A 1,153,433-nucleotide genomic window follows, 5' to 3' on the forward strand; every position below is an offset into this window, starting at 1 on the left:
GCAGACTAGTGAGATGAATTAACTTCTGAATAACACTGTTGGGAATCTCCCGGTGTGACAGGTCAGATGCACGAGAAACAACCCATAATTTAGAGGTCAGAAGGTGGTTTCGTAAGTCTGGTTTCCTGCTCTGCTCAACCTGAGAGAGTGACTCTTAGTAGTTCACTCTTTACAGCCTCTCCTGAGGGACTAATTTCCTTCAGCCAGATCCCAGTCTTTGTCTGACTTCCTGTGGTAGATATTCTGCTCCTGCTTCCTACTAACTGTGAGTCTTGATCTGTACAATCCGCCACACGTGAAGAGTCCAATTATAGCATTCACCCTCTATTCTGTTCTGTCATATCCTATTGTTTTCAATTTGCTTATGCCTTAAAGCCGAGATCCAGCAAAGCACTTAAGCACATGCTTAACTTTTAAGCATATTGGTAGTCCAACATCACTTCTCAGATGCTTAAAAGTTTTAAGCATATGCTTAAACGCATTGCTGGCTTAACACTTTTTAGAGTGTAAACTCTTTGTGGCAGAGCCCTGTTAAGAGTTTAGCCGCAGGTCAGCCACAGCACAGTGCTATGTGGACTTATGGCACTGTATAGATAGATATATTCACACAGCAGCTACAGTACTTGGATTCTAGGTAAACTCAAAGGAGAAGTTGTGTTGATACCACAATTCAGCACTATGGGATACAGAAAGGGAAGCATGTTCCTTTCACTGCTCTTTTATAATCATAAAAATGCTCTATTCTTGTTATGCATGAAGGCGCTAACGCAGGACAATATTTATGCAGGTACTTAAGTGCTGTCTCGAGCAGGTGTGTGTTCTTGAATCGAGTACTTGATCACTGTACTGATTCCCACGCTTTTTCTCTTGTCTTCTATGCAGCAGAAACTGAGGTATGCTGGGTGATCTGAGTTCATGCTTATAAATGACATGCATCCGACGAAGTGGGTGTTCTCTCACGAAAGCTTATGCTCCAATACGTCTGTTAGTTTATAAGGTGCCACAGGACTCTTTGCCGCTTTTACATGCTTATACAGTCATTTTAGCAGCTCCCCCCATCCCTGTAAAGCACAAAGGCATTTTATTTTCATTTGAGCTGCGTGTGCAGGTTTTCGAAAGCTGGCATTAAACCAAGCTGCCTGGGAAGTGTTTGCAGGACAGCATGACACTAGCTGTACAAAGTTAGTTATCAAGAAGGCTCAAACTGGGGAGCTGTTTCGGAATAGAGAGTGAGGCAGACTGAAGATAAAATAGAGAGGGAAAGGAAAGTGGCTGGGGTGGGTAGCTGTGTTATTGGAACGACACCAGTGTCCAGGAGTTAGCAAGAAACATGGAACTATTACAATACCAGCAGACCTGTGAGTGACCCTTATCCTTCCCGTTTAACCTCCACTGGCAGTGCCTCGTTTCCTTAGCCCTGGTCTACACTAGGACTTTAGGTCAAATTTAGCAGCATTAAATTGATGTAAACCTGCACCCGTCCACATGATGAAGCCCTTTATTTCGACTTAAAGGACTCTTAAAATCGATATCCTTACTCCACCCCTGACAAGTGGATTAGCGCTTAAATCGGCCTTGCTGGGTCGAATTTGGGGTACTGTGGACACAATTCGACAGTATTGGCCTCCGGGAGCTATCCCAGAATGCTCCATTGTGACCGCTCTGGACAGCACTCTCAACTCAGATGCACTGGCCAGGTAGACAGGAAAAGAACTGCGAACTTTTGTATTTGTTTCCTGTTTGGCCAGCGTGGCAAGCTGCAGGTAACCATGCAGAGCTCATTAGCAGAGGTGACCATGATGGAGTCCCAGAATCGCAAAAGAGCTCCAGCATGGACTGAACGGGAGGTACGGGATCTGATCGCTGTACGGGGAGAGGAATCCGTGCTATCAGAACTCCGTTCCAGTTTTCGAAATGCCAAAACCTTTGTCAAAATCTCCCAGGGCATGAAGGACAGAGGCCATAACAGACACCCGAACCAGTGCCGCGTGAAACTTAAGGAGCTGAGGCAAGCCTACCAGAAAACCAGAGAGGCGAATGGCCGCTCCGGGTCAGAGCCCCAAACATGCCACTTCTCTGATGAGCTGCATGCCATTTTAGGGGGTTCAACCACCACTACCCCAGCCGTGTTGTTTGACTCCTTCATGGAGATGGAGGCAACACGGAAGCAGGTTTTGGGGATGAAGAAGATGATGATGATGATGAGGTTGTAGATAGCTCACAGCAAGCAAGCGGAGAAACTGCTTTTCCCGACAGCCAGGAACTGTTTCTCACCCTGGACCTGGAGCCAGTACCCCCCGAACCCACCCAAGGCTGCCTCTGGGACCCGGCAGGTGGAGAAGGAACCTCCGGTGAGTGTACCTTTTAAAATACTATACATGGTTTGAAAGCAAGCATGTGAAAGGATTACTTTGCCCTGGCATTCGCGGCTCTCCTGGATGTACTCCCAAAGCCTTTGCAAAAGGTTTCTGGGGAGGGCAGCCTTATTTCGTCCTTCATGGTAGGACACTTTACCACTCCAGGCCAGTAACACGTACTTGGGAATCATTGTACAACAAAGCATTGCAGTGTATGTTTGCTGGCGTTCAAACAACATCCGTTCTTTCTCTCTGTGTTATCCTCAGGAGAGTGAGATATCATTCATGGTCACCTGGTTGAAATAGGGTGCTTTTCTTCAGGGGACACTCAGAGGAGCCCGTTCCTGCTTGGCTGTTTGCCTGTGACTGAACAGAAATGTTCCCCGCTCTTAGCCACGGGGAGGGGGAAGGGTTGAGGGGGTAGCCACGCGGTGGGGGGAGGCAAAATGCGACCTTGTAACGAAAGCACATGTTCTATGTATGTAATGTTAACAGCAAGGTTTACCCTGAAAGAGTGTAGCCACTGTTTTATAAAATGTATCTTTTTAAATACCGCTGTCCCTTTTTTTTTCCTCCACCAGCTGCATGTGTTTCAATGATCACAGGATCTTCTCCTTCCCAGAGGCTAGTGAAGATTAGAAAGAAAAAAAAACGCACTCGTGTTGAAATGTTCTGAGCTCATGCTGTCCTCCCACACTGACAGAGCACAGACGAATGCATGGAGGCAAATAATGTCAGAGTGCAGGAAAGCACAAAATGACCGGGAGGAGAGATGGCGGGCTGAAGAGAGTAAGTGGCGGGCTGAAGAGAGTAAGTGGCGGGCTGAAGACAGGGCTGAAGCTCAAATGTGGCGGCAGCGTGATGAGGAGGCAGGATTCAATGCTGAGACTGCTGGAGGACCAAACCAGTATGCTCCAGTGTATGGCTGAGCTGCAGCAAAGGCAGCTGGAGCACAGACTGCCACTACAGCCCCTGTGTAAGCAACCGCCCTCCTCCCCAAGTTCCATAGCCTCCACACCCAGATGCCCAAGAACGCGGTGGGGGGGCCACCGGCCAACCAGCCACCCTACCACAGAGGATTGCCCAAAAAACAGAAGGCTGGTATTCAATAAATTTTAAAGTTGTAAACTTTTAAAGTGCTGTGTGGCATTTTCCTTCCCTCCTCCACCACCCCTCCTGGGCTACCTTGGTAGTCATCCCCCTATTTGTGTGATGAATGAATAAAGAATGCATGAATGTGAAGCAACAATGACTTTATTGCCTCTGCAAGCAATGATCAAAGGGAGGAGCGGAGGGTGGTTAGTTTACAGGGAAGTAGAGTGAACCAAGGGGCGGGGGGTTTCATCAAGGAGAAACAAAGAGAACTTTCACACCATAGCCTGTCCAGTCATGAAACTGGTTTTCAAAGCTTCTCTGATGCGTGCCGTGCCCTCCTGTGCTCTTCTAACCGCCCTGGTGTCTGGCTGCATGTAACCAGCAGCCAGGCGATTTGCCTCAACCTCCCACCCCGCCATAAACATCTCCCCCTTACTCTCACAGATATTGTGGAGCACACAGCAAGCAGTAGTAATAGTGGGAATATTGGTTTCGCTGAGGTCTAAGCGAGTCAGTAAACTGCACCAGCGCACCTTTAAACATCCAAATGCACATTCTACCACCATTCAGCACTTGCTCAGCCTGTAGTTGAACAGCTCCTGACTACTGTCCAGGCTGCCTGTGTACGGCTTCATGAGCCATGGCATTAAGGGGTAGGCTGGGTCCCCAAGGATACATATAGGCATTTCAATGTCCCCAACAGTTATTTTCTGGTCTGGGAATAAAGTCTCTTCCTGCAGCTTTTGAAACAGACCAGAGTTCCTGAAGATGCGAGCGTCATGTACCTTTCCCGGCCATCCCATGTTGATGTTGGTGGAACGTCCCTTGTGATCCACCAGAGCTTGCAGCACTATTGAAAAGTACCCCTTCCGGTTTATGTACTCGCCGGCTTGGTGCTCCGGTGCCAAGATAGGGATATGGGTTCCGTCTATGGCCCCACCACAGTTAGGGAATCCCATTGCAGCAAAGCCATCCACTATGATCTGCACATTTCCCAGAGTCACTACCCTTAATATCAGCAGATCTTTGATTGCGTGGGCTACTGGCATCACAGCAGCCCCCACAGTAGATCTGCCCACTCCAAATTGATTCCCAACTGACCGGTAGCTGTCCGGCGTTGCAAGCTTCCACAGGGCTATTGCCACTCGCTTCTCAACTGTGAGGGCTGCTCTCATCTTGGGTATTCATGCGCTTCAGAGCAGGGGAAAGCACGTCACAAAGTTCCATGAAAGTGCCCTTACGCATGCGAAAGTTTCGCAGCCACTGGGGATCGTCCCAGACCTGCAACACTATGCGGTCCCACCAGTCTGTGCTTGTTTCCCGAGCCCAGAATCGGCGTTCCACAGCATGAACCTGCCCCATTAGCACCATGATGCATGCATTGGCAGGGCCCATGCTTTCAGAGAAATCTGTGTCCATGTCCTGATCACTCACGTGACCGCGCTGACGTCGCCTCCCTGCCCGGTATCGCTTTGCCAGGTTCTGGTGCTGCATATACTGCTGGATAATGCGCGTGGTGTTTAATGTGCTCCTAATTGCCAAAGTGAGCTGAGCGGCCTCCATGCTTGCCTTGGTATGGCGTCCGCACAGAAAAAAGGCGCGGAACGACTGTCTGCCGTTGCTCTGACGGAGGGAGGGGCGACTGACGACACGGCTTACAGGGTTGGCTTCAGAGAGCTAAAATCAACAAAGGGGGTGGCTTTACATCAAGGAGTATTTCAGGCAGGACTTCACGGAGGGTTCCAATAAGAAATGGTGCACCTAAGTTATTGTTCTTATTGGAACAAGGAGGTTAATCTGGCCTCTGATTGATACATGGCTAGATTTACCTCGCTGCACCTTCTCTGTGAGTGACTGCAGTGTGACCTAGAGGAATGAGTCCCCTAGATGGGGGAGGGGGGGGAAGCAAATGAGTACAAAACAAATCTGGTCTATTTCTTGTTTTGATCCACTCCATCTATCTTTTACATCTTTGGCTGGCAGCAGACGGTGCAGAAGGATTGTATGCCATCCACATCTCATGGCTGCCCGGCAGAAGATGATGCAATAGGACTGCTAGCAATCCGTATCGCCTGCCTGCTCACCATGAGACAGTTCAATAGGACTGACTGCAGGACTAAAGAGAATGACCTGGTCAAGTCACTCCAAATTTAGACCCTGCGCCCATGTCTGCCCAGGCGCTCCTGGCCAACATGGCCAGGAGCACCTCGGACATGACGATGACGGCTACCAGTCGTACTGTACCGTCTGCTGCCACAAGGCAAGGGGTTGATGCTGCTGTGTAGCAATGCAGTACCACGTCTGCCAGCACCCAGGAGACATAGGGTGACGGTTATCTGAGCGGGCTCCATGCTTGCTGTGGTATGGCGTCTGCACAGGTAACTCAGAAAAAAAGGCGCGAAACGATTGTCTGCCCTTGCTTTCACGGAGGGAGAGAAGGAACGGGGGCCTGGCGATATGTACCCAGAACCACCCGCGACAATGTTTTAGCCCTATCAGGCATTGGGATCTCAACCCAGAATTCCAATGGGCAGCGGAGACTGCGGGAACTGTGGGATAGCCACCCACAGTGCAACGCTCCGGAAGTCAACGCTTGCCTCGGTACTGTGGAAGCACTCCACCGAGTTAATGCACTTAGAGCATTTTCTGTCGGGACACACACAACTCGAATATATAAAACCGATTTCTAAAAAAACGACTTCTATAAATTCGACCTAATTCCGTAATGTAGACATACCCTTAGTCAGCATCTGTGTGATTCTAAAGGGCTCTGATCAACCCCCCACCCCACATCTTCCTCCACTCTCCCCCTACCCCCAGATGAAAGGCGAACAGGGAAATGAAACACTTTTTATTTAATTTAGATTGTTTTGAGAGAGCAGCCGCTCTACCTTGGTATGTGACTCTGTCATCATCAGTGACAAGTACTATTGTCATCGCCTTCTTTCAGTTATGACCCCCCAGAAGGGATCCTTTTTGCCATAGCTAGGGCCCTACCAAATTCAGGGTCCATTTTGGTCAATTTCACGGTCATAGGATTTTAAAAAAATGGTAAATTTCATGATTTCAGCTCTTTAAATCTGAAATTTCACAGTGTTGTAGTTGTGTGGGTCCTGACCGAAAAAGGAGTTGTGGGGGGGTCACAAGGTTATTGTAGGGGCGGGGGGGGGGGTTGCAGTACTGCCACCTTTACTTCTGACTGCTGCTTTCAGCACTTCTGCCGTCAGAGCTGGTCAGCTGGAGAGTGGTGGCTGCTGGCTTGGAGCCCAGCTCTGAAGGCACTTCTGCGCTGCTGCTGGCAGCGGCTCTGAGGGTGGCATGCTACGGTATTGCCACCCATACTTCTGAGCTACTGCCTGCGGCGCTGGGCCCTCAGGCCGCAGCCGCCGCTCTCCGGCTGCCCAGCTCTGAAGGCAGCAGCAAGGGTGGCATGGCACGGTGTTGCCACCCTCACTTCTGTGCTGTTGCTGGCAGGGCGCTGCCTTCAGCGCTGGGCACCCAATCAACAGCTGCCGCTCTCCGGCCGCTCAGCTCTGAAGGCAGCGCAGAGGTAACGGTGGGAATACTGCTTTTGCCCAGGGAAGAGGTAACAGGGAGGTGAGTATTAGTTTCCCACAGGGCTACAGTGGGCACTTGTGAATAAATCAGATTGTTTAGTGAGAGCCTCAGTAGTCTGTGTGTGTTTTAAAAAAAAAAAATGAAGAAAAAAAGCTGCAAAAGCACCATGAAAATGTATCCGCTTAGGCAGGAATCTACTTTTTGACCCTTAAGGCCTGACCTGATGCTCATTTAAGTCAATGGGAAGATGCTGATTGACTTCAGTGGGCTTTGGGTCAGGCCCTGAGGAAAAGTATCATCATTATCCTGTCTGTCAAAATTTCACTGGCTCTAGGAAAAAAGAACCAAGTCCGACTGCTGTAGGAGACCTTTAGAGCTTGGTTTTTAGAGGTGCTGAGTGCCCGCCCCATCTATCATTGATTTTAGTGGGAGTTGTGGGTGTTCAGCACTTCTGATAATCTGTCCCTAATTCTTATTCATGAGTAGTTCCATGTTATAGCCCCAGTGCAGGTCTCATAGGTAAGTTTTTTACATTGTACCGTTGCTACGGTTACCAGGTTAACTGCACTGCTGACCCCTCCGGGTCTCTGAGTGCACCCCCCCTTCAGTTCTTGGGCTTTGCGCTGTCTTGGGATGAAACACATGATTCTCCTACTCAGACTGTACCCTGGCTTGCAGTTCTCCCTGTATATCAACTGTAATTACCTCAACAGGTTATTACCTGTAATTACCTGCAAGTCTGTTTTCTTTGGGAGCAATGACAGTGTTAAGTAGCAATCAAACAGCAAAGTCTTATTTGTTTAGAACAAAAGCATGTAGGAGAAAACTGACTTTAAAGCAATGAAACAGCCTATATGCATGCCTGCACCTCCATAAGGCTTGCCGTTCCCTTCAGACTCCTTGTGTAGTCCCTCTTGGTGTCAGTCTGTCCCCTAGACAGCGCCTGGCAATCAACTCTCCTTCCTCTACTTGTCCTAAGAGGGGTTTAACTGTTGCCTGGCAAAACAAGGTTTGTGTCTTCCTTGGAGACAGGATAAAAGATCTTGGGAACTAATAGCTCTTTCCCCATTGTTCTTCAAATGTGTGCTGGAGGTTGCTTATCTAGGGGACCTTGTGTTGCTCTCCTGCTTGTTCTTCCAAGGGGTTCCTGTTAAGTGAGATCAAGACACTCATGCAGGAAATTCTAATGCCCACTTTAGTTATACAATAACTTCACCTCACTGACCAGGTTGCATGCAGAATCCGTACCATTGTTTCACAGCAGTATTTTCAGTAATTACATTACGGTATTTATGCCATTATTACATAGCAGTATTCTTAGATTATGACATAGCAGCTCCATGTCAGTCGCACTATTCATCTTACAATGCTTGCCAGAACTGCAGCATCTTATGGTGATTCTGGTCAGGAAAGATAATTTCATAAGGCTCCGTGTTATTACAAATAGATGTCTGCTGTGCTGGTGTGTGATAGCTCATTGTGCTGTCATGCAGGGGTCCATGTTCAGGCCCATTTACTCTCCGAGCAGGGGAGCATCATGGAAGTGTCTCAGTTCTGGAGTGAAAGGACCTCCTTTCCGCTGGCTGGTTTTGGTGAGAAGCAGGACTCCCAAAGCTGCTTTAAATTGGGAGGTGCTGCCTCAGCGCTGGCCTGATTACAGGAAGGGGCAGGGATAGAATGATTATATCCTTGCCACCTCTTGAGGGGTGCGTGCTCTGGCAAAAATGTTGCAGTGCAGTTCACCACGGTTGCATCTGGCTTTTGCTGGTGTGGATGCCCTAAGGGCGGTAGCCACTAAGGGCGGTAGTCAACATGGTTTCTGTAAAGGGAGATCATGTCTTACTAATCTATTAGAGCTCTTTGAGGGGGTCAACAAACGTTGACAAGGGGGATCCAGTGGACATAGTGTCCTTCGATTTCCAGAAAGCCTTTGACAAGGTCCCTCACCAAAGGCTCTTACGTAAATTAAGTTGTTATGGGATAAGGGGGAAGATCCTTGCATGGACTGAGAACTGGTTAAAAGACAGGGAACAAAGGGTAGGCATAAATGGTAAATTTTCAGAATGGAGAGGGGTAACTAGTGGTGTTCCCCAAGGGTCAGTCCTAGGACCAGTCCTGTTCAACTTATTCATAAAAATGATCTGGAGAAAGGGGTAAACAGTGACGTGGCAAAGTTTGCAGATGATACTAAACTGCTCAGGATAGTTAAGACCAAAGCAGACTGTGAAGAACTACAAAAAGATCTCACAAAACTAAGTGGTTGGGCAACAAAATGGCAAATTAAGTTTAATGTGGATAAATGTAAAGTAATGCACATTGGAAAAAATAACCCCAACTATACATACAATATGATGGGGGCTAATTTAGCTACAGCTAATCAGGAGAAAGATCTTGGAGTCATCATGGATAGTTTTCTGAAGACTTCCACGCAGTGTGCAGCGGCAGTCAAAAAAGCAAACGGGATGTTAGGAATCATTAAAAAAGGGATAGAGAATAAGACGGAGAATATCTTGTTGCCCTCATATAAATCCATGGCATGCTCACATCTTGAATACTGTGTACAGATGTGGTCCCCTCATCTAATGCCAATATATCTTTTTTGAGAAAAAGTTCAGAAAGGGCAACTAAAATGATTAGGGGTTTGGAACAGGTCCCATATGAGGAGAGATGAAAGAGGCTAGGACTTTTCAGCTTGGAAAAGAGGAGACTAAGGGGGGATATGATAGAGGTGTATCAAATCATGAGTGGTGTGGAGAAAGTGAATAAGGAAAAGTTATTTACTTGTTCCCATAATTTAAGAACTAGGGGCCACCAAATGAAATTAATGGGCAGCAGGTTTAAAACAAATAAAAGGAAGTTCTTCTTCACTCAGCACACAGTCAACCTGTGGAACTCCTTGCCTGAGGAGGTTGTGAAGGCTAGGACTATAACAGGGTTTAAAAGCAAACTGGATAAATTCATGAAGGTTAAGTCCATTAATGGCTATTAGCCAGGATGGTAAGGAATGGTGTCCCTAGCCTCTGTTTGTCAGAGGGTGGAGATGAATGGCAGGAGAGAGATCACTTGATCATTACCTGTTAAGTTCACTCCCTCTGGGGCACCTGGCATTGGTCACTGTCGGAAGACAGGATACTGGCCTGGATGGACCTTTGGTCTGACCCAATATGGCCATTCTTATGTTCTAGTCTCAGTGTAAGGTGAAAAGGGGTCTATAAGGGTAAAAATATGGCCTGTCCTAATACTGGGAAGTTAAATACTTAGTATATTTCTACCCTGGCAAGTTTCTGCACCACAAGTTACACCACTTTTATTAAAATGCTGGAATTAAACCGCTGTTGCATGTCCACACTCTGTTCCTTGTTATGCTGGAGCACATCCACATTAGCAGCTCTTGCAACAGCAAAGACAGCAGTGCATTGCGGTAGCTATCCCACTGTGCAACTGGCCGCAGGGTGCTTTGGGAAGGGTTTGCAATGCGTCATGGGGCAGACACAGCGTCACATGATGCTGGTTTCCCAATCCCATTGTTCCATGGGCATCCTACTACATTGCTGGCTGCTTTTCAACTGAAGTGGGGAGGGGGGAGAGGAGAAGAGTGTGTGTGTATGAGGTAGGGAGAGAGACAGTGTGTTTTGGGGGACAGAGTGTCAGCATGCTGTCTTGTAAGTTCAGACAGCGGCAGGAAGCAACCAGTCCTGAGCCAGGCGGAGGGGGAAACCCCGACATCAGCCCCCACCTCCCGCCCTGGGTGCTCTGCACAGCTCACTCACTCACACTTGCCTCTGTGTTCAACAGCAGGAGCGTTCCACATTAATGGTTTGCTTTGTGTCCCGGAGCAGATCAGCACAGCACCAAACTGCTGTCAGAAACGGTGCTTTGAAAGGGGAGGGGCGCATGTCTCCAGGGCGCATGAGTTGAAAACAATGAGCAGAGCGGCCACTTGGGGCATTATGGGACAGCGCCAGAGGCCAATTACAGCGCAGAAAGCAATCAAGTGTCTACACTGGCAATAGAGCGCCAGAGCCTGTGCGCAAATAGCTTTACGGCTCTCGCCGAGGTGGTTTTTTTGCAGTGCTGCAACGGAGGAGTTTCTGCGCACAGAGTGGCTTGGCAGAAATGGGCGCAAAAAGCTGCTTTACTGCGCAGAAACTTGCCGGTGTAGACAAGCCCAAAGTCATTAACCAGCTGCCTAAGTGCTGTGTGTGATTGCCTAGTTAGCATGTTGAATGACACAAGGATACAAGGTGGCTGTGATTGTGGGACTGGAAGTCACTGTGGTGAAGGTGGGCTGTTTTCCCTCTTTCCCTCTATCAGCACCCCAAATTGTACATGTTCCTGGCTGCGTGTGGATTGCACCTAACCTACTTCTGTCTGGGGTAATGTTGTGCAGCAGAGCTGGCTGCTCTCTGGTATCTAATAAGAGCCTGGTACTTTATTGTAATGGAATGAGAGAGCAGCTGCCTACACACTTCTCTTGTAGGCTCAAGCTGTCAATCTCCTTGTTTCATGAGCCCCAATGCTCGCAAGGCATAGACAGGGAAATGTCAATTAAAGACACAAGTGGGAGACGGTTCTCGGCTTGCAAGCGTAAATTTATTTTCCTTGGGGTGATGAACGATTCCTGGGACACCCATGTGTACCCCGTGTGTGATGTGCAGAACTTTCCAGCTGTCATTCAGTTGGGTATAGGAGGCCTGAGTTACATTTTCAGTTTCTCCTGATTTCTACCTAAAAAATCAGCCTAGATTAACATAGAAAGTCTGGAAAACTTGGCAAAGCTTCTGGCAAACCAGAAAAGTAAACATAAATAAGATGATTTTTTTTTAAGGCCAGAAAAGGCCACTCTGATTATCTACTCTGATTTGCTGCCATAGAATATCACACAGCAGTTCCTGCACTGAGCCCAGCCATTTGTGGTTGAACTAGCTGAGAGTAAGAATGGTCGGTGGTTAGAAAGCTAGCCTGAGATTTGGGAGACCTGGGATAAGTCCCCTGCTCTGTCCCCAGACTTCCTGTGTGACCTTGGGCAAATCTGTCTCTCTCTGCCTCAGTTCCCCATTAGTAATATAGGGATAATAATACTTTCCTACCTCATTCATTGGTAATCTGTCAGTGGTTAATTACCTTCATTGTTAAAATTTGTGACTTATTTCCACGTATTGACCTGACTTTGGAATGGCCGTATGAGTCATGAGTGTGAAAGTTATGAGTGAGTTGTGCTGGTCATCATCTCAAACAAATGCCAACATAACCATTATCCCACATCACACTGTAAAGTTTTGTTTATGCCATGTGTTCGAGACAGACCATTTGTATTGGTGGTGTGTTTCATATTCCTTACCCAGTAAGGCCAGGCTCGCTTAATGCTATGAATCTAACTGTACAGGGCAGGAGGAGAGAGAAATAGCTAAAAATGTTTAGACACTTCTAAAAATGATCTAGAGCAGCTTGCCGTGATTGTTAAGGTCACTTAACAATCCCTGGCCCCCAAATGGATCCTTCCTCCCTTTGCCCACACTGTTCTCCATGGTTTTCTGACATTCTTCTCTGGATGAGGAGAAGGGGGCGGAAACTCGAGCACCCATGGTGAAAAACAAAGGCTCATACAGACAGGATGAAACATAACAAATGCCTCAAAGCCTATGCTGAGGCTGTATTGCAGGCCAAGAGAACCTTCCTATCAGCCTTCATTGAAATTGCCATATTCTATCCCAAGGAGCTATCCAGAGTGATTAAAATACTTTCAACTCCAAGTGCCTACAGTCTGCTTTAGAACCGAGCACCAACCACTGCAAAGAACTGTTGTCTCAATTTGCTGAGAAAATCACACATGTTCGGGAGGCTTTCTCAAATGACCTAGATCTGCTCTGCCTATACCTACCCACCCACCCATCAAGTAACAGCCCACCTGCATTCACAGAGTTCTGTAAGTTCACTCATCAAGGAGTTCTGAACACCCAAAAGGAGTCTTCATGCAAGGCTTGCAAATCTGACCTAGGCCCTTCCTGGCTTCTGAAAGAGAGTCCTGGACAACTGGTGCCACTCCTGACTGAAACAGTCAATGCATCATTCAGAGAAGGAATCTTCACTTCCTCCTTCACACTGAAGAAAACTATTCCGGGTACATCAGAACTAGCCAACTACCACCCTGTGTCAAGCCTCCCGTTGGCTGAGCAAATTCAGAGAGAAGCAAGCTAGCCAAAGGCCAACTACGTGCTCATCTAATTGAAGTTAATATTGTAGAACTGGCACAATCTAGATTCAGCTTAGTACATGGAACTGAAGCCGCTTTGGTGGCACTGATGGATGATCTTCTCCTGTCAATGGATAGAGTATAGACTGTCTGTGCAGACATTTAAGACTGTTGACCATGAGGTACTGCTATCTCACTTGAGTGAAGTGGCAGGGGTCCATGGTACTGTGCTAAAATGGTTTGAATTCTTCCTGGAGGGAACTCTTCCAATGAATAGTAGTGGGAAACTGCTTAACCACTAGACTACTAACTTGTGGATTCCCCTGACGATCAATTATTTCTCCAGTCATTTGCAATATCTACATGTAGCCATGAGATGAACTTGTCAGACAACATGGACTCAAAGTGCCATCAATATGCAGATGACAGAGCTCTACTTATCCTTGTCTACATATGACCATACCGCTACCACCAAGATGGCCCTGTGCTTGAACAAGATAGGCTGATGGATAAACAGCAGCTGGCTGAAGCTGAACCTGAACAAGATGAAGGTGATATTGGTGAGTAGAGGAAAGTGTTTTGAAGAATTTGCCGCCATGGTGCAGTCTCCTTTGGTTGAAGGTACACACCCACAATTCAGTTCTGTCCATAGTTTAGTGGTACTCTTGAATTCCTTGTGGATGCTAAGCTTTCACAAAGCAGCATCCCTGAGTAATGTGTTCCATCATCTCCCGGTCACTAGGAGACTCCATCCCATCCTGGCGGATGACGACATGGCCTTGGTTAATCATGCCTTCGTCATCTCTTGGCTGGACTACAGCATTGCACTATACTTGGGTATGAAGCCTTCAGCTCTTAGAAAACTCCTACTAGTACTGAACTCTGCAGTGCATCTCCTCACAAAACACAGGCTACTGCAAGCTCATCAAACCTCTCCTTTACACTGGCTTCCTGTAGAATTTCAAATTAAGTTCAAGGTCTCAGTCCTTATCTTTAAGGCATACCAAGGCCTGGGTCTCTAAAAGATTGACAAAAGCTCCAGGCTGAAGATTGTGGTCAATATCTCATGCTTCTCTGGTGCACTGGAGCCTTCTACAATAAAGGTAAAACTCTTTTGTGTGGGAGACAGAGCTTTCTCTGGGGCTGGTCCAAGACACTGGAATGAACACCCCCAGAAACTCAGGGCTATCACAAACCTCACCACCGCCCACTTCAAGTGCAAGGTGCTTTGCTTTGACCTGCCTTTTTTAACATAAACACAGAGCGGTGTGTATATTTTCAAAAAACATACCTTACTAAAACAAGACACTCCATTGTACACACTTCTCCCTCTGAGGAAATGATGGGAGAACAAACAACAGATGATAAATGTTAGTCATGTTGCTTAGTGGACTGCTGGAAGGCACTCTGATACTACGGTGGTAAGGGTGATATAAAACCTATATAGAACAGATTAGATATCTCATAATTTGCCAAGTCTATCACTCTCTGTTCTGGGTCAACTGCTTTTGAATAAACAGCAGCACTAGTCCATTCAGATGGTTCTGTCACTGTAGTGTGGTGAAGCAAGACTAGGTGAAGAACGTTGTTCAGTAACCATAGTCACTTTCATTTGCAGTTTTGTGGATTTTGAACGAGAATATAGCGTCCCAGTGAGCTAATAGCTAAGTGAGCCAGTGTTTGCCATGTTATTGGGGATGTAGTTATGAACGATTGGAGCCTTACTAGATCTGCTGTTCACCAAGGGCTTGATCCACCACTCACTGAAATCCATGGAAGTCCTTCAATTGACTTCAAGGGTCATTGGACTGGGCCCCACTTTTCCCACTGTGAGTTGAAGAATGGACGTACAGTGCAGCTGGTTACTCAGCGCAAATTAATAACTGAGCTTTCAGCTGCTCTTGCACTAGCTCCATGAAAGCTCAAACCCACTACTCCAGTTACTAACAGCGGTACCCATGTATATAGCAGATGATTCTAGGGTTCTTAGTCATGAAGTTTGAAGTTCAAGAACAGTCCGGTGTCCTCTGGAGATACTGTTGAGGCAGATGTTGATGGAATTCGGCCGTTTCCACAGGTGAGGATGGGATGTGAAAGGCAGAGAGTTCAGGAAGTGTTGGAAGAGGTGAAAGATGAGGGAGCATCAGTGCTGAAGATGGGAGAACCCAAGAGGATACTTCAAGTGCTGAAGCAGATGTCAATGGGAGATAGCTTGTCTGTTATGATGCCAATTCTATAGCACGTGTTGATGGGACAGTTTGGCAGACAGTGAAGCATTGCATGTCTTAACCTTCTATTAGGGCAAGGTAATATTTTGTAGCATTCTACGTGAATTGAAGGAAAATAATTTGAAATAAGCAGCCTGGAACCAATTGAATTCTCACTTGAAAAAATATACAGGCAACAAGTAAAATGTCCCTTTACCAACAAACTACATTGAATTTTTTTTATTATTTCCCTTTAAAAAAAAATCCTGCTCACAAATCTGCTTTTATTTTCCTCTGAGCTCCACGTTCAGCAGGATGTCCCAGACTGGACTTTCCCACGTGCCTCTTTTTGTGTATCTCTGGATACTGAATCCCCTATGGAGGCCCAAGTGGTGAGATGACCGGATTTGTCCAGATGTGCTAATAAAGACCTGTTCAGGCAGTATGTCAGGCGCAGAGTTACAAACATGACTGTGATGGCGGGAAAGTGGGAGGCAAACTGAACCACGTCACTTGCAACTAGTTAAGGCAGTTGTGTCTGATCTGGGGGTGAGAGATAGCCACCTGCCTACCTTCCAAGACCATCACTCTGTGTGCATGCTCACAGATAGGACTTAATAATGCCACTCACCAGCTTTCATGGGAGGAGTGGGGCCTTTTAAAATGGCCTCTGCTAGTAGACCTTGTCTTCTGGCTAATAGAAGTCTGGTAAATGTCAAACCATGAGTGTATGTCAGATCCTGGGAAGGAACATTGCTTTACGATGGCTTCTGCCAAGAGATGCTCAGTGAAGCAGTAGGTTAGCACTCCAGCCTTTCTCTTCCTGCCAGGGTCACACAGCTAAATGTATTAGGTGATCTCATCCCACTCAGGAATGTATTTCTGCATCAGAAAGTCTCCACATAGTTCAGTGCAACTTACTGCATATTTTCCTGAGAGGCCCAGAACTGTAATCGCAGGGTGGCTGGGGTTATTTTCTGGTCAAGATTAGGATGCATTGCCAGAGTTGTGTTTGTGGAAATCTAGCACAACAGCAGCGCACATTATTCAATGCGGACCAGTGCAAAGTACTTCACTCAGGAAGGAAAAGTCAAATGCACAGCTATTAAATGGGGAATAATTGGCTAGGTGGTAGTACTGGAAAGGATCTGAGGGTTATAGTGTACCACACACTGAATGTGAGTCATCAGTGTGACACAGCTGCAAAAAAAAAAGGCTAATATCATGCTGGGGTTTATTAAGAGGAGTGTCATATGTAAGACATGATGGGTAATTGTCCTGCTCTACTTGGCACTGGAGTACTGTGTGCTAGGTGGTAGTACTGGAAAGGATCTGAGGGTTATAGTGTACCACACACTGAATGTGAGTCATCAGTGTGACACAGCTGCAAAAAAAAAAGGCTAATATCATGCTGGGGTTTATTAAGAGGAGTGTCATATGTAAGACATGATGGGTAATTGTCCTGCTCTACTTGGCACTGGAGTACTGTGTCCAATTCTGGGCGCCACATCTTAGAAAAGATGTGGACAAATTGGAGTGAGTCCAGAGGAGAGCAACAAAAATGATAAGATTTAGAAAAAGTGACCTATGAGGAAAGATTGAAAAAACCTGGGCCTGTTTAGTCTTGAGAAAAGAGGACTGAGTGGGGAACTGCGAAGTCTTCACATATGTTAAATGGTTTAACAGAGAAGATGGTTATCAGTTTTTTTCCCATACACACTGAAGATAAGACCAGAAGTAGTCAGCTGAATCTGCAGCAGGGGAGATTGAGAGGTTAGATGTTAGGAAAAGCTTTCTAACTATAAGGTTGTTGAGCTCTGGAATAGGCTTCCAAGGGAGGTTGTGGAATCCCCGTCATTGAGGTGTTTAAGAACAGGCTGGACAAACACCTGTCAGGGATGGTGTAAGTGTGGGTCTGCTACAGCGCAGGGGACAGGACTCTGACTTCTCACAGTCTCTTCCAGTCCTATATTTCTATGATTCTGTGCCTCTGTTTTCGTAATCCCCAGCTTTTAAACATTCCAGCAAGCAGCAACAAACGATGCTGGGAAATGTAAGCTATGTTGCAGGTGGAAACCAGATTCCTTACCCCAGTCATAGAGAAATAAAATGCAGGTTCTGACAACCAAGATTTTGGAAGAAGGGGGGGAAAAAGGGATTCCTGCTACCTGTCTTTTTAGTTCAAGGTGTCCTGGTTCTAGAGAACTGGTCTGTCAGTGACATGTCTGTAATCTGCCATTTTGAATTAAGGTGCCGGTGCTCAATTTGCTATCTCACTCCAGGATGCAATTCCTCCACTCCAGATCATGTCTGTGAATAGGCTAAATAACTGTGAAGTGAGCCAGAGGAAATCTGCTAAAGAGTTAGAAATTGTCAGAGATTTTCCGTTAGAGCAACTGGAGTGCACTGGAGTGTGACTGTATCTGCAGGGCACGCCAGAGGAAGAACAGGAAACATTGAAAACAGACCAGAATCACTGGAAAATAATAAAATAAAACACACCTCTGGTCTGTAAAGTAAGATATATGGTATTAATGAGTTATGAGAGAAACCCTATAGTATTAATCTGAGGCATTGTGTAGTTTGTTCTTATTACTATTAGTAGAAGCATTAAAATAGCACATAGAGTCCCTATTATGTTAGCCAACTGTACAAACACATGGTAAGAGACAGTCCCTGCCCCAAAGAGCTTACAGTCTTAAGAGGGTAGACAGACAAAGGGTGGGAGGGGAATCAGAGGCATAGGGAGGGGAAGGGTCTTATCCAAGATCTCACAGCAGATTATTTCCATAGCCAGGAAAAAACCTCAGGTTTCCTGAGAAGTTTACTATATGAACTTCAGTGGTGTTACACCTGTATGATGGGAGATTTAGGCCCAATGTGTGTGAGAGCTGATTCCCTGAGAGATCGGTCATAGGTTTGCCACCATTCAGGGCATGGGGGCAGATGATGGCAGTCCTGTATCGTCTGTTTGTTTTTTTAATAAATAAATAAAAGCAAGGGAGAGGAAATCAGAAATCCCTTCATCCATGATTCCTGTGACACTGCCCTTGCCTTGGGAAATGTGTTTCCAATGTGTTTCTGGTCAAGAGGAAGAATAGACAGCTCTCTGAAGCCATTATTTAGCCCCACTGGTTTCACTGACTGCTCCTCTCTCTTACTCTCCCAGTCAAACACCTCCACTCCCTGTCCCCGCACCCCCGAAAAATCAGAGCTACAGACTTCAGTGCTGAGCCTTGAAGCCGCATATCCAGTCATATCCATGTTAATCCAAAGGGACAAAACCCACATCAGCTGACTTACTCCAGCTGTCTAAAATGTTGAGAAAAGAGGGATCCTTTCTCGTCCTTATCACACAGGCGCCTAACTCATTCTTTCCCAGCCAGTGAATTTGTTTTTAGTGAAGGGCTCTCTGTTATGACTCAGGCATGCCTAAAAACTAGGGCTTGGTTTTCAGCTTCCTTCTGCCTTAAAAGGTGCTGCTGCTCCTTGTATTTGTCATTGTAGGGTTTTTTTTCTTTTAAAGACTTCTAAAAACCATCAGACAGCTATATCTTCTCAAGAAACACTTGGTGTCAACTTCATTAATTCTCAGTTTAAAAATAAAGCAACCTCTATGGAAAGTATTACTGATTCTCCTCTGGGCCAGGTAGCTTTATGTGCCAGTGAAATGTCAGACAGAAACATTCCTTCACATAGCAAGGATCTCCTTTGTTTTGCCTGATTTCCTTTTTTGCTGGATTTGGGGCCCATCTGGAAATTATTGGCATTCAGCACCTGGAGCCACTAGCTATAAATGTGAGTTAAAGTATGGTAAACCAATCTGAGTGGTGGTGACAGACTACCCATGTCCTGAACAAACCTTATGGAATTAAGGTAAAGTTCGCTGAATTCAGTTAAACCGTATCAAGTTAAGGTTAATACCTTTTGGGTACATCGTATTAAAACACAATTGTGTGTGTGTTGTTGTGGCATTGTGTGTACTTTTTCTGCTAGGGAAGGGGGACACTTATGTACTTCCTCTGTTATCAATCTTTTGAAGCCATCCCCCTGGAGAGGTCTGCATATATTACTTCAAACTGGAGTCTCCGGGAACCATTGGACAAAGAAAGGGTTTTTGGATAAATAGTCTGGTTTTAAATTGTCTCAGAGCCTTTTTCCTGGTCCAGAAAATGGACAGGACAACTGGGTAGGGTTGGAAGGTCTGGGTGCTTCTTCTCAGCTGAAACTATGATGAACTGGTAACCCCCTTGGGTGGGGTTTGAAGGACTGTTCCTGATGGAATCCATATTAACATTGGGGGTTAACACTGCTAATCTTATTAGCATGCGGGTATGTTCTTTTATTGTTTTTAAATGTTTTCTCTCTAATGCTTTTTACCCTAAGAATAAAGTAGGCCTGCATAGGAAGTACTGTGGTACCGTTATAACTGTAGCAGTTACAGCTGTTAGCCATCCCTAAGGACAAAACAAGCAGGTTCTGTTTGGGCAGCCTGTCTCTGTTGGGGAGAACACAGCGTAGTCAAGGAACTGTGCAGCTTGGAAATACTGCAGTCAAAAGGGGGAGGGAGCAGGTCTCCATCGAAGAGCAACGACAGCTGGGATCTGGAAGCCTGAGTGTAGGTGCCCTGGCTGATCCCTGTGGGGAAATAAAGGTGCAGTTACCCTGAACCGTGATGCAAACCAACCATCTTTCAAATGTGATGTTAAACCAAGGTTGTGACCGCTGGTGGTGAGTGAAGATGCTGTAGAGCTTTCCTAGGAGTTGTCATGTTAACTCTGATGATCTGGCCAAAGTACTGCTAGGATGATTGGATTGTGCTTAACTAAAAACCCTTTGCATTGCCATATGGATACAGCACACTTCTTCTTTGCTAGGGCCACATCTGTGCTGGCAACAAAGTATTGACCACCTGTGGTAGCAATGATGGAAGCTGTAGTGTAGGAAGCAGAGCTTGGGTACTGTTTGTGAGTCCTGTCTACACTACAGCTTCCATTGTTGCTACCATAGGCAGAACTGCATTGTTGGTGAGTTATGTATGTGATTTTTGCCAGGATAGAGATGTTCTTTCTTCTTTAAACTGTGGTGCAGAGTTGCTGTACAGTAGCTGTCATGTTCCATACAGAGGATGTCTGTATTTTGCTAAGGGATGAACTGATCACAGTAGAACCTTTTCCCCACTTCACACGCTTAATCCATTGAGGTTTATAAAACCCTTTGAGCAACTCAGATAACTGGTCTTAGAAAAACTTCAAATTGTTACTGTTTCTGGCCATGATCATCCTCTACAGGGGGCATATTTGCACACTTGGGTTCCTCTTGCTGGTTTTCCTGTGTATCATTCACTGGGACCAATAGCAGCTTGTATCTTGGAAGGATGGCAAACCTCAGTTACTACTTCTGTAATTCTGGGGTCTGAGATATGGCTGGAGTTGCTGCCGCTCCCCCACTCCTACCACCATCACATTTCCACAGCAGTTTTCTTATTTTATATACAAATTTGCTTAGACAAGAAGGTCTTCCCTTGTCTGATAATGAGTGGGAAATCAACCAGCGAGGTCCTCCCCTCCATCTGGTCACTCTAGGGTGATTTTTATAGTATGAATTTTGCTTTCAGTAATTTATTTTGGTACCAAGCTTTTACTGAGGTTTTAAATATGTGGATAGGAGCAAAGATGAGGGGTTGGGAGCTATGGGGTAAGGTGTTAGGCATTGTTTAATTTGTGCCAGGGCTCAGCCCTGGCACCACTAGGTTTGGCAGTATATTACCCCAACACCTCAGGGCTTGCGGCATCAGTCATGAAAGTAAAGAAACTGTTCGAACCCCAGCACGTCTTTCATTACAGATTACGCACTGGTGTTAGGGTTTTAAAAGTGACTGGATTGAAAAGAAATCACCTCTCTTGCACTTCCTGCATTCGTGAAGTGTCTCCTGAGTCATCATCTGTTTAGTTTACTGATATGTATGTATGTATGTTTGTTTGTTTTACAGTGGCAGCACTGAAAGGCCATTATTGCTGTGGGAGATCAAGGTTTCATCGTTGTCCATCGTGTGTGGCATCAGCAAAACTACCAGCCCCGGTAAGTTTCTGCACTTGGAATCCTTTTGGGTGAGGCAGCGTGACGCAGAAAGCGTCTTTGTGAAAACCACCTCTTGGTTATTCCACATTTATGCTCCATCAATTTGATTTTCTACATGAGAAATTGTTCAGTTTGCCAGTCTCAAACCCAGGGGCTATATTGGTTTTTTCCTGAATGTAAGCACTGGAAGCTCAGCATGATGCCTGGAATGTTCAAGCAGCATTGTCTTCTGACTATATCCACACTTTAAACTGAGGCCAATTCAATGTGTGCGTATTTGATCCTTCTCTTGCTAGCAAAATCCAGCATCAGGTATATCTTTCACCTTGAGTCGTGCCATTTATCCTTTGCATCGAGATGCATTTCATTTGAATCATGAAGGAGAAGAAAACATTGGTGGGGAGAGCTGGGATCAGAGCCCTGTAGTGAGAGATGATTCCGTTAGATGCTTTGAAAGTGGACTGGACCAAGCACTCAAGAATATAGTATAGGGTAACAAACCAGCCCTAGCATGTGGGCAGATTAGATGCTTTGATAGGCCTTTTGCATCTCTAGTGGTTCTATTAATGCTTTTGAAATTGATGCCTGGGATAGTCAAAGGCGTCTAAGGGTGCTAGGTGCTTCAATGCAGGTTGGGTGCCTAATTCACTCCATTAGGCCCTTTTGAAAATCCGAGCTAAAAATACTATGAAGAAAACATTTTCCCCTTCCAATCTCAGTACAATCTTTTCATGACTTTGCTGCAAATCTTCTGCTTTCCCTCATCAGTAACTCAACAGAACATGTTCACCTGATCGTGGAGTTTGAATACCTTTTTAAAGTAGGGTGTAATAAGTATTTGCAACAGTGCTCCTCTTATCCACGAAATGAGATGCCTGCATGTCATTCCAATCTGGAGAGCTCAATGCATCTATGGTGTGTCTCTATATGTTGGGCACATATGGGGAGAGCGGTGGCGGTGGAGGTGGAGCCCTGGAATGAGTCTTGTGTATAAGCATTTGTTTTCAGGAGAACCTGAGAACCCCACCGACTTGGGATGGAATTTTCAAATGCTCAAATCCCATTGAATTTCAGTGAGATTTGGGTGCCGAGCCTGGATTGTCCTTGTTGGGTCAGGGGCAAGAGAAGGGAACAATCTGTGTTCAGACTGCTGTTGAGCTTCCCTTACGTATATATAATACAACAGACGAGAATGGGAAAACGAACAAGTAGCACTGTTAAAAAGCCAAGAAACTTCAGTTGAAAGGATTTGACATATGAGCACGGACGCAGTATGTCTTCCTAGCCGTTGTTGGTATTGTGAATACATAAATAATATCTGATTTGGGAAATAGCAGAAGATAGCCCTTGCAAACGAGTGAGCTTGCAGATTGCATGGCAGATGATGGTGCTGTACCTGTCACAAAGGCAGCATTGAGCAAAAGTGATTACTTTAATTAAAAATAATTAAAACAACGGCTCAAAGTCAAAGAAAACACAGCTACTCAGCTTGAAGGCTAGTTCCAAATGCCACACACAGCTAAGCCGTATATTTGAAGTATTAGGAATACTGATCAAGGCTATGGCTGCACGTTGTATCAGTGCTGTTCTTCCCAATCAGCTTAACTGGGATTTCTGAGCTCTTTGGATACTGCTGGTTCCTTTTCTTTTGCGAGCTGGAATGTAGAGATCACTTGAAAAATAGGAATGGTGGAATGTAGGGGTCTGTGCAGTGTGCAGTGCTTGGAGCCAGCTAGCTGGGCACTTGCATTTCCTTTGATTTTGTATTGAACATAAGTAATTATTTTATTCACAGGAAGTTAAAAAGGAGGCTCAGTCTATGTGACTGATAAAACACTCTTCAGAGATCCTCTGCTATGTACAGAATCCAAGAGTTCACTCTGCCTTTTCAGGAGACAACAGAATCTTGTCATGGATGTTTCCTTTTGTTTCTCCCCATTAATCTCACAGATTGTAGCCTTTGCCTATAGAGAATTCACTTTATAAGCAGACTTCAGTGTAGATTATGAGTTTAGGCCAGGTGCGCCCCAGGAGGAGAGGCCAAGGGTATGAGCGAGAAGGATCCTCTGTTAACTGATAGACCACATCACCTGGGACAGAGGCTTCCTGACTTTTTATGTGGCCAGTTCCTCAGCTGATTTTAATCAGTGTCACTCCAGAGGCTTCAGTGGAGCAACACCAATGCTATTCAACTTATTCATAAAAATGATCTGGAGAAAGGGGTAAACAGTGAGGTGGCAAAGTTTGCAGATGATACTAAACTGCTCAAGATAGTTAAGACCAAAGCAGACTGTGAAGAACTTCAAAAAGATCTCACAAAACTAAGTGGTTGGGCAACAAAATGGCAAATTAAGTTTAATGTGGATAAATGTAAAGTAATGCACATTGGAAAAAATAACCCCAACTATACATACAATATGATGGGGGCTAATTTAGCTACAACTAATCAGGAGAAAGATCTTGGAGTCATCATGGATAGTTCTCTGAAGACTTCCACGCAGTGTGCAGCGGCAGTCAAAAAAGCAAATGGGATGTTAGGAATCATTAAAAAAGGGATAGAGAATAAGACGGAGAATATCTTATTGCCCTCATATAAATCCATGGCATGCTCACATCTTGAATACTGCGTACAGATGTGGTCCTCGCATCTCAAAAAAGATATATTGGCATTAGAAAAGGTTCAGAAAGGGCAACTAAAACAATTAGGGGTTTGGAACAGGCCCCATATGAGGAGAGATGAAAGAGGCTAGGACTTTTCAGCTTGGAAAAGAGGAGACTAAGGGGGGATATGATAGAGGTATATAAAATCATGAGTGGTGTGGAGAAAGTGAATAAGAAAAAGTTATTTACTTGTTCCCATAATTTAAGAACTAGGGGTCACCAAATGAAGTTAATGGGTAGTAGGTTTAAAACAAATAAAAGGAAGTTCTTCTTCATTCAGCACACAGTCAACCTGTGGAACTCGTTGCCTGAGGAGGCTGTGAAGGCTAGGACGAAAACAGGGTTTAAAAGAGAACTGGAAAATTCTGTGGAGGTTAGGCTATTAATGGCTATTAGCCAGGATGGTAAGGAATGGTGTCCCTAGCCTCTGTTTGTCAGAGGGTGGAGATGGGTGGCAGAAGAGAGATCACTAGATCATTACCTGTTAAGTTCACTCCCTCTGGGGCAACTAGCACTGGCCACTGTCGGTAGATAGGATACTGGGCTGGATGGACCATTGGTCTGACCCAGTAGGGCCGCTCTTCTGTTAACAACAGTTTACACAATCTGAGGATCTGGCCCATAACATTTAGCTGCCCAGCACTATTTTAAAGAGGATTCAGATTAGATTCTGAGTGTTTTTGTTTGCAAATAGCCTGAAAGGTCAGGGATTAGCACTGTAAACCAGCCCATGGTTTTCACTCCCAGCAAACTAAAATCCCACGGCTGTTCTTTTGACATCGACCTGTATGATTTCTCATGTTGATTGCAACATCAATCCCCCACATTCATCTTTGATCTTAAATCTGTCTTCTGAGACTGTTTTCAGAATCCCTTCCCCCTTTGGCCCTTAGATGCACCAGGATTGTTGCAGGATTGGGAGACCTGCTGTGTCACCAAAGGTATCTCCATCAAAACTAACTTGGGACAAAGTGTGGCTTTGTGGGAGGCGAACATCGAAGCCTTGTCTACATTACAGCATTTCACCTTTGCACCCCCCTAGCAGCTCTTTAACACACCACCCAAACTCATTCCCCACCATTCACCCGGGGAGAGTTCTTCTGGGCAGTTTTCACATACTCCTTAGATGACTTTGAGAGCAGTGGGTGCTGTGGTGGGGGGGAATTCTCTGCTCTGTCCCCTTCAGGTTCCCTAATTCTTAACCTATGAGCTCATTCCATTTCTGTTTTTCTCATTTATTGCCCCACAAATTCTTTTGTGGTCTTCGTTTAATGGTCCCTCCTTCTTGGTTGAAGGTGTGGGGCCTTTAGTTCTCAGCGGGCCCAAGCCTGACTGCCCCAGTACCCACAATAGATCACTTTCATGCAGAGGCATTCACAGCTTCATTGGGATTGCACTTGTTCTGAGCAAGGCTCACTAGAGCATCAATCTGCACTTGTGCAGTGCTAAAGTAGACAGCAGGCATTGCTGTCTCAGCTGCCCCACTTCATTTGGTCTTACCCCTAATATAGTGCACTGGTCATTCTTCCATGGTTGACCTCCTCTACTCTGTAGTTCTGGTAGAAAGTCTTCTAAATGCTCCACACAAGTACAATCTGGACTGCATGCATCCAGTGGTTAGAGTCCTAGCCTAGCACTCAGAAGACCCATTTTCAATTCCCTGCTCTGTCCACATACTTCCTATGTGACCTTGATAAAGTCACATAGCCTTACAGTGCCTCAGTACCCCATACGTTAAAAGTATCACCTCTGCCATGGCTTTCTGCATTAGCAAACATTGAACCTCCATATATCCGCCAGCATATAGCCACAACACAGAACTTAAACGTTGTGAAGACTACCCAGAACTTCCCATCTGGCAGATTATGGATAACATACCCCAGCAACACCTGGAATTGCAGAAACCACTCTGGACCACACGTGACCAACTCATGTCTCTGTATCTGGCCAGGGAATGGCAAAGTGTCCAGACCTCATCTACTTCTCCAAACAAGCATATTATTACACACCCAACAAGCCACCCTCCTGGTTTCAACCTGCCATGCAGACTTTGGATCGTGTTGAAGTGTATCCAAACAAACCATGGAAGATACATCTACTTGATGCACAAGTGGAAAATCAAAGATTCCCCTTTGTGCGACTGAGGTGAGAACATCCAAACCATTGAACACATAACACAGTGCCCCAAATAGGGTGTCAAGGCTGATTCCCCATTTTGGCACTTAGAGTGCGGAGGCCTGCAAGGATTAAAAATTAATACTTGCCACTCCGGGCTTGTATTAAACTCCCAAGGTTACAGCTTTTTCTCTGACCTTGGCTTGGTAAATGTTGCCACTACCCAAATGGAAAACCCCTTTTGGAACCCAGGAAGGTGCACTAAACCCAGGGTTGTGAGTTCAATCCTTGAGGGGGCCATTTGGGGCAAAAATTGGGGATTGGTCCTGCTTTGAGCAGGGGGTTGGACTAGATGACCTCCTGAGGTCCCTTCCAACCCTGATATTCTATGAAATTACAAGGGGATTCCTTCGTGTGGGGTGCCCTCAAGCCCTTTAACCCCTCCCCACCTCGGGGAAGAGCTGAGAAAGAAAACAAAGGCAATTACCTGTTGCCACCAGCTAATTAATATATGCACAAACCTCTTAGGACACCAAAAATCCAATCCTCTTCTTTAAAAAAAAAAAGGTACCTTTTATTAAAAACAAACAAAAAAAGAAACGTAGGTTTTTGCTAGGTTTTAAAAGAGAAATTCCAAAAATTAAGCACCCCAAATAGCTTTCTTGCGGGTTCATCTTAAAGGTTACAAGCAAACAAAAGCATCTGGGGTTAGCACAGAGGAGTCCACTAGCCATAAGAAATAAACAGAAATACACCTAATTGCGTCTTTCTAAACATTCCTGATCTACTTACACATTTGGGAGTTCCAAATAAGTAGCTCTGGGATCTGATGATTTATGATCATACCTGGCTTAAAGCTTCTCATAGCGTAACTGCTCCCTGTTCCCCTCTTTCCCAGAGAAACAACAACAGAGAGAAAGGGGAAGTTTTTTCCCCATTTTAAAAAGTTCTAGCCTTCCCATTGGCTCTTTTTTGGTCAGGTGCCCACTCCCTTTCCTTTTACTGTGGGCTTGTTAACCCTTTATAGGTAAAGCAAGTAGAGACCCGGTTCTAACAGGGGTTTTTAAAGCTAACTGGTTGGCTGGGTGTCCATATAAGGGAGCTCCCCCCTTCCCTCCCATTTATCACATATGGAGTCAAAGATGATTGGATGATCTCCAGTGTCACAGAGGAGGCCTTGAAATGGTGTATGGACCTGCAGCTACATTGATATAGCGTTGCTGTACAGATGCCATACGCGTGTAAGAGAGAGTACTCCATTTGTAAAATGGGATAATAACACCTCATTACTCTCACGGGTGTGTGTTAAAGATTTTAAGGCACCTAAATGCTATGATGATGGGTGCCATATAAATACCATAGGTAGATTGAGTGCATTTCTTCACAAGCATCTGTTTCTGTACAATTGCTGTGCTTCAGTGCTGGCTTCCAAAGCTGCTTTTGGATCATAATTAGAAGAAGACTTCGTATGGGCATGCCTCAGGCTGGCCTCAGTGAGGGTGCCTGCCCAGTTCTGGGGCAATGAGAAAACTTTGATACCCTAGATTTGTATTACTTGGCCAGTGCCTAGGAATGGACAGTGATGTGTGATTTTCTTGGTTTCTTTGTTTTGTGCCGTTGTGCTTATGTACTGCAGTAGGTGTGCATATTTTGTGTTGGCTTTCGGCATGGATCTCTTTTGTCAAGAAAATTCACTAACTTACTGAGACCACTAAAATCTATTCAGTGTCCAGCTACTTCACTGCCAAATAACCTTCTTCAAAACAATCACTTGCCCCAGATGGGTGGGTGAGTAGAGTTGTGCCAGGGCGACAGATATAAAATTCTCTCTCAGCCCTGAGAAAAGTGATGCATTTGCTCTTTCCTTCCTGATTGCTCAATCGCTCCAACAGCCACTGAAGTGATGTATAGCACTGGAGTGGGAATTTTAGCACAGCAGAACAGCACTCTCCATGCCCGCTAAATAGAGGACCTACACTTTCCTTTGTCTTTCTCTTGCTCCAAATGTATTTAATGAACCTTCTCTTATTGCCTTTTAAGTCCCTGGGAAGGCACAACTCAGTTTGTTCTTTAGTCTTTCTGATTTTATCCCTATATTCTTGTGCTGCTCTTTTGTACTCCTCCTTATCAATCTGTCCATGTTTCCACTTTTTGTATGATTCCTTTTTGATTTTCAGGTAATTAAAGAGATCCCAACGGAGCCATACTGGTCTCTTACTATTCTTCCTATTTTTTGTTGCATTGGGATAGTTTGCAGTTGAGCTTTTAATATTGTCACCTTGAAAAACCTGCCAGCACTCACTGACTCCTTTTTCCCTTAGATTTTTTCCCCCATGGGAGCTTACCTACCTGTTCTGAATTTGTTAAAGTCTGCTTTTTTTGAAGTCCGTTGTCCTTATTCTGCTGGTCTCACCCCTTCCTTTCCTTAGAATCATGAAATATATCATTTCATGGTCCAAATTGCCTTCCCCTTCAGACTTGCAACCAATTCCTCCCTGTTGGTCAGAAGCAAGTCTAAAATGGCTCCCTCCTCCTCACCCGGGTTACTTCCTCCAGTTTCTGAAACAAGAAGTTGTCCCCAGTACATTCCAAGAAGTTACTGGAAATGTTGTGCGAGCAAACAAATGGAGGGAAAGGCAAATGTAATTAATTTGATTCTATACTGGATAGAATAGTATAAGCAACTCGTCTGCCATTCCTCAACTCTTTGCTGCAGTTGGGTGAGCAGGACGGGAGCGGAGTAAATTAGAATTTGACTTTAAGGTTCAGATTTCAAGTATATTCCCCAGAATTTGGCAAGTGAACAGGTCAGCTGCATCATGCAGGGGACCAAGCTAATTGAAGAAATGTATTTGGCTCCACATTGCAAAGAAAAAAAAAAAGTCTCACTTTGGATCCCAGCCCGGGGAGACCTGTATGGCTGATCACCCCTTCCTCGGTATCAGCCGCTGTTGTTGTCAAGGGAGAACTGTGACTTGCGTCTGTGCTGTGGGTGAGATGTGTGCATTTTGGGGGTATTCCAGGAGAGAACATGGTTTCTGTTCCACAAATGAAGTGGAGGCAGAGGGAATGAACCACAAAGGGCGATGTGTTCCCCTTTGCATGTTAGTCTTAGCAGCTTTGGTGTTGGTTTGGGGAACATAATAAGGGGAATGACTGAAAGGTTCATAGGAATATATGAATAGGATAGGAATGTAGGAACTGGCAGATTGGATCAGACTCATGGTCCATCCAGTCCACTGTCTTGTCTTTGACAGTAGCCATTAGCTGCTTCAGAGCAGGAAGGTGCAAGAAACCCTGAGGTTAGAGAATAACCTGCCCACAGGGAATCTTTCTTCCTATTTAATGTTTCTGAAATGTTTTTAAAAACTGAACAGGGAAGCACTGTAGCAATTCAGTGGTCAGATTAATCACATTACTCTTTCAAACGGTTTATTCAAAGCTTTGACTTGTTGGAGGCAAAAATCTGGATTATTCTTAGCTTTTTATTAACCCAAACACACTTCCCTTCTGGGAGGTGAGTGGGACTGTGAGGCAGGAAGGGTGGGATAGAAATGGGTTCAGTAAACCAGTTTGGAGATTATTAGCACATAAATCTTAGACAACAGTCCCATGTGCAGCAGAACTTGTGTGTCCTCATCGGCTTTCCAAAGAGGGGAAGCTTTGAGTGCAGAGAGGTTTTCCGAGGTGCTAAAATGGTGAGAGTAAATCTCTGCTTGCTTCTGAGATCAGAGCAGGGGCTGAATTCCCTCCTTGCTTGGTTTTGCTTCCTGTCTCCATTAGCACCTGTTCAGTTCTTTCTGTGAATGTCCTGGTGTACCCCAGTGAGTGTTTGCTCTGTCTTTGTGTGATGCGAGAGCTAACCATGCCCTGCTGAGGGCACATCATGTTGTAGGATGCAGGAGGTTAAAGGACTGATGCAGGAAAGATGGTTATTATTTGTAGTGTAATAATGATCAGAGGTCATAGCTGAGGTCCCCATTGTGGTAAGCACTCTACCCACACCTAATAAGGGACAGTCCCTGTCCTAAACAGACAAAGCGTGGGAGGGGAAATTGAGGCACAGGGAGGTCAGGGGACTTGCCCAAGGTCGCACATCAGGCTAGTGGCAGAGTGGGGAATGGACCCTGATTCTTTTGAGTCCCAGCACGGTGCACAATCTGCCAGGCCACATTTCCTACCTTTTAAAATGTGCTTTAGGTTTTCATAGAACAAGCGTGTGAAGAAATTGCCCTCTGACCCAGAGAGAACAAGAAGGGCTCCCACAGCCTTGCCGCTCAGTGTGTGCACACAGCTTTAGTCACCATTACTAGAAATGGCCTGTACATATTGGGCTTAATCTAAAGCCCTCTGAAGTCAATGGAGAGACTCCCATTGATTCCAATGGGCTTTGGATAAGCCTCGTAGAAGGGAGAATGAACCCTTTAGAATTAATTCAGAATTAAACACCCAGTGCTGATGGGCCTGTGCAAAATTCTCCTGACATTTTGGTTTCCAAAATCTTGCCACTTGCTCCAGATCGGATTCTTTGCTCAATACCTATTAAAATTTCTCCTGCTTGGAAATGGGAACTGCAGAAGCTTTGATAAATGGATTTGATAGATTTTTATTGTTTCACTGGAGCCTCTGACAGTACTGCTGCATTCTTTGAAATGCTGTGTGTCGCTTCTTAGAGCAACACCCCCTGCAAATCTCATCTCTAAGCAAACTTAATAAATATGTTACATCCCTGCAGTCACAAGCATTCTTTCTGTTCTCTTGTCACCTAACAAGTTCCTAGATTTTAATGCCAGGTGGTACCACTTAGTCAGACCTCCTGTACAACACGGGCCACAGAACTTCATCCAGCTATTCCTGAGTCAAGCCCACTATTTCTGGCTGAGCTGGAGCGCATTATTTAGACAAACATCCTGTCTTGCTTTAAAGATTCCAAGTGATGGAGAATCTGCTTCAACACCAGGAAAGTTGTTCCAATGGTGGATTACCCCTTGCAGTTAAAAATGTGTGCCTTTTGTTTCTTGTTTGAATTTATCTATCTTCGCTTTGAGCCATTGGATCGTGTTATGCTCTTGTTTTCTGAGAGCAGAAAGCTTTTTAACCTAGCAGTCTTCTCCCCATTTAGTACTCCTTTTGAGTTAGTAGAGCACAGAAAACAACTACTATACCTGTAGCCATGATTTTTGAATGTGACTACTGATTTTAGGGGCCCGGCTTGAGACACCTCAAAGGGGCCTGGTTTTCACAAAGTTCTGCCCTCTGAAAAATCAGGCCCCTTTATGGTGTATTAAGATGGCTGTCCAATATTAATAGTCCCGATTGAAAATCTTGCCCTCCACCCAGAGAAGAAGCTGACACACTGTACCAACAGTAATTATACAAAGAGTAGTATATATAGTTCATAATTAATGACCTCCTCTCACAGAGTTCCTCTGGTTTGTGTGAAGAAGTGAAACTGCTTGTAAGCTTCTAGCCTCCACTGGGTCTCTGGATTCTTTGAAGGTTTCCTCATTATTGGGAAAACCCCTTGGATGCTATGCTTGACTTCATGCTAGTGATGTCGGTCTGTCTGTCATCCACATTCCCTAAGCCCTTGTGCATAATGAAGGTTTTAAGGAATTCTCCCACTGTTGGTCTAGTACCAGTGCAGGTTCGCCAGTGCTAGGGAATGAAGAGAGGCACTTGTGATTTGGGCTGTGGCCTGGGATGCCAGAGATCTGGGTTCAGTTCCTAGCTTTGTCAAAGGCTTCCTGTGTGATCCTGAGCATGTCATTTAATCTCTCTGTGCCTGTCTGTAAAGTGTGGATAGTAATGCCTCCCTTCCTGTCTATTTAGATGATCAGATCTCAGAGACTGTCCCCTTACTATGTGTATGTACACGGCCTAGCACAATGGGGTCCTGGGACTGGTTGGAACCTCTAGGCCTGCGTTTCTCAAATGCGGCCACTGTGGCCACATGCAGCCACCAGGGACTTTTCTTGTGGCCACAGCCTCCTGGACTGTTATGCGGGGGAGAAGAGCAAAGTAGCGGCCCCTTCCCCTCCCTAGTGCTCATGGTGTTGGTTGCTGGGGTTGCCAGCAGGGGTTCTCCTTCTCCTGTTCCACATCCCTCCCGAGACACCTTGGACACAAGGCTGGAGAAAGAGGCAGCCGGTGAGTTCCCCACCTTCCCAGGAGTGGTTTGGACTTCAGCCCTGAGGTTGAAGGGGGGCAGGCCCTGGCCGCGGGGCTTAGGGCTCCAGCCCCGAGCTCCCGGCTCTGTAGCTTTGGGCTCCGGACATGGGGCTTCAGGCTGCAGCCCCCTGCTGCCTCCCTTGGCCCTCCTCCCTTCCCATCCAGAGCTTAATTTGTCCCCAGGCTTGCTGGGGCTGAGTAAGTCGTCTGTGAAAAGTGATACAGTACTTGCATGTCTGTTAAGATCACTTTTCACAACAGGCTTATTAGCTAGTCCTAAATAAAAATTACAATGATTTGGAAGTGTATATGTGCATATTTATTTTTTTCCTAAAGCTAATTAAGTATTTTAGGGAAAAGTGTGAGAGCGGCCACCAGCACGAGTTGGTGGCTGTACTCTGAGGCCACCAAAAAATGAGTCCCGAGAACCCCTGCTCTAGGCACAGTTGTAAGATAAATAACACAAGGAATGCTAGTACTGATTGGCTGCTGACAAATACAAACAAAAGCAAAACACGGGCGGCCTGTCAACCAGCACTAGTGCTAGATGGCTGCCTGTCCAATCAGTCGTCTGATTGTTTCCTTGTGCTCCCCCTGCCTATTGTATCCATCTGTTGTCTCTTGTCTTAACCTTAGATTGGAAGCTCTTTGAGGCAAGGACTGTCTTGTTGTCCTGTGTTTATACAGAGCCTAGCACAATGGGGTCCCGGTCTATGACTGGGGCTGCTAGGGAGGGCCACAATACAAATAATAGATCAACAGTGAGAGACATTTTTTAAAATTCTCAGTGTAATGAACCTTAACTGTTGAAAAACAATGTAGATGAGCTACTTCAAGATTTCAGCTCAAAACACGTAGCTAGAAAACAAATTGCTCTTTTCTTCTCCCTCTATTAGAGCTCTAATCCAGGGCTAAATGCTTTTGCCAAATTGCTCTTACAGGATTTTAACTTCCATGCTCATAATTTCATTCAGATTAATTTAAAAAAAGCCCTCTCCATTACAGTTTGACTGAGGAAGATTCATCAGAGCCAGATCTGCTGTGTTGCACATCCCATATGTGATTTTTATCAGAGCTATTTTAACAAAGGCACAGATCTTTACATTTAATCTTATTTATTTAGCTTTAATAAAAATGGCATCCATTCATATGCTCTATGCACCCGGGGTATCATTTAAAATATGTCCTAACTACAGCAGTGAAACTAACCTACCACAAACCTGCCTGATCTTGAATAATTCTCCACCTCTGTAATTACAGTTCCCTTCACCTCACTCATTATCAAATGTCATGGGGGGCTGAAGGATGAACATCTACTTTAAATGTCTAGTTTGTCAGCTGTATGAAACGCCTCGTGTGTAGTGTAGCCAAGCTGACATTCCTGTTGCTTTTGTTGCACTGACCCCTTTCAAACTTTGCTGTAGCCCCTCAGAGAAGCGTGACTCGATTTATTTTTTTAAAAGTATTTTTATTTATTTTACACGTATTGATTTTTATTTTTTTACGATGAGGAAAGTTGGGAGTTTCTGTTGCCCTCTCCCATCGTTTATTTTGAGCCAGACGCTAAGCATGGAAAGTCATGGCTGAAACGGCAAATGTTTGAAACAGGTTTTCTACAGTAGAAACTGCTTTCCAATCTTACTATGTATTGGTGCTCCTGTGAGGGTGGTCTCAGAGCATTAAGGAATTACCTTTCAAACCCTGCTCTTATGTGACTTCCATTGTGGGGTGAAAGAATGGCTGATGGCCAGTTCCTAAGGGGTTCAAAGGGTAGCACTAATTATACCATATTGAACCTGTGTGGGGGGCCAACAAATGTCCTTTTATTCAGAGGTGCCCTGATTGTACGCCATTATTATTTATAGTTTGGCAACGCTTGGGGGCCCATGTCATGGATCAGGGCCCCTTTGTGCTAGGGGCCATACCAATACAGAACAAAAAGAGAGTCCCTGCCCCAAAGAGCTTACAGTCTAATCAGGCCAGATTCACTGCTGGCATAAGTAGGTACAGTTATCATTGCAAACAGTTGCACATGCGTACTTCAGCCGAGGATCTGGCCCATCAAGGTGTATATCATTCAGATTTATTTTGTGCTTTTTTTTTTTTTTTAATGTATGTCCTTTTTCTTCCTCCTTGAGTGAGGGTGTGTTCTAATAGTTCTGTCCATGCACTGGGAGCCAGGAGATGGCTCTGCTAATGTGAATTGACAAGCTCTGATTTTTGGAGCAGCAAAATTGATGAGAATCTTGTTCCTATCATTTCTCTGCAGTTTTTCAAAGCTATGACCAGCAGCAGAAGCACTGAAGCTGCCAATCTGCAGACTCAGAAAGACAGCCCGGCATCTGTCTGTATTTGGCCCCTATTTGGAAGATTTTCTTTACGGCTGTAAAGGCTAACTCTTAATTTAACTGGACGTACACATTTAGACTCCACCCTCGCAAGTGAAAGCTTTCATTCATGCTGGATGAATAGGCGAGTGAATTTTTCAAGACCTGGTTCTGCCTTTTGAGCTCCAAACTCCATGCTAATATTGCTAGAGACTAGGTGCTCTTCTAGAACTGTTTATTAATCACAGCTAATTATAAGTTACTGGTTCAGATTAGTCTCTGGGTGTTCTTCTACCTCCTTGAATTGAGTTTTCCTCCCTTAATTTTTTCCTGCTTATTCTCCCATTCTGTGTTTGGGGAGTGGAAATTTCTTTGGCCTTCAAAAACCTTCTGTTATCTACACAAACATTTTTCTTTTCTTTTTTTTTGCTGTATCTTTCTACCAGTGTCAGCCTATCACTTATCCAACTGAGTCCTAGATTAACTTCAGAAATCCGAAGAATGTCTTGTATGGAAGTGCAAGGCACATTTCTCTGTCCAATAAATCAGTATTATAGTTCTCTGGGGACAGAAGAAGAGGTATTCTAATGGAGTCCACACACTCAGGTCCAATTTCACAAGAACTACATTTCCAAGGAAAAAGTATAAATCGTCTGCTTTGCAAGGGGGAGAACTATATGAAACAACAGAGATTTCAGAGCCCTTGTTTTTTTTTCCATTTGTGTGGTTCCCCCTCCCGATTTTACCGTATGTTACTTAATTTCTTTTGTAGCAAGGGTAGCTCCTTTTATTTTTCTGCATGGAACAAATTTGTATTCAGGAGGATCTTTTCCCTGTGTCAAGCCAATATTTTGTTCCTTTTGTAATACTAACCTTCTTGGAACTCGCTAGGTAATATTTCTCATTCTTTTTTTATTGAAATGATGTTGGTACTTGTTCAGTATTCTTTTACCACCCCCCAGCCCCCCACCCCGAAATTTTGGCTAGTTTTGCATTTTATGCTTTGTATCCATAACTTATATATATATTTTGCTGAGTGACAAAACACACAAATAGGAAAGGGAAGGTCAACCCAGAGGGCCCAAAGGAAGCGATTCTCAGTTCGTTCTGGTTTATTTTAGGCCTTGTCTACAAAATACAATGTACTGTGTTTGTGCCTTATGCTTCCTGTGATCTGGGGATGACCAAGTTTGAACACAGATTCATCTATTCAGGTTTGCTTGAATGGAACTAAAGCATGCTAGAGGCAGTGTGGTTCAGCGGATAGGGCAACGGGCTGGGATTTGGGAGGCCTGGATTCTGTTCCTGGTTCTGTCATTAGCTTGGTGTATAAACTTTAGCAAGTCATTCTGCCTCTGTGCCTGTTTCCCTGCCCATCTCTCTTGTATTTGGACTGTAAGCTCTTTGAGGCAGAAACTTTCACGATGTGTATGTACAGAACATACATTAGAACATAGGAATCGCCATGCTGGGTCAGACCAGTGGTCTATCTAGCCCAGTAATCCCATCTTCCTACAGTGGTCAATGCCAGGTACTTCAGTGGGAATTAACAGAACAGGGATATTAATAAGTGATCCATCCCCTGTTGTCCAGGCCCAGCTTCTGGCGGTCAGAGGTTTAGGGATACTCAGAGCATGGGGTTTCATCCCTCACCATCTTGGGTAATAGTCATTGATGGACCCTATCCTCCATTAACTTATCTAGTTCTTTTTTGTACAATGTGGTAAAATAATGCAGTGGGTCCTGATCAGGACCTTAAGGTGTGACTACTGTTGTTTATGTACTTGAATGTGTTATAACCATATTAAAGTACCGGTGCTGGAGTCCTGTTTGCTTAACATAGTTATATTATTATTTTTGTTTCATTCATGCAGGCAGGACCAAACCTGGTTGTGACACGTATGGCCTCCATATATTTTATGGAAATATGCTTATGAGTGTGATATGATGCAACAAATATGCTTTATGCAAAAGGTCTCTTGTAAGGTATCATAACAAAGGTTATAAGCTACTGAATGTATTCCTCTTATTTGTATGCATGTATCCTTCTTGGATCTGAAGCTAGAAATATGACCTATACCTCTGAGGTCCTATTGTAATTATGCAAAGTGTGGACTATTAATGGTGGTTTAGAATCTTGATGGCTCCCATTGACTAGGACAGTTGGTTGTAAATGGTTTATTTATGTGCAAGCCTTCTTGTGTACGTGTGGGCCAACCCATGGGGAATGGAGACTAGGGGTCTTACAGTGACATGTGTCCATGTCACCTGATGGTGAAATCCATATTAAATCTGGTACTTTTCATTTAGTAGGAGAGGTGGGGACCCAGAGAGACAAAAGATTCCTGCCTTGTGCCAAAGCTATAAAAGGGGTTGGAACAGGACAAAGGTGTCCAGTGATGATAAAACCCCTGCTTACCACCTGAGATGTCTGCTGGAACTAACAAGGACTATACCAGGGGAATGGATTGGGCCCAGACTAGGAAGAAGTTCAGTCTGTGAAAGAAGCTTATTGGAACATATCTGAGGGTGAGATATTACCTGTAATCAATTTCTTAGAATATTACGCGTAGACTTGCGTGTTTTTGCTTTATTTTGCTTGATGACTTACTTTGTTCTGTCTGTTATTACTTGAAACCACTTAAACCCTACTTTTTATATTTAATAAAATCACTTTTGTTTGTTAATAAACCCTGGGGGAGCAAACAGCTGTGCATATCTCTCTATCAGTGTTATAGAGGGTGGACAATTTGAGTCTACCCTGTATAAGCTTTATGCAGAGTAATACTGATTTATTTGGGATTTGGATCCCATTGGGAACTGGGTTTCTGGATGCTGGAGATAGGTAACCTGCTGAGCAGTTTTCAGTTAAGTCTGCAGCTCTGGGGGCATGGACCAGACCCTGGTCTGTGTTGCAGGAGGCTAGTGTTTCCGGCTCAACCAGGCATGGTTCTGGAAGTCCCAAGCTGGCAGGGAAAACAGGCTCAGAGGTAATTTCAGCACATCAGGTGACAGTCCCAAGGGGGTCTCTGTGACCGATCCTGTCACACTTGTTATAAACATTTAAAAAAAAACAAACCAAAAAAAACTGGAAAAAGAGGCACAATGGAGCATAAGTGGGAGGAGCCTGACAAAGGACTCGCCCACACTGGGAGTAGAACCATGCTAGTTACCAACATGTTTGGACATTTCAAGTATGGCCACCTCATCTGCATGGGCAGGGATTTTTTTTTCCTTGAAGATCATTTTGAGTACCTCCATGGGGAACAAAACTTTGATAATGGGCTCTTCAGTCTAGAGACAATAGTTGGAAACTGAAGCTAGGCAAATTCAGATAGGAAATAACGTGCACGTTTTTAATGGTGAGAGCAGTTAACCATTGGAATGACTTATGAAGGATGTGATCGATTCTCCATCGCTGGCAATTTGTAAATGTTGGATGTTTTTCTCAGAGATATGCTCTAGTTCAAACCGAAATTAATTCAGGAAAGTCCGAAAGCCTGTGTTATACAAGAGGTCAGACTAGATGATCAGAATGATCTCTTCTGGCTTTATAATCTATGAATCATACTTTAGACTCCATAGAAATATGGTTTGGTTATTAGGAGGAGGGATAGTCTAGTGGGTAGGGGACTGAGAGATGGGGGGGTTCCGTTCCCTTCTCTGCCACTGGCCTGCTGGGTGACTGTGGGCAAGTGATTTAGTCACGCTGTGCCTCTGTTCCCTGTGTGTAAAATGGCATAATAATACTTCCCTACCTCCTAGGAGTGTTGTGAGGATAAATGCACTGAAGATTGTGAAGTGCTCAGATACTATAGTAGTGGGCGACAATGTAAGTGGCTAGATTAGTGTAATTATCAGAAAAATATCCTGTTCTCCTTGTCTGGAAAAGCATGCTTGAACCCTGCCAGTAATGTGCATAGTGATTTCCACTCTCTTCTGTCTCAGACTAATGGGCCTTCTCCTCCACCAAATACAGGTCTAGAATGACCATATTTCTGCTGCTTGTAGATTTCTCAATCATCAGAGATAAATTTATTTGGATATTTTCATTTTCCTTACTGCTGCTTGTAGCTTTTGGAAGCAGCAGGGAAACTGATGAGTGGGGGTGGTTGTTTTGTTTTGTTTTTGCTAATTTCACTGGGCAGAGTATAAGCAGCAAGAGCAGATATATTACTTCTCTTCTTTCAAAAGCAGAGAATCAGGTCTTTACTCTGTTGCTGCGTTAAGAGCAGCAAACACAGTGCATTATGGGAATCCCTGGATATCATGCATCATAGAAGATATAGTCCAGTTGGGAAACCCAGCTGTAGAGAACTGGGGGCATGAGGAATCTGCACTACAATTCTCCTGGGGCACTATGGTGGCATTTCTAAATTGAAATATGTTGGGTTTTGGATGTTCAGTTTTTCAACAAAATTGATTTGTGTGTGTGTGTGTGTGTGTGTGTGCGCACGCGCAAAAAGCAGCCCTTTTTTGAAAACATTTGTGTCAAAAACCTTTTTTTCTATGGGAGTGCAGTTTTGTTGGAAAATGTTCAGCCTGCCCTAATGAAACATCCTCTTCCCTGAAACAGCTCTCTGCCTTCATTCTGTCTCCTGTTTGTTTTCAAGACAGGAGTGGGAGAAGGCAGCTGACCTGGCGCGCATGAAACTTCCTTGCTTCGTGGTGGTGTATGCTCCAGAGCCAATGAGATTTTTAATTAAGTGGGAACCAGGGCCCAGTTGAGAGGCTGCCAGGATGACTGCATTTCACAATTAGATCCAGAAAGTTAAGGGGATTCAATAAGGGCCTACGAGGGGATTTTGTGGGGAGGAGAGTAGTGGCAGTAACATCCAGGTTGGAGCTCCTTTCCTTTGGGAGTTAGGGAATGGGGAAGGATTTGTTCCCTAAACTTTTTGAATCTCTGTCAGTGCACCTCAGTTTGAGCCACTTTCAACACCACTTGCTTCCTGGCTCTGAGGCTATGCAAAAGGAGGTGCTGAATTTTAGTTGTTGAACTTTTGGGATGATTTTACTTATTTGCATCCTAATCAGATTGAACTTGCTCTTAAATAAGAGGCACATGAGGCTTGGGGATGCTGGAGGGGCAGGTGCTCTAGGTCTAGAATACTATGATGAAGTCATCAAACTTGTGACTCAAGTCAGAATTTTTACCAAGTTTTCTGAAAGCTAGTGGCCAGTTCAGTAGACTGGGCCTATGAAGACAAGATGCTTAAAAGTAAAGGTAATATAAATCTGTTGCTCTTCTGATTATGACAACGGAGGATCTGGCTCAAAATCTCAGAATAAGACATTGAGTTCAGTGGTGGAGAGAAAATGACAATTCTAATCTGCATTTCTCACCAGGAAGAGCAGCATCCTAGTACTCGGGTTGTGATTGGCTCACATTTCATTCACCCCAAGAGGCTTAAACAAGGTTCTCTGCAACTGATCAGGATTCAGGCAACCTCGCACGCTGTCAGGCATATCGATCCTCTGAGACAGAGCAGTGCAGTGATCCAAGGAGATGGGGACCTGGAAAAGTTAATTTTGGAAGAGGTTTTAATTATATAGGGTGGGGGGAAAGGAAATGGAAGAGGAGACTGGCAGCAACATGTCACAATGTCCTGAGAAGCGGGAGGGAGAATAAATCTAAACATGACCAGCAAAAGAATCTGCTTTATGAGCAAATTCCATTTAAATGTAAATTACCCACAGTGATTTTTTTTAAAGTAGAACTTTTAGCAGCGTGGTGCAGGAAGGCAGAAGTATTTTTCCTCCGGTTTAAATATGTGACATAGACAGCTCTAGATAAATGTAAGACTCCTTGCTGCTCCTCTTCCTTACACCTACTTCTTTCCTGTGGGCTCCTCAGGGCTATTCCCTGCAGCAGTGCCTCCAGGTGGTGATAGCTAGGATGTTTGCGTCAGTCACCAGAGGCCTGCTGGTGTCAGTTAGCATCCAAATGACTGGCATGTACCATCTTGGTAACATTCAGTCTGTGCTTCCCGCCAGGGGACCAGCCTCTAAGACCAGCCTCTAAGAACGTATCTCATCCCCTCTGACCTGGATCAACCGTCTAAACCTTGTAAAAATCTGACAGGGAACCCCCCCCCCCACCAAAGAATAAAGAAAAAAAAGAATATTCATTCCCTCTCCTGAGGCTCAGTAATTTCTGCAAAGAGCAAATACAGAATCATTTCCCTTAAGCTGGAAAATGAAAAGCACTGAACTGTGGGGGGTGACAGCTCCGCTGAATAGTTTTGGTGATAGATAATGAAGACTTGGGGCCAGATCCTCAGCTGGTATTAATCAGTGTAGCTCCACTGACTTCCATGGAGCTATGCTGAATTAGATCAGCTGAGGATCTCGCCCCACTGCTTTTAACCTCTTAGGATGCTGGTCAAAATCCAGACCACGTTGCTGGCATTTTAGTTTCTGCCATCTGTGTTTGGGTGCGAAATGAGTTTGGTCTCAATCCATTTCCTAGTGGGAAGCATCACTCGTTGGCATTCTTGGATCAGCCAGGAACTGAATTGGCATGGAGACTGAAATATTCCTCTACCTATCAGAGACCCCCTTCACAGCACTACATTGGGTACATTGGTGAGGAGGCATGGGGATGCTTTCCCAGCCGCTTGTGTGTTCAGTGAATACAGAGGACCTCAGCTTCCAGGGCTGTAAATCCATCAGTCAGGCAGTGGTGTTAAAGTTCTCACAAACCCCAGCCCTGCTGAACTAGAGAAGGAAAGCTGGACTCCAGCCATTCCTGGCGAAGTTAAATGTGGGTTGAAACCACGTCAATGTTTTTTCTAGAGACAGGAGAGGGGCAGTTTCACAAAGCAGCTGACTGTCAAATCCCATCTTTTGCTCCTAAAAGGCAGTGCCTTCCCTTGTGAATGAGTCATTGAGGTGGAATCCTGCCTTGCCCCTGACTCCATAAAGGTACTTATAAAAGTTCTCATGGTGTCTATGGTCTCAATCTGGTTGTCAGGTGCCACATGATAACTGACCAAACCATTGGACACCCTCACTGACCGGTTCAGCAAAGAGGCCAAGGAATTAATGGTTCTGGGGGACTGAACCCATCTACTCTTCCAGATCAGTTCAGGATACAGCAGATGGCATTGTGCAGGGAGCATGGGGACAAACAGAGGAGTTCAGTCTCCAGAGTGGCACCTTTCACTGGCACTACATTAACATTAAAATATGTATTATTGAAAAGGACACCATCAGGTTATTTAGGCTGAAAATGTTCTCTTTCTTGGAAGGGAAGGGAAATCCCAAGAATTAAACCTGGAGACTGAGCAAGCAAGGGACTTTTAAAGGCGTTAATAAGAAAAAGGATGATCTGAATTTCAAGTAAAAGCCTGGCAAGATTTAACTATTAAATGTATTACAGTGTTTCTAATAGACCGTATGCACCACGGGGATGTGTTGATAGCACTGCGAGAACTTTCATTCCCTGGCCTTGTTGTGTGTCTTTAAATGTGCCATTTGAATGTTGCAATAACATTGTGATTGCCTTTTTAATTACATTATTTGTTTTGATGTGATCTTCTATGATGACATAAAACAATGGTGGTAATGAAAATTGTGGGTAAGGTTCTGGCTGGAATATTCTGGTTCACGAGCTGGCTATGGAAGCGTATGTGTTTCTCTCGTGGCTTTTGAAGCAACCCTTTTCTCCCTTATAGCTTTTTGGTTTTATGTGTATGACATTTCACTGCATATTGAGTTGCCAACCCCAAACATTAAAAAATCATGAGTCGCCCCTGCCCCCCACCCCCAAATCATGATATATTTTACAAATAATAATTTGCGATTCTTGTTTGCCTGCTGGTTTTTGAGCTTTTAGGATGTGTTTTTCTCCACAACCATGGGGCTAGAAACTTACTTTAAAAAAGATTCTTCTGTAACAGATTTATCTTCAGGAGCTGGAGCTTGAGGTAAAACATTAAATACCGTGAGAGTTGCAATAAAAGTGAGAGTTGGCAATGCTGATTGGCAAGTTTCTTCACACTGCTCTGACAGTGTCTCTTGCCTTGAGATGAAGGAAGAAGGGTAGTTCAGTCTCCATCGTCTGTTAAAATCTTGGACTCTCTCCTCCGACTGCCCCTAAAAGTGTCCCAATAGTTTTAGTGATGTGAAAACGTATTCACTAGGAACAGCTTGAGACAAAGATCTTCACTGCCAAACAGTCATAATTTGGTGAAAGCTTTAAGAGGAGGGATGGTCTTGTGTTTAAAACAGTGGTCTAGTACTCAAGAGACCTGGATTTTATTACTGCCTCTGCCACTGACTCCCTGTGTGACCTTGGGCAAGTCACTCAGTCTCTGTCCCCCATTTGTAAAATGGGGATAAGAAAGCTTCATTTTCCCCACCCTTTGTCTAGCTTGCCTATTTGGAATGCAAGTTCTTTGGGGAGGGCCTTTTCTCACTATGTGTATGTACAGCATCTAGCACAGGGGTAGGCAACCTATGGCACGCATGCCAAAGACGGCACGTGAGGTGATTTTCAGTGGCACTCACACTGCCCGGGTCCTGGCCATCAGTCCGGGGGGCTCTGCATTTTAATTTAACTTTAAATGAAGCTTCTTAAACATTTTTAAAACCTTTATTTACTTTACATACAACAATAGTTTAGTTATATATTAAAGACTTATAGAAAGAGACCTTCTAAAAACATGAAAATGTATTACTGGCACACGAAGCCTTAAATTAGAGTGAATAAATGAAGACGCGGCACGCCACTTCTGACAGGTTGCCGACTCCTGCAACACAATGGGGCCCTGGTCTCAGCTGAGCCCTACCATAAAACAAATAATAAATAACTATAACAATATAGTGGTGTTGGAGTTGAGGTTAAAATGATGTATTCTGTCACCAGTGCCCAAGTTCTCTGTACAAATAAGTGTTAAAAAGTTCTGTCTGTTTGGAGAGATTGTAACTCAAAATAACATGTGGTCAAGTGAATAATTTGAACAGTCTGTCATTTTCTGTAGTGTACGACAATTCCCGGAAAAGGATGAAAAATTGAAATTCTTCCCAGTATCAGACGTTTGAAATGATTATGCAGAGATGTGCAAATAAATATTTCCAAAGGATATATTCTCTACGCACTTCAGACTGTAACTGATGAATTACCTTAAACTAGAAAGTGAACTACTGTCCCCATGTCAGGATGGATTATAATCTTAAAGGTGACCTGAAATGAAAACAAATTGGGTTGTGCCTTTTTGCTTAATGATGTATGTGTGGTGGGTTTCATTAAGCTCACACCCAAAATTTTTACCGTAGGTGTCATCTGAATTTAACATCAACCAGGTTATCCACCTTCCAGTTTTTTCCCCCAAGCCTCACTGGTCCAGAGAGGAGGCTGTTTACCACACTTCGGACGTTAGGACAGCATTAACCTTTTTATTTGGAAAGAACTAAGTAATTTTAACAAGTCACCCAGACAGTTCATGACTATTAGTGACTCTCCAAGGTAGATTTCTGATTGTATACGGCCTCCCTCTAGGATGTTGGCCCATTCCACAAGATCACTGTCTACTTCTGTGGCATTACTCAAGAATGTTCCTATTCTGGACATTAGTAGGGCTGCCACTTGGTCTTCCATATATGCCTTTTCCATATATGCCTATGTGCAGTGGTCCAGTCTCAGATGCTGCTGTTGGAAGTGCTGTGTTGTCTTCAGTCTTGGATTTGGCTCCAAACTCCTGCTCTCCCTTCCCCCAGCTGGGGGTACTGCTAGGAAGTCACCTGAAGTGGAGCACCCACAGGGACAGTGGTGAGCTGGAGCCAGTTCGCAGTGGTTCGCGTGAACCGGTTGTTAAATTTTGAAGCCGGTTTAGAACCGGTTGTTAAAGGGGTGGGCAAACTCCAGCCCACGGGACCGTCCTGTCTGGCCAATCTGAGCTCTCGGCTGGGGAGGCTCCCCTGAGAATGCCTTTTTAATTTTTACTCACCCGGCGGCGCTTCGGGTCTTTGGCAGCACTTTGGCACCGGGTCCTTCAGTGCTGCGAAGACCCGGAGCGACTGAAGGACCTGCCGCGGAAGTGCCACTGAAGACCCGGAGCGATTAAAGGAACTCGTTCTTCAGCTTTTGGCAGCTCATCACTGCATAGGGACACTACTTAAAGGAGAAGTTACTCACTTCATGCAGTAACTGTAGTTCTTTGAGATGTGTCCCCCCACCCCCCCATGGGTGTTCCTAGAGGTGGGTATGCTGCTGCAGCCATGCTATTTTCAGTGCATTTGCTTGATCAGAGGTAGCGCATGTGTGTCTACTTGAGCTGTGAATTACACCTCCCTGCTACGGTGTAGATATATCCTGTAAGACTGCCCCTTAGCATAGTCAGTGGCTATATGAGCCTATATTCTGCTATAAGACTCCTGATTACTATGGCAGACAGGAAGTTCTGCTGGAGCCGCAGGGGAAATTAAAAAATGGAGGTTTTTATGGAGTTAAATATGAAACAGGCAGTGCAATACAGTAGCCTGGTGTGTTATTTCTGCTGATATTCAATTCCCTTTACTTTATCTACTGTTCCAACTATTTTCAGTTGTCAACTGCCAGCAAATCTGTGTACTGACAGCTGTAGTGTGGAAAATTTTGGAGGCTGGGTAGGGGACCCTGGCACTTTTTGCACCTGGGGAGGCAGTTTGGATGGTGGGATTAGCATGTTAGCTGGCTGTCTCTGCTAAAATCATCAGCAGTGTTAAGAGTGTTGCCATTTAAATTCTGCTCTTCTGGTTTGTGGGTTAACAGCTGTTGAGATAGGACCATTCACACCTCTCGCAGTTGTTGGGGCAGATCCTTTGCCCTTTTTTGCTGTCTTTGTGCCACCTAAGCCAAATTCCCTGCTGGGTATTCCTGTGGCATGGGGGAGAGCCCAGCAGGTAGAGCCAGGGTAGCCAGCTCCTATGTGCCTCCCTTTTTCCAGCCTCTGTCACGGAAGCAGACCAGGAGCAGGGAGGAGGAGTGGCCAGAGATGATCCTTGAGGGCTGTAGTCAGCTGGTGCAAATTAGAGGAGAACAGTTTGGGTGCAGCTCAGTACTATGAGGCTGGGGCAGAGAATCGGGATGCCTTAAAGTTTTGACGTTCTTCTTTGTGACCTTGGGGGCTCGAAAAGCAAATTTTAAAAAAGGGCTCAGGTACTTCAGCAGAGTTGTGCAGCAAGAGGCAGTTCTCGAACAGGCCCTGAGGAAGCTCTGTTTCCCGCACAAATTATCTTTACCATGTCCAAAATATGAAAATAAGAACATAAGGACAGCCATATTTGGTCAGACCAATGGTCCAACTAGCCAAGTATCCTGTCTTCCAACATGGCCAATGCCAAGTGCTTCAGAGGAATGAACAGAACAGGCAGTCATTGAGTGAGCCATCCCCTGTGTCCGCTCCCAGCTTCTGGCAGTTCGAGGACACCCAGAACTTAAGGCTGCATCGCTGGCCATCTTGGCTAATAGCCATTGATGGACCTGTCCTCCAGGAACTTATCTAATTCTTTATTGAATCCACTTATACTTTTGGCCTGCACAACGTCCCCTGGCAACGAGTTCCACAGATTGATTGTGCGTAGTGTGAAGAAATACTTCCTTTTGTTTGTTTTAAACCTGCTGCCTATTAATTTCATTGGGTGACCCCTAGTTCTTGTGTTATGTGAAGGGGTAAATAACACTTCCTCTTCACTTTCTCCACACCAGTCATGATTTTATAGACTTCTATCATATTGCCCCTTAATCGTCTCTTTTCCAAGATGAAAAGTCCCAGTTTTTTTAGCATCTCCTCATATGGAAGCTGTTCCATCCCCCTCATCATTTTTGTTGCATTTCTCTGTACTGTTCCCAATTCTAATATATCTTTTTTGAGGTGGGGTGACCAGAACTGCACGCAGTATTCAAGGTGTGGGCATACCATGGATTTATATAGTGGCGTTATATTTTCTGTCTTATCTATCCCTTTCCTAACGGTTCCTCACATTCTGTTAACTTTTCTGACTGCCACTGCGCGTTAAGTGGATGTTTTCAGAGAGCTGTTCACAATGATTCTAAGATCTTTCTTGGGTGGTAACAGCTAATTTAGACTTGTTTCTGGCTTGTTGCTTTGAACACATCACCGTCTCCCCTCCACTGGATCCCCTTTGTCCACCACATAAAACACAAAGGACTTTTCTTCACTTTTAAAGCCTTTCACAGCTTATTCTCACCCTTCCAATCCTGTCTTACATCCTACTGAGATATAACAAGGAGTCCAGTGTCACCTGCAAGACTAACAGTTTTATTTGAGCATAAGCTTTCGTGGGTAAAAACAAAGCTTATGCTCAAATAAATCTGTTAGTCTTTAACGTGCCACCGGACTCCTTGTTGTTTTTGTGGCTACAGACTAACAAGGCTACCCCCGATACTTGATCCTATTCAGATGTCATCCCCATCTCTGCTCTGCTGATGGTGCTAGTCTTGATTGCTCACTTGTCAAATTTTCCAACAAGCTCCTTTGCTTTTTCTTCCACAATGTCACGTGAGCATGGGAGGCACTTCTGTAGAAAATCCCCAAAGCCACTCTGTTGTCATCCTTCAGATCCCCCTCTTAAAGCTATCCTCTGTGGTGGTGCCTACGGAAAATTTCAGCTGTGGTTGAGCAGCAAGTGTGCTGTGACTGCTGCTAGCCACACCAATCATGATTGTCTCTCTGTTACGTTGTGTTCCCCGCATCCGTTTTGTGCATCCAGTGGTCCTATGCTGAGACCATGTCTACACTCAGAGCTAGCTTTTTGCTATTTGTAAGTAGAGCGCTTAGCACAATGGGGCTGGAGCCTTAGGCACGACTGCAGAACAAATCATAGATAAAGACTACAGACTTTCTCCATTGGCCACTCTATGCCAGCTCATGACTTCTGTTGTATTACCCCCAAATAAACACAGTTAATTTATCGTTGCTGTATTATATAAAATGTAAAATTACATTTAAAAGCTAAAGCACATATCTCATGGAGGACCTTTCTTCATCAGCAAAAGAAAATACAGCTCAATGCATTTTCAGTGTGTCTATCAAACAAAGCCTCCTTAAAAGTGAATTTGTATTTTCTCCCTGGCTGATAATTTTGTGGACTTATTTTGTCTCCTCTTGCTTTTGTGTGGCTCAGTTGTTTATGTATTTTATAAAGCTTGCAAAGCTGGAGATATTGTATAAACACACTGTAATATTGGTCCATGTGTTTCTAAGTGCTGGCTTCACACTGGCTCTATTTTTTTAATCTTTCTTTCGCGAGTCCAGTATGTAATGCCCTGTGGAATGCTCGTGACAGGGTCTAAACTGTAGGTCTCTTGTTTTGGGCTTTACACTGTTTGTTTTCCTTTGGCTGACTGCAGCCTTTTCATTGCCCCGGAATTGACTTTCTGCTACTGCCTAGCAGTGAATCCAGGTGTGCTAGCCACACATAGACTAATGGCCTTTCTCAAAGTCTGTAAATTCAATGCAAGTCTTCCCATTCAATAGGCTTTGAATCAGGCCCTACCAGTTTAACGTTCCCAGTGATCCTACACTCTACCAGTTTCACTGTAGGAGGTTAGAGAGGTTTCTTGGGGGTGGTGGTGGAAAACATTTTATATGTATATGTGTGTGCATGCCAAATGTACAGTTTAAACTCCCCACCAACGTTTCCCTTCCAGGGGAAACACCCTCATGAAAATAGTTGGCACTTCAGCAGTGAGAGGGATGGTAGAGTAGCCTCTCACTTAAACCTGATCAATAAATCAAAACTTGTTTACAAACCTACTTTTCAATCTGGGTTACTATTTAACTACTTGCTTTCTGTTTTTAGAGACATGATGCTCGAATAAATACTGTAGGTCTAGCTGTGCTTTAGAGCTATTAATGGGTGAGCTGGAGAGAGTAAAATATACTGTAGGTGCAGGGGGGTGAATTCCATTTTTAGTGAACCAGGGTATAAATGTAGGACTGTGTACTGTTCTCCAATCAGATTGGAGCTCCCACTGAGGTCAGTCTCAAGGGTAAACTGCATGTCAATATGGCCTTTAGGTAGGAACGAAAATGTTTATTTTTACATTAATCATCACTCAGTGCTCACGGTTAGGATGCCTGTTTTTTGAGCCCTGTCTTTTTCTTCTCTCTCTCTCTCTCTCTCTCTCCTTTTCTTCCTCCCCCTCTTTAGCAACACCCAAGTACTCCTGTGAACTTCAGTCTCTGCCTTTCCCCATTCCATCTGTTAAGTTGGTCAGCAGTGAAATAGTTAATGTTGACACTTAAAGTGGCGTCTGGGCTTGGGAGTAAACACCCCAATGATATGAGTGAAGGGGTGGGGGGCGGTGTTCACCCCTCTCAGAGCCATTGCTCCAGGCTCTCTGTTTGCAGACTGTGGCAGACAGTACTGCATCATTTTGTGCTTGGGGTCTGTCAGGGTTCCCTCCCCACTCTGAACTCTATGGTACAGATGTGGGGACCTGCATGAAAGACCCCCTAAGCTTATTTCTACCAGCTTAGGGTAAAACTTCTCCAAGGCACAAACTCTTTGCCCTTGGAGGGTATGCTGCCACCGTCAAGTGACTTAACAAAGAATCAGGGAAAGGACCACTTGGAGTTCCTATTCCCCCAAAATATCCCCCCAAGCCCTGACACCCCCTCTTGATTTGAAAGTATCTTGTCCCCTTATTGGTCCTTTTGGTCAGATGTCAGCCAGGTTACCTGAGCTCCTTAACCCTTTACAGGTAAAAGGTATTGTGCCTCTGGCCAGGAGGGATTTTCTAGTACTGTATACAGGAAGGTTGTTACCCTTCCCTTTATATTTATGACAGGGTCACATTTGGATGGCTTCCTATGCAACCATGAGGGCTATGAAAACTTTTTCAAAGGGAAGCTTAGCTTCTTCTGAATCTGAATACGCTATGTGGGCCCCATTAATAGCAGGCAGGATTTAGGCTGATGCCCCCTATCTGGAGAGATGGTTTAAAAATATTAAATATCCTGGATGGAGATTAACACCTTTTTTGGTCAGTATTTAATATTGCTTTGCCTGCATTGAAAATGGAAACTACAGGTGTTGAATAAAGTAATCGAAAGTTTCCTAGTATAATTGTAAGAGTGTTGCCTACCTGTGACACAATCAAAAATCACAAGTCAGGGCCCTCAGATCATGAGGTTTTCTTTTATTAAAGTAATGAAATTTAAAAATATATTTTGGATTCTTTTTGCCTTCTGGTTTTTGAACCTTTCCAGTCATTTCCAAACTTTTCTCTACAACAAGGAGGGGGAGGAACTTAATTGTGTTTTTGTCTTAAAAGAAAGCTGAGATTCTCTTGTATTCACATGACTCCAAGAAAACAGCATATCAGAAGATTCCTGTTAAAACAGTGCGAGCTGGCCGACCTTCCGTAAATGCCTGAGTACCCTTTTCTTCCATTCTAATTTGAAACTCCTTAAAGCAACATCTCTCTGTGAATAGCGACAGATACCTATTGCTTCAGTTTCTTGGAGCAATTATATGCTTGGGGGACACTTTTTCTACTCCTCCTCCTATGGGGAAAGCTTAACAAATCCAGAAGTTGTGTTACATAAGGATTTGAGCCCTCTGTAGACTAATCCCAGTAGATTCTGATCTTAAAATGGGGCGCGATCTAGTGCTCAGGAAATGGGAGTACAGCACAGTCCAAAACCCCAGAAACTTTCCCTATGGGCCAGTTACTCCATAATCGCCATTTCAGTTTCTTGCACTTTCCCCTGAATCATTTGATACTCATCACTATTAGATCATTATTACTAAGATAGCATCTCCATGCCACAACCGTGAGCTGAGCCTCATTGTGCTAGGCACTGTAGAAACACACAATGAGAGAACAGGCTTGCCTTACATTTTGTTTTTGGTTGCTTATTTTATGTAAGTTTATGTATCTGGGCTACCTGGGTGCTATTACCAGTAAGGTAATAAACAGCTCAGTAGAGTATTAATAGGTATATATGATGTTTGTCTGGCTTTCTTCTCCCAATCCCTCTATAGAATTATATGGTGTATATTTTATTGATTTGAATTAACATTTTGATACAAAAAGAAAAGGAGTACTTGTGGCACCTTAGAGACTAACCAATTTATTTGAGCATGAGCTTTCGTGAGCTACAGCTTCTGATGAAGTGAGCTGTAGCTCACGAAAGCTCATGCTCAAATAAATTGGTTAGTCTCTAAGGTGCCACAAGTACTCCTTTTCTTTTTGCGAATACAGACTAACACGGCTGTTACTCTGAAACCTGTCATTTTGATACAAATGGTGTTGTGAGGGGAAATCCATGGAGATGCAGTAATAAGAATCTCCCACTAGTTGTCACTCAATCCCCATTTTAAAGCTGACTTTGTTTAAAAAAGACTAAAGCTCTTTTTAGCTTCTGCAATATATTCAGACCCAGGATAACAAATGTCATTTACAAATGTTGCTATCCACTCTTTCTAGAGGAGGGGAATAGGAGCTACAACAGCCTTCAGTCCAAGATGTGGCAGCCTCTGCATGCTCTGGTCTTTGAGTTCCTGCGTGGTTGGATATTAAAATTTATTATGTTCGTTAGTCGTGCCTAGGAACCAAACAGAATTGTGGTAGGTGCTTATACAAACACAAAGTAAGAGACTGTTCATGCCTCAAAGAGATTAATCTAAATAGACAAGACAGACAAAGGGAAGGAGGAAGGGGCTGAGCAGGCAAGCAGAGTGATGGTTTTCAAATGTCATGTTGGTGCCATGATTTTTTGTTTGTTTTTTTAATTTTTGGGTGAGGTTTTGTTGGGAGGGGATGAGCTCAAAGGAAAGATCAGGGAAGGGAGGGAGGGCGTGATCAGGACAGGGCCACTGGGAGGAGGTGGGAAGCTTGTTCCTAGCACTGTTTTCTGTCTCTTATTTCTTTCAGTTGGGCACGCATGTATTTATTTGCTATACAAGTAAATGTTTCTTACAGATCAGCTTTGCCCGAAGCCTCCAGGTGTCTGACAGAAATGTAAATAACCCCCCCCCACCACCACCACGACACACACACAACCTAAAAGGTAGCCTAATGGATTTTTATTTGTATTGGATTAATGCCCAGAAGCCCTAGGTAGCAGCCCTGCCCCTTTGTGCTAGGTGCTGTAGAGACCTACAGTCAGAGAAGCTCCCTGCTTGGACAGTTTTAGTCTACAGAGACCAGAAAGCGAGAGAAACAAAAAGGCACAAGCACAAGTCTTGTTAGTCACCTGCTTTTTAAGCTAAGCTGCGCTGATCCATTCCCCCCTAGCCATTGGTCGGTCACCGCAGCCAGCCTGTTACGCCATTGCTGAGCCAACCATTGCTTCCTTCCATCCCGCCTCGCCCCACGAGAGAGGTACAGGGAGATGGTACCCTACTCACTCATCTAACGATGACCGCAGGCCTCCGCCTTCAGTCCAGGCAGCTCTAGGCCCTCCTTCCCTTAGAGGGAGGAAGTAATGGGAGGTTCCTGTCCCCTTCTGCTTTTCCCTGGGGGTCCAGCAGGGCGTTTTCTGCTCTGTTCACACTGTGTTTCCCCCAGCCACTTTCTCCCCTGGGGGAAGGGGAAAGGCTGGTGTGCAGAGGACAACTAAGATGTGTGCTGTAACCACGTCACGTACGCACAACTTGCCCCTAAATCAGATACTACGCTCCAGCCCACCCAACCCAGCACTAAACATACACAAGGCTACACTACAGCCGTGCTCCCGGCGATGTGAGTGTCCTACTACAACAACATTAGGGAAAGGTTGCACTTTACTTCCCTGCTCGGTCCCTACAAAGTCTATTGACTTATTCCAGTCAGCCCTAGAAGTACAGCTAGAGCAAGCCTTCAAGATGGGGACCAGAGGAAAATAGGAACAGAAGGCCCATTAAGTTCACACCAGCGGGAAGGGCATATGTACTCAAATCCCAGTACTTAGCAGGATTCATTTGTACTGATCTCAGATCAAGTGAGATGTGTATTTTACTTTGCTGTTTTTATGGATTGCTTTGCATTAAAAATGTATGCCTCTTCACTCATGTATCTGTCATGTCATTCTGTTATCCACGCTCTACAGTGAGTCTTTACCACATATCGCTTACTGCTTGTCCAGTGTTTTGTTGGTGCTTCCACAAAATCTCATAAACAAACAAACAAAAAAACCAACAGCCCCTTAAAAGGGAGGGGCGGGAAATGTAATATCCTACAAAAAGGTATGTTATGTAAAAAACAAAATGGGGTGGGCAACAGAAAAAACTATATTGCCTTTAATTGGCTTTTAAAGACTCTGCATGTAACTAAATCTTAATATGCTATATAAAAAACATCTTTCAGGAAGGATTTTAATAAACTTTCACATGCAGTGTCTGTGCATTAGGAAGCTCTAGGTAGCAGCTATTTGGACAAAGAGCATTTTCTTTACGTAAGTAAATGGTACAGGACAAGGATTGCTGCTCTGCCCTGCCCTCATATATGCAAGCCTTGAGGGAGCTATGAGGCGGAAGATGGAAAGCCAAGTGTCTCCACCACCTAGGAAATGAATACATGATGCTGGAGCAGAACAACCTGGAGGATATTATTGTGCTCTTAAAATGGCTCTTTTAATATTTCATGCTTACACAGCTCAGAATCTGTATTAACCAACTCAATGGCTTCCTTCACCAAGTCATTTTATAATTAAGCCATAAAGACGTACGAGCCAGTGGTACTTTCTAAGAGCTTAAATCATGATGACTCTCATGGTGTCATAAGGCTTGAGGCCAAGGACCAGTACTGTATACTGCACGATGCATTTAGATTGTGTAGACATACAGATGTGAGGAAGGCTGTTCTTATAGTTAAGACACTGGACTGGAACTCAAGAGGTGTGGGTTAAGTTTTTGCCCCTGCCACAGACTTCATGTGTGGTCTCAGGCAAGGCCCTTAATCCTGCTGTGACTCAGTTCCCCCTCTGTAAATGGGGATGCTAATTCTTTTCTCCCACACTTCATCTTTTCTATTTAGATTGTAAGCTCTCCAGGGCAGGGACTGTCTCTCACTAGGGATGTGTGTGTGTGTGTGTGTACACAGTGCCCAGCATAATGGGGCCCTGATCTCAGCTGAGGCCTTCCTGTGTTATTGTAATACAAGTAATAATTAATATTAATTAAGGGTGTGGGTCACAGCACTTTACAGTAAAATAAGCAAATCAGGAAACTTCAGCTGAGAGCAAGGTTGAAAGAGAGCTACTTAAATGAGTCTTAAAAATGGAGAGAATTTCCAGACTGGGAAGATTCAAGAGTAGAAGATTTTGCTAATGAGGCACACAAATAGTGACGCAAGCTAACATTTTCAAAAGCCCCTAAGTGACTTAGGAGCTTGTTGTATTTTCAAAAGTGACTTAAGTGCTTAGGGGCCCAAGTCCCATTGATTTAAGAAGAGCTTAAGTCACTGATATGTTTTTGAAAATTTTATCAGTAATGCTTTAAATTACATAAAGGTCCAAATAATAGTCCTAGCTCAAGGGAGTATAGTGAGCATGAAGGAGAGAACACAATATGATTCATTACAATATACCTTGGTGCCCCAGATCACAAAGTTTTTTAGAAGTAAAAACAAAAACCATTTTAAAGTCTAAGTGAATTGATACTGGAAGCTGGTGCAAAATATCCTAAGATTGGAGTTGTAAATAGTGCTGACTTGTCCTAGCTGATATTCTGGGTATTCATTATGAATAAACTAGAGACCGCCAATGAATTAATCAGGGAATGCAGCAAATGAAGAACTACAGTAATTAAAATCTTGATATTGTAAAATACTGTTGAAAATACTTAGGACTTATAGTGTCTTTCATCCAAGGATCCCAAAGCACTTCACAAACCTTAAACCTCCTAATACCCTGTGTGTGGTAGGTAAGTGGCAGTATCTGCTAATTTGCAGATGCAGAGAGGTCTAATGACCTTGACTCAAGGTCACATAGTATGAATTAGAGTCAAAAATAGAGTTCTATAGTTCTAATAGATCAACACTTCAGCTCAGATGCAGAGACCCTTCTCCAATACAGTAGCACTTTACTCCAAGGACAGCCCTATTCGCTTCAGTAGATCTACTTGTAAAGCATTACTCATTGTGAGTAAGGCGAGCAGAACCTGGCCTTTTGTGAATCGGTTTGCCTAAGTGGATGGCCACTGCAATCTTGTTGGCTCTTTCTCGTGGGAGGGCAGAGTTGGTAAGTGTGCCTTTTGAAGAGAATGTTTGCAGCAAGCACAAAAAGTTGAACAGCGCTCTCCCGCCATGAGAAGAGAGAAACTGCTGGGATTTAAATTCACTTGTTCCTGACACAGTATTTTTGCAGAGCGGGAAAGCAGAACTGGTGCAGTTAGACTTCTGAAGGGAGAAGGATGTTTGTTTCTGAATCAAAGCTATAAGGGAAAAGTCTTTTTGGAAAGAGGGTAAATCCTTGCTTAAGAAACACTTAAACCCTGCTGGAACACTAAGTTAATTAGTTTATTGCAGCAGGAAGATGCTTATAAGCTATCAAATAGGTAATAATCTGTAATTGGACCAAAAGTTGGCAGAAAAGGATACAGTATTTGTAACACATCATAAAGAATGACTAGGAGCCAGCAGGCACACACCTTCGTAAAAGTTTAACAGTATTTCATACAAACCTCTACAGAGTTGTTCCAAGTGCCGCTGCATACTATAAAACAAGCATCAAAGCCTAGGGATGGCGCCAGAGAAAGGGACTTGAAGGGGATTGTGTTGTGTAGCACAGAACTGCTGTCAAAATGTGTGAGGAACTGGTCATTGGTATGGAATATTTTGAGAGGCTAGGTGAACCAGGGCCAGACTACACAAAAATAAGGATGCTAGTTAAACAGAAATTAAAAGGAACAGTCACGTGTGAAATGCCTGCAAGCTGCATGTAAACTATATAAACACACTATAATAAAGGCTCAAACTAAATGTGTACCTTAAATTGAAAAGAAAGAGGACCAAAAAATATGCACTATGGCTAAACAACAGAGTAAAAGAGAGAGAGGGAAAAAGGCATCCTTTAAAAATTGGAAGTCAAATCCTACTGAGGAAAAGAGAAAAGGGCATAAACTCTGGCAAGTGCAGTATAGAAGTATAATTAGGCAGGTGAAAAAAGAATTTGAAGAGCAATTATTAGAAGATTCAACATTTTTTGATAAGAGCAAAGTAATGCATGTTGGAAAACATAATCCCAACTATACATATGAAATGATGGGGTCTGAATTAGCTGTTACCACTCAAGGAAGAGATCTTGGAGTCATCGCGGCTAGTTCTCTGAAATCACCGCTCAGTGTGCAGCGGCAGTCAAAAAAGCTAACTATGTTTGGAACCATTAGGAAAGGGATAGATAATAAGACAGAGAATATCATAATGCCACTATATAAATCCATGGTATGCCCACACCTTGAATACTGCATGTAGTTCTGTTCACCCACCCCATCTCAAAAAGATATATTAGAATTGGAAAAAGTACAGAGAAGGGCAACAGAAATGATGAGGGGGATGGAACAGCTTCTGCATGAGGAGAGATTAAATAGACTGGGACTGTTCAGTTTAGAAAAGAGATGACTGGGCGTGGGGGATATGATAGAGATCTACAAAATTGTGAGTGATGTGGAGAATAGTGCAATTTACCCCTTCACATAATATAAGAAACAGAGGTCTCCCAATGAAGTTAATAGGCAGCAGGCTTAAAACAAAGATAAGGAAGTATTTCTTCACACAGTGTGCAGCTAACTTGTAGAACTCATTGCCATGTGAGGTTGTGAAGGCTGACAATATAACTGGGTTCAAAAAATCAGGTAAGTTCCTGCAGGATAGGTCTATCAATGGCTATTAGCCAAGGTGGTCAGGGACGCAACTCCTCCCTAAGCCTCTGACTGCCGGAAGCTAAGACTGGACAATGGGATGGATCTCTTGATAATTGCCCTGTTCTATTCATTCCCTCTGGAGCAGTTAACACTGTCCACTGTAGGAAGATAGGATACTGTGCTAGATGGACTGTTGGTCTGACCCAATATGGCCATTCTTATGTTTTAATTTGGCTAGAATACCAGTGCTAATACCTGTATTATAAATTTTTATTATTTTTTGTATCTTTCTGTAATATTCCCAGGTAGTTGAATTTTAGGAGATTTGGGGCCCCTAAAGAATTCAGTCTGGAAATCAGGAAATGTGTGGCCATGATCCGTCAGATGTAGTAATTGCCAGTAAATTTTTGACCGCTGCAATCAGGGCTATGCACCTTAGGAACATTTTTCTTAACCACGGGTCAACATCCTTTCTATTTATTGAGAGCTGTTTCCTCTCTTGAAGTAACAAATGGTGCAGGACAAATATTTCAGAAGTAATGTCGATTTCGGTATCCGTGTCAGGAAACATTTTCACGTGAGGTGAATGACTGTGTCTGTCATGACTGATCTCCTGAACCATCCTTCCTGCACTCTTTAATTTTTCTTGTCTTGTAAAATAACATACATTTGCAAAAGAGTCTAGCCAAGGAATGTGTTTTCTCATCAAGCCCATGGCAAACGTGAGACATCTCAGCAGGCACCCTCAGGAATTAGCAATTGATTGATTGTCTCTAGTAATTATCTTTTCAGCCATCCAAAAGCACAAAAAATGATTTAGTGTTGATGACTGGAGTTATTTAAAGTAACTGTGTTTAAAACACTGAGCCTTTGGGGATTGTGTTGATTAAGAGAGAGATCTGCCAGATGTTTCAGGTATAGGGGATGTCGAGAAGGGATTAATTAATATTTTGACAAAAATTGTATTTTTCTGTATCTATGGGTTTGGGGCATGGAAAAGTCAATAATTCCTAATGAGAAGGGTTAGAAGAAAAAAGCATTGCTGGAAAAGTTGTATTAATGACTTTGAACAGCACAAGGTTTCGGACTCTAATCAAAGCGATGACAGGAGTTAATTTTCAAAGTACCGTGTGAGATATCCTGACATCACACAGCATCTTTCCCTACTGTGTATCTGAGATACAGATAGGTCCCCCATTACCACAATATATGAGCACGTCACAATCTTTAATGTGTTTTAGTCCCAGCATCCCTGGGAGGTAAAGAAGTTCTGTTGTTCCCATCTTGCAGCTGGGCACAGAGAGATTGTGACTTCCCCAAGGTGACACAGGAAGTCTCTGGCAGTTCCCAAGTTCCAAGCTAATACCCCTAACCACACATTACTTGATGGACTTACTATGTGGTGTGATGTGATATCCTGTGATAACCTGCACTACCTCCTGCCATCACTCCCCATCTCTTTAGTTGGATTCTGGCTCTCAGTGGGAGAACTTAGGTGCTGCATTTTCAGGTGTCCCTGTATGTGTTTGAACGATGCATGTCCATGCAGTGTGGCTGTTATTAAAATGTGCACTATTAGCTACAACCATAGTTACTCAAGATCTGGTACTAAGATTGATCTTTGAGATGGACTGACTGCCACAGGACACTGGGAAAGGTATTTGAACTTTAAATCCACCAGATTAATTTGCTGGGTATTCTTTTTAAGCCTTCCTTCTTCTATGTGAAGTGTTCTCATTTGACAGTTGCCAGTCTTTTGTGTATGTATGTGTGTGTGTGTTAAATATCACATTCCCCTGCTGAGCTTTCATAGTCTGGGAAACTGTTCATAGGCTCTTGGAGTCTTTTGAGTCTAGACATACCTCTTTGGTATGCAATGTCGTTGAGTCCAGTGGTATCATTAGGGAAAGTCACCCTGTGATGGTGGATTTCTTAAATGCCTCCTCAGTGACTCTTTGAAAACTGGTGTTACTTTACCTCTCTGTCATTTGTCTTCACTTTATCTGATGCAAAGGACTATTCTGCAGAGGGCAGAAAATGTGTTTCATAAAGGATTTTGAAAGTTGGTTTCATGCCAAGTTGGAATGAAACCCAAAAATTTTTAAATCTTCTGTGATCAAAATGTTTTGTTTTGATGGAATTGAAATGTTTCATTTAGATTTTGAATTTTTACAAATGTATTTTATAACTTCAAATGTTTTAAAATGGAAACAGTCATTTCAAGACAAAAATATGAAATAATTCTTTCTGAAAATGTCAAAACAGGAGGTTTTAATGTAGTCAGAACCTTTTTCCCAACACAAAATGATGGCGAATGTTTTATATCAGCGGAACTGTATCTGCCAATGGAATGTGGTTCAGTCAATTTTTCTCCAACCAGTGCTAGCTGCTATTTATTTATTTGTATTATGGTAATGTCTAGAACTCCAACTGAGATTAGAGTCCCATTGTGCTAAAACAGGCCTTGACCCAAAGAACTTATCTAACAAGACAAGATAGCTATCCCGCAGTTTCGAATATCAAAACATAGAGGGTGAAGTCCCAGCCCCATTTAAGTCAATGACTGAATTCCTGTTGATTTCTGTGAAGACAGGAATTCACCAGAAAGTAATTAACTTAATCATATTTCTTGATCTCTTCTTAATCAGAGTTCTGTGTGTAGCCCCACAAAATAATTAGACGCTGTTTTGTTTAGTTTCAGAGTGGTATCTGTGTTAGTCTGTATCAACAAAAACAACGAGGTGTCCTTGTGGCACTTTAGAGACTAACAAATTTATTTGGGCATAAGCTTTTGTGGGCTAAAACCCACTTCATCAGATGCATGCCTACTGTATTTTCCACTCCATGCATCTGATGAAGTGGGTTTTAGCTCACGAAAGCTTATGCCCAAATAAATTTGTTAGTCTCTAAGGTGCCACAAGGACTCCTCATTGTTTTGTTTAGTTGTGGTCTTTGTTTTAAGCATGAACTTCATGCATCTCTTACATTCCTTTTTTCCTTTTCTTATATGACATCTGTCAGTGGAGTTTCTGGGCACAACATATGTGACTCAGGAACTGACTGAAATAATAGTTACCCCCAAACATGTATCTCATCCACCTCCACTATGCTGATGGATGCAGTTTTCCCTTCGGAAATCAGTCTGTTTCTCTGAATGAGAGAGGATTCTTTTGCATGAGAACAGCCCCAGCCGTCAGCTGCACAAGCACTACCCACAGGACAGTGTCTTAAAAATAAATCTCTTACAAGGCAACACTTTGCACTCTCACTGGACCACCTCTTTTTAATATTTAGAAGCTGTGGATATTATTTCTCTAGCACCAAAAGCATGTTGGTGCTTTTCAGACAAAGTCCCTGCCCCGAGGAGCTAAGAATTTTAATAGCTACCATAGCTATATAATAAAATTCTTTTAGAGCTACTTGCAGTTGATTGGGTTTCTGGTCACCTGTACTAAATTCATGACTCACTTCATACTTGCTTACAGCTCTCATTGAGATCCTCTTGCGCAGGGGACACTATTAAACCAGAGTGCCTTCTCGTTGGACTTTGGAAATCCAGCACAATGTTTAGCATTAACTGGCCCCCTTGTTGGCTGTCTCAGAAGAGAGGCCCCAAGGGGGACTGGGCTATGGATTCTGAACTAGCCTCTTGCCTCTGGAGTTTCACATTAGAGAGAAGAGCTTGTTGGACGGGCCACTGTAGTGACAACTTTACTCCTGCGCCAAAAATTAAAAATTCTGCGCCAAAATATTAAAAATTCTGCACACAATATTTTAAAAATTCTGCAAGTTTTATTTGTCAATAATTAAATGCAGAGGCTCCAGCATGGCCGTAGGGAGTAGAAACCACTGGCTGCAGAAAGTTGGGAGATCACCCTGCAGCTCCCCTACCCCTGGGACACTGACTCAGTGGTGAGGCTGCACCCAACCCTGACCTAACACAAAGTCTGGGCCTGCCCCAGAAACACCGTGGGGCCCTGCATCTCTGTGCCAGGCACACCAGGTGTGGGGCAGGCAGACTCAGCCAGGCAGGACCCAAGTGTGGACGGGCTCAGTGTGGGGGGATCCAGGTGTGGAGTGAGAGGATTGTGTGTGGGACAAGCTGGGTGCAGGAATGATGTGCAAAAATGATGCACCTGTGCTGCTAGGGAGTGGCACATGACTACTCTTGCAGCTTCCCATTGCCTCCCAGTCAGAAAGTCATTTTTCTGTAGGCAAGCAAAGAAATCTGTGGAGTACATGAATTCTGCACATGCGTAGTGGCGCAGAATTCCCCCAGGAGTACAACCTGCACTTGCACTGCCTGTGCAGTACCTGTTCCATGTACAGCAGACATCAGTCTTCAGGAATTAGCAATCTGGCACCTTTCACCTGTACTAAATTCACATTAAAAAAAATCATTTTCAACTGTTCTCTCGTTTGCTAAGACCCTGTCTGCCTGAGGCTTTCAAACTTGTTTAAGAGCTGTATTTGAGTAGTAAGTACAAGTAGTTTAGAACCTGTTGGCAGGTGTACCTGGTAGTGACATGGGCCAAACAATGTTGCATTTAAGTTTAAAAAAGCATGCTTGAACACTCAACTCAATTTGGATTTTGGAAAGGAGATAAGCTGGCTGAGTGCTAGGGTGAGGAGGAGGTATTCATAGGGAAGAGTGACTTGTGTCTGAGCATATGAGTGATCAAAGCTGGTCCTTGATTTGTGCAACATATGACAGTGGTGAAGCAGATCATTTTTATAAAGACAACATTCCGACTCCCCTAGCATGCTGACTTCTGCTTACTTGTGAAAGTAAACACAATGAGAAGGTGAGCTCTCTGCTCTAATCTGTGCAGGGCTGTGTGATGGGGTGTTGGCCACACACAAGGTAGAACAGGTTAAATTAAGCTAATTAACCTGACAGCCGGCACCTGGGGCAGGGCCAGGGATTGAAAGTCTGATGGATGATGGAGAGCAGCTGAGAAGAAGCAGACAAAGCTGGCATAAAGCCAGGAAGTTAGCATCAGACAGGTACTGCAGGGAAGGTAGTCTGCAGTCATTTTCTGGGAGAAGGGAGTTGGAGCTGAAAAATTCAGGGGGTAGGGCCGCACATAAGAGCAGAGAAGTAGGAAGGAGTCTAGGGAAACATCAACAAGGTCTGGGTACAAGCAGACCATAGTTGCTGGACATATGGTCCTTGGACTGTAACCGGGAGTAAAGAGTCGACCCACGTTCCCCTACCAGCCCCTGGGAAAGTGGCATAGACTGGACAGTGGAGCCAAAGATGGCCTGGGATAGTCAGCCAATGGAAGGGAAGAACTGTACAGTGACCTGGCCGGAGGGCTAAGTGACAAAGGAGGAGTACCCCAGGTACCAGAGAGAGAGAGACCATGGGGCAGGGAATGGGACATTGGACTGGAGCGAATACCCAGGTGCAGCAACAAGGAGGCACCCTATCAGTGAGTGTACCCTGTGACAGGCTGAAAAAACCTCACGGGGAAATAGGGAAGAAACATTTTGCATGGAGATCAAATTTGCCAAAGGAAAATGTAAGTTCTACTGGATCTGACCAATAGTCCCTCTCCTCAGGGATCCAGGCTCTGACAGTGATGCATGCCAGATGCTTCAGAGGAATGTAGGTGTAAAAGCCCATTAATGCACCACATTGTATCACAGCATCTCATGGAGAGTACACCTTTCTGGCTGCAGATGGTAAAAAGCTTATGCCCTGAAAGAGGAATCATAACCATTCCCATGTTTATCCTAGCTAGCATAACTGCAGCTGCTTTACTTATTCATATAAATGTGGTATATGATTGACAGTGTTTTGTGATGTCATAAATACATACTTATTGGGCATCTGTTACTTGTATGTTCATGTAGACTGTAACATTTTATATAAATCCTCATAATTACTAATTTCTAACTCTGGAGCTGTGAAGGACCCACCTATAGTAAATTGCATTGTTTGTGTTCTTTGAAACTTGTTTAGAAAGGTTCTATTAGAGGCATGTGAAGTTGCTAAATTGCATTCAGTGAGCTAAATGAAGTTGCTATACTTGCTGATGCTTCTTACTGTAGACACACTTAAATAGAAACAGTTACAAGAGGGTTGGCTTTATTTATCTTACATATTTTCTATACCTACTCTCATTAAGTGTCACTTTTTTTTCCTCTTGAGAAGTACCTCAGTTTTTTATAGCACTGCCATTGAACAACGCCCAGTGCATTACTGGGGGTGGTGGTGAGGGTCTCGTACTGGAACTGTAAGTAACTGTAAGTTGTTCAGACGATCAGATTCCTGGACTATCCAAACACTCCTACAGGCATAATTCAGCATGTGAGGGCACGGGTGGGGGGAATCTCATTCCATTGTAACTATTAGCAACTGTTCTATCATAACTTTACAGTTACTATTTTTCACTTGAACAGCTCAACTGAGAAGGGCCCATTTGGCTAGGCTCTATAGAGACATAACGTAAGAGACCCCGTAACCCTTAGCAATCCACATAGACAAGACTGAAAAGAAGTATTACAATCTCTTCATTTTACAAATGAGGAACCAAGGCACAGAGCTTAAGTAATTTGCCCAAAGTCACACATGGGGTCTGTGGCAGGGTAGAGAATTAAACTTGGATCTCAAGGTTCCTAGTCCAATGCCTCAACCATAAGACCATCCTTCCTTTAGGGCAGCGGTTCTCAAACCATGGGTTGGGCCCCCATTTTAATGGGGTTGCCGGGGCTGGCTTAGACTTGCTGGAGCCGGAGCCCCGCCACCCAGGGCCAAAGACAAATCCAGAGAGCTTCAGAGAGCCCTGGGTGATGGGGCTCAGGTTACAGGTCCCCTGCCTGCAGCTGAAGCCCTTGGGATTTGGCTTTGGTGCCCCCCACCTGGGACGATGGGGCTTGGACTTTGGCCTCCGCTCCTGGGGTGCTGGGGCTCAGGTGGGCTCAGTCTTCTGTCTCCCCCTCCTGGGGTAGTGTAGTAATTTTTGTTGTCAGAAGGGGGTTGTGGTGCAATGAAGTTTGAGAATCCCTGCTCTAGGGAGATGAAGAGGAACATTCATAATTTTGTGGAAATAAAGATGTTGTCATGACATTGTTCTTTCATGTTATAAAACGTCAAAGTGTATTCAGTCAGTCACATTGCTTAATGTGCTGGGCATTCAATGACCCTTCTGTTTAGTGATGTCACTGTCTATAGCGGCAATGAAGGATCGTTCCACTGCCACTTTTGTTGGGAGTAGAGGGGTTGGAGGTATTAAATATGGCTTAGAGATTGGAAAAAATGGTTTCAGATCCAAACTTTATTTGACAGTACCTTCTTTACCTCCTGCCCTCTGGGAGGGCTTGTTCAGACACCCCTGTAATACAGTTTATGTATCGTTTCCCAGTTGTTTGTTTTTGCTACTGGATTGCAAAGTATATCCCAAACCCATTCACATATTTCTCCTTCTTCCTCCTCACCTAAACCTCCCTTTTGATCTTATGGTCGCAGACATAAGCAGGAGGGAGAAGTTCCTTAGAGATAGCCTGTTCAAGCTGCTCTTCAAATGGCAGGAGGGAGCTGAGCATGTTGTCAGGCAATGAAAAGACTGGGATCAGAATTCAAGCCACAGTTGTCATAGGGAGGAAGGATGGTTTTGTAGTTAAGGCCTGGATTCAGTTCCTGTCTTTTGCCAGTCTTCCCTTATGGTCTTGGGCAAGTTGTTTAATCTCAGTAGCCCTCAATTCTCCCTATGTAAAATGGTGCTTAATCTTTCTTACCTCACATGGGTGTAATGGGGGATAAATTCATTAGTAGCTCAAACACTATGAGGATGGAGGTCATATAAGCACCTACATTTATCACTAGCCACTAGGCCACGTGCTTAGGCCACATTTTCTAAGGGACCTCAACTTGGCCTTTAAACTTATGCCTGTAGTCTCTTTTTTATTATTATTGTTATTTACTATTTGTATTGCAATAATGCTTAAAGGCCTCAGGCCTGTAGTACTAGATGGCATGCAAATGCATAGCAAGAAGACTGTCTATTCCCTGAAGGATTTACAGTCCAGGTGTAAGATGAGAGACAACAGGTGGATTCAGCAACCAGCTCTGGGGAGTACAAGGTAACAGTGAGATGGTTACAGTCAGTGTGGTTAGCGGGGATCCCAGCACAACAGCTCTCCAGGCACTGTCAAATTTTTTTTTTTGTAGGCATCTCAGCAGCAGAGAGTTTTAAGGAGAGATTTGAGTGAGGATAATGAAGTGGCCTTGGGAATTTTACACAGAGCGGCATGGGAGAAAATGTGAAGGAGGAAAATGTTGAGTAATCGGGGCTGGTATTGTTGTTAGAGTAATGTTGGGGTTTATTATCTTGATAACATAGACATGAGGATTGATAGGGTGGGACTAAACCATCAAGGGCCTTAAAATGAAGGTGAATAACTTGTGTTTTATGCTGTGGGGAAGTGGAAGGCAGTAGAGGAATGCAAAGAGGATAATGTGGTGGAAGGAACAATCTAGGTAATGATATTTGCTGCAGCATTTGGAATAGATGTAAGTGTGACAAGATGGCACGTGTCAAGGGGAGAGAGGAGGAGGTTGCAGTAATCAAGATGTACAAAGTGGATAGTCTGATCTTTGCCAGATTTGTGTGCAGAGATCTGGCTTTTTGTGAACTGCAAAGTGTTTTTCCTCCCTTTAAATTGAATTACTTTAACTGTCAGTGAGCACTTGATAATATAGTGATATGTGCTCCAGAGATTCGCTCTTCATATTAGCATGCTGTTGCATTCGATGTTGAGGCTAGACAGAACCACTCATCTTTGCCTTACAGCCCCTATGGACTCACTTAACTCGCTTATGAGTGGGTGATTAAATAAGAAGAGAGACCTTGTCAGCTGCAAATACTAATGTAAATCTCAATGCTTAGTATTACGTTTACAAGGGTCACTGAGGGTCCCTCTAAATTTGTAATAGACTCTGTCATTCACAGCTTCTCTGGGATAGAACTACTTGGTTTTGCTTCACTGTCCCCTAGCCTGAACCCAAACTGTCCAGGAGGTACCCTGCGATATAGTTTTTTGGCACGTAACCTGTCAACTTAGAAACCCCTATTACCTACGTCTGTATAAAATATTGCCTCGCACTCTGCTGGGGAAATAATGAATCGTGATTGTGATGTCATTGATTCTGGGCTCGTTCACCTCGAATGAGCATCTCAGGTTGGTAGCGACTGAAAGCTGTTACCATCTAATGACTCTTGGCCTGTGTGAATTAAGTTGGTGGTCTCATTTCAGTTCCTAGTGAACATGTGTCCCCATCACAGAATCCACAACTACAGATGCTACTTGGTGTAACAAACGTGTGTCACACACAGGAGTGCAGGTAAGAGACTGCACCTTATTTCTTGGCGCAGTCACATGCTGTGGGGCAGGATTACAAAAGTTTATACCACTGTCACGTGGCATAGGATAATCTCCACAAACTCTAGCAGCATCCCTTACACCTGACACTTCTGAATGGACCATGGAAACCGAATTATCCTCTCACCTGAGAGTAGGTTTCTCAATGACACGTTGGAGGGGGAAGATGAAAGGAAGTTTGTACTTGTTGCCACTTGCACTCTTTTCCCTGTATATAAACAGAAGACTTCAGTCTTCTGAGTTGGCGAGCCAGTGCCTTTAACCAACACTAAATTCCTTTTATTTAAAAATAAACAGAGACCGATAAGCATGAATGGGACTGAAGAGTGTTTTTCTAAACGTTAGAAATGATACAGTGTATCAGTCTTTTGATTGTTAAAGATTAAGATCTCTTCATATGTCCTTATGGAGGCAGAACCATTGGTTTTTTTCCCCCTCTCTCTTTCTCCCATGTTAAGAAAAATGCCATGAAATAGTTCTGCAAACTGTTGGCTTGGAAAATTGGGGGCCAAAGGCTTAACCCTAAGTCTCTTATATTGGAGCACATTGAGCTGCCACTACGCTGCTAGGCCAGCTCTCTGGTATTCATGTTTAAAGCCAATTTTGCCTTTAAGACTTTTTACTCTTAAAATGGGGAATTTTGGAATGATCCATGCAGGAGGCATGGATGTGTGTCTTTAGTATAGAGGTGTTGTGAAATCCAAAATATGTTTGTGATCATGTCAGTGAAATTGAATACTGTTAGAGAATGTCTCCGCTGCTAGATAAAAAACACTGCAAAGCCTTGATGTTTATTTTTAAAGCAAGAGACATTGATCCTGTGACAGTATTCTGATAAGGTGATTTTATTTCTGCTCTATGAAATGACTTGTGTACATTTCTTCACTTCTTCTGATGAATGTTGGTGCAAAATAAGAGATGTTGCCCACTGTGTTTTCATTGATGCTATGTTCTGACACATTTTGAGAACAAATTTATGGCGGGTGGCATTCAGTTAATTACTGACTAGCTGATCGTGACAGTACAGGGTTCCTAGATGTATGGAAACTAGCCAGTTTCTGATGGGTTTTGTTTTTAATATAACTTTTATCAGTGAGGCATCCATTGTTCTGAGTGGCTGGCACAGATAGTCTGTATGTGGGCTTTAGGCCAATTTCTGGCCTCATACGAGTGTGCACAATTCATTGTGATGAAGCTCGTGGAAGTTGCACTCATGACTGTAAAATTAGAATTGCTTCTCATGTCTGAGCTAAAGCAAGTAATCGGTGAATGGTGACAGCATTCTGGTCCCTATTATGAGTCTCTTTCCTTCCACCATCTTAATATTGATTCTAAGTAGAATTCTGTTATAAGTGCCACATACAATCTGCTGAAGCCTTCAGGGAAAGTGAGAGAGCAAATGCAGCAGCTGCACTATAAATTCAAGGCACAGCATCAAAGTTGAAGACCATCCAAACTGATGTAGGATGTGTGTGTATATACCTCTGTTTCCTAGGTGATATGGTGGACATGCACTGACTGATAATAGCCCACCTTCATCGATTGGTCTCGTTAGAGCTGGTACGGCAACCCCCCTTGTTTCATGTTCTCTGTGTCTATCTCTCTCTTCCTACTGTATTTTCCACTCCATGCATCTGATGAAGTGGGCTCTAGACAACAAAAGCTCATGCTCAAATAAATTGGTTAGGCTCTAAGGTGCCACAAGTACTTCTCATTCTTTCGACTGTCTGCTGTTTCTGTTATTATAGAGGCAGTATTTACCTTTGGAACTTTTAATGTAACACACCCATGATCCTACAGGACTTCAAGGTTGTCGCTACGGTGGATACTTTGACCTTTTGAATCTTCATGGTAGCAGCATGCATAGGGCTCTGGCGTAGGTCCCTAATGCTTTCGGTCACACAGAATCTGTGTGTATTCTACTGGGCCTTTGACATACTGTTGACAGGGCCGGCTCTAGGCACCAGCCTAGCAAGCAGGTGCCTGGGGCGGCAAACGGGAAAGAGCGGCACTGCGGCGGCTTTCGGCAGCTCCTCCTTCTGTTTCCTGTTAGGTGGCACGCTGGCAGCAGCTCCTCCACTTCCCTCTTTGGTGACATTTTCCTTCGCTGCTTGGGGCGGCAAAAAAAGGTAGAGCCGGCCCTGGCTGTTGAACAGTTCTGATTCTCTCTGGTAGAGGGTAATTGTGCATGTACACGCTGACTGGTTAATTGCAAAATAGGTTCTTAACCTAGGGTTCATGAACAGGTCTCGGGGGATCATGACTGCTCTGCTCTTCCCATATTTACCTGGTTTGTAAAAGAGGATCCTACTATGGCAAAAGTGGAGAACCCCTTGCATATATTAAAAAACATTAGTAAGGTTGCAAGGTCAAGCACTGAGGAGTTAGAAAAAGCCAGATTAAGGTTGCCTGTGCAACCTTAATTTGGCCCGCTTGAATTCTGCTATGGGCTTTAATTACATGATCCCATAGCCCTGGTCTACACTACAGGGTTAGGTCAAATTTAGCCGCGTTAGGTCCATTTTATAATGAATGTGACTACACAAGCAACCCCATTCCGTGGACCTAAAGGGCTCTTAAAATCAACTTCTGTACTCCTCCCCAGCGAGGGGAGTAGTGCTAAAATTGACCTTGCTGGGTCGAATTTGGGGTAGTGCGGACACAAACCGACGTTATTGGCTTCCAGGAGCTATCCCAGAGTGCTCCAATGTGACCGCTCTGGACAGCACTTTGAACTCCCATGCACTAGCCAGGTACACAGGAAAAGCCCCAGGAACTTTTGAATTTCATTTCCTATTTAGTCAGCATGGAGAGCTCAGCAACACAGGTGACCATGCAGTTCCCCGGGAATCACAAACGAGCTCCAGCATTGAGCGAACTGGAAACACTGGATCTGATTGCTGTATGGGGAGAAGAATCTGTGCAGGCAGAACTCCAATCAAAAAGAAGAAATGCTAATATATATGCCAAAATCGCACAGGGCATGGTGGACAAAGGCTACAACAGGGACACACAGCAGAGCCGCATGAAAGTCAAGGAGCTCAGGCAAGCCTACCACAAGACAAAGGAGGCAAATGGTTGCTCTGGGTCAGAGCCCCATACATGCCGCTTCTATGATCAGCTGCATGCCATTCTGCGGGGAACCCTACCACTACCCCACCACCGTCCATGGACACCTGCAAGGGGGGAGACTCATGCAACACGGAGGAGGCTTTTGTGGATGAGGAAGAGGAGAATGTGCAGCAGGCAAGCGGTGAATCTGTTCTCCCCAGCAGCCAGGACCTTTTCATCACCCTGGAGCCAATACCCTCCCAAGGCAGGATCCCCGACCCTGAAGGCAGAGAAGGCACCTCTGGTGAGTGCACGTTTGTAACTACAGTACAGGGTTTAATAGCAATTGTGTTTAATGTTTGATTTGCCCTGAAGATTGGGATGCATTTGCGGCCAGTACAGCTACTGGAAAAGTCTGTTAAGGTGTCTGGGGATGGAGAGGGAATTCTCCAGGGACATCTCCATGAAGCTCTCCTGGAGGTACTCTGAAAGCCTTTGCAGAAGGTTTCTAGGGAGGGCTGCCTTATTTCGTCCTCCACAGTAGGACGCTTTACCACACCAAGCCAGTAGCAAGTAGTCTGGAATGATTGTAGCACAAAGCATGGCAGCAAATGGTCCTGGGTTTTGGTCGCATTCAAGCAACATTCGGTCTTTATCTTTCTATGTTAGCCTCAGGAGAGTGATATCATTCATGGTCACCTGGTTGAAATAGGGGAATTTTTGTAAGGGAACAGTAAAAGGACCCCGTCCATGCTGGGCTGTTTGTGCTTGGCTAAAAGGGATCATCCCATAGCCATGAGGCGGGAGGAGGTGTGTGCTGCACATCCAATCCAAAAACCACAGCCCCTCCTTTTAAATGACAAACCCAACAGGCATTGCTTGCTATGAGAAAGGAGGACGCTGCAGTTTGAAAACATTCCCACATGTTATGAAAGTGTTTGTTATAAGCCAACCCCATGTACCCTTTGGCTTACCATGGCTATCTGGAAACCGAATTCTGTTGCCCAGCCATGTGTTATGTGTCACCATGCTGGCAGGCGCTCCATATAAAAGGCAAAATGCGACCTTGTACCTAAGGCACATGTGCTATCTGCTGTGAATTGCTTGATTCACTGTGAAAGAGTCTCCCTTTTCTTCTCAGAAATGTATCTTCTTAAATTTAACTCTCCCTTTTTATCCCCCTGCAGGTGCAAATGTTTCTATGCTCCCCCTATCATCTCCGTCCCTGAGGTTATCGCAGATTAGAAGGCGAAAAAAAATGCACTCACGATGACATGTTTTCCGAGTTCATGCAGTCCTCCCACACTGATAAGGCACAGCTGAATGCATGGAGGCATTCAGTGGCAGAATCCAGGAAAACATTAAGTGAGTGTGATGAGAAGAGGCAGGATGCAATGCTGAGGCTAATGGGGGAGCGAACGGACATGCTCAGGCATCTGGTGGAGCTCCAGGAAAGCCAACAAGAGCACAGACCGTCGCTGCATCCACTGTACAACTGCCTGCCCTCCTCCCCAAGTTTCATATCCTCCTCACCCAGACGCCCAAGAACACGGGGGACGAGGCTCCAGGAACTCAGCCACTCCACTCCAGAGGATGGCCCAAGCAACAGAAGGCTGTCGTTCAAACAGTTTGATTTGTAGTGTGGCTACAAAAAGCAATGTGTCCTTGTCCTTCCCTCCTCCCCTATCCCACCCTACCCTACCCCACCCCACCCAGACTTCCTTATCAGTTATCTCCCCCCCTTTTTATTTTTAATTAATAAAGAAAGAATGCATGGTTTCAAGACAACAGTGACTTTATTTCCTTTGCCAGTTGTGATCGAAGGGGGGAGGGTGGTTGGCTTACAGGGAATTAAAATCAACAAAGGGGCGGGTTTGCATCAAGGAGAAACACACCCAACTGTCACACCGTAGCCTGGCCAGTCATTAAACTGGTTTTCAAAGCCTCTCTGATGTGCAGCGCGCCTACCTTTGTTCTTTTAATTGCCCTGGTATCTGCCTGTTCAAAATCGGACGCCAGGCAATTTGCCTCAACCTCCCACCCCACCATAAACGTCTCCCCCTTACTCTCACAGATATTATGGAGCAGTAATAAGAATGGGTAAGAATGGGAGTATTGGTTGCGCTGAGGTCTAACCTAGTCAGCAAACAGCGCCAGTGAGCTTTTAAATGTCCAAAGGCACATTCTACCACCATTCTGCACTTGCTCAGCCTGCAGTTGAACTGCTCCTTACTACTGTCCATGCTGCCTGTGTATGGCTTCATGAGCCATAGGACCAAGGAGTAGGCTGTGTCCTCAGGGATAACTGTGGGCATTTCAACATCCCCAACAGTAATTTTCTGGTCTAGGAAGTAAGTCCCTTCTTGCAGCTGCTCAAACAGCCCGGAGTTCCTAAAGATTTGAGCGTCATGCACCTTTCCCGGCCATCCCACGTTGATGTCGGTGAAACATCCCTTGTGATCCACCAGTGCTTGCAGCACCATTGAGAAGTACCCCTTGCGGTTTATGTACTGGTTGGCAAGGTGGTCCTGTGCCAAGGTAGGGATATGCGTTCCATCTATTGTCCCACCACAGTTAGGGAAACCCATTGCAGCAAAACCATCCACTGTGACCTGTACGTTTCACAGAGTCACTACCCTTGATAGCACAATGTCAGTGATTGCTTTGGCTACTTGGATCACAGCAGTCCCCACAATAGATTTGCCCACTCCCAATTGATTCCCGACTGACCGGTAGCAGTCAGGCATTGCAAGCTTTCACAGGGCTCTTGGCACTCGCTTCTCAACTGTCAGGGCAGCTCTCATCTTGGTATTCCTGCACTTCAGGGCGGGGGAAAGCAACTCAGAGTTCCAGGAAAGTGGCCTTACGCATGCAAAAGTTTCACAGCCACTGGGAATCATCCCATACCCGCAAGACTGTGCGGTCCCACCAGTCTGTGCTTGTTTCACGGGCCCCTAATCAGCGTCCACTGTATCAACCAGCCCCACTGCCGCCATGATGTCCCAATTGCCACATCCCGTGCTTTCAGGAACGTCTGTGTCCATGTCCTCCTCACAGTTATCCTCGTGCTGCCGTCTCTTAGCCAGGTTCTGCACATACTGCAGTATAATGCACGAGGTGTTTACAAGGCTTGCAACAGCAGCGGTGAGCTGAGCGGGCTCCATGCTTGCCGTGTTATGGCGTCTGCACGGGTAACTCGGGGGAAAAAAGCGCAAAATGGTTGTCTGCCATTGCTTTCACTGAGGGAGGGAGGGGAGACTGACGACATGTACCCAAAACCACCCGCGACAATGTTTTTGCCCCATCAGGCATTGCGAGCGTAATCCAGAATTCCAATGGGCAGTGGAGACTGCGGAAACTTTGGGATAGCTACCCACAGTGCACTGCTCCGTGGGTCAATGCTAACCATGGTAGTGAGGATGCACTCTGCCGATTTAATGCACTTAGTGGGGAAATACACAGTCGACTGTATAAAATCGATTTCTAAAAATAGACTTCTATAAAATTGACCTAATTTCGTAGTGTAGACATACCCATAGTATTTTTTTCCACAGGACCCCTGTCTCATACAGTGGTCAGGGCGGACCTGCTACTAGTGCCAAATGTAATAGAGAGATAGCTAGTCTTGTAATTAAGGCATTGGATTATGACTCAGGAAACTTAAGTTCAATTCCTGGCTATCCCACAAATGCCCTGGGTGGCTCTGGCAAGTCCATGATTTCTGTGCCTCTGTTCCCTTTATGTAAAACAGTGATCATACCTCAGCGGAGTTTAGGGAGGCATTCAGCTGTTATGGAGATGGAGTCCACAGAAGAATCTAGATAGAATGATTAAAAACTAATCCTCTTCCCCAGTCTGTATCTCTTCTTCCACCCCTCACCATTCTGCAACTCATTGTATTTCTCTGCTCTGGGCTCTTTATCCTCTTCCCTCACTGCATATTTCTGATCCATTTCCAGCTTCCACTTCCAGTTATAAACCTAAATTCACAAGTATCCATAAGATGTGACGCAGTGCTCTGACATCACTAACTTAGTTATTAGCACCAAACCTATAAACACCAGTTATCGTTGCCACTCCTCTTTACAGGTTGGGAAACTGAGGCTTTGTCTACACTAACACTTTCATTGGCAAAACTTTTCTTGGTGAAGGGTGTGAAAAAAACCCACACCCCTGACTGACGTAAGTTTCATCTACAAAAGTGCCTGTGTGGACAGTGCTATGTCAGTGGGAGACGCTACTGCTGCTCGTTGGGGGTGGTTTAATGATGCTGGCAGGAGAGCGGTTACACAGGAGACCTTACATTGATGCAGCTACAGCGGTTCAGCTCTGCTGCTGTAAGGTCTGTAGTGTAGACATAGCCTCTGGCACAGAGACATAGAGTGATTTTTGCATAAGGACACAAAATTTCTTTTTTCCCCTTAAGTTATATAAGGTGATGACATGGTGTAACTGGGCGCAGACTCACTGGTGGCACCTCCTGGTGGTCGTCTTAGGGAATTAGTGTTCCAGCCTCCGGAGCGCCCTCTTCAGGCCGGTGTCTCGCCTTGCTGCTGGCTCCAGTGTCCCTCCCAGGACCTCAGTGCCCCTCTCAGTACCCCACAGTTCTGGGTCTCCCCTTCCCAGGGGAACCCCCCCACCCACTATCCCTACCTCGCCTCAGTTGTAGGCTCCTGTCAGTCACCAGCTAGCCCCCGCGCCCTGGGGCAGACTGCAGTATGAGCCGCTCATCACAGGCAAGGTTGGGTTTGGACCTGCTGCCTCTGCCTACCCGTGGCTGCCCATGAAACCCCGTACCCAGTGGTGAGCTGGAGTCGGTTCGCACCGGTTTGCTAGAACCAGTTAAATTTAGAAGCCCTTTTAGAACCAGTTGTTCTGCGAGGGACAACTGGTTCTAAAAGGGCTTCTAAATTTAACCGGCCCAAAGTGGCGCCTTAGGCGCTGACTCCATGGGTGCTCCAGCCCTGGAGCACCCAAAGGGAAAATTTGGTGGGTGCAGAGCACCCACCGGCCCCAGCTCGCCTCTGCCTCCTCCCCTGAATGCACCGCCCTGCTCTGCTTCTCTGCCCCCCCCCCCCCCTCGGCTTCCCGCGAATCAGCTGTTTGCGTGGGAAGCCGGGGCGGGCTGAGAAGCAGGCCACAGCTTCACACTCAGGCCCAGGGAGGCGGAGGTAAGCTGGGGCGAGGAGGGCCGCCCACGCCGCAGCAGGTAACCGGGGGGGTGGTGCAGGGGAACAGCTGATTCGCGGGAAGCCCGGGGGAGGTGGGACGGAGAAGCAGACGGGACGGTGCATTCAGGGGTGGAGGCAGAGCAGAGGTGAGCTGGGGCAGGGCGTGGGGCGGGGAGCTGCCAGTGGGTGCTCTGCACCCACCAAATTTTCCCTGTGGGTGCTCCAGCCCTGGAGCACCCACGGAGTTGGCGCTTAAGGCGCCACTTTTGATGTGATCAGTGCGGGAGCGGCCGCTCCCCCTGCTACCTCCCAGCTACGCTCTCCCACCCCTAGGAGCCAGAGGGACCTGCCGGATGCTTCCTGGGAGCTGCCCCAGGTAAGCACCACTGGGACTCCCCACCTGGCCCCCTAGCAGGTCCCTCTGGCTCTTAGGGGTGGGGTGGGCATCTACTACGGTGGCCCACGAGACTCTCCTGCCCGGTTCTGGGGGGCAGTCAGGGGACAGGGGAGGGGGGTGGATGGGGCAGGGGTCCTGGGGAGGGCATCAAGGAACGCGGGGGATTGGATGGGGTAGGAGTCCTGGGGGGGCAGGGGTGGGCAACAACCCCCTCGTGGGGTGAGGAGGGAACGAGTTAGGATTTTGGCAGCTCATCACTGCCCGTACCTAATAGACCTTACCAGGCCCGCAGCCTGGGGCTTTCCTAGGCCGGAGCTCCCAGGCTCCTTTGGCCTTTTCCCAGCCCTGCTCCAAACTAGGTCCTTGTTTAAGCCCCTGCAACCAGGCCCTTCTCTCTCTCTCTAGGCAGAGAGCGACTCTCTGAGCTTCTGGCTTTTATAAGGCCCGCTGGGTCTGTTTGAGGCTATCTTAAACCACTCTGGGCCCAAGCAGATGTCCACCCCGCTACACATGGGTGTAGTTCTTTTTGAAGCAATAAACAGAGGGCTTGACTGAGTTATTAGGCCAGTCAACAATAGCCCGGCAGTGGGAGCTTTGAGAGCTATATGAAGAAAATAGTCTGAAAGCAGCAAACAGGCCGCTCTCAAGAGCGAATTAGGGTGCTTTCCTGATCAGATGGCCAGAAGGATGAGAATCCCATGCCACTGCTGCAGCCCCCTCTGCGGTCTTCTGAGAGAGGCAAAGTCAGAAGTGTGTTTTGTGAGCCCAGACTCGGGTTGTTAATGGCCAGTTCAGGACATGGGGATGGGAGGTCAGATCCTCAGCTGGTGGCCTGCTGATTTACTGCTGGGACTGATTGGCACCAGCTGAGACTTAGTTTTGGGGTGGGAGTGCAAGAACTGGGAAAAGGTTTTAATCTCCATTCAGCCTCCATATGACTGCAGACAGCCTGCTTAGTGCCTGCTTTCTGGGGCCAGCTGTATTTCACATACGTGCCTGCCATGGCTGGGGAGACCTATGTTAGAGACCAACAGCCAGTTCTATACTGAAAAATACTTTTTGTTTTAATCAGAAACCCTTCTCCCACAGACAGCTTCTCAGCTAAGTGAATCAACAGTGACCCTTAGTGGCTGAACAGATTCAGTACCTGCTGGTCTTCACTGCACAGCCCTCGCTTTACTAGGATTTTAATTTCACATCAGCGCAGATTAAGATTAAGGATGAAAAGATCCCTCTCCTACTGCCATTTATCTGCCAGTTTTTAAACGTGGTCATCTTAATAGGATGCTCAACATTTGCCTGTAGACATTTAGATCAGCACTCTGGCGTGTAAACGGTCATGGTGCTAATCTAAGCATAGATATGATGCATGGATATCCTCATAAGGGCCCCACACTTGAAAATCACCCACTCCGCCAACACAAAAGCAAATATTCCCCCTTTAAAAGGAGAAATAATATGGAGGTCTTAGACTCGCACCTTTGTCTTTGTTGACATGTAAATTAAGATTCTTGGGATCCTTGAAGTTTAGCATCTACATGCAGCCTATCAGTGTATATGGTGCACTTTATATGCATCACTGCAGCATACTTTTGTCTATCCCTGTGTCTAGCTGGAACTGAAAGCCAGAGCTCACGACTAGAAGTAATTATGATTCGTATAATTGATGATGATGTTGTGTTTTTTATGGTTCAGCGTTCATCTGTGTTTGCTCTTGAACCAAGGCCATGCTTCAAAATAGGTTTTAAGTAGAGTCCACACCTGTTCATTTTTCAGCCAGACAATCTGCTTTTTTGTGTTTTTATGTTTAATAAAAGAACCTATTGGCAGAAGTCAATTTATTTTCTTGGCTGGCATCTGATTTCTGCCTGGTTTTCTAGCCATATGGCATCTTCTCCTCCCACTCTTAAGGTTTGCACTCCCAGCTGCTCCTCATAACCCCTTGGGCATGAAGTGGCACCCCCGGAAGCTGTGGGTAGGTCATTTGGGCCAGGGCAGTGTAAGAAGAGGGCTGAAGACTTGTTCTAAGAAGACAGGGTGGGCAGGGAAGAGATGTTTTAATTAAATAAATCATCGACTTATGCCTGTTCCTAGCTCTCTTTTGCTAAAATAAGTTGATGTATCTTCTGTGACGTCCATCTTTTATGCGTGTGTGCGTGGCCTAAATTTTCAAAAATGAGTAGTGATCTTGACTGCTTCAGTTTTTGGGTGCTCGATTTGGCACACCTTCAAGGGTTCTCACACTGGGAGTCAGGACCCCTCGTGGGTCACGGGGTGGTTATGTGGGGGTCACGAGCTGTCATCCCCCAGGCGACAGAGCCATGCCTGGCAGGGGGCAAGGATCACACTCAGAGGCTTGTCTTGTGAAAGGGTCACCAACATAAAAAGTTAGAGAACCGCTACCTTAAAGGGACCTGATTTTTCAGAAAGCGTTGAGCACCTTCACTCTGAAAATCAAGTCTCCTTAAGAGTTTCATGTTGGGCACTCAAATCACTAGTCACGTTTGAAAGCGTGGGCTGTACTGTGTCTGTACAGTGGGAGGGAGCTGGACAGGATAATATAATAGGTGTAATCCATCCATAACTTCTGTAGCGCAGTAGCTGCTACCTGTATATTGACTATATATGGTGATAAAGAAATGGGGAGGTGAGGGTGAGAATCCACTTCTTTTCCCCAAACTCAATTATTGGTTGATTTTTGTAGTAGGAAGTCCTGGTGCTGAGCTCTGTGCATCTACCCTGTGAATAGGTTGCATTAAAAGAAAGAGAAAGGGGAAAGAGAGAGAGAGAAGGAAGGTGTTTAAAAAACACTTTGAGTCAGGTGGCTTTTGGAGTAATATTTTGGAGAGCTCTACGGGGAGCCCATTAGGCCCTGGTGCCTTGCCACTTTATAATTTGCACAGACCTCCATTACTTCTGTTTCTGAAATTTCTCGATCTAACCAGTCTCAGCTGGACCTGGCTGCAGCCGATTGATCGTTGGGAGAAAATTATGAGTTTGGGGACTTGGGTTCTTGAGATTTGTATCGTGAGCTGAAATTTACAGTGCTCCATAAAACGCGAGCTTATTTCATGCGACTCTGAAACAGTGGTTTGCAGAGAGCTCTGAATGGGTAGGGGCCTGTGTTATGACTTGAATTGTGCTTTCCAGTCTTGTCACTTGGAGCATGTAAGTTTTTTATATATGCTGTGCTGTCCGTACAATAGGAAAACACTTGCTCCCTGCTGAATGCTCTCAAATACATCACCTCATTGAGGTGGCACTTAGAGCACAGGACTACATTAAGGTAGAAAGGAAATAATGTGCTTTCACTTGAAATTAACCAAAATAAACTTTAGAAACCCTGCAGTGGTGACAGATAAATCCTCCAGGTTAGGGTTTTTTTTTTTTTTTTTTTTTTTTGTGGTGGTGGTTTGAAAAACTTATATGAATGGTGCCACATGTTAATAATAATAAAAAAAATACTTTGGACTTGCGTAGTGCCTGTTGTCTGAGGATCTAAAAGCACTTTACAGAGGTGGTTAGGTATGATTACTCCCACTTTATACGTGGAAAACTGAAGCACAACAGGAGGTTGTAACTGCCCAGGGTCACGCAGTGAGTCAGTAACAGAGTTGGGAACAGTCAGCTTCTCCTGATTCTCAGTCCCTTACTCCAACCACTGAACTAGACTGCCTTCATATTAGTGACATGCAAATCCCCTTCCACTGCATACCCTGTTAGTTCAAGAGCTCTGGGCAAGTGTGGATGAATAGCCAATGTAACAGCTATCAAATGGGATGGTTCTATCGTATTAACTTAAATAGAATAGTTAACAGTGGTAAACAAGGTCTGGGGCTTTGTATACAGAGACCTCAGCCTGCTTAGCACCAGGGCAAACACATCATTAAAAATCTTTGTAATCTTTTATTAAAGGTACAGAAAAGAAGGAAACACAGTTAAAGCATTTGAAATGTAAAGTACTAAATAAGACTTTGATTTTAATAACATCCCTTGTTCCTTTTCCCCTTAGCTGTAGACAAGTTTTAGTAGGAACTCCCTGTTGCTCCCCCAATTGTTTGTCTCTTAGATGGTATCAAAGATGGTAATAACATGGTGTTTGGGATTCTGCTGGAGCCAGTAGGGGTGGTGATGTCATCCGGGTTGGTCTCTCTCTCTGGCCCCTCTTGGTCAGGACACCTCTCAGGATCAGTATGATGAAGGCCCGGAGTCGCAGGAAACAGTGAGAGTGGCAGCAGTGATGGTGAAGCTAACACCAATAGCCTTTGTCTGTTCTTACTTTCTGTCTTTTCTTTTTGTTCTTTCATACTCTTCCCCTCCCCCTCCTCCCCTCCCCCCACTTCCCCAGTCTATTCTTTTAAGGACCTAAAAAGGGAGCGATGAGTGGAATAGCCCACCCCTTATTATTTTGTCTACTGATTAGGCCTAATATCTACCAATTTTGGCTCATTAACTTCTGGCTCAACATCTCCTGTTTTAAACAAGCATAATTGCAGCACAGTCCTTGAATCATATTAAGTTGGCCTTTTTGTTTAGACTAATTTGGTTATTCTGTCTCACTTTTGTATCTTTTCCCATCAATATTTGTTGTCATGGGTTATTGTAAAATCTTATAAACTTGTACATGCTTTTTACAGGCTCGGTCACAATTCGGGTAAATTTGTAGGCCCAGTTGTCACAACAGTTCACTTTTAGGCATTTATGCTCTGTAAGTCATCCTGTGAATTTTGGAACTCTCTGGCTAAATGATTAGAGCATGCTGCTGCCATGTGAAACAGGTGACTTTGAGGAAAAATCACCAACTTGGCCTCTTGCCTCAGGAATTATAGGGACAAACTGAACGAAGGGCAATTGTAATATGGATATTTTACCCTTGAATGGTCACTGTATTTAGGGGTGAGATGTCATGAACTGTTCCAATTGAGTCTCAAGGTCTTCAGTTGAATGTGACTGGATGAAATGTGATGAAAGAGAAGCTTCTTCAGGGCACCATTTCTATTCATTTCAAGGCACTGAAGTAAAACATAACAATACTATAATTGTCCATAAGTGACCCATATCCTAGGTGAACATCCATAAGCATTTTAGCACAAGGGTCGTGATCTATAAGGAAAGAACAAGATCTTATTGTTGCTGACCAGAATAAATGAATAGTCCATGGGGCATAGTATTTTCTCACCTACTGACTAGCAATTTTGGGTGTCCAAGTTTTTGAGGGCCCAAGTACGACACCATAGAGCATCTACCCTTTGAAAATCAGGTCCTCTTCAGGTGTCTCAAGGTGGATACTCATCACTAGCACTTTTGAAAATTCAGGCTTTTCATCCTTATGTGTTGTGACTTATTAAAAGTGGGAACATCAACTGGGTTTTTCTTGAACATAAGATATTAAATAAACACAAAAGCAGAATATGAGATTGCGACATATGAGAGCACAATTCAGACTAATGACTAGCTGTATCACCCCTACACTGTAGTCTGGGGTGCCCTTTAGAATGCTTTGCTGCTGTAGCCTCCAGCCTGAATTACTCACACAGAGCCTCCAGCATGCAAGTCACTGCCAGCTATGTCTGTATGCATGCTGCAGCTAGCCAGCCACACCTTGGCTCTTACCAGCCTTGTTTATAGTGCAGGGTGACCCCAACACACTCCGTCTTAAATTTCCCCCCCAGAAATGTATGTCCTACACTGCCCACCATCTCCTGGACAATACAAGTTTATTTATAAAGTCCATTATTTCTTTAATAGAAATAATATGCACACAATTTGGCACCCTAAATGGAGTTTCTCAGATCCTTCAATTTAAACACATTGGATTAGATAAAACACTTTTATTTACTACAAAGTGAGATTTTAAGTGAGTACAAGTAATGAGGCATAAAGGTCATAAATGGTTACAAGAAAAATAAAGATAAAATGCAACTGATGCCTAACTTTGCTTTGAATTTAACATAGTTTGTTTTCTCACCACATGCTTTCAGCAGTCTTACTGACCAAATTTCTTCAGTCAGGGCCCTTCTCCCAGAATCCAATGAATGCTTCCTTTGTCGTTTCAGGTGCAGTGAATTTGAGGGGCAGGAAGGTGGTATGGCATGGGGTGATGCCTTGGGCTGTTTGTCCCTCCTTTTTATAGTGTGCATACTCCTCTTGAAAAACATTTCCAGCTGAGATTCAGGAGACACAAGGTGTATGTGGAAGGATGTTCCCTGCTGCTTTTTCCTCACCTGTTTGAGCTTCCTTTGTTTCCCTTCCTACTTCAGGACTCTGTTTACTGCTTAAATACAAATTAAGCAAGCACACATTCCTTCAAAACGAACCTGTTTGCTAGCCTCAGTTTGGATGTGTTAATAACACCATACAGGGGAATCATATAGCTTCACATACAGTGTTGCTCCACACATTTTACCAGGACAATAATGACCAGCAAATTATGAGTTTTCAAATGATACCCCACAAGGCATACTTTGTACAAAGGTTATTACCATAGGGTGTGGAAACCATAGGGTACATTCTGTCACAGAGGTACAGAAAAAGCACATCCATCCATTCAAAATAGAGACATGCTGGATCAGAAGCAGCTGTCCATTACAGCTCCCAGGGGAAAGAGTGGGACGGGGAGAATAAAGAGATGGGAGGAGATGGTAGTGGGAGGGAAGGAAATAGCAGTGATTATTTGTCTCAAAGAGCATCATTCAGTGGACCAACATTAATGATTCTACAGTTAGGTGCCATTCCTGGCTCATCATTATTGGTCCATTCATATTTGCACCGAGACACTAAAAGGAAAATGAAAGGAGTAGGGGACCACTAAGCAGAAAATGTTCTAATTAGTATGTTAATGTCTCAGCACAAAGTTGGTCAATATCAGCATGAATAGTTTCACTGGTGGTTTTTATAATACACTCTTAATAAGGGTGGCACATCATCAAGATTGTAAAAAACAAGCATAGGATCATGTATCCCCTTATAAATTAGTCCTCCCATGGTGGAAGAAAATGGCATTTATTCTTCTGTGATTCCTTTGCTATTTCTCCCTGTGGTTCTTTTCTTTTTCCCAGTGGGAATTTGTAAAGGGATTTTTTTTCTCTTTTTTTAAATGAACATGTTATGTGTATACGAAGATGCGTGTTTATATTAAGAAAGGCAAAAGTGACACATGGTACATCTTGCCCTTGCAGTGGAAGGTTGAGAGGTTTGCAGTGGCTCTTAGGGCCAGTCTACATAACAAGTTACTATCCGGCAAGTCAGTGTATGAATCTACAGAGTTCAGAGTAGCAGCTGTGTTAGTCTGTATTCACAAAAGAAAAGGAGTACTTGTGGCACCTTAGAGACTAACAAATTTATTTGAGCATAAGCTTTCGTGAGCTACAGCTACAGAGGGCTAGCTTACCATGCAGTAACTCACTGCGTGGTCACAAGTGTCTACACGGGAGTCCTGGAGTGTGGCTTGGCATATGATACTGTCATGCCACACACTGGGACTTTTTTGGTTCTATAGCAATGTCCATGCAATATATTACAGTACAGTGTTGGTGCGCTACAGATTCTCACCCTGGCTTGCTGCACAATAGTCTGTCCTATAGAGAAAGTCCTCAGTTGTGTCTAATGACCAGTTGCCTCTGTGGAAGTGTGGGAGAATTTTGCTTTTCATTTCCTTGCTGAGTGCCTGGCTCTAACCAATGCTCGTTCTCTTTGTTCGCTAAATTCTTTCAAGAATTTTATGCATGAAATGGTGGAGTGGTGATGGTGGAAGGTTGCATTGCATTGAAACAAGTGAATTCCCTACAGTACCACTAGATTTATTACTGCTGGGACCTCACAGAGAGAATGTAAGTCAGAGCAAGGTTGCCAAAGACAAATAAATCAACCAGACACACTGAAATTTATGGTCCCCTCCAGAGAACAGAATGGGAGCTGTGATTTATATATTTATTTACTTTAATAAATATAAAAAAATAAAGTGTGACATTATTTATAGGGGATTTTGGCAGTGAGCGATGACCATTCAATTTCTTCCTATCTACCCAGTCAACAAGTCTTTCCCTGGAAGAAGCTCTTGTAAAATGGGCAGGATTTTAAAAATACAAAACGTGTGTGTGTGTGGCGGGGGGGGGGGAATGAGAGAGAGAGAGAGAGAAAAAATGCTGTTTTGAAAGTTGGAAGAAGTGATTGATCAAAGGATCAATGAGAGGCCATAAGACAAACAAAAACAGACTTTTTGCCATTTACTATCAGAAGACTAATTTTGCCCCAGGAACTATAATATACACATGTGATATGCACCAGCCCACCAACGCTTACACGTAGGACGGGAGAGTTCAGAGAGAGTAGTTGGCTAAATGGGATGCTGGAAGGCTGGCATCCAGCTGGTGCGCGGGGAAGGTTTTGGGGTGTGGTTTGTAGTCTGTAGTATCTGTGGCATGTAGTGATATGGTGTGTTCCTCTTGACAGAACAGCAGAGAGATATGCACTGTGAAATAGCTTATCTTATCCATTCCTTGCTCTTCTGTCAGTTTTGTTGTGTGAAGCAAAATGAACTGTTGCACAGCAAAGTTCCTTGTGTATGACTCCTTACTAGGAGACTGTCCATGCAAAGCCAACAGTATGTTGACCGTGTTGCCTTATTGCAGTGCTGTCTGATTGTGAGTGCAGGGATATGTGTGATATAATACCCTGAGAAAAAGATACTGTAGTCTTCCTCTGTGACCAGCATTTTGGAAGGATATTCTTTCCTCATCCTTTTCCTGTTTTGTGGGACAATCAGTGGATTCAGCATCACTGGAGAATATCTTTCGCATCCTTACCTTTCTCATGCCTTTGGTTTAACTACTGATGGCCGATAAAAATACCTAGAATAGGTTTGCCAACCCTATTTAGAGTGACTTTCCCAATATATAAGAGGCTATAGCATTTCTCTCCGCTCTTCTGCCTTCATATCCATTCTGTCTGAGAGGGAAAAGAAGGGCAAGGAAGCCCAAAGCTGCATAAGGAGGTGGCTGAAGAAAAGTTGGACGCCAGGTGCCATTTTACAGGGAAGCATTAGGTTTTGAATGAAATCTTGGGCCCAGATGCTCAGCAGATGTAAATCAGCATAGCGCCACTGAAGTCAATGTAGTGATGTTGATTTACACCAGCTGATAATCTGGTCCCTAATTTTTTTTTTTTTTTTAAACAAGATCTCCCATTTCTTTAAAGGGGAGGCTGTTTTGGTTAAAGTGGGTGGGATGGCTAAAGGCCGGCATCTCACACCCATCTCTGGACAACCTTTGATTTTCGTTTTCAGGCAACGAACACAGACAATCCCCTCTTAGCTTTTCCAGCAGCTCTTTCAGAGAGCTGCCCATTATTGGAGTGCCTTCAGCTGAGAAATTAAGCAGCATAACGTATGTAGAGACGGTGCAATGCTCCAAATGCTAATACTCTGCTGATATGGTTCAGTGGCAGGCTTGATATAATACTCAGCCCTGTCTCTCACTCAGAACATGTAATGGGGGAAATATAACTATTCATGAGCAAACAAAAGGGAGGGATTGATACTTGGAGAACAAATCAGGTCATGGGGATGGTTTCTTTCAGTTGTGAGTCAGCCTTCAAGTACTTATAAACCTTCTACTGGTACACCACATGGTTCTCTTTAATGTGCATAAGAGAATTGTGTACTCGGCTCTTTTTTCCTCTCCATGTGTTTCTTCTTTTGCTCTTCTGTGTGGTTGGCCTCCATCACTGTGCACCGCTTACCCTTCTGACTTCTGAGCTGAGAGAGAGAACTCTACTTCCTTTCCCGCTGGGGTAAAAAGCGCTTGTTGCACAGGCAGTTTCCATTGCATCGTTGGGTTCCTGGTTTAAGGAGGAGAGCGTGTATGTTGTTTGCTCACTGAATTCTAATGGTTTTTAAGCCTGGTGGTTTGTACCACATGCCACATACAAAAAATAATAATGAGGGCATGTCTACTTTCTCCAGCCACACCCAGGCTAAGAGTGTATTCTCTTCTTACAGCATTTACTTCCTGGTTACCTATTTCCATTGCCTTGATGGTTCTTGTGGTAATTGGTAATTAGGGAACAACCCCTAAGAGCATTTATTACATGCAAAGTATCTGACAAATTGCAGGGAGGGGAAAATGGACCCTTAGCTAGAATTTTCAAGTGACTAGTATGTTTGAATGACCAGCTTGAGGGCCTGATTTTCAGAGGGCAGGTGCTCAGCAATTTCTGAAAATCCTTTTAAGGCATCTCAAGTTAGGCACTCAAAAATCAATCATCGCTTTTGAAAATTTGGGCCTATAAACTGAGGCCTATTCCTGTAGCTACGTAAGCATGTGTCAGTTTGCTCACTTGAGTAGACCTATAGAAGTATACTGGACTGCTCCCCAGAATAAAGCAATGCAAATGCTTAAGTGCTGGTAAGATTGAGCTGTAATCCATGTGTACAGTACATGGTACCTCCTGCTTCCGTCCTGCCTGCTATAGCAAAGTTTTTAAAACCTTGAGTAGACCTGCCCAGCTTCTTTCTCTGTATCTTAATCTGATGGCAGCTTGTAAAGTACCTTCCCTTTTGCCATGGAGCTTACAAAGTGATTTAATGAGACATTTACAATCTCATTTCTTTTTGTCTCTTAATTTAAATGTTCCTTATTCAAATATTCACAGCTTGATGGTCCCGCTCAAGGCAAAAATCCACCATAAAACCCTAGGCAAAGATAATGCTAGACAAATGGGCCTTTTGGAATGGTCTGTCATCCTTTTTCCTGACTTGTCACCAATGAGGCCTTTATGTATTTCAATAGATTTTAAAGTCTACGTTCCTCATCTCCTTTAATCGTCTCTTATATATCTTCCATTCCGCTCTCATCTGTCCTTTATGTTGCTCATCCCTGCTGTTGTCATAGTTTGAAGAATTAACCAGAATCTCTAAGGGGTGGGGACAAGGGCAGTTAAGGATTGATCTGTTTTCACTGCTAACCCTGGGCCAATACCCTTATTCACACTGTGTCCTACCTCGTTCCTCAATTGGCCCGGTTGACTCCAATGGGACTATTCCTGGTGTAAGGTACCGTGTAATGCAAGTAAGAGCATTGCAATCAGGGACTGTGGTTCTTGGCCAATGGGAGCTGTGGAGGCAGCACGCAGAGCTGCCTGGTCATGTCTCTGCCTTGCAGCTGAGTGAGGGCGTTGTCGCCACCTCCGAGGAGCCCCACCATGCAAACGCCGCCCAGAGCCTGCCTCACCCTGTCCTGTGCCACCAAACGCCTCCCACACCCAAACTCTGCTGCTGCTGGGAGCAGGGTAGGGGGCGCGGTGGCCTGAGACTGCCCCAGCAGCGGCCGGTGTGCCTGGTGCAGGGACTGCCTGAGCTGTCCCTCAGCCAGACACACTGGCCGCTGCAGAAGTCACTGAAAGTCACGGAATCCATGACCTCCATGACAAACTCGCAGCCTTACTGATTATCCATTGCCTTTCGCCTTGTGTGGTCATCTGTGTGTGCTAAGTGGGTATAAAATGCTACCATACTGATTTTGCAGCTCATAAAGATGTAACTGACTCTCGGGATGACAAGAAAGTGAAAAATCGGAGCCTGCTGTCAACAGCTCTATTTTTCATGACTCCCTCGCCCTCCCAAGGCTGTTCTTGTTGAAAATGAAATTGTGGCCACGAGGCTACCATCAGATTCTGTTACACAGTGGTACAGCAGGGTGTATACATAGGCCAAAATTGTCAAAAGAGAGGTTACATGATTTCCCCAAGGTCCTACTGCAAGATTTTGGCACAGCTGGGAATAGAACCCAGATCTCGTGACTTCTCATCTAGTGTCTCACCCACCAGGCGCTTGTTTAAGGCACTGCCCTGTAGCCACTTAATATGAGGGATTCCTCAAATAGGTTCCCTCCCTTTGGCTTTCGCAAAGACAGTGCAGATATATCATTTTGAGGTGACATTTTCCTAAGGGAGTGATGTGCTCATGTAAAGGGCTTCATTAGGCACTTGCCTCTCTACCTTAGTATTTTTCTTCTGAACTACTGTCTCCCCTTCCTGTCAGTGCAGCTTTGTCTTCACTAAACCGTGGCAATGATGACTGAATGCTCGTTGCTGTGGGATTTGCTAATCCTCCTCTCGGAACCAGTGTTGCCACTTGTGCCTTTTGGGTGAAAATGGTGTGGTGATACCATTCAGTCTGGTAAAAAAACAAATGATCACGGTTCCCCAGATTTCCTCCTGGGCAGCATTATTTGTGATTGTCTAGACTCTCAAAGGGCACAAGTACTTAACAGCCCAAGTAATGGAAGGACAGTTTTTAAATACACTGCTCCTCAAGAACATGTTAGGGCTTTGGCTCGTAGTTCAATGACTAATTTCCACACTCTCCTGTTCTTCTTGAGGGGTTGCTGTTTATCTAGCCACACAAGTTGTTTTTCATTGATTGCAAAGCTCTATCCTGTGCTAGGAAAACAAACTTGAAAAGGAATCCTTCCATGGTAGCTCTGGAAATTTTCTAGAGTGCACTGCGTGGAGATCTATATGAGGGGACAAGACAAAAAGAGAGAAAATAATGAGTGGCATGGAGAAGGGAGACTGGGAACTTTGGTTCACCTTAGCTTATAACACAAGGAGGGAACAGGCACTAAATTGAGATGTGGCCAATTTGAAGATGATAAAAGGAACTCCGTTATTTTCAGAAAAATACCATTAGTCTGTGAAGCTCATTGCCACAAGATATCATGGAGGCCAAATGCTTTGGAGGATTCAAAAAGGAATCAGACACTTATGTAGATAACAAGGACATCCAGAGTTGTAGCAGTAAATACTATGACAACCGCAAGAGTACTAGAAGGGATATAAACCTTCATGCCCTACAGCTTAATTCAACCTTTGGTATTTTGGGTAACAAGGGGAACTTTCCCTGGGAGCAGGTTGTCACATAACTGCAAAGTGCAGGCTTCTTTGCCCCTTCCTGTGTAGCCCCTAAGTGTTGCCCACTGTTGGATTAGACAGGAGCACTGGTCTGATGCAGTGTGGCAATTTGTATGATCCTCTGTTAGCACAGGTGAGGAGTTGGTTGAATAAACCTGAGAACAACTCTCATCTCTGACACAAATACTCGTAACAATGTAGGATCCAGGCCTGTAGTTTTGCCTGAGATAGTATTTTGAGTTCTGTTTGCCTGTTTGATTTTTGATATTTGTACATTTTTACTAATATGTGTGAACAAAGGGATTCTTACTAAGGACATAGATGGACACTGTAAATGTTGCTTTTGCCTAAGCCAGATGGGTTTGTTAGTATAATGGGAACAGATAAGAGCAGCTGAAGTGTTACTGAGCATGGTGGGAATGTAATGGTGTCAGATGCCATCAGGTGGTAAAGGGACATCTACATAGAACACATCACCGGACATCGGAAATACCAGGAGGGATGAGCTGGAAAGCCGATGAGAAGCACAGTGGGAAAGTGAGATACTGAAATACTTTCCTCATGGATTGTACTTTCTAAATGGATAACCTATCCTAAATTCTCAATGACTGAGGGACATTCTTCACTCATTGCTATGTTTGCTTTCCACAGTCAACTCTCTATCACTTTTCATGAGTGATGTACCTGAATTCTTGGATGCTAATATCTAAATTGTATTCTTACAATTATTCACCTAAACTTGGGTTATTGCTGATTATGCATTATATGTATCTTATGACTTTAAAAACAAACTTTGTATTTGTGGATAATCTAAGCACTATACCCAGATGTACAGACACTCTTTTCTCAGCCTGTGTACTATATAATTTTTTAACATTAGCTTTAATAAAAATTTTAAATATATGAGCGCACACTTAAAGACTGGGTCAATTTCTTATCTTAAGGCAAGGTCAAGCAACCAGCTGGAAGGGCCAAGGGAAGATTTGTGCGGGGGAGGTAAAACACTAAAAGACCAGAGAAACTCCTGCCCATGACTGGAGCACAACCTCACTCCTTACCCCTCCCCTGGGGTACAAAAGGGGTGGGAATGAAGACCCCAGACCCACGACCCCCCAGAACAGAACATGATCATAAGATGTAAGGGGTGGGACTGTGGGCATGTATTTCAGGCATAATTATGCCTGCTGAGGAGGGGGGAGTCGGAACACTGGGAAACAAGGCTCTGCAGCATCAGAGTTATGGGACACATTTGCTGGAAACTGACCCCAATAAACATCGCGTTGTCTGCACTTAGGACTCCTGGTCTTCTGCTCTCTACTTGTGTGACAAATTCCAGGGGAGAGGGTGAAGGGAAAGCCCTCTAACAATCTCTACCACCTTCTGAAAGTGTATCAGGGAAAGAGGGCCTCCTTTGAGTAGTCTCCATGCTGGGCACCAGAATTTAGTGCTTTGCATTCTGTGATGCCTGCACGGCCTGTCAGTTTCTTTTAGTCCTGCGCTTGGCAGTTATGGGATAACCTGCCCCAAGAGACTGTTCCTTCCTAAGCCCTAAGAGTTTGAGATTGGCAGCTGCCATAAAGCAGGAGAGTTTTTATCCCTGCCCAAACTCTTGTTTTAAAATTTTTTTACTGCTATAGCTCAGAATAGTGTCACTATCCATATAAATAGCCAATACTGTTTTGCATCCCACTAAGCTCTTTGCCTCAATAATATCTTGTGGCAATGAGTTCCACAGACTATTTTTTCATTGTGAGGGGAAGTTTCCTTTTATCAATTTTAAATTTGCCTCCTTTCAATTTCATTAAGTGTCTCATTATTCTTGTGTTCTTACACTGGTTAATCTGAGCTGTTCTCCCTATGTGTTGGTTTGATTTATAGTTTACAAGGAGGTAGTGGCTAGAGGCCCTTGTGTGTTAGGTGCTGTACAAATATATAGAAGATGAAAGTCCCTCTCTCAAACTGCTTATATTTGAAAAGACAATACATGCCCTGGATGAAACAAGCAAAAGTGTGTCAATGTGCGAGGTGGGGGAGCCAGGGTACAAAAGTAATAGTATAGGCATAATTCTTAGCCAATCAAAAGCCATAATTCCCTATTGATGCTCCTTTTTTTTCTTTTTGCCATTTTTCCTCCACCTTTGCATTTTATCTACTTTTTCTCTGACTGATTTGTCCATATTTGCCACCTTCTGTGACTTCACCTCATCCTTCATACTTGTGTCCTTCATACTTGTTGTTATCTTTGCTACATTCTCCTTTATCTTCCTCCTCCTCCTCTTGCAGTCCCTCCACTCTCTGTATCCTCAGGAATTCTTTGGCAGCTCCTTCATCTTCTTTGCAGTATGACAGCCAGCTCCCCGCAGCCCGAACAGTTCCCTGCTCACCTCTTCTGCTAACTTGAGCTTCTTTTTATTATAGCCAATAAAATGTATGGGAGGAATCCTATTCACCTTTGGAAATTACTGTGGTCTATAAAAGGCACGACTGCGTAATTTTGGCTGGAAATAGAGACCTGAGAGATGTGTCGTTCCCAGAAAGGAGTCTGTCTATGGAAGCAGCTAGTATGTATGTTTAAGTAGATACCTTTTCACTGGATGGTGAAAAACTTTGGGACATTTTCTCTTGCTGCAGCATATCAAGATAATATGCAAAAGCAATGAGCTAGATTCTCTACTTAGTAACACTGGGGTAAAGGTGCAGTATTTTTATTTAAACCGGTAGAGTTACTTGGGTATAAATGAGCTCTGAATACAGTCAGGTATATTATGACCAACATTTCCAGTCTTAGATGCCTGCCATGACTCTAATGGGGAGCTACAGGTGCTTAGCACCTCTCAAAATCAAGCTTCTTATTAGGTGCCTAAATGTATATTTGGATGTCTAATTTTAGGCACTTGAGTTTCAAAAGTTTGGCCCTTCTTTCTGCTTCACACCACAGAAAATAAATGCCTCTCAGTCCATTCCTCCCACAACAGCGCACTTCAGCCTGTGACATAGTGTTGCAGCAAATCATGCCACACAAAATAGGTTACGTACTCTTGGTATGTTGCATGATGGCACATTTTTCTGTTGTAAATCGGTATAATCAGTCTTACAGTACCCAGGTTACCCACTGTATAATAAACACACAGCAGAAAACAGGTAGCTTTTCAACAAAGGTTTGAAAGAAAAAAAAATTGGCCTTGCTGAAGGTACATGTGCACTGATCACAATCATGACTGAGAGCGGATATCTATTCAGTTCTTTCTGTGTGTGCACCAGGGGAGAACTTGACAATGGTTTTCCTGCATTGAGATTCTGAACCAGGCTCACAGCAGTTGCAAATGGATGATCCTAGTCTCTGACTGTGCTGGCAATGATGAATTGAAGCCCTTAAGATACAAGACTGAGCAGATGCAAGTGACCTTAACTGACACAAAAATGAAGCCTTATCTGCATCAGAGGGGATGCTCAGCTTGCCAACCTCTCCTGTCTAGAACGAGAGAAAAGCCAGAGATTCTGGCACAGGTTGTCATAAGAAAGCAGCTATGAAAATGCCTGACCAATTATTTATTAGGTTTGCAGAGCACTAGCAAATAATAAAAATGTCACATAAGTAAATATTATTTAGCTTTCCTTCCATCAGACAGCCCTTCCCCCATGGATATTCCTTGCTCTTGGAGCCAAAATGTACTTGTCTGGGCTCTGTGCTTTTCCTTTCTTCCTCCCATCCTCTTTGAAATTTACACTGTATTCCCCTTTCACCCTAATATTCACCAGGGATGTGCTCTGAAATCCATTTCTGAATGGAAAGGGCATTCTTCAGGATTTTCTGGGTAGCCGTAAATAACAATCAGTTAATCGATGCTGGAAGCTGAAGACCACCTTTTATTCACAGAGAAACCAACTACCCCATCATTCTAGACCTTACCTGTAAAAGCTGGTCCTGCAGCTTTTAGCAGGAATTCAACCACATCTTTTCAGAGACCAACACTCAGGGTCCTGCTCATGTTTGAGGCCTCTAGGTACTAATGTGATACATCAAGTACGTATTTATTTTTATTTGTATCCCCTTCCCATCACCACATGCTTGGATATTTTCATCTGAACTCCAGCTCTGTGTGTAGCACAGATGGACATGAGTAGTATGGTTTGCTAAGGAAGCATTTTGGAAGAGGGGATGGGTGGGCTTGTGGTTAAGACACTGGACTAGTTCTTGGGTGATCTAGGGTCAAATCCCTGCTCTCATACTGTGGGTATGTCTACAATGTGAATAAAAACCCATAGCAACCAGTCTCAGAGCCCGGGTAGCTGACTTAGGCTCACAGGGTTCGGGCTGCACGGCTAAAAATAGCAGCGTAGATACTCAGGCTGGAATTTGGGATCTGAGACCCTCCCCCCTCGTGGGGTTTCAGACCCTGGGCTCCAGCCCTAGCCTGAACATGTACGCTGCTATTTTTAGCCCTGCAGCCCGAGCCAGCTGACCTGAGCCAGCAGTGACCCTGCTGTGGGTCTCTTACTGCAGCGTAGACATACCCTGTGAGGCCTTGAACACGTTGCTTTCTTTCTTTCTCTGCCTCCATCTGTGAAATGGGGGTGATACTTCTGTTCTCCCACCCTTTTGTCTCGTTTGTCTATTTAGACTGTGATCTCTTCAGGGCAGGCATGGGTGCATACAGCACCTAGCACAATAGGATGCTAGGAGCTCCTGTAATACAAATAGTTGTTGTTAACAATAAGTATCACCATTTAGGCCGGCGATTGAGTCTACTGCTACCATGACACGTGTGTTTTTAGGAGGAGGCTGGATGCTGTTATTTCTTCCACTAGGTACTGCTCCTAATCTAATACTGCCCTCAGCTCTAATAGAAATGTGCTACCAGGGATTCCCATGGGAAACCCCATAGGAAAGAAAACACAGCCTCAGGCTGGTGAAGGATGGATGGTCCAGTGCTATGTGGGATGCAGGAGTCCCAGGTTCAGTTCTCTGCCCTACCAAAGACTCCTTATGTGACCTTGGGCAAGTCACTTAGCCCCTCTGTGTTTCAATTCCCTATGCGTAAGATGTGGATAACAGCACTGCCCTACTTTACAAAGGAATGATGAGGACAAATGCATTAGCAATGGTGATACCCCAGTAAGGGGGCATGTAAATACCATAGATAGATAGATGTGCATCTCACCCAGTCTTCACCCCCTCAGGAACTCCAGACTCTGCGGAAAGTGTCAGGAAGGTGGCTAAGTGCTTTGTGTCATGTTCAGCTTTGGGCACATGATCTGGCTCTGAAAAATTTAGGCGAAGATAATGCACTAGGGTTTCAGGACACGTTGGGTTCAAATGTGGATTGTCACAAGCAACTCAGTCCAGTTTGGATATTCATCCACCTCCCAAAGCCCATCACACAGCTGATAATATCCCCAGTGAGATTTAGGGGAGCAAGTTGAGTTTTGTTGCATCATCAGGACTGAAGTTCAGTGGCATGGTAGCAGGGAAAGTACAAAATCAATACTGAGATGCATTGATGGAGTGGTCTGAGGATCTAGGACTGAAATAGTGTTTGTGATGAGGGTGTGGATTGTTGCAAGTCTGCAGTGAAATGTTTTGGCAGAGCTGCATGGTAGGCCTAGGATTTGAATAGTCTGTCAGGGTTCCTTCCCCACTCTGAACTCTGGGGTACAGATGTGGGGACCCACATGAAAGACCCTCTAAGCTTATTCTTACCATCTTAGGTTAAAACTTCCCCAAGGCACAGATTTCTTTCTTGCCTTGGGATTGCTGCCACCATCAAGTGATTTAACAAACAATCAGGGAAAGGACCACTTGGAGTCCTATTCCCTCCAAAATATTCCCCCAAGTCTATATACCCCCCCTCCTGGGGAGGCTTGAGAATAATATCCTAACCAATTGGTTACAAAATTATCAAAGACCCAAACCCCTGGGTCTTGGAACAATGGAAAAATCAGTCAGGTTCTTAAAAAGAAGGATTTTATTTAAAGAGAAAAAGGTAAAAGAATCACTTCTGTAAACTTAGGCTGGTAGTTAACCTTACAGAGCAGCAGAAAATTCAAAGAGCACAGATGAACCCCCTCTAGCCTTAGTTTCAAAGTTACAACAAAACAGGGATAAACCTCCCTCTAGCAAAGGGAAAATTCACAAGTTGAGAAAACAAAGATAAACTAATACTTCTTGCCTGGCTATTACTTACAAGTTTGAAATATGAGAGACTTGTTCAGAAAGATCTGGAGAACATGGATTGATGTCCGGTCCCTCTTAGTCCCAAGAGCGAATGGCACAGAAAAACAAAGAACCCAAAACAAAACCTCTTCCCTCCTCCCCCCGCCAGATTTGAAAGTATCTTTTGTCCCCATTGGTTCCTTTGGTCAGGTTCTTAACCTTTACAGGTAAGGAGGAATTTAGGCTACCCCTATGGTTATGACACAGCCTCTACCATTTGTATAAAAGATCAGGTGCATTAGTTAGAGGTCTGTAAATTGCCTCTTATAAACTTCTCTTTGTGGTTTAGCTACTAGAGAGACACAAGTCACACTGTGTTAGTTATACATTCCCCATCCTTTGCTTCAGATGCCTATGGTAGCTCAAATCCCCATCCCCACTTCGTACTGATTCCGCTGGTTCAGCTGTCTGCAGGGATGAAACCTGGGCCCTCTGAATCTTAAAGCGACATGAGCCTCTCCTTTCTGAGCTAACAGACTAGACCTGTTAGTTGAAAGGTAGTAACTGAGTCATAACCATCTACAAGTGGTCCAACCACTAGAGGGGGACAAAGAATTGCACTGTGGTTAGCATGGGTTACAATGGCACCACTTTTTGAGATACAGTTCTAGTAAGTATGACCCCTGAAATAGAAGTTGGGTAGGAAAGGAGGTATAGGGACCCTGTAATCCCTGTAATCCCTAAAGAGGGATTAGGAAAAGTCACTCTGGCAGTATATCATCAGGAGCAACTGTGAAGATATCCCACATAAATGAACTTCCCTCTTTTTCTCTCCCCTGCTGTGGTGACGTTTGGTGGCTGATAGCGTGACAGCCAAAGGATAAGACGAGCCCAAATGCAGAGGGCATATTGCATACATACACAGCTTGTTGAGCCTATAAATCATTTGGTAGAAAAACAAAGTCCTCATAACCCACCTGAATCTTTTACTCATGTGGAACATTTCCATTCAGTGCTGGGGCTGCCAGCGTTCAGTCTCTGGCTGCAGTATTATCAGAAGACTTGGGGATCTTACTAGTACATTTCTACACAGAGAAGCTCACGCCCTTGATGGGGAAGCACTGGTGAGGCAGTGTGGTCTATTGGCTAGGGCACTATAGTGGGAGGCAGGAGATCTGAACTCTATTCCTGGCTAGGACATTGATCTGCCATGTTAACTTGGGCAAGTGCCTTCATTTGTCTATGCAGCTTTTTCTCCTCACCCTCTTTGTCTTGTCAATTTAGACTGTGAAGTCTTCAGAGAATGGAGAGTATCATACTTTGGTTCTGCAGTGCGTGGCACAAGTGGAGTCTTGATGTCCATTGGGGTCTAAGAAAGGAGCCTGTCAGAAACCTCCCTACTTTTTAGTTAATATACTTTCTTTTCTGTCTTTGAAGGGGAAAAATAAGTTGCTATTTTTTTTTCCTTTTAAAAGAAATGAGGCTTGACAGGTCATGGAAATCAGTTTTGTGGAGTTATTTGGTGTGCTGAGGGGCCCTGCAGGCTCATTTATACACCCACATACTCCACAGCCCAGATATTTCATTAGTTCCGCGTATGTCTTTTGTATGCTGTGACAGACACACGAAAGTATAATGGCAACAGGGCTGGGGGAGAGATGAGGATGGGAAACGCTGCCTCCTGAAAAATCTGTCTAAATGTTTTATTCCTTGTATATTCAGAAGAGACAGACAAGTCTAATCTTATTTTTACTCATTACTGTTTGTTTACGGTTTCTTTTGTGGATGGGAGGCTAATGCGGGTTCAGATGGCTCTCCTCAGAGAATGCACTGCAGCCTGGGCTGCTGAGTATGCTGCTTGAACAGGTTTCATCCATTGTCTTGGGAGATAAAGGGAAAGGAACCGGCAAAGAAGTCTCTGGCAGGGAGTGGTGTGGAGGTCCCACAGGTCAGAAAAGGGATGTGCACTCAAGGTGGGACAAAATGAGAAACATTTGTTTGAACCCCCCCAACTTTTATCTAGTTGCTGGCTTTGGGGCACGAACCAGGAGGGAGGAGAGACGTGTGGCTTTAAGTCACTTTTGTGTGCTGCATTTGGGCTCCAGGTGGACCCACAGCAGCCTCCATGTTGTTCTAACTTATGCTGTGTTTCCTATGGCCTTCTTTGTGCCCTGGGAAGCAGAAAGTAGCCACCGTACAAAGCATTCTGGGCACACCCTGCTCCTGACAAGCCTCCAGCATGCCCCATCTGCCAGCGTCTGGGAGCTGGGAATTCAGAGCCCTTATGCTAGGCCTGCACTTGCAGGGGAGGGCTCCTGCCCTGGGAGTATTCTCGGGAGTTGGTTTCTACCCACTTTAAGGTGCCTTTACGCTGCCAGAGTGTTATTAATTAGCCTGAGAACCTGATGGGTCAGAAGCAAATCACTCCCGGTTTAGCCCATCTTTAGGATGTGTATGTTTTCAGCTTGGCTGCCTACACCCTTCTCTGGGAGTGAGCTCTTGCCTCCTGCTAGATCCCCAAGTGGATTTACCCCTCCCCAGTAGTGGCCAGTCCCAGGAGAGTGCACTCAGAGGTGGGTGTGTATGTAGAAGCTGAATTGTTGCTGGGGATTTCAGAAGAGCAGAAGGGTATTTTAAACATGGAATAATAGCTACGCCGCCTCTCCCGAGCCTCAGCCCCTCCCCTGTTATGGCTCCCATTGGTGCTGCATGCTGAGCTTTCCAGGAGGTCCCAGCCTTGCTAATGCAGACCTGTGTAGTCCCTGACCCTGCACACCTTCAGATTTTCCTTCCTTCATTTCCCAGGCTGTGAGGTTTGTCTCCTAGGTGATCGGCTCTGTTCCCAAGCTCATTCATATACCTGCAGCTGGATGACCCTGAACTACTCTCCATTTTCAGAGGTGCAGAGCTAGGCCTTCTGCCAATGCCTGTGCCCTGCTCCCTTCTCTCAAGTAAGCCTCTTAGTTCTGTAGGAGGCAGAGGCTTACAGATGTCTTTGCTTCTGCCTGTGTCCCTGCCCCATCCTTAGAGACAGAGAATTCAGCACAGACTGATGCAGTTCGTCTGATGGGATGGACCCAGGGTCAAATGAGGGGTGTGAAAGAAATATGAGTACTCTCTCAATCTCACGCCCCTCCCCACCAACCTTGAGATGCTAAAATGAGGCGCACTCACAGTATATTGTGCAGATCTTCATAATACGATCCTCCTTGCATATTCTGCATGCCGTGAAACTAGCTCATCATTGTCACTCATCTCATGTGCTTTGGTCAGCAGTGAAACAGTTAACAATATAAACATTTAAGCAACCTAGGCTTTAGGATTAACATATCACTGAGAGGAAGAGGGACAGCTCACACCTGTCAACACACTGTAGGGATGACTGCCATCTTAGTTGTCATTGAGAATTGAACCGGGGACCTCCAGAGCTAAAACATGAACTGCCCCAGCTTGAGCAAAAAGTTTTGTAGCAGAGAGCTGCCAGGAAACTCATTCACTGTGGATCGGGCACGGAGGGGGACACATGACATGCAGTCAACGGTGGGTTGCGCTGTTGTTTCAGGCTTTGTGCAGGATCGCTGCAGCGGTTTACGTTGGTTCAGTTTGCAACCAGAACTAGGGTAGCCACCTGTCCACAGGGTCATCTCTTTTTTTGAACTTCTGTACGCACTTATTTCAAAACATTATGCAGTAATCCATGATTCAGCTTTGGATGCTGCTTTTGGGACTGCAGTATTATCTACAGTATTCGACTCAACTCTGAAGCTCCCTCTTCCTGCTGCGGGTAATGCTTGGTAGTCCCCTGAAGTAGAGCACCCAAAAAGACACTATTTGGAGAAGTGCAGTAACCGCGGTTCTTTGAGACGTGTGTCCCTATGGGTGCTTCACTACCTGCCCTCCTCCCCCTCTACTTCAGAGTTTCCTTTATGGGACTTGGCGGTGGAGAAGAAACTGAGGCTGATTCACTTGCGCAGCACTGTCTAAACTTGATGCAGGGCAGAAGGATGTGTCAGGCGCATGCACGGACTGAATAGGCATTGCTACCAAAGTCTCCAATCAAAAGCACATGGGGTGCAGTGCAGCAGAAGCGGAGCACCCGTAGGGGAAATCCCCAGGTACTGCACAGGGGATAAGAGAATTAATGAATGTTGTTATATATGCAGGACCACAGATTATTTAAAGTGGTCATGCCTCTTTAAAGCCATTGGTAAATTGAATGCCAAAGAGAGTTATAGGCTTGCTCTGCTACACACAAATGGTTTGATAGTTTTTATTTATTTTACTGGTTTAGATCTCTGCCTCTGGTCATGTTTATTGGATTAGTAGCTAGTTGGTTGTTTTACATTTGGTAGTTAATTTCCTGTACTACACTAACTGCAATGGGAATAGATGGCATTTTTAAAATGCCCCTCCCTGCCCTGCACAGCTTTCTGTCCCCCTCCTGCACTCTAGTGGCTGCTCATTCGCTTCAGTGGACTCATTGCTGCGGGGAGAAGTGTGTTCTGAAGATTTAAGGCAGTGCTGAACTGGAGCATTGCTGCTGCCTTTTGGTACTCTTTCTTCATGGAACTAGGCAATGGTACTTAAAACACGGCACAGAGAGTACACTTGTAAAGTTTGAGGATGATACAAAGCTTGGAGGCGGGGAGGGGGATTCAAAGTGTTTTGTAGGAGAGAATGAGAATTCAGAATAACCTGGACAAACTGGAGAAATGGTCTGAAATAAATAGGATGAAATTCAATAAGGACAAATACTAAGTACTGTACTTAGGAAGGAGTAATCAATTTCACAAATACAAAATGGGAAATGTCTGCCTAGGAAAGAGTACTGCAAAAAGGGCTCTGGGGGTTACAGTGAATCACAAGCTAAATATGAGTCAAAAGTGTAATACTGTTGCGAAAAAAGCCAACATAATTCAGGGATGTATAAGTCCAAGTGTTCTAAGCAAGACACGAGAAATAATTCTTCCATTCTACCAGTCAGCACTGATAAGGCCTCAGCAGAAGTCTTGTGTTGAGTTCTGGGCACTGCACTTCGGGAAAGATGTGGAGAAATTGGATAAAGTCAAGAGGAGAGCAACAAAAATGATGGAAGGTCTAGAAAACATGACCTATGAGGAAAGGCTGAAAAAAAGCGTGTTTGTTTAGTCTGAAGACAAAAAGACTGAGGGGGGACAGAACAGTCTTCAACTATGTAAAAGGTTGTTACAAAGAGGAGAGTGATAAATTGTTCTCCTTATCGATTGAGGACAGGAAAAGAAGTAATGGGTTTACATTGCAGCAAAAGAGATTTAGGGTAGACATTAGGGAACGCTTCGTAACTGTAAGGGTAGTAAAGCACTGGAACAAATTACCTAGGGAGGTTGTGGAATCTCCGTCATTGGAGGTTTTTAAGAACATGTGAGACAAACATCTGTCAGGGATGGTCTAGATAATACTTATTCTTGCCTCAGTGGAGGGGACTGTACTCAATGACCTATCAAGGTCCCTTCCATTTCTACATTGCTATGATTCTATGTTCAGGGAGAGATTTTCAGAAGTGCCTGAGTGATTTAAGAGCACAAATTGCATTGGCTCAAAAAGCACCTCAATGTTTTAGGAACACAAGTCCTAGTGAAACCACCCCATTAAATGTTTTGCTGAGTCCATCTCTCTTAGACCCTCTATGTGGGCCCTAGGATGAAAGTATCCGAGTGTCTGTCTTCAATGTATATATCTTCACAACACCATTTTGAAGCAGGTCAAAACGGTTATCCCCATTTTACAGATGGGGAACTGAGGCAGAGAGAGACTAAATGACTTGCCCAAGGTCACCTATGTCAGGGGTTCTCAAACTGGGGTTTGGGAGGTTATTACATAGGGGGTCGCGAGCTGTCAGCCTCCACCCCAAACCCCGCTTTGCCTCCAGCATTTATAACGGTGTTAAATACATAAAAAAGTGCTTTAATTTATTAGGGGGGGGGTCTCACTCAGAGGCTTGCTATGTGAAAAGGGCCACCAGAACAAAAGTTTGAGAACCACTGAGCTAGGTAGTCCGTGGCACAGAAGACACTTTAACCCAGGGCTCCCCAGTCCTGGGCTAGTGCCCTAACCAATAGATCACCCTTACTCTATATAGGGATAAATAACGGTGGATTTAATACCTGCTGAAATGCTTTGCTGAATTAGGGCTCTGGTCTCTTCCTGACCTGGCATATTGGCATGCAGGCAAGTGTCTGCCCATGAGCAGGTTTAAGTTTTTAAATCAAAGCATTGCCATGGACATGTGTGCTGCTGTCAAGAAGGTGCAGCCCCCAAGTCATAAGGATGGGCAATGCACAGGAGATTATGAATGGGTTTGCATTGTTAAGGTTCCTGAATTGTCTTGGGGCCATTGATGGGAGCCCAGGTGCCTACTCTTTGCCTGCCATGCTAGGCTTTGGCATTTATCCGCAGAAAGAGAGATTTCTCCATGGTGCTTCAAGGCCTGGTTGATCACAGTGGAAGGTTCACCAGGATTTATGATCTGTATTATCATAGCGCCAGTGAGCCCCAGTCACGGACCATGTGCTTGGCACTGTACAAACTCTGAACAAAAAGACACTGCCTGCCCCAAAGAGCTTACAATCTAAGTATAAGACGAGACCACAGAAGGATACAGAGAGATCAATAGGGGAGTACAGGGAAATAATGAAAGTGTATTGGTGAGTAGGATAGGTAGTGCTTTCCACACACCAGGCAGCAGGATCTTTAGAAACTTTGGGCTGTTTTCTGCAATGAGAAAAGGAATTCTTGCTCCCATGGTCTCTATGGAATTTGATGGTGTTGCCATTCCTCCAGTCATTCTGGGAGCCCCAACTTACTCCAGCTTCCCTGGCTTATGAGGCCTTTTCCTGGACAGTTGGGTAGCAGAAAGGAACTGTATAACTTTACCCTGAGTAGTTACAGAAAGACCTTGGAATGTGATTTGGAAGATTAAGAGCTAGGTGAAGGAGTCTGATCTCAAGGCTGTATACAGGTGAAAAATATCTGACTCTTCTGATAGCTGCTTCCTGTGCTTTGCATAACTTTTATGAGAGTAAGGGAGAGAGCCTTGCAGATGGATGGGAAGAGGAAGCTGGCAGACTTGCTGACCATCTTAAACAGCCAGACAAGGCACCTCTATATATTGCTGCAACTCTTTGGGAACAGAGTCAGGGATGCATTGTGCTCCTACTTTGAAGATAAGAGCCACTTGTGAGCAATGTATATTTGCTTTTATATAAGGGTTTAATCAGGATCACTGTAAATGTCCATATGCAGTGGTGCAAAGTTTTTATCATGCTTCATGTGAGGATTTTAGTATACTTTATGTGGAGATTTTAACATAGTGCATGTTTGGATTTTATTGTAGTGTATTTGAAGATACAGTGAAGGTGGGCATTTAATTGAATTAGTATGGGATATCGCAGTAGACAGAAGTGCTGACAAAGCAGTAAGAGTAGAGGAAAGAGAGTGTAATCTGTAGAAAAAAATGGGAAAAGGGAAACTGCACAGAAATCAGACACGAAAGACAAGTAGTGCGGTGGCTGAATTATGGATGCCGGTGTTAATAGATGAGACATTCTCTTTTCTGAGAAATGTTTTGAATTGTGCCTATCTGGATTAAAATCCTAGTGCTTTCAGTTGCATTCCCAGTTGAGGCATCTTTTGAAGCTTATCGTTCCTAAATCACTGCTTTCCCTGTAATTTCACTGCCTGTATGCATGATGTGAAAATGCAGCATGGCCAGTCCCTCTATGGCAGGGGCGGGCAAACTTTTTTGGCCTGAGGGCCACATCGGGTTTCCAGAATTGTATAGAGGGCCGGTTAGGGGAGGCTCTCCCCCCCCCACCCCCCGCCCCCTGACAGTTCCCTCGGGACTCCTGCCCCACTAACCCCCCCGTGCTCTGACGGCCCCCCGGAACTCCTACCCCATCCACCACTCCCTATCCCCTGACCCCCCCAACCCTGACAGCCCCCTGCCGCCCCATCCCACCCCCCTCTCATTCCTGACTTGCCCCCCAGGACCCCTGCCTCATCCAACCACCTCTTCTCCTTGTCCCCTGGAACCCCTGCCCCTGACTGCCCCCCACCGCCCCATCCCAACCCCCCCTTCCTGAGTGCCCCCCCGGGACCCCTGCCCCATTCAATCTCCCTGTTCCCCGCCCTCTGACCATCCCGCCCCCTATCCACACCCCTGCCCACCACCCCCAACTCCCCTGCCCTCTATCCAACCCCCCCTGCTCCCTGCAGGGGGGGTCTGCAGGCCATAGTTTGCCCACCTCTGCTCTATGGGTATGTTTAAAAAGCTTTTAAAAAAGGTATTTGATCTGGAAAGCAAAAGTAACATCAAGTTGTTGTATTTATTGAAACAGCTTTTATTCCTAAACACAGAAAATTCAAAGGAAATTACAGAAAGAGGAAAGCATGAATGTAGTTTAATTTACGTCATTGCAGTTGGGAGCCAGAGTTCCATAATGTGTCCTGGTTACTTTGAAAACCCAGCATATTTCCTTTTCTCCACACACGTAAATTGGAACGATATGAGGCAAAGAAAATCACCAGTTACTAGTCCCTCCCTCTGTGTCTCACACACAATATGTCTGTGGGTTCAGGACAAATGTATGAATTAGTAGTAATAGAGTAGTGCCTAGCTAGAGGCCTCAGCGAGATCACAGCCCCATTGTGCTAGGTTCTGGACAAGCACAGAGTAAGAGAGTCCCTGCCCTGACGAGCTTGGTCATAATAGACAGGTCAGATAAGGGATGGCAGGAGGCTTTGAGGGATAGTGATTTTCCCACAATTACACAGCAGTTCAGTGGTTGAACCAGGGATAGAACCCAGATCTCCTTAATCCTAGTCCACGCCACATTGGGTAGGTCTGCACTGTGATAAGAGACCCATGGCATGGTGGCAGCTGGCCCAGGTCAGCTGACTTCGGCTTGCAGGACTCAGGCTGTGGGTGCTGTAAAATGGCTGTGTAGACGTTTGGGTTAGGGCTCCAGCCTGAGCTCAAACATCTACACTGCAATTCTTAGCTCCATAGCCCCATGAACGTAAGTCATTTGACTGGACCTCTGAGGCTCGGTGCTGTGGGGATTTTTATTGCAGCGTAGACGTACCCACTGTGTCTCAGCCATGGTAGTCTCTGAATTCCTCCTAAAATCACCAGTTCACAAACTTGTTGGGAGCCACGTGGCCACATGGTGCTTCCCTGTTTCCAGCTGAGAGAACTAGAAATTATGAGCAAAAGAAGAGTTTTTTTTCAAACAAGACAAAATACCTGTTGCATTGGAGACAGCTCAGTATCCATTAAACATTTTCCCAATATTGCTTTTCCATGGGTAATCAATCATTATACTTGCCATAGGAATGTTTTTCGATCAGCAAATGAGAAGGGAGGTAGCCCTGGCAATTGTGAATGGGATGGGATGTGGTCTGTGCAAATCACAGTTTGGAAGGGATGTGTCCATCAATAAACCTCTTTATTGAGATGTGGGCCACACTATGCAAAAGTTTGGGGACCCCTGTCCTAGGCTACTTAAAGATGAAGGTTGTGCTGTACGTCATTGCAAATATCATGGTCCCTGGATTGACAACAAGGTCATGAATTTGATCTCTGCCCACAGCGCTGTGAGAGGTTAATGATACCCAGGCTGATGTACAGCTAAAGAATGAGCCGTTTTTTGTGGAAGATTTGATTGAATTTTATTGATTTACATGCATACGGTCAATTAGTAGATCCTGCTAATTTCTAAAAATTAGTTTAACTCTCAATGTTATTGGTGCCTTCATTAGTAATTCATGTAGTATAACATCACATCAGCAGTAATGTACCCTTGGCTTTGGATTATAGAATAAAAATCCATTATGGGCCAGTTTCCCAGTTTGAGTAAGTTGGTATAGCTCTGTGGACTTCAATAGTGCTATGCTGGTTTACACCAGCTGAGGTTCTGCCCCATCAAAAGAAGTATACTTAATATATAATATAAAAACAAACGTGATAGATTTCAAGGCCAGAAGGTACCACTAGGGTCATCAAGTCTGACCTGTTGTATAATTCAGGCCAGAAAAATTCACTCAATGATTCCTGCATCAAGCCCGTTACTGCTGGTTGAGCTAGAGCGTATCTTTTAGAAAGACATCCAGCCTTGAATTAAAGTGGTGCAAATCCACTATATCCCTTGGTAATTTGTTGCAATGGTTAATTACCCTCTCTGTTAAAAACATGTGTCTTTTTTTACTCTAAATTTGTCTAGCTTCAGCTTCCAGCCACTGGATCTTGTTCTGCCTCTGCTAGTTTAAAGAGCCCTCTCTTATCACAAATCTTTGCGCTGTGTACGTACTTATTTGCTATAATATAGCGTTTTGGCAATTTTGAAAATCTCCAACAAAATAACTTTCAATAGGACTGCTTCTCTTTAAATCAGGGGTGGGCAAACTTTTTGGCCTGAGGGCCACATCGGGGTTCCGAAACTGTATGAAGGGCCGGATAGGGAAGGCTGTGGCTCCCCAAACAGCCTGGTCCCTGCCCCTATCCGCCCCCTCCCATTTCCCACCCACTGACTGCCCCCCTCAGAACCCCCAACTCATCCAACCCCCTTTGCTCCTTGTTCCCTGACCGCTCCTTCCTGGGACCCCCTGCCCCTAACCGCTTCTCCCACCCCCCGAACTCCACCCCCATCCAACCCCCCCGACTACCCCGACCCTATCCACACCCCCACCCCCTGACAGGCTCCCCGGGACTCCCACTCCTATCCAACCACCCCCTGTCCCCTGACTGCCCCCCGGGACCCCTTGCTCCTTATCCAACCTCCCTGGCCCTTTACCATGCTGCTCAGAGCACCAACACTGGCAGCCACGCCGCCCAGCTGGAGCCAGCCACGCTGCCGCACAGTCTAGAGCACCGGGGCAGGCCGGCGGCTCTCGCAGCCACGCTGCCCGGCAGGAGCCAGAGAGCTGGCGGCATGGCAAGCTGAGGCTGCGGGGGAGGGGGGACAACAGGGGAGGGGCTGGGCCTAGCCTCCCCAGCCAGGAGCTTAAGGGCCAGGCAGGATGGTCCCATGGGCCGGATGTGGTCCGCCGGCCGTAGTTTGCCCACCTCTGCTTTAAATCCTCCAGCACACCTTTGAAAATCTCCCCCTTTGCTTTCAGTACAGTGGATATACCCCTTGAGCTCCCTTCTTGTGGCTTTTAATGTCACCTCCTCATGGAGCATTACCCAATATTATGTGGTTGATTATCCACTTATTTTATAGTTGTACATTGTGAGGTGTCGTTCTCCAAACATCCCTGATCTTGCTCGGGACAGTCACAGTTGTTGTGAAACTGTTGAGCAGGAAATGCACTGGGCACCATTGACATGTAAAGGCCTGGTTGTTTTAAAACCTCTTCTGCAGCCAACACACCAGGTCTTATCTTTCCAACTCAAAGAAAGATATATGGATGGGAACTCTAAAGAAAGAAAATAAATCCTCTGACTCCACATCCCCCATTTTCTGTGCTGGGAGCTGCTTTAGTTATTGAAGGTGGTAAAGTCTGTCACCTTATAATACAGTGTAGAATCTTCTCTCTTCCTTTTTTTCCACTTTGACATTTTATAATTATTACCTTTCTCAGGAAAACAAACAAAAGTCATCTGGTTTCCTTTGCACTCTCTATTACCTGACAAGTCAGTGTAACTTCACCTGAAGCGAGTAGCCTTATTCCGAAGGAAGTGTTAGTTCCTTTAGTTTGGCACCTTCCTTTTTCTTTTTACGAAAGTCTTCTGTGTTAGGCATAACATGTACTTGGAACTAACCGGTCTGAGTGCCCCAAAGATGCTTGGGAAAGAACTTTCATTGTGGATGGCTTGGGCTCGTATTATTAGGAGCAGACTAAGCTATGGTGAGGCTGCTGGAAACTGATGTGTGTTACCAGGTGGGCACAACTGGTGGAAGATTTGGAGTGGGGAATGAGAGGGATTTAAAGCTATAATCTCCACCATGGCCAAGCTCTGCTTAGGTGCAGAGGAGATGGGAGCTACAAGTGAGCAGTTTATGGTTCGGGGATTGAGCACTGGCTGGCACGGGTGGAAGTTAGAGCAGCTGAGAGTCTGCTCTCTGAACTATGCCAGTAAAGGATAGACATAGAGGGGCTCCACTCTACTATGATCCCTGCCTACCCCTTCCAGCTCTCCCTCCCACCCCTAACAAGCCCTCTATGCCAGGGTAGGATGACTGCCTTGCTCAGGAGCCAGCTCTGCCAGCTTTACACCAGCAGAGAGATCCCCCGTGCAAGGAGAATTCTCCAGCTACTGCCTGAATCTGGCTACTTTGTACTGCCTGAGCAGCAAGGCTAAGCTTCACATTTTCAAGAGACTAATAAATGTGGATGACTCATTTTTGGGGTGCCTGGGTTCTGAAGCCTGTGAAATCTGATGATTATTTATTCAGGTGCTGAGCACCCACTACTCCATTTGAAATCCATGGGAACTGCCCTTGCCCTGCATACCTGAAAAACTGGGCACCAATAGCCTTTCTGTAAATAATGAGAAATAGGATATTGATGTCCAAAGGTTTGAGGCTGGTAAGAAGACAGACAAATGAATTGGTTAGATAACTGTGGTAGTCAACACTGTGTTTACTGGGCTTAATTTTGCCCTCAGCAAGATATATATTGCTGTCACATTGAAAGTTTGATAGGAATCCTACCATAGGAACCAGAATGTCGTCTTATTTCACCCCTTGGATTTGGAGTCTTCGTTTTATAGGCTGGACTATGAGGTAGCAGGAAATATGGAACATTCTGTTTTGAAAACCAGTGTTTAAAATGGTTGGATCTCTCCCAGACAGTAACGCTGATTATGAAGAGGTTTGTGACACTTGGATTCTGTGTGTGTTTTGTTTTTTTGTTGGGTGTTATTAAAAATAAAATAGAAACAGCTGCACAGGTGGAAAAATCCTCATGAAATTCAAATGTTTTTAAATGTAGTAAAACTGTATTGGGAGAGGAAGGAAAAGTCAACCCACTGGTATTTGTATTAGGGTCTGCATCTCCAGGTCCCAGCTGAGATCGAAGCTCCATTGAGCACGGTGCTGTACAAACACTATCTCCACCCTGAAGAGTTTACGGTATAAAGTCCTAATTTTGGAAAGCACTTAAGAATAGATTTAGGTATGTGCTTATTCAAGACAGTGATGTCCCGGACAGGCATGGTTTCCTGAACTGGGGTCTAGACAGACAGGACAGAAGAAAAGGAAACAGAGGCCCAAAGTCACATGGTAGATCAGTGGCTGAGCTGGGAATAGAACCGAGGTCTCTTGCATCCAAGTACACTGTCCTATCCACTGCTTCCCTGTGCCCCACTGCAAACATCGTCTGTTGTATCGTTCCCTCCAGGTGGATGCTAATGTTGACATCAATTTTGGTTTGCATGGCTGAACGAGCCTAGCAGTCAAGGGGTATTGGATATTTTTGGCAGACATACTTGGTGACAAGGAGGCCTTTTGATAGGGCAGGACATAGAGGAGGGGGGTCATCATCTGGAAAGCTTCTGCACCGTCGTCATGCTTAGGGAACACAAAACAGGTGGGCTTGATTGGTGGAGCAGGTGTGAGCAGTGTGTGTGTTAAGGAGCAAAAGTAACAGATTTCAGTTTCTGGACAAATCTTGTATAGTTTTTTTTGCCTCAAGCCAAAGAGTGGTAGGGCCATCAACACCTTAATCTTTTCCCCCTTTTAAAGAAATTAGGAATGCTCACAGCCCTATTAAATCCCACATTTAACTTCATTTCTCAGACTTTTAGTCACAGCGATGGTGAGAGGGACAGTAATGGTCTATTTAGTTCTGCCAAATGGATTTTCTATTAGATTGACAGTCGCTGTCAGCGTGTAATTGCAGATTAATGGGATGTAGCATGTCATCATGGCAGCTCAACAGTACAAGTACTGGAGCAGCACAAGAGTCTGAGGTTTCATTTCTCACTGGGGCAGGTTACTTTGACCTGGCTGAGCCCTGCATTTTCACAATTCTTCTCCAGAGCTCAGGTGATGAAGAGTAATATGTTTACAGCTCAGATAGTTAGTGATGCTGGGAATACGTTGCGTGAACTAACAGTGTAAAAAAACCAAACAAACCCAAAACCAAATTGGAATGACAGAATCTAATAATCAGCGAGGAGGTGTCTAATGCATTCAAACAGCATCACATTCTGAACGGCTTATATTTTGATATGCAACATCCACTAGCAGTTGCAAGACTTCAGGTTGTTGTCATTACCCAATGAATAAAATAGTTATTTGGAGACTATTTCTTCCCCCATGTACGCTAATATTTATTATCATGTATTCGATAGACTGTTCTAAAATTGGCTTAATTGCTCTGGGGTACAATAGACACCCCACCCTTCAGTTGGCCTTGAACTTCAATGTCCCTTTGCTAATTGGAGAGCATCTCAGTGCTGTTTCCCTGAATGCTGTACTTGGTATGTACTTGGGACCCACATGTCCTTGGGACTTGTGAGAAGTGGACCTACAAATTTACCCTAATTGTGAACTCAACTGTGAAAAGTGAGTGAATGTTTATGAAGTTACACCATAACCTATATTAATAAGTGTTTGATGGAAAAAGGTGCTAAAGGGTGACTGACTGAATTAGTACAAACAAAAAGGCCTCCAGATATAACTCAAGAACTGTGTTAAGATCATGCCTGGTAAACAAGAGATGTGTGGGACTGGAAATCAGTCAGCCACAATTGTTGTCTTGGAAATTAGGCCTAATTCATCGACAGAATAATTAAGGGATGAGCTCCCCCCATCACTCCCCCCTGGGGTCCTTCAAAAAAGAGACCGGCTATCGCAACACTGGGTGACTGAAAAGTGGAAGGTGTGAGCTTCATCATCATTGCTGCTACCCCCGATGTCTTCTGAGACTCCTGGACCTTTTTTGTCCTAATTTTGAGAGAGGTCCTGACCAGACCGGGCCAGTGAGAGGGAGCCAGATGATACTGCCACCTCCACCATCTCCAGCTAACTCCTGACAACCACCTGGGATGCGAGACTTTGTCTGCCTGACGCTCCCCTGGGTCCTTTTCTTTCCCTATCTTATTTCTTCTCTTTCATAGCTCTCTAATAAGAGTCTGGCTTGGCTGACTGAAATTCTTTTTTGCAACACTGCTATAAGCCTGTGACCAGAAAGGCTGCTAAAAGCAGCGTTCTAGACAGCCGGATGCTGGTACCAGTTTGCCAGGGTCTCAGAGTGGCTGATAAGATTGTGTGCTGTGCCTATGTTTTTCCAGCAGTGAGATTGGAGGCTGCATTTTGCTTTCTTGTCTTTCCCATCTTCTGTGTGTTTGCCTAAAAGGCAAAACAAGACAATGAGATTGGACTCTAACAGTAACAGCACTGATAGCTCTTTTCACCAAAAGGACAGTTATTACCATCTGTAATACCACCCAAGAGACTGTGAAACAATGGGAATTTTCCTTCTAGAGACTGCCTACAGCTAAAGGGAAAGGGATGTTGTTAAAATGAAAGCTGTACTTAATACTTTACATTTCAAATATCTTAACTGTTTTCCCTTCTTTACTATAACTTTAATAAAAGGTTGTTGTTTTTTTAACGGTGTGTTTGCCACGGTACTAAACAGGCTGAGGTCTCTGTATCCCAGCCCTCTTGTTTAAGACACAGTCCAGTGTTGGACAGTGACAGGGTCCCATTAATACCTTTGACTCTTTGGGCCCATTTATTCCATCTAAACTAGTGCAACAGACTCTGTTGCTGACAAGTTCACTACATTCATTAGTGTGTGCGGTTGGTCTGGCAGGAACGTGCCTGTTTTTGCAGAAGCAGAAATGGTAAATTAGATCTGCATCTAGAGTCTTCGTAGCTATCATCTCCCCAGGTGGCACTGCAAAATAGTACTGTACATGCAGTAGCTGTGATGATTAGTGCTGGTGCCAAAATGCACCTCCTAGCTCTCCCTATGTGTTCCTGATCCAATGTGTTTCAATCACAGCAACCTCCTGCTCTGTTCTCTCTTGCATCTGCCTTACATCTCCTAGAAAGACATGGTGAAGAATTAGAGTGGCGACACAAAGGACTAACATGGTGCGATTTAGATGGGGGGCAAAAATTGCTTTTGAAATAATTTAAAAGTTTTTATAGAAGCTTCCCGCCTCTGTAGGGTTTTTGGATTAAATTTCAGTTTTAAACTAAATTTAATTTTGTGCAGGATTATTTTGTGTGCAACATGGAAACAATTTCCATGTTGCACGCAAGATAATCCCAATCACTTTCATCTGACTTTGATTAGGCAAGTGGTGAACTGAACTTTCTGCTTTTCTATATGTAGTTCCCCCTCTCCACCCAGTTACCTTCTTTAATGCTAATCTGTTTACCGGTTTTGATGGACAGGTCTGGGTTCTTCTGGATCCCGCCACCCACTGAGCAGGGTGTATCTTCTTTATTTTTTCCTATGAATTTATTTGGCGGTGCCTCCAATTCTCCCCCCCCCCCCCCTTGCTCCTTCCTGGCAGGGTCACCAGGGCAGCTTGGGAGGAAAATTCTAACCACAAGGTAATCCTCACTTACTTATCTCCCAGATAGTTGGAGACGTCCAAGAAATAACACAAATACATACAATATATTCAATACAATAATTATATTAAACAGGAGACAAATGTAACATAACAGGGTAAAACACTGTTTTTAGGTTTACCAGTGCCCACGCTGCTAATATCTGTTAGCAGTCACGTGACTTGATATAGCAAATGTAAGATTAGTGACCCATTGGTATGCGTACTTTGTTGAGGCCCTTGATGACCTATGACCACAAAATTCTTCTCTGCAGTGGTTTAGCAGTGTGGCTGACTGGGTTCAGTACAGCCCAAAGGACTCTCAAGTGGGAGAAGGTGGTAAATTCCCCCCCCAGGTTTAATATGCAGCAGGTTATAAAATTCCAAAATCCATACTCCCTGGTTTGAGGACACAGTTCAGGGAGTAGGGGGTCCCCAAAACAAATTCCCTGACTAACTAAAAGATGGTGCACTCACAAACTCCATGAATGATCCTCAGGTTCAGAGATGACTCTGGACTCTTCAGTCACTGCAGAGGGGCCGATCTCTGCTGGCAGGGATCCCCTTCAGGCAGGAGTCAGGCTGCTTCGGTCCCAGGATTTACGCTCACCACAAAGGGGTGCAGAGCTCAAGGTGCAGATTACACAACTGTACTAAAATCCAAACTGTAGCCTCCTAGCCTTGCGTCCAGACACACACAGAACAGGCAGCAGCCCTGAACTAGCAGACAGAGCAGAGCTGACCATGTGGTGACTGGTCTCACCTAGGGAGCTGGGGGGCTAACTCAGTCTGGTTGGGGAAGTTTCCCATCAAAAGTCTACAAACTGGGAATCATCAGTGGAGAAGGAAAAGCCCAGTTTGAGGGATCTTGCTTTCAGGTCCCTAGAGGCCAGTTCTCAGGGGGAACCCTGCATGCAGGCCTGGGACTTACTAGATCCCCACACAGCCAGTCCTGCCCTTGCCCTGGCTGGCTCCAGACTGACTCAAAAATGGCTTCTCCCCTTTCCTGAGTTCTTTGGGAGGGGCATTTCATTCCCTATTGGCTGCCGGGCACACTCTGAGTTTGCCTTGGCTCCCGCTCCCTACCAGGGACATTGTGCCTCTCCCTGAGCTGCCAGCAGACAGAGCCCCAGGAATCTAGGTCATCTCCTTGGGGGTTACATATACAATGTTTGCTTTATTGTTACCACATCCTCCCAACCTGTCTGCACTCTATTTGTCTGTTTCATCCACACGTCATGCCCTGTCTGTTGTGCAGATCAGTGGGGCATGGGGGACTGTCTTTTTCAGTCCAGGCCAATCAGTACTTGGTACAACGGAGCCCTGATCCTTGATTGGAGAGCCTACATGCTACTGTAATAGAATTAAATAATAATTAATCTTTGGTGGCCTAATAGCACTGCCTCCTATGCTCCTTTGGATGACCAGATATTAAAGGGGACAGGAAGTTAATGTGGTACCAGAACCGTTGCTGCACCTGTATAGTTAGCATGCAGAGGGAGACGTTTTTAAACAAATGACTCATTGAGAACGAAATATTCCTTATTGTAAATGAGAATCCAAATGTCCCTGTGCTTTCGCGTGTGGAAGTGAGCCTTGCACTAGAAGGTGCATGAGGTCTGTGGTGGAGCTTAGATCCTATGGGAATTCATTCTTCTGCCTTGGGCCAACCTCCAAGAAAACTCTGCCTCCTCGTCACTTCTAACTTTACCTTTATGATACACGGTGTCATCGTGCCAGAGGAGGAGTGGAGCTGTTGACAGTTGTCCTCGTCCCAGGAGCTTTAGGTACCTTGGGCCCAGACTGTTAAGGACTGAAATCCTTAACTTCATGTGATAGTCTATGGGCAGCCAGTGTAGCAAGCTGGGGACAGGCTGGCGGGACTTGCTGTAACCCATCTCACTGAAGAGTCTTTTGTCAACTCCTGAGGGCTGCTGGTCTCATGTCCAGGCAGCATTGTATTCAGCATATGCAGCCCCTGCCATGAGAAGGGGAGTATCCATATCACTCAGCATCCCTGTCATCTGTCAATGTAGGCATTTGTATGCGCCTCATCACCCTGGGATATGAGTGCCTCAGTCTTTAGCGGATTTTATCCTTATCACATCTCTGAGGTGTTGTTCTGCATCCCCCCCACCTTTTTTTTTTAATTAATGGGAAAATAAGGCCCAGGGTAAATTAAGTGATTTAACTAAAGTCACACAGAGAGATTGTGATTGAGCTGGGAATTGAACCCAGATATTCTGAGTTCTAGGCCAGTCCTCTATCGATTTGTCCAGGCTTCCTTCTTAGTGGGTATTAAAAGGAGTTCCACCCAGTTCTTCTTGGCTGGCAGAAAGGTGGTTGGTACAGGGAAGCCACCAGTATGGTGCAGTCACAGTGAGGCACATAGGGGATAGAGGTGTGTGGGTGTGATCCTTACAGGTCTGTGAGAGTGATGTAGAGGAAACAAGGTGGGGAGGGAAGAGAAATAAATCCACCTTAGGATTTTTGTGACTAGACTACAATGGCATCTTTAACACTGCTTCTCTGTGGATCCAATCACATTGATCCAAGTATGAGAGGGCGGGGGAGAGACGGATAGCGATCCATGGAATACAGTACAATACAATAAAATGGAATCTCTTCTCTAATGAGGTAGAAAACATTTTTAAAGTGGAATTGCACAGAAAGGATGTCTCTCTCTCTCTCAGTCTGATCAGGGTTGAGTGGAGGAAATATTGAATTTCATAGGGTGAAAGAAACGGATTGGATTTCTTAGGATGACAGGCTCAGAACTATGTCTTTCTTGACAAGTTTCAAAGTAGCAGCTGTAGCACTGATTGAAAGCAATTGAGAAAAAACAGGAGAGCCTGTAGTTGGGGCTCTCCAATTTACCCAACATATCCTTGGGGGACTTTTCCTCTCATGGTAAAAAGCCTGGCTCCTGCCATGTTTGCTTGTGATGCCCCATATATTTATGCTCCCTTCCTGATAGCAGCATAGCGACTGGGATAAATATTTATTATCTCAGAATGGCAAGAGAGAGATGTTCCCCTTTGTTGTAAAACTGAATGCTGGCAGAGTTTAACAAGCATTTACTTAGAGGATACCAGATCTGTTGTTGATGGTACTGAGTTAGAGAATCAGGGAAGATTTTGAGGCAGAAAAACTAACTTCTGGTGGAATAACAACAATGGACCAGATTGGGATTGTGGCTTCGTTCCCATTTCTTATTCCCCTGTGCCAACCAACTGTATCATAGGTAGCAGCACAATGGGATAACAGCCTTTCTGGAGGTGCTACTCCCTCTGCCACAAAGTGGCAGGGTGGGGAGTGGGCAGGCCAGCAGTAGGAAGTGACCTAGCCAAAGCTCCTACACCTGGCGTATTGGCCAGCACAGCTAAAACAGCACACTGGGAGAAGTCTTCTGAGCTAGGTATTGGACTGAAGCAGATTATGATGTCCCTCTTCCTGGAGCAAGGAGAGAACCAGGTTGGGACTCAGAGTCACAATTCCTGATCTCTTCCTGGCTACAATTGAGCTATATATTTGCACATATATAACACTGCTTTTCTGAGAATATGTTTATAAATGCTTTCAAATAGACCAATATGATGATAAATACCAAAGAATAACCAGCCTACTTAAAAAGAGTTGCAAGATCCTAAAAACCTTTTCATTTAAATGCAACAAGGTGCAAGTTCACCCCTAGAATTGAAAAGTATTTATCATTTGCAACAGGCTGCCAGGATTAGCATTATGAGAATAATGCAAACGCTGTCATCTCTAATGCAAATGTTGATGTGCGATTAATAGAGAAAATAAGATGAACGATTAATCCACTGTGGAATAGATCATCATAAATGTAAATTAGATCATCAAAGGATAATCCACACAAAAAGAAAACTACTGGAAAACATGATTAATTATTGAAATTCTAGTAAAAAGAGATCTTCAACAATAGGTTCCTTGGAGGATATGTCGTGCGCTTCATTAAGATTCGGAGCGGGGTTATTTTACAATAAAAAAATTGATTAGCTTCATTATAAACATAATAAAGACGCTTATCCCACCCAAGAGATAATATGCTGTTCTGAGGGATAGAATACAGAAGCCCTTGCACTGAACTGACAGATCTGATTTATGCACACCCAGTTTTTGCCAACATATCAAGTTTTGCTTGGATAAGTCAGGAAACATCTGCGTGCAATTCTCTGAGGAAAAAACAGCTTCCATATTAATCCTTAATTTTGCCTAAACATGATCTTGATCTCTTAGGAATATGAAGGTGGAGGAAGGATTGTCTTGTGGTCAGGGCATACAACTGTGTGTGGTTTATTGAGTTTCTCTTCCTGCTTCTAATATAAACTTCCTGTGTGAGCTAGGGCAAGTCACTTCACCTCTCTGTGCATCCATTTCTCCATTGTGTAAAAAAGGGGTCCAAAATTTGTCAAAAGTGATCTTGAGTTCCTCAATTTTTGGGTGCCCAACTTGAGGTGTCTTAAAAGGGCCTGATTTTCAGATAGTGCTGAGCACTTGCCCTCATTGTAGTTCTCACCCAAAATCATTAATCATGTTAGAAAATCTTGACCATGGATATTTCTCTTTCCCAACTCAAAGGGGGCTTGGGAGGCAGTACATTTTATGTGCCAGTATAGTATTGTCATGCTCGGGGCTGGGTGAAACCTCACTGAAGCTGATGGGCACTAGCTATCCTTCATTCAGGATAAATGTATGAAGTCATTATATTCCTTTATGGAATAAAGTGGCTGAAAAAATTGGAGTTACTGCACCAAGCCAGGCCACATCCAAGGCTGGTCAGGCATTTGAGCTATGTTCAGCAGAGGGGTTTGACTGGGGGCTGAAAGCAAATGGAGGGGCCTGGGTATTGTTTGAGGGAGCTGTATGTGTGGAAACAGCAGGAGAAAAACCACAGAAGTAGACAGAGAAGACAACAAGGAAGCCCAAGAGAAATCTAGGGAAGCACTTGGGTTTGGTGATCCTGAGAAAAAGTTGGGAGAGCTTTTGGGCAGAATGCTGACTGGAAAGAGGCTTAGAACTTTGAGCAAAGAAACTGGCACCTGCTATGTTCAGGGAAATGGGACCTTGTAAATAAAAAAGATTGCATCAAAGAAATGTCTTACTGCATCATCAGTTTCTCCTCCTAATAGAAACAACATGCAAGCCCCCAAATATTGGCTACTTAGTATGAATTGTGCATATTATTTTATTTAGATTTGATGTGTTTTGGGCCTGGGTCAACATCTTTTATGATACATGTTTGTGAATACAGCACCTAAAAACCTGGCCCTGATCTCTGAAGGGGACCTCTAGGTGTTACCACTATATAAATGAATGATTCTGACAATCCTATCCACTCTTTTTATGTCCTTCACTTCTTTTAACTAGATTATCTATAGCCTCTGCTTCCCTGGGGTTTGATAATTCAGATCAGTGAGAGGGGCTGTCTTTTATGAAGAATTGCTCTTGAATCACCCAGACTGATGGCAGACTTTCAACACTGTTGGAGCTCCGTATGGAAAACCAACTTTTCAGTACTGATTTGAAGAATTTCTCCAAAAGTTTTGCATTCAGTCTGATCTAGTTTCATTTTTCTGGCTTCAGAATATTGATTCCAGTGGCAGCAGAGACCACTTGATGATAAGGGTTCCTGCCTCTTGAATGACTTTTCTGATAGACTTTCCTTGCCGGAATGTAATGGAATGTTGTATTATGCATCTTTGGGCATTAGTGGCTCATCAGCTAGATTTAGCTGCTGTCGAACATGCAGAGAGAACCCAGTGAATGAGAAATAAATAGCTGCCTTGAGAAAACAATTTTGTACCAGGAGTAAATGTATGACTCAGATCCTGTAGCATATATTTACTCTTCCAAAACCAGCCCACTGGCCTGGTGCTTAGGCACTGCACTGCTGTCGGGGAGACTTGGGTGTGACGTCTGATCCTGACCTCTCATTTTCTGCATCTGGGACTGTGGTGGTGATACTAAACTATTTATGTTAGCTGCTGGAGACACCTAACATTAAAGAATAACTCCTCTGCCCTGCTAGGAAGCGAGTCACAGCTAGTTCTCCTCAGCCTGAAGACTGCTGCGTGCATTGCTAAAAGATAGGGAGATGGGGGTTAAAATGGAGGGGGAAAGGTGTGCATTTCCTGGGCTCCATCAAGGATGTGCAGAATGCCCTGGGGAGAAAGGCAGCAAGAAGGAATGAATCTTGGTAAATAGTACTAAGAACTAGCAGAGGAAGATATATTAGTGCTGGAGAGAGATGCCTGTTAAATGAAGGAACAAGCTGTGAACCCAATTTATGCCTGTGGCATGAGGAATAAAACAGGAAAGGTGGCACTCCATCTATTCGCTCAGCTCCTCATAAATTTCAAGGTGTCTGCCTTTCCTTTTTAAGTAGCCTATAAAATGCAACCCTGGGACCATTAGAAGACACGCTGCTGAAGGTGATATGAAATTAGAAGAAATGTCCTCGCCCCAGCCTTCTTTCCCCAGATCTTTTAATGATTTTTCATTCAATTAATTGGAGGTCACATGTATGAAGGCAGTTAAAACATCACACTCCAGTAAACCATGTTATCAAACTCCTCTGGTCAGTTTCTCCAGAGATGGGAATGGGGTGGTGATAGTTTTTGAGGGTGGATGTCGTGTGTTAGGGTTACAAACCCTCAAGCCTGATTTGTGTAGAATGACACCTGTTCTTTTTAATGGAAAAGAAAAGAAACGTTATTTGAACTAGTTGCTGCGTTTTTTGTTTGTTTTTGGTTTTTTTAAGGGTCAACTAATTCTGGAAAATCATTTCGGAAAGAAATGGAGCCAGTTTTTAGTATTTCCACTGTGATCAGTTGAATTAACAGCTAGGCAGCTGGCGTGTTGTGACTGCTGGTTGATACACTGGTCATAATCATCTCCCCATCACTTTGTGCTCCCTCCATTTGTTTGTTGAAGCCACCTGTTTCTTGTTACATATGGAGACTGTAGGTAGTTTGGGGCTTTGGCTGTCTTGTAGTTGTGTGTGTACAGCTCCTTGCACAGTGGAGCCCTGGTTCTTGATTGGGGTCTCTAGGTGCTCCTGCAAAGCAAATTATGATGATAACCTACCATTGGTTGCAGGGAGTTGCTTCCCAAAGCAGGGGATATGCATTACTTTTGAGCTTTGCCAATCCTGGAAAGATCTTCATTGACTAAAACTGCTCTTCCAGTTTTCCCCTCCTTACTTATGGACTGCTGTGTTTTCCCCTCCTTACTTATGGCCCTGTAAAAAATTTTTGGCTGGCTTCTTCCGGGTGGAATTCTTTCGATTTTAGTAGAATTACACCAGGGGTGAATTTAGCCCACCGTCATTTTAATTCTTATCACACACTCGAATGTCTCTGCTTGAGAGGATAAAGGGAGGGTAACTAAAGCCCCGTGGGTTTATTCTCTTCCTGCAAATCTATAAATATAGATTCTGCTTGTTTATTTGGGGGTGTACATTTTGCAGAATTTTGACTGTCATCTTGTCCCTTTCCCAGTGAGACTCAGCATGGCTTTTGTCTCAAACAAGTTTCCGTTACTGCCAGATTCCAAGAAACCATCTGACCATACGAGTTGTAACCTTTCTTCTCCTTGCCTACCTACAATCTACACCGCTGCTTCCACTCTTTACAATGTACCTAGATGAGGCCTCAATGCTTTGACCGTCTGTACACTGTACTGTCCATAACACAAGTGAAACCAAAAGCAGAGCCTTTGGCTGAATGTTTTTGACAACTAGTTTGAGCCAATGGATTTTATTCATACTCTTTGCCCCACTTTATTTAGGGAGCTGTATTTAATGTTGTTGGTTCCACTTCAGACTATGGAACGGCATAGTCAATGGCACTAATAGGAACGGAGGCATTGGACCAAATCTTAGTCCCCAGTGAAGTCCATGGCAAAACTCTCACGGACTTCAGTGGGACCAGTTTTAGCTCTGATTTCACTCTGTCACAACACCATCTGGTTTACTAAGGGTTGCCTTTGGGGTCTGTTTCAGTGCTTAGTAGCATGCTGTGTTTCACTTGGGAAGTCTAAATTCAGTGATAGAGTTAGAATCACGACTTTCACATTGATGATGTCAGGGTGGATCCTCCAGTGGAGGAACAATGGAAAAGAGAAGAGAATTTTCATGCCAGCTGGTTAGGAATGATGTTCACATTAGTCATACAGGCATTGGTATATGTTGTATTGGTAACAGCAGGACTGATCGGAATAGAACATCAACAAGCTCTTCAGGACAAGAAGCTGGGATTCAGGTCATCTGAGTTCAGTTCCTGGCTCTGCCACAGACTTTTTGAGTGACCTTGGACAAGTCATTTAATTTCTCTGTGGCCCAGTTCCCCATCCTTAAAATGGGAATAATAATATTTCCATTCTCCTGCCCTTTGTCTTGTTTAGTTAGATTGTAAGCTCTTCAGGGCAGGGACTGCCTCTTACTCTGTTTGTTCAGTGCCTAGCACAATGGGATTGTGATCTTGATTGAGGTTTCTTGGCTCTACCCTAGCAATAATAATTATAATAATGCCAGTCAGTCATTCGTGGAAATGTTTTGGTTTTTTGTGTGTAAAGTGCTGAGACCTCCAAACTAATTTTATATAAATGCAGGTGTTTTAAAGTTATGAATGTCAACCCATCTAACTTTACTACATTAGCACCTTAACTTTCCAAAGGTGAAAGTTTGCACTGCCTAGAGATTTTTATGTTGGATTTTTAATGCTTTTGTAATGAGTTGTTGTAAAATTCATCAGGTAAGTGATCTATGTACAACCCAAAATATCCTAGCCAGGGTATGCAGGTGAACAACAATTAGTAATAATTAAATGATTGTTTCCATTAAACCGAGCATAATTAATGAGATTTAGATAATGCCACAGAGCAGTAGGTTTGCAGTTTAACCATTTGTGGGACTTGGATATAACTTGGAATGGTTTATTTTGGCAGCAAAGAAAAAGTAAAATGATAAAATATTCCCAGACAACTCAAATGCAAAGGGATTGTTCTGCAGTTGTCTGCTTTAGATACTTATATCACAAATGCGTGCATGGATTAATATTATACTTGTGATGAGATTTTGTGTTGCACTTCAAGATCATGGAATGGCTTGTGGTACATACTCATTGTGGCTTACAGTAAACTTACAGATGTAAACTGCATCCCAGTGTCCTATAATAGCAACATTAAATTGTCTCTCTAATCTTTCCCCCACATTTCCCATGCACAGAGTAAGATAACTTTACCTCTCTGTTCTACCACTCTTCTCGAGTGGCCTGTATACTTTAGGCAAAAATGTATTGTTACAAATCATTGGATGGAGCTCCTTGATCTTGAAATGCTTATATCCCCTGTCATGCCGTCTGGTGTGACTCACGACTGAGTGCCTACAACAGGACAGACACCCCAAACTAGTAGTATGTTCCATAATTAGATTTCACCAACCCAGTAACAAATGTGAACTCTTGGATCACTATAAGAGTCATACCATGGAGTCACAGACAATCCTATTAGACCAGTGGTTCTCAAACTTTTGTATTGGTGTCCCCTTTCACACAGCAAGCCTCTGAGTGTGACACCCCCCCTTATAAATTAAAAACATTTTTTTATATTTAACACTATTATAAATGCTGCACGTGAAGTGGGGTTTGGAGGTGGAGGATGACAGCTCACGACCCCCCATGTCATAACCTTGTGACCCCCTGAACGGTCCCGACCCCCAGTTTGAGAACTCCTGTATTAGACTCTCCTATCTATCTTGGAGTTCGTGATAAATGGTCACTTACATACAAAAATCACAAAACATTCAGGTTGCTTCCAACCCCAAGAGACCAGTCACTTACCCCAGATCAATTTGTATCGTAGATCTCACACCAAAGACACCTGTAGCCAATCCTGTAATAAACTAACTTAAAGGTTTATTAACTAGGAAAAAGAAAAAGTTATTTACAGGTTAAAGTAAGCAAACATATACACAAATGAGTTACCATCTAAATCCCAAGAGTGACAGTGTGTCTTTCTGGGCAGACCCAGGGGTAACCCCTCAGGATCTCTGGTTTCAGTTTGGTGTCCCTGGCCCTGTGAAAGTTCAAATAGCAAAGAGATGGACAATGTTCCTCTGTCTTTGGTTTATTTCCTCCATTCAGTCTCCAAGTCCATAGGACAAGCTTCCTTGCACATACCGTTTCCAATGTGTGACATGGCCATTCGTCAATTCTTTGTATTACCATGTTCCTTGGTGGCCCATCTGATTTTGATAGTTCTTCTGGATGGGTGAGGGGAAACACTCTTCTTATCTGAGTTCACAAGTTTAGAGCAAACATTTTCAAAGTTTATAAAGCAAAATGTACATATTTTCTTCTAGCACGGAACACAGACATTACAAGTGGGATTCATGCATGCACCAATTTACAAACATTTTATAGAGTTTAAACACTAAATACATTCTTATAAAGGTAATAGCTGTTTTGAGCACCACTAACACATAAATGAACTGGTCTGGTCTCCAGCTATGAGTTTGTCATTTTTTAGCTGATGCCTGCAGCATTGGCAAAAGCTGGCACCTGGCCTGCCAGTGTCACACCCACTCAGAGTGCATACACAAAACAGCTAAACCAGGTGTTAGTTGCAATGCATGAAGTGGGATGAGCTCTTTGTCTCAGGTCCAGTTGAACTAGTGCCATCTATAAAGGTGTCTTCCCAGTTTGGACAGGAAGTGTAGCAACTGCACTGGTTCATCAATGTGCCTAACTCCATTTTGCAATGCTTTGCCTTGTGTTTGGGGAATTACCAAAAGCCCCTGCTCCTAGCAGTGGTGCTGGGCATTCTGGAATAGATGCCTCAGGAGTCTCAGAATGCAGTGGTTCTGTTTCTCATTTGTGTGAATGCATCAAAAGAATTCGGTCATAAAGAGAGTTGCAGTGTGGAGATTCTACACCATGGGAAGGAGTACTGGGCAATCTATTTCCTTTCACTGGTTTTCTTGCTTAGTTTCACCCGCCTATTTCTCCCTGATGTTGGCAGTCTGAAGTTCTGAAGTCTGCATTACCTGCTCATGTCCTACGCCTTCCCATCACCAGCACCAAGTAAGGAACAAAACAAAACAAAACAAAATCAAATTGCTTTGACGTTTTATAGGCTTCTTGTTTTCAGATATCTGAGGCATGTGATCTATTGCAAAAATCTCCTGTTATTTTTTGGAAGAGTGTTTTGCTGCTTCAGTGATGCAGGGATTGATGTCTTAGGACACTCACAGTCGCCTTTCTGTATCTGTTCCTGAGACTTCTGTATGGCTGAAGTAAGCTTTTGTTTTCCTCAGGATTGCGCTGGCTCCTAACCAGTTTTGACATGCCCTTTACTAAATTATATATGACCAGAGAATACGAAAAGATCAAATAAGGTTTTAATTCTCTGGAATTATCTGGAACATGAGCTGTGTCAGGAGGGAGCTGGGTGACTTCTGGATAGACAATACTGGCCTGTTCTCCATGGGGCCATAGCTTATCTCCATCTGATGGATTTTATTGTTCTTGCAGTGAATTTGGCAGCCTTAGCTTATACCATGACTAGATAGTAGTCAGCAGCTCCGATGCAGGACACAAATCATTTCAGGAAAAAACTAGTGTCTGGTGTAAGGGGGAAAATGACAGAGATTAGCTTGGCAATGTCAGTAAGGCTCTGCCAGATTTTTGTCTCTCTGTGAAGCCTGCACTTCTGGCCTCTTGGTGTCAAGTTGCCAAGGGCAGCATTCTTGTGCTTCATGGTCTCTAAGGGGCAGGTGTGCTTCCAGTGCAGACATAGCTAAACCACTGGCTCTTCCCTCATGCCCTGTAGCTATGCAGGAGGCCTAGAGATGAGAGTTGAAGATAGTAGTAAGTCAGCAGAGGGTACAATAATGATGGTGAAAATGAACAATAAGGAGGGAGGGAGGCTTTACCATCAGGGCACCCGCTGTTGTGATAGCACTGGAGTAGGACAGGACACATACCATAGCTTCTCGTGGTCTCTCTAGCTGACATTCAGGAGGCATGTCGAGAGCTCTGTCACTCTTGGCTGGCAAAGGGCATTAGGGAGGCCTTGTCTCTGCTCCTGAACAAAGCCGCTGACTCTCCACTACTTCCTAGATCAGGGGTGGGCAAACTTTTTGGCCCGAGGGCCACATTGGGCTTGCAAAACTGTATGGAGGGCCGGGTAGGGAAGGCTGTGCCTCCCCAAACAGCCTGGCTCCGGCCCCCATCTGCCCCCTCCCACTTCCCGCCCCCCGACTGCCCCCTTCAGAATCCCTGATCCATCCAAGCTCCCCCCCACTCCTTGTCCCCTGACTGCCCCCTCCCGGGACCCCCACCCCTAACGGCCCTCCCAGGACCCTACCCCCTATCCAATCTGCCCTGCTCCTTGTCCCCTGACTGCCCCAACCCCTATCCACACCTCCGCCCCCTGACAGGCCCCCAGGACTCCCATGCCCTATCCCACCCTCCCTGTTCCCCATCCCCTTCCTGCCCCCCCCCCAAACCTCCGCTCCATCAAACCTCCCCCTGTCCCCTAACTGCCCCCCCGGGACCATCTGCCCCTTATCCAACCACCTCTCCCCACCCCCTTACCATGCCGCTCAGAGCAGCAGGAGCTTGCAGCCCAGCCGGAGCCAGCCATACTGCCGCACTGCCTGGTAGGAGCAGCGGGCCAGAGTGCTGGTGGCGCGATGAAGTGAGGCTGGGGGGGGGGGGGCGAGCCTCCCCAGCCGGGAGCTCAAGAGCCGGGCAGGACGGTCCCGTGGGCCAGATGTGGCCCGTGGGCTGTAGTTTGCCCACCTCTGTCCTAGATGCCGGGAGCCGGCTGCAGCCCCTGCTCCTCGGTCGCCCAGCCCTTAGAGTAAGTAGCCTGCTGCTCCAACTTCCTCAACCTTTCCCCACTGGCATGTGGTCTGTAACAGGTCTTACATCAGTAAGGTTCAGGCGTAGTGGAGCTCCATTCCACTGTGCTCCCTCCTGCCCCCCTCCTGCCCCAGACATAAACCACCCCCCCCCGACGCTGGGGGTAGGGGAGGTGGCTGGTATGAGAGGCAGTGAAGACCTCTGCCAGTGGAGGGCTCCTTTGCTGCCCAGTGTTCAACGCCTGATTCAGAGGGGGGGGGGGGTTTGAGCACATGCATGAGATAGCTCTAAAAAGAATCTCCTGATATGAACATCCAATCTAGTCTTTAACCTCCCTGGGGTTTTGGGGGGGATGTGCGGGGGCGAGAGCTGATGGCTTGACACTCCAGCAATTCTAGATTCAATCAGCTGATTTTTGATACCTCATGTGCTAAACTATCTCATGGCACTGAAATTGCACTCGCTCATATAGATGATAACGGTGTTCTAGCAACGGACAGCACTGAGCTGCCCTTGTTGAAAGTGAAGAGCACCTGGCCTCCTTCCATACCAATGACAATCCAGTTTTAGTGATGAGTGTCATCCCTTGGTGGGGGGTTGGGAAGAGGAGGGGAGGGTACTCTGGTTGTGCTCACTCTGGGAACGGAGTGGAAAACAAGGTTCAGAATACATGCTCCCTCTACACTTAAAGGGTCCTCACTGTGTGATGCTGCAGTATTCCATTCTGTCCCAGGATTCGTCTGCTCAATATGTTTCTGAGATTAGTGTGGGAGATCACGCAGAGAAATGGGTTGCAATACCAGTAGTGTGCTAATGATGGAAAATCAAATTGCTCCATTTCAGAGGAATCGTTGGGGACTGATTCTTAACTGTTAAGGGGTCTATCCAACATTTTTACTCAGATGAAACAATCTGGTTAAAACTCAGACCACATAAAGTGGTAATGTTTGTGTGTCAGGGAGAAACAAATTGAGGTCCCTGGTGGTTTATGCATGCCTATTTTCCAAAGATGGCCTTTTTCACACTGAATTTTTCTCAGTCTCAAAATTACTGACATTTTTATTTCTTGCAAAATGTTTTAATTGAACTTTTAATCAGTTATAGAAAAAGTTATAGAAACTTTTCATTGAACAAAATTTGGATAAGCATTTTGATTAAAAACAGACCTGGAAATATTTTTCAAGAAAACAAAAAATGGATCAGTTCTGTATCCTGTGAAAAGAAAAATAACTTGGAAATTTCATATTTTTTCACAAAGTTTGTGTTCTCATTTTTGACCAATTCTGTTCTTGAGATTAAGTCCCAAATTGCAAGCATAGTTGAGGATCTATTACCATTCCTGTGCTTTTGTAAAATACACCTTGATAGACCTTATCCTTCTCCTCTACACCATTGTCATCCGCAGGCTATGCTACTGTGTGATGCTCCTTGTTGAACTAACTATAAACACTGACCCAGAAGCTGCTACAGCTTCTTACTTAGTACTCACAATAGGAATGAAGATGTCTCTCTTATGCCTGCTCTACATGATCTCCACCAGCTGTCAGGACAGCAAGAATGCAGCTCAGGTTGTTAGTATATAAATTCCGTCGTAATTTAGGCTCAAAATACTTGATCCCTCTCCTCTCACCATATATAGTTGCCTGGCTGTCAGGCCTGCTTTTAATTCCAAGTTTCAGTCAAGAACAGGACTTGGGAGAGGGGTCGCCTCCTCCACAGGAAGTTGCCTGACTCCCTTGGTGGCTGGTTTTAGGGCATGATGGAAATCTTATTTATTTAATCTGGTTTACGTCTGGTCGTATTGTGGGCCCCCCTCTGTGTCTTACTTTTCTATTTTGTATTTATTACCCTTGTGTCATCCCTGTTCTTTGTATTACTTGGAAGATGACCCCTGTCATCTCCTGGAGTGGCTACCTGAGGGCTATGAATTTTGCCCTTGTGGCAGCCATGCTTGCAGAGATTGGGTCTATATCTGATCTGGTTGGTTCTTTAGTTTGGTTTCACTGTTGAGTATAGACCTTAGCTTTGATTCAGAAAAGCACTTCAGCATATACTTATGATGCCGACTGATAGGCACCATTGTATAATGTATTAAATAAAACCTGTCAATCTGCTTATGAAAACCTCCACAGCTCTCATTTCAAGACGAGCAAACCTATAATAAATACTGAGCAAAGTGAGGTCCTGAGCCTGCGAACACCTACGTACGTGCTTAACTTTACACGCTTTCATAGTCCCATTGACTTCAATTGGGACTACTCACAAATGTTAAATTCCGTGTATGCATAACTGCAGAGTTGGGGCCTTAGTTTGCATTGAGAATATCTAAATATCTAAAACAAAAAATGGAGCACCTGCAGCTCTTACTGACTTCAGTGAGAGTTGTGGGTGACCAACCCATCTGAAAAATAGCCACAGAATCAGGAGATCTGGCACTTTCACCACTTTTTAGTGTGGTGCCCTTTCCCCCCCCCCCAACCTTTTAACATTCATCTGGTTTGGGAAGTCTCTGCCTTTTTCTTTTTCTTTTTTTGTTTCACACGAAGAGTGAAACTGCAAGCACAATGACTATGCACCATTTAAACCCTATTTTGAGAACTTAAGTAGGACTTAAGTATTGCCTAGCCCTTGTGCTGGCTTTCTACAAAGGGGAAACTTTCATTTTTGGTGAACAATCAACAGCCTTATGTTCTGATCAGTGGAATCTGAGATAAAGTAATAACTGACGGCTGTCTTGGCTAAAAAAGAATTCAGGATTAAAAAGATGATGATAACAGGTTTGTTTGTTTTTCTTTGCATGTTTTGAAAGTTTGGGGTGAAATGTTAACACAGCAAATATTATTTTTAAAACGTGGCAGTTTTGCAGCAAAACTGACACTGGACATAGCCCATCATTCTAGTGTCCAGGGGTGCATGCAAATAGCACATCCATTAGGTCTGAAAGAGCAAGGCCATGAAAGGGCAAGAAACCATTCCAGCAATTTTGTGATTCATACGTTGCATTAGCTGCAATGAAGCAATTAAGAAATAAGCAATACAGCTGTTAGCTCTTCTGATTCAGGCAAGAAAGTCCCGTTTCCCCCCCCCCCCCGTCCCCCCGTTACTTCTCTGATCAACTCTATCTCAATTTGGAGATTTCTGTGCTAAATGCACAAGGCATTTATTTCCTTTTACTCAGCCTTCCCCTCTTTTATTCCCACCTTCCCCCTTGCCAATTGAAATTGGAGCTCAGTTGTAGTTTCACAGCCATGGTAGGATTGAAGGTAGGCTAAAAACATTTCCCCTGTTCCTGTGAAGTCCTCCATGTGCCTCTAAAATTCCACCAGATGTTCTTTCTTTTATGCTGCTTGTCCACAAAATCTGCGGTGTTCCTAGATCTGGGATTTAAGAATCAGGCCTGGCTTCCTTGGATGGTAGCACAGCCTCTGAGCCCAATGCAATGTGCTTGTTTAACTGCAGAACTGTCCAACAGTAGCTAAAGATTGATTAGGGCAGTGAATTGTTCATTGTGTCCTTTCTCTTAAAAATTTAAGGTGTATCACCTCTTTGAAAGACTTTTTACTGTTGTGCTTAAATTGTTTCATCTCTGCCCCTACTCATCCTAAACTGAGAATGTGCTTGAATGGGAAAAATGTCCTTATTAGTCCTTATTTCTTCTCCCTCTTTCTGTCTATAGATCATCATCATCATTATTATTATTATTATTATTATTATTACTACTATTATTATTATTGATTAAGATTTTTTGTCACAAGATAGAAGGAGGCTGTAATTCTGAGTGGCTTCCTTTGTTCTGTAGAGACATTTGAATAAAACGTCCTTTGGAGCAGAGGACCAGAGAACCCTCCTCACTTGAAACAGGGGTTTGAAGTTCACCTCCTTGGGTAACTTTGATTTTGACCTGAAGACAGGGAATGCCTGATGGGAAGATAAGGGCTAAAGGCCTAAAAGAGTTAAATCACTTGAATTCTTGAAAGCATTAAATCCCTCTGTGGGTTCCCTTGTTTCAGACAGGACATTAGGTATGTAAGTATCCTGCTTTTGAGGATTAGCCTGAACTGTAACAGTCCATTACTAATGGCTTCAATTGGCCAAAGTGCACTAATCCTGCTCTGAACAACAACAGCTGCTGCAGCAGCCAGTGCGTTTGCATCAAAACTTTCAGCCTTTCCTGCCACCCTGCTTTTAAAATCTTCTTTCAGAAGTTTTAGCTGCTCAATGTTTCATGTCCTCCATAGCAGGGCAGATGGAGGTAAGAAGGGCAGGGACTGTTATCACTAGGTTCATGAATCAGTAAAGCCCTGCTTTGTTCTCATGCGCTTTTCATGACCATACCCTCTAGTCTGTTGGGAGGAAAGGAAGTGTCACCAAGCCCTATTTGTACTACATGCTGCTAACAGGTCTGTGGAGAATTTAAGATTCATTGATTCCTAGGCTGTCTGGTGTCTTATCAGGGTGTAACATCAGCACATACCAAATGTTCCACCGCCTCTGAAAAGATAGCTGTTTCTTCCTTGTATTAGCAGGATTGCAAAGAAAATAGATTAGGAGATGAAAGGTAGAGCATAGTTATGACTGGGGTTTTTAAGCTGGTCTTTAGACTTGACATCTTCTTTATCTAGAAATGTGTAGCTTGGGTGCTGGAACAATTTGTATAGTGGGGGAGCTGAGAGCCATTGAACCAAACTGTAAATCCTGTATATGATGGAAACCACTTCAAGCCAGGCTGTGCGGTAACACCCCCAGCACCCCTCGTTCCAGCACCTGGGATATGAAGTGTTACCGTATGTGGTTCTTTAAAGTTTGCATACACACACGTAGCGGTGTGTTTGTGTGGGTGTGTAAGCATCTATACATCTGTTTGCAGAAATGAAAAAGCTGCTTTTATTACAAAGAATATGACATGCAATAAACGAACCGTATGGCATGTCATTTTTATTCTCCTTCATCATACAGACCTGAAATACACTATTGCCTGAAATTTCTCTATCCTTTTGGAAAGAGTGATTCATTACTAGTGTAGAAAACACCTTTCTTTATTGAACTATGAACTTATTTTGTATTGTTTGGGTCAAGGAATGTTTTTCACTTCCTGTCCTCCTACAATTATTTTCACTTTGTGAGGTCTGCCTTCTTCTACCTTCCTAACCCCATGGACTACTCGGTATGATCATCCTTCCCTTCTGTATTGTGTAGTCTCAGCGTTGCCACCTCTTCCAATCCTGTTGAAAATCTCACGGTATTTTTTTTTAAAGCCCCAGCTCCTGCAGTTGTATGATAATGGGATAATCTGAGCTTTCCTTATACAAAAAAATATAAAAATTCTAGTTCTTGTGGTTGTAGAGAGAAGCTGGGGAACCGACCCCCAAAAGGCTGAAAAACCAGAAGGCAAAGAAGAAGACCCAACATCTATTTTCTGTAAACCTCTCATGATCTTTGAATGCTTTGGGTTGGCAATACTGTAATCTGCCACCCCTTTCCTCCTTGGCTGACCAGGTCTTTTATGCAGAATAATGGATTAGTAAAATGAACCTGTGTAATTTTTAACTTTTCTGTTTAAAATAAGTAAAGGACTTGTATCCGGATCAAAGTTTAACGTGACTCAGGTTATACAAAGAGGCTGTTAATATTTCCCTGAGTCAATGAAGCATTTAAACATGCGCTTAATTTAAAGCACATGGGGTGGGATTTTCAAATGTACCTATGAGACTTAGGAGTTTCAGGTCCCAATGAAAGTCAATGGGACTTGTGGTCCTGAACCCCTAATGTGCTTTTGAAAATTGCACCCATGCCTAACTTTCATTAATTTCAGTGGGACTTAACGTGCTTAAGTGTTTGCCCAGTCTAGCAAATTGAACACTTTTCCCTCTTCGGTAACACTTCTGATAACTTCTATCCCCTCCCCAGAATAAGCAATATTCTTTCTGTACAGGGGCCTGATCCAGTACCCTTTGAAGTCAATGGGAGACCTTCCGCTGGGCATTGGATCAGGCCCCTGGCCCTTCCTTCCCGGCATGGAATTGTTACAAAGTAGCTTTCCTGTTTTACAAATGACACCTGGCATCTGACACCCAGACTTTAAATTTTTTTTTCCAGTGTCTTTTTCCTGAGACCTTGCCGGCCACTTCATCTTTCGGAATCTCGTAGGCTGGTGTGAGCGCCCATCCCTGTGAAAGGTACTGGATTGATTGATTTATAGGTTCAAATCAGAGTTCAAAGTGGGTAACTGGACTTGTACTTAAAGAACCCTTACAGAATTTCCTAGGGAGAGAAAATTCAAAGCTATTACAATTAAAGTCATGAATCAGTGTGGTAAGCTAGTTGTGCTGTCCACTGCCACACTGGAAGATCTAGCTTTGATTTTCTGTCCTGATCTTTCTCTGCTTGGGCTGGTTAATGCCAGTTAACACTGCGAAGGCAACAGTGTCAGCCCTTTGGACAAGGAGGTGATGGGTGGGGGCACCTCACATCATTTGAGTATCCTGTATGGCTGATTTAAAGATGGGTCCCAAAAGGAATCCCCACCAATGCTCCCCTAGGAGAATGATGGCTGCAACACAGGCCCTGAATGCTGGAGCTATTAAAATGGAGGAATCACCAGAACACAGGAAACCTTCCATTCCCTCCAGTATTATTCTTAGGCAGAACTGCAGAATAATAAGAACCATAGCTCCACTTGGGGTGGAAAGTAAGATTTCCCACTAGTGGGTAGTAATCAAAGGTGAGTCTGAGGTGCGATCGCATCTCATAGCTTCCCAGTGCCGCTGGCATAGGCTTAACATTAATGCTGACAAAAATATAGTATGGGTAGTTGTGTGTAAGGGGGAAACGGGATTCTGAAATCAATGTGACTTTTATACGTGCAAAGATCAGGAGCCGTCAGTTATTAGGAAACCTGTTAGGCTGCCATACCTTTTGGAGGATAAAAGGAGATGCTAGCTGACGCTGTTCCTTCAAAGGTTGCATAGGAAAAGGCTCCCACAGGCTGGTAGAGCCCAGGAATGTTGCAGAGTCTCAGTTCCTGGGTAGAGGTGAGAGCATGACCCCCTCACTCAGAGGTGGTGGTGGCTGGTTTTAGATGGTGCAGCATCTAGTCCTTCTCAGCCAGAAGTGCCCACACCTGGAGGAGAGCCACGAGGGGATAAAATGAATCGAAAAGATATTGAGGAGAGGGGCAAGTGGGGACATGGAAGATCCTACCTGACAGCAAGTGGGGGAAATTTCTCCCCTGTTCTCCAAATATTACAGATAATTTGCTGTATTACTCAGCCAAGGAACATATTGGCACACTATGCATGTGTTGACCGCAGTTGAAAGAAAACATACCACCTGCCTACCTTTTCCCATCCAAAATACAGAGTCTACTAACACTGGGAAAACTCACCCACCAAAGGAAACAAAGACCGGGGGCTTAGTGGTGTGGCCACCATTTATTGAATATGTTGAGCAACTCTGCTGTCCAGCAGCCAAAGCCTTTCTCTTCCCCGCTCTTTGCAAATTGACGCACCCTGACATTTCAGGTAATGAAAAACCTGTAATTAATACTGTCCAAAAATGAATGCCTGAAAGTAATCCATCCTGAGAGGCTTTGAGTTGTACATGGTTCCCTCCCCCTGCCTCACTGCATCCTCTTCCACATTCTTTCCTTCCACGCTGCTTTTTCTTGTGTGTATTTTGACTAGAGAGAAATGTAATGGACTCTACTTAGACAAGTGGTCAGAGAAGTGGTGGGAGTCAGTGACGGGTACTGAAGCTAGGGAAGGTTAAAGTCAAAAAATGGAAAACATGCCATATAGTGATAGTCTTAAGGAGCTCAACCTATGTAGCTTAACAAAGAGAAGATGAAGCGGTGATTTGATCACATCTTATATGTAACTACATGAGGAACAAATATTTGATGAAGGGCTCTTCAGTCTAATAGACAAAGATATAAAAAGCTCCAATGGCTGGAAGTTGAAGCTACACAAATTCAGACGGGAAATAATGCGCAATTTTTAACAGCGAGGGTAATTAACCATTGGAACAACTTATCAAGGGTTGTGGTGGGTGGATTCTCCATCACTGGCAATTTTAAAATCAAGCTTGGATGTTTTTCTAAAGATACGCCTTAATCTAAACAGGAATTATTTTGCGGGAGAGCTGTGGCCTGGGTTATACAAGAGGTCAGACTCGATGATCACAGCAGTCCCTTCTGGCCTCATAATCAATGAATCTATAAACAAATTAAAAGTAAGAGGCTGTTGGTATCCAACAGAGTTGCAGTAAGCATCCTGTTAATCTCCTAGTGATAGATGACTGAAACGTCTGGCTATATATAGGGTAATCTCACAGAGCAAAGCCCCTCAAGTATGGGGAAAAGGAAAAAAGATTAGATGGTAGAGTTCCTGTTCTAACATTTTCTAGAGGGGACAGCATTTATTAATATTCTGAATGAATAAAAACAGAAGTTGGCAGAGCAGAGAGAAAGGTCTGAGCAGTGAGATCATTGGAGGGATAAGAAGAAAATAAATCTTTTATTTCTTATTCATTTAAATATTTCTTCCTTAAACAATTACAATGAACATGCTGAGCAAACACAAGCTCCAGTTTAAAGAAGGATTTGGTCAACTATCTAGAAGAAAATATAAAGCAATTGCTGATGAAGTTTGTAGATGTCACAGGATTGGTGGGGTGGCAAATGACAACAAGGACAGGTCACTGATACAGAGCAACCTGGGGTCACTTGGTAAACTAGGCTCAAACAAACAACATGTGCTTTAATACAAAGAACTGCAGGGTGATTCATCTGGGAACAAAGAATGGAGACCACACTTAGAGTGACGGACTGTATTCTGGAAAAGCAGCAACTCTGACAAGGACTTGAGGGTCATTGTAGATTATCAACTGAACATGAGCTCCTGGTGCAATGCTTTGGCAAAAAAAGGCTAACCTGGATGTATTGACAGGAGAATACTGAGCAGGAGGTAACATTACCTATGTGTGTGGTAATAGTGAAACCACTCCTGGATTACCATGTAGGGTACTGGTGATCATACTTTAAAGAGGATGTTGAAAAATAGGGGAGGATTCAGAGAGAGCTACAAGAATGGCATGTGGTCTAGAAAACATCGTATAGTGAGAGACTAAAAGAGCTCAATCTGTTTAGCCAAAGAGAAGATTTTAACATGTGGCTTGATCATGATACATCAATATACAGGGAGAAGATATCTGATAGTAATCTAACAGGCAAAGGCATTATAAGATCCCTGTTGGGTTTTTTTGGCAAAAATAGTTCCACTTCTATTTTCCAATCTGGTGATTTTTGTACCTCGTTATTTCAAAGATTTATGTTCTAAAAAGGAAGGTTAGGAAGTCTAGTGTGATCACTTTCGCTGAGAGAGACCATTCCGTGCAACGGCAGTTTATAGTCAAATGAGATAAAGATTAATTTGGTGGTTGCAGAATCCAGATTTAATTTACCATCTGATACAATTGCTGCAAATCTCCCGTGGTACAAATGACTTCTGAGATTGAAGCCCATGATTGTCTTAACTCCATGAAATACAAAGGTTCCTGAAATTCAGAATTGGTTTCTTTTAGTGCCTTAAATTTGTTAGCTACATATACATATACAATACTGGTGTAAGAACACACATACCACTAAAGGTTTGATTTTGTTTTCTAAATTACTCACCAATACCTGACCAATTTTGCCTTCACTTCTGGAACTGAGTTTTAATATTAGGACAAAGAGCTTTAGCGGACACAGAAAGTGGCCTTTATGTGTTTGAAGCAACCCGCTTTTTTTGCATTTCAAGTGTTGCTTGGTTTTTGTTAATATGATTATGTATTTAACTCAAGCAGAGCCTCTTGTAACCAAGGAAAGGAAAACAGGAGACTCCATGAAGTCCACTAGTGTCCTTGCTATGTAGATGTAATTTACCTGGGAAGTATTTAGACACTATTGTGATGGACCCTCTACAAAACACTAAGGTAGATAGTTTATTATGCACTAGAGTCTTGCAGTAATGATGTAATACCAAGCAGCTGGGTTGAAATGATCCATTATTAACAGAAGGGCCATCCTAATGGTAGTTATTATCTCCAGAATGCTTTGTTTCATGGGGCAGGCAGAAGCAATAGAATGAAAAACAGAAAACAAGAGAAACCTACTATCAGATGGAAGACCCTTCTGGAAATCTTTGGGAGGGCAACGTGAGTCACAGCAAAGAGATGAAGAACTGGTCTCCCTACCCAGGGGAAAGAGGGAGAGGAGAATTTTTCCTTTCAAGACTGTGTTCTAGGACTAGGGAGGAGAGTTAATGTATAATGTGAAACTCTAATTTGAATAAAGGCATCTCCAAAGCAGGGCTGGAAATGGTGGGTAACAAGGGTTCGAACCAGCTCTACTTTTGGTAGAAATGAGAAGCGGGTCAGGAGACTGAGCCTAAAATTCAAACTGGACATCAGGGTGATTGTCTTCTCTCCACTGCTGATTTAGAAACCCTGCTGTCTGTACCCCTCTAATGAGTCGTAAGCTGACAGGTGCGATGTTTAGTTCAGACTTGGATGAACCTAATAGCTTCACGGAAGAACAGTATTCAGAATGCTTATTTACTGGTGCCAGCTTCTGATGTAAAACTCAGAATAAATGGCTTTATTCTTTTCCTACCACCAGCATCACATTACTACGAGACTGGTAGGGGTCTGTTTGGGATCGTGCTCTGGGGGCCCAGTGTTCAAATGTGGGCACTTAAATTGGGCATGTAGTTTCTGCATTTGGATGCTCAAATGAGCGTTTATGTGTTCAAATACCTGTCTCAAGGCCTTGATCCAGTGCCCATTGAAGTCAATGGAAAGATGTTTCTTGACTTCAGTGTGGCCTGGATCATACTTTTATACTAAGTGTCCCCTTGAGTTTGATGATGTTTGAGTACCTGATTTAGGTATTCAGGTTTAAAAATTGGTCTCTGAGTGTTTATTTCTTCCTCTGTCTTCCCTTAGTTCTTCAGGACCCTTTAGAAAAAGGACATTTGAAGAAAGCTTCTGCTTTTGATAACTTTTACCCGGGAACAACATTTCTGCTTGGAATGGTTATTGTTTCCTCCCTGCCTGTGGCTTGTTACACTTTCTTGCTCCTTCTTGCCTTTAAATTAAAGCATGTTATATGGATTAAGAACTGGCTAACTGACCTCAAAAAGTAGTTGTCAATGGGGAACCATTATCGAATGGGGGTTCTTCTAGGGAGGGTGCTGCATAGGATGGTACTAGGCCCAAAGCTATTCAACATTTTTGTCAGTGGTCTGCAAATCAATATAAAGTCACCGCTGATAAAATTTTCAGATGACACAAAGGTTGGTGGAGTGGTAGATGATGATGAGGGCAGGGGTGTCATATGGTGAGATCTGGATTGGTTGGGAAGCAGATCTCATGCATACAAAATACATTTGAATACAGCAGAATGCAATTATACATCTAGGAACAAGGAATGCAGACATACATACAGAATGCTAGTCTGTATCCTGGACAGCAGTGATTCTGAAATGGATTTAGGATCATAGTGAACAAGCAATTCAACATGAGTTCCCAGTGCAAAGCTGTGGTAAAAAAGGCAAATGCAGTCATCGGATGTATAAAAAAGGAAGTAGTAAGTAGGAGCAGAGAGGTGATTTTACTTCTGTGTAGGGAATTGGTGAGACTGACACTGGAATATTACATACAGTTACAGTGTCTGCATTTTAAAAAAGATATTGAAAAGCTGGAGAGGATACAGAAGAGAACCACAAAAATGAATGAGGGCTGGAGAAAATGCCTTACGGTGAGAGAACCTAAAGAGCTCAATCTGTTAACTTGTCATAAAGGAGTTAGAGATTACAGTATATAAGTACCTTCATGGGGTGAAAATATTGGGTACTAAATAAAGGGATAGCAAGAAGCAATAGCTCGAAGTCGGAAGCCAGACAAATTCAAATGAGAAATAAGGCACATTTTTTAACAGTGAGGGTGAACAGCCATTGGAACAAACTACCAAGGAAAGTAGCAGATTCTCTGGCTCTTGATGTTGTCAGATCAATATTAGATGTCTTTCTGGAAGACATACTTCAGTTAAACACGGGTTACTGGTCTCAGCACAGGGGAAACTGGGTGAAAATGAATGGCCTGTGATATTGGGGAGATCAAACTGGATGATCTAATAATCTCTTCTGGCTTTTAAGTCTATGCATCTATGAAGTTAAGCTCCAGTTTTGCAAACACTTAAGCACATGTCTAAATTTACTCACAAGAGTAGATCCCATTGACTATGTGTCTGATTAAGTGCTTGCAAAATCTAGGCGTTAGGACCTGATCCACCCACTGAAGTCAATGGAAAAACTCATATTGACTTCGGTGGGCATTGGATCTGGTCCTTAGATTGTAAACTCTTTGTGGCCGGAGTCATGGTCATTTTGTGTGTGTGTATTCAGTGTCTACCAGAAGCAGGACCCTGATCATGCTACCACAATACCAATAATTAATTAACTAAGGCTGCACCATTAGTACCCGGTCTACCAATATCTGATTCCGTCTGAAGAGAGATTTTAGCAAAACAAATTATTTAACACCCCTTGGATTGGTTTGTTTGTTTTGTAACTGTAAATATTCATTAAAGTTCATTGTCTAATGTGGAACTGAAGCTCTGTGGGACCAGGGCCGTGTCTGCTTTAGCGTCATGCAGATCAATAGTGAGGAAAACAACGTGCGAAAAATGTTTCTGAGCAAAAGACTTTTATTGCCTGACTTCATGAAACTTGTGTGCCAGCAACAGCACCGATGCTTTTGATCAGTGGTGTCAGGACAGTTTGCAAAGTTACTGTTAGAGTTGATGGAACATAGTGAGAGAAAGCTCAGGACACCTATTGGGATGCATGGTAGATGTAATTGAGTTTGAAGGTATGTAAATGGTATATGGAGTGAGAGTGGGGTTCCCAAACAGCACTGTACTATTACACATGCAGTATAAAATTTCCTATTACATTTTAAATTCAGTAAGGGATGTGATTTAACCAAAATGTTCAGACTCTGCTATGGTGACTGTGGAATACGACGAGCTAGAGAGAAAAGGAAGAAATGGAGAATATTTGGATCAAGAGATAACATCTATTTTTTCTTGATGGGAAGTCCATATGAGAGATGCTTAAGCACAAGCAAGTTTTCTAGCAGCTGCCAAGGTATAGGACAGCTATAGGATTTAAAATGCTCCCTGGGCTGTCTAGAGACCTTTTGCCTTTATGTAGGAGGGGTAAAAATTGATCCACTATGAAGGTGAATAATCCTCTTTGTTCCCCACCCCCACATATCCCTGTTCTTCAACTCTTGCTGCTTGTGGCAGCAGGCTGGCATTCCATATTGAAGACCCCCTGGCTGACAAAAGGGAGTGATCTGCAGGCTCGTTTGACAGCAGTCATCAATAAGAAACAGAAATGTCACTCGAAAATCCCTTTTTTTCTGCCTACAAAGGGAAACAAAACTTGTGAAGGTGAAATGCGGATGAGAGAGAACTCTGAAAATATACGAGCAGCAATTTGAGTCTATGTAAGAGCTTTGAGAACCAAGCATTTCCCTCTGCTGCCTGCGGCATGCTTGCCTTCTGAATAAATGGACACAAATCAGACGTCAAGAATTATAACATTCAAAAACCAGTTGGAGAACACTTCAGGACTTCAGTCTCTTTGGGCACTCGATTACAGACCTAAAAGTTGCAATTCTTCAAGAAAAAAACTTCAAAAACAGATTCCAACGAGAGATTGCTGAATTGGAATTAATTTGCAAACTGGATACAATTAATTTAGGCTTGAATAAAGACTGGGAGTGGATGGGTCATTACACAAAGTAAAACTATTTCCCCATGTTTATTCCCCCCCCCACCGTTCCTCAGATGTTCTTGTCAACTGCTGGAAATGGCCCACCTTGATTATCACTGCAAAAGGTCCCCCCCCCGCCACCCTTTGCTGGTAATAGCTCACGTTAAGTGATCACTCTCGTTACAGTGTGTATGGTAACACCCATTGTTTCATGTTTGCCCTGTATATAAATCTCCCCACTGTATTTTCCACTGAATGCATCCGATGAAGTGAGCTGTAGCTCATGAAAGCTTATGCTCAAATAAATTTGTTAGTCTCTAAGGTGCCACAAGTACTCCTTTTCTTCTGAAACTGGTGTCAATACTAAATGCTGGTAATATACTTAGAATCTTAGAATATCAGAGTTGGAAGGGACCTCAGGAGATCTAGTCCAACCCCCTGCTCAAAGCAGGACCAATCCCCAATTTTTTTTGCCCCAGATCCCCAAATGGCCCCCTCAAGGATTGAGCTCACATCCCTGGGTTTAGCAGGCCCGTGCTCAAACCACTGAGCTATCCCTGGCACTGATGGTGCCTGTAAGTCTCTAGGGAGACTCCTTGTCTCATTCCGCCCTCTTGCAGTCTATAGTGTCAAGTCACAATGTTGCTAGTGTCCATAAACAGTGCTTCAGAGAGGCAGAGAACAATATGGTCATAAATTTATTTTGGGTACGTAGCACCTAGGTAGCTCAGTTATGGATCAGAGCCCCATTGTGCAAGAGGTTGTATAAACAAGTAATAAAGAAGTTGGTCCCTGCCTCAGAGAGGTCACAGTCTAGGCCCCGATCTTGTGCTGATCACTTCTGTGCTCTCCCAGTGCAAGATTAGGGCCTAGGCAAATGCTTTCACTGATTATCATGGGACTCGCTGTGGGAGGGTGCTGATTGCCTCCTGAAGGATGTTGAGCACCCTCAGCTCCCATGGAAGGGAAGCGGAGATGCAGATAATCAGTTCCTCACAGGATCGAGCCTTTAATCCTCTGTCTTAATAGATATGCAAAGGAGTGAGCAGAGTTAACTTTTTAACCTAATCAGACTACGGATGTTGGCTTTATTTATTTTTAGGAACAAATAAATTCATCATTTCTCTAAAAGAAATAAGTCATTATTTTCCAAATAGACTTCATTGCCCACATGTCTTTATAGAAAATAGGAATAACAATGTTTAATTATGATTAAGGATGGACTGAAATTCCCATAGCACCTATTTAATCAAAAGTAGATGCTCTCTGTGCGGTGCAGTGTTTTCATGCTGTGTTATAGTGACAGTAGCATGTTATTAACAAAACATAATAGGAAAAGTTTTATGTATAACTAATGCACCCTTGTTTTGTAGGTTACAAGGCTGGATAACTATTGGAATTGGCTCTTACTAGCATCATTCTGCAAGAAGCAATCGTATAAATGTGACTATAGTGTGTATTAGTGCTTTACTCACTCTTCAGCTTCTACTGTGGCTGAACACCTCTTCCAATTACTCACTATGTGGCTTGATGCTATAACAGGGCATTTCATAATAATAATAATACCTAGTTCTTTTATAGCACTGTTCATCAAGAGAGCTCAGAATGCCTTACGAAGTATCATTAACCCCATTTTACAAAAGGGGAAACTGAGGTATAGAGAAGCAAACTTTGTCCAAAATCATCTGGCAGGCTAGTGGTAGAGCTGAGAATAGAAGTCGTATCTCCAGAGTCCCAGCCCAGTGCTCTGTCCACGAAGTCACACTGCTTCCCATTTGGTTCACCTCTACTTGGGGTTCATTAGTAGTGCTTGCTTTGTCTGTGCATGTGCCAGAGGGTTTTCATATCAGTGATGTTGATCAGGCACCTTCTGCCAGAACTAAATTAATTTTAAATAAGAGATGCACAAATATAGTGTCTTTTATGTTATCAGATTTCTTCTGGTAGCATCTTTGCCAAATGCATAAAAGTCTGCAATTAGTGGCAGCACATGAGATATAGTCTGTTATTCTGAATAGTTTATTTCTAAAGTAGCTTGACATTGTATTCATTTGATTTATCTGTTCTACAAATATTTTGTTTCATTACCCTTGAGAAGAGTGAAATGTTAGTGAGAAATATTTCATTCCTTTTTTTCCATAAAATGGGAACTGCATAAGTGAAGTGTCATGGTAGAGAAAAAAACGTATTCTTGTGGCGAAGGCACAGGGATGGTGCTTAGGAGATCTAGGTTTGATTCCCAGCTCCGTCTCAGACTTTCACTGGTAAGCTACTTATGGCTCTATTCTGCAAAGCGCTTAAGCCCTGCAAGTTCAGCCTAGAATCTGAAGGTCAAGATGCACTCTATTCTGCCCCACCAGAGGCAATCAGAGTTTAAAGATTCTGTTGATGATGAGTGAAGCAGAATGCAAACCAGCTCTGTTCCCAAAGCTGTATTGGCTGTTAAGTACTAACAGGAGTGAAAAGTAGCAAAACCATATTTCTGTTAGATGGATACTGTCACAAAAGTGAGCAGGTTTGACGCTAAGTAAGCAAACAGAAAGCCTATCGAACTGATTTTTTCATTTTTACATAGTCTCCTTTCAAAGTAGGACAGCAAGTTAAGTGATAGGTGTCTTTCAAAATAAATTCTTAGCCTTCTAGTTGCCAATCAAAAAATGTGTTCCTCACTGATCCAGTCTAGATGTGCCATACACCAATTAAAAGGTGCACCAAAATGGCTTTGGTTTTTCAAATTGGTCACTTGGTGTCCAGTCCTTAGGAAATGCTTTACAGCTCCTGCTAGGAGTCACCCAGCCTCCACATGTACAAATCCAGGGAATGTTAGTAAGATCATCCATCTGATGACGGTTGTTGGGATGAAGCACAAGGTGCTCTTTGAGGTAGCCATGAGCAAGCCACATGAGGGCTTACAGATCAAACCCAATACTTTGAATTGCCATGAGGAACAAACTGGAGGTGGAGGCTGAGTTTACTGCACAGATGTAGTATTCTCCATGCGAGAGATACCTCTGTCATTCCGCACTATCTGAAGTTTGAGTGATCTCCAAGGAAACTGCACTTCACTAATCCAGTCTGGAGGGGAGGTCACGAGCTGCTGTGGTCTGCAAAGGTCGGTAATGCACTCTGTGTTACCGCTACTACTGGGGAATTACCTTTGAGTAGAGAACTTGGTCAGAGTTTTCAAAAATGGGTGTCCAACGTTTGGCTTCTAAATTTAGGCACCTCATTATGTGGTCTGACAGTTCCTGCTGTAAGGGGGGTTGCAACAACAGCAAATTGTTAAACTTCTAAAATTAAACACATTTAATGAGCTCCAGCTGGCTCCTTTCCCTCATGGCATGTGGAATTGATACTGTTCCTTGTTAACAGACCCCAAATGACCAAGGCTTGATTTCACCAAGCATCACTGAGGTCCTTGACAGGCTACAACCCAACATACTCTGAGGATCTCTGCAGGCAAAACTGGTTGTACCATCTGAAACTCACCTAGAAAGCACCAATCTCATAGAGAAAAATTTCTAATAGGGGCCAATCAAAGTGAATCATTTCCCAAATTCCACCCTCTTCCCTTTTTTTTTTAAATAGCTGTGAGAATTCGGCCCCATTGTGGTTCTTACACTGTGCCCATCATGGTACCTAAGCATTTTCCAGTAGTCAATTCAGTTCTTTCCATCTTTCTCCATTCTTGTTGGAGGAATATTGCATGTGGATTTTTTATTAGTAGCATTATTTTTAGTATTTTATTTCATTTACATGCACCTTGTTGCTTGTTCTTATTCGTGGAGGCCAGGTTGAAGTGCACTGGATATTGCGGGGGTTCTTATGTCCGGAAGGATTTTGCTTGAGAATCTTGACCCAGGGCCTTAGAAAACTCTCATCTCCAGCTTTCCCTCTTTGATTGGGAACAACCAGATGTGTGAGGCAGGCATCCCCCAAATGCTGAGGGCACAAATTTACTAACTACTGATTCTATAAATAAATTAACTTACAAAGTTCAACAAGAGAAGTGTAAAATGGGGAGCGCTGCAAAGACTTATCTCGTCAAAGCTGAGGCAGTCTACAGAGTCAGCGCGGTGGTGACTCAACAGCACCCAGAGAATCTTTTCTTCCTCGGGAAAAAAAAAAAAAAGCAGGGGAAACTTTAGGCCTTGAACCAGCAAAGTGCTTAAGCACATGCCTAATTTTAAGCGCATGTAAAACAAATGTAAGGGAGAAGAATATCAGTTCAGTATTATGGATTCTCAGCTTCCATTTACACATATAAATAAAGTGCTCAGCATGTGGGGTTCACATTGGGTGCTGTGAAAATCTGGCTCTTGGTGTTACCACAGGAGCGGCTGCATATGGAGCATGTTTAGAAACATGTCCCTTATTTAGTTGCCCAAATGGCAGCGGAGCTCTTCTAAAAATCCATCCCCTATTGTGAGCGATGAGCTGTTTTGAAAATCTGTGCCCTAGTGCTGAGACGTGACATGGAGAGCACCAAGAGGCAAAATTCTGAAACCTCACCTCCCAGGTCACGCATAGGTCAATTTGTCTCGGCTGACTTTGCTCCATCCATGCAGAAATACATTAATTTAGTAGCAGGAGAGGCTACCTGCTCTTTAAACAGTTTCCTAACCTACAAAGAAGTGTGATTATGCTGAACACACATGAAAAATCTAAGAAACCCCTAGCCCCTTCAGCCGTGTCTTCACTAGAGATTGAGCTCGAGGGCTGCATCAGTTGTTCCCACCCCCATCCAGATGCCAACCCCCTTGATGGTGTGTTACTCATGGTATTAATTAAGGTAGCATGTTGGTGTGGCCTAGGGCAGACTTTGAGTCAAGCTGCCTTGATTGCAGCTGCATTGTGGTCTCAAGTTAGCCCTGTGACAGAACAGTCTCTGGCCACTAGTCCTTCAATGCCTCCTCCACTATCTGACTGAAAGTGGGATGGAACTGTAGACTTGGAATGGAAAGGAGATGGGGCCTACTTTTCCCTTTGGTGTTGGCCCCACGGCTCTGAACAGGAACCTGTATAAGGATCTGATCCAAAAATTATTGGAGTCAAATAGACTCTGTTTTCTTAAGTGGTCTTTGAATCAGGCCCTAAGCCCAGTTACTGTTTAAACCGGTTTATAACATAGTTGGCTGTCCAGTCTAGAAGAAAAGGATTTTTAAAATGACTTTTATATGATGTGTCCCTATCGCATTTTAAGTCTAGCTTAATTAGAAAAGTGCTTAGTGGATACTACTCTTATATATGGCTTATACATGCTTAGTGGATACTGCTGTTCTGCATGGCTGAGTGGATACTACTGTTATGCATGGCTTATACGTGCTCAATGTGTACTACTCTTCTGCTCCACCTCATCTAAAAATGGACTTCACCGTTTTAAACTTTGCTGTAAGGCGATGGGTTAAAACAAAGGAGGAGCAAGAGGCAGTGCACCTTCCCTTCCTTCGCTGAAAGCAGAGGGAGAGCTCCCTGTCCTCTCTTTGGCTTTGGGAAGCAGCATACCCGTAGGACTGTTAATTAAAATTAAGCTTCAAAGCTCCACTGTGAGGTAGGTCAGTATTATTATATCCATTTTGTACATGGAGGGGCAGGGATGCTGGGACTAGCGGTGCTGGGGGTGCAGCAGCCCCTCCTGGCTTGAAGTGGTTTCCATCATGTACAGGGTTTGCAGTATGGTTAAATGGCTTTCAGTACCCCCACTACAGAAATTGTTCCCACGCCACTGAAGGGCGAGGGGAAAGGAGGCGGAGTGAGTCACACAGTAAATGTCGGAGGCAGGAATAGGGCAGGCTTCTGGGCCCTGTCACCTGGGCCACACTTGTGGAGGCAGCACACATAGCGGCCTCTAGATGTTACTACATCAAAGGATCCACCCAGAGCTGATTGAACAGCCTTACTTTTACAGTGTTGTACTTCCCCTTCCCCGGGGATACATACTTGAGGCACGGCTCAACATTTGACTTCTGTTGTTTCCTGGTTCACTGCTTGCGGTTCTAGTGAACTAGTGCGGTTCACTTGGCCTAGAGCTGCACTAGCTTGTGTGTGTGTGCACAAGTGCCCTTGGCTGAAAGCTAACAGACCTGCTCTGATTCCACACGGCAGCGCCTTCTACTAAGGGAGCTGGTGAAATTCACAGGGAACTGACTGCCTTGGATTTGAATGGCACTTGCTTGTCTGCTTGAAGCCAATGGAGATGATCATAGATGGTATCTGGAACAGTGCCCGATTAAGCTTCAGTGGGAGCCCCTACCCCTTCCTCTCCATGCCTTCTTCCCAGCATCCGGGAGGGGAATGTAGGGTGTTTTCCTTTTCTCTATCTCCTGGTGTGGAAGGAGGGACTTTGGTAGCTATAGTTAATTGGCTCATCACCTTGTGTGCTCCTGCAGTTGGCATCCTACTTTGTGTGAGGTCAGGCTCATTTCAGACATGGACTCCAAAGAGGTTTGAGAACCTTTAGAGCCCCATACTGAGGTTCGTTATTCAGTGCAGTAGTCAGGGGCCAGCTACCATCCCGTTGACTGGGGGAGAGAAAATTAATGTATCTTTGTGTGCTCCTGATAATGCCGAGAGGCCTCTCGGATACCCCATGGTGATGGGCACTATATAAGAACCTGGATAGGATGGGGCATGTTGAGAAGCCTTAAGAGTTGGCATCAGCTGCCAGGTTTTTGTTGTCAGGGATTCACCCACCAAGTTACAGGAACTTGGTTGGGTGTGTGAAGAACCAAGCCATTTATAATCCCATACACTAACTTGGATGGAGAAATCTTTCACAAAAACAGTTTGACCTATAAGCCTGTCCAAATTCTACATGGGCATGATCCCAGTTCCTATCAAAACCTACTGAAGATTCCAAGGCTTAAATTTGGAAAAGCAACTAGGGGAAGAGAAAGTGCAGAAGCAGTTTGTCTGATGCATGTCAGAGACCATGACATTTTGGATGTCCAATTTGAGGCACTTTAAAGGGGCCTGACTTTCAGGAAGTGCCAAACACTTGCCCTCTGAAAATCAAATCCCTTTGAAGTGTCTTAAGTTGAGCATCCAAAATCAGTAATTTTTGAAAATAGAGGCCCCATTTACTTTAATGGGAGTTGGATCAAGCAATAAGTCACCTTTCATTGCCAAGAAACTGGCCACAATTAGTCTTGGGGTAAGTGAATGCAGCTGCTTGTGAAATCGGTGGACGTTAAACCTGCTGAATTTGGTCCAAGGTGACTGTCATCTATAATTTTGTGTTGCCATGTAATAAAAATAACCACTAGCAGCTAAAAACAGCTTCCATACAAGGAGAGATTAAAAAAAATGGGGACTCTTCAGCTTAGAAAAGAGATGACTAAGTGGGGGTATAATAGAGGTTTATAAAATCTTGAATGGAGTGGAGAAAGTGAATAGGGAAGTGTGATTTACCCCTTCACATAACACAAGAACTAGGGGTCACCCAATGAAATTTACAGGCAGCAGGCTTAAAATAAACCAAGGGGAGTACTGCTTCACACAAGGCACAGTCAAACTGTGGAACTCCTCACCCGGGGATGTTGTGAAGGCCAAAAGTATAACTGGGTTTACAAAAATTAGGTAAGTTCCTGGAGGACAGGTCCAACAATGGCTATTAGCCAAGATGATCAAGGAAGCAACCTCATGCTCCAGGTGTCCCTAAGCCTCAGACTTTCAGAAGATGGGACAGGACTACAAGGGATAGCTCACTTGAAATTGCCTTGTTTTGTCCATTCTTCTGAAGCATCTGGCATTGGCCACTGTCAGAAGACCAGATTCTGGAATAGATGGACCATTGGTCTAACCCAGTATGGCCGTTCTTATGCTCTAAAAAGCAGAGTAGGGGATTCTGAGATCTATCCCTGTTGTTGCCATGAATATCTGAATATTTGATCTATAAGCCTATCCAAACTCTCCTCATCCTGGAAAAGTTCTGCGTTGAAAAAAAAAATCAGTTTTACTATATGTTGCCTTTAATTTTTCTCTCAGAGGGCGAGGTAACTTTTACATCTTCCAGTGCAGGCTTTAGAATATAATGACAGAATCCTTTCGTCATGGTGAAGTATTGGTAATTTAGTTCCTAGCTCTTGTATTCTTCTCATGTCCTGTTGTGCTCAATATTCTGGATGGCTCAGAAGCTGCAGTATAAATCCTTGACTTGGCAACAGAAGTTCCATCCAATTATCTCACTGACTAGTCTTTATTACACTTCATCTACTTTTCTGATTTCATTTCAGATTTGCTATCATCTGTTCCACAAGTGGTAAGGACAGGCATAGGTGTTTGTAGATACAGATATATGTGTTCATATGTATACATATTAAATATGTACACAGCTATGCTTTACTGTGAAGTACAAAGCCCACTTGTCATCCTCTGCGGGAGTGGGCTGCCACTGCTTTTTCCATCGCACCCACTCTCAAGGTGCCTCAAAGAAACAAACAAACAGAAATAAATGGATTCAGAAAGCATGCATTCCTGCAATTGTTCAGAAGTGAACCGGTTGACTTGACAAGTTCAATTTTGAAAGCAATCTTTTTCGGTGAACGGAAAGATAACGAGTGAGAAATCCAGCACGGGAAACAAAGGAGACTCAATTTACCAACTGTCAGACATGTGGCATTAACTTTGAGCAAAAGGAACACCAAATTCTGTGATGCTTGAGACTTCAGTGGATCCCAGAAGTGAGATACACTTGTTGGAAGGAGGAAGAGGAGGGGCCCTTGGGCTGCTAGATTTTGTTTAGCTCCTTTAAAAAAAATTTCTCCATTAAGGGGACTTTTCTTGCATGGAGGGAAAGCTCACAGCATAGACATAGGAACAAACAAGTTAAAAAGGATGGGGAGCAATGAACCTTAATGGAAGAAATTCTCTTTCTCTCCTGTTAAAACCTCCTACTGGATTGAAGGCCCATTTCGCTCCAAGTGCTGTTCCTTTCAGAGAAAGTTACGCTTGCTGATTCCTTCCAGTCTTGTTTGGAGGAAGAAGAGGGAAATGATGGGGAATGGACATGGTTCCCATTTACAGTTCTGCTCCTTTTACCTGTTCTTGATTATTACAATTCAAAATGGCATTTCCCTTAAGAAAAGCTGGCAAAGTTTACAAACTATGGAAAAAAAAAAAAGAAGAAGATGGACTACCCACTGGCTTGTGTACAGATTTGGCTGTGCATAGCAACTGTTCAGCCACACCATGCCATATGCCATTTGTGACAAAGTTCCAAGCCTGTAATTGTGGGTCCCGCGCTTCCTGGCGGATCCAGGGGCCTCAGATACTCACTAAGGCCCCAGTGTGACCTTCCTTTAACAGTGTAGTGGCCAGTGTCACAGCCTATTGAGTTACTTTCATCACAGGCCAGTATGGGAGATGGAAAGGGAAAATACCCCACAGTCTTTGTGGCTCCACAGAGCTCAGTAGGCACAGTTTGCCCTCCTGAATGGACCGAGTCTTGCTTCCCCTCTCAAGGGGATTTCTGTAGAGTATTGGGGCAGGGGAACCCGGGCCTGTCCTCTACTCTGGGTTCCAGCCCAGGGACCCTAAGGGTAGCAGCTGTTGGTGGCTTTCCCTCCACTGCTAAATGCTGCTTTGATTCCCTGGGCCGCTTCCCCCGTGGTCCCCTCTTCCTAGCTTCACCCTTACCTCAGGATACAGCAATGCTTCCTCCTCCAGCTCCTTTAACCTGGGCTCTCCTGAGGGAACTGGAAAGGAGAGCTTTTAAGCAGTCTGAGTGAGACCTTGATTGATTCCACCTGTCTCCATTAGCCTAAGACCTTAACTGGTTAATTGGCATCAGGTGTCTTGATTGGCCTGGAGTAGCCTTTGTTTGGCTATCCAGGGAACCAGGGACCTGCTCATCCTGAGGCTGATATACCTGCCTTCCACCACTCTCTTATATACCTGGTGGGCCAGCCTCTATTCCACCTTAGTGCCGAGGCCCGCCGGGGATATCAGTTGGCGGCTCCTTCACGGGGCCGTGAGCACGGGCGTGTATTTGGCGCGGTTCACCTCCATTCCGGACACCTGCCCCTTTTGCGGCGTGAGGGAAACCCTGGCGCACGTTTATCTGGAGTGCGCCAGGTTGCAGCCCCTATTCCGGCTCCTCACCAATCTTTTGTTACGGTTTTGGTTGCACTTTTCTCCTCACCTTCTCATCTACGCACTCCCTGTCCGTGGCCCCACTAAGTCGCGGGACCTCCTGGTCAACCTCCTCCTGGCCCTGGCTAAAGCGGCCATCTATAAAACCAGGGTGAGGAGGTTGGCCGATGGAGTCTCCTGCGACTGCGGGGCCTATTTCCGCTCCTCTGTCCGTTCACGCCTCCGAGCGGAGTTCCTCTGGGCGGCGTCCACCGACTCCCTTGACGCCTTTGCGGAGCGGTGGGCGCTGTCCGGGGTTCTCTGCTCGGTGTCCCCGTCCGGTGCCCTTTGTTTGACCCTTTGACGGCACTCCCGTCCCTGTTTTTCATGAGTTGTCCCCCGTAATTAGTTGGCTCTCCAGGCCCTGTGGATCTCCCCCTTAGGCTGGGGGGGGATCCTTTCGTTGTGGACGAGCTCCGCCCGCCCACTTCCTGGATCCCAACAGGACCACTCTCTTATATGCTTCTGGTCTGACTCTTCACACATTGTAAATCCATGCCCGCCTCAGTTGTTTGCTGGTGGCTTCTCAGATTTACACCAAGTCACTTCCAAAACTACCCACTGGCTTATGAATCTGGGACCAACGCGGCTACAACGGCACTACATACATGATCTGGATTTGGTCATTTGAATGTTTCTAATCTCCTCGCTTGTCATACGACAGAAGCAGCAGCAGCAGCATGACAGACTCAATAGCCGCCGAAGTTTACAGAGCACTCTTTGGGAATACAGGTGCGTGTTTTCCGTTAACTCCAGTGGGAGATTATGCCACAAATAGCTCTACCAAAAACGGTAATTCTGCTGGTTACTTCCTTTGTGGCACAACTTCTGTGGACAGCTATATGGAGAAGTAATAGATTTACATGCAAAGGACTAGATCCTCAGCTGCTGTAAATAGGCATAGCTCCATTGAAGTCAGTGGTTGTATGGAAATTTATACCAGCTGAGGATCTGGCCCAAGAACTCTAAGAGGTGGAATATTACTGTTCGGGTTATAAAGAAAGGGTTCCCTCTATATATGGTACAGATATTTTTGATTGCACTCCAATATTACTTTGAAAATGACATTTCCAAAAATTAGGTTTTATTTGTTTTTAAATGGGAGAGGAGAAGAGGCATCAAATGAAAGCTTAGATTTGACCAAAATTGAAAGCTTAGGTCTCTGTTCTCAACAGGAGATGCTTCCTACTCACTGTGAGTAAATGTATTTTTCAGGCCCTGCCCTGCATGTTGGAAACCTTGAGACAACATCATTTGGATGTGGGTGACACTAAGAAAGTGAAATGGGACCTTAAACAACAAGGGAAATTGACCAGAGTAAGTTCTGCCCTAATTGAGCGATGTGCAAGGAGGAAATGGCATGTTGCTTGGTGAAAAGTAAGACCCTGATCCTGCGAATTGTCCATGGATCTCCTCACCAACAGAGATCAGTCCTTAGATATTATAACTTTTGTATCAGATTAAATCTTATGGATTTTTATTCATGCTTAGTAATTAACAACAACAGCAACATAAGATTGTGCCTCATATCAGCATTTCCAGTTTTGGTGTGGCAATAGGAAGTATAGAACCATTTTGTCAGATGCACGTTAGAGACATGGCATGTAGAGAAGAAGAGGAGAATTATTAATTTGTAATATACAGAGAGTGGCTTGGAGAGGATTCTCTGATGTGGTTTACAAACAGTAGTGTGCTGGCCTTCCGATGGAGGCAGAAATGCATTTACAGGGCAGGAGCAGCCAGAGCAAATCAATAGCAAATTCACGGCAAGATGAAAAAATGAAGTGTTAAAATGGTTAGGGTTTCTGCCTGCCTCTCAGAGTAGGTCTGAGTTGAAGACTGTGATAAGCGTAAGTACTGGGGAGGTATTTGGACTAGTGCTAGTAATTCATAGTGGCACTCTGAAGAGCAGCTCCTCTAATGTGGTATTGAAATTTGCATATGATGCTGCTGAGAACAATCGTGTGTTGGGAAGGAAATGGACTGTAGGAGAGGTGAGGAGTGTAGCTAAATAAATAAGAGACTCTTCTGGCGCACGCTGTCTTTTCTCTCTGAGATCCTAAAGACAGACTGGGTACTTGAAATGTAATTGGGGTGTTAACAGGCCAAATTCTTAGCCTTACAATAAGGGTTTTTTTTCTTGTAGCAGGTCCATGCCATCCAGTATCGGGGCAAAACTCATCATTATTCTGTGTTTGTACAGTGCTTAGCACAATGAGGCCCTGGTCCATGATTGAGGCTTCTAGGTGCTACCATAATACAAATTATTATTATTATTAATAATAATAATAATAATAATAATTAATAATGTTTTGTGATGCCACATACAAATCTCTCTACTTCGGCTCTGCCACCCTGACTAACATTTCCTGAAGTCTTGATTTGAAATGATTCTTTTCACAATAGCACCTTGAGGTCCCAGCCAAGATCAGGGCCCCATTGTGCTAAGTGATGTAAGGGATAGTCCCTGCCCCAAAGAGCTTACAGACTAAATAAGTGAAGGCAAAGTTTTCCAAAGCACTTGAGTTACTTAGGAGCCCAGGTCCCACTCACCTTCATGTACCTAAGTCACTTTTGAAAATGGGACTTAGGCTCTTAAGTCACTAGGTGCTTTTGAAAATTTTACCTTAAATTTAGGAGAGTCAAAAGTTGGAAACAGAAGCATAGAGAAGAGAAGTGATTTGCTCAGGTCACACAGCCGGAGAGCAGATGAGCCAGGAAAAGAAGAACCCAGGTCTCATGGGGTGCAGTCTAATGCCCTAACCACTCGGTTATGCTGTCTCTCTGTAGCATTACCCACAATTCCTTTGCGCAGTCAGGCACCTGATTCAGTGCTGCACACATGTGAGAGGATTTAAGAAGCTAGGAAGCAGATTTCTTAAATAAGGAGCAGACACTGTACTTGTATCTATGACATTGTAAGTGTGAGGCTTTTTCACCACTCTTACTTTGCATTTGTCATACAAGTGCGGTAATTTCATGATCTAAAAGATGTAGGAGGTTTGTGTATGTAGATACCTTAGCTCGGTAGCAAGTGGCACATAGGTTCAATGGAGAATGTGGTATGATGACTTTGTGAGAGGAGAAAAAAATGCAAATCAAATGGTGGGAGGATGTCAGTGATATATATGGCCAGTGAACCAGTACAATAGCTTTTTCAAACTTAAGATACCCACAGCCAGTCTATGTACTACATAAATCCCCTAGAATACAGTCCCTGATCCAAAAACTTCTTTCAATGTAGTGGCCTAACCCTGCAAACTCTTAAGTATACTTCCAAGTATCAGGGCTTCTTTTAAAGTTCAGTCCTAAAACTGAATTTCCCGGATATCTATTATTTGTGAAATTGTGTTGTGTTGCTCTTTTCAGTAACTACTACATTATTGTATTTGGGTTTTGTTTTGTTTTTTACACACTCAAATTACTGTGAAAGAACAGCGAAAGTGTGATGTCTGTACTTGGATCCTGCTAGAGTGCAATACAGGTTATATGAAAGATTGTGGTTCCTGGGAGGAGGGGGGTGTGTGATCCATTTTCAATGTTGTGTTGTGCAGTAAAAGTTCCAGATCAGCCATCATGCTTTGTCCTCCCCCCACCCCAGCCCCATTTTCATTTCATTCATTCATTCATTTATTTTAATATCTGTTTTGAGAGCCCATTGCTCGTGCAGCCCCATGTCACAGCCATCTATTTAAAAAAAGAGTGCTTTTACTGCAGTGGCAAAGGAAGAGATGTGGAATCTGATGGAGTAGGGTTGAAGTGTGAAAACACCTCCATGCCTCATAAACCCAGGTTTATTATTAGCTGGCTGAGTTAGATCACAAGGTGTCAGCTGGGGAACTGGAGAGTCATTACACCTTAATTCCTCTTTGCATTCTCCCCCAGAGAAAAGAGAAAAACCTGGTCAGCAGTTTTGTTAAATTGTTTTTTAAATAAAGGAAACACACCGAGAGATTGAGAGTGTGCATTTTCAGGATTATTCTCAGAAATAAATTGTAATGTATGCAGCTCAGTTAATCAGTATTTTTACGTCTAACCACATTATAAAAGTAAAAAGCCCAGCACAGAAATCAAGATAGATTAGTACAAAGTCATTAGTGAGGTGAGAAGGACACCTGTTTAATATAAATTGGCTCAATATCAGCAGTTTTATGGCTTCCAGACCAAAGAATCTTCTTCTTCTTTATTTATTATTAAATGAACATGGAGGGTGTATGGCAATTTTGACATTGTATCATGAAATATAATTCCTAGACTTCTAACCTTGCCTGTGAAGGGGGGAAAAATATCCAGCCAGATTTATGGGAAAAATGCCTAAAGCTGTGGGTGACATTAGCAATGAAAATGTCAAGCTCAGAAGTGTCATACATAAGTGTGCTGTAATTTCACTGTATTTAATGTTATGGGACAATAACCAGGAGATGGGCACTCAGCCATTTGCAACACGGCATTTGTGACAGCGTTGAAGTTTGATGTTTATAGAGAACAAAGCCCGCAGCTGTGTCATCTCTGTGATCCTTGGTCCTCTTTCCTCGCTCTGCAGGAGTGAATGGGATTTATTCCTATTCTGCAAAGAAGAGTAGGGCCCCCAGGATCATCTAAGGTGGGAATTCTCAGTGGAAAAAATGAATTTGATGGTTTCAGCTTGGTTCCCCTTATAAGAGATGTTCCTAGCACTTCTGTTTAGTTACCTGCCGGATAATCTCTTTCATGTTCCTCTTTTCAAGGGATAGTGCTGATTTTATCCCCAACGTAATCTGCGTTCCCTGCAGAAGTGTTGTGTCCCTCCACTTTTATTATTGACTGTTATTTACATCAGAAATGAAATCTGATGACACTGCAGCTACAGGAAGTGTGTTTTACACTAAAGGAAAGAATCCCACAGCATTCCTGCATGAATTATTATTTTGTGTTGCCCATTTTGGTGCTTCATTCCTCATTTGAGTCCCACTCTTAGGTCTTGGCAAGCTGAAAGGTATGCTACTAAATACCCCTGTTAATATGCAGCTGATCAACAATAATTGATGAGCCAAATAAACCTCCATTTCCCCTTACAAGAACCTTTCCTGTTCCTGAGCAAAGCTTGGAATAGCTGGCATGAAGAAAGCCATCATAGAATCCATCCTACATTTTATATAAGACCATGGTTGGGACTGGCCACTTCAGCAATTTTACTTTGAGCATTACCTCCAGCAAAGCTGGGTATACTCAGTAAAACTTCTAGTCCTTTGTTTTTAACACGGAGGGCCAGACCTTCAGGTGGTGTAAACTGGTGTAGCTCCATTGAAGTCAGTGAAGTTAGACTGTATAACTATTGTGGGAAGGTTTATGCCTTGTTTGGTTTAATATTTTTCGTTCAGGTGGCTTGCTGAGTCACCACTAGATTTGTTTTTATTTCTGCTTTAATATTTGCACACTGTTTCAGTTCTGTTTATTCATTAAACACAAATAAAAGCCAGGAGCTCAGTTCTAAGGAGCAATTTTCCTGATGCAGTAGTGAGCACATTTTATGGAGGGGGCAACAAACCTTTGAAACAGCTTTCAGTTTCAAGCTGCCCAGGAATTATCCTTTAAAGATGTTTAAAAAAAAAAAGAGAGAGAAAGAGAGAGAAATGTTGTGACATTTCCCAGTGGGTATCTGTGGAAACTCAGAGAAATGTGTGAATTATTTTTTATGAAAAGCATTTGTGCCTCAGTTTGCCTGTGTGATATTATCCTGCCTGACTGCCAGGAGTTAAATCAGAGGAGGCTGTAGGGAGGAAAACAAACAGGAAATGAAAGAATGGCAAAGATAAGACACCTGGAGTAAATCCTTTCAAAGTGGTTAAGATAACAATGGCTGGGCCATCAGTTGGGAAGGTGCTGGTTTCCAGGTGCCAGGCAGAGTTACACAGTTGGGGTGCCAAGGCTGCAAATCTGGAGATAGAAAAGCCATACGCTATTGAAGAGCCCCATAGAACCTGGAAGGGGGAGTGGGTTGTCAGCAGCTGCCCAGGAGGTGAAATCTCTAACAGAGAACATGCGGCAGCAACTCTTTCTGTCTTTTGCAACCAGAAATGGGAGATAACTGAGGTGAATCCAACTTACCAAAGCTTGCAAGGAAGGATTAATGTTTGTGTAAGGAGAACTATTCATACTGGGCTGTATTGTTTTTAGCCGCCTCTCTGCATGCTACATATCCTTTGGGTGAAAAAATAATGCTTTCTTTTGAAGAAGCTGTTTGTGAGTCACTGAAACAGCTCTCTGGTCACAAGACTCCAGAGGAAAAGGGCTTACAGGTGCTAAACCTAGTTGTGCTGTCATAGTAACATGGTTGGTAAACAGGGGGGCTGCCACCCAGAGATCCGGTGTAAGGGTGGTGGGACTGGGAGGTTTGAGAGAGGTGCAGGAAGTCAGGCCTTTGGGGTTGTCATAAATATAAAGGGAAGGGTAAACACCTTTAAATCCCTCCTGGCCAGAGGAAAAACCCTTTCACCTGTAAAGGGTAAGAAGCTAAGACAACCTCACTGGCACCTGACCAAAATGACCAATGAGGAGACAAGATACTTTCAAAGCTGGAGTGGGGGGAAAAAAAGGGTTCTCTCGGTCTGTGTGTTGCTTTTGCTGGGACCAGAGCAGGAATGCAGGTCAGAACTCCTGTAAAGGGTTAATAAGCAATCTAGTTAGATATGCATTAGATTCTGTTTTGTTTAAATGGCTGATAAAATAAGTTGTGCTGAATGGAATGTATATTCCTGTTTTTGTGTCTTTTTGTAACTTAAGGTTTTGCCTAGAGGGATTCTCTATGTTTTGAATCTGATTACCCTGTAAGGTAGTTACCATCCTGATTTTACAGAGGTGATTCTTTTACTTTTTCTTTAATTAAAGTTCTTCTTTTAAGAACCTGATTGCTTTTTTATTGTTCTTAAGACCCTAGGGTTTGGGTCTGTATTCACCTATGCAAATTGGTGAAGAGTTTTATCAAGCCTTCCCCAGGAAAGGGGGTGAAGGGCTTGGGGGAATTTTAGGGGGAAAGACATTTCCAAGCGGGCTCTTTCCCTGTTTTTTTTGTTAGACGCTTGGTGGTGGCAGCAAAAAAGTCCAGGGGCAAAGGGTAAAATAGTTTGTACCTTGGGGAAGTTTTAACCTAAGCTGGTAAACATAAGCTTAGGGGGTTTTTCATGCAGGTCCCCACATCTGTACCCTAGAGTTCAGAGTGGGGAAGGAACCTTGACGGGGTGCACTCAGGAGGGACTGAAAGAGGTCTAACATACAACTTGCCTGGTAGTTGTAACAGAGTCTAAATCCTGTTTTCAAAGGGACTCGGACAGAGTTACAAAGGTATTTATCTGCCAAAATATGCAGATAGAGGCCTAATGCTATTTGCAAAAGCAATTAACTAAGTTCAGCGCCAAATTCCCATTGGCAGTTAGGCGCCTAACATGCTTACGTGCTTTTGAAAATCCCCTAGGCATCTACCTGTGTGTGGGTACCTAAATACCTTTGTCAGTCTGGCTCTTAGGCATTTAAGAGCCCAAATCTTATTGAAAGTCAGTGTGGCTTAGGATCCTAAGTACCTAAGGCCAAGATTTCTAAAAGAGACTAACGATCTGACTGCCTAGCTTGGGGCACCTGAAAGGGATCTGATTTTCAGAGGTGGTAAAGAGCACTTCCTGAAAATCAGACCTCTTCAAAGTATCTCAAGTTGAGAATCAAAATTTGAGACACCCAAAATCACCAGTCATTTCTAAAAATCTGGATCTAAGTCCGTTTTGAAAATGAGGGCTTTTGCACCTAAATCACTCAGGTGCTGTTGAAAATTTCACCCAGTTGGAAGCAGAATTAGGCTCAATCAGAATTCCCATGGACTTCAAGAGCAGCAGGATTGGTTTCACTGAAGATGAGATGCGGATGAGATTTCCTCATACCTCTCCCTCTAAATCACAGGGATTTCATTACATGAAACCAAATGTGTTTGATTTTTTTTTAAATGGACTTTGAGGGTGTTTTCTTCTTTGTTTTGAGCTCAAAATATGCAGCATAACCACTAAAAAGGAAAAAAAAAAGTAGGATAATGTAAATGAGGGAGCCCTCCCCCAAAGAGCCTTTTGTAGCCAGCTCATATAAGCATTAAAAGAAGAAATAAAGCAGATTTCAGAGGTTCACTAGAGCATCCAGCAATGAAAACCAGTCAGACTGAACCAGGCTCCGAATATAAAAACAAACTATCAAATTTTACTGGGAACTAAAACGGAAGCTGCAACATTGACAGAAAGAGAGTATGAGAATGAGCGAGCAGATTAATGGGAACATTTTTAATGTGATTTTTTGTGTGTGCATGTGCTTTCATTACAAGGGTAAATCTACTCTATAAAAATTAAATTTATATTGATCGGTAGTAGTCCAGTCACTTACTACATAGTGGGAGTGTTGTTTAAGTGGTTAAAAGCAGAGGACAGGAAGCCAGTGTTGTTGTTCTTATTCCCAATCCGACCTGCAAGTCATTTAACCTTTTTGTTAGTTCTAAATGATACTTATCTGTAAAATGGTGATAATACTTAATTAGGGCCTCATCTAAAGCCCATTGGCATCAGTGAAAAGACTCGATTGGCTTCAACAGGCTTTGAATCTGGCCCTAACCTCACAGGATGGTTATGAGGATTGATTAATTAACATCTGTAAGATGTGCTGTGAGATATTCAGATGAATAGTGCTACATATAGACATATAATGTATTATTTTGTTTGTTGTTTACTGTATGGAGAGCCTAGATTCTTTACCTTGGCTACTACAGGAGACAGACTTCTTTAACAAATCCATTTGATTTCCTGGCAGAAGTTAGCATTGTAAAATACACGCAAAGTTGCCCAAGGGAATTTTGTATGCAATTCCCATTGAAATTAGTGTGAGTTGTGTGTTGAAAACCTAAGCCAATACGTATATAGCATACACACATGGAAAAATTTTTTGCACTGCCTTGTTCTGGACAGTAATGCACACTGACATTCTGCACAACAAATCTCAGTATATCCCTTTGCAATTACGTATTTAGGGACATATCTCCCACACAATAAAAACACAACTCTTACACAGCAACAAAAAACAAACCCTCATCTCTTAGCCTGCTTTCCAAGCTGTTGAAAAATGGCAGCAATTTTCCTGGCATATGCTGGAATTCCAACATCACTTCAATGGACTGAAAATCACCAGTAAATTCATCTCTTGCCACTGAGGTTTTTTTTTTTTTGGTCTGTTACTTTGCAATGAGAGAGCTGAATGGAAGTGTGTGGGGGGTGGGCTAGGCCCAGAGGCCCCTTGCTGGAGGCTTCAGGATCTTGCCACACCCTGTCCCAGAGAGGAGCAGAAGAGAAGTCCTTCAAGTAGTCTAAAGTGACTGTAGGGGAGGCAATCAGAGTGGCCAATAAAAGGAGCAGCAGAGACAGAGTTAGTTGCTGCCTGGAGCTGGAAGAGAAAGAATCGTGTTTCTGACTGGCTGAAAGAGCAGCAGGGCCACGGGTAGATCAATGCAGGCAAGGACTGCGGGAGTTAAGAAAAAAGAAAAGGAGCACTTGTGGCACCTTAGAGACTAACAAGTTTATTTGAGCATAAGCTTTTGTGAGCTACAGCTCACTTGGAGCGCCTGGCTGGCTGCTGGGACTGAGCAAGGACTGAGCACAGAGAGGGCTGCAGGAAGACAGAGAGAAAGCCCTGGGTGTATAGCTCCATACCAGGGCCGGAACAAGGGGTTTGTTCTGTTCTACCTACAGACAGCATGTGTGACTTGGGCAGAGGGCTGAGTCACTGAAAACCTGCTGAAGAAACCATTGATCATGGTGTGTGTGTACTTACGAGAGGTGGATGCCACCCTGTTCCACGAACTGACTGATTGCAGGCACACACTCGACCAAGGGGGTGCTTGCGAGAAGCAGGTGCCACCCCATTACAGGAAGCTTCCCATTGTTTCTTGGTTTGAATTAAGTAATAGTTTAGTACCCACTGTTTTGATTGCAATGATGAGATATTCACCCCCCAGCATCTAACAGAAGCTGAAGTCAGTTTGATCTCTTCCCCCAAATGTAACTTTTAAATTTTAAACCATAGGCTTTGGTTACTCCTTTGAATTTGAATTACTCCTGATCTTTTTCAGCTTACACAGAAATGTGTTACCCTGGGCCTAAATGTATAAAAATGACTCGTGATCTTTAGTCCCTCCATTTTTGGACACCCAACTTGAGACACCTTAAAGGGGTCTGACTTTCAGAGGGCGAATATGCCATAACTTTCTGAAAAACAGGCTATATTTTAAGGTATCTCCAGCTGATCTCTCAAAATCACTAGTCCCTCTTGAAAATATAGGGTTTGGTTCTTTGTATCATAACTGTTTCTACAGAATGGTAGTTGAGGTTTTTGGTCCACACGGAAATGTGCGTGAGGCAGTATGGTGGCTGGATGTAAGGTGAGGATAAATGTACAGGCAGGGAATAGAAATTGACAAATATTCAGAGTGAGATTGTTTCTGGAACCTAAACTATGAATTTCCTGATTTTTGTTACAACACTTCTGTTCTTAAACTTTAACCTTAACTTGGTTTTTAAATGTTTGAATTTTTTCCTATAATTACAATGTTCTAATAAAGTTGTTTTACTTGAAATGATGTCTGCTTCCAACATTAACTATAGCTTCATTAATATTCTTGTATTGGAATTTGATAAAAGTCTGTAATAAACAGGGGTTGGTGTTAGCCTTTATTGAGTAATTCTCACAATGCTGACAAATATGGAGCCATTGAGAGCTAAGAATTGTCTTTGTATCATATCATTATTAATGTCTTATTCTTGCATGCACGAAAGATTTGTGTATTTTAAAGTCGATATTTCAATTTCTGTTTTCACATTTTCCATTGCCTGAAACAGTTAAGTAGCACAGTGAACCTTGGACAGGATATTTATTGGCAATATTGGAGAAGTCCTGTAGTTCTGTGTAGATAAACACCATTCCAATTGCCTTTGAATGCCCTCTGTGTGTCAGAGGTAGGTAAATAAACTAACTATATTAATTGCTTCTAAGTCACTTGGGTGCCTCCATTCCATACACTAAAGTTAATGTAGTGTAATCCAATATTCTCTGCAAAATTAAAACTTTCTCCTAGTGCATAGGACTACCACTATTAGTTCTGAACCTCTAATAATGCATTTAAAGAGGGACGTAATAAACAAAAGGAGGGTCCCCCTGGAACAGTATAATTTCAATTTTCATTGTGCCTTTTTCTGCTGGGGTGGGAGAAAAGGAAATAGTATATGTATGTAAGGAATCACACGGCTAAAGGGAGCGTACAAGATAAGGCAGCGAAACTTCTCTGTTGTGGTAGTTGTTGCTGTTAGGTTTAGGGGAACAGCAAGGAGGAGGATAGATTCCGTCACTGCAGTGATGAACTGAAGTCAGAGGTTGAAATTCCTCCAAACTAGTTGCCCTCGGGTGGGTACTTCTTGAGCAAGTCTCATGTCTGTTTCAGAGTAGCAGCCGTGTTAGTCTGTATCCACAAAAAGAAAAGGAGTACTTGTGGCACCTTAGAGACTAACAAATTTCTTTGAGCATAAACTTTCATGAGCTACAGCTCACTTCATCGGATGTATGCAGTGGAAAATACAGTATGGAGATTTTATATACACAGAGAACATGAAACAATGGGTGTTACACACTGTAAAAAGAGTGATCAGGTAAGGTGAGCTATTACCAGCAGGAGAGCGGGGGGGAAAAAACCTTTGTAGTGATAATCAAGGTGAGCCATTTCCAGCAGTTGACAAGAACATGTGAGGAACAGTAAGGGGGGAAATAAACATGGGGATATAGTTTTACTTTGTGTAATGACACATCCACTCCTAGTCTTTATTCAAGCCTAAATTAATTGTATCCAGTTTGCAAATTAATTCCAATTCAGCAGTCTCTCGTTGGAGTCTGTTTTTGAAGTTTTTTTGTTGAAGAATTGCCACTTTTAGGTCTGTAATCGAGTGCCCAAAGAGACTGAAGTGTTCTCCGACTGGTTTTTGAATGTTATAATTCTTGAAATCTGATTTGTGTCCATTTATTCTTTTACGTAGAGACTGTCCAGTTTGGCCAATGTACATGGCAGAGGGGCATTGTTGACACATGATGGCATATATCACATTGGTAGATGTGCAGGTGAACGAGCCTCTGATAGTGTGGCTGATGTGATTAGGCCCTATGATGGTGTCCCCTGAATAGATATGTGGACACAGTTGGCAACGGGCATTGTTGCAAGGATAGGTTCCTGGGTTAGTGGTTTGGTTTTGTTGTGTGGTGTGTGGTTGTTGGTGAGTATTTGCTTCAAGTTGGGGGGCTGTCTGTAAGCAAGGACTGGCCTGTCTCCCAAGATCTGTGAGAGTGATGGGTCGTCCTTCAGGATAGCTTGTAGATCCTTGATGATGCGTTGGAGAGGTTTTAGTTGGGGGTGAAGGTGATGTCTAGTGGCGTTCTGTTAGTTTTCTTTGTTGGGCGTGTCCTGTAGTAGGTAACTTCTGGGTACTCTTCCGGCTCTGTCAGTCTGTTTCTTCACTTCAGCAGGTGGGTATTGTAGTTGTAAGAACGCTTGATAGAGATCTTGTAGGTGTTTGTCCCTGTCTGAGGGGTTGGAGCAAATGCGGTTGCATCGTAGAGCTTGTCTGTAGACAATGGATTGTGTGGTGTAGTCTGTATGAAAGCTGGAGGCATGTAGGTAGGCATAGTGGTCAGTAGGTTTCCGGTATAGGGTGGTGTTTATGTGGCCATTGCTTATTAGCACTGTAGTGTCCAGGAAGTAGATCTCTTGTGTGGACTGGTCCAGGCTGAGGTTGATGGTGGGATGGAAATTGTTGAAATCATGGTGGAATTCCTCAAGGGCTTCTTTTCCATGGGTCCAAATGATGAAGATGTCATCAATGTAGTGCAAGTAGAGTAGGGGCATGAGGGGACAAGAGCTGAGGAAGCGTTGTTCTAAGTCAGCCATAAAAATGTTGGCATACTGTGGGGCCATGCGGGTACCCATAGCAGTGTTGCTGCTATGGGTACCCACATGTCTGTGTTTGAGCAAGTACCTGCCCAGTGGGGCTCCATGGCTGAGTCATCCTCTCAGGAAGAGGGATAAACAAGGAGAAATGCTGAAGCAGAGGAGGGAGCGGGAAGGAGCATGGAGAAAAAACTGGCAGTGGCGCCTGTTCTGTCCACTTTTCGCTGGGGGAGACCCCACCCTCTTCCCCCTCCTCTTCCCGCCGGGTCACCATCCCCTTGGCTAGGCCAGCTGGGCAGTTGTGGGAGCCCTGTGGACCCTCCACCTGCCCATGGTGTGGGAGGCAGGGGGAAGCAGCACCCAGCCCATGTCCCCACCCCCCTGGGCTTCCCACCTGGCCCAGGGCAGGTGGAGGATCCACGACTCCACACCGGCTCACCACAGCTGCCCACGCAGCTCTCCCCAACCCGGCTCCACCTGGGGGCGGGGGACTTGGAGCTGCAGCCCGGCCATGGTAAGAGCCACGCGGGCAGCTGTGACAAGCTGTGGCACAGACCCTCCACCTGCCCTGGAGGGGGCGGGGACGTGGGCCGGGGGCTGCTCTCGGCGGGCCCCCTGCACCGCGGGCAGGTGGAGGGTCCACCGCCGCTCCCCCCAGCTGCCTGTGCGACTCTTATCATGGCCCAGCTGCGTCTCTGAGGCCTCTCCACCTGCCCTGGGCTGGGCCCCTGCGGGGCAGGGACCCGGGTAGGGAGCTGCTTTCAGTCTCCGCACCCCAGATGGAGGCCGGGCTCCCCGCTCCCTTTCCAGTTTGGCTGGAGGCAGGGGCCTCGGGCAGGACAGCCTGCCTCTCTTGGGAAGGCTCCAACACCCTTGAAAACTGGAGTAAGCAAAGAGACCTCCAAAGGTCTGAATTGTCCCTATCAGGCTCTGTGCCTCTTGTCACTCCTCAGCATGCTGTGTGAATGGGGGCTGTGTGTGTCCCCATCTCTCCCTGCCCCTTTTGGGTGCCAGAGGGCATGAGCAGAGAGCCATCCCCGGGCTTGTGAGAGGGCAGGGACTATGGTTAGGGAACAGCCATTGTGGTGTCATCTGGTGTAAGAATTGCCTGGCCTTAAGGAGAGGAATGGAGTGAGGGAGAGAACAAAACAGCTGATAGGGAGGGTAAAGGGGCAATTGCCCAAGTGGTGGGAGCGGGAGCAAAGAGGAAAATCACTGAGTGGAAAGAGAGGGAGACGCCTGCTGAGACCCACAAGGATGAGGGGGAAAGCAGGATAGCAGAGGGACTGCTAATGGCCGGGGAGGGGCCCACAGCACGAGGGGAGGCTGCTAGTCTTTAAAACCGTGCAAGGAGGAACTCGGCAAGAGAATTTGAGAGGGGCCCAAAACAGAACAGGCGTGAAAGAGAAGCAGGGGAGATGGAGTGAGAGAAGGAAATGAAGAAGGTGAAGGAAAGCCTGGAGGGGAGCAGGGTGTCACTGAGGGAGGGGAATGTGCTTTATTTACCTCGGGTTACATTGGGCTGTGTCACCTTGGGGAACTCCACCCCGCTCTGCCAGTACGGCTGGAGGGGAGGTGAAGGTTCGTCAGCACCTTCATGGCCGAGGAGACTTCAGCCTAATCGGCAGTCCTGTTTTTTTTTTTTTTTCTGGGACAGTCTCATTTCCCTCACCGGGAAATCTTGGCACCTTAAAGCAGAACGCACAGGTGTCCCATTCTCTACTCAGCAGCTCGCCTCACTCATCAACCCAGCGGGGGCTGCTGTGGCAGGCTCTGGGGTGCCAATCTCCACAGCCCCAGGGAAAGCAGCTGCAGCAGCCGTTTTCAAGCAGAGGCTGGCTTTACCAGGGCAGCACTGCCACTGGGCCTGGCAGATAGTGCTTGTAAGAGTTTGGGATTCAGCCAGCAGCGGCAACACTGGCCTCTGAGGGGAGGGAAGAGAGCGAGTGTGTGGAATGGACTCTCCACTGGCTAGAGAGTGTCAGATGTCCTGTTGTTTCAATCTGATAATCTACTCACTTTAGCCTAATTGCCTTTCTCGTTCTGGCTGAGTAGGCAGATTAAAAAGGCAAGAATTTAAACCAAAAATTGCATGCCACCGTGGCTGGCAAAGTTCCCTGTGCCGTTTCAAATGTTGAGCCCTATTAAATGCGTTGGTGGGATCCTCGTTTCAGGAGGTGGAAAAAATTAACTCTGTTCTTATCCCTGTTTGTGGGAACTAGCTGTGTCAGAACAAATGTAAAGGAGGAGGAGTGGAAGTTGCAGCATATAATTTCCCTGCTGTCACAGTCACTAAACAGAGAAAGGGAGGGAGGATGTGTGTGTGTTTGTAAGAGAGATAATATTGTGTTCTAATATACATATTTATGCATGAAAATTAGGTTTGATTTGACTTGCTGGTTTCTGAATGGTCAGGGACTCTATCCCTGGTATGCTTTCTAGAAGGAGAGGATTCCAGCCCACAGTTGCTAGGGTGGCTTCAAGGCCTATGACAGAAACGTAAAATTCAGTGGTGCTACTTTGCTGAAAACTTGAAACCGTTTCAATGAAATAAGAGCAGTTTCTTTAGTTGCACAGATCTAGAGATGCACATTCCCAGAGGGACAGAGATCCCCGCTGGATTTTGTTACTTTCATCACCATCTGACTCAGTTGTTCCATCAAAATCCTTTATGGAAGGGACTGGGTTAATTATTTATAAGAGTTATGTAATCTAGTGGTTAGAACAGAAACTAGAATTCTTTGCCTTGGGCAAGTCCCAGTCCCTTTATGCCTCTGAAATGGGCACAGGGTTTTGTGGGGTGTAATAAATGTCTGAGTTGCGAGGAAGAAATGGTACCGTATAAATGCAAAGTACTATTGTTCATTTATTTCCTGCTTTTTATATCATGGTGTGCCCTCATACGTATGTCAGGGGTCAGGCTGCATGGTAGTTTATTGGGCCATTGGTATTAACAACGAGTTGTGGAAAGGGGATGGTAATAGGCAAGAGTTGATAAGTTGTACATGATTGCTGTGTGGGTAGAGAAACAGAAGCGTGTTTGTTGATCGTAACTGGGTATTTGCTAGCTTTTCAACAGTCTCAGGAAAATGCTATTTAAGCAGAACAGAGCAAACTAAATGAACATTAAACAAAGTTTTCCTGTGGGAATAATATCAATATCTGAAAATAAAGACTGTAATGACGCCCTAGAAAGTAATGCTACAAAAATACACACATACTTTGCTACTCATGCTCTGCATTCATAAAATCATCAAATGCTGCTGGTGCACTATCATCATCTGTTTTCTGAGATCTTATTAGTAGAAGCTGATCCACATTTAGTTACATTGTGTGTCTCACTTCCAGAAACCTTAGATTTCTGCTCCTTTGAAGAATGCACCAGCAATGCTTTTGATTTCAGCACTGTGCTTTGCAACTCTAAACAGTATCCCTCTCCCACTCCCATACATATGCTGGAACTTGTTTCTCCCAAGTGCGACAGCTATGCTTGGTTTACATGCTTCAACGAGGAGTAGCATCATGGAGATTTTAGATAAAGGGAATGCTTAAAATAATGGGGCTCTAATTTGCAAACTGAGTCTATAAAAATGACATCCTGGGGTTCCATATTTATTCTTTTGATGGCTACTTGGTTTTTCCCAGTGAAAAAACATATTTGGGCCTGATACCATGTTATACCATTTTTATGCCAGCGTAACTCCATTGTATTCTGTTGATGTAAAAGAAGTGTAATGTAGTGCAGAATGAGGTCTGTTATTCCTATGTTACCTGGCAAACTTAACCTGCAATCTGAGTGTCAGGCTGGGAGCTTTCTGTCTGAAGCATCACCAATGATAAAGATTCTGCAATTAGAGCTTAATTAATGATTCTGTTGATTATATACAAGATGTAATAGAATCCAAGACGCTCCCGTAGCTGTGCTGATACTAATAAGATTACACTACGAGTAAGTAGTAAAAACTTATTTTAAGTAAGTAAAGGCAGCAGATCATGAATTCATACAGGGAACTAATCTTTTCAGTAAGTTGGTAGCATTTTTGGATAGCGACTTTCTGAAGTAGAAATTTTTAAAAATATTTTTTATAATATACAGTTGGTTTCCGACTGAAATCCAACTCTGGAGGCTGTCGGGCATAGGCCAATACACTAACTTTTCACCTCTGAAGACATGGGTTTGTTAAAGTAAGGCCATGCAAAATTGTAGAAAAGATTTCACCAAATCTTCAGTGAGACTTCATTTTGCCCATTTCAGCATCACTGAAATTTCAAATGAATGGTTATTTGATTGAGCAAATCTAGAAAGATATTTTTATGGTTTTGAAGCAAAAATAATTTCACTCAGTGGTGATCCTATTTTACATGAACATTTTGTGAAAACTGAACCAACTTTGAATTTCCCACAATATGCAGACATGCTCAGATTTTGAGTATTTTGTTTGAAATCCTAGCACTGCTGAAGTTAACAACAAAATTCCCATAGACTTCAACATGCTTAAGATTTCACCCTTTAAGTTTTGGGTTAGTTTTAATTCTGATTAGATAACAAATGACAATTTAGATTACTTTGCCTGTGCTGAATCTATTCTGTGGATAAATAGGTCAACTTTGCACCTTCAGTTGCAGTAAATTACCTTTTAAGAGCAGTGAATTCATTTAATTAATCTCTAGAACATATAAATGTCATTTAGCGTGTATCAGTTGGTGGTCTTTATTTGCCTGTGTACAGTGGGATTTTTTGCAGGTTATGTGCAGTGTTCTGTATTTGTCCAATAGAATAGAATTGCATGAATGTTAAAATCCCATTGCATTCATATAGTGATATATATTTAAATTGCTACACAAAGATTTGCTTAAAAATATTAAAAAAGACGGGGAAAAAACACCACCATCCTTCTGCCTGCTAAGTCCACCATCTGGTCATGTAGCATGTTGGGCCTTGATTTGTATTTAGTCTCTTGAAGGCCCAAATCCTACTTAGGTCAGGTCTACTTCAGAAACTTTTGCCACTGTAGTAAATTTGGTCAGGAGTTGGATATTTTTATGACATTTCTATGCTGTCAATAGCCCTAGTGTAGATACAGTTATACCAGCATAGAAGAGCTTTTGCCCATATAGCATATTTTGCTCACTGAACCATTGTAAGCTGTATCGGCAAAAGCATTTTTTTTTCTGTATAAGGTGCATCTATGCTAGGAGAATGTGCCTGTATTGTTATACTAGAAAAAAAAATTCTTCTTTTAAACGATTTTATTTATTTATTTATTTTGGAAGTTTTAACAAGTTTACAAATCCTTGCCATGTAAATATCTGAGATAAGCTCGCTGTTGTAATGATTCTTGTTTTCTATGTAGAGAAACATTAAACAGTAACATAATCATTGGATCTCTCCATTTAACAGGGTGTTCCGTGTTACAGAATGAGCATCTTTACTCTACCTGTGACATGTCATTTCTAGTGAGTGAAATCTCTAATAATATGTGTGGTCTGCTAAATATGTATAAATATTCAAAGAAATAATTGGATGGATGTGCTGGAGTTTTTGAAGGTGAATGTATTTTGTCTGCATATTGAATAAATAGTTACCAAATATCTGAGTATCTATTTGTTCTCTGTTTTGCAAGGTACATAATTGGTACATTAATTTTTCCATAACAACAACCTCATATTTTTCATAAAATATTTTTTCATGTAGACCTGGCCTTAGTTATGTGCTTAACTTTTTTCGTGGTGTGAATAGTTCCACTGACTTTCGGAATCCTGGTTCCACTGAAGACAATGGCAAAAATCCCACCAATGTGGGGGGGTCAGGATTTCACCCACCGTGCATAATGTTAAGCATTCACAGAATCAGGGCTACCACTTGTAAATTCTTTGGAGCAAGCACAATGTTTCCTCTGTTTTCTCTACAAAATAATTATTACTGAGTTGCAAATAACATGAAAACATCTATAGACAATATTTATAAAACCTGCATCTGTGCTTTTGCTTCTTATCACTTCCACATTACTCCCTTTGCTGTTGTGATGATGTGAGCCTTGCCATTTATATCTTTTTCTTCTCCCATTTTCCTCATACTACCCCCAAGTCATAAAACAACCTCCCTATTCCAGGGTGAAAAGCAGGACTCTCCTAAATTCAAAGCCTTCTTGAAAACCCATGTAATCTGAGAAGCCTATATATGCTAATTTAACACCGTCACCATTCCTTTTTAAACCTAATATAGAAGTTCTGAGTTTAATACCATTCGGTGCCAGTCCTACTGTGTTCTAGTGTGATCGCCATCTGGCTTTTGTGGCAAGTTTACACTACAAAATTTAAGTCGATTTAAGTTACGTCGACGTACAGCCATCACAATAATTAAATCACTTTAACATGTCCACACTACGTTCCTTGTGTCGGTGCGGCGCGTCCTCACCAGGAAGCGCATCAATTTAACTCACAGTGTGGGGCATTGTGGGATGGCTTCTGAAAAGTGGCAACAGTCGATGTAAGCAGCGCAGTGTCTACACTGGCACTGCATTGACCTAAGTACTATGCTTCTTGCAGAGGTGGAGTTATTAAATTGGTGTAGTGAGTCAGGTACATTTTAGTGTAGATGCTCGGAGAGTTAGGTCAACATAAACTGCCTTAGAGTGTAAGGTCCTTGGGGGCAAAACCTGTGTCCACACTTGTCTACTATAGCTCCCCAGCACACTGAGTCAGTGTTTAATTGATAACTATTTAAAATGACTGTCATTGAACTTCTTAGAGCCTGTGCTTTGTTCCCTGCTGTTCTGAGTTTTAAATTGTGTTATATAAATAACATAGCTGGGGAATTATGACAAACGAAAAAGTAAGTCTAAGATTAGTACACAAACTGAGTGTAGCTGAATGTATCTTAGAAATGTGTGTTATTGGGCTGATTTGCATAAGATGTATGGATATGACTTCAGTAAAAAGCTGCAGTATTAAAAATAATTTGAAGTGACTGAATGCAATAGTAATAATAATCAAACTCAAAGTCTTACAGTATATAGCACTTTTAGCATTTTCAAAGTATTATGATGCAGTCATTAACTAGTGAGTTCTCCAGGTACCTCTGACAGGTAAGTAAGTAATACAATCCCTGTTTTACAGATAAACTGTCTGCCTCAGCATCCTTAAGCGATTTGACCATTGCCATGAGTCAGATTCTCAGCTAGTGTGAATCAGTATAGGTTTGTTGACTTCAGTGGAGCTGCACCACTTTATACCAATTGTGAATTTCGCTCTGTGAGTCTCTCTTGTGGTTGGTCCATTTTGAGAAAATCTGTGTGTAGTTCCTGGTACATTTAGAAGACACTTATAATGGTAGAAGGAATGAATGGTGGAAATGTACACATGAACCTTGGGGTTGAAGAGGAGTTAGAGGAGTGCATTGCTGATATCATCCATCAAATATCACACCGCATTCTGAGCTGCTGTGAATGCCACATTGAACTAACCCAGCTGGGAGCTATTCCATCTCTTTCTGGTAGCTGAAGCATGCATTCCTGTCCTAGAAGGCATTCGTTCCTGTCTTGCTCTGTGTCCCAGAGGACATATGCTTTTGATCCTTCACAGTCAGAGCCTCCTGGTACTATGTCTTTGTTGCAAGTTTTATTACTTGTTTTCTGTTTTTGTCATTTTGTTTATGATTTTACAGTTATTTAGCCATAGATCTTGCTGCCTGCTAATGTAATCAGCTTGCCTTATTCATGTAGACCAGCTGAGGCATGAATTAATGCAGATACAGATAGGGACTTGTTGAATGATGTTGTAATTGGCACCTGTTTCTCTTCCATTTCATTTTCTCCTAGTGAACATGGTAATGGACTCTCCCTGAAGGTGTTGGAGGAAAATTAAACAGCATGTGCTTCCCTCCCCTACAACCTAGTGTGAAAACAGTGGCTCTGTTGTCTTCCTTTTTGTGCATGCTCAACTCCCATTAGCATTAATGAGAGTGAGGCACTGCCCATGCTTGTGTGGACACGTGTTCAGCGTACAATGTACCCCTTAGCCCCTGGGTGTTGCGAGTCCTTATCTTTCATTTCCATATTGCTGGGGTTTAGTGAAAAGTCATTTTAGAATCAAATCCACTCCTCCTCTCATGGGTGTTTTCTGTCTCTCACGTCTCTCTGGATGAACACTGATTTACAATGAGACAGCCCTGAACTAACAAAGGAGATGCTTTGGGAATTTCTGCCCTCTGAGAAGGAGGAATGGACTTCTCATCCCCCACATCACCCAGCCTGCCCTTTCCAGGTTTTAGCTCTGATGTCTGCAAAGTTAGTATGGTAAAAATCAACTATCCTAAAAACTCCATAGTGTCTCTGTGTAACAAAACCATCAGCCAGGATTGGATCTTACCTCCCTAATTTATGAAAACTTGCAGGTTGTGGATAGTTCAGAGCATTCTACATTTAGTGAGGCTTTCATAAGTTAGATGGAAGTAAGAACAGATAATCAATTATTTAACTTAATGCTACATAATTCCATCGAGGGATGCTAATGACCTCCTAAATCATGAGAGCCTCCTGATTCAGGGACCATATCACTGACAGTCCCTAGACACAGATTTAAAACCCTAACTCTGAACTTCCTTTTGGTTGTGGATTGAAGCCCAAACTCTTCTGTTGTAACATGACTTTCTGTGTGAGAATGCCTCTATTTTTCAGTTACTCTTGCAGCTGGTCTCTGTATCCCCAGTGGCTGAGGTCAGAGTGTCCCTCTATGCCTGTAAGGGTTCCTTACAGTCATTTGTGGTATGTTTTAGGTCCCTGGTTTCTCCCATGCCCTCTTTCTGTGACCTTGGCTTGCCTAGATTGGTGGATTTTTTTTCTCTTCAGAAGACAGAGCCTGTATAATCATCAGGCAGTACATGTTCCTTCTAATATTAAGGCACAAATCCAAATTACAGCTACAGGTTACACAATGTGCTGTTTATTTAAGGAAGAGAAGAAAGGAACAAAGAAAATTATTTACTCTATGTTCTTGTGGGTACGTGTATGGGGAATAGTACTGCTATGGGTCAAGGAACATAAGTGACAAAGGTTAAATTGTGGTAGCTGTATTTTTCACATGCAAATCCACTTCTGCCTTTTCCTTGGTCCTTTCCCTACATCCCGGTTCATAGCAGGCTGTCCTCGGAAGAGCAGTGTGCTCTAGTGTCCCAAAACATCTGTGTCACTTCTCTCAACGGGGTTGGTCTCTCTTGTTCTTTTGCCCCCACATCATTTAGTGCTGGTCTCACAGAGTATTGTCTCCAATATGTGTTATGAAAGCGTATCTGAACTTGTTTCTTCTACCCTTTTGGAGAGTGTGCCTTAGGGAAATCTTACAGTTTCTCCCTATAGTGGCCTCATAGCAGATTTCATGAGATTATGAATATTTTCAGACAATGATAATTTATATATTTAGGTGTATCCAGCTGGGACAGTTACCTTAACATGTGAAGAGGATATATCTCTCTAGCAAAATACATGAGAGGCAGATTGTTCATAAAATGCATGTCAGTTGCCCTTCATGGATCCATTATGGAGTGTTGCCAACTTTCATGATTTCATTGCAAGTCTTGCAATATTGGATAAGTTACTTAAAGCCCTAGCTCATGGAGTTAAATGATTACATGAGAATTTCAGCTTTTATTAAAATGCAGATTTCTGACCTTTGTGGTTGCAGAGAAAAGCTTGAAAAGGTGATCCAAGTGACCCCTAAAGGCTCAGAAACCCAGAAAGCAAATAAAAATAAACCCAAATTTATTCTTTTTAAAAATAATCCCATGGTTTTTAAGACAGATTCTATGGTTGGGGGTGGGGGTGCTGATTTATGGCTTTTAATGTTTGTGGTTGGCAAAACTACCTATCATCAACTGTTTAGTAAGTACAAACATTGTATTGTTACCTATCAGCTTTGTGTTCTTGGGGAATCAGGGCACAGTACCCAGCTTGTCTGACTCACAGAAGACCTCCCTCCCTCCCCTCCTCTGCTTGAACCAAAGCTGATCAGAAGAAAGACTTTCAAAAAGCAATGAAAAGGCAGTGGAAGGCACACTGAAACCCCTCTGGACAAGGGTGACAGGATTAAGGAAACTCCCCAGCCTTATTTGCATCAAAGATGGGACAGGGAGGCATCTGCAGCATCATGCAGAATGGAGAACAGAAATTCCAAGGCAAGAACTGCACTGAACTCTGGGACCAGGAAAGCACTGCATTATGGGCAATCTCTGCTCCAGATGTTAATGAACCCACACTTGCACACACCCAGCTCAGTAGTTATCAGACTAATTCTAGTAATAAATCCTTTATTGGTATCCAAAATACTGAAGCTGCCTAACTGCATTTTGAGCTCCCCTGAATGAGCAGTTCCTATTGTCTAGCCTGAACAAAGCAACTTTGATATACGCCCTTGAGCCATCATCAGTTTACCTATAAACAAATCTAGTGTTCTCCCTTGAACCATTGTTCTTTCCCTACAAAAATCCCTACCCATGCTCAAGAAAGTGTTCTGATGCTGGATCCAAAATCTGCATCAGTTTCATTGGGACTTCATCTTCTCCTGACTGATCGTGGTGGAGGCTCTGCCTGTCTCCAGCACTCCGGACCTTCAGCTATCACCACCACCTGGGAACCCCGATCGATTCAAGCTTCATGGAGTGGTGAGAACCCAGCTCTCTCTCTCGGTACAGCCTCTGACCCTGACTTGTGTGATCAGTTACAGTTTTCTAAAACTAACTTTTATAATAAAATTTAAGTTAGATTTAATATAACTGTTTTGTTTGTTTGGGTCCCCTTGTATGGTTATTACCTGGCAAAAAATAACTTTAATGGTTAAGCTGGTTATTTCTATTCTCTTCCTCCCCCTGCCCCCGTGGGTGTTTTCTGGCTTCCCTATTCGCTCTGCAGCAACGGTCCTCGTACCTAAGCTAAAGATCCATGCAGCGCCCAAAACTCCTGTGGGGTTTGCTCATCTAGTGGGTTACTACCAGAACAGTTGTAATGTGAATGTGGGGATAGGGACATGCTGAACCTGGGACATATGAGGGTGACAGCTTGGAGGTGCTGTTCGACCCCGGCCTGCTGTGTCCAAGGGCCTATGAGGGTGACAGCTTGGGAGTGCTGATTAACCTGGTCCTCTTAGATGCGCTCTGTTAATGTGTGTGTGTGTGTGTTCGTCTGATTCTGGGGCTGAAAGAACCCAGCCCTAGGGAACACAGGTCCTGCAGGATAGCTCCATTGGGAGGGAACTTGCAGAAGGGAGAAGTAGAGCTCCGTATGAGGATACAAGTGATACAAGCAGTACATTGATAGAATTACAGATACCCCCCCCCGAAGAGTAAACCTCATGAATGAGTGTACCGCAAAGTAACAGGCAAATCTGGTAATTGGTAGAGGAACGCAGGCAGCACGTGACCCTAATCACGTGGTACTTGTTGAGTATTTGCTGCGGATTGGGGAAACTGAGGCACAGACCTGAACAAACGGTCTCTTCCTTTTTCATACTAAGCTCCTTTAGCAAGGGGTCTCTCTCATGGAATATTTGGTAATGTCCTGTAACTTTTAAGTTAAGAATTGTGCTTAGAATAACTGTAGGACCGTGCAATAAGGAGTTAAGAGTTGTGCCTTAAAAGTAAAGATTTTAGCTCAGTACTGTGACTGCGTGACAGGGCTTTTGGTAGGGATCATTAGTGAGATAAGGGAAGTAGAGATGCTGAAAAAAACAACAACTGTAAAACCCGCCTTGGCTGGTGGCTTGAGACAGGAGAAAACCAACTGGTTAGAGAGATGGATAATGAAGAAAGGGAAATGCCTCTGGGAAAGGCGGTGCTCTAAGGGAACCAACTCCAGGAAACAGCCCCAGGATCGGCGCTGCCAGACCGTGGCACTCCACTGGTGGCACCAAGCAGAGGCTGGAGTCCCCCAGATGAACCTGAGCCTGGCTGGCCATCAGGAAGGGTTCATCTGTCTTGTTGGGAGTGGGGAGCATTGTGTGTATGGCATGTACATTCTGTTCTGGTGGTGGTTGTTAGGTGAAGATTGAGTGGGGTATTGCTGTGTGAGGCTCTTTTGCTGGTGGGAGACCCCATAAACCTGCAAAAGATCAAGCCCTGAGTCCACGGGGAAAGAGTGTTTGCTCTGAGTCCACGGAGGAGTAGATCCCGGAGTCCACGGAGGAGTAAAGTTAGGTGCCTTTCGCCTGGAGTCCTACGAACTGGGAAAGGGTCGGGGGTGCCTAAATTAAGAGGGTTACGCCTTGAGCCCTAGGAACTGGCTAAAGGTGAGTGCCCTTAGAGTGGGTGAGTAACACAGAATTTTGTGCAGATAACAAAGGTACTGGATAGTCCCCAGCCAGGTATGGGGGGACCTGATTCAGTTTGTGCATGAGCAAGGGCATAGAGGAAAACAGGATACTTTAAATAGGGTTAATGATACAGGGTGGTGGCCAGGCATGAAAGCGGATATAGATCAGTGGTGTGATAATTATCTGCAGTGTGCCATGGTTAATGCTGATCGCCAGGTTAAAAAAATGCATTGAGGCACCAAAGAATAGAGGGTTCCTGGTCCTGGCTTCAGACACATTACATAGGCCGTTTACCCACCATCAATAGAGGGAATAAATACTGCCTGGTAATAATAGATCCCTTCTCCAAATGTGTGGAAGCCATCCCCACTAAAACCAACATTGCCTCGGTCACTGCTAAGCAGCTGTTTAACGAAGTTTTCTCAAGAATGGGAATTCCCAGAGTAATTGATTCAGATTTGGGATCCCATTTTGTGGGAGGTGTTATGCAAGAACTATGTAAATCTTTAGGCCTTAAGCAACGTTTCCAAGTAGCTGGGCACCCTGAGTCCTCTGGACAAGTTGAACGAACCGATCACACACTAAAGGGAGCTTTGAAAAAGCAAGTAAATTGCTCAGGGAGGGATTGGAATGAAAAACTACCAACCATCTTAATGGCTCTAAGAGGCTCTAAGGCGATACATGGGTACACTCCCTTTGAAGTTATGACCAGAAGGCAAATGCGCATTCCTGAAAGTTGGTGGTTGGGAGTGGAACTGCCTAGTGCCTGGGAAGGAAAGGGGGTAACAGATGAATGGGAACAAACCTTAGTAGAGACGATAGCTGCTCTACACAAGTAAGTGGCAGCACAGCTCGGCATAGTACAGCAACAACTGCACAAAAAACGAGGCTGGGGAAAACCTCCTTGGATATGGGAATTAGGCCAACCAGTAACTTACAGAAGGTTTTCAGCGAAGGAGCACTCTTTCACACACACACACTTACTTTATTGTGAATCGGGCTAGCCCCAGTGTTTATTAGGTAGAAATCCTGAATGGGAAAAATGGGAAACCTTGGCGGAAATGGTTTCATTCCACAGAGTTCGAAGAGTGGAAGGGTAAACCACCTGACCCACAAGGAATAGTATAACTGTCTTCTCCATCCTGCCAGCCACCCTTCTTGGCTCGCAAGAAGGAACGGCTTCAGGCCGTTGGAAAATACGCGTCCGGTGGGCTTGTCAGTGCCTACCCAGATGTTGAGGCAGGAAAAGGCCAGAGAAATCCTCGAGTTGTTATTATGGCCACCCTCACGTAGGTCACTGCTTCATGTTCACCCTGCAATATTGGTCCCAGATTCTCCCAGTATATACGGTGTGTGTGTGAGTTTGTTCTCTCTTCTCTGCCCCCTCACAGGTCCCGAACACAAGCCATGACATCCCACTGTTGCACCAGCACCCTGCTTTTCATAAGTGTCTGGAGTCTGATGCTATCCAGGCTCTATGCTGAATCTGTGATCCCTCTGAACCTCTGGAAGTGCTTGCCAGCTGGAGCCCAGGAAGTAAAATTGCTGTGCCACATGAATGCATTCTATGGGAATGGGAGCAATCCCCTGGCCCTGCAGTGTCGCTACTAGTCCTATGCTGTTGGCAACTCCTCGGGTTGCCCCTGGAAAAGCGTTGCCAATTGCACGCAGAGTGCCATCAGGGAGTCATTCAAGTCATGTTATGAAACTAAGACCACACTAGACTCCATCCCGTTCTTCTGTAAGCCGTTGTGGTCTCAAAAGGGATGTACACCATCAAACAGAACCAGTGACAGCCTCCTGGGTGGCGGAAGGTGCAGGATAGTCCTGCTTTCCTCCGCTGTTTGGGGGGCAACCATGCCCCTAAGTGTCATCATTGTCATAGGAACCCAGATGCCTCTGTTACCCGCAGATGAACTGTAGCGGTCTCTGATCACGCCAGCAGGCAAGAATATCACGCAGTTCCTTGTAAACTGGGAACCACTGAACTGGACTTTAGCTGGACACAACCTGATTCAGCAAGGTTCCCCAGACTGGGTAGTTCCACTAAAGGGCACACATTGTGACAAGCTCATGCCAACAATTTGATTTAAATTCTGTAGGCATGTTGCCATTTTGGAGAGATTCCATGAGCCCGGATTGTACAGAATGGAATTGGGCCAACAGGAAAAAACAGTTTTCAGTTTTGACCCTCTGATCACATACCTCACTCCCCTCCGACGTTTAAGAGCCCCAATTTCAGGACCCCATGTTTTGTAATTGGCTCCATAAGAACATTTGGTTCTCCAACCTCAGACTTCTCTGAAGGAGGTTCAAATCCACTTAGAAGGCATGAATATTTCTCACATTGCACCTATATGCACTCCCTTGATTGGAACTAGTCATAAGAGTTGGGATGAATGGGTAAGAATGTGGCAAGGGGCCGACCATGTCAATAGAGTAAAAAGGGAATTAAGTGATTGGATTGCACCTGTAGGAACAGGAATCTCTTTAGTTGATGCCGCAAACATAGAAGTTCTAGCTAATAAACTATCATATGCCACCAAAAATATAGGAAAGATGGGAACCCCATTAACAGCATTTTTGAAACAGTTAAGTGAGGAACAGCAGTTAATAAGTAAGGTATTTCCTGGGTGGGAAAGACTCATAGAAAAAGATGAAGAGTTAATGATGTCTGGTGTACAGTCCCTCCAGAATAATTTCTCATTGACCTCAGCATGTGAGCAAACTCAGGCTCTCACCCAGAACGTAATCATGGGAATGATTTGACAAGCCATAGCAGGACAAATTCCCATAGAGGCAATCAACTTGATTCGACCTCATATAAGGGAGGAAGAATTAGTCCTCCAGCCCTGGTAGAAACTAGTTAATGCTTCATATGATCAACACCACCAAAACTTGCAGTTATTCCTGATAACTGTGGCAGGCAAAGAAATCAAAGTAATCCACCTAGTAGTCCCACTGGGCATGTAAAACGGTTTAGGAGAAAAGAAGGTTTGGGCTATATCTGTGAAGACCAAGCATTGGAGGAACATGATGAATACTTCTTCCCACAACCTGGGAATAAGTCTCACTGCTCCTTCGATGTTATCCAGGAAGAGGGGTCTGTTATTGTCTATGTTGATGAAGCAGGTGTATGTGTAAGAACAATGTGTAATATTGTATTGATTAATGGACATTGGATTCAACCCATGGTGCCTAACTTTAATCACTGTTTCTGTAATGTAACCACTATTGTTAGTTGTGATATTAAGTTTACTGTGCCTATTTGGACTGTACAACATTTAAAAGCCTTTCTTGAGCTCTACAAGTAGGTTTCCCCCATTTCACTGGGAATGGGTCTCACTGCCATTAAGGGACTATTAACTCATCCCTCATTACAAACTGAGCTGCAGAAGCGCCAAACTGTGGTGGAGAATGGCAAACTTGAGATTCAGCACCACAACCAGGAGATCTCTAGGCTGGCAGCAACCGTTAAAAACACAGGCCATCACTCCTGGTGGGAGACTTTGCTTGGGTGGAACTCCAGTGCAACAGGTCTTTTGAATATCATGCTTCACCCCATTGTGCTGATCGTTGGCTTCCAAATTATACTAGCAATTGGTCTGGGTCTACTGGTTTGCTGGATCCAATGACTGATGCAGGCGCTGCAATGGATTGAAGATCAGACCTGGTACCATGGAGTAAGGGTGTGATAGGGATACTCTCTCAGTGAAAGCACCTCCTGAACGAGGGGACTTGTTACCTATCAGCTCTGTGTTCTTGGGGAACCAGGGCGCAGTAGCCAGCCTGTCTGACTCACGAAAGACCCCCGTCTCCCCCAGCCTTTGCTTGAACCAAAGCCAATCAGAAGAAAGACTTACAAAAATCAATGAAAAGGCAGTGGAAGAGACACCTAAACCCCTCCGGACAAGGGTGACAGAATTAAGGAAACTCCCTTAGGCTATGTCTACTCTATGAAAGTACGGCGATGTTACAGAAGTCGATTTTTGGGAACAGATTGTATAAAGTCGACTGCATGCGTCCACACTAAGCACATTAATTTGGCGGTGTGTGTCCACAGTACCATGGCAAGTGTCGACATTCCGAGCAGTGCACTGTGGGTAGCTATCCCACAGTTCCCGCAGTCCCTGCTGCCCATTGGAATTCTGGGCTGAGCTCCCAATGCCTGATGGGCCCAAAAATTTGTTGCGGGTGGTTATGGGTAAATGTCATCAGTCAACCCTCCCTCCCTCCATGAAAGCAACAGCAGACAATCATTTCACGCCCTTTTCCCTGGATTGCCCATGCAGATGCCATAGCACGGCAAGCATGGAGCCCGTTCAGCTCACGGCAGCAGTTATGACCATTGTAAACACCTCACGCATTATCGTGCAGTTTATGCAGAACCAGCACCTGAAAAACCAGGTGAGAATGCGACGGCAGCGTGGTGATGAGGACATGAACACAGATTTCTCTAAAACTGTGGTCTCCAGCAATTTGGAGCGCATGGTATTACTAGGGCAGGCTCATGCCGTGGAACGTTGATTCTGGGCCCGGGAAACAAGCACAGAGTGGTGGTTGCAGGTTTGGGATGATTCCCAGTGGTTCTGAAATTTTCGCATGCATAAGGGCACTTTCATGGAACATTGTGACTTGCTTTCCCCTGCCCTGAAGCGCAAGAATACCAAGATGAGAGTAGCCCTCACAGTTCACAAGTGCGTGGCAATAGCCCTGTGGAAGCTTGCAACACCAGACAGCTACCGGTAATCAATTTGGAGTGAGCAAAGCTACTGTGGGGGTTGCTGTGATGCAAGTAGCCAGCGCAATCATTGAGCTGCTGATATCAAAGGTAGTGACTCTGGGAAATGTGCAGGTCGTAGTGGATGGCTTTGCTGCAATGGGATTCCCTAACTGTGGTGGGGCGATAGATGGAACGCATATCCCTATCTCGGGACCAGACCACCAGCCAATACATAAACCGCAAGGGGTACTTTTCAATGGTGCTGCAAGCACTGGTGGATCACAAGGGATGTTTCACCGACATCAACGTGGGATGGCCGGGAAAGGTTCATGACAGTCGCGTCTTCAGGAACTCTGGTCTGTTTAAATGGCTGCAGGAAGGGATTTACTTCCCAGACCAGAAAATAACTGTTGGGGATGTTGAAATGCCTATAGTTATCCTTGGGGACCCAGCCTATCCCTTAATGCCCTGGCTCATGAAGCCGTACACAGGCACCCCGGACAGTAGTCAGGAGCTGTTCAACTATAGGCTGAGCAAGCACAGAATGGTGGTAGTGTGTGCATTTGGATGTTTAAAGGGTCGCTGGCGCAGTTTACTGACTCACTCGGACCTCAGCGAAACCAATATTCCCATTGTTATTGCTGCTTGCTGTGTGCTCCACAATCTCTGTGAGAGTAAGGGGGAGACGTTTATGGTGGAGTGGGAGGTTGAGGCAAATCATCTGGCCGCTGAATATGCGTAGCTAGACACCAGGGCGGTTAGAAGAGCACAGCAAGAAGTGCTGCGCATCAGACAAGCTTTGAAAATCAGTTTCATGACTGGCTAGGGTACTGTGTGATACTTCTGTTTGTTTCTCCTTGATGAAAACCCGCCCCCTTGGTTGACTCTAAATTCCCTGTAAGCCACCCGCCCTTCCCCCTTCGATCACAGCTAGCTTGCAAAGGAAATAAAGTCACTGTTGTTTAAAAAACATGTATTCTTTCTTAATGGATTATAAAAATAGGGAGATAACTCACAAGGTAGCCCGAGTGGGATGTGGGAGAAGGGAAAGAAAAGGCCACTTCAAAACTTGTTGAATGACAGCCTTCTGTTGCTTGGGCTGTCCACTGGGGTGGAGTGCTTGGGTGCTCGGAGCCTCCCCCCTCCCCCCGCATTCTTGGGTATCTGGGTGAGGAGGCTATGGAACTTGGGGAGGAGGGAGGGCAGTTAAACAGGGGCTGCAGTGGCAGTCTGTGATCCTGCCTCCACCATGAACCTCCACCAGATGCTGGAGCATGTCCTTTTCATCCCGCAGTAGCCACAGCGTTGCCTCATGCCTCCTCTGATCTTCCTGCCACCACCTCTCCTCATGTTCATCAGCCACTTTCCTGTACTCTGCTATTGTGTCCCTCTACACATTCTGCTGAACTCTGTCAGTGCTGGACGACTGCATGAGCTCAGAGAACATTTCATCGCGCATGCGTTTTTTTCACCGCCTTATCTAAGATAGCCTTTAGGACGGAGGAGGGAGGCTTGAAACATTTGCAGCTGCTGGAGGAAAAAAAGGGAGTGAAGTATTTAAAAAGATACATTTTACAGAACAATGGCTATACTCTTTCATGGTGAACAATACTATTCACATTACATAGCACATGTGATTTTGGTACAAGGTCGCATTTTGCATCTTATATTGAGTGCCTGCAGCTTTGGTGTTAGAGATCACACACGTAGTGCTGGGCAACAGAATTCGGCTTGCCAGCGGCCATGGTAAGCCATAGTCTTTTGGCTTCAGCAACCTTCATAACAGGAGTGCCCTCCTCTCCCATACCAAGCAAAGCGCGTTGAGTTGGCTATTTAGTGCTGCAGTTTTCCTGTTAATGTGCAGCAGCAGAAACCAAACTAACCCCCCCTCCCCCCAATCCAATTCTCTGGGATGATGGCTTTTCCCCTCCCCTCACCCCCTGGCTGGTATCAGGGAAGAACCCAGCTAGCCAAATGCAAACAGCTCAGCGCCAATGGACCCCCCCACACACTACCACGTGGCTAACTGCAGGGAGGATTTCTTTTCAGCCACAGGCAAAGAGCCCAGTAGGAACAGGCACCTCTTAATGTCCCCTTAATTAAATTCCCCTATTTCAACCAGGTTACCATGAACGATATCAATCTTCTGAGGATAACACAGAGAGATAAAGAATGGATGTTGCTTGAATGCCAGGCTTTGTCATGCAGTAATACCAGATTACTTGCTACTAGCATGGCGTGGTAAAGTGTCCTATCATGGAGGATGGAATAAGGCTGCTCTCCCCAGAAACCTTCTGCAAAGGCTTTTAGAGTACCTCCAGGAGAGCTTCATGGAGATGTCCCTGGAGGATTTCCGCTCCATCCCCAGACACGTTAACAGAGTTATCCAGTAGCTGTACTGGCCACGAATGCATCCCAAGTCCTCAGGGCTACTTAATCATTAAAAAACGCTTGCTTTTATAACATGTATTATATTTTAAAAGGTACACTCACCAGAGGTCCCTTCTCTGGCTTGGTTGGGTTGGGAGGGTATTTCAGTCAGTGATAAAAAGATCCTGGCTGTCGGGGAGAATGGTGTGCTGTGTGCTCTCCTCAAGCTCGTCCTCCTCCTCCTCATCTTCCACGTCTGCAAAATCCTGAGGCATGGCGGAGAGTACCCCATCATCGGAGTCCACAGACAGGGGTGGAGTAGTGGTGACGGCCCCCCCCTAAAATTGCATGCAGCTCATCTTAGAAGCAGCATGTCCGGGGCTCTGTCCTGGAGCAGCCGTTTGATTCTTTGGTTTTCTGGTACGCTTGTCTGAGCTCCTTAAGTTTCACATGGCACTATATTGCATCCCTGCTGTAGCCTCTGTCCCTCATGGCCTCTGAGATTTTTTGAAATGTTTTGGCATTTCGTCTTTTGGAACGTAATTCTGATAGCACTGATTCCTCTCCCCATACAGTGATCAGATCCAGTACCTCCCGTTCGGTCCATGATGGAGCTCTTTTTCGATTCTGAGACTACATGGTCACCTGTGCTGATGAGCTTGCCTGGCCAAACAGGAAATGAGATTCAAAAGTTCCCGGGGCTTTTCCTGTACACTTGGCCAGTGCATCCGAGTTCAGAATGCTGGCCAGAGTAGTCACAATGGTGCACTGTGGGATAGCTCCCGCAGGCCAATACCTTCAAATTGCGTCCACACTAACCCTCATTCGAAACGGCAATGTCGATTTCAGCGCTAATCCCCTCATGGGGGAGGAGTACAGAAATCAGTTTTTAGAGCCCATTTTTGTTGAAAAAATGGCTTCACTGTGTGGACGGGTACAGAGTTAATTCGATTTAACGCTGTTAAATCCGACATAAACTCGTAGTGTAGACCAGGCCTTAGCCTCATCTGCATCAAAGATGGGGCAGGGAGGAAACTCCATTAGCATACAGAATGGAGAACAGAGATTCCAAGGCAAGAATCGCACTGAACTCTGGGACCAGCAAGGCAGGAAAGCATTGCATGATGGGGGATTTCTGCTTCAGATGTTAATGAACCCATGCCTGCACGCACCCAGCTCAGTAGTTATCAGACCAATTCTAGTAATAAATCCTTTATTGGTATGCAAAATACTGAAGCTGCCTAATTGCATTGTGAGCTTGGGAGTGCTGATTAACCCAGTTCTCTCAGACACTCTCTGTTAATGTGTGCATGTGTTCATCTGATTCTGGGGCTGGAAGAACCCAGCCCTAGGGAACACGGGTTCTGCAGGATAGCTCCACTGGGAGAGAACTTGCAGAAGGGAGAAGTAGAGCGCCGTATGAGAACACAAGTGACACAAGCAGTACATTGATAGAATTATAGAACATCCCACCCACCACCCCCCGAAGAGTAACCCTAATAAATGAGTCTGTCCCAAAGTAATGGGCAAATCTGGTAACAGTATCCACCTGTTGACCATAAACTCTGTGGGGGCAGGAACTGTCTCTTATTATACTGGTTTGCATGTACAGCACCTAACACAATACGGTCCCAATACTTGATAAGAAAATGTAGGGGATCGGCAAAGCAAGTAAGCAGTGGCTATAATAATCCCATCCACTCTTTTTTTTATTACTTGTATATGCAGCACCAAGCAAGAGTGGGGCCTGGATTGGGGCCTCTAGACACCATCAGAATACATCTACTAACTAGCAGTGTCTAATAAATAACTATGCAGGTACTTTTAAAATGCAGATTTGTAATGTAAAGTCGTCTGTAACTGCATCTTTTGGGTACGTCAATGCAACTGCAGCTTCCACATCGTGGAAGGTGCTTTCTTCACGGATGAGCTGTAAAACTAGAATTTTTCAGAAGTATCAGACTTAATCTATTTACCTTTCACTTTGTCCTCAGAATGTTGTTGCTGTATTTATACTGACTGAAGAATGGGTCCTGTCTATTACAAATTCATGGGCTGGCGGAATTGTGACATCAGAGGTAGCTTCCTTCCTTCTCCCATTTTTTCTTCTCTACCAGCAACCTGTAAAGAGATCATAGATGATTGGCATCATAGTTATAGGACCTAACGTTTTGTCCTTGCTCAGGATTGTTTTCAAATGTTTGAGGGTATACTGGACTTTGAATTCTAAATCCAAAGATAAGATCTTACTGCACCTATATAGGCATTGGCAATCTTTGTGTGTAGTAAGTAAAAATTGTTGCAGCAATGGAAGAACATTTCAGTGGAAATGTAATTTATTTCTGGCAGGTTTGAGGATATTATAATACAGGTATGTGTTTTTAAACAAGGACTTGCCTTTCCTAAACATCTTCTCCTATTTGATTATTAAATAAAGTGTCTAATGTTGAATTTGCAATTAGGTCGAAATGGTGAATTTGAATAACAATAGCTCCATGCTATTACAGATGCAATTCTGAGAGTCTTACTGAAAGATACACAGGGAAGAGACTCTGGGTGTTGTGAGAAAGTTCCTCCTCTGCTTTGGTGGGTCCTGCACTTATTGGCGGATTTGCTCGCCTCAGAGGTTCACGGCAGCCCTCAGTTTGGCCACTTTTGTGGCTCAAATCTGCTGTTCACTCACTCAGTTAGCCTCATCACTGGCCAGCATGCGGAAAAGGAAGAAGAACAATTCCCGCAGTCTCTGCTGATCCACTAGTGGATTGGGGAACAAGCCAGAGACCTTTCCCTCTGGTGGTACCCACAGTCCAGGTCAACTCCTCCAGTATCAAGTAGGGAGTTGGGGAAATGGAGGGATGGGGGGGGACCTGGGCCCACCCTCTATTCCGGGTTCCAGCCCAGGGCCCTGTGGATTGCAGCTGTCTATAGTGTCTCCTGTAACAACTGCATGACAGCTACAACTCCCTGGGCTACTTCCCGGTGGCCTCCTCCCAACACCTTCTTTATTCCCACCACAGGACCTTCCTCCTGATGTCTGATAATGCTTGTACTTCTCAGTCTTCCAGTAGTACTCAGCTTCTTGCACTCTCAGCTTCTTGCACCTCTTGCTCTCAGCTCCTCGCACGCACACCACAAACTGAATTGAGCTCCTTTTTAAACCCAGGTGCCCCGATTAGCCTGCCTGTCTTAATTGATTCTGGCAGCTTCTTGATTGGCTACAGGTGTTCTAATCAGCCTGTCTGCCTTAATTGTTTCCAGAAAGTTCCTGATTGTTCTGAAACCTTCCCTGTTACCTTACCCAGGGAAAAGGGACCTACTTAACTTGGGGCTAATATATCTGCCTTCTGTCACTGTCCTGTATCCACTGACTCCCTTGACGCCTTTGAGGAGCAGTGGGCGCTGTCCGTGGTTCTCTGCTTGGTGTCCCCGTCTGGTTCCCTTTGTTTGACCCTTTGACCACACTCCTGTACCTGTTATTTCATTAGTTGTCCCCCCTATTTATTTGGTGTCCAGGTCCTGTGGATTCCCCCTCTTAGGCTGGGGGAAAAGCCTGCCCACTTCCCAGATCCCAATAGGATCACTCTCTTGTAGCCATCTGGCCCGACCCTGTCACAGTGTCTGTTATTACAGTTGAATTACAATTGCTTCTAGAGGCCCCAGTCAAGATCAGGGCCATATTCTTTGAAGTGCTGTACATGGATCTAGGAGTACTAGTGGCACCTTAGAGACTAACCAATTTATTTGAGCAGAAGCTTTTGTGAGCTACAGCTCACTTAGCTTATGCTCAAATAAATTGGTTAGTCTCTAAGCTGCCACTAGTACTCCCTTTCTTTTTGCGAATACAGACTAACACGGCTGCTACTCTGATACATGGATCTAGTAAGAGCTAGTCCCTGCTCTAACAAACAAAGGTGTGATAAAGGAAGTGCTATTATCTTCATTTTACAGGTGAGGAAGTGGGGCAAAGAAAGATGAGGCAAGTAGCTTGCTCAGGCGGACACACAAAGCCTGTGCTGGAGCCAGGAATTGAACTGAGATTGCCTGAGTCCCAGTCCTGTGCCTTAACACCAAATCATCTTTCCTTCCTTGAATAAGAAAAGCTTTTATTCACACAGAAATTACGTCAAAAATAATACAGGCATAGGGGAAATGATTGGCCATATAAATGGCATTTTGGGTGAATAGTCTCCGTTTTTAAATTAGCTTCTGTGTGTAAGAGAGGCTGTGAAATGTTCCAGTGGATTGACGTTCAATTTAGTTTCTCAGTTAAAAGTCTGTTACCTAAAAGTTTGCAACACTCCCATGTTTCTCCTCACAGCTTGCGCAATGTGGCACAGACAAATTAGGGTGATGTCTTTAAATGTCAGAATCTGCTTGTGTATGTGTGTGTGAAACTCTGCAATATGATAATATATATTATACAATATGACAATATATTTCCTTGATTGCCATCACTCTTTAAGATGAACTTATGGCTGTCAAGAGAGATTTGCACTTATACAAATGCCTGAAACCTGAAGAGAAGGCTTTATCAGTACTCAGTTGGAAAACTTATTGCATCCTTTTTGGATGTAGCAGGGCTGATTTTAGCACGTGCTTTGGAGTGCCCTATGTTGCTTGATGAATTGTGTACTGGGAGTTATTTCATGCAGTCCTTTATTTCTCTCATTTTTATGAGTGAATTTTAATGCTCATGGAAACAGAGAACTGTTATCATTGGCTATCGATAACAGTGATGCTCTAGACTGTGTGTGCACGATCTGTTTAGGAACTCTATCTCTGCAGTAACTGAGCACCATGCAAACATCAATGAATGAATTGTCATAACACCTGTGTGCAGTTGGGAAATCGTGTTATTTCTATTTTAGAATAGGGAACTGAGCTGCACTGTTTTAACAGCTTTAACCAGCTTAACACACATTAAAGGCACACTGCCTTGTCTATACTGGGATGTTAACACGTATTAGTTAATATCTTCCAAGTCCTAGATAAGGACAGAGAATCAAAGTGATTTGTCCAAGATCAGTCATGAAGTCTGTGCCAGGCCAAGGAATTGAACCCAGATCTCTTGTGTTCCAATTTAATTCCTTAAACATAAGCTGATCTTTCCTCAGTGCTAGCATGCTGCATCACTGTTATTTCAGTCCCAAGCAGAAGCTGTCAATTGTACCAAGCTGTGTAATGGCATTTTGTGATATGTGGAATTGTCTACTGGGTCCACTAAGAGAATTTTCCCTTGTGACCAAAGACAGTAATTTGAATCCAGGCTGCTAGAGATAAAAGGACAGTACACCAACTCCACACACAAATTACACTCCTTAGTGTTCTTTAAAGTGACACTTTCAGTCTGACAAGTAGCTCAAGTCCAAATTTTGGCCTTCCCTCTGCTCCAGAGGGTAGAATCTGATGGGGAAAAAAAATCTCAATTTTTAAATGTATTTTTATTGCTGTTTTGTTTTTAAAACTCAGTATAGTTGCCAAGAAATTAAGAATAAAACGGTGTCCTCTGTTTAGGCAGCACAAGTATAAAGACACAGAATTTAACAGAAAATATCTGCTATATTAAAAAAAAGATTCTTTGCCAAGCATAAAAGGTCACAACTGGTAAGGAAATGTCTTTTGCTCTCACATATTTGAAAGTAATAAAAGAATAAAAACAGAATAGTGAAAACAAACTGTGAAAGGTGATTAACGCCCAATTAATATTTAATCAATAGAGTTATTTTTCCAATAGCAAACAAGTGAATGTGAGTTCTTTCTTTATGGTGTGTGGATGTGTGTGGTAGGAAAAATGTGATGAGAGGAACATGAAAATGAATGGATTCAGGGTGATGAATGACGAAGGCTCGGAGTTATCAATCTTCTGGTGGTGCCACAGTCATTTTTGGGTAGCCTCTCTGTTCGTGGGGCAGTATAACACCACTGCTATATTATTCCTAAGTTATATGAGTGCTGATGCAAGTCAACATGGCAGTTACGGTATACACTGACGGACATAATCATGGTTGCTCTCAAAATGGAGGCTGAAATATAGCACACTGAGGTATAGCCCCCAAATTGTCACAATTTGCTCAAGTCCCATTGACTTTGTAAACAAGGTTAAACACATGTATTCGTTGGTAGTAGCTGGGCCTATACGAGTTAAATAACCTTGAAGTGATATTTCTTTTGCATCTGTGGAGTTTGCAGTCACTTCGTGGGCACGCTTTTCTTATCTAGTGTATGTATTTATGATTTCTGCGCTCTCACAGCTTTCTCGTATTTTAACTTCAGATTGTGGATAATGTTTTTTTTTCTCTCTTTCCCCTCCTCACCAGGTTTTCCTGGGAAACATCATAAGACCTAAACAAGCAACAGAAGTGAAGGTGAGTGTCTTCTCTCTTCATTGATGGCATAATCTCTCTAGTTTCTGTCTTGTTTTTAGACTGCTTTTATCATCAATACTGGTCTGAGTTAATGCACTGTGTATATTGTGATAGACCAGTGTGATGTAAAGGCTGCCTTGTAAGGCATTTAAAGGGGTAACATGGCATCTGAAAGTATGCATCTCCCACATACTAGGAACTGCAAGTACCATGGAATCGAGTCCCTTACCAGAGCATAAGTGGATTGTTTAAATTCATCAGGAATTCATAACTGTTAAAAAGAAATCTGTGCACTAGGCATGACTGTCCAATGAATAGCTGTCTGCAAAAGATGCAGTGGTTGAGCTAGGGTACAGACGTGGGGACCCGCATGAAAGACCCCCTAAGCTTATTTCTACTAGCTTAGATTAAAAATTCCCCAGGCACAAATTCTCCCTTGTACCTTGGGTTTAAGTACCGCTGCCACCACCAAGTGATTTAACAAAGAACCAGGGAAAAGGACCACTTGGAGTTCCTCTTCCCCCAGCAATCCCCCCACGCCCTTATACCCCCTTTCCTGGGGAGGCTTGAGAATAATATCCTAACCAATTGGTTACAAAATGATCAAAGACCCAAACCCCTGGGTCTTGGAACAATGGAAAGATATCACACAGAATATCAGAGTTGGAAGGGACCTCAGGAGGTCATCTAGTCCAACCCCCTGCTCAAAGCAGGACCAATCCCCAATTTTTGACCCAGATCCCTAAATGGCCCCCTCAAGGATTGAACTCACAACCCTGGGTTTAGCAGGCCAATGCTCAAACCACTGAGCTATCCCTCCCCCCTATCAGTCAGGTTCTTAAAAGAGGGATTTTATTTAAAAAAGAAAGAGAAAGAGAAAGAAAGAAAGGTAAAAATCATCTCTGTAAAATCAGGATGGAAAATACTTTACAGGGTATTCAGATTCAAAACACAGAGGATTCCCCTCTAGGCAAAACCTTAAAGTTACAGAAAACAGGAATAAACCTCCCTCTTAGCACAGGGAAAATTCACAAGAAAAACAAAAGATAAACTAATCTGCCTTGCCTGGCTTACCTATACTGGTTGCAATATTGGAGACTTGGATTGGGATGGGTTGGAGAAGATGGGGATTTCTCTCTGGCCCCTCTCAGTTCCAAGAGAGAGTCCCCACACAAACAAAGAGTAAAAGAAAAACCCTTCCCTCCTTCCCCGCCCCCCCAAGATTTGAAAGTATCTCCTTTCCCCATTTGTCCTGTTGGTCAGGTGCTAACCCAGTTATCTGAGCTTCTTAACCCCTTACAGGTAAGTAGGAATTCTAGGCTACCCTTAGCTGTATGGTTATGACATTGCTATTAGCATTTTATTAAACTGCTATATGGAACTATAGGAGGAGCATAAGAAAGGGAGTTATGGAATAAACTGAGGCCAGTTAGAACAAAAATGTGATTATCTTACTTCAAATGTAAAACTGAATGATTTCTGGCTAAGACAGAGAGAGAATGTCTCCAACTGTTCTGGGTAACTTTCCTACATCTTTTCTTGGGCACTTTTCTTCTTTGGTTACTTAATACCTTCTCACATACTGCTCATATCTGAAGCCACATAGGAGATGTTGGTCACTTACCATGATTTAAGACACTAATGTGGGGAGACTGGAAGCATCAGCTCCGGCATTAACTTCTTCCATCAACCTAATGTGCAAAAGCTCAAAGTCTCTCCTCAAACCCAGGCCTCCGAATACAACAGTTTGTGTTTCCAGTTCAGGTATGAATTCACTGCAGCGTTTGCAGTAGGTTAATAGAAGCTGAGTGACAGCTGTCAATAAGTTCTCCAGCACAAGACTGCAACATCATTTCAAGGTTCTGTTTAGTATGGACCCTGTCAAGGTTAGTCACTAATGCAAAAGAGTATGTTGCCAAAATCAAAGATTGCTCTCTTTTCCACCTTTCAGTTTATCCACTGTGACCGAATGCACCTCTGTATTCACATCCTACACACTATTGTTATAATATTCGTACACAATATGCCTTGCGAGGTATCATTTAAAATCTAATATCTCATTGGTCAATAATATCATGGTGAAATGTGTGTAGCAACATTATATGTAAAGTTATAAACCTAAGCTAAAATTAGGTCTGAATGTGTTTACCAGACAAGTCTGGGTAAACCATTTTCTAATAGACAAAGGACAAGCTGATGCCTCTAGCCAGGCGTCATCAAAGCTAATGGGCAATCACCTATCAAATGGCCATTCTTTGGCAAGAAACGGGCAGAAACAAACAGATCTGCATCTTAGCAAACAACAGCATGGAACCTCTTTCACCACTGGACTTCTTGTCTCTGTCCTCACAGTGGAAATGAACTTTACTTAGGGGTAACCCTCAGGAAAATACATTTGAAAGAGCAAATGAATGATAAACGTGAAGGGCAAAACACTGCAAGTTATCTCTTCCTATCCATCTCTCTCTCTCTTTCACCAAAGAAGACAAAAAGAAACAGCTGTTGGATTTGGGAGCACATCTTGGCTTGAGAGTTTGGTCAGCAGTGTTACTGGGAACATGGGGTAAGGGACTTCACCTTGAACCAAGTCTAATTTGTTTAAGTTTTAGTACTAGGAAGCATTTTATCTTTATTTCTTTTGTAACCATTTCTGACTTTAATGCCTTATACTTGTGCTCACTTAAAATCTATCTTCTTGTAGTTAAATAAACTTACTTTATTCTTTAATCAAAAGCAGTGTTGTGAACTATGTGGGCAACTCCATTTAAGGGACCAAACAGTTGTATATTGATCCCCTTAGAGGGGCAACAAACCTAATATATCTGGACTGTCCAGGAGAGGGCTGGACAGTGCAGAAAATACTTGTTGACAGAAAATCTGGATCTGGGAGTGTGTTCCGGTCACAAGTGGTAACCAAGGCTGGTGGAAGCCAGAGTGTCTGTGTGGCTGCATGCAGCAGCTAAACACAGACACTCAGGGTGTGACCAGTCTGCTATTAGACTGTTTGTGAGTGGCTAGGTGGGAGCTATGGCAACAAAGCATTGTGAGGCACCCAAGTTTGCAGGGCAGGGGTGACACAGCCTCTCACCAGTCTGAATTGCACCCTGGAATGTAATACCCACTTCTCTAGAGATGAAAACTATGAAATAAATGCCAACCATAGGAAGTATGCAGTGGTGTTGTAGCTGTGTCGGTCCCAGAATATTAGAAAGACAAGGTGGTTGAAGTATATGCTATCTGTTTGATCTTGTATTTAACTGTGACGCTCTGAGTACCTTTCCCAGACCTGAAGAAGAGCTCTGTGTAGCTCAAAAGCTTGCCTCTCTCACCAACTGAAGTTGGTCCAATAAAATACATTACTTCATCCACCTTGTCTCTCTAACCATTTATGGGTGCATATGGTTGTCCCATTTATCTCCTTATTCTTCCCATATATAAAACGATGTGCTAACAAACTGGTGGCACACAGGTGAGTCTCCTGCTTCTTTGGATGAGTGTCAAGAGACCAGCTTTGATTAAAATGCCGCCAGAACCACTGATGCTGTAATATTAATAGCCATGGTGGCATCTACAAAAATAGCTGTTAAATGGGGAGTAAAAAGCTTTCTGTGTTGCCAAAAATGTAATGAAAATGGAGCTGTCAAGTATATAATGTTAACCAGAATGATTGTGACTTTACAATTTTCCAATGCAGTGGGTTTATGTGATGTATGGGATCGGAGTGTTGTAAAAGATTAATGTAAAACCTTGACTGGGAGGCTTTAAAAGTGACAGCCATAGGGAAGAAAGTTTTCACTCATCCATGCACATGCAGGAATTACAAGGTGAGGTTCTTTGGACATTGCTATACAAGATGTCAGAGTAGATTATCATAATGGTCCCTTCAGCCTTAAAAATATATGAACCAGTTCCTCAGCAGGTAGAAATTGGTGTAATTTTATTGAAGTGAATGGAGCTATGCTAATTTACATCTGCTGATCATTGGGCTCTCTAAATCTCTGGTAGCATTCATGCAAATTATTGGTATTAAAAATAATACAGCATTTACAAGGAATAAGTCACACATGGGCTAATCCCAAATGATGAAGAAAGGCCAAATGCTAGTCTGTCCTCTTTGAGAGATTACAATCAACCTAAGGGCTGTTGAAATATATACAGTGGTGCTGGAACAATTTTTATTGTGGGGGTGCTGAAAGCCATTGAACGAAACTGTAAACCTTGTACATGACGGAAACCACTTCAGGGCAGGGGGTGCTGCTGCACCCCCAGCACCCTAGTTCCACCACTTATCAATATATACCAACCCTTGTGAAAGCAATGGAAGAATACCATTTGAGGAAATGTACAGGACTTTTTTTTATTCCGGATGACAAATGTCTAAGGTGGTTCATCTAGGGTACACACCGCTGGAAGATATGTTCACTACAGCACAGTCATTATCACAGTTTGTGCTTTGGTTTACTAGCAGAAACGTTATTACTGAATGCCACAAGCTTTCATTAATTGTGGACTTTACTCCTTCCCTGTCTCGCCGAACAAACAAAGCAGATGTAAGTTCCTTGCCACACTTTCACTATCCCTTGCATGCTTCAGAACTGGAGGGACAGATAAGAGTTCTGCGAATTCTCATTGCCTCTTACTGGCCGAGGAGACTAATGTTTCCCTTTTCAGCTTCCATGTTCCAGACAGAGCAGTGTTTACAAAGATGACTAAAGGGGGGAAGCTGTTCAGCATTGGATCGTTGAAGTGGTTTCCATCCTGTACAAGGTTTACGGTTTTGTTCAATGGCTTTCAGCACCCCCACAATAAAAATTGTTCCCGCACCACGGTATATATTTCAACAGCCCTTAGGTTGATTGTAATCTCTCAAAGAGGACAGACTAGCATTTGGCCTTTCTTCATCATTTGGGATTAGCCCATGTGTGACTTATTCCTTGTAAATGCTGTATTATTTTTAATACCAATAATTTGCATGAATGCTACCAGAGATTCAGAGAGCCCAATGATCAGCAGATGTAAATCAGCATAGCTCCATTCACTTCAATAAAATTACACCAATAGCTGTACGGACACCACTGTGGCTTTATGATCTGTGTGACCTGAATATAGAACTCAGTGTGTTGCTGATATCGTTTGTGTTTAACTCCTTGCTACTGTCAGAGGAGATGCTCTACCACTGGTTCTAGAGAAGAATCTCCATGAGCAGTCAGTCACGGTAGCATGAAATATCCTCCGTCATCTCTTTGGGAACTCCTTGTCTTATTTTTAGGGAAAAATGCAGAATAGCATTCACTAGCTATGCAAGACATGACTAGAAAGGCCTCCATCTCTGGCCCTTATTCAGTAAGGTACTAAACACGTGCTTAAAGTGGACCTACTCGCATGTTTAAACTTAGGCACATGCTTAAGCACTTTGCTGAATCCTGGGTCCTTTGTGCAGATTACAGCTCACGCTGTTTAGTGAAGCCTTGTAAATGCCTTTTCCAAAGGAGATCAGAGTGTATCCAGACAGGACAATTAAGTGGGTATTTATTTCACCAACCATTCACGGTCGGATTTTCTAAAGCGCCCAAATCAATATGATTTAGATACCTAAGTTGCTTAGGTGCTTTTGAAAAACCCCTGCTAAATCCATTGTGTTGCAGACAGATGGAGTTTGACAGATGAGTGGGCAGTGGGCAAATACACACAAATATGCACGAACTAGCTGCCATATTTTATTGATATATGTCTAACTGGTGACTGATTCTCAAACACAAAACCATTTCTCTGTCTCTGTCTCTTCTCTTCTCACTTGGGGGCGGGAAGGGGGTGTTGAAAAATATCTTATCCAGGGGAATGGTCTTAAAAGTGAACCTTGTAAGAAGGCAGACATGCCAGTGCTCTTCCACACAAGCCATGTGGCTTTATTTTTATACACTGCTCAAAATGTAATTAAAAAGGCTGGGGAAGTAAGGGTGATTTATCTTGTTGAGTGGTGTTGTGTGCATTGCAGTTCCATTTAGTAAAGTTAAAACACTGAACATCTACATTAGTCTGGTAGATGTAGTGTACAATCCTCCTGTTCCTACCCGTTTATCTACTAAGGGATCTGACCGGGAATTTTTACGTTAACAGAGGAATACAGGAGATTTATTTCTCTCAATAACTTGTGGTTTCTTTATACACATATTTTTGGTGGAGGTTGCTGCCATTTTAACCCCATGAATACAGACGGATATGAATTTCCATTTCATACTAGCAACCAAGGTGCTGCCTGGGATGAAGTACTCTGCGACTTTGACTTGGGGATTCTCTGTGGGAGGATTAAGGAAGGATCCTTGAGATGTGGGCCTCTCAGAGGACCCTGACAAGAACAAGGAGTCATTAAGAAGCAGGCAGCGTGACATACTGCTGAGTTCCACTGGCTGGCCACAGGCTGCCGATGGAGGAACCAGAAGGAGCAAATGAATTTTGGATCCAGGTGCCATCCCTCAGTTCTGCAGGTGACATTGCAATGGATATGGCATGGGCATAATGAGTGAGTAAATTAGGAGGCCTCACCACACCCAGAAATTTTGAACAGAGCTGGCATTTGGTATCATGGGCAGCTACCCGTAATGCCAAATTATTTGCGGGCACTATTCGCCCATCTTGTCCTCCTCCTGTTCTGGTGAGCTGCCCTCATGCAGCCCTGGAGCTGACCTGGAGGCACCAGCATTAGCTGTTTGGGAGCTGGAGCCGCTGTATGGAACCCTGATATACTACTTCCTCTTCCCACACAAGTGACACTGTGTCCAACAGATAGTCCAATAGATCTTCCTTACTGAATATGACATTAGCAAATCAGAGCAGAGAGGAGAATGACTCCTGTATGCAGGAGACTTGCAATGAGAATGGGGGTGGAGGGAAGGGAGTAGTTTGAGAAGGAAGGGATAAAGAGGAGAGAGACAGGAACAGATTGGGTAAGAACATGGGGCTTAGAGAAAAATTAGAGTTTGTACAAGAAATGCCAGTTTTCGTTGCATGTTGCATTTTTCAACAAATAATAAGTAATGATACTGTGGCAAAGGGACTCACCAATTGGTGCCCCTCCTTGTGGTTAGGTGTGGTGTTTCAGGGTGTCTACAGCAGTGGCTCTCAACCTTTCCAGACTACTGCACCCCCTTTCAAGAGTCTGATTTGTCTTGTGAACCCCCAAGTTTCACCTCATTTAAAAACTTATAAAATCAGACATAAAAATACAAAAGTGTCACAGCACAATACTACTGAAAAACTGCTGACTTTTCTCATTTTTACCATATCATTATAAAACAAATCAATTGGAATATAAATATTGTACTTACATTTCAGTGTATGGTATATAGAACAGTATAAACAAATCATTGTTTATGAAATTTTAGTTTGTACTGACTTCGCTGGGGCTTTTTATTAGCCTGTTATAAAACTAGGCAAATATCTAGTTGAGTTGATGTAGCCCTGGTTGAGAACTACTGCTCTACAGTCCAGCTGGCCAGGTCTGCTGGTCATTCCCCTTTCTCTTGGCCCACCAGCCAGGTCCATCTTTGGTCTGCAGGCATCATAGTGTCTGGAGTGGCTCACAACCATGAGTGCCTTCCTCATGGCAGACTGTTTTATTTCCTTCATTCAGCCCACAATGTGATCGTCCTTACACGTAACATTTCCCAGGTGGGATAGGGCCATTAACCAATCTTTTGTATTTTGATTCTCCTTGATGGCCCATCTGATTTTGATCCTCCTTCTGGATGGAGGGGTGGGATGATTCCCATGCCTGAGTTCACGAGTTCAGAGCAAACAGTTTCAAAGTTATAAAACTGAACTTTCCTATTTCCTTCTAGCATGGAATACAGATGTTACAAGTGAGATTAATGCATGCAGCAACTTTCAAGCATTTCATAGTCTAAGTATGAAATACATTCTTATAAGACTAATACCTGTTTTGAGCAAAACTAACATGGAGGTGACCTGATCTGGTCTCCAGCTACGAGGCTGTCAGTTCTTAGCTAATGCCTGCAGCGTGGGCAAGAGCTAGCGTCTGTCTTGCCAGCATCACACCAAGGTTTTCACCCAGTGGTCCCAGGTCCAATAATCTTTCTGGCCCCTTGTATCTGGAGTCTTCTGGCTAGTCCTACCGGTGTGGCTGTAAGGGAATCCGTCCCTCCCTCTACCCTGGGTTTCAGCCCAGGGACCCTTGTGGTGGGTGGTTAAGGTCTGTGTGGCTAGAGATCTTGCTCCTCCCCTGGGTGACTTAACTACAATGTGTCCATCTTCTCATCAGGAGGCTCATGTTTTCAGCAGGACTCTGTCCTGGGGCCCAGCCCTTAGTCACAGTCCACAAGGTAATAAAGGAAAAGAAGCTAAATTAATAGAAGCTCCAGTTTCTCTGTCCTACCCAGCTCCTCCAGTTATCGGTCCTACCATTCTATATTCACAGTTAGCTTAAGGTAGCTTGGCTTGTTACAGTTCTCATCTCTGGGAGCTGAGTGTGAGAGGTCTGTCTTGGGCCTTTTGAACTGAGCAGCTTCTTGAAGGTTCTTCCACCAAGATTGGCATGCCTCACAGTTGTGGTGGGGCAGAACTGCCTGAGTCCAAAGCTGCTCTTTAACCCCTTCTTGCCTGCTGGGTTTTTTTAATACTCTGTCACAGATACAAATAGACCAGAACTGAAGGCAAACCCATCAGGAGCAGTGTTAGAGTGTTGAACCTAAGCTTCTGGGATCTCCTGAGGTTGATTTCTCAGATTTGACTTTAATGCTAGGATTTTCAGGTTTTTGTTTTTCATGGAATTTTATAGATGTTTTCTGCCAAACAAGTATATTCATATGTGACAACTCCACACACACACCACTCCAGATTTTCATTAATGGACAACATTTTGGCGCACACAACAATTTGTGCCCATAATGTTATGAGACCAGTTATCAATGGTTAAACGTCGAGTGGTTTGTGCTTACAAGTTAGATAACACTACTAATTACTGATGAGCCTGATCTTGCAAAAACTTAAGCAACTCCTGAGATGCGCCGTGTGTTTTTTCTGTGCTTGGGATTCAACAGTCAGTGACCAGCAATCGGTGTACCTGCTTCGGGGCAAGCCACAAGCAGAGGCTAGAAAAGGCACAATTTGCACTGGGTGCCCTCACTCTTTTTTGAAACTGAAGTTCAACTAGTGCAAATTGCGGCTTTCCTTGTCTACCCTGTAGGTCTGCATAGGGGCAAGCTACACCAGTTCCTGGACACTGACTGCTGAACCATGGCTAATTCCAAATAGTCAAGGCCTCTAAGAAGTCAGTGAGAGTAGAGGGTACTCAGCACCTTGCAGAATTGGGCTCAATAGTGGCATCTTTGTGGGCACAGATCATGCCCACAGTACAGAAGCTGGCTCCCAGAGTCGGTTTGAAAATCTGCCCCACTATAGTGTGCTCTCTCTCGCGCTCTCTCTCCTGTTTGTCACTTCAATATATGTGTATTTTTGATGGGCATTGTTGACAACTAGTTGCGGGCACTGGACCTTGAGTCTACCTTTCCCATGGGGAAATGAGTGCAAGTGTGTGAGTACCTGTGTGTGTTTACATTTGTATACGGACAAAAATCATAGAGATTATAAAACAATTAATTTGGGGACTAAGCGTGGAATAAAGCTCCCGTTTTGGAATCTGTGCTGTTTGGTTTTTTTCCTCTCCACTTTTGTTTTCAATTCCTGTGAGAGATGGCTGTGCTGTGTCCTCTGAGCACTGTTTGGAAGTTGTGGGAACTAGGGTAGCTGTCAAATCTTTTCCCTCAACCCCTCCTTTGTAGCTGGAGCCCACAGCTTTGCCATGCATCTTAAACAACGAAAGAAAACAGTAGAAAAACTTTCTGGGTTTGGGCATTTGCATTATGTTGTCGTGGGTTGAAATTTTTATTGAACATTAAAAACTAAAATTTTGTAAACCAGTCTCAAATTCTCTACCTGTTTCTTTATGTTGGTCTCAAAACAGTGGGATATTATTCAATGACATGTAAGGAAGATACGTTGTTTTATTATATCTGTCCCTTTCTACATAAAAATATAGGCCAAGATTTTCAAAAGCAACGCACGATTTTTGGGTGCCCAACTCAAGATGGCTTAAAAAGGCTTGATTTTTAGAAGGCAGTCTGTCATTATTTTCTGAAATCCAGATCCCTCTTTAAGTTGTCTTAAATTAGGCACCTAAAATTACTAATTGCTTTTGTCAGTTCTTCCTTTCACCCCTCCCCCCCGCCATCTCTGTTTGATATATTAAAATCTCCTCTGGTCACTGAAATTATTCTTACTGCATGACATTTGTGGATTTCTTCCTCTTTATTTTGAGACTTAAAAGCTTGGGGAAGAAACAGTTGTGTGTGGGTTTGGGTATTTTATGTTTTCTTTTTTGTAAATATTATTTCTAAACCATTGCTGTCTAGTGATTGGATCACAGGCAATTTCTTGATCAACTGGGCTGTAAATAACAGAATAATAACTGGTTAATAATACTCCTAAGCTGCTACTTTACTTTCATTAAGGCATAAAATTTATAGGGGGGGAAAGATTTGCTTTTAACTACTGTGTTATTATTTTTTTAACCTTCAGTTTACAAGGAGTTCAACAGACTTTGTATAGCGGTAACAGACAAGCTATTCTTAAGAAAGCCAAAGCCAGTCTGGTATCTGATCTCTCACCTTGATCTCTCACCCTGATCTCTCACCATGAAGAACATGATAGACAAATGTTCTCCAGCACAAACTGCCTTTTGTATACCTTGTTTGTTTCTTGCTTAACATAGAACATTGTTTAGTGCTTTCCCTTAACACCTTCCCTGCCCAGCTGATGCTGACTATCTGGATGCATAGCTTCGTACATGCCCAATGTTGGGTGAGAAGTTAGACCTCAATCCTGTATTGGGAACTGCTGGTGTAGACCACTGTGCCCATGTGGATGACCAATGAAGTCAGTGGGACTCTGAAGATCTGGTTATAAACCCCATTTTAGGATATCTTTCTGTGCATCTTACACTACCACAGAAATTGAGCATCTTTGTTACAGAACTTAGGTGCTGCAGGTCACATGGACTTCGCATTATAAAGATTAGGCATATTATCCTTTCATTAAACTATTACCCATTCCAAGGGGGAAGAAAGTTTCTACTCCGATTCCTCTGCATATCTTGGAGGACAGATCTCCTTCTCTGGTGATCACAGCATGTGGACACACTGTAGCCACCAATCTAGCCTTATTGCGTGATGTCACAAAGGCTTCTCAAATGAAAACAAAAATACTTGCTGTCCTTGGGCATCCTAGGTATCCCTAAATATCTAGGAACTAATTCACCACTGCCTTATTGCAGTTATACTCCATAGATTTAAAGTGAGTTACACTGAGGGAACAAGAACTGGAGTAAGGTAGGAGTGAAACAGACAGCAGGGGTCTGATTCCAAATCCATTAACTTTCAGTGGACATTGCATCGGGCCCATAGTGATCAAATTAGACAAGCCTATTATTTGAACTTTGCTACAGTCTATTTAGTAGAATACGACTGAGACCCAAGAGTTGCCGCAGAGCACAAATAAGATTTTTTTCGGTGCCTCTCTTAACCTTTCTCTTTATTGTGGAAAGTCAGTAATTTGAGACATTGTTGGTGCCATCAACAGAACCAGCAGGTGATTATTGCTTGAATGCCTTTTCTTCATAATTCTGATTATAGAGAAGTGGCACAGTTGCTGTAATGCTAGTTGCGTACGGTCTTTTTTAGGCGGTCTTATTCTCCTCTAGATTTCTGCAGCTCACTGAGTTTCTGGTGGCTCATTGCAATTTAGAAAGAGCTGCTGGAGAGTCAGCTCATTGTAGAAATAGCAGGAGTGTGCTTACTAGGAATACTCCCTCATGGAGAGAGACATTTACAGTAACAGCATTTCTTCCACTTTATTTCCCACAGCACTAGGTTAAAGTGGCACGAACTTCAAGACATTACAAACTCACATCATTCCTTTGTTTATTTAGTGCCCTTTCCAAGTGCTAGGTATTTGGTGTCAGATAATGGGCCCACTGAAGGTATGTTTCATGTTCTCATGCACAGAATCGAACTGGAACTTGCCCCTTCTCCCAAGGTGCAGCATGCTCTCCTCTCCCCAACACCAATCCTTCATTCCTTAACCAACATACTGAATGCACTCAGCCAGCAGGGGGTAGAATTCTGGCACCAGACTTACTTTGGGCCACATCCCACCCTTTGGGCCACATCCTTCTGTGCTGCAGAAACATTGCATCCGGTGCCTGAGGGACTCTGCTGAAAAGCGAAAAGAGGTGTCCCTATGAGCCAGGATTATTCTTTTGCCTTTTTGTGTTTCTTACAAAGGTCACACTTTTGCATCTTCAATATGTTGGGTCAGGCCTACATCACTGTGTCACAGGATTGCATTTTATGTCATTAAACCAGGGCATTATAGGTCGCATTGCAGCTGCTTGTTGAAGGGACACTTCAGGGTTGTGGTACCTAAAATTGTCCCAGAAGCTGGTAGTTTGTGACAGCTGCTTATTAATGCTAATCATAATTGCCTCCCCGGAAACTTGTGCTTCCCCCTTTCTGTTTGTTGTATCCACCTGCTGTCTTTCCTCATAAGATGAGAAACTCTTTGCGGGAGGGACCATCTTCTTAACTGTGTGCATAGCGTCTATCACAGTTGAGTCTGGACCTCTTACTAGGGTCTCCAGGAGCTTCCATAATACAAATAATAATGATTTTAATAATATTTGATCTTTACTGACAATTGTCCTACAATTTTGGATCTCACTTTACACATTCTGTGTGTTCCTTATAAATGCTTACAGATTTTTGCCACTGCCTAAAAGGATCTGAGCCAACCAAGGCTTTGAATTATTGAGCTCCCAGTGGTGAATATGACCCATTGTGTGTGTCCAGTTACGCAATTGTTTATTTGTATGCTGTCCTCTACTAAAGTACAAATGCACAGGTTTGAGTATAGTAAGTTATGCAGTAAGTAGGTATTTGTTTTCTTTTTGTTTTGTGCTGTATTTCCTTCTGCCTCAGAGAGATTTTATTTTCTCTTAAATACATGGCTGGAATCCTTAGGAGGTAGAACCACCCAATGTGTGCCAGCTGCTAATGTTTATTCCTTTGAACTTCGACATAATGGCCAGTGTAATCTTTATGATTTAGCTCTTGTAACACAGTCTGACTGTGATTGGATACTGATCATGAATCTGAGACAGTTCAATACGCTTAGCAATGTCCTTAATAAAAGGTCAGACAGCTGAGATTCCCTGTCAGTTTTGTAGGATTTGTGTGGGACTTGTGGTTGGGTTTTCTTTTAAGAACAGAGCTGAGAGATGTAGTGGTTTTATCTGCGACCAGAATCTGAAGGTCAGCCTAAGTTGTTGTTACATACCTGTTAAATACAGGTAGTGTGTTTGGTGCTGTACAAGATAGACAATATGGCTAGTCCCTGCCCAAGTTAATCTTGCCTCCTGAAGTGCAGCACTGCTGAGGAATTTCTCATTTTGACAACAGAACTCAAACGCTTGACTTGTCAGGGCTGTCAATAATGTCAGGTTGTGAACTGCTTTTTCTTGTTAATAGCAACTGTGCAGCTTAAAGCCACATTAAATGCCAAGCAGCCAGTGCTTAATTTGTAATGAAAGAGGAGCTGGGGATCAAGCAATATTTTTACATTCATAACTGATGCAGCAAGCCCAGAGGTGCTGGGGCTATGAACTGCCAAGCCTAGAGGTGCCGGGGCTCATACGTGGCAAGCCCTGGCACAAATTAAGCACTGGAGGCAGCCATAGATCCTAGCTAGTTAGGAGGGTGTGTATCTGTGTGTGTGTGCTTAGAGTAAGGCTTTATCTTTAGAAGTCTTTATAGGACAGAAATGCTGCGGCTGGTTAAGGGTAAAAATAGTTCTGAGTTTTCAATGGCTGCATTCCATGGCTGGAGCCTGAAATCATGAATCAGGGCTCAACGCTCAGTCTGTGTGAGACCAAGTGTGAGAGCTCTGCAACTGGAGGCAGGAGGGGAGCAGCTAGCTGGGATGAGTCCGACCTCGGCATCACTAATATTTTGGGAGGGACCTGTGCTGCTTGTACAGTCCCAACAAGGTACCGTATGTTAATATCTTGGGTTCTGGCAGTTTATCTAATTGTTTTCCCCTGTATAATTAAAAATGTGCCAAGCCATGCAAAATTTCTTGCTGAAGAGAGAGCGAGATTTTTTTAAAAGTGGTTCTACTGTGTGAATTCATTCTGTCAATGGTCTGTAGCTGTATACGTTAAAGCTGCCTGAGATCTAGGATGTCCTGTATTGATTTGAGGTTTGGTCGCAACTTCTGGCTACTCAATCCCCATCAGAATACAGTGTTGGTCCCAGGATTGTTCCTGGTTCTTTGGAAAAAAATTCTCCTTTTGTGTTTCAGAAATTTTCCAACATGCATGCATATCCCTGCCTGGAACGTACAGGTATTTAAATAATGATTGCTCTCTTTAAGTCATTCTGCTGAGAGTCATTTTAAAAATGTTATCGAGCACATGGATGCTTCATTCATGCATCCTGTCTCAAGACTAGAGCTCGGTGACAGTGAAGCATAGAGTACGTGTGAGTCAATACCAGATCTGACTATTCTGAAAGAGAGAGTAATTATCTACTAAATACACTGTTTCACAGGAAGAATCATTTTGTTCTCCAAGCAAGTTCATTGAGAGGGCCATTAGGATGCTGTCCAGGTTTCAGCCCCAGCATTTTCCCTTTAAAGCTGTTTTCTCTGAGAGGCTTTAACCCTTACATATTTCGTAGGCCCTTGTTAGTAGGACCTTGAGAAAGAAAGTTACCATTTTTTTGGGTAATTCTTGACATGATGCATAAATCGAGTTGTGCGTATGTGTTCTCTGCTGTCATTGCACCTTGGGCAAAGCTGTGCATTACCCACAAGCCTCGCAGCCGTGCACAACCGTGCCAGTGCAGTATCCTCCTGTTCGCTAGCGTCCTGGATACAGCTGTGTTCACCCCCCCCCCCCGCTACTCATTGGGTGCCCTAAGCTATGCTTGCAATCCAAGAACTGCTGTTTGTCTGTGCTATGCCATCCTGGCACCCTGGGTGCTGCTGCATGGGCGTATCCTATAATATCCTAGCACCCTGACACAGCTGTGTGCCCCTATGCTGCGCCGTCCTGGTGCCCGAGGAGCTGGGGTTGCCACCTCTGAGGCAGAAAAAACTGGAACATCAAGGGTGATCCTTAGCCCATAAAACTGGACCGCTGGCAGTGTGTGCAGAGCACCCTTACAGATTTCACAGGACAGCTGCCTCCAAAAAGGGACGATCCTGGGAAAACTTAGACAGGTGGCATCCCTAAAAGGTACTGGTGTGTGGGTCTATTGTATACTATCCTCGGACCTGTCCTTAACAGAGCTGTGTGCATCTGTGCCATGCTATCTTAGGCCATGTCTACACTCACTGGGCATTGACGCTGCTGCGATCGATGCAGCAGGGGCCGATTTAGCAGGTCTAGTGAAGACCTGCTAAATTGATGGCAGAACACTCTTTGGTACTCCACCGGAACGAGAGAGGTCAGGTAAGTCGACGAGAGAGCATCTCCCATCGATGTAGCACAGTGAAGACACCGCAGTAAGTTGACCTAAGCTACGTCGACTCCAGTTACGTTATTCATATAGCTGAAGTAGTGTAACTTAGGTCGACTTACCCCGGTAGTGTAGACAAGGCCTTAGCAATCGTCACACAGCTCTTTGTGTCTCACTTATTCCTTCCTAGCGCATTGCCTCTCAGGAGCTCTTCTGACACTCCAGGTGCATCATGTTGTTTTCATCTGTAGTTCCCAACTTGTAAGGATGATTTGCAAAAGTAACTGGGAACCGGGAGGTCTGGAAGATAATTCTCACAAGCCAAAACGACTTTTAATGTAAAAAGCATTTTAGTCTAGAACTTGGGTCCCGGGGACCTTTTGGAGTAAAGTTTTAAAAATCAAAGTAGTTCCACTGCAGTACGTAGTCTCTTGTTTGGACCTGGTGAGCAAGGGGTTCAGGTACCTTGGTATGTAAAACAGTAAGCATCTTGGACTATGAGGAGCTAATTGTTTTTATTTGAATCAAGAAGAAAATACAGTAGTGGGAAAATCAGGGTAGTACCTGGGGCTGAAATATTTCACAGCTTCTACTTCTCTTTATCCATAAGACAGGAAAATGGCAGTTCAAAACTACCCTTGGTGGTCATGTTGCTTGCTTGTAGCTTTGCTTGGCCACTGCTCAGAACTGCCTGGCCACCCTGGTTGTATGTGCCAGGAGATGCCAACTCCAATTGCTCAGGGGTTATCAGACTTATTGTCATAGACCCATTTACTGTCAGGCCATGTCCGACTTCGGAATCAGAGGATCTGCTAGGAGATACATAAAATCTTATTATTATTATTCCCCTTTTACAGATGGGGAGAATGAGGCACAGGGAATCTAAATGAGATAGCTAAATGTCACAAGAAGTCAGTAACAGGGACAGGAATAGAATGCAGTAATCCTGCCTCCCAGCGCCCTGCCTAGCCATATGCTTCCCTTTTGAAAAGTTCACTAGGAGTTGAATTTTGCCTAGTGGGTTAGGTTAGTCGTCATCATGCTCTAAAATAGTTTGAGGGATGTTTTAAGAAGTGACATGGCAAAACTGTTGGTGTAAATGTATGAATACCACTATTGAAAATCTCAGCAATGTGCTGCAGTTATTTCCAGTAACTGCAGTTTAAATGTGATACATTTGGCCTACTGCAGATAAAATAAATATATGCGTATGAAGCACCAGAGTGATGGGCCCAGCTACTGTGCATTGTTTGTGTTAGCTGTTAGAGAACCGCAAAACGGGTTTTGTTCAGCTCAGAGATACATCCAAAGGGTCAGATGCTGCTCTGAACTATCCAAACCTCATCATCCTGAAAAACTGAATTGTAGATAAGCCTTAAGTGTGACATGGGTTCAGAATACCCTCTCAGCACCCCCCAGACCCTAAAAAAAAAGCACTTTGGAGATGGTTGAGATCCAGATTCGTGGCCCTGTCCATTTCTATAGTGTATATTGTGTGATTGGGTCTTCTCCAAGAAACTCCACGTTAGCTTGAGATGATCTAAAATGTTCTATTAGGGTTTTGAGACTTGGCGAACTCAAGACTTAGAAATAAGTAGTGTTCAGCCTTGGTCTGATTTTCTTTTTAATTTGGGGGAGTGAATTGGGGAGAGGAGGAGGAAGGGACCCTCCTGCGTGTTGCTGTGTAAAATGAGGCATTTTTGAACAGAGGCCAGCTTCCTTAGTCCTATGGTGATGAAGCGCTGTTGAAGCCCCACGGCAGAACTTGTGTTCACACTCTCAGTGCTGATGCTGCAGTTGGGTATGTGGGTCAGTAGCAGGGAAGAGGTTGGAAGTAGGCACTATCTTTCAGATATATTCAATCGAGGACACTTCTGCCTTATATCTCTTGTACAAGTTAAGGATCCTACGGTGTGTTTGAAAAGAATAGGGAATAATTATCTGCTGGTTTTGTGGCAACCCTTTTGGGTCAATCTATTGGTTGTTATGAATGGAAATGGATAGTTGAAGGTGAGAGGTGAAGCCAGAGCTTACTCGAGAAGGATATTCTCCTTCTCCATATTCCAAAGCGTACATGCTGCCTGCGGGAGTCTTCCTGACCCTAGTGTGTTAGGTAGTTTTTTGCCTGCCACAGTCACAGGGGGATCCACACTGGGTTTTTTCTGTGCCCGTCTGAAGTGGATTCTTGGTGCTTCACTTCTCCTCAGCTTAGAAGTACAGTGGAAACAGCTGCTAGCAAGAGAAGAAGCATAAAAATGAGAAAATAAACAGTATCAAACTGAGACATCAATTGCTCTCCCATCCTCACTGGGAATTCCAGAGCACGTGCTTCCCAGGCTATTTCCAGCGAGCATAGCCCGGCAGAATAGCAAGTCACTGTTACGGATCATGAGCTAAGAAGCCCATAATGTGAGAGATGCATGCACAGTACATTTCTAAATACAAGGCTTGGCACAGCCAATAAGTGGAGGTTCTTGTTCCAAGGTGAGATGCCCAGCAGCTAATATTAAAAAGCAGCAGACTATTTCTTTTCTCATCATGGATAGTTCTCCTTGCTACCCATTGAGTTAATGAAATGTTAAGTTGCAGGAGATGAGCTTTTCTTGAGAGGATGAATAATTAATAATGGTGGTGATTTTGCCAAAGTGAATCAATCACATTTCAAGTTTAAGTTGCAAGCAGAATTGAAAGTTGATCCCCTTTGTGAAAAGCTCATGCAGAATCCTCTCAAAGGGGATGCTCAGTAATTACTTACGCTCCAATCATAAAAGGCCCCATAAAATCGGAAACATGAGCATCATAAATCTAGAAAGCTGGTAGTAAGATAAATAAAATCTTTACAGGGAACTTATAGGATAAGACAATGAAATGCAACTAGCCAAAAGATGTGTGCTCAAGGTGAGACAGAGACAGAGTTGCCACATGTCCACATGTTTTGGCTTTCCCCAAGATCATTTTTTTAGAAGGAGTACTGGGGGCAATTGTCATGTAGTTGGTTTCCATTTTGTTTCCCATCTAGAATGAACCATACAGAGAAGGTATTAGATCAAGCAAACGTAAATAATTAAATATATAAGACCACCTGGTTAGGTTTGTCAGCAAAGATTGAACCCGCAACCTCTAAATTTAAAGCACAAGGCTCTACCACTTGAGCTAAAGGACGAAGTCCATAAGCAGGGTGCAGTTGGAGACAACTGACCTGGGTCAGCCACAGTGTGAACATAGTTTTCTCAAATTAAAGATTGCATACTGGCATTGGGGCAGTGTTACTTTGATAACAACATGCATTTCTGTAATGCATTTCATTGCAAATGATCCCAAAGCACTTTACAGAAAAGATTCTCTTCAACCAGCTGGGAAAAGCATGTTTGAGGTGAACTGTAGCAACTGTTTAAAAGGGTAGATAATAGGCAGGATACAGGAATTGCCATACCAGAGCAGACCAATGGTCCATCGAATCCAGTATCTTCTCCCTGACATTGACCAATACCAGATGCTTAAAAGAAAATCTCAAAATAGACAATTATGGAATATCCTGCTCACAGGGAAAGTTTCTCCCTGACTCATTAGTGGTTGGCTTAAGCGTCAAATGATGGGAGTTTATATCCCTTCCTAAAAACATTTTTAAAATCCTTCCTTATATAACTGGATATTCTCATTATCCATATACATTTCTAATCCTGTTATGAATCTGGCTGAGGTCCAGAGGAAGAAGTGAAGAATACCCTATTCAAGTGAATATGCACATGGAATGCAAGGAAGCAGAATATAGTTTTCTGAGTTTGAATTTGGCCAAGCAATGGGATTGTAGTGCTCTGCTGGTGCAGTGCTTCGGTACTGACTCAGAGGGAAGGGTGACATCTGTTGAATCACCAGTACTCCTTTCTACCACCCACCACCCCATCCTCAGACTTAGCTTATTTACCTGGAGAACTGACAGAACTGCAGCACAAGATGGAAGAGCTACAGCTAATAGGTCCCAAACCTCTTGGGCTAAATCCTGAGCTGTAACCATGGTCTGCTCTAAGCCACCCTTCTACTCCATTGATCCTAGGATTGAGAGAAAGTCATTTCAGCCCCCTCCATAACTTTGCGTAATCTATGGGCTACTTTAAATTATGCCAGCTATAATGGAATGGCCTACTTGGTTCTGCCCCACTGGTTATGGATTGCTGTAGCATAAGGCATTTGGCTACCTCCTCTCCTGTCCCTGGCATGCTCCCTCCTTCCTTTTCCCTGCCCCCGACACTACCCACACCAGATTTGTGCTACCTTTGAATTACCTTATGCAGGAGATTCCCTAACTGTATTTTTGGGGCAATTTTCCAACTACATTGTATAGCATGGTTTCAGAGTAGCAGCTGTGTTAGACTGTATTTGCAAAAAGAAAAGGAGTACTAGTGGCACCTTAGAGACTAACCAATTTATTTGAGCATAAGCTTTCGTGAGCTATAGCTCACTTCATCGGAATGCATCCGATGAAGTGAGCTATAGCTCACGAAAGCTTATGCTCAAATAAATTGGTTAATCTCTAAGGTGCCACTAGTACTCCTTTTCTTTTTATTGTATAGCATGAGCAGCACAAAAGAACTAGATGAGGAATCAAGAATCTGGCCATTTGTGTTGGATAATGTATGTCTCAGTTCCTGGAAAACTCACTATGAAGGTAAAGAACTAGCGTCTTCATTAAATACATCCAGGTGTCCCTTGTGGAAGTGACTAAAGCATACTTATTAGTGCCTTGACTCCGCATGGACAGGCTATTGTATATAATTTAGGATGGGTTCTCCAGTGGCCGTTTTTACTGTAGTTATTCCAAAATCCTGGACAGAATCACAGAAGTCTTTCCTGGACACTACATCTGGGTCTCACTATAATTCCCTCTGAACTTTGGATCTACCTCGCTGAAATGGAGCTTTCCCCAGAAGAATCTGCCATGCAGAAATCTATCTAATCTAATGCATGCTTCCTTTTATTTTAAGGTACTTGTAGATATTGAGTGCAGCACAGCTGGGATGTTGTTCAAGTGAGAGATTTTGCCATTGTGAAATGCTTGTTGAGAGAGATGAGATTACTCTGTTTTCATGCTGTTTTATTTATCATTGTTTTAAATGTAATGTTTCCATTCAAAATTAATGACAGACTTTTTTCTATATTTAAAATGCAAACAAATCCATCCGATTTCCCCATTTCATTAATGAGATTTCTATTAAAACATTTTAAGGTTTTTTTAAGCCTCTCTGAAAATGTTCCATCTTGAGTAAAAATGGTGTTCCAGATGCGAAGAGAAATATGTAATATCACGTATCTGTGGCCATGCCGTCTGCTGTATAGACAGATGCCTTTTAGTTCACCTTGTACATCTGTATCCTTAGCAGCAGGTGCCACTGCCAGACAGCTGATCAATGCTGTTGTGATTTCTGAGAAACACCAAGGACTTTCTTTTTTTATTGCAATGAGAGGGGGGGTTGAAGAGGTGAGCCGGAGAGTAGGGAGGAGATCATGCTGACAAGCAAGCAGGAAAGGTGGACCTTTCAACTCTACTTGTTGAGGAATAAAGACAAAAATAAAGGAAGATGTCCTCCCTGCAGCTTGCTGTAGGAATGGAGTGTGGGACATCGTGTCTCATAAAGAGACAGGAGCACAAGTTCACACTGAAAGGGGCCATCTGGTAGTTGTTATGGAATACGTTTAAGGAAGGAATGGGGGTGAGGAGTGAATAGGGATTTCTCCAGTTGAAATTCTGCCAACTTAATCAGTCTGTCAGCAGAGGTCATACGTTTGAATTCTTTCCTTAGCATGTGTCGTCAGCTTTAAAAACACAACCTGCACTGATTCCCAGACTATATCAGGCAGCTGTACCAGTTTGTCATACTAAGACTTCAGTTATACCACCTGGTGCCTGCTGCCTCCTTTTAGTTATTATCTGGATTTGCATTTCATATCCAATATTTGGTACCTGAAAATGGTGAATTTATCACTTACCATTGAAATACGTAAGAAGTTACTCTAATCAGTGTATACTGGTATACTGAGACAGAGTCCAAAGTCCACCGAGGTCAATGGAAAGAATCCCACTGATTTCAGTGGGCTTTGGATGCAGGCTCTTGATTACAGCATTTTGCTACCAAAGTGATTTCTCATTTGCATTGCTAACCATGTCAACTATATCAAGACATATTAACTTCCAGATATGCCCATCAGAATTGCAAACAACAGCCATCCGACTTTCAATTAAAGGAAAATTGTACATACACTGTGTACAGACTCCACTGTATATGGTATTATTTCTTTATATTTTAAGCTTGATCTCACTTGATTTCCAACAGACAGAGAAAAGAAGACATGTTGGCAGGGACTCTAGACTGCCCTAGAGCTGGTGACTCTCCAAACTACAGTCTTACACTGACAAGGCGAGAGTTTGTAGACCGGGGTCTATGGTGGATTAGATTATGCACAATTGAATGGGAAGCAGTAGTGTCCCATGAGAAACAGAAGCTAATCTTTAAGGCAGGAAGGGAGTGGGTCTAGAGTTCTAGTCATCAGAACCCTGAAGCATATGTACTGGTAGATGGGTGTACAAGTAGCACAAACAGCCACTGGTTTATTCCTGGTTTCAGAGGAACAGCCGTGTTAGTCTGTATTCGCAAAAAGAAAAGGAGTACTTGTGGCACCTTAGAGACTAACCAATTTATTTGAGCATGAGCTTTCGTGAGCTACAGCTCACTTCATCAGATGCAGCAACCAGGGTGTGTCTGTCTTTCTCTTTGGATGGGTTGTTGCATTAGGGAGGGAAGTCAGAAAGGGAATGGTGAGTTTCTCAGCCTGATATACAGCTGCTATATCTAGCCCATAAATAATATGCAGTCCTGCTATATAAATAATCTTTACTTTTGTTTTAACTGCTCTTGTCAAAAGGTTGGCCCTGAGAGTGATGTCCTCAAGAGAGGCTGAGATCTCCAGATATGTAAGGTATATGGGCTGATCAGTCAAGAACCCTCTTCCTTGTTTGTTGAAACTCATGACCAGAAATACAGGAAGTGCAATTAAGATACTTAGCCTACAATAAGTGGAATGAAGTTTGGAGGCTTAATTTAAGTTCCCCAAAGAAAAATAAAATAAAATAAACCAACAGCAAAACCCCATCATCTAGTTCACATGAGCCTAGCAGATGTTTGGCACTGTTCAGCATGGCGGACATTCAGTCTGTGCTTATCATAGATCCAGGACTATATGCATCAATGCCACATTCTTCTATTTGCCTTCATCTCAGAGAAACTAATCTTGTCAAGAAAAGGAAAGTGGGAGGGGGGAAATGTATCATTCCAACACATGCCGGATAGTGGTGGTGTGCTTGATAGTTTGTTAGCATGGGTAGGGCTGGAAGAGTGCCTTATATTTTACAGACTGCCTATTACAGATAGGAATTTCAATCTGTCTTATTTTATTTTTTTACATATGTATGAATTGTAGGGCTGTTTTCCTCTGCACACCAGAATCAGGACTGTTTTGCTTCAGAGCCTCTCTCCTTTGTGGGGGGTAACGTCAACAGTTTGTTAACCACGCAGCCATGACTTCTATTTTATCTCAAACAAAGGAGAGAAGGGGAACATTTGGAACAGAATCTGCCTATAAGACAATCTATCCTGCCACTTTAAAATGGTAATGAGAATGTGTGCATTGGCTCTGGAAGTTGGTTTTTCTTTATGTCTTCCTCACAAATGAAAGAGTTTGAGTACTGACCATGGAGTAACATTGTGCCAGTGTTCACTGACTGACTGACAGCTTTGTTACTCTGCACAATATTTAACTGACCTGCTGAGGTAGGTGGGGTAAATGATAAATCCCTTTATCCTACCACCAGGAATAGACGTGGGAGAGCATGTGTGCAACAGAGCGGGGAGGGCTAGCTCAGTGGTTTGAGCATTGGCCTGCTAAACTCAGGGTTGTGAGTTCAATCCATGTAGGGGGCCATTTAGGGATCTGGGGCAAAAATTGGGGATTGGTCCTGCTTTGAGCAGGGGGTTGGACTAGATGACCTCCTGAGGTCCCTTTCAAACCTGATATTCTATGATTTGAATGGCTTCCTGTGGCTGGGGAGGGGAAATCCATCTATCTTTGGGCTGATTCTAGCTTGAAAGTAAGGAAAAATGTGGAATGTCAATAATGGTCTGGGCAAACTTTGGGATTGCAGAGAGCCCCAAAAGGATATGGTGACAAGAAAGCAAAACATATTGGTCATGTCGAGTGCTAAGGCACCAAGATGACATTTGGGAGGGAAGGTTTAGTTATAAAAATAAACTTTCAATGGCAAATTAATATTCTGCTACTTTCAATGGAGATTGGAATGGCTGAGTACTGCAGAACTCATGGGTGGAATTTTCATATGCTTTCATCATTCACCTAACTGTGCTCCCATTGAAGTCAAAAGTAAAACTTCATTGACTTGTGGAGCAGAGTTTTACCAATGGCAACAAGTACTTTTGAAAATTCTACTCCATACAAATATTGGTTTATGCCATCTCATAAAAAGGTGGGTGGGCTATACCAGGAATCAGAGTTGGACTAGACAGACCAATTGTACATTCCTCCTATCATGGCTGTGGACAGGGGGGAGACTCTGAGTGAATAGGAACAAGTGTAGGACTCTTACATAAAACCAAAAATATACATATATATTTTTGCCCTGAATGCAGGGGACTGGACTAGATGACCCATTGAGGTTCCCCTTCCAGTCCTATACTTCTATGAATCTATGAAATATTTCATCATCATACCCATTTTTTAATGTTTTCCAGGTGGAAAAAGCTCCATTCCCTCATGTTGAACAAAAAGGTTTGACTCTCCAGAAAATTAAACTCTTCACTTCAGTATTGCTGGGGCTGCTGTCAGAGCTAAATGCAGGAGCAAGCTTATGAATATAGTATGTACTGTGTGGGAACTATCCCCATGCCCCCTTTTGGCTTTTCTGCTAATTGCCTAGCCCAGGGAGAGCAGCTAACCAATCAGAACTTCTGAGGGGCAGTGAGGCTGCAGGGGTGGACAGTTTGAGGGCAAGCCTCCATCGCCTATAAGAAGGAGTCTGGTATTAGACAAGCAGGTGAGGTCCTCTAATGTATATGTAAATTAGGTGCAGGCCTTGGACTCCTGGGATGTTCCCAAGAAGTCTTCTGTGCCCCAAAGTTTGGAGTGTCTTGTGTTGCGTTAGAAGTACTAAGGCCAAGTTGATCTGAACTACCTAGTTAGTAGCCTCCTGTGTCAGGGCTCTTCATGTTTGTGTTGCATCATAGAATCATAGAATCATAGAATATCAGGGTTGGAAGGGACCCCAGAAGGTCATCTAGTCCAACCCCCTGCTCAAAGCAGGACCAATTCCCAGTTAAATAATCCCAGCCAGGGCTTTGTCAAGCCTGACCTTAAAAACCTCTAAGGAAGGAGATTCTACCACCTCCCTAGGTAACGCATTCCAGTGTTTCACCACCCTCTTAGTGAAAAAGTTTTTCCTAATATCCAATCTAAACCTCCCCCACTGCAACTTGAGACCATTACTCCTCGTTCTGTCATCTGCTACCATTGAGAACAGTCTAGAGCCATCCTCTTTGGAACCCCCTTTCAGGTAGTTGAAAGCAGCTATCAAATCCCCCCTCATTCTTCTCTTCTGCAGGCTAAACACCTAAACAGGGTGCTGGAGCACCCTGTGGTGCTCCAGCACCACATCTGTAAACCTCACACTTCAGTGGGCGCTTGGTTCTTGAGGCTGCCAAGTGAGCCTGTCTGCAGTGATTTGAATGCTTGATTAAAACTTGATTTGATGCTGATACTTGATCTGAATATTCAGCTAAGAATCTGAAGGGTCCTGATGGGCTGACACAAGGGATGATGTGGCAAAAGGGAGAGAGAAGTGCGGGGGGAAAGGCAGCCGTTACATTGCCAGTCTCTCCGCAGCTGCTTGGAATTGCAGCTTAAATTTAGTATCATTTCAAAGCTCAGAATAATCTTGTGCACGACTCTGAGCTTAAGCTCCATTTCCCATGCAGTTGTGAATAATATTGCTTTTTAAAGAGATGTCAGCATATCTGAGGGAATGGAAAGTGAGTTGTACAGAAAGTGCGGAGCTGGAGATGGCCAGGGCTGTGGTAATGTACAAATCTACAGAACAGGAAAAATGTTCTTTTAAAAAATATGATTATCTTTCAAATTTTGACTTTGAGAAATGTTTTAAAGTTCCTGCCTTCATGGCACAATTTCTTGGTAGTGTCTTTCCTATCAGGCTGACTTGTTCTACCAGTGGTTTTTCCACTCTCTTTTTCTTGCTTTCTTGTTTTATGAGTGTAGAAAATAAATAAATGTTTTCGTTTAAAATTAAAGGCACGCTGTTGGAATCAAATCATACATTTATTAAAACACCCCAAAAGCTCTTCCATTCTTGTTACTAATTACATGTCACATTGATAATTGCAAGGGATTTTTTTTTAAATCTAATATTTCTCATGTCCTTTGGATGACAACCTTGGGTCTAATCCTCACTCACATTAATGCCTCCTTTATGATTCTCTTCTGCCATAAAGGGCCTTTAAGAGGGCGGAAAAAGCCCTTTGACAATACCCCCTGCAGACGCTGGTTTTAATTTTGTTTCTAGCCATTTTCACTTTCTAGCTCCCTTGCACTAGTGCAGTGTTGGGCAGCCTCCATCAGAGCAGGAATGTATAGATCCCAATGAAAAACCATTTCCATTGGAAATAAAAAAAAATAATCATGCAAATATTGATCTTGGTCATAAACTTTGCAAAGTTTTGCACTTGCAAAAGCGTGTGTGTTCCTCTTGAACAGATCTGACAGAGCCCCTTTAGAATGGGTATTTCTACATGGATAGCAAAAAATAGGATCCTCAGACCCCCAGATGAAACAAACTGGAGTAAGGGAGGCTGGGAAGTGCATTGGTGAGGAGGGTTTGCCAGGGGAATGAGGAAAAGAAGAGAGGAGTCGGGGGGCTGAGAGTGGGGCAGGAGGCAGTGGGGCTGGTCAGTGGTGGTGGGGTGAGTGGACAGTATTGGCAGAGAGATGGTCTCAATGAGCCGAAAGGTCTCTTCCACCTCTAGCATTTGTGATTCTGCGAATGCACAGTTGGGGAGAAAGAGATTGCACAGAGCAGCTGGGGGAGAGAGGAAGAGACGGAGTGGCCTGCAGTGTGGAGTGCTGTGGTCAGCCCAGAGGACATGTGCTGAGTATGCTCGTCCTCAGTGTGGCACTTGTCCTCCATCTCAACTCTGCGTTTCCCCTCTGGTTTTGCAACCAGATCCCCAGCTCCTGTTTCCTTTATCTGACCAAAACAGAACCCGTTCCCACTTCCCTAGCCCTTCCGTGAGCAGGGAGCGTTATACTGCTTGCAGCTGCTAGCTTCACTTTGTGTGTGAAACTGACTTGGCTTTTTCAGCCTGGGCCTCAGTTGCTGATGCTTGCCACCTCCCACTCCAGCATTAGGGGTAGGCTACACAGGCAACTACCTATGGTGCCTAAATTTTAGGGGCAGCTCCCATCTAGCTTGCCCATTCTTCACTAAATTGGGACAACCTAAGGGGAGTCTGCCCTTGTGTAGGTCCTGCCACCTCTACAATACTAGATAACAGCAGCCTGATTGTCATGCACCAACCTTTCCTGGTGCTGAAGAGTGGTTGGGAACTGGCAGCCGGAGGAAACAGATGTTGCCAGAAGAGCCGTGATGGGGAAGAAGACAGTGATGTAAGCTCCTTGTGGCGGAGGCCATCTTTTTGTTTTGTATTTGCGCATCACCTAGAGCAACAGGGCCCTGGTCCATGACTAGGGCTCCTAGGCGCAACTGAAATACAAATAAAAAATAATAAATAAGGCCTGGTTTTGGACTTACTACTCCAAAGAGCCCATGCTGTTGTGAGAAACCTTTCCTGCTCCTTAGCCCGGCACAGTGCTACAAAAACAAATAGCAACCGGATGGAAACGTAGCCAGCTCCGAAGTGGACACTGCCTGGCAAGGCGCTGCTTTCCAAAGGGTTAAGGGAGGAGTGGGCCATTGCATGTGGTGCACTGGTTGTGAGGCATGCAGAATGCTCTGATGATTCGTTATAATGTTGTAGAAAAATCCCAGGCCTTTGGAGCTGATATTAATGAGCAAACAAGTTAGAGACATTACACCTATAAAAGATTTAAACTGTGGGGCTCCTTGCGGTCTTGATGCACCTCAGATCTTTGACTTTTTGAGTTTATGCACCAGGGAGTTTATGCACCTTTGTGAATTAGCTCCTAGGCCTCTGATTTTCACTCTGCTGTGGTTGAAGTACAGTAAGCTGAGTCCAAATTAGCTGCCTGCAAATGGCTAGTGGAAAGGGGCTAAAGCGCCAGTGTGAAATCCTGTAACACCATTAGCAGTGAGCCTGGAGCACCATGTCTAAGCCATTGTGCTGTTCACATCCCAGAGCTTCTGTGAGCCATCCCAGTAACACTCTTAGTCAGGCTTTGCTGTGCGTACTCTAAGGATCAAATCTAACTCAATCAGCCCTGATAGTATGTACTGAAATTTCAGCCAGCAGCACCAGGAGTTGCAGTTTCCCTAGGAACTTGGATATGTGGGCAATGTGGCATTGATGCTTGGGGCAGCATGGGAGGGTATGGGGGTACCATCACGTCTCCCAGATCCTTGTCTCATAACAATAAAGTACAAGAGCCAGGACAAAGAGCGCATTGGTGAGCACCCATTGCAGAGACAAGCCAAGAGTCTATTTTCTTAACTCCGGCCATCTCTCTCCCTCCCTCCGTCCCTATCATGTAGTGAAGGTGGCAGATGGGCTGCCCTGTAGATGACGCACACTCACCTGTGGGAAAGAGGAGCTCCTGCTCTGAGTCCCTGGTGGAAGCACTGCTGCTGCTGGCAGGCTGGCAACTCTGTCTCTTGGCAGTGGGCCTCCGAGAGCAGATGACTTTGTCCTTGTTCCTAGTTCCACTTGCCAGGTTCCCTGCTGATTACCAGACTGGTAATGCATGGGGGAGATAACCCTGGTTCACTTGACAGCAATTCACTCTGTCATCAGACAGAAAATACTGGGATGAAATTAACAGAGCCATGAAATCAACTAATTTGATACCGGGTTGAACGGGACTTTTCCCTTGGCAAAAAAATAAAATACAAAATAAAAGTACAGTAGTCATTTCAGCACAGGAACTCTCTCTGTCCCCTTCATGCCTGTGCACAAGCTAAAAGCAGGCAGGGCTCCCCAGTCCTCCCGCTTGCCCATCAACTCTGACACAGGGTTCCCGTTTCTATTCCAGTTTCTAATCAGGGTTCCTGTCTGTGCTCTGCTCCCCTCCCCACCAGCCCCCTTCTCGTCAGCCTCCACGGTAGTGAGGGAACTGCTTGTGCTCCCTTTGCTGAGCTTCATGGGGACTCTAGGATTGTTCCTCTCCCCCTCACCTCAACCCTTGAGCTTGTGAGCAAAACAGATCATGTCATTGTTGCTGGTTGACTGAGGTCCCTTTATGGAAACCTTGTGGAGTTCGTGAGGCCGCACATGGAAAAGAGAAACACAGCTGACTCTTTCCACTCCCTCTTCCCACCTGGTTACCCATTTCACTTGAGCCTAATGATGGCTGTGATCATGCCTCTGAATTACTGCTGATACCAAGAGGTAATTTACCAGGAATCTGGTCATAACTAACCTGGACTAGATTTATGTGTTTTATCCCACCTGGGCTCTGTGCCTTGGTGCAAAGTTTTCTTGGACATCCAAGAGAGATTTACTGCACCCTACATATGCTGTTGGACTTCAGTGTATGTAGAACCCAAGAAATGCAAGTGCTGTAATCAGTACTATAACCAAGGCGTGATCACATCTCTCTTGCAAGGACAACGTGCATCCTTTATCCCTACCTTCCTGTGGCAAATAGTGCAGGCTGCAGGTTTGTGGTCCATTGCCTTTACAAAACACTGCCTGATAAATGCTTTCCTCCCCACAACCTCTCCCCACCCTGTGAACACAGCATGTGAGAGACATGCTGGCATTTTTCAAAGGGTTTGTACAATATGTGTACAGAGTAATGAACTGTTCCGATCTTGCTGGGTAAATTACCTGGTACAGTGACCATGTAAAGACATGGAACTTAACTAGGATAGCAACACACCAGGGGTTTACTGCATAGTAAGTATAGAAAGAGCCACATTTCTTTTTTCTCCCCCTCTGATTTGGATGAGATTCCAAGATAAACATTTTCTCTGGACTTTTGATTTAAGATACCATTTAGCCAACACTACATTCCTGAAGGAGTTAGCCTTCTCCCCTACCCTCTACCCCACTCAAAGGAGCCACCCTCCAACTCCCACCCAACATACTATATGAGATTCTTCATCTGATATGTCAGTGCTGGCTACTTGAACATGACACATACTTGTTCAGTGGCAGCTACTGGCCTGAGTAGCATTTAGCGAGTTCTTGTCAGAGACCTTTTCTCAGCCAACACTGACAGTGCCTGTGTGTGTATCTGTCCAACTCAGGACTTGATTCACTAGGCATTTGTTCAGAGTAGAAAGGAACAAATGAAGGACATGGCATAAGGGGAGGAATGCAAAACGGTTGTGATGGCGGCATTGGGTGTGATAGGCAACAGCAGAATTCCAGAAAGAGAGATGTTTATAACACAGAATCATAGAAATATAGGACTGGAAGACACCTCAGTAGATCATCTAGTCCAGTCCTCTGCATGGAGGCAGGACTAAGTATTACCTGGACCATCCCTGACAGGTGTTTGTTAAACTGCTCTTAAAAACCTCCAGTGACAGAGATTCCACAATCTCCCTAGGTAATTTGTTCCAGGGCTTAACTACCCTGACAGGAAGTTTTTCCTAATGTAAAATCTAAATCTCCCTTGCTGCAATTTAAGCCCATTACTTCTTGTCTTGTCCTCAGTGGATAATGAGAACAGTTTATCACCCTTTTCTTTATAACAACCTTTTACATACTTGAAGACTGTTATCATGCCTTCGCCCCTGCCTCCCTCAATCTTCTCTTCTGCAGACTAAACAGACTCTTTTTTTCAATGTTTCCTTGTAGGCCATGTTTTCTAGATCTTTAATAATTTTTGTTGCTCTCCTCTGAACTTTATCCAATTTGTCCACGTCTTTCTGAAATATGGTGCCCAGAATTAGACACAATACACCAGTTGAGGTCTTATCAGTGCTCAGTAGAGTGGAAGAATTACTTCTCGTGTCTCGCTTACAACACTTGCACTAATACATCCCATAATGATATTAGCTTTTTTTGCAGCAGTATTACATTGTTGACTCGTATTTAGTTTGTGGTTCACTGTAACGCCCAAATCCTTTTCTGCAGTATTCCTTCCTAGGCAGACATTTCACATTTTGATTTTTGTTATCTGATAATTCCTTCCCAAGTATGTAGTACTTTGCATTTGTGCTTATTGAATTTCATCCTGTTTATTTCAGACCAGTTCTCCAATTTAAGATCATTTTGAGTTCTAATTCTGTCCTCTAATTCTGCAATCCTTTCCAACGTCGTATCATATAAGTGTACTCTCTATGGTTTATGCCATTATCCAAATCATTTGTGAAGATATTGAATAGAACCAGACCCAGGACAGATCCCTGCAGGACCCCACTTGATGTGCTTTTCCAGCTTGACTGGGAACCATCGATAACTACTCTGTAAGTATGTTTTTCCAACCAGTTGTGCATCCCTTATTGTAGGTTTGTCTAGGCTATATTTCCCTAATTTGCTTATAAGGTCATGTGAGACATTTCAAAAGCCTTACTAAAATTGAGATACATCACATCTACAGCTTCTCCCCATCCACAAGGCTTGTTACCTTGTCAAAGAAGGATATCAGAGTGGACTGACATGATTTGACAGCCCAGCTGCTGGCTGCATTATTCTACAAGTCCAAGCCTGGGTGGAAATCTCACAGTGCTTTTACCACCCTCATTGCTGCTGAACTTTAGAAAGACAGCATGATCACAGTCACTTTATTTATATACGCATACCATGCATTGAGAGTTGATGAAGTTGCTAATACAGCGTGGGTGTATTAAAACAGATTTTGCCCTTCTAGTTCTCCATCCTTTAACAGATTGATAGTGGGGTTTATTTTGTTGTTGGGTTATTTTTTAATCATTTGTTGCTGGGTAATTGAGATTCCCTGGTGCTATTAGCAGCAGCAGGATCTTTAGACACAGTGGTGCTGGGAGTTTCACTCCAAATGCCATCCAGGGGCTAGTCTACACTGATAACTTACATTGGCATATTTGCGCCTCTATGGGGTGCAAATTCTACCTCCTCTCGGGGGCATAAACTAGCTATGCTGAAGCACTACAGCTGCACCCCTGTAGCATTTTAAGTGTAGACATACCCTACATTAGCCCACATTTGCCTACCACATAGCTAGGATTACACGTGATAGAAATTCCCCTGGGCAACAGAATTCCTTTCAGCCAGTAACTTGCTATTTTGGCTCAAAACAAATGTAACAAACCAGCATGATTCCACTCTTGGGACATTGGCTATAATTGGCTCTCTTTAATATACGGTAATAACTGTGAGCTCACAGTGAGCTTGGCCAATATCTACAGAATGCTATTTTATTCCATTACAGTGCGTATTTATATATCGTATATACTGACCATACGATTAATTCCTGTCAGAGAAATCCCAGGGCGTGGGAGTGCTTAGGCTTGGGAAATTGGATATTCTCACCTTTTGTCAGAAATGGTTTGTTTTCCCTCAAGTGTTTTACCAATTCCTTGCAGCTACTGTTGATTTGCTATCTCCACCAAGCTATTTATTGAAGGGTGACATAGACCTGTTACTTTGACCATGACCTTAATTTATTTGTGCATCTGAAAAGAAATGCTATGTCAGAGGTAATGGATAGGCTTAGGGAGCTGCTAATGAGATATGGAGCCTGTCACTTCAGCTGGTTTGACTCTAGCATGGATCAGCAGGGGCTGAAAGTTTTAACATCAGATGACTTTTCAGGAGAGTGTGTAAAGGTAGTCCCATCGTAGTAGGGTTAGGGCATGTTAGGAGATGTGGGTTTTTTTGTTTTTTTTTGAACAATGTTATTTAAAGTTAAATGTCCTACTTCAGGTAATACAACAGCAAAGGGAGAATATGTACAGGTACACACAGCTCAGTGTTTTCCTCTTAACGGTCAGGGCATTGCTTCCTCTGGAGTGATTTCCTGAGAGTAAAGTTCTGTAAAGAGAGCAGCCAGCCAGTACTGAGATTCCCCTGGAGCTTGTGTGTCAAGCCAAGCCATGACTTCCTTCAGCAGGTGTTCAGCGTGTTCCATCTCCCACTTTAAACTGGACTTGATCTCGCTGACCGTTACATACCTCTTTTTCTTGGCCAGCTGCAAAACCACTGTGTGATCCATGTTCAGTTCAGCTGGTACAGACTGGATCAGATATGTCCCTCCAACAGGAATAATCCCAAAGCCACTGCCCAGAACTTTCAGCTTCTTGATAGCTCGGATGAGATCGTCCTGGCTGACATCCTGGGCAAACTTCCCTCTTCTCTTTAGCGCTTGCTGATGAAGTTCCTCTAGGGTTATGAAACCTCCATTTCTGTGTTTCAGAGCCAGACAAACTTCAATAATCTGAACACCCAGCTCACAGTAGAAGTCTTAGTGGGTAGGGAACTTTCACAGCAATTGCCTTTACCGTATCTATTCTGTGTATAAACATAGAAACCAGTAGGTCCTTATCTGTCTCATGCATTTGCACTATTGCTCTGAGCCAGGTCAGATGACATGGTGGTTAATCACTAGTAGCTGGTCTATGTTAATTTTCCCACTGTTGCTACTGCTGGTAGAGCTTCACTAGTGGCTCTGCAATGTTGAAATTGTGATAAATCTACTAGTCAAGGACTTGGGCTGTCAATCTGTCACTTTTCAACAGTAATACATTCAAATTAAATGTTTACAAATGTTGACTTTTTTTAAAGTATCTGAGACACAGAAAACAGCGGGGAAATGGATTGAAATTCCAGAGGCTGCAGTATCATTGAATTGAGCAAGGGAACACAACAGTGGGACTTTGACTGACTGCTTCTTGTCTACACCACCTAAACTCCATCTGCTGCTCACGCACCTGTTATGCCAAAGAAGGGTTTCCCCTTGGCACCAGTTTCCTTGGAACCTAGAAAAGAATGGTCACAGTCTTTGCATGATGACATTGAACCAGTTCAGATTCATCACAGGTAGTTATGAATGGTGAAAAAAAAGAAAAAAAGTGTGGCAATCAGCTGATGCTCTGAAGCATGGGATTTGCTCACCTGCCAGGGTCAGAATACGTACAGAATACACTTGGACATTTGCATTATGGTTTTCTTTCCACTTTCCTTGAAGCAACAGGTAGTTACCAGGCTCCTATGTAGACATGAAACTTGAGGGATCAGTGGTCTGATCTAGTATGGCAAATCCTACCCACCCAGAGTTAGACAGAGACACCACCGCCGTTGGTAACTAACATCTTGCCCCTCTTGGGCTCCTCTCTGTTCAGGATTGTGAGGTCAAGCTCCAGTTACTAATGCACCTAATTAAATATTGCCCTTTGTGTCCCAAACCGGGGTTTCATTTAAAGCACATCCTTTCATAGTCTAAATGTCTGGTGTTTATCCACCATAATCCCTTTGCCCTTTTCTCTGTTTTCATTCCACTCGTTATTTTGGCCATCAGACTTCTACAGCATCTGCCACTCTGTTTCTTCTCATTGATGCTGTTACCAAGCAGATGCTATACTTCCCAGGAATGTGAAAGCATCACCTCTCAGAAGTGCTTATCCAGGGGTATGTCTTTCTGTCGTAGTATTGGAAGGCCTCTCCCAGATGCCACATACCTTCCAAGATGTCTCTTCATGGTGATTACTCTGGGGGGGGGCAGGACATGCTGCACATGTTGCACTGATTTTACAGTAAAAGGTGGTTCTAAAATGTACCAAACTGTATAATGCTTTGGAGCGTGCAGATATACATATAAACACTCATACTCCTAGACCTCCATTTTGCTTCCTTGTAATGGAAAAAGCTTGTGTACTAATGGTAAAATAAGAAAATTCCTACCATGAGCAGGGTGGTGATTGGTGCATTTCCTCACCCTGGCAAATTCTCTTCCTTTCCAAATGCTAAACTCAGAAACGTCACTATGCTCCCACCCTATTGGCTTACACTCTGCCCTGTATTTGAACATAGGGATGCAGAACTGGCTTCCTGCCTACTTCAGTTGCTGTTATAAGCATTTGTTTTAAAAGTCATACATTTCCCCCCGACTCAGATTGTTATTTCTTTAATCGGGGATAATGCTGCAGAAGCAAATGCTGTGAATGACGCAACCTTTTTTAAAGTCACTTTTCTGACTAGAGGATCATCTCCCTCATCAATCAAAAGATAAGCTGGTGGGGTCAGTAAAACTCCTTGCTTTTAACAGTGACCCCATCTGTGTGTGGTGGATATCTATTATTCTCTTCTCCATCAAAGCATAGGGGATTTTTGTAAGTAGTTCCTGCTGGCATCATAGAAGTTGCTTATATAAATCCCCCATGCATTAATGAGACAATAGAACTAAATGACAGAAAAAGCATTTTCTGTGCCTTATGGACTGGTGGAGGCTCGGAGGTGATACTTTGAAGAGTTAAAAAGAAAAGGAGTACTTGTGGCACCTTAGAGACTAACCAATTTATTTGAGCATAAGCTTTCGTGAGCTACAGCTCACTTCATTGGATGCATACTGTGGAAACTGCAGAAGACATTATATACACAGAGACCATGAAACAATACCTCCTCCCACCCCACTCTCCTGCTGGTAATAGCTTATCTAAAGTGATCACTCTCCTTACAATGTGTATGATAATCAAGTTGCGCCATTTCCAGCACAAATCCAGGTTTTCTCACCCCCCACCCCCTTTTTCAAAAAACCACACACACAAACTCACTCCCCTGCTGGTAATAGCTTATCCAAAGTGACCACTCTCCCTACAATGTGCATGATAATCAAGGTGGGCCATTTCCAGCACAAATCCAGGTTTTCTCACCCCCCCCCCCCACACACAAATTCACTCTCCTGCTGGCAATAGCTCATCCAAACTGACCACTCTCCTTACAATGTGTATGATAATCAAGGTGGGCCATTTCCAGCATTAATCCAAGTTTAACCAGAACGTCTGGGGGGGTGGTAGGAAAAAACAAGGGGAAATAGGCTACCTTGCATAATGACTTAGCCACTCCCAGTCTCTATTTAAGCCTAAATTAATAGTATCCAATTTGCAAATGAATTCCAATTCAGCAGTTTCCACAGTATGCATCCGATGAAGTGAGCTGTAGCTCATGAAAGCTTATGCTCGAATAAATTGGTTAGTCTCTAAGGTGCCACAAGTACTCCTTTTCTTTTTGTGAATACAAACTAACACGGCTATTACTCTGAAACCTCTCCTTACAATGTGTATGATAATCAAGGTGGGCCATTTCCAGCACAAATCCAGGGTTTAACAAGAACGTCTGGGGGTGGGGGAGGGGAGGGAGGAAAAAACAAGGGGAAATAGGTTACCTTGTATCATGATTTAGCCACTCCCAGTCTCTATTCAAGCCTAAGCTAATTGTATCCAATTTGCAAATGAATTCCAATTCAGCAGTCTCTCACTGGAGTCTGGATTTGTAGTTTTTTTGTTGTAATATCGCAACTTTCATGTCTGTAATCGCGTGACCAGAGAGACTGAAGTGTTCTCCGACTGTTCTATGAATGTTATAATTCTTGACATCTGATTTGTGTCCATTTATTCTTTTACGCAGAGACTGTCCAGTTTGACCAATGTACATGGCAGAGGGGCATTGCTGGCACATGATGGCATATATCACATTGGTGGATGTGCAGGTGAACGAGCCTCTTATAGTGTGGCTGATGTTATTAGGCCCTGTGATGGTGTCCCCTGAATAGATATGTGGGCACAGTTGGTAACGGGCTTTGTTGCAAGGATAGGTTCCTGGGTTAGTGGTTCTGTTGTGTGGCATGTGGTTGCTGGTGAGTATTTGCTTCAGGTTGCGGGGCTGTCTGTAGGCAAGGACTGGCCTGTCTCTCAAGATTTGTGAGAGTGTTGGGTCATCCTTCAGGATAGGTTGTAGATCCTTGATAATGCGTTGGAGGGGTTTTAGTTGGGGGCTGAAGGTGATGGCTAGTGGCGTTCTGTTATTTTCTTTGTTAGGCCTGTCCTGTAGCAGGTGACTTCTGGGAACTCTTCTGGCTCTATCGATCTGTTTCTTCACTTCCGCAGGTGGGTATTGTAGTTGTAAGAATGCCTGATAGAGATCTTGTAGGTGTTTGTCTCTCTCTGAGGGGTTGGAGCAAATGTGGTTGTATCGCAGAGCTTGGCTGTAGACGATGGATCGTGTGGTGTGGTCAGGGTGAAAGCTGGAGGCATGTAGGTAGGAATAGCAGTCAGTAGGTTTCCGGTATAGGGTGGTATTTATGTGGCCATCGTTTATTAGCACTGTAGTGTCCAGGAAGTGGCTCTCTTGTGTGGACTGGACCAGGCTGAGGTTGATGGTGAGATGGAAATTGTTGAAATCATGGTGGAATTCCTCAAGGGCCATTTACAACACACACTTTGCTTCTCTACAAAAGAAAAAGGACACTAAACTTTCTAAACTATTACATGCCACAAGGGGCCACAGCAATGGTTCCCTCAACCCACCCAGCAATATTGTTAACCTATTCAACTATACTCTTAGCCCAGCAGAAGCAGCTGTCCTATCTCGGGGCTCTCCTTCTGCCCCTCTACCCCCACGAACATGATACAGTTCTGTGGTGACCTAGAATCCTATTTTCGACGTCTCCGACTCAAGGAATATTTCCAACATACCTCTGAACAACATACTAATCCACAGAGACCTCCCTACCAACACTACAAAAAGAAGGATTCTAGGTGGACTCCTCCTGAAGGTCGAGACAGCAGACTGGACTTCTACATAGAGAGCTTCCGCCGACGTGCATGGGCTGAAATTTTGGAAAAGCAGCATCACTTGCCCCATAACCTCAGCCGTGTGGAACACAATGCCATCCACAGCCTCAGAAACAACTCTGACATCATAATCAAAAAGGCTGACAAAGGAGGTGCTGTTGTCATCATTAATAGGTCGGAATATGAACAAGAGGCTGCTTGGCAGCTCTCCAACACCACTTTCTACAAGCCATTACCCTCTGATCCCACTGAGAGTTACCAAAAGAAACTACAGCATTTGCTCAAGAAACTCCCTGAAAAAGCACAAGATCAAATCCGCACAGACACACCCCTGGAACCCAGACCTGGGATATTCTATCTGCTACCCAAGATCCATAAACCTGGAAATCCTGGGCGCCCCATCATCTCAGGCATTGGCACCCCGACAGCAGGATTGTCTGGCTATGTAGACTCCCTCCTCAGGCCCTACGCTACCAGCACTCCCAGCTACCTTCAAGACACCACTGACTTCCTGAGGAAACTACAATCCATCAGTGATCTTCCTGATAACACCATCCTGGCCACTATGGATGTGGAAGCCCTCTACACCAACATTCCACACAAAGATGGACTACAAGCCGTCAAGAACACTATCCCCGATAATGTCACGGCTAACCTGGTGACTGAACTTTGTGACTTTGTCCTCACCCACAACTATTTTACATTTGGGGACAATGTATACCTTCAGATCAGCGGCATTGCTATGGGTACCCGCATGGCCCCACAGTATGCCAACATTTTTATGGCTGACTTAGAACAATGCTTCCTCAGCTCTCGTCCCCTAACGCCCCTACTCTACTTGCGCTATATTGATGACCTCTTCATCATCTGGACCCATGGAAAAGAAGCCCTTGAGGAATTCCACCATGATTTCAACAATTTCCATCTCACCATCAACCTCAGCCTGGTCCAGTCCACACAAGAGATCCACTTCCTGGACACTACAGTGCTAATAAACGATGGCCACATAAACACCACCCTATACCGGAAACCTACTGACCGCTATTCCTACCTACATGCCTCCAGCTTTCACCCTGACCACACCACATGATCCGTCGTCTACAGCCAAGCTCTGCGATACAACCACATTTGCTCCAACCCCTCAGACAGAGACAAACACTTACAAGATCTCTATCAAGCATTCTTACAACTACAATACCCACCTGCGGAAGTGAAGAAACAGATCGATAGAGCCAGAAGAGTTCCCAGAAGTCACCTACTACAGGACAGGCCCAACAAAGAAAATAACAGAACGCCACTAGCCATCACCTTCAGCCCCCAACTAAAACCCCTCCAACGCATTATCAAGGATCTACAACCTATCCTGAAGGATGACCCAACACTCTCACAAATCTTGAGAGACAGGCCAGTCCTTGCCTACAGACAGCCCCGCAACCTGAAGCAAATACTCACCAGCAACCACATGCCACACAACAGAAACACTAACCCAGGAACCTATCCTTGCAACAAAGCCCGTTACCAACTGTGCCCACATATCTATTCAGGGGACACCATCACAGGGCCTAATAACATCAGCCACACTATAAGAGGCTCGTTCACCTGCACATCCACCAATGTGATATATGCCATCATGTGCCAGCAATGCCCCTCTGCCATGTACATTGGTCAAACTGGACAGTCTCTGCGTAAAAGAATAAATGGACACAAATCAGATGTCAAGAATTATAACATTCATAGAACAGTCGGAGAACACTTCAGTCTCTCTGGTCACGCGATTACAGACATGAAAGTTGCGATATTACAACAAAAAAACTACAAATCCAGACTCCAGTGAGAGACTGCTGAATTGGAATTCATTTGCAAATTGGATACAATTAGCTTAGGCTTGAATAGAGACTGGGAGTGGCTAAATCATGATGCAAGGTAACCTATTTCCCCTTGTTTTTTCCTCCCTCCCCTCCCCCACCCCCAGACGTTCTTGTTAAACCCTGGATTTGTGCTGGAAATGGCCCACCTTGATTATCATACACATTGTAAGGAGAGTGATCACTTTAGATAAGCTATTACCAGCAGGAGAGTGGAGTGGGGGGAGGTATTTTTTCATGCTTTGTGTGTATATAAAAAGATCTTCTACACTTTCCACAGTATGCATCCGATGAAGTGAGCTGTAGCTCACGAAAGCTTATGCTCAAATAAATTGTTTGGTCTCTAAGGTGCCACAAGTACTCCTTTTCTTTTTGCAAATACAGACTAACACGGCTGTTACTCTGAAATTTGTAGAGTTAGGAATTGGGGGGGGTGGTTTACTCCTGGAGAAAGATGCTGTTATAGGATGAGGCATTAGAATAATATATCCAGATGGAGAAACCAAGAGGACAGAATAATGTTCTTCACACCTCACCACCTGCCCAGCTATTGTACTAAGTCACTGCCTCATGTAGGTGACAGACCCGTTGGCGTGTGTCCTGCATTGCTTTGGAGGCAGGGAACACACCAGGTGTAGCATCTGATGTACGCCCAGGGGATTGCACGGCCCCAAGCTCCTGGAGGGCTGGTCTGAGAAATGAGTTGCCTTCCCCTCTGATCCTACTGTTGGAGGGGCAGATTAGACCCCTGTGTCGTCACTTATGCTTAAGACCAGATCAGTGCATGGACAAATCATGTTTATCTTTCATGGAGGGGGGCGGGCAAGTGTGGAGAAGGAGCTCCGTTAACTTGAAATTGTGTGAAAGAAGATGTTATAGGAGAAGCGTTAAACGGAACTGTAGGATGGGCATGTTGTAGGACAGGGGTGGGCAAACTTTTTGGCCTGAGGGCTGCATCTGGGTATGGAAACTGTATGGCAGGCCATGAATGCTCACGAAATTAACAATTCAGAGATATTCAAAGAAACTCTATTTAATAAGTATACATTTTAGTGGAAATAAATATAAAACCTTCATTACTCTTGTAAATGTAGCATCATAACAATGCATTACAATAATTAAACCAAACTTAACCCCTTTCCATGCCCTCTTTGATTAATGTGAACAATGCAACTGGTCACCCTTTTTTACAATGGCATCAAAGTCCAGTGTCATTCTTGTTGTGGAAATCTGCAATACCAAGCTGAGATGCTGGTCAGTTAACTGGGATCTGTAGTGAGATTTGTTGTAATTCAGCAGGGAAAATGTTTGTTCACACACATAGGTGGAGCTGAACAAAACAAGGATTTTGTGTCACCTTGCGGATATTTGGGAACTTTGTTTCACTCAAGGAGGCATAAAACTCGCCCAGTTTTTCTGAATTGTACTTTTCCTTCAAGGTGGAATCACACTGAAGATCAATGAGCTCCAGTTGTAATTCTTGCAGGGCTCTCTCATAGTCAAATGACACTGGGCATGACACCAGCTCCAGTGTCTTCTCTATCTTCTCAAAGTCAGAGAATCAAGAGAAAATTCTCCATGCAAGTCACTCAAAATTTTGCTGTACTTTTTTGTCTGCTCTGGTGACACTTCCAAGTATTTCAGCATTGGAAAGTAAACGAACACTTTGTCCTTAATTTGTTTTGAAAACAAGACTAACTTGGCTTTGAAAGCTGTCACGCTAGAATACAATTTGTGTACGAACACATTCTTTCCTTGCAGCTTTACATTTAGTTTATTTAAATGTGCCAAGATATCCACACCAAAAGCGAGGTCTCACACCGTTTGAATTCTTTAATTCAGGGAACTCATTTTCTTTCCCCTGCACTTCCAGAAAACTGTGAATTTCATCTCTGAACTCCTATACTCGCTGCAATACCTTTCCTAGGCTGAGCCAGCAGACATTTGTATGATAAAGTAAGTCCTGGTGTTCAGCTTCAGTGTCTTAAAGAAGGAATGAATTGCCAATGATTAAGTCCCCTCGCTCTTACGTAGTTCACTATTTTCACTACTGTGCAAACAACATGATCAATGTCCAGGACATTTTTGCAGAGGGCCTCCTGATGTATAATACAATGCAGAAAAATCACCTCTCTATCAGGGTCATCTTTTTTACTTTGTCCTGAATTCTTTTTAAAAGTCCTACATTTTTCGCAGTTAAATTTGTTGCTCCATCTGTGGTTACATTTGCCAGTTTACTCCAGGGGAGCTTCAGATGTTCAAGGCAGCCAGACACCCTCTCGTATAAACACAATCCCTTAGTTGTGACTTTCATTGATTCCATTGATAAAAATCCCTCTGTGATTTCAAATTTGTCGTCAATTCCTCTGACAAAAATCAGTAACTGTGCTGTGTCCTTAATGTCAGTGCTGTCATTGAGAGCTAATGAACACAACGTAAAGCCCTGTGCTTTCTTGTTCATCTCAGAAGCCGAATGTTCATCAATCACTTTTACATGGCGAGTAACAGTTCTTCGTGACAAACTAACGTTCTCAAATTTGTTTTGGTATTCCGGGCACAGCATGCCAGCAACATCAGCCAGGCATTCTTTCAAAAACTCCCCTTCAGCAGAAGACTTATTTTGTTTAGCGATTTTAAACACCAGAACATAACTTGCCTTTGTAGTGGCTTCCTGAACTGCAGCTTGTTTTGCACAAATATTTTGCTGAGTTTTTAAGTTGGTGGCGAGTTTCTCAGCTTTTCTTGCCCTTTCCTCAGTTGTTAAACTGCTGCCATAATTAGGATGTTTTGTTGAAAGATGACGATTCAAGTTATACTCCCTGAACACCACGATGGTCTCCTGACAAATCAGGCATACAACCTTCAAGTTCACCTTTGTGAAAACATATTTTGCATTCCATTCTTTGTTGCAAACCCGACACTCACTGTCCACTTTTTTTTTCCCCAGCACTCATTTTTGAGAGGGAAAAGAAAATCCGAACTGCTGCCCTTATTTCAAACTGCTGTTTCACAGGATGGCACGCACTGTGAAAAAACCGGGCCCTCTCTCGAGCCTGGATTTGTCGGGCGTCAGTGCCCCTGACAATTTTGAGCCATGGTGCTCTATCCCAGAACCCATGTGGACAAGAAGAGGCAGAGGCAGGTGTAAACTCACCTGTAACTTTAGGCCCCGGCCTCCTCCCCAAAAATGTTCTTACTGTTGTATTTTGAGTTTTGTTTGCGCTGTTGCGTTCATTAAAAGTTTGTATATAGTAAGGGATGTTACCAAGGCGGGGCAAGAGGACTCATGAGGTGTGGCACGCGGGGGGCTCTGCAGGAGCGGTACCAGGGACTCTTAGGGGCCCTGCTGGCAGTGTGAGACCAAGGCAGCTGTGCCACGGGCAGAGGCACCTAAGCTAGGATGGGTGCAACTGCGGCCCCTGGGCAGTTTCCCTCCGCTTGAGGCTCTCAAGGGTGGGGCCATAGGAGACCGGGAGGGGATATGGCGCGCTGCCACTTAGAGGTGGTGAAGTTGTGCCTGCACATTGTGGCTTTTCTGCGTGCCGGAAGAATCTTTCAGGAAGATGGTGCTCAAAGTCAAACTCCTCATCACTGGGAGCGCTGGGCAGAGCACGGCAAGCCCCCGACCCCACTCCCTGGCGGGAGCACTGGGCAAGGCACAGCAAGCCCCCAACCCTGCTAACTGGCGGGAACACCAGGCAGAGCACGGCAAGCCCCCGACCCTGCTCCCTGGTGGGAGCTTGAGGACCGGATAAAAATGTCTCATGGGCCGGAAGTGGCCCCCAGGCCGTAGTTTGCCCACCCCTGTAGTAGGATGAAGACAAAAATAGCACGTGCCACAAGGTGCACAGAGAGACAAAGGCTGGGACTCCTGCATGGGTGCTCCACCCTGACTGCCCATTTAGAACCTTGGGGGTTTGACTTTGAAGGTTCATCAGTTGGCTCCTGAGGGGAGAGGGGGCAGGATCCGAGGGGGTCGGAGAGCTAGACTGTGATGAGGAAGGGAAGCGCTGCAGGGCCCTTATCAGGTTAGGCATTCTCTCTGGGAATAAGTACAAGGGTTACTGAATGCTATTGTTATCCTGATGTTACTTTTACTCTGGTTAAATAAGAGTTTTAGTGGTTTTTCAAACCCAGAAGTTGATGGGACCCTTGAAATAGAGTTAGGGAAAGCAGCCAGGATCACCTGCTCTGCACAGGTAAGTGTCCTGAGAAGAGTAAAGGGATGTACTAGCGACCCAGACACTGGTGCTGGACAAGGTGTGTGCCCAGGAAGGGGCAGGCTGTGACAGGGTTAAAAAGCAATAGCCGTCACAGAGATCACAACATCAAGCCCACCCCCTCTGAAGAACACATAAAGAGAAGATGGACTAGACTGCTGTGCTGTATCACTTCTTGTCATTGCATGGAGCACTCCGCTGATTCAGCAGCCACGCAGGCAATCCCAGGAATTAGCATGTTAATGTGATTTGGCTTATGAAGAAAAATAAAATAAAAATAAGCAATTTATTGCTCTAGTCACCGGGGAGCCTTTCTCCATCAAACACATAACAGCTGATGGTAATGGAAAGAGCCTACAATCAAATGGGAGATAACGTCAGGTTGGATGAAATGGCAATTCTGAAGAGCCCAAGTGGTGTTCTCTTATCTTGGCCTCCATCTGAGTTTCCTGGAGCTTTTCATCTTGCCCTTATGTGGTGCTGAAATCAGTACAGCTGCGCTCTGAGCACTCTGCAGTTCTATGGCAGTGACGAAGTGTGGAACAGTTTGTGTGACAAATTATAGCGTGAAATGTGCCATACTTGTGGCCTAGGGAATAGGGCTCTGGACTGGGACTTAACAGACCTAGTTTCAGTTCCCAGCTCTGCCATCGGTTTACTGAGGGACCTTGGGAAAGTCACTTCCATCTCTGTCCCTCAGTTTCCCTATCTGTAAAATGGAGGTAATTATACTGACTTCCCTTGCAAAGTGCTTTGAGATTTATGGATAAAAAGAACTATAAGTTTATAATAAAAAGAATCTAGGTATTGTTATTTTTATTCACACCACCACAGAACAAAGATATTGTGCTAGTCTGATAATCTTCTGCTTATAATAACAAAGTGATGTACTACTGCTGGTTACTGGTGGGCACTCTTCAAGAGGTCTGGGAGGTTCAGAGAAGCATTCAATGTTGCCTAAATTGTTTAAGGTGCTTAGTGATTTTGGGGTGCCTCAACATTTGAGTACCCAGCTTGAGACAACTTAAAATGACCTAGTTTTCAGTACTTGTAAAAAAAATAAAAATAAAAAATCCTGGTGGTAGAGCATAGAATCTCTAAGTTTTTACTGCTATTATTACTGCAGAACCAACACAACTAAAAGTGAGTGAGCTAGATTCTGTTCCATCTCATTATTTATTCATAGAATTTTTTACTAAATTCTTGTCCCTTATTTCTGTGCAAATCCATTGAAATTTGCACAGGCGTAACTGAAGGCATAATTTTGGCTTTTTATTACCACCAGTGAGGTGTCAGAACCATGCTTTAAGCAAATTCTTTCTAAAGGGTTTGGTTTTGGTTCCTGTTTTCTTTGAAATGGTTCATTCCAGATCCATACCATTACAGTAACTCCTCGCTTAACGTTGTAGTTATGTTCCTGAAAAATGCGACTTGAAGTGAAACGATGTTAAGCGAATCCTATTTCCCCATAAGAATTAATGTAAATGGGGGAGGGTTAGGTTCTATGGACATTTTTTTTCACCAGACAAAAAACTATATACACACACACACACACACACACAGTATAAGTTTTAAACAATTATATACTGTACACAGCAATGATAATTATGAAGCTTGGTTGAGGTGGTGAAGTTAGAGGGTAGAAGAGGGTGGGATATTTCCCAGGGAATGCCTTACTGCTAAATGATGAACTAGCATTTGGCTGAGCCCTCAAGGGTTAACACATTGTTGTTAATGTAGCCTCACACTCTACAAGGCAGCACGAATGGAGGGAGGCGAGACAGCATGGCAGACAGAGACACACACCCTGGGTGTGGGAGAGAGAGAAAGATGTGCATTGCCCCTTTAAGTACACTGACACCACTCAAAGTACATTGCCTTTTTAAGTAGATCAGAAAGTTGAGACAGCAGCTGCTGCCATCAAGTTCTCTCTGTCCTGAGCCCTGTCATGTCCTCCCCTGCTCTATATGGAGAAGGGGTAAGTGGGGGGCAGGAGTAAGGGGGAGGGGACACCCTGACATTAGCCCCCCTCTTCCTTCCTCTCCTGCACAGCAAGCAGGAGGCTCCCAGGAGCAGCTCCAAGGCAGAGGGCAGGAGCATCTCATGGCAGTGGGGGGAAGGACAGCTGAACTGTTGGCAATTGGTAGCCTGCTGGGCGGCTGCCGCCCAGGGAACTTAGGGGAGCGGGAAGCTGATGGGGGGGCGGGGGCGGGGCTGCTGGTCCACCCTGGTTCCAAGCCCCCAGCAGATAGCTGCAATGGGCTGCTCTTCCTGCAAGTAGTGGACAAAACAGGCGGCTGCCAAATAACGTTATAAGGGAGCAACTTTAAATGAGCATGTTCCCTAATTGATCAGCAATGTAATAACGAAACGACATTAACTGGGACGACTTTAAGTGAGGAGTTACTGTACTATAATTCTCTGTCTTGTCCCATGGATGCAATTCTAGGAAACTCCTGAGATACCACAATAGTTTGAAAAAAGTTTGACAATAGCACAGCTTTGCAGCTGAGGAAAAGCATGTTGTTTTGTATTAAAGGGTTTCTTAGAAGGTGGTATTATCTTGCTTCCCCAGTGCCTCACTTACTAAAAGGGAAATGGTACATATGTGCTAGACAGAAGGAGCATTGCTCTTATCTGAAGGCGTCAATTTCTCCCCGCCTATTTCCGTGTCAGAAAGTAAATGCCTTCCTAATGTGATGCTAATGGCTGCTGATTATAGGTCCTATCTGACAAGAATGTGAAGGTCAAGTTAATTTCCTCCGCAAGCAAGGTAAGATGTGAGTTTCTATGGCAACCAGAATTCTCCCACCACCCCATCCCAAAAGCACTTGAAATGTGAATATATGAAAAGATCACAAAGTTAAAAACTCTCATTCATAAAATGTTAAACTAATATAAAATGAAAGAATAAACCCCATAGCAATTGTATCTATTCCACATAAGTAGCAGTACAGCTTTTCAGGGTTGCCCTGAGTTTTTTAAACTGTTCTCCTGTTGGTCTTGTGTCACATTAGGTGTCTCCGACCCAAATGTTCAGTAGCAGTACTAGAATGGCCTAAAGCGATAGTCTGTTCTAAATTTTGGAGCAATTGTAGTCTGAGGATATCCATCATAGACACAGCCATTGGTGGAATTCTAATATTCAGGTGGAGATCTTCCTATAGCTGTGTCTACACTGATAAGTTAATGACCTCTAATTCTCCGCTGACACTGGTAAAACCACTGGTAATGTTAGCAGTGACTTAGTTCAAATGGTGAATGATGAATCCTCAGTTTGCCAGGGTAGCCGCAGTCGTCAGAATAGCAATTTAGCATCACCTTTCCACCAATGGAGTATGACCATAATGGATAGCCATAAACTATTGTTAGCCCCACGATGTGCCAAGTTAATATTATAGCTAAACCTTGTTAAATTAGGAACCTTGTGGCACCTCGGCTGCACTGTTCTACAGAATATACTTTGGGTTTATCAGATAGAGCCTTAGAGCTTCTGATCTCCTGAGTGAGATTATATGATAGGGCCTTATATGGGTACAGTGGTGGATTTTTAAACAAAACAAAAGCTGCCTTATTAAGCTTGACTTCAAAGAAAGGATGCCAAGAGAGGCACATCGTCTCATTGATAGTCAGCAGAGATCTGATTAATGCAATCTGCCTGCATGTGTAGCAAGCTGGAGGGATCTGGAACTGTGCCTCTATTTGGTTAAAAAAAACCAACATAGGCAATAAGTATATGCCAGTGGGCTGAGACTGATTTTAAAATTAACTGCTTTGATCCTGCCTGAAATAGCCGATGTATCACCAATAATATGCCAGTATTCTATTCTTCTTCTGCAGAGATACTGCATTGGGCAGGGATGGTGTCCCTAGCCTGTTTGCCAGAAGCTGGGAATGGGCGACGGGATGGATCACTTGATGATTACCTGTTTTGTTCATTCCCTCTGGGGCACCTGGCATTGGCCACTGTGGGAAGACAGGATACTGGGCTAGGTGGACCTTTGGTCTGATCCAGTATGGCCGTTCTTAAGTGGTTAACATGAGAGAAGGGAGTAGTTGCTTCTTTTGTGGGAAACAAGTATACTCACAACATACTAGCCACATGAATGTGAAGTGGGTTTTAGCCCACAGAAGCTTATGCCCAAATACATTTGTTAGTCTCTAAGGTGCCTCAAGGACTCCTCATTTTTGCTGGTACAGACTAACATGGCTACCACTCTGATACTTAACACCCAGGTACCTCATGCAGTTGCTTATTCTTTGTCTCCCCAGACTAGTCTGGTACCACCATTGTCTCCATCAACCATTAATTTGCATTATTATTATTTTAAATAGGTCAGATTTTTATGGCATTGTCCCTTTCGAAACACTGGAAGGTTTTTCTTTTCCCAGATTCATCCCTTTATGAGTTATTTATTTAAAAGGCTTTCCTTTGGGGTTCTTGCCACATGGAAAATGCATTGTTTTGTCAGGCCCGTACCTCTTCAGCTATTACTAAAAGTGATCTCTAATGTGTCACTATACATTTTGTCTCTTTCTAGGACCCCAATGTTCCAATCTGCAACCTGTGTCCTAGATTTACAACATTAATTGTTTTTCCTTTCTGGTGCAAAAGCTTTGTTTGTTTGTTTGTGTGGACTTAGATAAATGCTACAATCAGTGCCCACCCTCTAGGTGTAACTTGATATAACTTAAAAATATCATTGAAAATAATTTCCCAGCATAACTAAAACTCTCTCTAGGAAAATTCATCATAACTGAACACCAGCAACTTAAACTTAAAAATTCAAATCTCCCTTTTACTCTAACACTGCCCACCAGCACCCCTCCCAATTTCAACGGCGGTAAAGGCAATAGGATTTGGGCTGTTTTGGACCAATGAGGTAAACAAATTCCACAGCTGCGGGGCACCACAGAAAATGCCCAGCAAGCAGCTTTTCCTCATTTATACCAATGGGGCTCTAGCTCAGGTGCCCCTACTGATCTCAGGTTGCAATAGTATGACCCTGGTGAGATAGGAGAAGAAATCTTCTTGCTAGGTAGTTCCTGGATTTGATTCTAAGCTATATTTTGGGTCACTACAGTGGTGTTCTAATGGCAGAGCTGCTGAGCAATAGGCAGTGGCATTGGAAGATAACCCAACACTGTTAGCAGTAGTGAGTTGTGACCACAAATCACTGTTTTCAGTGTAAACTGAGAACTACCGCTGCAAGCTAGTGCTGGATCTCACCGGCTGGTGACCAACATGTTGCTCCCATTGTATCTGGTAGGAAAGCAGGCAGAGCTTCACAGGTGCTGCACAGTGTGAGGGAAACCAAGTGGCCAGAAAATATAGACATTGTGGTGTGGATCCTTAGGTGAAAACTTTATTCGGCCCGTTCTCCAAGTGGACACAGACACGCACACTCTTGTTCTCACTTGTCTCCCAGTAAGCGGGACAGAGCAATTGTCAAAACAGATCACCCTCAAAACAAAAAAAGAATGGTGTGTCGTTCTGTGAAACAAGCTGGATGAGGGATTATCTTTTATTGGACCAACTTTTGTTGGTGACAGAGAAGCTTTCAAGCTTACCCAGATGAAGAGCGGCTCTGCGTAGCTCATAAGCTTGTCTCTCTCACCAACAGAAATTGGTCTAATAAAAGGTATTACCTCACCCACCTTGTCTTTCTAACATCCTGGGACCAACATGGCTACAACAGCACTGCATAAAACAATGGACGATGTCATTCTGTGCCAAAAGAGTAGTTAGCAACAGAGTGAAATTCTTAACAATACCAATAGGTGCCACCAAAAGGCTTTTGGAATGTTGGCTTTGCTGCTTATTTGTCTTCCTAACAATCAGATTTATGTATAACTGCTGTGTGAAACTGATGTTCGCAAATCAGATTGCTGGCTGTTTGTATTCTGATATACGTCTGGGGGAACAAACCAATGTCTATCAGACAAAATGTTGCTACTGAAACACTGGTATATAACAGAAATATCCAGACATGAGCTATGTAGCAAGGGTCTCGGTACAGAATAAAATGGATTCCCCATAATTTCTGGGATAATTATTGCAAATGACTGATTTTCATAACTTATCAGGTAAGTGAGCGCAAACAATAAAACATAAGGGCATTAATAATACTTTGCACTGTGTGGGGCAAGATCCAAAGCGCACTGATGTCAATGGGTATCTTTTAGTCAGCTTCATTGGGCTTGGATCTGGCCTCTATAGTGTCTTCCCCACTAAGGATCTGAAAGCACTTTAACCCATAAAGTATGAAGGCATTAGATTTGAGTATTTGATATGGCCACTTCTGCTTCAGTTTTACAGACTGAGTCTCAAAGAGATTGTGACTTACCCATTTGGATCTAAAGCCCATAGAAGTTAATGGGAGTCTAATACTAGATGGAAATGGTAGAATTGTCAATAATAATGCAGAAAAGGCAGAAATGTTCAATAAATACTGCTTTTCTATATTGGAAATAAAAACCCAGTTGGCATAGTTACATCCTGCTGAGGACGATGGTGATGAAACACTTTGCATTCCACTAATAACTCAGGAGGCTGTTAAACAGCTACTAAAGTTAGACATTTAAAAATCAGCAGGTCTGGATAACTTGCATCCAAGAGTTTTAAAACAGCTGGCTGAGGAGCTTGCAGGGCTGTTATGTTGATTTTCAGTAACTCCTGCAACATTTGGGAAGTGCCAGAAGTCTTGGAAGAAACTAATGTTGTGCCAATATTTAAAAAGAGTAAACAGGGCGACCCACGTAATTATAGGACTGTCAGCCTGACATTGATCCAAGGCAAATTAATGGAATGGCTGATATGGGATTAATAAAGAATTAATGTAATGAATACCAATGAGCATGGGTTTATGGAAAAATAGTTCCTGCCAAACTAACTTTTTTGCTGAGGTTACATAGTTTGGTTGATAAAGAGTTTGGTTGATAAGAGTGTTGCAATATTCTTAGACTTCTGTAAGGCATTTCACAAGGCATCACATGACACTGATTAAAAATGAGAATGATATGAAATTAACACAGTAGAGCACATATTAAATGGATTAAAACCAGGCTAACTGATCGGTCTCAAAATGTAATTGTAAACAGGGAATCATCATTGAGGGGGTTTGTTTCCGGTGTAGTCCCTAAGGTATCTTGGCCTTACGCTGTTTAACATTTTTATTGATGACCTGTAAGAAAACATACAATCATCACTGATATGTGTGTGTAGAAATTCACTTCACTGAAACAGGGCTGAAGTTTCATACAATTCTATCTTCTGCTCCAGCTGATGTACTATATGGGCCAAGTAGAAACTAATCAATGTTAGGGTGACTGGTAACATGAAATTGCTCTTCTAGTAAAATCACGAAGCACTGTAATTAAGGCTGTGAGTTGTTATAATGGCAATTAGCAATGCATCTGACCTTTGGCTCAGGAAAGCCCTTTGCTGGGACCTATTGGTGCTGTTATAAAAGCAGCTTCAGACCAATTCTGTCTTGGCAATTCACCTGCACAATGTTAGTGGCTCCAAGTCCTTTTCCTCTGTGTCTTCACTGAACTCTCAGATTTGTAATGGTACTACTTATCACTAACTATATTGCAGGAGTGCCTAGAAACTTCTGCTGAGATGGACTGTGCCCACTATATGCATATCTAGCGAGGGAGTACCTATCCCAAAGGACTTGTAGTCTAAGAAGATTAGTCAGAAAAAGGTGGGGGGGGGGGAGGAAGTAGAGGTTCAGAGAGGTGAAGTGACTTGTCCAAGGCCTCACAGCAGGTCAGTGGCAGAGACAGGAGTAGAACCCAGGTCTTCTGACTCTAGTGTACTAGGCTACACACTTCTCAAGGGAGACAGCTCTCATCAGTCCCAGTTGTTTCCCACCCCACTAACCAGGCACACACACCACTTGTTAGCTGCCTTTGGTGAGAGTACAAGCCAGAAGGCACCATTTCCTTAAATTCAGTGACAGCAGACAGTTTGGGTTTTCCTAAACACAGGCAGTTTGTTCTCAGGCACACTAGGGAGGGGACGCTGTCAGGGGACGGTTGCGGATCCTTGATACCCAGATGCCCAGCCCCAGTGCAGGAGGCAGCTTTAACTGATGCCGCTGACATGAGTTCCCTCAAGGCCTGTATGCCACTGGAGATTTAGGCATAGAGGATCTTCATGCTGTCCCAACCCTTCTCCCTCCCCACCTCTGTCCCCATATGGCAGGGTGTGGCAATTCTAACACAGGAGGCTGTAAGGGCCATTTACACCAGTTTTGTGCTGGCAGAGATTCCTCCTAGATGGGGAATTCTCCAGCTGGAATCTCCGTCTGCTTTAGGTTTGCTTTGTGCCATATAAACAATAGTACAATGAGGGGAAGTGGAGAATGAGGGTGGGGCTTCAGGAGGGATCTAGTTATATGTGGTAACTGCTTAATAAGACAAGCCAGGAATAGGCTGCTAGCACTCAAACAGTACAGCCTCGGCACGTAAGACTGGCCTCTCAGTATGCTCAGTAAAGATCTCTGTCCTACAACTATGCCATGCCTACCTCATCGCTTATTGCTAAGGAAACCTGGTGATGGAGATTTGGTAACAGAAGAAAGCAAGAGCAGCGCAAAGTGAACTTGACGGATCAGAGAAACCACCCCACAGGGTCCAATTCACCACTGCATTACCCTAGTGTAACAGCCTAGTGTGGTATTCTCATTTTTGCAGAGCCCCCATCTGGTGCTACCAGGGAGAAGGCTGCCAGGGGACAGCATTTCTGTGGAATCACCAGGCCTCTGTACACATCATTCATGGTGGTTTGCAAGCGGGTGAAGGGAATCACTTAATGGGAAGATGGGTGGGGAAATTTTCTCCCTTTAGAGCCCCTCAAGCACATTTTACAATAGGAGGCGGGACCTAGCCCTAAGTAGCTTTTTGAGGACTACATGAAACATTGTAATTTACCCACTTTGTTACTTTGTGCACCTCCACATTTCATTGGTTTATCTCTTAGCTCATTTTCTTTCTCTCCTCTCCTTGGCTGGTGCTCACCTGAGTGTTTAGGGACATGACAATACATGGTAGGATGGTTTGGCCATTTCTGGTCCACCAGGCCTTGACAATTTGAATAGCTGAGTTAATCTTGCTGTGACATGTGTGACATGACCCAAGCATGAAGGTTCTCAGCAAATTTACTGTTGCCAGCTTTTGTGGGTTGATCATGAGCCTTGTGATATTCGGTATTGCTTTTAGAATCCCAGTGGCTGTGATTACATGGGAATCTCAGCTTTTTTTAAAATTTTTTTTCTTTAAAGTAAGTTTCTAAACGTCCTGGTTGTGGAGAGAGGCTGCAAAACCAGAAGGCAAATAAAAGGAACCCAAAAATATATTTTTTAAAAGATTATTTTTAAGCCAGTCTCATGATCTTTGGGGCTGACTCATGATTTTTAAATGCTTGCGGTTGGAAATGCCACAGTTTATGATACGACATGAAGAAACAGAAGCAGCAATTAATTAGAATGGCTTCATCACAGCATACATCACCCAGGGTACTTTTTGATTTTACTTTTAAAGGAAAACTTCAGCATGGTATGGGTGGATGTGGGTTTTTTGTTGTTGTTGTTGTTAAAGGTCATCTAGAGTCTGAGCCGACACCCATCAAAAATCAGTGGTAAAGCTCCCATTTTTAGTGGATGCAGGATCAGACCCATAGACTAATAAAATATAATTCAGATTCCAAAACAAACACGAGCTGAGTTAATAAATCCCAATACAAGCTGCAGCTGTTTCATGGTCGTGGGTTGCTCTGACCTTGCTTCATGGAGCCATGTTGTCCCTTCATCTCTTTCCCTCTCATCCAGACTCTTTTGGCCAGAACTCTATGCAACATTCTGCTGCTCCCTTCACCCACCTGGGCCTCACTCAATGAGGATCTCAGCCTAAAAGGTGCATTTTAACCCTCCCCCCCAAAAAAAAGCCAGCTGAAAGTGGGGTTATAATGAAACTCCTGACAGAGTTAACTGCAGTGTTCAGTACCAAGCAAAGACTATAATAAAAATGTAATTGGCAGCAGTATCCTGCTACCCATTACTGCTGAGAAGGAAATAGTAAACCTAAAACCTGGCTTCTGTAGTGCAACTGGCTTGCGCTGTATGGATTGACAGGCAGTAGATGACTGTAAGGTGATCTCTGGCCTGCATCGGCCGTTTGCCTTTGGGAAGAGAGAGGCCAAACTTGGTCAGAGATGCAGCTTAAGAGGGCTCCTTCAGAGTCCAAACCCCCTGAGGTTCCCTCACATCCATTAGACCAAAGTGAAATGAGGAGCTGCTGCTGCGAGGCTGGCTAACGGCTGAATCGTCTGTGTGGCTGGTGCCAGAGCTGAGGAAGGATGCCTCGCCTGCTTCTTCTTCTTCTCACCAGTGTGAGCTGCATGAATCAAGCCTCTGCACTTGCCACTGAATTGAAGAAGGGAAACAAAACCCACCCAGAGGAAGAGAGAAGGCAAAATCTACCTAAATCTAATCTGAACTCTAACTAAAGCAAATGCTGCCGCAGACGTTTTTCAAGGTATCAGCAGGAATGAAAAAGCCAGTGTACCAGGGTGCACACAGGGGAAAATATATCCTCAGTGTCATTGTTTGTCTGGCTTTCTGAAGCCTGAGCAATTTAAAGGCCCGTGGCTGGACCCTCACCTTGTGTAAAGCTGCATAAATCCATTGCCTTCAGTGGTGCTGTATTTATTTACATTGCCTGAGGATCGGGTCTATAAATCTGAAGCACGACTGAAAATGTGCGCATCTGAACAGTTTATTTCAGAGCTTGATGATTAATCAGCGTGTGGCATTAAAGGTAGATTTGGGTTAAGCAAGTACCACTCTGGTGAATCCTGCCAATCCATCCATCTAGATGGATAACTGGTCTCTGTCACTGTAGTATCAGAGAGGTGCCAACTTACAGCAGATGGGAACTTGGTCATGATGTTCTTCTCGCTGAAATTCAAACCCGACAAAAACAGTTTTTAAAAATAAACATGTTATTCATCTTTCACCAATGTTTGTCAGTGAAATTCTGTTCACCAGAATGCTTGCGTGAAGAGACAATACAATGAATGCGTTCAGACACACATGCTCATGCAGAACTGTATTCACATAAGTATTTGTACTGGTAACATTCACTTGGCCATCTTGAAACCACTTGATGGACTTGGGAGTCTGGTCCAGTCAGGGAGTAAGAAAAACACTGTGTGACTTAGGGGAGCAAACAAGGTGAGAATAGTAAATTGGAAGGTGAATACTGAAAGCAACAGTCACAGTGAACAGTTTACAAGCTGCTATGGCTGAAATATATTTCCATTAACCAATAATGAGTTAGAGGAAGATTTTCAAAGGTATGAAGAGCAAGTAGGCACACAACTTCTATTGAGTTGGGTGCCTAACTTCCATTTGAGCCTTTAAAACACTTCTCTGTATATTTTTAATAATGGCTACGTTTGTAAAACTCAAAGTCAGCTCGAAGATGATTTGCAAAGCAATTTCCTGAGCACTGAAATGCTTTAGTGTAATTGAAGTCTTTGGGCTTAATATAGTGGTAGCTGCAGGAGAATTAATGTTCTGTAATATACAGGAAGTCAGATAACATGATCTAATTCTTCCTTCTGGACTCTAAACTGTGAAAGGGGGATAACTTAATTGACTACATGAAAATTTGCACAGCTGTAGAATAAATACAGCTGTATTTTTCTTTTGCTTCATTAAGAGGTAGATAAATTGTTCCCAGTGTCTCTTCTGCCCTGCCCCCACAAAAGAATGACCATTTAACTCACTGAATCCTGTATCTTCAAGTCCTTTTTGGTATTTACCATCCTTCCTCATGACCCCTTGATCTCTGCCTCTTTTTGCATAGGCGAAACCTTTTTGAAGGCATGGAGTTCCTTTCTTAATGAAAAGATGCCAGGTTTATGAGAATAAAGTATTGATTTCTACTAGCCCTCTGCTCTGCAGAGCCAAAGAGGGAACTCTGTGTGTGCTGTGGTTATTGCTAAAGTTATTTGCCAAAAAATCCATTAATTGTAGTGGGGGAATAGCATCACTTGTGGCTGCTGCCGCTAATGGACATTGAGTGAAGAGCATGCCTGTTTTGCAAGAGGAGGCTACTAGGTCCCTGGGAAGAAACCCCACTACCTCGGCTTCTACTACAGAGGTTTATCTTGGAGCAGGAGGAGATAAACTACTGCATTCATTTGGCAGCTGGGCCTGGTTAGTCTGCCATTTAGAAACTATTAACCTTCTGCCTTTGGCCCAAGAACACAGAGACAAGTCATGAAGCCCACAAATAAGGACTCTTGGAGATGCTCTCCCTTCACATTGCTCTGCTCATCCGAGTCCTTGCAAGGAGGAGAGGGAATTCCAAAAGAGCCGTTAACTTTGCTATTATTAGGGAAGGCAGAATTGCACCCTGCTGCCCTCCCCCTTACTTTAATCCCTATGTGTGAAGGTTTTATGAGTCTGAGTTTGACATGGCTGCATTACTAACCCTTACTGACATGTGACCATCTCTGGGTAACACCTCCACCCAGATGGGAACATAGCTCTGTGACTAACGCCTGCCTATACTGAAGTGTAAATATATCCCTATGAATACCTCTACCACCACACCCTCTCCTTTACTGATGTATGTCTAGCTCTCTCCAAACTGCTGAGGTTGGAATAACCCCCAAAGAGCCTCATCCATCTTGCAAAGAATGAAAGTGTAACCCACCCCCCCCCCCCCACCCGGGAAAACTGCCATTGTGCTGCCGCTGGTTTGGGGCCATTGCCCTCCAAGGTACGGTCTACTGAGTTTTTTTGTTTTTAAAGCTGTATTATTTTCCACATGGAAAGTGTTTTTTATTTGCAGTATAACAAAAAAAAAAATCATGTAAGCCTCCTTAGTGTTTGAATGTTATTACTGCAAAGTGTTTTGCTTTGAAGTGCTGTGTGCTACACCTCTGTTGCCCTGAGCCATCTTAGGGATTCTGTGTAACATCTGATGGCAGAGCAGAGCATGTCTCTTGCTGGAGCCTCTGTCTCCTGACAGAGCTTAACATGGTCAATAAATTAAATTAAATGATGGCAGTGATGTTGATTTCAATTCCTTTGGTACGTGTCTCCAAACTGGGATTAAAGTGGTGCTTTGGCACTAGAAAGCCCAGTGTTTTACCATCTAAGGAGTCATGGTACATCAGAGAAGATAATCAGGATGGAGCAGAGACTGAAATGGATGGTGGTGTGTATTTCTGCTGTCGTTAATACAGACACATGCACCATGCACACTGGATGCAGGAATGGAAAGGAGCGATAAAAAAAAAATTAAATTGGTAAAATGTGACAGCACCATCCGAACCCAGCAATTTCAGTTTTTATTACATACTCATCCCTTGCTAAGTCACTGCTGTCTCTTCCTCCTCTGTCTTCAGGTCTGTATGTTTCCCCCCCGCAACTCCTTCTAGGATGCAGGATCCTCTGCTGGAAGAATACTGCACTGCACCCCCCTTCTCCAGTTACTCTGCTTCAGGGGGCTAAGAACTGCTCTCTGTGGCTTTCTCCTTCAAAGCCTACCTTCCTTTTCCTCCTCCTCCTTCCTGTTCTTGACTGCTGCTTAAGGATTTCCAATTGGGTACCTTTCAGAACAGCCTGGCGACACTTTGCAATTTGTTGTTGTCCATGTTATTTGTGTAAGGGCTTGTACGCTCAGTGGGGTCATGTGCATTACGCATGTGGGATTTCTAAAGTGCACTAATGTGATGCACGTTATTTGCTCCCTGTAGACACTGCTGGCGCACACTAAAGATTTCTTAGTGCACTATAAGGTAGCTAACGTACGTTCTAGCACACTAGGAAATCATTAGTGTGCATCAGCAGGATCTACATGGACCAATTAATGTGCATCACAGGAGAGCGCTTTAGAAATCACACCCCTGTAGTGCGCATTACCCCATTGTGTAGACAAGCCTTTAAACAAGCATCTAGAGGGCCCAAACAAGATGTGGGCCTCATTATGCTGGGCATGAACATATGGAGAAGAAAAAGTAGAACCTGCACCAAAGAGCTGACAATCTAGGTAAACTATGTGGAGAAAGAAACAATTTGTGTCCCATTTTACCCCTGGGAGGAGCTGAGGCACAGAGAAATTTAGTGACTTGTGTCTGTGGCAGAGAAGAGAATTGAACCCACATTTCCTGAGTCCTAGCCAGGTGCATTAACCACAAGGTCATCCTTCCTCTGTCTCCAAGGCAGCCTGTCCAGTAACAGGGGAGCAGCTGCCTTGATGCTCTGCTATTTTCCCTGTTCCTGAAAGTGTTTTCCCCTTTCCTTCAATGCTCAGCATGGATCAGTGGCTTAAATCCCTCTTAGAGCACTTACCAGCCAGCTCTTGCCCAGCCTGCTCTCTCATTTGCATGGTAGAGTTACTCTTTGGGATGATATTACATTCTATTCATTTTATTTTTTAATGAAAAAGAACCTTTAAAATGTTGTCTGCTCTGATCTAGAAGCACTTGGACTCTGCAAACAGATAGGTCCAACAGAGGCCTGGCCAGCCTTGAGGTTATCTTTTTGACAAGGTGGATCAACCCCGACCTGCTTTTTTGGCAGGAGAAGTGGAGAGCTACAAGCAAGTGTGTGCCAGGCAGGCTTGCTGGGGAATGCAACCATGGGGGAATGTTGCCAAGTTGAGCTAAAGTCAGTTATCTTATTACTGGGAACCACTAAGACGACGAGAAGAGAAGAGGTTGTTTTGAAGTCTGTCTGTTGCTGAGCTTGAATAAGCAGCTGAGACCAGAGTATCCCTAGGGCCAGAAAAAGGGGAACCTTCTGTGTAATTCCTCTGATTTGTGGTTTTTGTTATGTGGATTTTGTGATTTGTAGTTTGGAATTAAAAAGACCAGAAGACATGTAAAGTGTGCATTTCTTTGTGCCGATTGTGCCGCTCTCCATAGATTTGGAGCCAACCAATGTGTGATGAACCCTTTATCATCTAATTGACTCCAGAGTTGTCAAGCTGCAATCAATGAATGTCTAATATTTAAAAAAAGAAAAAAAACCCTCCCTCTGATTTGAAGCTGTGGTACACTGGCTTCCAATGAGACGACACACTAGTTTATAAGGTATGCAAATAGCTATGCTCAGGGAAATCAGATAATCAGTACATTAGCCTGGGCCAAGGCTGACTGTGGCATGGTTCCCTTTTTATCAGAGTTTGACACCCAGGAACTGGTGAGGCTGAGGAGAGATCATGCCAGGACCCAGAGTGCTTATGGCTGCATTCGGAGTTGCCAAATAGAGCATGTTGCAATGGTGAAAAGATACCAGGGTGAGAATCCTTGGAGCAATTTACCCATGTAGTGCACGGATTGTGGACTTTGTGCCCTAGGTTTGTCAAGGAAAATGAGGTTTGTGCCATTAGAGCAAGTTTTAACCATAAGGAATCTTGTATGATAAGGTGAATTTTAATGGGGGTATGTTTCTACTGAAGCCTTCCATATGGTTTTTATGCAGGGGCTGAGGGGCGATGCAGCTGTCATCCTAGTACAGTATCTTACATCTGGCTGAAGCGGGAGGAGCGGACACATGGCTCCTCTGGGAGTGCTGTCAGTTCCACGCTGTCGGCAGGCCATCAAAGAGCACTCACAAATAGAGTAACAATTCCAGCCCCTCCTCTCCTTTCAACCCCCAGGCTTAAGAACTTGTCACGTCTGTCACATGACTGCCGGATGTTCACCAGTCCTGTGAGTATCCTGATTCTGTGGCAATGGGGTGAGCCTCCAAACTCATTCCTTCTGCCCCCAGGCCACATGCAGAGGTTATACCCCCAAATGGAATCTTGGGAGCAGACGACTGCCCTTCCTGTTGAATTACAAGGCTTGTTAAAATGCTGCCTTTATCCACAGTAATTTAACTGCACAGGCATCCCTGGGGCTGCCTGACTGTTATAAACCTAGTCTGATAGTTGTGTAACTAATCCCAGTCTGATACGCTTATACCACACCCTGGCAGTGAGATCTGAGTGTCTAACTGAGGGGAGAATTCTGCTAAGGGGGTTGCACTGGTGTAACTGAAAGTTGAGTTGATTAAACCTGATCCAGAGCCTGTTGAGGTAAATGGATAGACTCTCATGGACTTCAGTGAACTTTGGGTTGGGTTCCTAGTACAGTAGGTTTTTTGTCCTCTGTGATGTCATAAAAGATAGCCACTGTCCCTCAATTCTAGATTGCTAAGAAACCAGGGAAGGTTTGTTCCTAGCATCTCTATAGCTGGGTCCTCAGAGAACTGGAACAATTGAGATGGTCTAGAGGGCTATTTGCTGTGTTTTTTTTATTCCAGAACAGATGGAGGCAAGTGAAGATCAGTTTTAGCTGATTTCAAATTGACTTTGGCCAAGGAGTTCTCATCATATCAGCACTTTCACCAGTCTTGTGTTGCCTAAGAAATACTTTCCAGCCTTTGCCATAACAAATCTCCTTACACAGAGTAGGGACAGCTGTAGCTTTATGATAGTTTACCATGGGCCCAGATAAAATGCGTGAACATTAACAAATAGTAATTTAAAGTAAGCAGGTCTTCCCCCAAGCACAGGCTTGGGTGGCCCTCAGAAAAGGCCATCAGGCCATTAAAGATTAATAGGCTCACAATTATACACCATTTTATAGCAATATTATTGGTACTGCTAGACCTATATGGCAAACTTCAAAGGTCTGGAGATGGTTATGCATATTAGGTGCCCCCAATCAAATCAGAGATTCTGTCTTGCCCTAGTAAAAACACCTGGGCACTGTAATAAGGAAAGAGATATGGTCTGAATCTTCTACGGAGAGATCACTATCTCCGTTTTTATATTTCATATACCAGCTTGATATTCTTAGAAGTTATTTTTAGATCATCCACAGTTTTATGTCCCTGCCTTCATTAGTTTCAGATATAAGGATCAATCATCAGATGCACCTGAGCTAAGCTTGCTGAAGTTTTCCATCCCTTAGCAATCTAGGGGCTAGTCAGGAGAAGATGTAGCCCCTGGCATATTTTAGAGCAGCCTCAAGTCTGCTGTATTTTGTGGTAACAGGAACGTCTCCCTAGGAGATGGGCAACAAAAATGATTAGGGGACTGGAACACATGACTTATGAGGAGAGGCTGAGGGAACTGGGATTGTTTAGTCTGCAGAAGAGAAGAATGAAGGGGGATTTGATAGCTGCTTTCAACTACCTGAAAGGGGGTTCCAAAGAGGATGGATCTAGACTATTCTCAGTTGTAGCAGATGACAGAACAAGGAGTAATGGTCTCAAGTTGCAGTGGAGGAGGTTTAGGTTGGATATTAGGAAAAAACTTTTTCACTAGGAGGGTGGTGAAGCACTGGACTGCGTTATCTAGGGAGGTGGTGGATTCTCCTTCCTTAGAGGTTTTTAAGGTCAGGCCTGAGAAAGCGCTGGCTGGGATGATTTAGTTGGGAATTGGTCCTGGTTTGAGCAGGGGGTTGGACTAGATGACCTCCTGAGGTCCCTTCCAACCCTGATATTCTGTGATCCTATGAGCCATTTTGCTGGCCGAGGATCAGCTGGCTCTCACTCCTTCCCACTCCTGACATGCCTCTTATGCTAGAGGGTGAAGAAGTAAGTGGCATAAAGCTATACCAGGCTAGGATTCTCCCACTTTGAGGAGTTCTCATCTGCTTCATGGTCAGTTCGTGCTGCTGTGTCAGTGCAATGTGAATTTACAGGGTGCCAAGAATCAAGCCCAAAGTGTTGTATGGGTGTTTAATTGTGAAGGATGGAATTACTGTTCCACAAGGAAAGATGAGAACATTCAAGCAATCCAGCTGGTTGAGCGCTCCTAGTTACTTGCTTGCTTTATTTATTTATTTTAATTCTTAAAAAGCTATAGGAAAGCTTGCCTACAAGTTTGAGAACAGTTAGAGAAAAACTCAGAATTACACTCCTTAGGCCAAATCCACTGGAATCCACAGAGCTGACTTTGCATTCATTGGCATCAATGGAATTATGCTATCTTATGCCAGAGATGGATCTGACCCATAACGTTTAACTTTCAGAACCATTACTGCGATGTCCTGACTGCGTATTTTGCTGTGGGAATTTTGGGAGACTTGATAACATATAAAGTTAGAGAAGGGAAAAGTTGTAGATCAAGGAAGTGAATGGGTGATCACTGTGCATTCTTCAGTCTCCATTCCCTGCCATCCCTGAAAACTGATAGTGAAAATGTCATTTTCAGGGAAACAACCTCGGACAACTTCCTTGTTTAATTCATAATGGTCTGATGAAGACAAGTAATAAACCGACCTACGTATGGCCAGCCTGAGGAATGGCCATACATATAACAAAGTAACAACTGTGGTGTGGTTGGGGGGTTGACCCTGAGAGTGCAGTGGCTTAGTTTTATATACGCTATGTTTGTTTTGTTTTTCTATCCAAATTCAGAATTTCAGCAAATACTCAAGATGGGGGAATATTTTAAAAATTGAAAATTCCTCTTAGACACCTGTTTAATAAAAGCATAAATGTATATGCTTTAGCTCTTCTCTAATCAGCAAAGCATTTACATATGTGCTTAAGATACACTGACTTCAATTGATACTTAAGTCTGTGCTTAAAGTTAAACACAGGCTTAATGGCTTGGGTGAATAAGCATGGACATAGTATGCATTTTATTTAACTTACATTTGCAGAATTGAGGCCTCATTGAGTAACAACATAAAAGTCTTTAGTGTCTAACAGTCAGGTAAGAAATTTCAACAGGGGAGTATAAGGTTAAAGGTCAGACTGTATGCTGATGTAAAGAGGTTGATGCTGATCCAGTGATTTAAATGTAGCTGGGTCTGTTTGTTTTGTTTATATTTTATTGATTTTTTTTCTCCCAAAAGGAGAGGGAAAGACAAAAAGAACAATAATAATAATAATTAATAAAGGAATGGAAAGAAAAGGAAGGAAGGGGCAAGGAGAGTGACATCTCAGCCTCCATCTGATAGGAATCAATTAAAGATTTCTAAAAAGTCAGACCAGATCTTTTCAGATTTGCCTGAGGAGATACTCCTGTTGCTTAGGTGGTAGAATACATTGCCTCCAGGGTCAGAAGCTGGGCTCAGCAGCTTGGCTGACCTGGCAGCTAGAGAGTAGATTACATTTAGGAGAAGAGGGACCTCAATTGGGTCAATTTACACCAGCGGAGAATTGGGTCCTAAATATCTTTGTTATAATTAAAACTAAATGTTTTGTGAATTTAAATGTTAGTTTTCATTTTTAGGCACTTACATTGTGCAGTGAGTTGCAATATTTTATTCTGAAGCTTCTCTGCTGATTGAGTCTAAAGCCGAATCTGATTTCTCACTGTTCTGTGTGCTAGGTATGGGGAGTCAGAAGACAAAAGCTTGTGCCCCTGCCTGCACATAAAATTTCTCAAGTAGCAGGAGTTCCCCCTTTTTTGCTCAAGTGGCTACAGAGATGTCAGGGAAAAAGAACCCCTGCTGTTTACTGTCAGTGTTTTGGATGAGATAAGCCTCCATTGTTCCTTATACATCAAGAAGAAAGGAATAATAGCTGATGGCATTGTATATATCTGGCTAGTCACATTTTCCTTAAACAGGTACATTGCCTTTTCATATTAAAATTTAATAGTCACCTAGTGTTTTTGTTTATTATTCCTTTCCAAATACTCTGTTTAAGCCATTTAATTTGCTGCAGATTTCAATTTAATTTTAAACACTCTGCAGTGAAGCTTGCTTTATAAGGATTACATTTTGGGTAGGTGCTGTCGAAACTCCATAATATTTTGGCTTAGTTTCCTATAAAAAGTAATGTTCTTTTACTTATCCTCAAAAGGTAATGTCTTTCAAATGGGAAAGACCGAGTTAAAAAGAAGCTGCAGCTCCCCACAGGAGTTTGTCTTTTCAAAAACAGAAGTTTATGTTTATATTTCAGCTGGGATTTTCAAAGGAACCTAAGGGAGTTAGGTGCCAGCTGGACTTTTTTGAAAATCACAACCTCACACCCCTAAATATGGCCCTGGTTCAGAAAAGCATTTAAGCACACGCTTAACTTTATGTACACAAGTAGTTCCACTCATGGGCGGCAGGTACCATAGACTGGGGAGGCTGTGCCTCCCCAAACAGACAGGCGTGGCCCCACTCAGGCTGTGCCCCCAGGTTCCCACTTCCTGCCCGCTCTGTGTGCGGCAGTATGGCTCCAGTCTCCCTGTGCAGTGGCCCTGGTGTGTGAACTGCAGGCTGGGGGAGGCTAGCCCCCAGCCCTACCCCTTCCACTTGAGGCCCTGTCCCTTCTATGCACCTCCCCCTGCCGGAGCCAGGAGCCCCTCGTCACCGACCCCCCGCCCCAGGCTAGCCCCCCCACTCAAGGGCTGGGGGGGCTAGCCTGGGGCAGGGACCAGGGGCCGCAGTGGGGAGGGGCTTTGGGCTCCAGCTCTAGCCTCCACCAGCCTGCAGTTCACACACCACCCATGGTTCCACTGAATTACAAATTAAGCTCATGCTCAAGTGTTTTACTGAATTGGGGGCCTGTAGCAGGGCAGTCACCCTGCTCCGGTGTGAAAGGGGTTAAAAACAGCCCTGGGGAGCCAATCAGGAGTGGGCTTGAGGCAGCCAGGGCTGGGCTGGGAGCATAAGAAAGCCTAAGGGAGAAGCTGGGTCATAGTTTCTCTCCTGCCTTGGAGGGAGGAGGACTTAGCTGCCTGTGAATAGGGTATTAGAAGCAGAGCTGTGCTGGGGAAAGGCAAGGGGAGTGGGGGAGCTCCAGCCTGGCAACACCCCAGGCTAAGGCCTTGATAAAGGCCTGTGCAGGTACTGGGGCTGGGAGGTGCAGCCCAGGAATAGGCAGAGGCAGCTGGTCTGATCCCCTTGCCAATGATGAGTGGCCTTTACAAACTGCAGACTGCCCCAGTGAGAGGGGGCTAGATGATGACTGGCAGCACCCACTGAGGCAAGGTGGGTGTAGAGGGTTGGGGGTTCCCCTGGGAGGGGAGACCCAGCATGTGGGGGTACTGCAGTGGGCAGAACCCCAGGGTAAGGGGTCCGGGAGGGACATGAGTGCTTGAGACAGGCAAGACGCCAGCCAGCAGAGGGTGCTCTGAGTCTGGAAAAGAGCTAATTCCCAGATGACCAGCAGGAGACGCCACTCGGGTGAGTCTTCCCTCTGCTACGAGGCCTAAGTGACCTGATCTTCAAAAGTGCCAAGCACCCAGCAACTCCCATTAAAATCAGTGAGAACTTCTGGGTACTTATTGCTTTTGAAACTTATTTTAGGAGCCTGCGTGTGGATGTAGGAGCTTAACTTTTGGCTTTTCAAAAATTTTGGTTTAAAAGTAAATTTTTGAAGATGTGTGGAAGCAAACAGTTAATTTTGAACTTATTGTTCTGCAGCTGGAGTTTTGAGAGTAATAAAAATTAGATGCTGGCTAAGATACAACAAATGATTATCTTTGTTAAAAACCAACGGTGTGTCTTTTTCCCTTTTCACAGCTGCTTTAAAATATCTGCTATCTCAAGTTACCATGCCTGTGGGCAGTTACAGTGATTTTTAGGGCTGATCCATCACTTTGTCCTAGACAGCAAGAGCATGTGTACTGGCTGTGTGTTTGAAGTGCTATTTCTTTGAACCTCAGCTGATCTTTCAGGTTCGAAGATGCAACCTAATTTTAAGAAAGCTACCACATAAATCACACTGCTGCGGTACGGTGCTGCTGACTCTGCATGGAAATGTCTGGCAAAGATTCTCTTTGGGCAACAACTCATCTTATACAGAATGTCACATGTGATCTGCATTTCTATTCCTTTGTTCTTTATTACTGAGGGCATTGGCAGTTTAACTGGTCTTTTGCTTCTTAAGAGTTCATCTGCTAGAGCTGCTTATCCCTCATCTGAAGCAATAATCCGCTCTGCTCATGACATAAAAATAAACAGTTATTCCTAGGGAAACTGTGGAAGCTCCTCACTTGGACCACTAAGTATTATACAGGACAAAGCACTAAAACACCCAGGGAAAAGTCCTGTGTTAACAGAGAAAGGTACAACAAACTTAAAGGGCTCAATATGGAATAGGAGGCCTCCAAGTTGTGCACGTAGAACTTTGAGCCTGATCCAAAGACAGTCTTTGCAGTGATTCCACTGGGCTTAGGAGCAAGCACTTTGCTTGTGCACACACACATCAGCTCCTCTACTTTCTTTGCACTGCTGTTGGGGTTTGCTAGAACTGTCATGAGCAAATCCCCTGTGCCCAGCTGAGTTTGTGTGTGTAAATTCCATCACATTTGCACTTCACCTTTGCACATAGGTGAATGTGCATAAAAAGTGGGCCCATTCCTGCAGATGCAACTTTGCACATGCATAAATAAAGGCCACTGCACATCATGCCCAAAATATCTTCTCTCTATCTATGATTTTATTATTTCCATAGCAACTAATTATGCCATCTATGTGGAAATCTATGTGGGAGAAAGGGAGGAGAGGGATCATTTGGGGACCAGTACACCCATTAAGGCTAGCGTACTATGACAGTGATTCACCAGATCCTCGACTTCTTGTCCTATAGATGGGTATGCTGCTCTCCAAAGCAAATAATTAATAATAATAATACAGCTGTCTGTCAATATGCTCCCATATGTCTGATGTTCACAGTAGAGAGCTCTCTGCCTTTTGAACAGAGACTATGTATCTTAAATGGCTGTGTTCCACCATTAATGTTACAAGTATATGGTCAGATCAAAAATCATAGGCCTGATTCTCTGTTGTCCTACACTTTGTAAAATCATTTACAGCTGTGCAAAATGAGAGTAAAATGCTTCCAAATCAGAGCATGCATGTTGTCCCCACTTTGCCTCAATGTAAACGATTGCACACCGTGCAGGTCAGTGGAACACCAGGACTCCCCATATTGTGAAAGAAGTTAGTTACTTGTGATTTTGATAGCTGTGGATTATTAACACCAAAAGAACTTTAAAAACCTCAAATGCATCTTTCGCTGTTGATATTCTTTGGTTACTTTTTGCATTTTTCTAGGCTTGGACAATGAAAATACACTAGTCAGCTTCATGAATTTTTTTTTTCTTTTTCTTTTTCCAGTTTCACTCTCACAGTAGTGGAGTTGCAAACTGGCCAGAGGAATGCTGGTTTAGATTTTTTTTTTTTTAAATTCTGTTGTAACCTTTAAAAATATAATGGAAACATTTCTATTAGGCTTAGCCTTTGGAAGAGCTTGTTTTTACAAAGCCTTACATTTTTGGGCCAAATTTGACCTCACAGCAGCTCTTAAGGTGTTACATGTGCATTGGAAAAAACAGCAGAAAAGAGGTTTGTTTACTAGTTTTCTTGTTGCAGAGAGAGAAGCACTGCAATCAGTTTTAATTAATGCTTTAATGTGAAGCACTGAAGGTCTCTGTGTATGTATATTTAATTAACATGTTTAAGTATTTACTGTGTATTAATAAACCCATAATTAATTTATCATCATACTAAGCCATGGAACCGTCACAGTAACCTGTGAAAGAGACTTTCGTGTGGTAGTATTAGATCTTAGAACCACATACGCTTGAGCACGTCATTTTCGATCTAGTAGAGTGCTGTGCTGCATGTACACATGGTGCAAAAATAGAGGGAGACACCTAAATATACTATTTTTTTGCAGTGGTTTGCCATTTTTATTCGGTGGGCCCACTTTGTAATAGATTTGACTGCTCTGGAATTGTCATCACAATTTAAAGTGAAAATTATTGGAAAGAAAGGCAAGGTAGGATTCTTGCAGATGAGCAAAGGAATATTGTGTCATATGCAGGTGGCAGCATGGGAGAACGCATGGTAGGGTTTATGCGAGAAGATCACAAATGGGCTGTTGAGGGTAGGAACATTGCTAGAGCATAGGAGAGGGGGTAATGCAAGTTGAGACAGGTTGATTAAGGACAGGAACAGTTATCTAGAGCTTTGAAGACAGTGACAAGAAGCTTAAAGATCCAGCAATAGTAAACGGGGAGCCGTTGGAATGATTCAAAGAGTCCAGCAGGAGAGTGGGGTGTGGGGAGGTATTTTTTCATGCTTTGTGTGTATAAAAAGATCTTCTACACTTTCCACAGTATGCATCCGATGAAGTGAGCTGTAGCTCACGAAAGCTTATGCTCAAATAAATTGGTTAGTCTCTAAGGTGCCACAAGTACTCCTTTTCTTTTTTCAAAGAAAGGAGTGACATGAACAAACTGATGAAGAAAGAAGATGAGTTAAGTGGTTGTATCTTGTATGGATTGAAGAGGGAAGTGTGTGTATGCATTAGAGAGAGGTCATAGAGGAGGGAGAATGTAGTAGTGAAGGTGGACACAATGAAGGTGATCCAAAACCCATTGGTTTCAATTGACTTCAAATCTGACTCTGCAAGATTTACCCATAGTGATGGAAAGGAAAGCATAGACCTTGGAACTCTTGAGGAGGAAGAGGGAAGAGAATTTAGAGGTGGCCTAAATATGGGCCAAATATAACCCCCATGTGGCAGGAAAGATGGTAGTTTGGTTAATCATAATAGAAAAAGGGGTAAAGTTGAGCAAGTTTCGGAAAGGAAGATGAGGAATTTGGGTTTCACCTTATTAAGGGTAAGCAGAGGATGAGGCAGCTAAGAGGAGTTGTCAAAGAGACAGACCAAGACGTGGGGTTGGATGGAAGGAGACAGATTAGGAGTGAAGAGTTGTTAGTGTGAGTTATTAGTATAGAGATGATATCTGAAGCCATGTAAATGGATGAGATTGCTCAGAGAGATGTAAAAGGGTAATGGAGTTGTTACAATTCTGCCTTTAACATCTAAGCCTGTTACAGTATCGATCTGTGGCCAGGACTTTGTTTTACGTTATTACCGTGCAATCTCCTTTACTCCATGGGCCAGGATTTTGTGACGCAAATCTGCTCCACCATGACATGACACTTCCACTCACACCAACGTGGACGGAGCTATCACAACACAAATGTTAGTGTACCACTGAAATCCACACCAACTGAATCTCTGTTAGTGAGACTGCACAGTGGTTTCTTTCTTGTATGTGAGAATCAGTATGAACTGGCCAAAGGATAACAATGTGCAGATGCAAATGAGAATGTGGAAAGTGGATGGGTAATAAAGATTAATGTGGGCTGGTTTGGGATTCCTTCTCTGTTTTTTCCTTGCTCGATGGGGGAATTAATTTATTGCTGGCCTATATCAGCAGAAAATTACTACATCCCTCCTGGGCTGGTTCAGCTACTCTGGCTGGAGACTAAGGCTCTGCCCATTCCTTGCTTTTTCCTGCCCACTTGCTCCAAGGAGGGAACAAGTGAGTAACCCTGTTTACTCATAATCACCCATATCTAAAGTCCAGGTAGCCCTTGGATAGCAGTTAGGAGGGTTTTGACTGCCTTGCGGGCACATAGTCCAAGTCAGAATCTAGCCCTTTGTTGGCAATGTTGTTTCTATAGGGCTCTGCATTTGAGGTGCAAAACTTCTTCCCGTCTCCTGCAGGAATTTCTAATTTATAACAGAACTGATCAAAAAGAGGTGGATTCTATATGTGCATGTTATCAGCCACTGAATTACTGTATATTGATAGTGAGCAACAGATAGATATTAGATGGAAGAGAGAATAGTAAGCTCCCTGCCAAAATGATGCCTTAAAACAGGGGTTCTCAGGACAATTTTTTTGGTGGCCTCAGTAAGAGTTGGTGGCCACTCTCACGCTTTTTCCTAAAATATTTAATTAGCTTCAGGAAAAACAAATAAATATGCACATATATATGTCCAAATCATTGTAAATTTTTTATTGCTAGCTAGTAAGGCTGTTGTGAAAAGCAATACTTGTATGTCTGTTAATATTACTTTTCACAACAGACTTACTCAGCCCTGTCAAGCCTTGGGACAAATTAAGCCCTGGATGGGGAGGTTGGGGGAGGTAGCAGGGGCCAGGAGCAATGGGGATGAGTGCGGGGCTGGAACCCAAAGCCCTGTGGCCAGAGCTTACTGCCCCACCACTCCAGGGTTGAAGCCTGAGCCCAACTGCCCCGGGAAGGTGGGGAACTCAGTGGCTGCCTGGTTCTCCACCATTGTGCTCCAGGTGTCTCCAAAGGGGGGGCAGGGCCCAATCCCTGCTGGTGCCCCAGCCATCAACGCCAAGACAGTGCATCCAGGAGCAACAGTGAGGGGGAGGGGCCACTCGCTACTCCCCCACCCCCACCCCCACCCCCACCACCTCCCCATAACAGCCCAGGAGGCTGTGGCAGCAAGAAAAGCCCCTGGTGGCCGCATTTGAGAAACACTGCCTTAAAAGAGCTACCATTACTGTGAGCCATATTGTCCCTGGGGTGGTGAAGGTTGAGGTGGAACCATCCTTCATATGGGGGTGCACTGGAGCCTCCCCATGTCTGGCCACCTCAGTGTGGAAAGACTCCTGTGTGAGAGGTGGCCTTGTATGTTGTTTTATTATTTATTACCCAGGAGCCACTTTTAGAAACTCTTTCTTCTGCTTCATGTCTTGGCTTTATAAATAAATCCACACATGTGCATTAAGGACTGATTGTGTGGCAGGTTTTAATATCTGTGCTGTACCATCCTCTCAAGAGTGTCAGGTTCCTTCCTGTTCCCCGTGACCTGATGGGGGAAGGGGGGGAAAAGGTGGAGGAGGGAAAAGAAGCTTGAGAATTTTCTGTTTAATTTTATTGGGCGATTGATTTCTTGCCATGAGGGAGGGTCAGTTCTGTTTTAGTGAATGGCATTTGCACATAATGTGACATCTGGAGGCCAGTAAAAATGAACTAGTTTTGAGCCCCTCAGAAATAGGGTTTATAATGGAGATGTTAAACTGATCCCTTTTGCACTCTGGAAACACTGTGGGGCACCATTGTTGTTAATAAATGGTGACATGAAACTATTTCAGCAGAGTATGAGACTCATTATATCTAGTGTTTCTTTATATTGCTTCATTTATAATCGTGTGCATTTCTGTAGGCTCACAAGGGGTGTGTGCTAAATGGTGTGAATCCTCTCTCACATCGTACATCCTGGAGACACGTGGGTTTTTGCTGACCCCTAAGGAAGGGGCAATGGTTAGCAACCTACATACACCACTCCATTCTTTTAGTTTGCTAGTTCTTTTTATTTGCATATTGTGAGGGGCTTTGTCACTCCTGCCCTGCAACCTGGGGTGCCTCACAATGCTTTGCTGCTGTATCTCCCAACCTGTGCTCCTCCCAGGCAGCATGCAGGTCACACCCTGAGTGTCTTTGTATAGCCACAACCACAGCCCTGGTCCAGCAACTCTGACACTAGCAGCCTGTCAGCAAACACCAGCCACACTCTGGCTTCCAGCAGCCTTGGTTACTTGTTGCAAGATGACCCAAACACACTCCTAGTCCTGGATTTCCCCCCAAAAATGTGTGTGCAGCCCTCTCCTGGACAGTCCAGATCTATTAGGTCGGTTGCCCCCCTAAAGTGCTGAAAGAGGTTCCATGCTGTTGTTTGCTAGGATGCAGATCTGTTTCCATCTGTTAGGTGATTGCCTACCAGCTTTGATAAGGTGTCAGCTTGTCCTTTTGTCTTTGAGAAGCAGGTTTACTCATTCTCCAAGTGGTGAATGCACTTTGGTCATGATTTTAATTTATGTTCATAACTTCACATATAATGTTGCTACACACATTTCACCATAATTATATTGACCAACAAGTTGTTACTTTTCAAATACTTCACAAGGCATATTTTGTACAAAGGTTATTACAGTAGTGTGTGAATACAGGGGTGCATGCGATCACATATATGTGGCCCCATCATAGCAGTAGCTGAGTGCCTCTCAGACGTGATTTTAATCTCACAGCACCCCTGTGAGCTTGGGAAGTATTGTTACCCCTGTTTTGCAGAAGGTGAATTAAGCTACCAAATGACTTGTGCAAGGTCACACAGGTAGTCTGTGGAAGAGCTGAGAATTGAACCCAGATCTGCTTCTCAGTCCCCTCCCTTAACCACAAAGCTAGTTTTTCCTCCGTCCTACCCTACTCTCCCATCCCCCTGTTTCGGTAGTGATGGGGATTGTTGCAGAAGTACTTCACTCTTTCCCACAGACTTCTTTTTGGGCTGTTTTAGGTGAAGTCATGGGTTTCCCTCCTTGCAGAATGGAATTTGCTCTATGCAGCAAGGAGATGGGAAGTAGGGGAGATTTAATGATTAAAATCCGAGTTTCCTCAGGACCCCTGTGAGGATAAACTTGGATGGCATGGGCAGAGGCACAGAGAGCCTGCTTCTAAAATGAATGGGGAAATTCCCTTTTGGATTATCATTCCCTTCATTATCCTCATTCTGGGATATTGAGAGATGCCAGGTACACTGGGCTGCACCAAGTGGATGTGTGCATCAGAGGCACCTACCTATGTTTGGTATGAGCAAAGTGGTTTAAAAAGAAACAACCAGAACTAAATGATGATGCAAACAGTGTGTGTTGAGATGGCCATGCAGAGGCTGTTATCATACTTAAGTCCTCTATATCTTAAAAAAAAAATCAAACATTAATTAATCCCTATCATCCCTTTGTGAGGTGGGTCAGTCTTGTTATGAACAGGGTATACTACCGATCTGTGTCTTAAGAAGACACTGGGGCCACCTCATAGAAGTCAGATAATTCAATTTTTCATCCTCTCCTGGGCTTATCTGCAGCAATCAGGGGTCAGGTAGGGAAGGGTTAAGGTTCTGTAAGGTTGAGGCAGCTGAGCTCATCAGCTAAATGGGTCTGCCTGCCTTACGCACCTAGGTGGAGGCGGAGAGGGAAGCTACAGAAGAAGTAAGTGGTGAATCAGAAGCTCAGAACTGGAAGGATGGATTGTTTTGGACTGTGTTTGTATCCTAGATGAGAAGGACTTTGTATGGGGGATGGGAGTTTGTATCTGGAAGGAAAGGGAAGGACAGCTGCTGTAGGCCTGGAAGAGCGCCCCCCTTGTGAAATATCTTTGTTTTTATAGAAAAGGAAACTGGGGTACAAAAAAATTATGACTTTTAAGCAAGGCTGTAGAAGCATGTGGGCTAAGAGCCAGAGTTGGAATGTTCTTAGAACCTAGTGCAGTGCTTTCTCTCTAATACTAGCAGCTGGGGTGTGCTGTATATTTATATATTGGGGAAGATGATGAATGAAAGTCTTAGCAATTTATAAATGAACTGAATCAGGTTTGTTTGCAGGAATGAACTTAGAAAGGCAACTTTGCTGTTAAATAAATTGATTGCTCTGTGGGTGTGTGTGTATAACACCTCTTCAGCCTGCCCCAATATTCATAGTAAGAGACAGTCCCTGCCCCAATATAAATTGTTAAGACAGACAAAGGATGGCAGAAATGAGGTGTTAATATTATAGATGGGGAGCTGAGGCAGATGGAAATCAAAAACATCTTGCCAGGGTCACACAGGGAGTATGTGGGAGAGCCGGGAATTGAGTCTAGCTCTCCTGCATTCTAGTCTAATACTTAAGCTACAAGCACATCCTTCCTCTCTGAGAAAGTTGCGTTGTATGAAAGATTTTTCTACTAGTTGCTGAAGTGTTAGAGCAGCTTGGGCCAGTTGTGGGGAGGTGAGCCCCACACGCAGAGCGTGAAGCCAACCCAATAGATTACATGGTATGGAAAAACAGATAGGTAGGGAGAGAAGCAAATGTAATGAAATAGCATTAAACCGAGTGATGATACTGATTTGAAAAAAAGGAAAAAGAGAAGTCCCCACAGTGAGTAAACATAATAGATAAGTCAGACCAGTCTTCAGGCAAGTGAATTTCAATAGCATCTCCTGCAAAAGCAAATACATGCATGGGACTGTTATGATTTTTTTGATCTAAAATCTGATTGATAGTCGTAAGTGGATTAATTACTACATTTGCTGTAATCTATAGCACTCTCTCTGTGTATGCCATATGCAGCACATTCTATGTGTGTGCCTGTGAATCTGGATGTGTAATGTATGCCTACCCAATCCTTGCAGGACCAATTGCACGTCAGACCAAATCTAAATTCAGTTGCTCTTTGCTGAGAACTGTAAATCTGAGGAGCCACTAGCAGCTAGGATGATTAAAACCCGCGCCAAGCTTTGATGTACACAGGACTGATTGAGAATAGAACTACCCAGGGGAATGGGCCTGGTTAAATCTAAGATAAATTCTGTAGCCCCTCCACCTGTGCAGTGATTGGTTAAAAGCAGCTTATGTTGGATTTGCTGAGAAGAAACCAAGGGGAGGTTTTTATTTTAAACAAGGTAGTGGTGGTGCGGAGTAATGTTGTCTGAGGGTAATTTTGATTGGCTGGGGGAGGGCAGGAGTCAGAGAGAATGCTGAGCAGGCATTCATGAGATACAGTAAGAACGCTCATTCTCTCTGTCGCTCGCTTCAGATGCAGGGATGGACCACAGAGCTGTGACTGTATACTAGCAGAGAGCATGATTGGACTGGAGTCTCAGAGGAGTGTCAGCAGCACTGTGAATGAAGCTTCGTGGTTCACTTACCATAGGTTCTGTCTGTGTGAGGAGAAACAGGGATCTTTAAAGTGAGCTGAGCATCTCAGGGCAGAGCAATGTGGCAAAGAGGAATGGGGCATGGGAGCTGCTTGCCTTTTGGATAATTTCTGTTCTTGCCCACAAGTCTGTGCACCATCCCTCTTGCGTGTGTTTAGCATGTGGAGCCAGGGTTTTATATGGCATTTGCGACAAAAGCGAGATCATACATCCTTTTTTTAAAATTAATTGCTTTGGGTACAGTATATCTCTGTCTCTTCTTTTGTTTTTTATCTCTGTCTCTTCTTTTGTTTTTTGGTAGTAGGGCGGGCTGGGGGGGGGGAAAGCGTGAAACCAAAGGGAATGTTTACTTGTTCAGAAGTCTCTCTCACACGGAAGCACGCTGTTCCCTAACTCCTGGCTGAGCAGACTCCAGTTTGCCAATCTCTGCTTTTCAGCACACTTAACTCCTTGACAGAATGGCAGACAAAAGAACAGCTGGTGCAAAGCAATAGGGGGATAAGGAGACAGGAAAAAAATAAATAAACATATTGCCCCCCATCGCCAACATCCAACAACATCACATCAGTAGTAACCGTGGAACAATCGGAAGTCACCATGCGCAGGTCTAGCACCGATGAATCGACCTATCACAGGAGTCCTTCTTTGGACAGCAAGGATTACAGTTTTCCAAATGGCGCCTTCCGTCGCTACAGCAGCATGTATGGCGGCCAGTTTGGGGCCGCCAGCAACTCGTTTTTCGGATTCCACACCAACCCGGGCCCTAAAGCCACCAAGGCTAAGTACACATCCCCCAAGGGGAACAAGTACGTTGTCTTTTACCTGGATCTCTCGTTTATTTTTCTCCTAGAGCTGAAGAGGTGTAGCATGGCTCATAACTGCCTGCAGTGCATCAAGTACCTAATGTTTGTCTTCAACCTTCTCTTCTGGGTGAGTACGCACCTGAGACCGAGAGCTGTTTGCCTTTGCGCCCCCTTTTTTAGTAAGAGGTGGGGGGAAAACATTGGGTTTTGAAAGTTTTTTGCTTTATTGTTTCCTCCAATTTGTGAGCACTGAAAGTTGGATGTAAGCGAGGTCTAGGCCAATCTTTCTTTGGGTGTGCTAAATCAGGATCATAGGTACCCTCCCGTTTCCCCGTGCTCTACACAGGTAGGTTGCAATCCCAATATAGGGCAAAATATACCGAACAGAAGGTCACTTGTATGTATGTCTTTGATGACCTGAGTACAGTGGTTAACTTTAAGTTCCTGAATAGAGTCATTGAAGTCAGAGGGATTATTCACATCGCTAAAGTTAAGCATACGCTTAAATGTTCTTTTAGATCAGCACCTTGCAGCATTAAGCCCTGTATCAGAAGCCTGCAGGTGATTTTTCTTCCCCGGCAGTTGTGAGTCCTTGTGTGACTGTCTCTGAGCTGTGGGTATACTGCAATACCTGCCTCACCTAGTTTGGATTATCTGAGGTTGCTATTCTGTGGCCTGGATTTACCCAATACTCATGCGTCACCAGAACACACATTATGACATGTACGTGCATGCATTTCTACGTCATCATTTTAATAGATAAAGCAGCTGGTAAAAGCCAGCTAGTGGGTGTTTCTCTGCCAGGCGCAGGACAGTGAGGGGTTTGGAGGCTGATTGAGGGAGCACGGTCAGGGATGTGGATCATGAATGCTGTTACCCATGTGAAAATGAAGTGACTTGATTGGCAAGGCAGAAGAGAAAGGGAGTTCCTTCTGTTTCAAAGTAGCCCCATCCAGATCTCTGCATGGGAAGATGTTTTGTTGGAGTGCTTATCTTCAGTAACTCAATCAGAATTTTCCCAGGGTGGAACATCAGCAGGGAATGGAAGGATGAGGTGTTGTAAAACGATGGCAGCACCATGTTGGCATTTGGGGGTGGTTGAGGGGGGCTGTGGTTGGAAATTATGCTTTGCTTACTACAGACTTTCCATTCTCTCATGCGTTGCCAGAGATGTAAGGAAGGGTGTGTGTGTGTGTGTGTGTATGTATGTGACAGTGTTATTCTCTCTATCAAGCACTACTGTACAATTGTCTGTTTCATGCATGGTGCAGTGCCTTGTGCATCAGAAATCACTGAGTGTAGGTAACCTGCTCCGGCACTAGTCCAACGTTCTGATACCAAGAATTCAGGACACGATAAACTAATGCGAGTCTACCGAGTTGGCCTCGTACTAAGAGGCGCTATGAAATACACAGAGGGTTCCCTTTTAAAGCTTCAGCTAAGCTGATAGAAAGCGTCTGAGTAGGACTGTGGTCTGTTTTCCAACTCACATTCTCACACACACTGCTGGGGGCAGAAATATCTCCTCATGTCTATCCCAGCTTACCCCCAAAGCTTCCTGAAAAGATGGGAATGCTGGCTCTCTTGCCCTTTTAAGCCTTTTGCTTCTTCTAAGGCTAGCATCCGTCTCCGACTGAGATTATAGCGCAATCAGCCAGCGGAAGCCTGTGCTGGAGAAATCCCACAGAATGTTGGCATGAACAGCCCTTTGTGAAACTAGCCATGGCAGCCCCTCAAGGCATATTCTCTGTGTGCTGCTTCCTTTTATTCCATTCATCCTGCACTAATGCATATACGAATATTTTACAAGGTATTTCTGCATGTAATGTGCATGCATTTACAATGGGCTGATGGCAGACTGTTTCTTTGGAGTGTTTCACAAAGGCAATGCCTTAGCAATCGTTCAGAGAGACAGATAAAGAGGGTTTGCTTTTCTCCCCTGAAGACATCAAAGCTTTCCCAAGCATTGGCTGGTGGTGATGGGGGGCTGTTTGAAAAGAGAATACCATTGAGCCAGGAAGGCTCTGAACTAACTCAGCCATGCAAGCAGGGGGAGGAGGTGGTGTTGAGTGCTGCAGTGCATTTTGTTTCCCTTTGACATGCTTCCCGCACAGGAGGGATGATTGACGATGACAGTGTCCAAATGAGGTTTGCATGGAATGGAGCTGTAACTGTTGCAGATCTCCGGCTTCTCATGCTGAAGAGAGTAAATAAATATAAGCTATTAACAAGCATATAGGTTTAAGTGGGTTATCGCTAAAGAAAAGCAAAAAGGGTCTATTTCCAACACTTGGAAATTTTGCAATTATTGTGGATTGATGGTTTGGGGTTTGTTTTTAAAGCTGTTGCCAGCCGTATGGCTACTGCATTTGCTGAGAAACAAAAGGAAAAGAGTTTTCAGAATGTCTGTGCAAGCAGGATTCAATTTTGTATGAGTACCTGCCAAAGCTTTTGCTATCCCCTTATGCTGTTTCTCTTCCCTCAACTTTTCTAGATGGTTATCTAGTGGCAGGCAATAGAAAGCCAGAAAAGAAATAGTATTTTGATATCATTTGCCTTTTAAATAGAAACGGCAGGGTTCTTTCCAAGAATAAAGAGAAGACATTGCATTAAATGACAGAAACCTCATGTCTCTAGTAGACTGTTCTCATTTTATGTTCTGGTATGAGCAAATGCTTTGATTCTCTTTTTCTAAGGTATAATGCTACGCTCTTGTACCTTCCCTCTGTTCCTATTGATAGGCTCCATGCCCGCTGTACCTCTCCACTCACCTGTGGTGATCTCCCACCTAAAATGGGGGAAAGGGGAGAATGGTACACCAGTGTGTAGCTCCAGTGGGTTCAGGATTTCCTATCTCAGAGCCATTCTTGGTTCTAACTGTGGTGCATATATAGAAGAGGAAATCCCAAAGGCCTGGATTTTAAACATTTGTGGCATGCTTTGTTGGATTAAGTGTTGTACTCGCATTGTGACAGTACAAGTTGTTGCACAGCTTGTGAAATTAGAGTGAAAATTTCTCCCCTCTCCCATTGCTGGGTAAAATACTGGGAATTTTTGCAGGTGTCAGTGACTGAAGGGCCTGACCAATGCTGGGAACGTGAACCACTCTGCTGGTAGTTTAAATGCTATTAAACTGTGCCAGAAGTTATTTACATAGGGCTAGATTCTAATAGTCTGAGTCAATAGTTCCTTCTGTTTGAAATCAGCCCTTACTCATAAAGTAGGGTACTACTAAGCTGGACTTCACGTATCAGAATCTGGCTTATAATTTATTAGAAGGCATCACTGTAAAGGAATTGCCATAGTGTTATCAATTCCCTGAGAGTTGCTACAGTAATTATTGTATCACTTCATTGGCTTGTAAATGCTCCCAACTTTGGGCAAGTGTTACATAGCATGTGTCTACATATATTTTTGCTATAGAGACCTGCTTTTTCCCCAGAATCTCCATAACTCTGAAGTCTACGGGTCTCCTTCTGCTACTGATCACTAGGCAGAACATTCTCCTTGTGAAATATCCAGGGAAGACCAAATTCTTTCCCTTCTGCCCTTCTCACTCACTAAGTTTCCTCATGAGTCAGTGAAATGAACAACTTGCTTTTGTGCTTATAACCCCAGACACTGTTGTGCCTGTTCCTTTCGCTAGGGGCTCTCTCTTGTTTTCCAAGGTTGGATATGTTCTTAGGGCAGTATGAACGCTGCTAAAAGATGAATATGGATGCTGTTTTACCCTCTGTAGCTCCCGTGTTCCCACCACCTTTTCCCAAAACTCATTTAAGATGTATGGTTCTGTGTGTTTCCCTTTTCTGTTTGTGTTTTCAGCGTCTCTTGCTTTTCATATAGAGTCCTTTGCTGGAGCAGGGACAGGATTGGTAGCACCTCTGCCATCAGTAAAATTAAGAGTTTTCTTTGAAGCAACAGATAATGCACTAGACAATATAAAACATCAATAAAGAAAAGAATCTGCAAAACCAATGATTTGGAAGAAGTCTCACATAGAGAACAAACAGTGGCAAAAACCAAAGGAAGAAGGTCAGAGGCAGAGAAGTTTACTCGTTATCATGGATGATCTCTATGGAAATGTCCCCATGTTTTTAGGTCATTTCTAATATTAGTTCCACGGCTTGAAATCCCTATCTTGTGAACATTTTCTCTTGGACCGGTGAGAACACTGGGAGGGGTGGGGAAGTACTGTAATTTGTGTTACTGGTAGACTGGCACAGTGCTACCTACTGGACACATCTGAGCTGTGATGAGTAACTGGGAAGCCTCAGAGTAAGAAACTCGGTTTGCTTTGCTAGTGCTGAACAAATCCTCCTTTCGTTTCAGTTTCTAACCCATATAAAGTTTTTTTTTTGACTGATACGGTTCTGAAAAGTTTGGCACTGCTTCACCGTGGCTTCTGAATCAGAAAAACACAGTTCTTTTAAACACTGAACTGCAACAACCCGAAATATGGTTTATCTGATTGGCGTACAGCACTGTTAGACACTGTGTGACAGCTGCGGGGGTCACTGCTTTTAAAAAAAGAGGTAATTGTTTAAAACTTCCAGCATTGCACCACCCATCTCTCTTTGCTGGGTTGCCACATTAGCCGTTCACCTCTGAATAGATTAATTCCAATTCTAACGTAAGTCATAAGTTTAAAAAAAAAAAAAGACACTTGGCATCACCTCCTAGTGCTTAGAGGACACTGGCCCATGTCAGAAGTCAGCATAGTTTAGGGCTAGATTGCAAGGCTGGCTGCACCCCTATGTGGGGTTCTAAGACCCTCCCCTTAGATCTCTGTACAGGATGTCTGGAGCTTTCATCTGGGTTTGCCTAGGTAAAAGCACAGCACAAGCTTGCCCCCTGAACATGCGCATGGGCACATACACACAAGAGCAGATGAAGAGATGGGTGGAGCCTTTGTTCTGTCCTCTTCATGCACTAGCCAGCATAGCCGAGCTGGTATGTCAGCACCCCCTAGGAGCAACCAGGGAGGAAGAGGAGATGGGAATTCAGCAGCAGTTCCCGCCTTGTATAACTCCTTAGGAGGCACAGTGATGCACCACCCTTTATTAAAAGGTGTGTTCTACAGCAGTGCTTCTCAACCTATTTACCATTGTGGGCCACAGGTTGGGAACCACTGCGCCAGACACACATTGGCTTGCCCAGCCCTGCACTGCCAGTCTGCCCCTTCCCCTCAGGGGCAGACCCGCACCACATGCCCCCCCCCAAAGCCCCCCCAACTCCCTATACCAAGCGTTCCCCTGCCCAGGGACCCCCCCACACACACAGACCCCTATGCCCAGTGCCCCCCACCCAGAGACCCCTCCACAGAGCAGGGCCAGGAGCTGGGACCCCACAACGTGGAGCCAAGAGTGGAACCCCAAGTAAAACCTGGGGGGGGGTGCTGCAGCATCCACCCTACACGCTAGTTCCCAGGCCTATGCTGCCCTGCACCACCCACAAACCCTCCACTGCCCAGACCCGCGCCCCCCCGCCCATTGCCTGCCCCTCAGCTGGCCCTGCCCCCTGCCAGACCGGAGTGGCAAATTTTGAATTTTTTTAGCACAGTTGGACCACAGCAGTGCACTAATTTGGGCTGTGGGTTGAGAACCACTGTTCTAGACACACAAGTCTAGTCCTTGGCATGTTATGTCTGGAAGAGGAAAATATTCCAAATGTACAGGCAATCCTGTATGGCCCCAACAGTTGCAAACGAGATGGAAACAAATGTAGTATTGTGTGGCTGCTGTGTAAACATTTCAATCTATGCACATTGACCTCCCCTAAGCATGATCGCTGACACATTTCTTAGATTCTGAGCGAGCACCTCACCAGAAACCTGCCGACAAAATTAAATTGGAAGGTGCGCTTTTGGCTGAACCCAGTTTGCTGCCCTAGTTGTGAATGCTGAGAAAAGGTGATATTGCTGAACCAGGCTCCCCACCCCTCTGTATATGTCATTCCCTAGAATGGGACTGAGAATAACTAAAATGTCCAGGAATCTCACTGAGTGTTAAAGGCTGAGGATCAGCAACATTTCCCAGTTGTCCTAGGCAGCCAACCTTAAATCACTGATTACCTGGCAAAAAGTTCCCCCTTCTTCCACTAGTATCAGCTCAGGCCTTGTGTCTTTATTCCCTTACAGAATTTCTTGTAGCACTAAAATAGAAGGAGGAATGCTGCTGTTGCAGCTCTTATGTCATAAGGGAGTGTTACGTGATTAATACCTACTTCTAAGGGGAGGGAGTCGGTAGAGAAATTGGTAGAAAACTAAGGGTTGGATTGTGGAGCTGTTACGCAGGCTGGTGTGAGCCCTTATGTGAATAGGCTCATTGATTTGAACAGGATAACATGTGTAAGTGCGCATCCAGATGAATTAAGGGGTGCAGCTACTGCCATGAACCTGAGATCCTGCAATCGGGGGAGTTGTTCCCTTTTCTGGTAAAGGGATATGGACACTTATTTACCACTTGTGGTCTTGCCCTAAAATTGAACCTTTGGGGCAGAATTTAACTGGAAAGAAAATTAGGCTTCTTAATAGTAGAGAAGGATTTGTCTTTATATCCAATTGCCTGTTTGTTAGGTACCTTCTTCCCTTACTCATGATGAGTAGTGCCTTACTCCATGAGTAGTCCCATTGCTTTACATGGGACTGCTTGCATAATGAAGTACTCTTTAACATGAGTATGAGCAAGGGCCAAATCTGGCTGTATGGGTAGGGATGCCAGATTTAGTTGGACATATTCCTGGAAGTTTCGTCACATGACGTAATCTTTAATTAAAGATTAATCTTTAATTCCTGGAGACTCCAGGACAATCCTGGAGGGCTGGCAACCCTATCTACTAGAATTGCTATCGGGTAGATCCACCACATCTCATTTTGCCTGATTAAAAAAAAAATAGTGAAAAGAATTGGGAAATCCCGGTGACTGATGGAATGGACTGTAGAATATGGCATGGTTTGGTTATGGAGAAGTTGGTATGCCTAAAATGATCGGTATAATGGTTACTGCATATTTTCTGTGCAGGCCAATGAAAGATATAAAATTCAACACATCTGGGCCCCATAATTTTATAGAAAGGGAGTCAAAAATCAGGATGAGATCGTTTCCAGTCCCTTCTCTCTGCTGTACTAAATTGGGAAATTTTGGTGGTAGGCCTGTGCTTGCAACTCATGTATAATTTACAATCCATGGAATTGTAATTCATCCGAGGGGAACATTATGTCATCTGCCATCACATAGTTCACTCTGTTTGTGTTATACCCCTTTCCTCCAACCTGGGCCTGCGTTTTTGCTTAGTCCCTACCTAGAAGAGTTAACAGTCTTTCTGCCACTCTGTGTTTGTGCAGTGCCTGGCACAATGGGGCCCCATTTTGGGGTGATCCTTAGAAATTATTGTGCTAAACATGATTCATAATAAGAACAGTACTGCTATTTGATTGCTTCGTTTTTATTAAATACATAATTTTTGGATCACATGGCATATTTGTATAAGAAACATTCTGGATGGTGCTGAAATTATAAAATGAGCACTGTTTGGTCTATAAAAAAAAGAAAATATGGAACTATATGATATGGCTTTTAACCGAAGAATACCCGTGAGGATTGCAATCAATAGATTATATTTGTTAACATTGTCCAACAATTGTTTCTGCTGAAAATGTCAAACTGTTACAAGATGCCATAGAAGTAAACATAATTAAATTGTGAGCTGTAATTGGACTGTGAGACTGTGATGCATCTTGAAATCTCTTCTAACTAAAAAACCAAAAACTTCTTTGAAACACACCTGGGGAAAAAAATCATATTGTTTGACAAAATTTAGAACAATTGTCTGAGATTGGCCTTAGACTCTGTGCAATTGAAATAGCAATTGTAGGGAAATAAGGGGTTTATATGTTAGGACTGAAGACCTGTGATCTAAATCTTGCCACTTCTTCCACTCCGCATGTCAGAAATATGATCTTTTCTTTCTATCCACAGTCACAAAACTCTCATCCAAGCCCTGAACATCTCTCACCTTGTCCTTTCTCAAATCTATTCAAAATATTGCTGCTAAGATCATCATCCTAACCCACTGCTGTACGTCACCCCTCTCTTTGCGTCCCCCTTCTCCCTCACCTCAACCATAAACTTCTTGTCCTTACCTTCAAGTCCCTTCCCAATTCAGGCCCACCCTATCCTCCTATCTGATTTATTAATTTTTTGTAATGTCAACCCCCATTTTTACTCTCAATTATGCCAGCTTTGATCACACTCTTATGCTACAAGCCTCTTCATGCTTTATCCAATACCATCCCGTACATGTTGGGGGAAAAACTCGCCATCAAGAGCTGTACCACTCCCCCACTGCCACCTCACACACAACCCATATCCTCCAGATCCCGCCTTAAGACTCACCTCTGCTGTGTTGTTTCCCCATGCTGCTATCTGATTACAGCTAGGCAGATGGAGGGTAGTGGTTACAACTACTGATTTGCTTGTTACACCTATTAATTGTGCATACCGAAAATCTACGTTAGCTCGTATAACTGCGCCCCCTCCCTTCCAGGTTTGCTTGTTTGTTTCACCTTCTTGTTACATCGTGTCTTGTCAATTGTAATTTCTTTGGAGTAGGGACTTCCTTTTCTATGTCTGTCTTGCACCCACCAGAGTCCACCCCTGATGTCACTGAGGCCTATAGGCATTACAGTAATGCCTATCATTGTTTGCAGTGAGCTTGCACGATGTTGAACTTCACTTGCTGTTTGTCCTATGCTTTCATTAGTACAACATTCATACATCAAACTTATAAGTGCCTGATACAACTCCTATTGAAACTAAGGGGAATCTTTTTTCTCTGACTTTAATGGAACTTGGTTTGGGGCTTAGAAAGCAAGGAAAAAAAATGAGGAAAAAAATCATTTAGATGAATGTTCTTACTTGGTATTTTTGTTTTTGTTTTGTTTTTTTCCCTGTAAAAATTCACCGTTCTTCTTTACAAGACTTTTCTGTGTCGTACACTCTTAGGGATATTAGTTATCAAACACTAATTTATTAATTAGTTATCAAACACAAACGACACAATTTTCAAAAGCACCTAAATGGCGAAGCCTCTCTTGAAAATGGGACTTAAGGTGCTTTGGAAAATATCTATCCAAAATGTTTATAATGCTTAGTACTTAACAGCAAAGTGTTTTTCAAACACTAGCATTCAAGTGAGGTAGGCAGTTAAGTATTTATGATTAATGTGGGCAATTTTTTTTTCAATTTCTGCAAAAAAATTCATGAAAAATATGACACCTTTCTGAGTCAGTGTGGGAGGTGGGATTAGAACCTGGGATCCTGGCTCCCAGTCCTTGTGCTCATCCTTTTATATCTGTTTACATGAATTTCTTTAATGGAAGAATAAACTCTTGAGAACATGAACTAGTTAGGTTTTATTTTTAAGCAAATTGTAAACTAAAATTCCTATGGAGTTCATGTGTTCTTTATGAGGATACAGCCAGATCTTTTGTTGATATGATGTTGGTTAGGGGTCTGATTCTTTACAACATTTTTAAACCAACAAAAATCCCTAATGGAGATTCAGTTATACCAGCAAAGAAGTCCTTTTGTTGGTATAGCTTATTTAGTTTTGGAAACTGGTATGAGCATTACTGGGGGGAGGAGAAAGGGGGGAATCTCTTGCCTGTATAAGCTGTGTCTCCATGCCATGGGCGGGGGCGGGGGGGGGGCAGTACAGTTATACTGGCAAAACCTTTCTTTTTGTAGACAAGGCCTAAGAAAAACAATGCTGTCTTTTTTCAGAGTAGCAGCTGTGTTAATCTGCATTCACAAGAAGAAAAGGAGTACTTGTGGCACCTTAGAGACTAACAGATTTATTTGAGCATAAGCTTTTGTGAGCTACAGCTCACTTCAAGTGAGCTGTAGCTCACAAAAGCTTATGCTCAAATAAATTTGTTAGTCTCTAAGGTGCCACAAATGCTGTCTTTGTTCATTTCAGACAGTTCTGAAACTGAAGAGACAGAATTTGATTGATACTGGGGGAGGATTAATTTATGGGAATTTAGAAAAGTCTGGTTTAGTCTTCTCCAAAGATGACTTTGAACCCTTTGAGGTCTTTGTATATCTGAAATTTGGGACTCTGACTCCAAGAGTTGTCTGGACTAAGAGGTTTCACCGCTTTGGATATTAGCTACATGAAAATGAAATGGAGAAGGCTTTTTGGTGTGTGTGTGTGTGTGTGTGTGTGTGTGTGTGTTTAAATGATGAGACAGCAGTAGATGGCACTACAAACTTAGCCTTCTGCACAGACAGGTTTCCAAGTTGCTGGCTGAGAAGCTGGGAGTTTAATCTCCAGGGAAAGATACCAGCTGATGGCTGAGGCAGAATGAGATAATGGCTCCAGAAAGAGCTGCAAAGGTTGTCTACTGGGAGTGCAGGGAGAGGCAAACACCAATTTTTTTTTTTCAAGCTCCTCAGCTTCAGGAGAATTTTTGGGGTGGACATTTGATCATTTTGTGAGAAAAAGACAATGTTTGAAAAAGGGCTTTGGGCAGATCTGCAACACAGAAACACCTTGCATTCTTGGGAAAACCGCCCAAAGCCCCAAACTATCCTAACTTTGTGTTTTACAAAGAGAAAAACAATTGAAAATTGACATGTAGTCTTCCATTGTTTCCTCACACTGGCCTTTCCTCCTTAGCAAACTCTCCAGTAACTCTTTTTTGCAGGGGCAAAAACTTCCCTCACTCCCCCAAAATAGTTCAGCTCCCATTTAATAAACTCTTAAGGCCAGATGGGACCCCACTATATGTTTATCTGGTCTGGATTCCTGCATAACATGGACCATAGAATTTCACTCAGAGATTCCTGCAGTGGAAGGAATTATTCTGCCCTGCTATGCAAGTAGGGTTGCCAACTTTCTAATGGCACAAAACCGAATACCCTAGCCCCGTCCCTTCCCCGAGGCCCCATCTCCCGCTCTCTACATTCCCCCTCCCTCGGTAGCTCTGTCTTCCCCACCCTCACTCACTTTCACTGGGCTGGGTCAGAGGCTTGGGGTCCGGGAGTGGGTGAGGTCTCTGGCAGGGGGTGCAGACTCTGGAGTGGGGCGAGGGATGAGGGGTATGGGCTGGGGCAAGGGGTTGGAGTTCAGGGGGGGATGAGGGCTCTGGGGTGGGGCCAGGGATGAGGGGTTCAGGGTGTGGGAGGGGGCTCTGGGCCGGGGTTGAGGTACAGGAGGGGGTATAGGCTCTGGGCTGGGGGTGAGGGCTCTGGGCTGGGGCTGGGGGTGAGGACCTTGGGGTGCAGGAGTGAGCTCCAGGTTTGCGGGGGGCTCAGGGCTGGGGCAAGGGTGCAGGAGGGGGTACAGGCTCTGGGCTGGGGGTGCATCCAGGGATGAGGGCTTTGGGGTACAGGAGGGGGCTCTGGGTTGGGTGGGGTCTCGGGGCTGGGGTAGGGGTTGGGACTAGGGGTTGGTGCACGAGCTTACCTGGGGCGGCTCCCAGTCAGCGGCGCAGCGTGCCCAGAAGCGGCTAGCAGGCCTGACGCCAGTAGGCGGGGGGTGGGCAGGAGGTTCCGTATTCTGCTCTCACCCACCGCAGGCACCGCTGCCTCTTTCCTCCCCCCCTCAAACTCCTGGCCGGTTCCAGGGCGCAGCGCAGTGCCAGCAAGGACAGATAGGGACTAGCCTGCCTTAGCGCCGCTGACCGGACCTTTAACGGGCTGGTCGGCAGGGCTCACTGGAGCCGCCAAGGTCCCTTTTCGACTGGTTGTTCTGGTTGAAAACCGGATGCCTGGTCACCCTATCTAAGTGATCACAGTTGAGTCCAATAACTTGCGGTCAAACTCATCTGTTTAATTACCAATTAGCAGCCCTTCAGAAGGCGATTGTGCATGTCATATAAAAGATATTCTTACAGCAGCGGGGGTAGGAGGCTAGATATTGTACCTCTGCACTGGATGAGGAATCAAGGAAGCAGACTAACGGCAATGCAGAAAGAACAGGGACACATGAAACTGCCAAGCTGTAAATGTGCAGAGCTAGTGAGATTAAACTAGCTGTAAAATATACTTCCCTTTCTGCGCCTCTTGAACACTGTTGTAATACCCTCCTTTCTTCATTCTCTCCGGGCAAAGCTTCCACCAGGAAGAACAGAAAGAGGACTATTTAATCTTAGCTGGGACTCTGGGGTCCTTTGCCTGACATTGCTGAGATCAGAGCACTTTGTTCTGAGCCTAGAGCTGAGTTTGCTTTTATCTCTCAAGAGGGTTAAATCATTTCACTGAGGGGACAGAGGGCTTTTGGAAGAAAGTACAGTTCCTTTCTTACCCCAGAAAGCAGAGCAAACCGGAGAGCTGAGCTTGGTATCCAGGTTACTGAGAGTTGAAATGATCTGCCCTTCTCAGTAGGCATCAGTGCAACCACTGGGAAGAGCTATTGTGGATTGCAGGGAATAATTGAAGCCGTGAAGGCAACAGAGGAGGGACAGGCAATAAAACCAACATAAAACAAAAAGAATCAATCTAAACTCCATCAGAGGCCAGCTGCATTTCAGTAAACACCTATGGTACCTATGTTCTTGTAGCTTAATCCCACCTCTTATTGTGTTACCCCCTTGTGATGCCAGCCTCCACACCCTCTTGTCGACTTCTCCCACAAACATGCTAGTCCTTTGTAACATGTAAACCCTTAACGCACGAACACTGCCCCTTAACTGATCCCGGAGGCCACTGAAAGCAAATGTGTATTTGTACCTAACAACTTGTGTGTGTATTTTTTATACACACACACACACACACACACACACACACACACACACACACACTCTTATCTCCTATTCCTCTCACTGTTTGCCTGCTTAGATGATGAGTTCTACACTGTTTCTGCCTGTGTAACTGTACAGTGTGTAGAACAATGGAGCCCTGTTCCAGAATGGGAGTTGGGGATGCTAATGAAAATACAAATGGAATATCGTTGTTTTGTTTGTCCTTGTCCATACAAATACAAAGAAGGGATCTCAGAGGGATGGTATGGATGCATGGCCTATTGTCATATATTTCAGCAACATTTGTCATCAATGGAAGAACCCAACAGCGAATGCAAATCCAGTCAGCATGCTGCTCTTTCTGACACATTTGGCCTCATTCATGAACATTTTCAAGAACTGCTGCAATGTAAAGGTTTAATCCAAAACCCACTGAAATCAGCGGAAGGACTGCCATTGACCTCAGTGGGCTTTGGATCAGGCCCTAGTGGAGATGTAGGAAAGAATGTAAGTGTATGCGTTAGTGTGGGAATGTGTGTGAGTGGTATGGGAACACACAAAGGGATGTTTCTATGTGCAGAAAGGTAAAGGTAGGGTTTTATTGAATAAAGCATGGTATGTAAGAATGGAGGATAATGGGCAACCTTTGAAAGGTTTTCAAAGGCTTGGGTGCTTGTTCTGCCAGTTGGAACCTGATCAGCCCTGAGATCAACCTAGTTCCACTGAATGCATCCGATGAAGTGAGCTGTAGCTCACAAAAGCTTATGCTCAAATAAATTTGTTAGTCTCTAATGTGCCACAAGTCCTCCTTTTCTTTTTTCATAGAATCATAGAATATCAGGGTGGAAGGGACCTCAGGAGGTTATCTAGTCCAACCCCCTGCTCAAAGCAGGACCAATCCCTATTTTTTGCCCCAGATCCCAAATGGCCCCCTCAAGGATTGAACTCACAACCCTGGAACATGCCAATGCTCAAACCACTGAGCTATCCCTCCCCCTTCCATAGCTCAGGATTGTGACAAATGGCATGCACTGAGCATGCCAGTGTAGATGCAGCTAGGTTGACAGAAAAAAATCTTCCGTCAATGTAGCTACTCCCTCTTGGAGAGATGGGTTTACCTACATCAATGGAAAAACCCCTTCAGTCCATGTCGGAAGTGCCTATACTACGATGGCATAGCTGCAGTTCTGCTGCTCTAGCATTTGTAACATGGACATAGCCTCAGTCTATCAAGTTTCTCTGGAAACCTTGCAAGGACAGACTTTCTTGTGATATGTTATTTCTTCTGGTTCTGTCCAGAACCAGGAAAAGCAAGAGACTGAAAAAGTGAAAGAGATTTGAAAAACTGCCAGCCTTCAACAAAGAAATGGGGTTCAGCTCAGATGTAGTTTGTGTTTTATGTATACTGTAGAATTGGGCTGGTTGTTTTATCCAAATGGTTCCATCACGTACGTGTGTGTGTGAGTGAGAGAGAGAGCTGGCTTTTTGTGGAGTGGGTGTTCAATTTTGGCTAACAAGATTCTGCCTCAGTTAGAATTCTAAATAACAAGCGACAGCTGTCGGACTTAAAAATGTGCCAGGTTTGGAAGCCATGTTATGAGGATTACATAAGAACAGGAGGTGTACATGTTGAACAGACTGATTTTGTCCTATGGCAAAAACATATACCTCAGGTTGTACGAGGGACTTGAAACGCATGTTCAATCAACTCTGTTGAAATAAATACAGATAGATAAGAGCCAGAACTCAAACAACACTGTACGAAGAGCAACTTAATGAAAATAATTCAATCTCCAAGACCCACAGATGATAAAATAGAAACCTCTTGTGACTTTTTTTTGGGGGGGGGGGGAAGAAGGACAGAATGTCTTCTGAAGAGAGAATTCACAAATCAGATTGTTTATCTTTTGCAGAACTATATTTGAAACCGCTTTTGAAAAATAGCAAATGAGATCTAACGTTGTTGGGGAGGTCTCCAGGGGGTTGAAAAACCAATTCCCTTTTATTATCCAATGTAAAAAAAAAAAAAGGAAAAAAAAAAGCAGCTCAGAAATAAACACAGTTGTGCTAAGAAAACCACTTGAGCATTAAAACAATAGCAGCAGAGCTAGTCCCCTTCTCCACTCAATTGCTTTATCACAAATTCTTAGGGCAAGTTCCTGGGCTAGAGATTGGCTTGACAGGGATGTAATGAGAGAACTCTCTGATGACGAAAAACCTAGTGCATCAGAATGCATAGTAGAGGCACATCTGCCTGGCCCTAGTTCAGGCTGGGCCAGAGTATCCATTAAAACTTCCTTTGTTTAAAAGTTCATACTTCAGAAGTAAAAAAACATTCTTTGGCATAAGAGGCCTAAATATCTGTTTGAGGGCAAATATTTTTAAGTTTTTAAATATGCAAGTGTGAAAAAGAATAGCTTAGGGCTGGTTGGTGTGAACCCTTTATATCTAACAATGGTTAGCAGTTACTCGCATAAGTAGTCTAACTGCAGTCAATGGGACTACTTGTGTAAGTGACTGCTGGGAGTCATGGGAGTTGGAATCATGGGGGTTTTTGTGCAATTCTAAACAAACTCCATGTATGTGGAAAGGGGAATGAGGTTAGTTCATAACATGGTCTAAGTGCAGTTAGTTTTTTAAAGGAAATTAATTCAAAGCAGTGGGGAGACCAGACAGGCTGTTCTGACTTGATCCTGCTCCCTTTGAAGTACCTGGGAGTTCTGGCACCATCTTCAAGGGGAGCAGGATTGGGTCTTGAATTCGAGTTGTGGCTTTATTGGGAAGTTTCGCAGGTAACCAATTTAGCTTAAAGTGACACTCAAAAGTTGCACTTTTCACTGAAACTTTCTTTGCTATTATAATCAACACCCAATATTACAAAAAACATTATTTTTCTCTATTTTTTCGTGTTCATTTGTCAGCCCTTTGTGTGCAATCATTTTCACCATTTACTCCTTTTGTATTGTGTGACAGTTTCTCCTATTGTTTGTTTGGGTGCTCTTCATATTTAATTTTTTTCTCCCTTGTTGCTGTGTAGAAGTGATTGTAAAAAAACGTAGTAACTGGCAGGGGGCCCTGAGGCAGATGCAGTAGCTGAAATTACTTTTGGCTAACCTTTTCAAAATGGCACTTAGGTTCCTAAGTGACTTAGGTGTTTTTGAAAATGTTACCCTTGTATATAATTTGTCAACTCAATTTTAAGCTGGTATCCCATTAATGATAGTGAATGGCAATGACTATTGTTTAACTGGGACAGTGTTAATAAAAATACCATGAAATGAGGGTATATTTAGACTGTCATATAGTGATGTGGTTTTTAACTCCATGTGAAATAGATGTCCAATTCTAAGCCCCAGTCTTCTGATACAAAAGTTGCCAAACAGAGGTTAAGGGGAGAAGAAATAAAGATGAAATGCAATGATTATGGTATTCTTATTCCACAAACAGTTTTAAGTCTTAGAGAATTTTTTTTTTTTAAATAGGCTCTTCGTTTAGTTGCGATGGCTGCTGTATCAGGACAATAATCAGGATTTTAGGGTGTCCTTAATTACCAATATTCTGCACTCAAAACTAGCTACTACAGAAAAGCGCTAGTGACTATTATTAAAGAATTTCAGCATGCATTTTCAAAATGCATCCTAAATATATGTACTACACAGTAGAGTAGCTATTATAGCCTTTGTTGTAAACAATTATTTGCATACTTATTTATCTAATCTATGCTATTCCAGTCATTTAAGTACTTAATTCATTAAAAATACTCCCCCGCTCCCATATATTTTTAGCTGGATGAATTCCAAAGGAGCTGTTTTGGATCTCTTGGGCAAACAGTACACACACACACATACATATTTTGGGGCATAAAGGCTAAGGTTGGATAGACCAGGTGACTGGTAATGGAGTATGAATTCTTCCTCCTCTAGGTCGTCAGTTAAAACATATCCAAGGCTGACCGTGACAAAACCACCTCTGTTGATGAGGGTTCTGCTCTAGAGAAAGTACTTAAGACTAGGGTTTTCAAAGGAGTCTGAAAGACTTAGGTATTCAGCTTCCTTTGAATTTCAGTGGGAGCTGGGCACCCTAGTTCCCTCAGGCCCTTTGAAAAATTCCAGCGTCAAGCTCTGCAAGGATTTTTCTCTTTAGCATCTTGCAACAGTTATCTTCTTCCAATATGTGGCCCCTGGCTTTGTCCACAGGAGCTCTGAAGAGCCTTTGCCCTTTGGATGGGGTGAGGGTGAGAAGGATCCAGGTGTTTTTATCTCCCTCCTAGCTCCGAGCCAAATTATTCTCTTGGCGAATATAGAGACTGAACAGAAAAATGAATCGTATCACATGCAATGTCCTCTAATGAATAAATTACATGGAAGTCTGGAGGTCGGGGTGATTTTTGATAAACCGAGCACTAGCTCTGTCTCTAATCATCTGATATAGTCTCTTGACCCAGGTAAGTGAAGCCCGAGCAATGACAATACAGGACATGAATTTGTGTAGGGCTGCAGTAATCCTCCTGTGAATTGCATTTGGTGTATTTATCTGCTTGCTCGTGGAGTGCTGCAGCACCCTTCAGTGAGTTTTCTTGATGGGTGAGGCATCTGCCTTAAGGACAGCTTCACATGGTTTCAGCCATGACTTTATGTACCTTGTGTAACTTGAATCAAGTATTTTTTCTTTACATGGTGAAACCTGTCTGAGGTCTAAACTGACTAGTGGTTTTGGGGTCCAATTTGAGACACCTTAAAGGGGACTGTTTTTTAGAAAGTGTTGAGCAGCTACCCTTTGAAAGTCAGGCACCTTCTCAAATAGGGCTCCCAAAATTGTGGCACTCAAAATCACTAGTCACTTGTGAAAAATTAATCACAATTTTTTTTAATAAGGACTCAAGCATAGGGAATCTGTGATCACGTTTGGATTTCTTTTCCTTGTCTGATGTCTTTCTTTTAACTCCAGCATATAAACAGTTCTTCTATTAATCAGTTTTATCCTCAGAAAGGTGCTCGTGCTTTTGGAGTGAGGGAGATGAGGAGGATGAACTGTACTGATACAACATGGACACCTTAGAATCTTTACGGAATAATTTTTTCTGCTTTTTGACCATGTTTTTAACCTTCCCTGGGCACTTTGTTTAAAATTTGCTGAGGCTGACCAGGTGTTTAGCTATGGACTTTAGTTCCAGGATTTTGGTCTAGGAGTCTGTCACCTCCAACGCAGAAGGAAATGGACAGAAGGTTGTTCTGTGCAAAAATCATGGGAAAGGGAATGGGAGGCCTGTGTTGTAGGTAGTGGTAGAGCTGTGAGCAAGCAGTTTCCTTGGGTAGCTGCTGAAAATCCTGGTATAGGTTTTAACAAGTGTTCAGAAAAGATTCACTGGTCTCGGAGCTGATCAGCCGTGGAGATGCTTAAATCCAGCTCAAGATTTTGTAAGGCTGCCGTCTAGGCATCAGTTTACTTCTGTTTTTGTTTGGATGTCCGGTTCTTCAATCTGTTGCTTCTCTTTGTGCCCTAATTGTGTCCAGCCCCCTGTTTTGGCACAAGGACACTCCCCACCCTTGTTATGCCCCTGGATACCTCTCCTGAGGCAAAGACTGCTCCAGCCTAGCACCCCCATAGGTGTGAGTCTCCTAGGGGGAGGCAAATAGGACATGTTGGTCCCATTCATCCCGTCCATGCAGACCAGTAATGCTGGACCCATGCAGACAAACACTGCACCTAGCTGTACTGTCCTTCCGTCTCCTGCTGGGGCCGTGTGTATCCTCATCACCCCTTCCAGGCTTAGCACCACAGGGGAACCTTTACTCCCTTGCTTCACTTTTCACCCTTCCATTGCTGTCTCATTGCTTGTTATGTCCCTGGAGGGCTTATTTTCAGATTGATGAGTGCACTCTACAGGTGAATGTAGCCATTTGGTGCGTGGATGAACAGTTAAGACAAATTGGGGGAGGGGATTATTTGTTTTGTTTTCCCTTTCTCTGTTTGTACTGACTTTACCTTCCCTGCATTTGCCAAGTCCCTGAAAGCATCTCCTGGGACCACAAGACAAATTGACCTGCTTATTCCCAGGTAGATTCAGTGCCAAGCTGAATGAACTGCCTGCATGTACCCATGTACAACTGATTCCACCGAACAGTTCCTGACTCCTGACTGCCCTGTTTTTAGGAAGCCCAATTTACAAACTGTCTGCTTGTTTTGGAAACCTCATTAATTAGCTGCACAGTCTTCTTGTGGGTCTGATCTTTGTTGCTGCCTCGGTACTCGAAGGGGTTTGTGCGATGACCTGAACGTTGTTCATATGTAGCAATCTTTTGTGTTTCATAACCCCTGTTGCTGGATGTGTGACTCTTCCCTCTAATAAGATGCATTGTGAGTTTGACAGAACGATCACATAACCAGAAGAATTTAATCCAGCGCTGAGTATGCTATAAAGCTGTTTGATAATCTATTATTTGACCAAGTTCATCAAATCTGAAGGTAGCTTTATCATTTGCACAATTAAGATCAGGATGTGGCATTTATTTAGCAAACCAGTTCTCTGCTGCCCACTTCAAATGCAGACTCTCAAAGGGCAGATGTCTGGAAAGTCATCTGCCATGGTGTCAATGATCCTGTTCCGATGGGGGAAAAGTCAGTGGAAACCTTCTCTCCGTGTCTAGTGCTAGTATCTCTAATGGGTGTGTCATAAATATAAAGGGAAGGGTAAACCCCTTTAAAATCCCTCCTGGCCAGAGGAAAACTCCTCTCACCTGCTAAAGGTAAAGCTAAAGGTAACCTCGCTGGCACCTGACCAAAATGACCAATGAGGAGACAAGATACTTTCAAAAGCTGGGAGGAGGGAGAGAAACAAAGGGTCTGTGTGTCTGTCTATATGCTGCTTTTGTCGGGGATAGAACAGGAATGGAGTCTTAGAACTTTTAGTAAGTAATCTAGCTAGGTATGCGTTAGATTATGATTTCTTTAAATGGCTGAGAAAAGAATTGTGCTGAATAGAATAACTATTTCTATTTCTATTTCTATATAATAACTATAACAATAAATTGGTTAGTCTCTAAGGTGCCACAAGTCCTCCTTTTCTTTTTGCGAATACAGACTAACACGGCTGTTACTCTGAAATATTTCTGTCTGTGTATCTTTTTTGTAACTTAAGGTTGTGCCTAGAGGGATTCTCTGTGTTTTGAATCTAATTACACTGTAAGGTATCTACCATCCTGATTTTACAGAGGGGATTTCTTTACTTCTGTTTACTCCTATTTCTATTAAAAGTCTTCTTGTAAGAAAACTGAATGCTTTTTCATTGTTCTCAGATCCAAGGGTTTGGGTCTGTGGTCACCTATGCAAATTGGTGAGGCTTTTTACCAAACCTTGTCCAGGAAGTGGGGTGCGAGGTTTTGGGAAGTATTTGGGGGGAAAGACGTTTCCAAACAGCTCTTCCCCAGTAACCAGTATTTGTTTGGTGGTGGTAGCAGCCAATCCAAGGACAAAGGGTGGAATATTTTGTACCTTGGGGAAGTTTTGACCTAAGCTGGTAAGGATAAGCTTAGGAGGTTTTCATGCAGGTCCCCACATCTGTACCCTAGCGTTCAGAGTGGGGGAGGAACCTTGACAGGGTGTTTGATTTGGCCCTCTTCGCAGCTCTTGAGGTGACTGACCATGGGCTGTTTGTGGCTTCTGCAACTAAAGGAAGTTGATGGTATGTTTGGAATTCCCCCCCAGTGGCTTCAGGAAATCCGAGAAGACAAGAATCAACTGGTTTTGATGGACAATTGTGTCACTAGCAAGGGGTTAGAAATGCAGATTCCCTCAAATATCTCTCATGTTGCCTAGTGTCTCTGAAGTATTTTTTGTGAGATGAGTCTAGATAGGAGTATCATCCTAGGGTACTTAAGGAACTAGCTGAAGCAGCCTCGGAGCCATTAGCAATTATTTTTGAGAACTCCTGAAGGACAGGAGAGGTCCCAGAAGACTGGAAAAGGGCAAACATAGTAACTATCTTTAAAAAGGGGAACAAGGAGGACCTGGGGAATTATAGACCAGTCAGCCTAACTTTTGTACCTGGAAAGATACTGCAGTAAATTATTAAACAATCAATTTGTGTGCTCTTGAAGGATAATAGGATTACAAGGAATAGTCAGCATGGATTTGTCAAGAACAGATCATGCCAAATCAACTTCATTTACGTCTTTGATAGTATTACTGACCTAGTAGATAGGGGGAAAGCAGTAGACATGGTTTACCTTGATTTTAGTAAGGCTTTTGAGACAGTTCCGCATGAGAGTCCAGGGGAATGTGATCGAGAGGAATTTACTATAAGGAGGGTGGACAACTGGTTGAAAAACTGTACTCAAAAAGTAGTTATCAATGGTTTTCTGTCAAATTAGGAGGGCATATCTAATGGGTTCCCGCAAGGAATATTCAATATTTTTCCTAATCACTTGGATACCAGAATGGAAAGTAAGCTTATAAAATTTGCAGATGACACCAAGCTGGGAGGGGTTGCAAGCACTTTGGAGGACAGGTTTAAAATTCAAAATGACCTTGACAAATTGGAGAATTGGTCTCAATTCAACAAGATGAAATTCAGTGCACGTGAAAGACAAGTGCAAAGTACTTCACGTAGGAAGGAAAAATCAAATGCGCAACTACAAAATGGGGAATAACTGTCTAGGTGATGGAACTGCTAAAAGGATGTGGGGGCTATAGTGGACCACAAACTAAATGAGTCATCAATGTGCTGCAGCTGCAAAAAAAAAAAAGGCTAATATGGTTCTGGGCTGTATTAACAGGAGTGCTGTATGTAAGACACAGGAGGTAATTATCCTGCTCTACTTAGCACTGGTGAGGCCCAGCTGGAGTACTGTGTCCAATTCTTGGCACCACAATTCAGGAAGGATGTGGACAAATTGGAAAGAGTCCACAAGAGGGCAACAAAAATGATAAAAGGTTTAGAAAACCTGACCTATGAGGAAAGGTTGAAAAAACTGAGCATGTTTAGTCTTGAGAAAAAGAAGATGGAGGGGGAGCTCATAACAATCTTTTACTATATTAAAGGCTGTTATAAAGAAGACAGTGATCAATTGTTTTCCATGTCCACTGAAGGTAGGACAAGAAGTAATGGACTTAATCTGCAGCAAGGGAGATTTAGGTTAGATATTAGCAAAACTTTCTAACGTAAGAGTAGTTAAGCTCTGGAATTGACTTCCATGGGAGGCCGTGGAGTCCCCATCAGTGGAAGCTTTTAAATACAAGTTGGACAAACACCTGTCAGGGATGGCCTAGGTTTACTTGGTTCTGCCATGCGGCGGGGGACTGGACTTGATGACCTCTCGAGGTCCCTTCCAGCCCTACATTTCTATGGTTCTGTCATCAATACATCTGTGGTACATAACTGTACATCTCTAGCTCCATGTAACCTGCCAGTTTAACCCCTGATTAGGAGAGCATGGCCGATGTCATTGGCTGGGTGTTCTGGAGCTCCCTCGTACTCGTCACAGAGAAAAGAGAAGTGTTTGCTCCTGCCTTGTCTGATGGGACATATTTTGAGCTACTGAGGCAGGATAAGAAAGCTGGCATCACTTTCTGAAAGCCACGTGCATCAGACATGATAGGAAAGTGTTATTGTCAGTTGTATATTTTGTGTCAGCTGCACCCTTATGTATCCTTCACTAACCCGTAACACAATAACATATGCACTTGTTATCATGAAACTGGATCATGTGGCAGCTTCCTGCTAGCAGAGCACCTACACCCCTTGCAGTTTGTTCAGAATGTTTGCTCGCTGATTTGAGTAACTCTAGTCCTATTGCTCTCACCTCGCACTCGTCACACTGGCTTAAAGTTGGCAATCTAAAAATTTTTCCAAGTGTGGGCTCTGGCTCTGAGACAGCTTCTTGCAACTTAGTCCTGATGGGTAACTGCTCTGGCAGTACCCACCTTTTAGGTAGGCATCTCGCCATCCCATCTCAGGTTTGCCGGGGATTACGTCTGTGCAGTGGTGAGTTGTAGACCTGAATATTTTTTTGGGTGACATCCCTCTTAGTCCACATCTTCCAAGCTTTAAAAATCGTATTGCAGGTGGGTTTATTACGATCACTCTTGAGTCCGTACTTACTACCTGCATCCCTGCCCCATCTCTCCTTTTTGCATTGTATCACTTGATTTGGAACACAATTTGCCATATTGGGTTAGACCAGTGGTGTGTCTGATGCAGTATCACGCCTGCAAACAGGCAGTACCAGAGACTTCGAGAAAGGAGCAGGAAACTTATAAACCTCTCCCAATGGGAGAATTTCTTTCTAATCTCCATTAGCTTGTGGTTGCCTTATGCTTTGAAACCCGAAGGTTTATTTCTGTTTTTTTTTAGTTTTATCTGATGCAATGTGTATATTCTTGTTATCCAGATAAATGTCTAGGGTGGCATCCTGATTCCAGCCAAGTCACTAGCAAAACTCCCATTGACTTCAGTGGGGCCAGGATTTTGCTACAAGTCTTTTTTCCTGCTCTGGAGTTTTGTGCATAACCCTACTAATAGATCTATGTTCTTAGGACTTGGGCTTCGTATCCATGCAGTTTCTACTGTGTAGTCCCCTCCACTCGGTAACCTTCTCAGTAGATGCTATGGAATTTTTCAGATATAGCAATGTTCTCTTGTGCTTGTGATCTATTCTGTCCTTTCTGTATAGTGTCCCATTGCTTTTTGTCACTCCACTATGTTTAGGAAATGACTGTTATGTCAAAGTCCTCTTCCATTGCCAGGCATTCCAGTTCTACCTATTTTAGCTTTTAAGCTTCTCGCATTATTATATAGACATTTAAAACATTTATTTTTGGCTGCATGTCTATTTTTCTTTAACTCCCTTGTCTGATATGCGAATACTATTCCAGAATGTATCTCTTTGATTTCTGCCTGTCTTTCGTCCAGTTCATCTGTTATTGATTTATCCTTGGCTACTGGGTACAGAGTTACCTTTTTATGAATGTTTTTGAATGTTAGAAGGTGGTTTTTAGTGTAGCCCAGAGTGTCTTGGCAAGGAGGATGCTTTATCAGTAATATTATCACTACCCACCTCTGTTGATTTGCTTTACAACTTCCTGCCAATTTGGCCAGCAGAAGTGAGGTCCCATTTTAGCAGGAATTTTATTGACCCCTAAATACCATCTGTTTTGTCTTCAAACACATAAGTCAGTATCTGAAGCACTAAACTATCAGGCACAAGTGCTATTCAGACAGTGCCATTAATCACATGATGCCTTGCCTCAAGTCTAAGGATCTCAGACCTGATTTGCAATAAACTTTACATAGCTGGACCTGAATTTGGGATGAATTTTTTAACTCCAGTAAGGATGAACAATCCTGCCTATCCAGGCTTTAGCTCTAATATGGACTTGTCATCTTTTTCAGCACTGTTCACTTCTTAGCAGTAGACCCTGAGCAGTATCAATCCAGGGTAGAGGCCATACCAGTTAGCACATCTCCCTGTTTATCAGAGAGCTGGTCTATCACAGCCATTTACTGCTTGATCTTTTTTATAGTCGGACCCCTCCATATTATCAGAGGCAGGTTTTTTTTAAACTGATGTCAGGGCCCATAAAAGGATGGTTTTGCCTAGTGGTTAGATCTGGGGGGGTGACCTCAAGGTTGCAGTCAGAAGTCATGCCAAGGGTCAATCCGGAGTCAGTAGTCATGCCAAGGGTCAATCCAGAGTCAGTCACTGGAATCAGGGTGAGGAAGAAGGAACAAGGAGCAGTAATGGGAGCAAGGAGTGGGAACCCAGGCAAGGAGGGAGGGACTTAGTCTCAGAGATCTGGTCAGTAGCAGGCCTAGCAACTAGTTGCTCAGACATGGGATGGGACAGGAGCAGGAAGGTGAGTCAGTGGGTGTAGCTTCTGGCAGTGGGGTGTTAGCTGCAGTTTCTTTGTCTGACATTGCAGTGTGATGGTGCAGAGGGTGAGGCTCTAGCCTGGTAACCCTACAGGCCTGGATTCAAGACCCACAGCACCTGATCAGTACAACAGAAGAATATCTGAATGATTTATTCAGTCCCCAGTGTTATGTTTGACATTGTGCAAGAATCAAAGTAGCTTAAAATCTAGTCAGGCTAGTCATCCATCGTGGTATCAGATCGCATACCTTAATCCCTCCAGCAAGTATCCCTGATATGTACGCACCGCAGCACCCCATATATGTACGCACCGCAGCATGTATTCTACTAGGCATATTGGGTACAGCTTCATATTTACAGCTTCATATTTGGTAAGAAAATTAGTTGCTAATAAAGCACAGTGGTGTGCATATCTGCAATGTGCCAGGCCACGTGAAGACAACCACTCCCTATAACAGCACCCCAGGTTATGGTCAGGTGCTGTCTGCCACTTTGACAGTCACAGAATACCACTCCAGAGCTTGCTCTTATTTCCATTGGCACTCCTCATTCCATCTCAGCCTATTGTGCATATGAGAAACTTGGGCTCCAGTGTGCACAAGAATGTCATGAAGTTGAAATGTTACAGGACATATGTTACAGGACAAATGTTACAGGACAAATGTTGCAAACATAACTTGAAATGTTACAGGACAGATAAATCCCATTCACAGTGATGCTGCCTGTAGCCTTGACATGCTGAATAATTAAGGCTCCCCTTGCGGTGATGCATTATTGTTGCTTTTCCATAGCAACAATTCCATCCACTTTGTCTAAGGAAGCACAATCCTTCCTCTCTTCCCCCCTCCCCCCGCTATTAAAAATGCAGTAGACGCACAAATACCTGGTGAAGTGTCATAGTTGGACTTTGACCTCATTGTCAGAGTTTGGTGTTGTATGTTTGTTCTTAAAATACGCCTGTGTGTATTTGTATAAAACTGACAGTAATGCGCACTCACTACTGTAAAACTAAGGTTGTATGGAAAACACTTGGAATTAATCCTTGCTTGCCAGGAACACATTTTACAATATCCAGGGAAAGCAGTTACCTTCTCCTTTCTCCCAGTTTAATGCCTGAAAGGTGACCCAGGAAGAACCTAGCAAATGCTTGCTGCATTAAATAAAGAGCTTACCCCATGCCTTTAAATCACCTATAGCTCACTTTTTATGATGAAGCCATGAATTTTGTTCATTTTACATTTTGTAATTAGAGGGCAGAACAGATGGTAAAGCTTGCACGTAAAGTAATGTGCCCATTAGGGTAAGCCACAGTATGTGCTACTTAGTGCCTGCTCACTAGAATGTGGAGGTTTGTTCCCATGAAAAGCTTTGGAAGGAAATGGGGCAGGCAGCGACAGATGTTCACCATTTATCAGGGTATGTCCCACTGTGTCCTCCTGCAGCCTGGGCTGTGGTCAGATTTCACAAACTAAGCAGGGTTTGGGGTAGGTGGGGAGAACATCATGGAACGTCTAGATTCTGCAGAGGGTGATGGTGCTGATGCAGGAGTGCCACTTTTCCTTCTGAGGTGATGCCAAACCAGTGGCTCAGCCCAGCATTAGGGAGCATTGTGCTGCCGGAGGTGAAGTCTTTCAGATGAGACATCCAACAGAGGTTCAGAGCATCTGTGGTCACTTTTAGTAAGAGAATGGTGTTAACTCTGATATCCTAATCAAATTTAAACATGCAGTAATTATAGTCCGACAGCCTATATTTCCCCTGCAGTTTCAATTGGATATGGAATCCTTCATTCCTGTCTTATTGCTGTGCTGTTTGCTTTGTGCAGAGGTGACTTCATTTCATTTATAAGTGAGGTACCTTTTTCTACTTCACAGCCTGTTATGAGACTTCTTTAATGTTTATAAAATAATTGATGTTACTGTAATGAAAGTCTATAGAAATGCAAAGTACTATTATATTTTTTTACTTATAAAAACTGAAAGGTAAAGTAGGAGAAACAAAAGGAGGAATATTAATTGATCTTAAGAATATGCAGTAGATTTCTCAGGTTTCCTTGATGTGAAAATCCCCCTTCATAAGGAACATGTTCCTGGAAGCGAAGTGAGTGAACCTGCTGTGCTATTATCAGAACAGAGCTGGATGGGAATGAGATGCCGCAGAATATTGGTTTTGCTAGATAGCGAAGCTGCCGGGTGGACACGCTTTCCCTTTTAAAGTAGGTAGGAAAAATGGGTGGAAAATACGTCTATTGTAGAGTTCCTTGTTGACTCTCAGGCTCATTTCACACCTCACCCATTTGAAGAGAGTTTATCTGACTTTTGCCCTACATCTGGACAGGTGAAAGCACCAGCCGACAGGCAGAAGTTATTACTGAGGACGCTTACAATTCAGAATTTACCTGCGAGACACAATAATAGAACAGCTCAGAGCTTTGTGCATGCGTGCTTTCTCTCTCTCTCTCTCTCTTTCTTTGAATTTCCTCCATGAAACCAAAATACTTCCCATACTTATGATTAAGAATCTCCCAAAGAATTCTCAGCCAAACATTTCTTGTTACATCACAGCCCCATCCTACTTAGTACCATCATTCATTCTAGAAAATACGTCCCTATGTACTGCTTTGGTATTAGACAGAAACCTTTTAGAAAAAACACATGAGGGTGAAGATGTTAAATGGGAGTCAGTTGACTATCCCCCTGCTCCCATTCCCAGCAGAGCTGCTGTACAAAAGTCACAGTGCTATAATTGTATGTTCACATGTTGCATTGCTGCCACCAAGCTGATATGCCTTTTCCCAGCATTGCTACACTCACTGTCCCCTTTTTTGTGGGGCAGAGAGGTTGAAAAGGTTAGCAGCATTTCAGACTGGCATTTGTGCTGCATTCAGAGCTGTGTTATCAACTACTTTCTGAGCTGCAGTCATTTTGCATAAGAAATCCACAAGTTCAGAGGGGATGAGGGGGAGAGGAGTGTTTCAATGATTAATACCACTGCAGGGCACCAGGATGTCAGATCCCAGCTGCCGAAGAGGAAGAAATAATACTTTGCTTTTAGGAGAATAAAGAGGAAAGATTCAGACCAGCTTTCTACTGCATTACCCTACAGGCTGAGGGCTGGATTTTTAAAGATATATTTAGGCACCTAAGGATGCAGATGGTTGTTGAGTGAGATTTACAAAATGCTGAACTCACATTTATTACAATGGGAGTGAGGTGCCTAGGTGCTTTTGAAATCCCAGTAGGTGCCTCGCTGCATCTTTAGGCACATAAATACCTTTAAAAATCAGCCCCACAGCCCTTATTTATTCCTTTTGGAAGTCATTTAAGCAATACAGCAGCTACAGAATTTGGGAATGCCTTTGACTTAAGAGAAAGATGGCCGCATTTGGTGGTGAGGATTCAGCAGCGACCACTGGATATTTCATTGCCATAAAAACAGCATCACAAAAATCCAGCAGAGTTACCTGGAAAAAAGAATAAAGCAGGGCAGATCTTTGGCTGCGTAAATTGGAGTGGCACTAGTGAAATCAATGGAGCTATGCCTTGTTACACCTGCTGAGGCTCTTGCTTACAGTAGGAGTGAAAGGAACAGACCTGTCTAAAATTATAGACCTGTGACAGCATTGATTTAAACAAATACCTCTTTGTAAGTATAGTCAGCAAGTCAAAGAGACAGGAAAGGGCTTGTAAGTTCACATTTCCTTTGTACCACAGCAATTTTCTCATGAAATAGTTGGGTCAAAGGTTAAATTTGTGAGCTGCTAGGACCTCAGAGTTACCTCTACAGATTCTGCTGCCCTCCTCAAAGCAGCAAATCTCTTCCCCCTACTCCCCTCCACGCATGCAGCTCTCCAAATAGCCCCAATTATGAAACGTTTTGCTGCTTCCTTATACGTTGCAGGCTGTTTCACAGAGCCAGCCTTTCTCTTTAACTTATGTTGTTAAAAGAATCAACCAACCAGATTTTGGATATGGAGAACCAGATTAATTAGTGTTGTGTAAGAGGGTGTAAGTTAGACTTCCTGAGACAATTTCTGCTTTCTGTTACATTAATATATTAGAGAGTAACACCACTGAAGTCACTAAAGCTACTCCAGATTTCAATCAGTGTAAATGAGAGGAAAATGTGGCTCCCTTACACTAGATTTAGATCTACTTATGCACACTAGCTATGGGAGTCTATACTAGTTAAACTTACGTGCCAGTCAGAAGGTGTACTCTAAAACAGGTAGGAGACTGTTTTTAACGTACACTTCCTTCCATCTTCTCAGCAGGTAAGATTCAGCGGTTTGGACTCCTTTACAGTCAGGAGGTGGGAGTAAGTAGGCCAAAGGGAGGCTAAGTGTAAGGGGAGGTAACATATGCAATATTGCCAACCCCAAATGTTCAAAAATCACAAGTCAGGCTCACCAAAAATGAGATTGGCATCACAATCATGAGATTATGTGAAAATAATAGATGTGGGGATCTTTTTATTTGCCTTCTGCTTTAGGGCGCACTGCGGTCTCATTTCGAAGCTTTCTCCACAGCAACGAGGGCTAGAAACTTGCTTTTTCTTTAAGAATAAAGGCTGAAATCATCATGTATCCGCTTGACTTTAAGGAAAACAATAATTGTCATGAGATTCATGACAAAATCATGAGAGTTTGCAACACTGCCGTGCACATCATCCCTGAAGTGGGCCTGGAGCTGCATTTATTTAACCAGTTTTGTGCAGTTTCCATTGGCTATGGACAGGCTCCGTGGGCTAATAGACGATGTTGCTATAACAGGGGCAAAAATTGGTGTGTGACATAAACCCAGCTATGGTCTGAGCCACAAGAGTCTTTCCCACTGGCACCTTTTCCCCAAGACACTGTTCTTCAAATTGGACTGATCTGCTGAACTCTCAGACATAAAATCTCCAGCCCGCGTTAGGAGAGCCTTGGGGTTTTTTGGTTGATGATGAGTCTTTTTCTTTTAATGGCTTGGTTACTCATTTGATGTCTGCAGGCTGTAATGCACCTGGGTGTTTCTGTTCCCGATTCCATGGGCCATCTGAAGCTGTTCGTGGGTGGGATAAACGCAAAACCAAACAGCTGGCTCTGCAGTTCTGCATGTACATAGATGCAGTCTGCCCAGTTTGCTGGAAAGGCACAAATTCTGTTCTTTGTTAATTCATTAAAACTCCACTGCAGACCCTGAGCATCTGCAGTAACATTAGAGACTCAATTCCACTCTGCACTTTCTCTGCCAGGGTTCTTTTTCTGAGCTGTAGTTTACGCATAGGGTAACGCTGACCCAGTCCAAAGGGGAAAAATAATTAATCTGCCCCTCGCTTTCCTCCCCACATCTCCATCCCTCCATGCTAGTCATAAAGACAAACTTTATTTGCAGATTAAAGATGAAATGCAAATAATATTTCTCTTGGAATTCAGCTGCTAGACGATGGAGATGGGGATAGATTTTATTTAATCTGGCCTCCCATCCTGCAGGATACTGGACTCCTTGAATTGCCAGGATTTGACCCTGGCATAATTTTAGCCCTCTTCTCCCTTCCAAGCCCCCAGCCATATACCAAATTGGAAAGCTCTTCACTGCCATGATAAATATTACTGCCCACAGGCTACAGCTTTCCCCTATCCATCTAATAAGTAGTCACTTAGTGCTAAAGGCAGGAAAGCTGCCTAAAGAAATTGATTGCTGGTGAGGGCAGCCTTCTTCAGGGGAAGGCAACAGTGAATACAGATGAGGAGGAGGATGGGATTTCCATGTGGGGAGAGAATCCTTCGATGTACAGGGGATTTACCGGAGGTACGTGACTCACAGGTGCACCTTGAAAATAGCAGGCTTGAAAGAGGCGCTACACAGGAAGCGAAGATGGGAATATGGATTGTTAGCAGGTGGAAGGGGTGTGCAAACACAAAGGCAATGTAGACATTATGTTACTAATCAGCATGTATGCCATGCCATGTTTTATCTGAGGATTTCAACATGGGAGATGACAACATTGCATGTGTACATGTGCATTAGTGTTAGGACCCTGGGCGGGCTGGCTGGACTTATTTTATGGGGCTACGTTCTTAGCAGAACCGCTCGCGTTTCTGTCATAATCTGAAGGTCTTGAGTTTTGCCTTAGAGAGCACAGCACTTCCCCCACCCTGTGTGTTATGCAGGAGATCAGACACTAGATGCTAATGAACCCTTCTAGCCCCAAACCAAAACTATTAATTTAATTGACAACAATTTTTAATACTAGTTAACTACTGGGTGGGTCTGGATGGAAAGCACCAGTCAGCTCTGATTGAATTATTTCCATCGATAGTCAGGTGTCATCTAATTAATGACTGTCCAACCAGACAGAAATATCCTAATGAAAAAACTTCTATTTTTAGCTTTCCGAACTCTCCACAGACAAATGTGCTCAAAACTGCTTCTCTTTGAGCTCATACCCAGCTACTACTCCAATCTTGACCTCCTTTCATTCCACTTCCCTTGACTTTCCCTGGTGACAGAGCTACTCTTTCCCCTTGTGTTTCCCTGTTATACATGCTTTCTCCCTCCTTCTCACTAAGCAAATTCCTCTCTACTTATCTTGCCTTAAAACTTTACTGTTTCATTTTTATGATTGACTCAAGGCATAGTGTTTTATAATTCTCTGCGGTGTGGATTTTATTTAAAAATTTACTTGTATTCTTTACTCCCCTCTGACTTTTGTCCCTCCCCCCACAATTTTCCATTTTGTTCCTTGACCTTTTAACATATTCAGTTGTACAGAAATAAACTCCAACCAGAGTGTGCATCGTGCACTCCAGATAAGATGATATGGACTTTTTTTTTTTATCTCTAGCAAACTATTCTTACATTCTGTGCAGCATGGATTGATTTTGTTATCTTTTGCTTCTCTTCTAGACTGCTCCTTGACTTTGGGATCAATCTTATCTCCCTATAACTTTTCTGGCACTCTATATTTTTTTCTAGCCACTTGATTGGATCTGACATGGGCATTGCTGTACAGTGATAGTGTAATTTCATACTCTCCTTTCAGATGCAGCATAATTTTCTGTGAGATTTTAAGTGTTTTCCATGCTGTGAGCGAATAATTCAGATGGAGATAAGAATGCCCCAGTTTAATTCCTAATAATGCATGTTATAACTACCAGAAGGTCCCGTGATGTGAGGGTAGGCATTTTAAACCACTCTCCAAATGTCAGGATGAGCACTCTCCCATCACATGAGTTATTGTCTGCAATGCCGCCCCACAGTCACTTAGCGGGGAGGAAACCAGGCAACGCCGGTGCCTGGTTGTGGCAACTCTGGAAGAGCCAGAGAGGAGCCTGGTCCAGGCTCTATGATGACAAGGAGGCACGGGCAAGCGATGGACTCGTTAATGTATTTAGTTTGTTAGACTCTTTCTCACCAATGCTCCCTCTCTGTAAGGAGGTAGCTTTCACTCCCTGGCAGCGCTGATCATCTGTGTGAGCTATTGCAAGTTATTCCTTGTAGGCCAATGGTTTGGTTCATTCAAGAAATGATTAGCTATCGAAGCTTTATCCTGCAAGTTGGGGAGAAAATCAGTCACCTTAAATGCCTCTGCAGTGGCCTTCCACAAGGGTCACTCTTGGTTACTCTTTTGTTCAATATATTATACATATACAACCTTCCTGAAAAGCAGGCCAAGAAGTATGTGTATGCTGATGACATCTGTATTGCTGACACTGGAAATACTTCCACAAGATGGAAGGGAATCTCAGCCAAAACATGGATACTTTGACCACTTACTTCCAGCAACGGAGACTAATTCTCATTGAAATCAAGGAAGAGGCACTACTTTCTCTCTAAACAGTCGTCTTGCCAGTCAACCCATCTTGGTCCATGCCCAAGTATGGCTACTGCATTCTATCTGGCTGTCACATACTTGGGAGTAAAACTCGACCATAGCCTGACACGCTGGCCTCACCGGGAACACTTGAAAGTGAAGATCTATAAATTTAGCTTGTCAACACGGAGCTGAATTCAGCCACTTGTATTGTTACTGGATGCTTGAATTATGCACCAACCACCAGTCAGTATGTGTTTGTGCACATCGCTCTGTCAGACCTACTATTAAGTTTGCTTGGAGAGCTGTTACAGATGAAAACAGCCTATTACACCTCTGATTGACTGATGTCCCATTCTCAGACAGAAAACAACACTCAATGCCAACTTGAAGGTCTGCTCTTAATTCAGGGGGAAATCCTATTCCTGCAGATTGGAGTGTCATACCATGGCTGATCTCTCAACACCCCTTTCCTATGGCACCTCGCACACTTAGATAAGAGGACTACTGGCACTTTCCCATGCGTGGACGATCAGGGATGTGTGGTATAACCATAGGATATGTTCTGCATTATGCTTTAGTGACTGGAAATCATGTGGCCTAGGGTGTCAGGTTATATGGGATCTTTTAAAACAACTGCAATACAAAGTTTTGGTCAAGGGGCCCAGTGTACCTGTCTAGCTGTGCTATGTTTAGTACTGGAGTGGGGAAGGCAAAAATGGCTGTATTTCACTTTATGCCCTCTGCCCCTCATCCTCAGGGTGTCTCTAAATTACATGCAGCTGCAACAGCCCCTTAGTGGCTGTTCTGGCAACTAGGGCTAGCCAAAGCTCAGCATTGCTCCAGCCACATCCCCTTTCCTCTGGCCATGCAGGAAAAACAAGACTCAGAGTGAAAATAAACAATCTTTCCATCCTTTTTCTAAGCATTTATAGTTCCTGTTTCAAGGAAGGTAAAATCAATAGTATGTTGTTTAAGAACTGAAGACAGGGCCTGAGCCAAAGCATATTGAAGTAATTGGAAAGAATCTAATTGACTTCAGCAAGCTTTGGATCAGGTGGTTCTTCTGCATCCAGAACTACTAAGTAAAACGTGGGAAAAGGGACCAAAAAACCCAGTGCAGATTGTTTGGCTCGTCAGTTGTGTTTTTCTTTTTCTTTTGATACGTCTTTGCTTTAGCGGCACTGTTTTTAGTGTGTGCCCAACCTCCACCTTGCCATCAGCATCATCTATAAGCCATCATGTGCTATACCAGGCTTGAAGTTAAGTTAGGCTGGAATAGCTTGTTACTTGTGCTGTGCAGTTGGACTGCAATGCAACTGTAACACCCATAAGATGTGCCTTCTGGAGGAAATGCTTTTCCTTTCCTCCTTCTGATGGTAGGAGGATTGCAGCATTTTATGCCTACTTTGTGTTTACTGTGTAGTGGTGCAAAGCAGACAGGCCTCTAATGAACATGTGTGGTGGGGCAGATTTTCCAAAGCTCCCAGCATTGGCCCAACCCTCCTCCCACTGAATTCAGCAGTAAGAATTAGGTCAGTGCTGAGCACTTTTGAAAATCATACCCATGGTACATATAAGGTTTGTGTCAGGTCCTCAGCTGTTGTACTGGAGTAGTGCTGATTATGGGGCTTTTGGGGCTCCTTTATGCCTCTTCAGCCCTTCTACATGGTGTAAAGGGGCTGGAGTGGGCGTGAAGATCTCACCTGTGCTCTAAAGAGATTACGGTCTAATTTTAGACAAAACAAGTGATCGTAACAAACAGCAAAGAGTAATATGTACAGTAATGTGATCATTTGGTGTATAGACACTTGGATTCCAGTACTGTTGTATTATGTTTGTGCTTAAACAATAATAGTAATAAAGATTCTGCAGTCAGAATTCTGCTGATAATTTGGTTGATGACATGCAAGGCAGAAAAAAATCCACTGTGCTCTTTGATAACTGTACTTGGCTGTGCAGTGTAAATGAATAAAGACGTGTTTGTGTTAGTGAAGTAAACAGATGTGCATCAAAGACACGCAAGGAGAAGATACGTGGAACAGCTTTACATAGCAACTATGAAGAAACTAAGGGGATCAGAATCCAGCCATTATTTAGTATTTGTAAGCCTCCCAAAATGTGCTAGACATCAGATATACAAAACTAGATTGACACACTGCTATCTCTGGTGACAACCTTACTACTGTTCTCCCCATATTCCTTTGTCAAGGGAAAGATGTGTTTTTAAAAATTCCATATCATAGGCATGGCCATTTAAAAGTGCTGCATCATTGTATATATCAATCTACCACTTGGATCAGTGTCACTGGCCAAATGTTTTAGGAAAAATGAATGGGAGTGGCACTGGCAATTGGCTTCAGTATGGAATGAACATACTATCCAGGCTTGTAGTGAATCCTACAAAGGTGTCTGTTGGTCACAGTGGGTTGACTGTCATGCGAGATCATGAAAGAAAAATTGCCTGCGCAATGCACACTCAACTTCCAGCGATGGTAGTTTTTCAAGATGGGTAGAAAGACTGTCACAGATAGGTGGGGGGACTAGCTGAATGATACGGATGTCTCCAGTGGGACTGGATCGGTTGTCCATGCTGCCTGAGAACTGGTTCACTGACCCCAAATATCACCAGGTAGTTCCCCTAACAAAAGTAGAAAAACAAAGAAGAATTAAGTACTATACAGAGTATTGAAGGAACAAGTATTATGTAGAGCAATAGTACTGAAAATCCTACAGTGATCTGCAGAAAGTATCAGTGCATGTGGGGCCTAATCCAAAACCCATTGAAATCAGTTGGGAGCCGTTCCATTGACTTTGGTGGCCTTTGCATGAGGCACTTATTCTTCAGAGGAGAAGAATAACAAAATCACTGGAGAACCACCAGAGAAATCATGTGCAGGCTAGAGAAGTCGGGCATTTTCCTGTTGGCAGGAGTGGCTGTAGGGACATCTAGGCTCAAATTTTCCAAGGTGCACCCCAAACTTCACATGAGTTGTTGTGCTTGCCTGACATAGGACTACACACAAAAAATGATGCACTTGCACAGCCCTGATTTGTGTGCCCACATCAAGGGTTTTATGCATCTAAGTCTGACCATATGCACTTAATTGCTCACCCTTTGCAAAGTCTGGGCCCTAATGGGGAAGGATGATCTGCTTTGTATTTTTACAGGAACCATGGTGTCCAGCAGATCTAAAAGGACTGGGCTAAAGGAGATGAAGGTGATCAATAATACAGCCTGGAGTGGTGATAAGAAAGAAGGGGGTTAGACCTAGGCAGAATAGATTAGTTATCAACGACTCCATTAAAAGAAGGATGCGAAGCAGATGCTGATGGTAGATAAGATGTTTTGCACGTGTCCTCACTCAGCTGCTTAGAGACAAGAACTTGTGACTCTCTGATGGAATCTAATTAAACCAGTGCTCTTAAATGGAATCATTTAGCAATTTGATTTGAAATCAAGGAACTGGCAACAGCTGTGTTTTGTTTTGTTTTAAAAGATTGGAAACCACAAAATGCATACGTATTCCTGGCATCATTAGCAATTCCCTCAGCTTTGTTTTCCCTGCCACCTGTAATGAACAATGAACCAGGCTTAAGGAACTACTGCTTTTAAAATTACAAAATTGTTTCAATACGTCCCTCTCTTTTTTTTTTTTATTAAATTAATTTTAAATAAATCCCATTTTGGTAGCTGCCTTCCTGCTTCGTAATGCATTTGCATCATGTTTCTGCTGACACAAGCAGAATCCTCTCTGGTGCACTGAGCAGACCCTCTGTGTTACCAAGTCCCATCATACAATAAGAAAATGCACACTAGGAAATCAAAGCACAGGAAATGTGGAACTCATGAAAGGAAATACTGCTTTATGAAGTGAATAGTCAGTCTGTGAAATTCCTTGCTGCATGAGGTTATTGAGTCAAATACAGTGACTGGATTTTTAAAAGGACATGACGACTCCAAGGCCATAAATAACATTTGTATCTGTGCAGGCTAAGATAAAGAGAAGGATAAGTTAACCTTATGCCTCCAGGCATCATGAAGAAGGGTTGCTTCTCTCCTGATCTTCCTTGAAATCATTGGGTTCTGACCATTTGTGGAAGCATGTTACCAGGGCTAGCTGGATCACTGGTCTCATCCAGTTTGGCAATTCTGTACTGGTCACCCTATCTCAGAAAAGGAGGGGCCCATAGATGGGCAATGTGAATTACTAAGAGGCCTGGAAAAAGTTTGATATGAAGAGTGATTGCACAGAGTCAGATGCGTAGTTTGTAGGGGAGACAAATAAGAGGGAAGGTGATAAGAGGTCTACTTAGATTAAGTCACTTTTGAAAGTGGGCCATAGGTTTCTAGATCACTTAGGCACTTTTGAAAATTTTACCCCAAGAGCTGTGTAGGATTCATGAGAACTTCCATGACTGCATCCGAAAGAATTCTTAAAATGTTTTAATAAAGATACAAATCCTCAGGCTTCCAGGCTTAAACCAACCAGTAAATGATAGGGACAAGGCAGAAATTTCCTGTATGGAGCATGTTATTCCATAATTGTTACGTATGGGTTGTTTTGCACCTTCCTCTGAAGCATCTGGTACTGGCCACTGTCAGACTGGATATTGGATTAGATGTATCAATTGTCCTATCTGAGGTGGCAGGTCTCACGTTTCTATCTAAATAAGTGGTGGTGGTGACAGTCTGAAAAAAACTATGGCATCCTCTCTCTCTCACTCATTAATCTAAATACATTAATTCATGGTCAAGACATTCAAAAGTGACTTGTCCTTTTGGGCGTCTCAGTTTTTACTATCCAACCTGAGACACCTTAAAGGGCCCAGATTTTCAGAAAATGCTGAGCTCCCAGCCTCTGAAAATCAGACCCATTTGAGATGTCTCAAGTCAGGCACCCAAAATTGAGCCCCAAAATCACTGGTTGCTTTTAATCATCTTGTCCTTAAGATTATAAAAGGCCAAGTTTTGTTGCCTTTACTCACATAAAGAAGCACTTTAGCCTCATTTATTTTAGTGGGACAGCTTGTGGATTGAGGAGCTACTTGACATGAGAGTACAGGCATCAGAATGTGGCCCTCACATTGGTTGAAAAGTAGAAGAGTGTATGCTAATTGCCCTTGTGGTCTCAGTTGTTCCATTTTGTTCTCAGTGTGAGTGTAAGAACAATTCCACCTAAATACAGTTTTACATGACACAGCTCCAAAGAGGAATTATTGCAGTCTATCAGGTAAATAACAGCTATTTAGAGGGAAAACTCCAAAGCTTGTGTACATATTTACCTGATGCTTTAGTACATGTAGGCAGAGGAGGGTTATCCTGTCAGGATTCCCATGCTTCTGTTGTCAGTGTGTTTTCTGTTCCCTTGTGTACATATTTAAGACTTTACACAAAAGAGCTATTGCAGGCAGAGGTGTGTTTTCACTCCTAGGTACCACGCAGCGCTTCCAGCAGAAATGTCTGTCTTGAAATAAAAGCACTTCCCTTTAAAATATTCACAGCACAAACTTGTTTTGTTTTCACACATATAGGTGAATGTGAAAGAGGAAGGTTGGGTTGTTTTTTTTTAAGTTCTTCTTGGGGTCCCTCCTGGCTTCTCACACTCCGTTGAGCCTAATTTAATGGAGCTTTCCCTGCTTATTACTGAGCAGTCTGAATACTTACGCCGGCTCTGTAGCAAGGACTGCACAGCAGCCACTGTTCTGGAGAAAAGCCCTTCGACCAAAGGCTTTCTCAAGGTAGGTCTCTGTCGTTGATAAGGTTTTGAAGACTGGTAACGAGACAGCATTTCTCTGTTCAGAAGCAACTGACTAGTCAGGCTGTAGTATCTGACCACAGCGTAGAGTGTTCAGTGTGTGCAGAGGTTGCAGGGGTAGAAATGACGGAGAAACTGGATTCTAATTATTTATTTGCACGAGGGCAGCAGAGGGATGCCCCATCTGAGATTGGGGCTCCATTAAGCAAGGTGCTTCACAAACGCATAGTAAGAGAGTATCCTTGTACCTAAAGAAATTACAATCCAAATAGACAACAAAGACAAAAGGTGTGAGAGAGAAAGTATTACCCCATTTTAGTGCTGGAAAATTGAGGCAATTGAGAGGTTAAGTGACTTGCCCAAGGGCACATGGGAAATCTGTGCCAGAGCCCGGTTTACTACACTGTATATGTCAGATAAAGCAAAGGCATGCTCTGATTTCTACATGTTTGTCATTTGGGTGCAGGCAGGCTAAGCTTGCTGCCAGTTTGATAGCACCACCACCAATCTAAGCGTCAGCATTTGTCACAAATGAACTGAGTTCTATGGACTCAACACAAGTCCTGGTGTCCTCTCCTGCACGCTACACATGATTATTATATAGGTTGACATGAGTGGCAGTCTGTGTTGAGATGGGCCCCCATACCTGGAATAGCAGGAGGTGCTGCAAGCCAAGACTGAGGAATATCAACCAAACTGCCTGGAGAAGGCAATGCTTGCTAGTACAGAAAAAATATATACATTAAACAATGAAGAGTGTAAATAGGTAGAAATATTCTAGCTTTGAAGCTGCTGCATTGCTGTATCCACCATGCCACCTCTCAATCCAAAGGCTGTATCAGATTGAATTTGTAAGCACAATGCTGCTGCTGTGGGACAGCAATGAAAGCAATCGGTTGTGTTGCCTCACAGGAAACGCTGCTGTTGTAAGGGGCTCCGACATGGACACTCCAGCTTCAAACCAAATTGTCCAGTGCTAGTTCAGTTGTGTCTGCTGTACTTGAATAATAGGGGAGATTTCAAAGTTTTTCTTCTTTTTGTTTTCTTCCCTGTTGTCATAGGACTTCACTGACCTTTGTTTATTGACTTTCTGTACTGCACAGACATTTGCATGTTGCTCCACTAACTTTGTACCACTCTTGTCCCTCATGAGCTATTTGCTGTCTTTCCATGAGTTTTTTAAAGCCAGGAAATGTATATATGGAAGTGTGGTTTTGGTCAGAGAGGTGACTAAGTGAAAACGACTCCGTCCATATGCCTGAATCTGTCCCCAGTGTGTTTTCAAGTCATCTGCGTATTTTGACAAATACAAGTCTTTCTTCTTCTTCTCCCCGCAGAGCCCATAAAACTAGGGAAGAGCGAGCTGGATTCTTTTCTGCCTCGTGCATCTTTAACATCAATCATCAGCTGAGTCCGGGATATGAAATCTGAGTCTTTATTACCCTGTGGCCCGGTAATAGGCAGGAGGAACACAACATGATTTTTCCACTTCTTGGATGAGCTGGGTGACGATGGGCTGACAGGAAAAAAAATTGCTATCTTGAGTTACAAACTGAGCACAAATTTGGTAAATGCAGGGCCCACAATGTCATTTATATGGTCACTATGCTGACTGGGCTCAGTGATGTCTCTGGGGCCTAGCCCCACAATGAAAGATTGGGACTGGAAACACGGAGGGGCAGCTGCTCCTACAGGAGCTCAAAGCAGAGCATAGCTACTGTGTCACACTGTTGCAGTATTTACTTCTTCCTGTATCTGGTCCTGGCCCTGCTATCTCTTTGTTCCTGGTGTAGAAGGTAGTATTTCTGTGCGTGCTAGTCTTAATTGGTCTTTGTGCTCCTGGAGCAAGCTCTGCCATTATGCCCAGCCTCTGGGCAGGCAGAGCATGGGGACTATCTGTACCCACCATGCCTATGCGATGGCTGGGCACAACTTGGCTCGGTAGTTGCATTTTCAGTTGAAGATAGATCTGAAGTGTAAAACTTGGGTTGAGATCTACATTTGCATTTCAGCCCCTCCTGACATTTGAGACTGTTTTGATTAAGAGTTTTGACCATTATATAAAGAAGGCACAGCTGTAAGATTCTGATCTGGATTCTGCACCTTAGCACCTTTGGAAATCCCAGGGTTTTTTAGATTCATGCTTTTGGCTTGGTCCCATTTCTACCTTTTATGTAAGGAGTGGGATACTTCTTTTTGAGTCATTGACAAATGTAGGTCCATAGCATCCTGTAATTATAATGACAAATACTCATTCTAATTCCATACATCTAATGGAAGTTTTAGGCCTTTCACTTCTGATTTAGCAGGCTGGTCCTACTGTTCCTGAAGATTTAATGGAGACTAGGAAAGAAAGGATTATGAAGTCCTAAATCCTGTTTAGAAATAGAGCAGACTCAAAACTGTAACTGAGGGTATCTGGAATTGGTAGCTGGGGGAAAGCAGCGTTAAGTGAACATAGGGGGCTGCTTATTTTACTCTTACCTAACTGGTTACTTCTACTTTGCTGGTCTATCTGATCCGCGAGCCTTTGACCTCAGCAACTGATTGGCAAAGAATGCTTTTGTTGTTTGGAGACTCAAATAACAACATCTTCCCAAGCTATACATTTGGGAGCATCTCGCTGCCATCTCCAGGGGTGGTACAGTTTTCATGCCATGCTCATGTCTTATAATTTTCCAACATCGTAGGATATGGTTTGTTGTTACGCCCAGTGGATCCATCAGGTTTCAGAACAGGAGTGAAATTGACTCTGCATTGCTAGTGTCATCTTTTGATTTGAAGAAACAGGACAAAGAAGGGAATTGATTTGCATCTGTATTAGCTGTCACGCTTAGTGCTGCTGAACAACCTAAAACAGCAAAACAAAACTAGGTGCAATCACACAAAAGGACACAGATTCCCCAGAGAAAATTGACACCCCACCTGCCCTTTCTGCTCTGATGGGCCAATTATTCAAAGGTGTTTTCAGGAATGGCTTTTTCCCCACCAGCGAAAAATTTCAGCCCAAGCAAAAAAGTTTTTAATCACAGATTTCAGAGTGGTAGCTGTTAGTCTGTAACAGCAAAAAGAATGAGGAGTACTTGTGGCACCTTAGAGACTAACACATTTATTTGAGCATAAGCTTTTGTGGGCTAAAACCCACTTCATCAGATGCATGCAGTGGAAAATACAGTAGGAAGATAGATATATACACAGAGAACATGAAAAAATGGTTGTTGCCATACACACTAGAACGAGAGTGATCAATTAAGGTGAACTATTATCAGCAGGAGAAAAAAAAACAAAAAAACCCGAAACCTTTTGTAGCGATAATCAGGATAATCACAGTTTTCCAGCTTATGCTCAAATAAATCTGTTAGTCTCTAAGGTGCCACAAGTACTCCTTTTTTTGAGAAAATGTAAAGTTTTGGGGGTTTAGCTGAATTTCAGAGTGGCCAAAAATAGTGTTCTTTATCATGCAAAAAAGTTTTGGCTCCAAAAAACCATGAGATTTGACTCTAAAATGATGGAATTAAAACATTAAAGTTGGGATCTTTAGTTGCTTTTTGGGTGCACTCAGGTCATGCTTTAATGCTTTTCTCTACAACCATGAAGACCAGAAACTTCCTACAAAAACGAAAGCTGAAATTGTCACATAATCACAAGATTATGATGGGACTTTAAGAAAAAGCCCCAATATCTTGAGATTTGTAATAAAATGTTGAGTTTGCAACACTGCAGAACAAAATGAAGAAACCCAAACCCCAATGATGTGTAATGCATACACAGGCATTTGTCATCTGCCATGTAGCAATTTGTCCTTTTTGTTCACAGACTGTTAATTAGTGTTGTTTTGTTTTTGTTAGAAGATGCTGCTTTAAGTGCAAGAGATTTGACATGCAGATAAATGCAGCTAGTCACTTCTTGAAGGCTGGAGTTCCATTTTATTATAGCACAGGGAAAAGTGTCTCCATAAATTCACACACTCGTGCACACTTGAAAACACGTGTTTGTGCTCTGTCACATACATCCACACGCATGTGTAAACACACATATATTTATACCTGCATATTCATCCAAATGCATATCTATGTTGAGAAGTTATAGAAGTCAAAAGCAGACAGATCCACTAAGCTAGAAAGGTTTCAGAGTAGCAGCCGTATTCGTCTGTATTCGCAAAAAGAAAAGGACTACTTGTGGCACCTTAGAGACTAACCAATTTATTTGAGCATAAGCTTTCGTGAGCTACAGCTCACTTCATCGGATGCATAAAGTGGAAAGTACAGTGAGGAGATTTATATACACACACAGACCATGAAAAAATGTGTGTTTATCATACACATTGTAAGGAGAGTGATCACTTAAGATGAGTATTACCAGCAGGAGAGTGGGGTGCAGGGAGAGAAAACCTTTTGAAGTGATAATCAAGGTGGAAGCTGGAGGTATCAGGTTTCATAAGTGTAAAATCAAAAGTTTTCCTCTTCCTTTGCCCTTATTCATATAGGGCACCAATTCAGCAAGCACTTGAGCACATGCTTAACTTTAGACACTTAAACTAATGTTAAAGTTGAGCATGTTGGTAAGTGCTTTGCTGGATCAGGGCACTAGTTAGACACTCTCTCCTATGCACATTCCCTGTCTTACTCATACAAACATATGCTATTGTCTTAATACTCTTATGTCTATACTTTCATGCATAAATACGTTTCCATCTCACGTAGTTATGCATATCATGCGCAAACTTGAAAGCATACTCATCATTTGATAGTTCTTGGCTTCTACTCTGCCACAGGAAGTTACTAGAAAATCTTTCTCTGGTAGGAGGTTTGCAGGTTCCAGCACTCGGACAGCTTCATCTACACCAAGGGTGGCCAATCTGCGGCTCTGGAGACATTAATATGCGGCTCCTGGTATAGTCACCGACTCCGGGGCTGGAGCTACAGGTGTCAACTTTCCAATGCACCGGGGGGGGGGGGCGCTCACTGCTCAACCCCTGGATCTGCCACAGGCCCTGCCCCCACTCTACCACTTCCCGCCCCCTCTCCTGAGCCTGCCATGCCCTTGCTCCTCCCTCCCCCACCCCAAGCCTCCTGCATGCCACAAACAGCTGATTGGGAGGGAGGGGGAGGTGATAATTGTTGGGGCTGCTGGTGGGTGGGAGGCATGTGGGGGAGCTGATTGGAGGCTGCTGACTTATTACTGTGGCTCTTTGGCAGTGTACATTGGTAAATTCTGGCTCCTTCTCAGGCTCAGGTTGGCCACTCCTGATCTACACTCCAGTCCCTTGGGACCATTGGTTCAGCAAAGGGGCCTTGCCCTCATGGACAACAGTAAGTGCTGCACCCAAACTGCAAACTTCCACAAAGAGGAAAGATGAAAAATGGAGGCCAATATTTTCCAAAGGGGCCTCTGAATTTAGGTGCCCAATTCAAACCATTTTGGGCTTGATTGTACACTGGCTTGAGCATCAGCTGCTCTCATGGACTTCAGTTGGAATTGTTGAGGCTTAATGAGGTTCTATATGTGTCACTGCTGGGCCATCAAAATTAGCAGGTAGTCCTGAACATTTTGGCCTCAAGTCACATCTTTTGATGAAGACAAGTGGTTGTTTCTTTATTTCTTTATTTTTAATACTTCCATAGGACATGAATGCCCAAATCCTTATGCAGGCCTTTTCTGCTCAGTTCGTTGTCCACTTCTGACATCTTTTTATGCTGAATGACACCTGGCGAAAGGGTGTAATTAGACATCTGGACGTCTGGGAGCACACACTGCGAATGGTGAAGGCCAATTGCCAAACAGATAGAAAAGCTGTAGAATTTTCTCATTTCCCAGAAAGGCTGCTGAGCCAGTATCTTTTGAAGGTATTTATGTAGCTCCCAATACCATCGTATCTGTCATCCTCACAACACCACTCTGAGATAAGGAAGTACCATTATCCCCATTTTACAGGCAAAGAACAGAGGTAGCCAGAGACTAAGCGACTTGGCTAACATCACGCAAGAAGTGTTTGGCAGAGCAGAGCACTGACCCTGGGTCTCCTAAGTCCCTGGCCAACACCTTACCCCTGGACCACTTGTCTTCTCTGTACATTTTGCTTTCCTTATGTACTGTTTTGTATTGTGGATAGCGAAAATGCACAGGATCGTCCCTGTAAGGAAAAAATAAATTTGAAAGAGACTGTGGCTGAGTCTGTAGGTGCAGTCTGCCTCAGCTATTTTAGAGTGTGTGTGTTTTTAGAGTTGTACTTATCTCACTTTGTTAAACATAATCAGAGTGATTCTGATAGTAAGCAATGACCCTCCTGCAGTGTGTCCTGAGGAATAGACTAGACCTTAGAAAGACCCTTCTGGCTAGAGTTAACCTCAACTATGGGAAGGAAAAAGAATGATCTGAGGAGGGTTACTCATGTCATGTGATAAATATTAAAGGGAACCTTGGGAGATGGTTTCTGGAAACAAGTCCCTGACACCTCTTGCTTTCTGAAGACCACTGAGCACAATGTTCTGTCCCACTGGCCTCTCACAGGGATATGAGGTGGGCTGACGGGGCACAAATAGCCCAGATGCGCAAAGGCTTGCAGCTGGGAATTTCAGTGGTGTTAGCATCTGTCTAACATCCTGCATGCCAAAATGCTGTGCACTCTTAAACCTTGCCTGCGCTTAGGGCAGCATGGGGTACGGGTAGCTACATGCCACAGTGAAAGGCAGGCTCCGTACACACTTACTACAGTGTGGAGCTATACGCAGCAGTGACAGGCTGTGGCAGGAGGGAGGCAGCTCTGCTGACAGAGCCTTTCCTCGCAGCCTCCCCCCTTCCAGAGTCTCTCCCCACTGCTGGAGCCTTTCACTGCAGTGGGGGAAGGGCTGTGGGTGAGGGAAGTTGCTGGAGCCTTTCCCCACCACAATGAAAAATAGCCGTGGGGAAGAAGCAGAAAATTCTGGATCACTGGAGTGGGAGCTGCCACTCATGATGTAGCCCTTCCAAGAAGTGAATTTTATTACAAGTACCAGCTAGTATATTTTTATCAATAAATAGTTTCAGCCTTATGTTCACTGTATAGTAGGGTGGTGCCATGAAACCGAGGCAGCCAAATATACTGGGTATTCTGTGGGGTTGGTTTTTTCCAGAACAAAAATGAGAGAATTTAGAAAGCAAACAAAACTCACCTCGAACCTGTTTCTTCCCATTATTATTAATTCATTATTTGTACTTGTTTGTATTGGTAGCATCTTCAGGCTCCAATGAGGGATAAAGACACCATTGTGCTTTGTTCTGCATACACATATAGCAAAACCACAGTCCTTGACTCAAAGAGTTCACAATCTCAGGGCTTGACGACACTTAAAACACAACAGCGGCACAGCTACGTCGCTGCAGCTGTGCCGCAATAGCACTTTGGTGTAGACACGACCTGTGCTGATGGGAGCTGTGAGTAGTCAATATCGCCCATTTACTGTCCGTCAACGAGAGCAGCTGGTGCTCAAGTCATTGCACAGTCAAGCCCAAAGTGATTCTCATTGACTTCAGTTGGAATTGTGAATACTTAGTGCTTTTGACAAAGAAGCCCTGCGTGTATCACTGCTGGGCCATCAAAATAAGCCACTGGTCCTGAATATTTTGGCCTCAATCTTTTGATTAAGACTGTAGGTGTAATTGTGGGAACTTACCACCTCTGGAAACTAGATCCTAGATTGCTAAAATTGGACACCCAAAGTAAGAGGCTATTTTTGAAAACCCCGAGTCTTTATTTTTTGCATTTTCCACATTCTAATTTAATGTTAGTGAACGTGAGGGGCCAACGACCACTGACTTAGTGAGGAGAGCGGGGAAGGAGGAGTGACCAGCTACATAACTGCTACATGCTCTTGATTCGGCTTTTCTCTGTCGCTGGCTTTTTGGCATTGCAGTTCAGGAAATAATTGGAATTGAAAGAAAAAGACCAGTGAAATGGGGTAAAAATCAAGTAAGGATCTACAGCCATAAAGTGTTGAGTAATACCAGAAGCAGGTGGGAAAGAGGACACTGCAACCTGAGCACTTTAGTTTACTCAACCAATTAACTGACAGCATTAATGGAGAGAAGCATCCATTGTATATTTTCCAATAAACCAGAGCGCTGAAAGCTCTTAGTTCAGCTATTTGGATGATCAAAACAACTTAAGCCCGTTGCTCATAGGTTGAAATTTATGAGTGTAAAATAGATATTAGCAATAAGCCCTAACACGTCGTGCAATAAGGGCCAGATCCAAAGAACATTAAAGTCAATGGATAAGAATTCCCTTGATTTAAGAAGGTGCTGGGTTGGACCCCATATAGCTTATGTCTGTGCTGCTTTGCTGCATGCATTGAGTCATGAACTTGAAGACCAAGGGCTGGATCCTCAGCTGGAATAAGTCAGCCTAGCTCCATTGAAGTCAATGGATCTGCTGGTTTACAACAGATGAGGGCCTGGCCTCAAGTGACTTTGATTAACAAAAGTGTGCAGCTTGTAGCTATTTGATATAACTGAACTGATCAGATGGTTGTCGCTTTTATCATTTTTATTTTTGGTTGCACTTCTGAAAAGTTGGCGGATGAGTCCCAACTTGTGCAACTGTTATACCAGAGACCTGCACAGTTGGAACCTCTGCTCTTCAGAAGGAGGAATTCTTCCTAAAGTTCAGCAAAGCCGCAGAGGCCACAGGGGATCTGTAATGAAGCCACAATGTCTCCAAAGCAAGAGCAACCTTTTTTGTTGCCAATAGTGGAATCTGTCCTGGCCTGAAGTAGCTGAGGGCAGCCTCCTCAGCTGTCTCCAGCCCAGAGAGCAGGAGATGTTTTTGCACAGTGGCTCAGCAGGGGATGCATCTCAGGGCAGAGTAGTTTTGCATTTTTTTCTCCTAGAATAAAATTCTCTTCTCTGTTTCAAACCTTAGTGCTCCCCCCGCCCCTGTGGATCTCTGTTGTGCAGGGGTGGCCAACCTGAGCCTGAGAAGGAGCCAAAATTTACCAGTGTACATTGCCAAAGAGCCACAGTAATACGTCAGCAAGCCCCATCAGCTCCCCCGCTCCCAGCGCCTCCCACCCACTGCCTGCCCCACCAATCAGCGCCTCCCCCTTCCTTCCCACACCTCCGGATCAGCTGTTTCGTGGTATGCAGGAGGTTCTGAGGGGGAGGAGCGAGGGCACGGCAGGCAGAGGGGATGGAGTGGGGGCACGGCCTGTGGCAGAGCCGGGGGTTGAGCACCCCCCGGCACATTGGAAAGTTGGCACCTGTAGCTCCAGCCCCAGAGTTGGTGCCGATACGAGGAGCCCCATATTAACTTCTGAAGAGCCGCATGTGGCTCCGGAGCCACAGGTTGGCCACCCCGACTATTGTGTTTCCTGTACTTATTCAGCATGTGGAAATCTCATTGTAAGAGAGAAACGCAAGGCCTGATGCACCATTGCACTGCACTTTAGGTTGATCACTTACACCGGGCTACTATATCAGAAAAATACTGTTTCATGATCACTTTGCTCTAGAGCAGCGGCTCTCAACCTTTCCAGACTACCGGACCCCTTTCAGGAGTCTGATTTGTCTTGCCTACCTCAACTTTCACCTCACTTAAAAACTACTTGCTGACAAAATCAGACATAAAAATACAAAAGTGTCACAGCACGCTATTCCTGAAAAATGGCTGACTTTCTAATGTTCACCATAGGATTATAAAATACGCCGATTGGAATATGGTGTACTTACATCTCAGTGGGATACTTGAGCCTGTTTTTCACTCGTGAGCCTTGTCTGAAGCCGGAGCCCCAAGTGGCAGGGCTGAAAGCCCCGCCGCCCAGGGCTGAAGCATGTAACTTACTTTCTCTGGCCCCCCTGTGGTGTGGGGCCCTGGAAAATTGCCCTGCTTGCCACCACCTAACACCAGCCCAGCACTTTCAACCCCCCATAACCTGTCACGCAACCGCCAGGTTGAGAAACTGATCTAGATGTGTTGAGTACCCCCTGCAATACCTCTGCGTACCCTCAGGGGTATGCATACCCCTGGATGAGAACAACTGCACTAGAGTAAATGACTATAGAAGGTGCAGGGCAAAAGAGAATCAGGACTTTGCAGTCAATAAGAGATCTGCAGTACAGATCAGAGAAGAAATATTTACTGCCAGAACTGAAGCGCATCCCCACATGTGGCTTGTCTGCTCACTACAATCTCAGGCAAAGGGAAGGGCCCTGTTGTCTGACTTGAACCTTGTTCTCTGCTTGAATTTTCATATCAAAACTCCTCCTGAAATCCTTGCTGTAGGGACCAGAGTGTGGGTGGTGATGCCTAGTGGTCAGAACTGGTGTTGGAAGCCAGGAACCAAAGCCAGAGTGAGAGGCAGAACCCGAGTAAGGATCGTGCCAAGGGTCAGGGCCGGAGGTGGGCTCAGGAGTCAGGCAAAAGGTTGAGCTGGAATCTGTGCGAGGAGTCATTGTGAATGTCAGGACTGGAGTCAAAGTCAGACAGTTGTGCCAAGAGTCACGCCAACATCCTGGACTATGATGGTCATGCCAGCTGGCTTTGAAGGCTGACAGGTTTTAAGGGGGCCAAACTAGTTTGTGTTAGTTCAAAACCATCTGGCATTCTCATCCAGCTCATCCTCAGGGGCTATAATTCAACTTCAGTTAACTGGAGTTGTATTGTATAGATCCTTAAAGAGAGATCAGCCATAAATGATTTGATTTCCCTTTAGAGAGAAACTGCTTTGTGTAAAGCTTTCTAACCAGCTTGGAATGGCAGCTTTGGGCAGAAAGAGAGAGGAGGAGGGGAGCTTTTCTGCACAGTTATTGCAGCAGAGAGACATCTTGCCCTTTTCAAGACTAAAATGCCAACTTGCATTTCATTTTGCATCATTCAGGAACTATGTGCATGACTTGCAAGGGCACAGTGAGGGAAGGAATATACATAGGCAGCTGACCTTGAAAGAGTCAGTTTGACATCTCCTTTGCCTGTGCCAGCTACATGCTTGTTGCTGGGCCACATTTCCTGCTTATCGTTACGCGTATGTCCTTTAGGGCCCCTGACGGATCCCATTTGCCTTCAGGGCTTTGCTAGGTGGCAGCCTGGAGGTGGAATGAGTACCGGGGAGAGTGGGAGCTTGATGGAAGAGAAACCAGATGCCATATTATCATCTGTGCATGGAGGGCGAGTGTTCAGGTGACAACACTGGAACCAACAAACTGACTTTGCCTTGGACAAGGAGCTCAGTGTCACTCCTGAAATGTTACCATTGAACCAGAACATACTGGTGGAGCCCTACAAATCCGCAGATATCCACGGATCATTGTTACGGATTGGATGCAGATACAAATTTTGTATCCATGCAGGGCTCTACGTATTGGGCCACACCCTCAGCGGGTGTAAATTGTACAGCTCCATTGAGTGAAATGAGCTCTCTGTGTGGATTTACCCAGCTGAAGATCTGGTTTATTTCTAAGTGTTTGTCTGATATGAAGTTATTGTATGGTGTAGATGTGTAAATTCATAGTATAAATAACCTTTAATAATGATAGCTGTATTTAAGTTCATTTACTTAATAGCCTTTCTCCTCACTAAGGGATTCTGTGTCCCAGCAGAAGTTGTGAAAATCTCCTATCTTCCTCTGTTATTCTGTATCACACACCTCAAAGTTCCTCATTCCAGCCAGTCAGGGCTAGTTAAGAATGAAGGGGGTAGCAGTTGCATTCCCACAGCTGGGTGTGCAGCCTGTATAATAGGCACAGTTAATACTAGCTCCAAGAAACAGGAGACTCTGTGGCAGAGGACTGAACTCCGTGTTTTGCACAGCACTTCATAGAATCATAGAATATCAGGGTTGGAAGGGACCTCAGGAGGTCATCTAGTCCATCCCCTGCACAAAGCAGGACCAATCCCCAATTTTTGCCCCAGATCCCTAAATGGCCCCCTCAAGGATTGAACTGACAACCCTGGGTTTAGCAGGCCAAAGCTCAAACCACTGAGCTATCCCTCCCCCAACCACCAGTCCCCAAATTAAAACCCATCTCCTCCTTTAAAGTAGACACTGCCAAGGATTATTTTTAAATCATCATTTCTTTACCCTGTTGATACTTATCAATTTGTTTTCCTCCATCATGTGCGCACAGGCCCCCCCGCGCACACCCTGAGTTGTTGCTGTAGGGTTGCTTGCGAGCATTCTCCCCACCAATAAGAAAAAGGAGACACTGAATCATGTTTCTAAAAACCAGTTGGATCTTAGCGAATTAGCACACGGGCTCTGACAGGATGAGAATTAAAGCACCACCCTACAAAGCCCCTGCAATTGGGGTGGCTCTGCAGGTGGTCTTTACAGGATTGCTGCTGCTGCAAGTTGGCAGCGGGCCGTAGTTAACTGAGGGACTTACTTAGTGCTTCTTTAGCTTTCTCTGTCCATAGATATCTCAAAAGTTTTCACATAGGAAAGGCAGTATCATTAGCCCCATTTTACAGATGGGGAGACCTGGAACAAAGTGAGGTAAAAGGACTTGCCCAAACTCACCCGGAGTCAGTACTGGGCCGTAGGCATCCGGAGCACCCTGGTCAGCTGCTAAGTTGTGATCGGGACATGAGTTGCGGATCAGGAGTGAGCCAGGCCAGAATGCCAGGAATTCAGGGTTAGGCACCAAGTTGCAGGTGCCAGGCAGATAGCAGGGGCGGAGTGCAGCCAGGTCAGGATACCAGGAAGTCACGATTGGGCGCCAGGTTATAGACAACCATTGAATAGCCAAGTCAGGGACAAAGAAGGGTCAGAAGCTGGAATCTAGCACCTAGTAGAAGCAGACAGGTAATCTGTGTTGTTGCTCAGATAGCGCCTCATGAGAGCTTCCTGGTTTAAATACTGGCATCAGCCAGTCAGTGGGCTGTGAGCGGCCACCACTCAGACAATGCTGGGTGGAATTTCCTGCCGCATCTAGCTCCATAGGGTCCTCTTGTGGAACCCAGCGTAAGCCTCCAGTGGTGATGTAGGGTTACCAGGTATCCGGTTTTCAACCAGAACGCCCGGTCAAATAGGGACCCTGGTGGCTCCAGTTAGCACCACTGACCAGGCTGTTAAAAGTCCAGTCAGTGGCGCAGCAGGGCTACAGCAGGCTCTCTGCCTGCCCTGGCTCCATGTAGCTCCTGGAACCAGTCGGCATGTCTCTCCCGCCCCTAGGTGGAGGCGTGGTCAGGCGGCTCTGCGTGCTGCCCCTACCCCGAGTGCCAGCTCCGCAGCTCCCATTGGCCAGGAGCTGTGGCCAATGAGAGCTGCAGGGGCAGTGCCTGCGGGTGGGGGCAGCACACAGAGCCGCCTGGCCCCGCCTCCACCTAGGAGTCGGGGGGGGACATGTCGCCACTTGGGGAGAGCTGCCTGAGATGAACGCCACACAGAGCCTGTGCCCTGCACCCCCTCCTGCACCGCAACCCCTGCCCAAGCCCAGTGAAAATGAGCAAGGGAGGGGGGATGGTGTGAGCGGGGGCGGGGGGGCCTCAGGGCAGGGAAAGGTTCCGTTTTCTGCAATCAGAAAGTGACAACCCTATGGTGATGTGTAGGCAGCCGCAGCCCAGAACCCCCATGGTCACAGGTTCTATCCTTGCAGGTTCATACACCCAGCATATCCATGGCAAAGACAGGAATAGAAGCTGACACCCAGTCCAGAGCCATATCACCTGGAACATGCTACCTGGAGAGACCCACCTCTGCCCCCACATAAAGATAGTCCACTATTTGATGATTCAGTCATTGGTGCCCCTGCTGAAATTGTCCTCAAGGTTGCCATGATAATTGATCATGTGGATACCTGTCAACTAGAAACTCAACCCGAACGAACAGCTCATTTCATGTAGGTACCTTACAGCAGGCAGGTGATAGTAACTGGAAAGTTACCATCAACCCCACCTGGATTCTAATAATCAAAACTAGAAGGAAAAGGCCATGGTTCTCAGATTTTGGCCATTGATTTCACCCTAAAAACAACGAGGAGTCCTTGTGGCACCTTAGAGACTAACAAATTTATTTGGACATAAGCTTTCGTGGGCTATAACCCACTTCACCAGATGTTCATCATTACTATCTATTCCCTGTAAATGTAAATTTCCTGTTATAATGTGCTTACTCCATTATCACAGTGAAGAGCTGTTGTCAGTGATAGGTACTTTCATAAATAGGTTATACAAAGCGTTAAGAACTTCCAACTATAATCTGATCTTGATTAGGAGTAAAGATCAAACAATATTATTCATTTAAAAGCTAAAAACTAAATGCATTTTTATATAGAAAGGGTTTGTGTATGGGATGTTTTTATACTGTCCACATTTCATCAGGCCTTTTAAATTATTCTGGGTCATCTGAGTAATTCCTTTGGGGTCCACTGCTTTTATCATGGGTTAATGTTTTTAAATGAGTAACAGTTGCATGGCTATCGGGTTTAAATTGCCTGATTCAGGATGGCAGGCAGGCTCTTTGCTGTCCTAACTCACCATCATAGGAACATAATGACTCTATGGATTTAAGTTTAGTAGACACAAACTATTCTGTTATGTTAGCCATTAAGGAGAAAATCAAGATAATATTTCTGGATCCCTTTTTGCAAATGACCAGTAAAATGAGAGGAGATATATAAGAATATGCTTCTGACAATCTAAAATGCAAAGATTTAGATGCGGCAAAGAGTCCTATGGCACCCTATAGACTAACAGACGTATTGGAGCATAAGCTTTTGTGGGTGATATCCACTTCGTCGGATTTAGATGACATTTTTCTCATTGATTTCAGAAACATCCTGAGTGAAGATTAAATTAAAATTACCTGCCTCGTACATGATTTCACTCGCTGCACGTTTGTAGAGTGCTAGACATTCTGTACTTATGGGAGGCTCCATTGATACAAAATTTAATAGGCTAGGCCTGTATTTCTGGAAGTGGATGTAATAGTGAGGCTTATCAGTAGAAATGCAACATCTTTTGGGAAAGCCTCTTTAATGCTTCAGTGATATACATTTTAAACACTGGCTGCTTGTGTTGTTTTTCTTGCTTTGTAGCGTGTGTCATTTGAAATTGGATGCTGAGTCTTTGACTATGTATGGGGACGTTCCTCTGAGTTTTACACACCAGCAATAACTATTAGTATCCATATGGAAAATAACTCTTATTTTACTTAGGGTGATCAGAGTCAATGCAAGGAAAAGTATAGTGGTACATTGAGGGGAAGGAAAAGGACAACAGGAGGTATTTTGCTTGAAAATGGTTGGATTAATGTTGTGCACTGGCTGCTATGAAGTTTGCCTGAGGTTGCCCACACCTCCAATTAGTGAGCAGTAATATCTTCCTTTTCGGGGGAAGGGCACTGTACCAGTGTGGTGCTGCCATTTCCTGTGGAGCACAGAGCCAATTTCTGGAAGGAAAATAGAGACGGTATCATGCTGTGTTTGGAGTCTTTTGGATACAAAGCCTAAAGGACAGACGCTGTATGCCTCTGGTGGGTGGAGGCTCTAAAACCAAGGACTGGTGTATAATCAAGGGGCGTGCACTATCCGTCCAGCATGGCGCTTAAACAAGTGTAACTTTAAGCACGTGAATAGTCTTATTAAAATCAATGAGAGTGCTGTCATGTATAAAGTTAAGCAAATGATGAAGTGCTTTGCTCGATCAAGGCCACAGTGCGGAGCACCTTGCAGGACTGAGCCCTTACAGACAAGCACCTCAAAACTCTGCAAATATTAACTAAGACTCACTAGACCCTTGTGAGATAAACGTTATATAAGGGTAAACTAAGGCACAGAGAGGTGCAATGATTTGTCTTAGTGAGTCAGTGACAGAGCCAGGAATGAGACCCATGAGTCCTGACTCCCAGTTTTCCTCCTCTAACCTTATGCAAATTACTGTTGGGGACCAGGAGGCTTCAGGCGAAGGAAGCTGGCTATATATAGGAAGGGGACATCTAGCTGTTCAAGGTGGTTCTTTGAATCTATTGGTGGACAATACAAAGGTGTATTTCTTCTTTGGCATCTTTCCTTTGTTTAGTTGATACACTCCAAGGTCATTGCTGTCTGCCAGATAAGACATCGTTAAAAACCACTCAGCTATAAATAGACCATTGTAAGACAAGACTCTCCCGATTCATCTCTCATGCCCTACTTTCACCTCTCACCGGCAGCTGTCCTTTTCCTTTTAATTAAAAGTTTTTTTTGTTGATTTCATTTCCATACTATAGGGCTGGAGTTTTTCTGGGCTTGTAAAAATAAGGAGTTATTAGCTGATGCATAGTGATTCCCAGTGGCTTTGATGAACCACAGTCAACGTCTGATGTACTCTTTAAAGTTTTCTGAGCCTTTTTGCTTCTTGAAACTTCCAAGAAACTACATGGTTCAGGAATAGAATGAATGACATCCTTCTCTTCATTTTAGCTGGAGTGCTCAACTATTTAATGATCAGCTATGACTAGCTCTTTCAGCATGAAGCAAAATGTGTAGTCATCTGTCAGTTAGACTCTTAAAGTGCTTTAACAAATAATTTTCCTTGGTTTAACAAAAATACATAGGGCCACTTTCTGAGCTGGCGTAAACTGGCGTAGCTTCATTGACTTCAGTGGAAATATGTGGGTTAAAAAAAGTAACTTTCTTTAGGTCTGCACAGCATTGTGCAGGTACATTGTGAATGGTTCTAAAACCAATTAATAATGGTTGCAGTATATCTTTATTGTAGTGAAACGTTTGGTACAGTGCCTCAGGAAAGCTTACTTGCAAAATTAATTCCAGTTGGTTTGAATGTGAATGTAGTCACTCAGACTGAAAACCGGACAAAGAACCACGGAAAAAGGGAAGTAATAAATGACAATAGAGGGTCTGATCCTGCACCCCAGTGCCTTAAGTGAGATTTTTATCATTGGCTTATTGAGTTAGGTAGGAGGTGTGTAGTGGAGTAGCACAGGGATCAGTATTAGGGTGTAGTCTTATTTAATATATTTAATTATCTGAAGGGAGGAAGTGGTAAAGAGAATATTAATTTAAAATTGCATTTGCAATTAAATTGGGAGGTCTTGTGAATACCAGTAAGGACAGAGAAATATGACAAAGGCACCTGGAAAGTTTAAAAATAGGAGGAAATTAAATGAAATTCAACCTTGAATTATGTAAGCTAATAATTCCAGTAATATAACTCACATCAGAAGTATTTGATGGAAGGATGGCACTTGGAAAGCTGTCACAGTGATGGGAGACAGGACACATTAGATTAGAGAGGATTAGATTTGCAGTGTGGTAGGGCAGTAAAAACACCAACGTGGATTGAGGCTATTTTTGCAGAGATATCGCAGGAAAGTGACACTCAGTCTCATGCATACGCTTCAAATAAGATTTCACCAAAGTACCAGGTTTAGTTATGGGCACTTTGATACCAGAATGTTGTCAGCACACTTGAGTGGATTCAGAGATGACAGACAAAAATTATAAAGAGGCTGGAGAAAGTGACTTAGGAGGAAACTATTAGATGGGTTAACTGCGCATCTTGATTAAAGAAACCAACAAATTGTGGCAGATAGGGGTCATGATAAAAACTACAAGTATTTTAATAGTATACATGCAAAAGAGGGAGAGGAATTAGTTTGATATCAGGAGTGTGTAACTAGAAGTGAATGGATGAAATTCAGAAAAGGAAGACAATGTCAGGAAAGGTCTCCTTTGTTAAGTGGTGGAAGTCCTAGAAGAGTGGTGAAGCACTGGAATGGGTTACCTAGGGAGGTGGTGGAATCGCCTTCCTTGGGGCGGGGGGTGTGAATGGAAAAGAAGGATCTGAGTAAGTGAAAAAGAAGGAAGTCTGGATGTAGGAATTGTTAGTTATTGATAAGAATTGGCTGTGAGGTGAGTCAACTGACGTAGGGTTTGTCTACATGGTGTGGCAATGTGCACTGGGGCGTGTGAATTCTAAGGCACACCAATGTGTTGCACAATAACTGGCCAACATCAGTCTTGCTGGTGCACACACTGAAAGTTCCCTAGTGCATGTTAACGTAGTCCTCTTGAAACAGTAACACGTGCTAGGGAACTTTTAGTTTGGGGTAGACATGGGCCAGTTACCAGGCAACATGTTGCTGTGCTTTAGAATTCACATCCTTCTACAGTGCAGTACACATTGCAGTGCAGTACACATTGCTGCATTGTGTAGACAAGCCCTTAGTTAGTTAGACTTTGACTTTGGGCTGCAGGGTTTGCCTTTTTCCAGTAGAAGGCAATAAGAGTTGAATGAGAGTCATTAATGTGCCTTTCAGATAAAGTCCTTATTCCAGTCTGTAATGTTCTGAACCACTTCAGGATTTGACAGGTTTAAAATGGCTTCCCGTTCATTGTGTGCTTTTTGGTGGTCACTGGTCCTTGGCTAGGAGTGTTCACCCTTATCTGAAACTCCTGAAAAGAGAAACTTGACAGGCTAGATGCATGCATTGACCTTAAGTTCTCTGACAAATTTTCATGCATTGGAGATTGTCTGAGGAAGTATCATTGGACTAGAAGATAAAAATTCTTTAAAAAAAATAAATCGCTCCAGCTTTGCTTCCATGATAAATTTTCCCTTATTGTTTCCTGGTTTGTGGTGTTTACAATGAATCTGAAGAGAAATAATAAGGATTCACCACTTAGTCTTTATACTTTTTGCAGGCACTTTCTTTAGATTATTCAGTCTCGTTTTCCTTCAGTCACATAGAAGGATCAGCATACTTCATTCTCCCCTGGAAACTGTGTCCTCTGGTGGCTATAAGGGAGGAGTCAGAGATTTAAAATTTGGGTCCTGATTATGTGCAGTGCGTGCAAATCATTTCACAATTAGGGGTTTGATTCTGATTCTACAGCTTGGATTTCAATGGAGTTGCTCCTGATTGACTCCAGCGTAAGGGAGAAAATCAGGCTGCATGGGACACAACATCATGGCCTTATTCAATGTGTTGGGCCAGATCTTCATCTCGTGTAATTCAGTATAACTCTGTTGCAATAATGGAGCTATGCTAATTTACCACATCTGAGGATCTGGCCCTCAAGTAAATACAGAATAAAAATGAAACCAGGTTGATTTTGTAATATATCATATCTTAGTCCTAGCTTTCCAGTGCTTTGGTTCTTTGAATTAATAGTAGGAAGATCATAAATTTAACCCCTATACTAAATAATGTGATTTCCTAGCAATGGCTTTCACAGTAGTCTGGCACAAGGAGGCACTCGTTTTAATGACTTGCAAAACCTAATTCCTCCTTGCCCATCTCCGGGGCCTGTTAATGGCTTCAGTCTTGTCTATCGAAGTCATTGAACGTTTTGCCATTGACTTCAGTGGCAGCAAATTCCATGTTTTGTTTTATTTAGGGGCAAAATCTTGGTCTGACTGAAGTCCGTGATAAAGTGTTTATTGAGTGAAGTGGGACTGGGCTTAGGCCCTTAAAGCATAAGAGGTAACCTCAGGGCCCTGACAAAGCGCTGTTCTGTTTGCCTACAGCAGTAATTGCAGTGCCAGCGTCCAGCTGATTGCTTAGGGAAATGCTTCAGGATACCTTGGGTCTGAAAGGCACAATATAATATAATCACATTCTGTTCTGTGTCTAGTCTATAAATGTACAAGGGGAAAAAAAGTGATGCAGACAGAGAAGCTTGCTCTGAGATGTTGGAAAGCCTAATGAGAATGGAATGACTTTTCTCTCTCTCATCATTCCCCTGGTATAAACAAGTAGTAACAAGCTGGCTACGAGGCATTGTGAAATGTCAGAATATTATTATCTTATGTAAAAAGAAAAGGAGTACTTGTGGCACCTTAGAGACTAAAATTTGTTAGTCTCTAAGGTGCCACAAGTCCTCCTTTTCTTTTTGCGGATACAGACTAACACGGCTGCTACTCTGAAAATTATCTTAAGTAACTCTTTGCTGTAAAATGATTTTTCTTTTCCACATCATTTGGCAGTGGGGAAAAATGTGTTTGGATGATGGTGACAGTCAGTGTTTTACTTTCCCCTCCCACCCCGCCCCCCAAGGATTCATTTATGCTGGGAAAGGAGAGGGGGTGGACAGGGGAAGGAAAGAAGATGGTTTGGGGCCAGTGCACATAAGTTGGAGTCAGAGGCCTGGGTGCTGCATTCCTGACCCTGCCAGGAACTTCTGTGAAACCTTGGGAAAGTCACTCAACTTCTCTGTGCTTCAGTATCCTCCTCTGCTATATACAGATAAATAGCACTTCCCAGCGCTCTTGTGAAGATTAGCTCATTCATTATTCACAGTCATAGATTTTTAAGGCTGAAAGGGAGTGCTTGACCATCTAATCTGAACTTCTGTATAATACAGGTGACAGAATTTCACCCAGTTGCTCTTGCATTGAGCCGCAATATAATATAATCAAATTTCTTGTGTTTGACTTTGAATTCTTTGTGAAGCGCCTTGCACTGTTTTCTGGGAATCACTGTAGAAGTTCTGAATATTTCCCTCTCTAGAACATACTGACAGCACTGCTGTGTGTGCTATCCTAAGATCTTAAATGTGATAATCTTTTTATTATTCTTGCTTCTCCATTTCTCACCACTCTCTCTCTTTACCCCTCCTTTGAAAAGCTTTGGAGCACATTCCCTCATCCCTTACCCTTCCCCATATGTAGCTCCTAGACTTCCACAGGCTGTTCATCCTGGGTCAGTGATGTAAAATTGACTGATTTCCCCACCTCCTTCCACACAGCTTGGAAGCGATCTGCATACATATTTGGGGAACAGTTGGTCGATAGTGTTGTGAGTCTATTGTTAGCCTAGTAGATTGGGTTCAGCATGTAGTCTCCAAGTTGGTATGCTACTATGCCTGACTGGAGCATGATGGACTTTCTTTTACACTTAGAGAGACTGGGGGAGGTGGTGGGTGGTAAGGGTGGGAGGTAATATCTTTTACCTCCCCCACCTTCTCTCTCTAATATTCTGGGACTGATATGGCAATAACACCACTTCCTTAAGCTATACTATTTATCTTTGTTGTCTGAGTCAAGGAGGAACTTGTACTTTTATGGACAAAGATCCAGTAATGATTCCATGTTTGATTCTTCATGCTTATTGGCAAATTCCTAATTAGACAGTGACCGGAAGCCTAGATGCCATTACATAGGAGAGGTGAATCTTGACAGATAAGTGCTTCACTATGACATAGATAGCATGTGACATAAATGTGCCATATGGGAACCAGATGGCCGTGGTTGCTACTTAGGAAGTTGACGGTGGAAAAGCTAGTGGGGAGCCCTGCGAAGATTCTTAGATACCAGGTGTCTCACTGTTCGGTGTGAGGAGAGGATTCAGTGAGTGATATAAATAGGAAAATGAAGAGCCATTAATTAAAACCAACAAGAAAACAAACAAAGCCAGTCTCTCTGTTGGAAATTAAATAGGTTTTCTTAAAAAATATATATTATTTCTAGGATTTCTCTATTATCCTTACCTTCTACATGATGAGTTTTTCTGAGATTTGCATTTGGAATTATCTTGTCCATGCTTCTCCCATGTGCATGTGGAGAAGAAAAAGTATTTAATGCCATGGCTGGTGATGTCTGATAGTGGTAAGGAAACAAAAGGCCCTGACTATTTGGTTTGATGTTGTTTTCTTGGTGCCTGTTCTCTGCTAAAGTCAAACATTCTCACATGCGGACACAGGGAGTGTTGGTGAAAGGGAGGCTTTCATAGATGTGACTTAGAGTGGGATCAAACTGTGCTCTCTAACAATCCAGGGTACTGTCATTTGGTTAGCTGAAACTCCAGGTTAATTTACATTTCAGGTATGCTTTCCCTGCCCAGCCTCACAGAGCGATGAGATTGTCAGCTAGGTGTAATAACAGGGCTGTGCTCTAACTCTTGTGGCTTCTTGAAAATGTGGTTCTGTTCTGAAAAGTGGCTATGTACAAATGAAAAGGAGTACTTGTGGCACCTTAGAGACTAACCAATTTATTTGAGCATGAGCTTTCATGAGCTACAGCTCACTTCATCATGAAGTGAGCTGTAGCTCATGAAAGCTCATGCTCAAATAAATTGGTTAGTCTCTAAGGTGCCACAAGTACTCCTTTTCTTTTTGCGAATACAGACTAACACAGCTGTTACTCTGAAACCTATGTACAAATGGTACCACCTTATCCTTCCGATCTGGTTCCTGTATGTATTCAGACTCTGAGGTGCTGAATTCAGGGACAAATAGAAGATTTTACTTCCTTTTGCCCTATTAGCCCTGCAAAGCCATCATAGCTAAGGGACAGTGCGACAGTTACCAATTCTTGTAGTTTTAGTCAGAGTCTTGCTCTTTTTCTTAAAACCCTACCTGGAGTCATGTCATTACTTCAAATCTTAGCTTTCGTTTTTTAAAACCATACATTTTTAGCCTTCAAGGTTGCAGAGAAATGTGAGTCAATAGTACCTTAAAAGTTCAGAACCAGAAGATTAATAAAAAGAACCATATATTAGTCATGATTTTAAAGTAAATCTCATGATTTTGAGGGGCCTGACTCGTGGTTTTTGTGTGCATGAGGTTGGCAATACTATATCGAGCTGGATTTTGTTCCTTAGTGTGCTTCATCATCAGACTTTAATGTTATGGAATTCCAACCCATTATATACCTTGGCAAACCGAGTAAAGCCAGTGTGGTAGCACAAGGTTCATTCAGGGCATAATTTGGAGACAGTGGGACCATAGAGGTGTCACTGAGGGCCTAATTTGGCCCTCAGGAATGTTTTTCTCGGTGATGTTATGGGAGCTGGAAGGAGAACAGCTTGGTTCTCAGCTCCTTGCTTGAGTTTGTAGGACTGGCAGTTAGGAGGGGGGAAAGCATCTCTTGAAATCTGAGCTCATTTGTAAACTGGTCTCTGACTGGAAATCATTCACACAAGCATGCCCAGGTTGCCATTTTTCCAGCGTCACCTTTCATATCAGAACTAGATTTCAAAGCCAGCTGGTCTGCCCAGCCAGCGCACATTCTCTTCTAGAGTGCAGAGTGAAGCTCTTTCAAAGCCTGCTGGCCATTTCCTCCATTATCCGAAACCCTTCTTAACCCAAACTGGTAGTTTTAAGCATCCCTCAAGCTTTGTGGCAGCAAGAGATAGCTCAGGGGTCTACTGCCATGAGGAACTGAAGGCAAGAGCCCTTTAAAGATTCTGTTGGGCCAGCTCAGCTGCTGCTTGTGCTGAAAAAAATAAGGCTGGAGAATCTTTGTCAAGGGCAGAGGAGCAAATGGCCAAACAAGCTGCACTTGTACATATGCAATTTCTGTTTGCATACAGGCTAAGGGTTTGCTCAAGCAAAACTGAGTCATGCATGTACACAGATATCAGCTTTGCCCTGGGCTGGACATTTAATGTATTTAGCTCTTCAACAATAGTTCAACAACTGGGCTCTGCAAGCACCACTCAGCGATATGCAGACTACATCATACGAGAGCAGAGCAATCCGAAGTGATAGGAATGTAATAGTAACATAAGTTACCATGTATTTACAATGAATTGTTTGGCACTAATTTGCCAGCATCATGTTGTACAAAACCATCCATGAACACGTACATGTAGTTTTAATTGCACGGTTAAACAATAATAGAATACCAATTTAAATGTATTATAAATATTTTTGGGTGTTTTGCTACATTTTCAAATATATTGATTTCAATTACAACACAACTGCAATGTGTACAGTGCTCACTTTATATTATTTTTATTACAAATATCTGTAAAAAAGATAAACAAAAGAAATAGTATTTTTCAATTCACCTCATACAAGTACGGTAGTGCAATCTCTTTATTGTGAAAGTGCAACTTACAAATGTAGATTTTGTTTGTGACATAACTGCACTCAAAAAATAAAACAATGTAAAATTTGAGAGCCTACAAGTCCAGTAGGTCCTACTTCTTGTTCAGCCAATCACTAAGACAAACAGGTTTGTTTACATTTATGGGAGATAATGCTGTCAGTTTCTTATTTACAGTGACACCTGAAAGTGAGAACAGGCATCCACATGGCACTGTTGTAGTGGGCCTTACAAAGTATTTACGTGCCAGATATGCTAAACGTTCATATGCCCTTCATGCTTCAACTTGTAGATTGCTCTATCTTTTGTTTATCTTTTTTACAGTGAAAATATTTATAATAAAAGATAATATAAAGTGAGCACTGTACACTTTGTATTCTGTGTTGTAACTGAAATCAATATATTTGAAAATGCAGAAAAACATCTAAAATATTTTTAACAAATTTAAACTTGTATTTCATTATTGTTTAACAATGTGATTAAAACGGCAGTTAATCACAACTGTTTTTTAAATCGTTTGACAGCCCTATAAAAGGTGAAAAAGTTATTTTTGCCTGATTTCATTGCAAATCTACTTTTGTTTAAAGATTGACCTAACTTCCCAAAAAAGTCATTTTCAACTGCAATTTCATGCTCTTTGGCTAGAAAATGGGTCTGAAAAATGCTTATTTTCAAATGGAAAATATTTTTTCATTTATTTTATCAAAAATGGGGTACTTTTCAATTTTGTAGCAAAATGCAAACAGCACAAAAAATTTAGGATTTTTTGAATTTGCAAAAATTTCCCAGTTCTATTAATTAAATGTATCTTTCTACTATGGCCCCAATCCAGCAAAGGAATGAAGTGTGTGTAATTTTAACCATGTGACTCATCCCAGGAGTACTCACATGGTTGAAGTCACACACATGGTCAGTTGTTTTGCTGGATCAAGATATATACTATTTCTTATATTTCACTTTTCTCGTCCTTTTTCTTCTTGTAAATTTTTTGCTGCATTCATTCAACCAGAAAACTCCTGTGTGCATGTGATACGCCCAGATATCTTTGGCTTTAGCCATTTTCTAATAAAACAAAACAATAATACTCATGCTGCATCTCTTCTCCTACCATGTGCTCTCCTGCTCAGAGTAAACTGGCCCAGAGCTGGTTTTGATCTCCTGCAGAATAGTTAGCATCCCTGAAAGTCATTAAAACAAATTAATCTCTTGGATTAACAACATGCCTCCTTGCTTTTGTCCTGCCTCATCTAACAAGTTTTGACAAGCAAATTATTGGGTCAATAGCCCTTGTAAAATGGGTTGGGTTTGAGAAGCTGGCATAACATAGCAGATCTGTAGGGACGCTGAACCGAATTATCTGTACCCTCCTTGGGTATTGCCAAGCTGTTGCAGGCTAATTACCTGGAGTTTTGCCAGGTTCTAATCAACTTTTTTCTTTGGCTCTGCTCATCTCAAATGCAGCGAATTTCACTTCTGCATTAGTGGTTTTCATTAAATTGCACAGCACCAGTCTAGTTGGTTAGCTTGAGAATTGATGATTAATATCTTCATACTGTATATTATTAGTGCTGTTGTTTAGTTTTAGGTGATAAGGGAATCCAGGAGATTATCTCTTCGGGCTCTCCATCTTCTGATTCAGGTTCAGTCTCATATTACTTATTGCCTGATCCAGCTGCTGTGAAGGTCTGTAGAAAGACACCTACTAACCTGAATGGAGAGCTTGATCAGACTTCTACAGAGACACTGATTTAGGTCCCAGTCTAGCAAAGTTGTTACGCGTGTGCTTACATCCCACTGATTTCAACAGGACTTTACCACATGCTTAAGTTCTTTGCTGAATCAGGGCATGAGAGTGGATCATTTGTTCAGTAATCTTTTCATTACTGGGAATATAAACAAACAAAACTATTCCATCCTTGCTTTAGAAAATGTTGAACAATTTTCAGAAAGAGCTGAGATTTCAATAGCTACTTTTTTCTTGCCATTCTGGTTTTGAAACCGTGTCTGGTTCTTCATCTGCCAGAATTGGTGATGGGTGAACCTCCAATTTCAGTTTCAGTTTGGACACTTCTCTATTCTACAATAGCTTGAATTTTTAGGACCGGATTCTCACTTACACTGATTTTTCAGCCATTGGATGAAATTTTGGCTCCATTGAAGTAAATGGGAGTTTTGCTCTGTGGAGCTGAGATTTAGCCCATTGAATTCAGTGGGTTACTCTTGGTGTGCATTGTTGTGAGATCAGAATCAGGCTTCTCTGAGGGATCAGTCTAAAAGATGATGAGCACCCTGGCTCCATCCATCAAAGCACTTAGGCCTGGATTCAGCAAAGCACTTAAGCACCCGCATAATGTTAAATACATCAGCAGCATCATTGAAGCCAGTAGGACTAGTCACATGTTTAAAGTTAAACACATGTTGAAGTGTTTTGCTGGATGGGGCCAAAGTACTCAGCATATTGTAGGACTGAGTTCTAAATATGCAAAGTAGGCTGGAGACCAGCCCTTCTCTTGACACTTCTGATGCTCCCTGCTTCTGGTCATTTTGAATTTTAGAGTGATGGTGGTTTCTGCCTGTTCCAGGATTACCCTAAATGGTTTTTGCTGTCTTTTGCCTGAATCAGTCAAAATCAGTCCTCATTTGACTGTAGGAAATCCCAACAAATGTCTTTTCTGTGGCTTTGAGTATGCTTATGCAACTTTTATGGAATTCAGCTTGTACAGAGCCTGTCTTGACTCAGAAAAGTTTCATGGATCAATTTCTAATCCGTTAACCTTCCTATCTCTCACTGTCCTTCAAATCAAGTCTTTTTCTTTCATCCTCATAATTGTATTCAAGTTCCAGCCACTAAGATCTTGATTTATAGGGAGAACTTTTCTTACTATGATTCAGTGAACTATGTAATGGTACTTTATATTAAACCATCTGAGATAAATTCTGCATTTAGTTCTTTCAGGGCATTTGTTTTTAACTAAAGGAGAAATATAATGACAAAGTTGCATTAGGCCAAACCATATACCATAATAATTTGGGTCTACACAGCAGTCAGGGCTGTAACATAATTAATATTTAGCATTCAATAGCTGTGTTTTGAATTCATTCATAATTATATTTGGTTTTGGGAACTATATTTTAAAGTTTCATCCTGGATTTCTATGGTTTAAATGGATATTGCGGAGATAAAAATAATTTCCTTAAATTCCAGAATCATCCCCTGTATTACTAGCAATATCTTAGGTTATTACAACAGAAAGTTTAAAAAGTTCTACTTTTATTTTCACCATTTGTGCTCAGTTTATTTATTTGCTGCATTTTGCTTAGCCTGGGATGATGAAACCGAGTGGATCACTTTTGGTCTGTAGTTATTTTCACTTTATGGTTCTCATTGACTAACACAATGCTATTAAATTTGGATTTTCAGTGCTGGAAGAGACTGTTTACTTTTTTAATAATCCTATCATCAGTAATTGGAAAAAAGTTAATATTTCTATTCATACTAAGTTGAATACAATTTTGCATTGAACCCCATCTTCCGCCTAGAGCACACGAGAAAAGTTAAAATTCAGGGCTGTGATAAGGGGCTTTTAGCCACCTTTGTGCTCCCCCTCTCCTTGGCGTAAGTTAAAGTTAGATGTGGCTGGTCCCCAGAGTAAGTTAAAACTGCTCTAAATTACATTGATTACCAGTCCTATGGCAGGTTATGTGGGTGCTAGAACTGCTTTGTGCCAGTGATGTGGCATGAATACAGGGGAGAATGTGAGCCTTATATTCCAAACCTACCTTCTGGGTCTAAACTACTTGATACTATCCATTTAATACAATCATCATAATGGAGAGTGTATGAAGCCAGGCTTGCAAATACTTTCAGGTGTTTTCATTCTGATTTCTTGCTATCTAGGATCAGATGTGGTTAAAATAAAAAAGCAATTGAACTGAGCTGCCCTCAAAGCCGTGATTGAGTATTAAAGATGACTATTTAGCATTTTTTTCATTTCTCTCAGAAGTACAAATAGACTGGTACACATGAGATATAATGCTGCGCTGTAGAGTTATTTCAAATAGGGGGAAATATGAAAGACTAAATTAAAAGTTCTATATAGCCAAAATGGCTTCTCTCAGACATCTCATGTCAGGTAATTCTCTGTAGCAAATGCAAATAAATCCAGATTAAATGGTGATCGGTAGTTTATTGAATGGGGCATAGGGCACAACTGGTTAGCCTACAGATAAAGCATCAGTTCAACCTCAGGAAATTTGCAGCATGAGTTAATGGGCAGTTAAGCACATATCTATAAGAAATCCATGTACAAATATGGGTTTCTGTTAGAAACACAGGTGCACCCAATATATCCAGGTCTGAAAATGCGGATATACTGTGAAATGGTTATTATATACATATATGTGTATGCATTCTATTTATAGTATAGATATTAGGGTTGGTTGAAAATTTCCCTTCAAAAGTTTTTTTGATAGGAAATTGGGGATTTGATGAAATGAAGCTCTTCACAGGAAGTATCTCCTTTCCATGGGAAAATTAGACTTTTTGCTAAAAAAACCAAACACCTGAAAACAAAATCAATCCAAAACGTCAAAAATCCGAATTCAGAAATGTTGCTGCGGTGCCTCATGGATGTTGTCATTCAGGTGTGTCATTACCCTATTCCCTCCTCTATGGGCCAGGTCCCGCAGCTAGACTACATCTCTCATAGTGCCCTGTGTCTCGGCACTCCTGTGATGTATGTAGTTGCGAGCAAGAGGGCAGACATGGTGCATCATTGGTTTTCAGCCCCAAATTTTCCACTTTCAGTGTTTTGTGGAAAATGTACTTTCAAAGATTTTTATTGAAAATCAGCACAAGTACATAGATGTCCTTTGCAAGCCACCTGTTAATGACCAAAAGCCAATATATACAGTAGGAATGCATCTAAATCAGTTGTGTTAACTGTTAAAATGTTTTCTAGAGGATGGGTTAGGAGGAAACCATGCAAAATTCCATAACCAGTGAATCACAGATGTAAATATACACATTGGAACTGACATTGGGGTCCCATTGGATTTGTACAGACATAGAAGGAGACAGTCCCTGCCTTGAAGAGCTTACAGATACTGAGCTAAACATGGTGATTAAGTGACTTTTCCAAGGTAACATGTCTGTGGCAGGGCTAGGAATTGAACTGCAATCTCTTGACTCCTAGTCTAGCCCCTTAACCACACAACCATCCTTCCTGTCATTACATTTTGTTGTCCATTGGGTACTTCAGGAACAATCCCTGGGTTAGCTGCATGCAGCATCAAGGGGAGTGAAGTCCCCCTCATTTCGTGTTGAATGTCTTTTTCAAAGTATAATGTTGGTAGGAAACAAACATAATTTTCACCACAATTGCAAATTCAGTGATATTGCTTTACATTTCATTCAGCCCTAATTTGTATTGAATTAGAAGAAAAGTTGAACCATTCCCCTACCTTTATTTTCTTCTAGTATAAAGCAGCAGCAGCAGGTATAATACATGTGCATTGACATTTAAAAAAAAAAAAGAGGAAAATAAACCATTGATGAAAGAAACAAGCCACTACGGAATTTCACGCCAGGCTGAAAATCCTGTAATTCTGCAGTTATTCTAAATCAAGTCAGGTTTATTTACAAGGATTATTAAAATAGCAGATAGAATAGCTTCTTGTGTGGCCTTCACAGCTTGACACTGTTTAAGAGTCAGAGTAATTATGGACATAAATATTAAGCATGATCCTGTAGGGTGAAAGGAGGAAGGAAAGGTAGAAAGCAAAGAGTTTTTAGAGTGTTCAGGAATGCACTCTATTATATTATGGGGCTTGAGGGTCTGACCCAAAGCTTGTTCGAGTCAATGGAAGAACTCACTGACTTCAGTGGGCTTTGGATCAGACTTTGAATGGAAAAGCCAGAGTTGCATGGAATGTGATTGCTATATTTTTCTTTTTTGAGGGGTTTTGGAGTTGGTTTGGGTAGGGGTGACTTAAAGTAGTAATAATAACCAAAGACATGGTTTCCATCATGTACAGGGTTTACAGTTTTGTTCAGTGGCTTTCAGCACTCTCACAATAAAAATTGTTCCAAATCCCCTGGGTTTGGGGAGCAATAATTCCTCTGTTTGGCAATAACAAATGGTGTATTGAATCATCTTATGATTTAGGTTTAGCATCAGCACTTGGGATTGTTCTTCTAAGCCAGATGCTTAGAACTTAAAAGACTGGGCCAGCCCCTTGGATGTAGTGGCAACATGCTGCCATTTATGAGATCCAAGTTGTGGTCACAAGTTGGGCTCCTGGCCTCCATGCCAGTTGACACTTGGAGTGCTGGGGTAGTTGTGCGATTAGCCCTTAGGATTTTTTTTTTTTGAGGAATAAGAACAACCTTGTTATTGGCAACTTTTTCCCAAACAAGTGACTGAAAAAGCAGTGCTTAGCCTGTTCTGAAGTAAGCCATGTTCCATGCTTTTTTTAACAGAGAATTTTGCTACAACACATGTAATTTAAGCATGGGAATAGACAGTAACATTTAGGGGGGAAATGAAAATCTCTAGGACTTCATGGATTTAATAGAAGAAATAAAAGTCTTATATAAAAAGTAGCAGTTTGAGAAATGTGGCACTGATCTAAGAGTATGGGTTGTCCAATGGTCCCAAAAGGTGGAGTGTGCAAATCAGAGTGGTATACAAGTGTCTTGCATCTCCTCCTTGCACCACTCAGATCCCGATGCTGCTCTGTGTGTGGCCATTCCCTCTGCACTGTATTAGTGCTGCCTGATAGATACTCTAATGCCTGACAGCAACAGCTGCAAGAGTCTGAAAATTTAGCCCTAGATTGGCATGGCAGATGAATAAAAAGACCATGCTGCCTTTTCCCTGTTACATAGACAACAGAGAGTCTGTATGATGTATGAGCTTCTACGTTGGCTGAATGCCATTGCAGAATCACCCACATACTGGAGTGAGCCTTCCCTGCACCATGTTAAAGAGTATCTAGTTCTATAAATCTACAAAGACAGGATATTGAGTGGTTCCGGGGATAGAGGTCTGGAGTCCTTCATCAGTTTTCATTTCAAATCCAGGCCAGTTCATTAGAGATCAAAAGTTGTCACCATAAGATGGCTGTTCGGTGGCCTTTACAAAATGAGTTAGTGGTCTCAGTCCAGTTCATATTGGACAAATGTAAACACTGCAAAAATCACCATTGTTATATTTGGACCTAGCAGAGACCAAGATATAGACAGGTGGAGCTGACAGAAACACAGCTGTCTGCTGTGGTAGCTTTATTGTTCCAACAGCAAAACAGAAACCAAAATCATAGTGAGGCTCTGTGACTGAGAGCAGAATGACCAAACCATTTAAAGGCTCAGGACATCGCGGTACTCCACACTACTTTAAAATACTTTCCAAATATATATACATTATCGTTTACATGGCTATCATAAAACACTGTGTAACCTAACTAAAAAGTTACAGGTGGACAACTGCAGACTCTGAAACTGCAAGGGATTAATCTGGTTTGGAATAGCAACTCACTTAGCTAAACAATTTATAAGTTCAGGCGTACCACGGGTTTTTGCAGGATAATGTGGTTATACGCCAGTGGTGCTGAGTGATAAGAGCAGTCGCTGGTAAGGCATCAACTGGATCTAGTATGGAATCAATTGGATGTGGTACCAAAAGTTTCTTCCAAGTGGTCAAATTAGGAGTTGTAATGGAAAGAAGTTCTAGCAGAGGAACAAAGTCCTACTGGAACATCCCTGGACCCTGGTACTTGTCAAGGCTGCAACTGATCCATGTGTTGTTTCTATAAAGTACTGCCAGATAGTTTAACCATTAATGAAACAGATCCCTGGCATTTTACAAGTTCTCCAGGTACCCATTTCACTCCACAACCAGAGTTGCAAGTCCATGCAAAGTTTCCTACTTGAAAAGAATGATGACAGCTTGGGATTTGGCTACATGTGAGGCAACATCAGGACATAGTAGGTCCCAACAGGTATGCAAAGATCTCCTCAAAAAAAGAGTTGCAGATGACTCCTGTGTAATAGCATGTGGTATGTTCCTGTAGACAAACAAGAAAGGATGGTATAGAGCAGAACAAATGTGCTGAATTCCGTTTGAAGCTAGGAACCTCTGACATTCTTCAGAACAGAACTGAGGTCCATTGTCTCTTACCAACTGTAATGGTAGACCAGATTGGTTAAAGAAGGTGTGAAGATATCCAGTGGTCCTGGTAGCTGTAGTAAAAGTTATTTCTGAAAACTGCTGGCCATTTTGAATGGGCGTTGACTATGACCAGAAATGTACAAACTTCTAATCACATGGCAAAGTCCATGTGAATTTGTGTCCATGACCAAGGATGTGGACAAGCAGGGCCAAAATCATGCTGAATTTGCTGACATATAGTACAGTACTTCGCCTTTCTCTCAATATCTTATGTCCATCCCCAGTCACAACTCTGGGCTATATATTATATTATCTGTGAATCAAGGTTACATTTTATGGGGAATGCGATCATTCTGAAATCAGTTCAAAGTCAGTTTATAAAAGCTCTTCATAAAAGGTCATTCTGGCATTGTGTGTGTGTGTGTGTATATATATATATATATATATATATATATACACACATACAATGTATATATAATGTATATACATATACATATATATATATATATACACACACACACACAATGCCAGAATGACCTTTTATGAAGAGCTTTTATAAACTGATTTTGAACTGATTTCAGAATGATCGCATTCCCCATAAAATGTAACCTTGATTCACAGATAATTCACATTGACATGACACAAATTGTGTAAACTGGGGAATCTTATGATCGAGCATGATAACTTGTTGTACTATTTCCTTCACAAAGAAAGCACATCATCCTTAGTGGTTTTCTTGTTGATGTCTGTGCTAGTGGTGGGTAACATGTCCATCAAATTGAGATGAAGTACTTAATCTGAAGTTTCTGTGGGTTGATGGGAGCTTGGGCATGGCATCAGCATTGCCATGTTGAATCCCTTTATTAAATTGAATAGTATAGGAATGAGCTGAAAATAGCAATGCCCATCATTGCATATGAGCAGCAGCTATTGATGGAATTCCATGGTTCAGTACAAATATTAAAATTTATTGTCAGCAAGGTAAAATGTCTACCATACAGATAGGTATGGAACTTATGAATTCCAAAAGTAATGCTGAGAGCTGCTTGCTCTATTTGCACAAAGTTCTTCTCAAGGGTGGTGAGTGTCTGTGAAGCAGAGGTAGTTGGAATCTCTATGTCATCAAGAAAAATGTGTGAAAGAACTCCACCCATTCCAAGTGTTAAAGCATCACAAACCCACTGCCAAAGTAGTGAGATATCAAAGTGTGCAAAATGTTGGCTGATGTCAACAGTTTCTTTGCCTCTTTAAATGGACATGCAGATTCTTTAGTCCATTTCCATTTTTTCTTTGCTAGTAACAGATCATGTAAAGGTGCCAATACTGTTGCCAGATTAGGCAGAAATGTACCATAGTAGTTAAGCAGTCCTAAGAATAAATGTAACTGTGACGTGTTCCCTGGTGGCACTCAAAGAACCGCCTTTTCTTTCCCTGGGGATTTCCTTAAGCCTGTGGCATCAATTACATGCCCAGGGTATTCAGGTAAAGGTTTGAAAAACTCACATTTGTCTCAATGTACTGTCAGTCCCTGGTCTCCTAAACATTGCAAGACTGTATCCAGATTTCAAAACTGATCCTCTTGATCCTTTCCTGTAATAAGGATGTTATCTGAATAGCATTGTACTCTGGTCAGTTTCTTCAGACTCTCACTCATGGCTTTCTGGAACAGAGCAGATGCTGATGTGATACTAAAAAAGCAACCTGTTGTAGCATAATAAGTGTTCTTGTGTGTTGATTGAGATATATGTGAGGTGCTGGATCAATCGCCATTTGTAGGTATGCATTGAGCAAATTGAATTTACTGAAACACTGCCCTCCACTAAGAGTAGCAAACAGATCTTGAATATGAGGTGGTGCATACTGGTCTGCACATAAAACTGGATTCAGTGTCACTTTGAAATGCCGACAAATTCAGATGGAGCCTGTGAAGGAGCAGAGAGACAGCTGCCCGGCACAGCAGGGGCTAATGAAAACGTGTGGGTTCAGCTAGCCCCGCCCTGTTATACCTGCAGCCAGTGCCAGGCCTGGAAGGGGGAGAAAAGAAGTGAGCCTGGCTCAGTCAGGGGCCGACTGACCAAGAGGCAGGAGCTGTCTGTGTGTCTGCCTGAAGGTACAGGCTAAAGGCACAGGCTATAGGCTGTCTCTCTCCCTATCTTGCATGAAAACAAATATGGTTGCTCTCTCCTCACTGCTTAGTCTCTGGCAGCTCAGCAGCAACAGCAGAAACCCTTCCTTTGTTCTGCTTTTAATTGCCTACTCCTTCGCTCATGCTGTCCCAGCAGCAAAAAGCAGCAGTCTGCCACTTTTTGCCTCTAGATGAACTTTTCTTGTATATATAACACTTACTTTCTCATTTTCTGCATTCAGGCAGTGGGAGCACCTGGACACTCATGGTCCTCATTGCCAGTGTTATAATTGGACTCAACAGAGAAGGAGGTAGATATAGCTGATAGAAACACAGCTCTCTGCTGTGGTAGATTTGTTGTTCTGGCAGCAAAACAGAAACCAAAGTGAGGCTCTGCAAATGAATGCAGAGTGACCAAACCATTTAAAGGTGCAGGGCATCACATCCACCAAGATCATACTGATTGGTATGTGGCTGTCAATCTCAGCAAAGACACCATGGATCAAATGGAAGTGAAGAATGATCTACCCTTACATTCAGGTCAGGGCTGAAGCACATTCGCAGGGTGGAATGGGAAAACTTTCACTGCTGATACTTAGCTGCCTGTGTTGTACCTGTCCTGTGAACAGAGACTTCAGTCTCCAAGACTGTCATTCTATCACCTCCCTATACGAATGCCAGTGCTACAGTCTGGGGGTGAAATCCTGTCCCCCACTGAGTTAATAGGAATCTGACCATTGACTACAGTGGGCCCATGATTTCACCTCAGAAGTGTTATTTTGACTAATCCATGACTAGCACTGGTTGAAGGTTTTCAGACAAAAATTTTTTTGTCAAAATTGGCCTTTCTCCTAAAACAATTGTTTGCCAACTTTTTTCATTTTTCATAAAAAAATAAGTGCCTTTTTATCAATTTTTTTATTTTGTTTTTATCAAAAACATTGCTGAAAGTCTTGTCAAGAGTTCTCAATTTTTTGTACTTAAACTGGTTTTGGCAAATGGAAATTTCTTATAACATTTTTGATGTTTTCAATATTAAAGAAAATAATTTTAAAGGGGGGCAATGTGACTTAGGGATAGAGCACTAGACTGGGACTCAAGAGACTAGATTCTTTTGCTGACTTTGCCACTAGCTTGCTAGATGACCTTGAGGAAGTCATTGCACCTCTCTGCCTCAGTTTCCCCTTCTCTAAAATGGTGATGATACCTCCTTTGTAAAGCATTTATATCTGTTAATGAAAAGTACTCTAGGAGTTAGGTATTATTATTATATTTTTTTATTAAATACATTGAAAAAATGAGACATTTTGGGGGGAAAAGATCCATTTTGAACACTTCGAAGTGAAAGCAAGTTTCAAATGTTAGTGTTTTTCACCAAATAGTTTTTCATACTTTTGGCCACTTCTTTCTATGAAATGTTTCCAGAGAATCTTTCTGTGACCACCTCATGTGCATTTTGGGAGGTGAAGCAAATTTTTGTCGATAACTTGTTTCAGAAGTACAGTACTGCATAACATCGAGGACAAGGTAGCAGGTAGCTGACATTTGGTGCTCTGCAATGTAGTGTAATTTCCAAGACAGGCACTTAATTCTGTAATGGTTGAAGGTAACTATTAAATTACTGAGCAGCTAATCCAATGGCTACATTTTTGCTGTTCCTGTTGCTCTTCTTGTTGCCAGTTCTTAACAGGATCCTCCAACAAAGGTAGCTCATTTTAATATAACAACAGTGAACTTTGGTCAGACTATATCAGTATAAAATGGAAACAAATTTGAATGTCTCCCTGTCCATCCTGTGCTAAACCTGAATCCCATGACCGAAAGTTTCTAGAGATACCATAGAATTATAAGGGTGAATGAGACCTCAAGAAGTCATCAGGCCCAGCCCCTTGCCCTGAGGCAGGACCAAGTAAATCTAGACCATCCCTGACAGGTGTGCATCCAACCTGTTCTTTAAAACCTCCGATGTTGCAGATTCCACCGCCTCTCTTGCAGGCCTATTCCAGAATTTAACTACTTTTATAGTTAGAACATTTTTCCTAGTATGTAACCTAAATCCCCCTTGCTGCAGATTGAACACGTTACTTCTTGTCTGACCTTCAATGGATGTGCAGAACAATTGATCACAGTCCTCTTTATAACAGACCTTAACACATTAAAGACTGTTATCAGGTGCCCCCTCAGTCTTCTTTTCTCAAGACTAAACAGGTCCAGATTTTTTTAACCTTTCCTCATAGGTCAGGTTTTTTAACTCTTTTCTCATTTTTGTTGCTCTCCTCAGGACTCTCTCTAATTTGTCCACATCTTTCCTAAAATGTGGCATCCAGAACTGAATGCAATACTCCAGTTCAGGCCATTCCAGTGCCAAGTAGAGTGCAACAATTACCTCTTATGTCTTACACACAACACTCCTGTTAGTAGATGTCAGAATGATACTAGCCTTTTATGCAACTGTATCACAGTGCATTTGTAGTTGTGCATTTGATTTTTCCTTCCTAAGTGAAGTAGTTTGCACTTGTCTTTGATTAATTTCATCTTGTTAATTTCAGACCAATTCTTCCATTTGTCAGTCATTTTTAATTCTAATCCTCTCCAGCAAAGAGTTTGCAGTCCCTCCCAGCTTGGTGTCATCTGCACATTTTCTGAGTATACTCTTCATTCCATTATCCAAGTCATTAATGAAAAAAAAAGAATAGCGCCAGACGACCCTGCTAGATATGTCCTCTCAATTTGACAGGGAACCATTGATAACTACTCTTAGAGTTTCAGAGTAGCAGCCGTGTTAGTCTGTATTTTCAAAAAGAAAAGGAGTACTTGTGGCACCTTAGAGACTAACCAATTTATTTGAGCATAAGCTTTCGTGAACTACAGCTCACTTCATCAGATGTTGGACCTGTAGCTCATGAAAGCTTATGCTCAAATAAATTGGTTAGTCTCTAAGGTGCCACAAGTACTCCTTTTCTTTTTACTCTTAGAGTATGATATTTCAATCAATTATGCATCCACTTTATAGTAAATTAATCTAGACCTCATTTCCCTAGTTTGCTGATGAGAAAATCGTGTGGGACTGTCAAAAGCCTTACTAAAATCAAGATATATCACATCTACTGCTTCCGTCCTATCCACTAGGCTAGTAACCCTGTCAAAGAAGGAAAGTAGATTGGTTTGGCATGATTTGTTCTTGACAAATCCTTGCTGGCTATTCCTTAATCCTGTGCTTTACATGGTTTGTATGTTGTTGCTAATAATACAGAAAACCTGCTGGAATTAGCAAACCAAGGGTCACCTTTGTCAAGCTCAATAAACATCAAATTTAGAATACATCAGGTGATCATAGCAAACATCCTGTATATATATATGAGACCCAGATTTTTAATAGGCTTCAAATCAGGAAAATTAATGACTTTGTATTCTTGGCCTCAGATTCTTGGGGTATGACTGTTTATAGCATCAAAGAACATTATAAAAGATGATAATCAACTACATTTTGAAGCTTTGGTCTAATGCTATTGATTGTTTTCAGAAGAAAGTATTTTACAGCCAGTTGCCAGGAATGCACAGCTAGTCAGAATAACATGTCTCTGTGTCTTTGAGGGAGCAGTGGTTTCAGGGAATCCAGGGAAACACCCTTAAAGAAAGAACATTCAATACAAAGGAAAAACAAAGGCCTACACTGCAAGCAGCCACCAAATAAGAATTTCTGAAAGAGGTCAGCCTTTGTGGGTTTTCTTTCTTGTTTTGTTGTCCCTATAGTTTTGCTGTAGCTGGACTGTGTGACAGCTCTGTTGTCCTAATATGAATATTTGGTTTGGCAGGAAACAAGTTTTCCACAATGTATTGCATATTAATAACATAACTAGGGAAGCATAGGAAATTGTAAGGAGGAGAAATATCCATCCAGTTCAACACGCTTGTTGGTTTATAGCCTCCTGCTTTTTCATAAGGATCTCCTGATCCTCAGTGCGTTGAAGTTAATGGGAGTGTTTCCATTAACTTTTTTATCCCCTCATTCAGCTAAACCACATCTACATCACATAAGCTTTATTATAAAGTACTCATTCAAATCACATTCCTCAGTAGCTTTATTATGTACTTATAGTCTGAATGAGGCATAGAAGTTTTGGCTGTTTTACCCCCTTTACTTGTAATATATTTGAATGAACCAAAGCTTAAAAAAAAGTCCTCAGTTCAGTCTCTTACTACAATCATATTTAACTTATGTTTCCCATTTCCTGCCCTACGTTCCTTTTGAATGCCTTGCTTGGTGCTTTTTAAGCTATTGTTGGAATTTATTGGCTGGAGCTGAGAAACATTAAACATCTGAGTGCTGTGATATGTGGAATTAAACTTTTCTTGTTTCCTTGGTCTTCAAAAGATGTGAAATGTAACGTTAATTTCATTTGCTTCGATCCTGAAAGTTATCCTTCTTTTGCCTGTTAACTGTATTCCTCTTGAGACTCTCGCTGGCATACATGAAACTATTCTTCCCTCTCCTTTCCTTTTAGAGCAGTGGTTCTTAACCTTTATTGCAGCCTGCACCCCTGTGGTTCTCAAAATATGTTCTCGCATCCCTTATAAAAAATCAAAATATGTTCTTGCACCCCTTATCAAAAATCGTTGAAGTAGGTCGGTTCTTTAAACCTAGATATATTTTTTGTTTGTATATTACAGTAATTGTTAAAAAATGTATAATGTTAATAAATACGTAGGTTTGATGAAACAAAGTAGTTGTACTTACATGCCTGTGCTTAATTTGTGTTTTCGATGATTTACCTTCTAAAAACAATCTGGCATGTCTCGCACACCCAGAAAGGGCAGCTCGCATCCCCAGGGGGTGCATGCACCCCAGGTTAAGAACCACTGTTTTCGAGCCAATTTCTTACCCCAGCACACAGATTGCTGGACTTCTCTGTGGTTCATATGCATGATGCAATGGGCACTGGGACTACTGAGCAGTTGGCAGGTTTTGGCACTTAATTCATTTAATTTTTTGAATGAAATAGATATGTATAGACTGAAGCAGTTCTGGCTTCCCCCGTGATCCTCTGCCAAGGTGTGGCAGCCTTGTTCTGGAGGCACCATTATTCTAGGGGTTTGAGGATGGTTTAAATTCTGTGCTCATTTAGGATCAGATGTAAAGCCCATTAAAATCAAAAGAAAGACTCTCTTTGAACAGGTGTGACAAAAATTGGGAGAGAGGTAAATAATGAAGAGGAGACAGGTTGCTGATTCTGGTAAACTGGAGGCAAGCAAACACTGTATTTTAATATGTCTAAATGTTAATATATACACCTAAGAGCAAAAAATGTAGGTGAGACTTAAAGGATGGTGGGACTCTATCCTGGGAAGCAGTGACTGTGAAAAAGATGTGGGTGTCATGATGGATAATCAGCTGAACATGAGCTCCCAATCTGACTTTGTGGCCAAAGAGCTAAAGTCATTCTGGGATGCATAAACAGAAGAATCTCGAGTAGGAGTAGAGAGGTTATTTTATCTCTGTATTTGGCACTGGTGTGATTGGTGCTAGAATACTGTGTCCAGTTCTGGTGCCCACAATTCAGGAAGGATGTTGATAAATTGGAGAGGGTTCAGAGAAGAGCCACAAGAATGATTAAAGGATTAGAAAACATGCATTATAGTTATAAACTCAAAAAGATCATTCTGCTTCTCTTCATAAACGGAAGGGTAAGGGCCACTTAATTACAGTTTATAAGTAACTACATGAGGAATAAATATTTAACAATGGGCCTTTCAATCTAGCAAAGAAAAACATAACATGATTCAATAACTGGAAGTTGAAGCTAGACAAATTCAGTCTGGAAATAAGTTTCAGAGTAACAGCCGTGTTAGTCTGTATTTGCAAAAAGAAAAGGAGTACTTGTGGCACCTTAGAGACTAACCAATTTATTTGAGCATAAGCTTTCGTGAGCTACAGCTTACTTCATGAAAGCTTATGCTCAAATAAATTGGTTAGTCTCTAAGGTGCCACAAGTATTCCTTTTCTTTCTGGAAATAAGGTGTACATTTTTTTATAGTGAGGGTAATTTAACTATTGCAACAATTTACCCAGGGTTGTGGTGGATTCTCCATCACTGACCATTTGTAAATCCAGATTGGATGTTTTCCTAAAAAATCTGCTTTAGGAATTATATTGAGGAAATTCTATGGCCTGCGTTATACAGGAGGTCAAACTAGATGATCACAACAGTCCCCTCTGGCCTTAGAATCTATGGATCTGTGACTTGATTAGACATTTAATTTTGGTTTCTATAGCCACACTGTAAACAGAGGTGCTAATTTTCTGCAACACTTAATTCTAGCATTTGGTGCCTGATGATGCATGCATTAGAGATTAATATAGAAAATTTCATTGTAATTAAATATGGACACTAATCCTTTAAGAACTGAAACCACTAACCCATTTCACAGAGACCACTAAATAACCTTCAGGGAATAATGACTTTCAACTACTATTGACTGGGTTGGGTTTGAGCTGGTGATGGTAAGTTGAAGGGCTCCTACTTTCCGTAGTCTGATTCATCCATTTCCTGTCTGCATTCTATAAAGATGGTGAAGAACCTCCTGATGTTTTTGTTCTTACTAATTGAAGGCCTCCAGCTTCAATTTATTGATACTCTTATCCTCCTATGGCTGATATCAGTTTGTGGTAGATGTTTTTGCCTTAAGATTTATGTGGTCAACATGAAACAATTGGGCTCCAAAAAGGAATAGATGGAAAATTTCTGAAATAATGTTCTTTCTTGTGGTATTTTCTGAGAACAGCCTATCACCAGAAATTGGCAAAGGGGAACCTTCCATATAGCTATTAAAATCCTGAAAGGAATTTCCTTAAAACCAGAAGAAGAGTCTTCTCTAGACTGCTAAGTGTGTGACAAGCTGTTAATGGCTTTATCCCCTCTCTGATGATGCAGACTTATTGAAAACTGCAAATCTTAGCAGTGTAAATTCTTCAGGGCATAAGCTGATTAAAAGCTACGATCGGGTGGAACTTTCCCCATAGGTTAGTATTGTACAGTTCAGTGCTGAATGAGGGTTTTACATCCTTCTCTGAAGAATCCCACATTGGTGACAGCCAGAGACTGGATTCCAGGCTGTATGGAGAATGGAGCTTTTCTGTTATGTTACCATGGAAATGTTCAATCATGGAAATTCCCATGAGGATAGTCCTAAGGATACAGCATTTGACTCACCAGTGTAACCTGGGCACTTTCCCCTATTCCAGTGCACAAAACCACTGCAAACTCTGACGGCCCCCAGGATTCCTTTTACACTATATAGGAAGCATAGCCAGGCAAAGGTGGATGGGGCTGGAGTGCCCTTGTGATCACCAGAGTAGCTGCCTATGGGATGGGCAGCCTAGGGCAATGTTTCTCTCTCATCTTTTTCATTTCCTTTGTACATGGCTGCAAACCAGTAATGCTGAGAGAGATTAAAAATGTCACAACATCTCCTAAATCCCTGTGGGTAGCAATTCTTTTGGGGGAGGGAAGTGGGCCATTGTGCACCTACCTCACATAGGTGATCTATGCATGAAGACTAGTTAAACAGAGTCCCTGTGGTGGTGCTTGGTATTGGACTAAGGCTGGCTGTGTCAAATTGTGGGGCTGAATCCCCCTGGTAGGGCCTAGACAGAGGCTGAATAGGGCCTAAAAGTTTTTATTCACAATTTGGAAAATAAGAAAATGCAAATGGCTGCCTAGGATATTCTGACTCTGCCAGCTCTGACTGTGGTCTCTCATTAAACCAGCCCAGCAGGGTTCCCCTGAAGAGACTCCTTCTGGCATGTAGAGGCTGCTGTGGTGTTGGCACTGAGGCAGGGAGACTGTCTCTTCTCTTCCTCACTCCAGGCTGCCGCAGCTGGTACCCAGTACGAGTGTACTGTACAAATGCCAGGGGGATGGTGATCTCTGGCTGCCTCAGGGTGCTGCTGGCAAGGAGATGAGAGGAAGAGTGAGGGGACAGGCTGGGGAGACACGGGTTCCCCTTGAGCCCTTGTCCACCCCTTCCATGTGTGTTCTCTCTTGAGCCAAAGGGAGATTGGCAGGTCACTCTCCAGTTTCAGTCTTGGTCATGTCTCCAGTCTGGATAATCTCTCTGTGCACCCAATAAGAAGAGCCCCCATTTTAGTGGAGTGAGCCAGGGTAACTGTGGGCTGGTATAGCTACTTGCACTTTAGAATTCTCTTTCCTCATCAACAGCTGCTCTGTATGAACGTTGTCTCCAGCGTACAGGAAAGTGGGACCCTGAGCTCACTTGCTGTCATAACAGTGTGGGCAAACAATGGTAAAAAGTTTTGAGAAGCACTGGACTAACGTACAGCCCAAGGTTTTAGCACTTCAGCCCAGGAAGAAGAGGATGCTAACATTTGCCTTTTTAGATAATCTGAGATTGAATGTGTCACCTCTAGAATACCTGCAGATCGAATAGAGGCCAAGAGAGAACTGTCAACCTGGAGTTTGGGAGGAGCAATTTGAAACATATGGTCCAGTAGTAGAGCTCTCTGGCCCTTGCTTAAAAGAAAAAATCATAGGTTGTCTCTGGAAATAATAGAATCTGACTGTTCCAGCCTTTCTGCTGGGAAGTTTTATTTCACACTGAAGAGGCGTTTGCTGTTAGTAGTGTGAAGTGCGGAAAAGATTAGTGACTGGCTTGAGGAGCTGGCATCTCTCCTTACTCACCTGTAAGAAACATGTAATGCCACTTCTCCTCCCTGAAATCAACATATAAATGTTTCATTAGGAACAGTCAGAGCTTTTCATACATTCCACAACTCCCCTGCAGCCACTGCCCTCTCCATAGCCATCCATTTGTGCTTGATTGCCTGTCACTGAGATTTACTCAGCCCAAGTCATTGGGCACGTGATTGAATTCACATATGTACATGATGGCAAAAGGGAAAGGACTGTTTTCCTGTGTGTCACAGGATGGAAAATGATTTCATGTCTCATTGCATGGTGGTGCATACACAGTTCAGAATACAATAGGAGAGAAAAAGGTTAGACTACGTAGCAGTTTCATTCAGAAGCTGAAGAAATTTCTTTTTTCTGCGGTGCATGAGGTCAACATTTTCAAATTTGGGTGACTAGAGTTGGGCACCTAGATCAGTTTTTAGGTGTCTGACTAAAAGTAGCCTGATTTTTTTGCACAGTTTTTGGTCTTCCACTGGGCTCAATGTCTCTAAAACTCTAGCCACTTTTATTTAGGAGGCTAAATAATGGATTTAGAAGCTTAACTTGAGGCGCATAAGTTTGAAAAATTCGCTTTATTTTCTAAATAAAATTGAAATAAATAGATAACCATGCACCTCTGCTCCCAGGTTCACTATGCCCAGGGGCTAAAATGGGCAAAAGAAAAAAGTAGTGGTTAGAGCTGAGTGAAATTTTGAATTTCCATCTTGTCAGAAGTTCCAGCTGTTCAACATTTGATGATCTGGGGGTACCTTCTGGCCTTAAACTCCATGACTATTTGGTTTTGTTCCAAATTGTGATGAAAAGTTGACATTTTGAAGTTTTTCACAGCAGAGAAATTCTGAAAAACTTCAATTTGGAAATGTCAAAATGTTTCACTTTGATGTTTTTGACTGGAACAAAAGATTTTGACATTCCCCAAATGGAAAAGTTTTCCTTTTTGTTTATTGAAGTGACCCAAAACACTTAGGTTCAAGTCAGTTCAGTATTAAACTGAATTTTCCCATGGGGGACTCATGAGAGCTGTAGTTCAGGAACCTGATGCCTCCAGTCTCCCCTGTGGACCAGGCTCCCCGGCCATCTCCCATAATGTGCACAAAAACGTGGCTCCCTCGATGCGCCATGCAAATTGGTCAGAGGGAAATCTGCATTGCATTATGGGAAAAGTAGCTCTCCAGGTACCCAGCCAATAGGAGAGAGTAGGGGCTTGTCGACATGCATTACTCTGCACTAGAAGGGTGTAAATTCCAGTGCACACTAGGGCATTGCATACTAACAGGCCCATTTGGAGCTTGCCGGTGCACATTAAACATTCCCTGGTGCACACGAATGTAGTTCTGTTTGAAATGGGATTTTATTAATGTGCGTTAGGGAACTTTAATGCATGCCAGCAGGGCCCAAACAGGCCAGTTACTGTGCAAATGCTATTGTGAACTAGGATTTACTCCCCGCTAGAGCGTACTAACACACTGTGTAGACAAGCCCCTAGGCTGTGAAGTACACCTCCCACGCTGCAACACACTGATAGGAAAATGAAATGGTTCAAGTTATTTCCAATACCCAAAACATAAGGATCCAACTGATCCAAAATGGAATAGTTCATTTTGGTTTCCCTGACAGAAAATTCAAAGAAACTGCATTTCCCATCAGAAAATCGTTCTGATAGGAGTCCCATCCAGCTCCAGTAATGGTAGTCCTGTAAACTCCATCCCCTAGTCAAGCCCCACCCACTTGAAATGCCAACAAGACAGCCACCTTCTTATAAAAGTTCTTATCAAAGTTGTTCTCTAAATCCCGTCCCTACTCTTTTTGTGACCTTTATGCTTTTGGGGGTAACCTAGGGATATAGTCCTTTTTTGGTAAGACAACAGTTTAGTGTTTTTGAAACCAGCACACGACATAGAGGCTCTCAACAGGGTGCTGAGACACTGGGGACATTCTTGTCTACTTTCCCTGCAGGTGGAATGCAGGTTCAGCGTATCATGTTAAATGAGCACCCAGGGTCAGGTTGATGGGAGGGAAGGCACAAGAGCAGCAAGTTCAAACAGAGCTTGCTTAAGTTTCTGGTAACCTCTAGTTCATGTTAGGCTTGCTGAGCTTAGCCACAAGCATTATAATAGTCTCTCCTATTCTAATAATGTGGGGTGGGATTTGTGGACATCTGTGAAATTACTTCGGCACTTCTGAATATGCCACCCTTGATATCCATTCTTAAACTAGGTGGTGGCTATATCATGGGCGAAGGATGGTGAATAAACATTTAGTAAAAGTCTTTCAGACTGTGTAAATAGCTGGGATGAAGCTTCCTTTTTCTGACTGTTCTGCAGTACTGCCAGACTGAAACTGACTTCCATCGTTGTCCGGACACTAGTCTTCAAGTGAGAACAAAAGAGAGCCTTAATCTGAAATGAAATATCTGCAAAGAACTCCCCCTTTGACTAGTCTGGTCTCTCGCCTCAAAATGTGAGCTTCAGTAGTTAGAGATGTGTCTCAAGGACTGTTAGGCCAGAAATGCATGCTCTTGATGGATAGTTATTTTACTTCAAAGATGTCCAAGGTCATCAATACCATAGAGCAGACCAAATTTTGCACTCTCCCTCTCTGTTGTAATGTCTTGGGGAAGATGATGAATGTGTTCCACTCTTCACAGGAATATAACAGCAAACATGATGTTATGGGAACATAGAATTTGTCCTCACTGTATTAGACCATTGGTTCATGCAGTTCATGTGAGAATATACAGTATCTAACAGTGATTAGTACCTGACCCTTCAAAGCAAGGTGACCGCAAATCCCTTTCAGTAATGTACCTAACCACTTGTACAGTACTGTCTGTGGTGTTGTGGCTGGGAGGGTTCTTTCCTGGCTTCTGAAGCTGGCAGTTTACACCCCAAAATATGACTTTTATTTTCCTATATTATCTTCAGTTACATAGTGACTTACACTGTTAGGGGCCATGAAAATTATCCAGCCCTGTTTAAAATCCATGCCCTGCATCTGTCAGGAGGAATTCCGGCAGCAGTGAATTCCACATGCTGGCTATATGCTTAAGTTTATGCTTCCTTAACAAGTCTTTCTTTGTATTGATTTTTAATTTGCTGCCCTGTAACTTCATTGATTGTGCTAAATATTTCAAATTATGGAAATGCAGAATAAAGGCACCAAACAAACGTAGCATTGCCCCTGTAGCAATATCCTGAGAGAACTCAGAAACACTGTGTCAACCTTATCCATCCATGATAAACAGCGTAATTTCATCAGTGACCACAAAACTGGAACACTTTGCCCTTCATCCGATAATGGTTGCAGAACTCTGAAATTCTCCATGGCTATGCAGAGTCCACAGAAAAATATGCTTAACAAATTCCTGATTACGCAAGTATCAAGGAATCATTCCTTAGACTTCATTAAGATTCCACATGCCACCAGTTATACAAGTGTTATTAAACCCAGAGCCAGTGTATCGACTTGGACAAGCCTCCTACACTAAGATAATTAAGTTAAGGGCACTTACACAAAGGCAAGAAAGGTTAGTGAGCTACAGAAACATCACACTCAGTCCCCGGGACAAGCAGGTATGAAAACAATGCTTTGGATTGCATATTTTCAATATTCTGTGCTCAAGTATTACAAGTACATGAGTGCTTTTTCTTAATACAAAAAGTTTGCAGTCGTACGCTGTAGACTTTTTTTAGAGATGTAATGAAAAGAGGGAATGTGAGGATTCTGATGTTCTGTTTATCCAACCAGTACAATGCCTATTTCAAGTTTAAGAAGTCAAACTAGTTGTTGAAGACTTCTTAAAGCTCTTAGAAGAAGTCCTTGATCCAACAATAACCCATTTTACAAAGTAGGTCTGATGGGAACAAACGAGATAATATTGGGCTCTAGTGTTGTTACAAGGAGTGGTGTTAAGTGTGTTTTCATTTGGGTGTGTTAACAGTGTTATACCAATAAAATAAAAATCAGCAGGATCTTATTAAAGGGGAAAAGGCAAAATGCCACATTTATTGTGAATACAGAAAGAATCATAGTAAGCAGTTAGTTATAACTATAACATTCCATTCAGTTTCATATTTATTAACACCATTTATTCATTCATACACACACACACACACACACACAGAGGTTCTGCAAGGTTGTTATCATAGTTACCAGCCTTAGAGTTGCTCATGCCAAGCCACTGGCCAGGTGGCCTGGACATGAGGAGGGAGCAGGGCCTTGTCAGATGCTCATCTGATGCTCCTGGAAGTCGGTTTGCAGAATCAGACCCCAAAGTTCTCACTTTCTAGAGTCCATTTTTATAGGAATTTCTTCCTATGCCAGTCTATGGGAATTGCTTCATCATGCTATTGCTGAATCAATCAGCAGATGGCACATTCCTGACGGCTCCGTGCTGCCAGATGTTATCTTGTTCTTTGGTTCTCCCATTCTTGAGGCTGTTGGGTGGATTCCAGTCTGCCCTCCGGGAGCCCTCTGGTTATTTCCACTTGACGCCTTCTTCAGCCAATGGACACTGGATTCTTAGGCTGGCACCTCCCTGATCATTCAGTTATTATCCACACCAAGCATCCATCCACATACATTCTCTATCTCTAGTTTAATCACAATTGTTAACAAAGCGAGGTGAATACAACAAAAGGGCGGAGAGTCTCTGGGTGCTGTTTCTGTTGTTACAGAGTATTGCTTTGAGTCTCTCTCTGTGTGAGTAGTTGTTGTTACAAAGAATTGCTTTAAGAACAGACTCTGTTTTAGAATGTACTAACACAATTAGCAGCTTGCAAGTTTCACACATAGAGGGAGAGAAACAGTACCAAAAATCAAGAGACCTCTTAATTAGTAATACCCTGGAATTTAAACTGTGGGGAATCAAACTCATTTGTGATTTTAATACAGAACTTCTTTAATATGATCCAGCAACAGTGCACGTCCATATTTATAAATGTTTGGGTTTTCCTTAAATTTAACTTTATTTCTGAATTTCCTGGCTGTCTCAAGGTTGCTTTTGGGTAATTGCAATGTTCTTCTAATTTCCCCCCCTCTTCAATTAGCGTAATCTGTCTTAAAAAACTTCATTAAACTGGAATTGTTTTGCCTTTGTTTTTCATCTGTGAAAACAACACTTTGCACTTCTATAGTGCTTTTAATCTGGGGATATCAAAGTGTTTTGCCAACATTGATCAGGCCTCATGGATAGCTGTTATACTCACTTTATAGATGGGAAAATAGAGGCACAAAGATGTTAAGAGACTTGTCCAAAGGGGCCCAATGACTGAGTCAGTAGCATAGGCAGAATAGAATCCAGAAATCCTGAGCCCTAATCGTATGCTCTAATTACACTTTCTTTGGTGACCTTCTATTTCTATATGTTGTGCAGCGCTGTTTCGATTTCTTCTGGCCAATAATCTTCAGGGTGTGGGTGTTGTGTGTGCAAATATATCATAAAGCTTAGGAGGAAATGATTAAACAGCCATACCAACATGCAAAAACATTACAAATTACTAAGATTGTTGGTAGTATAAAAGCTCTAGAAATTATTATTGTTAGTGGGTGACTTGTATTTAATGCCTTGGGCTAGTTTATCATTTCTACCAAGAAAAATTGGTTATTTAATTTAAATCTTATTCCTTCCCCTCCCCATTTCTGCAACACAGGATCTAAGATGAGGAGTCTGGGCAAGATTAAAGTCTTTTGTTCTTTTAGAGAATTCTGAACTGATATCTTGTAATATATGTGGCTTCCAAAGGGAGCAGATACTCAGCACAATCTTACAAGGTCTCTGATGCTGTCCTCTCCACTGTGTACAAATAACTTACCACAAGACAATGTACTGTTGTCATGAGCACAGTCCCTCTGTGGCTTAATTGGTACACTGTGGATTACAAAGATATATGAGTACCTATCAAGTGCAGGACTGTGCCAGTGACAACAGTAGGTTGTCTTGTGGTGAGTTGGTGGAGCACCATGGAGAATATATATACGATTAATGCTTTAAGTTACAATGCCCAGATTTAATACAAGAGCTTCTGCTAACCCTACATTTCCCATCAGGTGAGGTGCTTCTTCTTTAGGGAGGATGAAGGGGTGTGAGCACAGATGTGTAAATAAAGATCAGTAGGCATTTAATGATACCTGGTATGGGAGCACAAGTTGCTTCATTTTCCTGAAATGGGGGCTCAGTTGTATGAAGTTTACAAAAAACTATACTAACCCTTTCCCCTGGTGTCTTCCTTGGCTTTGATCCCTCCAATTATTATATGTAATGGTAAAATGAAAAATAAAACCAGGAACTAATAAGATCTGTGTGCCGCAAAATCAGTTTTTTACTCCTTTCAACAGCTCTAACCCTTCTTACGCAATTATGTCTGATTTAAATTGGAGCTTTTGCCTTTTGAATTTTTGAAACTATGCAGATGTATGCAGTCTGCAATAAACAGAAAAGAAAATGCATGATTGTGCCACATTTCCATTTCTGGGATGGTCAGAGGTGCTGGGCTGACTCTGAGACTGATGCAGCGTTGGGAATCTGTTAGTGCCTTGCTGTGCACTTCTAACGTGCTCCCATTCTCCCATTACAGCCAACAGTGAAGGTTATTGTTCGTGATAAACATTAGCCTCTCACTTCCTTCCTCCTTCCTTCCTCCTCCTAAAAGCTCCATAAAATGCATCTCATCTGACCAGAATTTCTCACACCTGAGGCATTCATTGACCTCTGAGAGTGAAGGATGCTCAGATGCAGCTGTCTCTAGCAGCCCATATAACTAATAGCAACATTGATGCCATGCAAAACTGCACAGACGGCATCTCTCTCCCGTATCTCCCCCTTCTGTCTTCCATCACCCACAGCTTTCTGAGTGTTTAATGAGCATAGGATCTAACCAGAGATAGCCTCTGTGCGTTCACTGAAGCTAAACAGCTCCTCTCTAATCCAATCCAGCTTTGATTTAATTTGGTTCTGACAGTATTGGGGAACAATGGCTTTCACCATCAGAAACAATTGGCTGTTAGAGGGCTCTGCCCATCAGTGTTGTCCCAGGGAAGACCTGCTTTGGAATATTTCTATCAAGAGGTGAACAGGGTCACGTCAGTTTTACATACTATACTGAAAGGGCTCCTGTACCTGCAGGTGGACAGTGGTTAAAGATATCAGTGGAAGGACTGCATATCTGGCTGTATTAGAAGCCTGATCACTGAGCGGTATCCAGGTGTGTATCTGCACTCTGACAGCACCTACTTATTAGAGGTTTCTCTGTCACTGCTGTGCCAATTTCTAGAATGTAACTTTTGACTCCCCAGATTCCATCTGTCTCAGTTTGCTTCTCCCAACTTTTAAAATACCTTTTTGTTGTTATTGCAATTAATTAGTGTTTTATGGTAGTGCGTTCAGACCCCAATGGAGAACAGAACTTCATTGTGGTACGCACTATGGACAAACATGGTCTCCCAGGGTAAGAGAGAGTCTCTACCCCAATGAGCTAACAACCTAGTATATGTAATAATAGTATTAATGTGGGGTGTGACACAATACCCCATATTTGTCATGGTGATATTATTATGATATGATTATGGCATAACTATGGTGCATTTTGTACAAGATGGGTCATGTAAGGTGTCATTGGAAAAGTTATAATGTGCTGAATACGATTATCCTATTTATATGCATGTATCATTTTTGTATCTGAAGGTATAAATATTGACTATGTATCTGTATTTCAAATGTGCTTACTCTGGGAACACCCACAGCTAGTCTTTCAGGTACAACAATGAACAAGCTAAACAATGCTGAGGGCCCATCAGCAAAGACAATGGGCTATGGAAGAGTTTAGCCTTCCTGTAAACGTTTCAGCCAGTCTTTAAGTAATGGCTGCTATGACTCAGTAATGGTTGCTATGACTCGTCTGTGACCAGACCACATGATACTGAACTCCACTTTGTATACCTGTATTTTTGCACAAACTGGGCTGGGATCTGTTTTTGGAACAAAGGGTTCGCACCATATGTTAAAGCTATATAAGGTGGAGTCTGACATCATCTAGGGGCCTCACTCCCCAAAAAAGAACACTCTTGAAAACATCTTAGGAACAAAGACTGAACTGGGGGAAGCGCTGGTCCCAGGCTAAAGGAATTTCTAGCCTGTGTTTGGAAACCTAGTGGACTGCTTGTATCATCAGCCAGAGTGAGAGTTGCTAATTCATATCCAATCGTCTAGTATGTTAGGCTTAGTTTGTGGTTTTGTTTATTTGCTAAGTAATCTGTTTGCTATTACTTATCACTTAAAATGTATGTATTGTAGTTAATAAACTTGTTTTTTGCTTTATCTAAACCAATGTGCCTTTGAGTGAAGTGCCTGGGGAAAAATATCAGCTTGGTTAACACAGGCTTGTTGCATAGTCCTCTCCACATCGAGGGAGGGCGAACTGAGTAATACATTCATACTGGTTGGGGTTTTGACCAAGGCAGGATGGTACAGGGTCTTAAGCTGGGGAGCTGGGGGTTATCTTGGCTGTAGCCTCTGTATTGTTGGTTCATGCAGTGGCTGGTCAGAGCCTTCATGTAACTGCAGCTGGGTGTGCCCCAGTCTGTTTGAATGCTGGTGGGAATTGTGACATTACACCCCATATTCTTCATATAAATATTGTTATGATATGAATATGGCATAATTAAGATATGTTTTATGCAAGAGGGGTTATGTGAGGTATCATTGAAAAGGTTATGATCTACGGAATGTGTTTATCCAATATGTATGCATGTATCATTTTTGAATCTGAAGCTAGGAATATTGAGCATGTAGCTGTATGTCAAATGTGCTACTTTGGGTGACAGCCACAACTAGCCCTTCAAGTACAACAATGAACTGTGAAGGAGCTTCGTTTTCCTGTGGATGCTCCAAACAAGCTTGTGAGTAATGGCTGCTATGACCCTGCAGAGACATGTGACTGAGTCACCTGGTACTGAACCCCACCTTGGAATGCCAATGTTTTTCCACTGGAAGACAAAGGGTTCCCGCCATATACAAAAGCTATATAAGGCAAGGAATTGACAACATTGTGGTTCTCCTCTGCCTCCCCGCCCAAGGAGACACGGGGAAACACCTGGAAACAAGAACTGAATTGTGGGGAGAAGAGCTGAGCCCAGGCTGGAAGTGTGTCTAGCCTGTGAGTAATAATACCTGAAGTTTCAAGCTGCAGGCCAATGCAGTTCGCTTTCAAGAATCTTTGAAATCTGCCTGAAACAACATTTAGGGTGAGAAATTACTATTTGTAGCCAATTTCTTTAGTGTATTAACTTTAGTCAGCGTGTTTTGTTTTATTTGCTCAGTAATTTGCTTTGTTCTGTTTGCCATCTCTTATAATCACTTAAAATCGCCCTTTTACAGTTAATAAATTTGTTTTGTTTTTTATTAAACCCAGTTTGTGCAATTTCTAACTGGGGGGAGGCAAGAAGCAGTGCATATCTCTCTTCACATTGAGGGAGAGGGTGAATTCTTTTGAGCTTGTGCTGTGCAGATTTTTCTATACAGTACAAGACAATATACCTTTAGATCTGCACTGCAAGGGAGTTGGGCATCTTAGTACTGGGGCAAGTCCCTTAAGCTGAGTCTTCCCAGAGCTGATCTCAGTGTCTCTGTCTTTCTGCAGCTGGGTGTGGCCCTGCCTGTGTGTGTGCTAGGGGAGGTTTAAGAGCTGGGCTCAGCAAGACAGGCTACAGGGGGCCCAGGCTGGCAGAACAGGTGGGCTCAGTGGTATCTCAGTACATCAGGTGGCACCTTAATGGAGTGGGCAACCCCTCACAGGCTGAAGGATTTGGAGCGGTCTACAGCTTGTCACAGCAGCACAGTGTGAGAGGGAGCCCAGGCTGGTGAGGCAGAGGGCTCGGTGGTACCCAAGTTCCAGGTAGCACCCCGGGGTGACAACCTGTCACATGGGTTTTTTTAAATTGCATTTTAGTATGTTTACTCTTTAAGACACATTAAAAGTGATATGGGCCAGATTTTCAGAAGGGCTTTAAATTAATGTCTACATCATTTTTTGCTCCTGTTTGTTAATATTGCGGTAGTCCCCAGAGGCCCTAGTCTCTTCCAAGGCCCCAGTGTGTGATGTACTGGATAAACACATGGTCCTTGCTCATAAACACAAACTGTCTGATAAGAAAAAAGCAGACAAAGGGTGGGAGGTAGTACAACATATGAGCAAAGTGATCAGGGTGGTCTTGAGCCTATGATGTTTATTACATATTTAGTTGTATGGGTTCAGGGGTGAGATGAGGGTGAGAGGCAAGAAGGGATAAGCAAATAGGAGCCAGGGTGTAGGAAAAAAGAAGGGAGGGGAATGGAGGGCTAAGAGAGTGAGGCTGGTAGCGGAGGGACAGTGAGGCTGGAGAGTGGGAGAGGGTGGGGCAAACAACAAATCAGCAGACAGAGTTAGACTTGGGAGCAGGAAAGGCCATCAGTGCCTGTGGAGGGTGTCGCCCCCATAAAAGGTTTGCATCCAATAGAGTCTCGGTCAGGGGGTCTCTCTCCTACCTGCTGCTCCAGGCCCTTTTCATGTGAAACCCTACAATACCTCTTCACATGTGGTGAGCACTTGTGAGGGCAAATTGAGTAGTTAGCTCTTTGGTTTACAATTGCAGGTGCAAATTCAGGGGTTTCCATGCAAAAATTGAGGGTCCAAATTAAATGCAAGTTCCGCCGCACTGTCATGGATCCACGGTGCATCCCATAGAGCAGCTTGCAGGATGGGGGCCTATGAGGCTGTATTTCAGAATTTGGCCTTACATTTTCAAATATAATTTAGAAATGCATAAATTGTATTTTAAGTGCTTCAAGACTGGCTGATTTCCATTAATGGTTTAATATTTTGAGTCACTCAAGGGGAAACCGAGCACCAAGCATGTTATCTTGCTAGCTTGGAGTACACTTGGAAGTTTTGGCATTTTCATTGTCTACTTGTGATGTGTGTATGGGGAAGAGCAATGTGTTTGCATGATCAGAATATAATGGGAGGATTTCCACTATTCTGTTACTTTAGGATCTTGATACATTTAAATACCATATGTGAGAGTAGAGACTGCTTCAAAATGTTCTTATACATTAACTATTATGGTTGGTATTTTCAAAGGAGACTAACAGAGTTAAGGGTCCAAATCCCATTGAATTTCACATAACACCCTTTAGCTCCTTTGAATATCTCAACAAGGGCATGGGTCTGTCAATCCTCATGGGTTTGTCGGTCCTGCTACATGTTTCATTGGGGGGTGATGATGATTTTACTCCTAATGGATCAAGGGATCATTCACTACATGAGCTATGTGTTGGTGCAAACTAAACCTTGGAATTAAAATAATTGCCTGTAGGATGGAAGTTGAGATGCAAACACCCATGTGTGCTTTTTTTTTTTTTGGCTTTTTTTTTTAACAGTGAGCGATTAATTATAGGATTATACTAAATAGACATTTTGTTTCATTTTTATGCTGAAAGACTCCCAATTCAGTCTTCAATGCCCTTAGCTAGGCTGCCGAAAGAGGAAATACAACTTACGCAACGTACTTTTCAAACTGAGACATTAGCAATTTACTTGATTAACTACATGTACTACTTTTTGTTCTGCCTTTGAAATACTCACAGTAAAAGGAATTTTTTTTAGAATTAGCTCTGCAGTGGCAAAAGAAGCCAAGAATTTATCCTGTGTTTTTGTGGAATTGAAGGCTAGTTGTGCGATTCCTGCTTCTGTTTAGTTCAGTTGATAGATTTCTCTGAGCAAAGTGTGTTCCTGGTCTGTGATAGAAAGTTGCTGCCATCTACATACCTCTTTTTACGATGGAAAAGATCATTGTCATTTGGTTGGTTTCTTGGATGCCATTTAGATTTTTCTCTTTAATTAGTTCCATATTAAAGTGTTACAAAAAATCATGTCTCCCATGTTCTTAAGCTCACATTTGTGTGGGATGCTGAGGATTTTTAGTTTTTCTTCCTCTCCTTCTCTCCTCCCCATGTTTGCCAAGGATGTTTCAAAGGCAAATAGCATTAAATAGAAAAAAATACACTGGAAATATTATTTTAAATATATCAACAGCAAACTGAAAATAAATACAAGTTCAAAAACACTCCAGTATATTCTGCTAGGGATCAGTTTTGCTCTGTGGGGTCTCTGATCTTGCAAAACTATTCTTGAGAAGCAGTCAGAAGTGGACACATAGCTAGTGCTCAGATATATAGTGGGGAAAAAGTGGCACTGGACTGTATTGACCCTTGGATGCTCATGTCTGTAGTTTTATTTTCCTTGGTCAGGATACTTGCAGATTTTTGAATTACAAGAGATTGGTCTGGAAGCAAAGCTTAGAGTTTTTAAAGGGAGCTGTGTTTTCACTTGGTAAACCGGATCTAACCATGATCTAGATTCTGCTATCTCTATCCCAGGCAGTGTGCTCCAGTGGATAGGGCACTGGAGTGGATCTCGGGTGACCTGAGTTCTGCTTTTGGCTGTGCCACTGAATTACTCTGTGGCCATAGAAAAGTCACTTCATCTCTCTGTGCCTATAGTTTGCCCCTCCCATGCTTTGTCTGTCTTATCTGTTAAGACTGTAATCTCTTTAGGGCAGGAACTGTGCCTTTCTGCAGTGCCTAGCACACTGAGGACTACTGTAACACAAATATTAAATAGTGGTAAGAGTATTTTCCAAGATTTAATGAGTAATGATGCCATGAGAATCTTTGGTTTCAGAGTAGCAGCCGTGTTAGTCTGTATTCGCAAAAAGAAAAGGAGGACTTGTAGCACCTTAGAGACTAGCCAATTTATTTGAGCATAAGCTTTCGTGAGCTACAGCTCACTTCATCTGATGCATAAAAGTGGAAAATGCAGTGAGGATGTTTTTATACACATAGACCATGAAAAAATGGGTGTTTTCTCCCCCCACCCCACTCTCCTGCTGGTAATAGCTTATCTAAACTGATCACTCTCCTTACAATGTATATGATAATCAAGGTGGGCCATTTCCAGCATTATCAAGGATCTACAACCTATCCTGAAGGACGACTCATCACTCTCACAAATCTTGGGAGACAGGCCAGTCCTTGCCTACAGACAGCCCCCCAACCTGAAGCAAATACTCACCAGCAACCACACACCACTCAACAGAACCACTAACCCAGGAACCTATCCTTGCAACAAAGCCCGTTGCCAGCTGTGCCCACATATCTATTCAGGGGACACCATCACAGGGCCTAATCACATCAGCCAAACTATCAGAGGCTCGTTCACCTGCACATCTACCAATGTGATATATGCCATCATGTGCCAGCAATGCCCCTCTGCCATGTACATTGGTCAAACTGGACCGTCTCTACGTAAAAGAATAAATGGACACAAATCAGATGTCAAGAATTATAACATTCATAAACCAGTCGGAGAACACTGCAATCTCTCTGGTCATGCGATTACAGACATGAAAGTTGCAATATTACAACAGAAAAACTTCAAAACCAGAGTCCAGCGAGAGACTGCTGAATTGGAATTTATTTGCAAATTGGATACAATTAACTTAGGCTTGAATAGAGACTGGGAGTGGCTAAGTCATTATGCAAGGTAACCTATTTCCCCTTGTTTTTTCCTACCCCCCTGTTCCTCAGACGTTCCTGTTAAACCCTGGATTTGTGCTGGAAATGGCCCACCTTGATTATCATACACATTGTAAGGAGAGTGATCACTTTAGATAAGCTATTACCAGCAGGAGAGTGGGGTGGGGGGAGAAAAACTTTTGAAGTGATAAACACCCATTTTTTTCATGGTCTGTGTGTATAAAAACATCCTCACTGCATTTTCCACTTTTATGCATCCGATGAAGTGAGCTGTAGCTCACGAAAGCTCATGCTCAAATAAATTGGTTAGTCTCTAAGGTGCCACAAGTACTCCGTTTCTTTTTATGAGAATCTTTGCTGAACATTTTTTAGAAACCATGTTTATCCAATATCCCGCATTAGTATCACAGTTCCAGGGTAAATGCACCTGCACTTCCCCTCCCTGGTCCCTCAAGGGCACCCAGTTAAAGTCTCCATACATCTGTCATCACCTGTTTTTGGGTATGGGCCCTTGTCCCATGCTCCTCTGATTGGCGTTTTTGTAAGGCTTCACAGCTACTGTCTTACACTGTGATATCCGTGGCAAGCCAGTCTGCCTAAAGGCCAGTACCTGTGCTTAGCTTTCTCTCTCTGAAAGCTGTGAACAGTGTATTGCCAGAATTTACAAGTTAACACACAGCTCTTTCTAAGCCAAGCACCTTTATTTTTGGGATAAAAGCAATACAGAGAATACCTAATAAAAACAATAAATAGATTTAAACACACACTAAACATGCCAGGAGTCACTAGCAGACCAAAGTCGTTCCAACCCATCTTCAAGGGTTGGGGGTCCCCATTGGGACAGAAGCTCCTGTCCATAAGCTGAATCAGAAAGAAGTCCTGTGTCAGTTCAGGCTCATCCCTTTTATACCAGAAGCTATTTCTTTGTCTTCTAGTCTCTGGAAAACCCATCACGAGCCAGTATATGCAATCCACTCTTGAGGATGATACCTTTCTAGGGTTGTTTAGGGTGAGTCACTGAGACTAATCACCCACCACTGCTTTTATTTCCTGAAGGAACTGTCGTAACACTCTGTCATGGAGTAGAATGTGATCATACATAAACCATTCATAAATTTAATACAGTGCCCCCCAAAGATACTGTATGGAATTGTAGTGTCTGTCACACTTAGTTTCTCTGTTTCTCTTCCTTTACTCTTTCCTGCTAAGGATATTTCAGGAAAAATAGCCTTTATATCTAAAGTGTTTGTGACGTTGCACTCTACATGTTTTATGAAAACACGCTTATGATAATGAATATGATGTAACTAGAATATGCTTTATGCAAGAGGTCTCTTGAAGGGTATCATTACAAAGCTTATAATCTTATAATGTTCATCGTATTTGTATGTATGTACCATTCTTGTATCTGAAGCTAGAAATATGAAGTATAACTCTGAGGTCTTTAAACCACGATTTGAGGACTTCAATCGCTCAGCCAGAAGTTAGGGGTTTGTTACAGGAGTTGGTGAGTGAAATTCCGTGGCCTGCATTGTGCGGGAGGTCAGACTAGATGATCATAATGGTCCCTCCTGACCTTAAAGTGTATGAGGTCCTATTGTAATTATGCAAAGTGAGGGCCATTAATGGTGGTTTAGAATCTGGGTCCCATTGATTTATTTACCTGCAAGCCTTCCTCTGTACGTGTGGGCCAGCCCATGGGTAATGATGAATGAGGTCTTACAGTGACAGGTCTTACCATGTCACCTGGTAATGAAATCCATCTTAAATCTGGTACTTTTCCATTTAGAAGGATGGGTGGGGACCCAGAGAGACAAAAGATTCCCGCCTTGTGCCAAAGCTATAAAAGAGGATGAAGAGAACAAAGGAGGGCAGTCATGAGAGAGCCCCTGTTTTCCACCTAAGAGGTCTGTTGGAACTAACAAGGACTGTACCAGGGGAAAGGATTGGGACCAGACTAGGAAGGAGTCTAGTCTGTGAAAGAAGCATATTGGAATATCTCTGAGGGTGAGATATTATCTGTAATCAGTTTCTTAATGTATTAGGCTTAGACTTGCATGTTTTTGCTTTATTTTGCTTGATGACTTACTTTGTTTTGTCTGCTATTACTTGAAACCACTTGAATCCTACTTTTTATACTTAATAAAATCACTTTTGTTTATTAATTAACCCAGAGCAAGTGATTAATACCTAGGGGAGCAAACAGCTGTGCATATCTCTCTATCAGTGTTATAGAGGGAGGACAATTTATGAGTTTACCCTATATAAGCTTTATACAGAGTAAAATGGATTTGTTTGGATGCTGGAGGCAAGTAATCTGCAGAGCTGTTTTTAGTTAAAATCTGCAGCTTTGGGGGCATGGACCAGACCAGCGTCTATGTTGCAGCAGGCTAGCATGTCTGGCTCAACAAGACAGGGTTCTGGAGTCCCAAGCTGGCAGGGAAAACGGGCTCAGAGGTAATTCTAGCACATCAGGTGAAAGTCCCAAGGGGGTCTCTGTGATCGAACCTGTCACCGTGTTCATTTGTTCCTTCTGCTTATATGCCTAGTTGAAGGTCCTGCTTATCTACTTGTGATGTCATAATCGTATATAGGGACACATTTTGCCACCATTTACAGACCTTAAGTAGTAGCTTATTCTGTGGGTAGTCTCACTGAGATCAATGACTAAGGGTGGCAAAATTGGACTCATAGTCAGTGGAAGAACCATGGGGCCTGTCCAGTTTTACCCCTACATATTTATGTTTTCAACCTACAGGCTCTAATTTAAATAATTTATTCAGGGTATTATTCCAGTTTTAGTACCCTCACAAGTGGTGGTGGTGAGAGAGAGAGAAAGAGAAGGAATTTTAGGAAGTTTTTGTAGAGCTTTTTTATTCTGTGTGATATTAGACCTCTGAACAGTTCTAGAGCACTTTAGAACTTAGAATTAACAAAGGTTCTTTCATCTTCTCCTCACTATCTCAGAAAAATAACACCATTGTTTGAGGAGGGTGAGGCATGTCCTGCAATAATATTACTCCCTGGAGGAGGAATATTTAATATCACCTAACTCTGAGTCTCTAACTTTAGCTGTAGTTGAGGGTTATTTTTTGTTGTCATTCATTTTAATGACATAATGTCATTTCAGCAGAATAAGAAGAACTAAGTGCCTCCACTTTGAAAATCAATAGCAAATTTCGAATCCTATCAGCAAGCATGCAAGAAGCTGCTGTTGCTCAAATCCCTTTTATTTTCACCTTTAATGAGGTAGAAAGTCATCCAATTGATATAGTATGCCCTAGCCTTTTTCTGGTAATTGACCTGGACTTCTGAGTCATGCCTTAATAAACCTGTTGTTCGAAGGGAGAGGAAGAAGAGAATGTTTGGTCTAGATCCTCTCCTATGAACCTTGATTCCCTTTGGTAATTTCAAAGGTCCTTGTTCCAATTCTTTGCTAGCTGAACTAGTTGCTGTTGTGGCACCAAGATATGATTAAGAGATCTTTTCATTTGACATCTGGGATGTATTTCTGCTTTTCCTAACAACTGTTGCCAGAGACCTCAGCCTTAAAGCACTTCTTCATGGCTTTGTGAAGCCATGGCAATGTCCTATTCAGTTCTGGTACATAGTTGTTGGGCATTTCCCATGCAACTGACTGCAGAACTCCTTATAAGAGAGGATACTGTGGTCCCTGATTTTTTGACTAAGGATCTTGAATAGGTAACTTCCTACTCTGTCTCCCTTTCTTAGAGTTCATTCTGAGGTCTTTTAATCTCTCTGAGATGGTCTATATGTAGTCATAGACTCAAGCCACCTTATTTGTAGTGAACCATTATTTATTAAGAAGAAAGAAACAAACTCAGAGACGACATTCATCCAGTGGACTGATCCTTGTTCTGTTTCAGGGTGCTGGTCAAGGGATCATCAAATAGATGCAGCAAATCCTTCCCTGTTTCCTCAGTAATGTGTAGTATTTGCTCTGAGAAACTTCATATTTGGACAAATACAGCTGTTCTTGTCAGGAAAGAAGCTGCTAAGAAATAAGCAATTAATGGGAGCTCCTGGGTGCTCAGCACTTTTGAAAATCAAGTCACTTACATTTAGATATCTACCGATGGGCTAAGCAGCTTAACTATTGGCATGCTGGCTATAAATTTCAAAGGTGCCTGAGGATATGTCTACAGAGCAATAAAACACCCACAGGACTGTAAAATTGCTGTGTAGATGTTCAGGCTTGGGCTGGAGTCAGAGTTCTGGGATCCTGTGAGGGAGAGGGTCCCAGAGCCCAGGCTCCAGCCTGACCCTGAATGTCTACACAAAAATTTTTAACCCTGCAGCCTTAGCCCCCAAAGCCTGAGTCTGCTGACCCAAGCCAGCCGTGGGTGTTTAATTGCTGTGTAGACAAATGCTAAGTGACTTAGGAGCAAATCAGTTAGGCGATTTTGAAAATTTTATCCTGTTTTGAAAATCTTTGTGAGAGAAAGAGAGAGTATAATATATAATTTATATAAGCAACATGTGGTTTGACTACTATGTTAAAAATAAGCAGTCTCTGTGGCTGCACGAAAATTGTCATTGGCTGTTTTGTGCACAGCTGAGTGCTGAAAAATATTAACTCAATGCACTCGCAAGTTCTCATATACTATGGAAGCCATATAAGTATTTAGATGACAGAACACAGATTTGATAGCTGCAGAAAAATGAAAAGCTTGACTTCTTCAAGTCTCTTCTGAAAGTTAGTGTCAGTGAGTCTACTGTCTCGTTTTTTAAAAACCAAATGTATACAAGGCAATTACAGGATGTGATATTTTTACTGTTTCACACCTTCTGCTCTTATAAGAGCTTTCAGCAACTGCATCTTTCACATCAGCGCCAGGTGTTAGAACCATAGGGTGGGTGAGTGCATGTGGCCAGCACACGAGAGGAATTGGGTGCTAGACACCACCAGATGAGCTTGAGATAAGTTTGAGACAACTAGGTTTCCAGTTCTGTAAACATGTGAGGAAAATGTTCAAGAGGATGTCCATATTCCTTGGCCTGGAATTTAACTGGGAAACAAGTTCTAATTCTCTGGAATATTTCCCCTTTTGTAAGGTGCTTATGTATCCCGGTTTACTGTAGTATCTGAGCACCTTGCAATATTCAGTGTATTTATTCTCACAACACCTCCATGAGATAGGGAAATGCTATTATCCCCCTTTTAAATATGGGGAACAGAGGCGCAGAGAGACTAAATTACTTGTCCAAGATCAAACAGAGTTGGTCTTAGAGCAGGGAAATAGAACCTGGGTCATCTGAGTCCCAGGCGAACATTGTATCTACTGGGCCATCCTTCCTCTCTTTGGTTTGTTTGTTAGACGTCATTAGAACTAGAACCCTGATGACGTGCATGGTTTTTGTGAGTTTGCCCCTTGGATATTTAAGTGTTCTCGTTAGCAGCATAAAACCCCACATAAATAATTTAAATCACACTCTGTGTGTGTTTGTATTTATATACATATTACATACACAAATGGTTAAAAACGTGTTAAGTCAAGCACTTAAAACTTAGGAAATGTCAGAATTAAGGTTGCCTGTGCCACCATAATTCAGCCCCCATGTGTGTTTATAAGTCAGTCTTTAATTACACGATCACATATTTTTTCCACAGGATCCCTGCCTCATTCAATTCATAGGATGGACTATGCTCACTTAATGAGCATCTGTTCAATATTTTGTTTTATCCGTATTTTTCAATGTGTGGCCCTAGCCTTTGTTTACTACACATTATTCAAATCCTGCTCTGAAGACAAGCAGCTGTAATTCTGGCATTTTCTAACTTTTGACTGCTTGACTTTGAAACCGTCTTAGCCCTGGTCTACACTACGAGTTTAGGTTGAATTTAGCAGCATTAGATCAATTTAACCCTGCACCCGTCCACACAACAAAGCCATTTTTGTTGACTTAATGGGCTCTTAAAATCGATTTCTGTACTCCTCCCCGATGAGGGGATTAGTGTTGAAATTGATATCACCCGGTCGAATTTGGGTTAGTGTGGATGCAATTTGACAGTATTGGTCTCTGGGAGCTATCCCACAGTGCTTCATTGTGACCGCTCTGGACAGCACTCTCAACTCGGATGCACTGGCCAGGTAGACAGGAAATGCCCCGCAAACTTTTGAATTTCATTTCCTGTTTGGCCAGCATGGCAAGCTGATCAGCACAGGTGACCGTGCAGATCTCATCGCAGAGGTGACCGCAGAGTCCCAGAATCGCAAAAGAGCTCCAGCATGGACCGAACGGGAGTACTGGATCTGATCGCTGTATGGGGAGACGAATCCATGCAAACAGAACTCTGTTCCAAAAGATGAAATGCCAAAATATTTGAAAAAATCTCCAAGGGCATGAAGGACAGAGGCTATCACAGGGATCCGCAGCAGTGCGTGTGAAACTTAAGGAGCTCAGGCAAGCCTACCAAAAAACCCAAGAGGCAAACGCCTGCTCAGGGTCAGAGCCCCAGACATGCTGCTTCTATGACGAGCTGCATGCAATTCTAGGGAATGCCCCTACAACTACCCCACACCTGTACGTGGACTCCTGTAAGGGAATCTCACACAACAGGGATGAGGATTTTGGGGACAAGGAAGATGATGAGGAGGGAGAGGTTGAAGATAGCGCACACCAGGCAAGCGGAGAAACTGTTCTCCTCGACAGCCAGGAACTGTTGATCACCCTGGGGACAGTACCCTCCCAACCCTCGCTCCCGGACCTTGAAGGCGGAGAAGGCACCTCAGGTGAGTGTAGCTTTGTAAATATAATACACGGTTTAAAAGCAAGTGTGTTTAATGATTAATTTGCCCTGAAGACTTGGGGTGCATTCACGGCCAGTATAGCTAGTAGAAAAGTCTGTTAATGTGTCTGAGGATGGAGCAGAAATCCTCCAGGGACATCTCAATGAGGCTGTCCTGGAGGTACTCCCAAAGCCTTTGCAAAAGGCTTCTGAGGAGGGCAGCCTTATTGCGTCCTCCATGGTAGGACACTTTACCACAGCAGGCCAGTAGCATGTAATCTGGAATCACTGCATAAGAAAGCATGGCAGCGTGTGGTCCCGGTGTTTGCTGGCATTCAAGCAACATCCGTTCTTTATTTCTCTCTGTTATCCTCAGCAGAATGATATCATTCATGGTCACCTGGTTGAAATGGGGAATTTTATTAAGGGGACATTCAGAGGTGGTCGTTCCTGCTTGACTGTTTGCCTGTGGCTGAAAAGAAATCATCCCCACTTTTAGCCACGCGGTGGGGGGAGGGGTGAAGCGATCATCCCAGAGAATTGGGGGTGTGTATGGGGGGTTTAGTTGGGTTTGTGCTGCATGTTAACCTGAAAACATCAGCCCCTCCTTTTAAATGGTCAATGTGTCTTTTTCAATTTTACTCTCCCTTTTTTTCCTCTCACAGCTGCAAATGTTTCAACGCTGCCACTAGTATCTCCGTCCCAAAGGCTAGCGCAGTTAAAAGGTGAAAAAAACGCACTCGCGATGAAATATTCTCTGAGCTCATGCTGTCCACCCAACTGAAAGAGCCCAGCAGAATGCATGGAGGCAAACAATGGCAGAGTCCAAGAAAGCACAAAATGAATGCGAGGACAGGTGGCGGGATCAAGAGGAAAGGTGGTGGCAGCATGATGAGAGGAGGCAGGATGCAATGCTGAGACTACTGGAGGATCAAACTGATGTACTCCGGCATATGGTTGAGATGCACGAAAGGCACAGACCGCCACTACAGCCCCTGTGTAACCAACTGCCCTCCTCCCCAAGTTCCATAGCCTCCTCACCCAGATGCCCAAGAACGCGGGGTGGGGGGGCCCCTCCGGCCACCCAACCACTCCACCCCAGAGGACTGCCCAAGCAACAGAAGGCTGGCATTCAGTAAGTTTTGAAGTGCAGTGTGGCCTTGTCCTTCCCTTCTTGCCACCCCATCTGGTGCTTCTCTCCTCCCCCTACCCCTCCCGGGCTACCTTGGCAGTTATCACCCTATTTGTGTGACAAATTAATAAAGAATGCATAAATTTGAAACAACAATGACTTTATTGCCTCTGTTTCAGAGTAGCAGCTGTGTTAGTCTGTATTCGCAAAAAGAAAAGGAGCACTTGTGGCACCTTAGAGACCAAGCATCCGATGAAGTGAGCTGTAGCTCACAAAAGCTTATGCTCAAATAAATTTGTTAGTCTCTAAGGTGCCACAAGTACTCCTTTTCTTTATTGCCTCTGCAAGCGGTGATTGGCGAGGAGGAGAGGGCGGTTGGCTTACAGGGAAGTAGAGTGAACCAAGGAGGTGGGTTTTCGTCAAGGAGAAACAAACAGAACTGTCACACCGTAGCCTGGTCAGCCATGAAACTGGTTTTCAAAGCTTCTCTGATGCACAGCACGCCCTGCTGTGCTCTTCTAACCGCCCTGGTGTCTGGCTGCACGTAATCAGCGGCTAGGCGATTTGCCTCAACTTCCTACCCTGCCATAAACATCTCCCACTTACTCTCACAGAGATTGTGGAGCACACAGCAAGCAGTAATAACAATGGGAATATTGGTTTCGCTGAGGTCTAACCGAGTCAGTAAACTGCGCCAGTGTGCTTTTAAACGTTCAAATGCACATTCTACCACCATTCTGCACTTGCTCAGCGTATAGTTGAACAGCTCCTGACTACTGTCCAGGGTGCCTGTGTGTGGCTTCATGAGCCATGGCATTAAGGGGTAGGCTGGGTCCCCAAGGATAATAATAGGCATTTTGACATCCCCAACGGTTATTTTCTGGTCCGGAAAGTAAGTCCTTTGCTGCAGCTGTTCATACAGACCAGTGTTCCTGAAGATGCATGCGTCATGTACCTTTCCTGGCCATCCCATGTTGATGTTGGTGAAATGTCCCTTGTGATCCACCAGTGCTTGCAGCACCATTGAACAGTACCCCTTTCGGTTTATTTACTGGCTACCTTGGTGGTCCGGTCCCAAGATAGGGTTATGCGTTCCGTCTATCGCCCCACCACAGTTAGGGAATCTCACTGCAGCAAAGCCATCCACTATGACCTGCACATTTCCCAGAGTCACTACCTTTGTTAGCAGCAGCTCAGTGATTGTGTTGGCTACTTGGATCACAGCAGCCCCCACAGTAGGTTTGCCCACTCCAAATTGATTCCCGACTGACCGGTAGCTGTCTGGCGTTGCAAGCTTCCAGAGGGCTATCGCCACTCGCTTGTGAACTGTGAGGGCTGCTCTCATCTTGATATTCTTGTGCTTCAGGGCAGGGGAAAGCAAGTCACAAAGTTCCATGAAAGTGCCCTTATGCATGCGAAAGTTTCGCAGCTACTGGGAATCATCCCAGACCCGCAACACTATGCGGTCCCACCAGTCTGTGCTTGTTTCACGGGCCCAGAATCGGCATTCCATGGCATGAGCCTGCCCCATTGCCACCAGGTTGGCCAAATTGCCGGGGCCCGTGCTTTGAGAGAAGTCTGTGTCCATGTCCTCATCACTCCCGTCACCGTGTTGCCATCGCCTCCTCTCCTGCTTTTGGAAGTTCTGGTTCTGCCTGTACTACATGTTAATGCTCCAGGTGTTTACAATGCTCATAACTGCTGCGGTGATCTGAGCGGGCTCTATGCTTGCCGTGGTATGGCGTCTGCAGGAGAGCAGAGTTGCAGGGGAAGCGGTGGTTGGATGACCAGTTTTGCAGACCTACTGCACCATCTGCTGCCAGGACACAACAGCTGAGTGAGCTGCATGCTTGCCGTGGTATGGCAAGACAAGAGCAGCCGAGCAGAGTTGCAGCGGAAGTGGCCCTGCGAGATCACCAGGAGAGCAAAGTGCCAGCGGAAGTGGTGGACAACGACAGTCATATAGAGAACCTGCGAGATGCATTCATAGCATCAGGAGAGCAGAGTGGCAGCAGAAGCGGTGAATGACGACGACAGTTAGCAGTCCTACTGCACCGTCTGCTGAAAGCAGTATGGCGCCCGCATGGAAAAAAGGTGCAAAATGATTGTCTGCCATTGCTTTCATGGAGGGAGGGGTGACTGACGACATGTACCCAAAACCACCCACGACAATGTTTTTGCCCCATCAGGCATTGGGAGCTTAACCCAACCATAATGGGCGTAGGAGACTGCGGGAACTGTGGGATAGCTACCCACAGTGCAATGCTCCGAAAGTTGATACTAGCCTCGGTACTGTGGATGCACTCCGCCAACTTAATGCGCTTAGTGCATTAGCGTGGGGACGCACACAATCGACTGTAAAAAATCGCTTTCTAAAAAATTGACTTCTATAAATTCGACCTAATTTCATAGTGTAGACAGACCCTTAGTGTTCTTTTTAATTTAGTGTTTGTATGTGTTATTTCCTAGGTTTTTTTAAAAAGCAAACCTAAAAAATAGAAATGGCACCATATTGACACTCACATGAGTCATCAGCATAGTTGGAACCTTTAGATCCACTGTTCAGACCTTTGCCATTTGAGCTAATAGAGTAACTGATAGCAATAGTAGGTTGTCATCCTCTATGTGTGAGATGAAAAAACACACTTTGCCAGTGGGTTTCACAGATATTTGCTGATCATAGAGGAATGGTGATAATTATGGGTTCCATTTCAGGCTCTGGAGGAGAGTTTGCTTCAGTGGGTGCTTTAGCACTGACTCCCCTGCCTGACTCCCCAGAAACTTGAACCTCTGTGCTCATCCTCTCCAACCGGTCCAAGTCCTGTGTGTTCCCCATTCCTGTCTCCACATTCTAGTCCCATTTTTCTCACCTATCCATTCCCTGAGGCAGATACCTGGCCTGAAAAATGTCAGCCTGAATGGTTTAAGTGTGACAAAGTTATAAGCAACTGAAAACAGGATCTTATAATGGGGAAGTGTCAGGTAACTTTAAAAATAGATGGTACTACCATCCCTCTGTGTGTGTGTTTGTTTATGTAATATTAGACATACATATATATTTTAAAGTTATGAATTTGATGTTCATGAGATTGAAGGACTAATAGTACTAATGCCATGCAGACAGGCAAGGAAGGTCTTAGATCCCCCCCAGACTTGAACAGTTCCCTGATGCTTCCTGCTCTTTCTTGGACACCCATACAATACTTGATGTGCTGTCTGATTCTCCTGAGACCTTAGCCCTCTGATGCTATTCTCCTGAACCACCAAACATGGTCAAGTGAAGTCCCTGGCCCTCTGTACCTGCACTGCCAGTTGCTTGATTGATTCTGTTTCACTTGTTGAAATGATGGCCTCAATCTGGCCCTCTCCTTGGGACTCAAGAATGACTCTTGCAACAGTGGTGAAAATAGTGTTGCCCTATGCATACTAGCCTTTAAACAGCTTTCAGCATTGGTTCCTCTTGACCAGTTGCTGATGCAGCTTGTCAGCAATGAGTCAAGTTGTTATTGCAGATATGGCTTAATAGAACATGATGGGTTTTAGATAAAGTTGTTACTCACGCTACTATAGGCTTTTCTATTTCGGAGGTTAAATATCACATTGCCCTTTCACAGAAAGCTATAATTTTGGCCTTTATCAGTTCTCTATTCCCAGGCTGTTAGCTTGACGTACTGAAGGTTTTGCAGAGGATACAAGCAGAGGGATTAAAAGGCAACATTCTGACTGCAGGACATTGTTCACTACAGAGTCAAGCAGGTTTTATTAGATACCAAAGCACTAAGCTAGCAAAAGGACAATCACAACTATTAAGAACCAAGTACAAGTCCCTCCCTCCTGCTCCTATTCATGTAACTACATTCTCTGTGGATCCATTTTTTAAGCATTGCATTTCAGTAACTTTGTGTATGTTTTCATTTGTTTCTATTCTATTTAAATTATTATGCCTCACTCATCTCCATGGTATGTGAATGTCTTTATTGGCTTATATTGTGATGTTGTTCATAGGGGATTTGTGGTTTTCTTATACCAATGCCCATTCTTAAATGTCAGCTATAGAATTTTTTTTCCTCTCGACATTCTTCTGAAAGGAACTATGGCATATAAATGTGATTGAAGAAAGGACAGTGTTAGTGGGGGAGCAACTGGGGCAGAAACTTATAACTTCAAAATATACACCAGCCCTTGGGCTCCTATTCATTTCTCTCTCTCCAGCACAGTCCCAAGTGTCTGAGCATGTGTGCTGCACTGTTACTTTGAAGTAATATTAAACTGAAGTCCAGTCTGTCCATCGCTGGATGTTTAAGCTCCTATGGCACATTTAAAATTGGAAGGTTTCATCCTGACCAACACTTCCCCTCTCAGTAAAAGAGATTCCATGCTGATGAGTCGGCTCCTCTGTTACCATAAATTGGTGTAATTCCGTTGACTTCAGTGGAGCAAGGTATGCTTATTTACACCAGTTGAGGATGTGGCCCTATGTTTTTATGTCGGCTATTGCTGAGTAGATAATGGTTTCAAAACTTGTCTGAACAGTTACTGCACAAATTCTTAACTCATTTTGAAATACATTACTTTGAGTTTCAAAGGAACAAGACTAAGTAAAAGCAAATTTTATTATATTGTATAGATATGACTGTATTCTTTAAAGGGATAGATATGCACATAACAAGTGCCTGATCTATTACCCCGGGCATTTAGTCTACTGCATGTTTTTTCTCAATTCTGTCCTTCAAAGTTGTTGTTATATGTGTGATTGATAGTTCTGTGGTATAATATATATATGAAAAGGACAAGTTTTAGTCTTTATGGTCACATAAATTTTGCCCAGATACTATGATGAAGGCCTTATAAATGTGTGTAGCAATAATAATAATAATTAATACCTATATTCATTAAAAGGTGAAAGTAGATGAATAACAAATGCTATTGTCGATAATTTACTGATTTTTGTAACTTCATGAAAACCTGCCCATAAGGTAGATATTACAGCATTTTAATATTTGATGATAGAGTGTTCTGTAAATAAAAAAAATGTGAGAATTATTGGTAGAACTATTCTACTATTGGTAGAGCTGAGCTATTTTCAAATTTTAAGAAACAGGAATGCTAATGTTCTTAAAAATGGGAAATAATTGTGTGATCCTCTTTGACTCTAGCTCATAGAGGGTGAAGGGCAACACAAGGCCCATGTGTCAAGCTGTTTGGGTGGCTCACGAGCATGAGTACCAACCTCAGGGCAGACATTCAACAGCACTTTTATATTGCTTTGGTAGAAACAGCAGCAGGTTCACATGTCTGTGATGGTGCGTAGAATAGACTTCCATCTTGAACAGTCTTTTGCAAGTCTTCTCCTTTCAGGAAGAGTCAGTATGGGAAGATTTAGATTTCTTAAATCCCTCAGAATTGCTCCCTCCAACCTCATTTGTGGTTGGTCTCGTGCTCTACTTTCTTCAGCCTCAGCTCTACAAACCTTCTGTAATAATGGATATGACCCCACCATTGTAGTCATTGTGTTCTTAATTGGTGCAAGACTGCAACTTCCCAGGATCATATAAGTATCTTCTTGTTTGTGACAAAAATCAAGCCAATGGATGTTAAGAATACGCCGTAACTTTTGACACTGAAAACTGTTTCGCTTTCTCTCTTCATGTGTTTTTAACAGCCATGTTTCTGCTCCATATAACAGTGTTGTCATCACTACTGAGTTGAACCACTCATATCTTTTTTAAAAAGGGATGATGCTCCCCCTTTCCCAATCTACTGGAATGTGGCCATTTCCCCAAACTTTTAAGACAACTCTGTGAAGCCAGTGAACTAAATCTGCACCTCCACTCGTTAGCAATCCTGATGAAATATTGTCAAGATGCAGGTGCTTTATCATTTTGTAGCTCTTAGAGAACGTTAGACTTACAGTCAATCACAAGCTTGTTTTCTGTTGGGTTCATTTTTGGATTAAGTTGTCTTTTACACCTTGGTGAGATTCTGTTCATTAATTCACAAAAATGCTCACACCAATGCTTAAATTGTGCATATATCCTGGCAGTATTTTCTATTTTTATCCATTACTGGCAGAAGCTGTGAGAATGGACATCCAACTGGGACCTTCAAAGTCTCAAATACACATTGCTGGTTATGTCTTTTAGAGGCTTCCTCAATACTCTGCACCATACTTTTCCACCACTGATTATGATCATTCCAACAGGCCCTTTTGACTGCTCATCCAAGACATTTCTTTTCCTCTATTGCCTATGTCCTCTTCTCTTCAATGACTCTACTTTGACCTTCCAATGCTTTGATAAAAAAACATGTTTTTATATCCCTTCTTTGTTAAAACATATACAGGTCCTTTGATACCCAGAGAAAACAAAAGGAGTGTGTAAGAAAGAGAGAAGGAAATAAAAGTTTGGTATATTTCTGATATGTATTGTTTGTACAGGTTTCAGAGTAACAGACGTGTTAGTCTGTATTCGCAAAAAGAAAAGGAGTACTTGTGGCACCTTAGTCTCTAAGGTGCCACAAGTACTCCTTTTCTGTTTGTACAGGGAATCTCGCAAGAAAATTGTATCCTGAGGATTTTCAGATTTTTCTGAGCTGTGAGTTTGTCCTGCCTGCCAGTTAACACTACCTACTGTTTGTAGGAGCAGGCAGTGTGAGCATCAACTTTGTGTTTTTACAAAAGTTTCTTAAAAAATTAATTTGAGACAAAAGGTTTCTTAAAATAAGAAAAAAGGGCTTTACAGAGATAATTAAAAGTAATCAGTCCCTAGAGCCCAAAGAATGTAAAACCTGAGATTATTAGTATATGTCACACAGTGCTGTTTAGACATATTCTGCATAACAAGAGCTTTCTAAATCTATTTAATCAGTTTAACCCAGATTCTAAGTATTTTTAGCAGTATTTTTTTTAACATGAAGATTACTTTGTATTTTGTTATTTCATTGTTCAGTTTGTTTTCTTCTCTCTGCTTCCTGCAAATTTCAGATAATATTGGATGGGGAAAGGGTATTGGATTTTCAATATATCGTGGGCTTCTGTCCAGTTGGAAGTATCTTGTGATGATTATTACTTTGCTGAATAATGGCACATAGCCTATTTTTGTGGGGAATGAAGGCAGTTTTAAGGCATCAGCTGCCATAAAGATACTGTGCTTGCCTGCACATTATAGAAGTCATCAGCATGTCTGACCTGAGTTTTGTCCATTTTATAGTAAACCTGCTGTATGTGAACATTGTAATAAAAAAGGACTGAGCTTGTTATGGGGAATAGATATGAAATTTGCAATGTTGTTTGGATCTAGATTTTAAAATAGTCAGTACCCTAGTGATTTATAATCCAAACATACAATTACTGTTGTGTGCATCTAGATTACAACTTCTGTGCATTGGGTGTTTACTGGTTTTAATTCTGAATTAAATAAATAAGTGCTATGTAAATGCTAACTTATGAATTCCCCATGTGCTTGTGCTGTGCCAATCAGGATTGTGGATTCTGCACGTGCTAGCAGGGTAGCAAAGAATTTTGCCCCTGACATCTCATTTATGCATTTGTATGTTGGTGATGATAATACCTCCTCCCCTTACAGGGGTATCACGAGTATAAATCCCTCAAGGTATGTGAGGCGCTCAGTGATGGTAACAGTTACAGCCATATAGAAGCCTGATGCTTTCTCCAGTGCAGGGGCTGGATTGTGGGGCAGTAATGAGATATAGGGCCACACCTTGACCAATAAAGTTTAAAAGGATATTGATAAGATGCCTGTCTTACTCAGCAGAGTCCATCCTCTGCACTGAATGAGAGAGGCATCCTGCAGAAAAAAAAATAGTTTGTGATTGTAACAGGGTTTACTCACTGTCGAATCGCCTCCTTGTGGCTGTATCTCCTAGTGGCTCTTTTCAGGTCAGATGCTCCCATCCACTGGTTGCTCATACTGCATCCCTCCTTACTCTACAGGACTCACAGACAGTGCTCCCTCTTTATGACTCATCCGTCCAGCCAGAACTATGGTCCTCCCCTTCCGGGGTTTCAAAGTCCCCCTGAATCTGCTGTTCACATGCTGTTCCAGACAGTCTTCTGGTCCAAGGCCAGGTCCTGTGCCACTTTCCCAGAAGCTGATAGGAGAACCCGGGGCCGCCCACTGCTCCAGGTTCCAGCCCAGGGACCCTGTGTTCAGCAATTATGGTCTACTTGCTCCAGAGCCTGTCACTATTTTCCTGGACTTCTTCTTATTTCCCTTTTCTATCTTCTCCTCCTGACTGGGTTTACCAACCCAAACTCCCTCCTCCCAGGGAGTAAGTGTAGACTGCCTCCCCTCTTTGATGCTTTGCCAAACTCTGTTGCCCTAAACAAGCCTCCCTTCTCCCAGGAAGTGACTGCAGACTACTTTCCCTGCAGCCCCTTTCTGTTCGCAGCTTTATCTCTTTACACAAGCCCAACCTGCTCCTTCCCACCCGTACTTCATCTTTGGTTAGGCTTTATTGAGCTCTGGATCTCCTCCAGGTGCTGCCTATAAGGTTAATTGACCTAATTTGACCTAGTCTGCCTCGTGTGGGGTGGACACCCCATCACAGTGGTCAATTAATTAAATTATTCACAAGAGGGCAGACTGGCACAGGCAACCTTCATTGTTTTCTCTCCAGACCCTGGAACCTTACCATTCTGTAAATGTATTAGTTGTGTGTACTTTGTATTCTAATTCAATCATGGATTATATTATGCTGTTATATTATTTAAGCCTGCGTTTCACGCGACAACAGTTTGTCAAAGAGAATATTCCGTAACCATTTCTGCTTTCGAAATACAGTCTTATAGAGCATCTTACAACTCAGTTCTACAGATATATTTTGAACTGAATCCAGGTTTTTAACTGATATTTTGATTCATGAAATCTAAGCTTAACCATGGGGTCCTTTCTGGAGCCCACATTGGAGTGTTTAAAATCTACATACTTCATATATCCAACTTTTTATTAGTGCTAATTCTGATTAGAAGAGATACAGGCCCTCAGAGTACACAATCTCTTTCTGAGACTTATTAATTGTGCCCCGTTTACACAGCTTGATCTGTCGTTTTGCTGGAAGTAATTTTGGCTGTTTCAGTTAACTCTGAAATTTAATTATTAAGACCCTTTTCCTAAGACTTTGTACATCGACAAATCACAGACTAAACAGAACAGACTGTATTTGGATTCAACACAATGTTTCAAGGTGGTAAATAATTAATGTCTTTGGAAATTGGTAACACTGGAATTGCCTGTTTCGAATCATATGTTATCTAGATGGATGGTCTTGAGTTTTAGAGAAGCTTATCAGGTTCATAATGAGTCATTCCTCCCCAGCCTCATGCCATCTTAACAAGAGAAGTAATATTTTTGCGAGCTATGTTCCCTAAAGTCCTGTTATTTAACATCTGCAAGGGCACATAATGGCAATCCTATAAAACGGGTATTTATGTTCTAGAATTCCTTTGGCTGGTGCAGAATCCTTAGTGGTTGTCAAAACAGCGCCTCCTGCTCCCTAGACTGTATGACAGGATGTCTCAAGTCACCTAAAGACATGTCCTTTGCAAATCCACCCACCAGTTCTGCATGAGAAATTGAAGATGATGGAAACATGTCTCTTGCATTTTCCCCATCCTAGAGCATATCTACCTCAGCCACCCCACACCTGCTCTCCTTTGTCTGAAACAGGCTGCAGGATGTCTCCTTTGCCAAACTCCTGTCAAGCACGTCACTCTTTCTGAGCCATTATGACCTTGTCATGACTCAGGGCAGGGTTCCTCAGTGTTTTGTCCTTCTCAAGGCAGTACAGCCTCAGTCATGCTGAAAAAACTGCTCTTGGGAAAGAAAACTAGGACATCTCCATGGTAAAGAAACCTTGATTTAATGGGACTGCATCAGCAGTTTTAATGCATTAGTATTTTTATTGGACTGTATCACGAAGTAAGTGCATTAGTGTGGATCAGCGGTTCTCAGTTATATTTGTATTTTATACGGGTTATCAACAAGTCAGTGTGTTGAAAGCTCTCTTGGTCTGGATCAGCAAGTCAATGCATTAGTAGTTCATCGAAATGCCTAGACCCTAGAATCCAGGAATGCTAATGAAGTGGTGTTGTGTATCAGTAGTCTGAGTATTAGCCTTAGACTTTGGTTAGAAGCTAAGGTTCTGAACTTTGATGAGTATTGATTATCAGACAAGAAGATTATCTTCTGTGTAATATGTTCAATAGTGCAAGGAGGGGAAGAGAGATGGCAATGAGTTGGTTTTTTTAACCTGTTCCAAACTTAATGTATTGAGGAGGTCTTTTCTGTGGAGGGTAGATTTGACTTCAAATAGCAGCTATAAAATCCCATTCAGATTTTAATGACAGATATATGGCACAGTATCAGCTGGAATGTAGAACAAATAATACAGGGAAGAAGGGCTTACAGATGCTGAGGAGTCCGTGTAGAGTCCTGGGTTTTGGCTCTTTTCTCTGGGCCCCCTCTCTGGCTTTTCTGGACTTCCCTATGCAATGGGCTGCTGTAAGCTGGACAGGCTGCCTGTGAAGCTGTTCAGACAGGCTCTCTCCCTAGCTGCTCAGAGTTCTATCCCCTGGCTTCTCTTGGCTCTGCCATGCTTTCCGTGGCCTTCCCAAATCAGTGTCCAAGAGCCTTCCGAAGGTTACTGTGGCTAGGGCTAGTTAAAACTTTTCAAATTTCAAGAGAAAATTTCATCAAAATTTCAACAGGACAAAAATGATTCCACTCATTTTTGCTATTTTTTCCTGTTTCAGCAACTTCATTTTTAACATTCGTCTGCCCATGTAGCATCTGCACATTTTGTAGTTTAAAGTTTTATTTTGTTGTCTCAACACAGCAGCACAATTTCACCTAGGTCCCAGTTCAGGAAATCACATAAGCATGTGCTTAAGTCCCATTAAAGTCATGGGACTTAAGTACATGCTTAAATTTAAACACATACTTAAGTGCTTTGCTGTATAGGAGCCTCTCTTCCTACATTGCTCACCCCTAGTTTATTGTTACTTCCATACTTCCTTTATAAATACCCAGAGAAAATGGGATATGTTGTTTAACTTGTCATTTATCCATATTCCAGTACAGTAAGCAGGTGAGAAGTCCCTGAGTTGCCTACTGATAGAGGTGAAATGAAAATGTGTAGCGTTTATAGCTGTCACTGATCTCCACACACTGGAACCCATAGGGGATATCATCAAATGATTACAACACATATTTGATGGGCTCCCCATCTTGAAATAAATATTTCCTGAACCCCCTTTTCTGGCCTTCAAACCAGTGGCTCTCAACCTTTCCAGTCTACTGTACCCCTTTCAGGAGTCTGATTTGTCTTGCATACCCTCAAGTTTCACCTCACTTAAAAATTACTAGCTTATAAAATCAGACATAAAAATAGAAAAGTATCACAGCACACTATTACTGAAACACTGCTGACTTTCTCATTTTTACCATAGAATTATAAAATAAATCAACTGGAATATAAATATTGTACTTACATTTATATGTACACAACATGATTTGTGTGGAGTAAAAGAAATGCACCAGCCAATGAGCTCACCAGCCTGATGAAGAAAAACTCACATGCATGTGTTCATACACGTATACTCCACACATGGACATGCCCATACAAGCTTACACAAACTAGATAAAAGCCAAAGGATTTTGTGAGGGCAGACTAGAGTTAGTCCTTGCTAATAGATCAAAGAAGACCATACTACTCCAGTCTGTAGGTAATGATTCTGACCCACAGGCAGCTGTGGGACAGCAGGCTATAGAAGAGTGTAATCCTGTGGGACCTATGTGGACATCCATGGTTGGCATGCATGATCTGAACCATAGAAAATGATGTTGATCTTTAACTTACCTCCTTGCTCTTCCCAGCTCCTTTCTAATGGAAAGAGGATAAAAGTCCCCTTGCACATTCTTGAAAGCCAAAAATGCTGTGTGATTTAAGTCTTGAAGCAGCGGATCTTCAGTACATATACGAAAACCTTTTCTAATCCAGTAAGCTGCCTCTGCCCCCCCCAAAATAGTAAAGTCTTGTATATTGTTGCAATTATCTATCTCAGCATAGCCTGTTCTCCATATGGTCAGTCTGCAGTAGGTGGACCTTTAGAACTGGAGTAGGCAGAGCCATTGTTACAAAGAGCGTAACAAATTTGAAGCACAGCTTCAGATTTGTTCTGAATGCTTCAGTCTGTGCACTAAAGAAAAAGGATATTTTCACAAAAATGTCATATAGGTCATGTTATCCTTTATTATTTAGGTATTATTGCAGGAGCCAGACGGTGGGGGCAGAAGAGGGATGGAGATAGGGTGGGTTTGATTAGAACAGGGACATGATCAGGTCGGGGTGAATAGGTGCAGAGGAGAGTTGGCGGGGGGACTATCCAGAGTAGGGGTAGAGAGTTGGATAGGAGAAGACAGGACGGGGGGCAGAAATCAGAGTGGGGGTAGTATATAGGAGCAGAGGGGGACAGTGACAGCCTGGGGGACAGGGGCAAAAGGGTCTATAACAACTAGGACATAGAATCTTGAATGGAACCTCGAAGTCCTGAGTCTCTACATTCCTCTGCTCTCAGCAAATAACTGAAGCCCACTGGCAGCGTATATCTCATTCCCCAGCTAGTGACTGGTCCATATAGCAGATAACAGCCTACTACTGCTACCATTTACTTTATTAGCTTAAGTGTGCTGTGGATCTAAAGGTTGGAACCTAGCTGGGGGTCAGTTGGGGGTCAGTGTGGTTCCAAATGATGGAATTTCAGTTTTTTAATAACTGAGGGGCTGGAAATAAGAGGGGGAGGTGTGCTGCACCCCCTGGCTTGAAATGGTTTCCATCATATACAGGGTTTACAGTTTGGTTCAATGGCTCTCAGCACCACCACTATATAAATTGTTCCAGCACCCCTGAACTCCAGTGAGCTATTAATAAATTTCTCAGGCAGTAGGAGGACAGACATTCAAGATTCAGTCCACATTAATTAAAAAAACCCGCGACATTAAATAATGTTAAGGTTGCAAAGTCAAGCACTCAGTTGTTAGGAAATTTCAGAATTAAGGTGCCTGTATAACTTTATTTGGCCCATTTGTACTAGAGCATTATGATGCAGTCTTTTGTGATTATTAATTTTCATAAAGAAACAAATGAATTCCAAAACTTAGACAACTTACAGCTTGTATATGTTACTAAATGCCATACATTTCACAGGATATCCAATAAAATTATGCAAGTACACAACTTTACAAGTTGGTGGTGCTGTGTAAGACCAGACAATACAAAATCAGACAATATTACACAGACACTACATGTCCGAGTATGATGCAGTTTTTCATTTCGTAGTCATGTACTCTTTTTTTCCCACAGGACCTCTACCTCATTCAGCACATAGTATAGATAGTGCTCTAGGACTCAATCAGGGATGTGTAGTTAATGAGGCTGTGTCTGTCGGACCTCTGCCTCATTTGCTGCACAAATTGGAAGGCGTGTAATGAATGAGGAAGGATATTGCCAGAAGAAAAAGGATGGTCTCCTGGTTAAGGAAGTTGATTCTATTCCTGCCTCTGCCATAATGTTCCTATACGATGGTAGACAAGTCACTTCCAGAAAAATGTTCATTTGGCCACTAATTGTGTGTGCTTAATTTTCTGGGTGCCCAACTGGAGAGACCTGCGGCCAGATGTGCCTATGCGCTGAGTGCTCACTACTGCAACTGAAGACCCTTCATCTTCATAATACCCAGGTGATAAATTCATTAATGTTTGTCAAACACTCAGCTACTGTGGTGAGAGCATCATAGAAATGGCCTGGAGGAAAGTAATAATGCTGCAATGAGTGTAGGGTTCAGGTGGTGTGCATTAAATAAGGCCACACATTGCATGTGGAGGATAAGAAGAAATATTGAACACGTTCATTAAATGAGTCAGGAGTTCTATGGAAAACAGTATATGGCCATATATTATAATGCATGTGCACTAGGGGGCAAATTAAGGTTGCACAGGCAACCTTGATTCTGGCATTTCCTGACTTTGCAACCTTAATGTTCATTGAACATAGGGCTTTTTTTTAAGGTAACCTGAATATATGTCTCTTTACTGCACTGGCTAAGTGTTTGAGAGGAAGCAAAGACAATTGAGTAATTAATGCCTGAGGCAGGCCAGGTTCAGCTGGGAGGAGGTGATATTTCTCCATAAGCGTAACAAGTCATTAAGGGAGATTACTATACACACTGCCATTCAACATCAATGCTGATGCCTCATGGAATTAATAACACTATTTATATCAATAAGATTAGCAGCAGATAGTCTCAGTGTTATTAATAGTATAATTAGCAACACTAATTTTTTTCCACTGTTGTGGTATCTGCCATTTTAGTATGTCTTGAAAGCTATCAGTGTTATCAAGTGGATGGCAGGTGTTGATTCAGAGAAATATCTGTCTCCAAATATATTCATTTAACCAGGCACATTTAATTTTGCAGGTAGGGTGTTTTCTTTGTCTTTTTCTTATTTTATTATCGTTGGGGAAATGTTTTGAGACAATGCTGCACAGCCCAAATTTTTCATGATTCTCCTGATTTCAGTGGCATGATTTTTACATTCTGCACGTTTGGCTTGTAGGGCTAATGCAGCATCCCGAAAATTGTTTGGGGCTGTTGCATCATTAGGGAGTATGAACACACAGTGCCAAAGTACTGAGATGCAAAACACCCTGATGATTGTAGAGGAGGACAAATGGCAAAAAGTAGCAGCAAAATACTAGTTGAAGACTTGAGAGAAGGATGGAAAGGGAAGACCTAGTAACTGTGCTATTCCTTTAGGCCCCAATTTAGTAGACCATTCTTATTCTTCAAAATACTTACGCATATATTTAACTTTTAAGCACTTGCTTAAGTACCACTGAGCATGTGCTTTAAGTTGAACATACACTTGAAGGCTTTTCTAAAGAGAGATGGACTGCAGCCTATGCTTAAATGTTTTGCTGAATTGGTGTCTTAGTGTCCTCTGCTGTCTGACATGTGAAGCTAAAAAGGCACTGGTTTCAGAGGAGGTTGCTGTTCATAGTAGTTTACAAGTAAAGTAATAGATGTCTGCACATTTTCAGACATGCTAGGCTCTCACAATGGTTGACTCAGCACACCTGACTTTGTTCAAGAGAACTCTCCATGTAAAATTTATCGCAGAGTGTAAAGTAACTTCTTGACCCATGGCTGTTGTACAATATTTCTTGCACGGTAGAAGAGTTAACTCAGTTGTGTAATAATCAGCTTGGTGGAATAACTACTGTTATAATCTCGGTAGTTTCATTGTCCCTCAGGCAAAAACAACTATTGCTGTGAAAACCATTCACAATCTACAATGTTCACACGGAATAATGGTTGGTAACTGCCCCAATAATTTATATGGTGGTGGTTTTATTATTGTAATTTAAAATAAAAGGCCAAAGATCAAAATGTTGAAATAAAGACCTTTGGTCTTGTCAGCTAATTCTTTCAGTATGGTGTAGGTCCTCAGTATTTTGACTGGCAACGTTGTCCCCCAACTCACTATCAGGGCTTGTGCTTTAAGGGTTGGACTGAGTGGTAGGCCAGAAAGGGCCAGATTTCTGATTCTATACAGCTTTTATGACTGGTGTTTTATCAACATTAGAGAGAGAGAGAGAGAGAGAGAGAGAGAGTAAAAAAGAGTCCTCTTGGGGTACTGTTGCCGGCACCCAGTGCCGAGAGGCTGTACAACAGCTTGAGTGGTTTGTTACCCGGTTTGCTACACCCAATAATCACAACGGGGTGGAGAAGCAGAAAAGTTTATTTGAAGTTTCAAATAGGTACAGGGAGATTTGAATCTCAAATCCTGTACCCAGAGCAGGAAGTTACACAGGCTTTTATACATCCTTTTTCCCAGCATGCTTATCCAATAGCAAGCTGCCCTAAGTATCCATATAGCCAGCCAATCCAGTTCCCAGCTAGTTCCCTGGTTCTCTGTATCATTTGTTAAACTATACATAAAGCTGCTTTATTCAGCATTGTTCTTCCATATCTGCCCTGTGTGGCCTTGCTTAGTTTCAGGCAGTCTGACTCTGCAGCATATTGTTGCAGATTCTCAGCATAACTGCTGTGTGTGCCTCCAGGCGGGGGGGGCCAAGGACACTTGGGCCTAGTACGCAGAGCTGCTGCGAGTGCCTCCAGGCGGGAGGGGGGCCAAGGACACCTGGGCCTAGTGCGAGGGGGCTTCATCGACACTCGTGGTCTTCCATCCCCTCGAGTTACTTCGTGGCCATGTCCCAGTGTCCCCAACAGTACCATCAATATAGGGATATTAGTTGTGATTCACTGAGAGGATATTTGGAATTTCAGCAGGGGATAGAGAGATACTTACAGAAACTACAGTGAAACTAGAGAACCTCTCTATTTATTAGTCAAAGAGCTTGCAACTCCCATTTAAAGGCAGATGAGACACAGCATATTGAGCCAAAAAGTCAGTCCATGTCCTCAGAACATTTTAATCTATAAAGTGTTGCAAAGAACAACTACTATAGCCCCTTTTGATAAATCTTGTAATAGCTCAGGTTTTGCTGGAACGTTAATCTTCATTTCTTTAGGGATGAGTTGTCACAACATACAACTGAGTGTACGCATGAATGCTGTTGTCATCAGCACATAGTTAAGTGTAATGAAGAGGATAGGCAAAACATACATCAAAAACAAACGTGACTCACCCTGTGGACTTCCTCTATCGTGTATTCATTTATTTTCTCTGTTGCACTACGCGTGTGCTGATTCTGAGTTGTGCCACACAGAATTGCCTTCATAGGAAAGAGACCAGTGAGTGATAGGATTCCACAGGAAAAACACCTGACAGCAACTAATCTCCCCTGGTGTCTTGAGCACATGTAACATGACATAACAGAGTCTCGTTCTATGTCTAATACCTTTCAAACAGCAGTGTCACAACACTTCCCAGACAAGAATGTTCTGTACAGACAAATGTTTTATTTTTAATGTTGATGTTTAAAAAATGCACTGTGACCTACCAAGGTACAATCGAGACTAATGACCAGCTGTGTCACCATGCCCTGCAACCTTGGGTGCCTTACAGTGCCTTGCTGAAGTAGCTCCCACCTGGGCCGCTCACAGTCTTCCAGCATGCATGTCACATACTGCCTGTCTGTGTGTAACTGCACACTTGGGTTACTGTCTGGCTCTCACCAGCTTTGGTTATACTGCAGGGTGACCCCCAACAAACCCCTAGTCTCAGATTTCCCCCCAGAAATGTATGTCCTGTAGTGCCCAGTCCTCCCCTTGACAGTACAAAATATTTTGTTGTTCCTTTAAGAGAATAAAAAGCACACAACTTGTTATTCCAAATAGCGTTAACCAGACATTTCAATTTAAATACACTGGCTCAGATAAAACAATAAAACAAGTTTATTATCTACAAAGAGAGAGATTTTAAATGAGTAAAAGTAATAAGGCATACAAATCAGAAATGGTTACAAGAAAAATAAAGATAAGACATTTACTAATACCTAACTTAATTCTATCAGATTCAAGCAAAGTTTCTTACCACATGCTTTTAGCAGTTTTACTGACCAAACTCTGTAGGTCAGGACCCCACCCAGAGTCTCTAATAAATGCTTCCTTTGTCATGTCAGGTGCAGCGAATGCAACGGGCAGGGAGAGGAAGAGGTGTCCTTTGGGGTGTTTGTCCCTCCTTTTTATAGTTTCAGTCCCCCTCTTGAAAAACATTTCCAGCTGGGTACTAGGAGACAAAGAATCCATATGGAAGGATGTTCCCAGCTTCTTTTTTCTCACCTGTTTGAGCTTTCTTTGTTTCATTCCCTGCTTGATGACTCTGTTTGCTGCTTAAATGCAAATTAAGCAGTGCACACATTCCTTTCTTAGGACAGACCTGTTTGCCAACCTCAGCTTGGGCCAGGCTGTGGGGTTTGGAACATGTGTTAATAACACCAGAGAGTGGACTCTTATAAATGTTGCCACACATTTTGTCAGGATGATACCGACCAACAAAATATGAATTTTCAAATGATTCTTTACAACATATGCATTGTGCAAAAATGATTACAGTAGTGAGTAGGGTGTGAACAGAGAGGCGTATACAGTCACATACACCTTAACCTTTTTTTAAGACTGCCTATCCTTACACCTCTCCGTTCAAATACGTTAGCAAATTTTACCAATATTAGAAACAAACATTTTGATCTCTCTATCAGCCTTCCCCTCATCAAGATTAATACAGACCCACCATCCCTTTAACAAAATGTCCCTCTTCAGACAAGCCTGGGAAAATAAATGGACTTTGTCGCATTCCCTGAAACTCAGCTGGGAGTCGGTAAGGGGGCATTTGAATTCTAGAGTTAAGGGCTCCTTGCTGAAAAACAGTGAAACAATGTACTTGTGCTGTCTGATTTGGGAGATAGTGATGCCACAAATATTAATTTATAATTTTTGAAAATCTAACTCAGGAAAAAAGGGGTTGCTTCTATTTTTTATAACTGCACTTTGATAGTACATTCCAACATTTTGATTGCATTTCCAGTGGAGGACCTTAAGGGCGAATAGGACATAAAATGCAACATGTTGAAAATTAAGTCACCTGTATTTAGAATACACTCGCTTCTGCTCTGATATCCTAGGATGCAGTGCTCTTAGCCATGGGATGTTTTTTCTGAAGGAAGTTGCAACAGTAGGGAGTGCCCATCAAAGTAGCAGGCCAGCGCAGCCTGAAAGAGAGGAGCATTGGCTAAGGAGGAAGGTACATGGTGATCAACCAAAGGAGGTGGCAGTTCAGTGCAGTCCAGTGGCAGCATTCAAAAGCAGGGCTCCTGTGAATCCCCAGATGCAATTTAAAGCTGCCTCCCCTTGGCAGCAGCCCTGGGCCTGGTGGTAATGTGCGAAGGGTGCTCTGTCAGCCATCCACCCACCCACACACCAGAAGAGGTGAATCAGGCCCCTAATGTCTATTTGTTTTCTGAGCCGATGGAAATGTTTGGCACGTTGTAGCTTTCTTCTTGCCTTGTGATCAGAATTGCCTTTGTTCTCATACTGTCCAGCGTTAATATTTCCCATAGTCACACCTTACACAGAGAAATACTCTATGGGATATTAGCAACACGAGTGTATAACAGTAAATGACCATATACATAACAGAACATGGTCATTAGCCAGCTGTGCACATACAGCATCAAATGGAGGCAGCAGTACGCAAACCCAGGATCTTCAGCTCCTAAGGCACAAGTCTTTGCACAGTGGTCTAAGGGAGCAGATCTTCTTCACTGTCTGTTTTAATAGAGAGTGCTGTCACATGAGCCCATCCATCCCAAGAGTATTTTATAGAAGCTCAAATGTCTGTAAGCCTTAATGTAGCTCTGTGAGAACAACTAATTGCCATAGCAGGCAACAGCTCTTGTATGATAATCACAGATATATTGGCCATAATCATTTTTAAACCTCCCTGATTTTACTGCTATTTGGATTTTGACTGGTTTATGTCTTCTGATGCATCTAACTTAGAAATGGGAATATCTCATTGATGTCTATGTCTGTTCATCACATTATTTTATTTCTATCTATATAATTAGCCACAGAGAGAGAATACTTAAGGGCATGGCATAAAAGATTTTTATTGCCATGAATTTTATTGGCAAAAGTTTTATAGTAATATCAAGTTATGTATATCATCCCAAACAAGCATAAAATCTTTATAAGGTACTACACTAAACTATCATGTATTCTGCATATGCCTCATATTTTACAGAAGAACTATTTTAGAAATATCAGAGGTTTTTTTTCCAAAATACATACTTTTTTATACCACTGTGCCCATACATCCAAACTGCTATAGGTACCATGAATCTAACTATATAGTTCTGGGCACTACATTTCCCAGCATGCTCTGCTGTCTTGCTCTGGTGAGATGGAGACTGGCTGGAAACACACTAGACCAGTTTGATTGGATACCACTGAATGGGAGAGGGGAGTTTCCAACCCATCATCTAGCTTTAGATCTTACACACACAGCTGTCTAGGTTTCTTTCCAAACTCTCCACCTCCTCTCCTTCACCAACCATGTCCCCTCTCCCACAGATTTGCCTTTAATAGGAAAAACCTGTACTGAGAATAATAGTGTCCTTAAAGCTTCTCATAAGGGCTGGCATGCCACCTTTTTCCATTCTTCTAAATGCCCCTCCCCCATCAACAAGCATAACTGCTGGTGGTGGTGGTGGCGACAGGGGTTTTGGGGAGTGGAGTTGCAGGCTGTCAGTTTAGGAATGTACAATTTACCATTCCCTGCTAGTAGCTTGCGACAGACAGACAAATAAGGAATGTGTGCCAGGCAGGTTGGTCAGCAAAGTAATCCCCTAGTGGCTTCTAGGTGGCAGAATTCCCACTGATCTGTTCAAAGGGAAGACTGGCTTTGCATGGATGAGGATGAAAGAGAAATAATTTTATAGTGAAGATGCTTGGAAGTGAGATGAACAGAATGCACAAGTAAGGCAAACTGTGGGGGGGGGAGGTTAATTTTTTAAAAAGGAATTTGGGGCTTGTGAAAGATGTCAGATTGAAAGCCTTAGCGAGTGAAGTCCTCTATTGATCTAGGGGACACATACAGCATAGGCAGCAAGCGTATCAAACTCCCTCACTTTTTCCCCACCAGTATGCCTCACCGCTGTCATGAGGGGCCACCTTGGAGTGAGAAAGTAATAGCTCATATCTTGTGCCCATCTTTGACTTCAAACAAGGATGTGATGTAGTGCCCAGCATGCTGATGGATCTTGTGTTATGCTCTGGACCAAGACCACTAAAACCTATTGCACATGGGTCACCAAGCAGCCATCAGATGGTAACTTTTGACTAGGTTGGTTTCAGATCAGTGAGAGAACTATCTATCGTAGGTACCTTATGCTCATCATTACTGTAGTGTCTGAGTGCATCACAATTTTAATGTATTTATCCTCACCTCACTCCTGTGAGGTGGGGAAGTGCTACTATCCCCATTTTACTGATGAGGAGTCAAGGTGCAGAGAGGCTTGCCCAATGTCACACAGGGAATCTGGCAGAGCAAATAATTCACCCCAGGCCTCTCAGGAGCCGAAAATAAACCAAAGTGTAGTTGTTTCTCCTGATTGTTTGCAGTTAATTATAAACACTGGCAATGCTTACATACCTTTTCACCTTACTCCCATGCATTAAGTCCACATATAGCACGTAAGTTCTCCTCAGCACTTTCCTCCTGTATCTGTGATGATGATGATAATCTGCAATAGTCTGATGATGAAACAGGTTTCCTAGGACAAGGAAATAAGAGCCTTTATTAACTAAAGGAGCTTGGAAGTTACACATGCACTCCAGCCTGCTTACATGCTCTCCCTGTTTCTCCCTATATTCACGTGTATTTTACAAACAGAGTAATAATGATGATCATGAAAAGCAAGGGACCGTAAAGCAGTTCTCATCTTATGTGCTGTGGGTCAACAGGGCTGACGGTCCATTATGCGTGACTGCAGCACTGATAACCCTTTTCTGTCTTGCTGAGCAGAAGCACTCTCCATTGGAGCATCATTAAAACTACTTAAACATCCCACCACTGTCTTTGGATAACAATGACAGCTATCTAGGACACTTCCATACCAAGTAGTTTACTAGGGGCGCAGTAACTGCATATGCTAAAAAGAAGCCTAGCTAGCTTTATATAGAAAAAGAATAGAATTTATTTAAAGATCCACATATACTTTATAACAGGGATCAGCAACCTTTGGCACACAGTCCGCCAGGCTAAGCCCCTCTGGCAGGTCACGTGCCAAAGGTTGCCGATTCCTGCTTTATAAGAAGCTTTGGAAAAAATTCTGTTTGAATATAATGTAAACTAAGTCATATCTTCTCAGGGTTTTTTTTTAAAATGTTCTCATTTGTTGTTTTTTTTAAATACGGAGGATGTCTTCCTATTCTTTGCCTGAGGAGATGGCCCAAAGGTTTGGGTTTATTTTATCATTATGTCAGGTGGTTGGCATTCATTTATTTCTGTCTCATGGCAAAATGAATAATCATTGACTAATGAATAATCAATATCTTTATGCACATGAGAAGTTTCATTGAATTTGTGACACTAGTCACATGTGTGAGGGTCTGCATGTTTGCAGGCTCAGGGGATTAGATAGTTTTATTTGTGTTGTGTATTTTAATTTATGCAGAATCTGGTTACTTTATTCCTGCTGCTTACAATTGAAGTTGTAATGTGCTTTTGTTGACAAAATTGTTTCTGCAGCTACCAGTGCATGTCAGAAAGGGAACATTATGGGGTTGCGGGGAAACGGGACTTGTCTGAAAATAATAATGGTGGACGTGTTTTCTTTAGGTACCAAGCCCACCTTCTGTAGTGGAACATTCATGGCTGTGGTGCAGTGGACTGAAGCAAAATCCATTTCAGGCATATGGCTTAAAGGGAGCCAGGTGACTTAAAGGGGAACAGAATCTGACTTTATATGGGTAGATACCAGAACTAGATGAGTGCAAATTAGAAAGTGGGCAAAAATCATACTGGGGAAGAAAACTACTAGAGCCTCCCCTGTGATAGTGCTTGGGGTGTGCTATAGACTGCCAGGATCTAATTTGGATATGGATAGAGCCCTCTTTAATGCTTTTAATGAAGTAAATACTAAAGGAAACTGCGTGATCATGGGAGACTTTAACTTCCCAGATATAGACTGGAGGACAAGTGCTAGTAATAATAATAGGGCTCAGATTTTCCTAGATGCGATAGCTGATGGATTCCTTCATCAAGTAGTTGCTGAACTTGACAAGAGGGGATGCCATTTTAGATTTGGTTTTGGTGAGTAGTGAGGACCTCATAGAAGAAATGCTTGTAGGGGACAACCTTGGTTCGAGTGATCATGAGCTAATTCAGTTCAAACTGAATGGAAGGATAAACAAAAATAGATCTGCGACTAGGGTTTTTGATTTCAAGAGGGTTGACTTTCAAAAATTAAGGAAATTAGTTAGGAAAGTAGATTGGACTGAAGAATTTATGGCTCTAAAGGCAGAGGAGGCCTGGGATTACTTCAAGTCAAAGCTGCAGAAGCTATTGGAAGCCTGCATCCCAAGAAAAGGAAAAAAAATCATAGACAGGAATTGTAGACCAAGCTGGATGAGCAAGCATCTCAGAGAGGTGATTAAGAAAAAGCAGAAAGCATACAGGGAGTGGAAGATGGGAGGGATCAGCAAGGAAAGCTACCTTTTTGAGGTCAGAACATGTAGGAATAAAGTGAGAAAGGCTAAAAGTCAAGTAGAGTTGGACCTTGCAAAGGGAATTAAAACCAATAGTAAAAGGTTCTATAGCCATATAAATAAGAAGAAAACAAAGAAAGAAGAAATGGGACCGCTAAACACTGAGGATGGAGTGGAGGATGGAGTGGATAATCTAGGCATGGCCCAATATTTAAACAAATACTTTGCCTCAGTCTTTAATGAGGCTAATGAGGATCTTAGGGATAATGGTAGCATGACAAATGGAATGAGGATATGGAGGTAGATATTACCATATCCGAGGTAGAAGTGAAACTCGAACAGCTTAACGGGACTAAATCGGGGGCCCCAGATAATCTTCATCCAAGAATATTAAAGGAATTGGTACATGAAATTGCAAGCCCATTAGCAAGAATTTTTAATTAATCTGTAAACTCAGGGGTTGTACTGTATGACTGGAGAATTGCTAACATAGTTCCTGTTTTTAAGAAAGGAAAAAAAAAGTGATCCAGGTAATTATAGGCCTGTTAGTTTGACATCTGTAGTATGCAAGGTCTTGGAAAAAATTTTGAAGGAGAAAGTAGTTAAGGACATTGAGATCAATGGTAAATGGGACAAAATACAACATGGTTTTACAAAAGATGGATCATGCGAAAGCAACCTGATCTCCTTCTTTGAGAAAGTAACAGATTTTATAGACATTGGAAATGCAGTGGATCTAATTTACCTAGATTTCAGTAAGGCGTTTGATACAGTGCCACATGGGGAATTATTAGTTAAATTGGAAAAGATGGGGATCAATATGAAAATTGAAAAGTGGATAAGGAATTAGTTAAAGGGGAGATTACAGCGGGTCATACTGAAAGGTGAACTGTCAGGCTGGAGGGAGGTTACCAGTGGAGTTCCTCAGGGATCAGTTTTGGGACCAATCTTATTTAATCTTTTTATTACTGACCTCGGCACAAAAAATGGGAGTGTGCTAATAAAGTTTGCGGATGACACGAAGCTGGGAGGTATTGCCAATTCAGAGGAGGACTGGGATATCATACAGGAAGATCTGAATGATCTTGTAAACTGGAGTAATAGTAATAGGATGAAATTTAATAGTGAGAAGTGTAAAGTCATGTATTTAGGGATTAATAACAAGAATTTTAGTTATAAGCTGGGGACGCATCAATTGGAAGTAACAGAGGAGGAGAAGGACCTTGGAGTATTGGTTGACCACAGGATGACTATGAGCCACCAATGTGATGTGGCCATGAAAAAAGCTAATGTGGTCTTGGGATGCTTCAGGTGAGGTATTTCCAGTAGAGATAAGGAGGTGTTAGTACCATTATACAAGGCACTCGTTATACAAGGCACTGGTGAGACCTCATCTGGAATACTGTGTGCAGTTCTGGTCTCCCATGTTTAAGAAGGATGAATTCAAACTGGAACAGGTACAGAGAAGGGATCCTAGGATGATCTGAGGAATGGAAAACCTGTCTTATGATAGGAGACTCAAGGAGCTTGACTTGTTTAGCCTCACCAAAAGAAGGCTGAGGGGAGATATGATTGCTCTCTATAAATATATCAGAGGGATAAATACCATGGAGGGAGAGGATTTATTTAAGTTCAGTACCAATGTAGACACAAGAACAAATGGATATAAACTGGCCATCAGGAAGTTTAGACTTGAAATTAGATGAAGGTTTCTAACCGTCAGAGGAGTGAAGTTCTGGAACAGCCTTCCAAGGGAAGCAGTGGGGGCAAAAGACCTATCTGGCTTCAAGATTAAGCTTGATAAGTTTATGGAGCAGATGGTATGATGGGATAACACGATTTTGGCAATTAATTGATCTTTAACTATTCATGGTAAATAGGCCCAATGCTTGTGATGGGATGTTAGATGGGGTGGGATCTGAGTTACTACAGAGAATTCTTTCCTGGGTATCTAGGCTGGTGAATCTTGCCCACATGCTCAGGGTTCAGCTGATCGCCATATTTGGGGTTGGAAAGGAATTTTCCTCCAGGCAGATTGGAAGAGGCCCTGGGGGTTTTTCGCCTTCCTCTGCAGCGTGGGGTACTGGTCACTTGCTGGAGGATTCTCTGCACATTGAAGTCTTTAAATCATGATTTGAGGACTTCAATAGCTCAGACGTAGGTGAGAGGTTTATTGCAGGAGTGGGTGGGTGAGATTCTGTGGCCTGCATTGTGCAGGAGGTCAGACTAGATGATCGTAATGGTCCCTTCTGACCTTAATGTCTCTGAGTCTATGGTCTAAGTTGCAAATTTCAGATCCAGATTTCCAATGCCCAAAGTTTGAGAGTGTTTGAATCTCAGGTGTTGGATCAGTCCATTATAAAGATAGGAAGCAGTTTTGAAATTCTGACTTGGGTACAGATTTGGTTGCAGATACTGGAATCTCACCCCAAATCCAGGGATTTAGGTCTGAGGTCTTGCTTCACATTCATCTCTAATACAGACCTCTCTACACAATAGAAACAGCTTGGAACTACTGTTCCGCACTACAGTTCTTTGGTGCATCTATGCTATGTGAGGTCATGTCACTGCTTCCGTTATAAGAGAGAAGAAGCCATGGTAGGAATTGGAATGGAGAGAGATGCAGCAGCAGGCTGCCAAATAGCTATTTCAGTGCTGCAGCTACTTGTCTTTGAAAAATTTCAAGGGCCAGCTATCAGAAAAGCATGCTGGGAAAGGTTCCTATGAAGAGGGTGAATCTGTAATTGGAATTTCAGTCTGCAATAGCTGTGTCTTTTTGTTGATGCTATGTTTCATTACTACAAACTGAGATGCAATTATATCAAGTGCTTTTTGTATTTTTCATGCCATCGTTGTATCACACTTCATATATTGCTCCTATTTAGCTTTATCTTCTGAAAATATGTGCATAACATCCCTAATAGCTCTATAGAAGCCAGAAATGAAGTGCATTGGGCACACACTATATTTTCAAGTCAACAGTCTTTTCCCTAAAAAATTAAAGTAATGCAATGAGCAGTGAACAGCTTCACAATAGAGAAGCTGCTGGGCATGCATAATGAAAATGGAAAAAGACAACCAGCAAAGGAGGAAATTGGTTTAAGCTTCAAGCTTGCAATGGGCTTAATATAAAACAGCAGTAAGTAAAGAAAATTAGTTAAAATAATTAATACAGTATCCTTATGTGCTGATAAACAGTGTCCACATTGAATGAGAATTTTTTTTGTTGAGATGAATGTTGGCTAAGTTATGAATAAGTTCTCTTTGAAAGTTGGTACTTTCAGTTCTCAGCAGTTTGCAAAATTTTTGTTGTTGCATGTTAAGCCCATGCACCCCCCAGTTTGTCTTTGAGTTTTATGCTCAAGTGAACAAAAAAACCCCTAAGCAAACAAAAAAAACCCACCATACATAGGCATAGGCAGATCCGCTATGTTTCACACAGTGCATCCAAAGTCATAAATCAACCTCAGTTCACTCATATCTTGACTTATGCAAGTCTCAAAACTCAAATCCTTGAAATGAACCCAGAAATTGGGCTCTCCTAACTTCTATTCTGTTCAGGTTCTGACACTTGTTCTTATCAACCTAGTTTCAGGCAGTGTACCCTTAACTAGAGCAGAACTAATGCCCGTGCTTTGCTCCTGGTCATTTTACATTTAAAGTAACTCATAGCTGGAGAGGTTGTCATCATACAACTGACTGTACAATGTCAGGTAAATGTACATTCCTGGAGACATTATCTTACCTGTCTTAAAGGGGATGAGTCTCTTTCTTATTTTATTTTTTAATGTACAGGAACCCATTGCACTCTGAGGTCAATACACCCATTGTGAAAGGACTGAAAACTACTTTGTACTTCAGGTCCAGTCAGTGGGTTTTGCCCAACCCAGCTCATTTCTCAGGGCTCATCTTCACTGCAGAGCTAACTTGAGTTATAACTGGAGTGTTGCCACTAATTCGAGTCCTGGCCCCACACGTGCACACTCTCAGATTTGGAAGTACTTTTAAGTCGAGTTGGTTGGTGCATCAGGGGATACAGGCTAACCTATAGTTCGAGTTAGCACAACTCAGCAACTGCTAATGTAGTCACTCTGTACTGCTAATGCAGTCACTCTGTGCAGTAACCGAACCACTTGGTGAGCTCCAATGTCATTTCTCAGTATGGCTGCTTTCACTCAAGTTAGGCTAAGGCCAAGTCTGCACTACAGCTACAAAGTCAGAGAGGTGAAGAAGTGTGTTTTGTGACCAACAGCCCCTAATGTAGGTCAGCAAAAGCCTCTAATGTAGACACAATTATATCGGCAAAACTGCACTTTTTCTGCTTTAACTTATTTTGCTCACTTATGTTAGGTAAGCTGCATCCATTTCCTGCTTTAGCATACTTGTATAACTATATAGGAAAAATATTCCTTGTGTAGACCTCGCCTAACTCGCGAGGAGTAAACTTTAATGAAGATAACTTGAGTTAACTGAAGTGAAAACATAGCCTCAGCGTATGTCTATGCCTGCAAAGTCTCCTAGTATGTATGCAACCTGTACCGACAGAAGGAGTTTTTCTGTCAATGTAGGACCACCACCTTCCTGAGCAACATTAGCTGTGTCGACAGAAGCCATCGTCTGTTGACATAGTTGCGTCTACACTGGGGGTTTTGCTGGGTTATCCATACCACACCCGTGGCTAGCGTAACTTTTTAAGTTTAGACCAGCCTCAGTAGGGATCACAGCCTTCATTTATAGTATTGTTACTAAAATGCAGTGTTGTGAACACTTTCACGTACAAAGCAACATTTCGACAAAAAACTACCCTGGAGCTAAGTATATATATGAGTGACTTAGAGCAAAAAAACATTACAGGGGAGCTTCAACTGTCCCCAAAACAATCACTATAAACTCAGGAAATTCAGAGTTAAGGTTAAACATAAAAAAAAAATCCAAACGCATTAAGTTATGGAAATGCACAGTTCAGATTAGGGAACCTGAAGAACTTTAACTTGGTAGTGACACCCTGATACAACTGTATAATTATGATTAATACATAATAGTGTTTGTAGTTTCAGATTAGATTAAACTGTATTTCTACAGACATTTGATTTTTTTCATTTATTTCCTGATGGTGTCACTGTAGGGCAATCCCTTTTATCCTATAGTAAGGATGTATATTTTCTACTAAACCTTATAGGATGGATCAGAAAAACCTATAGTGGGGAGGTTTCCAAACACACAAATGGAGGTTAATATAGGAATCAGGTGACTGCCTTTTAAAATCTTTCCTTAGAAATGGTCTATTGTAGAGGGGTCTGTTGTACTCTGTAGGATTCTACCCTGCAGGCAGGGCTCTGGGGTTTTGAAAACATTCCAGAACCACGATGTTTTGTGCTGCCCCTGCTGGTTCTACCTCAGCCATTACTGTAAATTCACTAATGTTATTCCCAGAACTATATAGGCCCGCTGTAGTCAGTTATTATGCACAATGTAAACAAAAGCTGCCAAGTGAATTTCAAGTTGCATTTTTTGGGGAGGCGGAGGAGTACAATCAATGACCCTGATTTTCCACTCCATTGTTAGGGTTTTATGCAGGTATTTGTTTACCTACTACAGTGACTTTAGTGGAATTCCGGTGGCATAAAAACTGTGGGGTAGAGTGGAGTATCAGACCCAATATAGCAAAAGGAAGCAGATAAAGTTGTGAGCAGAGGTAAATTTTGTTTGCAAGTTTCTGAGAGTCAGGGAGTCGTATGTATTACATAATACTGTTAAAGGCATTGTACACTGTCCCTTCAGATTACAGTTGAAAAGTATTTTGAAGGCTTTGCTTGAGAATGTCCAGTTTCTGAGACTTTATTCCTCAGCTATCCCTGCTTAAATGCATTTACTGTCTGTTGGGGGACTAAATCCAGCTGCTTAGCACTGGTGCTTTATTTCTTCTGCTTTTTTTTTTTTAAATGAACTGGAATCTCTGTTATCCAGGTCATCCATAGTTTACTGAGGGGTGTGAGTTCATCCCTTGTCAGTCTGTTGTTTTAAAAAAATCCTTCTCACGTGTGTTTTTGATCAGAGCAAGAATATTTAGACTGACCCTTGACATTAATTTTCCTTTCCATACAGCTCCTACACATCAATTTTGATTGAATGAATAAACTCTTCTGTCTAAAAATTATTCTGATAATTATTCCATGTCATGTTCTTTTCCTGGCACAGGACCAATAAGCAGTTTTCCTTCTTTGTGCTTGTACAAGGAAAAGTGTTTCTATAGCTGCAGAGAAAAACCCTTCTGTGCTTTGTTATGGCTTTTAATTTGACCCTGTCGGAATGACACAGGCATTGTCCACATACCTTCACAAAGTGTGGGGCTTCTGTGCCCCAGTGATGAAAAGCAAGGCATGAACCACTGCTAATAACTGTCTCTAGGACAGATTTCATCTGCAGACATAACCCCAGTGAGCAATTCACGTGAAATGAACTTTTAAAGCTGATTATGCACAATGGGGAGGAGGAATAGAGGCTGAAGTTAAAAGGAAATAGCTACCATATGTTACAGTGTCCTACTAGCAATGATCTCACGCATGTTTCATTCTCAGTTGAGAGAGTTTCTTGCTCTAAATGTTTTTCCAGTAAATTAATCCATGACTGAATTGTCATATTAAAATATACAAATAATCAAGAATTCATTCCTGTGTACAGTCACAGGAGAAGACATACAGTACGTACGTATGTATGTATGTCTAACATAATAAAAATGGAGTTCAGTGTACCAAATCGTTGTGTCTCTCACTCTCTCCCTGTAGAGTGGTCATGGGTCTGATCCAAAGTGAAATGGCTTCCACGGACTTCAGTGGGTTTTCGATCAGGCCCCAGGAAGTAAATAAGTTTAGTAAATGACCAGCAATGGTAAACAACCCCAAAAATAGAAGGCTTACTGTATGAAAACAGAGGAAAAGAAGAGGATGGGAAACAAGGTTGGGAAAGGATGTGTGTCCTTCTTCAAATATGTCCTTAAATCTCTCCTTTGCTATGAGTAGGGCCCTACCAAATTCACGGTCCATTTTGGTCAATTTTATGGTCATAAGATTTTTAAAATTGTAAATTTCATGATTTCAGATATTTAAATCTGAAATTTCATGGTGTTGTAACTGTAGGGGTTCTGACCCAACTCTGAAGGCAAGAGTGCAGAAGTCAGGGTGGCATGGTATGGTATTGCCACCCTTACTTCTGTGCTGCTGCTGGCAGGGCACTGCCTTCAGAGCTGCATGCCTGACCAGCAGCCACAGCTCTCCGGCCACTCTGCTCTGAAGGCAGCGCAGAAGCAAGGGTGGCCCAACCCTTGCTCCCCCCATGACCCTCTTTTGGTTCGGGACCCCAGTTTGAGAAATGCTGGTCTTCCCTGTGAAATCTGTATAGTATAGTGTAAAATACACAAAAGACCAGATTTCACGGGGGAGACCAGATTTCACGCTGTGTGACATGTTTTTCATAGCCATGAATTTGGTAGGGCCCTAGCTATGAGTCCTGCAAAAAACTTGACAATGGTTAAGCCTTTGGTATGATGTGAGTGCTATCATGCTGACCAATACTGTCTCCTTGCTCCCTACCCCGTCTATCTGTCTGTCTCCACCTTTTACCTCTTGTCTTATTCTTAGATTGTAAACTCTTTGGGGTATGAACAATCTTTTTGTTTTGTGTTCATACAGCACTTAGCATAGTGGGGTCCTGGTCCATGACTACCGCAATACAAATAATTCATAGTAGTAATAGTAAAGTGGAAGTGTAGGTGGCTGTCAAGAGACAGTCTGATTGACACACACAGTAATACTGAAAGTGGCTGTAACTGCTATTACTGTGCCTAGTACTGTTACCTAGTGGAAGATCGTAGGGGAAATAGAAGACCCAGATTAGCATTTCTGTCTGAGGTCATTTTTTGTAGTCATCTTGTCTTTCCATTCACTGGGATCCTGCAGCAATACAGGAGGAGTCTTGTTAAAAGAGCTGAGTACACAGCAAAACATTGGTATGTGAGTCTGTGTTGTTTTTGCAGAGGGGTTGCCTAGGATGCCCAAGGTGTCTTCGTAGGTTTACTGGGATGCATGGCTGATGCACACTGCATGCATATTTAAAATTACTTCTGTGGAACTCTTTATAGGCTTCACTGAGGCTGCAGATGGGAACAGAACAGACTTTGGATTAAATAACCTAACCAAACATAGCTCAGGGCATTACAGAATACTGACAAGTTTTCAAACCCAATGTCAGGAAATCTTTGCACTAGTCACCTACCATTTGTGTGATATACTGAGTCCAACTCCCTAACCTCACCACCACCCAGTAAGGTTCCAAACTCAAACAATGACACAGGTGATTGTGTGTGTGGAGTAAGGAGCCACCAAGTATTTCACTGTGGTCTCCTTTTCACCGACTGTTTTGACCATTGACATATGCCAAAGAAACCATCACACCTCTGAAATTCAGGTGAAAGAAGTTCATCCTACCAGGGCCATGGGAGTTCTCTTGGGTCTGGATCAGGAAGCAGATGTGGGGTTCACGGGACCCCAGGCAGTCCTCATATTGCAGCCACCATCTGGCAGCTTGCTGGTACCAGCAGAGAGTGTGGACTGGTGGACTCTTGCTCACCATAGGCATCTCCCACAAAGCTGCCGATCAGAGCAGACTTCTGGCTTCTCCAATTGCCTCAGACTCCGTATTTAAGCCAGAAGGAGGCACAGGAAGTTGTCCAAGCAACTATGTGAATCTTTAGCTGGCTGATATATCGGATCCTGCCTTCTTGCCTGACTCCTCAATCCTGTCTTCCTGCCTTGTACCTGATTCCTGCCTTCCTGTCCTGTTCCTGCCCTTCTGCCTTGTTCTAGATCCCTGCTTCTACACCCAACTCCTGGCTCTGACCCTTGGCTTGACTCCTGGCTCTGGCTCCTGGCTCTCAACTCCTGCTCTGACCACTAGGCCTAACCACCACTGCTGTGACCACTAGGTCTGACCGCCTACCTCCTGGTCCATGACATTGGAGTGCTCAGCACCTTGCAGGACTGAGCAATTAGACCCCAGCTTCATGGACACGTTTTGTAAAACTAGTCTAAGTGCAACACTACCATCCCCCTGCCTATGCAGTAGAAATGTATGTGCCTCAACACAGCGGTCTGACGGGTAGTTTGTAGCTTGTAGATGCTTTTCTTTTAACCTGTACCCAACGTGCACCATGGCATCTTGATTAGTGGGTTTCCACTTTGTCTGCTGGTGTCACAGTACCAAGATGATGAATTATACTGACAGTAAACACTAGCAGGGAAGGCCACACTAATTAGGCTGAAGCAGTGCACATGTATTATCATAGGCTATACTTCAGGGTTAAAGATGAAGACATCAGTGAGCTGCATTTTTGGATTCCATGGGCCATATTTATTTATTTCTATTTTTACTACTATGCAGTAAAAGTTCCTATGGAATGCTCAGGGAGCCCATGACTGTCTTTTAGAAACACACTAATAAAAAACACAGACCCATCAATTACCTCAAGATCAAATCAAATAACTGAATGACAACACAAGTATAACAAAAATGAGTGGGCAGATGCACACACGCAATTCCCATACCACTATTCCTAGCTCTACACAGGTGAATTTACTGAAGGACGGAGTAGGAGGCATTTGGGGGCCCGATCCTGCAAAGACTTATAAACACTTGAACTTATACTGAGTAACTTCATTGAAGTCTGTGTACTGTACCTCAATACTCTAAAGTCCATGGGACTACTTACAGTGTGCAAGGTTAAACATGCATGCAAGTGTTGCAAAATCAGACCCTTTCAGTGCAGAAAGATTATCCTACAAGGCTAGTTTAAAGACCTGAGTGGAAACACCAGTGATCTCCATGTTCCTTAAGCATGTGCTGCTGAGACACAAGCTTGACCCTAAGGCTCTTTAGGAGTTGCCAATATGGTCATCAGCTGTACAAAGTTGCCTGCACTGTACAGGGATGTAGGTGTTTTTAATGGTATCCCACTTGTTTAGGGGAACATGGAATCTTGCACTCAGCACTTGGTAGGTACAAGAAAAAGAAACTGGTATTGTTTTAAATGCAAATGTATTAATAATTGTGAAGTCTGCACAATTATACCCTGGGAACTTTTAAAACAGAGGATTAAAAAAACAAAAGAAACAAAACAAAAAAGCAAAACAAACAGAAACAAAACAAAAATCAAAGCTTTGCAGCTTCCTTTTTCTGTTATTTTTTTAATCTCTAAGGGATACTGCCTTCCTACTCAAAGCACCTCGAGTGTGATGATCTACTGTAACATAAAAGAAGTGTAAATATTTGCAATACATCTTTAAAGAGTAAACAAAGCACTTATGATGTACAGTTGTGCTGTTCTAATTTAAGAATGAAAAAAGGCAAGTTAGACTGACAGTTTAAGTACCAACATCATAATAAACTTAAATGCAAATTTTGTGTCCAAACCTCATCTGTTTTCAGTCCCCAGTGGGACACAGTGTTCCAGGGCCCTTACTACATTTGTCTTTCTTGCTGGGAAATTGGAGAGCTTCCAGCCTTTTAAATGACCTCATCTTTAATTTTATCCTGCTTTTGGTGTTCTCACTCTAATATATCTAATGTTCCCCAATATTTTTCCTTGGTCTTTAAGACTCTAACTTACCTGCCAAAATGTTTCAAATACAACCATAGCTTACCTTTGTGATTACATATAATTTTATTAACTATGGGTGAGGGGAGTAGAGGAGGGGAGGAGGACTTATGTTTCATGAGCATTTTCAGTAATTTTAAAGACAAATGAATTTCCCTGTTACCAAGATACTTTTTAGCAGAATGCTGGAAAGGTCCAGCATGCTTAATGTAACCTATACTTGGCAGAAAAATGAACAAGCTACTGTACCTTAGGGCTCATGGACCTCATGGAGCTGGACACAATTCAGCTAAATAGCTTTGCTCCCCAGGAGATGATTTTTTTTTTTAAGAAAAACTTTGGGGTGGGGAAGAGAAAAAGGGGATATAAGTGAAGACACACAGGATTTTAAAGTGTCAGGATTTAGCAATATAAGGCTAGATTCTTATTTCCACTAAGGTTCTTTTATACTACTCAGGCAGCGCAAAGGGAAGTCAGTGGGAGGAAATTACTGTTGCACCCACTTTGAGGCCCTTTTTCACAGCCAGAATAGTTTAAAGCAGCCTTAATGTACATGAGAGTCAGGCTCATAGTCTTATTTTCATCCCTGCGGGACTCAAACATGCACTGCTGGACTATATGAACAAAACCCACCTGTGTCAGTAGCAGAGCATCCCATACCGTGCCCACGCAAGGGTATGAAATGACTTGGGGAACCACATCTTAACAATGTGTCCTGTAGACTGCAGCAACTGACCTGTCCAGGGTAAATCACTGATTCTGGAGTCCTGCAGGCACAGCTCTGCGGACTGCTTCATCTCTTTTTGTGGCTTCCCATGATTGTCCCAGAGCACATGATTGAAACAGATCTCTTCCAGCATCTAAGCCTGATATCTTTTCTAGGTGCTTTTGCTGTTATCTTGGCATTACAAAGAGCAGGCTTGGTAGAAAAGATTAGCCAGCCTGCTGCAAAGCATGCTAAAAATACTCTGTTCATCACCCACCAATTTCCAGTAATAACAGACGCATAACTCATATAAGAGTCAAAATGGAATCTTATTAAAAAACCAGCCTGTGACTGACACAAGAGTCCACAAAACCTGAGAGAGAATTAACTTTACTTAGTGTCCATGAGCTACTGACTTTTTTTATGGGAATGGGGGTGAGGAGGGACAAAATCTGTGCCTCTCCTCCCATAAGTTTGATTCTCAATATAGTCTTATATAGCATCACAAATATAACACCCATGTGCTGCATATGTTTTTCCTGCAAGTCATTTGAGCCTCTCCTCCTCCTCCTCTTGTTCTCCAGAGAAAATAGGGGGTGATCTGGATAAACTCCAGTTCTCCCCTCCTGGAATGCCATATGTGCTCTCATGTGCATTGTGATGGGGGCGCTAGGTTATTCCAAACTCTTAAATCATTTGTGAAGGCAGGAATTCACCCAGGAATCCCAGCAATGCACAGACCTCTCCCATTGCCTCTATTAGCATGGACAGATGCCCACTGTCATTGAAAAGAACAGACAGTGGGAGTAGGACAGTCAGTGGATAGGTACTCGCTTGTGTCCGCCAGCATGGAAGCCTGCGCTGCAGCATCCTCACTCCTGGTTGCAGTGAGCTTAATCCCAGGGCTCTTTCTTCCCGTTGGGCAGCAGCTGATTCGTATGTGTGCTGCCGACTTGGAGGGACCATGTGCGCAGGCTAGTTCAGACTCTCAGCCTACAGTGGCAGCACGTCCTCCCTCCCGCCACTCACCCGTCCCTTCTCAAATGGCATCCCCGCATCCTCTGATTGGAGGAGAGCTTGGTAGCAGGACGTAGGGATGGGATTTCCTGCCAGCTTCTCTAGCTAGCCAACCAAAGCTGTGTGAAGGTGAAGAGGCCAGCTCCCCCTCTGCCAATCCCCAGCCAATCAGGGCTCCATGGGTAGGGTCAACCCCCACAGTAGTGCTGCAGATCTCTGGAGTAGGAGCTCCACAGCAGCTCATGAGAGACACGTCTTCACAGCAAGCTTGTCAAGAGCTGCTCTGATTCAGGTGGAAGACCCTCTCTTCACCACAAACATGCCAACGTCTGGTTCAATATTTGAACAGAGTTTTCCAGATGTCTCCCATGCACTAGGTTTTTTTTTTTAAGGAGCCTCATAGTCCTTTTCTAATCTCACTCCAATGACCCCAGTGTTCCAATAATTTATAGTGTTTCATGTAATTGTTCAGATCAATGCAAAGTAGCATTGTGTCTCAACATGGGACTCCTTGGGGCGCACAACTTTTAATAGGAGAAAGGAAATAAAAATAACTTGTAGAGCACTTTCCATTCAAAGATCTCAAAGTGCTTTAACAAAGATGGATGGTGCATTATTGTGATCATGTTACAGATGGGGGAGCAGATGCACAGAAATGTTGAGGGCCTGATGAATTTAGGTGCTGAGCTGTCATGTCCCACTGAGTTTAACTGGAGTTTTAGGAGCTTGGTGCTTCTGAAAACCAGGACTTGCTCTGTCTGAAACATGGAGCCAGTGACAGAGACAGGAGTAGAGCCCATCTGTCTTAATGCCATTTGGTGTGCTCTAGCCACTAAATGACTACTGCTCCTGGAGTATCATATATTCTCCCCTTCAGACTAATGTTACAGCTGATGGTGTAGAGATAGTGCTTCACTCTCTGTGTTGCATCTAATTGAGTGTTAAATGGGAAAGTGTCAGATTGAGGCCTCTCCTCTATGTATGGCGGGGGAAGGAAGGGGGAGGAACAGAAACAAAAACAAATTAGCTAGATTTTTATGGCCAGCCTCAAAGCCAAGCTGCTTCTATTGTTCTCCGAAAGGCCAGAGTGAAGGGCATGTGATCCTTTGCTGCTTCAGTAAACAGTGAATTTTTTGAAAAATGTGCTTCCTTCTTGTGCTCCTGTGCAGTCGTGCTGGTGCCCCTTGGTTTGGTCAGTTCATGTTAGCCAGTAATTGTTTCATTACTGTAAAAATAGATGTTGCGTTATTTTTGTGGCCAACAGTGTCCGTGTTTTCTGTGCTGTGTTAGAGGGATGTAATCCTAAATAGGCAGTAACTGATGCATTGTCTGTACATGGGCTCAGCTCTGCTTTTAACTATCAGTGGCCAACAACAAGTAGAGCTGCACCAGTACAAGCCCCAAGAGTAGACAAGGACAGACACAATTTATACTGGTGAGTTTGTCTTGGTGTCTGTAATAGGTAAGCTCCCCTGGAGCAAATTTACAGCTTTCCTTGTCTATACTTGGGGTCTGCCCTGATGTAGCTACACCAATTGCTGGCTACCAGTGTTTGAATTCCAAGTATAGAGGAAGCCAGTGTGTTGGTGAGGACAGTTACATAGGTTCCCTGTATTCCTCCGTCTTGGAAATGATATATGATACATGGAGATCTATTAAGGGCTTTTTAACTTCAGTATGACAGTTTTGAGTCAACTGGAAAACCACATACATTTTAGACTTATGTGATTAAAAACATTAGGTTACGAGGTTTCTTTAAAGCTTTTACAATGCTTCAGGACAGGCCCACTGACATTTTTCTGCTTTTGTTTTCAATACCAAAAACTACATTTATGATACAGTCTTTAATTACAGGATCACATACTATATTTTCTATAGGGCTCCAGCCCACTTAGTGCACAGGATGGACCTGCTTTGGGAGTGAATCAGTGTTGTCCGTAGAACCCCAACTTCATTTGTTGAGGATGTTGGAAGCTGGGGAGTGAATGATGCAGGGGATTGTGGGAAGAGAAGGGATACTTGTCTCATAGTTGCATCAGCTGGATGCTGTCTTGGAGAATTGGATTCAATCCCTTCTTCTGCTACAGAGTTCCTATGTGCTGCTGGGCAAGTAATTTAAACCATAATTTTCATAGGTGCTCAGTAATTTAATTAGGTGTTATTCATTTTCTGGGTGCTTGTCTTGATATGCTTGGGTTTGATTTGAAGAAGTGCTGAGCACTCTCAACTGCAATTCATGTCAGTGGTACTTTGGACATATAAAGTGGTGTATAATGTCACATCCTCTGAAAAATCAAGTCCTAGGTATCTCAAATTGGGCATCCAAAATTCAGTGACTACTTTGGACCTTAATCTCTCTGCCTTGGTTCCCCATCTGGAAAACGGGGTTAATGAGACCCCCTTACCTCACAGGGGTGTTGTGACATTAATTTTATGAATGTTAATAAAGTGCTCAGATACCGTATTAATGAATGCCATAGAAAAGCCCATGATAAAATGAATAATTCTGTCCGTAGAGCACAGTTTGAATAGCGTTACAAGAAATAAGGCCGAGGGCCAAACATAGAATAATGAAGGAAAAACAAAATTTTAAACAGCTGCTCATTAACTGAGTATCATTTGTTCTGTGTACTGAAGGAGGCAAGGTTCCCGTGGAAAAAATAGTATGTGATCACATAGGTATCGAGTGTATCGAAATGCATACACACAAGGGGGCTGACTGAAGGTTGCTCAGGCAACCTTAATTCTGGCAATTTCTTAACTTTTTAGTGCTTGATTTTGCAACCTTAAATGTTCTTTTAACATAGCATTGTTTGTTGGTTTGTTTATATATATATATATATACACACACACACACACACACACTTATAAAAACTGGCTAGCCTCAACTGCCCTCAATCCAATATTTAATTGACTAATTTCTTGTCAGCATCTTGGTAGAGCGGTGGGCCTCAAAAGATTTGAAGGAGAAGGGTATGGATCAGTTCATAGAAGCATCCACTTGTAAATGCAGTGCAGAAAGGCCATTGTGATCAAAGCAGACAAATGGGAGAGAGAATCAAGTTTGGCATTGTCTGCACTAGGCATTGGCTTTCATAGATCTTCAGATTTTAAGATCAGAAGGGATCATTATGACCCTCTTGTCTAACTTCCTGCATAATGCAGGCCACAGAACCCACCCAGTGATAGCTTTCTGTCAGCTACCCAAAATGGCATGCTGGTAAGGCATTTGTTAGTTATCACTCCTAAAATATACTAGGCAGTTCAGTGAATATATTCAGAGAAGAGACAACAAATAGACGACAGGAAGTGTATTGGAAAGTAGGAGGCAATTTGGTAATTCCACCTCTTTCACTTAGAACTGTTTAACATCTCCTATTGCTAGTCACCGGAGACGGCTAGGATAGTTAGTCCTTTTGGATGAAGTCTGTTTGAAGGAGGAAGAATATGGTGTCGTGGTAAATTAGGACAGAAGTGAGGATCCAGACACTGGGGCTGTAAAGAAGGTGAGGGAAGGGTTGTGGGAGAAGAGAATGATTTGACACGTGGCTTGGATGGATCAGGTGGGTGGAGTAGAATCAGTGTTGGCAGAGCATCCGTGGATAGCAATTGTGGGTCGGATACTTAGATGGTGCACTAGTGTCCAGCTGAAAACTGGGACTCTTCGAAAGCCTGAAGTTAAGCCTGGAGATAGTTAAAAACCTGTGACACCATTGCAAAGGGCTTCCGCAAAATGTGCAGTGCCAGTTCCCTGAGGAATTGATAGTGCTCCCAGGAAGCAAGTTTCTCCATTACGTTCTGGGGGAAATGTGGTGCCTGCTTGGTGGGAGTGCATGGCTCTATTCTGTATCTGGCCCTGCGTGATGGTGACAATACAGAGCTTCAGTCTAGTGCTTTCCTGGAGCATTGTTTGCAACTGAATGAGTGCCCTGTATTACAACCCCACCTGCAACATAGTGCATGGGCCATTTGTTCTTGCTTCCATAGCTCTGCCATCACCCTCAGCCTCCTGCCCTGCAATTACTTGGATATCTCCATTCCCTGATGCTGTTTTGTTCTTGTAGAGGCAGGCAGTGGGCCCCTTAAAATTCACTTTTCACGTGGGACCTGATTTTTATGGCTAATTCTTGTGTAAAGAAATGAGCTGCAGAGAAGAGCTTTGCACATTAAGGAACCTGATGAATTATGTATGAGGCACAGCAGTCTGGTACCGGCAGTGTCTTTTTTAGGAGAGAAAGAGAGCAATATTAACAATTTACGCCATGCACTACCTCTAATTTTTTATAGGGAAGCAATAATGTTGGCTGATAGGTTGGGAATGAGCCATGTGGCTCCTCCTTTGGGCCCTTAGGGTCTATAAAAAGATATTTGGTAACAGGGAACGGAAGACCAGTTTGAGCAAAATGCAGGGGAAAGGAGGAAAAGGGATGGACACAGCAGCTCTGCAAGTCATTTGGCAGAGCTGTGCGAAAGAACAGTAGGGGCGGGGTCAGGTTGACGGGTCTGTGCATGTGCATTAATCTCATCCACATAACGGGCTGTATGGCTGACAGAGAAATTGGCGCTTAGACGTGCTTGATTCTACCACATCTATCAAAACCGTGGGCAAAGACGAAGGGATAAAAGGGACAATGAGAGGAAACAATTGATAATACGACTCTGTAGGGCCACGTTGATTAAAGAAAATTAAAATGACACAATCCCACCACAGTGCTTCCCTGATCAGCATGTTTTGTGTGTGGCAGCTGACTGCTGACAGTTCCTGGCTGCTGCTGAGTTCATTTTTTGCGGGAGGCAGCTAGATGTTTCCTGCAGGTGATGCTGTATGGGTGACTAGATTAGGGGATTTACCATAAGATGAAATGACCTAGAGGTAAATTCTCCAGTCCTGTGTGACCCCACAGTACAAAGAGATTAGTTTCCTGCTTGGTAGCAAGTCACTACTGCATACCTGCCAGACTTTCCACACATTGGCAATACTAGTGTGTGGGAGCTCAGTTGCCCACATAACCGTTCACGGTGTTCTGTGTCTCCAAGGCAGCACCTCTCCTTATTTTAGTTGCGGCTGCTTCTGGCTAGAGGTAAATTAAACACCTTGCTAGGAAAAGGCCACCTCTGACAGCATTCAAAGGGGTTTGTGTCATGGAATCACCCCTTCATAGTAATAATCATATTTTGCACTTCTATAGTAGCTGTCATTCCCCAGCTCAAAGTGCTCTGCAAAAGCAATTATGCCTCCCAATACTCCAGAATGGAAGGAGAATATTGTTGGACTGTGTTTATGGATGGGGAAACTGACACACACAGAGGTCGTTTTCTAAAGCTTTAACTGACTTTGGGAACCTCTGTTTGTAGGTACCCAGCCTGAGATGCCTTAAGACTTAATAGTGAGAGGTGCTGAGCACCTGCTTCTCCCAGCTGATGTGACTTCAGCTGATGTGCTTGGCCCTTAGAAAGCCAGAATGTCTCTCACGTTGGGTGCCAGGCAAAATCAGAGTCTACTCTTAAAAATGTAAGTGGAAGCGACTTCTCCAAGCCAAGTGAATCTCTGGCAACACTGTAAATTGCCCTGACGCCTCCTCCCTTGCACATGGCATGAGCTTGTTTCCCATATCCCACTCTCCCCTATCTCCACCTGCATTCCCTCCCCTCTTCTTAGGGGTCCAGTACTGGTACCTGTGTTTGTGCTATATACAAGTTGTTTTTCTAACTTCTCAATTCCTGTCCGGTACAAATAGATCTTGCTTTATTTTGGCCCCATAAATGGCTCCCTGATGCAGAGAAAAATGCTGCGGAAAAACAAATACAAAACCAGAGAGCTGTTCAGGTTTATTTAGGTTCTTGCAGATCCATAGTGCACAGCCCTCCTTGATATTAAAATTCTGATTTGAGTGATTATAAACCAGTTAAGAACATTCATCCAATTAGAGCACTTTATTGGCTATAAGTTGCCAAAGTTTAGATTCAGGATATAAAATGCCTCCTGCACACGCAAAATAAAAATATCTCGCTACTATCTTTTCTGCCAGAGCTCACTGAATTGTTCCACTTAACATTTACCGCTGTGTATGTGCAAAGAATTAAACCATCCTTCTTAACTGTAAACAGTAAACCACACAGTGTTCTCTAATTGTTTTTCTTTTTGGCGAAACTGCTTTATAATGTAATTATGCATGTGCCCAGAGGTATATAGAATTGAATTATAGAGTTTGCTTCCCAGCACTCCCACCTCTGCTCAAACACCTCATAATTCAACTATAGGCCCCCCTGGGGAATCATATAATTATATAAGAGTAAGATAGGAAGAGTTAGCTCAAGATGCTCACTTATCTCCAGAGCCCCGTCTTGTCTGGTTGAGGGTTTTTTTAAAGATAATTATTTGTCCCTTTCCAAGATGGAAGGAATTCAAGTGAATTCCTATGCATATGGATACCGGTCTCCTCTCCAGAGATGAATTAATCATGACATCTCTCTGCACACCAAGAAATGAGGCATAGTGTTTGTGGGAAATGTTTTTAAAGGTAGTTTTAGAGTAGCAGCCGTGTAAGTCTGTATCCGCCAAAAGAACAGGAGTACTTGTGGCACCTTAGAGACTAACAAATTTATTAGAGCATAAGCTTTCGTGGGCTACAGTCCACTTCATTGGATGCATAGAATGGAACATATAGTAAGAAGATATATATATATAGAGAGAGAGAGAGAGAGAGATACATACATACATACAAAGAAGTTGGAAGTTTCCATACAAACTGTAAGATGCTAATTAGTTAAGATGAGCTATTATCAGGAGAAAAAAACTTTTGTAGTGATAATCAAGATGGCCCATTTAGACAGTTGACAAGAAGGTGTGAAGATACTTAACTTAGGCCTGGTTCACACACAGAGTTGCATCAGTGTAGTGAAACACGCTTTTACAAAAGGTTTAAGTTAAGCAGAGGCAAAACTGTGTGTGCACAGTCTTAATTTAATTCATACCTGGCTGATATCATTTTCCCATGCAATCTGATCTATTTAAAAACCTGGCTTATAATCAATTTTAGTTAAACCTGTGCAATGTCTGAGTACAGACAAGGTCAAAGGCTTTCATCCTTTCTTCCTCACCTTGCTCATACCCACAGGTTCTATAGCTCACTGAAGGCTAAGGGCACAATTCGTCTGTAGTCATTCACACTAGTGCATAATGAGTGCAGTGCACTATCTGATCTTTGCCTGGAGTAAGTGACTGAACATGGAGAAGCAGAACAACAATGAATTTGCCCTAAGGGTATGTCTACATTGCAGTTAGACACCAGCTGACTCAGGCTTATGGGGCTCAGGCTAAGGGGCTGTGTACCTACCCTGCACCAGCCCCGAAAGGGTTAACTGTGCTTTGTAGGCTGAGGAAGCCCCGCCCCTCAGACTCTGATGGGCATGCTCAGCCTGGAGCTGGAGTATAAAAGGAAGCAGCCCAGCTCAGTCTAGGCAGGCTGCTGAAGGGAGAGGACATAGACTGCAGGCTTTCCACAGGAGCAAGGCACGCAGAGGCCTAGACGGACTCCAGGCTGCCTGATAAGCCCTGGGAAGAGACTGCACCGGTGGGAGCTCGGCCATTAGAGGACCCCAGACACCCGGGGAAAACTTGGAGCTTCACTGAGGGAGAAAGGGGAGGAAGCAGCCCAGGGGGCTTAGAATCTTCTCCAGTGAGTGGAAGTGGGAACCGGTCAGCGTGTTTCGGGAGGATCCGCGCTGACTTGGTGGTGAGCAGGCTGACCACCGCCTGGCCCAGGACTTGGGCCCACCCTGCTCCTGTGAGTCCCCCTCCCCTGGGCGCCATACCCCCTAAGTGGTGTCCCACTCCCCCAGAGGGGCAATAGGCCACACAACCCCACAGAGGTGGGCTACCCTATTGACTCCGGCCATTAGGCTGTGCTGTCTGAGCTGAAGCTCTGTTTATTGGCTCTGGCCATTGGGCAACGCTGCCCTGAGTGAAAGGGCTGTTTATTGACTCTAGCCAGTAGGCCATACTACCATCTTTGTAGTCAGGGTCACAAACATAGGACCTGACAAACTGCTGTTCAGCTCTTTTTCCCTTCTTCACCCCATACATGACCCAGTCCCCATGATGGGGTGTACCTACCCCGCGACAGGCTGTTTAATGGTGGTGTAGATGCTCAGGGTGGATCCCAAGCTCTGGGACCGCACAAGAGGAGCGGGTCTCAAAACTCAGGCACCTGCCTGAGCCCAAACATCTACACGGCCATTAAACAGCCCCTTAGCCCAAGCGAGTTGGCGTGGACCAGCTGCGGGTTTTTAACTGCAGTGTAGATATACCCTACGTTTCTATTGGAACTGAGAAATGGAGAATGCATCTAAGTCAATTCTTCTTGATCCAGAGTGGTACCCAGATTAGTTCTGTGTGTCCCTTTAGGGTCATTCCAACCTGCTGTTCCTGTCTCTGTTAAGTGGCATTTAGGGCTTTTTATCAGCTTCTGAAGACTTTATTCCAAACTCACCCACCCCCACGCTTTTAACCAAATATATTTATTTATTTACTTCAGAAGCTGTGCCTAGAGGAAGCATATGAGATCCTTGTATTTTACCCAACTAGACTGGCTTAGACTTACAGTAATCTGGCCAGACCCTAGGCAAAATCCTTCCTTCCCTCCCAAGCATGACATCAATCCAAAATAAGGTCCCCATCATGTCAGCTACTCCAAATGGGCAGACTCCTATGTACTTGCAGAGCCACATTGATATCAGTGAGGGGCTCCCTGTGGGCACAGAGGTTCACCTACATTGAACAGTTTACCAGATCAGGTCCTAAACATCTTCCCCCTCTGGCATAAATGCAAATCAAAACATAGCTCCAAAATACATGGAACCAGTCTGCCTCCCTCATCTACAACAGCCAGCAGGCTTCCTTTATCTTTTCCAATTTATAAGGCAGTGGTTCCTCATTGCCTGATACTTTCTGGTTGTCTGGACATCCCTGCCTGGTCCAGGACTTCTGTAGATCAGAAAAGATTTATTTTTTCATAGGTTACCTCTGCTTGGATGAATCCCCAGTACCCAGACGGTCATGCCACCAAACTAAACGCCAATGCCTCATGCAAAATGGGAATGCCCTGCTCTAAGCATTAGTGTGCACTTCTCTTGGAATCTGTTGGACCCCGATGCAGTGTCTTAGGAGCCTTCTTCCCCCGCCCCCCATTAGTGGGGAGCAGCTCCCAAAGACAATACAAGTCTTATTATCTGCTGAGAAGCAACCTGTTCCGCTTTCTTTCCTTTGACTGTAAAGGAGATGAACTCAAACAGAGAAGTAATAAAGTGCTTTCCGTCGCAGGCACTCCCCAAAGCGCCATACACAATTCAAGTTATTAAAAAAAAATCAAAGAGAGTGAACTGCTATAAACTGTGCATTGGAAAAAAAAATGTCCAGGAAAGGAGAAGATTTACATTTCATATCCACAATTATAAAAGCAAATACATCTTCATGGAGGGTATTTCAAAGTCAAAAAGAAACGTACAACATCTCGTGGCTCCTGGCGAGTCAATAACTGGCTCTCAAGGGGTACTGCCACTATGTGGCAAAGAATCCCCTACCCCCCAGGATACTTCCATCAGCATACAGTGGTCTATATTGTCTGGAATGAGTGGGCTAGCGAAACCATGTAATATACCAGAGTTAATCCATTGCCATCGGCTTTTGAAACTTCCCTGTTGGAATGCATTGACATCCCTGTTTAAGGCCTTGTCCACATGCAGACTTTGCGCCAGCTTTAACTAAATGTGTATGTCTGACCTAATTTAGTTAAACCAGTGAGAACTCCTCTGTAGATGCTCTCTCTAAAATCAGTTTTAAAATGCTTTATATTGATTTAGTTTCAGGCCTTTTCTTCACTAAGAAAAAAGGCATGTTTTTTGCTCATGTTAGGCAACACATGGTAAGTAACGAGAAGTAAAATCCTAGCGAAGACAGAGTAGTTTATTTTCACATGTGTTAGCAGGTCGGGGTCAAGATTATGGGGGAGCCTAGGGTTAACCTCAGTTTGCTAAAATATGTGAAAACTACTAACTGCCTTGTCTTCTCTAGGATTTTACCTGATGTTAGTTACCACTTTAGCTACCACAAAATACACCCCCCCCCTTTTTTTTTCCTAGTGTGGATGCAACCTCCATCAGCAAGGAATCAACTCAAGCTAAATCAATATAAACCAGTTTTAAAACAAGTGTCCACTCAGGGGTTTGTACCAGTTTAACTAAATCAATTTAAAAATCAGTTTTAGTTAAACTGGTGTAAGTTTCTTGTGTAGACAGCACCTAACTTCAACACTGGTGCATGCCACAATGTTAACCTACATCAACATGACCACCTATTACCACGGAGATCATACAATCTGAATTGCTTACTTGAAGCTGGTGTTTCTGTGGATACTGGGGTAGTTGAATGTGATGAGGCAGTACTTCCTCATTCGGAGCAGTCCCGTGTTAACGCTGCATTGAGGAAGGAGATAGTTTTTAATTAAAGCACAAGGCCAGGAGACATGGTTTCCATTCCTGGCTCTACCAAGAGACATCCTTCCATTTCACCTCGTCTATATGTCATTTTCCTATCTGCAAAATGGGGATAATGTTACTTGCCTCACACATTTTGTGAGGCTAAGTTAATTAATGTCGGTGAAGCACTCAAAATTTAAACTGCAATAAAAATGCAAAATATGCTATGACTTGTCTATGACTTTGTCTATGACTTGACTTTGTCCTACTGGGGTAAGTCAACCTAAATTATGCTACTCCAGCTACGTTATTCACATCACTGGAGTTGACCTAGCTTAGGTCAACTTACCCCCGTGTCTTCACTGCACTGCATCAACAGGAGACGCTCTGCTGTCAACTTACCTTACTCCTTCGTTCTGGTGCAGTACCAGAGTCGACTGGAGAATGCTCTGCTGTCGATTTAGTGGGTCTTCATGAGACCCACTAAATTGACACCTGTTGCATCTATTGCAGTAGCGTGGATTTCCCCGGTAGTGAAGACAAGCCCTTACTCACAGCAGTTGCACCCCTGCAGTTGTGGGAGCAGTAATGCAGCACTTTAGCAAGCCCTTGCCAGGCTTATCCTTATTCAGCTCAGATCAGGCAAGTGAAAATGCTAGGGCTGCTTTTGTAGCACTTGTGCCTTAACAGGGAAATCCCTTATTACAAAGCCAATTCCTTAGCAAGTGCCTTTGAAACCTGGGATTCCGCTGCAGCAAAGATTCTTTTTGGGTAATGGGGACATTTCCGCCATATACAATCTTATCTCCTGTATGCTGTTCAGTGATTTAAAAGACTTCTGACTCTTGCTGTGCTTTCCACTGCTATGCTGATTTCACAGTTCCAGAAACAGGGCTGCTTCCATGAGGAGCTGAGGTTTGCAGAACTTGGAATCAGGTCACATCACTAAAGCTTCTGCTTTCTGGCATCTATTTGCTGAAAAATTCAGGGGCAAGAGATATTTTCATACCATATTGGACTATAAATATTCAGGCAAGTTTACTCACCATCTTACATTATATTTGCTCCATGCTCTTGAATATGCACGAACTCACTCACTCACTTCCTCCCCCCCACACTCCTTTTCCTGGCAATCAGCCCAAGCTACTCTCCAGCCCGCAGTTGTCTAAAAGCAGCATGCAGCTGGGGGTGTAGAAACCGGTAGCTGGCATGAATAATTGTTGTGCTGTCTTATATTGTAATTCATGCACACATCCTCTCTTCTGAACAAACTTATGTGATAGTGCTCTGCAAGAAAATCAAATCAGCCCACAAAGGGCAATAAAAAGTTAAACGCACTTCATAAAAATTTGGTGCATTACAGTAAAGAGGACACCAATATCCTATTTTCCTAGGCTAAGCTAATGATCAAGCATTGGGCTGCAATAGAAAGCATGGTGGGACTCTGGTTCAGAGAGTTTCCCCTTCTCTCCCTGCCCCCCCCCCCCACCTACATACTAAATCTGGGCTTCCTTATTTGCGAGTATTTAGTTCTTTACTATGTTTTTAGTTTACACACACAAGGTCTGCTTCTGCAGACCTTATTGGTGTGTGTTGTCCCATTGACTGCTTGGAAAAATAAGGGCTGCAGGACTGAGCCCTTACAAAGGGGCCAGACTGAATTTTTAAAATGTTCAGCCAGGATACCAATATTCTCACCTAGAGTTTTCAGAAAGCGCAGTCTGTAACTTTTAATTTCCACAGGTCCCTGTTGGAGTCCTGGAGGAAATAACCTATTAGGGAAGGCACTTCTAACTGTGCAGTGCACCCCCCCGCCACTGCCCCACCATGCCAGCAATACTGACGCTGGTGACTTGTGTTCTTTGCACCATCGCAGCATCATGTGCTGTAGTGATTTGAGCTTTTACATTAGTATAACACAGCCATAATCTTTATTTCCAGTGGGCATAATGAGTTGGTCTACTGAGATCTTGAAACAGGTGTGAGATTAACCTTTGCCGCCTCTGTTATTATGTTAGCAAATAGAAGCTATTAAAAGACAAGCAGCTTTACATGGGGCAACAACTATAATGTAGCAAACAGGCTTTGAACCTGTTGGTCTTCCACGATGTAGTCAAGTGCCTTGCTATCAAATAGCAGGTGAATGCTTCATCAGCAACTGGGGAAGTTGTCTGGGAGACAGCACTGTGCCCTGTATGCATTCTTAATCAGTATGCTCTGGTGAAGATTTCTATAATATATATGCAATATTACTAGGGATGTGACTTTAGTGGAACGAAGTTCATCTGCTTAAAATAATTCTCATGGCCTAAAAAGCAGCTGTAACATGGCACAAGAAGAGAGTTTGTTGCAAAAAGAAAAGCTCAGGAGTAAGAATTGCTCAAAGTATCTGCATGCTTGGCAAAACCTTGGGTTACCATAAGGCTGCTAATTCATCAGGTCTGTCATAGACCATGCGCTGGATTTATGCAGCTGTCTGGTTCCTGTTGGAACTTGAGCTGCAGGATTTTAAACCCCATGGAGGAGGCTACCAAAGTAAAGGGAACCAAGGTTTACATCCCCTTAAATGACTGACTCTCCCAGCACAGCTATCAGGTGCTGGCCTCTGCGGTTCAGGCAAACACCTTCTCTGTTCTGGAATGGCTGCTAGGGAACTTGCAAATGAGTTGAGAAGGAATAAAATTGGTAGGACCTGAGAGACTTACACAGCCAGAAGAACAGGGATACTAAGTTTCTTCATCATGAGCCCTCTTGCCCTTTTCCCCCATGAAATATCAAACTCACAAGTACAGGACGTATTGGGACAGTCTGTTTTCCTCTCCAATGCAGACACATGGATCCCACGGACATTAACAGGAGAGGAGAACAGGCCACTGGTGGAACAGTATCTCCCCTATGACCTGTCACAGTGTGTAGGCCATCTAGGAGTGGCATTTCAGAACGGGTGTGAGGTTTGTGGGATGTGGGTTGCTAGTGTGAACAAGAGTTTAGATTTACCACAGCATAGCATTACGAAACCCTAATGGAAGACGAGGCCTTTTGCCTTGGGCTTCTCTGTCTGAAATGCCCTAGAATGTCTCTATCAAAGTAGCATTCCCTTACATCTCACACAGCGATTTATGAAGAACATCATTATCATCTTTCAGATTTGATTGAATACCTTCTGCTGCCTCTTTTATTACTGTTAAAGTGAATCAGACTCTCTGTGTTGCTTCTTCCATGTTTCTCTCTCACACATTAAGTAAAAATCTTCAGATACAGAGCTCTCTGGGGTGGGCAGTGATTTTTTTTAAAAAAAGCAAAAACACAACATTATTTATGGTATGCCATCGGAACATATGATTCCTGCTCCAAGGGGTTTCCTTAGTAATTTAGACAGGCAGTACTTTTTAAAAACACTGTACAGTAGGTATCTAGATGACGACTCTGTCATAAACCAGTGCAGAGGGATTTTTAAAAACAAACAAGCCAACAATATTTATCTTCTTTTGGTGGATTGTGGTTGAAAGGCTTTGAGAAGTGAGAGTTTAAGGAAGGATTCAAACCAGGAGAAGGGCAGGAGTTTCAAATGTAAAAGGTGAGGAAAGGAGCAAGGAATGGCAGAGGAATATGAAAAAGGGTGTTTATGAAGGAGAAGGAGATGAGCAGAGCTATAAAGTACACACACAGTTATACTCTGTCCTGAAGCTGAGAATGAGACGCTCAGACTCGATGCAAAATAGAAAAGAGTCCAGTAGATAGATTCAAAGAGGGGAAGGACATGAATGGGAATGTGGCAGGGGAAGCTTATTTTAGCCAGGAAATTTTTTAGATTAGATGAGAAAGGTGAGTGTAGGAGTCCACAGTAGAGGAGGTGTTGGGAGTTGAGGTGTTATATGACAACACCAGACACAGGTCTGTTGAAGTCAATGGAGCTATGATGATTTACACCTGCTGAGGATCTGTCCCATTAGTCTCCCTTTTTCTCTTATTGCACACGTGGTAATATCAGTTAGTATTTATAGTATCATCGCTCTTTTTTTTTCTTCTGCCTGCTTGATTTTTCTTGGACATTTCCTTTAAGTAATTTTTAAAGGGCATGTCAATTAGGCTAATATTAGTAATGTTCCACTGTGCGCCATCAGACGTTTTGAATACATGGCATTTAATAGCTAGAACAGTAGCAGAGAACTTTTAATGAGACTCTCAAAGGAGCCCTTGGGTTCAGCGGGCTGTTGAATCTTTCTTCACGTAAGCCCCCCCATACTGTGGTACTTGCTGCTTAAAGACATTCAAATCTGACTTCAGAAAGAATTGTAATGGAAAAACTTGCTCACACTTGAAAAGAACTGCATCTCAATTCTACTTTTGCTGTATTCTGATGCTTTATTTTCTTATAAGATTTTTTTTTTGAGCTTCTGGTAGAGCCTTTGCTGGCCAGACGGCCTAGTGGCTAGATTGTTGGTCGGAAGGGTTGAAGGGGGACCCCGGCCCTCCCCATAGTCCTGTGTAGTTCAACCACTTAACCAGGGGTTGATGGGTCAGCCTCTCTGCCGGAGGGGAGGGGTTCAAGACCCACTTCCCTGGGCTACTTCTTATTAGAGTCTGTTTAGTTTGGGGTGTGGCCCTCTGTTAGTTCAATTACCCCACAGTTGGGGCTTAGCTGCAGGTTCCCCTTAGCAGGGGAAGGCTTATTTGCCTCCAGTGGCTGTGTTGGCTGGCCCGTCACTGATCCGTCCCTTCAGGCAGGCAAACAGAGAGCTCCTGCTTCCCTGCCAGACAGCCTGCAACTGAGCCAGGCTCCCTCCTTTTATCCCCCCTCCAGGCCTGGCATTAGCTGCAGGTATAGCGGGGTGGGGCCGGCCGAGCCCACAGGGTTTTTTTTAAAACCCTTGCTGTGCCAAGCGGCAATTTCTTTGCTCCTTTACAGAGCTGTTACGTGAAATTTAAAAAAAATAGTCGTTGTGGCAACGAAACGAAAAGCCATTCTTACTGCAGTTTATATCTTACAAACGAGAAGTCAAATAAATATTAAACAAATCGACACCAAAAAATGCAATGGCTGTAATAAAACCAGCCTTGTTCTGGCTTCTTTTGCTTCCACGCAACAAAAGGAGAAAAGACATAGTCAAATAAAAGGGAAACAGACCCTTCCTATGGTGAGGCCGCACAGAAGGGTTCTGTGAGAATCCACCTGGAGAGTGCACATTACAGAAGGCTTTTGCACACAATGAAGAATAAGCAGTATCCATCAGACCGTGTCCTTTAAAGAAGGCAGTTGAGCCATTCGAGAAACAGAAAGCACTCGAGAACCATGCATATCAACGTAAATAAATGAGATGATTATCCATCAAAGACAGTGCAATACATACATTGGCCAAAATTATCAAAAATGACTGGTGATTTGGGGTGCCCATCTGGAGACACCTTAAAGGAGCCTGGCTTTCAGAAAGTGTGAACGACCCATCCAGGGGCAGTCAGCCCCCTGTAAGGTGTCTGAACTGGGTGCCCCAAATGAGTGCTCACTTTTTAAAATATTGGCCATTTATTTTACAAGTTAGGGATAACTGGATATCTCAGAATGGGGGAAGTAAACTGTGTTTGTGTAATCCCCACCCAAAATTAATTATAAAATGGGCGGATCCTTCAAAAAGTTTTATCTTTGATGGTAGTTGGAGTCCTCTTATGAGTGCGGAGTTTTTTGGGGGACTTTTTGTACGAAACAGTGACATTGGGACCATAAGGCATTACCACTGACCGTGCTAAGGTTTATTGACTGACAGCCTGATCCAAAGCCTGTTGAAATCAATGGGAGTTTTGGATCAGGTCTAGAGAGTGGCATGGTCTGACTGCAAGACTGGCAGCTAGGAACTCCAGAGTCCTGCAGCAGGTTTCAAAAGGTATCTGAATGCAGCTATCTATGTAACGTTTCTCTTCCAGAACCTAAGCTGACTCAGATAATGATTCAGTGAGAGGCACAAAGGAGAGGAGAACTAACAAATTTCTTTCTACTAATTCTCACTGGCCTGTTATATCATTGATTCGTACATCCTTTGTTCCAAAGCAAGGCTGTGGCCTCCTCGTGGCCCATGCAGTGTGGGAGGATGTTGGAGAAAAGAAAACCCTGCAAGTCCTATCCTTCCCTTTTGTACCGAATCCTCAGTCTAATCCCAGCAGGATTCCTTCAGAAAATACAACTTTAAAAAGATCTGGACTCGCTGTGCCCCAGCACTTCCATATGTAGCATGTGTTGCTCTGCCTCTTTGTTTGAAAGAATCATATTCTCAGCAGTTCAGACTTGGAAATGAGAAAGTTTAGTTAAAGAAAAAAGGAAAGAGAAATTCTCTCATTACTCTTGATGTTGCTCCTAGCACTGAACGCACTATAGAGGTTCTATTACTATTCCAGATCATCTTTTCTTTTACATGAAATGTCTTTTCCTACCCCACTGAAGTCAATGAGATCATTCCCATTGACTTCAATGAGTGCAGGATAAAATCAGTGGTTCAAATACTGTGGTCTACCACTGACAGTCTGCCAAATATTTCTTGCTAATCTGCAGCGAGCTGCCTGGTCACATGGTATTTCCAGCAGCTACATTCAATTAGACAGTGGAGCATACATAAATATTTTCCTTTTCTAAGTACTTGCAGTGTTTGCCACAAGGATATTATGCCATCTCATATGGAAGAGGGAGGTGGGCCACAAGACAATCCAGGATCAAGTCTCAGGTGGTGTACATTGGCATAGCTCCACTCAAGTCAATGTGGCTACATTGACTTTCCCCAGCTTAGAATCTAGTCCTCTTAATGTTAAGTTGTGGTCAATGCTATGAAACCTTGGGAACATTTCGTCAGAGTTTTGACCTGCATTTCGTCAGAGTTTTGACCTGAGAACTCTGATACTCTCCAAGAATTTGCATAATATATTCTCTCTCTGTGTGCATACATGTTTATGTATGAGCATGTATAGTTTTTCAATAGATTTTCTGTTTAGCAATTCCTTTCCCTTCACCTTAACACCTACTGTATTGAATGTGGAATTATTTGATATGATCTGAAGCACAGAGAGAGACTGCAACGGGTTTGTTTCTCTCTCATCTGCTTTGACTGAGTGCAGGCTCAACTCATTATAGTGTGGAGAGCAGAGATCATTTGTAGCAGATCAGGTGTGGATAAACTTTCCTGGGCATTTTCAGATTCCACCACATACCCAACATAAAATAGCTGTAAGCCCCGGGAAAAAGCAGTTTATTGATTAAAATCCAACTAATGGGCTTGCAGGCTCATGGCATGTATCTATATTAATGCCCCAATGTTGCCAGCTTATGGATAAGTCTAAGCAGAAAACATGGTGTGTGAATGCAAAGAATTTTTCATGAAGAAGTCATCTACAGTCAGTCCAGAGAAAGGGATACTGGAGAGGAGGAGAAAAGTGATGCGGAAGAGCAACCTGCCTGCAATTTGTCTGTGAATTACATGTTTGTAAAATACTCTGACTTCAGCAGAGTAGGCTTCATATGATATTCAGAAAATTGGGTGTGTAAGTGAGTCTTCCCCCACAAGTATTTCTGTGCACAGCCACTGCTCTCCTCAGTAATTGCCTACTCCCAAACCTAAATCCCTCAAAATGTCTCAGACAGGATGGACGGAGTTGGAATTGCCTCAGTCTCCACCGTATCGGTTGCCTGGCTGATATTTTCTCCCAGTCAATGCCTGGATGACTTTGGCTGTTCTCACATCAGTCTGTTCTCAATAGGACAGGTGGTCGCAGGGCACTCTGGTTCTCAAAGGTGACCTTTGCAATGGCCAGGGCCATCCAGAACGCACACTGTAGTGGGTATTACGATGAAGTACAATGTAATGCTAAGGCCTGGGCGTTGCACATGATGCTGTGAAATGGTCCTGTAAATTCCCCTAAAAAATCAAAACTCTCTCTGAGGAATGGCCACAAACACACTGACTGCTACTTTAACATCTGGGCTGGAATAGCCTCCGCTTCTCTTAAGCTTTCACTCCACTGAGGGCAATGGCTGGTGGTTCCACAGAGCAGGAGATTCACTGGTTCTACCCCACCTCCAAACCCTTCTGTCTGCCCCCCATAGAGCTATGCTTCACATAGAGCACATACGGTGCACACCTACTGGACAGCATCTTGAACTCCAGTCCCTGCTCCTTCTCTATGTACTTGCAACAGAGCCACACAATGCCCACTCTGTGTGGGGCCCTCTGCACCCATGGTGTAGGAGGGGGCTCTGCTCCTCATAACAGATTTTGAGCATCCTCACTTTCCATATAAATATTTCCATTGTTTTATTCTGCAGAGAGTACTGGCAATAGCACTAAAGTCATTGAGCAGAGGTTCTCAGGGCAAAATGATTATATACTGTTGGAATTTCTCACCCTATAGCAAAGTTTCATTGTAAGCCAATTGTATCTTTAATAAGACTAGCTTGTCTAGAGCTGCACTTGGTTAGGAGATGGCAAGTTTTACTGCAAGCCCATTGTCCCCTTGTCAAAGTTAATTTCTCCTCTTTCCCCCCTCTAGCCAGCTCTGAGGTAATAGTGTGCTTGTTTTGTCAGTTTAATAGAGAGAGAGCGAGAAGCCAAATGCTTTATTTGTTGAAAATCCTTTTCGGGGAAAGTCCCAAAGTCTGTTGAATGAGGTAATTGCCAAGAGCTGCTGGAATTTTTGGTTTGTTTTTACTACCTACACTCGCTGCTGTGTTGATACACAGATTGCCCTGAATTTTATTGATATAAGGGGAATGATCCAATTTTGAAAGAATTCAAAAGAAATGGGTGGTGATGTGTAAATAAATAAGAGTTCTCCAAATCAGAGCAAAAGAAAGCAGTGCTGTTTTTACAAACAGGCAGGGGGCCACTGGGAATCGGGACAGAGAGAAGAGTATCTGGGCAAATTCTCTCCTCCCCGAAGAAGAAATTATTTTAAAGGGGCATGGTGGTTGAGAAGTTTTCTCTAAAAAGGTAAAAGGTTTGCTTTGGATGTATATACTTAATAGGTTCCACTGGGCAGCAGGACGGTCAGCTTGGTGCCTTTCCCATTCAGTGTCTCTTACGTATTTGTGTTTGTGTGTGTGTGTTTGTGTGTGGTCAAGGTCTGCTAGACATGTTAATTCCACTGTTGATTCTTGTCTTTTCTGTTTTCAAACACTTTCTTGGGCTTGAGAGAGCTGGACAAGATTTTACACATAACATCTGAATAGAGCTGACTTTGATGCAGGGATCAAGAGCATTGAGAACATGCAATGTTGTCCTTTGATCACAATTCCTTGAACGTCCTCTCAGGAGTATCATCAATCTAATCTATCCTTCTCGTATTCTTTTCAAAACCACCTCATTAATCCTGGGTGCTTGCATTGGGTATGGATATTATGACCTACAATTAAAGATACTCTATAAGAAGTAGGCTTTACTGGCCAGAGCTGCTTCAGATCATGTCAGTAACACTCTAGTAAGGCTTGAGGATTTCATCATGATCATTCATATTAATGCTGCACAGTTGAGCAAGTCCTGTAACTAAGACCTCTGGAAAACCTAGAGAAAATAGATGAGCTTTATACTGTACCCTGAAAGTCAAGACACTTGGGATTTATTGGACCCAAGGAGGGAAGTGACTTCCAGAGTCAACAACTTCCAGACCCCTCAAGGCAACATATTGCCAGCAGCCCGTCTTTTAAACTGGCAGAGCACTAACACAACTGCTTTTGATCATCAAGATCTCCCATTGTTCCTCCTTTCCTGCCACATTCCCTTGTCACTGTAAATGCTTGTCACAAAAGACATGCTTTGTATATTGTTGATGCAGGTTCAAAGGTAGAGAGCATGTGGCAGGGAGAGGCTGGACCTGGTTGAAAATTCTTCGGATTTAGCAATTTTTGGATGCAATTTCAAAATTTGACTAACAGTTGAGAACATTTTTGACCAAAATTATTGTGAATTTGTCATTCAGCCCTAGCGACGGTCTGGCCTGAAGGTGAATTGGTACCAAGAGAGAGCTAGGATATCTGGAGGGTGAGCAGTTGATTAATACAGTTAAGGTATGCCACTAGGAATGCCTTTGGGGCCAAAGGCAGGAGTTGTTTTAAAGAAGTGAGTGAAGCATAAATTGGACAGTGGAGATCGCATATTAATCAACATTGCAATGTTTCTCTGCCTGTTTCCTTCCCAAACACAACCTTCTCTTCCCCCAAGCAAAGGAGTGTGTGCTGTGGTGACATTGGGTAGATACCTGGTAGGCCCATCTCCTAGTTCCAAACATGCTGATGTTTAGACTTGACCAGAGTTAGACAGATCTTCAGCATAGGAAAAAAATTAAAATAGGAAAGCCCAGGATTTCTCCCCTGGGAAATGCTGAAATGCCGGATGCAATTTTCTGCATTTCAGCAGATTTATAAGACATCTCAGAACAAAAACACTATGCAGAATATGTAGGCACTTAGCTGGCATGTATCAATCTGGACTTCTACAGTAGAGTAACAGGCTAGTGACAAATTATATTTTATTGAGGTACCGGCAACTGCACACTAACACTACTGGATTCCAAGCGCGTGTGTATATATCTCTTCTCAAATGACAGGCACTACAGTGCAGAGGCGGTGTGGGGTTAGAGAGACATGAAAAAAGGTGTTTTTGTCCCTGTTTATATAGGACCCTATCCTACATGACTGTGTTGTGTCAAACCTCCTGGTGTGTGCATGGTATGGTAATTTGGGGGAGGTTAAAATTTCTATAAAACATGCACATAGAAAGGGAAAGAAGAAACAATAACTCAGATCTTCATTGTGTCTTCTTGTTCTCTTTGTTCTCTCTCCATTTGTGCCTGCCTGTTTCATTTGCTCAGCCCCACAGTTTCAGACTTAAATGCCTAACGTCAGGCACCAAAACCAAGAATAAATAGTGAGTTTGGGAGCCCAATTTGAGGTGCCTTAAAGGGGCCTGATTTTCAGAAACTGCTGAATACCTTCTGAAAATCAGGCCTCTTTAAAAAAGGGATCCAAAATCACTAGTGTCTTTTGAAAATCTTGGCCCTAAAGCAGTATATAGGCACCTCAATGAAAGGGGTCTTCAGAGGTGCTGAGTGCCTGCAGCTCCCATTGACTTCAGTGAGAACTGTAGCTGCTCAGCACCTTGAAAATCAGGCCAGGATTATTCACTTGTTTTATTTTAGCAAAATTTGAATTATTACTCACCTCTGGCTCTGTTGTGCAATAGCACCACTGAGCCTTTGCTATAATCTCAGCAGGACTATTTATACGCCGTCTACAGTGATAGCTATAGATGGATTTAGGTGCCTAACTTTAGGTACCTACATTTGAAAAATTCGGCTTTTCCACTGTTGGTTCCTTCTAATTGATTTTTCTTTCTTTGCTAAACGTTTCCCCATGCACTCACATTTGTCTCTTTCTTCCCCATTTCCCCCCAAGTCTTCTCCATCTATGTTCCCTGACATCTTGGGCCAAGATTATATAATGAGATGTTCCACTCTGTTTAATGCCCCTTGGGGCAACAGTGCACCACTGATCAAGGAGTCGAACTTGCTGCTTCTTCCCACTCAACAACCGATTGACATCCAGCATGGAGCATCCATCACAGGATATAGCTGGTGCTCTGTGCTTCTGTTGAGAATTATTTCAGGAGGGTTGCATACAAAAAATAGGGACAATCAGTGCCTCTGAATGATCACTTGCAATAACATTCCTAAACCTGTGAGCTGCTAGAGAAAGTGGCACCGTTTTAACAATTGAGCAGCAAGTGATCCTGCCCTGTCCCCGGGTGTGTGTGTGTTATCATCTGAGCAGGGTGGATAAGAGAACTAGGAAGCAGTTTGAATAGTTAGCAGAAGCCTTTCATCTCTCAGCATTCCAGTCAGCCTGGGGCCTTAGAAACATAGTGGAAAGGTGAATTGCAGATCTCTTCATCAGAGGTTAACTTTACCAGTGGTTTCCCAATTTGCAAAGACCTGCAACCCAAAACAGAGAAATTTATGATGACGGTCTCAGAGAACTGGTCCTATGGGAGCCATTTAAGATTTCTACTGGGTAGTAGCGCTTCAAGCTTTCCTTACCCAAATCGATGGAGATGAGCTTCTTTGAACCACAAAACCTCTGCAGTGGATCAGAGGCTATGGCCGTTGAGTTGAAAGTCTTCCCATTTTAGTATGAAAGGGAAAATCTTCATGTCCTTGAGGAATAAAGCGCTCTTCTAAAGTAGCAAAACCACTGAGATTCCATATTTCAGAATTAACGTAGAGGGTGATGTAGTGGAAAAATTCAGCTCGGTCAGTGAAGCAAGGAACATTGGTGAGGAGAGTACACGATTTATACAGGGGCATGTCACCTGATGTTACCTTACTTTAGATTTACTCATTTTTTTTTTAAGCTTCTCAGACTCCTGATCATCCTCACTCCCTCACAACAGCTGCAAAACTAATTCTTGCAGCCATCCTCCATCTCCAAAGAAAGAGGACCGGCTATGCAGCCCTCCCAATCAGTCTGCAGGACCTAGGCTGCAGAGGAGAGGGAAACTGAAGTGAATGTGAGCCCCTGAAAAGCCGTGTTTCTTCCACATCGTCTTCCTCTGTGGTCAGGAAGCCTTGAATGAGAACTATTGGTATGCAGGTGGCATGGAGTTCATTGTGGAATTCTTGCATTGCTACTTCTAGATTAGCCAGCAGGCCTTGCCGTTATCAGATATGTGGCTCACTTGCCCTTGAGAGAGTGAGAGACTGAACTTGGAATTGAAACCCTAGTGTCGCACTGCATGGTGTGTAGTTACTACCACTAGGCAAGCCCTTACTCAGGGATTTTTAAAGGTTTTTGTGGTAGGCCCAGGCAGAGTATTGAAGTTGGTGCCCCACAGAGGACTCTTAAGTCATCTGAAGGTGAGTGGTTAGAAGGAACACTATTCAGTAAGAGCTTTCTTCCCTTTTACTGCATTTCATCTGTTAAATAGTTAATGTGATTGGAGTGGAGACCTTTTAAAATCATCAGGAGATGTTTTCTCATTACTGGTCTGTTCCATACATGTACCATTTGAAATCAATCATTTAGCATTAGGTGGCCAAAGGTCATTAATTAGCAGCAGCTTCTCTACAGTGCAGCTGCAGACTCTAAGTGTCTAGATGGTGACATGTTAGTGAATCAAAGAGAACATCTTGCTGCTGTTTCCATGTATGTTGTTTTTATAGTGATGTCAAATAAGAGGTTTCTTCCAGACAGTTCTCCTTCTCTTTGCGTTTTCTCTTGTGGGCAGTTCCACATGCTAGGTAAAAATTGCCTTAATTCTGAGAGGTCTGTTGATACAGAGCTTATTCAGCTGCTCCTCAAATGTAATTCCTAAATCCATTTGGGATGATCCCTTTGTTTTTCTAGAGAACCTGGCTGGGACTGGGACCATTGTGCAAGGCACTGTACCAACAGTGTCAGCCCCTACCCTAAGGAGACTGCACTCGAGATAAAAGACAAAGTGTGGGGGAAAAGGAGGCCCTACTGTATTTTTACACATGGGGAAATGAAAAGAAGAGAGGTGAAGTGACTTACCCAAGGTCACCCTATAAATCTTCAGGAGAGTCTGGAATTTTGATCCCAGATCTCTTGAGTCCGAGTCCAGTTCCACAAGACCATCTTTCCTCTCTTTCTGCTTTTTTTTTTCTGCCTTTAAAAAGTGATCTTTGGATGCTCTGTATGACCTTATGCCATGAGTGTTGCTGTGCTTTTCTGAATTGTAGTTTTTATCAAAAGCATGAGAATAATGCTAATTAATTTATATGTTAGCACTTTGTACCACAGAACTCCCAGTTGCTATATGTGAGGAAGGGATACAATGTCCCACAAAACCATCATGCTGTGGTTTATTTTAAACCCATGCAGGGGTTACAGTACTCCACTGCAATATTTTGTGGCACTGGATTTGTGTTCAGTGCTCAACATGGTACATAGGACTTAGCCCTGAAACTGCGGTAAACATGGCTAAATCCTACAAACCTTGCCAAACGCGTACCTTTGCTTTTTTCTGGCCTTCTAGGTAAGCCATAGATATAGCACAGTTGCACTGTAATCCCATTCAAAATGCTGTACGTGGACAAGATTTTAGTACAGGAGGGTGGGGTGGAGTGGACAATACCACTGTGAAATGGCCTCCAGGGAAGCTGGAACAGGAGCCTAGCCTGCTGTTCCCCTTCAGGAAACCAGGACCTCCCACTAAAAAATAAACAGAAACTTCCACAACAACCAATCAAACAGAAACAACACACACCTCATCGCTTCAGGCTTCTCCTGTTTTCCTTCTGTTACAGCCCTTAAGTGCTGCCTTTGCATTTGTCTGTGTGTCTCACGTTGTATTAAAGGAATGCAGTCTTTTGATGGGAATCAGTTCAGTTTGGGGGTGATAAACCCCATTTAATTTACACCAAAATCTCCACCTTTCTGTTCTGTTTTGGTGGGAATCCTGGGATTGCTAGACAGCCTAGTATCACAAGAGCTTTCCGCAGGTGGCCTCTCTTTTGTGAAGGCTGTTGCATTTGTGTGAAGGCCTCCACCTATGGCATCTGAATCACAGTATCCCCTGGGACATTTCAGCTTTTTCCGCATGACTATTGTTAAGCTCCTATCATTCATCATCACTGGCAACAATTTTGTACTTTTATTTTTTTTAAACCGCTATAGTGGAACATTTATTTGTGAAGTGCTGTGAGTTGCAAAGGCTTTAGAGATATAATTTATAAAGGCATATTTATGTAATGATGCTTCCTGTTGGAAAGTGTTATGCTGAGAAAGCATTTGAGGTGTTGCTTAATTTTTACTGGGGCTAGAACGCGCTTTTTCCATCTTAGGCAAGAGCACAGAGTGATTGAGACTCTCCAGAAATCCAAATCCCCTTTCCCTCTGATAGCAAGGGAGAGCATGTAAATAAAACTGACAAACATAAAAAGTGCAATAAATTACAGCTGCATCAGGAATGTATAACATGAGGGAGCAAAGCAATAAAAAACTACCAGTTGGTGTCAGTCATACTCCTTCATCAAGTTGTGCTAAGCAATATGTACACCAGGCAATGCAAGAACAGAAGCAGAGCTCCCTAAACACATTCCATAGATATCAATTGGAAAGTCCTTATTAAACATTTACATAATCTGAATTCCACATATAATGTACATATAACAGGATGCTAACAAACCTCCTATTCCTGTCGGAATGAAGAAAGCATGATACATTGTTCTAATTAAAAAGACCAGATGAGTTAATTGTTGAATTAATTTGGTGAGTATCGTGGGATCTCACGATACGACTCCAGAAACGGCATTTTCTGTGTTACATTACGCCATATGCCAGAGGATGACATATTGCAATAGGTCACAAGGTAACTAGGAAGATAAACCCAGTCATCCTCTCCTGGGGCTCAAATGACGTGGCAGCAGTTATTTGGCCAAAGGAATACTATTAGCTACCTGCCAGTCAAAACTCCCCATTTAGACCATCCCAATGCGGATGATTTGATTCTGGTTTTACTTCAGGAGCTTTGTGATACTCCCGCTGATTTCCAAAAGAAATGCAATCCAAAAGCAAACAATTCCATGGGCTTTTCTTTAATACGTGGCTAAGGAGTTGCTGATCAGATACACATCTATATGCCATATAGTAGCAATGTCCCCATCCCAGTTGTTTGCATAATGAGAAGACAGGAATGAACTCTTTCCTTTGGACATTGCAAGTGCAAAGAAAGGTTTATTTGAGGGGGTGCTTGTGGCACACTGTCCGTGTCTTCAGGTAGCTCAGGAGATGGTCCATAGTGTATTAAGAGCACAGCTAAGAGTGTGGGAAAACGTCACATATGCTAGTGCACAGCAGAGCCTATGATAAATAAGTGATTATTCAAAAAGTGCTAAAATGAAACAAAGGGATGGTCTGTGCTCTCTCTCTTACCCCTGCTCATGTAGGAGAGCTTTTTACAGGCAAAAAAATCTAAGTTATAAAAGCAAGAGATAATAAAAACAATTTTATTATAAAGGGTTTCTCACATGGTGGTATTATGTAATTAGAATAATAATATTTATATAAGAAAATGAACAGTACACTTAAAAGAAACCCTGAAAGGATTCTGACCCACTTTCTCTCAGCTTCTGTTTAATTTCAAAGCAACCAGATAATGCTTTTGCTTTGTATATTTTCCGCTTGTCATTAGAATGTGATTATTTTTCGCCAGTCTGGTATAGATCAGTGGATCAATGCCACGTACTGGGGGATCCTGTTGCTACAAGTTTGGAATGCCACACATTGATTGAAGGATACATTTAAAAGGAGTTTCCCCATAGAAAGCCCAGTTTAGAGAGACACATTTGCTTCCTCCCTCCCAGTGAAGGGGCTAAGCTTCAGAAAGTGAAGTCCTTGTCTGCATCTTTATTTATTATACATATTGCATTATTATTGCTGGGCTTCCTCAGTTCCAGTGACTGAGACTCAGTGAATGAGCTTCAAACCATCCATCTGTCTGCTGGGGAAGGGTTCAGCTCCTTGCGGAGAGAAGTGGGGAGAATAGGAATGTACCCAGAACTGTGTGTGATATCAGGGAATTGTGGGTGGTAGTTTCCTGTCAAACAGGAAGAGGGAAGACCCTACTGTGCATCCAAGCCAGGGCTATGATATATCACATATATATTACTATCAGCACAGAGCACACAGTCAGAACAAAGTAGCTCATACTCCACACCGTGTGTTGCTGGATCACATGCAGTAAGCATCACACTAGCATTTCAACCTGTTCCTGACTCTGGGTCCCTTTTCGGGCTGCAGAGTTAGCGGCATTGTCTGAATTTGCCCTGTGCATTATCTTTATTGCCACTGTGTCCTTTCTAGCAGCACGTTGGACTGCCAAGCAAGCTATTAAGCTTCAGCAGCTTGAATCTGATGGGACATGCGGGACAGCAATATATGTATTCAGTGAGTTAGAGAAGACCTATTAGATCATGCATTCTATATCTTTGCAAATACAGGTAATGTCCCTGTGATAAGGGCTCAAGCAGTAAATCCACAGTAAAATTATGGGACCTTACATTAGAAGATGGCAGCACTGTGCAAGTTAGGAACAATGGAGGTTGCTCTTTAAGTCATCTGCAGATTATTAAGGTTCAAGTGTATGTGCAGCAGTGGATCATGCTGTCAAAACCCCCTCCTATATTTCAGCACTAAGGAGGGCAGCATGCTAGTTTGCTTTCTACTTCAGGCCTAAGCACAGCAGCATGCCCTTCTGCCTTTTATTCAGACATATTTGCAAATCAAACCTTGGTTTATATTTAAGACTCTTTTTGAGGAGGATTTCAGAAGTTGTTAGTGTGCTCTTTACAGTGGTAATATCTTTTCTTTTTTATAGTTAAAATCAATTTTGCTTTTTAATTTTTTATTATACTTACATCCAGTATTAAAGTTTTCTAAAGCCCTCAGTCTTATAGTATCTAAGTAATTCTGTACTGTGTTCTATGATTGTGCATACATCATAAATTAACATTTTCTTCTATTTGTTCAGTATATGCTGCCTTTAAAAAAATAATTAAATCACTACTTACTCTTATATTTTGAGGGAAGGTAAAAAGGAGGGACTGTGTCAGTTGTTCCTGTACCCTTCATGATTCTCCATCTACTGACCTTAGGAACTTATGTGTCCCCCACTGTCTGAGCACCTTATAATTTTAGTGCATTAACCCTCTCTTTAGCCCTGTGAGAGAGGAAAGTGCTATTTTACAAATGATAATGAATGAGTTGCCCGAAGTTTAGGTCTATATTATGAGCTAGGGGTGTGATTCCCAGCTCATCGACCTATATTCATGCTAGCACAAGTATAAATAGCATAGCCACAGTAGCACAGGCCCGGCTTAGCGAAGCCCAGTATGGACCTAAAGTGGTCAGGTGGGTGTGTACTGCTAACCTGTGCCACTGCTGCTGTGGCTACACTACTCTTTACACTCGGACTAGCGTGTGTGTGTGTGCAAGCTGGGAATCAAACCCCTTGCTCGTAGTGTGAATGTAGCTGAGAAGTCTGTAGCGGAATAGGGATTTGAACCTGGGTCTCTTGACTCTCAGACTGGTGCCCCAATCACCGGACCATTCTTCCTTTCAGCGTACTGCAGGATCCTGTAAGTAAGTCCCCTCTAGTTCATCTCCTTTGCAAGCATCATCTTTTTGCATTATGTGTAAGTCCATCTCGTACTTTAAATCCCACAGTTTTCATTTCTCTTTTCAATCTCCTCTGCGATGGCTTTTTTAAAGTAAGTGACTAGAACTGGGGACAGATGTCCATATGTGGCCTTGCCAATATTTGCAGTGGTGTCATTACACTGTTTTGTGTTATTTTAAAGACTGTGTTTGAGACCCTTTTGAGATCACTTTTCAGAACATAGGAGCTCCAGACCACAACCTTTGCCCTTCCATTCCTGTTTTCTTTTTCCAAAGGATTAACTTCCTCTGTTGGATTCAGATTTCAGAGCTTGTACACATCTCTCTCTTTCCAACTATATTGATTTTATTATGTTCATCCCAGGTGGATTTGGAAATGACATTTGAGGAGCAAATGAATAATCTTTAACATTTTCAATTTTGCATCAGTTAAAACTAGAACCTGAAGCAGATATCTAATCTTTTTCTCAACGCTTACGCATTCTGCTATCTCACTCTAATACATGCATTTGCTTTGCATTTTCAGGTAAGTTGTTATTAACTCAGTGCTTTACTTATTATACCTCCATGTGAATTAAAGTTTAGGCAATTTTCCAAATTAGAAACTTGTGGCATTGATAAGTATCAATTTCAAACCACTCTGAGATTTTTTAATCTTTCATGTCTAACACTGCCATTGTAGGCCATCTTCATCTGTTACCTTTCTGCATTTTTGCATCCTCCATCATTGATATGCCCTTTGCAGTATGGTGCAATTAAGCATACTACAGAAATTATTAATTAAAGTCAATGGTACTTAAGATGAGGAAATGTTTTGCTGAATAAGGATGGACTTAAGCATGTGATTAATTGCTCTGCTGAATTGGAGTCGCTGAGCCCCAAGAAAGACCGCTTCAATAAGATTTTGTGCAAGGAACACAGCATACATTTTTGGATTGGATATGATTAAGTTACAGGTGGTGTAGTTTTGTTCTGCGATGAATATATCTTAGAGGAATGAACCTACCTCAGAGGAATGCTACTAATACAGCACCAGAGATCAACCTAATAACCTCTGGTGCACTTTCCCAATGGGAACATAAACACGGCATTCTAATTTCCTTTCCTTTATTCTGATGTCATCATTTGTACTCCAGTATACTTCTTTGATTACATAGGAGTGCAACTTGAAAGGTTAATTAGGTAGAAGAAGAGTAATGAATTTCTGGAGAGGACATTACTTCACCAAGGGAAACTAGAAAAGTGTAATTTTAAATGTGGCTGTTGTTGATACCATCAAAACAAAGGCCTTTTTAGTGGCCTGCTGAATTATTTGTAGAATTTTTAGGACTGGCAAGAAAATGCTTTGCACAGTGCATTAGCCTGGCAAATACCAAAGCTCCTGAAAGAGAGCCTATCTTATAGGCTACATTTGATTAAAAGGAAATAAAATAACAATATAAATTGCAGAGATGCATTGCTTGGAACAGGTGACAACTGATTACGCTGCCAGAGAGGGCACTGAGGATCGAGGATGCAGAGAGCAGGATGTTGTTGTGACAGACTGGATACGGTTCAGGATCACAGGAATTAGTAGTCGGCACACTCTGCAGCAAACTTCAGTTAAACAAACAAACAAGCCCCTCCACTCCACAGACCTGGAATGAGACACATTGCACTACTATGAGGGATAATAGATTTCAGGACCATGGATAATGACCCACTAACTTCCCTGTCAATTAATGCTTAGCACAATGGAAAGCGCCAGATTGCACTGCTGGGAAGGAGATTCATTTCAGAAACAGGGAAAGCAGCACATTACCCTGCCATTCAAGGTATTGGCATGTAAGACAACACCATGGGCCAGATCCTCAGCTGATGTAAATTACTGCAGTGATTTCATTGGAGCCACACTCATTTATACCAGCTGAGGATCTAAACCAGTCACTTTTGAAGGAATTTGTCTGGTGTTTATGTAAATAATGGCCTATGTTTCAAGCTCAGAGTTTTATCAGCATTGCAAATTGTAGCTTCTTGTTATAAATTCATTTTTCAACCAGATGAAAAGGAAGTGGGATGGCAGGCCAAAGAATTAGTTTCATAGAGCTTTTAATTTTTAATCCCTATGCTCTGTTTATCATCTGCAGAACTGCAAGGAGTGGCAGCTATAATGCTCTGTGCCTAACTCAATCCTATCCATCTGAAAGCCCTTACCTAGGGGTTGCAGGAATCTCAGTGCAGCAAGACAACAGCAAAATAAAATGACAACCAAGCAAAATGAAGAAAAAAAATCCGGCAAGAAATATATTTTGTTTTTAAAATGAAGCCCTGAACCTGGTAGTAGAGACGTATCTGCATTGTGATGCGTTATTAACATGGAGTTATCAGCTCCATGCCGGGTGGAATTGGCACTTTTGTTCTGAGCTAGGCAGAACGTGTTTTGGAAGCAATAGAAGTACAAGCTGAAGTGAATTGGATCACCCAGGCTACGGTCCTATTTAGAGCAGCCTTGCACACTGCAAAATTTCCCACACAGCTCTAGTGGTACATCCTATTGTTGCAATCCTGGGCTGAAATACACGAGTGACATTTATGCTTTGTTGTGCCTCTAGACCAATAGTTTTCAACATTTTTTCATTTGCAGTTTTTTTGACATTTTTTGAATGGAGGTGTAGACCCCTTTGAAAATCTAAGACATAGTCTGCAGACCACTGGTTGAAAACCACTGCTCTAGATAGATGTTCACCAGGAATTATATTGAAACTACCAGACTCCTTTTCATTTACAAACATGGTGGATGTTATTGTGGAAATGGGGTAGGCCTTTCATTCACTGTGCTCCACCAGCCCTTCTGAAGCATTCCTGTTCACGTGAGCATTAACATCGCTCCAGAAAGGCTGCCCAATACTTCAAAATAAGAGCACATATCTCTATAACTGCCTAGAGGATTTGGATAACCACTTCCCATTGATTTTAATAGGAATTGTGGGGCAGATCTTCAGGTGCAATGGAGCTGTGACAATTCACATTCACTGAGGATCTGCCCCATGCATCCAGATCCCTTAAGCAGTTCTGAAATGTTCACCCAAGGGGTTGAAACAGGGGAGACAGCAGTAGAAAGGAGGAGGAATTGTGTGTTTCGAAGGCTAACAGTTAAAATTCCTTTGATCTGTTCAGTGTCTCATGACTCGAGTGCAGAACACATTTGGTGTAAGTATTGTTTCTAGTTCAGAGAGTGACCCTCAGAATCAACAAAGAAACTGGAATCCATTTCTGGTAGGCACCTCATCTAGCATATGCCTGCATTTGTCACAGATCAAAAGTGCAGAAATTGTAATAAATAGTCTGCGTGTCAGGCCAGTAGCGGACTCCCTCACCACTGGTAATTCTGGAGTAAGACAAACCTCCACTGGATTCCTGTGCCCATCTGTAAGGAAATATGGTTTATATGCCTACTGGATCTGAGCAAGAAAGAGAGATATTTTGATTTGTAGCTAATTACATTGGGGATTTCTGCTGTTTGATTTAAGAAGAGCGGCATTCTCCCAGGTACAACAGTCAGAGCTGAATTACAGCTAGGCGAGAAGCAGGATTAGGAGGGGTTTAACTAATTGCATGTCTGCATCCCCCCACCCCTGAGAACAGGCTGGTGCTAGACGAATGAAGCAAGAAATTAAAATTGCACTAGAAAGTTCATATTAAAACTGGTGGTGGGAAGGGAAGGAGGACAGGGCTTGTATGATCATTTGTCTCTGAAATGGGAGAAGATGGAAGGTTTAGCATTTCAGAATAGTGAATGCTCAACTCAGTGGAGTGACACCAGTTTACACTAGCTGGGGATCTGGCCCATTGTGTTCATCTCCATGGGTTACCTTAGTCATTTAGATATGCTAAGTCACATAATGTTGGAGATCTTGAAGAGTTGTCTTCTAGTGGCTACAAATCCTTCAGAGGCTCCCTCCAAACATGCTGTCATTAGTAAATAGTTACCCGATGCAGGTAAGAGAAAAATTCAGTGTCTTTAGTCCCAGGTATTGTAAAACACATAATGCATGCTTAGTGATGGGGGTGACACATTCATTCAGTTTACAGCAAAGATGTCTCCTTCTAGAGTGCCCTGTTTCCCATTAGTTTGTCACCACATAATAAGTTATGTCTGAAATATTCAGGCTTTTATTTTCCCCTAAGATATCTATTTAAGCCTTCACCTCAAAATGGCGCTTCTGCTCTGTGTGAGCAAGGCAATTGATGATACCTTTAACCGTTCTGCTGTAGTGGTCTTTCCAAACCAATTCAGTCTCATTACAGCCAACTCTTTAGACCCAGATTGTCCCTGGCCCTTGTGGAGATGCCCAGAATGAGAGGGAAAGGAAGAAAGGAACCTTACACAAGGGCCAGGGGAACTGGACTCTCTGAACCTGGGAAGCACAAGGGACTGCTAGCTCCATGCAACCACAAGAGCATGAAAGAGACCTCAGAAGCCTTGCTCCCTCTTCCCACGATTCTGTAGAGCACAAGAATAGGTAGAGCCTGCACTAAAGGGGATAGTATCACGGAAAGGCATTCAGATGACCTAGTGATGAGCATGGTCTAAGAACCTGAATAGCATAGGATGGAATTGTCTGAATATCAGGGAGTGAAGACAGGTATTATGCTGGTTTGAGAGACAGTCCCTCCCTGAGCTCCTTCCCAGGCAATGAAGTTCCCCACAACTCCCTATTCAGGGCATTATCTGAATAGCACAGTCCAGTCCTCAGTCTGTTACATGGAGAATTTTTCTCTAGTATGGATGGTTTAAATGAATTTTGATGCAGCCAGGAAATAGTTGCAAGTTGAACTCTGCAAAAGAGGTAAGGGCCCAAGCTCAGGGAAAGGATCGTGTCCCCACTAACCAAAACATTTTCAGAACTTTTTTTCTAATTTTATTTATTTATTTTTATTTTATTTTATTTATTTACTACTTATTATTGCTAAGAGCCCCAGAGAAGACAGGGTCCCATTGTGTTAGGTACTGTAAATACACACAGTAAAAACCAATCCCTGTCCTGCCCTTACAGTTTAATTAAACAAGAGGTGGGAGATAGGATTATTATGCTCATTATATAGATGGTGAGTCAAGGCATTGAGAGATTAAGTAATTTTCCCACAGTCATTTGGTGGAAGAGCAGGGAATTGAACCCAGATCTCCTAAATCTCAATTCATAGCCTTAACCATATGACTGTCCTTCCCCTCTTTTCCATAACATTTGGTGAATTTTCAGAGCTTGGAAAGTAAAAGAGACATAGCATTAGCTGCATGTAGGTATGGAGGCCTGTATGTGTTGTCACCGTCCCCAACAGTTCTGCGAAAGCATCCCATTCATGCCATATTGACACGCTCTGCTCTTTCAGTCCTAGATCCACACTGAACAAACAAGTGCCACACTCTAGTGATTTTTGTGGTGTGGACAAATGTCCCCAAGGCTCTCTCACTTACTCCACCCGACATAATCCCCATGTGATTAATTGCTGATTTGAACTCCATTTCCCAAAGGGAAGAGCTAGTCAGTTATGTGTGCCCCCGCCTCAAACCCTTACTCTTCCATAATAGGTAACCTCTAAAGTGTCAGCTCATCTGGATGAACCGCTAGCAGGTCCCCCACATGTACTTCTATAACGAGCTGTGATCAGCATAGTGGAAGAAGCTGTTTTATAATGAAGGGTTCTCATTTCTTTTGAATATGTCTGTTTGACACCCCAGAGCTGTTGGAGGAATAAGAGGAACAATAGCTTAGGTATGCCTTACTTTATTTAGGCCAATAACTATTACTAACAATGTTAATACTATGACATGACTTTTATTCTGCTTTGTAATTAAAGTGGTAATAGCTTATGCATATAGGAAATTACTTTATAGCCAGTGTGATTCTAAGAGGCTAACATGATTCGCCTGTTAGTTTATAAACAGAAATAATAATATGTGAATTAGTTTTACTGCAAAACCAAATAATCTGAGTGTAATGTATGGCCAATATCAGTTGACTTTTTTTTAAATGCAAAAGAACGTCTGTCTAAACGATGAGGTAGGGTGTGCTGATCCTAATCAGATACAACATGAAAATCCTTGATTAGATGCATTTTCTATGCAATAAAACCAATAAAAAATCACTTAGGGACACCAGGGCCATTATGATGAACAATGAGGCAATTTCTCCCTCTATATTGTAAGCGAGTAGCTGTAGCTGCAGAATTAATTCCTCCAGATGCATGCGTGTATCTGGGGTTGCTTGGGATTACTTTGTTTACAATGCTGTAAGATCAATTTTAAATGTATGCATTGAAGTCTGAATAATTTATTTTCTAACCCATTAGAATTATTCTACAGGCCATTTTTCCACCCAAAGTGAGTGTTTGTGTGTGTGTCTGAGAGCGAGAGAGAGATTTCATCTTTGCTTGGTTAGTGAGATGCTACTTTTAGTTTTGAACCTTGCTATAACTGTCCATGCCTTTGTCACCACCAGAGTAAACTGTGCACGGTACGTGGAACTAAAGTTGAAGACCACTTGGAAACTTCAGCTGGTACTGAATGCACCTGCGTACGTAGGGCTCAGTTATAAACCCTGCTGCATTCCTATGCAGGGGAGGAAGGGACATAAAGATCCCACTTATTCTGTTGCGTGGTCTACCCCCATCACTGAAACCTATGCAGCAGGGAGAGCAGTTGCCACCAGACTGTTGTGTTCTCTCTTCTGCAGGTTGGCAAGGAGTGGGTGGCTATGGCCAGGATGCGGGTAGAGATTTGGTTCCACCCCTATGCAATGCAACAGTCCATGCACCAGAGCTGGCGCAGAGGGGGAGCAACTTATGCCTGCAAAAGGGCTGACAGAAATGACTTCGCTACCCCAAGAGCATGGGGGAAGCAGGGAAGGGACTGTGACTCTGAGTCACAATATGCTGGGCTCTGCTCCTAGGGAACTGTGGTTCCTTCCTCAGGATGGATTACAAGATTTCAATCCAGCCCTTACTTAGCAGTGCGTCTTGCAGGGAACACAGGACTCTGGTTCACTAGAGAATGCACTAGCTGCCAGTTTGTTTCTAGGTGTGTTCATTGTTATTAGTTATGGTGCTGATTATTTCAGGGAGCACTTTTCTCCCAGCATTTTAGCCAGGTAGTTGAACCTGCTGGACAAGTGAAAGTCCCTATGCTTACATAATTGTGGGCTGAGTGCTGGGCATGTTCAGTGGACGGCTCTTCACTCTGGACTTTGCTCCTGACAGAAGCTGAGTCTATTTGTCTTCTGTATGTCCTGCTGTGGATGTTCCTGAGGGTCTAAACTGAGAGGGGGGAGTCTCTCAGTTGGGATGAGGTGGTCCTTTTAGTGTCATGTAAATTTAACATAGATGCTTCTAGTTTCTGATTGTGCATGCACCTCAAGAGAGGGGTTTTGGCTGGGCATATGCTAAGGCTCCAGGCAAGAAACTGCTCTCTGCTATTTTAAGAGGAAAAGGAAAGCGGGGGAAGCGGGTGTCAAGAAAAGGGACTTCTTACTGATTTTTTTTAGTATTTGCTCCTCCTACAACTGATTATCATACATCTCTGGTTCCCTTCAAAGAGGCCAGGGAATGAGTGCAGTTGGAGCCAACTCGGAGGAGCCTGGTACAGACATAGCTATTGAGCTCTTCCTTCTATTTTTGCTTATGCACAAAAGGAGAACACTTAAACCATTTTCTCTTTGTTCTTGCAGTTTACACAGCATGCAAGACTCCCTGCACAAACACGCGACACGCGGGGCCTAATTCTCCTTTCTCGCAGGCTCAATGCGCTTCCCTAGAACTCCACTGACTTCAGCATAATTGGTACCTAATGTACGTGGGTTGGATTGGTGAACTGGGCCCACAGTTTGATATGTGGAGTCTCCCAGCAGCATTAGCCATTTTTTTGAACAGTGGGCCTATTTTGTATTAAAACATAGGTGTCTCTCTACAGGCATTGCAAACCCTATAGCTCCTGAACTAGGCTAGATACTTACTGTTCATCTAGTCCTAATATGTATGCTGCTTCCAAGGACCTATTGTGGGCTGTGGGCTGCAGGCACACAAAGAGTTAAATTCTATTATTAGTTTAGCAACACACAGTGAAGAGACCACAGCATGTTCTCTCATGCAAGGCATTGTTAAAAACTGAGAGACATAATTATCAGAGCCCAATTTGGTACCATGTCTCTCAGCTGAGATCTGGCGAGTAAGGCACACTGAAGATTGGTGCCTGCCACCTGGGTGAAGTTAGTAATTATGCATTCCTGGTCCAAGGATGGCTGAGATCTCGTGGCCGGGACTATTGGAAGAAGGTGTTGTCTAGCCATTTGAGCACAGGAAGTGAGAGTCGGGACTCCTAGGACATGTCTGATCACATACACAGCCAGATTTACACTGGTGAAATTTTGTTCAGTGGAGTTTCTCTGGATTTTCTCGTGGGGTAAATGAGAGTAGATTTAAGCCCCTTCATTTCCTTCCTAGGTCTGCTACTGACCCTTGGACCACGGTTATATCATTTAACCTCTCTCTTCAAAGGTTACCCTTGAGGATAATAACTAGGTAGTAATAATCTCTATTCCACTTGGGGTGTTGTGGAGGTTAGCTAAACTTTGTGAAATGCTTTATTATGTGTATTATAGTAGTGCCTAGAAAGCCCAGCCAAGATCAAGGCCTAGTTGTACTTGTCATCGGCAGGATTGTCATCCCCAGTTTACAGCTGGCAAACTACAGCACAGAGAGATCAAGCGACTTGTCTAAGATTCCCAGCAGGAAGTGTGTGGCAGAGCCAAGAATTGAACCCAAATCTCTTGGGTCCCAGTGTCAGGTATAATTTTTAATTCAAAGGAGAATGAGTGAAGCCATAATCAGAAATCTGGCATATGGTGTCATCTTTGATAAGCAAGTTCTGTCTCTCATCTGCCACATGAACTCAATACGGGCTTATATTTATTTGCCAATATATCACACCACTTCCACAGTCTTTCTGCTGCTCTTTTGTTTCAGTGATTAGTGTCTCCTTTAGCCATGACAATTTTGGAGCCTTCTTGGACACAGGAAAGCTGATAAAAGCAGCCCTGTTAGTGATTTTGTTTTTGTTTTATTTCACATCACAGCAATCCCTGAAAGCTGTCAAGAGCTATCATCTCATCACTCTTCCTCCAAGTGTTTGGCACAAACCAGGAGGAAAAGAACAACATAAATAACAGAGTAAAATTATCCATAAATTGCAGCTCCTTAGATGTCAAGTAGAAATCAAAACAGACAGGCAGGCAGCAGGGAATCAACTGCAACAAAACTTCTACGTTAGTCTCTCTTTGTTCCAAAATCTATAATGTAAATAAACAAGGTCTCTCAAATCCACAGGATGGCAGAGGCAGCCGCTTGTGCTCAGAGAATGGTAAGGGCCAGTGTATCTCAAGTTGCTTAGCAACGGTCCATTTGGTCACTTGGGACCAGACTCAAAGCCCACTGGAAGACTCCCATTGACATCAGTGAGGGTATGTCTACACTACGAAATTAGGTCGAATTTATAGAAGTCGGTTTTTTTTAAATCGGTTTTATATATTCGAGTGTGTGTGTCCCCACAGAAAATGCTCTAAGTGCATTAAGTGCATTAACTCGGCAGAGCGCTTCCACAGTACCGAGGCAAGCGTCGACTTCTGGAGCGTTGCACTGTGGGTAGCTATCCCACAGTTCCCGCAGTCTCCGCTGCCCATTGGAATTCTGGGTTGATATCCCAATGCCTGATGGGGCTAAAACATTGTCGCGGGTGGTTCTGGGTACATATCGCCAGGACCCCGTTCCCACCCTCCCTCCCCCCGTGAAAGCAAGGGCAGACAATCATTTCGCGCCTTTTTTGTCTGCTGCCAGCCAAAAATGTAAAGGATCGATGGAGTGGGTCAGAACAAGACATAGACCAGATTTGTTTTGGACTCATTTTCCTCCTCCCCTGTCTAGATCACACTGCAGTCAGTCACAGAGAAGGCGCAGCGAGGTTAATCTAGCCATGTATCAATCAGAGGCCAGGCTAACCTCCTTGTTCCAATAACAACGATAACTTTGGTGCACCATTTCTTATTGGAACCCTCCGTGCAGTCCTGCCTGAAATACTCCTTGATGTACAGGCACACCCTTTGTTGATTTTAGCTCCCTGAAGCCAACCCTGTAAGCCGTGTCGTCAGTCGCCCCTCCCTCCGTCAGAGCAACGGCAGACAATCGTTCCGCGCCTTCTTTCTGTGCGGACGCCATACCAAGGCAAGCATGGAGGCCGCTGAGCTCATTTTGGCAATTAGGAGCACATCAACCACCACACGCATTATCCAGCAGTATATGCAGCACCAGAACATGGCAACGCGATACCGGGCGAGGAGGCGACGTCAGCGCGGTCCCGTGAGTGATCAGGACATGGACACAGATTTCTCTGAAAGCATGGGCCCTGCCAATGCATGCATCATGGTGCTAATGGGGCAGGTTCATGCTGTGGAACGCCAATTCTGGGCTCGGGAAACAAGCACAGACTGGTGGGACCGCATAGTGTTGCAGGTCTGGGACGATTCCCAGTGGCTGCGAAACTTTCGCATGCGTAAGGGCACTTTCATGGAACTTTGTGACTTGCTTTCCCCTGCCCTGAAGCGCATGAATACCAGGATGAGAGCAGCCCTCACAGTTGAGAAGCGAGTGGCGATAGCCCTGTGGAAGCTTGCAACGCCAGACAGCTACCGGTCAGTTGGGAATCAATTTGGAGTGGGCAAATCTACTGTGGGGGCTGCTGTGATGCAAGTAGCTCACGCAATCAAAGATCTGCTGATATCAAGGGTAGTGACCCTGGGAAATGTGCAGGTCATAGTGGATGGCTTTGCTGCAGTGAGATTCCCTAACTGTGGTGGGGCGATAGACGGAACCCATATCCCTATCTTGGCACCGGAGCACCAAGCCGCCGAGTACATAAACCGCAAGGGGTACTTTTCAATAGTGCTGCAAGCTCTGGTGGATCACAAGGGACGTTTCACCAACATCAACGTGGGATGGCCGGGAAAGGTGCATGACGCTCGCATCTTCAGGAACTCTGGTCTGTTTCAAAAGCTGCAGGAAGGGACTTTCTTCCCAGACCAGAAAATAACTGTTGGGGATGTTGAAATGCCTATATGTATCCTTGGGGACCCAGCCTACCCCTTAATGCCATGGCTCATGAAGCCGTACACAGGCAGCCTGGACAGTAGTCAGGGGCTGTTCAACTACAGGCTGAGCAAGTGCAGAATGGTGGTAGAATGTGCATTTGGACGTTTAAAGGCGCGCTGGCGCAGTTTACTGACTCGCTTAGACCTCAGCGAAACCAATATTCCCACTGTTATTACTGCTTGCTGTGTGCTCCACAATATCTGTGAGAGTAAGGGGGAGACGTTTATGGCGGGGTGGGAGATTGAGGCAAATCGCCTGGCTGCTGGTTACGCGCAGCCAGACACCAGGGCAGTTAGAAGAGCTCAGGAGGGCGCGGTACGCATCAGAGAAGCTTTGAAAACCAGTTTCATGACTGGCCAGGCTACAGTGTGAAAGTTCTGTTTGTTTCTCCTTGATGAAACCCCCCGCCCCTTGGTTCACTCTACTTCCCTGTAAGCTAACCACCCTCCCCTCCTCCCTTTAATCACCGCTTGCAGAGGCAATAAAGTCATTGCTGCTTCACAGTCATGCATTCGTTATTCATTCATCACACAAATAGGGGGATGACTACCAAGGTATCCCAGGAGGGGTGGTGGAGGAGGGAAGGAAAATGCCACACAGCACTTTAAGCACAGCACTTTAAAAGTTTACAACTTTAAAATTTATTGAATGACAGCCTTCTTTTTTTTGGGCAATCCTCTGTTGTGGAGTCGCTGGTTAGCCGGAGGCCCCCCCACCGCGTTCTTGGGCGTCTGGGTGTGGAGGCTATGGAACTTGGGGAGGAGGGCGGTTGGTTACAGAGGGGCAGCAGTGGCAGTCTGTGCTCCAGCTGCCTTTGCTGCAGCTCAACCATACACTGGAGCATTCTGGTTTGGTCCTGCAGCAGCCTCAGCATTGAATCCTGCCTTCTCTCATCACGCTGCCGCCACATTTGAGCTTCAGCCCTGTCTTCTGCCCGCCACTTACTCTCTTCAGCCCTCCACCTCTCCTCCCGGTCATTTTGTGCTTTCCTGCACTCTGACATTATTTGCCTCCACGCATTCGTCTGTGCTCTGTCAGTGTGGGAGGACAGCATTAGCTCAGAGAACATTTCATCTCGAGTGCGTTTTTTTTTCTTTCTAAGCTTCACTAGCCTCTGGGAAGGAGAAGATCCTGTGATCATTGAAACACATCCAGCTGGTGGAGAAAAAAAAAGGGACAGCGGTATTTAAAAAGACACATTTTATAAAACAGTCGCTACACTCTTTCAGGGTAAACCTTGCTGTTAACATTACATACATAGCACATGTGCTTTCGTTACAAGGTCGCATTTTGCCTCCTCCCACCGCGTGACTACCCCCTCAACCCTCCCCCCTCCCCGTGGCTAACAGCGGGGAACATTTCTGTTCAGCCACAGGCAAACAGCCCAGCAGGAATGTGTCCCTGAAGAAAAGCACCCTATTTCAACCAGGTGACCATGAATTATATCTCACTCTCCTGAGGATAACACAGAGAGAGAAAGAACGGATTTTGGTTGAATGCCAGCAAACATACACTGCAATGCTTTGTTCTACAGTGATTCCCGAGTATGTGTTACTGGCCTGGAGTGATAAAAGTGTCCTACCATGAAGGACGAAATAAGGCTGCCCTCCCCAGAAACCTTTTGCAAAGGCTTTAGGACTACATCTAGGAGAACCGCAAATGCCAGGGCAAAGTAATCCTTTCACATGCTTGCTTTTAAACCATGTATAGCATTTTAAAAGGTACACTCACCAGAGGTCCCTTCTCCGCCTGCTGGGTCCAGGAGGCAGCCTTGGGTGGGTTCGGGGGGTACTGGCTCCAGGTCTAGGGTGAGAAACAGTTCCTGGCTGTCGGGAAAACCGGTTTCTCCGCTTGCTTGCTGTGAGCTATCTACAACCTCCTCCTCATCATCATCTTCTTCGTCCCCAAAACCTGCTTCCGTATTGCCTCCATCTCCATTGAAGGAGTCAAACAACACGGCTGGGGTAGTGGTGGCTGAACCCCCTAAAATGGCATGCAGCTCATCATAGAAGCGGCATGTTTGGGGCTCTGACCCAGAGCGGCTGTTCGCCTCTCTGGTTTTCTGGTAGGCTTGCCTCAGCTCCTTCAGTTTCACACGGCACTGCTTCGGGTCCCTGTTATGGCCTCTGTCCTTCGTGCCCTGGGAGATTTTCACAAAGGTTTTGGCATTTCGAAAACTGGAACGGAGTTCTGATAGCACGGATTCCTCTCCCCAAACAGCGATCAGATCCCGTACCTCCCGTTCGGTCCATGCTGGAGCTCTTTTGCGATTCTGGGACTCCATCATGGTCACCTGTGCTGATGAGCTCTGCATGGTCACCTGCAGCTTGCCACGCTGGCCAAACAGGAAATGAGATTCAAAAGTTCGCGGTTCTTTTCCTGTCTACCTGGCCAGTGCATCTGAGTTGAGAGTGCTGTCCAGAGCGGTCAGAATGGAGCACTCTGGGATAGCTCCCGGAGGCCAATACCATCGAATTGTGTCCACAGTACCCCAAATTCGAGCTGGGAACGTCGATTTAAGCGCTAATCCACTTGTCAGGGGTGGAGTAAGGAAATCGATTTTAAGAGCCCTTTAAGTCGAAATAAAGGGCTTCACTGTGTGGACGGGTGCAGGTTTAAATGGATTTAACGCTGCTAAATTCGACCTAAAGTCCTAGTGTAGACCAGGGCTGAGCTTTGGATCAGACCCTTAGGGTCCTGTTCAGAAAAGTGCATAAGCAAATGCTTAAGTGCTGCTGAAGTCAAGGAAACATAAATGCATGCTTAAAATTAAGCATATACCTAAGTGCTTTCATGAATAGAGAGTGTGCTTATGTGCCTTGTGGAATCAGGGCCTAAAAGAGCTGCATTGCTTAGCTCTAAAGGGAGTCCCTGCCTTTCAGGACAGAGATTGCCATGTTGTGGTTTTGATGTGGGGCACTCTAAGCGGGGAACGGTTTGGAATGTGGGAGGAATGAGCATAACTGGAGTCAGAAGGATTGGGCACTGTTGTCATTTCCCATGAGAAGGGCTTTGTGAAATCCCCTGTTGTGGGTCAGAGTGAGTTAGTTGGGCCTATTGCTGAAAGAGTCATTCCCAAGACACTGGAATGCTGGTGAGATTTTCTCCAGACTGCCAGCTTTGGTTAATCAACTTTTCCTTTTAGACGTCTAAAGCCTCTGTGCCTGATCGTCAGCTCGTATAAATTGATGTAGCTCTATTGAAGTTAACGGAGCTATGGTGATCTACATGGGCTGACAAACTGGCCTTAAGTTTTCAGCTCTGGACTAAATGGGTACACCCGCAAACCCCAGCATTTGCATGTACACGTGCTTCTGTTTGAACATGCGTTGGTGTGGAGTGATTTTTGAGAGCAGGATCAATGTACTCATAACTAAATGTCTGATGCTAGAGGTGTCTTTGGGGAAATCTAGGATCCTAGGGGCAATGGTGTTGGAAGGACTTCGTATAGCTTTATGCCCTTCATATGGCAAAGAATTTAAGAGGTGATGCTGGAATGGTTGCTGCAATCAAATCTTTCAGCTGCCGCATGAATAATAATGCTTACTAGTGAGACGCACTTCATGCAGATTACAAAGTACAGTCATATACATTCCGTATCAGTCAAGGCAACAAAATAACAATGATAAGGGCTCTGATACGGGGATGACATATGCTGCATTTTATTGGTGCTTTGGAATTTCATAAGCACTGTATTAAAGATAATAGCTAAATGGATTGCAAATGGATACCTCCGGTGCTCCTGGGGATTTGCACTCGTTACTGCCTAATTGAGACATTTGTGTAGCTTTGTTGTGCCCAGTGCTCAGAGGCTGATTCTGAGGTATAGAATCATAGAAATTGGGGAGAAAGAAAAAGCTATGGGGTATTTGCGCCTATTTTCCCTGCTAGGGCAGGAATGTCCTGAGAGTGTATTTCAGTTGTTTTGACCAGTCCAGTTGTAGCTGATTCCAGCCTTGGGATTCTCTGTAGATGCTGTTCCACAGTATAATAGACGTTTATGCTTAAGAGATTTTTCTTAAGCTGTTGTTTCCTTTGCTTATTTTCATTGCTCCTTGAAGCGCACTAAACAATGACTAAGGGGAAGGATGGTACCTGAAGCATGAACACTTAAACAAATTGTTTAGTTAAACTACACCTCTTTGGAAATCTTGGCAGTGACCGCATGATGCATGGATTGGTTAGTGTGTACATATATTGTATATAATTGTGGGAATCATATGGGCTGAATTGTCCCTGGCTCTTGTGCAAGATGTGTGGCAGGAGATAGAATCATACAAATGTAGGGCTGGAAGGGACCTTGAGAAGTCATTAAGTCCAGCCCCTTGTGCTGTGGCAGGACCACGTTAACCTAGACCATCCCTGACAGATGTTTGTCCAACTTGTTTTTAAAAGCTTCCGATGATGGGGACTCCCCAACCTCCCTTGGAAGCCTATTCCAGAGCTTAACTACCCTTGTCATTGGAAAGTGTTTCCTAATATCTAACCTAAATCTCCCTTGCTGCAGATTAAGCCCATTGGTTCTTGTCCTACCTTCAGTGGACATGGAGAACAATTGGTCACAGTCCTCTTTATAACAGCCCTTAAAATATTGGAAGACTTATCACCCTCCCCCCCCCCCCCCGTCGTCTTGTCTCTGAACTTAAAAGGCCTGTTTTTTTAACCTCTGCTTGTAGGTCAGGTTTTCTAAATCTTTTGGAGCATAAGAAGCTGTTTGACATGCAGGCATCCCACATAAGGACAATTGTAGTCCCTATGTTTGAAGGAAACACAAGGACTATTTCCTCTATATGACAATCGGCTGATCTCATGGGGCTGGTGTGAGGTATTGCCGCAGCCCTTTACCACCCTGCCAAAGATGTTGGGGAGCAATTGAGGGAACAAGCTAAAACATACTAAAAGATGGTGCAGTCTGTGCACCTTTCCTCAGCCTTGCCTTGAGCTGTGTGGCTCTGCGCTGGCTCTCAGAGGGGATGGGGGCAGCGCAGGTGCACAATCCAGCCCTAAATAACTGATTAGAGTTATACAAACTGAGTGATTACTTTGCAGTTTCCTTGGATTTTTTTCTCTCTTTCATTTCTGAGGTCTAATGCCCGAGTTTGCGGCTAGCTCTTTCTCTTTCCTTTCCTAGTTCATGATTTGCCTTATGTTCACCCACTTTATGCAGACATTTAATTGATATGCATCTGAAAGAGAATGACACATGTGACTTATTACTATGTGAACATGGTTTCCTTCCCAGCCTTTAATTGATTTTAGATAATAAAGTGCAATTATAAAACTCAATAAAAAATCAGTTATTTTAAAGAGAGAGACTGAAAGAAACCTAAGTGATGCTCTGCTGTGGGACTATTATCAAATGAAATCCCCTTTGTTTAAGTCTATTTAATTTCACAGCTTTACTTGAATTGCTACAGTTCTGTGGGCTTTCTCACAATTATAAACAGCAGGCTGATAAATGAACACATTTTTTAAAAAGTCCCAGTGAATATAGCCACCCTAGATGTTGTTTTTGTGGTGGAGCCTGCCCACACCTTAGTGCAGCCGTTCCACTTTTTATGTATCTGGGGAACCGTGACCAGCCTAAGGAGTCTTCAAGTTCTCTGCTGAGCATTGAATTATCAAAGTAACTAAGCCACAATACGGGTGATCAGTGTCATTATTTGCAATACTAGTGGAGGGATCCTTTCTCCCACTACAGCCCCTGTATGCGGTAACCCTCCCCCCTTAATTGGCCATGGAGAATTTCCCTAGGACAGGCACTGCCTAGGATAGCCATAAGGAGCACTATGCAGTCCCTCTTGCAAGCCTTGATGTATGCGGCATACCAGGAGTGGGAGATTGTGTGTCATGGGTAAGAGGCAGAGGGGGTGTAGCACACACTACTTTATGTGCAGTTCTCTGAGCTGCCTAAATAGTGCCTGGGGCTATTTTGGCCCACAACCAGACCAGAAATTATGGGAGTTTCACCCTTGCCTCCCAGAGTGCCTGCTTTTCCCTCAGAGAAGGAAGGAAGAAGAGGTTGCCCTTGTGGTTAGGACACTGGACTGAGACTCAGGAGATCTGGGTTCTGACTCTGCCACAGACGCAGCATGTCTTAATCAGGTCACATCATCGTGCCTGAGTTTCCCCATCAGTAAAATGGGGATAATACTGATTCTTTCCTCCACCCTTTGTCTTGTTGTATTTAGTCTAAAAGCAGTTTAGGGGAGGAATGATCTCTTACTCTGTGTGTGTGTGTGTGTGTGTGTACAGGGCCTAGTACAATGGGACCTCTAGAGACTACTGTGATATAGATGATAAAAATTATACTAATAAAGGATGCTCTGACGGAGTTTCTTTGTTTTCCCAGCTGGGAGGCTGCGGGATCCTTGGAGTTGGTATCTGGCTGGCTGTTACCCAAGGGAACTTTGCTACCCTCTCCTCTTCTTTCCCATCCCTGTCGGCTGCCAACCTGCTGATTGTCACAGGGACTTTTGTCATGATCATCGGCTTCGTCGGCTGTATAGGTGCCATCAAAGAAAACAAGGGCCTCCTGCTGAGTGTGAGTATGAAGACATGCGCGGTCAGCAGTGGTGTCCATTGTTTCCTGGTTCTGGTGCCATTGCAATGCACGTTAGAGTGATGTACGGTATTTAAGATGCAGACTGGTCAGTTCTGGGCCGGGACGAGGCATGAGTCATGGTTCAGTCATTCTCTGATCTCCCAGGTCATTCCTGACCACACCTGCTTCTATTAACACTTTCGCCAAAGACGAGACGCTCACAAGAAGGGAGGGCTTAGCGATGGTGGTGATGCAATTGTGTGCTTCCTGGGGACTGAGGGATTTGCCGAGATGGCTTTTGCAGCACACCCTTGAATTCCTTGTCCTTATTCAGCCAACTTTAGCAGCTACATACCTTCAATAGCTACTGTAGTGGGGCTGGTGCTATGAGGGCCTGAGGTGGGGATCATTGGCGAGGGGAGACAGTGCAGGGAGAAGTTATGAGTTTGGCCTAAACTGGAATTGAGATACCACCATTGGTTTTTGCCAGTAGTTAACTTTTAAAAGGTTGGGATGTTGTTTATGCTGTTAAATGAGGTTAAGGGTTAATAAGGTGTGGACGGTCCAGATTTAACTGAGGCCACGGATCTTGCTTGTGTTTTACTGAAACCTGATTTGATGTCATTGCTTTGGTTTACCACAGTTGGTGCCCGTTACAGTTAATGTTGGGTGAATATTTTGTGTAGCATGAGGCTAAAGGGGGATCAGTGAGGTCATGGCATTATGGCCACGCTGTTTATTCAGTCTTAAATATAGGTAGTTTCTCACCTCACAGATGGATTGAATCCAGTGTCCCAGGGTGGAGTGAAGCTGGGACTAGGCCTGGTGAAGTGATTTCTTGGCTGCATTGCAAAGTCTCTGTGTGAGCTGAAGTTGTTCCCCACCACACACCTCAGCCTGCCAGGGCTCAAATGTGGGGTGAGGTGTGTGAAAGTGACCAGAAATGAGGGACACACAAATTATTCTGTAAAAATATTTTTAGTTCTGTAAAATCCCTTTCTTTAGTGTACAGAAGGCTTTCTGTAGCCTCTGTTTCATGATTCTTTGCTTCTGGTGTATTTTTTAACAATAGAAGTGAGGGGTGACTTTGGCACTAAAACGAGTGATGTCCCTTGAAACCAAGAAGCCTCTGGGGCCTTTTCACCAGGGTGGGATGTAGGGACTGAGACTGCTCAATGACTTTAATAGCCTTATGGGTGACAAACTTTCTGAATAAGTTACGTGGCTATCATGACAGCCGTGTGGCTAACCCACATGTTTATTGGCTCCATGCTCATGCAACTCTATCCTGCAAGGTGCCGAGTCCCATGGGATTGCTCACATGCTTAAGATGTTTGCTGGATTACGGCCAGAGTACTCAGCTTGCTGTGGGACAGAGCACATTGCTCTTTTGGGGGTCATATTGGGGCAAGGCAGCTAGAAATGTGCCAGTGTCAGGGAGTGATCATTACCACCTGTGGGCTGATAGTGGGTGTCCACCTATGCTGTTGGAGTTGGGGAAAAATCTTGATCAGCTTCCAGTTAGTGGAAGCATCAGTGTAGAGTCTAGGTGGAAATCCTCTGGATGGACTCTCAGATTTGGACCTTACTCCCCCCCAACCTTTAATAGCTTTCACCTGTTGGCCTTCAGGGTGCCATATACGGATGATCCCTTTACCAAGTCTAGAATTTTCAGGGGAGCCTAAGTTAGTTACTAGCTCCTGCTGACTGTTCATGAGATTCAGAACTCTCATGGGTGCTTTTGACAATCCCACTGTCAGCCCTTTTGGGGAGGGACAGGGATGACAGGGGCTGCTGCTTGTGGGTGAGATGGGGTATTGTGTGGGTCTGCTTCCACTTTATTATTATATTCTGGTTCACACTGCTGGTTTGGTTTGATTAAATTGTAATTTTAATTAATCATAGAAGTGCCTATAGCTTGGGACAGGTGTGTTTTTTCCTAGATAAATTATAAATCAAAATAAATTCATGAACATCATACCCCCAAGATGATCTTCTACCAAAAAAGGGCTGGAATCTCTCTGGGTGCCCTTTAAAAATCCTGACCTCTTGCCCCAAAACACACAAAGTGAGGTTTGTTCAACTTCTCTGCTCTTAGTTCTGTGCCTTCCCTTCTGTGCCACTTTTTAAAGGGAATGTTCCTGTGAAATCAGTGGTTTGTCAGGACATGCCTGCTAATTTTGGCAATGGGAAAGCAGTTAAGAGTTGGAAATCTTCTCTGCACATGACTCACACTGTGTTTAGCAATCATGAAAGGGGCGAGTCCTTAAACTCCCTTCGATGTCTCCCAGGGCATGTCTTTACATCTAGCCTTGTTTCTGGCCTCAAGTCTATTCTTATTTAAACCTAATTCCTTTGACTGTCTGCTTGGTCCTTTCTGAATGATGTGACATCACTGCAGATAGAGGTTTGTCGTGGCTGTGATGTCAGTGACACATTTCTTAGACCGTGCACAATATGGTAGAATTTTGTTCTGTTAATAGCATCTCTCATGCTAACTATTTTTTAAAAAGTCAGTCTGGGATTTCCAAAGGAGCCTAAGGGTTTTAGGCATCCAACACCCATTACATTTCAATGAGATCAGAGTACCTAACTCCTTTAAGCCACTTTGGAAATACCAGCCTAAAATAATAAATAGTTGCAGTGGGGGTGAAAAGGTATATTTAGGGTGGGCTGATAGAGCTGGTTTAATACTATTAATTGAACACACTGCTTGATTAAATTGGCTGCTTGTCACTGAATAACGTATTTGACTAATTCATTGTTCTGAGAATTAGCCAGCTCTAGTGGTCCATGAGAGAGGAGGCAAATATGGGGAGGTAGGTGGGTAGCAGAGATTGGCAAGGTCTTTGAAGGAGGCTGGAGCAAGTTTATGATGGGCTTAAAAACAAAGAAGAAATTATTCACTGGATTCTGACATGAAAGGGGAAACAATAGCGTTGTTGGAAGATGAGGGTGTATTCCTTCTTCATGGCTCATGTCAGAAATGAGGCTGTGGCATTCTGCCAGTGTTGGAGTCTGGAAAGGTGGAATTTGGGGAGGTCATAAAGAAAAGGCGTTGCGATCATCAAAACTAGAGGAGTATTTCCAGGAATGCTGTAAGGGTATGGCATGTTGGCAGGTATCCGGGTTTCACCAAGTATCCATGGAGAGATGCTGATTTCACTCAGTAGAATACCTGCACATCTCCAGTTAGCACTTTTCATTTACCTCCCTCCAGTCTCTTCTCAGTACAGTATGGGAGTAAGACGTGATCATGAAATACTAACCATAACCAGCAATAAAGCTCCCCTAATGGTACAGTCATCTTACTCTCCTGCTGCTCTGTCCATGTGTCTCTCTCCTCTAAATCCTTCGCTGTCTTCCTCTCATATTCCACATCAAGATAATTCCCTTGAAGTCTCCTTCAAGAGCCTCATAACTGCACCTAGAGATGAGCTTGGGACTATGCAAACCGTGAAGACACATGCGGTATTCCCGAGACCAAATCAGAGTTTCTGCTGCTGTCACCTGCACTGCATCCCCTCAGATTGCTCAAATGGCAGATCTGTTTCCTCCTGCTTTCCCCTGCTGGCCACCTCTAGATCTGCATGGATTGGAGAAGGCTCCTATTGTCTTGATTCCTCCTGCCGTCCCCCACGGGCTCCCAAGAGCAGCTGAAAGGGGAGAAGTCAGCACCTAGAGGTTGGGCAGAGGTAGGGGGACAGGAGCTGCACAGGGGGTTATAGTATCTGTGGTGGGGGGAGGATTCTAAGGTGCTGTGGGGGTCAGAAGCTAAGATGGATGATGCCAGAGAGCAAGAACTTAAAAGGCTAGGAGCTGATATTGAGCAGGGAGAGGTGTTGGGGAGCAGAAGATGGAGAATACTGGGATAAGAGGTGGGAGTAGGACCTGGTTGTGTGAAGGAGCAGAAGCCACATGGTGGTGGGCAGTAGGGGGCTGAGTAAGGGTCTGGGCGTTCAGAGCTTATCCTATTCATGCACTAAGGGAAGTGGTACTGGTTAGTGGTGTGGCAGGAGATGGCGTTTTTGTGAAGAGCAAGGAGGTTGGAGTGCCGGGAGAAGTGAACGGTGGGAGAGGGCATGCTAACCCATTTATATGGTGTATGCTGGGTTGGAGGGAGGCCCAGAATCTGACCCTATATCTGCATGCCCTCTGACATGTGACCTGGGCATTGCATTTGTCTGAATGCGATTGTGAGCTCTTCAGTGCGAAGATCCTGTAGTGTTCTTATATGAATGACAGTAATGGCTGGGTCTGGCATGTGTAACAGTGCCAGGGAGCAGGAGAGGGGGGAATCTGTAAGTGGCAGAGAGGGGAGGGAGCAGAGAGATCTAAACAGAAATAAAACATTAAAACAAATGGGGTTTGTGAATACTCAGAAATAATCCATACAGACATACTGAGCCAGATGCCCCGCTGGTCTGAATCAGCACAGCTTCAATGGAACTGCATTGATTTCCACCAACCCAAGGATCTGACCCATTTCTTTATTCATCATCCTGACCAGTCCTTGTGACTGCCTCACTAAACAAACACATTCACATTATTGAGCACTCTGAGGAACCTTATGGAAACCTGAACTAAAGTGAGAACAAAATTCTTTTTGTAAGGAAACCTTGAGCCTGGCCTACATTCTGCATTCATATGAAGACGGGGTGAATGCGCACATGCCATCATGTCAAAATGTCATTGAACAAATAGCGGATACCGACAACGATCCTTATATGCTCCAGCTCTGATGTGAAGGAAGATAAACTCTCCCAGCATTAGGTTTCCCTAGGGAAATCAGAAGCATGAGTATCTCGTGAAATAAATAGACACCCCAGCGGTGTGTAATCTCACAACTGAATGCAGAGGCAAGTTGATGGCTGAAGCTGGGGAACAGCTCTCACTTGGTTTCAGAGAGAGACATTCCGTGGCATTGCCTTTCTTTGGTTTCTGAAAACGTTACAACAGAAGCTCGTCTCTTTGCAAACACTGTTGGGTCTTGGAAGCCGAGTGCCCCTAATGATCATCATGCTGCAGTGTAAGGGCAGCAGTTGTTGACAAGTGAAATTTGGTGAGCCCAGGGCTCATTGAAGGCAATAGAACCACTCCCACTGGTTTTAATGGGCATTTGATCAGGATCTAAGGGGTGATCTCAACATACAGCAAATCTTTATAAACTACTTTGCGGTAAGATGGGAGTGCAGTTCTGCTTCCTCCTGGGATTGTGTCTGTTCTCACTGTGAAGGCTTTGAGCACCAATGCTCATCACTGTCCATGTGTTCCATCTCTCCCTATAATCTCTACGTGCCATGCTGAATCCATTGTAACATACTGGCAGGTGTGTTTGTGTGTGTGCCAATGCACACATGCCTATGTGCTCGCATACACAGTTGTTCTTTGCTAAATAGAGTCACACTTGCTCAAGTTCTTGTGACTATGTTTCCCTATGGTGGCTGACCTATAAAAATCTCTAAATGAGTAGCAGCCAATGAAGCTCAAGTGGTAAAGGCCTGTGTTTATGGAAGTGAACTGCCTGAATTCTGTCAGTATCCTTCATATAAGTGGTTAGCGGGAATCTATTGTAGTTTTATGTTTGCAACCATGAAGTCATTATACCATGCATAATGCATGGTAAAAAAAAAAAATCCCAGCTGTGGCTTTTAAATAATGATTGATTTATATTATTATTAATTTGTATTAAAGTAGTCCCTAGGGACTACAGTTGAGATCAGGGGCCAGTTGTGTTAGGTTCTGTACAAACTCTTCATGAGAGACAGTCTTGCCCTGGAGAGCTTACTATCTAAATCAGAGGTGGGCAAACTATATGGCCTGCGGCCCCCCCGACCCCTCCCCTACTGTTCCCCTCCCCCACAGCCTCAGCTCACTGCGCCGCCAGCAGAATGATCTGTGTGGGGGGGCTGCGAGCTCCTGGGGCAGCGCAGTTGCAGAGCCTGGCCTGACCCGGTGCTCGGTGCTGCGCGGTGCGTGGCCGGCTCCAGCTACCGGTGCTCCAGGCAGCACAGCAAGGGGGCAGGGAGCGGGGATGTTGGATAGAGAGGAGGGGAGTTTGTGGGGGGTGGGGTGGTCGGGGGCAGGGGTGTGGATAGGAGTCAGGGTGGTCAGAGGGCGGGGAACGGGGGGTTGAATGGGGGCAGGGGTCCCGGGGGGAGGTTGGATGGGGCGGCAGGGGTTCTGAGGGCAGTCAGGGAGAAGGCGTGATTGGATGGGGCAGGGGTCCCTAGGAGGCAGTCAGGGAGAAGGGGTGGTTGGATGGGGCAGGAGTCCCGGGGCAGGGGGGGTCAGGGGGCGAGAAGCAGGGCAGGGACTGGGCCACGGCTGGCTGTTTGGGGAGGCACAGCCTCCTCTAACCAGCCCCCCATACAATTTCCAAAACCCAATGCGGCCCTAAGGCCAAAAAGTTTACCCGCCCCTGATCTAAATAGTCAAGGCAAATGGGAAGCAGCATTATCCTCATTAAACAGATGGGAAGCTGCAGCATGCTGAAATTAAGTGACTTGCCCAAGGTCACACAAAGAGTCTTCAGAAGAGCTATCAGCTGAACCCAAATCTTTCAAGTCCCAGTTCAGTGCCTTAAACACAAAACCATCCTTTCTCTGTTTAGGGCAGTGTGCTTCTAGAGGCTCAGTCTACTGCACTAGACCTTAAACAAGCTTTTAGTTTTCTAAAAAAAGTCATTTATCATAGAATCATAGAATATCAGGGTTGGAAGGGACCTCAGGAGGTCATCTAGTCCAACCCCCTGCTCAAAGCAGGACCAATCCCCAATTAAATCATCCCAGCCAGGGCTTTGTCAAGCCTGACCTTAAAAACGTCTAAGGAAGGAGATTCCACCACCTCCCTAGGTAACGCATTCCAGTGTTTCATCACCCTCCTAGTGAAAAAGTTTTTCCTCATATCCAACCTAACCTCCCCCACTGCAACTTGAGACCATTACTCCTTGTCCTGTCCTCTTCTACCACTGAGAATAGTCTAGAACCATCCTCTCTGGAACCACCTCTCAGGTAGTTGAAAGCAACTATCAAATCCCCCCTCATTCTTCACTTCTGCAGACTAAACAATCCCAGTTCCCTCAGCCTCTCCTCATAACTCATGTGTTCCAGTCCCCTAATCATTTTTGTTGCCCTTCGCTGGACTCTCTCCAATTTATCCACATCCTTCTTGTAGTGTGGGGCCCAAAACTGGACACAGTACTCCAGATGAGGCCTCACCAGTGTCAAATAGAGGGGAACGATCACGTCCCTCAATCTGCTGGCAATGCCCCTACTTATACATCCGAAAATGCCATTGGCCTTCTTGGCAACACGGGCACACTGTTGACTCTCGTCTCTTTTTGCTGTTAGGCTAAAAGATGAGTAAATACCCCAAAACAGAGCTATGACTCAGCTTTTATCTTGCTGAAAGTGGCTAATTGGCTCAATTACCTAATTACCCTGAGCCCTGCTCCAAACTGGTAGCCAGTCAGCCTAATAACAAAACTACCTTCAATTAACTGTGAAGCAGGAGATTCACAGAAGCCCTGTGGAAGTAGCTCCTGACCATTATTTTATGCAAAACCTTTGAAAACAGGAATCCATGCTCAATCCCCATAATTAGAGCCATTGGTAAAGTTAGTGTTCTTTCCTTGGAGAGTTTTTGTGGTTATTTAACACACACTCCAATATCCATGATACTTGAAACCATTTTGTGTTTTAAGACAAATAATAGCCATCCTCCTGGAAGGAGGCAGGGTTCATAAGGAATTAGAACCCTTTTTTAGTATCCTCTTTCATGCTGCCCATTTGTTCAGGGTTTGGTGCAACGAACCAGATCCTTGGCCCCAGAACTGGCCATGGAAAGTGGCAAGTCAGCTGATTGAGAGGGACAGCCAAGGCTTCTGTTTTTGTACGGAAATTCTTTGGGGGAGGGGAAAATAAAGGCAGCATAGTTGGCTCTACACCACCAACACCCCCCTCCGCTGCATGTGTGTCAGGAGTGGGCAAGGCCATGCTGCACAACCACGTGGGACACCAATCTTTATCTGGGGCAGCCATCTCTAGTGAGCCATTGCAGCCAACATCTAAATTACACTGTGACGTAGGAAATGTCTATGCTGTAATTGGGAGGTCTGATTGCAGCAGGTGTAGACCTCCCTGAGCTAGCTTGAGTAATAATAACAGCGAAGCTGTGGCTGCAAAGGTGGTTGCGTGAACTAGCCCCACCGTCTGGGACCCTGGGTAAATACTTGAGCGGCTGACACCCGTGCTACTGCTCCTTCCCTGCTGTGGTTTCTTGAGCTATCTAGATCAAAGCTAGCTTAGATATGTCTGCACGTTTTGTAGTCTCACCTCTCAATTGCCTTAAGAAGCTATTTAATCCCCCAGTCAGACTGAGGAGGAGTGGAAAGGTGGGTTAGATCCATCTTATTTCTCCTTCCCTTGAACTGCGCCAAAGTGAGGCTAGGACGAGAACCAATGGGCTTAAATTGCAGCAAGGGTAGTTTAGATTGGGCATTAGGAAAAGCTCCCTGTCAGAGTGGTTAAGCACTGAATAAATTGCCTAGGGAGGTTGTGGAATCTCCATCCTTGGAGATTTTTAAGAGCAGGTTAGACAAACACCTGTCAGGGATGGTCTAGTTATTACTTAGTCAGGCCATGAGTGTACGGGACTGGACTAGAAGACCTCTCAAAGTTCCTTCCTACAGTTCTATGATTCTAAGATGGAGCCCAGAATATATAGAAAAAAATTTACCCATTCATTCTATCCTGTACAGGATGTATGCGTTTGAATAGTGCTCTATTTGAAAGTGCTAATAGGGCAGCAATGAAGGGGGTTCGTGGAGCAAGAGGAGCTGAAGAGTGGTTAATTAGAAGGTTAATAAAAGAGAAAGATCATTAAAAGATGGAACTACATGATCAGTTCCATTTAGTAAATGAGAACCTCATGTAAATAAGGAATAATTCCAATAAAGTCACTAGTGTAAACAAGATCAGAATCAGGCCATGAGACTGTTTGCTCAGCACTATCTGCAAAAAGATCCTGGACCAAGCCTTATGTCTACACTACGAGCTAGGGGTGTGATTCCCCAGCTCACATCCACATACTCCCGATATCTCGATGAGAGCTTCAGGTGGGTCTGTACTTGGCACTGCAGCTACTATCTGTGCTCCCACGGCTACGCTATTATTTATGCTCATGGTGACTCTCGTCTACTACCATGCGTATGTGTACATGAGCTGGGGAATCACACCGCTAGCTTGTAGCATAGAGGTAGCCCAACAGGCAACTGCTTACAAATGGTCTCATACTGCAGAATATCTTATCTATGGAATAGCCTCTGTGGGGAAACTGACTGTCCCTCAGGTTTTGTACTGTGCATTCAGGGTTTCTTTATACTCAACCCCAGCTCATCTGTGAGCAGAGATAGAAATGAAGAAAACAAGGAAGAAAGGTAATGACTGGGAAGAAGAAGAGAACCAAAAAAAGTGCTTTCCAGCAGCATCATTGCAAAAAGCTACCCTACCAAAAAGCTAACAGCCAAAACTCTATCGGTGACCGAATTTATCTTGGCTCAGATAAATAGGAGAGCAAAAAGCACCATGAATGACTTCCTTTCAGTAATATTCTGCCACAGACCAAGTAGCAGATATTAAGTCCCATTTAGTATTTCAGCCTCTTTTCCATTAATGGCCTGAGACAGGGCCAGTAACAGAGAAAAATCCTGGCTGCAAATAGAGCTATTGGTGGACAAGAGATGCAAAGACCCTCAGAGGATCAAGAAGACAAAGAGAACATAGATCTGTAGCTCCAAATGTAACCTTACAATGTCATTCACCATAGACTACTCCTTCTACACCAAATTGTAGCACTTTCTTTCTTAATATAGATCAATATGATATCAATACTAGCAGATATGCTATCTGACCATAATAAACATAGAGAGGTTTCTTTTGTTCCATTACCAAGAAAGTGCTTTGATAGCAATCAAATGCTATAATACTGTAATGTACAGATATCAATGGAGCTACGCTGATTTATGCTAGCAAGGGTCTGGTCCCTTTATTTAAGTGACTGGCTGGTGATATTGTTCCTGAGTGATGAATTTTTGATAATCTGTTTGCTGCCAGTTGCTGGCAGGCTGTAATTAATATAGGCTTCTAAAACATTATAAATACATCCAGAGAGCTCAGTGTTGACTTCAGTAGAGCTAGGCTGATTTGCACTCGCTGAGGATCTGGTCCATAGAGTCACTTCCTTCTCCTTCCTGTCTAGCTGCTGAGCTCAGTGTTACTTTTCTTGTATTAAAATGGAAACCTGGGCCCCACCCATTTTATCAGGAGGCACAGAAACTCAAAGTCTGGGCTTGCCCCAGGGCTATGGCACAAGTTAAAACACGTCTCACTAATAAAGCCTAAACTGGCTTCAGACAGGCAGAAGGATTCGCTTGGCCTTTTAAGGAGAGGGAAGAGCAGAGCAGGAAGCGCCTGCTCTGAAGGAACTCTTGATTTTGCCTCTGGAAATGTCATTCTAGAAATCTGTTCAGACCTGAAATATGGGTGAGCCCTGGCAAGCAGTCAGAACTCACTGCCTGACAGTCTGATCTGAGAGAGAGACTCCCACTGACTTCAGTGGGCTGAAGTCAGTGGGAGAAAACTGAGTTTTGCCTACCCAAGGCTGGCAGAGCCAGATGGAAACTAGTCCCCTTCCATTTTAAATCCAGCCCAGAACCAAATTAATAGGAGTGGATCCTGAGATTTGAATCTAACCCATATGCACCTCACCACCTCAGAAGTTCAAAGCAGTTCAGGTTTGAGTTTATGGAATTGGCCCATCTCTAACAACAGGATCGTAACAACATTTCTGTTCGCATCTAAACCCTCTGTTCACCATTTCTGCTATGTTAACAGCACATTGTAAACTACAGAGATCATTTAGTTCCTTTCATCCCAGGATCTGAATTACCTGAGCCTTAGAATGCCCGTCAGTTATCAGAGTAGCAGCTGTGTTAGTCTGTATTTGCAAAAAGAAAAGGAGTACTTGTGGCACCTTAGAGACTAACCAATTTATTTGAGCATAAACTTTCGTGAGCTACAGCTCACTTCATCAGATGCATTCAGTGGAAAATACAGTGAGGAGATTTATATACACACAGAACATGGAAAAAATGTGTGTTTATCTTGCACACTGTAAGGAGAGTGATCACTTAAGATGAGCTATTACCAGCAGGAGAGTAGGGGGGGGGAGGGGAGAAAACCTTTTGTAGTGATAATCAAGGTGGGCCGTTTCCAGCAGTTAACAAGAACGTGTGAGGAAGGGGGCGGGAGGGAGGGTAGTTATCTCTGTTCTGTAACAGAGGAAACTGACAGGTTTCAGAGTAACAGCCGTGTTAGTCTGTATTCGCAAAAAGAAAAGGAGTACTTGTGGCACCTTAGAGACTAACCAATTTATTTGAGCATGAGCTTTCGTGAGCTACAGCTCACGAAAGCTCATGCTCAAATAAATTGGTTAGTCTCTAAGGTGCCACAAGTACTCCTTTTCTTTTAGAGGAAACTGAGATACAGAGAGGTTAAAAATCGCCCCTTGGGAGGGCAGATTGGTGGCATTGCCATGGGAAGGTGCCGGTGGAGTTTCTCTGATGCTGCAAGGCTTTTGTATTTCCCTGTATGAAAGCAGATTCAGCTAAAAGAAATAAGCTGCTACTAACTTTTCTATCGTTAATTTTTGTAATGTCATGGTGAGATTGCCCGTGAGCATGCCTGACTCAGCACTCCCTGAGCAGCTTGTTTGGAACAAGATCTAGCATGGACAGGGACAGGGCATTGGAGAGAAATCAGACAGTTTTGCTAAGGAGAAATTAGCATTGCTATAGTGGGGCCTTGGTTTGAGTAATTATGGGAGAATACTCCTTGCCCCTCTTTCCCATCTCAGCCACCTCCCCCTTGCCCTTTCCTTCACTTGCAAATGCAAACATTGCCAGCACTCCTTCAAGACCCTGTTTTCTCTCATTTATTTTAATTAGCAGGCAGAGTCATTTTGGAGGGTACAGATGGGGGCGGGGTGTAAATTTAAGATGAAAAGCCTGACAGTTTGGGAGTTGTTTTTCTTCATCTCGTCTTTGTCAGTTTTCTGAGACTGTCAGCTGATCAGCACTCAGACCTTTTATCGAAAGAATTAGAGGAAGAGGTGTACCGGCTCTGCTATTCCTGACAGAATGGACACCCAGGTGTTAGAACTCTGTATAAAGTGGCTAAAGTTCTGTTGACTGTGGCTCTTGGTAGAGAGGACACAAAACACAGCTTGACTAACACTTTCCTGATCCCATAGGACCATGCAGAGCCCTCCAACCGCATTTCACTGAGGAACTGCTAGGGTTGCCAGGTGTCCGGTTTTCGACTTGAATGCCTGGTCGTAAAGGGACCCTAGTGGCTCCAGTGCGCACCCGACCGGGCCGTTAAAAGTCTGGTCGGCAGTACTGTAGGGCTCAGGCAGGCTCGTCCATACATGTCCTGGCACTGTGCTGCACTCCAGAAGTGGCCAGCAGGTCCGGCTACTAGGTGGGGGGGAGGGGGCCACAGTGCTCCGCACACTGCCGCTGCCCCGAACACTGGCTCCACGTTCCCATTGGCCGGGAACCGCGGCCAATGGGAGCTGGGAGGGCAGTGTCTGCAGGCGAGAACAGCGTGCTGAGCCTCCTGGCCCCCCCACCTAGGAGCCGGACCTGCTGGCCATTTCTGGGCACAGCATGGAGTCAGGACAAGCAGGAAGCCTGCCTGTGCACCCCTGCTGCGCCGCTGACCAGGAGCCACCGGAGGTAAGCCCGCGCACCAACCATGAACCCATGCCCCAGCCCTGAGCCCCCTCCCACACCCTGAACCCCTCATCCCACACCCCCACCTCAGAGTCCACACCCCCAGTACAGAGCCCATACTGCCTTCTGAACCCTAACCCCCTGCCTTAACCCACAGCCCCCTCCCGCATTCTGAATCCCTTGGCTCCACCCCCCATCGTGGAGCCCCCTCCTGCACCCCCAACCCCAGAGCCCGCACCCACAGCCCATATTCCCTCCCACTCCCCAACCCCCTACCTCAACCTGCAGGCCCCTCCTGCACTCCGAATCCCTCTGCCCCATCCCCCAGCCTGGAGCCTCCTCCTGTACCCCAAACCCTTCATCCCCAGCCCAACCCCAGAGCCCACACCCCATCCAATACTCCAACCCCCTACCTCAACCCGGAGCCCCCTCCCACATTCCGAATCCCTTGGCACCCCCCACAGCTTGGAGCCCCCTCCTGCACCCCAGAGGCCTCACCCCCTCCCGCACCCAAACTCCATTCCCCAGCCCGGAGCCCCGTCCCACACCCTGACCCCCTCATTTCTGGCCCCACCCCAGAGCCCACAACCCCAGTTAGAGCCTTCATCCCCCCCGCACCCCAACCCCCTGTCCCAGCCCAGAACCCCCTCCCACACCCTGAACCCTTTATCCCTGGCCCCACCCCAGAGCCCGCAGCCCCCTCCCACACTCCGAATGCCTTGGTTCCACTCCCCCATCCTGGAGCCCCCTCCTGCACCCCAAACCCCTCAAAAACTGGGGCCGGTTTTGTTCAATATCTTCATTCATGATCTGGAGGATGGCATGGATTCCATCCTCATTAACTTTGCAGATGACACTAAACTGGGAGGTGTGGTAGATATGCTGGAGGGTAGGGATAGGATACAGAGGGACCTAGACAAATTAGAGGATTGGGCCAAAAGAAATCTGATGAGGTTCAACAAGGATAAGTGCAGAGTCCTGCACTTAGGACAGAAGAATCCCATGCACTGCTACAGACTAGGGGCCGAGTGGCTAGGCAGCAGTTCTGCAGAAAAGGACCTAGGGGTTACAATGGACGAGAAGCTGGATATGAGTCAACAGTGTGCTCTTGTTGCCAAGAAGGCTAACAGCATTTTGGGCTGTATAAGTAGGAGCATTGCCAGTAGACCGACGGACATGATCATTCCCCTCTATTCTGCATTGGTGAGGCCTCATCTGGAGTACTGTGTCCAGTTTTGGGCCCCATGCTACAAGAAAGATGTGGAAAAATTGGAAAGAGTCCAGTGGAGGGCAACAAAAATGATTAGGGAGCTGGAGCACATGATTTATGAGGAGAGGCTGAGGGAACTGGGATTGTTTAGACTGCAGAAGAGAAGAATGAGGGTGGATTTGATAGCTACTTTCAACTACCTGAAAGGGGGTTCTAAAGATGATGGACCTAGACTGTTCTCAGTGGTAGCAGATGACAGAACAAGAAGCAATGGTCTCAAGTTGCAGTGGGGGCGGTTTTGGTTGGATATTAGGAAAAACTTTTTCACTAGGAGGGCGGTGAAGCACTGGACTGCGTTACCGAGGGAGGTGGTAGAATCTCCTTCCTTAGAGGTTTTTAAAGTCAGGCTTGACAAAGCCCTGGCTGGGATGATTTAGTTGGGGATTGGTCCTGGTTTGAGAAGGGAGTTGGACCTGATGACCTCCTGAGGTCCCTTCCAACCGTGATATTCTATGATTCTCATCCCTGGCCCCACCCCAGAGCCTGCACCCACAGACCATATTCCCTCCCACTCCCCATCCCCCTGCCTCAACCTGCAGCCCCCTCCCACATTCAAAATCCCTTGGCACCCCCACCCTAGCTAGGAGCCTCCTCCTGCACCCCAAACCCCTCATCCCCAGCTCCGCCCCTGAGCACTCACCCCCTTCCTCACCCCAACTCCCTTCCCCATCCCAGAGCCCCCTCCTGCACCCTGAACCCCTCATTTCTGGCCCCACCCCACAGCCCACACCCCTAGTTAGAGCCCTCATCCCCTCCCACACCCCTGCCCCCACCCAGTGAAAGTGAGTGAGGCAGGGGGGAATGTAGTGAGCAAGTACGGGGCCTCGGGAAAGGGGTGGGGCAGTGGGTGGGGCCTCTGGGAAGGGGCAGGGCTAGGGTGTTCAGTTTTGTGTGATTATACAGTTGGCAACTCTAGGAATTCCACGTAGGAGGAAAACTTTAGGGATCCTAAGTTCAGGCTGAAGTTCATGTGGTGTTACTGCTCAGAGTATCTATTAAAACCAAACCTGAAGAAGGGTGTGAGTTTGGATGTTCATTCAGGGTCTCTGTGCTCTGTTGAAAATGTGGTACTGGATCCAACCCAATCCAGGGGCCTTTTAGCTGCATGACAGATTCCAGTTAGCTATGTCAAATGGACTAGAGCAGCTACTGTTTCATACTTGGGAACGTGTTGCGATTCTAATGCCCTTGCCCATGTTAAGTAGCACCTCACTCCACAGAGAGCTGCATTGATTTCAGCAGGATATCCATGGAGTGTGATGCCATTCAATATGAGTTAGGGGTATCAGAATGTGGCCCTAAATGAAGATCTTGGCATGTTCATTGACTCTCAGCTAGGAAAGATACTTTGAAACTTAGTCTTTTTACCTGCCTGTGGTGTGGAAGGGGAGTAGGAGTAAGTGGGACCATATTTCACCCCATCCTTCGTCGAAGGAACTTTTGGAAACAAAGGTGCCTTTAGGAAAGATGATGATGTGTCAGAACACAGCAGAAATGCTGACAGGTGTTATGATGCTCTCAGAAATACCCTGTCTCGGGGACACTGATTTTTGTCATGCAGTGAGTTCAGGTGGCACCACTTTGAGACCCCCTCCCTCCCGAAATATTATGTTCTGAATATGCCCTTTCTCTTGCTACTTGGGACATTCATTCCACCATCCAGAGTGCTGTACAACTCTGCTTCTTCCTTCATAATTGCTCTTCTGTCCTCCTGCAGCCAACACTCCACCTGACCTTCCCTCCTGACTGCACCCTTTCTCTCCTCTCACACACAATGTGGCCCGTTTTTTTTATGTTGCTCCATCCAGCTGGAAAAAGCTCCTAATTAATGTTAACCAGCAGCCCCCCTCCCCTGCTCTTTCAGAAGAAACCTTCTGAAAACACCCTTGCTCGTCACTGAAACCCTTCCCTTTGTCTCTATCACTATTAACAGTACTGTACTTGAATGTCCCTTTAGCTTGTAAGTTCTTGAGGCACGAATCTTTTCCTTTTCAGTTTCCCTGCTGAAAAGTATCATGCACAGTTACAATATTATCAGCCCAATCCTGCAACCCAGCATGCATGGAACTCTTACTGACTTCAGTGAAAATTCTGTTAGAACTCTGACTGGCTAATTCTGAAAAGAACATTGTAAACTCACCTCTAGAGCCAGCTCTTCAGCTGGTGTAAATTCGCACAGCTCCATGGAAGGGAAAGGAACTACACCAGTTTGCCCCAGCTGAGGTTGTGGCCCTTAAATGTTGTTATGGGGTAATGCCACAGCTTCATCATAGTTAAGATTGAGTGAAACTTTTTCTTTAGAGCTTATTTTTCAAAGTGCTCTAAAATCCACATATTCTACTAAAACCCAGGACTGGGACTTTCAAAAGAGCCTTGGGCAGTGAGGCTCCTAAGTCCCATTGAAATTCCTTTGGAACTGGGCACTTAATTCCCTGAGACACATTTGAAAATCCCAGTCCAAAGGTTTTGAATGGCTTGCACATACACTGATCATTGTGATTCCAGTCATACTTCTCTAGCCTGTGTCCACCCCACACAAGGCCTGCAGGAGCTCAGATGGCTAAGTGGGCCAATTAACTGCCTAGGTTGCACCTGGAGAAGGAGGTCCCTTCCAACCGTGATATTCTATGATTCTCATCCCCGGCCCCACCCCAGAGCCCGCACCCACAGATCATATTCCCTCCCACTCCCCATCCCCCTGCCTCAACCTGCAGCCCCCTCCCACATTCCAAATCCCTTGGCACCCCCTGGGTGGCAAGCCCAGAGAAGAGGGAGAGCCAGAGAGGAAGACAACGCTCGGGAAAAGCAGCAAGCTATGGGGCAAGTCATATTTTGGCTGCTGATGAGAGTGCCCCTGAGCTGGCACCCAGAGTAGAGGGTGGGCCGGATCCACCTACCAGCCCCTGGAGGAGTGGCACAGTGGATCAATAAAGGGAAGACTGCCATTTTGTGTGGAGGGACTTTGATACAGCCCTCCCTTCCTCCCCGCCGCCTGGAAGGGGAAACACGTGTAGTGACCTGCCTGGAGGGCTAAGTCACTAAGAGGGAGCCCCCTGAGTGGCAGACAGTGAGTAAACAATGGGAGAGAGACTGTTGGAGAAGTGTTCAATGCCTGGCCAGAGCTAATCCGCAGGATGGCCAGGAGGAAGCACCATTAGTGGTGAGTGCACCCCATGACATAACTCAAGTGGGAACATGACATTAGAAGTACGGTAGATTGCTGCATAACACATGGTAGAACTTTATTTTGAAGGACGAGGGTATAACTCCGGTCGTCTCTTACCTGTGCTTTCCCTTAGGGCAGGGGAAGTGATAACACCAGAAGAGAGTGAAAAGCCAGTGAGATCTTCCTTTAGGCCATAGTGTAATATTCTGCGATCATGTTTAGCTGCGGTTGTGCTGAGCATGTGCTTGTGATGTGGCTGATGCATGGTGTTGGTATTTTATGATATTTCATTGATTTGGAATACGGTTTTTTTTTTTTTTTTTTTTATACAAAAGTCATAAAATGATGAGAGAGGCCACAAAATACCAATTGAAACTGCCGTGATATACGGTTCAAGGAATAAATTCTAAACTAATCAGATTGGATAATTTAAGTAGAAAGTGAGACTAGAATAAAAGCCCTCTGAAAAATTCTATATCTAAATTGAGTCTTTTCCCTCTTAACTCCTTGAGTGCTGGTATATTTTGTACACTGTTGCAACCGCTGTATTTACCACGGCTGACCTTTAGTAAGTCGTAGTGCAGTCCTTGTGCTACATCATATGACTCTCTTCATTCACTTAATTGCTGCCTTGCAACACCTCCCCTTCCTATTCCAACTCTACAGAAATCTCTCCTCGTGCCCATCAGTCCTCACTTGTATCACTTCGGTCAATCCATTTCTGTCATTCTGGTTTGGTTTTGTAATGAGGACAAATATTTGCAAATAGCTAGGAGGGCACCAAAAGGTCTAGTTTCACTTAGGACCTAAGTCAGGATTTGAAATTGGTGATGCTGTGCTAAGGGCTAACCAAGTGGTGGTCCTCTCCAACAGAATGCAAGAATGGACAGTTGGGATCGTATGGCTACTCTCTGGGGCACGCAAGTCCAGATATTCAAACTGGCCTGTAAATCTTCACATGCAGGTTTTATGCACAGCCATTTCCATGCACAAATTAGATGGTTTAGCTCAGGGGTTCTCAAACTGGGAGTCGGGACCTCTCAGGGGGTGATGGGGCTCTTACATGGGGGGTGGGGGTCACAAGCTGTCAGCCTCCAGTCCAAACCATGCTTTGCTTCCAGCATTTATAATGGTGTTAAATATATATAAAAGTGTTTTTAATTTATAAGGGAGAGTCGCACTCAGAGGCTTGCTATGTGAAAGGGGTCAACTGTACAAAAGTTTGAGAACTACTGGTTTAGATGCAGAATGGTGGTATTTGATTTGCTGAATAAATGAGTCACGTTATCCTCCCTGTCTAACAAAGGAAGGCCACCTTTGTGACTGTACTCTAGGACTTCTAGACCATGCAGCAAAACATGGTGCTTCATTTGATATCTCCACGCAGATAATGACTGCAGATTCCTTTCAACCGTATTGGATCAGGATGGACGACTCTTTGTGCACATAAATAGAGTATAAACATACACAGATCTGTAAGAGGTATCCGGCAGGCATCAAGCATTTCAAGTCTTTGTCAGGATCCCAGTGGATTAACTATTAAGGCTTTTACAGAATAATAGCTGATGAACCAAATTTAGATACATGCTGTTTTAATAATGGAGTTTCTATTCATAGGGTTGCTCATAAACTAAAAATGCAGTAATGTATTTGAGCAAACTTATCATTTTTATGTAGCAAAAAATGATCAGGGGGCTGGCAAGATTTACTTTTGAGGGAAGATTAAAAGAGCTAAATACGCAGCGCTTGGCTAAGAGAGGACTCAGGTGGAACATAAATCTACAAATATTTCAGGAGTATAAATACTATGGGCAGAGAGGAATTATACAGTGCATTACAAAGGGTTATAAGTTGGAGCAATGGGAGAATTTAGTTTGAATGTCAGCAAAAACTTTCTGACAGTGAGATGTGGAATAGTCTCTAAAGGGAAGTGGTGGAAACTTCATGGCATAGGACTTTTAAAACTAGACCAAAATAAAATGGAAATTGTACTGTAGTGGACAATCCTGCATTGGTCTGGATGGCTTTATAGCTATTTGCTCTCTCTAATCTATACGTTTCTCCGTTGGGTGGTGGTGTGAAACTACAGTCCGTGCCTTTTCCGGAGGCTGCCAAGTGCCTCGTACAAAATCATTGGTTTAGCCTGGTCTAACTGATCCTTTTGTCACGCCTTGGTATGCAGTGCTGGTTGGTGATCACTCCAGATTATGCGGTGCTGGTTGGTGATCACTCTAAATCTATTCTGTCAAACCACTTGTTAGCTAAAGACTGCATCAGGAAGCTCAGAAAGTATGCAGGACAATTAACCTGGAGGTATGCATGGAGAGGGGAAACTGTTAATGTGATGAAGACCCCTCCTACCCTGGCTTCCAGCTTGGTTAGGTATTGATCTAGTTAACCCAGACCACAGATAAATTGTTTGGCTATCCACTGTGAATTTGGCTAGCCCATGTTAGATCTATATTTTACAACAATGTGCAGGCCTAGCTTCTAGAACATGTCTTTTAAATAGCACTCCATGGTGACTCAGTAATGGAAAGAGGTTTATCAGGTGACAGTGCTTAAATTATGATTAGTTGCTGGTCTTTAACTTGTGTAAACCTAGTATAGATTACACATGCACAAACTGCATGAAAAGAACATTATTTAAGATGCAAAGTAAGCACTCAGAAGCTAGGGAATGCCAGAATTAGGGTTGCTTATGTATTGACAGCAAAGGAGAGACAGATTTCCTGCTATCCATCCCCAGCCTGACCTGCAGCAGACCAGAACAGCAATTGCCCATTGCAGGTAGAGTCTTCTGGGAATTTAGCTGTGAAGCTCTAGAAAGTCTTTACTGAGTATGTATGAACTGTTGCTTTTCAAAGGCTTATAATTTGGCAAAAATTGGGTGGATTTTGACGGGGATGCAACAACCAAGTCCTCTTGCCAAATTTCAAATCTTTGCTTCAAAGAATGGGGGTGGTAGACCTTTTCAGAGAAAAGCTATCCAGAATTTTTTTAACATGGTCTACACAATATAGTTTTCCCTAGCCTCTTCCTCAGAATTTCAGTTAAAATTTCAAAAATCAACCCCCTCCCCCCAAAACAAAACAACAGCTCCTCCTCAACCTGATGCTAACACTTGGCATGGAAAATGTCAGCCCAAATAGTTAAAGTTTACAAGCAACTGAACACAGAGTCTTATAATGGGAAATGTCAGGCAATCTCAATAATAGAATAGAATATCAGGGTTGGAAGGGACCTTAGGAGATCATCTAGTCCAACCCCCTGCTCAAAGCAGGACCAATCCCCAATTTTTGACCCAGATCCCTAAATGGCCCCCTTAAGGAACTCACAACCCTGGGTTTAGCAGGCCAATGCTCAAACCACTGAGCTAAATAGGTGATACTACCAGTCTCATCTACAATAAGGGCAAAGACACCCTCTCTGCTGTTGAAGGCTAGAAACATTTAGTGTGGTTAGAATGATATAATGTAATAATGGTATTTATACCTGCTCTTATATGGCTCTTTTCATCAATAGATCTCTCAAAGCACTTTATAAAGGAAGGTAAGTATCCCCATTTTACAGAAGGGGAGACTGAAGCAGAGAGAGGCAAAGTAATTTGCTTAAGATCACACATTAGGTCAGTTGCAGAACAGGAAATAAAGCCTAGATCTCCTGACTTAAACGGTTTACATTTAAAAAAACAACAACTGCAAAAAGTAATATTTCTCAAAACATACAACTTGGAAATCTTGTAGTGCAGCATGCCATTGCTTGCAGTGCTGTGATCCCAAAATTACTGTAATCGTGCTATTTAAACAGTTACATTTTGAATCTTTCCATTTAAAAAAAAGTCATGTTATGCTATAGCAAGGAGCTCCAGTCAAGGTCAGGACCCTATTGTGCTAGGTGCTGTAAAAACATATAGGTAGATCTAGTACCTACCCTGACATGCTTCTAATATAGGGCCGTGTCTACACTGAAAGACTACAGGGGTGTGAATAGCAGTGGGTACCAAAGTGCTGCATTGTAACTCCCCTGTGTGGATGCTGCAGGTGCAAACTAAAAGGTTCCTAGTTTGCATTAACATAGTCGTCCTCTTCATACAGGAGTGTGCATTCATGTGAATTAGGAACCTTTTAGTTCGCACCTGCAGCATCCACACAGAGAAGTTAAAGCACAGCACTTTGGTGCACGCTGTTATACACTCACTCGTAGTCCAAACCGCAAGGCAGTGTAGACCCGTCCGAAGACACTCCTTTACTCCTAGATCATTATTTTATTGGCTGTTGACTTCAGTTATGGTTATTGTTCATGTCTTGGGCATCTTTTGTTATCGTCTCCTGCCCTGACTTTGGGGGGAAGTTTTCCAAACAGCAGGAGGAGTCATTTCTAAGGTGCAAGTGCCATTCCTGTCGCATCTTTTCCTCCTCCCCCCTTACTTTGGTATTCATAAAAAATATTATCCAAGACAATGTAAAGAAATAAGTAAACCTTTCATAATGTTCCTATTCCCTATTAACATATCAAATCAAGATGCCTTCTGGGAATTATGCAAAATAAGACTTTTTACGAGACCAATTAAATATTAAAAGCTTTTGCTTTTAAAAGGGGGGGGAAAACACAATTGATTTTTTAAAATGAGCATTGATAAAATCTTTATACTTCACCACTCCACTTTGTATTCTGCGTATGACACGTACCATTATGTTACAGAAATATTATTTTTAGAGATTTTTAAAACAAATGTATTGGGATGATTTTTGTATTCCTCTACCTGTAAGGGCAGAGCTAACATTTTCAAAAACTAGTACCTACAGATAAGCACCTGAATCCATGTTCAGGGCCCAATCTAGTGCTCAGTGAAGTCAGTGAGTGCTTTTATTGATTTCCGTGGGTGCTGGTTTGCCTCTCACATACCTAAATAAAAGTGGCCTCATTTTAGAGGCCTGGATCCCATATAATTTCTAGTGAAATTAATGTTAGTTGTGGGTGCTCAACACCTCTTAATTTGGCCACTTTAGCTGCCTAACTTTAGGTACCTAAGTTTGAAAATATTGGCCCAGCCTTACTTTCCACAAGTCAAACTGTACATGGCTGAGAAGAGAGTCTTAAAATAAAAATCCAAAAGCCTCTAAACTTGACCTCCAATACCTTTCCTACACATACAAATAGCACAACTTAACAGTCTGTTATCTTAGTGTCTAGAAATAAGTGACTAGAAATAAGAGTCGTGCATGCCAGTGAAAGGGCAGAAATCTCCACTTTCCAGTGCAGTAAAGCTCCTCTCCAACATTCTCAGAGTGAGTAGTGAATTTGACTTCCTCAGTTTTGGGTACCCAATTGAAGTCCTTTTAAAGCGTTTCTCCTGGGGATGCACCTAAATATTACTTATTTACTTTTGAGAATTTTGGCAACTAATTTTTTTTACCCTGTAGAGTTGACAGGCCTTAAATCCGTTTTATTTTATTTTATTTTATTTTATTTTATTTTATTTTATTTTTTGGCGGGGGAGGGGAAATTTCACATTGTGGGAGAGGGAAATGTCGCAGGTTGATTTAAAAAGGCAGAAATTTGAAGTTGAACAAAGGTTTGGAACATTAGTAGTCTTGGCAGATGTGTATTAGATAGCAAAAGGCTGATGAGGGTAGTGTAGAAAATTGCTATTTATTATTTGTATTTTCCTAGTGACAAGGAGCCCCAGTTTTTTGCGAGGCACTCTACAAACACAGAACAAAAGAAGTCCCTTCCCCAAAGAGCTTACAATCCACGTTAGATCGGTGACCTTTTGGTAATGCACGATTTGATAGAAATGTCAAATTTCTTTTCTTTTTCCCTCCCATAATGAGGTGTGTAACGAATGAGTAAACCAGACTTCAAGATCTTGGCTCAAAAGGCTCCTCTGAATGGTTTAAATGCAAGAAGACTTAAGGCTTTTTGGTGACCTCTAAGGGAAAGGTCATAGTTTAAATGTGGGACCTGAGATGTTGTAAAGGGAGAGAGGATGGCAAACCATAATGAACAATTGCTTCACGTTTCTAGTTCGTGTCTTACAGGGGCATTTGAAAGGTTGAACTCCAATTAAAAAAAAAAAGAAGATGGCTGACCTGCTGACCTCTGATGGAAAGGGCGAATATTGTTTTGAAGGAGAGTCTACACTCAGTCGCCTAATACATGTATCAAGTTGAAGATTCTCTGTTTTATTTTGTGTATTTATAATGGGTGGGTGTAGGTGCATATCTGTATTGGTTTTTTTTTAAATGCTTACACAAAGAAATGCAGCAACCTGCCACCATAAATTGTTAGCTCTCTCCTGTGCCCTGATCCTGCAAACACTTAAGCTAGTGCAGGAGTCTTTGAAGGATAGGAGCCTTAGAGTGTAAGTTCTTTGAAATAGGAACAGTCATGTTCTGTGTGTTTGTAAAGTACCTAGCACAATGGGCCTCTGTCTGGTTGAGGCCAGTTGGTGATATTTCAGGATAAATAATTAATTAAATTAGTGTATTTGCTGACAGGAGAATCGCTTAGTGCACTAATACAGGCTACAATTCTTAGTTAAGCAAAGCTTGAAACTCATGGGGCCAATCCTTAGTTGGTGTAAATTCTGATGCAATTCTGTTGGCTTCATTAGTACTATGTGTTAGGGGGCTTATTCCTTCACCCACTCACTTCCCTGGTCCTTCTCACATGAACAGAGAGCAACAATACTCGAAGTCCGAAGGTGCGAACAATTCGACGTTTATTGGGGTGAACTTCCAGCAAGCATGATTCCAGTTTCCTTCCTTCGTGTCCCCCTTCCCAGCTCTGACACCACAGAGCCTTACCTGTGGCCCTGTTCCCATTCCTGCCCTTAGCTAAACATGATTCCAATTTCCCCACCGCCATTCCCTGTTCCCATTCCCCCCCTCCCCCCACGCACTCCCTGATTGACTGCAGACTATATAGTAAAACTTGAGTTCTGCTTAGCTATACCTTAACCAGTCATTTTACTGAAATTTAACTAACTAATCCTAACATATTGTAACATGATTATTTAACCAATTATATCCCACCACCTTAATTAGTTTACACCCAGCAAAATTAATTATACAGCAGACAGAAACCATCACAGAACCGGACAGAGATTATACAGACAAACAATAGGGAAATGAGGACTACAGTGATAGAACAACACAGAAATGAGGATTTCACATCCCAGCTATTGATAAGTGAGTTCTTGCCAGACAGGATGCTATCAAACTAAGTTTCCTTTTACATCTTCTAGGCACTTCCCTTTCTCTGGAGGTGATAGGCATTATCAGGACAGGATTGTATTCCTAACAGCCCCATAGCACCTTATTTCAATGTGACTAGTTTGGAATGTGAGGATCTGACCGTTCGCTTCCCAGCTTATGGCTGCCTCTGCTGCTTAGCCAAAGGCCTTAGCCTAAGCACAGGGCCTCAGACTGTCACAGTAAGAGAAGGACCTTACACCGGCAGACAGTGACTTTGATTCTTTCTTTTATACCTCTATAACTAGCCAAGTGATAAGAATACACCTAAATTCTTAGAGTATAGGCCTTTACAGACAGGCCTGAATATCTATTTCCTAACACTATGTACTTTTATATTTTTTAAAAAAATAAAACATTGCCCTATTAATAACACCCTAGGTTATTAAAACTGAAATAGTTCAGAAAATCTGATTTACTTTCCCTCATTTATGCTTGTTGTCTCCTTTTTTGCATTTTACTGGTCTTGGACAACGAACTCCGAACTAGTCATTCTAGCCTTTCTTTATTGTCAGCTGTTGGCCACTTTCACTTTATATAGTCCACCAGACTTTTGTTAACACGTGTTCACATGCAAACATATGTATGTTTTAGCACCAGGTACAGTAATAAACCTAGAAGTACACACCATGCTTCAGATACTGTGTACTGAAAATATACTGCTGTATAATTTTTATGAACATGTACCACGAGTGGAGGGGAACCTTGCATGTTATATGAGAGTCATCTTGTGTTTTGGTATGGCTGAGAGAACTGTGAAGTGCAACAAAAGCATTCTGGCATGAATCTTCAGATGAAAGACCACTAGTACCATAAGGGTGACGGTGACCTCACATGTAGAAATACTACTCCTACTTAGCACTTCCCATGTTCCAAGTTCTATACAAACGTCACTGTACTAAATCCTGGTGAGGTAGATAAGTATATTAATTTTTTTTATTGTTGTGAAAACAGAGATTGTGACTCGCCTAAGGCCACACAGCACCAAATTAGTGTCAGAGGCAAGATTAGGCTGTAGGTCTCTGAAGCCCCAGTTCTGTGCATAACAAACCAGACCATGCTGCACCTCTCTCACTGTTATAAAGTGCTTGTGACTGCTTTTGACTGTCTGTCTGATCTAACTTATACACTTTAAAAACATCCTACTTCAGTGTAGTTTTCTATCAAAGGGCAAATTAAAATCCTTGCCAGTCAATCAAGACAACTGCGTTCTGAGAACTAATGTGAGAAGGCCAAAAGGTGTAGTCGAATAGGAGGGCTTCCAAATTTCAGAACTGTGCGTGCGGGGAAATTAATCTCTCAGAAGGAAGCTGTGATGCATAAACTGCGCAGTCAGGATTTGTTTATCCAGAGTCGTTTGCAAGCTGCCTTTCACCTGGACTTAAAGGTTTAGAACCCCGACTGCACAAAGGTCATGCTCAGTGCAGCTGAAGAAAGACGACTGTAAGTCCTGTTTCTGTTTTCTTGATCCTTGGGCTGCCAGAGGCCAAATCTGTCCCCAGCACAATTTTAACTTCCTGCTGGCTGGAGCAGTCTTGTAGGAGTGCCTCAAAAACATTCCTTAATTTACCCTCACAACACAACATTTTACAGATGCGTCCATGAGACACACAGAGATTGTGACTTGCCCTAGGTTGGACAGAGAGTCTGTGGCAGAACAAGGAAATAAACCCACATCTTCTGAGTCATAGCCTGGTGCTGGATGAGGGGAGCTGGCACCGGCTGGGGGTGGGGTTGCAAGTGGGGATCTTCTTCCTTTTGTTTTCTCCTTCCTCCCCACACACACTGGCTGTGCTTAGTTTTGGGGGCTGCATCAACTCCAAAGTATCCTCTTCAGCCCGTTGAGTGTCCTTTTCTCTACTCCCTCAGCTGAGCTCTATGTGGAAAAGTGGTGAGGGAGGAGTGTGAAGGAAATGGAGGGGAAGGGCTGAGAAGTCGTACTGGAATTGGATTAAGGGTGGAGCAGGAGCAGCAGCAGCAGCAAGGTAGGGAGGGATCTCCTCTCCACCCCTTCCTTCACTCCCACTAAAGTCCCACTGAGTCCTAAAGCCTGTGGGATTATTTTTGGCTTAACCCCTCTTGTCAACATGCCAGAGGTTCACAAGTGCTGTGGTGAAGTATCACTAACTACAAGCTTAGATCAATCTTCTTTATGGAGTTCTACATGAACACTTTGCTTTGGGATTGGTTTTTCTCAGCACATAAATCTTTATTATATCAACAGCCTGTAGTCTCACAGGACAGCAGCAAAGTTTGTTTTTTATTCTTCTTATTTATCACCCGAACTCAGGAGCTCACTTAATAGGGAGCTGCAGAAGAAATGGTGAGGGTTTCCAGGGGGCATGCAGGGGCTGCATAGGCTCACACTTGTCTGCTATATGCCAATCCTGCCTTGGCTCTCATGTTTGACTTAAATTCCACCTTGAATGTTAATGAAAAAATCAGGTCAGTTTGTGGTGTTAGGTTCTAGGGAAATGGAGCAGCATGGTGGAGCAGTGCATGGGTCTGAGATTATGGTCATCAGGTTGGTAAAATGTGAGAGTGTGTGCAGGGTTAAGCTGTAATACCGCTGCACCTAGGGGGCACTGAGGAATTGTCTTCACTCCTTACAAAGGTGTCTTTTTACAGTGAGAAACACACAATAGTTATCCTTCTGTAAAATCCTAGGTGGAGACAGGGTACTTGCCGTGTTTACCACAGGGCAGGTAGGTGAGGTGAGCACTGCACCTCCTTCCTGAGGTTGACCTCACCTACATAGCAGTCAAACTACAGTGCCTTGTCTCCACTATATTTTTACAGCAGGATAGCTCATGCATGTTAGTTAACCCATGGTAAAAATGTACCTTGTTTTGTCAGTGGAGACAAGCCATGAGAGACATAAGGCTGACGGCCTTGTTTAAAACAATACTGTTATTTTGTGGAGAAAAGAAATCATCGTCTTGTTTTGTTTGTGGCTTTGGAGATGGAGAGAAATCCTAATATACCATGGTTTGGAAAGTTCACAGAGCTATTCCGTTCTACATACGTTTTTATGTTGACCTCATCATCATAGTATCTGGGCGGCCGCCTTGGGACTAATTTACAGAAGTGCTGAGCACACAACTGCAGAAAATGAGGAATACACAATTAGTAGTAGTCATTGAAAAGTTTGGCTTAAATGACTTGCCTGGCATCATATGAGTAAGGCTACATTTTAGTCATGGGTATTTTTAGTAAAAGTCATGAACAGGACACAGGCAATAAACAAAAAGTCATGGCCCCATGACCAGTGCATGACTTTTACTAAAAATACCTGTGATTAAATCTTACTTGCTGGGAGGGGGCACTCCTGAAGGCTGCCACTGGGGGGCTGCCCAGGGCCCTGCTGCTTCAGGGCAGTGCTGAGGACCAGTTGCCTGATGCTGCCAGAGCAGTGGCCGGTGAGGCTGGCCCCAGGGCTTCCCCACCTGCTGGGGTAGTCCTGGGGTCAGCCGCAGCAGTGCTGCAACATTCACGGAGGTCACGGAAAGTCACAGAAGCCATGACCTCCATGAATGATTCGCAGTCTTACACATGAGACCTCTGTGGCAGAGGCAGAAATGTAAACCACTCCTCCAGGGCAACACTCAGCTTCCTACCATCCTTTCTCTTCCTGCAATCCCCTGTCATTTCACTACACGCATTCCAACTTCAACAAATGAACCTGTAGACAATGCCCTCCTTTACTACGCAATCCCCAGTTCATCACAAGAGCAGGTCCATCATGTGCATGGAAAGTAGCATGAGTCCTGTATTAAAACAGTATGTGATCCTGTATTTAAAGATTGTATCATATTGCAGATGCATAAGGAAACTAAATTAGATTTCCACAGACAACCTTAATTTGGACATTTCCTGTCTTTTGACTGCTTTACTTTGCAACATTGTTAATGGATTGTATTTATTTATTTTAAAGCAAACTGAAAGAACAGGAATTCCATCAGGTCTGCATCATATTGACACCCACATGGGTCGTTAACAGGGTAGGACCCTTTGGATCCACAACCCACACCTCTGCCACTTGAGCTAAAAGCGTAAATGATGACAATAGTAGGTTGTCATCCCCTGTGTGAAGCAACCCTAGAATGGGATGAGACACACACTTTGCCAGCGGGTTTTGTAGACTTTTGTTGAAAGCAGAGGAACTCTGAGACTCGGGAATCTTGGGTTCCATTCCAGGCTCTGGAGAAGTGTGGTCTAGTATACACAGACTCTTCTGCCCATTTCTCCCAAGCTTGCCCCCTTCTGCCCCATTTCTACTGTCCTGTCTCCTTCCCCACCCCCTTCTGGGTCCTTTTCCTAGTCCCATTCTCTTGACCTACCAGGCCAGTCTCTACTCTTCATGCTTCTCATAGCAGTGTCTTTACTCAGCCCATCCTAGTCTTCCCCTCCAGATTCCCTGTCTGAATCCGAATCTCACCCCTCAACTTCCAGTCTCCTCCTTCCCTCACGTAGTCCCAGTTTCTCTCTTTACAGACACCTTGTCCTAGTCTATTCCTTCCACATCCCTGCCCCCCTCCTGCCTGGCTTTTATCCTCGCTGTATTCGAATCAGACAGCTGCCTCTGCCACACTGCCTGTGTCCCAGCAGAGAGGTCACTGAGAGCACAGGAGGAACAAATCGCTTGCTCTCAGTGATGGTGCCTGGCTCCACTACAGCCCGGCACAGCTGGGAGGAGCCATTATAAGGAAAGTTCTTCTGAATCTCTGTACACCTGGGCTAGAGCATACACAGTCCTGTGACGCGTAGGATCTGTGAGGGGATGGGGCATGATTATTTACTCTGTGGAGGATAGCACATGTGCAGTCTGGTCAGCACTAGGAGCTGTGAAAGGCTGGAGCATGCACAGTTGCTCTGGGGAGATGGCAGCCTGAGCCAGAGACCAGGCATGGAAAATTTCAGCCAAAACAGTCAAAGTTAAGAAAAGTTATGAGCAACTGAAAACAAATTCTTATCATCAGAAGTGTAGGGCAACTTTAAGAGGAAGTGTCTATAATATACCTGTTCACCAGCTTTGGCCCGGGGACCCCGACACTCTCAAAAGGAAAGCACAGTTTATGGACATACACAATGTAATTCACATACATTTTATGGATTCTCTGGAATCTCTGAGGGGTCACATGTCCCAGGGGAGGTAGGTGTCAAGGAACAGAGGTGTTCTTGTAGTACCACGGCATTCAAGTAAACGGTGATATAATTTGTCCTTGCTCACTGAATACTGTGTTGCAATCTGGAATCGCAATATTGCAGACCAATGACACATGGGCTGGTATTCACCAGTTCATCCAGTTTCTGGATGATAATGACAAGGAGGTCGGCCTGGGAGGTTGCTGCCATGAATGGGTGCCCTAACCCAGAATTGGGTGAAAGTAGATTCTGGTACTAGGGTCACTCTAGTCTTTAGATTCCAGTGAAGAGGAAGTGAAAATACACCATAATTGAAGACTCTTGGGGCCAACTGCAACAAAATGTGTGCCATTGGACTGGTGGAAAATTGTTTTCTGTCTCCAGATCTCTTGCCCTTTATTTTATCACAGAAATTCATAGGTACAAAGGTTTGACTTCCATTCATCAGGCAAAGAAAAGCTCTGATCAGGCTTTTTTAGCCATTGAAGTTTTATAAGTTTGCAGCTGAGTGGCTGAAGTAAAAGGAGCAGTAGATTTTTTTTTTAATTCCCCCCTCCCCCCTTTCTGAAACTGAGGTTTCAATCAAAGCAGTTACAGTTCAGTTATAACATTCTAATCTTGCAGGTGGGTAGGTGTGTGGAGTTGTAGGGGGCAGGGGATCCTGTGAGCAATCTTACGTCGTCCTCCTGATTTTATGTGATTTCTAAATAATCCTCTTTTCATAACACCATGAACTGTTAATTAGGGCCTGTTCCAAAGCCCATTTAAATCAATAAGAGTCTTTCTGTCTACTTCAATGGACTTTGCATCAGACCTGTTTATTGCAGGGAACTGTCCTGCACAAACCCTTGGAGATAGACAAAGATAGCTTAGTAGCTCTCGTAAGTCTCATAACTCTACTGTGCCGTTCTGCCATGACTGTACCACAGCCTGTCTAGCGTTGGAGTGGCAACATTCTTTTCGTCATCACAAAACGTGAAAGGTGGGATTTTCAGAAGTGCTCAGTGTTGGCCTACCTCTGTTCCCACTGAAGTCAATGAGAGCTGAGCCCTTTTGAGACTTCTACCTGAAATCCGTAATCCAGGAACTCCATGTGCTTTTATAAAGCCCGTTTTTTGGCATTAGATGGGATGTTTCCTCAGAACCAAGAAGCTAAGCTGAGCAATTTTTTTTAATGCTATAAGTATAAATGAGACACCTTCCAGTTCAAACTTTTGAGAAGTTTTTATACCTAGCCTGAAGAATGCTTCACACTAACTTTGTACACAAACATTTAAATGTTCCTTTCACTTTCCCAGTAGCCATAATGGAGTGACCTGTGGCTTCCTTGTTCCACAGAGGGAAGTACCCTGTACAGAATGAGAAGAATAGAGATGTCTAAGCCAGTTCATTAACTGCAAAAATTTGGTTAAACAAACAAAAAAAAAGCCCCTGCTCTCACTGAAGTTAGTAGAAGCAGAAGCAGGCGCTGTGTGTGTCTGGACACACTGTGTCCCTGACTAGTCCTGTGTGTGCTTTCCAATGCTGCATGGTGCATACACCTCGCTTGGTCTCAAAGCAGTAACTCTGTATCCTGCCGTCCATAAAACAAAGCCCCCTTTTCATGCATGACCTGCTGAATGTAGTTATTGTAGAGCAGGAGGAAGATGAAACAGATTTTGATGTTTCTGGGTTTTTGTTTCTTCCCCTTTCCCCTCTTCTCTTGACAGTTTTTTATCATGCTGTTAATTATATTCCTGCTGGAGCTCACCATTGTGATTCTGTTCTTCGTCTACACTGACAAGGTAAGTCAGATTTTTCTCTCTTCTTTCTCCTTTAGCAATCTTTTTTTTTTTATGCCCTTCCCTTATAAATAAGTCATGAAGTGCTCGCCTTGGCATGCACATCATGCTTCCCTCTTTCTCAAGTCACCCTCTCTGAAGATGTGCTCTCAGAATACATAAACAGATTTCCAGGGCTTGAGTTGTGTCTCTCTTGCGTGCGTTCTCTCTCTCGCCCTCTCATGCACAAGTCAAGGTCAGAGGTATTACCAAAGCAATCACCATTTAGATATAAAGGGAACTCTCAGCTGGGAAGGGATGGGAAAGAGAAAGGTACCTCAGAGGTGGATGCTAATAGCAATTGCATATTTTTTTAATATGTTTACATTTCAGAAGTGACTTTGAGATTGTTAGAAAGTCTGGATGGCAGGGATGTAAAAGGCAGAGGCAAATAGGTTGTCATCTGTCAAACTTGTTTCTGAGAGCACCTCTGGACAGTCTAATGAAATTCCAGCTAACTGCCACAGTGACAGTGTTAGGGATTAGTACAAGATCCCTTAATTTTTTGTGTTCAGATTTTACCTTGATGGACCACTGGTCTGATCCAGTATGGCAATTCCTGTGTTTCCACCGCAAAAGGGCACAGTTGTAAGGATAAACTGGGTGTCTCTAACCCACTAGGGTTTTTGAAAAGAGATAATAAAATAACGAGTCCAGAAGAACCATTAGATTCAATATTTTTAGGCGTTCAGCAGGCTTCTATTGAAAGTCTCTTACAATAGACTGTTATGGAACTGTGGATTGATGGTAAAATTTTGCCATGAATTAAAAACTGGTTAGGAGCTGGGAAGTGAAGAGCAGGATAAATGACTGTTTCTCAGAATGGAAAGACATTAATAGCAAGGTGCCTCTAGGATGAGGAGTAGAATAGTGAATAACAAGATGGCCACCATTTATTGGAAGGCCCAAACTTATTTACAAGAGTAAAAATTGTGGATGATTGTGAGAGAGTCTCCAAAAAGACCTAAAAGAATTAGTTTATTAGGCAACAGCATAGCAAGTAAAACTCAGAATTGACTTGCAAGATAATTTACATTGGAAGAGACAAATTAAAACTACTCATGCACGCTGATGGGTTCTGAATTAGTTGAGACCTCTCAGGAGAAAGGTGTACACGTCACAGAGAACAGTTTAATGAGGGCATCTGCTGAATGTACAGCAGTACTCCAAAAAGCAAATACAACATTTGGCTGTAGAAGAAGGGGAGTCATATGGGAATTTTATAATGCCATTATGTAAATTGATGGAATGACTTCACCATGAATTCAACATTGAGTTTTGGTCACCTCATTTCAGAGAAGGGTAATGAAAAGGATTAGAAGCACTGGGGGAGGGAACTTTCATATGAAAAGGGATGAAAAAGTCTAGCATGCTTTAGTTTGGGAAAGGGACGATATTAAGAAGAGAGATGATCGAGGTACCTAAAATAATGAGTAGTATAGTGAAGACCAACCACACTTTCCTCTTAACACAAGCACAGGAGGTGTGCTTGAAATGTAAAGAAAGCATGTTCAGAAGAGAAGAAACACTTTTCATGTTGTGTATATAATCAACCCACAGAATTCCCTGAGGTGAATAGTTTAGTAAAATGTGGGTGGGTGGGTGGAAGGGAAAGGATTGGATGTTTACATTAATAAATCATTCAATGCTGTTACACTGGCTGAGTTAATAGTTACAAAGGATAATAATACTTATTCTTCAGGTCATAAATTGGTTGCTAGCAGGAGTCAGGAAGGAATGCCATGTGCCGTTTCCCCGTGCCCTGTACATTTGCAGAATTCTTGGCTATGCTATTGATGAGGAGAGGGAGGAACTCACTTTCCTTTGAATCGTTTTGTATAGAGCAGTGCTGGAGCCATGACAAGGTTGACCTCAAGAACGAATCTCATTCTAAAATGTATGATCTAGTTCAACCACAAGTTATTGGGCTTGCTTCGGGAATCACTGGGTGAGATTTTTATGGCCTGTGCAATGCTGGTGATCAGACTAAATGATCATAATCCCTTAATCTATTAAATCTAGAATACTAGACTAGGTGGATCAGTGGTCATTGTCTGGGTTGCAGTTCCTGTGTTTCTGCCCTATACCAGACTTACTAAAAAGAAATAAAACATTATCAGTCTAAAACTAATATTTCCCTACAGCAGGGTGAGATTAATGTCTGAAGAAAAATATTGTTATACATACTGTTGTGAGAAATGTGGCTAAATCAGAGACGTTTGAGCCTAATCACCGGGGTAATCCAGTTAATGCAGTTTGTTGGAATATCTTTTAATGAACACTGTATGCTAACATCCGCACATCAGAAGAAAACAGCTTTTCAAGCCTTTATCACAAATAAATCAGACTCAACAGGCTTCTGTGTACTAAACATATTCAGAAAGCAGCAGGTTTCTGTAGTACCCAGAGGCCTGCTGTTGATTGGCTATGTGTATGTAAGTGTGCACATACACATGTGTGTAAAAATTCTTCCCAGTATAAAATGGGGAATGATCATTATTTCCTGTTGGCTTAAGAGGAGGCTAAACGGAGAAGGAACAGGATCCCCAACGGCCCTCCATCACCCCTTGCTTCTTTGACAGTGTAAAGTTCGTGAAGCCAATACTCTGCTCCCTTATTACAAACATTAATTAATCCTCTCAGCACTCTGTGAAGTAGGGCAGTATTACTATCCCCTCTCAGATCAGGAGTCTGAAGCAGAGAGGTTAAAGGACTTGCCCAGGGCTACGTAGGAAGACGGTATCAGCACTAGGACTAGAACCTAATGCTTTGCCTTAACCACAAGACTAAAAGAAAATAAAAATCTACGGAAGAGTTGAAAGGCTGAGCTGATTTCAGGGCTGTTTTCAGTTGTTGATTTAATAGTGTACTTCTATAGACCGACGTCTCTTTTTCATTCCTTCGGCTGCAGAATGTTCACAAGGATAAACTAGAGAGTGCAGCGCAGTATTAGCGAGGGAGTGAATATGCATCTGGCTGCACGTTTACACTAACTTACAGTTGTCTCCTGGGCTGCAAAGGAGACTATTTCTATGTAAATCACCATGACGCACACTGTAAGAGCATGTTCACTATTCTATAGCACCAGCATTTTAAAAATATTTTTTATTTGTCGTTTGTTTGTTTTTTATTTTACAGTCAGTCACTTATCAGGTTTTTGTTTTGTTTTGTTTTTCTGTTTTGGTAAAAGAACTGCCGCTCCTTTTGCTCTGGAAGAGAATGCTGCTATGCAGATGAGCAAAATAACTCCCTGGAAAGCTCATCAGCTCAGACTGGGCTATTCTTATTAGCCAGGCTGGAGGGGGGCGGGGGTGGTCAGAAATTATTATGGTATCCAGTCTAACTAAAAGATGCTTCTGAGTAATGAATTATTGCACATTGCTCATGCATTAGAATGGATGTCTTCCCCCCACCCCATGTGTGAAAGCTTGTCTCGATCTCAGGTTGGGTGAGAGAAGCATTCTGCTTTGCTTTATGGTCCTCTCCATGAACTGCTCATGAGGTGCTCTATGATGCTCTAAAGTGAGAGAGGCTCGGAGAACAGCCCATCAATATGTAGCATTGGAATGAAAGGGGAATGAGAGTAACGTCTCAGAGCTGCACTGCGGATCTCTCTTTCATAGCCTGAGCTCACTTTCTGCACACCATTCCTCCTGATGTCCTTGCCACTCACCCTCCACGACTAAACCCTTGAGTGCTGCAGATCTAGTGGAGTGTTGTGTGTAGGTGCCACCTGGGGAGGGGGGAGGGGGGACTGGTTGTGGTGGGGAGAAAGGGAGGTGAAACTCTTCCACCTGACTCTGGGTCCTTCAAAAGCAGTGAAGAGGTTGATCCAGAGGCCCTGCACAGCAGTAGCAGAAGTATGTTTTGGGGTGGCATGACAGTGCACCTTACGTTCGGGCATATACATCCCTGAGCTGGCAGTGGCACGCACATACACATCATGCAGTTTCGTTTGCCCTGGGGCAAGAATAATCTGTCTAAAGGGAGCAGGTTGTGTGTGCAGCTGCTGCTATCAAGAGAATTCCTATTCACATTATTGCCACTTCTGTAGCATGAAGGCTCAATTCAGCCCTGGGGAAGCAGCCCAAACGCCACAAACATCAGAGGAGGTCTGTCCACTGACATATGGTTTGAATTTGGCCCTTAATATGTGTTCATTTTGCTTCTGTCGACACAGACCAGCACTTGACCTACAGTACATATTCAGGCCATTTTTATGAGTTAGCTTTTATGATGTGTGGCTGTTTAGGTATTATAAGAGGCAATAATGGAGAGGTTAAGCTCAATTTTACACTGACAGAAGCAGAGCATTGGGGCTCAATCCCGTGAGGTATTGAGCTGCTTCTGGGAGATGCTGAACCCCATGAACTCCCAGTTGAGCTCAGCACTTCAGAGGTTTGGGCCCTTTAAGAATATAAGCAATGCAAATAAGGTGCATGGTGATGTACCAGTAATAACTTTTCAGTCCCTCTGTTTTTAACATCTGTCCTTATTTTTACTATGACTGTTTTCCCAGAGGCACAGAAAAATGTCTAGATTTACTGTCTTTTGTAACTATGATAGATCATTTTTCAGTATGTTTGTTAATTCACATGTCCCCTTTTTCTGACTTATAGGTAGTATTATATACTTCTGCTATTTGGCACCCATAAGCGGAAAAGCATAAATAAACAAACATTAACTTAATTTTTTTAAATGACAGCCTAAATAATACGGGGCAGTTTACAGAATAGAAACAGTGAAGGCTCTTTGAAGGGGGGTGGGATTGATTATGGGAGCAGTTAGTACCCTTGGAAACTGAGGTTAGGACTGGGATTTTCAGTGGGAATTGGGCACTTAACTCCCTTAAACACATTGAAAATTGCCACCTAGAATCCCGGCACCATTAGCTGTGTTGAACATTACCAGCACAGGTAAGTATGTGCATATGTGTTAACTAATCTCTGCTACACACCTGTGAGGTAGATTAATGTGAGCAGATGCCTTTACCCACCTGCTCTCAAATATAATATGTAGAGGCCGCACTCACCTTCTCCTTGGGGTTTGGCTTTATTAGCAAAGGTCCAGATTGTCTTACTCACATTCTTGAGCAGTTACTCCCAGGAATTGTCCCTTTGTACCCAGCTGCTCATCAGTATGAGGAAGGGGTTCACAGTCTGATGAAAGAAATTAACAACAAAGTTCAGCTCAAGCCTCCTATCCATACTGGGCTGCTCCCAAGATTCCTCTCTCCAGACAGCTCAGCCCATACACTCCATCCTTTCCTCTCTAAAAAGCCACTTTCACCTTCCACATGTCTACAGTAGAGTAGCATGTCAGCAGTACCATTAAAACAGCAGAATCCACTTAACATTCCTCTCAGCAGGATCAAGACCTGCTAGTGCTTGGGACGCTTTAAAGCAAACATGGCCAACCTGTTACAGTTAACACCTTTTCAGAGATGGGGAAGCGGAGGTGGATTAGGAGCTGATCGTGCACCCTACACAAGAAGTTGCTAACGGAGGGCTAAAGTTATTTGGACCCTGTCTACGCTACCAAGTTTTGTCGCCCAAAACTGTCTTTTGTCAATCAAACAGTGAATGCGTACACACTGCAATGCGACTTTTGTCGGGAAAAATGCCCGTTTTTGGTGACAAAATACAGCCATCCTGATGAGAGACATACATCTTTTTCCTCTAAATTTTTCTTGGCAAAGTGCCACTGTAGACACCACATTTTAATTGGCCTCCAGGAGGTGTCCCACAATGCCCATTCTGACGGCTCTGGTCAGCAGTTTGGACTCCAGGTCCTGCAGCCAGGTAAACAACCAGCTGCCTCTCCCCCTTAGAAGCCCTGGGAGTTTTTGAAATTCCATTTCCTGCTGGCTCAGAGTGGAGAGGTCTCCTCGCATCTTCCCAGGTGACCATGGCGGGTTATGGCACCAAACTTTCTCCCGCTTGGACCACTGTTGAGCTGTTTGGATCTGATCAGTTTACGGGGAGAGGAGGCTCAGCAGTCCCAGCTGTGCTTGAGCTGTAGTAATTGGGATATCTATACCCACATATAAAGGGAAGGGTAACCACCTTTCTGTATACAATGCTATAAAATCCCTCCTGGCCAGAGGCAAAGTCCTTTTACCTGTAAAGGGTTAAGAAGCTTAGGTAACCTGGCTGGCACCTGACCCAAAACGACCAATGAGCGGACAAGATACTTTCAAATCTGGAGTGGGGGGGGGAAAGGCTTTTGTTTGTCTGTGTGATACCTTTGCCTGGAACAGATCAAGGATGCAAGCCCTCCAACCCCTGTAAAGTTAGTAAGTAATCTAGCTAGAAAATGCATTAGGTTTTCTTTGTTTTGGCTTGTGAAATTCGCTGTGCTGGAGGAAATGTGTATTCCTGTTTTTGTGTCTTTTTGTAAATTAAGGTTTTGCCTAGAGGGATTCTCTATGTTTTAGATCTGACTGCCTGTAAGATTATCTTCCATTCTGATCTTACAGAGTTGTTCTCTTATCTTTTTTTGTTCTTCTAATAAAGTTCTGTTTTTTAAGAATCTGATTGGGTTTTTTGGGTCTTAAAAATCCAAGGCTGGTTTGTGCTCCTCTTGTTTATTCTCAAACCTCCCCAGGAAAGGGGATGTAAGGGCTTGGGGGGATATTTTGGGGGAAGACGTCTCCAAGAGGTCTTTTCCCTGATTCTTTGATAAATCGCTTGGTAGTGGCAGCAGCGTACCAGATTTTAACCTAAGCTGGTAAAAATAAGCTTAGTGGGGTTTTCATGCGGGTCCCCACATCTGTACCCTAGAGCTCAGAGTGGGGAAGGAACCCTGACAACACATTATTGGAGGCTTGTGTGAAAAGTGATCGGGGGATGCTGCCGTGCAGAGTGAAGATAAAGGAGAAGAGGCAGGTGTACCATAAGGTGAGGGAAGCAAACTGTCACTCCTGTGCTTCACCTAAGACCTGCTGGTTCTATAAGGAGCTGAACGCCATCCTTGGTGGCAACTCCACCACCAAGAGCCCCGTGGACACTTCGGCGGGCAGGGAGGCGGACCTAACTTGGAGGATGAAGTTACAGATGAAGAGGTAGAGTTAGACAACGATGAGGAGCTCCCAGTGGGGTCACCCAGTGGGGCAGGCAGCCAGAAACGGTTCTCCACTCCAGAGGTGTCTAGCCAGTCTCAGCAGTTGCTTTCCAGTGAGTAAGAAGCAGAAGAGGAGGAGCCTGGTAAGTGGCTGTGGTTTGTGTAGTGTGGAGGTGAGTTCAAGGTCTAGAAATGTGGGAGGCTGGCTGTGTTTCTGTGAGCTGGACATTTCCCTGTGTAGCTAATCAGTACGGCGGAACAGGGTGTTGATGCACACCGAGATCTCATGGGAATCCTCCAGAGATCTCCAGGAAAGCTTCCTGGAGATACTCAGCAATCCTCTGCCAAAGGTTCCTTGGCAGAGCTGCTTTGTTCCTTTCCCCCATTGTAGGAAACTTTCCCATGCCATTTGGCAATCACTTGTGCAGGGACCAATGCAGCACGCAGGTGAGCAGCAGGAGCAGGGCAGAAGCCACAAGCATGGAGAAGATGTGCACTTGCTTCCCTGCTTACCCTTAGCAGTGAGATGTCTGCTAGAATGACCCTTGCCTGTGAAAAGTGTGGAAGAATTTTAGAATTTTTTTTCCTAGTATGCTGCACCACGACCCTTGCGAAGAGTGTGTGCTCTTTTCCCCATGAGGAGCGCCCCCAGTTAGGGAAACCCATTCCTGTAAAACCGTCCACTATTTCACGCACATTTCCTAGTGATTGCCCTGCACACTTGCATTAATGCAGCCCCAATGGTCAACTTCCCTACTCCAAATTGATTTGCGACCGACTGATAGCAGGCTGGAGTCACCAGCTTCCACACAGCGATTGCCACACGCTTCTCCACTGATAGGGCAGCTCTCATTCTGGTGTCCTTGCGCTGCAGTGTTGGGGCGAGCTCTGCACACAGTTCCAGGAAGGTAGCTTTCTGCATCCAAAAGTTCTGTTGTCACTGCTCTTCATCCCACACCTGCGTGACGATACGATCCCACCATACAGTGCTTGTTTCCCAAGCCCAAAAGCAATGGTCTACCGTATGCAGCTGTTGTATGAAAGCCAAAAGCAATCTAAAGTTGCTCCTGTCCATATCACGCAGCATGTCAGGTGCCTGGGAGTCTTCTTCAGTTAGGAACTTCACGATTAACTGCACTGCCATCCACAATATCTTCATGACAGTTAACAGAGCATAGGAGAGCAGCACGGGATCCATCCCTTCTCACAAAGATGCCAGGGTGCACAGCAAAGAAGGACCGTTGCAAAAATGCTGGGAAAGAAAGCTGGAAGCCCATGGAGTGATGGGACAGAAAACAGTACATCACGGGACAGAGATCCTGCTCCCAGGATGCGCCACGATCCTCTCCGCCATACCACAACACCTAGCAACAAAGTGTTGAGCTGGACTGTGGGATAGGTACCCACAGTGCATTGCTCACACTGTCGATGATGGTGCCTCCACTGTGGACGTGCTCTGCTGACAGAGGGAGCGAGTGTGAACATGTGATTCTGACTTTTTTATTATGTCGACTTTCGGGTGTCAACATCACTTTTGTCGACAAAACTTGGTAGAGTAGATGTGGCCTTGGAAAACACTTGAGTTTCCATTCTCAGAGTTCCCAAGACTCCATCCCATTGGGGTGGACAGGATTTGTCTCACTGTAGAGCAGACACCGCACATGGACCTCAAACCTCCCCCACCAGAGTCCTTGGAAAATCCTGCAAAACTGAGGGGCTAGGTGGTCACTCTGCAGTACTCCTTTGGCTCCGCATCCTGCCTTTACTCACCTGCACCTGGCCTTCTACGCCCTTCTCAGGCTTTCTCCACATTGGCATTTTTCTTAAAAGCTCTTACTATTGCAACTCCACCGTTGGTACTGCTAGTGCAGCCTGGTTGCTAGTGCCTGCTGGCACTTTTACCACCATACCATTTGAACGTATTAACACAATATGGCGGTAAAGACACTGAAGCGCTGTCTGCAATAATCCTCCCACTGTTGCTACAGCTGGGGTGACTACACTCATTATAATGCAATGCTGGGAGAATTTCAGAGAAACGCTAGTGTGGTTAATGCCAGAGGTCGTTTGACAGTGTGCAGCAGGAGCCCCGGCAATGAAAGCTAACAAGGTCGTCATAAATTCCTTCAGGTATTTCTTCCTGGGTTTGCGGTGGTAACATGCCATGTTTTAAAACTATTTCAGGTAATTCTGGTTTTAATACCTGTGTGAATGGCTTCTGAGCAGACAGCTTATTTCTTAACATGGCACTTCCCAGTTAAAACTCGCTTTGGTTTACCTTAAAAGGAGTGTCACATGTAGCCCTCATCTTGCTGTTAGCACTTAGACTCCCTCATTTCAGAGCACTACTGAGAGCCATAAAAGTCTGGAAAGTGTCCGTTATAACCAGTGAGTAACTTAACAATAATAAGCAGGTTGGTTTGCAAGAATTCTGTATTCTGTCCTCTGTAGAAATTTCTCTGTGCTTATTGTCTGTTATAAGGGTGATGTATTAGACCTTGGTCAAGCACTTTACATACTTCAGTGACACAGAATAGTGTTAAAAAGGATGAGATAGTTAAAATGGAAATGACAGCTGGGGTGTGTGTGTGTGTGGTTTATTTTGCATGGTAACACCATTTATCTTAACCAAGCTATTTGTGTTTCAAAGGTGATACCCTATTTTAGGAGTTGCAGCAACATTGTCACAAGCAGCTAATTGTACCCAATTCATTTTGTCTCCAGTTCAGCAAAATATTTAAGCACGTGCTTAAGACCATGTACCTAAGTCTCTCATTAAAGTTTAATTGCCTTGCTGGGTTGGGACCTCATTGAGGAAATTCTACTCTTGGTAAATTATTTTGGTCACTCTAATGGGTGTAATGTATAATATTTAATTCCATAGGGAATCTGATGGCATTTAATTAATTCTGATTAATTATAAAGATCTATTGGTTGTATTTTCCCTTTCATCCTCTATAACAGCTCCCTGCCTGGAGTCTTGAATCCCTGTGTTAACCTTTTATTTGAGGCAGAGGAAATCATTGCCTGTGTGTTTGAAATAGCAAACACAAAAAAGAAAATCCTTTACTTCTAATTCATTTGTTAAAGCAGGAACTGGAAGTGCAACTGCAAAATGCTGTTAGCATTGGTCACTGGGGGATACCAAAGTACCGATGACAAGAGTTAAGTGCACACTCTGAATTAGGTGTTACTCAAAAGCAAACTAAAACAATAACTGCACATAAAATACATTAGGGTTCCCCAATGGGAATGCCTGAACTGTGAGGCTCAGAGCTTAATGGAATCTTAGAATGAAGTGTTAGGGGGAAAAAATCCAACTCTCCTCAATAAAAGGGAAGCATGACTCCACACCAAATGCTAGTACCCACCTGTGTGAGGGTTAGCTACTTCAGTGGTCTGTTACCTTTACAGATTCATTGTACATTCACAAGTGAAGGTGAGTTTGGTGTGTCTTGTCACTGTCACCACTGGATATTTATTCATATTGCAAAACCATCATACAATTTGGCATAGAGCTTCCACTCAGGAGAGACCCAGGGCTGGACTACTAAGTTGGGTGGCTGGAAGTGCATTTCCAGAACTGTATGGGGAAATCCTTCATGGTTGCTATCTGCACTGTGCCTGGCTCAAATCAGTATGACCAGTCCCTTACTTTCAGGAACATGAAATTTTACTTTTGGGTTTCATTTAAAAAGTTGGTACCATTCAGGTAGCATACAGCAGAGGGTAAATCACCTATGCTGCCTTCTTGCTAGCTGAGTGCCTATATAATACACAATCGAGGGAGTGGAGCACATCTTCATACTTTTTGTCATGGGAAGCTTTTCCATAATTAGATCAGCTGTTTCCCAGGCTTGTAGCTTGAACTAGAGCTTTTGCAATAGATGCTTTTTCAAAGACAGGTGAGCTCTGCTGTTTCATGCCCTATCTCTTCAGTTGGCTTCTCTCAAGGATGCTGCTGCAATATGAAAATATTAATAATTAATATTTTGTACTAATGTAACAGCTTTCATCCAAGGATCTCAAATTACATTTCAAAGGGTGGATAAGTAGATGTGCTCCTATTTTACAGATGGAGAAAATGAGGCAGAGCGAAATAAAGGGCTTGATCCTGTGTGGTGCAGAGTGGCGCCTGAGAAGTACTGACTCCCAGTAAAGTCAATGGGAATTGAGAGCTCCCAGCACCTATCAGGAGGCACTCAGCATCTCCCAGGGTCGAGCTCTAAGTGACTCGTCCATGCTCATTCAGGAAGCCAGTTCAAGTCTCTGGGTAGACCAGGAATAGAGGACAATGGGCTAGCTCTTCACCTTGGTTGAAGTTGGTTGTACAATACCAGTTTATGCAGTTGAGCTACACTGATTTTAGGTGATGATTTAGCCCCATAGCTCCTGCTGCCCAGACTCTGCTCTGACGATTAGTATATGCTGCTGCTGCCCCCGCGCGCGCCCCCCCCCAGGCTTCTGTCTCAAAAAGAAAAGAGCAGCTGAAAGGAGAAGAGAGATTTCAAGGGTTGAGATAATAAATAAATAACTGAGGCAGAACAAGCCATGTAAAAACAAACTGCAGCCAATGTAAAGGAATGACTGGGGTGGTATATTGAAACAGACAGCACATTTTTATTCATTCTAAGAACATTTTTGTAGTGTCAATATATATTTTAGACAACTTAAGTTGACAGTAAACGTTTAGTATTTTTTACATATACAAACGAGCGAAGAAAATGACTTGTCGTGTTATCTGATTGTAGGTTGTCCAATGGAATGCACCCTTCATCTTAGATTTGCCAGCTGCCACTGAAAATAATGTTGGGAATAGACCACTTTATTAGATAAAATTTGCAGATGAAATTCTTCATCTTCTCCCTTTTATTTAACCCAGCAGTGAGGTACCTGGAATAGCGTCTAGTTGAAATTGTTGGTCATGCATCTCTCACACCATTATTAACTGGTTTGGAGCCTGACAGGCAGAAGTGTCAGACCATGCTTCTAATAGGTAATAGCTGATCTGTTTGAGCTTTAGGATTAGAATCCAGGCACGGGGAGGTGACTTCTGTCATCTAGAGCACAGGGAGGTGACTTCTGTCATTCAAACCCCATTTTGCACATAAAAGGACATTGTGTTCTTTTACAAATACCAGATCATGCATATAACCACACGGTGAGATCTCTTTTTTCCTTCCTATGTATGTGCCTTGATTCCTTGCCATTGGTGTCAAAGATATCATGGATGAGATCTTACAGTGCTATAGATACCAGCCCTCTAAACTGCTTGGAAGCAGGAGCTAATAGGTGGGCGGGGTGGTGACCCTGGTCCCCTTCCAGCATCCTTTAGGTGTATGTGTAGTGCCTTTTCAAGCCAGTAGGTATAATTGAAGGTAGCACCACTGATGACCCATCACTTTTCCTGGCTCCACCACTGCTCAAAACCTGGCTTCACTATTGCTGGGAAGCAAACTAGCTGGAGATCAGAGGTAGCTGGACCAAGTATATGAGTAGGGACTGGAGCCAGTAAGACACAGGCACATTTTTGAGGGTATATAGTATCGGCAAGTTACTTTAATTCACTTAAGATCCTGGACCCAGTGAGTCATAATGAAAATAAGCATCATAGCCCAGCAATACTTGCTGATCAGTGATCTCCAATGGTGAAGGCCGAGCCAGTGATTACATACTGTTCACCTAAAGCAAAGAACTATTAAAAAGTTTTCCTCCAGAGATCAGTGAAAGTTCAAATCATAAAACACAGAAGAGAAAAGATCTTATGGCTGGAAAACATGTTGTTTAGATCCTTTACTTAACCCATTAGTCTTTTCTTCAAAGATTTGGTACCAAAAGCGTTACAACACCACTTGAATGAACCAAAAGTGCTTACAGAATATGGAAAAGCTAGGAGAAAAAGCAACATTATTCTTTATGCAAACCCTGCCCCCCCCCCCCCAAAAATCCTACTGTTTCCTTTCACCTTCTTCTTGATGAATTATAGTTGGCAGAAGAACAGCTCAGTATATTCCAACAAAGCAAAGCAATGGGCTTTTCAAGGTCAGACAGCTTGAGGAAAGAAGGAAATTGATTTTCTCTTTGGAGGGGGGCACTCAGGAAAGCAGGAGGAAAAAGTGTCACAAACCTCCAAATCTGTTGAAAAGATCACCTGGTATTTAAGTAAATGTCAGTGGGCTGCTCCTGCTGCTACCACCAACAATACCGGCCATTCAGCAGTCATGTGCTAATTCACATGGCAGGCTGTGCTCAATGGAAAGCTGGCTCATTGTCGCTGGAGGTTAGAGCTGTGTTTGACACTGATTTATATACAAGCAGCAGAGGCAACCTTTTCGTAATGACTGTTATCACAGACGAGCACTGAGCAGCAAGTGAGGATTGCTTTTCTGATAGCTGATCGTAAGTCTCCCCTCTCCCCCACCTCCAAGTGTCAGTTTATATGTAAGAGACTATTATGTAAATAGGGCCAGGACAGCGGAGTGGCTCTGTGCCTCAGGATATTACAGCAGTTCTGTGGTGTCCATTTTTGGACATCCTCAGGCAGCAGTTACCAGGTACTGCATCAGGCATCAGGGAACATGAATGTGGGTGCGCGGGCACGCACCACACAGGAATTAAATCCTGGTCCATTGAAGTCAATGAGTGTTTTTCCATTGACTTCCATGGAGCCAAGACTTTTCCGCTTGTGATTAACTTCTTAGTATCTGTCTCCCACTCCCGAACCCCCTTCCACCTTCTCTGTGAACTAACTAGCACTTCAGAGCACAAAGTACTGTGTATCGCAATGTTACAGAGGATCCAAGTTTATGGAACTGTTGCAAGCATTGTGTGCGGCAAAGACTGAGTCACCTGTTCCTCTGTTTCCTTTGTCACCAGGAGGTAGAAGCGGCTGCTACTCTGAAACCTGAAATATTTCAATCAGTTTCAGTGGCTCTGCAATGTGAAATGATGATTTGAGTAGGAAAGTACCATTCTAGCTTTCCTGTGAGTTAGTTACGCAGGCCTCTCTTTTTCCTTCTTTAGGTAAATGCTGTTGTCTTTAAAAAGGCTGTTTAATTTAGAAGTCAAATACAGTATTTCACAGCCAGCTAAGTGAAATGCTATTGTTATGAGACTCTAGTTTTGGTGTATATGGTTCTTTCAGTGAGGAGAGAAGTGTTTTATCACCATTGCAAGTATTCAGTACTTGTGGGAACAGCACTGTGACCAGTTCAGGTCAGCAATGACTTTTCACCATGTTAGATGTCCAATCACCACCAACCTTCTTGGTGAAAACCGAAGCAAAGAAGTCATTAAGTACCTCTGCCATTTCCACATTTTCTGTTATTGTCTTTCTCCCCTCATTGAGTAATGGGCCTACTCTGTCCTTGGTCTTCCTCTTGCTTCTAATGTATATGTAGAATGTTTTCTTGTTTCCTTTTATGTTCCTAGCTAGTTTGATCTCGTTTTGTGCCTTGGCTTTTCTAATTTTGTCCCTACATATTTGTGTTATTTGTTTATATTCATCCTTTGTAATTTGACCGAGTTTCCACTTTTTGTAGGACTCTTTTTTGAGTTTTAGATCATAGAAGATCTCCTGGTTAAGCCAGGGTGGTCTCTTGCCATACTTTCTATCTTTCCTTCACAGTGGGATACTTTGCGCTTGTGCCCTTAATAATGTCTCATGTGCCAAGGAGCATGGAAGGGTAGATGTAGATTTGTCCCTATTTCCAATTGACCTACTTTCTACCACACAAAGGGCTCACAAATTTAAATTTATAGCTCCAGAAACAGATAGATGGGGAGTGGGGTTCCCTTATATATAATACACACACAGTCTAGGCTAGAGGTTCATATGGTGTGAGGCTGTCAGCTCACAAGTGGTATGGGTGAGACAACTACAAAGTGAAGTAGAGTGGTTACAGCACCAGTATTGCACATGAGAATTAATTTCCTTAGCCTATAAAAGAGGCCAGAAACTTGTGGGGGGAGAGAAGAAACCAAATAAATTGCTCCGAAGCCTGCCTGGATTCCCTCAAAGCTCTGAACACGGGAGGAGACTCATTAAAAAGAGAGGTTTGGAGTTTTAATGCATGATGGATGGATGGTGAGGAACCCATGATTGATCTTTTAAAATTTTGTATGTGTAAAAGCTATTTAATGTAAGAAATATTTAGAGTATTTAAATGTGGAACTTCACTGGGTTTACAGTAATAGACCAATGGCTAGACTGAGTCTAGCCCTGGGCAGGTATGGTCAATCAGTCATAATGCCTCCTCTGTTCCCCTCTTATTCTGCAGAGGCGAGTTACTGCCACCCGTTACAGAATGCAGCTCACTTCCCCTCATATGTGGCCAGCTGCTCTAGCCAGTGAATAGTGGAGTGGCATAGATTCCACCCACTTGCTTGCAGTGGGGAGTTCCCAAAGAGCAGAGTTTGCCTCCCCACATCATACCTGAACCCTGCATCTGGGTAGGCTGAGGAAACTGAATGGAGCTTAGCAGAGTCAAAGTAGGGTAAGAGCTTCCCTATGCTGGGAACAAAGATTCCAGTTTTTTTATTTTTTCATGATTAAAAAAAATAGTGACAGCTAGAAAAAATTGTTCAGAATGCTAAATGCAAAAGTTGTTACATTAATGTGCCTACATCGGTAGGAACGTGGACCGACAGCACACGTAATTTTGTGTGATTAAAAACCAGCTCCCAGAGAGAGGAGTGATTCTTTACTTATTCCCCATTAGGCCTGAGTGGATATGCTCATGAATCCCGTAACCTTGGCAGCAAGAGATCCTCTACTCCACAGGAAAATGAATTACATGAGCATTGAAATTCATGCATGGTGAATATTGCAATTAATTTTGTTAAAGTCTCTCTTTATATATTTAGTTTGGGACAAGGAGGGAGGGGGAAGCGTATCACCAGTTATGAGTCTGAAGCCACAAATCTTGCACAGCCTTTGCTTTGAGATAAAAATGAACCTATAACGGAATCCCAAAAGCCTTTGTTTATTTTGTATATTACAATAAGGAGAATTGATGAAGGCAGCAATATAAAGTACTGTTAATATTACAATCCCCATGTTAAAATGACTTAACATGGAGAAAAACATTAATAGCATTGTACAATGCTGAAAACTTTATAACGGTATTTATTAGAAGAATTCATGGTTGTCAGTGGAAGCCCCCGCTACTGTTATATGTTGAGCAAGTACTTCAGTTGAGCAAGTACTTCAGTTGTCCTAACACTACTTTAAAATAAAGGCAGGCCGTGAACTTCCCATACATCAGTTTTGCCCTTTTATTTGCACATACTAACCTTTTATTTGCATGTACTGATTAGGTAACCACATTTGCAGATGAAAAATTAGATGCACCGCCATGCGTATTTGTGTGTGCAAATGCGATCATTTATGGGCACAACAGGTGTGTGTGAATTTTTAATCAGCAGAACCATTAAGCTCCCAGCTGTAAATTTAGCCCCAAGCATTCTAAACGTATTTTCTTTGCCTTTAATTTAGATCTAATAAAGAAGATGTGTGTTTATTTAAAATGCTTTGCATGGCAGCTTATTTAATATTCTTATTACAACAACTACAAACTGACTCAAAGTGAACAGAGCAATTCTTTTAAAACAGACCCAACCTTTTCCATAAGTAGTTTAGGCCCTGATCCTTCAGTGAGCTCTTCTCAGGTGGACTCAAACACACCCCCACTGAAGTCAGTGGGGTTCTCTGTGAGTGCAGGGATTCACCCATGCAGAGCACATTCATTTTGTTTTCTAGCCCTTCTCTTCAGTTTTTCAGTTTGCTCCAAGCGTTCATCGTTTTCATGCTTCTGGTTCCTCGTGTGATACCAGCATGGGGGGAAGCTGTGGCGCCTTTTCAACTTTCCACCTAACCCTTCTTGTGGTCAATAGAAATGAATTTTGCTGCTATCAGATGTGCAGAGATTTCATAGATACTAAGGTCAGAAGGGACCATTATGATCATCTAGTCTGACCTCCTGCACAACGCAGGCCACAGAATTTCACCTACCACTCCTGCGAAAAACCTTTCACCTATGTCTGAGCTATTGAAGTCCTCAAATCATGGTTTAAAGTCTTCAAGGAGCAGAGAATCCTCCAGCAAGTGACCCGTGCCCCATGCTACAGAGGAAGGCGAAAAACCTCCAGGGCCTCTTCCAATCTGCCCTGGAGGAAAATTTCTTCCCGACCCCAAATATGGCCATCAGCTAAACCCTGAGCATATGGGCAAGATTCACCAGCCAGATACTACAGAAAATTCTTTCCTGAGTAACTCAGATCCCATCACAGGCCATTGGGCCTATTTACCATGAATATTTAATTACCAAAACCATGTTATCCCATCGTACCATCTCCTCCATAAACTTATCGAGTTTAATCTTAAAGCCAGATAGATCTTTTGCCCCCACTGTTTCCCTTGGAAGGCTATTCCAAAACTTCACTCCTCTGATGGTTAGAAACCTTTGTCTAATTTCAAGTCTAAACTTCCTGGTGGCCAGTTTATATCCATTTGTTCTTGTGTCCACACTGGTACTGAGCTTAAATAATTCCTCTTCCTCTCCGGTATTTATCCCTCTGATATATTTATAGAGAGCAATCATATCTGTTTTGTTTTGTTTTGGTACACACTCAGTGGTGTTAACCTGGTTCCCATTACCATCCCCTGCTACCACAGGGAAGAGGAGGAGCAGACATCTGCCTGACTAGTATAGAAATTTCCTGGTCAACCATTCCTTTCTTTGACAACATGGTTCTTACAACTACCTTACCTAGTGTTGCCTTCAGGGTTACTGGTTATCTGTAAAGTATGTTATTTATCATACCCATTCAGAACATATGACCAGCAAAGACAACAATTGCTGGAGAAAGTAAGTAGCTATATTTTAAATAAGGAGTAGAAGATTAGAGTGGCTGGCTGGCTAGCTGAATTTTTTTTTTTTTTAAATCCTGTTTACCTAGCTACCTATGGATAAGAGTAGCACAAGGGAGGTTATGGAAATATTTGAAAGAGACTTTCTTCCTAGTGGTAGATGCACATAGGCTGTGAATGCATGCACTGGAGTTTCTCAGAAGGCACCTGCATTATATTATTTGAAGGTTGTATGCCTGGGAGAGTTTCAGCTAGCAATATAATAGTTTAAAATGTATTCAGCCCCCTCTTCTGCCCCATGTCTCCTGCCAGATCCGCAGATCCCCAGTTCAATATTCTGAGGAGATGGGTTGACGTGATTTGTTGACTTCACCATCCTATTTCACCTGCTTCTGGAATTTTATTTACTCCCTTCTCTACGAGAGGAAGGTATTTCACCTTACTCCCTCCAAAAATGGGTCTGATTCAGCATCTCAATCAGAAAACATTATTTTCTGAGCTCTGCTTGTTCCTTTGTGCCTGGGTTTTAGAATGCAGTTCAGTAGCAGCTTACAAGCTCTCCTTAGTGTGCCAGTCAAAAGAGCTAAGATTTCCTCTGCCTGATTCTCCCTGCAAAGATCTTGTGTGGAAGCTGGGAAAGTTTTCCCCACCCTCATCCCTTCTTATCTTGTTTCATCATGAGTCACACTCCATTAGCGCCCTAATGTTTCTATCAATAAATGATGGATTTGCCGATGGTGATTTAAGTTTAAAATTACTTGTGAAAACTTAATGAAGCCTGCAAATCGTGAATTAGATTTCAAAGAAATTGCCTCTGACAGTTAAAAACTACAGGGCCAAAGTAATTTCAAGGGTGGCATTTTCCTCATCCATAAATTATGTATTGGGTCAAAATTAAGGTGTTTCTTTAAGAATTACTATTATTTTTTTAAAAGGAATTACAGTTTGCCTCTTCCTGCAATAAAGCTCTCCCCTTTGCTGTGTGTGCTGGGATGGGTAACCTATTCTTCCAGGAAGGTCCAGCGTGGATGCAGTAACTGGTTTTGAGAGAGCGCCTCAAATTTTAACTGAGGTTTCCAGTTGGTTGACTGAGGCAAAAGAAGTTTAACAGCTCGCCTAGGCCAGTGACTTAGCCAGGACACCGTAGGGTTCCCAGTCTTGTGCTCCGGACTCTGGACTGCTTAATATTGCCAATATTGCTCACCAACAGAAGTTGCTCCAATAAAAGATATGACCTCATCCATCTTGTCTCTCTAATATCCTGGGACCAACATGGCTACAACAACAATACGTAGAACGTTGCCCCACACTCAAGAATTATGGAATAAGCCAATTGTATTGCCCCAAAAGAGGTTTAAGGATTCTTAATAGATTTAAATGGTCACTTTCATCAGTGTGCATGGATGGGGGAGAAAGGGAGTCTCTGGACTGTTTAGCAACTCCATGAAGAAGAGAAACCCTTTCCCCTAAGGTGCCTTTGGTTTGATGTGTTGTTTGCTGCTTGGGGAGTATTTATTTATCTAGCTTTGTACAAAATAATGAGAAATGCCTATCCCAAAATCTTGGCTTCCCTGACAGTGACTTAAGATTCAAATCTCAGAATTTCACCTCAGCCCCCATTACAGGAATAAACTAAACAAGCAAATAACCATCAACACCACATCTATTCTCTCTGGTCTTCTGTCACCAAAGGCCTGGACTTTCAGGAGCTGTGACAGTGATGGACCTTCAGGGCATTCTGCAAAACCAACAGATGAAGCAAGCAAGGGAGGAAGCTCTCATAGTAAAGGGTTCCCACTGATTATAACCGCAGCAGCATTGCACAGGAAAGAAGTGCATGAGTCATAAGCCATTTACGGCACTATAGGTCACACCCAAACACCTTAAGTCATTGCAGTTCCTAGAGAACTGGTGCCAGATGTTCACAGTGAGATGCACAAAGTTGGCTGCTGCATTTTGTGCAGGCTTTGGTTTCTAGATGGATTTAAGGTAAAGCCCCATATGCCGTGCATTGCATTAGTATAATCTCAAGGTGGACAAAGTATCGATGCCAAAAGCAAGGTACAATTCCTAAAGAAAGAGTTGCAACCGGCTGGCCAAATTTAATAGATTTTAAGGCCAGAAGGGACTGTTATGATCATCTAGTGTGGCCTACATAGCATAGGCCTAGAATGTCAACCGGTAATTTTTTTGTCACGTCCATAACTTCTGGTTGAGCTGTAGCATATCTTTAAAAAAAACCAAAAACCAAAACCTCCAGTCTTGATTTAAAGACAAGTGACAGACTCCACCAAATTGTTCCAATGATTATTTACCTTCACTGATAAAAATTTGCACATTATTTCTGTTTTCAAACACTGAATCTCCTTATGCCTTTTTTCTGTTAAAAAGCCTTCTATGATCATAAATCTCTTCCCCATGAAGGTACATGCAGACCAGCACAGTCACCTCATGCAGATCAAGTCACCTCAACATTCTCTCAGATTGAGCCGCTTTCTCTCTCACTATAAGGCATACTTTCCAGACCTTAAATCATTCTTGTAGCTCTTTTCTGTATGCTTTGCAATCTTTCTACATCCTTTTTGGAGTGTGGGCACCAGAACTGGACATGGTAATCCAGTAATGGTCTCACTAATGCTGTATACAGAGGTAATACCACCTTCCTACTCCTATTTGATATTCCCTTGCTTATACACCCAAGGATAGCATTCACCATCCTAGCTACACATTGCTCTGGGAGCTCATGTTCAATTGGTTATCTACCAGGACCTCCAAGTCCTTTTCACAGCTTTCCTGCTTTCCAGGATTCAGTCCCACATTTTATAAGTGTGACCTCCACTCTTTGTTCCTAGATGTATGCTTTTGCATTTGGCTTTGCTAAAACACATGTTGATCAAGTGAGGCCATCTTACCAAGTGATCCAGGTGGCCTGTATAATTTGCATGTTCACATAATTATTTACAGCTCAACCAGTTTTTGGGTCATCTGAAATTTTGCCAGCAATGATTTTATATTTTCTTCATGAGTAGTGATAAAGTTACTGGATAGCACTGGGTAGAGCCCTCTAGAAACACCTCCATTGGATAATGATTCCTCACATACAATTACATTTTGTGGTCTACAAGTTAACCAGTTTTAAATCCATTTAATATGGGCTGCATTGATTTTGTTTAGTGTTATTTTTTATCAGACTGTCCTATGGGAGTAAGTCAAATGCATTGCAGAAGTCTATTATGTCAACATAGCCTTTATCAACTAAACTTGTGATCCCATCAAAATCAATATAATTTGTTTGACAAGTTCTAATTTCTATTAAACTATGTGGACTGCCATTAATTTTGCCACCATACCATAACTCTTTACTGATTGTGTCCCATATCAGTCTTTCCATGATGTTGCCCGAGATCAATGTCAGGCAAACCCTCCTATAGTTTCTCAGGTCACCCTGTTTAACATATTCAGAGAATTTGGACCCTAGTCATCATCCATCGCCAAGAAAAGATAATCGGCCAGTGCAGCCAGAACAATACCCCAATTGGACCTGGGATGGCAGGAGTCCAAGAAAATTGATGCTACTAGACACTCAGCCACAAACTTTTCAGTAGTCTTAACTAAAAATCATGTATTAGACACAGAATGAAAATTAGTCAAATTATCAGCATGAAAGACTGAATTTCTTGAGTAGCAGTCGTTTCTGAACTAGTAACCATGAGTAATCACACCAGGAACCTGATTCTAAAAGTTACACTGATCCACGTGGGGAACAGAAAGTGACTAAGCATAGCCAATCAAAACCGCTCTAAATTGTGAGTACTGCATTCACTATTTCAAGGAAATGAGGTGTGAACAAACTACAGATCAAAATTATTTACAGAAATTATTTGGTAAATCATTTCAAACAAGTGCATTGGAGACCGTTGTGAACTGATTGCAGACAATTTGTGAATAGAATAGAAAAGTGAAATTCACTGAATTAAGTGATTTTTACTTTTTTTTTTTTTTTTTTTGCCAGCTCCAACATTGGAAATTGAGAATGAGGTTTAGATTCTTAAAAGGAGCCCTGAATTTCAGTGGGAGTTGGGCACCTAACACTGTTAGACTCCTTTGAAAATCCCAGTGTGAATTTCTTTTAAACAGGTGTGCAAAATGTCCTTATTGCTAGTTTTGTTTTCAGTTATGCATGTAGTCACGTCCCCTTTATTTTTGTTTTGTCTCTAATGACAGAGACATTCCCACAATCTTGTGAATTCCACATTATAATCCTGTCTTACTCTGGCTTCATTACTCAGCAGTTTGTTTGGTGAGGAATTCTGTCTATCATCTGCATTAACAGAGAGGCTGTTTTTTCTGGATAACACTCTTTTTTAACATGTTAAGGGGGAAAACAAAAGCAAGTAAATGCAAAACAAGTCTGAGGCAATCATGTGTAGTACAATCCATGGAGGCGTTCCTGATACCCTTGTCATACATGATGGACCTGACCTTTTGTCTCAGTCTCTGCTCAGCCATGAGAGACGAGATAGCTCACCATTTGTGACTGAGGCCATTTCTGAATAAACTTGACTATAATTGACAGTGTCGCAGCCTGCCTGGATTACTGTCAGGAGCCATTCAATGCAATTTCTTGGGTGCAGCATCTGAGCTGTCCCAGCAAGATGACACCGAGTCCAAGTCTTCTGCCAGTGGCTATTATATCATTCTTTTGCTATTGCTCTGTGCTGGTTGTGGTCATTTAGAAGAGTGCTATGTGGGGGTAATATACTACCAAATTGAAAAGCTAGCATTTCACTCCTGCCACTTTGCACTGGGGTAAATAGTCAGACTCAGTGGATATCAGTGGAAAATCAGGGCCATAATATATGTTTGTGTATGCGCGGATCATCTGATTCCCCCACAGCTTTACACTGAAGAGCCATTATGCTAGCCAGGGATTGCCATAGTGTGGCAGTACTCCAATCATGCACTCTCCCTGCATGCCAGTGTTGCAAGGGAGAGCAGTGTAGGGCTAGCGTAGCCAAGCTCTATGCCACCCAGAGTTTCCCCAACACTGTGAGAATCTATGACTGTCTGGCCAGCAGGAGCAACACAAAAGTTGAGCAGGAGTACTTGTGGCACCTTAGAGACTAACCAATTTATTAGAGCATAAGCTTTCGTGAGCTACAGCTCACTTCATCAGATGCATCTGATGAAGTGAGCTGTAGCTCACGAAAGCTTATGCTCTAATAAATTGGTTAGTCTCTAAGGTGCCACAAGTACTCCTTTTCTTTTTGCGAATACAGACTAACACGGCTGTTACTCTGAAACAAAAGTTGAGATGAGTGGATAGTCCTGCGATCAGAATCAGGCTCAGTAATTCTCTCTACCTCAGTATCATTAGAATTACATGCTGTGCTTTTCTATTTCAGCAGAGAAATCCAAGCGATATCCATTCCTATTTCTGTGTGATAGCAGATGTACCTCCTGTTTTGTTTTTGTTTTTTTTATGCCAGAGTCTCATAGGATTTTCCAGATGGTGCCCATGAATTCCATGCTGTTGGTACTGCAGGTGATCACACAAACATCTATTTGCTTGTTAGACCTTAGGTGATTTGAGTCTCCATGGCAAACATTAGTACCACGAAACAGACTAGAAGATGCACTTGTGACATTCACAAGCTGACCCAATATGAGCTGTGACCTTCCAGCTCTGATCATTTGAGCTCCATTACTAATTAATCCTGTTTGCAAGAGTCTTCTCAGAAGGGAGCATCCCTAACTGAGCAAAACCAGAACCAGGCATGTTAGGGGTTCGCTGTGCAATTTCTAATAAATTTGCTGTAGTTGGTTAGTTTCCTGCTACTATTTCAGATCTGCAAGGGTTAATTGTTTGGGAGCCTAGCAGACATCGAACATTTCCAAGAGAGACAGTGGCCTGATTTCTGCCAGATAGGTTTTCTGCGTTTCATATATCGATCTCTCCTCCTGGTTGTGTCACAAGCAATAGTGTGTTACTCGGCAGCATAGGGTACCTGAGGCATCAGAGAACAGCATTAGCAGTTAGCATAGAATCACAGAAATGTACGACTGGACAGTGCCTCAGTAGGTCATCTAGTCCAGTTTCTGGAACTGAAATAGGACTGAGTATTATCTAGACCATCCCTGACAGGTGTTTGTCTAATGTGTTCTTAAAAACCTCCAATGAAATAGATTCCATAACCTCCCTAGGTTTTGTTCCAGTGCTTAACTACCTTTACAGTTAGGAAGTTTTTCCTAATGTCTAACTTTATCTGCAATTTAAGCCCATTTATCACCCTCCTCTTTATAACAACCTTTTACATTAATACTGTTATCATGTTCTCTCCATCCCCCCCCCCCAACCAATCTTCTCTTCTCTGGACTAAACAGTCCCAGTTTTTTTTTTCAGTCTTTCCTCATAGGTCATGTTTTCTAGACCTTAATTTTTGTTGCTCTTCCTCCAATTTGTCCACATCTTTTCCAAAGTGTGCTGCCAAGACCTGGACACAGTACTCCAGCTGATTGGAGCGGAGTAGCATGTCTCTTGCCTTGCTTACAACATTCCTGCTAATACATCTTTTTTTGCAACACTATTACATTGTAGACTCATATTCAGTTTGTGATCCACTGTAACCTCCACATCCTTGTCTGCAGTACTCTCTCATGGGTGGTCATTTCCCATTTTGTGTGTGTGCAATTGACTGTTCCTTCCTAAGTGTAGTAGAAAAGTCTGACAGAGACTGGCAAGAGGCAGCTTAAGGGCTCGTGCTTTAAGAAACGGACACACATGGCTGGCCATCCCAAAGAATTCAGAGCAGTCAATGGCTATGATATAAGACGGTGTATTTTTATTGCCATCATTAGGGTTAACCTGGCAAACTTTTGGTGATGCTCTGAGTGTGGAAGGTCCCTAAAGTTCTCCCTGTACGTTTTAAGAATTTTTTAAATAATGGGAGAGAAAAACTGGTAGACCAGAGGTCCCCAAACTGTGGTCTGCGCCCCCCTAGCGAGGCATGGAGGAACATCGGGGGCGGGGGGGAGGTTGGGCCGGGGTGGGGAGGGCTCCATCTCTGCTTTGGTCCTGCCCCCAGCCGCGTCCCCAGCTCCCGGCCCTGCGCCTGGCCCTGTCCCCAGCCTTGGTGCTACTCCACTCCTATCCCTGCCCCCAGCCTCAGCCATGGCTCCATTCCCAGACCAGGGCCAAGGCTCGGGGTGGGAATGGGGCTGCACCTGGGTGCAGGCCCAACTGCGGGTCTCGCCGCAGCCTGGCTGCAGCTCTGCTCCCACCCCCATCCCAAGCTTCAGTCCCTGGCCGTGACCCTGCTCCCATTCCCAGACCCACTCCCAGCTGTGGCCCCAGCCTTGGCCCCACGCTGAGGGGGTCTGGAGGGCATGGACGGGGTAAGGGTAGGATTGCCAGGTGTCCTGTTTTCGACTAGAACGCCCAGTTGAAAAGGGACCCTGGCGGCTCTGGACAGCACCGCTGACTGGGCTGTTAAAAGTCCGGTTGGTGGTGCAGCGGGGCAAAGGCAGGCTCCCTGCCCTTGCTCCGCGTGGCTGCCAGAAGCAGCGGCATGTCTCTCCTCCGACTCCTATGTGTAGGCGCAGCCAGGGGGCTCCACACACTGCCCCCACCCCCAGTGCCAGCTCTGCAGCTCCCATTGGCCGGGAACCGCGCCCAATGGGAGCTGCAGGAGTGGCACCTACAGATGGGGCAGCACGCAAAGCCACCTCACCGCACCTCCATGTAGAAGTCAGAGGGGGAACATGCCGCTGCTTTCAGGAGCTGCTTGAGCTAAGTGCTTCCCAGAGCCTGCACCCCCTGCCCCAGCCCTGATCCCCCTCCTGCCCTCCAAACATCTTGGTCCCAGCCAGAAGCCCCCTCCTGCACCCCAAATCCTTCATCCCCAGAGTCTGCAGCCCCAGCCAGAGCCCTCACAGCCCCCGCACCTCAACCCCCTGCCCTAGGCTTGGAGTCTCCTCGTGCATCCTGACCCCCTCATTTCTGACTCCACCCAGAACCCCCAACCCAGAGCCTATACCCCTTCCCACACCCTAACCCTTTGTTTCAGCCCCCTCCCATACTCCAAACCCCTTAGGTCCACCCCCTCTCGCATACCAACCCACTGCCTCAGCCCAGAGCCCCCTCCCACACCCTGAACTCCACATTTCTGGCCCCACCCCAGAGCCCACACCCCCAGCCGGAATCCTCACCCCCTCCTGCACCCCAACTCCCTGAGTCAGCCTGGTGAAAATGAGTGAGTGAGGGTGGGAAGAGCGAGCAACAGAATGGGGGGGGGTGGAGTGATTGGGGCAGGGCCTCGGAGGAGGGGCGGGGCAAGGGTGTTTGGTTTTATGTGAGTAGAAAGTTGGCAACCCTAGGTAAGGGGGAGCACTCAACCCTCAAAAGTTTGGGGACTGCTGTGGTAGCTTGCCGTGGTGACTCTTAAGAAATGGAACTAGTAGACTTCATTCCCCCCTCAGAAACACTTTCTCAATACGCGAAAGTGACCTTTCTAGCCCTGTACAGTCCCTCAAAATTAGGTCTGTTTCAAGACACGTATCCTCCAAGGCTAGACGCGCTCCCTCCTGTCAGAAGACGTTCTTAGGGCTGAATTAAAATAAATTAAAAAGTGGGCATGGGGGGGTGCGGGGGCTAGCTTAGGCGACTGCTAAATAGGGTATGGAATCTTCCATTGTAAGCGTGTATTCACTAGAGTATTGTTTTACTAATCGCTTGAGGTGTTTAGCACATTTGTATTGTCTAGTCTGGACACTCCCCCAAACGATTGTGCCAAGCTAACATTACTTTAGTTTGATACCTGGGGTAAATCACGTCTCCTCAGACTAACCTTTACAAACATGGCAGGTAACTGGCAGTGAGTTAACTCAAAGTAAAATCTCTGGGGTAGGCATACCCTTTGAGGACACTGATTCAAATGCAGCCAGGGTTCAGAACTGATTGAAAGTGACTGCCAGCTGAAGGTGGCGTGGTGGCCTCTCCAATTTGGTTTGCCAGTCTTGGTCCATTTCAGAGTGATCAGGTGTTCAAATTCTATTTGACGCACCCTTGTTGAGTCTCCATAAAGAGGCCATTAACTAAACTGGGTCACGAAGAACTTTCCCATTCATTCCCAGCTGTGGCCCCTCCAGGTCAGGGTGACCACGATATAAATAAGTGGGTATTGCTGCTGGCGGGAGCTGTTTTTCTTTTGGCCAGGCAGAGCCTTTCAGACTCTGGAGCTGTCAAGCTGGTGCCCTTTATAAACATAAAAACTCAATAAAAGAAAAAAAAGTTTTAAATTGCAAAGTACAGCGTCATTTTTAAATCAATATATTCCTTCTTCCTGTGTAACAAAGTGGTTTGTTGATGGATGAGATTTATGACACCAGATTGTATCTTTGCCTCCCTTCTCTTTGGATGAGATCCAGAAACTCCATGAAATCTTTACACATTATGAAAGTGAGCTCCAACTTGTCTCTCTGCTGGAGCCCCTGAGAAGAGAGAGCTGAACACCCTCCATGGCAAATGCTGACTTTGATATCTAAACACATGGGCTGCACATTTCCGTTGACACTCTGATGCTATTACAAACGGACCTGGCACTACCATGTGTAATTCTAAAAGCAGCATCTGCCATTGTCAGGAGGCACTGCTACTGTCTTTTGCTGTCCTCCTTGATGTTGTCTGGGATAGGAGCCAAACCTCGATCCAACTCACAGTTGTGTATGGCAGCCATAAAATGCACATGTCACATTCTGGATTACAGATTTTCCAGCAGAATCAGCTTGATATTTGGCTTTTTCCTCAAGCTTTTCAAAGTTTCTTTCTTTTTCTAAGTTTACTGCTGCTTAGTATGGTTTCTGTTGTTTGCACAGCAAATGCTGCCCTAGTGATAGGGAAATACAGCCTACATCATTTTGCTCTGCTGCAGACTCTTAACATGTACTGTCCACATGGGGAAATTGCCACCTGTCCCAGTTTATTATCCATGAGCTACTGAGAAATGACTCCCTTCTCTTCTCCAGTCACCACCTAGCATCTTCACCAGGACAATCTCCAGGTGGAAAATGCAACCTTCCAGTGGAAAAAAAAAACAATTAAACAATGGAGGTGGTGGAACGTTTGTTCCAGATACCATTCATCATTTTATATATTCTTGTCATGTCCCCTATTATTCATCTGCTTGCTAAGGTCAACAATCCCAATCTTTTTTCATACGAATTTTTCTAGGCCCTTGATTATTCCACTGCTCTCCTCTGAACTCTCTCAAGCTCTGCTATATCCTTTTTGAAATCCAGTGAGCAGTACTATACATAGTATTCCAGATGAGGCAACACCATTGATTTATATAGAGGTATTATAATATTTTTGGTATTATTTGCCATCCCATTACTTATGCATCCTAACGTCATTAGTTTTGACCACAGCTGAACACTGAACAAAGTTCTTCATTGAGCTGCCTACAAAAGATGCCTACATCCCCTTCTGGAGTTGACATAGTTTATTTAGAATCCTGTAAGATGTGGGAGCAGTTTCTTTTTCCTTTCTATGTGCATTACTTTGCATTTAACAGCATTAATTGGTCATCATGTTTCCCATTCACTTAATTTGGTTATGTCCCTCTGAAGTGCCTCGCCGTCTTTTCTGGATTTGACTAACCTAAAAAACCCCCACACTTAATCATTTGGAAATTTTACTACTTTATTGTTCATCCCCCCCACACACTTTCCAGATCATTAATGATTATATTAAACATCACTGGATCAAATAGAGAACCTGGAGGCAGTCCGCCATTAACTTTTTGTCATGATGAAAATCAATCATTGATTCCTACTCTCTGTTTCCTGCCTCTTAGTCTGTTTTTGATCCATGACAATACTTTGCCTCTCAACCCAGGCTAGTTAGCATCTGTAGTAGCTTCTCCTGAGGGGCATTGTCAAAACAAAGAATTCTGAGAGAGTAGTCAGATACTATTTTCCTTTGCAGAAACTGTGCTGGTTAGACTCTATTGTATCATGATCTTCCAGGTGTTTTATTATTCTATATATTCTATATTCTATTCTATTTTAATTACCATTTCAACCTATTTGTCTTGTAAAGCTTGCTGGTTTTTAACTCTCCAGATCACCTCTGAAGTCTTTTTATTTAAATACAGATACAATGTTTACTACCCTCCAAACCTCTGGTATAACAGCTGTTTTTAATGAGAGAGTGTATATTTTTGCTAGCAGCTCAGCCACTTAATATGTGAGGCCCTTCAGAGCTCATGATGTGTACCATTGGGGCCTAGTGACTTACTGGTTTTTTAAATTACCAATTTGTTCCAGCACTCTTTCTTCTGATACTTCAGTCTCTGATTGCACATTAATTACCCCAGACCTGATATGAACCAGTAATCTCCCTTCAAGATTCAATTCCTGGTTCTTCCACAGACTTCCTGTGAGGAAAGTCATTTAATCTCTCTGTTCCTCAGTTCCCCATCTGTGAAGTACTCGCCTATTGCGATTGAGCTTTTCAGGACAGGGACTGTCCTATTCTGTTTGTATAGCACCTAGCAACATGGGGGCCTGATCTCGGTTGGGGCCTTTAGACATTACCATAAAACAATATTGCCATAAGAGGGGCGGGGGGAAAAGTCAGCTCTTGCCAGCAGATGTCCTTCTAAATATAGGGGTAAACTGCAGTATCTCAGATATTACTGTAGTAAGTAGTGGGCAAATTACCTTTTAATGGTACTTATAGGTTGGGATCATGCACACAGGACAATACCACGTTTATATTGTGCCTTTTGTGCCATGCAAGTGATTTACAATATACATCATTCTTTACCACTAAGGCAATGCTGAGAACCAAGCAGGACAGATACTTACTCAGTAGAGCTGAAGTGTGACTGTCTGGAGTGATTTCAGGGAGAGATTTCCACCTTTGAAGTTCCTAGCATAGAAAAGCTCTGTACCCAGAAGCCTTACACTGGTAAAAGCCATTTTCACCTGCATCAGAAAAAAAACTAATGAGAAGATAATTGAACTGAAAAGAATCAAGTAGCTGCAGTGCCTTTTATATTAAAAAGGCTGACGTGAAATCGAAAGGCATGGTTGTCAGCCTGGCTGTTGCTGGGCCAGTATTTTTGTACTCCAAAATAATTGCTGGTTCTGTCATTGTCACTTGGACAGAAGCACCTTCCTGTGCTTACATAGCAGGTACCTAGATCCCTACCTGACAAACAGTTGAGGACACAGAAAAGGAAGCCAGTTTTTGAAAATCCATTACCCCAAAAGGTACAAACTGATACTAGTAAATACATTGGTTAATCCCAATAATGGCTTTAATGGCCTTTTAAAGGATTGCATGGTCCATACGCTCAGGACTTGTCTATATGGCAAGTTACTGCACAGCAAGCCATGGTGTGAATTTACTTACAGTGCACCAGCCTGCTAACAGTACCATCCCATGTGGACACTGCTACCGAGCAGTGAAAGTCCCAGAGTTCAGCTGGATGTTCTAACTGGCTTCACACAGTAACTTGCTATGTAGACAAGGTGTTAGATGCAGCCAACCTCTGAAAGTGGTGAGACAAGCAGGTCTGCAGGAGTCTGTCATCCTACGGCTACAGAAAGAAGATTGAGATATATCCCCCACTGCACACTTCTGTCTCTTTCACAAAATGATACCACAGAAGGAGCAGTCTGAAGCGCTTTTGTGCTGTCAAAACAACAGCTTATACCAACTATGTGCTTCAGGATTCACAGTTGTGCAATACACATTAGGATTCAGTTTGCAGTGGAAATGGGTCTGGATATGCCAGGCAATGCATTAGACTCTGAAAAAGCCTCAGAATTGATTACAATAAGACGTTGGAACAAGAGAATCCCAAAAAGGACGTCAGTTCCATCATTGTGCCTTAAATCAAACTGGATTCTATCTGCCATCAGCAGTAACCAAGAACAGGCTGGGATTGAAACGGCATCATCACGGATTCTGAGTCCTTTCAAAAGGAATTGCATATTGGAGCTGGTGAAAGCGTGACAAGTTAACTGGATATATGTACATTAGACTGCTGGATATAAGGGATAATGAGGCTAGGTGATGTAAGGACAAACTCAAATGGTTATAGCAAACTATGCCTATTTTGCTCAAGTTGACATCCTGAAAGTCCAAGAGATAAGAAGCATTTTAATTGCTGTAGATACATATTTAAATTAAAATTGATCTTAAGTCTCCTACTGGTGGTAACTGGTGAAAAGAATCACATTTTTGTGACAAAGAGTACAGGACAATATTAGACAGTATCTTCATAGATTTTAAGGCCAAAGATGATCATTGTGATCATCTAGTTTGATCTTCTGCATAGAAGGCCATAGGATTTCACCCATTAATTCATGCATCAAGCCTAATTCCTTGTGGTTGACCACAGCATATTTTGCATCAAAATTAGTTCAGAAATGTAGGCGTCTGATTTTCAGTCTGTTTAGGGATGCAACCATGCATGTCCCTCATTTCTCTACAAAATTACTAGAGTTGTGCGTACCTATCAGGTAACTGTGTGCAACTGCCTAATTTAAATGAATTTTCAAACACAGTTAACTGATTTTGTGTAATTGTGTATGTATATGTGTTCTTAAATTGGTCCTAGATCGCTCTTAAAAAATCTTATTTATATATTTGTGGTAAACATTCAAAAATCTTCCATGAACAGTTATCCTTGGCTCACAGCTTACACATTACAAACAACTCCATAGTTGCAGAGACTAGGAGAAAGGGATGGGGGAAAAGAGACAGGGAAATAAAATCAATTACACATGCAAGAGGCCAAAGCAGCAAATTAATTACAATTATATCAAGTCAAATATTTCTCCCGCATTCATTATCATGTTGATTAGGGGGAAAAAAAATCGAATCTGCATGCTGGGTGAATTCTACACTTGTAAATATTTAAGGTGTATGAATTGATTGGAAAACTATGTATGGCCAGCTCCTCAGCTGATGTAAATTAGTATAGCCCTGCAGATGTAGCTCATACTGTTCATTATGTGAACAAAGGGCTTCCTATGTAAAATATAAGGAACTCCTTGTGATTATTAAATCAGGTGGGGAAAACAGTACTTGACAATTGTCAGTGCTGTATCGGGAGACTGCAGCCTAGGGCCCAGTCAGTGTGGGAAAATCATGGGATTCCACCCCAAGAGAGAGGTGATGGCTCAAGGCCTGAGGCGGTTGTGCTCAAAGAGACCAGGATGGGATCAGAGGTGCATTCATCTAGTGACTGACAGTGTACTGTCTTTCAGGCACGATGGAAAACCAATTTAACAAACCATTTGCAGTCATTAAATATCACATGGGATTGTCTTCAAAGATAAATGAGTTACCTCAGTGTCCTGGCTAATCTCCAGTGGGATTAATTACATTCTTACCTATATTCACTCTCCAGTCTCTGGGGGAAATAGTCTTTTCTTCTTCCTATCCAAAACTGAGGTGCAGTTACAAAAAAAAAAATCACAGCTTATGCCAACAAACTATTTCCCATCTGTATAGTTCACAGTAGTGGGAACAATGAAAAGGAGAAGAGCTATAATAGAGGGGTAAAAGGGAGGGGCAGAGGCTGGGTGGGGAAAGATATCTAGGCAAACAACTTTGTTATCCTGGAGGTGAAAAATGAAGGGATATTCAGGAAATTTATTTTCTTAGGCTTTAAAAATTATAGGACCAGGTTCCTAGCTAGTACAAATCTGATTTCAGTGGAGCTCCTTGAATTTATATCAATTAAGGATCTGCCTGATAATATCTGTGAAAGCTCAAAGATGCTTCCACTCACATTGTTTATGCAATTGTAAACCCTTTCCCCTTGAGAGCAACATCTCAAGCATTGTGGAAATTCCAAGCTCCACCACCAGTTACTATGTGTTATTCCTGATGTAACTGCATTTCAAAGGCAGGTGAAGAGTTTATAAATTGGTTTGGAAGACACATTGGGATCCTTGTGGACGAAAGAAGGAACAAAAATGAAAGTCATTGCTGTTAAATGCCCCCGTCCCCCTTTGTTTTACTGAAGGAGGCCAGTACAGCTCTTCACTGCACCTGATAGAAAACAGATATGCTCTTGCAGGGAGTGATGCAATTTTCAGTAGTTGAAAATGAATTAACTAAGTGAAGATTGTTTAGATGTTTCCTATTATTGCAGTAAAACACGGCACTATAATGTGCTGTTGATTACACTGATTTGAAACAAGATACTGCAAGAATAACTTCTGTTCTCCTTATCTCACAACACAAGAATGAGTGGACAGTCAGTGAAACTGAAAGGTTCCAAATTCAAAATTGATAAAAAGGAAATACTTTTCCCACATAGTACATAATTAGACAGTGGAACCCATTGCCACAGGATGTCACTGAGCACAAGAATATAATATTATAGTCACACAATATTAATGAGGGATTGAATGTTTTAATGAATACTAGTATCCAGTGTTGTTATAATTAATGCAAAAATAAAAGGGGGTGGGGTGGGGATGGAAGAATATAGAATTTTGCCTTAAACTCTGAAACAATCTTTATTGGGGTGAAATTTTTATGGGGTGGGCAAAATGCCTTCTGCAAGGTTTCTTGCACCTTCCTCTGAAACATCTGGTGGTCCATTAGGACCAAGGTTCTGATCTAGTCTGGCAGTTCCCATGCTTGCTGCCTAGGGTAAAAGAAGGCTAAAGCAGAACTATCTGGAGTGCCAGCTTTACTCTGTAGGGAGAGGTCCAGAAATAAAACCCCGTCTCATATGCATGAGATACTCTGGGGCACAGTTGACCAAGTAAAGACTGTATGTAGACTAGAGTGTGGCATCTCAGACTGCACTTGTCAGTGTGAACAGGATAAAACACAGTGACATTTCCAGCACAAATAGGGCAGGTATATGAGGTAGATTGACCTCTCTGGCATATAGGCGGATGACAGATGAGAGAATGCATGTAATCACCGGACCGCATATGAAGAACAAGATGACAAATGCTGTAACCTCTGATTCATAGCGGGAGGATGCAATAGATGAGTTTTGAGACCATGGCCCATGTAGCTCAGGTGGATGAACAGTTGGTTTGTCAGTGTTTAGAGCGTGTATTGGGGTAATGGTATCAAATGGCCCATATTGCATATGAATTTGCTGATATCATGTGTGTGCCCAGGAAAATTATGTAAAATACAGTTTATCAAAACCGTGTTAATGAAGGGAAAAGTTATTAGAGCTCTGTTGCCCAAGTCTAAATAATTTCTAATATAAATATGTATAAACACTAAAAAAAAAAAAAAAAAAGTAGCACTCTTGGATGAAGTCTGCCTGTAGTATTTGTGACAATGGTTATAAGGTATCTCTAAAATATTGAGTTTAGTCTATACAACTCCCAGAACAGCTTAAAAAGTCTAGCCACAACACACAAAGCTCTCCAACCAAAATATATCAATCCTAGTTTGCTTGTAATAAATTGAATCAAAATAGTCACTTGTGAAAACATGTTTGTCAAAAACTCCTTTTGGCAGGTTTATGGTATCTTCTCTGCAACACTCCTCTGTGGCAGGGAAGAATGATTATCCCCATTTTACAGATAGCGAATGGAGGTACAGAGAAATAGTGACTTTCCAAGAACAGACAGGAAGTCTATAGCATAGCTGAGAAATTGTGGCTCAATAGATCCAAGTTAAACTAGCATCTCAACCACCAGGCCATTCTTTTCCCTGCAAGTTTTCCCAGGATCGTCTGTTCTCGCTTCCTCCTTTGCCCTGCAATTCATAAAGCAATGCCAAGGTGTCATAATAAATCTTCCTTGGTGTCTAAGGACTGTTGGGGGCTAATAGCATATGGGTGAACCTGTTAGAATTTAGGGAAGCATTAAGAAATCTGGCGGTGCACGTTTTTCCAGCCAACACGATTCTAAACATGAAGGTACGACCAGCTGGGAAGTGTTATGGAATGAGCTAAAGTAAAGCAATTCACACAGTGAATACTCCAAAACAAAACAAAAAATTCTACTCAATATTAGAGATATCTCAAATTTGGACAGAAACAACCACTCCCCCCGAATCCTACAAACCATAGCATGGAAATGCAGTGTTAAACCAATGCTAGTAACAGGAGGTATATACCAAGTAAGCAATGGCTAGTGGTCCATAGCATGTTCTCTCATTCCCCACATAGGATCAAATAGCTCCTAAGAGCCTGATCCAATTAAATTAATGCAAAGCCTCCCGCTGACCTCACTGGGCTTTTTATCAGGCCCTACATGATTTTCATTCTTTTGGCAGATGGGGTAACGAGGGTTTCAATAGCCAGCATGCGGTGCAGTCCCCAACGTAAAATAAGCCCCTCAGATTTTCATCCTTACAGCCAACCCAGGTGCTGAGTTAAGTCCTGCCCAATTTAAGGGGAGACTTACCTATCAGTACAATCAATCGCATCTCTCCCTAGCAGGCAAAAGAGCTCTCATGAATGACCTTATAGCTTAGGGACTTTCTGTTTACATTCAGTGTCTGTCTCCGTGCTAGCTGTAAAGAATGATTATCAAGGCATGAAATTAAAAGTTTCATCCAGTGGGAAACAATTGGATATATTGTCATTTCCTTACAGCTTCTCCTCCTTTGGTGGGGAGGGAAGATGGCAGGGAAGCAATCACCAGAAAGGTCAGGAACATTTACTTACCAATATTGAAATCCTGCTTAGCAGCTTTGTCCCGTTTTATAATTGCTGTTTGGAATCACAGTAATTTGTGGGGCTTGGTGCAATATTTTGTTCACGACGCTGTAAGGAGCAGTGAGGCTTGAAATTAAAATTCTCTATTCAGCTGCAGGTTAGAAACCTGGGGAATGCTGACGACAAGTTCCTTGGGGACTCTCTCTAAAAGCTTTTCCAGGGACTTTAGCACTGACTCACGTAACAACAAGCAAAACAACATGGTGAGGTAGGAACACCACATGCGGCCCCTAGTGGCCCTGCTCACACATGAAGTGGCAATAGATACCCTCCTCCCCTCCCAGAGAGGCAGGGACAGCAGTATACGGGGTGACAGGAGGCAGCCTCCCCTCCAAGAGTAGCAGCAGAGGTCCTTCTCTCTTTGAGTATTAAAGACTGCTCCCTCTCAGAGAGCCACCTGCTACTTACCCCAGCACTGGAGTATAGCAACTTGGGTTGGAGGACAGGTAGGCAGGCTGGGTCCTCTGAGTCCTCTGTGAGCATGGTATTGACGTAGTCTCCCAGAGCAATGCGTCTTGGAGTGAACACCCCATGGAAATGCATGGGGCAGTTCACCAAGCCATCATACAGCTCAACATGTGGGATGACAGAATGAGGTACGAGGGCCTGATGCAGTCATACCCCACATACATAACCAATGCCAGAATTGTGACTGCAAAGCACTAAGGCCCAGATTTAAGGCTCCTAAATCACTTAGGCATCTCAGTGCTGAGAAGAGCAGTGCTTAAATATCTTTAATCTGGGTCTAAGGGCCTAATCTAAACCCCACTGAACTTCAGTGGGGTTTGAATCAGACTTTAAGGCTCTTTAGTGCCATTATAACTACATTTTATCAACTCCCGACTACTGTAAAAACTGGGACTAGCTGATTGCTCTGCAAACAGATGCAGCATATTGGTTCACCCTCTTTAGTCCTTGGAGAGCTACCGGTACCTTGTGTTATCTCAGCTGGAGCAAGAAGTGGAGGTGCAAGGCTCTTCCATGGGGCATTCCCAGTCTCACACCTCAAGTCACAGCAGGAAGTGCACACACTCCAGGTCTTCCTGGGGGAAACGTCAAATTGATTTCAGTGGGACAGGATCTGACCTTAGAGAAGGTCCTAATATGTTGTTCTAGCAAGTGGTTCTCTAACACTGTTTTAAAATAGATTTACCTGGTCCATACCAAACAGGCAAGCCATGTTTAACCCATGTTAGCAGAAACTGCACTGAAATCTGGTATTATGGATGGACATGGATATGGATAAGATTCCCCTGGGTATGGAGCCAAAGCAGTTATTGTAATTCACACTCTGACTTGCCATCTGTGGGAAACTGTTGTCTCCTATTCTTTGCCTGATGAATCCCAAAGAGAGGGAGTTTGTTTCTGTTCTAGTTCCAGGGTAATGGTAGAGTCACCCATCTTGGCCATTTCAGGTAAGGAAACCTCTGGTATTCCACACTGCTAAAAACAGGTGTCTTATTTAAAATCTCTCAACAATATTTTATTATGCTTCCTTGCATCTAGTCATTAAATGGAGTCATGCATTATGAAAGACATGACTCACCTGAAGATGAACACAGCAGATTCATGGTGCAGAGTATTTGGTTTGTGTTAGGCATCTATCCCGGTTGTTAAAAACCCAGTAAGCTGGTAGCACAGAGACAAACAAGTACAGCTGGCAGACTAGGTGGGAACATTTTCAGCAGGGTTGGATGATCTCTCTGCTATTTGTTTTTTGGTAAATTCATTCCTGAACAGCCCAAACAAAAGGCATAACGAGGAATGTGCGAGAAGTTCAGGGTTGTTTTGAGTACACTGTGAATTTTTTATTTAAGTAAGATAGATTAGATATCAAGGACATTTTAAACAGTTTCTGGTGTTCTAAAAATATTTTGATGAAGGAAACAAACTTGGTATTAGCACAAAATGAGTGCCTTCTGGGGAACATCTACTGCTTACACTTTCAGAGCGGAATTGTGATTTAGTTACACAAAGCCCTTTGTCAAAGTCAATGAGAATCACATGACTAGAACCTCAAGCAGACCTTAAACATTTAGGGGGACTTCAAACCCCAAAAGGTAGGTAATTCACAGAAAAGGATACAGTGCTCAAGCAAGGTAGCATGTGGCCACAGGATTATTCATAGCACGGTTAGCAGTATTACCTTTGTTAAAAGGAACAGCTATCCAACAGATGCTCTGAGGTCAGCAGCTCCTTCTGCCCCAAGATTATGGCAATACAATCCATTAATTAATGCAAGATGTTATTTATTAACAATGGGCCAGACTTGGCTTGAATCAGGGCAGCCATGCGTGGCACATAGCCCTTGTTCCCCTACATGGCTTCTGCACATCTCTGCTGCAGGCACAAGGGCTATGTGCCTAGTAGCCTCTCTCCTGACATAGGGGTGGGCCACAATTTACATTCTGTTCTACAAATGTGTTTCTAGTCTAAAAAATAACTCCACAGCCTTCTTCCTGCTTTGTCTCCATATCAATTTTGCCTGGCCTCTGAGAGTCAAGTGGGTCCCTTACCTCATGCATCACCACTACCAAGAGATTCTGCAGGTCAAAACTATGCCCTCCAGGAGCAAAGATTAGGCTGTCCCAGGCACTACTCTGGTGGGGGAAGTCCCTGTGGCTAGCAGTGCATCCACTGGCTTCAGGAAATTGCATCATGGAGGTACATCATTGATATGTTCTGAGATGGGAGGGTACAGGACAGTTGTGTATCAGTGTATGGCCAACTGGCCAGAGCCACTATAAATGAACCCTATTACATATTAAGCTGTGGGTTACTAACACTTACTATTAGTTGCACCAACCTAATCACCTGTGCATACAGAAGAAGAGAATGCTGATGTAGGTGTATTCAGCTAACAGCATTTGACTTACCACTTACCTAGAGTTGTCACCAATCTACAGAACTGTAAGACAGTATCTCTGGTATTTTTTTGGGCAGTGACAAGCAAAAGGAGAGAGACACACATAGACATGAGACTACACAAAGTGCTTACTTCTCCAATGAAAAGCAAACCGGCACTCTCCCCTTAATCCAACAGATAGTGTAAATAATCAATAGCACACAATAGGGGTAAATTGGTTGACTGGGGCTAATTTTTGGTGCAGTGCACAGGGATTTAGCCACACAATGCCCATTAACCTTAGTGGGCAATGTGCTGTTAAATCCACCTCTGAAGGCAGCCCTGTGATGTCAGGCAGATTCATACAGCTCTTTTTTTCTCCCATCCAGGGAAAAGTGGTAATCTCTCAGAGATGTCTGTTCTTTTTTGCCACTACAAGTTGCACATTAGTGAATCCGTTACATGTAAAATGTTGAGCAGGAATGCATGGTTAAGCAATCTATTATGATAAAATGAGAGCATGTTAAAGCACACCTGGACTAACAAAATATTGCTTCTGATCTTTCAGGCACTTTATAAATGCTGACTGGGTTATTAAAAATTATTGATCTGAAACAGAGCATGAAGATTACATTAACTAGGGTGGTGTCTGAGTCCTGGTAAAACAGATTATCATGCTGTGCTGCTGTGTCAAATGGTTTGCGAAAGCAGAATTGATTGAAGAAAAGGAATCTTGGCATTTTGTATCTTTCTAACAGCACATCATTTGCCTTTCAGGCAAACACCTTGCTCTCTCATTTGACCTGGGCACCCTTGTTCCAGATTAGGGGAGATTTGAACTTTAGGATGGTATATTGGTCTCTTAATTTCAAAGATTAATTTTTAGAGCCTGAGAAAATCAATTTCCTGAATATCCCTTCATTTTTCACCTCCAGGACAACAAAGTTGTTTGCCTAGATATCTTTCCCCACCCAGCCTGTGCCCCTCCCTTTTACCTCTCTATTATAGCTCTTCTCCTTTTCATTGTTCCTACTACTGTGAACTATACAGATGGAAAGTAGTATGTCAACAAGTCATTCACCCCATCATCCCTGAAAGATTTAAAAATGTTATTAAAGCTAATGTTTAAAATCAAATTTACACAAGTTAAGAAGGAAGGTACTGTACATCTGGGGTCAGGCTTGAGTTATGAGAGGTCACAAGGATCAGTTATAAGGTTCACAAGATATATACATAGCACATAACCAGCACAGACCCAGATTGGGGTGCGGGAGTTTTTAAAGCATCAGTGAATAAGTGATCTCGGGTACGCCACCCATAGGACGTATTTAGTCTAAGTCAGTGTTGTTGTAGCAAATAGGTACGTGGGTGGGGTGCGTCCCTTGGTTCGTCAGGGGAGGAAGTGGGTTATTTCCCTGACCAGCGGTCTTGTTTACTTGTCCTAGTACTGACAGTGTCCCGTGATGTGCTCTGTGTAGATGTCTCTGGACCACTTGATGGTGTCAGACACCATGATCTGTCTCATGAGCCAGGCGTACTAAATAAAGCACCTATCCAACTGATCAGCCACATGTTTCCATTCTATCTGGTGGCTTCTCCTCCACATAACAGTGGTTCTAGATAAATTTAGAGGGAGGGAGGGAGGGTAGGCAGAGAACATGAAACCCAAGTTTAATCTAATTCTGAAAAGAGGGGTGAAGATCCCCTGCTCCTGCAGATGTTCTGTAATTTACCAAATGTACCGATAGTTCTCACCTTCAGAACTCTCCTGTAACTAGGGTGCCAGGTATATGATCCTGACTAAAATCACAAGCTGCTTACATGCTAAATATAGTGGAGTGCACGGAAGTCACAGCTGAGGAAAGTGTTAACACGGCAATTACAGGGTTGGTAATCAAATACGACTCTCTCCTACACAGCATCACAGTGGCCTTTTATCATTGGCTCTCATTAATATAGTGCCTCTTGTGCAGCTAAGTTTGTTTTCAGAGAATCAGAGGAGTAAGAGAGGGAAGAGAGATCCAAGTGTAGCCTCTGTGCACAGTGGAGATTTCCTGATGGAGGATGTCCTAGACTTTTGAGGCCCAATTCCACACTGCCTTGCACGTTATGCAGTCGTTTTACTGTTGCTTTATACAGATGTCAATGATACCAAATTAAAATTCTCCCCTCACGCCTCTGGGAACATTTTAGACCCACTTTGCCCAGGTGCAAGTGATCACCCAACTTGCAAGGTAGTGGAGAATCAGGCCCTCAGTGTGTGCTGGAGCTAGAAACCCCTTGCAGCTTATGGTAACTAAGAACTAGCTTCACTCAGTTCAATCCCCCTCAACTGGAAGAACGACGGCGGCCAGAGGGGGAACCTCTAAAGGTCATGGACTGTATTTCCTTTGTCCTGTATTGACTATGACACTGTACATTAGGTGGCACTGTGCAAATGCAGAGTGTTTGATTTTTGCATTTGTGTTCTTGTTGAGAGTCTCAGCAAGGAGGTTTGAGAGTGACTAACTAGCGGCTCTGACCGGCTGTTCCCCCTTCTCAGGTAGGATTAAAGCAGACTGGTGGGGCAGAGTATAACTGTGCACTCATCGTGCTATACCTATCCTAAACAGGCTACTTCAGCTGGAAGGACCATTAATCAGAACTTTTCACTTGTACTAACTCAATATGAATGCATCTATTCAAGAGCACCTCTGCTAGGCAAACTGTATCTCAGTTCCCTGAGTGTTCATAATCTTTCTACATTACAGAGCTGTTCCCTGCTCCTCACCACGATCCTGATCCCTTTCTGTCAGTCCCACAGCTGCTATAAAGAAAAAGCTGAAGCATGGGAATATGATACAGGTGCTTGTGCTGACACCATAGGGAAGACACGAGAGAGGCTCAGGAATATTTTTTCTATAGAGAACAAATAGCCAGCTAGAGAGAGAAATGTGAGTTAGAGAGTGGATGTGATCACTTCTAGGCCTCCTCTGAAGAGTATTGTAACTAGAACTAGTCCAGACCCGCTTACCTTAGGGGTAGCTGAGAGGGAAGGAAGATGGACCCCGTGGTGGAAGGGTCTGTGACAGAAGAAAGGATAGACCATCAAACTGACTGCCCTGTTAGGTATCCACTTAACAATTGTTTTAGAGAGAGCAGGAACGAGTTCTCTATGCCACTCAGACACTGAGTAGCATTAGATGATTAATTCCCAGTGTGATGCTTCCCCACCCACTTTCTATATCACTGTCACCCTGGCTTCCCAAGGGAGCTCATCTGAGAGGTGGCATACTGAACATTTTAATTTTCAGTGCACTTATATGCAGTGTTATTTGTTCTGTTTTCAGATTGATAAGTATGCTCAGCAGGATCTGAAAAAAGGTCTTCATTTGTATGGGACAGATGGAAATATTGGCCTAACTAATGCATGGAGCATCATTCAAACAGATGTAAGTCTAATGGTTTTTTGTTTTGTTTTTCCTCTTAATTTATTTCTGGTCTCTTCAGAGGTCTCTTCTGGGATTACACATTAATGTGCTACCAACAACACCATGTCTCTCTTTATTTCTTGTCTGACCCTCCCCCCAAGCTAGAATTTTCCACACCTACAGACAGCCCCACCCACCTGGTCACAATACCCAGTGGAACCCCTCACCCCCACAGTGCTAGTTTCTGTGCAGACTCCATTATGCCTTGTTTTGTGTGTGGCCTCTTAATGAACTCTTACAATTATCTTACATGAACAGCACGTTTGCATCAGTTCCCTTGAGGTTTGAACATAACAAGGTTTAACCCAACGTATAATAGTACAGAGGAGCGGCACATGAAAGGTAATTCGCTTCTGCTTCTCCAAGATGAACTATGAAGGCTTTGCAGTCATTTTCCAGAGGGTGGGACCACCTCTTTATTCTTAACTCCATTTCCCCTTTAGCAGCAACACCCTGGCCATTACTTCATCGTGGAAGGGCCCTGAGGCCATTTTTTCCAAAGTCACTTACGCCACAACTGGATTGTTGTGCAAAAAAGGTCGATCAGTAGATGAGCACAGCCATTGTGCTGCCCTGCTTTTCTTCCCCCACACTCTCATGTAGCTCTCCCCCAAATTGCCCTCCAGAGAAGCTGGCCAGGATATAGGTGTGAGTAGTCTCCCCTCCCCCATGTGGCTGCTGTACCTCATTACAGCACTCTATGAGTGGCCAAAGGGGGGCACCAACTCCAAGGCTATCCCTCACGATTATATAAGCTATCCAAACTGACAGATGGGCCATCACATTTTTTCCCCTTTTTGCTATGCAACCAGACTATCCTGTGATAAATCATCCTCTTCACCCTTGACGTCCCTTGGTGGAATCTGGGTTAAAATCTTGAATTATGCTTTTTGTTTTGGTCCCAGTCTAGACTCTCAGATGTTTCACCCTATACAACACAAGTCATAACATATGGTACACTGTTTAGGAAGGACCTAGGCCTAGAACAGTTAAGGATCATTGGCAGGACCCAGAACTGGGATACCAGAGGATGCTACAGGTTAGAGTTAAAGTGTGTTGTCAATGTTGCATTGGGACCAAGTTCTAGACACCAGAGGATGATACAAATTAGGATCAAGGTGCATTGACAGAGCATCTCAGGAGTGGGATAGCCGTGAGTGCTATGGATGGGCCTTGGCTGAACTGTGTGTGAAAAAGGGTAGAACAACTCCAGCAAACATTCTCTCAGTTAGCCAGCGTTTTATATCTCTGGCTTTCATGAGCATGAAAATTCTCATCCATATTCTGAGGAGGAAAGGTAGAAGAGATAAAATTCAAAGTTGAATATGTGCAATTTCTAAAAGTTTGCTACCTGCAGTCACAGTACCTAGATCATGAATATCTATATTACTAAATGTCATATACAATTTCAAGTTGGAATGTTGTGGAACTTTGAAGCCTCATCTTTTAAAAAAAATACAATAGAGCAGGTTTCATTGCCGTAACCATTTCATTTGCTGTTTGTTTTTCCTGGTGGTAACAGCACATATGGAAAATAAATATCATTTCACTCTATTGCTGAGAATCAAATGTTTGGTTACAAACAGTTCACTGACTTGTGATTGGGGGGAAAAAACTACCAAGAAACAACAGATATGGGAAAAACAGAAATTGATTTTCTTGCCAGTGTGATTTTTCCCTGAATATGTCTTTAGTTTTCTCCTCCCTGATGCCAAGAACTGACTGTGGGAAGGTCATCCTGTTACAGCTACAAAGGTTTCAGTGCTACATGTCTGCTATCATTTCACTTTGAAACTCTATAATGACCAAATAAAGACTGGGTATTAAATGCTTATAAGGTAAATTGATCTTCAGTTGCCAGCAACATTCAATGGGCAGACTAGACTGTATGAAATACAGGCGAACTTCAGAGTTATGAACACCAAAGTTGTGAACTGACCAGTCGACCACACACCTCATTTGGAACCGGCACTACAGAATCAGGCAGCAGGAGCGATTAAAAAAAGAAAGCAAGAAAGAAAAAAAGCAAATACAGTACAGCACTGTGTTAAACATAAACTAATAAAAAAATAAAAGGAAAAGCAGCATTTTTCTTCTGCCTAGTAAAGTTTCAAAGCTGTATTAAGTCAATGTTCAGTTGTAAACTTTTGCAAGGACCACCATAGTGTCTTGTTCAGAGTTATGAACAACCTCCGTTCCTGAGGGGTTGGTAACTCTGAGGTCCTATAGTATAAATTAAAGGTTTTAATATTTTTTATTTTGAGAGGTATTAGAATATTGACTCTGCTTAATTCATCTAAAATTAATGAGTAAAATGTATGGAAACCTTGCGGGGTGTTTCCCTGGCTAACAATAAACTTTTCTGGTAAAGGTTAAACTGGCTGCAGTGATGTTTCAGGAAGTGTTGGGTGTCAAGGCTAGGAGAATGAGTCCTGTTTCTTGGTGTTATGCAGGGCACCAAGCAGTCAAGATTTCTGGGTTGTTATGTGATCTTTGGGAGCCCATAATCTATGCCTCTACTTCCCCATCTAAACTAGGTGTTTTGAGGCTTAACACTATGTCCAGTTCTGGGGTTCACTTTTTAAAAGAATATGTTGACAAATTGGAGAGAGTTCAGAAAAGAGCTACAAGGATATTAGAAGCCTGGAAAACCTGTTTTACAGTGAGAGACTGAAGAGGCTCAATCGATTTAGCTTAACAAAGAAATGGTTAAGAAGTAACTTGTCTTTAAGAGTCTACATGGGGAGAAGGTTTCTGAAAGTAGAGGACTCTTAAATCTGCCAGACAAAGGTAAATACTGAGATGCAATGACTGGAAACTGTAGCTAGACAAATCAGACTAATAATAATTTTTAACGGTGAAGGTAATTAACAATGGGAACAACTTACCTAGGGAAATGGTTTATTCTCCATCACTTGAAATCTTTAAAACAAGACCGGATGTTTTTCTAAAAGGGCTGTTCTAGCTTAACTAGTAGGGATGGGCTTGATGCAGGAGTCACTGGGTGAAATTCTATGGCCTGTGTTATGTAGGAGGTCAGATGAGGTGATCATAATCGTTCCTTCTGACCTTAAGATCTACTAATGTTTGGAGAGTCTGGAGATCTTCACGTGAAAGGTTTATTAGTTATTATATTTAGGGAAAGAGCACACAAGATAATAGGAAAATTCAGACTTGCACAGCAAGACACAACAGTGTTAAATCTCTCACTTGCTAGCATGGTAATGGTGAGATTGTGTCTGTGCTCTAGTTTTTAAATGTGCACAAGTCTCAGTGCTGGGCAGTAGGGCGGACAATAAAGAGCTCTCCCAGAGCAGTTTTTAGCACTCTAATTGCTTCTCATGCTTATCCTTCACAAATACTTAGTAACAGGCTGTTGCAGTGATGCAGCAACAGCGAATCCCAGTATAGTTAATTATGTAAAGCACTTGGAAGATTAATAGCATTGTATACGTGCCAGTCTTTTGTTTGTTTGGTTTGTTTTTTTGTTCAAGAATAATTATTGCCTTACTTTCCTAATCAGTAGAGTGTAATCACCTATGGGGGAATTAGGAGTATATAGGGGACTATTGTATGAGAGATCCTGGCTCTGGCATTATGTTTGTATTCCTGTTCCTTAGTGGTTATTGACAGAAAAGCCAGCAGAGCTAATCACAGTGCCATATGGGAGACTGGTTCTCAGTATTCCTTTCTCTAGTGGACCCAGTAAAGATCAGTCATTGGTTGGGCAATGGGCCATGCACATACATAGATGGAGAACAGCATCCTCAGGAAAAAAAAACATATGAGCAATAGCAGGAGCCTTAATGGAGTTTATCTTCTATCCCTACTCTCTCCACCCCCACGGTCCCCATCTTTGTGAAAATACCATTCTAAGGCCTGGCCTACACTGGGGGTGGAGGGGGGAGAGAAGGAGGGGGAAGATAGATCTAAGTTACGCAACTTCAGCTACATGAATAACGTAGCTGAAGTCGACGTACTTAGATCGACTTACCATGGCGTCTTCACCGCGGTGAGTCGACTGCTGCCACTCGCCCGTGGACTCTGCCTGTGCCTCTTGCTGAGCTGGAGTACAGGAGTTGACAGGAGAGCGCTCGGGGGTCAATTTATCGCATCTAGATTAGACGCAATAAATTGATCCCTGCTGGATCGATTGCTGCCAGCCGATTTGACGGGTAGTGAAGACATACCCTTAGCTTGAATAGAAGGATGGCCTTGTGGTTAAGGCTCTGGACTGGGGACCCTAGCAATTGTGGCTCTGCTACAGTTCATTTCTCCCTCCCTTTGTCTATTTAGGGATGGGATGGTCTCTTAGCAGGAGTTTGTACAGCACCTAGCACAATGAGACCCCCCTAAACTCAGTTTAGGCCTCTATATTATACTGTATATCTCTCTACTCTCTCTCATACTTCACAGGAGGAAAAACAATTTAGCCAGAAACAGAATCACATCAAGCAGCTGGTGATCTGGAGTCCCTGACTGATCCCATATTGGAGAGGAATTTCATCAGGCAATGAAGATAGTATAGATGAAGTCACCCCTGAAGGGTGGTTATTGTTTCTCTTTCTCAAGTGTGAAAATCATTAGCACTCTTCACAAAAATAATTGAGTTCTTTCTTCAGTATAGGGAGGAAAAACCCTAGCAAATATGATGAAATTTCGAAGCCGGATAGACCGTGATATGATTTGTGTCATGGTCATTTTAAGTACTTAACCTGTAAAAAAGACACACTGTGCTGCAGGTGGGAAACCTAGGCAATCCAGATGGATATGTTAAATATGCACATAAATGGCCTGAGTTTAGATATTAACCAACACAGGATAGAGACCCCCCCCCCCCCCCCCAAATGTGGAATTATTTTTAACTTGAAAAAAAGAGCTAGCGCTAGTGAAGGTGATCTGAACCGCTTTGGAGCCTGCAGTACTTTGTTAATCCATCGGAAATGAGAAGCACTGGCAGCAGGAGTACAAATGGCCACCATAGGCTCTTTTCTCCACTGCCTTGCATCTTGTGTTAGTCTCTTAAACACATGAACAAGGGTGTACAATTACATCATATCAGAATAGTGGCATTTTATATCCTCTGTGAATGACCACACTGGGTGCCAAGCAATGGCCATTCCCCTCCCATCCTACCTCTAGGGTGAGATGTTAGGTCACTTACTCTGTTATTCAATCCTTGACTGGTCTGTTCGGATTGCCAATAAAGAGATCAGCTTTGACAATGCCTCTTGTGATGTAGAGACACATCCACTGGCAACAGGACAGAGAACATACACCTTGAATCTACTTGGATTGCAGTGAGGCATTTGATACAGTTCGACATGGGAAATGATTAGTTAAATTGGAGCTGATGGGGATTAATATGAGAACTAAAAAGGTGAGTAAAGAACTGGTTAGAGAGGAAACTATAATGGGTCATACTGAAGGGTGAACTGTCAGGCTGGAGGAAGGTTACTAGTGGAGTTCCACAGGGATCAGTCTTGGGACCTATCTTATTTAAGATTTTTATTAATGACCTTGGCACAAAAAGTAAAATTTGTGGCTGGAACAAAGTTGGAGGTATTGCCAATATGGAGGAGGACTGGAATATCATACAAGAAGATCTGGACAATATCGAAAACCAGAGTAATAGAAATAGGATGAAATTTAACAGGGCAGAGTGCAAGGTCATACACTTAGGGACTAACAACATTTTTGCTATAAGCTGGGGACTTATCAGTTGGAAGTGACAGAGGAGGAGAAAGACCTAGGTGTATTGGTTGACCACAGGATGACTATGAACTGCCAATGTGATGTGGCTGTGAAAAAGGCTAATACACTTCTAGGATGCAAAGTATTACTGTAGAGACAGAAAAGTGTTAGTACCATTCTATAAGACACTCGTGAGACCTCACCTAAAATACTGTGTGCAGTTCTGGTGTCCCATGTTTAAGAAAGGTGAATTCAAGCTGAAACAGGTACAGAGAAGGGATCCTAGGATGATCTGAGGAATGGAAAAATGTGCCTTATGAGAGGAGACTCAAAAAGCTTGGCTTGTTTAGCCTAACCAAAAGAAGACTGAGGGGAGATAGGATTGCTCTCTATAAATACATCAGAGGGATGAATACCAGGGAAGGAGAGGAGTTAAGTTAAGCACCAATGTAGACATAAGAACAAATGGATATAAACTTACAATCAACGAAGTTAGGCTTGAAATTAGACAAAGGTTTCTAAGCATCAGAGGAGTGCAGCTCTGAAACAGCCTTCCTAGGGAAGCAATGGGGGCAAAAAGGCTAATTGGCTTCAAGACTGAGCTTGATAAGTTTAGGGAGGGGATGGTATGATGAGACTGCCTGTGATGGTATATAGCTGATCTATGAGTGCTATTAGCAAATGTCTCCAATGGCCGGTGACGGGACACTAGATGGGGAGGGCTCTGCGTTACTAGAGAGACTTTTCTCAGGTGTCTGACTGGTGGGTCTTGCCCACGTGTTCAGGGTCTAACTGATCACCATATTTGGGGTCAAGAAGGAATTTTCCCTCGGGTCAGACTGGCAGAGATCCTGCAGGGTTTTTCATCTTTCTCTGCAGTACGGGTCACTTGTAGGTTTAAACTAGCATAAATGGTGGATTATCTGTAACTTGAAGTCTTTAAACCATGATTTGAGGACTGCAGTAACTCAGCCAGAGGTTATGGGTCTGTTACAGGAGTGGATGGGTGAGGTTCTGTGGCCTGCAAAGTGCAGAAGGACTTACATATTAGGACTTGGTGTACTACACAGATGTATATAGTTACTTGAATAAACATGACTTAAATCCCACTAATTTAGGACTCAAGTATGAGCTGAGGTCAGTGGAGTTACAGGTGCAAAACCATCAGGCAATGAGAATTGGGCATTAATTTTTAAAATATAGTTTTATACTCAACATCTTTGCAATCAAGATCTGAGCACTTTGTTTGACCACCTTGTAAGTAATTAGGTAAAGTATTTGAGAAATATGTGGAAAAAAGCAGGACGAACCAAATTCTGCTCAGTTTTACTTGTGTAAATCCAAAGTAATACCATTCATTTCAATTTACACCAGTGTAACTCAGACATAATTTGACGCTATGTATTTTTTTCCCCTGAGCGATGTACATTTTCTGTATTTTCCTTCCCATTACTGACATGTAATGAAACTTTCTCTTCAGCCTCGGTTTATTCACTCTGAGTGATTGCTTCAGTGATGTCTCAAATTTGTGCTCATGATGTCATTTAGTGTCCTCAAACTACGATGTTACTGAATTGTTCCATAAGAGGGGGAGGAAGGGAAAAAAGCTTTAATTGAGGAACAAAGACTTGGAGAGTCAATCATTAGTAATGAACAACAGAGGAGGACAGTGTGATGGTGACTCTAATCAGGAGACTGTCTGCTACAGTGTTCAATACAAAACACAATCCCTTCGCCACTTGGAGGCCACTTGGAGGGTGGCAGACAAGCATCTCAAGGTCATGACTCCTGGCAGCAAGGAGTAAAACACCACTATAGTCGCTCTCAGGCAGATTAAATTCTTTTAGGCAAAGTGGGAATAATCCTAATCCATGGCTGTGATTCCTGAGTTTCAGATCCTTCACTGTTTTGCCACTACAAATGTTTGGTTTTGCTTAGTGATTCTCCCATTCAAGCTGCTCATGGGACAACACTCTTACACAGCATGGGAGACATGCAAGGGAAGGGGGGAAAGAAAACTATAGCTGCTTTACCTGAGCAAAGTGGGGAGACAGGAGTTTATTTCTTTACTGTCTAATGGATCCTCCCCTCCCTGTTAGCCTAATCCCAATACACAGAGTGAGGCAGTAGGAATAAGAGAATGCTTGTGCCCAGCAAGAGGTGTGGAAGATTCTTCCATTTCCTCAAAACAAGTAAAAATGCGGCATTATGTAATGAATGATGTCTTTTGCCCATAAATCCCAGAGCACACTCACACTGTCATCCTTGCTTTTTCCTCCTCCAGTTCAGATGCTGTGGGGTCTCAAACTACACTGACTGGTTTGAAGTGTACAATACTACACGGGTGCCAGACTCGTGCTGCTTGGAATTCAGTGAGAATTGTGGACTCCACTCCCCGGGGACCTGGTGGAAAGCTGTGAGTATTCCTCTCAGTCAGCTGCAAGGGCAGTTACCTAAGCCTTGTTTTAATTCAGTCGACATAAGGTAGGTATGGGGGATGGCCACCAACAGGTCTACAGGAGGCAAAGGTGCACTGGAGACATTAAAACTTGATCATCATAAAATGGCCTCACAGAGCTGCCAAGGGCCATTATTTCACATTGTACTATGCAGTGAAGCCAGCACCTTGAAGAATTTTCCAGAGGGCTGAGGCTTCCTCCCTCCCAAGAGACAGCACGGGGCTCTGGAAGTCACATGCATCTCTCCGGACACATGGCTACTGCTGACAATGATCTCATTATTATGCTTATAAGAAGCACATGGAATCTTTTTTAAAAGGGGATAAGGCAATATGCCATGTTTATTGAGAGTACAATTTAAGCATTAAAATCAGCATATGCAGCTCCGATATTGATGCAGAACGAACCCAAAGTCCCATGGCAATACACCCTTCTTTTATAGTAATAAGTTCCCATACAAGTCTCTGGACTTTGCTGTGTCACACCGGAGCTGTCAATCATGGGGTATTCAGGGTTGCTCTTAATTAGCAGTATTTTGAGTTGTTACTGGGAGAATCCACAGATGTTTCTTATCTGCCCCTTTGGCTCAACTCCTTATCTCGTTCTTGGGGTATATGCCTCTGCTTTAGGGTTGTCAATCTGCCATCCTGGTGATTGATAATAAATTGCCATCCGACCCAGGTGTCCTTTCTCAGTTAATTGCCATACATTCTTCACTCACACCAAACAGTAAATAAGACAATTACAGCCATAAAACTTCTATCCTTCTAAGAACAAATGTTAACACAATCTGCAAAAAATAAACTCAGAACAATTTCTTCTTACTAATTCAAAGCTAGCAAAATGGAGTACAATTTTACTTGAGACAATTTCTTCCATTAGGCTTTTGACCTACATCATGAGCAGAGGAGCACCGACTGACTAGGAAAGAGACAGTGCCTTTCAGTTTAGTGTTGCATCTGTAGGGGTGGAACAGGATGCAGCCAAACACATACCCTCATGAGTATCAGAGGCCCTGATGTGGAACACAGTAGCAACAGGTTGGAGTGGCACGGACATTCACCAGGCACTAGAGCTGTGTAACCCTGCAGAGTTCAGTTCCTGACAGGGAGCTTGATCCAAGTCCCACTGAAGCCTTTCTGCTGACTTGCGTGGTCTTTGAATCAGGTCCAGCATTTGTGAGCTCAACGAATAAACCCCTGTAGTTTGCTTTTATCAGACTGAAGCCTCCAGAGGTAAGCCCCGCTCCCAAATCCCCACCCAGCTCCTCCCTGAGCCAGTAGCCAGACACCCTACCCATCTCCTAAATGAGTCCTAAGACCCTCCCTTTATACCATAGATAGCTGTAGGGAAGGTCTTGAGGCAAGGGCAGCTACTGAGGTGGAAAAAGGGAGTTTTGCTGCTTTCCAAGTGAAGCAAAAAAGAAATTCAATTCTCAGCCTGAATTCAATAAAACTTCACAAGCATGGGCTGAAATTTCTAAACAGAGGGTGGACTCCAACCAAAGCTGGTTTGGTTCTAATCAACACGTCTCCCAGCTCTACTGTACAGCCTCCAGTTACCTTTACATAACACTTCGGATAAAGAAAAAACAGCTTTTCTTGTTCTTGAATATGGGGATGAGAGGCGGCGAGCAGGGCCAAACACCTAGTCACTGCTGTAGATTAATACCTTTTTCCTTATACATATTGTGAAAGCAACGCAGACTAGATGTTTAACTACGCAGTCCATCAGCTGGGGCTGGGACTGGCACAAAGGAAGCAAACCAGCCACTTCAGTGAATGCGCATAAGGACTTAGCACTCTCCTATTTCTATGTCAGCTGCACACTCTAAATCCCTTTCTGTGCCATGTGAATGGCCATCTGGGGACTTGGTGGAGATCAAGCCACGCAGTGGTTGAGGAGGCTAAAGGGAATGCAGGCATCAGGGGAATGCATTCATAGGAAGCACTTGCTATGGAAAATTCAGGCAGAGTTCATGAGCTCCACTAGTCAAGCACCTCCTCTTGAAAAGCCAGCCCTGATAATATACAATTTCATCAGCTGCAGCCCTCTTCTTTGGGTGGAGTTTTCAAAAACACTTAATGCAATGGGTGTTGTGCTCCTAAGTAACTTTCAGTGAGACTTATGTTCACCAGTTACTTAGGCAATATTGAAAATCCCACCCAGGCCTGACTCTCAGGAGCCTGCAATCCTGCTCCTGGCTGTCTACAAATTCCTGGGGGGTTGCTTAGTGACAACTTATGGCAGCAGGCTGGGGGAGGGGGGAGTTCTATATCAGGCTAATGAGGAAAGGGAGATTCATGACCATTTATGTGAGCTTGGGGGGTGGTTGCCACTGTTGTGAAGCTGCCCACGTAATTTATGCCATGCTGCATAGCAAAAGGGGCTGTGACCATGCGTGAGGAGCAGAAAGAATAGATAGGAAAGGTTCTTCCAAACCTTTCCCCAAACCAAAATTTTCAGCTTTGGGAAATATTCTAATGGCAGGGAAAAGGTCCATGAAGAATTAAATATTTGTGGCCTCAGACTTTAACAAACTAATTGTCCAATAATGATCCCGAAAAACAACTCATTTTTAATACAGGCTATTCCCACCACCTTCTCAATAGTCACATGGAACCGTACTGCATGTTTGACCTCTTACTACAGTGCTGCTAGAGCTCTTGAAGGGCTGGGCCAGTAACATCAGACCATGGTCTTCACTGTAGACGATGTGAGAGATTCCCAAGCTGAGTTATTAATTTTAGGTGACAGATCTGAGGAACTGTCCCAGATTGAGGTGTCAGTAAAGGAAGTATGGGAAAACATTGATAAATTAAACAGCAATAAGTCACTAGCACCAGATGGTATTCACCCAAAAATTCTGAAGGAACTCAAATATGAAATTGCACAAATAAATGTGGTATGTAACCTGTCGCTTAAATCAGCATCTATATCAGATGACTGGAGGAAAGCTAATGTAAAGCTGATTTTTAAAAAGGGCTCCAGAAGCACTCATGGCAATTACAGGCTGGTAAGCCTAACTTCAGTACCAGGCAAACTGGTTGAAACTATAGTAAAGAACAGAATTATCAGACACATAGATGAACACAACATGTTGGGGAAGAGTCAACGCAGCTTTCATAAAGAGAAATTGTTTCTCATCAATCTATTAGAATTCTTTGAGGGGGTCAACAAGCTTGTGGACAAGAGTGAGCTGGTTAATATAGCACACTTGGACTTTCAGAAAACCTTTGACAAAGTCCCATACCAAAGGCTCGTAAGCAAAATAAGCAGTCATGGGATAAGAGGGAAGGTCCTCTCATGGATCAGTAACTGGTTAAAAGATGGGAAACAAAGGCTAGGAATAAGATTATAAGATGGAAAATATAATGCCCCTATATAAAGCCATGGTATGCCCACACCTTGAATATTGCATGCAGTTCTGGTCGCTCATCTCAAAAAAGGTATATTAGAACTGGAAAAGAATGGTCATGAAAATGATTAATAGTATGGAACAACTTCCATATGAGGAGAGATTAATAAACTGGGACTGTTCATCTTAGAAAAGAGATGACTAAGGAGGGATATGATAGAGGTCTATAAAATCATGAATCGTGTGGAGAAACTGAACAGGGAAGTGTTATTTATGCCTTCACACAACACAAGAACCAATGAAATTAATAGGCAGCAGGTTTTAAATTAACATAAGGAAGTACTTCCCACAATCTACAGTCAACGTGTGGAACTCCTTACCTGGGGTGTTGTGCAAGCCAAAAGCATAACTTGGTTAAAAAAAAAAGGAGTTAGATAGGTTCATGGAGGATAAGTCTGTGACCAGTTGGATCACAGAAACCCCCTTGGGATTGCCAACTGATGTGCAGAGACTACCTCTGAGCCCATTTTCCCTGGCAGCTTGGGACTCCAGTGCCCTGCCTGGTTGTGCCAGACACGCTAGCCTGCTACAAACACAGACCCAGGTCTGAACAAAATCCCCCAAAAGCTGCAGGCTTAACAGATCGAGGGACATGATCATTCCCCTCTATTTGACATTGGTGAGGTCTCATCTGGGCCCCTCACTACAAGAAGGACGTGGAAAAATTGGAAAGCAACAAAAATGATTAGGGGACTGGAACACATGACTTATGAGGAAAGGCTGAGGGAACTGGGATTGTTTAGTCTGCAGAAGAGAAGAATGAGGGGGGGATTTGATAGCTGCTTTCAACTACCTGAAAGGGGGTTCCAAAGAGGATGGCTCTAGACTGTTCTCAGTGGTAGCAGATGACAGAACAAGGAATAATGGTCTCAAGTTGCAGTGGGGGAGGTTTAGGTTGGATATTAGGAAAAACCTTTTTACTAGGAGGGTGGTGAAGCACTGGAATGCGTTACTTAGGGAGATGGTTGAATCTCCTTCCGTTGAGGTTTTTAAGGTCAGGATTGACAAAAGGATGATTTAGTTGGGGATTGGTCCTGGTTTGAGAAGGGGGTTGGACTAGATTCCCTCCTGAGGTCCCTTCCAACCCCGATATTCTGTGATTCTATGAAAACAGCTTAAGAAGTGCTCCTGTCTCCAGCACTCAGATGCCCAGCTCCCAGTGGGGTCCAAACCCCAAATAAATCTGTTTTACCCTGTGTAAATCTTATACAGGACAAGCTCATAAATTGTTTGCCCTCTATAACACTGATAGAGAGATATGCACAGCTGTTTGCCCCCTAGATATTAATACATACTCTGGGTTAATTAAGAAGTAAAAGGTGATTTTATTAACTGCAAAAAGTAGGATTTAAGTGGTTCCAAGTAATAACAGACGGAACAAAGTGAAATATCAAGCAAAATAAAACACGCAAGTCTAAGCCTAATGCAGTAAGAAAGTGATTACAGATGAAATCTCACCCTCAGAGATGTTCCAGTAAGCTTCTTTTACAAACTAGCCTCCTTCTAGTCTGGGTCCAGCAGTCACTCACACCCCTGTGGTTACTGTCCTTTGTTTCAGTTTCTTTCACGTATCCTTTGTGGGTGGAGAGGCTCTCTCTTGAGCCAGCTGAAGACAAAATGGAGGGGTCTCCCAGGACTTTATATAGTTCCTCTCTTGTGGGTAGACACCCCTCCCTCCCCCTGTGTAGAATCCCAGCTACAAGATGGAGTTTTGGAGTTACATGGGCAAGTCACATGTCCATGCATGACTCAACTTTACAGGTGGCAGCCATTTTTCACATACTACCTTGAACATCCTCAGGTAGATTTATGTGGATTGGAGTCTTCCGAGGTCCATTGTCTGTGAAGTGTTTCTTGATTAGGCTCTTAACTTGCAAATTCCTTTCTTAAGAAGCTGACCAAATGTCTTACTAAGGCTAAGTAAAATCAAACAAGTACACAGCCAATAGTCATAACTTCAAATACAAAAATGATACATGCATACTAATAGGATGAATATATTCAGTAGATCATAACCTTTGCAGAGATATGTTACATGGCATATGTAGCATAAAACAGCGCTTCTCAAACTATCTGATGTGGCAGACCAGCAATTTTTTTTCCCAATGTGTTAGGGACTGGTACCATATTTGTGCCATATTATTAGCGTATTTGCATAGGCACGTAGCACATCAGATCGGAAAAACTAACATTCTTCACTGTATTAATTGGAATGGGAGTGTGGCATACTCGCGGAGATGTTCCCATTTAAATACATTGAAGACTGACTGAAAGGCTGTGCGTCTGTGCGGATAGTATAAAATGACTATTATTCATTTACGATCCAAGAAAATATTATTGGAACATTCATAGTAATATTAATTTATATCAGAAACAATGTAATAAAAGTTGGCAGACATTTTTAGGGGGCTTAGACACTGCAGCAGGTTGTCGGGTGGGAGCGGATTTTTCCTCCACCAGCTCCGCTGATCAGTGCAGATGCTGTCAAATTTCACAGAGCAACAACACCAACAATAATAATTAATCTTCCTCTCCCCAAACCGGAGACAGTGCTAAACTGTCTTCCAGGATCAAGGGGCTACTTGTTTTGTTTTTTTGGTTTTTTTTGGAGTGGGGTGGCGGGGTGAGGAAAGGAGAGGGGGTGGCAGCCAAGCCCAAGAAATTGCCAGAGATTAAGGAGTACTTGTGGCACCTTAGAGACTAACCAATTTATTTGAGCATAAGCTTTCCTGAGCTACAGCTCATTTCATCGGATGCATCCGATGAAGTGGGCTGTAGCTCACAAAAGCTTATGCTCAAATAAATTGGTTAGTCTCTAAGATGCCACAAGTCCTCCTTTTCTTTTTGCGAATACAGACTAACACGGCTGTTACTCTGAAACCTGCCAGAGATTAATGAGTCTTCTCCTTATTAGTGTGTCCATGGGCTTTATCTGCTCGGGGCTGGGCGGGGGGCAGCATGAATGGATGGCACAACGTGCAGGAAACACACACATACATTACACACGCTGCAGCTCAGGCAGCGCCTCTCCCTCTCCGCGGTGTAAGGGTGAGGGGAGGGGGAGCGACCCAGCCAATGGCAGCAGCCGTGGCAGAGTCGCTGGCAGCTGTGGCGGCTGGGGTCGAGCCAGCATGAGCCGGGGCAGCGCGCGGGGAGCGGAGCCGGCACGAGCAGAACGCGCTGCCTCAGGTCCCAGGTGCCGTGGACCATCAGCCGATGATGCCGGTCCACGGACCACCACTTTGAGTAGCACTGGCATAAAACATATTCCAGTTATGTCATATATACATTCATAAGCATATTTCCATAAAGAATTATGGGGTGCAACGTCACAAGGTCCATCAATGGCTATAAGCCAAGATGGTCAGCGATTCAACACCATGTTCCTAAACCTCTGTTTGCCAGAAGCTGGGACTGGACAATGAGATGGATCACTTGATAACTGCCCTGTTCTTTTTAATCCCTCTGAAGTGTCTGGCATTGGTCACTGTCAGAATAAGCTAGATGGACCAATGGTCTGACCCAGTCTGGCCATTTATGTTCTTAGATGTGCCCCATGCCTAGTAATTAAACTGGGAAGAAACTAATCGAGGAACTTCTGTAATGCAAACCTAAGTTATGCAGAATGGTATAGAGTGGATACATATTGTAAATCAGGAGGCACCACACAACGGCTCTTACTAGAGACTCTGATTAACTGTTTTCTTTATAGAACATTATTTCAACCTTCTCACATATTTCCATGTTCCAGGAAAACAGTAAAATTGATTTTGAAATTACAAAATGCTGATACTTAGCTCTTACAGGGCAAAAAAAAACATGCCAAAAATCAGCACCTGCTCACTTTTAGTACTGTATTTGTATCTTTTAGAGCAGCAGCACCTCATGCCCACTTCCCATCCCATATGGCCATTTGGATGCACAGCCTTCTGTGTCATTAAAAATCAGTCAACATTATATTCAAAGTCTCAAGCCAGAAAGTCATTGTGTTCGTTACAATGCTGAAATGACAATTCTAGCTACCCAGCAGCTCAGTTTGACCTGTCTCAGTCTTATATGTGCCTTCACGTTCCCAGTGGACTAGAGGCTTATGCTTGTGTCTAATATAAACCTCTCTCTTTTCTAGCCTTGTTATGAGACGGTGAAAATATGGCTCCAGGAAAACCTGCTCGCAGTGGGGATCTTTGCCCTGTGCACAGCTTTGGTTCAGGTGGGCTCTTATTTCAGTTTCTTACTGCCTGAGTAATTGCAGTTGGATTACGAAGTATGGAAACAAACTGCTTTCTGGCTTATTTCTTCCCAGGCTATTGTTAACAATTTCCAAAATATTCCATTAATCTTCCTTGGATTTTTAATGTAACCAAAATATCAGAGGGAAACTGCCATAATAAAAATTACATACAGTATATGTTACCATGAATAGCTACACAAACACAGTTTCCTCTTTTTAACGCCCTAAATGATTAGGATCTGATTTACTTTTTGTCACTGAACACGGCCCGCAAAACCAGACAGGTCGGTTTCATCTTCCGGTTCTCTTGCCTTAGTGTAAGACTGGGTTTAGCTTGCAAAACAAGCAGGGGAATGTGTATATTAAATTTTAACAAAGCACTTAAACAGAAGCCTCAATCTTGCATACACAATCATATACTTGATTTTCTGTATGTTAGTATTCCCATTAACTTCAATAGCATTTGCACATGAATAAAGTCAGGCATGTATTTTATTTCATTTCAAGGATGGCTCTGACCAGAAACATGGCTAAAAATTAACAGCATGCTGATGCCTTATGTCTAGGTATGCCTATGCTGCAATCAGCGGCATGACTGCAACACATGTAGACATACCCAGTCTGGCTTTAATCCAGCTAGCAGGAGTACCAATAGCAGCACGGGCTTCAGTGTGAGCTGTCCAAGCCTACCCAGGACCATGCATACTTACTTTGGCTGGCTAGCCCACCCTAAAATCAGTGCTGCTGTGGCTTCACTGCTTTTGGTAATCGCGCTAGCTAGATTAAAGCTAGACTGGGAATGTCTCTATACGCTGCAGTCATACATCTGACTGCAGCATAAACATACCCTTCTTTTCTAGCAGTGACTTTCATATCTCATTCATACTCCGCACACAAGTTGGAAGTATGAGTACTCTACACTAACTGTGCAGTAACTCTCAGTTAAGATGTGGTTTTATGCTTCGCATGCCTCCAGCAATAGAGAGTCTGGAATCAGAACTGGCTCATGGTGTTGCTGCATTAGGCAGAACCGCGTACCCCTGACTCTTCCCTAGTCTTCGACTGGCACTGCAGTTTATGGTCCCTCTTTGGTAAAGCACATATTTGAGTTGGGAACTAAAATAATGAGAAACTTACTTTCTTCTCAAACAGAGGTGAGTGAAGATGCTTAGGGTAGTAAACAGAGCTTGACCCTCCCTATTTGGTCTATAACCACACTTTAGAGGGTGGCTGTTGGGCACACACACCGTATTTAGGGAGTCTTTAAAAGATGTATTACTTACACTATTCATCAGATCATATCATCCATCCCCAATAGACAGTGTTTATATGTAGAGCATTTAAAATCATATTGTATACATCTGACCAATTGTAATGACTTGTTTCCATTAGGGAAACAATTTTTTAAATGTTTACTGGAGGTTGTGGTGAAAATTATGAAATGCACAGAAAATACTTCAAACCTCAAAAGCTTTTGCCAGGGGTCTTCCCCGCACCCCACCTGTTCGAACCTAATTATTGACTAAAGATCCAAAACTCATTGTGAGTTAATGAGATTCTCTCCATTGACTTCTGTGGGATTTGGATCAGGTCCTAATTGCTTGACAACTTTTTTTGGCTAGCGCTTTTGAAGTACAAGGAAGTGCACTTGTGAAAGGAAGCCATATACAAGTAACCCCTTTTAAAAAAACAAAAACAACCATGTACCTAGTGTTGTAGGAGAATCCTCTCAGTTGGTGCATGCTACGGGCCTCAATAAACAAATGTACAAAATTAACCCACCCTATTGGAGACTGCCACATGCAGACATCTTCTGACACGCTCATTTGCTTTGAGTCAGGAAAAGGTCAGTGTTCTCATGAATAAAACAGCTGCTTTAATAGCCAACAGAATTCCATTCCGTGGTATAAAAAGCCAGAGCAAAGTCTGGAAGTTAGAGATCAAGAGCCATTTATTTAACCTAAAAGTGTCTGTGCTCAGATAAAACTACCAATATCATTGCTCAAAGTCTGTTTAAAAAATAGTCCTTGTAGTGAATTGCCATTTAACCAATTGATTTTAAAATGGCCAAACTAATCATTTCAAAGAATATATATATAAAGAACTGCTACATGATAAACATTTAACCCTGAGGAAGTGATTACAACTGAGCTTTGGCAGAAATAGCAGCAGCTACACTTAGTTCTTTTATCTAAGTATTTTACAAATGAGGGTGAGTATCATGATTGCCATTTTCCATATCGGAAAACTAAGGAAAAGAGATGAGCCCCCACATCCTCAGAGGTATTTAGGCACCTAATTCCCCTTGAGGATACTTACCGTAGGTCAGTGGCAGAACTGGGAATAGAAACTATTTCTCCTATCTCTCAGTGTAGGACCACAGCCTATTGATTAAGGCTTGATTAATCTCAAGGCTTTGCTCAGGCCTATTGGGAGCAGGTGCACTGTTGATGGAGCCTGCTTATTTTTTGGCAGAGATGGACTCTAATGATTGTCAGCACTCTTCCCTGCATGGATGTGTTCATGAAATCACATCGCTTTGGAAAAAAGGGAAGAACAGCACTATCCTTAAGTTTGAGACAAAAACATTTTCTCCCATAAAGAAAAGGAGTACTTGTGGCACCTTAGAGACTAACCAATTTATTTGAGCATGAGCTTTCGTGAGCTACAGCTCACTTCATCGGATGCATACCGTGGAAACTGCAGCAGACTTTATATATACACAGAGAATATGAAACAATACCTCCTCCCACCCCACTGTCCTGCTGGTAATAGCTTATCTAAAGTGATCATCAGGTGGGCCATTTCCAGCACAAATCCAGGTTTTCTCACCCTCCACCCCCCCACACAAATTCACTCTCCTGCTGGTGATAGCCCATCCAAAGTGACAACTCTTTACACAATGTGCATGATAATCAAGTCTGGCGATTTCCTGCACAAATCCAGGTTTTACCAGCAGGACAGTGGGGTGGGAGGAGGTATTGTTTCATATTCTCTGTGTATATATAAAGTCTGCTGCAGTTTCCACGGTATGCATCCGATGAAGTGAGCTGTAGCTCACGAAAGCTCATGCTCAAATAAATTGGTTAGTCTCTAAGGTGCCACAAGTACTCCTTTTCTTTTTGCGAATACAGACTAACACGGCTGTTACTCTGAAACCTGTCATTTTCTCCCATAGTGATGGATACTGTGACAAATACAGACCCACAGCCATCTGGGTGGGTCGCTACTGCAATGTAAAATATCTTTCAGCAACTGATGCCTCATTATTTCCCAGCAAATAAGGGCTGTTTTTATAGCTGGCACCAAAACTGAGAGCAGGGCCATTGTCTGCATTCATGGGTGCCAGCAGGAAGACATGGACAGAGCAAGAGTGGTGTAGATGGGAGCAGAGGGGCAAAGCAGAGCAGGAGCCTGTGATCACGTAAAGACTATCATAAGACATATGCATTTCGGGACAAAGTCATGTTGCATGAGTAATCTTAATTCTGGCATTTCCTAACTTTTGAGTGTTTGACTTTGCAACCTCAATAAGGTGGATCTAACCTTTTTTTTGTAATACCAATGTCTGTCAATTTAATTTTTGTTTTGTTTCTTTAGATTCTTGGATTGACCTTTGCAATGACCATGTATTGCCAGGTAGTCAAAGCAGACACCTACTGTGCGTAGAAACCATCTCAAGCCTCTATGCTTCTCAAAAGGACATAGGAGAAAGCTCCTTCATGTTCATTCATCTGATCTTTTTTCTATGTAAGATAAACTGTGTATAATCCTATATCTCTGAAGATTTTGTAAATTACCCTAGTTTATTGAGGGAGGAATAAAGGTATGGGGGGGAAAAAAAAGCCAAGGGAAGATCAGTACTTGGATTGGCATAGGCAGGAGGAGGAAGCGTTGTCTTTAAAAAAAAGAATGCTCCAACATAACAAAAGAAAACAGTTCCCTTTGCATGGACTGTGGCAAGACTGAAGATGCTGCTTAAGAGGAGCTAGTCTGCAAACCCGTGCTAGCATAGTCTGCAGACACTGAAAAGAGCTCCAGGAATCCAGAAAGGTTTCCTTCCAGAATATATCATGGGCTGGTGTGGGGGTGGGTGGGGGAAGAGTGGAAAGTTAAATATCCTTCAGTATTGAAAAAAGAAGGCATGGAATAGCTAAATTGATGGAACTGTCATTTTACTACAATTTGTCTTTGTATGCAGCTAGTGTCACAGCAAGCCTCCAAACTGTCTCAAGAAGATTTTTGCAGCCAGGAGCGGGTCAACTTCAGAAGTGTTTTTAGTCTCATGTGCTCTGAAGTCAGGAGCTAATCAGGATCTGAGTAATGAGATCTGTCTGGTAAGGGAAAAAAGTCTTAGTGGACATTGTGTCACTTATTAATTTTTCAATGGTACAGAACCAATAAGGGTGTGCGTGTATGATATATTCATAGACACTTACCATTCTGAAGGGAGGTGAAATAACCCTGCATCTCCCCTCAGAAGATGGAAGCTTTCTACCCCATTTCACATTCCAAGTGAACAAATACTCAAAGGGAAATAATGGAGTATTATTTCTTGTAGGAGACACTATCACTATTACCTCTGGGGAAACAAGTAATTACTTTCAGCTGTATCTTCATTTCTGTAAACAACTTGTGAGTAGGCTTTCTCTGTCACTCTCCTGTGGTTTTATTTTTTCCATTCCTGTTTCAAGTCAGTCTACCAGCAACTATCACTCATTTCTGCACTTAAAGAGCTGTCAGCTGTTTCTTCACTGAATGTCATTAATTTACCCTGGGACAATATCATCTGCAGATAGTATACGGTTTGCCTTGTCAAAGAAACATGTGTTACACAGTGCTTAGCTTAAGACTTGAGATGTTTTCCTGCTTAGAAATGCTAAACTACTTATTTACATCATCCATGGAAAATTGTTCCCAGTGGGAACTGGAGTCAACTTTCAAGCTTTTTTCTCCCCCCTTGTGCAGGCTTGCTCAGTAGCAACACCTGCCCCCGCTGGAATTTGCAAAACAAGCATCAGTCACAACTCCTCATTGCAGGAAAACAAATTTCCTTGTGTGTGTGTTCCCCCATTGTCATAACTGAAGAGAATGTGTGAATTGTGCTTTGAGGGAATTTTCATTGAATTGCAAGAAAACGTTTCATCCAGCAAACTTCTACATTGAGGGTATACCCAATACAGCCTATGGTGTTGTGCAATGTACATACAGCTTTGAGTGACTCGTCTGCTGGAAGAAAAGGAGTACTAGTGGCACCTTAGAGACTAACCAATTTATTTGAGCATAAGCTTCCGTGAGCTACAGCTCACTTCATTGGTATGCATCCGATGAAATGAGCTGTAGCTCACGAAAGCTCATGCTCAAATAAATTGGTTAGTCTCTAAGGTGCCACTAGTACTCCTTTTCTTTTTGCGAATACAGACTAACACGGCTGTTACTCTGAAATCTGTCTGCTGGGTCATGCTCCATCTCAATCCTGGTAGCCAAGCCATGTATCCATTAGAGAAAGGTTGCTACAATCTATGGTATTTTATAGATGTTCTGTACCACGCTTACCCTTCTGCCATTACATAACAAGTAAGAAAACTGTGATTTAAATGAACCCTCTGTTTAACTCTGTCAAATCCTGAGGTGGTGATATAAGTTATCAGGCTTGGCAAAGTTTTCAGAGAGCTGCAGCATTATGAACAGGGTTGCTGTGGTTGGAAGGAGGGGGTCTAACTGGGCCTAGTGAGAAGAACCATCCCTACAGGCAAGAGCTATGGTACCTGCCCAAAGCAACACCATGCGGCTCTGCAGCAACCCTGAGTAGTGGCAATCGCGGTTGCTCGCCTTCTCCTGCTCTGACTTCCAAAGCCAAGTGTATGTAGTTTGGTTTAGGCATGTTGATTCCAAGCTACTAAATATCCAAGGTGGGTGACATAATATCTTTTGTGGGCCCAATAAAAGATTTACCTCACCCACCTTGTCTCTCTAAAGAACACATGTATTCATCCTTTAGTTACTACAGCTAGAGCAGAGTATCCAGACTCTAAATGGCTTAGTGCAGGTTCTTGCTGTAGTGTGGTTCACACACATGAGAAATAGGCTTCCTTACCACCTCTCTAGTGGGCACTGACATCTATCAACATTAATGGGCATTTCACAAATGCAGAAAACAAGATGATGAGGTCTTGAAGTCAAGCACCAATAAAGAGCTCCAGGGTATGTGTCACAAATCAGGTCTTTGTGTGAAGTTAGCTGGCACGATGCAGAAATTCTTCCACATGTGAGCAGGACTGAGACTAATTCTGTTCTTAAAGCACAGTTTTTGTTTGGTGTGCTCCTCTATTCCTGCCGCACCCTCGCTTAACTACTCCAAAGTTGAATTGTACAATTAGCATACGTTCTTGCCCTGGCTCATTAGAACAGCTCTACTCACAGGGATTCCTGCTGACAGCTCTGGGTTCCATCTCTGAGGAGCAGAATAATGGAGTGAGGAATGCATTAACAAGACATCGATTTCAGCTGAGCCATTGGGACTGCTGCCTGCATGATCATTTTTAATGACAGACGAGTCTATTTGTAGCAGTCCCACTTATCGTTTTTAAAACAATGATCATCCTGTGGCAGAGCTGGACTGGAGGTTCCCTCAGAGGCTCTACAAAATGGTCTCAAGTGTAGGGAGTACAACCCATTCCTCATGTGAATCCCCTAGTTCACATGTCGAGCGCAGTGGAGACTGCAAGGTTTTGGCCAAGTCCATTGAAGGAACGCAGGAAGAAAAGGTAAAATGACTGAAGGCTAGATCACTCCTTCTGATTGTGCTTAAATCATTTGGCACAGTTTGTGCTGCTTTACAATAATGTAAATTGCCTCTCTGGTGTTTAGCCTCCTAGGAGATAAAGTGTGAGCATCTCCTTGTAATTGGGGGCATGTAAAGGCAGAAAAGCATTAACAGCAGTGCAACAAGACTCCGTTATTTGTCTAAGCTGGGTCTCCAGCATGGTGCCAGTGCAGATATTGTTGAACTGGAGTCTGCACTCGCTGCTCTTGACTATTTTCACATAGGCTTACAGACACTACCAACAGAATCTGACTTCAAACCATTGCCCCGTATGACAATCCACTTAAGCACCTCAGGTTTTTTTAAAATGAGATATTCTGAGTAAGAGAACTGGTTGGGTGGTGTATCTGTAACAACCACCACACCTTGTAAAAGACATTTCCTTAGTAGACATTTAACTTTAGACTGGTTCATTACAATCATCATATAGCACACCAGGCACATGTTAAAAGGCTCTATGTCTCCAGAGCAGCACAGAAGTCATTCCAATTCCTCTCCTAAATCAATGATTTTATGGATTGGGGGGGGGGGGGTAAAAAAAGGAGGACTTTTAAAATGTAAAACAGGACCAAAGCCAGGGAATCCAGAGTTAAGGTTTAGACTATGTCCCCAGTTAAAAGAGTCATGCCCTTTTTGATTGATTTTCACTGTACAAGGCCCAAGTTTGATCCTATTAAAGTTAGTGGGACCAGGATTTGGCTTTAAGTTTCTGTCTGCCCTACTTTTAGCTTTGCTATCCTGTATCATAATTATTAAATATATTGATAATAAGGTTTTATTTTCCTGTAGCTGTCCAGAGCAGCCATCTTTTATTGCCTATTCAATAGGATTACTTAACTCTACATCCGGTAGGTACCACAGGCTCAGTAAAATTCACTCCCATTTCTGCTCTATATTTACCTGCCAAAAAACCCTGGACACAGTATTTCTTGATTCTCTTTGGACCTAGTAATAATGGATAATAGTGAACTGCATAGATGTTGTATAAAAACATTAATTTGGGATCAGTAAATGTGGTTGCTACACAAAACGCCTCTCAAAAAGTTCATGCAATTGAATATCTCAGGGGTTGTGACCCCCCCCACCCCCTCCAACATTACTAAATGTGAGTGGTCCCAGCTTGATGGGAGGGGGCTACCAGCATGAGGCATACCTGATTATAGAACAGCTGCTCTATAAACATGGCATAAGAGAAAGTGGTATCGCTGAGCTTTAAATGAGTACTTTCGTTCACAACAGTATTAATGAATTTTATACACTGTACATTAGATTGTTCACAGTAATGATATTACCATGAAAAATTCTGTTTGGAGTTACATTGTGAGTTCAGTTTGAATCTCATCTGTACAATATCCCATTGGACAGTTATTTGTTACTTGGATTTTGTCGTTGCAACAGAAGGAATGATACAGTTTTGTGCACCATATAGAGGACAACAAAATTTAAAATATACATTTTTAAAAAGTTATTAAATAAATTTTACAGCTAAATGTCTTGTTTTCTTTATAATGTACATACATATGCTGTAATATATACAGTGGATGCTTACAGACATATGTACACATGCACTAGAAACTGCATCGTATGCTTCCATTTCCTCATCGCCCATAGCCTGTCTTTAATTTTAATCTATTTTATCTTACCTATTTTTTGTATAAGAAGATTGCCAATTCCTCCTCCCATTTCTTTGTTTAGGAGAAAATTATTTTATAGATGTCACAAACCAGTATCCCTTTAAAAAGATAATGGATTCATGTCAGTGTACTTGTTTATAGCCGCACTAATCATGGATACACAAATCGTTTTATTCTGCTCGAATTTTAAATTTAGTTGAACATGATTGTGATAATCAATTTTGAAACACAAGGGCTTTTTTTTTTTTTAAGACAGAAGGAGGCTGTCAATAATGTTTGGCTATATGTTAAAACGAAAAATAGGAATTGCCATGGCAAATCAAAAGAGAGGTCCATCTAGTTGGGTATCCTGCCTGAGCCCATGTCTGCACTGTGAATGCTTTACCAATATAGGAATACTGGTATACTATACTGATAAAGCACTCCTAGCAAGGACAACAATGCTTTTAATTTTTATTCCAACCCCGCCCCCCGCAAAACAAGCTATACCAGTAAAAGCGCTTTTGCCAGCACAGCCATGTCAATCATATATCACACCTCTTCACCCTCAATCCCCAACTGACACAGCTGTGCTGGCAGAAATCTGCAGAGTAGACATTGCCAGGGAGTGGACACAGCAAACTGTTTCAGAGGAAGGTGCAAGAAACCTCATAATGGAGAAGCTTGTCCTCATGGGACATTTCTAAGTAGAGCACAGGATCTGGTTCAAGAGGTGAACATAGCTGGACCACTTGGTAATAGTGACCACAATATAATTAAATTTAACATTCCTGTGGCGCGGAAACAGCAGCCCAACACTGTAGCATTTAATTTCAGAAAGGCGACTACACAAAACTGAGGAAGTTAGTTGAACAGAAATTAAAAGGTACAGTGCCAAAAGTGAAATCTCTGCAAGCTGCATGGAAGCTTTTAAAAGACGCCATAATAGATGCTCAACTTAACTGTAAACCCCAAATTAGAAAACATAGAGAACCAAAAAAAAAAAAAATGCCACTGTGGCAAAACAACAAAGTCAAAGAAGCAGCGAGAGACAAAAAGGCATTCTTTAAAAAGTGGAAGTTAAATCCTATTGAGGAAAATAGAAAGGAGCATAAACTCTGGCAAATGATGTGTAAAAGTATAATTAGGAAGGCCAAAACAGAATTTGAAGAACAGCTAGCCAAAGACTCAATAAGGAATAGCAACATTTTTTTTTAAGTACATCAGAACAGGAAACCTGCTAAACCACTAGTGGGGCCAGTGGACGATGGAGCACTCAAGGACGATACGGCCATTGTGGAGAAACTAAATGAATTATTTGCATCGGTCTTCACGGCTGTGAGGGAGATTCCCAAATCTGAGCCATTCTTTTTAGGTGACGAATCTGAGGAACTGTCCCAGATTGAGGTGTCATTAGGGGAGGTTTTGGAACAAACTGATAAACTAAACAATAAGAAGTCACCAGGACCAGATGGTATTCACCCAAGAGTCCTGAAGGAACTCAAATGTGAAATTTCAGAACTACGAACTGTAGTTTGTAACCTACAATTTAAATCAGCTTCTGTACCAAATGACAGGAGGATAGCTAATGACATGCCAATTTTTAAAAAGGGCACCAGAGGTGATCCCAGCAATTACAGGTCGGTAAGCCTGACTTCAGTACCAGGCAAACTGGTTGAAACTATAGTAAATAACAAAATTGTCAGACACATAGATGAACATAATTTGTTGGGGAAGAGTCAACATGGTTTTTGTAAAGGGAAATCATGCCTCACCAATCTACTAGAATTCTTTGAGGGGCTCAACAAGCATGAGGACAAGGGGGAACCCGTGGAGATAGCGTACTTAGATTTTCAGAAAGCCTCTGACAAGGTCCCTCACCAAAGGCTCTTAAAGCAAAGTAAGCAGTCATGGGATAAGATTGAAGGTCCTCTCATGGATTGGTAACTGGTTAAAAGATAGGAAACAACGGGTATAAAATGGTCAGTTTTCAGAATGGAGATAGGTAAATAGTGGTGTCCCCCAGGAGTCTGCTCTAGGACCAGTCCTATTCAACATATTCATAAATGATCTGGAAAAAGGGGTAAACAAGGTGGCAAAATTTGCAGATGATATAAAACTACTCAAGATAGTTAAGTCCCAAACAGACTGCGAAGAGCTACAAAAGGATCTCACAAAACTGGGTGACTGGGCGACAAAATGGCAGATGAAATTCAATGTTGATAAATGCAAAGTAATGCACATTGGAAAACATAATCCCAACTACACCTATAAAATGATGGGGTCTAAATTAGATGTTACAACTCAAGAAAGAGATCTTGGAGTCACTGTGGATAGTTCTCTGAACATCCACTCAATGCACAGCGGCAGTCAAAAACGTGAACAGAATGTTGGGAATCATTAAGAAAGGAATAGATAAGAAGACCGAAAATATCATATTGCCTCTATATAAATCCATGGTATGCCAACATCTTGAATACTGCGGGCAGATGTGGTCACCCCATCTCAAAAAAGATATATTGGAATTGGAAAAGGTTCAGGAAGGGGCAACAAAAATGATTAGGGCTATGGAACAGCTTCCATATGAGGAGAGATTAATAAGACTGGGACGGCTAAGGGGGGATATGATCAAGGTCTATAAAATCATGACTGGTGTGGAAAAAGTAAATAAGGAAGTGTTACTTACTCTTTCTCATAACACAAGAATGAGGGTGGGTCACGCAATAAAATTAAATAGGCAGCAGGTTTAAAACAAAGAGAAGGAAGTATTTTTTCCACACAATGCACAGGGTTCAAAAAGGAACTAGATAAGTTCATGGAGGATAGGCCCATCAATGACTATTGGCCAGGATGGGCAGGGATGGTGTCTCTAGCTTCTGTTTTCCAGGGGCTGGGAATGGGCGATTGGATGGATCACTTGATGATTACCTGTTCTGTTCATTCCCTCTGCAGCACCTGGCATTGGCCACTGTCAGAGGACAAGATATTGGGCTAGATGGACCTTTGGTCTGACCCAGTATGGCCGTTCTTATGTTCTTGAGCTTGTAATGGAAAAGCCTGTCCTCATGGGACATTTCTTCCATCATTCAGTAGCTAGTTTGTGCCCTGAAGTGTGAAGGTTTACATCCCTTAAATTTTTCTTCATCCTATCTGACATACCTCTTGACAATCTCATTAGCCTTGTCAACTTCTAATTCTGTTCAGAATCTTATGAAGCTTTTAACTTCAATGATATCTTGTGGCAGTGAGTTTCACAGATCAAGTATGCATCATATTAAAATACCTCCTCATGTGGATTTTAAACTTGTGACCTTCCCATTTCACTGACTGTCCCCTTAGTTCTATTCTTTAGAAACGTTATTGTATTGAATTCCATAGAAACTTAAAGACCCAGCATAACTCCCTCATCTCTGCAGCCTAATTTCTCTTCCCCCTAATTGTTTATACCCAGGCAATAGAGTATCCTGTTGATTTGGGGTGTTTTTTTAACCATGTTTCAAAATGCCTGTCATGTCAAGTTTCTCTTTCCCTTCCAGACATTCTAGTTAACCAATTTTAAATTACACATTGGCATAAAAATTTGTAAGTGGTCCTGTTATAGTCATCTTTTAGCCCATACCATCATCAAACATCATGATACTGAAATGTTACTATTGTCTCAACCTGCCCCCTTCTACAATTCCCATGTCATTTCTGTCCTATCCTTTACCACCAGACATCTTTGCGTTGCCAACATCTCTACTCAAGGTCTTTGTCAAATGGATAGTGACCTCCCTGCGCCCATTTGGGTAATTCACTTGGGCTTAAGATCAGTAAGTCAACTGAATGAGATTTTACTAGGTGTCATCTTTCCTGAACACTACACTCAACTCAAGTTTATGGGTAGCTTAAAAACTTGAGCTCAGCAGTTAGATTCCAAAAGAGGAAAGAGGGGAAAACAAAACAAAAAACTTACTTAACTACCCAGTTTGGAAATCCATATTTTACAAGTGTAGAAAAGGACAGAAGAGTGCATGGTTAGAAATCAAAACCCTCCATATTCTTTTGTTACTGATTTTCCAATTACTTTCTCTCAATTTACCAAGTTAGAACAAGCTAATACCTAGCATGCCATCTGAAAAATCAAGATGTGAGAAACTCTGCTTCATACCTCACCACCATTAGTAAAACCCATGGAACCCAAACCTACTTGACAATATTTTTAAGGTAGAATAAATAGTTTGTATTTCTGTGGCCTGCCAGTGCTGAGGTGAGATGATATTAGAGTAAATTTTCCAACAGGCTTCAACCCAGCCTTTAAAACTGCACCCAAAAATTTTGGACTGACAAACTGCAAGTAGATTTGGGTTTCATAGATTTTACTAGTGGCGCTGACATGGAAAAATCAGGTAATTACACATTACATAGCAAATGCAATTTGAGAGGTATTTTTTTTTTAAAAATAACAACCTGGCCCATGGTTGCATGTATTTGCCATTCTTACACCATCGCTTTTCTGCCTATGGCCATGCTCCTTACTGTATAAATACTTCCCCATATAACCAACACCGGTTATTCTATTCAGTAGAAAATGTTACTTTTGTCTTCATGGAAGAAGAGCTTGGTTTACACTTCCTCCAATAGTTGGCAGACTGTTAATAGGCTTATATCCACCAATGCCTAAATCAATATAAGCCAGCTAACTATATAGGTTACCTTACAGCCATCAATCCCCAACACTGTATGCTCCTTTAATGTGGAAATGCTTTATCAGTTAATACGGTTTCTCCGTCAACCCATGGGTAAAACTGCTCTCTTTGGAAATTGTTGGTCTATAAGTGGTTATGCACAACCTCTTTTGTTAACACAGAGGTGTTTAAATAGAGGCGTTCCTGTATTTGTGACTAAAGGAATGAGATCCTTACTCAATATGAACCTTCCAATACGTTCTCATGGAACTGTTAGTATGTGACTTTATTCAATGACAGCCAACAAAAAAATATAACTATGTATATAATTATATATAATACAAAATTAGTTTTTGTACAAGGTACAACATAAAAAAGAGAATGTTAAAATGTATTGTTGTTTCTGTATTTATTTTATCATACTGGCAGTGATACAAGTTTTAGGTGTAAAAGGACTCATTCTGGAGATACTAATGACTACCACTGAAATAAATGGATTTCAGGAACTGGTTTGTTGAGAGTCTATTCGGGTGCACCTCATCTTGCTTTTCTAAAAATATGCTTGACTATGGTGCTTATGCACATAGCTTATGCACAACACTGCCTCCTGCCCCAACGTTGTTTACACTTGCCTTCACAACAGACAAGCATCTAGATTACAAAGGGCTCAGACATGCCAGGCACCAAGTTCCCTCAGTAGCCACTGATGTGAACATGTGAATTGCTGTATATGCACCAAGTATTATTAACTAGAAGAAATTATCAAGACTTGGTTTACCTTTCTCCAGAAGCTAACAGAGGAGGGGTCATCTCTTTACCCAATTAGCCAGGAACCTCACCCACGGCAAGTGCATCATATACATATGCAGTTATCTTGCTATGAAGTTAAATCATAGTTCAGACAATTAACACCTGTGATACAGAATATCTGAAAAACACCACAGATCAGAATTGTTCCCGTAGGTCTTATTTCAAATGCATACGTGCACTTTTGAGGTTAGTGGAATAGGGTGTTCCTAGTTTTTACCTGATGTGATGGATCTAGGGCAGGGGTGGGTAAACTCCGGCCTGTGGACCGGATCCAGCCCATCAGTGCTTTGGATCCAGCCTGCGGGATTGTCCCCCATGGTGCCACAGACCCCACGCCGCTCTCAGAAGCGGCCAGCACCACGTCCCTGGGGGCCCGGTGGGAGGGTAGAGGGCTCCATGCGTTGCCCTTGCCTCCAGGAACCGCCCCCCGCAGGTCCCATTGGCCAGGAATGGGGAACCATGGCCAATGGGAGCTTCAGGGGAGGTACCTGGAGGCATGGCAAGGGCAGCATGCGGAGTCCTGTGCCCACCCCCCCGGGGCTGCGCAGGGACATGGTGCCGGTCGCTTCCTGCCCTGGCCCTGGTGTGCGCTGCTGCAACCCCAGAGCTGCTTTAGCTAAGTGGTGCCGGGCTGGAGCCTGAATCCCTCCTGCACCCCACCCCCCAACTCCCTGCAACTCGCACCCCAACTCCCTGCCCTGAGCCCCCAGTGGCACCCCAACTCCCTGCCCGGAGCCCGCTCCTGCGCTCCTGCACCCCTGCCCTGAGCTCCCTCCTGCACCCCTGCCCGGAGCCCGCTCCTGCACCCCTGCCCGCACCTCCCTGCCCTGAGCTCGCTCCTGCACCCCTGCCCGCAACTCCCTGCCTGCACCTCACACCCCTCCTGCACCCCAACTCCCTGCTCCACCCTGCACCCATGTGCAACCCAACCCCCTGCCCTGAGCCCCCTGCCGCACCCCTCCTGCACCCCTGCCCTGAGCCCCCTCATACATGCTGCACCCCTCCTCTGCCCCAATCCCTTGCGCTGAACCCATTCCTGCACACCACACCCCCTCCCACACACCGCATCCCCTGCCCAGGCCCTGCATACAATTTCCCCACCCAGATGTGGCCCTCAGCCCAAAACGTTTGCCCACCCCTGATCTAGGGTTTGAATGTGGCAGCACAACTTACCAAGATAGGTGGAGTCTGCAAGGAAAGCAGTTTTTAGCTGGCTTTCAGTTGTCAAGCCACTGATTTTCCCCAGGGCATTTAACCCCATTTCCAGACTCAGTTAAGGTAGAGTAGCCACAAGTAATCCAGGAAAAGAGACGGGGGAGAAAACAGCTCTTCAGTGCTGTCAAGATTTCCAGTGCTTTCTTGAAAACTCTCCTCTAATACTATGAGCATGCAGCACAGGTGGGTTTATGATAATACAAGCCACAAAGAACTTCTCTATATCCCTTGAGAAACCACCCATTTCCCACGCATGGCCACCACTCTTGCAACCAATTCAATTTTAAAGTCAGGTTGGCACTAGCCAAGTAAAGAGAGCACTCACTATGGGTCAACAATGTTTGAACATGTGTGGGGAGGAGTTGTGGACACACAGCTCTTTGAACTATGAGGACAACTGCAACATCTGGACACACTGAAAGCAAACAGCTAGGCTAGAAAGAGAAACACTGAAATTTTCCACAGCAGCCATAGGTAGGAAAGGCTGTTAGCCTCCATGTGAACAGCTGAATTATGCTGCTTTGGGGTGTCGAGAGAGAAAGAGCATCAAACCGAAACCTTGTGATAGATCAGACTTGGATCGGGCCCTAAATATCATGGGAAACTTGGGCTCAGACTTTGGGAAACTCGGGCCCACATCTAGGTAAAGCCCAGTCTATGTGGGAATTGTACATTTGTAGATACAAATAGATGAGAGTGCATATGCTGAATTGCTATCCTGTACATTATCCCACTCACTCTCCCCTAAATGAAATATCAGGATAGTAGCAAAGCCTGTAGTCATGGAAACTTGCTAATTGGTACTACCTCAAACCCTGAGGCTTTAAATCCTACTTTGGGATAGGTCATCTGAGTTCAGGCTCTTCCCTGTTACATATTTGGCAACTAACTCCCTGGCTGTGCTCCAAAGCTCATTACCTCAATACAACACTCCCTTCATCTCTGAAACGTAATTTTAGATAAGTGCTCACTTGGATACAGAACCATTCTCACCTGGAAAACTGGCATTTATTTAAAGCTATGTACAAATCAGTCTCTCTTCTCACAGGCAGATTGAATCTACATACATACATTTACTTTTTTCAGAAATATAATGGTCAAATGCACTTGCCTGGTATGGATGACAAAGAATTCCAGTTTGTCCACAAATCCTGTTGCTTTGAATCTATCTATCACAGACAGTGAAGAAAGGAAGAAAAAGGAAAGAATCACAGGAATGGAAGATACAGATGAGGATGCAAAGACAGGGTGAAGGCAAATGGAGAGAAGTAGGGAAGATAATACTTAGCAATTAGAGAGCACGTTTCCTCTTTGTGGTCTGTAGGAAAAAGGTAGTATTCTGTTCAATAGTTTGTGAATCCTCTAGTGGCTGGCACCATGTTCTACATTTTGGAAGCTGCCAAAACCCTGCCAGAGCAGCAGTATGGATGTAGCTAGGCCTTGTATGTTTGCATTTATCTAGTAAGAAGTTATTTGGGACCCCACTGTGCCTGTGTAGTTTTTCAGATTTTGTCGTATGAAGTCAGAACAGTCTTCAAAGAGCTTTACAAACAATTCATCTTCAGAACACACCTGTGCAGTACGCAGGTGTCACGGAGTGTGGGGGAGTCCAGGCCCTGGACCCCTCTTCCTGGGATTCACTGAGACTCTCAGCCAGCCAGTAAAACAGAAGGTTTATTGGACAACAGGAACACAGTCCAAAACAGAGCTTGTGGGTACACCCAGGACCCCTCAGTCAAGTCCTTCTGGGGGAGCAGGGAGCTTAGACCCCAGCCCTGGGGTTCCCTGTGTTCCTCCACCCAGCCCCAAACTGAAACTAAACCCACCCAGCAGGTTCCCTGCTGCAGCCTCCGTCCACATTCCTGGCAGAGGTGTTACCTCCCCCTCTCCCTCCCCCTCCTGGCTCAGGAGACAGGCTCTCAGATCTCCCATCCCCAGGGCACATTCCCAGGTCAACACTCCCCCCTCCCTGCTGCGTCACATCAGGTCAGTAAATAAGTATATTCCCACTTTACAGGTGGGGAAAACTGAGGCAGTGATTAACTATTGAACTAAGGCCTGAGAAGGACTCTGTGTCAGAGCTACAATGACTACTCAGAAATCTCTAGGTCCCATGTCCTGTGCTAGTCCCACACTCTTTTTCTCTCTCCCACTCTCAAGAAGGGAAAGGGAAGTGAGGAATTGGATAAAGGAGGAAAGATGAAGTGGATAAAAAGGATGGCATAGTGGGCAGGGAAGTAGACTGACATGGGGAAGTGTGGATGAGAGAGATAAGAGTAAGTTGTGATGTGAAGAGAAGAAAGGGGGCAGTTGTGAAGAGAAGTGACTGGGTGAGTAAAGGAAGTGGTCAATGAGGATTAGCACAGTGAGAGAGGAAATGGAGAGGGAAAACAGCAAGATTTGACACCTGGGGCAGATCTGTGCAGAACAGTGAAAATGGAGAGTGAGAGATGGGGTGGGTGCATGAGGGAAGGTTGCAGTCAGGATAGACAGACCAGAAAATGGATGATGGAAGGCAAGGGTGTAATCAGGGGGATGGAAATGTGAGAGGGTTAACTTGGAAAGGAGGGAAAGAGAAACCCAATTCTCAACACTGCTCTTTCCCCTCCCCCTGCCCCACACCATTTTTTTCAAGCTTTCAGTAAATTCAGAGATGGTGGGTTCTCTCAGGTTTGACACAGACACGCTCCCCCAATCCACACAATGCTCAGCACTGTGGTATCCAAACATCTATTATTTATATCCACACAACGTCAAGGGTAGTGATGTGCTCTGGAAGGTGCCCTGGTTTTCTAGAACTGCAGCCCATGGCAACTAATCCCTTAGACACAGCCAGCATCTCACAATGGGCAGACACACAACTTGCCTGCAGCAGCAACTGCAGAATGTGACAGGCAATGTCTGGAGAAAGGCAAGCAGTCTCAAACAATGTCTAGGATTTAAAGACTCTGCACTACAATATTGCTCATTTGTTCTTCCCTGCACTCTGCTTTCATCCTGTTCCCACAGCTCTCCTGCCCCCTCTCTAACCTGAGAGTGAAATCCCCGGTTACTCCTCTTCCTAGACAGCTCAAGCTCATGGCTGTTTAGATCCAGAGATGTGGAAATGGTTACCAAAGAGTGAGGGGAACAAAAGGTTTCCTCCTCTTAGTTTCTACAAACCTTTAATACTTCCCCAGCCAGACACAGCATTCACGGCCAATGGAATGTGACCCTGGGAACAATGGACGGACTTGTGTGTAAGTTAAGTGTGAGGGGAAAAATTCTGGGCTCCAAGACATTTGAAAAAAATTCAGTGCACCACAGACTCAGAGTTTAAGGTCAGTAGGGACCATGTGATCATCTACTTACGAGGACAGGCTGAGGGAACTGGGGTTATTTAGTCTGCAGAAGAGAAGAGTGAGGGGAGATTTGATAGCAGCCTTCAACTACCTGAAGTGGGGTTCCAAAGAGGACGGAGCTCAACTGTTCTCAGTGGTGGTAGGTGACAGAACAAGGAGCAATAGTCTCAAGTTGCAGTGGGGGAGGTCTAGGTTGGATACTAGAAAACACTATTTCACGAGGAGGGCGGTGAAGCACTGGAATGGGTTACCTAGGGAGGTGCTGTAATCTCCATCCTTAGAGGTTTTTAAGGCCCAGCTTGACAAAGCCTTGGCTGGGATGATTTAGTTGGTGTTTGTCCTGCTTTGAGCAGGGGATTGGACTAGATGACCTCCTGAGGTATCTTCAAACCCTAATATTCTATGATTCTATACTCTGACCTCTTACATCGCAGACCACAAAACCTCACCCACCCAGTCTGTAATAGACCCATAACCTTTGCTGAGTTACTGAAGTTCTCATGCTTTAAATACTTCAAATTACAGAGAATTCATCATTTTCACTAGTTTAAACCTGCAACTGACCCAGGCCCCATGCTGCGGAAGAAGGTGACCTCGGGGAAAATTACTTCCCTGACCCTACATATGGTGATCAAGTTCGACCCTGGGAATGTTGGCAAGACCCATCAGGTAAATACCCGGTCAAGAATTCTCTATAGTAACTCAGAGCCCTCCCCATCTAGTGTCCCATCAGGCAATGTGTCACCAGGTCACAGACATACATGGAGCATAGATGTCCTGTAGGCTAAAAAAGTTGATCACCAGGAACATAAATGCTATTACAGAGCACCTAAGAACATTTGGTCAACGTGATCTATTATTGACTAGCTGAATGCCCCAGCGCCATGTTTACAAGAAGAGCTATGCAAACTAGAATACTGGATGATATTCTCATTGTAATTGCTAATGGTGCAAGGTTATTTCATTTTCATGCAGTGAGATCTCCCTTAAAATTAAAAGTTTCCCTATGTGTTTAAGAGCACATTAATGGCGAACTGAAAAGTTAAACTGAAAATAGAGATAATCCCCATAAATATGTGCACAATTCCCCAGTAACTTAGCTATCAGAGGCACTCTGCATAGTGGTTAATTGTCTTTTAAAAATATTAATTGATCTCCTCCTGTAAAATATTGTGGTTTTCTGGTTCACTTGATAGCATCTCAGAATGCTGTATGTTGTGACCACATCAACACTATGGGTAGATAGGGCTGGTATTATTGATGTCAGAGAATATTGTAATGCTGGAATGTTTAAGTGAATCAGAAAGTGCCAGAGGATCTTACAGAGCAGGGTGGGGTGAATAGTTTTTAAAAGGCAAGTTAAAATTCATCTTCATGCTGAACGGGGTTATTGTGGGCACACATCTCTAGGCTTGACTCAATTATTATTTTATCTTTGCATTCACCTTTAATATCTCCATGCAGCAATGTTTGTTTATTTTAAAGTATGAGCAAGTTCTCTGTTCAGGTAAGAGAGTTGCTCATCTCCACCCTACAACTCCTCTGGGTCTCCATAAAATTGATCTGGGGTCAACACTAATATGAAGAGAGACCTCATGGGGTGAAGGTCTGAATAAACAGACACGCCCAGGAGGAATCCAAGCACCAGTACAAAAGCTGTCCCAAAGAAACCACGCCAACAGGTAAGGTTGTACAGAAGTTTCAGTTATGTTTTAAATGCAGTTTTTGAAGCAGAGAAGAAGCTGATTCCCCAGGAGAATTGCAGAGCTACAATGCCTACACATATTTAAAAATTATCATTTGGGGATTTAAATCCAATTTTATATTTGTATTAATCCACTGAGCTGCCAGCCCAATCGCAAATTGCCACTGCTCGCTCTCTTTCTCTCTCTAACAATAGAGAGCTTATTAAACATTAAGGTTTTAATCGTAAGTACTTGGGTATGACTGAAAAAAATCCTAAAAAGTACACAGAAGAAACATTTTCTAACTACCAAAAAAAATATCTTCCAGGGAGAGATTAGATAAAGGCAAACATCCCTGGACTAGTAGGAAGGCTATATCATAAATCCATTTACGTTAAAAGAAGCCACTATGTTTCTTTAGGTCACATCCTCCCCTGTCTAGACACAGACTGGCCAGTGTCCTGCTTCTGAAGGACAAAAACTCATATTCCTCCCTTCCTTGAAATACCAACTTTGCAACTGGAAAGAGGTTCACTGTAGGATTCACAGTGCACTGACAATTCTGATGGGAGCTGTTGAATAGGGAAATTGATAGAGATTGATGCCTGGCATGAAGTACAAGGCACATCAGCAGGTCTGATGCTTATTCAACCCTTCCCCTTATTGCACAGTGCTAGAGATCACCTGAGATATTCTACAGTTCAAAAGCAAAGAGACAAAAATACAGATTTTTTTTTTTTTAAACACAAACCTGGCCCATTGGTGAGATTTCCTGAAAAGTCTTTTTTCCACCTAACAAAACAAACAAACCACCCCACCCCAAGTAGCTATATCCATTATTTTTCATTCTGTTTTTCTAGCTGTTTCATTTCAGATGTACCAAAACGCTGAACTAACTGGGGAAACAACACCGGGATGAAATGTTTTAGCTGCTCTTATTGTTACCTGTTGTTGACATTTGATCCAACATTAAACAACAATGGGTCAGATGGCCACATAGCTTCCAGGACAAGATCCCTTTTCTTTCCTTGCAATAGTTCTGTGAAAAGGGGGTAGAGTTTATGCTACACAGATCCTGAAAGTCTGGCTGGCCCCCAAGATCAACAGCTCTGAAATCCACACAACAGGCCTTGTGACTCCAAATGACCTCCCATGCCCGACTCCCATTCTTACATTGTTCTCAGTATGAGCTGTGTGCACTCCTCACTGTTCCTGAACTCCTCAGTTCTACTACTTTCCTTGCTCTCCCCGCACCTTGCTCTCCTCAACCCACTCTACATAGGTTCTCAACCCTCTCAAGCAGGAAAAGAATTTAGGGGTCCCCTGGCTGTCTCCCTAATGGAGAACACAGAGGGAGGTCCTGTCCACATCTTTACCAAGTCCCAGGCTACCAGCTGTCCACAATCAACCTCTGCTCAATGCATGCAGTTGGCAGGTTTAAATCCCTACTCCCCTCCTGACAGGGAGAAGGAGCAATATGTTCGTCCACATGTACACTCCTAAACTGGAATTTTCCCTACCAGCACCTAGACTTGTGTAGGCCATCAGAGTAATGGGCAGCTGCCCACCCTTCAACCAGCAGGCAATATTTGGGGGTCACACAGCTTTAAATGAAACAAATAGATGGTTTGGGGTTTTGTCCATACACCCTCAAACTAGGGGTTAACTGGACCTAATGTATCACAGTCTTAGTACAGAGGGAAAACATGGTGAGAGCAATACTTTGAAAGGAACAAGAAGCTCTGCAGAGCTACTGGCATTAGCACTATTGGGAGCCCTAGTGTAGACTGGCCACCAAACACACTTTTAGGCACCTGCTTTGAGAAGGGTTAGACAACACTGTGTGTGCAGCCAGACTGCTCTGTAGCTAACACACAGGTGAAGCTGAACTGCTTTTGCACCAGATACATTTTTCAAAAAATTCCCTAGCATAGGCAGGTCCTATAATGCAAAGGTACAGTGGAGACATGGTTGTTCAGTGGTTTGATTTTGGGATGAACCTCAAATTTACCAGACCTGTGTCACGTATGTGCCTGGTGACTACCCATCGATACAGAGTAAACAGTGGTAATTCCTCATTCATAGAAGACTAACATAACTAACATTTCATAAAAATCAAGTTAAACTACATGTACCGAAGTGGCCAGGAAATAAGGATATGCTAAGGACTAGAAAATATCTAGGGCTTCCAAAAACTAAAAGATGCACTGTGCATTGCAAGGGGTAGACTAGCACTCAGGATCCTACAAGCATTTATTCACTGTAAGATATACCCCTTATTAACAAGGGTTAGAGCATCATCATCACAATATCTCACTATATACAAACCCACACACTAACTGCTTACATGCAAAACTCAACGTTAAGTATAGAAACACGACCAGTTCCTCCATAACACACACATATATGGTGTATGTGCATTTTATTTAAAAGAGGGAATTTCTAGTGCTGCTATTGCCAGCCATTCTACTCAGAGTTTTAAAACATTTTAGTATGCAATTGGTTGTCCCATTATCCCACTCTGTTGGCAGTTCCAATCATTCTGGGTGACAACCTTTCATTGCCACCAGAGAGGCAATACAAATGTAAGTGCCTGGCGTCTGCCTTGCAGAATACTGATTGCTAAATTCAAGGTTTGTTGGGTTTTGTTTTGTTTTTTGTTCTGAGATTTAGAAGGGAATTCTTTGAAACGCAAACACTGACTGTCAAAACTGCCCCAAAGAAGTGATGCAACGATGATAACCAACATACCCTAAAAAACAAAGGAAAACAACAAAAAAGCATTACTCAGAAAGCAGCAGAATCAACAAAAACTTATTATTGCTATGTCACCATATAATGGAGACCTACTCTGAAAAGTGTACGTAAAAATGGCACTTCCTTATACAGCATATCTGCTGTCTGTCTATTCCAAAACATGTCTTTATTTTGTGGGGAAAAAAATACATTTTTACTACTTTTAATTCCTGCTGGCACTGCAAAGCTAGTACAACTATGGGAGAGTGTGCTGGATTCTATTTTGGCTTGAGATTCATCAACAGAACTACTACTAAACTCCAGTTGTATGGCCAAATTTTCCTTTGGTTATGTCTGTTCAAATCCGTTGAAGACAATTTTCTCAGTGTAATGTGGGTGATAGGGTATTTCTTCCCTCCTCCTGGAAACCATCAGTGAATGGCCTAGAGTGTGAGCCTCAATTATCCTTACTTTATGGTTTACAATCATACAATTAACTGACCAATGTTCATGATATGTCAGTTACTCAGCCCTTTTTAAAATCTAGCAACCGTCTTTGACTCTATGACCTCTTGTGGCAGTTAATTCCTCACCCTGATTGCACGGTGTGCAAATAACTATTTCCATTCACACTTTCTAAATTTGCTTGCCATCACTTCCATCGAGCAAGCTTCTTTTATTATATAATATAGAAGGGAGGGACTGATCAGTTGTTATTATATAATTCAGAATTTAAGTATGTTGACTTTGCTCCGTGTTCTCACACCAAAATATACACGGATGCACATTTCATCACAGGGAGATTAGTTTTCAAGTGAATGATTTTAAGAAGATCATCACAAAGTCAACACAGCTCAAAAAGGACCAGATGCTCTCTTCTGCGGTGGGGGGTCTAGTGGATAGGACATGGGACTGGACATCAGGAGACCTGGCTTCTATTCCTGATTCTGATACTGACCTGCTGCATGACCTTGGAAAAGTCACTTCATATTGGTCTGCACTATCCCCTTCATGTCTATTTAGACTGTAAGCTCTTTGGGGCAGGGCCTCTCTCTTATTATATGTTTGCACAATGCTTAACACAATGGGTCCACACCCTCAGTTGGGCAGTTTAGGTGTTATTGCAATACTGCTATTACTCCTACAATGGTGAACACCTATAGCTCTTTGCTATAAAAAAAACCCATTTCACATATATTATGTTTGCACAATGCTTAACACAATGGGTCCACACCCTCAGTTGGGCAGTTTAGGTGTTATTGCAATACTGCTATTACTCCTACAATGGTGAACACCTATAGCTCTTTGCTATAAAAAAAACCCATTTCACATATATATGATGAATTAGTTAAATATTGTAAGCATTTGAAACTCAAATTACATATTGGTATGAATAGCTGGGCAGGCACTGAATATGTACAACATTCACTCAATGGTAACTTTATTCTCTGCTAAAAAGTTTCACGTGATATAATCATAGAATCATAGAATATCAGGGTTGGAAGGGACCCCAGAAGGTCATCTAGTCCAACCCCCTGCTCAAAGCAGGACCAATTCCCAGTTAAATCATCCCAGCCAGGGCTTTGTCAAGCCTGACCTGAAAAACCTCTAAGGAAGGAGATTCTACCACCTCCCTAGGTAACGCATTCCAGTGTTTCACCACCCTCTTAGTGAAAAAGTTTTTCCTAATATCCAATCTAAACCTCCCCCACTGCAACTTGAGACCATTACTCCTCGTTCTGTCATCTGCTACCATTGAGAACAGTCTAGAGCCATCCTCTTTGGAACCCCCTTTCAGGTAGTTGAAAGCAGCTATCAAATCCCCCCTCATTCTTCTCTTCTGCAGGCTAAACAATCCCAGCTCCCTCAGCCTCTCCTCATAACTCATGTGTTCCAGTCCCCTAATCATTTTTGTTGCCCTTCGCTGGACTCTCTCCAATTTATCCACATCCTTCTTGAAGTGTGGGGCCCAAAACTGGACACAGTACTCCAGATGAGGCCTCACCAATGTCGAATAGAGGGGAACGATCACGTCCCTCGATCTGCTCGCTATGCCCCTACTTATACATCCCAAAATGCCATTGGCCTTCTTGGCAACAAGGGTACACTGCTGACTCATATCCAGCTTCTCGTCCACTGTCACCCCTAGGTCCTTTTCCGCAGAACTGCTGCCTAGCCATTCGGTCCCTAGTCTGTAGCTGTGCATTGGGTTCTTCCGTCCTAAATGCAGGACCCTGCACTTATCCTTATTGAACCTCATCAGATTCCTTTTGGCCCAATCTTCCAATTGGTCTAGGTCCTTCTGTATCCTATCCCTCCCCTCCAGCGTATCTACCAGTTTAGTATCATCCGCAAATTTGCTGAGAGTGCAATCCACACCATCCTCCACATCATTTATGAAGATATTGAATAAAACCGGCCCCAGGACCGACCCTTGGGGCACTCCACTTGATACCGGCTGCCAACTAGACATGGAGCCATTGATCACTACCCATTGAGCCCGACAATCTAGCCAGCTTTCTACCCACCTTATAGTGCATTCATCCAGCCCATACTTCCTTAACTTGCTGACAAGAATACTATGGGAGACCGTGTCAAAAGCTTTGCTAAAGTCAAGAAACAATACATCCACTGCTTTCCCTTCATCCACAGAACCAGTAATCTCATCATAAAAGGCGATTAGATTAGTCAGGCATGACCTTCCCTTGGTGAATCCATGCTGGCTGTTCCTGATCACTTTCCTCTCATGCAAGTGCTTCAGGATTGATTCTTTGAGGACCTGCTCCATGATTTTTCCAGGGACTGAGGTGAGGCTGACTGGCCTGTAGTTCCCAGGATCTTCCTTCTTCCCTTTTTTAAAGATTGGCACTACATTAGCCTTTTTCCAGTCATCCGGGACTTCCCCGGTTCGCCACGAGTTTTCAAAGATAATGGCCAGTGGCTCTGCAATCACAGCCGCCAATTCCTTCAGCACTCTCGGATGCAACTCGTCTGGCCCCATGGACTTGTGCACGTCCAGCTTTTCTAAATAGTCCCTAACCACCTCTATCTCCACAGAGGGCTGGCCATCTCTTCCGCATTTTGTGATGCCCAGCGCAGCAGTCTGGGAGCTGACCTTGTTAGTGAAAACAGAGGCAAAAAAAGCATTGAGTACATTAGCTTTTTCCACATCCTCTGTCACTAGGTTGCCTCCCTCATTCAGTAAGGGGCCCACACATTCCTTGGCTTTCTTCTTGTTGCCAACATACCTGAAGAAACCCTTCTTGTTACTCTTGACATCTCTGGCTAGCTGCAGCTCCAGGTGCGATTTGGCCCTCCTGATAACATTCCTACATGCCCGAGCAATATTTTTATACTCTTCCCTGGTCATATGTCCAACCTTCCACTTCTTGTAAGCTTCTTTTTTATGTTTAAGATCCGCTAGGATTTCACCATTAATCAGAATCATAATCAGAATATTCTTTTTATTTCTCACAAAGCTATTGGCCAGAAGCACCACGTCATCCTATTCCTTGGTGCTGGAAAGGAGAGGTTCAACAATGCAGGAGAAAACTGTAGGGAATTTAAAGGATTTATCTTTCTCACCACAGAAGTCATATCTCAAACCAAACACCAAAGAGGAAGTTGAGAGGACAGCATGAAGGGAGATAAGAATAAGGTGTGACACGGTCTCACTCGGTGAAAGTGACACTCGGTGTTTTGAAGAGTTCATTCCCATAGTAAAAAAAGACACCATAAAGGAAGAGAGAAAGTACTTCACATTATGGATTCTATCACTCTTAAGAACATAAGAATGGCCATACTGGGTCAGACCAACGGTCCACCCAGCCCAGTATCCTGTCTACCGACAGTGGCCAATGCCAGGTGCCCCAGAGGGAATGAACATAACAGGTAATGATCTAGTGATCTCTCTCCTGTCATCCACCTCCACCCTCTGACAAACAGAGGCTAGGGACACCATTCCTTACCCATCCTGGCTAATAGCCATCAATGGACTTAACCTCCATGAATTTATCCAGTTCTCTTTTAAACCCTGTTATAGTCCTAGTCTTCACAATCTCCTCGGGCAAGGAATTCTACAGGTTGACTGTGCGCTGAGTGAAGAACTTCCTTTTATTTGTTTTAAACCTGCTACCCATCTTGAAGTCTCAGCTTCCACAATGGGTGAGCCCCAGCAACAGAAAAATCGATACACATGTACATGCATAGTGTATCCTCTGGCTACAATCTGTTCTGAAGAGCTAGCAAAGGAGAGAAATGGACAGAATACCTGCCCTAACTTCTTACAGGTTTCTATCTTAGGCCAGCATACAACAACAAAGCCGTAAGAGGCTGCATTTGCATTAGACAAATTAATACCTTCAACATAGCATGAGCCAACAACAGTGCAGCTGCAGTAATACTAACCTATTAGTGTAGACAGGACTTGGGCATTATTACTGCAGTATCATGAAAATCTGCTCAGAGCCGGGAGTTCTGTCTACACCAGCATTTGCCCTATTGCTACTTCAATACAGCATTGCTTGGTGATAGCTGTTATAATCCAGGTATTAATTTGTCTAGTGTATACAACGTGAGGGAGTGCATTTACTGATGCATTCCTCTTCACATAGTTGCAGACATGTATTCCATTCAGGGTTGCGCACATCCAGTGCACTGAAGCTAGAGAACTTTGCTTAGCAGTGACCATCGGGGAGGTGCTCAGTTCCAAATCCCCCACTCAGTTCCTTCTCAACACTTGTGGCTTGAGTCGGAGCGTACAGCATGGTGTCCACCTCATGTTCATTACCACAGTGTTTCTGTGGTATTTTTCCTTTAAAAAGTTCGCTTAGTAGTACTTTAAGTGTTAGTTTGATGTAGTGTAGTTATTAGAGCGTAGGCCAGGGTAATGCCTTCTCCGGGTTTCAAACATTGTCCATTGTGTGGGGTTGCTATACCAACTAGTGACCCCCCACCACCACTCAATGTTTATCATGCCTTAGTGAAAGGACACACTAAGGAAAGGTGCTCTATTTGCAAGCTCTTTATGAAGAGAACACAGGTGGCAAGGGACTTGTGTTTAAGTAGCACCTTATGGAACAGGCCATGAGGCCTGCATTGGTGTCTGGGACCTCTGCAGATCATCAGACCCTCCAGAGAATACTTGAGCCAGTATGGACTGGGGTGTACATCTACACTAAGATTCTTCGCCTAAGAGGAAGAGAGATCATTCCCCTTCCTATAGTCCCCCAAGGAAGAGATAACCCATAAACTAGACTGGACTGCCCCTGTCATAAATATAAAGGGAAGGGTAAACCCCTTTAAAATCTCTCCTGGCCAGAGGAAAACTCCTCTCACCTGTAAAGGGTTAAGAAGCTAAAGGTAACCTCGCTGGCACCTGACCAAAATAACCAATGAGGAGACAAGATACTTTCAAAAGCTGGGAGGAGGGAGAGAAACAAAGGGTCTGTGTGTCTGTCTATAGTCTGTCTTTGTCGGGGATAGACCAGGAATGGAGTCTTAGAACTTTTAGTAAGTAATCTAGCTAGGTATGTGTTAGATTATGATTTCTTTAAATGGCTGAGAAAAGAATTGTGCTGAATAGAATAACTATTTCTGTCTGTGTATCTTTTTTGTAACTTAAGGTTTTGCCTAGAGGGATTCTCTATGTTTTGAATCTAATTACCCTGTAAGGTATCTACCATCCTGATTTTACAGAGGGGATTTCTTTACTTCTATTTACTTCTATTTCTATTAAAAGTCTTCTTGTAAGAAAACTGAATGCTTTTTCATTGTTCTCAGATCCAAGAGTTTGGGTCTGTGGTAACCTATGCAAATTGGTGAGGCTTTTTATCCAACATTTCCCAGGAAAGGGGGGGTGCAAGTGTTGGGAGGATTGTTCATTGTTCTTAAGATCCAAGGGTCTGGGTCTGTAGTCACCTAGGCAAATTGGTGAGGCTTTTTACCAAACCTTGTCCAGGAAGTGGGGTGCAAGGTTTTGGGAAGTATTTGGGGGGAAAGACGTTTCCAAACAGCTCTTCCCTAGTAACCAGTATTTGTTTGGTGGTGGTAGCGGCCAATCCAAGGACAAAGGGTGGAATATTTTGTATCTTGGGGAAGTTTTGACCTAAGCTGGTAAAGATAAGCTTAGGAGGTTTTCATGCAGGTCCCCACATCTGTACCCTAGCGTTCAGAGTGGGGGAGGAACCTTGACAGCCCCAGAGCGTGGAGAGATTCCTCCTCCATGTCTAGGAGGGTGCAGATTAGCATTGAGTCTTCCTGTATGCAGGACAGAACCAGGTCATTAACCCACTCGCTGGTACCAAGGCATGATCAATAAGACTCCGTACTGTTGACTCTGCCTAGGGGCATCTGTTGAGTCCAGTACCGATGACAGTGATGTTGGCAACAACAGTCTCCACACTATCGATATACCAGGCAGCAGTGGACTAGTCAAGCCTTTCTGCTCCATTCATTCAAGAGCATTGGACTGTGGTTACCTTGTCTTTGATGTCACTGATGGCCCTGTACCACTGACGACTGACTTACCAGTGTCGACACCATCATCTACACCACCTCATACTCAAGGCCCTGGGTTTCAGTTGGCTTCCTGTTCAGTAATGAGGGGACTGCCGGCGCAGATACTAACTTCAGTACTGACGACAATTCCGGCGCAGACCACATCTGCGGGTCTGGTATCAACTTCATCTTCAGCACTGATACCCACTTCAGTACTGTAAGCAAGTCTGATGCCTTCAACTGTTCCATAGTGGTGCTGATGAGCACGTGTTGGACTGTGGATGATTCAGGCCATTTGTTAATTCCACCTGGTGTGGCTCCTCTTCTACCACCAAACTACTTGGAAGAATCTTCAGGATACCGTGCAAAGATGTCTCCCTCTCCCTTCACCTTCCTGGTACTGTTTTTGGAGCTAGTTGAGGCCACCTGGAGATCAACCATCGCTACCAGGATGGGTACTGCTCCCATAGTAGGGACAAAGATTCCTGACCCAGCTCCTGCTGGTCACCAGTGCTGCACCTCTACCCACAACAACTTCCTTGAAATCCCTGGGAGGCTCCTTAGTCTCTGAGATCCCCATTGTCTGCTCATTCCTGAGTCAGATCACCTGTTCTTCTGGTTGTGCCTGCGCCACCTGTGGGGGAGGGCCTTCCTCTGACCTCATGCAACCTCTACCCTTGATGAGGTCAGATATATTCCCCAAAGAGGTTCCACTTCCCCCTTCTTCCTCTTTACCAGATGCTGCTGTGGTTCCTCAGTCTTCATTTCCAGTACTGGAGGATTTAAAATCATATCATGGCCTCCTGAGACAAATGGCATTGTTAATGGGTATTCAAGCTGAATTTGTTCTGGAGAACACCCATGAGTTAGTGGACATTCTTCAATCCTCAGCCTCCAAGAGTCTCTTTCCCCCGCCATAAATGAAGCAATACTGGAGCTTGCAAAATCTCTGTGGAATACCCTAGAGTCTAGAACACCCACAACTAAACGTACTCACAAGAGATGTTATGTCCCCATGCAGAGTTTCTAGTTTTTTCCTCTCACATCCACTGCTCAATTCCTTGGTTGTGACAGCAGCAAATGAGTGTGAACAGCAGGGGAGGTATAAATCTACGCCTAAGGACAAGGAGTCTAAAAGGTTATACTGGGGGAGAGGGGAAATTTATTCAACCTCCTCACTACAAATGAGCTGAAAGTCATTGAACAAAACTGTAAACCCTGCATATGATGGAAACAACTTCAAGCCACAGGGTGCTGCCACACCCCCAGTACCTCTAGTTCCCGCACTCCTGGTATCATTAGGTGGGTAAGACTGCAAAATGGTGAATAGCTCCAGGTGGCCAGTAGAGAACTTTTTCTTTTAATAAGGTGTCAGATGCCTCTATTCCAAATCCTTTAAATATAGATTCCTGCTAAGGAATGCAAGAGAAATTTACACATGGATCTTTCCATAATTATTAGAAACCCTAGAAAGTACACAAATGTCTTTCAATCATAATAGCCATTTGACATTTTGTGATCACAAAAACATTGCTCTGTTACGGAAATACACCATTGTTAGCAGTAAAATGTTTTTTCTGTGCATTAATACACTCTAGCACACCCCATCTAATATCTCACACACGTGCAATAATTTCCTCTGACATCAAGTATACACATCAGATCTTTCCTCTTTAATACTTGCAACAAGCATAACGATGCTATTTTAGTCATGTAACATACCTCTCATATCCCAACATTGTCTCCCTCCACCTCCTCCTCAGTTGCAATATACATTTTCTTCCCATTTTATGTGTATAACAAATCTCCACTTTCATTAAAACGCTTGATGCATGTGCATAAGGGGAAGTCAGACAGTCTGTTAAAACTTACTGCACATTCTCTCTTTGTATCACAATCCCTGGATCTAAAACAAATAATACTAAGGGTATAGTTCAGTCCTTGGGGTTTTTAAATTGTTAATAACCTTCTTAAATTGTTCTCTCAAGGTATGAGATTAGTCAATCTCCTCTGTGGAGCTGCAGCCTTGTATTCAGCTACAATCTCTGAATTGTTTTAAATGTAGTAAGAAGGAATTAAATGGAATTTGAAACCCTGGCACATTGCTTAAAAATGAAAGTCCATAAAAAACAATTCCAAACCAATAGCAAAAGTCATTTAATTCCAATAAAAAGTTTTGAGTTAAAAAGTGAAAGCAGCATGAAAAGGACTGATATAATAGATGACCATTTAGTGTTATTTTAAAGAGGTAATTGAATAAAATGCTTTGTTACATTAACTTAAGCTAATGATACCAGCAGGTTACCGAGTTCTTTGGGGAAAAAAAAGTCTTTGCTCTTGGGCTGTATCTATACTAGAACTGCAACTGCAATTGCAACATCCTAGAGAACCCATTACGCACAGTGTGTCCAAACAGAAGTGTTTGCAGTGGGGCACAGGAGCGGACACCACTGAGGTGTTTGCATTTGCCAGCCTTGTCTACACTGACTTTTCTGAAAATCTCCAGCTGGTGCATCTCCTGTTCTGGGGCTAGCACTAGTGCACGCTGGCCAGGGCGCCTTAACCTCTGTAGAGTCCAATCCTGCTCACAGCAGGACCTGATAACAGTGTAGTAACACCACCAGTGTCTGGTCTACAGTATTGCTCCCACCATCACGACAGAAATGGCTGGAAATAGACAGAAAAAAGGTCAGCGTAGATGTAGCTGCTCTGAGCAAGGCTAACCTGGAGTACTGTATCCAGTTCTGGGCAAATTGGAGAAAATCAAAATGTGGGTCCTTGGGTTGCTAAAGTTTGAGAACCGCTGGTCTAGATAATACTTAGTCCTGCCCTGAGTGCAGCGGACTGCACTAGAAGACCTCTCAAGCTCCCTTCCAGTCTATGATTCTATAACCCATCGTTACATCCACCACCATACCACTGCAGTGACAGGTGGGACAGGAAAAGCAAACATTGCAGAGGCAGTGGTACAATCGCTCCTTCCAGCGTAATCCCACAATGCTCCGAAATACTTGAACAGCACAGCATAGCGGCACTCTGACTACCAAACCACTCAGCTACTGACTGCATGCAGACCCGAGAGAACCAGAAGTATTGCACGGATTGTCCTGACTTTGTCAATATTCCAGTACCCAACCAGAGGACACAAAGGTATAATAAAAATGAAATTTTAATAAGATTTCCTTAAAACTTCTGAACCCTTCTGTCCCACAAGGATTCACCCCACCCCAAAAAAAATCAAAGGATCAAATCACTGGTTAGATGAGGACAGAGATTCAGCCCCCAATACTTTGCTGTACATTGCAGAGACTGCCAGTTTATTACCTCAGCAGTATCTCCTACACAATTAATTCAGCTCTACAGCAAGGCTCATCTCCCCCATTAACTGCAAGTATATCCACTTATCTCACAATGATGCCCTGCACCCCTCAGAATCCTTTGCTCAGCAATATACCTGACTCAAGGCCACACGGCATTAGGTGGGGCACAGGAGGTCCCTGGGGCGTATGGAAGGGCATGCGCTACTCCCATCTCTACATCATGAGAAATACAAGAGAAAAAAAATCCATTAATGCAACTGCAAACAAACAAAACCGCACAAGAAATTCAAAATAAAAAATGACAAATGTATTGAGTAATAGTGAAAAAGTACAGATTCAAGCTTACCTCCTTGAGCAGAATGGATGGCAGTGCTCACTACAGTGCCTCTAAGTTTCCAGATCCAAAGAAGCTGCTGGTGAAGATGCCACAGTATCTGGCAGGGCAAGAATATAGCCCCAGACTTTTATAACGTGTACACAGATCTTTGCACAAGGCAGAGTATTTGAAGCAGCCAACCCAAACAAAAAAATCACAAACGGGTACAAGCAGACAACACACCACGGATATCAGGTACCTGCGCCCAACAACTGTACTGACGTAACTCATGTCTGCTTGGTGTGGTGCTCTGTCCCCCTCTAGTGGCGGTTAGATCAGCCAGAGATCGATAAGCCTTGGCTAACAGAGGTGTGATTTTTAGCTCAGGCAGCAGAAGCTCATAAATTAAGCTCAAGAGGTCCCAAGTTTGATCCCAGTTGCCAACAACTGGGGTCTAACGCCATTACACTTAGAATGACAGAATAGGTGCAACAACCCACATATTTTCCATTGTGTTCACCAGAGATAGTGTGGCTAGCATGTAGACACACTATTCTGCAATTATTTCCATTTCTTTAATACCAAAGAGCTTTGCGTAAACAAAATCAGAAGAGTTAATCATCTAGGGCATCAATACTCTGAAAACGGTATTAACATTTTCACATGAGCTCAAGTGCCTCTCTCTTCAAGAGAGATATGGGTAGGTAAAACCCTGGAAATGTGGCCTACAAGGCTTAGAGAGCTGAGCATTCTTATGCAGAGATGCTGTTTTAAAAATTAATTCTGTATTCTGTGTTCCTACACAAAACAATTGCTAAGTCTTACCATGATTGTGTCCTTCCTTTAACTGAGCACATTGACTGGATCAAAATTTGGACATCCCAGTACCATGTGTAGGTAACTGACCAGTTGATTCCTGGTTCTCTTGCAGATACTGAGATTTGTATCCAGGTACAACACTGATGCCTATGTTTGAATTTGAATATTTCTCATCAATGTGTTAAACCACTATTGTTAGTTTCACACAAGTTTTGATGACAAGGGTCAATCATCTTTCAGGGATAAGCCTGCAGGTCATCAAGTTTCAAAGAATTCATTAGCAGGGATTTTGCTCTTGATGGAAAGACGACAGCTGGCCAAAAGATATTCTTTCATGAATTCTGCACCAGCAGCAAGCGTTCCTTGGGGCAGAAGTAAAAAATTTTTTTTTTTTTAAAAGAAAATGCTAAGACAAAGATACAAGTGCTAAGACAAAGGTACAAGTGCACGAGGGGAAATTGCCTTGGAGATATTTAGGTTCCAATGTAAATGTAGTGGTTCTTGAAATTTGCTTCCAGCCAATTCCTCAAAAATGTAATCACCAGACCAAATAAAAAAAAGGTTCAGTACATTTTAATAAAAGCTGGTGCTTACACGTGAGAAAGCGCAGAACACAGGGATTCTAGATGCTGGAAAGTCAGTACAGGTTTATTCCACCCATCGCTTTTACTAAGATCTGTTTGATTCACTATCAAAATATTGCACATATTTTTCTATTAAAGACATAGTTTATTTTCGTTTTACTTGCACCCAAGTACATATTAAAATATATCCTGAAAAACCAAGGGATTGATTGGCAAAGACTGACACAACACAGTTCATTGGTTTGAACATAACACTTACCTTCCATACATATTTTTGTAAAGTAACTTTTTGTAAAGTTATAGTCATAATAAGACATTCAAGTGTCTACTTGTAGCACTTAGGTTTAGGTTAAGTAGGTGGGATTGAATATTCTATTTACCCCCTGGTCACTTTCTGCATAAAAGCGTTAACTGAACACTGCTTCTTTTTTTCTATTGAAGAAACAATTGACATACAGGTGATAGCTGTTCCAACACAGCCAATCTTGAAATGCCAGTAGATTGCCACTCACTGAGACACAGAGATGCACACTTACATAAATGTTTCTGCCGATAGGTTACACAAGGCCCAATTTTGGCTTTGATGGCAATCATCTTTGCTTCACAACGATATCAGAAATTGTTGAAGAACTGTTATGTTGATGACTCAATGAAATAATTAAACTTGGGGTAGTCCAAAAATTGACTCGATAAAGAGAGAGGCTATAAAATATTTAGGCTGCGATCAGTCTCTTAAGCTGCAGGAGAAGTGGAACGCAGCCATATTGCGCTGCTCTTTTGTTTGACTGAAGGCAAAAACAATTGCACTGTATACTAATCAGAATTGTAATCTCTAATGACAAGACACTCCCCAAAGTCCTAAGGAAATAACCAGAAGAGATTGTAGTTAAGCTTCCAATGAACAGTCATTATAGACAGATACAAAAAAAGGCTGACAGCCCACAATACAAACTGCAAAAGCTATTCTCTATCATCATACAAACCCTAAAAAAAGATAATGACATTTCATTAAGTCTTGTTTAAATTTGAAGAGTGGTTCGAAGGTTTTTCTCCTCCCATCACCCTTCGCTTCACATTGTCCCCTTCCCCCCTCCCAACTTTCTTACCTGAAGAATGGCCACTTCACCTTGTAGTGCAACAGATGTTACTTATTTTAATGGGAACAAAGGATTTCTAAATTGGGTCAACCACTGATTCTATAGGTCCAATATCCCTGCCCCCACAAAGCATACGTAGCCAATACATGCTTCCAAGAAGGAAGAACCATCTATGCCCCCACAGAGCAAATAGTGTTTAATTCTATACATGTGGAGGAGGAAATCCCTCAGCCACATTAGGAGTCAGTTTACTTGTTGCCTTTAAAATAAAAAGCAAACATTCATTCATTCAACTATACTGCATGGGGGTAAATTTTAGTACTGAAAAGACGTTCATATTAATGAAAGATTGTACCTTTGCCTCCTTCTTCTGGTGTATTATTTATAAAACACCATAAATGTGCAAGGCACCTTAGAGATAAAAGGCAACATCTGTGGCCTGAAGCACTTACACTATGCATAGTTCTAACTACAAAGTGCACTTCTCTTCTGGTGTTTATTTGTCAAGATATAAGCAGGGTTAGTTTGATCTTTCTGTCAGGGAGAGGCGTTCATTCCATCTGCAAGGAAGGGGAGGACAGTTCATCGAAACATGCAGCTCAGCTGGAAGACAGATGTGACACTTGAGCTTCACAGCAAACAAACAAGGAATATAAAAGAAGGCAATGAAAAGAATGTGGGAAGAAAAAAATATATACATTGACCATTGCCATGAGTGGAGCTGAAATATTGTTTACTTCCCCATCCTCCAATTTTGAAAGTTCTAGCTAACTAGCCTAAAAATATCCGTGCATCTCACAACCTGTTACAATTTTTATTTATCATTTGAGTGCTGCAACAAAACAGCTTTGTAATCCCTTTGAAAGGAGGGAAAGAGTGGAATTAAATTCATTTGCTATTCTAGATCCTATTGCCAATATTACTTTAAATTGCTTTTGACTGAACCAGAAAGTTCAGGTTAACTGAACAAGAGGATTCAAAAAGCAAATTACCTCGGTACTAATGGCAAGGAAGAAAGATCCCTGATTAGTAAACCCTGTTGGATTCTTTACAGTGTGAAGAGTTGAGAGATGCCAGAACTAAATCAGAGAGGTGAAAATCAATAGGGTTTTAATCAGTGGTGGATTACAGTGGGATTTATTTCCTTGAAACCAGCAGGAGTAGATAAATCCCACACTGAGATTAATTACTAGCAAGGAAGGTGATGGGGAAGTAGAGCAGTTATCTTCGTGAGAGCTATGAGTGGCAAGAAGAACATCAGTGGATCTATAGGGATCTCTACAGACGATCAATATTCCCCCTTCAAATTCTCAGCACTCCCTTTTTAGCTTCTTACAAGGCATCTCACATTAGTGCATGTTTTATTAAATACGCAGGACTTGTGAAACTTGTAAGTGTGAATCACTATCTTGGAAGGGGAAGGGGTTAAATAAAAAAGATCAATTTTTATGTCTTTTAAGAAGGTTAGGTGGTCAAGTATTATAGCAAAAGCAGTCGCAATGAACGGACAGATCATATTTTAAGAGGTCCCCTCTGCAGGCATCCCAAAGCACAAACAAGTTGGATTAATGATTTACAGCCTTATTTTGAAAGGGGTTGAGCGCCCACTGAAGTCAATGGGGGACACAGAGGTGCATCTTTGAAAATCACATCATGAGTGCTTAGCCATTTAATTTTATTCACTTCCCAAGTGCATTTTTAAGGCCTTTGGTGCTAGAAGTTAGGATTTCCTCAAATTAAGGACTAATGCAAAACACGTTACTACAAAGTGACCCATCCAGCAGGTTAAGGATAAGACAGCAGTCAGACAACCCTCTGGTGAACAACATGTAACTTTAGAACCAAGTCCAGAATAAAAAAATACCATGGTTTTGAGCTACTTAAGGGATTTGCTAAATACAGAAAACAAACAGAACAAAGTGCTGTTAGTCAGTGTTTGATTCTCTACCAGCCTGGCAGAAATGTATTAATTTTTTCCCCTTCAGTTTTATGCCTACCTTGCCATTACATAAAGACCAATACCTGTTTCCAAATGAGTTCTTGTACAAAATCTGAGACACTACATTCGCCATGCACAAACCAGACAGGTAGGTCCATTCACTTACTTCTCCGATTACCAATGATAGATGAGACATCTACATCTTAAATATGGGTCACAAGGATTAAACTGTCGGTGTTATTTCCTTCTAGGAGATAATCCATGAAAACTATGAGAAGTCTAGTGTTCCCTTGATGGTGGTCTATTTTAATGACTGTATAAAGCAAAAGGTTAGAGGCACAACTTTTGCTTCAGTGCATTTTCTCAAACACAACCATGTATTGCAAGCTGTACAGTAATTCAGAACAGGTTCTTTATTGGGAACATACAAATTCCATACAGATTTCATATAAATTACAAAAAAAAAAAAAATCATCTTCCCAGAAATACCTCACTTAATTGAATGTGCAGTCTCTGTGAAGCAAATGAAGTCTCTCCAATTAGTCTGCAATTTTAAAGCAGATCATAAAAATAATCCAAGCCTTGTCCCAGCTCCCAGATGGCTATTCCAGTCCCCAGTTCCTTTGCAAGTTCTAAGCGCAATTGGATGGACTACGAAAAGGATAGAGAAAATATTCAGTTTTTGCTGAATACAAACATTAGGAACTGCATACAGCCCTCTCTTTTTAGCACTAGATACAATGCATAACAAATTTTTTTGTTTAATTATTTCTTAGGCCCAGATGCCTGGAGACTATAGTTTCAAGTATTCACTGGTCAATAAGTGCAGAGTCAGTTTAGTCCTACCAGTTAGGGCATTTTTTAATGCATCAGCCTAGTATATGCTGACTAACTGGACATACAGAACAGCCTTGAAGTAAACAATATTCTGAACTATGCACTGAAGTATTTTTATTTGGGCTATCACTTACACAGTGTACTGCAATGCACACTTCAAAAACTGTGTCACCAGGAATTTCAACTCTCCCAGAAGTCTTAAACCAATTAACACAACTTGCCACGTAGCAAATATTCTGTGTTTACAGAATGTCATCTCCAACCCAAGGCCATTCTTTTCATCTTTCAGGGCAAACTCACACAGAAAATTACATCTTAAAGGGATACTGTCAGGCTAGTATTTAAGAAAAAAATTATAACAAAAACCCAAACCAAACAAAAAACAACAACAACAACAAAAGATTCCTTATCTATGTTATAACCACAATTTTACATTATTACAAATGAAAGAATTTTAGCAATTTTATGTTTGGTATTTCTCTCAGCCTGGACAAATCAAGATAGTATTTTTCTAGTCCACTTTCAGATTCTCTTGCACTAGTGCAATGCTGCAAAGTTTGAACTGCAAACACTACAGGAAAGTGTTTAAAACTTGTTCTCATTGGAATTGGAAAAATCAGGAATATATCAGTTTGTCTTGGGGTTTGTGGCTGTTTTTTACAAAATCTGAATGAGTCAAAATTTGAGCGGACAAGATACCTATCACTACCCAATTAAGATGAAGATGAAGAAACTGGGTTGTGAGGGGGGAAGCTAAAAGACAATTTGGTGTCACTAGCCGATTTAACTGCTTTTATATGAGTGATTTTTCAGCTTTGCTTCAGTGTAGAAATCTCTCTAAACCTTTCATTACAGCCTGTTAAAAATGGAAGGAAAATTCTATTTACACGTGTATAAATACACCAATTGCCACAGTACAGCATCTACTATTCAAAGATGAAAGAATACTCGAAAGAATTCTCCAAAAAAATTAGAGGAATTATGTTCAAAACCCAGATGGAGTCTACCAATAGTGCAATAAAAGCATTCTGCAAGACCCAGGAAAATGTAGCAGGACAACTTCCAGTGCAATCTGTCTTTGCTAAGGTGCAGCTACCCTGGGGTTTACAGCACTTCCCCCCGTGGCTCAACCAGTACTAGCAAGGAAAAATTTAACACAGTGATAAACACTTTCACATCCTGTCTACATTAGGGCCAATGGTGGGAAACGTGCTCATGAGGCTGAAAGGAATATTCCTCTTCCACTTATATAATGCGGGCTTCTGATGCATTCATAATGGTTGAGAAACTTACAATTTGGCACTCTCTTTTCTAAGCTTAATATACTTTCATTATAAGCTCATTTTCCATTCCACTTGATTCTTCAAGTCCTGTCTCTAAGGTTTGTCCACATATAGAATTAATGCACAGCAAGCTGGGGTGTAAATCTATACCGCACTAGTCTGCCACGTGCACTAACTGGTGGTGCGTGGAGCCTGATACTGTGCACTAAAAGCTCCCTAGTACACTTTGAGCTACATTTCTCTCAGTTTAAAATAGCAGTAGAGGACAAAGCACTTCGGGGAACTTTTAGTTCGTACAAGCAGGGTCCACAATAGTGACTCAGTGTGCAGCAGGCTAGTAGACTGTAGACTTACACTCAGCTAGCTGGGGACTAACTCTCCACATGGAGAAGCCCTAAGTTGATGTGGGAGAATCTATGACAGAGTGGCCTCTTGTACCAAAACGCAAGGAGGCAAAGCAGTACCCACCATCTTCCCTCTTTTTCTCTTATCCCCTTCTCATCAGAAGAAGGGACATAGACATACCTTTAATGTTGGGTAGAAGACAACATGCTTCCCTCCTTTACTTCTGCAAAGCACAAGAAGAAAATAGTCACTCACCTTTTTGACATTGGGGTGGGTAGATTTTATGAGGTTTTTCAGCTGACAGAGGTTAAAGTTAGTTTTTTTTTTCCTCCAGAAAAGATTTGAGAAACCTGAGTTTTTATTGTGAATTCTATTGGTGCTAAAAATGAGAGAACACAGTACTATTGGCACCCAAGAGCTAATATGAAAATAGAAAGTCAGTCCGAGGAAGGGAGCTTTGTATAATGATTTGCAGAAGTAACCTTTGATTCTTTGCATGTTACACAAACCATCTTCAGGATATGTGCACTGTTTAAAGATTTATGATGTGATACAGTATTTCAGTGTCTTTCCATGTAGGTTGGTCTCTTCTTAGGCTATGTCTACATGACAGCTGGGATCAATGCTCTGAGATCGAGCATTGTCGAATTAGCGGGTCTAGTGAAGACCTGCCAAATCGACAGCAGATCGCTCTCCAGTCGACCCCTGTACTCTACCCCCAACGAGAAGAGTAAGGTAAGTCGATGGGAGAATTTCTCCCATCAACCCCACGTGGTGTAGACCCCGTGATAACTCAAACTAAGGTACGTCAACTCCAGCTACGTTATTGACGTAGCTGGAGTTGCGTAGCGTAGGTCAACTTACCGTGGTAGTGAAGACATAGCCTTAGCAACTGAAGACATGCAATATATTCCCAGGTGACATACTTCACTAGTGAAGCATATTTTCTGCTCTGGATCATATTAACATTCACCCTAGCTAAACCTCTGTAAAGTGGAAGTGGGGATGGGAAGATGCTAATTCTTTCCTGTAGCTTGGCTAAACCAGTGCAGACAGGATGATCCTCACAGTTGTCAATCAGGCAGCTGGCAGCAAGTCAGGAAGAGAGGGATTTTCAGGCACACTGTACTCTCTGATTGATTCTCACTTCCAAAAGGCTCACAGATAAGAACGTTCAAAGAACAGATTCCAAAGTTAGGTTATGTAGTGTTGACTATATTCCCCTTGACTCAAGTTTGATTTGCCAGGGGCTGCCCTGGCAGGGTAACTGTACTGAGTTAAATAATGCCATTGAGCCAACCATTCAAGTACAGGATCTCAGATTTGCCTTTTGAGAGCAAGTCTCCATCTTCAGGTGCCAAAACTAGTGCAAAAGAAAGGACTTCTATACAAACATTTAGTTAGAGGCATGCTGGGGTTTATTATATCCCATGCTAGTCTGCTGCAGACTAACCTCAAAGCACATTAGCTCAAAGCACATTAATGACCTGTTACTACCCTTCAACAGGGTCCACACAGAGCAGATTCACACCCCAGCATCCACAAGCTAGTTTTCATGGAGACAAACCCTCAGTCTTCAGTTGGACTTTGCACGCAGAAGTTGTAAACACAGATCATTGTTTAAGGATTTTTTACGCAATACAAAGAAAAATGTAACTGTTTGACATACACAAAGTAATTTCAAAACAGCATACCAAAGAGTTCAAAATGAGAGATGATAGATCAGAGGCCTTCTCTTACAGAGTTACAGAAAAAATTCAAAAACTAGTCATTTAACTATTAAATATTGTTAAACCTCCTGCATGGTGTCCTTTTCAAAGAAAGTATAACCAACAAAGGCAGAAGATTATGTATATATCTATTTGAGCAACACAAATCCACATCTATATATTATTAATTTATCTTATATCAAAATTCCTCAAGAGGGAACAATTTTGTAAGCTTCTTTAAATAAGGTAAAAAAACAAAAAAACTTTACACTCCAGTATGGCTGCACAGTTGCAGAAAGGCTGGGACAGGGCATGGATGATAGTGGGGAAGAGGTGCTGAAGAATGGATTAAGTTCTGGTAAGGGGTGTATGTAGTCAGAAACCAAGCAAGGAAATACACAAGGAAGGCTACTGAGCCAGGTAAGCAATACCTGAGAGCTGAATTAGCTGATGAATCGCAACAATTCTGTCAGCTTCTCCTTGAGCAGCTGATTTGAGTTATGAAAAATATGGGGAATAATTCCTCACAGTTAAATGCAAATTTGAAAAGTATCCTAAGTCTAAAAATGTGAGAGCAGTTTGTGACAACCCTGGTGATTTAGCTTAAAAAAAAAAAGAAAAAAAGTCAAACTGACAGGGCCACATTTAAAAAAAGGGAACGTTTTAAAAAATGTTTCGCCCAAGAAGTTTCATGGGGAAAAAAAAAAATCAATTGTTCACTGAAGAATGAAGATGCTTTTTTAATGCGAGGACAATGCATCACAAAATTTGCTTCATTCATTTATTTGGATTAGTGCATCTTATATAAATTATACTATATTAGAAAATATACTGATAGAATTTTGTAGAAGTAATGACATTTTGGTTATATCATCTTTGCCAAAAAGAGAGGATACACATGCAACTGATGGTCTATTACAAGGTTAACAAATTGGGGTTTAGCAAGATTTTTCTATTATTCCTTTTATCTGCTTAAAATGGTTTTCTTCTACTATCAAGCACTTATTTATTCCTTTATTATGACAAAGGACAAATATTTGTCCAAATAGCCTTATTTGTCCTCTACAACTTTTGTTATTTTGTATACCTCTTGATGCTTTTTTTAAGGCAGTTGTCTTGGTCTTTTTAGTTTCTCCAAATCCCTTTATGGCTCCTCATTTTTATTGCTCTTCACTGGGCCCAGTCTATTTCTGAGTCTGCTGTTCGACAGATCTTAACACTAAGGCTGAGTCTGCCAGGCTCTGTTATTCCTAAAGGTGTTGCTTGCATATATAGATATATATTTGTTTGTCAGACTTATGGCAAACCACTCACCAGTTCAGAGGTTGCATCTCAGACTTTTGGTCTGACTGAGGCTTGACAGATAACTTAGGTAGGGATGTTCTGTATACCCAAAATACTTCTGAAGATCCTATCCACCAGACTTAAGTGCTAAAGTTTGTTTTAGCTACGTTTGTTACTTGATTCACCCTTCCCTGCCTTATCTCTCTCCCCGAAACACTCTTTTATGTTCCTATTCACGGCTGACATAGCTGACAAACTGCAGACTCTCAGCATGCTGAATTCAGTCACATATTATAGAAGTAGTAATGCAGTGTTTATGGGACCCAGGCCCAAGAATATTCACAGAGCAGTAAGTAAATGACTGCCACTCACTTTTTGTATTCCAAAGAGTGTTCAGCTATTTGTTCATCCCAAACAATTTTCGGTTTGTTTTCCTTCAGGGTTTCAATGTACCTATAAATTAAAATCACAGGTATAAAATTAGTTTTATAATTATTCTAGAGAAAAGTTTAAACCATTAAAAGAATGTTAAAGCTACTTATCCATCCACGTGGCATATGTATAGAGCAGGCTGAATATTTATTAATAGTTTACTCAACAACATCCTTCGTCAACCGTCTAATATATCCTTTCCAAACCAGTTTTTTTTCCAGCCCATTCAACCAGCTAAATAGATAGCCAAATATGCCATTTTTTAAAGCAACTGTTGAATTTACTCATATATGTATTTTCATTATTCAACTATTATAGCATACCCACTCTGGTACTTGAGCACATTTGAGGTCTGTTTCTAGGACACTGACACCAGGGATTTGAACCAAATTCTCCCCAGCTAGCAGTACATAATATTTACCTATAGGCCCCTACATCAGCAAAAAGATCAATCATTTAAGACTGCTACACCCTGCAGAAAGCCCATTTCCTAAAAGTGTAAGCTAGTTCTTTTCAAAATGAGCTGCTTGTATATGTACTGTGCTTCCTGTTAGCACAGAGTGCCATGGAAGACATTTTTCAAGTTTTGTTTTGTTCGATTCACTTGTTTGGGTACCATCCTTCAGAGAAATGACACACTTGCCATCTGTCACTGTTGGTGTCCTTCCAAGACAGGCAGAACCTAATCATGTCAAAATCTGAATGTGGAGTCCAAATCAAACCTGCTTCTTCAGGAAGGATTTATTTTATTCAAAAAGGGAGGATGGTCCGGCAGTTTGGGGGTTAACCTGGCACTTGGGAAACCCACATTAAACTCTCTACTCAGCCACAGACTTCCTTCCTATGTGACCTTGGGCAAGTCACTCAGTCTCTCTGTGTCTCAGCTCCCCATCTGTAAAATGGGGATATAGCATTCCCTATCTCACAAGGATGTTGTTAGGTCAATACATTAAAGACTGTGAGACATTCAGATACTATGGTCATGGGACCTATATAATTATAATAGATATACATTTTCCTCTTGTATATCATCCTGACTCTTTTCAGCATGAATCTTCTTTGCCCAGAAGGCAGAACGTAACTTTTTAAATATATTTTCTGACTGGACACTGGAGTTGTTATTGACTGATAGTTCATCCCATTTCCAAGAGGCACTGCCTTCTTTCTACAGACAATCACAGATTTGAAATCAAATCCCCGCTTGCCAGTGCATCACCTTACAGTGGTCCCTGCAGATTAACCGAGTAGGCAACAAGAGAGCAGAAAGGTGATGTTAATAAAGACTACTCTTATCCTAAATTTCTATTTCTGCAAGGTTGATTAAAACCATCTCTTCCATAACATAGGACTCATTATAGCAGAAATTTCTCTGCTTTGAACAACATTTACAGGGAAAAAATAGACTTTAAATCTTTTTATTTTTAAATACAAAGTTTCCATCACCCAAGTTCAAGATGGCATAACTGATTTCCATCAACCATTATCCTGACCTGTTAGTCCTGAAATCCCATCAAACTATACATTTAAAAGAAGAAAATGGTTCTTATTTCTGAGCTTGATAAAGATTTATTTCTCCCCTTTCTTCCAATATTATTCCAAATGCAATTACAGGATTCACTATCACACAGAATATTTCCATCTCTCTGCTGTGGTTTTCTGCTCAATTGTGCGTTAGTACATAGCCGGTCTATGATTCAAATGGCATTTTTACAAGAGAAGGGAATTTAGTTTTGTCTGGTGCATTTCATGTTGAAGCGATCTCAAAGTGCTCCACAACATGACTTAGAGTGTGCTAGTTCAGGAGCTGTCAGCAAACATACTGTAGTAGCTATTGTAAGGTCAGCAAGGGCTGATTTATACGGTAGTCTTGAACATTTAGTTTTTCACTGACAGGTAACATAGGACTAAAATCCTTGTTCTTTTTTTGAAAAGTGCCATAGAATCTTGAACTTCCATTTGGATGATCATTAAACATGGGCATCAGAGAGCCAATTTTTCATATTTAAATTCCAGGACAGCACTTAGCACCTTGCCCCATTCCAGAACTGCGGCGTTAATAGTTATAACAGCACAAGTTCTGGCTTAGGACTTGGACCAATGAGGATAAGACCCAGAGACAAGTGCTACCATTTAAGCCATGCTGATCCACATGGGTCTTCTTTTGTACATGTGAAGCTAGAATAACAAATTCTAATTTCTTTGCTAAAAATTCCAACAGCATTAAAGAGAGTGGTAAACACGCATGATTTTTTAAAACCAGAAATGTAACATATAGCAATCTTCGCAGCCTCGTCTGTGTGTGTGTGTGTGTATGTATGTATTAGGGCTGTAAATCACAGTTAACTCACTTGATGAACTAAAAAAATTAATCGCAATTCATCGCCATTTTAATCACACTGTTAAACAATAGAATACCAATTGAAATTTATTAAATATTTTGAATGTTTTTTTACATTTTCATATACATTGTATTGTGTGTTGTAATTGAAATCAAAGTGTACATTGTTTTTTATTACAAATATTTGCACAGTAAAAATGATAAACAAAGGAAATAGTATTTTTCAATTCACCTCATACAAGTCCTGTAGTGCATTCTCTGTATCGTGAAAGTGCAGCTTACAAATGTAGAATTTTTTTGTTACATAACTGCACTCAAACACAAAACAATGTAAAACTTCAATGCTTACAAGTCCACTCAGTCCTACTTCTTATTCAGCCAATCGCTAAGACAAACAAGTTTGTTTACATTTACAGGAAATAATGCTGCCCTCTTCTTATTTACAATGTCACCAGAAAGTGAGAACAGGCATTTGTATGGCACTTTCGTAACCAGCATTGCAAGGTATTTACGTGACAGATATGCTAAACATTCGTGTGCCCCTTCATGCTTCGGCCACCATTCCAGAGGACATGCTTCCATGTTGATGACGCTAGTGAAAAAAAAATGTGTTAATTAAATTTGTGACTGAACTCCTCGGGGAGAATTGTATTTCCCCTGCTTTGTTTTACTTGAATTCTGCCACATATTTCATGTTATAGCAGATTTGGATGATGACCCAGCATGTTGTTCATTTTAAGAACACTTTCACGGCAGATTTCACAAAACGCAAAGAAGGTACCAATGTGAGATTTCTAAAGATAGCTACAGCACTCGACCCAAGGTTTAAGAATCTGAAACACCTCCCAAAATCTGAGAGGGACAAGGTGTGGAGCATGCTTTCAGAAATCTTAAAAGAGCAACACTCTGACGCGGAAACTACAGAACCCAAACCACCAAAAAAGAAAATCAACCTTCTGTTGGCGACATCTGACTCAGATAATGAAAATGAACATGTCAGTCCACACTGCTTTGGACTGTTATCGAGCAGAACCAGTAATCAGCATGGACGTATGTCCCCTGGAATGGTGGTTGAAGCATCAAGGAACATACCAATCTTTAGCTCATCTGGCACATAAATATCTTGCGACGCCAGCTAAAACAGTGCCATGCGAATGCCTGTTCTCACGTTCAGGTGACATTGTAAATAAGAAGCGGGCAGCATTATCTCCTGCAAATGTAAACAAACTTGTTTGTCTGAGCGATTGGCTGAACAAGATGTAGGACTAGATGGACTTGCAGGCTCTAAAATTTTCCATTGTTTTATTTTTGAATGAAGGTTTTTTTGTACATAATTCTACATTTGTAAGTTCAACTTTCATGATAAAGAGATTGCAGTGCAGTACTTGCATGAGGTGAACTGAAAAATACTATTTTTTTTTACAGTGCAAATATTTGTAATCAAAAATATATATAAAGTGAGCACTGTACACTTTGTATTCTGTGTTGTAATTGAAATCAATATATTTGAAAATGTAGAGAACATCCAAAATATTTAAATAAATGGCATTCGATTATTGTTTAACAGTATGATTAATCACAATTAATTTTTTTAATTGCTTGACAGCTCTAGTGTGTGTGTGTGTATCTATATACGCTATATGGTTAGCTATATAAGCCAAATGAGACATACAATCCCCCTTTTTTTTTTTTTTAAACACAGTTGCTCATTAATGTGCTGCATTTACCACATACAGTGCAGACCTGCACTGAACATAATACTCCTGGGCTTCTCTGGGATGCTTATCGCCACAGTATGCAAGACCTTCAGAAAAAGTAATGAATTTATCTTCACAACAACAGTAAGGTAAGTGGTATTATTCCCATTTTAGAAACAGGTCACAAAGATTAAGGCCAAAATTGTCAAACCTGTCCACTAGTTGTGGGTGCCCAACTTGAGAAACACAGGACCTGATTTTTCACAGTATTTATCAAGTACAATAGAAATGCTATGTTCAAAGTACAGCTATGACTACCTTCAGTTGCAGTTGAGAGTGCTCAGCACTTCCACAAGTCAGACTTCAGATGTCTCAAACTGGCCATCCAGAAAATGAGATCATCTATGAAAAGTTTGGTTTAAAGGACTTGCGCCGCACCAGATAGAAACTCTGACATACAGACGGATATAATCCAATTCTCCAAGACAGATTTCAACTGCCCTAACCCAGATACCATCCCCTCTCTTCCTGCAGCCCCCTGCCTCATCTGCTACTCCACTTGTGCAACAAATGAGGCAGAGCTTTTTGGGGAGGAAAGGTTGTTTTTATATATATATATATATATTTTTTTTTTAAAGAGACAGCTTCATTCACTATGCAAACCTGATTTATCCCCAGAGCCCAGTCCATCCTGTATACTGAATGGGGCATGGGTCCTGGAAAAAAAAAATTGTGATCTGAAATTAAAGATTATCATGATTCACACACACGGGTCACAGTTTTTTAGTATATGGTTTTCAAAGTTAAAAAAACTGAAAAAATTAAATTCCATGATATGGAATCAAACTGACCCCATATGGGTCAGCAGCAGAGTTGGAACCCTCAGATCCACAGCATATACCTATCTACCACTTGAGCTAACTGAATATCTGGTAGAGGACAACAGCCTACTATTGCTACCTAGAACTGCCACTAGAAGGAGGATGAGAAAATTTGCCAATAGGTTTCTCGACTGTTTTCTAGCCAGCAGCAGAATCCTGGATTCTGTTCCAGGTTCTGGAGGGGAGTGTTCTCTAGTGGGTAGAAACATTTCTGCCCATCCCTTAGCATGTCTCTCCCTGCAGCCTTCTATCCTTGTCCCACCTGTTCCTTTCCCCACTCTCACCTCTGGCCTGACGTCTCTCTGTTCCTATCCCCCCAACATGCTCCCCTTTTGCTATTCCCTCTCTAACCTGCTTGAGTTACAGTGCCTGGCACCAGAGCAGCCCCTGGAAACCATAGGAAAATTACAAAGTCCCATTCAGCTGCTGCAATCCTGATCTGAAGTACGCTCAGTGCAGACTGAGCAGCCAGAACTTGGAGGGCAACCTCTAACAAAGCTCTACTGAACATGTGCAAATGAAAAATGTGGGTGGATTTTCATGGAGACAGCAAAAGACATCTGACCCCTTCATGAGCACCTTGCAAATTTCAAGTGCCTGCTCCAAAGCATGTTGCTGCCAGAGTGCCTTCCCAGCTGTAAATTTAACCTTAGCAAAACAGTGCATTTTCCCCCCAAGCCTCGTTCTCTGAAATGAACTGTTAAAAGATCAGCGTACGGCAGGCCCTGGAATGGAAAATTTCAGCCTGAGCAATTAAAAGCTTTATGAAGTTACAAACTACTCAAAACACGTTCATATAATGGAATGTTGGGCAGCTTTGAAGACAAGCGTCGCTGCCAGCTGCACCTATAATATGAGAGACTCAAAATGCACAGTGAACGATCTATAAATTACGGTCAGGCGCAGATGCCAAAAAAGAGGTGGTCACACAGAGCAGTTGCAGACACAATCCATTATTCTTACATACCGTTGACACTGCTTGGTTACAGAGCCTTATGGCAGGGTTGTGTTGAAATATTGTTCCCTCAGCATTGCTTTCTATGGAATAAATGAGAAGCCAAAGGCTTCATGATCGAGCACTTTCAAGTCAGTCCTGTCAAAGCTGTGGACCTATGAACAATACCAATATGGCTAGGCCCACACATAGTGTGCTTTGCAGCACATTCAGCTATCAAATACAGGGTCCAAGGGAAAGATTCCCAGGATTTATGGAAGTAGCTGTGCACTTCTTACTGGTGTGTGAAAAATAGCATGGCACTGGAATACCTTAGGAGAAAAAAAACTGGTGATCTATATCTCCCAAAAGAAGATATTTATCTTTAAGCATAACATTTTTAGTCTGGAATACAAATATATTTTAAAAAATTCTAGTACCATATTTTTTGATAAAGAACATACATATAGGGGAAAATATATAGTTTCATTTAATTTTGAAACCAGAGGTTTTTTATTTGATATATCTATTTGTTTGTTTATTTTTGTAATGTTTCTAGTTCTTAGGGGCTTTTAGAAATGTTTCCCAAGTGACTAAGCACGTAAAGGCTCCCAAATGCCTACGTCACTTCTTAATAAAGTCACTCCCCAGTTTTTCATTTTCTTCTGCTTAATCTTTAGAGAAAGAGAAATGAACACTGAACTTATTTCCCATGTCTCTCCTCTCTTCTCCTTTGAGTCCTCTTCTGAAGTCTTTGTGCACTGGGAATTACGGATGCATCAGGAGGTCAAACAAAACCAGACCCTTTGTCATCTTTTTAGTCAATACAAGTACTTGACTGATAAACACTTATCCTCCACCCCAGTTATAGAAATGGACAGACCTGAAGACTATCCCCTTTTCTACTGCTCCAGCAAAGAATGCTGTGCTGAGGCAGGCTCTGTGCAACACCAAAGTGATCTGGAAAAAAGTATGTAAAATCTACATGAAGCTATTAAAAAGAAAAAGTGCAGCAGTAGCAGCAACTATGTGCCTAATTACAAAAGTAATCAGACAAGCAAGTAAGAAAAACAAATTACAGGCTCATCCCCTGCTAAATCTGAAATATGCACAGACGCATTAAGAGTATCCACATGTCGCATTTTATTTTAAACTGGCTGAAGCTATACCGAGCCCCTCCTATGTTATAAAACCTCTACATATCAGCAATTATATACATATGCCTCTCAACATGCCAGACAACTGCACCTATGTATGGTTCAACTTGTAGAAGACAAGTTTTAGATTGCAATAATCCACACTAACTGTACTGCCTCTTCATGCCACATAATTAAGACACAGTTTGTTCTTTAAATCGAAAAATCTAGATATCGGATGACAAATAAAACGTACAAAATACCTTCCAAAGAATGTTCAGTTCAATGCACAGGACAACTCACGTACAGGACAACACTGGTTATTTTGGAACTATCAGATGATGTATACTTGGATCACTCCAGAGAAAAGTGCAACATATGGGAGGCAAAAGCATACCCATAACAAAAGACCTCTTTCAGGGAGGGTATTATACCATGGGCTGGTAATACATAGGATTGCTAGGGATCCGGTTTTCAACTGGAACACCCAGTCGAAAACGGATCCTGGCGGCTCCGATCAAAAGTCCGGTCGGTGATGCAGCGGGGCTAAGGCAGCCTCCCTGTCTCTGCACTGCTCCCGGCAGCACCCGGCATGTCCTTGCAGCCCCTAGGCGGAGGGACAATAAGAGAAGGTCTGCGTGTTGCCCCTGCCCCCAGTGCCGGCTCCACAGCTCCCACTGGTTGGGAACTGCAATCAATGGGAGCTGCAGGGGCAGTGCTTGCAAGCATGGGCAGCATGTAGAGCTCCCTAGCCCCTTCACTGAGGGGCCACAGGGACATGCCGGGCACTTCTGGGAGCAGAGTGAAGCCAGGACAGCCAGGGAGCCTGCCTTAGCCCTGCTGCATCGTTGACTGGGAGCTGCTTGCCTGGCCGGAGCCTGCACCCCAATCTCCCTCCCCCAGGTCGGAACTCCCTCCCGCACCCTAACTCCCTCCCAGAGCGTACACCCCAACACCCTGCCCCAGCCCTGAGCCCCCTCCCACATTCCAAATCTCTGCCCCAGCCCTGCACCTCCTCATGCACTAACTCCCTCCCAGAGTCTGCACTCCTGTCACAAAGCCTCCTCCTGGAGCCTGCAGCCCGTACCCCCTCCCACACCCAAACCCCAAGCCCCAGCCCTGAGCCCCCTCCTGCACCACAAACCCCTCATCCCCAGCCCCACCCATAGCCCGCACCCTCTCCCACATCCCAATCCTCTAACCCAGCCCTGAGCCCGCTCTCACACTCCAAACCCCTCAGCCCCAGCCCAGAGCGCCCTCCTGCACCCCAAACCCCTCATCCTGGGCCCCACCCCAGAGCCCTCACCCTTCACATACTCCAACCCCCTGCCACAGCCCAGAACCCCCTTCTGTAGCCTGAACCCCTCATTTTTGACTCCACCCCAGAGCCTGAATCTCCAGCTGGAGCTCTCACCCCTCCCACACCCCAACCCCCTGTCCCAGCCCAGTGAAAGTGAGAGAGGGCAGGGGAGAGCGAGCGAGGACGGGCGGGGGGGGGGATAGAATGAGTGGGGGACAGGACCACTGAAAAGGGGTGGGGCAGGGCAGTGGTGCTCGGTTTTGTGCAATTAGAAAGTTGGCAACCCTAGTAATACATTCTATTTAATGTTGAATTTCAATGTCAACTATAACTTCCTCCTTTTTTAATTGCACATAACTTTCTCAAACCAATCCCTTTCTTGGGGGGAATTTCAATGCTTGATCTCAGGATGGGGATGTTTTTTGTTGATTTATTTTTTAAAACAAGATTGAGCAAAATAGATTCTACTGTAGAGAAAAAGAATACAGCCTTCCTAAAGTGTGTGTTGTAGCACAAGATGATGGGATGAGCTATACAAAGAAAGAAAGGTAGAGGCTAGAAGGGATAATGGCAAATGTTTGATGGCTGCACCACATTTGTGAAATTGTTGTCAAAGATGAGTCTTGCCCCCGAATGTTCCGTTTTACAATCACCACTAAAATGACTGGCACTTCACAAACAAAGTGAAGAAGTGTGCCCAACAGTATAAAGAACTGAAACTGCAGAGATCAAACAAAATATGGGGAACAACCTGAAGAAACTGCTCCCTACTCGGCAATCAAGTCCTACACTCAATGGAATCTTTCGCTTAACACACCCATGATAGCCCCTCTATAGCTCTGAATGCAAATGCATGTAATCAGTTTCTTTCTTGCAATCACATACTTTTCAACTTTTGGTTTATGAGTACAAGTGCCTGCAAAGGAGAAATTTCTACTCTGCAGATGCAGTAGCAAGCTACAGTCAAGCACTTTGCCCTGCTCTGTTCCAGTTTGTGAAGGAAGGTCTTTATAAAAGCAAACAAAACAAAAACAGGTTTAAAGTAGTGAGGTAACTACACTTAGCTCAGTCTCAGAAGGTACAAAGATCCTCAAGAAATTTTGGAAGAAAATGTCTGCAAAATTACTGAATATATTCATAGCTATTAAACTCAGCTTTGAGACACTGAGCACTGTTGATTAGCAACCTCTTCAACTGTAACATTTGAAAATAAAATACGAAAGTGAATTGGTTAAAATAAAGAAAAACTATACAAAGAATGTTAAGTCTCCCTCACCAGACCCTCCAAAATGTAACCGGCTTGTAAAATTGCAGGTACAGAAGGCTTGTAATTTATCTTTATCACATTTTACATATTAGTCTTTAAATATAGTATTTCAGAGCATCCCTCAAATCAACCAAGAGCCCTGCTTTATGAAATAATAATAATAAACATTTAGATGATTTTTTTAACGCAGAAATCCAGTGCAGCTGTGATTGTTAGATGCATTCCCCCTCCAGTTTCTCAGCATAAAGCTTCCTATACTCAAATATGTCATTATTAGGATGCCAAACTATAAATTACTAACTTTTAAAGGAGGCAGAGTTGTATCCCACTGTACCACTTTCTTATGCATTGTAGAATCTAGCATTTATTTCCTCAGCTTTTTAAAGCTGGATATAAAACAGACAGAACGTCCAATAAAAGGATGACAAGCACAGAGTGTCTTGGGAAAGAAATGGCACAATAATAAAACTGCAAATGAAACATCAAATCAACTTTTACTCCAAAGATTGCGGGGCCAGATTCTGCAGCCCTTATTTAGCTTGCATAGTACCTTATTCAAAGAATATTCCTATTAAAATCAACAGGATTACTAGTGAGGTAAGATAATATGCAACCTGAATAGGACTTGCAGAATCTAGCCCTATTCATACACAACAGTTGGTACATGGGGTACATACACAACACTTATTTCAGAGGCACACTTTTCATTTCTGTGTATGGTCCTGTGTATGGCTGGTGAAGGATTCACAAAGTGGTCTGAAAACAATCTATATAAAGCAGCCTCTTCCTATATTAATCTTCTCTCTGTTGTTGTATGCTTCTTTATTAGGTCAGTTTTTAAACAGGCAATTATAGCATTTTGAAGATTTCCAACAGGGTGGCTTCACTGTTAGTGTGTGTTTGTTTTAGTGGCTTTATAAAATCATCTCATTGATTTTCCCACAATGCTTCACCACTGTCTTGATGGATAAGGCTTGTTAACACAGCCCTACTTCCTGTCAACCTGTCTCTCTGCTCTAGAGATGAAGGTATTGCATGTTTTACTCGTAGCCATGTTGCAGTAGCTGAATAACTCACCAGTCCACTAGCAGGGGTACCAAACAACATTCCTTCCTATGACTCTGCACTTAAAAAGCACCTTGTTTAGAGTTCTAAATATACTTTAGAAGCATAAATATTTTAAGGCACACAACTCCAAGGAATCAGGCTGGTATCCCATTTTGTAGAACGTTACAGAGATAGGGGCCGAGGTCAAGATTTTCCAAAGGGCCGTTTGATTTTGGGTGCTCCTTGAGAAGTTTCAGGATAGAGACCCAAAATGGAAGTCCCAAAGTTAGTGGACACTTTAAAATTTGGGCCTGTGACTTGCCCGGTTTTTGATGGGAGTTTGGGTGCAGGAGGCAGCTCAGGGCTGGGACAGGGGGTTGGGGTGTAGGAGGCAGTGCAGGGTGTAGGCTCCGGCCGGGAGGCACTTACCTCGAGCGGCTCCTGGTCGGCATCACAGCAGGGCTAAGGCAGGATCCCTGCCTGCCCTGGCTCCGTGCTGTTCTGCTCCCTGAGGTGGCCGGCATGTCCAACCCCTAGGCAGAGGGGCCAGGCCACTCTGTGCTGTGCACACTGCCCGTGCCCATGGGTGCCATCCCCACAGCTCCCATTGGCCGTGGTACCCGACCAGTGGGAGCGGCGGAGCCGGCACTGGGGCAGCACACAGAAATTCCCTGAACGCCCCTCACCTAGGGGCTGCAGGGGCACATCGGCATGCCAGTGCTTGCGGCTCCAGCCCCAGGAGGGGGGGTGGGAGGTGGGTGCCGAGGCTCGGGGACTGGTGTCGCATCCGGCTGCATCCGGCCCGCTGGCCCCCCTTAGCCTGAGGGCTGCAACCCCTAAAGCCCCTGCATTAATCCGGCCCAGCGCACATGAAATTCTGATATTTTGACATTTGTATTCACCCCAGATCTAAACAACAAGCAGAAATACCAAAATTTTCACAGAACAGTACGATGCGAAAAATTCCGATATGGAAGTGTTGAAATGAAATATGTTGGAACAATGATACAACATTCAAACAAATCAAAATGTTTAGCTTTGGCTTGGTTATACACTGAACTACACTGGCCTCATGCCTCCGGTCTCCTACGTAGACCAGGCCCAAGGGCCAGATTAAATATCCCATAATGCACCACGTACATGGGACTCTCATGATGCCCTTGGGAAGTTTAGCCGGGGGGGGGGGGGGGGTTTGGTCACAGTACATCATGGGAGATTTAGTTTAGCTAGGGAACCCGGTCCATAAAAAAGAAAGGGGGCATGAGACACCAGGAGTACAACTTCCATGAAGCACGAAAACAGCTCAGGCAGATGCAGTTCCATGTCAAATGGACTGAAAACTAAATGCTACCAGTCAAGTCAACAAACCAAAATGTCTAGACTTGGGTGGACATACAACGAAACTTAGTTCAGAAAAATAAAAAAAATTGGGACAAAAATCAGGTTTTTTTTGCAGAAACTACCTCTGCCCCGGAAAAAATTCTTGACAAAAAGTTCTTGACCACTCTAACTAATACCACCCAAATAGCTTTTCCTTTACAAAAGGGGGGGGGGGGGGGATGCTGCTTTTAGTCTTGAGTCAAAGAAACTGGAATCATGCACAAAGCCAGGCACAACAGAACAATGAAATGTGTCAAAATGCATATGTTTAAGATTTTTAACTAATATGACAGCTGTGTTAAAGAAAATATGAAAACCTGCTCTACAAAAATGAGATCTTTATATCTAAGCTGGGATATGTTTCCCAACCAATACAGATATGATGGATTGATACACAGGCTCACATGCCTGTTTGTTATACTTAATGGAACGCGGCTGTTAGTTCAGCAGTTCAATTTTACTTTGTGAAGATACAGATTTCAATTTGTTCATTCACTGTTTTGCATTTTTCAAGTCTTCTATCTGCAGCAACAAAATTTGAACCATGTTCTTTAGCGCCAGTGCAGATTACTTGTGACAATGGCTGTTAATAAAGGGATTTTTTTGTTGTTTTTGTCATCTGCAGCATCTCCATGTAGTTTACTGGTAAGAGTTTCTGCTCTTCTAATCATAACCTAAAACTGAACTATCTTCTTCCACCTAAAACATCAGGCAATCTTTCTCCTATATTTGCTCAGTTGACCATGAATTTTTCTCTTCAGTTTATCCAATCTAACACTTGACAGGTCACTATTTGCAGTGGGTTTGGTTTTGACAGCTTGGGCTGCCTTAACAAATAAGCCATTTGCCTTTAAAAGCACAGTGTATGGTCTAGACAGCAATGTCTGCTGCAAGCAAAGAGGGCACCTTCCTGTCAGACAGCAGACAAGTTAATGCTAAGGTAATTTACTTCACCTATATAAAAATCATGATTCAAGGAACCCCACAAAACCAAGCAAGCACCTGAGAACTGAGTGCAATAAACCTGCACAGTGAGTTGAGAGCACTAGTCTCTTTACCTACATTTTTAAAATGTTTACATGGATTACTGAGCCAGACTCTAGCTCCTTTGCTGACATAAAAATAATCCACAAATGGAGAATTTTTGTTTGTTTGTAATTCACTGAGCATCTAATTCTATCCGAGGTCTCCAAAATACACCTTTAATTGGTATCAAATACGCTTATACATAAAATTGTATTCTAGCATTTTGAAAAACTAAGCTACACTTCCATAGTCTCAACTGGTTATTCCAACAAAACCACTCCTTTGTAGGATACAGATCAGTTCAGAACATTGTTTCCTGAACCGGAAAAGTGGCTGATTTCAGGGGATGAGGCAAATATATGAAGGAATTTCAATTTTTTTGCTAGATCACTTTTCCTGAGAAATAAACAAAATAAGAACTTTCTGCTGCACTCTCTCAACATTCAAGTGACGATTTTGCGCCAGTCTGGACAACACTTCGTCGACGGAAGATGCTCTCCTGCCAACAAAGCTACTACCCACCCCTTGTTGGGGGTGGTTTTATTTTGTCGGCAGCAGAGTTCTCTCCTGCTGACAAGAGTGGGTACACTGCATACCTTACAGCAGCACGCACAGCTATGCTGCTGTAAGGTGTGCAGTGTAGACATAGCCTAAGAAAAATTTGAGAAGCCTTCATTTAAAGCAGATTGCTTTTAGCACCTCTATACTGTACTATATGTGAAAGTTAATTAGTAGTGGTCTAGCAGTTCAAATTGTAAGATGATTTTTTTTTTCAGATTTATAAAATCCATCACCGAACATACTAGGCACAGATATTAACAATAATATAGAACTGAAAACAAACTTACAGCCAGAAATTTCCTGAAAAATTATCTTTGCCCCAGTTGCCAAAAATCACTGCTATCTGACATCTGCTAGACTACATGACTACCAAGAACACCAGCTATCAACCTATGTAGATACTACTGGTATGTTGGTACCCTTCCCCGCATTTGTTGAGTCACCTGTTTATATATTTTCTAAATCCTACATTCTAAGTTCTCTGGTGCATGGAATGTCTATTTCTTTGGAAAGTACCTAGTACAATGGAGTCCTATTGCACCACAATACGGATATTATTATTAAGTTCCACTCAACTTAGCTGTCTCCTTACTCTATGTACTCTTTCTCCTTCCTCTGAAAAACCCCAGGGAATAGATAGGCCTTAAAGTTTCCCCTGCAATTCAGGAGACTGACACTGACAAGTGAAGGTGGGAAATATTTCCCAGGCACCTCTTGTTGAAACCAGGGGTTGTTTGCTTGTACACCTTAGCTCTAACTGCCACAATGGCACAAGAGAGGACACAAGCCCATTCAGGCATAAGACATTCATGAGCTATGTACACTTTTTTTCCTGAAGGACTATAGGAATCCTGGTAACCACATGCTTACTGATGCAACCAAAATATTACCCAGATAACAGTGGCGCAAAGCTACAAGTATTGTCATAGCTAGGAAAGAGTAGAATGTCCTTTCTTCCGTACAAAGTTCACTGACAAAAATATGATGAGCTACTGAAATTAGTAAATAAATAAATTAATTAAAAAAAATTAAGTCTCTTTTGTCAAGAAAGTCCCTAACCTTCACACAAGATGTCAATTTTTAAACAGAATTTAGACTGTTTGGATAAGGCTCTAGGTTAAGAAAAAATTGTGATTATTTTTTATTCTTTTCTACCTCTTTCCTCCCCTCGCTTTCCTTGCTAGAGTCTTCTAAATCACATTCCTTTTATCTGCATCAGCCCCTCCACCCATGCAGGATGACAGAACCTGGTCAGGTCATTGAAATCCATGATTTGTTTGAAAGGAGAAGAGAAAGAGGAGAATACTGAAGTCGGGGGTCAAGCTGACACTGTCAGGAAAGCCTCATTATTTGCCCCTTTATAGGAACTTACTTCCATTATACAGATCACTGCACCTCACCACAGCTATCCTGTTGTCAGGACCAGCTCAAACTATCAAATCCATTTCTGAATCACCATGCCAGAACATAGCTCCGTGAATCAATGCAAAACCAGAACTTACTCCACAGGCAGTCAAAGCACTCCCAGCTCCTACCAGCCAGAACAGCAATACCTCCACAAGCCTGAGGTCAGGACTGGCTCAAGACCAAGGTTTTCAACATGAAATATGTATTGCTTCTGGAGACTAGGAATAGAAGATCAAAGATTAAATAATTGATGTCAAATAATAAATAATAAATCTTATCTTCAAAATCAAACATTCATAATGCATAAGTTAACTCTTGTTACAAACGTCAACTAAATAGAAGAAAAGAAGCAGAGTCAAAGAAATAAAATCTGAAGATGACTAAAATTTGCTTCCAAGTTTCTTCTGTAGCAAATCTGATTGTGTACGAGGGAGATAATTTGAAATGCTTTGTTACTACATACATTGACACTGCTAACCCAGCAGGTTACACTTTTACCTGGAAGTCATAGCAGCTGGTGCATAACTGTAGCTGACTGCCCAGAACTGTCTTTTATGCAAGACATAAAGAGAGTCCTGACAAATTGTTAAAGACGTTAGACCAACTTGCAATGGTATAAATGTTTGTCCTACTGTTCCAGTTAAATTCAGATTCAAAGAATTACAGTACATTAGGAAGAAGACCTGGTCTAGTAGACTGAGTCTCAGAAAGCTCAAGTTCCATTCTCAGAGCAGCCACTGACTGTCAGTGTGGCCTCACGAATGTCGCATAGTCATTCTGCTTCAGTATCCTTATTGGTATAACGAATACAGTAATACGTATCTTATCTCACAGGTTTGTTCTCAGAATCAGCCAGTTAATGTACTAACCAGCTAGTCAGTAAAGTGCTTTGAAGGTAAAGTGCTAGTTTAAGAGTAAAATTTGCGGACATGCTTAAATGACTTTGGACCCTAAGAACCACTTTCAAAGTAACTTAGGCACTTAGGAGTCTAAGTCTTACTGATTTCCAATGAGACATAAGCAGTTATAAAAATTTTAGCCTGATTATTACTACGCTGGTATACTTAAAATTTACCCTAATAAAAAGCTATAATGATGAGTTAAATAAAAATTTGTTTCTCTCTAAGCCTAGATCAGATCTCAACATACACTGTATGCAGGTATTATATAAGGAATATCTGGGGTTTCAAAACTAAACATAATTTAGATCCAACATTAAATATCTGTGGCATAAATCCAGTCATAAATTTAAAAAAGCTGGCAGTACTATGTTATTTTCATCACATCAGGTTAGTTTTTTGCCTTCAGATTCTTAAAAAAAAAACAAACAGTACTTTTCTTCTCCCTCAAGACACGCAAAGTGGGGTTAAATTTATTAAAGTGCTATCACATCAGGCTCTTGACTTTGTCTCATACTGGATTTGAACCCTCACAGTAGAGAATTTTGGAGGTCTTAATGCAGTGTGTAGTAGACAGTTTGTGATCACAATTAGGCATTAAAAACAGGGTGGAAAAATATTCCAGATTGACCTATTTTAAGGTTCTGAATTCTTCTGAACTTCTTTTCATTTTTAAAAGCCATTGTACTTCTTGTTTCCAAACCTGAGTCAAAGGGCAGAAACTTCCTCTAGTGGCTGTGCAGTCATCATCCTTGATAACTCTTCTAGTTAATTCCTGCATTTCAATCTCTGATCTTATCTCATTTTAAAATCTTAGTCAGTTTGCCCTTTGCTATTGTTACCAGCTGGGTCTGATCTGATTGAAAATTGGTGCTGGAGTACCAGTGTATTAAATACACCTGAACTTATGCTGACTCAGTAACTCTCTGAAATTTAACTACGCCTCAGACATATCAAACAGTATGGGTGACAAAAACGGACCTCTGTGGTATCTCACAGATGATCTCTTGGGGAAAAAGACTAATTTTCCCAAACCACTGTTGGGCCCCCCCCCCAGAAAAGTCTGGCAGAACTAATGAAGAGCAGCTTTGTTAATTTACAGACCACAGACATACCTATAAACCTCATGATCAACCGCATCAAAGGCATTCAACAGATTTAACAAACGAAAGACAGACAACACCTTTTCCTCATCCCCTGTTAAGACAGAAGCCAGCACAAGCAATTCAGTTTCTCCCAAGCCGAGATCCTGGCCCTCACTGACCTGGATTTTAAGAGACTAAGGGGTCAAATATATGGCTAGAGTTGACATGCCACATCCCTTCTCAAGAAGAGATCTGATATAGGTCAACAGTTGACAAGACTGACAGAGTCAAATGATGATTTAAGCAAGTGCCACATAAAAGATACAAAGACAGCAGACACCATGCCTTTTCCCCCTCTCCACCAATAATGATGTACTTTTATGCTGGCCTTCATCAGTCATGTAAGGACACAGAAACAACTCACAGAGCCTCTCAAGACCCAACAGAATTTCTAAGCAAGACAGGTCGAACACACAGACAGCTTGCATGGAGAGCTGCAGGTTCTGTTCCATTTCCAGAGTTGGAGAAGTCAATCCAGATCAAAGCCATGATCTGAAAAGTAGTTTGAAAACATAAATGAGAAACTCAACTAACTGACTGAAGGTAGCACAGATTTACAAAGCTGACAGTCACCTGGAACCTGCAGCTGCGTGAGATACTATGGGGAAGGCAAAATAATATTTCTTCTCCTCCCACACAGCCTCAGTGTAAGACTTGAAAAATTCTGTGTGATGCAAACATATTCCCTCTGGCACTTCTGTGACCAGCACTCTAGCTATTACCACTCTTGCTTCATCCATCATGAGTCCCTCTAAAATATGACCTATGGGGGCAAAGCCAACTGAAAAGTTAGTGGAGGATAAAAAAAGTTGCTATACAATCCTGCCACACCATCAAAGTGATCTGATTGCTGAATAATCTTGCCTCAGCACCATCTGGAATCTCAGTTTCCTTCCACCTCTTGAGGGGAAGCCATTAAACAAGATCTGTCTTGCCTCTGCAACTATGGTGTGCCCTGTCCTCAAATTGCAGGAAGCAATGGCCCACCTACAACAAGGATGTAACTTTCACTTTCCCCACCTGCAATCTCATTCCAAATACTAGATATCAAGGGTGATCAACTGTGTGAGTCAAGTCAAAAGCCGTCCAAGACAATCCCATGGTCAACATGGCAACAACGAAACCCTGAAATACTTATAGTATTTCCTGCTGCATGGATACTGCTGATGTTTCACTGTATCTTACCCCAGCCAACTAGAGTTTTCATTGCTTCTGTGCTAAATAAAAGCAAGACAGAAACATTCAATTAGTTCCACTTTAACTAGTTAGGACAAATATGCTTGCAAAGGAATACTGGCTTTCAACACTTCCTTATGCCTGTCCGTACTTACTGGAAACACTCAACTCAAATAAGAATTTTAATTCCCTACACTGCATGTAACAGTAAACATTAATTAATCATGTAATCATCACTAACAAAATATTCACTTGAAGAGTCTGAGAAATGACACAATTACTAAGATCTCAGCTGTTACATTTATGTGTTATTTTAGTTCCATGGTAAATGTCACCATTGATCTCCTAAGGCTCATGCATTTAAGAAGTATTACAGGTTAGGTTCCTAAATGGAAGCATGTAGTGATGGAATTATAGTGAAGACCAAAAGAACCTGATCTTGCTACTAAATCTGGCACTGGACTGCCAAACTTTCCTGATAATCCTGATTACAACAGAGCTACCAGGTTATATATGTATGATATGTAATAGTTAGCAGGACTCATTTGTTTGTTTAAATTTGCAATTTAAAAAAAGGGAATGTCAGTCAGATGCAGATAGGAGAAACTTCTGTACCTTACACAGAAAGATCATCATACTTCATATCTCAAGCATGGAGTCACAAAGCAGAATAATGTTTCAACTAAGGATTACAAAGCAGACTAATTTTTTTTCCAATCTCACCCCATAGCTTTTAATATCACAGTTAAGAAAGCAAATATGTATTTCAATTACCAACCTCCTCCCTCCCACAGAAGCCTCTTAGCACTCTACACATTATTTAACTCAAAACTATTATCTGATTGATCAAACTGAAAAACTTGAGTTATAAGCAAATTCCGTAGTCTCCTCTGAACTCTTATTCAGATAAGACATCAACAGACCCTACATATCAAATGCATTCTGTAAAAAAGGGTTTTTTAAAAATTATCAACTAGTTTGTATGTATCTTTAATAAGTGTGCTATTTTATAATTCCCAGTATAGCAAGTTGTTTACCTTTATATTAAAGAAATCACAAATTCAATCCCTGAATTGCCTTACCTTGAGATGATCCTAATTAAGAAAGGTAGCTATGCTAAAATGAAAACCTGTGATTGGTCAGTATACTCAGTGGGTGTCTCCAACACATTATGAAGCTATAAAACTGTATAATGCTGTTCCGTCTTCCAGGACTGAGTGAAATGGAAAACCAAGAGCACTTCTGCTGCTTTTTCAGTTTGTTTTTCTCAAAATGTTTGAAACTACATTTCTCGCTTCACAGTGGGCCAGATTTTGACCTCAGTTAAATGGAGCTGTTCTGGATTTATACTAGAATAACTAATATCAGACTCTGGGCCTTTGGTTTTGAAAAGACAGAATGATGACAAGTCTAGGCAAATGAATGTTAATGTCTCATAAATAATGCAATTCTCATAGGATTGGCGCCTTGAAACACTATTTAGAACAATCTGGAAGGGTTGTAATTCCTCCTCTTTTGGCATGATTTGAATTACAGAGAGGATATGAAGTAATAAATAATAGCAAAATATATTTTCAGCCAATGAGAGTGGGAATGTGTACATTTTTAAAACTTCCTTCACTGTGGAAGAGAATGTTAGTACTTCAGTACATGGATTTTACATATCTTTACATTTGCTTTTAATTAACAAATATGCACTTGGTGGTGATTGGTTTCAAAGAAAAATTCCACAATTTTCCACAAAAAAACAGCTGTACACATTCTCTTTAACTGCTATGATGCACACAAACACATTTGTGTATTTTTTTGTTTGTTTGTTTAAAATGTACTTCAGATGTAATTAAAGTAAAAAATGGGCACAGACAGGTGGACGTTTTTTAACATTAAGATTCACTTTTAAAGTAACTATTTCATTCATTTGAAAGAGCTTCCAAAACAATATTTCTATTTACACCAAAATGACAACCATCTGAAGCCCAGATTAAGGACAAATGACTGCAACATTTCAATCTCTTTTCTGAAATCAACAGTACTTTTAAATGTCCACTTCCACACAAAATGCTGCAATCTTTCTCCTTTCAGCTATGTATAATTATTTCATTATCTTTACTAACTGCCTTATTAACTCTAATCTGCAGCTCTTGATCAAACATATGTAAAGTTACTTGTATGCAAAGAATCTTCAGTTCTCATTTAAAGTTGTTGCTTTATTTAGAAGGAAAGCAGGGGACTTTTCTATTTTTAGGCTATTTGGGACCTTTCTCCATCTTAAAACTTTGTTAGTCTCCAAGAAATTTGACAGAGCATTTCCTTCTTTCCACTGTTTAATGCCAGAAGATTCTCTCTCTCCTAAAAATAGATTCAACAGGAGAGAATCTGGCTGAGAATGTTCATATACATATTTACCCTAATTATACTGGGAATAATAAAACTACAGTACATATATGCACCTTACTTTACTTTCAGTAAGTAAATACTTGGAGCTACAACATCCCATTTACAATATTGACTGTGGCTTTATGTCTTATACCATTCACCAAGGTGTGGAAAAAAACACCTAGAAAATTGTTTCAGACAAGGCAAAAGAAAAAAAAACTTTTGCAAAATATTATTCTAAACTAAGAGTAATAAACTTGGAGACATGCTCTATAGAAATCCAGTCTAAAAAGCTGTATGAAAAATACAAATGCAAATACAAAGGCTCTCTAGACAAATCAGGCACTAAGGTTTAAAGGAACAGATGACTGAAATAGGACACATTTCGTTATGGAGTGATCAAACAATGTCCTCTTGATTTTCTATAAATACACCAGTAAGTTGCATGTCTTATTGCTTTGTTATAAACCACTGCATATGGAGACAAAACCTATACATTTGAATGTAACAAAGGTTTTCTAGCTTTCAAAATTGAAAACTGTGTATTAAGATTTTTGTTGTGCACTTCAGCAGTATTGGAAAGATTGCACTGTACTACCCACATTGTACTTGTTCTGTGAATAACTTCAGTATTCTGAGCAATTAATCTAGCACCTTTCTTGATCAGTACATTCAATGATGGAGCTAGAAGAAAATGAATTGTCCAGAGATATGAAGGATTAAATTAGAGTAGATCACTTGGGCCTTACAAACTCTAGTTCTCTCTTTCCCTTTCTTTTTACGCTGATTTTTTCCCTCTATGCCTTCCTCAAACTACCAGTTCCCATCATTAGTCCTCCACCTCTCTCTGTTGTGTTGAATATCTATTTCTGGAAGCAGCATGAGAGCCATGACAGGATTAGAAAAGCGTCTTTAAGCAGTATTAACTTGCCTGTTGTAGTGAGGACAGCTGGAAGGTCCTGTCAGATTCCTAGTAGCCATGGCATATACCATCCCAAACCTAACTTTAACCCGTGCACGTTCTGGTACATGATAAATTGTCCAACATTTTTCTTACATTCGATGATAGCTGAGTGCAAGAAAATGCATGGAGACAAGTGTGCAACGACACCTTTAATTATCTCAAAGCATAAAACTATCTGGCCACAGAGATTCCCAAAATGCTAAAGGCTTTTTCTTTCCTAATTACTTCACCATCCCCACAACTAGACACTATGTTTTCATGACTCTCCTTCTGGACATGGAGGCTGTTGAAACTCCATCTGGAGCTCATCAAGGGAGCTCTGAGCACTAGCTTACAAGTGCCTACTGAGAGCAACAAGACTTTCAGCCCACCAAGGGATTGAGCATAGTGTCCCTGAGGTGATCTATCCCCTACTGGCCCAGGAAGCAAGGACCTGATCTTGGAATTACAATTAATCCCAGGTGAGGCAACACAATATGCTTCCTTTATGCAACCAGGAGAAGTTCCTAATGCTTTAAGATGAAATGCATAGCTAAGATTAAAACAGGCAAAGTTGTCAAAAATGCTTTCAATGAGCCTCTAAATTTGCATATACAATTTTTCACTTCCAAAATATGTTTATGCATATGGAATTAGAGCTGGGTCATTTGAATTTAAGCACTGGTAGGAATTTGGATGCTAAAAGTTGCAGGTACAGTTTTGAAAGCATCCTTCAATCTTAGCCTGTACGGTCATCTGCTACATACTAGATTTCTATTCTCTTTTTCACCAGAGAACAAAGATTTTTCTCAAAGGATCAAAGAAGTTATTTTCAGGTATTACTGTCTAACTGCAAAAAAAAAAAAAAGGGGGGGGGGGAATTCCAATGAACTAAGCCTGGCAAGGTACTAAACAAGTTCACAACTGTATAAAAATCAACTTGTGTAATTAGAAGAGGGGCTAGGGGCAAGTAAAGCTTTACTTTTCATTACAAACTGCCATTTCAAAGCCATATGGCAGGGGTACCTTCTGGGAATTCTCTCTGCCCACGATGACTAATTGCCACAGCTCCTGCTACAATTATATCTATAGAGACAGGGTAAGAATGACCTGAAGTGGGGAAAGCACAAAAGAGGATGATATTGTAGCTAGATGTTGAAGAGAAACAGATGGGGCTGTCAGATATAAAAATATCAGCTGCCCAACTTTAAAGGTAAGAATCTGAACAATTTAAGGAAAACATTGCTTGGTATGGCTTGAAAATTCATATTACAATAATTAAAGGATTGACTGCCCTATCCACCAGGGTTAGTAGCTTGTCTCCGAGGCTGTGGGGGGTGGTGTTTTTTGTTTTGTAATTGTAACTGTGTGTATGCATAAGGAGATGGGTTATAATTTGTTCCCCTTTCATTCTCCCTAGTAGCTACTGTCTCAGCAACATAATCCCTAGTATCACTTAAACACAGGCATTCTACAATAGTGGCATAATATTGCTACTGCTAATGGAAGCTGTAAGATTTTGATTCATTTCTGCAGCATAGCGTAGCTCCAAGTAAGGGGCTATCACTGTTAGATGACAGATTCTGTACTTATCACCAAAGTCTCCTTCACATGAGTCAAATCCAAAAGTCACGAAGAGAAACAAAAATCACATCTTCAAAACATTCCAGAAACTAATATTACTGGCATCACAAGGAGCCTCTGGTATCTGCAGTGGGAGACTGAATTGGTTCCTCAAAGTGTGATTTCAAGTCAGTAACTGCCAACACTGGCTGCTGCTGCTGTTCCCATCAGCCAGCTCTTTTCAAAGCTATTAGATTGAGAGGTAATGAGGTGAATTTTCAGGATTGCTCATTTTGACTGAGTGCTTGTGAAATTTTGATATAGGAGAAGAAACTAGAGAATAAAGTGACGGTGGTGACATATGATCAGCAGCTAGAGACTGGGGAAACATACTAGAAGGAAAAAAAAGGAGTACTTGTGGCACCTTAGAGACTAACCAATTTATCTGAGCATGAGCTTTCGTGAGCTACAGTTCACTTCATCGGATGCATGCTGTAGCTCACAAAAGCTCATGCTCAAATAAATTGGTTAGTCTCTAAGGTGCAACAAGTACTCCTTTTCTTTTTGCGAATACAGACTAACACGGCTGTTACTCTGATACTAGAAGGAGCACAACAGATTTTATTAAGGTGTTTATCTAGGTAGTTGCCAGTCTGAGAAAAGGGAGATGATTTCTGTCCCTGGACTCCTTGGGTAAGTAACAAAGTGAAACACGTTGTTACTTGATTTGGGTTACAGGAAAAGAAGAGTTTTTTTTTAATTGAAATCAGACAATCGACTTATTGGTCTTATTCATTTTCTTGACATGAAACAGATTTCAATTACAACTGGGGTCCTGACCCTATTTGTTTGGTCTGCTGACCGAAAAGCTCCATTGTAACTATAGTAGGAACGTCTCTAATTATCTGCCTCATTTGCAATCAAATACAATTAAGTAGCACTAATTATTTGCTGTAATAGCTAAAGTGTGGAAGAGGGTAACCAATCTCTATAATAACCCAATTAATAGACCTGATTGGTGTGCTTTGTACCTGCAAGAATATAACTGAACCTCACATGCTCATAACTGGATCTGACTGGACACCCAGCTTTTTTTTTTTAAACTGGAAGGTAAAACCCTCATTGTCACTTCTATGAAGTTATTCTACGCATGTATCCAAATGAGAACACAATGGGAAGTTCTCGGCTCAGGATAAATTCCCCAAAGAATTCACACTCTTCAGATAATCACACACAGTATTTCATACCTCCAAAGGGCTTTACAAACATTAACTAATTTGGAGAGGGATGTGCAAGTAATAAGATTAAAATAAAATAGCCATTTGGAAAAAGTTACTCACCTTGTGCAGTAATGGTGGTCTTCGAGATGTGTCCCTCTATAGGTGACTCCATTGTAGTTGCACTTGCATCACTGCGCTGCTGATTGGAGAACTTCAGTAGCAATGTCTGTTAGACCCGCACATCTCTCCTCATGCCCCACCACGAGGCCAGCGAGCACGTGCGGGCTAACCCCCCTCAGTTCCTTCTCTACCGCAGAGTCATTGGCAAGAGCGTGGAAGTAGAGAGGAGGAGGGTGGATTGTGAAGCACCCATAGGGACACATGTCGAAGAACCATCGTTACTGCACAAGATGAGTAACTACTTCTTCAAGTAGTGTCCCTGTGGGTGCTCCACTGTAGGTGACTCCGAAGCAGTACCCACCACTGGAGGGCTGGGACTTTGGAGTTGGGTCGGTTACAGATGACAGCACTGTGGAGCCGAAGATGGTATCAGAGGCGGAGTCCCCAGTGATGGTATAATATTCTGCAAAGGTGTGGACTGACGCCCATGTCACCGCTCTACAGATTTCTGAGACAGAGACATTCTTGAAGAAGGCGAGGGATGAGGAGATCGACCTTGTGGAGTGTGTATGAACAGTATCTGGAGGGGTCCTATTGTGAATTTGGAACACTGCCTAATGCAGTTCGAGACCCACTTCAAGAGTCTCTAGGCTGATATTGTTGAGTCCTTGGATCTTTCCGCCAGGGGGAGAAAAAGCCCTGGGGACTTCCTGAAAATTTTCATCCTATCCAGATAGAAGGCTAGGGCTCTCCTGACATCTAGCGTGTGTAATATAACCTCCCTGTTGTCTCGGTGAGGCTCGGGTAGAAGGTTGGAAGGTGAATCAATTGATTCATGTGAAATGGAGAAATTACTTAGGGAGTGAATTTTGGTCGGAGCATAACCTTCCCCTGAAAGAATACTGTCCGGCGGGGGGTGGGGAGAGAGAAAGTGCCTTCAGAGCCACTACTTCCCCTATTCTCATAGCCAAGGTAATCGATACCAGGAAGGATGTTTTCATTGACAGGTTTGTAAGTGAACAGGTGGCCACGGATTCGAAGGGAGGCCTACTCAGTCCTTTCAATACCAGGTTTAGGTCCCATGTGGAAGTAGGAAGTTGAGGTTGTGGGAAGAGTTTTACTATACCTGTGAGGAACCTGTTAGTGGTCAGATGTGACAGCACCGAGCATCCCTCTACTGGTTTGTGGAAGGCTGCTGTAGCCCCAGCTGGACTCCGAGAGCTTAGAGATAGACTATGTACTAAAAAGATCGGGACTAAGATCTCTGTAAGAGTCACAGACATCAGGGAGGTTTGATGGGAAGTACACCAAATCCCAAACCTGGACCATTTTTGCAGGTATGTACATCATGTCGAGGACTTTCTACTTTATAATACCTCTTGTACCTCCTTCAAAACAGGAGCTTTCTAGATGTTTCTAGATATTCTAGATGGAACCAAGAAGGAGCCATGCTTTGAAGCAGAGAATCCCCAGGTTGGGATGTAGGGTATGTCCTCTGCTCTGTGAGAGGAGGTATGGAGTGACTGGGAGAGGGATCGACGTCGTGAGCTGTGACAAGTAAGAGTACCAAGTCTCTCCCGGCCAAGTGGGATCAATCAATATGACATGTGCTCCGTCTCTTTTATTTTCAGCAGGACTTCTGACAGTAGGGGAAAGGAAGGAAAGGCATGGAGAAGATCCCTATCCCAGGGGAGGAGCACATCGCCCAGGGAGTGTTGTCCTATCCCCCTCTGGAGCAGTAGAGTGGACATTTTCTGTTCAGGTAAGTGGCGAACAGGTCTGTGGTCGATATTCCACACCGCCTGAACAGATCATGAAGTACTACTGGGTCTGGCTCCCACTCTTGGTCACGTGGGAATCTGTGATGGAGACTGTCCGCTATGAAGGTTTGTGCGCCCCGGAGGTAGGCTGCTGATAGTGTGATGTCATGGGAGATGCACCAGTTCCATAATCTCAGTCTCTGCACAGAGGGAGGGCGACCTGGCTCCTCCTTGTCGATTTATGTACTACATACATGCTATGCTGTCTGTTAGGACTCTTGTGTGCTGTCCTTCCATCAGCAGAAGGAAGTGAGCACAGGCAATCCTGACCGCCCTGAGCTTGAGGAAGTTGATATAACTAGATATCTCTCTGGGTGACTACTTGCCTTGTGTCATGAGGTCATTTAGCTGTATGCCCCATCCTATGAGCGATGTATCAGTGGTGAAAAGCAAGGATTGGGGGGGCGGGGGGGTTGCAAGAAGGGGATACCTTTGCAAACATTGGCTGGGTCTTTTCACCAGTCTAAGGAGTTCTTGATCCTGGTGGGTAGTGACAGGGGTTTGTCTAATCTGTCCCTGATTGGCTGTAAACTGAGCTGAGACACATTTGGAGGCATCCCATGTGATGCCCGGCATGTGGTATTACTGCTGCGCCTGCTGCCATACGACCCAAGAGTTGGAGGCAGTATCTGGCTGATATTTGTCGGATGTTTTGAACAGTCTCTATGAGCGTGGTCATGCAGAGAAATCTGTGTTGAGGTCGACGACCTTTGGCCTGAAATGAGTTGAGGTTGGCCCCTATGAATTCCAGATATTGCACTGGAATGAGGGTTGATTATTGGCCATTGATCTGTAAGCCCTGGTTTGTAAAAAAGTGCATTGCAGCTTTGGTGACTTGGTGAACTTCTTGGACAGATTGGGCTCTATGGAGGCAATCGTCCAGATAAGGGAAAATCATGATCTCTTGGGAACACAGGTGTGCGGCCACTACTGAGAGAACCTGAGAAAATACTCTTGGGGCAACCAATTGTACTGGTAATGCTCTTGTCCTAGAGTGAATCTGTGAAATTGTCTGAGAGTTAGTAGGATTGAAGGCTGAGGGCTGAAAACCAGTCTCCCTGTTCCAGCATTGGCATGATCGTTGCTAGAGTGACCATCTTGAATATTTGAGTTTTGACAAACTTGTTGAGAGCTCTGAGGTCTATATGGGTCTCCAACCTCCCTTCCTCTTGGGGTATTAGGAAATAGCAAGCCCTATAGATGTTGACTACTGGTTCTAAGGCTCCTAACTGGAGAAAAATATCTACCTCTTGTCGTAGTAAACTCTCATGAGAAGAGGGCTGGGGAAGGTGGTTGTGGAGGCGACAGGGAGGTCAAATGGATAGAGTATCCACTGTGAACCATCTCTTAGACCCTTCAGTCCAATGCTGTGTGCTCCCAGGTGCTGCAGAATGCTACCAAAAGATAGTCAAAAGGGTGGATAGCGGTGGTCGGCTGTAGCAGTTGGGGAGGAGTGGTCTATCAACCCCTCAACCAACATGTCAAAACTGGTTTTTGCACATAGACGCCTGGGATGAAGAAGGTTGTGGGCCAGATGGTTTACGTCTCCAAAATTTATTCTTTTTCCTCTGTGGTTTGTAGTAGCATTGAGCGAGATATTGAAAGGTGTGTGGTTTGTGCTGGGGCTGCGGACTAAACTTCCTCTTTTGTCCTGGTGTGTAGATGCCCAGCAAATGGAGAATGGCTCGAGAATCCTTCAGAGCGTGAAGACAGCCATCAGTTTTTTCTGAGAATAGTTTAGTGCCTTCAAAGGGAAGGTTTGAGATGGTCAGCTGTACCTCCTGGAAGCCCGAGAGATGGAGCCATGATGCATGTTGCATCACCACTGCCATGGAGATGGAACTGGCTGCTGTACTGGCTGCATTGAGAACAGATTGTAGCATTGTTTTTGCTACTAACAGTCCCTCATAAATAATGGCCTTGAACTGGTCACAATGTGACTCAGGCAGCTGCTCAATAAAATCATTCAGTTTTGAATAATTTATGTAGTCGTATTTCGACATTGGGGTTTGGTAGTTGGCAATTCAAAACTGAAGTGTGGCCGAAGAGTATGTCTTCCTCCTGAAAAGGTCCAAATACTTCCACTCCCTGTCATAGGAAGCAGACCTCATCTGTTGTTGACCGCCATGAGAATTAACAGTGTTCACCATGATGGAGTTGGGGGGAGGGAGGGAGAAGAGGAACTCAGTCTGTCACGCTGGGACATAATATTTTTTGTCTGCCTGCTTGCAGGTAGGTACCGCCAATGCTGTGGTCTGCCAGACGATTCTTGCCAGGTCCACAATAGCCTCATTAATAGGTAGGGCAATCTTTGAGGAAGAGGATGAATGGAGCATGTCTAGACAATGATGATGGGTATCCTTGACTTCCTCAAGTGATATTCAGAGTGTCTGCCACTCTTCACTAGGTCCTGGAGGAGGCAAAAGTCATCTGCCAGAGATGCCAGGGGAGGAATAACGGCCTTATCTGGGGAGGAGGAGAATATGGTCCTTGGGGGTCACTTCTTTCTCAATGATTTCTTCTGGAGGTTCTGAATCTCTGGAAGCCACAGGTGACGGGGTGTAGCTGTGGGTTCTTGAATGAGGCTAGAAGCTTGAGAGGCTTGGTGGTGATATACAGCCCAAGGGTCCCAGTATGGCCACTGAAGTGGTGGTGGAATAGAGGTTGGTGGTGGTGCCCATGGGGTGGGCGTACCAAGATGGTGGTGATGGGGCTAACTGAGGGTATGCTCATGGACCCTGTTGATATTGGGCATCGTAAGGAGCCTGGGAGGAGTATTGCAATGCCAACTCCTCAAGTTTTCTATCTGAGCCCTCACTAGACAGCAGGGGAGCATGACAGGGCAGTGGGAAAGACTCCTGTGCCAGTCAAAGACTCAGTGTGGAGGTTGTGGCACTGAGAAGAGAAGACTCCAGTATGTCCGATACATGGAGGTCCTTAGAGTGTCGGAATTCTGGTGGTACCAACTAAACTCGATGCCATTGGTGGTACTAGGAAGGATGGAGAACTTGTATGTACAAGTCATTCTGATGCCAACTGAGGCGTCAGTGACGGTACCAATGTAGGATCACATACCGGCAATATCTTTTTAGAGGAGTGCTTACTCTTGGTTCTTGTCCCTTGCTGCTGTTGACTCTGTGCCATTGGGTCCATGGGTTCGCCAAGGGTACCTGCTGCTGAGGACCTCCATGAGCCATGGATACTGGTCTGAGAAGGTCTCGGTGATGATGGTACCGAGGATACCAAGCATGCTGGAGAGTGTTTGTGGCTACCTCAGGGCTCACTGTGGGGACTTACCGCTCTCTTTTTTGATGATTTGTGAGAGGGGTCAGCAGATCGTTTCTTTGACCTACAGCCTTTAGATGTTGACAGTTGTGGGGAAGACCCACATCTCCCAGGTAACTCGTGGCGGGGGGCTTGAAAGGGTTGGAGAGGCGCCTCCATGAAGACAACCTTCTGTCCGAACTCTTTGTCCTTACAAGACCGGGCCTGAGTTGCTGGCAGACACCACACTTTTGCTGAATGTGGCCTTCCCTGAGGCAGCAAATGCACTGGGAGTGCTTGTCTGTGCAAGAGAGGCACTTCTTGAAGCCCAGCAAACCAGGCATACCCCACTGAGGGAAGGGTCCCCAACAAAATAAAAAGTGGGGAAAAAATAAAGGCTTTTTTTTCCAGGGAGAAAAGATAAGAAAACAGGAAAACCTACCACTAGAACTACAATTAAGAACTAGGAGGCTAGCTATCTATAGAGATGCAAATTGAAAATAGTTGTGGTTCCTGGCTAATTGGAGCTGCAGAGCCAGCACTTGGGGTGGAGGCAGCGCACAGAGCTGCCTGCCATGCCTCTGCCTAGGAGCAGCAGGGACAGTTTGCCACTTGTAGGAAGGCCCCTGAGTTTAGCGCCCCCCCATCCGACACCCCAAAACCCCTCCTGCACCCCAACCCCCAGCCCCCTCCTGCACCCAAACTCCCTCCCAGAGCCCAGGCCCCATTCCCACCCCCCCACACCCCAACCTCCAGCCCTGAACTCAAACTCCCTCCCTACCTCTTCGTTAACCAGAATTTTTCACTTACCGGCACCCCCCATTCTCCTAACATGCCAGATAAAAAGGCTTTTACTAGATTAGGGAATCATCTTCTGGCAAGAGATCTTGCAACATTAAGAGCACTTTGCTGTGACTTATACCTTCAGCAAATTAATTTTTTTCACAATTTGAACAGTCACCAAGATTGTGGTTTTTCCATCATCAAAAAAAAGCTAGCCATGAACAGTTCGTGGGAAACTCAGAAGACTGCCCAGATTTGCCAGACATTGAAACACTATCCAGAAAAGAAACAAAGTTCTTTGTGTCCAAGAGCAGACAGACAATTCTTAAATTCCATACCAAAGGACACAGTAGTCGTTTCATATCAGCATATCGGCAATAAAGATATAATTCAAATATATAGTAATTCAAGTAAAAAGCAAAATAGGAAGCTTAAGTGGTATCTTTAAGTTTTGTTTTTATTCGGAAGCTAGAATTAGCCCTTTAAAAAGTTTCAGCACAAACAATTAAAATTTATGCCAACCACTGGAACTTTTTGATGTCCTGTCCTGAGTTAACTTCAACCTCAAGCAAAGCAAAAAAAACCAACAAAAAACCCAGTATGATAAATGGTTCCATCTTGGCTCATTTCTTAGGGTCTCCTTTCCTCATCCCCTCAACATTACGAGTTCTCATCAAATGAGACAATGGAACTATGATCAAAAATCATACTTGGCGCTGGTTTTGAAAATCCACCCCTACTATTTTTTCAACTCTAGAAAGTAACAAACCAATCATTTCTTCCATCCCTGAACAAATGCAGAATTTTTCCGTACAGTATTGTCTGTGCTCCTTTGCCTATCTAGTTTAAATGTCTCCAGAGATGGAACTTCTATAAAATTGTTGAACTGTGGCCTGAAGGAATTTTTATTACACACCTTTTCTCTTTCTTAATTTCACCACATTACACCTAGGGAATATGGATATCACAGGCTGAATTATGCCCTTCCATACTTGGCATTCAGAGCTGACAAATATTTGTGGTTATGATTCTACAAAACACTTAAAATACGTACAACTTGGCTAACTGAAGAAAGCATTTGGAAAAGAGCATGACTTTTTGGTAACCTGGTGACAGAATCCATTTTGTAACTTGCCAAAGATGCCAAAGGAGCACCAGTTTGTCAGCGAAGCAGTTACAAATACACTGTGAGAAAAATGAAAGCTGTAACAAAGCCACTCCATAGGACTAAAGAGGTTGCTTAGACCCAAAACTAGCAATGGTGCCTTATATGGACAACAGGGCCTTCCCATTAATTCTAAGTGTCTCAGGGAATTTCTGGACAAAGTTGCCTTTTTGTCTCTGAACAAATTTTCATTCCATAATCAAAGCATGTTTGAATTTTTGTTTAATATTCACAAATTTTAAGCAATTTCATATATTGAAATCCATATTACTGTGTTATGTTTTATCTGAGGAAAACACCCAGAAGATGCATGAACTTTGAAATATTAACTTAAAATCTAAGAGTTATTTTTATAAGAGTACTTAGTGTTCTCACTTGAGGTTTTTGAAGAGAACAGGTTATAGTAGCTATTGTATGTAACAGCAAGATAATATCACCTTCTTAGCCTGTTCCTGCACTAATCTGAAAGAAGTGGAAATGGGGAAAGAATGATCTCAGCGTTGAACATTTACAAGATGGGCAAAATGCTCAGAGAAGCATGTGATTAGGAAAAGGCACAGATCAGGAGAAAAACCAGCCCAGAGGCATATTCAAAAGGATTGTGAAGTCCTAGTTCTGCTCTGATTTTTAAAGCTACTGTCAAAACAAGACATTAAATTAGAGACTGATGTCACTTCAAAAGTTACACCTTACGAGCAAGAGCCTGGAAGAATATGGCACTACTCATGCTATGACTAACTTGATGTTGAAAGAAGCAAGTTCTCAAGTATACAAGTGATCTTTCTGAATAGCCCACCACTGAAAAATGAACCTGCTGTATTACAACTGTTTCTGGAACTAGTTAACATGACAGCTTCCATTAGCACAAGCAAACTCAGAATAATTTAACTCCAGCATCTTTTGAACTTAATTAATTGGTTGCTTAAGTAACATTGCTTTCAAAATATACTTTAATGTAATCACTGTACATGGTAAGTACTAATAATGTTCAGGACTATTTTCAGAGTAACAGCCGTGTTAGTCTGTATTCGCAAAAAGAAAAGGAGTACTTGTGGCACCTTAGAGACTAACCAATTTATTTGAGCATAAGCTTTCGTGAGCTACAGCTCACTTCATCGGATGCATACTGTGGAAACTGCAGAAGACATTATATACACAGAGACCATGAAACAATACCTCCTCCCACCCCACTGTCCTGCAGGTAATAGCTTATCTAAAGTGATCATCAAGTTGGGCCATTTCCAGCACAAATCCAGGTTTTCTCACCCTCCGCCCCCTACATACAAACTCACTCTCCTGCTGGTAACAGCCCATCCAAAGTGACCACTCTCTTCACAATGCGTATGATAATCAAGGTGGGCCATTTCCTGCACAAATCCAGGTTCTCTCACTCCCTCCAAAAACCACACACACAAACTCACTCTCCTGCTGGTAATAGCTCATCCAAAGTGACCACTCTCCCTACAATGTGCATGATAATCAAGGTGGGCCATTTCCAGCACAAATCCAGGTTTTCTCACCCCCCCACCCCCATACACACACAAACTCACTCTCCTGCTGGTAATAGCTTATCTAAAGTGATCATCAAGTTGGGCCATTTCCAGCACAAATCCAGGTTTTCTCACCCTCCGCCCCCCCCCCCCAACTCACTCTCCTGCTGGTAATAGCCCCTCCAAAGTGACCACTCTCTTCACAATGTGCATGGTAATCAAGGTGGGCCATTTCCAGCACAAATCCAGGCTCTCTCACCCCCCCCCCCCGGGAAACACACACACACACAAACTCACTCTCCTGCTGGCAATAGCTCATCCAAACTGACCACTCTCCAAGTTTAAATCCAAGTTTAACCAGAATGTCGGGGGGGGGGGTGGGGGGGAGAGAGAGGGTTAGGAAAAAACAAGGGGAAATAGGCTACCTTGCATAATGACTTAGCCACTCCCAGTCTCTATTTAAGCCTAAATTAATAGTATCCAATTTGCAAATGAATTCCAATTCAGCAGTTTCTCGCTGGAGTCTGGATTTGAAGTTTTTTTGTTGTAAGATAGCGACCTTCATGTCTGTGATTGCGTGACCAGAGAGATTGAAGTGTTCTCCGACTGGTTTATGAATGTTATCATTCTTGACATCTGATTTGTGTCCATTTATTCTTTTACGTAGAGACTGTCCAGTTTGACCAATGTAAATGGCAGAGGGGCATTGCTGGCACATGATGGCATATATTACATTAGAGGATGTGCAGGTGAACGAGCCTCTGATAGTGTGGCTGATATTATTAGGCACTGTGATGATGTCCCCTGAATAGATATGTGGACACAGTTGGCAACGGGCTTTGTTGCAAGGATAGGTTCCTGGGTTAGTGGTTCTGTTGTGTGGTATGTGGTTGTTGGTGAGTATTTGCTTCAGGTTGCGGGGCTGTCTGTAGGCAAGGACTGGCCTGTCTCCCAAGATTTGTGAGAGTGTTGGGTCATCCTTCAGGATAGGTTGTAGATCCTTAATAATACGTTGGAGGGGTTTTAGTTGGGGGCTGAAGGTGACGGCTAGTGGCGTTCTGTTATTTTCTTTGTTAGGCCTGTCCTGTAGTAGGTGACTTCTGGGAACTCTTCTGGCTCTATCAATCTGTTTCTTCACTTCCGCAGGTGGGTATTGTAGTTGTAAGAAAGCTTGACAGAGATCTTGTAGGTGTTTGTCTCTGTCTGAGGGGTTGGAGCAAATGCGGTTGTATCGCAGAGCTTGGCTGTAGACGATGGATCGTGTGGTGTGGTCAGGGTGAAAGCTGGAGGCATGTAGGTAGGAATAGCGGTCAGTAGGTTTCCGGTATAGGGTGGTGTTTATGTGACCATTGTTTATTAGCACTGTAGTGTCCAGGAAGTGGATCTCTTGTGTGGACTGGACCCGGCTGAGGTTGATGGTGGGATGGAAATTGTTGAAATCATGGTGGAATTCCTCCAGGGCTTCTTTTCCATGGGTCCAGATGATGAAGATGTCATCAATATAGTGCAAGTAGAGTAGGGGCTTTAGGGGACGAGAGCTGAGGAAGCGTTGTTCTAAGTCAGCCATAAAAATGTTGGCATACTGTGGGGCCATGCGGGTACCCATAGCAATGCCGCTGATCTGAAGGTATACATTGTCCCCAAATGTAAAATAGTTATGGGTAAGGACAAAGTCACAAAGTTCAGCCACCAGGTTAGCCGTGACATTATCGGGGATAGTGTTCTTGACGGCTTGTAGTCCATCTTTGTGTGGAATGTTGGTGTAGAGGGCTTCTACATCCATAGTGGCCAGGATGGTGTTATCAGGAAGATCACCGATGGATTGAAGTTTCCTCAGGAAGTCAGTGGTGTCTCGAAGGTAGCTGGGAGTGCTAGTAGCGTAGGGCCTGAGGAGGGAGTCCACATAGCCAGACAATCCTGCTGTCAGGGTGCCAATGCCTGAGATGATGGGGCGCCCAGGATTTCCAGGTTTATGGATCTTGGGTAGGAGATAGAATATCCCAGGTCGTCTTCTGCAGTTTCCACGGTATGCATCCGATGAAGTGAGCTGTAGCTCACGAAAGCTCATGCTCAAATAAATTGGTTAGTCTCTAAGGTGCCACAAGTACTCCTTTTCTTTTTGCAAATACAGACTAACACGGCTGTTACTCTGAAACCTGTCATTATGCAAGGCACTGCATTTAGCCGTATGGAGTGGAAATCTATCAACTGCATGAAAAAACTTGCACAGACACAGACAGACATCATCTTCCTTTCCAAATGCAAACAGATGGACATCGTACCAAAAAGGACTGAAGGTAAAAAATCCATTACAATCTACATACCACACAGACTATGCTGACAGCTTGTGCCACACGCTCTCAAAAAAACTGCGGAATCACCTGATCAACATCCTCTACAGCAAACAGGGAAAGATTAAGAATGAGCTCTCAAAAATGGATACTCTCATAAAAAAATAACCTTCCACACAAACTTCCTCGTGGCTGGATTTTACTAAAACTAGACAAGCCATTTACAACGCACACTTTGCTTCTCTACAAAAGAAAAAGGACACTAAACTTTCTAAACTACTACATGCTACAAGGGGCCACAGCAATGGTTCCCTCAACCCACCCAGCAATATTGTTAACCTATCCAACTATACTCTCAGCCCAGCAGAAGCAGCTGTCCTATCTCAGGGCCTCTCCTTCTGCCCCTCCACCCCCACGAACATCCCAGAGCATGATCAAGTGTAATGAACCTTACTGCTGATTTATCACACTAGGTGACCAAGTAAGAAAAAGTCAGTCATTAAGAAATGATTTCCCACTTACTACAAAATGCAAAGGCTTCGCGAGAGGAGAAAATAGCGTGAAATGCATGATCTTATTGATACCGAAACATCAATTTATTAATTCAAGATTGTTCTATAAAATTCACAGATTTCAGAAGTGTGAACAAATCATTTGACTAGCTACTACTCAAGCTCTGCTGGGCCAGGTGGGAGCTGATCCGTAATAATGCTTAGCATTTGACATTCTCAAAGCACTTCACAAGGATTATCCAGTTAATCTTTTGAACATCCTAGTTTCCAAATGGAGAAAGAGGCAGCGACATTAGGTGACTCTCAAGGTCAGCAGTATATATTCCACTCCCCCTCGAAGTCATCACTGAGACAGTGGTTGGGACAGATACAAGAAAGTGGTTCAAGTATGATTGACAATCAGGGATTGTGTACTTCTAGCTTCTTCTAGTAAACTGGGTTTGTTTAAATACATTATTTTAATACCATTGCAACAATGAAAATAACTGGTGGGCAAAGGGCCCTACATAATTAATCCATTTCCATTTGACAAACTGGGATATTTTCCCTGAAAAGAGGTACAAACAGTACAACTTTTGATTACTTCCCAACTCATACACCAGTATTGCAGAGAAAGTATTATCTTTGCAGATAAGATTGTAGATTTCAATTTAAAAAACAATTTGTTTTCTTCCATCAAAATGAAATGGCTTAAGTTTTACAGGTACAGTCTATCAGGGAAATTTCAAACATTTGGGGTTAATTATTTGAGGCATATGGGAGATAGGAAAAAGTTTTTTTTAAAAGGACTGTTCACTTTTTAAAAAGCTCCTTAACTTTTATTTGCTGTCCCTTCTCAAAAATGCATTTAGCATACCAATCTTAAAATGTGTTATTTTCTGCTAGCCTCAGAGTAGCACCTTTAACTTGTTTTGGTAAGTGTGCTAATTAATTTTTGACAGCATAATCAACTGTACTCCAAAATGTTGCTGTAAGTGTATACCACTCCCTAGCTGTCTAGTATCGTGTTGAGTATACCATGAGCTCAGAGGTAAGCGCTCTATACCCTCCAATCTCTAGCCTATGATAGGTTCCCATAAATACTCCCAGCAAATGACTCCTTTACTAAGGCTGCCAGAAATAAAAGGTGCAAACACCTTAGACACAATTGTTAAAACAAAAAGATAGGAGTGAGATAACCCAGCCCCTAAAGGCAGCCCCATCCAGTCCAATAGTATAAAAGGTAATAAGGTCCCAGTGTAAACTCTCCATATCATACTCTTGCCTGAAGGCTGCAGCCCTTTGTATTGTTGTCCCCTGTCAGCAACAGGATGCACCTTGGCTCAGCAATTAGGCCCTCCAGTTGCAGCTTTCAGGCTGCCTGCTCTTCTGACTTTTTCTGCAGACAGTTCACAGGCTACAGCCTCTTGCCTATTTCTAACTGTTAACACTCAGCCTTTGGCTCCCTCTGGAGCCTGGTCCTCTCTGACCTCAGGCTGCACTTTCCTGTAGTCTGGAGATTATGGAGCATTCTGGATCCTGAATTGGAGGTTAACAGTGCTCAGTAAGAAGTCAACAACAGGTTCACTACAGTAAGTTATCTGAACTTTTAACAAGCCCTCATAGTTTGAAATGTCCACAGATACACTGCACAGAGTTTGAGAAGTCTAGAGGCCAGTCCACTGGTTTCTTAATTTAACTGTAGGTGGCCAACATACAATGTTATAGACACCTTCAGAGGATTGCTCCAAAAGCTTGACCTACCACCACCACAGAAAGACCTGTATAACATCTGTACAGGAGCCCCCACTCAAGATCTTCATTACAAAGATGACTGTAGTGACTGCCTTTGCCTCAAATCACTGCATGTCAAGGTTAAAACTTCAAGAAAAACACTAAGGAAATTCACAAAAAGAAAACTAAGTTAAAAGAGAACTAAGGTTGCAAGGAAATCAGTTGCTCTGAAAAACACGCTTTCACAACACTGTAGTTATAAAAGTGTTTTTGATTACTAGAAAATTTTAATTTAAAATATTTAGGAAAAAAACATTTAAATCTGGGAGTCAGAGTTTTATTTCTTCAGAAAATCTTAACCCTTCCTCCTCCACTTTCTTTTTAAAACATGCCCACCATACCTCTCCAACATATTTGATGTCCACATACTTCAACAACATCCCATGATGAACATACTGATGCTGAAATGATGCTTTCATTATATAAAGAGCCACTTACCTAAGGTCTTAGATTACACAGTATTAGGTGTTATACGAATGGCTACTTACCAGATCCTCCTCCAGCTCATCCCCTTTATTAGCTGACTACACTAACAGCTTGTCTTTTACATTCCATACCTCTCTATAATTGTTGCAAGGACCACTTGAATCAGCATCCATCTCCTGATGTGAACCGATACTGAATGCCACCCTAATGCCAAATGATGGCCCACAGATCAGAGTGTATCATTCTCCAAAACAAACTGGACGGGGCAGACTTATCTGTATCACAGGGAAGTTAGAGGGAAAAATCAGATTTTGAAAAGTAACCATAGTTGTGTGTGGAACATGGCACACACTGTGGTGTGGGCACAGCAACAAGTTTGAGATTATTTGCGGAGCCCTGCTTTTGAGTTTCTAGACTTTCCAGTCTTTGGTTTTTTGAAAGCTTTTACATACATTTATAACTGTAAAGGACATTTCCCAACAGAGTATGATAATTTTAGACTTCGTGTAGTTCAGAATCTTCGTACAGAACTCATGTGCAAGAACAAGTGGTAGCTTACAAAGTTGAATAAAGAGACTTTCATTTCATCACTTATCTACAGACTCCATCCAGAAGAAAAAAAAAATTCTATAGCAGTAACAAGTCCTGACTTGGATCAAACAAAAACTAGGTAGGTTCTGTGTAACCTGAGACACAATGATGTGTATTTGAACTTTTTGACTCACCCTCCCTGTAATATTCTAATAGATTCTGAACACAATAAATTAATGACAGAAAGATATAGCTTTTCTTCTTCAGAAGGCAAATATCAAAGAGAAAAGACTTTGTAGTGAAGGGAACAAGGGAGTTTGTGAATGAAAGGGGTCTTGCACCCATGAAAAGGAAATTCAGTTTCTATTGCAGCAGCTAAGGATGCAGGCAAGGGCTGTAACACACTTGGGATCATATTCTGATATGATTGCATCTCCCAGTGACTTCAGTGGGAGTTTTGTGCCCTTGTTCCCAAAAAGGCCAATGGCATTTTGGGATGTATATGTAGGGGCACTGCCAGCAAATTGAGGGATGTGATCGTTCCCCTCTATTCGACATTGGTGAGGCCTCATCTGGAGTACTGTGTCCAGTTTTGGGCCCTACACTACAAGAAGGATGTGGAAAAATTGGAAAGAGTCCAGCGGAGGGCAACAAAAATGATTAGGGGACTGGAACACATGACCTATGAGGAGAGGCTGAGGGAATTGGGATTGTTTAGTCTGCAGAAGAGAAGAATGAGGGGGGATTTGATAGCTGCTTTCAACTACCTGAAAGGGGGTTCCAAAGAGGATGGATCTAGACTGTTCGCAGTGGGAGCTGATGACAGAACGAGGAGTAATGGTCTCAAGTTGCAGTGGGGGAGGTTTAGGTTGGATATTAGGAAAAATTTCTTCACTAGGCGGGTGGTGAAACACTGGAATGTGTTACCTAGGGAGGGGGTGGAATCTCCTTCCTTAGATATTTTTAAGGTCAGGCTTGACAAAGCCCTGGCTGGGATGATTTAGTTGGGGATTGGTCCTGCTTCGAGCAGGGGGTTGGACTAGATGACCTCCTGAGGTCCCTTCCAACCCTGATATTCTATGATTCTATAATTTGGCCTAAATGATTAGATATCAACTTCGCTATGCAAATAGACCCCAGTTCAGTAAGGGACTTGAGTTCATGCTGAATGCTTACTTATTTTATTGAATTGATGTCTTAAATGTGTATCCACGACATGAACCCTATATAATCATCCAATCACATGCAAAAGCCAGGAGTGTATTTTGGGTGTTCCACAAAAGAATGAAGAGCACTACACTGCACAACCACTGCAATCATCAGAGAGGCCCACTTCTGCACCTTTCCTTTTCCCATCACTTATTTTAAGCAAATTAAAGGAAGTTCCGAGTCCCACAATTTTAGTTATAATTTACAGCACTTTGTAAAAATGTTAGCAAAGCTCTGGTGAGCAGAGGAAAATCTCCCTTAAGCCAAAACAGTTGTAAGTCTTATAGTTCTAAAAATATTTTCATGACCTATTAAGGTCAAATAACCTTGTACCTGAAACTCCTGATTTCTTATGTTGAATTTCACAGATTACTACTTATTGTGTTAAAAAAAAAAGTTTGGAAAAGCATTAGGAGATAAGCATGTGCTAGGAAATACTGCACTGCTACTGTGATAGAATTACTTTGGGTAGGTATTATGTCTAACTCATCTTGAAGAAACATATACCCTAAAAAAATAACAGTGCATAGGTAGCATCCTTATATTTTTAGTAATCCAGGAGGGATTACTAGCCTGCAATCAAGCAGAGAAGGAGATCAGAGAGGGCGATTAGAGAAGAGGAAGAGGAGGAGAGGGAGATCAGGGAAGGATAAAACAGAGAGATTTAAAATTATAACAATGTTATGGACATAAGGATAAATTAAGGAAAGATGAACTGGTTAAAAAGTTTTAAGGATTGACGAAAAAGATTAGGAATGTTAAGAAATGGAAAATAATTAAAATGCTAATGACTGTTACCACTAAAGTAAAAATATTGTTAAGGAACAATTTAGGTCTCCAAATACATTTAAAAGGTATACAAAAACCACAACTTCTCTCTCTTTTGGGTGGGGTTCAAGTGAGACTTGCAAAATTCTACTTCCTTGTCACACTGGCTGAGATTTGTGAGGACAGGAGGCGTGAAATAGCTTTGTAATTATTCTCATTATAAGAGTGGATAAACAGGTTGTGTGCTTGGGCTGGTAGACGTTTATGATGATTTTACAAGGAATGCATGTTGAGAGCACATATCACTAGTCAGGCATGATCTAGTATTTACAGCAGGAGACAGCATCAAGGCTCTGAAGTTCTAGTGCTGGTCACTGACTCTCTATGACCCTGGACAAGTCACTTGCACTTCACCTGGGTTCCCCCATTTGTAAAATGGCGATAATTCTGAGCCACATTTGTAAAGAACTTTGGGATTTATATGAAGTATTATGCAAGCTTCCTAACATAATCTTGCAAAATCTTCTTAGTTCTAACCTTTTTTTCCAACGTATTTTGTGCAGAAACTGCAATTTTACCACGTAGGGAAACTCTATCAAGGGTTTGGTTGTGATCCTTGCATGATTAGAATCAGATTTTATCCCACACTTCCAGAAGTGTAAGACGAAATAACTTAATGCTCCTTGCAGTTTGCAAATATCATGCTTCAACTTGTTAAAAAAAATACTTTGTTACCTACAAAATATTTTCAGCTGAGAATTTTTTGAAAAGAATATTCCACAGTATTAAGTATATTCCTTAGTTGATTACTATATATGTCTTTGTATCCATAATGCCTTTGTATCTTGTCATGTTATCAGCTACCTCCTTGAAATCCAAGACTTCAAGATGTTGGATATAGCGCTGAAGTCAAGACACACAGCTTAATGAATGCCAATATCAACAGGTCTCTTCAGAAAGCACTGAAAGAACTGACAGTAAGAAGAAGAATTTGGATGACTTCTTGGGGGACTTTAAGTTTTGCCTTTCTTATTAAAGATATATTAAAACATTTCACTATTTGTAGTCAAATTTAGCCAGCTATCAAACCACAGTAATTATTTTTATATTTTTTCAAACTTATTAAATTAAAGTTATAATAAAATGTTAACATACATCATCATACAGGACGTATTACTTATTCAGAATAAGGTTAATATTCAAAGAACCCAGCTAAAGATTTTGGCTTGCTGGCTGGGAAGCTGTCCTCCTCTGAGTATGCTAAAAAGGGTGACCAAATTTCTAAATACCTATCCCCCTTTTTGGCGTTTCTTTTGTGTAGGTATTTGGTGTGAAAGCTTTTCCATTAGGAGGACAGACCATATTTTACTATACCACAATTCCATAGTAGAAGTCACATTTTCCCAATAATATGGAATACAAAGTCTTGCCACTAACAATGAAAAGGATATTAACGTGTTGTTCTGTTTAAAATGTAGATCCTTTACTGAAGCCAGTGGTGCTGCCGCACCCCCCTGGCTTGAAGAAGTAACAACAAACACCAAATACATGATTTCCATCATCAGCACTCCTGTGACATTCTGCACCTTGGGGGAGCACCCTGTAACCCACATATTCCTCATTTATATAGAATTGTGATCTTGCATATCAAGCAGGCCATGTGAGGTATCAGGGGAAAGGTTATGTTCTGCTGAAAGTCATTTTTCTATCCATATGTTTATATCATTAATGCATAAAGTTATGAGCATTGTGTTGTATGGTTGTCACTAAAACAAGCTGTAAGTTGGGGAATCACCAGATATCAGCTCCACACAGACAACAGCAAGGAAAGTAACCAATGCCCTGGCAGGGTGTCAAACAACCCATCAACAGCCATTGTCCAGCAAGGGAGCTACAATTCAGTCACTCACCTGCATGCGGCAACACCATGGGAATTGCTCAATCTTTCCTGGAGACTGAGGCCTTCTCTCCACTGGCAAGTTTCTGCACAGTAAAGCAGCTTTCTGCATTGTAACTCCTGAGCTGTACACACTGCCAAGCCATTTAGCGTACAGAAACTGCATAGTTTCAGCGCTGAAAAAAACCCCACCCTGACGAGTGGCGTACAGCTTTTTGCGCCGGGGGTACAGTGCCACGGTGCCAGTGTAGACACCCTGGTAAATTACAACACTGTTATTGGCCTCCGAGAGGTGTCCCACAATGTCTGTTCTCGCCCCTCTGGTCATCGGTTTGAACTCTGCTGCCCTGCCCTCAGGTGATCAACCGTGAGCCTCAACCCTTAAATTCCTTGGGAATTTTGAATGTCCCCTTCCTGTTTGCTCAGTGACACATGCAGTGGTCTCAGCGCATCTTTCCAGGTGGCCCATACCTGCTCCATGCACCAGGCAATCCCCCGCTTGGAGCAATGCCGAGCTGCTGGACCTCATCAGCACTTGGGGAGAGGAGACTGTCCAGTTCCAGCTGCGCTCCAGCCATAGGAATTATGATACCTACGGACAGATTTCACGATTCATGAGTGGGTCTGGAAGCATTCATACAATCTAGCTGGCTGCTCCACATGCGATTGTGCTGAGTGATAACAGAACCTGAAGGGGCTTGCTGCTTGTCACTAGCAAGGCATTGTGAGAGACAGCCCAGGCTGGAGAGAGTTAAGGAGGTACAGCGGTCCCAGGCTGCACTCCAGGGATCCCATCACAGGGTGACCAAATTTCTTGCCACTAACAATGAAAAGGATATTAATGTTTGATCCTTTACTGGAGCCAGTGGGGCTGCCGCACTCCCTGGGCTTGAAGTAGTAGTAATAAAGTAGTAGTAACAACAAACACCAAATACATGATTTCCATCATTAGCCCCCCACACACATTATAAAAATTGTTCAAGCACCCAAGACTGGAGTACTGTGTCCAGTTTTGGGCCCCACACTACAAGAAGGATGTGGATAAATTGGAGAGAGTCCAGCGAAGGGCAACAAAAATGATTAGGGGTCTAGAACACATGACTTATGAGGAGAGGCTGAGGGAGCTGGGATTGTTTAGTCTGCAGAAGAGAAGAATGAGGGGGGATTTGATAGCTGCTTTCAACTACCTGAAAGGGGGTTCCAAAGAGGATGGCTCTAGACTGTTCTCAATGGTAGCAGATGACAGAATGAGGAGTAATGGTCTCAAGTTGCAGTGGGGGAGGTTTAGATTGGATATTAGGAAAAACTTTTTCACTATGAGGGTGGTGAAACACTGGAATGCGTTACCTAGGGAGGTGGTAGAATCTCCTTCCTTAGAGGTTTTTAAGGTCAGGCTTGACAAAGCCCTGGCTGGGATGATTTAACTGGGAATTGGTCCTGCTTCGAGCAGGGGGTTGGACTAGATGACCTTCTGGGGTCCCTTCCAACCCTGATATTCTATGATTCTATGAAATACTCACCAGCAACCACATACCACACAACAGAACCACTAACCCAGGAACCTATCCTTGCAACAAAGCCCGTTGCCAACTGTGCCCACATATCTATTCAGGGGACACCATCATAGGGCCTAATCACATCAGCCACACTATCAGAGGCTCGTTCACCTGCACATCCACCAATGTGATATATGCCATCATGTGCCAGTAATGCCCCTCTGCCATGTACATTGGTCAGACTGGACAGTCTCTACGTAAAAGAATAAATGGACACAAATCAGATGTCAAGAATTATAACATCCATAAACCAGTCGGAGAACACTTCAATCTCTCTGGTCACTCGATTACAGACCTAAAAGTCGCAATATTAGAACAAAAAAACTTCAAAAACGGACTCCAACGAGAGACTGCTGAATTGGAATTAATTTGCAAACTGGATACTCTCCTGGTAGTATTAGCTCATCTTAAGTGATCACCTCTCCTTAAAGTGGGCATGATAACACCCATTGTTTCATGTTCTCTGTGTATATAAATCTCCCCACTGTATTTTCCACTGAATGCATCCGATGAAGTGAGCTGTAGCTCACAAAAGCTTATGCTCAAAGAAATTGGTTAGTCTCTAAGGTGCCACAAGTACTCCTTTTATTTTAAATGCAGAATCTCTCAATACAACTGAAAGCAAAATCAGCACAGACCTATTGTCTCTCAACTCTTCTTTGTGTACTAATCTAGGTTTGAGGTTTTTGAACACATTATTATATACTTGTAAAATGCCAGATAAATTTACAAATGAACTAAGGTGCTTGGTGCACTAGTTGTGAAGTTTTTCAGCTTGTTTTTGGTTAATCATTCGTAATAAGTAGTTTGCAATGGCAAAACATGGAACCTCTCAAATGAACAAACAAGAACCTTTCAGTTGCTGATCAAGTCATTCTAGTTGGAATCCTGCAATCTGGTTTAGCACCTCTTTTGGGATGCGCAGTGAGTTTCATTCACTTTGATTTTTTTAAACAAACAATGAGCAATATCCATAGAGGGAAGTCAAATTCCCAGCACGTGCTCCAGATGAAGCAATATAGAACTGGACATCTAAAGTGAAGCTCCAGAATTTTAAAGTGGCCCAACAGATATTCATTAAACATTAAATGTCAAACTTCATTTCAATTAATTTACAGAACATTAAATACACCGAAGGAAGGACTGATGAGTGACATTAATGCACCGACTGCCTCAGTGAGACATGTGGGCTAACTGAATGAAGTAATTTGTGGAACACTCATTAGCTTAGCTAGGTCAAATAAAAAGGAGGACTTTGTAACGGAAAAATATGTGTCCTGCCAAATCTGAGATGTCAGTTGGGATAACGGCTTAATTTAAATATGATTTCAGAGGGAGTGAGGAAATACTTGGGGAATAAATTGTTTCTAATGACTAAAATGTGTTTAAAATTTACTTCTGCTTTGTGATACTTGAGAGCATGACAGTTGATATATTTTAGCTATTTATACAACATACTATAAAGCATTCTTTGACATACCGATGCACAATCCAGATTAGTGGGGAGCTGTCACTCTGCCCTGCAACCTTGTGTGCCTTATGGTGGTAGCTCAGACCGTGGCCACTCGCAAACAGCCTTCCAGCATTCAAGCCACACACTGAATGGTGGTGTGTAACCGCATCCTGCCAGCTACAGCCTAGCTGTCACCAGCCTCAGTTATACTTTACAGTGACCCCAACACACTCCCAGTCCAATATCTTCCTTCAGAAATGTATGTCCTGTACTGCCCTGCCCGCTCCTGGACAGTACAAATATATTTAGCCTGTTATTCATTTAAGGGATAATATGCCAGTTTATTATTTTAAATAGAGTACCCAGACTCTCCAATTTAAACACACTGCATTAGATAAAACAATAAAACAAGTTTACTAACTACAAAAAGATAGATTTTAAGTGAGTACAAGTAATGAGGCATAAAAGTCAGAAACGGTTACAAGAAAAATAAAGATAAAATGTTACTACTGCCTAACTTAACAAATCTATATTCGTTTCAAGCAAAGTTTCTCATCACAAGCTCCAGCAGACTACTGACCAAACTCTCAGGTCAAGACCCCTCCTACCGGAGTCCAATTGCTGTTTCCTTTGGTCTTCTCAGCTGTAGAAAATGAGGTGGGCAGAGGGGGGGGGAGGGGCAGTGCCTTGGGGTATTTGTCCCTCCTTTTTATAGTTTCTTGAAAAACAATTCTAGTGGAGACCTGCAAGACAGAGTGTATGTGGAAGGATATTCCCTATTGATTTCTTTCACCTGTTTGAACTTCATTTGTTTCTCCTCCCTGCTTGATGACTCTGCTTACTGCTTAAATGCAAATCAAGACAAGCACATAATCCTTTATCTAGGATAAACCTGACTTTGGCCTGGGCAGGGTTGTGGGATTTGGAACATGTGTTGACACCATACAGGGGAATCTTATAACTTCACATACAATGTTGTCACACACATTTTCCCAGGATAATACTGACCAGCATATTCTGAGTTTTCAAATGATACCTTAGATGGCATACTTTGTACAAAGATTATTACAATAGCGAGTAGGGTGTGAACACAGCAGTATAGTCTGTCACACGCTCCCTTTCTACAGTGCTGTTAAGATTTAATCAAACCATGTTCCATAGGGGACTCTGAAAGTCACAAGCAAGTCATCAGAGTTCACACAAAAATACAGTACTTTGCAAAAATCCAATGAATTTTAAGTGATAAAAGACCCACCTTATCAGGGCTTATAATGTGTATACAGTTTAAGGCCACCCTATTATAGTAACTCAAACAAAAAGTATTAAAGATGCACCTTTATATGGCTGGACTGTATAGTAAAGACAGTACAAACCCTATTTAAAGGTGTTTAATATGCATGACAAAGTTCAAGCACTCTTTTACCACACACACCATGGCAAAACATCTCACTGCATTTTACCAGACATATTAGCTGTCCAAGGCTACTGCTGATTCTAACATGGCCATTTGTATACTTGGCTTTGTTGAAACTCAGTTCTGATTTAACCACTTTTTGGAAAACTGCACCACTTTGTGAAAAAAGGACCACAACAATTTTTGCAATGACAGCTCAGAAAGAAAACATCAAAATAGAATGGCAAACGTGACATGAGGTTTATAATAGACTGACTTGAAACCAGCATGCGTGCTGTTATGAAGTGCTAATGGCCAAAAATGCAAAGGTTTTGAAATTGAAATATTTAGAGACCAAACATCAGTCTTCCACCATTTTTCCAGTTATGAGAACTTAGGGAAGAAAAACTATCAGGCAGAGCCAGCTCAGGGGCAGAGACTCACCTGGCAGGAGCTGGCATAGAAACAGCTATAGCTACGGATCTTTGGACACAGATGATAGCCTGCTTTCTACTTTCTTTCCCCTCTACCGATTGGCTACTTGATCCAATCCCACCACCCAGTCTAACAAACGTCTACTAACCTCCAACTTCTGTGTTTCTCTTCCAAATCCTCCTCTCCCTTCAAATCCCAGCCCCCCAAAATTAAAACTAAAGCAAAAAACATGGAAATAATACTTGCAAGTCACATTGTTCTCTCTGCTTAAATCCACAGGTTAAATCCACACACATTCAATTTGTCCCTCTTGTCTATTTAGATTGAAAGTTCTTTGGGGGTACGGACTACTTATTGTTCAGATATACAACGATTAGCACAATGGGCTGTAATACAAATACAAATAAATAAATACATACACTCACCCAAACTGAAAACAGTGCCTTTAAATATGGTGTTAAACAGTGTTATCTGTTGGCCATACACATCCAAACTTCAAGAGAAATAGCTACTTAGCCATTCCACACGAGTTCACTAGTTTTTCTAGTACTGCACAACTTGTAGTATTGGTGGAGGTACGTTTCCAGTTGCTCACTTGAAGAAATCTTGTTCTTTTTAAAAGTTGTCCTAGGATGTGCAGCAAGAGAATGCTTATTTGAGACATCACAGGAGGCAAACATTTTCAGTTTGAATGGGTCAGGCAAGTGGCACAGCGGTTAGCTAGTTTATAAAAAGAACGAACAGCAATCTTTGAAATTGAATTTAAGAAAACCCAGGACAAATGTCTTCTGAATTCACTGTTTTGCAAAGCAACAAAATCATGGGGGAAAGAAAATGCTTGAAGGTAAGTTCTAATTCCTTCACAATGCTGTTTGAGTAGCCAATGTCACTGAAGGCCATCCAAAAGCACAGGACTGTCTTACTCTGATTACATCTTCCTCATCACCGGCAGCTCCTCTTTCACACTGAAGTGAGGTTGCTCTCATGAGGTTGTATTAAATTAACTTATTTAAGACCAGTTTTCCTAAACTATCAGCAATCACCCCTGGCTTGTGCCTTCAGTTATTTGTTTTGCATGGCATGCTTAAGCACATTCCTCTCTTACAGATGTTCCAACAAAATGGGAATTCTCCTCCAGGGGTAGAATGTGAATGTTCTGCCCAGGTACAGCAAGGTAGAAGCATTCCTCAGAAGAGACAGAAATCCTCAGCACAAGGAAGAAACCTAGAATATTTTCCCCTTGTTTCAGACTTCACTAAAGAAAATGGAGTAAGGAACCACTGCGGCCCGAAATCTACACGAGGGAACTTCACATGAAGTTGCAGAGTGACCGACAGAGCGATTATCAACCCTCTACTGTCAGCTCCACAGCACTGAGTGGGCCAATGTAGAGTGATTTGAGAGACTTGCTCTGAGGCAAGAATCTGCAAAAGACTCACTAGCCAGTAACACTCATTTTTGGTTGTCTCTGAAGGACTTCCTACCTTCAGTTACAGAATCACTGGAAGCTCTCATCCCATTTTTGTCCTGTTATCTTCAAGTCAGGTTTCTCTTCACAGGTGACATAAAAGTGAAGTATCACACTTCCTTGTCAACCTTATGTAGAACATCTTTTATTGACTGAATTAAGCTCATATCTCACACTGAACTGTGAGTATTTAAGATTATATAACTCCTTCATACAAAATTTCCTCACATTTCAATTAGTTATTTTGACATGGCTCTGATTGCAAAATGCCACCTGTTCCTGGTTACTTGTCATGGGAGAGAGGGGTTGCAAGGCATCTTCATCATTAGCTCTGAAAGGCTGAGAAACTCTACTATAGAATTTAATAGAGGATTAAATCACTTCTATAGAAAAATAGCATAGGATGGCTTGAGAGACGGATAGAAACAATAAATCCCTAGTAAATTCTGTAGGTTTTTAAAATAGTTTCTGTTTAACCCTATTTCATCCCTATTTCATTCTATAGAACATCTCCATAAGAGTGATCCTTTGCCGTGAACAAAAAGGAGAGCCTCGCCTGAGAACTTCCCAAACTTAATCTCTTATTTAGGGGGTAGGGGCGGAAGGGAGAAAAATCACACACCAGGAGTCTCTTCTCTTGGGAGGAGCTGCTGTGAAAATCTGCCTACTTGAGTCTCTCCTTCAGAAAGACGAACAAGGGGAGGACTGGGCTTGAAAGAGCTGGGCTTGATAAGTCAGACTCTTCTTCCTTTCACGTGGGTATGAAGTAAAGAGGGCAAAGTCACAGGGCAAAAAAAGGCTGCTGCTTTCCCCCCACAACAGGTGGAAAGAGGGACTGTGAGAAGCTCCAATTTAGGAGAATCTGGCCACAGGAAGTCACTCCCATTCCTATAGTTTAGTAGGAAAATCAAATGAAAAGGCCATCCCTCTGGTGATATGCAGGTGGAGTGACTATGCATGGACAGAAGACTGCCTTATGGGAGGCAGGTTTCAGAGTAGCAGCCGTGTTAGTCTGTATTCGCAAAAAGAAAAGGAGTACTTGTGGCACCTTAGAGACTAACAACTTTATTTGAGCTCACCTTAAGTGATCACTCTGGTTACAGTGTGTATGGTAACACCCATTGTTTCATGTTCTCTATGTATATAAATCTCCCCATTGTATTTTCCACTGAATGCATCCGATGAAGTGAGCTGTAGCTCACGAAAGCTTATGCTCAAATAAATTGGTTAGTCTCTAAGGTGCCACAAGTCCTCCTTTTCTTTTTATGGGAGGCATTTTTCAGGAACATAACTACAACATTACGCGAGGAGTTACTGTATTTCCTTGACCCCCTTCCCCAACTACTTTATGGGAGGCAGTATCTCTTAGGACCTGATGATGTACATTCTGCAGTTTGGGTGTATTATGGAAGACGAAGCCTACATGAGGGAGGCAGGTGTCCTGCAAGGTGCATCTTCACTAGGAAAAAAAGGTGTGTTCTTACCTGGAGTTAAAATCCTAGTGAAGACAGTCACCAACACTCCCCTAATAAGGCTGTCCTAATAAAACAAACTTCTTTGACCCCCTCCCAATGTTTCCTTTCTCTTGTGAAGGCCACTTCTCTGCCATCCATTCTTCTGTGGTTTTCAAAAGAGAAAGCAGACAGTGTGTGGAGTTGGGGAAGGGGGTCAAGGAAGTACAGTAACTCCTCGCGTAATGTTGTAGTTATGTTCCTGAAAAATGCGACTTTAAGCAAAACGATGTTAAGCGAATCCAATTTCCCCATAAGAATTAATGTAAATGGAAGTGTGTGTGTGTGTGGGGGGGGGGGGGGTTAAGTTCCGGGGAAATTTTTTTCGCCAGACAAAAGGTATATATAATATATACACACACACGGAGACACATACACAGTATAAGTTTTAAACAAACAATTTAATACAATACACAGCAATGATGATTGTGAAGCTTGGTTGAGGTGATGGAGTCAGAGGGTGGAAAAGGGTGGGATATTTCCCAGGGAATGCCTTGCTGCTAAATGATGAACTAGCACTCGGCTGAGCCCTCAAGGGTTAACACGTTGTTAATGTAGCCTCCCACTCTACAAGGCAGCATGAATGGAGGGAGGAAAGACAGCATGGCAGAGAGAGACGGAGAGACACACCATCTGTGTGTGAAACAGAGAGACACACCATGTGTATGAGAGACAGAGAGACGCTGACCCCACTCCAAGTACATTGCCTTTTTAAGTAGATCAGCAAGTTGAGACAGCAGCTGCTGCCAGTAAGCTCCCTCTGTCCTGAGCCCTGTGGTGTCATTCATCTTCCCCCCCTACACACACTCGAAGGAGATGGAGTACAGGAGCAGCCTCTCCTTCAAACTCTATTCTAAGGCACTATTAGTAGTTATTACAATTTTGCAGGGAATTCTATTGGGAAAGTCTGAGTTGGGCTCAGACTGATAATGAAGAGACAGTAGTAAGTATGAAGGAATGGTCACTTTCTTACAGACTGGATTCCACCCCACCACAGGAATGATTCATGCTTCTTTAATTACGAGTGCTTTCCTTAATAGTAAAATCCACAAACAATGCTATTCTTATCTATTTTGTATTTCAGACATTTATTCATCCACAAGCATGTTATTTGTAAATAGACTGGGTGAAAGTCAGCAATAGATTTTTCATTTTAGCTAAAAACTGGAAAAAAAATTGAAAATACATAGGTTGCACTTTTTTTAGTACTTTCCATCCAAATAGCTTAAAATGTTTTATGAACATTAATGAGTTAAGTCTGTGGAGTACGGCAGTGTCAATGTGCCTATATCATCCCATTCTACAGAAGAGGAAATGGAAGCACAGAGAAATTACGTGACTTGAGTGAGTTCACACAGGACACACACGACAGAGCCAGGAATAAAACAGAAGCCTCCTCACATTCTCAGTCTTATGCTTTAGCCATGAAATCTCAATTCTCTTATAAATCCATCTTAAGTTAAACACATGACATGCTGCATTTGTAGACAACTGGTGCACTCTATCAATCAATATAATCAATTAAGAAATTAAGGTTATGAACAATGTTCACCAAATATTATGAGCTTTAATCCTTTATGTGTTTCCACTTCAGTTATCAATAATTAATGTGATTTTTTAAAAACTCATCAGGCCAAAAATTGTCAGTAAAGTTAGAAAATATTTGGGAACAAGCAGTTATCTATTGTAACCCCTAAAAATACAAATTGAATTCTTCCAAGTCTGATGTATAAATGGCACAGCAACACATCACCTGGATGTAGGGCCCAATCCTGCAACATGCAGGGGCTAAATAATTACAGGTCTTATTAACCCCCGTGATGATTTTCAGGTTCTTAACATTCCAAAACCACCACACTTCATTTCAAAGCCCACTAACTTTGTTAAGTGAACATGAACAGTTAAGGTCATAATACACCTTGCTCTGCTCACAGAATTAATACACATTACCTTTATCAAATATAAAGAAATGTATATTTTATCACTAAACCACTACAGCTCTTCTGTGGACTGGCGGGGGGTGGAGGAGGTGGGCTAGGCTTATGCATTATTTGTCAACTCGATGTTACTATGTTGTTATAAAGGATACCGTAAATATTGACGGATATGTCCTATTTATCAACTGAGTTGAATTTTGGTAAAGTACTTTTTTCTTGAGAAACGTTTAGTATATGTAATGAACAGAAGAGAGTAGAACTACTGATTAGATATTTATGAGGGCTGTATTTAAGACATTAATTTGTCATTAAACATGAACATGTATAATTTGTTTCTTTCAAAATGGATGTGTGCCGTGTTTAGAATTTAACATTACTGATAAAATAATAATTATTTTTATCAGAATTATGATGATCTTCCAGCAACTGAACAGCAGGCAGAGACAAGCTACATTTTCTTATCTTTTGCTATTTTTCTATCTTTTCCCCTTTGTGTGCATTTATCTAGTCTTAAAATAGGATCAAATCCACAGAAACTGAGAGCTACTACCTAAAACTTCCTTCCTGCACATTAAAAAGAACATTCAATGCTATTTAGGAGAGTCAAGCAAGTGTTTCTCCCTTTAACAAATTACACAAAGAGAGTTTGTTAAAATTTACTTTCAGGTTTTAAAATGTTTGGACTTTTCTCCCTTATTACAAGAGACAAAGTAAATGTTTTACACTATCAGCTAGGAAGTTCTTTTAACAAGAGAGAAGTCCCAGGGAACAGAACTTCATACACAAGTTACCATAAGGGTAACTGAATTACAACATTCTAAAAACCCTATCTATTTTTTACAACAGCATGAGCAAAGTCAGTATTATAATGGTTGAAACTGTAAACTCTAGGAAGGTAAAACATACCTTCTATCTGGGGACTATATTAACCCCTGCCTAGTGGCTCCAAAAAAGCCACAAGCATCTACCAAAAGAGTTGCATGAAAATCTGTTCACTTGAGCTTCAGAAATATGCTTATGTCCTTTCTAAGTTGTAACCTGCTAATAGAGGGCAACTTATTCTCACAGTGTCTGATCCCGCTCCCACTGAAATCCAAGTAAAAATCCAACCCTGACACTAACTGGAGCAGGACTGCGACCACAACTTTCACGGAGATCAATGGGAGCAGGACTGGGTGCAAAATCTAGCCAAACAAGTCAATTTAGCATAACTACTGCCTATTTTATTCAAAAATAGCTGCCACATGAATGTTCAAGGAGATTTAACTATATGGAAAGTGTAGAGGCACCGACAAGCCACTAATGAGCTAGAAGGAGATGGAAACAGATCAGAGTCAACCTTTCATATCTAATTTCTTTTTTGTTTTTAAACAAATAGACTATAACTGAGTTTGACAAACTCTTCCTAGAAACACCCTCTTTTGCCTTCAGAGTAAGAGTGGCAATTTTCATGTTGCGTCAATTTCAATCCAAAGTTATATGGGATATAAAACAGGGTTTTATAATAGAAACTGACTGGACCAAGCCCCTTCCTGTCTGTTCAGATAGTATATTGCAGTTGTATTGTTGGGTACGCGTCTGAACCAACAAGCCCATTACTTGAAAGAGAAAAGCCCGTCAAACACTGTGAATTCTTGAAGCTCAAGGACAATGATCTGTAACAATAGCTCTTGTTCTGTCCACAATACTTGGGCTCACAAAGTCGCTAAATGTGCACCCCAGGCTATCACTGAAGCATCAGTAACTATAGTCTTGGTCCGGTGGGATGAGCAAAAGGCTCAACTTCACATACATTGCTCTGATCTGGCGACCACTGTAGGACACTCCACAACTGCAAAATAATCAGGGTCAATGTCCAGAGGAGGATGATTCGGGCACTAAACTTCAACCATCCCTGAAGAGTGCAGAGGCACAACCTTGCATGCCATATTACATAAACACATGAGGTCTTGTGACCTAGCAGTGTAAACATACTCAGACTGAGGTGACAATTGGTGAGTTGCCTGAAACTGGTGTTGAGGGAGAAAAGCCATTGAATTCAAAGAACTGAGTGGGGCCCCAATGAACTCAATTTTCTGTGTTGAATTAACATGGACTTTCCCTTGTTCAGCCTGAGTCCCAGAAAATTGAAGAGACATAGTATGAACTGGACATGGTAAAGAACTTAGTCTTCTGCACTAGCCAATCACCCAACTATGGGAAAACATGAAACCCCTCTCTCCTTAAAAAGGCCACCACTATTGCCACACATTTGGTGAATGTTGCCGAGAAACCAAAGAGTAGTACTGTGTATTGATAATGTTGGACTGTGACTACAAATCTGAGGAACTTCCTGAGATTTAGCAATGCAGACACATGGAAGTAGGCACCCTGAAGATTGAGGGCAGCAAACCAGTTATCGCAGTCTAATGACGGAACAGTTGTCACTAAGGTTACCATGCAAAATCTCACATATTTGATGTACCTGCTGATATTTCAAAGCTCAAATATGGGTCTTAGAACCCCTTTGGACTTGGGGATCAGAAAGCACCATGAGTAAAACTCCCTCCTCTGATGTTGAAGGGACTGCTAGACTCAATGGCCATTCCACTGATGGTACCATAACTGATGGTACAGTACCAATATGTTCTCTCTGCAATACCAGAGAGATGCCAATCAATGGCCAAGCTCTACCCTAGGTACCTGAGGAGCCCCAACAGTGCTCTGAACTCTTCTTGGAGGAAGAAAAAGTGTCTCTCTTTGACCAGGAATGGCTCCAGTTGGACTTATGGGTCCTTTTTCAGGGGAGGCAGATTCGTCCCTCCTTCTCAGAGGAGAAGCATCAGAGTCCAAAAGCCTGTCAGAGACCTCTGCTGCCCACTGAGGGGCCAGACAATTCATTGAAGGCTTCACAGCTTGCTCTAAAAGTGCTGTTTGAGGTGCAGAACTCTGGCAAGCTGCATTCTTTTCTTGAAAGAACAGCAGATACTACACCTTTCCTTAGTATGCCCCTTGTCGAGAAACAAAAGGCAATGTGTGTGTGGGATCACTATTTGAGATAGCCCACCTACATAATGGACAATGCTTAATGCCTGGTAAGCACATACCACTGGGCTTTGCATCAAACTAACAAAAACTAATAGGTACTAACTAATTACAATTGCTTGCTGTGATGCAGTAACCATGAGGTAAACCACACAAGGAGCACCGACTCAGGCCACAAGTATTGAGAAGGAACTAAGGGGGCTGCAGTGGTGCCACCCTTATACAGCCTCAGGAGGGGCCAGGAGGTGGCACAGGGGCACATGTGCCACCTCAACCGGTACTGCTAATAAAGCTCTCTGGCTCAGACATGCTGGGCGTATGCACACCTGAGTGGAGTACATATCTGAAACCACTTGAGGAAGAGTAAGTCGCTCAGGGTGTCAACATGTTAAACTCTATTGAGAGGATGAGCAGAAATGAGACAGGGTACTGTTATTCTGGAAGGCATTAAAGGGTGCCATCAACTAGTTGTTTGACCTTTAGACAATCGTATAAGTGCTTGACGCTGTGGCTCTGCTAATCAGATGTCAGGGGCTCTCATTTATTGTCCTTTTTTCCCTTTTGGGTTTTCAATTTTCCACAAAATCAAAAGGGTTTCGTTATCACATTACATACAAAGAGAAATGCTGTTGAGCATAATGCCTTTGCAAGCTCAATCAATGGTACACCTTCATGTGGAAAACTATGGGCGGGACTGGTCACCCAACCTCTAAGAGGGTACTGTAGAGTTGGAGGTGGTTCAGAGAATGGTGACAAAATGATTAGAGGCATAGAAGTCTCATGTGAGAGACTGAAAAGACTTTGAAAGGTGACATGATAAAAGAATATAAATAATGTTTTTTAAAGAATGTAGATATGGAAGCATCTGTTCTCCCTGTCACAGAACACAAGAAAAAGGGGACCTGTAATGAAATTGAAAGATGCCAAATTAAAAAAAAAAGAAGGAAAGACCTCTCCAATGTGTATAACTATGCCACGGAGAAAGAGAACTTGGGGTATTTATATGAACAAAAATATCTAATCCCTCATTGAATCTTAGAGCTTTTCTACACGGTGGGATAATGTACTCTACAGGAGTGTTGATTTCTACAGCCCACTAACGTGCTGCACATTAATTGGTCAGTGCAGACCCTGTCGGTGCACACAAAAGGCTCCCTGGTACACTTCAACATAATATAGACATTGCTGGTGCGCACTCAAGTTTCTCTAGTGTGCTTTAACATAGTGTGGTTTGAAAAAATCGATGTTAAAGTGCACTAGGGAACCGTTAGTGCACACCTGTAGGGTCTACACAGACCAACTAATGTGCAACATGGTAGTGTGCTTTAGAAATTACACCCCCACAGCATGTATTACCTCTCTGTACAGACTAGCCTTACTGAGTTCTAACTGTTAATGCAAATGAAAATATTGGATGAATTTTGGATTTTCCTCTGAAGTATCTGGTTCCAACCACTGTCAGAGTCAGGATACTGGACTAGATGGACCAGAAGTCAGATCCAATAAACCAATTTCTATGTTCTTATAAAAAAAACAAACATTCATAGGATGCATGCTCTATCATAGAGCTAACATGACACATCTCCTTTGAAGTCCACAGCTTCTTTATGACTCATTCTTAAGCGCACACGCAATGGGAGCCTGCCTGAACACTCAGTGCAGTCACACTGGAGCAGGAAATTTTTTGTCCAGAGGCAGACCCTTTAGTTAGTACGTCTAATATTTTCAAGAGTTAGCAATAGTAAGCAGGAACTGATTAAGCTTCTTTAAATATATGTGTCTCAATCTTGACCTGTAATAACAATTCCTACGCTAAGTCATCAAATTTGTGGAGTTTGTGCGATGTGGCCAAAGCATCTACTAGGGACTAGGAAGAGATCAAATTTCTTTATCTGTAAACAAAAGAGAATTTCAATACAGATCTCCAAAGGTAAAAAGCTAGAGCACAAAGCCAATGTCACCTTGTAAGGTTTAATACAATCAATACAACATGAAAATAGCGAACTGTGTAACGTGGTAAATTTTCAAGTTTATGAAAACCGTTTAATGCTTTTGATATTCATTGCTTGACACCTAGCATGATGTCACCATCATTGCACATTTCACTCCTTAGATAGTAAAATGATTAATTTCTTCTAGTGTTTCTCTATCTACTCTGGTGGTTGCTTTTGGGACATTGATCGCCATATATTTGGTCTTTCCACTTGTTTTGCTGTGTCTGTCAAAAGCCGGGTCTTTTCTTTCATTAAGTCATGTATTTGAATTAAGCAGGAGAAAGTCATCAGCAAAAAAACGAGGTCATCCAGTATTGCTTTATCATTTGTCCATACAATTACAAGTGCAAACAATACTACGGACATAATACACCCTTGCCTTAATCCAGCTGTCACTGCAAACCATTGGCATCATGTCTGTTCTTTATGGAGCAGAGTCATGGAAAACTATAATAAAAATGGATAAGAACAACTCATTCCAAAATAAATGCATCTTCAGAGTCCATTGGAAAGAGTTTCTTGCAGCATCAGAAATTCTAACTAGTGCAAACAAACCTAAAACATCACATATAGTAAGATGATGATGATGGACATATTTAGGACACGCTTTAAGAATGCCACCAACACAACTTTCACATCCAGCGATAATAAGGACACCACCTGGGAAGAGGACAAAGATAGCAACCTAAACAAATATTATACAGAACAATAAAGAAAGAAGCATGTGACTGGGTGGACTAGGTCCTGCCTCACTGTGCCCCAGAAAAAAGCAGAGAAGTCCTCCGGGTAGCTAATCAGAGGGGCTACTAGAGTAGCCCATCAGGGGCCAAAAGGGCCACATAAAATGAAGCAGCAGAGGCAGAGCAGTCAGTTATTGCCTGGAGCTTGAAGAGGGAGGCTGGAGTGCCTGGCTGGCTGGAAAAGCAGAAGGACCATAGACAGGTCAGTGTGGGCAGGCTGAGTCCAGGGCACTGAGCCCAGAACCTAGCCAGAGCAGGCAAGGATACTGTGATGAGCCCTGTTGGTCTGGTTGAAGACTGAGCCCATGGAGGGCTGCCAAAAGGACGCCAACTAAGGGTACTGAAATGGGTTCCTGTTGGACTGTTAACGAAGGTAGTGTCTCCAGGAAGGAAGCCTTGGGGCTATGGCCCCATACCAGAGCCGTGAGAAAGAACTAGGGACTGTATACCCTGGAAGGGGGCACAGTGTGTGAGACTCTGCCAGAGGTCTGAGTCACTGAAGACCCACCGAAAGAACCACTGGCTGGGGAGGGGGACGGCGCTTGCGAGAAATGGGTGCCACCCCATTGTAAGAACTGAAAAAAAAATAGGTGCACACCAGAACAGAAAAAGGGCACCCACAAAAAATGTGTGTTGCCCTGTTCAAAACTTGAGTGATAGCAAGCATGTATCAGCCAGAGAAAGGGGGTGTTCACAAGAGGCGGGTGCAGACGCTGTTACAAAGCCAAATCCATCAACATGACACTCAGAAGCCTGTAGAGACCAGCAAAAGACTGAAATAAAATGGTGAAAACCACTTAAATGAACGGCAAAAATGGACACAAACTTGAGGGTGCAGGAAGGCAAAGAAAGAAAAAACATCTAACGTGGAAAACTAGAGGGAGATTTTCAAAGGCACACAGAAGGTCAGTGTGGGTTAAGCGCATAACTGCTCTTTCTGCCATTGAAAGTCTCCTTTCTCTGTTGTTGTGAGCACACATTTACCGCTTAGGAACAATGAGACTATGAGAAGTATGTTAGTATGATTACAGAGACAAATGAAAGCACATTCCCATGGCTTAGGTTCCAGCAGCCTGGCAACAGACTTGCATTAATAATTTTGAGTTTTTCAACAGAGTAGTACACACAATGGTTTTCATTTGCTTCTGTCACATCCATGTAGTTGTAGATATCGTACTGCATTTAGTCACATTAACACGATTATCTTTGCTCTGCCTTTCCATCTTTTTGCGTTTCCTCAAAAAGCAACATCACAATAGGATTCCTGTTGCTTTTTCTCATAACTTCCGCAATGGAAGGGCATGAAAAGGAAAACCCCAAATCTTTTAAATCTTAGTTCTTGTCATGAATTTATATTGTCAACATTGCAGCAGTTTAGCAATAGATTTTTTCCATTTTGCTTTTGTCACGTGATTAATTCTCACTTGCATGGACAAATTTTTTTTCCATTAAGTCCCCACAAAAAGTCACACCATTATCAGAATAAGATTCTTAGTGCCACCTAAATTAAAATAACTGTAAAACTGAACTGAAGCTTCTTCTACTTCTCAAAGAGCAGCCCCTGTGAGATACTTTGGAAAAATGTGTGTACTTTCTGGTCTACTTGATAGTAACACACTTTTAAACACGTATTTCCTCTTAATCAAGTAATAGCTTAAGTTCAATACTTCTTAGAAAGCATGTTACAGCTTAATAGCCTAGAAATGGTTTACATGTAGAGTGTGTAAGGACTTGTCCACACACGAAATGGAACAAAAACTTTTATCAGCTGTAAATCACACCCTTCATTATTTCAGGTTAAGTCTGTGGATGGATGCTAATTTCAGAATAACAGTACCCTATTATGATATAACTTACATCCATTCTTTAGTAGATGCACTAAATTAGAGCTGTTCTACACTAGGAACTTACTTCAGTGTAGCTACGTCTCTCAGGGAACATGAAAAATCCATATCCCTGAGAGACATAGCTACACCGACCTAACTCCTTGTGTAGACAGTGCTAGGTCTGTGAAATAATTCTTCATTCAACCTACCTACCACCTCTTGAGTAAGTGGATTACCTACACCGACAGGAGAACCTTTCCTGTTGGCATAGATAGTGTCTACACTGATGAGCTACAGCATAGTAGTGTTTTAAGTGTAGACATACACTCAGTATAAAGGCATTCTTATACCAAAGTAAGTAAGGATGTGAATTAAAATCAAATAATTTATTTCAGTTCTATTAATTATGTAGATAAGCCTTACATCTGTTTCATTAACTGACTTTACCCTAAGGTCTTATCTTCCCTAGATTTTTTTTTTTTTACTTTGAGTTAATTAATTGTCAATTAACTTGAGGGTTCTTTACTTTGTAAAACTAGTCTGGGCACTTCCCAAATGTTTGTTTCAGGGTACAAATGTTTGTAGTTTACTCTGGGGATCAGTCTAAGGCCAGGTCTATACTCGAAACACAGTGTTGGTTAAGGGGTATGATTTTTTATGAAATTTCTAATATGTCAAGAGCTGTACCAGCAGCCCTCATTTTAGTTAAACTTCACGTATTTGTTAGTCTGGAACAAACTTTTGTCAAGTGCCCAAACTAGCCTTTAATAAAGGAGTTTGAGATCAGAAAACTTGTTATGCTATGTAAAGACAGTATCTTGTTAGTATGCTGTACTGAATTGCGATATGGCAGATAAAAAGACGTCAGGCCAAGAAGCAATTACATATAGAGATCCTCATCTGCAGCATAACATGAAATTAACATCTTCTCAAAAAGAGAAAGATGATTCAATTATTGAATGTACAGTTTTATATTACAGATTGAAATTTCTAAAACTCTGCTGCTTTCAACTTGTGACTCAGGGGCTGGGACTTTTAAGATTGGTTTAATGCAGGTTTAATCACATGCATGCCTTAAAGAGAGTGCTTTTCAAATGGATTGTTTTATCAGTTGCTGTAAATCAAATATTCCCTAACCAGCAGGAATTTATTAATATATGTGGAATAATGTCTCCCTTCTTTAAGTTTGGAAGACAATCCCGTTACTCCCGCCTTACAAACAATAATGCTGTTAGTTAGAATTAATAAGTACTGGTTATGATTCAGCCTCCTAATACCAAGATGGATCCATGGGTATTTTATGGCTTGTTAAAGTTTATTAGCCATCACAGATAATAAGTAAAAAAATGTTTAATTGACTAATTACCACAGCTGTTGCTGTTAGAGGTGTTTAAGATTATTGCAGGGCTCACAGTAACTTCTACTCCTGAAAACCACTTACTGACATTTATTTTATAGGAGAATTTTATTGTTTTTTGAATTGTATGTTATACTTAGCAGCTTTTACTTTTTAACATGATTGTTGAGGAAGACTACTTAGGCCAGGGCTTTAGCCACCTTTCCCTGGTAACTATTTAGAAAAGGGAAAAACTATAAATAAAATGTCTTTCAACATTGTTATGAGATTAACTAAACCTTGTTATGGTTTGAGTTAAAACCTTGTTGGAACTGATCTGTGAACATGCCCTTCATTTAAGATAACTGTAAGAGGCCACACCTAAAATAAACTATAATGGAATCTGCCCAGAAACTAGCACCATGTGGGTGGAGAGTTCTACTGAGTACTGTTCTGACCAGATGGAGGTGTGTGTCTGTGGGTGGAAACCTCTAGGTTGGGATGCAGGGAGGGGACAGACAAGAAACGGAGAAACTGAGGCCAGGGCTGTGTCTATACACCCCTGAGCAACAAAGGTTTTAGAGCTGAAAAGTGCCAGTAAAGACACCACTTTATCACTGGCTGCTGCGCTCCCGGTGATAAAGCTACCACCGCTCGTTCAGGGTGGTTATTTTTTTTTTATCACTGGGAGGACTCTCCCCCGGCGATAAAGCGTGTCTACACTGCCCACAGCTGCCGCAGCTATGCTGTAACATGGGTACTGTAGACATACCCCATGTCTACACTACCACTTATGTTGGCAAAACTTATGTTACTCAGAAATGTGGGGGGGGAAAAACCCACCACCTGAGCGATGCAAGTCTCGTGGGCATAAGCGCTTGTGTACACACCGCTAAGTTGGTGAACAGGCTGCCGCCACTTGTGTAGGTGGTTTTATTACGTTGACAGGAGAGCTCTCTCCCTTTGCTTGTGCAGCCACTCTATGCCAAACAAAGCGGCGCAGATGCATCAGTACAGCTGCATCGCTGTAAATTTGCTAGTATAGACCTGGCCCTCAGGGAAAGCAAGAAAGCCAAGAAGGAGCCTGTGAGTACCATGCAACCTTGGCAGAAATCTAGAGAGCTTCTGGGTCTGGTGCTGGCTAAAGAGACTTGGGTCTGAAAGCAAAGAAGCTATCTCATTTTTGGTTCCTCCTGTATTTGGAGAAGCAGAACTTTGTACATTCCTTGTAAACAAACAAGACTGCACCAAAGAAAATACCAGACTCCATCATCGATTTCTGCTCCCCACCGGAAAATCCACAGTGCCCCAAACTTTTTCTACCTACTCAGGTTGTAAAGAGACAGCAGTATCTTGACATCCCGCGCACTGACCTAGCAGAGCTCTAGCTATGAGACCAGTGACTATGAATTACGGTACCACTGACTTGCTGTGAAACTTCACCATTTGTTTTTTGAGTTTACACTATTTTATAGCTACTTAGCAACCTCACATGATTAAAGAAAGTATTTGCATCAGAAAATATTTATCAAACAAAAATTGAGCCATTAGGAAGAAAAACAACTATTGTACTTCCCAACTGGTATGAGCTAAAAATTTTCCTTTACTTACACAGTTAGGTTTATTTGAATGTGACTTCAGGGGATGAAAAGGGCATCAGTGACTGAAGGAACAACTTTCAGTTTCTCCACTAACAGTTTATTGCAAACAGAATAGTTGCAATAGAAAAGAGCTTAAAAAAAAAAGAAATATCAAGAATGTATTTTAGTTACTAAAAACAGCCCTTATTGACCCCCTGTTGTAAGAACAGTGAACTATCGTATCGTACCTTATGGGTCTATATGAGTTTATTGATTCTTCCGAAGTTCTGAGAAGCATCTTTTAAGAGCAGCCAAAAAAGTCAATACCACATTAGGAATGTCATACAGATTCAAGACTTTTTTTTACATTATAAACTGGCATGGAATTATGCTTGCTGAATGTCATATGTCATAAACCCAGAGCTACTTTACATACATTTTGATACGTAGTTCCCAAATCAACACCATTAATGACTTAGAGCCAAGTGCTCTTCTGGGATAATGCCAGAGTCACAGAAAGAGGGAAAAAGAAAAGGAGTACTTGTGGCACCTAAGAGACTAACAAATGTATTTGAGAGGTAACTGTTTTCTGTGCATGAGCTTCACCCCACATGGAAGATGTCAGAGACTAAGGCTCTGCTCATGTATGTTTGCAAGGCAAGACAACCCCACTTGTCCTTGGTGGTTCAGCCAATTGGGCAGACACCAGCAATTGATGCACAGGTAAAGGGTGTAACTCAGAGGTCAGTAGGAAAGATGGTCAAACATAGCAATCCTATTCAGAGCAGCTGGTTGTGCGGAAAAGGTAAGGTGAACTGGATTAATGATTGCTATGAGAAGGAAGTAGAGTGAGTTGGAGGTTTCAGTGGGACAGTGAGGGCTTGGAAGGAGTATTGGGAAAAACAAGGAGTGGGAACTACAAGGTAGAAAAAATCCCAACAGGCTCAGAGGGTGGAGGAACATCAGGGCTAAGTCACTTCTTTGTCCATTCACTTTGCCAAAAAGCAGCAAACCTACATACATCAGCTACTGCCTCCACTCAGCATGCTATCGCTCAATACTCTGAATTTTTCCTGAAATGTGCTGTGAGTCTGGCAGTCTGAAGAGATCTAGACAAGGTTCTACAGCACATTTCCTGCAAAGCTCTGAATGAAGAACACCAGCACACCAATCCATTTTCTCCAGATCATGCCTATAAATTTTCCTCTGCTCTTACCAACATGGAAGGGGAAAGAAAGGGGAGTTCCGCATCTCCACAATGGAAGCAACAAGGTGCAGCAACAGGTAAACTTCTCAAAATCCCCTCTGGATTTTCCATTGTGTAGTAGCTTTTTACAAAGCAAAGGGTGTCAACAGCAGTTAGCAGAACAAAAAAGGAGGTCTTACTTATTTCTTCAGGTATATCTATAAGCCATTTTAAGATTAATATTCAAGGATATACACATTAAACAGTTGACAGAACACAAGGCATACTGATTATTCAAAGAATAAAATGTGATTATATATAGCACAACCTTCTTACTTGGTTTTGCAGTAATAATATGATGCTGATATGAAATGCAAATATCATACAGTACTCTGAAATCCACTGACAAATTATCTTTAGTTGTTTAATGCACACAATGTGGTTATGACAATCTTTCTCTTGCTCCCTTCATCTTCACTGGGTTTTGTACATCATGAGTGGAATAACTATGCTTAGACAGTGATATGCTGGAAGATTGTGGCATCTGCTTGCTAATTATATACAAATTGTTGATCAGTGTTGAAAATGAATTAATGGATGATATATGCATGGCATTTATCTTAAGCTATTATAAGTCTATATTCATATGAATAATGAATGAAGCACCACAGGATTTTGCCTGCAGTCCTATAGGATAATCATATTAAATCAGCATTTTAACAGTTTATTCTAGTAAATTAAAATGTTTTCAAAACAAATGTGAGTTATTAAACCAGCTCCGTTACAATACCTATTCACTGTTCACGAATGTTTGTTATTGTAGAATGCATCTGCTAATAAATGCAACAATGCAAGAATATTAGATTCCAGTATTTCTAATCCTTCAAAACTTTACTTTTTAAGCCTATTCACGTGGGAGGGGAGGAAGGAAGAAGAGAACAGCCCAGGAGATCATACATCTGACAAAAACACTGACTGTTACCTCTAAGGTGCAGTAAAACAAAAACATTTTCCATCCTAAACCTCAACCACAACCTCTATCACCACCATTTTATTTCTCTGCTCTGATCACTTCCAAGGAACACCATCACTGCAGATTATTAACTTCTTAAAACTACCCATGTAAATGTTTTTATTTTATAAATGTTCCCTGTCATTCTACTTCTCTGAGGGTAAGTACTGAGGGTTTTCTGGGAGTCCCAAGACCGCTTTGATACAAAAGCTGCTTTTAACCTGAGGCTTCAACAGACACATGTTGCAGAACCGCAGGCTCTTCAATGCTTCCTGCCTTACCTTCTCCTGTGGAGGCTCTGCCTCAGATAAAGAAGTGCTCACATCCCTGTCTTCAAGCACTGGACCTTAAGTAGGTTGAGAGGCCACGTCTTGGCAGAGGCCTTTGCTTCAAAGGTGGCACGGTATGCTTTGATGAGGCAGATCCACTAGCTTACATTGATACAGGCTGAGCCTACAGTAAGCTCCAGTGCTCAGCTGTCTTGGCTCACTCAGGTTTTTGTTTCGTGAGTTTGGCATGAGACTGGCTTGGAGAAGTTTGAAGGGCAAATTTAAGGAATTTTCCATGGGGTAATTCAAGGAGGGCTTAGGTGTACTCCCCGTGTTTTCTTATTGCTCAGTGTGACCGTGCAAAGCATGTTTGGCACTGTTGGGTATTGTAGCTGGCTCAGAGGCCAATTCAGTGAAGGCATTTGTCCTTCATGGTTGTGATTCCACCATGCTAAAATGCCTGGAAGCAACCTTCTTCCTTAGTTGTAGGCATTCCCTTTTGAAAGGAAAGGAAAATGATAGAGGGACACCAAAGCACTACGCACACATACATAGCACCCGAGCATGCACTGAGGAGTGAACACTGAAACTGCTGGCACTGAAACAAGTGTCAAATAATCAAAGTGCGAGAAAAAACACTGGTGCCAACACAGGCAGTGAAACACTAAACCACAAACCCCACAAGTGATAAGTCCCAGAAGCTGGAAGTGGATGACAGGGGACAGATCACTTGATGATTACCTGCTCTCTCATTCCCTCTGAAGCACCTGGCATTGGCTACTGTCAGAAGACAGGATACTGGGCTAGATGTACCATTGATCTGACTCAATATGGCCGTTCTTACATACTTATGCCAAGATAGGCTCTGATGTGCCAGATTACAGGTGCTGAGTTGCAAAACCAAGAAGTGTTGAAGTATCAAGGAAGATGTTTATCTTCCTCTTCTGCTTTGTTTATAAGCTCTTTGAGGAAATGACTGCCTTTTCATTGGGACCTGTTAGTGCCACTGGGATACAAACAACGAACAAGTTCTGAAGTCCTGGAAAAATGTAACAAAGTGCTGGATCACTAAGGGCATGTAAGTACCCAAGGCAAAAGCCACAAAACATTTACATTTTTGAATGGAGATGACTATATAACAGGGCTGAATCTAGAAGATACCCAAATGCTTTGCAGGGACCTGGGGATAGAAGGGAAATAGTGACTGAGGAGGTGCAATCCTGCAGAGAGCTCCTTTATCAACTATGGTCAAGAAGGATCTGACTGGAGTGTTCCAAAGGTGGTAGTTAAACTTAGGTGGTGCAGAATGTTGCCCATTAGGATCCTGACTTGTATTCCATCCCACTACTAGTGCCATCACAGGACAAAAATCTGTCAAGAGTTTGGCGAGTTCCACTAGTCTCCTGTTTGAAAACTGAAATCCATACACCGGAATCCTGGCAGATAGTAACGGGAAAACTACACAGTACAACTAGCCTTTATGGTATGTGTCAGAATCTTACTTTTCTCAAACTTAGGTGGAGTTTAAAGTCAAATTTAACAGCATGTTTTGTTAAATATGAAATTATGCAGAGAAAATTTGTTTTTAAGTATTATGAATCACAGCAGTCAACAAATCTCACAAAAGGCTTTGCTATTATAAAACTTTATAATTCCATCTTTTAACACCAGATGAACATAGAAGTGCTGGGCTTACACTACATTAATTAGCGTGTATCTCAATAGTACCTTGATAAAACCTCACACTTTGGTTGATCATACAGACTATCTGCAAAGCACTCATTAGGTCCATCTGGGCTGACTAAGAAAGCCCAGAGTGAAGAGATGGCCTTTTGTATCACTGCAGGCTTTAAAAGGCTTCCATTTTTCTCTGAGCAAAGATCTAACACATTTGCAAGACTGAAAACATGCATAATGATAATGAAGCAAGATCTTCAATTACATGCACACCAGGCAATAAGGGACTCCTGTGATTATCTGAAAGACAGCTCTTCACTTAACATTAAACAAGTGTGCCATAAGGACATAAGAATGGCAACAACAGGTCAAAACAATGGTCCCTCTAGCCCAGTATCCAGTGGCTGGTGCCAGATACTTCACAGGGAATTAACAGAACAGGGCAATTATCAAGTGATCCATCGCCTGTTGTCCAGTCCTAACTTCTCGCAGTCAGAAGTTTAGGGACACTCAGTGCGTGTGGTTGTGTCTCTAACCATCTTGGCTAATAGCCATTGATGGACCTATCCTCCATGAATTTATCTAATTCTTTTTTTAACCAAATTATACTTTTGGCCTTCACAACATCCCCTGCCAACCAGTTCCACAGGTTGACAGTCCATGGTATCACGAAATACTTCCTTATGGTTGTTTTAAACCTGCTCCCTATTAATTTCATTGGGGGACCGCTGGTTCTTGCATTGTGTGAAAGGGTAAACAAGACTTCCCAGTTGTATACAAGACAGTTCCATGATCAATCTTTTGCCAAGAACTCAGCTCATTACTGACCAGCATTGTGAGATGGGCTTTTGTTTGCTTTCATCTAAAGAAAACCAAGTTGTACATTTTGTTACTGTGAGATTCTAGCATAATTCACTACAAAAGATGCTTTGCATTTAAGCAAAAATGGCTCTGGAGGAAGTGTGCAATCTACTTCAGAAATATTTACAAACTATTATCGCACTATAATTTTAAGGCCCTCTCCACCTCTTTTCATGTTTGCACAAACACTGCAGTAATTAGGCACATAAAAGCATTTCTGTAAAATTAAAGGCGCAGCATACTATCCATCATCCAACAGGAGTCTCTACTGCAGTGGGATCCTGTGCTTTAACCGGACTACTGAGATGCATTTGTTCTGTAAGAGTGCTGCAAAAGCAATCCTCAAGCTGCTATCAATAGCTCTGATTATGAGGAGACTGATGAAGCAATGCCAAATTGCTGTGTCATCTGGCGCTGCTGAAGTGCTGCTCTGATGCCTGCAATTCAAAACCATGCTGAAACAAGAAGAAAGGGAAGATTTGAACTCATGGTGGACTGAAGTTATACTGCTCAGATCTGCTTGTTATATAGCAATGGGTTCTGATGATCTTTCCTATAAACCAACAGAGGACTGGAAACAGCAAATGAAGATTAGGCTTGCTGTTCTTTTATACTGAACAGCAAGTTTCACCTTATTTCAATGACTAGTATGTTTACAAGACAATGGACAACCCTCAGATATCCACCCCGATCACATCACCAAACTCATCCATCTCATCCTCACCATAACAATTTTACATTCAACCACATGTCCAAACCATGGGAAGAGCCATGGGTACTAGCCATGGGTACTGCCAACCTCTTTGTGGGCCACCTTAAAGAAGAATTTCTGGACAAATGTACCACAAAGTCAATGATATACTGAGATACATCAGTGATATTTTCAACCTCTGGGCAGACAACAAACTCCCTCATAGATTTCCACCACAACTTCAACAACCATCACACATTCATTAAACTCTTTCCTGGAACACTCCCAACACTAGCATCATCTTCCGGGACATCACAATCAGCTTCAGCAATGGAACATTACAGACAGCCATATAAAAGACACCCATGGATCAACACACCTCTCTACATAAATCCAGCACCACCCCAAACACACCAAGAAATCTGTTTTCTATGGTCAAACACCTCTGATACCACAGAATATGCTCAGAGCAGAAAGTCCAGGATAAAAACTTTAACACACTTAAAACCACTTCTCCAAAGAAGGATACTCTACCAGACAAGTGGATCACATCATGAAACGGGATATCCAAATACTCGGACAGATCCTGCTTCAATTCAGAAATAACCCCCACCCCCTCTGACTGCATACCCCTAGTTGTCACCTACCACCCCATACTAGAACCCATATGGGGTATCAAACAACTACAATCCGTATGCAATGAGGACCCCAACCTTAAAAATCTTTCCTGAACTCCCACTTCTGGAAACCACCACCCAACCTCTCCAAGCTCACCATCAGAAGCAAGGTCCCCACAGACCAGGACACACCAACATAAAGTGGCACCAGACCATGCCAGAACAATGGATGCAAAATCTGCAGACAGATCTCCCCTGCTACAATGATCAATACCTCACACAACACACCTTTCAAGATCCATGGATCCTACACAAGCCTATCAGAACACGTATACTTCCTCCAATTCATTAAATTCCCCAACAAATATGTGAGTAAAACCAGACAATCATTAAACTCTTAAATGAACACACATAGGAAAACAATAAAAGAAAAAAACACCCTACCATCTGTCAGTGAACACTTTTCAAGAAGTGATCACCCTATATCTGACCTTTCAGTCCTCATCCTCAAAGAAAACCAGCACAACACTTTCAGAAGACAAGTCTGAGATCTTAACTTCATAACTCTGCTAGACTCTAAAAATCATGGACTAAACAGACACACTGGATTTATAGCTTATTACAACAATCTGTAACCCACTAACCCCCTCTTTTTGTCCTATGACTACTGCGGTGTTAATGGGCCACTCTACCCTGAATGGTCGCTTACAGCATGTGCTAACTACTTATGCTAAACAGTCTGTCCCACCTTGCATTTACTTGTGATACTACCTTTTCCAGACCTGAAGAACAGCTCTATGTGGCTCGAAAGCTTCTCTCTCTCACCAACAGAAGTTGGTCAAATAAAACATATAGAGAGACAAGGTGGGTGAGGTAATATTTGAAATGCAATTTTTTTGTAAAGTGAACATGCTGCGGGAACTTGCTTCCTAAAAGGAGGGTAGGTATGGCTCCTTTACGTATTGTACTGTTTTGTCTTTAAACAATACATCTGGCTAAGTTTGGTCATTTGGTCTCCTGAACATTTTAAAGAATGAACTGTGAGTGCAGTCAAATAATTGGCTACATCTTTGAGTCAGTCGGTGCCATTGTTTATTACCAGTAATATTTACCAACTGTCTGCTTATATTTAAGATTAACTTAATTCTGACTTTCCCAACTCGTAATTTCACTGAAGACCAGTCTTGATCTACCGCAGGCTCCTCTTCAGCAGCGATCCATTAGCTGGTCCTTGTTCTCTGAGTGTTAGAAATGTAGAGAGATGTAGTGCATGTGTGGTTTTTTACACAATATGAGGGAGAAAGATGGTGGGGAACCCCACTTCGTTTTCAGATGTCAAATGCATATCTGGTACATAATTTCCACAAATTAAAGTAATCTGAGTTGGTTACAATTCCCTGTGCAAGCATACAATTAATAAACACAGGAATAAACCTTGTCATGCAATTTGTGCTAGCGCTCACTCTAATTTCCCAGACAGCCACAGCCTCATTACCTCCAGATTTGTGCATCTCATTATGATGCTGACACTGGCATTTGTGTGATTAGTGCTGAAATTACAGATTCATCCTCATTTAGTGTGGTCTTTATTGCTGTTAATTAGGCAACAAAATGTGAAAACTGTTACAACACTTTAATTATCTGAATGCAATGAGATTTTTATCCAAAAAAAAAAAAAAAAGTAACCATTTGGTAGAAACAGTTGCTGGTTCCAATAGAAGCAACTGATTAACAAAAGCCTGATGATTTGCTGTGCCATTAGCCAATAGTTAAGATGACAATATTTTCACTCATCCTATCTGCACCCGCCAAGCTGTAGTTTTATTTTCTGTAAGTTAGCAGTCTAATTAAGTGAGGCATAATTAATTTTTTTAAAGGAAACTGGGCAATTAATGTGGTGTGATACTTGGTAGCAAGTTTCACTGATACCAAAATTGCCATATCTGTAAACAGCTAAATGTTAATGTTGATACAATATCACTACAAAGAAGGGAATGTGGATCGGTAACTAGCTTCAATTATGTGAATTTACTCCATGTTATTTATGGATTAATAGGAAAAGGAGACGTTGATTACCTTGTTCAGTAACTGGAGTTTTTTGAGATGTCCCCCCCTGTGGTGCTTCATGTCCGGATGAGCGTTGTGCCTGTGCACTCTGGATCGGAGACACCCCATGCTCTGGTATGAGGCATATAGGGAAAGTCGGACCTACCCCCACTCCAGGTCCTTCTCAACCACGAAAGTCCAATGAGAGACTCCAAGGCAGAAGGGAAGGGAGACAGGTAGTGGAGCACCCATAGGGACACATCTAGAAGAACTCCAGTTACAGTACAAGGTAGGTAACCTCTCCTTCTTTGAGTAGTGTCCTTACTGGTGCTCCACATCAGGAGACTCTGGAGCAGTACTTCTACCACAGAGATTGGTGCCAAGGAGGTGGATTAAATTGACTGCACAATAGCATTCCTGAAAGCCATATCATCTTTGGGAGCAGTCACAAGAGTGTAACGGGAAAACATGGATTGAAGAGCAGGCGACTGCCCTGCAGATGTCTGTAATAGGTATGTTTCTCAGCAGGGCAACAGACATAGATTGAACCTGACGGAGTGAACAATAACTCTCCGAGGATGCTGAACTCCTGAGGCTTTGTAACAGATTAAGATGCAACCCATTTCGACAGGCTGAATGGAAACTGCCTGTCCTTTCAGGCATTCTGCAATTGAGATAAAAAGTCTAGGTGAAGCCCTAAAGGACCTAGTTCTGGCTAGGTAAAAGGCAAGGGTTCTTCTTATGTCCAGGGTATGAAGGCTCATTTTTTTTCCCTCGAGAAGAGTGAGGCTTGGGGTAAAACACCAGTAAGTGAATCTCTTGGATGAGGTGGAATTCTGAGGAAACTTTAGGAAGGAAGCGAGGGTGGGTACATGTGTCACCTTGACACGATAGAACAGCGTGTACACTGGATCAGCCATCAAGGCTCCAAGCTCCCCTGCTCTCTTGGCCAAGGTGATGGCTATGAGCAATGAAGGTTTTATGAGACAGATGGAGGAGGGAACAGTTTGCCACAGGTTCCTCAGCAAATTGAGGACTACGTTGAGGTCCCCATGATTGAGTTTGTTCTTTAAACGGGAGGGAGGAGGTTGAGGAAGTCTTTGAGAAATCTCATCATGGGTGGGTGAGTGAAGACTGAAAGTCCCTCAGTGGGGGAGAGAAGGGCTTTTATAGCAGCTAGGAGAACTTTAATTGAACTAATGGATAATCACATGGTTTTTAAATTAAATAGGTAATCAAGAGTTTGTTTTAGATGAGGCTCAAGAGGAAGTATACATCGGTGACTGCACCAAGTCTGGAATGTTTCCACTTCTGCCGGTAAGTTTTTCTCAGTGTAGCTTTTTTTTGCTATGAAGCAGCACTGTTAGTAATTCTGGGGAGTAGTCTAGTTCTATACCAGAAAGCCACCTATTAGTCACACCTTGGGGTGAAGTGCCAAGAGGTTTCCTGATTCCTCGGTGAGAAAATTCACTGTCAGAGGAAGGTATAGAGGCAGTTGTAGAGACATGCAAACCAGCTCTGCAAACCACACCTGTCTTTGTCACTACAGTGCTACAAGGACAGCTACTCTTTGTTCTTGTTTCAATTTGTTCAGAACTCTGAGCAATGTGTGTGTTGGAGGGCTGGGGGGGGGGAACACAAGCATGGAGAAGTATGCAAGGACAAAGAATGATTAGGGCATTGCCTATCAAGTTGTGGCCATGCCCTACCTTCGAGCTCAATCATCTACACTTTGCAGTGGATGAAGTTGTGAAGAGATCTATCTGCAGATGGTCACAGGTATGACATCGCTCTTGGAATACCTCATTGTTCATTTCCCACTTGTGGTCAATTCTGAAATGTCTGCTAAGGGAATCCACGACTATGCTCTGTAGTCCGGTTAGATAAACCACTGCTGAGGTCTGTGTGTGGTGTGATATTCACCAGTTGCACAATTTTTATCGATTTGGCACATAAGGACCAGAAACTTGCTCCTCCTTGCCAATTGATCTAATACCTTAATGCTAGACAACAGTGCAGTGTTTTAACTGAAGCATCCCTAATGTGTGGAAGGAAGTGCCAGCAAGAATAACAAAGGGCTCTGAGCTCTAGTACGTTGATAAGAAAGATCACGCCCTTGAGGGAACCACTTGCCCTGAGCTGCGAGGTTTTGAAAGTATACACCCCATCCTATCAGAGGCATCTCTAGTGATGATCCTTGAGGGAGGGGACTGTAAGAACAGAACTCCTGCACACAACTTCTGTAGACTATTCCACCAATTTAAAGAATCAAGAACCCTTCAGGGTATGGATACATGCTTAGATAGGCTTTCTTTGTTGAGGGTGTAGACGGTTCTGAGACAGGCCTTAAAACACCAGGAGTGTAGTCTTGCCAAGGGTTTCACAAATGTGCCACCTGCCATAAGGCCCACAGGTTGTGGGCACTACCTTGCTGCAGTTTACAGGCTCTGTTGTATTGTTGAGACGAGTGTGAACATCGTATTGAACCTGCCCCAGGTCAAGTATGCTCAGGCAGTAGAGGAGTCCAGAGTAGCTCTGATGAAGTCTATTTGTTGGATGGGTGTGAGAGTAGACTTTCTGGCATTGAGGCAGAGGCCCAGTGAATGGAACAGAGATAGGGCTTTGCCGTCTGTGCTTTCACAAATGACTGACCTTTCAGTGGCCAATCATTCAGGAAGGGAAAAATGATTATTCCCATCTGCCGAACTTTGGTAAAGACCCTTGGAGCAGTAGGAATGCCAAAAGGTAGGATGCAACTGGTAGTATCTGCTCACCACAAAACACAGGATGTCTGTGTGAAGAAGGCTTGGCTATATGGAAATACACATCCAGGAGGTTGAGGGAGACAAACAAATTCCTTTCTGCACCTGGAAGATTAAAGAGTTAGAGGTGTCATTTTGAACCACTGAGCGAGGACAACGGTGCTTCGTGTCCTGAGGTTCAGAACTGGTCTCCATCCGGTTTTACTTGGGGACCAGGAAATACCCGGAATAAGAGCCTTTCCCAACTAAGTCCGGAGGGACAGGTTCGATAGCTCCCAGTTTTAGGAGGGATTGTACCTGCCTCAAAAGACTCTTGTGAGAGGAGTCCCTGAAGACGGAGGAAGGAAAATGAGGGGGCAGAAGGGAACTGAATTAGATGGAGTAACCTGTAGGTGTCACTTCCAGGATCCATCTATCTGAGATGAGGCATTCTCAGGAAGGTAGGAAATGGGAATGACAGTCCCCATGGGGCTGGAGAGGGGCAATATGTGCAGCATAAAATCTGAAGCAGGGGAGAGTTTGTGACCCTCAACCAGTTGTTGAGGTTGTTTTGAGGATGTCACTGACTGGGATGTTGCAGTAGTAGACAGTCCTTTCTGAGAGAATGTAGAGACCCTGGGCTTCTTCCTGTGAGGCTCAGCCATTCACATGGACTCAGTGGACAGGGTGAGACAGTTCAGCTGTCTACGACCTACTGTGCTTTCTCTTTGCCACAGGCATATAGATGTCCAGAGATCGTAGCATTGTCCAAGAGTCCTTAAGAAAGTGAAGGGACCAGTCCGTGGTATTGCTGAATAACTAGGGTCCCTCAAAGGGATTTTGCACCTCCCAAGGCAGACCAGAGGACTGCAACCAAAAAGCTCTGTGAACAACTACTGTCGTAACCATGGAGTGAGCAGCTTCATCAGAAGCATTTAGTGAGGCTTGAAGAGATGCCTTGGCAAATGTCTGGCCTTCTTTTATGAGGGCTTGAAATTGCTCCCTTTGATCCTCTGGCAGGTGTTCAATACAGGATGAAAATTTGGAATAGTTTGAAAATTTTTATTTTACCACCAGGGCTTGGTAATTGGCTACTCAACTGCAGCATAACAGAGGATTAGCTTTATCATCCCAGAAGGTCCAGTCTTTTTGGTTCTTTATTGGATGGAGTGGAACCAATGTTGTCTGTTCCGTTCATTGACTGCCTCCCCAACCAGAGAGGTGGGTGTATGATGGAAAAAGAAATATTCTGATCCTTTGGGTGGGATGTAGTACTTTTTGTACACCTATTTCACATGTAAGTGGTATAATAGCTGGGGTGTGCCACACTGGAACATGCAGGGGCCAGGAGAGCATAATTGATGGACAAGGCGATTTTGTACTGAAGAAAAGCATGAAGAATGTACAGCAAGGAGTGTTTCTCTCTCCTCCAAAAGGACATGTAGGGTCTCCGCTATACGCTTTGTAAGGTCTGGAAGGCTTTGAAATGGTCGATATAAGATGGTGGGGGAGGCATGACAGCCTTATCTAGTGAGGAGGAGGATTTGTGGGAAGGTGATGTTTCTTCTTTCACAGGAGGCTCTGCTCCATGCAAGATCCTGCCAGGAAGAAGAATCCAAGAGTGGTGGTTATTGCTCTTGATGTGCCTTCTTATGGATGGAACTCAGAACAATGAGTCACCAGGGGTTCCAATAAGCCCTCTGTGGTGGGGCATTAAGGGAAAGGAGCAGGACCCCGCTCTTGTCCTTGCCAGGGTTGGATGCATACCCTTCTAGGAGTTTCATTGTCAGGGTGTACCCAGAGTGAAGGAGGTTGAAAAAGGGAACCCTGCACAGACACTTCCAAATCTGATGGCATCAATCCTGGTGGCTGAGTCAGTACCAGGACCCGGAAGAGGTCTTGTAATTGCATCGGTACTGGAGGCTGTTGATATGACACCAGATGATGTCAAGACACCAGAAGTGTGTCTATGTATCCTCAAAGAGTTATGAGGATTGGACACTATGACAGAATCAGTGGGTTAGACATTATTGAAGATTGCAGCAAAGAGTAAGTAGGCTCCAGCAGGTGAGACGGTACTGGTGGCCAGTAGGCACTGGAGCAAGACCATCTGTCCTGACTGCAGGAACAATGCCGATCTCAGCACTGATGGTGATCTGAGTATGGTCTCTGGCACCTATCAGGTGATGATGATGGGGAGGATGACCCCAAACTGGATCTCCAGTGACAATGGAGGAGCCAGTCCTAGTGGGGTAAACAAATGACCGGACTCATCCGAAGCCTAACATAGGTGCCACATCGGTGTTGAAGAGGAATAGGGAACTGGCACCAGCAGTACAAAGTGAGACATACTCCCACCCTATACCAGACGAGGCACCAGCATTGAGGCCAAGGACAGTACTGAGTTGAATGACGGGATCTGCTGCCTGGCCAATGGTGGTGCCTGGTGCACACCTGCATTGAGGGGTCCTTCAGTACTGGGCATGGCACCAGCCTCTATTCCACTGCCTGGGATGTGGGTGATGCGAGTCATGGTGCCAACAAACCAGGAAGCTCTGCAACATGGCCAAAAGATGCCAAAGGCACAATGGAGGACTAAGTGCTAGAAACTACAGCACCAGAAAAACACCTGAGAGAGTCTAGACTCTCCACTAGACTCTCCTAGTGGAAACTCAGGGACTGAGAGGCAAAGTAGGTCTGAAGCTGCCTGATATGTCACCAGCCTGGAAACTGTGGGCACTTGTGCAGACGTCATTGGTACCAGTCTCAACAGACGCCCCATGGCTGGAACCGAAATCAATGGTATAGGCTCTCACTGATCTCAGCATGGTAACAGGGAGCAGTTAGATGGACCTGCTCCATCCCATGTGCCAGAAGGAGTACGGTGCTGGTCAGCACTCCTCATAGGAAATGAGTCTCCAGGAGCTCTGAAGTGGTCCCGATTAGTCTTATGGGACCTCTTCCTTGCCACACCAGAGGACGGAGAATGACTCCTCTTCCTCTAGGGGGAAACAGCAGGGTCCAAACATGGAGCAGCATCACTTGCTGGTTCCAAAGGCAACCGCTGATCAGACAAGGGCCTTGGTGCCAAAACAGGCCTAATGGCTTGCTCCAGAAGGTGCTGTTTCAGCTTTACGTGTCTTGCCACCCGAGTCCTCTTTTTGATTGACTTATCGATGGAGCATCATTCTTTAATGTGTACCTCACTAATAGGCAACAAGCCCCTTCTGTGGGGAAATTCAGAAGTTAAGGCCTCCAGAGCAATGTTAACTCAGATGCGTTTATGTGTGAATATATATATACTGAATGCATCCATCAGTATCCACAATATTACATATTCACAATATGACATTACAACCCCACTGTATTATTGCTAATACAGTGTTAGTAACTAAGCTATCTGCCATTTAAAATCCCTGTCTACCTTAATCCACGTGGACTAAGCAGCAGGAAAGTATCTATTCTATACCTGGAGAAGACAGAAAGTTGAGGATTTTCAGGGAAATTTCATTAGTGTCTTGTGTGATGTGGATAAAGTAACGGCAATCCTTTTGAGCACAGAATTAAATGGATTACACTTGAATGCTGAGTAGACAGGAAGACCTACTTCAATTAAAAATAGAAAGTGATTGCTTGAATATTTGGTTTAAACTTCACTGAGCATTTCTAAAACTAAAAAAATTACTAAAAATCCAATTTAAAAAAAAATTCCTCTCACTCTTGATGTAAGAGGTGCAATTTCCCAGTATAGTCCTGATGTTTTAAAAAAGACAGTTACCTTTTCCGTAAAGGGTGTTCTTCAAGATGTGTTGCTTATGTCCATTCCATATTAGGTGTGTGTGCTTGCCACATGCACTGGTGCCGGAAGGTTTTCCCCTCAGTGGTATCTGTAGGGAACTGGCTCTGGGCCCCCTGGAGCGCCACACACATGCCATGGTATAAAGGGCACCGCCAGCTCCCTACACCCTCAGTTCCTTCTCACCAGAAACTCCAACAGTGGGGAAGAAGGGCAGGTTATGGAATAGATATGAGCAACTAATCTCGAAGAACAGCAGTTACGGAAAAGGTAAATGTATTTTCTTCAAGTGCTTGCTCATGTCCATTTCATGTTAGGTGACTCCCAAGCAGTGCCAACGGAGGTGGGTAGGAGTTCACAGACATGTAGATTGCAACACAGCTCTGCTGAACCCAACGTCATCTCAGCCTTGCTGAGTGATGGTGTAGTGAGCCGTGAACGTGTGAATGTCCTGGATGGGAACGTGTGCCAGGAAGGCCACCGAGGACACCTGAGCTTTGGCCGAGTGGGCCCCCACAATTGGCGGTGGCAGGACCTGTGCCAGCTCATAACAGGTCCGGATGCAGGAGGTGATCCAGTTGGAAATCCTCTGTGATGACACCGGAAGGCCCTTCATACTGTCCGCTGTCACAATGAAGAGCTGGGTCGAGCTGCAGAAGGGGTTCGTATGCTCCAGATAAAACGCCAAGGCACATCTGACATCCAGGGCATGCAGCCTCCTTTCCTTCCTAGTGGTGTGTGGCTTGGGACAAAACACCAGGAGGAAGATATCCTTGTTAACATGGAAGGAAAACACCACCTTCGGCAGAAAGGCTGAATGGGGTCGCAGTTGAAATTTGTCCTTGTAGAACTCCGTATATGGCGCTTGTCAGGGCTTTACGCTCCGACACTCGTCTCACGGATGTTATCACCACAAGGAAAGCGACCTTCCATGACAATTAGGAGAGGAAGCAGGAGCCCATAGGCTCAAAGAGCAGGTCCATAAGCCTAGAAAGAACCAAGTTAAGGTCCCATTGTGGGACAGGAGCCCAGGCCAGTGGGAAGAGTCTCTTGAGGCCTTGAGGAATCAAGCGAACATGTTGTATGAAAACACCGTCTGACCTTGGATTGGTGGGTGAAAAGTGGAGATAGCCGCAAGGTGTACTCTGATGGAAGAGAGGGCCAGCCCCGGTTCTTAAGATGGAGCAGGTAATCTAAAATAGATAGTAAAGAGGAGCTTGTTGGAGAGACACTACGCTCAGACGCCCAGTGGGAGAACCTTGTCCATTTGGCCAGGTAGGTTGCTCTAGTGGAAGGCTTCCTGCTTTCCAAGAGGATTTGCTTAACCTCGTTAGAGCAAGCCCATTCCTCCAAATTCAACCATGCAGCATCCATGCCGTGAAATGGAGGGGGGCAAGATTGGGGTGCAGGAAGTGCCCGTGATCCTGCGAGAGCGGATCCAGTCAGTCGGGGAAGGGCCAGGCAATGGCCACCAATAAATCCATCAGCATACCGAACCAATGTTGGCGCAGCCACACCGGGGTGACCATGATGACTTGGGCCTTGTCTCTCTTGACCTTTGACAGGACTCTGCTGATGAGCGGGATTGGCAGGAATGCGTACATCAGAGCCCCAGACCATGATAGGAGGAAGGTGTCGGAGAAGGAGTCTTTGCCCAGGCCTTGTAGGAAACAGAGGCGATGACATTTCCTGGTGAACAAGTCCACTTGGGGAGTTCCCCACCTCTAGAAGAGGGTCTGGGCTACCTCTGGATGGAGCGACCGCTCGTGGTGAGAGGACAAGGATCTACTGAGGCAATTTGCCAATGTGTTCCTGATGCTGGGGAAGTGGCAGGCCTCCAGTTGGATCGTGTGGTTGATGCAGAAATCCTACAGTCAGAGGGCCTCTTGGTAGAGGGGCAATGAGCGTGTTCCCCCTTTCTTTCATTGAGGTCACATTGTCTGTCAACACTCTCACCACCTTGCCTGCCAGGTGCGGTAGAAAGACTCCGTAGGCCAAGCGTACCTCTCTGAGCTCCTTGACATTTATGTGCTACGTCATCTCCTCTGGGGACCATATGCCCTGGTTCTGGAGGCCGCCGAGATGCGCTCCCCAGCCGAGGACAAGGGCTGTCGAATGGAATTCCTTCCAGGACTGCCCTGGGGTTCAGTCCACCATTGTAGCAAGGTAAGTATCATCAGTAGGATGGTAACTACCTTTTTCAGGTGATCTCTGGACTGGGAATAGACCGTCACCAGCCACTGCTGTAAGGGCCACATCCTAAGCCTGGCATGGTGGATGACATACGTACATGCTGCCATGTGTCCCAGCAGTCACAGGCAAACCTTGGTCGTGGTCAGGGGGAATATGGAGACTCCTGTGATGAGGTTCCTCCATTGTTTGGAACCTTTCCTGCGGTAGAAACGCTCTGGCACAGGTGGAGTCAAGCATCGCTCCCATGAACTCTAGCCTCTGCACCAGAACTAACGTCAACTTTTTGTTGTTTACCAGCAGGCCCAGTGATCTGCACGTGGCTTGCAGCACCACAACATCACTCTGAGCTTGGGACCTGGAGCAGCCTTTGACGAGCCAGTCATCGAGGTATGGGTAGATCTGGATGCCTCAACATCTGAGGTAAGTGGCTACTACTGACATGTACTTGGTGAACACCCTCCGTGCTGTTGTGAGGCCGAATAAGAGGACCACAAACTGATTGTGGTCAGGTCCCATCGTGAAACGCAGGAAGTGTCTGTGACCTTGAAAGATGGCTATGTTGAAATATGTGTCCTTCAAATCAAGGGCGGCATACCAGTCTCCCGGATCCAGGGAGGGGATGATGGAGGCCAGGGAGACCACGTGGAACTTCAGCTTCTTTAAGTATTTGTTGAAGTCTCGCAGGTCCAGGATGGACCACAGACTGCCCTTGGCCTTTGGGATTAAAAAGTACTGGGAATAGAACCCCATGTTCCTGAACTCGCGAGGAACTTCCTCCACCGCTCCCAGCTGCAGCAACCCTTTTACCGCTTGCACGAGAAGACTCTTCTGACAGGGATCCCTGAAGAGGGATGGGAAAGAGGGTTGAGTAGAAAGAAACTGGAGGGTATAACCCTGTACCACAGTACTGAGGACCCTGCAGTCCAAAGTTATAGTGGTCCATGCAGGGAGGAAAAGAGAAGGTGGTTGGAAAACGGGGAAAGATGGTTCCGGGGTATAGTCTGGTAGGTCGCCCTCGAGCGCACCCTCAAAACACTCGCTTGCCCCCTGCTTATTATGGGTCAAGCCCGATGGGACACAAGGTGGAGGCAGGTGGCTCAAACGGCACTTGTAGCCCCTACTCTTCTTACGGAGAGACTCCTGCCAGGATTGGCTCCTTTGACCCTGAGATGGCTGCAGTTTGAACAGCTTATGGGCTGGACAGGGGATGTAGAGCCCTACAGTTTTCAAGGTAGTGCGGGAGTCTTTCAGTCCATGCAGCTTACTGTCCGTCTGCTTTGCAAACAGGGCCTGGCCGTCGAACAGGAGGTCCTGCATTGACTTCTGAGCCTCAGTCGACAGACTCGAGAGGAGCAGGCAGGACACCCTCCCCATGGAAATGGCCGAAGCCGTGGTGTGAGCCGCAGAGTCTGCCGCATCCGAAGCTACTTGGAGGGCCACTCTGGCCGCAGCTGTGCCCTCTACAAGGATCACCTGGAACTCCTTTCTGGACCCTTCGGGCAACAAGACCTCGAATTTGGCCATGGTCTGCCACGTTGTAGTCACAGCAGCCAAAGAGTGCTTGGTGATTGGCCACTCTCAACTGAAGACTGGATGCCGCATACATTTTTCGCCCAAACAGATTCAGTCTCTTTGAGACTTTATTCTTGGGCATAGCCCCGGACTGACCCTGCCTCTCACTCTGGTTAATGGCCTCAACTACAAGGGAGTGCTCCGAGGCTGGAGCACCCATGGAGAAAAATTAGCAGATGCTCTGCCTCCACCCCCCTCCTCGCCTCCTCCTCCCCCAAGCGCACCATGTCCCCACTCCTCCCCCTCCCTCCCAGCACTTTCCTCCCTAACAGCTGTTTGGCGGTGCTTAGGACTTTCCGGGAGGAGGGGGGAAGAGCGAGGATGCGGCGCGCTCAAGTGAGGAGTCGGAGAAGAGGCAGGGCAAGGGTGGGGACTTGGGGGAATGGGATGAAATGGGGGTGAAGGGGACTGGGAAAAGGTGGGATAGGGCAGTAAGAGGTGGAATGGGGGTGAGGTGAGGGTCGTGCGGGAAGAGTGGGGCAGGGGCATAGCCAGGGGCAGAAGGGTGTCAAGCATCCACCAGGCAGAGGGGAAGTCTGCGCCTATGCAGTTGAGTATACAGATACTCATGGGCTTTATAGCTGGCACAAAATATTTGCGCTCAGCCCTTTTTGAAATGGATGGCAGGGAGGAGAGGGTTTGCCATAGGGCATTAATAATTTTCAGTACCCCCTCATGTAGGGGTAAAGCCAACCTGGTGGGTGCCGTGGACCAAAGGTCATCGAATGGTGAGTCTGATGGCTCCTTGAGTTCCCCTGCCTGGAGCCCCAGGTTGGAGACGACCCTTTTCAAAAGCTCCTGAAGAGCCATGGCATCATCTTGCGGAACTGCATGAGGGGGACCCATAATAGCTTCGTGCGGTGATGATGAGGACGAAGCTGATGCCAAGGTATCTACCACATCCCCTGGTGGTCCAGCTGACTGCTCCCCTATGTCCTCATGGGCCGGAGGGGTCTCTCTCTCTGGAGCCTCCACCTCCAGAGGAGGGCAGGATGCTGCGGCCGATGGCCTATCTGAGGCCCCCACCATTGGCCGGGCAGCCTCAGAGGGCTGGGTAAATCCCCATGGGTTCCAGGGTACCACGCCACCGGCCATTGGCCAGGAGGATACGGGGTTGGTTGCGGTACCGATGATGTCGATGGTACTGCTGGTGCCAAGGCTTCTCCTGCTGACAAGGACTCCTGTTCAATGCCAGAGTCATAAGCGGAACGGTCGCTGTGGAGTGACCAGGACCTGCTGGACCGGCGGCCTTCCTCCATGCAGTGCTGGCTGCTGTGCCTCAACATCAACCTGTCCAATCGAGATGAGTTCCTCACGTGGGCCCTCGGGGATCTTTGGCATTTGGCGGATTGGCACCGGTAAACCAGCGATCCATGCCTTACACTGCTCAACCAGTACCAGGACCTAGAGCGGAACTGGGAGCTGGAACAGGCTGGTCGTCAGTAGGATCTCCCTGACCATGGGGATTTGCGTCTCAGTGACAGGTGCCGGCAGGTGGTTGACTGGTGGCTCTGTTCAACTGATCGGTGGCGTGATTGGTGCCAAGGCATTGGAGACACGAAGGGGGGCACATGCCTCCACAGGTCTGCGCCAGGTTACCGGCAAGCCACGCCTCAAATCCTACCATTGGTGTCCAGGGTCCGGAGACCGAAGAGGGCTTCTCTGAGCCTGCCTCCCTACTTCCGAGGCATGACGGCTCCGTGCAGACAAGCGCTGGCAGGACGTCCCCCGCGATGGGGAGCGGTGCTGCTGAGGCAGGGACACACAGAACGGTCCCAAGGCGGGTTTACCCCTGGACTTGAGTACCGCCAGAGCCAGTGTGGGCAGCAGCAGTAGTGTCAGGATCTCCTATACTGCCTGAAAGGCCTCGGGCATCGACAGGACTTCAAGTTGATGGAGGCTCTCATCACTGTCCAGCGTGGTTGGCATAGTACAGGAGGGGCTAGACCACTCGACTTGATTGACTGGGGCCCAACTCTCTGACAGAGACGTAGAGCCGCCCAGCATAGGTCTTGGCTCTCCTCCGGCCCTCTCCTTTCCCTTATGGGAAGTGGGAGATCTTCCCCTTGTGGTCCTCTTGGGCTTTTTGGCTGGGGCCGGGGATCGGTGTCGGTTCGTAGACAACACCGGCGGGGCGCTCTGCACCGACACTGCACATGCTCGGGGCTGAGTCAGACCTCCGCTCCAGTGCCGGGGTCAGTACAGACTCCATCAGGAGTGCCCTGAGATGGATGGATGTCCTTTTTTGTTCAGGGTTTGAATAATTTACAGGTGCAACACTTGTTGTTTATGTGTCCTTTGCCTAGACAACTTAAACAACTAACATGTGGGTCACTGATGTGCATAGGCTGCTTACAACCATCACATGGCTTAAAGCAGTGGTGGGAAACCCAGTTCCTTGCTGAATTCACTAAGTCACAATTCCCAAAATCATTTATGTGTAGAAAGAGTAAGAGTAAGAAACACTTATTATCGTGCAAGATGATGCGCATGCATATTTATTCCACAGCAAATATATAAACAGCACACGTGAAATCATTTTCCCTCCTTTGTGAACCATGAAAAAAACCTCCAAAATAGGAACAATTTGTCTCTTGCTTTCTACTCAAAGACATTTCCCAGCTTGTTACTCTCTCTTATACTCTATTGTGATCACGCCTAGTCTTTTATGTCACTGTGTCATGGGATCTATCCTCTAAGTCCCATTGAGGAGATGAAATAAAGACAGAACATGAACTGGTGCCACATGTATTCTTAATAGACTTTCCTTCTTCCCCCACCCCACCCCACCCCACAATAACAATACTGCATTATAATCTGTTTACTTGGCACAAATCTTGCTTAGTCCTCCATTTTTCTGTTTTGGCACCAAAGCAGTAATGAAGCATCAATTGGAAACAGACATGTGGTACTAACATTGTACAGCTGTCACAGAACAAGGACTTCCACCAGAAGAGATGTTGTTGGTACCATTATGCCAACTGTCCATCTCAACTCATCTGTCCCCAGTGAAGATGGCATATCCTCCTACAATGTGTAGGCATGGTTCTTCCCTAACTCATAAGCATGAGCGCAGGCAGCTAACTAGCCAGTTAATGCAAAGTGGACATGTTAATGAGTTAGAGTGCTCAAGGCAAAATTCCCAGCCATGAACATTAGTAGAGCTGTCTCTTCTATTAGGACAACCATGTTTAATGAGAATGGTCACTCTTCAATTTCATACTTGAATTAACTCTAAAAATGAATAAAATATCTATCATTCATAGATACCTACAGCTTTTGCTTGCAATTAGGGAGAAGAGTATCAGCATAAATTCAATCTCGTTGGTATTCCTGAAACCTGGTGGGAGGATTCACATGACTGGAATGTTAAAAGCAATGGTTATAATCTATTAGGAAAACTGAGTCGGCAAAAGCGATGGGAGAGTGTCCTAACAGATAAAGAACAAGATGGCAACAAATAGCACTCAAGATTGTGTACTAGTTGTTGTCTGCTGACCATCAAATCACACCAGGGGACAGAATGATCAGTTCCTTATACACCTATCTATACTGTGTAGGGGAAAAAATGCTGCATGATTATGGGAGACTTCAATTTGAGGAACATATACTGGAGATCTCATGCTGCCAGCACTAAAACATCCTTGGAATTTCTAAATATTATAGACGACAATTTTCTAACTCAACAAGTGTTGCATCTAACATGGAGGACTTCTAATTAAACCTCATTGTGACATAGAAAGAGGAACTGATCACAGCACTAAAAATTAATGGTAATTAGATACAAGTGCTCATTACTTGATTACATATATAATATACAGAATCAAGTCCAGAACAGTAATTTTTATACTTGATGCTTCAGAAAAGCTAATTTTATAAAGCTGAAAACGATGAGCCAAATCACTTGGGAGGAAGAAGTTAATCAGAAAAAATGTGAATGATAATTGGCAATTGTCTAAGAACAGCTTTACCAGATGCCCAAAAAGCCACAATCCCACAACTGAGAATGAAAGCCAGACTGAAAACAAAAACTACCTGATTTAGTAACATTGAGGAGATTCCATGACAGAGGAAGAAAGCGGATGCTGTACTAATTTTTAAACAAAACAAAAACTACCTGATTTAGAAACACTGAGGAAATTCCACAACAGAGGAAGAAAGCGGATGCTGTGCTAATTTTTAGCAAAGAAAAACAGGATGACCTGGGTAATTATAGACATTGGTCCTGGGCAAGATAATGGAGTAGCTAATACAGGATTTGATTACAAAAGAATTAAAGGAGGATAATATAATTAATGCCAATCAACATGGGTTTGTGGAAAACTAAATTGTCAAACTAAATTAATATTTTTATGAGATTACAAGTTTGGTTGAAAAAGATAATATGTTGATTTCATGTACTTAGACTTCCATAAAGCACTGCTACCACGTGACATTTGGATTTAAAAACTAGAGCCACATAAAACAAACATGGCAGACATTAAATGGATTAAAGATTGGCTAATTGATAGGTCTCAAAATAGAACTGTAAAAGGGGACTCATCATCCAATAGGTGTTTCAAATTGGGTTTCGCAGGGATCGGTTCTTGGACCTACGCTATTTAACATCATCATCAGTGACCTGGAAGAAAACAAAATCATCACTGATAAAGTTTGCATAGGACACAAAAATTGGGCGAGTGATAATTAACAAAGGTCACTGATACAGAGCTATCTGAAATACTTGGGAAACTGCGTGCAAGCAGACAATATACTTTTTAATACAACTAAATAAAAGCGTATACATCTAGGAACAAGAACATAGGACATACTTGCAGGACAAGGGACTATCCTGGGAAGCAATGACTCTGAAAAAAAGTTGGGAGTCATGGTGCATAATCAGCTGAAATGAGCTCCCAGTGTGATTCTGAGGCCAAAACAGCTAATGTGATTCTTGGATGCATTAACAGAGCAATCTCAAGTAGGAGTAAAAACGTTATTTTACCACTCTATTTGGCACTGGTGCGACCGCTCCTGGAATACTGTGTTCAATTCTGGTGTCCATAATTAAAGAAGGATGTTGATAAATTGGAGAGGATATAGAAAAGTGCCACAAGAATGACTAAAGGATTAGAAAACATGCCTTATAGTGAGACTCCAGGAGCTCAATCTATTTAGCTTAACAAAGAGATGGTTAAGGGGTGATTTGATTACCATCTATAAGTACCCACATGTGGAACAATATTGGATAATGGGCTCTTCGATCTAACAGAGGAAGGTATAACTTGATCCAAAGGCTGGAAGCTAAACCTAAACAAATTCAGACCGGAAATAAGGCATACATTTTAATAGGTGAGGGTAACTAATCATTGGACCAATTTACCAAGGGTTGCAGTGGTTTCTCCATCAGTGACAATTTTTAAATCAAGAATGGACGTTTTTCTAAAAGATACATTCGGAATTATTTTGGGGAAGTTCTATGGCTTGTATTATACAGGAGGTCAGACTAGTTGATCACAATGGTACCTTCAGGCCTTGGAATCTATGAACTAATTCCCTTTTGGTTCTCCATGCAAAACATGCCACAAAAAGGTGGGGTTTTTTTTGGTGAAAAAGTCAAAAGTTTGCCTTTGAGCTCAAAAATGTGAAAGAAATATCCATATAACATTTCCGCAGAGGAGGGCTCTACATTTTCATAATCCAGAGGACCAATAGGCAGGAATATTTTCAATACAAGCTTTTCTAATGAGTGTGGGTGATTTCTCTAACAATACTGAAGTTGCACAGGGCTGGGAAGTAGTTAAAATGGATCTTAAATAAGAGCACTAAAATCCAATACAACAGTTTCAAAAGAATGACCCTATTTGGCCAAATTACACATAACTCTAATATTCTGTTTAATTTTTGTAAGTGTCTTAGTGACACTTGATATAATCATTTGATATTGCAATATTTTTAATCAACTTTTAAAGTTCTACTCCCACATTGCTAATTTAGAAAATTTGAAATAGAAAAATGACTTCCTTCTCTCACACAATCCTTCTTGTACAGAAAACATGCACAAATGTGAACTCATACTTCGGTGTTAAGACAATTCAAGACTATCCTTTTCAGAAGAGAGGAATCACTTTGGGAAAAATCTTAGGAATGAACGGCAAAAAAGCTCTAACTCACTAGCTGGTCTGTGCTAAGGAACTACCCCATTTCAGAGTTATGCACACTACATTAGGCAATGCCAAAAGGGTTCAGTCCAAAACCTGCTGTCGCAAAAGATGACGCACTGAAACAAAGTGACTCTCACACGTGGACTAAAATGGGAGACTCCAACACTTAAAAGTAATTCCCATGTAATTCACAATCTGCATAAGTCAATAAAAGTAAAGAGATAGTTTCATCACGAATAACACCATTGTTATTCAATATTTAGTAGATGGTAATGACCACTACATTGGATATAAATCAATTGAATTGAATATTGGTCAATTAAAGTGTTAGTTGACTTTTTTTCAGGTTCAAAGTTAACCACACACAAATCTTCAGTTAACTACTAAAGGAAACAATTTTAATCATCTAGTGTACTTCTGTGAATAACTTACAGTGGAGTCACATCCTATGCGGGGGTTAGTTCTAAAATCAGGGTGTAAGGTGAAAATCGCATATAGTCAAAATTACCCTTGAAAATCCCTTAAATTGCCCCTAAAGTACAGAATACTGTACATGGTTTTGTGTATACAACCCTGTACAGTAATGTATATAAATGTATAATGTATACAGTAATGTACAGTATATAATAAAGAGTACATATACAAAATATAATTTTACAAGTACTGTATTTTTAATTACAGGGGGTTGTCAGGGCTTGATGTCAATCCAGGAGATGGAGGTGACTGAGAGCTTGGGAGACAGAGAGTGAGTTGTAGACGAAGTGGTTGGCTCTGGTTCAGCTCGAGAAGTTGATTGTGTCGACTTATCTGCTGCTGGTTGTTTTTCCTTGAAAAACATGGTGATCGGCAACTGTCACTGTTGTCTCTTGAGCTGCTCAAACATTTCTTGATATGGTCTCAAATCGTCCGTAATACTACATGTGATTTTGAGGCATTGTTCCATAGAGGGATTGTATTCAGAAATTAAATCATTCAAGTGTTTCGCTGCCTAGAACACTTCAGCAAATTTATGAAGATTCCAACTTGCTGGTTCTTCCTGTTCGTCGTCATCATCTTTGTGTTCTGTAGACGATTTTATCAGTTCCTCTAACTCTTTGTTAGTCAATGTTTCTCTATGGCTCTCAATTAATTCTTCAATTTCTTCCTCAAGAATGTCGAAGAAGCCATCACCACCCACTTGCCTGGCCACCTGAACAATGCATTTCACTTCTTTGTCAATGGTCGGAAAACCCTTAAAATCATTCACACATTCTTTCCATAGGTTTTGCCAACATGTATTGACTGTTTCAGGCTTGATTGCATCACTTATATTAAACAGGCAATGGATGCAATCAGCAATGTTGAAGGACTTCCAACACTCCATCACATTAAGATTGGGATCAGCATTCATAGCGCTACATATCCATGAGAACGTAAGCCTCATGTACGTGGCCTTGGAACAGCGAATCATGCCTTGGTTGAGAGGTTGGAGGTGGTATTGTGGGGGAAAAAGACTACTTCAAAGTCGTTATGCACAAACCGGAGTGCCACAGGGTGGCCAGGAGCATTGTCTATGATCAACAACACTTTAAAGTCAAGTCCTTTCTCTTCGAGGTACCGCTTGACCTCCGGAATGAAACACTTGTGAAACCAATCCAGAAATAAATCTGCCGTCACCCGAGCCTTTTTATTTGATTGCCAGAACACAGACAGGAGATTTTTGTTCTTGCCTTTTAGGGCACGGGGATATGCAGCCCTGTAAAGCAAGTCCAGCTTTATTAAATGCCCAGCCGCATTGCCATAAAATAACACAGTCACACGGTCTTTAGCTGCTTTGAAGCCAGGGGCTTGTCTTTCTGATTTCGAAGTGTAAGTGCAGTTGGGCATTTTTTTCCAGAAGAGCCCAGTCTTGTCAGCATTAAAAACTTGTTCCAGAAGATAGCCCTTTTCTTCTATGATTTTTTTAAATTGTTCGGGGTAGGCTTTTGCTGCCTCTTCATTGGCAGATGCAGCTTCACCAGTAGTCTGCACATTTTTGAGGTTGAAGCAGTTCCTAAAACTGTTAAGCCAACCTTGGCTGGCTTTGAATTCCTTCTCAAAAGACGGCGGGAGGTTTGAACAGCATGTAGAGGCTAAGAGCCTTTTCTCGCAACATTTTGCCATCGATAGGTTCATGTTTACGGTTCATGTCTTCAAGCCATAAGTTTAATGCCTTTTCAGTCTTCACTAAAGTCTTATCATGCACCTGGCTCATCACCTTACCAGTTACTGGAGCACTTGATGCCACGGCTTGACAAATTTCTCTCGCTCGAATCTTGATGGCACAGACGCTAGATTCGTTGCGGCCATATTTACGCGCCATGTTGGAGACCGATATACCGTCTCTCAATAAGTCCAACACAGCCAGTTTTTCCTCCAGCGTTGGAACAGATCCCTGTTTCCTCAGTTGAGCACCAGATTAAGTAGTTGGCTTGCGTTTAGGGGCCATGTTCTACGAAAAATATGTACAGTATCTTTAAACACTAGAATCACACTCAGCGCGGCGAGATGCTCATACTATGAGAGGCACGCGGGAACCGAGACCAACTGAGGAAACAGCAGATTCACGTCTCCCATCTTACGCTCAATCCAGGGCATACGCCCATTGAGTGGAATGGTGGGTGGAATCGCCCACACTATTTACGGGTATCTTGTTATTTTTCTTTTTTTTGGCCAAGCGCATATATTTGAATTCGTGGAGGTTAAATTCACACATGATGTGACTCACCTTGTACTTCTGTCTAAGCAGCTCTCCAGTTAGCTGAAGTATATAACAGGTCTGTTTTTTAAGCTAATAAGAATACAGCAGATCAATAGTACAGCTATCATTCACACAAATGGATCAGCAGCCATCAAACAAAAATACTACATCTACATTAACCATTGATAGACTAGTAAAGAATTTATTGTGATAGAACCAATGACTCCGGCCTTCAATAAATTCATCAGTATTGCAATGGTTATGCATAGAAGTCAACTATAAGAAGCTCAGATCTCTGGATAACAAACTTTTGGTTAATGAGAGTTCAGAAGAGCAACTGGTAACTTGAAGGACTTCAGAATATTGCATAAGGAAGACACCTGCAGCTCTTCTTTACGGACTATTCAAAATCAACCAGAAGGTAAGATTTTTTTCTCATTTAATATCCACAATCTGCTTTTGTTTTAATATCCTTGAGCTTGCTAGATTGTGGTATTTACAGTAATTTCAACACCAGAAGGGCAAATATCTATCTTACTACTAAAACTGTAAAAATGAGCAAGACATGGGAAAACTATATTGGCTATGTGTCAGACAGGATGCCTGGCTGTTGTGAGGCAATTAAAATAAAACAAATTAATAAAGAGTGACTGGATAGCTATGGAGATATACCCTATTAATTAAAATCCAAACAAAATCAGTAGTGACCAGTAGATGTTATGATAAAGGCTATTTGGTTACCTCCCAGTAAGTCATTTGAGTTTAGTAGTTTCTATCCAGATTCCACTGGATTCACACACACACAAACCATAATTCATTCCATCTCTTGCCCTTTGTCTTTTCTAATTAGTTCATGATCTCTTCAGAGCAGAGACTGTCTTTTACTATCCCTTTGTACGTAATGCCTAGCACAAGAAAGTCCTGATCTCAATTAGGTTCTCTAGGCTCTATCATAAATACAAAAATATAGTCAATGGAAGCTCCCAAAAGGGATTATATCTGTATCCTTTATTCCTTAGTAGTTCAATTCACTGTGGTCAGAGAGCTACTGTCTCATCTATGCTTACAGATAATGGTGATGGCTTAAGAAAGAAGCTTCAGTTTTCACTCTATGGGCCAGATCCTTGGTCTAAGCACTCAAGTCTAAATCACCTTCCATTACCCTAATCCTGAGGTATATTCACTTTGAAACATAACTTAAAGCAGCACTCAAGCCAGCTCTAACTTGCATCAGCAGTTAGTCTCCTCGTAACCCTTTTGTCAGATGGGGATTACCAGAGTACAATGCACTCTTGTCCCTCTCCACTCTTATCATAGAATATCAGGGTTGGAAGGGACCCCTGAAGGTCATCTAGTCCAACCCCCTGCTCGAAGCAGGACCAATTCCCAGTTAAATCATCCCAGCCAGGGCTTTGTCAAGCCTGACCTTAAAAACCTCTAAGGAAGGAGATTCTACCACCTCCCTAGGTAACGCATTCCAGTGTTTCACCACCCTCTTAGTGAAAAAGTTTTTCCTAATATCCAATCTAAACCTCCCCCACTGCAACTTGAGACCATTACTCCTCATTCTGTCATCTGCTACCATTGAGAACAGTCTAGAGTCATCCTCTTTGGAACCCCCTTTCAGGTAGTTGAAAGCAGCTATCAAATCCCCCCTCATTCTTCTCTTCTGCAGGCTAAACAATCCCAGCTCCCTCAGCCTCTCCTCATAAGTCATGTGTTCTAGACCCCTAATCATTTTTGTTGCCCTTCGCTGGACTCTCTCTAATTTATCCACATCCTTCTGGTATTGTGGGGCCCCAAACTGGACACAGAACTCCAGATGAGGCCTCACCAATGTCGAATAGAGGGGAACGATCACGTCCCTCGATCTGCTCGCTATGCCCCTACTTATACATCCCAAAATGCCATTGGCCTTCTTGGCAACAAGGGCACACTGCTGACTCATATCCAGCTTCTCGTCCACTGTCACCCCTAGATCCTTTTCCGCAGAACTGCTGCCTAGCCATTCGGTCCCTAGTCTGTAGCGGTGCATTGGATTCTTCCATATAAGTGCAGGACCCTGCACTTATCCTTATTGAACCTCATCAGATTTCTTTTGGCCCAATCCTCCAATTTGTCTAGGTCCCTCTGTATCCTATCCCTCCCCTCCAGCGTATCTACCACTCCTCCCAGTTTAGTATCATCCGCAAATTTGCTGAGAGTGCAATCCACACCATCCTCCAGATCATTTATGAAGATATTGAACAAAACCGGCCCCAGGACCGACCCTTGGGGCACTCCACTTGACACCGGCTGCCAACTAGACATGGAGCCATTGATCACTACCCGTTGAGCCCGACAATCTAGCCAGCTTTCTACCCACCTTATAGTGCATTCATCCAGCCCATAATTCCTTAACTTGCTGACAAGAATACTGTGGGAGACAGTGTCAAAAGCTTTGCTAAAGTCAAGAAACAATACATCCACTGCTTTCCCTTCATCCACAGAACCAGTAATCTCATCATAAAAGGTGATTAGATTAGTCAGGCATGACCTTCCCTTGGTGAATCCATGCTGGCTGTTCCTGATCACTTTCCTCTCATGCAAGTGCATCAGGATTGATTCTTTGAGGACCCGCTCCATGATTTTTCCAGGGACTGAGGAAAATCTTGCCCCAACCCACACAGGACTAGAAGCAGGGGCGTAGCTATGTCAGCTTTATACTATTCAGTGATTCCACTTTACATTATTCAGTGATTCCATCATTCAGGACAGCTTTCTGGCTGTATCAAGGTATCTGAGCAACACAAAACATCTGGAAGGTGAAGACAAAAATTTAGCCTTGAGTTATCCAGAGGTCATGATGAAAATTAGAAAGCATGTGTTGCCAACAGTGATACACAGGGCAATTCAAGTTGTCTGGAAGCCAGACAAATGAAAACAAAAGATGATATGCTGCTGAACAAAGATGCTACAGCCAACCTTGCTTCACTTTCAGTGGGCCTCTGGACATAAAATAATGATGTGTAATGGAATCCTCATTTCCGAAGATGGTACAGCACAATATAGTCTACTGCACCTAGGCAAAACTTCCATTGTGTAAAGAGCCAAGACAGATGATACAGCCTTCCAGGTTCATTTTTAGGATCTACTGCCCTTTTACAGAACATTTTGCCAAGCTTCAAATATATCTTTGTTATTTAAAAGCTTTTGTACCAGAATTTCTAGAAGATTGATTTACTTCACATGAAGAAGGAAAACAAAAATCACATTTTCATTGAAAACTATAGCAGCCCTTAAACAATGGTGGAGTTCTCTTCCCCAGTGCCAAACACAGGAATAGAGTATCCAAAAGGTGTGTATGCATGTATATGGTTAGAACTTGAGACTTCTGAGAGTCATGCAATCTCCATAAATAAAAATGCCATTCAGCTTCAGAGATCCCAGAGAACTTTACAAACTACATTACAGTACCAATGAAATGAAGTTTGGGATGGAAGATACGTCAGCCCACGGAATAATAAACCACAGTGCAAGAAAGACATTTTTCATCAGTGACCCTGGGCCAAACCCCTGCTCCTAAAGAATCTTCAAAGGATCTTCAATGTTACACAGAAAGGACCTCCATTTTCAAGGTCTGCTGTCAGCCTACCATAACCTGAAAATACTAGCAAGTTTGCAGATATTAAACAAAGATACCAAGCTACACAAATAGGAGACAATTAATATAGTTTGGGAACACAGGATTTTTCTGTAACATGATCAGTTTTTGACAATGCGTTATATTGTTTAAAATACCAATGGTGTTCAGTGGATAAGATCTTTAAAAACAGTGTGTATCACAGTTCCCTTGTCAGTTCTACTCTTTCAGTTTGGGTATATAAAGGCACATGTGACAGATAGTAACTGTCTATGAATGCAGTCCAAGAATTTCACATGTTAAAAAAGAGTACACTTAATTAAGAACCAACTTTACAAAGAAGGACCCAGCCTCCTTTGCAGATACTTCACCGAAAGCCTGCTTCTCAGTTTAAAACCCTAGTAAAAGGTTTTGACTTTTTTTTTTTTAAATCAAGAAGTCAAATCACACTGAACCAAAAATCCAGTGGTTTTTATAGGTTCTAAGTAGTAGAAGATAAATCTGTGGCTAAACAGCAAAGGACAATTGACATAGTATTAATTTGGGACAGATGCAAGTCTATTTTCATGTACATCACATGATTTACCCAGTCTGAAGAGTCACAAAATATTCAGTTCAAGCTTTAAGTATTCTGTTGAGAAATCTTCCCTAATGGTTTATAGGATCGTATAGCAGAATCCCTGCAATACTAACATCTGCGTCCTCAAAATTATGCCTAAATTTACACTGAAACCTAAAGCGTCTGTAGTGGGAACTATATACTAGAGAGAAACACCTTCCTCATGGGCATGATTCTGCCACTTTCCTCAGGTTCCTTAAGACAAAAATAGGTATTGCCATACTGGAACAAACCAGCAGTCCAAGTCTAGTACTGAACAATATCTTTAAGGTGCCATGCTATTAACCTCTTTCTATTCTGTGAAATGATCATTTATTCCTATCAATTCCTTACTCATTTACCTCTTCCAAAGAAATTCAGGAGGTAGAAAGGCACAACTTACTCTGGTTTGTCTCACTGTATTATACTTCTATTTACTTGGAGACAGTGGAACAGTGCTGTTTCTTTTGAAAATATTTCTTAATGTCCACCCTTCTTTTTTATGTTTTTCCATCCAAAAAAAATATTCAACTGTTTTATTTTAATAAAGGGAAAAAAGACTAGTGAGAAAAGCTGAGCACTAATAAACAACTCTACACAGAATGAAAAGGAGTACTTGTGGCACCTAAGAGACTAACCAATTTATTTGAGCATAAGCTTTTGTGAGCTACAGCTCACTTCATCAGATGCATACTGTGGAAAGTGTAGAAGATCTTTTATACACACACAGCATGAAAAAATACTTCCCCCCACCCCCCTGCTGGCAATAGCTTATCTAAAGTGATCACTCTCCTTACAATGTGTATGATAATCAAGTTAAGCCATTCCCAGCACAAATCCAGGTTCTCTCACCTGAAGGATGACCCAACACTCTCACAAATCTTGGGAGACAGGCCAGTCCTTGCCTACAGACAGCCCCCCAACCTGAAGCAAATACTCACCAACAACCACATACCACACAACAGAACCACTAACCCAGGAACCTATCCTTTCAACAAAGCCCGTTGCCCACTGTGTCCACATATCTATTCAGGGGACACCATCAAAGGGCCTAATATCATCAGCCACACTATCAGAGGCTTGTTCACCTGCACATCCACCAATGTGATATATGCCGTCATATGCCAGCAATGCCCCCCTGCCATGTACATTGGTCAAACTGGACAGTCTCTACGTAAAAGAATAAATGGACACAAATCAGATGTCAAGAATTATAACATTCATAAACCAGTCGGAGAACACTTCAGTCTCTCCGGTCACGCGATTACAGACATGAAAGTTGCAATTCTTCAACAAAAAAACTTCAAATCCAGACTCCAGCAAGAAAGTGTTGAATTGGAATTCATTTGCAAATTGGATACAATTAACTTAGGCTTGAATAGAGACTGGGGGTGGCTAAGTCATTATGCAAGGTAACCTATTTCCCCTTGTTTTTTCCTAACACCCCCCAGACGTTCTTGTTAAACCCTGGATTTGTGCTGGAAATGGCCCAACTTGATTATCATACACATTGTAAGGAGAGTGATCACTTTAGATAAGCTATTGCCAGCAGGAGAGTGGGGTGGTGGGAGGTATTTTTTCATGCTTTGTGTGTATAAAAGATCTTCTACACTTTCCACAGTATGCATCCGATGAAGTGAGCTGTAGCTCACGAAAGCTTAGGCTCAAATAAATTGGTTAGTCTCTAAGGCGCCACAAGTACTCCTTTTCTTTTTGCGAATACAGACTAACACGGCTGTTACTCTGAAATCTACACAGAACAATAGTTGTGATGGAAAAGCTTATTTTGGAAAAGGGAATTAATGCAAACTTTATGTACCTTTAAAAAAAAGTTATGCAATGCTAGAGGCTGTGTCAGAGAACTATTATCCCCTCTAGAGTTATAAAAGGCAGATTCCTGACAGAATCCATAGGCTTTCACAGGGCAATCTGGGCCTCCTGAAAAATTGAATGTTTAAAGATGAGCACTCCCCTTCTGTCCCACATCCCCTTGACTAACAGGGTGTAGAAGTCACTTTAAAACATAATAATACATACATTTTTAATGTATAAAGCATCCTTAGAGAAAGTGCTCAGTTCTGAAGAAGCGGGAGTGACAGAAGTGCACAAAGTCCCCAATCTCAGAGCACAAGCAGCAATGGTCATCCCATGATCCAGGTCTATGTTCAAGTTGCCAAATGTACGATGGGTACTGTTTCTCCATGAACATATTATGATGTACATGGTACTGTTTGTTCACACAGAGCAACTCAAATGACAACTTTTGCTGAAATAATTTAAAAGTGGTTTTTGAATGCTTTAATAAAAAGGCAATATAATCTCAAATAGTTTGGAAAAATCACATACTTGAACTTTAGGTTAAGCCTTCTTCCCTTGTGTGTGCAGGCTATGGCTTCTGCGCTAGGTAAAAACATGAAAGTGATCACTAGAAGGAAAAAAACATCCGATGAAGTGAGCTGTAGCTCACGAAAGCTTATGCTCAAATAAATTGGTTAGTCTCTAAGGCGCCACAAGTACTCCTTTTCTTAGAGCTCTGAATGTGAGCCACATTGGAAAGAGTGTGATAAATGTCTTTCTCCTCTTTAAGACTGAACATTTTTCTTTACAGCTCCAGTAATCAAACTGCAATTTAATTTCATACATTGAAGCACTAATCCATAAGAAAGTTAATAGCCTGAGAAGCCTAGTTTTCCTATGGTAATGATCCATTTTTAAGGGACTGTTTCTTTCTACAAAAACACATATATTGATCTAATAGTTTTGGTTTTGACATTATTGGCTAGACTCAGCAGGACTGCAACAAATGAAGAGACTATACTACAAAAACTGGCTATCTGAAAAGAATGAATGAACAATGTATTTCTCAGAGAAAGTTTTCAAAAGAATTCAAAACCTAGTAAAACACAGCAAAAACAGAGCTGTAGCCACTGTAGTGCAGCTAACCTAGGAACAGAACCGGTCTACCTCCAGGCACTAATGCACCCCTACAATACAGTAACTTTTAAATCAATCAATTGTTTGATTTTTGCTGGGAAAAAAGAGTTTATAAAAAGGTAGGAAAGGCAAAGTATCTTTAAATTGGCATTTTAAAATCACCTTACTCTGCCCTGGAGAGCAGCAACTAGAAAATTTAAAGTATTCCACATTTCTTCACTGATTTACAAAGAAAACTTTTTACACTTTTTTCTTCCTGTTTACTGGAAACATTAGAAACACTTCTTCACATGTGAAAAACTCAGAGTAGCAGCAATGGCACCTCAAGAGTAGTGATTAGAAGCTTGCTGGAAGCAAAAATCACTTTAGTACCTTTATTCAATTGTTCTTCCCCTCATTTGTTTTTACTTAATAAATTATAGATTCCAAGTCAAATCACATACATTATGTTTACAAGCACACACACAGCTGAAGACTAATTAAATGCATCAACAACACAGCTATACAGCAATAGCTTCAAGGAATCTCATTTCAAAGATGTACTCAGGATCACAAATCCCAGGGATCTGAACATTGTCCTCATGACTGAACAGTTACATTTAACTTTTCAATGAAGGACACGAAACATGCATGGGGTAATAAATATTCTCTATTTTTTTTAGGGAGTATTTGTTTTCTAAAGATGAATTCTCACTCAGGAAATCTCATGAACTACTCTTTCAAACTAAAAATGCTAATTTTTTAAATCATAAGTTGCAAAACAGAAATGATAAATATGTTTTTTTAAACCTGGAAGTGCAAGCAGAAACTTCCTTAGCTATTTTACAAACACATTAGTTCAATAAAACAAGTTTTGAATTCTAGTTCTCTTTTAATACAGCTTTCCATATATCAGATTAGACAGCAAAAACATCCATATTTCATTTTGGTTTAAGGTTCATTTCACTTTAATGTTCTCATGCACCATACTAAAAGTGTGTTGAAAACACTACAAAGTGGTGTTTTGTTAAGATTGTTTTTATATAACTCTAGTGGAAACAATCATGGAAACCATTACTAATTATTTTAGGTTTCAAAGATGATTTTTGAAAAACCTACCTCTGGAACCAAGTATAACCTAACACTATCCTTTTGAGGTGCCTCATTTTCCAGTATTATTGTAATTATTCTTAGAGCACTTTAAGTGAGCTTTAACATCCAACACCAGATTAGTGTGTGGCAGCAAACTACCTCATCTCCCAAAATAAACTTATACCAGTCGGGTTCCTTTTGGACGATGCCAGCAATCACTAGCCTAATTTGTTAAAAGTATTCTGTCAAGGCTGGGATGTGAAGTGCACTCAAGTCCCAATTCCACAACCTGGCTATGGAATGGTATCTTTCAATTAATGACCTATATGGATTGCACACAGTATACTTTAATCTGAATATTTTGTGTAATTAGATTTTTGTAACACTAGCAAAATAATGGATTAGCATATTAATACACAATACATTGGCACTGAAACAATTATACTGATTGTATTTCCATTAAATATTCTTTATGCCTAAATTTTACCCCACACAGTGGTACAAAATTTATTTACTGAAAATCAGTTTGTTTTCTACAGGACTGTCAACGGATCCACTTTTGAAGGGCAGCACTATGGAGGTATCTATCTTTCCACCCCATTCTGCCAAATATTTGTCACCTGTATTTGAAGGGTGAGCAGGACCCTTTTTTCTGGAATGCAAATAGGATCTCAGGGTAGACTAATGGAGAAAAAAGATGAGAACACGAAGATGGCAACAGAAATGGAGAAGATATAGGACCAAGCAGGGCTGATGAGGCACGAGATGGAGGAGGAGGAGGAGAAGAGAGAGAAACTTCTGAAAGTAAAAATATGTGAAGTGAGAAAATTTAAAGAAAACTTGAAAGAGCTTTGGAGAAAAAACACATCTTAAGAGGATTAATTATTATAGCAAAGTTATCCTGAGGACTGACATTGCAAAAACTTTCATTAAGATATTTTGTAGATGGAAAGGAAGAGAAAATAAAGGAAGAAAGAACCAGGGAAACATGGTTTCGACTCTGACTTAAGAGTGGTTTGTTGATTTTGCCCCAGAAAATTGAGAATTCCCAGCTTTTGACAGAGGGGAGTGAGAGCTCCCCTCTACAGTAAGCATCATCTTCCCTATGTTATAATCCGTTGTAACTTCCTGTCATATTTTGCAGAATCCATGCTTCTTCCCTCCCATTGGACTTTCCAGTAAAGTCCAATTCATATGAACAGCATGCAACATCCCAAGATTATGAGTTTCAACATAATACCAAGCAACCCTCCTTTCTTTCCTGCATTATACTTCCATGAAGTAAATAAAAAACAGAGTTGACAAGATCCTACCAGCTCCTTTTGATTGTTTAAATGTATTTGTTTAAATAATTTAGGTATAAATCAACCTTTGTTCAATATATATTATTGTTTCTACCTATCCTGCAGTAGAAACAAAGTACCCTGGTAAGGGGGAGGGAGGCTGATAATGGTAACTATGAGCAGCATATGGATTAACTGCAGCTCCTGTAAGCAGCCCTGTAACCTTTGTGGAAATTTTTTTTTTTTAAACACTTCCAGCCCTGATACTCAATGGATCATAACCGTTATTTCATGCCTCTTCTGACAACCATATAATAGGGTTATTTCTCTTCTTGCTTGGTGTGATAAATGAAGGGGGGGGAGAATAGCTCCCTTTTATGGACACCCAGCAGCTATAAAATCCCTCTTAGTAGCTGTTCTCTAATTGCTCCATCTGTAAAGGGTTAAAAAGTCTCACTGCTATGCATAGGTAAAAGGAAGTGAGTGGGCACCTGGCCAAAAGAGCCAATGGGAAGACTAGACCTTTTTAAAATTGAAAAAAAGACTCACCTTTTGTCTGTCTCTCTGTATTGTTCTCCCAGGGAAAGGAGACAGGGCAGCAGCTACGCTGGAAGAAGCTTGGGCCAGGTATGAAAAAATCATCAGTATCATACCTAGAAACTACACATTTAAAACCCCAGATACGTACGTAGATCATGAAATGTCTAGGAACATGTGATTAGGTTTATCCCTTTTATTTCGTTATGGCTTGTGGATTCCTGTGCTAACCCAGGATGCTTTTGTTTGCTTGTAACCTTTAAGCTGGACCTAAAGAAAGTGATTTTTGATGCTTACTCCTTGTAGTTGCTCTTTTTAAATCTAGCAATAGGCTGAGTTCCCAGATGTATCTTCTTTTTTTTTTATTAATAAAATTTACTCTTTTTAAGAACAGAATTGAATTTTTGTGTCTTAAGAGGTTTGTGCACATGTTGTTTAATTAGCTGGTGGCAACAGCCGATTTCCTTTTTTTCCGCTTTCTCAGGTGGGTGGGTGAGAGAGAGAGAGGGGGGGTGTTTGAGGGTATCCCACGGGAAGGAATTCCCAAGTGCACCTTCCTTGGCTCTCAAAGGGGTTCTGCACTTGGGTGGTGGCAGCATCTACCAATCCAAGGTCAGAGAAAAGCTGTAACCTTGGGAGTTAATACAAGCCTGGAGTGGCCAGTATTTATTTTTAGAATCCTTGCAGGCCTCCGCCTTCTGCACTCCAAGTGTCAGAGTGAGGAATTAGCCTTGACACTTGGTTATTACTCTTCTTCGGTGGAAAGACACCACTACACACAAAGCTGTATGGCTGTACAAGGGTATTTTGCTTCTTCTACAATATAGGCCAATTTGTGGATTTAAGCCACTTGCTGCACCAAGGGAACAACTTAAGTAGAACCTATACAACAGGAGGAGCTCCTGGATGAATTCTGGCTAATTGTTTTCTCAGCCAGAATGCCTATGGGTGGGAGACGGAGCTTCTCAGGTGGAGGACAATGGAATGGAAGTTACACCACCCCTTATGCCTTGACTCCTCATGCCAAAAGGGCTAGTCGCAATCTGGATCTATACCTGCAGTTAAACATCTCTCTAAATATTTACTTATGCTTCGGTGAGTTAGTATAGATATTGAAAATCCTTCTATAAAATCTTATAAAACCCATTTATTAAAATGCCTTCACTAGTGTGGAGATATCTTCTACATTATTAGCGTGCTATCCACACAATTGTGTTTTGCAGAATACTGTACAGAAGAACATTCTATTTTCTTACTGTAAGTACAGTACTTGTATTCATATCTAGATTAATACAAGTATGTTTACCTCTAAACGAAGAAAAACAAATCAAGTTACCCTACCAATGTAGGAGAACTGGGACAAATGAGGAAGCTGCTATTAACTTTTGGACGAATAAAAGCTAATGCTTCGACATTAACTGGTCTTTTAGGATTTCTAATAGCCTGACTCTAGCCTACTATGTGACTGTCGGACTGACATGTTTCCAATGAGGGGTTAATTAAACTAATCTCTCATACCACTGTGAAACACAAGATCGGGATTTGGGGAACCTTCTCTGATAACATCTGGCTGCATTCCAGTTTACTTTCCTTATTTATGAACAAATTTCCATCTAGTGTTCCATTTCTTATTGCAAACGTGAAGCGATTAGGGAGAAAAGGTCTCAGTAGTAGCAAAGAAGAGACAGTCAACAGTCAAAACTGCAGGAAAAGCCCAAATTAAAATTAAAATTCATTAACCTTAGCATCTGTCAAGCAGACAGATCGTAAAATAAAAAGTGACTCTTAAATACAGAGCACTGCGAGATGAATACTACTGTTTCTTTACTACGCAGCAAATTATCTTGTGAATCAATTGTCCTCACTGCTTGAAAAAGGGACATTGTGGATGCCAGTGACACCTGACAAAGTGGTCTGATGCTGATGCAATCCAGCTGGGTACTATTCCTCACTAAAGCTCTCTTCATCAACCTGTATTTGATATATGAAGAAAACACACTTTCTTTAGTCCCTCTCCTAGTTTCTTCCCATAGAGATTCAGTCATTTCAACATAGTTATTTATGTAGAACAGAGACAAGAATCAATCTTGCAGTCATATGAGGCAGAGATCTTGTGGAACAAACCATGGCAAGAAGTTGGAGGACTATATGGTTCTGATGGAATCTAGAGGGCAAAATTGCTCGAAATTTTTAAATATTAAGTATTGAAAGGTGTTAGGGGCAGAGAGTCCTTTTGTTTTATAATTTATAACAGCACCTAGCACAATATGCTTTCTCTATGAAATTCAGTCCCAACCCACTTCCTTTCTCACTACCTTTGTAACTGATTTTTCTTCAACACCTTCATAAGCTTCCTTTTCCTCTCTCCATCCAGTATAGCGCCTTCCCTTTCCCTACATCTCACATGCTGTTTCTTTTATCTGGTTCCTCACTACATTCTCCCCTCTTCGGTTTCCCTTCCATCCTGGCATCAGACTGCATCCCTGATAGGTAACCAATATTTACAAAGCTTCCACACAACAGGACCACTGCTGCATAGCATTCTTCCAACCTGTTGTCAGAGTGGAGAGGGAGAGGGCAGGGCCCAGAGCAGGGTACACTCATCAGCACTTTTCCCATGTACTTCAGTCAGCAGAATGTCAGACACACTGCATAAACACTTCCAGCAGTGCAGGAAATCAATAAGCTGCACTCCACCATCATTAGCCACTGAAATCAATGGATGCTAATCCCTGCAATGTAATAGGGAAGGAAACCTTTCATAACCCCGGTTCACGTCAGTCGACTAAACTAGGAAATAACCAGTGTTTTACCAGCATCGTGTGCTGCATCTTTAATTCACATCACTGGACAACCTAACTGCAGAACTGTCTTTGACAATCTGGGCATGACCTACCAAGTATTAACCCTTCTTTGGGCATCAGTGCTCCATTCGGACACTAGTATTGCCCTGCTGCCAAGCAGCAACAGATATGCAAGGTCTTGCACGTGAGCTTTCCAATGCAAGAGAAGTCACTGATGCAGAGCGTGGGTATATTCTGAGTGTACCTTGTTTTATATACACATACAAAACAGTCCTAGAACTGACAGGTTTCAGAGTAGCAGCCGTGTTAGTCTGTATTCGCAAAAAGAAAAGGAGGACTTGTGGCACCTTAGAGACTAACCAATTTATTTGAGCATAAGCTTTCGTGAGCTACAGCTCACTTCATCTTCAACTTCACTGCATCCGATGAAGTGAGCTGTAGCTCATGAAAGCTTATGCTCAAATAAATTGGTTAGTCTCTAAGGTGCCACAAGTACTCCTTTTCTTTTTCCTAGAACTGAAGTGATCAAACAGCATGCAGGCAATCCCTTTCTTAGGGAATGTGAGCCAAACACTAATGCTCAGTTCCCAAGGAGCAACTGTGCCTCAACAATTGAGACTAATCAGATACCAAGGTAGAGAGCAAGGTATCCTGGTGCTCGCACCACTTTCTTTCTAAAGACCACTGTTTACACAGAACCTTGCCCAAACCACCACAGCATGTCTTCCCAAGACTGAATAGTAATTCTCATCCTAAAAAGAGGTTGGAATATTAATAGCACCACCAGTGGCACTCGCCATAACAATACTATAGAGTAAATCATGAAGAGATGTGGCTTTAGGATGCACGATTGAAGTAAAAAAATTACTTTTTTTTTTTTTTTATTACTTCTATCCCAGCTGAACACTGAATGAAATCCTATAATGTTATATGGTGCTCTGAGGGATCTCTTATTTGGTTGTTCCTTTTTTATGTTTTAATGCTTTAAAACAAATAAAATGGTCAGTATTTGAGAGAAAGAAATATTTATGGCTTTTACAATGATCATATCAATCTTGCAAACAAGATTACATCCCAGAGAGAGAAAGAGAGTCAAGAGTTGTCTTCGGGTTCTGTATATTATCCATTACCAGAGTATCTAATCACCTGCATTAAGGATGCCATGGTGATTAACAAGTTCACAGAAAGAGCAAGCACAAGCCAAACTAATATATAGTTCAAAAACTAAGATCTTTACCACAGGTTATGCTATCTGAGACAGACGGCTACAATAAGACAGTTCTTGTAACAAAAAAAAAACTTATGAGCAGCGCCACACAGAACATGAGATACAGACAAAGAACAAATATTTTATTAAGTTTAGAATAGTAATAGTGACCTTCAGTCCAGGTATTTCCTTGCAGTTATTGACCAGTTGAACTTGAGGCCCCAGGGAGCATTACTGCTTAAATATGAGTATTAAACATTGATTTATATTGATTCATTCTGCATCGGAACAAAACAGAAACTTTTCAACATGTTTCAAGATATGAATGATGCAAATTAGATTGAAGTACGTAGGAGAGAAATTTAAGGCAAATGAAAATGTAGAAAAATAATCCTAGAAATAGCTGAACTACTGGTATATGGGAAGAGGGCAAGATGGGGGATAATAAAATGTATTAGGTACAGAAGATATTATAGTTCAAGCACTTCCTTGTGTTTCGTTTCGTTTCTTCCAAAGGACTAATATCCATGTTAAAATCAGAAGTTTTCCCTCCTCGTTCAAGATTTAAAACGTTTTGCTAACCATGCTGCAGCCTATCAATTCATACTTTCTAAACATCTTAGTAAGTTATCTCCAAATGTAATGGTATTCCTGTTAAACATTAATGCACAACAATTTCTCTCAAAGATAATTTCAGCTGAATTGCATTTCTCAGTGACAGAAGTATAAGCTTACAATCTGGGGCCTCGCACACAGCATTCTGAATGAATCTAAGTATTTGAATTGCAAAATCTAAATGGAGGAACCGAGTTAATTGTCTGAAGAGTGGTTACCATGCTTTTGATGCTAATAAGCAGCCTAGGTTGGGGCCAGGCTCAATAATTTGGCAATGTGTCTTTAGAACATATTGGTATGCAGATAAAGATTCTCTCACATTAAATACTCTAATTTTCATATGTGCAAGCTTAGTACTCATAACATCCTTAGTTTGATGGGGTTTATCCAATTTAAATTAAGATAATTTTCAACAAGTCTTCACTAAAATGGGGAAAAAAACTTAGCAGGAATTTCTATCCTTTTAGAAAATTGTATTTCATAACCCTCAAATAATCCTTTTTGAAAGAAAAGTGATCTGTACCTTTAAGCCCTCCCTTCCATCCCCCCAATACACAGTAAAAGAAAATAGTGATGCAAGGTTTAAGCATGGTGAGATCAAATCATAACTGATTTTCTCAACTCTAATTCAAGAAGTCAACCTAGCTTTTCTTTGGTCTCAGCTTTGCTTTTGTATTACTAATGCCTTCTGAAGAAAGCAAAAGATTTGAACTTCTGTATAGGGTATTTAAAAAACATAATTAGAGTTATTCAGCGGTATCCCAGACAAAGGACTCAGTGCAAGATTTTTCCCTACAGAAGATTCCTGACAGTGGGACAGACTGGATAATCAAATTCTAATAGAACTTGTTCCACAATCCAATAGTTTTATAATGTAATTCCAACATCCAAAAAGCCAGCATTCTGACTAGTGTACTAGTGGTCCTTTTCACTCAGATGAATATCTGTACCGGGGGTGAGGTGGGGGGTTAAAAGGCGCTTTTAGCCTCTTAAAAAAGCAGTAAGACTATAACTGAGAAGCAGAATCACTTGATTTTATTTCCAACTAACATTAACACTAACACTGCACATGATGGAGCAAAAAATAAAATCAAAGATTGGAGTTAAATATTTTTCTCTCATTTATAGTGATGATTAGGCAGATACTTAACATTCCAATATCTTTATCCACCAGATGATCAATTGCTAGGGTCTAGTCAACAGCTGTGAGAAATAAAGAACAATTATAATAAGTGTAATCATTTAAGTGATGTTCACTGATAAATCTACATGGCTTCATCAAATAGCCTGCATTGCTTTTAAGCAGAGTTTTAATATTGCCTATAATAGTTACTTTGTTCACTGCTTGACCTTTTATGTGGGTGAATCACTTTTGATCAGGCGGCATACCAAGAGAAGTGAAAGAAGCGCTGTGTAAGGCATCCTTTTCCTCAGAGGGCAGAATGAATTAGTGTTAGCCATTGAAAGATACAGTGTAAGTCTGGGCTCACTTAGCATGAAACAGGGAAAGTTTTGAGGTCATCTTTAGAAGAGCAGTTTACCCACCCCAGTTTCCATTCAGGATGTGCTTGCACATTTAGGATGGCATTTATCCTTATCAGTAATACACAAACAAAGGTACATATTTCTTATTTTCAGCAGAACAATTCTGCTAACTGAGACACTCAGGTCCAATAGCCTCCATATGCAAGTCCACAGTAACCAGGTGAGTTTTTTTGTCCTTTAGATCATCACATTAATATAGTCATTTTTTTTTCTTTCTTTTTGCAAAATCTGGGTCCTCTCATGTGTACAGTCAAGCCCAAAGTTATCCCTCCATGCAAGACTAAAATCTACACAATAAAAGTCTAAAGAACCTTTTAAAAAAAGTAGTGTTGCATATGTACTTAGATATGAAATCTCTATCCAAAGAATCACAATATTGGAGTTGCAAAGATACATGAAGCTCCAAAACAATTAAATATATTAGCACACACTAATGTACCAAACCCAAACACAAGGAGCTCCAACATCTGACATGAAAAAATTTCATATTACTATTCTCCCTGGGATATTTCAAGACATGACAGTTAATGTCAATTCCAAGCTGTACAGTTTCAGTATGGAAAACAAAACAAGCAACAACAAAAAAACCCACGTTGCTACCCTACAGATTCATCTTAACAGATTCAATGGCCACGGCCACGTCCATCTAAGTGTGAAGTTAATGTGACTTTGTTCTGTAAACAGTACCCAACCCTTGATAATGCTGGAAGTGGCAGCATAGACCGACTGCCTTCCTACTTTTTTTTTTTTTTTTTTTTTTTTTTAAAACTGAACAGCCCTAGGATAAGGTTCTGGAGCAGAGGGGTAGGAGGCGGGGAGTGCAATAAAGATAGGAACCACATCTTGAAAAACTCCAGTTACGGTACAGGTAAGTAACCTCTCTTTTTAATTTGAGTGATGGTCGCTTTGCGTATTGCTCTTGAGGTGACTCACAAGCAGTATTCATTGAGGAGAGGTGTGTACGGAATCTTGCTCTGCCTCTGACTGGAGGAATGCTTTGCCTATGGATTCATGTGCTGTATAAGCTTATATCAGAACGTAATGTTTGCAAAGATGTGAACAGAGCTCCACAGGTCTCCAGAAGAGGGACATCTCAAAGTGAAGCTATCATTGCGGCCTGGATGTGGTTGAGTAAGCCGCCAAACCTTACAGGGGAGGGATTCAGAGTTACCTTGTAACAAAGCAGACACAAGCCAAAATCCATTTGGAAAGTCTATGTGAGCAGATTGCTTCCCCTCTGTCACCAGATCTATAGTTTGGATACAGATTATAATTGATTGCTTAACACAGAACAGCCCGGCAGGGTTCAGCCAGATCAGCTACAGCATTAGAATTGTCATTAGGGTGAGAATCTCTGTGAGCAGATGAGAACCACTTAAAATTTAGGAATAATTTTTGAATCAGCAATAATTTTATTAGCACAGCACACAGAACCACAAACATAGCACAGCAAACGAGTTAGAAATAATGCACAACGTAGAGAACGTGTATTATTTACACCATCCCTTGCAGGGAAACCCCAAGTGTCAGTCATTATCCTCATTATCATCACTAGTGCCTCCCACAGCACACAGGCCAGGTAACATCTTTTATAATGCGTTATGCTAACACCCCTTGTATCTTAAACATATTCATGAAAGTTTCAGCCCCTTTTTCCTTATCTGAACTTCCACACTCAAGTTTTGCTGAAGTCCCCCATTTCCTATAGGCTAAGTAACCATTTAAATCAAACTCATTAGCATTTATGTCAATTAGTTGCCATAAAATCATGACTGGTGTGCAAAAAGTAAATAACAAAGTATTATTTACTCTTCATGACACAAGAACTAGAGGTCACCAAATGAAATTAATAGGCAGCAGGTTTAAAACAAACAAAAGGAAATATTTCTTCACACAACGCACAGTTAACCTGTGGAACTCCTTGAAGAGGACGTTGTGAAGGCCAAGACTATAACAGGGTTCAAAAAAGAACAAGATAATTTCATGGAAGATAGGTTCATTAATGGCTATTAGCTAGGATGGGCATGGATGGTGTCCCTAGCCTTTGTTTCCCAGAAGCTGGGAATGGGCAACAGGGGGTGGATCACTTGATGATTACCTGTTCTGTTCATTCCCTCTGAAGCAACTGGCATTGGCCACTGTCAGAAGACAGGATACTGGGCTAGATGGACCTTCGGTCTGACTCAGTATGGCCATTCTTATGTTCTTATAGGAATATTACAATCAAACCTTGTGAGTTTCAGTTATACATATTGCCTAAAAATATCCTAAACTGTAACCTGCGTTTGTGGTTTCTTACTTAACACTAGCTGACTAATTTTTAATACTTCCATGCTGTTGATACTTTACCTTGTGACTTAAGGTCACCTGCCTATCATCTAACCATGTCAAGCCCAATCCTTAGTTATGCTAAGCCATCCTTACCTTATATGCCTTCGGCCTGTTGATTCACTACTTACATTACAGCATTAAATCAATACCTTTCTTTTCACATACATATATGCATGCAAGTCTACACTTCTCTATTCCCCAGCAAAGGAGACAAATCGTTTAGGGGATTTCCTAAAGGGTTTTGCCCTCTGCACGTAGAAAGCCAAGGCTCAACATATATCCAGAGTGTAGTTTTTTGTCCTATCTGGTAGCATGTGGCTTCAGAACGTGACAAGTAAGTGAATAACATGATTTAGAGGAAATTACGAGGTTACCTGGGAACGAATTTGGAATTAAACTCCAGGAAAACTTTGTCCTTATGGAAGACTATATGAGGTGGATCAGCCACAAGAGTTCCCACTGCCCTTACCCTTTTGGCTGAGGTTATGGCAACCAGAAAGGCAATCTTCAAAGATAGATAAACAAAGAAATACAAGCCTAAGGGTTAAAATGGAGCCTGCACTAATGCCAATAGGACATAGGTTGAGATCCATGTTGGGTTAGGTTTCAGTATCGAAGGAGAGGCTCTCACAAATCCATTTAGAAACCACACTGTAATAGGATGGGGGAAGATGAATGGCTATCCACCAGTGGTGAAAGGCCCTCATAGCTGCCAAGTGGACCTGCAAGGAGCTGAGAGATAGTTCTGACATTTTTAGAAAGAGGAAATAGTCCAGAATAATAGGGCTCTTGGCTCCCTCTGGCAATGCTGGATCTTTTCCATTTTGCTGTGTAGCATTTCCTTATGGAATCTCTTTCACTATTGCTCAGGATGGATTGTATCACTTCCAAGCATGATTTTCTAGGTCCATTGCTCATACAAATACCACGCTGTTAGATGGAGGGATGCTGGACTGGGGTGTTTCATCTTGCCTCTGTCCTGAGTCAGTAAGCCTGGGAAGATCTGAATATGGATACATAGGGATTTTTGGAGAATGCTTGGGAGCCAGAACTGCCTGAGCTACCCAGGAGCAATCAAGATCACAGATGCTCCATTCTTTCATCTTCCTCAGAACTTGAGGCAGGAGTTACATGGTCTATGACTGGAATGTAAAAACATCACACCACCGCATGGCTTATATGTATTTCAAATGAAAGCAGTAATGTCATCACAGTATATTTAAATGTAGACAACGGAGGCAAGAACTTGGCCCTTCTCCCCATGAGTACCCAGTCATCTAATAAGCTAACTAGAAAAGACATTTTTTTGACTAGGGTTATTCTGGAACTAAGCACAGTTCAGTAAATAACTGGTGTAACTGTACCTACCTCACTACCATATTAATTGTTTACCTTCTTGTGACAGACCACAGTTAAATATAGCACATAACTGAGAAATTCATTCTCAGTTGATTTAATAAAGGAGCAAATAGCTGTATGAGCCAACCAACAGTTACTGACTACTGTACTTTTCAGCAGCTGTTCAGAATGCAAATCCCTGTATTTTGGATACTAACCATTCTTTAGCTTAACCATGCAAATTCCTGCACTCCGATTTGCTACCACCATCAATATAACTTCTACCACACTTTCATCAGAGGATTCAAACATGTTTTACAAATAGATTTGGCTTCAATACCTTGAGAGAAAGGGAAGTATCTCCTTTTTATAAAAAAGGGGAAAAAGACAGGCTAAATGATTTGTCCAAGGGCACACAGAAGAGCTAGGACTCTAAGCCAGCTGATCCCACTTTAACCACTCGGCCAAAGGAAAAAAGCCTCAATATTTTAACAATTATATATCACAATAAAACAACTTCATTGCACTTCCTGTTAATGCAGTAGTAGATTATCTTGAGCTAACATACCCCACTCTTCAGCATTGAAGTTAGCTTAGATATGTTTATCAGGTTGGTTATCTTGGATGCAGGAATCACTTTCAAATTATACACGAAAAGGTATTTAATTACATCTAATCTAAAAAATTTGTTTTTTAACTTGACTATAAAGGCAAAAGGACGAGTATCAGAACCTCATGTCTCTAATGCAATTCATGTATCTGTGGCAAATCACGCAACCCAATATCTTTGAAACATAGTGGTCACTCACAGTTTAAGTTATGTTATCCTTCTAAGAATATATTCTACATAATAACCGCACAAGTAAACCCTACAACTCTATGATCTTTAGAGTGAATATATAGCAATTAAGAGTCAAATCAGGCATCTGACCTGACTGAACTCTGGAAATAAAGAACTATATTTAAAAGACTTCATTCTCCCGAAATTAACCATTAGGAGTTTTAAAAATCTATGTTCATTGCTCTACTTAAATGCTCATTAAATGTAAATTCTATTTTCCTTAACATTTTATTTGGATATCTGATACCACTGAATTACTAGAGTAATGGAAGAAATCTGTGTCAGTGACAAACTGTAATGGATTTCTTACATTAGTTACCACTTTGCTTTTTAGATAAAAACTTCTGATGAGTTGGTTTGCATTGTCACCTGACCCTCAAAGTCTGAAAATTTACTGTAATTTTAAAAGGTCAAATCACACCAATAATGCCTTATAATTTGCAGTCTAAAACCACTGGCTGGCAGACAAACAACTCTTACATCCCAATAAACAGAGAATATCTGCACAGTTTTGCCCTGCACCCATACCAGTACTCTGAGTTTCCTGGGACAGATCCTGGAAACAGTGCAGTGTGGGAAATTTTCAAGATGCATGAGATACCTCTAAGAGCCCAGAGGAATTGAAGGAATAAGGTCAAGTTGCCACATTCCCCTGGGACAGTCTCATAATTCCCCTGGGGCTGATGGCAATTCTAAACTGATTTTGCAATATGGAGGTCAAGAAGAATATACAATTTGGTTAGTGGGAGCTGTTGGTTCTTAGCATCTGTGAAAGCGACCCACTTCTATTTACTTTAGCAAAACAGGTTTTAAATATTTAGAACCATGGAGACTTTTTCTCCATATTGTAAAACTTAAAAGTAGGTCATATTTTGATCTCTAGAAATAGGATAATTTTATTAAAAAAAAACCACTTCAGAACTGATCAATTAAACAGATCATGTGTAGAGTGAATTTAGCTCTAGACAAGTATAAATGGATTATGGTTTAGCAGCAGCTTTAAGTTCTGGTTACACGGCAAAACTGGATCATGTATCAATTAGTATATGCCAGGACAAAACACTCTGCTCTTATTGCAAGACTTTTACAGCACTTAGTCTGACAATACTATTATACCTCTGCTCGCAACTATGTAAAATCCCATTACAATGACCTTCAGAATGAATATTACAAAGTAGAATTAACATTTTGACTGTCAAGGATGATCTTAAGAAAGGGAAACATTCTAAACCTTCACACTTACATTGAATGGGACATGCAACTTGGACCCTACTTAAATTACAGGCAGTTAAAGATAGTACATTTGTTCCTGACTCTCCCTGCCAATATCTGATTTTACAGACAATCTTTTCTCCCCTACAAAAAGTGCAGCCTCCCTTCCCATTGTTCTGTGAAAGACCACCACAGTCTTTCAATTCCCCTGAATATACAGGGGGGGAAATGAAATGATACAAAAAGTGCTGTCAAATCCACAAAGTAAATATGGTGAAAGAGAAAAGTAACAAATACTAATTAAAGTCACCATATTTTCAAAATCAAAACCGGGACCCTATGTGTCAACATTCTTCAGGATCTCACTCTCTCTTTCACATACACACACACACAAGCCAAATGCTCTACATTCCGGCTCCTTTCTTTGATGCGCTCTACCTGTGTCAGAAAAATCACTCCTGGAGTCATGCAGCAGGTCAGAGAAAGGCAGTGCTCCCCTCAGTGTCCTTCCATTTCTCTTCTCTTTATGGTCCCAACCACTATAGACAGGATGGAGTTGGAGGAACAGATGGAGTTCCAGGTCTTCATTCCCTCCCTCCCCACATCTCTACTAGATGGCTGGAGCAAGACTGATTAGCCTGGATGATCTCATGAAACACATCTTGCAATACTGCTGCCTGATGAGTTATAACAAGCCTTGACCTTGGCCAACAGTTGCTGTGAAACACACACTTGCTATGTGATGAGTTCAACACACTTATCAGTGCCAACTCTTGCAATTTTATAGCCAATCTCATGATTTGGAATTACTTTTTTCAAGGTTAACTCCTGAAGTTTCCTCCTTATCTAAAATTGCCATCATCTACCATTTCTGTCAACAAGACTGAAGCTACATACTGACCTTAGCCAAGATTCTCCTGTAGGAAAATGGCAAAGAGTCTGCCCCATCTAAAGATGGTGTCCCCTTAGTCAGACAGTGAACCAGTCAGGGAAAGGAGAATGTGGAGATGCAGGGAATGAGACAGCAGGGAGGGAGAATGGATTAAGAAGCGCAGCAGAAAACTTAGGAGTCAGGGGAACTTGAGGAGACATTTTGATTGGAATGAGTGACGTATGATTGGAATGAGTGACATTTAATTAAATGAGTGACGTAATTCATTTTAGTTCTTCCAGGGCATATATAAACCAGAGACTGTGCCAGTAAAGCGAAGACAATAGCGTAGATGTCATGTTACTTGTAACAAAAGGTAAATAAAGGTAAATAGAACACTTTTTGTTCTATTGTTGTTTGCTTTTAATCAACTGCTTTAAATTATAATCACATGAAATGATAAGGTTTAATGACTGTGTGCTCCCACCTTACACAGGGACCTAACAAATTACAAACAAATATTCCTTGCTCACTATATAGACATGAGCAATTTAACAAAGTATAATTCAATTAAAAATTGAGCATATTGTGTCATCCATTGGTTAGTATAAAATACAATATCTTGGGCCACATTTTTTACATTTTCTATTTCTTCCTTTAAGAACCACTATACATTTAGAAGCTGCAGATTTATTTTTCTAAATACATCTGACAGGAATAAATATTTCTGCACATCTGTAGTTAAATATCCCTCTTCAATTTTTCTATCAACGGCTACCAGAGAAAACAGTAAGCTTGTGAAAAATAAAATTAGATTTCAGTTGACAGAATAGCTATGTACAACTGAATTATATTTTAAAATAGATTGATTCTAAAGGATACTATTAAGGGTTGTAATACATTTTCTGAACTATGAATGATGAAAATGAAGTTCTCCTATTAGGAATTTAATGTGAAGATAAGAGTAACTGGATTAAGCTCTACTGTGTTTGTATCAATTTTTTTTTTTATTAATTGTGTACCCATGTTTTAAATCATCAACTCATTTATATTGACAGATCTGGCACTTTCTCATTACTAATGAAAGGTATCTAAAAATGAAAGCACCAGTGGTAAAGTACAAAAATATTTGTATGTGATCATAGAGACTAGAGCAATCATGAATGCAGAAGCAGACTGAAGTATTCAAAGACATTCAAAGCAGCAGATAAGCAAATGATAATATCCAAGACAGACTGAACACTGATCTCACTTTAAACAGCCAAGCAGGAACTGGGATGACTATGGAGATTGTGACCTGGGTTAGTCAAGACAACTAGAGTGATCTGCAAACAGCTGTGGAAGAGAGAATATTGAAAAGGTAGAAAAATAGCGTAACGTACGAAATACTCCCAATCAGCAGTATTTCCATTCTCTTGAAACCTTAAAACTTCTAAAGATATTAACAGAATGAGGTAAGCATTGCTTCAGTGCATCCTCTAAATTCACTGTACAGAAAACAGAACTAAAGACATCTTTAAAACACCTAACAGACCCCCCAGTATCTGACCAAGGTGAATCTTTAAGGTGAACACAAAGCTCCACAAAAGTTCAGATGATAGAAATCAGTATATAGACCATAGCCTGCACTGTTGGTCTGTGTATATTACTGAAAAGAGAGGGCAATAAGCACATTATCTGAGGCCTGCTTTCCAGTTCTGTCATAGTAATATAGGTAGACTCAATCTGGAGAGAACCACTGTGGTGGGTGGCAAATTAAAATTTACAGCTAGATCAGATTATGAGAGACAGAATAGCTCACCAGCAAACAGAGATGTGTATAGTGATAGTATATCTAAGCCAAATATTTTCATGCCAGCCCCAGGATAATACAAGCCTTTCCAGTCCTCCAAAAGTTAGCAAAGACATTTTTCTTTTGCTTCTAGCAACCAAGGGGGCATTTTTATTTTTATTTTTTTTATTTATTTATTTATTTTTTTAAGAAAAGGACCATGGTACTTAAGTGCAGAACCACCTACTGGAGAACCTACTTCTTCTGAAGAAGAAGTTCCTTGACCTGCACTCACAGCCTTTCCCATCCCTTAAATCCAAGTCCTCATTGTATGTGTATGTATTTTAAGTTTATCTGCCTCCTGTCCACATCATAATATTACTAACTTGTACCTTCCTCCTCCCTATTTCAGATTGGATCCCTGGATCAAGTTGCTACTTGCTGGGGAAGAATTTACTGTGCATTATGAAACGTGACCCTGTTCCTCTGTTGTACAAGTTTATATTATTTGAAAATTCCACCAAAGACTAGTTACAGATAGTTACTTGGGAAGATACAGGAGCTTCATTCAAAATACTTTAGCTTCCCATTAGGCAACATCCCTGACCATGTACTGTTAGGTTCACAATTAGTGGACACTGACTTTCTGTACCCTTGTGTTCACCCTTTTTATGGTAAATCTTGTACAAAGTATTCCTTCTGAGGTATCATTTGAAAACTCATAATTTGCTGATCATTATTCTCCTGGTAAAATGTATGTGGCAATAGTGTATGCAGAGTTAAGATTCTACTATATGACATTGCTGAGACATGCGCCAAGTTTAGAAAAGCAGGCACAGACAGGTCCTCAGAGACAAAAGACAAACTGATGCCTCAGCCACACAATCAAATGAACTATCATCTGATTAAGTGGCTATTCTTTGGCAGGAAGAAGAGTGTGAGCAAGAAATTTACATCTTGGCAATGAAACAGCTTGAGGGTTCCCATGTAAACAGACTGACTATTGCCTGAAACCCAGTGGGAGATGATTCTCAAAGAGGAGAAAATGATATAAAAATGAAGAACAGAGGACATAAATCACCTCTCTCCTCTCATCTCTACTCATGGCATCAACAACATCTGAAAGACAAACAAAGCATCACTGAACTGGAGCAGTGGTCCTGGCTGAAGAAATCCAGCCAGACTGCTGTAACCATGTGGTGTAAGAAAACTTTTGCTTTGAATTCACTTAGTTTGATAGGTTAGATATTAGTTTGCATTTTACCTTTTATTTCTTTGTAACCAATTCTGACTTTTCTGCCTCATTACGTGCAATCACTTAATATCTATCTTTCTATAGTTAATAAACTTGTTTATCTAAGCCAGCGTATTTAGATTGAAGTGTTTGGGAACCTCCATTTGGGATAACAGGGTTTATGCATATCATTTTCTATTAATGAAATGATGGAATTTCTATGAGCTTGTATTGTCCAGAAGGAAAGAGCAGGACTGTAGAAGACACACATTTCTGGGGACAGGTCTGGGACTGGGAATTTGCTGGTGTCACTCTGCAATATAATTCAGGAGTAGCTGGCTAGAAGCACTCATATAACTCAGCTGGGAGTAATTTTTATGCTAGAGGCTGTGTATAAGCAAGGCCAGGAGTGGCTGCTCTCATAGCAAAGCCATGTAAAAAGCACCCCAGATTGGATAATTTAGGGGACAACTACTCTGGGGAACATCACAGATATAACAACTTGAGATTTGTCATATAATCTCAGATAATTTTAATTAAAGCCATTTTGTGGCTGAGCAAAAAAGAAGTTAGTTGAATTTTGCATTATTTAAATAAGATTGTGATAACCAAATGCAACTCTGCAATTACTATGTTACAACCATGCAACAAAGCTAGTGCTCAATATTCTGCTTATGGATTTCCATTGAGAAGATTTTAATGCTAAAGACTGGAGGAAAACCTATTCATGTGTAAAGAGGTTTCAGGTCTGGGTTGAAATAGGTCAGTGAGGTTCTGTGAGTAAGCCTGAGATGTCAGTGCCTATAGTGCAATTGTTTAGGTTTTGTCTCGAATAGAAACAGTGGTTGCACTTGGGTCATACTTTGCTAGCACGTTAGCTAAGCGTGACCTAAACTCAGTTATTTTTCTTGTCAAGACAAACCCTTAGGGATAGAAAATTGCAGTCTCCAGTGTGGATCCAGACTGATCTTTCATGATTACATTCACTTAGGAATCTAAAGTAAGGCTCGTGTTTGAAATTTTTAACCACGATTTTAATTTTTCTAATTCCATATTTAGGCATCTAAGGGTGGGCTTTTCAAAAGCAACAAGTTACTTATCAGCATTTAGGCAGTTTTGAAAATCCCACCTTTAGGAACATCCTAAAGTTAGTCTCCCATTTTCAAAAAAATTAGCCAGTGCCCTTTCACCCATTAGTGAAAACTTTCATGCCAAACACCCTGGTCTAAGGGGCTTGTTTTGCCACTACAGAAACAAAATAGCATTCTCCATTTAGAGTCCCGTGTTAGTAATGTGCACCTTTCCTTTTTCCAATTTAAAATATTTTACTTTCCATTGTTATGCATTATATGAAGTAATAAAAACACAAGAATAAAAATATATCAAACTTAAAGAATAAATTTAGCTCTTTAATATAAGAGAGAGTGACCTTTGGGTTTAAGGGCCCATTAACTACAACAATGGGTATTTCTTTTGTGTACAAAAAAAACCATACAGGACATTTTCTCCTTATCTGATTGACATTGGGTTAAAATATCCAAAAAAAAAAAATCACATTTTTAAGGGAAAGCCAGATAGGTTTAAAATTTATTTTCTCATTAAAGAGAGAAATGATTGAGAGCACTGATCTATCGAGTAATACAGACTGAATTTGTGGAGCCTTCCCGGAACAGTTGCCAATATATCTCAATCCAGATATTTAAAACTAAATACAAGTTGGCATCCTGTTTGTTGTAAAATGTCAAAACCTACAATCTACTAAGACAGAGCATCTTACCTCTGCCTATGTAATCCACATACTTGCATTTCACCAATTAGTGATATAAATACAGAAAAAAAGTGGGGTGAACTCCTAGCTCTTGATTTGTTTCATGGTACTTTGTGTACTTCAGTATTTATTGGAGCCAGGCCAGAATCATCCAGAAATTGGATGTCACAGGCAGTAGGAATGCTCATTAGCTGTTTGAAGCTACTTTGGTGATTTCCACTGTGGGCAAGCAGCCTACTAGGACATACTCAGAGTCATTCTCTCAGACTGGAACCAATGGGAACTGAAGGGCAGGGGAAGGAGTTTATGAATATGAGGAGTGGGAGCCAGACTGGAAAATTCAGCAGTGGAGCAGCTCCAGGACCAGAAGTGTTTTTGTGTTCAAGGGACTTTGCCAGTTTTGTTGGATTTAGATTGCAGACTCCCTCACCCCACAGGAGGTGGAGAAGACAACTACAATTGCTGCAAGCTGTGCAAACTGAATAGTGTAACTGCAGACACTCAAGGTGAGTTTTATGAAGCAGTGCAGGGCTAGCACTTATTTTCCAGGCTTTAAAAGGAGCTTGCATGCCCTCTACAGGCTTTGGACACCATTCCACAGAGACAGAGAAGGGTAGAAACCCCCTCCTGGAAAAGTCCCCTTGGGAACTGTGTGTATTTACAAATGAATAATTATATTTCTCATTTGAACTTATGATAGTAACAAGTACTAAAACGTGGGAGGGGAGGAACCTGAAAGTGTTACCTTTAGGAGTTATTGACAATATTCACAATTGTTTCAAGGGTTCAGCACAGCCCCAGCAGCTTTTCTACTCTTGTTGCACCCAAACATTGTAAACAAATCCTAGTTTTTTAAACGATGGGATTCCCAGCCTGTGCTAACGATTTCTACACAAGCAGAAGCCAGACAAAAAGTAACACATGGAGAAAGTTCCCCACTCCTTTTGCTCTTATTTTTTCACTCTGGCATTGGCTCATCTGCAGTTCCTGTCCAGAAAAGCATTCTTGCTCTTGACATGCCCAATTCCCTTCCCCCCCCCACAAATGGTGTGGTGGTTGAAATGTAGACAAAGATCCATTAGGGATATAACAAAGATAACTAAACATAAAATAAAAATCTGGTTTAGCACATAAACTAACCCATGTCTTCTGTGGAGAAAGTCTAGCACATTAATCCATGCTAATCTATTTAAAATTTCAGTATTGCGCTCTGCAGTACTGTCAGGCTAAGCACACAAAACATTCAGTGAAAAGGTCACAAATTGAAAATCAGATACCTTGTTGAAGCAGTGACATTATAAATGAGCTAGAGGAAATTATAATCCTATCAGAATTAAATAAAAGGTACAGATTTATTCAAGCTTGAAAAAGGGATGATGTTTGTCATTCTAATGTAGATGTATATGCAGAGTGAAAGTGTATATGCAAATGTCAGCATTTAGTACATGGCACTTGAACAGAAATTCTAGCATTTCATATTTTCAATAAACAAAGAAGCAAAAATTAAGACTAGAATATTCCATATATGTACCACTTAATGTGTTTCATAGGCGAGAGGTAAAAATTCACCCTGAACTTACAACTCCAGCCAATGAAGAGTTAATGGCAAAGTAATTATGAACTGTAAAAGAAAAAATTCTCTTTCTGATTTGAAGTCCATTCAAGATTTCCAGTTTAGACATCCATCACCAACTCCACAGACTTAAAAGCAAGGGAAGCTTGCAGAGTTACATTCCTATGAAAACTGTTCTGTGAAGAGCTGCTTTATCGCAACTTTTGAATAGAGATTGATAATTAGAGCTCTATACAAGGTTACTAAATGACTACACACAAAAAAAAAAGTGTTCAGGCTATGCAGTGATATTCAGAGAACAGACTTCAAGTTCACAGTCTATTTCTGCTCTACCTATCCTCTCTTGCAGACAGATTCCCACTTCCACTCCACCAATGATGTCAGCCTCGATAGCTCTTTTGGAAATTTTCTAACATGCATTGTATAAGGAACAGAATAGGGAAAGTACAAGTGTCAAGGTTCCTTCCCCACTCTGAACTCTAGGGTACAGATGCGGGGACCTGCATGAAAGCCTCCTAAGCTTATTTTTACCAGCTTAGTTTAAAACTTCCCCAAGGTACAAATTATTTTCCTTTTTCCCTTAGACTTTTTTGCTGCCACCACCAAGCGTCTAACAGATATATAACCGGGAAAGAGCCTGCTTGGAAATGTCTTTCCCCCCAAAATCCTCCCCAAACCCTACACCCTCTTTCTTGGGGAAGGCTTGATAAAAATCCTCACCAATTTACATAGGTGAACACAGACCCAAATCCTTGGATCTTAAGAACAATGAAAAAAACAATCAGGTTCTTAAAAGAAGAATTTTATTAGAAGAAAAAGTAAAAGAATCACCTCTGTAAAATCAGGATGGTAAATACCTTACAGGGTAATTAGATTCAAAACATAGAGAATCCCTCTAGGCAAAACCTTAAATTACAAAAAGACACAAAAACAGGAATATCCATTCCATTCAGCACAGCTTATTTTCTCAGCCATTTAAACAAACAGAATCTAACACATATCTAGCTAGATTACTTACTAAGTTCTAAGTAATCCATTCCTTTCTGTTCCCAGCAAATGCATCACACACACAGACACTTTGTTTCTCCCTCCCTCCAGCTTTTGAAAGTATCTTGTCTCCTCATTGGTCATTTTGGTCAGGTGCCCGAGAGGTTATCCTAGCTTCTTAACCCTTTACAGGTGAAAGGGTTTTTCCTCTGGCCAGGAGGGATTTTAAAGATGTTTACCCTTCCCTTTATATTTATGACAACATGTAAGGAGCTCCCTATAAAAACAGAATGCCCACATAATTCTCCTTTAAATATCTCCTTCAAGTCCATCTATGCTGTCATGCCTACAAGGCACTTCAGAATGACTAGAAGTGGGTCTAGTGGGTGTCTAGACAGTGGGGACTAGACCACTGCCACCTTGTGCTCTCTCCTCCCAAATCTGTTATATTCACTTGTTGTCTAGTTTTAAACTTAGATGGTCAACTTTGAGAAGGGACTGCCTTATGCTTATGCAGTGCCTAGAACACTGGAGCCCTAACCTCTAGGTGCTACCACAATAATAGATGTATGGAGGTCGCTACAAAGAAAGTAATAAAAATTTCTTTGTATCTTTTACATTTTGGCTTTTCCAACTTCTCAAATGATCTTTTGAGAATGGATTTTATAGAATGATTCCCTAACTCCAACAAATAAATGAAGGTTAAAACCTGCAATACTCATCTCTCTAAAAATGATACATTAAATCTCTCCTACACTGGTAAAAATCTATATTATGACAAACTAAATTTTCAGTCTCTGGGATCCGCTGTTCCAGAGAATTGTTCTAGTTCAAAAGAAACTATTCCTCATGCACTACACTACAGAAGAAAGCAAACTAAACTATCTGGAACCTCCTCCTTGCAACATGAGGAAAAAAGATTAGTAGGCTAGAATATTAAGAACTGTGACAGGGTCAGGCCAGATGCTATAAGAGAGTGATCCTGTTGGTATCCAGGAAGTGGGTGGGCAGAGCCTAAGGGGAGGATCCACAGGTCCAGGAGTCCAAATAATTACAGGGGACAACTAATGAAATAACAGGAACAGGAGTGAGGTCACACGGCTAAACAAAGGGAACCTGACGGGGACACTGAGCAGAGAATCCCACTGCTCCTCGAAGGCGTCAAGGGAGCCGGTGGACGCCGCCCAGAGGAACTCTGCCCAGATGCGTGAATGGACTGAGGAGTGGAAATAGGCCCCACAGTCACAGGAAACACCATCAGCCAACCTCCTCTCCCTGGTTTTGTACTATAGGAGAGTGATAGAAGGCAGATATATTAGCTCCAGATTAAGCAGGTCCTTTTTCCCTGGGTAAGGTAACGGGGCGATTCTAGAACAATCAGGAACTTGCTGGAACCAATTAAGGCAGGCAGGCTAATTAGGACTCCTGGAGCCAATTAAGAAGCTGGTAGAATCATTTAAGACAGGCAGGCTAATCAGGGCACCTGTTTAAAAAGTCAGTGAGGAGTGCACAAGGAGCTGAGAGTGAGAGGGTGTGCTGCTGGAGGACTGAGGAGTACAAACGCTATCGGGCATCAGGAAGAATGTCCTGTGGTGAGGATAAAGAAGGTGTGGGGAGGAGGCTCTGGGGAAATAGCCCAGGGAGTTGTAGCTGTCACACAGCTGTTACAAGAAACACTGTAGACAGCTGTGATCCACAGGGCCCTGGGCTGGAACTCAGAGTAGAGGGTGGGCCCAGGTTCCCTCCATCCCCCCAACTCCCTATTGGATACAGGAGGAGTTGTCCTGGACTGTGGGTCCCACCACTAGGTGGATCAGTAGAGACTGTGGGGATTGTTCTCCTTCTGTTTCCCTATGCTGGCCAGTGATGAGGTTAGCTGAGTGAACAGCAGGTTTGAGCCACTAGCAAAAGTGGCCAAACTGAGGGCTGCCATGAACCTCTGAAGTGAGCAAATCCACCAATAAGCGCAGGACCCACCAAGGCAGGGGAGGAACTTTGTCAGAGAACATTAAACAATCTTTCATGGTTCTTTATCAAATAGCAAAGTACATGAGAAATTTCACATAGATGGGTTCATTTTTAACTAAGTGGAGATCAAGGGTATGTCCAAACCAGGCTTATAACAGTAAGCTACAACCTTCACTACGGAGGAACTCTACTCTCTGTAATGTTTGTTACACAAAGAATACATATGATAAAGATTTTAACAGCATGGGTTAGGGAGGATCATTATCACAAGCTTGGCATGGCAATTCACCATGGCAATCACAGCTCTCCCAACCCAATCAGTTCTAAAATGTATTCTTTCTGTGTAACTAGTCATTTTCTCAATCCTTTACCTGCCTTATTACTATAAACTGCTGAATTTAGTGAAATTTTACTCATATCCACACTAATTAAAGCTAATTAAAGGCAATGTAAGGAAATGCAGAGTGACAGCTTCATTGACTTTACTTTTTAATCCCGAAAGTTCAAAGTGACCAGGACATTAAGCTCTTAAAGTAGAAACAATATAAATAAAAAGTTATTGGGACTCCCAGACAGTAGTTACTGACAACACTGTTTTTGCTGAAACATGAAACATCTTTAAAAAAAAAGACTGATGTCTTCAGTAACAAGTCTACTACTACCAGTCACATACTCTTTGAAAAACTCCTTCATTGAAAATTACTGGATGTTCAGTCATATGGAGAAGTTTTAAGTTTTTGTTAGCCAAGTTCAGTTTCATATGGAACTGAGAAATACCACAGCTGGGATGACAAAAGTCAAGTTTTACTTGAACATGGAATGGATAAATAGCAACTGGCAAAAAAACATGTAACTGAATTTAAGATAGAACATTAGTGATGTGCATGAGACACTGTGTGCACATAGATACACACTGTATTCAATTTCTGAATCGAAGTGTAACAGTTTTTGTACTGGAGCATTTTTTCAGAAAGGCAGCCAAAATTTCCTATAGTCAAATATAAAATGTATCAGGTATAGTTAGGATATAGAGGTGAAATGCAAGTATTAATTAATGTTGTAACACAGGACCTACAGGCTTCCAGTTCTGTAGCATATTCCTGCCTGTCAGAGTGCATGTTCTTCTACATTTTGAATCTTGGTAAGGTCTACTCCTTTCCTCCACTTATCTTAACTGCACTTTAACTCAATGCAATATTTTTAGGATGACTTACAGTCTGACAGAAGTTGTGAATGTTCACAGCTAAATGGAGATTGAATTTACTTGTCTAAAAGTAGCAGGATACAGCAACGATCACTAAGGCCAGATCAAATAGGGCCTTACTCCAGCAAAGCTCCAGGGCTTTTGCATCCATGCTATTGGAAAGCCTTCGAGGAAGAGCAGTTAGCTGCCGACAGAGCCACTGATGTAGGTATATCTTTAAAACTACTGGCAGCTACTACTGGTGTCTGTGCTGTGCACATAAACACTCAACCTAAATCACTCAACATTCTACCACAAGTTTCTGCTCCAAGACATCATTGCTCCAATATATTTCTGAATTGTCTTCACACACTTAAGAGATCTGTAATTCACCACCTAAAGGTATTGCATTGTCAAAAATCTTGAAACAGATCAGAAAGTGAAATTGGCTTAAAAAAAAAGGGATGAGTATTTGCTTGCAATTTCATGCTGAAATTCAAATCGTCTGAGGAAAAGGCTTCCTCCTTGATTGCCAAGGACATATTCTATTTCCCCCTAACTCACACCTCCATGCAAAATATTCCACAGTCTCTAGCCCTGTTCCCCATTGGAACTCTGTAGTTCCAGCCTCTCAACCCTCTCCTAGCCTCTCTTTTCATGCTTTCCCCTTTTGGGGGCTTCCCATGCATTTTCCTTCCCTGCATCCCACTCAGTCACCATAGCAGGGGAAGGTAATGCCAATGGGTCTTGGCCCAGCTCTGTAGTTCCCTCCCCTGTTTAAGGCCTCGTCTACTATACACAGACTTTGCCAACTCAGCTATACTGGCAGACTAGATACAGCTTATGCCTACAGAGGGAATTTTCTGAGGGCATCGTACCACCTCCCCAAACAATATTAGCACAACATTCTTCTGGTGGCAGAGTTGCATCTACACCGGGGCTTTTGCTAGCATAGCTATGTTACCTTGGGGAGTTTTTTCACACCTCTGACTGACACAGCTATGCCGACAAAACTTTGTTATGTAGACCCGGCCAAAATTAGAATGTTCTATAATGTCCTTGTTCTATAAGCCATCAGAGAGCAGGGGGAACACAAGTAACCTATGGTTAGAAGAGGGAAGAGCACTCAACTTTGTTCTCCCAGGCTCAGGTCTACAATATCATCTCCCCACCACTGAAGGTCCTTGCTCACCCATTAAGTTTAATAGTAGAAGCAATCAGATGAAGATGGATTAGGGCAGCACTAGCCCATTATGAGATCAAAAAGAGCGAGCTGTTGGTGTACATGCATAAAGTACCTTTACTGCACAAAATCTATAACTGACTAATTCATTCCAACAGTGGAATAATAAATTATCTTATCCAACTGCTGATCACTATCTGGGTCAAGCCTGAAAGTGTCTCTCAGACCAGATGGAATTCAGTTCTGACTATTCTGGGCTGCTCTTTTTTGCTCTCATTTATTACTGCCTTAGTTCAGATATTGATCTGCTATGCCATCCAGCTCCAGGACCAGGATTGTTGCTGAGAGTGCACATCCCTTGCCTGATTTTAGAAGTAGGACTATATCAGCTAGAGGAAGGAAAATAACCCCTAAAAGATAAAGATAACATCATATACTCTTTTTTACTTTGAATAGCATGTAGCTCTACTACTTTACATCCTGAGCAAGTGTGGAAATTCAATTCACTGAGTAGATTAATATTAATATTAAACTTTAAGAAATGCATATTAGAAAATCAGTTTATTAACATTAGAAAAACTGAGTTGCTTTCTTTTAAGCCTTAAAAGAAAATCCTCTCTGTTCAAAAAGCACCCAGCATTACATCAAACAGCAACCCTCTTTAAGGAAATACAAATGATCTCATTAGTGCCAGTTTGCTAGTAAAGAGAACAGGCAGTTAGAGTCTGGTGCTATTCAGTCCTATTCTGTTCTGCTGTATCCTATGATAAACAAGTCCTTCCTTACAATAGCTGTATCCAGAAACACACGTCATCAGTTTATTTTTAAACAGATCATTCTCCCCCCGCCCCCCATCACACATACTAATCAACAGCAGGTCTTGTCTACTGAATCAAAATCAATGGGGAAATAGATTAGAAAGTGACATTTACCAGAACAAAGGAAGTGCCAGTTTTAGGGGTGAGATGGAAGAGGGAAACAACAGCTGAAAATCTGCTCTGCGCAGTCACTGTATAACCCACTCTGTGATGCACTGAACCCCCTCGAGTTGTGGCTGGGCCAGAGAGGTTGATGAGGATAATACAGCATTGTCTAACAAAGACAAGTCTTTTAGCTCAAAGAGCAGAGAAACTTGTGTTTTTAGAACCATAGGTCCCAAGTTCAATTCCTGCTGCAGACAACCCCCCAGGGGCACGGTTTAACAAGAGCATTTGGCCAGTACTACAGCTTCCTCAAGGGCTAATCCTGCAGGATGCCAGGTGCTTCCTGGAGGCACTTAACATACCCATCTCCAATTGATTTCAACTGGAGGCTGAAGATGCTAAGTGTAGGCCTAGATTGACCTAAGTAAGGCACATGGCATGAACTGACCCTTAAACTGCATCTTTTCAAAGCCACACATGGTATGGGAAGAGGCAGCAGAAACCGATCAATTAACTACACAGGGATCAGGGTAAGCAGCAAAGTTAAGCTTCCTGCCATTCCCTTGAGCCTACCCAACATTACCACCAGCAAATCACAACCTGCACTCCCTACAGTCCCAACTTCCAAAATCCAGCAGCATTCACTTAGTTACACACTCACTCACCAGCCCCACATCCCTCCTTTAGCATCTTTCCCCCGCCCATCATGCACACATTATCAAATATCCTTTAGCAGCACAAATCCAGCACATCCTGAGCCGTCACCTCTCTTGGATAGAGACCCATGTCTCCCCACACTGCTGATGGGGTTTTTCTAGGCTGCATAGTTCCCTGCTTACATGGTGATATCCCAACCAATCTAGATTGTCTAAACAGGCCAGAATCTGGCCTTTGCTTTCTCTTCAGAGGCTATAAACAGTCTAATTGCCAGTGGCTAGAAGTTACCACTCAGGTCTTTCTAAGCAAGCACATTTATTCTTAAGATGAAAGCATTATTGAGAAAACATATTAAAAACAATAAAACAAGCTACACACATGTGAATAAGATTACCAGAGATCATCCCACAACTCCAGCAAGGGTCAGGGTAGGAGTCACAACTTCAAACCACCCAACAGGGCTTTTTGTAGTTTCAAGTTCATAACAATCAAGTTCACACAACCATTAATAGTTCAATGTTTCTTTCATACAGCTTCAGCCTTTGATCCTGACCTCATGTAACAGGTAATCAGATGATAATGGTCTGCTCCTCCAGGCAAAGCTTCAAAAGGCTGTGGCTATGCATAACTCAGAGAGAGGAATTGCCTTAACCTCTCCCTAGGCATTTCTCCCGGGAAATCCACTTCACACGCATTGTCCCACAAGACCACTCTTATCTGACACATTGTTCAATATAGCTCCTTGATCATCCAGGCCCACAATACTATATAGCCTTTCCCTTTAATACAAGAGACTCCAAAGATACTTAAATTTAATTCAATAAAGTTTTTCAAGAATACTGCAGGAAACTGGCATACCTATCACCCTTCCCTTTAACAGTATTGTACAAATTAATGGTTCAACATACACACAGTATATTAAGTTTAACTGGGACATGATAAATCAGGACCACTGATTTGCTTAAAGCTCTCCCAGGGAACAGAGTTTGTGTTTCTTAGTCAATGAGTGGGTTCAAATCCTGATCCCAAGGCCATCACAACCACACTTATATTATGGTAGTACCCAAAATGCACTAGGAATTGTACCGACAAAGGAAAATGGTCCCTGACCCATCTAGGAAAAACCTTACTTTGTAGGAAGAACAAGTTGGCAGAGAAAGGGAATACAGACAAAAAAAGTGATAAGGATAATGTTTGGCACAAGTAGGTTTTTATATCTATATAAATGTATGTTTATAGAAATTTTAGATTTCTCTATGGAATAAAAAGCAAATGTTCTCATCTGCTCTAAGCATCCTTGATATCCTTTAAAATGGTTGTCCAGACATCTTCATTACATTAGCAATTTCATCTGAGCCCCAAGCAGCCAAAAGATATAGAAAGCTAAAAATACTACTCCCCCACCCTCAATTCTCCTCAAAAACTAGGAAGGAAATATTAACTTTAGAGCATGCTGTAGAGATCAGCAAATTTGGATTATTTAGGCTGCAGCAAGTTCTAAAGTTGAGGGCCTTCAATCCCCATTATCCCCTTCACGAAAAGGGTGTTCCAGCTTAAGCACATCAGCTGTGGCAGTACAGTACGAGAGGGGCTGTTTGACAAATGTCAATCCCAGGCCATCAAGGTCTTTACAGGTCAATATCACCATCTTTAATTCTATCCAGACACCAGAACCAGTGCAGATCATGGAGTAGTGGGGTAATGTACTCACAGTATGATTCTCCACTTAAGCAGGCAGATGTGTTTTGTGCCAGCTTCAGTGTCCAGATGGATTTAAAGACAAAGCCTCTTGAAGAAGGCACTGCAGTAATCTTTTATATATAAATTTAAAAATATTCCCTACCGCCCCATGACATCCCAGTTAAGGAAAATTTTATTGTATTTTCCAAAAACTCTGGAGAGCAATGCCAAGTATCCATAGATTCCAATGCCAAAAGGAACTATAGTGATCATCTAGTCTAACCTCCTGTATAACACAAGCCATTGGAATTGTACCTCTAATTAATGCACAAATCAACATTACATTAATATAAACGGAGTGAGTGACACTGTTTGCACATGATGGACTTTAGTGACCCAAGTTCAAATGTATTCTAGTTCACAAGCAACAATAAAGTTTACTGGCCTCCATCTTTTCTATATAACAAAACCAACACATACTTCACAGATATTATCCACCAAGGAACAGAGTAGCATCGGTGAACTGGAAGAGCCACCCAAAGTAAGCCAAGAAAAAGGAGCATGTACTATTGCCAGTAAAACGCAAGATGAAAGTTCACAGGGCTAAGAAAGTTTTTGAAAAGCAAACAGCCAAAGGAAAAATAAATATATGGGAAGCAGAACTTAGCCTGTCAAAGAATAAATGGGCCTCCTGGTCTATCAGAGATCTAAGGGAAGCAATAAAGGGTAAGGATATTGCAGATTTTTCAGTATTCAGAATGTATTAAGGAGCTACTCACCCCAGATCTACTCTTTTCAAGTAAGGATGACGTACTGTCAGATTGAGATATCAATAGATGAAGTGCTGGAACAAATGGGTAATTAGATCAGCAAGTCGCCAAGACCAGATGGTTAAGTTTGACAGGATTTTAATATAGTGGCACGTTTTAATGACTGCATGTTTGCAGTTCAGAACTTCATGCTTGAGGACCGGAGCGCAGCAAATACTATACCTCTAAAAACCAGATTACATTACAGATCCACACGTCTTATTTCAGAAACTGGGCAAAAATTGTTTGAGGAAAAAAAGGAGAAGCTAACACAGCTTCTGTGAAGCAAAATCATGCTGGTACTTGGCTGATTTAAGTATCAGAGATGTCCTATCACTGTGAGATGGACTCATTAAAACAGCAAAAAATATATTTACAGAGCTGCACTGAGATATGAACATATACTTATTGCAAAATGTAAGCAGCTTTACTACTAGTTTCTAGTATAATAACTCCCAATGACAGATAGCATTGTGCTGTAAGAGAAAAAATGTTTTCACTTCATTTAATTATAATAAAATATATACACATTACTTTTTTATGATGGACATAAAGGCAAAGGATATCATACAGATATACTGTATGTCTATTTGGACAAATTCTGATTGAGTACTTATACCTTCAGATTACATTCGACAATAAAAACCATTGGCTAGATATTTTATGCAAATAGAAATGTTACAGAAAATTATTTTGTGACCTTCCTGATTAGAAAATATTCAGTGCATGAAGTCTGCCTCTGCTCACAGCCTCACTCCATTCACTGCTCACTATACTGCCATCAACCATCCCTACCATGGAGGAAAACACAAGGCCAGCAAAGGTTTCAACACTTCTGCACATTTTATAAAATTAAATATTTAGATGCAACAAAATCCTTCAGTGCATACTATATTTAAAAATCAAACAGCTTGCACACAGACTCATTGCCTATGAAAGGCTTAAGACATATTCCAACTGTATCCACTTACCACTTGAAAAAAAAAAAAAAAAAAAAAAAGATCGGACATTCCCATATACCTGCAGGCAAAGACCTATGTAAGTGTGTGCCCTTGCAATATGCCCAGGTCAATATTGAATTTTGGGAGACATTGAAGACAACAGTACCAGCCACTCTGGACCTACATGGGACGACTATTAACAAAACACTTCATGTTATTCTACAGGAGTTGACAAGCTGAAGAGGCTGTCTTCGAGGCAGCCAGGACTCAAGTCAGCGTACTGCTTGACCACTTTACAGGTGAAAGCAAACACTTGGGATTGTACCCAGAAACAAACTGGAAGTCAGGGCAGACTCAGGAACACAAGTACTTGAAAAGATCATAAGCAAGCCATACACCGTTTTACACTAGGTAAAGTTACAGAGCTGCCTTCAAGGGACTGCACAGCAGAAGGCAGACACTGAAGTGGGAGAGCACAAAGGGGTAACCCAGTCACACAGTTTGTGCACACCAAAGGGGGCAGCAGGAATAAAAAGATTACCAGAGAAGCAGAAAAGAACTAAATGTGCAGAGCCTTAATGTCTGAGGCAGAACAAGAGGGGAAATTTTATTCTTGGTGGGTTGCGGAGGATAATTAAATGAGCACAGTCAGTGGTGACATTTGTATATACTAATGAGATGAGGTATACAAATCCCAGACTGGAGAACAAGGGGTTTATGAGCAGCTCTGGGCCGAGGCAGCCCTGCCCCGCCATACCTATAAAGCCTGTACAAGTTGGAGGAGCTTAAAAGGGAAAGCGGAGCAGCTCAGAAGGAGGCAAGCAGGAGAAGGGAACAGATCTCTGCTCTGGGGAAATAACAGCCCAGGAGCTCTTGTTGCCTGAGACCTGACCACACTTGGTCCTGCCCAAGCCAGTAAAGGAGAGAGACTAGAGACTGTTTAGGAAGATCAGAAACTTTATTTTCAGTTCAGTTCTTTAATTTAACCTGCAGGGAAATAAAAACAGGGAAACTCAGATGGGAAGTGATGCAAGGATGCAGCTATTTAGCACCCTACAGTACAGAACTTAGATCACCCTGGACTGGAGCCTGATGGGGACAGTAGGCCTGGGCTCCCCTACCAGCACTTGAAGGTGGGACAACAACAGGAGTCTACCGCTTGGTGGGGAATCCAGCTGGGGAAAACCCTGAATGCAGAAGGGACAAGACACCAAATCCTGGAGCTAAGGAGAAAGTCCCAACACCCTACTGGACACCAAAAGACTTCTCCATTATTGTTTTTTTCTTTCTGTATATCCAGAAAGGGGCGGAGTATAGCGCATGACTTGGCCGGAGGACTGAGCCACAAAAGAAGGGACTGATCCCATAGGACAGAGTTGTAAAAGAAAGGGGGACCATGAGCCTGACCACTAGGCACCACTGCTGGTGAGAGTCACCTTTCACAACAGCTTTTAAAACAAATTATTCACCTGTTCCAAGAGCTCTGGAAAGGTGCAGTTTTACAACAGAATAATAAAATTAGACAAAAGGAAAGCCACTAAGGGGTTTGAAGAAATTGGTTGTAGTCAGCAGTGGGCAAGATGGATTTTGTGGCAAAGTTTTGGATGGATTGCATGGGGCAGGAAGAGAGACAAAGGCAGGAGAGAAGGCTGCAATAGTTTTCAGTGACAGCTCCCTCCTCTCGCTGCATCTACAACTGAATTCACTAACGCCATCAGGATAGTCCTTCAGTCTTTTCCTACAATATAGTTAGTGCATTGCCATTTAGGCTTCCTCCCACACTCTCCAGCTCATCTGACAAGGAAGGCTAGAGGGTAAGGAAATAAACCTAGCCAGATGACAACATGTTGAGTTCCTCACCCTCTTCCCACACAGGGAAAGGAGAAGAGTCCTTCACCTCAAAACCAAGGCAGAAAACATGAATGAACTTCTGCCAGACCCCTCCTTTTCCTTTCTACTGCTCACCACAGGCCCCTATACTTCATTGAGATGACTTCCATTTTCTGCAGCAGAGCTGGAAGGAGAAGGAGCAAAGTAGCAAGCCCAAGTCACAATACTTAATGCTGACTGGAAGAAAGGTAATGAATATGTAAAATGGAAAGGTATAAGAAACCAAGTGAACACAGACTCAGGTTGGAGAATACCTGACCACAGACTGAGACAACGAGGAGAGCTTCCCAGTACCCCAAAAGTTAGTAGCTTGAGCTCCTCGTTGTTCTGTCTTATCTATTTATCACCTATCAAATAGATTATCAGAAACTACAGATGACAGAGATTCTGTTTGAAATTTATAAATAAAGGCCAAAATTGATTAAGTCTCAATTAGGCTGACTCATGCCTCACCTTGCACACCCCACAAGCAGCAACCCAGAACATCTTTTCTTGTAAACTGAAGTTTATGTATCCTGTGATTCACTGTAACATAATAGTGTATTAATCCTATTCTTAGTACATTTTCTTCCCCCGAAATGGTGCTCCAGTAATCAGATCTTAAAGATTAAGTATAATAAAATTCTTACAAGTATCTACAATATTTAAAAGACAATTTATACACTGACTTATTGTCAGTGAAAATCTTAAGACACACTCCAACTCTCCATCTATTCCCTTAAAAGGAAAAGGATCAGACCTATCTCAGTAGGTCTCAGGCAAAAGCCTGTATAAGTAAATGGCCCTAGAAAAGTGTCCTAAATAAAGGTCAACCTTTGGCTCTAGCAGAAAACCATGATGAACAAGTTCCATAGCCAAGGGCATATTCCTTACCCCTTGTGTATCTGTAAACCACCAGTAGGGGATCTCTCCTCTGAAGTGCTGCAAGCAGTGAGGGTTCATGTATATGTATCAGATGCTGTGTACCAATTTCCCATATTGGCCTGCAGATTCAAGACACCCCCAAGTCAACAAATACAGCACTCCCACTGGTTGTGCGATTAATGATTTTCACAGACACGCAAGTGCTGGAGCTTCCTTTACGAACAGTTTATTACCAGTTAAAATAAATAAAATTAACTTCATTGTAGAAGATCATCAGTCAGTGTACTTTTCAATAATAGATCCAGATTCAACTTCTAAGTGTTTATAGCTGAGATTCCAGAATTTAACTATGCATCCTCAAAATACAACCCTGGAAAAAAATTAGCTTAAACCGTGAATCTGTTTTTTATTAAATAAAGCAGAAGCACCAATTACAAAGCTGCATACATGAACAGAAGCAATTGTTTAAAACTGAAAGCCTACTAAGTTAAAAAAAATTATCTAGACTGTTGTTTCCAATTACTTTTGCTAACTGAAATATGACAATACTATGCACTGCCACTGACTTCAATGGCAGAAGGACCATTCCCCTGCTTAATAACTACTTTAACTGCATAGTATTCACTGCGAACTCCCTTACATCTCTAAATGTATCCTCTATTGGAAACAGATATAGTAATTTTCTATACCACTTAACTAGAAGGGGGTTTTTTTGCCACTAACTCAAAGACAGCATGATTGGGTCCCATAACATACTATAGAATACACTATAAAAGTAGATACTATATAGATATACAGTATAGTTATTTTTGGAAACTTCACTACAGACAGTGCAGTATCATAAAAGCCAGAAGATAGTATACCTATATTCGTAGGTTTCTATACGTCAAGTATTGTAATGGAAACTATATTAATTATATTAATTACTAGAGTAAATCTAGAAAATGCAGAAGTGCTTCAACACCGTAGGATTGTTTCTGCAAAACCAGTACTGCACATTTTACTATTGCAATATGATAGATTTACTGTAGACGAGGTGGGCAAGGTAATATCTTTTATTGGACCAGCTTCTGGTGGGGAGAGAGACAAGCTTTCGATCTACACAGAGCTCATGTCATTTTGCTACCCACAGCAGAATCCTTTAATATATAAGCTTCTGTTCTAGGTAACTGTTTCTTCTTCACCATCCCTTAGTCAATGTCATTCAGGACCCCATTATTCAGCTAGAATCAGGAATGATTCATCACCTGCAATGAAATGCATCTACAATTTTGCACTATAACATACTGCCAGAAAAAGGCATGAATAAAGGGCAGATAAGGAAACTGTGGGAGCAATTCATGTGGGCAACAAATGTCTGCACAAATGAAGGCCAAGACAGAAAATCAGACCCTCAGTTTAGAAATATTTGCCCAGCTAAGTTGTATTTTACTGCTTAATGGACAAGCAATAATAATTATCCTGGGTGCACTGGTTAACTAACACATCTGGCCTACAGTTGAAAATGAGAATTGTACTTTGTGCTTCAGATTCTTATACTTGCATACAAAACTGCTGAACAAAGTTTATTTACCTGCCAAAAATCACTGGTATTTTGTTCCTTCTCTGGCTCAGCCAGCTATATCTATACTGTATTTTGGAAAGAGGACAAATGGCTAATTGTGTGTCGGTATCACCCAAAATTGGAACAGCCATTTTCTTCTAAAAACCAAATTGGAGTTCCAGGTTATGTTTGGTAAAGTTGCCTTGAGAATAAGCTGATAAAGAGAAATAAAGGCAACTTTTTGTATCTTTTTCTTTGAAACACCACTTACGAAAGCAACTGTATTGTGGCGGCATATTCTGGCTGTAAAACAAATACTGAAATTAGTTTAACAGATAATTTCAGAAGCTGAAAAAGCAAAAGGGAAAACAATGCTTCTGAACATTTTAACAGAATTTCTGGCTTCCAAAAACACAAGCCAGTCCCTTTGCATACGAAGTCCCTATTCTATTTTCTATGGCTGATGAGAGAATTTCTTGAAGCTACAACTTAATTTAAAGCCTTGATCATTTTTGCCACTGCCATTATGATTGCAAGTCAGTATTTCTAAACACTAATTATTAAAACTGTGAAAGACATCAACTTTAAATAAAAGTTCACCATCTGTAGACATTTTACCTGTTACCAAGGATAGGCTCTCCAGAGGCACCCAGTGCTGAATAGTCCATGCCATAGAAATTCAGCCCCAGCAGAATTTTACTCCTCCATTTGGATTCAGGATCAAGCACCTGAACACAGGCCCGTACCCAGGGAAGAGGGGAGTTTGGGCCAGGCCTGTTGAGTCAGCAATAGAATAAACAGGATGTCAGAAACAGTAAGTGTTTATTTTCAGATAACAGCAGCTTTGTATTCTTGAACTAATTATAACTTGATGAGTGAACTATGGCACATGAAAAAATTACAAAGGCTAAATGGGCAGCCGCTTGTAGTCTGAACTCTAGCTTGATGCACAAAGCACACAACCTGATTTTCAGATGACATTATGATCCCTTCCTAGCACAAAAAGGCAAAGAAACATCTCACATAAGTCAGAAGAGAAGGCTTCCACCTAGCATTTTTCCACTTCACTGGGCTTAGGATAATGTCCACAAGAGAATTCAAAATCCTCAGTGCCTTGAATTGTTTAGTATACCATTCTGACATTTGCTGTTACGTTGCAACATTTAACACACTGGACCTAATCCTGTTCATTTTACTCACACAAGGAGTCAACAATTGGTGAGCAGGATTTAATCCACTGTTGCTTAACATTCCTACCTTGTGGTAATAAATGCAGAATTATCTGGATGGGCAATGGCATCATAAGGAAAAGCCATGTTTGTAAAATGAACAATTGGACCACACAGACTGACTGTCATCATGTGCACCAAGACTCAGTAGCCTAACATAAGGAACAACATATTCCAGTCTTGTGAACAGAGGCTTTCACCCTCTGGTGACTATCTACCTCAAAGTGTTTTGGATATCTGTACAATTAAGAATAAAATCAAAATAGTAAGCATGCTGTTCTTTTAGCAAAGAAAATACTTTGCTAAAAATTATGAGTTGTTCATCTTTAAAGGTAATGGTGTAGTGTCAAAATGGGTGCAGTGTCCTATAGTTCATATGTTAAGACTGGGTGTGGCAGAATTTGATTTTTTTTTTTTTAATAATTTCAACAGATACCAATGTTTATTTTTAATCATTTTTTTCCTAATTTCATCGATTTAAATTTCACAGTTGCAGGAAATTATAGGGAGTCAGACAATTATTTAATGATAGTTGATGTAGAAATTCAAATATTTAAAGCTTTATATCCAGTAAAACACTCATTTTCAACATCGTATGTTGAAATATACAAAGTACATAGCCTTAAATCAAACTCTAATAAGTTCTCAAGGAGCATTTTTCTTACTTTGTCTAGCTGTAAATTTTGATCACCAATGGAAGTATTTTTCATTGGTTTGTGCATGTACAGTAAAATTGATGCTTACTTACATTTACCAATTTTTAAAAAAACTAATCCTCCCAAGCCTAGATAAGACCTATCCAAGGAAATTCAGAATACAAGGTTAAAACCAGTCAAAAAATCCTGTCTCAAGATAAGGTACTACTATAAAATCACATTTCTTTTAATAATGGACATGACAGGTGTTATTACAGACTCTAAAAGAAGTGACTCCCTGTGAAGAAAAAAGACAATGAGTACTTGTGGCACCTTAGAGACTAACCAATTTATCTGAGCATAAGCTTTCGTGAGCTACAGCTCACTTCATCGGATGCATGCTGTAGCTCACGAAAGCTTATGCTCAAATAAATTTGTTAGTCTCCAAGGTGCCACAAGTCCTCCTTTTCTTTTTGCGAATACAGACTAACACGGGTTACTCTGAAACTTGTGAAGAAAGAGCAGCTGCACTGCAGCAACAGCAGATTTAAGTAACTGTATGCATCAGTTAAAGAACTGACTCAAAATGTCTCCATAACACTGCTTAAAACCAAAGTTGCTGTTCCACCAAAATTCCACCTCAGATTAAAATGGTATCTTATAGCTGTTTGATTTTGATACCAAGCTCAAGATCAAACTTGTGCAATTCTTTAATGCTGTTTTTAAGGCTTTGTTTATTCAACTAATAATTTATCGCTTGCTAGATTCTCTATCTTGAAAGTGTCTATTCACTTAGTATATATAGATGATAATGATGCAACATTAAACATTTTAAGAATACAGTCTTAGCAGTATTGTGTTCCATTGCCAGCTACGAGTAAATAGCAGTTGGAGATTCTAAGCAAGAACTGCCGGGGTCTCTTTGACAAGCTTCCCGTTTTGTCACTATTTTTCATCTGATTGTGTAGCCATAAGAAACCAGCTGCATATGTGGCTGGGACTGGAACATGTTTCAGCAAAGAGAATGTAAAAGAAATATGTTCAAATCTCAGTTCTCATTCCCAGCTATTTTTTTATTATTATTCTAGGGCTTTAGGAGTGGATTTTTGAGAATGAGTGGTGGAAACTGAGAAAGAGGAGTAGTAGAGGCAGGATGTGGGAAGTTTTGGGAGTGAGGGACTATATAAACGCTTTTCCAAAAATAAAGACAAGCTTCTTTTAAACATTTGGGTGGAAAAACAAGCACCAAACACAAACCTGTCTAGAGGTTATCAAAATGCTAAAATACTAGATACAACAAAAGTCCCTTAGGAGTGCTGCAGATTAGTACAAGTGAATGGTATGATATTCCTAATGGCAGGGAGATGTTACTAATTCACCTCAATACTGACCTTGGGAAACCAAATTTCAGCTATATACTGTAAATTTATCAGGAGCTTCAGAAGCATATTTTTAGCAGGAAGTTAAGTTTGAAGTCAAGCATGGCCAGTGGGAATGAAAGTCTTTAGTATAGCATTTAAAAACAATTTCCGAAATGCTAGAGTCTACTCTAAGACGAAATTAGGCAAGTACAAACATCAGTTGTGCACAGTACCATTTTTCCACAGAATGAAAGTACACTTGTACATTCATCCCATCATGGGTTTTGAAACTGCACCAACTAGGGTCTGGAAGCAAAGCAAAGATCATCTTACATAGAAGAAACTGATGTCCAGTTACTAGCAAACAAACTCTTGAGCTGAGGTTCAAAACCCTTTAAGAGATCTGGACATCCAATTTCCATTAAAGTTAATTAGAATAAAGTATCCTAATCTTAGACATCTTTGAAAGTCTCAGCCTTCATCCATAATCCTAACTGCTAACCTAAAAGCCCTATCTGGTGTAGTTGGAACAAACTATCCACTCTTCCTGTAATCAGCCAAGGCTGTAGTTTTCACAGTTACATAACTGACAACTAATTTCTGGTTATCTGTGCCCAGCCATGGATCCTTACCGCTGTGGTGTTGAATAGTCATATGTCATGAGACTGAAGCTGTCCATTACTGGGGCCAATTGATCAAATTCTTTCTTTGTGAACATTCCCAGCTGGTTGGTCCTTTCAACAAACAAACAAACAAAAAAGAAAGTATAACATACTTTGGGTTGCTTTCTCTCCTAGATTTGAAGAATTAAATTTAATTCACTTTTATCACATAGCACAAAACTTTCATTTTGGGATTGCAGCAAGACACCTCGGGTGACGTTCTTAAAATGAATCTTTAAGACAAGATATTGAGTACTACTGCACTGCCTATGGGAAAGTGTTAAAGAACTGGACATTCATAATATACTTTTAAAGATATATTTGCAAGATAAATATAATTAATATAAAAACTATGTTCTAATCAAATTTCTTCACGTAATATTGGAGTGAACCAATACACTAATAGTCTTTGACAAGCCAAGCAATTAATTGTTTTTAAAGTTGCTATTTACATTTAAAATGCTAAGCTGTTTTGAAAAATAAAACAGATTTATAAATAAATGAATTGAGCTGTTCCTACAAAAACATGAAACATAACTTCTTGAGAAAATGCCCTCCCCTCATATTCATGTATAGGAAGGGGCAAAAGAAGTCTTCGCTGTGCCAAGGTAACTATTTTTTCAACATGGTAAGCCCATTTTGTTTCTTTTTACCCACTGCTAATAAAACCACAAAGTCCCAAATAATGGAATGACAACAAAGGGGGTGCTTTCAGCAATAAATGGGGGTATGTACACTTGCTTTGAGGTTGGATATAAGTGCTGCACTAAGAGAAATAAGGATTACTTTAACTCTGAGAAGGTGTTGCAATTACTCAATTCTGAGATTTAATTTATCGAGGTCAAGCAGTTTGACACCATTTAGCAAGATGTATAGCTTAGAGATCCAAAAGACTGTTTTTCCTGTGAGATCTAGTATTTTTGTACAAGCCTATATAAGGGGATGAATGAATTCCCTTATTAAAATTTAGCCATTTTCCTCCAACTACTGACTTTAAGCAATGACCCATGATCCTACATGAAGGAGGATGGGAATCTAAAATCTGGAGAGTGTGACAAAGGGAGAGAATGAATAAAGAGGAGTGGTTTGTTTCCTGGAAGATTAGTGAAACCTGGAATTCAGGTTAAATTGAGTTGGTAGAGGGAAAAAAAATGGCACAATACTATTCTATAAATGCCTGCCTTGAATTTTCTTGACTTCAAGGACCAATGCATGAGTTTCTCTACTGCAGGGATGAATTTAACAAATTTCTCTTCCAAAACCAACAAAAATCTTTCAGGCTTTTTTGTTATTTTTGGAATGACCCTTACTTATATAACCAAGTGTCAAGTCTCCAACCCAACTTCATGTATTTGGTTAGTTCTGGACATTTAGAGGCCCCTGAATTTCTTCTGTTTTCTTTTTAGGTAAATTGGGACATACTCACTCGGTACTCTTTGAAATTTCTTCAAAGAGCAATGGTCATAACATGAGGGCAAGTTAAAGTAGCATTATGCCTCTTCCTACCACTCTCCCCAGGAAATATAAGACAGCCTTGATAAAAACATACCCCAAAGAGGGGACAGGTATGGGAGAAGACATTGGAAAGAACACCTATGTCCCCAGCCATAGGGATCTGGGAGAGCTGGGGGAGAGACAGAGAGAGAAAAGGAGAAACAGCTCACTCCCTCCTAAAGCAGAGCTAAACACGGAGAGGAATTCTACAAAGAACAATGTGCGTGGGTTGCTACAAACTCCATTTTACTTAACAGAAAAGAGCAAAGTTATGTACTTGCAAACATGTGTACTGCTATTCTGTGTGTCACCCACGGACAAAATGTAGTGAACGTAATTCCCATTAAAGGAATTAGAGGGAATATATTTCAGAGTTCACAATTTTTCCTGACCAATAGCTTTATAGGAACACACTTATTAGGGCAAAAAATGTTACTACTATCCTTTATCGAGAAATGCTGCAAATAAAACGAACTCCTGGCTCCATCACTCTGGCAAAAAGTTAATGAAGCAGAAATTAAGAAGTGGTGTGGAACAGTCATTTTCCATGTGCGCACGTTGACATACGTGGACTGAGTATGAATGATATTTGTCAGTCAGGTCACTTTTGATCTGACAAAGCACATATTAGAATCAGATTATTTACTTTCAGTATAGATAAACATGTTGGCAACTGTTTTGTTTTGATATATGCTATGGCAGCCTCGTGTTCCAAGAACCAATAATTTAGTTGCCACATTAAGGAGTCCTTCTCTTCTTCTCCCCAAGGCTTCAAGCACAAATTAAAAACCCGATCTCCTCTTCTGATACCCATGTGTGAGCCTCAGTTTTCTCAACCGTGATCTACCTGCCATTTTATTGCAAATTTAAATCACAAACTTTCTACAAGAATAAATCAAACAGAGTGTCTTTGTTACAATGTCATGGTTACCTGAATGCCTGTAGGCAAAACAGTTTTCCTTCCTCAACCCCAGCAAAATGCATTTTCTGTAAATTGATTCTGATTATTTCTGGGGGGGAATCATAAGGAGTAATTATAGCAAGCATTAGATTTTTATGGTATGTTGCATTGCTTGGTAGATTAAGCAGGGTAATACTTTAATGAAACTCTGTGATGCAACTTACCCCCCTCTCCCTTTTTCAAATCAACTGCCAAGGAATGGGGAAAAGACATACAAAACACTGTCATCGTCTCACACACAGAGGCTTGTAACTGAACTGTTTCAAATAAGTGTAACCCTCCGCATGCTGGAAGCGGTGCTCTGTTCCCCTCTGGCGGTGGCTAGACAGCTAAAAATTGATGAGCTTGTCTTTTAGTTCATGCAGTAGCAGCTCACGCATTTAGCTCCAGAGACCCCAGGTTTGATCCCCACTGCCAACACCTCTGTGTGAGGCGGCGTTCCATAAGAAAGGACGATTGGCCAGGAACAAAGGCCTATAGAAACATGCTACATCGACAGAGGGTGTAAACATCTAACACTTTCAATTCAACAGTAGTCAATCAATTCTGCACAAACAATTTGCGAAACCCCTCAGCTGGGCGGTTGGAGGGAGTCACTTTGCCCAATGCAGGGCCTTTCAGAAATGTTCTCAGTAAAAGAATTGATACTTGAGGATAGAATTCTAATTTTAATTTTTAGATTAATTTTAAAAAAATAAAATTAAAAATGTAATAATTTTTAGAATTCGAAAAGAATTGATACTTGAGGATAGATGCTCAGACTTTAAGGCCAGAAGGGACCATTATGATCATCCATTCTGACCTCCTGCACGTCACAGACTACAGAACTTCACCCACCCACTCCTGTAATAGACCCCTAACCTCTGGATGAGTTACTGAAGTCCTCACATCACCATTTAAAGACTACAAGTTAAAGAGAATCCGCCATTTAGACTAGTTTAAACAGGCAAGTGACCCATGCCCTGTGCTGCAGAGGAAAGTGAAAAACTCCCAGGGTCTCTGCCAACCTGACCCAGGAGAAAATTCCTTCCCAACCCTAAATATGACAATTGGTTAGACCTGAGCATGTGGGCAAGACCCAACAGCCAGAAACCAGAAAAGAATTCTCTGTAGTAACTCAGAACCCTCCACATTTAGTGTCTCATCACCAGCCATTGGAGATATCTGCTGCTAGCAGTCGCAAATCGGCTCCACGCCATTGTAGGCAGTCTTATCATACCATCATCTCTGTAAACTTATCAAGCTCTGTCCTGAAGCCAGTTGGGTTTTTTGCCCCCACAGCTCCGCTGAGAAGGCTGTTCCAGAACTTCACTTGTCTGATGCTTAGAAACCTTTACCTAATTTGAAGCCTAAACTTGTTAATGGCCAGTTGATATCCATTTGTTCTTGTGTCCACATCGGCGCTTACCTTAAACTCCTCTCCTTCCCTGGTATTTATCCCTCTAATGTATTTATAGAGAGCAATCATCTCTCCCCTCAGCCTTCTTCTGGTTAGGCTACACAAGCTCTGTGCTGCTAATGTGCCTTTCAGCTGAGGATCTCAAATCACTTCAAAATTTAAGTTAATCCTACACTCCACTCCAAGGCAGAAATTTCCCCTAGTACGCAGCTGAGGAAATTGATATACAGAGGGCCAAGAGACTTGCCTGATGATACATAGCAAGGCCATGAGAATCAAGGGACTTGCAATCCTGTGTTTTAGCCAAAAGCCTGTCTTTCATCTAGGCTTTGAATATTAAGCACGTATTAGAGTCAGTGCAGTTGCAGTGACCCCCATCACCATTTATCAGAAATATGTAATGTGCATACTGGAGGCAGCTCGTCATTAAATTCTCAGTTGACTGAAGGTGACTTGATCTGTTCACAGAAGTGCAACTATTAAGGGGGAGAAGCTAGATGTGCAAGCACACATTAGGAAAAAATCAGAATATTTAACAGAACAATGTCTCAAGAAGTTCTTTGTGTGGAATTAACTTTGCCCCCTGAGCTTACCTCAGTACAGTTAAAAAGGTGACTGTGCAATTTGGGGCCTAAACAAATATGCATTCTTTTTAAAAGAAGTGTGAAATGAAGCACTGAATGTGAGAGAAATGTGATCTTCCATAAGGAAGATAAAAATAGAAATCAGTCCTCCTTTTCTTTTTGCAAACATATGGTAATTATGCAATATCCTCTATAAATGACATAATTCAGTATCAAGAGAAAGTACCTACAAAAGAGGAGGGGGAAGTGTTCCTTTTACATGTCAGGCCGTGTCAAATCCTTTTACTCCATTCTAAAAAGCAGGCATGACATACATTTGCATCTGGGCTTTTCTCCCCTCTCCCACAAACAAATGAGGCTCAGTTTCCTTAATATTCTACTCAGACACATTCGGGCAGTCCCACTTGATTCTTTAAGTAATCAACTGTTCAATGCAATTATCTCTAAAATCCTATTCAACACCAACAAATTCCAGGCATCCAGTTTTGGAAACAGCCATCCAATCTAGATTTAATTTGAACGCACACACCGTGCCAAAGGCATTGGCTGACTGGAAGTTCATTGCAGAAAATTTTCCTTTGATATTTAGCCTATCTTTATTTGCTTATTCATTACATCCCACTCCTAACTATATCACTTTTTATTAGGCTAAGTAATTCCTTTAACTTGCTATGGTTCACACATTTAAATATATAAGTTTACATCCCCACTTGGTCATTGCTCAGACAAGCTATAGATTCAGGGTAAAATAGTTATTTCCCTTCAATCCTCCAGGCCACGCTACCTGTTTCTAGAAACTCCCTCAAATTTGTCAGTATTTTTCTGATGAGTCCAGAACTAAGCATAGCATTCCATATGCAATCATATCACAACCCTACAGAAATCAGGTTTCAGAGGAACAGCCGTGTTAGTCTGTATTCGCAAAAAGAAAAGGAGTACTTGTGGCACCTTAGAGACTAACCAATTTATTTGAGCATGAGCTTTCGTGAGCTACAGCTCACTTCATCAGATGTTTACCGTGGAAACTGCAGCAGTCTGCTGCAGTTTCCACGGTAAACATCTGATGAAGTGAGCTGTAGCTCACGAAAGCTCATGCTCAAATAAATTGGTTAGTCTCTAAGGTGCCACAAGTACTCCTTTTCTTTTTGCGAACCCTACAGAAAGAAATCACCTATTTCTTATAATATATCTGCATATGCAGTCCAAAACTGCATGGCCCATTTTTGCTATTCTGCTGTCCATGTTAATTCTAAAGCTAAATATGATTCTGAAATTCAGTAAAGTCTTTAGCATTACTGATTTCCATGTTTCCCTTCCCATTAAATAGCTTATTTTCAGTGCTCAGTGGTGTTATCAAATACTCTTCATTTACTGTCAACTTCAAATTAACATGTTCTACTGAAGACATATCTGATATTTAACAGCTGTCTTAAACGTCTCTTGCATTACTCCAATTCCTACTTCTACCAACTTGTTATTCTGCCATTTATCATAACTTTGTTTATGGCACTTTTTTATTCACAGGTCAGCATTTATATCAAAACCTGTATGAACTGAGTACCAAGTTTTGAGGTACTGTCAATAGTTCTTTTAAAATCATATTACAATGCATCTACCACTCACCACTTTTTAAATTTCTATCACAACCAAGTTTGTTTAGAGTTATTCTTTAATCTCATGATGCTTCTTGCTCATGGTTCTATTAACCTCTGCAAAATTTGGAATTTGTTCCTTTACTAGGAAAAGGAGGCTAGACTTACGAAATGGCTATTGCCGGGATTACTTGTTCAAAGTTCCCCTTTATATTTGTTTTTCTCCCATCTTATGGTCCCTCTCCAGTTTTTTGTCACTTTAGAAGTAATTGACAGTGGTACAGTACATTTGCTACAGCAATTTCTTCAGTATCCTAGGATGCATATCATCTGGAGTTTTAAAATAGTTTATGTTCAGATATTCCAAAAAAACCCATCTGGGCTTTATTGGTAAGTATTTTTTACAAGGTTCTCACTTCATGACCACTGATAACATATTTCTTGTTGAAAAATAGAAAAAATATTTGAGCATATCAGCCATTCAATCCACTTTCATTTACTTTTAAATGGACCTACTTTCTCTGCCATTTGTTGTCTCATTATACTTACTCTGCAAATGAGGCAAGGTAAATACAAAGCTTCCTATAACTCATTTGGCTTTTGTCTGCAAGTTTAAACTATGTTCTTGTTTGGTTACCTCATCTCTTTTCCATTTACAGTACAGGGCTTTTTCTCTATCCTCTGGTCTTTGAACACTCCTTCATGAAGGAGACTGCTGGCTCCTTATTCACTATGCTTCTATTTCAGACGTCATCTACTCAGTAATGGCTTAATTGTCATATCTTGTATAACCCCCCGATTTCTCCCCACATCAGATCTTCCTTACTGGATTTCATATTTCCTCAAACTTAGGTTCCCTGAAATTTAACACCATTGTACTATTGAATTTTGTGATCTCAATGCACAGAATTCAATTTGCTCATGGTCAGTGGTTTCAAGATCCCTTTTTATTCTTACATTCAATCGGTTCTCCTTTATTTTTAAGGAGTAGAGGTTGGCTGCTTTCATTGAAATTTCTACCTTTTGGGTCACACGAATGCAGACATGGCTAATGCTAGCCAAATACACAAATAAGATATACAATGGCTCAGATATTTTATTTCCTAGAAAGAATCCTGGTGGCAGCAGTCATTTTGGTAAATGTAGCTGCAACAATAAGCAGAAGTGTCAAATTCTGGCTCACCAAGTCAAGGGCAGGGATAACAGCTCCCTGAAGCACTTGTTGCCTAGTAAAGCAACTTTTTGAAATATAAGTAATCTGTGCTTGTGATAGCATTGGATGTAGCAGCCAGGTCAATGCCATGGCCTTGACAGGACACTGCAGTAAAGAACCATGAATGATAATTACTGACATAGTTCTTGCTGTCAGGAAAGCACATAGACATGCTGAGTCAGGGTGCACAAAGGGAAGACTTCCAGAGAGATAAAAGCAAACAATACACAGTGAGTTCTGAGTTATATGTAGGTTGATGGGGACTTTAAAGAAGTGCAGCAGCATCTCCTGCTCTCCTTGCCAGTGCTAAGGGGTGCAAGGCCAAGGCTACAGGCACCCTCCCTTTTGGGCCATGCAGTTTTTGAACTCAGATGGGCACAAGAACTGAGACTGTTGTTCATTCCTACATGTAAGGGTGGAAGGGAAAATGCTCGTGCTATACCTTCCTGCATACATGTGCACAGGCCAGATGAAGTCTCTCCTTCAGCATGCACATAACATGTCAAGGCTCCAGTAGAGCCCTGCCTCAGAAAACATGCATGCTTAATATTCAGATAAGTTGTTGTGCATTTTGCGATACAGCCTCCCTTTGCTCATATCTTTGGTAAGTGCTGAAAACCATACAAGAATTCAGAGACTGATTCTGGGGTTGGAAATCTCACTGCATACACGTCAAAGCTACATTTTCACCAGAATACTCAAGGGGTTTCAATGAGGGCTATTTTGCCATGCCATATTAAAACTGCCTGCCTCCAGCCATTACAGCTCTACAGGCACCGAGCATGGGAAAAAAAGAAAACTGTTGCTCTTTTGAGAAGTCATTTTGGAGATTTGCAGCAAGTCATTTTGTTGCTGGAGAAATCAGTGATTCTGAGTCTAGAGTAGTGTATATTACTTACACTTATTTACACCTCTGCATACACGAGTACTGCTCATCTTAAACAGCAGTAAGCCAATTTGCACACAGAGACAATTCCCGAAGGCCAGCTCAGTCACCACAGCTCAGCTATAGCTCCCTCCATTGTGGTCCCCTCCAGCTCTCGAACCACCCCGGAACACTCTCCTCACTATTACACTGGCAATTCGGGAACACTGTTGTCCTCCCTTTCCCAAGCCCCTGGGTTTGATACCTGCAAGACCTCTTCCTAAGCTTCGGTCACGACCCCACTTCTGCTAGTGCCATTTTTATTTTTTACACACATGTGAACACGCATGTATTCCCCCCACCCGCAAATACAAAACCTTGTTTTTGTCAAATTGTCTGATTGCCAAGCCATTTTTGCTCAAACGACCTAAAAGCCTACCTTCAGTAAGAGACAGTATATCTGCAAGAGTTCATCACAAAAGCGGGGGGGAGGGGGGATTCTAATGGAAACACAAAAAGCTTTCCTTCCAGATCTAATGAGTAGGAACTTATGATGGGTATATACAACCCCACATCTGTAAGGAAAAAGTTAAGCAGCTGTTCTGGGCCCAAGCAGCCCCAACCACGACGCCTGCAAAGCATGCACAACTTGGAGAAGGAGGAGCTCAGAAGAAGAACAGGCCAGCTCAGTAGGGCAGCAGACAATTGAGGTGAACTGACCTACATGCTGAGTTCCTAGAAAGGAGCACTGCAGGCACTCCTGCTGCCTGAGGCCTGGCCGTGTAGTAACGTTACCAAACCCAAAGGGAAGAGATCTGTCACTCTCAGGAAGTCTGAGACTTCATCTTTGATTCCAGTTATTAACAGTCTTGATCTATTGTGAAAAGAGGGGACTGGTAGGAAGTGATCCAGAGAGGCAGCAGTAAAGCCGCTACTTCCTGCACCCCAGCGTGCTAACCACTGGGCCCTGGATCAGAACCCAGTGAAGGGCTGAGCCCAGGTTCCCCCACCAAACCCTAGGAGCACCAAAGACAGAAATCTAACCATGATATGAGCAATCTAGATAGATAAGGCCCTGAAGACAGAAGAGTCAAGATCCTAAGACCCTGACCTATATGCCCCTCACTTTAACTAAAGGGCTACCCATTGCTGGACTGTTTATATACCCTGAAAGGGACAGAGCTCAATGCGTTACCTGGCCAGATGGCTGAGCCAGAGAAGGAGAAGACCACTGCAGAACCGGACTAGCTGTCAACAGGGGGGGTGCCAGCAAGGAAAAGAACCTGCCACATCATTGTGATAACTGAGACTATTACCCTAATAGCGGGCTCAACGGTTTAAAAAAAAAAAAAAAGAAGTACTTGAACAAATTATAACTTCATAAGACATCACATAATTTATAATAAATGTTGATAGGAAAAGGTATGAAAGAGATGAAAAGACTGAATAAGTCCAAACGAAAAGGCCTACTGATATAACTCAAGAACTATGTTAAGATCATGCCAGGTAAACAAGAAAAGTGTGAAACCAGAAATCAGTGAACCAGAAATGGTGTGTCAGAAAAAAGGCCTAATTGGTGGACAAAATAATGAGGAGATGGGCTATTACATTTCCTTTATGGGTCCTTAAAGAGTGTTTGGGGAGAAAAATTGACTATTGGAGCAAGCTTCACCATCATACCTGCCAACCCCCACTGTCTTCTGGGACCCTGGGTCTTCATCATCTTGATCCTGAGAGACATCCAGTCCAGACCAGGCCAGATCAAATAGGAGGTCCCAGATGACTTCGCCACCCCTACCAGCTACAGCTGACTCCCAGCCACCACCTGGGATTAAACAACTGCTCCAACCCATTCCATCTCATTTCTTCTCTTTTCCTCTTCTGCCATCCAAGAGATGACCACACAAGGGGCTTTTCCCCTTATAGAACTCTCTCCATCTAACGGGGAAAGGGAATAAGGGATGTAGTTAAAATGAAAGCCCTAAGACTTTACATTTCAAATGATTCAACTGTCTTTTCTTTATCTTCAATAAAAGGTTAAAAGGATTTTTAATGGTGTCTTTGCCATGATACTAAGCAGACTGAGCTCTCGGTATATCAAATCCCAAACCTTCTTTAACACTGTTTAAGGTTGGACATTAAACATTATTGGGTTAACACCTTTGGCCCACCTATTCCATCTAAATTAATACAGCCCCTCCCCCTCCTTGGGCAGCACCTGCGATGAAAGATCTTCACAGAATTGCTTGAAAATCCCATGGCAATTATTCGGTTGGATAGTATAGCTCAATATATCATCTCACTAACTGGGTAGTTTGCACAAGCTAACAGTATTAACTGAAGATTAAGTCAGACCCAGGGCCACAGGAGAATATGTACAAGTAAGTCACAAAAGTGCCTAAAAGAGGGAGAGATCCATGATATCAGGAAATTGATATCTGAAAACAGAGGCAAAACTGATATAGTTTCAGAGTGAATTGCCAATAAATAAAAGAAACACAAGTGCTAAACTGTCTGGGTCTAGGAACATGCACGCCTTTTTTTTTTTTTTCCCCTTTCTTATTATTCTTGAGGAAATTCCCATAATATGGAAAAAAGATTCTGACATGCATATATATTAATACCTGAAATGTTAACTTAGCAATTTACTCAATGATAAAAACCCGCACTGCAACTAACCATGTATATTAAAACAGTAATACCAACAATAAGGAACATTTAAATCTTGCACTGAAATAGATATCTATACCAGGCACCCTTTGTATTATAAACTCTTCCTTTTCTCTATAACAGTTTAAAATGCATAACAGTCACTACCTGAAAACTGAGCTTTGCACAGTCTGCAGCATAGATTTAAACTAATTATTTATACTGAGATGCTTTTAATGTTTCACATATCTATCAGTGGGGACATCTTTTTGTTCTGTGTTTATACAGCACCGAGCACAATGGGGTCCTGGTCCATGGCTAAGGCTCCTATGCAATACAGTAATACTAATAATTAAACCTGTCTGTATAAACTAGGAATTTACTGTTTGCATAGTATGTGTGTGTAACCAACTGACTTCGGCTGGTGTCAGGTCTATAGTAATATTTACATTAACTGTATTTCCAGTCCCAAGCTTCCAAAAATCAGGATTGAAATGGGCAAAAGAGGGAATTATTTACCACACACAATAGCCGTTTTGGACTATTGTCTCCAGAGAACAATTCAATAGGCATTGTGTGTCCAAGCACACACAGTTACAGAACCTAACATTTTCAGAAAGGCTTTGTTCTTTCTGAATAGTAGCCAACAGCTCCTGTGTTTGTATACATAGCATGACCTCCCCAAGGTAGTTATGGAATTTGATAAGAAAATAGGCAGAGAAACTGACTTCAGATGAAAGTCAGAAGCTTTGGATGAAGTGCAAAAAAAGCCTTGTTTTTCTGAAAGAGTATAAGATGGACTAGCTGTCAGAGCCTTTACATCAAAGACCCTGCTGGACAAGATGATTGCTACCATGAAAGAGAGCAGCAAAAGGTGGAACAGAGCAAAATTCCAGGGGCACTTTTCGTAAGTTTGGAGAGCATCAAATGCTTTTCCCTGTCCATCACCGTCTTCCTTGGGTATATCTTCAACCAGTCATTCCTTATCCATGAGCTGATCTTGTCCAAGCACTGAAATATCTTGATAATATGTGGTAAGTAGAGCTGTGTCATCTATGTATTGCTGGCACTTCAGTCCATGTTGTCTTATAATTTCACCCAGTGGTTACACGTAGATGCTGAATATGACAGAAGAGAGAACTGATCCTTGTGGTACTCCACAAGGGTCTAGTTGTGGACGTGTATCTTCCCTATCATCACTACTCTTTGAGCACATCCCCTCCAGGAAGAAGTCATACCATTTTAGCACATTACTCAGGACCCCTGACACCTCTCTCAGGTGAGAGAGCAGTATCTCATGGTCAATTATATTGAATGCCTCTAGTTCCAGAAGGATGAAAATGGATGTCTGCCCTCTACCCATCAACAGCAGGAAATCATGCACTAGTGCCACTAAAGCAGTTTCAGTTCCATGTCCTGATGTGAATCCAGAGGGTGCAGGGTCTAGAATACTAGCTTCCATGAGATGAGCTTGAAATTGTCCTTTGAGTAGCTTCTCTACGAGCTTGCTCAGGAATGGACAAGCTTAACTCATGTCCTTGCCAGCCTCCATATATTGTTCCCCCTACATTATGTTTGAAGCAACCTAAAACTGATCAGCTTACACTGGAAAAAAAATTCAAGCTACTTATGCAGTTTTAAGACCCTTTAAATTTTAAACTGTAAAAACTACATTCCAAAAATCAATCAACTTTTGAATAACAGCAAGAGAGTGAGGTTCTGACCAGGAAAATGCTTCTTAAAAAGACAACATCTTAAAGTGTGTACTTTAAATTATGTACATACACATGTATGGAAATTGCTCACACAGCTTACAATACTAAAGGCATGGAAAAAGTACTTGGCCTGGAGGCATTGGTTGATTTGTCCTATAGTTAGTAGCAAACATATTATGGAAGCCACAAATTGGAATTGGGATCCCAATATGCTGAACAAATTATAAATCATCCAAGGAAGGTATTATCTCTACTCTAAGACAACAACAGCTTGACATACAGATGAAAGGAAAGCCATACAAGTAAAGCGAGCGATTTCTTTGAGGTTCACACCAACAGACATCATATAGGCTGAGCTATAGTTCAAAATATATGGTGGTTTAAATTCAGAAGCAGAAAAGTTAAAGTGTCTACCCTGTAGTTTCAATACCTTCAGCTGCTTTAGCCACAGCTGCAGTTACTCCAGAACAGGAGACTAACATTCAGATTTCTTCAGAGACCCAAAGTGCTATTTACCAGTTGTTCACTAAGGATGCCTAGATTTGCAATATCAACACACTTGCTGTCACACTAACACTATGTAACATCCTACTATGTATGCCCAATTTTCTCCACTTGCCGTGGATTAGCATTCTAGGCTTTTTAAACTATTCAAGTATTTTAAATTTTTTGAAGGCAAGAACCTCCTGACTCACTTCTTGGAACAGAAGAGTGTGCCAATTTAGAAAACTAACATAACAAGCCAGTTGGGAATGTCAAATGCAAGAGCTGAAGATTCATAAAGTAAGAGTGTTGTCAGAGGACAGTTCACAAGGCAAGAGTGCTTCAGATCACTGGGGAATTTTAACAGCTGACAAGCTGACAAGTAAAGACTTACTGCATTTTGATCTGGAAACAACATAGTACTTATGTACCAAATTAAATTTATGCAGATCAGTGAGGGCTGGCATTTTTCCTTGATACATATCCCCCCTCCATCCCAGCTGTTGCTTTTGCAGTACTTGCTCTCCAAACAGAAATGAGCACATGATCTGCTCCTGCTGTGCAGTGTCAACACACTTTTCCAAAAGCCAAAGTCATTACCTGTGGCCCATCTGGTCTAAACCAGAAAAAGAAGTCAAGAAGTAGGGAGTTTGCCAACAATGTCATGTCCTGAATAAAAAGTATGTAAATGTTAGTCAGCAGACATCAAGGACTGAATGGGCCTGGAGCTGTCATCCTCTTCCCACGACAGGAGAGTAATCCGGGTCAAGGTTGAGGCATGTAGGCAGGGCATACTGGACTGCCACTACCAATGCTAGTATTTTGTGGATAATTTGAAATTTGTATCCAGGGCTGGTCAACCAGCTTAAAAAGATTCACATATGATCACAAATAAAGGGCATGACTACTGGTTTGGAAAGTTTCTTTCTCCACTCCTTACTGTATCGCCTTAACCCATTTTAAGGGTCCAGCTCTCTTCAACTCCTTTGCCTCCATCCCTTTTGATAAGTTAATTAAGAAAGATTACACAGAATGAACATCTGCTCCTCTTCCATTAGTTTCTCAAATTTCCAAAACTATTCCAACACCCTTGATGCCAGGGCTCACTGCCCAGGCAAGCCATACTCCAAAAGCAAAGCTTTACACAGGGTAAGCTTGTATCTCAAAGCATATGAATCTGATTTGAAAACACTAACATGCCAAATGTAGGATTTACTCCTCCTTACAAAGATTAATGAGTCCCTTTTTTTTTTTTTTTTGCATAACTGTCCAGTATCATTCCAAAAGGTATCTATTTCCCCTACAGCAGTTGGTTCAGAATCAGGAAACCTGCAAAAGTTAGGCTTGAGAAAGCATAAATTTCAGATATTGGTCTGTACCAGGTCAACTGACCTACAGATTTGCTCACTGTCTTAATAAAAGGCATTGAGAACTTATCTAATAGGAATTCAAAGCCATGTCGACATTTACACCAGCGTCAGTATTTGGAAGTGCAGCCTGATGATAGTTACATTAATTTTAAATAGCAAGGCATAGTCTGAAAGCCATTGATCTCCAAGAATAGATTTGTTTCTGAGCTCCTCTAAAGAATCCATACAAAATACGTCGAACCTCCAGTGTCTGCAGTCATTCCCATGCCGCAATGAGTTGGCAGCCCGACAAACAGCAGCAAACAAGGGCAGTCACTGGTCTGAGCAGCATGCAAGAGAAACACAGATTCAGCTTAGTGCCTTTGTTCAGATATCCACAATAACAGTAGCTATTAGAATAAGGTTATCAAGCACAAGTCTGATCAGCAGCAGGGCTACACTAACTTTTTATATAGAGGAAGAAATCCAGTGAGGATGATGGGAGTGTTTATAACTTGATGTTTGGCCCTGTGTTATTACCGTTCCTTTAATAGGTTATTACACATTTACCAAGGACAGTTACTCTGAAGCAATTACCAGAATCATAACCTATCCATTTTGCAACTCACCTCAAATGACCCTCACTTCTGCAACTAATAAAAATAAAGTTTAAAAACGAGATTTGTAAAAATGTGAAACGGTACCAACCACAAGAATGGAAAAAGTAACCTCATCAACCTATTTTATTTAGGTCTCATCTTTCCCAGACTCATCCCGTATCCTTCATCTCTCCCTATGCTTAGTGGAATAAGCACTTCAGCACAGAGCAGATTTTAGCTGCCTACAGTTGTGCATACCTCGGTGCTATGTATTAATAAACATTAAGCTATTTCTGCATCAGTGATGATAGCTATAAAGTCAAAACGTACCTATACTCATAATTCAGAAGATCACAATATTACTGTTATACAAGTGTAGAATGCCGCCCAAATATTTGACAGTTGCCACCTGCTTGGCGTCCCATCCAGACAGGTGAATACTGAGCTGACTGTAATCTGGAGCTGGAGGCTGCCTGATGGCAATGTCTAGGACTTAGTTTTATCTGGACTAGTAGCCAGACCAATGGGCGCTACTTCATCCACAACCAGATCAGCCATCAGCTGCAGGGATTCACCAAACTGAGCCAACAAGTCAACGTGTATTCAAGATCTCAAAGCTCTACACCACCAAGAGCTGCATGCTCAAGCTTATCCATCAACCAGTCAATGGAGATATTGAATAACAATGATGACAGAACACAGACTTGCAAAAACTTCCATGGAAACAGGAAAGCAAGATTTGTATCTGTCACTGACTCAAACCCAGCTTTCTGTTCCATTATGGAGCTCTTCTGCAAATAACACTATCTTCCTAAGGACACCGAGTCACCTCATTAGATCCCACAAACATGTTCCATGCACTGAAGCAAAGGCCTAATGAAAAATCTATAAAATATACTTTGCCCATTTATCAAACTCAATCATTTTCTAAAAAAAGTAGCCTCAAGGTAAAGATCTTTGTGGAACCACCAGATATCAAGCTGCACTGAGTACCCAGACCTTTGCCATGAAGTGCATTGTTGTTTGAGATATTAACACAGAAGCGAAGACTTTCCCTGGGATCGACAACAGTGTAATACCTTTATACTTATATATTCGGCCTATCAACAGTTTTGAACAGAGGCAGAATAAACACCCATCTTCCGGTCGCTGGGGATGATATTTGTGTGCCAGATATCTGGAACAGCATATGCAGCCATGATGCAATAATATTCTCACCTGTCTTCAGCATCTCAGGAGTAATGTCACAAACCCCTGGTATCATCCCAGTCTTAAATTTATGGACTGCAATCCAGACCTCTTCTTGGTTGAAGGAAGGTGGCTCTACTGGAACTTATCATAGAGTCATAGAATATCAGGGTTGGAAGGGACCTCAGGAGGTCATCTAGTCCAACCCCCTGCTCAAAGTAGGACCAATCCCCAACTAAATCATCCCAGCCAGAGCGTTGTCAAGCCTGACCTTAAAAACCTCTAAGGAAGGAGATTCTACCACCTCCCTAGGTAACGCATTCCCGTGCTTCACCACCCTCCTAGTGAAGAAGTTTTTCCTAATATCCAACCTAAACCTCCCCCACTGCAACTTGAGACCATTACTCCTTGTCCTGTCCTCTTCTACCACTGAGAATAGTCTAGAACCATCCTCTTTGGAACCACCTCTCAGGTAGTTGAAAGCAGCTATCAAATCCCCCCTCATTCTTCTCTTCTGCAGACTAAACAAGCCCAGTTCCCTCAGCCTCTCCTCATAAGTCACGTGTTCCAGACCCCTAATCATTTTTGTTGCCCTTCAATGGACTCTCTCCAATTTATCCACATCCTTCTTGTAGTGCGGGACCCAAAACTGGACACAGTACTCCAGATGAGGCCTCACCAATGTCGAATAGAGGGGGAATGATCACGTCCCTCGATCTGCTGGCTATGCCCCTACTTATACATCCCAAAATGCCATTGGCCTTCTTGGCAACAAGGGCACACTGTTGACTCATATCCAGCTTCTCGTCCACTGTCACCCCTAGGTCCTTTTCCGCAGAACTGCTGCCTAGCCATTCGGTCCCTAGTCTGTAGTGGTGCATTGGGTTCTTCCGTCCTAAGTGCAGGACCCTGCACTTATGCTTATTGAACCTCATCAGATTTCTTTTGGCCCAATCCTCCAATTTGTCTAGGTCCCTCTGTATCCTATCCCTGCCCTACAGCATATCTCCACTCCTCCTCGTTTAATATCATCCGCAAATTTGCTGAGAGTGCAATCCACACCATCCTCCAGATCATTTATGAAGATATTGAACAAAACCAGCCCCAGGACCGACCCTTGGGGCACTCCACTTGATACCGGCTGCCAACTAGACATGGAGCCATTGATCACTACCCATTGAGCCCGACAATCTAGCCAACTTTCTACCCACCTTATAGTGCATTCATCCAGCCCATACTTCTTTAACTTGCTGACAAGAATACTGTGGGAGACCGGATCAAAAGCTTTGCTAAAGTCAAGAAACAATACATCCACTGCTTTCCCTTCATCCACAGAACCAGTAATCTCATCATAGAAGGCAATTAGATTAGTCAGGCTTGACCTTCCCTTGGTGAATCCATGCTGGCTGTTCCTGATCACTTTCCTCTCATGCAAGTGCTTCAGGATTGATTCCTTGAGGACCTGATCCATGATTTTTCCGGGGAGTGAGGTGAGACTGACTGGCCTGTAGTTCCCAAGATCCTCCTCCTTCCCTTTTTTAAAGATGGGCACTACACTAGCCTTTTTCCAGTCATCCGGGACTTCCCCCGATCGCCATGAGTTTTCAAAGATAATGGCCAATGGCTCTGCAATCACAGCAGCCTTTAGCACTCTCGGATGCAACGCGTCCGGCCCCATGGACTTTTGCACGTCCAGCTTTTCTAAATAGTCCCTAACCACTTCTTTCTCCACAGAGGGCTGGCCACCTACTCCCCATGCTGTGATGCCCAGCGCAGCAGTCTGGGAGCTGACCTTGCTCGTGAAGACAGAGGCAAAAAAAGCATTGAGTACATTAGCTTTTTCCACATCCTCTGTCACTAGGTTGCCTCCCTCATTCAGTAAGGGGCCCACACTTTCCTTGGCTTTCTTCTTGTTGCCAACATACCTAAAGAAACCCTTCTTGTTACTCTTAACATCTCTTCCTAGCTGCAGCTCCAGGTGCGATTTGGCCCTCCTGATTTCATTCCTACATGCCCGAGCAATATTTTTATACTCTTCCCTGGTCATTTGTCCAATCTTCCACTTCTTGTAAGCTTCTTTATTTATGTTTAAGATCTGCAAGGATTTCACCGTTAAGCCAAGCTGGTCACCTGTCATATTTACTGTTCTTTCGACACATCGGGATGGTTTGTCCCTGTAACCTCAATAAGGATTCTTTAAAATACAGCCAGCTCTCCTGGACTCCTTTTCCCTTCATGTTATTCCCCCAGGGGATCCTCCCCATCAGTTCCCTGAGGGAGTCGAAGTCTGCTTTCCTGAAGTCCAGGGTCCATATTCTGCTGCTTACCTTTCTTCTCTGTGTCAGTATCCTGAACTCAACCAACTCATGGTCACTGCCTCCCCGATTCCCATCCACTTTTGCTTCCCCCACTAATTCTTCCCAGTTTGTGAGCAGCAGGTCAAGAAAAGCTCCCCCCTTAGTTGGCTCCTCTAGCACTTGCACCAGGAAATTGTGGAAACTTCCTATACCTCTTCAAATGGAAAAGGGACTGCAGGTGATCAACAATTGAGGAGTATCTTGAAATGATCTTTCCAACTGATCCTGAAGATTCTTGCTGTTGCTGACATTCAAATTCTTTACTGGACAAGTTGGGGCCACCTTCCCCCACAACCACCATAAAGTTGAACAGTGGGTGTGGAGACTGCACCTGGCAGCATCTTGGTCTAAACTGACTGCCAAAGTCAACCACCAGGATTCCCTATCTTTCTTACATGATGACTTGATGATGTCCGCAATCCAAGCCATTCAGCCTTTGCTTTTGCATTCAACAAACAATTCAAAGACTCAAATGGTAGCCTTGTTTTTAACTTAGCTCTAACTGCAGTAAGCATCTCCTCGCTGATCCAGAGTTGATGTTTGAAGGGCTGAGGTCCCCTCACTGAACTGACAACAGTCAGCACAGTTGATCTGAAAACGCCATTCTTCATCAGATGAGAGAAGGAGAGCGCCTTCAGTCTCTGATGCTTCGATAGCCTTCAACAGCTCAGAACAGAAAGATATCTGGTTGAATTTAACTAATTTCAGCCCATTAACTGATTGTCTTTAAAGTAAGAGGCACACTTTTGCTGGCAGAAATTTATGTCCAATGTCAAATTCAGCACCTCTACAAACTTGTACATCCATGACCATTGAGCAATGTAATTGTTAATGAGGGCATGACGAATAACAGTCCCAGTGAAACCATCTGGGCTGTACCAGGTCTGCTTGTGAACCTTTAGGTGACAGAAGTGTGAGTCCGTGATCACCCCATGTCACTGGCAGCCACAAATTCCAGCAGTCACTGCCCATTCCTGTTCTCCTGCCCGACACCAAACTTCTCAAGCATACACTTGACTACATGTCATTAGTTTTTCCTATTAGCACATTAAAGTTTCCCTGAATCACGAGGACATCTCATCTCAAAACATGAGCTGTTGTTTTACTGTGTTCGATGTGAAACAAAAAACTAAATGTATTATTGTATCAATAGCAATGTAAGGGTTTTTTTTTAAAATATTGCAGCTGGTGCCAGTTTTAGCCCAATATTCCCAGAAGGATGTAAACTACTTTCTAAAGATAAATTAACAATCTTTTGAAGTTTAGGGGAGGCGGCAACATATGTTCACTGAAAGCATATAAAAAGCTTCTTTTGAAATAATGTATTTATTTTTCCATCTCACTGTCAACCATACCTCAATTAATTAGACTCAATTGCTCCTGGGCATAAAGGCTGCTTAAGTTCTGGGTGAAAACATCATGTAGCTCTCAGGCAATATGTCATAATGAATGGAGATGAGCGATTTACTGAGTTTTAAAATGCCATGCAATTTTTATGACAACTTTAGAAGTCATTGTGCTCACACCACACAACACTTAAATTATGAACCCAATCCTACAAAAGTTGAGTAAATGCATAGCACCTTGCAGCACGTCCCCTGGGTAAACACAGTAAAATCGGTTTTTCTTTTCTCATGAGTGAATACCTGCAAACACAGTGATAGGACTAGTTACACTGAAAAGAACTCACTGTCAAAAGAGCAATTTCTGAGCATCAGCTGGACACAGACCACTCAGTATGGTATTTTATGTTTGGGTCCCTTTATAAATTTGGCTCAGTTTAATACTTTGCTTTATTGTCAGGGTGGATAAAAATTGATTTTTTTCTGACAAAATAAAAAAAATGTTTTTATTTAAATTAGATTTTGTTATTTAAATAATGAATGATTCTTTTTAAAAATAAGCCTGTTTAAAATGAATTCTGAATTTAATATAAAATATATCTAAGACCTAAACTTATTTATAATCTCTTAAAATATTTAAATACAAAATAAATATGCTAAAATCCATGAACCTCTATCAAAAAAATTGAATTAAAGGATGTTTTTCTATGTAAAAAAGACTCAGGGGGAAAAAAAATCTAACTTTTGAGGTCTAGCCTTATAAATATGGCACAATAGATGGCGTACTTTATTAAGGGCTTGTTTGAATATAAATCAGTGTAATGTGCTGTTTTGTGTGTTTAAGTTACCATACTAATACAGCTTGACACAAAGTTACCAGTTAAGTTACCAGTTACCATACTAATACAACTTGACACAAATCATGAGCAAAAGGTTAATTATCTAATAAATAAGCAATAGACCATTCACTATTTTCTAACATACTAAAAATGTACAATTTAATACATTGAAAACATTAAGATTAAATTGCTTAAATAACTGCATATAATTATAGTGTAACCTCCCAATTAACAAAAAGATGTACCAAATCTAGTGTAAAGGCTCTATTTAGTTGTAAAGCAACATGCTTTAATTGTTATGTCAATCAACAAGAACGCAACTTTCTTTAGAAAATAACTGCAGTACAAATGGAAAAGTTGACTGAAGTCAATTATTTAAATTGAAGCCTTTCACTTCGTGATTTAAATCAATCCACCCTATTTACTGTACACTTTGACATCATCTTAGACTTGAACAGCAATTAGTGACTAAGGGTATGCCTATGCTGCAATTAAAAACTCATGTCTAGCTTGTGCTAGTTGAATCAGACTCACCGGGCTTGGGCTAAGGGGCTGTTTAATTGTAGTGTAGATGTTCAAGCTCGGGCTCGAGCCCAAGCTCTCGGACCCTCCCTCTCGTGGAGTTCAGCCTCCAGCCCCAGAGTTCAGCCTCCAGACCGAGCATCTACACCACAATTAAACAGCCCCTTAGTCCAAGCCGCACAAGCCTGAGTCAGCTGGCACAGGCCAGCTGCAGGTGCCTAACTGCAGGGTAGTCATGCCCTAAAGGGCTGAGTCCACTGAAATGGCTGGCACGTAAACTCTCATGGACATGAATGGAAGTCAGAGTACTTCAGACCTCATGCAACTTTATTCCAACCCCATTGTGATGAAAAGTCTTTTGAGACTAATATTTGGCCAAGGGATTTCACCTACCCCTTGCTCAGTTTGGTTAAACAAACCAGCAATGACATGACTCCAACAACATTTTATTTGTTGCTTTCTGTTCAGAGAGAATTTCACCTAGACCACCCTACAACTATTAACGCCACTTTTTCATCTGGCTTGAATGTGCATCAACAACCTTGAGAAATGAACCTGACACCTTAGCCCAAGGACTAAGCCTACTAGTCCTACTAGTGTGCTGCTATGCCCCTTTAAGTAAAGTACCTTCCTACTGCATTCCTTTTAAGCACAACATGCTCAATCAAATTTCTATTTAATATAAGTTAATAACCTCACCTGCATTTGCTTTTGTACTCTTCCTGGCATAAATATTTCCTGTGGCAGATCTTGGTGCATTATCTTCTTTTCAGTTCCTTATTTCTCTACACTGTGTTCCACCTCCTACTTTCCACTACTCCCCACCAACCTTAGTACCATACTCCATTTCCAGAGTAGCCTGTCACCCTCATCCCTTCCTACAGTTCTGAACAGCAGCAGTGAAGATTAATGAAATTCTGATCACTTTCCACTCTGCTACAGCTTTGGACAGAAAATGCTCAGGCACTTGAGCTGTATAAGAGGATTTTGTGAATAGAAAGGCTCTTTGCAGCCAGAACAGAAAATAAACTGAAGGACTAGAAACTTAATTTTAAAAAATAATGAAAGCTTAGATTTAGCAATTAAGGAAATTCTCAACCTCCAGGAGAATGGATTTTTCAAGCCTTATGCATCCCACCTCAACCATCTGCATCTGTGGATACACAAAATATTGTATGCAAGGAGTATACATTAAGTTCAAATATTTGAGGGGGAGAACAGCGTTTTTGGTTCTTCTGACTTTCAAATATAGCCAGCAGCATTGTTGCTGTGCATTTCATGAAACTAATAAAAAGGCTAAAAATCTGATAAGGATTATTTTCTGAGACAGCAGAAGCTCACAGACATGAAGGTCGCTATCTTAAAACAAAAAAACTTCAAATCCAGACTCCAGCGAGAAACTGCTGAATTGGAATTCATTTGCAAATTGGATACTATTAATTTAGGCTTAAATAGAGACTGGGAGTGGCTAAGTCATTATGCAAGGTAGCCTGTTTCCTCTTGTTTTTTCCTACCCCCCCCCCAGATGTTCTGGTTTAACTTGGATTTAAACCTGGAGAATGGTCAGTTTAGATGAGCTATTACCAGCAGGAGAGTGAGTTTGTGTGTGTATGGGGGTGGGGGGGATGTGAGAAAACCTTGATCTATGCAGGAAATAGCCCGACTTGATTATGTAAAGAGTTGTCACTTTGGATGGGCTAGCACCAGCAGGAGAGTGAATTTGTGTGGGGGGGTGGAGGGTGAGAAAACCTGGATTTGTGCTGGAAATGTCCCACCTGTTGATCACTTTAGATAAGCTATTACCAGCAGGACAGTGGGGTGGGAGGAGGTATTGTTTCATGATTTCTGTGTGTATATAAAGTCTGCTGCAGTTTCCACGGTAAACATCTGATGAAGTGAGCTGTAGCTCACGAAAGCTCATGCTCAAATAAATTGGTTAGTCTCTAAGGTGCCACAAGTACTCCTTTTCTTTTTGCGAATACAGACTAACACGGCTGTTCCTCTGAAACCTTTAATATGCTTCTTTCTAAGTCTGGGATGTAAACAGGTAAAGATGAAAGACACATGCTCAATCACAAGTTTAACTGTGCTTGTTCTGCTAGCAAGTAACACATGTGGACAATTCTATTCCTTAGTAGATAAATATTCCAAAAATGTTATAAGGGAGTAGGAGGACTGATATCAGGGTGTACTACAGATGTGATCCTGTGAAGAATGTGAAGACTTATTTGCTGTGGCAACTAATATGTGAAAATGCAAGTATGAAAAGAGATACCCCAATACAAACTAGTGAATACACTTAAGACTTGCCATTTCAAGCAAGTTAGTAAGTGAGAAGTTTAACAAGACTAGATACCGTCCAACTCTGGTACTGTGACTCTGGGTACACCTAAAGGATAACTGGAAATTATTATATGCAGTTTAAATGCCAATTCCATTGTTCAAGGCACTATGGAACACACAGTGCTACCAGGACACCTTCTAAGCTATGGAACTAGGACGAGTAATTAATATGTACATTAATTTAAGCTACTTTAATGCCCAAAGGTTTTCATAGTAGACTTCCTCTTGCACAGATCTAGGATCATATCTTCGAGAGGAAGATCCAGTGATCTAAGCAGTCAATGAAGCAGAAGACAGTAGAGCACCATCATTAACCCAATAAAGGATGACTGGTGTCTGTCCTTGATGTGAAATCCAGGTTACATCCAGAACTTTTCAGACTTACAGCAACAGTTACAGGAAACAAGACAAAATAAAATTCATTACAGCTAGGAAATCAGACTTCCTGGTAGCCAAAGACGTCTGGGCTACCAGGCTTCAGTAGGCACAGACTTTCCATGTCTTATCTCCAGGAGAAACCAATCTCTCACTGTGTTCAACTTCTCCCAGTAGAGAATGTCTATTTGTACTGTGGTAGCACCTAGGAGCCCCAGTCATGGACCTGTTGTACACAGATGATTCTTGACCCAAAGAGCAAGTAAAAGGTAAGAGACAACAGATGGATACAACAGACAGAGAGAGCATAAGGAAACAAGACAATGTGGGTCAGCAAGATAGGCAGCATCACCAGCTGCCTATCTGCATCACCAGCTGCAACTCTGGCTTTTATGGATTAGGAATACAAAGAGAATTAGATGTAAGTGTTCTGAAATTTAGTGTTTGTTAAAGTGTTTAAGCTTGTAAAAAATGGTTGCCTGTGTCCATTTCAGTTTAATCTCCCACCAGAAACAAGATTAGCTCCATGCTTTCATGCCTTATCATGGCACACCAAATGAGGGGTCATCATTCAACTAGTAAAGAACATACATTTTTGAAGTTAGTAACTAACAAAATGAGTCTAAGCCAGGGGTGGCCAACCTGAGTCTGAGAAGGACCCAGAATTTACCAATGAACATTGCCAAAGAGCCACAGTAATTTGTCAGCAGCCTCCCATCTGCTAACCCCCGCCAGCCCCCCAGTGCCTCCCGCCCACCAACAGCCCTACCAATCAGCTCCTCTCCCTCAGTTCCCACACCTCCCGCCTCCCGCAATAAGCTGTTTTGCAGTGCACAGGAGGTTCTGGTGGGGATGCAGGAAGAGCGAGGGCACGGCAGGGTTGGGGGAAGGGGTGGCAGGACCTGGGACAGAGCAAGGGGTTGAGCAATGAGCACTCCACAGCACATTGCAAAGTTAGCATCTGTAGCTCCAGCCTCAGAGTCAGTGCCTATGCAAGGAACCGCATATTAACCTCTGAAGAGCCGCATGCATCTCCGGAGCCACAGGTTGGCCACTCCTGGTCTAAGCCAAACAGTACAGAAGTTCAGTTTCTCTTTTCCAAAAAGAAAAGCTACAGAGCATTGTCTCAGCAAGATGATCAGGAAGTCAACATTTTCAGCTGCTGGAGAAAAATGTAGGTTACAATGAAAATTATGAAAATACTGCTAAACGCCATTAGAATGTACGATGCACTCTCTTCAATAGCCTAATAAAAAGGCACATTAGAACAGAGAAGAGGAGAAGTGATGAATCACAGTAAAACAGTATCAGGTTTTATCATCTCTCTGCTCTAAGAACTATACAGGAATGGCTGGTGAGATATTTCCAATCTCCCTTGAAGTTCTTTGTCTTATAATGCATATGTAAAGGGGAAAAAATCCCCTGCCACCAACTTCTTACTACTTTTTAAAATGGAATGTCAAGAATACATACCCTCAGCATACTACAAATGGGTTGAGAAATCAAGTTTTAAGGCATCAGACTGTTTGAAAGGTAGAAAGTGCTTTTATGCTTTCAACTTTTTTTCGTCAAATAAGAAATCATCCACACTAAGGAGCAGAGGTAAAAATCATGTCTGGGACATAATCGCACCTAGCTGAGAATGGATGGGGAGCAGAAAGATAATTTGAAATTTTGTGCTTAACATACAGATATGGCAAACTGCTCAGAGCAAAGAAACCATAGAATATTTGCCAGAGACATGAGTCCAGACAGAACATGTAAATTCGCATCACGTTACAAATTTTAGTAGCATTTAGTAGCATGGACTTTTTCAAAGTCTTAAACCCACTTTGGAAAGGTTCGACTCAGCCATTTTAATTTGCTTGGGCTGTAAATTCTCCACCTAGAAGCATATTTCAAAAATTTGTTCTAATAACCTCAGCCATTTTTTAATTAAAAACAGGGCTATGAAAACTAAACTTCTTTCAGCTTGCAGCTTACTTCAAACTTTTGCAGAAAGCCTCACTAATCAAGGGATAGAAAAGTACCATTTTAATCATTCAGATACAGATTGAGCCTTAGCACTAGGCCCTGCATAGCTGCAGACGGAACTCTGGGAAGGAATTGAGACAATTCTCTCCTTGATCATGGGTAGAGAGATAAGTTACTGCAGCCCTCTACAGGCTAGAACTTACTTTCTCCATCCATGTTGACTCAACTTTTCTAGGCTGCACCTCCCTCCGCACTCAGATTTGCTGGGCATTAATACTCCCCCTTCTTCCCTTGCACAGCTGTATTAGGCTGGCTCACAGTCAGGCTCTAAATGTATGCCATCAGGTTTAAGTTATTTACTTTAAATGCTAAGTGGTTTTATTGCTTGCAGATAAATACTAGTGGAGCCTTAATTTCATAGCAAATGAGTAGGCACACTTCATGCATCTACTAACATTTACCAATCCTTCTTGAGAACCCTGCTAAGCCTGGGTCTCTGGCAACATCCTTATTTGTCCCTCTGATTGTTTCCCTGATGTAAAGGTCAAGAACATCTGTTTTTAAATTAAATACTACTCTGATAGTTTAGTTGCCAGTAGCCTAGCACTTTAACTATTTCAAGGCTTGCTGGAGGGGGGAATTTCCCCCAAAAAAGCTGGTTACAGTAAACTGGGAGAAAACACTTGTGGAAAATTCCTAAGTCAATAGAACTTGATATGTACTTCTATTATTCTGACCCCATGCTGAGTCCCATAAGGGAAAATGAAAACATACTGTTTGAAGATTTCTGTTTTACACTAGTAAGCACATTATTGAGACATAGGTAATAGAGAATATTTTTGTATAGCATGACTTGATCCTTGGCTTAAGTAGTTTCATGCACCTCCAGTATTCTTGTGCTATATTTGTTACAAAATAATGAAGTGTAAAACCCCACAAATCTTTACTTGTGTTACTAATACCTCCTTGGATTTTTGAAAATGAAGTTATTTTGCAAAAATCTATTTTACTTTAGACCATTTAACAGTTTATGCTCAACAAAGATAAGCTTCCAAACTTTTGGAGGCTTAAAGAGTTTCCTCTTTTTGAGATTCAGCAGTTCCACCAGGCTCTCCTCTACAACTGGAAATTCTTGATTAAAATAAAGTTACCATCTTTAATAGTTTCAGTCTGATATGGTATAGAAGATATAAAAGCTGACATTTTAATAGTGATCTTCCTTAAAAAGATGAGCTCCCTTGGCTAAGCCAAAAATATACGTTTAGAAGTTTTACTTGTTCAGGTCCCATAATCCACTTTACTATTCCATAAAAGCTTCCAGATGAAAGGAAAGGAACCTATTACCTGTTACTCATCAACCAGGTACCCTCCCTGCATCCTTAAGACTGATGTTACAAAAGAAAGGAGGTTCAATGTGTACAGCATAATTTGCTCAGTGCATATTCTGACATATTATAGGCAAATGAAGGGCATGATGCTATTAGATTATAAAGTCAGTGACCCAACAAATAGCACTGCTTTAATAGTGTATAAGGGGAGGTTCTGTTTTAGGAGACAATAAAAGTCACATTAAAGTGACCACAGATTAAGTTATTTACCGCTATGCTTAACAGAAATAACGGCTTTTAATGCCCTCAGTGTCCAGGAAACCAATCCACAGCACTATTCTACCACATACCTAATGTCTATTATAAATTACAAACGCATCCCTGCTTCCTGACATAGCGGGATGAACTACTGGACAGACTAATTTATTAAGTTGTCTTCAAAACTGAACTCTCCCTTATAGATAAAACCATCCTAGAGGAGCACATGTTAAAAGACAAAAGCAATACACCCAAAATTCCAGGACAATATAAAAGGGTCCTTTTTCAGTCTGCTTTCTCTAGCAGCATGGAGACTGCATATAGGGATGTCATATTTCTGAATGACTATTGGGCCAACAGAACCCTTAAATTCAGCAGCAGCAGGGAACTCTGCTAAATGAACCAGCCATACTTCACAACTCTGCTAACCAAGGAGGGAGTTTCAAAACACTCAGCTGATCACTGGTCCCCATTTCAGTCTGTGACAAAGCAGAAGCAACAGCGGAAGCTGGTACCTACATTTTAGATTGCCTAATGCTTTCCTGGATAAAGGTCTCTTGTAAGTATTTCTCTGAGCTTGGACACCTTGATTTGCAGAAGGACTTGGACATTCAGCTGGGCAAACACCCTCAAGCTACAGCAGTGCCTTTTCTTTACCCTCCCATGAAATTCTGCTCAGCTTTTGCTGAGATATAAATTCACTTGCTTTCTTCAAGAAAGTTTTGGCAACATGCTAAAAGTAAGTAAACAGAAAAGTTGTGAGGCTAAGCTGATGCCACTACAACCAAAGCAGCCACTGTGTGCTAAGGGTGCAGGGGAGCAGCCAGAGCAGCGGTAAAGGTGCGTGGGCAAAAGCAAACGGGCGCTCTTTCCCACAGACCTGCACATGCACCTGGTAGTCCAATGCCTCCTTCTGGGTCACATCATACAGCGAAAGAACAAAATTAGGCTCCTCTCCCATAACACCCACATTTGGCCCACTGCCTGAATCATTGGGGCATCACATGGGTCGGAGCTCCCCAGCTTCCAGGGGATGGGGAGGCTGTAGAGACTTTGGTCAGACTGGGCTCCCCCTCCAGAACACAGCAGTATATTGCCCCCCCTACCCAAAGGGATAATCTTCTGCTGCCAGCTAGTGTAATCAGTCCTGTAGCTCAGGTGGTAGCAGTCTGCTCTGCAATGCTCCACATTTAAGATTCAAACCATGCCGATTACATAACCTGGAGTGCTGTTCCGTTAATATTTGTATATAATTTCCTAGTCTCTTTAAGGGGGGGGAGGAGAATTAACATTATTAAGGTTACAAACCAAGCTCTGAAAAATTAGGACATGCCAGACTGACTGTTCCCTGTACAACCTTAGTTCTACCTCCTTGTGCCTATCCATTGAACTCCTTTGTTCAGTGCACATGATAGAACCACAAGAGAGGGTAGAATTGAGGTTGCATGCGCAACCGTGAATGTGTTGGGGGGTTTTAAATTTTCAAATGCTTAATTTACAATGTGAATACCTCTCATATAGCGCTTCTCCTCAGTGGATTGGTACAGTCATTTCACAGATAGTATTAATAGTATTTTTGCTACCTAAATAATATTCTAATGTAGTTTTTGGTATATACATTTTTCTTCAAGTTAGTAATGGCATTCAGCATATATTAGTAGGTTATGTCTTAGATCAGCAGTTCTCAAACCCCACAGTGAGTCATGACCCCGTTTTAATGGGATTGCCAGGGCTGGCATTAGACTTGCTGGGGCCTGGTGCTGAAACCCAAGCCCCACCACTGGATCCCAAGCCCAAGCCCCACAGACTGGGCTGAAGTCAAAAGGCTTCAGCCCTAGTCAGTGGGGCTCGGGCTTTGGCTTCAACCCTTGTCCGTGGGGCTCAGGCTACAGATCCCCCACCCGAGGCTGAAGCCCTTGGGCTTTGGCCCTCCTACCCAGGGAAGCGGGGCTCAGGGGGGCTCAAGCTTCAGTCCCCCATCCTTGGGTCATGTAGTAATTTTTGTTGTTGGAAGGGGATCACAGAGCAATAAAGTTTGAGAACACCTGTCTTAGACCAACAGTTAAACCTGGGAAACAAGATATATGCACATTGCAGCACAGAGTTGCCAGTACCAACAACGAAGAATTGGATTCATACACAGTGAGAAGAGAGTGAAAACTACAGTTGATCCAACTTCTCAATGAAAAGACTGGCCACACCAGCCAACACAAAAGCCCATCACTCAGACGTTACACTCCAGAAAGGAAGCAAACCTGTGACAAAGCAAAGAGGGGAAGTTGGCTATTGACAATACTTCTGAGGAGAAACAAGTATTTTAGACTGAATTGTGGAGAGAAAAATATAGTACAAATGCCTCTGTACGCATTGTAAGAGTCAGTAACTTCATGAGAGGGTTGGATGTCATAAAGGGACTTTGAGCAGCCAGAAGTGATTGGGGCGGGGGGAGGGCGGGGGGGACTCTCTCAAGTACAGGGCAACAGAGAATAGACAGACTGACTCAGATATGCTGTAATATCAATGTTTGTAACCTGAAATTCTTAGACGAGCAAGCCAAGTTTTAGCATTCTCCATAGACTGAGCCTGGTTTATTGTGTTATATAAAGCCTTAAGGTAATTTGAATTGTATTGATTTATAGGACTAATAACTGAGCCATTCCCACAGGAAGAAAAACAAATCTCTGACACTAATGAGAAACTGAGGGCAGGTAGGGGGGAAAAGGCATGTTGATGATCAAAGGCAAGGGACCAGAGTGGGTAGTGGTACTGGAATAACTACAATCAAACTGGTGCCCAGAAATCCCGGAGACTGCAGCAGAAATTAGGAGACAGGAAGGTAAATTTTTTTCTGGAACCGATCTTCCTAAACGTTACCTCATTAGCGTTGTGACAGCAAAACTCAAATTAAGTCTCCCTAATCTCAAACTGGTAAGTATATCATATATTAAACCAACCAAGAGTAGATTGCTTAGAGCAGGGATTGGCAAAATTTGGTACGTGGCCCGCCAGGCCGAGCTCGCTGGCGGCCAGGCCTGTTTGTTTACCTGCCGCATCCGCAGGTACGGCCAATCGCGGCTCCCACTGGCCATGGTTCACTGCTGCAGGCAAATGGGGGCTGCGGGAAGTGGTGGCCAGCACATCCCTCAGCCCACGCCACTTCCCGCAGCCCCCATTGGCCTGCAGCAGTGAACCATGGCCAGCAAGAGCCGCGATCAGCCGAACTTGTGGACGTGGCAGGTAAACAAACCGGCCCGGCCCGCCAGGGGGCTTACCCTAGTGGGCCGCATGCCAAAGGTTGCCAATCTCTGGCTTAGAGCTAGCCTAATTTTTGCCTTGATAAATACCAAATTAAGCTAGCCCCACAAAAGACACATGTCTAGAAACATCTGTACCCATTTAATCCTTTCTAGTATTTAAATTGCTTCCCGACATAGAGAACAGCCAAGTCAGTGACATTATTACAAGGAAGCAGATTTTATGTCTTTCCCTAAGGAAAGATAGATGGAAGCTTTGTTTAGAAAAAACGAACTCTGAGGGACATGAGGAGGGGAGAAGAGGAGAGAGAATCTATTGCTGTACCTAGGAAAAGAAGAGTTACTGCTGACAACAGCCTCCCTCCAATCCTCTTGTGAAAGGCATCCAAATAGTACAAGTGAAAGTTACTTTTAAGTTATGCCTTGCGTTTAGGGGAATATTTTGAGGGTTAATAGTAATGCTAATAAAATGTCTACAACCTTGTCACCCATTAGTTTTATGATTTCCATCAGCATCTCCATGTGAGCACCAATGATACTGCCAAGAATAACCTTGAACAGGTCACTGCAGACTATGTGGCCCTGGGAAGAAGCATAAGGGCGTTTGAGGTGCAAGTTGTGTTCTCATCCATCCCTGTTGAAGGAAAAGCTCAGGTAGGGACCATTGAATTGTGGAAGTAAATGTGTGGTTAAACAGGTGGTATTGGAGAGAGGACTTTGGATTCTTCGAACATGGGATGTTGTTCCAGGAAGAAGGATTGCAAGGAAGAGATGGGATCCACCTAATAAAGAGAGGAAAGAGCATCTTCACAGGCCGGCTTGCTAGCCTAGCAAGAAGGGCTTTAAACTAGGTTTGCTGGGGGATGAAGACCTAAGCCCTGAGGTAAGTGGGGAAGTGGAATACTGGGAGGAAACACAAGGAGGAGGGTGCAGCAGGGGAGGCCTCCTGATTCATACTGAGGAAGCAAGACAATCGGCTAGTTATCATAGGTGCCTTTACACGAATGCAAGAAGCTTGAGAAATAATCACAAAGAATTGGAAGTCCTGGCACTGAGACTTGGTGGGGTAACTCACATGACTGGGGCACTGTCATGGATGGGTACACACTGTTCAGGAAGGACAGGCGGGGGAGAGAAGGTGGAGGAGCTGCACTGTATATATAAGAGAGCAGTATGATTGCTCAGACCTCCAACGTGAAACTGGAGAAAAGCCTGTTGAGAGTGTTTGGGTTAAGTTTAGAGGTGAAAGCGAGAAGAGTCATGTCATGGTGGGCATCTGCTATAGACCACCAGACCAGAAGGATGAGGTAGACAAGGCTTTCTTCGGACAACTAACAGAAGTTTCCAGATCACAGGCCCTGGTTCTCATATGGGGCTTCAATCACCCTGACATCTGCTGGGAAAGCAATACAGCAGTGCACAGACAATCCAGGAAGTTTTTGGAAAGTATTGGGGACAACTTCCTTGTGCAAGTGCTGGAGGAACCAACTTGGTACCATGCTCCTCTTGACCTGCTGCTCACAAACAGGGAAGAATTGGTAGGAGTAGTAGTAGTGGGTGGCAGCCTGGGCAGCAGTGATCATGATATGGTCGAGTTCACGATCCTGACAAAAGGAAGAGAAGAGAGCAGCAGAATACGGACCCTGGACTTCAGAAAAGAAGACTGACTCCCTCATGGAACTGATGGGCAGAATCCCCTGGGAGGCTAATATGAGGGGGAAAGGAGTCCAGGAGAGCTGGCTGTATTTTAAAGAAGCCTTATTGAGGGCACAGGAACAAACCATCCCGATGTGCAGAAAGAAAGCAAATATGGTAGGCGACCAGCTTGGCTTAACAGAGAAATCTTCAGTGAGCTTAAATACAAAAAGGAAGCTCACAAGAAGTGGAAACTTGGACAGATGACTAGGGAGTAGTATAAAAATATTGCTCCAGCATGCAGGGGTGTAATCAGGAAGGCCAAAGTACAACTAGAGTTGCAGCTAGCAAAGGATGTGAAGGGTAACATGAAGGGTTTCTACAGGTATGTTAGCTACAAAAAGGTGGTCAGGGAAAGTGTGGGACCCTTACTGAATGGGGGAGGCAACCTAGTGACAGATGATGTGGAAAAAGCTGAAGTACTCAATGCTTTTTTTGCCTGGGTCTTCACAAACAAGGTCAGCTCCCAGACTGCTACACAGTGCAGCACTGTATGGGGAGGAGGTGAGCAGCCCTGTTGGTGAAAAAACAGGCTAAGGACTATTTAGAAAAGCTGGACATGCACAAGTCCATGGGGCCGGATGCAATGCATCTGAGGGTGCTGAGGGAACTGACTGATGTGATTGCAGAGCCATTGACCATTATCTTTGAAAACTCGTGGTGATCAGGGGAGGTCCTGGATGATTGGAAAAAGGCAAATATAATGCCCATCTTTAAAAAAGGGAAGAAGGAGAATCTGAGGCACTACAGACCAGTCAGCCTCATCTCAGTCCCCAGAAAAATCATGGAGCAAGTCCTCAAGGACTCCATTTTGAAGCACTTGGAGAGGAACATGATTAGGAACAGTCAACATGGATTCACCAAGGGCAAATCATGCCTGACCAACCTGATTGCCTTCTCTGAGGAGATAACTGGCTCTATGGATATTGGGAAAGCAGTGGACATGATATACCTTGACTTTAGCAAAGCTTTTGATATGGTCTCCCACAGTATTCTTGCCAGCAAGTTAAAAAAGTATGGATTGGATGAATGGACTATAAAGTGGATAGAAAGCTGGCTAGATTGTCGGGCTCAATGGGCAATGATCAACAGCCTGATGTCTAGTTGGCAGCCGGTATCAAACGGAGTGCCCCAGGGGTCGGTTTTGTTCAACGTCTTCATTAATGATCTGGATAATGGGATGGATTGCACCCTCAGCAAGTTCGCGGATGATACTAAGCTGGGGAAGAGGTAGATACACTGGAGGGTAGGGAAAGGTCCAGAGTGACCTAGACAAATCGGAGGATTGGGCCAAAATAAATCTGATGAGGTTCAATAAGGACAAACGCAGAGTCCTGCACTTAGGACAGAAGAATCCCATGCACCGCTACAGGCTGGGGACCAACTGGCTAAGTGGCAGTTCTGCAGAAAAGGACCTGAGGATTTCAGTGGACAAGAAGCTGGATATAGCTGCTTTCAACTACCTGAAAGGGGGTTCCAAAGAGGATGGCTCTAGACTGTTCTCAATGGTAGCAGATGACAGAGCGAGGAGTAATGGTCTCAAGTTGCAGTGGGGGAGGTTTAGATTGGATATTAGGAAAAACTTTTTCACTAAGAGGGTGGTGAAACACTGGAATGCGTTACCTAGGGAGGTGGTAGAATCTCCTTCCTTAGAGGTTTTTAAGGTCAGGCTTGACAAAGCCCTGGCTGGGATGATTTAACTGGGAATTGGTCCTGCTTCGAGCAGGGGGTTGGACTAGATGACCTTCTGGGGTCCCTTCCAACCCTGATATTCTATGATTCTATATGAGTCAGCGTGCCCTTGTTGCCAAGAAGGCTAATGGCATATTGGGCTGCACTAGTAGGAACATTGCCAGCAGATCAAGGGCAGTGATTATTCCCTTCTATTTGGCACTGGTAAGGCCACATCTGGAGTATTGCGTCCAGTTTTGGGCCCCACACTAAAGGAAGGATGTGGACAAATTGGAGAGAGTCCAGCGGAGGGCGACAAAAATTATTAGGAGGCTGGGGCACCTGACTTATGAGGAGAGGCTGAGGGAACTGGGCTTATTTAGCCTGCAGAAAAGAAGCGTGAGGGGGGATTTTATAGCAGCCTTCAACTACCTGAAGGGGGGTTCCAAAGAAGATGGAGCTAGGCTACTCTCAGTGGTGGCAGATGACAGAAAAAGGAGCAATGGTCTCAAGTTGCAGTGAGGGAGGTCTAGGTTAGATATTAGAAACAATTATTTCACTAGGAGGGTGGTGAAGCACTGGAATGGGTTACCTAGGGAAGTGGTTCAATCTCCATCCTTAGAGGTTTTTAAGGCCCACTTGACAAAGCCCTGGTTTAGTTGGGGTCAGTCCTGCTTTGACCAGGGGGTTGGACTAGATGACCTCCTGACGTCTCTTCCAACTCTCATCTTCTATGATTCTAGGAATCTCCTTCCCAATCTGTGCATGTGGTAGCACATCTCACCAAAACTCAAAGCAGGAATACAATGCTCCAGCCTCAAGTCTTCAGCAGTTTGACTCTTCATTAGGAAGGTTTTGTTTTGCATTCAGATAGTCTACAAACTTGCTTCACATCTTCCTTATGGAAAGATACCCTCTTTCCTGCCCTCAAACACTTCTATTCTCAGTATTTTCCTGCCCTCCTCCTCAAGTGTCAAAATCCTCTCTCTTTCCACAGGAAATAACACAGTGATTCTCAAACTGTTGTACTGGTGACCCCTTTCACATAACAAGCCTCTGAATGTGATCCCCCTCCCCCTTGTCAATTAAAAAGACTTTAAAAATATGTAACACCATTATAAATGCTGGCGGCAAAGCGGGGTTTGAGGTAGAAGCTGACAGCTAGTGACCCCCCACCCCATGTAAGAACCTCGCGACCCCGAGAAGGTGAAGGAGAAGGTGGAGAACCCCTGAAATAATAGATCCTTCTACCAGGCCACTCTATTGTGTGATGCTTGTAAATCCTTTAGCCTACAGTTCAAGCCTTGTTTTTTCACATCCCACCTCTACATGTGATATAACAAAATATAAAATTCTGCTCCCAAGTCTCAATTTCTTCATGCTCAGTAATTTCTTGGAATTTCTCAATTTCTTTCTCAGATTATGTACCCCTAATTTCGGATATAAGAGAAATACTTCTACCACTGTCAGTTGTACTGTAATGATTTGCCTGTAGAAGATGCAGTTGGACAGATTGTTGTGGGTAATTTTGGGCAACAGTAGAAAGGAAACCTTTTGTTAAATACAAATCTGTTCAGGTAAGCAGTGGAGGGAAAAAAACCCAAAGCTAACCTATGAGATTTTCTACCAAAAAAATTGAACAGCAAGTGTATCTTTTTTGAGTTAATACACAATTAAATAGTATATCGAATCAAGAAAACGTTTCCTATGCACAGCAAATAGAAAGATTACTATACCAAAAGGAAGAAGGATGATAATGGAAATAGAGATTACTTGTCTGTAACTGGAAGTTCTTCAAGATGTGTGGTCCCTAGTCTGCATTCCACTACCTACTCTTCTTCCCCTCTGCTTCAGATCATAACTTGATTCTCAATAGAGAAGGAACTGGAGAGACAGTTGGTCCACATCTTCCCTTATACTCTCTATGCAGAGTACTAGCAGAACCACGTCACAGGCACAGACTAATGGACACTACTTGCAAGATTTTTTCTGGTCTCAGGTATGTGGTATGCATGCATACTCAACGTGTGGACTATAGGTAGGGACTAAGCATCTTGAAGAACTTCTAGTTACAGACAAGCAAACTCTATTTCTTCAAGTACTGGTCCCTATGTGCATTCCACACATGACTAGCAAGCAGTACTCAAAGGAGGAGTGGGGAATGCAAGGATGTAGATGGTACAGATGCTTCTAACACTGTAAATCTGAAGGCTGTGCCAGCAGAAGAGGCTTGGGCCAATGCACAATGATATACAAAAGCATGGATGGAACTCCAAGTTGCAGTCTTACAAATGTCCAGCATAGGCATTTCTCAGAGAGAAGCTATTGACATTGGCTGTGCTCTAGTGGAATGGACCCTCATCTCATCTGGGTAAGGCAGATGTGCCATCTGATAGCAAAAGAGGATGGATACAGCCAGAAATACACTGACTGAGACAATATCGCTTGCCCCATGCTTGCTCTGCTATAGCCAACAATAGCCTAGGTAACTTTCCAATAAATTTCATTCTTTACAGATAGAATGCTAGCATTCATCTGACATGGAGAGCTCAAAGCCTCCTCTTTTTGCTAGAGATGGGAGGCTTCGGGAAGAATACCAGTAAGTGAATCAATTGTGCGGAATTTGGGACTAATTTCACATGAAGGCAAAGGGATACTTTACCTTTGCAAAATATAGCATATGGTAGGTCAGCCATGAGGGCTTCCAGATCACCCACCCTCCTAGCCAACATAATGGCAAACAGGAAGACATCCCTCACTGATAGGCGGGACAGTGATCACATGGCCAACAGTTCAAAAGGTGGCCCAGTAAGCATTCAAAGTACATAACTGAGGTGCCACTGCTGCATTGGCTTTGCTACTAGTGGAAAGGTCCTGGTCAAGCCATTTAGGAATCTGGTTGATACCAGGTGAGTAAAAGATAGAATTTCTGCTATTTTAGACTGATTATACCTGGCTCTGTTGTGCCCATGTAGAGAAATGCCTCTACTAGGCTAGATAACATTTTCTGATAGCATCTTTTCTGCTGTTAAGAATAGTTTGTATGACCTCCAAACATGAATGCACTCGGTTTGATGCTCATGCAAATACCAAGCCATCAGGTAAAGAGAGTCTGGGTCAGGATGCCTGACCTTGGAGCTTTCCTGAGTTAGCAGGTCCAGAAAGAACTGAATGTTGATGGCTTGATGGAATGGCATTCAGAGGAGGTCCAGAAACACGAACTGTCTGGACCACTTGGATGAGACGAGAATGATTAGCATTTTGTTATTATGAATCTTCCATGGAATTTGAGATAGTAGGATGGGAGGAAAGGCATACCTCATGTGGCCTGCATAGAATAAAAAGGCGGCATCACTCCTGGAGTCCTGACCTTGTGCTGCTCTGAAGCAATATACATTGAACTTTGTGTTAATCTAGTCAGCAAACAGATCCCAAAACAGGACTGAGTGAAGATGCTGTTCAGCACTGAATTCTGTAATTTCTACTTGTGATAGGTGGTAAAATGCTTGCTAAGACTGTCCACCAACAAGTCTTGGACACCTAAAAAGTATGTTGCAGAAACTCTGATGTGGTTATGGATACACCAGTTCCATAAGTTGACATCCTCAATCCATAGTGGAAAGGTGTGACAGTCTGTACCCTTATGTTCACCCTTTTTACAAGACTATGATAAATTTTGTATGAAATATGCCTTATGAGGTACCATTTGAAAACTCAATTTGCTGGTCATTATTGTTCTGGTAAAATGTGGTCGCCGCACATCTTGATGCAGTACTGGCCACATCCACTGCAGCTTGCACAAAGTTTTATCCACATGTCTACCTTCCTCAACAAGTGCTTGGAATTGAACCCAGTCCTACAAGGGGAGCTTCTCTCTGAACTCCAGTAACTTTGTGTAGTTCATAAAGTTATATTTCACTAACTAGGCCTTGTAATTAAAAATTCTGAACTGGAGGCTGGGGAATACACATACCTTCCTCCCTAAAGGTAAAAGCATTCAGCTCCCTTGTTCACCGAGGTAGTCCTAAGGTGTTGCTACCTGGATCTTTCTATGTGTTTATACTACTATGGAATTAGGGGCAGGGTGCATGAACAAGCATTTTGCCCCCACTGCAGGCACAAAGTAGCTCTTCTCAGCCCTTTTCAAGAGTAGGAGTATACACTGCCGACACATGCCATACCACTCTGGCTGCATAATGGCCTCATTCACTGGGAGCACTACCTAATTGGGTCTGGTGGCTACAGGATGTCCAAGAGTTTGTGCTACATATATTTTGAACTCTACTGGAATTTGAAGCTCTACTGCCACACTCTGCAATAGTTCTTGACATTGCCTATGGTCATTAGGTAGGGGCAATGAAGACGGGGAACTGACTCTCAGGTGAGGAAAAAGATAAGCCTGTTCCAGTACCAGAGGATTCAGTTAGTCGTCACCCTCTTCCATATACTCCTGCTGAGCCAGCGGCTGCTGTTCTGGAGGACAGGGATGGAGTGACTCTCTGGTAGAGTGCATGGACCCAGGATGTTGTGTGTAAAGGTTCCATGGACTCCAACAGGGTGAGTACAAAGGGTTGAAAGCTGGTTAGGGTGGACCCTAGGGCATTGGGTACCAGTGCTCTCTTGGAATGTTAACCTGTTGGGGTGAAAGATGGGTCCAAGAGACTCAAAACCCTGCCAGAGCTACCATCCCAGTTGAGGAGGTGATGTTTCATTTTGGGCATTGGTTCAGCCAATGAGAAGGCCAGAGCCGTCTACATCAGCAATTCCATGGGGAGGAAACTCCAGCTTGCAGACAGAATAGGAAAATGACTCCTTCCTGAAGTGGTATCCTCCTCTGGGATCAATATGTTGCTCAAAAGGACCAGGCCCGAATGCAGAGGAGACCGGAGATCTCAGTTTATCCCAGAATATGAGGGATCCCAGTTATCAGTTCCGCTGTATCCAGTGCTGTGACAGACTTAGTGGTCAGCAGGTTCTTTCGGGACCAGGTTTGGGAACAGGAACTGGGGAGAGAGGATCCCATCTGGAGCTTTGCTTCAGTACTGGTGGCTGATGATTGTTCAACTTATTAGAGGTGGCTGGCGTCATTGTTAGTACCAGGGGTGGTATCACAGGAGCTTTGCTCTTGCATGCTTTCCCTGGGTAGGTTGGGAACATTAGGCAAACCTTAGTCCTTGGGATCCACATGCAAAGACTCACCCGAATCGGAAGGTGGTGGACAGGGATCCCTTCTCCTGGAAGTAGGCTTAGCGGGGTATCTGTGTTTATGCTCGTACAAGTGCCCCTACTCTCAAGAGATCCATGAGACAATGGGTCTATAGATTTCACTGATGCAGCCTCTACTCCAGAGTTTGTGCTCAGAGGGACACTGCTCAAGGTCTCCAATCAATATATGGGGACGGGGGAAGTGGGGTGTCTCCCTAGCCTGGGTTTGACTGGCGTCTCATGGCTTTCTCCATGAAGTATTTCTTCAGTTAGACCTCATCTCTTTGAGGTCTGGGGTAGAAAGGAGCAACAGATGCTTCACTTGGCAGAGATAATAGCTTCCCCAATGCAGTAAAGGCAGTGCTGGTAGCCATTCATTGCTGACCAAAAAGGAGCAAGACAAAAGAAAGTTTTTGAATCCCAGAAACCTGGGCATAATCCTACTCCCAAAGGGGAGAAGGAGAGGGTCTCCAGCGTGGGGAAACTAAGCTACACTAGCTATACAGAAAATTATAAAACCACAAACTATATACAATTATATTTACAGAGATGAAGATAAACTGTGAGGATAGCTCTGCACAATGGATGATTCCAATTCAGGCCAGGCCGTAGTAAAAAAGGAAATGGAGAAGCAGGTCAGCCCACACCACCCCTTATGTTCTCGGTATCGAACATGAGGGGAACCAGGCATATGATGTGCATGTACACTCACATGTGGAACACACACAGGGACCGGCACTCAAAGAAGTCAGATGTGTTTTATTTCTTTGCTAGGACAGGATAGACTTACATGCTCTAAACTGTGAAATGGAAAGCAACAGGTTTTTGGGTTTTTTTGCTGCCTCAGAATAGGTTTAAATCTTGGGAGACAGAAAGTAGGCAGACTAACCCTCTTGTTGGTCAAGTAAATACCAGAGGCAAATCAGACACTCAATCTTGAATGGTAGAGGAGACCGGAGATCTCAGTTAGTCCCAGAATATGAGGGATCCCAGTTAGGCGTCACTCAAAGTAGTCTAGATTGAAGGAGAAGTCAGGATATAGAAAAAGTAATATTTGTTGCAATACAAGATCAACCAAAAACATATGTACATGAACTTAATTACCTCTATAATTAAAACAACAGTGGTTTGCCCCTTTTGGCCTACATGGAATGCCAAACAGCATGCAGTTAAATGAAAACAGGGAAACACATTTGTCCATGGTAAGCAGAAAACGTGAATGAGAAAACGAGCCAAGTTGCTAGCAGGAAAGCAGAACATTCCTGGAGCTTTTGCAATTTTCACTGAAGAAAAGGAATGAGGAATGTATGGGTAAGATAGAAACTGAGGATGAATTATGAAAATTTCTGTCCTCTAAGAATGTTGTAAAGAAGGCAAGACCCTGGAAGGGAGAGCAGAAGAGGATGTACAGCAACAAGTCATTGCAGGAGAAAGGGAAGCTAAAAAAAATGTAGTGGGGGGACACAAATTGTAAGTGGGCAAAAAGGAGTGAGACTTTCATTGTAAACTCGTTAACTTTTCATTTAGAACATTTTTAAGGGAATAAAAGGCATGAGTACTATGTTTATAACATGTTTAAGTTGCAGGGTAGGGCAACTTTTTCACCCTGGCTGGAACGTCTATTTTCAAACCAGCTATTTTGTAATTTTTTCAAGCATTAAAATTAACCAACTCTTTATAATTGCAACTTTGAAGAACAAAAGATGGGAACTATTCAAACTTCATGATCTCCATTGCTTCGTACTACAAAAATCCAGTTTAGTTCCTATTGCCTTTCCCATCATGGTTGATTTACTACCTTGGTAAGTGGAATCACAGAATAAATTCACTCTTTAAGCGTCTCAGAATCCAAATAAATATTTCGCTACCTCTTTGAAGGCCCAGGTTCTCATCCCTCGTTGCATTTGCCATCTACAAGTTGCCTTTTCTGATGTCCTTTAAAATGTTTTGATAATGGTGTTGCCTATCCCTAAATAAGTTTTTCCTTCTCTATCAGTTGTTTTTCCTCATTGCAAAGAGGAAGCATTGGGGACAAAAGAGATATCTAAACATATACAAAATATATGCTAGTCTAGTCAACAGATTAGATTTGGTTTGTTTGCAGATAAATAAGAATTATTGCTCAAGTTCAAAACCTTCACATTTTGTATTCATGTATCTTGAAAAATAAAGGACAAAACCCAAAAACAAATACATCATGTTCAACTTACTCAGTCTGATATCTTTAAGACCATGAGGCATAATCAACAAGGAAATATTTAACTAAATACCTTTGATTTACAATTACACACACTTTCCTAAAACTATGGTGGTAAAATTTTAATTCTGACCTTCTCCATCCCTTCTGTCTCAAACTCCCTTCCCATCTTTCAGGTCTCCTTCCTAATTCCATTTCATTCTATTTCCTCAGCACACAACATTTCCAGTAAAAAGAGAACCTAAACATGACGCTTTATTTCGAATCTCCAGTATGTAGCTTTTGTATATCCTTTTCTGCTCCTCTACCTTCTAAGAGCTTGTCTAAACTGGAAAGTTGCTGTGACAAAGTTCCTCCTCTGCCTTGGTGGGTCTTGCGTGTATTGGCAGATTTGCTCGCCTCAGAGATTAACTGCAGCCCTCAGTCTGGCCACTTTTGCTAGTGGCTCAAACCTGCCGTTCACTCAGCTAACCTCATCACTGATCAGCATGGGGAAATAGAAGGAGAACAATCCCCTCAGTCTCTGCTGATCCACCTAGTGGGTTGGGGGACAGGCCAGGGACCTTCCCCTCTGGTGGGACCCACAGTCCAGGACAACTCCTCCTGTATCCAATAGGGAGTTGGGCCCGCCCTCTACTCCGGGGTCCAGCCCAGTGTCCTGTGGTTCACAGCTGTCTATAGTGTTTCTTATAACAGCTGTGTGACAGCTACAAGTCCCTGGGCTACTTCCCCGTGGCCTCCTCCCAACACCTTCCTTAGCCTCACCACAGGACCTTCTTCCCGATGCCAGATAGCATTTGTACTCCTCAGTCCTCCAGCAGCACGCCCTCTCACTCTCAGCTCCTTGCGCACCCCTCACTGACTTTTTAAACCAGGTGCCCTGATTAGCCTGCCTGCCTTAATTGGTTCCAGCAAGTTCCTGATTGTTCTGGAACCGCCCACGTTACCTTTCCCAGGGAAAAGGGACCTGCTTAATCCGGAGCAAATATATCTGCCTTCTGTCACTCTCCTGTAGCCATCTGGCCTGACTCTGTCACATAGCACCACTAACTATTGAAGAGATACAGTCACCCTAGTGTGGGCAGTTATTTTGGCATGAAAGTTACCTCATGCCAGCACAGCTATTTCCACTCAGAAAAGAGAATAATTACACCAACATAAGCCATCTTCTTACTGGTAATAACTGCATCCAGATTACGGCTTTCACTGGCATAGCTATTTCAGTAAAATAATCATGCTACTAACCTAAAACTATACTGATAAAAAACAAGTTTAGATCAGCCACCCCCCAAAAAAACCCACACTGTTCACAGCCAGACTTTTTACTAAACCCAGGAATGGTCAGCTCAGGCACTATATTAGGTTTTGAAAGCAGTCCTGACTTATACTCAGTTTTACAGTTTGGGTGAATGGTGCACAAAGAGAAATGGTGGACTGGCCAAGGTCCAACATGATTTACTGTCCTATCGGATCAGAACCTAGGATATTCCTAGCTCCCAATCCTTTGCTTTAGCTACTGTACTCATACAACCTATGCATACACTTCTAAAATGAAGCAACATTTAACAACCAAGAGAAGATTAGTTGAAAACTTTGCTGGAAGTCTCCTACTGCTCAACTGCAGACATATACATGACACTTACAACACAGCAATCACGAATCCCAGCAGGTCTCTTAAAAAATTACATCCAATCTCAATTCTGTCATCCCAAGAGAGAGTCACGGCACAACTCATTTGCTTTTTAGATCACAAGATACGATCTTGGTGCTGGCTAGTTTACGTAGAAGTGTGAACATCTTCCAGTTCAGAGTTACAGGAAATTCATGTAATAGTGGCACACCTGGAAGACAGACAAATTCTGACGCTCCGAATCTGGGCCTGCCACCAAATAGCACTTGTCACTGGAGGGTTATTCCTTCCAATGCGTGGAGATTTAACACGCAGGCATGGGCTCACCTTGAGCCTACTATTGGCAAGAGTTGTTTATGCCTTTTTAATACATGCATCTAGCTATGAGAGCAATAAGTAAAATAAAAGAATGTTTCACCTTCTGCTAAAAACCTAATAAGTAGCTCTGCCGCCTCAGTGTCAACACCTGAGCCACAGTGCTAGAAATGCTGGCCACAGGGGAGCAGAACATCACTGTACAAGATGTGTAGGACAGATTCCCAAGTGCTTTTCATTTCTGTTGGGAACCATTGTTTCTAGGGAGTTATTATAGCCTCTTCTTATGTGCAAGTTCAAGCTTCAGACTTTACATGTCCGGCCAAATTTCCATCTATATATTTTATTCCCAACAGCAGCTTTTATTTCCTCATTTCACTTTAGATCTCATTCATGACCTTTGAATACATGAGCTGTCAACTCAACGTAATGACGCGACACATTTACCAAGTCTGTTAGTCTGGCAATGCTACTGGGGTATGGTGAGCAAAGCAAAAAGCAGAGGTTTCAAAGGACAGTTTAAAGTAGGCTTCAGCTACTATTCTACCCTTGTCTAGTTTGAGTTCTTCACAAAGTTTAATGTAGGAGGTTAAAAAGGGGATCAAATTTGGTGCCTTTCCATATCATACACTGGATCTCATATAGTAATATATTTTTATTGGATCAATTCTTTGCATTTTCTAGACTGGATTTTTTCCTAAACCATCCAGTATTTTTAGCTCTTAAAAGTGTTTCTTTGAAGATCGCATTTGCTGCTAGACTGCTTTGATCTTAATGAATACAAAAAGGAGTATAATAGCAAAACCTTAAATAAACTACTTACATTTAAGTATGGTCTCCCTTTAAAATTTAATCAGGATAGAACACAAGAGGAACAATGTTTCAGCTCCAGGGGCCCAAATTCAAGAGAGGCGTATTTGAGAAACATCTCTGTGTCTGTTTATCACTCTTTTAGTAGCTACTGAGCTCTAAACTGTTATTTGATTTTTATGGTATTTATTTCTATGACTTTTGCTATATTTTTGATTAACAGTCTACAGTGATGCTAACAAAGTGCATAAGATCCACTAAAGCACATTTATAGGAGGTTAGAACCCAAACTGATTTTCAAGACACAATGAATTTGAAAATATGAGATATTGAATATGCCAATGAAAAGCAGTTTTTAATAGAAACCCAGTTACCCTGTAAATTTAAATTGGCAAGAATTTCCAGTATATGGAATTAAAATAAGGCAGGAACAGAGTTTAAGGACTCTGCCTATGGAAGTCATTCCATCCAAAACATCCTTTAAGATTTAAAGTACATTTGGACTTTGTGCACATTTTAGGGCATTTCCATTATTTGTGCTATAAAACCTTATGGATGCATTTTAAGCTGCTTACTCCATTTCAGCAAGAAGTCAAAATGTCCTAAGTAAAATTTATTTTTTTAGTTAATACAGCAGCAAGACATGTAGTAATGTGAAGACAAATTGGTTATTTAAATAACAGCACTGATCTAACAGCATCTGAGTTTAACGGCTGTTATTGTAAGCAAGTGCATTTTCTGAATAAATCGCAGGGGAGCAAAGTGGAGAAAAATGAGACCAGATACAAAATGCAGATTATATAGAGTGATCCGCAATCCTTTTAGATTACTTTACATACCTCTGAAAAAATGTTGTGTATTTCAGAAAATATAAGTATTTCACTACCTTTATTTCTGTTAACTAACACATATATGTTAGACATAGTATTACTATAAGTATTGGGAGTTCACGTTAACTGAACGTAATATACTCTCCCCACAATTCTGTTCACCTATGTCAAGTATCCCGAAACACTTTGCCTTACCAAATGTAAGCTTTGGCTTATATAAATAGGAAAACTGTCAGGAACAGGGCACATGCATATTTTACCATAGCAACAGGTAGAGAGAACGAGGAGTACTTTTTGCTGATACAGACTAACATGGCTACCACTCAAACAGGGAGAGAGTTACTCTCACAGGCCAGTACTGGAATGACTCAAAGGAAAAGGACAAGATATATAATTGTTCTACCTGGTACAAACCCAGGAGGTGTCTTCATGTCCATTGGTACCTGGAATGACTTTGTTCAGAACAAAGAGATAAGGGGTATGCCATGGTACCAGAAAAACAAAGTAGAAAGCCGATTGGTTAAATCTTGTTTCAGATGATGCATTCACACAATACCTTTTTATTTGTAAACAGGATGGGTATTAACAGCATAGCTTTGGGAGTGTAACTTTGGGAACACACCTTCTTTGTAAGGTGAATTTAACCTGGATGATGCACTGCACAAGATGCACTTCCTGGAAACTGGAATTATACTGAGCCTATCTTCTTGTACTATACTATTATTAACATTGTGCAATAAACCCGACTGATGTTATTGCATCTCAAATACATTTCTTAATGAAACAAAGTGTGGTCAAGCAGTTGACTTTTCAATTTATCAGCATTTTAATTATCACTTGGATAGGTAGTTATTGTTCCCCATATTTTGTGGATAAAAAAGTTGTATACAGTTACTTCAGGGTTCTATTCCCAACTCTAAAACATCAGACCCAGTCCCATCCTCTTAGCCACATTGGTTTTGGATTAGCAAACATATTGGCTATCCTGTCAGTATCCACTGCTTCAGCCACCAGATGGCTCTCTTCTCTCAGGGCCAAGAATAGACTCCAGGAAGCCCTATCTTTGCTGTCTATCAAAGTCCTCAAATTCACTTCTGGAAAATCCAGAAATAGAACCCAGGTGCCTTATATGGCAAAATAAACTTTTACCCACTTTACATATTTTTTCATGTTACCCCAATGAATATGCTACTTGGCTATGCTGCCTACATAGTAGAGATACTCATATTCATCTCTACAAAGTAACAAGACATATCATTTGCCTGGCAAGTAGTTGCACATGGTGATATCTACAGAGAAGGGGAATCCCATTTGTTATTTCTTTGCTAAAAAAATTCTCTGCATTCTGGTATTTCTGATGTATCTTCATGCTCCTTTGTTTTGCTCCCTCGGATAATTTTTAAAAAGGAGATTTTTTTTTCCTTTTTTGTATAAAATACATTTTTAAAAAGTTTAAGTATTTATGACAGTGGATGACAAACCTTCTCTTGCACTTTTAGTGCAGAGTGCTGTTATTCTAGATGTTCTACAGCAAGTCTTAGGGCATTGGAAGATACCAACTAATAGTTATTTTTCAGTTGCTCGAGAAGTGAGACTCTTTTGCATGTTTATAGTTAGAGAAGAACTAAACAAGTTAAATGGTTGGCTCTCATGTTCAAAGGGCAAAGCTATCTTGGTCTCAAAAGGTCTTCTACAATTAATGAATATTGTATCCTGCAAATCCAACTTTCAGTCCAAGAAAAATAAGACAACAGATTCATACTGTGCGAGCTGCAGAAAATACACCAATTCCAAAACAAGCAGTTTTCTTCGACAGAAAAGAGGTCAGAGTTTGAGACGCTTCGGCGAAACTAAAGCATATTCCTGACCTGTGTAGAAGCTGTTAGTCATCTAAGTTATTTGACCATATTACAGTTCCAAATAAAACAATTATATCAATGTTGGGATCCTTTAACATCTGACAATCAAATTTAAAAGGTAAATCAAACTTCAAACTGATAGAAGGAAACACTTTACACAATGCATAATTAGCTTAAGGAATAACTCACTGCCACGAGGTGTCATTGAGACCAAGAACATCATAGGATTCAAAAGGCGTTTAAAGTAGTACGGTGGCCTTTACTGCCCACCAAGGGCCCCCTCATGGCTAGGGTTGCCTCTGTGGCTGTCCTGCCTCTATTTCCCTTTAAGAACTCACCCAGTCTCCAGTGACCTACCAAGCTCAATCCTTTAATTCCACCAGTTCACATCAGGCTGGCAACAGAGTCAAATAACAAACTCAAAAGTCCAAAACAGTTTTTTAGTTCATCTTCCCTTCTTTAACTCCTGCTCACAGGAGTTATCTGGCTAGGGCTCTGCAGGATCCAAACTTGCTTCTCAGAGCTACTCCTTCCACCAGCCCCAGCTCCACAGAGTCTCCTGAGCATCCTGCCAGGCCTCCAGCCTATGGCTGTCTCAGCTACTCTCTCCCCCACACAGCTTCCTGTTGCCTTTTATATTAATAACTTGATTCCTCTCAGGTGGTACTCACCTTGTAACCAGAGCTGGCTTAGCACCAGGCTCTCCAGCCCATAGGCAAGCCAGCTTATTACAGACATTTTATATGTACAGCCACAGGATATATTTTAGCTTGTTAAAGAGATAGGAACCCTCATTCTTCTAGGCATGAACCACCACTAGTTGGAGAAGGATTTAAGTAACTTCCTATGGATAGGTGTGATGGGGTATACATGTCCCGCACTGGACAGGAAGGGGTTAACCCCATACTGTGGGCTGAGGAAGCCATGCCCCATTGCCCCTGCTGGGTAGGCTCCTACTGGAGCCACAGTATAAAAGGGCAAAAAGAAAAGGAGTACTTGTGGCACCTTAGAGACTAACAAATTTGTTAGTCTCTAAGGTGCCACAAGTACTCCTTTTCTTTTTGCAGATACAGACTAACATGCCTGCTACTCTGAAACCAGTATAAAAGGGAGCAATCCAGCTCAGTCTGGGCTGACAGCTGAGGAGAGAGGATGTGCGCTGCAAGCTCCTGCACCCAGGAGCTATCGGTGCCCCAGACCACAGAGGCCAGGCACACCAAGACTGCCCACAGAAGCCTCCAAGGGAAAGGCGTCTCCAGGAACTTTGCTGGTCAGCTACCCTGGAGAAGTAGAGAACCTGCCGACTATGGAGAAGATAGGCAAGGTAGAAAGTGGCCCAAGGGAACTAGACATTGGTCTGGCAATGGAATCATGAACCAGGTCAGCATGTTTTGGATGGATCCCTGCTGGATCCCCTGTTTGGATGGATCCCAGTAGTGAATACTCTTGCAACTGACAGGGCCCTGGGCTGGCACCCAGTGGAATAGTGAGGCCCTGGATCACCCTGCCCAAGCTGCCAATCCACTCCTCGGTGGCAGCCCACTCCCTTTGCCTGGCTGCCTGACCACACTGCCCTGCAAGGGAGGGCAGCCCCTAGTGACTCCTGCCACCCGGCCACACTGCCCTGCACAGGAGGGCAGTTTCACTGCCCAAGAACAATGTCAGACACTGGGTCTGCAATGGGAGCATGCCAGAGACCCAGACCAAGGAACAATGATCAGTCACTGTTTATACCCAGGGGCTTAAAACACATGAGATTTAGTGGTTGGATCCAATCACAACATACTGGTGTGTCCATCCAGAGTGTGGTACTGGACCCAGTTCAGATAACTACTAAAAGGGAATAGGAATCTTATTGCTTTAATGATTCTCTACTCTGTTTACGACACAAAGGAGTGAAAGCATTTTACTATAATCCATAGTTGGCAGCAATTACTTAAGATCTTTACAAGCATGCATTAGCCTAATGAAAAGCATTTTTGTAGAGAAATGATTGATAATCCATTGCAGAAAAATGCTACAAAAATGTTAGAGCAAATGAAAATGCTTAATCTGTAACAGACAACAATTAGCCACAGTAGAAAACTGCCTTAAAAAATGAACTACCAAATGGGATGAAATTTGGCTCACAGGAACAGTAGTGAACTTCTTCGTATGAAAGATCAGAAGAAAGCTGCAGACAAAAGTGAAGACCTTTCCTGTTGTTGCTCTTCATTTAACCAGAACTGCTGGAACTGAAAACATTTTTAACATTATGTTTCAACACCCCTCTGAGGTAAGGACATACTATTCCCATTTTACAGGTGCAAAAAGGCAGGCTGACAAAAGGTAGGATTTGCCTAATATAATAAAGGAAGTATATGGCAGAATCAGAGATAAAATCATCAGGACCTGTCTTCTTAGCATATATTCTTGAAGAAGTTTTTATAGTTTCCTGCGCTGTTGTGTGACATGTCAGCACTAAGAATTATCCAGAAGAGACACAGCAATTTGTCTCACTAGAAGTTACGTTCAGACCACTTCATTTCATGCAGTCACTGCCAGAAGTGATGTTCAGTTATAGGGGCCTGATCTACACTATAAAGTTTTACCAGAAAAACCTTCCTTGCGTCAGCACTTTATTGTATGCTTCCATACTTAAAATTGAGTCCTGCCAACGAAACCCTCAACCACTTATGACGCTCAAGTTAAACCAGTTCGGTGAGCAATATAAGCCCTCTGTCAGTATAGTTCTACAAGCACAATGCCTGCATGGAAGCAGAAGTACCTGTACTGATGTAAGCAGTCCTCTAGCAACAAGCAATGATTGCTCTGGTTGAGCTTTTGAACTCTGCTGCCTAGTTAAAGCCGTGCAAATCTGCAGATATCCGCTTTAGATCTGTGAATGCAGCTATCCACAGTCCATGTTTGCAAATCAGGTGCAGATACACATTTTGTATCCACGCAGGACTCTAGTCACTGTGACTGGAAGTCTTCCTCCTGTTTAAAATCCCCAGCCCTGGAAATGCCTATTTTCTGCCATTTCTACAAGCATGACTCCAGCTCACCCACCTGCTGCTGCATGACCCAGGAATGAAGTCCTAGATTTCCTCAGGTTGTGGGGAGAGGAAGGTGTGCAGCAACAACTGCAGCATTCCCACCAGAATAAAGATGGGCACGCTGACACCGCAAAACTCCATGGAGATCATGGGGTACAGCAGAGATGAGGATCAATAATAGGAAAAGGAGGAGGGGTTGCAGCAGGTTTATCCTAAGTCAAAGGAGCAGAGCCTGCAAGACCTGCCCCTATGATGACCAGCTTGATGGCATACTGAGTGGGGATCTCACCAACACCTTGAGACTTTGGACACCCCGAAGACTCCAGGGGAAGACCCTCTGGAACTGGCAACCCAGGAGATCACTGAGAACGGGGATACAGATTGTGCTGGGATAGCCAAGATCTCTTCAAGTCCGAGCTGGACCCGCAGAGCTAATCAGTGAGGAAGTGGACTCCGGTAGGTGCAATTTAATAGGACTCCCCATAAATGCAGGCCATTTTGTTTATCTTTTCTAGGTCCCCCAAATACACTTTGCTACACCTTTCCCCCCATCAAAACGGTGACCAATTGTGCGTGGGGCCAAAGGAAGTCTGTCTTCAACTAGCTGCCTTATTTTAAAAGCATGAAGTGGCTGTACTATGCAATATGCAGTCAAAAAGACTGTAAAAACAGCCAAAAAGCATTACCAAATACATACTTTTACAGAAAATGCTTGCTTAAAACCCACAGAAAGCCACATTTAATGGACACAAAAACAGAGCACTTCCACGGATTTCAAAGTGAAAGTCTACATACAACTTACAGATCTTTCAGAGAAAGCAGTTACTAAGCACGTCCAAGTGTGTACATTTACAGACCCGGGTTACATTTTAAAAACCCCAAAGAAGGTGAAAATGTGTGATCAGCTCAGGTTTTGGCTTGGACAGGCTAACTTCACTAGCCAGCAGTCACAGGGCACTTGTGCTGCTGTTGAAGAAGCTGGTTTACTTTAGCATATGAAACTTTTCAGTCCACTGGCTCATCACGGAATTTTTCCAGCAATTAGCATTTAACTTTTGCTAGGACATTTTTAGGCAGAGCTGCCTTTGTTTCTCCCACCACAATAGGTAATCTTCCCACAACACTCTGTAAGGACCTCTTCAGGTATCATTGCTGAGAAGAGCTCAGAAGCATGACTCCAGGTGACAGCCAGAACTCTAAAGCAGTTCCCGTCTCTGCCCTCATGATTAATACATCCTCATGGCTCATGACTGCCTGTAGTAAGTGTCGCAGTCTTTACTACACCTGAAAGTGTACTGTTAAAAATTAAAGAAGGAGTAGCGATTGTGAACCTGTTTGTTTATTTTAAACAGCCCAAGGGAAGAAGTACAGAGCTGAAGTACTTATCTTCTGTCCTACCTCCCCACCCCACACCTAACACTCTCTCTCTCTCTTTATCAGTGACCTCAATGGCAGTATACTTAAAACTATGTCCTTTTTACACCAGCTGACAGCCTAAGCATGATAAGAAGGAAAAGGAAACTGACAGGGAAGACAGTCTCCAAATTGGTGCAAAGTGCTGAGTCTGGAGCAAGTAAGACTGGTGAATGGAGGAAGCATATGCTGGAGGGGATAAATACAGACAAAGAGATGCACCAAGACACACTGCAGCTGTTGAAACAGACTCGGCTGCTAGAGCATATTATGGATCAAAGCACCCGAAGATCAACTCCACAGCAGCTACTACACAGCACGGAGAACCACCTGGCAAGAGCATGAGATACTGGGGCCCACATTTGTAAAATTTCAACTGGTATTCTATTGTTTAACAGTTTGATTAAAAGTGTGATTAATTTTTTTGAATTAGCTGCGATTAATTGACATCCCTAGGCATTGCTGAGCTCAGAACCTACTGCGCTCAGCACCAACTCTAGCTCAGGCCAAACACCCCTCTCCTCAAAACTCCAGTCCCCCCAAACAGCATTATCCTTTCATTTAGCTCCAGTGGACAATAATGAGAACTGATTAGGCTACACCAACTGCAACCTCTCAGTCATGCAGTTGAGTGTGGACAGTACCTTGCACTTACTTTCTTGTAAGCGGTACCTAATAAAAACCCAGATTTCCTGTGTCTTACAATATAGAGATGTGGAACCCCCCACCCAAAAAATAAATTGATAAACCAGCTAAATTACTGTCTGGGTACTGCAAGATGTGTCTTAAAGCTTCCCTTACCAGCACAGAACTTGCAGTGGCCTTAGTAATTAGCGTGGTCTCAAGCTACTCAAAAGCAACAGATGGCCTGTCCACCTCATCCCTCCAGCAGCACCTGGTCAGCTTCTCCGGTGATTTGTGTGGCATCCATGTTTTTGGCAGTGAGATGGAAAAACAGCACAAAACACAGTAGATTATAGGAGGGAACAGAGTGATTTGTAGAAATTTGTCCCCAAGTTCCTGTAATTCCCTAGAGAAGTGATGGTATCAATGGCAGCAGCCCCAAAATACTCAGCAAAAAACATCCACAAGGTAGTGCAACAGACCGGGGGGGGGGGGTAGAGAGAAGAGAGAGAAACAGCTGTCTATCCAGAGTGATAAACATCTTTTGCCATTACCACCTGATGCTGTGAGGACACACTGCACTGGCAGAGGCTGCCAAACGTGAATGCACTCTACCAAAATACCTATGTTGGCGGCAGTATGCAAGTGGAATTTTGGAGCGTACATAAGGAGTTAGGTCTCAATTTGAGCTGGTGACTGTGTGGTATAAAGGCTCAATCTTATTACCAATGCCAAGAACCACCTAGTACCCAACTTTCATCAGTTTTAGTCATTTACATTCAGATAAATAATTAATGACTAAGTATATCTAAAATCCAGAATGCCTAGCAGTCAAAATTAATCATATGAGATACATAAATATTGCTGTTATATTGGCTGCCCATAGGGACAGATAGAAACAGTACATGCAGACTTGGAACGGTTAGTGGCATTTCATATACACTGTCAGTGCCAAAACCTGAGCATAAAGTGCTTTGACTCTGTGCAAAATGTCAGTCTCGCAGAGATCTGACCTTCCTTCTATCATTCGTTATAGTCAAAAGTGGCATTACATGCTTTTTGGCCAAGTCGTCAGCTAGACAAAACCACCCCAGCACACAATGCTCTCATACTCTTCACTGCCATGCAAAGGGTATGCATACCCTGACCCTACCCGGCACCACCCCAGAGATTCACAAGGATTGAGCCAGATCTGGGAACTTCACTTCACAATACCTGGTGTGATACCATCAACCGTGGTCAGTCTGGCTGGCCCAACGGTCTCCAGCATGCACGCTCTTGCTCTCACTGTGTGTGTGTGTGTGTGTGTGTGTGCGCGCGCACACGCGCGCAGTACTTAAAGATTACAGCTTTTGTGGACACTGGTTTAAGAGGGTTTGAGGTTCACGAAAATAAGAAAGGGAGACCAATTTCCTTCCAGATCTGTTGAAATTTACATTCTGGTTTACACCATGGTGACTGGCTTCCACTTTTGAATGAGTAACATTTTAGGAAGTAAAGATCCTCCCTATAATATTTATTGAAAGATAGAAACCGACAATTTTTTACTGCAGCTGAATCAGAAGTTCCTGTAAAACTGGTGAACTTGTATTGTGTGATCTTTTCAAGTCAACTTTCTGTCTCTCAGCTATTAGTGCCATTAAGGCCAAGTCCTTACTTTGCCTGACTGTATATATAGCAAGACCATGCTGTATCTATTGCTAGGTACTAGATGCATTTCACACGCACGTGAAAGTCAAAGCAAAATAAAGCTCAGTTACCATAGATTTCATACCTTCCCCTAGCCCCGCCTCTTAAACACCATTTATGACATTTTGAAAGTGTGTCAGAAGCCTTAAAGACTCTCACATACTATCCCACTCTTGGTGATGAGTCACAAAGTTTCACAAATGTGTCTGCTTTGTTTTTCCAGGCAGTTCTGCCCTGATATTTTGGGCTGATGCACCGTGTGAGACCTTAATCCAAGCTATTTTGAGAAAAAAAAATGTGAGTGAGCTTAGTGTCTCAGAATACACAGAGCGCGATGTGCAAAACCATGTGATCACAGGCATCGTACTAAAGTAAGTTCCTGCTCCTGCAAGCCACACTTAGTTTTGAGAAAGCTGTTCAATTTATTGTTGATGAGAGAACAAAGTAGAATTTCTCATTAGGAATCTCCCCCATCAATGCAGTACTCACCCCGGTGTGACAGCAGGTGGGATGACCAGTATTAGCTTAAATTGGGCTTCATGGAGAGCTTCCGAGAGGTGAGTGAGCAAATGAATCAGCTCCCTGTAATACACACACATTGTTAGGCGACAGGCAATAGATGTGGCAGGGTATCTGCATGAGTCATTTTAAAGTAAAACTCGAGGTAAAGACATGTAACAGGTAGTACACCCTATCTCGAAGATTTGTAGCAAGTGAAACATTCTAGGCAGATTTGTCAAGGCATGCCCCTTTTCAGCATCATTAAGTGTACAACACTGCTGGAGGTACTCCTATACTTATAGTCGGTTATAGTGGAGCTAAAATTTTGCCATTTTTAGTTGTAATTTTAATTTTTCCATTTTCACATGTAAATTCTCAGCTGAAATGTACATTTTGGAATTTTCCCCTGGGGCAGCTCCTGAAACACAAAGACATTGGTGTGCGTATGTGTATCAACTATATTCTCATCAGAAGGGTTTCAGAGTAACAGCCGTGTTAGTCTGTATTCGCAAAAAGAAAAGGAGGACTTGTGGCACCTTAGAGACTAACCAATTTATTTGAGCATAAGCTTTCATGGGCTAGAACCCACTTCATCAGATGCATGGAGTGGAAAATACAGTAGCAGGTATATATATACACAGTACATGAAAAGATGGGAGTTGCCTTACCAAGTCGGGGGGTCAGTCTAATGAGACAATTCAATTAACAGTAGAATACCAAGGGAGGACCTTGGTGGTGGGAATGCAGCATAGATGGAGTGAGGAGAGCAAGAGAGGGAGCAGGCAGGGCCGAGAGCAGAGAAGGGAAGCCAGTGAAGGGGTCCTGGTGGGCGGGATGTGGTGAGGGGGATGAGGGAGTCACCAGCAGCATTTTGGACACTCTACAGGGGAGTGAGGTAGGTGTCTGGGAAGCCAAAGTGGAGGGGATGGACATCAAGGGTTATGATGACCAAAAACCAGTCGGAGAACACTTCAACCTCCCTGGTCACTCAATAACAGACTTAAAAGTGGCAATTCTTCAACAAAAAAACTTCAGAAACACACTCCAACATGAAATTGCAGAACTGGAATTAATTTGCAAGCTGGACACCATCAAATTAGGCCTGAATAAAGACTGGGAGTGAATGGGTCATTACAAAAACTAATTTTACCATACTAATTTCTCCCTACTGTTACTCACACCTTCTTGTCAACTGTTTGAAATGGGCCACCCTCATTACCACTACAAAAGTGATTTTTCCTCCCTTGGTATTCTACTGTTAATTGAATTGTCTCATTAGACTGACCCCCCGACTTGGTAAGGCAACTCCCATCTTTTCATGTACTGTGTATATATATACCTGCTACTGTATTTTCCACTCCATGCATCTGATGAAGTGGGTTCTAGCCCATGAAAGCTTATGCTCAAATAAATTGGTTAGTCTCTAAGGTGCCACAAGTACTCCTTTTCTTTTTTCATCAGAAGGGGTTATCCCTTCAGTTCATGTTCAGTAAGAAGAGAGTTAAGCCAAGCAATAAAACTGAATGCTGTTCTGGAACAGACAGCCATTGAACAGATTCAGATGGTCATTGTACTGGTGAATTTAAGGTTAGTGGAATATGTGAAGATGCCTTCAGCAAGCCATGCAATCTTCAAAGCGTTTTGAGGCCTCAAGAAAACGTGGATGTTTTTAGAAACCTTTCTACCTATATATTTTCTGTACTTTTTTTAAAAAAGTCACTCTGTATGCACAAAAAGCAGATTTTTGTTTCAAAAGAGGTCACTGACCCTGCCGTACCTGAAATTATCACCCTCTATTGTGGCACAATTTAAAGGTTTCCACAACAGCCATTTCTTATAAATGAATCACTAGGAGTGTGAGGTGGAAAATAAAGTTAAAGAAACAGGTAAACTCTTAGGCCTGGTCTCCACTACACAGTTAGGTTGACGTAAGGCAGCTTACGTTGACCTAATAAAATCAGTGTCTACACTACAGCCTTGCTCCCACCAACATAAGTGTCCCACTACACTGACATAACAACTCCACCTCCACGAGAGACATAAGACTCACATCAGTATAGTTAAGGTGACGCTTGGAACGTTGGTAGTCCAGCTCCTTGTGGAACGGGGCGCTGAGAAGCCCCAGATGGCTCCCCTCCACAGCTCCCAGCAGCAAATGATGAGCAGAGGGGTGGCAGCCCACCAGGAGCCCGGGAGCCTGTAGGTCAGCTGCCATCGGAGCTGAGCCTGGGCTCTCAGCTCCCCCACTAACCTAAAAGAGGCAGTGTGAAGCACTCCTGGTGAGGATGCAAACCACTGACCCAAGGAGGGTAGTGTAGACAAGCACCACTGCAGTAATTACTGCAGTGGCTGTAAATCAACCTAATATAGGTCGACTTAAGTTTCTAGTTTAGACATACCCTTAAAAGATCCTCTTTTAGAAAGCTGCTATCACGTATAGAAGCAGAACTGTTGTTTTGCAGATACATTTGTTTTATTCTTCAGTTCTCCCATGGAACACTGAGTGCAAGGATCAATCAGCTATACAGGCAGTGTCAAAGAATCTTCTAATACTGAAGTTATGCTGTAATTTTCTCACTGTTAGGTGAAGTGGATGATTTATCAGTAAACTACATAGAGATAAGATGTAGAAATTAAGTTAAATGACTTTTAGCAGCTCAAGCAGAGTCCTTTATTACTTTCACTTCACAAATTAAATACTGTCCCTCTGTGTGTGTTCCTTAAGTCTTCGGATTCATCAAAACAAAGTCAACTTCCCTATTAGCAATAGGCAAGGTGGAAGCAGGCAGATGAGCTGAATAGGGAATTTAAAGTCTCTATAGTTACACCGCAAACCTACAGTGAACAAGTCAGAGGAAAAAGAAAATTCCTCAACCATAATACTATCTAAGAACACAGACTTCTAGAAATTGTGGTGCCAAATGGTTATTGCCGGAATCAAACCTAAATTACGCTGATACAAGAGGCACTTTGATGGTGCCTGTTTACTTATTTCGCTTACGTTGAACAAGAAAAAGATTCCTACGATTTGAAGGTACACGAGTGGGAGGCAGGTCATTTAGCAACGGCAATCCTAAACTTCATTCCACTTACTAGGTTACATTAGAACTGAAGTCCCAGAAAGACTAATTTTGTGTAGAGTAATCTGCTCCAGCTGCATGATGGGAGGGGAGGAATCCACTCCTCCCTCCCCCACCCACATGTTTTTTTGTTTTTGGTTTGTTTTTTTAAGTCAATCATCCTCTCTATAGTTAAGATTTTCACTTGGGGGTAGATTGGCTACTGTTGCACAGTTATATGCAGGAAGAAAATCTCAGCACTTTTTCAGACAGCATGGCTAAAACTGCCTCTGGAGTGGCAAACAGGACATTCCTACTTTACTCCCAAGAGCCTAGCACACTGCTTCTGCAGCATCCCCACTCCTCTGGAGTTTACTTGAGACCTGGTTGCCTCTGGGCAAAACATTGCACTGAAATACCACTGAACCATTCCACTTGTCACTATCTTACATATACTCCCGCTCCCATCCAGAGGGAAACACTAGATTGCAAGGTTTCAGAGTAGCAGCCGTGTTAGTCTGTATCCGCAAAAAGAAAAGGAGGCCTTGTGGCACCTTAGAGACTAACAAATTCATTTGAGCAGAGTGCCAGAAGGCCTCCTTTTCTTTTTACTAGATTGCAAGTAATCATGAGTGTCAGTTTTCTTCATTTGCCATATTTACCATCTCCATTCTCATTCTGGAAGAGTAAGAACTGCCTTTCCCATCCCTCAGTGTATGTATTCCACATTTTGAGCACCACTATCTTGTCAAAACAAGTCATTGATTTAAATACAGCATAAGAGAATCCCTACTCCAAGCTGTAGCCACCCTTTCCAAGAGTGACATTACCGCCACATCTTCACACACAAAAGTCAGAAGCTCCTGCCTTTTATATTCCTACCAACCAAAACATCTCAATCCCCCGTACCTGCCTCATCTCCCCCAAATACCTGTTAAGACAACTGGACTTTGCAGCATAGCGGAGAGGTTAAATCTGGCCAGTTTTGAACCAAATATACTGGTGGAGTAGGGGAGATGGGGGATGATGCAAGTGAATACAAAAGCGAAAGGGTTCCCACGTAGGACACCTTGCCGGCAGTTCTCAGAGGGGCTGCAGCTCACGGACACCTAATAACTGGTGCAGTGTGGTACGCGGAAGAGTTGATCCATCAGGTAATCAAGTCCCAGATCATTTACTGTTTTATTGTGAAAAATCAGCGCCTTGTCCGTCACCTAAATCCTGGAGTTATGTGCTTTTAATTTCCACTTCCAAATGGATGTAGAGGTGTAACCAGTGGTGAGCTGGACCAGGTTCACACCGGTTCACTAGAACCGGTTGTTAAATTTAGAAGCCCTTTTAGAACCGGTTCTAAAAGGGCTTCTGTCAAAGTTTCTTCCCGTCTCTGAACTCTAGGGTACAGATGTGGGGACCTGCATGCAAAACCCCCTAAGCTCATTTTTACCAGCTTAGGTTAAAACTTCCCCAAGGTACAAACTATTTTACCTTTTGTCCCTGGACTTTATTGCTGCCACCACTAAGCGTCTAACAAATATAACAGGGAAAGAGCCTGCTTGGAAACGTCTTTCCCTCCAAAATCCCCTCAAACCCTACACCCCCTTTCCTTGGGAAGGTTTGATAAAAATCCTCACCAATTTGCATAGGTGAACACAGACCCAAATCCTTGGATCTTAAGAACAAATGAAAAAGCAATCAGGTTCTTAAAAGAAGAATTTTAATTAAAGTAAAAGAATCACCTCTGTAAAATCAGGATGGTAAATACCTTATAGGGTAATCAGATTCAAAACAGAGAATCCCTTTAGGCTAAACCTTAAGTTACAAAAAGACACAAAATCAGGAATATACATTCCGTTCAGCACAACTTATTTTATCAGCCATTTAAACAAAACAGAATCTAACACATCTCTAACTAGATTGCTTACTGACTTTTTACAGGAGTTCTGACCTGCATTCCTGCTCTGGTACCGGCAAAAACAACACACAGACCAAGAGAACCCTTTGTTTCCACCCCCTCCACCTTTGAAAGTATCTTGTCTCTTCATTGGTCATTTGGGTCAGGTGCCAGCGAGGTTATCTTAACTTCTTAACCCTTTACAGGTGAAAGGGTTTTTCCTCTGGCCAGCAGGGATTTAAAGGTGTTTACCCTTCCCTTTATATTTATGAGGACTTCTAAATTTAACTACAGGCCAAAAGTGGCGCCTTCGGTGCCGACTCCATGGGTGCTCCCGGGCTGGAGCACCCACGGGGAAAATTTGATGGGTGCAGAGCACCCACCGGCAGCTACCCGCCCCTCCCTGCCTCCGGCCCCAGCTCACCTCCGCTCCGAATGCACCGCCCTGCTCTGCTTCTCCGTCCCGTCCCCCCCCCGCTCCTGGCTTCCCACGAATCAGCTGTTCGTGCAGGAAGCCTGGGAAGGCTGAGAAGCAGGCAGTGGCTTCGTGCTCAGGACCAGGGAGGCAGAGGCAGAGCGGAGGGGAGTTGGTGTTGGGGGGATGCAAGGAGGGCTACCCGCGCCGCAGCAGGTAATCTGGGGCGGGAGGCGCTCAGGGGAACCGCTTCCCACCCCAGCTCACCTCCACCTCCCTCCGCCCTCCCAGGCTTCCCACGCAAACAGCTGACTCGTGGGAAGACAGGGCGGGGGGGAGAGGCGGGTGGCAAAGTAGAGTGGAGTGGCGTGTTCAGGGGAGGAGGCAGAGGTGAGCTGGGGCTGGGCGCGGGACGGGGAGCTGCCAGTGGGTGCTCTGCACCCACCAAATTTTCCCTGTGGGTGCTCCAGCCCCAGAGCACCCACAGAGTCAGCGCCTAAGGTTCCACTTTTGATGTGATCAGTGAGGGGAGCAGCTGCTCCCCCTGCTCCCCCCCAGCTACGCTCCCCTGCCCCTAGGAGCCAGAGGGACCTGCTGGATGCTTCCTGGGAGCTGCCCCAGGTAAGCACTGCCAGGAGTCCTCAACTCGCGCCCCCAGCAGGTCCCTCTGGCTCTTAGGGGTGGGGTGGGCACCCACTACGGTAGCCCACGAGACCCTCCTGCCCAGTTCTGGGGGCAGTCAGGGGACAGGGGAGGGGGTTGGATGGGGCAGGGGTCCAGGGGGATGGGCGTCAAGGAACGCCAGGGGGTTGGATGGGGCAGGAGTCCCCGGGGAGTGGGGGTGGGCCACGACCTCCTCGTGGGTGGGGAGGGAACCGGTTGTTAAGATTTTGGCAGCTCATCACTGGGTGTAACCCCCTGTAGAGTGCCTTGCAGTAAAATCCAGTCTTCAAATGTGGAAGGCACAAAGCAACATACTTAGGTCTGGATCTATGAGGGAATGTCGCAGCCTCCTGGCCCAATACATGGAAAAAAGTGGTCTAAATCACTGCTGTTATTTGGTAGTCAGCATCTGGAACACTAACCAGAACCCTGAGTTATCAACTTAAATTACAAGTGCTGGCAAAATACCATCGATCAAGGTTCCTCCTCTCCCCCCACCATTAAGATGGAGTCACAGCCTGCCAGTTTGTAGCAGTAATATAAGGGCCAACATTTCAGAGAAGTTGTAATACTTTATTTAGGGAGAATTACAAGCCCTAGAAATTCAGAATTAAGGTTACACTAAAACAATTCCAAATATGTTAAGAAAGGTAGTTAAGGCACCTAAACAATCTTAACCCTGTCCTGGAGTGACAACTTGCAATAACCAGGTGATTATGATTAAAGCATTTTTATTTGCCATTGCAGAGCAGAAGAAATGGATTTTTAAAGTCATGTTAGTTTTTCATAGATTCATTAATTCTAAGGCCAAAATGGAACAACTGTGATCATCTAGTTTGACCTCCTGTAGAGCACAGGGCATAGCAAATCCCCAAAATAATTTCTAAAGCATCTTTTAGAAAATCTTGATTAAAAATTATTATTAGCGTCTTCATGTTCAAAGTTTTACCTGACCATTGATCCCCTAAACATTTGGCCTATCTATATAAAAAAGCTGAGTAATGCCACTGCAGATTTCCTCAAAATGTCAGATCATCTCGGGGCCCCAAGCAACTGGGCTTGTTAGAGCCTCACTGCACAGATCAAAATGACTTATGGCGAGTCGGGGAGGAAAGTAACAGCAAAAGAGTTGCAGCTTCATGTGCAAAAAACAGGGTTTACAAACTGTCCCACTAACCTGTCAAGCCATCTCTCTAGCCCATGAGAGATTTATACTGAAGAAGACAGGATTAATGATGAACGCTTAAAGACTTCATTTAGGCACACTCCCATTTGTCAACCAAGATAGATTATTTAAATCAAGTGTGCACTCTCTCATCTTCCCCAAACAGTAAAAGTCCATTTACAGCATGCTATAAATTAAAACTTTACTGTATCCCAATAGTGCTCTTCAGTGTCTTAAAACAGTATTTTCCCATATTACCACTGACAATTTTGAAAGAAAAACTGGTGTCTCCCATTTTAAAAGTTATAATGAGGTACAGTGTGGTGGGAACAGAATCTGTCTTTATGCAAAGACTTTATTAAATATTTATGATCTATTTCACCATTGTCAAATTTAACTTCAGAGATGCCTCTAAAGCATTGGGAGTTTTAAGAATCTACCTACCATTTCCCTACTCTTCCAAGGCTTCCATTATCCCTGGTATAATGAAGGTCTATTTTCTAAATATCCACAGTTTGAAACTCTCCATTTGCCCCCTATAAAATTTAAGTATCTGTCCACACACTTTGGCATCTGAGATTTTTCTTTATTACTTTAGTTCATAAGGACACGGACCTTAGAATACACAGTTGGTCTTAATGCACAGTATTTTCACTTCAGCATATTTGAAGTCTACCATGGGGCATGTTATCAGAAGCCTGTTACGTCCTCCTCTATACTTATGTGACCCTTTGAAACTCAGCAAGTTTCTAACTTTAGCCTTTCTATAAGGTTGGTAAGTCTGTACTCCCTGAAATTAATGACCTGTCTGGGAAATTGGACAGAATAAAGCTGTCTACTTAAAGAAGAAATGGTCCTTTCATGCCACTTCATTCCCTAGTTAATACCAGGAAACTGGAGTGCATTATGGCAAATCTTTGATTAATAATTATTCTTCCAAGGATTAACCTGAAGGATGGAACTGCCAGCACAGGTTTTTGTTGCTTTACTCCCACCAACAATTAATAAGATGCCTGAAGGAAGCCAAGCTCCTGCAGCACATTATAAGAAAAGCATCTTTTCCAGGCAACATCCGTGTGCTGGTGATGCCATCTATCAGCAAATGCCTGCCTGAATGAGAGGAATAAACTACACATGGTGGAATCTCCAAGTCTAGTTTGACACTGAGTGGTATATTCAGGCCTCTACAACAAACTAATTCAGGACCTTTGGGGAAAAGAACAGAATAAAAAAGTAGTGAATTTTTAGGTTAACAGATTAGTGAAAGAATCTGTCCAGTGACACTGCAAGCAACTGCCTGAATAGAGACACAGAAAAGAGTGCCACTCTGCCCTCTTAATAATCTTTACCTTGTTACATTTCTCAAGCTAAATGCTACAGGATGAGAAGCTTGTGGCATTTTATTCCTCAAGCCTGTCACTATTGTTATTACTATTGTTGAGTGATATAAAGAAAGACTGCAATTAGGAGTCACTCTTGATGGAAACAGTTACCGTTTCAGAGAACTAGGTTTTCCTCCACATTCCCTACCTCACATGAAGAAAAAGAATCTAGTATTAGACCAAAGATCTGTCCATTGTACTGTAGAGTTCTGCAGAAAGACTAAACGCAGAGTAAAAATAACCACTCATTAACAGAAACAGGAGTTTACTTGCTGTGTAGGAGTCTGAAAAGAATAGGAGATTAGCAAGATCCCTCCCCCCCCCCATTTTTAATTGCTTCTAGCGGTTCTCAGCACAAGCATGTAAATAGGCACCAAGTGAGTGCTGCAAGAGGCTAGTTTGCATAAAGAGCACAGGATGACTGAAGGAAAAGAAAATCCTTAGTTCACAAGTAAGTAGCAGGTGGGCATGCTGTGGAAAGAATGTTGTATTACATCATATGGTCATTTGTGGAAACACTGGGTCTTGCAGGTAAAACTTGTACCCTTGAATTGAGGCAGTTTGCACACCAAATGGACAAATGCAGATCTGTACAACGTTTACTTCACAATTTACCTTTTTAATCTGATTTTATTTAACTTAACTGTTTCAGTTAGAACAGTGCTTTCTTTTCTATAGGAAAATAGAAGTGGCCCCTTTAAAGGCAATTCGCTTCAAGTTTTTCAGATAAAAAAAGGTTCAAAGTGTACTAAAAACCAATATAGTCTTGGGATGCACAGGCAAAGAGTAAAAGTCACTGAGAGTTGAAGGAACTGATTTAAGATTATAATAGGCTAAACAGGGGCAGGACCTCTGAGCAAATAGCCACAGCTTGAGCCAACATTGGAATATTTACATTAACTTTTTGCTCTCCAAAATAAATTAAAGATGACCATGTTCAGTCCATTTTATAAGAGATAAACAGAAAACATGATTTAAGGGGAACTTGAGCAGTCAGAATTTCAAGCCTTGGTGTGGCCAAACTAGTGCACCAGCAACCTTCTTTCTCCTCAACCAGCTTTTCAGAAGAGCAAGGAGACTCCAAGCTTTTTATAAATAGCTATTTTTGGACTCATCAGAACTCCACACTTCTTGCACTCTTACTGATGACAAGGTGGTGGTGTTTGGTTTGCTTTAGTTTAAAGTGACATCCCTAGATTCAAGAGTTTACAGAAATGAGTAAGGCGTGATGAACTGGGAAATGTCTTTTTTTATTAGTATGGTGCATACATCTGTGTTTATGGTGAGTTATTTGCAATGGAGTTACAGTAAAAAAGGAGTCTTAGGGGAACCAAGAAGGAAAGGAAGTACAATGGCCTAGCTAAGATGCATCCCAACACACAGAGACACAACAGCTAGATTTACAGCCATGAAAAGGCAACTCCTCGGTCTCAATGCTGGTGACATAGCCCTTTTGCCAAGGCTGAGAAAAGAGAGATCAAAGGGAACACTAAGCCATTACAGGTCCTCAGGCCTAGAAAACGGATGGGGTTCAGGTAAGCTAAGAAAGGCTGCCAGGGACTCTCAGTGAGAGCTGATAGTCTGGCAAGGACACACACACCATGCTGCAAGGAGGACTGCCTGTTTCTCCTAGTCAGAGATGGGGCTCAGCTGGGCTCAGAGGAACTTGTAAATGCTTGTAAGGACAGATTAAGGTGTACATAAGGGGAAATATGCAATTAGAGACCTTTATCATTTTTATTCTTTTCTCTGCATGCTTTGTACCTTTGGATAAATGAATGAATAAAATAAATAAATAAATGTTTTGTTTTTTGAAGATGCTGGTTTTTTGGCACTTTAACCACTATCGCTAATCATAGGTCCTTGGAGCAACAGGGCTCACACACACCCAACAAAAGCAGTTGGGTCGATCCCATTAACACAGCTGGGAAAAGGGGGTGGGAGTGCCTGTTTGGACCCAGAGTGAGGTGGAGAAAGCAGGCTGGTCACCTATGGGGTACACTTGAGAGGAACTAAAGAGGTCCAAAGCCCAGTTCACCCCGTAACCATGACAATAAGCCATGCAGACATTGATTCTAAGCAAAGCAAACATCAAGCATTTAAGCTTGCAAAATTATTTATTTGTATTATGGTAGTGCCGAGAAGCCCCATTGTTTTAGGCATATGAACACACACACACACACAATATAAGCTCTTTGGATAGGGACCGTCTTACTATCTATACTGATACAATCAAAGGGAAAACAGAGGCACAAAGAGATGAAAGAACTTGCCAATGGTCACAAGATCAGTGGCTGAGCTGAATGTTTCAGATGCTTACTTCAGAGTTCTACCTACTGGACCATGCTGCTGTTTTAGGTAGCAATTATTTGCTGGAGAGAAAACTGAAGAACTTGAATTAAGTCAGTTGTCAAATATCCTTAACCTTGGAATTCTAGCTACAGAGAAACATATCCCTAAATTCCTGAAACTAGACATGCCACATACACTGGATCACTGAAGAGTTCTAGGATCCCTTCACAAAAAAACAGGAAGACAAGAGATGCAGCACTATCATTACTATCCCCTCTGATATGCACAGTTAGCGGCAAATCCTGAAAGCAGCTAAGGCCATAGGGACACTTACTCAAGGCTATTATACATTTTATCCTTAGAGTGCCACCACATAGACAAATAAAAAGTTTGTGTCTCAAAAACAGTTGTACTAGTCCCAGAAAAATTCAGGATTACTTATCAAGAAAATGCGTCTCTCTGGGATATTTGCTCAAATAAAAACCTTACTGGAAGACATGGTTTGTACCAACTAATCCAGCTTGGCTGAAATGTGGGCCAATTTTGTGTTGAAATCATTGTCCTAATTATGAGTAGTTTTGCATGCTAAATCCTTTGCTTACTAGGTTCCTTACCCCTAGTGAACTATGGCCAGATTTACTGTATATCTTGCACTGGAGTGTCTAATGTGGCAAGGCACCGCCTCTATCTCGCCAGACTTAGCACTCTCCCTTTTGGCAAGTGGAGGGACCTGGGGTAAACCAGCCCCACTCTGGGCAGTGTTTGTTCCCCCCCCCACCCCATGTTTGCTTATCACTATTTTCAAGGTAGGACTCGGGGCAGGCCCAAGGAGTGCTCCTCCACCATACAAAAATAAATCAGTTTACAAAACACAAAACAAGAGGGGATACCTTTCCCTGCCCCCTTGCTGAGGGGGGATGACCTGTTGTTGGCCCCACGGTATCAGTCTTTCCCCTAAACAGGCACTCATTTTTGGTTTTTTACCCTATGGGGAGGAGAGCAGCCTCTCACCCTAGTGAAGCCTATCTCCCTGCTTCCGCTCTTGTGTTCTAAAGAGCCTCAAGAGGGTCCAGGACTCAGAGCTGTTGTCTAGGAGGACAGGCAAGTGGAGGAGGAGGAGAAAGGGGTAGAGAGCGAAGCTGAATCTGCCCCCATAAATGGAATTCCAACCAATTGCTCCTGACCCTTATTTCTTCTGTTTCCTTTTCCCTCTGTCCATCTGCTTGTTCTAATTGTGCCAATCAGCTGGGATGAGACTCAGTTACTCTAACTCCACTAGCCCAGCAGCAGTTTGTCTCCTCTCCTCCCTCTCTCACCAGAGGAGGGGTTTTAAAAGGTCTCAGACAGCCCTCAGGCACCTAATTGGACTCAGGTGTCCCTAATTGACCTGAGGTATCCCCCTTCTCAGCTTGTAGGGAAAAGAGCCTTTATCATCCTAAGACTAACATACCCAATTCCACCACCCTCTTGCAGCCATCCAGCCTGACTTTGTCATACTAAGTAATTTTAGTAAGGTACCAGTGTACAAGTCATGAGAGCTATTAGAACTTTAATGAGCTTTAGGATTGGAGTTAAAATACATACAGTATCAAGTAGTCCTGGTTAACATTGTTTTGTTGCTGATCAATTAGGGAACATGCTCATTTAAAGTTGTGCAATGCTCCCTTATAACATTGTTTGGCAGCCGCCTGCTTTGTCCACTGCTTGCAGAAAGAGCAGCCTGTTGGAGCTAGCTGGTGGGGGCTTAGAACCAGGGTAGACCGGCAACCCCACTATCAGCTCCCTGTGTGGCAGGCACCCAGCAGGCTATCAATTGCCAGACAGCTCAGCAGTCCCTCCCCACACTGCCATGTGCTGCTCCTGCCCTCTGCCTTGGAGCTGCTCCCCAGAGCCTCCTGCTTGCTGTGCAGGGGCAGCGGGCTAATGTCAGGGTGTACCTCTCACCCTGTTCCTGCCCCCCACTCCTTTACCCCATCGCCATTGAGGTTACAGGGACAAACCATCCTGATGTGTCGAAAGAATAGTAAATATGGCAGGCAACCAGCTTGGCTTAACAGTGAAATCCTTGCTGATCTTAAACATAAATAAAGAAGCTTACAAGAAATGGAAGATTGGACAAATGACCAGGGAAGAGTATAAAATGTTGCTCAGGCATATAGGAATGAAATCAGGAGGGCCAAATCGCACCTGGAGCTGCAGCTAGCAAGAGATGTTAAGAGTAACAAGAAGGGTTTCTTCAGGTATGTTGGCAACGAGAAGAAAGCCAAGGAAAGTGTGGGCCCCTTACTGAATGAGGGAGGCAACCTAGTGACAGAGGATGCAGAAAAAGCTAATGTACTCAATGCTTTTTTTTGCCTCTGTCTTCGCGAACAAGGTCAGCTCCCAGACTGCTGTGCTGGGCAGCACAGCATGGGGAGTAGGTAGCCAGCCCTCTGTTGACAAAGAAGTGGATAGGGACTATTTAGAAAAGCTCGACGTGCACAAGTCCATGGGCTGGACGCGTTGCATCTGAGAGTGCTCAAGGATTTGGCGGCTGTGATTGCAGAGCCATTGGCCATTATCTTTGAAAACTCATGGAGATCGGGGGGAAGTCCCAGACGACTGGAAAAAGGCTAATGTAGTGCCAATCTTTAAAAAATGGAAGGAGGAGGATCCTGGGAACTACAGGCCAGTCAGCCTCACCTCAGTCCCCGGAAAAATCATGGATCAGGTCCTCAAGGAATCTATCCTGAAGCACTTACACGAGAGGAAAGTGATCAGGAACAATCAGCATGGATTCACCAAGGGAAGGTCATGCCTGACTAATCTAATTGCCTTCTATGATGAGATTACTGGTTCTGTGGATGAAGGGAAAGCAGTGGATGTATTGTTTCTTGACTTTAGCAAAGCTTTTGACACAGTCTCCCACAGTATTCTTGTCAGCAAGTTAAAGAAGTATGGGCTGGATGAATGCACTATAAGGTGGGTAGAAAGTTGGCTAGATTGTCGGGCTCAATGGGTAGTGATCAATGGCTCCATGTCTAGATGGCAGCTGGTATCAAGTGGAGTGCCCCAAGAGTCGGTCCTGGGGCCGGTTTTGTTCAACATCTTCATAAATAATCTGGAGGATGGTGTGGATTCCACTCTCAGCAAATTTGCGGATGATACCAAACTAGGAGGAGTGGTATGCTGGAGGGTAGGGACAGGATACAGAGGGACCTAGACAAATTGGAGGATTGGGCCAAAAGAAATCTGATGAGGTTCAAGAAGCATAAGTGCAGGGTCCTGCACTTAGGACGGAAGAATCCAATGCACCGCTACAGACTAGGGACCAAATGGCTAGGCACCAGTTCTGCGGAAAAGGACCTAGGGGTGACAGTGGACGAGAAGCTGGATACGAGTCAACAGTGTGCCTTTGTTGCCAAGAAGGCCAATGGCATTTTGGGATGTATAAGTAGGGGCATTGCCAGCAGATCGAGGGACGTGATCGTTCCCCTCTATTCGACATTGGTGAGGCCTCATCTGGAGTACTGTGTCCAGTTTTGGGCCGCACACTACAAGAAGGATGTGGATAAATTGGAGAGAGTCCAGCAAAGGGCAACAAAAATGATTAGGGGTCTGGAACACATGACTTATGAGGAGAGACTGAGGGAACTGGGATTGTTTAGTCTGCAGAATAGAAGAATGAGGGGGGATTTGATAGCTGCTTTCAACTACCTGAGAGGTGGTTCCAAAGAGGATGGTTCTAGACTATTCTCAGTGGTAGAAGAGGACAGGACAAGGAGTAATGGTCTCAAGTTGCAGTGGGGGAGGTTTAGGTTGGATATTAGGAAAAACTGTTTCACTAGGAGGGTGGTGAAGCACTGGAATGGGTTACCTAGGGAGGTGGTGGAATCTCCTTCCTTAGAAGTTTTTAAGGTCAGGCTTGACAAAGCCCTGGCTAGGATGATTTAATTGGGGATTGGTCCTGCTTTGAGCAGGGGGTTGGACTAGATGACCTTCTGGGGTCCCTTCCAACCCTGATATTCTATGATTCTATGATCAGGTCATCTCCACAGAGCAGGGTGGACAACAGGACAGGGCTCAGGATAGAGGGAGCTTGCTGGCAGCAGCTGCTGTCTCAACTTGTTGATCTACTTAAAAAGAGCAATGTACTTAAAGTGGGTTCAGCGTACTTAAAGAGGCAATGCGTGCGTGTGTGTGTCTGTCTCTCTCTCACTCACACACCCACACACACACACGCTGTGTGTCTCTGTCTCTCTCTGCCATGCTGTCTCCCCTCCCTCCATTCCTGCTGTCTTGTAGAGGTGAGGCTACATTAACAATGTGTTAACCCTAGCTCAGTGGTTTGAGCATTGGTCTGCTAAACCCAGGGTTGTGAGTTCAATCCTTGAGGGGGCCATTTAGAGATCTGGGGCAAAAATTGGGGATTGGTCCTGCTTTGAGCAGGGAGTTGGACTAGATGATCTACTGAGGTCCCTTCCAACCCTGAGATTCTTTGATTCTATACAAACCCTTGAGGGCTCAGCCTAATGCTAGTTCATCATTTAGCAGTAAGGCATTCCCTGGGAAATATCCCACCCTCTTCCACCCTTTGACTACACCACCTCAACCAAGCTTCACAATCATCATTACTGTGTACTATATTAAATTGTTTAAAATGTATACTGTGTGTGTCCCTATTTACATTAATTCTTATGGGGAAATTGAAGTCGCTTATCATCATTTCGTTTAAAGTAACATTTTTCAGGAACATAACTACAACGTTAAGTGAGGAGTTACTGTACGGCAAAAAGCTACAAGCAAAAAAAAGCTACAGCAAAAAAACTATAAGAATCTTTGCTAAATAGGGTAACTAGTTATGTCTACAACTCTTACTGGTTGCATTTCCCACCATATTTTTATGATCTATTCTGAAAGAACTATTACAAATGCTAAATGAATACTAGGCGGTTGAATAGGAGAGCTGGGAAGTCTACAGATATTTGAATGGTAGAAGCAAAAGAAACAGAGTTTGTTGTGCCATGGGGAGTATAACTAGGAGTAATGGGATGGAAAGATGGAATTGAGAAAAAGAAAATTTCTGACAGCAAAGTCTATTAGGTTGTAGAATAGCATACCCAAACAACCAACAAGCTGTATCACTTAAGGGATTTTAATTTGGAATTGACCAAAATACTACAAAGTGTAATGTATGGACTAATCCAGCATTGGGAGCAGTACTGAATGGTCTATGAGCTTTTCTCCATAATCCTATGATAGAATATTAGGAAATTTAAGACATTTCCATAGCCAAACAACTTCCTCCTTACAGCTGACATACCACAAGTTCACTGGAAGGATCAATCTGAAAAGCCAGTTTTGTCATTTATCACATTAGTATTCAAGCGTTCGTGTATTTAGGTTTAGAACTGTTGTGTTCTTTGTTACAGCTCCGCAACCCTGATCCCTTTTCAAAAAGCAGAATTTTACATAACTTCAGCAGATCCTGTTGTCGGGTAATTTGTTTGGACACACCTGCACAATTCCTGCTGGTCAGATGTTGGCTAATATAGCCAACAGGGAGTGGTGCTTAAAGTCAGCAGGCTAATTTACTTTTACAACATAAGCAGATTCAGACTAGAGTGTAAAAGAACAAATCACATAAGGAAGCCAGATCTCCTTGTTGTCTTGCCATCTGACGGCTTAGGACATTGGTTCTCAAGCTTTTTTACTGGTGACCCCTTTCACATAGCAAGCCTCTGAGTGCGACCCCCCCTTATAAATTAAAAGCACATTTTTATACATTTAACACCATTACAAATGCTGGAGGCAAAGCGGGGTTTGGGGTGGAGGCTGACAGCTCGTAACACCCCATGTAATAGCCTTGTGACCCCCTGAGGGGTCCCGACCCCCTAATTGAGAATCCCTGGTTTAGGAAGTAATCTGATGGCAGAAGCTAGCTGTTCCTAGGAGCACCACTATGATGGTACAGATTCTTCAAGGTCAGATTCCAAAAAGCAGCCGACCCTACCCTCAGGGAAAGTGATGAATTGCTGGGAAATCTGTACTAAGTACTTAACAGAATTAATATAGATCCTATATATAAAGCATACATAATTACTGTTCTGTCAAGGACCTACATCTCTACAAGACAGGGATTCATTCTTGTGCCAACATCCAACTTCAGTTCTCCCTACCTTCTGATGTTCTTTCACTTCTGAAATGCAATCCCTTGAAAGTTAGCTGGTGTACAGTAGGAATTATGTTACAATACTGCCACCATGTGGACTAACCAACAAGGACACGGGCAGCTCTAACCCTGTACTTTTCTGGGGAGCAGCAGCAGACAACTCATGCATACTCATGACAAATGAACATAATTTTACCCTGATGCTTGACATAAAATTAGTGGACACTAAAGCAAGACACTATGAGCAAAAACCAAACCAAGAGCAGGCTTGTCTGAGCACTGTGTCAGCTTAATTCTGCAAGTTAGGTTAGGACCAAAATCACTGATATAGCTGCAAACTGCTGAAAGTCCACCAGCCCCAAGAAAGGTGGAACGAAAGTCTACTGTAGTACACAATACCTGGGCAGAGTGACCTTAGATCTATTACTCCTGATCAATGGTGGCATTAAATACGGTGAATTGAATTCCAGGGGTAAAATTAAGATATTGGCCCCACAACTTAGTGCCTCCCAATTATGCCTGTGATCTTAAGGTGGAGAAGGGTGTGTCATCTCATGGCCAGAGTAACAGCTAAGTTCTTATGGCTACTGCACACAATCAAGGTTAATGAAAAAACAGATTAAGTGGCCCCAATAAAATGCAGTGGGGAAATGCATAATGAAGGCTACAAGTAGGGGTTTTGAGTGGAAGTCTGACAAAGGAGAGCCAAGCTCACTTGCCTGGAAACTCCAACACCAGAACTGTAAAACACAAACCCACTAATTTGTGTACAATTAGAAACTTTTTATCAGAGATGTCTTTTGGACCATTTCCACAGAGAAGGAGAACTGCAATCCATTAGATCTGCTCCCTCTTATAGCTTTGCCAAGGTCAGTGAGATCTATTTTAAGCCTCTTGATCAGCATGGCTAGCAAAAATGGGTAAGCATTAAAGATATGTAAAGGTGTTTTAACAGTCAACTTCATAAATAAAAAAACCTCATAACAAGGCAGACAAATAGCTTCTGTTTCTACTATGAGGAGCTTCCACTCCTCTTGAAGTAACGGAATAGTACTTACTGTATCAACGTGGAGAATGCTGGAGTACAATGAAGGCAAATCACACCTACTTTAAGAATTAAACTCCATAAATTACCCAAAAATCTTACAGAAGTGTAGAGAAAGCAAGCCTCATTTTGAAAGCATACACATAAAGTATACTCTCCCCCTGTAGTTTAGCAAACAACATCCTCTGTAATGTTTAATCGTGTGCTGTTGGCAATTTAGCCCTTTGAGTTCACGTTAATATAGTTAAACTGGTCTGTAGTTGGTATTAAAGCTACTCAATGAAATAAAGTCAATCTTACTGTTTACACAACCATAAGAAATTTACTGATACACGAAACACCAGCTGTACTAAGTTATCAATGTGTTACTGACAAGGGTAAGACTAACCACTGTGTCCCCCAGATGTTGGGAAACCCACCCCATTTTAAATTAACACAATACCTGTGGGGCTGGTTCCCTGAATCACCCCTTCCCTGTCAGGTAGCCCACCCAACAGTTAAATTCTCCTTTGTTGCCACCTTAAAATCTAGAAAGTAATTAGTGCATGTTTCAAGTCATTATTTCCCACCACCACCCAGAACAGTCCGATTCAATCCAGACTAGACTAAACAGTGTATGTTTACTAAGGTAATGCAGATCAGAAAACACAAAGTTTAAAACTTAGCTGCAACACTTTGCATCCTATTTAGGACAGTGGAGCTCTATTCTCCTGGGGATAGATCTTGCAGTCTTTTATCAAGGCTCTCACCAACTTCAATAAGAGGTTTGCCAAGTAAGGTGCAGCATTTGGTCACTTAAAGCAAGAAAATCCAAATGCAACCCAAAAGGTTAACTACGACTTCTCTTTGAGGAACCTATGCATCCACTTTTTAAAATACAGTGTACTCCTATTTGCCTTGGGACATCTTTTTCAATTTGCTGTAGTAGCCAAGGTAATGCAGAGCTCCACAGTCTGTCGGAAACGAGATTAAAGCCCTCTTCTGTCTCAATTAAGAAAAGCAGTTGACACTAGGTCAGGAATTCCGAACATGCTGGATAACCTCAACCGTCTTCTAACCTAGACGAACTAATTCAATGACTAAGAGTTTTAGTCTGCTCACACTGTGAGCCTCTCAGTAGTAACTCCAAAGTGAAGGCTGTGTTGTGATTTAAAAGACTAAAATCCTGTTTCAGCAAAGTCAGTCTCCAAATTAGACACAAAAAATGTTGGAAGGAAAACGGAGTTTAAGCAATTTTGTAATAAAGATTTTGTAACTTAGCACAGGAAGCTTTTAGAAGTTCTTTTTCAAATCTTTGCCCATCTCAGATTTTTGGCGGGCTCTTCTTACGAATCATAGGACTGGAAGGGACTTCTAGAGGTCATTTAGTCCAGTTCCCTGCACTCATGGCAGGACTAAGTATTATTTAGACCATACCTGACAGGTGTTTGTCTAACCTGCTCTTAAAAATCTCCAATGATGGAGATTCCACAACCTAGGCAATTTATTCCAGTGCTTACCTGTCCTGACAGGAAGTTTTTTCCTAATGTCCAACCTAAACCTCCCTTGCCGCAGTTTAAGCCAATTGCTTCTTGTCCTATCCTCAGAGGTTAAGGAGAACAATTTTTCTCCCTCCTCCTTGTAACAATCTTTTATGTACTTGAAAACTGTTATCACGTCCCCTCTCAGTCTTCTCTTTTACAGACTAACGCAGTTTTTTCAATCTTCCCTCATCGGTAAGGCTGCGAGTCTGTCACGGAGGTCACAGATTCCATGACTTTCCGTAACCTCTGACTTCTACAGCCACTGGTGCTGGCTCAGGGGCTGCCCGAGCCAGGCAGTTTGGGTATGTGGGAGGGGGCTCAGGGCTAGGGGCGGGGAGAGGTGCTTACCTCAGGGTGGGGGCTTCCCAGCTCTCACAGCCCTGCAGCTCCTAGGCAGGCTGAGGTTCCCGGCCAATGGGAGTTGCAGCAGCTGGTGCTTATGGCAGGAGCAGTGCGCCAAGCCCCAACTCCTTTGCCGCCTAGGAGCTGCAGGGATGTGGAGGCAGGCAGGGAGCCCCTGCCAGCCCCACCAAGGTGCCAACGCCGCCACCCCGTGCCACCAGCAACAGCGGGGTCCCCCAGCCACCTCCCACAGCACCCGCATTGTCCCCGGACCTCCCTTCCCCGCAAAGCACCTGTGGCCCACCACCCAAGTTTTAGTCATGAGTATTTTTAGTAAAAGTCACGGGCCATGAATTTTTGTTTACTGCCCGTGACCTGTCCGTGACTTTTACTAAAAGTACCTGTGACTAAAACGTAGCTTTACTCATAGGTCATGTTTTCTAGACCTTTAATCATTTTTGTTGCTCTTCTCTGGACTTTCTCCAATTTGTCCACATCTTTCCTGAAATGTGGCACCCAGAACTAAACACACTACTCCAGCTGAGGACTAATCAGGGCAGAGTAGAACGGAAGAATTACTTCTCATGTCTTGCTTACAATACTCCTGCTAATACATCCCAGAATGATGTTTGCTTTTTTTGAAACAGCATTACACTGTTGACTCATATTTAGCTTGTGATCCACTATGACTCCCAGATCCCTTTCTGCAGTACTCCTTCCTAAGCAGTCATTTCCCATTTTGTATGTGTGTGTTCCTTCCTAAGTGGAGTACTTTACACTTTGTCCTTATTGAATTTCATCTTATTTACTTCAGACCATTTCTCCAGCTTGTCCAGATCATTTTGAATTATAATCCTATCCTCCAAAGCACTTGCAACTCCTCCCAGCTCCATACTTCCAAGTTTTTCCCACTAACTTATATCTGTTAATATGTTTGACTCGAACATGTACATGTTTTGTCTATGTTGTACGGTGCAGTGTTTATCCATTTTTTGTGCACTGGGATTTACTGTTGAACTGAATAAAGTTTGAAAGGTGGTTATTGTGGTATCGAAGTCTCGTAACAATGGGTTACAGCCTGAAGAATAGCAGTGTTGAGTGGAACTTATTTAACTTGCAGTTGCTTTGTTTTTCCAAGGTTTCCATTCTGAGGAAACAATTGAGCAACCTTAACTGACTTTACAAAGAATTTATTTGAAGTGAGCTGTAGCTCACAAAAGCTTACGCTCAAATAAATTGGTTAGTCTCTACGGTGCCACAAGTACTCCTTTTCTTTTTGCAAATACAGACTAACACGGCTGTTACTCTGAAACCTTTACAAAGAATGGGTATATTCTCACTGCAATCAGGAGGCGACCCAAGACTATGCCTGTGCCATTACAGATATACTGCTATTTTGAGCAAGCTAGCTTAATCAAAGCTAGCACAGGTGTGTCTACACGTGCTGCAACCATGCCTCCTAATTGCTGTGTAGACACTCCTACATGGAAATTATAAGGCAAAGAGGATCCTTGACGGTTACTGGCATTCAGTTAGAAGAGCAACAAGTGGGTCAGGACTTGTGTACAAATAAAACATAACACCAACAGTGCAAATATAAAATTAAAATCTATATGGATTACAACAGCTTTTATACAATTTTTTAAAAAGATAAGTTGTTTTTTTTACTGAAGAAGCTACTTTTTCAATCACTGCATCCTAAAGGCTCATACTTACGCTTGCTTTTGATTTCCCAGCTGACTCCACACTTCAACTACATATCCGTCAAAATTTTCTTCCTAAAGTGAATTGGGAACAGTTCAGTGTAAGTTAGAAAGCTTCAGCTGTCACATTGTTATACTAATACCATATAGGTTAATACATTAACTGGTAACCAGTCTCTGTAAACATGTATTTTATTCCCCTGTCCACCCTCCCAGTCATATTAGTTTGTACATGTAGAGCAAAGAATATGTTCACATGCTGCATACAAGGTATGCTGTGTAGAAATATGTAACTGGTCATTAATGAAGCAGAACTTACTTTAGAAACATATGAAAGGCCAAACAATTCTCCTAAACTGTTATAAGGAAACCTCATTAATGGATAATTAACACAGTAGATTAGTATCAAATCACTAGAACAAATCTCAACATCACACTCTGCTAGCTACTTTAAATTTAGTCTTAAAGTATTTGGACATATAGAAATTATACCTCTATGTATAAGTAACTGATGAGCTATTGCCAGCAGAGGTGCACATTCAAAACTTAGAAAAATTTGGTCTTGATCCACCATAATTTGCCAAATATACTAATGATTGCATATATACGGAATCCCACTATTACATATCTCCTCCATTTTTATAGTCAGAGGGGGTCACAGAATCCACTTCTCTTCAAGCACAGAATTGTTCCCTATTGCACATTTGCTATCTTTCCTATCCTGTTCCATCAGTAGACACTGAAGACAGCCCAAGTTTAACTCCTTTCTTAGTTTTCTTTTAGTGTTAGACAGTTGATTTTTAGTTTTTTGTTAGAACATGCCTGTTTCTAGGGTTGCTCACTGTAAGACCTCTCTGTCCCCGATGCTAGAGCCCTCTACTTCAGAGAATTCATTTAATATCCTGTTTGAATCTTAGAATATCATAGTTGGAAAGGACCTCAGGAGGTCATCTAGTCCAACCCCCTGCTCAAAGCAGGACCAATCCCCAATTTTTGCCCCAGATCCCTAAATGGCCCCTTCAAGGATTGAGCTCACAGCCCTGGGTTTAGCAGGCCAGTGCTCAAACCACTGAGCTATTCCTGAGCTATTTACAAAACAATGTAAAACTTTAGAGCCTGCAAGTCCACTCAGTTCTACTTCTTGTTCAGCCAATCGCTCAAACAAGTTTGTTCACATTTGCAGGAAATAATGCTGCCCGCTTCTTGTTTACAAGTCACCTGAAAGTGAGAACAGGCGTTCTCATGGCACTATTGTAGCCAGCATTGCAAGGTATTTATGTGCCAGATGCACTAAAGATTCATATGTCCCTTCATGCTTCAACCACCATTCCAGAGGCTGAGTCCATGCTGATAACGGGTTCTGCTCAATAATTATCTAGATTCATAGATATTTAGGTCAGACGGGACCATTATGATCATCTAGTCTGACCTCCTGCACAATGCAGGCCACAGAATTTCACCCACCACTCCTACAAAAAAAACCTCACACCCATATCTGTGCTATTGAAGTCCTCAAATCGTAGTTTAAAGACTTCAAGGAGCAGAGAATCCTCCAGCAAGTGACCCGTGCCCCATGCTACAGAGGAAGGCGAAAAACCTCCAGGGCCTCTTCCAATCTGCCCTGGAGGAAAATTCCTTCCCGACCCCAAATATGGCGATCAGCTAAACCCTGAGCATATGGGCAAGATTCATCAGCCAGATACTACAGAATATTCTTTCCTGGGTAACTCGGATCTCACCCCACCTAATAGCCCATCACAGGCCATTGGACCTATTTACCATGAATATTTAATTATCAAAACCATGTTATCCCATCATACCATCTCCTCCATAAACTTATCGAGTTTTATCTTAAAGCCAGATGGATCTTTTGCCCCCACTGCTTCCCTTGGAAGGCTATTCCAAAACTTCACTCCTCTGATGGTTAAAAACCTTTGTCTAATTTCTAGTCTAAATTTCCTAGTGGCCAGTTTATATCCATTTGTTCTTGTGTCCACATTGGTACTGAGCTTAAATAATTCCTCTCCCTCTCTGGTATTTATCCCTCTGATATATTTATAGAGAGCCATCATATCTCCCCTCAACCTTCTTTTAGTTAGGCTAAACAAGCCAAGCTCCCTGAGTCTCCTTTCATAAGACAAGTTTTCCATTCCTCGGATCATCCTAGTAGCCCTTCTCTGTACCTGTTCCAGTTTGAATTCATCTTCTTAAACATGGGAGACCAGAACTGCACACAGTATTCCAGGTGAGGTCTCACCAGTGCCTTGTATAACGGTACTAAAACCTCCTTATCCCTACTGGAAATACCTCTCCTGATGCATCCCAAGACCACATTAGCTTTTTTCACAGCCATATCACATAGGATGACTATGAGCCGCCAATGATCAACCAATACTCCAAGGTCCTTTTCCTCCTCCCTTCCTTCTAATTGATGCGTCCCTAGCGTATAACTAAAATTCTTGTTATTAATCCCTAAATGCATGACCTTACACTTCTCACTATTAAATTTCATCCCATTACTATTACTCCAGTTTACAAGGTCATCCAGATCCTCCTGTAGAATATCCCGGTCCTTCTCTAAATTGGCAATACCTCCCAGCTTTGTATCATCCACAAACTTTATTAGCACACTCCCACTTTTTGTGCCAAGGTCAGTAATAAAAAGATTAAATGAGATTGGCCCCAAAACCGATCCTTGAGGAACTCCACTGGTAACCTCCCTCCAGCCTGACAGTTCACCTTTCAGTAGGACCCGTTGTAGTCTCCCCTTTAACCGATTCCTTATCCACCTTTCAATTTTCCTATTGATCCCCATCTTATCCAATTTAACTAATAATTCCCCAGGTGGCACGGTATCAAATGCCTTACTAAAATCTAGGTAAATTAGATCCACTGTGTTTCCTTTGTCTAAAAAATCTGTTACTTTCTCAAAGAAGGAGATCAGGTTAGTTTGGCACGATCTACCTTTTGTAAAACCATGTCGTATTTTGTCCCATTTACCATTGACTTCAATGTCCTTAACTACCTTCTCCTTCAAAATTTTTTCCAAGACCTTGCATACTACAGATGTCAAACTAACAGGCCTATAATTACCCGGATCACTTTTTTTCCCTTTCTTAAAAATAGGAACTATGTTAGCAATTCTCCAATCATACAGTACAACCCCTGAGTTTACAGATTCATTAAAAATTCTTGCTAATGGGCTTGCAATTTCTTGTGCCAATTCCTTTAATATTCTTGGATGAAGATTATCTGGGCCCCCTGATTTAGTCCCATGAAGCTGTTTGAGTTTCGCTTCTACCTTAAATATGGTAATGTCTACCTCCATATCCTCATTCCCATTTGTCATGCTGCCATTATCCCTAAGATCCTCTTTAGTCTTATTAAAGACTGAGGCAAAGTATTTGTTTAGATATTGGGCCATGCCTAGATTATCCTTGACCTCCACTCCATCCTCAGTGTTTAGTGGTCCCACCTTTTCTTTCTTTGTTTTCTTCTTATTTATATGACTATAGAACCTTTTACTATTGGTTTTAATTCCCTTTGCAAGGTCCAACTCTACTTGACTTTTAGCCTGTCTCACTTTATCCCTCCATGTTCTGACCTCAATAAGGTAGCTTTCCTTGCTGATCCCTCCCATCTTCCACTCCCTATATGCTTTCTGCTTTTTCTTAATCACCTCTCTGAGATGCTTACTCATCCAGCTTGGTCTACAACTCCTGCCTATGAATTTTTTCCCCTTACTTGGGATGCAGGCTTCTGATAGCTTCTGCAGCTTTGATTTAAAATAATCCCAGGCCTCCTCTACCTTTAGATCCATAAATTCTTCAGTCCAATCCACTTCCCTAACTAATTTCCTTAATTCCTGAAAGTCAGCCCTTTTGAAATCAAAAACGCTAGCTGCAGATTTATTTTTATTAATCCTTCCGTTCAATTTGAACTGAATTAGCTCATAATCTTCACTTGAGCCAAGATTATCCCCTACAACCATTTCTTCTATGAGGTCCTCACTACTCACCAAAACCAAATCTAAAATGACATTTCCTCTCGTCGGTTCAGCAACTACTTGCTGAAGGAATCCATCAGCTATCGCATCTAGGAAAATCTGAGCCCTATGATTATTACTAGCACTCGTCCTCCAGTCTATATCTGGGAAGTTAAAGTCTCCCATGATCACACAGTTTCCATTAGTATTTACTTTATTAAAAACATTAAAAAGGGCTCTATCCATATCCAAATTTGATCCCGGCGGTCTATAGCACACCCCAAGCACTATCCCAGGGGAGGCTCTAATAGTTTTCTTCCCCAATTTAATTTTTGCCTAGACGGACTCAGTCATATCCACTTCATCTCTTCTTATTTCTTTACATTCTATCTCATCATTGATATACAGTGCTACTCCACCACCTTTACCTTTATTTCGGTCTTTCCTAAACAGCAAATACCCTTCAGTAGCCCAGTCATGACGACTATTCCACCATGTTTCTGTTATCCCTATATCATCTGGTTTCACTTCCTGCCCCAGTAGCTCTAGTTCCTCCATTTTGTTACCTAGGCTCCTCGCATTAGTGTACAAACACCTTAATTTTTGCTGTTTGGCCTCACTCACATTCTGTACCCTATTAGGCACGGGTCATTTTACTACCAGTATAACCTATTAGACTTGTATCTACACTGCCCTTCCTCCTACCCACAGCTGTATCCATTCTTACTCCGTTTTCTTTCCTCCCAATGCTAAATTCTGGGGTGGAGATTACCTGGACATCTCCCAACCATCTCCCCCTAATTCCTAGTTTAAAGCTCTCTTAATCAGTTGTGCCAGCCTCCATCCTAGAAGTGTATTTCCTTCCCTACTCAGATGAAGTCCATCCCGAGAGAACTGTCCTCTATCCATGAATGCCTCCCAGTGGCCATACATCCCAAAGCCCTCCTTATAGCACCATTGCCTAAGCCATCTGTTGATAGTCATAATCTTGTCACACTTTTGTTGCCCTTCTCTAAGAACAGGCGGAATCCCACTAAAGATCACCTGAGCCTCTATTTCCTTAAGCGTCTTCCGCAGCCTAGCATAGTCTCCCTTAATACTTTCCAGCGAGAATCTAGCCGTATCATTTGTTCCCACATGAAGGATAATTAGGGGATTCTTTCCCGCTCCCTTTAGAATCCTTTTCAACCTCAGGTCTACATCCTGTATCTTAGCACCTGGAAGACAGCACACCCTCCTATTCTCCGGATCAGCTCTGGTTACAGGTCTATCTATTCTTCTCAGTAAAGAGTCCCCAATCACATAGACCTGTCTTGTCCTAGCGACAGTGCTATTCTCCAGTCTATCCCCTGTTCCCTCTGGCTGCAAGTTCTTTCCACTCCTATTCTCCCTTGTAATCCTCTTTAACCCATCCTGTATCCTCCTGGGGCTCATATTTGGTGTAATCTCCATTAACTCTTCCCCTTTTCCGATAGGGCTAGCCGCTCTTTTCTTCCTTGCCCTTCCACCTTCAGTAACTACCTGCTGAGCCCCTTCTTCATTTTCCAACTCTGCATACCTATTCTTAAGCTCTATCTAAAGCAGTGCAGACCAACACGTGTTCATTTTCATCATCCGAGTCAGATGCCACTAACAGAAGGCTAGTTTTCTTTTGTGGTGGTTTGGATTCTGTAGTTTCCGCATCGGCATGCTGCTCTTTTAAAGATTTCTGGAAGCATGACCCACACCCTGTCCCTCTCAGATTTTGGAAGGCACTTCAGATTCGCAAACCTTGGGTCAAGTGCTGTAGCTATCCTCAGAAATCTCACATTGGTACCTTCTTTGCATTTTGTGAAATCTGCCGTGAAAGTGGTCTTAAAATGAACAACATGTGCTGGGTCATCATCCGAGACTGCTATAACGTGAAATATATGGCAGAATACAGGTAAAACACAGAGCAGAAGACATACAATTCTCCCCCAAGGAGTTCAGTCATAAATTTAATTAAACCATTGTTTAATGAGCATCATCAGCACGGAAGCATGTCCTCTGGAATTGTGGCTAAAGCATGAAGGGGCATACAAAAGTTTAGCATATCTAGCACGTAAATACCTTGCAATGCTGGCTACAAAAGTGCCATGCAAACTTCTGTTCTCACTTTCAGGTGACATTGTAAATAAGAAGCGGGCAGCATTAGCTCCTGTAAATGTAAACAAACTTGTTTCTCTTAGTGATTGGCTGAACAAGAAGTAGGACTGAGTGGACTTGCAGGCTCTAACGTTTACATTGTTTTGTTTTTGAATGCAATTATGTAACCAAAATTACAAATGTAGATTTTTTAGTTGTGCTTTCACCATGAAGACATTGCACTATGATACTTATATGATGTGAACTGAAAAATATTTCTTATTTTTACAGTGCAAATATTTGTAATAAAAATATAAAGTGAGCACTGTACACTTTGTATTCTGTGTTGCAACTGAAATAGCTATATTTTAAAATGTAGAAAAACATCCAAAATATTTAATAAATTTAAATTGGTATTCTATTGCTTAACAGTGCAATTAAAACTATGATTAATCGCGATTAATTTTTTTTAATCGCAATTAATTTGTGTCAATCACATGAGTTAACTGCAATTAAAATCAACAACCCTACTTTTTTCTGGTCCTCTAGAACTGCTGCAGCATGCCAAGAGATTCACTGAACAGCTCAGAAAGCTCTTCAGCTCTTTTAGAACTCTTGGGTGCAAGTTGTCTAGTCCCGCAGATTTAAGATATTTAAATTTAGCAAAAAGAAAAGGAGTACTTGTGGCACCTTAGAGACTAACCAATTTATTTGAGCATGAGCTTTCGTGAGCTACAGCTCACTTCATCGGATGCATGCCGTGGAAACTGCAGCAGACTTTATATATACACAGAGAATATGAAAAAATACCTCCTCCCACCCCACTGTCCTGCTGGTAATAGCTTATCTAAAGTGATCATCAGGTGGGGTGCTGGAAATGGCCCACCTGATGATCACTTTAGATAAGCTATTACCAGCAGGACAGTGGGGTGGGAGGAGGTATTTTTTCATATTCTCTGTGTATATATAAAGTCTGCTGCAGTTTCCACGGCATGCATCCGATGAAGTGAGCTGTAGCTCACGAAAGCTCATGCTCAAATAAATTGGTTAGTCTCTAAGGTGCCACAAGTACTCCTTTTCTTTTTGCGAATACAGACTAACACGGCTGTTACTCTGAAACCTTAAATTTAGCAGTTACTGTTTAACATCCTACCTAATTACTGTTTGAATAGAAATGTCATTGTCACTATAAGATGTGAAGGTATCATCCAGCTATGAGGGACAGATAACTGGTATCCCACTGGTTAACTCATTTGTATTAGCAATGGTTTTACCTTGGCTATTTGCACCATCGTCTTGGAAAGCTCCTCTATCTCATCCTCACTGCCAAAAACACTCTCAAAATCTTGGTAAGTCCAGCCATCAAACAAAATCCGAGGAACTGAGATGAAAGAAACAAGTAATTATGGAAATTACAATTGCTCTGATTACACTGATAAATTCATAGGAAAATCTCCCATATCTAAAGGTTTTGCTTCTCTACTTTCTAACTCCAGTTAGTATAGATAAGCAAATTGCTCATGCAATGTTGTCCTTTGTTTCAAAAGTGGGTTACTAAAGAACGTTGACTCAAAGTAGATACTTTGAATGGAGAACTGAGTTATTAGTAGGAGCTGTAAAATCAATCAGGGGGCGGTCCTGGGGCCGGTTTTGTTCAATATCTTCATAAATGATCTGGAGGATGGTGTGGATTGCACTCAGCAAATTTGCGGATGATATTAAACTAGGAGGAGTGGTTGATACGCTGGAGGGCAGGAATAGGATACAGAGGGACCTAGACAAATTGGAGGATTGGGCCAAAAGAAATCTGATGAGGTTCAATAAGGATAAGTGCAGGGTCCTGCACTTAGGACGGAAGAACCCAATGCACCGCTACAGACTAGGGACCAAATGGCTAGGCACCAGTTCTGCGGAAAAGGACCTAGGGGCGACAGTGGACGAGAAGCTGGATATGAGTCAACAGTGTGCCTTTGTTGCCAAGAAGGCCAATAGCATTTTGGGATGTATAAGTAGGGGCATAGCGAGCAGATCGAGGGACGTGATCGTTCCCCTCTATTCGACATTGGTGAGGCCTCATCTGGAGTACTGTGTCCAGTTTTGGGCCCCGCACTACAAGAAGGATGTGGATAAATTGGAGAGAGTCCAGCGAAGGGCAACAAAAATGATTAGGGGTCTGGAACACATGACTTATGAGGAGAGGCTGAGGGAACTGGGATTGTTTAGTCTGCAGAAGAGAAGAATGAGAGGGGATTTGATAGCTGCTTTCAACTACCTGAGAGGTGGTTCCAGAGAGGATGGTTCTAGACTATTCTCAGTGGCAGAAGAGGACAGGACAAGGAGTAATGGTCTCAAGTTGCAGTGGGGGAGGTTTAGGTTGGATATTAGGAAAAACTTCTTCACTAGGAGGGTGGTGAAACACTGGAATGCATTACCTAGGGAGGTGGTAGAATCTCCTTCCTTAGAAGTTTTTAAGGTCAGGCTTGACAAAGCCCTGGCTGGGATGATTTAATTGGGGATTGGTCCTGCTTTCAGCAGGGGGTTGGACTAGATGACCTCCTGAGGTCCCTTCCAACCCTGATATTCTATGATTCTATGATAATCTTAAAGGGATGCCAGCTCGAAAATAGTGTCTCCTTCTGGAAGTTTTGTACCTATTATTGACACAATGCTTAAGATTACTACACTGGAAAGATGAAGAATTTCACTTTTAAACTTTAGTTTGTTACCTTTGTGTGTTTAGCAGCACTGAGTCTAGTCAGTTTCACTATTTTGATTATTTCTAGCACTCATGACAACATTCTTGTATTCTGTCCTTTGAGGAATCTCAGACACGCTCTTCCCAAAGCTCCATAAGACTGTTTACTAGTTCTGCCCCCATGTTACTAGAAGTGAAGAAACAAGCAAGCAAGCAGGAAAGAGAGCTATTAGGAAGGCTGTCATCCAAGGTGGACTAGAGGAGGACGTGCCACCTGGTGGAAAACTATTCTAACCACAGAAGCAGAAAGGCTTAGAATTGTTTTAGGTTAATAAAGAGAATCAGGACATATTTAAAAAGAAAAAAATTCATATTCATCAGAAAGTTGTATTTTAAAAGACAGTTAAAAATTTCAAGTTGAGGGTTCTTTTAATTTAAATGATTTTCATCCTTCTGCAATCCACTCTTTACATTTTGACATCTGCATAAAGCAAGCATGTCAATCACTGGCAGGATCATGGAGTAGGTAAGGTGATCTGTTTAGCAGATGTGTCTATATCAATGTTTTCCAATTTTTCTAAAATAGGAAACTGTTATAGAGACCTCAGACTTTCAGGTTAAGAGGAAAATGCAGTAGTCTGCTGCATCATCATGCTAGACACTCTAGCTGGATCATCAGTTTGATTCTCCAACCAGATCTTATGGGTACTGTGGTCACAAGGCCAACCTCTCCCCACAAGAACATGGCAATCAGCTCTGAAGGAATTCTCATCCAGAAGGAAGATGGCAGGAACAGAGTCCAAGAGTCTGAACCAAGAAAAAAAAATGGTGGTGGGCTGGGGGTATTTCTCAGGTCAAAAACCTCAGGGCACCAACAGGCATGGTAGCTCAATTACTGAGCCACCAATAATTAATTGACCCAAATAATGCTAGATGCACTCTTTTATACTTTTTTTTTCTCTCCAGTCTTTTCTCTTAAAAGCCTGTGCATGAGGACTATTTTGCTCAGCTAACATCGCCCATCCACATACTCCTGAAATAAAGGCTTCCTTGCCTGTGCCAATCACCACAAGCAGAAGACTACAAGAAACTTAAAATGCAGCCTCACCTATTTTGATGTTTTTAGAGTTTTTCTTGACATCTTTTATCCAATCTGTCAAACAATGAAACAGATGTTAAACTAAGAGCATATCTAATATCAATATCTATAATGTCTCTTTCAAGAGACGTCTTCAAGTAAAGCATGTAGTTACATTGCAACTTTCTTCCTCCCATAAGAGAAAGTGTTGCTTGTTCACAGGTCATTCTATTGTGAGTACAGCCTTACTGATTTCTAGAGAATAAAGCTAGTTGCCCCATTCCATATGGAAACCAGTGGTTCAACATTTTTACCTTACAAATTTTCCCCGGCCTTTCACATGAAATGCAACTGCATTTGTTCTGGCTCATTTGTCACAACAACCGGATTGCAGCATATTGAGGCTTTGATTTTTTGGGGGGAGGCTTCAATCATCCTTTGGGATGCACAGGTTTAAATAAGATGGTATTTTTAGTGGCCTGTCCCATTTTCATAAGGATCATTTTATTGAATCATTATTAGTGTCTTTCATTCAGCCTATGGCAATACTGACTATATATTTCAATATTTCATATACACATCCAAACACCACACGCAATGAAAATAAAGAACCTTGGTCAGCATCATGGAGCCCTGTGAACTGGAACATCTCCTTTCCCTTTCTTTTCACCTGTAGCCAGACTGGGGAGATCAACGTAAATTTGTTTCCAAACACTTTAGCAATATCGTAGCCATGGTTGTTCCACTTGCAAAAAGGAAAAAGAAAAAAGTCATTACAACAGGATCTACAGCAACCTTTACTACTTGCCAGATGACAATTTTTCTGTATATTACAAGGAAAAGTGTTGGAAGGATCACTGCAGGTCAGTTTGTGGGCTTCGGAGGAAGTGTTTTAGCATGTTTGTAGAGCTTCATTACTTAGTATCGACTATGGAATACACACGAGAAACGTCTAGCAAAGGTAAATGCACAAGCCCATCTTAGCTACCGATTTTACTGAATTTAAGAGAGACTCCAGTGCGGAATGGAATTAATAGGTTATTTAGTCCATTTTTTTTTTCAATGGAAATTAGGAATTGTGAAATTTCACACACCTGCTTTTCTTGTAAGGGATGGAAGAGCCAGACAGTCACAGGATATCCAAGTGGAGTCTGCTAGAAAGCCTAGCCTTCCCGTGACTATACTTTCCCTCCTTAATAAGTGATAATGCTTCCAACAGAATCTACTGTATTCAAAACACTTGCTGTAGTGAAGTGTGAACAGAGTCTGCTGAATTTTGCCATATTCTAAAAGAAGTTTCTAGAAAAGCTGCAGGGAGACCTGTAGTATTTTGTTTTTAATCAAAACAAGTTCACTCCAGATACTTGAAACTGTTAAAAATGAAAATTTTGAAAGATCACTGTTGTATCTGAATATTTAAAATTCCTTTTTCTTAGGGCATGTCTACACTTACAGCTCTGCAGCGGTGCAACTGTTCCAGTAGACATACTGTAGATAGTGTAGACATAGCTTTAGACCAAGACTTGTTTAAAAGAAATTATCCCTCAGTCCCCCACAACATATTCTCTTCCCCTCTAGCCAACTCCTATGTTAAGGGCCAAAACATGTGCTGCCAAATGTGCACCAATTTTTGCTTTAGCACTTGCATCCTTACTCTTATGCAAGACCTTTAAAAAAAAAAAGACCTTTCTTAATGCAGCACATTTCCTAGAAATTTCTACTGAAGTGATGAGCAGTGTAATAGCTAAAGATGAAAACTAAGTCATTATGTGGCTTTGCAGTTGACACATGGAAATAAGTGGTCCAGTTTTCACCCTCCAAGCCACCATTTCAGTGTGTAGAAGACTCTGAAAATACCACTACTTCACGTTCTAAGTATTTTTGAAACCCCAAAATAACAGGAACTTCAAGGGATAGGTTTGAAAAATGCTGAGTCTTAAAGGCTTTAACGTGTTTATATTTTGCCATTTTTAAATGCATATTCATGTTTAGTTACAACACTGTGAAATTTAAGACTTAAAAATCTTGAATTTCATGGATTCAGATACTTAAAATGCTACGACAACAAAATTTACAAAAATGGACAGGGAATTTGGTAGGGCCCTGCTAACAGTAAAAGCAAAGTTGGTTTGGGAGCCTGAGTGACCCTTCACTTGGAAGTCAACTTTCACCAAGCTTAACTGGCAAGTGGACACAGCTGAATACTTGTCAAAACAAACTCCTAGCCTACAAAGGGAGGGAAATAAGTCCAGTTATGTGTTTGTACTGAGTCAAAGGGGTAATATTTCCTCATTGTCCTTCAAATCCCTCCTTCAAACCTCTACTTAGCCATCCCTACAAAAAAGTCAACAGTTTGGCAACTGATGAGTTGCAGTTCGTAGTGTTGGTATCATTAGCAATTAATTTTTTTAACTGGTTACACTTTTTCTTATTTGTTTACACAGCCCTTTACTATTCTCAAAATGTGTGTTCATTATTCTAAAAGGGATCTAGGGAGATGTTTTGAATACTAGTGAGCTTGGAAATAAAAGTTAGTTTAGTGTCAGCAGAAAAAGTTTTGCTCTGTATTGAAATTATTCAAGTTGCATTGTGCAGCTACCCATAGTACATATACAGTCCCCATTGCTCTAGTATGTGACCACACCACAATCTCATACTACCCCTGTGAGACAGAGAAATACTATTATCCCCCTGGGAAATTTGGACGGACACACACACACAGAGGGAGAGGGAGAGGGAGAGAGACTATGCAACTTGCATGGAAGTCACACAGAAATCGGTATCAGAACAGGGAAACAAACGCAGGTTCAAGTTCCAGACTAGTACCCAACTGATGAACCATCCTTCCTCTCTTGGGTGGCTATTTGACCAAGCATCAGAAGTAGCTATAATAAGGAAACTGAAGGGATAGGTACAATATTATACCTGGTTCTGGGCTGAATCTGCTTACCGAGGCTGCAAGAATGGAGAAACCTGGTATATTACTAATCTGCTGTGTATTCAGCAGAGACTCTGATTTGTATTTTATTACTTACAGGGGTGATATATCCCAGAACATCTCCCAAGAAGTGTCTCTCCTTCATTTTCTTGGCACAGTAACTTTTGTGTTCCAACACAATATCTTTTGCCTTTGGATCAGTGACTACCAGACCCCGGTCTTGTACAATTTTGTCTGAATGCCATATCTAAGATGGAAACAATTTTTAGAATTAACTTTCATTAACAGCATTTATACAATTAACTACTTTGAGTTAATGTACACTCTAATCACATCATTACACTTTTAGTGTTCCCTATAAATGATGCAGTATAGCTTAGTTAAAAGGAACAGGCTAGAGCTCAGAAATGCTGTCAGTATCAGCAATATTTAAAGTCTTTATACACACTTCCTCTGCAAACAGAAAAAAGGAGAACACCAATTTACTATAGGAATAGAGTGTGCCAGTCTCCACATATGAACAGTATGACATTCATTCAGAGGTTAAAAGACAATTTTGCAATAAGTTCATAATGTATTCTAACATGTTTTGCTTTTTGGAAGAAGACCCTGAGACACTTAACTCTTGGCAATTATAGTCAGACAAATCTAGGACACCATTAGCAAGGTTTAAGTGCTGTTCTACAATGAGTAGTGACTAAAGCAGTACTGTGGGGTTCATGTTTGTGTCTTATGATTTGTATACCCAATATCATACAAGTTTTTTTTTTTCTAGCTGCCAGTTTTGCAAACCCAGCATGGACTCTGGGAGTCAAGCTAAGTTTCCTCACACCAGTAATAAAGATTCTGCAGGGCCAGTTCTCTAAGTACAACCCCACTGTCTCCTAGTTTAGGTTTACACAGTCCCAACTGATTGGCAATGTACTAATTTCCAGTTTTGTGAGGAATCAGTACTTAAAACTTACCACAGTTAAGTGATCTGAGTTTTGTAGTGTTCATAGGAGTGAAAGATAAGATTACAGACACACAGCAGATCAGCTGAATAAAGCGATGCATAGTCTCTTTTCAGAGTATAACTGTACTCTCAAGTATTACATCAAAAAACAATTGCAAGCGTGAAGGGTTCCCAGTCTGGCGTGTTGGTTAAACACTTTAAGGAGGCCATTACATTTAAGACATTTTGTATTGAACTTCCATTGTGATTTGGGTTTTGAAGGTAGAGACGCTTCATACAGCTTTTACCACTAGCGAAGTGTCCACAACCATGAACGTATCAGAGGCATCAGGAGCAAGAGTAAGGACCAGTCAGAGTTCTAGTAACCAAAAGCAGAGCACTAAGGCCTGACAAGGTGCACACTTAGTGGACAATTGTCAGCATTTATTGGTTGATGTTGTTGACTGGAAAGAAAAGTCAAATCAATGTCCCACTATTTTTAACCATATTTGATTGAGTACAGTCTCCTGAGGTGGTATGAGTACAGATATGGTGCCACTTGCTACTGTACCCAGTTTGCTTTGAGTACAGAATACATTTGGGAGCCAGGGACTGTCTTTTCCGAGCGGTACCTAGCATATCTTGAACACTACTGTAAAACTAACTACAGGTTTGTTTTCTAAAGAACGCTTTTAATTTTGCGCACACCATTTTCAGCATCGCCCATCAGGCCCCTCTATCATGCCCTGTCACTTGGTTTTCCATGATTACCATTCAGCATTGCCCCTCTCTGCTGTCAGTAGGTCCATCCTACCACACCACCAAGCCCTGTTCACCCCCTACAATCACTTCCTTCACTCCTGCTCTCACACAGCAAGTGTCTTTAGCAGAAATCCTGGAACCACGCTGAGTTCCTCCACTACAAATTCATTCTCTCCTCCTTCACTTCTGCCCTCTTCCTAGCTAGAACTATTTTATTTTACCCACTTAAATTGTATCCTATGTCTTCAACCCCAACCACCTTTGACTGACTCCTTAAGTCTTCCCCTCCTCCTGCCTCCACTTTTCTCCCAGCTCAGAGGATTGAAATTTCTTCCAAGAGAAAATGGAAAAAAATACATGACCTTCCTCCTCCCCTCAGATCATTTTACCTTCCCCTCTCCTACAACTCATCTCCTTTTCCTGTCACAGACAGTATACTTGTCTGCTCTCTTCCTCTAGCCCCTCCATTTGCCCCGATGAACCCATCCCATCCCCTGATCTCCCTTGTGCCCACTCTTTTCCTTAAACTCTCACTGTCCTCTGGCTTTTTCCCCTCATAAGACAAGAATGTTTTAGTCTCTCCCATCTTAAAAAACCAACCCTTGATCACTGATTCTCCAGCTACCATGCTGTCTCTTCTGTCTCAAAGTTCACTGAACATGTACAAAGTGCTTCTCCTCTAATTCCATCCTAGACCCTCTCCATTGCAGTTTCTGCCCCTTGACTTCCACTTAAACCATTCTCAAACTCTCAGATGAGCTCCTTCTAACCAAAGCTCAGAACCAATAGTCCATCCTCAACCTCCTTCTCCCGTCAGCTACCTTCAACAATGTCAACCACATTCCTCTTCTTGAAATCTTACCCTTCCTTGGCTTCTGTGACTCTGTCCTTTCCTGGTTCTTCTTCTCTCTTTCTAATAACTCTTTCACCATTTACTTTGGAGAATCCCTGTCATCCTCACCTTCAACTTTCTATGGGGATTCCAGAGGGCTCTTGGTCCTTCTATTTTCCCTCTGCACCTGATCGTTGGGAAATCTTGTTTTACATTCAGTGTGCACACCCTTTCCCAGACTCTGCATGAGGACATTCACTAGTAGCAGCAATGCTAAAAGTGAAGCAGCAGAAGCAGGTACAAGAAGTTATGGCAGGATTGAGGATGTCTAGTCCTGTTGCTCTTAAGCCTGCCCGAAGCACTGTTTTTAACATTAAAGGCAGCCAGAACCACCCTTGCTTTAAGCAATGAGTTCAGGATACTAAAAGGTGCTTTATCAGAAACTTGACATTTTAGCTACACAGTTCCAAAATTTTAAATGTTCCTTTAAGCAAGACAATTTACACCTTTATGTTTTGCCATGTAGTGAACTTAACACTGTGCATGTAGTTATTCTTACAAGTTCAATATCAGCTAAACAGCTTGTCTTCCTTGGTAATGCTTTTAAAATTGTGACTTTTCAATTTTAAAAAAACCCATGATCCAGCTGTAGTTAAGACTATTCAGTATCAGTATACTTTAGTTATACTATTGGTTTTGTACTAAACCATCATAAATTAATTCCAGAAGAAAAACGCTTCAGCATCTGCCAATATTCTTTGTTAACTCACTTTGGAGTACAAGTTGTCATGAACAGCTAGTTCTCATACCTTTTCCTCCAGCGTTTCTGAAGCCATTTTCTTTGCATCTGTCTTTGATAACGTAGCATCAACCAGCTGGTAAATCAAGGCCAAAGAAAGTGCAGTACAGAGAAGTCTCATGGCAATTTCCACTATGCCAATCAGCTCTGCTTAAAAGAGACTAGACTTTTGATTCTTTCTTCTGTGAATACAAGAATACAACAGTTAAAGAGGAGTCAAATTTTCTTGTTTAAGACTTTGAATGACAAACAGTTGACTGTATTTAGCAAATCATTCTGTCCACTATACTTTCACAATGTCTTATTCAGAAATTTTTGGTATAGTGGCACCTTCTATCATAAGGTCAAGCAAATGGGATAGCCCGTTTACACAGAGGTCAGCTCCACCAGGATTACTGTAACCTCCAATGGCCACACATCATTTAAGTGTTCCCAAGTGTTCCCAACCAAAAAAGCCTTCCCTTCCCTTCCCAATCCAATCACCACTGGTTGCACTTGTGCCCCCATCCACTGCATTAAACTTTGCATCCTAACTTTAGGACCTGCACACCTACTTCCAATCTACAATTCTGAGATTGTTTTGGATTGCATCCCTACTCTCCTTTTATAGTTCCAGCAAGGTCAGTCTTGAAAGGCCTCTCCCATTCCAGTCATCCCACTATCTTCCAAGCTGCCCCCATGGGCTGAATACCCTCTGAACTAGGAGCCCCTTCCTTTTGTCATTTAAAACCCAAATCAATGCCCAAATCACAAAGCCTTTAATTTTAAAAATAAAAGTGATTTAAGAGATCACCCTCCTTCAGGTCAACCCTTAGATTTAGACTCTCCAAGGCAGGACCTGTACTTTTTGGGTCATGTACAGCATTGATTACATGGCTGGCCCTTAACTATCATTGGCACAAAGAAAATAAGCAGCAAGGGCACATGAAATAAAGCAACATACATCCTGTCTTGAGCATTAAAGAGAAAGGGAAGTAATATCAAGATGAGGACATTAGATATGAATATTTTACAGTTTCTCATGTTCTAAGTTTCTTTGCTGCTCTGTAAAGTTTAACATAGCTATCTCCTTCCATAAGACATGATTTTATTAGTCAGACTATATTAAGGTTCTGTTTATCGCTAGTTTGAATAGAAGGTTTATAAAAAAAAGAGATAAAGCATTTACTAAAGACCAAGAGGTCAAAAGATTGCTTATAACCATAGCTCATCTATACCACCTTCTAGTGATGTGCTTATAACCATCTAACCCATACTACTCACGTCCATAACATGCTTATAACTTCCACTATTTTTTTATTTAATTATAAATCGTTTGTAAAATGAACTTTAATAGTGAGTCTGACCTCCTTAATTTGAATAGATTAAATATTCTGCACTTGCTAGCCTACTGTATTCACTCACATTCATACATGACTGTCACATGAGCAAATACTTTTGAGCCAGTATTTTCAGAAGTGATTAGTAATTTTGTGTGTCAGTTACATGTCAAACTTGAGACTTCATATAGGAGGCCTCTTTAGAAAATGTTGATCGTGCTCACCCTCTGAAAGTCAAGCCCCTGAACTGTCTCAAGTGTGACATGCAGTTTGTGTTTGTTTCAGTTTTTTGTAAAGTCCCCACCTATGCCTTTCCTTGAATCATAAAAGCAGACAATAAACTAGTTCTCCATAGAATCATAGAAGATTAGGGTTGGAAGAGACTTCAGGAGGTCATCTAGTCCAACCCCCTGCTCAAAGCAGAACCCACCCCAACTAAATCATCAACCAGACATCCTGTATTGATGAAAATACTTTGGCTGCTCAGTAAGTTTTGATTATGAAAAATAAATAAATTTTGAAATGCATCTATACTGATCAGTTTCACAACTGGTTCTTACTAGGTCTTTTAGAAATAATGATGTAACCACAGACAAACAAATACAGCTCTTTGCCTTTCACAAGTGACATTCCATGGCAGCATAGGCAGCCATCTACTGACACGATATCACATAATTCCAAGAATAAACTAGAATCCCAGTACTGGCTCTTCCCATGATTATGTAAATGCCAGTTTAGGGACTAAACTATTGCTATTTTGAAGGTTGAAGCAATAGATTTACAAGAAAAAAAAAACCCTAAGAGAAGCCTTTACAGTCACCAATGTTTATAAAATGGATATCAGGAAATTCTGACTGGAGGAAATGGGAGACACCCCCAAGTGGCTAGTAGTTTCTTGGCAGAGAGAGTTGGACTTTGTTTGAAAGTCAGAACAGCATCCAACTTCTGTTTTAATCACTACTGTCAGTTTAGATTTTTAGCCATCCTACAAATAGTTATACAAGAGTGCTTCTGATTGGGGAAGCACTTTAACTTCATAAAGGAGGGAGAAAACAACAACAACCCCTGCTAAGTTTACATAGAGAATTTTTTATTTTGTCACGTGTCAAAAACAAAGCAAGTTCACAAAAGTGTCTATGGCCCAGTCTGAGGGTGAAATGCAGCCTCCAGACCCCTAGAATGGAATCCACCACCCCATGTGTTTCTTGTAGCAGTAGAATATGGGGAAAACCTATCCAAATTCAGGTTTTCATTCCTGGTGGACTTAGCCTTTAAGTTTCAAGTCAACCAAGAGAGATACAGGTTTAACAAACAAATATGATTGTGTGCATTTATTCTTAATATCTGAATTGTCGCACTCAAGCTTCTTGCAAGACAATGATGCAACACAGTGGTGGCAAATTATGGGCACTTGTGGTTTAAAAAATAACTAGGGATCTTTTCCAAGCTCCAGATGATGGGTTACCTGAAACAGTACTGAACAGAACGGTCCTATCCACAGACCACATAATATTGAATGTCAAGTTATTCTTTACACTCACAACAAATATAATCAAAAAGAGGTTCGAGGAAAAGTTTTCTTTTCCACAAGTTGGGCTGGTATTCCTCTGTGTAATTCCCTCAAGTGGTCACTGAGGAAACCAAGTAGTCAAGGCATGAGGAGTAATATGATGACATTAATTTAATTAAAAACTGGTTAAGGGATGGAAGTGTAAATGATCAGTTTTTAACATAAAAAAAAAGAGGCTAAGAGCAGGATACAGGGATTCATATTAGGAACAGTGTTTTAATTATGAAGCAATAGCTGTTCTATAGTCAAGTTAAACTGACTTCAATAAAACTGAGATCCCACAAAAATCAGCTTCTTCATACATTATGCCCCAAAATTCACATTTTATCACAAGGTAGATTTTGTACAGATTTGAACGGTTTTCTAAAATGGCATTTAATAAAATCTCTGCTATTGACTTTGAAGACTAACTTTTATTGGCTCACACCACCAAGATTGCTATGCTTACAGACCTCAAGTTGGTTTTGTTGATCTTGCTGAAAAGTGTGTTTTAGTATTTCAGAATTAAAAGCATATTAGATGTTAATAGGGTGTAGATACCATCACACCAAAGGCAGGCAAGGAAGATGTTAAGAGGATCAAAAGGAGTACTCAATGAGTAGTGAAATGCAGGGGACGAATTGAAAATGTCCCCTTCCCTGGGAGAAAACAAGGTCAATAAATTAACCATCTTGTTTACAAGAGAACTATTACAGTAACAAGTAAATTAGGACTGCTTGTCTCCCTCATCTGTCCCTCTACCCCATGTGAAGAAAGCTGCCCTTTACTTCTACTTCTCTGTTTTAACTTGGCTAAAAAAAGCCCCAATCCTCCAAACACTAGTCCAGTGCAGAGAAGCTCTCCAAGGTGTGAGTGTCGAGAAATGTTGGCATATTTAGTGTATGCCTGCACTACAATTACATGGGAGGGGGCAAAGGTGATTTCACTACATGTAGACATACTCATGATAGCTTTAATCTGACTAGTGCAAGTACCAATAGCAGTGAAGCCAGAGCAGCACAGAGGGCCTGCATACGTACTGGGAAAGCCAGCCCACTTTGAACTCTGGGCTGCTACATCTTCACTGCTATTGGTACATGCACCACCTAGATTAAAGCTAGCTCAGGTACATCTTTAGGCGCTGCAATCACGCTGCCAATTGCAGTGAAGACATACCTTAGAGTGACATGACATAGTATTTGTTTGTTTTCCCACTTCCTATTACTTGGAGCTATGGACCCAGGCTACTCCTATAGCTATTTTGTAAGTACAAAGCAAAATGTAAGTTACTAAGAAAAAAATTATAGAAGTTAAGTCTCCTGCCGCTGACTCCAGACTGTGTTGTTGCAGCTTCTGAATTGAGCCAGAAATAGATTATTAAGGCCCAGTCAAGGATCAGATGCATAATAAAGAGTCCATGCCCCAGAGACGTCTCAACCTACATGTCAGGCAGGACACAATGGGTGGATGAAACAGGCAAATGAAGTGAGGGTGGGTGAGGAAGAGGTGGGAAAAGTCTAGCAAAAAGCATTTGTCTAATCTATGCTAGACAGAAGCCATTTATATGCCACATGGCAAAAATGTGTTTAAAGAAGGATTAAAAGAGGATAAGGTGAAAGCTTTATGAATTATGACAGGAAGCTTCCCTACACCGGGCAACCTGGAATAAAACAAAAGTGCATGAGGGTGAAGCTGGCAGTGGTAGAGCAAAGATTGGGATGGAGAACTCAATAAGCTAGTAGATCTGATACGGTGGTGCTAAACAGTGAAAGACCTCAGAGGCAAAGGCAAAAATAAATTTGATACAGTAGAGGGGAAGCCAGAGGAAGGATGCAGAAGGAGTGGTGATGCTGGAGTCACAAGCCACAAAAGTGATCCTTGCAGCAGTGTTTTGAATAAATTAAGGAGGCAGCGTGACTGGCATCAAGGCAAGAGCAGACTTCAGTAGTCAAGAAGATTTGGTCCTGCTTTGAGCAGGGCGTTAGACTAGATGACCTCCTGATGTCCCTTCCAACCCTGATATTCTATGAGACGAAGGCCTTGAACAAAAGAAAAGATCAAGTCGTAGCAATGCTATGAGCCTCAGGAAGCTCAGTGAGGAGCCCCTGAAAAAGCCCACCCTCTGCAGGCCTAGGTTGGTTGGGGTCAACCAACATCCCCACAAGACATAACAAGCTGATGGGGTCTGCAGCTGCCATCCCTGCAAGCCGTAGAGCAGTGGTTCTCAAACTGTGGGTCAGAACCCTAAAGTGGGTCACGACCCCTTTTTAATAGGGTCGCCAAAGCTGGTGTTAGATTTGCTGGAGCTTTCAGCCCTGGGTCACGGGGCTTAGGTTACAGGCCACCTCCGGGCTCTGGCTTTGGCCCCCCAGGCCAGGGCAGCAGAGGTTGGGTTTCGGCTTTGGTCCCACCTCCTCAAGTCGTGCAGTAATTTTTGTTGTCAGAAGGTCGTCATGGTGCAATGAAGTTTGAGAACCCCTGCTGCAGAGGCTAGCCAACCAACCTTCCCTCCTACTAGCTAAAGACAAACCATTAACCTCTGTGCACTTAGCTAGAAGCACAACTCTTTTCCCAAGCTTTCCCCTCAACAGTACCTCATTCTCAGATTCTTTCCAATAAGACACCAAAACCTCCCTAAAGCCTGCTTTTCGGTAGCAAAGGAGGAAGAGCACCATGTTTAAGCTCATGGGAGGAGGTTCCTAGGTAAAATGGTGATGAGGATCATTTATGTACCCAGATAGTTAATGCAAATCTGTGAAAACTATAGACCAAATACCGGCTCCACCAGAAGCTGACAAACATTGATCTGAAGAGGTTTCAGAGGAGCAGCCGTGTTAGTCTGTAGTCGCAAAAAGAAAAGGAGGACTTGTGGCACCTTAGAGACTAACCAATTTATCTGAGCATGAGCTTTCGTGAGCTACAGCTCACTTCCACTGAATGCATCCGATGAAGTGAGCTGTAGCTCACGGAAGCTGATGCTCAGATAAATGGGTTAGTCTCTAAGGTGCCACAAGTACTTCTTTCCCTTTATTGAACTGAAGAGGTTCACTACTAGTTTCAATATCTGGAACAGTTCCTCAGCAATAGCACTGCAACTGCTGAAGATGGCAAGTTCCAAAGAAACAGACAGGAAAGCCCTTGCTGAACTGCAGTCAGATGGCAAACGTGTTCTGAAAGTGTTCACACTTCAGCACTTCCTCACATCCAGGCATATGATATCCACATGCCAACTTTATTCAATAAACATTTGCTCTTGAATATGCAGAAGGCATTTTATGCTGGGCCAGAGTTCTGCAAATAGCAGTTCAACTGACAGCCAGTATTGGAACCTTCTTTTTAATATTTTGTTCTTCGGCTACAGCAATGTTGTAAAAGTTGAGTAAGATAACTCAGTAGTAGTGACAGTCCAAGTGTTGAAAAACGCATTAACTGAGCTATAAATGCTTTTTTAAAAATACCTAAAACTGCAACAGCGCACGTTTTCCAGCAAAGCTGTAGCTTTGTAAAACCGATGTAACCAATGATTCCATAGAATCATAGAATATCAGGGTTGGAAGGGACCTCAGGAGATCATCTAGTCCAACCCCCTGCTCAAAGCAGGACCAATCCCCAATTAAATCATCCCAGCCAGGGCTTTGTCAAGCCTGACCTTAAAAACAAGCCCAGTTCCCTCAGCCTCTCCTCATAAGTCACGAGTTCCAGACCCCTAATCATTTTTGTTGCCCTTCGCTGGACTCTCTCCAACTTATCCACATCCTTCTTGTAGTGTGGGGCCCAAAACTGGACACAGTACTCCAGATGAGGCCTCACCAATGTCGAATAGAGGGGAACGATCACGTCCCTCGATCTGCTCGCTATGCCCCTACTTATACATCCCAAAATGCCATTGGCCTTCTTGGCAACAAGGGCACACTGTTGACTCATATCCAGCTTCTCGTCCACTGTCGCCCCTAGGTCCTTTTCTGCAGAACTGCTGCCTAGCCATTCGGTCCCTAGTCTGTAGCGGTGCATTGGGTTCTTCCGTCCTAAGTGCAGGACCCTGCACTTATCCTTATTGAACCTCATCAGATTTCTTTTGGCCCAATCCTCCAATTTGTCTAGGTCCCTCTGTATCCTATCCCTGCCCTCCAGCGTATCTAGCACTCCTCCTAGTTTAGTAGCATCCGCAAATTTGCTGAGAGTGCAATCCACACCATCCTCCAGATCATTTATGAAGATATTGAACAAAACCGGCCCCAGGACCAACCCCTGGTGCACTCCACTTGACACAGGCTGCCAACTAGACATGGAGCCATTGATCACTACTCGCTGAACCAGACAATCTAACCAACTTTCTACCCACCTTATAGTGCATTCATCCAGCCCATACTTCTTTAACTTGCTGACAAGAATACTGTGGGAGACCGGGTCAAAAGCTTTGCTAAAGTCAAGAAACAATACATCCACTGCTTTCCCTTCATCCACAGAACCAGTAATCTCATCATAGAAGGCAATTAGATTAGTCAGGCATGACCTTCCCTTGGTGAATCCATGCTGACTGTTCCTGATCACTTTCCTCTCATGTAAGTGCTTCAGGATTGATTCTTTGAGGACCTGCTCCATGATTTTTCCAGGGACTGAGGTGAGGCTGACTGGCCTGTAGTTCCCAGGATCCTCCCTCTTCCCTTTTTTAAAGATTGGCACTACATTAGCCTTTTTCCAGTCATCTGGGACTTCCCCCGTTCGCCCGTTAATCCAGCATTTCTCAAACTGGGGTCCGCAAGGCAGGCCCTTCACTCCAGGGGGTCCGCAGGCCCCACTGATCAACTCAACTCTTCCCCCTCCCTCCCATCGCCTCCTGCACGCCAAGGAACAGCTGTTCAGTGGCATGCAGGAGGCACTGGGAGGGAGGGGGAGGAACGGGGGACAGGGCGCGCTTGGCAGAGGGGGCAATGGGAAAGAGGTGGAACAGGAGTGTGAAAAGGTAGAGGGCAGGACTTTGGGGGAAGGGGTGGAGTGGTGGCAGAGCCTGGGGCTAAGCAGGGCGGGGGGCTTAGGGGTCCGCAAAAATATTTAAATTGCTAAAGTTTAAAGTCCTCGGGGTTGCTAAAGTTTGAGAACCGCTGATTTAAGTTGTTCTACCTGCCTGGAAAGCCTCTTTCAAATTTGTCTGCAGCAAACTTCTCTGAGATTCCAGCTTGAGAAGGGCACAAAGAGGATTAAAACCCAAAAGTTCTTTAATGAACTCAGCAGTGAGGTTTTCCTATATTGCATGCCACTGTAGTATCCAAATGAGATCTAACACCCCTTTGGCCTTTCCCTATATTCAAAGTTGCTCTGGCTTAACTAAATCGGTTCAAAACACCTTCAGTTAAACTCAGTGGTGAGCTGGAGCCGGTTCGCACGAACCGGTTATTAAATTTTGAAGCCGGTTTAGAACCAGTTGTTAAATGGGTGGGCAAAGAGTGCCACATGTGGCCCGCAGGACGGTCCTTTCCCTCCCGCCAGAGCTGGGGAAGCTCCTTGAGAATTTTTACTCACCCGGCAGCAGCCCAGGCCTTCAGCAGTGGGCCCTTCACTTGCTCTGGGCCTTCGGCAGCACTTCGGCGGCAGATCCTTCAGTGCCGCTGAAGACCTGGAGCGACTGAAGGACGTGCCGCCAAAGTCCCGGAGCGACTGAAGGAACCAGTTCTTCAGCTTCTGGCAGCTCATCACTGGTTAAACTGATGCAAAACTAGATGCTAATTTGAGTTTCAGTAAATCAGTATAAACCAGGTTTAAGTTGAATTAAGAGTGTCCACACATGGTTTTGCACTGTTTTAACTAATTTGGTTTATTACACTTATTTTGAAGAAGTGCAACTCTGGAAATAAATGGGGCCTTTAAGATGTTAGTTCTGTCATGACAAGGTGGTCAATACGATTAACTTCCTTTCCCATGATGCCAACACTCAGTAAGATTTAATAGGTTTATCCTCTCAGAATTTGTTTGAATTTGGAACTTGCATTCATCTTTGAGACCCTATTGAAGAAATAACGGAGATGTCCTGAAGGTGTATCATCAATATAATTCATGTGGAAAAGGACAGCAAGAAGCAATAACAGTTTAGAGTAAACACTGAAACTCTCTTAAAAATCCAGTTTACTTATATGGTACAATTAATGCTCTGTGTTTACTTTCAGCATTTCGCTTTGCTTCAGAGAATTGCTCCAATATAGGCAAGATATTTGAAAACAAATGGATAATGGAGTTCTACTTTTTAAACAAATAAGTAGCCAACATTACACAAATGTTGGTTTTTTTAAAGCCAAGTTTCCATTTAAGTGTTATAAATGTTTTTTTAAACTTGTGTTTTGTAAACCAATTTAAGAGTATTAACACAATGACTATAAGTGTTTATAAATTTAAATTCAGATTAAAGGTTTGTTTAAATTCCATATTGGAACTACTTCAGAGATGAAAGTAAGGGGGTACGGGCTGGTACGGCAAGCCAATAAAGGGTAGCTGCCAGTACCGGCCTGTACCGCTGACTTTAAAGCGCTGTAGCAGCAGTGCTTTAAGAACTCTGATTAAAGCACTGCTGCAGCAGTGCTCAAACGCCACTGCCCCTTTCGCGCCCCGGCCACCGACAGCGGGGGTGGGCCGGGGCTGGGGGAGAAATAGTAGTAGCTGCCCCGGGGCTGTGATTTAAAAGGGCCCGGGGCTTCAGCCAGCGCTGCCACTACTGCAGCAGCGCCAGCCAGAGCCCCGGCCTTTTAAATAGCCGCTGGAGCCCCATGCAGCAAGGGCCGGGGAGCGCAGATGGACTGGCTGGGGGACCCTGACCCCCAGTCCTGATCCTTCCACCCGTGGCCCCACCCTTTCAGGGGGCCTGAGCAGTCCTGTATCGGTAAGACCTGCATTTTACTTTCATCCCGGCCTACTTCTAGTTGCTAGTGCCTCTAGTTATCCCCCCAAAATGGCACCCCTTTTCTGACAACTCCCAAATAAGGAAATGTTGCCCTAAGAACTTGCATATTGTTTGCAGCTTATTTGTCAGCTGAATAAGTAGTAACCCCATTATGTACTTGTCATCAAATATGAAAATATTTACAAACCCCACCAGAGTGGCTACTTGCTACCTAAAGGATGAAAGTGGAGGTTAAGCCTTCCTGGGAGGGGTGAAACAGTCAGAAGGAGTCATTGCTCATGGTGAATAGAGCAGCTTAGGTAGAGTAGACCCAGGAACCCGCAGATGGGACACTAAACCGAAAGGGCACTGAATTACAGAGAACTCTTTTCTAGGTGTCTGGCTGGTAGGTCTGACCAACACGCTCAGGGTCCAACTGACTGCCATATTTAAGGGCCGTAAGAAATTTTTCCCCAAATCAAATGAGTAGATTTTTCCTCCTTCCTCTGCAGACTTTTGGAGGGCGAGGGGGTCACTTGCTGGTTTAAGCGAGAGTGACTGGCGAATTCTCTGTCACTTGACATCTTTAAAGCAAAACGCCAGGATTTTCAGTTACTCAAGCAGGGGTGATATGCCTACAACAGGAGCGAGGGGGTGAGGCTCTGGGGCTCGCAACCGGTCATGATGGCCCCTTCTGGCCTTAAAGTCCCGAACACCAACGCAGCAGGGGGACACCCACAGCCACCCTCTCCAAATAATTCCCACCACCACCTCTTGGTGGAGAGACAGCCGCAGGGCAGCCGAGGGCTATCCCCACAGGTCCACTGGGGGAAGAGGCCACCGGGTAAAGGGGAGAAGGAGAAACACCAGCCACCCTGTCCCCACATTTCTCCAGCATGCTTGGGCAGCAGAGGAGACCGCCAGAGAAGTTATTCACCGCGGGGGGGGCAGGGGGAACTGAGGGAGAGGGAGCCCCACCTCCCCCAGCGACCGCTACGGGCCGAGGGGCTGAGCCAAACGCAGGGGAAGAGCCCGACGCCGTGCGCGCCGGGACCGGGGGGAGCCGCCTCCAGGGCCGGAGCTGGGGCCCGGCCGCCCGCCCGGCGCTCGCTCTCCCTGCCCCGGCAGCCAGGCTGGCGCAATCGCCGCCGTGACGCGGCCGAGTCCCCACCCCTGCCGCCCACCCGGCTGTTACCCCGGCCGCCGCCGCCGCCGCCGCCGCCTGCTTCCCTCCGCGGCCCGGACTCGGAAGTGGAAGCGAGCGGGGAGGAGGGGCCCACCCCCGCGCTCGCCCTCTTAAAGCGGCCGCCCACGCTCCCGGCGCCGTGGCCGGCAGTGCTCGGACTTTCCCCAGAGCCGTCAGGGTGCGGGGCCCGCAGCTGGCCCCGCAGCTGGCCCGCTTCTCCCCGGCGGCTCTCGCAGATTAACGGGCAGGGCAGCAGCGTTCGCTAGGGAAATTTAGTTTGATTTCATCCGCTTTCCCGCCCTTCAAAAATGGAAGTAGGCCTTATTGGGCCGGTCACAGGTGCAAATAGGGTTGCCAACTTCCTAATGGCCCACATCAAATACCCTTGCCCTGCCCTGCCCCTTCCCTGAGGCCCTGCCCCCGCTCACTCCATTGCCCCCTTCCTCTGGCCCTCGCTCTCCCCCAACCCTGGGCTGGGGGCTCCAGGGTGGGGCCAGAAATGAGGGGTTCAGGGTGTGGGCGGGGGCTCTGGGCTGGGGCTGAGGAGTTTGGGAGAGGGGTTGGGGTACAGGGTGTGGGCTCCAGGAGGGGACTCAGGACAGGGGGTTGGGGTGTAGAAGGGAGTGTGGGCTCCAGGAGGGAGTTTGGGTGCAGGAGGGGCTCAGGGCTGGGGCAGGGGTTTGGGGTGCGGGCTCCGGCCAGGTGGCACTTACCTTAGGCCGCTCCTGGAGGTAGCCACCATGACTAGCTCCTAGGCTGAGGGGCCAGGGTCTCTGTGCGCTGCCCACGCCCATAGGCACCATCCCCACAGATCCCATTGGCCAGGAACTGTGGCCAATGGGAGCTGCAGAACCGACACTTGGAGCAGGGGCAGTGCGTGGAGCCTCTGTGGCCACCCCTGCACCTAGGGACCACAGGGACATGCCAGCCGCTTCCGAGAGCCACGCAGAGAGGGCAGGCAGCCAGCCAGCCAGCCAGCCTGCCTTAGCACTGCTGTGCCTCCGACCAGATTTTTAACAGCTGACCAGAGTCACCAGGGTCCTTTTTCAACTGGGCGTTCTGGTTGAAAACCAGGTACCTAGCAACCCGAGGTGCACAGTACCCTCCAGACCATCACCTAATGTTACAGTCTGCGTTTCCTTTTAGTAAGAGCAGGGCTTAAATTCAGCCGCTGTCTAGAGCAGAGCTGTGATAAATATTTTCAAAGAGCCCTGAGACTCCCGGAAATACTCTATGATAGTGGTTCCCAAACTGGGGTTCACCAAATGTTACAGGGGGTTCTTGGGGGAAAAAAATTCCCTAATGGTGGACAGAGCTGTCCATAGGGACCCTGGGCAGCACCGAGCCAGCAGCCCTGAGCCTTGGGGACTTTCAAGAGCTAATCAAAGCAAGCATATCTATCGTACTGAGGAGATTTAAACTTCAAGACTCCTTATATGAAATAGAAAGGGAGGTGGATTTTTTTTTGCTGTTTTTAAAATTAAATCGGCTGCTCGTGTTGTTTTTAAATTATTATGAAGAACAAGTTTAAGCATAAAAACAAATGTTATATTTCCAAGATCACTGCTTTATAATTTATGTTGAGGAAAGGGAGAAAATCCCTGGAAATATTCATTTTTAGGAGTGGGTTCATGAGACTTGACATTTTAGTGAAAGGGGTTCACAGGTTGTTAAAGTTTGGGAACCACTGCTCTATGAGAATGTAAGGCCTGAGTAAGAGTGAATATGATGGAAACTACTTCAAGCCAGGGGGTGCTGCTGCACCCCCAGAACCACTAGTTCCAGCACCTATGAGCAACACACAACATTTAGGCCTAAGATACAAAGGCAAATGTTGCCTTTATAAGTGTGGCAAGATGTACCAATCAGTGGTCCCTGAAGGTGAGCCACAACGCTCTCCTCAGAGCAGCATGGGTTTTGTGGGATAAATTAGCGTTCTAACTGGTATTGCTTCTCTGAATAGATAGTTTCAGATGCCCCTCCTCCCCTCTCCCTGCCCCAACCCTAAAAACCCAGCTGGTTACTCATGAGGGAGATGGTTTGCTGTTCCTTAGCTAGTAAGGGAATAAATTCCTTTTTGAGTCTTTGAATTGAGTTTATATAGGAAGGGAAGTTGCCCAGACACTTAGGGGGTTCTTATTCACAACATAACCAACATACTGTATTGCCAATCCAAAGTGTTCAAGAAACAACCAAGGCCCAAAAGATTCATGAATGGCTTAATAATCAAGGGATTTTTAAAGAGTTGGGATTTTTTGTTTTCCTGTTTGAGCCTTTAAGGTTCATGTTTTTAAGCTTATCTGCAGCTATGAGGGTTAAAAAGTTTTAAAAATTAACACTGAATTCTGGTATAATCACAGAATTTCAGAAGCTTTAGGGAAAACATTATTATAAAACTTGATAAAATTGAGGGAGTTGACAAAACTACAATAAAGTGGAAAACAGAGAGGGTTATGTTTGTGGTTTGGTCAAAGCTGGACCTTCCATGAGCCATCTTGTACCCTGAAACAGTGTCAGAAAAGTTAAGGAATAAGCTACTTTCAAAAATTATCTTCCTTTTCACCCACCTATACTGGTTCTTTACAGGTGTGTACTGTAGTTAAGATACCCTTCAGCATTTGAAAGAGAGATAGGTACATTGCAACATTGCATCCGATGAAGTGAGCTGTAGCTCACGAAAGCTCATGCTCAAATAAATTGGTTAGTCTCTAAGGTGCCACAAGTACTCCTTTTCTTTTTAGGATGAAGACTGTCGTTGATGACATCACTTCTCTGGCACAATGGAACTCTCTGCAAGGGTAAATCTCATCTGTGCAGGGGACAGAACTTTCTTGGGGGCTGGTCCAAGACAGTGGAATGAACTTCCCCAGGAACTAAGGATCATCACAAGCCTCACCCCCTTCCACTGCAAGTGCAAGGTGCATTTCTTTGCCTTGCTTTCTCTAACATAAACACAGAGCAACGTGTGCATTTATAAAAAACAAAACAAAAACACAAAGAATCAAAAACAACAACAACAAATCCCACAAAAATGAAACACCTTACCAAAACAAGACATTCCACTGCACACACTTCTCCTCCTCAGAAGAGGATGCAAGAACAAACAATATATGACAGATGTTTGTCATGTTGCTTAATGCACTGCTAGAAGGCTCCCAGATAGTACAGTGATGATCATATTATAAGAACCCACACAGAATAGAATAGTATGGTGTTTGCATAACTGTAACTCTATTTCCTGGTTTTCAGAGGTTTAATTATAGGTGCATTTGATGTTCTGGAAGGGTACAAAACACTACCAGTCAATCTGAACTCTATGTTAACAAAATTTTTGGGCAGTGAATTTCCCTTGTTTTGAGGAAATGGTGGTAGTGAGGGGTGCATGACTGAAGGGCTCCTCTGGGGGAGAATAAAGGGACTTCTTTCTGGAAAGAACTCATCAATCAGCTACCAGCTCTTACCTTCTTCTGGCCCATTCATGCCCCCAGTAGGGCTGGTGGGTCCTGTGGAGAAGAGCAGGTGGAGTTGAGGGGCTGTGAGCTAGTGAGGGGAAGGGAATTCTCAGACACTGTACTCCACTTCAGAGACTAGTGCAGGAGGAGGGGGCTCTGTACAACCTTCTGCAGCACAGGAGGATCAGATGTGAATTGGCTTGTTCTCATCTCAATGGTATGTTCTCAGAAGAAAGAGAAGAAGCCCAGAATCACTGAGCTGTAAACCACACCGTTCATTTCAATGTGTTCTCAAATCCTGCCCCTCACACAGGTCTCAGTGCCTGTATGCTTGTGCCATGCACTGAGCATGCCAGTTTCCAGTCTCAGTGTTTTGTGCCTTATGAATACACCAAGCATGCCAATTCCTATTGCCCAGCATAGATCCAGTCCATCATGCCTAGTACTGCATGGCAGGAATTCAGTGAGCCTCTCTCAGCAGAGAACCAATTCATCCGGGCTGGGTCTCTTTCAATCAGCCTAACCCTACACAGCCACACCAGGTTTTGTATTCCACACACAGTGCTGCCCACCAGACTGTCCCAGGGTGGGACTTAGGCAGATAGGTAGATGGCATTGAGGATACATTTGTGAGATACTGAACTTCCTTAGTGGACACACACCACTAGACCCAAAAGGCAGTTTGAATGCAGCACACCAATCTCCCAAGGAAAGGATTTGTACTTATGATCCCTGGGGTCAAAGACTTGTACTGCTTCTTCAACCAAGCCACCATGTGAGCATATAGCTCTATGTGTAACAAACAAGAGAGTTCTTGAGGAATCAATAGCTCCTATACATACAAATAGTCTGTAAGCCAATACTAAAGCTTTTGTAATGCAATAAGTTTTGAAATATTTCTAAACTGGTCCTGGGTACTGTTCAACAGCTGAGCTCAGGGGTAGTCCAGTGATATATTTTCTATGAGATTTATAGCCTTATTTTCCCTGCCTCTTTACAAAAGTGTCATAAGAATGTGAAAATGACAAAAACAGATACTTTTCATGGGCTATATATTGGGAAACCCTTGACATACGTCCTAAAATTTGTACCCCAAACTCTTCCTCATCTCCTGTCTCCCTATGTGTGTGGATGTTAGAGCAAATGGAAGTATTTTAAAGAAAAAACTCTGCTCCTGTGGTGAAATTTCCAAAAGAAGCTCCTAACCCAAAGCAGAATGCAGACAGGGATCAGTAACATGCACAGCAAACTTTCAGAAATCTGCCAGCAGTATTTTGATACTGCTCAGATCAATGACTACAGCATGTTACCCTGAGCTAGCCAGTGACTTCAACATAAGGTATCCTTATGCACTCATCCTCTCCAGAGCCGCAGTCCTACAGTGCCTGCATGTACAAACCACGGTGGCATGTCATCCAGGCTCAACACAGTTGTAGAGCTAACTTGAACTCCTAATAACTTTTAAAGTGTTATTTAAACTGAAGTTGCAGTGGGTACCAGAAACGAGCAGAGATCAAACCCTATCAGGTAATATTGGTTGGAGTGTTTCAGTGCAATAGTTTGAGCCCCAGATGTGCACAAAATGTGCACTACGAAACAGAAAATGATACTGTCACATTTTTAGAGGTTCTGTGCCTTGAGAACCCCTTGTTCAAGTGACCACTAACTGCACTCTAATGTGGCACAGCAATTTTCCAGATAATCTGAGTGTCTGGGGATTTTGGAGCACTTAGAAAAAATCATCTGTTTAACGGTAGGTTCAGCTTAACCTTAACTATAGAGGAGCTACTACTGCACTATCATATAAAGCCAGTGCAAAATGCTACTATTTTGATTTGGCTGTATTTCACATCCACTGTGCAAGGTGAAAGTGACAATGCAAGCTGCAAGGCACATAAAGATGTGACCCATGACATTCTATGTTGAGCGTCAGACACTGGGGTAAGGAAGTGAGAAATAAAAGATAAGATTATATGACTATTTTGGTTTGTTGTCTTCACTACTTGATGGTAATCTATGTAAGCTTCATTACAATTTTTCTTTTCCCCTCATTGCTCTGTATTGTGGGCCTCATGAAAACTGTAAGTTGAATGAACAAAGGAGACTTGTCTGTCTGGGTGTGGGGGAGTATGGGAAGGGGCAGCATGAAAAATATGGGAGTGGCAAAAGCACACCAAGAGGGTATGTTAAATTATTGTAATCTAATAAGCACTTGAGCCATTATATACCTATTTTGTTGCTTGAGGAGATTTTTGATCACATTGACCATTGGACTCATTGCTGTGAAGTATCCTTACCTCTCTCCCAGTCCATCATCATGTTCATGTTTTATATTTGCTTTATTTGGGGATTCTTTCAAGTCATGGAAGCACAAAAACTATGAGATTCTAATTACTGGAATTGTATTATCCTTATCTATTCAGATGCATAGAATAGCTCTACACACAGCTTCCAAATCAGCATTTCATATGAAGGCAATACAACAGTCCTAAACTAGCAAACAGAATCACTGGTATTCTTGGAGCCAGTTCAGTCCTCTCACATGGCTGACTCCCACTGAAGCTAGTACGCATGCTACGTTTGGAACAGAGCAGTAGTCTTGCCAGCAAAGTCAGAGGGACAGACCCTCAGTACCACAAGCCCCACTAAGGTTCCCAGAAATACAAGTTCTCTTCTCCATCCCCACCAATAAGTTTGTGAACACCTCTCTCTTCCCATATATTCTCTGCCTCATCCTCCTTCCAAATTTCCAGTCTCTATTATCCACACCCACTCAGTGTGGTTCTCTGTCCCTCTTTAATGGTGGCTGGGTCACACAGAGATTGATGAGTCTGGCACAGTCTTTGCTAACAGCACAGTTTTTATCAGTACAGGCTCATGCTTTTAGAACCGGAGGTCCCAGATTTACTTGTGTTGGACACAGGGCCCATGGGTCAATTTCCTTTCTTCAGCCAATGCACCCCCTCTCTGCCAGGCTGGACTCCCCACATTCTGCATTCAGAGCTGGCAGGAATGGAAGGTACTGAGCCAGCACAAGAGCAGCCTGCCCAGGAAGGATCAATGCAGCTCCCAGTAGCAGGAGGCTGCAGCTGAAGGTCAGCTCAGCTGATCAGCAAGCCTCTGAGTGGGTTTGCTGTTGTAAGTTTCAGAGTTGTTCTAGCTTACTCCTGGCTGTTTATGGTCCTAAAGGACCTTTTGAGCAGCCAGGGATCTCTGGGATGTGATGACCCCAGCCTCACCCCCAAGGCTGACCTAAGGGAAAATGTTGCCCTGGATGAACTTGTATATTGGTGCCTCTGGCCTCCGCTGCCTCCCCGGGGTCTCCACCAATCCCCCCACTGCCCCTGGCCCCAGCTGCCTCCCCATCAATCCCCCCATCATTCTTGGACCTTGTTGCCTCTCTCCCCTCCATTGCCCAGAACTCCTTTCCATGGCCTTGCACGCCAGAGCCGCCCCACTCCTTGCCATTTGACCACAGTGTGCCCCCTCCCCTGACTATAGTGCCTTGGGCAGTCATCCACCCATAACCCTGCTCACCCCCTACACTGGGAGTGTGTTGTGTACGAGCTAGCCACACTGCTGAACAAGATTTTCCTATGCCAAGGGAACCTTCTATTCACTGGTTTCAGTTGTTTTGCGCTATGAGTGGTAAAAAGCAGCCATAACAGGGCTGAGGATCTGGCTGTTTGTCTCCACAACATGCCATCAAATCAATAATTGTTTGAACACAAACAAAAGATTTAAGATGACTCATTTCAAACCTTTGCCTCACTGTGCCTGGTTTTGCTAGATTTCTCCTCTGAGTTTTCCTGAATCCTAAGGATTTATGACATTTAGGAAATTTTCCAGATTTTGAGATTTTTAGGCTGCACTTACATTAGGTCATTTGAAATATATTGTAAGCCCTTTGGAGCACGGCCTCTTTTTTATGTATTTGTACAGTGCATGCCACAATGGGGCCCTGGGCACTATGACAACACAAATAAATAACATAGTAGGAAGGTTTTGAAGGAGCAACTTTAAGTATTTTAAGTTTTTGAACTCTGATTCACAGTAGTACAGCAAGATACAGAGGCTGATTCTCCATGGTCTTGCACTTTGTGTAGTCAATTACACTTGTGCAAAGTGAGCACAATTCTGTTTTGGCAGCATTTTACACCCACTTTGCATTAGTCCTAATGAACATATGGTGCAAGAAACTGTAAAGTCATATTTTTGGTTCACTACCCCAACTAATTGCCACTTTCCTTGCTCTGATTTTGTACATTGGGTACAATATGCAAGAGTCAAATTCAATCTGCAGACATAGATACAGAACTTCTATTGAGTCAAATTGTACTTGTGTAAGAGATTAGAAATTCGTCCTAAAGAAGTAGCTGAAAATGTCATTTTAAAAGAGACAGATAGAAGGCCTAATCCCACAAGCACTGCATGCCTGAACTCCCATGGATAATAATTCAGTGTTACTTTGATACATGGAAGGTATCAGTTTATCTTTTTATAGATTGTATCCTTATTTGTCCTATTTAATATTAAATTTGTCTGGGTAAAAGTCTGCATGTAATGCATCACAGTTAAATTCTAGCTAAAACAAAAATTTCCACGCATTACTCAGAACTGAAAACAAACTCCGACCGGCCTCAGTAGAGGTGGCTTGCAAGTCTGCTCATAGCATTGAATACTAAAAGGAGGAGGGGAACATTTCTTGGTGAAGCCTGAGTTTATATTAATAATATGTGTGGTGGTACCAATATATTCTCCAAGGGTATTTTGACCCAAAAGCAGTAAAGAAACTTAATACAAAAAAGTCACACAGTTAGGGATGGTGCATTTGGCCACCAGGTGACACTGTCTTCTTATGAGTGGAAATTAGATCAAGACATCATTTTGGCCAACCTGCTTAAAATATTATGGAGTTTATTTCTTGTGTAACTGGAAATTAAGTAGTTTAGTCATAAGCTTGAAGCTTCAAAGGGAATTAGGCCTGTTGTCTTGTGTCAAGGTCTGATTTTAAAATAAAATGGTCTTTGATCTATGGAAAATGACAGTTTCTTCTCTCTGTTTAAGTTTGCAGGTAAAGAGAAACCAAATTGCAGAGGAGACTGTCTGGATGTAATAATCCAGAATATAAAATACAGCCCTTTGAAGTAGATTATGTCGATTAGCATTTCAGAGGATCTCAGAAGAGGGAGCTCTGGAAAGTCTAGACTTCAAGTGGCTAGCTAAGCAACATAAGAGATGATTTCAGAGGAACAGCCGTGTTAGTCTGTATTCGCAAAAAGAAAAGGAGTACTTGTGGCACCTTAGAGACTAACCAATTTATTTGAGCATGAGCTTTCGTGAGCTACAGCTCACTTCATCAGATGTTTACCGTGGAAACTGCAGCAGACTTTATATACACACAGAAATCATGAAACAATACCTCCTCCCACCCCACTGTCCTGCTGGTAATAGCTTATCTAAAGTGATCAACAGGTGGGCCATTTCCAGCACAAATCCAGGTTTTCTCACCCTCCACCCCCCCACACAAATTCACTCTCCTGCTGGTGCTAGCCCATCCAAAGTGACAACTCTTAACATAATCAAGTCGGGCTATTTCCTGCATAGATCAAGGTTTTCTCACATCCCCCCCGCCCCCATACACACACAAACTCACTCTCCTGCTGGTAATAGCTCATCTAAACTGACCATTCTCCAGGTTTAAATCCAAGTTAAACCAGAGCATCTGGGGGCGGGGGGGGTAGGAAAAAACAAGAGGAAACAGGCTACCTTGCATAATGACTTAGTTCCCAGAAGTTACCTACTACAGGACAGGCCTAACAAAGAAATAACAGAACGCCACTAGCCGTCACCTTCAGCCCCCAACTAAAACCCCTCCAACGCATTATTAAGGATCTACAACCTATCCTAAAGGATGACCCAACACTCTCACAAGTCTTGGGAGACAGGCCAGTCCTTGCCTACAGACAGCCCCGCAACCTGAAGCAAATACTCACCAACAACCACATACACAACAGAACCACTAACCCAGGAACTTATCCTTGCAACAAAGCCCGTTGCCAATTGTGCCCACATATCTATTCAGGGGACACCATCACAGGGCCTAATAACATCAGCCACACTATCAGAGGCTCGTTCACCTGCACATCCACCAATGTGATCTATGCCATCATGTGCCAGCAATGCCCCTCTGCCATGTACATTGGTCAAACTGGACAGTCTCTACGTAAAAGAATAAATGGACACAAATCAGATGTCAAGAATTATAACATTCATAAACCAGTCGGAGAACACTTCAATCTCTCTGGTCACGCAATCACAGACATGAAGGTCGCTATCTTAAAACAAAAAAACTTCAAATCCAGACTCCAGCGCGAAACTGCTGAATTGGAATTCATTTGCAAATTGGATACTATTAATTTAGGCTTAAATAGAGACTGGGAGTGGCTAAGTCATTATGCAAGGTAGCCTGTTTCCTCTTGTTTTTTCCTACCCCCCCCCCCAGATGCTCTGGTTTAACTTGGATTTAAACCTGGAGAATGGTCAGTTTAGATGAGCTATTACCAGCAGGAGAGTGAGTTTGTGTGTGTATGGGGGCGGGGGGGATGTGAGAAAACCTTGATCTATGCAGGAAATAGCCCGACTTGATTATGTTAAGAGTTGTCACTTTGGATGGGCTAGCACCAGCAGGAGAGTGAATTTGTGTGGGGGGGTGGAGGGTGAGAAAACCTGGATTTGTGCTGGAAATGGCCCACCTGTTGATCACTTTAGATAAGCTATTACCAGCAGGACAGTGGGGTGGGAGGAGGTATTGTTTCATGATTTCTGTGTGTATATAAAGTCTGCTGCAGTTTCCACGGTAAACATCTGATGAAGTGAGCTGTAGCTCACGAAAGCTCATGCTCAAATAAATTGGTTAGTCTCTAAGGTGCCACAAGTACTCCTTTTCTTTTTATAAGAGATGATGACTTTCTCACTAGACTGGACTCTCAGCATCATCTTCTATAATTTAATTCAGCTCTTGAATCAAGGAGGATTAAAGACACAAGGGGAAGAAGCAAAACGTCTTAACAAATTTGGTGAAATGAATATCACCTGGAAACAGCTTTGAGACTGCAAGGAAGATTCAATGAGCTAGCAAGACAGACAGAGGAAGCACTGCAGAAAAGTTTTAGATTACTAGGAGGGTTGAGTTCGTTATAGTCTGCCTTTTACTTATCCTGTGAGATCAGGCAAGCCATTGACCAAGTAAACCATGGGCCAGCTTCTGAAAAGTCTTACAGGAATACCAAGGAGAGGAGCATAAATTCAGCCCCAGCACTTATTGTGCCAATGTTGCTTCTCTGTCCATCCCTTTGCAGGTACAGCTCCCTAAATGAAGAGACATAGCCAGGAATCCCTACCCTGCATTACCCTCTGGAACAGCGCTGGTGCACAGTGTTCTGCCACCCCACAAGGAGGTGTTGTTGTGGACTTTCCAGTTTCTGCCTTCCCAATGTCTCTCTGGTACAGGTCTGCACCAACCCCAGTTGTAGTTCTGGTTTTAATAAACTGACTGGAGCTCAATGCTATTGTCCTATTTGCTGTCACAATTGTAAACAATGAAGCATGTTGCTAGTTCTACTGATTCAGTGGGGTATGTGTAGCAAGACTCTAGTTTCAGTCGGGGCAGATGTAGAGCCGATTGTAAAATCACTACAATGGGCATTGTTAGCCTTGTCTGTGGTCTCAACAGAGAAATGAAGGAGTGAAGTGGTTGGCAAGACTTACATGATTCTTTCGCTCCTGCAGGTGGTCTGTCCGTTTTAAGGTTGACTTGGTGAGGTTATGTAGAAGAGGCTTGCTCTTCTGCCTGTGCTGTGTCTATATGGAGGACTTCAATCTGCAGGGTAGTCACACCGGCCAGCATAACAGATATTCAACATAAACAAATTTCTTTAGAGTTAGTCAGGAAATATAGGTTATTATTTCCTTTATCCTGTGACATTAACCTGTAGGTAGGATGAGCCAAAGGAAGTATCTAGCAGTCAAACAAGAAGGAATTGTAGATCGTTTGAGTTGCTTTCATTTACTGTTTGAGTTTGACCTGTGTTAAGAGCTGATTTAATGAGCGGCTCAAAGGAAGCCATTTCCAGTGCACAACAGCAAGTATTTGTATTGGGTGTACAAATCCCAAGAATTATGCTGCATGTTCTTGAACACCGTCTATCACTTTATCTATTCAGTAGCTATTTACATATATTAAACATTCTTGTAACAACTCATGTTTCACTGTGGCCCATTGGATTCTGTAGTCCACACATACTTGAAGTTTTGTCTTTTCATCTTTTAGACCTGAGCCTGGGAGGCTTTGACACTCTCAAATTCTGTTACTTCAGTGGGATTGAGTGCTGTGTATTTTGCAGGGTCGGACATTTATGGACTCGTCAAGAAAGTTTAAGATCATTCCTGTAAGGAATGGTGACATTCCAAGGCTTACATTGCAAGTCCTCATGGTTACCAACAAATCCCTGGACACATGTTACAAGTGTGACCAATGCAGTGACATTTTCCTGACACTAAAGGAAGCCTTTACAAGGAAAAAAACAGAAGCCACTAAAACCAAGCAAGAAACCATCTTGACCCATACTAGCAACCACAGCAGACCCAGCCATTACTCCTGCAAAAAAGAAGGGGGCTATGACTATTAAGCTACCCTCCTCCAGGTTGTTGACATATAGGTATATACCTTTGACCTCACTCATCTTAATCCAGACATACGGGACAAGTTTTATTACAAACTGCAGTACATGGTTAAAGTTCATTATCTTTGAAAACTACATTATTCTGAAAACTACGTTATATTTGAAAACTACAAACTACATTTCAAAGTACATTATCTTTGAAAACTCATGGTGATCGGGGGAAGTCCCGGACGACTGGAAAAAGGCTAATGTATTGCCCATCTTTAAAAAAGGGAAGAAGGAGGATCCTGGGAATTACAGGCCAGTCAGCCTCACCTCAGTCCCTGGAAAAATCATGGAGCAGGTCCTCAAGGAATCAATTCTGAAGCACTTAGAGGAGAGGAAAGTGATCAGGAACAGTCAACATGGATTCACCAAGGGCAAGTCATGCCTGACTAATCTAATTGCCTTCTATGACGAGATAACTGGCTCTGTGGATGAGGGGAAAGCGGTGGACGTGTTGTTCCTTGACTTTAGCAAAGCTTTTGACATGGTCTCCCACAGTATTCTTGCCAGCAAGTTAAAGAAGTATGGGCTGGATGAATGGACTATAAGGTGGATAGAAAGTTGGCTAGATTGTCGGGCTCAACGGTAATGATCAATGGCTCCATGTCTAGTTGGCAGCCGGTATCAAGTGGAGTTCCCCAAGGGTTGGTCCTCGGGATGGTTTTGTTCAATATCTTCATAAATGATCTGGAGGATGGTGTGGATTGCACCCTCAGCAAGTTTGCAGATGACATTAAACTGGGAGGAGAGGTAGATACGCTGGAGGGTAGGGATAGGATAGAGAGGGCCCTAGACAAATTAGAGGATTGGGCCAAAAGAAATCTGATGAGGTTCAACAAGGACAAATGCAGAGTCCTGCGCTTAGGACGGAAGAACCCAATGCACCGCTACAGACTAGGGACCGAATGGCTCGGCACCAGTTCTGCGGAAAAGGACCTAGGGGTTACAGTGGACGAGAAGCTGGATATGAGTCAACAGTGTGCCCTTGTTGTCAAGAAGGCCAATGGCATTTTGGGATGTATACGTAGGGGCACTGCCAGCAGATCGAGGGACGTGATCGTTCCCCTCTGTTCAACATTGGTGAGGCCTCATCTGGAGTACTGTGTCCAGTTTTGGGCCCCACACTACAAGAAGGATGTGGAAAAATTGGAAAGAGTCCAGAAACACAAGGAAAGGTAATATATTTTATTAGACCAATGTTGGTGAAAGAGACAAGCTTTCCAGCCACACAGAGCTCTCCTTCAGTGCTGGGTACCACACTTGGGTACCACACTCAGGTACCAGTGTTATGCTCTGGTGCCCAGATCCTGCAATAGGCTACCCACACCTTGGGGGTGGCAGGGAGAGCTGGTGTTATTAATAGGGCTGTCAATTAATCGCAGTTAACTCACGCGATTAACTCAAATAAATTAACTGCGATTAAAAAAATCAGTCACCATTAATTGCACTTATAACAATAGAATACCAATTGAAATTTATTAAATATTTTTGATGTTTTTCTACATTTTCAATATTGATTTCCATTACAACACAGAATACAAAGTGCACAGTGCTCACTTAATATTATTATTTTTGATTACAAATATATGCACTGTAAAAATGATAAACAAAATAAATATTATTTTTCTGTTCACCTCATACAAGTGCAAACTCTTTATTGTGAAAGTATAACTTACAAATGCAGATTTTTTTTTGGTTACATAACTGCACTCAAAACCAAAACAGTGTAAAACTTTAGAGCCTACAAGTCCACCTAGTCCTACTTCTTGTTCAGCCAATCGCTAAGACAAACAAGTTTGTTTCCATTGACGGGAGATACTGCTGCCTGCTTCTTATTTACAATGTCACCTGAAAGTGAGAACAGGTGTTCACATGGCACTTTTGTAGCCGGCGTAGCAAGGTATTTACATGCCAGATATGCTAAACATTCTTATGTCCCTTCCATGCTTCAGCCACCATTCCAGAGGACATGCTTGCATGCTGATGATGCTCATTAAAAAAATAACGTGTCAATTAAATTTGTGACTGTACTCCTTGGGGGGGGGAGGGGGGAGAATTGTATGTCTCCTGCTCTGTTTTACCTGCATTCTGCCGTACATTTCATGTTATAGCAGACTCGGATGATGACCCAGCACATGTTAGTTTTAAGAACACTTTCACAGGAGATTTCACAAAAAGCAAAGAAGATACCAATGTGAGATTTCTAAAGATAACTATGGCCCTTGACCCAAGGTTTAAGAATCTGAAGGGCCTTCCAAAATCTGAGAAGGAGGGGATGTGGAACATACTTTCAGAAGTCTTAAAAGAGCAACACTTCAATGCAGAAGCTATGGAACCCAAACCACCAAAAATGGAAACCAACCTTCTGCTGGTGGCATGTGACTCAGATGATGAACATGAACATGAGCCGGTCCTCACTGCTTTGGATCATTATCAAGCAGAACCCATCATCAGCATGGAAGCACATCCCTTGGAATCTTGGTTGAAGCATGAAGGGACATATGAATCTTTAGCGCATCTGGCACATAAATATCTTGCAATGCTGGCTACAACAGTGCCATGCGAACGCCTGTTCTCACTTTCCAGTGACATTGTAAACTAGAAGCAGGCAGCATTAGCTCCTTCAAATTGTAACCAACCTTGTTTGTGTGAGTGATTGGCGGACCAAGAAGTAGGACTGAGTGGACTTGTAGGCTCTAGAGTTTTAATTGTTTTATTTTTGAATGCAGGTTTTTTTGTACATAATTCTACATTTGTAAATTCAACTTTCATGCTAAAGAGATTGCACTACAGTATTTGTATGAGGTGAATTGAAATATACAATTTTTTTGTTTTTTACAGTGCAAATATTTGTAATCAAAAATACATATAAAGTGAGCACAGTACACTTTGTATTCTGTGTTGTAATTGATTAATACACTTCCAAATGTAGTAAACATCCAAAATATTTAAAATAAATGGTATTTTATTGTTGTTTAACAGCACGGTTATTTTGTGTAATCGTGTGATTAATCGCGATTAATTTTTTTAATCGCTTGACGGCCCTAGCTATTAAGCATATAACCCCCCTTCACTCGCCTTCCCCCTTCTCCACGCAGCAGGGGGCGCTGCGGGGCCCTAGCTCACCGCCTCCCCCCCGCCCCCACCTTGTTTTGCCGGCCGGGCGAGCGGGCGGGCCCCGCGTGCGCCTGCGCAGACGGGCGGAGGCTGAAGAGCCCGAGTGCGGAGGTGGTGGCGGTTGTAGCGGGTCTGTTTTGCTGACGGCCCCGGGCTCAGCTGCTGGGCCAAGATGCCGGCCGTGTCGAAGGGAGACGGGATGCGGGGCCTGGCGGTCTTCATCTCCGACATCCGGAACTGTGAGTGCGGCCGCGGGGCCCGGCCGCGCTGGGAACGGGGACGGGGGCGGGGGCGGCGGCTGCTGCGGGTCCGCTCCGGGGGGGGGGCGCTTCGGAGCGGGGCCGCGCTTGGACGGGACGTCGCGGGGGCCAATCCGGGAGGGGCTGCTTGGAAGGGGGGAGCGGGGGCCGCCCTGGGGGAGGGACTGCTGCGGGGGGGGGAGAAGCAAGGGCTGTTCTCGGAGGGGGGGCGTGCTGACGTGGGGAGGCAGGTTGCTGGGGGAGCTGGGAGGGGCTGGGTTTGTATGGGGAAGGGGGCTGTGGGTGCCTTGCTTTAAATGCGGTGTCTTGGGGAGCCTGTACGGTCAGGGGACAAACAGTATGGGTGGGCTGGGACTCGGGCTTTCTATTATGATGGTGTCTCTATTTCAGTGGGTGTCTGGCCCGTCCTCCCCTTCCCCCCCCCCCCCCCATGCTCGCTTTGAGATCTCCAAGCGCTGCTGCGCCCTGGGGTTTCTTTCTTAGTGACTTGTGGTGAGGGGGACAGTCTCATTGCATGATGGCTAGTACCTAGTTCTTGGTTGTGTGGATAAAATGTGGATTGGGGTGGGGAGTTATTCCAAGTCCTCGGTTGTCATTTTAGCCAATGCAAAGGCGTGCAGTGTGTGTTAAGGAGGAAGACTCTGGCCTTGTTCCAGAGAAAACGTTTTGGTAGTGGAACTGATCTCTGTCCATCCCCCAACCCTTCTTCGTGGACACACTTAAATCTACTTTACAAGAGGGTTATATCAATTTAGCTTAATTCGGGATGCTACTGAATTAAGCTAAATCCATGTCCGTCGTAGGCCCGTTTAATTTTGCCCAAACAGGGTGTTTGTGCCACTCTAAATTGTTTAAAAAAAATTTGTTCGTTAGACAAGTGTAACATGTGCAGTCAGAGTTTTTGTCCCTGATCTTTGAGAAGCTCAAAGGTGAGGTGAAAAGAGTAATGAAAAGAAAACTGTGTGGCTGAGGGTGATGGCAAGGGAGGGGTTGTATGTGTCAGAGAGAGAGAGTCAAACACACATACTCTGCTGTGTCTGATAAAGGGAAAAGGTAGAGGAGGAGGGGCGCATGCTAGAGAGAAGCCTGAATTCTTGGAGTTCTTTGTGTGATCTTGGGAATTGGATTAATATTAAGCACAATGATAACTCTTCTTAAAATGTTTCCAACCAAACACTGCAAGTTCATGAGAACTCCTGAACACAAAATTAGTCATTGATCAAATGTCACTGACTTTCAATGTGTTAAATAAACTAAACTAACACTGAAGTGTTAACTTAGGTAAAACTCTTATAAAAAATTACCCAACAGTGTTACTTTAATATTCATCCATGATACTGATGAACTAATGGGATCATTGAAGCCATTTGTCATTCTTTGAGTATATCTAATTTGCTTGGATACAAAACATGTAGGGATTGTGGCTTGTGCTACATATATACAGACTAGATGAGAGGCAATATGATTTTTCACAATCAGAACTGCGCAAAATAAAAATTCCATGGCTGGAAGAAATTAAATTTTTGCTTGCAGTTGAAGATGATTGGGACTCTTGGAATTGATAACTAAAAAGGTGGTGCTCATTTCTGGAGCGGTAATGGTTGTCTTAGTGTTCCATATTGATGATTGGCATTATACAGTTTTCCTGCCTAGACACGGTATAAAAAAACCCCATACACTTTGTACGATGAAGACAAAATGCAAGCAGTGGTAATGGAGGCAGAGGTAGAAGAAATTACTCAGCTGGAGTGTGGATAAGGATGGAAATGGGGGCAGCATGGTCTTTAAGTAATTTTTGGATGTATCTATTATATAAACAAGGCAACAAGCAACCTGTTGTATGGTGGTGACATTAAGGATCTCTAGCCTGCAACTGGAGAAGAAAGATGGTCCAGTGGTTAGGGCACTAGCCTGGGACTTGGGAGATTCAGGTTCAATTACCATCTCTGCTACAGACTTCCTGTGTGACATGGGGCAAATCATGTAATCTCTCTGCTCCCATTTCCATTAAAATGGGGTTAACGGCACTTCCCTACCTTACAGGGTATTATGAAAATAGATAAACGGATTGACCGTGGGGCACTCAGATACTGTGGCAATGGATGGTTAGGCAACTAGGAGGGAGGTATCTAAGATGAGCCAGAAGCAGATTTTCTTATTTTTTTCATTTGGTGGGCCCAGCTATATTACAGATTTCCTGGTGAAATTCAGAGTCCTATGTAAACTCTGGGAATTCAGTGACATTTAACATGAAATATAACTGCTATCATGCTTAATACTGTAGTGACTGCAACCATCGATTGTTTTCAGGCAGTTGCCCAAGAGTACTGCTATTCTGTTCTTCATAAAGATTGGTTATGCTAGCTCACACTCTAAGAACACATAGCATGTTCCTATTATTTGGGCTGAATTAATGGACCAAGAGAAAAATCAGGCAGGTGATAATGGAACCCGGAACAGATGAAACATACAAGAGAAAATTAATGGTCACACCAGTTTTTCCATAAAAGCTAATTTGGGCTCTTGATTTAGCCCTGTTAGTTTTGCACAAGGACTTGAATTTGGAGGATATATCACATAGTAATAAGTTGGAGAAACTTAAAACGTGTAAGTGTCTAGTAATATTGTGAATCAAGTCTAGGCTCAGTGTGCCAAGACACTGCTAGGATGCTAATAGGCAGACATCTGAATGTCATCAGCCTTAGAAGGATCCAGCTGAAGAGAAATAAAAAGGCCTTGCTTGTATTTGCTGCATGAACTAGGTTGGCAAAATGTAATTTTGTAATAAAATCAATAAAATATTCACCCTCTCATTCTTCAGACAAGTTTTTTCTTACTATACAGATGCTGCTATAAAACGAAAATAATTGAGCTCATTGTTTATATTTAATTCGTAGCAGCAACACTGATCCTATATGAAGACTCTCGTGACTTTCTCTCACATTTTTCTCTAGTATATCCACTGTCTGCCTCTGATAGACATTGTTTTCCTCAATTCATAATATAGAACCTGGTATTATTTTGTTTGATACTAGTAAGCAAAATGTAATATAGAATTAAGTGCATAAATAAAATGAAGAATGCCTTGACAACTAAAGCAGAGCAGTAATGATCACTTTAAGTATTTCTAAGATAGCACCTACCACTGTTGAATAAAATAGAAGTTGATTCAATAAAAGATATAACCTCACCCACCTTGTTTATTACTTATTGCTGTCCTTTACAGTAATGTTTACATAGTGGACTTTGTTCTTCACCTCTCTGGGGTTTTCCAGCTTTGCGTACTTTTTCTTTTCTTGTAATCCTCGTCTTTGTGGATATGACTGCAAAAAAGTGGCCTTGTAATATGTTATGAAAAAAGCAAAACTCAGGTTCAGCCTTGTTTTCTGGAAGGCAGTTAATGCAATCCCTAGATTTTTTTTTTTTCTTTTGCCCGGAGAGAGGGAAAAGCCCCCTATTGTGTGCACCAGTACTGTAGACAGTTCCAGTAATCATTAATTTCTGCTCTAGACTTTATTCCTAAGTTTCAGAGCCGCCACTTTGAAAATGTTGGTAGACCTTTTAAATAGCAAAGGCAGCGGTGGAGGTGGGAGAGCGGGTTGCTTATACTGAAATCGAGCTTTTTTTTTCTTAATGTTGTCATTTGTTAAGGTTACAAAATGGCACTGAAGCCCTTTTAGGGCTAGCTTCTGCTCTCAGACACAATGTGAGATACATCCAACAATGCAAAATTGTAATGTGGTAACTTAGTAGAGCTACTGATACTAACTCTTAGTACTTCTCCTCAGACTCCAGCTCTTGCACCTTTTTCATCTTCTCCCCCATACACCAACCTTTTTCTCTTGGGCTCAATCCTTGGTATTGCAAAAAGTTCATTTTGTCTTCTGTTAGTGATGTGATTGCCCCCTTCAGCATTCCCCAGTTGCATGGAGATATCTTACAGACTACCTTTTCCCCACTTTGTTTCAAGAAAACAATCTCTATTTAAAAAAGATCAAGAATATCTCTTACACATTGTAATAGCGTCAGACCTTGGATTTATATTAGAATAAGCCAGACTCTCAAGCCAGATAAGATACTGGATGTTTTTATGTTATCTTTTTCTGTATTTTAGAAATCAAAAACAAATTATAACTACAGGCATTTTAAGAACTGTTTTCAGTTGCTTATAACTTTGTCAAATTTAAACTGCTTAGGTTGAAATTTTCCATGCAGGATGACTTTTGGAGAAAACTTGAGGGGAAAAAACTAAGCAGTCTTGATGAATTTAAGGACATTTTTTTGCCAATATTAAATGTTTAAAATATTTCTGAGAAACCCTAGCACCTTCATGCTTGGGGGTGGGGATCGGCACTGACTTCAGAGATGCTATTTATTGTCTCTGCAATCCACTCAAACTTTATATCAGCCTCTGAAAATTTCTGTTAACACATGCACAAAATTTCTATTTCTTGCTGTTTGGGCCACTGTGCTCCCCCCTAGGTAGCATGGATGAGGAAACTGGCTAATTAGAATGGAATGGGATAAACTCCAGAGGCAGAAGGGGTGCCCTGTGTGGGGAGAATGGGCTATAGGCAAACAGTATGCAACCATCCCTAGAGGGTATTCCTCCAGAACCTGATTCTGAGCCCCAGCCTTCCTATGCTGTTAGCAAATAGCATGAAACCCATCCCCAGCAGTGTCTCATACCCCTTTAGAGGCTGGTCCACAAAGGATGGAAGTCTGCTTGTGTTACCAATTACTTAATTAGCTCAAGCGGTACAGGTTTGTACTATGGATCTAAAGGTGCCAGTCCTGCCATTGACTTATGGAAGGGTCAGTATGATTCCATATGATATTTTGTGTTTTCAGTTTGCTTCTTAAAATTTTTAAAGAAATGTATACCAGAAAACCACATTAAGACAAACATGGAGGTAGCAAAATCAGGCACTAAAGATTAGAAAAGAATTAAGGTTGCCTGCAGCCTTAATTTACCTCCTTATGGATATGCGTTATGGTAGTATTTAGTTGTGGCCACCTACTATTTTTTCCAAAGGACTCCTACTTCACTCAGCCCCCAGGATAGATGGTGCTTTCTGAATGGTTGCTCTTCAGTATTTTCTAGACATAAACGATGGGTATGTAGATCAATGCACTGAGCTTCTCAGAAGCTAATTCTAGGCAAACTCACAATGCCTAAAACACTGAAATTATTAAGTGTTTAAATTAAAAACTTTGTTTACTATATCTGTTAAATGTGTTCTGTGCACAACATCAAATCAAAATAGTTCTTGCAACATTACAGCCCTTTTACTGGAGTAGGCTGGCCAGTTATTTAAAAAATAAACAATAGTTATGTTTTTCACTTGGTAAACCGTGACACAGCTTAATCCCTAAGGTCATAGTCTGTGGCATAGCTATGAATTGCACTTGTCTTCTGAGCCCCAGTTTAGTGCCTTGGCCACAAGAGCATCTTGCCACAATTAGTTTATATTTCTGTATCCTACCATCTTCACCTTAGTTACTGTAATCTGGAGTCATTCAATTGTTCTTGCATAATGAGGAAACTTCTCCTCTGTTAACTTGTTCTGTATCCTACTCTTCAGAGGAGATGCTAAATCTCCTGTCGTCCTAGCAACAGATTTGAGGCCACCATGGCTATTCAAAGATCTCCATCTTCTCCCAGGAAACCAATGTATGTGGAAGTGTCACATGAAAAATAGAGCCTTTCTATACAATTAACTTCCAGAGGATCCGTTTTCAGCATGATTGTTCACTGTCAGTGTACAAATGTAGTTTTGCAAGGGAGGCCATTAAACTACGAAATGTCTCCCTACACTTGAGAAGGGGCTCCTAGTACACAGTTAATGATCCTTTACAAGTGATTAACATGATGTACAGAATTATTTTGATTCTCCTCCCCCCTTCCCCCCATGACATTCTGGGGAATAAGAAGCTGAGTCTGAACTGAATTTCAGACTTTCATGGGATATTAAACCTAAGATTACCAAAGCTGCTCACAGTGGAGCTTTCTAAATTAATAATTGAAATGAAAAATAAATTTACTGGTTAAATGTATTGAGTTCTGTATAGTAAAAAAAAATGCATATATTGGAATAAAAGATCTAAGTCTTATAGATGCAATGATGCTTTAAGGATTACTGAATTGATTGCAAGCGACAAATCCAGGAACAGTTTAATCTCATGATTGTCATTTGTTGCTTAAGTTTTGGAGTGATAAGATGAGCTTTATCTCTGTCAAAGTAAATTGCTGCCCTTAAAACTAAGACATCCCTTTCTAGAACATGGCATAATGCAATCTTCTGATATAATCCTGACATAGAGCATGCCTAGCTCCTCTCTTGATTTGGCCAGTCAGTTTAATTTTAAACTTGACATAAAATGATCCCATCAAATGTGCTTAAATTGTGACCTTATCCAGATTCAGACTTTGAATCAAATGAGAAGTTACAACACTCCAAAAAAATAAATATTTACATCTGTTTTTCTTCCCAAAATGGTAAAACCAGAAACTCAAGTTATGCAAGTTATCGACACAGTCTTACTGTCTTTGTCCCCTGCAGATGTGTTTAACAGTGCAATTTTAAATCTTAACTCTTGTTTTGATTTAAATTTTAGTGGCAGTGTTCTGGTGACAACATCTACAGAAGTTAAACATAAGGATGATTTTGTTCTACATTATAAAGCGGGGGAGGGTTCTTAAGAGGATATGTGTACCTATTGGTATCTTTTGTATGGTTGTAGCCGTGATTCCTCGCCCCCTCTTGATTGCTAATGAAAATGGAAGTTCAAGTTTTCTTTGGAAAAAATAAACCATTACAAGACATGTTGCCCAAGAAATGTTTTAAAATGCTTCTACTCTCTCCCTTTGTCTGATTGGTCTTACAGAATCTATTTTAACTCTGGATGTGGTAGGTCTTATGATTTAGCTGATGCAAGGTAATGAGTAAGAAGCTGTGAATAGAATAGTGCTACATCTTCATTTCATTAACAGGTTTAACAATAGTAGACAACAAATTATGTCACATCTAAGAAATCCAGCTTTAGGTCACATGGCCTCTGAAATGTGTGTTTTACTAAGTTTTGGACCATTTCATGGAGACCAAGATTTCCAGTTCAAATGGAAATCAACCCATCTGATTTCAGAACTGTGGGATAATGTAGCAGTTCTTCAGAATCCAAATACTTTGAAGGTGTTTTAAGGGCTTGTCTACACTGTGGGGTAATGCACTGTATGGGAGGGTGATTTCTAAAGTGTACTAATGAGCTGTGTTTTACTTGGTCCATGTAGACTCAACTGGAGTGCAATAGATGTTCTCTAGCACGCATTAATGTAATATTGTTTCAAACAGCAGTGTTACAATAGACTAGACTAGGGAACCTGTAGTGTGCTCCAGTAAGGTCTGTGTGGACCAATTAATGCACAGCATGTTCGTGCTGTTGAGAAGTCACTTCCCCCTTACCCCACTGTGTTGACAAGCTCCAACTCTAATATGTTGTTGCAACACTCTGTACTCTTGCCTCAACCATCTTTGCAAATGCTTGCTGTTGTTACTGCTGCAGTTTACTACTTGCTGCAGTTTCCACGGTATGCATCCGATGAAGTGAGCTGTAGCTCACGAAAGCTCATGCTCAAATAAATTGGTTAGTCTCTAAGGTGCCACAAGTACTCCTTTTCTTTTTGCGAATACAGACTAACACGGCTGTTACTCTGAAACCTGTTGTTACTACAGTGGTCTCTGAGATGCAGGCGTTTCTGTCTTCCAGTAGTACATTGATTCTGTTGCTCAGTTATCAGAAATGAGGCACAATTGGAGAAAGTAGCATTTCAGCTTCTGTACTTAATCTTGACAACTGGATCTCACATGTTTTTCCAGCAAAAGCAACATTCTATCTGTTTGGTAAGGGTGCTAATGGTAAATGGTGAATAGTGGTGCTGAGAAGAACTGCTGGAGGGTTTTACCTTAACTGATCTGAATAATGTAGGTAAAATAGTTAAGTTTGAGTTAAATTTCTTCCTACTGTCTTAGACCTATTGGGCTTCGGCAACATGGGGCGGCACAGGCCAATGCTTTAGAAATAGCTGTTAGCATTTTAAAGGCACTCCTGGGGAGTGGGGGCAGTATTGCAAGACTGGCTTCATGCTTAAATCTTTCTCTGTATGGTTAACGACACTTACTTATCTCCCAGCAACACAACTCTTCCAAATGGAGGTATGAAATAACTTTATTTTTTAACTACGAATCTCCACCCTGAAAATGAAGACCGTTAACAGCCATTTTTGCTACGGAAACCTATATGCCATTGCACTTCTTTAAAGTACGCACTGATAACTCAACCCAAATAAAGTATCATCTTGATGGAATGTACCTAGAGAAGAAAGTGAGAGCTGCTGCTAGAGACACAGGAAACATGAGACTTCCCCTGAACATTTTTAAACAAGTTTCTCTTGAATTTTTTGCTTAATGTAAAATGCAGAAAAAATGCCAACAGCCTGTTTTTAGGCATACTTTTTATCTTCTGATGCTATTCCCTGTGTCTCCAGATGCTGCTCATACTTTTCTGTCTTTTTTCAGGCATTTTCTTTCAAACTTCTCCCCAGCATTTAGTTTCAAACCTAGATTATCTGTCCCCCACCAAATTTCATAGATGCATTTTCCCCCTACCGTGTGCTGAAATGGGACAGGTGTCAAATCCCTCGAGGGTACTGTTTTTATACCTACTGTGCCTTGAGAATGGTGTTCCTCTGTGTCTGGTTTGCACATGGGAAAATGGGTGCAATGTGGAGGAGAAGCAGAAGAGTGTAGATTGGATTAGGGGAGTGCACACTGAATTTTCCCTCTGGCAGAAGACACAACCCCACTGTGTATCCTTTGTGGTACTGACCCAGGGGCTACCACAGTCAGTGGAAGTCATTGGTAGAACTGCTTTTAAGGAGCTGGCAGTGGGGAACAGTGTGGAGGTACAAGCTTCCCACAGGACTCTTGAGATTGGCCAGTTTGGGACCAACCTACTCCTTAGGTGGAAAAAGAGAGAGGAACTCATTGAGGTGAGTAAAACTAGTAAGTCTCTTGAAGAGATTTCACTCCTTCCTGTGAAATAGCATGCATAGGAGGAACAGGGCCTTAGTGATCATGTAGTTCTTTAATTAACAAAAGAGAGACTTTGGCCATATTTCAACTGCAGAGTTAACCTAGGTTTACACTTGAGTAACATTGGTCGAGTGAGAGTTGCCACGCTGCAAAATAATGTTCTACCTGTTTTGTGTTAGCAGCTGACAAGTTGTGCTAACTCGAGCTGTAGCTTATGCCTCCTGACAGGCTGGCCAATTCACGTTAAAAGCACCACCACACTGAAGCTGCAGGTTCTTCTGTGTGAACAGGACTCTAGTTAATATGAACACTTAAGTTGCAACTCAAGTTAACTTTGCAGTGAAGACAATCCATCTGAAAGCTTTCCCAGTTTTTTTAATACTATATAATGTCTATTAAATGACTACATCATTTAAGGCACTTGTAAAAGATCACTTTTTTGCTTTTCTCTCTTCCTCAGTCTATCTTTTTACTCAGTTTTCCTCCTTTTTCCTTTTAATGTGTTCTCTGCTTCCCTTTCTTCTCCTAGTACTACTGATTTAATTTTTAGTATAACAGTACTTTGCACAGTCTAGGGGTCTAGCAGAAGCAGTAAAAATTAACTGAAGCTCATTTCGCGCTGGAGCTGCAAACAGCACTAACTAGGAACAGCAAAACTAGAACTTGAACGATTCTCCTTGGGCAATTAACCTGGAGAGGATATCTGAAACATAACTTGTATTTCTGAACAATAATCTTCAACTGTTATGATCTTACCCTCCTTTTGTCCTTTCCTCATGAATTCTGAAGATTTTGTTTCTCGGTGGACGCTTACTCATTAGGGTAACAATGTTAAGAGCAAGCTTTGAGCCTGAATCACCAGCACCTAATTTATAACAAGCCTAAGGATTTATAGGGGTTTGATGGACCTACTATGTATATCTGACTCCTCTGCCCCGTCCCCCCCAACTTTGTTGCTAATAAACTGTTATTATCTACCAGCTTTGAAATATGAGGCCTGATGGACCAAAATCTGGGCGAAGTTAACAGAGGCTTTTGTGGCTTGTCACTGAGAAAGTGCAGTTTAGCTGTATCAACTTCTGTTTCAATCATGTCTGAGCATGCTTATTGTCATCCCCAAATCCCTCTGAAATAAGCAAGTTTAGAAACTGCAGATGAATAAGGAGACTACATGGGCAAAGCCAGACTACTTTTCGTAGGTTCAGCTGGCATTCTGTAAAATCTTTTTAGAATAGTGTAATAATATAGCATTGATCTTCGAGATGTTGCCATAATCTTATGAATGTGTTCACATTGCTTCAGAAATATGACTACTTAATTACTGATTAGCGAGGGGGGGAAATAATTTTTTGGTGAATAATGCAGAAGTGCAAGAGTAGAAGCTTTAGGCTATTTTCATCAGGGTATTTTTTTCTTGAAGCTGTAATTTTTGCAGTAGGAATTAATGTCTCCTTAAATTTACCAGATGAGGTTCAGATGTCCTAAAAGTAGCCAGATTTGAACTTCTTGTGATAAATGGTTTATCTGGATTTTGGGAAAGTTGTACACTTAAGTATTGGGTGTGGGTGTGGGAACATTATATTCTCACTGGAACTAGGAATTCTGTTACATAGACCAGATTTTGGCATAGTTCACTTGTGATGATGCACTAAGTACCAAAACAGTAGACATTTCAACTAACTCAGGAGTAAAAACAAATACTCTGTTTATAAGCTTGCACTGAAATATTAAGTGGGTAATAATTTTCATATATGGATATCTTTGTGTCACTCATGTTTAGTTCAGTTCTTGCTGTCTTTCACTGGCTGTCACAAAAGCAGACTGGAGGTTATTGGGAATTCACTGGAAATAATATGGATCAATGTAAAACTGAGAGCTTTCTATTGATCTAAATAAGTTAGCATGCTAGTCCCCATCTGTTCACTGAAGTGTTACCCAAAAATGAAGTGGAAGACATTTGGCAGCACATTTGAGGAAAATAGGTTAGAAAAAGGGGAAAGGACTCCTCTTATTTTGGTCAGAAATTCATTGTCATGTAATAGCACATATAAAATGCCCATCATCCTAGTATCTATTACATTAAACACGATCAGCAACTATGTAACTACCCTACCTATGAATTCTACCTGCTCAGGGCAAGATTTTCAAAGGCACGAGGTGCCCAACTACCTATTTTGCCTTTGGAAGATCTGCCCTGTGGCTGTTCAGAAAAAGAGGACTTTTTTGGTCAAGGCTTACTCCCTGCAAGGGCAGGATGTAGTCTAATGATTCAGGTCCTAAGATAAGCACCTGGCAGGCAGCTGCTACGGGGTGCTATAAGTCTGTGCAGTCCGTTTGTTTTCCCCCCTTCCCCCACCCCTTCACCCTGCTGTTCCAGATAACCAGCTGCATGTCAGATTAGGGAGAGGAGGAGGGTGGAATTGGCATCATACTTCATGAAGCTAATGACATTCTCTGTAGGGAAGAGCTAATCCTTACTGTAGTTTTGGCATCAGTGTTCTTCCATTGCTGATTAAAAGGAATAGTTTTCAGTGTATTGGTGCCAGAGCTATTCAGAATAGCAGTTCAGCAGAGCATACAATAGGTACTTTAACTACAAATTTACATGAACCTTTCCATCAAAGTGAAAAGTTGCCATTTAAAGGCAGGTGAAATGAGTAAAAATAATTTGTATTTATTATACTAAAACTTAGTATAATAACCATGCTGATATCAATGAGTTACTGCAGGGGAGTTTTTAAAGCCTGCATCCACTGTCAGTGGGGATCAGGAATTCAGGACTTCCTTGTTCTCAGTCCTATGCTTGGTTCACTAGACCATTCTGCATCATACTTCTGAGTGCCTTTCCTTTGACCCAAAAATCACATTAATTGGTCAGCAGAGTATTTAGATGAGATGGAATTAGTCTGGGAGTGTCTAATTCTATGGGCAGATTGATAGAAAGGAAAGGGGGGGGTCATTTAATTCTTAATCTGTGGAATCATAATTTCAATGGTGTCATTCTGCAGTGTGCTGCGGCAGCGGGGACCTGCTGCCCTCCTCCTCTCTTCTCTCTCCCCCCACGGCCCTCTAGTTGGTGAAAATTTTGATAATATAATTTCATTGGAAATGGGCCGAGTTGTGTATCATTCGAAAGTCCTTTTTCCCATGAGTACAAGGGAACCAAACAAGACAGACCTAGACCAATTATGTAGATGTTACACATTTTCTCAAATATACATATTTTTAATTATACTTTAACACAGGTGTGTCAAACATGTAGCCCTCACAAGTTAAATTGTGGTCCTCCTCTGACAGCACAGTTACCAGTTAATGCTTACAACATGATACCTGGTGAATTTTTTTTTAATATTACAGATTACTATAAATGGAAGGAGGGCTTCAAGTTGATTTGCCATCATTGGCAAAAAGGAAGTGTATCAGTGATTTTGATTATCACTTTGTTTGTTATGCCAAACGAGTTGTAATGAGGCACTGGATAAGATGTCAGCACCCAGCCAGAAATTAGTGAAATCCATCTGCAAATGGTATGCACATACATTACATAACATAATTGCAATCCCTAAGTAATTTATTACAAAATCCTTGTTTTTACTTTGGTCTTGATCATTTTTAAGGCATCAGTGGGGAGACAGAGTACCAAGTAGTAGCTAAATCCTTGGAGAGTACTGCTGCAGAGGCTTGGTTAAACACAGCGCTCAGTGGCACCTTATGTGCACCCATAAACTGAATTTGGCAAAGTTGGAGAGGAAGTACATTAAGTATTAGGAAAAAATTGAAGATGCTGGGACAAGTGCCAGCTGTGCGCAAGACTTGTCTTATGCTATGTTCCATGGCACACATTTTGAGAGGAACACCGGCTTCTTCTAGGGTAAGCTGGAAGTGCAGAAGCATCCATTAATCACAGTTTCAACACGACGGGTGAGAATTTGTATGACACAGTCACACTTAGTGAGAACGACGTAAGTGGGTACGTTAGCCCAAAAGAGGCCCAAGCATATGACATTGCATATTATATTGAGTGCTACAGCAGTAATGCATGTAATGTGTTGTGTCAACAGGTAAAATCAATAGAAATAAATACAGACTTTTCTTTTAAATTTTTACTGCAAATTGTGGGACTCTGCTAGAGTTCTGAATTGTCTTGTCGTGGCTCTAATGGATGGGAAAGTGGTGGGGATGGCTGAAGTGGAGGCTAAGTACTAAGAGCTAAGAATTATGTGCTTTGAATGGGATTGAAGAGGAACAAATGTTGAATAAGACAGAACACTGCATATGTGCCCAGCAAAAAGCAAACTAATGCATATCCTGCATGGTCTTCCTAAACCAGCACCTACTGACAACATGGTCAGTACCTTATGCTAGCAGAGGCCTTTCAGCATAGCAATCGTAGATAGTATGGCTGAGATGCAAGTTCTTAACAAACCAGAAACTGTTAACACCTGGTTTCAGAGCATCTGATGAAGTGAGCTGTAGCTCACGAAAGCTCATGCTCAAATAAATTGGTTAGTCTCTAAGGTGCCACAAGTACTCCTTTTCTTTTTGTTAACACCTGCTGAGATTTGGCTGAACTTTTCATTATAAGGCTACCAAGAACATACTGGACCTAGGACAAAGTCCATCTCCTATGGACACATGTGTAAAGGAATCAATTAAAAATCTTACCAGAAAGAAGAGACTCCATGGTATTGCACCTGTCCAGTATAAAATCATTGACTCTACAAACACCTCTAGTGTCAAAATGAAGAAGCTGGTGTTTTGTAATTGCAGAAAGGATGGGTTAACGATGTACTTGAAGGAAAAAAAGAATTGCTCGAGGAATTTCATCATCACATGGCATAAAGACGATGCTACCTTGCACTCTGTGTAGTTTCTTCATAGCTCCCATGAGGAGGCTGACACTAAAATGATCTTGCATACCATCAATGCCATAGAGAGGTGCTATGAAACGCTAGACTTTTGTACGTGACAGAAGTTGTCGTGCTTTCTGTGAGATGCTATCCAAGACTTCTGCAAGGTTCTGTTTTTGTGCCTGCTGCTGGGGAACAGAATTGCTGTTTCTGTCAGAGATGATGTGTTCCCATCACTCGCACCATTAAAAGCTAAGAATATAAGAACATAAGAATGGCCATACTGGGTCAGACCAAAGGTCCATCCAGCCCAGTATCCTGTCTACCGACAGTGGCCAATGCTAGGTGCCCCAGAGGGAGTGAACCTAATAGGTAATGATCTAGTGATCTCTGTCCTGCCATCCATCTCCATCATATGACAAACAAAGTCTGGGGACACCATTCCTTACCCATGACTGTGCTGCCAGGTTTCTGGGCCCTTTCAGGATGTGATACTGCTGGAGGGTTGGTTGTAGAGACCAAATTAACTTACTGGAAGATATTTGATTCAGCCTCCAAGACACTCTCCTAGCTTTGAAGGTACTCAGAATGGCTGAGATCTCACTGATGAGGTCATAAATGCACTGGAGGTGTGCATATACTGAGTTTACTGTTTGAAGACTAACATTGTGACACTTGCAGAGCTACACTAATGGATATTTTCCAAGAATCAGACAAAGGAGAAAAATTTATATCTGCTATCAAGAGGGCAAATTATCAAGCAATGGAATAGCTCTGGGATGATTATGTCCAAAACTACCCTCCGCTATCTGGCATGGAGGGGTCTTGGCAGATAGACTGAGCACACCAGTTATGTGTGAAATACCATGCAGTCCAGTATCAGTCCTTCAGCTAATCAAATGCTTGTGAACAAAGACCAGATGCACACCACCCTGCAGATGTTTGGCCAGCAGCCTGCCTTATACACAGATGTGTGGAGTGCAGACAAGGATTGGTGAGAACCATGTCTAGCAGCAGTGCTCTAGATGGAGATGACACTGATGACTTCGATGAATAAATGTGTTCATTCCTACATGTCAAGGCTAACTTCCCTAGCATTACCAAAATCAGTATCTTCTTTTATGTAAGCAATGCATCCCTGTATAGAAGCATAATTAACAGTTCTAGGTTTGTCATGTTTGGTACCATTGTGTTTGGGAGAAAGGACTTTCAAGTGATATTGAACTTGACCCATTTCCAACAAAATTATATTAAAATTGCAGCAACTGTTGATCAGGTGATTCCGCAGTTTCTTTGAGAGCGTGTGGCACAAGCTGTCAGCATAGTCTGTGTGGTATGTAGATTGTAATGGATTTTTTACCTTCAGTCCTTTTGGTACGATGTCCATCTGTTTGTTTGCATTTGGAAAGGAAGATGATGTCTGTCTGTATCTGTGCAAGTTTTTTATGCAGTTGATTTCCACTCCATACGGCTAAATGCAGTGCCTTGCATAATGACAGGTTTCAGAGTAACAGCCGTGTTAGTCTGTATTCGCAAAAAGAAAAGGAATACTTGTGGCACCTTAGAGACTAACCAATTTATTTGAGCATGAGCTTTCGTGAGCTACAGCTCACTTCATCGGATGCATACTGTGGAAAGTGTAGAAGATCTTTTTATACACAAAGCATGAAAAAATACCTCCTTCCATCCCACTCTCCTGCTGGTAATAGCTATAAATGCCTATAGTTATCCTTGGGGACGCAGCCTACGCCTTGCTCCTATGGCTCATGAAGCCATACACAAGCAGCCTGGACAGTAGTAAGGAGCAGTTCAACTATAGGCTGAGCAAGTGCAGAATGGTGGTAGAATGTGCCTTTGGACGTTTAAAAGCTCACTGGCGCTGTTTGCTGACTAGGTCAGACCTCAGCGCAACCAACAGTCCCATTGTTATTGCTGCTTGCTGTGTGCTCCGTAATATCCGTGAGAGTAAGGGGGAGACCTTTATGGCAGGGTGGGAGGTTGAGGCAAGTAGCCTGGTGTCTTGATGGTGCGCATCAGAAAGGCTTTGAAAACCAGTTTCATGACTGTCCAGGCTTCGGTGTGACAGGTGTGTGTGTTTTTTCCTTTATGTAAACCTGCCTGCTTTGTTGATTTTAATTCTCTGTAAGCCAACTACCCTCCCCTCTTTGAAATAAAGTAACACTTGTTTTGCAACCATGCATTCTTTCTTTATTTCTTAAAAAAAGAAGAGATAGCAGACAAGGTAGCCTGGGTGGGGAGTCGGAGGAGGGAAGGACAAGGCCACGTTGTTTATTGTAGCCACGTTCAAAATCAAACTGTCGGTTTGAAAGACAGCCTTCTCTTGCTTGGGCCATCCGCTGGATTGGCTGGGTGCCTGTAGCCTCCCCTCCTCCCCCCTGCACGTTCTTGGACGTCTGGGTGAGGAGGCTATGCAACATGGGGAGGCGGTTATACAGACGATGCGGGGGGGTGGCGGCTGTGCTCTTGTTGGCTTTCCTGCGGCTCCAACAGATGCTTCATCATATCTGTTTGCTCCCCCATTAGCCTCAGCATCGCTTCCTGCCTCCGCTCTTTGCGCTCCCTTAATTCTTTCCTGGCCTCTGCCACTGAATGCCTCCATGCATTAAGCTGTGCCCTATCAATGCGGGAGGACTGCATGAGCTCAGAAAACATGTCATCGCAAGTGCCTTTTTTTCACCTTCTAATCTGTGATGACCTCAGGGAGGGAGATAAGGGGAGCATAGAAACATTTGCACCTGGGGGGAGATAAAAAGGGAGAGTAAAATTGGGTTGGCTTCTTACACCTTCATAACATTTCGGAATGTTTTCAAACTGCAGCACCCCCCTTTCCCAGAGCAAGCAATTGGATTGGGCTTCACATTTAAAAGGAGAGGCTGCAGTATTCAGGTAGATGTCCTTTTACTGTTCCCTTACAAAAATTCCCCTATTTCAACCAGGTGTCCATGAACACTATTGCTTTTAAACCCTGTACTGTAGTTACAAATGTGCAGTCACCAGAGGTGCCTTCTCCGGCTTCAGGGTCGGGGATCCCGCCTTGGGAGGATATTGGCTCCAAGGTGATGAAAAGGTCCTGGCTGCTGGGGAGAATGGATTCACCACTTGCCTGTTGCGCATTCTCCTCCTCTTCATCCTTCTCCTCTTCCTCATCCACAAAATCCTCCTCCGTGCGGCATGAGACTACCCTCTTGCAGGGGTCCACGGACAGTGGTGGGATAGTGGTAGGGTCCCCCCCTAGAATGCCATGCAACTGTTCATAGAGGCGCATGTATGGGGCTCTGACCCGGAGTGACCGTTTGCCTCCTTTGTCTTTTGGTAGGCTTGCCTGAGCTCCTTAACTTTCACGCGGCACTGCTATGTGTCCCTGGTGTATCCTCTGTCCAACATGCCCTGTGAGATTTTGGCAAATATATTTGCATTTCTTCTTTTGGATCAGAGTTCTGCGTGCACAGATACTTCTCCCCATACAGTAATCAGATCCAATGTCTTCCTTTCGGTCCATGCTGGAGCTCGTTTGCGATTCTGGGACTACATGGTCACCTGTGCTCCTGAGCTTGCCCCACTGACCAAACAGGAAATGAAATTCAAAAGTTCCTGGGGCTTTTCCTGTATACCTGGCTAGTGCATCGGAGTTGAAAGTGCTGCGCAGAGTGATCACAATGGAGCACTTTGGGATAGCTCCCGGAGGCCAATACTGTCGATTTGCATCCACGCTACCCCAAATTCGACCCAGCAAGGTCGACTTTAGCACTACTCCCCTCGTCGGGGAGGAGTACAGAAGTCTATTTTAAGAGCCCTTTAGGTCGACGGAACGGGGTTGGTTGTGTGAACGCGGTTATTTTTAAATTAACCTAACGCGGCTAATTTCGACCTAACCCCGTAGTGTAGACCAGGCCTTTGTTTGTACAAGCTATTTCCTAATCTGTGGAGAACTAAATGGCAAAACAGCCTCCAGATAGGCCGTGTGTGTGATTCAATCATTAATCTTGATTAATGAAGCCTTTACCATATATAGTGTATATTCAAAGCCAAAGCTGCTTGTTGGCACCCCTTTCTTCTGAGCAACAATATTAAAGCAAGCAAGTTTGGATTAGAATCTCTATCTGCAGCACATGGACAGTTTTTTTTTTAGATAAAGTACTGGCTTCAATCCCAGTGTTTTTAGCCTTCTCTTCAGGAAAGGAAAATGTGCATCTCTTTGAGAACTGCAGGATAATAGCTGTTAGGTTGTGTAAGCTTCCTCTTAGCAGAAAATGAGCTGCCAAGTCAGGGTTAAGTGAGTACTTAAAGTTGCAACTCCTTGGAGGGTTCCATCTCTGCAGATATCTATGGAGGAAGTTGCCTGGGTACTTAATTAGGGGAAAACTGGTTCCAGTAAAACCCATAGGGTTAGGAAAAAAACTCCCCGTGCCTCCTAGAATAGTATACTGCAGAGAGCAGTATCTTGGGTTCCTAATCAAGGTCTTTGTTCTCATTTTTAAACCACACAGAACGTTCCTCTGTTACTTCTTAAATGCTCTAAAACTTTCTGTAATTAGCTCTAATTGAGACTATTACAGTTCCACAGTATGCATCCGATGAAGTGAGCTATAGCTCACGAAAGCTTATGCTCAAATAAATTGGTTAGTCTCTAAGGTGCCACAAGTACTCCTTTTCTTTTTACTGGTCACTGAACTCTACTTTCCATACTCTGGAGTTTATCTACTTTTTACTTTGTTATATATGATGCATTTAATGCCATATCTAACCAAATTTGGGTGTTGAGACTTGCACTGTTCAGCTTTACAGCCCAGTTTATTAAATTCAGTAGCTGGAGCCATCCCTGCACAAGATATACCTCCTTGAATTTGGTGGTTAAAGAAAGCATTGCAAGGAAAAGAGCTGTCCTTAAACATTCTTAACTCTTAAGGTCCTGAAATGCCTTGCAGCTAGATGAGCCAAACCCAGTTGGAAAAACAAAGGAAAGATCATAAGAACAAATGGCTTTGTGCAGCTGAGAATGATACATCTGTATTAAAGCCTGCATGTGTGTGCCTTGCGCATCAAATGTAGCATGAGCAATTTGCATTTGTCCATGAAATGCATGCATTTACTTAGTCTGGCAATGGCAGCAACTTATCTTACTGGAGCAGCTCACTTATTTAGTAAGTATTGAATAATGAACAATCAAAATATATTAAATACTTGGTCTCAGAACCCTGGTTTCTGCCAAGCTGATGTCATAGATCTGAAATGTCCTGTAACTGAACAAACCAAGAAGGATCAATTAATCTCTTGTCTTTAACTCCTCTCTCTCTTGTATCTTTCCAAAATGCTCTTCTGCTCTACTGGTTTCTAGTAAATCTAGCTAGTTCAGATTAGGCTGTTTTAGAGAATTATAATATTTATCTGATTGTGGGCTTATTTACTGTTAATTTTTTATCAGCTTACAATAATTTTCGTTCTCAAAAGCATTGTTTTTGACTGCCTGTGTTCTTCATCGGTTTTGTAATTACCCTGCAGCTTTGGGAAACGAGGTGTGTTGATGGAGACTGAACACATTGTACATAATGAAGGAGGGTGGGTGGCAGGCTGTAAACTGTTAAATTCTAAGGGCATGGCTACACTTGCAGATGTAGAGCACTTTCAGTTAAACCAGCATTCGGAGAGCACAGTAGGGAAAGCACTGCGTCTGTCCATACTGACAGCTTCAAGCACACTGGCGTGGCCACATTTGCGGCACTTACAGCAGGATTGGGAGTGGTGCATTATGGGCAGCTGTCCCAGCATGCAAGTGACTGCAATGTGCTTTTCAAATTGGGGGTGGAGTGTGACTGACAGGGAGTGTGTTGTGTGTATGGGGGGAGAGAGAGTGGGTTTTGGGGGGGGCTGAGCATGTCAGCATGCTGTCTTGTAAGTTCGGACAGCAGCAGACACTACCCCCCCCCCCCCCCCCCCCAGCATTCCACACGGACGGTTGCTTTGTCTCAGAGCAGATAAGCAGCCGTCTGTCAGAAATGGAGCTTTCAAAGGGCATATCCACATTTCTGCAGCAATTCAAAAACAATGACAAGAGTGGCCACTTGACTTAAGGGGATTATGGGATGTTTCCGGAGGCTGATCAGAGCGCAGTAATGCAACACCTCGTTCACACTGACGCCCAGGCATTTCAGCCAAGACGCAGCAAACATTAATCTTCTTGCCGAGGTGGAGTACCAGCAGCGCTCTAGCTGTGGAGTCAGAGTGCTCTACGTGCCTTGCCAGTGTGGATGGTAGTGAGCTAGGGCACCCGGGGCCGCTTTAATGCGCTCTATCTCTCAAGTGTAGCCAAGCCCTAAGTCTGGTAAACTGCCAAATCCAGTTAAATAACTAATTTGAAAATGTAAAGGATGCTGTTTGCCCCTCTGCTGACTGAGGAGCTTGAGTTGACTCGTGTTAGTTCTCTCAGGTACTGTTCTCAGGTGTTTTGAAGATGTGCGGCCTCAGCAACACTCCTGCAACTTCTGGATGGTTTCCTTAGGCAGTGAAGCAAATGCTGAATCAATGGATACTACAGTAATGAAACAGCAGGCCCACTTATATAAAACAATTTGATGTATATGGTTAAATCACACAAAGCTCACTTCTAACTTTCTGATAGTAATACCTAAATAAAAGAACGAGGAGTACTTGTGGCACCTTAGACTAACAAATTTATTTGAGCATAAGCTTTCATGAATAAATGTTGGTCTCTAAGGTGCCACAAGTACTCCTCATTCTTTTTGCTGATACAGACTAACACGGCTACCACTCTGAAACCTAAATAAAAAGGTCTCAAGCTACCCTTGGTCTCATTGGTTGGGTTGGAGCTGTTTCGGTAGCTTGTCCTCCAGAGAAATGGACCTTGGTGAACTTGAGCTTAGAGGTACCATCTAACCACTGGATCACCCCATTCAGCAATTACTTACTGTGATGTTGTATCCATCTTTTGTCCATGACTTGCTGGCCTTCCTTTTCAGCCTCAAGTCTTGTGGTAAACCTAGAAAGACTGAAGTAGCTCAGTCTGAGGGAGAGGATGTACTCTGAATTGACATGGATACCCTTTACATTCCTGCTCTGGCTATGCTTGAGTCTATCCTTTTCCTGCACAACAGTATTTCCAAAGCCCATGTGATCATAATTCAGCAGTTCTAACTTGCTTGGCTTTGCAACACTAATATTCCTGTAGTATAGTTCTTGTGTGCAATTTCTCTCTCAAAAAAGAGAAATTTAATGGCAACTATAGCGACACGTTTCCATGTGGCATTGGTAAGGTTTGAACTCTGGGCCTTCAGCATTGCAGCACAGCTTTCTCTCATGTGAACTCAAAAACAAACATAAGCTGGCATCAGGAGTAGGTGGTCAGCTGCCGCCTCCTCTCTAGACCAACTATAAGCAGATGTAAAGCAGCGGGTTAAAAAAGCATTTTACAGGAAGTATAATTAAATGCACAAATCTGGCAATTCTGTGAGGCAGCGTGGCTAAGTGCAGAGACTTTGATCTGCCATGTTAAAGGTGTGTTTTACTCCCAATCCTATTTAACGTTTGAGGCATGAGACCCTGCTCACTAATTAAGAGTTGCGATGGGCACCCAGAGGTTGTCAAAACAATGCAGAGGGTTAAATGCACTGTACTGATGAAATGTTCAAGGATTTCACTTAAATTATAATGTCTTCACTTTGTCAATTTTAATCTGAACAGTAGCAAGATCTTCTAGTTCTGAATTATGTGAACCAAAAGTGAAATTTGATTGCAGTAAATTTAGAAAACTCACAGAAGGCACAACCTGCTACCTTTTAGTCTTGAGCCTAGTAAGCAAAAGCAGCATATTTATGATCTTATGGCTGTTCTCAACCACAGCTGAAGCTGAAATAGTGGTACAGCTGTAAAAGGAGTAATGCCAGGCAGACACTTACTGTAATCAGCAGCAGGGGAGCCACCACTTTCCCCTGGAGCCACAATAATTTACTGTAAGGAGTCCGGTGGCACCTTAAAGACTAACAGATTTATTTGAGCATAAGCTTTCATGGGTAAAAACCCCACTTTTTCAGATGCATGGAGTGAAAATTACAAATGCAGACCAATATACTGACACATGAAGAGAAGGGAGTTACCTCACAAGTGGAGAACCAGTGCAGACAGGGCCAATTCGATCAGGGTAGATCAGAGGGGCATTGCTGGCACATAATGATATGTGTATAACACTAGTAGACGTGCAGGTGAATGAGCCTCTGATGGTGTGGCTAGAGTAGATATGGGGACAGAGTAGGCAACGAGGTTTGCTACAGGGATTGGTTCCTGGGTTAGTGTTCCTGTGGTGTGTGTAGTTGCTGGTGAGTATTTGTTTTGGGTTGCCTACTCTGTCCCCATATCTACTCTAGCGACACCATCAAAGGACCCAACCACATCAGCCATATATAATGTTATATATACCAGCAATGCCCCTCTGCCATGTACATTAACCAAACTGGACAGTCCCTATGTAAAAGAATAAATGGACACAAGTCAGACATCAGGAATGGTAACACACAAAAGCCAGTAGGAGAACACTTCAGTCTTCCTGGACATTCTGTAGTAGATTTGAAAGTAGCTATGCTTAAACAAAAAAATTTCAGAAACAGACTACAAAGAGAAACAGCAGAACTAAGATTCATTTGCAAATTTAACACCATTAATTTGAGCTTGAATAGGGACTAGGAGTGGCTGGCTCATTACAAAAGCAGTTTTGCCTCTCCTGGAATTGACACCTTCTCATCTATTATTGGGAGTGGACTACATCTACCCTGATCGAATTGGCCCTGTCTGCACTGGTTCTTCACTTGTGAGGTAACTCCCTTCTCTTCATGTGTCAGTATACTTGTCTGCATCTGTAATTTTCACTTCCTGCATCTGAAGAAGTGGGGTTTTTACCCATGAAAGCTTATGCTCAAACAAATCTGTTAGTCTTGAAGGTGCCACCGGACTCCTTGTTTTTGTGGATACAGACTAACACGGCTATCCCCTAATTATTTACTGTAGTAGTCTGAAAAACAATATATTCAAAAACAAATCCTGTGCCTGTTTTGATCCCAGGAATACAGGGGGGCCCCGGTATCGATCCCCCCCCCTTATCTGTTTGGATATCCGTCACTCATCCATAGGGCAAGGTGTTCCAGTTTACGTTGGTCCAGATATCTGTCATTTGCACGGATCAGGACCGACATGAATCGGAACACTTTCTCCTATTGTACAGTACTGTATTTGCGTCCGCTGACCACGTTCAAGGCTTATTACCTACCAAGGGCGTCCTCCATGCTGATTAAGGAGGTGGCAGGTGAAGGAAAGCCCAGTGTAAAGGAGTTTTGGAAGTCCTACAATATCTTGAACGGCTTGGAATACATTGATGTGTTGTGGGAAGAGGTCCCTTCACAATGTATGAACGGCGTTTAGCGCTGTGCATGGCTAGATGCTGTCTGCAGCTTCATGGGATTTGATGCTGTTCCTGGTCTCGAGCAAGAAATTGTTAAGTTGATGAAGGATGTCTGCTTTGAGGAAGTGGAGGAGGATGATGTACAGGAGTTGTTGGAGTCTCATGCTGAGCAACTGACAAATGAGGAACTGATTGAGCTGGACCAACAACGGATATCCGAAGAAAGCAAGGACAATGATGTAGGGCTGGAAGCCAGGAATCTGACGACAAAGAATCTCTCTCCTGTTTCTTTGGATTGCTGGATGAGATGATGGAAATCATATAGAGCGATGCTCCTTTTTGTGAACGGTCTGCCAAAGTCTCCAGGGCTCTTAGTGATGTAATGCCTTGCTAAAGGGAGATCTCTCATTCAGAGATTCACACAGGAGAGCAGATGTTGATAAAATCCTTTTTTTAAGACTTCTGCAACCAAAAAGCCAGCCATGGAGAAGCCAGCCCAAGAAAACCCAGCCGCCACCCGTACCTAAATTTAACAAAATTGACATTGTTTTATACTGTGTTACTGTTCTGTATTTACTGTGTTAAAATGTTCCGTGTGTTTGAACGGTGTTAGTAGGGTTCTACATTATTTTATTCAATGTTTTATGTGTAAAATGTGTACTTTATAACCTGTCAGTGTAAAAGGTACATCGTTTAGGCAAAAAGAGCATTGTCATAGGTGAGTGTGGTGAAATGAATGCATCATCCACCTTATTCCATTATTTATTTCTTAAGGAGAAAAATTCCCTTGTATATGTCGTTTTGGTATCCATTGCCCTTTTCAAAAACGCAACCGCAATGAATACAGGGACCCCCTATATGATACATTCCAGGGACTTGTTCTTTTTGACTTTGCATCTTGCTTGAGGAGGCTCAATCTGGACACTTGAAGTTAATAAAAGGGAATCCTCCAAAGGCAAAGAAAAACTTGCCTCCATGCTAAATTTGACAGTCTGTATTTCTCTCAGTTGCCCAGCTAGTATGGGTGTAGAAGTTGATGAACTCAAGTGACCTTTGAAGATGGCTTTCTGGGCAGTTATTAAATGGTGTGTAGCTGAAAAGCAATTGCCTAGTCCTTATCTGTAACAAAAAACAGGGAAGGGACTTCAGTGTCCTAATTTGCAGAGCAGCGTTAACAGCTCATTCTGCAAAAATACTACACTAGTGTCCAACAAATTCATGAAATGAAATCTCTAAGCTGTGAAGGAATTACTGATTTTATGTCCAAGGCATTAATGTAGCTGAAATCATCATAATATGTTGACCAAGCAGATGACTTGGGGATCAGTTAAGAGTTTGACTGTTGCTGGCCCTCTTACATGTGGAATACAGTAAATACTGAAGCAGCTTGTTGGCAGTACAGACAGAGTTGCATCAGCTGACTTGTTTGTGTTTGATTAATCTCGGGCTGAGAAGACATTTCATTTATCATACTTTATGGCCTGGAACAATTTATATACTTAACCAAAAACCTGCCTTAAGTCTATTGTTGTGACAGGGTTTTATACAAATTCTGGACTCTGCTATACATTTGTGGGTACACTGACTTCAAAAGTGAACTGAAACTTTAAGGATTTGGGAGCGTTCTAGCAATGTGTAGACTAGAACGCTGTGTTATAACCATGTTTTCTGCTGAGAATGTAGTCTGGTGGGTTTTTTTTTCTCCCCCTACAGGGGTTGCTGACGTCACAAACGCATGGAGTATTTTGGTACAACTTTCCTTATGCTTAGATACCTTTGTAGTCGACTGCCACTAGAGCAGGGTTGGGCAAACTTTTTGGCCCAAGGGCCACATGGGGGTTGCGAAACTGTATGGAGGGCTGGGTAGGGAGGGCTGTACCTCCCCAAACAGCCTGCCCCCTCCATCCGGACCCTGCCCCCTTATTCAAACCCTCCCCTTCCCCGTGCCCTGATTGCCCTGACCCTTATCCACACCCCTGCCCCCTGACAGGCCCCCTGGGACTCTGCCTCCTGGGGCCCCACTCCCTATCCAACCGTCCCCTGCTACCTCTTCCCTGGCTGCCCACCCAGAACCTGCTGCCTCTTATCCAACCTCCCCGCCTCCTTACCACGCCACTCAGAGCGACAGGAGCTCTCAGCCATGCCGCCATGCTCCCCAGCAGGAGTGGTGGGGGCGTGGCGAGCTGAGGCTGTGGGGAAAAGGAGACAGCAGGGGAGGGGCAGAGGGCTAGCTGCCCTGACTGGGAGCTCAAGGGCCGGGCAGGACGGTCCCGTGGGCTGGATGTGGCCCATGGGCCATTGTTTGCCCACCTCTGCACTACAGCAATAAAAACCAATTCCTAGGCAAGAGTCCCAATAGGTAGAAAGCCTTTTTTTAAGTATTCTTTAGGGACAAGGAAGGGTAACTTTTTGTGGTTTAAAGGATCATACTTGAAACTAAGATCCTGACTCCATTCTAGGCTCTGAGTGAGACCTGGAGCACATAAATTAAACCTCTTGTCTCAATTTCTGTATCTGTGTAATGTAAACCCTCCCCCCCTCACACCATTTCCCTATTTTGTAATGCTGATGTTAAATTCTGTGTTTAAAGTGGAGTTAGAGAGTTTAAAGATGTTATAGAAAGTGTTCAGTTTCTCTAATCTTAATTACAAATATTCCTAAATATTCTGTTAGTCTTTATTTTGCACTTCTCTTTTTATAAAAGTGTAGTAATTTGCCTACACAAGAGCTAGGTATTTATTTTTCTTCCTGCTGCCTCTCATAGAAATATCAAGGTTACTTAAATATATTAAATACATAACCGAGTTAAAAGTAGTGATATACCAGACTGATGTCGGCGTTCAGTGGTGCTTAGTAATCTAGATGAACTTTCAAAGGAAGTGCAACATCTCTTGTGACTCAATGATGCAGGTCTTAAGGTCAGCATTTTATTCTTCCCCTTTCTAAAAGATAAATGGAGGGGCAGCAGCTTTTTCAATAGTAGCTGAAATTTACATGAATGCTAGCTCTGTTTTAACACTTCCCACAATTTTGGTCATATAGAAACAAGTGGATTGCTAAAATAGGACCAAGTAACTAAAGACCAAAAGCCTTCTCTACAGGAGGGTTTCTTACTAGAGAAATTTCCACACATTTCAGACTTCAGTACGTAAGCCCTTAAAATATTCTCATTTGTTATTTGCCATATTGTAAAATTAATGTAACCCCAGTTACTTCATCTTCCTCTCACACCATCCTGTCTTTATTTTGTTCTTGCAGTACAAAACTCCCAAGCCTTTCTTAAAGGTAATGAGTAGGTAGGGTTGCCAAATTTCTACTCATACAAAACTGAATTCCCCCCCCCACCCCATCATTCACTCTCTCCACCCTCACTCACTCATTTTCACCAGGCTGGGTTAGGGGTTTAGGGTGCAGGGGAGGGGGTGAGGGCTCCAGCTGGGGGTGCAGGGTCTGGTGTGGGGCTGGGGATGAGAGATTTGGGGTGTAAGAGGGTGCTCTGGGCTGGGACCAAGTTGTTCACAGGGCAGGAGGGGGATCAGGGCTGGTGCAGGGGGTTGGGGCATGGGAGGAGTCAGGGGCGCAGGCTCCAGGTGGTGCTTACCTCAAGCAGCTCCCAGAAGCAGTGGTATGTACCATCTGGCTCCTATGCAGAGGCATGGCCAGGCGTCTCTGCATGCTGCCCCATCCTCAGGCACTGCCCTGCACCTCCAATTGGCCACCGTTCCCTGCCAATGGGAGTTGCGGATCTGGTGCTTGGGGTGGGGGCAGCGTGCGGAGCCCCCTGGCTGCCGCTATGTTATGAGCCAGGGTGGGAGGGGCCATGCTTCTGCTTCTGGGAGCTGCACAAAGCCACTGCAGGTGGGGAGCCTGCTTTAGTCCCGCTGCACCACTGACTGTACGTTTAATGGCCCAGTCAGCCATGCTGACCAGAGCTGCCAGGGTCCCTTTTCTACCAGGCATTTTGGCAACCTGGCAACCCTATGGTTAAGCCATTATTTTGGCCTACCTAATTGTCCTGCTGCATTGTTGTACTGTTTAAGGGAAGCATTCTCTCCCAACATATGCCTGGACTTCATTAGGATTTCAGTGCATAAATGGGGCTATGTGTATCTTACAGAATGAAAAGCCAACATAATAATTCTCACAGCTACAACTGTTAAAATGACAAACAGAACCTTCAGTGGGACAAGTCATGTTACCTAGCTGTTGGTACACTTCGCTTTCTTTACTTGTGTTTTGTTTACCCTTTGTTGGTACTGAGTAGGAAAGCACCAGTGCACCTACTCCTTCTGTGCTTTCCTTATTCCAGTGTAATAGGGCCATCCATAGGCATTGTGGTGCCCTATGCAGCCACTCCGTGGGAGGGGCTGGCCCCAGGGTGGCCTCCGGCAGGGTGGGGGCTGCACCCAATGTCTGTGGGGAGCAGGAGCAGGCTTGGGGAAATCACCCCCCAGCACAAGCCGGCGGAGTGGAGTGGGTTCTGGCTGGGTCGCTCCACTTTCTGCTGCCCGGTGATTGCAGGGTGGAACCAACTCCTACTGACGGGGCACCGGGAAGTGGAGTGACCCGGCCCCAACCTGCTCCGCTCTTCTCCCCTGGCTCCCAGCCTTGCCCAAATTGCCCCAAACTTCCTGGTGCCCTACACAGCTACCTAGTTTGCATATGGGTAAGGACGGCCCTGGTAATAGAAGTATTGATGGCAGAACTGAATTTTCCTTTAGTCTTAATCACTTTCCGGTATTTGCAGAACCTGTAGTAAAGCTCCCCAACTTTTTCAGTTCCTCTGAACGTTGCGTTTAAGTAAAAGTTTGAATTGTATTGGCCCCTGGGATTCTACTAACCGCAAAGGCAGGAGTATCATTGGAAACCTTCCCCTGGCCCTAGCTCCCTCACCTGCACAACCAGTTACCCTGGGTATTTCCCGTCCATCCGTTGTCTGGCTACGTTCTTTTGCATTACTGCTTATTGCCTGCCTTGCTGCAGAGGGAGTTTTTGATGCTTCACGTGGTCAGCATTAAATTTGTGGCACCTTGAAAATTAATGAATTATGCAATGCAATGTGACTGCATAGAAAGCATGATCCCTTGGTCATGGCGTTCTAACTAAATACGGAAGAGTGAGGGCAGGAGTAGTGTTGGCTACTGCTGATATCTGGAAATCTAGAAGCAGCTGAACACCCAAGCAGCATCCTAAATGTGAATTTACTATATGAATTGTTGGCCCACGTCTCCAATGAAAGGAGTTGAAATGGTCTTTGTCATTTTTTCCATTTTGCTTTCCTCCACCTGCAAACATTACCTCAGTCATGCCTTGGTTAAGTCTCAGCCAGTTGATCATAGGGAGTAACTAAAGTTGAAGTGAACATAGTACTATAACTCCATGTACTTTTTGATATTGCTGAAATACCCAACCCAAAAACTAGTGTGTGCTGATTGCTGTGTAAAGTTACTTGTTTGTGAAGCTTAAATTATTTTGTTTGGGGTAGGCAAATGTATCATCACCTAAATGTCAAAACACAGCCACTTCCTCTGAATGTCTGTGTGTATTTTTTTTCTCCTCTAAGGAGAAAATACTTGACTCCTAGCTCCTTTTAAAAAAAAAAAAAAAAAAAAAAAAAAAGCATTACAAAATGAAAGCTAAACACTCCTTTGACAGCTGGTAGAGCAGTTTCCTATTGCTAGTGTGTAAATGCAAGTCCTCTCACATCTATGCCTTGCTGCTTTTGTAGGCAAGTAGTATATTGGCTCATCATCAACATGCTCCTTTTTAAAGTTCTTTATTCCTGTTCTCATTAAGCAAGTAGGCTGATGCAGAGCAGAAAAATGCTGTGCAAGCTCCAAGGATAGTAGAGCAAACTCATGAACTTGTAGTGTAATTAGACTGTAAGGAACTTTAAATCTTATTTATTTATTTATGGTATAAATGTTTGATCAAAAGAAAGGGCACGCAAGCCTACTGATCATTAATGGCCACTTAAACCATTTAAACTTCAGGAGTAATGGTAGAAGGTTTTAAGACGGCAATTGTTTGGTAACTGAATTGTTCAGGGAGAGTTCAGAGGGCAAAATCAAACTATTGACTAGATTTTAAAATTGAGTTAAAAGTTTTGTTATATGTATCCTGGAGTTCACACTCCAATTTGTTTTTTACGGTTTCATTTTTCTATTCCTTACATGTCTTATCTCCTTTCCTCCCCCCTCCCCTTTTTTTGTAAAAGAGCAGCACACACATGAAAGATATATGCAAATAAACCATAGGTAAACCTTTAGAAAGCACTGACTTATTTTGAAAATTATGCCATGCATGATTTTTCTTCTAAGTAATAGGTTAAAAATCAGACTTTTTATTTTTTTAAACTTTTGGCTATTTGTCAAATACTTTAAAACTTTGTTCTCCGGACATTTTAATGTGGGAGAGCAGGGTGATAAGCCTTTTTAATTAAAAAAGAAAAAAAGGCTTTCCATTTCCCCAGAAGATGTTAATGTACTACACTTGGTGTTCACTCTGTAGTCTTTTGTTGCTCAGGGGGGGGGGAAGGTTCTTCCAGTGCCTCCACTTTTAATGAGTGGTGAATTGAAAAAACTGTGCTGAAAGAATTATAGACAAATTAGGAGCTGTTTGAAATGCTGAACCTTGATGTAAATTCTTTTGATTTCAGGCAAAAGCAAAGAAGCCGAGATAAAGAGGATAAACAAAGAACTAGCAAACATTCGGTCAAAATTTAAAGGTAAGCGTATTTTAAGTACCTTCAGATCTTTACCTTGTCTTTTACCCTATACTCCATTCTCTCATCTCATCATGTGATCGTTTTCTTTCTTTGTCTTTTTTCATTTTTCTTCCTTATTCTGGTCTCAAGTGAGCAAAATGCTAGTGTCATCTGTCAAAATATAATACTGAAAACTGAGCAATTGTCCATTCTAAATGGTCTGTCAGCCTGTGGAATTCCTTGCCAGAAGATGTTGTGAAGGCCAAGACTAGAACAGGGTTCAAAAAAGAACTAGATAAATTCACGGAGGATAGGTCCATCAATGAACTTTTAATGGAACTTCTAAAATTAGGTTCAACATAAGCAGTTTTAAATTTTAATATAGTAATAAAACATGAGCAATACTAAGCATTCTTATAAAGTGAAGGCTAGAGAACACTTAGCTTCCATGCTATGTAGTGTTAAAACTATACCTTGAGTATATATTTAATACATCATATATACCTATAATTGTAATCTCATCCAAGGTTCCTAAACGTTCTGAATTTAAGTGTGTGGTTTGTGGAGTTGCTAGTGGCTGCTGCCATTTCCTAATGCAGTGTGAAAGTTGTCTGCATCTCCGAATTTACTATATGGTAAACCTGTTCTTAAGGCTTTTCTCAAAAGCTCCCAAAAGTCTTTCATTCTCTGTCAAAAATAGTGCTATTTCTAATCAGAGTAATCACTTGTTCACTTAAGGTTTGTCTTAAAAACGCCCCCCTCGAACAACAAAAGTTTTGTTGATGAAAAGCACCAGTGTGCTCCCAGCATAGAATTTTCATATGCCGCAGGCCTCAGTGAATAGCCAGGAGATCCTGGTGTGCACATTTTACTGCCTGCAGTATATTTCAAACTTAGTAGCTACAGCACTTCTGGGCTCTGCTCTCTTGATAACCTTGCAATAGTCCAAAGTTTTGGTGTGTTTAAAACTGTAAAAGCAGTGGACTTCAGATTTGTTTAGCTGGGTTGTTTTATCAGGCAAAGTCTCTGGACATGAAGCATCTTGTTAGTAAAGCATGTTGGGGAGCAAGCAGACTCTAGTTGACATGCGAATTAACAGACTTCTTTTGAAGAAACAAGTGTCTAGGCAAAAAGAAAAGGAGTACTTGTGGCACCTTAGAGACTAACCAATTTATCTGAGCATTTGTGGCACCTTAGAGACTAACCAATTTATCTGAGCATAAGCTTTCGTGAGCTACAGCTCACGAAAGCTTATGCTCAGATAAATTGGTTAGTCTCTAAGGTGCCACAAGTAGTCTGTATTTGCAAAAAGAAAAGGAGTAACATGGCTGTTACTCTGAAAACTGCAGTGACAGTACATCAGTGCAATAATTTTCTTCAATGAGAAGTGACAGTCACAAGATTGTATTATATTAGAGCATCAAACCTTTTTATCAATGCTAATATGTTCTGTACGTGCTCAGACCTAGAGGCAAAGGATATCGGTATAATTGGAGCCAGAGCCAGAATGGAGCTAAGCATTGTCTACAATTGTTGATAATGGGTGGTGTTTCTGTAGACTTGGCTAAACAGTCTTATACTTATGCTTTGAACCTTGTCTGCAGTAATACTACCATAGTCTGCCATAGCACTGGTTATGGTGGTGTTGATGCAGGTACAGAATGGTGTGTAGGCAAGGCTCTGAGTGTTCATGATTGTATTTCTCCCCCTTGTAAATCCTTGGTATTGTCCTAATAGCCACTTTACAAACTGACTTGCAGCAGGTTCTGTGCAGATAATGACAGGGTAATAGAAGTATGTTCTGAACTTCATATAATTACTAGGTTATACAGTCCAGATAGCATGGTTGGATGCTTGGCTTATTCAGTTCTTTGACAATCTGTTTAGTGTTGGCGTAAATTCTGTTTGATGTGAGGTTTTGCGTAGCCCACCATATTGCTGATGTAATCTCATCCAGTTCTATTTGTGCCATTTCTGGAAAAGTCACATTAATGTACATCTTCTCAGCTCTTCACCCCAGCTTCTGCAGACATGGTTATCAGACATATGGTGTTGGCTCATGCTTGTTGCTAATACCGAAATATGTAACACAGTGCTAATCAATGGCCAAATTTTCCCTAACAAGTTATTTTTAAAATATTAAATTTTGACTCTACTTAATTATCGTTAAGTTAAGATTAGTGTGTCTCTTAAATTTTTAACTATTCCAACATTTTAAAACGCAAATTAGAACTCAAATCATGGTTCTAAAATCCACTCAGCACCTATTCTGATCATGTATCCCTACTAACCTTCTACCAATGAGCTAGACATACTTTTACATGCTTACTCTATTTCCAGTATGGGCCACAGGCTGCCACCATCTCTACTCTCTACTGTACACTGCCAGCTGAACAGTCCACCTGCTATTTATGGGCCCCAGTCTCATGTCAGAACCATTGCGTCAGGCATGGTAACTTCTTTCAGATTATCTATCCTTCATTCCAAACACATCCTTCTTTATCTGTCATCCCGTGTGGGCCATAGAGTTCAAGAACCTGATATCTCCTTATGTGGCTGGAAAACTAGCTCTAGTCAGTGTGCTTGGCCTTCATTCTCCTCCTAGTTCAAAGATCTATTTTTAGCATGTTTACAATGGTACTATTCGGACCCTGGAATATCCTGTACATTGAAAGGAGAGACTTCTGCTTTAGGGCTAGAGGCTCACTTAAGTATCTCCACTTTCTAAGAAATAAGAAATGTCCTCAGTTTCTTTTAGAGCTAGTCAAGAGTTTTTATCAAAATGTTAGACTTTCTGGCCAAATCAGTGTTTCCTGCAGAAGACTAAATCTATAGGTGAAATTTACAAACATATTACAAATTATTTTCATATTCTTTGTCATGGAGCCACATAAATGCAAGTCTTCAGAAATAAGCCAATTACCCACAAAGCTCAAGTTAATTTGACTGATTTTTTTTTTTTCAAGAGTGGCATTCAAAATCCTACATTGTTACTCCTTGCAAGCTTGTTTAATCACAAGAATGAGAATTTAAAAGTTGCTGTTTTGATATTTGAAGCTGGGTCCCAACCCCCACTTTTCTCTACATAACTGACTTTTTTTAACAAATGAAAAACTTAGAGCATATGTAAATAGATACCATATGGGATAACTGTACGCTTTGCAGGGTACCAGATTACGCTTTGTTAGTACGGCTGCTTTCTGCTAGTAGAATTCCACTGAGTCATAAGCATTGAAGGTCATTACATAAACATTTACAATTCCAGAATGTTAATGTGTTGAATTCCTTATTTTAAAAACCCCTTCCCTTGTAAAGCTGACTTTTCCTCAGTTGAAGATTTTTTGGGGCTGCAACTCTCTCCTTTCCCTAATAACAGCTTCTTAAAAATCTGCCATATTTCTGTGCAGATTGAGGAAAATATTAGTGACTTGCCAGGAAAGCGTGAGCATTGGGGCTTGTGTGTGTGTGTTTTTTAAAAGCTATTTGTAGGCAAGTTGTAGTTCCACAGCTGCTTGTATGGAGCCAAAATTTGTAAGTATTCATCAAATGTTAAGCCTTCCTCTTGTTGCTGTTATAGGTTTTTCATGTTGGCATTTCCCAAACATTGAACAGAAGTGGCTTTCTAAAATTAACTTGAGTTGTGCAGTCTTCACTGGAGTTGCCTTCAGCTAGCCCTGATCCATATTATTTATACATTGTAATCTCCCCTCCTCAGAGACATTTTCTGCTGGTTGACAAAAGTGTCTTTTATTCTGAAAGCGGAGCTTGTTAATTGAGGGAGGGGAACATAGATAAGTGAATGTTGCTGTGGAACAGGGCTTAAAATTCTTAAAATCTTTATCATCACTGTGGCACTTTTACTTGGTCATTAGATCTGCTTATACGCCCAATGTTAAGGAGCAATTTGACTCTGTTCCCATTAGCAGTAACCTGTTGTCTCCCCAAGCCAAAATTGGTGGTACATCTTCCAGTGAAATAAACTTCACAGACCTAAATTGTGTGCTTGCTTTATTTCACTATCTCTCTTTGCTACGTTTTTTTAGCATCCCGTGCTGCTTGTTGTGTCCTTCTTCTTTACAGCTCTTTATTTCACAGGTCAATAAACTACATTTCCCTTTTGTATATTCTCCTCTCTTGGTTGTGCCTCTGCCCTTGCTTGGCAGCTTTCCATATCTGGAGGGAAAAAATCCTACTGTCATTCTAGCATCTATTTGATCACCTGTCTTGTCTTTTTTTTTAAACACACTGAAATCTGTCCCAAGACCCCAATTAAGAATTTTGAACTGGCTGAATATAGTATATCCAATATTGTGTACAAAGTGTTCAAATCCTTTATAAAGCAACATATTTTAAACACTGGTAGGGTCGTAACTGGAGGCAAAATTGGTAGCCATTAAGTACTTGGTGACTTGTGCTGCTGTAAGCATGCAGAGGCCTAGCTGTTCCAATGCAGCTGCGGCACTGTAAGATCGCTTGTGTAGCCGCTTTGTGCTGATGAGAGTGCTCCCGTCGAGATAATGAAACCACCTCCACGAGCGGCAGTAGTTATGTTGGTGGGAGGCATAAGGCTGTGCACGCTACCATTTATGTCGGCGAAACTTATGTTGTTCAGGGGGCTGGTTTTTTTTCTTTTTTTCCCCCACACTCCTGAGCGACATAAGTTTTGCTGCTATAAGTGATAGTGTAGTCATGGCCTTAGAGAATGCATAATGGCTTAACTGTGTACCAGTACAGAAAAGTTGTTTTGCAAATAATGTATGCAGCACCCTTTTATTATAGGGATTACTATTAGCTCCCCCATATTTAAGTTGCCAAATGCTTTCATTATAAAAGGTCCCTGTGACCTTTTCTCAGAAGATCGAGCACTTCCATTGTTTCCAGTGAGTCTCTGCCCTGTAGCAGTGAGAAAAATGGCCCAAAGCCTTTTCTTTCAAATGATATTACAGTTTTAGCCAAATCTGAATGCAAACTTCTGGAAACTACAATTTCTCTGCTTTTGTAAGAATGCTGAACAAATTTTGCTGACAGTTACTGAATATACACATTATAATTAGAAGCTGGGCTCATACCACCACCACCACCACCACCACCAAAGCAGCAGTACACACTGCATTGGGAGCCCTGGGAGCAGGTAGCCTGTCTTGGGACTGTAGTGTGGAGCAAGCGTCTTGCTGGGCTTCTCTGAAAATCCCTCTGGATTTGCACATAGCTCCAGTGGCCCATAACCCCCCTGAAAAGTGAAAATGGGGAAGGCACTCCTCCACTTTCTGGGGAGAGCTGGGCCATGCTCCTTCAGGCCTAGTAAGTGGCCTGACAGAGTCCCGTCCCCTTCCCTTCCCTTTCTCTCTCTCCTTGCCGCCCCCCCACCCCCCATGGAAAATGACCTTCTCCAGCTAACATAGGTAGCTCTGTAACACCAGCTGTGTTGCAGTGCTGAGTGTTCAGGGTTCAATCCTTGCTGATGCATAATGAGATTCTTATAGATCACATAACTTGTTTTTAATCTTCATCCCTTTTTTAAAAACAAAAGCAAACTACATAAGCTAAAGAACTCTTTTCTGTGTTACAAAGTCAAGTGCTTAAAAATTAAGAAATACTAGAATTTAGGTTGCCCGTGATACCTTACTCCTGTTTCCTTGTGCCTACGCATTATGATGATTTTTTAGCTATTTAGGAAGATTTAAGACTAACAAGTTCTAGCCACCAACATGAAAAAATTCAGCCTGAGGGCTAGGATTTCACTCTGAATTCCAGCCTGAGTAATTTGTCAAAAGTATAATGCATCAAAGCCAAGGTTATAACAAAAGTTTGCGCAAACATGACTAAGTATTACTGTGTGCTCTGCCTATGCTTTGTTTAATGTTCTGTGTGACTTGTGTGTTCACTGCAGAAAAGCCTCTCTCCAGTTAGCTTACCATGTGTACTTTTTCTTGCTTAATTTTCAACCTAGAATCATATTTTAATTAGAGAGAGAATTACTTTATCTTCACAGTATAATCTGATATTCTGCATTGTGATAGTAAGAGATGAAATGTGATTTGTATGGTAGTTGGAAATACAGGAGTTCTTGGGGCATACTACTGTCCCAGTCTAAATGAAAAGGAGTACTTGTGGCACCTGAGAGACTAACACGTTTATTTGAGCATAAGCTTTCGTGAGCTACAGCTCACTTCATTGGATGCTGTAGCTCACGAAAGCTTATGCTCAAATAAACGTGTTAGTCTCTCAGGTGCCACAAGTACTCCTTTTCTTTTTGCGGATACAGACTAACATGACTGCTACTCTGAAACCTGTTCCAGACTGTGTTTACAAATGCTCTGGCTAGACTAGAATTTTGGTTGATGTAAATTGAGTTAATTGCCAGCTAGTTCCAGTTAACTAATCCGATTGGAAATATTGGCGCTGTAGGGAGAAAGTTAAGGTGAGATGCTTACTTGTTGGATACTGTGTAAATTGCCTGAGGGCAGCCTTTCGAACAATGCAGAGCTTACTGATAGCAGAGCTGGGGGTGGGCAGAGAGTGGTACTAGAAAGCAATGCTGGCGGCTGCCTTTATTTTTTCCCTCTCTGCAGTTTAGTGTTATATTCCTAGCACACCTTTGACTACCTGCTCTGGCGTAGCTCAAATCCAGTTATCCTCCTCATTGCTCTGCAGCCTCAGACTCTATTGGCCCACATAGCTGCAGTACTCTGGCTTTCACTCCTACTCTTCCCCAACCCAATGGACCCATCATGAGTTCTTTTGTAATTATCTTGTAGGAATGAGTGAAGAATTCCTTGTGGCTATTTCTCAAGGGTGGCACGCTGGCCCCAGACTCGCGTTCTGTGACTGTTCCCATCCCACTGCATGCCATGGCATGGAGATCTTTAGAAAAAAGGGAACTTCCGTACCCAGCTGGTGGAGCCCAGGCAGCCCAAGTGCATAGACCTGGGCTCTAGCAGTGCCTTTATGTCAGTCTCGGGAAGCCCTTCCCCCAGTGTGTTGGAATTTCCCAGTGGTTAAGGGTCTATGCTAAATATGGACTTGGATTTTTCAGTACAAGGAAACTTGGCCACTAGGATTGGGGCTTCCTTGACTGTTGTGTACAACAGAGTGTTTGAAACAAATCAAAACAAAATACAGGCCAAGGACACAATTAATGTTGGTGTGTAAAGACTGAAATCTAGGGGTCTTTGTCTTGAAAGAAAATTCTAGTGTAGCCCTTTTATTTAAATATCTAGAAACATTGTGCCTTTTTTCCCCCAGTGGTAAATTGTAAGCATGGCTGTGAAGATATGAGTACTAGCAATTTTAATGAGACTCTTTACCTGACTGCTTCTTAAGGAAATTACTGGGTTAATAAATCACTTTAATCTGAAGATCTCAAAGCACTCTTTAAACCCTGAAGCTGTGAAACACCAGTCTCAGATGCCAGCTATATGCTGATTCTACAGGCAAACTGTGTCTGTCTTCTCAGTGTAGTAAGTCAGTGGTAGAGCTGGGGAAAGAAAAGAAGAGTTCTAAATCCCAGTTGCCTGCTCTGATAACTCACTAAACTGTTCCTCTACCAAAGCTCAGACACTCTAGCCTAAGATGCTTCATTTTTATCCTTCAAATGTTTGTGGTTTAACTTGTGCTATTGAAAGATCCTGTAATTGAAATAGTCTGTTCTGATTTCTTATCAGAACTGAAAGTCCTGTCACTTCCCTTCCCCAAATTGCGTGCAGAGATGCATCATAATGCACTTTCTACCAAATGATTAAAAAAGGGCTATGGAGAGGATGCGGGACAGGTGCTCGATGATTATACTAAGGAATAAAACAGCAAGTTGCTTGTATTAGCATAACATGAATACTTATTTTGTCTAAGCAAAAATGTTCATACCAAAGGCTGATCTTAGCAGACAGGTGACTGACTGACACACATTTTCTGTTAATGCTTTTTGAAGCAATATTTCTTTAGAGAGTTTATTTAGACCATAAGTATAAATACTTTAATTTAAACATTCTTGGAGGGGGTTAACAGATTTTACTGTAATCTGATATTTAAATCCTGATTTTACTTCCTGATTTGTAGGTATCATAGTAAGCTTTCTTCTGCTAGTATGCTGGCAGCTAGGTACTTGAGGATTTGTAACTGATATTGTAAAATAACTCCTGGAGACTTTTGCTTATTCACTTAAACTATTCAGTTAGGCTCCTTTCTATAATTCCTGCTACACTTGCTGGCAGAAGTACATAAATTACTCTAAAGTTTATAGATGTGAACATAGAAGCTACCAAAACTAGATAGCACATTACAAGCTGTGATATGAGTGCTTACAACCAGAATACTTATCTGCTGGTCCATTGGATTGCTGGAACTAGTGTACTAACTACACAAAAGCAAGTCATACAGAATTTAAAGCTAAATCACTGAACTGCACAAACTGGCAAGCAAACTTTTTGCACCAGCATGTGTGCTTGCATCCATTTTCTCTCTCCTCAATGTAAACCATTACCCCCTTAACATAAAATTGAAATCTTTACATTCCAGTTGGTTACTGGAAGTTGGAGAAGCATGACCCACAACTGCAGTTCCTATTGGTGTGTGCACAGCTCTATAATTTGGTGTTAAAATCTCTGAAGTGGTGGGAGAAAACAAGAAGAAATTTGAAAGTATAATTTGCCCTTCTTTACAACAGTGGAATTTACTTCATCAATGGATAGTAATTCCCATCAGATGACAAGAACACCAAGTTTTCTAGGGAAAGAGAAGTAATTTTTGTCCTGTTTGTTGTGGTTGAAACTGCTGACCAGAATTCTTTGGATCCTTCCTGTTTCTGCTGAATTTCAAACATAAGTTGTTACAGAAACTTATGTATATATCTTTCATTGAGGAGAACCTGATCAGAAGAAAAACATTTCCTGTTGCTTTCTGTTTCCTGTGAGCAACAAAATACGAACTTGCTGTTGGGGGTTAGAGGAAAATATATAATGCTTTGTCACTAAAACACTTGGTTTTTTGTGTAGTGAGATTCATCATGTACAAGGGATCTTTGTGCAATTTCAGACTACAGTAAACTGTACAAATCAGAGTAAGTGCTAGGATGGAGACTTCAGTTGCACAAATTGAGGTTTCTTCAGCATACATAAGTGTGTCCAGGCATGTGTGTTTGAAGTGGGGCGGCTGTTGAGTTCTCACGACATAGTTTAAACACAGCTTTGTTATTTTAAGTATTAGTAAGGTTGTTTAAACAAACTATACACAGTTCAATTTAGTCCTCGGTATTGGAATCCATTTTAGATTTTATATTGTAATATAAAATGAAACAAACTAGGGCTGTCAATTTTAAATGCCATTAACTCACGTGATTAACTCAAAGTAATCACGATTTAAAAAATTAGTCGTGATCGCAGTTTTAATCAACTGTTAAGCAATAGAATAACAAGTGAAATTTATTAAATATATTTGGATTTTTTTCATCTTTTCAAATTTATTGATTTTAATTACAAAACAGAATACAACATTTACACTGCTCACTTTATATTATTATTATTTTGGATTACAAATATTTGCATTGTAAAAATGATAAAAGAAATAGTATTTTCAGTTCACTTCATACAAGTACAGTAGTGCAGTCTCTTTATCGTGAAAGTGCTATTTACTAATGTAGATTTTGTTTAGTTAGTTTTTGAGTTCAGTTATGTCACAAACAATGTAAAAATTCAGAGCCTACAAGTCTACTCAGTCCTACTTCTTGTTCAGCCAAGTAACTAAGACAAGGAAATCCGTTTACATTTACGGGAGATAATGCTGTCTGCTTATTATTTACAATTTCACCTGAAAGTGAGAACAGGCATTCACATGGCTCTTTTGTAGCTGGCATTATAAGGTGTTTACATGCCAGATATGCTAAACATTCGTATGCCCCTTCATGCTTTGGCTTTCATTCCAGAGGACATGCTTCCATGCTGAGGATGATCTTTTTTTTTTAAAAAAGAAAAAAAAAAAAGCATTAATTAAATTTGTGACTGAACTCTTTGGGGGAGAATCGTATGACTCCTGCTCTATTTTACCCAAATTCTGCCATATATTTCATGTTATAGCAGTCTCGGATGATGGCCTAGCACAGGGGTCAGCAACCTTTCAGAAGTGGTGTGCCGAGTCTTCGTTTATTCACTCTAAGGTTTCACGTGCCAGTAATATATTTTAATGTTTTTAGAGGGTCTCTTACTATAAAATGTAACTAAACTATTGTTGTATGTAAAGTGAATAAGGATTTTAAAACATTTAAGAAGCTTCATTTAAAATTAAATTAAAATGCAGAGCCTCCTCAGACCGGTGGCCAGGACCTGGGCAGTGTGTGCCACTGAAAATCAGCTTGCATGCTGCCTTTGGCACACGTGCCATAGGTTGTCTACCCTGGCCCAGCACATGTTGTTCATTTTAAGAACACTTTCACTGCAGATTTGACAAATCTCAGAGAAGGTACCAATGTGAGATTTCTAAAGATAGCTACAGCCCTTGACCCAAGGTTTAAGAATCTGAAGTACCTTCCAAAATCTGAGAGGGACGAGGTGTGGAGCATGCTTTCGGAAGTCTTAAAAGAGCAACACTCCAATGCGGAAATTACAGAACCCAAACCACCAAAAATCAACCTTCTGCTGGTGACATCTGACTCAGATGATGAAAATGAACATGCTTCAGTCCACACTGCTTTGGATCGTTATCGAGCAGAACCTGTCATCAGCATGGACTCATACCCTCTGAATTGGTGGTTAAAGCATGAAGGGACATAAGAATCTTTAGGGCATTTGGCATGTAAATACCTTGCGACACCAGCTACAACTGGGCCATGGGAATGCCTGTTCTCACTTTCAGGTGACGATGTAAACAAGAAGTAGGTAGCATTATCTTCTGGTAATGTAAACAAACTTGTTTGTCTGAGCAATTGGCTGAACAAGAAGTGGGACTGAGTGGATTTGTAGGCTGCAAAGTTTTACATTGTTTTGGTTTTGAGTGCAGATTTTTTTGTACGTAATTCTACATTTGTAGGTTCAACTTCCATGATAAAGAGATTGCACTACAGTACTTGCAATGGTGGGGATTGAAAAATACTATCTTTTGTTATTTACAGTGCAAATATTTGTAATTAAAAATAAATTGAGCACTGTACTCTTTGGATTCTGTGTTTTAATTGAAATCAATATATTTGAAAATGTAGAAAACATCCCCCAAAAATTAAATACGTGGTATTCTATTGTTGATTAATAATGAGATTAATCGCGGTTAATTTTTTTAATTGCTTGACAGCCCTAAAACAAATTACTCTTCTTCCTCAGATATGCATCTCTGTTGCCTCCTGTAGAAGATGAGTAGATAGCGGGGTAGATTTGTTTTAAATCAGTTTGATTTAAATCATGATTTAAATCACTAGTCAAGAAGACTCAATTTAATCATGGTTCTCTACATAAAAGTGTATTCCTGTTGGTTGTTATAACCTTAATCCATATTCTTGACAATTCAGAGATAGATGTAGACTTCATTTTTAGAAGGTACACACTATACATTTTTTAAATAGTGATTTAGTTTGAAAACTTTTCAGATTATGATATAGCTGTAAAACTAATGAATGATTGTTTGGTTATTTCATTTACTAAAGGTAATTGAAGCAGGTATTTATGAAGTCATTGGGAGGTGAACTGTCTCCAGTTCAACAGGTTAATCATTAATATTTGGAGTATTTTCTTGCCATGTTGTATTAGAAGGAGAACGTCACCAGACAGACATTTGTAAATAGTTTTATTTAAAACAACAACGTTAAGTATTCTGGATTTTTTTCTTCAACAGCAAACATATTTTAACAAAACAAGCATATGTCCCTTGCTTCTCACATTTATCTCCAGACTTCTTCTCCTTGTCCAGATCTATTCCGCCCCCAACAATCTTCTATTCATTGAACTTTTTGAAACTTTGCACTCTTAGAGAGAGGTGAGGGATTGACTCTGAGTACACAAATTTGTAGAGGGACAATAGAGTTGAGATTTGTTAGTTCTCACCTCTATTTTATTTATTTAAAAACATTTTTGCTGTTAACAAGCATGTTACCTCTAGAGACACAAATGCACAGTTTGAAAACTGCAAAACTAAGCATCGCTGATGGTATCTTCTAGACTGAGCACTGAGTCCCATTGGGTGGGTAAATTAACCTAAATCTATACAGAAGCCTGTGGACTTCATAAAATTAGGTCCCTAATCCATTAACTATTGGAACTCCTTTACAAAACTTTTCTTAAACATTACATGAATATATTGTCTCATACTATAGAATTAGAATTTATAATCCCTGTTCCATGATGAGATATCTTTGAGCTGTAATGTATCTTTAGATAGATATTTTTTTTTCCCTCAAAAAGCATTTTATCAACAAAATCAGATTTAAATTTAAAACTGTTTTTGTGTTTTGTTTTTTTTTTAAATAATTGATTTTTATCCACCCTGATAGGTAGCTGCTGCTTCTCTTAAAAGCCAAGCTGGTAAAAAAGGAGAATCTCCAGTCTGAAATTTTCTCCCCAGTACTTCATCGAAGAACAGTGTGGTAGATGCAACATCTTTCAGGACAGCTTTTAAAAGCTTTGTTTTCCTAATCTTGTTTTGAAAGATGAGTAGAAGTGCCAGGAGGGAGGATAACCAGTTTCCTTCCCTTCTCAAAACTGCAAGTGCTCTGGCTGTGTTGGCACATGAGCCTGCATCACAAGAGGCTTTAGCTTGTGCTTTGGTCGTTCCCGCAGTCTGATGGAATTGGTTTCTGGCAGCAGAACAAAATATCAGTCTGCTTCATTGCTACTTGAAGCACAGCTTCAGGGATGCCTCTACCAATCCTAGAGGGCAAACTGAAGAAAAAGAGCCCGAACACCACAGACACCATTGTTCGTTTTCTCCATTTGGAAGTGTCTTGTGAAACACTGACAACTGAGGTTAAAATTTCACAGCTGTCCAGCCCCTTAACATACAAACAAATCTTTAGGAGCAAGCACTTGGGAAAGCCATCATTCCTGTGGCCTTTCCCTGGTTGACTGCAGTTGTTGGTAGGTTTGCCTGTTTCCTTAACCAGTGGATGCCAACAGTCTAAGTGGGTGTTATCTGTAGTAAGGGGTACTGTTTCATTCCCTTTCCTTTGTCCCCAGATCATGAAGGCCCTGGGTGTGTGTGTAGGTAAAATTAAATTTGCATTTAAAGAAAGGCTTAACCATTTAATTATGTACGTAGAATACACCATATTCTCCTCAATTACAGCACTTGCAGTGTTTTCTGAGAGTTTACAAATAAATTAAACAGTTAATATTAAGTTAAAGAAATTTAGCACTGTCAGATTTTCTTGTCCTGAATTTATCTCAACTCGGATGTTGTCCATTCCCACAAATTCACAGGGAGGTGAATCTTGAGTATGCCTTGAATAAAGTGAATGTAGATTTTTTTTTTAAACCCTTCAATTATAAGTTGTATTTTTGTTGTTTAGCTGAGGTAGAACACCAATTTTCAGCAAATTTTAAAATGGCTGGCATCTTTTGCTCTCATTGGGAAGGAAGCCATGTGTTGCCCTTGGCAGAGATGGTCACGAGCACCTGCATTCACTCATTCCTCACAGTGCTCTTCTGCTTTCTGCACAAAATGTCCTTGAAAATCAGAACTTGTAATCTGGAACCACAAACATATTTATTAGTTACAATTGTATGGTTATTGCATGATATCACTGCAAGGCAGGATTATGATTGGATGCCTTAATTGTGTATTTCTGTAATTTAATGTGTTTGGGTTAAATTTAATCTTAAAAGAAATCCAGTATCCTTTGCTTGCTTGTTTTAGGGATAGTTAAAACATCCCCTGTAATACCTTGACTATAAACTACTGCTACTCAGGGCTTGTCTATACTGACACTTTACAGCACTGCAACTTTCTTGCTCAGGGGTGTGAAAAAACACCCCCCTGAACGCAGCAAGTTTCAGCGCTGTAAAGCACCAGTGTAGACAGTGTACCAGCGCTGATAGCTATGCCCCTTGTGGAGGTGGGCTTTTTTTAGAGCGCTGGGAAAGCGCTCTCCCAGCACTCCGCTGCGACTACACAAGTTACGTTAAAGCGCTGCCGCCAGTATAAACTAGCCCTCAGCTTTAATTTCACCTTTTTAAAGTTTTTTGTGTAGCATTGGAATACAAATGGTTTGCCTATTGGGGTTGACTGGTTTCATCTTCTCAGTGGGATCCTTCAGCAGTTCTTGCAGAGTCCAGATGGTCATTTCTCTGACACAAGAAATTGGTTCCTGCAAAGCATGTTAAACGTTTTTTTGGGACCAAGAAAGAGCATTTGAGTGTCCACTTTTCTGCAGCTGAGAGAGAACAAGGGGATTATTTAATTTCTCCTGGTTCCCAAGATATTCTCTTCCTTTCTGTTTTACTTAGGGGGAGGTTTTCAAATGCACAAGAAGGCATTTCAAGTACAGGAGAAGGAATTAACACCCACTTTCCATTTGACAGTCAGTAGGAATTTGGACTATTGTAATCCATTCTAGTTAGGCCTACTCTGGAACATTAATTGAAAAGTTCCTCTAGTACAGAAAGCTGTGGCAAGTTGACTTAATGAGTTGCATGCACATGACTGCAATACTGCACCTATGCTTTGAACTGCACTGGCTTCCCATCTGCTTCTAGGTGTAACTGAAAGGTGTTTTCAACCCATAAAATTTTAAGAGTTGGGGATTACCCTAAAAGGATTATTATTCCACATGTATCAATATCAATGCTATTTAAGTACAGTATCCAGCCCTTAATTATGAGGGTTCCAGACACTAGAGAAATCCAGGTGAACTTAGTCAATTTTTACAATACTCTCCAATCACCCAGCTTTGAGACACCCATATCTGATTAAGATATTAAATATCAGATTGCTTCTTGATCAGTGGCCTAACCACAGATTGTTTAAGGTTGGTTCGTGTCTTTGTCTCCAAATTAATAAACCTAAATTTCCCCCTCCCTTTTTCCCCTTCTTCCCCCCCACCCCCCCACAAACAAACAAACAAAAAAAACCCTGGCTTTTATCAATCAGAAGTATTCTTCCTTCAGATCACAGTGAACACCCATCACGTTTCCAAGTGTTCTACAGGAGACCTGGAGAAACTTGCTGGGGGCAAGTGATTGAAGCAGCCAAACTGCTGATCTGCTGACATCTGATTAAAGTTGAAAGCTATTAATTCATCTCTTCCCTTGGTGTGTTTTGAGGCTCCCCTTTTCAGTGGATTGCAGGGTTCTGTGTATGCTCCCTATTCCCATATGTCTAGGTGATTGAAAGAGACTCCTCTAGTTAAATCCTATATTAGTCTACTAGTGAGATAATAGTGTCGTGTGAGGTGCTCACTAACCCTGCCTTGAGTGCAGAACTATCACTCTTGCTCCTTAAGTTTGGCAGAGACTAAAGACTGTAGCAGACATCTGTCCTAGATTCATGTTGACACTGCAGTATCCATCTGACATTTTTTAAATCCAAGCTGCCATCTCTCCCAGTTCTCTCTCCTTTTCCCTCTCTTCCCAACAATCTCGTCTCCCACTTGCTCTTTAGTATTGCCTTCTGTTGTATTCCTCCCTCCCTTTGCTTTTTGCCTCCTTTGGTTGCTTGCCCTGACCTGAAGGTACTGTTGTTCCTTTTTCACTAAGTGACATGAATCTAGTGGATTTTCACTTCACTGCTGTTGCTGATAGTGCTATCTTTCTGCAGAATCAGCAGAGTTGTAAACATGATTCATTGCTGAGGGAATGAGAGATTTATTTGTTCTTTTCAGTTGCTTCTTTATAGATTGCCCCATCAGCAAAAGAAGATCCTGTCTGGCTGTACTGCTGTTGCTGTAGTGCTTCCGCAGCAAGAACAGCATAGTAAAATTGACTATTTTGTCAGTTGACCTGTGTTGTTGCTTTTGTATTAGTCCTGTGGGAATACTGCGCCAAAACATTGAAAACTCTGCCACAGTAATTTAAAATTCTGCATATTTTATTTGTCAAAATAACACTATATAATCATGCCATTTTCAATTATTTTTGGTAATTTATTTAAAAACCAATGTCCGCAAGTATGTAACAATAAAGACAAGAACAGATTTCCCCCAGGAATAAAGAGTTAAAGAAGCCTCTATTTTATGCTTTTTGTTGGGCACCTCAGTATGGGTGTGCCGCACATCTTGGGGGGGAAAACTCTGCCCCTTTTGATCTCAGACACCCTCACCTACTACCCCTCAGAGCCCAGCTGTGTGGCACCCTCTTCCCCCACCCTTCCCCCCCCAGAGATCCAGAGGGAGAAACAGCCTGATGCTGGGTCCCAGGCTTATACGGAATTTTCTGCACGCCACCGCCTTCCTTCAGGACCTGCTGGGAACTGCAGCTGCCCAGAACTCTCCAGCTCCCCCTTCTCTCCTCCCCTCCTCCCCCACAGTGTCCTGTATTTGGGAGCTGGAGAGCTGGGCTCTGCTGGATCCAGCAGCCCCTAGTGGCAGCCAGCAGCTCTGCAGCATCAATTCTATAGGGAAAAATTAAATTTGGCACAGAATATTAATTCTACATTGTGCAGTGGTGCAGAATCCCCCCCATGAGTACTATATGCAGAAACACAGGCATGGTTCATGGATAATTTAAATCCTTGATCTAATTGTTCTGGCACTCATGGTCTCTAGAAGTCAAGGCAATCTTGTTTGCCTTAAAATAAATATATTTTTAGATTATGTAAAGGGATTTTCTTCATGCTGGTCATCTGGGTTTTTTCCTGTCAGTTTGTCATATCTACACTTGTCTGATATAGGTTAGAAAACGGTTTCTTCCCATTTTTTCCACAAGTCTAGTGATATTTGGTATTTTCTTCAAGCCCTAGCTCCAGGAATCAAGTGATAACATGAAAATCTTCACTATAATTTAAAAATTTGTTAGCCTTCATGCTTGTAGAGAAACTTGAAAATTTGGATTCTCAAAGCAGAAATAACAAAAAGCAAATACCTCCCCCTTCCCACCCACCCCTCCCTATCCCCCCCAATCTTATGACTCTTCGGAGCTTCACCCAGTTTTTTTGGCAATATTGTAACCGGTAGGCATAATCTGCAATATGCCAGGCACTCTGTCTGACACTTTGTACAGTCACTGAGCTTGCTAGGTCAACTGCAACTGATTGAATTTATGTAATAGCAGCGCTTAAAAATTTCTGAAATCTTCATAGAAGTGAATGCTGAAGTTCCTCAATATTTAGGCACCAAGTTAAATGGCCTGATTATCAATACATGTCAGTGAGTTGTGGGTACTTGGCACCTCTGAAAATCAGGGTCACTTCTTTAATTACATAAACATGGATTTGTTAACCTAGCTGTAGACACCCAAGTTTGAAAACTGGCCTATTGATTCAGGTGCTGTAGATTAAGCTGGTCACTTCTCAGCCTGTTAAATACATGCCATGAGTTGGGTTTTGTGGCTTTTTTTGATAAGAACAAATATGATTTTGGGATAATGTAACGTTTCATATAAGGCTTTATACCATACAGTCCTGTGCTGACTAATGCTGCCCATCAAAAAAATTGGTCATTGATTTGACAGATATCTGTTCCACTCTGAGTGAGGCAAAAACAGTTGAAGAGTTTTTACAAGCTTCAGGGAAGAAGCTTCCCTGAAATTTTGTTACACAGACAGAACTCTAGGAAACTGTCTGATCAGTAGACATTTCTTTGTAGGCTTGAATGGGGAAAGGAAGAGGCTGTTTGCCAAAAGGCACAATGTTCATGTTTCTCTACAAGAAAATAATTCCTATACTGTAACAGATCATCTGCCGGAAAGATTGCACTTGTTAGGGGGCTTATTCCTTCACTCGCTTACTTCCCTGGTCCTTCTCGCATGAACAGAGAGCAACAATACCCGAAGTCCAAAGGTGCAAACAATTCGACGTTTATTGGGGTGAACTTCCAGCAAGCATGATTCCAGTTTCCTTCCTTAGTGTCCCCCTTCCCAGCTCTGACACCACAGAGCCTTACCTGCATCCCTGTTCCCATTCCTGCCCTTAGCAAAACATGATTCCAATTTCCCCAACCCCCATTCACTGTTCCCATTTCCCCCCCCACACACACTTCCTGATTGACTGCAGACCATATAGTAAAACTTGAGTTCTGCTTAGCTATACCTTAACCAATCATTTTACTGAAATTTAACTAACCAATCCTAACATACTGTAACATGATTATTTAACCAACTATATCCCACCACCTTAATTAGTTTACACCCAGAAAAATTAATTGTACAGCAGACAGAATCAATCACAGAACCAGACAGAGATTATACAGACAAACAATAGGGAAATGGGGACTACAATGATAGAACAACACAGAAATGAGGAAATAAATTGGTTAGCCTCTAAGGTGCCACAAGTACTCCTTTTCTTTTTACAGAAATGAGGATTTCACATCCCAGCTATTGATAAGTGAGTTCTTGCCAGATAGGATGCTATCAAACTAAGTTTTCTTTTACATCTTCTAGGCACTTCCCTTTCCCTGGAGGTGATAGGCATTATCAGGTCAGGATTGGATTCCTAATAGCCCAATAGCACCTTATTTCGATGTGATTAGTTTGGAATGTGAGGATGGGATCATTCGCTTCCCAGCTTATGGCTGCCTCTGCTGCTTAGCAAAAGGCCTTAGCCTAAGCACAGGGCCTCAGACTGTCACAGTAAGAGAAGGCTCTTACACCGGCAGACAGTGATTTTGATTCTTTCTTTTATACCTCTATAACTAGCTAAGTGATACGAATACACCTAAATTCTTAGAGTATAGGCCTTTACAGACAGGCCTGAATATTTATATCCTAACAGCACTTACAGCCAGATGGCTTTGGCTGTACTATTCAGTACATAAGAATTACCATACTGTGTTAAACCAACAGTCCATCTAGTCCAGTATCCTGTCTTCTGACTGCGGCTGGTGCCAGATAATTCAGAGGGAATGAACAGAACATCCATCCGCTGTCATCCAGTCCCATTTTTCTGGTAGTTGGTGGTTTAGGGACACACAGAGCATGGGGTTGTGTCCCTGGCATCTTAGCCACTGATGGACCTATTAGCCATCTTCTATGAACTTTTTCTAATTCTTTTTTGAACCCAGTTATACTTTTGGCCTTCACTACATCCCCTGGCAATGAGTTGCACGGGTTGACTTTGCGTTGTGTGAAGAAGTAATTCCTTATGTATGTTTTAAACCTGCTGCCTATTAATTTCATTTGGTGACCCCTATTTCTTGTGTTGTGTGAAGGAGTAAATAAAACTTGTTGTTCATTTCTCCACAACATTCATGATTTTATAGACCTCTATCATATCTCTTCCCCTCCCCCCCTTTTTAGTCATCGCTTCACTACAATAGGATTTTAACAAAAAAAAAAAAAAGGCTGGAAAATAATGTTGATGAACTTTCAGAAATACATATTTTAGAGTTCTGTACTACAACCATAAAAGGTAAGCTGTTTTAGAGCATGCCCTTTTGTTTAAAAAATAAAAATAAATAAAAATGAAACCTCTTAACCTTGTAATCTAAACCATTTTGAAATTTGACTTGTAAAGCTGACTGGATACTGGGTATTTAAGAGGATCTTAATCTTACCTTATGGCCTCTACACATGATAGTCAATGTAATGTTTTAGACTTTATAAAAAGGCATAATCAAAAATTTTTTTTGTCAGACTATTCCTCCACTTCCTGATGTGTGCATTAGCCGTTGTAGAATACTTAAATGCTTTAATCCAGAGTATTGGGGTTTTGCCATTTCCACGGATTGTGGGGCAAAACTGACATTTGTATGTTCTAGGGCTGTCAAACGATTAAAAAGATTAATTGCCCGATTCAAAAGATAATAGAATGCCATTTATTTAAATATTTTTGGATGTTTTCTACATTTTCAAATATATTGATTTCAATTACAACACAATACAAAGTGTACAGTGCTCACTTTTTTATTTATTTTTGATTACAAGTATTTGCACTGTAAAAAAAATAGTAATTTTCAATTCACCTAATAAAAGTACTGTACTGCAATCTCTTTTATCATGGAAGTTGAACTTACAAAGGTAGAATTATGTACAAAAACATTGTTTTATTTTTAATCAGTGTAAAATTTTAGAGCCTGCAGGTCCACTCAGTCCTACTTTTTGTTCAGCCAGTTGCTCAGACAAACAAGTTTATTCACATTTGCAGGAGATAATGCTGCCCGCTTCTTGTTTACAATGTCCTCTGAAAGTGAGAACAGGTGTTCTCATGGCACTATTATAGCCAGCATTGCAAGATATTTACATGCCAGATGCGCTAAAGATTCATATGTCCCTTCTTGCTTCAACCACCATTCCAGAGGACATGCTTCCATACTGATGAGTGATTCTGCTTGATAACAATACAAAGCAGTGCAGAGCGACGCATATTCATTTTCATTATCTGAGTCAGATATCACAGTCAGAAGGTTGATTTTCTTTTTGGTGGTTCGGGTTCTGTAGTTTCTGCATTCGAGTGTTGCTCTTTTAAGATTTCTGAAAGCATGCTCCACACCTTGTCCCTCTGATTTTGGCACTTCTGATTCTTAAACCTTGGGTCAAGTGCTGTAGCTATTTTTAGAAATCTTACATTGGTTCCTTCTTTGTATTTTGTCAAGTCTGCCATGAAAGTGTTCTTAAAATGAACAACATGTGCTGGGTCATCATCCGAGACTAGTATAACATGAAATATATGGCAGAATGTGGGTAAAACAGCAGGGGACATAAAATTCTCCCCCAAGGAGTTCAGTCACAAATTTAATTAATGCATTCTTTTTTTTTAATGAGCATCATCAGCATTGAAGCATGTCCTCCGGAATGGTGGCCAAAGCATGAAGGGGCATACAAATGTTTAGCACTTGCAGTGCCGGCTACAAAAGTGCCATGCAAATGCCTGTTCTCACTTTCTGTTGACATTGTAAATATGAAGAGGACAGCATTATCTACTGTAAATGTAAACTTGTTTGCCTTAGCGATTGGCTGAACAAGAAGTAGGACTGAGTGGACTTGTAGGCTCTGAAGTTTTACATTGTTTTGTTTTTGAGTGCAGTTATGTAACAATAAAAAAATTTACATTTGTAAGTTGCACTTTCGTGATAAAGAGATTTCATTACAGTACTTGAATGAGATGAATTGAAATACACTATTTTTTCTTTTATTTATCATTTTTACAATGCAAATATTTGTAATAAAAATACAACACAGAATACAGTATATATGAAAATGTAGAAAAACATCTGAAATATATTTTTTATAAATTTCAATTGGTATTCTTATCATTTAACAGTGCGATTTCACGATTAATTTTTTGGAGTTAATCACATGAGTTAATCGACAGCCCTAGTATATTCCATTACTGGTGTTCTGGTGCCAATGTTTTGTAGACACATCTGATCAGCGTTTGCTTGCTTTGCAGCTTAGTTCAAAAGTATTGTAAGCCACTTTGGGTTGTTTTAAATCTGAATGTATTAATGGATATTTACAGTCAGAAGTGTCCGTCAGAATATCTAGTCAAGCTACCCAATAACTTTTTTGTATTGTGTAATAAGCACTTGCATAGATTCTCTCATCTAGTGGATCAAAAGAACCTTAAACATAAACAATGAAACCTGACAGGATAAAACGAGAACTCTTGAAAAAACATTTAGCACATGCTGCAGTACTTGAATGGTACTGTGCAGTACTAGAATGCTAGTGTGGGGTCGTACAGAGATATACAAATGTTGGCCTGTGCTGCATTTCAAAGAGTCTTGGTTTTCAAATATGCTTTTTCTTAATTGTTTACTAGGTGACAAGGCTCTGGATGGCTACAGTAAGAAAAAGTATGTCTGCAAGCTACTTTTCATCTTCCTCCTGGGCCATGATATTGACTTTGGCCACATGGAAGCTGTAAACCTACTGAGTTCTAACAGATACACAGAGAAACAAATTGTGAGTAATTTCTCAACCCTGAAGAAGGAAATATCTATGAAATGTCATACTGCCTAGTTTCCTATCCTGTCATGCCTCACTATATAACTAGCTGCTTAAATAAATTGTGGGGTTTTTTGTGTTTGGTTTTTTTGTCCCCTCCCCACCTCCCCACCTTCTTTCTGCATGGTCTTAGCTTGGTTCTAGCTGGTATTGCAAAGTAACGTTTAGCTGTACAGATGAGTCCTTTACTTGTTTGGATAAGTAACTTTGAAGGATTTTGTTGCCTTTTTTAACCTCTAAAATAAATGTTGCACTAACTGCAACAGAAGACTAGTCATGTTACATTTTTAATGTACCTTACGAAGACACACACATTCCATTAGACAAGGTACTTTCTTTAAGTAGAACATTAGGCATTTTATGGAATCCCACTCAGAGGAAAACCTATGTTTAGGGGGTAACTGAAAGGATACAGTCAAAGCTTAAAAAAAAAAAATCAGATACTTAGGACCTCTGTTTAACAGCACATTTGGGGGTGAGAGGTAGGGAGGGGGAATAAACCAGAGTGAGTTTAGTTAACCGTCAGAATCTAGAAGGTTTATTCTCCTTTTTAGTGTCCCTAACAGGAGAACTAACATTTACTAGGAGCATGTGAAGTGATGGTTGTGACAAGTACTGAGCAGAGCACAGGTCTTTGACGAGCAAAATTTATGATTTGGGTGGAATGTACATGTGATGGGTTTTTTGTTTTTTGTTTTTTTTCCCTTCTGAAGACATTGCTGTTGTACTCTGCAACTCTGGACCTCTTTATTCTATTATTGGATTGAAATTCCAGGGACTTATTTACACAGAACTCTTGGGAGAGCTGTAAGGACAAGTATTGCTGGAGGGGAACTACATGAGTTCATAGAATACCTTACAATATTAGCAAAAGACAGAAAATTAGTTTTAGCAGGCTTGATTTATCAGAAATATTACTTTCTTATTCCTTTTCTGAATCACAGGGATATCTTTTCATCTCAGTGCTAGTGAACTCCAACAGTGAGCTGATCCGCTTGATAAACAATGCAATCAAGAATGACCTGGCCAGTCGCAACCCCACCTTCATGGGACTAGCTTTGCATTGTATAGCCAATGTGGGTAGCCGGGAGATGGCAGAAGCATTTGCTGGAGAAATTCCAAAAATACTTGTAGCTGGGTATGTATTGTGTTTGAAACAACTGCACAGCAATAGGTAGTACTAGTGGTTCTCAGCATGAAATTAGGGGTCGAAAGCCATATTTAGGCACCTAAGTGACCTGATGTTCTAGAGGTGCCAATTGCCATCATTAAGAACTGAAGGTAAACAGTGCTCAACACACCTGAAAACCAGGTTGCTTGCTTAAGTGACTAAACATAGATATGGAAACTTAACTTTTTGCACACAAGTTAAAATATTTTGGCCTAATTACCTTGTGTCCTCTTTGGCTAATAACCCAAATTGCATTTTTGCAGATTCTAGTTCATTACCCACGTATCTATGAAGAATTTTTAAAAAGTATCTACTTTTTGTCCCAGAAGTGTGATCCCAAATATTTTGCTTGGGAGAACAAAAGCTGTTCCCTTTTTCCTGTTCAGATAAATCCTATTAAAATGGGCAGTGAATGAATCTGAAAACACCATACCTCAACTACAGATTTCCTTATTAGAAATGTACTCCATTGAAAACACATTATTGCTGTCTATGATTTCATTAGGAAGGTGAAAACTTTTCTTGCACCGTATATTCCAGCTTCCTCCAAAATCCACATTCCCTTTCTAGGTGTACATAGGGATAGGCAAGGTTTTATATCCACAGGAAATCATTTGAGTGGCTGTTTTCTTTTAAATTGCCACTAATATTTTTTCCCTGTTTTGCCCAGCAAGACTGTGGCCAAAACAAAAGTTTTGCAACCATTATCTGACTGGAGTTCACCCAATAACTGTGTAATGAGAAATTATGATCATAGGACTAGGCCTATGTCCATGAGAATTCTCAGGACTTAAAAGAAATGAAAACCTCCAGGTAGTAATTCAGTTCAGTTCTGCTTTCTTTATTAGTATTAAGTATTCTTAATTTGTATGGATCCTTCTCATACATTTCTTTGAAATACTAACTAGAGTTTTGGTTGCCTCATTCACCTCTCATCATTGTAATAGAAAAATAATTGAATGTATTGCATACTAAAAAGACAATTGGGTTGTAAAGTCAAGCCCTCCAGATAGTGCCAGATGTACTTGCTTGTGCAAGATTAAGTCTGGCTTTGTTCATTCTGTGCACTGAATACGCCAAGGATCCTGTGGAAAAAGTTGCATATGATCATATAACTAGAAATTGCATCACAATGCACATGCAACCCTAATTGTGCACATGCAATTGTAAATCTGTCATTTTCTAACTTAAGAGCTTGACTTTGCCACTTAAAAACCATTCTTCCAAAGATTCTTTGTATGCAACTTCCTCAGTGGTTTTTTTATTATTATTATTTTTTATTTCTACCTATTTTCATTGTGTGCAGCTAACAATCCCCTATCATGTATCTTCATCAGGGGATTCACCATCCTTTCATAGGCGGTCCTCGAGCTTCTGCCTCATGTGTTGGTACCCAAAGGAGGATGGGACACTGAGTCATTTACTGGATCTGAAGGGAGCAGGCTCTGCAAGGCTCTCTTCTTCCTTTTCCTCTCCCTGGTCACTTCCACACATGCTCTGGCATTTTCCAGTTGCTCCTAGAACAGTGTTGTGGTGATACTGTTGTTGTGGCAACACCAGCATGGGGCTGGCTTGTTAGAAAAATCATAGTCAGTTACTTTGACTTTTCTGATGTACACAAGCAACAGAAGCTAAATAAATGGTGGTTGAACATTGCAGAGCTCAGCCAAGCCTGAACAGAATTTCATGAGACAAGCAAAACCCTCAGGGTTTTGTCCTTGCTGAATTTCAAAAGTTATTCAGATTTTCATATTAAATCATCTAAATTTAGGATTCGCTACCAGCTCCCCATCAGATAAAGGGCTGCATTTAATTTTGTCTTACATCATGTGGCTGAAAGGAATACCTTTAGTTCCATAATATGTTATCAAGCAGGATACCACTACAGAAATCAAGTAATGCCCTAGAAATTTAAATGTATTAGCTTGTTCATGAATCACTTTTCCTAAAGATTTGTGAGTTATTCTTAACGGACAAGGCAAATTAAGTATATGAAGTTTGATGGTGCTTTCCAGACAGAATCTTTCGGTATCTCTTCTCTGGGAAATAAAGGTCATACAATATTTGTAAACCATTTTTCAACTACGAACATCTACCTTGAGATCCTGGTTTCACTCTCATCCCTTCTCTAATTTCAAATGTATTCTGACTGAATATCATTGGTATTGCTTTACCCTAGACTTATCACATCTCTAACACTAGTGTACTTCCAGCTGTAGAGTGAAGAAAAATCTCCTATGTACTGTTGCTTTAGAAGACGACGGAGTGTTGTCTCACTATTGCTTTTATGTTGCCAAATAGTGTTTAGCAAAGGATACAGAAGTTAAACTAGGTAGTTACACTCGTGTAACTAGCCAAATTTTTAAACCACTTATCAAAGTACTTAATAACAAATTTAAAGTAGTTGAAAGTAATTTAAATAATTAACTTGGGGATCTAATACTTTTAATAAAAAAACCAACAAAAACCTTGTGCTGGTTTCCATTCTTGTTTACTTCTGGATAATAGTGTTTAGCGGCCTGTGAAAAGCATGACCAGATACTGGTCCATTGTACCAAGACTCTTAATTTGGGCTGAAAAGAGGTGTTATCTTGCAGAGACACCATGGATAGCGTGAAGCAGAGTGCTGCCTTGTGCTTGCTGCGTTTGTATAGAACTTCTCCTGACTTTGTTCCCATGGGAGATTGGACATCCAGGGTGGTGCATCTTCTCAATGACCAGCATTTGGTAAGCTTATCATAGCATTATTTCTTCTGGGATGCCAAACATAAATAGTAATCATTTCAGCTTTTGGCCAAAAGGGAGGGTTACCAATTCTGGGGCCATGTAGTGGAGTTAGGGTGGATAAGAGGGAGTATCCAAGAAGTCTCACTTCCTTTTCTTTTCCTACTTGGAAAAAAATTGATAAAAGCCAGTTAGCTTATTTTAAGGTATCACTTACAACTATGGATTAATGCAAACTGAATTTTGGCTTTTAGGCTTAATAGTATAGTATAATCTTCCTTAGTGTAAACTTAAGGATAGATTTGGGTGTCTGGTACATAACAAATGTCCATCTTTCATTCGACGCTTTTAAACAATTGCACATGTTAAATATTTGAACAAAAACATTAGTAATTCTGTTTTCTTCCAGGGTGTGGTTACTGCTGCTACCAGTCTTATCACTACTTTGGCACAGAAGAACCCAGAAGAGTTTAAAACTTCAGTATCTTTGGCTGTCTCTAGGCTAAGCAGAGTAAGTCTCATTAAACAGCCGCAGAGAAATGTAACCAGGGCCGTTTAACTTTCTTGATCAGATTCACTTGGACTGAGTTAACAGACTTGGGTTACAGTTTACTCTGAAACAAACTTGCTGTATTGCTTCTGCAAGCGATTTCAGTCTCTGTTGAATAGTAATGTTTGCAAAGTGCTTGTATAGCCCTTCTTACGTTAATATTTTATTGGTCTGTTGCTGATGAAGTGAACATCCATAAACATTTCCTCTTGTCGCCTATGTCCTTAAATTATGCACCAGTGGATTTCTTCATCTTTAACTGTAAGCAGTGACGTATTTTATTTTACTATTTACAACAAATTATTTCCCCTTCATGTCCAGCCAACTTCACATAAGGAAACGATTCTATTACAGTATGTGGAGACACATCAGACTTTTGAGCTGGTTAAGTACCCACTCCTCTAAAAGAATTGCCAGGAATTCTGTCTCGCATAAGTGGCAGATTTCAGATCTCCATTTGTGCTAGTCTTTCAGTGGACTTCCCAATATTTCTGGGTAACTTATTTGCTGATTTTTCCGGTGTGTTCTCTTCTCAAATGTTAATACCTGTCTCCAACATATAAACCCAAACCTCTAGAAAGAAACACTTCAAGTATGCTTACATGGTCTGCAGGACAGCCTAGGGGATGAGCTAAGTGGCTAGTTCACCTCCAATCACAAGTGGGAGATCAGACTCACTCGAAAATGGAATGTTGCACCAGATAATTGATTGTTTGGTGTTTTGGATTACGGCTACCATTGCGTGGACCTGTTTGTGATATACCACAGTACACAAGTGTCAGGTCTTCTGTTCTAGAAAGATTTATCATCCCAGGCTCTCTTTTGGTTGCTTTTCTAACTTGGTGCTCAAGGACCCAATATATACAAACCCACCTATTCTGTGTTTATTCCTGAGGGTCTTACACAAGATCAGGCAGTACTGTGCAAAGATTATATTAATGGTACCAGGTAGGAGATACACAATCTGCCACCTAAGATCATTGCCTCTGATTCCAGATCTCATGTTACCAAATAAAAGGTCAATTTTGCACCAGATCTGAATTCCCTCTGTCTCCCAGCCTTGCTGTCGGATGGTGAATGAACCGAGAGAAATCTTGTTCTACATAGGTTCAAAATATTTTGAACAACAGTAGAAAAGATTCTATAGTATAAACTTTCTTGGGAAAATGGATGAGAGGTCGTGAACTCCACAAGGCACTTCTGTATCTGATATTTAGGGCTTCTGATTTTAGGTTTTAATTGCTGAACACTGATAAAACACCACTAATGCAAAAAAATGAAATTGGTGTTTATCCAATAATCGCCAGAAAAATACAAGAAACGATTATTTGTATCTATGGTTTTGTCTACACAGAGCAGTAATGTGGACTTCTAAAGTGGCTAACGTGTTGTGCATTCATTAGTCCGTGTAGACCCTGCTGGTGTGCACTAAAGGTTACCTAGTACATTTTAACATAATTCTGTTTTAAGTAGTACTACATTCAAGTAGACTAGGGAACATTTCAACGATTACTGTGTAGGTAAAGAGAGCCCTGAAAAACCTGAATTTTGAATAACTAAAAAAAACCTCAATTGTCAAATTACTCTCTCAAAATGAAATTAATAAATCCTGAAAAAGAAGCGCTGCTGACTTTTTGCAATATCAATCTGAAGCATATGAATCCATTAAGCGTTCACTTTGCCACTATCTGTACCATCTGCTGGTGCATGGGTGCGTGATTTTTTTTTTTCCTCACTCATCTGTTTTCAAACAAACACTTCTCAGCCTTTATTAAATTAGGCTTCTTTAGTCCTATAAAACTAAATATAAGACCTTTCAAATTGGCAGAGTTATTGATTACTGATATTGGTACAACTGATATTTTTCAGTGTCTTATTTAGATATATTGATTTTTGAATTACTTGCACATTAATCCTTATTAGGTGATTTGTTCAGCCTACTAAAAATGAAACTTATACTTTGCCTTTATATATTATTAAAATTTGTTATGTCTAACTGTAAGTTCATTTACACATTGTATTGGTACTTAAAAGAACAGTGAACATTTTCATAATATCAGATCTTATGAACTTCTGTCATTCAGATGCTGATTTTGTGTTTTTACAGATTGTGACATCTGCATCAACTGATCTGCAGGATTATACCTATTATTTTGTCCCTGCTCCTTGGTTGTCTGTAAAGCTTTTGAGGTTGTTACAGTGCTATCCACCTCCAGGTAATGGGGTAAAGAATCATGTTAGTTGCCAGCACTGTTCCATGCAACGTCGGGAGTCTTCTAATTCCACCCTTATGTTCATGGAGTTCTTCTGTAAACTTAGTGCTGACACCAACAATTTTCTTCTCAGTTGGGGAATAACTTCATCTTACGGCAAGGATGGGTATTTAATCAGTAGTGTTGAGCAAAATGAAGTTGTCCAACAGTTTGTCTTGTTTCCTCCAGAAGATGCTGCGGTGCGAGGTCGTCTCACAGAATGTCTGGAAACTATCCTTAACAAAGCTCAAGAGCCCCCAAAATCTAAGAAAGTGCAACACTCAAATGCAAAGAATGCTGTGTTGTTTGAGGCAATAAGCTTAATTATACACCATGACAGGTGAGTCGGTGAGTCTACTACTTATTGTGGAACGCTTAAGGCTACCACACTTGACGTTGTCCTTCACATTAATTTACCTTCTAATACAATGCAGTTTCATTTTCTATTACCAGCTCCTGAAAATTACTACCCGTAACCTGCTATTTTATGATAACTGTCTCCGTTTAGATTTTAAAGAGTACAGTTGAACCCTGGTCACTTGAAAGAATATACACAAAGGACACATGAAATATAGAAAATCCTATTCATTGAGCCAGAGTATAGCTTTCTCCTCATGTAAATGTGTACCCGTAGGGTTATCTTGTAAACTTGAAAAAATAAAAAATAAGATTATTTTTGCAGTCTGCTCAGTTTGATGATAGACTTGTGCTTAAGCTGCCTGCACACAGATATTTCATGCTCACTGGGTTTGAGAATGGTTTTGGCTTCAAAATGGGCCATCATTTTAGCTTTTGCTTCTTGTTCGCCTTTGAATAATGCATAACCATAACTCTGCTGAAAAACACTATTCAGTTTGTACAAGCTGAGTCCATGTTATCCATAGTGGAAGCAAAGTCTTATATTCACCTTTTTTAGCTGTCTTTGCTGCGGCAAAAATGCTAAAATGCCAAGCAACTACAGCAGGTCTACTATTTCTGAGTCCTAGTATAGATGAAAATCCATTCTAACACTTAATTGCATGAATATCTATGTGGAGTCTTGACTGTTTATGCCAGATGTGGGCAAACTACAGCCCGCGGGCCACATCCGGCCCACGGGACCGTCCTGCCCAGCCTCTGAGCTCCCGGCCGGGGAGGCTAGTCCCAAACCTCATGATCTTTAGGTTTCACTGAAAACTTAATCCTCCTTACCATTTTCACTGGAAAGTTGGGGGGGAGGTGGGAGGAAGGATGTTAATTGTAGGGGTGGAGAACTGTTTAAGTGGGAAGCAGGTTTGTGGTAGGTTGTCCCCCCTCCCCGCAGTGATGCCGCCGCACAGGCAGCGCTCTGGCCTGCCGCTCCTACTGGGCAGCGTTGGGAGCGCGGCTGCGAGCTTCTGGTAAGGGAGCTGGGGCTCCTGGGGGGCAGTTGGGGAGTGTGGGGCGTTTGGATGGGGCGGAGGTTCTGGGGGGGCAGTCAGGGAATGGGGAACAGGGAGGGTTGGGGGTGGGAGTCCCGGGGGGCCTGTCAGGGGACAGGGGTGTGGATAGGGGTCGGGAGGGCAGTCAGAGGACAGGGAGCAGGGGCGTTGGATAAGGGGGTGGGATCCTGGGGGGCAGTTAGGGGCAGGGGGTCCCAGGAAGGGGTGGTCAGGGGATGAGGAGAAGAGGGCGGTTGGATAGGGGATGGGAGTCCTGGGGCGCTGTCAGGGGGCGGGGGTGTGGATAGGGGTTGGAGCAGTCAGGGAGTAGTAGGGTTGGATTGGTTGGGGGTTCTGAGGGGGCAGTCGGGGTGGAAAGTGGGAGGGGGAGGATAGGAGGCAGGGGTCAGGCTGTTTGGGGAGGCACAGCCTTCCCTACCCAGCCCTCCATACAACCCAGATGTGGCCCTTGGGCCAAAAAGTTTGCCCACCCCTCGTTTATGCTATACTAAATTTCTTCAGTAAATTTCAGATACTTAAATTGTACTTAATTTAAAAACTGAATATCTGCTTGGGGGCCAACAAGGCTTCAGACAATCTGGGCTGGGCTGTATCTTGGATAAACTTCTTTATTTGACAATAAAACTACATTGGTTTCTGCTTCAATACCAAGATATATCTATCAGGGTTATGTTTTTATGGTAGTCTGAGCAGCCCTGTGTAGCCTCCTGGGATCCATATTTACTCACCATCACAATAAAATACAGGTTTGATATTTTTTTAATGTGGAAACTGCACAGGATGCCTCCATGAAGGAGGAAAACAGTTTTTAGTCATCTGGTAATGAATGGGAGGAGTGGTGTATCTGTGTGAGTCCTGCATTCATCTGCATAATGCAGGGAATTACATGCCTTAGTTGGGGGCAGCTGGATATATTTCGATTGGAACAATACTTGGGGGGTATGGAATGGTGCACCGGAGAATTGATTGTTTTGGTGTTTCAGAAATAGCCCCTGAGTTGGTGGATCTGGGCCCTGTTTGTAGTCTTAACCCACTTCTATAATCTAGAGAGAGGCTATGAATGTTTACAATATCTGAAAACTTAATTACCTTCTGCAGTTCATAGGTGTGCACTTACTATCTCCGTAGGGACACTTGAGTAGTTTGTTGGATTCTTATCCCTTTATCATTCCAATTCTGATGCACACTCCTCTTGTGGAGTAATTACCTAGCATTCTTATAATATTTTTCTAATTTGTTGCTTTTTACCCTTTTTCACTTTCTCTCCTGTTCTGTGCAGTGAGCCAAACCTGCTAGTCCGTGCCTGTAACCAACTAGGTCAGTTCTTGCAGCACCGGGAAACTAATCTGCGTTATCTAGCACTGGAAAGCATGTGCACGCTTGCCAGCTCTGAATTTTCCCACGAAGCCGTGAAAACTCATATAGAAACAGTTATCAATGCATTGAAGGTAAATATCAAGGTTTAAGAATTCTGGTATATGTTCTGCATCAGTTTTGAATCTCTTGCCCTTGTGCTAAGCTCATCAGTGCTCTTACTTCTCAGAGTAGTCATGTCATGAGTTTTCTTACTTTAGCCACACTATAATAACATTCAAATGTCAGGAGACAAGACTTGAAAAGGAAGGAAGCAGTAGTCTGTAACGTACATTCTTGCAGGTTTTTATCGGTGGACGGATGTTTGTGCCTCAAACCCCACTACTCTAGGCTCAATTGCAATTCAGACATCCACTGAGTAGAAACCTGCTAATGAATTCAACACACGGGCAACAGATTGAAAACACAGTACAGAATTGGTTTTTATCAGATATCTTGATTTCTTCAGAGTTCTGTCCAGTAGCACCTCTGAAGTATATTATTTTCTTCTAGATTCATAAGGTGGGCTACATGCCTCAGTTTGTCACAACAAGTGCCCTTAATGCATTTAACTGCAACTTCCATTAATGCTGAATAAGTCTGATTTAAAACCTCCAGATAGCTAGTTAATTTCCCATTGTTCTGACAGCTTGACAATCTTAGTAATGCTCATTCATGTCCCATAAGGTGGCAAATGCTTAGTTCTATACAAAAAGGTAATAGGCCATAAGGATTAAATGAATCAGTACTATCTCTGCATTACTTGGTAGGGTTTGATATGTCATTTTATACTAAGTGCCTTTCCCGTCCTCCAGGCACTTCTACATGTTTTAAAATATACAGTAGAAAAACAAAGTGCACTAACTATGATATAACTTTTACACAATCACTCTTGCCCAAAATAGATAAATAGACCTCCGCTAATCCCTTCCCTTGATGCTTGATGGAGGTAGGAATGAAGCAAGCAGCTTGTATTACTGGAAATACAGTGCATTCCTAGGTTCTTGGTTGCAGAATGAACTTGCATAGTATTTCTGTGTAGGAATAACACAGATAACTGTGGCAATTGTTACAATCAATCCTTAACAGTAATTCAGTGTTCAATATGGAAGCTGCATCTCTTCAGTAAATTACATAAATTGCAAATGGGAGCTGAAATAATTTTGGATTCTCTTGCCTGTCACATGATTTTCCATAGAACTTCTACTTTGAGTGAACATTATGGCTTCTCTTACAGACCGAAAGGGATGTGAGTGTAAGACAAAGAGCAGTAGACCTCCTGTATGCTATGTGTGACCGAAGCAATGCCCAGCAGATTGTGGCCGAAATGCTAAATTACTTGGAGACTGCTGATTATTCCATTAGAGAAGAAATTGTGAGTTATTTATGTCCCCTTTGCCAATCTCAATTAGCCTGTGTTGGAAAACGCAGTATGCTGTTGGATGTTGTGTAATTGCTCTCTATTAAAGATATTTTCAAGGTAGCAAAAACTAAAAATGAGATCTGAAAGGTGGTTGTAGTCTAATAATTCAGCTTTTTATCGTTAGAATTGTGTGTTTTGTCCTTGGGAGGAGTGTGATATTAAAAATGAAACTTTGTTCTCAAATTCTGGATGTTGTAGAACTGCGTTCTGTACTGTCAAATTTCCTTCACTGGCCTCAAGATTTTGTATTTGTTAGATTAGTGTTAAATTGTATGATATACAGCAGAACTCTAGTTTGATTTAATTACACTAAGTTTTTAAACAAAGTGCTAATTTGTATAGTATGTCTGTATGTAATACTCTAATTGTTCCAAAACATAGAACTGTCTTTCAATCCAGAGTACTTCCTGGAAATCAATACTTTATATGAGGTGAGAGTTAAAGTGGATAGGAAGTGCTCAGGTATATTTTCGTAGCACCTTAAACATGCTGGGAAGATTTGAGTGAAGATTAGTAATTGAAATATCTATGCTTGGGTACTTGATGTAGTATTAAGTAGTGGCCTCCAGAACCAACTCACAAGTATAACCCTTTAAGGCAGAGGTGGGCAAACTACTGGCCACATTTGGCCCGCGGGACTGTCCTGCCCGGCCCCTGAGCTCCTGGCCGGGGAGGCTAGACCTCAGCCCCTCCCCTGCAGTCATGCCGCTGGGCAGCGGGGCTGCACGCTTCTGCAGGGTGGTGCGGCTGCCAGACATGCTGCTCTGAGCAGCATGGTAAGGGAGCTGGGGTTGGATAAAGGGCAGGGGGTCCTGGGGGGCAGTCAGGGGATGGGGAACAGGGGGAGTTGGATAAGTGTGGGAATCCCGGGGGGCCTGTCAGGGTGTGGGTAGGGGTCAGGGCAGTCAGGGAGTAGGGGGGGTTGGATAGGGGGTGGGAGTCCCGGAGGGGCCTGTCAGGGGCCGGGGGGTCCCCGGAGGGGGCGGTCAGGGGACAGGGAGCAGTGGGGGTTGGATGGGTCGGGGGTTCTGAGGGGGGCAATCAGGGAGCGGGAAGTGGGAGGGGTCAGCCTTCCTTACCCTGTCCTCCATACAGTTTTGCAACCCCAATGTGGCCCTCGGGCCAAAAAGTGTGCCCACCCCTGCTTTAAGGCTTTACCCGGGGTATGAGAGTGTTTTATATGCTGGTAATCTGGGAATATTTTTTCCTCTGTACAACTGCAAAAAATTGAGTTATCTGATCAAGAATCTTTAATTGGCTGGTTTAAATTGATCAAAGATCTCACTCGTTCTGTCCTATTCTGACAGCAGCTTGGATTAATTTATTAATTATACAGCTCAAGGATACCATAGTCTGCTTAACTTGTTTACTCTTCTCTCAAGAAATGCTGTTACAGATACCTCATCCAGGTGCTGTGTGTATAACAAATGCCCTCTGATTTTCAGATACATAGGTCTTAAATGGTTCAAATCTTATTAACTATATTTTTCTACGTTGTTTGGCCTGCCTTTGCTAATTGCCCAAGCGTATATTCAGGCAAAACTGACACTAACATCAATAAGGATTTTATTTGAGCAAGGATTTCTGGAACCCTGTCATTAGATACGCTGTTTGCTACATTCCTCCTCGACTCAACGCTTATTTCAGTGAACAGCGCTTCACAGTAACTTCTTGGCTTGGATCATGCCTTTTTGCTAAGGATACCCATTCACTGTAGATTTCTTTAGGTTTACTTCAGTTTCTTGTTTTGCTCAGGTGCTGAAGGTTGCAATTCTAGCTGAGAAGTATGCAGTGGATTATACCTGGTATGTGGACACAATCTTGAATTTGATTCGTATTGCCGGAGACTACGTCAGTGAAGAGGTGTGGTACAGAGTTATTCAGATTGTGATTAACAGGGATGATGTGCAAGGATATGCAGCAAAGACTGTCTTCGAGGTAAGAATGACAGTTTTTACACTTCCAAGATGGAAAGACCCTCTGCTTCTGTATGGAAGTGCAAACTACACACAATATTATCTAATTAAAAACTCTGTTCTCATTAACCATTCCCATGATATGTTAATGGCAATTAAATGGCAGTGCTTGAAAAAGAAGAATGACTTCAGTCACGCACTGCTGAAGCTTTGTGTCTTGAATCAGTGAATGGTCTTGCCAGAGACCAAAGTCAGTAGGAAACCTCTATTTCTGATTTGGTTTTCATAGGTAATGCCACAAGACCTGGAGGATTTGTTACTTCGAAAGCTTCTATTTTCAAACACCTTTCTGGTGATATTGATAGTCCATGCTCTTTAATCAAAGTACATAGTACTTCTGAAGGTATTTTATAAAGGTAATATCTAGTAAAAGTGAGACTTTAGGAAGTTTAATTCAAGCAGTGGATTTCCTCCATTATATTAGATGGTATTGACTTCTTATCCCTTTTTTACATACAGTCAGATCACACATACAGAATTGTAACCTTGAATTGCTTTTTTGCTTTTCAGAAATGTTGTGTTCATTGTTGTACCTCACCTATTCCTTTCTATGATAGTGGAGTAGGGGACACAGCATTAGGGTGCTGCCTGCTTGGAAGCGAGGAGACAGTCATGAACTTGCACCCCAGATTGCATATGCCGCAGACAGATGTCTCGCAGCTTGCTTTTCCTCCTCAGCTTAGAAACATAGAGTCTTCGCATTCTTTCCTGCTGTCTTCCTCCTGCGTCTCCTCTCTTCATGCTGCCCTGTCAGGGCTCCATGAAATTAGGGAAAAAATAAACAAGGACAGAAATGAAGTCTGAAGCAGCTTCCAGCATGGGGACTGAGCCACCACCGCTCCTTGCTGACTGTTGTATCAGATACTGTGACTCTCACCTCCTGGTGGGTGTTGAGATGAGATGCTGAAATAGCAGTTATGATTTCACTGGCTCTGTAGCGACTCAGTTCCTACTGGATTTTAAATCTGATGAGCTTAGTGGTTACCCCCCGCTCCCATTGGACATTGCCTGAGATTCCAGACTTGTTCTTTCTGGGACTTGTGTTCTGCAACCACCTTTTGGGTTGGGCTTGTCTCACGCTTAGTCTCAGATCTGGAAGATCTTTATCACTTGCTGTGATACCAGGGATGCTGCTGCCTTGTCTGGCTAACTCCAGTATGCTGGGACTTCATAGACAATTTCAAGAACAATCTCAAAGACCTGTAATGCATTCAGTGATACCTTAATGGGATCTGACCATCCTCCTGCAGGTTCTGATGGGTGTCTTGTTTGAGTTCTGCCTTATTGCTGTGACCTTGTCCAAATGAGGTGGTTGAACTTTCCCATTTCTTCTTGCCCACCTTTCGTTTTGGAAAGGTGGATTTTCAGCATCCTTGGGGATTCATTCCAAAGAGGAATACTGGATTTCCCCCTTTACGAAGTAGTATATTCACCCTTATCCCTATGACACAGTGCTGGTCTTGTTTGGATATTGAGCATGTTCTCAAGTTCAGAAGAAGCTGAACAACTGTTTTAAGGCTGTAAGAAGGGAAAGGTTACAGATTAATATTTTTAGGTGGGTCTGAGGTTGCACTTAGGCTGGTATGCCTCATCCTGAGTTTTAGAGGCCATTTAACTAGGGAAGCCTTCACTACTTCACAGATGAGAACTTTCACAATTTTTTTAGCTCCTTCCTTCCCAGTAGGTGGCACCATAGAACACTATCCTATAATTCACTGCTGTAGGATAAAGGAGTACTTGTGGCACCTCAGACTAAAATTTATTTGAGCGTAAGCTTTCCTGAGCTACAGCTTACTTCATCGGATGCATTCAGTGGAAAATACAGTGGGGAGATTTATATACATAGAGAACATGAAACAGTGGGTGTTACCATACACACTGTAACGAGAGTGATCACTTAAGGTGAGCTATTACCAGCAGGAGAGCTGAGGGGGAAGGGAGGGGAGAGAAACCTTTTGTAGTGATAATCAAGGTGGCCCATTTCCAGCAGTTGACAAGAATGTCTGAGAAACAGCGGGGGGAGGGGGATACTTTTACTTTGTGTAATGACCCATCCCCTCCCAGTCTCTATTCAAGCCTAAGTTAATTGTATCCAGTTTGCAAATTCATTCCAATTCAGCAGTCTCTCGTTGGAGTCTGTGTTTGAAATTTTTTGTGGAAGAATTGCAACTTTTAGGTCTGTAATCGAGTGCCCAAAGAGATTGAAGTGTTCTCCAACTGGTTTTTGAATGTTATAATTCTTGACGTCTGATTTGTGTCCATTTATTCTTTTACGTAGAGACTGTCCAGTTTGACCTATGTACATGGCAGAGGGGCATTGCTGGCACATGATGGCATAGATCACATTGGTAGATGTGCAGGTGAATGAGTCTCTGATAGTGTGGCTGATGTGATTAGGCCCTATGATGGTGTCCCCTGAATAGATATGTGGACACAGTTGGCAACGGGCTTTGTTGCAAAGATAGGCTCCTGGGTTAGTGTGGTTGCTGGTGAGTATTTGCTTCAGTATTTCCATCTCACCATCAACCTCAGCATGGACCAGTCCACACAAGAGATCCACTTCCTGGACACTACGGTGCTAATAAGCGATGGTCGCATTGGAAACCTACTGACCGCTATTCCTACCTACATGCCTCCAGCTTTCATCCAGACCACACCACACGATCCATTGTCCACAGCCAAGCTCTATGATACAATCGCATTTGCTCCAACCCCTCAGACAGAGACAAACGTACAAGATCTCTGTCAAGCGTTCTTACAACTACAGTACCCACTTGCTGAAGTGAAGAAACAGATTGACAGAGCCAGAAGAGTACCCAGAAGTTACCTACTACAGGACAGGCCCAACAAAGAAAATAACAGAACGCCACTAGCCATCACCTTCAGCCCCCAATTAAAACCTCTCCACCGCATCGCCAAGTATCTACAAGCTATCCTGAAGGATGACCCATCACTCTCACAGATCTTGGGAGATAGGCCAGTCCTTGCTTACAGACAGCCCCCCAACCTGAAGCAAATACTCACCAGCAACCACACACCACACAACAGAACCACTAACAGGAAACTAACAGAATTACCAGTCAATAACTTTCCCTTGCCCCATTGCTTCTATTTCTTGTGTGTGTACTGCTTACATATGCATATTCCACTTTGTACTCATAGGAGATAATGTGACCTGGCAGCTCTTTGCAAACCTGTGCAAATGCTTTGTGGTTCATGCTTGAGGACCGTTTTCCTAAAATTTGTAGAGTAATGTAGCATCACTATAGTGATATTGTCTAGAGTAGAATAATAGTCTTTCTTTTGGTTGTATCATTGATTCTTGATTGATTTTTTCTTTGTCCAGTGGTTTTGACTGAATGGTCTTTTACAGGCCCTTCAGGCACCAGCATGCCATGAAAATCTGGTAAAAGTAGGTGGTTACATCCTGGGAGAATTTGGAAATCTAATTGCTGGTGACCCAAGATCCAGGTGAGAACACTTTGTTCTAAAACAGACCACTTAAAATACTATAATTGTTTATCATGGAATCTCAGTGCATCTCTTTACAATGAGTTCTCCTCTCTCTCTCTCAAATATTATGGTCACATACAGCTGAATGTTGAACTGTTATTAAATAATGCATATGTATTATGATATCAGGAAAACGGAACTATATTTTTTTTTCCCTTAAGTCCTCTGATTCAATTCAACTTGCTGCACTCCAAGTTTCATCTGTGTAGTGTCCCCACCCGTGCACTGCTTCTGTCTACCTACATCAAGTTTGTGAACCTATTTCCGGAAATCAAAACTACCATTCAAGACGTACTGCGCAGTGACAGTCAGCTGAAGAATGCTGATGTTGAGCTACAGCAGAGAGCCGTTGAATACCTGAGGCTCAGTACCATTGCTAGTACTGATATCTTGGTAGGTACATAGAGTTAAACATGGAAAAGTCTTTGCAAGTGAGTGACTTCTGTCTGGGCAGGATTCCACTTAAATGTTTTCGTGGATGTTGTTCAGTAAATGGACTGCCCAGAACTTCGTTAAAATGAAGTTAGGGTTGCCCAGTACTGTCTTATGCCATTCCAGACAATCGAGTTCTGCTACATTCCAAACTTCTGAAAATCAAAAAATGAACAGATATGGTATAATGCAAATATAAATTTCTGAAATAGAATAGAGTTAAGATGCATGCCACCCCGACAACCCAGCTTTAACCCTGCTCCTGGGATCTGGCAGTAGTCGTTGGAATGGCTCACTAAGAGTGGAGCTATAGTAGGTAGACTTGAAGGGGCTATGGGAAAGTGTGGTGTTGTCACGTTCCACTGATACAAATTGCAGCATTTATCTGCATGTACTCCAGAAGTGTTCGTTGTTCGGTGTAGCTGTTTTGAATGGTGGGAGGGATTAGTTGGAGCAGGTTGACAGAGCTGCCACGGTAAGATGAAGAGAGCTTCATGTGTACCTTGAGTTAAATATGACTCTTCTCAGATTTGAGCTCTTTAGGTTGTGTCACTAATGATGCACAGAAGTCTTGTCATGGGGATTGTCTGCAGTCTGGTGACATAAAGTCTCCAGGACTAAGTGAGATGTAAGTGAAGACAAAGTCTGTGATGTAATCCTCATGACAAAGGTGAGGAAGTGGTAACAGTTAGCAATTCTGGGGTGATTTGTGGGTGGTGACCTCTGTGTATGAGTGCAGACCAGGTGTAGGTAGCTCTTTTTTGCTATGATTGATCTAAACCAGAGTTTTGCCTCAACAAAGAGAAGGTTTAAACTTTCTTAGAGTGATTATGATCTGTTCCCAGACTGTTGGGTAACATCTCTAAGGGTATAGTGGTGGTATGTGTTATGGCATATTGAGACATTACTCAGAGTTAATGTTGGTTTGCAGGAGTGGTGTATACCTTAACTCTGTGTGTTTCTTAATTTTTAGAGGTTTTAGTGCAGCTGAACTTGATGTCCTAGAATGGCTTGAGGCAGCGCCAGGCAACCTTAATGTTGCATCAGAGATTTTAGACAGATAGAAGAAGAAGAAGCAGAAAAAAAAAAAGGAATTTGTTTCTGCTCTGTCAACATTTTTGAGCTCTTAAAGAGCAACAGTTAGAGGTGTGGAATTTCACTGAAGGATCATAGTAAAAAAATTTTCAGAAACTCAATTCTTCATCAAAGCCCTAGACATTGCACTGTGTTTAAAAATCAGTGTTTGGATAATCCCTTACATTAAGGGGTGATCACACTGAAAAGTTATAACAGCATAGCTACCTCTCTCAGGGGTGTGAAAAACCCACATCCTGAGAGATGTAATTAAGCCAGCCTAACCCCTGGGGTAGACAGTGCTAGGTTAATGGAAGAATTCTTCCGTCTACCTAGCTACTGCTTCTTGGGGAGGTGGATTAGCTGCAGAAGAGGTTCTGAAACTGGGGGCATGGAATGTATTTTTCGGGGGTATGGGGTGAGAAACCACTCAGTCTTCAGAGAGGGGGCGATGAGAGTGGTGGTTGCTGAACCCCTCACGTTGCTGTAGTTAAGTGTCTACACTGGAGCACTACAGTGGCACAGTTGTGCCACTGGAGCATTTGAGTGTAGATGTAACCTAAGGGTTTTTTGTCTTGGTGTGTGCTAGCCCCTCAGTAGTTAAGTCAGAGCACAGCCCTAATGGGTGAAGGTTGTTAAAAGGGTAGAGCCCCTGTGTTGCTTCAACACCCCTTGCACTTTCCACCTCACAGCTCCAACCCCATTCCCACCCCATTGTACTCCCTTGCTACACCAAAAAAGTTAAGAATCTGAATGTTAGCATGGCTATGTATTAAGAAGGTGTTGAGCAAATATCCAGTGACAACTTTCCTTTGATCACACTGGTTTGAGGAGCATAAGTCATGATGATTACATTACTCCAAATGCTTACTGCACAGTCATTATCTTCTATATCACTAGTGCTTATATCACTGACAGCTTCTAAAGTAAAATCAGAATCTGCATGTGGATTTTGGAGCACTTTAAAATATCTTAAACCAGAACAAAACTTCAAAAAGAAGCCTCCATAAAATGCAGGCAAAGAACTACTAATTTACATAACACATTCTCCAAAAACTGCCACAAGTAGAACTTTAACTCTCAGTGCATGAGTGTTGCTTAGATTTAGTGTCCACAGCATGTCACCATGAGCCACCCAATTACGTCTGTGATGAAAAACAACCTGCAAACCCTCTCGTCTTAGTGCATGTGTGTATTTCACTGTTTTGTCAGTTTAGGTCAACTTGACCTGGAGCTGTAAACTTACTAACTCTCAGTACTGCTACTCCAAAGGCACATGGGTGCTCTGCACTACTGAAATGAATCCCAAGGGGTGATATCAGTTTGGGAAGGATCAAAACCAGGTGATTTTATAAATGTAATGGGTTTTGTTAAGCGGATTGCATCTCAGGAATCACTTGCTCAGATGACCCTAAATTGGGACCACAAACCCGACTGTGCATCCCCATGGGGCACAGCAAATAAAACCGAGTCAGCTTATGGCTTTAAAGCACTTGCTTACTGTTTAAAAGAAGCAACTCTCAAACTTAACTATAGCAGAGCTATTTCTCTACTATAATGTGCTGCTGTCTGTTACATAGGTGGTGTATTTCTGTGCTCTGCAACAAGAAGCAACTCTACAATGGTGTATGCCTTGAAAGGTTGGGGTGATCTGTTTTCTTGAAAGTGTCTACCCGTCTGAAGACACATGTGTTGTATTGAAAACTAATATTCGCTTATTTCATGGCAAGGCAACTGTGCTAGAAGAAATGCCTCCATTTCCAGAGAGGGAGTCATCCATTCTGGCTAAGCTGAAGAAGAAGAAGGGCCCCGGCACAGTTACTGACCTAGAAGAGATCAAAAAGGAGAGGAACTCTGATGTGAATGGAGGCACTGAATCCACCGCTGTTAATGCCAGTACTGTGGTATGTTTCCTTAAGTAATTATACCACTTGTGATAACCAATCTAATACCAATTATGATTTTCTAGGAGGGAAATACAGAGATTCCTTAACATTTTGCTTGTTCAGTGGCTTGTATTGTGCATTCACTGTTTCTTAAATTTGAGGCTCCTGATGTTTGTATAAAGTAGCTGGAAAAGTTGGATTTTAATTCCAGAGGGGGGGGAAGTAGTGGGTAGAATTTGCAGAAGTTGAAGTCAGTGGGGCCAAATTAGACCAAGACTCTGTGCTTTTGATAATCTGCATATAGTTACTTTGAAACTGTTAAAATACGTATAACTAACATTTTGAAAAGAAAATGTTGACATCCCATTCTTGGGATAAATTTTGGACAAAGTGTGTTTGAATAATCAACTTCATTAACACTCTTAGAAAGAAGCTAATTATCTGTAATGGAGTTCTGTGAAACATTTTAAGTCTAGATGTTCTAATTTTCTTTACTATAGACTGACTTTTGCCAGTTTATTTTTCTGTTTCAAAGCATTCAGGACACTGCTGCACTTTTTTGTACTTAAAGTAATCTAATGTGGATGTACTTTAAACTGATTTAACCATTACTTATATTCATTTATATAAAGTCATAACTTGAGTTAAATTGCTGCACATTTTAAGGACTTACATTTTAAGTGTAAACAACATCAGTCCTGGGCTTTTCCGTATCTCCCAATTATGCTGAATTGCAAGGTGGTTTTGTGATGGAATGCTGTCTACTCTACTAAGATGAGATTCATCATCTCTTGTGACTAAAAGCAAAACCAAAATCTGTAACTATTAGGATTAATTTTCTAAGTGTTTTTTTTTTTTTTTTTTTTAACGTCTTGCCTGATTCTCCACTTCAGGGTTCACTGGCTGAACTGGTTACTGGGCCCAGACCTCGCCCTTTTCGTCTGAATTCTTCTCGTTTAGCCATCCACAACCTTCAGACAGGAGTTCCTTGTTTGTTTAAAGGATTCTTCACTTCTGAGGTCTTTTAATTAGTCCTGTTGCAGGCATGAAGTCTTAAAACTTTTTGCTTTTTGGTGCTTGCAGTTATTCATGACAAGGCCTGCGCTACTTTGGGAAGTGGTTTGGGAGTGAATTATTAACATGCATGCCTATTTCGGTTTAACTATCCAGTTGTCTTAAACATTGATATAGAGACAACTCAGAAATGCAAACTTTTTATGAATAATCAGATACTTTAGTGAATTGTTTCTAAATCCTCCTGTTGCTGTAATTTCTCATGTTCCCCTGCTCTCTGTTATTTGATAGATGTCGCTATAGTTTCATGGGTTTCCCTCATAGCTACTCTGCAAATACTAGAAATGTCACCAAACTAGAGTCCATCCCATTCAAGACCACCTGTTCTCTTGCTGCATGAAATTTGCACAATAGTTTAAAACCTTGGTGTTGCTAGGCTACTTTTATTGTTTGGTAATTGTAAGTTTCTCTTGACATAAGTGCATTTGGATATTTCAGAATTCCCAGTAAGGCAGGATCTTACTCTGCTGTCTCATTTTTTTTCATTAGTACATACCTAATACTAATTAACAATCACTTGCTGCTTTCCTTCCCATGGTAAGGGAAGTAATAAACATTTAACCCAAGCCAGTAAATGCTTTGCATGCATATCTTTAGCACAGCATTGATATTACTTTTTCCTGTTGGTGATGTTAATTCCCTTCACATTTTTAACTGTTTTTTTCATCTTTAAAGAGAAGCAATAACATGGAAATTTTTCCCTAACTTCGTCTTTACCTGTAATGGGAGTTTAATTTTAAGCACACTTCTTCAACAAATTAGCTTTTCATAGTGGATTTAGAAGACCTCTTGTGACTACAGATATATATTTGCATTGATTTTTTTAAAATATATTTTTTAGGGGTGGTACCTAACTTAAGATGCCTGATCTAACATAATTCTCAAAGTGAGCAGCCACACTCAAACTGAGGCACCTTTAAGGTGTCTCAACTTGGGTACGCAAAATCACTGGTCACTGCTGAAAATTTTGACCATCAGTGGTGATGAAGGGTATGAGAGGTGTTGTCAGTACTGTGCATATATGTGGTAAGGTTGAAGTTTTTAACCGTATTAAACTAGATGGACCTGAAGAGCAGTTGTTGGTTTGATTCTCCACTGCACCCAGGTTCTGCTTAGGAGGCTGAGAGCAAGTCAGTCCTAGCTTGCCTGGTTCTCATCTGCCAAGCCCCAACATAAATTAAACTTGCAGGGGGTAGTGTAGACTTATGCTGCTGGTGAAAGACAAAGGTCTTATTCCAATGTAAAATTGGGTGCCGTGGTGCCTTGTTCAACTATGCCATCTCCTATGCCGCACCCTTGATGTCCACTTTACCTCCCATTATGCTGGAAGGGGTGTGGTTCCAGCACAAAGGTGGTAGAGCTGCCAGTGTAGATGGAAATCTCCAATACAGATCTTTAGCTGCTTCAGGTTTGCTTTGTGCACCAGAGAATCTGTCCCAAATAACCATTGCCGATTTAAAAAATGGTCACTTTTAAATGCTTATGACTTTTTTTTGAACTTTTCAGTGGAATCACTTAAAACTTTAGGAAAAAAAAAAATCTAGCTCTGTTTAGCACATGTTGTAAAGTTCTGCGAGAAGGACAATATTTCCTTTCCAAATCAGTATAATAAGGCCCCAATTTAACTTTCATTATCTTCACTGTGGAATCGCAACTGGCACACCTGTACACATTGTGTCTGGGAGTTTACGTAAGTAGAGTAAATTGTTCCGATATGTCCATTTATTAATATCTTGCTTTTCCAGGAGAAAGTTAACTATCTTTCCCTCCATCTCCTTCCCTTTGAGGAAGAAGAAAATTCCCAACCAGCAGTCCAAGAAATACAAGTTCATCAAACTTTTAATGCCAGATTCTCCATCCACTGGAACTCCTCATTCATTTTACTTCATTTGTGACTTAAGTGTTGTTACTTTTCTTGTGTTGGGGAATCTTATTCTAGATTTTATTTCCTTTCTTAACCAACTTTAATTTTAGGAGCACTCTGGTTTCTGGCTTATTAGTCTCAATACTTCTCTTTTGAGTGTGTGCATGGCTTCAGAACTGAACATTCAAGTGTATGAGCAAAGAGCTATATTTGTTAAAAGGAAAGGGTTTTTAATATTCAGGAAAAGATCAGTTTTAGGCGTCTGGGTTTGTCAAAATATCCTGAAATTTAGGTTTACACAATAGTCCGTGAGGTTGGGGGACATAAGTATTTTGGATTAGAGTTATGTAAAGTTGGAGTTTTCAGAATAGTACAGATTGACCTGTACTGCTTTTAATGTTCAAAGGTGAATGAGGGAGGTAACGTAACGCACCCTAATTCTTCATGGTATCTGGTTTAAAACTGGCTTTATGGGAAGATAAAATCTAGTGATGGGAAACTAGCAGCTTTTTGGATATGAAACTACCTGTCTGAGGCCATTTAAAGGGCAAGGTGATAGCCACATGTGGAAGATGTCTTTATTTCCTACAAACAAAACTATTTTAAAAATCTGAGCCAGTCTTTATTGGGGACTGGGAGGTGAGGCGCAATTTGGGATTTGTATTAGTCTATATGAGTTAAATGCAACTTTAAAGTGTTCCATTTTATCTTTTACAGTCTACTCCTTCTCCATCAGCAGACCTTCTGGGCCTCGGTGCAGCTCCTCTCACCAGCTCTGCTCCTCCCCCTTCCTCTACTGGCAGTTTGCTGGTGGATGTATTTTCAGACTCTGCTTCTGTGGTTGCACCTCTTGCTCCTGGCTCTGAAGATAATTTTGCAAGGTAATTAAAATAATTCTCAACTGAGTTGGGAGTAGGTGTTGCCTCTTATCTTCCACCTTTTTCCATCCTACCCTAATGAAGGGTACAAACAGATGAAACTCTCCCTCTCTCTCTCTAAGCAACCCCCCCCCTCCCGGTTCCCCCTTAAGAACAACATGGCTTTGTCAGTCCTACTTCTACGAATATGTTCCTTAATGTCATGTGAGATGAATTCATTTACTGATATAATCACCTATGGGCAAATCTAGAGCTTGTTATTTTATGCTTAATATCCAGATTATATTGAGTACAGTAAGACCTAAAGGCAATGATGAGGTCAGTGGATAACTTTGGACCTGGCCATAAACGATTTCTATTTTATTGCTTTCAGTTTTAGGTGCATAAGGTAAGCTGTTCTTACATTAATACCTACAGCCTGATATTGAAATGAATGGATTAGTTTGTAGTAGTGAACTGTTATTTTACGTATTCAATTTAGGCTAGATAATCCAAAATAATTCCTTTCTTATTCCTGTGCCATACAGGACTCTAGCAATTGTGTCCTTGCATCTGTAACACATTCCTGTTGTTGGCCTGGGGTGGGTAGGTTATTGCTAATTTTTGTCTCTGTGACAGCAGATCTCCTAGAGCTATTAAACATAGTCTATCCGAATGGATTAAACCAGTCGCAGACCTGAAGGCATATTTAATTTGGATTTTATATATTGTTTATGATCTAACTACAGTCAATGGCCTCATTGTATAAAGGCATTCTTGCTTCTTCACAATGTCCCTTGTATTTAAAAGTACATATTATCCTACATTCCAGCATGCCTTTTTAATTCAATGATCAATAACTGCTTTTATTGATTACCAGCATTTTAGGTGAAATTCTCAATATAAAGCTTTCAGGCGCTGTTCACAAGACATTAAATTCTTGGGTGTCAGTGGGTATATATCATGAGAGGCTCCATCTTACTGCTAGCTTTTTCTAGCAGAATTCTAGCATGTGAGGATAGCTAATATTAAATAGAATATGTAACCTGAATCTCTTGTCATTGAACACTTAGCTGAAAAACATTTGAATATAGTTAAGACTGCCTAGTCAACCAGGGTGTTTAATTAAAAAAAAAACAAAAAAACCAAAAACCTCCCACTGTGTCAGACCTCTGCTTATAACATCTACTAAACAAGATTTAATACTACTATGGACAAAGTCTTTAAAGTAATGGAGTGCAGCTGAGCCGTTGAAGTATACAGCAGTCATGCTTTGTGTGTTCTTGCTGCCTATTAAGTATAGGGATAAGTATGTGCTCCAGCACAGCTCTGTAAAATTGCCAGGAGAAAGTACCAGCCCAGACACAATCTACTTGCCTGCTGTTTGCTATAGTTGAAAAATTTCATCCTAAAACATTTCCTTCTTGCAAGATAGTGGATTGTGTGAGACAAATATAAGTGACTCATACATGGTAACCTTTAGTGTGTGGCAGTAAAGTTAAACGATGTTTTAGAGCTGGCATCTGCGTACCTCTTCTCTGTCCTTTCTCTTCATTTAGTGTTAGGCTAGTAGTTCAGGAGTGATCTGCAGGGGTGAAGAATTAATGCTTTATTTGTAGACATTTGCTGCAGAAAAATGACCGGCCTTGCCGAGAACTCTATCCTGATTGCAGTCATTGCATCTAGTAAAGTGCTTGTCTAAGGTAGTTACTACCTAAGCGTCTTCTACAGTAACCTTTGCCACTTTTCCATAAGTAGTAAGGTGGGACTAAGGAGGAAATCTGTTACTTGGTTAAGGGATGTTCTGGACAGTCTACCAGTGTATTTACTGTGGCATGATTGTTGTAAAATGTTTGGGCAATGCTTGTTCTTTCATTCAAGCAGTGCAGTTTTATTAGAGTTTGAGAAAAGCACAACTGTAACTAGAAATGCTGCCAGTGCCAATGAGGGCCTGGCATCCATATGCAGACTAATGAAAGTTAATGGACGTTCTTAAATGTGGACTTAATCCAAATTTTTTGTACAATGGTGCCTGGACTTAGATGTCTAAAAAGGATTTAGAGGCCTAAAGTGGTATGATTTTAAGTGCTGAACATTTCCACTCTTATTGACATCAGTGGGGACTGCAGCCCCTCTGAAAAATCCAGTTGCTTAGATGGCTAAAGTATTTAGGTACCTAACTCAAGGTGTCTTCGTTCAAAAATGTAGGCCTTGTCAAATCCCAAAGTGCTGTTCTGAGGGGGGAAATAAAGGAAATGACTAAGCTCTCTCTCTTTTTTCTTTTTTCTTTTTTTTTTTTTTACACTAATTTATAACTCTTGCCATCTCTGTTGCTACCTCCTTTCTTCCTTTGTGCTGCTTGAATTAGCCCTGACCTGGCTTCATCTGAGGTAGTTTCTGAGGAACCAGCTGATACTGTGCATGATGCTGATGAGCTTATTCACAAGTAAGCAATACTAAAATCTTGCGAAGATGGGCGACTTCCAGAGCATTATCACGAAATAATCAAAAATCACAAAGCAAGGGATTAAACTAAGTATTAACCCACTAGTTTTCAAAGTGGCCAGTGTTTTTTCTAGACATGCAGTAAGACTGGTAATGCACAGAGCTGGTTATAAATGCTGTGTTGCATATGCTATATACTCAGTCACAACTTTGCCAGTGCAGCTCAGTGCTCCCCTGCAATACCACATGCTGCTTTAAAGTTAGGCTTCTCTTCATCAGTGTTAGTTGTATGCCACGTTTTGCAATCATTTGGGGTTGAGAACAAATGTAACTGGGATTAGATAGGCATAGCCAAGGGTATTGGTATTGCAAGTGCACTTTGTTCAAGTGCTTCATAGGTGAAACACTGAATTGAAGTTCATTAATCCACTAGATTAATGCTGGATTGAAAAATCTATTGCCTGGTCCTTGTATAGCATGTTTGCGTGTCTTGGTTTCCTCCTGTTTTCGTTTTAAGCATAACATTGAAATAAACTTGAATAGTTAAAATAATGATACATTGCAAGGAAGGTGTGGGCTAGAATATAAATTCATTTGCATTAAATTTACAATTTTTCTGTTGTCTGTCCTTTTTACTGACTACTTCAAAGCACTTGGGCCCACAGTTCTCTTCTTTATGCTGACCACAAGACCTTTACATTCCATGGCTTTGATTGCTTTGTAATAATTTGTCTTGCAGTTAAAATATAAACTCTTATCTTTCAAATGTGCCTATCTTTCTCTAGGTTTGTATGTAAAAATAATGGAGTTTTGTTTGAAAATCAGCTGCTACAGATTGGACTGAAATCTGAATTTCGACAGAACTTGGGTAAGACCAATAATTTTATATGTTTTGAATAGATCTGGTAGTTAACATGGTGCTAACTTCCCTGTTGTATCAACAGCAGTGTCAGCACAGAATTGGGAATAAACCTTGTTAGTTAAAAATGGTTATTTTATTAATTTACTGGTGACAAATTTTCTAAACATCTAAAGTGGATCAGATTTGAGGCCTAACCTTCTTAAGGAACCCTTTTTGTGTTGATGGTGGAAACCAGTTGTCTTAGGCTATAGAGTAGTCATAGCTTATGTCAGCAAAAGTTACGTCACTCGGGTGTGAATATACCCCCCCACACACACCCCCGGGCAACATAAATTACACCAACATAAGTGCTCGTGTATGTGCATGCAACTCTGTGTTGGCAGGAAAGCTTGATGCTGACAGGAGAGAGCTCTCCCGTCGGCGTAGAGCATCTTCACCAGACGCACTGCAGAAGGACAGCTGTATCTGTGCAGCTGCACCGCTGAAACACTGTACATACAGACACAGCCCTAGACTTTTGCTCCAGATATAGTCAGTATACTTACTTAATGTTCTGTGCTATACTTGAGGATTTTATAATGAAATGTTTTTACCTATTTTTTTCCAGGTCGGATGTTTATATTTTATGGTAACAAGACTTCCACTCAGTTCTTGAATTTTACTCCAACACTAATCTGTTCAGATGAACTTCAGTCAAATATCCTTGATTTAATTGATCCGCCTCATGCAAGTAGTAGTGTATGCACCTGACCATTACATATATCAAATGCAAAAATAAACAAGAATAAAGAAATATTTTGGCTAATGCAATAGCTGCTAGATTCAAAATCTGATACCTCACAAGATGAGGAAGTTGGCACTTCTGTGTCTTAAAAATACAACCTTTTGGTGTCAGATTTTGCTGAATTAATTTTTCTACACTATGGCTCTAGAAAAAATACTACACATTGTAGTATTGTGTAGGATTTGTATAGGGATATCTTTTTGTTGTGAGAAGTTACCTAATACGCTTTTGACAAGATACATTGTATTGCATGGGCAAAGTTGCAAAGTACCAGCTTCCAGGAGAAAAAAGGAGCATATTAAAACCAGATATTTGATTAATTTACCACAGAGCTATTATCTATTGCCAACTTTAGTTTAGGCCTCTCTGCTGGTACTAAAGTTGAAATGGTTTTAACTCTTTGGTACCAACAGAGTTAATTAAAATTTAATCACAAAATACACTGCGAGTTAAAAGGGAATAAGTCAAATTAGACAAATGCAAACTAAATGAGGATTTTTAAACTATGTAAGCTAATGTGGAGAGATTGCTCACTGCTCTTTAAAATATTTGTTGCATGACCAAAACAATCACTTTTAAGCAGTTAGCAGAAGTCTAGCAATGGATTTTGAATATATACCTGATAGTATCAAAGAAAATAAGGGTGCTTTATTAAAAATTCCATGAATATAGCATGTGGTAAAGTAATCAATTTGCACATCACAACATTGCTTGGTTAGTTTGCTGAAGTCAACTTGGAAGCTACAAGAAATGTAGTTAAGCCTTTGGTTATTAACTAAAGACCTTGATGCTAAAATATATATTTTTGGCAGGCAAACTCTTTAAAAATGTGGTTGTAATTAAACCTCTTCATTCTTCAGAAATGGCTAGATTAACTTTGACTTCTTCCTTGCTTTCCCCATGAATTGAAAATATTTGTTTTGCTCGGTTTAGCTTTTCTAAGTGGTAACTTCCACTGAGACCACTTATGCTTGTGGATACAATGAAACAATTCATAAATCCTTTAAAAAAATTAATGGAATTTTAATGATAGAGTTTAACTGATGAGGCTTAGTGCATGCACTATTTTACAGACATTAACATAACACTGAAATTGTACTTACGTCTTAATGACCTACCACTATTACAAGTAATGCCTAAAATTACTAAACTCAAAGATTATATGGAGAGGTTTTTTTCAAATTACTTTGCACCCTTGACATCACTGTAAGGTTAATTTACTGTTTCACCGTAGTCAGGTGCCATTGTTCTTGTGAGCCTTTGTGGTAACGAAGGGGAGGGGCAACAAATGAAACAAAAATTAAGACTTTTCTTTTCTTTTAAATGATTGCTGATCCTCTTAGTGCCATGTGTTGTGAAAGCAATAGGGAAATCAGAGAAGTCTCAAATTTTAGCATAAATTGAAACAAGTCCATGGTATTAACATTAGTCCCAGCAAATATATTCCAAAATAAAATTTAAATTTTGTTGGAAAAAAGCTTCATAATGTACTTATGAGTCTGCCTTTCCTCTCATGTGGAAAGACAATATGGTGCAAATTTTAGTGCCTTTGTTAAAAATTTTTCAGGCAGGTGAACAGTACTGTGCATTAGTAGAATCATATTAGTAAAAATGAAAAAAAAAGAATAAATGCATATTAGTAAAGACTGAATAGCTGAATGAGAAATGCAAAGAAATTGGATAGTTGGATAAAGAGAATAACATGAGATGTATCAAAAGATAAGAGCCTTCAATTAAAGAAAAAAGGTGACCAATACAACTGTTAAGGACAAAAATAGACAATATTTGACCAACCCTAAAGACAAGAACAAGAGACAGTGAGAATATATCAAGGGACTATATGGTGCGATAGGCCTGAAAAACCTTTGCTAGAGATTAATTAAGTCCATGAATAATGGATGAAGAAATCTTGGCATCAATAAAAAGACTTCAGAATGGAAAAGCACTAGATTGTGATGGAAGACTGGCTGAATTGTTAAAGCATAGGGGAAGAAGACTTGAAAGCCCAGTCAGAGGTAATGAAGAATATATTTAAGACTGGAGAATTGCCAGAATACTTCAGGTTTCAGAGTAGCAGCCGTGTTAGTCTGTATTTGCAAAAAGAAAAGGAGTACTAGTGGCACCTTAGAGACTAACCAATTTATTTGAGCATGAGCTTTGCTCAGATAAATTGGTTAGTCTCTAAGGTGCCACTAGTACTCCTTTTCTTTTTTCAGAATACTTCAGTACCTTACATATCCAAACTGCAAAAAAAAAAAAAAAAAAAAAAGACCACTGCTATGGATAGTAAAGACTACAGAACAATCACATGCCTCTAAGGGGAGAAAAGAGAAAACAAAACCCATGGCAGTGTGTCTGACTCTGGGACTACAGACGCTACATACCCTGATGGTATGTCTACACTGCAATGTAAATCAGGTCTTTGGGCCCTGGGCTTGTGAACATTGTGTTTCCAAGCCTGCACTTGAGCATCTACACTGCATTGTAAACCTGGGCTTAAAGTTGCTTGATCTGGGTCGCACATCCATACTGCACTACAGACATTCTGACTTGGGTCTGTGGCTTGAACAGCATTCATGCTGCAAAATGACAGGCTTTTGACCTGAGGCCCAGTGGGGTTCCTGAGTCCTTGTTGACCCAAGTCAGTGATTTGTGTGTGGATGGAAGGGGAGCTTGACATCAAACTTGTGCCAGAGCCTGGGCTAAGTGTGCAGTGTAATTATATTTCTAAATATTTTTGTGAGTTGTTCAAGACCTAATACAAGAAAAAATTGAAAAGGAAAAGTGACCAATAATACTGCTTCAGACATGGAAAGGGCATGATAAACACCATTATGAACTTGAATCTCATATTAGAAAGATCATTTGAAATGGGGAACACAGTATAGTTGTATTTTATTGACTTCCAAAAAGCATTTGACAGAATCTCCTGCTACAAATTACTCAATATATTAAGATCTGTAGGGATTGATAGATACAAAATGTGAGTAAAAATGAGTATCCCTAGCAGTTTAGAATTACCATCTACAGCATATAAGACTTGTTTGGACATCTTGTGTTTGCATACATTGCATGTACTCTATGCAGTGTTTAATACTCTTCAAGGGTTACTAGCAAAAGTGGTCTCTTACTATCTTGAATCTGTACATTGGTATGGTGCTTGAAAAATTATCCATTTAACATCTTGTTAGTATTGTGGTGTTTCACAGGGACATTTAACTTACCGGTGAAAGTCTCTCTCCCCCCCCACGGTGGCCAGTTATCCGTATGAAGGTATAAATCTATATTTAAAGCCAATGGTAATGATTAAAAGCACAGTCAATTTTTTCCTCCTTAACAACCTCTCACGACTGAACCTGCAAACAAAACCAGTCGACCCGACAGTGGATGGGGGCGCTCAGGTGCAGCAAGTTGTGAATATTGAGTGCATATCAGACTTCATGGAAGCTCCAATCCTAAACATTCAATTCAGGTAAAAGGTGTTTTGTTTTTGTTGGTTTTTTTTAGTTGAATTTGTTTGGTGTTTGAAGTAAAGCTTAGCACAGACATGGACTTCGGCATGGACTTCTGAATCCAAAAATGTATTGGAAGCGCAGAAGAATTAAAAGGTACTCTGGACAGAGGAATTGCCTGAGGGCTTGTTCTAACAAGTTGCTAAAGACCTTCAACTTAGAAAGACAAGGTGGGTGAGCTGATATCTTTTATTGGATCATCAGCTATGGGTGAAAGACAAGCTTTTGAGTAACACAAAACTCTTTCAGGTTTGGAAAAGGCACTCAGTGTCACAACTAAATACAAGGTAGAAGAGACTGTTTAGCATAAATAGTTAACATATACTCAGAAACCCTTCAAGGTGGAGTGCCCTGCTAAACCTCTTCAGCTATATGACCAAAAAGAAGGGTTAGTGGGTTACAGATTGTTGTAATAAGCCATGAATCTTTAAAGGTGTTGCACAAGTTTTCTCTGAGGACAAGGACTGAGGGGTTAGATGTGGAAAGATCGTTTCCCAAGTGGTGTTTGCCCACTGGGGATGTGGGGTTTTGTCTTTTATCATTTTCTGAGATAAGTTATTTGAGAACATAGAGATTGTCTGGTTTCACCCACATCGTTGTTACTGGGGCACATAATTCACTAGATAAAGTATACCATATGTTGTGATAGGTTTGTGTAGGACCCAAGGATTTTGAAAGGTGTGTTGGGGGGGGGGGGTATTGATCATTGTAGCAGTGGAGATATGTCTGCAGATTTTGCATCTGTTCTGGCAGGGTGTGGTGCGACTTTGAGTTCGTGAGTCCTGGTCTGTGGGGAACTTGCTACTGATAATGAGCTTGGTGAGGATGGGAGATTTGTTTTGAAGGCCAGAAAAGTGGGTTTGGAAAAGATTTCTTTCAGGATGTCGTCCACACACTTGATCGTTACTGTCACAAATATAAAGGGAAGGGTAACCACCTTTCTGTATACAGAGCTATAAAATCCCTCCTGGCCAGAGGCAAAATCCTTTCACCTGTAAAGGGTTAAGAAGCTAAGATAACCTTGCTGGCACCTGACCCAAAATGACCAATGAGGGGACAAGATACTTTCAAATCTGGAGGGGGGGACAAAAGGTTTTGTCTGTCTGTGTGATACCTTTGCTGGGAACAGGTCAAGGATGCAAGCTTTCCAACTCCTGTAGAGTTAGTAAGTAAGTTAGCTAGAAAATGCGTTTGGTTTGCTTTGTTTTTTGGCTTGTACATTCGCTGTGCTGGAGGAAATGTGTATTCCTGTTTTTTGTGTCTTTTTGTAACTTAAGGTTTTGCCTAGAGGGATTAACCTGCAAGATTATCTTCCATTCTGATCTTACAGAGTTGTTCTCTTATCTTTTTTTGTTCTTCTAATAAAGTTCTGTTTTTTAAGAATCTGATTGGGGTTTTTTGGGTGTTAAAAATCCAAGGCTGGTTTTGTGCTCATCTGGTTTGTTCTCATGCCTGCTCAGGAAAGGGGGGGTAAGGGCTTGGAAGGATATTTTGGGGGAAGACATCTCGAAGTGGTCTCTTCCTCTGCTCTTTGTTTAAATCGCTTGGTGATGGCAGTGTACCAGGTTTTTAATCTAAGCTGGTTCCCAAGGCAAGAAAGAAATCTGTGACTTGGGGAAGTTTTAACCTAAGCTGGTAAGAATAAGCTTAGGGGGTCTTTCATGCGGGTCCCCACATCTGTACCCTAGAGTTCAGAGTGGGGAAGGAACCTTGACAGGTACATTGATTTCTTCTGGAAAAAAAATTGACTGTGAAATCCTGAACAAAAATCACATCCACCACAATCACTCCACCACCATAGGACAGCAATGTGGTCCCTGAAAACCAACCCCAAGACAAAGGGGTCCCATCATACTTCTCAACCATGATAACTATGTCAGCGAGGCCAACCAACAACTCTCTGACACCACCTACTACAAAGAACTTGAAGACCCCACACCACAGTTCACCCAGGAATTTAAGGTTATCATACAGTCCTTCTCCAAACAACTCTAAGAGAAACTTACAACCTCATCCCCCACGAATCTACTCAAGGGACCTCACAGGCTCCCAGAACTAGGCTCAAGCCTGAACCTGAATATTTACACTGCAATTAAACGGCTCCTTAACTCGAGTCAAATGACACAGGCTAGCCGTGGCTTTTTAATTGCAATGTAGACATATCCTCGGAGTACCTTTCCCAGAAAACAGAGCTCTGTGTAGCTCAAAACCTTCTCTTTCACCAACAGACATTGGTCCAGTAAAAGATAACACCTCCCCCAGCTTGTCTCTCTAATATCATGGGACCAACACAGCTACAACAACACAGTATTCAACTCAAATAGTCATTCTTTGGAGCAGCGTGGTAGGTAACTTCTAACTGAACGGGCGACCATAGTTCTCACTTATCTTTCCATTTTATTCAATAAGGTTGAACTCTAGATTGCTGTTCAATACAGAAAAGAAGTTTCCCTCCATGAAAGCTGAAGATTAACTTCTTGTCCAGAAACATTTCGTGATACAATGGAATTTTTTAAACTGGTTTTCTACAGTACTTACAGCCAATACATGTGCTCCCAGAATATTCCAATGACAATCTAAAAGTGAAACTTAGTAGAAGCTGTCTGCTATTTTTCTGGGTCCAAGCTGAGTGAAATGCAAAACAGTGACCAGGCAACATGAACTGTAAAGTAAATTCAGTTTTAATAATTCCTTGACTTACCCAAGGTGATGGTTCTTAATATAAATGAGAATGTGTTAAACATGATTAACCTGAGTGTCAATTTAAGAGTTGCCCTGAAATGACTGTATGCAGTTCATTAATTGAGACGCTGGCTGCTTGGAATTTTTTAATAAAGGAAGGTGTCAGAGTTTCTCCTCACCTAACTGTGTAATCTTCATATAAGCAAATATCAAAGCAAGAAGGTATATTATAGGTGAGTATTTCGACTCAGGCTTTCCACATTTCTTAAAGCGTCTTTTTAAAAAATACAAAGAACAAAAACTTTTATCATCAGAACTGTTGGGGGAGCGGAATTTAAAACCGTTGCCTGTTACATCTTGATGTTGTGAAATTTTTTTAGGCAATATATCCTGTTCCCAGTTTTTAGTATTTAAGAAGAATGTTAAAGATGCCTGGAAAAGAAATGCACATGGTAACAGTGTTTAGATGGCTGTTTTAGGCAAATTGTTCAAATAAGGAATAGACATTGTTCAGTCATACCTGCTTAGTAATTTAAACATTAAGATTATCAGTCTTATAAAGGCGAGATGCTAGCTTTGAATTATCTTGATCTAAAATGGTGGTATTTTGCATTGGTGTATTTATTTCCATAGAAATAAATCTGTTCACCCTCTTGTGGTTTATAGTGAGATTGTACCTTTTGAAATGTCTACATGCATGTTTCCACTAAAGCGTAAACCTGATTAATGATTTATCTATTGATTATTTTTGTACAGGTTTGCTATTGTTCCATTCATTCTGTTGCTGTGGATGAAAATTAATATTTTTACATGTAGAAAGCCACAATTTTAAAATAAGCAGTAACAGATACTACTGTTGCTGTTTACTTTGCTTTTTCTCCATTACAATTGGGCTTAATACATGGGAGGCTGCAGATGTGAGTCCATTCTCAATGTTTATTTGGATGGCATTATCTAAAATGAAAAGGAGTACTTGTGGCACCTTACAGACTAACCAATTTATTTATCCGGGGTTCCCCCCTCCTCAGACGTTCTTGTTAAACCCTGGATTTGTGCTGGAAATGGCCCACCTTGATTATCATACACATTGTAAGGAGAGTGATCACTTTAGATAAGCTGTTACCAGCAGGAGAGTGGGGGGGGGGGAAGAAAACCTTTTGTAGTGATAAACACCCATTTTTTCATGGTTTGTGTGTATAAAAAGATCTTCTGTACTTTCCACAGTATGCATCCGATGAAGTGAGCTGTAGCTCACGAAAGCTTATGCTCAAATAAATTGGTTAGTCTCTAAGGTGCCACAAGTACTCCTTTTCTTTTTGCGAATACAGACTAACACGGCTGTTACTCTGAAATTATCTAAAATGGCAGCACTCTAAATGTGGACTTATACTCCACCTTCAGATTCATGGAATTCTTATTGAGGTGTGGATTCATTTAACTATTTCTGCCTTCATACGCATCTAAAATGAGTTATTTCTAAACTTCTATTTTCATAAGTACAAATTAACTAGCAAGAGATGTTAAGAGTAACAAGAAGGGTTTCTTCAGGTATGTTGGCAACGAGAGGAAAGCCAAGGAAAGTGTGGGCCCCTTACTGAATGAGGGAGGCAACCTAGTGACAGAGGATGTGGAAAAAGCTAATGTACTCAATGCTTTTTTTGCCTCTGTCTTCACGAACCAGGTCAGCTCCCAGACTGCTGCGCTGGGCAACACAGCATGGGGAGTAGGTGGCCAGCCCTCTGTGGAGAAAGAGGTGGTTAGGGATTATTTAGAAAAGCTGGACGTGCACAAGTCCATGGGGCCAGATGCGTTGCATCCGAGAGTGCTAAAGGAATTGGCGGCTGTGATTGCAGAGCCATTGGCCATTATCTTTGAAAACTCATGGTGATCGGGGGAAGTCCCGGATGACTGGAAAAAGGCTAATGTAGTGCCCATCTTTAAAAAAGGGAAGGAGGAGGATCCTGGGAACTACAGGCCAGTCAGCCTCACCTCAGTCCCCGGAAAAATCATGGATCAGGTCCTCAAGGAATCTATCCTGAAGCACTTACACGAGAGGAAAGTGATCAGGAACAATCAGCATGGATTCACCAAGGGAAGGTCATGCCTGACTAATCTAATCGCCTTCTATGATGAGATTACTGGTTCTGTGGATGAAGGGAAAGCAGTGGATGTATTGTTTCTTGACTTTAGCAAAGCTTTTGATCCGGTCTCCCACAGTATTCTTGTCAGCAAGTTAAAGAAGTATGGTCTGGATGAATGCACTATAAGGTGGGTAGAAAGTTGGCTAGATTGTCGGGCTCAGCGAGTAGTGATCAATGGCTCCATGTCTACTTGGCAGCCGGTATCAAGTGGAGTGCCCCAAGGGTCGGTCCTGGGGCCGGTTTTGTTCAATATCTTCATAAATGATCTGGAGGATGGTGTGGATTGCACTCTCTCAGCAAATTTGTGGATGATCCTAAACTAGGAGGCGTGGTAGATACAGTGGCAGGTAGGGATAGGATACAGAGGGACCTAGACAAATTGGAGGATTGGGCCAAAAGAAATCTGATGAGGTTCAACAAGGATAAGTGCAGGGTCCTGCACTTAGGACGGAAGAATCCAATGCACCGCTACAGACTAGGGACCGAATGGCTAGGCAGCAATTCTGCGGAAAAGGTCCTAGGGGTTACAGTGGACGAGAAGCTGGATATGAGTCAACAGTGTGCCCTTGTTGCCAAGAAGGCCAATGGCATTTTGGGATGTATAAATAGGGGCATAGCCAGCAGATCGAGGGACGTGATCGTTCCCCTCTATTCGACATTGGTGAGGCCTCATCTGGAGTACTGTGTCCAGTTTTGGGCCCCGCACTACAAGAAGGATGTGGAAAAATTGGAGAGAGTCCAGCGAAGGGCAACAAAAATGATTAGGGGTCTGGAACACATGACTTATGAGGAGAGGCTGAGGGAACTGGGATTGTTTAGTCTGCAGAAGAGAAGAATGAGGGGGGATTTGATAGCTGCTTTCAACTACCTGAGAGGTGGTTCCAAAGAGGATGGTTCTAGACTAGTCTCAGTGGTAGAAGAGGACAGGACAAGGAGTAATGGTCTCAAGTTGCAGTGGGGGAGGTTTAGGTTGGATATTAGGAAAAACTTTTTCACTAGGAGGGTGGTGAAACACTGGAATGCGTTACCTAGGGAGGTGGTAGAATCTCCTTCCTTAGAAGTTTTTAAGGTCAGGCTTGACAAAGCTCTGGCTGGGATGATTTAATTGGGGATTGGCCCTGCTTTGAGCAGGGGGTTGGACTAGATGACCTCCTGAGGTCCCTACTAACCCTGATATTCTATGATTCTATGAAATGATTCTTTTCTTCCACCTATTGCCCCTCCAAAAAGGAGTTTATAATCAATAGTCTGAGGTATGTTTACTTCAGAATTCTTTGTATTCTGTGTGAAATAGTGAATGGACCTTGATAAGGCAATATAATTATTATGCTGTCTGGAGTGGCTCATGACAGAGAATGCTGACCTCAGGGCAGACTGTCGAAAGCAGGGCAGACACCCCAAACTGATGTTATGTTCTATAATTAGATTTCACCAACTCAGTAACAAATGTGAACTCCTAGATCGCTGTAACAGTTCTACCAGAGAGTCACAAACAGTCCCCTGGGGCTCTCCAGTCTCTTGCCACATTGGCAAGCTGGACTTAGTGATAAACAGTCATTTATACAAAAAATCACAAAATATTCAGGTTGCTTCCAGTCCTAGGAGATCCATCACTTACCCCAGATCAATTTTTACCTTAGATCTCATGCCAAAGATAACACCTGCAGCCAATCCTGTAATTAACTAAAGATCTATTAGCTAGGAAAAAGAAATGATTTATTTACAGGTTAAAACAAGCAAGCATATAAACACAAATGAGTTTCAGTCTGTGATTCAAAAGGGGTCAGATGTAGTAATCTGTCAGCATTTAATGTCTTCAGGGCTGAACCCAGGTCGACCCTGGGGATCTCTGTTTTTTGTTTCATAGCTCCAGCCCTTGCGAGAGTCCAAACAGCAAAGAGATGAAAAATTTTCATGTCATCTGTTTTTATTTCCCTCTTCCAACATTCAAATAGATGGCCGGAGGCCTTCTGTACATACTTGTAGATGGGTGGATGAGGCAATTAACAAAGCTTTTTTTCTATGATGGCCCACTTAATTTTTGATAGCCCTTCTGAATGGGCAGTGGGAGCCACTATTCCCATCTGAATTCACACATTCAAAGCAGGCATTTTTATAATTATAAAACACTTACGTTTTACCTTGCAGGGTGGAATACAGACATTACAAGTGAGATTAATGCAGACAGCAATTTGCAATAATTTCATAGCTTCTAAGCTTTAAATACATGCTTATAAGACTAATATCTGTTTTGAACAAAACTAGTATATAGGTAAACTGCTTTGGTTTCCAGCTATGAGTTTCAGTTCTTAGCTAACGCCTACGGCCTTGGCCAGAACTGGCACTTGGTTTACCAGCGTCACAATTTTTTTCAGTGTTTCGCTTTTTTTTCTGAAATTGGTTCTGAAATACAGTCCTGTAATTCATCATAACTTGTACCACATTTTCTCTTTATTCTTCATACAGATATGGGGGAACATTTCAAAATATTTCAGTAAAACTACCAATCACATTGAACAAATTTTTCCAACCTACGGAGATGGCCTCTCAAGACTTCTTCCAGCGCTGGAAACAACTGAGCAAGTAAGATTTGAACCCAGATTGTAAATTTCTCAGTGAAAGGGCTGTGTTGAATAATATCTAGCTTAGTGGTGCTTCATTTCCCATTACTTATATTTACTTATATCAAATACTTCAATATAAGTAAATACTGCTGTTGAACTTCAGCACTCTACCAGCCATGCTCTTGTGTTATATATTTTTATAGCATGATACTAACTTGTATGTTTCTCACAGTCCTCAGCAAGAAATGCAGAACATCTTTAAAGCAAAGCATCCGATGGATACAGAGATCACAAAGGCAAAGGTAGGTAACAGTGTGGTATTTTAACAGACGGATTTCAGATTTGGAGCAGTGGCATTAACAAATGTAATGAATCTATTGATGCTGACATTTTATTTTGTCCCTCTTTTTTTTTTTTTCTTTGGGGCATTTGAGTCTTGCTGCTTAGGCATGAACACATTGCAAATTAGTCAGTGAGGTAATTGCACTTAGCAGCATGGAAATATCTGTAGGATTTCCATAGGTCTTAATCCAATTTGGTTTATTTCGAAAAGTTCTAGAGCTTGTTGAGAAGAACATTGAAATGGTTTATTCTGAAATGTGAACTTCATTCATGAAATTGAATTGCAGGGAACTTCAAAGCCTACTCTCTACTAGAGCTACTAAAAAAAAATAGATTTTGAAAATGTTTTTCGTGTAAGTGTTTCCTTTTTGTCAAAATGTTTTGACTAAATCTACCTGGTCAAAAAGCAGGGTGAAAACTGACTCTTTGTTGACATGGTGAAATAAGAAAACTTTCAGCCAGCCCCTCCTTTTTTTACCATTCATGCCCTGTTTATCGCTCAACTGTTTGCTGTTATACTTGTATATTCCATGAAATCCTATTAGCATGATTAAATATTCCAGTGAAAACTTCACTGCATACCATCTGGCAACTGGAGTTAAAATCTGGCTAATCATCAGATAGGGTGATGAATATCTGTTAGCCGTTTAGCATGGGTGGTGTGTCAATATGGGGCAGTTTTGGGCCACTCTAGTTCAGTGCCCCTTCACCGTACATCCATTTTTATAATCTTTGTAAAAAAAACGTAACTGACTGGATTGCTTTGTATACTTTCTATGCAAGACTTCCTGTATAAGTTGAAGTTCCTTGTTTGAATTCCCTTATTTACTAAAAGCAAGCAAATTAGTATTGTACATTCAGACATTGCTATCTCAATGATCCATACCTGTTTGCTCAGAAAGAGACCATGTTAAGCTTACCGTGCTGCCAAAGAAATAGAGCTGAACTATAACTCCAGATATAGAATCTGCTCTCAAACTTAGGAAAGTTCTAATTCTGATTATTAATCATGTTTATTACAGTACTACCTATGGACAAGCAAGATCAGGACCCCCCACTGTCCTGAACACTGTGCAAAGAATAGCAGACAGTCCCTGCCCTGAAGATCTTACAATTTAAATAAACAAGCAAGCCAGAGGGCAGGGGAAAGGGCTAGAGCATGCAAGCAGAGTGTGATAGTGGCAAGCATCATGTTCCATTGAGTCTTTTGTGGTGCTAAATGCATCAACACCTCAATAAGAATTCCATGAATCTGAACTGGAGTATAAGTCCACATTTAAAGTGCTGCCATTTTAGATAGTGCCGACCAAATGTTGAGAATGGACTCACAACTGCAGCCTCCCATGTATTAAGCCCAATTGTAATGGAGAAAAAGCAAAGTAAACAGCAGTAGTAGTATCTGTTACTGCTTACTTTAAAACTGGGGATGGGGTTTAGTTAAGAGGTGATTAAATGGAAAGACCGTGAAAGGAAGAGGGGCTAGGGGAAATGGAGCAGGTGAGGAGGAGAGGAAGGTATGAGGGACAGGTGTGGAGAAGACTTAAATGTCTGAATCCAGAGAACTCAGACCCCTCATCCTATTTATAAGTGTTGCTACTACTTGAGTGCCAAACAAGTTTATCTTCAAAGTTCAGTTTGTGATATAGGAGCAGTGTTCAGATGTCAGAATTCCTATGCTACTATTGCTGCTGTGAATAGGCTGTTTCATGAGCATTCTTGGACACTTTTTGTATTTTTGTCTTCCTGCCCCTGCAGTGTCTCTAAACCAAGTCTCTGTTTGGGTTTTCTTTGATAGATCATTGGCTTTGGCTCTGCCCTCCTTGAAGAGGTAGATCCCAACCCTGCTAATTTTGTTGGTGCTGGTATAATACACACAAAAACTACCCAGATTGGATGTTTGCTGCGTCTTGAACCCAACCTTCAGGCACAGGTACCTGCTTTTGTATTTGCAAGTTAAATATAAGTTCCGGTTTACAGAAACAGAATAAAACTGATCTTACCAACGTTTCTGACTAAACATGCCTTGTGCTTTTTTTTAAAAATAACGTGCAATAGAAGTAGTTATGTGATGTCTCACTCAGTTGTTAATGTCAATAAACCCCAAATAGGTTGAAAACCAAGGCCGCTGGTTCTGGCTTTGGCTTTCAGCAGGCTACTTTTCAGCTTTCCAAAGGCCTCCGCTGTTTTGCATGCATGCTCACGTATTTTGTTACTCTGAGATTCTTCCCTGGAAAATATACCATCCTATCATCAAACTACAACTCTCCTTATTGTACAGAGGACGCTAAATTAATCTTAATAGTCTTTTTTGTATTTGTTTGATACACCCTTGAAGGTTTAAAAGCTTCTTACTAAATTTTCCCTTCAACATCTTAGACAAAACTGATTTTTTTTTTTGCTATCTCTGTTTCTAAATGAACGAAATATAGCTCTGTTTTGTCTACTGCTTTGTGAATCAGCAGTGGAAGAATGCACATCTCTAGAAATAGTGTTTGCTACTGTTGTAAAATCAAAGGGACTGAACGTGATGACTGTGTTTTATGTTTCCTGGTGATGAATGAAATGTATTGCTTGGGAATCCAGGTTTGGTGTACAAATCTCTGCTTCCCAAGTTGATGGGGTTAGTGAGAATGCCTTTATTTGCTCTGAATCAATTCCTCCTCTTCCTGCTGCTGAGTGATCACTTAATGGGTTTTCAAGGATTGTCCATATTTCAGTACCAAGGTATGGTAGCAGAGATTTGAAAATTCTAGATAGGCAGTTAAACAGGAAAAACTATTTATTTTAGAGCAGAGTTAGATCTGGGGAAATCCTAGTGGGAAAAGTACATTAAACACCTTCAGAGCTCAGAGGACCTGCCCCACAGACTTTCAATATTATTTGTGCCTGAATAAAATTGTCAGTGTCTCACATGAAAATTACTAGCCATTGCTCAAATCACAGCTAAGTGGCACCTGTACCGCTTTGTTACTTAATCTGTACACTTCTTCTGATACATCCATCTAAATGCAGACATGTTTCACTGTTGTCTTATAATACATAGATTTCTTATGTGCTCTCTTTCAGATGTATAGACTCACACTACGAACAAGTAAAGAAACAGTATCTCAGCGATTATGTGAACTGCTGTCAGAACAGTTTTAATGGTAACAAGATGAGTCCAGTTTTGTTTCTCCATTTCTGCCATAGTTGTCCTCATCCTACTGCAAATAAATGTCTTGTACATCAGTGTCTGAGTACTGCAGCATTACCCACCACCAACTTCCAGCCTTAAAAGGACTTGTCCCTTTCATATGAAATTAAGGATGTAAAATGTACGGTATAAAATGACTTCTAGATATAAAAAAATCATGGCTTTTTAGCTTATGCTATATAAAGGGTGGGAGAGATGTCTATCTTAATTGTGCTCTTTTTTTTTTTTTTTTTGCCGAAGCTGGGCTTTTTAAAACTTAACTAAAGGGAAATGAGCTTAGGCAAGTGTGATAACTCTGAGTATTTTCATTGAAATGCCACTGTAAATTGCTGGTAGCATGGTGCTTTAGTGCCTTTACTAAGTGCACCTTTCTGCTTTGAGCTAAAAGAAACCTAATGTAATGTCCAGTGAGCTTAATTCATATGTTAGCAGAAGGTCAGACTGACCAATCTGCAAGGAATTGATCCAACATTTCTGTTCTGGATTAAGATAGTCAGAAGTGGCGTGACTGGTTGACTGAACTCATGAGTGAAGTTTCTTAAAGGTTTTGGCATCTAGTCTGTGATGGGTAGAGAGGACCGATTCCAAGGTATGTTTTTAAATTTTGTTGTTCAGTCAGAGCACTGCAGTATCACACAGAATATATTGCTTAGTCAGTGTAGCATTAATATTCAGTTGACTTCTACTGCACATGTAAAATTTTTTAGGACCAAAAAATTTGAAAAGTTTAATATTCTCAACATCGCCCTTTAAACTAGCTTTGAGTTCAGTTTTTTTTCTCCTTTTTGCAGTACAGGACTCAGGAGGAATTTTTTTGCTTAGCAATTATTTATAATTCAATTGAGGAAGAGGAGGATGTAAGAAATCCAAAATGAATTGCGTGAATTGTCCTCCAGAGTCAATATTGGGTCATTTGTTCTATACACGTCTGTTTTTTCATCTTGAGGAAAGCACTACGTTAACTAGGCTTGGTTTTCCTGTTCTTAGTCAAATGGAGCAACTGAGGATAGGAAGGATGTGCATTTGGTTTTTCTGTTCCCTGTCAGATTGTTCCTTGGTAATGCTGATTACATAGTTAACACTGCATTAGTCATGGAGAGCAGGTTATGATCACATGATGCTGCAACACAAAAAGAGAGGGTGGGGAGAAATCATTCTGATCCTCAAGGCACAACATGTCCATCTGACCTTTTAAAAAATGAAGTACAGGATCTAATTTTAAACCATATTTTCTCAGATAACATTTGTTTAATCGTGTGACCAAATTGCTGGGCAGTGAATAATTAATATTTGTACAATTCCTTCTCTGCACTGCAGAGAAGCATAGTACTGGTGAAAATCTCCTACAGTCATGTCAGGTATGTGGGTTGGTTTCTTTTGAGGTGGGAGTAGAAAGGCTATAATTAGCTTTTACGGTAGTTTTCCTGACTCTATGCATTAAATAGCTCATTGTTCTACAAGAGCAAAGATTTGCATCTCCTCTGAAGAAATCAAACATAATTATCTTATTTAGATCCTTCAGACTTTTAGATGCACCAAAGGTTACCTAAGCAGATCAAGCTCTGCAGTTAAGACAGCTGCTAATTCCCAGCCTATCAACAGTAGCGATGTGTGGGACAGATTTAATACAAAGGAGCGTGTCTGCCATCACTGGAGTCACAAGTTACAAGCAACCCCTCATATTCAAACTGTAAAATTTCTCTTTGAGACAATATATAAATCTCTTTGAGACATACTGTCTTACAGTATGTACATTTGTAACCAGGCACACCCTTACTATGATGGCTTGAGATGCAGTGCTAGTAAGATGTTGGAATTGCACACTAAATGAGGCTTCTGTTGCCATGCAGCACAATGCACTTGTGAGGGAATTGGATTCTGCATGACTAAACATGCCTTGTGACTTCTTACTTTTTAGATGACTTAGGCAATGGAACTGGATAGGTATTAACTTGATTCAGTCAAGGGCCAGTGATGTATTTTGAATGTAAGTTAAAAATGAAAGACAAAATCCTTCAGAAGTGACTAGTGATTGTGGATGCCACAATTTTTGGGTGCTTAAGTTGAGATTGCTTACAGGGGCCAGATTTTCTGACAGTGTTGAGCACCCTCTGTCTGAAAATCAGGCCCCTTTAGGGTTTCCCAAGTTGGGCACCAACAAATCACTAGCCATCCTTTAAAACCTCTGACGTCTCCTACAAACAAGTTTGGCTAGGTAAACTGAAGTACTGTATGAAACTACCTTCTGAATTTGGCAATTAAAAATAATGGACAGTAACTAGGACCAGTGAAGTCCCAAATGACCCTTTGTTGGGGGGTAAAGGGGGTGTCCCACGTAAGCCCTTTTAATGGGCCCATTTTTGTGCCCTTGGAACCTGTGCTGTTGTGTGCTATATTATAAAAATTTGAGATGTTAAACTATGCTATGTTAAAGTGAGTGCTGCAGCAGATGCAAGGAGAGAGCTGCTATTTCATTCTTCCAAATCCTATTGTACATCTGTCCCTCTGGAAATACAGATACTATACCTTCATTAAAGGACACCCTGAGACACTGTTTTTGTGTACTGTTTTAGTTCACTTTGCTTTGGTTCAAGTTGTGGTGAATTATGTATTAAATATGGGGAGGAGGAAGGAGAAGGATTAATAAATGTCTTAGAATGTTGGATGTATTAAAAAAAAGTAATCAAGCTTTATTCAAATGTCCACAATTCTGTATTGGATGAGATGTTTCAGAGAGCCACACTAGCAGTGTTGTGAACAAAACTAAAGACACATATTGTTCGCTTTGTGAAATGATGGTTGGACATTACCAAAGTGATTGTATCCTCTCTCAAGCAGTTTATGCAGTGAAAACAGTATTATTGTTCAAAGTACAGTATTAGGCATTGACACATGAAAATAACTGAACAGCAGGACAGAATATCATGCACTTTTTGATCTACACTCCAGTGTGTAACATTTATGGTGATCATTTCATTTGTATGAATCAAAAGAAAATTCTGACAAATTGGAGGATTTTCTTATGACTATATAGAAGATTGAAAAGAAATAAATGCATCAAAAGAACTGTTACCTTGAAATGAAAAATAAATGGTTAGAACAGTAATCTAATATATTTATCTGTCTTCCATGTTACTTTCATGTTTTGGAGGGGGAAGGGGGAGTATGCTAAAATGTATTTGGATGTAATACATCATAGTTTTTCAAATACTGTACTGTACAGTACTTCATCTGCAAAACAAAAAGGCTTTCTTCTCCTACATGTAATGTGGGAAACAAAACTACATAAATGAGGTTTATGTTTTGAAAAGTGACTATTGTGTATATATAGAGTAACGTGGGGTTCTGTACTAATCTCTTAGAATTCTTTACTTGAAGAATCTGAAAGTCTGTTTCTGACTTTCACTTGATCACCAGTTATTAAAAAATACTGCATTTGAAACTGTAAAATAATTTGGATGCATGAGCTGTAAGACAATCCAGCTCACTCTCCCATGGTGGGTTTTTAGTGCCAATGCACTAACAGGAATAAAGTAATGAAAATGTCTCAGTTAGCTGATGGAATGCTGAATACACACAAGGGCCCATCTGCTAAGTAAAGTGGTGTTGCTTTTTTTTGGACCACAACATCACTTATTTTATCTGTATCAAAACTCCTTCATTGTGGTGCACTTTCCAATTGCACATACTAAACTTTTGCATTACTCTAGTCAAGCAGTTGTGATTTGCAAAGCAAATTGTGCAAAGTTATAAAAACTTGCACTGATTTTCTGCACTGTCAGTTAAGTGATTTTGCAGGTAATCTTGACTTTTAAGGTCTTTTTTAAGAATTGTTGAGCACCCTGACGTCTAAAGAAAGCTCCAGATGCTCAGCATTTCTAAATATCAGACTGTTTAATTCAGGTGCTACCATTCCCTCATATCTCTTGTTCCATTTACACAGTTCTCCTGTAGTATGTAACCACAAATTCAAATGAGTATGGACTGGTTGTGTCTCTGTATCCAGTAAAATACATATCATGAGTAAAATACCATCTCCTTGACAGTATTTGTGTGTTACTCTAATCTTAATAGGTTAGTCTTTTGCCTACCCATTCTGCTTTGAACTAATTACTTATTGAAAATATAGGCAGCCATATTCTGAACAGCAAATTGGATCATTTCACTATAGAGTCCATTAGATATTAGGTAGTCTGGTTCCTGTTGGAATAGGATTGCTCCTTACTGTACATTTGTTGACATCCTGAACAAAAATGGGGTTTTCTCTGGATCCCCTAGTATCTGAACTGATACTGACCACCTTAACTTTAATCTTCCTTTCAGTATAACTGATAAGCTGCCTCAGACTGACTTTCCTTTGCTCTTCAGTCCTTATGTGCACCCAAGTAGTGCTCTTCCATTCCACCTTCCAGCACTTACAGCTTTGGCTGATCTTGTTGGGGGCCAGAACAGCACACGAGCTGCTGTCCTCTTTCTTGAACTGCATGCATTGAGGTGCATTGGGTGAATCACCCCACATCCTGGGGTGTGCAATCTGGAACAGTTTTCAAAACCCCTGTGCTGTCAAATGCTCTATGTATCAGGGAAGAGGGCAGCTGGTGCACAGAGGTGTCTGGGTCAGAAGTTTCTTGTTAATATCGGGAGGATGGTGGGAGTTTCCCTGCGTAGAGGAGAGAGCCAGGGAGGGAGTCTGGAAGGCTAGGAAGGGTGAACAGCAATGTCATCTCATTGTTAACAAATACTTATTTCTAATCTGCCAGACTTTCCTGCACTCACATGGAAAAGCCCCCGCTTCAGTCTGTTCCATACCCACAATAACGTTTGGGCCTGGAGGATTCTCTAGGAGCCCATTAACACTTTTTTTCCCCAGCTACATAATTGCTTCAGAGCTATACATATAAACCGTCCTCAGCAAGACTTGATCATCTGCTGCCTTGAGGGAGTCAAAGATCAAATTATAGAACCCAAGTCTCCTGTGTGGCTGCTAAATGCACTAATCATAGAACAACAAAATCTAACCATTAGGTAGACTTCTGATTAGTCAAATAATTTACACTTGTAAGTGTCTTATTAAAAAAGTTGTTGGCTATTGCAAGTCTCTCTCTTGTTATATGGTTTAATTAATTGCAAGAGTTCCATTAAAACTCGGTCCAGCACTTCAATACATTTAATCATATTCTGAATTAATCTATTGTTCCTTTCTTATGTAGGAAACATAGGAATATGATGAATGCCCACTAAACAAAAATACCTGACCAATCATGCAGATGTGGGGAAACACCTGAGGAGCTGTGCTGGTTTCGATATTTCCAGGACTGGTGATCATCACTTAAAAAGCTAGTCATACCATATTTTATTGTAGTCCTGAATTACCATGACATTTACCATTAAAATATTAGCATTCCAAGGGTGGTACAGTAGTACATTATCTAACACCAAATTTCTCCTTGTGTAAACACTTCCAGCAACCTAACAATTTTTGTTGTCTGATCTCCGTCTCATGTTAGCTTTCTGACAGTGAAGTGCCCAGAGCTGAATTATTCCTGATTAAGCTGCACTAGAACTGTGTTAAGTGTTCTGTAGGAGGAGAAGAAGAATGCAGTGATGCACTGCGGGGGTAGAGGGCACATAGTTGGCCTCTCTCAAAGAATAGCTTAGGAATAAATGCTAGGGTTGGGGTAACTTCCTGCATCTGGAGTTCTCCTGTGTCTATATCTAATATCCTTACGCCTCAAGAGCACGTTTTTTGCCTTAGGAATCCATTGTTGGACATTTTAAAAAATTCCTTAGGGGCTGGTACTATCAGACTGCTTTTAGAAAGGTGTCTAAACCTCTTTTCCCAGTTGAAATTAGAGAAGTTGGACAACACCATACTATCAATATACATGGTGTATTTTTCAGAACTTAAACATGTCCAGCAAGTGTACTTTGTTCGCCACACGGTGTCTGCATCTCCTCATTGGAAGACACGGTTAAATGGGGAAAACATGAACAGCTTCCCCATTCCCTCAGTGTACTCTTCTGCAAGCGCACATGGTTTGATAGACAAAGGGGAGAAATTTGTTAGCCTTGCAGATGGAGAAAAAGAGAAGAGTATTCCCCCTGAAGAGGGGGAAAGATAGATACAATGTAAAGGAGAGGATATATGATGGTGTCAAATGCAAACTAAGGGGTCAGATAAGATGTGGATGGCATAGAGGCCATAAGACTTGGCCAGAAAATCTTATTCAAAATCTTTGAGTGGCTTCAGTAGAATGAAGAGTCAGAGTCCATATGGGAAAGGATCTAAGATGGAACTGGAGGAGGAATTAAAAGGTATGACAATAAACATGTTCAGGTTAGAAGAGAAGATGATGGGGCAGTAGTTGAAGTAGGAGGAGATGAGGAATGATTTTGAGGTAAGGAGGCCAGGGTTTGCTCATGTAAAGAGGGAAAAGAAGCCAGAGGGCAGAGAGTTTGATGAGGCTAAGGCTAGTGCAGCAGTGAGATGAGTGCAGATGGGATGCAGCTTAGAGAAGAGAAGGAATTAAGTTGGGGTGATAGTTGATGAAGAGCAGGCAGGAGAGTCTGTCTGACATGGGAGGAGAATGGGGCATGAAAGAAAGAAGAGAAGAGGAGAGTGAAGGAAGATTCACATGCAGAAAAGAAGGAAGGGGCAGTTGGGGGAGAGTGTTTTATGGAGAACTGAAGGTTGCAAATAGTTAAGGGTAGTGGGCATAGGAGTTTGAGAGGATGAAGTAGTGCTGCTTGTCCAAAAAGATAGCAAAACTGAAGGAGAGAAAAGAGCAGGAATTTGTGGGTCTGGGACTTTCTCCAAAGGTAGCTACTGGTGCAGGGCTGGAGGAAGTGGTTGCTGGTGAATCAGAGTATGGAGTTAGTGGAATGAGACATTTTGAGGACCACTCCGACCAGTGAGAGGTTCTGTCATCACTTGCCCTTTGTGCTGTGCAACCATGGTTTAGATTCTTGACAGCAGTAGCCAGACCACAAGCATAAGGTCTCACCCTGGCTCTCACCAGCCCAGTTACTCTGTGCAGGGTGACACCATTGGCGTTTCCAGTCTCCTGAGTCTCCCCTGGTTCTTAAATATCAGACAGTCAGACTCCATTCCTCTCTGTTTTGTCACCCCCACAGGTGTGAAATCAGCCCCCCAATTAGCTCAAATTGGCATACACACTCCCCACATTTTGCATACCAGAGACCTGTTTGGGATAAAAATAAAAAGTTTAATAGAAAAATTTGATTCCAAGATGAAATAGTAAAGCCAAAATACAAGTTACACAGAAAATAAATATAAAGATACAACTTCAGGCATTACACTTCCATAATAGATAAAGTCCCTTTTTCAATAAGATGGCTGTTGCCTAAAACAGTTTTCCAGTGTACCCCTTACCTGTAGGAGTGCTCCAGCGTTCATTGCAGCCTCCTGCCTCACGACTGTTCCTTAAATTCAGATTAAAAAAGCTCACTTCCAAGCCTACTTTTAAAAGGTCTTTTTGTTCCTTTAGTCCACAGTAACTCATGGTTAATCAGAGTGTGGCCGGGGGGGAATCCCTCCTGACTGGATGTTCAAGAGCGATGATTTTTTTTTTCTTTTTCAATTTGGAGTTGTCTCAGTGTCTTTCCATTAACTCTAACGATCCATCATTGTCTTTTCCTGGGATGGACACTGGGTAGTTATTTTAAACCAGTTTTGTGTAAACAATTGGCTTGGGAGGTGCCTCTCCCTGACTGCTCACCACCCTGCTGAGAGATGGACCTGAAGTTTCATCACGGACGAAGAGCACAGGTTTCTATAGACGCAAATACATAACCACAGTCTGTAGGCATCTAATGACTATCAAGCTCAGAACTTTATAAGCTCTCATAAAAGACCTTACTTGATATATTTTTATAGTATAATACAGTGTGCAATCACTTGGTTTAACCGCTTATTTTGCGGGGGGGTTATAACAGTCTGTTCTCCCCTTTGAGCGTCTGGACCATGATTGTCACAGTATGTGTGTGGCAGGGGAGAGATGCAGAAGGATGAGAAATGAGCATGTCGAAGGAGCCATTGCTGGTTAACGTACCTTCTGGGCTTAATCGCTGTAATTCTGTTACAAAACCACTCTTGGTTCAGAGAAACACCTGTTGCTCACTGGCCCTCTGCTGTTCCCACCAATTTTTGTTCTGCCTCCACAGTTGTCGACAGATTTAACAAAGAAGGCTTCCCTGCTGCAGAGATTTACCGAGGGGAAAATGCTGACATTCTTTTCAAACTCTTGGTTAACAGTTTAGTTCAATAATCGGGCTAATCCCCAGGTGTATCCAGTGCCGGGTTTACAATGGCATCAGTGGCCTTATGGAGCCGGGCCCATGCTCAGAAGGGGCCGTGGTCTGCTCTACTTGCACTGGGCTGAGACCCCACCAGCCTGCTGGCTCCCCCCCCCCCCATCTCTTGCTCCTCTCGGCCTGCCCTCCAGCTGGCCAAGCACTCCTCTCTGCCTCCTGGCCGGCACTCAGTGCACCTCCAGCTCCAGGCAGTCTCTCTGTTTCCCACCACCTGTGGGGCCCTGCCTGTCTCCCCGGAGCTGAGCCGCCTGGGACAGGTGCAGAAGTCTGGCCAGTCTCGGCAGTGCGGGGGGGGCTTGACTGGGCCCCTCTAGGCAGGTGGTTCCTGAGAGAGAGTCCGGCCGGGGCAGCCTCTGGCCTGGCTGATCGCACCACTCCAGAGGGGCTAGAGCGATTCCCGGCCCCAGGACCAGCCCTGGCTGCACTGCCGGCTCAGCCCAGCACACACAGTCACCTCCCAGCGGGGCTGGTGAGTGCAGCTTGGAGGAAGGGTGTGTGGGAGCGGGTCTCTGAAGGGTCTAGGGGGGTGCTGGGCCGTGAGGGGATGGGGAAGATCTGTGTGTGTTGGGGCACTAGGGAGTGGGGGTTCTGTGTGGGGTGCTGGGCAGTTGTGGTGGGACTGTGGGCAGGGGGATACTGGGCAGGGTTGGTGTTGGGCAGGGTGCTGTGCATTTTGGGGGTTTGGGAGGGTGCGGGGCATAGCGAGTCCAGGGGGGCTCTGGCCATAGGGAGTCAGAGGGGGGTGTTGGGCGCGGCAGCTGTGTGGTGCGGCATGGGCTCACCCCCAAGAGGAAGGGGCATGGTGGCAGCACAGGGCTGGGCAGGACACTGTCTGGGAACTGCCTGTTTGTAAATAGTGCCCTCGCACTGGATTGCGTGGAGCGGGGTTGCCCCTGGCTGGCCACTTGCTCTGAGGACTAATCTACCCGCGCTGTGCTTCATTGCCCCCATGGGGGCCCACAAATATATTTGGTGCTGGGCCCACAAAAGGTTAATCCGGCCCTGGGCGTATCCAAGGCTGCCTCTGCCATTTGAGGACTTTTCCTGTCAGTGTTGCATCATCTTCTGAGTTGCTGTAACACCTGGTGCCCTTGCAGTCTTTAGGGAGAAGATTAAGCTGAGACAGCCAAAAGGAAAAGTCTCTCCTGCTTCACCCTGCTGTGTGGTCTCCCAGGGGAGCTCCGCTGTAGGAAGAAGGCAGTTCCCTCCTCACAGCCCAACTTTGAGTAGGTTCACCTGTGTGCCCCCACCTTTGTTGTGAAAGGAACCCAGATGGGTTGGAAAGGCCGCTTCTGCCTAAGATGCATGTCTCCCACTCCTGAGCTTAAAAAAGAGGCAGATAAGATGGGAAAAGCCAGTTATAGTGGGATCTCTTCCCATCTCCATGATGGGAGTGACTCCAGAAAGAGGGTATGTCCACTGGAAGAATGTGTGCGAGTCCCTAGAGCCTGCACCAACTGCCTTGCTCCTGATTTGCAAGCTTAGCTGCTACCTTCCTTCAGACTGCAGATGGAGGATGTTAGACACAGAATGGATCCTGCCATACCGATAGCGTGGCAAGGATGGTAACCTGGTCCCTCCCATCTTCAGTACTAATATTCCAGGCAGGGTCCTTTAGGACAACAGACCTGTATGAGACTCCATGTGGAAGGGAATTGTAGAACCATGGGACCTCCCATCCTGGGCTTTTGAGGAGTCCATCTTGAACCCCAGACTACTCCATTAGAAGACAGAAGTGGGGGTCAGAGCAGGTGAGGAGACAATCAGTTTTTGAGGGTAAGGTGAGTCCTAATCATCTGAAATAATAGAATCATAGAATATCAGGGTTGGAAGGGACCTCAGGAGGTCATCTAGTCCAACCCCCTGCTCAATGTAGGACCAATCGCCAATTTTTGCCCCAGATCCCTAAATGGTCCCTTCAAGGATTGAACTCACAACCCTGGGTTTAGCAGGCCAATGCTCAAACCGCTGAGCTATCTCTCCCCCCTATTTGAGTGCTCTGAGCCCAGTTTCACTCCTCCCTCTGAAGCGGAGCATAGGCCCAGAAACACAAGGTGAACAAATGAAAATTCATTCTTTAGTGGAGGGAGAGTTAGCCATCTGAATGGGTTAGCGGCTCAAAAATATTTAAATAAGAGGATAAACTTTTTCACTCAGAATGCTTTGTAACAGAGCAGGTCTGTTGCTGCCCTAAATAAGCTATAATAACACTTTCTCTCCTTCCCTGGGAAGATATCATTGACAGGAATGGGAATTGCCAGCCACACACAAGCTGTGAAAAGTACTGGGCTCTTGTCCCCAGATGCTGCTATAGGTCACCATGTCCTATTACTGCTAACCCCCTGTCAAGGTTCCTTCCCTACTCTGAACTCTAGGGTACAGATGTGGGGACCTGCATGAAAACCTCCTAAGCTTACTTTTACCAGCTTAGGTTAAAATTTCCCCAAGGTACAAATTAATTTTACCCTTTGCCCTTGGATTTCCACTGCCACCACCAAACTTTATCTGGGTTCCTGAAAAAACGGAGTTTGGACACTTCTTTCCCCCCAAAATCCTCCCAACCCTTGCACCCCACTTCCTGGGGAAGGTTTGGTAAAAATCCTCACCAATTTGCATAGGTGACCACAGACCCAAACCCTTGGATCTTAGAACAATGAAAAAGCATTCAGTTTCCTTACAAGAAGACTTTTAATAGAAGTAAAAAAAAATCACCTCTGTAAAATCAGGATGGTAAATACCTTACAGGGTAATTAGATTCAAAACATAGAGAATCCCTCTAGGCAAAACCTTAAGTTACAAAAAAGACACACAGACAGGAATATTCATTCTACAGCACAGCTATTAATCAGCACAGCTATTTTCTCAGCCATTTAAAGAAATCATAATCGAACACATACCTAGCTAGATTACTTACTAAGTTATAAGACTCCATTCCTGTTTTGTCCCCGGCAAAAGCATCATACAGACAGAGACAGACCGTTTGTTTTTCTCCCTCCTCCCAGCTTTTGAAAGTATCTTGTCTCCTCATTGGTCATTTTGGTCAGGTGCCGGCGAGGTTACCTTTAGCTTCTTAACCCTTTACAGGTGAGAGGATTTTTCCTCTGGCCAGGAGGGATTTTAAAGGGGTTTACCCTTCCCTTTATATTTATGACACCCCCCCACCCCCGAAGCAAGCCCATGGGTGTTTGAGACGGGGAGCAGCCCAGTTGTGGAAGAATAAGCAGCTCACTATTTCCTACTTTCCAGACCTCACCCCCATTTCAGGATGCTAAAAAGTTCCCCAGTGCACACTAATTCACGTTCAACTTGGTATCAATACTGAAGGTAAACATGTCTGTCTTGCCTGGTGATGAAGGATTGTGTTCCTAACCCAAGCAGATTTTCACATGCATGAGTGGGCTCCTTGCTCAGGAGGAATTAAGGGATCACCTGATAGGTCGAAATATAGTACAACCAGTGTGATGTGCTCTCAGCAGATTTTCAAGCTCTCTTCTTGGGCTTCCTGTGAACTCAGCAAGGTCAAATTCAAGGTTTCAGTCCTAAATGCCAAAACCTGTCGTGGACTGGCCAAAGTTCCCTCACCCTGTGTGAGCATGACCCTCTAACAGCTACATCCTCCTGGAGCAACAGAAATCTCAACTTCCAACAGCAAAATGTATGCAAGGAACAGAGCATTCTTAGCATTGGCTATGAATCTGGAACAAATCATTCCCTGAAGAGATCAGGATGGTCCTGAACCTCAGTATCATCAAACCAAACTATAAAACACATAATTTTGGGTTTAGTTTTGGGGTTTGGGGGTTTTTTTTGGTTATCTAGAAATAATACAACCCCAGCCTCTGCTGACTGTAGGGATATGAGGAGTTTTTAAGACATGAAAGATGCTAGTACCAGGAACATAGGTATGACTGATAACTTTAGTAAAAGGGCACTGCAGTTGTCCCGATTGCAGATGCCTGCTCTTCTGGGAAACATGGCTGCTAAGCCTTTAAGAGTTGTTAGAAGTTAAGAGTCCTGAGTACTGGATGGGCTGAGTAACAGGGGAATTCTGCAGTTAGCAGTTCTGGAATCCTCAGACAGCTTGGAATTGGCCAGTCAGTGCATCTGCGCTGAGGTGGTGAAGGAAGAAACAGTGGTGAGGGGAAAAGCCTGCAAATTGAGAGATTTAGAGGAAATTAAATTCCATAGATGGAAATAAATGTAGGATGTAATTAGAAATGGGGAAGTAGCTTGTCCAAAGCAGAGTTAAGGAGGGCATCAGGGATATAGTAAGACAACCTGTCAGAACACTTTATCATATACATTATTCTTAACTCCCCCTCTCAGATACTTGATTTTTTCCCAGTTTTCTTCATTTTCAATTTTTATTCCATTAAATTCTTACATGGCCAGGTACCTGTCTCATTAATGCTTTCCATGAAACCTAAGTTCGGTGTAAGGATCTGTTCTTTCACTCTGTGCTGAAGTGACCGTGTTCAGATAGCTGGGGTGAGAGGCTGACAAAGGTCAGGACTGAGCTGTACTGATGGTCATGTAGGGAAATAGAATTTTATTAGTAGGGACTAGAGCTCAGGGGTTTGAGAAGCTTCACAACAGCTCACTGTACCCAAACACACACCATTTTATTGGGAGTGATGTGATTTTTGGCCTCTGCAGCAAGCTGTCTCACAGGGACAGAAGAAGCTGTAGTCTTTATCCAGTTTTCAGATCTGTCCGCTCCCACTGATTGGCTGCCTTCCCCACCTTTTCCTCTTCAGGGTGAGAACAGCCAATCACAGCTGCTGCAGGAAGCAGAGTGCTTTTCCCCGTTCCACTCTCCCACAGAGGTAGACATTGGTGGGGGGGTAGAGGGAGCAGCAGATACCATTTGCTCAAGAGGCAGGGAGGATGGACAGTTCAGGGCAGTCCTGCTTCTAACTTCCCTCTGCCCTCTTGTGAAAAATGGGTTAACTCCCCACTACTTCCCCTCTGCACTGTAACACCGGGCTTGGGGAGAGGGAAAAGAGGACACCTTCCTCCATCCTACAGCTATCCCCAGATCTGGCATGTGGAGGTGGGCTGTGGATATGTGAAAAAGAGCCTCTACAGCTGAGGGAGAAGCAGAGGTAAACTAGGGGCATAAGGGGCAAGTTCATAGATTCAAAGGCCAGAAGGGACCATTGTGATCATCTAGTCTGGCCTCCTGTATAACATACACAAATAGAACTTCCCAAAAGTAATTCCTAGCGCATGTCTTTTAGAAAATCATCCAATCTTGATTAAAAACTTGTCAGTGCTAGAGACTTCACCACGATCCTTCAATTCCCAGCCATTGGATCATATTATACCTTTCTTTGCTAGACTGAAGAGCCTATTATTAAATATTTGTTCCCCATGTAGATACTTATAGCCTGTAATGCAGTCAACTTTTAACCTTCTCTTTGTTAAGCTCAACTGAGCTCTTTGAGTCTATCACTTTAGGGTATGTTTTCTAATCCTTCAGTCATTCTTGTGGCTCTTCTCTGAGGGGGCAGAGCTGATGTAGTGCTGGGGGATGAGGCAGATGTCAGAGCTGGAGGTACAAAATTATGGGTGTGGGATCACTGATGTGGGGTTGGAGAGCAAAATTAATTGGCATTTTGGGGTTTTGGAAAAAAACCTGGAGGTTCTGCACCATTAGGCAGCACGTAATATATTTGTAATTTGATCTCAGTTGAGTCTTTTAGAAAGAGCTCCTCTAGGTGGGCCCAAAATGGCACGGACCATTATGAATTTGTGAGAATTGACAACACTAGTTGTCTCACAAACTGGGGTGGGCAGGGGGAGTTCAAAAATCCATAGACAGACCAAAAATATAATTGTTTTTTTTTTTTGGCCAATCCCCAGACTTTTGGGGTTGGCTCATGATTTTGACTTTTTGGGGTTGGCAGTAGTACTATTCTCTCAGTTGCTCTAGGTCATGAACATGTAAAAATCCCCCTGCCACTCCCCTCCCCCATAAAATATATTTAGAAAAAAATCTTGTTTTTGTTAAATGAGAGATGGGAAAGGAAACTATTGAAGGAATACACAGATGACATCACTGCTGTGCTAGCTTTTTATTAGCAATTTATTGAACATATATTTCTTTTTTAAATGTATCTCTAACCCATAAAACTGCAAATGAGAGTACACTTCTCGATAAAGGGCACTGAGCAACAATGGACAAATATTCTATTAACAGGTCCCTCCTACAAAAGTGCCTCAATCTGACTCCAATTGTCTAGGCTGCCAAATTGTCCTGCAAATCCCAGGCAAACTACTCTACTGAAATCTCCACCTGCCTGTCAAGTGACTCCTCACACTCTTCCAGCTGTTAAATCTTCCCATAATATCCCTCATAGGTGCTCTGAGACCCAGCTACTGAACCCTCTCACACTCCCCAGAGGAATGCTTTCACCCAATCTCCCCTCTCTGCAGAAAACCCCACCTCCCATCTTGCTGTATAACTTGCCTACAAACCCCTCTAACATCCAACTGCTGACTCAGCCTCAAGACCCAGTAAGCACGCTGGACTTTCCTGCAATCCCCTCTCTAAAGAGCACCCCATATTTGCCAGCTCTCCCTATTTTTAGCAGAATATTTATTTTTCAGTGGCTGATCATCCAAAAAGTTCCCCCAGTCTGCTAGTTCAGTGGCATTTTTAAAGGTTGTTTGTATTTTTTTCTGCCTATTTGTCTCTCTTTATAGTATTCATGTGTTGGCAGGTATGTTCCCTTCATCTCTAACACCCTCAGGAAACCCTCACCAGTCACAAATAAGTGTGATGGCTTCCTTCCTAGATATCATACCATTTTCTCACTTCCTGGCAAGCCCCTAGGCTAACTTATTCTCTTCTCTCCTAGTTACCCTTTTCAGATGTCATCCACTTAGACATTGACTAGCATTCTATGGATTAGCAGATCATTTTATGAATTTATAGAAACACTGCAGCTGTTTACAGTAGAAAGCGCATTCTAACCCAATCATCACTTGAACATAGATGTAAAGAATTAGCAGTTCATCACAGTGTATTTGAAAGAGCAAAACCCCCATGAGTATTATATGGTACATAATCAGTCAGGCCAGCCTTCAGCATTTGGTTAAATAGTGTCTTGAGCAAGCCAGACACTCCTGGATCCTCCCTTACTCCCCCCCAATTTAGAAATAAATTATTCACATCATTCTAATATTATAGTTATCTGCATTCTAGATAACTGCCCTGGTTGTTTCCCTACAAAGCTGGCCCACGCAATCAGCAGAAATAGATATGAGAGGTCATAGTAATGAACAGTCATTGTTTCAAATGTTGTAAATTGTTATTGTGTAATTTCATTTTAAAAAAAATCTGGTTTGATACTGTTTGAAAAGGCCCAGCTAGTGCGTGCAACCATCGTAGTTACATACGCAGCCACCAAATATGATTATCTCCATAACAAGCCTCTTTCCAGGGTGATCTGGGTCTAGGCAAGGCATTTTCAGTTCCTTTTTATGCAGTGTGACTGGCATACAGCAGCCACATTCCACATCTACCATCATCTTTGCGATATTTAGCCTGTTAAAATGAAGAGAAATAAAGTATTTGATTAGGCAAAACAGCTGTTTGCAAGCCTTTAGCACAAGAGATGGGAGACATTTCCTGGCTTACTTTCTACCTTTATTTGTAAACTTGAAGATTTTTGACAATTTTAGTCTGTGGTGACCTCCTCTGTACAAGAGAACAGAGCAGCTTGACATCCTTAGAAGTGACACATGTCTTGGACGTAGATGTCCATGTTTTTATTTTAAGGAAGTGGGGAAATGTAGTTCTCTCCCTTGTAAAGCAGTTCAGCAGACTGGTGCTTAATAAAGCATGTTCTTTTTAAAAAAAGGTGATAAAATAAAGCAGTGTAGTTTAGTTCATCTTTGCTGTGCAATTTCTCATAGATCCTTACTTTGCTGAAGATGGACACATTCCTTCACAGCGGATCAAGGTTACGTTTGTAGAGCATCCTTTGTAAGTCACTTGCTCCTCATATTCAATCTCTCTACAATGTTCTGTCAAATGTAAAAGAAAAGAAAGATAATTATCAGAAATCTAGCTCGAGAAGATATTGGATTAGCTCTGGTGGACTGAAAGCATACAGGCTAAATCCTATGGGAAAACATTTCAATTAGAAATTTCCAATAGGCTGAAGAGAACTGATAATTAAGAAGCCAATAATATAAAACAAGTAATTTTTAACTTAGGCACCTAGGTTGAATCAGAGCTGAAACAAGAAAACACATTTGAGAAAAGGGTAAGCAACTGGAATCACTAATGAACAAAATAGAATCCAGTTTTAAAGAACAAAGTGAAAATGACACCCAACGGGAAACACTTGAATTGTATTACTGATGAGAATGAAAGGATACAAATAATACAGGTTATCAAGCCAGTTCTGGTTAAAAAATCTTTGATTTCTTTGCCTTCTAAATAGCATAGAGGTTAAGGACTTAAAGTATGTCTCTCTGATAATAACGTGTCCGTAAACGAATGACAATCTGATTTAGCCATCATACAGAATGTCCATACTGTAGCATCAATCGGGTTAATCTTATCAAGCTTTCTCTCTCCTTCCCTCCCCACCAGACTTGCATTCTAGGTGGAAGACACAATGTTACTTGTTGCTTAGTGACTATGCTCAATGATGTTACCAAATGAAATATATTGACGTCTTATTTTATATTACGAGGTAACTCAAATTAACACTACACACTGAGCAATAAGTTGACTGAAAGGTCTAACGGTCCTAGTCTGGGAGTGCTGTGAACAGAGATTGCTTTCCCCCTGTGGCTCAGCACCTCACGCTACTCTTAAGTGATCTTCTCTAACGAACACTTAGAGCAGTGCTAAGCCTCTCATCGAAAAGAAGGGTTGCTGGGCTGTAGAACCGGACTATAGTGTTGACAAAGTAAATGGAATAAATTATTAGGAACCGGAAAGTCTATCCTATTAGACACAAGGATGGGATGCCTCCTTCGAATCATTATTTTATAGTCTATATCTCAAGAGCAGTGATTTGAGCCCTTCATTTTGATTAAAACTCAACATTTTGAAAGGCATTGGTAATGTCCTGAAAGGTCAGGAAACGTATGTGCGTTACCTACGTAGGAGATGAAAAAGAGTTAGAGGAAAGAAAATAGCATTATAAATAACAAAACATCATGGAAGCCAACACAGCACTATTACATTGCCCGCTGACTGAGGAACTAACCTTTTGAAGGTGTTGTAGCTTGAGAAGGCAGTTTGCCTGTGAAAAAGGAATACACAGTAAACTATGTGAATGAAAAGAAACAAAGCAGATATCAAAACTTAAAAGATCAAATAGTGGAGGAAAACTTTTGAGATTTAATTTTTCTCCCATTCCAACAAAGGGCTCACTGCCTGAGTGACATCAAGGACAGTACAGGGTATTTTAATCTGGTATAAGTAGCAAAATGTCATATCAGGGTGCTCAATCTTCATACTACAGAAATGATCTTGGATTTATATAATCCCTTTCCTACCCATGGTATCAGAAAACACTTGACAAAATGAGTTATACAATCGTTTTCAAATGATGGCTGTTGCATGAAACAAGATACTTTTCTCTTTCATCAGAAAAATAGACAGAGCTCTTAATCTGAATGCTTTTCCCCCTCAGTTACCAAAGATAGTCAGCACTTCGGTACAAAGAGAGCAATTGGTTGTCAGAAACGTAATGTGAGTGACGACAGAATTGTGACAGGCAGTTACACAATTGGTTAAGCAAGCAAAGATCTGCAAAATATAGAGAGCTGCTCTGACTGCAATTGTCCTCCAAAATTTTCAAAAGTGTATCCTCCAAGTTATATTTTCAAAAGAGACTTAGATACCTAATTAAGTCAATGAAACTTAGGGTCCTAAGTCACTAACATGCTTTTGAAAAACATTACCCTCTAACTTTTCCAAATAGCCTATCAAAGGAAAGATCTTCAGAATAAACAAGTATGTAACCTTGGGGAAACTCGAGTATTTGTCAAATTCTTAACAGGTATTCTCATCCTACGTGCACCAACTCAGAAACAGTTGGGAATTCATCACTCAAACACAACACTCTCATCCCGCTCACATAAAACTGGTGAACAGGAGAAGTAAGTTGAGAGAAAAGAAAGACTCAAATATAGGGGGACAATTTAAATCTGCCCATCCTACAGTGTGAAGTACCAATTTTAACAGTGGCCTGTGGTACTTTCAGCCAATTACAATGCATTTTCTGCTCTAAAAGCTAAAAGTGGAACTGTTCAATTGCCAAAATTATTTTTATAACAATGAGTTGAAGATGGTGGTTAAGCCGTAAACCAATGCCGACAGAACAGCACAGTTTGTGGCAGGCAAGGAAGGAAAAGGTGTCTAAATACTCCACAGAGCCTAAAAAGAGAGAAAGGATCAGTAAAATAAATGCAAAATAAAAAAAAAAATCATTGGGGAACTTCGTCATTTCCCTACTTTTTTGTCTTGTTGTAAAAGGAACTATTTTCACAGTAGAAAGGTAGATAACATTGCAAAAGCATGTAAAGTTAAGGCATACCAAATTAACAATATGACCAATAAGCTATGACACTTCTTGGCTATTCTTGCATTAATAGTCTACTAAAGTGAAAATTCTGTCCTGGTTAATGGCCATATCGATGAATCTCTAAATGGCAGAGTTCTGTTCAGAATATAATGAAAAATAAAAAGGTTTTGAATATATCAAAAATTGCATATTATCTCACCAAGGAATACTAATGATGATTCTTACACATTTAGTGGTGGGACCTTAAGAAGGCTTGTCACAAAAATAAAGGGAAGGGTAACCACCTGTCTGTATACAGTACTATAAAATCCCTCCTGGCCAGAGGCACAACAACCTCTTATCTGTAAAGGGTTAAGAAGTTCAAGTAACCTCGCTGGCACCTGACCAAAAGGACCAATAAGGGGACAAGATACTTTCAAATCCGGAAGGGGGGGGGAGAAGAAAGGCTTTGGCTGTTCCATGTGGCTTTTGCTGCAGACAGAACAAGAAAGCAAGCACTCCAACTCTTTAGTAAGTATTTAGCAAGGAAGTACGTTAGATTATCTTTTGTTTTGGCTTGTGATTTTCTCTGTGCTGAGAGGAAAGTGTATTCCTGGTTTTTCTTTTTGTAACTTTAAGGTTTTGCCTAAAGGGAAATTCTCTGTGTTTTGAATCTAATTGCCCTGCCAGTGGGGGCAGCCCAAGGCCCCTACTACACCCCAAGGAAAACCCCAGACCCCTTATCGTTCCACCACACCATTCTCCAGCAACCCACGTCGCCCCAGTGACCAGTCAGCTGGGCAATGTTTTAAATGTAATGGGCCGGGGCATGTAAAGTCCAACTTCCCCAAGAACCCCAAGATATTACAGTTCATTGCACCGGGGTCACACCAGAAGTCCTCCTGCCCAGATACCTCCCAGATACAGTTTCCTTCGCTCTGAGGGTAAGTGTGGGCAGGAAGAAGGTTACAGTGTGGAGGGACACTGTAGCACAGGTGTCAGCTATCCACCAATCCTTAGTGGACCCCAACTTAATCAACCCAGAGGCCCAAGTGATGATTCAACCCTATAAGTCCAACTCTTTTGATTTGCCTACAGCTGAGTTGCCTGTCCAGTACAAGGGCTGGGCAGAAATGTGGACTTTTGCAGTCTATGATGATTATCCCATTCCCATGCTGCTGGGGGAAGACTTGGCCAACCATGTAAAGCTGGCCAAGAGAGTGGGAATGGTCACCCGCAGCCAGACTAAGCAAGCTTTCACACCTATCCCTTTTCCTGAGCCTTCCACCTGGGCCCTGTCTCTGTTATCAGAGACCCAGATGGAGGTGGTGGAACCGGATCCCCTGCCAATGACTGAAACAGCAGTAGTGGATCCAGTCGCAGAAACCCAACCAAAGCTAGTCCCAGAACCAGAACGGGTGAAGCAACCAGCACCAGAACCATTGCCAGCACTGAGTCCAGCGCTTGCAACCCCATCTGCAGCTCCAACACCAGAGGGCACCACCGAGCCTGCACTGGCAACAGCAGCAGATAACCCTGCACAAAAGGCTCAGCCAGAGCCTGAAATACCACATAGTGCACCAGCGGAGAGTGGTTCACGGTCAACGGAACCAGCCCCATCACCTGCATTGCTTCCAGAGGGACCAAGCCCAGGGCCACAATCCAGTGAGGAACTGTCGGCTCCACCATCAAGGAAACCATTCCAGGCCGAACAGGAAGCAAATGAAAGCCTCCAGGGAGCTTGGAAGGCAGCACAGAGCAACCCACCACCTCTCAGCTCTTCTAATTCATCCTGGTTTGTTGTAGAAAAAGGACTTTTATACAAGGAAACTCTTTCTGGTGGGCACCAGGAAGACTGGAATCCTCAGAGACAGTTGGTAGTTCCAGCTAAGTACCGGGTAAAGCTCTTGAGCTTAGCCCACAATCCTCCTAGTGACCATGCTGGGGTGAACAGGACCAAAGACCATTTGGGGAGGTCATTCCACTGGGAGGGAATGGGCAAGGATGTTTCTACCTATGTCCGGTCTTGTGGGGTGTGCCAAAGGGTGGGAAAACCCCAAGACCAGGTCAAAGACCCTCTCCAGCCACTCCCCATCATTGAGGTTCCATTTCAGCGAGTAGCTGTGGATATTCTGGGTCCTTTCCCGAAAAAGACACCCAGAGGGAAGCAGTACATACTGACTTTCATGGATTTTGCCACCCAATGGCCAGAAGCAGTAGCTCTAAGCAACACCAGGGCTAAAAGTGTGTGCCAGGCATTAACAGACATTTTTGCCAAGGTAGGTTGGTCCTCCAACATCCTTACCTATTCGGGAACTAATTTCCTGGCAGGGACCATGAAAAGCCTTTGGGAAGCTCATGGGGTGAACCGCTTGGTTGCCACCCTTTACCACCATTAAACTAATGGCCTGGTGGAGAAGTTTAATGGAACTTTGGGGACCATGATACGTAAATGAGCACTCCAATGATTGGGACCTAGTGTTACAGCAGTTGCCCTTTGCCTACAGGGCTGTACCACATCCCAGTTTAGGGTTTTCACCATTTGAACTTGTGTATGGCTGCGAGGTTAAGGGGCCATTACTGTGAGTGAAGCAGCAATGGGAGGGGTTTACGCCTTCTCCAGAAACTAACATTCTGTACTTTGTAAACAACCTACAAAACACCCTCCGAACCTCTTTAGCCCTTGCTAAAGAAAACCTTAAAGATGCTCAGGAAGAACAAAAGGCCTGGTATGATAAACATGCCAGAGACCATTCCTTTAAAGTAGGGGACCAGGTCATGGTCTTGAAGGCGCTTCAGGCCCATAAGATGGAAGCATCATGGGAAGGGCCATTTACGGTCCAAGAGCACCTGGGAGCTGTCAACTATCTCATAGCATCCCCCACCTCAACCCTCAAGCCCAAAGTGTACCATGTTAATTCTCTAAAACCCTTCTATTCCAGAGAATTAAAGGTTTGTCAGTTTACAGCCCAGGGAGGAGATGACGCTGAGTGGCCTGAAGGTGTCTACTATGAAGGAAAAAGTGACAGTGGCGTGGAAGAGGTGAACCTCTCAATGACCCTTGGATGTATGCAGCGACAGCAGATCAAGAAGCTGTGCACTAGCTTCGCACTGATGTTCTCAGCCACCCCAGGACAGACCAATGGGCATATCACTCCACTGACACAGGTAATGCTCACCCAATTAAAGCCCAACCTTACCGGGTGGTTCCCCACGCCAAAACTGCTATAGAACGGGAGATCCAGGACATGCTACAGATGGGTGTAATCCACCCCTCTAACAGTGCATGGACATCTCCAGTGGTTCTAGTTCCCAAACTGGATGGGGAAATATGCTTTTGCATGGACTACTGTAAGCTAAATGCTGTGACTTGCCCAGAAACTATCCAGTGCCTCACACAGATGAGCTATTGAAGAAACTGGGACGTGCCCAGTTCATCTCTACCTTAGACTTAACCAAAGGATACTGGCAAGTCGCTAAATGAATCCACCAAAGAAAGATCAGTCTTCATCGCCCATGTAGGGCTGTATGAATTTAATGTACTCCCTTTTGGGCTGTGGAATGCACCCACCACATTCCAGAAACTTGTAAATAGTCTCCTAGTGGGATTGGGAGAATCTGCTGTTGCCTATCTTGATGATGTGGCCATATTTTCTGATTCACGGGCAGAACACCTGGAGCATCTACAAAAAGTCTTCGAGCACATAAGGGAGGCAGAACTAACTGTCAAATAGGCCTAAACAGAGTGACTTACCTTGGATACCAGGTGGGTCAAGGAACTATCAACCCCCTACAGGCCAAAGTGGATGCTATCCAAAAGTGGCCTGTCCCAAAGTCAAAGAAACAGGTCCAATCCTTCTTAGGCTTGGCCGGATATTACAGGCGATTTGTACCGCAATACAGCCAAATCGCTGCCCCACTGACAGACCTAACCAAAAAAAAACAAACAGCCAAATGCAGTTCAGTGGACTAAAGAGTGTCAAAAGGCCTTTAACCAGCTTAAAGCGACACTCATGTCTTATCCTGTGCTAAGGGCTCCAGACTTTGACAAACTGTTCCTAGTAACCACAGATGTGTCTGAGCGTGGTGTGGGAGCAGTTTTAATACAGGAAGGACCGGGCCAAGAATTCCATCCTGTCGTGTTTCTCAGCAAGAAACTGTCTGAGAGGGAAAGCCACTGGTCAATCAGAGAAAAGAAATGCTACTCCATTGCGTACATGTTAGAAAAGCTACGCCCATACGTTTGGGGGTGGCGTTTCCAACTAGACACCTACCATGCTGTGCTGAAGTGGCTTCACACCGTCAAGAACAATAACAAAAAACTTCTTCGGTGGAGTTTAGCTCTCCAAGATTTTGATTTTGAAATACAACACATTTCAGGAGCTTCTAACAAAGTGGCTGATGCCCTCTCCCATGAAAGTTTCCCAAAATCAACTGGTTAAAATCGTCCTTGAGATGTGGGAAATATTGTTAGTTTTTATATATTCAGTAGTATATCTAAAGGTACATGTGTCTTATTAACTCTGTTTTCTCCTCAAGCTCCAGGAAGAAATCACAGCCAGTGTGGAACCAGCTGTCCAACACTGTCTGTGATTTGGTGGTGGTGGGGGGGTCATAAAAATGAAGGGAAGGGTAACCACCTGTCTGTATACAGTACTATAAAATCCCTCCTGGCAACAGGCACAACAACCTCTTACCTGTAAAGGGTTAAGAAGCTCAAGTAATCTCGCTGGCACCTGACCAAAAGGACCAATAAGGGGACAAGATACTTTCAAATCTGGGGTGGAGGGAAAGACTTTGGCTGTTCCATGTGGCTTTTGCTGGAGACAGAACAAGAAAGCAAGCACTCCAACTCCTTAGTAAGTAATTAGCAAGGAAATGCGTTAGATTACCTTTTGTTTTGGCTTGTGATTTTTCTCTGTGCTGAGAGGAAGGTGTACTCCTGGTTTTTCTTTTTGTAACTTTAAGGTTTTGCCGAGAGGGAAATTCTCTGTGTTTTGAATCCAATTGCTCTGTGAGATTATCTCCCATTCTAATTTCACAGAGGTACTTCTTTTACCTTTTTTCTTTCTAATAAAGTTCTGTGTTTTTTTAAGAATCTGATTGGTTTTTTTAGTGTCCTAAAAACCCAAGGCTGGTCTGTGCTCAGCTTGTTTATTCTCAAGCCTCCCCAGGAAAGGGGAGAGTAGGGCGTGAGGGGATATTTTGGGGGAATAGGACTCCAAGTGATCCTTTCCCTGATTCTTTGTTGAAATCACTTGGTGGTGGCAGCGTTTACCTAATCCAAGGTACAAGGGAGAATTTGTGCCTTGGGGAAGTTTTAACCTAAGGTGGTAGAAATAAGCTTAGGGGGTCTTTTATGCGGGTTCCCACATCTGTACCCTAAAGTTCAGAGTGGGGAGGGAACCTTGACAGGCTGCTTACCTGAATACATTCTAAATACAATATATTACTTCAGATAAAACCCATATTTTTCAGCTGTAGCAGTATATGTATCAAAATAAAAAGGAGAAAGTGGGATGGAGACAGAGAATGCAATTAGGGACATTTGCTAATGCTTGTTTAAATACCATCTTGTTTGAGGCTTATGACTATAAGATGTATAAGCTCTTACATATAAACATTCAGAAAAATGATTTTAAAATTAAGTTAAAAGTGATTGTAGCATATAAAAAAGACAACAAATTATAACTGATTACATAATATACATTTAAAACTTACCAGTGGTGTGAAAGGTTCTGGTAAATGCGGTAGAAGCTGTAGTTGTTTCATTGAATAGAGCTGTGGTTTTTGTTGTGGTTGGTGTTATGTATGTAGTTGATTTGGTTGTGGCTGTCTCAGTGAATGAACTAGTTGGGGTAGTTGAAAAAGTTGTGATTTTGATGGTTGTGGTTTTTGGAGTCGTGGATGTTATCATAGTGACTGTCGAAGCCATAGATGTGGGTGTAGTAATTTTTGATACAGTTTTTTTGGTGATTGAGGTAGTAGCACTAGGCAGAGTGGTGGATTCCAATGTTGAAAATTCTCTTGAGGTAGAGATTGTAGTAGTTATTGGTGAAGTGCTTGTAGTGGATTTAATATAAGTACTGGAAGTTGTGGTTTTTCTAGTTGGCTTTATTACTGCAAAGAATTTAAAGAAAGGGAAAAATGAACATATGATGTGGCTAAATGAAGACACCTTCTCAAACTATCAAACAAGATATTTAAATTGGCATATAATATTTTGGACCAGTGAGCTTTCTGAGGTGATCAAAAGAAGGTAACAGAGTAATGATTCCAAAATTTTTGAATAAAGAAATCTGTGTAGCATAAAAGCAATTAAAAGGCAGGTATTATACCAGTAATTTCCCATGCACAGAATTAAAGGAATGACTAAAATGTACCTGTTGATGTTGGTGTTGTCCTCGTTGTGGATTTAGTTGAAATAGCAGTAGAAGAAATTCCCGTCAGTGATGTGGCTTTTATGGTGCTTGGGGTGATGGACTCTGATGTTGACCTAGTTGTTGGGACCGTTGTCATCAGAGTGACAGATGTGAGTGTAGTTGGGGTGGTGATTGTGCTGGATATGGTAGAGGTAATGGAAGGTGTAGGGGTTGTCAGTGATGTGGTTTTTGTGGTGGTAGAGGTAATGGTTTGCGGGGAGGTAGACTTTGATCTGGTAGTCTCCGTTGAACTAGTGGTCAAGGTAGTTGTCGTCAAAGTGACGGTTGTGGGTGTAGTTGGTATGGCGGTTGTGCTGGACACTGTAGATGCAGTAGAAGGAGTCATCGTTGTCAGAGTTGTGGTTATCAGCCGAGTTTTTGGTGAGGAGGTTGGAATGGGCTCTGTAGAAACAGTGGTTTTGGACGTTGTAGAGACAGATGTTATTGGTGTTGTTTTCGTTGTACTGATGGGGGTAGTTCTTTGTGGTGGTGTGCTTTCTACAGTCTTGGTTACTGGGAGGGAGAAATGTGAGTTGATATGGTGAGACTGAAAAGAAAATGATGGATTGCAGAAGAACAGTTTACCATAAATATATAAATATGAACAAGGTTTTTCGAGCAAGCCCAACTTTTGTGCTAAATTAAATAAGAAAAAATTGGAAATAACTGAGAAGTGACCCTCTCTCATCCTTCAGTAATGAAGAAATGGGGGAGTACTTCAGGGTGGAAGTTATGACTTGAGGCAGGAGTAGTAGGTTTAGGTGACTCTTTTCATGAAAAGCAAGAGTGTAAAGAAAAGAAAGCAGCTTGAACCCTGTGAGTGTGACTAAAGGAAGTCAGCCTTCTCAAACCATGAACCAAGGGTATTATATTCACCTAACTGGAAAACAGCTGTGGATATGCATGGAGTGTATCAATGAGAGAGACAGCACTCCCATTCTTTGACTCTTATTTACAACCCATTTCAAACTCTCTAGTGTGTTTTCTTTCAATCACATCGAGTGCAAATGCTTTTTTGTATGTGCCTTTCACAGGAAGGTATAGAGAATGCATTATACTGGAATGAATCATGTGTATTGGCCTCTGTGTCCGTACCCAGGAATTAGTTCGAGTTATATATCTACAAGGATCTATGCAATCCTAATGATTAAGATTCTGAAAAGCAGGTGAGATATATTGGAAGAATGAGCTTTGTGTTGTGAGAAAAAGCAAGTGAGATAGAAGAGGAAAAATGCTGTGTTTACACCATATACTTCCCACAAGAATGGGCTTCAATCTCCTGTGCTGGAGGTTTGTGTACCTGTTGGTGTTAGCCTTGTTGTGGACTTAGTTGACGTAGTAGTTGTAGAAACTGTGGTAGTTGTTTTTATGGTGCTTGGGGTGGTGGACTCAGATGTGGTGCTCTCCGGTGAAGTACTGGTCGGGGCCGTCTTCGTCAGAGTGACGGTCATGGGTCTAGTTGGTGTGGTGGTTGTGCTGAACTTGGTAGAGGTAATGGAAGGGGTAGGAGATGTCAGCGTTGTGGTTTTTGTGGTAGTAGAAGTAGCGGTTTGGGTGGAGACAGACTCTGAAATGGTCCTCTCCGTTGAACTAGTGGTCAAGGTAGTTGTTGTCAGAGTGATGGTTGTGGGTGTAGTTGGTGTGGCAGTTGTGCTGGACTGAGTAGACATAGTGGAAGGAGTAGTCGTTGTCAGAGTTGTGGTTATCAGCTTAGTTTTTGGAATGGAGGTTGAGGTGGACTCTGTTGACGCCGTGGTTTTGGATGTTGTAGAGACAGATGTGGTTGGTGTTGTTTTCCTGGTACTTCTTGGTGTTGGGGTTTCTACGGACTTAGTTACTGTGAGGGAGAAATGTGAATCGAGATGTTGACGTTGACAAGAGAATGGCAAATTGCAGAGGAAGAGTTTACTATGAGTAAATTATTGTATCATTATGAACAGGGGTTTTAGAGTGAGTGCACTTTTGTGCTAGATTAAAAGGGAGAAAATTGGGTCAACGTTTGAGAAGTGGCCGCCTCACACCTTTAGTAACGGTGATATTTGGGAAGACTGACAATAAGGAACTTAACTGCCAATGTTGTGACAAGAACAAAATTGCATAAAAGGAAGTGCATTTACTGTTTTGTAAAGAAACGTAGACATTTCTGGAAAGGAGTACATTGTGATCTGTTGTGGTGTTTTAAATCCTCCTGATGGAAGATGTATCGGGCGTGAACAAAGCATGTCTGACTTCTGTACGGTAGTATATGTCTTTGTGCAAGGTTTTGTGTTAAGTTTGTTGCTTCTTTGAGGTACGGTGATCTAAAGCTTTCTGGGTGACACCATACCTCCAGAGAGATGTACTCTCTTCTCTATGCCACCTAATGTTTCTATGAGAGAGTATGCTTGCAAACATTAACCAACCGAGAGAAAATGAATGCTGGGTTATTTCATCTTGCAAGTTTAGGTCCCTATTCCTGGAAGATGCTGAATGCTTTCTGCTCCCTTTGTTGAAGCTAGGCGTGGGAGCTGGGATCTCCTCACCTCACAGGGGAGAGTCCTTCATGCTTTGTTAACTCCCTACCTCAGTTCAGCTCTTCTGATCAGGGCACAGTGAGATCTATGAAACCCCTTGTCCGCTTCTTAGGCCCAGAAAAGATACTGTAGGTGGAGGGAGCTATTTCAGCTTCCAGAGGGCACCTTGCCCCTAGTGTCTTTGCAACCTTATCTGGAGGGGCTCAATATGAGGGTCGAAAATCGAGACGAGCAAGGCTAACCTGTAACTCTTATTTTACAAACTGACTGTCAACTCACCAGGTGAGGATGGAGTCGTAGGTTTAGTTGCCTCTTTTCCTGCAAAGGAAGAGTGTCAAGAAAAGGAAAATGGTTGAATCCCGGGAAGGTGACTAAACGAAGCAGGCCTTCCTAAACCATCAATCTCTGCAATTATATTGGCCTAAGTGGAAAATGCTCCTTGGCAGTGAGTACCACAGCAAGGAGATGTGGCTGTGCCTCCCGTGGAGATGATTGGGCTTCCTTGCTCTCCCAGATGGGAGTGACTGCTGGGCACTGTGGAACAGGACCTTTGCCAATTAGTCTAAACAGAGAAATGTCAGAAGGAGCTGGGTGGGGGGCGAGGGGGGAATGGGGAGCAGAGAGGAAGGCCAATGAAGAAAAATGTTCCCTGGCCTTTCGACATCTCCGAACCAAAGAGTAACGCTTTGGTTATGTTTGGCTGACGAAGCCTATGTGGTGGAAAAGCGAGTTATTATTCCAGTAATTGCCCAGGTACAGAAGGAAATCAATGACTAAAATGTACCTGTTGGTGTTGGCCTCGTTGGGGACGTAGTTGAGGTTGTTGTTGGAGAAACTGTTGTCAGCGTAGTTGTTTTTACGGTGCTTGGGCTGGTGGTCTCAGATGCGGTGCTCTCCGGTGAAGTAGTGGTCGGGGCCGTCGTCGTCAGAGTGACGGTTGTGAGTGGAGTCGGTGTGGTGGTTGTGGTGGGTGTGGTAAAGGTAGTGGAAATGGTAGGGGTTGACTTTGACGTTGTGCTCTCCGGTGAGCTAGTGGACAAGGTAGTCGTGGTGAGAGTGTGGGTTGTGGGTGTAGCTGGTGTGGCGGTTGTAGTGGTTTCGGTAGAGTGGGTGGAAGGCGTAGTCGTTGTCAGAGTTGTGCTTCTTCGACTTGTTTTTGGTGAGGAGGTTGGGCTGGACTCTGTTGACGCCGTGGTTTTGGACGTTGTAGAGACAGATGTGGTTGGTGTTGTTTTCCTGGTACTTCGTGGTGTTGGGGTTTCTACGGACTTAGTTACTGTGAGGGAGAAATGTGAATCGAGATGGTGACATTGACAAGAAAACGGTAGATTGCAGAGGAAGAGTTTACCATGACTAAATAATTGTCACACAATAAAGAGGGGTTTGAGAGTGAGGGCACCTTTGTGCTAGAGAAATAGCAATGTTTTTTTGCAAACAATTGAGAAGTGGCCCTCTCTCATCCTTTAGTAATGGAAAATGGGCCAGCAGTTGAAATAAATGACTTAATTGCCAACCGTGTTGAAAATCCACACCTTTGAAGGGGGTTTATTGGGTGGGATAGTAGTGGGGCGGGACAGTTTGAATCATTTTGAGGGGCTAAAATCAAAGCAGGTGAGGAAGGCTGATCTAGAATTCTGATTTTACCCACCGATTGACAAACTCTCCCCTTGAGACAGGAGTAGTATGTCTAGGTGAGTCTTTTCATGCAAAGCAAGAGGGTAAAGAAAAGAATAAAGTTTGAATCCTGTCAGTGTGAGTAAAGAAAGTAGGCCTGATCAAACCATCCACCATGGCTGTTCAGTTGGCCGAACTGGAAAACATAATTTCATGGACTGGAGTGCATCAATGAGAGAGAAAGCACCCAGATTGTTTGACTCGTATCTGCAACCCACGTAAAACTCTCTGGGTCTGTTTTCTTTCAGCCCCATTGAGAGGAAATGGTTTTCAGTATGTGCCTTTCTCAGGAAGGTAGAGAGACTGGATTGCGCTGGAATGAAGCGGGTGGATTGCCCTCTGTGTCCGTACCCAGGAATTAGTCTGAGTGAAATAGCTACAAGGAGCTATGCATTCCTAATGATTAAGAATCTGAAAAGGAGGTGGGATATATTGGAAGTGTGAGCTTTGTCTTGTGAGAAAAAGCAAGTTAGACAGAAGGGGAAAAATGCGGTGTTTACACCATACACTTCCCAGAAGAATGGGCTTTAATCTGCTATAGCGGAGGTTTGTGTACCTGTTGGTGTTGGACTCGATGTGGACTTAGTTGACGTAGTCTTTGGAGAAACTGTCGTCAGCGTAGTTGTTTTTACGGTGCTTGGGCTGGTGGTCTCAGATGCGGTGCTCTGCGGTGAAGTAGTGGTCGGGGCCGTCGTCGTCAGAGTGACGGTTGTGAGTGGAGTCGGCGTGGTGGTTGTGGTGGGTGTGGTAAAGGTAGTGGAAATGGTAGGGGTTGACTTTGACGTTGTGCTCTCCGGTGAGCTAGTGGACAAGGTAGTCGTGGTGAGAGTGTGGGTTGTGGGTGTAGCTGGTGTGGCGGTTGTAGTGGTTTCGGTAGAGTGGGTGGAAGGCGTAGTCGTTGTCAGAGTTGTGCTTCTTCGACTTGTTTTTGGTGAGGAGGTTGGGCTGGACTCTGTTGACGCCGTGGTTTTGGACGTTGTAGAGACAGATGTGGTTGGTGTTGTTTTCCTGGTACTTCTTGGTGTTGGGGTTTCTACGGACTTAGTTACTGTGAGGGAGAAATGTGAATCGAGATGTTGACGTTGACAAGAGAATGGCAAATTGCAGAGGAAGAGTTTACTATGAGTAAATTATTGTATCATTATGAACAGGGGTTTTAGAGTGAGTGCACTTTTGTGCTAGATTAAAAGGGAGAAAATTGGGTCAACGTTTGAGAAGTGGCCGCCTCACACCTTTAGTAACGGTGATATTTGGGAAGACTGACAATAAGGAACTTAACTGCCAATGTTGTGACAAGAACAAAATTGCATAAAAGGAAGTGCATTTACTGTTTTGTAAAGAAACGTAGACATTTCTGGAAAGGAGTACATTGTGATCTGTTGTGGTGTTTTAAATCCTCCTGATGGAAGATGTATCGGGCGTGAACAAAGCATGTCTGACTTCTGTACGGTAGTATATGTCTTTGTGCAAGGTTTTGTGTTAAGTTTGTTGCTTCTTTGAGGTACGGTGATCTAAAGCTTTCTGGGTGACACCATACCTCCAGAGAGATGTACTCTCTTCTCTATGCCACCTAATGTTTCTATGAGAGAGTATGCTTGCAAACATTAACCAACCGAGAGAAAATGAATGCTGGGTTATTTCATCTTGCAAGTTTAGGTCCCTATTCCTGGAAGATGCTGAATGCTTTCTGCTCCCTTTGTTGAAGCTAGGCGTGGGAGCTGGGATCTCCTCACCTCACAGGGGAGAGTCCTTCATGCTTTGTTAACTCCCTACCTCAGTTCAGCTCTTCTGATCAGGGCACAGTGAGATCTATGAAACCCCTTGTCCGCTTCTTAGGCCCAGAAAAGATACTGTAGGTGGAGGGAGCTATTTCAGCTTCCAGAGGGCACCTTGCCCCTAGTGTCTTTGCAACCTTATCTGGAGGGGCTCAATATGAGGGTCGAAAATCGAGACGAGCAAGGCTAACCTGTAACTCTTATTTTACAAACTGACTGTCAACTCACCAGGTGAGGATGGAGTCGTAGGTTTAGTTGCCTCTTTTCCTGCAAAGGAAGAGTGTCAAGAAAAGGAAAATGGTTGAATCCCGGGAAGGTGACTAAACGAAGCAGGCCTTCCTAAACCATCAATCTCTGCAATTATATTGGCCTAAGTGGAAAATGCTCCTTGGCAGTGAGTACCACAGCAAGGAGATGTGGCTGTGCCTCCCGTGGAGATGATTGGGCTTCCTTGCTCTCCCAGATGGGAGTGACTGCTGGGCACTGTGGAACAGGACCTTTGCCAATTAGTCTAAACAGAGAAATGTCAGAAGGAGCTGGGTGGGGGGCGAGGGGGGAATGGGGAGCAGAGAGGAAGGCCAATGAAGAAAAATGTTCCCTGGCCTTTCGACATCTCCGAACCAAAGAGTAACGCTTTGGTTATGTTTGGCTGACGAAGCCTATGTGGTGGAAAAGCGAGTTATTATTCCAGTAATTGCCCAGGTACAGAAGGAAATCAATGACTAAAATGTACCTGTTGGTGTTGGCCTCGTTGGGGACGTAGTTGAGGTTGTTGTTGGAGAAACTGTCGTCAGCGTAGTTGTTTTTACGGTGCTTGGGCTGGTGGTCTCAGATGCGGTGCTCTCCGGTGAAGTAGTGGTCGGGGCCGTCGTCGTCAGAGTGACGGTTGTGAGTGGAGTCGGCGTGGTGGTTGTGGTGGGTGTGGTAAAGGTAGTGGAAATGGTAGGGGTTGACTTTGACGTTGTGCTCTCCGGTGAGCTAGTGGACAAGGTAGTCGTGGTGAGAGTGTGGGTTGTGGGTGTAGCTGGTGTGGCGGTTGTAGTGGTTTCGGTAGAGTGGGTGGAAGGCGTAGTCGTTGTCAGAGTTGTGCTTCTTCGACTTGTTTTTGGTGAGGAGGTTGGGCTGGACTCTGTTGACGCCGTGGTTTTGGACGTTGTAGAGACAGATGTGGTTGGTGTTGTTTTCCTGGTACTTCGTGGTGTTGGGGTTTCTACGGACTTAGTTACTGTGAGGGAGAAATGTGAATCGAGATGGTGACATTGACAAGAAAACGGTAGATTGCAGAGGAAGAGTTTACCATGACTAAATAATTGTCACACAATAAAGAGGGGTTTGAGAGTGAGGGCACCTTTGTGCTAGAGAAATAGCAATGTTTTTTTGCAAACAATTGAGAAGTGGCCCTCTCTCATCCTTTAGTAATGGAAAATGTGCCAGCAGTTGAAATAAATGACTTAATTGCCAACCGTGTTGAAAATCCACACCTTTGAAGGGGGTTTATTGGGTGGGATAGTAGTGGGGCGGGACAGTTTGAATCATTTTGAGGGGCTAAAATCAAAGCAGGTGAGGAAGGCTGATCTAGAATTCTGATTTTACCCACCGATTGACAAACTCTCCCCTTGAGACAGGAGTAGTATGTCTAGGTGAGTCTTTTCATGCAAAGCAAGAGGGTAAAGAAAAGAATAAAGTTTGAATCCTGTCAGTGTGAGTAAAGAAAGTAGGCCTGATCAAACCATCCACCATGGCTGTTCAGTTGGCCGAACTGGAAAACATAATTTCATGGACTGGAGTGCATCAATGAGAGAGAAAGCACCCAGATTGTTTGACTCGTATCTGCAACCCACGTAAAACTCTCTGGGTCTGTTTTCTTTCAGCCCCATTGAGAGGAAATGGTTTTCAGTATGTGCCTTTCCCAGGAAGGTAGAGAGACTGGATTGCGCTGGAATGAAGCGGGTGGATTGCCCTCTGTGTCCGTACCCAGGAATTAGTCTGAGTGAAATAGCTACAAGGAGCTATGCATTCCTAATGATTAAGAATCTGAAAAGGAGGTGGGATATATTGGAAGTGTGAGCTTTGTCTTGTGAGAAAAAGCAAGTTAGACAGAAGGGGAAAAATGCGGTGTTTACACCATACACTTCCCAGAAGAATGGGCTTTAATCTGCTATAGCGGAGGTTTGTGTACCTGTTGGTGTTGGACTCGATGTGGACTTAGTTGACGTAGTCTTTGGAGAAACTGTCGTCAGCGTAGTTGTTTTTACGGTGCTTGGGCTGGTGGTCTCAGATGCGGTGCTCTGCGGTGAAGTAGTGGTCGGGGCCGTCGTCGTCAGAGTGACGGTTGTGAGTGGAGTCGGTGTGGTGGTTGTGGTGGGTGTGGTAAAGGTAGTGGAAATGGTAGGGGTTGACTTTGACGTTGTGCTCTCCGGTGAGCTAGTGGACAAGGTAGTCGTGGTGAGAGTGTGGGTTGTGGGTGTAGCTGGTGTGGCGGTTGTAGTGGTTTCGGTAGAGTGGGTGGAAGGCGTAGTCGTTGTCAGAGTTGTGCTTCTTCGACTTGTTTTTGGTGAGGAGGTTGGGCTGGACTCTGTTGACGCCGTGGTTTTGGACGTTGTAGAGACAGATGTGGTTGGTGTTGTTTTCCTGGTACTTCTTGGTGTTGGGGTTTCTACGGACTTAGTTACTGTGAGGGAGAAATGTGAATCGAGATGTTGACGTTGACAAGAGAATGGCAAATTGCAGAGGAAGAGTTTACTATGAGTAAATTATTGTATCATTATGAACAGGGGTTTTAGAGTGAGTGCACTTTTGTGCTAGATTAAAAGGGAGAAAATTGGGTCAACGTTTGAGAAGTGGCCGCCTCACACCTTTAGTAACGGTGATATTTGGGAAGACTGACAATAAGGAACTTAACTGCCAATGTTGTGACAAGAACAAAATTGCAAAGAAGGAAGTGCATTTACTGTTTTGTAAAGAAACGTAGACATTTCTGGAAAGGAGTACATTGTGATCTGTTGTGGTGTTTTAAATCCTCCTGATGGAAGATGTATCGGGCGTGAACAAAGCATGTCTGACTTCTGTACGGTAGTATATGTCTTTGTGCAAGGTTTTGTGTTAAGTTTGTTGCTTCTTTGAGGTACGGTGATCTAAAGCTTTCTGGGTGACACCATACCTCCAGAGAGATGTACTCTCTTCTCTATGCCACCTAATGTTTCTATGAGAGAGTATGCTTGCAAACATTAACCAACCGAGAGAAAATGAATGCTGGGTTATTTCATCTTGCAAGTTTAGGTCCCTATTCCTGGAAGATGCTGAATGCTTTCTGCTCCCTTTGTTGAAGCTAGGCGTGGGAGCTGGGATCTCCTCACCTCACAGGGGAGAGTCCTTCATGCTTTGTTAACTCCCTACCTCAGTTCAGCTCTTCTGATCAGGGCACAGTGAGATCTATGAAACCCCTTGTCCGCTTCTTAGGCCCAGAAAAGATACTGTAGGTGGAGGGAGCTATTTCAGCTTCCAGAGGGCACCTTGCCCCTAGTGTCTTTGCAACCTTATCTGGAGGGGCTCAATATGAGGGTCGAAAATCGAGACGAGCAAGGCTAACCTGTAACTCTTATTTTACAAACTGACTGTCAACTCACCAGGTGAGGATGGAGTCGTAGGTTTAGTTGCCTCTTTTCCTGCAAAGGAAGAGTGTCAAGAAAAGGAAAATGGTTGAATCCCGGGAAGGTGACTAAACGAAGTAGGCCTTCCTAAACCATCAATCTCTGCAATTATATTGGCCTAAGTGGAAAATGCTCCTTGGCAGTGAGTACCACAGCAAGGAGATGTGGCTGTGCCTCCCGTGGAGATGATTGGGCTTCCTTGCTCTCCCAGATGGGAGTGACTGCTGGGCACTGTGGAACAGGACCTTTGCCAATTAGTCTAAACAGAGAAATGTCAGAAGGAGCTGGGTGGGGGGCGAGGGGGGAATGGGGAGCAGAGAGGAAGGCCAATGAAGAAAAATGTTCCCTGGCCTTTCGACATCTCCGAACCAAAGAGTAACGCTTTGGTTATGTTTGGCTGACGAAGCCTATGTGGTGGAAAAGCGAGTTATTATTCCAGTAATTGCCCAGGTACAGAAGGAAATCAATGACTAAAATGTACCTGTTGGTGTTGGCCTCGTTGGGGACGTAGTTGAGGTTGTTGTTGGAGAAACTGTCGTCAGCGTAGTTGTTTTTACGGTGCTTGGGCTGGTGGTCTCAGATGCGGTGCTCTCCGGTGAAGTAGTGGTCGGGGCCGTCGTCGTCAGAGTGACGGTTGTGAGTGGAGTCGGCGTGGTGGTTGTGGTGGGTGGGGTAAAGGTAGTGGAAATGGTAGGGGTTGACTTTGACGTTGTGCTCTCCGGTGAGCTAGTGGACAAGGTAGTCGTGGTGAGAGTGTGGGTTGTGGGTGTAGCTGGTGTGGCGGTTGTAGTGGTTTCGGTAGAGTGGGTGGAAGGCGTAGTCGTTGTCAGAGTTGTGCTTCTTCGACTTGTTTTTGGTGAGGAGGTTGGGCTGGACTCTGTTGACGCCGTGGTTTTGGACGTTGTAGAGACAGATGTGGTTGGTGTTGTTTTCCTGGTACTTCTTGGTGTTGGGGTTTCTACGGACTTAGTTACTGTGAGGGAGAAATGTGAATCGAGATGGTGACATTGACAAGAAAACGGTAGATTGCAGAGGAAGAGTTTACCATGACTAAATAATTGTCACACAATAAAGAGGGGTTTGAGAGTGAGGGCACCTTTGTGCTAGAGAAATAGCAATGTTTTTTTGCAAACAATTGAGAAGTGGCCCTCTCTCATCCTTTAGTAATGGAAAATGGGCCAGCAGTTGAAATAAATGACTTAATTGCCAACCGTGTTGAAAATCCACACCTTTGAAGGGGGTTTATTGGGTGGGATAGTAGTGGGGCGGGACAGTTTGAATCATTTTGAGGGGCTAAAATCAAAGCAGGTGAGGAAGGCTGATCTAGAATTCTGATTTTACCCACCGATTGACAAACTCTCCCCTTGAGACAGGAGTAGTATGTCTAGGTGAGTCTTTTCATGCAAAGCAAGAGGGTAAAGAAAAGAATAAAGTTTGAATCCTGTCAGTGTGAGTAAAGAAAGTAGGCCTGATCAAACCATCCACCATGGCTGTTCAGTTGGCCGAACTGGAAAACACAATTTCATGGACTGGAGTGCATCAATGAGAGAGAAAGCACCCAGATTGTTTGACTCGTATCTGCAACCCACGTAAAACTCTCTGGGTCTGTTTTCTTTCAGCCCCATTGAGAGGAAATGGTTTTCAGTACGTGCCTTTCTCAGGAAGGTAGAGAGACTGGATTGCGCTGGAATGAAGCGGGTGGATTGCCCTCTGTGTCCGTACCCAGGAATTAGTCTGAGTGAAATAGCTACAAGGAGCTATGCATTCCTAATGATTAAGAATCTGAAAAGGAGGTGGGATATATTGGAAGTGTGAGCTTTGTCTTGTGAGAAAAAGCAAGTTAGACAGAAGGGGAAAAATGCGGTGTTTACACCATACACTTCCCAGAAGAATGGGCTTTAATCTGCTATAGCGGAGGTTTGTGTACCTGTTGGTGTTGGACTCGATGTGGACTTAGTTGACGTAGTCTTTGGAGAAACTGTCGTCAGCGTAGTTGTTTTTACGGTGCTTGGGCTGGTGGTCTCAGATGCGGTGCTCTGCGGTGAAGTAGTGGTCGGGGCCGTCGTCGTCAGAGTGACGGTTGTGAGTGGAGTCGGTGTGGTGGGTGTGGTAAAGGTAGTGGAAATGGTAGGGGTTGACTTTGACGTTGTGCTCTCCGGTGAGCTAGTGGACAAGGTAGTCGTGGTGAGAGTGTGGGTTGTGGGTGTAGCTGGTGTGGCGGTTGTAGTGGTTTCGGTAGAGTGGGTGGAAGGCGTAGTCGTTGTCAGAGTTGTGCTTCTTCGACTTGTTTTTGGTGAGGAGGTTGGGCTGGACTCTGTTGACGCCGTGGTTTTGGACGTTGTAGAGACAGATGTGGTTGGTGTTGTTTTCCCGGTACTTCTTGGTGTTGGGGTTTCTACGGACTTAGTTACTGTGAGGGAGAAATGTGAATCGAGATGTTGACGTTGACAAGAGAATGGCAAATTGCAGAGGAAGAGTTTACTATGAGTAAATTATTGTATCATTATGAACAGGGGTTTTAGAGTGAGTGCACTTTTGTGCTAGATTAAAAGGGAGAAAATTGGGTCAACGTTTGAGAAGTGGCTGCCTCACACCTTTAGTAACGGTGATATTTGGGAAGACTGACAATAAGGAACTTAACTGCCAATGTTGTGACAAGAACAAAATTGCAAAGAAGGAAGTGCATTTACTGTTTTGTAAAGAAACGTAGACATTTCTGGAAAGGAGTACATTGTGATCTGTTGTGGTGTTTTAAATCCTCCTGATGGAAGATGTATCGGGCGTGAACAAAGCATGTCTGACTTCTGTACGGTAGTATATGTCTTTGTGCAAGGTTTTGTGTTAAGTTTGTTGCTTCTTTGAGGTACGGTGATCTAAAGCTTTCTGGGTGACACCATACCTCCAGAGAGATGTACTCTCTTCTCTATGCCACCTAATGTTTCTATGAGAGAGTATGCTTGCAAACATTAACCAACCGAGAGAAAATGAATGCTGGGTTATTTCATCTTGCAAGTTTAGGTCCCTATTCCTGGAAGATGCTGAATGCTTTCTGCTCCCTTTGTTGAAGCTAGGCGTGGGAGCTGGGATCTCCTCACCTCACAGGGGAGAGTCCTTCATGCTTTGTTAACTCCCTACCTCAGTTCAGCTCTTCTGATCAGGGCACAGTGAGATCTATGAAACCCCTTGTCCGCTTCTTAGGCCCAGAAAAGATACTGTAGGTGGAGGGAGCTATTTCAGCTTCCAGAGGGCACCTTGCCCCTAGTGTCTTTGCAACCTTATCTGGAGGGGCTCAATATGAGGGTCGAAAATCGAGACGAGCAAGGCTAACCTGTAACTCTTATTTTACAAACTGACTGTCAACTCACCAGGTGAGGATGGAGTCGTAGGTTTAGTTGCCTCTTTTCCTGCAAAGGAAGAGTGTCAAGAAAAGGAAAATGGTTGAATCCCGGGAAGGTGACTAAACGAAGTAGGCCTTCCTAAACCATCAATCTCTGCAATTATATTGGCCTAAGTGGAAAATGCTCCTTGGCAGTGAGTACCACAGCAAGGAGATGTGGCTGTGCCTCCCGTGGAGATGATTGGGCTTCCTTGCTCTCCCAGATGGGAGTGACTGCTGGGCACTGTGGAACAGGACCTTTGCCAATTAGTCTAAACAGAGAAATGTCAGAAGGAGCTGGGTGGGGGGCGAGGGGGGAATGGGGAGCAGAGAGGAAGGCCAATGAAGAAAAATGTTCCCTGGCCTTTCGACATCTCCGAACCAAAGAGTAACGCTTTGGTTATGTTTGGCTGACGAAGCCTATGTGGTGGAAAAGCGAGTTATTATTCCAGTAATTGCCCAGGTACAGAAGGAAATCAATGACTAAAATGTACCTGTTGGTGTTGGCCTCGTTGGGGACGTAGTTGAGGTTGTTGTTGGAGAAACTGTCGTCAGCGTAGTTGTTTTTACGGTGCTTGGGCTGGTGGTCTCAGATGCGGTGCTCTCCGGTGAAGTAGTGGTCGGGGCCGTCGTCGTCAGAGTGACGGTTGTGAGTGGAGTCGGCGTGGTGGTTGTGGTGGGTGTGGTAAAGGTAGTGGAAATGGTAGGGGTTGACTTTGACGTTGTGCTCTCCGGTGAGCTAGTGGACAAGGTAGTCGTGGTGAGAGTGTGGGTTGTGGGTGTAGCTGGTGTGGCGGTTGTAGTGGTTTCGGTAGAGTGGGTGGAAGGTGTAGTCGTTGTCAGAGTTGTGCTTCTTCGACTTGTTTTTGGTGAGGAGGTTGGGCTGGACTCTGTTGACGCCGTGGTTTTGGACGTTGTAGAGACAGATGTGGTTGGTGTTGTTTTCCTGGTACTTCTTGGTGTTGGGGTTTCTACGGACTTAGTTACTGTGAGGGAGAAATGTGAATCGAGATGGTGACATTGACAAGAAAACGGTAGATTGCAGAGGAAGAGTTTACCATGACTAAATAATTGTCACACAATAAAGAGGGGTTTGAGAGTGAGGGCACCTTTGTGCTAGAGAAATAGCAATGTTTTTTTGCAAACAATTGAGAAGTGGCCCTCTCTCATCCTTTAGTAATGGAAAATGGGCCAGCAGTTGAAATAAATGACTTAATTGCCAACCGTGTTGAAAATCCACACCTTTGAAGGGGGTTTATTGGGTGGGATAGTAGTGGGGCGGGACAGTTTGAATCATTTTGAGGGGCTAAAATCAAAGCAGGTGAGGAAGGCTGATCTAGAATTCTGATTTTACCCACCGATTGACAAACTCTCCCCTTGAGACAGGAGTAGTATGTCTAGGTGAGTCTTTTCATGCAAAGCAAGAGGGTAAAGAAAAGAATAAAGTTTGAATCCTGTCAGTGTGAGTAAAGAAAGTAGGCCTGATCAAACCATCCACCATGGCTGTTCAGTTGGCCGAACTGGAAAACATAATTTCATGGACTGGAGTGCATCAATGAGAGAGAAAGCACCCAGATTGTTTGACTCGTATCTGCAACCCACGTAAAACTCTCTGGGTCTGTTTTCTTTCAGCCCCATTGAGAGGAAATGGTTTTCAGTATGTGCCTTTCTCAGGAAGGTAGAGAGACTGGATTGCGCTGGAATGAAGCGGGTGGATTGCCCTCTGTGTCCGTACCCAGGAATTAGTCTGAGTGAAATAGCTACAAGGAGCTATGCATTCCTAATGATTAAGAATCTGAAAAGGAGGTGGGATATATTGGAAGTGTGAGCTTTGTCTTGTGAGAAAAAGCAAGTTAGACAGAAGGGGAAAAATGCGGTGTTTACACCATACACTTCCCAGAAGAATGGGCTTTAATCTGCTATAGCGGAGGTTTGTGTACCTGTTGGTGTTGGACTCGATGTGGACTTAGTTGACGTAGTCTTTGGAGAAACTGTCGTCAGCGTAGTTGTTTTTACGGTGCTTGGGCTGGTGGTCTCAGATGCGGTGCTCTGCGGTGAAGTAGTGGTCGGGGCCGTCGTCGTCAGAGTGACGGTTGTGAGTGGAGTCGGTGTGGTGGTTGTGGTGGGTGTGGTAAAGGTAGTGGAAATGGTAGGGGTTGACTTTGACGTTGTGCTCTCCGGTGAGCTAGTGGACAAGGTAGTCGTGGTGAGAGTGTGGGTTGTGGGTGTAGCTGGTGTGGCGGTTGTAGTGGTTTCGGTAGAGTGGGTGGAAGGCGTAGTCGTTGTCAGAGTTGTGCTTCTTCGACTTGTTTTTGGTGAGGAGGTTGGGCTGGACTCTGTTGACGCCGTGGTTTTGGACGTTGTAGAGACAGATGTGGTTGGTGTTGTTTTCCCGGTACTTCTTGGTGTTGGGGTTTCTACGGACTTAGTTACTGTGAGGGAGAAATGTGAATCGAGATGTTGACGTTGACAAGAGAATGGCAAATTGCAGAGGAAGAGTTTACTATGAGTAAATTATTGTATCATTATGAACAGGGGTTTTAGAGTGAGTGCACTTTTGTGCTAGATTAAAAGGGAGAAAATTGGGTCAACGTTTGAGAAGTGGCTGCCTCACACCTTTAGTAACGGTGATATTTGGGAAGACTGACAATAAGGAACTTAACTGCCAATGTTGTGACAAGAACAAAATTGCAAAGAAGGAAGTGCATTTACTGTTTTGTAAAGAAACGTAGACATTTCTGGAAAGGAGTACATTGTGATCTGTTGTGGTGTTTTAAATCCTCCTGATGGAAGATGTATCGGGCGTGAACAAAGCATGTCTGACTTCTGTACGGTAGTATATGTCTTTGTGCAAGGTTTTGTGTTAAGTTTGTTGCTTCTTTGAGGTACGGTGATCTAAAGCTTTCTGGGTGACACCATACCTCCAGAGAGATGTACTCTCTTCTCTATGCCACCTAATGTTTCTATGAGAGAGTATGCTTGCAAACATTAACCAACCGAGAGAAAATGAATGCTGGGTTATTTCATCTTGCAAGTTTAGGTCCCTATTCCTGGAAGATGCTGAATGCTTTCTGCTCCCTTTGTTGAAGCTAGGCGTGGGAGCTGGGATCTCCTCACCTCACAGGGGAGAGTCCTTCATGCTTTGTTAACTCCCTACCTCAGTTCAGCTCTTCTGATCAGGGCACAGTGAGATCTATGAAACCCCTTGTCCGCTTCTTAGGCCCAGAAAAGATACTGTAGGTGGAGGGAGCTATTTCAGCTTCCAGAGGGCACCTTGCCCCTAGTGTCTTTGCAACCTTATCTGGAGGGGCTCAATATGAGGGTCGAAAATCGAGACGAGCAAGGCTAACCTGTAACTCTTATTTTACAAACTGACTGTCAACTCACCAGGTGAGGATGGAGTCGTAGGTTTAGTTGCCTCTTTTCCTGCAAAGGAAGAGTGTCAAGAAAAGGAAAATGGTTGAATCCCGGGAAGGTGACTAAACGAAGTATGCCTTCCTAAACCATCAATCTCTGCAATTATATTGGCCTAAGTGGAAAATGCTCCTTGGCAGTGAGTACCACAGCAAGGAGATGTGGCTGTGCCTCCCGTGGAGATGATTGGGCTTCCTTGCTCTCCCAGATGGGAGTGACTGCTGGGCACTGTGGAACAGGACCTTTGCCAATTAGTCTAAACAGAGAAATGTCAGAAGGAGCTGGGTGGGGGGCGAGGGGGGAATGGGGAGCAGAGAGGAAGGCCAATGAAGAAAAATGTTCCCTGGCCTTTCGACATCTCCGAACCAAAGAGTAACGCTTTGGTTATGTTTGGCTGACGAAGCCTATGTGGTGGAAAAGCGAGTTATTATTCCAGTAATTGCCCAGGTACAGAAGGAAATCAATGACTAAAATGTACCTGTTGGTGTTGGCCTCGTTGGGGACGTAGTTGAGGTTGTTGTTGGAGAAACTGTCGTCAGCGTAGTTGTTTTTACGGTGCTTGGGCTGGTGGTCTCAGATGCGGTGCTCTCCGGTGAAGTAGTGGTCGGGGCCGTCGTCGTCAGAGTGACGGTTGTGAGTGGAGTCGGCGTGGTGGTTGTGGTGGGTGGGGTAAAGGTAGTGGAAATGGTAGGGGTTGACTTTGACGTTGTGCTCTCCGGTGAGCTAGTGGACAAGGTAGTCGTGGTGAGAGTGTGGGTTGTGGGTGTAGCTGGTGTGGCGGTTGTAGTGGTTTCGGTAGAGTGGGTGGAAGGTGTAGTCGTTGTCAGAGTTGTGCTTCTTCGACTTGTTTTTGGTGAGGAGGTTGGGCTGGACTCTGTTGACGCCGTGGTTTTGGACGTTGTAGAGACAGATGTGGTTGGTGTTGTTTTCCTGGTACTTCTTGGTGTTGGGGTTTCTACGGACTTAGTTACTGTGAGGGAGAAATGTGAATCGAGATGGTGACATTGACAAGAAAACGGTAGATTGCAGAGGAAGAGTTTACCATGACTAAATAATTGTCACACAATAAAGAGGGGTTTGAGAGTGAGGGCACCTTTGTGCTAGAGAAATAGCAATGTTTTTTTGCAAACAATTGAGAAGTGGCCCTCTCTCATCCTTTAGTAATGGAAAATGGGCCAGCAGTTGAAATAAATGACTTAATTGCCAACCGTGTTGAAAATCCACACCTTTGAAGGGGGTTTATTGGGTGGGATAGTAGTGGGGCGGGACAGTTTGAATCATTTTGAGGGGCTAAAATCAAAGCAGGTGAGGAAGGCTGATCTAGAATTCTGATTTTACCCACCGATTGACAAACTCTCCCCTTGAGACAGGAGTAGTATGTCTAGGTGAGTCTTTTCATGCAAAGCAAGAGGGTAAAGAAAAGAATAAAGTTTGAATCCTGTCAGTGTGAGTAAAGAAAGTAGGCCTGATCAAACCATCCACCATGGCTGTTCAGTTGGCCGAACTGGAAAACATAATTTCATGGACTGGAGTGCATCAATGAGAGAGAAAGCACCCAGATTGTTTGACTCGTATCTGCAACCCACGTAAAACTCTCTGGGTCTGTTTTCTTTCAGCCCCATTGAGAGGAAATGGTTTTCAGTATGTGCCTTTCTCAGGAAGGTAGAGAGACTGGATTGCGCTGGAATGAAGCGGGTGGATTGCCCTCTGTGTCCGTACCCAGGAATTAGTCTGAGTGAAATAGCTACAAGGAGCTATGCATTCCTAATGATTAAGAATCTGAAAAGGAGGTGGGATATATTGGAAGTGTGAGCTTTGTCTTGTGAGAAAAAGCAAGTTAGACAGAAGGGGAAAAATGCGGTGTTTACACCATACACTTCCCAGAAGAATGGGCTTTAATCTGCTATAGCGGAGGTTTGTGTACCTGTTGGTGTTGGACTCGATGTGGACTTAGTTGACGTAGTCTTTGGAGAAACTGTCGTCAGCGTAGTTGTTTTTACGGTGCTTGGGCTGGTGGTCTCAGATGCGGTGCTCTGCGGTGAAGTAGTGGTCGGGGCCGTCGTCGTCAGAGTGACGGTTGTGAGTGGAGTCGGTGTGGTGGTTGTGGTGGGTGTGGTAAAGGTAGTGGAAATGGTAGGGGTTGACTTTGACGTTGTGCTCTCCGGTGAGCTAGTGGACAAGGTAGTCGTGGTGAGAGTGTGGGTTGTGGGTGTAGCTGGTGTGGCGGTTGTAGTGGTTTCGGTAGAGTGGGTGGAAGGCGTAGTCGTTGTCAGAGTTGTGCTTCTTCGACTTGTTTTTGGTGAGGAGGTTGGGCTGGACTCTGTTGACGCCGTGGTTTTGGACGTTGTAGAGACAGATGTGGTTGGTGTTGTTTTCCCGGTACTTCTTGGTGTTGGGGTTTCTACGGACTTAGTTACTGTGAGGGAGAAATGTGAATCGAGATGTTGACGTTGACAAGAGAATGGCAAATTGCAGAGGAAGAGTTTACTATGAGTAAATTATTGTATCATTATGAACAGGGGTTTTAGAGTGAGTGCACTTTTGTGCTAGATTAAAAGGGAGAAAATTGGGTCAACGTTTGAGAAGTGGCTGCCTCACACCTTTAGTAACGGTGATATTTGGGAAGACTGACAATAAGGAACTTAACTGCCAATGTTGTGACAAGAACAAAATTGCAAAGAAGGAAGTGCATTTACTGTTTTGTAAAGAAACGTAGACATTTCTGGAAAGGAGTACATTGTGATCTGTTGTGGTGTTTTAAATCCTCCTGATGGAAGATGTATCGGGCGTGAACAAAGCATGTCTGACTTCTGTACGGTAGTATATGTCTTTGTGCAAGGTTTTGTGTTAAGTTTGTTGCTTCTTTGAGGTACGGTGATCTAAAGCTTTCTGGGTGACACCATACCTCCAGAGAGATGTACTCTCTTCTCTATGCCACCTAATGTTTCTATGAGAGAGTATGCTTGCAAACATTAACCAACCGAGAGAAAATGAATGCTGGGTTATTTCATCTTGCAAGTTTAGGTCCCTATTCCTGGAAGATGCTGAATGCTTTCTGCTCCCTTTGTTGAAGCTAGGCGTGGGAGCTGGGATCTCCTCACCTCACAGGGGAGAGTCCTTCATGCTTTGTTAACTCCCTACCTCAGTTCAGCTCTTCTGATCAGGGCACAGTGAGATCTATGAAACCCCTTGTCCGCTTCTTAGGCCCAGAAAAGATACTGTAGGTGGAGGGAGCTATTTCAGCTTCCAGAGGGCACCTTGCCCCTAGTGTCTTTGCAACCTTATCTGGAGGGGCTCAATATGAGGGTCGAAAATCGAGACGAGCAAGGCTAACCTGTAACTCTTATTTTACAAACTGACTGTCAACTCACCAGGTGAGGATGGAGTCGTAGGTTTAGTTGCCTCTTTTCCTGCAAAGGAAGAGTGTCAAGAAAAGGAAAATGGTTGAATCCCGGGAAGGTGACTAAACGAAGTAGGCCTTCCTAAACCATCAATCTCTGCAATTATATTGGCCTAAGTGGAAAATGCTCCTTGGCAGTGAGTACCACAGCAAGGAGATGTGGCTGTGCCTCCCGTGGAGATGATTGGGCTTCCTTGCTCTCCCAGATGGGAGTGACTGCTGGGCACTGTGGAACAGGACCTTTGCCAATTAGTCTAAACAGAGAAATGTCAGAAGGAGCTGGGTGGGGGGCGAGGGGGGAATGGGGAGCAGAGAGGAAGGCCAATGAAGAAAAATGTTCCCTGGCCTTTCGACATCTCCGAACCAAAGAGTAACGCTTTGGTTATGTTTGGCTGACGAAGCCTATGTGGTGGAAAAGCGAGTTATTATTCCAGTAATTGCCCAGGTACAGAAGGAAATCAATGACTAAAATGTACCTGTTGGTGTTGGCCTCGTTGGGGACGTAGTTGAGGTTGTTGTTGGAGAAACTGTCGTCAGCGTAGTTGTTTTTACGGTGCTTGGGCTGGTGGTCTCAGATGCGGTGCTCTCCGGTGAAGTAGTGGTCGGGGCCGTCGTCGTCAGAGTGACGGTTGTGAGTGGAGTCGGCGTGGTGGTTGTGGTGGGTGGGGTAAAGGTAGTGGAAATGGTAGGGGTTGACTTTGACGTTGTGCTCTCCGGTGAGCTAGTGGACAAGGTAGTCGTGGTGAGAGTGTGGGTTGTGGGTGTAGCTGGTGTGGCGGTTGTAGTGGTTTCGGTAGAGTGGGTGGAAGGCGTAGTCGTTGTCAGAGTTGTGCTTCTTCGACTTGTTTTTGGTGAGGAGGTTGGGCTGGACTCTGTTGACGCCGTGGTTTTGGACGTTGTAGAGACAGATGTGGTTGGTGTTGTTTTCCTGGTACTTCTTGGTGTTGGGGTTTCTACGGACTTAGTTACTGTGAGGGAGAAATGTGAATCGAGATGGTGACATTGACAAGAAAACGGTAGATTGCAGAGGAAGAGTTTACCATGACTAAATAATTGTCACACAATAAAGAGGGGTTTGAGAGTGAGGGCACCTTTGTGCTAGAGAAATAGCAATGTTTTTTTGCAAACAATTGAGAAGTGGCCCTCTCTCATCCTTTAGTAATGGAAAATGGGCCAGCAGTTGAAATAAATGACTTAATTGCCAACCGTGTTGAAAATCCACACCTTTGAAGGGGGTTTATTGGGTGGGATAGTAGTGGGGCGGGACAGTTTGAATCATTTTGAGGGGCTAAAATCAAAGCAGGTGAGGAAGGCTGATCTAGAATTCTGATTTTACCCACCGATTGACAAACTCTCCCCTTGAGACAGGAGTAGTATGTCTAGGTGAGTCTTTTCATGCAAAGCAAGAGGGTAAAGAAAAGAATAAAGTTTGAATCCTGTCAGTGTGAGTAAAGAAAGTAGGCCTGATCAAACCATCCACCATGGCTGTTCAGTTGGCCGAACTGGAAAACATAATTTCATGGACTGGAGTGCATCAATGAGAGAGAAAGCACCCAGATTGTTTGACTCGTATCTGCAACCCACGTAAAACTCTCTGGGTCTGTTTTCTTTCAGCCCCATTGAGAGGAAATGGTTTTCAGTACGTGCCTTTCTCAGGAAGGTAGAGAGACTGGATTGCGCTGGAATGAAGCGGGTGGATTGCCCTCTGTGTCCGTACCCAGGAATTAGTCTGAGTGAAATAGCTACAAGGAGCTATGCATTCCTAATGATTAAGAATCTGAAAAGGAGGTGGGATATATTGGAAGTGTGAGCTTTGTCTTGTGAGAAAAAGCAAGTTAGACAGAAGGGGAAAAATGCGGTGTTTACACCATACACTTCCCAGAAGAATGGGCTTTAATCTGCTATAGCGGAGGTTTGTGTACCTGTTGGTGTTGGACTCGATGTGGACTTAGTTGACGTAGTCTTTGGAGAAACTGTCGTCAGCGTAGTTGTTTTTACGGTGCTTGGGCTGGTGGTCTCAGATGCGGTGCTCTGCGGTGAAGTAGTGGTCGGGGCCGTCGTCGTCAGAGTGACGGTTGTGAGTGGAGTCGGTGTGGTGGGTATGGTAAAGGTAGTGGAAATGGTAGGGGTTGACTTTGACGTTGTGCTCTCCGGTGAGCTAGTGGACAAGGTAGTCGTGGTGAGAGTGTGGGTTGTGGGTGTAGCTGGTGTGGCGGTTGTAGTGGTTTCGGTAGAGTGGGTGGAAGGCGTAGTCGTTGTCAGAGTTGTGCTTCTTCGACTTGTTTTTGGTGAGGAGGTTGGGCTGGACTCTGTTGACGCCGTGGTTTTGGACGTTGTAGAGACAGATGTGGTTGGTGTTGTTTTCCCGGTACTTCTTGGTGTTGGGGTTTCTACGGACTTAGTTACTGTGAGGGAGAAATGTGAATCGAGATGTTGACGTTGACAAGAGAATGGCAAATTGCAGAGGAAGAGTTTACTATGAGTAAATTATTGTATCATTATGAACAGGGGTTTTAGAGTGAGTGCACTTTTGTGCTAGATTAAAAGGGAGAAAATTGGGTCAACGTTTGAGAAGTGGCTGCCTCACACCTTTAGTAACGGTGATATTTGGGAAGACTGACAATAAGGAACTTAACTGCCAATGTTGTGACAAGAACAAAATTGCAAAGAAGGAAGTGCATTTACTGTTTTGTAAAGAAACGTAGACATTTCTGGAAAGGAGTACATTGTGATCTGTTGTGGTGTTTTAAATCCTCCTGATGGAAGATGTATCGGGCGTGAACAAAGCATGTCTGACTTCTGTACGGTAGTATATGTCTTTGTGCAAGGTTTTGTGTTAAGTTTGTTGCTTCTTTGAGGTACGGTGATCTAAAGCTTTCTGGGTGACACCATACCTCCAGAGAGATGTACTCTCTTCTCTATGCCACCTAATGTTTCTATGAGAGAGTATGCTTGCAAACATTAACCAACCGAGAGAAAATGAATGCTGGGTTATTTCATCTTGCAAGTTTAGGTCCCTATTCCTGGAAGATGCTGAATGCTTTCTGCTCCCTTTGTTGAAGCTAGGCGTGGGAGCTGGGATCTCCTCACCTCACAGGGGAGAGTCCTTCATGCTTTGTTAACTCCCTACCTCAGTTCAGCTCTTCTGATCAGGGCACAGTGAGATCTATGAAACCCCTTGTCCGCTTCTTAGGCCCAGAAAAGATACTGTAGGTGGAGGGAGCTATTTCAGCTTCCAGAGGGCACCTTGCCCCTAGTGTCTTTGCAACCTTATCTGGAGGGGCTCAATATGAGGGTCGAAAATCGAGACGAGCAAGGCTAACCTGTAACTCTTATTTTACAAACTGACTGTCAACTCACCAGGTGAGGATGGAGTCGTAGGTTTAGTTGCCTCTTTTCCTGCAAAGGAAGAGTGTCAAGAAAAGGAAAATGGTTGAATCCCGGGAAGGTGACTAAACGAAGTAGGCCTTCCTAAACCATCAATCTCTGCAATTATATTGGCCTAAGTGGAAAATGCTCCTTGGCAGTGAGTACCACAGCAAGGAGATGTGGCTGTGCCTCCCGTGGAGATGATTGGGCTTCCTTGCTCTCCCAGATGGGAGTGACTGCTGGGCACTGTGGAACAGGACCTTTGCCAATTAGTCTAAACAGAGAAATGTCAGAAGGAGCTGGGTGGGGGGCGAGGGGGGAATGGGGAGCAGAGAGGAAGGCCAATGAAGAAAAATGTTCCCTGGCCTTTCGACATCTCCGAACCAAAGAGTAACGCTTTGGTTATGTTTGGCTGACGAAGCCTATGTGGTGGAAAAGCGAGTTATTATTCCAGTAATTGCCCAGGTACAGAAGGAAATCAATGACTAAAATGTACCTGTTGGTGTTGGCCTCGTTGGGGACGTAGTTGAGGTTGTTGTTGGAGAAACTGTCGTCAGCGTAGTTGTTTTTACGGTGCTTGGGCTGGTGGTCTCAGATGCGGTGCTCTCCGGTGAAGTAGTGGTCGGGGCCGTCGTCGTCAGAGTGACGGTTGTGAGTGGAGTCGGCGTGGTGGTTGTGGTGGGTGTGGTAAAGGTAGTGGAAATGGTAGGGGTTGACTTTGACGTTGTGCTCTCCGGTGAGCTAGTGGACAAGGTAGTCGTGGTGAGAGTGTGGGTTGTGGGTGTAGCTGGTGTGGCGGTTGTAGTGGTTTTGGTAGAGTGGGTGGAAGGCGTAGTCGTTGTCAGAGTTGTGCTTCTTCGACTTGTTTTTGGTGAGGAGGTTGGGCTGGACTCTGTTGACGCCGTGGTTTTGGACGTTGTAGAGACAGATGTGGTTGGTGTTGTTTTCCTGGTACTTCTTGGTGTTGGGGTTTCTACGGACTTAGTTACTGTGAGGGAGAAATGTGAATCGAGATGGTGACATTGACAAGAAAACGGTAGATTGCAGAGGAAGAGTTTACCATGACTAAATAATTGTCACACAATAAAGAGGGGTTTGAGAGTGAGGGCACTTTTGTGCTAGAGAAATAGCAATGTTTTTTTGCAAACAATTGAGAAGTGGCCCTCTCTCATCCTTTAGTAATGGAAAATGGGCCAGCAGTTGAAATAAATGACTTAATTGCCAACCGTGTTGAAAATCCACACCTTTGAAGGGGGTTTATTGGGTGGGATAGTAGTGGGGCGGGACAGTTTGAATCATTTTGAGGGGCTAAAATCAAAGCAGGTGAGGAAGGCTGATCTAGAATTCTGATTTTACCCACCGATTGACAAACTCTCCCCTTGAGACAGGAGTAGTATGTCTAGGTGAGTCTTTTCATGCAAAGCAAGAGGGTAAAGAAAAGAATAAAGTTTGAATCCTGTCAGTGTGAGTAAAGAAAGTAGGCCTGATCAAACCATCCACCATGGCTGTTCAGTTGGCCGAACTGGAAAACATAATTTCATGGACTGGAGTGCATCAATGAGAGAGAAAGCACCCAGATTGTTTGACTCGTATCTGCAACCCACGTAAAACTCTCTGGGTCTGTTTTCTTTCAGCCCCATTGAGAGGAAATGGTTTTCAGTATGTGCCTTTCTCAGGAAGGTAGAGAGACTGGATTGCGCTGGAATGAAGCGGGTGGATTGCCCTCTGTGTCCGTACCCAGGAATTAGTCTGAGTGAAATAGCTACAAGGAGCTATGCATTCCTAATGATTAAGAATCTGAAAAGGAGGTGGGATATATTGGAAGTGTGAGCTTTGTCTTGTGAGAAAAAGCAAGTTAGACAGAAGGGGAAAAATGCGGTGTTTACACCATACACTTCCCAGAAGAATGGGCTTTAATCTGCTATAGCGGAGGTTTGTGTACCTGTTGGTGTTGGACTCGATGTGGACTTAGTTGACGTAGTCTTTGGAGAAACTGTCGTCAGCGTAGTTGTTTTTACGGTGCTTGGGCTGGTGGTCTCAGATGCGGTGCTCTGCGGTGAAGTAGTGGTCGGGGCCGTCGTCGTCAGAGTGACGGTTGTGAGTGGAGTCGGTGTGGTGGTTGTGGTGGGTGTGGTAAAGGTAGTGGAAATGGTAGGGGTTGACTTTGACGTTGTGCTCTCCGGTGAGCTAGTGGACAAGGTAGTCGTGGTGAGAGTGTGGGTTGTGGGTGTAGCTGGTGTGGCGGTTGTAGTGGTTTCGGTAGAGTGGGTGGAAGGCGTAGTCGTTGTCAGAGTTGTGCTTCTTCGACTTGTTTTTGGTGAGGAGGTTGGGCTGGACTCTGTTGACGCCGTGGTTTTGGACGTTGTAGAGACAGATGTGGTTGGTGTTGTTTTCCTGGTACTTCTTGGTGTTGGGGTTTCTACGGACTTAGTTACTGTGAGGGAGAAATGTGAATCGAGATGTTGACGTTGACAAGAGAATGGCAAATTGCAGAGGAAGAGTTTACTATGAGTAAATTATTGTATCATTATGAACAGGGGTTTTAGAGTGAGTGCACTTTTGTGCTAGATTAAAAGGGAGAAAATTGGGTCAACGTTTGAGAAGTGGCCGCCTCACACCTTTAGTAACGGTGATATTTGGGAAGACTGACAATAAGGAACTTAACTGCCAATGTTGTGACAAGAACAAAATTGCAAAGAAGGAAGTGCATTTACTGTTTTGTAAAGAAACGTAGACATTTCTGGAAAGGAGTACATTGTGATCTGTTGTGGTGTTTTAAATCCTCCTGATGGAAGATGTATCGGGCGTGAACAAAGCATGTCTGACTTCTGTACGGTAGTATATGTCTTTGTGCAAGGTTTTGTGTTAAGTTTGTTGCTTCTTTGAGGTACGGTGATCTAAAGCTTTCTGGGTGACACCATACCTCCAGAGAGATGTACTCTCTTCTCTATGCCACCTAATGTTTCTATGAGAGAGTATGCTTGCAAACATTAACCAACCGAGAGAAAATGAATGCTGGGTTATTTCATCTTGCAAGTTTAGGTCCCTATTCCTGGAAGATGCTGAATGCTTTCTGCTCCCTTTGTTGAAGCTAGGCGTGGGAGCTGGGATCTCCTCACCTCACAGGGGAGAGTCCTTCATGCTTTGTTAACTCCCTACCTCAGTTCAGCTCTTCTGATCAGGGCACAGTGAGATCTATGAAACCCCTTGTCCGCTTCTTAGGCCCAGAAAAGATACTGTAGGTGGAGGGAGCTATTTCAGCTTCCAGAGGGCACCTTGCCCCTAGTGTCTTTGCAACCTTATCTGGAGGGGCTCAATATGAGGGTCGAAAATCGAGACGAGCAAGGCTAACCTGTAACTCTTATTTTACAAACTGACTGTCAACTCACCAGGTGAGGATGGAGTCGTAGGTTTAGTTGCCTCTTTTCCTGCAAAGGAAGAGTGTCAAGAAAAGGAAAATGGTTGAATCCCGGGAAGGTGACTAAACGAAGTAGGCCTTCCTAAACCATCAATCTCTGCAATTATATTGGCCTAAGTGGAAAATGCTCCTTGGCAGTGAGTACCACAGCAAGGAGATGTGGCTGTGCCTCCCGTGGAGATGATTGGGCTTCCTTGCTCTCCCAGATGGGAGTGACTGCTGGGCACTGTGGAACAGGACCTTTGCCAATTAGTCTAAACAGAGAAATGTCAGAAGGAGCTGGGTGGGGGGCGAGGGGGGAATGGGGAGCAGAGAGGAAGGCCAATGAAGAAAAATGTTCCCTGGCCTTTCGACATCTCCGAACCAAAGAGTAACGCTTTGGTTATGTTTGGCTGACGAAGCCTATGTGGTGGAAAAGCGAGTTATTATTCCAGTAATTGCCCAGGTACAGAAGGAAATCAATGACTAAAATGTACCTGTTGGTGTTGGCCTCGTTGGGGACGTAGTTGAGGTTGTTGTTGGAGAAACTGTCGTCAGCGTAGTTGTTTTTACGGTGCTTGGGCTGGTGGTCTCAGATGCGGTGCTCTGCGGTGAAGTAGTGGTCGGGGCCGTCGTCGTCAGAGTGACGGTTGTGAGTGGAGTCGGCGTGGTGGTTGTGGTGGGTGTGGTAAAGGTAGTGGAAATGGTAGGGGTTGACTTTGACGTTGTGCTCTCCGGTGAGCTAGTGGACAAGGTAGTCGTGGTGAGAGTGTGGGTTGTGGGTGTAGCTGGTGTGGCGGTTGTAGTGGTTTCGGTAGAGTGGGTGGAAGGCGTAGTCGTTGTCAGAGTTGTGCTTCTTCGACTTGTTTTTGGTGAGGAGGTTGGGCTGGACTCTGTTGACGCCGTGGTTTTGGACGTTGTAGAGACAGATGTGGTTGGTGTTGTTTTCCTGGTACTTCTTGGTGTTGGGGTTTCTACGGACTTAGTTACTGTGAGGGAGAAATGTGAATCGAGATGGTGACATTGACAAGAAAACGGTAGATTGCAGAGGAAGAGTTTACCATGACTAAATAATTGTCACACAATAAAGAGGGGTTTGAGAGTGAGGGCACCTTTGTGCTAGAGAAATAGCAATGTTTTTTTGCAAACAATTGAGAAGTGGCCCTCTCTCATCCTTTAGTAATGGAAAATGGGCCAGCAGTTGAAATAAATGACTTAATTGCCAACCGTGTTGAAAATCCACACCTTTGAAGGGGGTTTATTGGGTGGGATAGTAGTGGGGCGGGACAGTTTGAATCATTTTGAGGGGCTAAAATCAAAGCAGGTGAGGAAGGCTGATCTAGAATTCTGATTTTACCCACCGATTGACAAACTCTCCCCTTGAGACAGGAGTAGTATGTCTAGGTGAGTCTTTTCATGCAAAGCAAGAGGGTAAAGAAAAGAATAAAGTTTGAATCCTGTCAGTGTGAGTAAAGAAAGTAGGCCTGATCAAACCATCCACCATGGCTGTTCAGTTGGCCGAACTGGAAAACATAATTTCATGGACTGGAGTGCATCAATGAGAGAGAAAGCACCCAGATTGTTTGACTCGTATCTGCAACCCACGTAAAACTCTCTGGGTCTGTTTTCTTTCAGCCCCATTGAGAGGAAATGGTTTTCAGTATGTGCCTTTCTCAGGAAGGTAGAGAGACTGGATTGCGCTGGAATGAAGCGGGTGGATTGCCCTCTGTGTCCGTACCCAGGAATTAGTCTGAGTGAAATAGCTACAAGGAGCTATGCATTCCTAATGATTAAGAATCTGAAAAGGAGGTGGGATATATTGGAAGTGTGAGCTTTGTCTTGTGAGAAAAAGCAAGTTAGACAGAAGGGGAAAAATGCGGTGTTTACACCATACACTTCCCAGAAGAATGGGCTTTAATCTGCTATAGCGGAGGTTTGTGTACCTGTTGGTGTTGGACTCGATGTGGACTTAGTTGACGTAGTCTTTGGAGAAACTGTCGTCAGCGTAGTTGTTTTTACGGTGCTTGGGCTGGTGGTCTCAGATGCGGTGCTCTGCGGTGAAGTAGTGGTTGGGGCCGTCGTCGTCAGAGTGACGGTTGTGAGTGGAGTCGGTGTGGTGGTTGTGGTGGGTGTGGTAAAGGTAGTGGAAATGGTAGGGGTTGACTTTGACGTTGTGCTCTCCGGTGAGCTAGTGGACAAGGTAGTCGTGGTGAGAGTGTGGGTTGTGGGTGTAGCTGGTGTGGCAGTTGTAGTGGTTTCGGTAGAGTGGGTGGAAGGCGTAGTCGTTGTCAGAGTTGTGCTTCTTCGACTTGTTTTTGGTGAGGAGGTTGGGCTGGACTCTGTTGACGCCGTGGTTTTGGACGTTGTAGAGACAGATGTGGTTGGTGTTGTTTTCCTGGTACTTCTTGGTGTTGGGGTTTCTACGGACTTAGTTACTGTGAGGGAGAAATGTGAATCGAGATGTTGACGTTGACAAGAGAATGGCAAATTGCAGAGGAAGAGTTTACTATGAGTAAATTATTGTATCATTATGAACAGGGGTTTTAGAGTGAGTGCACTTTTGTGCTAGATTAAAAGGGAGAAAATTGGGTCAACGTTTGAGAAGTGGCTGCCTCACACCTTTAGTAACGGTGATATTTGGGAAGACTGACAATAAGGAACTTAACTGCCAATGTTGTGACAAGAACAAAATTGCAAAGAAGGAAGTGCATTTACTGTTTTGTAAAGAAACGTAGACATTTCTGGAAAGGAGTACATTGTGATCTGTTGTGGTGTTTTAAATCCTCCTGATGGAAGATGTATCGGGCGTGAACAAAGCATGTCTGACTTCTGTACGGTAGTATATGTCTTTGTGCAAGGTTTTGTGTTAAGTTTGTTGCTTCTTTGAGGTACGGTGATCTAAAGCTTTCTGGGTGACACCATACCTCCAGAGAGATGTACTCTCTTCTCTATGCCACCTAATGTTTCTATGAGAGAGTATGCTTGCAAACATTAACCAACCGAGAGAAAATGAATGCTGGGTTATTTCATCTTGCAAGTTTAGGTCCCTATTCCTGGAAGATGCTGAATGCTTTCTGCTCCCTTTGTTGAAGCTAGGCGTGGGAGCTGGGATCTCCTCACCTCACAGGGGAGAGTCCTTCATGCTTTGTTAACTCCCTACCTCAGTTCAGCTCTTCTGATCAGGGCACAGTGAGATCTATGAAACCCCTTGTCCGCTTCTTAGGCCCAGAAAAGATACTGTAGGTGGAGGGAGCTATTTCAGCTTCCAGAGGGCACCTTGCCCCTAGTGTCTTTGCAACCTTATCTGGAGGGGCTCAATATGAGGGTCGAAAATCGAGACGAGCAAGGCTAACCTGTAACTCTTATTTTACAAACTGACTGTCAACTCACCAGGTGAGGATGGAGTCGTAGGTTTAGTTGCCTCTTTTCCTGCAAAGGAAGAGTGTCAAGAAAAGGAAAATGGTTGAATCCCGGGAAGGTGACTAAACGAAGTAGGCCTTCCTAAACCATCAATCTCTGCAATTATATTGGCCTAAGTGGAAAATGCTCCTTGGCAGTGAGTACCACAGCAAGGAGATGTGGCTGTGCCTCCCGTGGAGATGATTGGGCTTCCTTGCTCTCCCAGATGGGAGTGACTGCTGGGCACTGTGGAACAGGACCTTTGCCAATTAGTCTAAACAGAGAAATGTCAGAAGGAGCTGGGTGGGGGGTGAGGGGGGAATGGGGAGCAGAGAGGAAGGCCAATGAAGAAAAATGTTCCCTGGCCTTTCGACATCTCCGAACCAAAGAGTAACGCTTTGGTTATGTTTGGCTGACGAAGCCTATGTGGTGGAAAAGCGAGTTATTATTCCAGTAATTGCCCAGGTACAGAAGGAAATCAATGACTAAAATGTACCTGTTGGTGTTGGCCTCGTTGGGGACGTAGTTGAGGTTGTTGTTGGAGAAACTGTCGTCAGCGTAGTTGTTTTTACGGTGCTTGGGCTGGTGGTCTCAGATGCGGTGCTCTCCGGTGAAGTAGTGGTCGGGGCCGTCGTCGTCAGAGTGACGGTTGTGAGTGGAGTCGGCGTGGTGGTTGTGGTGGGTGTGGTAAAGGTAGTGGAAATGGTAGGGGTTGACTTTGACGTTGTGCTCTCCGGTGAGCTAGTGGACAAGGTAGTCGTGGTGAGAGTGTGGGTTGTGGGTGTAGCTGGTGTGGCGGTTGTAGTGGTTTCGGTAGAGTGGGTGGAAGGTGTAGTCGTTGTCAGAGTTGTACTTCTTCGACTTGTTTTTGGTGAGGAGGTTGGGCTGGACTCTGTTGACGCCGTGGTTTTGGACGTTGTAGAGACAGATGTGGTTGGTGTTGTTTTCCTGGTACTTCTTGGTGTTGGGGTTTCTACGGACTTAGTTACTGTGAGGGAGAAATGTGAATCGAGATGGTGACATTGACAAGAAAACGGTAGATTGCAGAGGAAGAGTTTACCATGACTAAATAATTGTCACACAATAAAGAGGGGTTTGAGAGTGAGGGCACCTTTGTGCTAGAGAAATAGCAATGTTTTTTTGCAAACAATTGAGAAGTGGCCCTCTCTCATCCTTTAGTAATGGAAAATGGGCCAGCAGTTGAAATAAATGACTTAATTGCCAACCGTGTTGAAAATCCACACCTTTGAAGGGGGTTTATTGGGTGGGATAGTAGTGGGGCGGGACAGTTTGAATCATTTTGAGGGGCTAAAATCAAAGCAGGTGAGGAAGGCTGATCTAGAATTCTGATTTTACCCACCGATTGACAAACTCTCCCCTTGAGACAGGAGTAGTATGTCTAGGTGAGTCTTTTCATGCAAAGCAAGAGGGTAAAGAAAAGAATAAAGTTTGAATCCTGTCAGTGTGAGTAAAGAAAGTAGGCCTGATCAAACCATCCACCATGGCTGTTCAGTTGGCCGAACTGGAAAACATAATTTCATGGACTGGAGTGCATCAATGAGAGAGAAAGCACCCAGATTGTTTGACTCGTATCTGCAACCCACGTAAAACTCTCTGGGTCTGTTTTCTTTCAGCCCCATTGAGAGGAAATGGTTTTCAGTATGTGCCTTTCTCAGGAAGGTAGAGAGACTGGATTGCGCTGGAATGAAGCGGGTGGATTGCCCTCTGTGTCCGTACCCAGGAATTAGTCTGAGTGAAATAGCTACAAGGAGCTATGCATTCCTAATGATTAAGAATCTGAAAAGGAGGTGGGATATATTGGAAGTGTGAGCTTTGTCTTGTGAGAAAAAGCAAGTTAGACAGAAGGGGAAAAATGCGGTGTTTACACCATACACTTCCCAGAAGAATGGGCTTTAATCTGCTATAGCGGAGGTTTGTGTACCTGTTGGTGTTGGACTCGATGTGGACTTAGTTGACGTAGTCTTTGGAGAAACTGTCGTCAGCGTAGTTGTTTTTACGGTGCTTGGGCTGGTGGTCTCAGATGCGGTGCTCTGCGGTGAAGTAGTGGTCGGGGCCGTCGTCGTCAGAGTGACGGTTGTGAGTGGAGTCGGTGTGGTGGTTGTGGTGGGTGTGGTAAAGGTAGTGGAAATGGTAGGGGTTGACTTTGACGTTGTGCTCTCCGGTGAGCTAGTGGACAAGGTAGTCGTGGTGAGAGTGTGGGTTGTGGGTGTAGCTGGTGTGGCGGTTGTAGTGGTTTCGGTAGAGTGGGTGGAAGGCGTAGTCGTTGTCAGAGTTGTGCTTCTTCGACTTGTTTTTGGTGAGGAGGTTGGGCTGGACTCTGTTGACGCCGTGGTTTTGGACGTTGTAGAGACAGATGTGGTTGGTGTTGTTTTCCTGGTACTTCTTGGTGTTGGGGTTTCTACGGACTTAGTTACTGTGAGGGAGAAATGTGAATCGAGATGGTGACATTGACAAGAAAACGGTAGATTGCAGAGGAAGAGTTTACCATGACTAAATAATTGTCACACAATAAAGAGGGGTTTGAGAGTGAGGGCACCTTTGTGCTAGAGAAATAGCAATGTTTTTTTGCAAACAATTGAGAAGTGGCCCTCTCTCATCCTTTAGTAATGGAAAATGGGCCAGCAGTTGAAATAAATGACTTAATTGCCAACCGTGTTGAAAATCCACACCTTTGAAGGGGGTTTATTGGGTGGGATAGTAGTGGGGCGGGACAGTTTGAATCATTTTGAGGGGCTAAAATCAAAGCAGGTGAGGAAGGCTGATCTAGAATTCTGATTTTACCCACCGATTGACAAACTCTCCCCTTGAGACAGGAGTAGTATGTCTAGGTGAGTCTTTTCATGCAAAGCAAGAGGGTAAAGAAAAGAATAAAGTTTGAATCCTGTCAGTGTGAGTAAAGAAAGTAGGCCTGATCAAACCATCCACCATGGCTGTTCAGTTGGCCGAACTGGAAAACATAATTTCATGGACTGGAGTGCATCAATGAGAGAGAAAGCACCCAGATTGTTTGACTCGTATCTGCAACCCACGTAAAACTCTCTGGGTCTGTTTTCTTTCAGCCCCATTTAGAGGAAATGGTTTTCAGTACGTGCCTTTCTCAGGAAGGTAGAGAGACTGGATTGCGCTGGAATGAAGCGGGTGGATTGCCCTCTGTGTCCGTACCCAGGAATTAGTCTGAGTGAAATAGCTACAAGGAGCTATGCATTCCTAATGATTAAGAATCTGAAAAGGAGGTGGGATATATTGGAAGTGTGAGCTTTGTCTTGTGAGAAAAAGCAAGTTAGACAGAAGGGGAAAAATGCGGTGTTTACACCATACACTTCCCAGAAGAATGGGCTTTAATCTGCTATAGCGGAGGTTTGTGTACCTGTTGGTGTTGGCCTCGTTGGGGACGTAGTTGAGGTTGTTGTTGGAGAAACTGTCGTCAGCGTAGTTGTTTTTACGGTGCTTGGGCTGGTGGTCTCAGATGCGGTGCTCTGCAGTGAAGTAGTGGTCGGGGCCGTCGTCGTCAGAGTGACGGTTGTGAGTGGAGTCGGTGTGGTGGTTGTGGTGGGTGTGGTAAAGGTAGTGGAAATGGTAGGGGTTGACTTTGACGTTGTGCTCTCCGGTGAGCTAGTGGACAAGGTAGTCGTGGTGAGAGTGTGGGTTGTGGGTGTAGCTGGTGTGGCGGTTGTAGTGGTTTCGGTAGAGTGGGTGGAAGGCGTAGTCGTTGTCAGAGTTGTGCTTCTTCGACTTGTTTTTGGTGAGGAGGTTGGGCTGGACTCTGTTGACGCCGTGGTTTTGGACGTTGTAGAGACAGATGTGGTTGGTGTTGTTTTCCTGGTACTTCTTGGTGTTGGGGTTTCTACGGACTTAGTTACTGTGAGGGAGAAATGTGAATCGAGATGTTGACGTTGACAAGAGAATGGCAAATTGCAGAGGAAGAGTTTACTATGAGTAAATTATTGTATCATTATGAACAGGGGTTTTAGAGTGAGTGCACTTTTGTGCTAGATTAAAAGGGAGAAAATTGGGTCAACGTTTGAGAAGTGGCCGCCTCACACCTTTAGTAACGGTGATATTTGGGAAGACTGACAATAAGGAACTTAACTGCCAATGTTGTGACAAGAACAAAATTGCAAAGAAGGAAGTGCATTTACTGTTTTGTAAAGAAACGTAGACATTTCTGGAAAGGAGTACATTGTGATCTGTTGTGGTGTTTTAAATCCTCCTGATGGAAGATGTATCGGGCGTGAACAAAGCATGTCTGACTTCTGTACGGTAGTATATGTCTTTGTGCAAGGTTTTGTGTTAAGTTTGTTGCTTCTTTGAGGTACGGTGATCTAAAGCTTTCTGGGTGACACCATACCTCCAGAGAGATGTACTCTCTTCTCTATGCCACCTAATGTTTCTATGAGAGAGTATGCTTGCAAACATTAACCAACCGAGAGAAAATGAATGCTGGGTTATTTCATCTTGCAAGTTTAGGTCCCTATTCCTGGAAGATGCTGAATGCTTTCTGCTCCCTTTGTTGAAGCTAGGCGTGGGAGCTGGGATCTCCTCACCTCACAGGGGAGAGTCCTTCATGCTTTGTTAACTCCCTACCTCAGTTCAGCTCTTCTGATCAGGGCACAGTGAGATCTATGAAACCCCTTGTCCGCTTCTTAGGCCCAGAAAAGATACTGTAGGTGGAGGGAGCTATTTCAGCTTCCAGAGGGCACCTTGCCCCTAGTGTCTTTGCAACCTTATCTGGAGGGGCTCAATATGAGGGTCGAAAATCGAGACGAGCAAGGCTAACCTGTAACTCTTATTTTACAAACTGACTGTCAACTCACCAGGTGAGGATGGAGTCGTAGGTTTAGTTGCCTCTTTTCCTGCAAAGGAAGAGTGTCAAGAAAAGGAAAATGGTTGAATCCCGGGAAGGTGACTAAACGAAGTAGGCCTTCCTAAACCATCAATCTCTGCAATTATATTGGCCTAAGTGGAAAATGCTCCTTGGCAGTGAGTACCACAGCAAGGAGATGTGGCTGTGCCTCCCGTGGAGATGATTGGGCTTCCTTGCTCTCCCAGATGGGAGTGACTGCTGGGCACTGTGGAACAGGACCTTTGCCAATTAGTCTAAACAGAGAAATGTCAGAAGGAGCTGGGTGGGGGGCGAGGGGGGAATGGGGAGCAGAGAGGAAGGCCAATGAAGAAAAATGTTCCCTGGCCTTTCGACATCTCCGAACCAAAGAGTAACGCTTTGGTTATGTTTGGCTGACGAAGCCTATGTGGTGGAAAAGCGAGTTATTATTCCAGTAATTGCCCAGGTACAGAAGGAAATCAATGACTAAAATGTACCTGTTGGTGTTGGCCTCGTTGGGGACGTAGTTGAGGTTGTTGTTGGAGAAACTGTCGTCAGCGTAGTTGTTTTTACGGTGCTTGGGCTGGTGGTCTCAGATGCGGTGCTCTCCGGTGAAGTAGTGGTCGGGGCCGTCGTCGTCAGAGTGACGGTTGTGAGTGGAGTCGGCGTGGTGGTTGTGGTGGGTGGGGTAAAGGTAGTGGAAATGGTAGGGGTTGACTTTGACGTTGTGCTCTCCGGTGAGCTAGTGGACAAGGTAGTCGTGGTGAGAGTGTGGGTTGTGGGTGTAGCTGGTGTGGCGGTTGTAGTGGTTTCGGTAGAGTGGGTGGAAGGTGTAGTCGTTGTCAGAGTTGTGCTTCTTCGACTTGTTTTTGGTGAGGAGGTTGGGCTGGACTCTGTTGACGCCGTGGTTTTGGACGTTGTAGAGACAGATGTGGTTGGTGTTGTTTTCCTGGTACTTCTTGGTGTTGGGGTTTCTACGGACTTAGTTACTGTGAGGGAGAAATGTGAATCGAGATGGTGACATTGACAAGAAAACGGTAGATTGCAGAGGAAGAGTTTACCATGACTAAATAATTGTCACACAATAAAGAGGGGTTTGAGAGTGAGGGCACCTTTGTGCTAGAGAAATAGCAATGTTTTTTTGCAAACAATTGAGAAGTGGCCCTCTCTCATCCTTTAGTAATGGAAAATGGGCCAGCAGTTGAAATAAATGACTTAATTGCCAACCGTGTTGAAAATCCACACCTTTGAAGGGGGTTTATTGGGTGGGATAGTAGTGGGGCGGGACAGTTTGAATCATTTTGAGGGGCTAAAATCAAAGCAGGTGAGGAAGGCTGATCTAGAATTCTGATTTTACCCACCGATTGACAAACTCTCCCCTTGAGACAGGAGTAGTATGTCTAGGTGAGTCTTTTCATGCAAAGCAAGAGGGTAAAGAAAAGAATAAAGTTTGAATCCTGTCAGTGTGAGTAAAGAAAGTAGGCCTGATCAAACCATCCACCATGGCTGTTCAGTTGGCCGAACTGGAAAACATAATTTCATGGACTGGAGTGCATCAATGAGAGAGAAAGCACCCAGATTGTTTGACTCGTATCTGCAACCCACGTAAAACTCTCTGGGTCTGTTTTCTTTCAGCCCCATTGAGAGGAAATGGTTTTCAGTATGTGCCTTTCTCAGGAAGGTAGAGAGACTGGATTGCGCTGGAATGAAGCGGGTGGATTGCCCTCTGTGTCCGTACCCAGGAATTAGTCTGAGTGAAATAGCTACAAGGAGCTATGCATTCCTAATGATTAAGAATCTGAAAAGGAGGTGGGATATATTGGAAGTGTGAGCTTTGTCTTGTGAGAAAAAGCAAGTTAGACAGAAGGGGAAAAATGCGGTGTTTACACCATACACTTCCCAGAAGAATGGGCTTTAATCTGCTATAGCGGAGGTTTGTGTACCTGTTGGTGTTGGACTCGATGTGGACTTAGTTGACGTAGTCTTTGGAGAAACTGTCGTCAGCGTAGTTGTTTTTACGGTGCTTGGGCTGGTGGTCTCAGATGCGGTGCTCTGCGGTGAAGTAGTGGTCGGGGCCGTCGTCGTCAGAGTGACGGTTGTGAGTGGAGTCGGTGTGGTGGTTGTGGTGGGTGTGGTAAAGGTAGTGGAAATGGTAGGGGTTGACTTTGACGTTGTGCTCTCCGGTGAGCTAGTGGACAAGGTAGTCGTGGTGAGAGTGTGGGTTGTGGGTGTAGCTGGTGTGGCGGTTGTAGTGGTTTCGGTAGAGTGGGTGGAAGGCGTAGTCGTTGTCAGAGTTGTGCTTCTTCGACTTGTTTTTGGTGAGGAGGTTGGGCTGGACTCTGTTGACGCCGTGGTTTTGGACGTTGTAGAGACAGATGTGGTTGGTGTTGTTTTCCTGGTACTTCTTGGTGTTGGGGTTTCTACGGACTTAGTTACTGTGAGGGAGAAATGTGAATCGAGATGTTGACGTTGACAAGAGAATGGCAAATTGCAGAGGAAGAGTTTACTATGAGTAAATTATTGTATCATTATGAACAGGGGTTTTAGAGTGAGTGCACTTTTGTGCTAGATTAAAAGGGAGAAAATTGGGTCAACGTTTGAGAAGTGGCCGCCTCACACCTTTAGTAACGGTGATATTTGGGAAGACTGACAATAAGGAACTTAACTGCCAATGTTGTGACAAGAACAAAATTGCAAAGAAGGAAGTGCATTTACTGTTTTGTAAAGAAACGTAGACATTTCTGGAAAGGAGTACATTGTGATCTGTTGTGGTGTTTTAAATCCTCCTGATGGAAGATGTATCGGGCGTGAACAAAGCATGTCTGACTTCTGTACGGTAGTATATGTCTTTGTGCAAGGTTTTGTGTTAAGTTTGTTGCTTCTTTGAGGTACGGTGATCTAAAGCTTTCTGGGTGACACCATACCTCCAGAGAGATGTACTCTCTTCTCTATGCCACCTAATGTTTCTATGAGAGAGTATGCTTGCAAACATTAACCAACCGAGAGAAAATGAATGCTGGGTTATTTCATCTTGCAAGTTTAGGTCCCTATTCCTGGAAGATGCTGAATGCTTTCTGCTCCCTTTGTTGAAGCTAGGCGTGGGAGCTGGGATCTCCTCACCTCACAGGGGAGAGTCCTTCATGCTTTGTTAACTCCCTACCTCAGTTCAGCTCTTCTGATCAGGGCACAGTGAGATCTATGAAACCCCTTGTCCGCTTCTTAGGCCCAGAAAAGATACTGTAGGTGGAGGGAGCTATTTCAGCTTCCAGAGGGCACCTTGCCCCTAGTGTCTTTGCAACCTTATCTGGAGGGGCTCAATATGAGGGTCGAAAATCGAGACGAGCAAGGCTAACCTGTAACTCTTATTTTACAAACTGACTGTCAACTCACCAGGTGAGGATGGAGTCGTAGGTTTAGTTGCCTCTTTTCCTGCAAAGGAAGAGTGTCAAGAAAAGGAAAATGGTTGAATCCCGGGAAGGTGACTAAACGAAGTAGGCCTTCCTAAACCATCAATCTCTGCAATTATATTGGCCTAAGTGGAAAATGCTCCTTGGCAGTGAGTACCACAGCAAGGAGATGTGGCTGTGCCTCCCGTGGAGATGATTGGGCTTCCTTGCTCTCCCAGATGGGAGTGACTGCTGGGCACTGTGGAACAGGACCTTTGCCAATTAGTCTAAACAGAGAAATGTCAGAAGGAGCTGGGTGGGGGGCGAGGGGGGAATGGGGAGCAGAGAGGAAGGCCAATGAAGAAAAATGTTCCCTGGCCTTTCGACATCTCCGAACCAAAGAGTAACGCTTTGGTTATGTTTGGCTGACGAAGCCTATGTGGTGGAAAAGCGAGTTATTATTCCAGTAATTGCCCAGGTACAGAAGGAAATCAATGACTAAAATGTACCTGTTGGTGTTGGCCTCGTTGGGGACGTAGTTGAGGTTGTTGTTGGAGAAACTGTCGTCAGCGTAGTTGTTTTTACGGTGCTTGGGCTGGTGGTCTCAGATGCGGTGCTCTCCGGTGAAGTAGTGGTCGGGGCCGTCGTCGTCAGAGTGACGGTTGTGAGTGGAGTCGGCGTGGTGGTTGTGGTGGGTGTGGTAAAGGTAGTGGAAATGGTAGGGGTTGACTTTGACGTTGTGCTCTCCGGTGAGCTAGTGGACAAGGTAGTCGTGGTGAGAGTGTGGGTTGTGGGTGTAGCTGGTGTGGCGGTTGTAGTGGTTTTGGTAGAGTGGGTGGAAGGTGTAGTCGTTGTCAGAGTTGTACTTCTTCGACTTGTTTTTGGTGAGGAGGTTGGGCTGGACTCTGTTGACGCCGTGGTTTTGGACGTTGTAGAGACAGATGTGGTTGGTGTTGTTTTCCTGGTACTTCTTGGTGTTGGGGTTTCTACGGACTTAGTTACTGTGAGGGAGAAATGTGAATCGAGATGGTGACATTGACAAGAAAACGGTAGATTGCAGAGGAAGAGTTTACCATGACTAAATAATTGTCACACAATAAAGAGGGGTTTGAGAGTGAGGGCACCTTTGTGCTAGAGAAATAGCAATGTTTTTTTGCAAACAATTGAGAAGTGGCCCTCTCTCATCCTTTAGTAATGGAAAATGGGCCAGCAGTTGAAATAAATGACTTAATTGCCAACCGTGTTGAAAATCCACACCTTTGAAGGGGGTTTATTGGGTGGGATAGTAGTGGGGCGGGACAGTTTGAATCATTTTGAGGGGCTAAAATCAAAGCAGGTGAGGAAGGCTGATCTAGAATTCTGATTTTACCCACCGATTGACAAACTCTCCCCTTGAGACAGGAGTAGTATGTCTAGGTGAGTCTTTTCATGCAAAGCAAGAGGGTAAAGAAAAGAATAAAGTTTGAATCCTGTCAGTGTGAGTAAAGAAAGTAGGCCTGATCAAACCATCCACCATGGCTGTTCAGTTGGCCGAACTGGAAAACATAATTTCATGGACTGGAGTGCATCAATGAGAGAGAAAGCACCCAGATTGTTTGACTCGTATCTGCAACCCACGTAAAACTCTCTGGGTCTGTTTTCTTTCAGCCCCATTGAGAGGAAATGGTTTTCAGTATGTGCCTTTCTCAGGAAGGTAGAGAGACTGGATTGCGCTGGAATGAAGCGGGTGGATTGCCCTCTGTGTCCGTACCCAGGAATTAGTCTGAGTGAAATAGCTACAAGGAGCTATGCATTCCTAATGATTAAGAATCTGAAAAGGAGGTGGGATATATTGGAAGTGTGAGCTTTGTCTTGTGAGAAAAAGCAAGTTAGACAGAAGGGGAAAAATGCGGTGTTTACACCATACACTTCCCAGAAGAATGGGCTTTAATCTGCTATAGCGGAGGTTTGTGTACCTGTTGGTGTTGGACTCGATGTGGACTTAGTTGACGTAGTCTTTGGAGAAACTGTCGTCAGCGTAGTTGTTTTTACGGTGCTTGGGCTGGTGGTCTCAGATGCGGTGCTCTGCGGTGAAGTAGTGGTCGGGGCCGTCGTCGTCAGAGTGACGGTTGTGAGTGGAGTCGGTGTGGTGGTTGTGGTGGGTGTGGTAAAGGTAGTGGAAATGGTAGGGGTTGACTTTGACGTTGTGCTCTCCGGTGAGCTAGTGGACAAGGTAGTCGTGGTGAGAGTGTGGGTTGTGGGTGTAGCTGGTGTGGCGGTTGTAGTGGTTTCGGTAGAGTGGGTGGAAGGCGTAGTCGTTGTCAGAGTTGTGCTTCTTCGACTTGTTTTTGGTGAGGAGGTTGGGCTGGACTCTGTTGACGCCGTGGTTTTGGACGTTGTAGAGACAGATGTGGTTGGTGTTGTTTTCCTGGTACTTCTTGGTGTTGGGGTTTCTACGGACTTAGTTACTGTGAGGGAGAAATGTGAATCGAGATGTTGACGTTGACAAGAGAATGGCAAATTGCAGAGGAAGAGTTTACTATGAGTAAATTATTGTATCATTATGAACAGGGGTTTTAGAGTGAGTGCACTTTTGTGCTAGATTAAAAGGGAGAAAATTGGGTCAACGTTTGAGAAGTGGCCGCCTCACACCTTTAGTAACGGTGATATTTGGGAAGACTGACAATAAGGAACTTAACTGCCAATGTTGTGACAAGAACAAAATTGCAAAGAAGGAAGTGCATTTACTGTTTTGTAAAGAAACGTAGACATTTCTGGAAAGGAGTACATTGTGATCTGTTGTGGTGTTTTAAATCCTCCTGATGGAAGATGTATCGGGCGTGAACAAAGCATGTCTGACTTCTGTACGGTAGTATATGTCTTTGTGCAAGGTTTTGTGTTAAGTTTGTTGCTTCTTTGAGGTACGGTGATCTAAAGCTTTCTGGGTGACACCATACCTCCAGAGAGATGTACTCTCTTCTCTATGCCACCTAATGTTTCTATGAGAGAGTATGCTTGCAAACATTAACCAACCGAGAGAAAATGAATGCTGGGTTATTTCATCTTGCAAGTTTAGGTCCCTATTCCTGGAAGATGCTGAATGCTTTCTGCTCCCTTTGTTGAAGCTAGGCGTGGGAGCTGGGATCTCCTCACCTCACAGGGGAGAGTCCTTCATGCTTTGTTAACTCCCTACCTCAGTTCAGCTCTTCTGATCAGGGCACAGTGAGATCTATGAAACCCCTTGTCCGCTTCTTAGGCCCAGAAAAGATACTGTAGGTGGAGGGAGCTATTTCAGCTTCCAGAGGGCACCTTGCCCCTAGTGTCTTTGCAACCTTATCTGGAGGGGCTCAATATGAGGGTCGAAAATCGAGACGAGCAAGGCTAACCTGTAACTCTTATTTTACAAACTGACTGTCAACTCACCAGGTGAGGATGGAGTCGTAGGTTTAGTTGCCTCTTTTCCTGCAAAGGAAGAGTGTCAAGAAAAGGAAAATGGTTGAATCCCGGGAAGGTGACTAAACGAAGTAGGCCTTCCTAAACCATCAATCTCTGCAATTATATTGGCCTAAGTGGAAAATGCTCCTTGGCAGTGAGTACCACAGCAAGGAGATGTGGCTGTGCCTCCCGTGGAGATGATTGGGCTTCCTTGCTCTCCCAGATGGGAGTGACTGCTGGGCACTGTGGAACAGGACCTTTGCCAATTAGTCTAAACAGAGAAATGTCAGAAGGAGCTGGGTGGGGGGCGAGGGGGGAATGGGGAGCAGAGAGGAAGGCCAATGAAGAAAAATGTTCCCTGGCCTTTCGACATCTCCGAACCAAAGAGTAACGCTTTGGTTATGTTTGGCTGACGAAGCCTATGTGGTGGAAAAGCGAGTTATTATTCCAGTAATTGCCCAGGTACAGAAGGAAATCAATGACTAAAATGTACCTGTTGGTGTTGGCCTCGTTGGGGACGTAGTTGAGGTTGTTGTTGGAGAAACTGTCGTCAGCGTAGTTGTTTTTACGGTGCTTGGGCTGGTGGTCTCAGATGCGGTGCTCTCCGGTGAAGTAGTGGTCGGGGCCGTCGTCGTCAGAGTGACGGTTGTGAGTGGAGTCGGCGTGGTGGTTGTGGTGGGTGGGGTAAAGGTAGTGGAAATGGTAGGGGTTGACTTTGACGTTGTGCTCTCCGGTGAGCTAGTGGACAAGGTAGTCGTGGTGAGAGTGTGGGTTGTGGGTGTAGCTGGTGTGGCGGTTGTAGTGGTTTCGGTAGAGTGGGTGGAAGGTGTAGTCGTTGTCAGAGTTGTGCTTCTTCGACTTGTTTTTGGTGAGGAGGTTGGGCTGGACTCTGTTGACGCCGTGGTTTTGGACGTTGTAGAGACAGATGTGGTTGGTGTTGTTTTCCTGGTACTTCTTGGTGTTGGGGTTTCTACGGACTTAGTTACTGTGAGGGAGAAATGTGAATCGAGATGGTGACATTGACAAGAAAACGGTAGATTGCAGAGGAAGAGTTTACCATGACTAAATAATTGTCACACAATAAAGAGGGGTTTGAGAGTGAGGGCACCTTTGTGCTAGAGAAATAGCAATGTTTTTTTGCAAACAATTGAGAAGTGGCCCTCTCTCATCCTTTAGTAATGGAAAATGGGCCAGCAGTTGAAATAAATGACTTAATTGCCAACCGTGTTGAAAATCCACACCTTTGAAGGGGGTTTATTGGGTGGGATAGTAGTGGGGCGGGACAGTTTGAATCATTTTGAGGGGCTAAAATCAAAGCAGGTGAGGAAGGCTGATCTAGAATTCTGATTTTACCCACCGATTGACAAACTCTCCCCTTGAGACAGGAGTAGTATGTCTAGGTGAGTCTTTTCATGCAAAGCAAGAGGGTAAAGAAAAGAATAAAGTTTGAATCCTGTCAGTGTGAGTAAAGAAAGTAGGCCTGATCAAACCATCCACCATGGCTGTTCAGTTGGCCGAACTGGAAAACATAATTTCATGGACTGGAGTGCATCAATGAGAGAGAAAGCACCCAGATTGTTTGACTCGTATCTGCAACCCACGTAAAACTCTCTGGGTCTGTTTTCTTTCAGCCCCATTGAGAGGAAATGGTTTTCAGTATGTGCCTTTCTCAGGAAGGTAGAGAGACTGGATTGCGCTGGAATGAAGCGGGTGGATTGCCCTCTGTGTCCGTACCCAGGAATTAGTCTGAGTGAAATAGCTACAAGGAGCTATGCATTCCTAATGATTAAGAATCTGAAAAGGAGGTGGGATATATTGGAAGTGTGAGCTTTGTCTTGTGAGAAAAAGCAAGTTAGACAGAAGGGGAAAAATGCGGTGTTTACACCATACACTTCCCAGAAGAATGGGCTTTAATCTGCTATAGCGGAGGTTTGTGTACCTGTTGGTGTTGGACTCGATGTGGACTTAGTTGACGTAGTCTTTGGAGAAACTGTCGTCAGCGTAGTTGTTTTTACGGTGCTTGGGCTGGTGGTCTCAGATGCGGTGCTCTGCGGTGAAGTAGTGGTCGGGGCCGTCGTCGTCAGAGTGACGGTTGTGAGTGGAGTCGGTGTGGTGGTTGTGGTGGGTGTGGTAAAGGTAGTGGAAATGGTAGGGGTTGACTTTGACGTTGTGCTCTCCGGTGAGCTAGTGGACAAGGTAGTCGTGGTGAGAGTGTGGGTTGTGGGTGTAGCTGGTGTGGCGGTTGTAGTGGTTTCGGTAGAGTGGGTGGAAGGCGTAGTCGTTGTCAGAGTTGTGCTTCTTCGACTTGTTTTTGGTGAGGAGGTTGGGCTGGACTCTGTTGACGCCGTGGTTTTGGACGTTGTAGAGACAGATGTGGTTGGTGTTGTTTTCCTGGTACTTCTTGGTGTTGGGGTTTCTACGGACTTAGTTACTGTGAGGGAGAAATGTGAATCGAGATGTTGACGTTGACAAGAGAATGGCAAATTGCAGAGGAAGAGTTTACTATGAGTAAATTATTGTATCATTATGAACAGGGGTTTTAGAGTGAGTGCACTTTTGTGCTAGATTAAAAGGGAGAAAATTGGGTCAACGTTTGAGAAGTGGCCGCCTCACACCTTTAGTAACGGTGATATTTGGGAAGACTGACAATAAGGAACTTAACTGCCAATGTTGTGACAAGAACAAAATTGCAAAGAAGGAAGTGCATTTACTGTTTTGTAAAGAAACGTAGACATTTCTGGAAAGGAGTACATTGTGATCTGTTGTGGTGTTTTAAATCCTCCTGATGGAAGATGTATCGGGCGTGAACAAAGCATGTCTGACTTCTGTACGGTAGTATATGTCTTTGTGCAAGGTTTTGTGTTAAGTTTGTTGCTTCTTTGAGGTACGGTGATCTAAAGCTTTCTGGGTGACACCATACCTCCAGAGAGATGTACTCTCTTCTCTATGCCACCTAATGTTTCTATGAGAGAGTATGCTTGCAAACATTAACCAACCGAGAGAAAATGAATGCTGGGTTATTTCATCTTGCAAGTTTAGGTCCCTATTCCTGGAAGATGCTGAATGCTTTCTGCTCCCTTTGTTGAAGCTAGGCGTGGGAGCTGGGATCTCCTCACCTCACAGGGGAGAGTCCTTCATGCTTTGTTAACTCCCTACCTCAGTTCAGCTCTTCTGATCAGGGCACAGTGAGATCTATGAAACCCCTTGTCCGCTTCTTAGGCCCAGAAAAGATACTGTAGGTGGAGGGAGCTATTTCAGCTTCCAGAGGGCACCTTGCCCCTAGTGTCTTTGCAACCTTATCTGGAGGGGCTCAATATGAGGGTCGAAAATCGAGACGAGCAAGGCTAACCTGTAACTCTTATTTTACAAACTGACTGTCAACTCACCAGGTGAGGATGGAGTCGTAGGTTTAGTTGCCTCTTTTCCTGCAAAGGAAGAGTGTCAAGAAAAGGAAAATGGTTGAATCCCGGGAAGGTGACTAAACGAAGTAGGCCTTCCTAAACCATCAATCTCTGCAATTATATTGGCCTAAGTGGAAAATGCTCCTTGGCAGTGAGTACCACAGCAAGGAGATGTGGCTGTGCCTCCCGTGGAGATGATTGGGCTTCCTTGCTCTCCCAGATGGGAGTGACTGCTGGGCACTGTGGAACAGGACCTTTGCCAATTAGTCTAAACAGAGAAATGTCAGAAGGAGCTGGGTGGGGGGCGAGGGGGGAATGGGGAGCAGAGAGGAAGGCCAATGAAGAAAAATGTTCCCTGGCCTTTTAACATCTCCGAACCAAAGAGTAACGCTTTGGTTATGTTTGGCTAACGAAGCCTATGTGGTGGAAAAGCGAGTTATTATTCCAGTAATTGCCCAGGTACAGAAGGAAATCAATGACTAAAATGTACCTGTTGGTGTTGGCCTCGTTGGGGACGTAGTTGAGGTTGTTGTTGGAGAAACTGTCGTCAGCGTAGTTGTTTTTACGGTGCTTGGGCTGGTGGTCTCAGATGCGGTGCTCTCCGGTGAAGTAGTGGTCGGGGCCGTCGTCGTCAGAGTGACGGTTGTGAGTGGAGTCGGTGTGGTGGTTGTGGTGGGTGTGGTAAAGGTAGTGGAAATGGTAGGGGTTGACTTTGACGTTGTGCTCTCCGGTGAGCTAGTGGACAAGGTAGTCGTGGTGAGAGTGTGGGTTGTGGGTGTAGCTGGTGTGGCGGTTGTAGTGGTTTCGGTAGAGTGGGTGGAAGGCGTAGTCGTTGTCAGAGTTGTGCTTCTTCGACTTGTTTTTGGTGAGGAGGTTGGGCTGGACTCTGTTGACGCCGTGGTTTTGGACGTTGTAGAGACAGATGTGGTTGGTGTTGTTTTCCTGGTACTTCTTGGTGTTGGGGTTTCTACGGACTTAGTTACTGTGAGGGAGAAATGTGAATCGAGATGTTGACGTTGACAAGAGAATGGCAAATTGCAGAGGAAGAGTTTACTATGAGTAAATTATTGTATCATTATGAACAGGGGTTTTAGAGTGAGTGCACTTTTATGCTAGATTAAAAGGGAGAAAATTGGGTCAACGTTTGAGAAGTGGCCGCCTCACACCTTTAGTAACGGTGATATTTGGGAAGACTGACAATAAGGAACTTAACTGCCAATGTTGTGACAAGAACAAAATTGCAAAGAAGGAAGTGCATTTACTGTTTTGTAAAGAAACGTAGACATTTCTGGAAAGGAGTACATTGTGATCTGTTGTGGTGTTTTAAATCCTCCTGATGGAAGATGTATCGGGCGTGAACAAAGCATGTCTGACTTCTGTACGGTAGTATATGTCTTTGTGCAAGGTTTTGTGTTAAGTTTGTTGCTTCTTTGAGGTACGGTGATCTAAAGCTTTCTGGGTGACACCATACCTCCAGAGAGATGTACTCTCTTCTCTATGCCACCTAATGTTTCTATGAGAGAGTATGCTTGCAAACATTAACCAACCGAGAGAAAATGAATGCTGGGTTATTTCATCTTGCAAGTTTAGGTCCCTATTCCTGGAAGATGCTGAATGCTTTCTGCTCCCTTTGTTGAAGCTAGGCGTGGGAGCTGGGATCTCCTCACCTCACAGGGGAGAGTCCTTCATGCTTTGTTAACTCCCTACCTCAGTTCAGCTCTTCTGATCAGGGCACAGTGAGATCTATGAAACCCCTTGTCCGCTTCTTAGGCCCAGAAAAGATACTGTAGGTGGAGGGAGCTATTTCAGCTTCCAGAGGGCACCTTGCCCCTAGTGTCTTTGCAACCTTATCTGGAGGGGCTCAATATGAGGGTCGAAAATCGAGACGAGCAAGGCTAACCTGTAACTCTTATTTTACAAACTGACTGTCAACTCACCAGGTGAGGATGGAGTCGTAGGTTTAGTTGCCTCTTTTCCTGCAAAGGAAGAGTGTCAAGAAAAGGAAAATGGTTGAATCCCGGGAAGGTGACTAAACGAAGTAGGCCTTCCTAAACCATCAATCTCTGCAATTATATTGGCCTAAGTGGAAAATGCTCCTTGGCAGTGAGTACCACAGCAAGGAGATGTGGCTGTGCCTCCCGTGGAGATGATTGGGCTTCCTTGCTCTCCCAGATGGGAGTGACTGCTGGGCACTGTGGAACAGGACCTTTGCCAATTAGTCTAAACAGAGAAATGTCAGAAGGAGCTGGGTGGGGGGCGAGGGGGGAATGGGGAGCAGAGAGGAAGGCCAATGAAGAAAAATGTTCCCTGGCCTTTTAACATCTCCGAACCAAAGAGTAACGCTTTGGTTATGTTTGGCTAACGAAGCCTATGTGGTGGAAAAGCGAGTTATTATTCCAGTAATTGCCCAGGTACAGAAGGAAATCAATGACTAAAATGTACCTGTTGGTGTTGGCCTCGTTGGGGACGTAGTTGAGGTTGTTGTTGGAGAAACTGTCGTCAGCGTAGTTGTTTTTACGGTGCTTGGGCTGGTGGTCTCAGATGCGGTGCTCTCCGGTGAAGTAGTGGTCGGGGCCGTCGTCGTCAGAGTGACGGTTGTGAGTGGAGTCGGTGTGGTGGTTGTGGTGGGTGTGGTAAAGGTAGTGGAAATGGTAGGGGTTGACTTTGACGTTGTGCTCTCCGGTGAGCTAGTGGACAAGGTAGTCGTGGTGAGAGTGTGGGTTGTGGGTGTAGCTGGTGTGGCGGTTGTAGTGGTTTCGGTAGAGTGGGTGGAAGGCGTAGTCGTTGTCAGAGTTGTGCTTCTTCGACTTGTTTTTGGTGAGGAGGTTGGGCTGGACTCTGTTGACGCCGTGGTTTTGGACGTTGTAGAGACAGATGTGGTTGGTGTTGTTTTCCTGGTACTTCTTGGTGTTGGGGTTTCTACGGACTTAGTTACTGTGAGGGAGAAATGTGAATCGAGATGTTGACGTTGACAAGAGAATGGCAAATTGCAGAGGAAGAGTTTACTATGAGTAAATTATTGTATCATTATGAACAGGGGTTTTAGAGTGAGTGCACTTTTATGCTAGATTAAAAGGGAGAAAATTGGGTCAACGTTTGAGAAGTGGCCGCCTCACACCTTTAGTAACGGTGATATTTGGGAAGACTGACAATAAGGAACTTAACTGCCAATGTTGTGACAAGAACAAAATTGCAAAGAAGGAAGTGCATTTACTGTTTTGTAAAGAAACGTAGACATTTCTGGAAAGGAGTACATTGTGATCTGTTGTGGTGTTTTAAATCCTCCTGATGGAAGATGTATCGGGCGTGAACAAAGCATGTCTGACTTCTGTACGGTAGTATATGTCTTTGTGCAAGGTTTTGTGTTAAGTTTGTTGCTTCTTTGAGGTACGGTGATCTAAAGCTTTCTGGGTGACACCATACCTCCAGAGAGATGTACTCTCTTCTCTATGCCACCTAATGTTTCTATGAGAGAGTATGCTTGCAAACATTAACCAACCGAGAGAAAATGAATGCTGGGTTATTTCATCTTGCAAGTTTAGGTCCCTATTCCTGGAAGATGCTGAATGCTTTCTGCTCCCTTTGTTGAAGCTAGGCGTGGGAGCTGGGATCTCCTCACCTCACAGGGGAGAGTCCTTCATGCTTTGTTAACTCCCTACCTCAGTTCAGCTCTTCTGATCAGGGCACAGTGAGATCTATGAAACCCCTTGTCCGCTTCTTAGGCCCAGAAAAGATACTGTAGGTGGAGGGAGCTATTTCAGCTTCCAGAGGGCACCTTGCCCCTAGTGTCTTTGCAACCTTATCTGGAGGGGCTCAATATGAGGGTCGAAAATCGAGACGAGCAAGGCTAACCTGTAACTCTTATTTTACAAACTGACTGTCAACTCACCAGGTGAGGATGGAGTCGTAGGTTTAGTTGCCTCTTTTCCTGCAAAGGAAGAGTGTCAAGAAAAGGAAAATGGTTGAATCCCGGGAAGGTGACTAAACGAAGTAGGCCTTCCTAAACCATCAATCTCTGCAATTATATTGGCCTAAGTGGAAAATGCTCCTTGGCAGTGAGTACCACAGCAAGGAGATGTGGCTGTGCCTCCCGTGGAGATGATTGGGCTTCCTTGCTCTCCCAGATGGGAGTGACTGCTGGGCACTGTGGAACAGGACCTTTGCCAATTAGTCTAAACAGAGAAATGTCAGAAGGAGCTGGGTGGGGGGCGAGGGGGGAATGGGGAGCAGAGAGGAAGGCCAATGAAGAAAAATGTTCCCTGGCCTTTTAACATCTCCGAACCAAAGAGTAACGCTTTGGTTATGTTTGGCTAACGAGGCCTATGTGGTGGAAAAGCGAGTTATTATTCCAGTAATTGCCCAGGTACAGAAGGAAATCAATGACTAAAATGTACCTGTTGGTGTTGGCCTCGTTGGGGACGTAGTTGAGGTTGTTGTTGGAGAAACTGTCGTCAGCGTAGTTGTTTTTACGGTGCTTGGGCTGGTGGTCTCAGATGCGGTGCTCTCCGGTGAAGTAGTGGTCGGGGCCGTCGTCGTCAGAGTGACGGTTGTGAGTGGAGTCGGTGTGGTGGTTGTGGTGGGTGTGGTAAAGGTAGTGGAAATGGTAGGGGTTGACTTTGACGTTGTGCTCTCCGGTGAGCTAGTGGACAAGGTAGTTGTGGTGAGAGTGTGGGTTGTGGGTGTAGCTGGTGTGGCGGTTGTAGTGGTTTCGGTAGAGTGGGTGGAAGGCGTAGTCGTTGTCAGAGTTGTGCTTCTTCGACTTGTTTTTGGTGAGGAGGTTGGGCTGGACTCTGTTGACGCCGTGGTTTTGGACGTTGTAGAGACAGATGTGGTTGGTGTTGTTTTCCTGGTACTTCTTGGTGTTGGGGTTTCTACGGACTTAGTTACTGTGAGGGAGAAATGTGAATCGAGATGTTGACGTTGACAAGAGAATGGCAAATTGCAGAGGAAGAGTTTACTATGAGTAAATTATTGTATCATTATGAACAGGGGTTTTAGAGTGAGTGCACTTTTATGCTAGATTAAAAGGGAGAAAATTGGGTCAACGTTTGAGAAGTGGCCGCCTCACACCTTTAGTAACGGTGATATTTGGGAAGACTGACAATAAGGAACTTAACTGCCAATGTTGTGACAAGAACAAAATTGCAAAGAAGGAAGTGCATTTACTGTTTTGTAAAGAAACGTAGACATTTCTGGAAAGGAGTACATTGTGATCTGTTGTGGTGTTTTAAATCCTCCTGATGGAAGATGTATCGGGCGTGAACAAAGCATGTCTGACTTCTGTACGGTAGTATATGTCTTTGTGCAAGGTTTTGTGTTAAGTTTGTTGCTTCTTTGAGGTACGGTGATCTAAAGCTTTCTGGGTGACACCATACCTCCAGAGAGATGTACTCTCTTCTCTATGCCACCTAATGTTTCTATGAGAGAGTATGCTTGCAAACATTAACCAACCGAGAGAAAATGAATGCTGGGTTATTTCATCTTGCAAGTTTAGGTCCCTATTCCTGGAAGATGCTGAATGCTTTCTGCTCCCTTTGTTGAAGCTAGGCGTGGGAGCTGGGATCTCCTCACCTCACAGGGGAGAGTCCTTCATGCTTTGTTAACTCCCTACCTCAGTTCAGCTCTTCTGATCAGGGCACAGTGAGATCTATGAAACCCCTTGTCCGCTTCTTAGGCCCAGAAAAGATACTGTAGGTGGAGGGAGCTATTTCAGCTTCCAGAGGGCACCTTGCCCCTAGTGTCTTTGCAACCTTATCTGGAGGGGCTCAATATGAGGGTCGAAAATCGAGACGAGCAAGGCTAACCTGTAACTCTTATTTTACAAACTGACTGTCAACTCACCAGGTGAGGATGGAGTCGTAGGTTTAGTTGCCTCTTTTCCTGCAAAGGAAGAGTGTCAAGAAAAGGAAAATGGTTGAATCCCGGGAAGGTGACTAAACGAAGTAGGCCTTCCTAAACCATCAATCTCTGCAATTATATTGGCCTAAGTGGAAAATGCTCCTTGGCAGTGAGTACCACAGCAAGGAGATGTGGCTGTGCCTCCCGTGGAGATGATTGGGCTTCCTTGCTCTCCCAGATGGGAGTGACTGCTGGGCACTGTGGAACAGGACCTTTGCCAATTAGTCTAAACAGAGAAATGTCAGAAGGAGCTGGGTGGGGGGCGAGGGGGGAATGGGGAGCAGAGAGGAAGGCCAATGAAGAAAAATGTTCCCTGGCCTTTTAACATCTCCGAACCAAAGAGTAACGCTTTGGTTATGTTTGGCTAACGAAGCCTATGTGGTGGAAAAGCGAGTTATTATTCCAGTAATTGCCCAGGTACAGAAGGAAATCAATGACTAAAATGTACCTGTTGGTGTTGGCCTCGTTGGGGACGTAGTTGAGGTTGTTGTTGGAGAAACTGTCGTCAGCGTAGTTGTTTTTACGGTGCTTGGGCTGGTGGTCTCAGATGCGGTGCTCTCCGGTGAAGTAGTGGTCGGGGCCGTCGTCGTCAGAGTGACGGTTGTGAGTGGAGTCGGTGTGGTGGTTGTGGTGGGTGTGGTAAAGGTAGTGGAAATGGTAGGGGTTGACTTTGACGTTGTGCTCTCCGGTGAGCTAGTGGACAAGGTAGTCGTGGTGAGAGTGTGGGTTGTGGGTGTAGCTGGTGTGGCGGTTGTAGTGGTTTCGGTAGAGTGGGTGGAAGGCGTAGTCGTTGTCAGAGTTGTGCTTCTTCGACTTGTTTTTGGTGAGGAGGTTGGGCTGGACTCTGTTGACGCCGTGGTTTTGGACGTTGTAGAGACAGATGTGGTTGGTGTTGTTTTCCTGGTACTTCTTGGTGTTGGGGTTTCTACGGACTTAGTTACTGTGAGGGAGAAATGTGAATCGAGATGTTGACGTTGACAAGAGAATGGCAAATTGCAGAGGAAGAGTTTACTATGAGTAAATTATTGTATCATTATGAACAGGGGTTTTAGAGTGAGTGCACTTTTATGCTAGATTAAAAGGGAGAAAATTGGGTCAACGTTTGAGAAGTGGCCGCCTCACACCTTTAGTAACGGTGATATTTGGGAAGACTGACAATAAGGAACTTAACTGCCAATGTTGTGACAAGAACAAAATTGCAAAGAAGGAAGTGCATTTACTGTTTTGTAAAGAAACGTAGACATTTCTGGAAAGGAGTACATTGTGATCTGTTGTGGTGTTTTAAATCCTCCTGATGGAAGATGTATCGGGCGTGAACAAAGCATGTCTGACTTCTGTACGGTAGTATATGTCTTTGTGCAAGGTTTTGTGTTAAGTTTGTTGCTTCTTTGAGGTACGGTGATCTAAAGCTTTCTGGGTGACACCATACCTCCAGAGAGATGTACTCTCTTCTCTATGCCACCTAATGTTTCTATGAGAGAGTATGCTTGCAAACATTAACCAACCGAGAGAAAATGAATGCTGGGTTATTTCATCTTGCAAGTTTAGGTCCCTATTCCTGGAAGATGCTGAATGCTTTCTGCTCCCTTTGTTGAAGCTAGGCGTGGGAGCTGGGATCTCCTCACCTCACAGGGGAGAGTCCTTCATGCTTTGTTAACTCCCTACCTCAGTTCAGCTCTTCTGATCAGGGCACAGTGAGATCTATGAAACCCCTTGTCCGCTTCTTAGGCCCAGAAAAGATACTGTAGGTGGAGGGAGCTATTTCAGCTTCCAGAGGGCACCTTGCCCCTAGTGTCTTTGCAACCTTATCTGGAGGGGCTCAATATGAGGGTCGAAAATCGAGACGAGCAAGGCTAACCTGTAACTCTTATTTTACAAACTGACTGTCAACTCACCAGGTGAGGATGGAGTCGTAGGTTTAGTTGCCTCTTTTCCTGCAAAGGAAGAGTGTCAAGAAAAGGAAAATGGTTGAATCCCGGGAAGGTGACTAAACGAAGTAGGCCTTCCTAAACCATCAATCTCTGCAATTATATTGGCCTAAGTGGAAAATGCTCCTTGGCAGTGAGTACCACAGCAAGGAGATGTGGCTGTGCCTCCCGTGGAGATGATTGGGCTTCCTTGCTCTCCCAGATGGGAGTGACTGCTGGGCACTGTGGAACAGGACCTTTGCCAATTAGTCTAAACAGAGAAATGTCAGAAGGAGCTGGGTGGGGGGCGAGGGGGGAATGGGGAGCAGAGAGGAAGGCCAATGAAGAAAAATGTTCCCTGGCCTTTTAACATCTCCGAACCAAAGAGTAACGCTTTGGTTATGTTTGGCTAACGAGGCCTATGTGGTGGAAAAGCGAGTTATTATTCCAGTAATTGCCCAGGTACAGAAGGAAATCAATGACTAAAATGTACCTGTTGGTGTTGGCCTCGTTGGGGACGTAGTTGAGGTTGTTGTTGGAGAAACTGTCGTCAGCGTAGTTGTTTTTACGGTGCTTGGGCTGGTGGTCTCAGATGCGGTGCTCTCCGGTGAAGTAGTGGTCGGGGCCGTCGTCGTCAGAGTGACGGTTGTGAGTGGAGTCGGTGTGGTGGTTGTGGTGGGTGTGGTAAAGGTAGTGGAAATGGTAGGGGTTGACTTTGACGTTGTGCTCTCCGGTGAGCTAGTGGACAAGGTAGTTGTGGTGAGAGTGTGGGTTGTGGGTGTAGCTGGTGTGGCGGTTGTAGTGGTTTCGGTAGAGTGGGTGGAAGGCGTAGTCGTTGTCAGAGTTGTGCTTCTTCGACTTGTTTTTGGTGAGGAGGTTGGGCTGGACTCTGTTGACGCCGTGGTTTTGGACGTTGTAGAGACAGATGTGGTTGGTGTTGTTTTCCTGGTACTTCTTGGTGTTGGGGTTTCTACGGACTTAGTTACTGTGAGGGAGAAATGTGAATCGAGATGTTGACGTTGACAAGAGAATGGCAAATTGCAGAGGAAGAGTTTACTATGAGTAAATTATTGTATCATTATGAACAGGGGTTTTAGAGTGAGTGCACTTTTATGCTAGATTAAAAGGGAGAAAATTGGGTCAACGTTTGAGAAGTGGCCGCCTCACACCTTTAGTAACGGTGATATTTGGGAAGACTGACAATAAGGAACTTAACTGCCAATGTTGTGACAAGAACAAAATTGCAAAGAAGGAAGTGCATTTACTGTTTTGTAAAGAAACGTAGACATTTCTGGAAAGGAGTACATTGTGATCTGTTGTGGTGTTTTAAATCCTCCTGATGGAAGATGTATCGGGCGTGAACAAAGCATGTCTGACTTCTGTACGGTAGTATATGTCTTTGTGCAAGGTTTTGTGTTAAGTTTGTTGCTTCTTTGAGGTACGGTGATCTAAAGCTTTCTGGGTGACACCATACCTCCAGAGAGATGTACTCTCTTCTCTATGCCACCTAATGTTTCTATGAGAGAGTATGCTTGCAAACATTAACCAACCGAGAGAAAATGAATGCTGGGTTATTTCATCTTGCAAGTTTAGGTCCCTATTCCTGGAAGATGCTGAATGCTTTCTGCTCCCTTTGTTGAAGCTAGGCGTGGGAGCTGGGATCTCCTCACCTCACAGGGGAGAGTCCTTCATGCTTTGTTAACTCCCTACCTCAGTTCAGCTCTTCTGATCAGGGCACAGTGAGATCTATGAAACCCCTTGTCCGCTTCTTAGGCCCAGAAAAGATACTGTAGGTGGAGGGAGCTATTTCAGCTTCCAGAGGGCACCTTGCCCCTAGTGTCTTTGCAACCTTATCTGGAGGGGCTCAATATGAGGGTCGAAAATCGAGACGAGCAAGGCTAACCTGTAACTCTTATTTTACAAACTGACTGTCAACTCACCAGGTGAGGATGGAGTCGTAGGTTTAGTTGCCTCTTTTCCTGCAAAGGAAGAGTGTCAAGAAAAGGAAAATGGTTGAATCCCGGGAAGGTGACTAAACGAAGTAGGCCTTCCTAAACCATCAATCTCTGCAATTATATTGGCCTAAGTGGAAAATGCTCCTTGGCAGTGAGTACCACAGCAAGGAGATGTGGCTGTGCCTCCCGTGGAGATGATTGGGCTTCCTTGCTCTCCCAGATGGGAGTGACTGCTGGGCACTGTGGAACAGGACCTTTGCCAATTAGTCTAAACAGAGAAATGTCAGAAGGAGCTGGGTGGGGGGCGAGGGGGGAATGGGGAGCAGAGAGGAAGGCCAATGAAGAAAAATGTTCCCTGGCCTTTTAACATCTCCGAACCAAAGAGTAACGCTTTGGTTATGTTTGGCTGACGAAGCCTATGTGGTGGAAAAGCGAGTTATTATTCCAGTAATTGCCCAGGTACAGAAGGAAATCAATGACTAAAATGTACCTGTTGGTGTTGGCCTCGTTGGGGACGTAGTTGAGGTTGTTGTTGGAGAAACTGTCGTCAGCGTAGTTGTTTTTACGGTGCTTGGGCTGGTGGTCTCAGATGCGGTGCTCTGCAGTGAAGTAGTGGTCGGGGCCGTCGTCGTCAGAGTGACGGTTGTGAGTGGAGTCGGTGTGGTGGTTGTGGTGGGTGTGGTAAAGGTAGTGGAAATGGTAGGGGTTGACTTTGACGTTGTGCTCTCCGGTGAGCTAGTGGACAAGGTAGTCGTGGTGAGAGTGTGGGTTGTGGGTGTAGCTGGTGTGGCGGTTGTAGTGGTTTCGGTAGAGTGGGTGGAAGGCGTAGTCGTTGTCAGAGTTGTGCTTCTTCGACTTGTTTTTGGTGAGGAGGTTGGGCTGGACTCTGTTGACGCCGTGGTTTTGGACGTTGTAGAGACAGATGTGGTTGGTGTTGTTTTCCTGGTACTTCTTGGTGTTGGGGTTTCTACGGACTTAGTTACTGTGAGGGAGAAATGTGAATCGAGATGTTGACGTTGACAAGAGAATGGCAAATTGCAGAGGAAGAGTTTACTATGAGTAAATTATTGTATCATTATGAACAGGGGTTTTAGAGTGAGTGCACTTTTGTGCTAGATTAAAAGGGAGAAAATTGGGTCAACGTTTGAGAAGTGGCCGCCTCACACCTTTAGTAACGGTGATATTTGGGAAGACTGACAATAAGGAACTTAACTGCCAATGTTGTGACAAGAACAAAATTGCAAAGAAGGAAGTGCATTTACTGTTTTGTAAAGAAACGTAGACATTTCTGGAAAGGAGTACATTGTGATCTGTTGTGGTGTTTTAAATCCTCCTGATGGAAGATGTATCGGGCGTGAACAAAGCATGTCTGACTTCTGTACGGTAGTATATGTCTTTGTGCAAGGTTTTGTGTTAAGTTTGTTGCTTCTTTGAGGTACGGTGATCTAAAGCTTTCTGGGTGACACCATACCTCCAGAGAGATGTACTCTCTTCTCTATGCCACCTAATGTTTCTATGAGAGAGTATGCTTGCAAACATTAACCAACCGAGAGAAAATGAATGCTGGGTTATTTCATCTTGCAAGTTTAGGTCCCTATTCCTGGAAGATGCTGAATGCTTTCTGCTCCCTTTGTTGAAGCTAGGCGTGGGAGCTGGGATCTCCTCACCTCACAGGGGAGAGTCCTTCATGCTTTGTTAACTCCCTACCTCAGTTCAGCTCTTCTGATCAGGGCACAGTGAGATCTATGAAACCCCTTGTCCGCTTCTTAGGCCCAGAAAAGATACTGTAGGTGGAGGGAGCTATTTCAGCTTCCAGAGGGCACCTTGCCCCTAGTGTCTTTGCAACCTTATCTGGAGGGGCTCAATATGAGGGTCGAAAATCGAGACGAGCAAGGCTAACCTGTAACTCTTATTTTACAAACTGACTGTCAACTCACCAGGTGAGGATGGAGTCGTAGGTTTAGTTGCCTCTTTTCCTGCAAAGGAAGAGTGTCAAGAAAAGGAAAATGGTTGAATCCCGGGAAGGTGACTAAACGAAGTAGGCCTTCCTAAACCATCAATCTCTGCAATTATATTGGCCTAAGTGGAAAATGCTCCTTGGCAGTGAGTACCACAGCAAGGAGATGTGGCTGTGCCTCCCGTGGAGATGATTGGGCTTCCTTGCTCTCCCAGATGGGAGTGACTGCTGGGCACTGTGGAACAGGACCTTTGCCAATTAGTCTAAACAGAGAAATGTCAGAAGGAGCTGGGTGGGGGGCGAGGGGGGAATGGGGAGCAGAGAGGAAGGCCAATGAAGAAAAATGTTCCCTGGCCTTTCGACATCTCCGAACCAAAGAGTAACGCTTTGGTTATGTTTGGCTGACGAAGCCTATGTGGTGGAAAAGCGAGTTATTATTCCAGTAATTGCCCAGGTACAGAAGGAAATCAATGACTAAAATGTACCTGTTGGTGTTGGCCTCGTTGGGGACGTAGTTGAGGTTGTTGTTGGAGAAACTGTCGTCAGCGTAGTTGTTTTTACGGTGCTTGGGCTGGTGGTCTCAGATGCGGTGCTCTCCGGTGAAGTAGTGGTCGGGGCCGTCGTCGTCAGAGTGACGGTTGTGAGTGGAGTCGGCGTGGTGGTTGTGGTGGGTGGGGTAAAGGTAGTGGAAATGGTAGGGGTTGACTTTGACGTTGTGCTCTCCGGTGAGCTAGTGGACAAGGTAGTCGTGGTGAGAGTGTGGGTTGTGGGTGTAGCTGGTGTGGCGGTTGTAGTGGTTTCGGTAGAGTGGGTGGAAGGCGTAGTCGTTGTCAGAGTTGTGCTTCTTCGACTTGTTTTTGGTGAGGAGGTTGGGCTGGACTCTGTTGACGCCGTGGTTTTGGACGTTGTAGAGACAGATGTGGTTGGTGTTGTTTTCCTGGTACTTCTTGGTGTTGGGGTTTCTACGGACTTAGTTACTGTGAGGGAGAAATGTTAATCGAGATGGTGACATTGACAAGAAAACGGTAGATTGCAGAGGAAGAGTTTACCATGACTAAATAATTGTCACACAATAAAGAGGGGTTTGAGAGTGAGGGCACCTTTGTGCTAGAGAAATAGCAATGTTTTTTTGCAAACAATTGAGAAGTGGCCCTCTCTCATCCTTTAGTAATGGAAAATGGGCCAGCAGTTGAAATAAATGACTTAATTGCCAACCGTGTTGAAAATCCACACCTTTGAAGGGGGTTTATTGGGTGGGATAGTAGTGGGGCGGGACAGTTTGAATCATTTTGAGGGGCTAAAATCAAAGCAGGTGAGGAAGGCTGATCTAGAATTCTGATTTTACCCACCGATTGACAAACTCTCCCCTTGAGACAGGAGTAGTATGTCTAGGTGAGTCTTTTCATGCAAAGCAAGAGGGTAAAGAAAAGAATAAAGTTTGAATCCTGTCAGTGTGAGTAAAGAAAGTAGGCCTGATCAAACCATCCACCATGGCTGTTCAGTTGGCCGAACTGGAAAACATAATTTCATGGACTGGAGTGCATCAATGAGAGAGAAAGCACCCAGATTGTTTGACTCGTATCTGCAACCCACGTAAAACTCTCTGGGTCTGTTTTCTTTCAGTCCCATTGAGAGGAAATGGTTTTCAGTATGTGCCTTTCTCAGGAAGGTAGAGAGACTGGATTGCGCTGGAATGAAGCGGGTGGATTGCCCTCTGTGTCCGTACCCAGGAATTAGTCTGAGTGAAATAGCTACAAGGAGCTATGCATTCCTAATGATTAAGAATCTGAAAAGGAGGTGGGATATATTGGAAGTGTGAGCTTTGTCTTGTGAGAAAAAGCAAGTTAGACAGAAGGGGAAAAATGCGGTGTTTACACCATACACTTCCCAGAAGAATGGGCTTTAATCTGCTATAGCGGAGGTTTGTGTACCTGTTGGTGTTGGACTCGATGTGGACTTAGTTGACGTAGTCTTTGGAGAAACTGTCGTCAGCGTAGTTGTTTTTACGGTGCTTGGGCTGGTGGTCTCAGATGCGGTGCTCTCCGGTGAAGTAGTGGTCGGGGCCGTCGTCGTCAGAGTGACTGTTGTGAGTGGAGTCGGTGTGGTGGTTGTGGTGGGTGTGGTAAAGGTAGTGGAAATGGTAGGGGTTGACTTTGACGTTGTGCTCTCCGGTGAGCTAGTGGACAAGGTAGTCGTGGTGAGAGTGTGGGTTGTGGGTGTAGCTGGTGTGGCGGTTGTAGTGGTTTCGGTAGAGTGGGTGGAAGGCGTAGTCGTTGTCAGAGTTGTGCTTCTTCGACTTGTTTTTGGTGAGGAGGTTGGGCTGGACTCTGTTGACGCCGTGGTTTTGGACGTTGTAGAGACAGATGTGGTTGGTGTTGTTTTCCTGGTACTTCTTGATGTTGGGGTTTCTACCATCTTAGTTACTGTGCAGGAGAAATGTGAATCGAGATGGTGACGTTGACAAGAAAACGGTAGATTGCAGAGGAAGAGTTTACCATGACTAAATAATTGTTACACAAGAAACAGGGGGTTTTGATGAGGTCACCTTTGTGCTAGGTTAATAGCAATTTTTTTTGGAAACAATTGAGAAGTGGCCCTCTCTCATCCTTATACTCTAGTCCTGTACTCCTTCTGGCACATGGGATCGAAAATGTCCTTTTAACTGCTCCCCAGTACTGCTCTGAGATCAGTGAAAGCCTGTACCCTTGACTCCTGTTCTGGCCAGGGGGTGTCCATTGAGTCCAGTAGTGATGATGTCAGCACCAGCTCAGACTTTCTCCACACTGGTGGCATATCAGGTGGCTTCAGACCTGTTTTGCCTCTCGCTCTCTGACTCTCTACTAGTTCAGCAGTTTTCCAGTCGTGGAGTTTCTACCACTTTGCTCTCCATTGTGCCTTTGGCACCTTCAAACTATATCACAGAGCTGCCGGGGTCATTGGCATTGCAGCTCGTACCACTCCCAATGGAATTGAGGCTGACACCAAGCTTGGCACCAAGGTTCCCCTCAACGCTCGTGCATCCTTTGACACAGTCACTGCCTTGGCAGCAGATCCTGTCATCGAGCTTGGTACCATTGTTGACCTCAGTGCCAACACCTCCTCCAGGGCTGGGTGGAAGTTTGTCTTGCTCAGTTCCACTGGTCCCAACTCCCTGTTCCTCTTTGGCACTGATGCTGCCCCCCCTTTTGGACTTTGGATGAGTCCAATTGTTTGTTTGCTTCATCAGGAATGGCTCTCCTGTTGTCAACAGGGACTCTTCAGGACTCCTTGAAATCCAGGGGTTGTCCTCCCCTTCTTCCTCACCCCTTAGGCACCAGAGACCATCTCTGGATCACCATCGGTACCGAGATTGGTGTTGTTCCTGCAGTCAAGACAGGGCTCTTGTCCCAGTGCCCATTGATCACGCATGCCATATTTGTTTGCCCAGTGGCCTCCTTGGGATGGTCGTTGGTCTTTGAGGTCCCATTTGTTGACCTACTCCACAGCAAGATCACCAGTCCCATTGGTGTCTCCTGTTCCTGAACCATTGCAGCTTGAAGTAACCACTGAACCTGTCCCCTCTGGGCCTTCAGGGTTATCCGACTGGTTCCTGTTGTTCAAGAACAGGATCCATTGTTGGCACAGCAAATCACTTCTTCGTCCTCCCCAGATGACTCTACTGTGCCAGGCTTCTCCTCTTCCTTTATGCCTGAAGTCTTAAAGGCATATCAGGACTTCCTGAGGCATATGCCCGCTACCTTAGGCATTCAGGCTGAATTTCTGCAGGCCCTCTGGAATACTCCCATGTCATTGCCTCCCACAGCAAAACATGCAGGGAAGTGGTACCCCATCCTCATGCAGGGTTTTGAGGGTTTCTACTCCCACCTGGCCCCTAACTCTTGTGGCAATTGCTGAAAATGACAGGACACAACGGGGAAGGTATAAACCTATGCCTAAGGGCAAGAAGTCCAAAATGATGGACTTGATGGGTCTACTATTTCCTGCAGATGTGTATCATGAGCCAGCAGGCATTGCTCTCTAAATACAACTTTGTTAATTGGGTGGTCATGTCTAAGTTTGAGAACAAGTTGCCAGAATCCTCCAGGGTCGAGTTTAAGGCATTCATTTCAGTGGGCTTTACTGTAGCCTAGACTTTGTTACAGTCATCCACGGATGTGGCAGATGCCTTGGGCAAAATTACGGCACCAGATGTGACCGTGAGGAGGGCCTCATAGCTGCAGAATTCAGACATTTCACCTGATGTACAGAAGGTCACTGAGGAATTACCTTTTGATGATTGGGTTTTGTTTTCGGAAAAGACCAATGAAACCTTGCAGTCTTTTAAGAATTCCCAAGCTACTTTGGGTTCCTTGGGAGTTTATATTCCACCGGTACAGAGATACCACTATAGCAGTCAGCAGCGACAACAGCAATACTGCTCACAGTATTTCTTCGGGTGGTCCTCCTTTCCAGTAAGACAGTGGGACTGCCCCAGGAAGCGGCATAGATCTCAGAAATGAAGGACATCTGGTTCAGGATTGGGCTAGCTGGCTCTTCCTTCCTCAGCATCCAGGAAGTGGCCATTTCGATTTGTGTCCAAGACAGCAATCCAATGATGGTCTCTCTCCATCTCCATTCCCCCTGTTCAGGAACAGGCTGGCTTGTTTTTACGATGTTTGCAAATCAATTACCACAGACAGCTGGATTTGGGATGCTTATTTCCACATAGCAATTCTCCTAAGCCACAGGAGGTTTTTCATGGCAGACCAGCACTATCAGTCCACCATGATCCCTTTTAGTCTGTCTTTGGCTCCCTGGGTTTTTACCAAATGCATGATTGTAGTGACACTGTACCTCAGGAAGAGGAGAATTCATATCTTCCAGTATCTGGATGATTGGCTACTGAGGGGCAAGTTCAGAGAGGCTGTTCTCTCTCATATTCAGTTCATGCTATGCTTACTTGACTGTTTAGGTCTCATCCTAAACAGCAGAAAATAAACACTGGTCCCAACTTAAAAATTCAGGTATATTGGGACTCTGATAGTTGAAAGTGTTTCTGCTGACTGAATGATTCCACATGATTCACCACCTATGTTTGGAACTGCACTCTCAACAGCTCAAGTATGCGTGAATATGCTAGGCCATAGGGTAGTCCAATTTGCTAGATTGCACCTTTGTCTTCTTCAAACATGGCTGAATTCGATCTATCCTCTGACTTGTCATCCCTTGGACAGACTGGTATGACTTCCTCTGCTGATCCTGGACTCCTTACAGTGGTGGACCATTCAGGACAATGTTTGCCAGGGCATTTCCTTTGGTTAGTGCCCATTGACCACAACTATTGTGACTGATGCCTCCTTAGTATGTTGGGGAGTGCATCTGGGGTAGCCGAAATTTCAAGCCCTGTGGTTGAAACAGGAAGCTTCTTTGCATATCAGCAACCTGTAGCTCTATGCCACCTACAGTGTCTGAGTGTCACAGGCCCTTCGAGACCATGTCAGTGACTTAATGGTGCACATCCTTACTAACAATACCACTGTGATGTATTATGTGAACAGATAGGTGAGAACACATTCCAGTGTGCTGTGTCAGGAGGCAATCAGACTCTGGAAGTTTTGCATCAGGAATAACATTACCCCCCCCCCCCATGGTCAATCATTTACCTAGGATCCAGAATCAGCTGGCAGATCACCTCAGCAGAAATCTCTCCCTAAGTCACGAGTGGTCTCTGAAGCCTAGTGTCCTGCAGTCTGTCTTTGGGGTTTCGGACAGTGTGACAATAGGCCTGTTTACCATGAGAAGCAACAAGAAATGCTGTCTGTTTTTCTCTCGGGGAGTAGTGGGGGGTCTCAGTCCAGGGTCCCTGACCAATGCTTTTCATTTGAGCTGGGAATTGACACTCCTATATGCTTTTCCTCCAATTCTGATCATCCCACAGGTCATTCTCAAGCTGAAATTGGATTGTGCCAGGCTCATTCTCATGGCTCCAGCATGGCAGAGACAGTATTGGTTCTCCAACTTCCTTGCATTATTGTTAGGCCTCACATATTTCTTCTTCTTCATCCTGACCTCCTCACTCAGTATCATGCTTAGATTTTGCATCCCGTGCTCAGCTCCGTGCGTCTCATGGTGTGGATGCTGTGTGGTTAGATTAGGAGAAGAAACGGTGTTCAGAGTTGGTCTGGCAAATCTTGCTTAATAGTAGAAAGCCTCAACCAAAATGCCCTATTTGGCCAAATGGAAGCAGTTCTCAATGTGGTCATTATCCCAGGGAATTCACCCAAAGATGCCTTGTATTCAGGACATCTTGGAGTAACTGGTACATCTCCAGTCTTCTGGTCTTGCATTTAGTTCACTGAGAGTGCACTTGGTGGTTATTTCAGTGTTTCATCCACCCATCCATGGGAAGTCGGTATTTTCAAACTCAATGGTAGTTAGGTTCTTGAAAGAAGTCACTCATCTCCAACCTCCAGTGAAAGCACCAGTTCCTTTGTCAGATCTTAACGTTGTCTTAGTTGCTCTTATGAGACCTCTGTTTGAGCCTCTGGCAACTTTTCCATTCTCCCTTTTGAGTCAAAAAACTGCTTTCCTTGTGACGATAACATCTGCAAGGAAAGTATGTGAGTTGCTGACTTTGATAGCAGAGTCTCCTTACATGCAGTTTTCCAAAGACAAAGAAAACCTGTGGCCACAACCTAAGTTTTTATCTGAAGTGTTTTCTCAGTTTCATTTGGACCAAGTTATATATCAACCTATATTCTTCCCTGAGCCACATTCAACCCCGAATGAGCAGTGTCTTTACATGTTGGAGGTCAGGTGATGCTTGGCTTTTTACTTGGATAGAACTAAACCTTTCCGGTTTTCATTTTGTCTGTTTGTTATGGACCAAATGAAGGGGTAAGCAGTCTCTTCACAGATGAACTCCAGGTGGATAATTTCCTGTATCATGAGAGTGTATGGAGCTGTATCATGAGAGTGTATGGAGTAGCTCAGACTGTGCCTCCTCAAAGGGAGTGAGCTTATTCCAGGAGGGCCTTGACAATGTCAACAGCATTTCTAAGTGACATTCCTATATTTGACATTTTCAGGGCTGCCACTTGGTCCTTTGTACGTATGTTTCCAAACCACTATGCTGTTGCTACTGCATCCAGCTCAGATGAAAACTTTGGGAAGACAATCCTGCAGTGCTTGTTTAAATAGACTCCAAGCCCCACCTCCTGTGAGTACTACTTGTGAGTCACCTACATGGAATACATGGCTGCATCCACTCAAAGAAGAAAAAAAGGTTATTTAACTGTATTATAACAGTTCTTCAAGATGCGATGCAGATGTGTATTCCACAACCCTCTCTGTGTTCCCCACTGCACTGGGGTCTGTACTCCTGATATTCTGTGCAAAGAAAGTTAGGAGAGTGAGGAAGGTGCTGCCCTTATATAGCCAGGGGACCGACTAGGGCCACAAGGTGCAAGTGCTGCCAATATAGATACTTCTAGGCAAATATCTCTAGTTTCTGTGTTCTGGGTGCATGCACACCCACATGGAATACACGTCTGCATCACCTCTCGAAGAACAATAGTTACAATACAGGTAAATAACCATTTTTTAGAAGCTAAATTCCCTTAAGATGCTATCTGCATTGCTCATGTCCAAGTCTGGTACAGATCACAACTTTCTCTGCAGTCGCAGCTCTTGCAAGTTGAGGATGCTCCTACTTTTAGTCTTTATTTTAGGGCATGACAAACTGATATTAGAGTTCTCTGCTGTTCATAATAAAGTTTCACTCTCATGGCATTTGTATAACAAACACAACATTAATTGTTAATATCTTCAGTGCTATTTGAATAGGTAAGATTTTCAGTTCTCTAGGCATAAATGATTTATATTGCAAAAATCTAAGGATGGGGAATAACTTTTTTATTTGTAAAAAAGCACAGTATTGAGTGTACAATTTGTATAACAGGATGGGAATTAAGTCTAGGTAAAATTGGTGGAGCTTCCTCTGTCTTTCATAAGCTCAGTCTTTCTTGAATATGGATTAAATTTCATAGTGACACAAAACCCCATATTCTTCACACTTTTAAATGTTTCCATTATGCAGCCTACGCGAGTTTTTCTTAACAATGTACTTTTTTTTTAAACATGCAGACAATTCGATAAATGTAATTTATTAGAAACAATGGCAGTAATGAGAAAAAAAATGAAACAACGTACCGGTTGTTGAGATGACTGTAGGGGTGATTGGTGTTTCTGAGGTTGGTGATATGGTTGTTTTGGTGGTGGTTATTGGTGTAGTAATCTCAGTTAATGTTATGATTGGGGTAGTTGACAGTGTTGTCTTTTTCGTAATAGTGGTTACTGGTATGGAGTGAGTAGTGGATTTGATTGTGATAGGTGTTGTTTTTATGGTTACTTTTGTAGTAGATAGGGTGGTTGGTGTCGTGCTTAAAATAGTGTGCATGGTGGACCCTGTGGATGGAGTGGCTGTTGGTGATATGGTAGTTGGTGTTTCAACTGTAGTAGTGCTTCTTGGTGTTTTAGTTTGTACCGTTGTCGTTACTACAAAAGAAAATAATACAAATGTGGATATTGAGCACAAGAAATAATTTTTAGTAATGAATTTCTATGAATACATGTCATATGAATAGAAAAATGATTTGAGGAAGAAGCAATATTACAAATATCTTTTATTATACATATACAATTTGACATAACTTAACTACTCTCCCCTTCTCTGTCACTTAATAATGTACTGACAAATGACCCAGAGTAGGAAGATGTCACAAAAACTTTATTCATTTTTTCTTTCTTCAATATACTTTTAAGTTATTTCAGCAGTCTTAAATAATACTGACTAAGAGTTATGGAAATTAGTCTATTATCCTCTGAATTTTACAGTGTGGACAGTTGGCACTGTAATCTTTTCCACACTGCCCTTCCATTGGCCTTGATTTTACATAGACATACACTTGTTTTGCGTTCCAGTGACATCATAGGAATTCCACGCAAGTGCAAGGGTCAGCAACTTTAGATCTCTTTAACATATTGGACAAGTATGTCTTGACTGTTATGTAGAATGAGCACTTCTAAGATTGAGAGACTGTTTGATCTCTAGGCCTGATCAGTCATTAGTCTCTGAAGACTACCAATTAGTCACAATTGTGATGCATACACCTCTCCACTAAGAACTGGGCTGAGACTACTGATTAATTTCATATAGAAGCAGGCCAAGTCAGGTGATAATTGTCTTTTGTCAATCTCAGCTTGTCCTGAATTTTAACCAGTAGAGATATCTCATTGCTAATATCTTGAAGCATTCAGTAATCACAATCCCGCTATAACTTCCTTCTGAATTTAAGACAAAACATTCAAGAGAGTTTTGTGCAATGCCAGGATACATATCATTATTGCATCTTAAGCATTTCAGAGGAAAGTGAAATAATCTTACAAGGACAAAAAAGTGCTTACTATTGAAAATGAGAAGTCAATAAATATAGATATCTGGAAGATAATATCTGACTATTATATCACATATTATTTCCACTGACTACAGAACTAACCTGTTGAAGGTGTAGAGGTTTCAGGGGTCGTCCTGATGGGCTCATGCGGTCCTGTTGTGTAAACATAGAAGAAAGGTTTTAATATGTGAATGAAAACAAATTAAGAAGCTATTCCAAAGGGGAGAGTTTACAGAATGAGTGAAAATGAAAGAATTGCAACAGTCAGCAAGACGTCCCTGAAAATGCTCAATTCTTATACATTTCATTGCAAATCTTTATTTCGGTAGAAATAAACAATATTGAGGAAATCAGTACTTTGTTTGAATGACCATGCTTTTGCTATCTTTGTCACTATATTCATGTTTAAGGATAGCTTTATTTCTCAGGAAAATGTACATATGGATTTTCTGCAGATGGTATAGCCCCAATAACTAGGAGCCTGGAATGAAGGTTGTTATTGTATAACATGGAAATTACCCTGGATCCAACATCTGGACGCAGACCCGAATTTTGCAGCTTTGAGCCTATCTGTAATATTATCTACCTATCTATGTTTTTATAAGATTCCCCATCACTGTGATACAGGGGCACCACTTAGTGGTAAAGATTTCAAAAGTAATAAAAAGCAGGCATGTTCGAAAAAGGAACTTGTTAGATAAAGTCTAGGAACTGGATTCTGTCCAGTGCCAGAACTCCACTCACTGTGGGAAAGGTGTCAGGAAGCCAGTTATTTTCAGGAGCACTGAGATGTTTATAAAATGCTCAAGCTTAGAATGAGGATAACCTTTCATCACAACTATTAAAAGCATCGCGAGCATTCCAACTACGATTGAATTTACAATGCCTCAGAGCCTGGCGTTTTTTAGTTGCCTGTTTTCATTTAACCATCTGATGACGAGTTTGCAGTAGAGCAACACAATTATTACCAGTGCTTGGATGAGCAGTCATCATTAATCGATAGCTCTTAAGAACAAACTCCTCCTTCAAAGGATTCAGCTTATTCAATTTGTAATGCTTCTACCTTTTGCAGAGAAAGAGCGTGACTGTATAAATCTCTACTTACTGCAAGGCTTGCACTGTCTCTCCTCGTGATCAAAGTATTCATTGTGCGAGCAGTTGTAACAGCCTGGAGATTGGGGAGAGAAGTACATTATTCAGTCCTCAGATAATAGCAGTTTTCTATAACCTTTCTTCCTAAACATGTCGGTACTAATATAATAATATGAAGTTAACAGAAAATGAACATGTATTGACCACAAGCTGTGTCTGTCATTTAACCAGTGGCATCTCCAAATTCCTTAAGGCAATTTCCCTTGATATGGTAGGAATTAGAAGCTTCACATTCAAGACAGGCTGAGCTCATTCAAGCACTCAGTGTACTATGGATTCTATGTCAATTACTTATTCATTGTGATATTAGTAAGAGAAGGTGAAGATGAACATACTACAAAGTAAGACTCTGTAACCACTGCTCCAAAAATTATGCTAATGAAAACATCATTGCCTTAACCACTGGTTAATACAGTAAAAATAACTATTGTGTTATTATTTTCAGCTTTATAAAGTTATTGTGATGGATATTGCAACCACATACAATATCTTTGGGCACCATATTGTATTAAATTAATGAATGGTTTATATAACACTATAGGCCATGCATTGTATGCAACTCCAGGTGGGGAGGTTACCACAGCTCCTCCAGGAACCAAAACCAGTGAGGTGTGATTAAGGTGAATCACTCAGGTTGTAAACACCTCTGGAGAGGTGTCACACCCAAGTGAGCTTGCATATACTTGTTCAAACTGGGTTTTCCAGAGACCACCAGACAAAGAATGGACTCCTGGTATAAAATGTCTGAGTTTAAACTAACACAGGGCCTTCTTCTGATTCAGCAAATGGACAGGACCCTTGTGGAAGAGTTGGAAGAACTTTGGCTTACTAGGACCCTATAAGGCTGATGGGTGACCTCTGAGAAGTTTTTAGCATGCATACAGGAACTTTTATTGTTTGTATGTGTTTGTTTTTGTGAACCTTAGTGGTAACTGGTATACACTGCTGTAGCCCCTAGAGAAAGGTTAATCACAGGTACTGGACCCGGGTCCAACCTGCTGGGGAAATCACAGTGAAGTGGAGAGGGACTGCAAGCCTAAACCCCCAGTCTGGAGGGAGAGAGGCATGGATCTCTGCCTGAGAAGCGTGACGGCTAGGAGCTTGAAACCATAAGTGGGTGTCCTCGAGGAAGACCTAGGGTGGGAGGGTGGTCAAAAGTGCAGCTAACCCAGAAACTGTGAAATCATTACCTTCAATGTTGACATATTTGTAGTTTTGTTGTGGGCAATTACAAGGTCGGTAATGCCAGGTGCAATTTTGTTCATCCCAGTAATTGTAGCTGTAGGTGCCCTCACTGCCTGACTTTTGGTGTGTGTTGTAGTAGTCACAATAGACAGCTGAAAAAAGCAAAAACAGAATAAAAGGTTGAATTTTTCAATCTATGGAATGTAATTCCTCAAAGGATTCAGAATAGGAAGAAGAAAGCGACTCAGCAGTACTTGGTGACTCGATGTGAGCCCTCCATCCTCCGCTGTGGGTGAACTGATTTGAATCTGTGTTCCAGTGAGGTGTGAGTTAATTTCCTCCTTTCATAAGAAAAGGGGCAGACACAGGCATTTAGATATTTGTCATGTATAATATATTGATGTGTTAAATGGAAGCTATCAAGAACTGTAGCTTTAAAGGTTTGTTTATAATACTCTGTGAAGCCTGTGCATAACATTTTTTCTATATAGCAACCATTGATCATTTTTCCCTGCTTTATGGAGCCCCAGCCAACATAGCTTTCTCTGTTATTTCCTTGCAATCCGCACAAAGATGATTTCATCACAACTATGAGAACAGGTTTTGTTTGTTTGTTTATTTGTTTTACAATACGGTGTTCCCTCTACTGGCTAGTTGGCTGTCAGTTCTGCAGGAGCAACAGGGAAACTGTATTGCAAGATTATTATTTGTGACTGCTAGATTTTTCTCCCTCATTTCTCCATGACACGGTAATGCGTTTCTGGTGAGGTTAATGCTGACGAAATGTGCAAAGTTACGAGCACTAGAGGATGAAGTCATCCATTTATCGAGAGCGCAGATACAACATGGGAAATGGCTGCACAAGCAATCCCCCCATGCTGCCCCATCAATGCACCTTAACCCTATAATAATAATGTGTTCCTTTACCGTGGGTCAAAGTGTAGAATGAACTGAAAACAATAAATATTGTAATAAAAATCGTGTGTTGGTTTTTAAAGGTGTTCAAGAAACTTACGACAGAACTCTGGGGCTCTCCAGTCAATGCAGACACCCACATCTAAGCATGCCTTGGCATACACTGCAATGGCATCACACATGCATTCACAGTCTCCTCCAGTGTCACACCCACAGGAGTCTCGGACACAGGCATCATAATAAGGCATACGGTATACCTTGGGTTGAGAGAGAAGGAATATGTTAGTTAACCAGAATTCTCTTGTACCTGTGCATTGGTCAATAAAGTTTCTTTCCTGTTTCTAGCTGGGCTAAACTACAGATGTTAGCTCAGGGTAAAGGGAGAACATTCAGAACACAATCTGCTCTGCTAAGTGAGAGTATGAATTATTCCTGTCGTTGCTGAGCAGTAAAATAAGCACAGCAATAACACAATTCCAATTCAAACTGTTATCTTTAGGCACTTAGGCACTGCAAAATATCAATAGAAAATTATGACATTTTGAAGGATATCTCTACATCCATATGTGTACTTCAACAGCTATATAGTTTCCATGTGATTAGGCAGCAAAACACATCAGCTCAAATAGAGGCACCTATGTTCAGCAGTTTCATACCCTGCACGGACACACATGAACACTGTTCACATTTCTCACTTGAGCTCACTTCTTGAAGACCATTTACAAACAGGAGGTACAAAATATTAAAGTGAAGCAGGTGCAAGAATACATTTTATGCATGTGGCATTAATGCATCCCGGGGAGGAGGAAGGTACATATTGAAGTGTGAGGGGATCATCCTTTGGAATACTGTAGACTATGTGTAAAGAAGGTCAAAAACTTGCTTACCTTACTGTGACATGGAGCAAAGACCTGGCTGTTGATGATGGAACACTTCCTCTCTGCCCAAGCTTTACGATAAGGGTTCTTGCTACAGGGATCAACTACAAAGAACACGTCCCCACACATAGGATTTTCCTTCCAAGAATTTACAAACTCCAGTTCATTTGCTGCCACATATTTGCTTCGGGTTTCAAAGTCATCTCTCATGTTCCCATTGTAATTCCCACACAAACCGCAGAGGTGATCCTAGATGAAGAAACGAAAGCATTAATATTAGGTTGCCCCCTATTTGCTAATTACAACCAATTGTCTGAATTCTCTTTCTGTTATCTGCACTACTTCCTGTTTCTGATCCATGATTGCAATCTGTAAATACTGTGCCACATACTGTTAGTTTTTTGTTTGTACAGCCTTTCTCATTAAATGAACAATGTAAGGAAACAGTGGAGTTCTTCCTCAATAGTGTTCACACACAGAGATATAATTTGCACCTTTATGAGGTCAAAATAAATTCAAATGCCCTGTACAAATTTCCCTGCCCTTCTGGAGGATGAAAGGATGTGTTGTCATTTGGACAACACATGAGCTATCAGCCCAAAGATTCATGTTGTTGCGAAGTTGGTTAAGCAGCTAATAAGCAGCATCCAGTGAAGATCTCTGCTGCTCCAGGAGGGATGGGATTTATGAGAGGCCTTCCTAGGAGACCCCTGCTGCTGTAGAAAGTTGTTACAATTGCCACCTCATGTGCAGTTTGATTTGAATGTGAGGGTAAATGTATTTAACTAAGGAAGTTAAGGAAAGTTTATTAGGAAGTTACTCTGAATTACCTGTGCTTCTCTGAAGATCTTGATGAAAATATTCATGTGCTTGTTCCAGATAAGAGTCATGTTGTATTTTCCTGGGATAATGATATCGAACATCAGGTGAAGGGCATTCTTTTTCACGTGGAATTGTGTCAGAGGATTGTCCCCATATACAAGGTAGGTTCCCTCTGCCAGTATAAGTGTCATATTCTGAAAGCAAATTGGCCTGTAAATTATAATATATCTCTCAGTATGTCCCTTTCTGTCTTCATAACATTACCAGGAATCACTAAAGGGTGTTGCTACAGATTGTCATTTCTCTGTTTTTCTGAACTGATTGATTGTGGTTAGATCTTGGAGAAATAGTTATTGTCAGCTGAGTCACAGTCCTTAGACGATGAGCATCTCTGCCTGAAGTCTGGTCTACACTACAGACCTATAGCAGTATAACCCTGAGCGATGTAGTTGTACTGACCTAACCCCCCATGTAGACAGCACTAAGTCAGTGAGACAGCTTCTCCCCTAGACAGAGCTACCGCCTCTCAGGGAGGTGGATTATCTGCGCTGATGGGAAAGCTCTCTCCTGGGTGTAGAGCATCTTAATTAAAGCACCAGAGCAGTGCAGCTGTGCCAATGCAGTGTTTTAAGTGTAGACGTGCCCAGAGTGTGTCTCAACATAATTTCTTGAGGTGTAGATGTAGCCTATGTTATGCTTATGTAAGAAAGCAAAGCAGTGCATGATGCCAAAACATTATTCTCTTCTTCCATCTGCAACAATCCCACGCAAAGGTAAAACCTAGCCTGCCCCCGGCTTCCTGGATTTGTTCTATGAATATGCAAGTTTTGATGAACATGAAACAAACCCACCAAGTTTCATGGTGAGTGTAGGGTGCAACAGCACTTCGTAATGGATTGTTTTGTTGTATATAACACTGCCATCACACTTATTTTATCTGTGTGCAGCAGGCTGAAGCACAGAGTTTTATTTCCATGATTTAAAATGAGTAGATGCAAAGTTACATAGAGAGATGGTAACTAATATTCAGTTGATCAGTTTTACCTTTCATGTACGCTTGTACTTTTACATCTTTCCTGGTGCACAATAACAGTTGCTTTTGGACCAATAATAGTGTTCCTCTGGAGCAAGTATTTAGGAGTTATGTGCAAAAGAAGCTACTAGCTTCTTCAGTAAAGCATTGGCTTTTTGCCTTTGCTATTGCTAATTAACCAGGTGGCAAGTGTGTACTGTATTAATGATAGTTCCCTGGTCAAAACTTCAACAGTCTGTGGTCCACATTTGGTTTGCTATTGAAGCATGACTCTGAGATAATCTGATATTGATGCACTTTTGGTTCACTCAGGACTAAGAACCACAAACTTACAAGGGAGGATGGAAGTTCTTAGGTTACAGAGAAAATAAGAATAATCACTTTTTCTAGTTAACGTCTGCACCAACAGTGAGCTAGCAGAGGAACTAGAGGCATTTGGAGCCAAAGCCCACTAGCTGAATTAGAGGGATTTTTTAGGATTCATATCCTGACCATGATGAGTCTTCTTTAATTTCACACAACTGCCTTCTTGGCTTCAGCGTGTGGCTCAGGCAACATGGTTGATACTCTTCCATGGCAGGATTCTCCAGTATGAGGGTAAAATCCAAGGCTTTACTCTCATGGCTTTTAGACAGGCCACAACTTCGGGGAGTGAAAGACTGAGATAGGGATTTCAAACTGAGACGATGTGTTACACCCTGCTCCAAAGCTCTAGGTTGCCAAGTAGACTGCCCTATAAGACTTGACTGTGGACTCCTACACTGATATGAGGGCCGACCCGGATGGATAAGAGCAGCATGATCTTACCCCAAGGTGGATCTTGATGGACCTGGAGCAGGTGACCCCTGATTTCCCACAGATGACATTCTCGGTCACAATTTTAAAGGTGGAGTGAGAGCTGTTCATACCGCAACCATCCTAAAGGAGAGAAACAGAATTGCGTAACCATTTGAGAGTTCAAAGTAGCAGGGTGAACAAGAAGAATCAATGTGCTGAACTACCACTTCAGGGAGTTTGCCTCTCAGCAAAACAGGCCAGCCTCACACAATGTCCCCATCCACTTTGTAGCATGCTATAATTCCATCTCTGACTAGCTTCAAATCCAGTTATCGGATATCAGTGAAATCATTTCAGTGGAATTTGTATACTTGCATCCCTCAGCTTCTGGGGTATTCAATGGCTTGTGGCAGCTTGGGCATTTTACCCATCTCAGAAACCACATTTTTGCAGGGGGAAAGGAGGGAGTCAGTAGGGTACTGCACCCTTCCATGGTGTTACTCTTAGAAGTTCCAGTGATCAAACTGCTGATTTGGTTGTAAGAATTACAACACTTCACTAGAAAACACAGTCTAGCTGGTGCAATATGGCTATGTGGGTAGATCATCCACAGGCACTCAAGCATGTTAGGAAATCTTCTCAGTATCTTTTGTAATTTCATATAAAATGTTGGGATTATATTTGGTTGGTTTGGTTGGTGGTGGTTTTTTTTTTTGGGAGGGGGTTGCGTGTGTGTGTGTGTGTGTATAAAGGGTTTTGAGTTGAGGTCTAGAAATGAGCCCTAAATATGTCAGAGTTCATAAATCAAGCCATTTCTTGGCAATGAGAACACTTAGTACTGATGTTACCGTAGCTAGTATGTATTCGCAGTTGCCATCAAACACAAAGCGCTGTCCATCAAAAGTGGTGACATGTCCTTCTCCATAGAGGGTACATGTTGAGGAGCATCTAGATTTCTGAACACATTTCCATTTGCCTCTTGTACAGGTGCTAGTGGTGAGAAGAAAATTCTTGTTAGGAAGATTTCAAGGGCATGCAGCTTTAACTCATCTCCTCTACATACACCCATTTTGTATATTCTGTATTAACTTCGTTGACTTAGTTTATATATGTAATGCTGTCAAATTATGATTAATATGGGAACTATAACTTCAAATTTCCTGACTTTTGTGAAAATTAATGCATGCTAAAGATGAAACTTTAAATATATTTTTCCATTTAATTTACTTTAAAAAAGAAAACATGAGGTATTACAGGTTACATTGCTTTGCATAAACAGCTCTTCTTATCACTAAAGCAGATGTTGATGTCCCTTTGGTTATTTTAATGAGAAGGTGTGGACAGGGGTACTGGAACAATTTTTATAATGGGGGTGCTGAGAGCCAGTGAACCAAATTGTAAACCCTATATATAATGGAAACCACTTCAAGTCAGGGGGTGCTGCAGCACCTCCCTGCACCCCTAGTTCCAGCACCTATGGGTGTGGAACTAGGAATGGTAGCAACTGCTGATTGAGAATGTAGCTAGAAAAGTAATATTGATGGGTCAGCTGATCTATCTAGAAAAAGGGAGGAGGATTGTGCTTGCACCTTCAATTGTGGTGGAATTATATACATTTCTAGTATGGCTTATAGTTCGAGGGTGCTATTGGACCCCCACTGCTTCTGGATGTGCAGATAGCAGCACTTGTCATTATAGCCTCATCCTTTTTGTGGCTGACCAGCAGACCATGACCTTTTCTCTTAGATATGGACATTGTCCCAATTATCCACGGTTTTATCACTTCTACGCTTTATCACTATGGCAGAATTCCTTTAGCGCTGACCCTCAACTGCTACCTATTCTTCTTCTCCTTGCAGCCATGCTGTTGCACTGTATGCTTGTACAGTCTAGACAAATAAATAACTAGCAAAGAGAAAACTTGTGGATTCTTACCAGGTTTTGCATTCGGTGTGGATTTCTTCCCCTTTTTTATAAGAGATGCCACCATATTCACAGGGACACTCATCAGGTGGTACACACATTCCATCTAGATTCTCATATAGCCCATCAATGCAGACACAGCCTGATTCACACCTAGTGGGTACCTGGGAAAGATCAAGAAATTGCAACATCAGTCATAAAAAATGACGCGTGAAGGAAGGGAACGTAAGGAGAATGGATTGAAACAGTTTGTTTTTATTGACCTATAGCCTTCCTTCAGTTTTGCTTTGCATTATTTATTTGGTGCCAAGAGTCAGCTTATGCTATTACTTAAATCACTTTTACTTGTGCAATTTAATGCCCTGTTATACTAATTTTACTGCAGTTGTAAAATATAGCTAGTGTCTGATGCATAAGCTTTCTGGGGACTTCTTGAAAAAAGTTGTATTTCATGGGTACCAGCTGCTCCGATAAATGAAGAATAATGTATGTTTCTTTCCAGCTCAGAAGTCTCTTACATTATAATTCTGCTAATTGCTCTGTTTCTTTATTTACTAAGAAACTTTTATTACATTATGAAATATATATTGTTATGTATATATATATCGATATATACTGTGATTTGTAACTCTTTTCCTGTAATCAGTCAACATTTGGTGAACTTGACATTTTTAAAAAAATGATGTATTTCTTGATATATAATGTTTTATTGTTTGGCATGGAAATATACAGGGCAGTTTATTAAGTAAGTACTGCAATTTTCATGAAGATTCACTGTCTCACTGTTATTTATTAATTCTTATATGGCCTCAATCACAGTGGTATCAGAATACATATCTGAAACATATTTATCCTCACAACACTTCTGTGACTTAGGCAAGTACTATTGTCCCATTTTACAGATGAGGAACTAAGAAACAGAGATTAAGGGCCAGATTTTTTAAGGTATTTAGGTGCCTTGGGTGATTTTTCAAAACTAATTGATCTTAATGGGTGTTAGGCTCCTAGATGCTTTTGAAAATTCCACTAGGCATCTAAATATCTTTAAAAATCTGGGACAAGGAGACTTGCCCAAGGCTGCATAGGAAGCCTTTTGACAGAGCAAGGAATTGAATGTGGGTCTTCCCAAGTTCCAGGCAACCACTGCTCCACCCTTCCTCTCACAGTGTGTTTCCATCACCGCGATATGATCATAAAGATGTGGAACTCACACATTCAATTCCAGTGGCCAGCATCTGACAGGTAGGGGAACAGGAGGCTCCATATTTGTTCTCTGAATTCTGTGAACATGACACATATTTTTTAGGAGGCTTGCAGTTTTCTAGTGGGAAAAAAAGAGAGAAACAGAAAGTTATGAAAGGATAATTCTGCAACATGGGGAAAATAATGCCTTTGAAGGTGAAAGTAAACTGTAGCCAAATGCATACCTGCAGGGTCCTGAGGTTTGCCAGTGCAACTCAGCTTTCCATTAATACAATAGCTAGAAAAGAAAAGAGTATTTCAGTGTACATCCCTTACTAAATGGGACAATTAAAGCTCAAGTTGTTTTATGGTTTTAATTTTTCCTCTTTGAATGTGATACCCTCCTAAGAAAACAATGTTCAGGCTTTTTGTCAAATGACTTCATCCTTTTCCAAGAGGCAAACATTCCAGCTATGCCTCTTGCACCTCCCAGTTCCTTCAAAATGGAATACAAGTCAACATGCCTCTGCTTACTCTTTGGATTGCAACAATATAACCAGCAATGTCAGTGGTGTATGCAATTTGAGGCAGGGATCATGTTTATGTGTTGGCAGAGCACCTAGCAGCATAATTGTTATACCTTTTAGTGCTTCTCCAACATTTCCAGGGAAGGCTAGATTTTATGTGCCTAATATTTCCAAAGTAAAAGAGAACCAAATAATTAAAAAAAAAAAAAAACTTCTGGACCCCACCCTTCTTTTACAAAGAAGCAAAAAAAAAAGGGGGGGGGCGGGGAAGCAACAGGCCTATTGTAAAAAAAAAATCTCTGCAGTTCGACAAAACCAAACACATGAACAAATGCCCTCCCTTTGCAGTATGTTCATTTCTTTTAACTCACAAACTTACCAGGTAATGCCACCAATTATAGTTGACTGGTCAGGCAGGATGAACCTCTTATCTTCCAGGTAGCAGTGACACATGGATTTTCGCACACATTCACTTCTGTGGTTCAAGTAGGTACCTTTAGGACAGTTGCAGCCATCAACAGGGATGTCAGTAGGATAACATTCCAGGGTTTGGTCGGAAAGTGACAGGCACGTTCTATCGCAGGCTTCAGTGTGGTAGCTGAATGTCTGATTGCCAGTACAGGAAATGGCTGTAAAATAAAGACAAGAGTGGGAGTTATGCTTCATTTCCCTGATCTCCCCTCAAAGGGGTGCTGGAGCCAGGGGAAGGTGCTGAATTATATAATGCCAACAGTTTCAGTGTTAACAGCTTTCTCTTGCTTCCCTCTCTCGGAATGTACAGCCAGTCAAAGCATGGCTTGTTACTGAGCTTTGCTGCGAGGAGCAAGAGGGTCTCTGGGAGTAGAGTAGGCTCTGCAGGCCATCCTTGTAAAAACCTCAGGATCTGCAGGATTTCCCCCAGATGGAAAATCAACTGACCCTCCGGGCGATACCAAAGGATGATGACTATGGGGCTGGGTGTGTTGAAGCACTCATAGTTTCATGAGAAGCTTTAGCCATCCTTGTGCTTCTTCCATGGGAGTCGGTGATAAAGCTCAGAGAACATCCTGCTTTTTTGGGTATTTCACATTTACATTCCTTACGAATTCAAACCACTCCTAAAATGCCAATTCTGTAGAATTACCCACAAAAGTGATTTTTTTGTGCCCCAAACTACTCCATGATACTTAATGATATTTCAGCAGCTTAGAGAGAATTTTAGAACTGGAACTGGTCTTAACCCAGGAGAGGACAGCAAAGCCCAGTTTTGTTCCATATCAAACACTGGAATTTTCCAAATGAAAGTATGTTTTTCTGAGTTTTCTAGGTAGCAGCGATGATATACATATATGCACCTGATTACAAACTTTTAAGAGCTAGTTTGGGTCACTTACTGCAGTTGTCTACAGTGTCCCTCCAGTTTTCAAGGATCAGCCCCATTGAAGCACACACTCTTGCATAAGATCCCATGGCAGAACAAATATAAGGAAAGGTCTCCTCATAGTTACAGGCTTGGTAGATGCATCTCTGAAAACAAACACAGAGTATTCTGTTAGGTCAGATGTTTGGAAGTCATCAGCACGCTCAGAAATAAATCATGGAAAATAATGCATTTTATAGATTACACGTAACAATTGAAAATGAACATATCTGTCCGAGTGGCTGATGTAAGTAAAATATACTTAGCACTTATACAGTGCTTTTCATCCTTAGATTTCAAAATGCTCCACAAAGCTGCGTGTAGGTATCATTATCTCTATTTTATAGATAGGAAAACTATGCTCAAAAAGGTTAAGTAACCTTGATGATGTTCATTTGGGGAAGTTTCTTGGAAAATACTCAATCAATTAGCTGTGTGAGAAAAAACCTATCCTCTCCTTCCTAGTGACTGGGGGGATAGCAGTCTGTGATCATACCAGACCTCGTCTGGCTAGGAGAGAGGAGTTTTTGAATGATTCTTGGTCCTAAGCACCTCTTGTGCTCTGACACAATGTAGTGCTTCTCACTGCCTCACCTGAAGATCTTAGCAGAAGCTCCTACCTTGTAAAAAGGAGCAGGATTCACCACAGAATGGCATTTCTCAAACACCGTGCCCTTCTTCGTAAGAATGGAGCAATGGGTCTCGGCAGACATTTCTAAATGAGAGAAACAGTCATGGACATTAAGCAATAGAGATGTCAAGAATAAGAGATAAGGAGGTGTCTGTGTCTGTCTTATTTAATTCATTGAGAAGGTAATACTGGTTTTCAGTCACAGAATTGGAAAGTCAGAGACTAAAATCTCAAAGAACTTCAGGATATCAGTTGGAGTTTCAATAGGAACTCCTCCAACTTATCAAGGCTACTTCAAACCCATAGTCAGATCTTTAGAGAGAGATCTCATCATAGATTGGCTTATACAAGAATATTCTAGAAATCTACATCTTTCTATAGATGAAGGAATCAGTGATGTACAGTCCTCTTCTTCTCTCTTAGACCCTTTGTTCCCTTGTGGATGAGCTTATGGTAATCATTCAGAAAGAGGAAGCCAATTAGGGTGATCTGATAGGTCAGGGCATTCCACTTACTGTTCAATTGACTCATAGAGCAAGGATCTGTGTCCCTCTCTGCAGCAGGGTGGCAGTTCCCTGATCTCCAGGAGTCCACGAACAGGCCTGCTGTTCCTTCAATAATATCCATACTGGTCATGAAGTCGTCTGTAGTGTCTCCATTATAATTGCCACACAACCCTGATCACATGGGGAACACAAGGGCCGAATGAAAAACAAGGAACATTTATACACTAATGATGATATGTCTTTGCTGTATAGTAATAATAAAATGTATTGGTAATTATAACTGAAGTGGTAATGACTACTATAGATTAAATGGGTTAAGCATTTCTGTTATAAAACTGTTTTTCAATCACTCATAACTTTGTCTGTTTCACTTAGTAAGTTAAAATTCACCAAGTCTGTTCATTTCCTTCAGGTGAATTTGTATGGAAAGTTTTTTGGAGAAAAATAATTCAGTTCTTTTTAAAAATAAAAAGAAAGGGAGAAAATACTCTCTCAATTCCAACTGAAAAAAGTTATTGTGACTTTTTTTGAATGGCTCTAACATCAAAGCAATTAGGCATAGAAAGTTAGAACGTGGCATGGAAAATAGCCCTCACTGAGAACTGGAATTGAGTGTTCCTGTAAAAATTGACTTTGATCTGGCTGAGTCCTGAGAGCTTGAAGAAATTGCTCTTTCTGCACATGCAATTATTTGGTACTGCTTACAGCATTCTAAACAAAAAGTTGTGCAGAATACGTATTCTTGGCTATATCTGCTCCACAGTAAATCCATGTATCCCCTGTGGTGCCCATTGATCAAGAGAGCCACTGGGTTCTTGAATAATCCACGCAATCTTCTAAAATGCACAGTGAATTAGGTTGGGCTATATAGGTGCCCTGACTCATTTGATGTGTAGTAAAGTACATGTTGAACAAGGCAGAGTTTCACAGGCACTCTTGCCTTTTACAAAGCACACCTTGTAGAAGATAGGTTGGGAAATCAATGTTATTCCAAAAGAGGGTGGATATCACGCCTAGTCTGTGCCACTTCAAATTCTATCAATTGCTTTTGTTAAGATTGCTGGAAAAAAGCTCTTATCAACACACAATAGCTTTGCATTGTAGCTTTTGAGAATCATAGGAAGAGTTTATCCATTATACAATGGCTATTAAAAGACATAATTTCACCACCTCCCTCCTTCATAATGAAATGTGGAGGAGACTGGATTTCTTACCTAGGGTTCTGCCTTTGAAGAGAAGTCCAACTTTTATATAGGCCTGAAACACTGGCTGAGTTTGAACTATTAGCTCCAGTCCAAAGGTGGTATACATTTGAATGTGGGTGGAGGACTGTTTGAAAATGGTGATGTCACCTAAAATAAATTAGATCATTTAAAATAATTACTTGGATTTATCTATTTATTTTAAAATTCTGCTTATGCATATATGCTGCCTTCACATGTTCCACTGCACGTTTGGGTAACTGCGTTATGGATTTTTCACCTTCTCCTGAAACAGCTGCTATTAGCAATTTTGGGAGAAAGGATGCTGGATCAGATTAATGAAATGTCTAATCCAGAGGTGGGTAAACTATGGCCCGCGGGCCACATCTGGCCCGTGGAACTGTTCTGCCCAGCCCCTGAACTCCTGGTCGGGGAGGCTAGCCCCCAGCCCCTCCCCTGCTGTCCCCTCTCCCTCGCAGCCTCAGATCGCTGCACCACCAGAGCTGTGTCCCGCCACTCCTGCTGGTTAGCGCGGCAGCGTGGCTGTAAGCTCCTGCCACTCTGAGTGGCATGGTAAGGGAGCAGGGGGGTTGCATAAGGGGCAGGGGATCCTGGGGGGCAGTCGGGACAGGGAGCAGGGGGCAGAGGTTCTGGGGGGCAGTCAGGGGACTGGGAACAGGGGGGGTTGGATAGGCGGGGGTCCTGTCAGGGGGTGGGATGTGGATAGCGGTCGGCGCAGTCAGGGGACAGGGAGCAGGGGGGTTGGATAGGGGGTGGGGTCCTGGGGGGGTTAGGGGTGGGGGTCTGGATAGGTGTCGGGGCAGTCAGGGGACAGGGAGCGGCAGGGGTTGGATAGGGGACGGGGTCCTGGAGGGGGGTGGTTAGGGGACAAGGAGCGGGGGCGGGGCTGGACGGGTTGGGAGTTCTGAGGCGGGCAGTCAGGGGGGCAGGAAGTGGGAGGGGGCAGATAGGGGGCAGGGGCCAGGCTGTTTGGGGAGGCACAGCCTTCCATACCTGGCCCTCCATACAGTTTTGCAACCCCGATGTGGCCCTCGGGCCAAAAAGTTTGCCCACCCCGGTCTAATCCAATCTAGCACTTTCCATGTTCTCCCTTGTTCTTTACCTGATCTATAAGGTAGCCACTTGAGTTCATCATCATCAGTGAGAAGTTCATTTTGAGAAATCACAATTTTGTCCTGTGAAGAAGAGGGCACAGAGTCAGAATCATAGAAATGTAGGGTCATTTAGTCCATCCCTTCACATGGAGGTAGGATTAAGGATACCTAGGTATCCCTGACAGGTTTTGTCCAACCCAATCCAATCTTAAAAATCTCCAGTAACAGGGATTTCATAACCTCCCTTGGTAAACTATTCCAGTACTTAACTATCCTTGTAGTTAAAGTTTCTCCTAATACCTAACCTTAATCTCCTTTACTGCAGATTAAGATGATGACTGCTTGTCCTACCCTCTATGGACATGGAGAACAATAGATCAGAATCCTCTTTGTAACAGCCCTTAACTTATTTTACGACGGTTATCAGGCTTCTTTTCTCAATTAATCTTCATGATTAAAAAATGTCTCAATCTGGACATTAATTGAGTCATTACTGCATAGTTGGGCTGAAGACCAAATGCCTCTTACTACCTGAGACCTGCAGGCAATCCAGTGTACCCACAGAGTGGGAGAGAGTTGGTATTTCTATTATCTTTATTTTAATCAACTATTACTGTCATCATGATATTTAGTGAGAAAAGATTTATTAATTCTTTTCCTAGCAGACATCCTGCCACCCTGTTTTGATTTTTCACTTTGTAAAACTGGTCACTCTATGTTCAGCACCCCTAACTTGCTGAACTGATGTGACATCACACATCTCTCTGAAGTTGTTACCTTTCCATTATGGAATACACTTCCATTTGAAGCAACTATTTTCCCCCTTTCCCCAGATTTTCATATGATGACACCTGCAATGCCTCTGAATATTAACTCTGATAGACTGGCTACTGGAATGTTGCACAGGACTTGTGTACTGCACTCTTACCTTTGCAGAAAGGTAAATTATAGCAGTCAATGATGTTTCAGAATGAGAGTAACCAGACTTATCATACACAGCCATCAGGGTTCCATTGTATGGAAGGCTGGGACTCTGAAGGAAAACAAAAAAGCATGGTTATGTTCAGGAAAAAATAAGCTATACCCCAAATCCATTTATCACCACAGAATCTTGTATTGTTCTTGCTGTTTTACCCTGACATTGCACTTTTTGGTGGTGTCCATATAAGGTTCCTTGTAACCCTTCTCATTCTCACAAAGTGTAAGTGAACTTGAAGCAATGGAGGAAGAAGGTATTCTGTTGTGCATTTCTAATATATCTTTAACATTTTATTGCTACCGAGTAACCCTTCTTGTATCACAGCATATTTCTCAAAGTAAACTAACACTGGGGACAGCCTGGTCTCTCCAACCTCTCTTTAAAAGAGAATATGGCGGGCTCCGTTTTCAAGTGTAAGTTCCTTTAATGCAGGATTTCAACATGCTACTTAAATGCTAAAAACTGACACTTAGGCATGAATATTTAAAATAACTGCATTAAAAAGTCAACATTTTTCAACTGTTACCAGCAAGTAATATCTTAGATACTGCAATTTTATCCCATTCTATGTATAGGGAAATATTGTGGTGTCTCAGATACTAGGATGTCCCTGTTAGCAAATGTTGACTTTTGAATGATGGCCATAGTAATGTATGGGGTAAAATGCAAAAAAATGGGTTTCCTGTGTACCTGTTCACAGCCAATACCTTCTTATCGGCATTTGCATCAAGGATACCTATTTTGGTGATCCTTGGATTTTGGGTTTTTGAATTTTGCCGTTTGTGCCCTTTATTAGTTACTAAGAGAATTTACTGGTGATACAAATGCCAGAGACAATTTAAGCTGTTTGAATCCTTGGTGGCCAATTGCTGCGTATTTCTGCTCCTTTAACAAAATCTCCCCTTCTCAGCAAGACTTCAACTAAACTATGAATAGTATTTTTAACTCTAACAAGTGGCAGCCCTTTCTAGGGCAGATACTCAATGTCTGTTCCAGGGGAAATTTCATTTCAGGTTTCTGTTTGTTCCAAGGTGATGAATAAGCTGATGGCATCCTCTACCTGTCTGAGGCTAGGGCAGCCTTGTAAGTAAATACTTTTTACCTGTGGCATTTGCTGGTAAACTTTATGATGGATTCTGAATGACAAAGTTTCCATTTTGTAATTATATTTACTTGCAAGTTGGAGCCATTGAGTATAAACTGTTGAGACGTTATCAAATAACTACAATAAAGATTTCATTTTACATCTATATAATCTGACCCTTTGGACCTGGAAGTGACGTTGGAAGTAAATTTAACAAAGAACCTCTGTGTGATCTATCGGGGACAACCATGACGGTTGAAGCTGTCAGGGATTGTTGTGCCAGATAGATCACACAGAGGTTCTTTGTTAAATTTACTTCCAACGTCACTTCCAGGTCCAAAGGGTCAGATTATATAGATGTAAAATGAAATCTTTATTGTAGTTATTTGATAACATGCCTCAACAGTTTATACTCAATGGCTCCAACTTGCAAGTAAACATAATTACAAAATGGAAACTTTGTCATTCAGAATCCATCGTAAGATTTACCAGCAATTGCCACAGGCACAAGGTATTTACTTACAGGACTGTCCTAGCGTCACACAGGTAGAGGATGCCATCAGCTTATTTATCACCTTGGAACAAACAGAAACCAAAAATACCATCCTTATAATGATTATAGTGTGTTATAAAGTTAACTAATTATCCCAAAGCCAATTGCATAGTACCATTTCCTGATTCTAGGAGTTTTCTGACATTACATTATGCACCAATGCAAAACACTTGCCAGCTTTTTCAACACCAAATTGCTACTTGGCATCACGTATGATATGTGGGATAAATGGAGGTCATTGGAAGATTTTAGTTTATATGGAGGGTCGGGGGCGGGAATAAAGGTAGATAGTAATTATGACACTTCCCTTCTGTTAATCTTGTGTAGTTCATGATCTCTGCAGCTTACCTTCATGAGGATATATGTGCAGACTCCATGGAACCGGTATGACCTGGAATCAAATGTGGTGACAAAGGAGCCTCCCTCCAGGGAACATCTTCCTGGGCAGGGTAGTTCATTGCAGTTCCACTGACCCATTGTACATTTACTGGGGAAAACAAGAATGCGCGTTAAATGACTATTACCAGTCTAGCAGGATTTGGTCCCACAATCTGGGGTTTTTGTTGTTTTTTTGGTTGCCTTACAACAGCATGTCTGTGGTCATATCTCTGTGTAGCAATACCTTGAAGTTGACAGCCTCAGGCTCTTCCACTGTGGAAATCTGAAGATGACTGAACTGATCATCTTGGATAGTGGTTGATGTATGCCACAATGGGTAGCCAACATGATATAGTACCTTACATGTTCTAAACTTTCATTTCCATTATCTCCTGAATTCTTTTTTTTTTGGCTCTAAACGTTCAATAACTTCTTAGTAAGAAAATATATTAATATGTATATATTTCTTTCCCTCTGTGAATTTTTTGTGTTTTGCATTATCATTTGCTAAATATATTAGTAGACAAAATTTATCTCAATCTGTAGCTGATGAGACCCTTGTGTGATGGGGAGTCTACCTCACACAAGACTGGAAGGGGTTAAGGTGGCCGAGTAGGCCAGTTAGCTCCACAGGTTGCACCTAGAGGGGGAGCCAGGGAGCAGGCAGTTGAGTGAAAGGAACAGGCAGGGCCTATAAAGTCAGATAACAGGCTACAGATAGGGCTGCTGAGAAAGGCTGAAAAAAGCAGTCAGCAGTCACTCCCTAGGAAGTGGGAGGAGGGTTGGTGGAGCTGGTATACCCAGGGAGAGGGGGAGCCAGAGGGTAAGAACAAGGCTAGGAAAGGAGCAGTGAGGGCAGAGGGAGGAAGCCGAGAACTGCTGAGCTGAGGGTCCCTGGACTGGAACCCGGAGAAGAGGGCGGGCCCAGGTTCCTCTACCAGGCACCAAGGGTGTGGCACAGAACTGGGTAGCCGTAGGGGAAGACTGCCTAGGACTGCTGATGGACTGTTCCCCAGAAGGGGAGGACCTTAGTGACCTAGCTGGAGTGCCAAGACACGAAGAGGAAGCTGCAGTTTCTGAGGTTGAGAATGGGGTTCCAGAATGAGACAATGGGAGAAGACAGCAGCAGAGGGAAAGCATGAGCTGACAGAGTTAATCTCCAGTACGGCCAGCAGGAGGCGCCACTGTGGTCAGTGAATCCCATGACACCTTGTACGGCTTGGGTCTCCATCAGCCATGTAAATCATAAATAAATCAATGATGAAAAGTGCTGCACTGGAGACCAAATTCCTTCTTTATCCACAGAATAGATGCAGCATGGAAAACAGTGGAGCAATATTCTCCACATTGCAACACGAAATTATTAAAACATTAACCTAGGGGAACCATTTCTAGTGGTGAAAGGGGAGGTTAGTCTCCATGGCCCATTCAGTGCTTCAAAGTCTCTCTGCTCAGATTGCCAGCAAAGTTGACAATTAGTGATAACTCTGGTGATAGTTATTGTAAATTTGCACAGAATAAGGCCACATTTGCTTTTGTACGCATAGATCAGGAATTTAGGCATACATTACTCTATCAGCAATTACAGATGAAGAGTCCTGAGTGTTCAAAGCAGATTTGTGTACAGATGATGTAAACACATTTGTGTCTGTCCTCTGAAAGTCTGGGCCACAATTATGTCAAATTTTCCAGCCACTTAGCCAGGATGCTTTCCACACTTTTCAAAGAAATCTGCCACCACGCACCAGCTCCTGCATGTTGCTTTCATGGTAACGCCAGGATCATATTTCTCCCCATTCAGTGTACATGGGCACTGGTCAATGGGAACACATGTTCGATTTTTTGAGATGTCATCAAGAACAGTGCCTATCGAGAGAAGCAAATAAATTAGGCAGATAGACGTTTTCAGATGCTTAGTTACCACTTAGCTACTCAGAACTGTTGTATTATGTGCCCTGTGTCTCGCAGAGGCAACATTTCAGAGAGTGGCATTTCAGCACAGCCTTTTGTCCAGACTCAGAGCAGTTGTGTATCATGTGGTTTTCCATATCTGCTAAATTTTAGCTCCCTTATTTAGAATGAGATTAAGTCTATATAAAGAATAACAGATTTTGAGCACTTAATGGGAATGAATTAGCTTTACATTTTATTACTGAAATTTCAGGAAATGCCCCAAAATGGTAATAAACTAAATTTCTGTCGAAATTCTGTCTGAAGTATGCCTCAGGCTTTTACAAACTCTGCATAACAAAGCTCAATCTCTCTATTCACCAATGAAATGCAGCCACTTCTGGATGGCAACTGTCTAACAGCGCGTGGCAACACTACATAAGAGATTAGCACAACAAGTTAATTCTATCCAATCCAATTTAAACAATAGGGGGGAACATAAAGTAGGCAGGGTATAATTATCCCATATTGGGCAGAATGGGGGTGTTACTTCTCTATTCTTGAAAAAGTGCCAAGGGATCTTTAATGACCCCAAGGGGTCAGGACCTCAGTTTTATATCTCATCTGAGAAATGGCACTTCCAGCAGCACAGTGTCTGATACCACGATGTGGTGTATTAATTAAATGGACAATTTTTGTCAGCTGGATATGTGCCAAAACTAATTGCATGAATGATTTATGATGAAATCAATACTAGTTTTATGGTAATACTTTACCTTCTGGGCAGAAGCAACCATATGTACAGTAACTGGAACAGCTGTACTCTGGGTTGGAACAGGTTTTAACACACGGAGAACCACACTCCTTATAGATTTGGTCTGCTGAACATTTTCCTACAGCTGAAATACAACAACAATGAAAAGTATTAAGGCATCTTTCTAAATATGAACAAAGGAAAACTTCTCACTGGCCCTAGAGACTGGAGATGAGGCTCTCCCCACTCTCCTGGTATCTGGCGCTTCCTGTAGCACACAAACCTTCACTCCCCATCCCCAGTCTATCATCTCACCATGGCCCAGATACCCAATCTATTCATTTTTCATTCTTTAACCCAGCCTTACTGGAGACTACATATTCCAGACAAAGGCTAGAGATCAGATCACCTTTTCTACATGCACCCTACACTTATAGGCGTCAGACTCCTGAAACCATGCACACTTCTGAAAAATGATTTAGTTGGGGATTGGTCCTGCTTTGAGCAGGGGGTTGGGCTAGAAGACCTTCTGAGGTCCCTTCCAACCCTGATATTCTATGATTCTATGAAAATGAGCCTGAAGTCCATCTGCATCTGTGGCAGGCTGGGAGAGTGATAGCAGATATCAGTTACAATAAAAGCCATAGGTGTGGTTTTTAAAAGTGCCTATGTGACTTCAGGAACAATCTTGTTGACTTTCAGTGGGATTTGTGCTCCTAAGTCACTTAGGCACTGTTGAAAATCCCTCCCTTTAGCATTATTAATATACAGAACAGGGGACACGTAAGTTTTTCAGGTGACAACTAGTAGGATTCTCCCATCAGGAAGGGAAAGATAAGTGGGAGAAGGGAGAGTTAAGATTAACATTGGAATTTCAAGCACCAGATCCTCCACTGCCCTGCACCTTATGTAGTCATTTTTACTGCCAAAATCACTGCAAGGCTCATTAAGTAATGTTTGGCACCCATTTTGGACAAGTGTCAATGACTATGAATGGTGCCGAGCAGGGGATAATCAGACCCTTGATGTTTTCAGAGTTTCAGACACTTATTTTTTGGAGTATAATATTTTTATTTCCTAACTTGCAAATATTTGTTTTTTAACCTTCACTCTGAATAGCCTCACTTTTGATTTTTTTGTGACTACACGTTCTAGTAACATTTTTTTAAGTGAATGGCCTGCTTGCAACATTAACATTGTCGTAGCAAAGACTAGACAGGGGATATTATTTTTAGTATGATTAATGAGCATTATTATATAGCATTGTGAACATGTACAGTGCCTTACAAATACTGATTGGGACAGGCTTGCTGCCCTGAGGACTTTACAACCTAAGAGAGGCAAGACAAATCAAATGCTAAACAAAACTGGGACACCCATTTAGGGAAAGGAGATTGGGGAGAGAATATTGGAGGGATGAAAAAGAGAACAATTCCAGGAAGAAGTGGGATTTGGAGGAGTGGGAGGGGGCGGTGGCACTTGGCATGCGGGAAGCAGGAGATTTCCCTGAGCACAGGGAGAAGCATGACAGAAGGCAGAAAGCCAAAAGTGTAACAAAGAGCTGGAGAGCAGTCATACGTGAAGACTGGGAGGAGTATAGGGACTAAGCGAAGAGACGGATATGAGATCAGATATGTAGTTAGGGCAAGAGGATAAAAGGCCTTGAAGGTGAGGATAAGGATTTTGTAATAAAACATTGGAAATCAATTACTGGATTCAGGAATATAATCTTGTCTGGATTATATTCATGACCCTTCTCATGCTAAACTCCAAATAAATAGTAGCAGATGCTGAAGTCACAGGTAACAGAATAAGGAGGAAAGAGAAGGATGTTCCTGTTAAAGCAATTTATTTAAAAAATTAACCACTGGTGGGAGAAAATGATCATATAAATACATAAAAAGTAAACAGAATTATGGTTAAATGATGTTTTAAAAGGACAGCCTGACATTATGAAAGGTCATTTTGAAAGAACCTCTTTCTTGGCATACATTATCTCTCTGATAATTTAATGAGTGTTGGTTGAGAAATAATAATCACTTTGTTACCTGTGACTTTCATTGGTCAGCATGACTGCTTATAAAACAATGAAACTCCATTAAAATGCACTAACTAAACATCAGAGTTTCAGCCAGATTCTGAAGGGTTTAATAAAGCAAACCAACTTCCTTGAATCCTGCATAGGATTCCATTCTGCCAGATTTTATATTTGCAGCTAAAGTCCAATCCTGATCCAAGAAACAAATTATCCACGCCTTGCACCCTGAGTCTGCACTCACTTGGAGCTTGAAGTGGGATGCTTAGGAGCAATTTAACTCCTGTCAATGAGAACCCAGAGGCTTTTTGGTCTCGCATTCATATCTTTATTTTCCCCCTTGTCTTTTGCTCCCACCTCAGGGACCTATCTGAGATATGGAAGGGGACACTGTCTCCTTCCCACTGTGGGGGTGCCTAGGCCTGGTGGTTCAGAGCAGTGGAAGGTTTTGAACTGCCAGATGCTACAGCCTTAGCACCTTAAACATTTGCAAAAAGTTTTGAGGACTGTTTGTGGACATGTCCCTGATGATTTGAGGATGCATGCTCCCTGAATGAATGAATGAATACCCAGGGAATGTTCTCAAAACAGAGATTTGATCCCTCTAACTCTTGCTGACTGGTAGGGATTTTGTATGCCTGAATTTAGAGGGAGGCACGTAGGGACAATCCTTTGGCAACCTCCAACATGTGAGAGAGGATTTGTTTGGGTGGCACTTCAGAGCAAAAGCTTAGTAACTGGTGGAGCAGATGATAGGAGGACTTAGGGCTCTTTAAAAGTTGGCTCTTTTCCCGGGTTGATTTGAGGAAGGACTAGCACATAGTGAATAAGGTGTAGTGGGCAGAGAAAGCAGCCTGATAGAGAGGGCCTGAGAAATCTGCCAGTTTTCCGAGGCTTCACTTGTGGGTATTTTCCCCTTTAAGTTTTATGGCCTGGGATCCAAATCTAGGAGCATTCTTCTGCCTTTTGTCTTGCTGCATTGGGGGGGGCTTGTTTTCCCTTTGTTTTTGGACTGGCTGTATAGTATCACTGCAACAGCTGTGGATGATCTGCACGTAAATCTGGCTCCTGAATAACTTGCTGATCCAAAATCAAATGCATCTGTGCCAGATGTTCCACAGTTGATCCATCCACAGATCACGCTACTTGCTTTACTTCAGGTGGATTGGGAGGGTTTGCTTATGAGAGGGAAGGTAAGCCAACTACACAATTAGGTAGTTGTCTTAATGTGTCTTTTCTTTCAAACATCTCCTTTTGTCTTTCTGCTGTCTCTTCATTCTATGGCATTTGGGCTGAATATTGACAAAACTACAAAAAACTACACCAAATGCAGCCTCAGAAGTTATGTTTGGGTACTAAACACCAGTTATAGAGCACGAGGCAGCTCAGCTTTCCCATTAACCAGGTGCTTGGAGTTTCAGAGGAATATGCTTCACTGCCTTAGACTCTGAATGTCACTTGGCATCTAGATCTCTTCCCAAAACGCTGCCTAGAATTCTGTCTTGTCAGTTAAGCTTTCAACTGGGCTGCATTGTGTTGTAATTAAAATTAATGAATATGCTTTTTGAGAGTCCTTTGCCAAAGGTTTGCCACATCATGCCTCCCACTTTGTTAAACTTCAAAACAGGCGTGATGAAACCAAACAATTTTGATCCATAAAGGGTTGTACTTTCAGTCTCTTGAGCTCCTTTTAAAGTTGCAAGGAAATATACACATCAAAACAAAATATACACATCACATCAGAACAAAATTCGCTTGATGCTGCCTAGCTTCACCTGATTTCACTTTGTAACTAGTAATTTTATATGATTTCAATGCAAACTAAAATATAATGCAAATATAAACTAGCCATTTGTGGCTTTTGCTGAGCCTGATCTGATCTCCTCTAACCTGGAGAATTGAATTGTTTTGAGTTTAATTGCAAACAATTAGCACAGGTGTAGCTGAAAGGAGCAGAGCACCTTTGCTAAGATTACCAGTAATTTCAAAATAATAGGACAAGCACTGACATTAATCTGAATGGTTAGTCCCTGGCTGGGATGATTTAGTTGGGGATTGGTCCTGCTTTGAGCAGGGGGTTGGACTAGATGACCTCCTGAGGTCCCTTCCAACCTGATATTCTACGATTCTATGATTCTATATTTCTTAATAGATGAAATATTACTTTGCCTGTAATGGCTTGTCAACACTGCAGTTTAGCTGACAGAAGAATCAAAAGGAAGCATTTCAGAGTACGGTCTGTTTCTTAAAAAGAAAAGAAAAGATTATTTTAAGGTGTTGGATAAAGAAACAGCTTTAGGAGTGGGTGACCTGGTCAGTTGACTTAGCTTTTGAGCTACGGGGACACAATTTGCGTTATAAATTCAACTTTATTTTTTTTTGCAGGATACCAAACTCTGACTCTTACAGGTTACCATTTGCTCAAAGATCATCCCAGGGTCTATAACCCAACCCAACCCCTCCTTGATTTGTATGGGTGGAAGCTTTCCTAGTGGCTTTTAAAAATTTCATTAATCATTCTTTATCTATAGGACATATAAGTCAAGGTGTGGAGTAAAACATTGTAACTTACAGCAGAAGTCTGCACTCCTCCAATCAGAGACTGCTTGGTGGGACATGGTACATTGCCTAGAGTACTCTGACAGTGTAGCACAAGTACAGTTTCTTTGCCCTGGATTGCTACAGTCCTGCATATCAAGCTGACAACGGATGACAAACGCTTTCTTGGACACGTTGCAAGCTGGAGACACAAGGTTGAGTAGCTGGGAGCAGATCCTGGCCTAAATAAATGATAAGAAATAAATGGAAAGTGGGTGCTAGTAATGTCCTTGCTATGTTGAAATGTCTATAAAACAAGCAGATCTTGAGCTTTTAATTACTGGAGGACTTGTTTGCAGCTCTCAGTTATACTACTGTATTTATTTGGATCAAAGTGCATAGGAAATTCTGAAAATGGAAGAGAATACAAATGATACATTTTAAAGGGGAAAGGCTCTGTAAATATTTAATCATTTTTCCCTCTCATCATATTAAAAGCTAATCATTCTTTTACTGCCATCACACTTCCATGACTATGGATTACAGTGTTACATGCAGGGATAATGTTCTCTCATGAAGAATTAGCAGAAGGAAGAATGTATTTTGGAACAGCGATGCTATGGACACCTCCTAAAAAACCCTCGAAGTGCAGATGTGCCTGGCAGCCCAAGAGCACATTGGACATTTAGTGAACCTGTGCCTGATTACAAGAGGTAACACAATGTTTTCTATAGTGTTTCTGGGTGACATTCCTCCTTACGGACAATGATGGAATGTAGTGATAGCTGGCAATGCTGAATTTTTAAAAAAGATTGTTTTCATTTGCTGGTATTGCACATAATGTTATCTGCTGAAGTACAACATCTCAATGGAAAACAATGTTAAAGTAGCAGACCCGTGACTGACTGAGCCAAAAGAAGTACTCCACCAGTTCAAAGCAAGATTCTTTTAACAAGTGGGGCTAGAACCCTGCACCGGTGTAGCTCCTCACATCCAGATGATTATTTTCCACTCAATGATATACAGTGGCTCTTGTTCAGACCACTAGTCAGTTCCCTTCCTTATATCCTGCCATTTGTTGACTCACTCTAGAACGGTATTCTAATTGCCTGCTTGTTCTAGAACTAGCCTTCCAGGAGAAGGGCTGTTTTTACAGGCAAATCTAATGGAATTCTTGGATTGTCAAATGAATGGTAGAAAAATATCCTTAAAATAGTAGGGATGGGGGGAAAATGTAATGCTGCCCATTTCAAGAGAAAAATCAATGTCCTTTCAGCACACTCTATATACATAGTGCCTACATACAGTAAAATAGTAACCACTTTATAACAGCTGCAATATAAGTCATATTCTGACACACAGTTACAATTAGTCCAAAATGAACAACCATCTCTGTAATCTACACCACCATTTAGAAGATAGAGATAAGTATTTGCTTTTTAGGTACGTGGTATTAACTAGACTCCAGAAAATCTTCTAGACAGGAAAGTTCTGTGTAAGAGACAGGAAACTTCTTGAGTTCCCCTGATGAAATGAGATAGCGGAAACTCCATTTGTGAGAAGAATGGGTTTATTCCATATGAAACTGCTGGGGGTTCTGCAGATCCCTTGACATCCATGCCAGTTTTATACCTCTCAACTGTCTCCTGCTCCCCCACCTCTACCCCCATCATCCAGAATACAATGGACTCTGTGCTTCCATGCTTGCAGGTGCTCATCTATCACCCCTCTGTGTAATTTCACTTGATGGTGGCAGACTCCATGTGAGATGCTGCTGCCTGGTAAAATGATCCTTGCGCACTGAATGTCTTTGAGTTTACACAGTACTTAGTGAGGAGTCATACTGGCCTAATACAAAGATCAGTGAAACCACACTGATGTCAGCGGGGTTTGTATAAGGACCTGTGTGCTAAGAAAGCTGTGTGCTAAGCTTTTGTGTTTCCATTTGTGAGCCATATAAATCCACACCGGGTTGTATTTCTGGACTGTATAAAACATGTGTAACACGGACAGACTCCAGTTGTCAGGATCAAACCTGGAACCTCTGGAGCTAAATGCATGAGCCTCAAGCCATATGGCCATTAAGTAAGGCTGTAGAGCAAACTCATTAATCTCTCTCTCTAAATGGTCTCGGTGCCATTAGATGGGACAGAACACCACAACCAGGAGGTGTGTGGGTTACATACTTCCCCTAGCTGAGGAAGCACATCCTGAGCTTCAGAGACTTCCCAGTTGAAATCCCAGATGAGTTTCCACTTATAACACCGAGAGACCCTGGTCATTGGTGGGCAGGATCAAACCTGGGACCTTTGGAGTTTAGTGCATGAGCCTCTACAGCATGAGCTAAAAGTCATTTGGCCATTAACTAAGGCTGTAGAGCAAACTCATTACTCTCTCTCTAAGTAGTCTCAGTGCTACTAGATGGGACAGAACATTACACTCAGGAGGTGGGTGGGTCACACATGCATTCTAGTGCAAAGAGACTCTTTTCTTCATCTCCATACACTAAATCTTTTGATGATGTTAACCACTATCATATCAATTATCATCTCTGAGTTAATGATTCCTAATTCATCTACTTCTCTGTTCAAGTTTATGCTGTAGGCAAGGCCAGAAAAGTGATACTTACATATTTTTTGCGAGGAATATTGGGAATTGCCATCTCCTCAGATGGGCAGATCTCTGATGGGTCATCAATTTTCTGTAAAGTGGCAAACTGGTATGCATCCAGCAATTTACCTGTAAGTTGAGGCACAGAGTAGATCTGAAAAAGGTCTATCTAGACTAGTTTGATGAGCTGATGGTAGCATCCTGCACTGCCACGCAGAAAAAAATCATGCCCTATTCTCTCACCCTACAATGTGCTAGTGAGTAACTGCATAGTTAAACGTGTTGCTAAAAATAATGGAACATAATTTATAATAAGACCATACCAGCCTATTGAAAGGAAATGTGTGGACACTTCATGGAAGACATGATTGCTGGTATGTACTGGCTTTGGGAAAAAAATTGGTTTCCATGATTTGTTGTGTGTGAGGCTGCTGCCTGCGCTCCCTAAAAGCAGACATCAGCCTGGAGCATCCAGATGAGAATAGCAATGTATGTGTCAGCTCCTACACTGATGCTGCCTGAAAGGCATTGGATGATATAAACTGTCACGTATCAAATGGCTTTTGTCAAGTTCCTATCCTACCTGATAATAAGTAGCTATATGACTCACAAATCTACTTCTCTACCTGTCTTCCTCTGTTCAAATCCAAATCTCAGTGCATCTTTTGGATGACTCCTTATGGATGTCCAGCTATCAACTTTAAATTTAACTGGGCCAAAACTGAACACTCAATGTCCCTCTAACTGCTCCTCTGTCCTCCCTTTCTCTGTCAATGTCGACAGTAATACCATTCTCCCATCACTCCTGCCTGAAATCTGGGTATCATCTTTGACTAAGTCCACTCTCTAGATCCAAGATGTGCCTAAATCTTGAAGATTCTTCCTATCTTATATATCTAAGATCTGGCCTTTCCTCTTTCTCCACATCACCAAGACTCTCATCTGGACTACTTGCAACCTACTTCTCCCCTGGCATTGCTGACTACAACTATGCCTCTCTTCCCCCCTGGAAGTCCATTCAAAATGCCGCTGCTAGAATCCTCTATGTGGCTCATTGCTCTGAGAATGTCATCCCTCTCTCTTTGACTCCCTCCAAAGGCTCCAATTTTTCCACCATGTTAAACACAAATTTTTTAAAAACCTTTCAAGGCCCTTCCCATGTTAGCCCTATCTTACCTATCAGATCTATTAGCTTACTTAATGCCGACTGCTGCCTTTGCTCTGCCAACAATGCCTCTTTTTACTGCCTGTTAGGGTGAAGGTGTTTGTGGGAAAAGTAAACTTTCTCCTATGCTGTCCTCTACAGGTGGGGTAACATTAATCAAACGCTTTAAAGCTATTGTATTGCCCTTCAGTTCCCTCCTTAAAACTCACCTCTGCGATGTGTACAGTAAACTTCATCTGACAAAGGCTAGCCAAGTATTAAGCTAAGACTACAGAATGTTGTGCAAAAAACATGTTTGCTTTACTGTTATCTCATTCTCCCCACTTTGGCTGTTTCATCCACTTGTCATGTCTTATCATAAACCTAGATTGAGTAAATTCCCTGAGGCAGGGTGATTGCTCTTTACCACGTTTGTACAGTGCCTAGCACAATGTGGTTTGATAACTGATTTGAGGGTCCCTTAGATGTTACTGTAATACAAATAGAAATTGGCCCCATTCTGGAGAACCAGAGTGTAATGGTTGATATGCCTGTGGATGAATTATATGGGGGTCTTATTGACTTCAGAAACAGTATGGATAATCTGAGCACAGGAATCCAGCAGTTAAATATGCTCATTGATTTGGTGTGGTTAGCCCCTTGTGTTTGGTCTGGACTTTGCTCTTACCTTCACTCAGAAACTCATTTAATTCCTGTCCATCAAAATTCCCACACATTCCGCAAGTTTTTCTCATATATTTTCTCTCAACCGTAACCTAAAATAAAAAAAAACAACAAAGGAAATATCATAATTAAGACATGTCTGTGGGCCAAGATATCTTCTCAACTAACCTTAGTTGGGATTCCCAAGTAAAGTCACCCCTTTCAGTTAAAAGAACGAGGAGTACTTGTGGCACCTTAGAGACTACGAAATTTATTTGAGCATAAGCTTTTGTGGGCTAAAACCCACTTCATCAGATGCATGCAGTGGAAAATACAGTAGGAAGATATATATACACAGAGAACATGAAAAAATGGGTGTTGCCATATACACTATAACGAGAGTGATCAATTAAGGTGAGCTATTATCAGCAGAAGAAAAAAACCTTTTGTAGTGATAATCAGGATGGCCCATTTTAAGCAGTTGACAAGAAGGTGTGAGTAACAGTAGGGGAGGGGAAATAAGCATGGGGAAATAGTTTTACTTTGTGTAATGACCCATCCACTCCCAGTCTTTATTCAAGCCTAATTTAATGGTGTCCAGTTTGCAAATTAATTCCAACTCAGCAGTCTCTCGGAGTCCGTTTTTGAAGGTTTTTTTGTTGTAATATTGCAACTTTTAGGTCTGTAATTGAGTGACCAGGGAGATTGAAGTGTTCTCCAACTGGTTTTTGAATGTTGTTATTCTTGACATCTGATTTGTGTCCATTTATTCTTTTACGTAGAGTCTGTCCAGTTTGGCCAATGTACATGGCAGAGGGGCACTGCTGGCACATGATGGCATATATCACATTGGTAGATGTGACTTGAGGGAAGAGAACTGAAAGTGATATGCTCCTTTTCCCAGTCAGGTTTCAGAGTAACAGCCGTGTTAGTCTGTATTCGCAAAAAGAAAAGGAGTACTTGTGGCACCTTAGAGACTAACCAATTTATTTGAGCATAAGCTTTTGTGAGCTACAGCTCACTTCATCGGATGCATACCGTGGAAACTGCAGCAGACTTCATATATACACAGAGAATATGAAACAATACCTCCTCCCACCCCACTGTCCTGCTGGTAATAGCTTATCTAAAGTGATCATCAGGTGGGCCATTTCCAGCACAAATCCAGGTTTTCTCACCCTCCACCCCCCCACATAAGAAATGTGGATCTGGAATTCTCATCTATGCCAGAGCAAACACAGGTATTGAATATATTTTTTAAAGAACATGTTGACCAGATTTCTTGGGTTTATCAATACATTTTATATATCTGTTTTGTATCTTTTAATGAGGTGGCAGATTTGGTACTATTTCAAGTGAGGGCCTATTACGGTAGCTGTAAGAAGGCAAGATGTATGAAGGCCATGTGCTAGTTTCCATATACAGCACTACCAATGCATCTTAATCCTGACCTGCAAGCACTTACTGCCGTTTCACTGTTGAGTTTCTCCTGAACAAGCATTGCAAACTGTGTGGAGGTGGACATGGGCTAGGTGGATAATATTTCTGCTGCAACAATGCCTTAGGGCTTCAGAGCATCAGTTGCTCTTCTTTCTTCCATAGCCAGTGGAGAGACAGTAAGAGGAAATGGGCATCAGCTCAACAGATCTGCTCATACAGGGCTCTGAAGACTTTGTAAGTTTTTGTGCTTGTCCATTACATTTGTTATACACTTTTTCCTGCTTTCTCTAAGCTCCACCTCCATAATATTCACAGCCCTGGACACTGGAGAAACAGGAGTTGTTCTTAAAAATGGAGCATTTAATTCTTCTTTTATTTGTTTCAGTTTTACTCCTGTGTCACTCTGTTTACTCTCCTGACTTCAGTGAAGTTGCTGCCGATTTACAACAGTGTACATGAGAAGAGACTTGGGCTTGAATTTCCTGCAAAGAAGTGTATGAGATGGTGCTCTAGGCTAGACCCATGCTCACCATATACTGTACTACATTTCTTTAAAGACAAGTATCTGGATCATATTCTCAGAAGTAATGTGGTCTTCAACATAGTCCCAAGTAATTTATTTCTATATCTAGGTATGCAACATGACTCCATCTACCTCTCTGGAATATCAGTGAAGTACATAAAAGTAATGACAACATCTGTTACTAACCTGCATTGTAGCCATTGAGAAGAAAACTGGGTTTCATGTATTTTTATGTGCACTAACTGTCCCCCTATTTTATACATCCATTAATAAGATGAGTAAATGCTTATACTGCCCTCACCTGGGAGGCCAATGAGCCATTATGCCATACATTTAAGGACTTTAAAGGGCACATTCACAACCTCAGTACAAATAAAAACAATGAATGCATGTAAAAACACCCACTTAGGGATAGCGAATTTTCAGTATTCCAGCAAAAGTTTCTCCTTTTGCTTTGTGACAAGATTTTACTCACCATGAGATAGTCAACATTGTTCCAGACAACTTCCAGCTCCATCTCCATCAGTTTGGTCACCAGGCGGACGGTGCGTCCAAAAGGTGCAATTTGGATTCCATTGCTGGTATATGGCAACTTGATGATACTGTTATGAGGAAGAGAAAAAAAAATAGATCCTACTATGTAAAAGTGTGTGCGCTGGTATCAGGTACAACTGGGCAGTCATCGTGTGTAATGGTGATACTGCATAGCTATCTGTGAACCACGTGGTATTTGGTGGCAAATTAAGAAAGAATTTGTGTGTTCCCTCCTAGCTCGGACTTTTCAGGATATTTGAATATATGCAAGACAATCTGCTGTTTAAAAAAAGGATCAACGATATACAGCTAAAGCCTGATTATAATATTAAAAATCAGTATGGGATATGAACATTGGGATGGGGGGGGAATAATGCTATATTTTAACAGTAGAGCTCAGCTAGGTTTGGTGTTTATAAGGCAATTGCTAATCTCTTCATAGGTACCTCCACACACCTATTGTCTGAGTACTAGTAGCTGTCAGTCGTTACCCTGAAGAGGTCATGAGAGTCACAGTCTATGTTAATATACAAATTCTACCAGTGTTGAGGCTTGGCACTGTGAGGAGGAATCACATAATGGGAGCTGTGTAGCAGGAACAGGACTTGGGACTAGTGGCTGAATTCTAAAGCTAGAGACCAGTGAAAATAAAGAACCAATATAAATATGTATTGAATATATTTCATCATTGCTAGTCTAGGGACACCAAGTTTAAAATGCAGGCCCTGCAGCTAGTTCCATTCATTTACACAGTTGTCCTTGCAAATCAATCCATAAGCCAAGTGTTTTTCAGTGCAGTTTGCCAAATTGAGGTACAATTACAAGAGCAGCTGGGTTCTCTGGCAGTTCCAAAGAATTGGGGGGAAAATGGTTTGAGTCTAACTGAATTTGAAAATTTCAAAAAGAATTTGGCAAAGCAAAGAAGTCCATTTCAGGTCTCATGCAACATTTTGTCTGACCTGAAACCCTGTTCCTGGGTGTTTTTAAAGGGGCTAGATTCGTATAACATCTGAAGGTCCTGGTACCACTTCTCTTATAAGCTTCAGCCCAGTGGTTAGAGGCACTCATGTGGGAGATAAACGTTCAGTTCTCCCCTTTACCTGATGGTGAGAAGGGATCTGAACTTTGGTCTCCCCTGTTGCATGAGAGTGCTCTAGCCATTGGGCTATGGGATATTCTCATATGGGTCTCTCTGGTTGAAGCTGAGCCAATGTGGATAAATAATTTGTCATTGGGCCAGAGAGTCTTGTTAGCGAGGTGGTTAGGACGCCTGCCTGAGAGGTGGGAGACTCAAGTCCCTGAACCAATGGCTATTGATTTATACAAAGTGAATTTACTGTTTGTTGAAAAAAATGTGTACAGCTGTAGGTACAAGTCTTATTTTTCTGCTGATGATAGTTGTAAAAATATGGGTGAATATAATAACATACAAACTTTCTATAGCCATCCATATCCTTTCTCTGCATTTATCTATAGGCAAAAACTCAAAGTTGCCCAACTCATCAACATTGCTGAAACTTCATTTTGGGAATTTCAGCTTCTGAAGGCAATCAGCACATTTCTCAATCTCCCCAGCAAACGGTTTCCCTGAATTTGCTGCCTTCTAGAGAGGGTAGTTCTAGGAATAATGAGAACAAAAAGCAGCCATGGCAAGTAGGGAGTTCCCAGAAAGTCTCCAGATGTTCCCTTATTTTCTGTTCCCCTACAGAAGTGCAACACTCAAAAGTTTGGGTTCACAGTCATTGAAATTCAAGTTAAAATGAGCTCAAAACAAAACATACCTGAACCTCTAAATTTCACCTAGTTTCATCAGCTGGCCCAGGTGAATTTGAAACTAGAACTAGGCTCACTTAAGAGGATTGCTAAGCTTTAGGTCAATGTAGTTTTAATTTGGGAATTATTGTGAGATAAGAAGTTTCACCTGCTTTTTGGCTTCACACTGAGTATTTTGTACAGGTGTAGTCTATGCTTGATTTACATTTATTTGGCAGTTATAATCTGCTTTGGTAGAAGGGGATAAAGTCAGTCTCTAAGTAGGTCATTTGTGTCTAATTTCTATAATTTATTAATCCATTTTGGGCACAAAATGGATAAGTGAAACGGACAGACTGAGCTTGCCCTGCAGTACGATCACAGACCTGTCTAGTGTATCTCACATAGCTCCTTGCCTTTCTTTACCCACTGCTATTCGATATATCCCTGAAGCTTACCCAACATCCTTGAGCACAATGACGTTCTTTTTAACCATGATGACCACAGCTCCCAGCTCAATGATGATTCTTGTAATTTTCTTGTTCACTCCACGGCGGAACTGGATGTTGAAGTCTGGGCTAACATCATCACATACGGTGGTGAAGATGTAGTTGCAAGTCCCAGAGAAGTCATACAAATAATTATCAAAGGTGGAGAAATGCCCTGCACCCCAGGTAGAACATGAACCCTTGTCTAAGAAATGAAAGAGAAAATGTATTTAGGTTATCTTGTGCCATGTTTGATGAGATTGACAGTCATTCTAAACACTACCATCATGTTCCAATAGCAGTAAAAGCTGATGTGCTTGGAATTTAAATAAACTCTCAGAGAAACTGAATTTATATTCAGCTTAGGATCTATTCTTTTTCCAGAGTATCTATATGCCTTTAATTCTTCTCCTTTATTTTCTGTCCATGAATGACATTTGCATCAGATTATCTGATTTTTTTTTTCTCTCCTCAAATTTTAAGTCAATACAGTGCAGGTGAAAGATGCTCTGAAACACATTTGAGCTGTCTGTTTATACACAGGGCAAATACAGCGTGGACAACACCACTACAATCTTCCTTCTCACTGCCCAGAAAATGTGCCCTAGTCCCGGGGGTTAAAGGAAGGAAGGTTGGGAGGGAGTGTACTTCTCTCTCTCTTTCCTTTGATATAAGTAGAAGGGAGCTTTCCATCTCTCCATAGCTTGGGAAAGCATTGCTTCCCCACAATTCCCTCTCCTCCTTGGCTGGCATCCGCTACTTTAATTACCGCTCAACTCTAATTTTGAGGGACTATATCGAAGAACCGGAGAGGGTAGCTCAGGGTTCACATCCACATGCCCATTCGGTCTCCGGAATTTGCTGAGATGGCTATCAGGAGACCCGATTAGTGACAGCGAGGGGTAGAGCTAGGTGATATTTTTTTGTACAAAACTTTCACAAATTCATGTTGTTTTGGAAAAATTATTTTGGCTGGAAAAACATCAAACCATTTCATTACATTTTCAAAACAAAACATTTCAGTCTTTTAAATTGATTTTTGTTTCAAAAGTTCCTTTAATTTTATTTAAAAACTGAACATTGAAAAATGGTCAAAACCGAAATGTTTCATGAAACATGTTAAATGAAACATTAAGATCTTGTTTGGTGTCAAATGACTTTTTTCTCAACTTTTTGATTTGCTGAAAATTTTTAATTTTAATTTTAATTTTAAAAAAACCAAAACTTTTTTCTGATATTTTTGGAATTGCCAGTGAACTGAAAAATCTGTTGTTCGCACAGCTTTAGTTATATGTAATGTAATCACTTGTCCTTGATGAAACCACCCCAAATCTTAAAGGCATGAGATATTTTTTGGTAAATATTGGAGGTGTAGATGCAATTGGTATATCACAGAATAATAAGCTGGCAGAGATGCCATTAGGCTTCAGCCAGACATGCCGAGTTGGGGCGGGTGGCGGGGGGGGGAGAGGGTAAATAATATAGTGAACTGAACTGTGCTGTGGTTTTCCTGAAACCCCTACATTTTAATCAAAATAGTTATTGATTCATTACATACAATATTCCAATAACCATTTTGATAATGGTCTTGATAAACTTTTGAGTAACCATTTCAGTTAAAAAAAATGGAGTAAAATTGCACAGAGTAATGGGTCCATTTTGAGACAGGGTGTATAAAAATTATGATTTAAAAAAATATACACAAAAGTTTTTTTTAAATGGGTTTTTAAAGGATTTACATGTTGCTAGTGTTTTACTTTTGTCCCATTTTAGTGTTTTAAATTGTTAAAGAGGATGTTTAGTACTTGGTTCTTTTGTTTCCTAATTGTTAAAATTTCATATTTTACCAAGAAAGTTCACATTTTAAATCTTTTATGCTGTAAGAACTATATCAGGGCCTCATAAATATCCTGACTGAGAGCAGGCTATCAGGGTGTGTGGTTTGAAGTAAATAGGACTTGTGCTCCTAAATCACTTAGATGCCTTCCTAAATCCCACTCTTAGTTGCCTAAATACAGGTTTATGAGCCCAACTTGAGTTCTCTATTTTTGAAAATGTTGGCTTGTCTGAATAAAAAAGTTTACAATAACTTTATCAAAGTATTGAAAGTCTAAATAATTTTTCATGGTTACTGTGATAAAATTTCATTTTGAAGTGGCAAAGATTTAATGCCACTAAGAGAATTTTTAAATAAAAAATATACTTTTAGCTCCTGATGCTGAAAACATTTAGGGGTACATACTTAAGCACATGAGTAGTCCCACTGAAGTCAATGATTCATGTGAGTTAACTTGCTAAAGTGTTAACAGGATCAGGACTTCAATTTTCAATAGTTTGTGTTTTTTTGCTTATAGCTGTTTTGTAAAATTCAAGTAAGAGACCTTACCAGTAGCAGTAAAGCATTTATTATACATTTTAATCTAAAGTTGCAATAACACAAATTTTAAAATTAGTTTTACAAAGCCTAAATCTCATTTAAAATTGATTATTTTTGAAAACATTATTATTTTAATCACCTTGGCTTGAATCACCCCACCCTATTTCAAACTTGCAAAATGGAAACAACTTCAAAACATTGGCATTTTCCATGACATTTTTCACTTGATTTTTCAATCTGCTCTAAGGGATACAATGGTCACCCTTCTCAAGGAAGGTCCTTACAAAATACTTCACCACTTTTATCCAGCAAGTATAAAAGAAACTGTTACCTGAACGTAGCATAGCATTATCTTCTGCACTTCTGGACTCTTCACTGTCATCATCTGGAAAATAGCAGTTGGTTAAATATTACCACTGATCCTTCCAGCCAAACCGTGCATATTTTAACATTAATAAGATACTCCTTTTTGCACTGGCTAGTGAAGCTAGCTTGTTTGGATCTTGCCTATTTTCCATTCACCAAATAGGTATTCGTAGGACATATGGAGACAGTGCCATAAATGGTATTTTCTACAAACACAGGAATGTTGTGATAACTAGGAGTAAAGTAAGGTGTACTTGTGGCACCTTAGAGACTAACAAATTTATTTGAGCATAAGCTTTTGTGGGCTAAAACCCACTTCATCGGATGCATGCAGTAGAAAATACAGTAGGAAGAATATACACAGAGAACACGAAAAAATGGGTGTTGCCATATCAACTGTAATGAGACCAATCAATTAAGGTGGGCTATTATCAGCAGGAGAAAAAAAAAACCTTTTGTAGTGATAATCAGGATGGCCCATTTCGAACAGTTGACAAGAAGGTGTGAGTAACAGTAGGGGAAAAAATTAGCGTGAGGAAATAGTTTTTACTTTGTGTATAATGACCCATCCACTCACAGTCTTTATTCAAGCCTAATTTAATGGTGTCCAGTTTGCAAACTAATTCCAATTCTGCAGTTTCTCATTGGAGTCTGTTTTTGAAGGTTTTTTGTTGGAGAATTGCAACTTTTAGGTCTGTAATTGAGTGACCAGGGAGGTTGAAGTGTTCTCTGACTGGTTTTTGAAGTTATAATTCTTGATGTCTGATTTTTGTCCATTTATTCTTTTGCATAGAGATTGTCCGGTTTAGCCAATGTACATGGCAGAGGGGCATTGTTGGCAGATGATGGCATATATCAGTTGAAATTGCAATGTAGATAAATAATAAACAGGAATGCCAAAGCCTATCATCAGTGTACTGAGAGCAATTTTCGCTGAATGACTTTAGCTGACTTTGTTTCATTTTGTGTATAGGGAAGAGCAAGACTTTGATAATTATTGTAAGCAAATCATGAGCAGAGATGGGGATGCAGAGGAGAATTTTTCTCCTTGAACTCTGCTTCACAGGGAATTTTGCTCCCTTCAGGGTTCTCTTCCTATAGCTTTTACCCACTTATGACTGATGAAATACTTACTTAACTCGAGCCAGTTGTTGCCCCTGCTGCCTGAAGGGAAATAAATAGTTACAGTTAAGAATCATCTTAGTATAACAAAGCTAACATTTATATAGTGCCTCTCACCCTAAAACTCTTTACAAACTAGATTCAGGAATCTCAACATCCATCAGTGAAATGCAGGCAATTATGGGGTGAATGCAGCAGCTTGTTAGCTGCACATAGTTTAAGATGGAAAGCGAAGAAAATAAAATAGTACCTTTTTTCCAGGAAGAATTTTAAATAGACAGAATATGTGAGATAATTTATTCAGAATATTAGAACTGAAATGCTAAGCCATATTCATTTAATTTTTGTAAAGGTATCAAAGGCTCTTTTTTTAGCTATAAGTGCTTAGGAGTACAGATGGATGAAATTTTTACACACTACTTTTTTTTCAGAAAAATGCAGCCAGCAACATCAAAATGTTTTGTGAATTCATGTCAGTTTTAGTTAACTATTTGAGTCAAAAAAAAATCTAAAAAAATTTCAAAAAAGTCTAAACGTTTTGACATTTTTGAAAAAAACCTTTTTGATTTTTCAGTTCAAAATGACTTTGTACAAAATTTCCTATAATTTTATTTAAAAAAACCCAATCAAAACATTTAAAAATCAAAACAAAACGTTTCAACCCCAAATTAGTTTTTAAAACTTTTTGATTCACCAAATATTTTTTAGAATTTCATGTTTAATTGGACCTGAAACAATTTTTTTTAATCGTCCGCAAACTGAAAAATCCATTATTTGTGCAGCTCTGCTCCGGAGTCCAGACCCTTCTATATTCTGTCTCAGGAAGCTGACAGCACTTCCAGCAGTATAGTGCCTCCTAGTGCTCTGTTGTCATTGTTTCAATGTACAGTGTGACTTTGATGTACAAAATTGAAGTGACGAGGGAAGGCTGTTAAAAACTAAATATTCACTGTCCTGGATACCTTCAGAAATGTGGTTTCTTCACTTGGAATAGAAGGGAACACAATCACTGCCAGGGAGCAAATGCTGAATTTGTAATGATATCCGCTGTATTAATATTACTACAAATGTATCAATTAGCTAATATTAGTAAAGCACTTAGAACATATAAAGAGCTAAGGCCTAGATCCCAAAGGGGTTTAGGCAACTCAACAGCCTAATCAAGAGACGAACAGCCACGCCAAAGAATTCAGAAAATCTACACTTTTTGTATATATACAGAGTTTTAAGGCGAGTTAAACATTTACATATTAAATAAGAACCATATGTCCACAAGAAGTGCTTGTGATTTGATTTAAAGCCATCACATTATTCACTCTTTCCGACTCTCTAGTAAAACACAATGCCAGAAAACATAGCGTTATGGGTGAGACCCAAATTGTGGTATCCCTAATAATGCCTCAGGCAGCTGCCTAATTGCCACGGCAATTTACCAAGCCCAGCAGTCACTTTATGAGTGCATTGCTGTGGTAACCATGGCTTAGCGAAGTGGCAGCAGGACTGCAGCAGTTAAGGCTGGTTCTGACAGCAGGGCTGCAGGGGTCTCCCTCCCCACATTGACACAGCACGTCAGGAGGGAGCTCCCTGCATGGCCGAAGGGCCCAAGACGCCATGGCGGAAGATGTGGGGGAGGCTGGAGTTGTCCTGGCATGACAAAGCGGAGACCCCATCCTGGACTGTAAAGAGGAGAATGAGCACCTGGCTGTGGGGAAGGCCACCATGCTACTGAACGGTTCCTTTCTGGGGATGGTTCCCACACTTCTCCAGGATTGTCCTGGAGTCTCCAGGAATTAAAGATTCGTCTTTAATGAAAGATTGTTCTGATGAAACTTCCAGGAATACTCCAACCAAAATTGGCAACCATACTGTCTGGTGAGTGAGGGAGTGGGGCCATGACACTGGATGGTGGGGCAGACCTGAGACCTCTGGCCAGAACTGCAAGGAGGAGGACAAATATTGGTATTTGTGAGACTTTGTGGTATGTGCTTCACCTGCCACAAAAGTCACTGGCTGCCACTGCAGCCAAGCCCAGTTTGAGGTATCACTGCTAACCACAAGAACCCCATTCAGCTGCCACCTAATACTGCAGGAACCTAAACTCACTCTGTTCCTACATTTTTACTGTAAAAGCTCCCTAAGCACTTAGCATGTGCACTGCTGCCTCACTCTATGGGTATGTATACATAAGAACAAGAGTCATTTGACTTGGGCTCATGGGGTCCAGGCTCTGTGGCCGAAAAATTGCTCTGTAGACATTTGGGCTCAGGTAGGAAGCCGAGGTCTGGGACCCTGTGAGTTACTATTTCTTTGTAGGCAAACCCTTCAGTAAGAATTCATAAAGGTAGTGTTTTACATGAGCCCCTTGATGCAGGGACTTTCTTACTATGTGTTTTGTTCAGTGCCTTGTACAATAGGGCCCTGATCCTGATTGGAGCTAATTGGGCACAACCTCATCTTAAATGTGTAATAACAGGCAAAGTATTTACCTCTTTTCAGAAGCTCCTTCTGCCTGTAGAGAAATTGATGGGATATATAACTCCCTTCAAGCCCTGTGAAAGCAAAAGGTATAGATAAGTCGACATTACAAGACAAAACAGAAATGTAGCATCAGTTTTTAAAAGCTCCTTCCTTTCCCTTGATTTATTGTGGACATCACTGTTGTACAGATAACAGTTACTGTGTTTGTGTCAATGCATGCACAGCTTGTAATAAACTGCTTCTCTTCAACTGGTAGGAAGGTACTTTAAGAGGCAAGAGCAAAGCGCATCCTGCAGAAGCCATATATCACTCTGTTGTGTCTTTTGCATGTTACACAACATACATAATACGAAGAAACAACCCAAAAGTTTGCTAATCATATATAACATACAAGGCCTAGCTATATGTATACATTGCTGTTCTGCAGAGTTCTGGTGGCTTCTGAAACACAAAAGACACTGATGGCCACTAGAGGGCTCATTAACTGTTTAAACAGATATTACCCAATTCCTATACACTCAGTGGTTGACTGAGTGTGATGAAACAATTGGCACTGTGAGTAGTGAGTAGAGAGGATGGCTGAGGTGCTCTCTCCTGTTTGTATGTGGGCTGATGTTGAGACCTATCTGTATTTAAAATAGCTTTGACTCTCAGGCTTCAGCCTTTGTCTCCCTTAAGCAGAATTTGATTAAATAGATAGCCAGCTAATGAAAAGAGGTATTCCCACTAGTGCTTATTGGAGAGAAGGTCTTCAATACTCAAGTGTTTCTTGGTAGAGCAAGATGATAGTAGGGACAGATGACTGTGAAAAATTCTCTGCTATGGCACCTTTTATGAGCAGGAACAAGTTAAATATTGAATGACTCAACTTTCTGCAAGGTCTCACGGCCACATATGATATAGTGTTTTCTGGCATTTTTACAGAAGCTAGATGTGTGGAAGAGATCCCAATACTTCAGTCAAATTAAGTCCAGTTGAATCTTATTTTTGAAGAGCCTTGTTGCACATAGAGGAGTTACTGTGGCGTCTGCAGCAGCCATGTTTGGTAGTTCCCCAGGTGTTGGTGTGTGATGTTGAGACAGCAGAGGAAAGAAAGAGAGCTAACAAGATGATTCTCTTCTTACATTTTGTAAAGCCATAGAAAACCTGGAAAGAATCATGGCAGCCAAACTGGATTACAAGTAAAGGTATTTTAAATACACAAACTCCTCATTTGGAGAGATTTGAGGCAAGATAATCTTCTGGTTAAGGCAATGAGCTGCAACTAAGGAGATGATAGTTCAATTCCTGTGGTTGTGGCAAATTACCTAATCACCCTGTCTCAGTTTCCCACTGGGATAGTACTTATCAGACATGCTGTTGTGAGGATAAATTCAGTTATGTCTGTGAGAGCTAAGATACTGCAGTGATGAGAGCTATCTATGGGAAGTGCCCTAAATAGATGGGAAATTACTGAAGTTGTTGAAATCCACCTACCAAAAATGCTTTCTTCACAACCTGTGACAACATCAGAGGTGTGCTGTCTCACAAAGGAAACAAGTAACTACAGAGTTCAAAGTAAATGAAATTTCATAACCTTAGGGCTTGTGTGTATGAACACATAGTTTGCAGCAACCTGCAGTGTAAATCTACCCTACTGTAGCTTGCTGTGCATTAAGTATCTGTGAGACCCTTGCTGCCATACACTAAAAGTTCCTTAGTGCACTTTAATCTATTCCTTGTTCAAAGTGGGGAACTTTTAGTACACGGCAGCAAGATTCACATGGATGCTTAGTGTGTGACAGGTTAGTGTGGAGTAGATTTACACTAGCTTGTTGCTAACTAAGTATTCATATAGCCAATCCCTTAGAGCCAGTAATGGTAATAATGTAAACATTTTTTGTTGTCTTCAAGTGACGAGAGAAAAAGTTCATGGAACTACTTCACCAGTCACTCGACCACCAGCTGCCAGTCACCTCACCAGGCAATCAGCACTTTTAGTTCCACAATAGTCTGAGATAGCTAATATCAGAACATGAGAGACTATACCTGTATAGCCTCAGATCCTGGGCTTGGCCAAGGCTGCTCTCAGCTTCTGGCATAATTTAGAACAGAGGAGGCCACTGGTTGCTCTTAATTTTGCCAGTTTTAAATAATCCCTATGAGTTGTAATGCATGTCAAGCATTTACAGAGGACAATGTGCTCCGGTTATGCCCTCTTCTGCCCCTGGTATGTTCCCAGGGCGTCCGTTACAATGAGGAGCAAAAAGAGAGGCACACATAATTAGGTAAGATGGCTGTATGGCAAGTGAGGTTTCATTGCTCAGGTGGCTGAATATTCCAAGCCTTTTGTATGGAGTCATCAGTTTGTTCATGAATCCACTGAAGGTGGGTGAAAAATTCCTCAGTTGCTACACCTAAATTCCAGGCTGTGAAACCGGAGTCACTCCTACCCCTATTCACAGAAGTTGATGCCTTTTGTAGATACTTGCTAAGCAGGATTTGAGAGAGAGCCTTAAAGCATCACTTGAAAGGCAGACTCATTTAGTGAGCCTGATGCAAAACATGAGGTCTATGCTTCTGGTCCCCCAAAATGCTAATCTTTTAGGTCAGAATAGATAGTGTGCTGATTTCTAATGCCTGTCACAGTTCATGCATGTCAAACAGCTTCAAAATGCTAAGTCTATGCTACTCTTACTTTGTTTCAGGGAGCGGAATAACTAAATGGGATAAATAGTATTGAGTAAAGGGACATACAAATATAACAGAGATAATTAAGTACATTAAATTTGCACTAGCTTTTTTGCTCCAAAAATTTCTGCTCTACAAAATATAGATTCATATATTGACAGCCTGTAGCCCAGCCTTGATCCTGTCAGACTTGAACTATGCAAATGATTATAATACAGTAATTTTGCTCACCGGGCATATTCACCCTTCTTTGTCTAGCTCTAAAAAGATTTAGTGAGAGCATCCTGGTAATTTTATTAATCAAACTGCACATCGTGTGCAGTCCTATGTAAGAGCTGGGTGGGAATTTTCCATCAAAATGGTTTTCTGACAGAAAATGCACTTTCTGAAAAATGGAAATTTTCCATGGGAAAAATTTGATGTTGCCAGAAATTTGCTATTTTCTGTTGGCAAAACTGAAATGAAAAATTTGGGGTTTTGAACTGACTCAGAACTTTCTGTGTTTAACTTATTCAAAATTATATTAAATTGCATTTCCCTATTAATGCATTGTTTTATGGGAGTTGTACTTTGGGCCCTTGTTTTCTTCTGTGGGTTGGGCTTCCTGGAGGACTAAATCTTCCCATAATGCAATGTGAATTTTCCTCTGACTAAGCTGCTTGGTGCACCATGGGAGTCACATTACTCTGGGTGTACTGTGGGAGATGTAGTCCAGCCAGGGAGCCTGGCTCATTGGGGATCGTGGGAGTTTGGATTCCCAAACTACGGTTCCCATGAGGCAATGCACCACTCTGTGAAAATGTAGTTTAATATTGAACTAACTTGAAACAAAACATTTTGGGGCAGTTCAATAAACTGAAAAACAACATTTCTATTTTGGGAATGTCAGAATGTTTCATTTGAATAAAAATGTTGAGATGAAATTGTTTGACATTTCCAAATCAAAGTTTTTCAGAATTTCTGGTCTGTACAAATTTTTGCAATTGCAACTTTTTGTCACAATTTGGGGTGAAAAACCAATGTTGAAATGTTGGCATTTCCCATAAAATGGAAATTTCAATTTTTGCTCAGCATTAGTTGTGTCATTTTAAAACCACCTACATTCCTACAAAATATCATTGCTTCAGAGGAATGTTGCCATGTTCTACTGCAGCATGGAACTTCAGCAAAACCTAGCAGAGAAGGGGATAATACACCAGGTAATATATTATCTGCACACCTCCTGTAACATTTGCATTAATAGGAGCTTATCCTCACATTAAGAGTAAAAATACTCCTAAATTTATAATCAAGCTTAGAACTTATTTTTTTTTATTTGTTTTTACTGGCACTTTTTTAAGATGGTAGATATACACACAGATGTTATAAATGATACAGTATTTATTTTGGTACAGAATTGTTAAAATTGAAAGAAGCATGTTTTGAAGAAGTCTATAGTAAATAACATACACATCTCCAAGTGTGTACGTATGTTGTGAAATTACTTATGGGTAGGTAGACAAGCAGAAATTGCAGGAATTTGTATGCTGTAGCTAGGTATGTGGTTGGTTGGGGTACACTCTGTACTGATACTCTGTAACTCTGGAGAAGCAGATAAGAGGGTTAAAATAAATAACCAAAATATATAAGATGAATTTGAATGATAATTAAAGATAATGCCAACACTTATCTTGTCGCTGCAATAGTAATAATCTAATCTAACTACAATATGTTCACTGTTATTTCTAGTCAGTCTGAAGTTATTAAATTACTTTTATCTCTTTCTCGGCTAGGTGCCAGCATAGCATGATTACCTCCATGTGAGTACCTAGCAATGCACATCATTATAGTAAGTACTGTATAAATATACAATATCTCTTTAGGATCCAAGGCTGGCTAAGTCTACTGTGACAGTCAAACTAAGTAAGCCACAATTAAATATCAGTAAAGTAGGAGCCCTTATATCAGGTTATGGTTAAAACTAAGCATCTTAATCCAGTTTGCATTATCAGTCATTTTTGCTGTATTAAGCTAATGTACACTTATTTGAGTTGGCTACAGAACAAGTAAGCAAGTGTCAAGATTTCCGAGAGCTTTTTTACCATATACACACTGCAACAATGAGTATTTAAATTTAAAATTAGAGATGGGCCTAATCTGCAAAATTTGGATACAGATCTGAAACTCCCAGAGTTCAGGGGAGGGAGATGGGATCTAGGAGGTTTGGTTTACTCCGTTGTACAGATAAGCGCTAGTCATGCAGTTTGGATCCAGATTACAAAACTCTGAAAACTCCCAAACCAAAGATTGGGGCATTCAGATCACAGGTTTAGGTGCAGATTCATGTCCATTTAAAATTATGATGTTTTAAAGACTTGTTTGAAATAACTAATTCAGCATTTACTTTTATAATCCCAACTGAACAATGTGAATATTATGTCTAAAATGTGTAATTGTAATGTTAAATCCTTCATCCAAAACATGGCTGCTTGTTAGGGAATGAGTCTGGGAATAGCTAATCATTCTCTTGGTCGTGCAGCACACATTCTATCTATATTTATCAGGTACTTTTATGGCTCACATCACAGTAGTAGCTGAGTGCCTCACAAACTTTAATGTATTAATCCTCACTACACACCTCTGAGGTAGGACAGTGCTACTATCCCCATTTTACAGATGGAGAGCTGAGGATATGTCTACACAAATATTTAGCTTGTGGCATGCTGGGGTGTGAATCTACTCCACACTAGCCTGCCACAGACCAACTGTCCCTGGGCGTGGCGAGCTAGTGTGGGGTATGTTCACTCACACCCAGCTTGCTGCAAATTAAATATTTGTGTAGACAAGCCCTGATGCCCAAAGATATGTCTATACTATAATCGGGGTGTGTGATTGCAGCATCCAAACTAGCTCACTCAGAATGGCAGTGAAGCCATGGCAGCATGGACAGTGGCATGGGCAAGCTGCCTAAGTACATACCCTTGCTCTGGGGTGGGCTTGTACCTGGGTGGCTAGCCCATGCCATTGTCTGTGCTGCCATGGCATTGCTGTTATTTTTAGCAAGCTAGCTTGATCAGAGCTAGCTCTGGTATGCCTATACATGCTACAATGACCCCTCCCAATTGCTGGGTAGACATACCCAGGGAGGCTAAGTGACTTGCCCAAGGTTACACAGGAAGTCTGTGGAGGAGCAGGATTCAACAGTAAATTCTCAATTTACTGTGAATGTTTGGGTTAACATTTAAATATAACGTGATTACAGGCAAAATGTGCAAAAATGACACAACATCTCACTCAACATTTCTGTTCCCTGTGTGTCTGAGTCTAGCTGTGTGCTTCACAGGCAAAAATAAGTTTTACTCCTCTTAGCACTGCAGAGCCATTGGAGCTATGGAAGAAAAACCTGGGCTCTATTTTGCTTCATGCTTCCTTAGTTGATTTACCACTTAATGTCTCTTTTAAAAAATGTGCATTTAGTATTCATGAAAGGTGCTACATTGGGTAGGCCTGGAGCCATAGACATAGAATCATAGAGTTTCAGGCCAGAACGGGCCACCAGATTATCTAGTCAGAACTCCTGTATATCACAGACCAACAAACAGCATCCAGCCTCCCCAACGCCAACCCCAACAACCAGAATTAGACCAAAGTATTACAACCCACAGGAAACTAAACAATTGTGTGCCATGGACAGAGAACAGGAGGGACTGAGGCATGAAAGCCTGAGGCCTCTACAGTGGCAGGGAATTGATTAAATGAGATATACCCAGATGATCCTAGCAAGTGACTTAAGTCCTATAGTTTTTTGTATTAGACGTACAACTGCACTGTCCCATCAGTGTGCCTCAAACTTTGACCAGGAGGGTTTGTCTTTAGAGGTAAGAAAGTTCAGCCTCCATATTTATCAATTCCTTGGTTCTTCTGCAGTGACTATTAACAAAGATATCAACTGTAGGACTTGACCACTAGGAACTACATTGAAACTATCACCTAAGCTAACCAAATAGCAATGGTAGTAGCTTTTGGCTACTATCTATCTGGACTGGTCTTGAAACAACGACAGTGATAAGGGCTCTGTACCATTCCTAAGCTATCACTGAGGTTCTGATGACAGAATCTTTATTACTGGTGGTTAGGTGAGGGGAAAAAAACCCCACCACAGTTTGATTTTTCACATTCTAGGTTGATTATGCAGGGATGTCAATTAGATAAATAATCTTTTGACTTCAAAATTGGATACAGTTGATCTGGACATCAGTGACACTGAGCAAAAATGGAAGCCCACTATGTAATTTTATAGACACCTTTACTTTTATTAAAACTGCACTTTAAGCATCTTTGATGATGACTTATTACAGAACTCAAATCTGATACTTGATACCATATTGATAAGTAACTTGGAATATGGCACCTGAATTAGATTTAGGATTCAGGGGCCATGTTCTGATCTTGGTTACAGTGGTGTTAATGAAGTCAGTAGAGCTATTGTGGGATTTATACCTATATAACTGAGATCAAAAATTGGCCTGTGGAGTTTACATAAGCTTTAATTGTTCATATTTTTCTTTCTCCAGTTACAGTACAAATCTCTGATTCAAGAATAATATGTACTGTTACTGGATTAGTATTATATGGGCCATTAAGTGTGGTAAACACAATACAGAAGAAATAAATTTAGCTTTGTTCAAACTAAGCTAAATAAATTATGTGTTTTAACAGCTTAGACTATGTGCTTGAAGCATTTTTGGCACCCTTCAGAGCAATTGTAATAGCTGATAATTGCAGAGCAGACATAGAACAAATAGAAGAAAAGGAAACCACAGTCTAAAACAACACACAGATTAATCTCAAAGTAAAGAAGGCCCTCAAATAGTCCAGCGCAAGCACTTGCGGGGAAAAAGAGGCACGTTACAGATTCAACATGTTTGCTTTTCAAGCCTAAAAATAAATAAATAATCTATGACATCCAAAAACATTGGGCCAGAGAGGGGTGGGAGGGCAGATCCCTTAATGAAACATAAATCGATTCATTTTGTGTAAAGCGCTAGAAAAACCCAGTAGAGATTTCATTTGAACATTTTATAGATTTGAACAATTTCCCACATTTCAAGCATGGAAGTCCTTTTTTAAAGAATGGGTTTAATAAAGAAAAATTATGCCCTTTCTCTGACACACATTTAAGACCTTGTGCACTGATCTTAGCAGGCACTATTCTACAGAGGGTACATATGCGGGTCTCCCACTAGCATCAATGTGAGCGCTGCATGTGGAGCTACTGCAGGGTGGAGACCCTTTGTGTTTGCCAACACAATATACAATTTACCATTGGCTCATGAAGGTTCTATGTTTTTGAGGGATGTGACATAATTCACTTACTACGTACCATGCAGTCAGTGATCCACCAAGAGTTTCAGTAACCAGAAATTCCAAATAGAGAGAGTGGAGGAGGGGGGGGGGGGATAATTTAAAATTGTTCTACTGGGTTGTATTTTCAGTCATGTGTTTGTGAAATATGCAGTTGCATATTTTAAACTTCTGATGGGAAAAAATATCAATGGAAATTATTGTAATTCCACTGACGATGGGGGAAAAGGTCTGCATCGCATGTACTGTTGGTATAATAATGGAATCTTCTAACATCACACACTGCAATCTCTTCTCGTTTCACTATCCACCTATTTCCCTTTGAATAACACAAACATCCAACAAAAGACATCTCATTTCTAGCTAGAGATCTTAGACTTACCTGTGCAGTGTAGAAAACTGCAGGAAATTAGTAGTAGTAGTGCCAAAAGCATGGTGTTAGCCTTGAGCGAAGTTTCTTTTTTCAGGGCTCTCCGCCCCTACCTGCTCAAAAGGGGCAGTGCGGCTGCTGCCACCTTCAAAGCTTGCCTTTTCAAGCTTGGATGCTTTATATAGAGAATGGCAAAGCCCTCCCTCATTCCCCTGGACTTCAGAAATTGCAACAGCTGGCAAAGTGGAGTAACCGCCAAACAGGATCTTCCACCTTATCAGGCTCAACATACCTAAATGCCACTCATAAAAGAAGAAAAGAAAAAAAAGGAAAACACAAAACTCCTCCAGTTCATTATCATTTTTCCAAGGGCAGTTTAATGGATGCGTTGCAACAGTTCAAACACATTTAACACTATTGACTGTACAAATTTGGTACCATGTCCAAAAGAAATGCAGATCGGTAATGCGTAAATTGTGATAGGATCTGATAAGGAGAAGAGTAACTTTGGGACCAATATCCCAAGTGGGAATAAGAAGAGGTGGGGTGAACTGGAATGGGGAGGGGGGTGTAGGGAGACAGATGCTTAAGTATGAATGAACATTACAGATCTCAGACCTTCTGATTAACTCTTCTTTTTCTCTCATAACTGTCTTATTCATCCTTTCCTTGATTGACTTTTCAAGCAAAGTGGCGAGAATCCTTTCTTCCACAGAAGTGATAGTATTTGTTTCCTTTTGTCGAAGGGTGGGGGAAATTTCATCTCGGCTCCAGATATCCTACTTTCATTTGCGCTGACATGTTAGTTTCCATACTAGGCTATCCCATTATAACACTGTTTAGTAGCTCTCTAGAAGAGAGCCCTTCAGCCAGAGTCGAGGCATGTTAAGTGGGTCAAGGTGGTAGCTTGTAGCATTGCTGCTACCTTTGTACGAATTCTGTGCAGAGAGGACGTCATTCCTCATGGTGATTGATGTGGCATCTTTATCTGAGACAAAAAGGAGTGGAATTAAGCTACAGATGTTCTTCCATTATTATAACAATGTGATATATAAAAAAGATGCCTTTCCCTGTGAAAATACCATGTTTATGGGTCACTTCTCCATGTACATTCTCCTTGGCTTCTATTTTTTACATATGGACCACCCTCTTTGCATCTTTGTACAGCCCATCACATGCCTGGGTTTCTGTCACTCTGCCCTTCCTAGTTTTTCCTCCTAGCTAAATGAGTACACCTTCAGTGGCTCCTCATATTGTTCCTAACCCCATCTCTGTTGCCAAGCTGACTGGTGGGCACAAGCAGGGCAGGCATTTTTTTTAGCGGAATATTGTTGCTCAAATTGTCTCCACATCTCCCCTCCATTCCTTACATTTGTGCACCACTCACGTTCAGTGATATTTTGTCAACATTTAAAAAAGAGAGAGTAGGTACCCTGGCCTTGAAATCTGTTTAAGCTGTCTTTCATGTTGCTGTTCATTCACAAATGCACACACCTGCTGGCATCTTCAATGAAGGCTCTTGTCTTTTGGCTAAGCACAGGATTAGACTCCCTGATAAAGTGTGGAGTATGTGTAGGTCCACTTGAGGTGCATCCACACTGACATGCTTACTATGGGTAGTTTAGAAGCACAGATAACCTGCATTTTGTGCTTTAAGGATAATTTCAGAAGTTCTCTTTTGTTTTCCTCTGAAGCATGGGACATAGGTGCCAGGATAATTAGGGTATATCTCTCTAAATTAAGGATCTGCCATTACAGAGTCCTTGGGTATTGGTGCACCTCAGTCCCTCCTGTTCTCTGCCTGCGGCATACAATAGTTTAGTCTCCTGAGGGTCATAAATACCTTGATCTAATTCTGGTTCTTGGGCTTGGTGTTGAGGTGGCTGGATATATAGGAGGTCAGACTAGCTGATCTGATAGGACCTTCTGGCCTTAAACTCTGTGACAAAGTCATGAACTCCTAAACGTTGGAGACACTGTTCCCTAGGCTTCACTAGAAGGTACCTATGGTTATGCATTTTCAGTGTATGCCCAAGCAAATCTGAGCATATTTATAGTATGGATGCAAAACCAAGTGTTTTCTGGTGATTTGTTTTTTTATGTTTATTTTTTCATAAATAAGAAAGATATAAACTAAAATAAAAGTCAATAGGAAGACAAATTTAAGAAAGAAGAAAAGGTAAGAAAGAAAGGTAAGAAAGTATTTATTTTCTCAGTAAGAAAATAAATACTTAAGTGAGGAAGTGAAAGTCCTGAAGCTTGATCTTTCAGAGATACTGACTAGAACTGGTTGGAAATTGTTTTAGCAAAACATTTTACCTTTTCATTGAAAAACTGACTTGTATTTTCAGCAACTGAAAACCAAAACATTTCTGGCCAAAAATCTAAAATCTTCAGCTGAAAATTTTTGGGGGTGGGTTTCCAACAAAAAAAAAATCAAAAACTTTCTGCGGAAATTTTCTTTAAGTCAAAAATCTAATTTTCCATAGAAAAATTTTTTGATATAAAATTGTTGATCAGCTGCTAATACTGATGACTAGCAACTCACATGGCTTCAGTTAGAGTTGTGAGTACTCAGCACATTTAAAAATCTGACCCATGATTCTTTAGTGACAAGTTTTGAATGATATTTTTCCTTTGTATGTGTCTTTAAATTCTGGCTACCATTGACTGTTCTTAATGTTGGACATTGTATGCCAACATAATAAATATTAAACTGCATATAAGAGCTCTCTTTTCTGAGCTATTTAGCTGTTTCATAAATCTTCCTTTGAATATTCCAGGTTTTTTTGACTTTTATCCGAATATGTTTATCTTTTAATCCTTCCTGTAGTCCTAAAAGCTTGTAATTTAATCAGCGCCCCCCCACCCCGCTTTTTTTTTTTGAAGATATAAGTGAGAGAATATAAATTTAGGCATGATTTTCAAAAAGTGATTCATAATGTTGAGTGTTTCTATTTTTGGGTCCTAGACTTGAGATACATTAAAGGGACCTGATTTTAAAAAGTGAGTGCTCAGTACTTTCTGAAAAAGTTGGGTCTTTTTAAGGGGTGTCAAGTTGAACACCCAGAATCACAAGTCACTCTTGAAAATATTGACCATAATGGTAAAATATTAAGTCATCAGAACAACTTGAACCACAAAAAAAAAAAAGGTTAATTAGGCCAATGCTACATTAAATCAATTATCATATCTATCACAATGCTTCATGCTAGCATATAATATACTACATTTTATAAAGAATTAGCTCCTAAGTTCTTATTAATGCAACAAAATCAAGAAACTTCATTTTTTCTTCTTTTAGAACTTAATCACTCAATCGTAATCAGGAATTATAGCATTCTCTATTAACTTATCTACTGAATCATTGATATTTTCCAAATATGAGTCTTCCTTCTCCTTGACTGAGTTAATGACAACAACCTAGCATCATTGTTGTCAAATAGGTATTTCTTCTTTGAGTGATTGTACATGTCCATTCCACTTCAGGTGTGTTTGCACCCAGTGCATAATTGTCAGAGACTTTTCCCTCAGCGTTACTTATTGGGACAGTGCATGCGCCCTCTGTTGCCTCATGCTGCTGCACCATGGTATGAAGGATAGAGTCGCCCAGGATTGTAAGTTCCTTCTTACCACCCATGACTGTTTTTGGAGCATGTGTTCTTGCTAGTGCAAGATTTGCCTTCTATTTGTATATAGTTTGCACTCATTTTAGTAGTTTTTAGTGTTGGTTAATTATACATTTTCTTTGTAAGAGTTTTCAGACATTTTAGAACCCATTCTTGGGTACTGACAGTGGTGTTGGGGAATGCCTCAGTCACCAGAGTTGAAACCGTACCTCTCGTGCAAGAAGCCAATGCCAGTGAGTGACCCACACTGCCTGAAGTGTCTTGGGGAGACTCATGTCAGGGATCAGTGTCAAATTTGCAGAAACTTTAAGTCTAGAACCAAGAAAGACAGGCAAGGAGGGGTCTGGTTGACTCTGCTATGCTAGGAGGTGATAAGGCTGTGGAATTTCTGCATTGTTATTTCTATCCACCTCCAAGTCTCTCACCTTCCTGGAGTTTACAATACTCTGGCAGACTGGTGAAGCAGATCATTCATGAGTCACTATGAGTGAGGCTTAAGTTTCTGCAGATGGTGGCAGCACTGCACCCAACTTTGGAGCCTTTCTGCTTGGAGTGGGCACTGAGTGAATCTGTGTCCATTACAAGTGCTCCTTCTGCTTTGGCTGAGCCTTCAGGCCAATCAACCTTGCTGGTACTGAGGAAGAGGCACCAGAAAGTATCTAAGGGCTCAGCATCCGAGAGATTGAGCTCCTCAGCACTGAAGCCCAGTAAGGACAAGGGTAGTGGAGTGCACTTGAAACAGACGACCTCTTTGAGACAGTCATCAGTTCAAGGGGGTCCATTGACTCCAGCACCAGCCACGGTCCCATTGAGACTGGCCCCTGAAGTGGCATCTACTTCAACAGTACAGCCCTTGATGTCTCAACAGCAAGGATTTTTCTGGTACTGTCTACAAAGGCTTACACAGTGGCATGGAAACTGCTAAATCTCTTGGTGCCAGTTTCCTTGGTGGTCCAGGAGTCTTCACACTCTGTACCAGCACCTATTTTGCTTGTGCCAACCCATCAACTGGTTCTTGGGGCACTTCCAGCCTCTCAAGTGCCTCTCCAAGTGGTGCCATCTAGAGGAAAGTAGGCCGTGATCTCGCTGGTACCACTCTCTCCAGGCACCAGCATCTATCCCCAGCAATGATGGGAATAGTCCCCCACCTCCCACCCCAGTGAGATGAAGTGGATTCCTTGTTGGACTCAGAGATTTGCTCTTACATCTCATGGCCACATCACATACAGCAATAGCCCTTGCTTGGCACCTATCGACCCAGTCATGTGGCCAGTTTGGACACTGCAGGCTTGGCAGCTTGGGCCAAGGCATCGGTCATTACGATATGTAGATGTTCCTGGCTTCAGTCATCCAGTCTCCCTCAAGAAGTCCAACAGACCATACAGGATCTGCACTTTGAGGGTCCATCGCTTTTTTCTGTGCACACCGATGAGAAATAGCATAATCTTAAGCACTTGAGGGTGATGCTCAAATTTGGGGTATCTTTTTCTGAAGAGGAAGCTGTTTTGTCCTCAGCAGCCTCACCAGTATCCTACTTTCATGCCTTGCATCCAGGATCTAAACAGAAAAAAGGCAGAAGTTATAGGAGAAGACCACCCCTTCCTTCCTTCTGCTGCAGATACCAGTTTATCCAGTTTCCAGAGTAGCAGCCACTCCTACCCTCTTGTTACCAACTGACTGTCTCTTTATCTGAGTGCTTGGTTGTACATCACTACCCAGGAACGTTCTCCTGGAGGAGGTAAATCTGTCCTCCAAGTGGGAGCCATAGAGGAAGTTCCTGTTTCTCAGAGGAAAGGGATTTTACTCTCACTATTTCCTGCTCTTGAAAGCAACAGGGGGTCTCAGGCCTATTTGAGACCTAAGAAAGGTCAACAAATTCCTGAAGGAAATAAACTTCCAGGTGGTCACTCTGGCTTCTATTATCCCCTCCACGGACTTGGAGATTGGCATGCTCCCCTCAACTTAGAAGATGTGCATTTCCATGTGGCAATACATCAGAGCCACAGGAAATTCTTCAGGTTTGTGCTTGACAAATCCCACTACTGTTTATATTATTACCATTTGGACTGTCTGCAGCCCCGTGTATATTACAGATCTGGCTATGTCTGGGCAAAGAGAGCACTCATAGCGTCTCATGAATGATTTGCATCACCAGTCTGCCAGAGTACTTCGAACTCCAGAAAGATGAGAGGCTTTGAGGTGGATAGAAATAGCGATGCAGAAATCCTACAGCCACATCACCTCCTGGCATAGCAGACTCAATCAGGCCCCTCCTTGCCTGTTCACATAGGACATGGCTGTTGTATTGTATGTTAGTACTAGCAGATCTTACCCCTTGATAAGGGGAAGGAAGGCCAGACAAGCTAGAAGGATGTCCCTCACTTTTCTGGCATTCAAATCATGGGCAGACCACAAAAATTGAGTCTGCAGGGACCCAAGGTAAGCCCCACAATGAGGGTAGACACATCTGTAACTAAGGGGAAAGCTGGTTGAGGAGGAGTAAACGGAACTCCCACACAAATATTTGAAGAGTCTTTCTACCAGTCTAGAGAGGTCAAGACTTGTGGGTACATCCAAACTAACATGTTTAGGGGATTATGGATCAGTGAGTACCCCAATGCTAACCACCATTGTAGTTTCCTGAGATGGAGCCTGGAATGCTGAACTATGTAAGTGCATGAGGCTATGTGTCCAAAAAGCAGTGTCAATTTTGAACTGTCATGGTAGGATGGGTCTTCAGGTCCAAAGCAGTGTTAGCATTGTCTGGAATCTTAGCTGTAGAAGCAGAGACATAGCGTCCACAGAGTCCAAGACCACCTAAACTTTATCCTTTGTACAGGTGACAGGATTGACTTCTCTCCATTGATGAGCAACCCTAGTGCATCTAAGGTGGATTGGATGACCATCACACTGGACCGAGTACCGAGTACCAGGAAGGAGTACCGAGCCTTGAACTGGCACCTTATCAACGAGTCATCAGGTAAGGAAACATATGAACTCCTTTGAGAGTAGCAGCCGTGTTAGTCTGTATTCGCAAAAGACAAAACAAGACTTGTGTTAGTCTCTAAGGTGCCACAAGTACTCCTTTTCTTTATATGAACTCCTATCTTTCTCATGAAGACCGTCACCACTGCCATGGCAACCCCACATAGATATGTTTTCAACAGAAGTAAACAGGAAATGTCTTTGGTTTTGTTCTTGAGCAGGTCACAGCTCAAAGTTTTTCATGGACAATTTCCTATTGCCCTGGACAGACAAACTCCTGTACACATTTCCTCCAGTTCCACTTCTACCCGAATGTTGTTCAAAATCAAACAGCACCAGGCTCAAGTTATACTTGTAGCTCCACAGTGTGACCTTGACAACATTAGTTTTTGACTTTGCTGATCCTTTTGGACAAAGACCCTCTGATACTTCCAGCGGATTCAGACCTGATCTCTCTGGGCAACGGGCCTCTCCTTCACCCCACCAGACAGACCCTACACACGACACCCTGGATGCTCCGTGGCTGGCTCATCTGGAGGAAATTTGCTCAAAGGAGGTTCAAGATGTGCTTTTAAATGGTAGAAAGCCTTCTATTAGGTATACTTACCTGGCAAAATGGAAGAAATTCTCCATCTGGTCCCAGCAGAAAGGTGTTTCCCCACTCCCAGCTTCCATCCATCAGGTATTGGACTAGCTTGTATACCTGAAACAACAGGTCTTGCTATTAGTTCCGTCAAAATCCATCTGGCAGCTATCTGGGCTTTCCACCCACCACTTGATAACTGCTCCCTTTTTTCCAAGCCTATGGCAATCAGATTTCAAAAGAGTTTGGACAGGTTATTTCCCCAAGTAGAGATCCTATTCCCCCCTGGGACTTTATCCTAGTGTTAGCAAAGTTAATAGGTTCCAGCTTTGAACCAATGGCTACCTGTTCTTTCCTTCATCTTTCCAAGAAGGTAGCCTTTTTGATTGCAATCACCTCATCCAGGAGAGTGGGTGAGTTATGAGCTCTGATTTCAGAAACTCCTTATGTTATCTTTTATAACACCAAGATTTACCTCTGCCCTCATCCAAAATTCCTCACTAAAGTGTTGTCCAACTTCCACTTTAATTGGGCAATTTGTTTACCAATTTTCTACCCAAAGCTTCATAATCATAAAGATGAAGAAAAAGGTCACACCGTGGACATTAGAAGAGCTTCAGCATTTTACCTGGACCACACTAAGTGGTTTAGGCATTGTCACAGCTATTTGTGGCAATTGCAAACAGACTGAAGGGCCTTCCAGTCTCCTCTCAAAGGATTTCCTTTTAGATCTCCTTTCATATTCATTTATGCTACAAGCCGGCTAATGTGACAACCCCAAGAAAAGTGTTGGTGCATTCAACTAGATCATATGCAGCATTGGCAGCCTCTCGGGCCCAATTGCACATTCTGGACATTTGCAAAGTGGCAAGTTGGTCATCAGTGCATAATTTTGCCTCGCATTGTGCCATTTCTCAACAATCTAGACATGGTGCCAGGTTTGGACATGTGGTCCTTCAGTATCTATTTAGGTAGACTGCGATCCCACCTCCAGACTGAACTGCTTGTGAGTCACCGTTAGTGGAATGGACATGTGCAATCAGTCAAAGAAGAAGAATGGTTATTAACCTGTTCAGTAACTGTTGCTCTTCAAGATGTGTTACACATGTCCATTCCACAACCCACCCTCTTTCCCCCTGTCTGTTGGAGTCTATCTGGTAAGAAGGAACTGAGGGAGAGAGGTCTGGGTGGCTCCACCCTTTACACCATCTGCAGTAGCTCAAAGCATCAGAGGGTGCATGTGCCACCCTGACAGGTACTGCTGAAGGAAAAATCTTTGACAGTTGCACACTGGGGTGCACACACCTGAAGTGGAATAAACATGTGCAACACATGTCAGACCAACAGTTAAGGAACAGGTTAGTAACCCTTTCTTCTTACCGTTTATCATAAAACCTTCTTTATCAAGAAAGGATGATGAAGCCGGGTTGATTTCAATGAGAGCTCCACAAGTGGAGCATTTGCAGGACTGGACATTCAACAGTAAATGTAGTGCTGATGTAAAAGTATCAGACTGACAACTTTAGGAAATGAAGTCCTTCATTTATCCACAGGAGAGGTATAATAACATGGTGACCTACGTTGTTACTGGCCATATACTGGTCAACCAATGTGTCTTAACTCTGACTTGCCAGTGCCACCTTAAGCAAGATTATTTCAGACCCTGAAGATGTAAGTGAAGGCATCAAACGCGTTCACTTGAAACTGGAATAAGACTACTATTTCATTTCATACAGGGCACAAAATAGCCATCAAACATTAACAGCTCTGTCTCTGTGGACCTGGCTGGATTCAAACCAGTGATCTAGAGGTAAAAAGTTTCATATCCCATTACCATTCCCCTGAACCTGCAGCCTTCCTTTGTTGTTAAGTTTTTACAATTTTTTAATATTGCATTCATACACTGCACTGTAAGAAAACATACATATTGCATTCATACATTGCACTGTAAGAAAATGATTTTAAAGTACATATGCTGGTAAATGCTAATTAAAACATTTCCAACAAAGGATTGCTATTTTCAGCTTCTCAGATTTATTGCATTGTTCTTAGCTGCCGTTCATTCTATTAGAGAAAATGCAGTAAGTTCAGCTAGCTAAGAAACGATGGCCATTAAATCAGTTTAGAACTTATGACTCAAAAATCTGCTTCATAAAATATGAAGACATCCAAATATCACAATGCTCTTGATAAAATTAACTAAAAGGAGTACCCAGGAGCATATTTTATTTATGGGGACAGATCAAGATTGAGCATCAACAATGAAACGTTTATTGGTAGTCAGAGGAAATTCACAGGGTTTCACTGAATGAATAGCTGGTTTTGGTTACAGAGCTCAGTGAAAAGTTAACATATCTGGTTGTATATGTGGAAATTGCCATTGTCACTGTAATAATCTGTCCAGCTTTTGTCCGAATCTGTTATTCCATTGATTAATATTTGGTATTATTCTGTTTTTTCATGGCTTCATTATGATTTTTTGGCTGTCACCATAGCTTTTAGGAATCAGAACGGGTCATATGAGCCAAGATCATTCAATGCTAATACATTTTCCAGTCAAAAGCTCTCAATATTTAGTTGTATTTCGGTTTCCAGAAAACTGTTTCCAGAAAACATATTGCTTGAGTGTTTTGCAATGACAGAGAAATGTAGGGAAACCTCTGAAGCTGTCTATATGGAGACAGTTAAAACAGTTTAATTTAGTGACAGTCTATTATTGCACAGTATGTTTTAAGTAGGATTTTCATTAAGGTATGTCTAGTTTCAGGGAACACTTGCTTTCTAAGCATTCTCTAAGAAGCTGTTCCACTTCCAGTGTTACATGTATTTCTCCTATCATGTTCTGGCTAGTGGGCCTGGGGAAGTTTGGATACAGATACAAATTTTGTGGCTGAGGGCCTACCTCCATAGTGGGCCAAATCAAAACCCAGCATTTGTTCATTCCTTCTGCTTCTGGATCTTTGGAAAAATTCACATTAAGATCCACATTTTATAGCTTTGGACCAATTCTAGTTTTGAAGACTCTCCAGGCCAGGGATACTCAGACTGCAGTGGTTCAGGAGCCAAATTAGAGATCAACATTATCCAAAAGAGCCACAATAGTGTGAATTCATTGTTTCATTTTCTATCTATCTATCTATCTATCTATCTATCTATCTATCTATCTATCTATCTATCTATCTATCTATCTGATTCTCGCAGCAAATAAATTAATAACTTAGTGCAAGTTGATAATTTAATTGGTTAATAACATAGTAAAACATCCTGATTGGTTAATAACTAAATAACACTGTTCTACTATCATATGCTGCAAAGAGCTTCAGGAGATACATTAAAGAACCACTTGAGGCTCATGAGTCTCAGTCTGAGTATCACTGCTCTAGGCCATTGTTAGGGTTACTTTGCTCATTCCTGAATGTATTGATATCAGCTGCAACATGACAAGAACCGGCAGTTGGGCTGATATTTTGAAGAGGCAAAACACTTTTGTGTGTAACTCAGTTTAAGGCATAGGTTTTACTGTACTTCCAAATTTGATTGGCAAGCAGAAACTCGTGTTTTCTAGATCAGCAGTTCTCAAAAAACAGGGGTCTGAGGCCCCCTGGGGGGCTGTGAGCAGGTTTCAGGGAGTCAGCCAAGCAGGGCTGGCATTAGACTCATTGGATCCCAGAGCAGAAAGCCGAAGTCCTGCTGCCCCAAGCCCTACCACCCGGGGCTGAAGCTGAAACCTGGGTAACTTAGCTTTGCAGGGCCCCCTGTGGTGTGGGGTCCCAGGCAATTGCCCTGCTTGCTACCCCCTAATGCCAGCCCTGGCTTTTATACAGGGGCACTGGAAAACTGTGTTTAGTGGAGGTGCTGAGGGCCATTGAACCAATTTGTAAGCCCTGTATATGATGGAAACCACTTCAAGACAGGGGATGCGGCTGCACCCCTAGTTCCGGCACCTATGCTTTTATAGGCAGAAAAGCAGCTGTTGTGGCACAGCTGGGCTATGGAGTTTTTATAGCATGTTGGGGGGGCGCGGGCGGGCTCAGAAAGAAAAATGTTGAGAACCTCTGTTCTAGATGATCTTAAGTGGCGGGCCTTCAGACAAATCTTTCAACAAATTGATGCCCATGCTTAACCATTTATGCTAGATAATTAAAACCTTCCATATCTCAAGCATATTAAGTCTGAATGAGGCTTTTGAGAACCAGTATGGATGGTGATGTAAGGATTTTAAAGCCAGAGTCTATACTAGTTGTGGTTGCTATTCAGTTGGAATGATCTTTATTTTTCATGACTGAGATGCTTATTACATTTGCCGTAGTCATTCCAGGTTCTACTTGCTGTCAAGTGGACTACGAATCTTCATTATGATGTTTGCCATTTCAGGCAGGGGCTTTACTATCTACAGCATTTTGTAGCTAGTCTGACAAACCATTCTTCTTTGTGGCAGGTAGATTAGAAGAATGTGGGTTGTTATGATAACATCTTGATTTCTTTAGTACAGACTGTTTCAAAGAAATATTTTTTATTTTCTCCTGATGTACTTGAACTAAATACACACTTGAGAAAGAGAGTGGTTTCGATACAATTTTTTAAAGAAAATTAAAATCTTTGGAGTTCCTATGTTCCTGTTACATGGTCCATATTGGAGTGGACCCAAGGTCCATCTCATCCAATATACTGTCTCCAGCAGTGGCCAAAACCAGATTCCTCAGAGGAAGGTGGAAGAATCCCGCAGTAGACAGATGTGATATAATCTGCCCCCCCCATGAAAGTCTCAATCTCATCCCAAAAAGTTGGAGATTACTTTAAATGCTGGGTATTTTTATCCTTTCAGAAGCTCCTTGTTGCTATTAACTGCTATAACTTTGGATAGTCTTGTTATTTAGGTTAACAACTGATCCCTCTTTGAATTTTACTAAATTCTTATTGTGACAACTAAAAGGATGCTGAATGATTCTCCAAAGCAAAATTCTCTAGTTGTTCATAAGAACAGAATTTGACCCCTGTGTGGATAAGTCTTTCACATTGTATATGATAATTTTGGCCTTTGCACAGACAAACTTCAAATTCAGGAAGTACTTTTTTGCAAACATTTTGCATAGGGATATTTAGTATAATGCCAAGGTCCAGAGAAAGTTCAAGAGACATTCTTAGTCTGCATACACATTGTACATTTCATATCCAGTTTCTGGAATTAGGCTCTGTCCCTGACTTCTGTTCTCACACTAACACCTTAAGTGAGGAATAAAAAGAAAGAAAGAAAGTATTCAGTCAGAGTCCAGTGATTTGGATGAATGCTTTGGAGAAGAGCCAACAACCTCAGCAACACCAATGCTTGGTGGGGATTGAATAAAGGAGTGAAATCTAGACAAAAGACTAGGTTAAGATAGAGTTAAACTTGTAACTATGTGATCTATCTACCTTATATAAAAACAACCTAAGTAGAACACTATTTCAAAATAAACTAAAACATCAGTAAGTCTAGCATTACTCAACAAATATAGAAAGAGCAACTCTAACTTTGCCTTCTTGCGTCTCACCAGCATTGTCTGTGTAACTTAGCTAGGTGGTTGCACACTTAATTGCTTAAGGCTGAGTTCATTGCACACCCCAGGGGCTCCTGTTGGTTGGCTGGCGAGAACCCAGGCAGGAAGGTAAGCTGGCCAGTTGGTCAACTTGCCTGGTATCAACAAAAATATTTCCACGGACTGTGTTAATTTTGATGAATCAGCATTTTCCAAAGGAAAAAAATTCTAGCCAGGGAGCCCTGCGCACAGAGGAGTATGGGGACATGAGGCTCTTGAACTATAGTGGCCATGGAGGCACAACGAAAGCATTTCTAAATCAAAATTTTGGGTTTTAAACCAAAAGTTGTGGGCTGGAAACTTTCAGGTTCCCCCGCCCCCACCTTAGTAGTCAACGTTTTCTGCAAGGAAACAAAAACTTTTCTCATCAGCTCAATTTCAGTCATCTTATGGTCGTGTTGTCAAATTTATCCTGAGAAGTCAGACATATGTGTCCTCATTTCAGAAGCCTTACACTTCTCCATCATTCCTTCAGTTATGCTGTGGTCGGTTGCTCTCATACCTACGCACCTCAAAAAATGTACACTGACTGACTTGAGTTTATATAAGAAAATCTGTTTATATAAGAGTGGAAGATTCTTGAATCTCTTGATTCTAGGAGTTAGGAGCTGGGGGTCTAAGCAATACACCAAAAATCATGAGACTCACAATAAAATCACGAGAATTGGCAATACCTGGATGGTTGGTGGGTGGCTGGTTTGGTCAAGTGGATAAAAGCCTGGCTACTGGACTAAGGACATTCACCTGACTCTTGCTAGCAGGATGCACCAGGCCCAGCACTGCAGGAATCCAGGAGCCTGCTTGGAAAGGGGGCTGGCTCTGATCAGGAGCAAGAGTCTTCGTGGAGTTGAAGCTGGTTGGTGCCCAGATAAACCCCGCTACTTCCAGCTAAGCCTTTGGCTTATGTTCAACCATAATCCAGATATGATTTAGCAGGAACTTCGAACTTATAAAACAAGTGAAAACATTTGCCCATTGATGCAGTTCAGCCATACTCACCAAAATAGATGAAAACAGACATTATTTATGACTCAAGAATTATTTCCTGTCATTTGAATAAAGTGAAAGATATAAGTAATAATCATGGTGGCGTCACTGTGTTTCTTTTAGATAACTATCTAAAATCCTGCAGTGTTTAAAGAAGATGTTATAGTTGAACACTCTGGGCTTCCTTAGACATTTATTTTACTGTAGAGTCGGGAAATACTTCAACTAAGCCTGTCAAGACTTAAAATAAATGTGTGCAAAAAGGAGAAATTTACATATGGTACTTGAAATATCAATTTTTTAAGAAAGTGGCTCATGAACTAATATTGTTTAGGAAACTTTGTTTTAGAGTACTTGTGGCACCTTAGAGACTAACCAATTTATTTGAGCATAAGCTTTTGTGAGCTACAGCTCAGAAGTGAGCTGTAGCTCACGAAAGCTTATGCTCAAATAAATTGGTTAGTCTCTAAGGTGCCACAAATACTCCTTTTCTTTTTGCGAATACAGACTAACACGGCTGCTACTCTGAAATTTGTTTTGGAGTGTTTCTTATCTTTCAAGTAAGTAAAGGAAAATGTAGTAGAGGATTAGTGTTATCAAGTTTAACTTCTATGCTATTTTGTTTGTATGCTCTGAATGAGTTTTGCAAAGGCTTGGTAAATGTACATTGCAGATCCTGTTGCTCCACTGGAAAAACTCTGCTTGTTTCTGAAAGGTCCTGTCTTAAATCTGCTTTGAAGATCTGTGTACCCTGAAGGCACAGGAAAAGAGTAACATTAGTGTGCTCCCAAGTGCAAGAACTGCAGTCGTGCCTGTACTTTATGTGAGCTTCACTGGATGTGACTCTTCGCACACATCCTGTAAACACCCTTTACACCTACATAAGGGCCATGCATAACCTGACCTAAAGTGAGTAAATCAAAGCTTCAGGCTTCAGAGTCTAAGATTTCATTTACATCTTGTGATTCTTTTTAGAATTAAAACATGATTCTATGAAATATCTCTAGACAGTCACCACAAACAGTACCAGTTTATGTAATCCCCAGAGCGCTACCTATCTTATTTCCACTATCTTCCCTCTCCCCTCTCTTCCCCTTTAGTCCTCATTTGGTCAAGTTATGTGTCTCAGTATTTAGTACTGTTAAGCTTTCCTCAAATTGCAGTCTCTCCAACATTTTGATGATGATGTTTATCCTTTCTCTATACCCTCTGATTCATTGACAGCATTTATAGTACTGGGGGAGTGGGGCAGAATAGACTGTTTTTTTTCTAAATGCTATTTCACCAGTCATATAAAGAGAGACTATTAGGTAACAGTTTCCTTTAAGTGTTCCTACAAATAACCTACCAAGTGTTAATAATATAGTTAAAACATTATCAGAATGGTATCTGGTAATGTATCCATGCCTTCCTTACTGTTTATCAGGAAGTAATAATGCATGACTTTGTTACTATACAATAGTATAAGATATGCCTTATTGTTTACAATTGATTGACTAATACGTTTTAGAAATATTAAAAATGAAATTTAAAAATGGTAAAATCAAGGCAATTTGCGGTTATGCCTGACATTCCAACTTTAATTCAGCCAGCTGAACTAGAATTTCGTTAAGCTTAACTTCTCTTAGTCATCTGAGTTTTTCAAAGGCATATTAACAGTCATATATGCACACTGGTCTGAGCAGGACTTTTAAACTCTATCCTTTGTTTCTACAGAAGAAATAGTAGTTGTCACAGTAACTGGTGGGTAAATAGCATACACCAAACTCAAAGAGCAGAGAGACAGTGCTAGTCTAAATTTTTAGTTTAGGTTAAGGAAAAACAACAAGAGAGAACCAAAGTAAACAGAAAAGTTCTCAGAGATTTAAATTTCAGTACAGGGAAAGAATCATAACAGTTGCATAGCTATATACACAAGGACAAACAATTGTAAGTAACAGGATGCAAGTTATGTCTATCCTGCAATTCCCGAGGTCGGGGATACTTAGTAGCAATGCAAGGCATTCAGGCAGGGCTGGCCTTATGGGCAGGCGACATGAGCGACTGGCCAAGGTGCCGTGGTCAGGAGCAGGGCACCATGGTCAAGAGGCTGCAGAAGGCCCGGGCCCACCTGGGGGGTGGGAGGAGTGGATAAAGGGGGCTGCGGGGCAGGAGCCAGGCAGCATGACACCTGCAACTTCACTGCTGCTCTACTTGCTGCCACTTTACCTGCTGGGCGGCCGCCCACTGCTGGGCGAGCAGTGCTTAAAGGGTGCCAAAGAAAGTTCGCCCTGGGCACCATTTTCCCTAAGGCCAGCCTTGGCTACCGGGGCTGAATTTGCTACCACTATAATTCCCCTAGATGCTGTTAGCCGAGGCAGTGAGGAGGACTGCTGTCACTCAGCCACTACGCCAGCCAGAAGCCTCTGTTCTGTAAGCTGCATTTGTGAAAGTGCCATCACTAATCTGCCCCCCCCCCCCGCCACGCCTTCTTCAGCTCTGTCACACTTTTATTATATCCATATGATCGTTTTTATAATCCTAACTTTCCTGGAGGAAGAGGAGGTCAGGAGGAGGAGGTGGAAGAGGCTTCCAACCTTCTGAACGACAGGGGATGAATCTCATTTCAAGTCTCTTTTCTACCCTCCCCACAAGTCAAGCAGCTTTGAAAGGGAACCGCTGCTTCTTGCCCTTAGCCAAGTCAACTGATAAATATGGGAATGAAGGAAAAATGAAATGTAGCAATTAAAGGGTGAAAAAAAGTGCGCACTTGAAAGCGGTTTCAGTGATTCTTAGCAGGTATTATTCCAGCATTCAGAGGAGACACCCTATCTATGGTAAAATACACACACATAAAAGGGCAATGTAAACATTTGATTACCACTGACTTCTTGTTACCAGCTCTTAATATTTGTGTAAATAACCTTTTTGGTTTCTTCCGTTAGCAGTATAGGTCTTAGCTTGTACTTAATGGATTCCCAATTCACATTACCTGTTTGCTTTTCATTGCACATCCGGTAATAATCAAACCCTGTATGATTATGAAGTTAACAGACCGGTTGTGTCTATGACCCGGTAAATGATAACAAATTGTTAGGTTTACCTGACTCCAGCATGGACATTAATTACAAACCAGAGCTTTGCACAGTGGGCTCGCAAGTATTATGCTGGTTGGCCATGTGTATGAGCAGAATCTTCAGGTGGTGGTTCTTCTGTGACCCAAGGAGGTGGTTTTGATTAAACTCCCCTTTCACTTATGTTCATGAAAACAACTTATTGGGGTCTAGAGTTTCTTTTCCCTTTTTCCCAGTTGCTGTATGCAGTAGAAATGTGTGCCCAACAGTTTCCTTATACACAGTTCAGGGTGATGGCTGGGTTTCCCCATTCCTATCCCCATCAGGAAGGAAATGGAGAGTGTAGCTAAAGTCTAATTATTGAACAAACTTGCTTCTGTGCAAGCTTGGACCTGTAGTGTATCTGTTCCATGCTAACACAACAGAGAGAAACCCAAAGTGAGGTGTTGAGGATCCTTTGGTGCTAGTGTTTCACTTTAGTTCCTATCTCAAGCAAAAAGGGGCACATCCTACTTGGGACTGGTTCAGGATTAAGTCTAGTGTAACTCAGCACTTTGTTTTGAGGTCGTAATTGATGCCAAGGGTATAGCAGACAAAAAAGTTCCCTTTTTCTCCCTACTTAAAGCAGATCAAAAGCAAATGAGGAGTATTGCTGTGTGGGCCAAGGCAGCCACTAGAAAATAAATTGGGCATCCAGAGCAGTTGTGCTATTAGTGCTGATTGCAGTGTTTGTGGTGGTGGTGAGAGAGAGAGAGACAAAGAGGCAGAGGATGGAGGAAGGTTATCAGTAAATGGGAATTCTTGTATAGATGTGCAGTTTTTTCCCTCTCTTCTTCCTCTGTTTACTCCCTTCACCACTTCTATTTCCTGCATGGTGCTTCTCCGCCATTTCTACCCTGTGTATGGGGTTGCAGCAGCAGCAGCAGAATTAAACTGACTTGAGTCCCTTTCGCTGAAGCACCTTTTCAGTGCAACCCAGATCACTTCAGAGTCGGAAGTCGGAACTTGCTGCAAGTATATATAGAACACAGTGGTCACCATCAAAGCTTGTCGTGCCAAAGCTGCAGCCAAGACCGGGTGTTGTCACTTGTCTCGAATAATTCCTCAAGAGTACAAGATGCTGACAGATGGCACTGCGTCAGGCAATGTTCGAGTGCTTGCCTATGCTCTCCACATTCATGTTTGGGGCCGTTCCTTAACTTCCACTTGGTAACATTGTCATCGGTCTTTGACATCTCAGCTCTCACTTGATTAAGAGTACACTGGTATTTTCATTCAAAGTCCGTGCCTGGAGGGAGTTCTTCTGAAAGAACTAGGTAGCAGAGGAACCCAGTGTAGGAGATAAGAGAAAGGAGTTTAGACCTTTCCCATACTCCCAGTCAAGCAGAGGATAACAAGAGCTTTGCATGTCTCTTGACAACTGTCTACCCAACGGCTGCCATTTTTTTTTTACTTCACACTGCTTGTTCCCAAAATCGTTTTGGCTGGGTTCCTGTTTTCAGGCCAGCAGACATGCTCCAGAGCACTATGGGAGTGACAAGTTCTCTCAGTTTCTCTAAGGCTGGCATTAGCAGAATGCAAAGAGTGATTGACACAAACAGAGGTCCCCACACCTGTGCTATCTGAGATTTTGGTCATGGTGAGAGTCACAGGCACAAAGCCAACACAGGGAGGTCTGAGGCCATTGTCCTCAGGTAATTATGATTAAAACCCAGGCACAAAATGGTGATGTCTTTGCCACTTCAGAGAAGCATATTTTTTTTAAATTAATTTCTCACTTTTAACAGGTATGAGAAACAGAATTGGCTCTAGAGCCACCACAACACAAAAGGACAATAACTGTAACAATGAAAGAAAGTTCTGTAAAGTTCAGAGTTTATGTACGCGCTGAAATAAAAGAGGTAAAATCCCGTACAACACTTAGTGCAGTTATTTTTACGTTGTGCAACAAATACAATTAAAAATAAATTAAATAAATGAAACCATCGTTAACTATTAAAATCACAAATTGGAAGCATTGCTGTAGCCTGAAGAAAGATGACCGTTATGCCAAAAAACTTGTCAATGTCCCTACAGAGATAAGAAGGATTTTCCTGTGTTACTCTGCCTCCCAGCTCTGTAGGAACCATGTTGCAGCCTCTGGATGGTAGGGATTGCAGAGGCAGCTTCTGTTCTGCAGCAGTTTCCCCTATGGTGGTCCTTTGATTTCAGGGCTCCCTGTGCTTGCAGGTTTTGCAGCCACTCTGATCCAGAGCTGCATCTGTGTCTTTTTGGATGATATGAGTTCTGACAGTGTGATATACTTTACGAGTTCAACGAGGTAGTTTTAACTGTGCAGCACGGCACATCCTGAAGGTTAAGACTAGAAGAAAGAAAGCCAGTTGTGCACAAGATGAGAGGACAGTGCCCAACTTAACAGCCACAGCATATAAAACACTACTAAATAAAACTGCTGTGGTAGCATGGTGCAGCGGTGTTCTTTCGCATTATAGCTGAAAGTGGCCAGGAGCGAGCCTTTTACTTCCTGGACATTTTCAGGCGTGCAGCAGTGTATACTACAACTGTTCATTTAAAACTGAAAGGTGTTTAACTTTTTTAAAGAGTTCTTGGCATACCACTTCCAGCAAGCTCCCATACCACAATTTGGGAACCCTGGCTCTGAAGTACAAAGCACATCCCACTCTATCAGACCATCCGTTTCAAAGTGAGGCAGACTCATTACAGGAGAAGGGACATTTTCAGCTATGAAACTCCTTTGGATCCAATGAGAACCAATGGATGCAAATAATCCTTTCATATTCCATTATTCCCATGGCAGACACTGTAACTCCCAAGCCGAATGTTTAGCATATTGAATGACTACAGTTATATTGTAGCAGACTTGTAAAAAACATTTGATCAAAACCTCATTAAACTTACATAAGCATTCTTTTTGTTTCCTTTCCCTTTATCCCCTAGACCTACCAGTTCAGAGTATTTTGTGCAGGCAGGTGTTAGGGAAGTGTGGGAGATACTAATGGAGAGTGACTCAGACACAGTATATGCTTCTATCTGCTGCTTTTTTGTAACTCACTTTTTATGGGTAACCTAAGGTGCCAATTATCCTTGACCATAGAGACAATAGAGTAACATTGTGACTCTTTCAAGTAGAGCAAGGGATAGGCACTCAGGGTTCTTGGGTCCTACTACCGATTCCATTGCTGATTTGCTGTATGACCGTTTGCATTAATGAAAGACCAAATATGTTCCTGTGCATAAAGAATGGTGGGCACATGTCAGCAGGCCTGCATACAGTATGCCACTCTCCCCAATGACACAGTTCTGCCAATACCTAATGTATTATATCATGGGTGCTGTATGCAGACTGCAGAGGCCATAACGATTTATTGGCATGTAATGTGGGCTATATCATGGTTGAAATTCTATGGCCTCTGTTATACAGGAGGTCAGACTAGATGATCGGATGGTGCTTTCTGGCCTTGAGATCCATGAATAACTGGATAACCTATATCCCCTTCCTCTCAACAAATCTATATTTAGAACACAAAGGAAGCATTTTCACTGTTTTTTTTTCTCTGATGGAAGAATTAAGTCTTAGTTATTTGCTTGAAATCCAATCCCCAAAATCCATGGAAGTCTGAATGGAATGATTTCCACTTACTTCAACAGGATCAGTGTCTCAATGAGTAGTGATTTTCCACCATCTGTCATTACCAAACTTCATTTTTTCCTAGGTACATATTTCCCTGCCTGAATTAATTTTTCAGGTTTATAGGTTATTATTGTTGTTTTCAGAGTGAGAACAAGTAAAGAGGGAGGGATAACATAATTATGCCTTTATGCTTCTTGTCTACAACCTAGTACAAACAAAATGCTTGCCAAATGAATTATTAACTGTCTAAGCTATAATGAAACACTGACATATTTCTAAGAACTCAGATCACACATTTTCTAAATGAATCTAATATCTTAGTTACTCGAAAAGATATTTATTTTCAAATTAGCAAGGCTATTTAAATAAACACAGCAGGCTAGAATATTAAACCTTTTTATAATTTTACATTTTTTTAATATTATAGGATCTTGTCTGTTCTTTTTGAAATTCAGAGAACCACATGGGACTAATCCCAATGTGCTGATATGTCTGCACATTATATTTTTCAGACTTTTCTGTTAATAATATTTTTCTTATAGAACATGATACGCCCTTTTTGTTCATATTTCATGAAAGATATGTGTGTAGTGGAGCTGGAGGTGCAATTTTCAGGTTGCGTAGACATACTTGTGCTTGCTGCAACCTGGTTAGTGCTCTACAAATATCAGCATAGCTGTGGTTGCTCAGAGAGTGGGATGGGCTAGCCTCCCCAGGTACAATCCTGTCCTAAAACCTAGTATATATTTAGATGACTATCCCACTGCGCTGCCTGTGAAGCCAAAACTATGCTGCTATTTTAAGCATGCTACCTTGACCAGAGCTAGTGTGGATATGTCTACCTGAGCTGGAAATTACACCTTGTGTTCCAGTGTTCGTAGGTTGTATTTCTCTGAAGATCATAGAAACCTATATTATTGCAGCTGCAACTTTGGTTTAGCTAGCTGATTGACAAACCCACTCAAGGAGGTTATTGCAGTTCAAGTCCATTTTAAAAAAAATCATGGGCCAGATTCTGTTCTCACTTATACCTGTGCCATTCTGGAGTAAAGCCAATAACATCACAGGAGTTACTCCACAGTTACTCTAATGTAACTGACAGCAGAATTTGGTCTAGTAGCCTACCCTAGTTTCTCTTATGGTTTCATGAGATGTGTTGCTTCTGGGGATCTATGTGGTAGCCTGAAATTTTCATGGACGTTCAGGTAGTGTGAGCTCCTGAGACTACAGTTGTTTCATTGGAACAAAATTAATAGGCCTAGTCATGTTCCTTTTGAAGTCCATGGTAAAACTCCCATTGACTTCAATGGGAGCAGGATTGGAGCCAAAGTCTGTAAAGCACTTGGAGATATATGTATGAAAGACATGGTAAGTGCAAACACAAATTTTAAAAATGTAACTGAAAGGTCTACTAACATTGAAGACAGGTTTCAGAGTAGCAACCGTGTTAGCCTGCATTCGCAAAAAGAAAAGAAGGACTTGTGGCACCTTAGAGACTAACAAATTTATTTAAGCATAAGCTTTCGTGAGCTACAGCTCACTTCTGCATGCATCCGATGAAGTGAGCTGTAGCTCACGAAAGCTTATGCTCAAATAAATTTGTTAGTCTCTAAGGTGCCACAAGTCCTCCTTTTCTTTTTACTAACATTAAAGTGAACTTCAGCCTTATGTTTCTTGATAGCATCGTCATCCATCCTCTGCCCACTTCCTGACAAAGCAAGTCTACCTTGCCCTGCAGTTAACACACCTTAAGGTCTAGACTGATCAGCAAGAGATGTTGAAGTCTGCCCAGGATTCGCTATGAGCTGGTGTATGTGTGTAGTGGCAAAGAAATGCCCCCACCTCTTCCTGCTCCCTCTGGGGAAATTTATGCCCCCAAGTTACCAGGAGGGTAGCAGGCCCTGCACTCTCCCCAAATACAGGGACTATTATTTCTGGTCCTTGCAGGACAGAAAGAGAGTGAGGGAAGGTTCCCTGTGCTCTTTTTCCCCTCCTATCCTCAACTGTGGGGCAGCAACACTAAGGTCACATGATCTGGCCTTTATGGTGATTTCCATTGACATCAATGGGCTTTGGCTGTATTTCTAAGTAGCATATACTGACAATATGGTCTCTAAGGCCTGAACCAGAAGTCTGGAGGGCCAACTGATTTAAAATACTGGAAACACAATATTCACTTGTTGCAAACTATTTCTCCACAGTATGAGATGAGACGCAATTATTTCTGCTCTTGGGTACTTATAGTTTATGTAGTAGTCCAGTCTTAGGCACCAATCCTGCGAGGGATGGATGTCCATTTACTTCAGTGGGGCTTAAGTTGGTCACAGAGGTTCACATGCACAGTTATTTGCAGGATCAGGTCTAATCCAGTCCCAAATAACACACAGAAACATCAGTTATTTGAAGTGCACTGGAAACATTTAAAATGTTTCTGCTGGTGTTGGCAATTCTTCTGGTATTTTCAGGCTTACTTATAGGGCATAGCAATCATACATAGGTTTGGAAAGATTAGATTTTATCACTAAATGTCGATAAATGTTGATTTCACTGCACACACACACGCACACACACAAAGACAAAAATATCTCCATCAATAATAATCAAAATTTACAGATAGGCAAAGTAGGAAAAGTGTTGCTTGAGAACTTTAGAGCCAAAATCCAGTGATTTACACCTTTGAATTAGGCTTTTTACAAATAGTATAGTGAATGAATGGTTAAAACAGATATGCTTTGTTGATTTAAGGAAATTTACTTGATATATTTTGACATATGATGTTGACAATTTGTGTTTTAACGATTACAAAGCTTTAACGTTTTGAATCTCAATATCTACTCTAAATAATTGTCTGAACCTCCCATAATGTTCCACATCTGTGAAAATTTAAATTGATAAAAGTAAAGTACTTAAATATGGATATTTTCTGTTGAAATTCTTAAAAACAACAACAAAAACAAAGCCTATTTGTACTTCCAAGCCTATTATACTGGTAAAATCCTGGTGACTGTAAATCTCTATATTTCATTTAAAAACCTATGCTTAAAGGTTAATTAGGTTGCAAAGCCAAGCACTACAAAGTTAGATTTACAGTAGCCTGTGAAATCTTAATTCTGACTACTTGTGCATCCAATGTGTGCACTGAATGATGCAGGAGTACTGTGGAAAAATGGTATGTGATCATGTAATTAAAGACTGTATAAAATGCATATGTGCAAGGAGGCTGAATCAAAGTTTCACTTGCAAGTTTAAACTTGCATTTCCTAACTTTCAGGTGCTTGACTTTGCAATTTAAATAATGTTCTTATAACATAGAAGTTTTGTATGTAATTTCCTAGTTGTTTTTTAAAGAAAAGTGGTAAAAGCAAAATGTTATTATGTACATCTCCCATCATGCGGCATGATCAAAGTTTGAACTCTGAACCTTCACCATTGACTTCTACCACTTGAGCTTCTGGACTAACTTCATTAGCAAGCAGTAAGGGTGAATGGGAAGCTGGGGTCATACACTTGGCCCAGTGTGCACTCTGTCTCCTCTCTGAGGGTTGGGGGATTTCTGGATTTATGAGGTGCCCTCATGGAGTGGGGGATGGATAGGAGACTGGGGCTATGTATTAGGATGGGACGGGTTGAGGAAGGAAGCCCAATCTGGCTGCACCTGCTACAGCTGTTCTGACAACTCCCAGGTATTCGCTGTGCAGTATTTGCTTCTACTGCTGTTGTTTTGGAGGTGGAGGTGTGGACCCTGCTCTTTAGAAAGTTGTTGTTCAGTTATGATGCCAAAAGAATGAGGAACTCAAGAAAGAGAAGGGAAATAGTAATTTTTAACAGTTTATAACTCAACTAAACCTGAACAGAACTTTATGGGATGAAGAAAAGGCACCTCTTGACCAAAAGGTGTTCTCCCTGATGAATTTCCAAGATCAGTTGTGAACAATGGAGGTGCTGAAGCATGTAAAAAAAGAGTCGCAAGGATCTTTGATAATGGAAAGCATTAGGCAGCTCCCCTTATTTAAAAAAAATACTGCAATTATTAAAGACTTTCTCATTTTGAAAATGTGTGAATTCCACTTCTAAATAAGCCTCAAAAAGAGGAGTCACTAACTGTAAATCATTAATTGTTTTTTAGTTGATTTTTCATTTCAATCTGTCCAGTAATAGTCAAAATTAGGAAAAAAGAAAGATTCCATAAACACACCAGGGTTCATTCATATAATGCTGTGATGGTACAATATTAACAAAACTTGGTTGGGGTATAAAAAGGCAGCATCTGCTTTGATATCAGTAAAGTCTTGCTCAATGGAAAAGAGTTCCTTTATCTTCACTTGAGTTTTTTCATTGGCATCAAGTAATGGAAAGATATAAACATTTTCTTTATAAAATATTTTTCATTTTATGGGCTACTCACAATTTTTTGTGTCTCTCTGAGATTCAAGATAGCAACAATGAATATATTACTGCAAAAAGCAGCAATATATTTACTTGAATTTTTACTGACCTCAAAAAATGGTGGTTATGACACAGAGAGGATCATTTTCAGTATTAATTTGTAACAGGTCTAGAATCCAGGATTCTAAGAATGTTAAGTCTCCAGCGTCACTGTTATCAGGCACGTCATAAATTGTTTACTCTTGCTTGAGTTTCCAGGACCTAAATTTGGTAATCAATCAGCAGATACAGTACCTTTACACATTGTTAACACTCTGTGAGTCAGATTTTCACATTTATTTTCAAGAGTTTTGAGATTAATATCAGATTCTGAGGTCAGAATCTCCACACAGTCTACATGTTACTTTAAAATAGTGACTTGAGAGTCAAATCTATCATAGTTTGTATCATTTTCTCTCTAGATATTTTCAGTCCATGTGTAAGTAGCTTTTCTTAATTCAGAGGGAGCATACTCAACCCTCTGAAGTATGGCAGGCAGGTGGGGAAAACAGCTGGCTGGCATCTCTTGGTTTCAGCAGAGTTCAATTTCTCCATTTTAGCTTTACTTTGGGTGTTTTCTTAAGTTACAGGAAGCTTCTCAAAGTAAATTGAGCTGAAAAGTTGCAAGAGAAGTTGTATTTTAGCATGTTTAATTGGTGTCAATAGGAGGTCAGCTACATTGTACTGATTTTGGATCCATACAGGCCTAGCCCTCCCTTTTTCCCTTTTAATGTTATTTGCTGTTTAGTCTGGGTGAAAAAAAGTATGTCTTATCTTCAGTAAGCACAGTATCTGATAATTGCTGGGCTAAAAAATACTTGCATTATTTAATTGTTTAAATTCAGTAAATTAACTATGAAACAATTTCTGTGGTTGAAAGTAGCTTGCATAATGTCTGGAAACACAAAAACCTTGTTTTCTACATCAGTGCATTGGCAAACTTATTTTCATTGGCCACTTTATGTCAAATTCAGTAATAAACTATACTTTTGAATAGGAGCATCTTTTTCCAATAACATTTGCCAAACAGTGATACCCAGGAGAGATCTTACTGATCACTCGTAAATAGTTAACTATAACTGAAGAACCAATTCAAAATTAGTGTTCTCCATTTTCCCCCCTACACATACCAGTAGTTCTCACAGCTATATGGTGAGGTTATTCTGAAGAGACCCAACTTTCCAGCAGTCTTCATCCTTTACGTTTTTAATCCAAATCCTAAACCAACTTCATTCCTTAAAATCTGGGGGGGAGGGGGTTCTTTCTGGATCCCAGTTTAGTATATGTCTCTCCGCTTTGGCATGTAATACTGTTGACTAGCTTGTGATGCAATGCCTGGAATGCCATTGGATTGGGTTGGCTGATTTTTGATGCAATGGGATCCATTAATTGTATATTTGATTCAGGCAACTTTCACTATTCCTCATGTAAGGAAAGGTAGAAATGATTCACCATGGAGCTGATTTATTAAATTCTTCTCCATAATGTTGCTAGCAGCGATGGTGGGCTTAAGACTAAGCTACTGTAGTGAGGTGGTGTGGCTCCCCGCCGCTCCGGAGAGGGTCAAGCCACTCCAGACACCAGAGTGGGCGGAGCCAGGAAGCTCTGAGCCCGCCCCTCAGAGGGACAGGCAGTGACCCGGAAGTAGAAAGGTGCGACCCGGAAGTATAAAGGCAGGCCCTCAGAGCTCACTAGAGGACTAGCCGCCGGGGAGGCCAGACATAGCCAGCCTAGCCCGCGACTGGGAAAACCCCACGGCCCCAGGTCTATGCCCAGACTGGCCGGACCTGCCCTGCGCCAGCTATCCAGCGGCATTCCCGGGCCTGCCCCTTGTCCACTGCCCCAAGGAACCCATGGTGCTGAACCCCCGCCGGAGAACACCGCCGTGACCCAGAAGAAGGGGAGTTAGGAAGTAGCCCGGGGGCAGCCGACCCTAGTCTGGCTGTAACTCTGCCAGAACCCATGTCAGTGTGTTGCGGCCAGGATCCCCACTGACCCAGCAGTGGGTCGTTTGCTGCTGCGAGGGCCCCAGGCTGGGACGCAGTGGAGTGGGTGGGCCTGCGTCCCCCCTGCCACCCAACTCGTGGCAGGCAGTTTCCCCCCTCTTCCAGGTCCTTGGAGGCCTGGGCTAATTCACACATGCTGTGTTGCTCAGCCCCTGTCTGAGAGCCTGAGCTACTGGCTCTTTGGTGCCTCGCCCTGACCCAGGGCCTAGCCTGCTAACATTGGGCTATTTGCTCAGCCCCTGCCCCTGCCCCTGCCTGAGGTACTGACTCTTTGGTGCCCCATCCTGACTCAGGGCCCGGGCCTATGGTGCTCATTCCAATTACTGGAAGGGCTGCCGAGGGAGACTCAGGTGGCCGGACAAATTCCCCCAAAGTCAACTGTGTGTAGCGAGCTGGTGTGGCTCCCCGCTGCCCTGGAGAGAGTCGAGCCCTGGCCTAGCCCCTTTACAGTTACCTATAGATGTCAAAAGACACAACAGTCAGTAGCTCAGGCCTAGGAGCAGCAGGGACAGATTGTCGCTTACAGGGAGCCACCCGAGGTGAGCAACAGCTGGATCCAGCACCCCTAAACCCCTTCCACGCCCCAACCCTCTGACCCGAGCCCCCTCCTGCATCCAAACTCCCACCCTCTTAGTTAGCCAGATTTTTTTTACTTACCAGCACCCTCCATTCCCACAACGTGCCAGATAGAAAGCTTTTACTGTAAATTGATTTTTGAAACAGCGAGACATGCCATGAGCTTGCTCCATTTACTCCCTTTAAAAGTTAGTGAACCTTCTAGTGGCCTTCACTGTCTTCTGTGTTTGAGAAGCCACCAGAACCTTGCAAAGCAGAAGTGTATACATATAGCTAGTCCTGGCATGTTGTATATAGTTAGTGTAAATGTGGTTTCTTGGCTTGGATAGATGCACAATCTAATGGTTTTAATCTAATCTAATCACCAACCTATCATATGTTGTATCTCAGTGGCATTTCTGAAAATGCTATCCTCAGCACTCCAGACTGGAAATAGTAATATAAATGGGCTGACCACATAATTGTAGGCAATTAACAGCTCATTTTCACTATTCACATATTCCCAGAATCAGAGGTCAATAATACTAATACAGCCATTGATAAAAAAAACAAAGAACTTGCAGTAATTGAAATGGCAAATGTTCTCTTGCCTCACTATAGGCAAAATTTTCCCATTTAGCTCCTCCTCAGTGTGAGACCGGAAATCCGTTTTATCCCACAGAGAATCCGTGTGCCTTGGCAGTTTTGCTGTTTAAACTTGATTGCCCATATAGAACTCCCCATTGTAATCCTTGAGGAAATTTGGCTGCTTCTGCTTGCACTCTGCTGTCCCCTTAATTGCTTCATTTATAAAGCTCCGTAGGCAGGGGTGACATTTGTATGGTTTTATTTGAACTGTGTTTGAGCTATTACTGAGTACATAATGACTGACACATTTGACTACACAGTCACTGCAATACCCATATCTTATTTGTAGTTGTGCAAAGTGGTTTGGATATGTTGAGTTTGAAAGGCACAAAATTCTTCTTTGAGCCATTTACCAATCACTTATTTAGTAAATGAGATTTATATGTCCCTACTTCTGATTTAGCAAATAACAGGCAAAAATTTGATCTCAGTTATATTACTGGTGTACATTAGGAGAAACTCCATTGTTCTCTTTCTGGATTTACACTGGTATATCACAGCAAAATTTGTCCAGCTGTGAGTAAATCTTCATAAATTTGGATATGCAAGCAAAAATTGCCTTCAGCAGCCGAGATAGTTGTTTAATTGCTGAATTATGTAATAATGTTTTGGATACAAGTTTCCTTTTCATTAGGTCCTTGGGTGTTTAGTAATACTATAATTAAATCTCCTATGATGCGGGATATGCTATCACAAGTCTCATTACCAGATCACTGCATTTACATAGTGAATATTCATATGCCCATTATAAATCAGATGTATAAAAGGAAATGGTTGGGAAAATAGTAAATTTTTCCACCTTGTTTTAATGATTATTTTTTAAAAGTAATTGTTTGTCTAAATTGTGTATTTATCTTAAAACCTGTAGGTATTTTAGATCTCTAGGATTATCTTCTATTCTTGCTACTTCTACCATCGCTTTCTTGCTACACCATTTCTTTAACTTCTTCTGTTTCAAAAAGCAATATCCAAAGCAAGGAACAACTTTTGATTTATAGCCAAATCCTACTCTTAGATTTGCATCCACAGTTCCCAGTGACTTCAGTGGGAATTGCAGCTGTATGTCTGTAGAAAGAATAGGTGGCTTGGCTTTCCCAAGTGGAACTGAAGACACCTGGGAAGTGATTCTAGAAGCAGTGAGTGGTGCAGTCCAGCCCAGCCAACTCCAGGAGAACCTCACAGGTGGCTGCTTTCAAAATAGGTTATGGAGAAAGATGGTGTTGGTGTTGATGATAAAGGATGCAAATGAAAAAAAAACAGCTTTAAAGGAACAGATTTTTTTTTTAAAGTAAATGGTAGGAAAACTTATCTTTTTCCCCCAACCATTTTCTCCTTTATCTCCACTATGGACTATTTTCCACTGAAGAAGCGTATTCCCAAAAATAATAAAGAAATAGTCTTTTAAAAAATTAATATTTAAAAGATACATTTAAAAGAATTTAAGACTTAAGAAACCAAGGAAGTCAAGCCCCCCAGCACCCCTGCCCCAAATAAACAAACCCTTGGACAAGAATTAAACAATAGAAAATCAAAAAGAATCTAAACTATGAGGAAATAATTCTGTTGTTTAATATCTAGCAATATCAAAGACAATAGTAGAAAGTTTTACTCATGATCCATATCAAATTGAATTTCACAAAAATTCGTATTGCTGATTTTTTTTAGCATTATTGATCTATTCAGATCAATCAAAATGAGTTGCCAGTGATCTGAATAGCTCACCTTCAATGCCTGCCTTACTATTTTCTTTAGTGATAAGTTGCTTGGAGTGAACAGTTTCGATATTTACAGGGGAAGGTTGAAGTCACCAATACAATTTTAAATAATTGGTCATAGAATAGATAAAATCCTTCCCTTCACATTCCTTGGGAAAAAAGTAAAACAAATACTAGAGAGGTGTTCTTATATCTCAGATTGCTTATAAAGGAGTGTCTTGATACTCTGGGCTCTCGTGACACTGGTAGTTATCCAATAAAGCTGCCCACACTCTGATGTCATCTCTAGGGGAGTGGCCAAGAGTTGAGGCCTTCTCAGGGTAGTAGTTGGCCCAGTAAAAGGAGGGGAAGCTATAAATTCCACTTACTCCCCAGTGTCACTTCCTGTGGGTGGGAAGGCAGAGGCTTCTTGGTTCAGCAGCTGCTGCGCTCTGAGGATGGCTATAAAACCCCTGCTCCTTTAATTCAGTTCTGGAGGGAATGTGACCAGTAATAGGGTGGCTGCTCTGTGCTGGGGAGGTGTTAAACCACCCAATCCTAGATGTGATTTTAGCTGCTGTGGGGCCAATAGAGGGGGCCCACTCATCACGCAGGTTGCATCAAACAGAGCAAAAAGTACCGTTCACACTGCAGTTAAAATGATGTTATAGACAAGTTATAATCATGTTAAGAGACCTTAACTTGAGTCTAAAATGTCTTTGATGTCTAAAATGTTTCATTCTGCAGACAACGAAGACGGCTACTACAGAACATTGGCGCTTCACAGAAATCAGTTTGAAAACTGCCATATTATTTATCAAAGGCAGCTGTACACTTCAATAAAGAGTCTCTAATTCAAAACAGATCTGTTTCCCTTACTTGGTCTGGTAGCCAAGCTGTAATGGTGAATTTGTTAGCTTCTTGGCCACTAGCTGACTAGGAGGACAGTAGTGTAAAACTATTTTAGGTCAAACGAACATGACATCAGACAATTGAGTTGTGTTTGGCAATCCCAGGGTGCAATACATAGTTGATCCACTAGCATAACAGGTGACTGTGTATGTATTACATACATGTACACAAACCAACTTATGTAATGTTATAGACCACTTAGTGCAACTTATAAATCAGATAGCACTTGTATGTTGGAATCCTGTAGGTTACTATATAGAAGATTCTATATAGACATTGTCTCACAGACTATGTTTACACTACCGCGGTAAGTCGACCTACGCTACACAACTCCAGCTACGTGAATAATGTAGTTGGAGTCGACGTACCTTAGGTCGAGTTACCGTGGGGGTCTACACCACGGGGGGGTCAATGGGAGAAAATCTGCTGTCGACTCAGCTTACTCTTCTCGTCAGGGGTAGAGTACTGGGGTTGACTGGAGAGCGATCTGCAGTTGATTTGGTAGGTCTTTACTAGACCCACTAGATGGACTACCGGTGGATCAAACCCAGAGCATTGATCCTGGCCTGCCCACAGTTATATGGAAAACTCTATGTTACACAGTATAATTTCTGTATAGTGGCACACTAGGCAGCATATAGTTTCTGTGCTTTGATTTTCACTACATCTGAGCAAACTTTTTCATGCCATTTGGCTAGGTCCCAAACCCACTTCTTAAGTCATTAGTGGCTGGTCTTTTGTGGGTTTATAATTGTTTGGAAACTTGAGGCTTTTGCTGAGGGAATGTAAGCTGTATCAAGAATGTCAACAGTGACATTGTTTGGGTTTTACATTAAGAATATGCTGATAATTTCTTGCGAGTATCATTTCTTTTAATTGTTTCAGGATCTCCTTAAGAACAAAAACGTATTTATATCTGATTTCAAATAGTGGTTTAACCTTTTATTCCATGGGTTGTTTATTTTCACTGGTTAAACTGATAAGAGCCCCCCCCCCTTTTTTTTACTTGGGCCCACCTTGATAAGATTGCTTTCCTGTCCCTGACCCTGCTAACCTTTCAGATTGTAAATATTACTATATGTAAAGAAAAAAGGGACAAGGAATAACACAGGAAATAAGTTGTTTCCCACAATCTAAGTTTTATGGACCAAAGTCTCATCTGTGTGCAAAGTCTGAGTGAACAAGTTTTGTGTAGGGGGTTTCTGTGGGAATAGGGGATAGAATTCTCCCTACCAAGTGGTAAAGCAGATGAACAAATATGCAGTTCATTTCTCAAAGTTATAGATGTGGGTGGAAAGATCAGTGTGATGGAAGGGTGTGAAAGGGCCATCAGATGTGGGTGATTTAAAAGCCCTGCACCATGAAAAGACAGATTGCTCATGTGTATTAACACTTTTGTTGTAGGCCTGCTTGTGCCTGCAAAGTATAAATGAAAGGAAATATTACCTTAACCATTTAAAGTTCTCCTCATCCTTATTTAGGAACCCTGAAATATAGTATATAATGCCTTTTAAAATGTTGAATTTGGGCCAGCTGGTGAGAACCACATCAATTTACACTAGTTAAGAATCCGTCCATTTATCTCTATATGAGCTTGAAATATTGTGTGTCATGTGACTTGGATTTTAAATTGCACCTTTAAATAATAAAAACTGCGATTATTTTTTTAGCATTCTTAAAGTTTTGCTGTCCATTAGGTTCAGTTGCCTATGTTAGTGCTGCAATTAGTCATCTATAAGGGGTAATGCAAGTTTTAGATTTGGTTTTGGTAAGTAGTGACAATATTATAGAAGAGCTGGTCATAAGAAATAATTTTGGATTGAGTGATCATGAGTTGATTCAGTTTAAATTAAGTGGAAGGATAATAAAGAAATTGAGCATGAAGGTAAAATGGCTGATGGAAATGAGTATATAGAAATGGAAATTACCACATCCAAAGAGAAAGCGAAACTCTAAGGATATTAATGTGTTCAAATGGGGAGGCTCTGATAATTTCCATCCCAGAATACTGAAAGAATTGGCACATGAAATTTCAAGTCCAATAGCAAGTTTTTAATAAATTTATCAGTTTGGCGGATAGTACTGTATGACTGGAGAATAGTTAACATTGTACTTATATTTAAGAAAAGGGAAAAAATGATCTGAGCAACTGCAGACTCATTAGTCAGACCTCAGTAGTATGCAAGTCCTTAGAACAAATTTTAAAGGAATTTTAAATACTTGCAAAAAGAAAAGGAGTACTTGTGGCACCTTAGAGACTAACCAATTTATTTGAGCATGAGCTTTCGTGAGCTACAGCTCACTTTATCGGATGCTGTAGCTCACGAAAGCTCATGCTCAAATAAATTGGTTAGTCTCTAAGGTGCCACAAGTACTCCTTTTCTTTTTGCGAATACAGACTAACACGGCTGTTACTCTGAAACCTTTAAATACTTGGAGATAAATGAAAAATGGGATGAAACATGAATTACCAAAGGCAAATTGTGCTGGTCTAAATATCTTCTTTGAAAAGTAATTGATTTCTTAGGTCAGGAAAATGTGATCTAATGTATCAGGACTTCAGTAAGGCATTTGGTATGGTACCACACAGGAAATTAATAGTTAATCTGGAGAAGATGGGAATTAGTATAAGAATTGTAAAGTTGGTAAGGGGAGAAGACAATAGGTTGTGCTGAAAGGCGAATTTTCAGGCTGGAGGGAGGTTATTAGTGGAGTTCCTCCAGGATCAGTGTTGGGAACAGCCTTATTTAATATTTTCATAAATGAAGTTGGCATAAAAGGTAGGAATGTGCTAATGAAATGTGTTGATGACATCAAGTTGAGAAGCATTGTCAACACAGTGGAGGATTGCAATATTATACAAGAAGAATTGGATGACCTAGAGAACTGGAATAACAGAAATGGGATGAAATTTAATAGTATAAAGTGCAAGGTCATGCGCTTAGGGACTAATAAGAATTTCTGCTATAAACTGAGGGCTCAACAGTTGAAAATGACCGAGGAAGAGAGACGTCTGGGTGTATTAGTTGACCGCAGGATAACTATGAACCACCAATATGATGTGGCTGTGAAAAAAGCAAATGTGATCCCAGGATGTATCAGGTGAGCTATTTCCAGTAGGAAAATATTAATACCATTGTGCAAGGCACTGGTAAGATCTCATCTGGAATACTATGTACAATTCTGGTCGCTTATTTTAAAGAGAGATGAATTTAAACTGGCTCATTCCAGGGGTAACTGGGTGGGGTTTAAAGGCCTGTGACATGCAGGATGTCAGGGTAGATGATCTAGTGTTCCCTTTTGGCCTTAAACAATATGAGTCTAAAGTTTCCATGCAGCGCAATCTGGGGAATAAGTAAAAGAAGACAAGGGAGATCAGGGGAGGATGACCTCATTTGTTTACAGTGATTCCTATAATTATTCCCATAAAATGAACAGAATTATCAGTTCATGATGCCAAGTGATCTGTTTTTCTTGGGCAGGGAATAATTCCCCATTATGTTCATTAATAAGAAATAGGACCTTGTATCTGGCAATTGCAACTGCCAGATTATATGTATTGGCATCAGGTGACCTCTCAAAACTCTCCATAAATAGTCTCTGCCCACTGAATGATGATAGTGAAACTGAGGCGCTTTATCACATCTTTACCTATCAGTGGTGGAAGCTGAAAATGCAGTTACAGAAGATGCACCACACCTTGGTATATCTGTAAAGGCATGGATAGTTAACTTCTTAGAATCTGATGTAAACCATCCCAAGCCAAAATAATGGAGAAACTGCAGTATTTCAATTTACTGTCTCCTCAATAATTGTGACAGTCACAGCATAAACTTCTTATTAAACCAGTCCCATTAACTTTTAACTTTATTACTGCTTCACACTTCTACTGTAGACAATGCAATCCTGCTTAAGCAACATGTGCTGATTGTTTTCACCCACACCTGCCAAGTAGGTCCAGGTGCACACACAAAAAGACATTTTCAACCCTGTCTTCCTTGCAGTCCTTTGAAAATATATCCCAAACAAGAAATCTCAGACACACATGGATTTAAATCATTAGGCACCAAAAACAACAGTTCTGGATCACATTCAATTTGTGTATCAGTTTTACCAACTTTGAGAAAGTCTTCCCCTGATTGGTTGTGGGGGTTGCCCACTGCTCTATAACCCTTCAACATATTTAGTTTGAATACTTTGGAGGGTCAACATAAGTTTAGTATGCCAGTTAATGTAGCTGCCAGGTGTCCAGCAGCACAAGAGAAAAAGTCCTTTATCATTGCTCTGTAGGCTATCTTGCTCACTTGGAAACATTCTGCTGACTTGGATCCTGACTAGAAACAAGATCTAATTTGTTTATATGTCTTAATATGTCTGTTTCTCATCTGCACTGATCTCAGTGTAACATCCTGGGTTGATATTTCTGATCTCTTAAAAGGTCTATATTTGAGGACTGACCTATGTAATTGAACCCACAGCACAGATCTTTGTGACCCTTCTGTCACAGGCAGATTTTCTTGAGTGGAGTGAGGGCAGGAATGTCTAATTGAGGGAGTTGTCTGTGATACTATGACCTCACTATTTTATTTAAAAAGTCCCAGTTTCCAGCCTGTGCCTTCTGCCTCTGGAGAGTCAGGCCTTTTAACAAAGTCAGTGTGGGAAAACCAGTCTCTTTTATGCCACCTCCATCTTCCTCCCTATTTCACTATGAATTAGCTGCTGTGCTAATGCCTACCTGCAGTCCTCAATGTGCTTGTTCCTTTAATCTGATTGACTGTCCAAACTGCTTCTACACATCTCTTGTTTTAAAATCATGATTTCATTAGGTGGCACTACTGCACGTCTGTTGAAGGCATAAGCCTCAGTTAAGGAAAGTACTTCAGCTAGTGCTTACGTGCTGCCCGGGATAAGAGTTCTTTTATGAATTGGGGCATTGAGATTTCATGTTTTTATAAGCACAGCTGTATCACATTGCATTTTCACAACCAGCTTTTTTCTTTTATACTCAAGTGGCTCCCATTTTTTGAGATACTTATTCTCTTTGGGTGGAACATGGCTACTCTATATTTAACTGCTTCAGTTCTGCCTAACGTACCAGGTAGATGAGGCAAATTGCACCTGCAATATCAGGTTTTGTCTCATAGTGCTACTAGGTCACCACCAAAGCACCAACATTCTAATGGAATATTATCGCTCATCAAAAACAGCACTTACTTCTACCATTAGTTCTCAGAGAACACCACTTCATTCTACCACTGCACAGAGTCCATCGGAGAAGTGGTCACACAGTGGAACTAGCAAAGTTTAGTGCTGGACACTTAAGGTGCTGTATTTGGAAGGGACAAGGTGGGTGGGGTATATCTTTTATTGCACCAACCTCTGTTGGTGGAAGGAATACTACAGCTCTCACTCTGAGAAACCCTGCTTCCCATAAGCCGGCCTTGCCTAGGGACCGCACAATAGAGTAACTTTCAATAGCATACTATCTGCTGGTGCTTGCAACAGGCTTATTGGCTGTGGCGACAAAACTGTGAACAATGCCTGGAGAGAAAGTTGGTTAATAAGTTACAAAGCCTTCAAGCTAGTTTATTGTGAGTGACCTGGATCGTGGTGCATTGCTTTACAATGCAGTAGTTCGCAATGTCTTATTCTGAGTACGCTCTTTGAAGTACTTTGGAATATATAGAGAGACAAATAAGCCAAGGGGAAACCAGCAGCTCATGTACAGTACCATAGAGAAGTGAATGTCAAAGTCTCAAAGGTCACAGATTTCTTTTTTACTGAATTCTGGAATTTGTGCAGCACACCTGGCTGACAGTAGGGCTGATTATAGCCTACCCAGAGCATGGCATGGGCACTTCTCACACTCCTAATGGGAACAGGCTTTGATTGATATTGTGGCCTTGTCGAGGTCCAGGCAGTGAATGCTATCATTTGGAGAGAGTGATATAACTTGTCTACAGCAGGAGGCAGAGCCTGTCCTTTCCTCCTTCCTTCTACAATGGTTTTCTACAAGAGTCCCTTTCCCATAGCACATGATTTCATTAAAGTTGGAGAGCTTGTTTTTATTGCTTTTTCTTTTCTATCCACTGTCTGTATTTGCAGAGCACCAAAATTTCTTGGACAGACATGTGAACATCAGGAGAATATGGCTACTTACCATTTATTCCAATCTTTGTAATCAAAGTACTGCACAAAAGTTGTCAGATGCTCACAACTTCCTTGTGAGCTAGGTAAGCAAGCATCATTATTCCCATTTTGTAGATGGGGAAACTGAGTCAGCGAGCAGTTAAGTGACTTCCACAAGGTCACAGACAGGGTCAGTATAACAGCTAGAATTAGAACTCAGTCCACAAAATCCTGCTGCCTCACATAAATGATAGTTGTATTAAATTAGTTCATCTTTTTAATGGGAAACTGGTACCTTATAATCAGCATCACCTGAAAATCCCCACTTAATGTTAGCATTGAGGAGGATTGTCCCCCAAATCAATCAACTGTTTCTCTGAGATGTTTGCATCTTCATGCAGAATGTTATACTGGTGTGACATCATGTTGTGACATGGTGTAGAGATATGAGATGACAATTACCAAAATAAATTCTGTAGTCTTCTGTTTTCCTGTCAGCAATACTGTTATCCCCATGAGTTCAAATATCAGAATACAGTTCCTCTAAACCAGCAGATTAATCTAAAACACTTGACATTTATTTTCAAGCTGAGATGTATTATCTACTCTTCCACTTTATGGAAGTGTGAAATAAAATCTCTTCTGTGTTTTGGGATGTGCATTATCTTCCGTTGACTATGTGCAGATTAATCCAAAGAATAACCAAGGTATCTTAAAATTTTAAAATATAAATATCAAAGTAGATTCCCATGTGGTTTTAGGCAAATAATTTAACCTCCTAGAACTTCAGTTTGACATCTTCAAATGTTTATCTTTTGCACAGTGCTTTGAGATCCTTGGATGAAAGCTGCTTTATAAGTGCAAGGTACGCTTGTTCTAAATATTTTAAGAGCTTTCCTTACTGCTCTGAAAATCCATAAATAAAGTGACTAGTCTTTGTATGTGACTTTAAAGGAAGATCTCTCCTGCCCTTTACTGATGGCTGTTCAGAAGGAATTTAAAAGTTACAGATCTGTTAGCCCTTTTTGAAAACAACAGTTTTTGATAATTATCAATAAATAATTAACAAAATCATCCAAAGCACAGGACTTGATGGTGATGGGGACTTCAACTTCCCAGACCTCTGTTGGGAAAATAATACAGCAGGGAACAGATTATCCAACAAGTTCTTGGAATGCATTGGAGACAACTTCTTATTGCAGAAGGTGGAGAAAGCAACTAGGGGAGAGGCTGTTCTAGATTTGATTCTGACCAATAGAGAGAAACTGGTTGAGAATTTGAAGGTGGAAGGCAGATTGAGTGAAAGTGATCATGAAATTATAAGAGTTCATGATTCTCAAGAATAGTAGGAGGGAAAACAGCAGAATAAAGACAATGCACTTCAAGAAGGCAGACTTTAGCAAACTCCAAGAATTGGTATGTAAGGGCTGATCTTCACTATGGGGAGATTCGATGCTGCTGCAATCAATGCAGCAGGGATCGATTTTGCAGGTCTAGTGAAGACCTGCAAAATTGACAGCAGAGTGCTCTCTGGTTGACCCCGATACTCCAGCTCCCTGAGAAGATTAAGGTAAGTCAACGGGAGAGCGTCTCCTGTCGACGCAGCACAGTGAAGACACCGCGATAAGTCGAACTAAGCTGCGTCGATTCCAGCTACGTTATTCATGTAGCTGGAGTAGCGTAACTTAGGTTGACTTACCCCTGTAGTGAAGACAAGCCCTAAGAAACCATGGGAAACAAGTCTAAGAGAAAAAAGATTTCAGAAGAGTTGGCCGTTTTTTAAAGAAATGTTATTAAGGATACAAGAGAAAACTATCCCAATGCATAGGAAAAATAGTAAGTATGGTAAGAGATCATCCTGGCTTAATCAGATCTTCAACAACCTGTAACTCAAAAAAGAGTCATGACATAGAGCAGGGGTTCTCAAACTTCATTGCATCGCGACCCCTTTCTAACAACTAAAATTACTTCACGACTCCAGGAGGGGGGACCAAAGCCTGAGCCCACCCAAGGCCCACTGCCCTTCATCAGGGGGGCCAAAGCCCGAGCCCCACCACTCTAGGCAAGGGGGCCAAAGCTGAAGATCAAGGGTTTCAGGCCCAGGCAGGAGGCCTGCAACCTGAGTCCTGCCATTCAGGGCTGAAGCCATCGAGCTTTGGCTTCGGCCCTGGGTAGTGGGGCTTGGGCTTCAGCAAGTCTCAGCCAGCCCTGGTGACCACATTCAAAGGAGGAGAACCGCTGGCATAGAGAGTACACTTATAAAACTTGCAGATGATACCCTGCTGTGAAGGGTTACAAGCACTTTGGAGGACAGGATTAGAATTCCAAATGATCTGAAATAAATAGGATGAAATTCAATCAGGACAAATTCAAGTACACTTAGAAGGAATAATTAATTGCACAAACATAAAATGGGAAATGATTGCCTAGGAAAGAGTACTGCAGAAAAGGTTTGGGGGGGGGGCATAGCTGGATCACAAACTAAATATGAGTCAACAATGTACTACTGTTGCAAAAAAAAAAAAGCAAACATTATTTTGTGATATATTAGCAGGAGTGTTATAAGTAAGGCATGAGAAGTAATTCTTCCACTTTACTCAGCACTGATAAGACCTCAACTGGAGTATTGTGTCCAGTCCTGGGCACCACACTTTGGGAAAGATGTGCACAAGTTGGTGAAAGTCCAGAGGAGAGCAGTAGACATAAGGAAAGATTGAAAAAAAACAGATTTATGTAGTCTGGGAGAAGAGAAGACTGAGAGGGGATATAATAACAGCCTTCAAGTATGTAAAAAGTTGTTATAAAAAGGAGGGTGATAAATTGTTCTCTTTGTTCACTGAGGACAGAACAAGGAGTAATGGGCTTAAATTGCAGCAAGGGAGATTTAGATTAGTTGGAATCTCTATCATTGGAGGCATTAAAGAACAGATTAGACAAACATCTGTTAGGGATAGTCTAGCTAATACTTAGTTCTGCCTCAGTACATGGGGCTGGACTGGATGAGCTATCAGGGTCCTTTTCAGTCCTACATTTCTATGATTTCTATAAAGACCTACGTGTACCAGATTCCAGTTAGCCTTTCTCCATTATTATAGCTACGTTCAGTGGAGATGCTCTTATTGTGTGTCCTTAGAGTTGAACTCCAGGAACGGAGAGGTAGAGCATCTCTGTTGAGGGATTTTTTCTCTGAAATTCACTCCAGCTTTTTTTCCATTACAGCCCAAATTTGGCCACTTTAAGACATAGGTGAAGACATATCTATCTAGTTAAGCTTTTAATTTTTCCAGGGGTTTACTGATGGTGAGTGAAGGTAAAGTAAAGTTGCCTGTTTTTTTCTGGACAAGATTTGTTGGCTTTTGTTCAATCTCTCTCTCTCTCCCTCCATATATTATGATGCAGTCTTTAAATTACATGATCACAGGACTTCTGCCTCATTCAGTGAAGGCTAGTTTTTCAATATTTATTTTTGTCTTCCTCAGTCAGTGTGTGGCCCCAAACTTTATTTAATGCACACCATCCAAACCCTGCATTAAGTACAAAATTATTAATTTCCTCATGGACATTTTATGGTCCTCTTGCTATAATATCTGCCTACTTGACAAATATTCATGTATGCACCTTTACAACACCCTTTTGAGATCAGGTGGTACCATCCTCATTTTACAGGGATCTCAGGCATAGAGATATTAAAGCCAACCTTGTCAAGAATGTCCACTAATTTTGAGTGCCCAACTTGAGATGCCTAGGGCGTGATATTTTCAGAATATGTATAATTTTGATAGCATTTAATTTGCTTGGCACTTCTGCAAATCTGGGCCCATATGTCTCGTTGGTCTCCCAGAAAATGAGGAACACACAATGAGTGGCTAACTGAAAATGTTTGAGTGACTTGCCCAGGATCACGCAGGAATTCTGTAGCAGAAGCAGGAATAGAATTCAGTTCTTCAGGGCAGCATCCAACTTTCTTAATCATGAGACCATCCTTTCTCTTCTGCAATTCTCTGCCTCCTTCACTACTCACCTAAATTCTTCAATAAATGAGGTGGGAGTCCTGTACAAAACTGTCTCATTCACTACATAAGCCTGATTCTTTCCCTGAACACCATTCATCCTCTGTACTGAATGAGATAAGATCCTGGGCGGGGGGCAGGAGGAAGGTGCATAATCATGTAATTAAAGACTATATCATAAAGCATATACACAAGACTTGGGGGCAAATTAAGATTGCACAGACAATTGTAATTCTGGCATTTCCTAATTTTTGAGTGCTTGATTCTGCAAATATAAATTCTCCTTATTGTAAGGTTTTGTATACCAAACTAAAACATATGGTTCTGATTGTGAGGGTGGTAGAATTTTGTGACTGAAGGATTTATAGACGCTCTGGATATAATGCTTTCAGCACAGACTTCAAAGACTGTTAGGCTGGTTTCCCTAATTTTTGAGACTGCAGGCCAGCAGGTAGTCTCCTTTTCCTAGCACACAGGGTGCAGTGCAGAGATGCCTTCAGATCAGCTGACTTAGGGACTAAATTTGAAGCATTGAGTCTCCTTTAAAAATGACCTATTTGCAAAGCCAGCCAACCTTGTCTTCACTGTTACTTGTCTTCACTACCCCTGTAGATTTGGAGGCCAGTTGGCACTTACTAAGATGGATAGTGTCCTTTTTCACCACACCCCAGGGCTAGAGGAGATAGAGAAGAATGAAAAGTATACTATAGCTCCAGGAGACTTAAACTAAATAAGAGATTTACTGTATTACTCAGGTTGTCTTTTCACAGAGAAAATTTCAAGGCAAGAGGCAGAGAGGATTGAGAACTCTTAGGTTCACCCAGCAATTCTCAAGACAACATCCTTCTAGTGGGAGGAGCTTGAGGGGCTCTGAACTGGGCATGGAGTTAGGTGTCCCAATGCCATAGACGTCCTGGATCCATGGGGTCCCCCAGGGACATGTAGGAGAGAGCTGTCATTCTTGGAATTCCTTCTCTCAGTGGTCTCAGCTGTTCTGGTATCCCTCCTGTTGGCAGTGAGGCTCTGGTGGGACTCATGCTGCCATTGGCTGAGTCCCACCCCAGCCATTGGTTAAAGCAGGTCAAATGTGGAGAGAGAGTTCCTCACCCACCATAGCTGCTATCTGAGCCGTGGCTCTCCTGAGCAGTTCAACCCTTTCTCCACCGTGGCCATTCTTCCCGTTATGCACTCCCCAGAGTAACTCTCCTCTCATAGAATCATAGAATCACAGAGTTGGAAGCGACCTCTGGAGGCCATCTAGTCCAACCCCCTGCCCAAAGCAGGACCAATCCTAACTAAATCATCCCAGCCAGGGCTTTGTCAAGCCTGACCTTAAAAACTTCTAAGGAAGGGGATTCCACCACCTCCCTAGGTAATGCATTCCAGTGTTTCACCACCCTCCTAGTGAAAAAGTTTTTTCCTAATATCCAATCTAAACCTCCCCCACTGCAACTTGAGACCATTACTCCTTGTTCTGTCATCTGCTATCACTGAGAATAGTCTAGATCCATCCTCTTTGGATCCACCTTTCAGGTAGTTAAAAGCAGCTATCAAATCCCCCCTCATTCTTCTCTTCCGTAGACTAAACAATCCCAGTTCCCTCAGCCTCTCCTCATAACTCATGTGTTCCAGTCCCCTAATCATTTTTGTTGCCCTTCGCTGGACTCTCTCCAATTTCTCCACATCCTTCTTGTAGTGTAGGGCCCAAAACTGGACACAGTACTCCAGATGAGGCCTCACCAATGTCGAATAGAGGGGAACGATCATGTCCCTTGATCTGCTGGCAATGCCCCTACTTATACACCCCAAAATGCCATTGGCCTTCTTGGCAACAAGGGCACACTGTTGACTCATATCCAGCTTCTTGTCCACAATCACCCCTAGGTCCTTCTCTTCCCTTCCCCCTTTACTACTGCTTCTACCATTGAAGTGGGAACCAAGGTTTACCTGTTCCCTGCCCGCCTGAGTCTGTCACTCCTGCCAGGGCTCCTGTTAGCATTTCTAGAAAGCCCTGATCCCCTCCCACACATATAGTGGCTGCAGCTTCTATTGAGGCACCTGTGAATGATTCACTCATGTTGCTCCTCCCACTGAGCCTGGTGCTCCCCTCAGCAGTTTTCTTGTTTGATGTGTCTCTCTGTCTCTAGAGCCTATTCTCTCCATCTCTCCTTTTCCCTTTGCGTTCTTTTGCTTCATCTCAACTGAGCTGTGACATTAGCATCACAGGGAAGGGGGATGCCTAAGGTGTGTGCTGGGGTTGGCTGACATGGGTTCTGGTGAGTTGGGTACCTGGGATGGGAGGAAGGTACTTTCTCCCTAGTTATATGCACTGGCTCCTGGTCCATGGTGGCTGTGAACCAATGGAGGGAACAGCAAGAGTGTAGGTAGACAAGCGATCTGTGAAGCAAGCACCACAGCAGCAGAAGTCTGTGAGTAGTTGCAGAAACAGCCTCTCTAGGCAGTGCATTATTGTGTGTGTGGACTGGGTCTGAGCCTGGGATGTGGATTGGTCCTCCAGCCAGCCCCAGGAGGTTGGGGGATGCTGCCTCTGATTTTAGCAGAGATGGTAACCCTTGTTTGCAGCCGCTCAGTTAGTTCAGTACACCTCTGTGAAAAACTCAAGATGCTGCAGGAAATGGTGTTTCTGTGGTTCAGTAGGTGGCACTCTTTCTTGGACTTGACATTGAACTGGTGATGCAACATGGTACAGAGTAGGACTGTTGGCCCCTGTCTCCTGGCTAGTCATCCTTCTTCTTCTTCTGTAAAAATTAATCATGTACTTTACATTGAATAAGATTTCTCTCCTGAACTGTTGTGTATTGTTGCTGTGCATATTTAAATAGCTGCTACACTTCATCCCAGTGAGGTAGCTGCATTTCAGTGGTGGGTGACATTATCATTATATATGATAGGAGTTATTCTCAGCAGGAAAGTATTTTTGTGGGTTTTTTTTATATGTTAAGAATGCTTATTTTAAAGGTCCGATTACTTTTCCTAGTGTTTTAAATTATAAATAATGGATGCCTGTAAAGTTAATGGAGGACTTCAGGATGTTTAAATGAAAGATGCTATGTAATGGTATTTATTAAAGTCTATGCAAAAGAGAGAACGTTTGTATTAGTAGAAGGAGGTTGTAGGAGCTAGTGTAAAACTAACTTGTGGCTTCTCTTGCATGGCTTATTTCAGTTCAATGGCCCCATCCAGTGGTGTGATATCTGAGACATTAGTGGCAAAGAAAACCATTTGAGTTGGGCGCATACAGCTTTGAAAGTGCTTTATCTTAGCTGTGTCAATACAGGTTACTTTTCAGCTGCAGCATTGGAACGAACATTGTTTCTATGTTGTATGGCTAGGAAAAGAAGAGAAGCACATGCTGTATTGTACAACATCAAAACTGCAAGTAAAATGTGCATGTGTGTGTTTGGGTGGGGAGGATTAAGGGTGTGATTTGACCCTTCTCTTCTGCCTAGGATTCTGTGTTGGTATTATTTTTCTGCCACCTTTCAAACAATGTGGCAATCCAAAGGGTTTGTGCCTCTTAACTGAGTGGGTTTGAACAGCTTTAATACTAGACAGTAAGTGAGTGCTAAGTAGTCATTTTATGCTCATTCTGCCTAATTTAATGGGCACAGTTCCAATATTTTTTTTGATTCATGTGTTGGAATAGGGAGGTCTAATTTCATTATGAATGAGACAGCTAAAAATGTACTGGCTTTGTTAGAACTACACAGGAATGTGTAGTATATTAGCTACAATTTATAGCACAGGGCTTGTATTTAAAAAGTGCTGAGAAACTCTTCATGAACAATGCAAACACTAATGTGCTAGTCCCCTGGCAAACGTAAATATGAATACAATATAAGTAAACATTTGAATTGTCAATTCTGTGTCTTCATAATGACAATATATTATATTCTAAAACCTCAGTAAAGAATGTCAATGTATAAGCTCAGTGGAGGTGATCGTTGCTGGAAGTTAAATGAGGCAGTACAGACACTGGTCTAGAGGGCTAAGACAAAATTTTAAGTACTAATAGCTGAGCTGGAAATGAGGCTGCTTCCAGTTCAAACAGCTGTGATCAAGTGGTTTATATGCTTCTTATAAACTGGTCATAAGAGCACAGGAACATAAAAACGGCCATACTTGGCTCACACCAATGGTCCACCTATCCCAGGAGCTTTTTCTTCCTGACAGTGGCCAGTGCCAGATGCTTCAAAGGGAATGAATAGAACAGGGCAATTTCGAGTGATCCATCCCCTATCATCCAGTCCCAGCTTCTGGCAATTGGAGATTTAGGGATACTCAGAGCATGGGGTTGCATCCCTGACCATCTTGGCTAATAGCCATTGATGGACCGCCATGAACTGATCTAATTCTTTTTTGGAACCCAGTTATACTTTTGGCTTTTACAGACAGCTGTAGCGGCACAGGAGCCAGCAAACAGAGCTGTAAACAGGGGAGTTTCAGTGGGAGTTCTGTTGGAGGAGAAGGTATTTGTGTTTGGTTTTGTATGTGTAGAGGCTTGTAGGGGCTTTGTGCTGGGAGAGAAGCTGAGCCCTGATTAGGGGGCAGGGCTTCTCTGACTAGGGGTCCTATAAAGGTAGCCAGGCAGTGGCACAGGTAGCTGCAGTGCACAGGAGCCAGCAAACAGAGCTGTAAACAGGGGAGTTTCGGTGGGAGTTTGAAAGGGGAGTTTGTATGGTGGTGCTTGTTTGAAAGGTTTGTTTTTGCTGTGGGTGGTGGGTTTTGGTGTGGTTTGTGTTTCCCAGATTAACAGGATTTAGGTGGGAAGGCAATGACAGATACAGAGGCAGCTGTGGGAGTGACCCATGTAGTGGAAGACACAATGAAGATGACTGGATGTGGAAGCTGCGGTGTGTACATGATCCTGGAGGGGGTACCTGGTAAGAGTTTTGTCTGCCGTGAAGTGCCATCTGATAGAGCTGATGGAGGTAAAGATCCAAGGATTGGAGATGCAGGTGGAAAGTCTGGTTGAGTTGAGAAGGGGGTTTGAGCAGATTATGGACCAACGACATGAGGCACCTGAAGGGAAAAGCTCAGATTTGCAGATGGAAGTAGGACTGAAGAAGTCTGAGGGGAGACTGCTGGGTGACGAAAGTGGACAGTGGAAGCATGTGACTAAGAGAACCAGGCAGAGGAAAAGATGGGCTAGTGAAGGAGCAATAGAGCTCAAGAATAGGTTTACAGAGTTGGAAAATGAAAAAGGGGCTCAACAGGTGGTCACTGAAGGTGGAAGGGCAAGAAGGAAGAGAAGAGCAGCTAGTCCTATAGGAAAAGAGGAAGAGCCAATGGAGACTACACCAAATATAAGCCCCAGGAGGATACAGGATGGGTTAAAGAGGATTACAAGGGAGAATAGAAATGGAAAGAACTTGCACCAGAGGGAACAGGGGATAGACTGGAGAATAGCACCGTCACCAGGAAAAGGCAGGTCTACGTGATCGGGGACTCCTTACTGAGAAGAATAGACAGGCCTGTAACCAGAGCTGATCCAGAGAATAGAAGGGTGTGCTGTCTTCTAGGTGCTAAGATATGGGATGTAGACCTGAGGTTGAAAAGGATCCTAAAGGGAGCGGGAAAGAATCCACTAATTATCCTTCATGTGGGAACAAATGGTACCAGTAGATTCTTGTTGGAACGTATCAAGGGAGACTATGTCAGGCTGGGGAAGACGCTTAAGGAAATTGAGGCTCAGGTGATCTTCAGTGGGATTGTGCCTGTTCCTAGAGAAGGGCAACAAACGTGTGACAAGATTATGACTATCAACAGATGGCTTAGGCAGTGCTGCTATAAGGAGGGCTTTGGGATGTATGGCCACTGGGAGGCATTCATCGACAGAGGACAGTTCTCTCAGGATGGACTTCATCTGAGTAGGGAAGGAAATAGACTTCTAGGATGACAGGTTTCAGAGTAACAGCCGTGTTAGTCTGTATTCGCAAAAAGAAAAGGAGTACTTGTGGCACCTTAGGATGGAGGCTGGCACAACTGATTAAGAGAGCTTTAAACTAGGAATTAGGGGGAGATGGTTGGGAGATGTCCAGGTAATCTCCACGCTGGATTTTAGCATTGAGAGGGAAGAAAACAAAGTAAGAAAGGATACAGCCATGGGTAGGAGAATGGACATAAGGAGGAAGGGCAGAGTGGATACCAGTCTAATACGTCATATTGGCTGTAGAATGACCGTGCCTAATCAGGTAAAGAATGTGAGCGAGGCCAAACAGCAAAAATTAAGATGTTTGTACACCAGTGCGAGGAGCCTAGGTAACAAAATGGAGGAACTAGAGCTACTGGTGCAGGAAGTGAAACCAGATGATATAGGGGTAACAGAGACCTGGTGGACTAGTCGTCATGACTGGAGTACAGCTATTGAAGGGTCTGTGCTGTTTAGGAAAGACAGAAATAAAGGCAAAGGTGGTGGAGTAGCACTGTATATCAGTGATGAGGTAGAATGTAAAGAAATAGGAAGCGATGGAATGGATAAGACAGAGTCCATCTGGGCAAAAATCACATTGGGGAAGAAAACTACTAGCGCCTCCCCTGTGATAGTGCTTGGGGTGTGCTATAGACTGCCAGGATCTAATTTGGATATGGATAGAGCCCTCTTTAATGTTTTTAATGAAGTAAATACTAATGGAAACTATGTGATCATGGGAGACTTTAACTTCCCAGATATAGACTGGAGGACAAGTGCTAGTAATAATAATAGGGCTCAGATTTTCCTAGATGCGATAGGTGATGGATTCCTTCAGCAAGTAGTTGCTGAACCGACGAGAGGAAATGTCATTTTAGATTTGGTTTTGGTGAGTAGTGAGGATCTCATAGAAGAAATGTAGGGGACAACCTTGGCTCAAGTGATCATGAGCTAATTCAGTTCAAACTGAAAGGAAGGATAAACAAAAATCTGTGACTAGGGTTTTTGATTTCAAAAGGGCTGACTTTCAAAAATTAAGGAAATTAGTTAGGGAGGTGGATTGGACGGAAGATCTTATGGATCTAAAGACAGAGGAGGCCTGGGATTACTTTAAGTCAAAGCTACAGTAGCTATCGGAAGCCTGCTTCCCAAGAAAGGGGAAACAATTCATAGGCAGGAGTTGTAGACCAAGCTGGATGAGTAAGCATCTCTGAGAGGTGATTAAGAAAAGCAGAAAGCATACAGGGAGTGGAAGATGGGCGGGATCAGCAAGGAAAGCTACCTTATTGAGGCCAGAACATGTAGGGATAAAGTGAAACAGCCTAAAAGTCAAGTAGAGTTGGATCTTGCAAAGGGAATTAAAACCAATAGTAAGAGATTGTATAGCCATATAAATAAGAAGAAAACAAAGAAAGAAAAATGGGACAGCTAAACACTGAGGATGGAGTGGAGGTCAAGGATAATCTAGGCATGGCCCAATATCTAAACAAATACGTTGCCTCCATCTTTAATAAGGCTAATGAGGATCTTAGGGATAATGGTAGCATGACAAATGGGAATGAGGATATGGAGGTAGACATTACCATATCTGAGGTAGAAGCGAAACTCAAACAGCTTATTGGGACTAAATCAGGGGGCCCAGATAATCTTCATCCAAGAATATTGGATTTGGCAAAGGAATTGGCACATGAAATTACAAGCCCATTAGCAAGAATTTTTAATGGATCTGTAAACTCAGAGGTTGTACAGTATGACTGGAGAATTGCTAACATATTTCCTATTTTTAAGAAAGGGAAAAAAAAGTGATCCGGGTAACTACAGGCCTGTTAGTTTGACATCTGTAGTATGCAAGGTCTTGGAAAAAATTTTGAAGGAGAAGGTAGTTAAGGACATTGAGGTCAATGGTAAATGGGACAAAATACAACATGGTTTTACAAAAGGTAGATCATGCAAACCAACCTGATCTCCTTCTTTGAGAAAGTAACAGATTTTTTAGACAAAGGAAATGCAGTGGATCTAATTTACCTAGATTTCAGTAAGATGTTTGATACAGTGCCACATGGGGAATTATTAGTTAAATTGGAAAAGATGGGGATCAATATGAAAATTGAAAAGTGGATAAGGAATTGGTTAAAAGGGAGACTACAGCGGGTCATACTGAAAGGTGAACTGTCAGGCTGGAGGGAGGTTACCAGTGGAGTTCCTCAGGGATCGGTTTTGGGACCGATGAAATTGAATAGTGAGAAGTGTAAGGTCATGCATTTAGGGATTAATAACAAGAATTTTAGTTATAAGCTGGGGACGCATCAATTAGAAGAAATGGAGGAGGAGAAGGAGTTGGAGTATTGGTTGACCACAGGATGACTATGAGCCGCCAATGTGATATGGCCATGAAAAAAGCTAATGCAGTCTTGGGATGCATCAGGTGAGGTATTTCCAGTAGAGATAAGGAGGTGATAGTACCGTTATACAAGGCACTGGTAAGACCTCACTTGGAATACTGTGTGCAGTTCTGGTCTCCCATGTTTAAGAAGGATCAATTCAAACTGGAACAGGTACAGAGAAGGGCTACTAGGATGATCCGAGGAAAGGAAAACCTGTCTTATGAAGGGAGACTCAAAGAACATGGCTTGTTTAGCCTAACCAAAAGAAGGTTGAGGGGAGATATGATTGTTCTCTATAAATATATCAGAGGGATAAATATCGGAGAGGGAGAGGAATTATTTAAGCTTAGTACCAATGTGGACACAAGAACAAATGGATATAAACTGGCCATCGGGAAGTTTAGACTGGAGATTAGATGAAGGTTTCTAACCAGCAGAGGAGTGAAGTGCTGGAATAACCTTCCAAGGGAAGCAGTGGGGGCAGAAGACCTATCTGGCTTCAAGATTAAACTCGATAAGTTTATGGAGGAGATGGTATGATGGGATAACAGGATTTTGGCAATTAATTGATCTTTAAATATTCTTGGTAAATACGCCCAACGGCATGTGATGGGATGCTAGATGGGGTGGGATCTGAGTTACTACAGATAATTCTTTCCTGGGTATCTGGTTGGTGAATCTTGCTCGTATGCTCAGGTTTCAGCTGATCGCCATCTTCAAACTTTGCCACCACACTATTCACTCCCCTTTTCAGATCATTTATGAATTTGTTGAACAGCTTAGGTCTCAGTACAGATCTCTGGGGGGCTTAGCTATTTACCGCACTCCATTATGAAAGCTGTCCATTTATTCCTATACTTCGTTTCCTATCTTTTAACCAGCTACTGATCCATGAGAGGACCTTTCCTCTTATCCCATGACAGTGTAGTTTGCTTATGAACCTCTGGTGAAGAACCTTGCAAAGGCTTTCTGAAAATCCAGGTACACTATATCCACTGGATCACTCCACATGTTTGTTGACACCCTCAAAGAATTCTAGTAGATTGGTGAGGCATGATTTCCCTTCAGAAAAGCCTTGTTGACTCTTCTCCAGCATATCATGTTGATCTATGTGTCTGATAATTCTGTTCTGTACTGTAGTTTCATCCAACTTGCCTGGTACTGAATTTAGGATGATTGTAATTGCCAGGATCACCTCTGGAGCCTTTTAAAAATTGGCATTACATTAGCTACCCTCCAGTTATCTGGTACAGAGGTTGATTTAAGTGATAGATTACATACCACAGTTAGTAGTTCTGCAATTTCATTTCTGAGTTCCTTCAGAAATCTTGAGTGAATATCATCTGGTCATGGTGACTTATCACTGTTTAAAGTATCAATTTGTTTTGTTATAGACACAACTTAAATAAAAATGTAATTACCTTTCAAACTAAAGTAATTCTCTTCTTCTTCCCTCCTTATCCATTATTGGATTTATGTAGTAGTTATTCCATTGCACAAGACATTTCTAAAGTTTTCTTTGTTCTTTACAATCACGGAAACAGGGAATGTCATACCAATGATTTTGCAACACTGCAGAAATGTGTTCTCACACTATATGCCAACATAATGACTTAGTATCATATTGTAATGCATATTGGAAGGCCTGAAATAACTTAGAGTATTTAGCAGGTTTGGATTGCAGATCTACTCATGCCAAGGCTATATCCTGTTTCCTTAGTATCTGTGTCCCACATTCCAGGCTGCAATTCAGACTAGTGAGAAGTTATGTCATCACTTGTGTTATAACCCTGAGTGCCCCAAAATGCTTCTGCTACTTATGGCTTCCTGCCTGGGACACACACAGCAGCCGTAGTTAGCATGCACTTCATGTTCTGTACGCTGTAGAATTCTGACTCAACCATTTTGAAATCAACAGTCTTCCAGCAGCAGTTATCACAGACACACTCTTGTCTTATCAGACTTGGTTAATGTTAGCAGGTGACCTCAACACATCCTTGATCCTGAACTTTCCCAAACCTGTGTGCTCTGCAAGATCCATCCCTGTAGGTACTGAGTTCCTGTCCCTTTGCAATGGGCTTCCAACCATTCTGTCTGTGTTTGGGTGCAGTGGTGGATTATCCTAGGGCAGATCTTTCCACCACCATTGGAAAGCTAGTGTCTCTTACACATGCAGTTTAAATGTAGAGAGAGAAAAAGTTTAGAAGGTAGATGAATGTATTGTTTGCACAGGACTATTAACAGTCACATTCTCCTTTTCAAATAGATTTGCTATCCAAATCTTAGGTCAGTTTACCTGAATCAAAGGTTGTGTATGTATTTTGTTTAAAATATCGGCACAGTGTTTAAAAAAACACTACCACTTCCTAATTTGTACTTGAACTTGAATGTTTTTGATTTGGCAGTCTGCTTAAACAAGAGAGGGGGTCAATGAAAAATCCATTAGCAAAAGTAGAGGAAAAACAGAGTGGAGAGCCTTTGAAGTGAAAAACAAATACAGAAAGACTATGGAAAAAGGAGCGGAGAGGTGGAGACAGAAAATTTCCAATTAAAAAAATCTATATATCTACCATGCATAGGTATATGTGTATTATATATGTACATGCTTGAAACAGCCTTGTTTGGGGGATTCTTCTAATACTAATGTTCCATTTAGCTAGAAAACCAAGCCTTTAAAAAAAATTGGGGAGGCCCGAGGTTTACATTATATGAAAAAGGAATATATAGTAATGTGTGTAGTGAGGCAGAGTCGTTTCACTCCAGAACACAATGGGTTAATCCATCTTGCTGGGCTCAGCTAACCCAGCCCTGCCCCCTTTCCAGGAAGTATGGGGGTAGAGCAGGAAGTATAAGGGCAGTGTTCTGCAGCTCAATTGAGGCCAGACCAGGGAAGGAACCAGACATCCTTCCCTGGGAACCAAAGCACCAGCAGAGCCCTCAATTAGCTGGGGCAGACGATGACTCCCCTGAGCCAGCCTGCAGAGAAGGCCCTTCTGCCCTGGGAGATGGAGAGACTGACAGAGGAAGTAGAGAATGAGCTGCTCAACGTGGAGATGAGGTACCAGGCCCCAGCAGCTGTGGAGCAGCTCCGCCAGACACTGATAGGAAATAGCCCAGGGAAGTGAGACCTTGACTCAGCTGTGTTGCTGGGAGACAAGGCAGTGACCCCCCTGCTTACCTTGTGGCAGGATCACCCATTGTTTCTAAGGGTCTGGACTGGGACCTGGTGGATTAGGGTGGGCACAGGTTACCCTACCTCCAGCCCTGCACTTGGGGCTGGATGACCCCTAGGATAGGAGACCTGAGCCGCAGACTGCTGACGGGCTTAGCTCCGTCCAGGAGGCCTGAGCTACCACTTGTCCAGTGACCTCCTGAGATCGAGGACACCTGATGGACCCACCTGGCACGAGCACCAATTCCCTGCTGCTGCCAAAGGGGTTGCCCCTACCCTGAGTCTCCAGGAAGCTTATAAAAGTGGTGGAGAATGTGGGCAACAACCCAGCCCTGAGGTGAGGGGATGGATGGAACATGAACCTGAGTCACCGGCTGGAGAGAGGCAGAGAGTTCCCCCCTCCCACCCTGATGGAGAAAGAGAAGTCGATAAAGTGGCTTGCCAAGGGCCATCAACAGCAATAGGCTGCCCAGCAACAGAAGCTCCTCCAACAGCTGGGCAACAAACAGCAGCAGCTGATTCGAGAATTGGGGTCCCAGCATCAGGAGCTGCAGCAGCAATGCCTGTAACAGATCACTGCTGTGCTGCAGCTGCCAGGACACCTGGCCCCAGGGTAGAGCATCCCTGATATACCCATATGTCTGACCAAGATAGGGCTCGATGATGACCTGGAGACCTTTCTGGTCACATTCAAACAGGTCTCCTTGGCAGCACCATCCTCCTAGCATCATATTTGAGAGGCGCAGTGCAAGCTACAGCCCAAGACTACACTCAAGTGAAAAGCGTGGTGCTTGGCACTCTGGAAATTATGCCCGATATGTTCTGGTAGTGGTTCCAGGGAGCGATGTATCCCCTTGGGGCCAGACTGTGGATGGTTGCACAGCATCTAAAGGATGCCTACTGGTGGTGGCTCCAACCCGAGCGGCACACTGGGGTTGAGGTTGCTGAACAGGTAATTCTGGAGCAATTTATTCACATCCTACTGACACAAGGAAGGACATGGGTCCTCCACCTTGAACCGGGGCCCCTGAGAGAGGCAATCACCTTGATGGAGAACTTTATGGCTGCCAAAAGCCCAGTCGGCAGACTGTGCAACCAAAAGAGGAACAATGGGCAGGGCTGTGGCCAGGACCAATTGAGAGACCCAGAGAAGAAGTGGAGAGTGATCCCATGTACTGGAAGCAGTTGCCCAGAGCGTCAAGGGGGCCCCAGAGCCCGCTAATCTAATGATGGAAACCCGGGTCCCTGCAAACCCAACCTTCTTGACAAGTCCTAGAGACCAGCACAAGAGACCTGATATCAGCCTGTTTTTCACCTGAGGCCATTATGGCCACCTCTGCTGAGAGTGCCCTGCGATGAATTGTGACTTCAGACAAGTCTGGACTAGGAAGGCTCAGGCTTGGATACAACCCTCTGGTAAGCTGATGATCCCTGTGGAAATCGATGGGGTACAGATTGCTGTGTTCATGGACTCGGAGTGTGGACAGACACTCATGCTGAGACCGCATCCCCAACTCACCATTTTCAGGTACATTTTGGTGATCCTGGACTGTGCTACCCGCTTCCCTGAAGCAATTCCCCTCTGGAACATCACAGCCTGGGCTATCGTGGCCAAGATATTCAAGGTCTTTGCTTGAGTAGGCCTCCTCTGAGAAATCTTGACAGACCTTGGGACAAACTTTACTTTGAGGCTGCTCAAACAAGTCAGTGACCTGCTGGGCATTCAGATGATGAAGACATCCGTGTATCACTCTCAGATTGACAGTTTAGCTGAAGAACCTCAAGGTCATGCTCCGGAGGTTTCCCCAAGGGAGCTCTGCTATTGGGACCAGCTCATCCTCCTTTTGCTATTTGCAATTCAGGAAGTTCTCCAATCATCAACCAAGTTCTCTCCATTTAAGCTGCTTTATGGGAGACAACCATGGGGACTCCTGGACCTGTGTGTGAGAGCTGAGAGCAGGCACCTTCCCCTTTGCAAGATCTCCTGCAGCATGTCCTCCAACTGTGGGACCATCTGGAGAAGATGGGTGCTTTATGTGACAACCTCTACAATGCTCAGAAATCACAGGAGAAGGCTTATAACCACAGGGCCCAGGAAAGGGCTTTGAAGCTGGGGTTCTCCTGTTGCTCCCCTCTGAGCAGTCAAAACTGATGGCAGGGGCCCTATGAAGTGATCTGCCAAGTGGGGCCCATTAACTATGAGATCTGGTAGCTGGACAAGAGAAAGAAATGACAAATTTATCATGTAAACCTCTTGAAACCCTGGCAGGATCTGGAGGAAGTCTGCTGATTGTCCCATATAACCCCAAACTGGAATTTGGTGCACAGGTCCCCATCCCGACTGATGCTGAGGAACTCCAAATCAGAGACACTCTGACTCATGAACAAAAGAAGCAAGTCAGTAGTCTGTTGAAAGCCTTCCCCAAGACCTTCAGGGCCCAGTCAGGACAAACCACCCTCATGCAGCACACAATCCTGACAGTGTCGGGAAAGATAGTCAGTGAGAACACTTGGCCCCTGCTGCAGCGAATGCGAGAGACAGTGGAGGAGGAGGTCCAAGCCATGATAGAGCTTGGAGTAACTGAGGAGTCCCAGAGTGAGTGGCACAGCCCCATCATTCTGGTCCTGAAACCCGATGAGACCCTCAGGTTCTGTACAGACTTTAGGAGGATGGATGCCATATCAAAATTAGATGCGTACTTGATGCCCTGGATTGACGAATTGTTTGATTGGCTTGGTGATGCTCACTACATTACCACTCTAGACCTCACAAAAGGGTACTGGCAGATCCTTCTGGATCCGGTCTCCAAGGAGAAGATGGCCTTTGCCACCCCAGTGGGACTATACTAATTTACAGGATGCCCTTCAGGCTCTATGGGGCTCCAGTCACCTTTTCAGCACTTTGATGGACCACATCCTACAACCTCATGGCACTTATGCTGCCAACTAGTTGGGCAGTGTGGTCATGTATAGCAGTAACAGGGGAGACCATCTCAACCAAGTGGCAGCTGTCCTCCAGCCCTATGCGCCACCGAGCCCACGGTGAATCCCGCCAAATGCAAACTAGGCTGGGAAGAGACCACCTATCTAAAATACACCCAGGAGTGCAGCCAAGTCCATTCTCTTGTTGGTAAAGTTGAGGTCCCTCAGACAGTTCCTGGGGTTAGTGGGCTATTACCGCTGCTGTCCCCAACTTCTCATTGATTGCAGCCCCTTTACTGTACTGCTGAAGAAGGACAGCCCCCAACAAATTTGCTGGACAGAAGACTGTGTCTGAACCTTCCAGGCACTTAAAGACTGCTTGTGCAAGAACCTGGGCTGTTCAACTGCAACTTTTCTTGTGAGTTCATCCTTCAAACCGACACTCAGAAGAGGGGCTGGGAGTGGGCCTCTCCCAAGAAGTTGAGGGAGAGCAGCTCCTCATGATTTACATAAGTTGAAAGTTGTTTCCCCACAAGTGGAACTACTCAGTAATTAAAAAGGAGGCCTTCATTGTCAAGTGGGCCATAGGAGCTTTGTGATATTATCTGCTGGGAGCTCCCTTTAAGCCAGTGACCGACTGCTCCCCACTGATGTAGCTGCATATTGCAAAAGAGATCAACCCACGGTTAATGAGGTGTATCTGACCCTCCAACCATACGCCTTCTCAGTTGGACATGAAACTGGAAAGGCACCCTCAAGGCATATTTTTTTCTCCGGGGGGGGGGGGAGATGTATTTGCCACCTCCAGTCGGAGATGAACTTGAGGGGTGCATTTGTGTAGTGAGGCAGAGTGGCCTCACTCCGGGACAGAGGAGGTTAACCCACCTTTCTGGACTCAGCTAATCCTGCTCTGCCCCCATTGCAGGAAGTATGGGGGTGTGGCAGGAAGTATAAGAGTAGGGCCCTGTAGCTCATTTGGGATCAGAACAGGGAAGGAGTCAGATATCCTTTTCAGGGAGCCGAAGCAGCAGCAGCAGAGCCCTCGACTGGCTGGGGCAGACTATGACTCCCCTGAGCCAGCCTGCAGAGAAGGCCAGCCGCTTCCCTGGGAGATGGAGAGATCCAGAGAGGAAGCAGAGAGTGAGCCCTCAACATGGAGATGAGCAGCCAGGCTCCAGCGGTCACGGAGCAGCCCCACCAGCCTCCCACAGGAAGTAACTCAGGGAATTGAAACATTGACTTGGCTGTGTTGCCAGGAGACAAAGCAATGACCCCACGCTTCCCTGCTGACCCTGTGACGGGATTGCCCATTGCTTCTAGGCTGGGACCTGGTGGAGGAGGGTGGGCCTTGGACTCCCTACCCCTGGCCCTGCATTTGGGGATGGATAAGCTAGGGTTGACAGGCATCCAGTTTTTGACTGGAATGCCTGGTCAAAAAGGGACCCTGGTGGCTCAAGTTAGCACTGCTGACTAGGCTGTTAAAGGTCGGGTCGGTGGTGCAGTGGAGCTAAGGTAGGCTGCCTGCCTGCCCGCCCTGGCTCCATGCATTCCCAGCAGTGGCTGGCATGTCCGGTCCCTAGGCGCAGGGGTGGCCAAGGAAGCTCAGTGTGCTTCCCCTGCCTTGAGTGCTGGCTCTGCAGCTTCCATTGACTGCAAACTGTGGCCAATGGGAGCTGCGGGGGTGGTGCCCGTGGGTGCGGGCAGTACGCATAGCGCAGAGCCTCCTGGCCGCACCTCTGCCTAAGGGCTGGACATGCCAGTTGCTTCTCGGAGCAGCGCAGAGCCAGGGCAGGCAGGGAGTCTGCCTTAGTCCCACTGCATCGCTGACTGGGAGCTGCCTGAGGTAAGTGCTGCCTGGTTGGAGCCTGCAGCTGAATCCCCTGCCCCAGGTTGGAAACCCCTCCTGCACCCTAACTCCCTCCCAGAGCCTGCACCCCATACCTCCTCTCACACTCCAACCCGCTGCCCCAGCCTGGAGTCCCCTCCTACACCCCAGAGTCCACACCCCCAGATGGAGCCTGCACCCCCTCCGACACCCCAACTCCATGACCCTGCCCAGTGAAAGTGAGTGAGGGTGGGGGAGAGCAAGTGACGGAGGGAGGGGGGCTGGAGTGAGTGGGGGCGGGGCCTCAGAAGGAGTGGAGCAGGGCCTCAGGGAAGGGGTGGAGCAGGGGCGGGGAAAGGGTGTTCAGTTTTGTGCAATTAGAAAGTTGGCAACCCTAGGATGAGCCCTAATCCCTAGGCCAGGAGGTCTGAACCACAGACTGCTTATCAGTTTAGAACCATCCAGGAGGCCTGAGCTACCATTTGCCCAGTGACCTGCTGTGATCCAGGACACCAGATCGACCCACCTGGCATAAACACTGATTTCCTGCTGCCGTCGAAGGGGGCGCCCTGGCCCTGAGACCCAAGGAGCCTTGCAATGTGATATAAAGGTTTAATCAACATGAGTTTGGGATGATGAAATTAATTCACAAATGGTGAAGCCAAAAATGAGTTGTGTAGATCATCCCAAATGAGTGCCAATCATATCTTAATACCACATCACACAATCATGTACTTTGGATATGTCACACACACACACTAGAGAACATTTTAAAAATACTTCAGAGTTTTTAAAAACATTGTGAATGTCTTTTGTATCCCTTTCTCTATAAAGCCAGACTACCTCTGTATCATGAGTCTAACTGAATGGGGTTCAGAGAGAAAAAGAGGTGGAAAATAGCTTTTCTATACATAAAATGGTCACAAATTTTAAGTCCTGCATCTAGGGACTTTCCTAGAAGCAAGTACTCCATGTGCACTTGGAAAGATGAAAATGCTCTCTGTGCTGTGGTTTACAGTTCCTTTATCTAACCCAGCGGAGCCATAACATGTAAGACCTTATAGCCGTCACTGGGCTGGGACTCCTTCCAAGATTCCAAAGCCAGAAGGGACCATTGAGATCATCTGGTCTGACCCGCTGTGTAATACAGGCCCTGGAACTTCCCCCCAAAAATTCCTAGAGCATGTTTTTTAGAAAAAAACATCCAATCTTGATTTTAAAATTGACTGTGTTGGACAATCCTTAATACTTCTATCTTGTACTGCAGAGTCCCAGGACTGATAAGACGGTGTCTTGTCTTTTTTGTTTTTTAACTATAGCTGTCCATTTGAATACAACAAATAACATCTGAGACAGAGGGCTTTCAAAAGGGTTTTCAGCCTTTTATAAGAAAAGGTTACAGAATTCATAAGGAGAGGACATAACTATTGCTACTTACACAGATTTTATTTTTAGTCTTTTGTTTATTACCTTTCCCTAAACAGAATCCATGGTGCCATTTGCTGTCAGAGGAGGTAACCTTTGCTGGAAGTAAGTGGCCTCATAATAAGACTTATAATCAATGTATGATCTGCAGTTGAGTTACAAATGCTTTTAGTCAAGTTTACTACACTGATCTGGGGCATGAATGTCACACTGAAGTGATTAATTTTGTGTGCAATCCATGGATCATGATGAATTAAGTCAATGAGGCACACAGAAGGATACATGTCCTGCCAAATACCTAGTGGTCATGCATAAAGACCTTTAATTAAATTGTAATGAGGGTCATATTAATTATTAATGTCTTCTTAATCAATGAAACTAATGTTTGTATAATGTGTCCTATGGAAATAGCTGAATACATTTAATCTGTTGCTATTCCTGTCTCTGGCACAGGGTGTCTTTCATCCCATTTGTAGGCCTCAATTTCCTGCAAGTTTTAATCTCCACTCTGAAGGCTCAGTGCTGGAGTCACCATCATTTTAGCCAAGACTGACACTCACCTCAGTACCTGTCTCTTCTTAGACTGGTGGGTTTCTGTTGAGTGATGCAACATATTCCACCATCAGCTGTGAACATAATTCAACCTCCAGTCACTGGAGAATGGGAGACTAGAATAGGAAGTCAGATCTGTGATCGGTGATATAGTTTTTTGGCTGTAGAAATACTTTTTGCTCTGATTCAGTTTGTCCAACTACAATGCACTTGAAGGGACTGGCTAATAAGTCATTGTGTGTGCCATAAATATAAAGGGAAGGGTAAACACCTTTAAATCCCTCCTGGCCAGAGGAAAAACCCTTTCATGTCAAGGTTCCTTCCCCACTCTGAACTCTAGGGTACAGATGTGGGGACCTGCATGAAAACCCCCCTAAGCTTATTTTTACCAGCTTAGGTTAAAACTTCCCCAAGGTACAAACTATTTTACCTTTTGCCCTTGGACTTTATCGCTGCCACCACCAAGCATCTAACCAATATATAACAGGGGAAGAGCCCACTTGGAAATGTCTTTCCCCTCCAAAATCCTCCCAAACCCTACACCCCCTTTCCTGGGGAAGGCTTGATAAAAATCCTCACCAATTTGCATAGGTGAACACAGACCCAAACCCTTGGATCTTAACAATGAAAAAGCAATCAGGTTCTTAAAAGAAGAATTTTAATTGAAGTAAAAGAATCACCTCTGTAAAATCAGGCTGGTAAATACCTTACAGGGTAATCAGATTCAAAACATAGAGAATCCCTCAAGGCTAAACCTTAAGTTACAAAAAGACACAAAACAGGAATATACATTCCATTCAGCACAGCTTATTTTATCAGCCATTTAAACAAAACAGAATCTAACGCATATCTAGCTAGATTACTTACTAAGTTCTAAGACTCCATTCCTTTTCTGTTCCCGGCAAAAGCATCACACAGACAGAGAGAACCTTTGTTTCTCCCCCCCCTCCAGCTTTGAAAGTATCTTGTCTCCTCATTGGTCATTTTGGTCAGGTGCCAGTGAGGTTATCCTACCTTCTTAACCCTTTGCAGGTGAAAGGGTTTTTCCTCTGAGGTCAATTCAGACTGACAGAGAAATGAAGTTCATGTTTCATTCCTTATGCCAAGTGATGAGTCTCCCTGAGACTAATAATAATGGTCCTCTTGATGACTTCACTAACTAATGTATTTTACCTATGAGAGTCACACAGTTTCCTATTGCAGTGTATGTTCCTGCTAAGAATGGATTTTGGTAGTACCTTTGAATGGATATTGAATAGGTATTTGGACAACAGTTCCTAGCATAATGTGAATTTTGAAGCAACATTTTTGAATTTTAAAAAAAGTAGAAATTAATTTTGGGAAATCTCAGTGCTACTCCAATGTTACAGTTTCATACTTTTCCTAGGCTTTTTCTAGGTCCCATGTGAGAGCTCACTTCTGCAATCTAGTGATAGGAACATCTCTCTAACTGATCAAAAAGTCTTTGACTCGCCTCTTCATTCTGGGCTTGCTTTTTCATCTTATAATACTATTCCTCCTCCTTCTCCTCAAATACTGACCAACATCACAACAGCAATCCTAAAACTACAGTGCTTAAGTTGTCATCTGAGAACATATGAAATGTTGTTAAGAGGTAATATTGCACTCAGACACCCAGCTTAAATTTAAGGGAAAATACCAGAAGGAAATATTTATAAGAACTAAATTTAAAATGTTCAGCAGCAGCTAATATTTAATTTGACTTAGTAAACTATTCCTTTTTAGTACTGGATTTGTCAAAATGCATTTTCCCTGTAAAAACCCACGTGGGTTCTGGGCTTTGTTAATTTCCGAACATAAGATAAATGATTCTGTATTTCCTCTTTTCAGAAAACAGATGATCCTGAGGAGCCAGATTGAGAATATATTTCCTGTTTACATTTTGCTGATTTTACACATTTTATGTAGGTCACACAGGGCTGAGTGTTGAAAACACTGGTCCTTTGGAAGCTATGGAAATATTTTTCCATAAATGGCAACACAGGGCCACTAAAGTGTGCTAAACGTTACATCTTTCTCCTCAAGACTAGCAGCATTTCTGGTGTCATCATTAATTATCAACCTCTCCAAATTTAGTGGAGAGCTTAGCTTGTTGGTGAAGTGTTATAAGCCTTTCCTCCTAGTTAAGCAAATAGTTTATTTTGTTCTAAGAGCATTAAAAAGCGATTTGTGTCTGATGTCAGATGCAAAGGACCTGTAAGTGAGTATAGACAGTTTCCTTTCATGATGAGCAGGAAACAGACACATCTATATGGCAGGGTCTTTGTTTTTGTTGCTTTACAGGTCAGTGAATGTTATAACTACACTAGACACTGGAGTCAGTCGATAAAGGTCTCTGTTGTGTGCCAGGAAATAGTGTTCTCATACCAGTGCTCTTGTGTGATGCACATTTATTTCAAAGAAGCCACAGTACCTGAAAATGGCACAGGCTTTGACGATGAGATGTCAGCTTGTTGTAGTTTTGATAATTAAAGGCGAGATTATGGCCACAAGGGGGAAGATGGGGGGAAAGGAGGCAAAAAGCCATCCTCATCACATGCAGCCAATGTTGTCAACTCTCACAATTTAATCACTAGTAATGTGATTTTTGACCCCTGCTGGAGATAATCGGACCAAGACTCAAGAAACTCCAGCCCACACACAATTTTCAGCCTTGCTCTGATTGGCTACTTTCCTCACTTCCATGTCTGCTAGGGAAGAGACAACATTCTCACTGGAGGGAAAAGGAAATGAGAAAGAGGCCAGCAGCTTGAGGCTGCTCCATTCCGGAACTCCTGCTGTGAAAAATAGGTCAGTCTACTCTCTGCTCCCCCTTCCCCTCTCCATCCCTGAAACACCAGGACTGGGAATGGGGGCGGATTGAAGCTCGAGCTATCCCCCGCACCGGGGCCCGGCAAGGGGGAGAATGGGGATCCTGCTCCAAATGCTCCCAGGCCTGGGAAGAGGTGAAGAATCCCTGAAGCTACTGGAGGAACAGAGATGCACTGAGGGGCAAGGGAAGATGTCGGGTTGAGGGATCTGAGCTGCACTGTGGCTGGGGGGACATACACAATTAGAGTTTTGGGGTTTAGGGAGAATCTGGATGCCCCACACCATCAGGCTACATTTTATACAAATAATTGCCATTTGATCTTGCTCTGAGAGCTCTTGCAGTGTAGGAAAAAATCATCTTACTCCCTATATTTGGGGGAGCTGGCAATTTTGTAATTGTTGCACACACATGGGGGTGGAGGAAGCAGGGGGACTTCAGAAATCAAAAGACAGACTAAAAAACATAAAATGTAAAAAAAAAAAAAAAACCCCTCAAACAAAACCCCGCCTCCTCCCCCAAACAAAACCCTAATGATTTTAGGGTCAATCTCATGATTTTTTGTAGTCTGACTTGATTTTTTATTTTTGTGGTTGGCAATACTGTGCACCTGTGCAAGGGGATGCTGCAATCTTGAAACTGGCTTTTCCTCTCGTAGCGAACCCACTGGCTCATTAGTGATACTCTCTCCTCCTAAAGAAAAGGATTATGTCACAGACCATTGTGAGGGATAGGGAGACCCAGTTCAATATCTGGCTGGTAAAAAGCAGCAGTTCTTAAACTTCATTGCACTGTGACCCCCTTCTGACCACAGTGCCAACATAAATTACCACATGACCCAGGAGGGGGGACCAAAGCCTGAGCCTGCCCAAGACCCACTACCTTGGTAGGGTGGACAAAGCCGAAGCTTGAGCCCCACCACCCTGTGTGTGTGTGTGTGTGGGCCAACGCTGAAGTCTAAGGGCTTGAGCCCTGGGTAGTAGAGCTCAGGCTTCTGCTTCAGCCCCAGGCCCCAGCAAGTCTAACACCAGCTCCGGTGACCCCATTAAAACAGGGTCATGACCCACTTTGAGGTCCCAACCCACAGTTTGAGAACCACTGTGGTAGAGGACTCTGTAATTCTGAGTGAACAGTAAGAAGAAAATGACACTGAGAGGGCATTAAGCTCAATCACAGGCAGAGCGATAGAAGGAGAATGTGCATGTGAGCAGAAGGTTGTGGAAAGCAACCAGGAAGATGGCTGCAGGTGGAAACCCAGGAGTAGCCTGCATGCAGGAGGCAACTCCTACAGCTGGAAGATGGAAGTACCACGGAGGGGCTCCTTATGGGACTGCAGACCACAGGATTGAACTCTGGCTGATGGGACACTTGAAACCAGGGTGGGAATGTGGCACGCCAGAAAGTAGGCCCGAGGAGCGTGGTGGGTTACCACTGTGTCACCTTATTGAACTGGCTCTGGGGAATGAGTTAGGAAGTACTATATTGCTCTGCTCTTGCAGGTTTTCTCAAGCTACAGGGTCTAAACTGTTGTCTTACATCCTTATTTAAACTCTTGAAAATAAGAATGGCTGGCTTGGATTTTATGTAGAGAAGGTTAAATAAAAAAGTGACAACAATTTTCTGTTGGAAAATGCAGAGTTGTCAAAAGTGAAAAATTTTGCAGAAACATGTCACTTTTGACAATTTTTCATGCAAGATAGTTAAAATTGTGCATTTCAAATTTATCATTGTTTCAATAATGTCAAGTCAGTTTTTCAACTTTTTTCATGTTGATAATGTCAAAATGTTTAATTTAGACTTTATTATAATATGTTATATTATATTTATATTGTATTTAATTAAATATTTTTGACATTATTGAAACAAGGTTTTTACCTTATTAAAGTGAAACATTTTGACATTATGGAAACAAAATGTTTCAATGGTTCTGAACGGAAATTTTTCAGAATTTCTATTCTATGGCAAACTTAGAAATTTCAGCTTTTCATTGCAATTCAGAATGAAAACAAATTTCAAAACATTGGAACTTCCTGCAGAATGGAAATTTCATTTTCCAACTAGCTCTGATTTTCTGTCAGATTCCCTTGTTCCAGCTTCATTTTCTCTCACATCCAGCAGGGCTCCTAGTACCCAGCAGAGTTTCTCCTGCAGTGATTCTGCCTTGCTACTGGAGGGTGCTGTGGTACCAGCACTGAGAGCAGGAAGACTGTTTCTTTTTCCTCCTCTGCTCTCCATTCCTGTAGGTAATCAGCCAGCATGGTACTGGTGAGGGAGGAGGAGAAAGCAGCTGGATGCCTCAAGACCTTGCTGGCAGGGAGTTAAGAGGGTCAAATGGAGGAGACTGGGGCACAAGGATGAAGAGGCTGGAGGCATGAGGAATCCCCTGGAGCTCCTGTTACCTTCTTTTGCCCCACCAGCCACTTCTTACTTGACCCCTGTGAATCCCATGGACATTTGCAGGTCACTCTCCAGTTTCTGTCTGGTTCACTCTATCCAATCTGGACACACTTTCTGCTCCCAGAAATAAGCTCCTCCATCTCACTGGAGTGTTTCAGGATAAGTATAGGCTATAATAACTGTATACACCTTAATAGTCTCATCTTTCAATCACTGAATATTGTCTTGAGCAAATGGGAAAATGGGGCCTTAACTAATTTGTTGTGATAAGTTAGGCCACCTGGTGGTACAAAGTGCTATTGAGACTTTGTGCCAAGAGTATTTATAAGCTTTATTTCCTGCCAGCACCAGTAAAGACACTTAATCTATTCAATACAAGTTTATGAGTGGCTGGAATGTAGCACCTAGAGTTTGGAACACTTAGAGTTCTTGCCTATGAGGTTGTAGTACGCATAGCACGCCACCAAATACCTACAAGTAACTGGCATACCACAACTCTCAGGGTACATCTACAGTTAGAGCTTGGGGTGTAATTCACAGCTTGAGGAGACATACGCTAGCTCTGACTGAGTTAGCTTGCTAAAAATAGAGTGTAGCCTTGGCAGCAGGAAGGGCTAGCTGCCCTGAGTATGTGCCTAGCATCTTGGATGGGTACATATTTGGGATGGCTAGGGCTTTATGCTCTATCTTTAGCAAGCTAGCTTGATCAGAGCTAGTGCAGTTGTGTGTCCTTGAGCTGAGAATTATACCCCCAGCTCAAAGTGTAGACACTCCGTCATTGACATCCTGCACGGGAGTCCATTATGACCTGACTGGTGAATGGTGTGACTCATAGCTGTGAGTTTATGGTACTGCAATTACATGGGTGAAACACCCCACGGAGCTGAGCAGAATATTTATTTAGAAGTTTATCTACAGACTTCTTCTATCAAGCTGTAGAGGGGTTTGGCTGAGGCTTGTCCCTCTCTGGGGCAGTGGGGGACCACACTGCCTCGGTACTTCCTTCCAGTTGTTGACAGGGAATTAGCCTAGCCGTGGGAGTCTCTAGCTGTGGCAGCAGTAGGGGGCAAACACAGACAGTTATTCACACCTGGCCTGTGGTCAGTGGGCAATAGTGAGTCCAGGGCTCAGGTCCTCAGGCAGGAACTGAGCAACAGTTTAAACAATTAGCAGGGCCAGGGCGGTGGAGCAGAGAGTCAGTGGCTCAGGCCCTCAGCCAGGGGCTGAGCAAACACAGATAAACAACCAGCCCAGGCTCTCAGCTCAGAAAAGCCTGGGAGAGGGGCAGACTGCCACCCACAAGTTGGGTGGCAAGGGGGACGCAGGCCCTCCCACTCCACTGAGTCCCAGCTTGGGGCCCTTGCAGCGGCAGAAGACCCGTTGCTGAGTCAGTGGGATCCTGGCCATAATACACTGATATAGACTCTGGCAGTGCTGCGGCAAGACTAGGGTCAGCTGCCCCTGGGCTACTTCCTAACTCCCTCTCTGGAGGTACCTGGGTCCAGACGGTGTCCTCCGGGGGATCAAGAACCATGGATAACTGGTGAGGGGTAGGTTTGGCAGCTCCTCTGGGTAACTGGCGAGGGGCAGGCTTGACAGTCCTCTGGGCTCTGGTCAGCATAAGGGGTTGGTCGGGCTGGCCTGTCTTCAGGTCTGCCAACTGGGAGCTAGGCCGCAGGCATCTGGCCTCTCCGGTGGCTGCTTCTCTAGTGAGCTCTGGGGTTGGGCTTTTATACTTCTTGTCCTGCGCCTTGACCTCTGGGGGGCAGGCACAGGACTCGCTGGCTCCGCCTACTGTGGTGTCTGGAGGGGCTCGTCTCTCTCTGGGCTGGCAGGGGACCACACTGCCTCTCTACACCGCCCCCCTTCAAGTCTGGCTCCCACTCGTCGGGGCCAGACCCTTCCATACCTTCCAGGCAGGATGGAAAGTCTGTATTCATGTGGTCCTTACCCGCCCTATGGCAAACAATAAAAGCATACGGCTGTAGTGCCAGGTACCAGTGCATTATTCTTGTATTATTATTTTTCATTTTGGCCAGCCACTGGAGCAAGGTGTGGTTGGTGACCAACGTGAATGGGCCCCCGAGGAGGTAGTACCACAGGATGTCACAAGCCCATTTCACCGCAAAGGCCTTTTTCTCTACCACCGTGTAGTTCTTCTCCCGCTAAAACAATTTCTGGCTAATATACGAGACTGGGTGTTCATCCATCTCCTGGGACAGGACGGCCCCAAGTCCTACCTCTGTCTGTCTGGAGGATGAACTCCTGGTCAAAGTCTGGGCTATATAGGACAGATTCGTGGCAGAGACTCTCTTTGAGTGTCTGAAAGGTGTCTTCGCACTCTGGGGTCCAAACTACATGCTGGGGGCTGTCCTTGGTAAAAAGCCCGGTCAAGGGGGCTGCGATGGATGCATATCGGGGAATAAAACGCCAATAGTAGCTGGCAAGTCCCAGGAACTGGTGCACTTGGTGCTTCATGATGGGTAGCAGGCAGGCCGCCAGGGCCTGAACTTCTCCCACAAGGGGCTTCACTTGTCCTCTCCTGATGGTGTACTCGAGATATGTGGCCTCTTGCCATCCAAAGCAGCATTTTTTTTGGATTGGCCGTCAACCCGGCTGCCCACAGGGACCTCAGGATCACAGCTACCCTGCTCTAGGTGGTCCTCCCAATGGTGGCTGTAAACAACAACATCATCCAGGTATGCTGCAGCGTAGTCTTGGTGGGATTGGAGAATGCGGTCCATCAGCCGTTGAAACGTTGCCGGTGCCCTATGGAGGCTGAAGGACATCCGAGTAAATTGATACAGGCCCTTGGGGGTGGCAAATGTGGTCTTTTCCCTGGAGGCGGGGTCGAGGGGAATCTGCCAGTACCCTTTGCTCAGATCGAGAGTGGTGAGGAATCAGGCCTCCCCTAAACGGCCCAGCAGTTCATCTACACGGGACATTGGATACGTGAATTTTGAAATGGCATTGATGCATTGGAAGTTGATACAGAAGCACTGTGTTACATCGGGCTTGGGTACCAGCACTACCAGGCTATGCCATTTGCTCTGCGATGGTTTGATGACTCCCAGGTCTGGCATAGACTGTAATTCCTCCTTGATGTCTTGCCGCATGCAGTGCAGCAAGGGCCTCGTCAGTTCCTTCCTACTACTTCCTAACTCCCCCTCTAGAGGTACCTAGGTCCGGAGGGTGTCCTCCGGGGGGTCGAGCACCATGGGCTGGCCTGGGTAACTGGCAAGGGGCAGGCATGACAGTCCTTGGCGCTCTGGTCAGCATCAGGCATTGGTCAAGCAGGTCAGTCTTCAGGTCTGCCGCCAATTGCCAGGATCTCCCAACTGGGAGCTAGGCTGCAGGCGTCTGGCCTCTCCCGCGGCTGCTCCTCCAGTGAGCTCTGCGGTTGGGCTTTTATACTTCCTGTCCTGTGCCTTGACCTCTGGGGGCTGGCGCAGGACTTGCTGGCTCTGCCCACTTTGGTGTCCGGAGGGGCTTGTCCCTCTCCGTGGTGGCGGGGGACCACACCGCCTCACTACACAGGCAAACCATTTTTGTTGATACTTTAAAGCAGATGCTTAAACACATTTCACTGTAATGCAATTAAATAAAAAAGGGGCGCAAGTGGGTAAACTATACTGTCCTACAGTTGTAACCTTATTTAGAAATAATAAAAAATAAACTAATACTCAGGGATGAACATGGCTACAACAACACTTGCATACAAAAAATAAACTTTGTCAATTTCTATAGCAACCCCACTCTGTTTTATAATCACAATAAAATCCTTTCAATTGTTTGTAGTTGCACTTCTTGAATGGTTGGAAACAACTGATCTTCAGCCTCATGCAATTCAATACACATGAAGTTACAACTGTACGGCAATATAGTTCACCCTTTCGTGCCCCTTTTTTATTTTACTGCATTACAGTGAAACCTGTTTAAGTATCTGCTGAAGGTATCAACAAAAATGGTTTGCCTAATAGATAAATTGTTTGCCTGATTGTTTGTCTATAGATAAAAGCTGAATTAAATTTTTTTGGAAACTTTGGAGCTATTTAAAATTAGATGCTTATGGTTCTTATTGAAGGTTTTTCTGTAAGTGTTAACCATTTATTGCGTTATGTTTCTTCCATATTTGTAAGGGTGTAAAGAAAAATATCTTCCCTCATAGATTCCCAATACCCTATGTTTCTGATAAGCAGTTATTTTCAAGAGCTCCTCAGACCCACCCAAACTCTTAATTTTTCTTTCTTACCACATTCGACCTTGGTCTCTATTATGATCTTTCTCAGCTGTGGACCCTCTCCTGTGCTATTGACCACAGCACTGAAACTGGACAACTGGTGATAAGAGTGTGTGCTTTGGTGTGGTTGGTAAATGAAGCATCTCATATATTGTGGAGCAGATCACTGAAGTGCTGGTAATTGGGACATCAGTGCCTGAGATATAATGGTTATCTTTGAAAAGTGCAAAACTCATTCTTGCTGGAAGAGGACAATTTCATGTAACAGATCAGGAATTCACAGATTATATGGATAATCTGTAGAACTGTCTCTGAACTTTTCAGTGGCATCAGCCACTATAAATATGATTAAAAATCAGAGATATAGAATGAAAATATTAGCTCAACTTCAAGTATAGTGTCCCTTTTGCAACATTGGATTATAAATTCTTCAAATCAGGAACTGTCATTTACTACATGTTTATACAGTGTTTAGCACAATGGGCCTCAACTTTGTGGCCAGACCTCTAGGACGGGTGGGATTTTCAAAAGTTCTTGGTGTTCACCAAGCAGGTACAGCTCACTTGTATCCAAGAGTTTTAAGTGAGCTGGCCGAGGAGTTTGAAGGCCATTTATGTTGATTTTCAATACATCTTGGAACCACTGGGAAGCTTCTAGAAGATTGTAAGAAAGCTAGTGATGTGCCAATTTTAACAAAAGGATAAATGGTGTGAGCTGTCATCCTGATATCAATCCCAGGCAAAATAATGGAACACCTGACATGGACTTGATCAGTAAAGAATCAAAGAAGGGTGATAGCAATAATGCCAGTGAACATGGGTTTATGGAAAATAGATTCTGTCAAACTAACCTGATATCTTTTTTGGTGAGATTCCAAGTTTAGTCACTAAAGATAATAGTGTTGATGTAATATATTTAGATTTCTGTAAGACATTTGTCTTGGTACCGCACAATATTTTGATTTAAAAACTATAGCAATACAGAATTAGCATGGAACACATTAAATATATTAAAAACTAACTAACTGACAGGTCGCAAAATGTAACTGTAAATTGGAATCATCAGTGAGTGGGTGTGTTTCAAATGGGGTGCTGCAGGGATCAGTTGTATGTCCTACGCTATTGAACATTTTTATCAATGACCTGAAAGAAAACATGAAATCATCACTGGTAAAGTTTGTTGGGGAATGCTAAATAATAAAGAGGACAGGTCACTTATACAGAGTGACCTGGATCACTTAGTAATCTAGGTACAAGAAATGTTTTAATATGGCCAAACGTAAAGTAATTTCATGTAGGGAAACATTAGAGTATAGTAGACTAGATCCTGGAAAGCAATGACACTAAATGTCATGGTGGCTCATCAGCTGAACACGAGCTCTAGGTGCTAGTCAAACCTTGGATATATAAACAGGATTATCAGATAGGGTATGGAGGTACCATTAACTCTGTATATGGCAATGATACGACCACTATGATACTGCAATCATGTGTCCAATTCTGGTGTCCCACAATTTGAGATGGATGCTGATAAACATGGAGAGGGTTCAGAAAAGAGTCCCAAGACTGATTAAAGATTGGAAACCATGTCTTATAGTGAGAGACCCAAGGAGCTCATTCTATTTAGCTTATTAAAGAGAAGGTTAAGGGTTGACTTGATCACAGTTTATAAGTGCCTATGCAGGGACTAAGAATTTGATAATGGGCTCTTCAATCTAGCAGACGAAGGTATAACAAAATCTAATTGCTGGACATGGAAGCTAGACAAATTCAAACTTAAATAAGGTGCAAATGTTTAACAATGAGGATAATAACCATAGCAACAACTTACCCAGTGTTGTGGTGGATTCTCCATCCCTGACCATTTGTAAGTCAAGACTGGATATTTTTCTGAAAGATATGCTCTAATTCAAACAGGAATTAATTCAGGGAAGTTCTATGGCCCGTGCTTTGCAGGTGGTCAGACTGGATGATCACAGTGGTCCCTTCTGGTTTTATAATCTCTGAGCTCTGCTCCTGTTGAAGTTAATGGAAAAACTCCCATGGACTTCAGTGGGGATAGAATTAGACCAGTGCTAAACACTTTTGAAATATCTCACACTAAATTTTAATAATAATTATTAATAAATAAATGTTATAATACATATACAATATAAATTTAGAGATTAAAGAAGTATTTAATAAAACACTAAGAAATATATTGTAGGGATCAAGCCTGCATTTGTAGGAATATAAATGACCTAATTTTTTTTTCCATTTCTAATTTATATACTTATAAGATTTATAAGATCTCACAGAGCCATTTTCATTATCATTTCATTTTAACATTCTAATCACAATAAAACATATTGTACAATGGGATGTGGAGCAGCTCAGAACAAAAGTACCACTGTCAGACCTCTGTGACTGGTCCTGATGGATATATGAAGGACATGGAGTTGCCATGGAACCGTGCATGAAAATGGTCTATTTCAGATTGAAGTTAAAAATTAGTTACCTTGCATGATGCTCCCCTACATTCATACAGCTGCAATAAGGAAATAGCTTGTAAACCGGAGCTTAGTTAGTCTACAACAGGAACTTGCCATAAAGCAAAAAAGCTTTGGGGAAATTAGGTGCAGAACACACCTTTGCCACCTCATAAACGTAGCTAGCTTTTATCAGTTCGTGGCAAGCAGCTGTCGTCAATTCCTTCAACGCAGACTGAAACATTTATTGTTTGTTCCTTTAAGAAACTAGGTGGCAACTGACACATGATGGAATTCCTTACCCCGCCTGTTTACTTTGGATTATAAATTTTTTTTATAAGACTCCTGTACTTAACTCTATCATAGAAAGACATGCCATTTCCCAGATCTGAGTGGTCTTGGAGACATTTTAAAATATTTAAGCTATTCAGATCCAAGAGTAAATTAATATCACAGCTGAGTGATGCATCAAAAATGTGCACGAACCATTTAATTCCTTTCTGTGTATTTTGTCAAGATCTTTTGAGCGAGGGCTCAGTGTATGGAAATTTTGAATCTGTGATCTAATTATATAATATTTGCTATTGCTTCTAGCTTTCCAAAAAATTCTGCTTAAGTTTAAATTTTGTCATGTTTATTATTCTTAGCTTAAAGGTGAACATTTTAAGTAAATTTCTTTTTTGATTATGTTTGAGAGTATTTAATAAAAGGGGATACTTATAAGCTGGCATCCCCAGGGGAGGGCAGACTTAAGGTTGTGGTGTGTGGGCTGTGTAGTAGGGTAGTTGTAGTAGTGGTAAGTTGTGTGCCTATGAATGGAGGAACTGAAGGTATATACTGCTAGATGGTGCAAATTTTTATTTCTTTGCTTTTGTGGATTTTGTATCAGGTATGTAGTATGTATATTACCTTAAATTGTTTCACAACATAGATTTTGTGTATTAATATTGAAATTTTGTTCAGTAATAATGAAGTTAAAATCAGGAATAGAAATCATGAGCTCTGTATGTACAGTATGTGATTCTCCACTAATTTTTAACACTGTTCTGAAAATGATTGTTGTGTTACATAGGTGTACACATCTACAACACATATTTGGAGGATCACATTCTGAAACACAAGGTATGATGGAAGCTGTGTGTCTGAAGCTCTCATATATCCACAGAACAGGTAGAGTACAAGCAGCAGCAGTTCAAGCTTCTCCTCCTCACCTCACCATTGTATCTCAGTCCTGACATAGTGGAACCACTTCTAGGATTGCAAGGGCAACCTCAGTCTCCATGCCCATTCAATCCTAGATATCTCTACTGAAACAAACACCAGGGTATCAATGAATACTAGCTGTGATTATGATTTTACGGAGATGGACACTTGCCTATTAGGAATTGTACTGAAAACACCATGTAGATGTCATATAGACCACTGAAATGTCAACATACAGTAATGACTTTTGGTCACTGCCATGATCTGGGTTTGGTCTGAACTGGTAACCTAGATATAAAAAGGCTCCAGATCACATTAACTGTCCTTTAGAATCTAGTTCTTCCAGTATAAATGCATTGTAAGCCATTTGATCCATGTAGTCCTTACGTGCAACCTTCTCAGCCATCTCTCCTTTTAACCTTTCCTCCTGTCATGCCTTACTTTTATGTACAATCATTAGGAAGACTGCCAGACTTACTGAGCTTCCTTCTATGCTAGGTGTATGTGGGTTAATACTCGTTTCCCTGCCTTTTAGATGGCATAACAGCAGGAGGCTTAGCTGCTTTGATATCCTTTTGCCCCCAACCGCATCCTCTACTCCCACCCTAGTTGCTGTATTCAAATTTTTTATGCCCTGTAGAATACAATGAACTCTAGGGGCTTGTCTACACTACCGCGCAGGGTCTATCTAAGATACGCAACTAAATCGACGTACTTAGATCTACTTACCACGGTGTGTTCACTGCGGTAAGTCAACAGCTGACACTCTCCCGTTGACTCCGCTTGCGCTCCTCCTTCTGGTGGAGTACTGGAGTCAACAGGAGAGCCCTCAGCTGTCGATTTATCACCTCTATACGAGACGCGATAAATCGACCCCGCTAGATCGATCGCTGCCCGCCGATCCAGTGGGTAGTGTAGACAAGCCCTATGTTATACAATCCAGAATATATGAAATTTGAACATAATGGACTGTCTATAGTTCGTACATACATAAAAGGCAGGTAATTTAAAAATTTGTCAATTTAAAAAAATTAAAATGTAGCAATAATTACAACGCTATGATATCTCATTCACCACAGTTCTACAATCACTGGACAGTACTGTGTTGTCCTGGACAACACAACACATTAACTAATTATACCTGTTGTTTTTCTTAGTGGCAACCACAGTATTCTTACTGAATGTGTTATTAAACTCTCTTCACAATAGAGACCCCACTATAATTTTGGGCACCTCAAAACAAGAAAGAGGTCCATGAAATGGAGGAAATTAAGAGAAGAGAAAAATAATTAAGGTACTGGAGGGAGTAATTAAACATTAAAAAGAGGCACATCTCTGTAGCTTAGATAGATGACAACTAAAGCGGATTTGACAATTAAATTATTTCTGGGGTCCAGGAGTAATGAAATAAAATTGCAGAAAGGAAAATTCTGGCTGTATATGTGAATATTCTGTGGAAGAGTCACCCAATGGAAGCTCCATCACTTGAATCACTTACAAATAGACTGGAAAAAGTAGAAAATACACTGTAGGAAGAAATCCTGCAATTGCAGGGGGAATAGATGAATATCTTCTAACTCTGATTTGTTCAAATGCAAACAATTTCTTTGAATCACGTTTGTTTATATTCATCACAATCAGTATTTGGATCTTCCTAGGAGAAGTTGCATAACTAGTAGTATATTGTTTTTTCTTGTCACATTTATTTGCTTTTTCTTATGTGTTGAAATAACTTTTACAACATGAGAACAACATTTTGCTAGTGTTTATAAAGATACAGTGTACATAGGTAAATTAGTTCATAGGAAGGTTATGTGTAAAGTAGCAAGGAAATAGAGGTGAAAAGGCAAATCCTTCCCATCAGAAAATGAACTGTATAAGGGAAACCAGCTGAGTACCTACTAATTACGTAAAGTCCACTCACTGTGAAACTGATATGAAAAGAGATGGCCACAGTTGTTAAGCTTTCAAATTAATTTACTTAGATAGTGGTTGTATACAAGGCTGGATTAACTCTCAAGTGTGGGTGCTAAACATGGGGTGCCTTTCCCTTCTCCCATAATGCCACTTCTCAAATAATTGCTAGAAGTGGGATTGGTGATTTTGCCAGAAGTCAGCATTTTCTGTAAGGCAGGAAAAAGGACTCTATGAAATCTACACACAAACCTGGATCCTTTTTTTTAGGGATGATACCATGTCCTGAGTTGGGAAATGTGGGGTGGAAGGGGTGACAATGTTGTGGGGGAGGCAAGAGGTCAGACAACAGAGAGCCAACATGGAGGGGAGTGTGAGGAAAGGAGCGAGACAGACAATATGGTGTAGAAGTGAGAAGAAATTGGAGGGAGGGAGAAATTTAACAAGGAACACTGTGACAATGTGTCCTAGAACACCCAGATTGTCCCCAAAATTTATGTTTTATCTCCATTTTTATATGAACCCTTGAAGACTCATCACTTGAAAATGTTCCATCAGTCAGCTGAGCTTCTGAAATTAACAGCAGATTAGGAGTGTATGCGCCTGAAGGACCACCACTCCACCAGACCTGTTGCAGGTTGCAGCCTGCTTTTCCCCCACTGGCCTTCTAATAGAGCTGATAAAAAAAATCCCCCCAAAACTGATGTTTTTGCTAAATCTTTTGCTGATAAAATGAAAATTCCCATGGAAAGCAGACACTTTTTGTGAAAATTTTCAGTTAATCAAACTGCAGTTTTCATTAAAAAAACAATTTTGAACAGAAAATATTTGACCATCCTTCCACTGAGTTGATATCTGCTGCATAAGTCCTCAAGCCAAACCCCTCTCACAAACATACAGTGCCATGGGGAGGAAGAACATGGGGGAGGGCTGCTTGGCTGCAGAGAGAGAGAGGAGTGGTCATGCTGCTAATTACATTCCTCCCATGCGTGCTTACCTGATGTCCACACTGTTTGCTTTCAACCGCCCATCCATGGAGCCGACGTTCACATTGGCAATGGGACCTTTGTTCATTCTGGCTAATTTAGGACAGTGTTTCAACAAAGGGAGTTCCTGAATATTATGTAATATACCATTGACCCATCAAACACTGAATATCACAGTGTACTGTTTAGAAGTCTCTAAAGCAACACTCTTGACTGTGAACACACAGGGAGAAATATTTGGCATAGTCACCATGAATTTCCTGAAGCACTCTTATTCCCATAACATGAAGTTCTGCATATGCGAAATATCATGCATCATTGTCAGAACTTTCTGGAAAATCTTGACCAGATTATAAATGATCTTAAAGGCCAGAATCTTGACTGTTGTAAATTGGTGTAGCTCTATTAATTGCAGTGAAGTTTACACCAGTTGAAGATTTGGCCCCAAATTTCCATAGGGTGAACAGGTAATTGGTACTCAAACAAATCAGCTTACCAGAAAATGTCTGCCTGAGATCAGAAAAGGTTTTATCTGCAGCACCATGGACAGAGCATGAAAAAGGGAAAACTACCAAAACAAATGGGAGAAAAAAAACCAGCATAACATGGAGTAGTGAGAAAGAAGCACATGTTTCATGACTATATCGTGGGCTCTGTTTTAAGTGGATTACCACTGGCAAATATCTGGCTATGTTTATCTACCACAGAGGTGTTATTATTGACTCTGTTTCTGCATTAGATGTGCTTAGTTTACAAATAGATGTGCTTTCTAACTCTGCTGTGCAAATTCAGTGTGGACTCTGAGAATCATGCTTCTTTTCCCAAATTTATGCATCATCATGAGTAATAATGATTTAGACTTTCACCAACACCTGCACAACCCTATTTTCTTTAGTAGGGTTGCACAAGTATAACTGAGCAGGACTTACTGGACAATTCTGTTGATGATTCAGATGACAGAATTCAATCTGCAGTCATTCAGAGTTAGCTGTGTTGGTTCTACATGGCTAACAGAAGTAAAAAAGCAGTAATATCTTACTTTGGCTACAAAAGCTAGCACTAGAACAGACCTGTGGAGTAAGATCGTTATTAGAATCACCTTTCAGAGCAGAACTACATTTTAAATCTGTCACCATGCCGTCATTAGCACTTACGGTCATGTTGCATAGTGAAACAAGTCAAGTACAGAACAGGCTTTCCCAAAGCTGAGCACAGCTGACTTCTCAATTTTCAATATATTAATGGCAGTGTTTGGTTATTGTGGCAATGTTACCAATTATTAATAGTATTTTAGATGTGTGATGTGGAATAATATGCCTCTTCCCCTAAACTTAGTTAGATATCCTAACAACTCATGTTGGATAGGAGGCTTAAATTTTCTTGAGAAAACAAAACTTTCCAAGACACATTCAATCTCTCTCACACTGGGGGCCATCATGGTGTGAATAAATATCTTAATACTATGTTCCAGAACTCTTCACCTGTGATTATTGAGCCCAGATGTCACTGCGACTAGTGTTTAAGAGTAAATCTGCAAACTAAGGACTGGTAAAACTGGACTGGGGTAGAGAGAATGGGCTGCCTCTTCAGGAAATACATCTGCAGCCAGCATAGGTCATTGTAATTATGTTAATAGTTTCTTGCTGGAGTGTAATGAAAGAACAATGTGACAGATTGGGAAATACGTTTATGTCAGTTTATGAATTCCTTTCTGTTTTGCACTGCAGAGGTACAATTCATTTGCAAACTTAACACCATTAATTTGGGCTTGAACAGGGACTGGGAGTAGCTGGCTCTCTACAAAAGAATTTTCCCTCTTTTGGTATTGACACCTCCTCATCAATTACTGGGAGTGGACCACATCCACCCTGACTGGCCTTGTCAACACTGGTTCTCCACTTGTAAAGTAACTCCCTTCTCTTCATGTGCCAGTATATTTATGCCTGTATCTGTAATTTTCACTCCATGCATCTGAAGAAGTGGGTTTTTTACCCATAAAAGCTTGTGCCCAAATAAATCTGGTAGTCTTTAAAGTGCCACCAGACTCCTTGTTGTATTTATGATTGTAACTTTCAGTGTGGATTAGAACATCCATTTTGTTAGCAGAAGCTGACTGTGTCTGGGAAGCTGAAAAGGAGCTATCAAGGGGCAATCAACATTCAGTAGTCCTATCCTGTGGAGCCAATCAGTTCAGTTTATCATCTTTCATTTTATCATCTTGTAACAGATGATCATTGATCATGGGATTTCTCATGGAGTTGTCCCCTGGGGGTCTTCCCGCTTTTACCTTACCAGGAAACCTCTTTTATATTGTTGTTCTGACAACACCTAACACCTTATGCATACACTTAAGGGGTAAGGTGTGGTCAGACGAACACCTGGTGGGAAGATGGGGTTGGTACTGGTAGAGCCAGTCATTTTAGTGGCAGAGGTTGAAGCACAGAAAATCACTAGCAGGAGAAAAGAAACAGAAAATGTGTCAGAGGCTCCTTTTAAAAGTGACATGCTCTCTAAACAAAAGAGGTAATCTACTACCAGAAACAGAAGACACAGCTGGAGAAGCAGGGACAGGAGGAGCTTTGCCTTCATTCAGTGACACTGACAAAACCCAGACTCTCTCAAAAGTGGTGTCTCTCATGCGCAGATTGTGTTCAGACATTTATTGTTTTGCTTAGATGTGTAACTCTCCTGTGCTGTCCAGGAGTAAAGTGTGTGTATTTAAGAAGTTTCTTTGCAGAGCCTGTGTACCATATTTTACTTGTCATGTGTCCTTGAAGTTAAATTATAAACCGAGTGCCCATGGAGATGGATCTAAGGGGATCATGCACAAGCAATTGGGGATTCTTGGAGGTGCAGAACAGGTTTCAGGAACTAGGGCCATTAGACAGCTGAGTCCCACAAATCAAGGAAGGGAACAAGACAGGAAGTCTGCCCCGGCAGTATGTCTTGGAGGCCAGAGCTAGAAACAGTGTCTGGACTCTGCCTAGGTCCAGCTGGCTTGGATACACATGGGATCCAGAGTTGGGTCTGATTATCACAGTCTGGTGACCAACCATTAGGGGAGCTCAGGCAGGTCTGTGACAAATGGGAAGAATGATTTTCTTAAAGGAGCAGAGACTCATACTAAGGTAGCTCTTTGGCAGGAGACAAAAGAGGAGGAAGTTGTCTTTTGAGTAGAGGGCAGAAGGCCAGATTGCTCTATGTACCATGGAAGGAATTACCTTTGACCATATTTCTGTAACTTAATCTAAAATCTAATTAGCAATTGGGATAAATTAATCTTGATATGGTGAGACAATAATTTATGTTTGCTTGAAGTATTTTTTTCTCTCTTTTATTAAAAAGATCTTATTTGCAAGGAAATTTGGTTATAGCTTTGAAATGTCTACATGCTTAAAAAAATTCGGTCAACATTTTTTTTTCACTATCATATTTCTCAAAGTGTCTGCTTTGACTTTTGATCAAAAAACTAAAAACCTGAATACAGAAAAGTTTGATTTTCAGGTTTTTGCTTAAAAATTCAAATTATTTATGGAAAGTTTTTACAAATAATTTTATTTTGTTATCAGCAACACTTTCCATTGTGGACGGGGGATGGAGAAAGCCATTTTTCAAATACCTCCACTGCAGTTTTGTTGCTGAAGAAAAAACACCCAGATTACCTAAAAATGGGGGTTTAAGGGAAGAGTTCTGAAAGCTGGGGCACTCCACTCCTGTCTCAGTCCAAGGCCAAGGAAGAAAGGATCCATTTCCAGTGAGGGCTGAGTTGCACAAGGTAAACTCACAAGAGGAGTGAACAAGAGAAAGAAGTAGAGGAAAGGCCCATAGTTAACTGTCATCCTGAAACTGACTTTCACCATGAACACGTCATTCCAGTGACATAGAAAGGCCGCATTTTATTGGGAAGTGCTGCTTCACTTAGTTTTTGAAGAGCTCATGCTTTGAATGGGCATGATACAAAGCCCACTGAAGTCAATGGAAACACTCACAGTGACTTCAGTGAGCTTTGAATAAGGTCTTGTGTGCTTGGTTGCATTTAACAAGCCTGCACATACATATTTGTGGCTGCTGCTTTTCCTGCTAACGAATCATTATTTTTCACAGCTATTATTTACTTAATCTTGTTTATATTTTAGGTGATTTCAGATGTATATTCCATTTTCATGAGATGAACTTGAACACATGGATTTGGGGGAACAGGAGTAGGCAGGCAATGATGATGAAAGGCTTTATAAGACCTTCCATCAAGTATGTTATTTCTGCACCCGAGGAAAATATTTTTTCAATTGCATCCCTGAAATGTTGGTCTTGCTCTAATATAGTCCACTTTGTCGAACATTTTATTAATTTTGGACTGTGTAGACAATTTGGAAGCTAGGTCTTCTGTCTTTATTTTCATTACTTTGTATTTTACTCTTCTCCATTTCTGTCCCTGTGTCTTGGTTGAATCTGAGGGAAATAGGTGCTTTTAGACAAATAATCTATCCCTGTTTGAGCTGCCCTGAAGAGATAATAGCTATTTACCATGCATAATATATACAGGATACACCTTCTTAGTAACTTACACAAACCCCTTGAGCATGTTAAGTAATCCAGTACAAGAGACTAATCTTTTGTCAATATTAAATTCACTCCAGGATACTCTTTTATAAATTTTGGTAAATTTACTTTGTGCATTGGGTGTCACCTAAGTATACAGTATTGCACAAATGAAAGTATACAGTATGTGTCACTGAAGTATACATCATTGCTCAAACAAATTGATATTGGCCTTTTAAAAGTAATTTCAGTACATCCGTAATAAGTGAGAAAGCATGCTGCTATTGTATAAATCCCTTCCTTGTACATAGGCAAATAATCTTTCAGTATGGTTAAAAACCAGTTCTTTATCTCTTGTTTATATTTGCTATATTCCATAAAGTTTTTCTCTGACAATTTTAAGTGGCTTGCATGTAAGAGACCAGGAAATTTATGGGTTATTGTCACCTTGAAAGTGATATTTGTCTGGAAAATTTCAGTAATTTCAGGTTATCAGTAATGCCTAACATTACTAAAAGTGAAAGAAGTTAACAAAAATGTTCCCCCTTTATATTTGCCAGTCAGATAGGGCTTGATCCAACAGCCATTGAAGTGAATGGGGGTCTTTCACACTAATGTCAGTAGCTTTGAGTAAGTTGTCCTGACAGTTTGTCTCTTGCTGAAAAGATTCTTATAAAAATTAGAAATATAAACATAAAAATATCAGTATATATTATTGAAAATATGTTGTATCAGATTCTGGAATTTGTTGTAACTAGACAATTAAAAACTATTCAAATTAGTATCCTTTTACTGCCTGTATTTAAGAGGAAGATTGCCTGAAAAGACACATGTCTATGAATTCACACATCTGAATTTCCACAAATGTATTGAATGGGGAAATCTTGCCATAAAGAGTTAGAAAATTTGTGGATAGTAACTCTAGTTGGCTTCCAGGCATTTTTCAGATGACTAATATATGTCATATAGCACTGTGGAGAACATTAGATAATCTGTTGAGTTACTGTTATTTTATGTATGCGGTTGTAGGAAGTAGAACCCATGGTTGAACATGAGACAGTGATTTAACATCTGAGGACTGTGTAAAAGCCCATTTGGTTGCTGGGAGCCACCCTAAAATTTTTGTTCAAAAGCCGACATTTGAGTGAGGACTGGTGGAAGGAACAGTTGAGGATTGCTGGCTGGAGGTGAATTTTACTGGCTAAAGGTGACTGGATAGACCCTAAAGACACCCAAGACTAGTGTCTTCATGGACTGCTTCCAGGCTAGTGGGAATGTGGTTTTGAGACCAAATTTGGAGGACATAGGACCCAACGACTACTGAAAAGGAAATTTGAACTGGGATCAGATCAGACTCTCCTGTGCTTGAGATGGTAAAGAGGGCACATATATATGAACAGTAACTGAGTTCATTCATGGATTTGCTTGTAATTAATAAGGTAAGAATTTGTTTAAAAAAAAAAGTCTGGAGTGGAGCTGTGGTAATTGAGTTTTCCTGCAAGCCTTTGAAAAACACCTGATGCATTTATCAGAAACATCCCTGGGTACAGGGACTTTGGAATAAGGCAGCAGAGTGAGAGGTGACATGAGAAAATGTCCAAGTCTGAAGGTTGGTAATGGCAGCAGTTACCCGAGCCCCGGGAGTAGGAAACATTGAGTCATAACAAGCACCTTCTTCAAGAGCTGATTGTCTTTCTCATTCAATCTATCCCTTTCCATGTTGTCCAGCCATCAGTAACTTGTGGTAATCTTGTATCAGAGCCTGGCCATTTAGCCTCATTTTGTGTGGCTGAATGGAATACTTTTTAATGGAGAAAGTGGATACAGTGTAGAAGAAGCCTCTCCCCTTGCCAACTGAACATAAAGTTGTTGGATGAGTGTGAATATTTGGCTTCAATACGTGGAGTTTAAATGGCTAAGTGTGAAGTCTGGCTTATAGAAAATTATCTAAAGCCTTGATGCTGGAAGGGACTTGATGCAGGTGGAAACCCATTGAAATAAGTGGGGTTCTGGGCAGGTCAAGAAGTCAGGACTCTGATTCAGGAAAGAATTTAAATAATTTAGCACATAAAGACTGTGCTTAAATGTAACTATGAACATCTAGGAACAAAGAATGGGGGCTCTTCTCAGAGCAGCACTTAAGCATGTGCTTAAAATTAAGCATGTATTTAAGTGGTGTCCCGAAAAGGGATGCTTTCCAGAATGGGGGTCACAATGGGGCTAAATCTAAGGAAAGCTAATTTGCTGCCAAAATATTGTAATCAACGAGCTTTTATACTACATGGCTGTACTCAGCTATACTGGATGAAGTCTTAGTTATACAGACAGCCCTTACAGATTTATGAAAAAAATACCGTTCTTCTGCAATTTTTCTGCCAACGTATTTATCAGGATAACTAATGCTTGTGTTAAGCAGAGGAAAATTATTATATGCACCTTACTTCTTTCTGCCTGTTCTCTCCACTCCTGTCCAGTTCTACCACTACTTAGTTTTCATATCTACTCTTAAACACAGGTTCGGGCAGAGCAATCACAGGTGAATAGTTCCAGCATTGCACATTAGGAGCTCTAATCACACCCTGAGGGACCACTCTGTGAGAGGTATTGATTCTGTCTGAGGAAGTTTTGTTTCCTCAAATAAATTGAAGACCTTTGTCCAACATCAGCTTTTAGTATATTACAAATGAGTTTGGGGCAGAAGTAATATATTACACTCCTACTTCAGTAAATTCTTGCTCTAGCCATTCTTCTGTGGAGGATTTATGACTCTTTCTTCTTGCATATGGATAACATTTCTACTTAACTGATGCAGAACAACAATATTTAGGGTATCAAGTTCTGCATATCTCAGCTATCAACAGAATTACACAAGCTCCTTGCGAGAGATCATGGAAACCTTTATTATGTTATGCATTGACATTTTGGAGAAGAGCATTCCCTTTTTCTCTTCCTACCCCTGAACAGTACTATTTGGATTTACAGGACGTAGAGTAGGTTCTTCTCTTTTCAGCCATTGTGTACAGAACCGGATCTATAATTTACAGTACTCGCAAAACAAGGTGGGGAGAAAGACGTCAAAGACAGAATTATGCCTATCTTGTATCTGAGTCTTCCAGCTGCCACACACATTTTCCAGGATATTAATCCTTCAATCATCAGAATAATCACAGATAAACACTGAACCAAAACATAACTGTAGCTTTTCTTGCTTTAATAAGCTTGCTATGAAAATAATAGTATGCATATTTGATAAAACATTGGAGAACAAACATTAGAAAACATACTATAGAAAAACGTCTGGTCCTGACAGAAAGGCAGGAATGGATTAAATACCTTAATAAGTCTTTTCCATCTGTCAGTTCCATGGTTTTAATTACAACATGTATAATGGTATGTCTATCAAAATGCAATTTATTCTGCTGAAGTACTTGCCCTCAGTTTCCTGGAATCACAGAATTCTGCAGATACTGGAGTAATATTACATACCCTATCAGCTGCAAGATGTAGACAACATGGAAATGGATAAGAGAGAGAGAAGATGAGTAGCTACATTAATATATAGCAGCTGAAAACTTGGCCTTAAAGGCTTAAGGATATCACTGCTAACAATTAATTTCCAGGCATTTGCTAGTTTAATTTACAACCTCAAATTGTAATGGTTTCAGGCCTCAATAAAGACTGGGAGTGGATGGGTCATTACAAAAACTAATTTCCCCAAACTAATTTCCCCCTATTGATACTCACACCTTCTTGTCAACTGTTTGAAGTGGGCCACCCTCATTACCACTACAAAAGTGATTTTTCTTCCCTTGGTGTTCTTCTGTTGAGAATAGCCCACTTCCACTTTAATTGAATTGTCTTGTTAGCACTGATGACCCCCCACTTGGAAAGGCAACTCCCATCTTTTCATGTACTGTGTATATATATCTGCCTACTGTATTTTCTATTCCATGCATCTGATGAAGTGGGGTTTAGCCCGCAAAAGCTTATGCCTAAATAAATTTGTTAGGGTATGTCTACACTATGAAATTAGGTCGAATTTATAGAAGTCGGTTTTTTAGAAATCGTTTTTATATATTCGAGTGTGTGTGTCCCCACAGAAAATGCTCTAAGTGCATTAACTCGGCGGAGTGCTTCCACAGTACCGAGGCAAGCGTCAACTTCCAGAGAGTTGCACTGTGGGTAGCTATCCCACAGTTCCCGCAGTCTCCGCTGCCCATTGGAATTCTGGGTTGAGATCCCAATGCCTGATGGGGCTAAAACATTGTCGCGGGTGGTTCTGGGTACATATTGTCAGGCTCCCGTTCCCTCCCTCCCTCCGTGAAAGCAGCAGCAGATAATCGTTTCGCACTTTTTTTCTTGAGTTACCTGTGCAGACGCCATACCACGGCAAGCATGGAGCCCGCTCAGGTAACCGTCACCGTATGTTTCCTGGGTGCTGGCAGACGTGGTACTGCATTGCTACACAGCAGCAGCAATCCATTGCCTTGTGGCAGCAGACGGTACAGTAGGACTGGTAGCCATCATCGTCATGTCCAAGGTGCTCCTGGTCACGTCGGACGTTCCGCGTCTTTTTTCTGTGCGGACGCCATACCAAGGCAAGCATGGAGGCCGCTCAGCTCACTTTGGCAATTAGGAGCACATTAAACACCACACGCATTATCCAGCAGTATATGCAGCACCAGAACCTGGCAGAGCGATACCGGGTGAGGAGGCGACATCAGTGCGGTCACGTGAGTGATCAGGACATGGACACAGATTCCTCTGAAAGCATGGGCCCTGCCAATGTATGCATCATGGTGCTAATGGGGCAGGTTCATGCGGTGGAATGCCAATTCTGGGCTCGGGAAACAAGCACAGACTGGTGGGACCGCATAGTGTTACAGGTCTGGGACGATTCCCAGTGGCTGCGAAACTTTCGCATACGTAAGGGCACTTTCATGGAACTTTGTGACTTGCTTTC

The 1,153,433-nt window shown here is 42.7% G+C and overlaps 4 protein-coding genes and 1 long non-coding RNA gene across 22 annotated transcripts; 2 read left to right on the forward strand and 3 right to left on the reverse strand.

Moving 5' to 3' along the window:
- The first annotated feature begins 21,404 nt into the window (after positions 1-21,404).
- On the forward strand, positions 21,405-539,589 carry TSPAN4 (tetraspanin 4). Of its 5 annotated transcripts, XM_073347184.1 has the most exons (10): positions 21,405-21,491; positions 129,174-129,253; positions 185,721-185,768; positions 260,779-260,858; positions 444,900-445,091; positions 476,437-476,511; positions 518,380-518,481; positions 526,499-526,630; positions 534,218-534,301; positions 537,923-539,589. In XM_073347184.1, the coding sequence occupies exons 4-10, from the start codon at positions 260,796-260,798 to the stop codon at positions 537,989-537,991; spliced, it is 717 nt and encodes a 238-aa protein (XP_073203285.1). In that variant the 5' UTR covers positions 21,405-21,491; positions 129,174-129,253; positions 185,721-185,768; positions 260,779-260,795; the 3' UTR covers positions 537,992-539,589. The 5 variants fall into 5 exon arrangements, with proteins under 5 accessions (XP_073203285.1, XP_073203282.1, XP_073203286.1 ...); XM_073347181.2 differs by lacking the exons at positions 21,405-21,491; positions 129,174-129,253; positions 185,721-185,768 and adding an exon at positions 259,769-260,165; XM_073347185.2 differs by lacking the exons at positions 21,405-21,491; positions 129,174-129,253; positions 185,721-185,768 and adding an exon at positions 259,769-259,960.
- Positions 201,864-214,427, reverse strand: LOC144930703 (uncharacterized). The gene is made up of 3 exons (XR_013636015.1): positions 214,204-214,427; positions 213,009-213,194; positions 201,864-203,587 (listed from the first exon to the last, which is right to left on the reverse strand). It is a non-coding gene; the product is annotated as an uncharacterized LOC144930703 (long non-coding RNA).
- Positions 488,310-819,069, reverse strand: CHID1 (chitinase domain containing 1). Of its 8 annotated transcripts, none has more exons than XR_012159318.2 (13): positions 818,322-818,386; positions 807,401-807,572; positions 804,161-804,310; positions 801,738-801,870; positions 801,156-801,200; positions 798,627-798,733; positions 791,275-791,336; positions 769,619-769,711; positions 715,440-715,541; positions 712,201-712,356; positions 577,619-577,699; positions 506,348-506,467; positions 488,310-488,406 (listed from the first exon to the last, which is right to left on the reverse strand). XR_012159318.2 is itself a non-coding variant. In XM_073347173.2 (13 exons), the coding sequence occupies exons 2-13, from the start codon at positions 807,509-807,511 to the stop codon at positions 572,341-572,343; spliced, it is 1,182 nt and encodes a 393-aa protein (XP_073203274.1). In that variant the 5' UTR covers positions 807,512-807,572; positions 819,026-819,069; the 3' UTR covers positions 572,165-572,340. The 8 variants fall into 8 exon arrangements, 6 of the variants coding, with proteins under 6 accessions (XP_073203276.1, XP_073203277.1, XP_073203278.1 ...); XR_012159319.2 differs by lacking the exon at positions 488,310-488,406 and adding an exon at positions 503,792-504,551; XM_073347173.2 differs by lacking the exons at positions 488,310-488,406; positions 506,348-506,467; positions 818,322-818,386 and adding exons at positions 572,165-572,439; positions 574,434-574,476; positions 819,026-819,069.
- A 14,599-nt stretch (positions 819,070-833,668) lies between these two features.
- Positions 833,669-934,569, forward strand: AP2A2 (adaptor related protein complex 2 subunit alpha 2). Of its 7 annotated transcripts, none has more exons than XR_012159320.2 (23): positions 833,669-833,849; positions 863,895-863,963; positions 885,768-885,910; positions 886,897-887,090; positions 889,721-889,850; positions 890,257-890,358; positions 892,505-892,989; positions 895,350-895,518; positions 896,661-896,798; positions 898,602-898,784; positions 902,196-902,293; positions 902,497-902,728; positions 905,572-905,745; positions 909,383-909,546; positions 911,891-911,968; positions 912,753-912,835; positions 913,437-913,526; positions 916,962-917,085; positions 924,415-924,531; positions 924,745-924,814; positions 926,650-926,784; positions 927,921-928,636; positions 933,258-934,569. XR_012159320.2 is itself a non-coding variant. In XM_073347187.2 (23 exons), the coding sequence occupies exons 1-22, from the start codon at positions 833,783-833,785 to the stop codon at positions 927,996-927,998; spliced, it is 3,123 nt and encodes a 1,040-aa protein (XP_073203288.1). In that variant the 5' UTR covers positions 833,669-833,782; the 3' UTR covers positions 927,999-928,000; positions 933,258-934,569. The 7 variants fall into 7 exon arrangements, 6 of the variants coding, with proteins under 6 accessions (XP_073203288.1, XP_073203289.1, XP_073203290.1 ...); XM_073347187.2 differs by having other exon boundaries at positions 927,921-928,000; XM_073347188.2 differs by lacking the exon at positions 933,258-934,569 and having other exon boundaries at positions 927,921-928,000; positions 928,537-930,601.
- A 78,408-nt stretch (positions 934,570-1,012,977) lies between these two features.
- On the reverse strand, positions 1,012,978-1,072,478 carry MUC6 (mucin 6, oligomeric mucus/gel-forming). Its single transcript, XM_073350317.1, has 32 exons — positions 1,072,379-1,072,478; positions 1,069,764-1,069,826; positions 1,056,821-1,056,874; positions 1,054,083-1,054,317; positions 1,051,814-1,051,940; positions 1,049,401-1,049,488; positions 1,047,588-1,047,697; positions 1,044,993-1,045,200; positions 1,040,408-1,040,530; positions 1,039,487-1,039,607; positions 1,037,712-1,037,850; positions 1,035,676-1,035,780; positions 1,034,756-1,034,828; positions 1,033,645-1,033,782; positions 1,032,440-1,032,601; positions 1,031,914-1,032,008; positions 1,031,268-1,031,400; positions 1,030,274-1,030,523; positions 1,029,613-1,029,665; positions 1,029,397-1,029,506; positions 1,028,198-1,028,349; positions 1,027,111-1,027,252; positions 1,026,293-1,026,403; positions 1,024,461-1,024,646; positions 1,023,640-1,023,879; positions 1,022,853-1,023,009; positions 1,021,843-1,021,989; positions 1,020,606-1,020,668; positions 1,019,603-1,019,653; positions 1,018,257-1,018,601; positions 1,013,411-1,013,655; positions 1,012,978-1,013,256 (listed from the first exon to the last, which is right to left on the reverse strand). The coding sequence occupies exons 1-32, from the start codon at positions 1,072,476-1,072,478 to the stop codon at positions 1,012,978-1,012,980; spliced, it is 4,605 nt and encodes a 1,534-aa protein (XP_073206418.1).
- Positions 1,072,479-1,153,433: the final 80,955 nt, after the last annotated feature.

This window comes from Lepidochelys kempii, chromosome 6 (assembly GCF_965140285.1).
Source record: "Lepidochelys kempii isolate rLepKem1 chromosome 6, rLepKem1.hap1, whole genome shotgun sequence".
NCBI lineage: Eukaryota > Metazoa > Chordata > Testudines > Cheloniidae > Lepidochelys > Lepidochelys kempii.

What these genes read in the sequence shown, in the direction of transcription:
- TSPAN4 (XM_073347178.1), top strand. Translation starts at nt 260,526, where the DNA reads ATGCGCAGGTCTAGCACCGATGAATCGACCTATCACAGGAGTCCTTCT. An exon ending in TCTTCGTCTACACTGACAAG is followed by an intron (nt 476,512 to 518,379) that starts GTAAGTCAGATT and finishes TTCTGTTTTCAG; the next exon opens with ATTGATAAGTATGCTCAGCA. An exon ending in GGAGCATCATTCAAACAGAT is followed by an intron (nt 518,482 to 526,498) that starts GTAAGTCTAATG and finishes TTCCTCCTCCAG; the next exon opens with TTCAGATGCTGTGGGGTCTC.
- CHID1 (XM_073347173.2), bottom strand. Translation starts at nt 807,511, where the DNA reads ATGAGACTTCTCTGTACTGCACTTTCTTTGGCCTTGATTTACCAGCTG. An exon ending in TTCTGGGATATATCACCCCT is followed by an intron (nt 801,871 to 804,160) that starts GTAAGTAATAAA and finishes CCTTTTTGCAAG; the next exon opens with TGGAACAACCATGGCTACGA. An exon ending in TCTTCTACCCAACATTAAAG is followed by an intron (nt 572,440 to 574,433) that starts GTATGTCTATGT and finishes TCCTTTTCGTAG; the next exon opens with TCCATCCAATTGCGCTTAGA.
- AP2A2 (XM_073347187.2), top strand. Translation starts at nt 833,783, where the DNA reads ATGCCGGCCGTGTCGAAGGGAGACGGGATGCGGGGCCTGGCGGTCTTC. An exon ending in CAGTTATCAATGCATTGAAG is followed by an intron (nt 895,519 to 896,660) that starts GTAAATATCAAG and finishes CTTCTCTTACAG; the next exon opens with ACCGAAAGGGATGTGAGTGT. An exon ending in GCTGGTGACCCAAGATCCAG is followed by an intron (nt 902,294 to 902,496) that starts GTGAGAACACTT and finishes TTTTCCCTTAAG; the next exon opens with TCCTCTGATTCAATTCAACT.
- MUC6 (XM_073350317.1), bottom strand. Translation starts at nt 1,072,478, where the DNA reads ATGGGTGGTAAGAAGGAACTTACAATCCTGGGCGACTCTATCCTTCAT. An exon ending in CAAACCTCAGGACCCTGCAG is followed by an intron (nt 1,029,507 to 1,029,612) that starts GTATGCATTTGG and finishes TTTTCCCACTAG; the next exon opens with AAAACTGCAAGCCTCCTAAA. An exon ending in GCGAATACATACTAGCTACG is followed by an intron (nt 1,026,404 to 1,027,110) that starts GTAACATCAGTA and finishes TCTCTCCTTTAG; the next exon opens with GATGGTTGCGGTATGAACAG.